Here is a 1,153,433-nt window from a genome sequence, read left to right as displayed (position 1 = left end):
AAGCCATGAAACGTGTTGTTTTGCAATACATGATAAGAAAAAGCTATGAATTACAGTGAGTATATACAGTGGTTTCCAATAATTGAGATTCATTGGGACCAATACATTTTGACCCAATTAAGTAGGTGCCCATTTAGCCAGAGTTTTATGGAAATAATTTAAAAAGAATAAAAAAGACAAGAAGAAGAAGGACAACAGCCCTTAACTCCGAGTGGAGTCATGTGATGGCGTTTTTTTAGCAGGTTTTCTTAGTTTTACGAGGCCGAGTTGCCAGCTCGATGCTCAACCAAGCACGGATGGAAAGCATGCAAGGGAGCTGCCTGGATTCGAACTCGGCAGCCTTTGCTCTGAAGTCCAGTGCTGGTACCTCTACACAACCAGCCGGCCAATTAAAAAAGACAAACTACTATTTAATTGAGTAACAAATTAGAACAGCACCAATACAATTGGTGATCGCCATATCTGACGATGACTGGAAACTTGTGTAGAAGTTTTTAAATTGGAAAACCCAATGCACTGGTACAGTTCTATGCCCTGAACCTCAGAAGTCTGGGTCCAGTGGTACGAGTAGACATCACAAACTGGGATCTTTCTTGGTTGCAGTAGATGGCCATGGTGTCTCAGTGCCTCGTCATGCCCTTTGCTCTCCAAGGAGTATTGAAGAATCATTTTCCTGGCCGATGGATCTCACTGTAGATCTCATCCACTGGAGCTGATTTTGCATGCTTGGACAGGTAAGTCCCTACCTCACCAGGGTATGAGGCCCACAGCTACCCTCAACTGGTTCAGCCAGCCTATCAAAGCAGCGTATCAAGGTATGGCCGCGGGCACATACAAACAGCAACTTGGAGGAACAGGTGAGAGCTGAATGTTGGTGGGACCCAAAGTGAGCTGTCCCAGAATGGACATGACAAGCCCCTTCCACCCCTCCTTGGACAAGACATACACCACAGGCAGTAGACTGTGCCATCATGAATTGCTTATTCTCAAATGGGGGGGGGGGAATGTAAAAGCTGTCACAGTTCTTAGTTAATTGTTCATTAGTAAAATACAGTAATTCAGACGATCAAGTAGTCTGCCTGAGCACAGTCACTTGACTTTCTGTGAATGTAGAATATTTAATCAGAGTTCAATTTTCTTCAGGGATTTACTTAGTCAGTGATGGACTGCTGAGTTCACAAGGAGCTGAGGTTCAGTCTATGCTGTGCTGCAATTAAAGCAATGGCATCCTTAATGTTCGAGCCGTTTGTAGACAGATAAAACTTCAATTCAACATCTAATCCAAACATTTCCAGTGCTGCAGGAAGAAAGAAAAGAACCCCAATTACTGGACCAATTATTAAAGTATATAATGACCACACAATCTGTTCTGATAATATTGATTAAGACCTCAAAAGCATACAGTACATATACCCCCTGTCTGAACCCACTGCTGGACCTTTACCCTCACTCCCCAACTCAAGGACACACTCTCAACTTGCACTGGTCACTTTTCATCTTTTATTGCTGCTGCTTTACATATTTATATGGCTGCTTGTTTTATTATAATAGTACCAGTAACATTATACGGTCTTACATAAACACGCATCTTGCACTTTATGTCAAACCATCAATCTCGCAAACTTCTACAGATGTACTGAGGAGGGCATTCTAACTGGTTGCATCACTGCCAGGTCCAGAGGAGCCACTGCACAGGACCGGGAAAAGCTGCAGAGGGTTGCAAACTCATTCAGCTCCAACATGGGCACCAGCCTCCCCAGCATCGAGGACATCTTCAAGAGGCAATGGCTCAAAATGGTGACATCCATCATTAAGGACCCCCATCACCCAAAACATGCCCTCTTCTCATTGCCGCCATCAGGGAGAAAGTACAGGAGTCTGAAGACACACAATCAATGATTCAAGAACAGCTTCTTTCCTTCTGCCATCAGATTTCTGAAAGGACAATGAATCCATGAACACAGTCTCACTCATTTCTTGTGGCTCTCTGTCTGCACTACTTATTTGATTTACTTTTTTATATTTACTTATTGTAATTCAAAGCTTTTTATTATGTATCACAATGTACTGCTGCCGCAAAACAACAGATTACCCAATGTATGCCGGTGATATTAAACCTGATTCTGATTCAGTCTTCAAGTCATGCACTCGAGGACTTCTGCTGTTATTATGTTGTGCCTGTATGTGCTAGTTCATAGCTATATGTTCTGTGTTTTGTACCTTGGGCCCAGAGGAACGTTGTTTTGTTTGGCTGTGTACACAAGTATGGTTGAATAATAATAAACTTGAACACCAGAAATAACTCTTCTGTACTTTTTTTACAATAATGCCAACGGACTTCCACTTTGACCTCCATGTTTTGCCTTGAACACAGCATTTCAGATATCAATAAATTTGAAAGAGGACAGAGGATGTTGCTAGGACCTGTGGAGCTGAGTTATAAGGCAATGTTGAATATGCTAGAACTTTATTCCTTGGAGTATAGGAGATTGAGGGGAGATTTGATAAAGATAAACAAAATTATGAAGGGTATAGATAGGGTAAATACAAGCGGGCTTTTTCCACTGAGGTTGGGTGAAACTAGATGTAGTGGGCATCGGTGAAAGGTGAAATATTTAAGGCTAATCTGAGGGGAATTTCTTCACTCAAAGGGTGGTATGAGACTTTTCCACGGAGGCTGGGTGAAGTCATGGATTAAGGGTGAAAGGTGACATGTCTAAAGGGAACATAGGCAATTCTTCATTCAGACGGTGCAAGAGAACTGCAGAAGTGGTGGATGCAAATTCGACTTCAACATTTAATAAAAGTTTGGACAGGTACATAGACGGGCGGGATATGGTGGGCTATGGTCCGGGAATAGGTCAATGGCACTAGGGAGATTAATATTTCGAGGGACCTGTATCAGTGCAGTATTGTTCTGTGACTCTCTGAATCTGTGTAACAGGAAACAGAGATATCATCTCAGGTCACTGAACTATGGCTAGGACACATGATTGTATTTACTTACCTAAAGCTACTGCATGGGATTGTTCCTTCCTGCCCTTTGAACCGCACTGCCCCATCACACCCCAACAACCCCAATTTAATGTTACCCTAATCAAGGGACAATTTAGAATGACCAATTGACCTACCCAGTATGTCTTTGGACTGTGCGCTGAAACCAGAGCAGCCAGAGAAAACACATGAATTCCTTGGAGAGAACGTACAGACTCCTTTCAGATGGCACCAGAATTGAAATACGAACCCCAATGCCCTACGTGTTGTAGCCATAAGTCAATGACCTAAGATAACCGGTACGAGATTTTACTCTAAAGGCTGATTTATACTTGTGCATATGGGCTACACCGCAGTCTATGCCGTAGCCATGATTTTCACTTCTGCGTCGCTCTACGCCGTAGCAAGCATGCATTGGTGTGGGCCAAAACGCTAGTTGGCGGTGGGGTTTCTATGCCACTGTGTTGAGTTTCTTAGTGAGAGGCACGGACAAGGAAATGCATTTCAAACATTTTCACATGTCGGCAGGTAGATTTGACGATTTGGTTCATCTATTTGACGTCGGTGTACAGACATGACGGAGAAGAAGCAACCGGAAATGTGTAGGAGGAAATGCGGTGCTACCAAGCGGACAAATCACAGTTGTGGTCTGCGTCGCTGCGACACGTAAGTTAACTTTTTGAGGAGGTGCACGTCACCCTACAGCGTAGGGTATGGCATAGGGTACGATGTACCTACGATGTAGATGCGACGCACAAGCCTTAATGAGATGTAATTCATTGCAGCAATTCACCACTCATGAGCCAGAGGATGCCCTGTCCCAGAATGGGACTTCTGCAGCAGTCATACTGAGGACTCTAAGTTACACAGTCTAGTTAAAGAGCCTTGGCCAGAAAGGAACAACTGTTCATTCATTTCAGCTACTGCCTGACCTGCTGAATTCCTCTAGCATTTTATGTGTGTGTTGCTCTGGATTTCCAGCATCTGAAGAAACTCTTGTGTTTAAGTAATAATCTGCCCAGGTTCGGTTCATTTGCTGGTCTTTCAGATCTTGCCAGTTCTCTGTTGTACAGAAATCTTTGGCTCAGTCTTGGGAGACGACAGAAATATCTCGCCTCCAAGTGTGAGGGCGATATTTAAAAAATAAAATGATTGTCAGAGGTTTTTTTCTAAACACCAATCACAAAGAAATGCTTGCCTTCGTACTTAAAGAAAAAAATACAAGAAGCCTAGATCTGCTGACTTTTCTGGTCTTCTGATGCCTTTGCGGATGCATTGAGACACAGTATAAATATTTCCAAAGAGATAATGTTTGTTTGCCAGAAAGCACCCTTAAAACTACTTACATGCTGAGAATCCAAGCTTCTGCTGCATGCTGAATGCCTGTGAAACTAATAAATTGTTCAAAGCATTCACAACGTGAGTATCTGCCGATCAATACAATTGCAATACTGAACAATTCTACCAAGAAAGAAGTACATGGCATGGTTAAAGGTGCATTGCCAGTTTTATTTCCTAATGTATTCCCCCTATTTATCTTTGAGCATTGTGCAAAATGCCAAACCTCATCATGTCTATCCCAGCAAATTAGGGAGATTCTAGGATTTTGTTGAAGCACTACTTTATATTTTGAAAGGATCTTTGTTATAAGCCAATGCACCCATCAGTTAATTGGTTGATTAGCTTTCCGGCCACTCTCTCAGAGAAACGTCATAAAAGAAACATTTATCAAGGGCTTCATGCAAATTTGTTAATATGTTCTGACGTGAATGTGACACAGCGAAGAGAGTTAGATAAATAGAACAAAGATGATACAAGAGAATATATATACTGGTCTGGAGGCGGTGCATATTGATTCTGGCGATGAATCAGAATCAGGTTTGATATCATTGGCATATGTTGTGAAATTTGATCCCTTTGCAGCAGCAGTACATTTCAATTCATAGTAATAGAAAAAAAACATGAATTACAGCAAGCATATATATTAAATAGTTAAATAAGTAGTGCAAAAATATAAATAAATAAGTATGAAGTAGTGTTCATGAGTTCAAATTTTATTCAGAAATCGGATGGCACAGGGGAAAAGGTTGTTCCTGAATTGTTGAATGAGAGCCTTCAGGCTTCTGTACCTCCTTCCTGATGGTAACAATGAGCAGAGGGCATGACCTGGGTGATTGGGGTCTATAATGATGGATTCCACCTTTTTAAGGCATTGCTCCTTGAAGATCTCCTGAATACTATGGAATCGAATGCCCATAATAGAGCTGACTGCAGCTTATTTTGATCCTGTGTTGTAGCCTCCTCCATACCAGATGGTGATAGAACCAGTTAAAATGGTCTTCCCAGTACATCTGTAGAAATTTGCGAGTGTCTTTGGTGACATACCAAATCTCCTCAAACTCCTAATGAAATATAGCTGCTGTCATGCCTTCTCTGTAATTGCATCAGTATGTTTGATTTAGGATAGATCCTTAGAGATGATGACACCCAGGAACTTGAAGTTAGCCTAAAGATTAATGCCTATCTTTTTTGCCACATGTATATTAAAACATACAGTGAAATGCGTCATTTGCATCAGATCAAATTAGCAAGGATTGTGCTGGGAGCAGCCCACAAGTGCTGCAGTGCCTCAGGCATCAACATAGAATGACCACAACTTACTAACGTCATTTCTTTGGATTTCTTTGGAATTCCGTATTTCTTTGGAAAATCAAAAGAAATCAGAGCACCTAGAGGAAACCCATGCAGTGCAAACTCTTTATAGACAGCAGCAGGAATTAGACCCCAAACGTGTTTGCTGACTCTGTAAAGCAATTGCCCTAACTGCTGCTCTACCATAACACACACAAAATGCTGGAAGAACTCAACAGGTCAGGCAGCATCTACAGAAAAAAAAAAGGGGGGGAAAATAAATAAATCAGGGATGGGGTAAGAAGGGAGGAGGGGCATTAACGGAACTTAGAGAAGCTAATTGTTCATGCCATCAGGCTAGAGGAAACCCAGACGGTATATATGGTGTTGTTCCTCCAACCTGAGTGTGGCTTCATCTTGACAGTAGAGGAGGCCATGGATAGACATATCAGAATGGGAATGGGATGTGGAATTAAAATGTGTGGCCACTGAGAGATCATGCTTTCTCTGGTGGACAGAGCATAGGTGTTCTGCGAAACGGTCTCGCAGTCTGCGTCGTTTATGGCTGTAATAGCGGGCCTGGATCAAAATATGATCGAAAAGTTGAAGGGCCAAAGAAATTATAGATGGGGAGCAGTGAGAGAGGGTTTCACTGAACTCCTTTTATGGCTCCCCTTCTTACCCCATCCCTGATTTATTTATTTTTCCCCCTCTCCCCCCTTTTTTCTTTTTTTCTCTCTGCCCATCACTCTGCCTGTTCTTCATCTCCCTCTGGTACTCCCCTCCCCCTGTCTTTCTCCCTAGGCCTCCCATCCCATGATCCTTTCCCTTCTCCAGCTCTGTATCCCTTTTGCCAATCACCTTTCCAGCTCTTAGCTTCACCCCACCCCCTCAGGTCTTTTCCTATCATTTCCCATTCCCCCTCCTACTTTCAAATCTCTTAAAATCTTTTCTTTCAGCTAGTCCTGACAAACGGTCCTGGCCCAAAACGTCGACAGTGCTTCTTCCTATAGATGCTGCCTGGCCTGCTGCATTCCACCAGCATTTTGTGTGTCAAGCTAGAGGGTGATAGGTGAAGCCAGGCTGGTGGGGAATGTAAAGGGCTGGAGAAGATGGGATCTGATAGGAGAGGAGAGTGGACGGTGGGAGAAAGTGTAAAGAAGGGGCATCAGAGGGAAGTGAGGACAGTCAGTGACCAGAGTGAGGAATAGAAGAAGACGGATGGGGGAGAGATATTTTTAAACTGGAAAGAGAAATCAATGTTCATGCCATCAGGTTGGAGGCTAGACAGATAGAATGTAAGATGTTGCTCCTCCACCCCGAGAGTGGTTTCTATGTGACAAAAGACCATAAGCCCATGGACCAACATTTCGGAATGGGAATTACCATGTTCACGGTTGGACATATGTTTATAAAGCAGGGGAATTGAGGGTTATAGGGAAAAGGCGAGTAGGTGGAGCTGAGTCCGTGCCTAATCTGCCAAGAACTTTTTGACTGGCACAGCAGGCTTGGTGAGCCAGATGGCTGACTTAAAAAATGCAAATATTCTGTAAGCTCCAGGAGCATGTGATGGAGTCTGTATAGAGAGAAAGAAAAATTCAGGTCAGTTCTGTTAAAACATCATTGATCTGAAAATGTTAACATACTGATGTTGTACAGACCCACGGCAGTTTTTATTTAGAAATAGCAATTTTCTATTTCTTCAGAGAAATATATTGCCTGATCCTTGGGGGAGTATACACTTCTTGGCCAGTTTAATAGTTACGGGAGTGGAACCTGGTGTGATCCGCTGCCGCTGTAGCCCATCTATTTCAAGGTTCAAAGTGTTGTGCACTTAGAGATTATCTTCTGCATGCTGCTGTTGTAATGCATGGCTAGTTGAGTTGCTGTCACCTTCTATATGGCTATAACCAGTCTGATTATTCTGCTCTGACCTCTCTCATTAACAAGGCCCACAAAACTCCCACTCAGTACATTTTGGGTTCTTTTTCCACCATTCTCTGTAAACTCTAAATACTGTTGTGTGTGTAATTCCCAGGAGATCAGCAGCTTCTGAGATACTCAAACCACCCCATCTGGCACCAACAATCATTCCATGGCCAAAGTCACCTTAATCACATTTCTTCCCCATTCTGCTGTTTGTTCTGAGTAGTAAATTAACTTCTTGACCATGTCTGAATACTTTTATGCATTGAGTTTCTGCCATATTATTAGCTGATTAGATATTCACATTAACGAGCAGGTGTACAGATGTACATAATAAAGTGGTCATTGTGTGTAATTTTTCAAGGCATGTTCACAAACTAGTGTCGAAATTAAGGGCCGCGTACATCTTCAGTTTCACTGTGCCTCAAAAATGAGGAAATTGGAGATGGAATTTGTTATTGTTTCATGTACTGAGAACAGTGATAAGCTTGTCTTGCACCCTGTTCATGCAGATCAGATCATTTCACAGTGCATTGAGCTAGAATAAGGTACAATGCCGAATAGAGTGTAAAAGCTACTGAAAGTGTGCAGTGCAGATAAATAACGAAGTGCAAGATCATAGTGAGGTAGACCACAAGGCCAAGAGTCCATCTTACTGCACAAGAATTCCATTCAAGTGTCTGATAACAGTGGGAAAGATGCCCTCCTTGAGCCTGGTCGGACTGCCTCTCCTGTGTCCACCCTGCTTGTTACTTCATCAAAGAACTCTAACAGATTTGTCAGGTAAGATTTCCCTTCACAGAAACCATGCTGACTTTGAGATATTTTATCATTAGTCTCCATGTACCGCAAAATCTCATCCTTAATAATAGACTTCAACTCTTTCCAAACCACTGAGGTTAGGCTAATTGGCCTATAATTTCCTTTCTTTTGTCTTCCTTCTTAAAGAGTAATGTCTTATTTGCAAACTTCCTGCCCACCAGGACCATGCCAGAATCAAGTGATTCTTGAAAGATCATGACCAATGCATCTGTTATCCCTTCAGCAACCTCTCCCAGGACTCTGGGATGTAGTCCAACTGGCTCAGGTGACTTACCCACTTTAAGACCTTTGAGTTTGCCTTGCACATTTTCCTTGGTAATAGCAATGGCACTCACTCCTGCTCCCTGACACTCATGGACCTCTGACACACCGCTAGTGTCTTCCACAGTGAAGACAGATGAAAAGTATCCATTACATTCATGGCTTCCATTTTTGTACCCCATTACTACCTCTCTAGCATAATTTTTCAGTGGACCACTATCAATTCTCATCTCCCATTTACCCTTTATACAACTGAAAAAGCTTTTTGTATCCTGCTTTATGTTATTGGTTAGGATGCCCTCATATTTCATCTTTTCCCTTCTTATAGCTCTTTTAGTTACCTTTTGTTGGATTTTAAAAGCTTGCCAATCATCGAACATCCCATTAATTTTTGTTACGTTATATGTCCTTTTATTAGTTTTTATGTAGTCCTTTACTTCTCTTGTCATCTACAGTTGCCTGCCCTTGCCATTAGAGAACTTCTTATGTGGGACATATCTATTCTGCACCTTATGAACTATTCCTGGAAGCCACCTCTGTTCCGCTGTCATCCCCACCAGTATCCTCGTCCAATCCACATGGGCAAGCTCTGCTCTCGTACCTCTGTAATTCCCTTTATTCCTTTGCAATACTGATACACGTGAGTTATGCCTCTCCCTCTCAAATTAGAATATGATCAATGGCTCCAATGCCTACCTTATAGGCATCCAACAAATTCCCTCTTTTACAATCTGACGCCAACCTGATTTTTCCAATCCCCTTACATACTGAAGTCTCCATTATAATTGTTACATTACCCTTTTTACATACATTTTCCAGCTCCCTTTCCAATCTCAATGCCACATCTTAGCTAATATTTGTATGCCTATATAAAATTCACAGAATGGTTTCCTTACCCTTGCAGTTTCTTAACTCCATCCAGAAAGATTCAACATTCTCTGACCCTATGTCTTCTCTCTAAAGATTCAGATTCAGATTCAGATGCAGTTTATTGTCATTTAGAAACCACAAATGCAATGCAGTTAAAAAATGAGACAACGGTCCTCCAGAATGATATCACAAAAAAGCACACGACAAAACGGACCACACAAGAAAAACCACATAACGTTTGGTATTCCCCAATCCAGAGTCTGGAGAGGCTGCTGCGTATCAATATCGCGCTACCATCTTAGCACGTTCCCCGGAAAGGAACTCCAATCCATCAGACAAAACAAGACTACCCAGACACATCAAGTCAAGAGACCAGCACTACCACACAACAAACCAAAAACTTACACAAAACCACATAGTTATAGTTAACATTTAGTTGCAACAGTGCAGACAATACCATAATTGATAAAAGACTAACTGACAAAAACCACATAATTATAACATATAGCTCCAACAGTGCAAAGCAATACCGTGATCTGATAAAGAGCAGACCATGGCATGGTAAAAAGTCTCAAAGTCTCAACAGCCCATCATCTCACGCAGATGGTAGAAGGAAGAAAAACTCTTCCTGCCATGATTGTCCAGTGCCTCAACCTTGCCGATACAGCCCCTGGAAGCATCCGACAGCCAACTCTGAGTCCGTCCAAAAACTTCAAGCCTCCGACACCGAGCACCGAGCACCATCTCTGCCGAGTGTTTCGATCCTGGCCCCGGCCGCCAAGCAAAGCCGAGGATTCGGGGCCTTCCTCCCAGAGATTTTCCGATCGCACTATAGCAGCGGCAGCAAAAACAGGCATGTCAGAAGTTTCACCAGATGTTCCTCCGTGCTTCACCCGTCCGTCTCCATCAAATCAGGATTGTACACGACATCCTACTTGACAGATTACAGATATTCATTCCAAAGTGGCCGCTGTGCGCTGCTGCGTCGTGCCGCCATCTTAAAGACATCTCTTACCAACAAAACCGACCATCGCCTATGCTTCCTCTCTGTCCTTTTGATACAAACTATATCCTTTGATGTTAAGCTCCCAGCCATAGCCTTCTTTCAGCCCCAACTCAGTGATGCCCAAAAATGTCACACTGACCAATCTCTAATTGTGTCTCCAGTTCATCCACTTTATTCCGAATGTTACAAGCATTTAAATACAGCACCTTCTGCCTGCATTCTTCACCCTTTTGAATTTTGCTTCAATTTAACTCTTTGCTCTGTCTTCATTTGTTCCTAATTATAGGTTTGTCCTTCCTTAGATTCATGTTACATCCATCATCTACTCATAAACCTGCTGGATCATCCTCAGCTCTATCATACTGGTTCCCATTCTCCTGCCATATTAGTTTAAACCACTCCAACAGCTCTAGTAAACCTGCCCACAAAAGAGTCCCCTTTTACTGCTGCCGTCCGGAACGACAACTGGAATGTCTTCCATGATGAGGATGTCTTCAAGTTCACTGATGGAGTCACGTGCTTCAGCCGGAAGTGCATCGGTGATGTTGTCCCCCAGAAGTTGGTCGGGGTCTTTCTGAACCAGAAACCCTGGATCAATAGTTCTGTGTGAGCAGCACTCACAGTGCGACATCAAGCTTACGTCGCTGAAGGTCAACCAGAGCTCAAGAAAACCAGCTATGATCTGTGCACAACTATCAAGGCTGCAAAACAACAATACAGGGAGAAGATTGAGTCAAGATTCACAACAAATAACAGGCGTGACCTGTGGCAAGGGTTGCATACCATCGCAGACCTCAAAGCCAAACGTTGTGGTGCCGCCAACATCGTGACCTCTCTCCCGGATGAGCTCAGTCACCTTCGCGCTCGGTTCGATGTCGCTAACTCTGAGCCTCCGAGGAAAGCCACCACCACAACCTGCAACCTGGTCATCTCTGAGGCTGAGGTACGTAGATGCTTCCAATGAGTGAACTGTCGCAAGGCTGCAGGATCGGACGGCATCCCAGGGCGGGTACTCAGGATGTGTGCAGCACGACTGTCAGATGTGTTTACTGATGGTTTTTATCTCTCCTTCCCCCAGTGTAGAGTGCCCTCCGGCTTCAAATTATCCACCATTGTCCCTGTACCAAAAAAGACCAAGGTAACATGCCTGAATGACTGTCGCACTCACCTCAATAATAAGCAAATGTTTTCAGAGGCTGGTCAAGGATTACATCTGTAGCTTGCTACCACCCAAACTGGACCCCCTACAATTCGCCAACCGACACAACCAATTGACAGATGATGCGATAGCCACTGCTCTACATACTGTTCTTACACATAGGGAGAAGAAGGACACTTATGCGAGAACGCTGTTCTTGGACTACAGTTCAGCATTCAACACCATAGTTCCATCCAGGCTTGACAGGAAGCTCAGAGACCTCAGCCTTGACCCTGCCTTGTGCAGCTGGATCCTGGATTTCCTGTCAGATCGCAGGCAGGTGCTAAGAGTGCCTCCCTCACCTCCACCCCTCTGACTCTCAATACAGGAGCCCCTCAGGGCTGTGTACTGAGTCCCCTCCTTTACTCCCTCTATACCCATGACTGTATCGACACCCTCGGCTCCAATCTGCTAACTAAATTTGCTGATGACACTACATTGATTGGCCTTATCTCAAACAATAACGAGGTGGCCTAGAGGGAAGAAGTCATCTCTCTGACACATTGGTGTCAAGAAAACAACTTCTCCCTGCAAAGACAAAGGAGCTGGTTGTGAATTACAGGAGGAATGGAGACAGGCTAACCCCTATTGACATCAATGGATCTGGAGTTGAGAGGGTAAACAGCTTCAAGTTCCTTGGCATCCACATCACCGAGGGCCTCACGTGGTCTGTACACACCAGCTGTGTGGTGAAAAAAACATAACTGCACCTCTTTCACCTCAGATGATTGAGGATGTTTGGTATGGGCCCCCAAATCCTAAAAACCTTCTACAGGGCACAATTGAGAGCATCCTGACTGGTTGTATCACCGCCTGGTAAAGGGAACTGTACTTCCCTTAATCGCAGGACACTGCAGAGAGTGGTGTGGACGGCCCAGCGCATCTGTAGTTGTGAACTTCCCATTATTCAGGACATTTACAAAGACAGGTGAGTAAAAAGGGCCTGTATGATCATTGGAGACCTGAACCATCCCAACTACAATCTATTCCAGCTGCTACCATCCAGGAAATGGTACCGCAGCATAAAAGTCAGGACCAACAGGCTCCGGGACAGCTTCTTCCACCAGGCCGTCAGGCTGATTAACTCAGGCTGATTTGAGTGTACTCTATATTACATTGACTGTTCTATTTATTATAAATTATTATAAACTACTACGATTGCACATTACACATTTAGATGGAGACGTAACTCCTCATGTATGCGAAGGATGTAAGAAATAAAGTCAATTAAATTCAATCCTCTTCAATTCCCTACCCTTCTAAGCCACAGGGTGAGGCTCAGTGCCAGAGGTACAGCCGCTGTTGCTTCTGCTAGGTAGGCCATCCCCGGCAACAGAACTCAAAATTGAGTACTTATTGTTGAGGGGGATGGCTACGAGGGTGCTCTCCACTATCTGACATTTTTCCTTCCCTCTCCTGACAGTGACCCATTTATTTGCCTCCTGTAGCCTTGGGGTGACTACCTCCCTGTAGCTCCTGTCCATCACTGCTTCATTTTCCCTAACAAACCGAAGGTCATCAAGCTGCAGCTCTGGTTCCCCAACATGGTCTCTAAGGGGCTAATCTCAATGCACCTAGTGCAGATTTGGCCATCAGGAAGCTAGAGGTCTCCCAGAAATCCCATATCTGACATCCAGACCAGAACACTGGCTCTGTAGGTGTACCCCCTATTTTCTCAAGATTTATTTACAGAAAAAAGGAATGAACTCACTTACTTACCTTGCCTCCACCTGTTCTCAGCGAAGCCCTGTTGAGCCTAAGCCTTACTACTCCGACAACGACCACTCCCACGATGACCTCTCCGTTTGCTGGTGCCTTTTGTTTATAGAGACTGGATTTTTAAAGCTCTTCACCGGACCTGCGCAGAAATGCTTCTGTTGCGTCTGCGCAGTACTCCAATCAGCCTTTCGTGCTCTATATGGAGTTAGGTGAGAGGGGAATTAAAAGCTTATTCAACTAATCCCTTCTGCCTGCACAAATACACATCCCTCCATTCTCTGTATGGATTTAGGGTGAGAGGGGAAAAGATTTAAAATGGGCCTGAGGTGTAACATTTTAGCACAGAGTCAGATCAGAATATGGAATGAGCTGCCGGAAGAAAAAAGGTACAGTAGCATCATACACAAAACACTTGAATAGATACATGGAGGGGTGAGGCTTACAGGAATATGGGCCAAATGCAGAAAATTGGCACTGGCTAAGTGGACACTGATGTTGGTATGTACTCGTTGACTAAAGAGCCTATTTTGCTCTGTGTGTTTATCACCTTATGACTAGGTAATGGTTGTTAACGCAGATGACGCACTTCAAATTTCAGAGCAAATTTATTATTAAACTATAGACACTCAGTGGCTACTTCATTAGGTATTCCAGTGTGCTTGCTCATTAATGTAAATATCTGATCAGCCAATCATGTGGCAGTAACTCAACAGATAAAAGCACGCAGACATGGTTAAGAGGTTCAGTTGTTGTTCAGAGCAAACATCAGAATGGGGAAGAAATGTGAACTAAGTGACCTTGACCATGGAATAATTGTTGGTGCCAGACGGGGTGGTTTGGGTTTCTCAGAAACTACTGATCTGGGATTTTCACGCACAACATTCCCCAGAGTTTACAGAGAATGGTCAGAAAAGCAAATATCCAGTGAATGGCAGTTCTGTTGGTGAAAATGCCTTGTTAATGAGAGAGATCAGAGGAGAATGACCAGACTGGTTCAACCAACAGGAAAGTAACTCAAATAACCACACATTAAAACAGTGGTGTACGGAAGAGCATCTCTGAACACACAACACATCAAAGCTTGAAGGGGATTCTCTACAGCAGCAGAAGATCATGAACATACTCCCACTGGCCTATTTATTACTTACAGGAGGTCACTGAGTGTAGAACAGTACAGCATGGGAACAGTCTTTTTAGCCCTCACTCTCAATGTTGACTATACCTACAAAGATTGCACATCAAAAATAAGTCCTGAAGGCCTGTGTTTGACCCTTCCTTCTTGAGGTCTTTCCTACCCATGGAAGAGGAAAAACAAAGGTCGTAGTTCCTTATTTCTAGAGACACAAGAGACGGCAGCTGATGGAAATTGGATGAACAGGCAATCAGCCGGAGGAACTTAGTGTGTTCATCAGCTTCCCACAGATGCTATTCGACTTATTGAATTTCTGCGGCAGATTTTTGTTGTTAGTCCTTTCATAATTCCACCTCCATTTGACTCTTTATTACTTTGAACTTTTTTGTAAGGACCATTACGAGCAAAGCCCCCCCCCCCCCACCATTGACACATTTACAAGGAGCACCACCATAAGAATCCAATCCTAGCCATGCTCTCATTTCACTACCACTGTTGAGCAGGAGGATTAGGAGCCTTAATTGCCACACCAACAGATACTGGAATCATCAGTCTGGCTTGCACAGTTTCACTCAGATCAACTCCAAACCCATTCCAAAACCTGCAGACTCATCTTCAACGGCTCTACTGCTCATGTTCTCAGTATCTATTTATTTACATTTTTATCTACCTATCTGCTTATATTTTATCTAACCATTCCTCCTGGCTCCTTCCCTCTGCGAAGCAGCAGGTCACCCTCGGGCAAGGGGTAGCGCCTACTGAGCTCCGCCAACCCCCTGATCAGGGTCACGCGAAGCCATGGGAGCAGGTGGTGGACAGTCAGATGAGTAGCTGGAGCATATCGCAAGTCCTGGTGATACGGCCATTGGTGCCAGGCAGACAGTCTCTGAAGAGTATTGATAATGGTGCGGTCACCCACCTTGTAAAAGACACTGCCCAGAAGAAGGCAATGGTAAACCGCTTCTGTAGAAAAATTTGCCACGAGCAATCATAGTTGTGGATAAGGCCATGATCGCCCGCATTATGTGGCATGGCACACAATGGCAATGATAATCTATCTATCCATCTGTTTTATATACACAATTAGCCTTAGATAATAAATTTACTTTGAACTTTGAATCTAAACTGCTCTGGTCCCACCTAACCAAGCAGTACAGAGCTGCACTTTGACCTCACTTTCAACTCAACAGGCAAAGCCACGTGTGTTTTGAGCATCTCACTGAGAGATGCTGCCTCACAGTTCCAGAGGCCTATGATGAATTCTGACCATTGGTGCTGTTCAGATGAAGCTTTTACTGTGAACACAAGGCTCTGCTCCGAGCGCTCCACTTTTCCTCCCACATCCCAAACACATGCAGGTTGTTGGGTAAATTGGCCACTGATTCCTTCCTCACTACTGACCAATAGCATGGAGCCCACTAACCTGATTCACTTCATTAGTTGAAAATAGGGATTTTCTCTTTGGACCGAAGATTGGTGAGAGGTGACTTAATAGAGGCAAACAAGAGATAAGAGACATAGATTGAGTGGATAGCCGGAAATCTTCCCAGGTGGAAATGGCTAATGCAAGGGGGTATATCTGCAAGGTGATTGCAGGAAAGTACAGCAAGGTTCTTTATACAGTGAGTGGTGGGTGCGTGGAACACGCTCCCAGGAGTGGTGGCAGAGGCAAATACATTAGGGGGAATTTAAAAAATCTTAAATGGGCTCATGGATGATTGAAAACATAGAGTGTTATGTGGGAAGGATGGATTAGATTGATCTTAGAGTAGATTAAAAGGTTGGCCTGTAAGGGCCTGTATGTGCTGTACTGTGCTATGTTCTACATTCTTAATTCATCATACATGAGTTTTCTTCTTCAGGTTAAATAACTGCCAGTGTACAGTCAGCTCTGTGCCTTTCTGCCATGCCCTCCCAAACCTTTCACTTAAATGTCATCCTTAGGAGAATTAACTTGATTCCTGCCCAATCTCACCACCCCCTCCAAAAATAATTCTTTGTTGAATATTCCTGATCTTGAACAAGCCCTTCCCAACTATGCAGATTATTTTTTAATTAAAGATCTGGTTACATCCTGTTCTCAACATTAAAAATCAGGACTACTCATTAATCTTCCAAAATGAATTCACCCATGGCCAATAGCAATGTATTGTCTCTGAGAATTGTCAAGGACCATATATGGCATGGATTTCCATTATAGAGTAATTACACAGGAGATTATCACAAGTAGCATGAAGACAAATGCAAGCCAAGAACAGAGTGCAGAGAATACCACTCCTTGATTCTATTACAACATTGTAAAGCATTAATTTCACCATTTTCATCAGTATTTAAAACCGACTCAATTTACCCAGCTTCTAAGTGAACATACGAAAACTTTAATAAGAAACTTTAAATTCGTCCATGTACATTAATTTTTGGCAGTCCACAACCGAAAAGAGAAATAAAGGCACAAGCTGCTAACCGTTGTGATCTAATCTCCCAACATTTGAGACCCATTTGAAAGTACTGTGCTAAAATATCAAAGCCAGTCTGTAAATATTTCCTCAAGCCGTCAATTCTTGTCTGGTGGCATTTCATTCATGCACTGACTGCCAAGCTTATTGCTCAGTCAATACCCAATTAGAATTAGCCTGGACTTGAGAAGGGAAAGAAGAAAACAAGATTACACTGAGTTTGGCAAACAGAGCAAATAGGAGACATAAAAGAGCAAGTACAAAGTGCTTGGTTTTCTCCATTGTTTTACAATACGAATGATTGCCTGGGAGACTAAACTGCTTAACAATGCCAGTCTTCAAGTCTGGCTCTTGCATTTGGCGTGAGTATCTGTACACCAACGCCTCTACTTCCTCAGAAGACTGAGGTAATTCGACAAGTCCCGGATGACTGTCACTAATTTTTACAGAAGTTGCAGAGAAAACGTTCGATCTGGAAGCACCACAGTGTGGTCTGCCCAAGATTACAAGAAATTGCAGCAAGTTGCAAACACAATTGAAGATTCAGGTTAATTTATCACGTGTACATTGAACCAAGCAGTGAAAAGCCATTGAGCGTATCTACAAGGAGCACTCGCACAAGAAAGCAGCATCCATCGTTAAGGATGCCCACCGCCCAGGACGCACTCTCTTCCTGCTGCTGCAAATAGGAAGGGAGTACACCAGCCTTAGATCTCACACCACCAGGTTCAGGAGCAGCTGTTACTCTTTGACCATCAGGCTCCTGAACCAACGTGGATAACTTCACTCACCTCAACAATGAACTAATTTCACAAACTATGGACTCACTTTCAAGGACACTACAGCTCCTGTTCTCAGTATTATCATTTGCTTATTTTTTATTTGAACAGTTTGTCTTCTTTTGAACGTTGATTGTCTGCCAGTCTTTATGTACAAATGTTTGTAGCTTTTCATTGATTCTATATTTCTCTGTTCTACTGAATCACAACAAGAAAATAAATCTCAAGATAGTATATGCAGACATATACACTCAATGGCCACTTTATTAGGTACGTGAGTTTACATTCACGTTCTTTCATAAAAATGTACAATAGAAGGGGATGCCAATGTAGCATCACAGTTAGCTCGATGCTGTTATAGATCAGGGCATCAGAGTTCGGAATTCAATTCCAATGCCGTCTGTAAGAACTCTCTCTGAAACACATGGGTTTCCTCTGAGTGCAAACACGAGGAAATCTGCAGATGCTGGAAATTCAAACAACAGCACACACAAAATGCTGGTGGAATATAGCAAGCCAGGCAGAATCTAAAGGGAGAAGCACTGTCGACGTTTCAAGCCGAGACCCTTCGTCAGGACTAACCGAAAGGAAAGATAGTAAGAGATTTGAAAGTAGTGGGGGGAGGGGGAAATGCGAAATGATAGGAGAAGACCAGAGGGGGTGGGATGAAGCTAAGAGCTGGAAAGGTGATTGGCGAAAGTGATACAGAGCTGGAGAAGGGGAAAGGATCATGGGACGGGAAGCCTCAGGAGAAAGAAAGGAGAGGGGGAGCACCAGAGGGAGATGGAGAACAGGCAAACAACTAAATATGTCAGGGATGGGGTAAGAAGGGGAGGAGGGGCATTAACAGAAGTTAGAGAAGTCAATGTTAATCCAAACTCAGGTTGGAGGAACAACACCTTATATACCGGCTAGGTAGCCTCCAACCTGATGGCATGAACATTGACTTCTCTAACTTCCGTTAATGCCCCTCCTCCCCTTCTTACCTCATCCCTGACATATTTAGTTGTTTGCCTGTTCTCCATCTCCCTCTGGTGCTCCCCCCCACCTCCTTTCTTTCTCCTGAGGCCTCCTGTCCCATGATCCTTTCCCTTCTCCAGCTCTGTATCACTTTCGCCAATCACCTTTCCAGCTCTTAGCTTCATCCCACCCCCTCCGGTCTTCTCCTATCATTTCGCATTTCCCCCTCCCCCCACTACTTTCAAATCTCTTACTATCTTTCCTTTCAGTTAGTCCTGACGAAGGGTCTTGGCCTGAAACGTCGACAGCGCTTCTCCCTGTAGATGTTGCCTGGCCTGCTGTGTTCCACCAGCATTTTATGTGTGTTGTTCTTCTGAGTGTTCTGGTTTTTCCACAGTCCTAAAATGTACCAGTTAATAGGTTAATTAGTTATTGTAAACTGTCCCTTAATTAGGTTAGGGTTAAATGGGCAGTGTGGCTCATTGGGCTGGAAGGGCCCGATCAGTGCTGTATCTCTAAATAAAAATAAAATGTAATAAAATAAAAAGCAATTGCAATTCCAAATGACAAGGAAGTCTAGAAGTGAATGTATAATTTAATTAAGAATAATATAATTAAGAAAACCATTGGTTACAAGAAATTAAGTTTATAAGGATTTAAAATTAAGCAGAAGAGAATAGAAAATACCAGATCAAAGGTTGGTGTACCAACCAGAAAATAAATGAATTGATGCTCTTACAAATTACGGTAAAAAAAGTGTAAACAAGATGCACCGTAGAGAGTATTCTAACTGGTTGTATCATTGTCTGGTATGGAGGAACTACTGTACAGGATTGTAATAAGCTGCAGGAAGTCACAAACCCTACCATCTCCATCATGGACTCCAGCCCTCCCACCATCCAGGACACCTTCAAAGGTCAGTGCCTCAAAAAAGGCAACATCCATCATGAAGGACCCATCACCCAGGACATGACCTCTTCACATTGCTGCCATCGAGGAGGTAGAGGGGCCTGAAGACACACACTCAATGTTTTAGGAACAGTTTCTTCCCCTCCGCCATCTGATTTATGAAAGGACAAGGAACCAATGAACACTAGCTCACAATTTTTGCACTATTTAATTTATATTACTGTAATTTATAGTATATTTTATGTATTGTGCCGTAGTGCTGTGCAGAACAACAAACTTAACAACATACGTTAGTGATAATAAACCTGATTCTGTTTCTGACAACTGGAAAGTGGAATTGTGTTTGGAAATGACAGGGACAGGAATTGGATTTGAACTAAGTGACTGAACCCTCGCAACAGCTGGCAGATTAAGTCAGAGAAAAGATGGCAGAGTTCCTGGCCACAGCTGGTTTAAGCTTCAAATATGCAAGTGTGGCTATTCAATGGAAACTAGGCTGTTGCAGCATCGTTGGGAGGGTGAACTGTGTATTTTAACAAAAAAAAAATCGCTGCCTGACTCACCTCTTCGAAGAGGTTGAGAGTGATGGGCTTGATGGGAGCTCTTATCTTTTTGCAGAGACCTGCATATGTTTTCATTAAGTGCATTGAACCATTAAAAAGCAAACTATAACAGCAAACACGTCACCTCCCCAACTAATCACTTAAGATACTCTCAACTCATGTGCATATCAAAATAGCATTTTTTTAAATCTGCAGAAGTTGCTTTGATTTTTTTCTTTTATAAAATTAATTTATTCTGTGCCTGCTTTTGGAGTTTTATGATCTACAATTGCTCACTGAAGTTTCATTTCTTCAGCTAATTGTAGACAGTCTATCTTTTTGCAATATGAATAACCATACTCTGTGTCATTACAACTTAATTATTTAATGGTGTAGTCTTTAATTCCCTTGCATAGCGATTTTTTTGTGCACAGTTTCTATGCTCATCAAGGCGAGGAGGTACTTAGTATTCACAGCAGGTTGTGTCCTCAAAACGACAGGAGTTAATAGCATGGAATGAAGCCACTTGGCCCATCATGCCGTGTCTATTCTGCTTGTTCTTAGAACATTCCTAATCAATTCCCACAGCATTGATTTCCTCTCTTAACTCTATACATCCTCCTCTTCAACCACTTAAGCTGTACACAAGGAAGAATTCACACAGAGGCCACTTTATTAGGTACCACTGAGTGGCCACTGAGCGTATTTTCATGGTCTTGCTGCTGTAGCTCATCCACTTCACGGTTCGGTGTGCTGTGCATTCAAAAATGCTCTTCTGCACACCACTGCAGTAAGACATGGTTATTCAAGTAGCCACACTTGCACAGTTGCTTTCCTGTCAGCTTGACCCAGTCTGGCCATTCTCCTCTGACCTCTTTCATTAACAAGGCATTTTCACCCACAGTAATGCTACTTACTCAATGCTTCTTATTTGTTTCTTGCACCGTTCTCTGTAAACTCCAGAGACTGTTGTGTGTGAACAGCCCAGGAGATCAGTATTTTCTGAGATACTCAAACCACCCCATCTGGCACCAACAGACGTTCCCCGGTCAAAGTCATTGCGATCATATTTCATCCCCATTCTGATATTTGGTCTGAACAACAACTAAACCTTTTGACCATGTCTGCATGCCTTTATGGATTGATTTACTGCAACATGATTGGTTGATTAGATATTTGCATTAACGAGCAGGACCACAGGTGTACCTAATAAAGTGGCCACTGAGTGTAGATTGTGCAAACATGCTGGGATGTAATATTATGGTGCATCAGTGAAAGATCATTTATGAAAGAAGGATAATACTGGGTTGAAAATAGAAAATTATATGGGTCAAAGTTGAGTTTTTTCAATTGGAATTGGTTTATTAATTGTCACATATATCAAGACACAGTGAAAAGATTGTCTAGCATACTGTTCATGCAGATCATTACACAGTTCATTGAGGTAGAACACAGTAAAACAAATGCAGAATAAAGTGTAACAGCTACAGAGAGAGTTCACTACAGGTAAACTGCAAGCTGCAGGACAATCTCGAGGAAATCTGCAGATGCTGGAAATTCAAACAACAACACACACAAAATGCTGGTAGAACACAGCAGGCCAGGCAACATCTATAGGGAGAAGTGCTGTCGACATTTCGGGCCGAGACCCTTCGTCAGGACAGCTGAAGGACAATAATGAAGTAGATTGTAAGATTCAGAGTCCATCTTCCTCCAAGAGGACCACAACCTTGTCAAAGGTTTAGCCGGCTTACGTGCCTAAATGAACCAAAGAGCTATGTTGGCTGGAGTCAGGCCTTGATGCTTTGACTCTTGGTAGGGCCATCCATGCCAAACAGGTCAAAGGGTAGAGGCCAGACTAAGAATGGTCCACTGACCTTCCAGGTTCGGGGATTCAGCTCAGGGCTAACAACACTGACTAATCAAAAAATAATTGTTGCATTGGGGAAGGGTTAAGCTAAGATGGCAGGGGGATAGGAACCTGAGTGATAGGGTTGAGAACTGGCCAGTTGGTATACAAGTCAATACAGGGTGTAGTGAGCCTGCAAGGAAGGACAGTTACATGAAAGGGCAAAATTATAGTCAGTGGGATGAGGTGAAGTGTAACAGGGGGGTAAAAAAGAAAAAGGGTGATTAATGCAGGACCGAAGGTGTTATATTTGATAGCACTCAGTTTACAAAATAAGGTAGATGTTCTTGTAGCACGGTTAGAGATTGGCAGGTATGATGTGGGCGTCACTGAGTTGTGGCTGAGACAAATTCTCTTGAAAGGATAGGCGGACAGACAAAGGTGGTGGAATGACTCTGCTGGTAAAAAGTGAAATCAGATCCTTGGAAAGAGTGGCATGTGATCAAAAGATGTAGAATTCTTGTGGATAAGGTTAAGAAACTTCAAGGGTAAAAAGAGCCTGAAGGGAATTATATACAGCCTCTGAACAGGGGCTAGGATGAGGAATATAAAGTCTAATGGGAAATAGAAAAGATATGTAATAAGAACAATGTTACGATAATCATGGAGGATTTCAATAAGCAGGAAGATTGGGAAAACTAGGTTGGTGCTGGATCCCAGGAGACAGAATTTCTAGAATATGTATGCTCACTTTTCTGAGCAGCTTGTGGTTGAGCTACTGGTTTGGGTGTTAAGTAATGAACCAAATTTAATTAGGGAGCTTAAGGCAAAGGAACCCTTGAGAGGTAGTGACATAATGTGATAGGATTCGCCTTGCAGTTAAGAGAGGGAGAAGTTGAATTCAGATGCATCCATATTACAATCGAGTAAAGGAAAATAGAGAGGCTTGAGAGAGGAGCTGGCCAAAGTTGATTGGAAAGATCATGATCAGGGATTATGGAGAATAGCAATGGCTGGAGTTTCTGGGGGCAATTCAGAGGGTGTAGGGTAGGTACATCCCAAAGATGAAGAAGTTTTCAAAAGGGAGGATGAGGCAACCATGGCTGACAAAGGAAATCAAAGACAACATAAAAGCAAAAGTGAGAGCATGTAATACAGCAAAAATTAATGGGAAGTTAGAGGATTGGGAAACTTTTAACAACCAACAGAAGGTCATTACAAAAATAAGGAGAGTAAAGAAAAACTTTGAAGGTAAGCTGTCCATAATATCAAAGAGGATACCAAAAGTTTTTTTTCCAGATACTGTATATAAAGAGTTTTATGATAGTTATCCATAGGGTTTTTGTGGCAAGATGCAGAAGCATATTGCCAGGCCTTTATTCCATGCAGGTACACTGCTGCCCTGGTGGGTGGTTTGTCTTAGTCCAACATCTTGCCTTTGAAATACGGTGCTGGAGAAAAATACTCTGCATCTTGTGGAACTTTCACAGAACAAACAAATCAATCCTCAATGAGCTCAAACCAAATCTCTCTCTGGAGGCTCAAATGACAAGACTCTACCTACCCTACTTTGGGCTCATCATGTGAACAAAGAACTCCCTGGAAAAGGATGACATGCTCTGCAAAGGTGGAAGGACAACGAAAGAGAGGAAGGCCAGAACAAAGGGAGATGGGTGGACACAATAGAGACTGCTATGAATGCATCATTTTCAGCTGTGAGCTACCTTTGTGAGGACTGAAATTCATCTAGAGCAACTATCCACATGGTCGCCATGATTCAACGATGACTCAATGGTACTTAACAAGAACAATATAAAGAGTAAAAGAGAGACAAGAGTGGGTACTGGACCACTGGAAAATGATGCTGGAGAGGTGCTGATAGGGAACGAAGAAATGGCAGACAAACTTAATATGTTTTTTGTATCAGTCTTCACTGTGGAAGACACTAGTAGTATGCCAGAAATTCGAGAGTGTCGGGGGGAGTGTTGTTGCTGTTACAAAGGAAGTGCTTGGGAAGCTGAAAGGTCTGAAGGTAGAAAGTCACCTGGACCAGATGGACTACACCACAGGGTTCTGAAAGAGGTAGCTGAAGAGATTCTGGAATGCTTCCTCATCACTAAATAAAGTAGGTTGTTATTCCCCACCATCAGCAGAACTGCTGTGTGAGACCTTAAGACACAGAAGCAGAAGGTCAAGAGAAAGCTCAACCCAGCCTGGAGACTTGGAAGCCTGTCCTGGTGTTTGAGGACTGCCCGTGTGAGTGTGACAGACGAAAGGAGATTGTTTCCCATTTGTTGTTTTGTTACTCATTCTGTTCTGCATTGTTCTGCCGAGCATTGTAGGCAAGCTATGTTGGCATCGGAATGTGTGGTGACATTTGCAAGCTGCCTACAGCACATCCTTGGTTGCACTGGCTAATGCAAGCCACTCACTTAGAGTCATAGAAAACTATAGCACAGAAATAGGCCCCTCGACCTATCTAGTCTGTGCTGATCCATTGACTTGCACCTGGACCATAGTCCTTCATTCCCCTCCCATCCATGTATCTATCTAAACATCTCTTAAATATTGGAACCAAAGTCAGATCAACCACTTCTTCTGGTAGCTCGCATTGATGTACATTTGATTTCACTATATGTTTCAAGTTCATGTGACAAATAAATTTGAATCTTAGTGCAAAGAATTGCTGAAGAATATCGTAGCTTGCTACAGAGAACAGCAGAGATAGAGACCAATGCAATAAACCTGCCTGTGCAAGACTGCACGATGCAAGACATTATGTTAATTTGGGATTACCAGCATCTGCAAAATCTCTTGCATTTGTGCAGGTGAACAGCAGAAAAGCATAAATTAACAACAATTGGTAAGCTGGTTTATTATTGCCACATGTATCAAGGAGTTAATGCCACCAATCCCTTACATCTTGAAGAATGTGTTCCTCAACTGCAAGCACAATTAATTCCAGAACACTCCGAAACCCTACCTAACAAAAATCTATCACTCTTACTCCTGACATTCTCAATCGATCTTTTGACAGAGCAGGTTTCACATATCCATCAGGCAACACAATAACATAACTGTTAGTGTATTAATTCCAGCCGCTGTCTGTAAGAGTTTGTCTATTCTCCCCATGTTCCCCAGTATCCTCTCACATCCCAAAGACATTCAGGTTAGTCGGTTAATTAGTCACATAGTCTAATTGGGTGGCGCGGGCCTGCTACAGAACGAGTGTCAAGTTTAATATGACTGGATATGGCGTGAGATTTGTTGTTATGCGGCAGCCGTACAGAACAGAATAAAAGCAAACTATAAATTACACTAAGTCTGCAAAATTGGTGTCAATTCCTTCATCCAAATCATTGACATACAAAGTGAAAAGAAGTAGTTCCAATACTAACTCTTACGGAACACCACATCATTGACACCCAACCAGAAAGCAGGATCTCCCAGTGGCCACACATTTTAATTCCACGTCCCATTCCTACTCTGATATGTCTAACCATGGCTTCCTCTACTGTCAAAATGAATCCACACTCAGGTTGGAGGAACAACACCTTATATACCGGCTGGGTAGCCTCCAAACTGATGGCATGAACATTGACTTCTCTAACTTCCATTAATGCCCCTCCTCCCCTTCTTATTTAGTTGTTTGTTTGTTTTTTCCTTTCTGTCTTTGCCCATCACTCTGCTTGTTCTCCATCTCCCTCTGGTGCTTCCCCCCTCCCCCTTTCTTTCTCCCAAGGCTTCCCGTCCCATGATCCTTTCCCTTCTCCAGCTCTGTATCACTTTCGCCAATCACCTTTCCAGCTCTTAGCTTCATCCCACTCCCTCCGGTCTTCTCCTATCATTTCGCATTTCCCCCTCCCCCCACTACTTTCAAATCTCTTACTATCTTTCCTTTAGGTTAGTCCTGACAAAGGGTCTCGGCCCGAAACATCGACAGTGCTTCGCCTTATAGATGCTGCCTGGCCTGCTGTGTTCCACCAGCATTTTGTGCATGTTGTTTGAATTTCCAGCATCTGCAGATTTCCTTGTGTTTGCTCAGAAATGGCCCCTCTTCTTTTCCCACACTTTGCCTCCTGCCTGTCAGTCAAACCTCTATTCATGCTACTATCTTTCATGTAATACCATTGGCTCATGTTTTCTAGTATCACACAGCTGTTTTGCTCCTGAGGGTGAGGAAGAACAGTGATGAGGGAGTATTTCAATGTAACGTAGAAAAGCTTAGGAAGGCAATTGAGGGTATTATGTACTGGTGTCAATGTTAGCTTTAAAGGTAAAGCCTAAATCCCATGTTTGAATACAAAAAAAATTGTATGAATCAAGGAATGCCATTTACTAAAGATGAAATTTCCCTTATGTATTCTTTGTAAAGCCAGAGCACAAATAAATATTGTTCAAACCCTGCAAGCATACAAATACCTAAATGTGAATTTCAGTAAGTATTTATAACTTGAACATAAAATGGATGTGGACAAAATCACAGAGAAGGAAGTTTCAGAAGAGCCTGGGTAATTTCTCATTAACATCTGACTCTGAACAGAATCAGATTTTTTATCACTGTTATAGGACACAAATGTAGTGTAATGGTTAGCACAATGCTTCACAGTACAGGCAACCCAAGTTTAACTCCTGCTGTTGCCAGTAAGGAGTTTATACGTTTTCCCCATGACTGTATGGCTTTCTTCCAGTTGCTCTGGTTTCCCCCCACAGTCCAAAGATGTACATGGTAGCGTAATGGTTAGCATGACGTTATTGCAGCTCGGGGCGTCGGAGTTCAGAATTCAATTCTGTCATTGTCTCTAAGAAGGTTTGTACATTCTCCCTGTGAGCATGTGAGTTTCCTCCCACAGTCCAAAGATGTACAGGTTGGTAGGTTAATTGGTCATTGTAAATTGTGTCGAGATCAGGCTTGGGTTGAACTTGGGAGATTGTTGGAAGGCCAACGCTGATGGCCAGAAGGGCCTATTCTGTGTTGTATATCAATCAGTACATATGGAATGTGTTGCTTTGTAGTGACAGTATAGTACAAAAATTTACTAAAAATTACTAAAGTAAATAAACTGAAAAAGGAATGATGCGTAGTGCTTATGGATTCACGGAACATTCAGAAATTTGATGGCAGAGGTGACGAAGCTGTTCCGGATTCATTGAGCGTGTAAATTCAGGCTCCTGTACCACCTCCCTGAAGGTAGTAATGAAAAGAGGGCACATCCTGGATGGTGAGGGTCTTCAATAATGAAGATTACCTTCATGTGGCACCGCATCTTGAAGATGCCCTCGCTGCTGGGCACAGTTTGTGCCCATGATGGAAACGCTCCCTACAGGCCTCTGCAGCCTTCTGTGATCCTGTGCTCTGGAGCAATCTAGCAGGCTGTGATGCAACCAGCCAGTGTGGTCTCCGGTGTACACCTGAAAAAATTCGTACTCCTTCCCTTCATTTTCCACCTGCCTATTCTGGTTTCAGCCCTATGAAGGATCTCAGCTCAGAACGTTGAGTGTTTATTCTCCTACAGAGAAGCTGCATGACCTGCTGAGTTTCTCCAGCACTTTGTGTGTGTGTGTGAGGCCTCCGTCGGTCGGGGTCAATCGTGGCTGCTGCATCCTAGCTGTCGAGATGCACAAGCCTTGGAGTACAATATGGAAAGCAAGCTGTTGACTCTATGTGTGTTACTCAAGATTTCCAGCATCTGCAGAATCTGTTGTGTTTCTGAACTCAAGCAAATAAGTTTGTTCATCAGCTAATGGGGACAGATTTTTCTGTGATCTAAACATTTAATAATCTTTAATGCTTCTATCAGCAGGGGAGATAAAGAAGTAAAAGTCTTCCCACCTGATACTCGTATCCAAAACAGAATAAAAGGTAATAAATCACACCTGATAAAGTTATAGAAAATCATGAGAGCCATAGACAGGGTTAAAGAATGCAGTCTTTTTTCTGAGAGGGGGGTACTAAAAAGAAGGGGGCATCAGAGATAAGAGATTTAAAAGATCATCAGGAACAGTCTCTTCATGCAAAGGGTGGTGAGTACTTGGAATGAGCTGCTAGAAATGGTGATTGAGGCGGGCACATTGACAACATTTCAAAGAGATCTAGATAAGTAGGTCATCCAAGCTTTGACATAGGGTTTGGAGGCTTGCTTGCTTCAATGATCCAGAGAGCCACATTGGCTGGAGTCAGGGCTTTATGCTTTGGCTCTTGGTAGGGTCACCCATGCCAAACAGGTCAAAGGGTAGAGGCCAGACTAAGAGTGGTCCACTGGTGCTCTAGGTTCAGGGGTTCAGCTCAGGGCTAACAACCCTGACTGGTAAAACAAAATTGCTACAGAAACAGCAATGAAGAATCCTTCTACATCTGAGTGCGATGGTACGGACAGACAGAGACAAAGGACCTTCAGTGCTGCTCTAAACACCAACAGCATAAAGGGCAGAAAGTAAATAAATGGATCAAAGTCAAAGCCAAGGTTCAAAGTAAATTTATTATCAAAGTACATATGTGTTGCCTTATGCTACCTTGAGATTCATTTACTTCCAAACATTTACAGGAAAGTTTAAAAAATACAATAGTATTTATGAAAAACTATACATAAATAAAGACCAACGCACAGAAGAGACAGGTACAGAGGTTCAAAGATTAATTTAATATCAAAGTATACAATTCTGAAATTCTTCTTCCCCAGTTAGCCACGAAACCAAGAAAGAAAATAAAGGCAGCCCGATCATCAACCCACAAATCGCTCCTCCCCGCACAAAACAAAACAGAAAGACACATAGACACCCAAATTCCCTTTATCCCACAAACAAAAAAATCGAGAAAGATCGGGTGAAAAACACAGAATATAAAAAACAACAAGAATGAAAATCAAGTCAATAGTCCAAGCCCATATCGAAAATTCAGGAAACCTGGATAACATTCCCCATGCATAGCGGCAGGCCTTTCAGTCTCAGGCAGCAGAACAATCCCACCATTCCCCCCCCTCCAGTAGCAGATCCATTTCCAACTCTGCTCAAAAATAGTGCAAATACAAAAAAGTAATACTGAGAACATGAGTGGTAGAGTTCTGGAAAGTGAAATCAGTTCAGAATGGGGGTGAGTGAAGTTATTCACACTGGTTCTGGAGTCTGATGGTTGAAGGATAATGACTATGAACCTGGTGCCATGGGATCTAAGGCTCCTATAACTCTTTCTTGATCGGATTGGGATGCACAAAATTGCTCCTCTTTATTGTAAGGGTGGAGTATAAAAGAATGGAGAGCCAAAGTCAGGTTCATTGTCAAATGAATAAGAATATACGTGCAGATTTTCTCTTGTTTGTGATTTAAGTACATATGTAGGGTAGCATTTATCATAACAGCTGGCGTAATATTAATGCATCACAAGCTGTAAGATCGGGGTTCGATTCCTGCTGCTGTCTGTAAGGAGTTTGTACATTCTCCCTGTGACTGTGTGGGTTTCCTACCACATTTTAAAGATGTACAAAGAGTGTTGTAAACTGTGGACATGCTATATTGGAGCCAGAATGGTGATTCCTCTCGAGGGCTGCCCAGCACAGTCCTTGCTGATGTGAGCTGATGCAAATAGTGCATGTCACTTTGCATTTCCGAGCATATGCAACCAAATAACATGAACCTTTAAGATCTTTTATCTTCACATGTCTGCATAGCTGCAATGAGAATGTTACTTGCATCAGCATCTAGGGTACATAGCATCATGTCATTGCATAAGTCCGGGTACATCGGTAAGTGTTGCTGGTGAGATCACACTATAGAGTACTGAGGAGGGAACAGCTCTTCTCTTTTTGGAGGAGTTTATAGATAAACAATTTTCTGAGGGCTACTCATGCAAATAGGAGACATCCCAAGGGGTTCATCATCACAGAAATTCCAAATCCACTTCAATGGTCGGGCTCCTCAAGTTAGGCTCCTGATTTCCCGTGTTTTGAAATGGGAAACCCGTGTGCTAAAGATGTGCTCTATCTGACCCACTCACAGAGTTGGCTGTTACATTGCTTTCCATACACTGTTAGGGCCTGAGAGACAGAGACAGGTTTCAGCTCATTTACAGTTCCTGAATTAATTGAGATAACCAATATGTTTGAATGCAAAACTGCTTTGAACTCTTTTCCAATGTTTGAATTATATATTTTTCTAAATATTTTATGACACTAAATAGCATGATTATTTTTTGATAGTTTTTGAAATGGTTGCGACTGGAGATAACATACAAAGATTCCAAAAACCAGTTCCTCTCGGTATAGTAGGGATATGGGTGGTAGGGTGGGGATATGGTTCTACCAAAGGAGGTGTAAGGCGTGACTTCCCTCCGCTGGCCTGCAGGTCACTCTTGGCAACGTGTAGCACCTGCTTAGCACCCACCACTCACCTTCAGTCAGGGTAACATGATCGATGGCAGCATGTGTTGGATGATTACATGAGTAGCTGGCGCATATAAGACGATAAGACCATAAGGGATAAGAGGAGAATTAGGTCATTTAGCTCATTGACTCTGCTCCGCCATTTCATCATGTCTGATCCAATTTTCCTCTCAGCTTCAATCTCCTGCCGTTTCCCTGTATCACATCATGCCCTAACCAATCATACATAAACATACATAAAGCCTCCGCAGCTGATTGTGGCAAAAAATTCCACTGATTCACTACACTGTGGCTAAAGAAATTCCTCATCATCTCTGTTATAAAAGGACGCCTCCCTATTCTGAGTCTGTGTCCTCTGTTCTTAGACAATCCCACCAGAGGAATCCGCTCCACATCTACTCTATCAAAGCCTTTCTCCATTTGATAGGTTTCAGTGAGGTTACCCCTCCTTCTTCTGAATTCTAGTGAAGACAGGCCTAGAGCCATCAAACGCTCTTCATATGACAAGCCATTCAATCCTGGAATCCTTTGTGTGACTCTCCTTTGAATCCCCTCCTGTTTTAGCAGATCCTTTCTAACATAAGGGGCCCAAACTTGTTCACAGTACTCCAACTGAGGCCTCATCAGTGATAAAATAAAATTTCAAAATTATATTCTTACTTTTATATTCTGGACCTCTCGAAATGAAAGCTAACAATGTATTTGCCTTCCTCGCCAGACTCAGTCTGCAAATTAACCATTACTGAATCATGCACAAGGACTCCCAGGACCCTTTGTAGCTCCATTTTTTGTGTTTTCTCTCCACTTAGAAAATAGTCAACACTTTCATTTCTTCTATCAACGTGCGTGACCATACACTTCTCGACACTGTATTCCATCTGCCAGTCTTTTGCTCATTCTCCATATCTGTCTATGTCCTTCAGTAGCCTCTCTGCAATGCCACAAGTCATCAGCAACCAACCAGAAAGGTCTCCGTTTATTCCCACTCTTTGCCTCCTGCCAGTCAGCCACTGCTTTATCCATGCCAGAATCTTCCTGTCATACCATAGGCTCATAGCTTGTTAAGCAGCCTCATGTGAGGCACCTTGTGTGACCTTCTGAAAATTCAAGTACACAACATCAACCAATTCTCCTTCGCCTGCTTGTTACTCCTTCAAAGAGTTCTAACAGATTTCTCAGGCAAAATTTTTGCTTGAGGAAACCATGCTGACTATAGCAGGGATTGGGTATTGATAGTGAATGATCAGCCATGATCTCAGAATGGCGGTGCAGACTCGAGGGGCCGAATGGTCTACTTCTGCACCTATTGTCTATTGTCTATTGTCTATTATCATGTGCCTCCAAGTACACTGAAATCTCATCCTTAACAATCAACTCCAAAATCATCCCAACCACTGAGGTCAGACTAACTGGCCTATAGTTTCCTTTCTTCTGCCTCTCTCCCTTCTTGATGAGTGGAGTGACAATTGGGTCTGCTCCACCATTCCAACATGCTGATCCTGGATCCCACTCAACCCCATACATAACCTGATCGATAAGGAAATGATCAATTTCCACCTCAAGTATTCCCACGGGCTTGGACTTTACTGCAGTCTGTGGCAGAGCATTCCACAGATTTAATACTTTCTGGGTAAAAAAATATCTCCCTACCTCCATTCTAAAAGGTCACTCCTCAAATCTGAGGCTCTGCCCTCTAGTTCTCCACCACGATAGGAAACATCCTCTCCACATCCACCCTATCTAGACCTTTCATCATTCGGTAGGTTTCAATGAGATTCCCCCACATTCTCCTAAATTCCAGTGAGTACAGACCCAAAGCTTCCAAACGCTCCTCATATGTTAACCCCTTCATTCCTGCAATCATTCTCGTGAACCTCCTCTGGACTTTCTGCAATGACAACACATGCTTTCTGAGATAAGGGACTAAAAATTTTGACAATACTCCAAGTGCAGTCAGACTAGTGTCTTATAAAGACTCAGCATTGTCGCCTTACTTTTATATTCTATTCCCCTTGAAATAAATGCCAACATTGCGTTTGCCTTCTCTACCACACGCTCAATCTGTAAATTCAAGTTCTGGGAGTTTTGCACATGGACTCCCAAGTCCCTCTGCACCTCTGATTTTTGAACCTTCTCCTCATTTAGATAACAGTCTGCATTATTATTCCTTTTCCCAAAATTCAGTATCATACACTTTACAGAAACATGGAACACAGAAAACTTAAAACACAATACAGGCCCTTCAGCCCACAAAGCTGTGCCAAACATGTCCTTACCTTAGAAATTATCTAGGGTTACCCATAACCCTCTATTTTTCTGAGCTCCATGTACCTGTCCAGGAGTCTCTTAAAAGACCCTATTGTATCCACCTCCACCACTGGCCCAGACTCAACAAGCCCCCAGACTCACCAACTCCAGTCTCCAGCCCAGACTCAACACAACCCCCAGACTCACCAACTCCAGTCTCCAGCCCAGACTCAACACAACCCCCAGACTCACCAACTTCAGTCCCCAGCCTAGACTCGATTTGAACCCCAGACTCGCTGATTCCAGTCCCCAGCCCAGACTCGAGTCAACACAAAGATTCACTGACTTCTGTCCCTAGCCCAGACTCACCAACTCCAGTCCGCGGCACAGACTTGACTCAACTCCTCAACTCACCAACTCCAGTCCCGAGCCCAGAATTGCAGAGAAAAACTACTTAACATGCTATCCAGATGGATCAATTCATTGCAACAGTGCACTGAGGTAAGAATGACTCAATGACCTGAAAGAACACCACACTAAAGCCCACCTTAATCCAGAGCACAGCAAAATACCATTTCCCCTCATACACCTGAGCTACATCTTGTTCCTCAAACTGTAAAGCTCACGTCAAGGTTCAAACGGGCAGGAGTGATGATGGTCTGTTAGCCCTCTCCTGCTCACCAGAGTCTGTGTTCTTTGCAAGCCCAGAATTTGAGACCTAAAGGTTAAACTCCTGATTGACAGTCCTGGAGGGTCAATCCATGAGGTACTAGTCTGTGAGTCAAGACCCGAAGGTCAGGCCCATGATCAGCAAGCCATGGGGTCGATACTCAGACTTTGGTGACTTCTGGAGGACAAAGCCTCAGGATGAGGTCCAAATCTCCACAACTCTGGAGGCTAAAGTTCAAAGACCAAAGTTTGTGAGTGTGGAGATAGAGGTTGAATTTGCCAGTCGAGGCCAGGGACTGGAGGTTAGAAGCCTGATGTCTGTGAATCTAAGCGAGTGAGCCAAGGACTAAAGGCCCAGAATTGACCTGTACTGAGGTTGAAGGTGTGTGCGTGCGTGCGTGCGTGTGTGCGTGTGCGTGTGTGTGTGTGTGTGTGAGAGAGAGAGAGAGAGAGAGTGAGAGAGAGAGAGAGAGAGAGAGAGAGAGAGAGAGAGAGAGAGAGAGAGAGAGAGAGAGAGAGAGAGAGAGAGAGAGAGAGAGAGGGGGGGTTGGGTGGGTGGGAAAGAGATTTTTTTGCGATTGACTTGTTTTGTTCTGTTGTTATTGCTGCTGTTTGGTGTTGTCATCTTGCTACCTTGGCAATGGAATGTGTGGTGACACTTGTGTGCTATCCCCAGCACACCCTTGGGTGTGTTAGTTATTAACACAAACGACGCATTTCACTGTGTGTTTCAATGTACGTGAGAAACAAACGCGAATCTGTCAGAAGAGCTGCTTTCCTTTTTCTGCACTGGGAACTGTGAATCTGAAAAGGTATTTAAATTTTCTACCTTGCTATTGAGCCTTGGAGCTAAATATTCATGGTATCTCTCTGTCTCTCTCTTTTCCTATCTCTTAGCTCTCTCTGGTGAACAAGGCAGTGTTGGGGCCAAGCTGCCCGTATGAATTTAATACTTAATCCCCATTTAAGAGGATTTTCAATGATGATGAACAGTCATGTCTGGAGAGAGAGAGTATGCATTTGAAATAAAGTGGAATATTAACCCTCTCTGCTGCCTTTCTTCAGTCATCTCCAGTAAAACTGCATTTGACAATCAAAAAATCAAGGGAAGCTTGTTTTGTTCTTCAGAGCTTTGAAGAGTGTGGTGCTGGTGAAAATTCTCAACAAATTTCCGGCATGAGATTTACTTATTTATTTAGAGATACTGCGCAGAACAGGGCCTTCGAGCCCAACGAGCGCGTTGCTCAGCAACCCACCTATTTAACCCTAGCCATATCATAGGACAATTTACAATGACCAATTAACCTACTAGCTGGTACATCTTTGGAATGTGGGAGCACCTGGAGGAAACGTCTGAACTCATGGGAAAGACATACGAACTTCTTACAGACAGCGCCAGAACTGAACTGCGAACTCCGACGCCCCAAGCTGTAATTGTGTTACTCTCACCACTACGTTACTGTGGTTCCCCAGTGATCATTCAAGTTCAAGTTGATGCTTCAAACCATGCTGCCATAATTCAAGATTCTGGATTCAAAGATGAAAGTACATTTACTATCAAAGTATGTATACAGTATACAGCCCTGAGATTCATCTTCCCACAGTCAGTCACTATGAAAGCCATTGAACCCATTCAAAGGAAAACATCAACCTTCCCCCATCCCTCCACCCCCAATGTGCAGAAAAAAAAACAAATCACACAAACGGCAAAAAAACGAGCAAAAATAAATAGAATATAAAACACAAAATTGAAAGAGTCCAGGCATATTCAGTTCTGCTCAGTTCCAGTCCAATCTTATTCGTTATCTGCAGAGGCAGAAAATCACACAAAACAACAACTACCAAAAGGAGAGACCAGAACCCAGAAGCACATCGTAATGTAAGCATTAGACAGAGTCTAATCCACAAAACGCTGCGATTAGACCTGGGACTCTGGCAGCATTAGAGGACCGTATGATCTCAGGAATCTTCTTCCAGGAGCTGAAAGTAAGACTGGCACACACAGGCACCTTCAACCAGCAGCAGCGAGTGAAGGGCGGTAGACAGCCCTGAGCGCTCGCTCGCCTTCCTTAAAGGATCAATGATCAGCTCCATACCCCATGTACAGTTACATGTATTAGGAATCTGCTGTGGTGCATTGGTAAGGCACAACATGCAACAGAAACAACCGTCTTCAACAATTACAAAGAGTAAGATTAAAATAAAGTTAAAGGTTACAGTAGGGATATGGAATAGATTAGATTAGATTGATTTTTGTGTTCTATGTTTAATGTTCACCGGGGGCAAACTCATGCAGTTACAGGAAAAGCATGCAGAGTCCGTATGCCAGATGTCAGAATTGAACCCATGTCTCGGGCACTGTGAGATGGAAACTCTGTCAGCAATGCCACTGTCCCATGCTTTGTTTTTACTGTAACTTCTCTGGGGCAAGCAGTCTAGAATGTAGTCAGCTTGTGCTGTCACTCTACTGGAGATCTTTTGGGGTTTCTGGTCACACCTCCCCCGTTTAGACAATACTTTTCAAACCTTCTCCAGTCCTTACATGAAAATAATTTTCTCATATCCTCCCCTCAATGAATCACCTTCAATCTCTACCTTTGCTTTATTGACAGAGAAATATGCTCTTCCTACTCTCCCTGCTCAAAAATTTACATGCTTTGATGAAACCTCCCCACGGCTTCCTCTGTTCAAAGCAAACAACCCCAAACTATCTGATCTTTCCTTGCAACTTAACTCCTCCAGCCCAGGAAACTTACCCATAAATCTTATCCAAATGCATGACGATCAGACCTTCTGTAATAGAGTCGGAGTTATTTCACATTTTTCATTAATGTCCTCGTGTGCCCTATGTTTCTTTTCTAAACTTTGTCTTCATTTTAATCCGAATTGGTTTCACCTTCTGTTATATTCTCACATTGTCTCTGATACAAATTCCCTCAGCTATGCCAAAGAATGTCTCTTGAAATTCCCCTGGTTCAGTCCATATTCATCTCTTTAAATAGTTCTTTCCATTTTAATTCCTTTCAGGCAGAAATTCATTTCAAAATCTAGTTGCCTGAAATATGGTCTCCTGAAAAGTTATTATCTGTCTTGTCCTCTTTTCAACCTCAAAATTAATAACTTTGTGATTAGCCAGACCCCCAAATGTTCTCCTTCTTTATTGTGGTTTAAAATATCTTGCCTCATTATAAACACAAGCGATTCTGCAGATGCTGGGAAACTGGAGCAACACACACAAAATGCTGAAGGAACTCTGCAGGTCAGGCAGCGTCTATGGAGTTGATGTTACAGCACAAGACCTTTCATCAAGACTGGAAAGGAAGGGGAAAGATGCCACAAGATGGGGGGAGGGGAAAGAGAAGAAGTTAGAAGGTGACAGATGAAATTGGGTGAGAGGGTAGATAGACGCTTGGAGTGGGGGGATGAAGTGAGAAACTGGAAGGTGATAGGTGGGAAAGGTAAAGGACTGGAGACGAAGGAATCTGACCTAATAAGTTTGGGTCTTTTCCAATACTGCTCCTCTTCCTTCTAAGGCCGCAGGTGAAGATAGTTCTTCGAAATACCCCCCTTAAAACATAGAACATTGAACACTACAACATCGTACAGGCCCCTCAGCCCATGATATTGTGCCAAATCTTTAACCTACTCTAAAATCAGAAGAGGACATGAATACACAAGTAAGGATGTAATGCTGAGGCTGTGTAAGGCACTCACATGGCCTCACTTGGAGTATCATGAGCAGTTTTGAGCCCCTTATCTAAGAAAGGATGCGCTGATATTGGAGGTGGTTCAGAGGAGGTTCACAAGAATGATTGCAGGAATGAAAGGGTTATCATATAAACAACAATTGAAGGCTCTGGGTCTGTATACACTGGAATCTATGAATGGGGGGTATCTCATTGAAACCTATCAAATGTTGAAAGGCCTAGATAGAATGGATGAGGAGAAGATGTTTCCCCTTGGTGAGAGAGTCTAGGGCCAGAAGACACAGCTTCAAAATAGAGGGATGTCTATTTAGAACAGAAATGAGGGGGAATTTCTTCAGCGAGAAGGAATGATTCTGTGAAATTCATTGCCATAGGTGGCTGCGAAGTCCAGGTTACTGGGTGTAGTTAAGGTGGAGATTATAGGTCAGGGTGTGAAAAGTTATGGGGAGAAGGCAGGAGCTTGAGGTTAAGAAGGAAATGGATCAGCCATGATGAAATGGCAGAGCAGACACAATGGACCGAAGGGCCTAATTCTGCTCCTTTGTCTTTGGGTCTTGTTATCTAAGTTCCCCCTGTATCTCTGTTATATTAAGGGCTTTTGATATCATACAGTGTATTCATATTTTACATTTTTATTTCAGAGATACCACACAGAACAGTCCGTTCTGGCGCTTCGAGCTGTGCTGCCCAGCAACTCACCAAGCCTAATCATGGACAATTTACAATGACCTACTAACCTGCTAACTGGTATTTCTTTGTACTGTGGGAGGAAACTGGATAACCCAGAGGAAACCCATATACAGATGGAAAGGAACGTTCAAACTTACAGAGGATGCCAGAATTGAACTCTGAACTCCGATGCCCTGACCTGTTATAGTGTCGGGCTAACCACTACATTACCACAGTGCTTGCACTTGCCTACCTTACTTCCAAATTTGCAATATCATAAAGTTGTCTTATCTCCCTCATTAGCATTAAAGCTCTTTGGCATGTCTGCAGGTTGCGAAAGTGCTGTGCAAATGAATGCTCTTTCTTTCCAGAAATCACTGCTTTGTGCCAGTGCTTGTGATGCCTCCCTATATTAACTTCATTAGCATCTGCGAGCAAAATATCAAAAGAAAAATTAGAACCGAGCAGCAGACACAAAATCATGGAAATTAATGCACAGGAGGAAGCAATTTGCTTCATCAAGCCCAGGTCTGTAACTAGAGCTGTCAAATTTAATCTCCTCTGCTTTGCTCTTTCTATAACTCCTCTCTGTTCTCCTTTTCCAAATAGTTATCCACTTCTTTTGAATGATGTGACTTTTTTTGCCTCCAAAGCCACTTGTGCTGAGGCTTCCTTGTCCTAATCACCCTCTTGAGGGGAAAATAATCTCAAACTTATCTCCCTTGTCCTTCCTGTCACCATAACCCTGAGACCCAGGCCCATCATAATCAACTTGCCAACCAGTGTAGAGATAGGGGCATAAATTAGTAATGCACCTTTCATGACCTTGGTTAGCCCAAAGCACTTTAGAGCCAATTAAGAACTTTTGCAATCACTTTCCTAAAGTAAGAAATGAGGTGGCCAATTTATGCACAGCAAGACTCCGACATCCACAACAACTTAATGACAAGATGATCTGTTTTAATAAAGTTGATTGAAGGAAGGGATGGCATGGTAATGTAGTGGCTAGCACAATGCTTTACAACACCAGTGACCCAGGTTCAATTCCAACCACTGTCTGTAAGGAGTTTGTATATTCTCCCTGTGAGCCCTGTGGGTTTCCTCTGTGTGCTCCATTTTCCTCCCACAATACAAAGACGTAGGTTAATTGGTCATTGTAAATTGTCCTGTTATTAGGCTAGGGTTAAATTGGGGGCTTGCTGGGTGGTGCAATGCAAAGGGACGGAAGGGCCTATTCCAACCTGTGCCTCAACAAATAAATCAAAAGTATTACCTGCGAACAGCTCAGAACTGCTTCAAAACAAGAGTTCTTTTACAAACCTTTATACTTCTTGCTTCCTCAGTAAAGCAGCCGGCATGATCAAAGACCCCACCCACCCTGGACATTCTCTCTTCTCCCCTCTCCCTTCGGGCAGAAGATACCAAAGCCTGAAAGCATGTACAACCGGGCTCAAGGACAGCTTCTACCCCACTGTTTGAAAACTGTTGAATGGTTCCCTAGTAGAATAAGTTGATCCCTTGACCCTACAATTTTCTTTGTTGTGACCTTGCACTTTGTTGTCTGCCTGCATTGCACTTTTTCTGAAACTGTAACACATTATTCTTTATTCTAGAACAAAGGACCTTGCGGAAAATCCTGGCAGTTCTGGACAAAGTTTCTCACCCTCCGCATGCCACCTTGGCTGAACAGAGGAGTACTTTCAGTAATAGGCTAAGGCAAATGCATTGCTCCAAGGTGCACTATATGAGGACATTCTTACCCTTGGCCATTAGGCTTTATAATGAGTCAACCTATAGCCAGGGATGTGCTGATCCCTCCTGTTGGACTGTTTGAGGTAACTTATTTTTTTCTTTCTTATTTCTCTTCTAATATTTGTATACCTGTGCACTTGTAATGCTACTGTGACACTGTAATTTCCTTTGGGATCAATAAAGTATCTATCTATTTACTTACCTGTAGGTATGTGGACATGCAGGAAGTGGAAAGATATGTATCAGGTTCAGGCAGAAGAGGTAAAGGTGGCACACACAAAATGCTGGAGGAACTCAGCAGGTCAGGCAATATCTATGGAAAAGAATGAACAGTCTTCATTTTGGGATGAGATCCCTCTTCAGGACTGAAAAAGAAGGGAAAACGCACCAGAATAAAACAGTGAGTTGATGGAAAGGAGGCTAGCTAGGAGGCAAAGCTAATTGTTGGGAAAAGTGAAGGGCTGGAGATGAGGGAATCTGAGATGAGAGGAGAGTGAACAATAGAAGAAAGGGAAGGAGGAGGGACCCAAGGAGAAATGAAAGGCAGCTGAGAAAAATTTAAAGGTCAAATTGGGGAATAGAAGAAGAAGGGAGGGGGAGGGGGAAAATTTCACTGGAAGAAGAAATCAATATTCATGCCAACTGGTTGGAGGCTACCCAGACGGAATATAAGGTGTTGCTTATATAAAGTCTAATTAAAGGAATATAGCATGAAGTTTAATTTGGCATCATATTCATCAGAGAAATTAAGAACCATAGGAATTGTTGCTATGTTGTACCTTTCTGTTTTCTATTGAAAAAGGGGTTAAAGATTGAGTTACTCTGGTCATCAGCTTCACGTTCAAAAGATCATATACAGTGTAACAGAGTCATCGAGCACAACAACACAGAAACTGGCCGCTCGGCCCATCTAGTCCATGCCAAAACATTTAAACTGCCTAGACCCAACAATCTGCATCAGGACCATAGCCCTCAATACCGCTACTATCCATGTACCAACCCAATCTTTTCTTAACTGTTGAAATCGAGCTCACATGGACCATTTATGCTGGCAGCTTATTCCACACTCACACAACTCTCCAAGTGAACAAATTTCCTGTTATTTTCCTCTTAAACTTTTCACCATTTACCGTAAAGCAATGACCTCTAGTCCTAAACAACCTCAGTGCATTTATCAGTACCCCTTAGAACTTTGTATTCCTCTGTCAAATCTCCTCTCAGTCTTCTATATTCGGGTGAATAAAGTCCTAACTTAATCAACCTTTCTCAATAACCCAAGTCTTCGTGTCCTGGCAGCATCCTTGTAAATTTTCTCGGACCCCTTCAACCTTATCTACATAGAAACACAGAAACATGGAAAACCTACAGCACAATACAGGTCCTTCGGCCCACAATGCTGTGCCGAACATGTACTTACTTTAGAAATTACCTAGAGTTACCCATAGCCCTCTATTTTTCTAAGTTCCATGGAGTCTCTTAAAAGACCCTATCATTTTCGCCTCCACCAGCATCACCGGCAGCCCGTTCCATGCACTCACTACTCTCTGCGTAAAAAGCTTACCCCTGACATCTCCTTTGTACCTACTTCCAAGTACCTTAAAACTGTGCCCTCTCGTGCTAGCCATTTCAGCCCTGGGAAGAAGCCTCTGACTATCCACACAATCAATGCCTCTCATTATCTTATACACCTCTATCAGGTCACCTCTCATCTCCATTTTGCTCCAAGGAGAAAAGGATGAGTTCACTCAACCTATTCTCATAAGGCACGCTCCCCAATCCAGGCAACATCCTTGTAAATCTCCTCTGCACCCTTTCTATGGTTTCCACATCCTTCCTGTAGTGAGGCAACCAGAACTGAGCACAGTACTCCAAGTGGGGTCTGACCAGGGTCCTATATAGCTGCAACATTACCTCTCGGTTCTTAAACTCAATCCCACGATTGATGAAGGCCAATGCACTGCATGATTTCTTAACCACAGAGTCAACCTGCGCAGCAGCTTTGAGTGTCCTATGGACTCAGACCCCAAGATCCTTCTAATCCTCCACAATGTCAAGATTTTTACCATTATTACTATATTCTGCCATCATATTTGACCTACCAAAATGAACCACCTCACACTTATCTGGGTTAAACTCCATCTGCCACTTCTCAGCCCAGTTTTGCATCCTGTCAATGTCCCGCTGTAACCTCTGACAGCCCCCCACTTTATCCACTACACCTCCAAACCATGTGTCATCAGCAAATTTACTAACTCATACTTCCACTTCCTCATCCAGGTCACTTATAAAAATCACGAAGAGAAGGGGTCCCAGAACAGATCCCTGAGCCAGACCACAGGTCACTGACCTCCAAGCAGAATATGACCCATCTACAACCATTCTTTGCCTTCTGTGAGCAAGTCAATTCTGACTTGCTCCCTTTATTCCATCACATTTCTCTGTGTCCTACAGCTCACAGTGTAAGACCTATCATGGTTGGTCCTCCCAAAGTACAACACCTCATATTTGCATACCTTCAAGTAATGAAGTCCCAACCTATTCAATGTTTCCTTATAATGCAGAGCTTCCAGATCTAGCAACATGTCTGTAAATCTTCTCTGTACTCGATGACTCAAAAAAGAGGTATCCTTCATTAAGGACCCAGAAAATGCCCTCTTCTTATTACTGCCATCAAGGAGGAGGTTCAGGAGCTGGTACAAAAACAGATTCGTCTCCTCCACCATTAAATATCTGAACAGCCCATGACCCAATGAACACTACCCCATTTTTTGTTTTTTTTTTAATTTAAAGCAAGCTTAATGTCTTGGATTGTATTGCTGCCACAAAACAACAAATTTCACGTCATATGTCAGTGTTAGTAAACTTGATTCTGATCCTGATGAGGATAGAGATAGGGTGAATCCACAGGGAAAGGGGACCAAAAAGTTGAATAGGTTAAAGGTGACAGGGGAAAGAGTTAAAAAGGAACCTGTGGGTGGCTTCTTCACACAAAGGGAAAAGGTATATGAGCCTGTAGATCCACATCAAATGAGTCCGAAACAGCTCTTTCTCTCTAAATTCCGATTAGAAGAATAATGAGAAATCTTATTGAAACCTATTGAATCTTAAAAGGTCCAGATAGAGTGGACATGGAGAGAATGCCTCCTACAGTGTGGGAGTCTAGACCCAGAGGGCAGAGCCTCAGAATAAAGGGACATCCTTTTAGAACAGAGATGAGGAGGGATTTCTTTAGTGAGAAGGTAGTGAATCTGTACAGCTGTTGAGGCCAAATTATTAAGTATATTTGAAGAGGAGGTTGATAGGTTCTTGATTAATCAGGGTGTCAGATGTTACCGGCGAAGGCAGGAGAATGGGGTTGAGAGGGATCATAAATCAGCCATGGTGGATTGGCAAAGCAGACTCAATGGGACAAGTGACCCACTTCTGCTCCTGCGTCACATGGTGTTCTGAATGGCCCATGAATTCATGAACACTGCCTTGCTATTCCTTTTTAGTTACACAATTCATTTATTTTTGTAATTTATAACAATTTTATGTCTTTGCACTGCACTAACTGCCACAAAAACAGCAAATTTCACACCATATAAATGAGTGATAATAATTCTGATTCTGATGTACGGAACAAGTTGTCAGAGAAATTAGGTGAGACATCCGTAATAATGACATTTAAAAGTCATTTGGATAAGTGCATGGATAGGAGAGGTTTAGAGGAATATACAGTACTATGCAAAAGTCTTGGGCACATCTGTGTGTACGGCCAAGGTGTCTTAGACTGCAGTAATTTCATGTAGTGCATTGTATAGCAACCGGAAAAAAATCAGTTCCATACTGGAGTGATGTTACCTGATTCTGATATGGGTCTCTATGATGGACTGAGAGTGAGAAGGGGGCAAGAAGAAGGGAATCATGGTTGAGAAAAGGGGAAGAGAAATGGGAGGGAATGGGAAGCACCAGAGAGATATCCTGTAATGATCAATAAACCAATCATTTGGAATCAAATGGCCTTGCCCGGTGTCTCAGGGCTGGGTGTGTCTCTGTCCATTCCCTGGTGTTTCTTCTCTGCCACTTCTCCCACACCCCTCCCAAAGTGCTCCACCCTCGCCATTCCCAACAGCCCTTGTTCCCACCGGACTTACAAACTCATTCTCCGATTCCCGATGACAAATACAGTACTGTGCAAAGGTCTTAGGCACTCTAGCTAAATATATGTGTCTAAGAGTTTCGCACAGTACTGTAGGCCAAATGCAGGCAAATGGGAACAGTTTTGTGGGCACTCTGGTCAGCCTGGAGCAGTTAGACTCATGGACATGTTTTCTTGTGGTCTGGCAATAACTTTATTAACACATTACTCATGCAAAGCAGCAACAGTTCAATGTCCTGTCAAAGTACATTATGCCACCATATACTACCCCGAGATTCATCTTCTTGCAGGCATTCACAGGAAAGCAATAGTGTTAATAAAAAACCATGCATACCAAAAATGGACAAGCATCCAATGTAAAAAAGAAGATAAATCATGCCAATAATAAATAAGACATTTCAATAAATAACATTGAGAGCATGAGTTGCAGAGTTATTGAGAGTGAGTCCATAGTTAATGTGTGGCTATTACAGCATGTAGCATCAGCGTTCAGAGTTCATTTCCAATGCTGTCTGTAAGGACTTTGTCCGTTCTGCCCATGAACTGCGTGAGTTTTCTCTGGGTGCTCCCGTTTCTTTCCACATTCCAAAGACGTACACCTTAGCAGGTTAATTGCTCACTGTAAATTGCCCTGTGATTAAGGCTAGGGTTCAATAGAAACAGAATCAAGTTTAATATGACTGGTGTATGTCGTGAAATATATTGATTTACGGCAGCAATGCATTCCAATACGCAATAATATACAAATTGCAGTAAGAAATACATATCTATAAAAGTTAAATAAGTAGTGCAAAAAAAAGAGAAAAAAGCATAGTGAGGTAGTGTATATGAGTTAATTGTCCATTCATAAATCTGATGGCAAAGGGAAAGAAGCTCTTTCTGAATCGATGAGGGTGTGTCTTCAGGCTCCTGTACCTCCTCCCTGGTAGTAATGAAAAAAGGGAATAGGTGGGTTACTGGGCCGGAAGAGACAGTTCTGTGCTGTATCTCTAAATATATAGTAAATAGATAAACAGAAAGAAATACTACAACTCATTGCTGTCTCCGCATTGTCCTCAGACTTAGCAAGCGTAATTTGAAATTGTGCATGCCAGGCTAACAATACGGGAATCTGCTGCTTTAAGCTGTGACGTTTGATTTATATTAACAGTGAGTATTTGTGACTCCCTTATTAGGCATTTTATAAAAAGTGTAGTAATCAGATTTAGTGAAATTCCACTCACATATGCTGGATTACGAACTGGGAGACCTAGCTGATTTATGTCTCTTTTACCATAGGATTGGTTTTCTTTTTCAAATAGCGATTTTGGAAGGTTCTGAAAGATTAATTATTGATTTGATTTTAAAAAAAGGGGAAAAAGGCTGATTATGCAGTGAGAAAGCTGAAACGTGGGGCTGGTTATAATGTGAACTATATTGAATCCAGATTATTGCTGGGAAGGGGCCGATTAGGAGATCTGAACAATCTAAGTGAGTTCTGGAGGAACACACAAAGGAATTGAACGAACTTAGCATGTCTGGCAGCATCTGTGGGGATTGAACACAAGGATAGAAACATAGAAAACCTACAGCACATTACAGGGCCTTCGGCTCACAAAGTTGTGCCGAACTTTGCAGGATCTGCAAAGTTTAGAAAATGTGGTTTGAACGTGGACCAAATGAGGGCAAATCAAGCTATCTTTGGTGGGCACCCTGGCTGGTATGGACAAGTTAGACTATAGGATCTGTTCCCCTCGCTGTATAGCGAGAATGCGGAGGGAAGTGGAGCTGGAGGAACTCAGTGGGTCAGGCAGCATCTATGCAAGGAAATTGACATCTGATACTTTGGGTTTAGACCCTTTGCCTGAAATGAATGGGTTATCTCCCTTCTACTTTTCAATCCAGTTCTCCATACTTCTTTTCTTTCAGTTGGGCATCTCCCATCTTTGGTTCAGTCCTAATGAAGGGTCTTGACCAGAAACATCAACCGTTCACTTCCCTCCCTGGATGCTGCCTGACTAATTGTGTACCTCCAGGCTTTGCTCCTGAATCTCTGTAATGTGAGTTCTGGTTGTCCTTGGTATCACTGGCAGTAGAGGAATGTAACAGTGGGTGCAATTACTTTTCAGCACCTCTATCTCTGATCAGGGTTTGGTTCCAGTCACTGATTGTAAGGACATTGTACATTCTCCTTGTGACTGTGTGGTTTTCTTCCAGTTCTCTAGTTCCCCCCCACATTCCAGAAAAATAGAGGTTAGCGTTAGTAGGTTGCAAGTAATAGTGTGGATCTTTTGAAAAATAACACGATGGAATTATACCAGTTGACCTGCTTCTGTACGATATGACAGTGGGAATTTTCAGAAGGCATGGCCATTCCTGGTACAACACCCAATAACTTCACTCAGTTTTATACTACAGCTGCAATCAGATGCAGCAATTCAAATGCAGAGGAGCGTAAGGAGTTGCAGAGAGTTGTGGATTCAACCCGAAGCATCATGAACATATCCTTCCCCACTCATGCTTTCTCAACAAAGAAACATCGAACATCAAAGATTCCCACCATCCAGGCCATGCCATTTCTCACAGCTGCTATCAGGCAAGTACTACAGAAGCCTGAAGTTCCTCACCATCAAGTTCAAGGACTTCCCTTCAGAGGTTCATTACAGTTGTTGTAGCTGGGGTTGGTAACGGGGATAAGCTCCCACTACCTATTAAATACTCCTAGTGGTGTGTGTCTCAAATAGCCTCTAACAACCAAGTCCAGCTCCTGGCATTCACATGTGACATAGCTACTAAGCCCAGCAGAAGAGTTTCTACTGACTGATAAAGGGTTACTGTTGCCTTAAAACCAGTACTTCAGACAGATGGGACTTGTCAGCCATGGTTGGCAGTTCATTTAGGAGAAGGAAAACTCTGATCTCAAACCTCCGCTGCCTTGTGGCCATACCTACCCATGAGGAAGGCTTTGGAAGTAAACCCCAAGGGAAAAGTGTGGAGTTGGTGTCTCTAAGGCAGTCCCACATTGAATACAACATGAAATGGCAACTCTTGTGACACTGCTCGTGTCAAACTGTATTGGTCTCTGCCATTCCTTTAGCTTTGTTAGATGCATAGAGTGGGGGAGCTTGCTACATGTGCAACAGATTGCACTCCGTATTCCACTGCCCAAGCTTGCATACTTAGACAGTTAGGATGCAGCATCCATGGTCGATCTGACCAACAGAGCCCCCAGAGACTTCTCTTCAACTACATGGTTCTCAAACTAACCAGCAAACCCTAATCACTTACAAAAGAGATTCTGCAGATGCTGGAAATCCAGATTAACACATACACACAAAATGCTGGAGGATCTCAGCAGGTTAGGCAGTATCTATGGGAAGGAATAAAGTGTTAACGTTTCAGTCCTGATGAAGAGCCTCGGCCCGAAATGTCGATACTTCATTTCTTTCTGTAGATGCTTCCTGACCTGCTCAGTTCCTCCAGCATCTTGCGTGTGCAGCCCTAATTACTACAGTTTAGCCACACTTTGACCATATTGGCCATTTTTCATCACAATGGATTTTTTTTTTGTTCTAATTTCATTCTTTCCCACTCCTATACTCTCTCTCTTGTGACTTCCCTGCTCCTTTATTCTATAATTTCCAAAAGATCTCTCCAGAGTGATCACACAACTTAGTTTTTTTATGGATTAGCTCACTGTCAGAACTGGCTCTTTTCATCTGCCAAATTAAAGACAAGAGCTTACTTAGGTCACATTACATGTGGTTTCTTGCCGGCTAAGAATAGATGCAGTCTTGCAGACATCAAATGTCGAAAATCACTCTTGGGATTGGCAATGGCTTCTTTCTCTAAGCCACTTAATGTCTGTCTCCATATTAATATTTTATTATCCCTTTGAGCATTTGACATGGCTCTTGGTTCCAGTAATATACTGCGGCAGTTGCTTCCATTTGGCTGAGAATGCATTGCAAATATCAAGCTGTGATCTCTCAGCGCGTGCATGCATGGAGGTGTGAACCCAGCTCGTTTTAATATTGCTAAAGCTAATGACCCTCAGCTTCAGCCGCTGAAAGAAATATTTCTTCATATCTTTGCCTTGTTCTTCATCAAATGCATATCTCCTTGGCAAAGCTGCACGTGAGAAAGCTCAATCAGAACTGCCGTGAAATTGGTACCACAATGGCTTTGGAGACTGCTAACGGGGCACTTACACCATACATCAAGCAATTACAACTTGTACTTAAAGCAGTGAGGGGTACACACAAAGTCAGACATCTCTTGCTGCTGGAAATCTATCAGCTCAGTTTGTTTCTTTAGTCTATGCATTGTAACATGATTGTGATCCTTGCTGAATTCAGTCTGCAGCTGGGTCTTAGGTTCCCAGGCAACAGATCAGGCAATTTGCCATCCTACTGCCAAGCTGGCCTGACACTCCTTGGGCAGGTAGTCACAAGGACTGTAGACAGAAAGTTGATCTGCTGTTTCCCATTCACTCAGTAGGTGGTAACTTACCCAAAGGACACAGAAGAGATTTACCAGGATGCTGCCTGTGTTCTGGAGTTAGTTTATAGAGCAAAATATTAACTTTGGCAGCTAATCTTCAGACCTGAAAGTGGATTGTAGATTACATTTAAAATGCAGCCCTGAACAATAGATTTCCTGGAGCTGTGGACACCAGTTGATTAAAAACCAGCAAATGCTGATTAACATTCATTTTGGGTGTCTGGGGTGCAGGCACAATGGAGGAGGTGTGAAAAGTATATGTAATTCAAAGGAAGCATTGAAGATGCTTTGTAAATATAGAATTGTCCTGCCACAACATTTAGCATATAAAAATGTCTGTAATATTGGATCAAACAGGCCTCTTCCTCCAAGAGGGTCTCATTTTGTTGAATAAATAGTTTCAGTGTCTCTCAAGTGAATTTCTTCACAACAACTTGGATTAGAGAGTATGTCTTATGAGGAAAGGTTGAGCGAGCAAGGCCTTTTCGCTTTGGAGCAAAGAAGGATGGGAGATGACTTGACAGAGGTGTAAAAGATAATAAGAGGCATAGATATAGTGGTAAATCATAAACACAAGAGACTCTGCAGATGCTGGAAGTCCAGTGTAATACACACAAAATTTGGGAGTGACTCAACAGGTCAAGCCCATCTACGGAGAGGAATAAAGGATTGATGTTTTAAGTGACGCTTTTCTTCACGACTCTGTTAATGACATTGAGACTCTCCATTAGAATAGAGTGGGCAGCTAGAGCCTTTCTCTCTAGGGAAATGGCTAATATGAGAAGGCATAATCTTAAGGTACAAAGACAAAGTTCAGGTAGCTTCTATGGAGGAAAATGAACAACTGGCGTTTTGGGCCTGCACCCTTCATCAGGATCTTCTCGAAGGTCTTCATTCTAATGAAGGGCCTTGGCCTGAAATGTTGACTGTTTATTTCCCTCTGGGGATTACTACCTGATTTGCTGAGTTCCTCCAGCACCTTGTGTGTGTGGCTCAAAATTTCCAGCCTCTGCAGATTCTTTTGTGCATAGAATTTTAAGGTAATTGGAGCAAAGTATGGGGGAGGATGCCAGAGAGAGGTTTTTTTGCAGAGAGTGGTGGGTGTGTGGGTCTCCCTACCCCGGCTGGCAAGTGCATTATGGACATTTAAAGGACTCTTAGATAGCCACATGGATGAAAGAAATATGGAGGGCTAGGTATAAACAAGAGAAAATCTGCAGATGTTAGAAATCCGAGCGACACACACAAAATGCTGGAGGAACAACAGGCCAGCCAGCATCTAGGGAAAGAGCACAGTCAATGTTTCGGGCTGAAATTTCGACTGTACTCTTTTCTAGATGCTGCCTGGCCTGCTGAGTTCCTCCAGCATTTTGTGTGGTATTGCTTGGGGTGCTAGGTAGGAGGAAAGGATTAGATTGATATTTATTTATTGAGCTACAACATGGAATAGGCTCTTCCAGACCTTTGAGCCGAGCTGCCCAGCAAATCCCCCGATTCAATTGTAACCCGATCTAGGGACAATTTACACTGAACTACTGAACTAATAACCGATACATCTTTGGACCATGGAGGAAACTAGAGGACCTGCAGGAAACCCACACAATCACAGGGAGAACATACAAATTTTTTACAGTCTGTGGGGTGGGGGTGGGGAATTGAACCTGGGTTGCTTCTACTGTGAAGCTTTGTGCTAACCACGTGCTTGGACTTGGTTAAAAGTTCAGCACAACATCGAGGGCCAAAGGGTCTGCACTGTGCTGTACTGTTCTATGTTTGATGTTCAAACTCCACTATGCTTAGAAAAGGACCGTCCACAACAGAGTGATGGTGACCAACACATTGCAAGGAGTAGGATCGCTGACCACAAGTTACACTTGAGCAAAAGTGACCTATCCCAAGAACCCAGGAGAAGAAGACTACCATGCAATGTCCTCTCCACAACTCCTCTGCGTATATTTTTTGAAAGGACACAGCCTATGCGGGGCATTGCGAACAAACACATAATTTGTCCACTTATGGAAGCACAACAAGCTCCCAGCTCCTAACATCATTCCTACTTTTTACTCACTCTCCCACCTACCTGGTTTCCCCCTTCATCTAGAGTCACCAATTACCCACTAGCTCATTTCATTCTTCACTTCCACCCCCACACCACCCTTTTGTTCTAGATTCTGACCCCTTCCTTTCCAGTCCTCAGCTTGAATTTTCATAAGTGGACTACGGATGCTGGAAATCTGGAACAAAACTTAACTTCATAATTCAAGTCAGAATAACAGATGCCAAGATTAATGAAGGCAGTTTTGTTGATCCACAAGTCAAACAGCTCATCGATGACAGGCATTTCGAAGAACTTCAAGTGGGACTGGAGAAAATCGCATGGAAGTTATTCAAGGATGGTGTTGAAAATTTTTCTTGGCAATTACAAAGCACCAAACTACATGCAGCTGGTTGACAACATGTTTCAAGCATACAAAACCATGAAGAGCAACACATCATTAAAGAACAATTTCCTGCATTCCTGTTTAAACTTCTTCCCTCCAAATCTCGGTGCTGTCAATAACAAGTACAGTGAAAGATTTCACCAGGACATTACAGTCACAGAGACACCGTATCAGGGCAACTGGAATCCATCAATGCCAGCTGATTGTTGTTGGACACTTAAGAGAGAAACCTGAGACACTGAGAACAAATGAAAATTATGAACAAAACATTTTGAACTATTGCAATTAAACACATTACATTCAGTAAAAGTTAATTTCTTGTTTCTCCAAATTCCTATGTGATACAGGTAGTCTGAAATTATATTTGTGATCAGCATCAGGTAGTCTATCATAAAGAAAAAGAATTTCTGAGGAAGCAGCACTTTCAAATAAACTTGTTGTCCAGTGATATTGATGCTTTCAATGCATCAGCTTTTATAGCTTCACTGAGCGTCACTGTTCAAAAAACAATCTACTGGAGGAACTCAAGCCATATCTGATGGGGGAATGGAATTTGAAATGCTTTGGGTCAACGGGACTGAGAGTGGAGAGGGAAGTTGGCCAGTATAAAGAGGTGAGGAAAAGGTGAGAGGGCGAGGCAGCGGTCAGTAGGGTACTTAGGAGAGTATTGAACAGATGCTGGAGGAGAAGGAGGAGAGCTGGAGTTAGGAGACACATGCAGGTGGGTGATAGGTGGAGGCAAACAAGAGAACAAAAATGCAGCTGTGGCCAGGAACTCTGCCATCTTTTCTCTAACAGCTAGTGCTAGGGTACAGTAGTTTAGTTCAAATCCATTTCGTCTCCCTGCCATTTCCAACCACGATCCCACTTTCCAATGATTAGAATCAGAATCAGCTTTAATATCACTGACATGTGTCAGGAAAGTTGTTGTATTGTGGCAACAGTACATGGTAGGCATAACAAATGACTAAAAATTACAATAAAATTGTGTAATAGGTAAACAGAGAGACAGACAGAAATATAGACAGATAGGTAGACAGATGGATAGATAGACAGATAGACAGACAGATAGATACATACAGATCATGTTGTACAAACGTGGAACATAAGACCATAAGACATAGGAGCAGAACTGGGCCATCTGACCCATCGAGTCTGCTCTGCCATTTAATCACAGCTGATCCTTTTTTCCTCTCCTCCTCAACCCCAGTTTCCAACCTTCTCCCCGTAACCTCTGATGCCACATCCAATCAAGAACCTATCAATCTCTGCCTTAAACATACCCAGTGACCTGGCCTCCACAGCTGCATGTGGCAACAAAATCCACAAATTCACCACCCTTTGGCTGAAGAAATTTCTTCGCAACTCTGTTTTGAAAAGGCAACCCGCTATCCTGAGGCTGTGCCCTCTTATCCTAGACTCTTCCACGATGGGAAATATCCTTTCCACATCTACTCTGTCTAGGCCTTTCAACATTTGAAAGGTTTCAATAAGATCCCCCCTCATCCTTCTGAATTTGAGAGAGTACAGACCCAAAGCCATCAAACGTTCCTCGTATAATAACCTGGAGTTTCTGGAGTCATCCTTGTGAACTTCCTCTGGACTCTCTCCAATTCTAGCATATCTTTTCTAAAATGAGGGGCCCAAAACTGTTCATAATACTCAAGGTGAGGCCTCACCAGTGCCTTATAAAGCCTCAGCATCACATCCTTGCTCTTGTATTCTAGGCCTCTTGAAATTAATGTTAACATAGCTATTTGCCTTCCTCACCACTGACTCAATCTGCATGTTAACCTTTAGGGTGTTCTGCACAAGGACTCCCAAGTCCCTTTGCATCTCAGATTTTTGGATTTTCTCCTTGTTTAGAAAATAACCTGCACACTTATTTCTACTACCAAGTGCATGACCATGCATTTTCCAACACTGTATTTCATTTGCCACTTTTTTGCCCATTCTCCTAATCCGCCTAAGTCCTTCTGCATCCTACCTGTTTCCTCAAAATTAACTGCCCCTTCACCAATCTTCGTATCATCTGAAAAATTGGCAACAAAACCATCTATTCCATCGTCTAAATCATTTATATACAGCATAAAAAGAAGTGGTCCCAACACTGACCCCTATGGAACACCACATGTGATATCAAAGGTAGATAGAGTTGTAAAGAAAGTTTTTGGGAGGCACATTGGCCTTTATAAATCAGAGTATTGATTGCCAGAGTTGGGTTGTTATGTTGAAGTTTTATAAGATGTTGATGAGACAGAATTTAGTTATTATCTGCTGTTCTGGTCACCTACCTGCAGGAAAAATATCAATAAGATTGCAAGAGTACAGAGAAAATTTACAAGGATGTTGCTGGGTCTTCAGGAGTTTGAGGGAAATGTCTAATAGGTTAGAATATTCCCTGGAATATAGGAAAATGAGAAGAGATTTTATAGAGCTAAACAAAATTGAGTTGCATATGCCTCAAAATAGGTGGAGGCCTTTTCCCCTGTGTTTGGCTGAGGTGAGAGCTAAAACTCTATGGTGAAAGGTGAAATATTTACAAGCAACCTAAGGGAGATTTTCTTAGCTCAGAGAATGGTGCAAGTGTGGAACGAGCTACCAGTCTAAGTGCTGGATGCGGGCTCAATTGCAATATTTAAGAAAAGTTTGAATTGGTAGATGGATGAAAGGGTTATGGAGGGCTATTGACATGATGTGGGGAGATGGGACTTGGCTGAAAGATGGGTCTGCACAGATTGGTTGAAGGGCCTGTTTCATACCTTCTCTATACCTCTATAGAACAGAGGTATGCACAAGAGTAGGAGTCTCAGAGACTAGAAAATTAAGCAACCCAGCTCTTTCTTTTTCAAATGTAAAGAGAAAAACCCTTAACAGTGTTGATGAGCAGAGGGATCTTGGGGTCTGAGTTCATAGCTCCCTGAAAGTGGGTGCACAGGTTGATAGGGAGGTTAAGAAAGAATTTGGCATGCTTGTCTTTATTAGATGAGGCATTAAGTTAAAAAATCAGTAAGTTATGTTACAACTCAGTTGGTGGTAAATTTGTGGAATTTGTTGCCACAAGCGGCTTTGGAGGCCAAGTCTTTGGGTGTATTTAAGGCAGAGATAGTTAGGTTCTTGATTAGCCAGGGCATCAAAGGGTATGGGGAGAGGCAGGGGAGTGGGGATGACTGGAAGAATTGGATCAGCCCCTGATTGAATGGTGGAGCAGACTCAATGGGCCGAATGGCCTACTTCTGCTTCTGTATCTTATGCTCTTATGGTCTAACTTCATAAAACTCTAGTTAGGCCACACCTGAAGTATTACATACAGTTCTGTTCACTCCATTATAAGAAAGAAGTCAAACCTTTATGGAGCATGCAGAAGATGTTTACCAGGATGCTGTCTGGATTAAAAGGCTTTTGCTACAACAAGAGGTTTAAGAAACTGGGGTTGTTTTCTCTGAAATGATAGAAACAGAGGGGAGATCTGTTCAAGTCAAGTCAAGTCATTTTTATTGTCATTTCAACCATAACTGCTATGTACAGTACATAGTAAAAGTGAGACAATGTTTTTCAGGACCATGGTGTTACATGACAGTACAAAAACTAGACTGAACTACGTGAAAAACAACAGAGAGAGAAAAAAAAAACAAATACACTAGACTACAGACCTACCCAGGATGGTATAAAGTGCACAAAACAGAGCAGGCATTACAATACATAATAAACAGCACAATAAGGCAGTAAGGTGTCAGTCCAGACTCTGGGTATTGAGGAGTCTGATAGCTTGGGGGAAGGAACTGTTACATAGTCTGGTCGTGAGATCCCGAATGCTTCAGAGCCTTTTCCCAGATGGCAGGAGGGAGAAGAGTTTGTATGAGGGGTGCGTGGGGTCTTTCATAATGCTGTTTGCTTTGCGGATGCAGTGTGTAGTGTAAATGTCCGTGATGGCGGGAAGAGAGACTCCGATGATCTTCTCAGATGACCACACTATCCGCTGCAGGGTCTTGTGATCCGAGACGCTGTTAGAAGTTTATGAGGTTATGAGAGGCATAGATGGAGTAGACAGTATCTTTTTCCCAAGGCTGAAACATCTAATACCAGAGGGCATGATTTTAAGGTCAAAAGGGGTAGGTTCAAAGGAGATGTGAGGGGCAAGTTTTTATATGCAGAGAGTGCTGGGTGCCTGGAATGTGCTGCCTGGGACGGTGGTGGAGGCAGACACATTAGGGACTTTTAAGAGACATTTAGATAGGTATGTGAATATGAGGAAAACGGTGGGACATGGACATTGTGTAAGCAGAAGAGATTAGATTAATTGTCTCTTTGATAACTATTTTACTTGCTCCAGCACAACACTATGGGTTGAATGGCCTGTTCCTGTGCTGTACTGTTCTATGTTCTATGTTCTATGTTCAAAGCGGCACAGAGGTCCAGTGAGGCAACATTTGTTGAGATGAACTTTTCAACATAAAGGATTAAAACCTGGGGCTGTGCATTTGTAGGAACAATCTGCCAACTGCACAGACTCAACAAATTCCACATTTTAAGTCAGAATCTTTTATAATCCATTAATCATTTCAGTGCATCTTTCATATACATCCTGCTTTCATGTCACAAATGTATAATTCAAATAGCCATCTATAATATATTAAAACCCTATGACTGCACATATTTCCTGCCAGCTTTCTCCCATTATAAAAGGGATGTGTTCAGAAACTGGTCATCTTGTAATAAGGGTGAGATAACATCTGGGAACTGCAGCTGTTAAGTGACGTTGAATCTTCTCAGGACTTTAACTCCACCAATGGACATGCAGCCCTGAAAGTTCAAAGCTCAAAGTAAATTTTATATCAAAGTACAAAAATGTCAGCATGTACTACCCTGAGATTCAACTTCTTGTGGGCATTTACAGTAGAAGAAAGAAATGCAATAGAATCAATGAAAAACTACAGACATGGACCAACAAACAACTAATGTGCAAAAGAAGACAAACTGAAAAAAAAGTGTGTAAATAAATCATAAATATGAGAAAATCTGCAGTTGCTGGAAATCCAAAACAACACACTCAAAATGTTGGACGAACTCAGTATTTCAGGTAACATTTATAGAAATGAATAGGTAGGTGATGTTTCAGGCTGAGACCCTTCCTCAGCACGAGAAGGAATGGGGAGGATGACTGAATAAAAAGGTGGGGGATGAATCAGGAGGCTAGCTAGAAGGTGATAGGTGAAGGCAGGTGGGAGGGAAAGGTCAAGGGCTGGAGAAGTCAGTTGTAGAGTCGTGGAATCAGTTTAGCATTGAAGTGAGTGTAGTTATCCATGCTGGTTCAGGAGTCTGATAGTTAAAAGATAATAACTCTTCCTGAACCTGGTGATGTGGGACGTGAGGCTTTTGTAACTCCTTCCTAATGACAGCAGCAAGCAGAGTGCATGGTGTGGATGGTAGGGGTCTAGGATGATGAACGCTGTTTTCTTGTGGCAATGCTCCTTGAAGATCTGCTCAATGGTGGGGAGATCTCTTCCTGTGATGGACCCTCTGTTTAGTAGGCTTTTCTATTCCTGGACATAGGTGATTCCATACCAGGCCATGACGCAATCAGTCAGGATACGATCCACTGTGCACCTGTCATGCATTGATGCCCTTATGCATTTATCAAAGTTTTAGCTGACGTGCCAGCTTTGTGCAAACTTCTAAGAAAGTTGATGCACTGTCATGCATTCTTTGAAATGGCACTTACATGCTGGCTTTAGGTCAGATTCTCTGAGACAGTAACACTGAGGAAGTTAACTTTCTGACCCTCTCTACTTCTGGTGCCCTGATGAGAAATGGCTCATGGAACTCCAGCATCTTGCTGCTGTAGTCAATGATCTGCTCCTTGATCTTGTTGACATTGAGTAAGAGGTTGTTGTTGAAGCCATCTGAAGCTCAGCTCTTGCTAGTGTCACCCATGGCGGTCAGGTCAAAGGAAAGTTTGAAGACCAAATAACAATCCAACCAAAACTTCAACTGGAAGGCTGGCAGAAGATGATGGCACATCACGATGGCAGTGAAGGTAGAGGAAGGCTGCAACAGTGAAGGGTCCCCAGTTGTCTTGCTTTCAATGGACCCTGACCAGGCACAGGCATTCTACATTAAGGGAATCCAACCCAAGATCTCAGATATGTGGATCCTGGATTGCCCTCTACAGCCACCAGAGGATCCACCAATAGACAACACTTTTGCAGAACATCACATTCAACTCAAGGGATCACACTACCTCTGCTAGAATCTGGTGAGAGATGATAAGGCCATGAGTAGAATGAAGTGGGATTTGGGATCAGTGTATATGAGTGGTAGTTGGTCAATACAGACTCGATGCGCTGAATGGCATGTTCCTTTACTGTCTGATTCGCTAGCTTGGTGACCTGCAGAGCTAACAACGGCAACACCGGGACTGCAGTTCTGTCTTCAAGGAAAATAGAGAACTATGTTGTCTTCTGCAGAGTTCAGATCATCGTCATCTCTTCAGGTATTGAAACGGTTTGCACTCGCATGCTACAAATCCAGGAGGTATATTGCATAGGCAGCTGCAAGCAATGTTACAGTCAGCTCACATAAGCAACACACACACAATGCTGGAGAAACTCAGCAGGTCACACATCAACTATAGAAAGGAATAAACAGTCGATATTTCAGGGGGCGAGCTGTTGAACTGTTGAATCAACTGTTGAATCTTTTCCATAGATGCTGCCTGGCCTACTGTGTTCCTCCAGCATTTTGTGTGTGTGAGTTACTTATATGAGATGACTGTAATGTTCCTTGAAGCTGTCTATGCCAGCATCTGCAAAATCTCTTGTGTTTATCATCTCACGTCAGTCTAGGCAATGGCCCCATCAGAGTCAATAAGAATATAGCTTTTTAAGCAGAGTGGTGAGTGTGTGGAATGGGCTGCCAGCGACAGTGGTTGAGGTGGATACGATAGGGCCTTTTAAGAGACTCTAAAGTATGGACATGTTTGGCACAGGTTTGTGGGCCGAAGGGCCTGTATTGGGCTGTAGGTTTTCTATGTTTCTATAAGTCATATGAGTGGAAAGAAAGGAAGGAAAGGGTTCAGGAATATAAGGGTTATCATACGAGGAAAGTTTGTTGGCTGCGCGTCTGTATTCACTGGACTGCAGCACCAGCAGTGAGGACCAAGAAAGTACAGACAAGGAAAGCACAGGAGTGCCTACAGGACTGCTTTGAATCAGTGGACTGGACTGTATTCAGGGATTCATCTTCAAACCTGGATGAGTATGCTGCAGTTGTTACCAACTTCATTAAAACTTGTGTGGATGACTGTGAGCCTACAAAGACTTACTATACATTCCCAAACCAAAAGCCATGGATGAACCAGACGGTATGGTGTTTGCTGTAGGCTAGATCTATGGCATTCAAGTCTGGCAACCCATGCCTGTACCAGAAAGCCAGGTATGATTTGTGGAGGGCTATTTCATGGGTGAACAGACAATTTTGAATGAGGTTGGAAGGGACATCGGATGCACAACAACTCTGGCATTACTTCCTACAAAGCGAAACCCAATAGCATAAGTGGCAGCGGCACTTCACTACCAGATGAACTCAACACCTTCTATGCACGCTTTGAAAAGGAGAACACGACTACAGCTGTGAAGATCCCTGCTGCACCTGATGACTCTGTGATCTTCGTCTCAGACGCCGATGTTAGGCTGTCTTTAAAGAGAATGAGTCCTCACAAGGCGGCAGGTCCTAATGGAGTACTTGGTAAGGCTCTGAAAACCTGTGCCAACCAACTAGCAGGAGTATTCAAGGTCATTTTCAACCTCTCATTACTATGGGTGGAAGTTCCCACTTGCTTCAAAAAGGCAACAATTATAGAAGTGCCTAAGAAGAATAATGTGGACTGACCATTGCCCGATAGCACTCACGTCGTCTGCGATGAAATGCTTTTAGAAGTTGGTCATGACTAGACTGAACTCCTGCCTCAGCAAGGACCTGGACCCATTACAATTTGCCTATCGCCACAATAGGTCAATGGCAGATGCAATCTCAATGGCTCTCCGCACAGCTTTAGAGCTTCTGGATAACACAAACACCTACATAAGGATGCTATTCATCGACTACAGCTCAGCACTTAAAATCATCATTCCCACAATCCTGATTGAGAAGTTGCAGAACTTGGGCCTCTGTACCTCCCTCTGCAACTGGATCCTCAACTTCCTAACCGTAAGACCACAATCTGTGCGGATTGGTGATAACATCTCCTCCTCTCTGACGATCAGCACTGGCGCACCTCAGGGGTGTGTGCTTAGCCCACTGCTGTACTCTCTGTATACCCACGACTGTGTGGCTAGGCATAGCTCAAATATCATCTATAAATTCGTTGATGATACAACCACTGTTAGTAGAATCTTAGGTGCTGACGAGAGGGCATACAGGAGTGAGATATGCCAACTAGTGGAATGGTGCTGCAGCAACAACCTGGCACTCAACGTCAGTAAGACGAAAGAGCTGATTGTGGACTTCAGGAAGGGTAAGACGAAGGAACACCTACCAATCCTCATAGAGTGATCAGAAGTGGAGAGAGTGGACAGCTTCAAGTTCCTGGTGTCAAGACCTCTGAGGATCTAAGTCCCAACATATTGATGGAGTTATAAAGAAGGCAAGACATCGACTATACTTTTTTTAGGAGTTTGAAGACACTCAAAAACATCCATAGTTGTACCACAGAGAGCATTCTGACAGGCTGCATCACTGTCCGGTATGAAGGGCTACTGCACAGGACGGAAAGAAGCTGCAGATGGTTGTAAATCTAGTCAGCTCCATCTTGGGTACTAAACCACAAAGTACCAGTATATCTTCAGGGAGTGGTGTCTCAGAAAGGAAGTGTCCATTATTAAGGACCTCCAGCACCCCGGGCATGCTCTTTTCTCACTGTTACTATCAGGTAGGAGGTGCAGAAACCTGAAGGCACACACTCAGCGATTCAGGAACAGTTCCTTCCCCTCCACCATCCAATTCCTAAATGGACATTGAATCTTTGGACATTACCTCACTTTTTTTTAATGTACAGTATTGCTATTTTGGCACATTTTTAAAATCTATTCAATGTACATAATTGATTTACTTGTCTATTTATTATTATTATTATTATTATTATTATTATTTTCTCTGCTAGATTATGTATTGCATTGAATTTATGCTGCTAAGTTAACAAATTTAATGTCACATGCCCTTGATAATATACCTGATTCTGATTCTGATTCTGAATTCAGAAGTATAAGGGAGATCTCATTGAAACCTTTCAAATGTTGAAAGACCTAGTCAGAGTAGATGTGGAAAGGATGTTTCCCATGGTGGGAGAGTCTAGGGCAAGAGGACACAACCTCTGGATGAAGGGTTGTCTATTCAAAACAAAGATGCAGAGAAATTTCTTTAGCCAGAGGGTGGTGAATTTGTGGAATTTATTGCCACATACAGCTGTGGAGGCCGGATCGTTGGGTGTATTTAAGACAGCGATTGATAGGTTATTGATTGGACGTGGTATCAAAGGTTATGCGAAGAAGGCTGGGAACTGGGGTTGAGGAGGAGGGAAAAAAAGGGATCAGCCATAATTGAACGGTGGAGCAGACTTGATGAGCCAGATGCCCTAATTCTGCTCCTATGTCCTATGGTCTTATGGTGTTCCAGCCAGAATGAGGTCTTTCAGCCCATTGAGTCTGCTCTGCCATTCCACCATGGAAGATCTTTTTTCTCAACCACATTGACCATCCTTCTTCCTATAATGCTCAGAATCCCTACCAATCCTCACAATCTCTATCTTCAATATATCCAATGATCTGGCCTCCACAGCTATCTGTGGGAATAAATTCCACAAATTTGTCTGGCTAATGAATTTCTCCTCTGTTCTAAAGAACCGTCTCTTTATTCTGAACACATGAGATTATACAGATGCTGGAAAACTGAAGCAACACATACAAAATATTGGAGGAACTCAGCAGGTCCTGAAATAGCTATAAAGGGGAATGAAAAGGAAGGAAGAAATATTGACTGTTTATCCCTCACCTTAGATGCTGTCTGATTTGCAGTGTTCCTACAGCATTTTATATGTGTTTCCTTTACTCTGAGCCCATGCCCTCAGAAGCAAGATTCTCCAGTTAATGGAAACATCCTCTTCATATCCCCACTATCCAGACCTTCCAGCATCCAATACATTTCCTTATGATTCCTCCTTGGAGTACTCATCCTTCTGGACCACAGCAAAAACAGGCCTAGAGCCATCCAAAGCTCTTCATTCGTTAGCCCTTTCTTTCCCAGGACCATTCTTGTGAACCCACTCTGGAGCCTCTCCAGAGCCAGCACATCTTTTCTTACATACGGGGCCCAAAATCACTCACAATATTCCAAATATGGTCTGTTCAATACTTTATAAAAACCTCAATCGACCATCCTTGCTTTTATATTCTAGTCCTTTCGAAATAAATGCTAACATTACATTTGCCTTCCTTATTACCAAGTCTGGGTGGTGGGGTGGAGATACAACTCTACCAAAGGAGGTGTAAGGTCCCTCTGTTAGCCTGCAGGTCACCCTTGAGTAAGGCGTAGCACCTGCTTAGCCCCCAGTCAGGGTTACATGAAGCCATGGGAGCAGGAGGTGGATGGTCATATGAGCAGTTGGTTCATATCTCAAGTCCTGGTTTGCGACCACTGATGTCAAACAGACCATCTCCCAAGAGTATTTATAATGGCTGGGGTCACCCGTCTTGTAAAGTTAAGCTAGAAGAAGTCAATGGCAAACCAATTCTGTGGATAAATTTGCCAAGAACAATCATGGTCATGGAAAGACCACGATCACCCATGTCATACGACACAGCACATAATGATTGATGTTGTTCCTTTCAGCGCCTCCGGCAGCAACCTTACCATTTCTTTAGCATTATTTTTTGTTTTTACAAGAGTGAGATGCTAGCTTGACACTCAGCCCAGCATAGGTGGAAAGCATGCAAGGAGCCCGCCGGATTTGAACCCACGACAACTCACATCAAAGGCCAGTGTGGATGCCACTACACCAAGCTAGCACATAATGATGATGATAGTTTGTAAAAGCTAACCTTAAGGCTATGCTTATCTAGTCCCTTTACATCTCAAATTTCTGAACCCCTACTTAAATTTGCCATTGTTGAAAAGTGGCCAGAAATTAAATGGATTAGGATTTAAACTCTCTGAGAAACTCGATGACCTTACAATGTAATAAGAATTGCCTCACTGTGCCTCAGCGTTAATTACCTCCCAGCTATAATCAACCCTGGATTTAATTATCCCTTGATCCTTTTATTTCTTCCTGGTCTTAATTATTCTACAACCTCCGACCCGAAGACAGTACTTAATCTTGACATCTTGCATGCAATAGTGTTGTAAGTCATAGAATCTGTTTAGGTCTCCCACCACAAATATTTTTAAATATCATTTGTTAAATGTGGTTTACATATTGCGATCGCTCATTCCTTCATTTCATTTCGTTCATTTCAGTTTCTAAGATGCCATTGTTCATGTACTGAGATGGATGGAGATGGCTGCAGAGAACAGTAGTGGTAAAATATTGTTCCCACAAGATGCTGAAGAAACTATCTGTATTCCACAGCTGTTTGGGGAGAGAGGGTACTGTGCACATTAAAGGTCATTCTAGTAAACCAGAGACAAATAATTAAACGCAGTTGCTTTGCACCTCCCTCTGCCTCAAAGCCACAGTCAGTGGACTGTACTCGAGCAAGGTATCGCCATGAAAAGGAGCCCTCCGCAAGTTGTGTGATGTCAAAGGATCAGTATCGCAGGAGGATAGTCGCATAGTGTCTCGTGCCTCACGTTATCACTGGAAATTGGGAGCAATAGATGAAAGTGGAGCACAGAATGATCTTGGGATTGAAAGGGTTAATGCATGAGGAGCATTTGATGGCTCTGGGGCTGTACTCACTGGAGTTCAGAAGTATGAGGGGGGGATCTCATTGAAACCTATCAAATATTGAAAGGCCTAGACAGAGTGGACTTGGAGAGGATGCTTCCTACAGTAGGAGAGTCTAGGTGCAGGCGACACAGTTTCAGAATAGAAGGACATCCCTTTAGAACAGTGATGAGGAGGGATTTCTTCAGTCAGAGGATAGTGTATCAGTGGAATTCATTGCCATGGACTGTTGTGGAGGCCAAGTCGTTTGGTATATTTTAAGTGGAAGCTGGCAGGTCCTTGGCCAGTCAGGGATCAAAGATTATGAGGAAAAGGCAAGAGAATGGGGTTGAGAGGCATATTAAATCAGTCATATTGGAATGGTGGAGCAGACTCGATGGGCCAATTGGCCAAATTCTGCTCCTGTGTCTGCAGATGTTGGAAATCCAGAGAAACACACCCACAAGATGCTGGAAAAACTCAGCAAGTCATGCAGCATCTAAACAGGCAACATTTTAGCGGTGACACTTGATCAGAACTGCAAAGAAAGGGGGTGGAATCTAGAATAAGGAGCTGTGAGAGGAGGGGAAGGAGTACAAGCTGGCAGGTGATAGGTGAAACCAGGTGACGGGGAATGTTAGTGGTTGGGGGAGGGATATTAATTGAGAAGCTGGAAAGTACTAGTTCAAAAAGGTAAAGGGCAGAAGAAGAGGATTCTGATAGGAGAGGAGACTGGACATTGAGAAAACAAGAAGGAGGAGGGGTACCTGAGGGATATGATCGGCAGGTGAGGAAAAGGGTAGGGGTAAGAAGGGAGTCAGAATAAGGAATGGAGGAAGGGAGAAAAATTAATGGAAGTTAGAGACTTGGAGCTTAGAAAAATAGACGGCTATGCGTTAGGGAAATTGTAGGCAGTTTCTAGAGCAGGCTACATGGTCAGAACAACATTATGGGCCAAAGGGCCTGTCATCATCATCACAGCTTGTCACACCAGCCAGCCAGCCACTCCGGTGTTGTTTGGTTGATGTTGAGCAGGTCCGTGTCAGCTAAATCGGGTGAGAGTGGGCAGTTGCACAGAACATGTTCAATGTTCTGCACCCTTTCACCACACACACAGGATTCACTGGTCTTTAAACCCCACTTCACCATATTGTCTCCCGTCCTACAAACTCCCACTCTCGCTCCGTTGAGAATGCGTCACTTCCGTCTGGCAACATTTCTGTGGGCTCTTGCACTGTATTGTTTGCTGGGGTTCTTGCTTCTGCTGTTGCCAGAGGTCAATCCTGTACGTTTGGGGGGATGTTCCCTGCGGTAATTCCTCCATTGTAGCAAAGATTTTCCTCGATTTTAGGAGGTTGGAAACTGGCACATGATGATGTAGTGGGTGCCGTGGATCAGAGTTCTGTTTACCTTTCTCAATTTTTGTTGTAGTGTGTCTTCGGATCTCTGGGGGAGCAATGCCTGCAAATCTGTAATTGATGTTAGTGGATGTGGGACGCAGTGTGTCTGTGATTATTTGGCAGGCTTCATTAAGCAATGGGTCTATTTTCTTTGCATGGGCAGATCTGTCCCAACCAAGAGCACAGTATTCTGCAGGAGCATAGCAGAGTGCTAGGGCAGTTGATCTAAGTGTGTGAGCATTACCTCCCCATTTTGTGCCTGCCAATTTTTTCAAGAGAGAATCGCGAGCGGCAACTTTCTCTTGGAGTTTTTGGGTGGAAAGTAAGAGTGTCCTATCCAGTGTCACGCCAGGTAAATTGGAGACGGATGGTTTTTGAGCTCCTTCCCACACCAGAAGATCTTGAGTTTCCGAGCTGCTTCTCAATTCCTCAGGTGGAATGCACACACTTGAGGTTTTGACGGATTTTTCATAATACTGCTTCATTGCTTCGAGGGCTGCTGTAAGTCGTACTCCAACTTGTTGGAAGGAGTGAGCTTGTGTTGCTATGCATAGGTTGTCTGCATAGATAAACCTGCGTGTGTTAGGAAAGGTTGGTTGATCGTTTGTGTTAGAAGTAGTAGAGGTGCCAGGACTGATCCCTGTGGTAGTACGTTCTTTTGTGGACGCCACCTACTCTTAATTCCATTCATTTCTACATAAAACCTGCAATTTTTTAGGAGGCTTCTTATTACTTTGACTGTGGTTTCATTCTTTAACATTTTAGATAATTTCAGTAGAAGGGCCTGTAACGTTCTGTATATTTCTATGTTCTATGTACTTGATGCTCATGCCATCAGGTTGGAGGCTACACAGACGGAATATGACTTGTTGTTCCTCCAACCTGAGAGTGGCCTCACCAAAGCAGTGGATGAGGCCATGGGCTGACATGTTGGAATAGGGAAAGTGATCAGAATTAAAATGGTTGGCTAATGGGAAATTCCGCCTGTTGTGGACGGAACGAAGGAGCTTGACAGAGCTGTGCTGCAATACCAGATTGAATTAGTTGAACAAGGACTAAGAGCCCTTGAATGGTAGGTCACCATGGAGTGTAATGGAGCAGATGGACCTTGGATATAAATGTAAGTGCCATCAGGAGCAGACAGGGTGGTGAGAAAGACACTTAACATGCTGGCGTTCATCAGTCAAGGTACTGAGAGTAGATTTTAGAGAATTATATTGCAGTTCTCTAAAGTATTATGGGTGGCAGGGTGGAGATATGTCTCTACCAAAGGAGGCATAAGGTGCTCCTTCCCTCTGGTAGCCAGCAGGTCACCCTTGGGCAAGGTGTAGCACCTGCTTAGCCCCAGCTCCCTCCTATCATTGTCACATGAAGCCGCGGGAGCAGCTGGTGGATGGTTGTATGAGCAGCTGGTGTATACGGTGCATATTACAAGTCCTGGTTATGCAACCACTGGCACCAGGCAGACAATCTCTAAAGATAATGGCTGAGGTCACCCATCTTGTGAAACACGGTCCAGAAGAAGGCAATGGCAACCTTCTTCTGCAGAAAAAATTGCCAAGAGTAATGGTAGAGATGAAAGACCATGTTCATCCATGTCGTATAATGATGTTGACAAGACATTATTGAGGCTGCACGTGTAGTATTTTTGCTGTCCTGTTCAAGAAAAGATACAGCTAAACTGGAAAGAGTGCAGAGAAGATTTACGAGGATATTGCCAGGACCAGAGGACCTGAGGTTTAGGGAGAGGTTGCCCAGTCTTTGTCTTTATTCTTTGGAATGTAAAAAATGAGGGGTCATCCCATCAAAGTATTTAAAATTATGATATAGGTAAGTATTGATAATAGCTGGGGTCACTCGTCTTGTAAGGACACTCCCCAGAAGAAGACAACCGCAAACCACTTCTGTAGAAAAATTTGCCAAGAACAATCACGGTCATGAGACCATGATCACCCACATCATATGACATGGCACATAACGACGATGATGGTGATAACCATATAACAATTACAGCAAAGAAACAGGCCATCTCGGCCCTTCTAGCCCATGCCAAATGCTTACTCTCACCTAGTCCCACCTACCTGCACTCAGCCCATAACCCTCCATTCCTTTCCTGTCCATATACCTATCCAATTTTTTTTAAATGACAAAATCGAACCTGCCTCTACCACTTCTACTGGAAACTCATTCCGCACAGCTACCACTCTCTGAGTAAAGAAGTTCCCCCTCGTGTTACCCCTTAACTCTCAACTCATGTCCTCTTGTTTGAATCTCCCCTACTCTCAATGGAAATAGCCTATCCACATCAGCTCTGTCTATCCCCTTCATAATTTTAATACCTCTATCAAGTCCCCCCTCAACCTTCTACGCTCCAAAGAATAAAGATCTAATAAAGATGATGATAGCAGTCTTTCCCAAGAGTAGGGGAAGGTCAAAACTAGGAGCAAAGGTTTAGGGTGAGGAGGAAAGATTTTAAAAGGATCTGAGAGACTGGTGAGTATACAGCAGGAACTGATGAGGAAGTCGTTGAGGCAGGTACAATTGTATGTTTGAAGAAGCATTTGGACAGGCATATGCATGTTCGAAAGGGACACCCTTCTATTCTGAGGATGTGCCCCCTGTTCTGGGGCTCCCCCCACTCTAGGAAACATCCTCTCCCCCTCCACTTTGTCTAGGATCATCTTGCACAGACTGGCTCCCACAGCCTCCTTCACATCTATAGACAAACAGTCTGCATTTGTCTTCCACTGAGCAATCTCAGCCATCCTTTATTAAACCGACGATGTCAGACAGAAAAGCAGGAACAATCTCCCAGTAACAGAAGGACCTACTTAAATCACCATTGCTTTTAAAGTATTGATCCGCTTTTAATTTCTAAAACTGTTATGCCTTTATCAGCTGTGCACAACACCCTGGTAATTGACAGCAACTTTTCATTCAATCTTGTGCCTGTCATAACTTTTTACAATTAATAATGGTATGGATGGTTGCTTTGTTGATATTCCAGCACAGTGAAACTTTTGTACAGTTTCATTTGTGTCTATTTATTCAATCTGCTGCACATCCAAATGTCTTCTTCTTCTGCAGCTCATTATCTCTTCTGGGGCACAGCTGCTCACCAGTATCCTCTGACCTGGACCAGTCTTTCAAGTTGTCCCCAGGTGTAGCCCGATGAAGGGTCTCAGCCCAAAACATTGGCTACTCTTTTCTCACAGATGCTGCCTGACCTGCTGAGTTCTTCCAGCGTTGTGTACGTATTCTTTGATCCACAGCATCTGCAGTTGTATTTTTGTGTGCAGAAAATCCTTCCTGTCCCAGGGATGAGATCTGTGAAGCTTCCTTTGGCATTTCTGTAGCACTGGGTTTTTATGGGATGGGGTTGCTAGCCCCATTCCCAATCCTCCTCCTTTCACAGATGGCCTTGGGACCACTCATGGTGGAGTGGCATCTGAATGTGCATTCAAAACAAGTCAATCTGAATTTATATAACTCAAAGTACTCCAATTACTGTACACCTTCTTTCCCTAAGCAGCACACACAAAATGCTGGAGGAACTCAGGCCAGGCAGCAACTATGGAAAGAACTATGGCAACTATGTAAACAGCCAACGTTTTGGGCCAAGACCCTTCATCAGGATCCAAAGTTTCCTCTGTTTACTCTTTTCCATAGATGCCGCCCAGCCTGTTGAGATCTCCACCAATATTGTGCGTGTTGCTTCGGATTTCCAGCTCTTGCAGATTTTCTATTGTTTGTGATCTTCTTTTCCTATCGGATTCCATTATCTGCGACCTTTTGTCACCTCGACTTTTCAGACCAGTCATCTTATTATAGGAAAGATGTGGAACCTTCAGAGAGGCTGCAGAAGAGACTTACCAGGATGCTGCCTGGATTGGAGAGCATGCCTTATGAGGACAGGTTGAGGGAGCTAGGGCTTCTGTCCTTGGAGCGAAGGCAGATAGCAGATGACTTGATAGAAGTAAATAAGATAAGAGCCGTAGATTGATTGGAGAGCCAGCACCTTTTACCCAGGGTGGAAATGGCTAATACATGAGGCATAATGTTAAGATGAAAGGAGGAAAGTATAGAAGGGTTGTCAGAGCAAGGTTTTGTTTTTGTATACGGAGAGTGTTCACTACATGCCAGGGGTGGTGGTAGAGGCAGATACATTAAGGACATACAAGATTCGTAGGTAGGCACATGGATGAAAGAGAAATAGAGGGCTATTTTGCAAGGAAGAGTTAGATCGATGCTGGAGTAGGTTAAAAGGTTGCCACACATTTATGGGCTGAAAGTCCTGTACTGCGCTGTCTGTTATATGTTCTATCACTTTCCAGTTATTTCCACTCTTCTCTCTTCCATCTGCCTGTCGCCACCCTTTCCTTCACCTTGGTATACTGCCTGCTCCCATCTCCCTTTCAGAGCAGAGGAAGAGTCTGGACTCAGACTGACGACTATCCATATCCCTCACGGTTGCTAACTGACCTGATAACTTGCTCCAGCAGTTTCATTTTTGTTCTAGATTCCTGCATCTCCACTAGAGTACAGGAAAATGAGGAGAGATTTGACAGAGGTATGCAAAATGATGAGAGGTATAGATGGGTAAGAGGGGCAGGGTGAAGATACGCCTCTTCCAAAGGAAGTGTAAGGTGCTCCCTCCCTCTGCTAGCCTACAGTTCACCCTTGGGCAAGGTGCAGCACCTGCTCAACACTCCGATCAGGGGCATATGATGAGCAGGTGGTGGATGGTCGTATGAGCAGCTGCTGCATATCACAAGTCTTGGTTATGCAACCACTGACACCAGCCAGACCTTCTCTGAAGAAGAGTATTGATAATGGCTGCGGTCACCCATCTTGTAAAGACACTGCCCAGAAAAAGGCAATGGCAAAGCCCTTCTGTAGAAAAATATTCCAAGAACAATCACAGTCATGAACCATGATCACCTATGTCATTCAACATGGCCCATAATGATGATGATGATGATGATGATGATAGATGAATAAATGTAAGCAGGCTTTTTCCACTGAGGGTGTGTAGGACTAGAACTTGAGGTAATATGTTAAGAGTAAACGGTGAAATATTTCAGGGGAACAGAAGGGAGAACTGTTCTGTTTGGAGGTTGGTGATGATGTTGAACGAGCTACCAGTGGAAGTGATGAATACACCTAGGTTTTCAACATTTAAGAGAAATTTGGATAGATACATGATCTGGATGCAGGTCGATAGAACTAGGCAGGTTAATAGTTCAGCATAGACTTGCTGTGCCTTAAGGCCTGTTTCTGTGTTGTATTGTTCTATGATTCTATCTGGTGAACTCTTTAAACAGAAGAGATTCTGAGATACAGGAAATCTTCAGCAACACATATACAATGCTGAAGGAACTGAGCAGGTCAGAACTTGATGAAAAGTCCTGACCCAAGTGGTATACTCCTTGCCCTTCAACAGATTACAACCAAGGAATTCATTCCCTGTCAGCTGAGCTAAATGCACCATTTGACAATGACAGTACATTGTATTCTGTCTTCACTGAAATCAACTGAATGAACAGTGGAAATGGAGAAAAGTATTGAAAAGCATTGAAGTGCATTTAACACTGTTAACCGCAATGAATTTTTGGGCAAGATCTTTATCACTCCTCCCGTTACCAGCAATGAAAGAAAGACTCATAATTTGTGATTTCTTTTGTGAGAACCTTGGGACTTAGAAGAATGAGGGCTGACCTTAATGAAACATGTAAGATCCTTAGTGCTGAGCCAGGTTAATCTTGACATGATTTAACTCTGGCATTCTCTACCCTAGAGGGTGAAGGATTATACACACTCTGACCACTCTGTTAGGTACGTCCTGTACCGAATAAAATGGCCACTGAATGTATGTTAATGAACTTCTGCTGCTGTAACCATCCACTTCAAGGTTGTGTGTTCAGAGATGCTCTTCTTCATACCTCTGTGGTAATGCCTGGTCATTTGAGTTACTGTCAGCTTGAACCAGTCTGGCCATTTTTTCTCTGACCCCTCTCATTAACAAGGCATTTTTGCACACAGAACTGCCATTCATTAGATTTTTTGTTTGTTTTTGCATCATTATCTGTAAATCCTAGAGACTGGTGTCTGTAAAAATTCCATGAGATCAACATTTTCTGAGATACTCAAACCATCCCACCTGGCACCAAAAATCATTCCACAGTCAGTCATTTAGATCACACTTCTTTCCCCATTCTGATGTAACTGAACCACTTGACCATGTCCACTTGCTTTTATACATTGGGTTGCTGCCACATGATTGGTAGATATTTGCATTAATGAGCTGGTGTACAGGTGTACCTGATAAAGTAACCATTGAGTGTATAAGGGATTGAGGATTTTGATTAACAGATATCAAAGAGGAGATGAAACCTAAGGCAGACTGGTCATGATCGAAGTAAATTGGGAGGTGGGGAGTCTTGAAGGGCCAAGTGGTCTGTTTCTGCCCCCGCTGCAGTCATTTAAATTCAAATAAGATTACAACTTGAAGATTACATTTTGAAATAGTTCCTTGAGAATGGTTTTTGTTTAGATTCATGACTTTAAACACTCGAGTTCCAGAAGGAGGGCCTGCACCTGACAATCCTTAACAAGCAGAGGGCATATGTAGTAAGAAGTGTTTGACCAAGCCTGGGTTGTTTTTACTGGAGTGTTGGAAGCTGAGGGGAGATAAGAGGTGAGAAGTTTCAAAAATTACATCAGTGTCATGGTCCCTTCTGGCAATCACCCACCTGGCTATTTTCCTCAGGAATTGGGCTTCAATCACCTAGATTAGTTCCAATCATTCCCAGGTTCCACTAACTACGAACACCTGCTTTCCATCAGCGAAGGCAGTATAAAAACCCTGTGATCACAACAAGGAGCTGCCAGTTCGTTGATTGACTCCAGTGTGAGTAACCTCGTTTCAAGGTTCTTAGGACTAGGTCAAGTATCGCTCCTGGATACTGAATCCATACTCGCTACGTTAATAACGCCTCCCGACTCTGCCTCCACGACCACGTTCTGCACTTGGGTTCGGCCACCGCCATGCTTGTGTAACAACGTGACCTTGATTGGGAGGATTGTCAATATATTTTTCCCATCGTAGAAATGGTGAATAATAGAGAGCAGAGCTTTAATAGACACAAGAAATTCTGCAGATACTGTAAATACAGAGAGACACATACAAAATGCTAGAGGGTCTCAGCAGGTCAGCTGATATCTATGGAAAGGAATACACAGTCGACATTTCAACCTGACACCCTTAAGCAGGACTGGAAATCCTCACTTGTCTATCACCTCCCCCTTTTGCTCCTCCACCTTATTTCCTTTTTTCCATGGTCCACTCTCTTCCCCTGTCAGATTTCTTCTTCTTCAGTCCTCTATCTTTTCCACCTATCCCCTCCCATCTTCTGATGTCATTACCCCCTCCAATTTCTAGCTTGTACTCCTTTCCTTTCTCCCACCTTTTGTGTGCTAATCGAGGGTCTCAGCCCAAAATATCAACTGCTTATTCATTTCCATAGTTGCTGCCTGCTGAGTTCCTCCAACATTTAATGTGTTGCATAGTATTAAGGTGAGAGGAGGAAAATTTAAAGGTAATGTGCAGGACAAGTCTTCTACTTCATGCTAGAAGTAATGAAGGCACGAATGCATATCCCTTTTTTACCAGCCCATCTACTTGTGTGGTCATGTTTAGGGAGGTATGGAGTTCTGTTCCATTGGTATTAGTATTAATTTATTATTTTCAGATGTACTGAGACACATTGAAAAGCTTGACTTGCATTCTGTTTATACAGATCTGGTCATTACAATGTATTGAACTAAAAAACCAAAACTATCACTGTCATTATTATGTGCTGTGTCATATGTGACCATGTTCTTATCCTTGACTATGATTGTTCTTGGCAAAATTTTCTATAGAAGTGGCTTCTGCTACCATGCCTTCACGTGACCCTGATCAGCTAAGCAGGTGCTACACCTTGCCCAAGGTGACCTGCAGGCTAGCCAAAGGAAGGAGTACCTTACACCTTTTTTTCATTCATTCATTTACAGGATGTGGGCATCACCAGCTAAGCCAGCATTTATTGCCCATCCTAGCTGCCCTTCAGAAGGTGGTGATGAGCTGCCTTCTTGATCTGCTGCAGTCTCTGAGATGTAGGTTCACCCACAGCACAGTTAGGGAGGGAATTCCATGATTTTGACTCAGCGACAATGAAAGAATAGTGATATGTTTCCAAGTCAGGTGAGTGACTTGGAGGGGAATTTCCAAGTGGCGGTATTGCCAGGTATCTTCTGATCTCGTCCTTCTGGATGGTCATGGCCGTGGGTCTGGAAGGAGCTGCTTTAGGAACTTTGGTGCATTGCAGTGCATCTTGTACATAGTACACACTGCCACAACTGTTCATCGATGGTAAAGTGATTGGATGCTTGTGGAAGGGGTACCAATCAAGTGGGCTGCCTTGTACTGGTTGGTGTCAAGCTTCTTGAGTATTGATGGAGCTGCACTCATCCAGGCGAATGGCGAGTATTCCTGACCTGAGTTTTGTAGATGGAGGATAGACTTTGGGGAGTCAGGAGGTGAGTTATATGCCACAGGATTCCTAGCCTTTGACCTGCTCTGGGAGCCATGGTGTTTATATGGCTGGACCAGTTCAGTTTCCTGTCAATGGTGACACCCCGGGATGTTGATAGCAGAGTGATGCCCCTGAATGTCAAGGGACGATGGTTAGAGCCTCTCTTGTTGGAGATGGTCCTTGCCTGGCACTTGCTTGGCTCAAATGTTACTTGCCACTTGTCAGCCTGAGCCTGGATCTTGTCCAGGTCCTGCTGCATTGGGGTAGGAACTGCTTCACTATACGAGGAGACACGAATCATGCAGAACATTGTGCAGTCATCTGCGAACACTCCCACTTCTGACGTTATGACAGAAGGAAGGTCATTGATGAAGCAGCTGAAGATGGTTGGTCCTAGGACACTTCCCTCAGGAACTCCCACAGTGATGTCCTGAGGATAAGATGATTGAACTCCAACCACCACAACCATCTTCCTTTGAATCAGGTGTGATTCCAAGCAGCCAAATAGTTTCCCCTCTAATTCTCACTGACTCCATTTTAGCTAGGACACCTTGATGCCATACTCGGTCAAATATTGCCTTGATATCGAAGGCTATCACTCTCACCTCTCCTCTGATATTTAGCTCCTTGGTCCATGTTTGGACCAAAGGGGTGATGAGGCCAGGAGCTGAGTGACCTCGACAAAACCCAAACCTGTAAGCAGGTTATTGCCAAGTAGGTGCTGCATGATAGCACTGTTGATGCCCCCTTCCATTACTTTGCTGGTGATTGAGAGTAGGCTGATAGGGTGGTAAACTGGCTGGGTTGAACTTGTCCTGTTTCTTGTGTACAGGGCTTACCTGGACAATTTTTCACATGCCAGTGTTATAGCTGTACTGGAACAGCTTGGCTAATGGTAGAGACATATTTCCACCCCGCCACCCTGCAGAATAAAACATAACAGCTTCAAAGAAAGAGTAGTACAAGTAGACAATAAGGTGCAAGATCATAATGAGGTCAATTGTGAGACCAAGAATGTAACTTATTGTCACTTAACTCTCTACCTCTTTCACTATCTGAGATGTGGCCCATGACAGTAATATCATCTGCTCACTTGGTGGTGATTATTATTATCATTTTCTATTATTACCATTGTTACGTCTACTGAGATACAGTGAAAACGTGTCTCACACACTGTTCATACAGATCAGATCATTACTCAGTGCACTGAGGTAGAACAAGGTGAAACAATAACAATACAGACTAAAGTGTAACAGCTACAGAGAAAGTGAAGTGCAGGTAAATGATAAAGTGAAAAATACATTAATCTTGTTTGGTTAACATCATCAAAAATAGTAAGGGCAGCAGTGGTAGCTTTGCGATTAGCATAATGCTATTACACTGCCAGCAGCTGGGATTCAGTTTCACTGCAGTCTGTAAAGAGTTTGTACGTTCTCCCGATGACTGCATGTGCTTTCTTTGGGTGCTTCAGTTCCATCCCACATTCCAAAGACATACAGGTCAGCAGGTTAATTGGATATATTGGTGTCATTGGGTGACAAGGTCGCATTGGGCCAGAAAGGCCTGTTAGTGTGCTGTATCTTTAAATAAAATTAAAGTGTACTTTAGTGTTGGCTGAGGAGAAGTTCAAAGAAAATTTATTATCAGAATATGCATAGGTCACCATATACTACTCAGATTCATTTTCCAGGCATTCACAGTAGAGCAGAGAAGTACAATAGAATCAAAGGAAAACTACACACAAAGACTGACAGACAACCAATGGGCAAAAGAAGATAAAGTGTGCAAGCTTAAATAAATAATACTGAGAAAATGAGTTGCAGAATCCTTTAAAGTCAATCCATAGGCTCTGGAATCTGTTTAGAGTTGAGGGTGAGTCAAGATATCCACCCTGGTTCAGAAGGTTGATGGTTGATGGGTAATAGCTGTTCCTAATCCTGGTGGTGTGGGGCCTAATCAAGAGAAATGTGAGATCTAAGGAAAAAGAGAGTCATTCTAGAGAACAAGGACCTTTCCCAGCCATATGAGCAGATTAATTGGTTATATTGGTTACTGATTACATCACCATCTGGTATGGAGGAGCACCTGTACAAGATAAGAAAAATCTGCAGAAAGTTATAACCTCAGCCAACTCCATCATGGGCATTAGGCTCCCCATCATCGAGAGCACCTTCAAAAGGTGATGCCTCAAAAAGGTGGCATCCATTAATAAGGACTCCACCACCCAAGGCATGCCCTCTTCTTATTGTTACTATCAGGGAAGAGGTACTGGAGTGTGAAAACACACGCTGAGTGTCTTGGGAACTTCTTCCCCTTTGCCACAGATTTCTCAATGGACAATGAACCCATGATCACTACCTCACTACTTTTTCCTCTATTTTTGAACTACTTGACCTCCTACTTGTCTAGATGCACAAGCCTGGGCCATACGATATGGAGAGCAAGCTGTTGCCCATGTAGCAAGCTCCCCCTCTCCACGCATCTAATGAACCTGAAGCAGTGGCAGAGAATTATACAGTTTGGCACCAACAGCATTACAGGAGTTGTCAGTCAGCATTGAACTCAATGCTGACTGCCTTAGGGACTTTAGCTCCAGGCTTTTCCCTTGGGGTTTACTCCTGAAGCCTTCCCCATGAGTGGGTAAAGCTGCAAGGCAGCAGAGGTTTGAGATCAGAGTTTTCCTTCTCCTAAATGAGCTGTCAATCACGAGCCCCATCTGCCTGAAGCAACTGGTTTTAAGGTGCTATTAACCCCTCTTCTTGTCAGTTCAGACAGGCTTAATAGCTGAGCCGCATGTGAAGACCAGGAGCTGGGCTTGGAGGTCAGCGGCTATTTGAGGCACACACCATTGGGAGCATTTAATAGGCAGTGGGAGCTTGTTCCCATTACCACCCCTGGCTAAAATAATATTAAGGAACCATGGGATATATGGGGTGTAGAGGGAGTGGTATCACCACTGATGAAGGCGCTTGTTGTGTCCATTCTGAGGTAGCTCACTCACCATTGGTCTCCATCAGACACTCATCTCTCACCTGTGGCTGTTTGCATGCAATAGCAACCACACCCCGGTACACCACTTCAATAGGTGGGCTCAACCAGGTGAGGATAACCAATGGCCCACATCCCAATGAGATAGGACATCCTGTCCTAGCATAAAAAGTCAGCTGTAATGGACTGAGTGGATGAGGTCTAGAGTGAGATCCAAAGACCAGGAAGGTGGAACTGCAATACTCCATGGAGAGTAAAAGGCTTGACCAGGCTCAGAAGATCTCATGGTCATTTACTGCAACCAAGGAAGAGCCCAGTTTGAGATGCTTGTTCATACCAATGGACCAGGACTTCTGAGATCAGGGCAGTGGAACTGCCCCAGTGCAATGGTTTTTCCACTTTAAAAATTCTCCCGTCATTGTCAAACATGAAGGACAACAGTGTGTGTGTGTGTGTGTGTGTGTGTGTGTGTGTGTGTGTGGGTGTGCGTGTGCGTGTGTGTGTGTGTGTAAAAGTGAAAATAAAGTTTTATTATTAATATTATGTATTACAGTGTACTGGTGCTGCAAAACAACAAATTTCATGACATATGCCAGTGATACTGTAGAGTAATGTAATTGCCGAAAATGTACAAAATTCACAACCACAGACATTGAGTTGGGGTTTCAATTTAAGAGGCTGGTCTGAGGTTATGACGTAATTACCACGCTTTGTGATCAGTTTTTTGGAGTTTAATAAATGAATTGAATGTTTTTCTCTTAAGCATAAAATGTCTCATGTCATTTTGTTTTCAAAAACCTACAATATTAAATCTGATTCTAATTCTGATTCGGAGAGAGACCTAGGCCGTTGTTTTACCAAATGATTTGAAAGACAACTGCTTCTGTGTATAGCATTCTTGCACCAGGGAGCAACCTGGATTTTTTTGGGGCTAAAATCTCAGGAGAGATAAAGTGATGAAAAAACCTTCTGACTCAGGAAAAAGAATGAGCTCCAGATGACACAGGAGGATTGGGAGCCTTGCCACTGAGTGAGCTGTGCATCATTCTGAAGGTAGGGGATTTCAAATTCTAATGCTCCCCGTCAGCATGTTCCAAGCCAGATGTCGTTTTGCAAAGCTTCTCATGTAAAGCAGGAAATTACATAAAATAACATGCTTCGAATTGAAAACATCAGGAAATGCTGCGAAATCGCAGGCAGTCCATCATCAGATGTGAGAAATTGAGTTCATTCTTGGATTATAAACATGAGAAAACCTGCAGATGCTGGAAATCCAGAGCAACATATACAAAATGCTGGAGGAACTCAGCAAGTCAGGCAGCATCTATGGAAATGAATAAGCAGTTGACATTTTGGGCTGTGACTATTCATCGGACTGAGAAGGAAGGGGGTCGAAGCCAGAAGAAAAAGGAGGCGGGAGGGGAAGGAGGATAGCTAGAAGGAGATAGGTGAAGCCAGATGGGTTGGAAAGACTAATGGCTTGGGACAAAAAAATCTGATAGGAGACAAGAGTGGATAATAAGAGAATGGGAATGAGGAGGGGATCCAGGGGAGGTGATAGGCAGGTGAGAAGAGAATTTGCAAGTGGGAAGAAGTGGAGTGATGTTTGGAAACTTGACTTTTTAAAGTATCATTTATCATACGAAACACATATGGACAGTGTACAAAAACTCAGCTGAGAAAACGGTTCATTACCCACCACAGGGCTGCTAGATATGTCTTGTGAGGGTGCAGGTGAATGAGAGTAAAAGTAATCAAACCCAAAGGAGGTCAAAGTTCTTATTTACGGTGTTTGCTAGCTGTTAAAATGGATACATCTATATATAAAAATCAGTGTGCCCATGTTGTTGTCACTGGACAAAAAACTGCATAGAACAGGATTTTTGTGCATACTGGTTACTACAATATAGAGGGAGCATTGGCAGTGATGGGATATGCTCCCAGGGCTCACTGACCGACTGTTTCTTGATAGCTCAAGCCTAGAAGACAAGTCCCCCTTAGGTGTTCTGATGTTTTGTGGCCCTGGGGATGAGACAATACGATTGCAGTGCCAGCAACTGAAACATTGCGGGAGAAAATGGAATATTGGGAAGAGTGGATCAGCTGTCAGGAGCTCTATAAGTGGATCACACTCTCTCTCACCTTTTCTCATTGGTGGGGGAGAGCTGGTTGCCGATTCTTGAGTCACAAAGAACTCGGAAAAAAGCGACACGGCAGACTTTTACGCTGTAAATCAGCAAGTTGTTTTGTCTTGTTTGTGTCTCTCCTCTCACTGAGTGACTCCTTCCTGTCACTTTATTAGGGAGAGAGAGCGCCTGTGGAGTGTCGAATTGTTGGCTGAACGATTAGCAGATCATGGTCCTACCTGGTGGATTTGCTATCACTTGCTTGGTGGGTGGAGGGTGCTGATTTTTTGGCTGAAATAGATGGGGGAGGGGGAGGGTCATTGTTTTGCTTCCACTTCTGCGTGGGAGGAGGGTGTTTGGGGTCTTTAGGGTGCTAACGAATTTTACTATCACTCATTCTTTGGGGCACTTTTCTGTTTTTGTAGATGTCTGTGAAGAATGATAATTTGAGGTTGTATATTGTATATATTCTCCAATATTAGATGCAACTATTGAACTTTAAGTGCCAATTATTTTTCTCTTGTTAGAAATTCCTTTTCTCTCTCCGTACAAGCAAATGGAGTTGTCCATTTGTCTCCATGTATATGCACTGCCATCCAGTCAAATCAAGTATTGACAGCTAATCAGATCATCCATGTATCTGCACTGCTGTCCAATCAAATGAAGTCTATTTATCTGCACTGCCATCCAATCAGATCAAGTCCATGTATCTGCATTGCTGTCCAATGAAATGAAGTCTATTTATCTGCAATGCTGTCCAATCAGATCAAGACACTATCTGCACTGCCATTCAATATATGAACCTGTACTAATGTCCTTTAAATTTTGTTATTATACCTGTCTCAAACACGTCCTCTGGCACCTCCTTTCATGTACAGACCACCCTCTGCATGAAGAAGTTGCTCCTCAGGTCCCTGTTAAATCTGCCCCCTCTCACCTTAAAACCGAGGAACTCTAGTTTTTGAGCCTTTCTATGTCTATCTGCCGTGCCCAGTGATTTTCTGCATTTCTATAAGGTCACCCCTCGGTTTTCTACACTCCATGGAGTAAGGTTCTCACTGCACCATGTCTGGTGGATTGCGGAACTGTGGCAAGTGTGCATGCGGCCTATCGATCGTGTGGTGAATCAATCCAACGTGCAGTAAGCACGCTCATTTCGGCACGGACTTTCAAGTGCAAATGTTTTCCTCTCAGTGGACCCAGTTTGTCACTCCCACACTGTAAGTGGGAGTCACAGGGACGGACGTTGTGGGCAGCATTGGACTAATTTGCCGAAGGACCTGTTTCCATGCTGCTTTATTCTGTGAGTCTGTGGTTATAAGACCATAATACATAGGAACATAACTAGGCCATTCGGCCCATTGAATCTGCTCCACCATTCTATCATGACTGATTTATTGTCTCTCTCAACCCCATTCTCCTGCCTTCTAATCAAAAACCTATCAAACTCTCTTTTAAATATACCCAGTTTCTTGGCCACCACAGCTGCCTGTGGCAAAAATTCCACATATTCACCATCTTCTCACTAAAGAAATTCCTCCTCAACTCTGTTCTAAAAGGAAGATTGTGTATTCCGAGGCTGTGCCTCTAGTCCCACACACCCCCACTATAGGAAACAAGTCCACTATATCTAAGCCTTTCAATATTTAATAAGTTTCAATTAATTCCTCCCTCATTCTTCTAAACACCAGCAACTACAGGCCGAGAGCCATCAAACACTCCTCATAAATTAACACTTTAATTCCTGGGACCATCTCTGAACCTCCTCTGGGCCTTCTCAAATGCTACCACATTCTTTTTTAGTTAAGAGGCCCAAAAGTGCTCCCAATACTCCAATGCAGACTGATTCAGTTTCAATATCCAAGTGCGGCCTTTCAAATTTTGATTAGTTTCCCCTTTACTATAGTGTCATCTTTCTTACAATGGGGAATTCAAAGCTGCACACTATACATAAACACAAGAGATTCTGCAGATGCTGGAAGTCCGGAGCAAAACTCACAAAGTTCTGGAGGAACTCAGCAGGTCAGGCAGATTCTAGTGAGAGAAAAGAACAGTTGACATTTTGGACCAACGCTCTTCATCAGGATACACCATACTACAGCTGCAGACTCACCAATGTCTTTAACAACTTCACCATTTTGTAAAAAGTGCTTCTTGATCTTGCCTTTGAGCCATCCCCACCAATGAGCACATCAACACGAAACATTGTCGCAGGAAAGCAGAATCCATCATCAGGGACCCTCATCTCCCTGGAGATGCTCATTGTTGTCATCAGAAAGAAGGTATAGGAGCTTCAGGACTTACACCATCAGGTTCAGGAAGAGTTATCATCCCTCAATCATCAGGATCTTGAATCAAAGGGGATAACTTCACTCAACTTCACTTCCCTGTCATTGAAACACAGCCATAACCCATAACTCACTTTCATGTTCTCAATATTTATATATTATTTATTATTATTATTTCTTTAGTTTTGTATTTGCACAGTTTGTTGTCTTTGGCACACTGGTTGAACTAGTTGGTGAGAACTTTAATTGATTCTATTATGTTTATTAGTCTATTATAGATTTATTGAGTATGCCGGCAAAAAAATGAATCACAGAGCTGTGTATGGTGGCATATAATTTGAGTTTTGTACTTTGAGTGGCATAGGTCCAGTTGTAAGACTTGTCCCTCACTTTTGACCCTTTCTATTAGATTTCCATTCGATTCATGTCCCATTGTCAAGAGCAAACATCCTCCTACTAATCTGCATGTTTTCATGGCAACAGCTCCTGTAATCTCATACTTTTTTTCTGGATCTGACCAAGGCTGGCAAAGGCCTGTACTTAGTGCCAAAATTATCCTTGAACTGGTTGGTCTAGAAGCCCATTTCAGAGTTAAACTCACAATGCTCAAGGCATGAGGATTGGTAATGATCACACCAGATTCTTCCCCAACCCTGCAGGCCTACAATCTATTTGTTTTCCTAGCTCACTCAACCTTACCTCATGAGACATGTTATCCAATCCAGGCAGCATCCTGGTAAATCTCTTCTGCACCCTCTGTAAAGCTTCAAAATGTTTCCTATGAAGAGGAAACAAGAACTGAACACAATATTCCAAGCATTGTCTTTTTTTCTGGTTGAAATCCCTCCTAAATTTCCATAAGACCAGAATTAGGCCATTCAGCCCATCCATCTTTCTCCACCATTCCAACATGGCTGTTTTTTTTTCTCAACACTATTCTCCTTTCTTCTTCCAGTAACCCCTCCAAGATCAGTCCTCTCATTCTACTTTGCTCCAAAGAAAAAAGCCCTAGCTTGCTCGACCTTTCTTCAGAAGACATGTTCTATAATCCAAGCTGCCTGGTAAAATTCCTCAGCCCTTTCTCTAAACTCCCATATTGAGCCAATTCGAACTGAACACAATGCTCTGGGTGGGCTCAAACCAGAGTTTAATTGAGCTTATGATTTTATATTGTGTTGGCGCGTGGCCTAGTGGGCAAGGCATCAGACTAGTAACCTGAAAGTCACTGGTTCGAGCCTCAGCTGAGGCAGTGTGTTTGTGTCCTTGAGCAAGGCACTTAGCAACACATTGCTCTGCAACATCACTGGTGCCAAGTTGCTTGGGTCCTAGTGCCCTTCCCTTGGACAACATCGGTGGCGTGGAGAGGGGAAGGCCTGCAGCTTGGGCAACTGCCAGTCTCCCATACAACCCTGCCCAGGCCTGCGCCCTGGAAACTCCAGGCGCAGATCCATGGTCTCTCGAGACCGACGGATGTCACCTTATGATTTTAAATTAAATATCATAGCTAACAGAAAGAAAACAATGATCATGTTGGAGATCAGTGTTCCTGGGGCATATTAGCTGAATGTCAACCATCCCCCCCCCTCCCCCACTCTATCTGCCTGTCAGTCTTCACCCACCCCCACCCCCACCCCCACCCCCATCTGGATCAACCCTTACCAGAGTGAGTCATGGGGATGTCATAAAGCACTAAAGCACAGAAACAGATCCTTCTGCCCATCTAGTCCATGTTATCCTTGTCTTCTGCCCTGTCCTATATACCGGCACCTGGATCATATCCCTCCAAAACCCTCTCATCCATGTACCCGTCCAAACTTCTTTTACCTGTTACAATTGAACCTATATCTACCACTTCCTCTGGTAGCTCAATCCCCTCCTCAGAGGAAATAAATCCTTAAAGTCCTCTTAAATATTTCGCCTTTCACTTTAAACCTACAGTATAAACTCTAATTCTCGTTTTATCCAATCTCAGTGGAAAAACCCCCACCTCTTTCTACAGGTTATTTCCCCCCTATATTTCAGCACAGGTGAAGGGTCTCAGGCCAGATCATCAACTGTTTACTTCCTTCCAAAGATGCTGCCCAACTCCATGAGTTCCTCCTGCCCTTTGTGTTTTTCTCACAGCTCAACGTAAAAGTGCTGGGTGTAAATCCCTACAATGAATGGTGAGGACTGCTGAGAAAATCAGCTCTCCCTCCCATCCAAGAAGTACATCAGAAGCACTGTGTTCACAGAGCCCTTAGCATCTTCAAAGACTCTTCCCATCCATGCCACAAACTCTTTGACCTCCTACCATCAGGCAGGATGTACGACAGTACAAGAACAAGGTCTCATTGGCTGGGTACCTTCTTCTTCCCCCAGGCTGTGAGACTTCTGAACAAGCTGCTACCACCCAGTGCACATTATTTATGACAGCACCAGTCACAGTAATATTGTTGTATATTGAACTATATGTCATACATGCACTTTATGTCAACTTGTACATCCACAGGATATTTATTTTATTGTCCATTAATATTATTTTATGTGCTGTATGTGATATATGTGCTGTGTTTTGTACTGTGGTCCCCAAGGAACACTGTTTCATTTAGCTGTATACATTGGTATGGTTGATTGGCAATCAAACTTGAACTTGAACATAAACACAAGAGATTCAGAATAACTCATACAAAATGCTGGAGGAACCCAATGGTCAAGTAGCATCGGTCCTGATGAAGGGTCTCAGCATGAAATGTCGACTGTTTATTCCTCTCCTTGGATGCTGCCTGACCTGCTGAGTTCCTCCAGCATTTTGTGTGTGCCACTTCTACAAGGAATTCACAGTGATGGCATCCAGCTCAGAATCTGTACGCTGGTTTTAGTAGCTCTGAAATAAATGCTAGAAGATGTAAGGCAGCATAGCCAGCAGTTGATCAAATGCACACTTTCAAATTTAACGATGCTCACTAGACACTAATGGTATCCATCTGGAATTTGTATCTAACAAGATCCAGTTTCAGATTGAGGCGAGATTTGAGTGGTATGGAGTTGCATATGAAATGCTGAAGGACTGTGTCGTTTCAAAGCTATGCAGTTTCTGGCAGTTCAAAGTACTGCTGGCAGCCAAGTGGATCCTATCCAAGTCGGCTCTGATATAAACGAAATCCAGGTTTCATCAAGAGCGTATGCACTCAGTTCTGGGATAACGGCTGGGGGAGCTGCTCCGATCAGGGCTCAAAGATTGCTTTTAAACCAGGGGACATTAATATTAGACCAGGACACTTAGCAGGGAAATCAGGAGGTACTTTTTTATTTGATAAAGTAGATACCAGATTCATGGAACTTATTTCCTTTGGGCTGAGATCAAAGGACTTTTATTTGGCTAATAGAAATTGAAAGGCTTGTACTTTTCACAACACTGACAGAAGTCCTTCATCATTGATGGAGAATGGGCACTGCTGTAATACAGGAAAAAACTGCACACTATAAGCTCCCAGAAGCCGCAAAGTGGCAACAATTACCACTACTAGCGACTACATAGAAAACATGACGATCACACGGGACAACAAATTTTTTTGAAAGTGTTGCTTTCTCAGTAATTTTTTTAGTTTATCATAGACCACTTGAAGTTGACCAAAATATAATTTCAGACATAGTTGTATCACATTTCAATTTGGAGAAACAAGAAATTATCTTTTATTGAATATAGTGCATTTAATTCCATAACGGTGCTGATACTTTGCTGTAGTTCAACTAAGCTAAAAATGATTTGTTAATAATTTTCATTGGTATTCAGTGTCTGAGGCTTCTCACTTAAGTGTCCAACAATAATCAGCCAGCATTGATGGATTCCAGTTGCCCTGATACTGTTTCTCCATGACCATAATATCCCGGTGAAACTTCTCACCGTGCTCGTCACTGACAGTGCCAAGATACGCAGGGAAAAAGTCTAAATGGGAATGCAGAAAATGAATCTTTAATGACATTTTGCACTTCATGGTTTTGTATTCTTGAATCATGCTGTTAATCAGCTGCACATATTTTGGTGCTCTGTAGTTGCCAAGAAAATTTTCAACAACCTTGAAAGCCTACCATGCAATTTTCTCCAGTCCAGTTCTTCGCATCGCCTGTCACTGATGACCTGTTTGATCTGTGGACCAACAAAAATGCCTTCCTTAATCTTAGCATCAGTTATTCTGACTTGAATTATGAAGTGAAATAACAAATGTAGGCAATTTCAAAAGAAATCTTGTGTGATGGAGAGATTCCATGGTGACTTCCATGATTAGCAGCCCAAAGTCCATAAGGTACAACCAACAGTATTCAGGAAGCAAGATCTTTGTTGTCCAGTGTTATCTTTATTTATCACAGGTTCTTTGAAACATTCAGTGAAATACATAGTTTGCGTCAACAACTAACACAGTCCAAGGATTGTGCTAGGGGCAGTCTGCAAGTTTTGCCATGCTTCTGGCACCAACATAACATGCCCTTATCTTCTGCAGGTTATCTGAAATGCTTGGAACCAGAACCGTTTTGGATTTCAGATTTTTTTTGGATTTCGGAATACATAATGGGATCGATTGGAATCGGCATTATTTCCAACTCTGAATTTATGTACTAACAATAAGCAGTCTTTGTCTTGCACTTCATCACACATATGTATATGTACTTAACAGTAATAATTATTCCATACCATTGATATAAATTTCTGCAACCAGCCTGCTGAATATTTGCAATTACATTCAATTCAACTTGATAGATCTTTCCTTGTTTCATGATCAGCATAACGTTAAGGGGCATATGTTCACTTTGACAGTGACAAATTTATGCTTTCAATACACGATCACGATCTTCATTTTTCACTTTATGCTTTTCTATTTTTCATTAACTTCTGTTCGTTGCGTATGTGAGGTCGCTTCTCAGAAATGTCTGTGGTGTGCAGAGACCTACACATTACCTGGGAACCTTCTCAGCACCTTGTGGAATTTTCCATCTGTGATATCTTGTCAGTGTTCAGAAAAGAATCAGGTCTTGGAGGTTTTCAGGTTTTTGAAATTTGCTGTACTGGGGCGTAGGCCGCTAACAGCAGCTCACCAGGGTCCTCCGTCTTGGGCTACACTTTTAAGTTATCTCAGGCATAGCCCATCTTCTCCCAGGGATGAGGCCTTTGGAACTTTTGGTGGCATTTCTCAATTTTTACAAGATGGGGTAGTAGCTCCATGCCCAACCCTCTTCCTTTCACAGCTGGGCTTGGGAGCATCCATGGTGGAGATACCACAGCTTGCCTACAATTTACTAATCCTATTTGTATGTCTTTGAAATGTGGGAGGAAACCCAAGAGCCCTAAAGAGATACACACAGTCATGGAGAGGATGTTCAAATTCCTTATACATAATGGTGGGAATCGAACCCTGATCGATGATTGTTGGTGCAGTGAAGTGTTGTGCTAACTGCTAAACTAAACATCTGTAGAGTTTGGAATGTCAACAAAGACTCTTGGAAATTTCTGCAGATTTACCGCAGAAAGCATTTTGACTGGTCACAAGCCTCCCCTATACTGAGGTAATCTTCAAGCAGCAGAGCCTCAAGAAGGAGGCATCCATCGTGAAGGACCTTCATCACCCAGGACATGCCCTCTTTTCATTGCTATGATCAGGGAGGAGGAACAGGAGCCTGAAGACTCACACTCAGTGTATTTAGACAGCTTCTTCCCATCTGCCACAGATTTATGAACGCTTTATGAATCTATGAACTCTGCCTCTCTATTCTGTTTTGTACTATTTATTTGATTATTCTTTTATCACAACTTATAGCTTTTTATGACTTGCTGCCACAAAATAACAAATTTCATGACATATGTCAGAGATAAATAAACTTGATTCTGAAGCTTTCAGTGTCATGCAGAATTTCCTTCAACAGCCCAGATTTGTATGCCCAGATTTACAAGAATGACTTGAAATGATGTCTTTGGATTAGGAGACACACACACTCACAACTAAATGATGGCCAGCCAGAGGGTTTCATGGCTATGGTTCTAAATCCAAGTGGATGACTATGATTTGATTGAATCGACGTACAGTCCTGGACACATGAATGCCCACCTCCTATCCCACTGCCCACCTCCTATCCCACTGCCCACCTCCTATCCCACTGCCCACCTCCTATCCCACTGCCCACCTCCTATCCCACTGCCCAACTCCTATCCCACTGCCCAACTCCTATCCCACTGCCCACCTCCTATCCCACTGCCCACCTCCTATCCCACTGCCCACCTCCTATCCCACTGCCCAACTCCTATCCCACTGCCCAACTCCTATCCCACTGCCCAACTCCTATCCCACTGCCCACCTCCTATCCCACTGCCCACCTCCTATCCCACTGCCCACAATCAACACTCACTTCCAAACAGTTGACAGATGACACCTTCCAAAGGCAATATCACAAAAAAAGGGGCATCCATCACTAAGGACACCCATCACCCAGGATATGCCCCCATCTCATTGCTCATTGCTGCCATCAAAGAGGAGGTACAGGAGCCTCAAGGCACTTGCTCAACACTTTAGGAACAGCTTCTTCCCCACTGAATGGACAATGAACCCACATATGCTATCTCACAAATTATTTTTTCTTTTTTTTTGCTCTCTTTTTGCACAATAGCTGTGTAGAATCATCATCATGGCTTGGCTTCGTGAACGAAGATTTAGGAAGAGGGCTGCCCACATCTGCTGCAGGCTCGCTGGTGGCTGACAAGGCCAATACAGGACAGGCAGGCCCAGCCACAGCGGCTGCAAGGGAAATTCTGTTCTGAGTTTAGTGCTGCTGTGTCACAATTCTTCCTCCTTCTCCTTTTGTCTTCAAGGCCAGCCCTGTGTGCGTTCTCAAAGGAGGAAACAGACTTGTGAATGGTGTGTCGCCAGGCCTCATAGTCGGAGGCTAGAGTAGACCACTGGCAATGGTCAATGTGACAGGCACCAAGGGATTTCTTCAGAAAGTCCTTCTACCTCTGCTTCAGTGCCCCCTGTCATGGTGGCCAGTGGAGAGTTCGCCATACAGCACAGTCTTGGGCAGGCGATGATCCTCCATCCTGGAGACGTGCCCTGCCCAGCACAGCTGCGTCTTCAACAGCATGGGCTCGATGCCAGTGGCCTCCGCTGTTCGAGGACTTCAATGTTGGTGACAAAGTCACTCCAGTGGATGTTAAGGATGGTGCATAGGCAGTGCTGGTGAAAACACTCGAGGAGTCACAGGTGGTGATGGTAGGTGACCCATGACTCGGAGCCGTACAGGAGGGTGGTCAGTACAATGGTTCTGTACATGCTGATCTTTGTGCCTTTCTTCAGATGCTTGTTCCAGACTCTTTTGTACAGCCTGCCAAATGCACTGTTTGCCTTTGTCAAGACTGTTGTCAATCTCTTTGTCGATCTTGGCATCTGATGAGATAGCGTACCCCAGGTGACTGTCTTCAGCTCCACCTTGCTGATGGTGATGCGGGGAGAGTGGTAATCTTCCTGAGGTTCTGGCTGATGGAGAATGTGTGTGTGTATGTGTGCGTATGATAAAAGAGAGGTAGAGGGGCAGATAGTATTGAGGAAGCAGGGAGTCTGCAGTAGGACTTAGACAGATTAGGGGACGTGGCAAAGAAGTTGTAGATGGAAATATAGTGTAGAGTAGTGGTCACCAACCTTTTTAAGCCCAAGATCCCCTACTTTGGCCTTAGTAAAAGGCAAAATCAACTCCACATCAATTAGTTACACGCATGTGCACCGGGGCAGAAAAGACCGGAAGTAAAACCCCACAACCCAAAAGTAGAAATAATGTATGAACACCAGGAGCACCCACCCTTTTTTGCACCGCAGACCGGTCTAATATTGACAATATTCTTGCGGACCGGCCAACGGTGGGGGTGGGGGTGGGGTGGTGTTAAATACGACCAGAATACAGTGAAACTCGAAGCAGGTTCCTTATGTCCAGTCTATTCCACAATTTAGTTTTCGTGGCTCTGGGCACTTAGCTTCTCTCCCACTTGCTTATGTTTTTTCCGCTGAAAAAACTCAACGGGTTTGTCTCCAAGCGCAGGGTGCTTGGACTCAAGGTGCTGAAGCAGTTTTGAGGGCTTCATTGCCTCATTGGACAGCCTCCGGGCCCGAATTCCAGCCTCCCACCCGCCCGCCGCCAGCCACCTTGGCCAGGTGTGGCTGGTTGTGGGTGGAGTGAGAGGACAAGGTCAGGGCCGGAGGTGGGTTCAAGCTCAACAGTCGGTGTGACAGAGGATGAGAAAAGGTGCAGCTGACTGACATTGTTTCCTTGCAGCCCGGTGGTTGGGTACCAGAGAAGTACACTGTGTAGTGCGGGGAGCTACACGCACGCGCACTGGTCAGAAAGAATGGAACTAAAACCCTGCTACCCGGAAACAATCTTTCAACAGTATTTGTGTATTTAATTTTCTTTTTGTTTAGATCTACTGGGGAAGTCTTAAAGATCGACCAGTCGATCGCGATTGACGGGTTGACGACCACTAGTGTAGAGAAATGTAAGGTCATGCACTTTGGTAGAAGGAGAAAGGTGCGGACTGTTTTCCAAATGGGGAGAAAATTCAGAAAATCGGAGGTGCAAAGAGACTTGAGAGTCCTCATTCAAAATTTCATAAAGGTTAAACTGCAGGTTGTGTTTGTGATAAGGAAGGCTAATGTTAGCATTTATTTTGAGAAGACTAGAGTACAAAGGTAAGGATATAATGCTGAGGCTTTATAAGCCATTGGTCAGACTGTACTTGGTACATAGCGAGTAGTTTTGAGCTACCAAAAGTTGTGCTAGCATTGGAGGCAGTTCAGAGGAGGTTCACAAGACTACTCAGCATTGAAAGGGTTAACATGTGAGGAGTATTTGATGGCTCTGGGCCTGTACTCACTAGAGTGTAGAAGAATGAGGGGAAATCTCATTGATACCAATCAAACATTGAAAGGTTAAGATGGAGTGGATGTGGAGAGGATGTTTCCTATAGGCAGGAAGTCTTGGACCAGAGGGCACAGCCTCAGAATAGAGGAATATCCATTTGGAACAGAGATGAGGAACAATTTCTTTAGTCAGAGGGTGGTGACTCTGTGGAGTTGATTGCCACAGACAGCTATGGATGCCAAGTCATTGCGTACACTTAAGGTGGAAGTTTATACTTTCTTATTTAATCACGTCATCAAACGTTACATGGAGAAGGCAGGAAAGTGGATAATAAATCAGCCATGATAGAATGGCAGAGCAGAATCAATGGGCTGATTGGCCTAATCCGCTCCAGTGTCTTATGGTCTTATAGTCTCATTTAAATGAAATTCAGAAGAAATAAGAACACTACCAATACCTTTATAAAACTGTGTATTAGTTCCTAATAGTTATCGACGGAGAAATTCATCTACCGTGTACTTTTGATTGCCTGAAAATGAACAAAGTCAGTGCACACACCTATACGTACATTGCTTTAGATGACTGCATCCTCCAAATTCTCATTTTCATTGTAACATTCAAGATTATTGTTGAGTACCTTCAAATTCTTCATAGTCTCTAATTTGTTGAAGTAGTGAAATCACTCCCGGCCATTTCTGACATCTCCAAGCTTGAATGCTTGAAACTCTGGTAAACAAAACAGCGCTGAATTGTCTTATTATTTATTCCTCACTAACTACCAGTTACAAAAGTACCTGCTTTTTCCACTCAAACACACACAACCGATGCTATTTAAAAACTATTCGCTCTAGACATAGTGTGGTGTTTAACAGTCAAACAATCACTCATTAGAAACTGTTAGGCAATGGTGTCTTCACCCAATTAAATGGCATAGTGTCCCAAATAAATGAAGGGAATCCCAGCTACTTTCTCAATTTAGTTTTTGTTCATTAAGAGTTGTCCCAAATAAATGGCTGCTCCAATTAACAAATGGCCCAATGAATCAGAATCTACTGCATGTAGATATTCTTTTTCTTATTATAATTTATAGTACTTATTATGTATTGCAATGTACTGCCCCTGCAAAACAACATATTTCATGGTATATTCCAGTGATGTTAAACTTGATTCTGGTTAAGACATTTGCCTGTTTAAACAATTTCCCACTTGCCCCATGGTCTTGCTTTGCTGTGAGAATCTGTGTTGCTACTTCTGAGCCATTCCAATTGTTATCGCAAAATTCAAAGCCTAACGCAAATAGTCTGGTCTTTGAATTGCAGCTGAAAATGTGGTGAAGAATTTCATTACAGTATAATTAACAGTAGGCATTCAAACCGCTCGAGCTGCCATAAGCTTTAATGAAGGAAATTATACAGAGCGAGGCTCATTTGAACATGCAGACTGATTATCACGCTCAATGCAAGTTTTATAACCAGCAGCTAGAATACAATAACACTTCAGCAAGCAATTGCTTCAATACATAAATCCCATAAGAAGGATAACTTTAAAACTAATGTGTAGTTTTATGTCACGCTTCAGTATTACAACGTATGTATGAGTAAGTCAGCGTGTTCTACTATTGAGAGCATAACTTCAATAGTGGAATATTATGCTCAGTGCTAGATGTCTCATTATAGGAAGGATGTGGAAACTTTAGAAAAGGGGCAGAGGAGATTTACCAAGATGACTGTGTTGAAATGCTCTCCAATCTTGCAACCGTTTTGTCAACACGTGAACAGACATCGTCAGTGCGCTGTTAATTGTGGTGTGACTTTATATACATCAATCAGCTGATTTGACATCATTTCGGAAACTCATTTGTGAAGTTGGGAGGAAACCTCATTGCTGATTAGTTGTGTGGTGAACTTCCTGTGCTGTGGTCTGGGAGTTTGTCCGCATCGGCTCGTAAATAGATTCGAGGTCTACATGCTCATTGGCAGAACTTTTCACGGAAAACCACACTTCTAAGATTTCTTCTGCATGCTGTGTGTTTGCTTGTGCCATGACTTTCACCGATGCCCCAGTCGAATTTGTGCCCCTCTTGATCTTCATGGGTAGAGACTAGGGAGAGTTGGTCATGTTGCTTTACAGCCAGTTGATGTTCAGGGATCCTTGTGGATAGTTTTCTCCCAGTTTGGCAAGTGTAATATTTTCTGCAGTCCCCGCTTTGGATTTTGTAGATCACATTGGTCTCATCTAATAGCTCAGTTTGTTCACCCCATAGCCAATCAGTGACAAGATTTCCTCCCCTCATCACAATTGAGTTTCCAAAATGACATCCAACCAGCTGATTGACAAGTATATAAAGGCCAAGCATTCAGAAGACACCCGACAATCAACAGTGCACTGATGATCTCCCATGCATGCTGACAAAATGTTTGCAAGTTAATTGCCAAGGTCAGAGAACCCAACCCATGCATCGACCTCTTGAGCTACACATTTTCCAAATTATTTCCATTTACCAGGGTGCTGCCTGGACTAGAGGGCATGATAATGTTATAGCTCTATAAAATCTTCCTTAGACCATACTTGGAATATTGTGTTCGGTTCTGGTTGTCTCTTTATAGGAAGGGTGTGCAAGCCTTAGAGACAGTATAGAGAAGATTTACCAGGATATTGCCTGGATTAGAGAACATATCTTATGAGGATAACTAGATTGAGTTGGAGTGAGGAGGAAGATGGGTGCCTTAAAAGAGGTGTACAAAATGATAGGAGGTGTAGGTTAAGTGGACAGCCAAAGACGTTTTCCCAGGGCAGAAATGGCTGATCCAAGGGGACATAATTTAAAATGAGTGGAGGAGAGTATGAGTGGATGTCAGCGGGAGGTTTTTTACACAGAGTATGGTAGATGCATGGAATGCCCTGCCAGGGGTGGTGGTAGAGGCAGATATATTAGGGACTTTTAAGAAACTCTTAAATTGGCACATGGGAGGGAAGGATCAGATTGATGTTAGAGTTGGAAAATGGTCAAAGTAACGTTGTGGGCTAAAGAACCTGTACTGCTCTATGTTCAGCAAAGAGCTGAGTGATCATGTGCTCACATTCAGATGCGAGGAGAGGTCATTGACAGCGCTCCACCTTTGGAGAGTTCCAAGAAAGAAAGTAAGTTTTCAAATATTTCAGGAGACTGGAAAAATCTCTTTGATGGTCAGAAAGAGCAAGGAAGTGTTCAGTAGCATGAGGGGGTGATTTCAAAGGCTGGGTGGTAGAACATAGAATGGTAGAGAACAAGAAAAAGCCATTCAGCCCACAGTGTCGTGCTGGACTAATCAAGCTAATGATGCCTAATCCCTTCATGGTCCATAGCTGGGTGCCAGAATGGAGGTAAGGCACTCCTCTCCACCAGCCTGCAGACCATCCTTCGACAAGGTATAGCACCTGCCTAGCCCACCCCCCTACCTCCCAATCAAGATCACATGAAGTCACGGGATCAGGTGGTGGATGGTCGTACGATCAGCTGGTGCATATCACAAGTCCTGGTTATGCCACCACCGATGCCAGGCAGACAGTCTCTGAAGAGTATTGATCATGGCTGGGGACACCCAGCTTGTAAAGACACTGTCCAGCAGCAGGCTTCTGTAGAAAAATTTGCCAAGAGCAATACAGGTCAAAGAAGATGATCACCCACATCATGTCCATACAGAAGATAAACATTAGCTTTATCTCTCATGTATATATTGAAACATACAACACAATATGTTCCAGCAACGTGCACAAAATGCTGGTGGAACGCAGCAGGCAAGGCAGCTTCTGAGAATGCAATGTGTTGTTTGTGTCAATCACCAACTCAGTCCAAGATGTGCAGGGTGCAGCCTGCAAGTATTACCATGTTTCTGGCACCAACATAACAGTTTGCCTTTTGGAATTTGGGTGGAAAGCAGAAAACCTGGATGAAACCGACATGGTCACTGTGAGTGTGATACATACTCAGTTCTTGGCCAGTAGTTCTCTTTCTCTTTCTCTTTTGTTTGCAAATCTAGCTTGGTAACACAGCATCTGCCACTTGTAAGAACACAAACAGATGGAAGAAAACTTCCAGTTAACAGTTGTTTGACTTCTGTTCATAAAGGGAAGTCAGTCATCGGTTCTTGAAATGTAAATGACCAAGAGTAATCACCTTGAGGTTAACACAAGTGTTGTCTAAAGACCCAACAAGAGAAAATCTGCAGATGCTGGAAATCTAAGGAACTCAGCAGGCCAGGCAGCAGCCATGGAAAAGTTTTGGGCCGAGACCATTCACAGGCCTGGAGAAAATTGTTGAGGAGTAGATTTAAAAGGGGAGGGGAGAGAGAAACTCAAAGTAATAGCAGTGAAGGCATAAAGACGCTTCAACCAAGTGCTCACCCAGTCCTGCTACTACAGCCACATACCCTTTCTGGGAACGTGTCTCTGCCACTATCACCTTGTGTTTGCCTCTCCCCTCACCCCCCCCCCCACCTTTTAAATCTACTCCTCAGCTTTTTTTCTCCAGTCCTGCTGAAGGGTCTCGGCCCGAAATGTCAACTGTCCCCTTTTCCATAGATGCCGCCTGGCCTACTGAGTTCCTCTAGCATCTTGTGTATGTTGTGTGCATTGCTTGTCTAAAGACCCGCTTTGCAAACAAGCTTTATGGATAGTAGACATTCCGTCTGGGAGAAGTAAGGTCTTGCTCACTACACACCTGCTTTATTACTGTTGAAGATGCAGTATAAGACAATGGGCTGTTTAATTCAGGTCTTTAACCAGACTACAGCGCACAGTGAGGACTGCCGAGCGCATCATTGGAGCCTCCCTGCCCTCTATTGTGGACCTGTACTCTTCCAGGTTGAAGAAGAGGGCGGGGAACATCATAAAGGACTCCTCCCATCCTGCGCACGGACTGTTTGAACTGCTTCTGTCTGGTAGGCACTTCAGATCCCTCCAGACTAAGACTAATAGGTACTGGAGAAGTTTTTTCCCTACTGCGGTCACTTTGCTGAACAGTTAACTGCCGGTTAACTGTCGGCTAACTGTTACTTGGATTGCACTACCTGTATGTATAATCTATATTTTCATTTATATTTATCATTATTATTGTTATGAGCAGAGAGACAACATCTGCCGGAAGTAAATTCCTTGTATGTGCACAGGTACTGGGCGATTAAAGTCTGATTCTGATTCTGATTCAAACAGAGAAGCTGCCTCCTAAACTGCTTGATTCAAGGAACCTAGCAAAACAGAGGCATTATATGATTTAACATATCAATAACAACGGTGTGTTTATAATTGGAAGGTTTTATGTGCTCGAGGAAGTTAGCTTCACAACTTTACAACATTCATGGTAGGTAGCTGAAGAACTGTGTCTTCAAAATGCTTTTAGAACGTTTGTGTTGAAAGGGCATCGAAGGAAATATCATATGCATGTGAAGTCACCCAAGTGGTAGAAAAAGGGTATAAATGTTAAGAGCAGTTCAGACTTATTTGGAGTGGTTGAAAAACATCAAGAAGAATGATAGAAGCTGTTGCGCATAGAATCTATTCCTCTAACTTCGATTTCTACAACAGATGATTTGCTTGTCTGCACCGTGGTATGTTTTTTAGTTTTATAGAAATTGTACCTGTGTTTTGGAAATGGTTTGAGTTTTGAAGAAATGCTTTGTGTTTTAGAAATGTTTTGTAATTAAGAAGGAAACACTTAAGATAGAAATGCTCTGTGAGTCTTAAATGGTTTTAAGAAGGTGTGAATTCAAATGCGTATCACTGTAAATAAATGAACTGTGTTTTAAGCTAATTTGTTAGCTGGAAGTATCTTCGCTTTGGTAGAGAGGTGGGAACCACAAATAGTGGTTATTGGCAGCTAAGACATGCCGCAGAGAATAAACAGGGAACTAGTCTTTGAAGATTGGGTAGATACAGTATAATCTCCTTTTCAGAGAGAGTACTTGTGGCTATTTATATCCCACAGGGCTTAAGATCTTTGTTTGAGTTTAGAATGTTCGCCAGTCAACAAACACAATACCATCATAGAAAAACATACAAAACAGCAGTGGGAATTGAACCCTACTCTTACAGCTGCTGTCAGAAAGTGTTAAGTTAACCACTATGCCACTGTGTCCCTCCATCCCTGCATATTCATGTTTCTATCCAAAAGCCTCAAACTTTATTCTCATATTTTCCTGCACCATCACCTCTGGCAATACCTTCCAAGTACCCTTCACTCTCTGGTTGAAAGGCTTGCCCCACACATCTTCTCTCTCACACTTTCCTCCTGCCACCTTAAATAAAGGGCTCTTAACCTTGGGTCCCTTGGGAGGCGGGGGGGTGGGCTCTGTGGATGGGTTCCAGGGGCTTCATGTGAACTTGGAGGTTTCACAAACCTCTAACTGAAATTCAGCATTTCTGTATATGATGAATGTAGGCAACAACTGACAGTAGTAAACACAAAATACTCTGCAGGTGCTGGGGTCAAAGCAACACGTACAACACGCTGGAGGAACTCAGCAGGTCGAACAGCATCCGTCTCGGCCCGAAATGTTGACTGCTCGTTTCCACGGATGCTGCCCAAACTGCTGAACTCACAGTAGCATTAGCAGTACCTGTGACTTTGTCACCAATAGAAATCACTGAGTTTTTCATATCATATTACAGTTGCTACAGATATCTCAAAATATCATTTACGGCACACTCATCACTACTTTGAAATCACGGTAGTTATCAGACCTGCCGCTAGATTGAATGTGATCGCATTCTTCCTGTGTGCAGATGCTCGTGCGATGGAGCTGGCCAACTATCAGGCAGCCCTGTGGTCGAGTGTGCAACATGGCACGCGTGTTGCTTCTTCAAAGACTAACTCACAGCTTAATGTTTTTATTCAAGCTGAGTAATAACAGCCTTTACACTGATGTCTTTACAAAATAAAATAAAGATTTTTAGCTTGCCTTTATTTTAAATGTAAAATCTTGTTATTTAATGTGTTAATAAAGAAGCACATACATTATTATATCACAAGTTTGTCTTTTTAATACTTTGATAACTGAATTTCAATATAACTGGTTTCTTTTGTTTTTATTTTATTTTCTGTATTTCAATACATTATTTTGTGAAAGGGTCCATAGGCTTCACCAGACTGACAAAGGATTCATGGCATAGAAAAGGTTAAGAACCACTGCTTTAAATGCATGCCCTCTGGTACTGAACATTTTCACCCTGGAAATCTACTCTATCTGTGTCTCTCATTATTTTATTAACTTTCCTTGGGTCTCCCCACAGCCTCTGCTGCTCCAGAGAAAACAGCCTAAGTTTGCCCAATCTCTCCTTGCAGCACATATCGTCTAATCCAAATATTATCCTGGAGAACCTCCTCTGCAGCCTCTCCACAGTCTCCAAATTTTTCGTATAATTCCAGAACTGCATACAGTATTCCAAGTACGGCTTAACCAAAACATTTAAAGATTCTGATTAGAAAATAGATCAATTCAGAATCAGGATCAGATTTAATAATAATGGCATATGTCATGAAATCTGCTGTTATACTGCAGCAGCACAATGCAATACACAATAATAAAAACTGTAAATTACAATAAGAACAATGTATATTTCTACAAAGTTAAATTAAATAAGTAGTGCAAAAAGAGAAAAAGAAAGTTGTGAGGTTTTGTTCATGGGTTCAATGCCCATTCAGAAATCTAATGGCAGAGGGGAAGAAACTATCCCTGAATCATTAAGTGTGTGCCTGATGCACCATCAATAACTCTCTGAGATGGGAGGCGAGATATCGGCTCTTATTGACTGGAAGAAAGAACAAGCAGCAATTGACCACCATACTACATGCTGGAGACTGAGGGCAGGGCTCAGGCCCCAATCGCCTTTATACCGTGGTCAGTGGGAGGAGCCACCGGAGCAGTCAGCGGGGGGGGGGGGGGGGCATGTCCATACAGGGATATGTAGTTCACCACAGTGCCTTTAGGCTCCTCTACCTCCTCCCTAATGGGAGCAATAAGAAGAGGGCATGTTCTGGGTGATGGGAGTCCTTAATCATGGATGCTGCCATTTTGAGGCATCATTCCTTCCACATACAGACCCTTGAGTCTGTGCTGACCATGATCCCTAATTAAACTCAACCTCTTCTGTCTGCACACACTTCATATCCTCCATGCCCTGTATATTCACTAAACCTTAAACACCACCATTATGTCTGCATCTATCACTTCCCTAGCAACACACACAAAATGCTGGAGGAAATCAACAGGTCAGGGAGCATCTATGAAATGAAGAAACAGTCAGCGTTTTTGGATGAGACCCTTCTTCAGGCCTCAGCTGGCTGCTTATTCTCTTCCATAGATGCTGCCTGACCGGCTGAGGTCCTCCAGTGTTTCGTGTGCATTGCTTGGGAGTAAACGATCTGTTTGAGGAGTAAGAGTTGGACATTTGGATGACATAACTTATCAATTGGGGTTTGTGTAGCTTTATGATGGTGGAGATGTTGTTCATGTTGGCCTCCTCCAGTATGGAGAGAGTGCATCTGTCCTTCCAGCTGATCCTTCAATTCCTTCATAAGGATCTTGGCTGTATTGTTCCAGGTCTTTCAGGTATCTACTGTAGTTAGTCCAGGATTCAGCTCCATGTATTTAATAATGAACAATACACACAAAATGCTACTCAGTCGATCAGGCAGCATCCATGGAGGGAAATGAACGGTCAACATTTTGGGCCAAGACCCTTCTTCAGGACTATTTACTTCCCTACATAGATGCTGCCTGACCTGCTGTGATCCTCCAGCATTTTGTGTGTGTTGCTCTGGATTTCCAGCATCTGCAGAATCCCTTGTGTTTATGACTTATTTCCCCCGGCAGCCCATTTCTGACACCTGCCACTGCCTGCGTAAAAAAAAATTTGCTCCACGTATCTCCTTTAAGCTTCTACCCTTGCACCTTAAGTGCATATCCTTTTGGTCAGTTGGAAGGATCTACCTATCAGGGAATATTGAATAAACTCCAATTCTTTCCTCGAGTATATTATGAATTGGGAATGCAATTGCTTTATTATTGTCATATGAACTGAAATAGAGTGAAAAACCTGTCTTGCTTACTGTTCATACAGATGAGGTCATTACACTGGGTATTGAAGTAGAACAACAATGCAGAATGAAGTGTTACAGTTACAGAGAAAGTGAAGTGCAGGTCAACAATAAGGTGCAAGATCCTAACGAACTAGACGGTGAGGTCAAGAATCCAATTTATTATAGTACAGAACTACTTAATAGTCTGATAACAATTGGGGAGATGCTGTCCTTAAAGATGAAAGAGATTAGCTTTATTTGCCATGAACTTCAAAATATTGAAATTTGCAGTGAAATGCATTGTTTGTGTCGTATCAAATCAGCAGAGATTGTCTGCAAGTGGCACAATTGTCACCAGGTTTGAGCGTGGCGGTAGGTGCCTTCAAGCTTTTGTATCTGCTGCCCGATGGGTGGGGGGGAGGAGGGAAAAGGGAAAACCCAGCATGAGTGGGAAAGGACAGAAATACTGAGATTGCTTCCTCTGAAGTTGGAGTTCATTTCAAGGGGTCAAACTAGGAGTCAAATGTCAAACTCTCCACTACTACAGACGGTTGTCAAATGTTTCACAGTTCCAGACAGATGGAAGACCCGGTGTTCTACAGAATGGCCTGACTAACACCAGACATGCAAACACATGGATTTCAAATCAGCAATCTCAAGGAAATCTGCAGATGCTGGAAATTCAAGCAACACACACAAAATGCTGGTGGAATCGCAGCAGGCCAGGCAGCACCCATAGGGAAAAGCACTGTCGACGTTTCAGGCTGAGACCCTTCGTCAGGACTAACTGAAAGGAAAGATAGTAAGAGATTTGAAAGTAGGAGGGGGAGGGGGAAATCTGAAATGACAGGAGAAGACGGGAGGGTGGGGTGAAGCTGAGAGCAGGAAAGGTGATTGGTGAAAGGGATACAGAGCTGGAGAAGGGAAAGGATCATGGGATGGGAGGCCTAGGGAGAAAGAAAGGGGGAGGGGAGCACCAGAGAGAGATGGAGAACAGGCAACAAGTGATTGTGAGTGAGACAGAGAGAGAAACAAAAGGGGGGAGTAAATAAATAAATAAGGGATGGGGTGAAAAGGAGAGGAGGGGCAATAATGGAAGTTAGAGAAATCAATGTTCATGCCATCAGGTTGGAGGCTACCCAGACGGAATATAAGGTGTTGTTCCTCCAACCTGAGTTTGGATTCATCTTGACAGTAGAGGAGGCCATGGATAGACATATCAGAATGGGAAAGGGACGTGGAATTAAAATGTGTGGCCACTGGAAGATCCTGCTTTCTCTGGCGGACAGAGCGTAGGTGTTCAGCGAAACGGTCTCCCAGTCTGCATCGGGTCTCACCAATATATAAAAGTTTGCACTGGGAGCACCAGACACAGTATACCACACCAGCCAACTCACAGGTGAAGTGTTGCCTCACCTGGAAGGACTGTCTGGGGCCCTGAATGGTGGTGAGGGAGGAAGTGTAAGGACAGGTGTAGCACTTGTTCCGTTTACAAGGATAAGTGCCAGGAGGGAGATCGGTGGGAAATAATGGGGGGGATGAATGGACAAGGGAGTCGCTAGGGAGCAATCCCTGCGGAAAGCAGAAAGAGTTGGGGAGGGAAAGGTGTGTTTGATAGTGGGATCCCGCTGGAAATGGCAAAAGTTATGGAGTATTATATGTTCGACCTGGAGGTTGATGGGGTGGTAGGTGAGGACAAGGGGAACCCTATCCCTAGTGGGGCGGCGGGAGGATGGGGTAAGAGCAGATGTGCATGAAATGGGAGAGATGCATTTGAGAATAGAGTTGATGGTGGATGAAGGGAAGTCCCTTTCTTTAAAAAAGGAAGACAACCCCTTCATCCTGGAATGAAAAGCCTCATCCTGAGAGCAGATGCAGCGGAGGTAGAGGAATTGTGAGAAGGGGGTGGCATTTTTGCAAGAGACAGGATGGGAAGAGGAATAGTCCAGGTAGCTGTAAGCTTATAGTAGATATTAGTAGATAAGCCGACTCCCAAGATGGAGACAGAAAGATCAAGAAAGGGGAGGAAGGTGTCAAAAATGGACCAGGTAAATTTGACGGCAGGGTGAAAGTTGGAGGCAAAATTAATGAAGTCAACAAGCTCAGCATGCATGCAGGAAGCAGCGCCAATGCGGTAATCAATGTAACAAAGGAGAAAAGGGGGACGGATACCCGTATAGGCTTGGAACATGGACTGTTCCGCAAAGCCAACAAAAAGGCAGGCATAGCTGGGACACATTCTGATTTCACCGGCATGTAGCATGAAATTTGTTAACTTAGCAGCAGCAGTTCAATGCAATACATAATCTAGCAGAGAGAGAAAAAGAATAGTAATAAATAAAATAAAACACAATAATAAAAAAACAAGTAAATCTATTACATATATTGAATAGATTATTTAAAAATGTGCAAAAACAGAAAATACTGTATATTAAAAAAAGTGAGGGAGTGTCCAAAGCTTCAAAATCCATTTAGGAATTGGATGGCAGAGGGGAAGAAGCTGTTCCTGAATCGCTGAGTGTGTGTCTTCAGGCTTCTGTACCTCCTCCCTGATGGCAACAGTGAGAAAAGTGCATGCCCTGTGTGTTGGAGGTCTTTAATAATGAACGCTGCTTTGTGAGACATTGCTCCCTGAAGATGTCCTGGGTACTTTGTAGGCTAGTACCCAAGGTGGAGTTGAGTAGATTTACAACCTTCTGCAACTTCTTTTGGTCCTGTGCAGTAGTCCCTCCATACCAGACAGTGATGCATCCTGTCAGAATGCTCACCACGGTACACCTATGGATGTTTTTGAGTGTATTTGTTGACATACCAAATCGCTTCTAACTCCTAATAAAGTATAACCATTGTCTTGCCTTCTTTATGACTACATCAATATGTTGGGACCAGGTTAGATCCTCAGAGATCTTGACACCCAGGAACTTGAAGCTGCTCACTCTCTCCACTTCTGATCCCTCTATGAGGATTGGTGCGTGTTCCTTCATCTTACCCTTCCTGAGGTCCACAGTCAGTTCGTTCATCTTACTGATGTTGAGTGCCAGGTTGTTGATGCAGCACCACTCCACTAGTTGGTATATCTCACTCTTGTATGCCCTCTCGTCACCACCTGAGACTCTACCAACAATGTTTGTACTGTCAGCAAATTTGTAGATGGTATTTCAGCTATGCCTAGCCACACAGTCATATGTGTACATAGAGAGTAGAGCAGTGGGCTAAGCACACACCCTTGAGGTGCATCAGTGTTGATCGTCAGCGAGGAGGATATGTTATCACCAATCCGCAGACTGTGGTCTTCCGGTTAGGAAGTCAAGAATCCAATTACAGAGTGAGGTACAGAGGCCCAGGTTCTGCAACTTCTCAATCAGGATTGTGGAAGTGATGGTATTAAATGCTGAGCCATAGTCGATGAACAGCATCCAGACGTAGGTGTTTGTGTTGTCTAGATGGTCTAAATCCATGTGAAGAAGCATGTAGATTGCATCTGCCATTGACCTATTGTGACGAAAAGCATATTGCAGTGGGTCCAGGTCTTGCTGAGGCAGGAGTTCAGTCTAGTCATAACCAACCTCTCAAAGTATTCCATCACTGTAGATGTGAGTGCTATTAGGCAACAGTCATTAAGGCAGTTCACCCTATTCTTCTTTGGCACTGGTGTAATTGTTGCCTTTTTAAAGCAAGTGGGAACCTCTGCCCATAGCAGTGAGAGGTTGAAAATGTCCTTGAATTCTCTTGCTAGTTGGTTGGCACAGGTTTTCAGAGCCTTACCAGGTACTCGATCAGGTCCTCCTGCCTTGTGATGGTTCACTCTCTTTAAAGACAGTCTAATATCGGCCTCTGAGATGGAGATCACAGGGTCATCAGGTACAGCAGGGATCTTCACAGCTGTAGTTGTGTTCTCCCTTTCAAAGCGTGCATAGAAGGCATTGAGTTCATCTGGTAGTGAAGTATTGCTGCTATTTGTGCTATTGGGTTTTGCTTTGTAGGAAGTAATGTCTTGCAGTCCCTGCCAGAGTTGCCATGCATCTGATATCGCCTCTAACCTTGTTCAAAATTGTCTCTTTGTCCTTGAAATAGCCCTTCACAAATCATAGCTGGTTTTCTGGTACAAGCCTGGGTTGCCGGACTTGAATGCCACAGATCTAGCCTTCAGCAGATGACGTACCACCTGGTTCACCCACAGTTTTTGGTTTGGGAATGTACAATAAGTCATTGTAGAAACACACTCATACACACAGATTTTAATGAAGTTGGTAACAACTGCAGTATATTCATCCAGGTTCGAAGATGACTCCCTGAATACAGTCCAGTCCACCAATTCAAAGCAGTCCTGTAGGCACTCCTGTGCTTCCCTTGTCCAAACCTTCTTGGTCCTCACTACTGGTGCTACAGTCTTCAGTCTCATAATCACACTCTCATAATAGAAGGACAACTTTTTGGAATGGAGATGAGGATGAATTTCTTCAGCCAGAAGTTGGTGAATCATTGCAACAGACAGCTGTAGAGGCCAAACCATTGGGTTATGAGGAGAATGGGGTTGAAAGGGATAATAAATCAGCCATGATGGAATGGCAGAGCAGACTCAATGGCTAAATGGTCTAATTCTCCTCCTATGTTTTACGGTCTTATGATCCTATAGAATTGGTGCCAGGAGTAGGCTCCTCGAGATTGCCCACCTTTATCAATATCAAGACTGATCTGACTGTAATACCATCTCCATATTCCTTTACCCGGTAACCTTTCACCCTCTTGCTTGTCAAAAGTCTATCTCTCACTGCCTTGAAAATGTTCAAAGACTCTGCCTCCACCATCTTGAGGAAGAGATTTGCAAAAGCTAAATGACCCTTTGCTAATATTGGGATGGTGTGTGTGTGTGTGTGTGTGTGTGTTTCTGCATTCATATAAACATGTATGCAAGTGCATAGCTTTGTCTGTATTTCTATATGTTGTACATGCCTGCATCTGTATGTATGTGCATGTTTAAGCATACATGCAAATGTATCCTTGACTGCATGTGTACATATTAAACCTCAAGCATACGTGTGTGTGCATATGCTTGTGTGAGGATGAGCATATGTGTGTACACATGTGCTTGTGTTTCTGTCTTTTACATATACCCACATACATAACGCATGTATTGATGTTTATATATCTGTGCCTCTCTGACTTTCTCTTCGTCATGCCCACGCCATGGTGATTGTCAGCCCAAAGCACAACCGTCTCACCTCCATAGACATGCAAATTTCCTTCATTACTGACAGCGTGTTAACAGGATCTCTTGTTCACACTGTGACTGCAGTACAACAGGAAGTCGACAGGTTGTTCAGAAGCTTTACACAGACAGACAGATGGGCAGCTCATTACACAGTCAATTCCAGGATCAGAACTATGTTAGGAAAGGCTGGGGCCAATGTGTTGTGTTAATACAATCCAGTTTTACCTGGGAAAATTTTGAGTCTAACTAGTGAAATGAAAATCTTCGCTCTACTTGACAGCCTTGTCCTAACTTCTCCTGTTTGGTGTGACCAACCTGCTATGATTTAATGCCAAAGCATCCATCTTAACTCTTTGGTTTAGTCGGTAGTGAGGAGGGCAAATGCAACGCTAGCTTTCATTTCCAGAGGACTAGAATATAAAAGCAAGGATCTAATGCTGAGGCTTTAAAAGTCATTGGTCAGATTGTATTTGAAATATTGTAAGCAGTTTTGGATCCCATATCTAAGAAGGATGTGCTGGCTTTGGAGAAGGGCCAGAGAAAGTTCACAAGATTGATCCTGGGAATGAAAATGGTTAATGTATGAACAGCATTTGATAGCTCTGGGCCTGTACTCAGTGGAAAGTAGAGAAAAGGTGGGGGGGGGGGGGGGGGGAGGAAATCTTGCTGAGATCTACATAATATTGAAAAGCCTAGATAGAGTGGATGTGGAAAGGATGTTTCCAATATGGGGGGAGTCTAGGACCAGAGGACACAGCCTCAGAATAAAAGAATGCCCACAAAGATGAGGTGGGAATTTCTTTAGCCAGAGAATGGTTAATCTATGGAATTTCTTGGCACAGACAGACAAATGGCAGATGATTGACTCTTGATTGGAGTCAAAGATTACGAGTAGAATGCAAGGGAGTGGGTTTATAGGAATAATAAATCAGCAATAATGGAATGGTAGAGCAGATTCAATGGGCCAAATGTCTGATTCTGTTCCAACTGTATATCTGATGATCTTATGACATTTGTGATTTTCTAGTCCTATGAAAAATTCCAGAACTAATAATTCTTGGGAGATCACTCCAACTGCCTCCATGATCTCCTCAGCCACCTCTTTCAGAACCATGGCGTGTAGTCCATCTGGTCCAGGTGACATTCTACCTTCAGCCTTTCAGCTTCCCAAGCACCTTCTCATTGGTAATATCAATTACATGCACTCCTGACCCCAGACACTCTCAAAATTCTGGTATGCTGCTGGTATTTTCTACAGTAATAACTGATGCAAAATATTTAATGAGTTCATCCACCATTTTGTTCTTCCCCATAACTCCATAATTAGTTTGCTAGTTAAACTTGGGTGGCGGGGTACATACACATTTCTACCAAAGGAGGTGTAAGACACTTCTTCCCTCCGCTAGCCTGCAGGTTAACCTTGGGCAAAGTGTGACACCTACTTAGCCCCCCTGTCAGGCTCATGTGAAACCATGACAGCAAGTGGTAGATGGTCGTATGGTGCATATCATAAGTCCTGATAATGCAACCACTGACGCCAGGCAGACAATCTCTGAAGAGTGTTGATAATGGCTGGGGTCACCCATCTTGTAAAGACACTGCCCAGAAGAAGGCAATGGCAAACTACTTCTGTAGAAAAGTTTGCCAAGAGCGCCCACGTCATTTGATGCTGACAACATGTGGTAGATCTCATCAACTCTACTGGATTAACTAACTAACCAATTACTACATATCCAGCATCCTTTTCCACTCTTCCAGTGACCACACTTGCCTCTCTTTAATTCCTTAAACATCTGAGAAAATATTTGGTATCCTCATTTATATTTTGGCTAACTTACTTTCATCTTATTTCTCCTGATTGTTTTATTAGTCTTTGGATTTTTTTTTAAATGTCCCAATCATTTAGCTTCCCATAAGTTTTTGATATATTGTATGCTATCTTCTTTAGTATTATTCTCTCTCTGACTGCCTTTGAAAACCACGATTGCCTCATCCTCCCTTTAGAATGCTTCTTTTACTTTGAAACGAATGGATCCTGCATTTTCCTAATTATCCTCATAAAATGTTGTCATTGCTGCTTTAGCATCATCCCCACTAGCTGCCCTTTCCAATCAACTTTGGCCAGCTCCTCTCTAATTCCCCTGTAGTTACATGTGCTCAACTGTAATAGCAATACATCCAATTTTAGCTTCTTCTGCTCAAACTGCAGGCTGAATTCTATCATATTTACATCTGCTCCTAGGGGTTCCTTTACCTTAAGCTTCCTAATCAAATCCAGTTCATTACACAACACCCAATCCAGAGCTGCCTTTTCCCTAGTGGTCTCAACCACAAGCTGATCTTAAAATCCATCTTGTAGACATTGTACACATTTCTTCTCTTGGGATCCTGCAACAACTTGATTTTCCATATCTACCTGCATGTTGAAATACCCCTTGACTATGAGAGCATTGCCATTTTTACATGCTTCTCCTACCTCTCATTTTAATCTGTACTCCACATTCTGGCTACAGTTTGGACACCTGCATGTAACTCCCATCTGGGTCCTTTTACTCTTGCAGTTTCTTAACTCGACCCATCTTCTTAAGGCTATCAGATTTAGGAACAGAATTAGACTGTTGAGCCCATCGAGTCTACTCTGCTGTGTTATTGTGGCTGATTTATTATCCCTCTCAAACCCCATTCTCTTGCCGTCTCTCTGTGACTTTTGATACCCTTACTAATTAAGAACATATCAATGTCCACAATAACTTGGCAATCTCAGTTGTCCATGACAATAAATTTTACAGATTCACCATGCTTTGGCTCAAGAAAATCCTCCTTACCTTTGTTCTAAATGAATGTCCCTCTATTCTGAGGCTGTGCCCTCTGGTGCTATCCACCCACAATAGGAAACATACTCTCTATGTCCACATTTACTAGACCATCATGTTTTTCTTAGATAAGGGGAGCAAAACTGGTCACAATATTCCAAGTGCACTCTGACCAATGCCTGACAAAGCCTCAGCATGACATCCTCACTTTTATATTCTAGTCCTCTGGAAATGAATGCTAACGTTCAATGCTTCCTTACCACTGATTCACTTGAATGTTAACCTTTCGGAATCCTGCACAAAGACTCGCAAGTCCCGTAGCACCTCTGATTTCGGAATTCTCTCCCCATTTAGAAAATAGTCTATGCCTTTACTCCTTCTTCCAAAGTGCATAACGACACAATTCTTACACTATATTCCACTTCTTTGCCCATTCGCCTAATCTAAATCCTGCAGATTTACTGCTTCCTCAACACTACCTGCCCCTCCACCTTTCTTCATGTCACCCCCAAACTTGGCCAAAAAGCCATCAACTCTGTCAACCAAATCATTGACATATAATGTGAAAACAAACAGACTCAACACCAACCCTGCAGACCACTTTTTGCCAACAGCCAACTAGAAAGGGGTTCCTTCATTCCCACACTTTGCCACTTGCCTGTCAACCAGTCTTCTATCCATGTTAGCATCTTTCCCGTTTACCATGGGCTCTTATCTTATAAGCAGCCTCATGTGTGGCAACTTGTCAGGGGCCTACTGACAATCCAAACACACAATGTCCACTGACACTCCCTTTCCTATCCTACCTGTTAACGTAGTAATACTCTTCGTATTGTCAATGGCAGGGAGAGCTCTGTCCATTTAAGTAGAAAATAAGTTATATTTCCCCAGGTTGCTGTTACTGTGTGTCCTTTTCTGGGCTCAGTGACAATAAACACAAGAGATTCTGCAAATACTGCAAGTCTTGAACAACAACCACTAAATTCTGGAGGATCTCAGCAGGACAAGAAGCATCTATGGAGTAGAATAAACAGTCAATGTTTTGCGCTGAAACCATTCAAAAAAGGCAGGAAAGGAAAGGGGGAAAATGCTGTGGTAGCTTATCAACCGCAATGCCATTGCAGTTCGTGACATTCCCGAGTTCAATTCCGGCACAACCTGCAAGGAGTTTGGATGTGCTCCGACACACTGGACAGTAGGTTAATTGGTAAATTGCCCAGTGATGAGATTAGGGATAAATCGATGGGCTGCTGGGCTGTGCAGCTCGTTGGGCCAGAAGGGCCTATTCTATGCTGTATCTCAATAAAGAAATGAAACAAGCCAGGTGAGAGGGGGAGGGGAAGGAGTGCAAGCTGGCAGGTGATAAGTGTAACCAGCTGAGGGGAAGGGTGGGTTGGGTGGAGGAGAGTGGAAAGAAATGAGAAGCTGGGAGGTCATCATGGGAAAGGCTGAAGAAGAAGGAACCTGATAGGAGAGGACAGTGGCCAATGGGAGAAAGGGGAGGAGGAGGGGCACCAGAGGGAGGTGGTAGGCAGGTGAGGGGAAGAGAATAGGTTAGAGGGGAACTAAAACTAAAAATGTGGCTGAGAAATGATGTGGGCTCATGTGCCACAGCCAGCAGGAATCATCCCCTTCAAAATGGCTGGTTTCCCTTTGTCTCACACACACATGCACGCACACACACTCACACACACACACACACACACACACACAAACAGCTAGAGGAACTCAGCAAGGCAGGTAACATCGATGGATGTGAATAAGCGGTCGGTGTTCCAGGCCAAAATCCTTCACTGGTGCTCAAGATTTCCAGCATCTGCAAAATTTCTTGTGTTAGTGTTTTTTCTTTCTAACATCAAAGCTTCCCCTCCCAAAACTTTGTATTTTTTTCTTTTATACGTATTCCTTACTTACTGCCCATTATACTGCTGGTGCTTAGGGCAGCAATAAAGGTCACCCATCTCCGTCATCTCCATTGTGCCCCAGGCATGGTTCAGGGTCAACCATGCAAGTCCCGGGTGGAGACTCAGGAATACTGTTGTGCACAGATGTAGAAGAATTCTTCATTGCTCTTTCTTTCACAGTTTTGTTCGGCTATTCAGGGTTGTTAGCCTTGAGCTGAACCCCTGAAACTGGAGGACTGGTCTAGTCCTGTTAGTCTAGCTTCTATCCTTTGATCTGTTTACCAAAAGCCAAAAAATAAAGCCCTGACTCCTGCCAGCACCGCTCTCCGGGTCATTGAGGCACGCAAGCCTCCAAACCCTATGACAAGTATTTCAAGGAACATTCTTGAAAGTGGCCAGTGAATCTTCTAGTAATGCAACTATAATCCATGTAATAATGGCTCCTCTTTCTGTGCTTAGTAATGGCTCCCCCAGGTTTGGTTTTCCTGAAGGCAATGAAGTAAATGTGGATGGCATGAAATTCCACCCATTAACAGGAATGACCACGTCTGCTTCCGAATGAGGCTTTCCAGTGTACCCATGTGTGTGATGATATGTGTGTGTGTGTGTGTGTGTGTGTGTGTGTGTGTGTGTGTGTGTGTGTGTGTGTGTGTGTGTGTGTGTGTGTGTGTGTGTTTATGTCTGCGTTTCCATGTGTTTAGAGTCTGGTGTGTCTGTGGGGAGTGTGAATTGTGGGCTGAGCAGATAATTCTCTGTGCATTTCTGCGTGCATCTTCTAACGTGAACGTACTTTATGCCTGTGTGTTTCTGTAAGCAAGATACATTCCGTTTCTGTTTCTGTACATGCTCGTACACATATGTGTACTTGTAGTGTGTACCTACTCATAAGCATATAAGATAGAAACATAGAAAACCTACAGCACAATACAGGCCCTTCGGCCCACAAAGTTGTGCGGAACATGTCCCTACCTTAGAAATTACTAGGCTTACCAACAGCCCTCTATTTTTCTAAGCTCCATGTACCTATTCCAAAAGTGTCTTAAAAGACCCTATCGTATCCACCTCCACCACCGTTGCTGGCTGCCCTTTCCACTCTCTGTGTAAAAACTTACCCTGACATCTCCTCTGTACCTACTCCTCAGTACTTTAAACCTGCGTCCTCTTGTGGCAGCCATTTCAGCCCTGGGAAACTCCTTTGTCTATCCACACAATGAATGCCCCTCATCATCTTATACACCTCTATCATGTCACCTCTCATCCTCCATCACTTCAAGGAGAAAAGGCCGAGAGGTTTCTCTGTGTGTGCATGTCTGTGTCTGTGTATCTGTGTGTTTTTCTGTGTGCATGAGAGAAAACATATAATACCAACAACATGTAAAAACTTGGATTGCTTGAAACAGACAAAGGAATTGCACAAGCACTCGACAGGTCAGGCTGCGTCAGAGGGGAGAGGGTAACATTTCAGGTCAAAGCCTCCTTGCCAGAACCATGAAGAGCTAGAAACCAAATATGATTTAACTTGCAGAGAAGAGGGGAGGGCTCCTCTCTGTCCGACTGTACTACATTTGTAAACTCTTTTTGTATTTTTTATTTAGAGATACAGCATGATGACAGGCCCTTCCATCCTAACATCCTCACAACACCCATTTACACTCATGTGACCAATTACCCTACTAACCCGTATGTCTTTGGATGACGGGAGGAACCCAGAGCCCTGGAGGAAACCCATGGGGTCACGAGGGGAAAGCGTGAACTCCTTACAGGCAACCGCGGGAATTGAACCCTGACTAGTGATCACTGGTAAAGCATTGTGCTAACCACTGCGCTACCGTGCTCACCAAACACATTCAGTATCACAGTTTGGTCATTCTTCCAATTGAACTGTTAAACCAGTACCTCCCTGCAGAGATGCTACCTGGCCTGTTTAGTAATTCCAGCATTTCCTGGTTCATTTGAGATTTCCTCCAACTGCAGTAGCTTTTACTATCCTTTCATAATTCAAAGCTCAATATATTTTATTCTCAAAGTCTGTATATCATGATTACTTAAGCTTATTATAGCCAGGGGAGGTAGTAGGGATAAGCTCCCTTGACCTATTAAATGCTCCCAATGGCGTGTGACTCAAATAACCTCCAAAATCCAAGCACAGCTCTTGGTCTTCACGTGTGACTAGGATACGAAGACCAGCAGAACTAATTCTACTGACAGGAGAAGGGGCAAAGGCTGGTTACTTAAAACCAGTCACTTTGGGCAGATGGAGCTCATTAGCCGTGGTTGGCAACGCATCTAGGAGAAGGAAAACACTGATCTCAAGCCTCTGCTGCCTTACGGCTGTACCCACTCATGAAGAAGACTTCAGGAGTAAACCCCAAGGGAAAATCCCAGAGCTGAAGTTCGTAAGGCAGTCCTATGTTGGGTTCAACCCTGACCGGCAACTCCTGCGATGCTGCTGGTGCCAAACTGTATCGGTCTCTGCCATTCCTTTGGGTTCATCAGATGCGTAGAGAGGGGGAGCTTGCTACCTGGGCAACAGCTTGCTCCCCATATTGTACTGGCCAGGCTTACTTACCTACACAGCTGGGACGCAGTATCAATGGCTGACCCTGACCAAAGGAGGCCTCCGAAATGTATACAGTATATAAACTTGAGAATCCCCTTCGTGCAGACAGCCACAAAATAAACAAATAATAGGTTCAATAGGTTCAATTTAATGTCAGAGAAACCTATACAATATACACCCTGAAATTCTTTTTCTTCACAAACATCTGCGAAAACAGAGGAGTGCCCCAAAGAATGAATGACAGTTAAATGTTAGAACCCCAAAACTCCCCCCAGATCCCCCTCCCATGCATAAGCAGCAGCAGAGTGACGACTCCCCCCACCAGCAAAAGAGCATCTGTACCCTCCCCCGAGCACTCAAGTGTGCAGCAAAGCATCAGTAAAGACACAGACTTGCAGTACCCCAAAGACTACTCATTCACCTGGTAATTCGACATCATAGGCTCTCTCTCCCCAAAGAGGGAAAAAGAGCCATCCCTGTTTCACAGCAAGAGAGAAGGCTTAACAAAACAACTTGCCAATTTATGATGTTAAAAGTCTGTTGTGGCGCTTTTTCCGAGCTCTATGCCCAAAGAACATAGACCTCTGGGCATAGAGTCAGCCCGCTTACGATCTTCCATCACCCACGACACATCAGGCAGCCGCACCGGCCTGGAATCAGTCCGCCACCAGAGCCACGAAAATCTGACCTAAAGGTGCGCTTGTCCTGTAGGTCGTGTCCTTGGCATGTCGAAAAACAGCCGATCGTGAGGGCCTGAGAGCGGGTCCCATTCCCGCAAAGAACCAAAGTCAACGTGTAACTCCAAGTCAGGGTCTTCAAAAGAACCCTGAAAGGGGAAAAAAAAGAGATATTAAAGATAGAAGTAGAAACACAATATAGTTCACTAAGAATTCCACACCACAAAGGCCATCAAATATTCAATTGTGAAAAGGACAGCAAATCATGCAAACACTAAAAAAAAGTAATTAACACACAGACCATGAACCACAATGAATCCACACCATGGAGCCGGTTCCGTGCTGAGGTGAGTGAGGTCTCATGGAGTAGTGGGCACTCAACAAAAACAGAAGTTTGAAATATCCAAAACATGCTCTAGCAATGAGGGAGAGGTGTGAGGATCGGCTCTGTCCTTCCACACTCACGCATTGGCAGTAATCTGCTGGAGGAACTCTGTGGAGGGAAAGGGTTATTGACATTCTTTGGCAAAAGCCTGGATCAGGACTGGACCAGACCAGATTGGCAACTGGGAAGAAAGCTCCGACATGCAGGATCGCAAGAGGCTGCAGAGTATTATAGACTCAGTCAACTCCATTGCGGACACATTCAAATTGCAATTTCTCATGAAGACAGCATACATCATTAAGGACCCTCACCATCCAGGACATGCCCTCTTCTCATTGTTACCATCAAGGAGGCGGTACAGCAGTCTTCCTCTCTGTCATCAGGTCTCTGAACCCTCCATGGACCCATTAACCCTCCAAACGTTATTCCTTCATTTTGCCCAGTGCCCAGCAACCCACCTATTTAACCCTAGCCTAATCACAGGACAATTTACAATTGCCAATTACCTCTTAGCCAGCATCTCTTTGGACTGTGGGAGGAAACTGGAGGACCAGGAAGAAACCCACGTGGTTCACAGCGAGGATGTACAAACTCTTTACTGAAAACACTGGAAGTAAGCTCCAAATGCCAGTGCCTGGAGCTACAATACTGTTGTACTAACCGCTATAAGGCTGTGATGCTCTTTGTACTAATCATTACACTACTGTGACACCCTTTGTACTAACCACTACACTACTGTGACATCCTTTGTACTAACTGTTACACTACAGTGACACCCTTTGTAATAATCACTACACTACTGTGATGCCCTTTGTACTAACTGTTACGCTACAGTGACAACCTTTGTACTAACTGTTACACTATTGTGACATCCTTTGTACTAACTGTTACACTACTGTGACACCCTTTGTAGTGTACTGCTGATACGAAACAACAAAAAGAAATAAATACGGTTCAAAGAGAGCAGATAAAATTTACAGAGATTTTGCCAGTACTGGAAGACTTAAGTTATAAGGAAAAATTGGAAAGGTTAGGACTTTATTCCTTGGAATGTAGAAGACTGAGGGGAGATTTTGAGGAAAAAGAATTTCAGGATGTATATTGTATACATTTCTCTGACATTGAAACCTATAGATTTGATAAAGGTATACAAAATTATGAGGGGTAGAGATTAGGTAAATGCAAGCAGGCTTTTCTCAATGAACACGAGGAAATCTGCAGATACTAGAAATTCAGTCCTGACGAAGTGTCTCAGCCCGAAACGTCGACTATGCTTCTTCCTATAGATGCTGCCTGGCCTTCTGCATTCCACCAGCATTTTGTGTGTTTTCCCACTGAAGTTGGGTTAAGGGTGAAAGGTGAAATGTTAAGGGGAACATGAGGGGAAACATCTTCACTCACAGAGCTGTGAGTGTGTGGAATGAGCTGCCAGCACACGTGATGCGTACAAGCTTGATTTCAATGTTTAAGAGAAGCTTCGACAGGTACATGGATTGGAGGGGTTTGGAGCTTTACAGCCTGGGTGTGGGTCAATGGGCCAAAGCAGAATAACTATTCAACATAAACTAAATGGGCTGAAGTTTCTGTGCTATAGTGCTCTATGAAGCTATGACTGACAGCTGATTACAGTGGCATGCAAAGGTTTGGGCACCCCTGATCAAAATATCTGTTACTGTGAATAGTTAACTGATCTCCAAAAGTCATAAAGTAGAGGAGCACCATGCAAAAGTTTGGGCACCCCAAGAGATTCGAGCTCTCAGATAACTTTGACCGAGGTCTCAGACCTTAATTAGCTTGTTCGGGCAATGGCTTGTTCACAGTTATCGTTAGGAAAGGCCAGGTGATGCAAATTTCAAAGTTTTATAAATTCCCTGACTCATCAAACCTTGCTCCAACAATCAGCAACCATGGGCTCCTCTAAGCAGCTGCCTAGCACTCTGAAAATTAAAATAAATGATACCCACAAAGCAGGATAAGGCAATAAGAAGATAGCAATGCTTTTTCAGGTAGCTGATTCCTCAGCTCATAATGTAATTAAGAAATGGCAGTTAACGGGAACAGTGGAGGTCAAGTTGAGGTCTGGAAGACCAAGAAAACTTTCCGGGAGAACTGCTCGTAGGATTGCTAGAAAGGCAAATCAAAACCCCCGTTTGACTGCAAAAGACCTTCAAGAAGATTTAGCAGACTCTGGAGTGGTGGTGCACTGTTCTACTGTGCAGCGACACCTGCCCAAATATGACCTTCATGGAAAAGTCATCAGAAGAAAACCTTTCCTACGTTCTCACCACAAAATTCAGCGTCAGAAGTTTGCAACGGAACATCTAAACAAGCCTGATGCATTTTGGAAACAAGTCCTATGAACTAATGAAGTTAAAATAGAACTTCTTGGCCCACCAATGAGCAAAGGTATGTTTGGATGAAAAAGGGTGCGGAATTTCATGAAAAGAACACCTCTCCAACTGTTAAGCACGGGGGTGGATCGATCATACTTTGGGCTTGTGTTGCAGCCAGTGGCATGAGGAACATTTCACTGGTAGAGGGAAGAATGAATTCAATTAAATACCAGCAAATTCTGGAAGCAAAAATCACACCGTCTGTAAAAAAGCCGAAGATGAAAAGAGGATGGCTTCTACAACAGGATAATGACCTCAAAATCCACAATGGACTACCTCAAGAGGTGCAAGCTGAAGGTTTTGCCATGGCCCTCACAGTCCCTTGACCTAAATATCATTGAAAATCTGTGGATAGACCTCAAAAGAGCAGTGCATGCAAGACGGCCCAAGAATCTTTTGCAAGGAAGAATGGGCAAAAATGCCCCAAACAAAAACTGAAAGACTTTTAGCTGGCTACAAGAAGTGTTTACAAGCTGTGTTACTTGCCAACGGGGGTGCCCAAACTTTTGCTTCGGGCCTTTTCCTTTTTTGTTATTTTGAAACTGTAAAAGATGGAAATAAAAAAAGTAATGTTGCTTAAAATATTAAAGCAATGTGTCATCTTTAACTTTATGCCTTTTGGAAATCAGGTCATCTTTAACTCACTTAGCTATTCACAGTAACAGAAATTTTGACCAGTGGTGCCCAAACTTTTGCATACCACTGTATATACTACATTTTGTGTAAAAAAAAAGTTGTCCCTGAAAGGCAGTTTAAATGGTTTGGCACAGACAAGGTGGATTAATGGACCTGTTTCTATGCTGTACTTTTCTACGACTCTATGAGGCTGAGGTGAGAGCCAGAGCCTCAGAAAGACGATATCCGTCATTAAGGTCTCTTCTCATTGCTACCAACAAGGAGACTGAAGCCACACACTCAACGTTATAGGAGCAGCATCTTCCTCTGCCATCATATATCTGAATTGACAAATGTACACTCCTCACTACTCACTGACTCTCTCAGCTACCACCCCACCTGCCTCCACATCCAACACATAATTCCGCAATCTCCAATGAGATCTCACCACCAAGCACCTCTTTTCCTCCACACAACTTTCCGCTTTCCACAGGGATCAACTCTCATGTTCTCATCAAGGATGCTCCCGCGGTGAAAGGTGAAGAGGAGTGGGCAGTAGGAGAGAAGAACGACGAGAAATGTGACACTGAAGCCAGTGATCAGGACACCACAGGGGAACAAGCTGCAAGTGAGCTTTGCCACTAAAGGTGACCAAAAGGAGTTGGGTGCTGCAAGGCAGAGTCAGTATTACGTGAAGTATGGAAATCCTAATTATGGTGTAATGATGGGGTTTCTGTCCCTCCCCACTGATCTCCCTCCTGACACCTACCTTTGCAATTGAAATAAGTGCTACACCTTCCCCTACACCTCCTCCCTCACTACTATTCAGGGCTCCAAACAGTCTCTTCGGGGAAACAACACTTCACCTGTGAGTCTGTTGGGGTTATCTTCTGTATCCAGTGCTCCTGGTGTGGCTTCCTGTATGTCAATGTGACCCAACGTAGACTGAGGGACCACTTCGTCGAGCACCTATGATCTGTTCACCAGAAAATGCAGGATCTCCTAGTGACCACACATTTTAATTCTACTTCCCATTTCCCTTCCGACATGTCAGTCCAGGCCTCCTCTACTGGTGCGAAGAGGCAACACCTAGGTTGGTGGAGCAACAACTTATATTCCATTTGGGTAGCCTCCAAACTGATGACATGAACATCAATTGCTCAAACTTCCTGTAATGCGCCCCCCCCTCACCATTCCCTATTCCCTTTTCCCTCTCTCACCTTAACTGCCCATCCCCTCCCTCTTAAGCTCCTTCCCCTTCCGTGTGGCCTTCTGTCCTTTCCTATCAGATTCCCTCTTCTCCAGCCCCTTATCTCTTTCACCAGTCGACTTCCCCATTCTTTACCACCCCTCCCTCCCCTCCCGGTTTCACCTATCACCTACCACCTACCACCTTGTACTTCTTCCTCCCCTGTACCAACCTTCTTATTCTGACTTCTCTCCAGTTCCCAAAGAAGAGACTTGGCCCAAGACATTGACTGTTTACTCTTTACCACAAATGTTGCCTGACCTGCTGAGCTCCTCCAGCATTTAGTGTGCGTTGCTTGGATCTCCAGCATCTACAGATTTTCTCCTGTTTGTGATTGGACTACCTCACTGATTTTTTGCTCTCTTTTGCACTACTTATTTAATTTATTCTTAATATATTTTTATTGGAATTTCTTCTTTTTATTATTATGTATTACAAAATAGTGCTGCTGCAAAACAACAAATTTCACGGCATATGCCAGTGATATTAAACTTGATTCTGGTTACGTTCTCTGTTTAGCCTCCAAATAGACATAACTGCTCAACTCAGTGAATTCAACACAGCTCCACCTCGATTCCTGATATGGCCTGGACCTTTCCTGTCAAAGCAGACCTACCTTGATCCTTATCCACCGAGATCCTGATTTCATTTCCGACAAACCACTTAAATAATAGGCACTCCAGGCTACTCTTATGAATGATAAATCTGCCAGTTCTGGAGATGGCATGTTGGAATCTCTCAGGGTTGAGCTGATGAGATTAAAAACCATTTACAATATTACCACAGCAGGACTCTAACAAGAAAAGGAGATTATCAATTCAGCACGTCTAATCCACTACAGAACGCAATCTTAGTAACAAACTGTAAAATCACTCATTTAATTGCAGAATAAGACAAGTGCGGAGGGGTCTCAGTGAGTGGAAAATAATTACACACAGTGGTCACTTTAGTAGATACTCCTGTATAGTTGCTTGTGCGTGTAAATATCTAATTCGTCAATCATGTGATGGCAACTCATTGCATAAGAGCATGCAGATGTGGTCAAGAGGTCCAGTTGTTGTTCAGACCAAACATCAGAATGAGGAAGAGATGTGATCCAAGTGATTTTGATCGTGGAATGATTTTTGGTGCCAGACGGGGTGGTTTGAGTATCTCAGAAACTGCTGATATCCTGGGATTTTCACACATAACAGCCTCTAGAGTTCACGGAGAAGGGTCAAAACAATAAAAAACATCGAGTGAGCTGCAGTTCTGTGGGCAAAAATGCCTTATTAATGTAGGAGGTCAGAGGAGAATGGTCAGACTGGTTCAAGCTGACAGGAAGGCAACAGCAACTCAAATCACCGCACGTTACAACAGTCTCTGAATGCACAGCATGTCAAACCTTGAAGTGGATGGGCTATGGCAGCAGAAGACCATGAACATACACTCCAAGGCCAATTTATTTGATACGGGAAGTATATCTCTGTGTAATACCCTAGGAAGGGTTTCACTGCTAATGTAATGGTCTTTCTGTAGAAGCAGTGTTTGGGTTGTGGTTAAAGATAACGGGAGCTTTGGAATGTGAGCCATTAAATCAGGGGAGTGGGTTTTTGTGTTGTTTACCTGATACCAGGGTGAGCTGGTGTTCTTTGTTCAGTGGGAGATGAAATAAAATGACGCTGGAGGGAAATGGTTGTAGGATTCAACCTGGTAGGGGATCGTGATTCGATAGATCAAGGTGCTGAGGTCAACTGCGGACTGGTGAATATTACTTTTGGGAAGAGTTGAGCTCCAACTTGTACACATTTAACTGCTTAATTATAATGAATCCTTTTTGTTTTTTTTCTTTCTTTTCTTTATTAACCCATTAGGTAAGTTACAAAAGTTAAGTTATATTCATAAATATAATTCCTTTAATCATATGTACTGTGCTGCCTGTTATTTCTGGGCACTGAGTTGTAACGGTAACAAATTACACAGCATCCACACAAACCGGGGATTGGGGTGGTAGGGCTATCTCAGTCTCAGGGGTTTGGAGGGAACAGAGTGTGTACTCCCTAGACTTAACACAGCCACAGAAACTAACGGGGTTTCACCTGCTTTTCATAAGTGCTGCTACCAGTATCGTAGAGTTATAGAGCACTATAACACACAAATAGGACATTCAGCCCATCTAGTCCATGGCAGCCTATTATTCTCCTTACTCCCCTCAACCTGAACCCTGACCATTGCCCTCCATAAACCTCCAAATTTCTCTAAAATGTTGAAATCAAATACACATCCACTTCTTCCGTCGGCAGTTCGTTACACACTCTCACAACCCTCTGATTGAAAAAAGTTCCCCTTCATTTTCACTTTAAACATTTCACCGTTCACACTTAATCCATGACATCTAACTTTAGTCTTACCCAAAATTAGAGGAAAAAAGCAGACGAGAAGGTAAGCAATTCCACATTCATTACAAAGAGTGATAAATCTTTGCACATACAGGTCTCAAGTGTCAAGCTAGCTTGCCTGGGTCTCCAGACCTTGGCCTCTCAAACTCCCAAACTCTCAGACACTAAGTCTTCAACTCTCGCTTTCTGGCCTGGACTCCCAGATTTGCAGACATTGGCATTCCAACCTCCAATCTTTGTCCCAGAATTGCCCTCTACTTCCAGACTTAACATAAGACCATAAGACATAGAAGCAGAATTAGTCCATTCAGCCCATTGAGTCTGCTCTGCCATTCCATCATGGCTGATCCCGAACTCCAGTCAACCCATGCACCTGCATTCTCGCCATATCCTTTGATGCTCTGACTGATCAGGAAACGATCAACTTCTGCCTTCGTGGACTTGGCCTCTACTACAGTCTATGGCAGAGGGTATCAGAGATTTACTACTCTCTGGCTAAAAGAATATCCTCCTTACCTCTATTCTAAAGGATCTCCCCTCAATTTTGAGGCTGTGCCCTCTAGTTCTGGGTACTCCCACCATTGGAAACATCCTCTCCACATCCACTCTATCTAGTCCTTTCAACATTCAGTAGGTTTCAATGAGATCTCCACATATTCTTCTAAATTCCAGTGAGTACAGGCCCAAAGCTGCCAAATGCTACTCATATGTTAACCCATTCATTCCCAGAATCATCCTCATGATCATCATCTCAACTATCCCCCATGACAACAATCCTTTCTGAGATATGGGACCCAAAACTCTTGACAATACTCCAAATGTGGCCTGACTAGTGTATTATAAAGCCTAAGCATTATCTCCTTGCTTTTATATTCTATTCCCCTTGAAATAAGTGCTAACCTGGCATTTGCCTTCTTTACCACTGATTCAACTGTAAATTAACCTTATGGGAATCTTGCACAATGACTCCTAAGTCCCTCTGCACCTCTGACATTTGAATTTTCTCTCCATTTACATAATATTCCACACTATTGTTCCTTTTACCAAAATGCATTATCATACATTTCCCAACACTGCATTCTGTCACTTTTTTGGCCATTCTTCCAATTTGTCTAAGTCCTGCTGCAATTGCATTGCTTCCTCAGCACTACCTATCCCTCCACCAATCTTCATATCATCTGTAAACTTTGCCACAAAGCCATCAATTCCATTATCCAAATCATTGACAAACAATGTGAAAAGTAGTGGTCCCAATACTGACCCCTGAGGAACACCACGGGTCACTGGCAGCCAACCAGAAAACGCCCCTTTTATTCCCACCCGCTGCCTCCTGCCTGTCAGCCATTTCACTATCCATGCCAGTGTCATAAGATTATATCTTTTTATTCCCCCTATATCAGCAAGTTTGCTGACGATACTAAACTGGGTGGCAGTGTGACATGCGAAGAGGACGTTAGGAGAATACAGGGTGACTTGGATAGGCTGGGTGAGTGGGCAGATACTTGGCAGATGTCATTCAATGTGAATAAATGTGAAGTTATCCACTTTGGAAGCAGGAACAAGAGGGCAGAGTATTGTCTGAACGGTGTAGAGTTAGGCAAGGGAGAAATGCAAAGAGACCTAGGAGTCCTAGTTCATCAGTCAATGAAGGTGAATGAGCAAGTGCAACAGGCAGTGAAGAGGGCAAATGGAATGTTGGCCTTTATTACAAGGGGAATTGAGTACAAGAGCAAGGATGTCCTTTTGCATTTGTACAGGGCCCTGGTGAGACCACACCTGGAATATTGTGTACAGTTTTGGTCTCCAGGTTTAAGGAAGGACATTCTGGCAATTGAGGAAGTGCAGCGTAGATTCACTAGGTTGATTCCTGGGATGGCAGGGCTGTCTTACGCAGAGAGATTGGAGAGATTGGGCTTGTACACGCTGGAATTGAGGAGATTGAGAGGGGATCTGATTGAAACGTTTAAGATAATTAAAGGATTTGATAGGATTGAGGCAGGAAATATGTTCCAGATGTTGGGAGAGTCCAGTACCAGAGGGCATGGATTGAGAATAAGAGGTCAGTTATTTAAAACAGAGTTGAGGAAGAACTTCTTCTCCCAGAGAGTTGTGGAGGTGTGGAATGCACTGCCTTGGAAGACGGTGGAGGCCAATTCTCTGGATGCTTTCAAGAAGGAGCTAGATAGATATCTGTTGGATAGGGGAATCAAGGGATATGGGGACAAGGCAGGGACTGGGTATTGATAGTGAATGATCAGCCATGATCTCAGAATGGCGGTGCAGACTCGAGGGGCCGAATGGTCTACTTCTGCACCTATTGTCTATTGTCTTCTTATAGCTTTTTAGTTGCCTTTTGCTGGATTTTAAAAGCTTCCCAATCATCAAACGTCCCACTCACTTTTGCGACCTTATATATGCTTTTCTTGGCTTTTACATAGTCCTTAACTTCCTTTGTCAGGCACAATTGCCTATCCCTGCCATTTGAGAAATCCTTCCTCTGTGGGATATATCTATGTTGCGCCTTGTGAAGTATTCCCAGAAACGTCAGCCAGCTCTGCTCTCCCATCATCCCCACCAATATCCTCACCAATCCACCTGGCAAACTCCTCTCTCATGCCTCAGTAATTTCTTTCATTCCATTTAATATTGATAAATGTGAATTTTGCTTCTCCCTCTTCGAATTGCATATGAATTCAATCCTATCATGATCACTGCCTCCTAAGGGTTCCTTTACATTAAACTCCCTAATAAGATCTGGGCTATTACACATTGCACAATCTAAGATAGCTTTTCCCCGAGTAGATCCACACACAAGCTGCTCTAAAAAGCCATCTCATAGGCAATCCACAAATTCCCTCTCTTCCGACACCAACCTGAGTTTCCCAATTCCCTTGGATATTGAAGTCCCATTATGGTTGCGTCATTACCCTTATCACATGCCTTTTCCATCTCCCTTTGCAATCTCAGCCCCACAGCTTGGCTAAAATTTGGAGGCCTACGTATAATTCCCATAATGGTTTTGTTACTCCTGCAGTTTCTTAACTCCACCTACAAAAATTCAACATTCTCTGACCCTATGTCACCCCTTTCTAAAGGTGTATTTAATCTCTTACCAACAGAGCCACATCACCACCGAAACCTTCCTGCCTGTCCTTTCGATACAAGGTATATCTTTTGATGTTAAGCTCCCAACTATGGCCTTCTTTCAGCCACGACTCAGTGATACCCACAATGGCATACCGACCAAACTTGGTCATACCGACCGACCAAATTTGTCGACTTTATTCCGAATGCTACGCACATTTAAATACAGCATCTTCAGTCCTGCATTCTGCACCCTTTTGAATTTTGCCTCTGTGGTTCAAATTAACTCTTTGCTCTGTTTGAATTTGTATGCAATCATTGGCTTGTCCTTCCTTACATTCATGTTACACCCATCATCTACTTGTAAACCTGCTGGCTCATCCTCAGCTCTATCATACTAGATCCTATCCTCCTGCCATATTAGTTTAAACCACTCCCAAAGTCTAATAAATCTGCCCGCAAGAATATTGGTCCCTCTCGGATTCAAGTGCAACCCGTCCATTTTGTACAGGTCCCACTTGCCCCTGAGGAGGTCCCAATTATCCAGAATTCTGAATCCCCACCTTCTGCACCAATTCTTCAGCCACACATTTATCTGCCACCTTATTCTATTCCTATCCTCATGGTCGCATGACACAGGCATCAAACCTAAGATTGCTACTCTTGAGATCCTGCTTCTCAACTTCCTTCCTAAATCCCAGTATTCATTTTTCAGGACATCCTCTCTTTTTTTTAATGTCTTTGGTACCAATATGTGTCACGACTTGGGGCTGCTCACCCTCCCTTTTCAGGATATTGTGGACACGTCCAGAAACACTTCGCACCCTGGTACCTGGGAGGAAAACTACTATCGGTGTGTCTTTTTTGTGTCTACAGAATCGCCTATCTGTCTACCTAACTATAGAGTCCCCTATTACTGTTTTCATGCTCATCAGTTCCCTACCATTCTGAGCCACAGGGCCAGAGGTACAACTGCTGTTGTTTCCCTCAGGTAGGTCATCTCCCCACCCCCATGTCCCACAACAGTACTCAAAATTGAGTACTTTTTGTCGAGGGGTTGCTCTCCACTGTCTGATGTTCTTCCTTCCTTCTCCTGACAGTCACCCATTTATCTGTTTCCTGTAGTCTTGGGGTGACTACATCTCTGTAGCTCCTGTCTATCACTGCCTCACTTTCCCTAACAAGCTGAAGATCATCAAGCTGCAGCTCCAGTTCCCTAACTCAGTCTCTGAGGAGCTGCACCTCAATGCACCTGGTGCAGATGTGGCCTTTGGGGAGGCTGAAAGTCTCCTGGAAATCCCACATTTGACACGCAGAGCAAAGCACCAGCTCTGTGGACATACCCCCTATTCTCTCAAGAGTTAAATAATAAATAAGAAATTAATTTGCATTGCATCCACCTGTTCTCACTGAAGCCTTACTACTCTGACTCAAGATTACTTGGATGACCACTCCATTAGGAGGCACCTCTCTTTTATAGAGTCTGGGTTTTTTTTTAAAGCTCTTTCTCAGATCTGAACAGGGATACTCCTGTTGCATCTGTGTAGTACTCCAGTCAACAACCCCATCAGAAAACTTCTTGCTTCTTCGAGCTCTTTGTCAGAACTGCACAGGAATGTTCCTGTTGTGTCTGTGTAGCATTTCAATCAACTGACTAGCTGACTTTGGGCTTTTAGCTCGAGTCTCGCCGACCTCTGGAGTGTGACAGGTGGTTCTTTTCTCCAGACTACATTGACGGCTAGGTATCACCCCAGAACTTGCCAATAGCAGGTTAGACCTTTATGTCTCAACCGACTTGAACTCTGGAATCTTTGGCCTCCAAACCACAGCACACCTTGGGCCTTGGCTTCTGGAGTCGGTTGTACCTCCAAATTTAATGAACTTCTGATCAAGGGCCTCAGCCCGAAATGTTGACTGTTCATTCCCTTCCTTAGGGACCTGCTGAGGTCCTCCTTTCTTTATGATGTCTTTCCAGTTACAGGATGACCAAGACTGTACCCAATATTGATATATAGACAGACACATTATTGATCCCAAAGGAAATTACAGTGTCACAGTAGCATTACAAGTGCACAGATATACAAATATTAGAAGAGAAGCAAGAAAGGAGGAAAAAATAAGTTACCCCAAACAGTCTAACAGGAGGAGTCATCACTTCCCTGGCTATAGGTTGACACATTATAGAGCCTAATGGCCAAGGGTAAGAATAACCTTGTATAGCCTCTTTAGAGCTGCGCAGTTGTCTTAGTCTACTTCTGAAAGGGCTCCTCTGTTCAGCCAAGGTGGCATGCAGAGGGTGAGCAACATTGACCAGAATTGCCAGGACTTTTCGTAGGGTCCTTTGTTCTACCACAGCAACCAGTGTGTCCAGTTTGACTCCTATAACAGAGTCAGACTTCCTAATCAGTTTATTGAGCCTGTTGGCATCACCCATGTTGATTCCATTGCCCCAGCACACCAGCACCTAGAAAGTTGTACTGGTGACAACTGACTGGTAGAGCACGTGAAGGAGAGGCTGCATATTCCAAAGGACCTCAGTCTCCTCAGGAAGTAGAGACAACTCTGAGCCTTCTCGTACACAGCCTCTGTGTTGGTGCTCCACTCAAGTCTGTCATCCAGGTGCACCCCCAGCTACTTTAGGTCCTCACCACATCCACATCCTTACCATCAATAGCAACAGGGAGCAATGCAGCCTTAGTCTTCCTAAAGTCAATCAGCATCTCCTTGGTCTTACTGATATTGAGCTGCAGATGACTCAGCTTGCACCACTTGACAAAGTCGTCCACCAGGGCCCGGTATTCATCCTCCCATCCTCCCTTTATACACTCAACTATTGCTGAGGCATCAGAGAATATCTGCAGATGGCATGACTCAGTGTTGTATGTAAGGTCTGAGTTAAACAGGGTAAACATGGCCTCTTTCTGCATTGTAAGAAAATGTGAGGTGCGAGTTCTTTTTTTTATGGCGTATCATGCAATGAACATACTGGCAAATATGGCAGAATAGTGCATTGCAATGAGCAAACTATATTCAGCAAAATGAGATTAGATTAGATTTATTTATTTATCACATGTATAGTGAAACATACAGTGAAATGCATGGACGTGATAATGAAAACACCCGAGGTGATGAGAGTTTAAAATGACATCAGATATTCCCTACCTTTCTGATGCTATGGACCAATACCATTAAGTAAGAAGTCAGTGGGTCCCAGGTTGGAAACCCCTGAACTCAAGGGTGTGAGCTTAAAGTGAGCGGTGAAAGATTCGAAGGTGACCTGAGAGGCAAACTAGTTTTCATACGAGTTTGATGGTGCTATATGGAACAAACTGCATGGAGAAGTTCACGTCCAAGTTTATTGTCACCTGACTGTCCATGTATGGTGGAGGCATCCATCAGTCTCGAGAGACCATGGATCTGTGCCTGGAGTTTCCAGGGCGCCGGCCTGGGCAGGGTTGTATGGGAGACTGACAGTTGCCCAAAATGCAGGCCTTCCCCTCTCCAGGCCACTGATGTTGTCCAAGGGAAGGGCACTAGGACCCATGCAGCTTGGCACCGGAGACGTCGCAGAGCAATGTGTTGTTAAGTGTCTTGCTCAAGGATACAAACACGCTGCCTCAGCTGAGGCTCGAACCAATGACCTTCAGGTTACTACTTGCCCACTAGGCCACGCGGCAACAATGTCCATGTATACAACCAAACAAAACAACATTCCTCGGGACCATTGTGCACCCACACAACATATCATACATAGTACATAAAACAATATATTACCACAAATAAGTCCCATGAACAAGAAAGCTTAATACTTCCAATATTACTGAAATACTACTGAAATATCAAATACACAACAGTAGAGGTACATACAAAACATTGTGTAAAAGTCGATTGAATGGTTCCTGGATAGGAATGGTTGAGAGGATGTGAGCCAACCAGGGGCAAGTGGAATTAGCTCAGATAGAAACCATAGCTGACACGGATGAGTAAGGTTCTATGAATTTACTATATGTAGAACAAGATGCCAGTGAAAGTGTTGAATGCAGGTTAAACTGCAACATTTTACAGAAGTTTGGTTAAATTGGGGTGGCAGGATGGAGATGTGTCTCTACAAAAGGGGGGAGTAAGGCTCTCCTTTCCTTTAATAGCCTGCAGGACACCCTTGAGTGAGGCGTAGCACCTACGTAGCACCCTTACCCCAATCAAGTTCACATGAAACCATGAGAGCAGGTGCTGGATGGTCGTATGAGCAGCTAGAACATATCATAGGTCCTGGTTAGGTGACCACTGATGCCAGGCAGACAATCTCTGGAGCATGTTGATAATGGCTGGGGTCACCTGTCTTGTAAAGTCACTGCCCAGAAGAAGGCAATGGCAAATCACTTCTGCAGAAAAAATTGCCAATAACATTCAAAGTTCAAAGTTCAAAGTAAGATTTTATTATCTGAATATGTACGTACATGTCATCACAATTAACCTTGAGATTCTTTTCCTAGGGATGAAAAGAAAATGTATAGAAAAAGATCTGTAGATCGGCAAATCTATAGAATGGTAACTGTTTGCAATGGACAACAAATTATGCAAATGCAGATACAAATAAATAGCAATAAATAACAAGCATGAAATAACAAGATAGTAGAGTCCTTAAATGAGTATAGTTATCTCTCATTGTTCAAGAGCTTGATGGATGAGGGGTAGTAACTTGGCCTGGTGGTGCGAGTCCTGAGGCACCTGTACCTTCTACCTGATGACAGCAGCGAGAAAAGACCATGGCAATGGGTGCTGCTTTTCGACAGCAATGTTCAATGCAGATGTGCATAATAGTTGGGATGGATTTACCTGTGACGTACTGGGCCAAATCCATTATCTTTTATAGGATTTTTCACTCAAAGGCATTGGTGTTTCCATACCAAGCCATAATGCAGCCAGTCTGCACACTTTCCATCACACATCTATAGAAGTTTAGCAAGACTTTTGATGACATTCTGAATCTCTGCAGACTCCAGAGGAAGTAGAGGCGGTATCATGCTTTCTTCACAATTATGTTGCGAATTATATTGTCTTCTGAGATAGCGACACCCAGGAATTTAAAGTCACCTCTGATTCTCCATTGCTAACTGGCTTATGGACCTCTGATTTCTCTCGTCTGAAGACTATTATCAGTTCCTTGGCCTCATCTACATTGATTGAGAGGTTGTTGTTATTACATCACTCAAGCAAATTTTCAAACTCCCTCCTGGATGCTGATTCATCACCACCTTTGATACAGCTCACAACAGTGCTGACATCAGCCCAGTAGAGACACAATTCTCAATAGACTGCTCCTGAAGCACCAATGTCTGATGTCAAGATGGAAGAAAAACAAGAAGAGGAAGAAACCGAGCCGAAAACTGTGGAACTAAAACAAGAAATTAAACAAGAGGCTTAAAGCGAATAGAGCAGTGGGTTAAGTAAACATATCTATAAGGCCATAAGATACTGGAACAGAAGTAGGCCATTCGGCCCATTGAATCTGCTCCACCATTCAATCATAGGCTGATCCAATTCTTCCAGTCATCCCCACTCCCCTGCCTTCTCCCCACACCCTTTGATGTCCTGGCTAATTAAAAACCTATCTATCTCTGCTTTAAGTGCACCCAATGACTTGGCCTCCACAATCAGTCATGGCAACAAATTCCACAGATTTACCACCCTCGGACTAAAGTAATTTCTCCATATCTCTGTTCCAAATGAACGTCCTTCAATCCTGAAGTCGTGCCCTCTTGTCCCAGAATCCCCTACTATAGAAAACAACTTTACCATATCTAATCTGTTCAGGCCTTTTAACATTTGGAATGTTTCTATGAGATCCCCCCTCATTCTCCTGAACTCCAGAGAATACAGCCCAAGAGCTGCCAGACGTTTTTCATGTGATAACCCTTTCATTCCTGGAATCATTCTCATGAATCTTCTCTGATCCCTCTCCAATGTCAGTACATCCTTTTTAAAATAAGGAGCCCAAAACTGCACACAATACTCCATGTGGTCTCACGAGTGCCTTGTAGAGCCTCTACATCACACCCTGCTCTTATATTCTATAGAAATGAAGGCCAACATTGTATTTGCCTTCTTCACCACTGACTCAACCTGGAGGTTAACCTTTAGGGTATCCTGCACAAGGTCTCCCAAGTCCCTTTGCATCTCTACATTTTGAATTCTCTCCCCATCAAAATAATAGTCTGCCTGTTTATTTCTTCCACCAAATTGCATGACCATACACTTCCTAACATTGTATTTCATTTGCCACTTCTTTGTCCGTTCTCCTAAACTATCTAAGTCTCTCTGCAGGCTCTCTGTTTCCGCAGCACTACCTGCTCCTCCACCTATCTTTGTATCATCAGCAAATTTAGCTGCAAATCCTTTATTCCTATGGTCCAAATCATTGACATACATCAGTAAAAGCAACGGTCCCAGCACCGATCCCTGTGGAACTCCACTGGTAACCGGCAACCAGCCAGAATAAGATCCCCTTATTTCCACTCTCTGTTTTCTGCCAATCAGCCAATGCTCCACCCATGCTTGGAACTCCCCTGTAATTCCATGGGTTCTTATCTTGCTAAGCAGTCTCATGTGGGCACCTTGTCAAAAACCTTCTGAAAATCCAAGTACACCATCTCCTTTGTCTACCCTGCTTGTAATTTTCTCAAAAAATTGCAGTATGTCAGTCAGGCATGATTTTCCAGGATATCCGCAGATCTCCTGTACTATTGGAGATTGTGGAGGAGATGTTTTTTCCAATCCAAACTGACAGGGGTCTATAACAGAGGAAATCCAGTATCTAATTGCACAAGGAGATATTGAGACCCAGATCTTGGAGCTTACTGATCAGCTTTGAGGGGATGATGGTGTTAGATGCTGAGCTGCAATCCATAAAGAACATCCTGATGTATGCACCTTTTCTGTCCAGATGTTCCAGGGTTTTGTGAAGAGCCAATGAGATAGCACCACTGTGGATGTAAGTGGCAACCATGTTCATGGAAAGACTATGGTCATAAGACATGGTGCATAGCAGTACAGTATTTGGATAAGTACATGAATTGGAAGGATATGGAAGGATATGGACTATGTGAGGCTCAATGGTAATTGACAGAATATCAGTTTAGCATGGATATGATGGGCCAAAAGGCTTGATTGTGTGCTGTTGTGCTCTAATACTCTACGTAATACAGATTGGAATTAAAGAAGGGACAGACTTTTGGCAAAAATCATTCACACCCTCATTACAGTGATGGTATCTCATCCAAAGTCATAGACCTTGCCAGCACAGCTTGCCCCCATTGTGGCACTGGCCTAGATGTTAATTCTCACTCCACTCTGATGGGATTTAAACACACAAACACCATAGTCAGAAACAGGACTGCTGCCCAAACAGCCACACAGTCAGCAGACTACATAAATACTGGGAAGGAACCTTGGCTGATCTCCAGTGTAGTCCAACTGTAACGATGTCCTACAACTCCAGGCTGAACTAACTCACCACAGATCCGAAAATGAGCCAGGTCCCTCCATGCCTCATGTGATCCAATTACAAGCTGACATTTAGCAGGTTATGTTCAATTCAACATGATGATAGGTTTTGATAGATTAAACAAGGAGGATGTATTTTTATTGGCAGTGGGTTGGTAACCAGAGAGCGCAATAATATACACTGAGTGGTCACTTTATTAGGTACACCTGTACACCCACTCATTAATGCAAATATCTAATCGGCCAATCATATGGCAGCAACTCGATGAATAGAAGCATGCAGACGTGGTAAAGTGGTTCAGTTGTTGTTCAGACCAAACATGTGAATGGGGAAGACTGTGGAATGATTGTTGGTGCCAAATGGGAAGACTTGAGTATCTCAATACTGCTGAACTTCTGGGATTTTCGTGCAAAATCATCTCTATAGTTTACAGAGAATGGTGCAGAAAACAAGAAGCCATCCAGTGAGTAGCAGTTCTCTGGGTGGAAATCCCTTGTGAATAAGACAGTTCAGAGGAGAATGACCAGACTGGTTCAAGCTGACAGGAACTCAAATAACCATGCGTGAAAAGAGTGTAAAAGAGCGCCTCTGAATGCACAATATGTTGAACCTTGAAGTGGATGGGCAACAGCACTGGTAAAGTGGCCGCAGTGTGTAATTGTCATAAATCCAAGGAGAGAAATGAGGAAGCACAAAGTCATAAGAACTAGAAGCATGAGTTGGCCATTGGGCCCATCGAATCTGCTCCACCATCCAATAAAATCATGGATAATCTGGTTGAGGACGCAGCTCCATGGACCTGTATTTTCTCTATAATCCTTACTTCTCCTACTCTGCAAAAATCTTTCTTACTGCATCTTAAAACTATCTAATGAAGTAAGCTCAACTGGTTACCTGGGCAGAGAATTCCACTGATTCATCCTTCTGGGAAAACCACTTCCTCTTCATTTCCATCACAAATCTACTTCCTTAAATTTTGAGGCTATGTCTTTTAGTTCTCGTCTTGCCTACCAGTGGAAACAGTTTTCCAAGACATTAATAGCATGAGACATAGGAGCAGAATTAGTCCATTCAGCCCATTGAGTCGGCTCCATCGTTTGCTCATGGTTAATTTGTTTTTCCTCTCAACACCTGTCTCCTGCCTTTCCCCATAATCATTTGCACCCTTACTAATCAAGAACTTATTAACCTCTGCTTAAAATATACCTAAAGAATTGGCCTCCACAAATTAGTTCCACAGACAGACCAACCTCTGGCTAAAGAAATTCCTCTTCAGCTGCATTCGAAAGGGACATCCTTCAACTCTGGTACTAGGCTCCCCCAGAATAATGGAGCATTTTCTCCTTGTCCACTTTATCTAAGTCTTTCAATGGATTTCCAGAAGAAGGATCTTGACCTGAAACTGTTTGATCTTTTCCATAGATGCTGACTGATCCGTTGAGTTCCTCCAGCAATTTATGGGTGTTGCTTTGGATTTCCAGCATAGAAACATAGAAACCCTACAGCACAATACAGGCCCTTCAGCCCACAATGTTGTGCCAAATAGGCTTACCCATAGCCCTCTTTTTTTCTGAGCTCCATGTACCTATCCAAAAGTCTCTTAAAAGACCCTATCGTATCCACCTCCACCACTGTTGCTGGCAGCCCATTCCACACACTCACCACGCTCTGACTTAAAAAAAACTTACCCCTGACATCTCCTCTGTACCTGCATTTGCAAACTTTCTCTTGTTTGTCTTTCAATATTCGATAGGCTTCAATGAAATCCATCTCTTTTTTTCTAAAATCCAGTGAGTACAGGCCCAGACCCATCAAACACTCCTCATATATTAACCCTTTCATTCCTGGAGCCATTCTTGTGAATCTCCTCTGGACCATCTCCAATATCAATATATCAGTTAAGGGGTCCAAAATTGCTCACAATACTGCAAATGTGGTCTGACCAATGCCTCTTAAATCCTTAGCATTACACCTTTGTTTTTATACTCTACTCCTCTCAAAATGAATGCTAACATTGCATTTGCTTTCCTAACTACAAGCTCATCCCGCAAATTCACCTTTAAGGAATCTTGCACGAGGAGTTGGGTATATTTAAAGTTGAGGTTGATTCGTCAGGGCATCAAGGAGAAGGCAGGAGAATGGGGCTGGGAGACATAATAAATCAGTCCTAATGGAATGATGGAGCAGACTCAATGGGCCAAATGACCTAATTCGGCTCCTGTGTCTCATACTGCGCCTTCCAAATTACTTCCAGAAACTCTAGACATTGCTGCTTTGTCGTCACCCCTGTTAATGTACCCTTTCAATCAATTTCCAGTGAAGTTTAGCCAGCTCCTCTCTCATACCTCTCCAGTTACTTTTACTCCACTCTAATATGGATACATTTGATTTTGGCTTCTCCCTCTCAAACAAGATGAGTTCTACCATATGATGATCACTGCTTCTTAAGGATTCCTTTACCATAAACACCCAATCAAATCTGGTTCATTACACAACACCCAGACCAGTATTGCATTTTTCCTAGTGGGCTCAACCACCAGCTGCTCTAAAAAGCTATCTCATAAACATTTATATAATCTCCTTCTCTTGGGATCCAGCACCAACCTGATGTTCCCAAACTACCTGCATATTGAAATTGCCCATGACTATCATAGCATAGCCCTTTTTAGATGTCCTTTTTTAATCTCCCATTGTAATTTGTAGCCCACATCCTGGCTACTGTTTCGAGGCTAGACATAGCTCCCATCAAGATCTTTTTACCCTGGCAATTTCTTAACTCTACCCACGAGGATTCTACATTATGTGATCCTATATAACTTCTTTCTAAGTATTTGATTTTGTTTTTTACCAGCCCATCCGCTCTGTCCAAGTGTCAGCCCTTTTAATGTGATGTATATTCTTGGATGTTAACTTCCCAATTATGATTTTCTTTCAGCCATAACTCAGTGATGCCCACAACGTCATACCTGCCAATCTTGAACTGTGCTACAAGCTCAAATTATCCCGCTCAGATTCGAATATAAATACCTTCAATCCTATATACATCATACTTTTCAATCTTGTCTCTATGTTACCTGAAGTTAAGTTCATATCCTTTTCTGAACTTCGGCTTATTCTGGAGACTTGTGTAACATCTCCTGCAATCTCCTTCCCTTTTACCTTTATCTTCACTTTTCTGAACTGTTGAAACAATCTCCTACAGATTAGTTTAAAGCTCTATCCAAAGCCCTAATCATGTGATTCACCAAGATTCACCCTGGTCCCAGCATAGTTCAGGTGGAGTCTGTCCCATCAGAACAGTTCCTTCCTTCCCCAGTACTGGTGCAGGGAAATGAAATTTTTGTTTTGCATTTAATAGGTTACTATCATCAAGGATGAGTTGCTTGAAAGGATAGTGATAATTCAGTAAAAACTCAGGGAGAAGATATTCAGAATCAGAATCAGGTTTACTATCACCAACGAGGTTGGAGGCAACATTGGATGCATGACAGCTCTGGCAGGGCTCACAAGACATTACTTCCTACAAAGCGAAAACCAATAGCATGAATGACAGTGATGCTTCACTACCAGATGAACTCAATGCCTTCTATGCACGCTTCGAAAGGGAGAACACAACTACAGCTGTGAAGATCCCTGCTGCACCTGATGATCCTGTGATCTCTGTCTCAGAGGCCGATGTTAGGCTGTCTTTACAGAGAGTGAACCCTTGCAAGGCAGAAGGTCCCAATGGAGTACCTGGTAAGGCTCTGAAAACCTGTACCAACCAACTGGCAGGAGTATTCAAGGATATTTTCAACCTCTCACTGCTATGGGTGGAAGTTCCCACTTGCTTCAAAAAGGCAACAATTATACTGGTGTCTGAGAAGAATAATGTGAGCTGCCTTAATGACTATCGCTTGGTAGCACTCACATCTACAGTGATGAAGTGCTTTGAGAGGTAGGTCATGACTAGACTGAACTCCTGCCTCAGCAAGGACCTAGAACCACTGCAAGTTGCCTATCGCCACAATAGGTCAATGGCAGATGAAATCTCAATGGCTCTTCACATGGCTTTAGACCACCTGAACAACACAAACACCAATGTCAGGATGCTGTCCATTGACTAATGCTCAGCATTTAATACCATCATTCCCACAGTCCTGATAGAGAAGTTGCAGAACTTGGGCCTCTGTACCTCCCTCTGCAATTGGATCCTCGACTTCCTAACCGTAAGACCACAATCTGTGCGTATTGGTGATAACATCTCCTCCTCGCTGACGATCAACACTGGCGCACCTCAGGGGTGTGTGCTTAGCCCACTGCCTTACTCTCTATATACCCATGACCGTGTGGCTAGGAATAGCTCAAATACCATCTATAAATTTGCTGACGGTACAACCATTGTTGGTAGAATCTCAGGTGGTGACAAGAGGGCATGCAGGAATGAGATATACCAACTAGTGAGAATGGTGCTGCAGCAATAACCTGGCATTCAACGTCAGTAAGATGAAAGAGCTGATTGTGGACTTCAGGAAGGGTAAGACGAGGGAACACATACCAATCCTCATAGAAGGATTGGAAGTGGAAACAGTGAGCAGTTTCAAGTTCCTGGGTGTCAAGATCTCTGAGGATCTAATCTGGTCCCAACACATCAGTGCAGTTATAAAGAAGGCAAGAGAGCAACTATACTTTATTAGGAGTTTGAAGAGATTTGGTACGTCAACAAATACACTCAAAAACTTCTATAGATGTACTGTGGAGAGCATTCTGACAGGCTACATCACTGTTTGCTATGGGAGGATCTATTGCACAGGACCAAAAGAAGTTGCAGAGGGTTGTAAATTTATTCTGCTCCATCTTGGGCACTAGCCTACAAAGTATCCAGGACATCTTCAAAGAGCAGTGTCTCAGAAAGGCAGCATTCATTATTAAGGACCTCCAACACCCAGGACATGCCCTTTTCTCACTGTTACCATCAGGTAGGAGGTACAGAATCCTGAAGGCACACACTCAGTGATTCAGGAACAGTTCCTTCCCCACTGTCATCTGATTCCTAAATGAACATTGAACCCTTGGACACTACCTCACTTTTTAAAAAACATATATAGTATTTCTGTTTTTGCATGATTTTTAATCTATTCAATATACATAAACTGTATAAAGCATACTATACTATATAAAGTATACTGAATTAAGATTTACTTATTTATTATTACTGTTTTATTTTTTTCTTCTGTGGTATGTATTGCATTAAACTGGTGCTGATAAGTTAACAAATTTCTCACCGCATACCAGTGATAATAAACCTGATTCTGATATCGCATGAAATTTGTTTTGCAGCATCAATACAATCTAATACATAATCATAACAACTATACATTAGAAAAAGAAATAAATATAGAAAAATTAAATTAATAAGTAGTGCAGAAAGAAAATAAAAAGAAAACAGTGAGGTAATGTTCTAGGGTTTATTGTCCATTCAGAAATCTGATAGCAGAAGGGAAGATTCATCTGCTGGTTAATGTTCAAAAATGAATATGTAAGTTCTATAAGAATTTCAAAAAAGAATTCACTGAATACTTAGCGGACTCGGAGGGCACAGCAGCGCAGATACTGCTTCCAGTCCTGGCACCAGTACTGTCTGTGTGGAATTTGCACATTTTCTCTGTAAGCCCATTTCCTCTGGGTTCTCTGGATTCCTCGCACCTTTCAAAGATAAAGTCACACAGTGATACAACATCGAAACAGGCCTTCTGGACCAACTCATCCTTGCAATCAGTTCAAATTCCAAATTTCCAAATCAATTTATTATCAAAGTACATATATGTCACCATATACAATCCAGATATTCATTTTTTGCAGGCATAATAACTCCATAATAGAATAATCACCATTATATAATCAATGATGTACCACTCCAACTTGGGCAGTCAACCAGTCTGCAAAAACAACAAACTGTGTAAATGCAAAGAAGAAGCAATAATAAATAGATAAGCAACACATATGGAGAACATGGGATGAAGAGTTCTTGAAAGTGGGTTCATAGGTTGTGAGAAGATTTCACTGATAGTTCAATTGAAGTTGAGTGAATTTATCCCCTCTGGTTCAAGCGTATGAAGGTTGAGCAGTAATAACTGTTCCTGAACCTGGTGGTGTGGGTTTGAGGTTCCTGTACCTCCTTCCTGATGGCAGCAGTAAGAAGCGGACATGACCTGGGTGGTGGGGGTCGCTGATGATGCTGCTTTCCTGTGACAACAGTTCATGTAGACGTGCTCAATGGTGAGGATTTATGGGTTGTATTGACTACTTTTTGTAGGATTTTCCGTTCAAGGGCATTGGTGTTTCCTTACCAGGCCATGATGCCTGGTATGGAAACTCTCCACCACACATCTATAGAAGTTTGTCATAGTTTTAGACGACATCCTTGAAAGCGAGTTCAGCTGAGTAGGAACAGTTTAACAATGGTGTGAGTGAAGTTGAGTGAAATTATCACCTCTAGTTCAAGAACCTGACGTCTAAGGGGTAATAACTATTTCTGAACATGCTGGTGTGGGACGTGAGACTCCTGTAACTCCTTTCTGATGACAACAGTGAGAGGAGACTGTGGGTTCGATAGCACCCAGCGAGCCAGTCCCATCCTTGTACAGTACTATCTCCATCCAATCCACGCATCAATACAGAATGATATAAACCCCATCTCCCCGTCTCACCTCCCAACCACTATTTCTGGCAGCTCGGTGGAAGCATGGTTACAAAGTAACAGGTAGCATCTGTGGAAGAACAAGTAGAGTCAATGAATCTTCATCGGAGTACTTGGTGATATTATTATTCAAATTAGACACCTTACTGTCCAGCTCAGATGGCAGGGAGGGTGTTTGATATCTCTGGGCCTGTACTCACCGGAGTTTAGAAGAATGAAGGGTATCTCATGAAAACCTATCAAATATGAAAGACGGAGATAGAGTGAACATGAAGAGGATGGTTCCAAGATTGGGAGAGTCTGTGATTGAGCTCGTGTCAAAGAGTTGGGTGCTGAGTAGTGTGCCTCACTGGACTAGAAGGACCTGGTCCCCACTGTATCTTTAAAAACAATAAAAAATAAAAATTTTGGGCTGGGATCCTCCCCAGCACAGTCTGCAGTGAAATTACTTTAGTAGTTACCAAAATAGTTTAAAAGCCCCCACTTCCCAGAATTCTCTGAGGTTACAGAAATAAAGTTAAACAATTAAAATGCAAGCTGAGTGAGGAGTTCAAAGGGAATGTTTTATGAACACCATTTACATAAAGAGAGAAGAGCCAACGATACATTCTGATTCTTTTGATGAATATTACTTGACTATATAATTAGCAATTTTTTCAGAGTTTTATTTTGTTTGAAGTTCATCAACTGAATGTTTAATCTTTTCCTTCTGTTGCAGTGATAGACCAGTTTGATATCATGGTTACATGTACAGATGGTTATGGAAATCCTCTGCTTTATGACATTAAACATTAAGCTGGCTATTTGTGAGAGAGAAAATGTCCAAGAACATTCCAGAGATTACACATGACTGTGCTTTACAGCAGGAGGGAGGTAGAGGGGGACCTGTGTTCATAAAACAATGTGCCGTAATTCTTGGAAAAGTGCCAAACAAGCAGCATCTCACAGTTTTCCATGAAGAACACTGGTCTTTCTTCAAGGAATTATAGCAACCATTCTGTGCACAAAAAGATCCCATCTTCAGTTGCTGGAAGGTGCTGAATAACGGTAGGGGAGCAATTAGCGTGAGGTTATTGCAGCTCAGGACATTGGGGTTCAACTCCGGCTGGCACTGTCTATAAGGAGTTTGTACGTTCTTCCAGTGAATGTGCGTGCTTATTCCAGGCCATCCAATTCCCTCTCACATACTAAAGACATACCAGTTTCTAGGTTAATTGGTCAATGTGAATTGCCCTGCGACTAGGCTAGGGTTAAATCAGTGGGTAGCTGGGCGGTATAGAAACATAGAAACATAGAATATAGGTGCAGGAGTAGGCCATTCGGTCCTTCGAGCCTGCACCGCCTTTCAGTATGATCATGGCTGATCATCCAACTCAGAACCCTGTACCTGCTTTTTCTCCATACCCCCTGATCCCTTTAGCCACAAGGGCTATATCTAACTTCCTCTTAAATATAGACAATGAACCGGCCTCAACTGTTTCCTGTGGCAGAGAACTCCACAGATTCACCACTCTCTGTGTGAAGAAGTTTTTCCTCATCTCGGTCCTAAAAGGCTTCCCCATTATCCTTAAACTGTGACCCCTCGTTCTGGACTCCCCCAACATTGGAAACAATCTTCCTGCATCTAGCCTGTCCAATCCCTTTAGAATTTTATATGTTTCAATAAGATCCCCCCTCAATCTTCTAAATTCCAGTGAGTATAAGCCTAGTCGATCCAATCTTTCTTCATATGAAAGTCCTGCCATCCCAGGAATCAATTTGGTGAACCTTCTCTGTACTCCCTCTATGGCAAGAATGTCTTTCCTCAGATTAGGGGATCAAAACTGCACACAATACTCTAGGTGCGGTCTCACCAAGGCCTTGTACAACTGCAATAGAACCTCCCTGCTCCTGTACTCAAATTCTTTTGCTATGACTGCCAACATACCATTTGCCTTTTTCACCGCCTGCTGTACCTACATGCCCATCTTCAATGACTGGTGTACAACGACACCCAGGTCTCGTTGCATCTCCCCTTTTCCTAATCGGTCACTGTTCAGATAATAATCTGTTTTCCTGTTCTTGCAACCAAAGTGGATAACCTCACATTTATCCACATTAAATTGCATCTGCCATGAATTTGCCCACTCACCTAACATATCCAAGTCACCCTGCACCCTCTTAGCATCCTCCTCACAGCTAACACCGCCGCCCAGCTTCATGTCATCCGCAAACTTGGAGATGCTGCATTTAATTCCCTCATCTAAATCATTAATATATATTGTAAACAACTGGGGTCCCAGCACTGAGCCTTGTGGTACCCCACTAGTGACTGCCTGCCGTTCTGAAAAGGTCCCGTTTACTCCCACTCTTTGCTTCCTGTCTGCCAACCAATTCTCTATCCACATCAATACCATACCCCCAATACCATGTGCTTTAAATTTGCACACTAATCTCCTGTGTGGGACCTTGTCAAAAGCCTTTTGAAAATCCAAATATACCACATCTACTGGCTCTCCCCTATCCACTGTACTAGTTACATCCTCAAAAAATTCTATAAGATTCGTCAGACATGAATTTCCTTTCACAAATCCACAGCTGACTTTGTCTGATGATTTCACCACTTTCCAAATGTGCTGTTATCACATCTTAGATAACTGACTCTAGCATTTTCCCCAACACTGATGTCAGGCTAACTGGTCTATAATTCCCCGGTTTTACTCTCCCACCTCTATTAAAAAGTGGGGTTACATTAGCCACCCTCCAATCCTCAAGAACTAATCCAGAATCTAAGGAGTTTTGAAAAATTATCACTAATGCATCCATTATTTCGGGCTACTTCCTTAAGCACTCTGGGATGCAGACCATCTGGCCCTGGGGATTTATCTGCCTTTAATCCCTTCAATTTACCTAACACCACCTCCCTACTAACATGTATTTCCCTCAGTTCCTCCATCTCACTAGACCTTCAGTCCCCTACTATTTCCAGAAGATTAATTTTGTCCTCCTTAGTGAAGACAGAACCAAAGTAGTTATTCAATTGGTCTGCCATGTCCTTGTTCCCCATGATCAACTCACCTGTTTCTGACTGTAAGGGACCTACATTTGTCTTAACTAATCTTTTTCTTTTCACACATCTATAAAAGCTTGTGAAAGGTCTCAGCCCAAAACGTCAACTGTTTACTCTTTTCCATAGACGCTGACTGGCCTGCTGAGTCCTCCAGCATTTTGTGCGTATTGCTCTGGATTTCAGGCATCTGCATACCTCCTTGTGTTCATGATCGGATATTTTTCCACTTCTGTAATGTACTGAGATGACAGCCTATGGACAAGATGGTTCCTAGATGGTACACTGCAGGAACATAAAGAAAAACAAATCAGAGTCCAGTAAGATAATCTTTGTTGAGAGCATCAAAATAATCTCTGTCCTTGCAATGATGGTCAAAACACATTACGTGTTGTTTTAATTCTCTTGACTTGAAACTCAGAATTTCAAATATTGATGGACTATTCTTTGATATACAACACAGTATATTTGAAGCTCTCAGCAGGTACGGCGATATCTGTGGAATACAACAAAGTAAAGTAGAAACAGAATGAGCTCGGGCTTTTCTTTTAAGAACGAAGGAAGATGAGAGGTGACCTGATCGAGGTGTACCAGATGATCAGAAGCATAGATACAGTCTCACAACACTGGCATACAGTATGTCATGAAATTTGTTGTTCTGCAGCAGTGGTACAGTGGAATGCATAGAATAGAATATAAATTAAGGGTGGCGGGGTGGAAATACATCTCAACCAAAGGAGGTGTAGATTGCCCCTTCCCTCCGCTAGCCTGCTAGTCACCCTTGGGCAAGGTATATCACCTGCTTACCACCACACTCCCACCTCCGATCAGGGTCCCGTGAAGCCATTGGAATAGGTGGTGGTTGGTTGTACGAGCAGCTGATGTGTATTACCAGTCCTGGTTATGGGACCACTGACGCTAGGCAGACTATCTCTGAAAAGTATTGATAAATATATACATAATTAAATTAAATAAGTAGAAGAGAGTCAAAAATAGTAAGGTAATATTCATGAGTTAGTTCATTGTCTATTCAGCAATCTGATGGCTGAGGAACCTTCAGGCTCCTGCACCTCCTACCTGATGGTAGTAATGAAAAGAGGGCATATTCTTGTTATGTTTTGTAACTCCAAAATGTTAAACTAATGAGAAGAAAAACAAGGGAGTCCGCATGCGAGTCTCTTTGTTTTAACTTTAAGCAAGACCACACATACAACATAGTGGTGTGATGGCATTTGCCTTTATGGGACTGCAGGAAGGGGTTCTGACAGATCTGGGCACCTTTCTTCACTCTCAATTGTCTATGTCTTCCTCAACTAATTGATGTGTCATCTCCAGATGATATCAAATACAATCTCTATGGTGTAACAGAGTGGACCAGTTCTGTCTTTGTTTGTAAATTGTATTCCTTTTTCCAAGGGTAAACAGGACAATCCATCAGTATTTCCGTGATTAGTTGCCCTCTTGTATTCTCGCTTGTGATTGTGTCCTCTAAGAAACAGAGCCCATTTCTGAATTTGAGCTGCTGCTGTTAGTGCAAAACCCTTCTGTGGATTGAAAACAGTCATGATTGATGATCAATAATGAGGGTAAACTCTCTCCCATGCAAGTACTGGCTGAAACATTTTACTTCACAAACCAGACTCGAGGCTTCTCTGTCAATCTGTGTGCATTTCTTCCCTGCAGCAGTAAGGGAACATGATGCAAAGGCGATGGGGAATTCACTTCCATCACTCAAACACTTGACATGACTGCATCTGAACCATAGTGCGAGGCATCACAGGCAAGCTTCAGTGGATTATAATGTGTGAGCACAGTGCCTGATGTCACCATTACCTTTTGGAAAGCCACCTCAGTCTGCTTTGTCCATTGCCATTACTTCCCAATCTGTAGTAATGGGTTTAAGGGGTGGAGCGCAATAGCCAGATTTGGCAGGAACCTGTTATAGTAATTGACAAATCCTGAAAAGGACCCCAATTGTGACTCACCCTTTGGCCTTGGGGCATCCACCACTGCTTGAATTTTCTCAGCACACTTGTGTGTTGATGGTGTGACCACAGTAATGGATTCTTGATTTAAAGAATTCACACTTGTTGCATCATGTCTGAACCCATAATCTCTTTAAGACTGACTTGAGATTTAGGAGTTGTTCCTTGTCATCCCTACTGGTAACAATGGTGCCATCTAGGTAACGCTGAATGCCTGGACAGGCTTGCAGCACCTGGTCCTTAGCTTTCTGCCAGAGTGCAGGTCCAGATGCTACAGCAAAACAATAAGCCCTTGGCACGATGCTACCTCTGTGAGTATTTATCGTGAGAAACACTTTGGATGCTTCTTGCATCTCCATTAGCAGGGAGGTCTCAACTAAGTCCATTTGCTGAAGTGTTTTCTTCCAGAAAGGTTTGAAAAGGTATCCTCTATCCTGGGCAGAGGGTATTGATCTACTTTCAGTACTGAGTTGATGGATCACTACAGATCCTGACAGACCCATTCCTTTTTGTTATTGGGACCACTGGCACTATCCATGGGCTCCACTCAGCCTTGGAAAGAATTCCTTCAGCCTCCAGGCAATCTCGCTCACTGACTATCCGGGGTGGTGTAAGGAATTGGAAAGGCTTTGGAAAACTTAGGTGTGGCATTTTCATTTAACACTACTTTACCCTTGATAATGTTTGAGTTTTCCAATGACGTTTTTGAACACTGCTGTAGCATCATCTAGTACCTTTCTTAATTCACTTTCAGTTGATTCTATTGCAGAGGATATGGCATGCAAATCGTGGGTAGAGCTACAATCAAGTTGTAATTGTCTCCGCCAATCATGTACCCACAATGCTGAACCTCCTGCTTTTACCACATACAAGCCAAATGTGGCTTGTTAGCTGTTGGATTTCACTGTTACAAATGTCCTTCCCACAGGAGTTATCAATTCAGTATCTTTGTCACACCATTCAAACGCATTTTGTGGAATGACTGAAACAGCCAAGCCAGTGTCCAACTCCAATTTAATTAATTTGCCGTTCACTCCTGCTGTAAACCATATTGCTTGTCTATTGTCATTTTCCATATTGTAAAATTTAAGGCTACTGAGTCCTGTGTCACTCTCATCATTATCAGATTAGCATGGAGATTCATCCAATCACAAACAAGAGAAAATCTGCAAATGCTGGAAATCTGACTGATGCACCATCAATAACTCTCCCTGAGACGTAAAGGCGGGATATCGGCTTTTATTGACTGGAAGAAAGAACAAGCAGTGGTTGACCACCATACTACATGCTGGAGACAGAGAGGCCGGGCTCAGATCTCAATCACCTTTATACCGGGGTCTGTGAAGGGAGCCACAGGAGCAGTCAGCAGGGGCGTGTCCAGACAGGTATATGTAGTTCACCACACTGACAAACACGTACAAAGTGCTGGAGAAACTCAGCAGGTCGAGCAGCATCGTTTTGACACTTTGAGCTGAGGTTCTTCATAAGGACATAAGAACATACAAAATAGGAGCAGAAGTAGACCATCTGGCCCATCGAGCCTGCTCCACCATTCAATAAGATCATGGCTGATCTGGGCATGGACTCACCTCCACCTACCTGCCTTTCCTCCATAACCCTTATTCCCCAACTATGCAAAAAAAAATCAGGCAGATTGGTGCACTTTTTGAAACTGCAACTTTATTTTTTTATCTTTATCTCTTCCCTATGCAGTCCATTTATTTTCTTCTGCCTAATATGCTTTTTGTATGTGTTCTACCTTGTTGCATTTTCTGCAAGTTTTGCCTTTAAACCTGCATTGGTCTGGTGTATGTGAGCTCCTGCCACAACGGTTATACAAGTTGTTCTGCCAGGCTAATTTCTGTTTCGACATTTCAACTTTGCTTTCGCTCAGTTTCATTCCATATAACCATATAACAATTCCAGCAAGGAAACAGATCATCTCGGCCATTCTAGTCTGTGCCAAACGCTTACTCTCACCTAATCCCATCTACCTGCACTCAGCCCATAACCCTCCATTCCTTTCCTGTCCATATACCTATCCAATTTAAAGAGATAAATCCAATTCCTAAACACAAAGTACACTGCAGATGTTGTGGTCAAACCAACATGTACAAACAAGCTGGATGAACTCAGCAGGTTGGGCAGCATCCATGGAAACGGGTAGTCAACGTTTCGGGTCGAGACCCTTTGTCAGGACTGACTGCAACTCAATTGCCTCCTTGACTGTAGTTTCCATTCATACAGCTGTTTCAATAGCTCTTTTAAATTTAAGTTCTGCTTCAGTTAGGAGCCATTTTTTAATGTTCTCTTGTAAGATTTCACAAACTGAACAATCTTTCAAAACGTGATTAAGCAAAATCACTGCAGTGACATTGTTCAGACTTCTTCAAATTTAGCCAAGTAAGCGGAAACGGACTCTCTTAGCTTTTGATTCCACTGATGAAACTTAAAGCATTCCGCAATCAACAGTAGTATTGGTTCTAAATGTTCCTGCGTTACTTTCACAATGTCATCAAAGCTCATTTTGGCTGTCTTGGTTAGAACAGTCAAACTTTGAAGCAACTGTGTGTCTTTAAACCTAATGCACTCAAAAAGTTGGCACTCACTGGATATTTCATTTGCTTTATAATACTGCTCTATTTGCTCAGTATACAAAATCCAGTTATATCTTGCGCCATTCAACACATCTGCATTTCTGATGTAGCCAGCCATTTCTCACTTATTCCTGAACCTGTGAATTTGTCCATTTTCTGCTTTTGTTTTAAACTCAACCATGTCTGTTTCTGAAGAAACTATGCACTGCCCTTATTTTTAACTCGAACACTCGTTGTGCTTCAACAGGTAGGTAGTCATCTCAGGTTCTTTTAAAACTTCCTTGTCGCTGCTGTTATGTTTTGGAACTCCAAAATATAAAACTAATTGGGAAAAAAAAAACAAGGGAATCTGGAACCCGAGTCTAACTTCATTTTTATTTTAAGTAAGGTGCCCACATATGATGTGCTGGCATAATGATGTACAGTATACCATTCATGGACCTTTACATATAGCCCATAATGAATTACTTAAACAAGAATGCTTAATCAAACAATATATTTACAATATTATTCAAATATTAATGGAGTATTAAATACACAAGAGTCCTGGGTGATGGGGCAACTTAATGATGGATGCTGCCTTTTTGAGGCATCACCATTTGGTGATATCCAAGATGCCCAGAGTGGAAATGACTAATACCAGGAGCATAATATTAAGGTGATTGGAGGAAAGTATGGGGGGGGGGGAAGGGATGTCAGAGTAACACAGAGTCACACAGAGAATGGTGGATACATGGAACACACTGCCAGGGGTGGTGGTAGAAGCAGATACATTAGGGACATTTCCAAAACTGTTTGATAGGCACATAGATGAGAGAAAAATGATTGGTTCTTTAGATTAGATTGATCTAGAATTGAATTTAAATGAATTGACTTTATTTCTTACATTCTTCACAAATGTGAGGAGTAAAAATCTTTACATTACGTCTCCATCTAAATGTGTAATGTGCAATCATAGTAATTTATAATAATTTATAGTAAATAGAATAGTCAATGTAATGTAGAGTACACTCAAATCAGCCTGAGTTAATCAGTTTGATGGCCTGGTGGAAGAAGCTGTCCCGGAGCCTGGTGGTCCTGCGGTACCATTTCCCGGATGGTAGCAGCTGGAATAGATTGTGGTTAGGACGGCTCGGGACCCAATGATCCTTCGGGCCCTTTTATTACATCTGTCTTTGTAAATGTCCTGAACCATGGGAAGTTCACAACTACATACGCTGTCTGTACCATTCTCCACAGTGTCCTGTGATTAAGGGAGGTACAGTTCCCACACCAGGCAGTGATTCAGCCTGTCAGGATGCTCTCAATTGTGCCCCTGTAGAAAGTTCTTAGGATTTGGGGGCCCACACCAAACCCTCAATCGTCTGAGGTGAAAGAGGTGCTGTTGTGCCTTTTTCACCGCACAGCTGGTATGTACAGACCACGTGAGATCTCAGTGATGTGGATGCCAAGGAACTTAAAGCTGTTTACCCTCTCAACTCCAGATCCATTGATGTGAATAGGGGTTAGCCTGTCTCCATTCCTCCTGTAATCCACAACCAGCTCCTTTGTTTTTGCGATATTAAGGGAGAGGTTGTTTTCTTGACACCACTGTGTCAGAGAGATGACTTCTTCCCTGTAGGCCATCTCGTTATTGTTTGAGATAAGGCCAATCAATGTAGTGTCATTGGCAAATTTAATTAGCAGATTAGAGCTGTGGGTGGAGACACAGTTATGGGTATACAGGGAGTAAAGGAGGGGACTTAGTTGCTCCTGTATTGAGAGTCAGAGGGTTGGAGGTGAGGGAGCCCACTCTTACCGCCTGCAGGCGATCTGACAGGAAGTCCAGAATTCAGCTGCACAAGGCAGGGTCAAGGCTGAGGTCTCTGAGCTTCCTGTCAGGCCTGGATGGAATTGTGGTGTTGAATGCTGAACTGTAGTCCAAGAACAGCATTCTCACATAAGCATCCTTCTTCTCCATTCGTGTAAGGACTGTATGTAGAGCAGTGGCTATTACATCGTTTGTGATCGGTTGTGTCGGAAGGTGAATTGTAGCGGGTCCAGTTTGGTGGTAGCAAGCTACAGATGTAATCCTTGACCAGCCTCTCAAAGCATTTGCTTATTATTGAGGTGAGTGCGACAGGATGCCAGTCATTCAGACATGTTACCTGGGGCTTTTTTGGTACAGGGACAATGGTGGATAAAGGGATCTTGGATTTGGTTAAAAGATTGGAAGAGTATTGTGGGCCAGTGAGTCGGTACTGTGTTTGATGTTCGCTACTCAGTTCAATAAGATCTAATTTCCTCCCGATACCTGTTGCTTCCGTTGCAGATTAAGGAGCTGATGCTCACTGCCTTGAAAATATATTCAATGACATGACATCTACTTTTTAACAAAAGTACATGTATTACTAATTATGTTTTACTATACTACAACAAACACAGAGACAGTAGCAGTGACTAACACAATCACTAACATGAACTGAATTAAAATGTTCCCATCCCTGTGAAGGAAGGCATTTGTCCCTTGCAGTGTTCAAAAGTCCTGGAACAGATCCATGCTATTTAGGGATACTGTATGTCCCCTCTCCATGGTTACCCAGGCATGAACATACATTTGGCACATCGCCAGTCTGTCTGCTGGGTGGAATCTACAGCTCTATGGAAGTGAAGAATTCCACAGAACTCTTAAGAGAAAAATTCCTCACATCGAATGTAATGCAGACTATTATCTGAAAATATGGCTTCTACTGTTGATCTGGATGACACTTGTAAGAGCATACGCTCAGATCCTATCATATCAATCCATCTATCTACATCTTGGAGACGCAAGAGACTACAGGTGCTGGAATATGGAACCTAGAACACAAAACATTATAGCACATCATAGGCCCTTCCGCTCAACATGTTGAGCCAACATTTTAACCACACTCCAAGGCCCTTTGTTGGTAGGAGAAGACTATGGATGTCGCGCCCTAGCTGTTATATGATACGCAAATCAGGGCAGCCGATATGGAGAACAACTTGTGATGTACCATCAGTAACTCACACTGAGACGTAAGGCGAGATATCGGCTTTTATTGACTGGAAGAAGGAACCAGGAGTGAGTGTCTATCATACAATGTCCTGGAGACTGAGGCCGAGCGTCAGGCCTCAGACCTCCTTTATACAGGGGCCTGTGGGAGGAGCCACAGGAGCAGTCAGCAGGGGCGTGTCCCGACAGGCACATAGTTCACCACAACTTGTTACCCATTCAGCAGGCGACCCCTCTCCAAGCAGATGATGTATCTAAAAGAACAGCAGAGACCGATACAGTTTGGTACCAGCGGTGTCGCAGGAGTTGCCAGTCAGCGTTGAACTCAACATAGGACTGCCTTAGGGACACCAGCTCCAGACTTCTGCTTGGGGTCTGCTCCCTGAGCCTCCCTCATGAGAGGCTATAGTTGCAAGGCAGTGGAGGATTGAGATCAGAGTTTTCCTTCACTCAGCTGAGCTGCCAACCACAGCTGACGAGCTCCATCTGGTTTTAAGGAGCCAGTAACCTGCCTTTGCCCATTCGTCTGTCAGTAGAAACAGTTCTGCTAGATTTAGTAGCTAAGCCACACGTGAAGGCCAGCAGCCGGACTTGGGTGTCAGAGGCTAATGAGGTATGTGTCATTGAGAGCATTTAATAAGTAGTGGGTCCTTATCCCCCCAACCTCCCCCCTCCCCACTCCCCTCAGCTATGACAATCTTAAGGAACTTAACCTACACTAAGGTCAACCTAACCATTCCTCCATTTTATATCACACCCACGCCTTTCTAAGAGTTTCCTAAATGCCTCTATTTCTTCCTCTACCACCACCCTAAGCACTTCATGAACTCACCATTCTCTGTCTAAGAACTTATCTCTGACATACCCCTAACTTTCCACCAATCACCTTAAAATTATGCCCTGAGAAAATGATTTTGGCTGTCCACTTAATCTATGCCTCTTGTCATCTTGCAGACATCTATTAAGGATTCTCTCATCCTCCTTCACTCCAAAGGGAAAAGCCACTAGCTCGCTCAACTTATAAAAAATTTTCTCTAATCCAGGCAGCATCTGCACCCTATCTAAGGCTTCCACATCCTTCCTAGAATGAGGTGCCAAGAACTGAGCACAATATTCGAAGTATGTTCTAATCTGGGTTTTACAGAGCTCCAACATTATCTCGCAGCCCTCAAACTCAATCCCCCGACTAATAAAGACCATAAACCTCCTGAACCACCCTATCAACTTGTGTGGTAACTTTGAGGAATCTGTGGATGTGGAACCAAATATCCCTCTGTTCGTCCACACTACTATGAATCCTGCCATTAACCCTGTATTCTGCTTCAAATTTGACCTTCCAAGATGAATTACTTCACACTTCTATTTAACTCTATTTGCCATCTCTCAGCCCAGCTCTGCATCCTGTCAATATCTTGTTGTATCCTATGAATCTGGGGCAACAGGCCAGATGCTGGAGGAACTCTTTGGGTAAGGCAGTATCTGTGGGTGGAAACAGACAGTTGACATTTTGTGCAGGGGCCCTTCATATGGATAGAAAGGTATGAAGAAGTGTAGCAAGAACTGGCAGGTGATAGCTGATCCAGTTGAAGGAGATGACAGGCTGATAGAGGAGAGGGGAACAGGAATAGCACTACATCCAATGACAAAATAGGCAAACGGTGAAGCTGTATAAATTTTCCATTCTCACTGTGAAGAGAGCAGCTCCAGCAGTGTGGTGTCTTTCTCTGCTGTACAGGATTGTCAGGAGATTTTGTGTGCAGGGCTCTGAAAGGGAACATTAACCCGTGACCTAAATTACAAGTGAGAAGACTACATCCGAGCACTGAGGAAATTTAAATTCAAAGATTAAGTAACTCTGAGATAGTTAAAAAAAGTGATATTGAATCATGCGATTGTCACTAAAACCAGTCTGGTTAACTAATACTTCTCAGAATCAGGTTTATTGTCACTGATGTTATAAGTTATTATATGATCAGGAACTCAGCCATGGTTACCTGACCTGGCCTATAGTAGTAGACCCATCACTTGAGTCAAGTATGATGTTTACCTAAAGGGCTGTCAATTGGTGGGACCTCAGTTGGCAGTAGAAGCCAACAAGAGGTTTTCCAAACCTCACAATATTGTCCCCTTCACCACTTGTTGGTCATTACAGGACCTAATCCGGGATGTTAGGGTGTATTCCCTTAATGGTTTACCAGCATGGATAAAGTATTCTCTGAATAGCAGGAGGCTTAGAGTGGGAATAAAAGTAGCCTTTTCTAATTGGCTGCCAGTAACTAGTGGTGTTCTACAAGTGTCGGTGTCGGGCCTGATTCTTTTTATATGTCAATGACCTGGATGATGGAATTGATGGATTTGTTTCAAAGTTTGCAGACAATATGATGGTAGGTGGAGGGGCAGATAGTGTTGAGGAAGCAGAGAGGCTGCAGAAGGACTTAGACAGATTGGGAGCATGGCCAAAGAAGTGACAGATGGAATACATTGTCAAGAAGTGTATGGTCATGTACATTGGTAGAAGGAATATAGGACCTATATATATAGTACATCAACTATATAGGACCCTGGTCAGGTCCCACTTGGAGTACTGTGCTCAGTTCTGGTTGCCTCACTACAGGAAGGATATGGAAACCATAGAATGGGTGCAGAGGAGATTTACAAGGATGTTGCCTGGATTGGGGAGAATGCTTTATGAAAACAGGTTGAGTGAACTCGGCCTTTTCTCCTTGGATTGACGGAGGATGAGTGGTGACCTGATAGAGGTGTATAAAATGATGAGAGGCATTGATAGTGTGGATAGTCAAAGGCGTTTCCCAGGGATGAAATGGTTGCCACAAGAGGACACAGGTCTAAGGTGCTGGGGAGTAGGTACAGAGAAGATGTCAGGGGTAAGTTTTTTTACTCAGCGAGTGGTGAGTGTGTGGAATGGGCTGCCAGCAATAGTGGTGGAGGTGGATACGATGGGGTCTTTTAACAGACTTTTGGATAGGTACATGGAGCTTAGAAAAATAGAGGGCTATGGATAACCCTAGTAATTTCAAAGGTAGGGACATGTTCGGCACAACTTTGTGGGCTGAAGGGCCTGTATTGTGCTGCAGGTTTTCTATGTTTCTATGTTTTTCTATGAATAGAAGGAACAAAAGCATAGAATATTTTATAAATGGGAGACAATATTCAAAAGATCGGAGATGCAAAGGGACTTGGGAGTCCTCATGCAGGATTCCCTAAAGGTTAACTTGTAGGTGAGTCGGTGGTGAAGGCAAACACTATGTTAGCATTCATTTTGAGAGGACTGGAATACAAAAACAATGACGTAATGTTGAGGCTTTATAAAGCACAAGGGAGTACTGTGAGCAGTTTTGAGCCCCCATATCTAAGAAAGGTGGTGCTGATATTGAGCAGGTTCAAAGGGGGTTCACAAAAATGATTCCAAGAATGAAAGACTTATCATATGACGAGCATTTGATGGCTCTGGGTCTGTACTCACTGGTATTTAGAAGAATTTAGTGGGGATCTCATTGACACCTATGAAATATTGAAAGGCTTAGACAAAATGGATGTGGAAAAAATGTTTCCTAAAGTGGGGGAGTCTAGGACCAGAGAGCACAATCTCAGAATATGGGGACATCCATTTAGAATGGAGATGAAGAAGAATTTCTTCAGCCAAAAAGTGGTGAATCTGTGGAATTTGTTGCCATAGGTGAATGTGTAGGCAACACACACAAAATGCTGGTGGAACACAGCAGGCCAGGCAGCATCTATAGGAAGGAGTAGAGTCGACGTTTCAGGCCGAGACCCTTCTTCAGGACTAACTAAAAGAAGGGATAGTAAGACTGTGTAGGCTAGGTCTTTTGATGTATTTAAGACAGAAGTAGATCGATTCTTGATAAGTCAGCGCATGAAAGGTTATGAGGAGAAGACATGAGATTAGGGTTGAGAAGGAAATGGAGGAGCAGACATGATGGGCCAATTGGCTTAATTCTGCTCCTATGTCTTATGTCCTGTACATAATTTGCTTAACATGGAGAGGCTGATGAATGGGCAGCCACCAAATGGAATTTGACAGATCAGGGCCAAGGTCCAGTGCCACGGAGTGCAGGAAGACTGGGGACCCTTCACTGCTGCAGCCTTCCTCTGCCTTCACTGCTGTTGTGTTGTGTCAGCATCTTCCACCAGCTCCACCATTGAGGTCTTAGCTGAATCACTCTTTATCTGAAACCTCCCCTTTGACCCTCACACCATGAGTGACCCTACCAGGAGCTAAGCACCAGATGGCTAAACTCCAGACTTCATCATTCTTGGGATCATAGGAACTCCCAAGCCTTTGGACCACGACAAGGCAACGATCCTTGCAGAAGAACTCAGCCTATACCAGAATCCAGGCCCACAGGTGTGCTTCTCATTCAATGGGCAATGGATTAAGTGTAGCATGGCTACTGAGAACACTTGGGTAGTGTGGAAGATCCCGCTTAGGTCACCAGAGGGTGTGTGTATACTTGTTCAGGTATTCATTTGTGTGTGTGTGTGTCTGAAACCTCCCTTTTGACCCTTACACCATGAGTGACCCTACCAGGAGCTAAGCACCAGATGGCTAAACTCCAGACTTCATCATTCTTGGGATCATAGGAACTCCCAAGCCTTTGGACCACGACAAGGTAACGATCCTTGCAGAAGTACTCAGCCTATACCTGAATCCACTCCCTATCTGACTACGTGTTGAAAAACCTGGGAATCAAAACCGAAGACACAATATGACCCATGACCTTCCAGAAGTCTTAATAGTACCCAGGGATGGGCAAGAACATAAAGAAATTTTGTTGGATATGTATTATTCATGCTCAATATAACTCCAGTGGAGGAATAAAGGTGTGGCTGGCAAACCAGCCATAGCTAAAGGGACCCTGGGAAAACATGCTGATGGACTTCATGGATCCTGCCAAAAAGCAGGGGGAAAAGCTACTGTTTGTTGATCATGGATCACTTCACCCAGTAAGTAGCTTTCCCAGTAAGAGACTGTACTGCCAGCACAGCAACATGGATGTTAGCTCAGGAAATCCTCCCCCAGTGAGGAACCCCACCTAGGTCATGGAGCATATTTCATAGGGAAAGTGATGAAGGATTGTGAAAGCTATAATATATTCGACAATGGTTTGACATACCCTACCACCCTCAGAGCTCAGGAATGGTAGAAAGGACGAGCCGAACAATCAAACCTGCTTTAGCTAAAGCTATAACAGAGATGGGAAAGACATGGGTCGATGTATTGCCAGGAATCCTGATGAGATTGCAGCCCCAAACCACATACTGGGTCTTGGTCTGTACGGATTGCTGACAGGGTGAGTAAAATGGCTGGCTTGTGGGGTGACTATAGGCTGTGGTGAACCTGGAAACGTTGCAAAGGACCCAGTATGTAAAGGACCTCTGAAACCCCTGAGGAACCGAGCAACACAGGAGAGACACATTGCTCATCAGAGAGAGGCAGAGGGTGAGAAGACAGTCCTCCCACACTCACGGGGAATCCTGAAAAGGCAGCATTCTCACCCAGGTGGATAGGAGCACAGGTGTGTTTGTGTACAGACTAGCTAAGCAGCCAGTGGAAATACTGGACTGAATTTAACTCATATGACTCACCTCTTTGTCCCTCCACAGACAGAACTAAGGGTCAAGTCTACCAGAATCATTACTGAGAGATGAAGACCAGCCTGCTGCATCACAGCTGATGACACCTGATCGACCCACAAATGAAAGAGAATGGAAATGCTAATGAGGAAGACTGAGAGAGAGAGTGTCAGTGAACTGTGAATAAACTTTAAAGTTTAATGATAACTATACTCTGTAATGAAGGCTGGTTCTTGGAGTAGATGTTTATTGTATAGATTAGAATAGAAAGATATTGGGGAAAATAGATGGGAAGGAATCCAGATTAAGTTCCATCAGGTTCCAGAACTTCGATAGCAAGACAGGCTGAGAAAGAGAGAAGAAATCACACACAGTATTGGAAGGCAGGAGCCCCAGCTGAACGGGGAGTGAACACAAATAAGCCGGGCCCTTTTGGTGGCTGGGCCAGTGATCGGAAGGACAATCTGGGAGGGGGTGCTACCAGGGCAAGGTCCTTGCAGCAACTCAGATAGAGAAGTCGCAAACGCTCCTGTAGATCCATCAAAAAGACTAGTTGCCAAATCATTCTGATAACCTTCTGTCATGACATGGAATGTGAACCATTGTCTGTGAACCTGGAAGTTCATCCAGAGTAACTACTGACAGACACTACTGATAGTTCTAGCTATAAGAGAACGGAGGGGTGAAGAGGATGCGATCACATTTCTGGAATGTTTTATTGTCATTCTGCTCCCTCGTGAAGATAGCCAATGAAGGATATTAGATCACGTACAGTAGATATGTGTTAGCAACTGCAGAATCGCAGATGGGATCTAAAGTAAATGACACTTTCACTGCCCTGCTTAATCCGATTTCTGTCCAGGAGCCAAGTGGAAGGTATGTTCAGAAGTATTTTGGAGTTATTTGAATATAGTAGATATTAATTCAAGCAAGACACCATCTTCAGATCTTATTGTAAATGTAAATAAGTCAAAGAAACTTGCAAATCGTCTTCAGTTCTTTCTGTAACTTGCAAGCAATAAATTAAAGTTAAACTAGCCCACAGCCTAAGATTAAAAATGCAAGAGCCAAACATTAAAACAATGGGATTATATTAATCGGATTGAGTCAAACCAGGCAAAATGGCTAATTTATTCGCACCAATGTGACTTGAGTTCAAACTGACAGATCAGACAAATGTCAGCATTTAGCATATCAAACATGGTCACAGGTAGAGGTAATCAATAGTTTTTGTGCATTTATCATATTTGTGTACTCAGAGAAAGCCCTGACAACATTAATTTTGGTTGTCTGACTCTTTGGGTCAACAGATTGTAGAGAATTTGTGTTAATTAGTTTCTCCCAAAGGCACTTGGACCTTCAGCAGTGTCTTATCAATTGTAATGTGCTTCTACTATCTGTCTCAAAGGAACCATTTGTTAACCCAAACTATTGAAGTAAACAATGTCATTGTAACCATTGAAATTGTATTAAATCACTGAATGTTAACTTTGGTCTTAAGGGTATAAAAACGTGATGTACCTTTGAGTTTGTGAGACTTTACCGAAATGTCTCTGGAAGCTGCCTGCTTGTAGTCATGAATAAAGAATTTCTATATCAGCAGCTTCAGTGTCTCTCCGGTCACAGCAGAGTTCTCTATAAGGCATAAGTCAGGTGGGTGATGGGATATTCACTAACTCTCTGATGAACGGTTGACAGTTGACCATGCTTTTCAGAATCAGAATCCGGTTTACTATCACTGACATATGCCAAGAAACTTTTTGTTTTGTGGCCACAGTACAGTGCAAGACATAAAAATTATAATAAATTTCAATCAATCAAAAGTGTGAAGGAGAGGTAGAATTCATTCAGAAATCTGATGGCGGAGAGGAAGAACCCATTCCTGAATCATGGAGTGTGGTTCTTCAGGCTTCTTCCTTGTATAATTTTGTCTAGTTACAGTATATTAATTGTCAGCCAGCAGAGGTAATATGGTAGAAAGAATGACAATCAGTGAATAGGAATGGAGGTAGCCGTTGCAGCTGCCATTTCATGAGCTGGTTGAACTGGTTTCTTGCTCAGGGATAATTTAATCAAAGCAATGGAATGTTGATGCATGAAGTTTTCTGCTAACCCTGAGACCACTGTCAGGAACGTGGCAGGTTTGCAGGAGGACCGATCTGTAATCTCTCTTGGCTCAGTGACTGGGTCACTTGGTTTGACTAGTTTGAACCAGTCAGATTTGAAAAGAACAAAAGGCATGAGGCTGAAGGCAAAGCCCATAGAACAATACTGTTTGTAGCCCTAGACCAGAATCAATAAGAAGGTGACCTAGGTCAGCCAGGTGACCTCAAGCCAATGAGGCTGAAGTGCAATATTTGAACTGGTGAGGAAAGACGATAGAAATGAGAGGCTTAGAATGCAAAGGCGGTGACAACTCTCCACAGCAACCATCACAGATGTGGAATATCCCACTTCAGACACATGCAGATTAGATCTGGACCATGAGTAACACCTGGGCAGTGTAGACTCCTTTCCTGGGTTTTACCTTTTCTATTCTTTGACTGTTCATGGAGGGTCAGGGAAACTTTGTAGGTGTGCACACAGGTATTCAGTTGTATAAATTCATGTGCTTCTGAGCTGACCCAATAAAGGTACTTGCCAGTAAATATAGATTATTTCTGCGCCTAACAGACCATTATTACTGAGGGGTAAGTCCCTGTAACAGCAGCAGTTAGTGAAACACTATTACAACACCAACAAGCCAGGTTCAATTCCACTGCTGTCTGCAAGGATTTTGTACATCCTCCCCATGACAGCATGGGTTTCCTCCGGACCCTCAGGTATCCACTCACATTGCAAAGATGTACAGATTAGTAGTTCACATGGGTGTAATTGGGCAGCGTGGGCTTGGTGTGCCTGAAAGACCCGTTATCAAAAGACTGCTCTAAATTAAAATAAAAAATAAATAAATACAGAAAATATTAACTGCTTTGATGGGAACCCAATCTACAACCATTCACCCACTCTGTCACCAACACATGGTAGCAGCAGTTTGTACCATCTTCAAAAGGCACTGCAGAAACTTGCCAAGGCTCCCAAGGCAGCATCATCCATACCCACAATGTCCACCAGCTGGAAGGACAAGGGCAGCAAAAGCACAGGGAACTCTACCACCGGGATTCTGCCTGGGTTAGACCTCATGTGCTATAAGGAGATGCTGGGTTATCAAGGATAGTTTTCTATGGAGTGTCAGTGGCCGAGGGGTGACATGATAGAGGTTTGTAACAATGTTACAATCGTCACAGAGGATTTTGTTATGCAGGTAGATTGGGAAAATCAGGTTGGTGCTGGATCCCAAGATGGGGAGTTGAGGAATGCCTACAAGATGGATTTTTAGAGCATCTTTTGACTAAACTCACCAGGTTATCAGTTATTCTGCACAGGGTGTTGTGCAATGAACCAGAATTGATCAGAGAGCTGAAGGTAAAAAAAAAACCCTTATGGGATCAGTGAACAGAATACTATAGGATTCAACCTGCAATTCTAGAAGCTAAAGTCAGATTTATCAGCATTACATTGGAGGAAAGGGAAGTATAGAGGCATGAGAGAGGAGAGAAAATCTGTAGATGCTGGAAATCCAAGCAACACACACAAAATGCTGGAGGAACACAGCAGGCCAGGCAGCATCTATGGAACAAAGTACAGTCAATGTTATGGGTGGAGACCCTTCAGCAGGACTGGAGAAAAAAAGATGAGGAGTAGATTTAAAAGGTGGGGGAGGAGAGAGAAACATAAGATGGGTGAAACTGGGAGGAGGGAGGGATGAAGTAAAGAGCTGGAAAGTTGATTGATGAAAGAGATACAGAACTGGAGAGTCTGATAGGAGAGAATAGAAGACCAGGGAAGGAAGAAAAGGGGGAGGAGCACCAGAGGGAGGTGATGGGCAGGCAAGAAGGTAAGGTAAGACAGGGAAAGGGTGATGGGGAATGGTAAGGAGAGGAGGGGAGGTCATTACTGGAAGTTGAGAAATCGATGTTCATGTGACCAGGTTGGCGGCTACCCAAACGGTACATGAAATGTTGTTCCTGTAACCTGAGTGTAGACTGCTCCTACACCTCCTCCCTCACTACCATTCAGGGCCCCAAATAGTCCTTCCAAGTAAGGTGATGCTTCACCTGTGAGTCTGTTGGGGTCATATACTGTGTCCAATGCTCCTGTAGATCAGTGAGACCCAACGTAGATTGGGAGACCATTTCACCAAGCACCTGCTCTCTCTCCACTAGAAGAAGCATGACCACACAGTGGCCACCCACTTTAATTCTACTTCCCATTCCCATTCCGATATATCAATCTATGGTCTCCTCTACTGTCACGATCAGGCCACACTCAGGTTGAAGGAACAACACCTTATATTCCATCTCAAACTTCTGTTAATGGCCTCCCTTCCTCTCCTTCAACAATCCCCATCCCTTTTCCCCTCTATCACCTGATCTCCTTGCCTTCCCATTGTCTCCCTCTGGTGTTCCTCCCCACTTTTCTTTCTTCCATGGTGTTCTGTTCTCTCCTATCAGATTCCCCCTTCACCGGCCCATTATGTCTTTCACACATCAACTTTCCACCTCTTTAATTCATTCCTCCCTTCTCAGTTTTACCTATCACCTTGTGCTTATCCCTCCCCTCCCCCACCTTTTAAATCTACTCCTCATCGTTTTTTTCCCCAGTCCTGGCAAAGGGTCTCGGCCCAGACATCGACTCTACTTTTTTCCATAGATGCTACCTGACCTGCTGAGTTCCTCCAGCAATTTGTGTGGGTGGCATGAGAGGGGGGGGGGGGCTGGCCAAAATTGATTGGATGATGGCAGAGCAGCAATGGCTGGAGTTTCTGTAAGCAATTCTGAAGGCAAAGGATATAAATATCCCAAAGAAGAAGATATATTCTAAAGGCAGAATGATGAAGCCACAGTTGATAAGAGAAGTTAAATCCAGTATAAAACCAAAGAGAGAGCATATAACAGAGCAAGAATTGGTGAGAAGATTGAGGATTGGGAAGCTTTTGAAAACTAGCAGAAGGCAAGTAAAAAGTCTTAAAGAAGGAAAAGATGGAATACAAAGGTAATCTATCCAATAATATCAAAGAGGACACAATTTTTTTCAGACATATAGAAAATGTAACAGAGAGGTGAGAGTAGATATCAGACTACTAGAAAATGATGCTGGAGATGCAGTAATGGGGAACAAGGGGAAATGGTGGAAGAATAGAATAAGTATTTTGCATCAGTTTTCACTGTGCAACATACTAGCATTATGCTGAGAGCTGGAGAGTGTCAGGGAGCAGAAGTGAGTAAAGTTACATTTCTGGGGAGAAGTAATGATTTTTCAAGAATCAATGGATTCTGGGTTGCAAGTTTTACTTCACCCTTCAAGAAGGGAGAGAGGCAGAAGAAAGGCAATTATAGGCCAGTTAGTCTGACTTAGTGGTTGAGAAGATGTTAGAATTGATCGTTAACAATGTGGTTTTGAGATGCTTGGAGTCACATGATAAAATATGTCAAAGTCAGCATGATTTCCTTTAAGGAAAATCTGCCTGACAGATCTGTTGGAATTCCTTGAACAAATAACAAGCAGGATAAACAAAGGTGGATTTTGTGCACTTGGATTTTCAGAAGGCCTTTGACAAGGTGCCACACATGAAGAGCTTAACAAGCTATGAGCCCATGGCATTACAGGAATGATTGTAGCATGGATAAAGCAGTGGCTGATTGGCAGGAATAAAGGGAATAAAGGGAGCCTTTTCTGGTTGGCTGTCAGTGATGAGTGATGTTTCATAGGGCTCTGTGTTGGGACTGCTTCTTTTTATGTTCATATCAATGATTTGGAGGACAGAATTGATGACTTTAAGGTCAGGATTGCCTACAATACAAAGGTAGGTGGAGGGGCAGGCAATGTTGAGGAAGCAGAAATACTACAGAAGAAATTAGACGGATTGGGAGAATGGGCAAAAAAGTTTCAGATGTAACATTTGATGCCTCTGGGCCTATATTCACTAGAATTCAGAAAAATGAAGTGTTGACTCTCATTGAAACCAATTGTCTGTTGAAATGCCTCTATAGAGTGGATGTTTCCTTTGCTGGGGAAGTCTAAGACCAAAGGACAGCCTCAGAATAGAGGGATGTCCATTCAAAATGGAGATGAGGAGGAATTTCTTCAGCCAGAAAGTGGTCAGTCTGTGGAATTTGTTGCCACAAGTGGCTGTGGAAGCCAAGTCACTGGGTATATTTAAGGCAGAGGATGACAGATTCTTGATTATTCATGGCATAAAGGGATACGAGGAGAAAGCAGGAGATTAGGGCTAAGAGGGAAAATGGATCAGCAGTGATGAAATAGTGGAGAAGAGTCAATGTGCCAAATGGCCTGATTCTGCTCCTAAATCTTATGGTCTCAATATGTCAAAAAAGGTCTGAAGGTAGATAAGTCCTCAGGATCGATAAGTCGAAAACTAGATGGCATAAATTTAAATTGAGAGGGGCTAAGTTCAAGAGAGATTTGTGCAGCAGGTTTATTACACAGAGAGTGGTGGGTGCTTAGAATACACTGCCAAGGAGTTGTGGTTAGGAGTAGGTATGATGGAAGTGATAAAGGCCTCTGAGATCGGCACATAAAGTGCAGTATGTAGAGGACTATGGACCTTGTCCAAGCAGAAGGGATCATTAACTGTACTGGTTTGGTACAATATTGTTGGATGAAGGGCCTCTTACTGCATAGTACTATTCTATTTTTCAGAACAAGGAACACTCTGTGATTTTTATAAATGACTTGGATGAGGAATTGGAAGGCTGGGTTAGTAAGTTTGCAGATGACACGAAGGGTGGTGATATTGTGAATAGGTTGTCATAGATTACAACAGAGCATTGATAGGACACTAAGCAGGGCTGAGAGATGGCAGATGGAGTTCAATCCCAAAAAATGATTCACTTTGGAAGTTTAAACCTGAAGGCAGAGTACATGATTAATGGTAGTATTCTTAGCAGTGTGGAGGAGTGGAGGATCCTGGGGCCCCATGTCCACAGATTCCTCAAAGTTTCCATGCAAGTTGATAGAATGCTTAAGAAAGTAAATCATGTATTTTCCTTCATTAGTTCAAGAGCTATGAGCAATGTTTCAGTTCTGTAAAACTCTGGTCAGATCATGGTTATAGTACTGGATTCAGTTCTGGTCACCTCATTATAGGAAGGATGTGGAAGCTCTAGAGAGGGTGCAGAGGAGATTTACCAGGATGCTACCTGGATTAGAGAGCATGTCCTATGAGGATACACTGAGTGAGCTAGGACTTTTATCTTTGGAGTGAAGGAGGATAAGAGGAACATAGAACATAGAAATTTAGAGCACATTACAGGCGCTTCAGCCCACAATGTTGTGCTGACCATGTAACCTACAAATGAACCTAGGAGACTTGATAGAGGTGTTTAAGATGAGCAGAAGCATAGGTAGAGAGGACAGCCTGAGCCTTTCTCCAAGAGCGGCAATGGCTAATACCAGAAGATATCCTTTTAAGGAGAGTAGAGTAAGGATTTGCAGGCTGTGTTTTTTTACAGAGGGAGTGGTGGGTGCATGGAGCACACTACCGGGGTGGTGGCAGATGAACATGCATTAGGGACATTTATGAAATACTTAGATAGATACATGGACGAAGGAGACATGAAGGGCTCTGTGGGAGGGAAAGGTTAGATTGATCATGGAGTGGTTTAAAACGTCGACACAATGTTGTGGGCCAAAGGGTCTGCACTGCGCTGTAGTGTTCCTCGTTCCATTGTCTATAGGGTGGAGACTGCAGAAAGTCGTTGTGATGCCAGCTGAGAGCAGGAGGCGAAGATCTCTTCATCTCAGCTGCTTCGTATGGAGGAGGTGTAAAAAGAAAGAGCTAAATGTGATGAGAGAAAAAAAGAACAATTTAAAGAGGTGTGAGATGCATAACTTCCACTGGAAATCTGAAGAGAAAAAGTTGAAGTATGTAATATTTCAAACAGAATCTGCAAGAAGGGAGAGAGAAGGAGAGGGACAGAAAAGATAAGACATTAAAACACAGGAACAGAACAAGGCCATTTGGCCCATCGACTCTGCTCCACCATTCCACCATGGCTGATTTATTTTCCTTCTCAACCCCATTCTTGTGCCTTCTTCCTGTAACTTTTGACTCTCTTACTGATCAAAAACCTGTCAACCTCCACTTTAAATATGACTTGACCTCCACAGACAGCTGTGAAGGTGATCACTTCCAGAGATCCAACACTCTCTGGATAAAGAAATTCCTTCTCATCTCTGCTCTAAACATCAGACTCTACATTATGGTTTCATTAGATTTATCCAGATATGAATGGGAAGTCTGGCTATCTGAAATTGTTGAATCTAAAATTTAAGTCTTTAATCTTGTAAATCTTGTAAAATTAAAACGCAAGAGTTTCTGCAGATGCTGGAACGCAAGAGGAACACACACAAAATGCTGAAGGAACTCAGCAGGTCAGGCAGCATCAAAGGAAAGCAATAAAGAGCTGAGATTTTAGGCCAAGACCTTTCTCCTTCTTTTCTGGTCCTGACAAAAGGCTTTGGCCCAAAATTTTAAATGTTTATTTCTTTCCATAGATGTTGCCTGACCTGCAGAGTTCTTCCAGCATTTTGTATACATCATTTTATAAAACTAGTTTTGCAACTAAATACTTTTTTATTTGCACTCTTTCTGGTAAATGATCACTACAGCAACCACCGGCTTCCCTGTTGGAGCTGAGTGAAATTACCTGTACGATCTGCCATTTTTGCAGTGTGACTGGAGTCTCACTGGGGCAGGATGATTGCAGCACAGCCAGGCTGAAATTCCTGGAGTGGAGATGGAGGCAACTTGATGTGGCGCAATACAGCGGAGCCGAGGCAAGGTGTGGAAAGTTTCAAGGTCTGATTGATTTAAGAGCCAAGCCAAATTGGAAAGCTCATGTAATTCGATCCGGCGGAGCCAAGGTGAGGCGAGGAATGATCTGACGTTTGATGGATTTAAGAGCCACACTGGATTGGACAGGTCACGTACTGGCCGCACTGAGGTAATGGAGCCTGAGCCCATCCGTAAGAGATTTAATCACCCGGACAGATTGAAATGGTCAAGGTGTCAGGCTCGGAGGATAGACATGGACTGGTTCGGCTCACTTCTCCTTGGAATTGCTCAACGCTCTGCTGGACTGGGGCCTTCTGAATTGGCTGCAGTGATGCCTGGAACTGTGAAGGTCACTTCTGAATGCCATTTGCTTGCTTTATTGTTTGCACAATATGTTTTTATTCTCTCTCTGCACATTGGGTATTTGACTGTCTTCTTCTGCCATTAATGGGCTCTGTTGGGGTTTTTTGTTTCACGATTGCCTGTAAGGAGACAAATCTCAAGCTTGTATGAAGTATATATACTTTGAAATTAAATGTACTTGAACCTGTGCCAACCAACTAGTGGGAGTATTCAAGGACATTTTCAACCTCTCACTGCTACGGGTGGAAGTTCCCATTTGCTTCAAAAAGGCAACAATTGGGGGGACATCACGTGATGACATAGGGTCGAGACGTTGGGAATCCAGCTCCCTCGTAAAAAGTAATGAAATAGGGTTTAAATGAAGAAGAATTAATAAATACCTACAAGAAACTATTTATAAGTAACAGGATTATTTTTGGATATGGCTCCTAAACCGAAACAGAAGAAAGCTACTACTTTGAAGACTGCGCAAATCAGCGGGGAAGAAGGCCTAACCATATCGGCGAAGCCTTGGACTCAAGTTGGATCTCCTCCCAGCGAAGTGCATGGCACTTCTGATGATGCGGGACAGGAAGTTGCAGCAATGTCGGTGGTCTCTAAGAAGAAACGGCAAGAACAACACATGCGCGAAGAAACAAGTATGCATGAACAGATACTAACAAAACTACAAATCCCAACTACGGCTGGAAGTGAATCAGAAGTGGAATCAGACTCTTTGGGAAATACAGAGGATGAAGAAGAGGAAAAGAAGAAAGAGATTAAAGGAGACATAAGAGATATCCTGATATATATGATGAATGAATTAAAAGCTATAAGAACAGATATAAGAAGGATGCAGAATACACTCGATAATGTGGTGGAAAAACAAAAGAAGATGGATAATAAAGTTAAAGAGATGGAAGTACAAATGGAAGAAAACACTGAAAGAATAGATAAGATAGAAGACAATAATCTTGCCTGGACAACAGAAAGAAAATGGATGTTGGAAAAAATAGATGCGCTTGAAAACTCTAGTGGACGAAATAATATTAAAATTTTTGGTCTTATGGAAGGTACAGAGGGAGAAAATCCAATAAAATTCTTTCAAGAATGGATTCCAAAAATTTTGGAAATGAAAGAAGGAAGCCAAGTAATTGAAATTGAAAGAGCACACAGAGCTTTAGGACCAAGACCTCAAGAAGATCAAAATCCAAGATCAATTTTGATAAAATGCTTAAGGTATCAAGATAAAGAAATGATCTTGAAGGCAGCTACTTAAGGTGCTAAAAAGAGAAATGGGCCATTGATAATAGAAGGGAAAAGAGTTTTTTTTTTATCCAGACATAAGTTATGATCTTCTGAAGAGGCAGAAGGAATTTAATCCAGTGAAAAAATCTTTATGGGAAAAGGTCTTTAAATTTTTATTGAGCTACCCAGCAAAATTGATCATTTTCCTGGATAACGAAGAAAGAAGATTTTTTGTTGATTACCGGAAAACGGAGAAATTTGTACAAGAATTAATTGATGTTCATGAAGAGGACTAAAGAATTATAGAAATGAAGTGGACTAATGATGAAGACTGAAATAAGGTTGGACGACGGACATTTATAAGGAAAACAAAAATAGTTGTGGAGTATTAATTGGGAGTAGAGACATTAATTATTTTCTTTTTTTTCTTCACTAATATATTTTCTTTCTTTTTTTTTTGCGCGGGAGCTGGAGGAGCTCCTGATCGATGGCTGCGAGTTTCACGTGTACAATCATGGCGATTGCCATGACCCGTAAAATGGGAGGGGGGTAATGTTGTGTTCTTTTTATTCGCAACATTATTGGGGGAGCATTTTGTTTTTTTTTCTTATATATTAGTTACCTTTTTTCTATTTTTCTTCTTTTTTGCCTGGATGGTTGGGGAGAGCCTCATAGCAACATGGAGAATTTTAAAGAGTTCCCAAGGTATTATGAATGATTAATTTACTTAATTTTTTAAGTTTTAATGTTAATGGACTTAATGGACCTGTGAAAAGAAAAAGAGTTTTAACATATATTAAGAAAATGAAAGGAGATATAGCTTTTTTACAAGAAACACATTTAACAGAAACAGAACATAAGAAATTAAAGAGAGATTGGGTTGGAAATGTCATTGTAGCTTCATTTAATTCAAAATCGAGAGGAGTTGCAATTTTGGTTAATAAAACTTTACCAATTAAAATACAAAATGTAGTAATTGATTCTGTGGGGAGATATGTGATTATACATTGTCAATTTTTTTTCAGAATTATGGACTTTTATGAACATTTATGCACCAAATGGAAATGATGCAAAATTCATACAAGAAGTTTTTCTGAATTTGGCTGATGCGCATGATAAAATATTAATAGGTGGAGATTTTAATTTTTGTTTTGGATAGGTCAACTAAAGTTGCTACAAAATCAAAAGTAATAAAACTAACTTTATCATTAATGAAAGATTTAAACCTGATTGATATATGGAGAAAAATTAATCCAAGAGAAAGAGATTATTCATTTTATTCAAATAGACATAAAACTTACTCAAGAATTGATTTTTTAATTATCAAAAAATATTCAGGATAGAGTGAAAAGTGTGGAATATAAAGCAAGAATACTGTCAGATCATTTCCCCCTTGATAATAACAATGATAATGATGGATAAGGAGGAATCGATCTATAGATGGAGATTTAATTCAATTTTATTAAAACGTCAAGATTTTTGTGATTTTATGTAAAAACAGATTCAATTTTTTTGGATACAAATTTACATTCAGTTGAAGATAAAATTGTATTATGGGAAGCAATGAAAGCATATTTAAGGAGTCAGATTATAAGTTGTACATCTAAAATTAAGAAGGAATACATGACAGAAATAGATCAATTGGAAAAAGATATCATAAAGTTAGAAAAAGAAACTCAAAGATATATGACAGAAGAAAAACAAAGACAACTTGTTAATAAAAAATTACAATATAATACACTCCAGACATATTGTACAGAAAAAGTAATTATGAGAAACAGAAATATTATGAATTAGGTGAAAGATCACATAAGATTCTTGCTTGGCAGTTGAAAACAGAACAGGCTTCTAAAACAATAAATGCAATTAGAACAAGTGTAAATAAGGTTACTTATAAACCTTTAGAAATTAATGAAACTTTAAAAAAATTTTATACTGAACTATATCAATCAGAATCACAAAATAAGATTGCTGAGATAGATAAATTTTTATCACAAATAACCCGTCCAAAATTAAATTTGGAAGAACAGAAAGGATTAGATATGCCCTTTACATTAAAAGAGGTTGAAGAAGCTTTAGGATCACTTCATACTTATTCTTGTTCAGGTATGGAGTTCCGGAGTTTTTTGACACTATCATACACTTATAAACTGTTATTATTGCCCATGTTGGTTTAGTTCAGTGGTTTTTTTTCTCAATATATTTTTTTTTATATATTTTCAAATTTTTTTTTTCTTTTGACGATTATTTTTGTTTTTTTTCATATATAATTATATAGACGATTGATTAATGTACTTTTTTTGTCGATGTTTAATAGGATATTGTTGCCTTATTACTAATGCAATTTCAAGTCTATTGTATTTGTAACCCCCTGGGTCACCTCAGGCTCGCTCAGCTCGTTCTTGTCTAGGGGGAGCAGCCTTCGGCCCCACCAAACTGGGTAATCAGCTGGTGTGGATGCTGTGTGATGTCCCCGCCTCACCCAAAAACAGACAGTACACCATAAGCGATTAAATGAGTACAATTTATAAAGGTTACTGTAACTAAGTGATTAATAACGATACAGTATATATGAAGAGAAAATTAAAGAAAAGGCGCCAAACTTATCAAAGTCCAAACCACTTCATGCACAGCCATTGGAGCTCAATTTCTGAAGTCTTCTGGCCACCATTCGATCCCCTCCGAACTCCTGGACTCGCAGCTCAGGACCCTCCGAGTGGTCAACCAAGCACATCTAGCTTCATCCCCCCCCTCCTCGGAGAATCTCCCAGCCTCGGACCCCCCTTTGGGGTCCGATCCTCGCCCAGCTTAGAGCATTGCGTCCTCTCTCTCGACCCCCCCCCGCGCCGATCTGCCCAAAAGCCCGTCAACAAACGCTTACAGACTCAGAAGAAAGAACATTAATCCCCATTTGGTTTACAAAGGAATACCATTCTCGTTATCAGTAAATTAGCATTCCTGCTAGTTAACAAAAGGAAACCCTTTCCCAACAGTAACAAAGAAAAAAAAGAAACCCCCTTTACACACTTCCTCCACCAAATAAAAGTCATGTCCTCATGACTACTAAATAACTCGCCACCTTTCCTGCCAACACACCGTAACCCAAGCACAAACAGTGACATCTCCTCCCCACACAGTAACCCTCACGCCCTGTTCCTCAGGCGCTACTTAGGCCAACTATCTGGGAGTTCCCTAACCCTTCTGAGACCTCCGTACCCCCTCACCTAAACCCTTCAGGCTCGGACACAACTGGGGATACCTTGGGCCCACTACCAACTCCTCTCTCAACCTCTCACTCATGCCCCACACTGCACACAGCTAACCCTCCCCGCTACACCTGACTCAATGGGAGAAGGGCCAAAGGTCTCTTCCTCAATCGAGGGAAAGTCAGCAAAAGGCAGCATGTACCACACATCCAGCACATCATCCATTGAATCTGTATTCTTCCTCATTCCTGTGATCGGTAGCTGCTGTTTGATCTTCTCCAAACGGAAACACGTGGCATGCACTGCTCACGCAGTCTCTTCAACCTCCTGTTCAGTATTCACTGCACTTCTCTCCAGCTTTTTCTTCCTCATGACTTCTTCCAGATCAACTTTCAGGTTTTGCACTTCATTTGAACTGTCGATGGTCATCTTCAGGTTCCCATCAAGCTTCCGCTTCTCTCTTCTGAGATTCGTCTGTAATTTCTTCACCTCTGCAAACTCCCCTCTCCAGGTTCTCAGTTTGCTATTACCCTCAGTCAGACAACTTTCTTCATTCTCTCCAACTTGTAAGTCTTCCGAATGGTTCCAGATCACTTTCTCCAGTCTCTCCGTCTTCATTTCAAACTTGATTCCGTAGAGGCAGTCACTCACGAGCTGCGACCTTCGCCAGCCCTGGCACGTGTCCCGAAAACACTTTAACTCGGTAGTTCTCAGCTGCTCCTGCAACGACCTCACTTCATATTCTCCTGAGGCAAATCCAAATACCAAGAGATCATCCACATACACCAAAACTCCAAACGCCTCCACATCCCCTATGGTCTTCCACCTGCCCCGCAGGAAGGTTGCAAGTGCTCCGGATATGCCCTGTGGCATCTTTTCGGACCCGAAGACTCCTAGGGAATGTATAACGGCCGTCTTCTCCTTGTCGGCCCCACTCATCGGGATCTGGCAACATCCACTCCTCCGATCCAGCACCTTAAACCACTTCACACCACTGAGACAGGCCATCGCCTCTCTGGCCCTCAGGGCCATATTCTGGTCACTGACAGTGCGCCTCTTCAACGCAATATAATCCATACACACGCTGCCTACATCTTCCACGGCTGTAGGGGCCAGTCGCCGCAACCTCTCTCTCTCCGAGGTGTCTTCAGCAGTCAACTCCCCTCCCTTGTGGTATTTCGCAGCGTCCACGAAGAGGGTCTCACCCTCAGATACTTCCCCCAGGCCGTACCACCACTGGCTCTTGTTTGAATTCAGTATCAGCCCAATGCTGCTACACACGTCTGCACAAGCAGCTCGAAACCCTGGGTGCATCGACAATGCCTCCAAACAACGCTCACCCGCCTCCTCCCGGCAGGCCCCCAAGCGCACCAGCAGGATTTTGGTTCTCTCTAGAACAAAAACGCTGCCGGACAGGGTCCAGACACATCAGCATTAACGATTCATGAACCTCCGTCTCCTCCACATTTGCCTCTAAGAACTCCATTTTCACTGACCAACAACCGTTGTCTGGATAATCACCGGCACTGGTACCCCGAATCTCCAGTGTCCTCAATGTTGTCAAGGGTAAATGCTTCCAATAACAGTTATGAAACAAACTGTACAGCAACTTCACCGGCGCCCCGGTGCCGAGGATGGCTTTAACTTGACTTCCATCCATCCGTAACAACACCTGTGCGCATGGCCCCTCTAAGCCTTCAGGAATAGTGTCTGTTCCTTTCGGGAGTTCCTTGGTACATTGCTGGGAACGTGCTCCCCCAGAGACCCAAGCCATTCCCCCACTGGGCCTCCTCTAAGTTTCCCGACACCTCTCGAATCAACGGAACAATTGATCCCCTTGACAGATCCCCTTGGCACCACAAGCAATTTATCTGCCCCCCTAGGCAAAAAGGGATACCCTAAAAACTTCCCACCAATCTCCTGCCACAGATATAATAAGCCCCCCAGCTGCGGCATTTGACTTCCAGTCGAACCACACGCATTTTCCCACACTTTCCCAGAACTGGCAGCGGTCACTTCGAGGTAATTGCGCCTGACAGTTCTAACAAAGTCACCAGCCCGCCTACTCAAACTTTCAACCCGTCCCTGTCGCTTTTCCTCAGCCAAGCACTGCCACTCACCCAACAACTGAGAGGTCCGCTCTGCCCACACCTCCGCCCCTTTAGGGCTGGACATTATTCCAATAACCGGGCGGAGCTCACCACTGCTGAAACATCCCAACCTGTCACTCCTCAATCTCCAAACAGTACGGACAGCCCATGGTCCCACCACCATTTCGTCAGCCAACAGCAACCACCCCACCCAACACACACGCAGCGATAACCAGCAATCGCACACCCACAAAGGCACACCAGCTCTTCGCCGCAGACACAATTTAAAGAGGGTGATCACACAGTTTCCACAGAAATCAACCCTGGACGAGCACCCCACAATGTAACCCCCTGGGTCGCCTCAGGCTCTCTCAGCTCGTTCTTGTCTAGGGGGAGCAGCCTTTGGCCCCGCCAAACTGGTAATCAGCTGGTGTGGATGCTGTGTGATGTCCCCGCCTCGCCCAAAAACAGACAGTACACCATAAGCGATTAAATGAGTACAATTTATAAAGGTTACTATAACTAAGTGATTAATAACGATACAGTATATATGAAGAGAAAATTAAAGAAAAGGCGCCAAACTTATCAAAGTCCAAACCACTTCGTGCACAGCCGTTGGAGCTCAATTTCTGAAGTCTTCTGGCCACCATTCGATCCCCTCTGAACTCCTCGACTCGCAGCTCAGGACCCTCCAAACTCCTCAACTCTCCAAACAGCTCAGGACCCTCCGAGTGGTCAACCAAGCACATCTAGCTTCATCCCACCCCCCTCCTCGGAGAATCTCCCGGCCTCGGACCCCCCTTTGGGGTCCGATCCTCGCCCAGCTTAGAGCATTGCGTCCTCTCTCTCGACCCCCCCGCGCCGATCTGCCCAAAAGCCCGTCAACAAACGCTTACAGACTCAGAAGAAAGAACATTAATCCCCATTTGGTTTACAAAGGAATACCATTCTCGTTATCAGTAAATTAGCATTCCTGCTAGTTAACAAAAGGAAACCCTTTCCCAACAGTAACAAAGAAAAAAAAGAAACCACCTTTACATATTCATAACCTATTCATTATTATGTTATGTTTTTTTATATATGAAACTCAATACTTCAGAGTAATAAATCCCCAGGAGAAGATGGTTTTCCTCCTGAATTTTATAAAAAATTTAAAGATTTATTAATTCATCCTTTTATGGAATTAATGTATCAAGTGGAAAGAATACATAAACTCCCACAATCTTTTTTAACAGCGATCATAACTGTATTGCCAAAAAAAGATGGAGATCCTTTAAAACCAACATCAAATAGACCTATTTCTTTGCTGAATACAGATTATAAAATAATAGAAAACATTTTATCTAATAGAATATCTAAATATTTACCAAAATTAATACATATGGATCAAACAGGTTTTATTAAAAACAATCAATGGATAATATAACCCGCTTATAATTCATTTGGCACAAAAAAGAGAGGAAATGAGTGTGGCAGTTGCTTTGGATGCAGAAAAAGCATTTGATAGATTGGAATGGGATTTTTTATTTAAGGTATTGGAAAAATATGAGTTAGGAAAATCTTTTATACAATGGATTAAAACTTTAAATACTAATCCTCAAGCTAAAGTAGTTACAAATGGTCAGATTTCAACACCATTTTGCTTAACGAGGTCAACTAGACAAGGCTGCCCATTATCACCTGTTTTATTTGTATTGGCAATAGAACCATTAGCTGAATTAATTAGAAGAGATTCAGACATTGGGGGCTTTAGAGTTAATCAAGAAGAATATAAGATTAATTTATTTGCTGATGATGTTTTGATTTATTTAACAAACCCATTGCAATCTTTGCAAAGATTATCTTTTAGATTGGAAGAATATGGGAAAGTATCAGGGTATAAAGTAAATTGGGATAAAAGTGAAATTTTACCCCTTACCAAAGGAAATTATAATCAATGTCGATTAGTAACTCAATTTTGATGGTCAATAAATGGGATAAAATATTTAGGTATTAGAGTTGATAATGATGTAAAAAATTTATATAAACAAAATTATTTGCCATTATTAAAAAAAATAAAAGAGGATCTTGATAAATGGATGATGTTACCAATAACATTAATAGGTAGAGTTAATGCTGTAAAAATGAATATATTTCCTAGATTGCAATATTTATTCCAAACTTTACCAATACAATTACCTCAGAAGTTTTTTCAAGAACTGAATAAATATGTAAGGAAATTTCTTTGGAAAGGAAAGATGTCAAGAATATCATTGGAAAAACTGATGTGTAAATTTGATTTAGAAGGGTTACAACTTCCAAATTTTAAGAATTATTATAAAGCAAATCAACTTAGATTTATTGCGTCTTTTTTTTTATGAAAAAAAACCGGCATGGATTAGAATAGAATTAGATAAGATAGGAGAAAACATACCAGAAGATTTTATATATAAATGGGAATCCAAATGGATACGGGAAAAAAAAAGAATCTCCTATATTAAGACACTTGATTGATTTATGGAATAAGGTAAATATGGATGATGAGATAAAGAAATCTGTATTAGCAAAAAGAACTTTAATTCAAAATAGGCTTATTCCTTTTACAATGGATAATAAACTTTTACATAATTGGTTCCAAAAGGGGATTAAATATATAAGTGATTGTCTTGAAGGAGGTGTATTGATGTCGTTTGATCAATTAAAAAATAAATATAAAATATCAAACAACACTCTTTTCTGTTATTTTCAATTAAAGGCTTATTTACGAGAAAAGCTGGGTCAAACAATGTTGATGCCAAAACCTAGTGAAATAGAAATATTAATTCAAAAAGGAAAAATTTAAAAATTTACATCTTATTTGTACAATTTGAGTCAAAAACAGACAATTGAATCTGGAATTCATAAATCAAGACAAAAATGGGAATCTGATTTGAATGTTAAAATTGATGGAAAAAGTTGGTCAAGATTATGTTCTGATAGTATGATAAATACAATAAATGTTTGACTTAAATTAATACAATATAATTTTTTACATCAATTATATATAACACTGTGGCGACCCACTTCCTAGCACACTCAAACCGGCTCACAAGTAGCCAGCGCGCAGGGACAAAGGCCAGGTACGCAACAAAGGGAAAAAGCCTGCAGGGGTTTGTGAGTACGTGTCCCTTGGAGCATCCGCACCCGGGGAGGGCGGGATGAGGGAGGCTTTAAATCAAGGCTGTGAAGTTCAAATAAAATCATCTTTAATTGCAGTTTACCGACTCCGTGTCGTTATTTTAGCGCTGCGTGTAGCACACCGCTTGAACACCACAGAAAATAAATAGATTAAATTCAAATATGTCTGACCAATGTTTTCAATGTAATCAAGAAATTGGTACTTTTTTAAATTCTGCTTGGTCTTGTTTTAAAATTCAACCATTTTGGATAAATTTAAGACTTTTATTGGAACAAATTACTGGAATACAACTCCCACATAGTCCAATGTTATTTTTATTAGGAGATATTGAAGGGACAATACCGAAACTTAAATTGAATAAGTATCAGAAAAAACTTATAAAAATTGCATCGGCAGTAGCTAAAAACTTTATCGCAGTTACTTGGAAATCTGATTTATATTTAACTATGGATCGTTGGAATAATGAAATATATAGTTGTATTCCACTTGAAAAAATTACATATAATCTACGAAATGAATATGATATATTTTTGAAAATTTGGCTCCCATACCTGCAAAAGATGGGATTAAATATATAGGTCCTTTGAAGATAAAATTATAAAGTAATTGGGGAAAGTAAAAATAAATATTAAAATTATTTTGAACTCCATGGAGCATGTGGGGATCCTCCGATATCCAGGCAATCTTTCTCTTCTTTCTTTCTTTTTTTTTCTTTCTTTAGATAAGGGTTAAGGGGGGGATGGTTAAGGGGAGGGGGGAGGATCAATATTATTTTTCTTTTTCTTATTTTTTTTCATTACATTTATTCTTTGTAATTTTCTAAAAATTAATCAATCAATTAATTAAATAAATAGATAGATAGATAAATAAATAAATAAATAAATAGATGGATAAAGGCGACAATTATACCAGTGCCTAAGAAGAATAATGTGAGCTGCCTTAATGACTATCGCCCAGCAGCACTCACATCAACAGTGATGAAATGCTTTGAGAGTTTGGTCATGACTAAATTGAACTCCTGCCTCAACAAGGACCTGGAACCACTGCAAGATGCCTATCGCCACAATAGGTCAACGGCAGATACAATCTCAATGGCTCTTCACACGGCTTTAGACCACCTGGACAACACAAGCACCTACGTCAGGATGCTCTTCATCAACTATAGCTCAGTATTTAATGCCATCAGTCCCTCAATCCTGAATGAGAAGTTGCTGAACATGGGTCACTGAACCTCCCTCTGCAATTCAATCCTCAGCTTCTTAACCAGAAGACTACAATCTGTGCGGATTGGTGATGATATCTCCTCCTCACTGATGATCAACACTGGCGCACCTCAGGGGTGTGTAGCTAGCCCACTGCTCTACTCTCTGTATACACATGACTGTCTGGCTAGGCATAGTTCAAATACTATCTATAAATTTGCTGATGATACAACCATTGTTGGTAGAGTCTCAGGTGGTGATGAGAGGGCATACAGGAGTGAGATCTGCCAACTAGTGGAGTGGTGTCGCAGCAACAACCTTGTACTCTATGTCGGTAAGATGAAAGAGTTGATTGTGGACCTCAGGAAGGGTAAGACGAGGGAGCACGTACCAATCTTCATAGAGGGATCAGAAGTGGAGAGAGTGAGCAGCTTCAAGTTCCTGGTGGCAAGATCTCTAAGGACCTAACCTGGTCCCAACGTATCGATGTAGTTATAAAGAAGGCAAGGCAGCAGCTATACTTTATTAGGAGTTTGAAGAGATTTGGCATGTCAACAAATACACTCAAAAACTTCTATAGTTGTACTGTGGAGAGCATTCTGACAGGCTGCATCACTGTCTGGTATGGAAGGGCTACTGCACAGGACCGAAAGAAACTGCAGAGGGTTGTAAATCTAGTCAGTTCCATCTTGGGCACTAGCCTACAAAGTACCCAGGACATCTTCAAGGAGCGGTGTCTCAGAAAGGGACTGTCCATTATTAAGGACCTCCAGCACCCAGGGCATGCCCTTTTCTCACTGTTACTATCAGGTAGGAGATACTGAAGTCTGAAAGCACACACTCAGTGATTCAGTAACCCTCTGCCATCCGGTTCCTAAATGGACCATTGAACCCTTGAACACTACCTCACTTTTTTAGTATACATTATTCCTATTTTTGCACGATTTTTAATCTATTCAATATATGTATACTATAATTGATTGATTGATTTTTTTATTATTATTTTAGTTTTTTTTCTTCTATATTGTGTATAGCATCAAACTGCTGCTGCTAAATTTTCAAATTTCACGACACATGCCGGTGATAATAAGCCTGATTCTGATTCTGAACTTTGATGTAGAAATAGTTATTTGCATTAATTCAGAACCTTCCATTTGAGAGTGTAATGCCAACACTTAAATTTGAATTGGCAACAACATCTCCAAAATTGCCATCAGCACAGGTGCACCACAACGCTGTGTTGGTCCCCTGCTCTGGTCACTTTATACTTAGACTGTGAGGCTAAGCACATCGCCAATGCCATTTTCAAGTTTGCTGATGACACCACTGCTGTAGGCTGAATCTCAGGGTGGTGATGAATCAGCATAAAGGAGAGAGATGGATAACCTGGCTGAGTGGTGCCACAACAACAACCTTTCATTTAATGTCAACAGAAAAAAGAGTTGATTATTGATTACAGGACTATGAAACCAGAGGTCTATGAGCCAGTCCTCATTTGGGGATTGGAGGAAAGAGCATCAGTAACTTTAAATTCTTTTGGCTTTTCATATCAGTGCAGCTATTCTTCGCACAGCACATAATTGCCATTACAAAGAAGGTATTACAGCACCTCTACTTTCTTAGAAATTTGCAGAGGTTCAACATGTCATCTGAAACCTTGACAAACTTCTATAGTTGCACAGAGGAGCATATCCTACTGGTTGCATCACAGCCTGGTATGGGAACACCAATGCCCAATAAAAGAAAAGCCCACAAAAAGTAATGGATACAGGTCAATCCATCACGGGTAACGATCTTCCCACCATTGAGCACATATAGACAGAGCACTGTTGCAGGAAAGCAGCATCCATCATCAAGAACTTCCACCATCCAGGCCGTGCTCTCTTCTCACTGCTGTCATCAGGAATTCTGGTGAAGACAGGCCCAGAGCCATCAAATGCTCTTTATATGACAAGCCTTTCAATCCTGGAATCATTTTTGGGAACTTTCTTTGAACCCTCACCAGTTTTAACACATCCTTTCTAAGATAATGCTTCAAACCATGCTCGCAGTACTTTAACCGAGGCCTTGCCAGTGCTTCATTAAGTTTCAACATTACATTCTTGCATTTGCCTTCCTCACTGCAGATTCAACCTACACATTAACATTTAGGGAATCCTGCACAAGGACATCAAATTCCCTTTCCAGCTCTTTTTTTTTTTGTATTTTCTCTCCAATTAGAAGATAGTCAACACTTTCATTTCTTCTGTTAAAGTGCATGACCATACACTTCCTAACACAATATTCCATCTGCCACTTCATTGCCTGTTCCCCTAATCTGTCTGAGTCCTTCTGTAGTCTCTCTATTTCCATAAAATTAACTATCCCTCCACCTATCTTTATAGCTTCTGCAAACTTTGCAATAAAGCCACCAATTCCATCATCCAAATCATTGACATATAATGTATTAAGAATTGATCCCAACATAAACCCCTGTGGAACACCACTGGTCACCAGCAGCCAGCCAGAAAAGGCTCCCTCTATTCCCACTTTTTGCTTCCTGCCTTCAGTCACTACTTTATCCATTCTATAGCCTTTCCTATAATACCATGGACTTATAGCTTGTTAAGCAGCCTCATGTGTGGCACCTTGTTAAGGGCCTTATAAAAATCCAAGTACGCAACATCAACCACTTCTCCTTTGTCTAACCTGCTTGTTATTTCTTCAAGGAATCCCAACAGATTTGTCAGGCAAGATTTTCCCTTGAGTAGACCATGCTGACTATGGCTTATTTTGTCAAGTGCCTCCAATTACCCTGAGACCTCATCCTTAATAATTGACTCCAACATCTTCTCAACAACTGAGGTCAGACTAACTGGCCTATAGTTTCCTTTCCTCTACCTTTCTCCCTTCTTGAAGAATGGAGTTACATTTCCAGTTCTCCAGTCTCCTGGAACCCATCCAGAATGTAGTGATTCTTGAAAGATCATTACTAATGCCTCCACAATCTCTTCAGCCACCTCTTTCAGAACACTGGGGTGTACACCATCTGGTCCAGGTGACTTTTCTACCTTCAGACATTTCAGTTTCCCAAGTACCTTCTCTCTGGTTATGGTAACTTCACACACGTCATGACTCCTGACACCTGGAACTTCCACCACATTGCTTGTGTCTTCCATAGTGAAGACTGATGCAAACTACTTATTCAATTTGTCCACCATTTTGTTCTTTCCCTTTACTACCTTTCCAGCATTGTTTTCCAATGGTGTGATATCTACTCACGCCTCCCTTTTACACTTTGTGTATCTGAAGAAACTTCTGATACTTTCCTTAATATTACTGGCTAGCTTACTTTCATATTCCAACTTTACCTTCTTGATTACTTTTTTGTTGCCTTCTGTGGATTTTTAAAAGCTTCCCATTCCTATATAACCATATAACAATTACAGCACGGAAACAGGCCATCTCGGCCCTCCTAGTCCGTGCCGACGCTTACACTCACCTAGTCCCACCGACCCGCACTCAGCCTATAACCCTTCATTCTTTTCCTGTCCATATACCTATCCAATTTTACTTTAAGTGACAATACCGAACCTGCCTCTACCACTTCTACTGGAAGCTCATTCCACACAGCTACCACTCTCTGAGTAAAGAAATTCCCCCTCGTGTTACCCTTAAACTTTTGCCCCTTAACTCTGAAATCATGTCCTCTAGTTTGAATCTCCCCTACTTTCAATGGAAAAAGCCTATTCACGTCAACTCTATCTATTCCCCCTCTTTATTTTAAATACCTCTATCAAGTCCCCCCTCAACCTTCTACGCTCCAAAGAATAAAGACCTAACTTGTTCAACCTTTCCCTGTAACTTAGGCTCTGAAACCCAGGTAACATTCTAGTAAATCTCCTCTGTACTCTCTCTATTTTGTTGATATCTTTCCTATAATTCGGTGACCAGAACTGTACACAATAAGTTCTAAGTTCCTCCAAGTTCCCATTAATTTTTCCTCTATTACATGCCTCCCCCTTTGGCTTTTATGTTGGCTTTGACTTCTCTTGCTAGCTGCAGTTGTGTCAACTTTCCTTTAGAATACTTCTTCCTCTTTAGGATGTGTGTATCCTGTGCCTTCCGAATTGCTTCCAGAAATTCCGCTATTGCTTCTCAGCCGCCATCCCTGCTAGTGTTCTTTTCCAATCAATTCTGGCCTCTTTCATGTCTCTATAATTCCCTTTACTCCACAGGCAAGTGTTCATAATATGATTGAATTCACCCTGAAATCTGATAAGGAGAAGCTACATTTTAGATTCTCCTTCTCAGATTTCAGGATGAATTCAATCATATTATGAACACTTTCCTGTAAGTGTTCTTTTTACCTTAACTTCTCTAATCAATTTGTATTCATTGCATAGCAACCAATCCAAAATATCTGATCGTCTAGTGGGCTCAACCATGAGCTGCCATAAAAAGCATCTCATCGGCACTCTAGAAATTCCCCCTCCTGTAATCCAGCACCAGCCTGATGTTCCCAATCTACCTGCATAGTGAAGACCCCGTGACTATTGTAACATTGCCCTTTTCACATGCATTTTCTACCTCCCATTGAAATTTGTAGGCCGCATCCTTACTACTGTTTAGTGGTCTGTGTACAATTCCCATCCGGGTCTTTATACCCTGCACTTCCTTAGCTCTATCCACAATGATTCAACAACTTCTGACCGTGTTACCTCTTTCTAATGATTGAATTTCAGTTTTTACTGACAGAGCAATGCCACCCCTCTGTCTTTCTGTCTATCCTTTTGATACTTTAAACTCCCTGCTCTAATCTTTCACCCATGATTCAGTGATACCTACATCATACCTGTCAATCTGCAACTGTGCTGCAAATTCATCCACCTTATTCTGTATACTGTATACATCCAAATACAACACCTTGTATTCACTCTTTTTTATTTTGTCCGCCTTTTACATTGCAACTCAACCTGTTGACTGAAATTTTGCCCTATCAACAGCCTTTCCTCGCTACACATTGCCCCTGTTCATAAACCAGCTACCTCACCTTCGGCACTATCTTCTGCCTTTCCCACAATACGTGTTGCATTAGAAATACAGGCAGCTCAGAACATTAGTCACACCATGCTCAACCTTTTGATTCCTAACTTTGACAGAGGTCTTACCAACAACAGCCTCCACAAGCACTCCATGAACTGTTCTGGCTCTCTGGCTCCCATCCCCTTGCAACTCTAGTTTAAACCCACCATGCAGCATTAACAGTCTTTCCGCTAGAATACAAGTCCCCTTTTAGTTCAGCTATATACCATACCCTATTCCTAACCTATTCAGTCTTTCCATATTCACCACACAGGTGCTCCAGCTCTGGCGAGGAATGGGGTTATTTACTTAATTTATTTACTGAGATACAGTGCAGAAGAGGCCCTTCCAGCCCTTTGATCCACACTGCCCAGTAATCCACGATTTAATCTTAGCCTAATCATGGGACAATTTACAATGATCAACTAATCTACAAAGCAGTACATCTTTGGACTGTGGGAGGAAACCCACACAGTCACAGGGAGATCATACAAACTCCTTGCAGACAGCAATGGTTAATTGAACCCAGGTCACCTGTACATTAAAGCATTGAGCTAACTACCAGGATACCGTGCCACTTGATGGTTACCTCAGTGATTCTTTCACTGAGTGGGGATAGTCTTGATGGGCATATTGACCTTAATGTCCCTTAACCAATTGGCCTTAATTACCCACTTGTTGGTTTGATGAAGAGTAAACTCAGCCTTTGAAGTACCTATGTTGTTGAACACAATCACAACTAGAGAGTTGAACAGAGAAAGGGATGCGTATCAAGCATGATTAATTCCATTCAGTGTGCTCTGTCAATCTATGGATGTAATGCCTGAAGAAACTGAAAAGGAAAATGTGAAGTTTAGTTTTCAGTATCATTACTTTCCTAACCAGGAGTCTTTATTTAAAAATTATCAGGTAATTACTAAAAAAAAAGGCTTCCTCTTCCCCATTCTTTCCCCAGGCCAAGTTTATTACAGCTGCAATATACCCAGACCCTAAGAGTTGGTGGCCTACAGACTGAATCTATGTATGGTTCAGTTTAATTGGTGAAAATGTCAAAATATCTTGCATGGCCTGTATTGTATTTGCATAATATCCTTAATCGTATGCAGGAACATAGAAGGTAGTCTGGCCCCCGAGGTAACAAAACACCTCTCTGTGCTTAATGACTCTGCTGTTCTGACCCTCTCCTTCCCAGACATTCAGCAGCTCCCTTTCTGCATACCCGGCCGCTCTCCTTCTCTCACCACACACCCCAACGTGCCCTCATCACTATGACTGAACAATCAACAGTCCTTGGGATTTTATTAACAAGTGGTAGATAATGCACTAACATGATTTCAGAAAATGAAGAGACTACTGCACAGGATTGGAAAGAGCTGCAGAAAGTTGTAAACTCAGCCAGCTCCATCATGGGCTCTAGCCTCCACAGCATGGAGGGCACCTTCAAAAGGGGATGCCTCAAGAAGGTCACTCCCATCAGTAAGGACCCCACCACCCAGGACATGCCCTCTTCTCATTGCTACCATCGGGGAGGAGGTACAGGAGCCTGAAGACAGACACTCAGCGATTCAGAAAGAGCTTCTTCCCCTTTGCCATCAGATTTCTGAATGGACAATGAACTCATGAACAACTACCTCACTATTTTTTCTCTCTTTTTGCACTACTGATTTACTTTATTATATATACATATTGTATTTTATAGTTTTCTACTTATTGTACTTTATAGTTTTTATATTGTACTTTATAGTCTTCCTATGTATTACAATGTACTGCTGCTGCCAAACAAGTTTCATGACATAAACCAGTGATGCTAAACCTGATTCTGATTTATTCTGTCCTATTTGTTCTTACCTCCACCATCAATGGTTGCTGAGTTCCAGAGCTCCTGATCCAACTCCCAAAATCTCTGTCTTGCCATCTTTCCCCCTTTGACACTTACCAAACTGTGGAGGCACAAGTGGGTGCAGATGCCCAGAATCTGGAGCAAAAACATAGACTGCTGGAAGAAACCTGGCACCGGTTACTTTTCGTTCTGTTCCTCCATCTACACCGCTTGTGTCCAATCCACTAAAGTCATCCAGTCGCACATAGACATAAAACATGGAACAGTCCGTTCAGCCGCAATTAAATTAGTAATTAAATGGCTATAACTAAACTAATCTCTTTGCCTAGACCATGTCCATATCCATCCATTTCCCTGATATTCATCTGTCTATCTAATTGCCATCATCATCAACATGTGCCATGTCATATGACATCAGCGATCAATCATCGTCTTCCATGACCATGGTTACTCTTGACAAATTTTTCTGCAGAACTGGTTTGCCATTGCCTTCTTCTGGGTTGTGTCTTTACAAGACAAGTGACCCCAGGCATTATCAATACTCTTCAGAAATTGTCTGCCTGGCGTCAGTGGTCACACAACCAGGACTTGTGATGTGCACCAGCTGCTCGTACGACCATCCACCACCTGCTCCGATGGTTTCACGTGACCTTGATCAGGGGGCTAAGCAGGTGCTACACCTTGCCCAAGGGTGACCTGTGGACTAGTGGAGGGAGGGAGCGCCTTATACCTCCTTTGGTAAAATCGTATCTCCACCCCGCCTACCTAAACATCCCTTATAAGTTTCTAATATATCTGCCTCTACCACCACCCCAGCCAACACATGCCAGTTACTTAGGTTTTGCCTTCTGAAGCCTGCTTCTTTGACCAGGACTTTGGTTGACAGAGAGCTATGGTAGCATAGTGGTTAGCATAATGCTTTATCAGAGTTCAATTCCTAACACAGTTCTTAAACCCATGTCCTCAAATTCTTGATTCCCCAAGTCTAGGAAAAAGACTGTGTTAATTCATGGAAAAGTAATGGTTAGTGCCACATGTTACAGTACCAGCATGGATTTCCTCCGGATGCTCTGGTTTCCTCCCACATACGGGTTTGGTGTAGTAAGTTGAGCTACGTTGACTCCAGTAGCTTGGTGACACTTGAGGACTGTCCCCGGCACATCCTCGGACTCTGTTGGTCGTTGATGCCAACGACACATTTCACTGTATGTTCCGATGTTTCAATATACATGCGACAAATAAAGCTAACCTTTAATCTTTCTTCATCTGACTCCACACCAGAGTAAAGCAGGGTAGATGCTGAAGCACATTCACCACTGGGAGGGTTTAGAAAGAGAGTCTGATATTATCACATGCACCAAGAAAGCTTTTTCTTGTGTGCTATCCAGACAGATTATTTCACTCATCGTTACAAAATGCAGAATAGGATGTTACAATTATAGGGAAAAAGCAGTGCAGGTGGACATATAAAGTGTTAAGGTAAGGTGTAAAGTGTCTTAAATATACAGTGGTTTCTGGTTAATTAGACCATTGGTTAATCAAGGCAGATGCTTATTTGGGATGATTCTTAAAGAACAAAAACTAATCAAGGAAGTAGCTGGGTTTCCCTTTGTTTATTTGGGACACTGCGCTGCTTAATTTGGGCAAGAGACTGGTGCCGAACAGTTTCTAACTAGCAAAAGCCATGTGCATATGTGTGGCCGTTGGACACTACACTGCGCTTAAAGCGAACAGTTTGTATAAAAATAAAAATAAGCAGTAAGACAATTCTCAACTGTTTTACCTATCGTGATTTCAAGCATTCAGGCTTGAGGACATCAGAAACGGCTGTAAGGCAATTTGGAACTGTTTTGTCTCAGTACAGTTTTAATCATTCAACCTTGAGATGCCAGAAATGCCAGTAAAACAATTTGGAACTGTTTTGCTCACCATAGTTGAAGCATTCAGGCTTTGAATTGCCAGAAACGGCTGGGAGCTTATTTCTCGCCAAATATCAGTGACAAAAATCACTGCTTTTTGACACAAACATACGTAATTGATGCATTTTAAAAATGATTCACACTAAGTATGGTGTAGTGTCTAACAGCCACACAAGTGCACGCAATTGACGCTAGTTAGAAACTGTTCAACAACCATCTCCTGTCTCAAATAAGTGGCATGGTGTCCAACATAAATGAAGGGAATCCTGGCTATGGCCTCAATTTGTTTTTGCTCTTTAAGAGTTGTCCCAAATAAGCGGAAGCCCTGAATAATGGATGGCCCAATTAACCAGAATCTACTGTATTTCCATGAAATTTGGCTGATTGGGGCAGCAGCTGAATTGGGCCAAAATGTACTGGTCCCAACATGCCCCAAATAACCAGAATCTTCTGTATTTAATGAAGTAGCTTTTACTGCTTCCTTTGGCAGCGAATTCCACAGACTCAACTCAAAGGAATTGGTGGAATTCTCTGTGGAAGAATTCTAAGAGGAAAACCATTTTCTCCTTATGTCCATTCCAAAGCTACCTGTCTGAATCTTGAAGCTATGTCCCTAGTTCCAGTCTTGCCTATCAGGGAAAACAGCTTTACTGCCCCATCTCATCAGTCACTTACATAATTTTCAAAGTTCAAAGTAAATTTATTATCAAAGTGCATTTTGACACCATATACAACCCTGAAATTCATTTTCTTATGGGCATTCACAGTAAGTACAAAGAAACTGCAAGCAACAAAGACAACAGTGTGCAAAAAACAATAAATTATGCAAAGACAAAAAGAAAATAAGAATAAAACAATAATAAAAATAAATAAGCAATAAGTATTGATAACATGAGATGAAGAGTAAAGAGGTCCTGAAAAGAGAATTTATAGAGCCACATAGAAAGCTGAGAAGTAGGACTTCCTGGGTAATTTCTAGATAGCTGCCTGTGCCACATGTCAGTGAGGGTAGAAACAAGATGATTTGGCAGATAACTGTGTGGCTGAGAAGCTGGTGCAGGGGCAGGCCTTCAGGTTCTTGGATCATTGGGATCTCTTCTGGGGGAGGCATGACCTGTTCAAAAGTGAGGGGTTGCACTTGAACCTGAGGGGACCAATATTCCCATGGGCAGGTTTGTTAGAGCTAATGAAGAGGACTTAAACTAATTTGGCAGGGATTGGCAACCAGAAAGGAGGCACTCAGGATAGAATGGATGCTGAAAAAGCAAAGATAGCATACAGTCAGACTGTCAGGAAGGGCAGGCAGATAATAGGACATAATTGCAGCCAGCGGGGTGAGTATCAGAGCATTAGGGATGCAGAAACTAAAAGAAAATCAAATACAGTACTTAAAGTGTTATATCTCAATGCACAGAGTATAAGAACTAAGGTGGATGATTATGTTGCATAATTACAGATTGTCCGGTATGATGTTGTGGCCATTACTCGATCATGGCTGAAGGTTGGTTGCAGTTGGGTGCTGAATGTTCAAGGTTACACATTGTATCAGAGGGATAGGAAGGTAGACAGAGGGGGGTGGCATAGCTCTGCTGATAAAGAATGGCATCAAATCAGTAGAAAGATGTGACTTAGGATCTGAAGATGTTGAATCCTTGTAGGTTGAATTAAGAAACTACAAGGGTAAAATGGCAGATCTCCAGATGGCAGTTATATACAGGACTCCAAACAGTAGCTGGGATGTGGACCACAGATTACAATGGGAATAGAAAACGCATGTCAAAAGGGCAATGTTATGATAGTCATGGGAGAATTTAACATGTAGCTAATTGGGAAAATTAGGTTGGTAATGGATCTCAAGACAGTGAACTTCCTGAATACCCATGAGATGATTTTTAGAGCAGTTTGTCATTGAGCCTGCAAGGGGATCAACTGTACTGGATTGGGTGTTATGTAACGAACTGGAGGCGATTAGGGAGCTTAAGGTAAAGGAACCCTTAAGAGACAGTGATGACAATATAATTGAGTTCAACTTGAAATTTGATAGGGAGAAAGTAAACTGGAGAGCATTCTGACAGGCTGCATCACTGTCTGGTATGGAGGGACTACTGCACAAGACCAAGAAAAGCTGCAAAGGGTTGTAAATCTACTCAGCTCCATCTTGGGTGCTAGCCTTACAAAGTACCCAGGACATCTTCAGGGAGCGGTATCTCAGAAAGGCAGCGTCCATTATTAAGGACTACAGCCCCCAGGGCATGCCCTTTTCTCACTGTTACCATCAGGTAGGAGGTACAGAAGTCTGAAGGCACACACTCAGCGATTCAGGAACAGCTTCTTCCCCTCTGTCATCCAATTCCTAAATGGACATTGAACCCTTGGACACTACCTCATTTTTTTAATATACAGTATTTCTGCTTTTTGCGCTTTTTTAATCTATTCAATATACGTATACTGTAATTGATTTACTTACATATTTATTATGATTATTTTTATTTATTTTCTCTTCTAGATTACGTATTGCAATAAACTGCTGCTGCTAAGTTAACAAATTTCATGTCACATGCCAGTGATAATAAACCTGATTCTGATTCTGAGGGAGAAGGTGTTCAAAAAGCTGAAAGACCTAAGGATCAGATGTACTGCACTCTAGGGTTCTGAAACAGCTAGCAGTAAAGATTGTGGAGGTATTAGTAATGACCTTTCAAAAATCATTGGTCTCTGGCATGGTGCCTGAGGACTGGACATTTGCAAATGTCATTGCACTCATTAAGAAAAGAGGAAGGCAGCAGAAAAGAAATTGTAGACCAGTTAGCCTGACCTCAGTGGTTGGGAAGATGTTGGAGTCAATTGTTAAGGATGAGGTTATGGAGCACTTGGTGACATGGGACAAGATAGGACAAAGTCAGCATGGTTTCCTTAGGAGAATATCTAGCCTGACGAAACTGTTGGAATTCTTTGAGGAGATTGCACGTAGGATAGATAAAGGGGACAGTGGATGTTGTTTATTTGGACTTTCAGAAAGCCTTTGACAAATTGCCACATATGAGGCAGCTTACCAAGTTAAAAGTCCATGGTATTACAGGAAAGTTACTGGCATGGTTAGAGCTGAATGGTAGGAGGCAGTGAGGGCAAATAAAATGATCATCTTCTGGTTGGCTGCCAGTGACTAGTGATGTTCCACAGGGGATGGTATTGGGACCACTTCTTTTTATGCTGTAAGTCAATGAATTAGATGATGAAATTTATGGCTTTGTTGCCAAGTTTGCAGATGATACAAAGATTGGTATGGGGGCAAGTGGTGTTGAGGAAACAGGTAAGCTGCAAAAGGACTTAGACAGATTAGGAGAGTGGGAAAGAGATTAGCAAATGAAATAAAAAGTTGGAAAATGCATGATCCTGCACTCTGGTAGTAGAAATAAATGTGCAGATTATTTCCTAAGTGAGGAGAAAATCCAAAAATCTGAGATGCAAAGGGACTTGAGAGTCCTTGTGCAGAACACCCTTGCAGGTAGATTAACTTGCAGGTGGAGTCGGTGGTGCGGAAGGCAAATGCAATGTTAGCATTCAGTTCAAGAGACCTAGAGTACAAGAGCAGGGATGTAATGATGAGGCTTTATAAGGCATTGGTGAGGCTTCACCTTGAATATTGAGAACAGTTTGGGGCTCGTCATCTAAGAAAGGCTGTGCTGATATTGGAGGTGGTTCAGAGGAGGTTCACAAGGATGATTGCTGGAATGAAAGGGTTATCATACAAGGAACATTTGATAGCTCTGAGTCTGTACTTGCTGGAATTTAGAAGGATGAGGGGGGAATCTCATTGAAACCTTTCAAACATTTAAAGGCCTAAACAGAGCAGATGTGGAAAAGATGTTTCCCATGCTGGGGGAGTCTTGGACAAGAGGGCACAGTCTCAGAGTAGGAAGGTGTCCATTTAAAACAGAAATGAGGAGAAATGTCTATAGTTAGAGAGTGGTGGATTTGTGGAATTTATTACTACAAGCAGTTGCGGAGGACAGGTCATTGGGTGTATTTAATGCAGAGCTTTATAGATCCTTGATTGGACACAACATCAAATATTATGGGGAGAAGGCCAGGGAGTGGGGCTGAGGACGGGGAGAAAGAATCAGCCATGATTGAATGGCGGAGCAGACTGAAAGAACCAAATGGCCTAATTCTGCTCCTCTGTATTATGGTCAAATTCAGAATCAGAATCAAGTTTATTTTCACTGGCAGGTGATGCGATATCTTTTAACTTAGCAGCAGTTCAATGTAATGCATATTCTAGCAGAGAGAAAAAAAATAAGTAAAATAAAAAAATAAACAAGTAAATCAATTACAGTATACATATATTGAATAGATATTTTAAAAACAGAAATATTGTAAAATATAGTGCAAAAATAGAAATACTATATATTTAAAAAGTGAGGTAGTGTCCAAGGGTTCAATGTACATTTAGGAATTGGATGACAGAGGGGAAGAAGCTGTTCCTGAATCGCTGAGTGTGTGGCTTCAGACTTCTGTACCTCCTACCTGATGGTAACAGTGAGAAAAGCCCTGGGTGCTGGAGGTCTTTAATAATGGATGCTGCCTTTCTGAGACACCGCTCCCTGAAGATGTCCGGGTACTTTGTAGGCTAGTACCCGAGATGCAGCTGACTAGATTTACAACCTTCTGCAGCTTCTTTTGGTCCTGTGCAATAGCCCCCCCCCCCCCCCACATATCAGACATTGATGTAGCCTATCAGAATGCTCTCCATAATACAAATGGTACATCTGTAGAAGTCTTTGAGTGTATTTGTTGACATACAAAATCTCTCCAAACTCCTAATGAAATATAGCCACTGTCTTGCCTTCTTTATAACTACATCAGTATGACGGGACCAGGTTAGGTCCTCAGAGATCTTGACACCCTGGAACTTGAAACTGCTCACTCTCTCCACTTCTGATCCCTCAATGAGGATTGGTAGGTGTTCTTTCATCTTACCCTTCCTGAAGTCCACAATCAGCTCCTTCATCTTACTGGCGTTGAGTGCCAGGAGTTGCTGTGACGCCGCTCCACTAGTTGGCATATTTCGCTCCTGTACACCCTCTCATCGCCAGCTGAGATTTTACCAACAATGGTTGTATCATCAGAAAATTTATAGATGGTATTTGAGCTATGCCAGTCAAGGGTATATACAGAGAGTGGAGCAGTGGGCTAAGCACACATCCCTGAGGTGCCCCAGTGTTGAACCTCAGCGAGGAGGATATGTTATCACCAATCCGCATAGATTGTGGTCTTCTGGTTAGGAAGTCGAGGATCCAATTGCAGAGGGAGGTACAGTGACCCAGGTTCAGCAACTTGTGGGAATTGTGGGAATGACAGTTTGAAATACTGAGCTCTAGTCAATGGACAGCATCCTGACATAGGTGTTTGTGTTGTCCAGGTGGTCTAAAGCCGTATGAAGAGCCATTGAGATTGCATCTGCCATTGACCTATTGTGGCAATAGGCAACTTGCAGTGGGTCCAGGTCCTTGCTGAGGCAAGAGTTCAGTCTAGTCATGACCTACTTCTCAAAGCATTTCACCACTGTCAATGTGAGTGCTATCGGGCGATAGTCATTAAGGCAGCTCACATTATTCTTTTTAGGCACTGGTAGAATTGCTGCCTTTTTGAAACAAGTAGGAACTTCCACCTGTAGCAGTGAGAGGCTGAAAATGTCCTTGAATACTCCCACTAGTTGGTTGGCACAGGTTTTCAGAGCCTCACCAGGTACTCCATCAGGACCTTCCACCTTGCGAGGGTTCACTCTCTTTAAAGACAGCCTAACATCAGCCTCTGAGGTAAAGATCACAGGGTCATCAGGTGCAGCAGGGATCTTCACAGCTGTTGTTGTGTTCTCCCTTTCAAAGCGTGCATAGAAGGTATTGAGTTCATCTGGTAGTGAAATATCACTGCCATTCATGCTATTGGATCTTATACCCATGTAACAATTACAGCACAGAAACAGGCCATCTCAGCCCTTCTCATCTGTACCGAATGCTTACTCTTACCTAGTCCCACTGACCTGCACTCAGCCCATAACCCTCCATTCCTTTCCTGTCCATATACCTATCCAATTTTACTTTAAATGACAATATCGAACCTGCCTCTACCACTTCTACTGGAAGCTCGTTCCACACAGCTACCACTCTCTGAGTAAAGAAATTCCCCCTCGTGTTACCTCTAAACTTTTGTCCCCTAACTCTCAACTCATGTCCTCTTGTTTGAATCTCCCCTACTCTCAATGGAAGAAGCCTATCTACATCAACTCTATCTATCCCCCTCATAATTTAAGTACCTCTATCAAGTCCCCCCTCATATGGAAGATAGCTATAATATAAATCCCCTAAAGCAAGAAGGTCCCAATTCTCCATCTTCCCTTTGCTACCATTGCCCCATCAATGCAATCTGAGCATAAAAACAAAAAACAGAAGAAGGAAAAGGCCATTCAGTTCCTCCTGTCTACTGTGCTGTCCACCAAGATCATGGCACCACTTCCCTGCACGTAATGCTGATACCTACCATCAAGATTCAGATTCTCAATCAGATTTATTTATCACATATACATCGAAACCTGGAGGGAAATGTGTCATTTGGGTTAACAACCAATGCAACTTAAAGATTGCTTGGATCAACATGTAAGTCTCACTACACATTTCATTACACACACACACACACACACACACACACACACACACACACACACACACACACACACACACACACACACACACACACACACACACACACACACACACACACACACACACACACACACACACACACCTCCAACTATAGGATAAGCCACTTCTGGGCCTCCAAGCTCTAGAGGACTTGTGGACTCATGGACAGCAGGCCTCTGCTCCTCTGCTCTGACTTCCCCAGTATCACAGTATCATATGTAGGACCCATAACTGTCACCAAAAATGGCTACAAAGCCATTTCTAGGCAGTGACTGGTGTAAGCTTTTTGACTGATAGATCTGGTTCATCAGCGATTTAAAATGGAAGCTGAGGGGTACTTTCATCAGCCAGAGGGTAGGAGATAAATGGAGCTTGCTGCCAGAGAAAGTGGTTGAAGCTGGTTCAACAAGAATGTTTAAAATAAATTTGGATAAGTGCATGGACAGGAAAGGTTAGAAAGCCAAGTGCATGCAAATGGGACGGGTTTGGTGGGCACTATAGCTGACATGGACATGTTTCTGCCCGTTTCACTGTACAGCTCTACGATTCTAATTTCAATGGCTGTGCACAGAGTGGAATGGATGATGAAACATCCGCAGGTGCTGGACACCGGAAACAAAGCAGGAAACGCCAGAAACACTCATCAGCAGGTCAGACAGCTTCTGTGGAGAGAGAATCAGTCCACTTTGCAAGTCTTCATCAGTAATGGGAAAGAAAGAGTTGGGTCTTGAACAGACAGTTACATGAATAAGAAGATAACAGAGGCATATGGATGTCACGAGGGAGGTGGATATTGAATATAACCTGGCATCAAGGTTGGCAAACATCATGGGCCAATTTACCTGTCTAGAGACCGAAGATTAGGGAAATAAGTAGTGTGATCACTTGGATTGAGCATAATGTTCTCATACTTACTGACTTCAGACTATCACCTCCACTGGGTCAAAGGCCACTGACAGCAGCTCACCAGATTGTTCTGTCCTGCGTCAGTATTTCAAATTGTTCCCAGGTGTAGCCCTTCTTCAAAGATCATTCCTCTCCCAGGGATGAGGAATCTGGGGCCTCTGCTGGCAGTTCTTACAGGATGGTGTTGCTAGCCCCATGCCCGACCCTCCTCCTTTTGGAGCCAGGCTTGTGAACATTAGATCAGAATCGGGTCCAAGATCACTGGTATACTAGTTGTCACGAAATTTGTTGACCTTGTGGCAGCAGTGTAATCCTGTACATAATAATAGAGGAAAAAAACGTCAATTACAGCAAGTATATATACGAGGGGTGATAGATATGTTCGTGGCCTAAGGTAGAAAGAGATCAGTCATATAGCTCTCGTTACATGCAAGTGCAGTTCAGTTCTTGAGTGATTATGCAGAAAGTTTGAAGTTAGTAACTCATCTCCTTCTACCTTAGGCCATGACCTTATCAATCACCCCTGATGAGTTATTAACTTCAAATTTTGTGGATAATCACTCAAAGAGTTGAACTGCATGTGCCTGTAACAAGAGCTGTATAACTCATCTCCTCTGCGAACTTACCAATTACCCCTGCTGTGGACACTTTTTGGTGGTCCAAGATCCATATGCTCCATGACTGCTGGACGAAGTGTGTAAATGTGGGAGGGGACTATATTGAAAAATAAATGTGCTAGGTTTTCTAAAATTGACTCCTTCTACCTTAGGCCACGAACATATCAATCACCCCTTGTATGTTAAATAGTTAAATTAAATAAATAGTGTAAAAATAGAAATTAAGAAGTAGTGAGGTAGCGTTCATGGGTTCAATGTCCATTCTGAAAGTGGATGGCAGAGGGGAAGAAGTTGTTCCTGCAACATTGAGTGTGTCTTCAGGCTTCTGTACCTTCTCCCTGATGGCAGAAATGAGAACAAGGCATGGCCTGGCTGATGGGGATCCTTAATGATGGACAGCGCCTTTTTGAGGTATTACTCCCTGAAAATATCCTGGATATTACAGAGACTAGTGCCCATGCTGGAGCCGACTAAGTTTACAATGTTCTGGAGTTTACTTCATTCATGTGCAGTACCCACCCCCATACCAGATGGAGATGCAGCCAGTCAGAATGCTCTCCACGGTACATCTGTAGAAATTTGCGGGTCTTCTTGGTGACATACTCCTAATGAAGTATAGCCGGTGTTGTGTTTTCTTTGTAACTGCATTGATATGTTGGTTCCTGGATAGATCCTCAGAGGAACTGACATCCAGGAACTTGAAATTCCCCACTCTTTCCACTTCGGATCCCTTTATGAGGACAGGTGTGTGTTCCCTCGTCGCACCCTTTCTGAAGTCCACAATCAGTTCTTTGGTCTTACTGATGTGTCCATGACGGTTTTATGTTGTTCTCATAACAAGTCTGTGAGTGGGTCCTCAGGTGGCTGTAACGTCTGATGCGGGATGCACATATTCCGATGCAATGTGCACAAGTGTACGTGGTAGCTGTGGTTAGCGACTGGGTCGTTGCAGCTACTGCTAAAGATATTAGCTTCATTTGTCATGTGTATATAGAACAAAAGTAAAATATGTCATTTGCATCAAAGACCACCACAGTCCGAATATATATTGCAGGCAAATCACAAGTGTCACCATATTTATGGTGACAACATTGCATGCCCACATCTTAAGAAATAGGTTTCTGATTAGTCAATGTCAAAGGTTATGGGGAGAAGGCTGGAGAATGGGGTTCAGAGGCATAATAAATTTGCCATAATGGAATGGTGGAGCAGACTAATGGGCCAAATGCCTAATTCTATTCCTATGTCTTTTAGCCTTATTATCTTAATTCACTAACACTAAGCCAAACATCTTTGGAGTATGGGAGAAAACCAAAGTATCCAGACGAAACCCACTCAGTCATGGGGAGAACTTAAAAATTCCTTACAGACAGTGGCCAGAATTGAATCCTGATCTTCCTATTACTGGTGCTGTAAAATGCTATGTACAGCACAAACTCCTTACAAACAGTGGCTGAATTGAACTGAGGTCACTGCTGCTAAACTACAATGCGCCCAGTACAGCAGCAGTGCTGGATTGTTGTGCCGCTGAATAACTCTGGGCTCTGGACTCTCTGACGGTGGTGTCTGAAAAGAGGATGCTGTCCAAGTTGCATGCCATCTTGGACAATGTCTCCCATCCACTCCACAATGTACTGGTTAGGCACAGGAGTACATTCAGCCTGAGACTCATTCCACTGAGATGTAACACTGATCATCATAGGAAGTCATTGCTGCCTGTGGCCATCAAACTTTACAACTCCTCCCTCAGAGTGTCAGACACCCTGAGCCAATAGACTGGTGCTAGACTTTTTTCCGCTTGGAATAATTTACTTATTATTTAATTATTTATGATTTTATGTTGCTATATTTCTACACCATTCTTGGTTGGTGCGGCTGTAACGAAATCCAATTTCCCTCGGGATCAATAAAGTATGTCTGTCTGTCTGTCTGTCTGTTGCCACTGGCCTTTGAGTGATATGGACCATTGAAGACACTTGTTGCATGTAACTATGAGAATTTGTTTTTAATTAAGCCATACGCCATGCATTGTAAGTATCTGTTTTTGCACAGAGTGGAGTAGCATGGGACTGCGTCTGCACAGTAGCGTAGTGGATAGCACAATGCTTTACAGTACAGGCAACCCAAGTTCAATTCCTGCCACTGCCTATAAGGAGATTGTATGTTCTCTCTGTGATTACATGTGATTTACTAGGTACTCTGGTTTCGTTCCACAGTCCAAAGACCTACCAGTTGGTAGGGTTAAATCAGGGATAGCTGGGCAGCATGGTTTGAAGGGCCGGAAGGGCTTATTCTGTGCTGTATCTCAATAAATAAATAATCTCATTGTCTTGAGCAATGGTAATGAAGTTCTATTCTATTCTATTCTATTCCAAGTTCTTAAACTGGCTCTGTTCAGCAATTAGTTCACTGCCATGTTCTGTTTACCTTCTCTGACAAGGTGTCAGCTTGTGGGTATGTGAAAGGTACTGTAAGAAGGCAAGTTATTTTCCACCTTGCTACTGGCGTCTCGCTTACACACTTTGCTTCTCGCACGTCAGCTATCATTATCTCACTGTCTCTTTTACCTATTAGCTGCCTGCAATCTTTTCTTCTCACTCTTCCTCTTGGGCTGCTGTGAAAATCTTTTGTGCAAAAATTACAGTTTTGGGATGTGGTAAATCACAACATGATTTCCAGTGAACAGAGAAAAAAATGATGTTGTAAACCATCCCTGAACATAGTGCTGGAGGGTATTTACTGATTTTCTATGTTAGTTGAAATTGTGCAGGCTGTTATTTCTTGAAGTACATTTCTAAATCATAAATCAGTCATAAAGGTTGATACTGTATATCCTAAACTTGGCAAGGATTACAAGAGATGAAATAAATGAAGTTCCGATATGTACAGCTAACTATGCATCCTTCAATATTCAGATTCAATCATTCATTACACAATCACAGAAACAGAAAGGGAAAGGCATCATTTGCACTAACAATGAACGCAACCTAAGGATGTTCTAGGGGCAGCCCGCAATTGTCACCAGGATGTGGGACAAAGCACAACACTTGAAAATTTCTACAGATGTATCGTGGAGAGCATTCTGCCTGGCTGCATCGCTGTCTGGTGTGTGTGTATGTGTGTGTGTGGCAGGGGTGGGTGGGGAACGACTCCACAGGATCACAATAAGCTGCGGCGAGTCGTTAAATTAGTCCACTTCATCATGGGTACTAGCCTCCGCAGTATCCAGAACACCTTCAAGGAGCGGTGTCTGAGAAAGGCGATGTCCATCATGAAGGACCCCACAGCCACCCTGGACATGCCCTCTTCTCATTGTTACCATCAGGGAGGAGGTACAAAAGCCCAAAGACACACACTCAGTGATTCAGAAACAGCTTCTTCCCCTCTGCCATCAGATTTCTGAATGGACACTCCCTCACTACTTTCTACTTCTGTGTATGTACTACGTATTTAATTTAACTCTAATATACATGCATCTACTTACTGCCATTTACAGCTCTTTTTCTATATTATCATGTATTGCATCATACTGCTGCTGCAAAGTTAACAGATTTCATGACATTTGCCAGTGATGTTAAACCTGATTCTGATTCTGAACAAGCAACAGAACAACAGCAACACAACCCCCTCTCCTCCCTCCCATCCATCTACACATATGGACAGTCCTCCAATCAGCCTTTGGAATTGGACCATCAATATTGACCTCTGGACTAGTCTATGTCAGCAGCCCGAAGTCCAGGCTCACTGCCTGACCAGACATCATACCACCTCATGCCTCCTTCTTGCGTTGGGACAGCTCAACATCCATAGATGTCCTTCATCACCTACATATCTACATAAGCCTGTAGAACATAGCTAAAGAGTTTATGATTGACTAAATCTTTTACAGAAAGACTTGATCATTCAAAATCCAATTACAGTCAGAGAGCACATAGAAGTAGGCCCTTGGGCCCAATTCGTCCATGCTGACCAAGGTGCCCAATTTGTCCATGCTGACCTCTATCTTCCTCCATCTCAAGTTCAAGTCCAGTTTAATTTTAGTTTATTGTCACTTACCGTACCCATGTATACCACCAAATGAGACAATATTCCTCCAGACCAAGATGCACAACTCAGTACATATAACTCACACACACAACCAGAAAAGTAATATTACCACAAATAAATTAAAATTTAATGACACAAGTTAGTAAGTAAACAGTATAAAGCTGCTAGCACATCATATGTGGAGAGACCTGGGTAAAGGCAGGGAGTTCAGTAGTCTTACAGACTGGGGAAAGAAGCCATTTTGGAAGGTTCACACCCTTTTCTTTCCAATCCTAATGAAGAGACTTTGTCCAAAACGTCATCTCTTTTCTCCTCACCAAAGAATCTGCCTGACCTGCTGAGTTCCTCCAGCAATTTGTCTGTGTTACTTTGGACTTCCAGCATCTGCAGAATCTCTTGTGTTAATGATTGTAGCTTAATGCTGTTGCTCTTTGGAAATCCCTCCCATAGATGCTGTCTGGCCCGCTGAATTCTGCCAGCATTTTGTGTTTTTACTGATGTATTCAGTGTCTGGTCCTCTCATTAGTCTGGAATGTGAGCTAGAGGTCCCAAGTGCAAGTGGGGAGTTTGAAGCACACACAAAATGTTGGGGGAACTCAGCTGCTCAGGCAGGATCTATGGAAAAGAGTAAAGAGGTGATGTTGCAAGATGAGACTCTTCATCGGGCCTAGAAAAAGAATGAAGGATCTTGGCCCAAAACATCGACTGTTTATGCTTTGGTATCCAGCACTGGCAGATTTTGAGGAATTTGGCTGTGGCTGAGATCCACGGAGCGTGGAACAACAGTAGCCAGAGCCAGATCCTGCTGTGCTTTGATACTTCTTTCTTCACTTACACCGAGGCTGATAGACCAGCTTGCATTTCTCAGAAGGAAGAGTACACAATTTTCCCACCCAACCAACCTCCTGTCCTGGGAAAATGATCCAAGGTTGCTGGTATAAAACATCAATTTCTTTAACTTCCGGTAATTTTTCCTCCCTCTTTCTTCTCTCTTTTTCCATTCCCATTCTGGCTTTCTTCTCATAGTTTCTCTTCTCCTTACCTGCCCATTGCCTCACTATGGTGCCCCTCTGCCTTCTCTTTCACCCATGATCCACTCTCCTCCATTGTCAGATTTCTTCTTCCTAAGGCCTTTACCTTTTCCACCTCTCACCTCCCAGCTTCTTATTTCATACAGCTCTGCCCCACCCAGCTAATTTCCCTCTCACCTGATCTCATATTTCACCTGCCAGCTTGTATTCCTCCCTCCACCACCCCACACCTTGTCATTTGAGCTTCTTCCCCCTTAATTTCCAGATCTGATTAGAACATAAGACATAGGAGTAGAATTACGCCATTCAGCCCATCGAGTCTGCTCTGCCATTCCATCATGGCTGATCCTTCACACAAACTCTTCTCCCTCCTGCCATCTAGCAAAAGGTACCGAAGCATTCGGGCTCTCACGACCAGACTATGCAACAGTTTCTTCCCCCAAACCATCAGACTCCTCAGTACCCAGATTCTAGACTGACATCTACATCATTTATTATTATATTGTAATTTGTCCTCTACTGTGCCTATTGTCTTCTTTCTATAATTATTGTACTGCCCTGCACTGTTTTGTGCACTTTATGTAGTCCTGTGCAGGTCTGTAGTCTAGTGCAGTTTTTATGTTGTTTTACATAGTCTAGTGTAGCCTTGGGCTGTCTCATATAGTCTAGTGTAGTTTTGTGTTGTTTCATGTAGCACCAGGGTCCTGGAGGAATGTTGTTTTGTTTTTACTGTGTACTGTACCAACAGTTTATGGTCGAAATGACAATAAACTTGACTTGACTTGACTTGACTTGGGTCTCAACCCAAAATGTCAACTATTCATTCATCTCCTTAGAGGCTGCCTGATCTGCTGAACTCCTCCAGCATTTTGTGCGTGTTCCTCCAGATTTCAAGGAAGGGGGCAGAAGCCAGAATAAGAATATGGGGGGGGGGGGGTTGGGTAGAAGGGTCAGGAGTACAAGTTGGCAGGTGATAAGTGAGACCAGCTGAAGGAGAAAGTGGGTGGATGGAGGAGGTGTGATGTCATAAGAAGCTGGAAGGGTATAGTTGGAAGACGTAAAGGGTTGATGAAGAAAGAATCTGATAGGTGAGGGAACTCGGCCAAGAAAAGAAGGAGGGACACCAGAATGAGGTGATGGACAGGTGAGGTGAAGCAGAACAGGGAATGAAAAATTTTTACGGACTCTTCTGGACTACTCCATCAATGCTCTCAGTGGCTCTGCTTCCACTGCTGACATATTCACTTGCCTAATACTACTGATGAGACCTGGGCCCAGGAGACAGAACAAAGGTGGGACACAAAATAAACCCTTATTCAGTGAAACCCCCACAACTACTGAAATCTCAAAACTCATCAGTCCATCCTAAAGCACAGCTACGTAAATGGTATATGAAGGCCATTCAGGACATTGATAGGAACAACAACCAATCAGTGAAAGTCACCCTGGTATTTGTTGTCAGCTGACCAATAACTGATTTGGTTTGAAAACTGCTCTCAGTGCTTTCCAGGTAATCACACTTCTCTGGGTAATAAATGTCCATTCAGATTCCCTCTAAATCGCTTCCCCCTTACCTGAAACCGATATCCCTTAGTTTTATTCATCTCTGATACAGGATTTCCAAAGACAGCGTTACTCTTAGATGGTTATGTGGAGTCTTTGATCATTTTGGCTGTTTTCCCAAAGCTGTAGAAAATGTAGACGGAATTACAGAGTCAGCCCCTACACCACTTGCACTGGCAGCTTGTTCCGCACTCTCACCACCCTCATGTTCCACTTAAACTTTTCACCTGTAACCCTTGACCTCTAGTTGTAGTCCCACCAAACCTCAATGGAAAAAGCCTACTTGCATCTTATGAGCTAACACACCAAAATCCTTCTAATTGCCAATTATTAGATTGTTATTTATATAGTCGATAGAGAGAAGGGAAGAAGGCTTCCAGTAGAAGTGGTAGAGGCAGGTTCGGTATTGTCATTTAAAGTAAAATTGGATAGGTATATGGACAGGAAAGGAATAGAGGGTTATGGGCTGAGTGCAAGTCAGTGGGACTAGGTGAGAATAAGCGTTCGGCACGGACTAGAAGGGCCGAGATGGCCTGTTTCCGTGCTGTAATTGTTATATGGTTATATCATTATAAGGGTGGTCTTCATGTTGGATTAGGCTGTGTTCTCAAGTCTCACTCTCCAAACGTCAAACAATAATGGAAATAAAAACTGGGCTGTACCTCTATCATTCAGCATTTTATATACCTCAGTTACGTCCCCTCTTCTTCCCGTCTGCTCCAGGAAAAAGCAGACCTGATCTCTTCATTCCCTCCTTTCTCTCTGAGAGCCTGAAAGAACGTACCACCAAACTGAAGGACATCTCCTACACCAGTGGTTCCCAATGTGGGGCATATGCCCCACAGGGGGGTAATTTGATTTTTAAGGGGGGCAATGCGAGAATGAGTTATTAACAGTGAATTTTTTCTAGTAAGTCTGTGTGAGTATGAGTGTGTGTGCGAGTTAATACATATGTGTATATACAGTATGCATACATAAAAATACTTGTGTGTAAGTACATGTGTAATTGCGTATGTACTGTATACATAGTGTATCACCATCATTACAACCATCAAATGGCTTTCATAATTAAATTAATGAATTGACTGATGTAGGAAGGAACGAATGAACAAGTCCAAACGCGTAAGAAACTCGTACGAGGTCGCGCCAATGCTGCTTTTTGCAGTAGCTTTCGGTTCTTGGTGGTGTGAAGGTGTGTACATTGTGTCATCTCTTTTAAATGGTGTATCTGTCTTTGTATGCTGTAGAAACGAATCGGCATTGTTTTATTTATTTATTATTATTATTATTTTAATAACTCTTAATGTTCTTTTTTTTTACAATTTCTTAGTAATTTCTTCCTCAGAACTTTAACAGTCCTTTGGTTCTTTTATCTTTCTCTTTCATGAATGCCATGTTCTTTGGAAGCTTGTTTAAACCAAGTTAATGGTCTTTTAGGCTTCCTCCAGGTAAATAGGAGTTCACTTTTTGAATAATAAGAATTATATATCACCACAGGGGGCATCAGGATTTTAGAGGTGATTAGGTGGGTCATGGCCAAAAAAAGGTTGGGAACTACTGTTCTACACCAAAGTTATAAGACTATTAAATGGTTCCCTATACAATAAGACGTTCTTGGCCTCTCCATCTACCTCATGATCTTGCACCTTAATGTTTACCTGCACTGCATTTTCTCTGTAGTTCTTACATTTTATTCTGCAATCTTTTCCTGTTTTACTATGTTCTACCTCAATACACTGTTTAATGATTTGACCTGTATGAACAATATACAAGACAAGCTGTACTTCACTGTACCTCAGGACATATGACAATAATAAACCAATTCCAGTTCTAGTCCTCTTCCTTGTTAGCATATTTTGGGGCAGAGCAGGCACTGTGCCTTAGTTGATTAAACTGTCCCTCCAATAAACAGGAGATCTCAAGTTCAAATCTCAGCATTGTCTACTATTCAGGCCAATTAGTTACAATACTGTTATTACAGCACCAGCAATCAGGGTTCAATTTCTACCGTTATCTGTAAGGAGCTTGTACATTCTCTCCATGACCATGTGGGTTTCCTCCGGGTGCTCCAGTTTGCTCCCACAGTTCAAAGACATATGGGTTAGTAGGTTAATTAGTCGTATGATTGTAATAGGGCAGCACAGGTTTATTGGGCCTGCTACCATGCTGTATCTCTAAATAAATAAAATAATATCAGTCCTATGAGTGATATTTGAAGTGACTGGAATAACAGGTGTCTATCTGCCAATAATTGGTATCAGTAATTGGCTTGTAGTTGTCACATGTACCAAGATGTGGTGAAAAGGATTGTTTGCATGTTAACCAGACAGATCATTTCCAACATCAAGATGCTACAAAAGGAAAATGAAAGACTGCAGAACATATTGTTACAGTTACTGGGAAAGAGCAGTGCAGGAAGAATAACATGCAACGATCATGACGAGATAGATTGAGAGATTGTGATTTGATTGATTGTATAAGAGATCTGTTCAAGTCATCTAACAACAGGATAGAAGCTGTCCTTGAGCCTGGCGGTGTGTGTTATCAAGCTGTTACAACTTGAACTCGATGGGAGGGGGTGAGGAGAGAAAGTAGCTGGGTACAGAGGAGTCTTTGATTACGTTGGCCGTATTCCCAAAGCTTTTGGAGTGTAGACAAAGTCAAAGGAGGGGAGGGTAGTCTTCATAATAGATGAGGCTGCATTCACAACTCTCTGCAATTAATACCCTCTTCCCAAATAACACACAATTACATCAATGCCTAGGAATAGAAAAGGCTATAGAATAGGTTGGATAGAGCCTAGTCCACCCAGCGTACGTTCATGGTGTTCAAATCACCCCGTTTGGCACCAACAATCATTCCACAGTCAAAGTCACTTCAATCATATTTCTTCCCCATTCTCATGTTTGATCCAAACAACAACGGAATCTCCTGACCATGTCAGCATGTTTTTTATGCCTTGTGCTGCTCCACATGATTGTCTGATCAGATATTTGCACTAACAAGCAGGTGTACAGGTGTGCCTAATAAAGTGGCCACTTGGTGCAAATAGATTAGACAGCTGGTATTTTTTTTTCCCCAGGGTTGAAATGTCTAATATCAGAAGGCACAGATAGAATAAACAGAAGGAGTCTTTTCCCCAGGGTCAAAATGTTTAATACTAGATGATATGTGCTTCTTTTGAAAAGGGATAAGTTCAAAGGAGATGTGCATCCGAGGTTTTTTTGCACAGAGAGTGGGTGCCTGGAATGCGACGCCTGGGGTGGTGATGGAGCTAAATATGACAGCAGCGTTTGAGATGTTCTTAGATAAGCACGTGGATGTGCGGGAAATGGAAGGGTATGGACTTTGTGGAGGCAGAATTTATTAGTTTAGTTGGGCATTTGATTATTAATTAGTTCAGCACAAGATTGTGGGCTGAAAGGCCTGCCCGACACTGTAGTGATCGATAGTTTGTGATTATATCACACAGTGCTCACAAAGCATTACCTTTATTATGAATCAAGGATCAACTTTATTCAGCATATATATTACATGTTAATTAGGAATTTGCTGTGTTGCGTTAGTGTGACTTGCAACAAAAACAACATGCAACAATAATAAGAATAAATAATTATATGGAAGATAGTTTAAGGTACAGACATGCACATAAATACCATCATGTATTTACTATGTAAACAGCATTATAAAAAGAGGATAAAGTGGTTACAGTACAGTGACTGAGGTAATAGATAGATGGGGTGGGTGGTAACTAGAATGGTTTATCAGATTAACTGCCTGGGGAAAGAAACTTCTAAAATGGCGTGAAGATTTGGTATTAGTAGCCCTATACTGCCTTTCAGAAGGTAGCTTTTGAAAAAGGCTGTTTGCTGGGTGGGAATTGTGATTTTTCCCGCCCACTTCTTTGTCCCAGACACTTACAAGTTCTGCAGTGATGCTAGACTGCAGCCAGTGACCTTTTCTGCTGACCTGACAGTTTGTTGTAGTTTTTCATATATTGTGAGAGAATATGGGGTGTATGGGGTGTCTAGGGAGGGGTAGCACCTCTGGTGGGTGGCCTGCCGTGCCCTTTATCAGGGTAGCTTGTCCACCTTTGGTCCACACCGGGCGCTCGGCTCTCACCTGTGGCTCCAAGTAGCTGTAACATGCGTAGCGGCCACACCCGGGTAAACAGTCTCGGCGGACGGGCCAAACCAGGTGAGGGTAGCCAACGGGCCTTTGACCCTCGGTGAGGTAGGGGATTTGTCTGTCCCAGCGTGTGAAGTCTGGCCCTGGCGGATTGAGCGGAGGGGACCAATTAATGGTCCAACGGTCGAGAAGGCAGGCCAGCAGGCGTTGGTGGAGCGCTAAGAGCACGACAAAGCACTTAGACATCTGGTCATCCACTGCAAGAGCTGGTGATCTCTTTAAACTCACATGACAGAAGACAATGGCAAACCCCTGCTGCAACCTGCCAAGTACATGATTTCCCAATATGTCAGAGCGGCATGGAGAGAAATCGTCCGCCAACTGGAAATTCCAGCTGCAACCTAACACCGACGAGAGAATACTGCATCAAACCAGAGAGTAATGGCTGATGTGAGGTTGCTCTTGATGATGGCAGTGCAGAATTGCTCCAGCATGTTCTGGGGAGGATATAATTTTACCAAATGCCACAAGAATCTTCTGACTGGCCCTTTGATATGAAGGAATTATGTTTCTCCCACATGAGGTCCTAAGGTACAAAGATGCCCAATAACCTGAATGTTGAAACGGTGCTAACTGTGGAGTTGTTGATGACGAGAGTGAGGAGATGAGAGACATTTCTCCTGAAGATGATATGCATCTCTGTGGTTTTGTCGGCAATCAGCTCCAAGTTATTGTGGTTGCACCTGGACATCAGTTTGTTTACTTCCTGGTGGTGCTTGGATTCATCATCCCTAGTGATGACAGTGATAGCTCGTGATACCAGTGATATCCCTAGTGATACCAGTTTTACAGAGGGATCACTGGAGGTGCAGTCACTGGAGTATAGAGAAAATAGGAGAAGGGAGAACACAGTATACCTAACAAGAGTGCCACTTACCACACTTGGTATAAAAAAGATGCCTCATGTGTGTCCTTTGAGCATTCCCACTCTGAGTCAGAAACATAGAACACTTTCCTGAGGAAACTCTACTGCACAACAAGGTAATTAAATGTCATAGAATAATGCAGTAAAGAAGCAGGCCCTTTGGCCCATCAGCTTTGTGCTGAACCATTTATCTGCCTAATCCCCTCAACCTACACACAAAACATAGCCCTCCATACCTGTCCCATCCATGTACCTATCCAAATTTCTCTTAAATATTGAAATTGAACCTACATCCACCACTTGAACTGGCAGCTTATTCCACACTCTCACCACCCTCTGAGTGAAGAAGGTCCCCCTCATTGTCCCCTTAAGCATTTCACCTTTCACCCTTAACCAATGACCGCTAGTTGTACTTTCACCCAGCCTCAGAGGAAAAAGCCTACTTGTATACCTCAATCAAAATTCTGCTCAATCTTCTTCATTCTAGAGAACAAAAACATATCCTTTTCAACCTTTCCTTAGAATGCAGGTCCTCAAATCCAGGCAACTTCCTTCTAGGTTTTCACTACACTCTTTCAATCTTTCAAGTCTGAACACATTTCCTGAGGTAACCTCACCGACATCTTAAATAACTTCAACATAACATCCCAACACCCGTACTCAGTACTTTGATTAATGAAGGCCAATGTGCCAAAAGCTTTCTTTATGACCTTATGTACCTGTGATGCCACTTTCAAGGAACTATGGGCCTGTATTCCCAGATCCCTTTGTTCTCCCACACTCCTCAGTGCCTTACCACTCATTGTATATGATCTACTCTGGTTCGTCCTCCCAAAGTGCAATACCTCACACTCATGTACATCAAATTCTATCTGCCATTTCTCAGCCCATTTTTCTAGCTGGTCCAGATCTTGCTGCAAGCCTTGGAGGTCTTTCTCACTTTCCACTAGACCCCCAAACTTAGTGACATCCACAAATTTGAAGGTCCGGTTTACCACATTCCCTTCCAGATTGTTGATATCAATCGAGCACAGGAGCAGGTTTAGGCCATTTGGCCTATCAAGTCTGCTCTGCCACTTCATCATAGCTGATCCATTTCCCTCTCAGCCCCAGTCTCCTGTCTTCTCTTCATAATCCTTCATGCTCTGTCTAATTAAGAACCTATCAGTCTCTGCCTTAAATATATCCAAATAACTTGGCCTCCAAAGCTGTCCGTCGCAATGAATTCCACAGATTCACCATCCTCTGCCTAAACAAATTCCCCCTTATCTCCATTCTAAATGGTTGTCCCTCAATTCTGAGGCTGTGCCCTCTGATCCTAGACTCCCCCACCATTGGAATCATCCTCTCCTCTATCAAGGTCTTTCAACATTTGATAGGTTTCAATGAGATCCCGTCTTATTCTTTTGATCTCCATTGAGCAACAGGGCCCAGAGCCACCAATTAGGCTTCATACACTAACCCTTTCATTCCTGGAATCATTCTTGTGAAGCTCCTCTGAACATCAATGTCAGCACATCCTTTCTTAGATAAGGGCCCTCAACCTGCTAATTAAACTTTAGGCAAAGGTTCCCAACCTGGGGTTCATGGACTCCTCAGTTAATAGTAAGGCTCCATGGCTTAAAAAAGGTTATGAACTCTGGCTTTAGGGGATCCTGCAAAACAACTCCCAAGTCCCTTTGGGCTTTCGATATTTTAATTTTCTCTCCATATAGAAAATAATCTGTGCTTTTATTTGTTCTACCATGCACTTCCCAACACTGTATTCCATCTGCCACTTCTTTGTCCATTCTCCTAATTTCTCTAAGTCCTTCTGCCATCTCCCTGCTTCTGCAACATTACCGCCCCTCCACCGGTATTTGTTTCATCTGCAAATTCATCAATTCCATTATTCAGTTGTATACTTTTACTCTTTATTTATCTGGAAAAAAAACTGTTTGGTATGCTCTTTGTTGTTACTAGCTGGCCTACCTTCGTATTTCATCTTTTCACTCCCTGTGGGCTTTTTCATTGCCTTCTGTTGCTTTCTAAAGGCTTTGCAATCCTCCAACTTCCACTACTGTTTGCTTTATTATATGTCCTTTCTTCTGATTTTATGTTGGCTTTGACTTCACTTGTGTGTCATCCTAACTTTAGAATACTTCTTCATCTTTGTGATGTATCTATTCTGCTCGTTCCAAATTGTTCCCAGAAACTCCAGCCATTGCTGCTCTGCCATCATCCCTGCTAGTGTCCATAGCAACTCCTTCACGTCCACAGAATCTCATGTCTACTCCTCTGCCTATGGAATGCAGACCACTTCTCCCCACTTCCCTTCTGAGCCACAGCACCATAGTCAGTGCCAGAAATCCAGTCACTGTGCTTCCCCCTGGTAGATGACCACCCCCCACCAATATTATCCAAAGTTGTATATTTACTATTGAGGGGAAATGCTACAGGGGGACTCTGCACTGGTTGCCCATTTCCTTTGCATCTCCTGGCCATCACCCATTTACCTGCTTCCTGCACCTTAGGGGTGGCTACCTTATGGTAGCTCCTGTTTATCACCTCCTCCTTATGTCATCAAGTTGCATCTCCAGTTTCTCAGAGCAACTGCAGCCTGGTGCACCTGGTGCTGATGGTGTTATCCAGGAAGATGGAGGTCTCCCAGAATTCCCACATCTCACACACAGAACACAACCCAGCCCCTGGAGCCAATCTCACTGCACTATCTATTGTTTAACAGAGGTGACAAACAAAAACAAACCCAGCACCGATCCCTGTGGAACACCATTAGTCATCGACCTTCAGACAAAGAGTCACTTACTACCACTGTCTGGCTTCTTCTGCTACCACTTCTACTACCACTTACTACTTCTTCTGTGAAGCCAATGTCTGATCTGATTTACTACCTCATCAGTACAGAATGACCACATTACTCTTTGAATCTATCAACACTCATCCTATTTAACCACATTGTTCCAAGTCTTATATGCCTTGACAAGTGAACTATCAGGGAATAGAATGGGACTGAAAGGCAGTCAATCTCCCAAGACCCAATGACTGAATCCTAGAAATCTATGAAACCACAAGAGCAGAGCCAGGCTATTTTGCCCATCAAGTTTGCTCTGCCATTCCACCATGCCTAATTTACTTTCCCTCTCAACCTATTCTCCTGCCTTCTCTTCTCCGCATAACTTTTGATGCTTTTATTAATCAAGAACCTATCAACCTCTTTTCTAAGTATACTCGATGACTTGGCCTCCACAGCCATACATGGCAAGGAATTCCACAGATTTACCTCTAAAGAAATTCCTCTTCAACTCTGTTCTAAAGGGCATCCTTATATTCTGAGGTTGTTACCTCTGGTCCTGGACTCCCCCACTATAGGAAACATCCACTCTATCTAGATCTTTCAATATTCAATAAGTTTCAATCAGATCCCCCTCTCATACTTATAAACTCCAGCAAGCACAGGCATGGAGCCATCAAAAAGCTTCTTATATGTTAATCCTTTCATTCCTAGAATTATTCTAGTGAACTTTCTCAGGAGCCTCTCTAAAGCCTTCCTTGGTCCCAAAATCTGCTCCAAGTGCTCCAGATAACCAATAACATATAAAGCCTCCAACGACAACACATCCTTTCTTAGATATAGGGCCCAAAGCTGTTTGCAATACTCCAAATTGTTTTTGAAGGAGGTAGTAGATGCACTGGCTGTCATCTTCCAAAATTCCAGTGATTATTGAACAGCTTCAAGTGTTGGAAAGGTAGATGTAAGCCCACTATATCAGACAGAAAGTGTGATGGAAGGCTGAGAACCATCCACTTGTTAGCCTGAGGTAGTAGTGGACTACCACCCAGCACATATGTACCCTGTCTGAATGACCTGCCATCTACCTCCCCACTCGCCGACTCACACTCTCGTCCTGCACTGGTCACTTTTCATCTTTGATTGCTGCTGTTTTACATATTCATACGGCTGCTTGTTCTATTATAAAAGTGTCAGTAACATTATACGGTCTTACTTAAGCATGCATTTCTCACTTTCTGCTAACCTGTTGATCTTCAGGCCAGGCCATTCAGGAACTTGTACTAATGTTATTTTGTGACCGTATGTGCTGGATCGTAACTATACTGTGACTATATGTACTCTTTTTTTTAGCAACTTAGCCAGAGGAATAATATTTTGTCCTGAAGAAAGGTCTCAGCACAAAATGTCGACTGTTCACCCTTTTCCATAGATGCTGCCTGACCTGCTGAGTTTCTCCTGCAATGTTTTGTTCAGCCATTTACATGTATTTATTTGAATGACAAGAAACTTGAACTTGAAGAGGCTGATATCTATTATTACATAAGTGTTAACGGGGCTTTGAAAAACTAAATTAAGATTAGGCAGTCAAGTTAAATTTATCAAAAGGGAAATCTTGCTTGACTAATCTTGTGGAAATAACAAGATTGATAAGGGAGAACAAGTGATAAGATTTAATTGGACTTTCAGAATCCTTTAATAATGTGCCACACAGGAAGTTAAAGAAAATTAGAGTGCAGAGTATTTAAGGTAATTTCCTGGTCTGGTCGAGGATGGATTAATGGTAAGAAAACACAGAACAGGGATAAACAGGTAATTTTCCAGTTGGGAGACTGAGATCAGTGATGTATGCAGAAGGCTTCTGTGTTGAGGTCCCAAATCCTCACCATACATATAGAGTGAAGGGCCAGGGTGAACAACTCATTCTGTCCCATTTCCCCATATTTGGCCTATAACCTTCAAACCTTTCCTATCTATGTTCTCCGCCAACAATCTTTTAAATGGCAAACACGAGGAAATCTGCAGATGCTGGAAATTCAAACAACAACACACACAAAATGCTGGTGGAACACAGCAGGCCAGGCAGCATCTATAGGGAGAAGCGCTGTTGACGTTTCGAGCCAAGACCCTTCGTCAGGACTAACTGAAAGGAAAGACAGTAAGAGATTTGAAAGTAGAGGGGGGAGGGGGAAATGCGAAATGACAGGAGAAGACCGGAGGGGGTGGGATGAAGCTAAGAGCTGGAAAGGTGTTTGGCGAAAGTGATACCGAGCTGGAGAAGGGAAAGGATCATGGGACAGGCAGCTGTGTTCTACCAGCATTTTGTGTGTGTTGTTGTTTGAATCTCTTAAATGGTGTTATTGTCTATGTAAGGCAACTGCTCTGAAAATGTTTGAACTGCTGTTTGATGTTTGAAATTCTTGCATCGCATCCACCAAAAATCTACAGACCATGACACGCAGGGACCTGGGCTATATTTTTTTGTGATTGTGCGTTTTCTGCTATCATTATTAGATGTGCTTTATGTGCCTTGTGCCCTTTGTGACTGCGCATAATGGCTTTTGCACCTTGGCCCCGGAGGAACACCTTTTCTTCTGGTTCTATTCATAGGTATGATTAAATGACAATTACACTTGAATTTGAAATTGCAGAGAGTTGTGAGCACATCACACAAACGAAGATCCACTCTATGGACTCTGGACTTCTCGCTGCCTCAGTAAATCAACTCGCATTGAACCCGGACATTCTCTCTTCTGCCCTTTCCCATTGGACAGAAGATACAAGAGGTACTGCGGCTGCTGGATATCTCGAGCAATGCACACAGTGTGCTAGAGGAGCTCGGCAGGCCAGTCAGCGTCTATGGATGGGAATAAACAGTTGATGTTTTGGGCCAAGACCCTGATGAAGTACCTTGGCCCAAAATGACCACTGTTTATTCACTATCATAGACGCTGCCTGATCTGCTGATCTCCACCAGATGCAAAAGCCTGAAAGCACATTCCTCCAGGCTCAAGGACAGTTATTATCCCGCTGTATCCAGATACTCTTGAACAGACCTCTTGCACGATAAGATAGACTCCTGGCCTCACAGTGTACCCCATTATGATCTTGCATTTTATCATTCACCTGCACTGCACTTTCTCAGTAGCTGTTACACTTTATTCTACATTCTTTTATTGTTTTTACCTTGTTCAACTTCAATACACTGTGTAATAGGTTGATCTGAATGATCAAACTTTTCACTCTATCTTGGTACGTATGACAATAGTAAACTAAGATTTTCTCTGGCAGTTCATTCATTCACACAGCATCCTCTGCATGAAAAAGTTGCCCTTAAACCTATGTCCACTAGTTTTTTGGAACATTTACCCTGGGAAAAAGGTTGCATGCATTCACCCTATGTATGCACCTCTTTGAAATGATGGAGATGAGAGGTGACTTGATAGAGGTGTACAAGATGAGAAGAGGCAAAGACTGAGTGGACGCCAGAGACCTTCTCCCAGGGCGGAAATAGCTAATACAAGGGGGAATAATTTTAAGACAACACACACAAAATGCTGGAGGAACTCCTCAGATCAGGCAGCATCTATGAAAAAGAACAAACAGTTGACATTTCAGACCAAGACACTTCTTTAGGACTGAAGTGGAAGGGAAAGGTGCCAAGATAAAAAGGTGGGGGGAGGGAAAGGAGGCTACCTCCTGTAACTAATGAAGTGGTCACTGAGTGTATGTTCATGGTCTTCTGCTGCTGTAGTTCAATGTGTTGTGCATTCAGATATTTTTGTTTGTACACCACTGTTGTAACATGTGGCTATTTGAGTTACTGTCACCTCCTTGTCAGTTTGAACCATTTACCTTTGACCTCCCTCACTAACACACCATTGTCACCCAGAGAACTGCCACTCACTGAGACTGTTGTTGTGCATGAAAACCCCAGGAGATCAGCAGTTTCTGAGATACTGAAACTACCCCGTCTGGCTCCACAATCATTCCACGATCAAATTCACTTAAATCATATCTCTTTCCCATTCTTGATGTTTGGTCTGAGCAGCAACTGAACTTCTAGACTATGTCTGCTTGCTTTAATGCACCAAGTTGCTGGCACACGATTGGCTGATTAAATATTTGCATTAAAGAGCAGATGTATAGATGTACCTAATAAAGCGGCTACCGAGTGCATGTTTTGGCTTTGTAGGAGTGCTGTCAGTTTTTCACAAGGTTTGATATAATTGGGTTTATTTTCATCAAAAAAGCACAAAATCTGTGCGCTGTGTCAGCCGTGTCTTAAGCTTAAAGCAAGGATGTCAGAAAAGAGTGATGGTAATCATACTAACAGCTGCCACATGCGAGAGGCATTTTCTGCTTTGCTTAGGTGAACATAGTCTAAAATTAATCATATAGCCAAAATGACTTGGCCCTTTCCACTCCCGTGTCCAATTAGCAATTTCCTCTAGAAAATACAAGCTCCAATAAATTATGGATTCGGGTCTCCAGAGACTTGAATTTACAATATAAGAAAGTACTCGACTGTAGAAACTAGGTAGCACCTGACTCAATTGGACAAAGCATTGATCCAAGGCACTTGCTACCTATTTAGGTGACTTAAAGTATTTGATGGCTCTGGGCCTGTATTCAATGGAGTTTAGAATAATGAGGCGGGGATCTCATTGAAACCCACCAAACAATGAAAGGCCCAAGAGGTACTGCAGATGCTGGAAATCTAGATCAATACACACAATGTGCTGGAGGAGTTCAGCAGGGAAGGCTGCAACTATGAATGGGAATAAACAGTCAACATTTCAGGCTGGGACGTATCATCAAAACAATACTGAAAGGCCAAGTGGAGAGAATGCTTCCTATAGTGGGGGAGACTAGGACCAGAATAGAAGGATGTTCCTCAGGATAGTGAGACATCAACATTTAGTACAGAGATAAGGAGTAATTTCTTTAACCAGTGTGTGGTGAATCTGTGGAATTCATTAACTCAGATGGCTGTGAAGGCCAAGTCAACGGGTATATTTAAAACTGAGATTGATAGATTCTTGATTAGTTAGAGTGTCAAAGATTACGTGGAGAAGGCAAGAGAATGGTGTTGAGGGAATTAATAAATCAGAACGCTGGAGTAGACTTGATGGGCTGAATGGCCTAACTCTTCTGTGTTTTATGGTGTTAAAAGTTTATGTTCATGCCCTAATTTATGAAGGTTCAGATTAATAATCCTGAACACCCTTCACACAACATAAACCTCAACAACTCTCGGTTGTAGCAAATAAACTGATTCCTATTTCGTTGTTTGTGGGATCTTGCAGTGTGGGGATAGGCTTGCAAAGTTTGTTGACGTGGCAATTGTGACGATTTTGAAAAGTAATGAATTATTTATGAAGCACTTTGGAACACCCTGAAAACATTCTTTTTTTTTCCATTTTTTGGTTGATTGTGCTTTGCTTTGGGGTCACAAGAATTTTTTTAATTGGATTCAGTGTTTTAAGTTATCAGGCTTGTAACTATACAGGGACAGAAGTTCAGTTCTCACCATAGACACTGAATTTAAGTTCAGTTAATAATCTGCTGAAAAAAATTTAACAATGGTGACAAGGTGTTATTGTAAAATTAACATCTTCCCAGGGAAGAAACCTGCATCCATAAAATAAAGATTAGCTTTATTTGTCACAGGTACTTTGAAACATATAGTGAAATGCATGGTTTTGCATCAACGGCCATTGCAGTCTGAGGACAACACACACACAATGCTGGAGGAACTCAGCAGATCAGGTGTGAGACCATTCCTGACTGGTCGTCTGTTTATTCATTTCCACAGATGCTGCCTGACCTACTGAGTTCCTCCAGCTCTGGAATCCTGGCATCTACAGAATCTCTTGTGTTTGCAATCTGAGGGTTGTACTGGGAGCAGCTCTCAATTGTCATGAGAGTTTCCAGGGCTAACGTAGCAAATCCACAAGTTACTAATCCAACCATACATCTTTTGGAATTTCAGAGGAAACAGGAGGATCCGAAGGAAACCCACAAAGTCATGGGCAGAACGTACAAACTCATTACAGAGAGTGACGTGACTTGGACCACATTCAGTGACTGTTACACTCCCATATTCCAAAGACATACAGGATAGGTTTAGTAACTCGTAGACATGCTACGTTGGCATTAAAAACACAGCAACACTTGTGGGCTGCCCCCAGCACATCATCAGACTAGACAGATCAGACTGATTAAACAGGTAAATAGAGTGGTAAAGATGGCTGCACAAATTGATAGGGTGGTGATCCTGAGCTTCAAAACACAGACATAGAAAATAGGTGCAGGAGTAGGCCATTCGGCCCTTCGAGCCTGCACCGCCATTCAGTACGATCATGGCTGATCATCCAACTCAGAACCCTGAACCTGCTTTCTCTCCATACCCCCGATCCCTTTAGCTACAAGGGCCATATCTAACTCCCTCTTAAGTTATAGCCAATGAACTGGCCTCAGCTGTTTCCTGTGGCAGAGAATTCCACGGATTCACCACTTTCTGTGTGAAGAAGTTTTTCCTCATCTCGGTCCTAAAAGATTTTCCCTTTATTCTTAAACTGTGACCCCTCATTCTGGACTCCCCCAACATTGGAAACAATCTTCCTGCATCTAGCTTGTCCAATCCCTTTAGAATTTTATACGTTTCAATAAAATCCCCCCTCAATCTTCTAAATGCCAGCGAGTATAAGCCTAGTCGATCCAATCTTTCTTCATGTGAAAGTCCTGCCATCCCAGTAATCAATCTGGTGAACCTTCTTTGTACTCCCTCTATGGCAAGAATGTCTTTCCTCTGATTAGGGGACCAATACTGCACACAATACTCTAGGTGCGGTCTCACCAAGGCCTTGTACAACTGCAGTAGAACCGCCCTGCTCCTGTACTCGAATCCTTTGGCTATGAATGCCAACATACCATTTGCTTTTTTCACTGCCTGCTGTACCTGCATACCCACCTTCAATGACTGGTGTACAATGACACCCAGGTCTCGTTGCATCTCCCCTTTTCCTAATCGGTCACCGTTCAGATAATAATCTGTTTTCCTGTTCTTGCAACCAAAGTGGATAACCTCACATTTATCCACATTAAGTTGCATCTGCCATGAATTTGCCCACTCACCTAATCTATCCAATTCACCCTGCACCCTCTTAGCATCCTCCTCACAGCTAACACTGCCACCCAGCTTCGTGTCATCCACAAACTTGGAGTTGTTGCATTTAATTCCCTCATCTAAATCATTAATATATATTGTAAACAACTGGGGTCCCAGCACTGAGCCTTGCGGTACCCCACTAGTCACCACCTGCCAATCTGAAAAGTTCCCGTTTATTCCCACTCTTTGCTTCCTGTTTGCCAACCAATTCTCTATCCACATCAATACCATACCCCTAATACCATGTGCTTTAAGTTTGCACACTAAGCTCCTGTGTGGGACCTTGTCAAAAGCCTTTTGAAAATCCAAATATACCACATCCATTGGTTCTCCCCTATCCACTCTACTAGTTACATCCTCAAAAAATTCTATAAGATTTGTCAGACATGATTTTCCTTTCACAAATCCATGCTGACTTTGTCTGATGATTTCACCTGTTTCCAAATGTGCTGTTATCACATCATTGATAACCGACTCTAGCATTTTCCCCACCACCGATGTCAGACTAACCGGTCTATAATTCCCCGGTTTCTCTCTCCCTCCTTTTTTAAAAAGTGGGGTTACATTAGCCACCCTCCAATCCTCAGGAACTAATCCAGAATCTAAGGAGTTTTGAAAAATTATCACTAATGCATCCACTATTTCTTGGGCTACTTCCTTAAGCACTCTGGGATGCAGACCATCTGGCCCTGGGGATTTACCTGCCTTTAATCCCTTCAACTTACCTAACACCACTTCCCTACTAACATGTATTTCCCTCAGTTCCTCCATCTCACTAGACCCTTGGTCCCTTACTATTTCCGGAAGATTATTTATGTCCTCCTTAGTGAAGACAGAACCAAAGTATTTATTCAAATGGTCTGCCATGTCTTTGTTCCCTATGATCAATTCACCTGTTTCTGACTGTAAAAGACCTACATTTGTCTTGACCAATCTTTTTCTTTTCACGTATCTATAAAAGCTTTTACAGTCAGTTTTTATGTTCCCTGCCAGCTTTCTCTCATAATCTTTTTTCCCTTTCCTAGTTAAGCCCTTTGTCCTCCTCTGCTGTTTTCTGAATTTCTCCCAGTCCTCAGGTGTGCCACTTTTTCTGGCTAATTTGTAAGTTTCTTCCTTGGAATTTATACTATCCCTAATTTCCCTTGTCAGCCATGGGTGCGCTACCGTCCCTGGTTTATTCTTTTGCCAAACTGGGATGAACACTTGTTGCAGTTCATCCACGTGATCTTTAAATGTTTGCCATTGCATATCCACCGTCAACCCTTTAAGTATCATTTGCCAGTCTATCTTAGCTAATTCATGTCTCATACCTTCAAAGTTACTCTTCTTTAAGTTCAGAACTTTTGTTTCTGAATTAACTATGTCACTCTCCATCTTAATGAAGAATTCCACCATATTATGGTCACTCTTACCCAAGGGGCCTTGCACGACAAGATTGCTAACTAACCCTTCCTCATTGCTCAATACACAATCTAGAATGGCCTGCTCTCTAGTTGGTTCCTCGACATGTTGGTTCAGAAAACCATCCCGCATATATTCTTCCTCAGCACCCTTGCCAATTTGGTTAACCCAATCTATACGTAAATTGAAGTCACCCATTATAACTACTGTTCCTTTATTGCACGCATTTCTAATTTCCTGTTTAATGCCTTCCCCAACCTCACTACTACTGTTAGGTGGCCTGTACACAACTCCCATCAGCGTTTTCTGCCCCTTAGTGTTATGCAGCTCTACCCATATCGCTTCCACATCCTCCAGGCTAATGTCCTTCCTTTCTATTGCGTTAATCTCCTCTCTGACCAGCAACGCTACCCCACCTCCTTTTCTTTCCTGTCTATCCCTCCTGAATGTTGAATATCCCTGGATGTTGAGCTCCCATCCTTGGTCACCCTGGAGCCATGTATCTGTGATCCCAGCTATATCATATTCATTAATAACCATCTGCACATTCAATTCATCCACCTTGTTATGAATGCTCCTCGCATTGACACACAAAGCCTTCCGGCTTGTTTTTACAACACTCTTAGCCCTTATACAATTATGTTTAAAAGTGGCCCTCAAGTTCATAGCTCCTTGAAAATGGCTACACAGATTGATAGGGTGGTGATCTTGGGGTTCAAGTTCACAGCTCCCTGAAAATGGCTACACAGATTGATAGGGTGCTTAAGAAGGCATATGGCATGCTTGCCTTTTTTAATCAGGCTTTGAGCAAGGGAAGTTATGTTGCAGCTTTACAAAACTCTGGTTAGGCCACATCTGGAGTATTGCAAACAGTTCTGGTTGCCCCATTATACGAAGGATATCAAGCTTTGGACAGAGTACAGAAGTGGTTTAGCAGGATACTACCTGGATTAAAGGGTATGTGCTGCAGCTAAAACAAAAGGTTGAACGAACTTGGGTTGTTTTCTCTGGAGCAGCAGAGGCTGAGGGGAGATCTGATCAAGGTTACAAGATTAGGAGAGGTATAAATAAAGTAAGCAGCTGGTATCTTTTTCCTAGGGCTGAAATGTGTGATGCTAGCCAGTATTTGTTTAAAGTGAGGAGGGGAAAGTTCAAAGGAGAAGCTTATTTATCCAAGGAGTTGTAGGTGCCTGGAATTCACTGCCAGGGGTTGTAGTCCAGGCCAATGTGACAGAGTCTTTCAATAATTTAATATTTATGGGTGCACAGAGAATGGAGAGATATGGTCATTGTGTGGGCAGGAGTGATTAGTTTAGTCTGGTGTTTAATTACTATTGTAGTTAGCTCACACACCTTTTATGGACCAAATGGCCTGTCTCTGTGTTGTACTGTTTGTGTCCTATCTTTTATGTTCTATGTTCTACACCAACCTCTAAAAGGACAGCACGATCGCATAGATATTACCGCAATTGCTTTACAGTGACAGCAACCACGAGTAATTCCCACCGCTGTCTGTACAAAGTTTGTACATTCTCCCTGTGACTACTTTGCTCTCTTTTGCATTATTTCTTTGCTTATTTTTATTTCATAGTGTAATCTATAGTAATTTCTGAAATTGCATTATGCGTTCTTCTGCTGTCACAGAACAAATTTCATGACATATATTAGTGACGTATGTTAGGGGCTACATGGTAACGTAGCAATTAGCACGCTGCTAATACAGCTCAGGGCGTCGGAGTTCGGAGTTCAATTCTGCTGGTGTCGGTAATGATTTTGCACTTTCTCCCTGTGTCCACATGGTTTTCCTCCAGTTGCTCTGGTTTCCTCCCACACTCCGAAGACATACACGTTAGTAGGTTAATTAGTCATATGCAACTAGGTGGCATAGGTTCGCTGAGCAGGAAGAGCTTGTTACTGTGCTGTATCTCTAAATGTTAAATTAAAAAAATAAAGATTTAAAGGTTAGCTTTATTTTTCACATGTACATTGAAACATCAAGACACAGTGAAATGCGTCTCTTTTGCATCAATGAAAACATAGTCCGAGGATGCGCTGGGGCAGCCCACGTGTTTCCACACTTCCGGCGCCAGCACGGTGTGCCCAGAATGAATTCTAACCCCAACCTTTGGAACATGGGAAGAAACCCACATGGTCACTGAGAGAACGTACAAGCTCCTTCCAAACACCAACGGGAATTGATCCCCGACTGGTGATCGCTGGTGATGGAAAGCATCAGGCTAACCGTTACTGTCCCATGACACCAGTTCATTTCACTCAAGGAAATGTCTCCTGTGAATAAAGATGAATCCTTAAAGGAAATGTAGACTTCAATAAGGGGGAGACTCCAAGTTAAACCGGGATTTGACAGTGTTACACAAAGCAAGAACGGAGAGAACAGAGGGGAGTGAAAGATCAAAAGCTGTCAGGCCAGTTGACAGAAAGCCAAAGCAAAAACAAACTCTGCTAGCACTTGTGTTCTCCTCAGGAGTTGAAGCAGTCCTGTGGTTAAGTAAACTAGATTTGGCAGTTGATGGAGGACAGACTAATGGAGCTGATGTTCTCTTTGTAGCTTTCCTATAGCAGTGAACTGCGGACCTCTGTGCTTGGTTCCGTTGAGCGCTAAACAATAGCATTCAGTACAAGGAATGCATGAGGTATTCTGCAAATACTTAAAGTGGTAAGACACTGTTTGACACCAACGTATCCTGAGAATTCTGTGCCCCTTGGCCAAGAAGGGTATTTTGTTTATAACTTTCCTGTAGATCTGGTCACCATTGGCATTTAGAAGCTTTTTCTAATTGCTCTTCAATGTGGAACCTCATTGGCCACTTTCAAAAGGCATTTAAGGGTGAATTTTATTTTATCCAATTTACAAACTTTATCCTTCAACTTTATTTATTTTATAATCATTTATTCAGAACACAGTTTATTATCACTGATATATGTCATGAAGTTTGTTGTTTTGCAGCAGTAGTACAATGCAATACATTAAGAAACTATAAATTACAATAAGATGCTGTGGAACATCGTAAGATGCACTGGGACACATCACCAGTCATGTAACCTGGGGTCATCTGTTTTTTTGGGTCTTTCATCAACAGACACTCTCAACCAGGTGACCCAGCCAAGGCTGATCAGGCCTTGGCTTGTGTCTCAGCAGTGTAGGCCCATTGGTCACATCTTTTGATCCATTGTGATCTGGAGGCTTGCCGGCAGCCTCTCTGATGGTCCTGGTGGCTCCTTCCTTTGAAGCCCCCGTAATGCCAAGGAGAAAATAGGTTTTGTACAGCGAACAGCCAACAAAACCTCCCCCCCCCCCCACCCCATAGGCTCACGTGATACCTTCCACCCCTGTCCCTGACACTGTTTTACCAGCTCCTGTTATTTGGCTTTCTTACGGTCAAACAGCTATTCAATTCAGTCTTATTTTGAGATACACCCATACTGAGCCAGCTTCTGGGGTTTAGACACTCAAACTCTATGGAGTATAGGTAGCTGGCACAGCTCATTTAAGGGTACAGGACCATCCTGCTGATAGGCAATCATGTTTTCAGCATCAGGAATTCAGTACTTAGAGAATACCTGAACAGATCCTCAGCGCTCAATCGTAAATTCTACTTGAATTATGGTTAAGTGTCTCGTTAAGTATTCAGTTCTTGTTTCAATCTAGTATGGTGTCTCAATTCCAGCCTCGGATACTCCAGTACATGGGTCCAAAACATCCTTGTCAAGGTCTCTCGTCACAGGTTTTCCCAAGGAACTGTCAGTTCTACTATGACCACCAGCTTCAAAGTTTCTGATAGAATGACAATGTCATGCTGAATCTCTCAGGAGCAAAGCTGATAGTTATAGTAGAAATGGTCTGAAGTTGTCTGTCGACATCTCCCTTGGATATTGCCTCAATGAAGTAGAATACATCTGCCTCAGACTGAAGCAACTCCCTCTGATGGCTTGTTGGAGGCCACTTAACCCATTCTGCTACTCTGCCTGAAGTGGGGGATTCTGGTTCTCAGAGGTATATATATCACATTTTAAAGATGTCCTCCATCTTGGGAAGGCTTGTGCCCAAGATGGAGCTGGCTGAGTTTGCAACCCTCCACAGCTTTTTCTGATCCAGTGCAGTGGCCCTTCCACACTAGATGGTGAAGCAACCAGTTAGGATGCTCCCTGCAGTACATCTGTAGAATTTTGCTAGCGTCCTTGGTGACATACCAAATCCTTTATAATTGTTGAATGTAGTTGTTTTTTTTTGTTGCCTGTCACTCCTGGCCAACACACCACAGCAAATTCCTAATCCATGTAAACATATATGAATAAAGTTGATCCTTGATCCTTGATCCTTTGCGGAGTTATCACATACAGGGAAAACTGGGAAGGGATGACAGATTTTCCTCCCAGGAGGCAATAATGAAGCATTTAGAGTTTTCCCACGTTCTCTTAGATTCATGGTCACCATTAAGAGCCCTTATATTTCATTCTAGATTTACTCAATAAATTGAATTTAAAATCCCTCAGTTGCTGTGGTGGAATTTGAACACTGTTCTCTAGATCTTTAGGCCAGGTCTTTGACTTGCTGATGCTTTTCTCTGGTGAAATGTTTCTTCAAGACAGTTCAGCAAATTTCATTTTAATTTGGTGGTTAGAGTACAGTATTGGTTCCTTCAATGGCATGAAGTACTATTGGAGATATTAGCATTTTTATAACAAAACCTAATTTTCTTTTTCTTCCTTAAAACCAAAACTAAAACCTAGTAAATGCTTGAATGGATACAAGAGATACTGCAGATGCTGGACATCAGGAGCAAATTCTGGAGGAACTCGGCAGGTCAGGCAGAACCTATGGAGGGGTATATCGCTTTATCGAACACCGTTGCTCCATCCATCTTGCCAGCCATTTTAATTCAATGTCCCATTGTCACACCAAATGTTTGTCTACAGCCTTCCCTTCTACCAGGATGAGGCCAAATACAAACTATATGAACAAGTCCTGATATTCCACCTGGGTAGTCTCCAAACTGGTGGCATAAGCACCGATTCTTGAACTTTAAAAATAATGATTGAAGATTTGCTTTAGCAACACACACAAAGTACTGGAGAAACAGCCATTGTTAATGGGCTGTGACCCTTCATGAGTTCTGAAGAAAAGACTCAGCCCAAAACATTGACAGCTTATTCCTCTCCATAGACCTTTTGCGTGTGTTGTTCTAGATTTCCAGCATTTTCAGAAAGGCCGTGTTTGTGTAAAGATCAGCTTTATTCGTGACACATACTGTACATTGAAACATAAAGTGAACGGTATCGTCTGTGTCAATGACTGACAAAATGTGAGGATGTGCTGGGAACAGCCCATAATTGTAGCCTTGCTTCTGGTACCAACATAGCACGCCCATAACTTACTGACCTTAGCCAGTGTGTCTTTGGAATGTGGGAGGATGCTGGAGCACCCGGAGGAAACCCACGCTGTCATGGGGAGAATGTATAAACTCCTTATAGACAGCTGTGAGCATTGAACCTGAGTTGATGGTGTTGTGAAGTGTTACACTATGCTACCATCCCTTCTTCCCCTCCCCCCTACCACCGTTTTTATTTTCTCTCACCTCCTGATCCAACTGGCACCTCCCCTGAAGGAATATGAGGTGTTCTCCTCCCCGCCTTCTCCAAATGCACATCACCCACACACCCTCCTCCCACTGGCTCTCCTCTCCACCTCCCTTCCTTTATCCAATTGTTCCACCATCCTCTTCTATCAGATCCCATCATCTGAAACACCAGACATTCTGCAGATGCTACAAATCTTAAGCAACACAAACAAAATGCTGGAGGAGCCCAGCAGGTCAGGCAGCATCCATGGATAGACAGTTGATATTTTGGGCTAAGACCCTTCATTAGGACTGGAAAGGAAGGGTACAGAGGCCGAATTAAGGAGGTGGGAGGAGGGGAAGGAATACAAGATGGCATCTGATAGCTGACGGGCGGAAAGTGAGTGGATGAGAGAGGGTGGTTGAAATGAGAAGCTGGAAGAGGATAGGTGGAAGAAGTAAAGGGGCAAAGAATAAGGAGTCTGATAGGAGACTGGACCATGGGAAAGAAGAGGGGAACCAGAGGGAAGTGATGGCCAGGTGAGGAGAAGAGAAGGGGTAAGAGGGGAACCAGAATAGGGAATGGAAAAAGAGGGAGAACAGGAAAGGAGAGAGAGATAGAATTTATCAGAAGTTGAAGAAAACAATGTTCATTCCATTAGGTTGGAGGCTATCAGACATAATATGAGGTGTTCTGCCATCTTCAGCCTTTTGTCACTTTCACCTATTATCTACCAGCTTCTTATTTCATTCTCGCATCCACCACCCTCTACCCCCCACCCAATTCAACTGCCTAGCATCCCTCCTCACCTGGGTCCACCTTTTACCTGACAATTTTTGCTTCATCCTTTCTCCTCACCTCTTTACACCAGCTATTTCCTCTTTGTTTCAGTCTACCAGGGTTTCCCAACCATTTTTATACCACGGACCCCTACCATTCACCGCCAAGGACAACCCCAAGCCTGGGTGCAAAAGGAGGAGGTTCAGGCATGGGGCTAGCAACCTCATCCTGTAAAAACCCAGAGTTACAGAAAAGCCAACAGAAGCTCCAAAGACATCATCCCTGGGAGAGGAAAGATGCACCAAGAAGATGGGCTGCACCTGGGGGCCACTTGAAGGACTGGCCCAGGACAGACGACTCTGTTGAGCTGCTGTCAGCAGCCTATGCCCCAGTATAGGGGATGGGCTTAAGTAAATTAGCCCCCTGACCATTAACTGAGAGGTCCATGAACCCCAGCTTCAGAACTCCTGGTCTAGATGAAGTGTCTCCACCCAAAACATCCCCTGTTCATTTCCCTGCACAAAATCTGTCTGAATCTGTGTGCTGCCCACAGAACAATTCCCACTGACTTGATTTAACACAAACAATGCATTTCACCGTATGTGTCAATATTTTGATATACATATGAAAATTTAATATAATTTTATACGTGCCCCAGAACTGTGACTACCTCACTAACCAGAAAAATTGATTGATACATTGAGCTATGAGGTGAGATTGGATAGTCTGGGACTTTTACTGCTGAAGTATGGGAGGCTGAGGGTGACTTACAGTGGATTCTAAATTCATGAGGAATGAGATATAGTAAATGGTTACATATCTTGGTTACTTTTGAAATGTTGAAAGGCCTCAACAGAGTGGATGCAGAGAGAATGTTTCCCATGGTCAAGGAGACTAAGACCAGAGGACGCAGCCTTAGAATAGAGGGACATTCACTTAGAGTGGAGATGAGGAGGAATTTCCTTAGCCAGAGAGTGGCAAATCTGTGGAATTCGTTGCCACAGGCAGCTCTGCAGGCCGTCATTCAGTGAACTTCAGGCAGAGGTTGATGGATCTTTGAATAGTCAGGGCATGGAGGGATACAGGGAGAAGGCAGAAGACTGAGAGGAAGAATAGATCAACCATGATGAAATGGCAGAGCAGACTCGATGGACCAAATGGCCTAATTCTGCTCCTATATCTTGTGATCTTATGGTCTTAATTTCCTCAATATATGGGAATCTAAACTAGATGGACAAGTTTTAAGGTGGGAGGTGAAAGGCAGGTACATACACGGTTGAGGTATAGATGGCTGTGGAACCGGTGCAGTTTGATGGGAGTAGACAGTTAAAATTGTTCAACATGGACTAGATGGGCTGATGGGCCTGTTTTCTGTGCTGTACTTTTCTATGTCTCTATGACAATCCAAAGGAACTCTAAGGGGGCAAGCTTTTCACATTGAGGGTGGAGGGAGGGAATATATGGAATATGCTTCCGAAGCAGGTAAACATATGATAAACACAAAACGTTCTGCAGATGCTGGAAATCTTCAGCGACACAAACTGCTGGAGGAACTCAGCAAGCCAGGCAGCATCGAGGGAGGGGAGCAAACAGCCAATGTTTCAGGCTCAGACCCTTCATCAGGACTGGAAAAAAAAAGTGAACAGAAGCCTGAATAAAAAGTTGAGAGGAGGGGGAAGGAGTACAGGCTTGCAGGTGACAGGTGACACCAAATGAGGGGAACGTGTGGGAGAGGGAGGGTTAATGAAGTAAGAATCCGCGAAGTGATACGTGAAAGAGCTGAAGTCTAAAGGAAAAGGAATCTGACAGAAGAGATACCGTCCTCTACTGTGACCACGGGAACAAGGACAGGAACCAGAGAGAGGGGAGGGGAAAAGAAGAGGTGAGAGGACAGCCAGAATGGGGAATGAAAAGGAGAGTAGGAGGGAAAGGGGAAAAATAAGATATTTTCCCAACATTGAAAAAACAGGTACATGCATGGGAAATGTTTTGAATGCCATAAACAGGCAAAAGGGAGCAGCTTGTGTTGTGCAGGAAGTCTTGTTTCAGTACTGTCTACTGAAACTCTATGACTCTGGAACTCTGAATGTATTTGCTTATAAATCAATTCTCTCACAAAACTGCAGGATGTAGCAGCACAGAATTTGTTTCTACACTTAATACCCTGAAGCAGACTTTACCTTCATTAACATGAATTCATATCTCTCTGTCGTGGCTGGAATTTAAATCTGAACAATTAAATCAATCTGGTCAAACTGGTACCAGTCATTGGATTCATCTGAAACGTTACATGCAGGAAATGCTGGAGGAGCCCAGCAGACCAGGCAGCATCCATGGAGAGGAATAAATAGCTGGTGCTTCAGGCTGCAATCTTTCATCAGGTCTAAAAGGAAGAAGAAAGAAGCCAGAAGCCAGAAACAGAAGAGACTCAACCTAAAACATCAACTGTTTATTCCTCTCCGATAGATGATGCCTAACCTGCTGAGTTCCTCCAGCATTTAGTGTGTGTTGCTCAAGATTTTCAGCGTCTGCAGAATCTCTTGTGTTATGTGTCCCTTCAGCCTCTGACATTGCATATTTGTTCAACCTTTACCATGTTCCTTCTTCTTCAGCCATTTACCTCTTCAACCTACCCACTTCCAGCTTCTTCCTTCGTCTCATCTTCCCCACCTACCTACCTTATCATATAAATTTAGTGCCTATCACACCGATTTCGTTTAGGGCAGCAACGTATGTTCTCCATCTCTGGCGGTGTTCAGGGCTTCCTTCGTCATCTCGGAAGCTCAGTTTTCACTACTACCCGTCATGCAAGTCCCGGGTGGAGACTCAGGAATACTGTTGTGCACAGATGTAAAATTCTTCATTGCTGTTTCCATAACAGTTTTGTTTGACCAGTCAGGGTTGTTAGCCCTAAGCTGAACCCCCAAACCTGGAGGCACGGTGAACCACTCCTAGTCTGGCCTCTAACCTTTGACCTGTTTGGGTTGGGTGACCCTACCAAAAGTCAAAGCATAAGGCCCTGACTCCAGCCAGCATAGCTTTCCAGGTCTTTGAGGTAGACAAGCCTCCAAACCCTATGAAAAGTTTGTTAACCTCCTGGAGGTTATAGTATATCATAAATACAAAAAGAATATAGGCTCGCTATATATATTTCTCATTGTAATTTATTGTTTTTAATGGATTGCGCAATTTTTAAGTTGTTGTAGCCAGAGGTAGTAATGCAGGTATGCTCCCACTACCTGTTAAATGCTGCCAATGATGTGTGTCTCAAATAGCCAAGTCCAGCTCCTAGCATTCACATCTGGCTTAGCTACTAAGCATGGCAGAACCGTGGATTCCTAGTGGATTAAAACCAGTCACTTTGGGCAGATGGGTCTCATCAGCCACGGTTGGCAGGTCATCTAGAAGGAAAATTAATCTCAAACCTCAAAGCTTATCTGAAACCTCCACTGCCTTGTGGCTATACCCACTCATGGGGAAGGCTTTGGGCGTAAACCCCAAGAGAAAAATCCAGAGCTGGAGTCCCTACATTGAGACCAACGCTGACTGGAAGCTCCTGTGACACTGCAGGTGCCAAACAGTGTCGGCCTCTGCTGATCCTTTGGGCTCATCAGATGCATGGAGAAGGAGAGCTTGCTACATGGGCAACAGCTTACTCTCCATTTTGTACTGCCCAGACTTGAATATCTAGACAGCTGGGACACGACATCCATTGTTGAACCTGACCAACTATATAAGATAGAGTAGACAGACAGTATATATTTCCCAAGGTTGAAGTATCTAATATCAGAGGGCATGCATTTAAGGTGAGGGTATAATCTCACAGGAGATGTGAGAGGCAGATTATTTTTTACACAGTGGGTGGTGGGTGCCTGGACTGTGCTATATCTATATGCATAGACAGATAGATACAGTATATAATAGTAGATATATAAATTAGTCCACCTCTTGTGCTGGGAACTAAAGATGGTTGTGAGTTGTTAATGCAATGACTATCTGTGTGTGTCCATGGGGGCAGCAATCAGAATCAGGCTTAATATCACTGGCAAACTGCATGTAGTGAAATGTGTTAATTTTGCTGCAGCATACAATGCGATACATAGCAACAGAAGAAGAAACTGTGATTTACAACATATATATATTACATAGGTAAATTAAATAAGTAGTGCTATAGAACAGAAATAAAAAAAGTAGTGAGGTAGAGCTCATGAGTTCAATGTCCATTCAGTAATTGGGTGGCAGAAATCCAAACCATCTGAGTGGAAAGTCCTGCAAAAGGTAATGGATTCAGTCCAGTACATCACAGGTAAAACCCTCCCAACCATTGAACATATCTACACGAAACGTTGCCATAGAAAAACTTCATCCATCATCAAAGATCTTCAGCACCCAGGCCATGCTCTTTTCTCAATTCTGCCATAAGGTAGAAGGTACAAGAGCCTCAGGACATGCACTACCAGGTTCAAGTACAGTTACTACCCCTCAACCATCAGGCTCTTGAACAAAGCGGGATAACTACACTCCTTTAAGGTCTCTTCATTTTGTTATTCCATGCTTTTTATTTATTGATTTTTTATATCTACATTTGCGCAGTGTTGCCCATTTATCCTGTTTACAGTTACAGTTTATAGATTCTCTAAGTATGCCCGCAGAAAAATAATCTCAGGGTTGCATGTGGTGACGTGTTTGTACTCTGTTAATAAACTTTACCTTGAACTTTGAACTTTGGAAGAAGGTGTTCCTGAATCACTGAATGTGTGCCTTCAAGCTTCTGTACTTCTTTCCTGGTGGTAGCAATGAGAAAAGGACAGATCCTGGGTGATGGGGGTCCTTACTGATGAATACCGCCTTTTTTGAGGCATCTCCTTTTGAAGAAATTGTGGATACTATAGAGGCTGGTGCCCATGATGGAGCTGACTAATTTTACAATACTCTGCAGCTTACTTCGATCCTGTGCAGTAGCACCCCCTTACCCCCACACTCGGCAGAGTATCCGTGATTAGAGATTCAACATGGGAGTCAATAAATGTGCAACTGCACAATTCATATGTACAGAGAGGAAGATCCTTCAATGAGTAATGTTGACATGGAATATGCATTGATGCCTGTTTACCCTCCTTGAGTTCCAATTACAATAGACAGGCATATGAGCCTTTACAAGCACAGCTTGTGTTCGCACTTCCTCATCTGGCATCAACTGTGGCTCAGTGGGTAGTGCGCTTGCTTTTGCGTCACACGGTTCTTACATTCAAGTCCCACTCCAAGAAGCAAAGCTCATCATCTCTTCTGACATTTCGGAGGAGAGAGCCGACATCTGCAATGTGAGATGAGAAACCAAGAGCCCCTTCTGCCTTTTTATGAGAGTTTAAAAAACCTTACAGCCTTTCTTCTGAAAAGCAGGGGAGAAAGTACCTCTGTCGTGTTCAACAACTTATGAAACAGATTATTTGGCCAAGCTTTTTATGTTAAATTGCTGTGAAGTGATTGAGATGGATTCCACACCAAGATTCCCCATTCTTTCCATGAAGATAGAACTTCAACCTAATCTCTTTCATAGACTCTCATTGATTTCCTTATGTCCTTAAATAGAAAAAGAGCAAGAAACCACTTTGAACACATCTCAGCAACCCACCATTCACTGAGAACATGGGCACTCGGAGAGTCATACAGCACATCCTTCAGCCCATCAAACTCATGCCAGTCTTTTAACCATCTACATCAATCTCTTACTCCCTTAATGTACTGTAATAATGAAATAATCTATATGGAAGTATTTAAAACACAGTTTTTCAGTGTACCTTAGTGTCGGTCCTACTCTGTGAATTGTAGGGCACTAAGGAATGCGATAGAACCAATAGGTACAGTTCCATAATTCATTGAAAGTGGTGACAGAGGTAGATAAGGTCATAAGGAAAGCTTTTGGCACATTGTCGTTCATAAATCAAAATACGGGAGATGGGATGTTATGCTGAAGTTGTGTAAGACATTGCTGAGGCCTAATTTGGAGTATTGTGTGCAGTTTTGGTCACCTACTTACAGGAAAGATGTAAACAAGTTGGAAAGAGTACAGAGAAAATTTACAAGGATGTTGCTGGGTCTGGAGGACCTGAGTTATATGGAAAGATTGAATAGGTTAGGAGTGAATCCTAGAAACCAAGAAGCTCAAAAGGAGATTTGATAGAGGTTTATAAAATTATGAAGGGTATAGATAGGGTAAATTCAAGCAGGCAATTTCTGCTGAGGTTGGGAGGAACTACAACCATAGGACATAGTTTAAGTGTGAAAGGTGAAATGTTTAGAGGGAACATGAGGGGAAACTTCTTCACTCACGAGATTGTGAGAGTGTAGAACAAGCTGTCCATGCAAGTGGTGCATGAAGCTTGATTTCAAAATTTAAGAGAAGTTTGGATAGGTATATGAATGGAATGTGTATGGAGAGTTCTGGTCCGGGTGCAGGTCAATAGGAGTAGGCAGTTTAAATGGTTTGTCACAGACTGGATGGGCCAAAGGACCTATTTCTTTGATGTACTGTTCGATGACTGTATGACATGTGCAAACAATGGAGCCAATTTACCAATTCATTGGGGCTTTTGTATCTTCTGCCTGATGGGAGGGGAGAGGAGGGAAAATGTTCAGGACGAGAGTGGTCTTTAATCATGCTAGCTGCTTTAGCAAAGCAGTAAGAAGTGTAGATACAGTCTATGAAGAAGAAGCTGGTTTCTGTGATGTCTTGAGTCACTTTCACAACCTTCTGCAGTTTCTTGCAGTCTTGGGCAGAGCAGTTGCCATACCAATCCCTTATGCATCTGCTTAAGTTGCTTTCTACAGTGCATATAGACACTGCAGCCATCTTTATGGTAATACACATATCTAATCAGTAAATCATGTGGCAGCAGCTGAATGCATAAAAGGATGCAGGCCTATTCAAGAGGTTAATTTGTTGTTCAGACCAAACATAAGAACGGGGAAGAAATGTGATCTAAGTGACTTTGATGGTGGAATATTTGTTGATTCTGGACGGGGTGGTTTGAGTACCTCAGAAATCTCCCATCTCCTGGGATTTTCACGCACGACAGTCTCTAGAATTTGCAGAGAGTGGTGCGAGAAACAAAATACACCCAGTGAGTGGCAGTTCTGCGGAGGAAAACACCTTGTTAATGAGAGAGGTCAGACTGGTTCAAGTTAACTGGAAGGTGACAGGTGACAGTAACTTTACAACAGTGGTGTGCAGAGAAGCATCTCTGAACTCAGAACATATCAAACCTTGGAGTGGATCAGCTACAGCAATAGAACTAAGACTCAGTGGCCTCTTTATTAGGTACAGGTAAAGTGTCCACCAATGCATAAAAATTGATGAGTGTCGGAGGTGGATATTCCTAATTTCTCCCAAATAACTAAAGGCACCTGTGCATTTTCTTGGTCATAGTCAAGAAGTTACTCTTCTTCCACCTAATCAGTTCCCATTAACACCTTGAAAATTTTGATCAAATCACCCCAGACCTGCAGCAAATGCAACCCAATTTTGCGTGATCTCTCTGCATAACTTAACACTTGGCCTCATTCTGGTAAATTTGGGGTGATATTCTCTGCAAAAGACATTTGCAATTGTAAAGTGTAAATTAACGTTTGTTGCTTGTGATACGTTGTGGACGTGGAATGAGTACATCATTTCAGACATCTGTGCTGTTTCGATCCTCTGAGTTTAGAAGCTCCTGGAATATTCAAAGTTCTTTCTTACAAATGAAAATCAAAATTAAAACTGTGAAGGGTGGAAATCTGAAAAAAAAGCAAAGAAAATATGTTGAACAAAAAAGAATCTGCAGATGCTGGAAACCCAGAGCAACACTTATAAAATGCTGGGGGATCTCATCAGGTCAATCACCATCTATGGAAAGGAATAGGCTGTCGACGACTTGGGCTGAGACCCTTCATCAGGGGTGTAATGGAAGCATGCAGAAATCAGTATAAGAAGGTCAGGGGAGGGTTGGTGGAGTACAAGCTGGCAGGTGATAGGTGAAACCAGGTGAGAGTGAAGGTGAGAGGGTGGGGGAGAAGGATGAAGTGAACAACTGGGAGTATAACCATAACCATATAACAATTACAGCATGGAAACAGGCCATCTCGGCCCTTCTAGTCCGTGCCGAACGCATACTCTCACCTAGTCCCGCTGGCCCGCACTCAGTCCATAACTCTTCATTCCTTTCCTGTCCATATACTTATCCAATTTTTTTTAAATGACAATATCGAACCTGCCTCTACCACTTCTACTGGAAGCTCATTCCACACAGCTACCACTCTCTGAGTAAAGAAATTCACCCTTGGGTTACCCCTAAACTTTTGCCCCCTAACTCTCAACTCATGTCCTCTTATTTGAAATTCCCCTACTCTCAATGGAAAAAGCCTATCCACGTCAACTCTATCTATCCCCCTCATAATTTTAAATACCTCTATCAAGTCCCCCCTCAACCTTCTATGCTCCAAGAATAAAGACCTAATTATGGTCCGGTCTGGAGCCCGCATTCTGGGTCTTGATCCGGTCCGCAGGCTCCGCACTCCGGGTCTTGTAGCCATCCTTTCTTTTGCCCTTGAGCCCAATTAGTCACACCTGTGGATCATCGTGGCTTGTTTGGACTCAAGGAGGTGCACCTGATGCCCATCGGCTGGCGGTGTATACAGGGGGCTCTGGGACTGAGTGGAGTTGTCCTGACTTGGAGTTCTTGTTAAAGATGACTTCTTTGAGTAAGTCTGGTAGTAACCCTGGACCTAGTTCCCTTCCTATCCCTTGCCTCTGTTGGGTGAGCCTGGCTGGACTGCTGTTGCCTGGTGGGGGACTATGCCCCTTTTCATCCCTTGCTGCTGATGGGTTGTGCCCTGCAGCCTACCTGGGTGTCCTGTGACCTGCTCAGGCCCCTGTGTTCCTGCCTGGGAGGTCTGGGCCCTGCCCAGTGAACTCCTAGACCCTGCCTGAACTCTGGGATCCTGGCCTTGCCTGAACTCTGAACTCTGGGATCCTCCTTGCCCGAACTCTAAGACTCTCCCAGAACCCCAGAATCACCTTGCTGTCACGTCCCTTATGCACACCATGGTCACCACATCTTGTCTATCGTTTAGTTGTCCCCATCCTGCCCCTAGTACTTCAGTGCCTGCGTCCTGCACTTTGGTCCAGCCTCCTGTCCACATGACCCCCCCCCCCCCCAGCATAGACCCAGCAATGCAGGCACTGTAGTCATGTCCCATCAACCTGGGGTCCCCTATTGTCTGAACATTCACCCCCACCCACCCATATACCCATAACTTCTCTAGCTCTAGAGACCCTCCTCGGTTGCCTGGAGGTTCCCTTTGACAGGGAGATACTGTTATGGTCCTGTCCGGAACCCGCATTCTGGGTCTTGATCTGGTCCGTGGACTCTGGACTCCAGGTCTTGTAGCCGTCCCTCCTTTTGCCCTTGAGCCCAATTAGTCACACCTGATGCCTATTGGCTGGCAGTGTATATAGGGGGCTCTGGGACTGAGTGGAGTTGGGGGGTTGCCCTGGCTTGGAGTTCCCCTTGTTAAAGATGAGTTCTTCGAGTAAGTCTAGCAGTCACCCTGGGCCTAGTTCCCTGCCTATCCCTTGCCTCTGTCAGGCAAGCCTGGGAGGACTGCTGTTGCCTGGTGGGAGACTCTGCCCCTTTCCATCCCTCACTGCTGACAGGTTGTGCCCTGCAACCTACCCAGGTGCCCTGTGACCTGCTCAGGTCCCTGTGTTCCTGCCTGGGAGTAATGCATCCTGCTCGGTGAACTCCGGGATCCCTGCTTTGCCTGAACTCTAAGACTCTCCCAGAACCCCAGTATCACCTTGAACATCATGTCCCTCACGCACACCATGGTCACCACATCTTGTCTATCGTTTAGTTGTTCCCGTCCTGCTCCTAGTACGTCAGTGCCTGCGTCCTGCACTTGGGTCCAGCCTCCTTTCCCCTTATGACACCTAACTTGTTCAACCTTTCTCTGTAACATATGTGCTGAAACCCAGGTAACATTCTAGTAAATCTCCTCTAATTCTAGTAAATCTAGGAGATAAAAGTAATGAGGTGAAGGAGAAGGAATCTGACAGGAAAGGAGGGTGGACTGTGAAAGGGATGGAGGAGGGAACCAGAAAGAGGTGAAGGGCAGGTGAGCAGGAGAAGTGGTATGAGGGGAGTTAGAATGAGTAATGCAAAAAGAGAGAGGGGAGAGAAATAACGGCAAGTTAGAGAAATCTGTGTTCATGTTGGCAGCTACTCAGATGGAATATGAGATGTTGTTCCTCCAACCTAAAAGTGTCCTCATTGTGACAATAGAGGAGGCCATGGGCTGACACGTTAGAATGGGAATGGGGAGTGGAATTAAAATTGTTGGCCACTGGAAAATCCTCCCTGTTTGAAACAGTCAGTGGGTTAGGTCACAGCTGTGGAAAGTGAATCAGCTCACATTTCATTTCAAGTGGTTAAGGTCAAGAATGATCTGACAAAGGGTCTTTGACCAAAAGTATGGTCTCTATTTCTCTACCCAAAGATGCTGCCTGACATATTGAGTGTTCCCAGACTTTTTCTGTCAGCATTCATTCTTACAAGCCTTTTCTGGACTGAGGCTTGGTCAAGCTTAGCTGTCCCATCACCTCCAACGATGACAGGAGACTTGTGTGGAAGAGTGTTTAAAGTGGAAAAGCCAATGCAATTCCACTCTCTTGACCTTGAAAGTCCAGATCCAGTGAGATGACTTATTGTCACAAACTGGGGTCTTCCTTGGTTGCAGGGGATGACCATGATGTCCTCAATGCTGTGCCATGCCCTTTGCTCACTATGAAGCATTGTAGAACCGCGTTCCTGGCCATTGGATAGACCCATCTGCCCAGTCTGCCAGAGCTGACTTTGCATGCTAAGACAGGCATGTTGCTATCAAACTGGTGTTTGGCCACTGTCACATGCAAACAGCTACTGGGAGCCACAGTTAAGAGCTGAGTGTCCGATGGGGACCAAAAGTGAGTGAGGTGCCCCAGAATGGATACGGCAAACGTCTTCACTAGAGGTGCTACCCCAGCCTGGAAAATTCATACACCCCAATGCCACCACAAAGCCAACAGTCTGTAATACTCAGATTTAAGTTAATAAACTAGTTTCTGTATGGTATTCAAGGAGGACTTTCAGCCCTTCAAATTAATGCTGGTTCTCAGAGCAACCCTGCGAGTCCCATACCATCTGCAGCATCATATGCAATAGACCAAGGAATCATTCTCTCTCAAGGCCCTATGGTTTGGTAGGGCATGTGACTGTAGGAAACCGCGGAGAGTTGTGGGCTCAGCTCAGCAGATCACTGAAACCAGCCTTCCCTTAGTAGATGAAGTCCACAGAGGAGAGGCTATGACGGGCGTGGCTGTGGTCTTTGATTATAATGGCTAGTTACTGAGACTATACAATATTTCTTGCTACCTCAGTAAAGCAGTCAGCATAATCAAATAACCATTCCTCTTCTCCCTTCTTCCATCGGGCAGAGGGTACAAAAGCCTGAAAGCACATACCACCAGGCTCAAGGACAGCTTCTACCCCACTGTTATCAGATTCTTGATTGGACCTTGTTTGATAAATTGGACCCTTGACCTCACAATCAATGTCATTATAAAATTGCACTTTATTGTTTACCTACACTGTATATTTTCTATAGCTTTTACACTTTATTCTGCATTGTTATCTTTTTACTGTATTCTAGCACACAATGCACTGTGTAATGATTTGATCTATATGAACTGTATGACAAGACAAGCTTTTCACTGCATCATCATTATGTGCTGTGTCGTATGATGTGGGTGATCATGGTCTATAAGCCTGATTGTTCTTGGCAAATCTTTCTACAGAAGTGGTTTGCCATTGCCTTCTTCTGGGCAGTGCCTTGACAAGATTGGTGACCCCAGTCATTATCAATACTCTTCAGAGATTGTCTGGCATCAGTGATCATATAACCAGGAATTGTGATATGCACCAGTTGCTCATACGACCATCCACCACCTGCTCCCATGGCTTCACGTGACCTTGATCAGGGGGCTAAGCAGGTGCTACCACCTTGCCCAAGGGTGACCTGCAGGCTAGTCTTACATCTCCTTTGGAAAATACATATCTCCACCACAGTACATTTCTTGGTGCACATAACAATAATAAACACACACCATGTCTTGATAAATGAATTTAGTATAGATAAGTTCTATTTGATGATTTGGTGACTGAAGTACAGGTGTCTATGACTCTGTGACTATGTAGACACGAGAGACTGAAGATGCTGGAATCTGGAACAGCACACAAAGCACCAGAGAAACTCAGCAAGTCGGGCAGCCTCTGTGGAGGAGGGGGGACGTTTCAGGTTGACGCACTTTTATCTGGAATGATGGAAGAGCTCAACATCATGGGTGGTCCAGAACTCATTGAGATGTGGGCACAGGGCATTCACTAGAGTTTAGAAGAATAGGGGGGTTGTCATTGACACCTACTTAATATTGAAAGGTCTAGATAGAGTGGATTGGAGAGGATGTTTCCTGTAGTGGGAGAATCTGGCACCAGAAGGCACAGCTTCAGAAGAAAAGGATGTCGCTTTAGAACAGAGATGAGGATGAATTTCTTTAGCCGGGGGTGGTGAATCTGTAGAATTCATTGCCACAGATGGCTATGGAGGCCAAGTATATTGAAAATGGAGGTTAATAGATGCTTGATTAGTAAGGACATCAAAGATTACAGTGAGAAAGCAGAAGAAAGGGGTTGAGAGGGATAATAAATCAGCCATAATGGAATACTGGAGCAGAATTAATGGACCAAATTGCCTAATTCTTCTCCTAAGTCTATGTCTTATGGACTGCCAAAGTGTCTGCAATATTTGGCAATTCTTTTAGAAATAAAACATGCTAAAGTTTAAAGTAAGGGTCAAAGATCAGTGGAGTGTGAGAGAAAATAAATATATGCAGAGAGTGTGGCAATGATTTGGTCCTCACTGTCTGTAGGGGTCAACAAGAGCTTTCAAAAAAGAATTGGATATGTGTTTGACTGAGAATAATTTGTAAGGCAGTGGGTAAAAGAGAAAAACAATGGAGCTGACAGACAGCCTATGGGCCAAATGGCCTGTTTGTGCGCTGTAACAATATGGTGGTTTTGTTCCTCAGTTCACAGTGCTGTGCATGCTGGAATTCTGAAAAGAAAACAAAATGAACGTGACAGAAAAATTCCACATCTCTAAAATGTGTAACAGCATTCCAAGTCAACGGCCTTTCCTAATAATTAAATCATTATCTGGACAAGAAAGAAATTCTTCTGCATGTAAACAGGTGTTCTATTTTGCATCAAATGCAAGGAATTTTACAGTTTTACAAGGAATTTACAGCACAGAAACTAGACCCTTGTCCCAGCTGGTCAAGTATGCATCGTTCTCCAACAATACCAGATTTGCTATATATATGTATATAGATTTATTTCCTCTCATAGTTCTTTCCCTTGAGTGTTTGTACCTCCTTCTTAGGCAGTCCCCCTAGATCAAGAATCATTTGCTTGTGCATCTGCTTTGTTGGCTCTGAGTTGACTGATGTAGAGAGTGCGGTCTCTTCAACTTGGGACAGCAGCCGATTTATGAAGTCAATGGGACACGGTGTTCTTCTACCACCATTGCCATGGGGCCTGTTGTCTGCTCCCTTAAGATTCATAATGCCATCCTGAACGCTCCTTCTCCACTTTGAGTGGTCGTAGGTCCAGGATTCCCAAGAGTCAAATCAATGGAACTTTTTCAAACCTGCACCCTATCCAACTTAGTGATCTGAAACACAAGAGATTTGGCGGATGCTGGAAGTGTTAAGCAACACATGCAAAACGCTGGAGGAGATCTGCAAGCTAGGCAGCAACTATGGAGGGGAATAAACGGTCAATGTTTCAGACAAATCTTTCAAGCTTATCTTCTTGTGTACAGTCAGATTTGACCACATAATTGTGACCTCAGCTTCCAAGGTTCTCTGGCCTAGAATTCTTCCCTCCTCTCCAACTATGAATCTCTTTCTTTAAGACACCACACACTTTCAGAAGATGAGAAAAATGTATGAGCTGCATAGGAGGGAAAGGTTACTTGAGAGTTGCCACCAGCACATCCTCAGGTTTGTTGGTTGTTAACACATCAACACATTTTCACTGTACCTACATGTGATAAATAAATAAATCTGAATCTGAACTTGTAGTTGATGATTGTGAAGTACTGTAGGTTTATATAGGTTGTCATAACATAGGGGGCTGAAGGGCCCATACTGTGCTGTATGTTCTATGTTCTAGAGAAGGGGCTCCCAACCTTTTTTGCGCCATGGACACTTACCAATAACTGAGTGGTCTGTGCAGTCCAGGTTCTAAAGGGAAGCAGGAAAACAGTCAATGGATATTAATGCCAAAAGACCATCTCTTCTGTACATACCATGAGCAACAGATTCCATCCAGATACACCATGGCTTATGGCAACTGCTCTGCCCATGACCCATAGAAACTGTAGAGAGTTGTGGATGCTGCTCAGCACATCATGCAAACCAGCCTCTCTCCATGAAATCTGTCTATACTTCTCACTGCCTCAGTACCCCGCTATGATCTTGCACTTTTTCATTTCCCTGTAACCTTTACAGTTTATTCTGCAATGTGAGGGGGTATCATCTTAAGGTGATTGGAGAAAAGTATAGGGGGGGGGGGGATGTCAGAGGTCGTTTTTTTACACAGAGAGTGGTGGGTGCATGGAACACCCTGATGGTACTGATGGTAGAGGCAGGTGCATTTGGGACGTTTAAGAGATTCTTAGTTAGGCGCATGGATGATAGAAAAGTGGAGGGCTATGTGGGAGGGAAGGGTTAGATTGATCTTAGAGTCAGTTAAAAGGTCAGCACAACATCGTTGACTGGACAGCCTGTACTGTGCTGTAATGTTCTTTGTTCTTTAATATTATTATTATTATTATTATTGTTGTTTTACCCTGTCCTAGCTCAAACTGTATCAGTCTCTGCCATTCCTTTGGCTTCATCGGCTGCTTGGGGGGGGGGGGGGGGGGAGGTGTGGGCTGTTGCATGGCTGACAGCTTGCTCTCCATATTGTACTACCCTGGACTGTGCATTAACATTGTCAGACAGCGAGGACACAACATCCATGGTTGACTCAAACCAACAGAGGGCCATAACTGAAGGGGTTGGTGGTGGGAGTAGACATGATGATGGTGTTGACAAGGCATTTAGACAGGTCCATGAACATGAATGGGACGATATGCACATGGGCAGGAATCGAGTGAATTGACTTTGTAGTCGGCACGGAAGGGTCTTTTCCTGTGCTGTACTGTTCTGTGTTCTTAATTCCACAGAACATTAATCAAGAGCTGAAGGATTGAGATAGGGAGCTGAGCTTAAACTTAATCTTTAGAAACATTTCCTGTGTTCTGCAGAAGAGGCAGGGAGATTCAGGAATGGGATTCTGAAGTTCACCACCAGGAGAGCTGAAGGTGTAGCTACCAGAGATTGGGAAAAGTTTCAGAATCAGAGTCTGGTTTACTATCATGGACATGTCATGAAAATTATTGCTTTGTGGCAGCAATACTGTACAATACATAAAAAGATTACAATAAGAATTATAAAAACAGATGAATAAATAGCACAAGAGAGCAATAGCCTGAAATGTTGATGGTTTGTTCATTTCCATAAATGCTGCTTGACTTGCTGAGTTCCTCCAGCATTTTGTGTGTTTTGCTCTGGATTTCCAGTATCTGTAGAATCTCTTGTGTTTAAAATAGTGAGGTAGGGTTCATGGACCATTCAGAAATCTGATGGCAGAGGGGAGGAAGCTGTCCCTGAAATGCATGTGTCTTCAGCCTCCTTGACAGTAGAAATGAGAAGAGGGCATGCTTTGGATGGTGAGGTTTCTTAATGCTGGTTGTTGCTTTCTTGAGGCATCATCTTTTGAAGATGTTCTTGATGGTGGAGAGCATTGTGTCTGTGATGCAGCTGACTAAGTTGACAAGCCTCCGCAGTTTCTCTTGATCCTTTGCTTTGGAGCCTCCATGCCACACGATAATGCAACTAGACAAAATACCTCTAAATATTGTAGAAATTTACTGGACTTCAATGACATACCAAATCTCCTTAAACTTTGGGGTAGGACTGGATGAGGAATGTCTTGGAACAGGAGGAAGGTGAGGGCTGGAAAGGGTGGTGTATGGGGAAGAAAATGAGGCTGTTGATATTGACAATAATGTGAGGATGCAGAGAACAGAAGTAATGGTCCTCTACCCCTCCTCTCCATGATTTCAAAGATAAATCTTCATATTGATAATATCCTTTCAAAAATAAAAAAGTTACGAAGACAAAGTGAAAAACTGATGGAAAATTATGCAAAGTAATTTTGTTAAATAAATTGGTTTATTATTGCCACATGTACCAAGGTACAGTTGTGGTCTGCTTGGCCTTCATACAAATGAATTCATCACTTCAGTACATTGAGGTAGTGCAGCGGACAATAATAACAGAATGTGGAATAAAGTGTAACATTTACTGAGAAAGTGCAGTGCAGGTAAGACAATAAGGTGCAAGGGCCATGAAAAGGTCAATTTTGAGGTCAAGAGTCCATTTCATTGTCCAAGGGGATTGTTCAACCATTTTCTAACTGCGGGGTAGAAGCTGTCTATAAGACCACAAGACCATAAGATATGGGAGCAGAATTGCTCATTTGGCCCATTGAGTCTGCTCCACCATTTCATCATGGCTGATTGAATTTTCCTCTCAGCCCCAATCTCCTGCCGTCTTCTCATATCCTTCCATGTCCTGACCAATCAAGAATCTATCAATCTCTGCCTAAATATACATAAAGAAGTGGCCTCCACAGCTGCTCGTGACAAAGAATTCCACAGAAACACCACTCTCTGAGTAAAGAAATTCCTCCTCATCTCCATTCTGAAAGGATGCCCCTCTATTCTGAAGCTGTGTCCTTTGATCTTAAAGTCTCACATCATGGGAAACATCCTTTCACCATTCAATAGGTTTCAATGAGGTCATCCCTCATTCTTTCGAATTCTACTGAAAACAGGTCCAGAGCCATCCAAACACTCTTCATATGACAAGCCATTCAGTCTTGGAATCATTTTTGTGAACCTCCTTTGAACCCTCTCTAGTTTCAACACATGCTTTCTAAGATAAGGGGCCCAAAACTGTTGACAATACTACTCACTCTGCTTTACAAAGTCTCAACATTTCATCCTTGCTTTTATATTCTAGCCATCTTGAAATTAATGCAAACATCCCATTTGCGTTCCTCACCACAAACTCAACCTGCAAGTTAACCTTCAGGGAATTCTTGAGCCTGGTGGTCAAGCTGTTCTATCTTCTGCCCGATGGAAGAGGGGAGAAGTGAGAATGTCCAGGGTGGGTGAGGTCTTTGATTATGCTGGCTGCTTTGCAGAGGCAGCGAGAAATGTAGACAGAGCCCGTGAAGGGGAGGCCGGTTTCTGTGATTTGCTGAGCCATGTCCACAACTCAAAGTGCTGGAAACTCAAGTTCAAGTTCAACTTTATTGTTATTTAAACATACGCATGTACACAGCTAAATGAAACAATGTTCCTCTGGGACCAAGGTGCAGAATAGAGTACACAGACTCACACACTGCACATATAGTTACAATCCAAAACATACAGTCACAAAATAATACTAGTACAAGTCTCTGAATTTTAGTTGTCTCTCTACAGGTACAGCCTGACCTTACAAGTATTTCCAATATTCGTTTTATTTCTTTAATTTTCTAGTTTTATTTTGCTTTGATTCAAGATTGTTTAATGTCATTTTCAATACACAAATGTAATGGAAAACTAAATAAGTGTTCCTCTGGATTCGATGCAGCTCAAAATAAACAGTAGGATATGATACACAGTAATGTTTTAGAAGTACAGTAAATATAAATACATAGGATAGCTTATATACATAGATTAATTGTATATTCATAAAGTGACGGTAGGCACAGAAGCGTCTGTACATAAGGTCTCTGACAGGAAATGATAAAATAGTGGCAATTTTAAATTTGTAATTTAAAGATTTTTTCCCCCATCAAAAACAACTGTTTTGGGGAAAGGTTCAAATCCAAGATCAAGTGCATGGTGGTAAGTCAAAGGCGTCTGTATCTGTCAGTACAGGTTTCCTACCCTGACTGAAGTTGTGACCGTTCTTTCTCCGCACGTAAACACGTCCTCCGGTTCTGGCAGAACCTGCAAATCCAGTCCAGGCTTTCGCAGCGACCCCGCCTCTTCGTTGCAACGGTGCCAGATTAATTTAAATGTATCTGCTCAAGTGGAGATAATCAATGCAAAATCAGTGTGACTGTGCCGCACAAATAGGGTATGTTTGATTCACAAAGCGGCCTGAGCCCTCGGAGGTCTGGCCGTTCATCGGTCTCCTTGCAAAACCTTTCTCCGCCTTGAGAAATGCAAGTCACAAATAGTCGCTGAGTGAATGTCTACCTCGCTTTGTCCGGAGCATCTCAGACCTGCTGGACCTGTCTTGTAGAAAGGTATGTTCACTGTCGTCTGTCATCCATTCAGGGGACAGATTCGACGTGGAGTCGATTCTCTGTCTCTATTTCCAGTCCATCCAATACGACATTTAAAAAAAATATCTCTGTAGTTTCTAAGTGGGTTCTCTCAAACCGTGCCATATATCATCTTGTGTTTATGAAGTTGTCTTCATTGCAGCGAGATGTTGTTTAAGCGGTAAAGATAATTGTCAGAGGCTGTTCTTTCGTGTCCATGTTCATTACGTGACTCTGCTCATCATTACGCGGAGTTTAACGTTAAGGAACGTCGATCCTCGGCCACTTGACAACTTTCTTGTTTCTTAATGCAGTAATTAAGGATCTGGCGGCAACGAGTTGCTGCTGGTGCCTAGTTGAAGGGCTCGGGAAACCAGGGAAGTGAATGCTCCTGGATTGTCTTAGCACATGAGTAAACACGGCTCGCTGCGGTTTAAGTATTGCCTAATGACTTTCTCGGCGACCAAGTTAAAACCTTTTCAAGTGTAGCGTGAAAATAATCAGTTCCGATTTTTTTAAAAAAAAATACTGATTTCACTTGAATGAATTTCTTGTCCCTCTCATGTGTCAATGAGGAAGTTCGCGGTTTTATTGAGGCAAGATGTGTGGGAGAAGAAGGTCTCTCCAACCTCCTGTGTTGTAGAGCAAGTGGAAGTTTTCTGTTTTGTGTGTGCGCGCTCTCTCGCTCTCTTTTTTTTCCCCGTCTGCAGCGGGGTTCGGTTGTCACTGTACGTTTATGGCACTTCGGGTGTTATCGCGGGGCAGAGAGATCCAGACACACCTTCCAAGCGCAAAAGATGTCTGTAAACGGCTCTCCGTCTTCTGTAGCGCGCAGCCTCTCTGTTCACGGAGGCATGAGCAGATGAACTAGCTTCGGGCTTGTATCGTCCCACAGAAACCTGCACCCCCTCGACCGCTGGAGTATCCGTACCCAACGTATTATCTTTTTTTTAAAAAAAAAATTCCATCCTTGTCTTGGGAATGAATTGGACCCCCCCCCCCCCCCAATGTCTGCGTGTCAAAGCAGAGGGGCTTTTTATTGGTATACGGTCTTGGGTATCTTCATTAGAATCCTTCAGGTCAGATCAAAGAGATGATTACTGTAATTTCAACACTTGTTTGGGAAGGATCACATACATCTTGCAATGGGACCCAGTGCTCTGATCAAACTGGACGGCATCGTTATTAAAGAAACCCAAGACATGCCCTCTTCTCTTTGCTACCATCAAGGAGCCGGAACAGCTTCTTCCTCTCCACCATCAGATTACTGAATAGACAATGAACCCATATTCACCCCCCCTAACTTTTTTTCTTTGCTGTCTTCTTGCACTAATTATCCAATTTGTCTCTTTTTAATAACTTTAGTTTTTTATATAACTTATTGCAACGCACTGTTGCTGCTAGACAACATATTTCATGACATATGCCTGTGATGTTAAACTGGACTCTGACTTGCCACACAGAAGAGGCCACTGGGCCTGTGGTGTGTACAACAGTGTAATTGCCCACTCCCAGTGGGCCTGTGGTGTGTACCCGACGGTAAGGGTAATTGCCCGCTCCCACTGGGCCTGTGGTGTGCCTGACAGTAAGGGTTGCCCGCTCCCACTGGGTCTGTGGTGTGCCCGACAGTAAGGGTTACCCGCTCCCACTGGGCCTGTGGTGTGCCCGACAGTAAGGGTTACCCGCTCCCACTGGGCCTGTGGTGTGCCCGACAGTAAGGGTTGCCTGCTCCCACTGGGCCTGTGGTGTGCCCGACAGTAAGGGTTGCCCGCTCCCACTGGGCCTGTGGTGTGCCCGACAGTAAGGGTTGCCCGCTCCCACTGGGCCTGTGGTGTGCCCGACAGTAAGGGTTGCCCGCTCCCAGTGGGCCTGTGGTGTGTACCCGACGGTAAGGGTAATTGCCCGCTCCCACTGGGCCTGTGGTGTGCCCGACAGTAAGGGTTGCCCGCTCCCACTTGGCCTGTGGTGTGCCCGACAGTAAGGGTTGCCCGCTCCCAGTGGGCCTGTGGTGTGTACCCGACGGTAAGGGTAATTGCCCGCTCCCACTGGGCCTGTGGTGTGCCCGACAGTAAGGGTTGCCCGCTCCCACTGGGCCTGTGGTGTGTACCTGATAGTAAGGGTAATTGTCCACTCCCAGGTTGGAGGGTCTTCAAATGTCCATCTTAAATGTTAACATTTCCAATTCCATCACCTGTCTTTCAAATTGTTGTTAAATTTGTCATTTTCTCTCATCTTGTAACCTTTTTTTTTAAAAAAAAAAGGTAGTGCAAAAATTGAGGTAGAGTTCATGGTCCATACAGAAATCTCTTTGCAAAGGAGAAGCTGATCCTAAAACCTTGGGTATGTGCTCCTGTATCACCTCTTTGATGGTAGCAATGAGAAGAGGGCATGGTCTAGATGGTGAGGATCCTTAATGAAGAATCTTGGCTTTTAAAAAAAAATAAATTTGAAAGACCTAGATCAGGGGCTCCCAACCCTTTTTATGCCATGATCCCCTACCATTAACTGAGGGGATTCTATGGATCCAGGGTGGATCCCTGCTCTAGATAGATTGGATATGAAGAGTCTGGGACCAGAGGGTACAGACTCAAAATAGAGGGATATCCCTTTAGGATAGAAATGAGGAGGAATTTCTTCCACCAGAGGTGGTGAGTCTGTGGAATTCATCATGACAGAGTGTTGTGAAGGACAAGTCATTAGATGTACTTGAGGCAGAGGCTGGTAGGTTGTTGATTGTTCAGGAGATTATCGGTTACCAGGAGAATGGGACTGAGGAGGAAAAAATCTTGGCCTTGATTGAAAAGATACAGGAGATTTTGCTGATGCTGGAAATCTGGAGCAATACACAGACAAAATGCTGGAGGATCCCAGCAGGTTGGGCAGCATCTATAGAGGGGAATAAACTGATGGTTTAGAGAGCCCAAAACACCAACTGCTTATTCCCTTCTATAGATGCTGCCTGACCGATTGAGTTCCTTTAACGTTTATTTATTTTAAAAAGTTGGGGATTGTGTGTTTATATGTCCACAATTGAATGGTAGAACAGACTTAATGAGCTGAATGTTCCAATTCTGCTCCTATATCTAATGGAAAGGACATGAGGCTGATAGGCCTAATACACACAAATAGGATTAGTGTATTTAAGCTTTGTAGGCAATTGGTGTCATGGGTGGACAGGGTGGTGAAGGCAATTGGCACTCTGGGCTTCATCAGTCAGGATACTGAATATAGGGGTTGGACTGTCATGTTATAGCTGTACAAGACTTCAATAAAGCCACACTTGGACAAACTTCTATTGAGGCATACTGGAGAGTATCCTGACTAGTTGTATCTTGGTCCGGTATGGAAACATCAGTGCCCAAGATTGGGAAAAGTCTAGAGAAAGTAGATACAGAACCCCCCCCCCCCCCCCACCCACTATTGAGCTCATCTATATTGAGCTCTGCTGCAAAAAAACAGCAGCATCCATTGTCAAGGACCCTCATCGTCCAAGAAGGAGGTACAGGAGCCTCAGGACTCACTCCACCAGGTTCAGGAACAATTCAACCATCAGGCTCCTGAACCAGTGTCAATAACTTCACTCACTTCAAAAATAACCCAGTTTCACAACCCATAGTTTCATTTTAAGACTCTACAAATGATGTTCTTGGTATTTTTTTTGGTTTATTTTTAAAATTGGTTGTTTGTCAGTCTGTGTGTGGCTTTTCTTTGATTCTACTGTACTTGTTCTGTGAATGTCTGCAAGAAAATGAATCTCAAGTTAGTATATGGTGACATAAACATAATTTGTTAATTTACTGGGTCACTGCATACAGTTCTGGTCACCCTGCTATAGGAAGGATGTTTTTAAACTGCAAAGACACAATAAGGATTTGTGTGGATGTTGCAGAATTTGGAGGGTTTGAGGAGCGATTGGACAGGCTGGGAATTCTTTCCCTGGAAAATAGGAGGCTGAGGGGTGACCTTGAAAATATTTTTAAAATCATGAGGGACATGCATAAGGGGAATATTCACAATCTTATTCCCAGGGTGTCGGGAAATGTGGAGGAGGCTTGACTCAAAAGCAGAGCAGAGGAGACAATTCGGTCATGTATGATAACTGTTTATAAAAGATTGCAAAATAACAAGCCAGGAGGGGCCTCTTAAAACAAGAGAGAACAGACACTGGACACAACAGGCAGTGAGCTAAACTTCAGGCAGGGAGAATAAAGGCTAGGAGCAACTGGTTGAGGCAAGTTGATTCGATGAGTGAACTGGCTGTGGATGAATCCTGGGGTTAAATAGGATGTGGGTGCTGAGTCTGGAACGAGCAGCAAGTGAATCCTGTTTACTGGGTGAAGACTGCGAGGTGCCAGTGGGAGCAGGCCTGGTACAGGGCAGGGGAGCCCAACGCTGGAGGGCAAAGACTTGGTGTGAAGGAAAATATTTTAAGGGGACCTGATGGCCAATGTTTTCACACAGTGGTGGGCACATGGAATCTGCTGTGGGTTACAACCAGGTATATAGATCAAGACATGGGTAGGAAAGGTTCAGCAAGATGTGGGTCAAAAAAATGGCAAATAGGCCAACATCAGTTAGGTATCTGGTTTGAAAGAACACCTATCACCTCCGTCTGGTGCACCAGCTCCTCTTTGTTGTATGGCCCACTCTACTCCTATCAGATTCCTCCTCCTTCAGCCTGGTACTGCTTCCACCTATTATTTTCCAGCTATTTACATTTATCCCCTTCTCCCATCTGCCCACCAACCTTCCCTACCCCTTCACCTGGCTTCACCTATCACCTGCCAGTTTGTACTCCTTCCCCTTACTCTTCTCCTCCTCCCCTCCCCCCCCCCACCCCACCTTATTCTGGCTTCTGTCCCCTTTTCAGTCCCAATGAAGGACTTCTGCCTGAAATGTTGACTTTGTTCATTTGCATAGGTGCTGTTTCGCTTGCTGAGTTCCTCCAGCATTTTGCATATGTTGCCCATGTTTGTTCTTTCCCCGACATGCTTTTGTTAGTTGTCCTGGATAAGTTGAATGGTTTTGAAGGGAGAAAAATAAACAAGTTTCCAGTGAAACTTAGCAGGTTAGACTTCTGGTTTAAAATGCTACTGGTGAAACGCAGCGAGGACTTGCTGGCATCAAACAGAACTACTAACTGCTTTATTACTCTCACTTTTTCTGGTAAAGGATCACTGCAATCAATGAATAGTAACCTCCCTTTCAGAGCTGAGCTTTTGAACCAGCTGTACAACATTACATTTTTGTGGTGTAAACTGAAGTGTCTGAGGTAGGATGGTTGCGGTTTGCCGTGTTCAGACCAAATCAAAGCGGTGGGACCCGAGCCTGGGAGCGAGGAATGAGCCAATGTATTACCATTGCTGGAGTGGACATAGAGCCGATTTGAAACGACAGATCTGAGACCGGCAGAGTCAAGGTGGTGGGGCCCATGACTGAGGGCAAGGGATGAGATGATGTTTGATCGATTTAAGCACTGGTCAAAGCTGGGTGGCAGTGTGAAATGTCAGGAGGATGTTGTGAGAGTGCAGGGTGACTTGGATAGGTTGGGTGAGTGGGCAAATGTATGGCAGATGCAGTTTAATGTGGATAAATGTGAGTTTATCCACTTTGGTGGCAAGAACAGGAAAGCAGATTATTATCCAAATGGAGTCAAGTTAGGAAAAGGGGAAGTACGAGATCTAGGTGTTCTTGTACATCAGTCAATGAAAGCAAGCATACAGGTACAGCAGGCAGTGAAGAAAGCTAATGGCATGCTGGCCTTTATAACAAGAGGAATTGAGTATAGGAGTAAAGAGGTCCTTCTGTAGCTGTACAGGACCCTGGTGAGACCACACCTGGAGTATTGTGTGCAGTTTTGGTCTCTAAATTTGAGGAAGGACATTCTTGTTATTGAGGGAGTGCAGCATAGGTTCACAAGGTTAATTCCCGGAATGGTGGGACTGTCATATGTTGAAAGATTGGAGCGACTGGGCTTGTATAAGCTGGAATTTAGAAGGATGAGAGGGGATCTGATTGAAACATATAAGATTATTAAGGGATTGGACACACTGGAGGCAGGAAGCATGTTCCCACTGATGGGTGAGTCCAGAACTAGAGGCCACAGTTTAAGAATAAGGGGTAGGCCATTTAGAACAGAGATGCGGAAAAACTTTTTCACCCAGAGAGTGGTGGATATGTGGAATGCTCAGCCCCAGAAGGCAGTGGAGGCCAAGTCTCTGGATGCATTCAAGAGAGAGTTAGATAGAGCTCTTAAAGGTAGCGGGGTCAAGGGGTATGGGGAGAGGGCAGGAATGGGGTACTGATTGTGTATGATCAGCCACGATTACAGTGAATGGTGGTGCTGGCTAGCAGGGCCAAATGGCCTACTCCACCTACTGTCTATTGGAAAAGTTGGGTATTGGTTGAATCAAGGCAGTGGAGCCCAGGCCTGATAGCATTGAATCGGTAGGACCTGGGTCCACGGGAAATGAACGGGATGATGTATGGCCGATTTAGGCCCTGGGCCAGATTGACAAGGTCGGAGTGTTGGAGCTTGAGGCAAGGGGCAGGCCAGCTCAGCTGCTCGGGGAGGTTTACTTGTTTCTGCACTGAATTGAGGCTGTGGCTCCTGGATCGGCTGTGACTGGCTTCTGTGAATTTTAATTCTAAATGTTACTTGCATACTTTCATTTTTTGTGTGATTTGTTTTTTTTTTGCTCATTTGTTTTTTTTTTAATAAGTTCTATTTGGTTTCTTTGTTTTCTGGATGTGTGTAAAGAGCTGAATCTCCAGGTTACGTACAGTAGACATCGATCATAAATGTACTTTAAGCATCTGTGGAAGGAAATCGGCAGTCAAGACCTGCTTCACGATAGGTGATTCATCATTGCTATGGAGTTGGAAAGGCTCTTGAATCTCCTGAACAAGGAAGACAGGTCCTGGTCACTTTTTCAGCTTCCTGCTTGGCATCCAGCGTGCAGCGGAAGTGGCTGAGTTGGGGGCAAAACTGTGTTGCCAATCAGTCTACTCTCCCAGCTTTGCGCTGACTACCAGCTTGCTGTTTCTATTTCTAAAAGCAAAAACAAATAATAATAAATCAACAGTAAATAAATAATACTGAGAACATGAGTTAGAGTCCTTGAAGGTGAGTCCATAGGTTGTGGGATTAGCTCAGTGAGTTATCCGTGTTGGTTCAGGAGCCAGATGAAAAGTAATAACGGTTCCTGAACCTGTTGTTTGTTTTTGGGTTTTTTTTTGGGGGGGGGGGCCTGAGGCTTCTCTACCTCCTTCCCAACGGCAGCAGTGAGCCTGGATCATGGGGATCTTTGAATGTTGCTTTCTTGAGGCGATGCCACATTTGATGGTGGGGAACGATGTGCCTGTGATGTACTGGGCTGAGTTCAACGCATTCTGCAACTCCTTGTATTCCTGAGCATTTGAATTTCCAAATTAGACTGTGATGCTTTCGTGGTCCGGGCAATTCGGATCCCAGTCAACAGCAAACGTGTGGAAATTTGTTGCTTTTCAGTGGTGTGCTGTAACTTCTTAAGCTTCTAATTAACGCCCAAAACCCCTCAAGCAGAAAATGACTAAACTCTGCTTGAGATTATTAAGAAGATTACAGAATTTGATATTTCTTGCCATCTGCTACATTTTGGACAGAACTCCTTTCAAATGAGAGATGAGTTCGGGAGGAGGTACTTTAAAATGAGGATTCTCTTCTCCATCCCAAAAGGACTTTGGGTCAAGTGAACTGAAATTCATGGTGTTGCCCTGGGCAAGAGGCACTAAACTGACCAAGATTCTGGATGAGAAAGTAGAACTGGGGCTAAATGGATTTGAACTCCAAACTAACCAGACTCTAGATGAATGGTAAATTGTGTTCAAAAGCTGAAGGACAGAGAACAGTGCAGGTCCCTTTGCCCATGATGTTGAGCTGACCTTCTGACCTACTCTAATATCAATCTAGCCCTTCCATCCCCCATTTTCCCACCCCAATCATCTTTCATCTGTGTGCCTATCTAAGTATATCTCTAAATGTATCTGCCTGTACCACCACCTGTGGCAGGGTGTTCCATGCACCCACTACTTTTTTTTAAATTACAAAGTGTAATGAACTTGCCTCTGACATGATGAAAGATCTCAGCCTGAAATATTGACTGTTTATTCCTCTCTATAGATGCTGGCGTGTGTGTGTGATCTTCCATACCTGCAAAATCTTTTGTTTACCTCTAATCAACTCCCCATACTTGCCTCCAATCAATCACCTTAAAATTATGCCCCCTCATTTTAGCCTTGCCACCCTGAGATAAAGATCTCTGGCTGTCCACTTGATCTATGCCTCTTATCATCTTGTACATTTCTGTCAAGGCACTTCTCACCCTCCTTTTCTCTAAAGCGAAAAGCCATGGCTTGCTTAACCTATACTCGGAAGACGTGCTTTCCAATCCAGACAGCATCCTGGTAAATCTCTTCAGCAGCTTCTCTAAAGTTTCAACTTCCTTCCTATACTGAGGCAACCAGAACTGAACATGATACTGAGAGTGTGCTCTAATCAGGATGTTCTGGAGCTGCACGGTTATCTTGTATCACTCTAGAGCAGAGGCTCCCAACCTTTTTTATGCTATGGACCCTTGCCATTAACCAATAGGTCCATGGACCCCAGGTTGGGGACCCCTGTTCTAGAGAAAGACTGTAAACAGCCAATTGAGCAAACTACCCGGGAGAGCTGCAAAGGTGTTTTCCAACAGTAGATGTACCATAAATATACTTTCAATTTACCCAATGACTTGTCCTCCACAGCCACCCATGGTGAACAGATTCACCACCCTCTGGCTTAAAAAAAAATTCCTCCTTGTCTCTGTTCTAAAGGGATGTTCCTCAATTCTGAGGCTGTACCCCTCTGGTCCTAGACTCCTCCCCCCCCCCCCCCCATGGGAAACTCTCCATGTCCACTCTATCTAGGTCTTTCAATATTTAATAGGTTTCAATGAGATTCGCCCCCTCATTCTTCTAAACTCCAGTGAGTACAGGCCCAGAGCCATCAAACATCCTGACATGTTTAGCCTTTCATTATGGGAATCACTCTGATGAACCTTTTCTGGACCCTCTCCAGTGCCAGCACACCCTTGGAAAAAGGGGCCAAGATTACTCAATACTCAATGCGGTCTGACAAACACCTCAAGAAAGCCTCAAATCCTGGTTTTGGAACCAGAAAGGAAATGGCCTGATTTGTAGGCCACAAGCTTGTGATCACTTTCACCTTTAGTTGCTTTGCGGAGATTTTTATTTTCATTTTTTTTTTCTCTCTGCACTGCTGCTGCGCCAGCACTTCACTCCTGCTAATGATGAGAAAACGAGTTGGTATTTCTTGAAAGCAGAAGGACTGACTGCTGTCGGCACTGTTGGGCTTTTCTGATTGTAAGAATCAGAATTGGAATCACTTTATTCCCAGTACATGAAACGTACCAGAATTGATTGTGGTTCAGTACCAAACATTTAACATGGGACAATACCACATCAGGCAACACAATAACAACCAACAATTTACAAGACAATAGTGCAAACAGCCATGAGAAATCAGCAATGAGCAGAATGGTCACATGCACAGATGTCAATAATCAAACTTGTATAAACGTGAGCATACAAACAGATTCAACAGGGCAAGTAGAGCAGAAGAGACCATTTACAGGATGCTGTGCAGGGGGCAGTTATGGTTTTACACCTGAGTGAGTTTCGTTGAGAAGCTGGATAGCTATGAGAAAGAAATTCTGAGATGACATGTGGTCCTGGTGATGATGAACATGTAGCATCTCCCTGATGACAATCTGGTGAATAGGTGACTGCTGGGGTGAGTGGAGTTGGTAGTAATTTTTCCACCTCTTTGTTCTGGCGGATGGACTGATCAGCACGTCTTGCTAGCAGGACAGATTGTCCCAGCACTGTCGGACATTTGTGATTGCAGGAATAGGGTGATCAACACCACATTCCTTTTTATTGTTTCAACTTCCCATTTCCTTGTATTTTTCCCCCTCCTTTTAAATGTCAGGATATTCAATATTAAAGATGAGCTTTATTTGCCACATGCATTGCAGACTACACTCAGTGGCCACTTTATTAGGGTCATCTGTACAGCTGCTCATTAATGCAAGTATATAATCAGTCAATCACGTGGCAGCAACTCAATGCATAAAACATGCAGATGTGGTCAAGAGGCTCAGTTGTTGTTCAGGCCAAACATCAGAATGGGGAAAGGATGTGATTTAACTCACTGACTTGCTGAGTACTCTGTGGGCAGAGATGCCCATTTCTGTGCTGCATCTCCTTTCATTTGGAGTTCTTCAAATCTGGAAACCAGAATAAACATACCAAAATAATGCAGAACCTTGCAAAGTGGCTGTGACAGCAGCAGCAGCCAGGGTTCAATTCCCGCTTCTGTTCATGAGGAGTTTGTACGTTCTCCCCGTGATCGTGTGGGTTTCCTGCAGGTGCTCTGATTTTCCCCCAAATTCCAAAGATTATCAGTTTGTTATTATGCTGTGTTGACATTGGAGGAGTGGCGACACTTGCAGGCTGCCGCCAGCACGTCCTCAGACTCTGTCGGTCATTGACACAAACGACATATTTCACTGTTTCAATGTACATATGACACAGAATGCTAATCTCTCCAAGTTGCTGCTTTGACTCCTGATTTTCTACAAACTATGATTGTAGATTCTGCACAGTATATGTTGGTCTATCCCATGTGTAGAACCACTCAAACCTGATCTTCACCCGCACAGGATTACAGCAAAGACTCGGCACTCCACGTGAACTTCCTGTTGCTTCCTCGCAGATGACAGAGTTAAAGCACTGTGAAATTCTAGCAATCTAATCTGGGGCCCTGTACGGTCTGTTGGAGGGGGCAAGAGTTGTGTCATACAAAGTGACATCTACAAAGTAATAAGTACTTTGGCTTGCGACTGCAAAAGTGTGTTCCTGCAGCACTCTATTGACTTGGAAGAGGTCTCTAATAGAAGTTATTTAAACATTAAGGTGGTGTGGTGCTTTTTTTTTCTGTTTTAGAAGTTTCTTTTCCATAGGCAGTTAATCTAACTAACCATTTTATATATCTTTGCCCTCCCCACCCCAATCTCCCTCTATCTGCTACCCCTGTCACTGCACTGTGAACACTTCTAACCACTTTGTAAAAGTGTCATTTGTGCACATTTTATTCCATATCTGTACCTTAACCAACTTTATATTTTATGGAGTTCTTTATAACTGAATGTTTTTCTATGTTGTACCAATGCACCGCAGTGAATTCCTAATACATGTGAATATGCACTCAGTTGTCACTTGAGCACACCTATACACCTGCTTATTAATGCAAATATCTAATCAGCCAATTGTGTGGTAGCAATTTGTGCATAAAAGCTTGTAGACATGGCTGAAGATTCAGTTGTTCAGATCAAACATTTAGAATGGGGAAGAACTGTGATCTAAGTGACTTTTACCATGGAATGATTACTGGTGCCAGACAGGGTGGTTTGAGTACCTCAAACTGCTGATCTCCTGGGATTTTCACACACAGTGGTCTCGAGAATTCACAGAGAATGGTTTTAGTAAACAAAAACATCAAGTGAGCACTGGTCCTGTGGTGAAAATGCATTGTTAATCAGAGAGGTCATGAGGCTGGTTCAAGCTGACAGGAAGGTGACAGTAACCCAAATAACTACGTGCTACAACAGTGTGCAGAAGTCTTAGGCATACATCTCTATAGATCTCGATACCTTGCTGTTTATCTCTCTGGTGCCTAAGATGTTGTAACACTAGGCAGAAGAGCATCTCTGAACACACATCACGTCGAACCTTGAAGGGCATGGGCCAGAGCAACAGACCCCACTCGGTGGCCACTTTATTAGATACAGGAGGTAGTGAATAAGCTCGCCTCTGAGTGTGAAGCTAATCTTTATAATTTAAAAAAAATCTGGACCAAGTGAGGATCCAAAGAATCCCAGGCGTCCATTTTCATCAGTCCTGACGAACATTCTCGGCTGGAAACGTTGACTGGTCGTTTCCACGGTTGCCGCCCGACCTGCTGAGTTCCTCCAACGTGCTGTGCACGTTGCTTTGATCCCCAGCATCTGCAGTGTGTTTTGTGTTATTGAAATGTCATCCTTAGCTACAACAAATAGTCAAAGCTAGTTATGAACTAGTCATTGGTTAAAATGCAAAATGGGCTTGGGATTTTTATATACTAGCACCTACTCATTTAATAGTTAGATCAACATAGTAATTAATGGATAATAAAATTAAACTATCTAATATTCTGACTGGAGGAAACAACTGCACAACAAGGTAATTAAATGTCATGGAGCACTACGGCACAGAAACAGTACTTTTGGCCTATCTAGTCCATGGTGAACTACTAATCTGCTTCATCCCATCGACTGGCATCCAAACCATAGCTCTCTATACCCCAACTATCCACATACGTTCAAGTTTCTTTTAAATGTTGAAACCAAACCCAGCATCCACCACCTCAGCTGACAGCTAGTTCCCCACTCACACCACCCTCTGAATGAAGAAGCTCCCCCTCGTGTTCCTCTTGAATGTTTTACCTTTCACCCTTAACCTATGACCTTTAGTTCTAGTCTCACTCAACTTCAGTAGAAAAAAGAGCTTGCTTGCACTTACCCTATCAATATCCCTCATAATCTTGTTACAGTACTGTGCAAAGTTCTTGGGCACGTGCATATAGCTAAAGTGCTGAGACTTTGGCACAACACTGTAGTAATTTTCTCTACTGCTGCCACAAAAGAAAATCAAATTTCGTGACACATGTGAGTGATGATAAACCTGATTCTGATGTGGGTCTCTTTTTTGGACTGAGAGTGGGAAGGGGGCAGGGAGAAGGGGCATCATGGTTGGGAAAAGGGGAAGAGGGATGTTCTGTAATGATCAAAGAGCCAATTCTTTGTAATCAGTGACCTTGCCTGCTGTCTTGGGGATGGGTGTGTCTGCACCTGTGCCATCCTCTATCCCTGGCATTCCTTGTCTGCCACTCCTTGTCTTCCACTCATCCCGCACCCTCCCTGTGGTGCTCCACCCTTGCTATTTCCAACATTGTTCACCCCCGCCAGATTTACAAACTCGCTCTCTGCTCCACATTTACAAATACAAGTACCGTGTGAAAATCTGTCTCTGATGTATTCATGTGACAGTGCCTTACTCCTTTTGTGTTCTTGCAAAAGTTGTCATTACAATTTTAATCCACATGGAATCATTTAAAACAAGGATAAGAGAGAAATTTAATTTTGATCAATTGTTATTAATGTAAAGATGACTCTTATCACTCCCTTGCCCAAGCAGCTGCCATTAGAACTGTGTTGATGCTGGAAATCAAATCTGGAAACACATGAATACTGGCAGTACTGGGGTCCGGTTAGATCTGTGTACAGAGAGCTGGGCTGGGCGGAGGGGGGGGGGGGGGGAAGAGGGATTTGTATATTCAGGTCAATGACTTCGTTGAAGTCAACTTTTTTTTAGTGCAGACCTTGAAAGTGAGTACTGTTCTATGTTCTGAAGGGCCACATACACCACTGACCATTCTTGTGAAGGAGCAAGATTTACTCTGCTCAATATTGGATTAAAACCTTGCCACACTGCTGCAGATTTTAGAGATAAAACTATGAGAGATCTGTTCAGTGCCAAGAAGATTTAGAAGATGGAACAGTACAGTAGAGGAAGAGGCACTTCGACCTGCAATGTTGTGCTGAGCCCATTAGATTAGTAATCAAATGGCCTTCTAAACTCAAAGTACACTGCAGATGCTGGGGTCAAAGCGACACGTACAACAAGCTGGAGGGGCTCAGCAGGTCGGGCAGCATCTGTGGAAACAAGCAGTCAACGATTCGGGCTGAGAGCCTTCATCAGGAAATGTTGACTGCTCATTTCCACAGATGCTGCCTGACCTGCTGGCCTCCTAAGCTAATCCCTTCTGCCTACTTAATATCCACATCCTTCCATTTTCCTCACACTCGTGTGCTTATCTAAATGCCTCTTAAAAGTCCCTAATATTTCTGCTTCTACCATTGAGGTGATGTAGTGTTTAGTGGGACTCTATTACCTCTCAGGATGTTGGAGTTTGGAATTCAATCATGGTATCCTCTGTGAGGAATTTTGTTTGTCCTTCCTGTTCTCTATGACTCAGTTTATAGTCAGATTAGACATAATGTTAAATGAGCAGAACATAGAACAGTACTGCACAGGAACAGTCCCTTTAGCTCTCAATGCTGTACTGAACAAATTAAATTAGTAATCAAATGGCTAACTATATTGATCTGCCTACATAATGCCCATATCCTTCCGTTTTCCTTACATTCATGTGCCTATGTAAATGACTACCATGGAAAGACTTGCAAATTTTTTTAAAGCATCTTTAGTGTTCCTTTCAGTGTATCTCGGTGTTCTCTGTGGGCAGGAGAGGTATTTCCTAATGGGCCTATGTGAGCAATTGAGCAGGGCTTCTCGTGGGAAGGGTGATTGAATTTGACCTCTCTAATCACTCAGCTATGAAGTTGCAAATAACATCTCTCATTACTCTTGAGATGAAATCTGCCAGCTTGGTACAGACCAGGGGAATAGAACATTAGGTCTTAGAGATGCTTGAATTCAGATTTATTTATCATGGGTACTATACATTATACCGCGCTGTCAAATGTGCCATTTGCGTTAACAAACCCAGAAGTGTCAGTGTACATTCCAGTGCCAGCAACACTGATGACAAGAAAAAACAGAACAAAACAGTAAAATGTGCCCCTTTCCTCCCTCCCTACCACACACATGGACAGGACTTCAGGCCTCTGGTCTCCAGCTTTTGCCATCAGGCCTCAACTTCCAGAAGTCTGATTGACCTTTGGACACCAATCCCCTAGGCTAGCCAGTGACAAGCTTCTAAACTCAAGTGACTGGCCCACATGCCTCCTGCTCACCCAGACTGGCCTTTGATTGCAGAACTGAGGCCTGGACTGCGGATTTCCTTCATCACACCTCCATTTTGCTGGACTTCGAACACACTAGATGCCTGGCCTCTAACTTCTCCACATCCCCGTACCAAATGTCTAGTCGGATATCTACCTCCCCCACATTGCTAACCTGACCTGCAACTCCCCTCTCTGTCCCTAAAACAGGGCTGAAATGGCAAGTTTGAGAGGACACAGTTTTAAGGTGCTTGGAAGTAGGTACAGAAGAGGTGTCAGGGGTAAGTTCTTTACGCAGAGAGTGGTGAGTGCGTGGAATGGGCTGCCAGCGGCAGTGGTGCAAGCAGAAAGGGTCTTTTAAGAGACTCCTGGATGGCCACATGGCACTTGGAAAAATAGAGGGTTATGGGTAAAGCCTAGGTGGTTCTAAGGTAGGGACATGTTCGGCACAGCTTTGTGGGCCGAAGGGCCTGTATTGTGCTGTATGTTTCTAAAACAAAACATACAAAGTACAGCAACACTTGAACTGAAATCTTAATGGAGGCCCCAAGTGGGTGCTAGCTTGAAAAATTGCTGTAGCAGATGATGACAATGTTGCATGTTTCCTCCACAATCAATTACAAGCTTCAGTTGAAGAGTTGGTGATTCTTCAATTCTCAGATTTTTATAAACAATTGGGTCTCCCCTCAGCTGCCATGCTCTAGAGAAAAGGACCCAAACTTCTGTCCAACTTCTCAGAGCTTGCAGTGGGTTTTGAACCAGCTGGAAAAATATGCTGAAAAATGGCAGATGGAATTTAAGGCAGACAAGTGCTTGGTTTTGCATTTTGACAGGACGAACGAGAGTTTTTTTTTGCACAGTGGACAGTAAGGCTCCGAGGAGTGTGATAGAACAAAGGGATCTTGGAATATGGGTCCAAAATTCATTAAAACTGGTGTCACCGGTCATGAAGAAAGCTTTTGGCACATGGGCCTTGATAAATTAAAGTACAGGAGATGGTATGTTATGTTGAAGTTGGTGAGGCCTAATTTGCAGCATTGTGTACAGTTTTGGTCACCTACCAAATGGTAGGAAAAATTTTAATAAAGTTGGAAAAAGCACAGAAAATTTACAGGGATGTTGCTGGATCTGGGGGAACCTGAGTTCTGTTGAGATATTGAATAGGTTGGGACTTTATTCCTTGGAATGTAGAAGATTGAGGGGAGATTTAATAGACAGCATCCTGATAATGTACACAAAATGCTGGAGGAATTCAGCAGGTCAGGCAGCATCTTCCCAATCCCCTGAGATGTGCGGAGTATTATCCTCTGCTTTTGGACATTTTATTCTCCCAAATCTGTTCTTTTCGAGCAACGATGAGTGAGAAATCTGGCACCAATAAGAGGGGCTTTTTGGCATGGTTACGCACCATGTCTGACTAAATGTTGGTGACTAAAGTGAATTTGTGTCGCCCACCTACCTTCTTCACCATTTGCCCACCCCACCAATCGGAAGCCGGGGAAGGGAATGCATTAAAATAGAACTCTGGTCAGCCACGTTCAATTCTGGTTGCCCCATTATTGAACATAGAAGAGCAGAGCACAGGACCAGGCCCTTCAGCTCTCAATGCTGGGCTGAACCAAATATATTAATAATCAATTGCCCAACTAAACTAATACCTTCTGCCAACACAATGTCCATATCACTCCATTCTCCCCACTTTCATGTACCTATCTAAACGTCTCTTAAGTCTCTATTGTATCTGCCTCTATCACTGCCCCAAGCAGCACATTCCCTCCACTCTGTGTGTTTTTAAAAAAGAGCAAGCTTGCTCTTCAAATCTCCTTTCTAATTGCCCCTTCTCAGCTTAAATGCATGCCCTCGGGTATTAGATACTTCAAACCTAAGTAAAAAGATAGTCTATCCACTCTATCTATGCCTCTCATAACCTTATAAACCTCTATCAGATCTCCCGTCAGCTCTCACTGCTCCAGAGAAAATATAAGAAGGATATGAGAATTGGTTTATTATCATGGATACATGTTATGAACTTGTAGCAGCCGCAAAGTGCAGAGACAAAACTAAGTTACAAGAAAAGTGTAAAAGAGTAATAACAAGGTAATTATGGTAGTTTATGGACCATTCAGAAATTTGATGGGGAAGGGGAAGAAATTATTCTTGAACTATTGAGTGTGGTTCCTCTAGCTTGTCCTTGATGGTGATAAGGGAGACAAGTGCAATGTTGGCATTCATTTCGAGAGGACTTAAATGCCTAAGGATGGATAATAAAATTGTGGCTTCGCAAGTCACTGGTCAGACTGCACTTGGAATATTGTGAAGCAGTATTTTGTCCTTATCTAAAAAGGATGTGCTGCCATTGAGGGGGTCCAGAGGAGTTTCACGAGTGAATCTGGAAATAAAAGGGTTAAAGTGTGAGGAGCTTTTGATGGCTCTGGGCCTGTACTCACTAGAGTTCAGAAAAAAGTGAGGGGGAAATCTGATTTGAAACCTACTGAATATTGAAAGACAGAGTGGAAATGGAAAGTGTGTTTCTTATGGTGGATGAATCTAGAACCAGAAAACACACTCTTGGAACAGAAGCAGACCCTTTAACACAGCAATGAGCAGGAATTTATTTTGCCAGAGAGTGGTGTATCTGTGGAATTCATTGCCACAGATGGCTGTGGAGGTCATGTTATTGGGTATATTTAAAGTGTAGTTTGATAGGTTATTGATTGATCAGGGTGTCAAAGATTGTATGGAGAATGCAGGAGAATGGGGCTGAGGGAATGGTGGGGCCGACTCAGTGAGCTGATAGATCTAATTCCTCTGCTATGCCTTACGGTCACCTGCAAGTGGTAGTTGGAGCCTGGCGACTTCCTCTTGCATCGGACCAGTGACCTCCTGATGATTTTAAAGGGCAGCCAGCAGTGGAGGGACTGTTTATGGATTCAGAACAGAGAAGGAAGTACCTGAAACCTCCCACAAGTATGGCCAAGCAGTCTGAGTTGTGTTGCATTAGTATTGAAGCTGAAACGCAGATCGAATCAGCCACCCTGTTGAAAATGCCGTAAACGTCATTTGCAATCTCCCCAATGGTTTGTCGCTGTTCTGTTTTGTTACATTGATTGCAATTTTAAAGCTCTTAATCCAATCTTGCAGAGCATGTACCTATTAATGTCACTTTAACGAGGTAAAGAACCAATTCTCCTCCAAAGCTTGAGTGACCCATGTTAAGCATATTGTAAATGAAAATCTACAGATGCTGGGAACTCTTCAAGATGTTCAGTGCCATGGTAGTGTAGTGGTTAGTATTTGTCTGTATGCTTCAGTATTTTGATGTACATATAAAATTAAAGGTGTCATGATTTTCATATGTGTTCTATAGTTGCCTCAGCTGGAAGCCATATTGTGTAGTGGATAGTGTGACACTATTACAGCATGGGGCATCAGGGTTCAATCTGGCATCCTTTTGTATGAAAGTTTATACATCAGGACTGGGAAAAAAAGATGAAGTTCCAAGCTTTTTTCAATCCTGCTGAAGTCTCTCGGTCCATAATGTCACGCTTACTCTTTTCCATAAACGCTGTTTGGCCTGCTGAGTTCCTTCAGCATTTTGTGTGTGTTGCCCTGTATTTACCTTAAAAACATTCAACAACCTGGCCTTCACAGCTGCCTGTGGTAACAAATTCCACAACTTCACCTTCTGGCTAAAGACATTTCCCTTCATCTGTTTTTAAATGGGCATCCCTCTATCCTGAGGCAGTGCCCTTTTTTCACTAGACTTCCCCACCAAGGGAAACATCCTTTCTACATCTACTTAGTTCAGGCCTTTCAACATTCAAAAGATTTCAATGCAATTTTCTTCCCTAAATTCCAGCGAGTACAGGCCTGGAGCTATCAAATGTTCCTCTTTCATTCCCAGAATCAGCCTTGTGAACCTCCTCTGAAACCCCTCCAACACCAACACATCTTCTAGATGAAGAGCCCAAAACTGTTCACAATACTCAAGGTGAGGCCTCACCAGTACCTTATAAAGCCTCAGCATCACATCCTTGCTCTTGTAGTCTAGTCCTCTTGAAATGAATGCTAAAGTTACATTTGAGTTCCTCTTGACTGACTCTACCTGCAAGTTAACCTTTTAGGGTGTTCATAACAAGGACTCACAAGTCCCCTTGCATGTTAGTTTTTTGGATTTTCTCCCCATTTAGAAAATGGTCTGCACTGTTATTTCTACTAACAAAGTGCATGACCATGCATTTTCCAGCATTGTATTTCATTTGCCACTTTTGCCTGCTCTTCTAATCTGTCTAAGCCCTTCAGCAGCCTTCCCATTTTCTCAATGCTACCAGCCTCTCCACCAATCTTTCTGTCAAACTTGGCAAGAAAGCAATCAATTCCATCCTCTAAATCATTGATTATAGAGCTTATAAAGAGTGGTCTCAACTCCAGTCCCTGTGGAACACCACTTGCCTCATGCAGCCAACCAGAAAAGGATCCTTTTATTCCCACTTGCTGCCTCCTATCAATCAACCAATGCTCTAACCATGCCAGCAGCTTTCTGTAATACCATGGGCTTTTAACTTGGTAAGCAGCCTCATGTGTGGCACCTTGTCAAAGGCCTCCTTAATTTCCAAATATACAACATCAACTGCATCCCCTTCATCTATCCTATTTGAAGAGTTCCAACATGTTCATCAGGCAAGGTTTTCCCTTGAGGAAACCATGCTGTATTTGTCACCTAATGCTCCATAACCTCATTCTTAATAATTGACTCCAATATCTTCCCAACTGCTAAGGTCAGGCTAAGTGGTCTATATTTTCCTTTCTGCTGCCTTTTTTTTTAAAAAAAGAGTTGAGTGACATATGCAATTTCACCCCCTCCCCCGTCCTCTGGCACCATGCCAGAGTCAAATGATTTTTGAAAGATCATTTCTAATGTTTCCACAATCTCTACCACTACCTCTTTCAGAATCCTAGGATGTTCACCTGCTCTGGGTAACATGTACCTTTAGGTCTTTCAGCTTTTTGGCCACCTTCTCCCTTGGAACAGTAACTGCATACACTTCTCTTCCCTCACACCCTTCAACATCTGGCACACTGCTAGTGTCTTCTACGGTGAAGGCTGATGCAAAGTTCTCATTTAGTTCTTCTGCCATCCCCTTGTCCCCATTATTATTTCTCTGGCTTCATTTTCTAGTGATCCTATATCCACTCTCATCTCTCTTTTATCCACCTTGATATTGTTTGCTAGCTTGTTTCATATTTCATCTTTGTATTCCTAATTCTTTTAGTTGCTTTCTGTAGGTTTTTAAAAGCTTCCCAATCTTCTGCCTTCTGGCTCAATTTTGCTTTGTTGTATGCCCTCTCTTTTGCTTTTACATTAGCTGTGACTTCCCTTGTTAGGCATGGTGTACTATTCTGCCATTTCAGTCTTTCATTTCTGGAATGCACATGTCCTGCACCTTCCTCATTTTTTCCCCCAGAAATGCATGCCATGGTTGCTCAGCTAACATCCCTGCTAGCATCTCCTTCCAATTTACTTTGGCCAACTCCTCTCTCATACCATTGTAATTTCCTTTACTCCACTGAAATACTGCTACGTTTTACTTTCTTCCTATCAAATTTTAAGTTGAACTCAATTACATTGTGATCACCTACTCCTAAGGGTTCCTTTACCTTAAGCTCCCTAATCACCTCTGATTCATTACATAATGCCAAATCCAGTGTACCTAATCCTGTAGTAGGCTCAATGACAAACTTTTTTTATATTTAAAGAAAGCCAACTCATAAGCGTTCACTCTTGAAATCCATTACCAACCTGATTTTTCCCAATCCAGCTGCATGTTGAAAGCTCCCATCACTATTGATGCACCATCAATAACTCACACTGAGACGTAAGGCGAGATATCGGCTTTTATTGACTGGAAGAAGGAACCAGGAGTGAGTGTCTATCATACTATGTCCTGGAGACTGAGGCCGAGCGTCAGGCCTCAGATCGCCTTTATACAGGGGCCTGTGGGAGGAGCCACAGGAGCAGTCAGCAGGGGGCGTGTCCAGACAGGCACATAGTTCACCACAACTATCGTAACATTGCCTTTTCTCTTGCCTCTCATATTCTCGGGTCCACATCTCAGCTACTGTTTGGAGGACTGCAGTTAACTGCCATTAGCATCCTTTTAACCCTTGCAGTTTCTAAGCCAACCCACAAAGATTCTGTATCTTCCGTTCCTATGTCACATCTTTCTAATGATTTGATGCCATTCTTTACCAGCAGAACCACACCACCCCTCTGCTAACCTTCCTATCCCTCTGCCACAGTGCGTAACCTTGGACATTCAGCTCCCACCTACAATCATCCTTCAGCCACAATTCAGTGATTGCCCACAGCATCATGTCTAACACTTTTCTCTTCTAAGTTTATACATTTTTTTTTTAGTGTGCATGTGGGTTTCCTTTAGCTGCTTTGGTTTCCTCCCACAGTCCAAAGACCTATTGGTTGTTAGGTTAATTGGTATTGTAAATTGTCCTGTGACTGGGCTAGGATTAATCAGTGGGTTGCGGTTGGCACAGCTTATTGGGCCAGCAGGGTCTGTTCCATGCTGTGTGTCTAAACAAATGAGTACAGTCCAACCTGTAAGTGTTGCTGGCATTTTCTTTATCATGCTTTGATTTGAATGAATTACTGCTATTTTATTCTCAGTAAATGCGTGGTTATTTTTCACTGGGGAGAGGAGGCGAGGAAATAATACAATACCACAGACCTGCGTGAGTAAGAACTGTGTGTGTTGTTCCTCCCCATCCTTTCCAATAACAAGGAAGCATGAATCCGCAGCAATAATAACTGTTGAATAATGATATACTGACAATTTGTACAACTTCTGGTATTCTCTTGCCCCTGCCCCCTTCTCTTTTTACCATTCCCCATTCTGGATCTCACTTTACCCCTTTTGTTTCATCTGCTCATCACTTCCCTTTGGTTTCCCACCTCCTTCTAGTTTACATACCGGGAGCTTGGGTTACCATAGACTCTCCGTCCTTTTTCAGACTTGCGGATACAGTTGACTCAAGGACATCTGTAAAAATGGGAGGGCCTCTATACTTTATTCTGGTTGAGAGTCTTCATCAGGACTGGAGAAACAAGAGGGCAGCAGGGAGTGGCAAGTGATTGGTGGATTCGGCTGATGGGGCAAGGTAAGTAGGTGGGTGAGTGGGGGGAGAAAATGGAAAGACATGAGCAACTAGGAGCTGATGGGAAGAAGCAAAGCACAGAAGGTGGATTCTGGTAGAGGATAGAAGAGCATGGAATAAAGGGGAGTTGAGGAACCCAGAGGAAGATAAAGGTGACGGGCAGATCTTATGAGGACATTAGGGGAATGTGAAAGAGTTAAGGAAATGAGGGAGAAGGGAAAACAAAGGTAGTCCCCTATTTCCTTCCCTTTTATTCCATAGTCCACTTTCCTCTCCTATCAGATTCCTCCTTCTTCAGCCTTTTCCCTTTCCACCAATCCCCTCTCAGCTTGTTACTTCAACCCTGCTCCCCCACCCACCCATCTTCCCCTTCACCTGTCACCTACCAGATTGTACTCCTTCCCTCTGCCTCCCCAACTTATTCTGGCTCCTGCTCTCTTCCTCCTCTGTCCTGACGAAAGGTCTTGGCCAGAAGAGTTGACTGTTTATTCTCCTCCATAGAAGCACCCAGACTTGCTGAGTAACTCCAGCACTTTGTGTGAATTGCTCAAGATTTCCAGCATCTGCAGAATCTCTTGTGTTTATGTATTAACAAGTATTAACAAGTGCGTGGAAAGTGAGATTTTTGTGCTGAAGAAAAATCCTAGTCAAAGTAAGTTTATTATCAAACTACATATAACACCATTAAGATGCATTTACAGGAACATAAAGAAATACAGTAGATTTATGAAAAGCTATTTAAAGACTGACAAACACAACTAATGTGCAAAAGAAGATGAATTCTGCAAATAAATTATACTGAGGAGTTGTAGAGACCCTGGAAGTAAATCAGTTCAGGTGAGTGCAGTTGTCCACCCTGGTACAGTAGCCAGCAGTGACTGAAACACACCAGAAAGAGTAGAAGGACGTCCCTTTAGAACAGAGATTTAGGAGGATTTTTGTTTAGCCAGAGGGTGGTGAATGTGTGAAATTTACTGTCATGGATGGCTGTGGAGGCCAAGTCCTTGGGAATATTTAAAGATGGGTTTTTGATGAGTAAGGGAGTGAATGGTTATGGGGAGAGGGAAAGAGAATGGGGTTGAGAGGGATAATAAATCAGCCACAATGGAATGGCAGAGCAAAATCATTGGGCTGAATGATTCAATTCTGTTCCAATGTTTTATGGCCAATAACTATAGATAAGTTTGATATTTCTATAGATGGCCAACAATTGGCTTGGCTTTAATGTGCATCAAGTACACTTTATGTGACTGCTTTATTAGTGTTACAAATACCAAGAAACAGTGAAGAACTAGATTTTGTGTGGCATCCAAACAGATAATTTCAATACCTCATTAAATTGTGGTAGTACAAGGAGGGGTGGGGGGAACAGGTTCCTTATGTTGTCATATCTGGGGAGGCAGGGTGGGATGGTGGTGGGTAATGGGGGTAAGCTCCCACTGACCAATTAAATTCTCCCAATGGCATGCATCTCAAATAGCATCTGTCACCAAGTCCAGCTCCTGGTCTTCACATGTGGCTTAGCTACTACTGAGCCCAGCAGAACAGCTTCAACTACCGGAGAAGGGGCAAAGGTGGGTTATTTGTGCCTTAAATCCAGTCGCTCTGGCCAGATGGGGGTCACCAGCAGCTCATCTCGGAGAAGGAAAATGGTTCTCAAAACTCTGCTGCCTTGCAGCTAAACCTTCTCGTGGGAATGACTTGAGGAGTAAACCCTGGCGGTGGGGGCGGGGAGAGAGGGAGGAAAAACTTGGAGCTGGAGTCTCTAAGTAGTCTGGCATTGAGTTCAACTCTGACTGGCTAGTCCTATGATGCTGCTGTTGCCAAACGGTACCCGTCTCTGCTGTTTCTTCAGACTCATCAGCTGTGTGGGGTGGGGGAACCCGCTGCATGGCTTTCCATATTGTACTGCCCTGGCTTGTGTACTGGCTTGCATACAGACTCGAGGTGGGTCGCAACACCTATGACATATTCCAGCCACCGGAAGCCTTGGAAAAACAATAGACTTCAAAATAGTGTTGTAGTTATAAAGTGCGGACAGACAATAATGTGTTAGGCCTTAATGAGTTAGACGTTTGACTTCACAAATCTATCGCACCTGGGGACTTTTCAATAGTCTAATAACAATGGGATAGAAGCTGTCCTTTAGCCTGGCAGTATTTGCTTTCAGGGTTTCTGTTTTGCCCAGTGGGAGAAGAGAATGTCTGGGGTGGGTGAGGTCTTTGGTTTTGTTGGCCGTGAGAAGTGCAGACAGAACCCATGGAGGGGAGGCTGATTTGCTGAGCTGTGTCCTCCACTCTGCAGCTTATTGCAGTCTCAGACAGCAGGAAGGACAAGTATCCAAACTGTCCTCTTAGCGGGTTTATTTGTCAGAGAACGAAAGATGATGAGATTCAAAACCTTGTGCCCTGATGTAATGGCATTTGGCAGCTCAGTGGAATATCTGTGCAGAAATTGCTCGAGTGAATTTGATGGTCAATTGGCCTCCCTCCATTTTGTGGTCAGGATCAGCTGCTTATACTTGTCACAACACAGATGGAGGCAATTCAGCCCATCAGGTCCTGCTGGTTCCCATAGGTAAAATCTTCTTTGTGCCCTCTCTCTTCTCTTTCCTCCCCTTGGGCAGGAGATGCAACAGCTTACAGGTAAGAGTGGTGAGGCAGAAGCAAGAGAAAATCTCTAGTTGCTAGAAGTCCAAGCAGTGTGCACAATACTGAACAAACTCAGCAGGCCAGGCAGCATCTATAGTGAAAGAGTATTGCTGACATTTTGGGCCAAGAGCCTTCATGAGGACTGGAGAAAAGAAGACGAGGAGTCAGAGTTAGAAGCTGGAGGGAGGGGAGGAAGGTGATAGCTGAGACTGGGAGGGAGGAGGGGTGAAGTAAATAGCTGGGAAGTTGATTGGTGAAAGAGATACAGGGCTGCATAGGAGAGGACAGATGGCCATAGAAGAGGTAAAAAGGGGGAGGGGCAGCAGATGAAGGTGATTGGGTAGGTAAGGAGATAAGTGGAGAGAAAGGAATGGAGGATAGTGAAGGGGGAGAGGTAGCATGTGCACCCCATTCATCTGAATGAACTTCAAGTGCAATAAAGACATCTGTCTTCCAAAGCATGGCCCTTGCACTTGTCTTTCTGCACTATTTCTTTACATTTTTTAGATCATTTCTTTGAACTTTGAGCACTTTGAGAGTATCCTGAGCAGCTGCATCACTGCCTGGTTCGGAAATTGCACCATCTCGGATCGCAAGACCCTGCAGCGGATAGTGAGGTCAGCTGAGAAGATCATCGGGGTCTCTCTTCCTGCCATCACGGACATTTACACTACACGCTGCATCTGCAAAGGAAACAGCATTATGAAGGACCCCACGCACCCCTCCTACAATCTCTCCTCTCTCCTGCCATCTGGGAAAAGGCTCTGAAGCATTCGGGCTCTCACGACCAGACTATGTAACAGTTTCTTCCCCCAAGCCATCAGACTCCTCAATATCCGAAGCCTGGACTGACACCTTGCCCTACTGTCCTGTTTATTTATTGTAATGCCTGCACTGTTTTTGTGCACTTTATGCAGTGCAGTGTAGGTCTGTAGTCTAGTGTAGCTTTCTCTGTTCTTTTTTTTTATTACGTAGTTCAGTCTAGTTTTTTGTACTGTCATATAACACCATGGTCCTGAAAAACATTTTCATTTTTACTATGCACTGTATCAGCGGTTATGGTCGAAATGACAATAAAAGTGACTTGACCAAGTACATAATGCCACCATGTATTACCCTGAGGTTCATTTTCTTGTAGGCGTTCACAGTGAATACAAACACAATAGAATCCGTGCAAGGCCACATCTAACAAAGATGGACAAACAACCAATGTGCAAATACAGAAAGAAAATTAATAATATTCAACAAATAAGCAATAAATATCAAGAATGAGATAAGTCCTTGAAAGTGAGCCTATACAGTAGATTGTGGGAGTAGTTTGATGTTGGAGTGGAGTTATCCCCTCTGGTTCAGGAACCTGGTGGCTGAGGGGTAATAGCTGTTCCTGAACCTGGTGGTGTGAGTCCTCTGGCTACTGTACCTCCTTCCTGATGGACATACAGCAGGGTAACAGGCCCTACTGGTCCAAAGAGCTCATACCATTCAATTATACCCCCCTGAGAGCAATTAACCTCTTGTGTACAAGATAATGAGAGTGGATAGTAAGAGGCTTTTTCCCCAGGGCTGAAATGGCTAGCACAAGAGGGCATAGTTTTAAGGTGTTTGGAATTGGGTACAGAGGAGATGTCGGGTATTTTTTTTTCCCGCAGAGTGGTGAGTGTGTCAAATGGGGTGGTGGAGGTGGAAACGATAGGGTTAAGTAGATGAAGCTTGGGAAAAATAGAGGGCTATGGGTAAGCCTAGGTAGCTCTAAAGTAAGGATATTTTTGAAACGGCTTTGTGGGCCAAAGGGCCTGTATTGTGCTGTAGGTTTTTCTGTTTCTAAAGACCAATTAATATACCAACCCGTGCGTCTTTGGACTGTTGGAGGTAACCAGAGCACCTGTAGGAATATTAGGCCATTTGGCCCATCGAGTCTGCCCTCCATTTCATCATGGCACATCCAATTTCCTTCACAGCCCAAATTTTCTACTAATCAAGGATCTATCAACCTCTGCCTTAAATATACATAAAGACTTGTCCTCCACAGGTGCCTGTGGCAAGGAATTCCACAAATTCATCACCACCAGTTTTTTTTAAAATCCTCCTAATCTCTGTTCTTTAAGTCTGCCCTCACCCACCATAAGAAACATCCTCTCCTCATCCACTCTATCTAGGGCTTTCACTATTCGATAGGTTTCAATGAAGGCACCCCTCATTCTTCTAAATTCTAGTGAGTACAGGCACAGAGGCATCAAACGGTCTTCATATAACAAGCCTTTCAATCCTGGAATCATCTTCATGAACCTGCTCCAGTTTCAGCACATCTTATCTAAGATGAGGGGTGTAAAACTGCTCACAATATTCCTAGTGAGGCCTTACCAGTGCTTTATAAAATCTCAACATTACATTCTTGTGATGTTGTCCTTGCATGTGTGCTAAGAATTTTTCACGGTATAGTACAACAGGCAAAATCATTTCACTTTAACTCTTTGTAATCTCATCTCCTGATCAATGCTCTCAGTTCATCTGCCTGACAAGTCTGACTTCTATCGTTAGAGCAGATGTAATGTAGCCTTATATTTATCCCATGTTCCTGATCACGTCCATGCATCCTCCGCCCACGGGATGAACTTAACTATTTGATTCCAGCCATTTTCTCCAAACTCCATCTGTACCATTTCCCTCTCGACTTGGTCCAAATCAGGGGTTCCCAAACTTTTTAATGCCATGGACCAATACCATTAAGCATGAGGTCCATGGACCCCAGGTTGGAAACACTTGCAGTCTAAATCATCCTCAATGGCATCAACAAACATTTCTTTTCCTCAGTAACAACATGTGAATACAATGGTTTGTTTGTTACATGCTGTGTCATATGACGTAGGTGATCATGGTCTTTCCATGACCACGATTGTTCTCAGCAAATTTTTCTGCAGAAGTGGTTTGCTATTCCCTTCTTCAGCACAATGTCTTCACAAGATGGGTGACCCTAGCCATTATCAATACTCTTAAGAGATTATCTGCCTAGTGTCAGTAGTCATGAAACCAGGACTTGTGATATGCACCAGTTGCTCATATGATCATCTGTCACCTGCTCTCATGATTTCACATGACCCTGAGTGTGGGGCTAAACAGGTGCTGTACCTTGCCCAAGGGTGACCTGCAGGCTAGCAGAGGGAAGGAGCCCTTGCCTGTCTGTTGGTAGAGATGTATCTCTACCCCACCACAATACAGTGGATTCCTGTTAACTGGGACACATCAGGACCAGTGCATTTTGGCCCAATTAGCCAAAGTTTCATGGAAGTAGTCAAAATGGTATATATTTAAAGAAAAGACAAATTGCCATTTAACTGAATAATATGTATTTAAATGAAACTCAAAGCAAATTAGAACGCTACCAATATTACAACAATACTATAAAACTGTATAATGCCTAATAGTTATTGATGGAGGAATTCATCCTGTTTATGCTATGTTCTTTGGATTGACAGTAAATGAGCAAAATTAACACAGTCACCAAGAGGAGGTAATGGACTGTCTTAAAAACAATGCTTACAACAATTGCATCCTCAATTTTCATTTTCATGGTAACATTTAGTATGGTTGCCAGTGCTTTAATTCTTTATGGTTCCTAACCTGTTGAGGTAGTGAAATCTTTTCATTTTCACTCCTGGCCATTTCTGACATCTCTATGCTTAAAACCACTCTGATCAAAACTGTCCAGAATTATCTTTCTACTTATTTCTTACTAGCTATCAATGGCAAAAATCACTGCTTTCTGACACTATTTACAAACTGTTCGCTCAATGCATGGTGTAGTGTCTAATGTCACAAAGTGCACACCACTGATGATAATTAAACACTGTTTGGCAAAAGTCTCCTGTCCCAATTAAGCAGCAATAAATGAATGGAATCCCAGCTATTTTGTTGACTTGTTTTTGTTCTTTAAGAGTTGTCTCTGTTAAGTGGCTGTCCCGATTATCTGATGGCTCAATTGACTGGAATCCATTGTATTTGCAACTTCAAGGAAGACTCAAACTTCAAAGTAAATTTTATTATCATTTTGCATATGTCACCATATATAACTCTGAGATTCATTTTCTTAAGGACATATTAAATCTATAGAATATTAAGTCAAGTCAACAGTTATTGTCATTTTGACCATAACTGCTGGTACAGTGCATAGTAAAAATGAGACAACGTTTTTCAGGACTGTGGTGTTACATGACACAGTATAAAAAAAGTAGACTGAACTATGCAATAAAAAACAAAACAGGGAAAGCTATACTAGACTACAGACCTACACTGGACTGCATAAAGTATACAAAAACAGTGCAGGCATTACAATAAATAATAAACAGGACAGTAGGGCAAGGTGTCAGTCCAGGCTCTGGGTATTGAGGAGTCTGATAGCTTGGGGGAAGAAACTGTTACATAGTCTGGTCGTGAGAGCCCGAATGCTTCAGAGCCTTTTCCCAGATGGCAGGAGGGAGAAGAGATTGTAGGAGGGGTGTGTGGGGTCCTTCATAATGCTGTTTCCTTTGCGGATTCAGCGTGTAGTGTAAATGTCTGTGATGGCAGGAAGAGAGACCCCGATGATCTTCTCAGCTGACCTCACTATCCACTGCAGGGTCTTGCCATAAAAGAACCATAAAAGAATCAAAGAAAGACCACCCAGAAGAAAACAAACTGTAAATACAAAAAGAAGAAATAACTAATAAGTATCAAGAACAGGAGATTAAATGTCCTTGAAAGTGAGTCCATTGGTGGTGGGAACATCTCAATGATCAGGCAAGTGAAGTTATCCCCTTTGGTTCAAGAGCCTGATGGTTGAGGGGTAATAACGGTTTCTGAAACTGCTGGTGTGGGTCGTGAGGTTCTTGTACTTCCTTTTAGCATGCAGCCATCAGGAAGATTTGGAGGAGAGTTGATACTATAGTTGTATTATTTTGGATTTCTTATATAGGAGCATATGCACCAGGCCTGACTGATCTGAATTGATTCAATGATTCATATTCCTGCTTAATATCCCGAGAATAGCAGGTTGTCAAAACTAACCCTCAGAGTTCAACAGAGGCACAACAGCCTCTTGCATTGCATATCCATTTGACAGAAAGAATGCAGCATGTTCCCCAGACTTGAGGACCTGAGTTATAAGGTAAGTTTGAGTCGGTTAGGACTTTATTTCCTGGTGTGTAGGAGAATGAAGGGAGATTTGACTGAGCTATACAAAATTATGTGGATAAATGCAAGCAGGGTTTTTCCACTGAAATTGAGTGAAAGGCGAAAAGTTTAAGGGAAAAATGAGGGGAACTTTCTCACTCAGGGTGGTGAAATTGTGGAATGAGCCGCCAGCAGAAGTGGTGGATATGGGTTCGATTTCGGTATTGGAGAGAAGTTTGGATTAATATATACAAGGGACAGCTACAGTCCAGGCAGAATAACTTGGCATAGATGAGATGGCCTGTTTCTGTGCTGTACTGCTCTGACTCTATCCTTGGGGATAGGAAAGTCAGCTAGTTTTGGAATTCGCCAAACAGGACACAAAATCTGCTCTGAAGTTGACCTTGCTCTGCTCGAACAGTTGGTTTTTAATGCACCCCTGATTTGTTCAACCATTTGTTCTGATGGCCATAAAGGGATTTGCCACCTACAGAGAATAATGTGTTGCGTTGAATAAACACTGGATTTGATGGCAGTCAGTTACTTGGGCACGTCAGTCCCACAATTGGTGCCAGCTGTCATTACCTGATGTCCTGTAGATAGGCCAGTTGCATTTCTAATGGTGTTTTGTGCTGTCAGTCTATGCTGGTCCTTTGTGAAGAACGTAAAGCTTTTTGCATTTGATCTGAAATGGTGGGATGGCCACAGACTTGGGTTGAGAGGGGAAAGAAAGATTTATGAGAATCACAAAGGATGATGAGTATCCGAATCGGGTATAATATCACTGGCATATGTCATGAAATTTGTTTTGTTTACAGTACAGTGTAATACATAAAAACAGTAATTTACATTAAGAAATATATTACAAAATTAAATAAGTAGCGCAAAAAGAGAGCAAAGATATAGAAGAAAAGGAAGTATTGAGGTAGTAGACGTGGATTCATTGTCTCTTCAGAAATCTGATAGTGTTTTGAGGCTTTACCTTCTGAAGGTGCCCTCGATGCTGTGGTGGGGGGGGGGGGGGTGTTGAATTAGTAGAGCTTGCTGAGTTTGCAACTTTCCTGCAGCTTTTTCCCATCTTGTGCAGTGGCTCCTCCAAAGGAGACGGTGATGCAAGCCATTAGAATACTCTCTACGGTGCATGTATGAGCACACAGCTTCTATCCCACTGTTATCAGACCTCTTGCACATCCTAGAGGATAATCTGTTGAATCCTTGATGTCCAAATCTACCTCATTTTGCCCTTGAACTTGTCTACCTGCACTGTACCTTCTCTGCATCCTGTTTTCTTTTGTGTGACCTTAAAATACCCTTACATGGGATGAAATGTCTACAAGTCACGAAAACAAAAGCATTTCACAGCAATGTACATCAAATGGTGGAGACCCTTCTTTGACCTGAAATATCGACTGTTTTCTCTTTTCCGTAGATGCTGCCTGACCTGCTGAGTTCCTCCAGCATTTTGTGTCATTGCTTTGGCGTTCCAACATCTGCAGACTTTCTTGTGTTTAAAAAGTATTTCGCTTTGTTTAGTGGGTTAACGCTCAACCGATTTCAGATTTAGATTGTATTTATCATGTGTACTTGGAAACGTATTGTGAAGTGGTTGAGATATGTACAGTAGTATCGCCTAGGAAGCACTTCGATTGGTACATGGAGGGATATGGGCTGAATGCAGGGAATTAAAGACTAGCTGGGTTGGTATGTGCTTATTGGGCTGAAGGGCCTGTACCTGTGCTGTATTGCTCTGTGTCTCCTGCAAGCTTGCTGCATCTCATTTCAGATTTGTAATTGAGGACTCTTATACCATTAATGTTCAGTTCTGGTTTCCTTATTACATGGAGGATGTGGAAGCTTTAGAGAGGATACTGAGATATTTTTAGTCAAAGAGTGGAACGCTCTGCCACAGACTGCGGTGGAGGGCAGAGCAGACTCAATGGGCTGAATGGCCTAATTCTGCTTCTATGTGTTATGGTCTTATATAAGAGGCATAGAGAGAGTAGACAGCCATAGAGTTTCTCCCTGAGCACCAGTAGCTAATAAGAGAGGTCCCCTTCTCTAAGACAGGTTGTGCTGGCATTGGAGAGGGTTCAGAGGAAAATGATTCCAAGAATGAAGGAGTTAATGCATGAAGAACATTTGATGGCCCTGGGCCTGTACTCACTGGAGTTCAGAAGAATGAGAAGGGGGAGATCTCATTGAAATCTACTGAATATTGAAAGGCTTAGACAGAGTGGATGTGGTGAGGATTTTTTTCAATAGTGGGGGAGTCTATAACCAGAGGATAAAACCTCAGAATATAGTGACATTCAGTTAGAACAGATATGAGGAGGAATTTCTTTAGCCAGTGGGTGGTGCACCTGTGTAATTCATTGCCATTGATGGCTGTGGAGGCCAAGACATTGAGCATATTTAAAGCAGAGGTTGATAAGTTCTTGATTGGTCAGACATCAAAGGTACAGGGAGAAGGCAAGAGAGGGACAATGATAGAATGGCGGAGCAGAGTTGATGGGCTGAATTGCCTAATTCTACTTTTGTGATTTCAGGTCTTATCATTTTGAAATGACTGGAGGAAAGTATAGTGGGATGTCAGAGGTAGATTTTTGTTTACACAGACTGATGGGTGTGTGGAACACCCTGCCAGGGTTGGTGGTAGAGGCAGATATATTAGGGGCATTTACTAAACTCTTTGGCACGAGGGAGGGAAGTGTTAGTTTAATTTTGGAGGAGGTTAAGAGGTTAGCACGCATTGTGTGCCAAAGGGCTTGTACAGTGTTGTAATATTCGTGGCCCTTTGTATAAGAAATAGCCCGTCAGGAAATTTGATGAGTTCAACCCCAAACCCTGTGAAAGTATAGCAGGAATCGTGTTTTGTTGAAGTAATTTATTTTTTTTTAAACATTCGTGTTTACTTTAAAAACATTTGGCAAACCTACACCTCAGTTGAATCTAACACAGTTAGCTGAAATATTAAATGTCAAATTTTTAGTATTTCTTTCCAGATTTATTCCAAATCTAATTCTGCAGTCATAATTTTAATATGTTCTTTAGATTGGTAGAATTTGTGGTGATGTGACCAGGTAATAAATATCATTTTTCAAAACAAAAATAAATTATCAACAAGCATTCAGAAATGATTACAATGAGCAGTGGTTCTGAGGGAGGGAAATTAGCTTTCAAGTCTACAGTAGTAATTTAATGTTGGGATTTCTATACCAAAACGAACCCCTCTTTGCTCATAATTAAGGCTTACAACTGCAATGATTGGTTTGGCAGATGTATGAATTGAATGAAATCTCTCTGTGGAAATAAATCTATTTCTCACCCAATCTTTTACTTATTTTTATTTATTTAGAGATGTGGCACAGAATAAGCCTTTCTGGCCCTTCGAGCCGTGCCACTCAGCAGTCCCTGACAACCCTGACTTAACCCTAACCTAATCATGAGAAATTTTTACAATGACCACTTGACTTACTAACCTGTACACCTTTGGACCATCGGAGGAAATGGAAAGACCCAGAGAAAACCTATGCATTCCATGCGGAGGAGGTACGGAGGATTCTGGAATGAACTCCGAACTCCAATGCCTGGAACTGTAATAGTGTCACACTGTCACCCTGTGGCGGCCATTTTATTTGGTACATCAGAAAGGCTGTTCACTGTTTCATGTTTCTTCATCTGACTGACTTCAGTTTACCTGTTCTTTTCTTTAAGGATCTTTTGCCCAAATCTGCTTTTAACTCTCAGAACAGAGAACATTAAAGCGCAGTACAAGTCCTTTGGCCCATGATGTTGTGCAGACCTTTTAAGCTAATCTAAGAGTAATCTAAACCTACCCTCCACAATACTCTCAAAATGCTGGAGGAACTCGGCAGGTCAGGCAGTATCTAAGGAAATGAATAGATAGTCGACGTTTCAGGCCGAGACTCTTCTTGAGGACTGAGAGGAATGGTGGGAAGATACCAGAATAAAAATGCGTGGGGAGGGGAAAGAGGATAGATGGAAGGTGATAGGTGGGTGGGAAAGGTTGAGGGCTGGAGAGAAAGTAAAAAAATGGAAGGAGGTTGGGACCTGGGGGGAAATTATAGGGCAGGTGAGAAAAGTAAAAGGTTAGAGTAGGGAACAAGAGAAGAGGGGAGGTGGAGAGATGCGTTTACCAGGAGGAGAAACCAATATTTATACCATCAGATTGAAGGGTACTAACCTAAAGTGTTGCTCCTCAATCCAAAGGGTGGTTTCATCTTGGCTCAAGACGAGGCCATGGACTGGCATGTTGGAATGGCCACTGGGAAGTCCTGCTTGTGGCGGATGATGTGGAGGTGTTTGATGAAGCAGTCCCCCAGTTTACAGTCGTCCTTCCCTCCTACATAGCCCTGCATTTTTTTCTGATGTGCCTAAGAGTTTTTTAAATGCCCCTAACGTATCTGCATCTCACTGTTTCATGCACCCACCACTCTCCATAAATAATTTTGCTCCAACATCCTCGCTTCCCCCACCCCCATGCTTTCCTCAAGTCAACTTAAAATTATGTCCCATGGTATTAGTTTATTCTGCCTGGGGGAGAAAGTCTCTAGCTTATCCATTCAATCTATACCTTTTATCAACTTGTATGCCAGAGACATGTGCGTGTCTGTGTGTGCATTTACAGCTTTGAGGAAAGTGCTGTGCAGTTGTAATTTCAACCACCATCTACTTGTCACTTATTGAGAATAAGCCACCAGAATTGTCTGACAAGATGATATGCTGAAGTTTTGTCGCACAGAAGTGTATCTATTCCTGCCTGTTTATTTTAAATGGAAGTTCTGTATGCATGGTTCCTGAATGTTATGATAGCCAGGGTGGCAATGGGGACAAGCTCCCACTACCAATAAATGCTCCCAATTGTGTGCGTTTCAAATAGCCTCTGAGAACCATGTCCTGCTCCTGGCCTTCACACATGGCTTAGATACGAAGCGTGGCAGAACGATTTCTACTGCTGGGAGAAGATGCAAAGGCAGGTTACCGGCACCTTAAGACCAGTTGATGGGTTTGACAGCTCATCTCAGAGAAGGAAAACTCTGATCTCAAACCTCTGCTGCCTTGTGGATAGACCCACGCACAGGAAAGGTTTTGGGAGTAAACACTGAGAAAAAATCCAGAGCTGGAATCCCTGATGTTGACTGGCAACTCCTGCAATGTTGCTGGAATCTAACTGTATCAGTCTCGGACGTGCCTTTAGACTCTTCAGCTGCATGGAGAGGGCAAGCCTGCTGCACGGGCAATAGCTTGGTCTCCAGATCGTACTGCCCTGGCTTGTGTGCCAGTTTGCGATTCACGTAAACAGCTAGGATGCAATATCCACAGTCAGACCTGAGCAAGAGAAGGCCAGCCAGACTATGCACAAAACCAGCTTCTCAGTTTTTTCACACACATCGTTGAGTTTCCGTTTCTGTACTTCTGATTCCTCTAGACCAGGGGTTTTAAACTTTTTTATGCCATGGATTAATACCATTAAGGAAGGGGTCCATGGACCCCAGGTTGGGAACCCCCTACCCTAGATCCCCTTGGTTTTCCTGTATTTAACTTACTGCCCAACCATGTACCAAGGGGGAGATGAGCCAAACTATTGTTTGTGTCAGTTCTTTAGAAAGAGTTCATTTATTTATTTTATTAAGAGATACAGTACGGAACAGGCCTTTCTGGCTCAATGAATTGTGCTAAACACAGGACAATTAACAAGGGCCAATTAATCTACTAACCAGTGCATCTTTGAACTGTGGGAGGAAACCAGTGCACCTGTAGGAAACTCTGCGGTCACAGGGAGAACGTACAAACTCCTTACAGATGATACTGGACTTGAACTTTGACCTCTGGAAGGCTCCGAGCTGTAACAGCATCATAATGTCTGCTATGCTTCCATGGCACTCCGTCAGTCCCATTGCCTCGTCTTCCCCTGCAGGATTACCAACTTGTTTAACAATCCCATTATTCATTTTGAAGATTGCTGTTTGATCACAATTCACTGAGTTTAAAGAGTATTACTCCATTATATCTGCATTCTCCATCACAAATCTTATGCTAATATTTTTAGAGGAAATTTTCCTTGACCCAAATCCCATTTTGTATCTTACACTCAAAGCTTTTCTCCCTGTTGATTTAGTGTCTGCGTTCAGTCTCTGTCTGACTCTTGCTTGATGGTGCTGGAATCCTGGGTCGTGGACAAGGTTTGATCAGTGTAGTTTGTGGATTGTACTCTGTGATTCACGTTGTGTGTTTCTGGTCACTTCTCTCTTTGTTGTTTGTGCGATTTTGATTGGGACCGACTGGCCCTGAGAGCTAAAGTTAAGAGGGACGCAGCACTAGATTGAACTGAATGTGCCAGGACGGGCTTGAAGACTTTGTGGTTTGGTGTTTCATGTTCTGTGTTTTTCACTTGTCTTTATTGTTTGGTGTTTGTGCAATTCTGTTCTTTTTGCGCGTTGGGTGTTTAATGTTTCTCTTTGAATGGTATTCTTTGTTTCGTGGCTGATATTGAAGTTCCTCCCATCTATGTCAAGGTCCCACTGATGTACAAGATTCTTCACCAAGACTACTCTGAAGGCATGAATATTGATTTTCCTAGCCTCCAATAACTTCACTCCCCCGTCCTTTCTCTCTTCTCCATTCTGGTTCCTCTCTTAACCCCTCTGTTCACCTCAGCTGCACATCACCTTCCTCTGTTGCCCCTCCTCCTTTCTCCCTTGGTCCACTCTCCTCTCTTATCAGATCCCTCCTTCAGTATTTTACTCCTTCCACCTATCACCTCCCAGCTTCTCACTTCATCTTTCCTCCTCCACCCGCCAACCTTTCCCCTCATCTATCACTTGCCAACCTTGCCTATTACTTGCCAACTTGTATCCCTCCCCCACCTTCTTATTCTGGTCTCAGCCTGAAACATTGATTGTTTATTCCTCATCTTAGATGCTGCCTGATCTGCTGAGTTGCCCCATCACTTTGTGTGAGTTGTCCTGTACCTTTCAAACGGGCACAGAGGAATTCTTATTGCCCTCATTAACAATTTATCTGTGAAGCAGATTAGCTAGTCATTACATGTCAAAGGACCTTGCTTGCTATGTGCAAATTGGCAGCTTCATCGCCAATGTGGCTCTTTCAAACACAATTTGGCTTTAACGATCCTGAATGTGAAGTGAGGTTCTTCAATGTATTTCCCTCTTTTGCTAGCAGCCTTTCCAGCAGAGCCTCATCATTTGGCTGCTGTTGCCTTCTCTGACTGGCACCAGATTGTTGTGGGCAGATTTCTGCATTTCAGTACCAGCAGGCCTTTGGCTTCAGTGTGAGTGTTGGCAGGAAAACAAGGGAAGAGATTGGACCAGCTTCTGTTTAGAGGATATTAGTAGCTCAGACTCCCTACGCACTCACAGTCTGGTAAAAACTGAGCCAATTCCCCAACCCAAATGAACAAATTATAATAAAGTCCAGGGTACGATCAGTAGGATGCTTCTTATTTATTGATGCTGAGGAGCATTTGACAGTCCCAATAATTACTACTTACTCACTTGGCAATGCACAGTCCCCGCATCCTGAAACTCATGCCACGTTGTTTTCTATTTAATAATGTCTCTCTGCAAAGATTTGGACCTTCTGGAATACTTTCTCAAACCTCTTGGAAGCTTATTGAATTGTACAACATCATGAGAGGCATGAATATAATGAATTTGATCAAGGTGTAAAAAACTTGAGAGGTATAGATTAGGTAAATGGGCCTATATTTACTGGAGTTTAGAAGAATGGGGAAAGAACTTACTGAAACCTATTGAATATTGTAAGATTCCGATAGAGTGGATGTGAAAAAGATGTTTCCTGCAGTGGGGAAGTCTAGGACCAAGAGGGCACAGCCTCAGAACTGAGAGGCATCCATTTAGAACAGAGATGAGGAAAAATTTCTTTAGCCAGAGAATGGTGAATCCGTGGAATTCATTGCTACAGATGGTTGTGGAGGCAAAGTTATTGGGTCTATTTAAGGCAGAGATTGATGGGTTCTTGATTAAGCTGTGTCTTGAAGTTTGTCTATTTATTTATTGAGATAAAATGTGGAATATTCTGGCCCTTTGAGCCCCGCCGTCCAGCAATCCTTAATTTAATCCTAGCCTAATCAAGAGACAATTTACAATGACCAATTAACCTACCAACTGGTATGTCTTTGGACTGTGGGAGGAAACCAGAGCACCTGGAGGAAACCCATGCGGTCATGAGTATGTACAACCTCCTTATAAGCAGCGGGGGAAAATGAACCTGGGATGCTGGTACTGTAAAGCATTGTGCTAACCTCTATGTTACTGTTATGGGGAGAAAGCAGATTAATGGGGCTGAAAGGGAAATGGATCAGCCATGATGAAATTGTGGAACAGACTCAATGGACCAAATGGCCTAATTTGGCTCCCATGTCTTGTGGTCTTGATGCAAACAAGGTTTTTCAACTGAGTTTGGTGAGATTAAGTCAAGCTACAGATATACTGTGGACTAGTTATGTGACTGTGGTATGGAGGTATAAATGAATAGGAGCTCCAAAAAACTGCAGAGGGGTGTAAACATGCTTAGTTCCATCATGGGCATTAGCATTCCCAACATTAAGTACATCTTCTAAAGGTGGTGCCTCAGGAAGGTGCGTCTATCATAAATAACCCTCATCATTCAGGACATGTCCTCTTCTCATTACTACCATCAGAAAGGAGGTCTGAAGATCTGCATTGAATGTTTTAGGAACAGCTCCTTCCTTTCTGCCATCAGAATTATGAATGGTCCAGGAATACTATCTCACTACTTTGTATTCTTTTGGCACTGTTTATTTTCCATAGATTCTTATTGTAACTTGTAATTCCATGTATTGCACTATACTGCTGCTGCCAACCAATAATTGTCAGTGATTATAAGGCCAGAGAGGCATAGAGACAGAGTAGACACACAGTACCTTTATCCCACCATTGAAATGTTTAATACCAGTGGGCAAGTATTTAAGTATGGGGGAGGGCAGTGATTTTAAAAAGAGGTGCAAGGGGCAAAGTTTTTTGCACAAAATATGGCAGGTGCCAGGAAGGTGCTGCCTGGGGTGGTGGTAGGTGTGATGCAATAAAGTGCTTTTAAGAGATGTTTATGTAGGTACATGAATGTGAGGAGAATGGAAGTATATGGACATTAACTAGATGGTTGTATGAGTGGTACACATTACAAATCCTGGTTATGCGACCACTGATGCCAGGCTGGAAATCTCTGAAGAGTATTGATAAAGGCTGAGATCCCCCATCATGTAAAGAGACTTCCTAGAAGAAGGCAGTGATAAACCACTTCTGTAGAAAATTTTGCCAGGGTCTATCTTGGTGTTCTGATGAGAGTCTCACCCCAAAACTGTTGACTGTTTATTCCTTTCCATAGATGCTGCCTGTCCTGAGTTCCTCCAGCATTTTGTGTGATTTTCAGCATCGGTACATTTTCTTGTGATTACAGATAGGGTCAGATGGAAGACCATGATTGTCCACATCATATGATACAGACATAAAGATGATGATTGGTTAATTGAAATTCACTCTTCAAAAAATTTGATTTTTTAAAAAACATATCTTTGTCTGGAGTTAATATGTTCCATTTCTTAACACCTTGCATTGGGCATGATCTGTATGGTTGTCACTCCAAATGCTCTGGTTCAAATGAGTCTGTGCTATTTACCTCCCCCATTTGGCAGACAAAACAAGTTGGACAAGTTACTCCAGCAGGTTCTGAACTTGGTCTTCGTGACTGGAAACCTTTGGGTCACTAGAAACAGAGAAAATAGGTGCAGGAGTAGGCCATTCGGTCCTTCGAGCCTGCACTGCCATTCAGTATGATCATGGCTGATCATCCAACTCAGAACCCTGTACCTGCTTTCTCTCCATACCCCCTGATCCCTTTAGCCACAAGGGCCATATCTAACTTCCTCTTAAATATAGCCAATGAACCAGCCTCAACTGTTTCCTGTGGCAGAGAATTCCACAGATTCACCACTTTCTGTGTGAAGAAGACTAAATGCAAAAGAATTTCATAGCAAGAAGCCATACAGTATGGGAACAGGCCCTTTGGCCCACTGAATCCATGCCAGCCATCAAAAACCTGTCAATGAACTCCCTTCTATTCTCCCCACATTTCCATCAGCCCCACGTCTTAAAAACAAAAGTCTCTGCAGATGCTGGAAGTTGGCAGGCGAGGAGAAGAGGGGAGCCAGGTCACCTGCCAGTTTGTACTCCTTCCCAACAAACCCCCAGCCCCTCCAGCTTATCGTGATGCCTACCCCGTTTCTTTTCAGTCTTGATGAAGGGTCTCAGCCTGAACTGTTGACTCTTTATTCCTCTCCGTAGATGCTGCCTATCCTGCTCAGTAGTCCCACACCCTGTTGCTTACCTACATTCTAGGGGCATTTTGCAGTGCCCAATTCAGCCTAATAATCTTCACAGCTCTAGGACGTGGAAGGAAATGGGAGGATCTATGATGGGGGAAAACCTACAAGCTCCTCACAGACAGCGCTGACACGCAAATAGAACCTGGGTCAATGGAATTGAGTCAGATTCTCTACTTTCCCTCTGGGATTGATCTTGTTCCATGATCCTTGCAGTGATAGAAACCACTGCTGTAACTTAATCATACAGTTCAGTTATGACAAGCAAAGGTCATGATAGGAGTAAATGATTTATCATCTGTTCTGAGTGATGTTGATTTATAGGATAAGAAATGTTTAAGATTAAACTGAGATCACACTTTGTTGTCCTTTTGGTTCACAAAAATAGTTGTAGGAACAGAGAAGGGAGTTATGAATCAGGTTAGGCTAAAGCAGGAGTTTCCAAACTTTTTTATGTCATGTACCCCCATCCTTAACCAAGAGGTCCGGAACCCCTTTTGGGAACCGCTGGAAAGGGACAGGGATGTGGGTAATTCAAAGTTCAAAGTAAATTTTGTTATTTAAGTACATATGTCACCATATACAACCCTGAGATTCAGGTTACTGAAAAGCACAAGCCAGGAGATTGATGCAAGAAAAATTTCAAGTCACCGAATATCCCTTGGAGTACATTTAAGTTCATCATCAAGAAATGAAAAGACTATGACACAGCTGTAAATCTGCCTAGAGCAGGCCGTCCTCAAAAACTGAGTGACTGTGCAAGAAGGAGATTAGTGAGGGAGGCCACCAAGAGACCTATGAGAACTCTGGAGGAGTTATAAACTTCAGTGGCTGCAGGGAGAGACTGCACATAGCACAACTGTTGCCTGGGTGCTTCACCAGTCACAGCTTTATCGGAGAGCGGCATAGAGAAAGCCACTGTTGAAAAAACTCACATGAAATCTCAGCAAGAGTTTGCCATAAGGTATGTGGGAGACTCCCAAGTCAGCTGGGAGAAGGTTCTGTAGTCTGATGAAATCAAAATTGAGCTTTTTGGCCATAAGACTAAATGCTATGTTTGGCATAAGCCAAGTATAACACATCAAAAACACACTATCCCTACTGTGAAGCGTGGTGGAGGCTGCATCATGCTGTGGGGAGCTTCACTGCAGCAGACCCTGGAAGGCTTGTGAAGGTAGAGGGTAAAATGAATGCAGCAAAATACAGGGAAATCCTGAAGGAAAACCTGATGCAGTCTGGAAGAGAACTGAGACTTGGGAGAAGATTTGATTCCAGTGAGACAGTGACCCAACATATAGCTAAGCTTACACAGGAATGGCTTCAAATCAAGAAAGTTAATGTCCTCCAGTGGCCAAGTCAGAGTCCAGAGCTCTTTCCAATTGAGAATTTGTGACTGGACTTGAAGGGCTGTGAACTCAATCCCCATGCAATCTGACAGAGCTTGAGCAGTTTTGTAAAGAAAAATGGGGAAAAGTCTACATGTGCAAAGCTGATAGAGGCCTATCCACACAGTCAAGGCTGTAATTTCTGCCAAAGGTAGATCTATAAATACTGACTTGAAGGGGGTTGAATACTTATACAATCCATTATTTTGTGTTTTATATTTGTAATTAATTTGGATCTCTTTGCAGAGCTCTATTTTCACTTTGATGCAAAAGAGACTTTTTCTGTTGATCAGTCAAAAAAATCCAAATTAAATCCACTCTGATTCAATATTGTAAAACAATAAAACATGAAAACTCCCAGGGGTGGTGGTGTGAATTCTTCTTGTAGACATCATGCCAAATCTCCACTAACTGCTGAGGAAGTAGAGGCAATGCCATACTTCATTAAGCGCTGGGTCCAGGCCAGGTTCTCTGAAATAGTAGCACCCAAGAATTTAAGTTGATAACCCTCTTCACTTCTGATTCTCTAAGGAGGACCTTTGGTTTCCCTCTTCTGAAGTCTACCATCAGTTTCTAGGTCTTGCTAACATTAAGTGAAATGTTGGTGTTTTGACACCCCTCAGCTAAATTTTTTATCACTGTATTGAATGCTGATTCATCACCGGCACCATTAACGGACAGGCTAGAGTCTAGGTCTCCATTCACCATTCAACAGCCAGCGCCATTGATGTGGTCGGATGTCAGGTGTACATGTGATAAACAAACTGAATCTATATTAGAACTGTTCAGGAAACTGCAGCCACTGGCACTGTTTTTCTGTGGTACCTGGAATCTTCTATGTTCACTTCAGAGAGCTGGCACAGGGTCTGACATAAAAGTTGGCGCTCTAACTCTACGTAGTCTTCCTTCAGCAGCACACTGGAGAGCAAAGCCGGTGGAACCAAAGCTGCAGGACAGAAGTGAGAGCTGCTTGCTGACACTAATTCTCTACTCACTCAATTTGTTCTTCGCACATACCCACCAATTTAATTACATGCACCACCCCCCACCCCAGCCATCCACTCTTAGTTATGCGCACTAAGGGCTACTTACTATAGAACCTAGAACTGCAATGGCCCCTAATGCTAAGGTGCCACTGAAGAGTAGGGGTTAGCAAAACGCTGTTATAGCTCAGTGTGTGCAGTTCAATTCCAGTGCCATCTGTAAGGAGTTTGTACTCCCTGTGATAGTGTGGATTTACTCTGGGTGCTCTGTCTTCCCTCCCACATTCCAAGGACCTACCGGTTAGTAGATGAATTGGTCATTGTCAATTGTCCTGTGATTAGACTAGGGTTGGATAGGTGGGTTGCTGGGCTGGGCAGCATGTGCTCATTTGGCCGTAGGGTCCAGGTCCATGCGGTATCTCTAAACAAATGAATAAAATGTTGGGCTGACCTTCTAACATACCCGACGATCAATCTAAACCTCTAACCCCTTTTAGCCCACCATTTTTCTTTCATCCATGCGCCAATCTACGAGTCCTGGGGAGAACCCTACAACTTAATTTTAATAGGAGGGGGCTATTCAGCCCCTCAAACCTGTCCCAGCATTCAATACAATCATGGCTGTTCTGTACCCATAAGACGCAGGAGCCGCATTAGGCTTTTCAGCCCATTGAGTATGCTCCACCATTTCACCATGGCTGATTTATCATCCTGCTCAACCCATTCCCCTGCTTTTTCCCTTGTCTTTTTACAGCCTTACTAATCAAGAGCATACTAACCTCTGTTTTAAATATACCCAATGATTTGTGTTGCAACAAATTCTGCAAATTTACTACCCTCTGGGTCTGTATAGAGGGACATCCTTCTGTTCTGTAGCTGTGCTCTCTGGTCTGAGACTCTCTCACTATCAGAAACATCTTCTCCACTGCCACCCTATCTGGGCCATTCAATATGCAATAGGTTTTAATGCAAATCCCCCGTCCCCTCATTCTTCTAAACTCCTGCAAATACAGGCCCAGAGCTCACTCTTGTGCAATGTTTCACCGTATGTGCAGTATTCTCTGTAGATGGAGGAGAATTTGTTGATCAGAGAGCGTTTTGTTCAGTCAGTTGTGTGATGCATTAGATATCCTGAGCAGAGGGAAATTCAGTGGGAACACCCACAAAATGCTGGAGGATATCAGCAGGTCAGGCATCATCTATGGAAAGGAATAAATAACTGATGTTTCGGGCTGATATGGAAGGGGGAAGATGCCAGAATAAGAAGGAGTGGGGTGGGGAGGGAGGACAAGCTAGAAGGTGATAGATGAAGTCAGGTGGTTGGGAGAAGGGGTATAGGGGGATTAAGTAAGAAGCTGGAAGTTGATAGGTGGAAAAGCCAAAGACTTGAAGAAGGAATCTGATGAGGGAGGAGTGTGGTCCATGGAGAAAGGGAAGGAGGAGGGACACTAGGGGAAGGTGATGGGCAGATGAGAAGTAGTAGTAAGAGACCAGAGTGGGGAATTGAAGAAGGATGAGGGGATAGTATAGAATTTGATGGTGAATATTGGCAAGCAGGGCATAAGTTATTCAAGTGTTTATGCTAAAGGTCCCGAGGTTCTTCCAGGGTGTAGTTTGCTTCAGGTTTTCAATCAGAAGCTACTGAAGTCATGCTGTGAACCACAAAGGTTTTTTCATTAGTACCGCACTTAGAATGAAACGAGAAAGGTAACCTTTCTCTCCTTTTGAATGCTGACAAGTGAGAGATTTATGTTGCTGTCTGTTTGGGCACTTACTTGCCACCTTGATGTTCTTTTTTTTAAAAAAACACTTACCCAAGCAGATTTTCCCCAAAGTTAATAAGTGCCGCTATAAAAAGGGTCACTCCAGGAAGTGTTTGTCAATTGTCCTTGTACTTTAGAATTGTCAAGTTTGGCAGGTGTCTTTTTTTACTGTCTTCTCATTGAATATATGTAGCAATTTCCCAAAGCCATAGATTGGGTGTGGCTTGGAGCCATTGGGCTCCTGGACCGACTATAGCTCGGAACTGGTTCCGTGGCTGTGGACTTGTTTTCAGGAACGCTGCAGTTCGTGTTCTGTGGATTGTTTGTTTGAATTTTTTTATTGTTTGCCCAATTTGTTCTTCCTTTATTGCACATTGGATGTTTCACGGCCTTTTCGTGGATTCTGTTGTGTTTCTTTATATGGTGGCTGCCTGCAAGAAGATAAACCTCAAGATTGTAAATGGTGTATATATACTTTGAGCTTCAATGCCTATTTTAATAAAACAAGGAAATCATCTCCACCTTGATCATAAACCTGCTTCTAAAGAATTTTCACTTTTTCCAATTATCACACTTCAGCTTCTTACTTCACCACCCTCCTCTCCCACCCACCCACCTCCTCTCTGACCTGGTCTCACCTATCGCCTGCCAGCTTGTACTCCTTCCCCTGATTCCAACTCTTATTCTGACTACATCTCCCTTCCTTTCCAGTTTAGACGAAGAGTCTCGGCCTTCATCACAACTTCACTCATCTTCACTTGCCCCATCATTGAAATGTTCCCACAAACTTTCAAGGACTCTTCATCTCATGGTCTCGATATTTATTACTTATTTATTTATATTACTGTTTGCATTTGAAAATGAGCCTCAGGGTTGTAGATGATGACTTTGATAATATTTTCTGTGAAGTATGAAATGTTATTTCATGATTCATCTCCATAGATGCTGCCTGACTTGCAGAGTCCCTCCAAAGCTCTGTGTGTTACTCTGGATCTTCAGCATCTGTGTAATCTCTTCTGGCTAGGTTTGATTTTTTTTTTCACTCATAACATTCTTTTGCCTCAGTTGATGTTGAACTATGGAGCTCATCCTTCTTTCAGATACAAGAGACTGCGGATGCTAGAAGCCGGAGTGGAAATCAAAGCAGGTCAAACAGCATCTGTGGAGTCAAAGGGATGGTCTATGCTTTGGATGTAGATAAGGAGGGTGGCAATAGTCTGAGGGGCTACATTCATGTAGACTACAGGGATTGCCAACCTGGGGTCCACAGATCTCTCAGCTAATGGTAGGGGTTGATGTTATAAAACAAAAAGGTTGGGAACCCCTGATGCAGAGGGTGTTGAATATAGGGAACAAGTTGCCAAGTGAAGTTGTTGAGGTAGTTACAATAATATAATTTAATAATTAAATGATCTATGGATAGATCTATGAAGGAGCAGGACATGGATGGACTTGGGCTGAGCGCAGGAAATCGAGACTAACTGTGTGGACAAGGTGGTCAGCAATGACATGTTAGGCCAGAATTAGAATCTGGTTTTGTATCACTGAGGTGGTGTTCGTGGTCCAGTCAGAAATCTGATGGTGGAAAAGGAGTGGCTGGTCTAAAACATAGTGTGCGACTTCAGGCTCCTGTACCTCCTTCCTGATGGTAGTAATGAGAAGAGAGCAAAGCCTGGGTGGTGGGGTCCTTAATGAAGAATGCACATTTTTGGACCTTGCCTTTTGAAGAAGTTCTCTGGTGGGGAGGCTAGTGACCACAATGGAGCTGGCTGCAGCTTTTGCCAATCCTGTGCTGAAGTCCGTCCATACCAGACAGTGATGCAACTAATTAGAATGCAGTCCATCATATATCTGTAGAAACCTGCTGAAGTCTTTGATGACATACCAAATCTCCCCCAACACCTGATGAAATATAGCCACTGGTGCGCTGCCTTCATAATTGCATCAATATGTTGGTCCCAGGATAGATCTTCAAAAGGGGTTGACACCCAGGAACTTGAAGTTACTCACCATTTCCACTGCTAACCTCTTGATGAGGACTGGTGTATGTCCCTTTGGCTTCTCACTGAAGTCCACAATCAATTCCTTGAGCATACTCTGCTATGCAATAATTACAACTGATGGATCTCTGACGTAGAAAATCCTAACACCTTCAGCACTTCCCTTCTCAGGCCTTTTCAGAAGATAAGAAATAGAAGCAGGAGTAGGCCACCTGGCCCATGGAGCCTGCCCTGTCATTCAAAAAGAGCATCGCTGATCTGGCCATGGACTCAGCTCCACCTACCTGCTTTTTCCCCATAACCTTTAACTCTCCTACTATGCAAAAATCTATTCTACTTTGCCTTAAGTATATTTACTGAGGTAGCCTCCACCTCTTCATTGGTCAGAGAATTCCACGGATTCATCACTCTCTAGCAAAAACAGTTCCTCCTCATCTCTGCCCTAAATCTATTCCACCCAATATTGAGGCTATGTCCCCTAGGTAATCTTGAGAAGGATGTGTCAAGGATACTCGGATGTGCTAGTATTGGTTGACAAGTTGTTACAATGGGTGGAAACTATACCAGGAAGGAAAGCCACTGCCAGACAGAGCAAAAACCCTTGAGAACTATATTCTCAGATGGAATTACCATGCCACATCAACTCTGATCAAGGTGTACATTTCTTTTTGTCAGGAATTATGTTCACTAGTTAACATTATTCTTTTTATTGTCTGCGTCACTCAGGCCATGGGTTCCTAGTCTGGGGTCCATAGACCCCTTGCTTAATGGTATTGGTCCATGGCATAAAAAAGGTTTGGAACCCCTCATCAGGACAATTTCAATGAATGGATGGAACCGTCAAACTGACTAAGTATCATGTGGGAAATGTACAAGAGCCTTTTGCTTTTCTTGTGGTCTCATGTAGCATCAGAACAACCCCAGACAAGAGAACTAAACTAAGTTGATTCTAGGTAGTAACTAGGCATCCTGTGTCACTGGTGGTGGGATCCCTCGATCTCAGAGGCTGAGTTACACATAATGACAGACATTTTAATTAACTATCATGAGAAATTAATCCAAGACATCCAGTCTGTTTCTCAATAGGTCTCTGCTGCTTGGGGTGATCCAACAGTAGTCCGTACTGAGTACCTTCAGCACTTTGCTATCTGAAGGTTAAGGACATGAAGTACAAGTTTAGGAATCGGCAAAATGTGAGCCTGCCCTGCCATGCATTCATTAAAACTGATGATCCTCTATGATAAAATATCCAAAAGCCTTGACTGGGATTGCTCTCCGTGGTAGAAATTTGCTAGAGTATTGGTGATGTACCTCGTCTCCTCAAACTCCTAATGAAATGTAGCCACTGTTATGACTTCTTTGTAATTGCCTCAATATGTTGGACCCAGGATAGGTCTTCAGAGACGTTGATACCCAGGAGCTTGAAACTGCTCACCCTTTCCATTTCTAATCCCCTGAAGAGGACTAGTGTGTGTTCCCTTGATTTTCCCTTCCTGGAGTCCACAATCAATTCCTTGGTCTTGTTGATGTTGAGTGCAAGGTTGTTGCAACACCACTGAATCAGCTGATCTATCTCACTCCTGTACGTTTCAAGCTCAAGTTCTATTTGCCTCATTATGGGGAAGGATGTGGAAGGTTTAGAGAGACTGCAGAGGAGATTTACCAGGATGCTGCCTGAATTACAGAGCATGTTTGGTATGAGTAGTTTGAGGGAGTTGGGCTTTTCTCTTTGGAGTGAAGCTGCTTGATAGGGCCTTTTCAAAAACTTGCACACTTCGCATCCTGAAAAAAAAAAAGAGTCAGGAGCTTGGACGTAAGCCTCCAAACCAAAGTTGTGGTCCTCTTGGAAGTCACTATTATCTAGCTTCTTGTTTATTCATCTGTTGAGATGCAGCATGGAATAGGCCTTGCAGCCCTTCGAGCCGCACTGCTCAGCAACCCTGCGATTTAATCCTTGCCTAATTACAGGAAAAGTTACAATGACCAATTAGCCTACCAAATGGCACGTCTTTGGAATGTGGGTTGAAATCGGACTGCCAGAGGAAACCCACGCGGTCATGGGGAGACCGTACAAATTTCTTGCAGGCAGCAGCAGTGTTGTCCGCCTGCACTGCATTTTTTCTGTAACTGTAATGTTATTCTGCATTCTGTTCTTGTGTTACCTGATGCACTATTATAATGAAATGATCTGTCTGGATGGCAAGCAAAACAAAGTCTTTCACTGCACTATGGTATTTGTGGGACTAACAAAGTCTACCAATTTAGAGGATAGAGGCCAAAATGCAACTGGCTTAGATGGGCACCTTGGTTATCATAGACCTGATGGGATGAAGGGCCTGTTTTCATGCCATAAGACCATAAGTTATAGGAGCAGAAGTAGGCCATTTGGCCCATCGAGTCTGCCCCGCCATTCAATCATGGGCTGATACAATTCGTTTGGTCATCCCCACTCTCCTGCTTTCACCCCATACTCTTTGATGCCCTGGCTAATCAAGAACCTATCTATCTCTGCTTTTAATACACCCAATGACTTGGCCTCCACAGCCACTCATGGCAACAAATTCCACAGATTTACCACCCACTGACTAAAGTAATTTCTCTGCATCTCTGTTCTAAAAGGACTTACTTCAATCCTGAAGTTGTGTCCTCTTGTCCTAGAATCCCCTACCATGGGAAATAACTTTGCTATAGCTAATCTGTTTTGGCCTTTTAACATTTGGAATGTTTCTGTGAGATCCCTCCCCCCAGCCCCCATTCTGCTGAACTCCAGGGAATACAACCCAAGAGCTGCCAGACGTTCCTCATATGGTAACCCTTTCATTCCTGAAATCATTCTTGTGAATCTTCTCTGAACCCTCTCCAATGTCAGTGTATCCTTTCTAAAATAAGGAGCCCAAAACTGCACACAATATTCCAAGTGTGGTCTCACGAGTGCCTTATACCATGTGAACAGCACAGCCCCTTCAATCCATGATGATGTGGCAACATTTGATCCTATAGTAGATTAAATCTAACCTTTCCCTTCTACATAGCTGTCCTTATTTCTATTATTCATGTGCCTATCTGAAAGTTTCTGAAATGGCCCTAATGTATTTGCCTCTACCACTGCCCCTGCATGGTGTTCTATGCACTCACCATTGGGGAAAAATAATTTTATTTTGATACTCCCCTGCAATTTCTTCCAATTACCTTTAAGTTATGCCCCATCTTGTTAGCCATTTCCATCCTGCGGGAAAAGGTCTGTGACCATCCGCTCAGTCTGTGACTTTTATACACCTCTATCAAGTCCTTCACTGAAAATGGAAGCCCTAGCCCTCTCTACTTATCCTCCTAAGACGTGCTTTCTAGTGCAGGCAGTATCCTGGTAAATTTCCTCATCACCCTCTCTGAAGCTTCCACATCCTTCCACATCCATGAGGTGACCAAAACTGAAGACAATACTCCAAGTACGTTGACTCAGTCTTTAATTACTAGCCAGACAAATCTGCATTCAAAAAGGACTGGTTTTAACAATGTTCATTATGGGCACATCACTCTTATCCTGAGGATGATAAACCCTTTCTCTAATCGCCTCCTGTATAGCTAATTTAGCACGCTATCTAAGACAGATGTTGGCTTTGATTTCCAGCTGTTTCACATGGAAGCAAATGAGCTGTATGGGAACAGAAGTGGTATCAGGAATTAATGAAACACACCCTACCCTAGTTGTGGTCTTCAACACATTCTGAATCTCCTCCCATATGCATTTGCAGAGCCCTCAGCAGTGTCAAAGAACACTTCCATCCATCCCACAATCTCTTCAAGCTCTAGAAGAAAATTCCACAGTCTAAGAACAGCTGGGTAACAGATTCTTTCCCCAAGACTGGGAGACTTCTGAACACCCTGCTAGTTCTGAATGCTCTGTTATGACAGCACCAGTCACATTAATACTGTTGTATATTTAACTATATGTTATACATGCACTTTGTACATCCACAGAAATTTATTTTATCATCTGTTAATATTACTTTATGTGCTGTATGCAATATATGTGCTGTGTTTTGCACCTTGGTCCCCAAAGAACACAGTTTCATTTAGCTGTATACACATGTACAGTTGAATGATCATAAACTTGAACTTGATATACTTGGGGTGTGTCTGAGTACTTTCCACACAACTTTGTGTTTATGGAGGCCAGTCAGTCTGGAACAAATCAGCTGATCGAGGCTCCCCAATCTAGTGAGATGCTAAGAGGCTGTACTGCCTGCTTCTGTGAGGTTGGTAAATTTTCTCTGAAAAATCTGCTGCTCTTCAGGCTATTGCGTACAGTTCTGTGAGAGGTGTCAGACATGTTGGAATATTGGGTGACACGGTAGCGCTGTGGTCAGCACGACGGTATTACAGCTCATGGCATTGCAGTTCAATTCCAGTGTCATCTGTAAGATGTTTGTACGTCATTAGGGTGGAATGCTTGGATTTACTCCGGGTGTTCTGGTTTCCTCCCACAGTCCAATAATGGACCGGTCATCGTCAATCAGGGATTGCTGGGTGGTGTGGCTTAAAGGGCCAGAAGGGCTTTAAATAAATAAATACAACTTGTTTATGATTTCTGGGATATGTATTGCAAACAATATCAAATCCAAGTTTATTGTCATGGCCATATGTGATTGGTTGATGAGCGCCATGTCCAACAATGACTATTAGATTTGTGCAATTCTTCTATAATAGTGGTCACCAACCTTTTAAAGCCAAAGATCCCGTACCTCGGCCATAGTGAAAGGCAAGATCGACCCTAAGTCAATTAGTCACACACATGCACACCGGAAGTAAAACCTCGCAACCCGGAAGTAGAAATAATGTATGAACACCAGGAGACACCACCCTTCCTTTGCACCGCGGATTGGTTTAATATTGACAATATTCTTGTGGACCCGCCGATGGTGGGGGTGTTAAACAGAACGGGAATACAGCGATACTCGAAGCAGGTTCCTTATGTCCCGTCTATTCCGCAATTTAGTTTTTGTGGCTCTCGGCACTTAGCTTCTGTCCCGCTTGCTCACATATTTCCCGCTGAAAAACCTCAGAGGGTTTGTCTTTAAGTGCAGGGTGCTTGGACTCAGGGTACCGGAGCAGTTTTGAGGGCTTCATTGCCTCATTTGACAGCTTCCCGCCCGCCTGCCGCCAGACGCCTTGGCCAGGTGCGGCTGGTCATGGGTGGGGTGAAAGGACAAGGTCAGGGCCGGAGGGCGGTGGTCGCAGTCTGGAGAGAACGCCAGAGCGAGGAGTGTGATGTTGCACACCCACCCACCTTGTATGATCTATCAGCCGACAAAAGTTTGGCTCGAGGGTAGATCGCCGTGAGGTAGCTGCTCTGTTACTTATGAAACCTGGAGCCCAAATTAGGTCGTCTGCAAATAGTCTTAGCACTGAGCTCCCCATGAATATTCAGTGTGTGCTAAACAGGTTCAGAAGCGGTGCCCATCTGTCCGCGCTCTAGGCCAGTACCAACGGCACTTCGTGTTGACCGCCTGAGGCCAACCAGTGATCCCTAGCGCGAGGGTATCACTGCATTTAGACGACTGATGACCTCGCGTGCGTTCAAGTTCAACAGTGGGCATGACAGGGAATGAGGAAAGGTGCAGCTGCCTCATATCGTTTCATATCAACAAATCATATCTGTTGAAACGTGAGTATTATTAAAAGTAAGTTGATACTAATCAGGAAGCTGTTGGTAGCAAGAGGCGGGTTCTGGGTTGGCTGGGTTTTTACTCCCGGTACGCGTCGTATATAGTTCCTCCACCCAGGCTGCACGAGGTACCTGGAAGCCTCTGTGTTGTAAATATCATTTGCCGTCCCAGATAAAGATGCTCTTTTGGCCATCAAGTTGTTGAGTGGTCTCTTGTAAAGTAGAAGTTACTACAATATCATTAACTCACAGCCCGGTGGTTGGGGACCACGGAAGTACACTGTGTAGTGCGTGGTGGGGGAGCTACACACATGCGCACTAGGCAGAAAAAACGGAAGTTAAATCCCGCAACCCGGAAACAATCTCTTAACAGTATTTGTGTATTTATTTTTCTTTTTTTTTCGGGTTCTACTGGGAAAGTCTCACAGATCAACCAGTCAATAGTGATGGATGGGTTGGCGACCACTATTCTATAATGTGAACTACACAAGGGAACCTGTGCAGGAGAGTTTTTAAAGAGGAAAAGCCACTGGGCCAGTTCCACTCACTCGATCTCAAAAGTCCAGGTCTGGTAACCATAATACTTTGGAGTCTGTCGAGTCTGGTCTGCCATTTGATCATGGCTTTGTGGCCAAGTGTACAGATGATATGAAGATAGGAGGAGGGGCAAGTAGTGTTAAGGAAGTGCAGAGTCTGTAGAAGGACTTGGACACATTAGGAGAATGGAGAAAAAGAAGAGACCGATGTACATAGTGATGGGATTTGTACAGTCATGCACTTTGGTAGAAGGAAGAAATGTATTGTTTTTTTATTTATTTAGTGATACAGTGCAGAGCAGGTCCTTGATCCATGTCACCCCAGGAAACCCATAACCCTATTAACCCTAACCTAACCACGAGACAATTTGCAATGACTAATCTACCTGGTATATCTTTGAACCGTGGGAGGAAATTGGAACATGCATGGAAAACCCAAGCATTCCACAGGGAGGATGTGGAGGGACTCCTTACAGAATGACACACAAATTGATCCCCAGAACGCTCAGAACTGTAATAGTGTCACAGCAACTGTTACGCTACTGTGGTGCCCACTAAATAAAGGCATACACTATTTTCTAAAAGGGAGGAAAATTCAGAAATCAGAGGTGCAAAGGGACTTGGGTGTTCTCGTGCAGCATTCTCTAAATGTTAATTTTCAAGTTGAGTCACTGGTGAGGAAGGCCAGTGTGATGTTAGCATTCATTTTGAGAAGACTAGAATAAAAAACCAGGAATGCAATGCTGAGGCTTTATAAGGCATTTAGTTAGACCACACTCGGAGTATAGTGAGCAGTTTTGGGCCCCTTAGCTAAAAAAGGATGTTCTGGAATTGGAGATGGTCCAGAGGAAGTTTACGAGACCGATTCTAGGGATAAAAGGGTTCATCTGTGAGGAGCATTTGATGGCTCTGGACCTGTACTCAAAGGAGTTTGGAAAAATGAGGGTAGATCTCAATGAAACATATTGAAAAGCTTAGATAAAGTGGATGTGGAGAGGATGTTTCCTATAGTTGTTGAGTCTAGGACCAGGGGGCATAGCTTCAGAATAAAGGGAGATCCTGTTAGAACAGATGAGGAATTTTGTTAGCCAGAGGATGGTGAATCTGTGGAATATGTTGCCATAGATGGCTGTAGAGGCAAAATCATTGGGTGTATTTATGTTTGTCTATCTTGTGTGTGGTCTTTTGTTGATGCTATTGTTTCTTTGTATTTACTGTGAATGCCAATAAGAAAATTAGTCTTATGGAAGGACATGGTCACATATATGTACTTAGCCGATAAAATTATTTTCAATGTTTTGAACTTCATAATTCCACCAACTGGGTTTGATCTTGTGTCAAGTTGACATCTTCTCCCATTTGGGTTTTCGCTGGCTGCTCTGGTCCCTTCCCACATAACAAATGTGGTTGGCAGATTGGGAGCCATTTAGAATATCCAATTAGTGTGGGTAGTTGGCATGGTAATAGTGTTGTGGGGGGGGGGGGGGAGTGATGGGGATGTGAAATGAAATGTGATCAAGATAAGATTAACAAAAATAGGTGCTGAATTGTTAGTATAGATATGGTGAGCTCAGACCTGTGCGAGTTCTATTTCACTGTGACCATAGAACAGTGGTAGAGTAAACCAGGCTACAGAGTTTTCGGTTTGTTTAGGTGCTGTCAAGGTAATGGGCTGCAAGCTTTTAAACAGCTGTGTTGACCAACCTTTGCTCTGAGCAGGAAACCTTTAAATGGCCTGAAACCTGCACAGCACTTTAAATTTTCAAGTGTTAAGAAAATTACAGCTGTACGTCAAAAGAGGCTGTTTGCGCAGTTACTCTGTGGTCACATACCCACGCAGCTCAGAGGCTGCGAGTTAATATTGGAGCTCTATGAAACTCTGGTTGGACCATGCTTAGAGCATTGTGTTCAGTTCTGGTTGTCGTAGGAAAGAAATTAAAGCTTTAGAGATGGTGCAGAGGAGATTTACCAGGATGCTCCCTGGGTTAGAAAGCATGTCTTATGAGGAAAGGTTGTGCGAGCTTGGGCTTTTCTATTTAGAGTGAAAGAGGATGAGAAATGCCTTGATAAGATGAGAGGCAAAGATAGAGTGGATAAGCAAAGATCTTTCGTAGGTTAGAAGTGACTAATATGAGGGGGCATAATTTTAAGGTGATGGGAGGAAAGTATAAGGGGTAGATCAGGGATATGTTTTTTACAGAGTTGTTGGTGCATGAAACACCCTGCTAGAGGTGGTGGTAAAGCCAGATACATTAGAGACATTGAGAAACTTAGATCGGCACATGGATGAAAGAAAAATGGAGAGCTCTGTTGGGGGGGGGGGGGAGGGAGAGAGTTAGATTGTTCTTGGAGTAGGATCATGTGAGTCAGTACATTTTTTGGCCTGAAGAGCCTCTACTTTATTGTTCAGTTCCCCAAGATAATGAATGGGTTCTGTTTTTATTGATGCCTTCTGTCCATTTTGTCCATCGGTCTGAAAATCCACAAAAATCACTCTATTTCACCGTACTTCCACAATATTGAAATATTTGTCATCAAAAGCACTTGAGATTCACTTGAAATAAGGAGGGTGTGTGTGTGTGTGTGTGTGTGTGGAGATAATGGTAAAGTGAGACATAGGGAGAGATGGAGAGTGAGACAGTAAGGCTACGTCCACATTACACTGGATAAATCCATAACCAAAACTTTTTCTCTTCGTTTTTACCCTCCATCCACACTAAAACAGCGTTTCTGTCCCCTGAAACCGGAGCTTTTCAGAAACGCTTTCCAGGGTGGGTATTTTTAAAAATGCTGCTCAGGCAGATCAGTGTGGATGGGGTAACCAGAGAAATCTGAAAACACTGTCAGACGGCAGTGTGCCATTTCATTGTTTTCTTGAACACAACCTAACAATTTCAGAACAGATGGCAACAAAACTGAAGCCAGAAGAGTTAGAAATGTACTCACCAAATACTTTGACCCATAACGTACTGAATAAATAAGTACACTGTACTCACTTTGCCCTGTTTTCTGTCCTTGCTCGTATGAAGGTGGTTTACCTATTTATGCAAGTACTTCTCTGACAATAGATGTGTAACAGCCTAATGTAACATTGTATGGAAATACAAGATAACACTGATGCAGACATGTTGTATACATGTAACAAGGTGCTTTATTAATGCAACAGTTAGTCAGTTTTTCAATGTTCGTCGTCAGCCGGGTCAATCTGTCCGTGAACTTTTTTTTACTTTTAAGTTCTCCCGTGTGAGAGCCAACAGCTGTAAGTTTTTCTAGTCTGTAACTGAACAAACACACACCGTCTTTCACAGCGAGATTCAACACCAAACATGTTGCTTGTTTTTGGTAGATGTGTCCTGCGCATGCGCAGTAGGAGATTTGCCAAAATCTTTGTTTCAATGTGGACAGAGATATTTTTAAAAACGCATAGTGTGGACGCCTATCGTTTTTACACGAAACCGGGGTTTTCAAAATTATCCGGTCTGGTGTGGATGTAGGCTAAGACAGAGGGAGAGGGAAGGAGATTTGGCCATTCACAGAAATGGATATGTGTTGCTCTTCTGAATTTAATATTATGAGATCATGTTGAGAATAGGGCTGTACATATGTCGGCATTCATACCCTGCGGACGGTCTTAAAAGCAATGAAAGTGGTATTATTTTTAACCAAACAATAGCTTTTTAAACCCTAAGAAATGATTTTCCCTACTGCAAAGTCCTCTGTGCTTGAGACAGATTTGTACACTAGATTGCCTTACAATGGCTGTTTACCGTTTGTATAAAAGACTTGGAGGAGAGTAATGAAAGAGTGGCTGCTAAGTTTACTGATGACACAAAGATAAGCAGGAAATTAAGTTGTAAAGAGGAAATGAGGAGATTTGACAGATATAGATGGGTTGAGTGAGCAGGCAGAGATCTGGAAAATGGAGTATGATGTAGGGGAAAATACAAAGCTGTATTTTTATTTTTTCTTTGTATTTTATTTTTACAGCATGGTAACAGGCCCTTCTGGCCAGCGAGCTTGTGCCGTACAATTACACCGATGTGACCAATTGCCCTACTAACCCGTACATCATTAGAATGTGGGAGAAAACCAGAATACTTGGAGGAAACCCACACAATCACAGGGAGAATATACAAAAAGAGAACGACGGGAATTGGACCTGCGTCGCTGGCAATGTAATAGTGATGCGCTAACCGCTACCCTATCGAGCCGCTAGGGGAGAGAAAACATTTAGCAGAAAATTTATGTTCTGGAAATGGTGAGAGATGGAGAGTGATCTGATTTTTCCCGGTGCGTAATTCAGCAAATGTCTTGCAGGCAGGTAGAGTGGGACATAGCACAGAAACAGGCCATGCTGGCCCATTGATTCAGGGCTGGCCATCACACACCCATTGGCACTTCATTTAAGAGACTACAAGACAGGTATATGGAGGAATTTAATGTAGGGGTATATGTGGGAGGCAGGGTGTAAGGGTCAGTACAACATTGTGGGCTGAAGGGCCTGTATTGTGCTGTACTATTCTATGTTCTATTCACATGGAGTGGCGGGTTCATGGAACACCCTGCCCGGGCAGTGGTAGAGAAAGATGTGTTAGGGGCATGTAAAAAACTCTTAGATTGGCACATGGACAACAGTAAAATAGAGGGTATGTATGAGGGAAGGGTGTTGCTGCAACAAATGGTAGGGAAGGGTGTTGCTGCATGTGCATTGGGGCTTTGGGGTTCTGAAGTTTTCCTGCTATTTTTTTCTCTTTCATGGATGTCTTGGAAGAGTAAGGATTTCAGATTGTAGACTGTACATTCTCTGACATTAAATCGAGCCATTTTAGAGTAGGTTAGAAGATAGGCACAGCATCACGGGCCAAAGGGCCTGTACTGTTCTAATCCCACAGTACTTCCACATACAGTGCATCCTCCCTCCATTCTGATGAGCTCCCTGAAGTGTACCACTCATCCGTTCCAGGGGCAACCTGCGGGCTCACTAACTTACCAACCTGTACTTCGGGGTGTGGGTGGGATACAGAGCTCCCATATGTGATGTTTAGTAATGACTTGGATGTGACTGCATATTAGTAGGCATAGAGAAATTAGTGATGCTGTGGATAGTGAGGAAGGGTGTTTAAGGATATAGCTCGGCATGGTGGGGTGGCGTGGCATTGTTGCGGTTGACACATCGCTTTAAAATGACAGCAGTCATGAATCAGGGTCGGATTCCCGCTTCTCTCTGTAAGGAGTTTGTATGTTCTCCATGTGCCCATGCGGGTTTCCTCTGTCTACTCTGGTTTCCTCCCACAGTCCGAAGATGTTTGTGTTAGAGTTAGTGAGTTACGGGTGTGCTACGACAGCACTGGATGTGTGGCAACATCGCAGGCTCTCCAGCACAATCTCCACTGATTTGACACAAACAACACATTTCACTGTATGTTTTTGATGTACATGTGACAAACAGAACTAATCTTTCAATCTATATCTCTTTCAAGATCAATCGGGCAGAATGTTAACAGATACAACATTCAATAATGGTGTCGGGCAATGGGATGTCAAAGAGGAGCAGGATGTAAATTGGCTTTTTATTGTCACATGTACAGAGTGAAAATCTTTGCTTTGCATAACATCCAGACAGATCATTTCATCACATCAGTACATTGAGGTTGCTCGAGGGAAAACAATAACAGAATTTAGAATAAAGCTTTGCAGTTACAAAGGGGGTGCAGCATCGCCAAGCAATAGGTGCAAGGTCATAATGCGGTAGATTGTGAGGTCAAGGGTCCATCTTACCATACTAAAAGACTGTTCAATAGTGTTTTAACAATGGGATAGATGTCCACGAGCCTGATGGCATGTGCTTTCAGGATTTTGTATATTCTGCCTAATGAATTTAAAGCTCAAAATACATTTATTATCAAAGAATGTATACTGTATACAATCTTGAGATTTATTTTCTTGCAGGCAGCCACAAAACAAAGAAACACAATAGAATCTGTTTAAAGAAAAACCCCAACCCAACAAAGACAATCAAACACTCATTGAGTGAGAAAGCGAACAAATTGTGCAAGCAACAAAGAAGTGAACAAATAACACGCAGAACATAAACCACAGAGTCCACAGCAACAGAGCCGCCAAGGCGAGTGAAACCGGTCCAGAAGCCCAACGGCTGCAGGCCACGGCCACGGGGTCGGTTCAGGGCTCTGCCGGTGACTGCAGGCCACGGCCACGGGGTCGGTTCCGGTGACTACAGGCCACAGCCACGGAGTCGGTTCTGGTGACTGCAGGCCACGGCCATGGGGTCAGTTCCGGTGACTGCAGGCCACGGCCACGGGGTCGGTTCAGGGCTCTGCCGGTGACTGTAGGCCACGGCCATGGGGTCGGTTCCGGTGACTGCAGGCCGCGGCCACGGGGTCAGTTCAGGGCTCTGCTGGTGACTGCAGACCAAATTTCGCAAATAGTAAAAAGGAAGTGAAAAGAGAGAGAAGAATATCCAGAATGGGTGAGATTTTTGACTATGTTGGCTGCTTTACTGAGGCAGTGAGTTGTATACATGCAGCAGGACACGAAGAATGATGATGTACAGTGAGACCTAGGGATTCACTTCCATAGTTCCCCAAAAGTGCTCACGTGGGAGGAAAGGGAATCCAGCTATGATCAGAGTTTCCACACAGCAGAAGATGCCTGCAGCAGTCAGGTCATCCACTCTCCCTTGTAAGTATGGCTGCCTGTAAATCAGGTGCTTGTAAGCTAAGGAGGACCTTTACAGTTCCAATATAACCTTCCTGACCTTAAAAAAGAGCATGGCCTCGTGGTGGGGCAAGTGGACATGACAATTGCAAAAACATGGTAAATATTTCCTTTAAAGTCAACTCTGCTGAGTAATTTAGTTAGATGTCAAAGCTTATATAATAGATTTTAATTCTGATGCACGACTTTAGATCTATGCACACGGATTGGTTTTGTGTCCCTTTGGAAAATCTCACTGAAGTGAAATAGAGTTGTACACTTATTCTTCGTCGTGTGACCCATGTTACTGTTGTGGCTGTCACAGAACACTGGGCATTTTCCTGTTAGAGTCTCTTTCTCTGCAGTCAGTCAGAGGAGTGTGTTAATTTGCAGGGCATGGACTGATGAATCAATTTGTGCCAAAAGGCGGCAGGCTGATGATAATATTGCATCTCTGTCTATTTGATGTATTCTACAACTCACCCCAAGTATAGCTGTTTGTCAAAGGGCATCAGCATTAAAAGAGTGCTCTTTATGAACTCAAACAGACAAGAATTGATCCCCAGGCTTTGTGTGTCAGAGTACTGGTAACAGATGTATAAATAATTGTCTGATTTGGCCTTGATATTTACTTGTATCCACTTTGAGCGTTTAATGGAATCTGAGTTCTGCTTTCAGCACTGCAGTGCTCTGCTCCATCAGTGCATTAGCTTGAAGCTGGAGGCATTTCCACGTCTTGGTGGGCACTGAAGAAGTGCAGGACTATGTCTGTGTACACTGACTGGAGTTTGTTTATATCCTCAGTGAGGCAGCCAAAGAGACCTTGGACTAACTGTGCTTGTTAAGTAATCGGCTGAGATCTGGAAGCTGTTTTGTGTGCTGGGAGCCCGTGTAACAGCCAGAACTTGGAGAATCAAGATTGTTCAATGTCATTTCCAGGACACAAATGTAAAGGAGAATGAAATAATTGTTGCTCTGGATCCAATGCGGCACAAAAAGGATAAGGAACACAATAAATATAAATACTTAAGATAACTTGCGTACATGGTTTGTGTGGCCATAAAGTGATGCTAGGCACAAGAGTGTCTGTACATAAGGTGACTGGCAGGAAATGATAAAATAGTGGCCATCGCAGGGTTTCGAGGATAAAAGAGGGGAAGGTCTGAAGGAGGGATCTGATAGAAAAAGACAGTGGACCATGGAAGAAAGGGAATGGAAATGGGAACCAGAGAGGGAAGTGATGGGAAGGTCACAAGGGGAGAAGAGCTGAGAGGGTAACAAGAATGGGTTAGTGGGTGGAGGTGTTGATCTTCCTTACTGCCTGGGGAAAGTAACTGTTTCAGAGACTGGTGATCCTGGTGTGGATGCTACATAGCCTCCTCCCTGATGGGAGTGGGACAAACAGTCTGTGAGCAGGGTGGGTGGGATCCTTCATGATGTAACTGATGGAGCTGGATGTAGCAATACTTCTTGTTTAGTCCCACACCTCCGGCTCTCCTGCAGAGAGAAGAGACCTTAATGGTCAGTTAATGATGGAAGTGGGTTCTATTCTGTCCCTGACAAACTGCTTCTCTCTCTGAATATGCCAGTTTAAAACTCCACCACTAATCTCTCAACTCCTTCTCCAGCACCAGCACAGTCCACAAAATGCTGGAGAAAGTCAGCAGATCAGGCGAACCCTTATGAAGGGACTTGGCCCAAAACATCGACTGTTCTTTTCCCCTCCATAGATAAACAAGAAAGTCTGCAGATACTGGAAATCCAAAGCAACACACACAAAATGCTGGAGGAGCTCAGCAGGTCAGGCAGCATCTATGGCAATGAATAAACAGACAGCATATCAGGCCTAGTCCCTTCTTCAGAAGGAAGGGGGGAAGATGCCAGAATAAAAGATGGGATGAGAGGAAAGAGATTAGCTAGAAGGTGTTGGGTGAGGCCATGTGAGTGAGAATAGTCCATGGCTAGAGAAGAATGAATCTGATAGAAGAGGAGAGTGGACCATAGGAGAAAGGGGAGGAGGAGGGGACTCAGAGCAGGTGAGATGAAAGCTCAGTGGGGAAGCGGGGAAGGTTTGGGAATTTATTTACTGGAAAGGGTCATTGATATTCATGCTGTCAGGTTGGAGGGTACACAGGTGGAATACAAGATGTTGCTCATCTATCCCGAGTGACCTTGGCACAGGAGGAGACTATGAACTGGGAAGTGGAATTAAATTGTTTGTCCCCTCCATAGATACTGCCTGACCTGCTGAGTTCCTCCATCAGTTTGTGTGCTACCCTAGATTTCCAGCATCTACAGAATCTCTTGTGCTTATGTTTTGCTTCTCCATCATCAGCCCTGCAACTTCACCATGTCCCCAATTCCTCAAATAAGTTGTGTTCCTCCCTACTACAGTCTACTCCTTTCTTGCCCTGAGTAACACACACAAAATGCTGAATAAACAGTCAGCATTTCGGGCTGGCACTGGAAAGGAAGAGGGGAGGGAAGAAGCCAGAATAGGAAAATAGGGGAAGGAGTACAAGCTGCCTTATGACAGGTGAGACCAGGTGAGGGAGGAGATGAGCGGATGGGAGAAGGGGAATGAAATGATTATCTGGGAAGCATAGGTCTAAGAGTTAAAGGGCTGAAGAGAAACAAATCTAATAGGAGGAGAGTGGACCATGAGTGAAAGGGAAGGAGGAGGGGCAACAAAGGCAGGTGAGGTGGAGAGAAGGGATAATAGAGGAGACAAATTGGGGAGTGGAAAGAAAAGAAAGAGTGAAAAGAAAAAAAGTTAGAGAATATAGGGGGGAGGAGTCATTACTTATAGTTAGAGAAATCCACGTTCATAACAACAGATTAGCACATGGGTTTCCAACCTGAGGTCCATGAACCTCTTGCTTAATGGGATTCGCTGTCGGCATAAAGGTTGGGAACCCCTGGATTAGAGGCTACACAAACTGTTATGATTGTGACTGTGAATAACACACATGAGGCGAGGAACAAACATGCAGCTCTTTATCTTGCTTGTAAGGCATCTACCCAGAATGCCCTGTCACATTAAATTTAGTACGTGGCACACAGGGAAACCTGACAGCAACCCATCAGGGTTAAATGTACATGAATACATTACATAATAGAAACAGAAAGAGGTTTTGATCCTGCAACCTGAGTTTGACCTCTTTGTGCAGCAGTGGAGGCTGTTAACAAACATACTAGTGTGGGAATGGGAGGTCAAGTTGAAATAGGTGGCCACCTGGAGATCCTAGGTCTTGTGGCAGAGTGAAGGTGCTCAACATAAAGCAGACCCCAATCTGCTTTGGGACTCACTGAGGTTGATGAAAAGGTGTCTGCTTCACCGAGAACCTCTGCTTTGTCTGCCACAACAGCCAGGATCACTGACTGGCTGCCAATATGGCTTCTCAATGGTCCATGAACACTACTTCACAATTTTTCTTCTGCACTGTTTTGCATTTTTTGTCTTCCACTGTGTTGTTGCCACAAAGCAACAACTTTCATGACATATATCAGTGATAATGAACCTGATTCTGATCCTCAGCTGCCTGTCCCAGCCCTTTGAGGATGGTCACTTTGTCAAGGTGGAGAGGCTTGTGAGTTCCTAAGATCGCGAGAGCAATGTATTCTACTGCTTGCTTAGTTCCTGATAGGGTCACCCATGGTGGTAAGATCAAGGGGGATATTCCAGGCAAAGACAATCCAACCAGGACCTCAATGCTGGGGCTGGCAGAAGACGATGACACATCACATCAGCAGTGAAGGCGGAGGAAGATTACAGCAGTGAGGGATCCCCAGTTATCTTGTACTCCATGGCACTAGACCCTGGCCCTGATCTGTCATGGATTGTTTGGTGGTTGCATGTGCATCCCCCACCCCTCATGTTAAACAAGTTCACGCACAGGCATTTTCCCTTAACAGAACATCATACTTGATGTTGAGTCATTGCTCTACTTTGCTTGACCCAGCAAGGCATAAATGGGTAAGGAAATGGAGTAATTCTGTGTAGCTCTCGAAACTTTCTCCCTTGCCTACAGTGTATACATCATAGTTTTACAGTGCGCAACAAGACCCATCTGCCCAATTTGTCCCTGCTAAGTTACCTGAGTGAGTAGAAGAAGAAAATAGGCCTTAACTGGGCAGTGGAGTTATCGGGGCACCCTCTTCTGATGAGATTTCTGTAGCAAGCTATTCCTGTTTTTCCAAGGCCAAGTTGCTAGCTCGACGCTCAACCCGACTTGGAGTTGAATTCGGGAAACTTCACTCGGGCGTCTGGCGCTGATATTATTGCGCCATCAAGCAGGACGTTACCTGAGTGAGCGAGCCCCTTTTGCTTGTGTTTGGCTCATATTCCTTTCTATCTTTCGAACTGTCCAGGAAGTCTTTTACTGTTGTACACATGGCTCCCTCGATCACTTCCCCTGTCAGATACTTGACACCCTCTGTGTGCAACGATTTTTCAGTCAGCAACAAGCAATCAGCTGGAGGAACTCAGCGGGTCCTGATACAGGGTCTTGACCTGATCGGTCAGCAATTCCTTTCCCTTTATAGATGTGGCTCCACCCACTGAATTCCTCTAGCTGTCTGCTGCTCCAGATTCCAGAATCTACTGTCTCATGTCTCCAGTAGGTCCCTTTAAACCTTTTCCCTCTCATCTTAAGCCTCTGCCCTCTAGCTTTAGACTCTCCTGCACTGGGGAAAAGGGCAGCTACACAGAACTAAATCATTTCCCTACCCACTCGTACCTTGCTGGGACAGGCAGCTGAGAATGAGGATCCGGTTTATTATCACTGGCATATGTCGTGAAATTTGTTGCTTTGTGGCAACAGTGCAATGCAGGAGAAAAATGATTAAGTTACATAAATTGTGCCAAAGAGGAATAATGAGGTGGTGTTCATGGACAGTTCAGACCCACATTCATATTATCTATGCTGATAATGGTTTTATAGGGGTATAATTTATTCATTCATTTTATTTAGAGCTTCAGCATGGGACAGACTCTTCCGGCAAAATGAGCCACACTGCCCAGCAACCCGCGTGTTTAACCCTAGCCTAATCACAGGACAATTTACAATCACTAATTAACCTATTAACTGGTACCTCTTTGGACTGCGGACGGATATCGCAGCACTCAGAGTAAACCCACGCAGTTCACAGGGAGGATGGCAAGCTATTTACAGAGGATGCAGGAACTGAGCTGTGAACTCCAACACTCTGGGCTGTAATACCGTTCCACGAACCACCACACTACTGTTCCCGTGGGGCCCCTGTATTTAATAAGGTCGCCTTTCCAGCCCCCTCTGCTCCTGGAAGAGTAAATTCCAACCTCCTCCAGTCCTGATAACCTCCAGAAGGCAGATGGCATAGGGGAAGAAGATGTTCCTGAAATGTTGCCTGAAGGTCTGCAGCTCCTGTTCCTCCTCCCTGATGGTAGTTCTGTGCTAAATTGCTAAGAATCAGAATTGGGTTTATTATCATTGATTCATCATGGAATATGTTTTATGTGTTTATTTATTGAGATGCAGTGTGGAATAGGCCCTACAATAATGGGGCAATTTGTAACCACCAACTGACCTACCAATTGGTACATTTTTGGCGTGTGGGAGGAAACCCACGGGGAGGAACGTACAAACTCCCTACAGCCAGTTAAGGGAATTGAACCTGGTTCACCTGTACCGTAAAGAGTTGTGCTAGTCACTATTTTATCATGCCGCGTCCTAAAAAGCCACTATAAACTTTAAAAATATAAATAAATTAACAAGTAATGCAAAAGTAGGATGGTGAGGTAGTGTTTGTGATCTACAGTCTGCGGGTTCCACATGCACGGATTCAACCAACTGCGGATCGGGAAAATCTGGAAATTGAGCATTGTTCAGCTTGCGTCTTCGTTCACTACTTGCGTTATGAGTGCGAGGAAGGAGTTTAAGGCTAGTAAGGGATGGCTGGGTAGCTATGTAAAGTGCTACAGCCTCAAGAACTTAAAGATCACGGGAGAATCAGGATCGGCTGATGCTGAGGCAGCATCAGGGTTCCCAGAAGAGCTACGATGGTTGCATCTGTACTGAACATGCCCAGACACTTTTTTCTTGTCATTATTCCCTAAACAATGCAGTATAACAACTATTTACATAGCATTTACATTGTTAAGTATTATAAGTAATCAAGAGATGATTTAAAGTATACGGGAGGATGTGCGTAGATTAAATGCAAATACCATGCTATTTTATATAAGGGACTTAAGCATCTGCGTTTTTTGGTATCCGCGGGGGGTCCTGGAGCCAATCCCCCGTGGATAAAGATGGCCAACTGTATTCAGAAATCTGATGGCCGAGGGGATGAAGGTGTTCCTAAAACTTTGAGTGCCAGGTTTCAGGATCCTGTACCCACCTCCCTGTTGGTCACAATAAGAAGAGGCTGGGTGGGACTGCAACCAGAGGTCATGGGCTAAGGATGAAAGGTGAAAAGTTTATGGGGAACGAGGGGGTTCTTTTTCGTGAGAGTGTGGAGCAAACTGCCAGCAAAAGTGATGCATGCGAGCACAATTTGAACATTTAAGCGAAGCATGGATAGGTACATGGATATTAAGGGTTTGGAGGGCTATGGGCCTGGTGCAGATCGATGGGGATGACAGTTTAACTGGTTTCGGCACGGAGTAGATGATGATATGTGCTGTATGACCTTGCATTTATATGAATTAAACTCCATTTGCAGTTGTCTGTTCGGGGAGATTATTTTTGGGAAACATGGCCTTTAATGTGTTACAGACACTGTGGAGTCTGCGGAGACTGTTTTAAAAAAAAGTCACTGTCTCAAATGGTGTCATTACCATATTGCTGTGTTCTGCAATATCGTGTGTGAAATCTGCTGAGGCTGCACTCCAGAGGCTTCTGGGCAGCGAGAGTGACAAGCTGTTTCGGGAGCGGAGTTTGTACCATTTCTTTCCTTTAAGCCTGTGGTGACGGAGGATTGGTCAGCTTTAAGGCCAGAAGAGATGACCTCCTGACCTTGGTAGATTGTTCTGAGATCTCTGTTCCCACGAACGTCATCAGCAAACTCCTGTCACCATTCCCCAGCTGGTGGGGAACTGCTGAATATAATTAGTGCAAGTATCATTTTTCACAAATTCACACGATCACCTCTCGATGATCTAGTGAGAGGGAGGAACTGAGGGAAATACATGCTAGTAGGGAAGTGGTGTTAGGTAAATTGAAGGGTATTAAAGGCAGATAAATCCCCAGGGCCAGATGATCTGCATCCCAGAGTGCTTAAGGAAGTAGCCCAAAAAATAGTGGATGCATTAGTGATAATTCTTCAAAACTCCTTAGATTCTGGATTAGTTCCTGAGGATGGAGGGTGGCTAATGTAACCCCACTTTTTAAAAAAGGAGGGAGAGAGAAACTGGGGAATTATAGACCAGTTACTGACATCGGTGGTGGGGAAAATGCTAGGTTATCAAAGATGAGATAACAGCACATTTGGAAAGAGGTGAAATCATCAGACAAAGTCAGCATGGATTTGTGAAAGGAAAATCATGTCTGATGAATCTTATAGAATTTTTTGAAGATGTAACTAGTAGAATGGATAGGGGAGAGTCAGTGGATGTGGTATATTTAGATTTTCAAAAGGCTTTTGACAAGGTCCCACACAGGAGATTAGTGTGCAAACTTAAAGCACACGGTATTGGGGGTATGGTATTGATGTGGATAGAGAATCGGTTGGAAGCAAAGAGTGGAAGTAAATGGGACCTTTTCGGAATGGCAGTGGGGTGCTGCAAGGCTCAGTGCTGGGACCCCAGTTGTTTACAGTATATATTAATGATTTAGATGAGGGAATTAAATGCAGCATCTCCAAGTTTGCGGATGACACGAAGCTGGGCGGCGGTGTTAGCTGTGAGGAGGATGCTAAGAGGATGCAGGGTGACTTGGATAGGTTAGGTGAGTGGGCAAATCCATGGCAGATGCAGTTTAATGTGGATAAATGTGAGGTTATCCACTTTGGTTGCAAGAGCAGGAAAACAGGTTATTATCTGAACGGTGGCTGATTAAGAAAAGGGGAGGTGCAATGAGACCTGGGTGTCATTGTACACCAGTCATTGAAGGTGGGCATGTAGGTACAGCAAGCGGTGAAAAAGGCAAATGGTATGTTGGCATTCATAGCAAAAGGATTTGAGTACAGGAGCAGGGAGGTTCTACTGCAGTTCTACTATTGTGTGCAGTTTTGGTCCCCTAATCTGAGGAAAGACATTCTTGCCATAGAGGGAGTACAAAGAAGGTTCACCAGATTGATTCCTGGGATAGCAGGACTTTCATATGAAGAAAGACTGGATCGACTAGGCTTATACTCACTGGAATTTAGAAGATTGAGGGGGGATCTTATTGAAATGTATAAAATTCTAAAGGGATTGGACAGGCTAGATGCAGGAAGATTGTTTCCGATGTTGGGGAAGTCCAGAACAAGGGGTCACAGTTTAAGGATAAAGGGGAAGCCTTTTAGGACTGAGATGAGGAAAAACTTCTTCACACGGAGAGTGGTGAATCTGATGAATTCTCTGCCACAGGAAACAGTTGAGGCCGGTTCATTGGCTATATTTAAGAGTAAGTTAAATATGGCCCTTGTGGCTAAAGGGATCGGGGGTATGGAGAGAAAGCAGGTACAGGGTTCTGAGTTCGATGATCAGCCATGATCATACTGAATGGTGGTGCAGGCTCGAAGGGCTGAATGGCCTACTCCTGCACCTATTTTCTATGTTTCTATGTTTCCCTGCTGGTGTATTTGCTTTCATCTCCTTGCTCATCCTCTCCTGCATGTTGCTGACAACTCCTTCTGAAAGAACGTGCATCCTGATACCTTCTGCACCCTGATGCTGGTTCAGACTGAGATTTCTTTATCACACGTACTTCGAAACGTACAGTGTAATGCGCCTTTTGCGTTAATGCGGGGGAAGCCCGCATGCGTTGTCACACAGTCCGGCGCCAACATGTTCGGCAAAACTCGGCATTCTAAGTCACAAAGCAACAACGATGAAAGATGCCCCGTTCCTCCGTTCCACCCACTGGCACACAGGCACAATCCCCTAACCCCATTTTTAGTCTCCAACCTCCGGGGTGGACTCGTAGTCCAAAGTAACTGTTATTAGCAAAGTATGTGTTACCATATACAACCCGGGGATTCATTTTTTGTGGGCATACTCAGCAAATCTATGGAATAGAAGGTATAACAGGATCAATGAAAGAGCAACCAGAGAGTAGAAAACACCAAACTGTGCAAATGCAAATATCAATAAATAGCAATAAATAATGAGTACATGAGATAAAGAGTCCTTAAAGTGAGTTCATTGGTTGTGGGATCATTTCAATGATGGAGCAAGTGAGTGTAGTTATCCCCTTTGTTCAAGGGCCTGATGGTTGAGGGGTAGTAACTGTTCCTGAACCTGGTAGTGCGAGTCCTGAGGCTCTTGTACCTTCTACCAGATGGCAGCAGCAAGAAGAGAGCATGACCTGGCTGGTGGCGATCCCTGATGATGGATGCTGCTTTCCTACAACAGCATTTCATGTAAATGTGCTCAGTGGTTGGGAGGGCTTTACCTGAGATGTACTGGGCTGTATCCATGACCTTTTCTAGATTTTCTGATCAAAGGCATTGATGTTGTATAGATTGGATTTGAAGATATTGGGCCTTGGACTTCCCCAGCAGACTCTCAGAGCTTCACATCAGACCTTGATTTCTAGATTTCTGGTGTACCTTTGGGCCTTCCAGACTTCTGAACAACCTTCAATCGACCCAGGACTCGCCAATTGATGACGAGTGAGGATGAGGTCTCCAAGCTTCGAGCACTGGACTCGACAATCATGGGACGCTGTGCGACAAGTGCCGATAGGTCAGTTAACTGTGGGAGGATCCTTCACTAGAACAGGAGTTCTAAACCTGGGGTTCATGGATCCCTTGGGTAATGGTAGGGGTCTACGGAATAAAAAATGATGGAACCTCCTGCACTGGAAGGAGATCAGTAATTGCTCTTGCTCCTTTGAAACTGTTTTGTCTTAGATTTCTCTAAAGAACAATTTGCATTTATAACCTTGAATATCCGGTCAAAGTAAATGTTTTATTAAGGTTATATTATCAGAGATACGTTTGTGCAGGCATTTACGGGGGAAGTAAAACTTACAATAGAATTTACAAAAAAAAAAATTACATAGAAACACAGAAAACCTACAGCACAGTACAGGCCCTTTGGCCCACAAAGTTGTGCCGAACATGTCCCTAACTTAGAAATTACTAGGCTTACCTATAGCCTTCTATTTTTCTAAGTTCTATGTATCTATCTAAAAGTCTCTTAAAAGACCCTATTGTACCTGCCTCCACCACCGCCGCCGGCAGCCCATTCCACGCACTCACCACTCTGAGTAAAAATCTTACCCTACTCCCATGTACCTTAAACCTGTGTCCTCTTGTGGCAACCACTTCAGCCCTGGGAAAAAGCCTCTGACTATCCACACGATCAATGCTCTCTTCATCTTTCACACCTCTATCAGGTCACCTCTCATCCTCCTTCGCTCCAAGGAGTAAAGGTCGAGTTCACTCAACCTATTCTCATAAGGCATGCTCCCCAATCCAGACAACATCCTTGTAAATCTCCTCTGCATTCTTTCTATGGCTTCCACATCCTTCCTGTAGTGAGGCGACCAGAACTGAGCACAGTACTCCAAGTAGGGTCTGACCAGGGTCCTATATAGCTGCAACATTACCTCTCAGCTCCTAAATTCAGTTCCATGATTGATGAAGTCCAATACACCGTATGCCTTCTTAACCACATAAATTACATAAACAAAAACTGACAAATAGCCAATATGCAAGACAAACGGTGCTAAGAAAAATTAAATAATGCTGAGACTATGAGTTGTAGAGTTCTTGAAAGTGAGTCTGTAGGTTATAGAATCAGTTCAATATTGAGGTAAGTTAAGTTACCAACATTGGTTCAGGAGCCTAATGGTTGAAGGATAATAATTGTTTCTGAACCTGCTGGTCTGGGATGTAAGGCTTCTGTACCAACTACCCTATGGTAGAAGTGAGAAGAGAGCTTGGGCTGGATGCTGGGTCCTTGATGATGGATGCTGCTTTCTTGTGGCAGTGCTCCATGCTTATTGGTGGGAAGGGCTTTTTCCTGTGATGGACTGTGCTGTATCCATCACATGCTTCATTGGCTCTAAAGTTGGAATGGATAGTAAAGTTAAAGAGCTGATTGTTGACTCAGGAAAGGGATGGAGGCTGAAACTGTGACAGCCTACACTGAAGGATCGGCGGTGGAACAAGTCAGTAGCTTTTTGTTCCTAGGCTTCAACATATCAGATGATCTGTCATTGAGTCATCGGAACAGGACCTTTGGCTCATCTAGTCCTGGTTCCAGCAGGAAGATGCAATCATAGGAAAAGATGTGCTAGTATTTTTCTAAAGATGTTAGAGGTCTGGCTTGTTATCAAAAATTCTAACAAAGTGAAAGTATCCTGACTGGTTGTATCAAGGTCTGGTATGCTAATTCAAGTGCACTGGAATGTAAGGAGCTGCAGGGAATAGCAGACTCAGCCCATTACATCACTGGTGCATCCATTCCCAGTATTGATAGTATCTATAGGAGCACTGCATGAGGACAACATCTGCCATCAGATCATAAGCACAAGAGATTCTGCAGGTGCTGGAAACCCAGAGCAAAAGAACATGTGTTGGAGGAACTCAGCAGGTCAGGCAGCATCTATGGAGAGGAATAAACAGTCAACATTTCAAAACTGAGTTCTTCCAGCACTTCACAAACAAGAGAAAATCTGCAGATGCTGGAAGTCTAAGCAACACACACAAAATGCTGGAGGAACTCAGCAGGCCAGGCAACAGCTATGAAAAAAAAAAAGAGTATTGTCGACATTTTGTGCAGAGACCATTTGGCAGGGCATTCTTCCAGCATTTTGTGTCTTCATTGTACCTACATCATTCTTTGGAATTGGAATTTTGTTTTTCATTGTCACAGGTACTGTACAGTGCAAAGCTTGTATTGCATGTCAAAAGGAAGAGAGGTTGATTGGCCTAATTCAAGCAAGTTGGGTTAGTGTATTTGGCAGTGTGGACGCTTAGTGACACAAGTGGGCAGGGTGGCGAACAAAGCAAATGGCACACTGGGCTTCATTAGGTGGCGTACTCAATGCAGGGCTTAGGCCATCATGCCTCCTCTTTCAGAATCCTGGGGCGTACACCATCTGGTACAGGGGACATATCTACCTTCAGACCTTTCAGTTTCCCAAGAACCTTCTCCCGAGTAATAACAACTCCAAACAGTTTTGCCCCCTGACACTCTCAAACTTCTGGAATATTTTTTTTCTCCAGTTCTGTCAAAGGGTCTCGGCCTGAAATGTCAACTGCACTTTTTTCCTATTGATGCTGCTGAATTCCTCCAGCATTTTGTGTGTGTGTTGTGTTGATTTCCAGCATCTTCAGATTCTGTCGTTTCTGGTGTCCTGCTAGTGTCTTCCATAGTGAAGACTGATGCCAAATACTACTTCAGTTCATCCACCATTTCCTTGTCCCCACGTACGACCTCTCCAGCATCATTTCCCAATGGTCTGGTATCTATTCTGACCTATGACTGTTTTGATTACCTTTTATCTTTTGTTTCCAACAACTACAAGAGATTTTTCAGATGCAGGAAATGTTGAGCATCACACACAAAATGGAGCAACAGCAGGCCAGGTAGCATCTGGACTGGAAAAGAAGGGGGAAGAAGCCAGAAAGAGCTAGTGAAAGGGGAATCTGATAGGAGCGGGTAGAAGGCCCCCTTCATTCCCATTCACATTTCCAACTCTCACCTCATCACCTCCCTCTGGTGCTCTTCCCCCTTCCCTTTCTTCCATGGTCCTCTACCCTCTCCTATCAGATTCCCCTTTCTTCAGCCCTTTACCTCTCTTTACCTCTTTCATCTATCAACTTCCCAGCCCTTTTTTTTTTACCCTTACCCCCTCCCAGTTTTAGCTATCGCCTACCACCTTCTACTTCTTCCTCCCCTCCTCCCCCATCTCTTGATCTAACCTCATCTCTTTTTCCAGTCCTTTTGAAGAGTCTTGACCCAATACGTTGACTGTTTGCTGACTGACCTGTTGAGTTCCTCCAGCATTTTGTATGTGTTGCTTTGGATTTCCAGCATCTGCAGATTTTCTTGCCTAGGCGATAGTTGGGAGCAGATGAGGAGGCAGGTGGATGGTTAGCGGGGAAGGTGATGGAGTAAGATGCTGGAAGATGATTCGTGGAATGGATAAAGGGCTGAAGAAGAAGGAATCTAATAGGAGGGGAGAGTGGATCATGGGAGAAAGGGAAGTAGGAGGGGCACCAGAGGGAGGTGATGGGCAGGTGAGGAGAAGCGAAGGGGTAAGAGAGAAACCAGATTGGGGAATGGTAAAAGAGAAGGGAGAGAAATTATAAGAAGTGAACAAACGCATTCTACCAGACTGAATACGAGGTTTTGCTCCTCCAATTCTGAATGTGGTCTCATTGTGGCAGCAGAGGTGGTCTTGGACCAACAGGTTGAATGGGAATGGGAAGTCAAGTTAAAATGGGTGGCCTTTTGTGGCAAATGGAGCAAATGTGCTCGATAAAGCAGTCATCCAATCTACATTAGGTCTCAACGGATACGTTAGATGAGCCCAACAGACTCGCATGTGAAGTGTCACCTAATTTCCACCTATCACCTCCCTGCTTCTCACTTAATCTGACTCCCCCATCAACCCACCTTCCCCCTCACCTGGTCTCGCCTATCACGCCTTCCCCTCACTCCCCACCTCACCTTCTATTCTGGGTTTTTTTCCTCCTTTCCAGTCCTGCTGAAAGGTCTTGGCCTGAGACATTGGCTGTTTGTTCCCCTCCATAGATGCTGCCTGGCTTGCTGAGTTCCTCTGGCATTTGACATGTGCTATTTATTTAGAGATACTGTGAGGAGGCGGTCTTCCGGCCCAGTGAGCCACCCAGCCTCATTGGAAACCACACAATGACCAACTAACTGGTATGTCTTTGGACTTGGCGGGGGGGAACCCACATGTGCACGGGAAGGACTCACAAACATCTTTACAGAGGATGCCAGAATTGAACTTCAAACTCCATTGCCTAAGGCGGTAATAGTCGGGCTAGCTGCTCCACTACTGTGGCTACTATATTGCTCAGGGTTTCCAGCATCTTCAGGATCTGTTGTGTTTATGACCCTCCGCTCCCCCCCCCCCTTACTCTTTTCAATTATTATTCAGAACCATGAACCTTTCCGTTCTCAGCCGAGTAACCTTAACATCACACTGGATGAGTCAGCCTCGCGTGCGTTTTCAGCCGTTGACTTTCTGACTCTGTGTCAAGAGTGGGAGAACCAACTAGTTTTTAATTCAAACAAATACAGCACGTTCTCCCCGTGGTGCTCTCAAGTTCAATGTCTCAGTAAATCTAGATTTTACAGCCACACCACTGTGATTAGATTCCAGAATTAGGAAAAATAATCCTGATGGAAATGGATGAGCAAACTGCCTGCAGACTGTGTGCATAACATGCGTTCAAATCCTCAGAGGCCACAATGCCGGCTAAACACCACTGTTAATTATCCCTGATTAATACAATTAACACCATATCATTTACTCATGTATATTGATAAAATAGTTTATTACTAAGTGATAAAATTAGGAGAGAGAGACTAGCAGCTTCTCTGCACTGGGTTGAGTTCAGTGTTCCTGCTGCTTCAGCTCCTCAAGTGTCAATGATGTGTCGGTGGGTAATCTCTCCTCCCACGCAGACGGTTCAAGCCTTACACCACTCTACAACAATATCGAGCAACAACCTTTCTGAATCAGAATCGGGTTCAATATCACTGACATATGTTGTAAAATGTCTTGTTTTGTGGCAGCAGTACAGTGCAATACATAATTTAAAAAAACTGAAGTGCAATAAAAAGATGTAAAAATTAAATCAGTACAGTAGTGCAAAAAAAAGAGAGAGAAAAACAGTGAGGTAGTGTAAAAGGTTCATTGTCGGTTCAGAAATCCGACGGTGAAGAGCAAGAAGCTGTCGTTTTGACAAGGTGATCTGTGATCCTCAATTCTCTCCTTCACTGATGAGAATGATATTAAATGGAAAGAGTTTGTGACATATTTGCCACCTCATACTTTCACTGACATGGTTTCTTCTTATGCTATCACAAACAGAGACTTTACTTTCTTAGAAGTTTGCATAAATCTGACTTGTCACCTATAACTTCGCCAAGCTTCTATTAATACACAATGCGGAATGTCCTAACTGGCTACATCACAGGATGAAATAGAAATACAAATGCCCAGGATCTGAAAAGAGAGGGATAGGTGGAAAAGGTAAAAAGCTGCAGAAGAAGGAATCTGATAGGAGAAGGGAGTGGGCCATAGGAGAAAGGGAAGGAGGAGAGGCACAAGAGGAAGGTGATAGGCAGATGGGAAGAGGGGAGCCAGAATGGGGGCTGGAAAAGAGGGAAGGGGAGAAGAGATGAAAAAACCTGAATTAGAAAAATCAGTAATTCATGCCATTAGGTTGAATGCAATATGAGGTGTTGCCTCTTTAACCTGAAGGTTAATTCATTGTGCCAGCAAGTGAGGTGAGATTAGACCATGGATGAAAGGGAAAGAGGAGGGACACTCGAGCGAAGTGATGGACACTGAGAGAGAGGTACCCCCAAATCCTAGCCGATCTTTATTCATATCTGGATGGGAATTCTGTTGTCTGAGACTGCAGTGTTTGTCCATCGTTCAGAATGGTGTGCTTTTAATCTCGGCAGGGAGGGGGTGGAAGAGAAGCTGTTTAATGGTGACCTGAGGGGTGCATTTTTTCCACAGGGAACGGTCGGTTAGAAGGTTGCTTGGTGGAGTTTGAGGCAGATTAGATAAACACATGGAAGGAAATGTTCCTCTCTCTGGAGCAAAGTTGGATGGAGTTGTATAAATTGATAAAACACATAGAGCAAATGGACATCCAGAGACATTTCCCTAGGGCCGAAAGAGCTGGTACGAGGGGACACAATTTTAAGGTTTTTGGAGGAATAATTATCTCGGTTACTACAGACTTAATAGGCTTGTTTGCCTCATCTTCCCACCACCTTAACAATGATAGCGTTCCCCTTGTCCTTACCTACCATCCCATCAACCTCTGCATCCAACACATTATCCTCCATCTGCAAAGGGATCAGATCACAAACATAGCTTTATCTCCACCCCACCCCCCCCCTCGGTTTTCCACAACTCCTTTGTCCATTTATCCTTTTCAAATAAGCTCCCTCCCAGTACTTATCCCTGCAAGGGGCCCAGGTGCTACACCTGCCCAAGCACCTCCTCCATTCAGGGGCCCCAATCTGGGTCCTTCCAGGTGAGGCAACACTTCACCTACAAATCTGCTGGGGCCATCTATTCTGTGGAATGCTCCCTATTTGGTCTCCTCTACGTTCCTGAGAACCGTCGTAAATTGGGGGAAACACTTCGTTGAGCACCTCCGCTCCATCTGCCACAAGTGGAACTTCCCAGCGGCCAAACATTTTAATTACGATTCCCATTCCCACTTTGGTATGTCAGTCCAATGCCTTCTCTTGTGCCACCATGAGGCCACCCTCAGGGTGGAGGAGCAACACCTCGCATTTGTCTTGGGAGCCTCCAACCTGATGGAATGAATGTCAATTTTTTTTTCCGCCAAACAAACCACCTGCTTCCCCCTCCCCCACCTTTCTCTGTTCCCCACTCTGAACTTTTACTTCTCACTTGCCTATTACTTGCCCCTGGGTCTCCTCTTCCTTTCCTTTCTCCCATGATCCATTCTCCTATCTTATCAGATTCCTTCTTCTCAAGCCCATGACCCTTCTCACCCATCTGGCTTCACTTAACACCTAGCTATCCTCCTCCTCTTCCACCCCCCCAACTTTTTACTCTGGCATCTTCTCCCTTTCTTCTCAGTCCTGAAGAAGGGTCTCAGCCGGAAAATCGACTGTTCACTTCCATCGATGTTGCCTGACCTGCTGAGTGCCTCTACCGTTTTGTGACTGTTGCTCTGGTGTTCCAGCATCTGCAGATATTCTTGTGTTTCAGTTTGTCATCTGTAGTGAGGTAGCACTGTGAGGGGGAGGGAGCCGTACACCATTTCACATCAGTACTTTGAGGTTGTACAAAGGGAAAAGCGATAACAATGCAGAATTTTTGTTACAGGTATAGAAATGTGCGGTGCAATGTGGACAATAAGGTGCAAGGGGCATGATGAGGCATTTTGTGCGATCAAGAATTAATTTTCATCATACAAGAGCTTTGTTCAAGAGTTTTACAACAGCAGGATAAAAGGTCTCCTTGAGCCTGCTGGTACACGTTCTCAAGCTTTTGTATCTTAGACTCATGGATTAAAACAGCACAGATACAGGCTCCGGCCCAATCAGTCCATGCCAAACACGATGCCCCACGCCCAGGCTAGTCCCAGTTTCCTGTGTTCGGCCCATATTCCTCTAAGCCATGCTATTCCATATATTGATCTAAGTGCTTCTTAAGTAATACTATTGCCATCATCATCATCGCCATGTGCTGTATCATATGACATAGGTGATCAAGTCTCATGATGCTCTTGGCAAATCTTTTTTTACAGAAGTGGTTTGCCATTGGCTTCTTCTGGGCAGTGTGTTCACAAGATGGGTGACCCAACCATTGTCAATATTCTTTAGAGATTGTCTGCCTTGCGTCAGTGGTTGAATAACCAGGACTTGTGATGTGCACCTGCTGCTCGTACAACCATCCACCACCTCCTCGCATGGCTCACGTGACACAGATCGGGGAACTAGGCAGGTGCCACGCTTTGCCCAAGGGTGACCTGCAGGCTGGTGGAGAGAAGGAGTGCCTTTGGTAGAGGTGTATCTCCACCCTGACACCTGAATACTATTGTATCTCTCCTCCGATACTTCCTTTGGAAACTCATTCCATATGCTCACCACCCTGTGTGTGGAAACATTTACCCCTCAGACCGCTCTCACATTAAGCCTGTGCCTCTAGATTTAGACACCGCTACCCTGGGGAAAAAATGTTAGCAGCCACCTTACCTAAGCTACTCATCATCTGCCTCAGTAAAGCAGCCAACATAATCCAAGATGCCATCCACTTTGAGGGTTCTCTCTTTTTCCCTCTCCCTTCAGAGAGCATGTTCCACCAGGCTCTAGGACAGCTTCATCAGACTCTTGGAAAGAAAAGCTACCTCATTATGATCTTGCACTTTGTTTTCCTAGACTGCACTTTCCTTGGTAGCTTATTCCCTCATTGTTATTGTTTTACAGTGTTGGAGCGTGGCCGAGTGGTTAAGGCGTTCGTCTAGTGATCTGAAGGTCGCTAGTTCGAACCTTGGCTGAGGCTGCGTGTGTGGCCTTGAGCAAGGCGCTTAACCACACATCACTCTGCGGCGACACCAGTGCCAGGCTGTATGGATCCTAATGCCCTTCCCTCAGACATCGGTGGCGTGGAGAGGGGAGACTTGCAGCTTGGGCAACTGTCGGTCTTCCATATAAAAAAAAACCTTGCCCAGGCTTGCGCTCTGGAACGTTTCTAAGGCACAAATCCATGGTCTTTTGAGACTAACGGAGGCCTACAATTGTTTTAAATTGTTCTTCAGGGGTTCCAAACCAACACAATGTTTAAAAAAAAAAAGAAAGTGGTCCCTGGACCCCAGCTTGGGAACCACCATCTAGCCCAATACACTGTGTATTGATTTGATCTGTATAAACAATATAAGTTGTGGCATTGTAACCTTTCCCTTACCGACTACCCCCTCCCCCAACCCCCCAACCATGTACCTAATGCTTGGCATCCATTCGAAGGAAAACCTTTTTTTTTAAATGAGCTAAGTAAATTAAGGGCAGCACAGTAGCATAGCAAGTAACAGACTTTACACTGACAGCGATCAAGGTTCAATTCCTGCCGTTGTCTGTAAAGGGGTGGTGTAGCGTGTTCTCCATCTGACTGTGAGGATGCCCAACGGCTGCTCTGGGTTCCTCCCATATTCCGAAGACATACACGTTAAGGGTAGTAAGTTGTGGGCATACTATGTTGGCACCAGAAGCGTGGCAACATTTGCAGGCTGACCCAGGAACGATCCTCGGACTGTGTTGGTCTTTGACGCAAGTGATGTGTTTTGCTTTATGTTTTGATGCATGGACAAACAAAATCAGAATCGGGTATATCACCAGTGTATATCATAAAACCTGACTTTGCAGCAGCAGCAGTACAATGCAAGAATGGTAATAGGGAAAAATATATTAATTATAGTGTGTGTGTGTGTGTTAGTTAAATATATACTGCAAAAATGGAAGTAATAAAATAATGAGCACAGTATTTATGGGTTCATTGAGTGTGTGCCTTCAGGCTTCTGTATCTCCTTCCCGATGATAGCAATGAGAACAAGGCATGACCTGGGTAACGAGGGTCCTTAATGATGGAGCTGCCTTTTTGGGGCGTCGCTCCTTGAAGGTGTCCTGGGTGCTGGGGCAGCTAGTGCCCATTATGGAGCTGACTGAGTTTACAACTCTCTGTAACTTGGTTCGATCCTGTGCAGCTGCTCCACCTCATACCAGACAGTGATGCAGCCAGTCAGAATGCTATCCACAGTACAACTGTAAAAATTTAAGAGTGTTTTAGGTGACGTTCCAATTCTCCTCAAACTCCTAATGAAATACAGCCACTGGGGTGTAATTTTTGTAGCTGCATTGATACGTTGGGTCCAGGTTAGATCCTCAGAGATATTGACAACCAGGAACTTGAAATTGCTCACTTGAAGTGTTAGGAAAATGGAACTGGGAGGGTGATTCAGAAGAGAAATGGGACAGTTTCCTGCTCCAATGTGTTATTCATCCAGAATAAACACATCCCAGTCACCCGAGCAGCAAATGATGGTGTTTAATGCTTTGTTGATTTATGAATTTATTTAATGTGATATGATTACTTTATCCAGAAACTGTCATGCATGTCAGCTGCTTTAGCTGGACCATATGTGACCTCCATTATTATTTTAAAGAAAAGCACCAAGTAAAAGAGCAAGTGCTTCTGCATGAACTCTGCAGGCTTGAAGTTGGTAATTCGTGTTTCTCCAGTCAAAGCAACGTGCTATTTGAACTGTAAATTTAAGCTTCCCTTCACGTTGCAGCTGTGAGCTTGGTATTTCATTTTTGGGTCATTTGGTTCTCCTCGGCTCTGGGAGCGGGGGTGTGACTAGGCCTCCTGAGGCATGACGGGAAGAAGGGCAGGGTTGAGGCTTTGCTGTTGTTTGTGTGAGGGAGGTGGAGGGGGTTTTGGAGTGCTAAAGTTCTTCTGTCATTCTTTGGGTTTTTATTTCTGTTTCGTACATGTCCCCGAAGATAAGAACTTCGGGTTGTATACTGTATGCTTTCTCTGATATTAAATGGAACCACTGACTTAATGAAAATCAGAAGCTTTCTTTGTCATACGTTGAAAGTCAGTTTATCATCGAAGTACTTTTATGTCACCATATACAACCCTGAGATTAATTTTCTTGTGGGCATATGCAATAAATCTATAGACTAATAACCACAACAGAATCAATGCGGAAGGCTACTGTGCAAATTCAAAAAAAAAAGAAACAATAATAATAATTTTTAAAAAATTGAGAACATGAGATGAGAAGTCTTTGAAAGTGAGTCCATTAGTTGTGGGAACAGTTCAGTGATGGGGCGAGTGAAGATATCCCCTTTGGTTCAAGAGTCTGATGTTTGAGGGGTAATAACTGTTCCTGAACCTTGCAGTGTGAGTCCTGAGGTCCCTGTACCTTCTTCCTGATAGCAGCAACAAGAAGAGAGCATAACCTTGGGGGTGGGGGACCCTGATGATGGATACTGTTTTCCTGTGACAACACTCCATGTAGATGTGCTCGATGGTGGGGGGAGCTTTACTCTTGATAGACTGACCTGTATCCACTACTTTTTGTAGGATTTTCCATTCAAGGGCATTGGTGTTTCCATATTAAATTATAAATTACTATAAATTGCACGTTGCACATTTAGGCAGAGATGTAATGTAAAGATTTATACTCTTTATTACTGACACCTTTCATATATATGAAGTCAGTTGAATTCAATTCAATGTACTTTCGACCACACATCTATAGAAACTATGCAAATAGAAAGAAATAATAAGTAAATAAATAAGCAATAAATATTGAGAGCATGATATGAAGAGTCCTTGAATGTGAGTGCGTGGGTTGTGGGAACGTTCTGAGAGAAGTTATCCCCTTTGGTTCATGAGCCTGATGGTAGAGGGGTAATAATGGTTTAGTACGTTGAAACAGTGAAATGTGTCATTTGCATCAATTCAGTTCAGTGAGGATTGTGCTAGCCAAAAGTGTCAACATGCTTCCAGTGCCAACATAACATTCCCACAACTCACTAACCCTAACCTGTATGTCTTCAGAATGTGGGAGAAAACTGGAGCACCCAGACGAAATCCTTGCAGGCACAGTCTGGTTTTAAAGACAAGCCTAATCTGTTGTGTTTGGAATATGAGTGAAACCAGCCCGTACAAACAAGCTGGATGAACTCAGCAGGTCGGGCAGCATCCATTGAAAGGAGCAGTCAATGTTTTGGGCCGAGACCCTTCGTCAGGACTGAAGAAGGGGGGCCAGGGGCCCTATAAAGAAGGTGCGGTGAGGGTGGAAGGTGATTGGTGAAAAACCAATCAGAGGATATATCAAGGGGTGGGGGAGGGGAAGCAGGGAGGGGATAAGCGGGAGAGGTGAAGAAGGAATGTAAGCGGAAAGCACTGTGGGTAGTAGAAGAATGCAGAATCATGAGAGAGGTGATAGGCAGCTAGAAGAGGAGGCAGAGTGTAAGTGGGATGGGGGAAGGGAGTGGGAGGGAATTCCCGAAGTTGGAGAATTCGATGTTCTCTTACCACCATTTAGGGCCCCAAACAGTCCTTCCAGGTGAGGCAACACTTCTGAGTCTGTTGGGGTCATCTATTACATCCGGAGTTCCCGGTGCGGCCTCCTCTACATTGGCGAGACCCGACGCAGATTGGGGGACCGCTTCATCGAGTACTTCCGCTGTGTTCGTCACAACAGACAGGATCTCCTGGTTGCCACCCACTTCAACTCTGCTTCACATTCCTATTTGGATATGTCCATGCATGGCCTCCTCTACCGCCATGATGAGGCCAAACTCAGGTTGGAGGAGAAACACCTCATATACCGTCTGGGTAGTCCCCAGCCCCTTGGTATGAACATCAAATTCTCCAACTTCCGGTAATTTCCTCCCTCTCCTTTCCACCATCCCGCTTTCACTCTGTCTCCTCTTCTAGCTGCCTATCACCTCTCTCATAATTCTGCTGCCTTCTACTATCCATAGTGCTTTCTCCTTACATTCATTCTTCACCTCTCCTGCCTATCCCCTCCCTGTTTCCCCTCCCTCACCCCTTGGGCCTTGATCTGTCCTCTGATTGGTTTTTCACCAGGCACCTTCCACCCTCCCCTCACCTTCTTTATAGGGCCCCTGCCCCCACCTTCTTCAGTCCTGACAAAGGGTCCCGGCCCGAAACGTTGACTGCTCGTTTCCACGGATGCTGCCCGACCTGCTGAGTTCATCCAGCTTGTTTGTGCGTGTTGATTTGACCACAGCATCTACAGTGTACATTGTGTTTACTGTGAGTGAAACCAGAGTACCCAGAGGAAACCCATGCGTACTCCTCAGAGACTACAATGGGAATTGAACCCCGATGTTACAGCTAGTGCTGTACTTGCATTATGCCCACCACTGTCTACCGCACGTGCAGGTAATGTGTTGAAAGGGAAGCAAAATACTGTAGACAATGGAAAGCTGAAACAAAGGATGGGGGGTACTGCTGGGAAAATCTCAGAGGTCAACACATGCCAACAGTTCCAGCTGCCTGAAGTCCCAGAATTTCAATACAGAATGTTTTGTTAGTACTTAACATCATCATTATGCACTACTTTGTATAAAATGGGTGATCGTGGTCTTCCATCTGTCTTAAGCCTGTGGATGGTCCTCTTCATGCTGTTGTTTTTATTCTCTATGCATGACCATGATGGCTCTTGGCATATTTTTCTGTGGAAGTGGTTTGCCATTGCCTTCTTCTGGGCCGTGTCTCGTTTGCAATCCACACACAAAATGCTGGAAGAACTCAGCAGGCCGAGTGGCCTAAGTATCGCTCTTACAGGATGTCTTGTATTGTAGACTTTCTCCCCCGAAGGACGCAGCCAAAAATGCTTCCTCAATCTTCCTTAATCTATTTTTATTGGTGTACCAGAAAAAGCATCACAGCTTGATACGGCAACTGCTCTGCACTTGACCACAGGAAACAGATCTTAAACACAAGAGGTTCAGCCGATGCTGGAGATCCAGATAAAATGCTGGAGGAACTCAGCAGGTCAGGCAGCTTCGATGGAAGGGAATGAACAGTTGGCGTTTCAGGCCAGGGCCCTTCACCAAGACTGGAAATGAAGGTGGAAAAGTCAGAATAAGATGGTGATGTTGCCATTGGGAAGCGACCAGATTAAGAAAAGAACAACCATGTTCGCATTGATTTTCATATAAAGTTGAGCGCTTTTATTGAGTTATGAGGAACTGATCAATGCCATGTTCTCTTGAGGTTCCCGGCTTGTCTAACAATGTAAACAGAGTGCTGGATGATCTCAGCAGGTCGGGAGTGGGATAGGCAGTCAATATTTTGGGCTGAGCTCCAGACTGGAAAGGAAGGGGGAAGAACTAGAATAAGAAAGTAGGGTTGTTCTCCACGTGCACAAGTACATAAAGTGTGACTGAGGAACAAGTTTGAATTTTCAGTCCCAATAATCAGTGATGACAGGGGCAGGCAGAGCAGTACAAGCTGACAGGTGATAGGTGAGACCAGGTGAGGGGGAAAGGTGGGTGCGTGGGGTGAAAGTGATAGGTAGGACCGATAAAGAACTAAAAAAAAGAGAGGGTCTGATTGGTTTAAAGAATGTGAGGCTGAGCTGACATTTAATTGTCCATTCCTAGTTGCCCTTGAGAAGGTGGGGCTGTGCTGCCTTTTTGAACTGCTACAGTCCTTGAGGTGTGGGTAGACCCACAGTGTTGTCAGGGAGGGAGTTCCTGGACTCCTGATCCAGGGACAGTGAAGGAACAGCGAGTTATTTCCACGTCGGGATGGTGTGTAGCCTGGAGAGCAGCTTCCAAGGGGGTGCTATCCTCTGTGCCTTTGCAGCCTTGACCTTCTAGCTGGCCGACGTAATGGATTTGGAGTCTTGGTGAATTACTGCTCTGAATCCTGTGGATGCTACAAGCCAATGGGTGACTTGGTAGCAAAGCCATTAGCTCAGTGCTAATACAGCACGGAGCATCAATGTTTGGAGTTCAATCCCGGTGTCTTCTGCATGGATTGTGTAGGTTTCCTCCCACAATCCAAAGACATACCAGTTAGTAGGTTAATTGGTGATTGTAAATTGTCCTGTGATTGTTGTTGGGTCTCTCTGCACCTTGTTGTGCACTATGTGACAACTTTGCTGTTTGTTAGCATTTGTCTGCTTTTTTATAAGGCCAAGTTGCTAGCTTGATGCTTAACCCAGCACGAATAGAAAGCATGCAAGTGGCCAGCCGGACTCGAAGGCGGAACCACACGTATCGAAGTCCGATTGATGCTTCGAGTTGTTACTGCGCTGCGCTAACTGCTACACTACCATGTCCACCCACTGGCTTGTAGCAGTCACAGATGCCAGTACACCACTGGCTGGCTAGTCCCGAGATTAGCCTTGGGTTAAGTCGGGGGTTGCTGGGCAGTGCGAGTCATTGGGTGGGAATAGCCTATTCTGCACTGTATCTCGAACATAAAATTATTGTGACTGTGACGTGGTGGAGAACTGAGTGAATGGTTGTTGATGAGGTGACCATAAGATATAGGAGCAGAATAAGACCATTCAGCCTATCGCATTTGTTCTGCCATTTCATAATGGCTGACTCATTTTCCCTCTCAACCCTATTCTGCCATCTCCCTGTAACTTTTAACACCTTTACTCATCAAGAACCCAACTTGCCTCAACTATACCCAGTGACTTGGCCTCCACAGCAGTCTGCAGCAATGAATTCCACAGGTTCACCACCCTTTCGCTGAAGCATTAAGGCATTCAGGTCAGGTAAGCCTGCTGTTAAGTATTTCACACACGTTATTGTCTTTAACGACAAACTTGCCACTATCATCGCCCCACTACACTTAGACGTTTTATTTTGAAGACTACGCATTATTGTCCACATCTTGAGGTTCACTGTAATCTTCAAAGTTCAAAGTAAGTTGACAATTCCTTGTGAATGGAATAATAGCTTAAAGGCTTAAAGATATTTACTGTAATTCGGCAGCTTTATTTATGCTTTGTCTGCAAACCTGCTTTCAGTGAGCCCGAACTTGGATCAGACTGGGTGCCTAATTGTGATGCTGTCAGGTAATAGTTTAGAAAGGAAGCTTTAGCTAAATCCCATAATCAGTCTGACCCAAAACATTCAGGGAAAGGCAATTGGTTATAATCGGAGTCAACATTAATTGTGTTTCGTGGTGAAACCCTTCTGGCTGACGTTTGAAAGGGAAAGTTAATTGGTGTGTTTTAAGTTAAAATATCAAGATTCCCCAAAACCATTTAATGTCACTTCCTGTGCACAACTGTAAAAGAGAATAAAATAATTGTTACTTCAGATCCAATGTAACACCAAAAAATACTATAAGATAAAAACACAATAATAATAAAAAAGCACTAAATGTAATTACATAAGATATATAGGGTGACGAGGTCGAGATATGTCTCTGCCAAAGGAGGTGTATGGTGCTCCTTCCCTCCACTAGTCTGCAGGCCACCCTTGAGTAAGGTGTAGCTCCTGCTTAGCCCCACTGATCAGGGTTAACTGACGCAGGTGATGGATGGCTGTATGAGCAGCTGGTACATATCACTAGTCCTGGTTATGCAAACACTGACACCAGGCAGACAAAGTTTGAAAAGTATTGATAATGGCTGGGGTCACCCATCTTATAAAGACACTACCAAGAAGAAGGCAATGCTAACCTACTTCAATAGAAAAAATTGCCAATGAAATCAGGATCATAAGACTATGATCACCCGCATGGCACAGAATAATGATGATGACATTGATTGTGTGTCCATAAAATGACGCTAGACACAGGAGTGTCTGTACAAAAGGTGACTGACAGGAAATGATAAAGTAGTGTTGGTTGGGCATGTGGAAGGGTGAGTTGTGGGTGGAGGTGTTGATCAGCCTTGCTGCTTGGGGTAAGTAACTGTTTTTGAGTCTGGTGATCCTGGTGTCTATGTAGCTTCCTCCTTGATGGGAGTGGGGCAAGTAGTCCATCACCAGGGTTGGTGGGATGCTTTATGATGTTACTGGCCCTTTACTGGCACCTTTATGTCTTCGATGGTGGGCAGTCTGGTGCCAGTGATGCATTAAGCTGTTGGGTAATGAATATCACAAGAGTTTGGAGTGCTTTCTAGCCTCATGAAAAGAAACTGCTGGAAATGTTGGGCAAGTCAGGAAGCAGCTGACTTGCAGAGTTTTATGCACTGAGTACTTCAAATGTGCAATGTTGCAATAAATTCACATTGGAGTGCTAGAACTGAAACTTGTTTGCAAAGGCCTACAAAAAGTAATGGATGCAGCCCAGTCCGTCGCACGTGAAGCCCTTCCCAACATGAGGTACATCTATAAGGAGTGCTGTCGCAGGAAAGGAGCATCCATCATTAAAGAGCCCATCACCTGGCCATGCTCTCTTCTCATTGCTGCCATCATGAAGAAGGTACAGGAGCATCAAGACCTACACCACCAGGTTCAGGAAGAGTATTACCCCTCATCCATCAGGTTCCTGGACCAGAGGGGATAATTTCACTCAACTTCACTCTTCCCAACACTGAATTGTTCCCACAACCTGTAGATTCATATTCAAGTCCTCTTTGTATCAGGTTCTTGATATTTATTTCTTATTATTTTGTTTTTTTATTTTGCACAGTTTAATGTCTTTTGCAAATTGGTTGTTTATCCATATTGATGTGTATGGTTTTTCATTGATTCTGTTGTGTGCCTTTTGTATTTACTGATAATGCCAGCAAGAAAATGAAACTCTGGTTAATGTAGAGTGACATTTATGTACCTTGATAGTAAATTTACTTTGAACTTTCAATTGGATCACAAACATCAGATTAGCTTTATTTGATTACCTTTGTCACGTGTCCATTTGAAGATCAAAATGTATTGTGAAACCAGTCATTTTTTGTGTCAACATCCAACAGAGCCCGAGGACGTGCTGGGGACAACCCACAGGTGTTGTCATGCTTCCAGATCCATAAGACCATAAGATATAGGAGCATAATTAAGCCATTTGACCCATTGATTCTGCTCCACAATTTCATTATGGCTGATCCATATCCCTCTGAGAGCCCATCTCCTGCCTTCTCGCCATATTCAGTTGCCCTGGCCAACCAAGAATCTGTCAATCTCCTTAAAGATATCCAATGACTTGGCTTACACAGCTGCCTGTGACAATAAATACCACAGATTCAGTACTCTATGGCTAAATAAATTCCTGCTCATCTCCATTTTAAATGGACATCCGTCTATTCTGAGGCTGTGTCCTCTGGTCTTAGACTCTTCCACCATAGAAAACATCCTCTCCACAAGCACCCTATCTAGGCTTTTCAACATTTGATAGGTTTCAATGAGATCCCTCTTCATTCTTCTGAATTCCAGTGAGTGGCGGCCCAGAGCCATCCAATGCTCCTCATGTGACAAGCCTTTCAATCCTGGAATCATCTTTGTGAACCTCCTTTCAACTCTTTCCAATGCCAGCATATCCTTCATTAGATGAGGGACCAAAACTGCTCGCAATGCTCCAAGTGAAGTTTCACCAGTGCCATATAAAGCCTCAACATTACATCTTTGCTTTATAATCCATCCTCTCAAAACGAATGCTAACATTGCATTTTCCATCTTCATCATCAACTCAACCTGAAAATTAACCTTTAAGGACTTCTGCACAAGGACTCCCAAGCCCCTTTGCACTTCAGATTTTTGAATTTTCTCTCCATTTAGAAAATGGTCTTTGCTTTTCTTCCTTTTACCAAAGCGCATGGTTCTAACATAGCATGCCCACAATTTACTTAACCCCACCGTGTCCACCTTAGGAATTTGTGAGGCAACTTGTGTACCTGGAGGAAGCCTGTAAGGTCATGAGGAGAATTATGGATTTGGCAGCAATTGAACCGTTCATTGTTCAGTGGCATGGTAGTATTGCTACATTGATATATACGCTACCGTGTGTGCATGGGAAAGGGTTACTGAGTTTAGAAGAATTGGAATCAGATTTATATGCAGTTTCTTTTATCATGTGAATTTGGTTGTTTTGTGGCAACCGTACCATGCAAAGACATAAAAATTCTGTAAATTACATAATAGGAAAAAAAATTATACACAATCAGAGTAAAATTATGTGGGAGGGAAGAATTAGATAGATCATAAAGTAGGTTAAATGGTGGGCACAACATTGTGGTCTAAATGGCCTGTATTGTGTTGTAGTGTTCTAATGTCTATGAACCCATGAGGTTGTGTTCATGGACCATTCAAAAATGTGATGATGGAAGAGATGAGTTTTCTGAATCATTGAGCATAGATCTTGAGGTTGCTAACCCACCACCCCAATGGTAGTAATGAGAAGATGTCATGTATGGGATTGTGAGGGTCTTTAGCGATGGTTGCCGCCTTCTTGAGTCACTGCTTCTTGAAGATGTCTTTGATGTTGGGGTTTGTACTCATGCAAGAGCAAGCTGAGTATTCAACCCCTCTGCAGTCTCCTGTGTATTGAAGCCTCCATACAAGTCTGAATTTTCTCAACTGTACATCTGTAGAGATTTTGCAAATGGCTTCAGTGATACACTATCATCATCATCATCATTATGTGCCGTGTTGTATGAAGTGGGTGATCGTGGTCTATGACCTTGATTGTTCTGGACAAATTCTACAGAAGTGGTTTGCCTTTTTCTGGTCAGTGTCTCAACAGGACAGATGACCCCAATCCATTACGAATACTCTTCAGAGGTTCTCTGTCTGCTGTCTGTGGTCACATAGCCAGGACCTGTGATATGCACCAGCTGCTCATACGACCATCCACCGCCTGCTCCCATGGCTTCACGTGACCCTGATCGGGGGCCTAAGTAGGTGCTACACCTTGTCTAAGGGTGATCTGCAGGCTAGCAGAGGGAAGGAGTGCCATACACCTCCTTGGGTAGGGACGTATCTCCCAAGTGACATGCCGTATCTCCTTAAATTTAATTTCAGAAGCCAAGTTCAAAATGTGCCAACTCCCATGTTGGCATGTTGGAGCTTGCTGTGTAGAAGTTGGATGCCACCTATTTATTGTGGCAATTCACTTCCAAATTACGTCATTAGACGCAGAACAGGACTGAGAAATGATAGTGTTCAATCCAGGAATGTGTGAAGTGACACACTTTGGAAGGTTGATCTGGAAGGTAATAGCAGGGTAATTAGCAGTATGGAGGAATAGTGAGTCCAGAGATCCCTTAAAGCTCTTGCGCATGTTGATAGTGTAAATATGAAGGTGTAATGTGTGTTGGTCTCCGTTAACCAAGTGACTGAGTCCAAGAGCTATGAGGTATGTGACCACACTAGGAGTTCTGAGGTGAATAATCATAGTGCAATCACTCGAGTTGAGTATGATGTATTCTTCAGGTGTCGTCTGTTCCCTTCATGGAGAATGCCTGTGCGTGACTTTGTTTAGCATGGGGAGGCTGATACAGAGGCAGCTAACATGCAGTCCTTGATTGATGGCTAAATTCCAGATGGCATCACTGTCAACATCTCAGGAACTCACAAGTCTCTCCACCACAAGGTGACAACCCTCCGAGATGAGGAGGGGTGAGAGGATAACTAGAATGGGGGAGGGGGGAAGTAATTAACATAAGTTAAAGTCCAAATTCATGCCATCAGGTTTAAGACTACCCAGATAGAGAATGATGTGTTTATCATGTGTATTAGGCCCTTCCAACATTTCACGCCATGCCTCCCAGTCATCCATTATTTAACCCTAGCGTAATCATGGGACAATTTACAATGATCAATTAATTTACCAACTGGTACCTCATTGGACTGTTGGAGGAAACTGGAGCATGTGGAGGAAACCCACATGGTTACCGGGAGAACATACACAACTCCTTACAGGCAATGGCACGAATTGAACTCGAGTCACTGGTTCTGTAAAGCGTTGCGCTAACCACTACCCTACCGTGTTCCTCTAAATGCTACTAAATGCCATGAGAGTGACTGCCTCCTACAGGTCACAGAGAGGCACAGCATGGAAACACAGTGACACTCAACCACCCAATTACACTAATCTTGTGTAACCCCCGGGTCGCCTCAGGCTTGCTCAGCTCATTCTCGTCTAGGGGGAGCAGCCTTCAGCCCCGCCAAACTGGGTAATCAGCTGGGGTGGATGCTGTGTGATGTCCCCGCCTCGCCAAAGAACAAACAGGACACCATATGCAACTAAATGATTACAGTTTATAAAGATTACTAAGTAATTAATAACGATACAGTATACATGAAGGAAAAGAAAATAAAGGCGCCAAACTTATCAAAGTCCAAACCACTTCGTGCACAACCGTTGGAGCTCAATTACTGAAATCTTCTGGTCACCATTTGATCCCCTCCGAACTCCTCGACTCGCAGCTCAGGACCACCTGAAGTGGTCAACCTAGCACATCTATCTTCATCTCCTCTCCTCGGGGTACCTGCTGGCCTTGGACCCCCGCTTGGAGTCTGTTCCTCGCCCAGTTTACAGCATTGCGTCCTCTCTGTCTTCCCCCCCCCCCCCCCCCCACCCGGTCACGCCGATCTCCCCAAAAGCCCGCCAACAATAGCTTACGGACTCAGAAAAAAGAACAACATTAATCCCAATTGGTTTACAAAGGAATACAATTCTCGTTATCAGTAAATTTTAACCCAAACAAGCTTCCAGCATTCTCTCACAACAAAGAAGCATTCCTACTTTTACAAAACAAAGAAGCCATTTTGATTAACATACGCACTTACAAAGAAAAAGAAGAAACCCTCTTTACACTTGTGTTAATCATATTCTCAGCAAATTCTGCCAGATTGTATCAACTAGTGACATTATACTTTAGACTCAGACTACCAAAATAAAATATTCTGAGGATCCCTTTGACCTTAAGCCCTCGTGTTCATCTTCCATTCTCCTGTCCCTGAAAGATAAAGAGATTTACTATCTACCCTCTCTATCTTTCATAATTTTCAGTATCAGAATCGGGTTTATTATCAGTAACATAAGTCATGAAATTTGACTGTTTACAGCAGCAGTACAGTGCAATGTATAAACTATACTATAAATTATAATAAGAAATATATATTTAATAATTAGTGCAAAAAGAAAGCAAAGTTAGTGAGGTAGTGTTCTTGGATGTATGGACCATTCAGAAATCTGATGATGGAGGGGAAGAGCAGTTCCTGAAACTCTGGGTGTGTGTTTTCAGGCTCCTGTATCTCTTTCTGATGGTAGTAATGAGAAGAGGGTTAGGGCCTTAATGACAGATGTTGACTTCATGAAGTAACACCTTATTAAAGTGTGCTTGATGGCAGGGAGGCTGGTGTCCATGACGGAGATGGCTGCTTACAATCTTCTGCAGCTTTTTCCCACCCAGCGCATTGACCCCACTATACCAGATGGTGATGCAACCAGTTAGAGTGCTCTCCATGGTGTGTTTGTGGAAACTTGCTAGCCTTTGGTGGCAGACCAGATCTCTTCAAACTTCTAACGAAATCGAGCCCACTGGTGTGGCTCCTTTGTAATTGCATCAATAAGTTGTGCCCAGGGTAGATGTTTAGAGATGTTGATACCCAGAAACTTGAATCTGCTCATCTTTCCCACTGGTGACCCTTCAATGGGGACTGGTTCATGTTCCGTTGACTTCCTCTCTCTGACACCCATAATCAATCCCTTGATCTTATTGACATTTGCCTTGCCTTTCCAAGTGAAGGCAAACCTTGACTATTAGAATTATTTCCAAAAGATTCCCTACCAATACCTTTTAGTTTGCCAGACTGTTCTTTGATTTAGTCAGAAGCCAACCCAAGGGTAAAAACAGGACTTGCCTGTTGCCTCTCGCCACCACCTATTGCGGCCACCCGGGGAAGCTGAAGCCGAAGACTATGTGGGAGAGAGAGGAGGTGCGGTTGGGTGCACGGTATCCGTGCTGGGTTGGAGGCTGACCCCTCTCGTCGGTGCTACTCTTTTGTGTCCACTCCCCGGCAGACGAGCTGGACTACATTCGTCTGCGACTGCACTAGCCCACGTGCTTGTTCTTGCAGACACGTGGCTCCAGGACAACATCCCGTGCATCGTCAGTCTTCAGACCGTGCCACTCAGGAACTTGGGCTATTTTACTAATTCTTGTGACTGTTTGTTCTATTATCATAACTATATGTGCTGTGTATGACTGTATGCTCAGAATTTTACACCCTGGCCCCAGGGGAATAGTGTTTTGTTCAGCTGTATACGCATGTAAGGTTGACTGACAATTAAACTTGAGCTTGAACTTGATGGCAGCCTTAATCGCATCTAAGCCAACACTGATCTACTGGAAAGCACTGTGCAGTTCACCTATGTTGCAATGAGGTGTAACTGAGTTATTTATATTACCAGGTGATAGGTACCTTGGCAGGGCATCGATGCACAGCTCGGGATATGAACAATTTAATCACTGGAGATTGACTAATGAGACATTTATCTTTATATTTAACACTTTTATGGTGGGAAATTTTCAGTTTTATGAGTCCCTCCTGATCCCGGCTGCAATCAGTTGGAAGGGAGACTCTAAAATGCTCTCCACATCACACGTAGACGTTATGTCATCTAAAACTCAACTCCCTGTGTCCCAAATCAAACTACTCCGTTTGCTCCTTGTTCCCTGTGTTCTGTTCCAGAACTGAATCGTTCAACCGTAGGAAAGTTGCAACGTACTGCGAGCCAACACAATGTCAGCAAAATCAAAGGTCTGATGATTGACTACAGGAGGAAGAAATTGGGGGCCCATGAGCGAGTGGTATTAGGGGGTAGGAGGTAGAGGGGGTCAGTAAACCTAAATTCCTGGAGTTATCATGTCGAATTATCTGTCCTGGAATTGGCACATAAGCATCGTTACAAAGAAAGCATGACAGCACCTCTACTTGAACTTTGTGCAGATTTGGCATGTCATCTAAAACTTTAACAAGACTTCTATAGGTGCACGGTGGAGAGTATCCTAACAGGTTGCATCTTGGCCTGGTGTGGAATCACCAATGCCCAGGAATGGAAAAGCCTATGAAAAAGTGGTGTACGCAGCCCGGTCCATCTCAGGCAAAACCATCGCCACCATTAAGCGTTGCCAAAAGAAAGTAATATTCGCCATCAAGGACCCTCAGTATCTCGGCCATGCTCTCTTCTGGCTGCTGCCAACAGGAAGGAGATACTGGAGTCAAGAGAAAATCTGCAGATGCTAGAAATCTGAGCAACACACACAAAATGCTGGAGGATCTCATCAGGCCAGGCTGCATCCATGGAAAAAAAAGCACAATCGATGTTTCGGGCCGAAACCCTTCGGCAGGACTACAGTAGTCTTGGGTTCCACATCACCAAGTTCAGGAGCAGTTATTACATTTAAACTATACTCATGCTGAACCAGCATGGAAAAGTTACTCCCCTCAAGACTGAACTGGATCCATAACAAATGAACACACTTTAAAGGGCCATTATTTGTCTATTTGTTTGTTAGTGATTTTGTATTTGCACAGCTTGTCACTAACTCACCTTGTTGGTGAGCTGTTGCACATAATGGTGTTGTTCTTCATGTTTTTTGTGAAAGATGACTCTGACTAATACGACATTGACCTTCTGGGGTTGAAGATCTCTGTCTCCTAGCTGGTTGTCAACTGGTATCTCTCAATTGGTACTTTGGACCTTGGTATTTCAGATTTCAACTCTCAAACCACTTCTCCTAACAAAGAAGCTATGCTGTAGATTGTTTGCTGACAGAAGTAGGTAAAGGACAGGACTGTTGAATGGTTTCCAGACTTGGTTATAAAGTATAGTAAATTCACTGAGACACAACATTGGCCATTCATAGTGTCATAGAGCACTACAGCTCAGAAATAGCCCCTTCTGTTTACCTAGTCCATGCCAAGCTGTTAATTTGCCTCACCCCACTGACCTGTACCGAACACTCCCTTCCATGTTCCTGTCCAAATTTATTTTACATTTTGCAATCAAATCCATATCCGCCACTTGCGCTGACAGCTTGTTCCACCATCTTACCACTACCTCAATGAAGAAGTTTCCTCTCAGGTTTCCATTATATATTTCACTTTTCACTCCTAACCTATGACCTCTAGTTCTAGTCTCACCCAACCTCAATGGAAAAAGACTGCTTGCATTTACCCTATTTATACCCCTCATAATTTTGTACAGCTCTATCGAATCTTCCCTCATTCTCCTACACTCCAGGGATTGAAGTTCTGACCTATTCAACCTTTGTCTATAATTCAGGTCCTCAAGCCTTGGCAACATCCTTGTAAATTCTCTCTGTACTCTTTCAATCTTATTGATTCTTTTCCAGTCGGATATTTTTACTGCCCATTACATTGTTGGCATTTAGGACAGTAATGAAAGTCCTCCATCTCTGGCAGTGTTCAGAGCTTCCTTCATTGTGTCAGTAACTGCTTTTCGGTTTTCACTTCTTCAGCCATGGAAGTCCCAGGTGGAGACTCAGGACTACCATCACACTCAGATGCAGAATGATTCTTCATTGCTGCTTCCATAATAATTTTGTTTTGCCAGTCAAAGTTATTAGCCCTGAGCTGAACCCCCAAACCTGTGGACCACTCTTAGTCTGGCCTCTAACCTTTCACCGGTTTAGCATGGATGACCCTATCAAAAGTCAAAGCACAAGGCCCTGATTCCAGCCAACATAACTGTCTGGGTTACTGAGGCATGCAAGTTTGGAAACCGTGATAAAGTTGTGGTCCTCTTGGAGGATTTCCAGTAGGTAGGTGAACAAAGCTGCGCACAATCCTCCACATTTGATCTCACCAACATTTTGTACAACCTCAACTTCAATTTAACATCTCAACTCTTGTACTCAATACTCTGATAAAAGCCAACCTGTCTAAAACAGCTGATATGACCCTCTCTACCTGTGACACCACTTTCAAGGAATTATGGATCTGTAGTCCCTTATCACTGTGTCTTCACTAAATGTGAGGTGAGAAGGTTTTTCTTAGTGTCTATGGTCCACTGCTGATTGGAACTGATTTATTAGTGTCGTATGTATGTAAATACAATGAACAGCTTGCCCTGTACACTGTTCATACAGACCAACTCATTACGTAGTGCATTGAAGGAAATGCAGAATAAAGTGTAACAATGGCAGAGAAAGTGCAGTGCAGGCAGACAATAAGGTGCAGGGTTATCAGTGAAGTAGACTGTGTGGTCAGGAATCCATCTGATTGTACAATGGATCCGTTCAAGTTTGATAACAGTGGGGCTTGGTGGAGCTTGTGTCTGGTTATACGTGCTTTCAGGCTTTTGCATCTTCTACCCAGTGGGGTCGTGAGAAGAGAAGATGTCGAGGGTGGGTGGGGTCTGTCATTATTCTGGCTGCTTTACTGAGGCACAGAGAGTCCGTGGAGGGTAGGATGGTTCCTGTGATGTGTTGAGCTGCAGTTTCTTGTGGCCACGTGCAGTGCAGTTGTCGTAACAAGTCATTATGCATTCAGGAATTAATTGAAACAATGTTAATTTTATTTATTTATTGAGATATAGCACGAAATAGGCCCTTTGAGCTGTGCCGCCAGCAACCCCATGATTTAACAGGATTATTTACAATGACCCATTAACCTACCAACTGGTACGAGTTTGGACAGAAAGAGGAAACCCATGCAGTCACAGGGAGAACGTACAAACTCCTTACAGACAATAGTGGGAATTGAACCTGGCCTGCTGGGACTATAAGGACGGAAAAGTATATGGATAGGAAAGGTTTGAAGGACACCCCCCCCACCCCCCATTCCAACCATGCTCTCTTCTCATTACTATCATCGCTACCACCTGATGAGACAGGAGAAGAGAAAATGTCCAGGGTGGGTGATTACACTCGCTGCTTTACTGAGATAGAGAGAAATCTGGACGGAGTCCATGGAGGAGAGCCTGGTTTCCATAATGAGTTGAGCCGTGAATGGAGAATTACAAACCTCTGTCTCAATATCCTGAGTATAAAAATCCATCATTAAACCCCTTAAAGAGGTGTAAAAAAACTCTTAAATGAAGCCCTGTCCCATCTAATTTGACCAGGATGCCCTAATAAGCCACATTCATTAAGGCCATCCATCAGTGGGGGGTCAATGATCACTTGGAAACCTGTGCAGGGATGTTTTTAAAGTGAAAGAGCCATTGCACTGGGGCAGTTCCACTTTCTCGACCTCAAAAGTCGGGGTCCAGTGATGGGTACTGGGACCTTCCTCGGTTGCAATGGATGACCATGACTTCTGTGCCTTGTCGTGCCCGTCGTTCCCCACGTAGTGTCACAGGACCACCTTCCTGGCTGTTGGATCTCACTGTAGACGTCATCGGCCCAGTCCGCCAGAGCTGGAACAAGCACGTCCATAACTCACCGAGATATGAAGCGAGCAGTCTACCTTCACCTGATTTAGCCTGTCTTGTCAAAGCGGCGTACCAAGGCGCGCGTGGCTACTGTCACGTGCAAGCAGCTACTTGGAGCCACAGGTGAGAGCCAAGTGTCCGATGGGGCCCAAAGGTGAAACGGGGATAGGAATTAAAATGGTTAGCTACCACGAAGTTTTGCTTTCTGCAGATGGAACAGAGTTGTTGGCCACTTGTTCCTTGACAAGTTCCATGTGTTAATTAACTCTTCCCCTAAGAGTTAATTAATTCTGAAATGTAGTTCAGAATCACACTAAGAATCCTCGGTGTTGGCACAGAATACAGTAATTAATTTTGCGTTTTAGCACAAATCTAATTTACATTTAAACATAAGTTTAAATTTGTTAAACTGGAAAATTTAATTTATGAAAATTATAATTTGGATAAATAATGCAGTTCGTTGATGGGGCCTTTTAGGAAAAATATTGAACATTAGCTTGGTGTGCATTGAATGTAATAAAATAATGTGTTCTGCTTGAGAGGAAGACAAATTAGAGTTTTGAAAAATAGACTAATGATTAGTGCTTCTGAATTATTTATTCCAAGCTGTTTGTCATGAAAGGCCGCAGAATAAATCATTCAAAATAATTGTAAATGTATGTCTAGCAGGTCTTGTGTAAGAGCCTGGATAAAATGGCTCTATTTTGGGATTTTTCGATAACTCTCCCGTGAAGGCAACGTGCCACAAAGACAGTGAATGTCATAGAGTTTACGAGCCAGATTGTGCTCAAACATTTTGATGTGGAGATTCACACTCTAAATGCTGGAGAAGCTCAGCAGGTCTTGCAGCATCTTTAGAGAGGAATAAACAGTCGATGCTTCAGGCCGAGACCTTTCATTGGGACTGGAAAGAAAGGAGAAGAAGACAAAATAAGAAGGTAGGTGAGGGTGTGGAAGAACAAGAAGGCAGGTGATAGGGGAACACAGGTGTCCACCCACTTCAGTTTGACTTTGCTCTCCCAATTCGACATGTTGATCCATGGCCTCTCTACTACCACAACGAGGCCACACTCAGAGGAGCAACACCTCATAATCCAGCTAGGTAGACTGCAACCTGATGGCATGAGCATCAATTTCTCTAACTTCTGGTGATTTCTCCCCCCCTCCCACGCCCCACCTTTCTTCCTACTTCCTTTCCAGACCTGATGATGGGTCTCAGCTCAAATCGTCAGTTATTTAATCCCCTCCATAGATGCTGCCTGACCTGCTGTGTTCCTCGAGCACTCTGTGTGTGTGTGTGTGTGTTCCTCAAGATTTCCAGCGTCTGCAGACTCTCTTTTGTTTTTGATGTGGTGATTTAGTTGGGGCAATTGGCTTTGTGTTTTTTAAATAAAAGGGCAGGATTTTATAGCTGGATTTCAATGAGTTGAGCTGAACCTGGAATTTCCAGGTGAACACGGCATGCGTGTATTAATTGAAGCTTGCATGCAAGCCTCCACAACCTGTGGTCCCCACCACTCAACACTGGGGACATGGGTATTGAATAGAGTCTGTCCAAGGTCAGCTCTGAGTGCATAGGTCAATAAAAAACAAGTTCATAGAGGGCATTCTGGAGAAAAGTTGTAGGATTAAAAACTGCAAATGAAATTGTAGGGTGTTAAAGAGTGAATGGAGGAGAACGGATCACCTTGCATAGAACAAGAGTCAGTGAAGAAAAGGCACAGCAGAAAGTTAATGAATTGGCGTACAGGAAAAAGATTGAAAATTTGGTTGAATGGTGCCACGACAACCTCTTAGTCAACATGCAAAATCATGTTCTACTGCAAAGCCAAAGAGCTACAGAAGGAAGAAGGCAGCACTTCATTACTCAGTACTCAACAGGGGAACCGAGGTGGAGAGGGTCAGTAGCTTCAAATTCCTCGATGTTAACATCAGAGGCTCTGTCCTGGGACCTGCACGTAAATGTCATTACAAATAAGGCATGTCTGTGCCTCTGTGATTTTGAAGGTACAGTAAAAAAAATGTTTGCATGCTACAGATCAGTGGAGTGGCACAATAGTGTTTTGGTTAGCACAACACATTACAGTACCAGTGACCCAGGTTTAATTCCCGCTGCTGCCTGTGAGGAGTTTGTACGTCCTCCCTGTGACCACATAGGTTTCCTCCAGGTGATCTGGTTTCCTCCCACAGTCCAAGGACCTAAATTGTCCCATGATTAGGTTAGGTGTAAATTGGGGGTTGCTGTATGACACGACTCAAAGAACCAGATGGGGCCTACTCCTTGCTGTATCTCAATCAATCAATCAATAAATTTGCCTAGATTTGATATGTCTGTAAAATCTTTAGCAAACTTCTATTGATGCACAGTAGAGAGTATCCAAACAGGTTGTATCCCAGACTGGTTTGGAAACACCAATATCCACAAATGTTTTCAGAAGGTAGTGACCACATTCCAGTCCATCACAGGGAAAGGCTTCCTGACCACTGAACACTTTTACGTGTAGTAGAGCGTGAACTCTGTTTCTGTCCATGATTTCTCTTTGGGTTCTGTTACCGTGCTCCCTCCGTAGCAAGCAAATTAGCCTAAGATTCTCATATCATCTTCTGAGTTTTGCTAATTTGTAAAACTTGTGAGCTATTGATATCCAGCAGTGTATCAAAACTTCAAAAAGAAGATATCATCAAAAAATTCTCTTTTCAAAGAAAGTTGCATGGCATGTGGATTTATTACAATTAACATACATTGTGAATGAGTACCTACTCTTAAGTAGCTAAAAATGGCAACCAGAATAAAGTCAAAGTATGTCACCATATGCAACTCTTGAGATTTGTTTTCATGTGAACATACTCAATAAATCAATAATAACCATAATAGAATCACTGAAAGACCACACCAAGTTGGGTGTTCAAACAGTATGCAAAAAAACAACAAACTGTGCAAATACAAAAAGAAAGAAATAATAAATAAACAAAATTATCAATAGCATGAGATGAAGAGTCTATAAAAGGGAGCATTTCAATGACAGGGCAAGTGAAGTTATCCCCTTTGGTCCAAGAGCCTAATGATTAAGGGGTAATAACTGTTCCTGAACTTAATGGTATGAGTTGTGAGACCCCTGTACCTTCTTCCAAATGGCAGGCTGTGAGAAGTGAGCTTGACCTGGGTGGTAGGAGTCCTTGATGATGGATGCTGTTTTCCTGCAACAATGCTCCTTGTAGATGTACTCAATGCCTTGATGGACTGAGCTATATCTGCTATTTTCCATTTAAAGACATTGGTGTTTCCATACCAGGCCATGATACAGCCAGTTAATATGCTCTCCACCACACATCTGTTGAAGTTTGTCAAAGTTTTAGATGCCATGCCGAATCTTTGCCCACTCCTAAGAAGGAGAGCAACTGGTGTGCTTTCTTTGTAATTGCACTTGCATGTTGTGTCCAGGACAGGTCCTCCAAAATGATAGTATGGAGGACCATAAGACATAGGAGCAGAATTAGGCCATTTGGCCCATCACATCTGCTTTGCTATTCAATTATGGCTGATCCTTTTCCCCCCTCCTCAGCTTTACTCAGCCTTCTCCCCGTAATCATTGATGCCGTGTCCAATCAAGTACCCATCAAGGTCCACATTAAATATATGCAATGACCTGGCCTCCACAGCTACCTGTGGTAATAAAATCCACAAATTCACTACTCTCTGGCAAACTTAAAGTTGCTGACCCTCTCCGACTCTGATCCTCCAATGAGCACTGGCTCATTTACCTTTGCTTTACTTCTCCTGAAGTCAGTAATCAGTTCCTTGGTCATGCTGACATTGAGTAAGAAGTTGTTGTTGTGGCACCAGTCAGCCAGATTTTCAATATGCTGCTTCATCACCACCTTTGATTCGGTCGACAGCAGCCTGAATATGACGTTGGAGTTGTATCTAGCCGTATAATTATACGTGTAAAGTGGGTAGAGTAGGAGGCTGAGCACACAGCCTTGTGGTACACCTGTGCTAATGGAGACTGGCAACATCTCCTCCACAATCTGAACTAGCTGGGGTCTGCAAGTGAGGAGATCAAGGACCCAATTACACAAGGAGGTATTGCGGCCAAGGCCTCGAGCTTACTGATTAGTTTTGAGTGGATGATGGAAGTGAATGCTGAGCTATTGTCGATAAAGAACATCCTGATGTATGCACCTTTGCTGTCAAGATGCTCCAGGGTTGAGTGAAGTGGCATCCGGGAGGTAAATTGGAGCGGATCCAAGTCATTTCTCAGGCAGGAGTTGATATGTTTCATCACCAACCTCTCAAAACACATAATCCCTGTGAATGTAAATTGTACTGGATGATAACCATTGAGGCAGGTTAGCATGTTCTTAGGCACCAGAATAATTGAAGCCTGCTTGAAGCAGGTGTGTACCTCAGACTGATGAAGTGAGAACTTAAAGATTCCCGTGAACACTCTAGCCAGTTGATCAGCACAGATCTTTAGAACTTGGCCAGGAATTCTATGCCATAGGCAGCTGTGGAGGCCAAGTCTTAATGTATATTTAAGGCAGAGACTGATAGATTCTTGATTGGTCAGGGCAAGAAGGGATACGGGGCGAAGGCAGGAGTTTGGGGCTGAGAGGAAAATTGGATCAGCCGTGATGAAATGGCTGAGCAGCTGCAATGGGCCAAATGGCCGAATTCTGCTCCTATGTCTTATGGACTTACCTTCAAGGGCTTTTTATCTTATGTTCTCGATTTTTATTGCTTATTTATTTATTAATATTAATCCATCTTTTTGTGTTGGCACTGTTTGTTGTCTTCAGCACTCTGGTCAGGCAGTCTTTCATTGATTCTGTTGTGGTTATTATTTTATAGATGTACTGAGTATGCCCACAAGAAAATATATCTCAGGGTTGTATATGGGGACATATATGTATTTGATAATTAAAATTTACTTTGCACTGTGAACTTTGAAGTGGACTTCCTGAATTTAATAATATAAATGCTTGCTTGTTTGTAGGGGCATCCATGCTTGTAAACTAGAGATGGTCATTTTATAACTTGGGGGACAATAACTCTTCAACTCGTGTGTAACTCGCTCCAGTTATAAATCAATTCAGAGTGTCACAATAGCGTAGCAGTTAACACAATGCTTTTACAGCACCGTCAGTTGTGATCTCAGTTCAATTCTCTCCTCTGTCCGTATGGAATTCGTACATCCTCCTCCCCATGACCACATGGGTTTCCCTGTTTCCCCCGGCTGCTCCGTTTCCCTCCCACACTACAAATGCAGTCTTTACAGGTTAGGGTCCGTGAGTTGTGAGAATGTCAAGTTGGCGGCTGAGGCGTGGTGACATTTGCGGACTGTGTTCGGCGTTCATGGAAATAACTTTCTACATTCTCCCTATGACTGTGTGGGCTTCCTCCCACATTTCAAAGATATACGGGTTAACGTTAGTAGGCTCTGGGCACGCGACTCCTGTGGGCTCACCCCAGCACAATCCTCGGTGATACAAACGCCACATTTCACTGCATGTTTTAATGTTTTGATATACATGTGTCAAACAAAGCTAATGTATAATCTTCTTTAAATGTATGCTGGACTTTGTGAATTTGATGTTATTATGTAGTGATTTGCATGTTTATATTCTGGAAGCGGTCAGTAGCATTTTTTTAAGTTGGGGTGCAATAAAACTTCAATAAATTTATAACATGCTCCAGTTGTAAGTGTAAATTTGAAACCTGCAAACTCATGGAATCTCACGAACACCCTACTGTAGTGGTTAGTGCAAAGCTTATAGCATAATGGGGCATCAGAGTTCAGAATTCAATTTCAGCACCATCTTTAATGAGTTTGTACATTCTCTCTTTGACTGCACGTGTTTCCTCTGGGTGCTCTGGTTTCCTCCCACAGTCCAATGACCCAAAGTCACAAAGTCCAGAGTTAGTAGGTTGACTGGTGATTGTAAATAGCCCTGTTATTTGGCTAGGTTTAAATCGGTAGGTTGCCAGAGGGTGCAGATCTGGAATTTGAAACCTGCTGGTCTCAATTAATGTATTGTGGGGACCGTGCCCATTTTTGGGTGGCAATTAATTTATTGTGGGGACCGTGCCTATTTTTGGTTGAATGGGATGTTGGATGGGTGCTGAAATGTCACAGACGCTCCTACTGCCATGGATGTAATTTGTACTTGGGCTGTTGCTATACTCTCTTGCCTTGCTGGTTTTATTAATTACATGAGAAGTGGTGCCAGAGAAAGCATGGTACAGCAGAAATTACAGCCAGTTAGACATTATGCTTGTGAATGATATTTCATTTAGTTAAAATTGCTCGTAATGTCTGTCGTTATAAATCATGTCAAAACAAATTTGCATCTCTTTGTCAATATGATAAAAAGGACAAACATTTGTTCTGACTCCTTTCTCCTTCCTTGATTTTTATAGAGTTCAGCCAAATTAGTTCTGGAAACAATGCCACCCAAATTGTCTACTGTGTTACCGACTTGGTTGGAGCTTGGCCTGCTAACAGGACCCTTGTTTCTGAAGCAGTTGCTCATACCTAAGTCTAGTGGGTGTCAGTTAGGCTGAGGCTTGTACTTGTTTGTTGTCATGGGTTAAAGGTGAAAGGTGAAATATTTAAGGGGAACCTAAGGTGGAGCTTCTTCACTGGTGGTGAGAATGGAATGAGCTGCCAGCGGAACTGATGGATGAAGGTTTGAGTGCAACATTTGACAGAAGTATGGATAAGTTCATGGCTGGGAGGGGTATGGAGGCTGATCTTTTACCCTAACTCTAAGATCAATATAATCCTTGCCCCCCCCTCCACATAACCCTCCATTTTTCTTTCATCTATTGGCCTATCCAACAGTTTCTTAACTGACCCCAATATATCTGCCTCTACCTCCATCACGGGCAACGCATTCCTTTCACCCACCACCTGTATGTAAAGAGATTGTAACAGCTTTTATTTCTGGTGGTCCTGGTATGGATGCTACGTAGCTTCCTCCCGCATCAGAGTGGGTCAGTCAATCCATTCTATGAGCAGGGTGGGTGGGATCCTTCAGGATGTCCTGCTAGACATTTATAAGTTTATGATGGACACAGATAGACCAGACAGCCAATAATCCCCCCCCCCCCCACAAGGGTTGAAATCTCTCTTCTACCAGAGGATATTCATTTAAGGTAAGAAGGGGTAGGTTCGAAGTAGATGTGCTAGGAAATTTATTTTTTTTTGAACGAAGTTGTGGGTGCCTGGAATCTGCTGTTTAGGCTGGTGGTAGAGGCAGATATGATAGAAGTATTCAGACAGGCACACAGATGTGTAGAGAACGGAGGGATAGGGACATTGTGTAGACCGAAGGCATTAGTTTAGCTGGGCATTTGATTACTAATTTAATTAGTTCAGCACACCCAGCATCCTGGGTCAATGGATCTGCTCCTGCACTGTTGTATGCTACAAACAACAACCTCTTACCCAACATCAGCAAAAGCAAAGAGATGATTATTGAATACAGGAGGAAGAAGCCAGAGGTCAATAAGCCCGTCCTCATTAGGTCTTCGAAGGTAGAGAGGCTTGGCAACTTTAAATTCCTTTTCGTTGTCATATCAGAGAATCTGTCCTGGGACCAGCATGCAAGTTACCATCACAAAGAAGGTATGGCAGTGTCTGCTTTCTTAGAAGATGATGTAGATTTGGTATCTCACCTAAAACTTGGACAAATTTCTATAGATGCACAGTGGAGTGCATCCTAATTGGTTGAACCACTCCCTGATATAGAAACACCAAGGTCCAAGAATGGAAAAGTCTACAGAAGGTGGTGGATACAGCCCAGCCCATCACAGGCAAAGCCCTCCCCACCATCGAGCACATCTACAAGGCATGCTGCCATGAGAAAGCAGCATCCATCGTCAAGAACTTCCACTATCCAGGCCACAATCAGAATCAGTTTTATTATCACCGGCATGTGACATGAAATTTGTTAACTTAGAATCTGTAGTTCAATGCAATACATAATATAGAAGAAAAGACATAAAATAATAATAATAATAAATTGCAATATACATATATTGAATAGATTAAAAATCGTGCAAAAAAAAACAGAAATGCTATATATTAACAAAGTGAAGTAGTGTCCAAGGGTTCAATGTCCATTTAGGAATCGGATGGCAGAGGGGAAGAAGCTGTCCCTGAATTGCTGAGTGTGTCCCTTCAGGCTTCTGAACCTCACTTCTCACGACAATCATCAGGTAGGAAGTACAACAGCCTTAGTTTCTCTGCCAGTTGGTTCAGGAGCAGTTATTACCCTACAGCCATCATTCTCCCGAGAACTGGTGTGGATAACTTCACAGACCTCAGCTCAACCTATGGGCTCACTTTCCAGGACTCTCAACTCACGTGCTCCATATTATTTTTGAACGTATTCTTTATATATGCACAATTTGCCTTCTTTTGAACATTGTTTGTCAGTCTTTACTTATGTCTCGTTTTTCACAAACTCTGTTGTATTTCTTTATTTTTCTGTAAATGCCTGCAAGAAAATTATTCTTAAGGTAGTATATGGTGACATATACCCTATGTCAAGGACTCTGCGCTCGTATTCCTGCTATTTATTGTTCATCTATTTTTTTTCTCCTTGGTATTAGCACATTTTGTTGTCTTTTGAAAATAAGTTGGTGTGTGTGTGGTGTCTCATTGATTTTATTGTTCCTCTGTGTTTACTATGAATGCGCACAAGAAAATGAATAACAGGATAGTATATGGTGAAGTATACGTACATTGATAATAAATTTTCTGTGACTTGTCTCTGACTTTGTGTCTACGTGTCAGATTTAGCAATTCCCTGGTTGTGTAGAATTTGTTCCTTACCCCACAGGATGCTTTGACACACCCCCCACTACCCATCCCCTCCCCCATCAGCCAGGGTCACAGCTCACGGCCCAGGGTGCAACAGTTTCTGCAAAGTTTAACTCTTCCTCGTGGGTGATCCAGTTGCCTTTAAAGAACAGGCATTGACCTGAAGGATGGTGACCTTCACTGCCAACCGTGCAAAATAAGAAAAGAACTATGTGACTCCTTCAACAGAAATTATAATTAAATTGTTGTTCCAGTTCCAGTCTGTTAAACGTGATCATGGAAGAATTATTCTCTGGAATCTACTGCAGTCCAAGACATTGCTATTAACAATGCGAGACTTCATTATGATATAACAACTTGTGTTTACACAGCATCTTTAACTTGGATGGGTGGGGTGCCTGCGTAAAGTACTCTGTGACACCATTAGATATACAAAACGGGTGCCGAGCTAAAAGAAAATTCCTTGGTGTTTCATTTCAGAGGATTTGTCCTGAGTGCGGCACATAAGTGCCATTATACAGAAGGTGCGCAGTTTGTGCAATTTGGGCATGTCATCCAAAGCTTTGGTAAACTTCTATGGTTGCACACTGGAGAGTATCCTGACTGATTGCATCACAGCCTGCTATGGAAACATCTAATTTCAAGAGAAGAATAGTACAAAAATAGTGAATACAGCCCAGACCAGCACAGATAAAGTCCTCCCCACCATTGAGCACATTTATATGGAGTGCTATTGCAGGAAAGCACCATCATGGGTTCAGAAGGTGAGGTCCATGGACCCCTCAGTTAATGGTAAGGGTCCATGGCATAAAGAAGATTGGGTACCCCTGCCCACAATCCAGGCCATGCTCCCTTCTTGCTGCTGCCATCTGGAAGGAGGTACAGCAGCCTTAAAACCTACACCAGCAGGTTCAGGAACAGTTATCGCCCCTCAACCATCCAGCCCCTGAACCGGAGTGGAAACCTCACTCACTTCAACACTGAACTGATTCCAAAACCCTGGGACTCATTTTCCAGGACCCTACAACTCACGTTCTCAGTATTATTTAGTTAGACACAACATATGCCCGCGATATGAAGACCTGAGTCTAATTCTGATTTATTTATTATTATTTTTGTATTTGCAGAGTCTGTTGTCTTTTGCACATTGGTCGTTTGTCAGCCTTTGTGTGTAGTTTTTCATTGATTCTACTCTTTCTTTGTTGTTTGCACGAAAATCAATCTCAGGATTGTAGATAATGTAATATATGTACTTTGATAATAAATTTACTTTGAACTTTGTGAAATTTGAAGGAAATATTTAACAAGGAGAGTCAATATGGAACACACAGAAGCAGAGAGATGAAAGCTTTGCCGACAGTTCGGGTATGGTGACTGAGATATGGTTATAACAGTTCAAGTTTATTGTCTCTGGCTATACTGTATATATAACCAACGTACTACATGCACTCACAAAACATACATCACGCACACTACATAAAACAAAGTGTGACCACAAATAAATTAATAAAAGATAGTTGAAAATGCATGTGGCACACAGCACAGGTAAACAGTAAGCAGCTCGCTGCCCTAGCGATGAGACCTCGGTGGTGGCAGGGTATCATTAGTCTCACAGCCTGAGGAAAGAATTTGTTACATCCGTAATCCTGATTCTCCTGTACCTCCTTCCTGTTGTTGATAGTGGGTCGAAGAGATTGGCGAATGGGTCGTGGGGATCCTCAACGATGCTTCAGTCCCTTCATCCACAACAGTCCTGCTAAGGGTCACAAATAGAGGGCAGAGGGAGGCCCCAGGGATCCTGATGGCACTTTCTATCAACTTCTGTAATGCAGTCAAAATAGTGAAAAAACCTTTCTAATGTAATAAAGCTATGAAAATTGAGCAAAAACAATTTAAAAAATGTAGAATATTAACAGGAAACACACACACACACACACACACACCCTCCCCCCCCCCCCCGCTGAGTTAGCTTTATTATGCTTGACTTAAGACATGAAATTGTTGTTTTGTCTCAGCAGTACAGTGTTAAAGACATAAAATTACTACAAATTACAGAAACTGTACAAAGGAAAAGGGAAAATAAGGTAGTGTATGGGACCATTCAGAAATCTAATGAAAGTAGGGAAGAAGCTGTCTGTGAACTATCTGCCTTCAGGGTTTTGTAACTTGCTCCCTGACAATAAAAATGAGAAGGTGACTTCACAAGGGACACAAACAATTGGGGCTGAAGTTGGATGAGCGAGAGGCCGGTTTTGGATGAACTCCAACACCTGAGGACCATGCGGTTGGTTTTGAAGCTGATTGGAGTTTGTTACAGAGATGGTAATCCTCCATTATGCAAACAGGCATTTTCCTCTCCAATTGATGAACAGTACCTAATCCTACGTTAATCATTTTTTTAATTCAAAAGTCAAAGATTAGCTTTATTTGTCACATGTACATCGAGACATCAAAACTTACAGTGAAGTGTATTGTTTGTGCTAACAACCCACGCAGTCCGAGTTTGTGCTGGGGCAGCCTGCAAGTTAATAATCATAGGTTGTACATTTTTTTTTTGGAATGTGGTAGGAAACCAGAGCAGCTGAAAGAAACTCACATGGAGACAGAGCAAATGTTCAGTCTCCTTACAGACATCAGCAGGAATCGAACCACTATCTCATAGCTGAGATTTTAAAGTGTTACACTGACTGGTACACCACCATGCCACCCCATGGATTCTCCACACATTCCGCTCTCCACTCTCTCCAGTTTCTACCATTGATCCACACATTAGGGGCAAATAACAAGGGATAATTAGCCTTCTGTGTGTGGATTTTTAAATTCTGGGAATCTAAGATCAATGAAAATTCCCATTTCAAAGTAATTTATTATCAAAGTACAGATATGCCACCATATACTACCCTAAGATTTACATTCCTGTAGACATTCACAGTACATACAAAGAAACACAACAGAATCAATGAAAAACTGCACACAAAGATGGACAAACAACCAATGTGCAAACGATGACTAATTGTGCAAATACAAAAATGGGAAAAAAGCAGTTAATAGTAAATAAATAACAAATACTGAGAACTTGAGTTCTAGAGTCGTTGAAAGCCTGATGGTTGAGGGAGTTCCTGAACCTGCTGGTGTGGGAGCGAAGGCTCATGTAGCTCCTTCCTAATGGCAGCAGCAAGAAGAGACCATGTCCTGGATGATGTGATACAGCATTATTATTTTCGTTTTCAGAAAAAAAATCAGATCTTGGCACTTTCGTCAGATTTTGAGCTATCAACTCAACAGAATGATTGGCTGGAACCTGTGGGTGATTTCAACAATGTACTTCCCTGCACGGTGACTGTGCCTTGGTAACTTTGTTCCCTAGGTACAAGATTTGTCATATCTCTTATAGTTTCATGTGCACATCATTTAATACTACAATGCCTCAAGACACAGAAACATTTTTGAAACAACTTTATTAGCAAGATAAGATCTTGCTTTTTACCTTCCGCGGTTTGGATTTTGAACAAAAAGGTCTATTTTGCACTATACATTGTTGTGAATTTTAAGCAGCTTTTGCATTGTTCAGCCTTTCACGGTTTGGAAGAAAGAAAGACATGCATTTCATTAATGGCTTTTCACTTCATAAAGCATAGCAACCTCTTGGGATGTAGACACTGCCATGGTACAGGCAATTAGCACACAGCAAGTGCCCATAATAGAGCAGTACTTTATCCCAATGTTGGCTGACCTTTTAAACTATTCTATGACCAATATAACCCTTGCCTCCTCCATGGTCGGGCTCCTCGGTAACCTAGTGGTTAGCGTAACACTATTACAGCTCGGGGTGGTGGCGTTCGATTCTGGCATCTTCTGTAAGAAAGTTTGTACATTTCTTCCTGTGTGCACATAGATTTTTTTTCCCAGGTGCTTTGATTTCCTCCCACAGTCCAAACATGTACCGAATCATAGGTTAATTGGTCATTGTAAATTAGGCCAGGGTTAAATTTGTGGGTTGCCACTTGGTGGACCAGAAGGTCCAGTTCTGCGCTGTATCTCTAAGTTAATAAAGAAGCCTCCATTTTCCTCCCACCCATGTGCCAATTGAAGTGTCTCTTAAACGTGTGCACTCGGAAGCCTGCACAAAAGGAGAGAGCCTTCCATGTGTAGGAGGCCTGATCAATTCACCGCGTGATCGATCTGGCACGGTTCCATGCAAGTGGTGATAGGGGGAAGTAGTCCCAAACAAATACGCCTACTGCCTCTGTCTTCCACTGTTGTCCCCCTCCATTCCACTCCCAAACCCCACCACGCTCCAACTATCTGTCACCCTTCACCCCTCCTTGATCCACCTATCATCTACTGCCACTGTTTCCCCACACATTTTTACTGCGATCTTTTGAGATTTCTTTGCTTTGTGGCTGCCTGTAAGGTAATGAAGCTCAAGGTTGTATAATGTATACTTACATTGATAATAAATGTACTTTGAACTTTGAACACTTCCTCCACAACCCTCCGCCATTCTCTGTTTATCAGCTGTCTCCCATCTCCACTCTAGTCTAGATGTAGAGTCCTGACTGTGAAAGTTGGTCATTCCTTTCCCATCCCACCTCCTGACCTTCTGAGCCCCTCTGGTAGTAGTCATTTAAGTCCATCGCCCCTAGTGGGACACAGGTCCCTGACAGCAGCTCACCACAGTCCTCTGTCCTGGGATAGTCCACAAGTGTGTGGCATCTTCTGGGTGTCAGAATCTAGGTCACACCACCAGGTGTTCATTGGCTGGCCTCTCTTTGGATTTCCATGTTAACGGTTGTGCAACGGTGGTGGTGGTCTTGGATGACAGAAGGATGATTGTTAACCTCACAGTCTACTGTTATGATCTTACATTTTATCATTTATTTGCACTCTACTTTCTCAGTTTCACTTTATTCTGCATTGTTATTATTTTACCTCGTTCCACTGCAATTTACTGCCACATCACTCACCTCAATGCCGAACTGACTCCATCGCCTATAGACTCGCTTTCAAGGATTCTTCGCGTATTGCTTATTTACTTTTTCTTTACTTGTATAATTTTTCTTCTTGCACATTGGTTGGTTGCTTGCCAGTCTTTCCTAATTAGAACTCTCCATAAAATCTATTTCTCTTCTCTAGTTTCCTGTAAATGCCTGCAAGAAAATGAACCTCAAGGTTGTACAGTACTGAGCAAAAGTCTTAGGCACGTGTATATAGCTCAGATGCCTAAGACTTTTGAACAGTGCTGTTGCAGTTTTAAGTACTGCACTATACAGCTGCTGCAAATTCATGACATATGTGAGTGGTGATAAACCTGATTCTGATATGGGTCTCTAATGTGGACTGAAAGCAGGAAGGGGGCAAGGAGAGGGAATCTTGGTTGGGGAAAGGGGAAGGGAGTGGAAAGTACCAGATCACTCTGTAATGATCAATAAACCTGTGGTTTGGAATCAAATGACCTTGCCTTATGTCTCAGGGCTGGGTATGTCTACACCTGTGCCACCCCCTGCCCTGGAACTCCTTCTCTGCCACCTGTCCCACACCCCTCCCATGGTGCTCCACCAACATCCTTTGTTCTGGCCAGATTTACAAGCTCACTCTCCACTGCACATTGGCAAATACAATACTGTGCAGATGTTTCAGGCACCTTAGCTATGTATATCTCTCTGAGACTTTTGCATAGCACTGTATATGTACTTGAATAATAAATTCACTTGGAACTTGCTCTTGGTAATGATCTGATCCATATGAACAGTGTGCAAGACAAGCTTTTCACTGAATCTCAGTGATAATAATAAACCAACACCCATACTAAGGAGTAAAGCGAGCATTGATGGAAGGAAGGAAACGTCCAATCATTTGAATTAAAAAATTTAAAGAGGCTTCTTTAGTAATTTGTAAGTTTAGGAAGTAGTGTGATATTTGCAAAAAAAGTAACCCTTAGGAAGAGCAAGGAAACAGCAAAGCTGTGTTTAATAGCTTGGCTTCCTGCCAATGTACATAGTTCTGTTTAGAAAAAAGTGAACTGTTTTAAATACTAACAGCATCAACTGTGATCTGAAGGAAGCCACCAGGAAGTACGTGTCTCAGTCTAAATTTTTGGCTTTTGTCTCTTGATGTGTGTAAACAGACCTTTAGTTTTCTTCTATCCCTGGGGCGATTTGTAAATTATCAGATGTAGGGAAATCCCTTGTCCCATCGCCAGAAATAAATCACAGACAACCACTCTCAACTTATTGCTTATTTATTTATTTTGGAGTCTCTAAGCCACACGTCATATGTTTGCACCTCACTTAAAAGTATGTATGAACATGCAGTTTCTCCCAACTCCGTGTTTTTACTTACAATTTTTTTTATATATTTTGGAGCCACAAACATAACAGTGGCAATGAGGAAGTTTTAAAGGAACCCAAGACCTGTTGAAGTGCAGCAAGACATTCCAGTTTTTTTTTAAAGTGCAGCGAGAAATGGTCGAATAAAAACAAAACAGTGCAGCATGTGCTTCCTCAGGAACGGACAGAGACAGTGACATTAAAAAAAAAGGCTGAAAACAGATAAATTCACGGGTTCGTAAACAGTGACTAAATTTATAAAAAGCAGCAATGGCTAGCTACATTGGAAGGATTCACACATTTGATTACACAACAGATAACTGGCTGCTGTAGATGGAATTAACTGAGCAATATTTTAAAGCAAATGGAATAGCCAATGAGAAAGAAATACCATTGGGTGAAAAAGCATACAGTTTTCTGACGAACTTGACTGCTCTGACCAAACCAGCTGAAATGAGCTTTGCTCATATTGTGAATGCAATGAGGAAACATTTAGAACCAAAACTATTGTTGAATACAGAATGCTTTAGATTTAATAAGCGCAATCAAAAGGCAGGGGAGTCCATTTCAGCTTACATGGCTGAATTGAAGAGGTTGTCTGAACATTGTCAGTTCAGTGATTGAATTGAATTTATTTCTTACATCCTTCACATACATGAGGAGTAAAAATCTTTATATTACTTCTGTTGTGCTTAATGATGCACTGAGAAATCATTTAGTTCATGGAATCATACAAGAAAGCATTCAAAAATGGCTCTTAACTGAAGCCCAGCTTGCATTTAAAAGAACAGTTAAAATAGCTGTATCAATGGAAACAGCAGACAGAGAAGGTGTTGATTTGCAGTTAGGAAGAAAGTGACTGAACAAAATTGCAATGTCTAAACAGAAACTAGCTTTCTTGAACAAATTATGTTACTCTTGTGGCAGAGGCTCATGTCTCACGTACACCAGACCAATGCAGGGTTCAAAGGTGAAATTTGCAGAAAATGCAACAAAGTAGGACACATACAAATAACATATCAGGCAGGCAAATGTAAGTGGGCTGTACAGGAAGAGGAAAAGATAAAAAGCCAAGTTGCAGTTTCATAATGATGAGAGTAACGCAGGACTGGCAGCCTTGAGATTTACAATGTAAAAACTAACAATTGACATGCAATATGGCTTAAGCCAGAAATGAATGGTAAATTAATTTAAATTGGATTGGACATTGCCTCAGCTGTTTCAGTCATTTTCCAAAATGGGTTTGCATGACATTTCAAAGATACTAAACTGAAACCCGCAGATATCCAATAAAGAACTTATACAGGAGAAAATATCATTTCTGTGGGAATGACTTCGTTAACAGTGAAACACAACACCTAACAAGCCACATTGGGCTTTTATATGGTGAAAACCAGGAGGGCCGCATTGTTGGGATGTGATTGGCAGAGGCAACTGCAACGTAATTGGAAATCCATCCATCAGTCGCATGCCACATCCTCTGCATTAGAGTCAAATGAATGTGAATCAAGAAAGGTGCTAGATGATGTCACTACTGTCTCCATGCTGAGCACCGTGAACTATTGTCCAACAAGGGTAAACAGGTGTTGTTGACAAGCTCTGTGCCTTCAGTTGGAAAACACATAGGACCACAGAAGGAGCATGCTACACAGAAGAGTCATGAAAGTGACGAAAGCAGTGGTCCAACTGCAAGGGTTTGTAGGCAATATATCCAAGCAAGCGTCTGATCTGTTAATCAGGCAGTTACTTGTGTAAGCTGGAAGAGAGTTCAAGGAGCTTCAGGAAAGTTTCATGCATTCGGCTTTTGTGAGTATAAAGAGCCAAAATCTACTCTGTGAGCATTAAGGTTATTGCATGAACTTTAAGTGGGAGTTTTGACAGTAGCTGCTTGTAAAAGTAGATGCAAAGACCAAAGCGCAGCTGGATGAATAGAAGGCCAAAAAGAAAGGAGTTAATGGAGATACGAAAACAGAGGATTGGTCAAATGATGTTGTGGATGAGGAAACCAAGAGGAGAGATCAGATCATAAAGGGAGCAACAGAAGGACTAATGAGAACGCTCCAGTGAACTAAATGCACCTTCCCAAGATCAAGATGCACAAGCTCAAAAGAAGCAAGAGGAAAAGAAAGAGGATGACATGCGTGCTATGGAAATGGAAGAGGATAAACGAGATCTCAAGAAATTAGCAAATTCAGAGAAACTGATAAGAAGAAAAATGAAGGCAAGAAGAAGAAAGATGGACAAAAAGTTGAAAAAGGAAAAAGGAACTTGACAAGAGTAAAGCAGGAATTAGATCATGAGCAGGATTGAGACTGTGAGCAAGACCATGATGAGGATTGTGAAAGAACCAAGGATAAGGAAAGGGAGCATGACTTAGAAAGGGATCAGGAGCGGGATAAAGAGAGAGAAAGAAGCTGGGACCAGGAGAGAAGCAAGGATCAAAGTAGATCCAGAGAGAGAAAAGGAGAAGAAAGATGTCCAGAACTGTCAGAACCACTTCCTACAATCTCAGAATCAACTCCCACAACCACCATGGAGGAAGTTCTGGAATCTGAGATTGTTTTCACAGCCACAAGTCTCACCTGCCAGGTAGAGTGATCGGCCTTGTCAGGAGAGATGTTATTCAATAGACAATAGACAATAGGTGCAGAAGTAGACCATTCGGCCCCTCGAGTCTGCACCGCCATTCTGAGATCATGGCTGATCATTCACTATCAATACCCAGTCCCTGCCTTGTCCCCATATCCCTTGATTCCCCTATCCATCAGATATCTATCCAGCTCCTTCTTGAAAGCATCCAGAGAATTGGCCTTCACTGTCTTCCGAGGCAATGCATTCCACACCTCCACAAACTCTCTGGGAGAAGAAGCTCTTCCTCAACTCTGTTTTAAATAACTGACCTCTTATTCTCAATCCATGCCCTCTGGTACTGGACTCTCCCAACATCTGGAACATATTTCCTGCCTCAATCCTATCAAATCCTTTAATTATCTTAAATGTTTCAATCAGATCCCCTCTCAATCTCCTCAATTCCAGCGTGTACAAGCCCAATCTCTCCAATCTCTCTGCGTAAGACAGCCCTGCCATCCCAGGAATCAACCTAGTGAATCTACGTTGCACTTCCTCAATTGCCAGAATGTCCTTCCTTAAACCTGGAGACCAAAACTGTACACAATATTCCAGGTGTGGTCTCACCAGGGCCCTGTACAAATGCAAAAGAACATCCTTGCTCTTGTATTCAATTCCCCTTGTAACAAAGGCCAACATTCCATTTGCCCTCTTCACTGCCTGTTGCACTTGCTCATTCACCTTCATTGACTGGTGAACTAGGACTCCTAGGTCTCTTTGCATTTCTCCCTTACCTAACTCGACACCGTTCAGACAATACTCTGCCCTCTTGTTCCAGCTTCCAAAGTGGATAACTTCACATTTATTCACATTGAATGACATCTGCCAAGTATCTGCCCACTCACTCAGCCTATCCAAGTCTCCCTGTATTCTCCTAACGTCCTCTTCGCATGTCACACTGCCACCCAGTTTAGTATCGTCAGCAAACTTGCTGATATAGTTTTCAATGCCCTCATCTAAATCATTGACATAAATCGAAAAGAGCTGTGGTCCCAATACAGAGCCCTGTGGTACCCCACTAGTCACCTCCAGCCAGTCTGAGAAACACCCATTCACTGCTACCCTTTGCTTTCTATCTGCCAACCAGTTTTCTATCCATGTTGAAACCCTGCCCCCAATGCCATGAGCTCTGATTTTACTCACCAATCTCCTATGTGGCACCTTATCGAATGCCTTCTGAAAATCTAGGTACACAACATCTACTGGCTTACCCTCATCTAATATCCTTGTTACACCCTCAAAAAACTCCAACAGATTAGTCAAGCAAGATTATTCCACAGCAGTAAGAAATCCTCCACAGTGATTAAATCTTCAGGCCTGAATGGGACACTTTAAAATTTACTATGCTGTGGTTGTCTATGTATGTAGTAATTGTCTTGCATAGTATACTGTATGTGTGTGTGTGTGTGTATGTATGTATACACATATACATTCAGTATATGTACAGTGTATAAGTTGAGCTATGAGTTGTTTATAGGTAAGCAGAGAGAAGTGTAATGTGTTTAATATATCAGTAATGTTTGATTAATATTGCAAATATATTGTTTGATTAAGCATACTTTGTTGTTTAAATAATTTATTATGCTTATATGTACACAGTACATGTCATCACGGACACCACGTCAAACGTGCACACTTTGGTTAAAAGAAAATACCAATGTACAGAATTTCTCCTGACTCCATGTTCAATTACCTGTAGCTTTTACGCTTCGAAGTTACAAAACATAACAGCTAGGACTATATGAGAGGGCATAGCGTTTAGGTGATTAACGTCAAAGATACACACACAAAATGCACGAGGAACTGGTGAAGGATCTCAGCTCAAAACATTGACTGTTCATCTCCATAGATGCTGCCTGAACTGTTGAGTTCCTCCAACATTTTGTGAGTGTTGTTCTGGATTTCTGCAGATCCCCTTGTGTTTATAAAATCAGAGGTAAGTTTTTTACACAGAGAGTAAAATGGAATGTGCTGCCAGAGAGGCAGATACATTAGGCTCTGAGATAGGCACATGGATGATAAATGGAGGCTATGTGGTAATGAAGAGTTAGATTGATCTTGGAGTAGGTTAGAAGTTTTGCACAACATCATGGGCTGAATGGCCTTTAATGTACTGTATTCTGCTATAACAACATACTGTTGATGGCAGGCATGGCAGCCAGTTTGTGTCAGTGCAGGAGACAACAAGCTGGAGGAACTCATCAGGTCAGTCAGCATCTACGGAGGGAAGTGGGCAGTCATCATTTTGGGTTTATAGCTTTCATCAGTACTAGGGTCTCAATCTAAAACGTCACTAACCATTTCCCACCATAGAATGTTGCCTGACGCCCCCCCCCCCCAAGTGTTTGTGTGTTACACATTTCCTGTGTATACAGTCTCTAGTCTGGGAGAATGAATGACTGCAGTAACAGAGGCTTTATAACCCAATGGTCAGACTGCACTTGGAGATTGTGAGCTGTTTAGGGCCCCTTATCTAAGAATGGCTGTACTGACATTGGAGAGGGTCCAGCGAAGGTTCACAAAAAAACATGTCAGGAATTAAAAATGAGTGTTTGATGGCTCTGGCCTGTGCTCGCTGGAGTTTAGAAGAAAGAGGGGGAAACCTCAAATGTTGAAAGGCCTAGAAAGGTTGGACTGGAATGGATATTTCCAATAATAGGAGAGTCTAGGACCAGAGAGCCCAGGCTCAGAATAGAAGGCCATCCCTATTGAATAGAGATGAGGAAGAATTTCTTCAGCCAGAGGATGGTGAATTTGTGGAGTTCATTGCCACAGATGGCTAGGGAGGCCAAGATATTATGTATATTTAAAGCAGAGGCTGATATATTGTGACATATTGCAATAGCAAGGAAGGCAGAAGAAGGGTCCCCATACGACTGGACCCTGACCCCGATCTTTCAGGGATGATGTTGTGGCTGCTTGTGTATCAGCCTACCCATGCTACACAATCCATTCTAAGGTCCCAGATTAAATCCCATGGCAAAGAGGTCAGGGTTATAAGGTCTGGAAGCCCCTATTCAGTTTTGGCTCCTGGATCAGCCTCTACAGCCACCTGAAGTCCCAGCAACAGACAACCACTGTGGAAAACATCATATTCGACTCAAGTGACTGGCTTACTATGACAACCTCCTAACAGTGACTGTCTGTTGTTAGATATTGATATCTGACTGTGGCTAGCAAGGACCTTTCTTCCAGAAGTATAAATTTAAGACACTCGCTCTGAGTCAAGGAAAATCCAATCCACTTATGGCAGGCTGTCTTTAATTGCACAGTAATGATTTTCTAAGTATTTGTGGCTTGGCTGATGTAATGTAATTGATTCCATCGGTTCAATTTGGGAAAACCTCCTTAATGTTTAGTGTGGAAATTGCTTTTTGTACATTTTAGATTGTAACTTATTGCATGTTTTTGTTCAATGGAAAAAGCACTTAAGCCTCGGTGAATCCATTTGAATCACAATTAGACTGGCTACTAGGTTGCACTGGAGGAAGTGACATCACCAGGATGTGTGATTTGCACCATGTGGTCATATGACCATCCACCCCCACCCCCCCCCCCCGCCCCGCTCCCATGGATTTGCATGACTCTGATTGGGTGTGCTGGGACACAGGGAGGCTAAGCAGCTGTTACACCTTGACCAAGGGTGACCTGTCGGCTAATGGAGGGAAGGAGCACCTTGCACCTCCTTTGGTCATGATGTATCTCCACTCCGCCACTCAACATGCATGAATATTAGTCCATAAATCCCAAAGCCTGTACTCTTGTAACTTCTAATACAGAAAAGCATGTAATATTGTAATGTGCGTGTGACAAGGAATGTTTGCTACACTGTAATGTTCTTGAGCGAATCTGATTTATTGGCCTCAAATTTACATCACTAATTTGGGCACAAGAGATTGAATTCACCATAATTATGTTCTTGAAAGAATCCTTGGATTAGTCTAGAGATTCTGCAGGTAAAGCAACATACATAAAATGCTAGAGGAACTCAACAGGTCAGGCAGCACCTGTCTTGAATTGATGATCAGGCCAATGTTCTTCTTTGGACAGCATTTTTAAGCATTAAAATAATCACTAAATTATTCTTTTTGGTCTAGAATCTAGACAGATATGAGAATGGTAAGCGGTTGGTGTTGGATTCAAGTTTATTGTCATTCGAACGCACACATATATATAACCACAAACGTTTGTAAAAGAAATGTACTCAAATGTAAATCGCAACACAGAAATCACATGTAGTTCATAAAATATTATTAACCCAATACTATTAACATTCTGTAAATGTACAAGTTGGCATAAGTTTTACTGTATGACATATAGTTAAATATGCAACAGTATAATGCTACTGGCACTGTCATAAATAATGTGTACTGAGTGGTAGCCGGGTGTTCAGGAGTCTCACAGCCTGGGGGAAGAGATAATACCCAGCCTAACAATCGGCATTTTTCTACTGTGGTATCTTTGGCCTGACGGTAGGAGGACAAAGAGATTGTGGGACGGTTGGAAAGCGTTCTGTCATTGGATGAGCAAGATCACATCCTGTATTAGAGATGCAAAGTAGTCTTAGCCTGACCTTGACTGTGTGTAATAAATCAATCCAAGGTGTCGGGTGTTACGTCTCTGCAGGGATGTCAACAGTTGATCCAAGGCAACCAAGTGAAGTTGTCAAATTTCTAGTTTCCCAGAAATTCCAAGAATTTGTGCATAATCTCTCAAACGCTGTTTCAAAAAGGGGAAATTTAACTACTTGGAAAAAGTATACTTTGAACATCGTTATGTATATGTCGAATATTGACTCCCATTGAAGTTCTCGTTACTAGCTACGCATGTACACCTGTTCATTAATGCAAATATCTAATAAGACAAACATGTGGCAGCAATTCAATGCATAAAAGCATGCAGACATGGTCAAGAGGTTTAGTTGTGGTTGAGACCAAACATCAGAATGGGGAAGAAATGTGATCTAAGTGACTTTGACCATGGACAGGGTGATTTTAGTAGCTCAGAAACTCTTGGGGTTTTCAAGTACACCAAACTCTAGAGTTTACAGAGAGTGGTGTTAAAAAAACTAAAAGCATCGTGTGAGTGGTATTTCTGTGGACAAAAATGCCTTGTTAATGAAAGAAGTCAGAGGAGAGTGCATAGACTGGTACAAGCTGATAGGAAGGCAAATGTAAATCAAATAACCACACATTACAACAGAGGTGTGCAGATGAACACTCAGCATGTTGAATATCGAAGTCGATGGGCTACAGCAGCAGCAGACCATGAACATATACTCTGTGGCTATTTAGGACACTACAGGAGGTGCCTATTAAAGTGGCCACTGAGTGTAGCATTTCAAATTTTTCTTGCTTTCTGATCTCACAATCCACTACTCACTTTCTGCTCGAACCCTACAAGTTTTCTTGAAGATTTTAATTTGGAGCTCTTCGGAGAAGAAAATCTGCTTTTGCGTTGGTGGCTTCATTTGCAGTCCCATGTCTTACCTGCCCTTGAATTGGGCTGGAAAACAAGGACATAGCTTTTCCCGTTAGAGCATCAGTGCTCACTGACTGGGGTTCAGTTTCCACTACTATCTGTTAGGAGCCTGTATGCTCTTACGATGACCACATGCATTTCCTCCAGACGCTCTGGTTCCCTCCCACATTCCAAAGATGTACGGGTTAACGTTAGTATCTTGTGGGCATGTTTTGTTGGCGCTGGAAGCGTGGCAACAATTGTGAGCTGCTCCCAGCACATCATTGGAATGTGTTGGTCTTTGGCGAAACAAACCATTTCTCTGTGTATATTTCAATGTACATGGAGAAAAAAGCTGAAATATCAAAAGAGGGGGGGTTGCAGAAGTCTTGTGACACAGAGTGGCTGATGACTGGAATCGGTTGCTGGGGTGGTACTGAGAGCAGGTACGATAGTGGTGTTTAAGAGGCTTTGGGGCTGACAGATGAACAGAGAGGGGCTGGAGGAATATAGACAGTGCAGATAGATAGGATCAACTTGGATTAGTATTGAGGACCACAGGCCTATTCCTGTGCTGTTCTGCTCTTCATTTTCTGCAACCCCTCTCAGGCTAGTGGCAATTAGGGAAGGGCAATAAATAGCAACACTGTGAGGTCTGTGTTACATTCATTTCTCCTCAAATTCAAGCGCTTAATCTTTGAGACCATTTTTCCAAAACACTAACTAAGCCTCCTGCCTCTTCAATTCTCTTGTCTTTTACAATGGCCACTTTGGACATTAACCCCTCAAGTGTTAATACTGGTTGGTTTGAGAACGTTTCTGTGAGGTACCTGGGACATTTAGTTCTTTTAAAGGTGTTAGATAGAGACATGTTGATGCATTTAGCAACAGATTGTAAATATGACTCTGGCTTTACAGTGAAGAAACATCTGGAATCAGAATCAAGTTTATTATCACTGATATAAGCTGTGGTTGAGATCCTACATCTGGACTGAAGAAAAGAGTGGAAATAACCTTGTACACCTCTGGTGCAGACAGGTGTGAGATGTTGTACTTTGGGAGGACAAACCAGACGAGGAATTTCACAGTGAGCAGTAGGGTCATAAAAAGAGCTTTTGTCACAGTGGCCTTCATTAATCAAAACATTGAAGACACTTCATCGCCATCCACCTCAAAGGTGATGATGATTCAGCATATAGGGAAGAAATTGAAACTATCCCCTTCTAGCTTTTTCGAACTTCCCCTCTCCCCCACTTTTTTTTTACTCTGGCACCTTCCTCCTCCCCTTCCAGTCCTGGAGATGGGTGTGGCTGAGTGGTGCCACAGCAACAAACCTCTCACACAATGTCAGCAAGACCAAGGAGCTGATTATTGACTTCAGGAGGAGGAAACCAGAGGTCCATGAGTCAGCCCTTATCAGGGGATCAGAGGTGAGGAGGGTCAGCAACTTTAAATTCCTCTGTTACCATTTCCGAGGATCTTCCCTGGGCCCAGCATGTAAATGCCATTATAAAGAAAGCAGGGCAGCGCCTCACCTTTCTTAGAAGTTTGTGAAGATTTGGCATGACAGCTAAAACATTGACAAATATCTACAGATGTGTGGTGGAGAGCTATAAAACGTAGCAGCTACAATCCAGTCCATCACGGGTAAAGCCTTTCTCACCACTGAGCACATTTACATGGAGTGTTGTCACAGGAAAGCATCAAGGACCCCCACCACCCAGGTCATGCTCTCTTTTTACTGTTCCCATCAGGAAGGAGGTGCAGGAGCATCAGGACTTGCACCACCAGGTTCAGAAACAGTTATTTCAATTCAACCATCAGGCTCTTGAATCAGAGGGGATAATTTCACTCAACTTCACTCACCCCAATACTGAGCTGTTCCCACAGTCTGTGCACTCACTGTCAAGGACTCTTCATCTCTTGCTCTCTATTTATTGCTTAATTATTTATTATTTTTATTTTGTTCATTTTTTTGCATTTGCAGTTTGTTATTGATTCTATTGTGTTTCTTTGTATTTACTGTGTATGCATGTAAGAATATGAATCAGGGTTGTATATGGTGAAATATACATATATTGATAATAAATTTTGAACCTTAAACCTACCTTCCCCCTCACCTGGCTTCACTTATCACCTGTCAACCTGTACTCCCGCCCCCACCTTCTTATTCTGGCTTCTCTGCCCTTCCTTTTCAATTCTATTGATTGGTCATGGCCTGAAACATCACCTGTTTATTCCTCTCCATAGATGCTGTCAGACCTGCTGAGCTCCTCCACCATTTTGTGTGTGTTGCTCAAGTGTCTGCAGAATGTCCTGTGTGTTCAGGTTTTTAACTTGAAACGTTAAGAATTCTCCCCTCTCCACGGATGCTGCTCGGCCCACTGAGTTCTTCCAGCAGATTGCTTGTCGCTCCAGATATGTTCTGCTTGTGTTGTTTTGTGTGAAGCTCTTCAAGAAAGGCATAGGATGCCTGAGAGTACGTTCCAGTGAAGTACTGGAACTGGAGTTGGTTGTTTGATGCTACATGTATGGTGATACAGTAAAATGGTTGTCCTGTATACTATTTACATAGATCCACCTCTCCCATCCCCCACCTACCTGGTGAGAACTATCCAGCTTTTTCAAGCTTCTCCTCCCCCCACTTTCTTACTCTGGCATCCTCCTCTTTCCCTTACAGTCCTGGAGACGGGTCTTAGCCCAGAACATCGACTGTTTATTCCTCTCTTTAGATGCTGCCTGACCTGCTGAGTTCCTCCAGCATTTTGTGTGTGTTGAACTGGATTTCCAGCGTCTGCACAATCTCTTTGTGTTTTTGAGCTTGTGTAGCGCCTTTCACAATCTCAAGATGTCCCAAAGTGCTTGATCACCAGTGCAATGTGGTTGTTGTTACTGTGTGAGATGTCCCAAATCTATCATCTCTGCAGCCTCCAGTGTTAAGGCAGTCTCACCCCTACTGCATTAACAAGATGTTCAGGGAAAATATATGCGAAAATTGAGAGCTATAGCAAATCATTTGTGGAGTTCACAACTCCCAAATGTACTTATTCATCGAGAAATATGAAATGAAAGGTCTCCAAGCACGCGCACACAGATCAGAGGTGATACAGTAATTCAGTTAATGGAGCCACTATCTCACAGAGCCAGGTTCTATCTTCACCCCGGCTGCCTTCTGTGTGGAGTTTGCCTGTTCTCCCACAGCCAGCACAGGTTTCCTTTGTTGCTCTACACATAAAACATTACTCCTGGAATGAAAGGGTTAAGGTATGAAGAGCACTTGAAGGCTCTGTGTCGGTATTCATCCACAATGGAATTGTGGAGTGGAGCAGACTCTGGGTCTGTACTCACTGTACTCAGGAAAATGATGTGTGATCTCATTGCAACCTATTGCAATGAAAGAATTAAGAGTGGATGTCTCATAGTGGATGAGGCTAGGATCAGAGGGTACAGCCTCAGAATAGAGGAAAGTTCCTTTAGAACAGAGATGGGGTGGAACTTTAGCCAGAGACTGGTGACTCTGTGGATATAAGTGAATATTGGTGGGTTGAATCTTGGCAATTAACTTGAAAACATTTTGTCACTATGTGAGGAGACATCATCAGTATACTGTTAATTGTAGTGTGTCCTCCAAATGCTTGGCCTTTGCATACTTATTCTATCTGTTGGTTGTCCTTTTGGAAACTCAATTGATACCAGGAGTCATAGCCAACTGATGGAGAATTGGTTTTCCACAAACAATTCTGTAAACACAGGCAAACTTTATTTATGAGCCAATGAGGGCAAAATTTCAGACCATGATGCACGAAGCTTGCCAGCAACGAGATTTCCTTCCAACATCACATTTGTGTTTCCATAATAACATTCAATCAACTGATTGTATATAAAGACGAAATACTCGAAGGACAACCCAACCATCAACCACTCGAGCTATACATCTTCCAAATTATTCCTAAGTGAATATTGTTATTCTTCTAACAATATTCTATTTTTATTCTTCTACTCTTCCCTAATCATTCTATTTTAGAAGAATACTATTATTCTTCTTTTAAGACCATCCCCCCTCCCGTTGATCAAGATCAGCAGCATTCTAGCTGTCTATGTATTAATACGCAAGCCAGGCTATTACGATATGGAGAGCAAGCTATTTTCATACATTAGACTCCCTCACTCCACACAGCTGATGGATTCAAAGGAATGCCAGAGACTGATACAGTTTGACACCAGTGGAGTCACAGGAGTTGTCTCAATGTAGGATTGCCTTAGGGACTTCAGTTCTGAATTATTCCTCGGGTGTTACTCCCGAAGCGCTCACCAAGAATGGGTATAGCCGCAGGGCAGTGGAGGTTTGAGATCTGAGTCGTCTTCTCCTAGAGCCAACCATGGCCGATGAGCCCCATCTGCCCAAAGCAACTGGTTTTAAGGCATCAGTAACCTGCCTTTGCCCCTTCTCCTGTCAGTAGAAATGGTTCTGTTGGGTTTAGTAGCTAAGGCCCGAAGCTGGACTGGCTGTTTGAGATGCATACCTTTGAGAGCATTTAATAGGTAGAGGGAGCTTGCCCCACCACCACACCACCCCCTCTATGGCTATGACAATGTTAAGGAACCTATTAATCTCCTACCAAAGCAAATATTGTTTTGTCAACTATTCTTCTTTTGTTATTCTCTAGCATCAAAATCCTGAAAGCCATCAACTATTACAAGACTATATGATATAGGAGTAGAATGAAGCCATTCAACCCATTGACTCTGCTCCACCATTCAATCATGCCTTAGGTATTTGTTTTATTTCCCTTCTCCCTGTAGCCCTTAACCCTCACCAATCAAGAACCTCTCAATCTCAGTCTTAAATACACCCAATGACTTGCTGTACACTGACTTCTGTGACAATGAATAACACTCTCTGGCTGAAGAAATTCCTCCACATTTCAGTTTTGAAGGGCTGTCCTTTTATTCTCAAGCAGTTTTTTTAAAATCTGAAATCTGGGTGTAACAACAAAGATGTCATGTTGCCATCTTTACTACTTTAAGATTGTTTAATGTCGTTACCAGTACACAAGTGTAATGGAGATGGAATAATTTGATACTCTGGATCCGAAACAACCCAAAAATATATAATAATGTGGCGACCCATTTCCTGGCACATCCGAACCGATTCACAATTAGATAGCCTACGGGGGTTTGCGAGCACAGAGCTTCGGAGCCTCTGCGCCACGGGAGGCAGGTTGAGGGAGGCTTAAAAGTGAGGCTGACGATTTCGAATAAAGTTTTTTCCTTCGACTGCAGTTACCGACTCCGTGTCGTAATTTTAGCGCTGCGTGTAGCACACCGCTACAATAAGATAAAAAAGCACAATATTAAAAAACAACAAATATAAATACTTAAGTTAGCTTTTATACGGTACATTGATTGTATGTCATTAAAGTGGTAGTATGCGCAAGAGTGGGGGCAGTTGGGACACTGTATGTCTCAGAAATAATGAAATAGGTTAGAATAGGAAAGCAAGGATGTAATGGTGAAGCTTTATAAGATATTTGTCAGACTACACTTGAAATACTCTGAGCAGTTTTGGGCACCTTACCTAAGAAAGGATATTCTGGCATTTGAGAGGATCCAGAGGAGGTTCATGAGAATGATCTTGGGTATGAAAGGGTTAACATATGATGTGCTTTTAATAGCTCTGGGCCTGCACTCACTGGAGTTTAGAATGTGAGCAAAACAAAGAGATGGTTGTTGACTTCAGGAGGACACGGACCGACCGCTCTCCACTGAACATCGACGGCTCCTCGGTAGAGATCGTTAAGAGCACCAAATTTCTTGGTGTTCACCTGGCGGAGAATCTCACCTGGTCCCTCAACACTAGCTCCATAGCCAAGAAAGCCCAGCAGTGTCTCTACTTTCTGTGAAGGCTGAGAAAAGTCCATCTCCCACCCCCGTTCCTCACCACATTCTACAGAGGATGTATCGAGAACATCCTGAGCAGCTGCATCACTGCCTGGTTTGGGAATTGCACCATCTCGGATCGCAAGACCCTGCAGCGGATAGTGAGGTCAGCTGTGAAGATCATTAGGATCTCTCTTCCCGCTATTACAGACATTTACACCACACACTGCACCCGCAAAGCTAACAGCATTGTGAAGGACCCCACCACCCCTCACACAAACTCTTCTCCCTCCTGCCATCTGGCAAAAGGAACCAAAGCATTCGGGCTCTCATGACTAGACTGTGCAACAGTTTCTTACCCCAAGTCATCAGACTCCACAATACAGAGTCTAGACTGACATCTACATCATTTTTTTATTATATTGAAATTTGTCCTGTACTGTGCCTATTGTCTTGTTTATTAATTATTGTACTGCCCTGCACTGTTTTGTGCACTTTATGTAGTCCTGTGCAGGTCTGTAGTCTAGTGCAGTTTTTATGTTGTTTTACGTAGTCTAGTGTAGCCTTGCACTGTCTCACATAGTCTAGTGTAGTCTTGTGTTGTTTCATGTAGCACCAGGGTCCTGGAGGAACGTTGTTTCATTTTTACTGTGTACTGTACCAGCAGTTTGTGTTCAAAATGACAATAAACTTGACTTGAATGAGGATGGATTTCATTGAAAACTATTGAATATTGAAAGGCCAATAAAGTGTATATGGAGAGGATATTTCCTACAGATTCTAGATTCAGGATTGCATACTGGAAAAGATATTAAACAATGTAAAGGAGAACAAAATAATTGTTACTCTGGATTTGGTGGAGCACAAAGCAATAAGAATAAAAGGAATAAAAACAATAAATATAAATATGTAAGATAACTTATATACAGACATTGACTGTATGTCCATGAAGTCACACTAGGCACAGGAGTGTCTGTACATAATTTGACTCTGACAGAAAATGATAAAGTAGTGGTGGCTGGGGCTCTGGAGGGGTGAGTTACAGGGTGGAGGTGTTGATCAGCCTTACTGCTTGGGGAAAGTAAGTCTGGTGGTCCTGGTGTGGGTGCTGCGTAGCCTCCTCCCTGATGCGAGTGGGACAAACAGTCCATGAGCAGGGTAGTGGTATCCTTCATGATGTTACTGGGTCATTTCTGTGTATGTATGTTCTTGATGGCAGGTAGGCTGGTGCTTCAGATGGAGTTCAGGATGCTGGTGACCATATCAAGTTTTTTTTAAAGATTGATCACGGATCAACTTTATTTGCCATATACATTTTATATGTATCAGAAATTTGCTGTGGTGTGTTAGTCGGAGTGTGACATGCAACAAATCCGCCATTTACAAAGAATTATATAAAGTACGGATATGGAACAAAATGTGCATAAACAGAGAGGTATATTTACAATGTAAAGAGCACTATAAAACGTGGTTTACAGTGAGGTGCTCAGAGACTGAGGTAAGAGATATTTTGCTGATCTTTTCTCATCCATAACCATCATTTAGTCTAATTTTCATTTTGGGATTAGAGTGGTCAAATGTTTTGGATTTGGGCTATGGTTACCATAATATTGTCCACTGCTAACCCCTCCACCCCAAAAGGAATTGGAAGATCAATTCTTGATCTTCAATATACTCTTGATTTTTTAAAAAATATTTCCTATCTCTGAATAAATCTGCCTGAGAGCTGTGAACTTGCACAACTGTGTTGCTAAAGATCTCAATTTCACATATATTTCCAGAACATCTTGTATTTTCTGTACTTTAGATTGCTGGGCATCTTGGAAGGAATTGTGTTGCCTGTTTCACTTGAGGTTTAGTGTGTATCAAAGGCATGTTTGCATTCACACATGGTGTCAAAAATGGGAGATTTATGAGCCCATGTTTCCTGCAAATTTTTGCCATAGTCACTGAGTCATAAAGCATAGAAATAGGTCTTTCAGACTAACTACTTTGTGCCAACCAAATTTCCCACCTAAGCTAATCTCATTTCCCTACATTTGGACCATATCCCACTGCATGATCCCTATCTGAGTGCCTGTTTTTTTTAAGGTGTTAATAAACCTGCCTCAACAGGTTGGTAGGATCTGCGGTGGAGGAGAGGGATGTTGGGGTTCACATCCATGGATTCCTCGAAGTTGTAGCACAGTTTTATAGGGTGCTTAAGAAGGTGTTGGCATTCATGGGGCAGGGGGTGCAGTTCTGGCACTGCACGGTCATGATGCAGCTCTGTAGAAATCTGGTTGGACTGCACTAGCTCAGTTCTGTTCACCTCTGCGGAGGAGTTGCAAAAGCTTTGCAGAGGGTATACAGAAGATTTACCACGTGGATGAAAAACAATGGAGTGGCTACATAGGACGAAAGGGTTAGATTGACCTTGGAGAAAGTTGAAGGGTTAGCACAATATTATGGGCTGAAGGACCTGTACTGTGCTGTACTAGTCCAATTCTTGAAATTTTTCATAGCTCACTTTCTGGCAATTTGTTCCATGAATTGACACTCTTTAGGTTAAAATGTTGACCCTCAGGTTCCTGTTAATTTTCACCCTTCTCATATTAAACTCAGTCTCTCTAGTTCCTGACTGCCCAGCCCTGGGGGAAAAAAAAGCTTATGAGCATTCACTCTGTCAATGCCCCGCATGATTTTACATTTGGACGCATCACGGCTTGGTTTGGCAACAGCTCTGCGCGTGATCGCAAGAAACTGCAGAGAGTTGTGGACACAGCTCAGCACATCCCAGAAACCAGCCTCCCCTCTGTGTCTCTGTCTACCCTGCTCACTGATCCATCAGCATAAGCAGGGACACTTCCCACGCTGAACATTTTCTCTTCTTTCTCTCAAAAGGCCTGAAAGCACATAACACCAGGCTCAAGGACAACTTCCAAGCCACAGCAAGAAGTCTATTAATTTGGTTGCCCAGTACGAAAAGGACTCCTGACCTCACTCCTGTGCTATTATCATGAACTTTATTGTTTACCTGCACTGCACTTCTTCAGTAGCTGCTACGCTTTATTCTGCATTCTGTTGTTGTTTTATCTTGTTCTACCTCAATGCACTGCGTAATGATGTGATCTGTATGAACAGTATGTAAGACAGACTTTTCACCGTATCGGAGTAAACTATACCCAGTGACCACTTTATTAGCTATCTCCAGTACATAATAAAATTGGTGCTGAGAGTGTGTTTGTGTCATGCATTCAGAGATGTGGTTATTTGAGTTGCTGTCATCTTCCTCTCAGCTTGAACCAGACTGGCCATTCTCCTCTGACCTCTCATTGACAAAGCAATTTCATCCACAGATCTACTGCTTACTGGATAGTTTGTTCTCTCGCACCATTCTCTGTAAACTCTAGAGACTGTTGTGCATGAACATCTAAGAGATCAGTAGTTTCTGAGATAGTCAAATCACCCCCTCTGGTGCCAACACTCATTCCACAGTCAAAGTCACTCAGATCACATTTCTTCCCCATTCTGATGTTTGGTCTGAACAACAACTGAACCTCTTGACCATGTCTACATACCTTTATGCAATGAGTTTCTGGCACATGATTGGCTGATTAGATATTTGCATTAACGAGCAGCTGTACCTGATAATGTGGTTACAGAGTGTAGATTCCAAATCCATTTCATAAGTTCAGCAACGGAAGAGGTCCCAAGCTGCTCGAGCTCTCTCTGCAACTCAGTCCCTCAAGTCCCGGCATCATCAATCGTGAATCTTTTCTGTGCTCTTTCCGGTTGAATGATGTCCTTCTTTCAGCAGGCTTGGTGCTGCACACAGTCTTGAATTGAGAGCTTTATGGATCCAGGGGAATTGTTGAGCTCCTGGGTGGTCTGAGGTGGAGAACAGTTCGGGCATTGGCAATCCTATGCAGAGATTTGAAAGACTAGCTTTCAAAGGTTAGCTTTATTTGTCACATATATATCAAAACATACATCAACAGGCAATATAGTCCGAGGATCTGCTGGTACAGGCAGCCCACAAGTGTCACCATGCTTCTAGCGCCAACATAGGATGCCCTTAACCTGTGGGGATTCCAAAGACTTTCAGGTTTACCCTGAAAGTGGGAGGAAACACAGAGTACCCAGAGAAATGCATGCAGTCCCAGTGAGTACAGACAGAGGTGGGATTGAAACCTGATTGCTGGCACGGTAATGAGCATTATTCGAACTGCTCCGCTACTGTGCCAGCTAGTTGTCTGCCTGTAGTAGACACTGCTGAGATTTGAACTCAGGATCTCCTGTTTACAAGGCAGGCGCTTGAACCAATTAAGCCACAGCACTAGCTGTGCCCCAGGATATGCTAACATGGAAGAGAGCTGGAACTGGTTTATTATTGTCACATGTATTGAGATACAGTGAAAAGCTTGTCTTGCACATACTGTTCATACTGGGTATCAGATCATTACACAGTGCATTGAGGTAGAACAAGGTAAAATAATAATAATGCTATCATAGAACATAAAATATAGAACGGTACAGGGACAGGCCCTTTGACCCACAATGTTGTGCCAAACCAATTAAATTAGTAATCAAATGGCCAACTAAGCTTATCCTTTCTGCCTGCACCGTATCCCTTCATTTTCCTCACATTCCAAACATCTCTTAAAAATCCTCAATGTATCTACCTCTACCACCACCTCATATCTGTATGCTTTGATGCATTGGGTCGTTGCCATGTGATTGGCCAATTAAATATTTGCATTAATGAGCAGGTGGACCTAATAAAGTGGCCACTGAGTGTAAATTGCCTCTGTGTTTGAATCTCAAGTTAAGTGGAGCTGTATTACATAACTCAACCCCCTCTCCCTTTCAACCTCCTCCCTCCTCCTCCTTCCTCCCTCCCTCCCCCCTCTCCGTCACCTCACCTCCATATCCAGGAATCTAATGAACCTCTGCAGCTCTCCTCTTTCATGAGAATATCCTTTGAGAGAGAAACTAGAGTGATGTTATTCCAGATGTGGTCAGAGAGAACACAGGCCCTTCAGCCCAACCAGTCCCTGCTGACCAAGGTGCCCACCCAGCTTGTCTAAATTACTAGCATCCGGTCTGCATCCCTCTAAACTGCACCCCTTCATACACTTCTTAAATAATACTATTGTACCAGCTCACTTAACCACATACACTTAATGTATATGTTGACATCTACAACCTTGAGATTAAATTTCTTTCAGGCATTCACAGGAAAATAGAGAAATAGAATGGAATTTATGAAAAAGACTATATTCAAGCGAAGACTGACAAACAACCAATGTGCAGAAGGAGGAAAGATGTGCAAATATAAATACTGAGAACGTGAGTCGCCAGGTCCTTGAAAGTGTGTCTGTAGGTTGTGCAATCAGTTCTGTGATGTGGTGAGTGAAGTTATCCACACTGGCACAGCAGCCTGATGGTTGAAGGGTAATACCTGTTCCTGCACCTGGTGGTGTGCGGCGGAAGGCTTTTGACCCTCCTGACCGATGGTTGTAGCAAGAAAAAGGCATGGATGCAGCTTTCTTGTAGCAGTATTCCTTCTACTCTCCACTCTGTGTTTGAAAAAAAATTGCCTTTCAGTTCCCTTTAAAGTCTCTCCCCTCTTACCTTAACTCTACGCCCCCGAGTTTTGGAGTCCACTGCCCTGGGGAAAAGACACCTTGTTCGTGCCTCTCATGATTTTAAAATTTCTACAAGGTCGCCCTCGTGTGTTCCGCGGAATACACTGGGGTGTAATTAGGCGGCATGGGCTCATTGGACTGGAAGAGCCTTTTACTGTGCTGTATCTCTAAATAACCTAAAATTTAAAAAAAAAATAGAATAAAGCCTCAGCCCGGGCAATCACCACCCCCCCCAAACCTCAGGCCCTCTAGTCCTGGCAATGTCCTCATAAATCTTCCCTGCATTTTTCCAGTTAAACTACATCTGTTCTATAATAGGGTGACCAGAAATGGCCACCAGGGACCCACTTAGTTCCAGTGCAAATTCAATCTTTTACTCAGATTGTTCTGGCATAAAAGCCAACAGGCCTTACTAATTGCATGCAGTACCTTCATGTTAACTTTGAATCATTTGTATACAAGGACACCCAGGTCAATCTGAAAACCAATACCTTTCAATCTCAGACAGTTGGTGGAAAAAAATAGAAACATGGTAATTTTTTTTCTCTCCAATGTAGATGATTTCATATTTTTCCATCAACTGGGCGGCTGGGTGGCGCGGTTGGAACTGCCTGTTTTGTGCTGTATCGCAAAATAAACAAACTTCTTACACGGGTCCTTGAGGAGCATATGTACTGATTCCCTTCTCCGTTCTGCTAGTTATAATCTCAGAAATATAGTAACAAATTTTTCAGACTTAATTTACCATTCCTTAATCCTTCCTATCTCTATTTTAATGCAAACATAAGCCTTTGTTTCAATTTAATCAGGAAACTGGTGAAATACTTACAGGACGACAGCATCTGTGGAGAGAGAAATGGTTATAATTTCATATCCAGGAACTTTAACCCGATGAACTGTTTTCAGCCCAAAATGTTGAGACTGTTTCTCCCTCCTCTGATGCTGCCTGGCCTGCTGAGTATTTCCAGCAATTTCTAATTTTGTTTCAGAATAACAGCATCTACATTCTTTTGCTTTTGAAAAACAATTTAGTATCAGAATGTGTAAATTGTGGTAATGACCCTATTACTACAATTGACCCTTGTTACACATGCTTGGGGCAAGAACAACAAAGGAGGAGTATGATTAAGTATTTTGACTATGTCAGTAGTGGTACACGCCGGATAACTTACTGTGTGGGAACTACAACCAGGCCTGCCAGGATGAAAAGCATGCAACTGAAAGCCCGCGTGAAAAGAGAGAACTCTCTGTGCATTGGAGGACCAATCAGTTCTCCATACAGTCAAGCAACAGCATTCTTACAATTGCAATGGTATGGTACAACCCTGAAGAACAACTCCTTCTTGGGCCCTTAGATCCCGGTGGGGCATAGGCCATTGAAGACCTCCCCTCCCTACCCTGTCATCCAAAGTCAATGGTATAACTGTTTCTGCAATCCATTGCATCCACTGTACAGAGGATTGTCCTGTACAAGCTCTGTTATTCACCTCTATCAACACCCTGACGTTATCTGTTCCTTTCTCCAAATGGCAACAGTGTCCCCTTGAGACTGGATACTCCAGTGGTCTGCAGTGTGTGCCAATGGAGCTTGCAGTCCCTGAGAAGGCCATTGGACTGTACAGAGTATGCTGGCTCTTAGTGAAAGTGACACAGTCGGTCCTTGCTCCACCCACCTTTGTGCAAGATCTTCCCTTTTGATATGTGCTGAGTATCCTCTGTAGAGTCATAGAACTGTATAGCATGGAAACAAACCATTTGGCCCATCTGGTCCATGCCAACCAAGACTTCCATCTACAGCAGTCCCATTTCCCCAACTTGGCCCATGTCTCTAATCTATATCCCTGTCCAAGTGCCTTTTAACTGTTGTTAATCTACTTGCTGGGTGGCAGGCTGGAGATATGGTTCTACCAAAGGAGATGTAAGTCCTGCACTAGCTTACACTATTTCCCTGCACTACTTACACTACGTACACTACTTCCCTGCACTAGCTTACAGCTCACCCTTGGACAAGGTGTAGCACCTGCTTAGCCCTCCCACCCCCAACTGGCATCAGGTGAATCCAAGGGAGCAGCTGGTGGATGGTTGTATGAGCAGCTGGTGCCTATCACAAGTCCCGGTTATGCAACCACTGATGCCAGGCAGACAATCTCTGAAAAGTATTGATAGTGGCTGGGGTCACCCATCTGGTAAAGACACTGCCCAGAAGAAGGCAATGGCAAACTACTTCTGCAAAAAAAATTTGCCAAGAACAGTCACGGTCGTGGAAAGACCATGATCGCCTACATCGTAGGACATGAAGAACATAATGAATGTACCAGCCTTGTCTATTTTCCTGGCAGCTCATTCCTTAGACGAACACCCATCTGGGTGAAAAAAGAAAACTGCTCTCACGTTCCAATGATATTTATCCTTTCTCATCTTAACCCTATGTCCTCTCGATTTTCTATCACTGAGGAAAGAGACTTAATCATTCACCTCATCTCTGCCCATCATAATTTTATGCACATTCACCCTATTTACACTTTCCTTTTGTCCTTGTCCTGCTTCCATTGTCTTCAAATTGGACTGTTATGCAGTGATGAATGATTCAGATTAAAGTGCAGGTTGATGGGTTCTTGATTAGTCAGGGCATCAAAGGTAATGGGGAGAAGGCAGAAGAATGGGGTTGAGAGGGATAAAAAATCGCCCATGATGGAATAGTGGTGTAGACTCTGAGTCTGTACTCACTAGAGCTTAGAAGAATGAAGAGGATCTCATTGAAACCTATTCAATATTGAAAGGTATGGATAAAGTGGACGTGGAGTGGATGATTCCTACATTGGGGGAGTGTAGGGTCAGAGGGCACAGCTTCAGAATCAAAGGATGTCCATTTAGATCAGGGATGAGGAGGAATTTCTTCAGCCAGAGGGTGGTGAATCTGTAGAATTCATTGCCACAGATGGCTGTGGAGGCCAGGTCATTGGGGATATTTTAAGTGGAAGTTGATAAACTGTTGATTAGTTATGCAGTCAAAAGTTACAGGAAGAAGGCAGAGAATGGGGTTGAGAGGGTTAATAAGTTAGCCGTAATGGAATGGTGGAGCAGACTTGATGGGCTGAATAGCCTCATTCTGCTCCAATATCCTATGGCTTATGGACTGCAGATTTTCTTCCCTGAAGAACATGACCTCAGGACGCTAAAGAAATTCAGCAGGTCCAATTCCTTTTTGTTGATGCACCATAGAAAACATTCCCTTTGGATGCATCACAACTTGGTATGGCAACTGCACGACATGTGACAGCAAAAATCAGATCTTAAATAAAAGAGATTCTGCAGATGCTGGAAATCCAGAGCAACACACACACACACACACACACACACACACACACAATGATGTAGGAACTCAGCAGGTCGGGCAGCCTCTATGGAGAGGAATAAACATTCGACATTTCAGGACAAGCCCCTTCATCAGGACAGGAAAGGAAGGAGTATGAAGCCAGAAGAAGAAAGGGAGAGGGGAATGGATGAGTACAAGCTGGCAGGTGGTACATGAAGCCAAGTAAGTGGGTGGAGGAGGAGTCATGATGTGAGAAGCTCGGGGTGGTGGGGGGGAGTGATCGGTGGAAAAGGTTCACAAGAAGAAATCTGAAGAGGATGGTGGACCATGGGAGAAAGGGAAGGAGGACAAACACACTTACCAGGTTTCAACTCAAAAAAAAAGCATCAACGATTTCTTTCCTACCACAGATGCTGCTGAGTTCTTCCAGCTGCCAGTTCCAGCATCTGTCTCCTTGACAAATTAGAAAAGTAGTCACACATCTTTCTACTTTTAGGAACTCCAGACATCCATAAACACTGGAAAAAAAATCTGCTAAGTCCAGAGAAACAAGGTGATGAATAATTAAAAGCCTGTTATTAATGAACTTCCAGCCGTTATGTAAATGAAACTGGCTTCAGGACTAATTTGTCAGCTTCAGTTCCTTCTCTGTTCTACTGTCGTCTGAGACAAGTGCTTGTCATAATGGACTTGATCATGAAATACTGCCAGTCTTTCTGTGTAATAGGCCCAGGCTCCCAGCTCGAGTTACCCAATACTATTGGACTGGGAAATGTGTCTCTCAAGACATTTCACCATCAGCTATATTTAGCACACAGTCTTGTGATTCTGCATGTTTTTTTTTATATACATCAGCAAGGAACATTGCCAGTAATTGACAATTAGGCTGGCCACTGTCCTGGTTTCTGAGTGTTGAATGCAGGGGTCGTCAGTAACACAAGTTCTGCCTGTTTCGGCTCTTTGGAAGAGTTTACCCTAATCTGCGCCACCCCGAAGGATTCTTGAGTGCAGCGAGGAGGTGGGGTGGGCTTGCAAGAATAGGAAAAGTGTTGGTGGTCTTGGGGACAGTGGTTGCTAACAGAGTTTGAATCCAAAGCTTTTTAGTTTGAATCTTTCAGTTTATTCTAGGAGTCATAAAGATTTTTTATTTACTTAGAGATACAGTACTGTACAGGCCCTTCTGACCCGATGAACTACACCGCCCAGCAGCCATCTGTTTAATACTAGCCTAATCACAAGAAAATGTACAATAACCAGTACATATTTGGACTGAGAGAGGAAACTGAAGCACCTGGAGGAAACCGACACATGTCACGGAACATAGATGACATCAGAATTGAACTCTGAACTCTGATGTCACAAGCTCTAACCATTATGCGACCATGAGACCAGATATATCGTTCTGTGTATGTTGATTATTCTGCGGACATTTCTTGTGCTTTACATCCACTATTGAATTCCTGGAACTCTGCGGCCCCAGTAGATGAAGATGATTGACTAGAACTGGAGGTCACAGGTTTAGGGTGAAAGGTAAATGCTATGTTGGCGCCTGAATGTGTGGTATCAGTTGCAGGCGACTCCCAGCACATCCTTTGGTTTAGGCTGGTTGTTGTTGGTGCATTGCACTGCATGTTGCAATGTGACAAATGAATCTGGGAGGTGAGATATTGAAGGGAATTTAAGAGGGAATCTTTTCACTCAGAGAGTGGTGTGAGTGTGGAACGAGCTGCCAGCGGAAGTGGTGGATATGGTGTCAGTTGGATCTGTGATTCATTGTAGCAGATGGCTGTGGAAGCCAAGTCATTGGGTACATTTAAAATGTTGGTTAAAAGGTTCTTGATGAGTAAAGGTGCCAAAGGTTACAGGAAGAAGGCAGGAGAACAGGGATAATAAATCAGCTATGATGGAATGGTAGGCAGAATGGCCTAATTCTGCTCTACGTCTCATGTTCCATAAGACTATACATACAGCGTATATAGCTAGAGTGGCTTAAGACTTTTGCACAGTACTGCATTTGTCAATGTAGAGCGGGGAGTAAGTTTGTAAATCCGCTGGGAACGCAAGAGCAAAGGATGTTGGGAATGGTGATGATGGAGTGCCACGGGAAGGATGTGGGACAGGTGACAAAGGAGGAGTACTGGGGCAATAGATGGCGCAGGTGCAGGCACACCCAGCCCTGAGACACCAGTCAAGGTCATTTGATTCCAAACAATTAGTGTATTGATCATTGCAGAATGCCTCTCTGGTGCTTTCTGCTCCCTCCTTTCCCCTTTTCCCAAGTATGATTCCCCTTTCCCTGACCCCATCCCACTCTCAGCCCACAATAGGGACCCACATCAGGTTTATCATCACTCACGTGTGTCATGAAATTTGTTTTTTTTTTGCAACAGTACAGTGCAATACATAAAATCGCTACAGGACTGTTCAAAAGTCTAGCTAAATATATATGTGCCTAAGTACTGTATATGGATGAGAGGGGTATGGAAGGCCATGGTCTGGGTCCAGGAAGATGGGACTAGGTAGAAGACCAAGCTGGCATAGGTTAGATAGGCCGATGGGCTTATATCAATGACTTTAAGGCAATAATCTTGCATATGTAATGCCAGATTGATTGAATGATTGATTTTATTTTGTTTTTGCAGTTTGTCTTCTTTTGCACACTAGCTTTTGTCAGTATTTGTGTGTAGTTTTTCATTGATCCCATTGTTTTTGTTCTATTGTGAATGCCTGCAAGAAATTGAATCTCAGGGTAGTATGTGGGGACTTTGATAATAAATTTACTTTGAACTATCTACAAATAATCTACAGAATTTCCAATATACCTAGAGTTACTTCTCTTCAAATATATTGACTGTAACAAGCTTTGCTGCTTACTGAAGTGGTGAATGAGGCCGAAGTAAATGCAAGTCTTTTCTTTTTATTGATTTTTGAGTGAGGAATATGTAAAGTGCAGGGAGCGGCTGTAGAATTCCCAGTCCTGGAACATCTTACTTCTAGGATTTGAAGATTATTTCCCTTGACAATACTCTGAATCAGAATCTGGTTTATTCAGGGGTGCCAGGGTGGCAAAGCAGTTAGCGTAACGTTATTACAGCTCAGAACACTGGAGTTCAGTGTTCAATTCCAGTGCTGCTCGTAAGGACTTTGTGTGAAAAATAAGAAGCTTTTAGAAAAATACAGAAGCAATTATGCCGAATTTACTGGAAAATTCATTGAATAACTACATGTATATGGGTGGTAATATAAAAGTTACAAGCAAGCACAAGAAGGTTATAATAACAATTTGATAGCCCAGTCCAACAGCAGAACCAACCATGGTTCCAGCTTGAAGTCTACCCATTCCTGGGAGAGGTTCTACCTATTGGGGAGAAGGCAGGGAGAAGGATAATAAATCAGCCATGATGGATTAGCAGAGTGGACTTGATGGACCGAATGGCCTAATTCTGCTCATAGGTTTTATGTTCTTATGGTCTTAAGTTCTATGAGGCTTGGCAGAGCATGCAGTACATGTGGTATATACTGATTCTGGGAATTTTGCATTTTACAAGTCAAGAAGTTATTTAATATTTTATTAATGTAACAGAAAGCCATAGCAAACAGTTTAAGATCAGTATAGGGGGACACGACCAACAGCAGAATGTGGAATGTATAAATTCATCACATTTATAAAATCAGACAAGCTACGCTACCTTACTCCTACAGTAATTGTGATGAGTATAAAGTAGAAACTATTAAACGTATTTTGCCACAGAGAATGGCTGAATTATGACTGCCAGCTCTCGAAGAATACATTCCTAGAGTTTTTTTTAAATAAATCACATTTCCTTCCAGTTCCAGCTTCCCCACTTGTAAAATGGCTTGCATCCAATGTATTTACAACTAATATTTATTATTATTTAGAGCAGAACAGACCCTGCCTGCCCAACAAACCACCTATTTAACATTAGCCGAATCATAGGACAATTTACAATGGCCAATTAATCTACTAAACTGGTACATCTTTGGACAGTGGAAGAAACCAGAGCACCTGGAGGAAATCCATGCATTCCACGGGGAGGATGTAATAACTCCTTAGAGGGGATACAGGGATTCTAAACTTTGATGCCCTGAGCTGTAATAGCATTGTGTTAACAGCTACATTACTGTGGCACCCAAAGGTTAATTATTAATATTTATGTTCATTCCTACACCATTTCAATGACTCTGTGGTTTGATGTTTTGTACTCTGTGTCTTTATGCTGTTTGGATGATCTGTTCTTTTTTTTGCGTGTTGGGTGTTTGATGTTTCTCTTTGAATGATTTCCATGGTTGTTCTTTGTTTTGTGGCTGTCAGTGTAAAGTCGAATCTCAGGGTTGTATACTGCGTTCATACTTTGGTCAGAGATGTACTTTGAATCTTAATTGTTAGAATTTCAGAACATAGAATATAGAACAAGATATAGTCCTGATGAAGGGTCTTGGCCCAAAATGTCAACTGTGTATTTCCCTCCATAGATGTTGCCTGACCTTCTGAGTTCCTCCAGCATTTTGTGTGTGTTACTCTGGCTTTCCCGCATCTGCAGAATCTCTTGTGTTTATAATCTATCTCTCCATCTACATTTCCCTTTTCAGATTAAACATACAGTAGACTCTCCTACCCTGGGAAAAGAATGTTCATCCACCTTATCTATTCCCCTCATAGTTTTATAAATCTCTAAAAAGGTTACCCCTTAGGCTCCTTTACTGTTGTGTGGACAATCCCAGTCTGTCCAATCTCTCTTTATAATTCAAGACCTCCTGTTCTAGCAAAGTTCCTATGAATATTTTTGGCACCTTCTGAAAGTCAAAGTAAAACTAAACGTCAAATGTTCCATATTGTAATTTATTTCTTTATTTTATTCAGAGATGTAACATAGATCAGGCCCTTCAGACCTACCAAGCCATGTCAACCAGCAACTCACCGATTTAACCCTCGCTTAATCAAACGACAATTTACAATGACCAATTAACCTACTACTGAGAACATGAATTATGGAGTCCTTGAAAGTGAGCCCATAGGTTGTGGGAATGGTTCAGGGTTGGGGACTGGATGGTGGGGTTCCCTGATGAAGGATGCTGATCTCCTGTGTCAGCGCTGCGTGTGGGAAATTCTCAGTGATGAGGAAGGATTTACAAATAGCAATGACTGGCAATCAACCCATGTGCAAAAGAAACTATGTTTGTGCAAATAATTAAACAAATAAATAACTAATACTGAGAACATGAATTTTTTAGAGTCCTTAAAAGTGAGTCAGTAGGTTGTGGAATCAGTGCAGTGTTGAGGTGAATGAAGTTAACCAGACTGGTTCAGGAGCCTGATGGTTTATGGGTAATAACTGTATCAGTGGTAATAATTTATTTTAGTTTTGTTCAGCTCTAACCGAAGTGGTGACAACTGAATTAGCAGGAGGAGAATCTGATGAACTCCAGTGAGAATAACTTACAGGGTATTGAGCAGAGAACAGGGTTGAGGAATTGATGGTGTGGCATAGATTCAATGGGCAGAGGACATACAACAATAGAGCACGGGATTCCAGTTCATTCATTTATCACATGTACATTGACACAAACAGTGAAATGTGTCGTTTGCACTAATAATGAACACAATCTAAGGGTGTGCTGGGAGCAGCCCGCAAGCGCCAAACATTCCGACATGAAAGTAGCTTGCTCACCATGTTCAGCAGAACAACACAAGCAACAACAACAAGAAGCCCCCTTTCCCCCACCCTCTCACACACACAGTCAGGCCTTCTTCACTTGGGACATCAGATTCAGAATCAGGCCTCCAATCTCCAATCCCTGGCCCGGACTCACAGACCTCCAACCACCACACATGCCGACTCAGGGGCATTGACCTTCCGGCCTCAACCTCTGGACTCATCACCTCCTACGGTCAACTTTCAGGCTTCAACCTCTGGACTTGCCACTGGACCACAACATCTGAACTGAACATTACTGGTTACTGTTTACCCGTGTTGTGTTTTACCAATGTGCATATTGAATTTATATTTTATTAACTCATTTATAGTATCATATTTTGGTTTATGTGCTGTGTGCGATGTATGCTTTGTGGGTTCACTGTGGTCCAGAGGAACATTGTTTCATTTGGTTGTTCAATGTACAGTCAGGTGACAATAACCGTGAACTCTAACTTGAAATTAAGCGGAATATCTTCTACTTTATGTGTTTCCCTCTGCCGCATATTCACACATCTATCTAAAAGCCTATTGGGTGTGACATGGTAACATTGCAGTTAGTGTAACGCTATTACAGTGCCAGTGACCCGGTTTCAATTCCCACTGCTGTCTGTGAGAAGTTTGTACTTTCTCACCATGACCGTGTGGATTACCTGCAGGTGCTCTGGTTTACTTACTTTAGAAAGGATATACTGACATTGGACAGGGTTCAGAGAAGGTTCTTGAGAATGATTCCAGGAATGAGAGGGTTACCGTATGAGGAATGTCTGGCAGCTCTTGGGCTGTATTCCCTGGAGTTCAGGAGAATGAGGGGGGATCTCATAGAAGCATTCCAAATGTTAAAAGGCCTGAAGAGATTAGATATATCAAAGTTATTTCCCATGGTAGGGGAGTCTAGGACAAGAGGGCACAACTTCCTAGAACAGAGATGCAGAGAAATTACTTTAGTCAGAGGGTGGTAAATCTGTGGAATTTGTTGCCACGAGTGGCTGTGGAGGCCAAGTCATTGGATGCATTTAAAGCAGAGATAGATAGTCTCTTGATTAGCCCGGGCATCAAAGGGTATGGGGAGAAGGCAGGGGAGTGGGGATGACTAGAAGAATTGAATTAGCCCATGATTAAATGGTGGAACAGACTCGATGGGTCTAATGGCCTGCTTCTGCTCCTATATCTTATGCTATTATGGTGTTATTTAAACCAGGGGTTCCCAGCCTTGTTTATGCCACAGACCTATACCATTAAGCAGGGGCTGTATGGACCCCAGGTTGGAAACCCCTGCTTTAAACATTTCTCCTTTTATCTTACTTATTTATTTAGAAGTTCAAGTGCAGAACAAGCTCTTCTGGCCCTTTGAACTGCACCGCCCAGCAACCCACCTCTTTAACCCTAGCTTATACACGGGACAGTTTACAATGACCATTTAACCCACTAACTAGTAATGTCTTTGGACTCTGGGAGGAAACCCATATGCACATGGGAAAGAATGTACAAACTTGCTTACAGGCAACACTGGAATTGAACTCTGAATTCTTAAGCCCAGAGCTGTAATATCATTGCGCTAACTGCTGCGCTACCATGGTGCCTTAACCTTAAAGCATTACCCTCTAGTACTTGACCTTTCTACCTTGAGGAATAGATTCTGACTATCTGTCTCCTGCAAAACCATTGCAATTCTACACTGTCAGACTCGGGTGTGGGGCATTTGAGCTAATAACTGACAGCAAGGTGAAGGCATTAATATTTAATCAGAAATGCAATACAACCACTTTCTACCTCATAGAAGCTTTGTGCAAGAATGGCCAAGCCACAAACAGTGAGAACCATGCAGCGAGGCAGATTGTGTTGGTCACTAAGTTGCGGGAAGTGTACCTTAAATCAAACCAATTTAGACTTCCTGAAACCACTAGACATCAGAATCGGGAAAGCAATTTGGTCTCTGAAAGAGGCTCAGGATCAGTTTCTGCTGTTATTTCGTTGTGAAGAAAGAGACCTAGTAAAATATCGGGTCAGGTGAGGAGATGAGGAAAATCAGCGCTATGATTCTAGTTCCTGAACATTGTACCCACCCCCAGGCTGAACAGAACGGTGACAAATATCTAATTTGTATAAAATTCTGAAGGGATTGGACAGGCTAGATGCAGGAAGATTGTTTTCGATGTTGGGGAAGTCCAGAACGAGGGGTCACAGTTTAAGGATAAAGGGGAAGCCTTTTAGGACTGAGATGAGGACAAACTTCTTCACACAGAGAGTGGTGAATCTGTGGAATTCTCTGCCACAGGAAACAGTTGAAGCCGAATCTCTTGTGTTTATATAAGACCATAAGACATAGGAGCAGAATTAGGCCATGTGGCCCCTCGACTATGCTCTGCCATTTCATCATGGCTGATCCAATTTTCCTCTCAGCCCCAAACTCCTGCCTTCTCCCCATCTCCCTTCATGCTCTGATCAGTCAAGAATCTATCAATGTTTGCCTTCAATATACATACATTCTTGGCTTCCACAGCTACCTGTAGCAATGAATTCCACAGACTCACCACTCACTGTCTAAAGAAATTCCTCCTCATCGCCATTCTAAGTGGATGCCCCTCTGTTCTGAGGCTGTGTCCTCTGGTCTTAGACCCTCCAACCAGAGGAAATATCCTCCCACATCCACTCTATTGAGGCCTTTCACTATTCAATCGGTTTCAATGAGGTCACCCCTCTTTCTTCTGAATTCCAGTGAACACAGGCCCAGAGCCATAATACTGTTCATATGACAAGCTGTTCAAACCTGGAATCATTTTCATGAACGCCCTTTGAACTGTCTCCAGTTTTGGCACATCCTTTCTAAGATAAGGGGCTCAAAACTGTTCCCAGTGAGGTCTCGCCAGTGCTTTATAAAGTCTAAACATCCTTACCTTTATATTCTTGTCCTCTTAAAATGAATGCTAACATTGCATTTGCCCTCCACACCACAGACTTAACCTGCAAAGTAATCTTTATGGAATCCTGCACAGGGACTCCCAAGTCCCTTTGACCTCAGTTTTTTATATTTTCTCTCCATTTACTATGATAAAGACATAACAATTAACCTTATTTGCCACAGGGAATGGCCAGACTGGTTCAAGCTGACAGGGAGGTGACAGTAACTCAGTAACTCAATAACGTTAGAAGATTGGTGTGCAGAAAAGTATCTCTGAATGGACCTTATTAGGTGTAGGAGATACATAATAAAGTCAACTCTGAGTGTATGCACGGGTATAAAGGAAAACTTTATTGCAGGTGTACAATGTACTGTGTATGTTAATCAAAATGGCCTCTTTGGTTTGCTAGAGTAGGAATGCTTTTATGTTTGATAAGTGTTTTCTCTCGCAGTTGTTTAGCTTTGGACTTGCTGATATGGGATTGTATTCATTTTTTAGCCAATGGGGAATGTTATTTTGTCTTGTGGGGCTGGAAGCTTGGGGGGTTTTGCGATCTTTTGAGGGGAGGAGGGAAGGAGACGCTGAGGAAGGTGGACGTGCTCTGCACTGCTCGGTCGACCACTGGTGGTGGTCCCAGGTGCGAGGACGTGGAGGTCGGAGGAAAGTGACGAGGGGTCGAATGGTTCGATGGTTGAGCTCCAACGATGTGCACTAAACTGACTGAACTTTGATAAGTTGGTGCCTTTTACTTTATTTTCTTTTCCTTCATATATACTGTATTGCATAGTACTCTTTTAGTTTTAGTAAAATCTTTACAGTGTATTCCTTAACAGTATCTGGTGTGAGTTTGATATTGTGTGTGTACGTGCGGCACAAACTTGATTCTTACAGCACCTGCTTGTACGGGAGGTGGGGTTGGTGAGTGGCTGGATCTCCTTTTCCCCCTAGACATATACCAGCCTGTTGGGTAAGTGTTACACAGGATAATCACAGGCACATCACATTACATAAGCAGAATTCAAAAGAAAAACACAGATTAAACATTTTTTGCAACAGGACTCAGTAGTTTATAAACCTGAGATTCTGCAGATGTAGGAAATCTTGAGCAATGCACATAATGCTGGAGGAACTGAGCAGGTTCTGATTGCACCCATGCAGGGGAAAATACCGTCAACATTTCAGGTTGAGACACCCCATCAGGACCAGCATCCACAGAATATTTTGTGCACTGTGTCCTTCCCAATGGCAGCAGCGAGCAGAAAGCATGTCCTGCATGATGGCTGCTGCTTTCTCGTGGCAATATTCCTTGTAGATCTGTTCCCTGCGATATGAAATCCTACACAGAAGGATGTGTGCGTGGAATTGGTGGCTGCGGTGGCAGCGGAAACGACTGGGTCTTTTAAGAGACTCCTGGACAGGTACATGGAGCTTAGAAAAATAGAGGGTTATGGGTAAGCCTGGGAAGTTCTAAGGTAGGGACGTGTTCAGCACAGCCTTGTGGGCCGAAGGGCCTGTATTGTGCTGTAGGTTTTCTGTGTTTCTGACACAGAAGATAGAACACTACAGCAGAAGTACAGGCACTTCAGTTTATAACGCTGTGCCAAACCAGTTACATTAGTAATCAAATAGCCAGCTAAACTAATCCCTTCTGCATGCACAATGTCCATATCCTTCCATTTTACTCACAATCATGTGCCTACCTAAAATGTCTCTTAAAAGTCTCCAATGTATCTGCCTCTATCACCCACAGCAGGCAGCCACCACTCATAAGGTAAAAACAAAATTGCCTCTCACATCTCCTTTGAAATTACCCGCTCTCACCTTAAATGTATGCCGTCTGGTATTAGACATTTCAACCCTAGGTAAAAGATGCCATCTGTCTATTATATCTATGCCTCTCATAGTCTTATAAACTTCTGTCAGATCTTCCTTCAGCTTCCGCTTCTCCCAAGAAAACAACCCAAGTTTGTCCAGTCTCTTGTTATAGCACATAGGCTGTTGTAAACTTTTTACACGGGGCACTTTTGGAGCTTTAAATGGTTTGCCACCGGGTTTGAAAGCAGCCGTCAATCCCCAGGGGATCATGGGTTTGTGACTCTGGTGGGCTGTGCCCTCTCCGGGGCACAAGCCTGGGCAGGAAGATTTGAAGAACCGGCTGTTGCCCAAGCAGCGGGCTCCCCCTCTCCACGTCACTGATGTAGTCCAAGGGAAGGGCAAGCGTCGATACAGCCTGGCACCAGTGTCGTCTCAGAGGTTGCCAGAGGAAGCAAGGAAACAGAGGTTTAAAATCAGAGTTTTCCTTCTCCTAGACAGCTGCCGTCCAAGGCTGACAAGCCCCACCTGCCCAAAGCAACGGGTTTTGAGGCACCAGTGGTCCACCTTGTCCCCTTCTCTTGTTAGTTCTGCCTGGCCTAGTAGCTAAGCCACACATGAAGGCCAAGAGTTGAACCTGGTTGTCAGAGGCTGTTAGTCACACACCATTTGTGTGGGAATGGGAGCTTATCCCTATTACCACCCTGGTTATGACAACCTTAGGAACCTGCCACCAGGTTACCGCTGTCTGAACTACGGGCAGAAGAGGGCGGTAATCATCGGAGTGGTTGAAAATGTAATGTTCAGCCTTCACAGGTAGATGGTGATTTTCCCACAGCCTGATTTCAACCTCAGCAGGACAAATCGTCCTGCTGGATATTTATCACAAAACCAACAACACGGATAATCCAGTCATGATCACAGGCATTTTTTTTTTTGGAGAATCTTGCTGTGGCTCAGTTGATTCGTGCCATTTGAGGACTAATTTAATTGGTCTATCACAGCACTGTGGGCCAAAGGACCGGCCGGTCCCTGTGCTGTACTGTTCTATGTTCGCTGTTTTCTATGGACTCAATTGCAAGGACTCTTCATCTCATGTTTTCGATATCAGCTCCTTATCTATTATTATTAATTTTTTCATTACTTTTTTTGCATTTACACTGTTATCTTTTGCACATCGATTATTTGTCCATCCTGTTGGATGTAGTCTTTCACTGATTCTATTGTGTTTCTTGTATTCACTGTGAATGCCCACAAAAATTAATTTCAGTCTTGTATATTCTGACATGTACTTCGATAATAAATTTACTTGAATTGGAGCATCTGTGTTCCCTGAAGCACTTCATTGATAAGTCTGCAATCAGGAAGAGTGTCCACATACAGAATAAATTCGTATTTTTCCCCTTCAGATGAAGCACAAAAAATCGAGTGAATGCCTTGCACTAGAAATTACACTGCATGCTATTGACATGAGAGGCATCACACTTGTTAAAGCCCTTGTTAGAGGTGTAGATGATGTAAATATGTGCAGGTTTAAGCGTTTCTACATTGATGTGGTGCCGTGCAATCTGAAAATCATAACGCTGAATTATGGTTTCGGTTTAATGGATTTCTTTTTATTCAAACTGATTGGCAAATGAATTTGCAGAACATAATAGCCTGAACGCTGGTTGAATGAGCCGTCGAGGCTCTTGAATTGAGAAGAATAGGAGGTAATTTCATTGGGAGAGAGAAAATTCTTAAGTGGCTGAAAAAGGGAGATGTCAAGCTGATGTTATTCGTGGCTGTGTTAGCTAAAACCAGCGTTTATAGTTTCAGCACGAGTCGCCTGTTCATAGAGCTCAGAGTGGGAGCTCCTGCCTTAACTTTTCACGTCCTTACTAATCAGGAACTTTAAATATACTCAGTGACTTAGCCTCCACAGCTGTCTGTGGCACAGACTCACCAATCTCTGACTGAAGAAATTCTTCCTCATCTCTGTTCTAAAGGTACGTCCTCCCATTCTGAGACTGTGTCCTCTGGGCCTAGACTCCCCCACTATAGGAAACATCCACTCCACATCCACTCTATGCCAAACAAAACCAATCTATCTGACTTCACATGATCCCTAATGTTCATCTGTTTGCCTAAATGCCTCTTAAAACATAGCATCAGAATCAGTTTTAATATCACCAGCATATGTCATGGTTTGCTGTCTTTGCAGCAGCAGTATAGTGCAATACATAATAATACAGAAAAAAACCATGAATTATAACAAGTATCATACGATGTGTTATGTATTGCACTATACTATATAATAGTTAAATAAATTGTGCATAAATCAAAATAAAAAATAGAAAGGTAGTGTTTATGGGTTCAATGTCCATTCAGAAATTAGATGGCAGAGGGGAAGAAACTATTCCTGAATTGTAGAGTGTGTGCCTTCAGCCTTCTGTACCTCCTTCCTGATGGTAACAATGGAAAAGGGTATTTCCTGGTGGTGGAGGTCCTTATTGATGGATGACACCTTTTTGAGGCATCACCCCTTGAAGATGTCCTGGATACTACGGAGGCCAGTGCCCATGATGGAGCTGACTAACCACGTTTACAACTCTCTGGAGCTTATTTCGATCCTGTGCAGTAGCCCCCCCTCCCCCTGCTTTCCCCGTACCAGATTCAGCTAGTTAGAATTCTACAAATTGTAGAAATTTGTGAGTGTCTTTGCTGAATTTCCTCACACTCGCAATGAAGTATAGTCACTGTCTTTGTAGCTGCATCAATATGTTGGGTCTGAGATATTGACAATCAGGAACTAAGAGGACTGGTGTTTGTGTGTTCCCTGATCTTAACCTTTCTGAATTATCACTATGATGTTTGCTTCAACCCCTCCCCCTCAGCATGTTCCACATACCCGCCGCACTCTGTGGGGAGAAATCTGCACCAGCAAGCCTTACCCTGCAGAGTCTTGTGTCTTCAGGAATAAAATGGGATTAGTGCTTTGTTTGTCGTATCTGATGACGACAGGAAACCCGTGCAGGAAGGCTTTCAAAGCGGAAAAGCCATTGCCCTGGGGCAGTTCCACTTCCTCCACCTTGGAAATCCGGGTCCAGTGGTATGAGTAGTTGTCACATCTGGGATGTTCCTTGGTTGCTGTGGGTGACCTTGACTACTTCTGTGCCTCATCATCACGTCCATTCTCCAGGGAGCATTGCAGAACCATCTTCCTAGTCTTTGCATCTCCCTGTTGGTTGCATCCACCCGATCCACCAGGGCTGACATTGCATCCTAGGACAGGCGAGTCCCTGTCTCACCTGTGTCCCCTGTGTCCTGGCTATTCTCCCTGGTTTAGCACCACTAGTCAAAGCTGTGTGCTAGGGTATGGCTGCTGTCGCATGCAAGTCGCTACTTGGAGTCACAGGTGAGAGCTGAGTGTCCAGTATGGACCAAAGATGAATACTGCCCAAGATGGACACGACAAGCTCCTTCACCAGAGGTGCTGCCCCTCTCTGGACACCTCATACACCCCAGGAATTAGTGTAAGTAGGTGTTTTTTGGTTGATTTTTTTTGATGGACCAAAGGGCCTGTGTTCATTTTGTACAACCATGACAGGGTGGTGACAAAGGCATTTAGCACGCTGGAATTCATCAGTCAGAGCAAGTGGTAAAGGTTTCAGAGGATGTTGCTAGGACTGAAGGGTCTGAGTTATTGGGAGAGGTCTTTATTCATTAGAAGATGGGAGAATGAGGGGAAACCTTATGGAAGTGTTTTATATTGTAAGAGGCAGAGATACGGTAGATGGTAACGGTCTTTACCCAAGGGTAGGGGAGTCCAAAACTAGAAGCATATGCTTTCAGTGAGAAGGGAAAGATCTATTGAGATACAGCGAGCAATAGACTCTTCTGACCCTTCGAATCATGCTGTTCAGCAACCTTCGATTTAACCCTAGCCTAGTCACAGGACAACTTACATTGACCAATTAACCTACCAACCCATACGTCTTTGGACTGTGGGAGGAAACCAGAGCACCTGGAGGAAACCCTTGTGGTCACAGGGAGAACATACAAACTCCTTACAGGCAGCGGTGGGAATTGAACCCGGGTCGCTGATTCTGTAAAGCTTTGTGCTAGCCACTAGGGCACTCTGAGGGGAACCTTTTCACAGAAGGTGGTGAATATATGGAATGAGCTGCCAGAAGAAATGGTTGCGGTTGGTACAATGGTGTCATTTAAGAAGCACTTGGATAGGTATACGAAGCGTTGGGTGTTCAAAGGTCAAAGTAAATCTATGTCACCATATACAACCCTGATTTTTGTTTTCTTGTGGGCATACACAATAAATACAAAGAAAAGTGATAGAATCAATGAACAACTGTCCCCAGCAGGATGGACAAGCAGCCCACGAAATGCAATAAGAATGAAACAAAGAAATAATAGTAACAATAAATAAACAAACGATAAAAAAGTGGAGAACATGACATGAAAACTCCTTGAAAGTGAGTCAATAGGTTGTGGGAACAGTTCATTGTTAGGGCAAGTGACGTTGAGTGAGTTATCCCCTCTAGTTCAAGACCCTGGAGGTTGAGGGGTAATAACTGGTCCTGAGCCTGGTGGTGTGAGCCGTAAGGCCCTTGTAGTTTCTTCCTGCTTTCTTGTGACAGTAGTCCATGTAGATGTGTTTAATGGTGGGGAGAGCTTTACCCCTGATGGGTTTGGAGGGATATAGGTCAGATGGGGGAAGCCGTATCTCCTTTCTGCTCTACTGTGACAGTGCTCTATGTAGATGTGCCCAGTGGTGGGGAGGACCTTACTTGTGATGGTCTTGGAGGGGCATGGGCCAAGTGCAGAAAACTGGGACTTGTTGGGTAGGCACTGTGGTTGGCCTAGACTGGTTGGGGTGAAAGGCCTGGATCCACACTGCATTCCTCTGTAACCCTGTGACTCTAAATTAAGGCACAAGTAGCAAAGGGAAAGCATTAATTCCAAATAATTAATATTATATTACAGCTTTATGGTCATGATTTAATCAAATCTAATGAATCTGCACAGCTTGATCATTTTTGGAGGGAATCACATTTTAAGGCCAGAGATTTGACAGTTTATTCCATTCACACTGCATGAAGAAGCTAATGATTTGATAGAGTTGTCATGGATATTAGTTTATCAGCACACTATGGATGGAAACGGGTCAGAATGATCATGGGCTTTAGAGATCTCCATGCTTGCTCTGGGTTGTAGTGGTGTACGGAACAACTGTCATTTCTGTCTCCAGTTCCCACTGAATGAAGTGGGAACCCAAACCCAAAAGATGCTGCATTTTTCCTGAGAGTCGGGAAAAAAAAAGAATCCCAAAAGAAGCAAGTCTGGAGTGAGCTGTTAGAGGAAGTGGTGGGCAGAGATTCAATTGTAACATTTAAGAGAGGTCAATGGGGCTAGGTAGAACACTACAAACTAGATGGGCTGAAGGGCCTGTTTCTGTACTGTTTGGTTCTATGAGACATTCTGATTTTCCTTTGATGACCTTGACTTGAGATACTTGGTTGAACAATCGAATCAGAATTGGGTTTAATATCACTGGCATATGTTGTGAAATTTGTTGTTTTGTGGTAGTAGTACATTGAAATACATAATAATAAAAACACAAGATGTAAGTGTATAAATATATATAAAATAAAAATTAATTAAATATGTGGTTCAAAAAGAGAGATTAAAAAAAAGATAATGAGGTAGTGTACATGGATTCATGGACTTTTCAAAAATCTGATAGTGAAGGGGAAGATGTTCTAAAGTGCTGAGTGTGTGTCTTCGGGCTCCTGTACTACCTCCTTGATGGTAACAATGAGGAAAGGGAATGTCCTTGGTGATGGGGGTTCCTCGTGATGGACGCCACCTTTTGAGACTTCATCTTTTGAAGATGTCCTGGATGCAACGGCTAGTGCCCATGTTAGAGATGGCAAAGTTTATAACATTCGCCTGCATTTTCTGATCCTGTGCAGTGGCCCCTCCATACCAGACGGTGATGCAACCAGTTAGAATGCTCTCCATGATACCTCTGTAGAAATTTGCTAGTCTCAGGTGCCATACTTTCAAACTTCGAATCAAATAAAGTCACTGCCGTGCCTTCTTTGTAAATGCATCAATATGTTGGGCCCAGGATAGATCTTAAGAGATGCTGACACTCCGGAACTTGAAACTGCTGATCCCTCAAGGAGGACTGGTGTGTTTTCCCTCAACTTCCCCTTCCTGGAGTCCACAATCAATTCCTTGGTCTTACTGACATTGAGTGCAAGGTTGTTGCTGCAACATCACTTACCCAGTGGATCTGTCTCACTCTTATATGCCTGTTCATCACCATCTAAAATTCTGCCAACAATAGTTGTGTCGTCGACAAGTTTATAGATGGTGTTTGAGCTGTGCCGAGCCACACAGTCATCCCTGAGGCGCACCGGTGTTGATCGTCAAGGAGAAGATGTTATTTCTGATCTGCACTGACTGGTCTCCTGGTGAAGAAGTCAAGGATCCAGTTTCAGAGGGAGGTACACGGACCCATGTTTTGGAGCTTGCTGATAAGTACTGGGAGTATGATGGAGTTGAATGTTGAGTACTATGAGAATAAGAAAGAGAAGCAGATGTAGAATAGTCATCTGCTCTTTTAATACTGTGTGACGGCGACAGGGAGAGGGTCGGCAGGCTGTGTTATACATCAGAGAGTAGGAGAATGAGAGATGACCTTATAGAAGTGTATAAAATCATGATGGGTGTAGATAGAGTGAAAGCACCCAGCCGTTCTTCTAGAAGGCATCAAAATGAGAGGGCATAGATTTAAAGTGAGGGGAGAAACCTGAGGACTGGTACGAGCTGAAAAGGAAGACTGGATGCAGTTTCAATTGTAATGTTTAAGAGAAGTTTGGATAGATGCATGGATGGGAAGGGTTTCAAGAGATATGGTCAAAGAATAGGTAGATGGGACTTTGCAGAAAAGCATGAGCTAGATAGACCGAAGGGCTTGTTTCTGTGCTCCATGACTTCAGCTTGGGGTTCTTGGGGAATGATCTGAATCACATTTAATATCATTGGAATATGTCGTGAGATTTGTGGCACCAGTACATTGCAATAGCTAATAATAAAAACTTAAAAATTGCTATAAGAAATATATACAAAATTAAATTAAGTAGCACAAAAAGAGAGAAAAAGTACTGAAGTAGTGTACACGGGCTCAATGTCTATTCAGAAATCAGATGGCAGAGAGGAAAAGCTGTTCTTGAATCGTTGAGTTTATGCCTTCAGGCTTCTGTACTCTACTTCCTTCCTGGTGAGAAGAGAGAATGTGGGTGATGGGGTCCTTAATGACGGATGCTGTCTTTCTGAGGCATCACCTTTTGAAGGTGTGCTCGATGCTGGAGACGCCAGTGCCCATGTTGGAGCTGGCTGAGCATGCAACCTTCTGCTTTGTTTTTAGAATGTGTCTGAGTATGTCCAATGATTGAACAGTCGGGACGTCTGTGTTTGATGTCTCATTCAGATTGTGCAGCTTTTGACAAAACAGCACTTTGAGATACAATGTTAAGCCCCAGTGTGTGCTCACGTCCCAGAGGGGGCAGTTAACACCAAATCCTGCCAGTTTGGGAGGGGTTTAGACTATTACCAGCTGGTCTCTCGGGAGTTCAACTCCCTGTCTCAACTGTTCACTCAGAGTATTATGTATGAAGTCTCAGTGTTTGAAATTACACAACTGACAAGTCACATAAATCCCTGCCTAGTTCTTTTCCATAATCCAATGAATATTTCTTCTGAAGTATGTAGCCAATGCCATTTGTCAGGCATCTAATTGAATCTGCTTCCACAAGTGCGTCGTTTATAACTCCACAATGTGGAAGTTTTATTTCCCTTTATATTACCCCCTTGTTTCTGTCAGCAATTATCTTAGATCTCTATCTGGTTACCATCCCTCTTGGCAACACTTCACTTCACCATTAGAAAAAAGGAAAGCCCTTAATTTAAGTGTAAACCTTCTCTGATTGGAGATCTATCCCAGCCAACAGCTTACCCACAAAATACCAGCCTCCCCACCCCACACTTGCCTCCATCAAAGTAAAACAGGAGACAATTTTGTGCATAGAATCTAGGCTCAAAAGTTTTTTAATCTTTTTCTTTTTCTCTCTCTCTCCCCCCACCTCTCTCTTCCCCCCCCACCCTCGTCTCTCTCTCCCTCTTTCTTTCTGCCATCTTTCTCATTTACCCCTCACACTCCTTTCTTCCTGTACTCCTCTCTGTCTCTCTATCTCTTCCTATCCCTTCTCCCATCTCTCACTCTACCACTCTCTCTCCTCAACTTCCACCTTTCCTCTACCTCTTTCTCTTCACCCCCCACTTCTTCTTTCTGTCTCTCCCTATCCCCTACCATCTTCTCTGCCCTCTTTCACTCTCTCCCTCTCTTTTCTCTCTCTTGCTCTTCTGTACTTCCTTATCCTCTCTTCTGTCTTTATCTGTATCTCTCTTTCCTCTTCCTCCTACCTCTCACTTTGCCCCTCCTCTCTCTCTCCTTCTCCCCTTCCTCTACTACTCTCCCTCTCCCTCTCTTTCACTGTCTTTCTCTTTCCTTCTCCTGCTCATTCTCCCACTACCTCTCTCTTTATCCATGTTACCTTTCTCTGCCTCACATCCCTCCTCCCTGTCTCTCTCTCCCTTTTTCTCTCCCCTTCTCTCTTCCATTAGCTCTCTTTCTATCTTTCCCTATCCCTTCTCTTGCTTTCCCTCCCTCTTTCCTTCCCTCTCCCTTTCTCTCTCTACTCAGTCTGAGAATTAGTATTTTTATTTCAGATTAGCAAGCACTCTTGTCTTTTGTTTTCTGATATTCTCAACTTCACTTCAACAATTACACACAGAAAGAGATCCTGTGTTGAGCTCATTTTGGCACAAGTGCCCGTCCTCCAGTAAGGAGCTGATAAGTGAATGTGTAATGTGTGATTTCTCATAAGAAACTGTAAATGACACAGTAATCCATTTTGGTCCTCAAGTCTCCTGTTTTTTTTTGGTGCACAGATAATCGTTAAGGCTTTGAAACAAATCAAAGCGGGGAGGGGGTGAGAGTGAGACAGACAGAGTGAAAGAAAATAGAGAGACAGCAGAGAGAGAGAGATGCATAGAACACATTGAACATAGAATATTACAGTATAGTACAGGCCCTTCAGCCCCTGACGTTCTGCTGATCTTTTAATCTACTCTAAGATTAATCTAAACCTTTCCTCTTGCATAACCTTCCATTTTTCTTTCATCCATGTGTCAGTTTAAGAGTTTGTTAAATGTTTCGAGTCTATCTGCCTCTACCGCCACCCACCGCTCTCTGTGTAAAAAAACCTCTAACATCACCCCCCCCCCCCCGAACTTCCCTCCAATCACCTTAAAATTGTGCCCCCTCGTATTAGCCATTTTTGTCCTTAGAAAAAGTCTGTCTGTCCACTCGATCTATGAATCTTATCATCTTGTAGAGAGACATAGAGAGAGCGAGAGAGAGAGAAAGACAGAGACGGACAGAGAGTGAGCAAGAGAGACAGAGAACGAGATAGACAGACAGGGACAGAGAGAGAGAAAGAGAAAAAAAGGCAGACAAAGTGAGCTAGAGAGACAGACATATAGGGACAGAGACAGAGAGAGAGAAAGATTGCTCAGTTCAAACATGCAGAGAGAGAGATTTCTCAGCCCAAGATGTTGACTGTTTATTCCTTTCTGTAGAAGCTGCCTGACCTGTTGAGTTCCTCCATCATTTTGTGCATGTTACTCTGTAAGAGAGAAAGAGAGAGTGGGGGGGAGAGAGAAGGAAAGAGGGAGAAAAATGTACATATGAATGGAGTCATTGGGACACCATCGTGACGGTGTTCTTTTAGCAGGCTTTCTCGTTTTTACAAGGCCGAGTTGCTACCTAGCATGGATGGAAAGCGTGCAAGGGAGCCGGCTGGATTTGAACTCAGGAGCCTTCGCTCCAAAGTCCGGTGCTGATGTCACTATGCCATATGGTCAGAGATAAAAATGTTGATGCTTTAGTTTACAATTGTCACCTTAAGTTATTCAGAAGGACCAAATGTGCAGAGAGAGATAAGCGCTCAGAGGCTTGAGGAAAGGAATCTGGGTTAACAGGGCATTTACTCTGGTGTGTATCCATTAGATTCCACTAATCACGTGTCTGCCCTGGGTTTTCGTGTAGTCAATTCACCTCATGCTGGAGACCATTTCAATGTGACCTTCCTTTGAATTTTAGAATGGGAGTGGGAGGGGATTTCTAACTACAGAAATTCCTCCTCATTTCCATTCTAAAAGGACGCCCCTCTATTCTGAGGTTGTGTCCGCTGGTCTTAGACTCTCCCATCATAGGAAACATTCTCTCCACATCCACTCTATCAAGTCCTTTCATCATTTGATAGGTTTCAATGAGGTCACCCTTCATTCTTCTGAATTCGAGTGAATACAAGCCCAGAGCCTTCGAACACTCTTCATATGACAAACCATTCAATCCTAGAATCATTTTTGTGAACGTGCTTTGAACCCTCTCCAGTTTCAGCATGTCCTTTCTAAAGTAAAGGGCCAGAAACGACTAACAATACTCCAAGTGAGGCATCACTAGTGCTTTATAAACTCTGACCATTGCTTTTACATTGTAGTCTTCTTGAAATGAATGTTAAAATCGCATTTACCTTCCTCACCACAGACTCGACCTGCAAATTAACCTTCTGGGAATTCTGCACAAGGACTCCTAAGTTTTTGTATTTTCTCTCCATTTAGAAAATAGTCAACCCTTTTATTTCTTCTTCCTAAGTATGTAACCATTCATTGCTGAACACTGTATTCCATCTGCCATTTCTTTGCCCATTCCCTTAATCTGTCCTTCTGTAGCCTCTCTATTTCCTCAAAACTACCTGCCCCTCCACCTGTCTTCTTAGCGTCTGCAAACTTTGCAACAAAGCCACCAATTCCAGCATCCAACTCAGTGACAAATAATGTAAAAAGAATCAGTCCCAACAAAGACCCCTCTGAAACACCACTAGTCACTGGCAGCCAACCAGAAAAGTCTTCATTAATTCCCACTCTTTGCCTCCTGCTAAGCAGCCACTGCTTTATCCATTCTAGAATCTTTCCTGTCATACTTTGGGCTTGTAGCTTGTTAAGAAGCCCCATGTGTGGCACCTTGTCAAAGGCCTTCTGGAAATCCAAGAATACGACATCAATCGATTCTCCTTTGTCTATGATGCTTGTTATTTCTTCAAAGAATTCCAACAGATTTGTCAGGCAAGATTTTCCCTTGAGGAAACCACGCTGACTACGGCCTGTTTTATCATGTGCCTCCAAGTACCCTGAGATCTCATCCTTAATCAAATCCCAATATCTTCGCAACCACTGAGGTCAGACTAACTGGCCTATGGATTCTTTCCTTCTGCTTCTCTGAAGAGTGGAGTGACACTTATAATTTTACAGTCTTCCAAAACCATTCCAGAATCTAGTGATCCCTCAAAGGTCATTACTAATGCTTCCACAATCTCTTCAGTCACCTCTTTCGGAACACTAGTATGCACGCCATCTGGTCCAGGTGACTTATCTACCTTCAGATCTTTCAGTTTCCCAAGAACCTTCTCTCTATAAATGGTAACTTCAAACACTTCATGATACCTGACATCTGAAGCTTCCACCATACTGATAGTGTCTTCCACATGCAGAATTATTACAAACAGAATTGTAATTGGTTCTTCAGTTTCAGATGACACACTTAAACTTACTATAAACACGATCGTATATTCTGTTTTGAATTCCATGTGCTTGCAATGCTATAATTTTAATGAAAAGAGCATTCCAAAGCTGCTTAGTACATTTGTAGTGCTTCTTTACACAAGGATTTAAAAACCTCCTGCCAAATAACTTTTTGTCATATTACTTCAACTAAATATTTTATGATCTTATGGACCAAAAGCCGCAAAGGTCAGTGTGTCATGCATTATGAAATGCAGTCTATATTTAACCCTTCAAATGCAGTAAATCTGTCACATTGAAGTAGAGGAACAGCTTCTCTTGCCCTCCCCCACCCCTCCTCCCCCCCCTCTCCATTCTCTCTCTCTCCCCCTTTCTCTTTCTCTCCTTTTCTCTCTCTTCTCTTTTTGCCACCTCTCTATTGCTTTTCTGTTCTCTCCCTTTGTGCCTCTTTTTCTCTCTCTCTTCTCTCTACTTCTTTCTCCCAATCTTTTTTTTTATCAGAATCAGGTTTAACATCATCAGCATATGTCATGAAATCTGTTGTTTGGCAGCAGCAAATTGCAATACATTATAATAAAAACTAGAATTTACAATGAGAAATATATATGAAAAAAGAAAATTATATTAAATTATATAGTGCAAAAAGAGAGGACAAAATGCTGACTAAGTGTTCATGGGTTTACTGTCCATTCACAAATCTGATGACAGAGGTGTAAAAGCTGTCCCCGAAACATTGAATGTGTGCCCTCTGGCTCCTGTACCTCCTCTTTGATGGTAACAATAAGAAGAGGGCATATCCTGGAAAATGGGTGCCCTTAATGACAGATGCTGCCTTTTTGAGGTATCACCTTTTGAAGATGTCCTGGATGCTGAGGAGGTTAGTGCCCATGATGGAACTAGCTTCACACATGAGGTTACTTAACAAGATAAAATCCTATGGTGTTACAGGAAAGATACTGGCATGGACAGAGGAATAACTGATAGGCAGGAGGCAGTGAGTGGGAATAGATGGGGCCTTTTCTGGTTGGCTGCCAGTGACTAGTGGTGTTTCTCAGGGGTCAGTATTGGGACTGCTACTTTTCACATTGTTTATTAATGATTTAGATAACGGAATTGATGGTTTTGGCAAAGTTTGCGGATGATATGAAGATAGGTGGAGGGGTAGGTAGTGCTGAGGAAGCGATGTGATTGTAGCAGGACTTAGACAGATTGGAAGAATAGGCAAAAAAGTGGCAGATGGAATACAGTGTTGGGAAATGTATGATAATGGCCCAATGAGTCTGCTCTACTATTTCATTATGGCTGATCCATTTCTCTCTCAGCCCTAATCTCCTGCCTTCTCCCCATATCCCTTCATGCCTTGATCAATCTAGAATCTATCAACCTCTGCCTTCTCAGCTACTTGTAGCAAAGAATTCCACAGATTCACCACTCTCTGTCTGATGAAATTCTTCCATCTACATTCTAAAAGGATGCCCCTCAGTTCAGAGGCTCCTGATAAGTGTTCTCGATTGATGTCCCTTATGATCCACTTGGCAGTTCTTATAGTCCTTTGCAGGGACTTCTGGTCTGGTGTTCTGCTGTTCCCATACCAGACAGGGATGCAACTTGTCAAGATGCTCTCAATGGTGCTCGTATAACATTCAGTTAGGATGGAGAGAGGGGTGGAGCCACACTTGCCTTAATCTCCTTAGGAAGTGGAGGCACTTCTGTGCCTTCTTATTCAGGGAGGTAATATTGAGGGACTGGATGAGGTCATCTATGATGAAAACTCTCAGAAACTTGGAACAGTTAACTCTCTCTAAGAAGGAGCCATGTATTTGCAGAGCGGGATGATTGATTTGCACCTTCCTAAAGTCCACAATGGTTTCCTTTATCTTCTCCACGTTCTGACTTAGGTTGTTGTTCTTACACCAATCCACCATCTTCCTCTCTGCACGCCATCTCATCATCGTTGTTGATGAGGCCAACCACTGTTGTGTCATCCACAAACTTGATGACACGGTTTGAGCCGAATCCTGTGACAGGCATGTGTCAGCAGTGTGAACAGCAGCGGGCGAGCACACAGCCCTGGCGAGCGCCAATGTTCAGCGTAATGTTGCTGCACACGCAGACTGACTGTTGCCCTTCTGCTAAGAAGCCCAGGATCCAGTTATGGAGGGAGGTGTTGAGACCCAGCAAGGACAGTTTCCCCAATAGTTGTATTGTTGGCAAATTTATAGATTTAGAGAGTTCTCCATCTCTATCTCTCCCTTTCCTTCTCCCTCTCCCCCTCCTCCTCTCCCTCCCCCTCCTTCTTCCCTTTCCCCTCTTCCTCCCCCTCTCTCCCTCCCCTCTTCCTCTCTCTCTGCCCCTCTCTCTTTCCCTCTCTATCCCTCCCTCTTCCCCCCTTCTCTCCCCCCCTCCCTCTTTTGTTCACAGTATGAGTGGAGTCAACTTGTGATGTAAATGTAACACTTACCCAACAGACTGCTATATGTCTAGGGGAAAAGGAGATCCAGCCACTCACCAACCCCACCTCCCGTACACACAGGGGCTGTGGGAATCAAGGTTATGCCGCGCGTACACACACAATATCAAACTCACAACAGATACCATTACGGAACACACTTTAAAGAGTTTACTAAAACTAAAAGAGTACTAGACAATACAATATATATGAAAGAAAAAGCAAAAGGCGCCAAACTTATCAAAGTCCAAACCACTTTGTGCACAACCGTTGGAGCTCAATTATTGAAGTCTTCTGGCCACCAGTCGACCCCCTCCGAACTCCTCGACTCGCAGCTCAGGACCCTCCGAAGTGGTCAACCAAACACATCTATCTTCGTCTCCTCTCCTCGGGGTACCTCCTAGCCTCGGACCCCCGCTTGACCCACGTTCCTCGCCCAGTTTACAGTATCACGTCCTCTCTCTCTCACCCCCTCGCGCCAATCTCCCTAAAAGTCCGCCCAGCACTGACCCACAAGAAAGAATAACCTCTTACCCAATTGGTTAACAAACAAATACAATTCTCGTTATCAGTAACTATAACCCAAACAAGCTTCGAGAGAAAGCACTCAGTTAGCATAACAAAGAAGCATTTTTACTTTTAACAAAGAAGCCATTTTGATTAACACACGCAGTAACATAAAAAAAGAAACCCCCTTGCACAAAGAAGAGAGCCCCTTGCATAAATCTGATGGTTTATTATGCTTTCAAGAAATCAAAACAAATTCCACAAAGGAAGATCTGTAACAATGCCACTTAAAACGTCATTTTTAAAAAGGAGTTTGTGGTGGTGAAGGTACCTGGAAAGTTATCCATAGGCATGGAATAACAATACATTCAGCACAATTACATGGAACACAACCATGAGAAAGTTGCATCCATCACTGAAGAACCTGCCATTCTTGCTATACCCTCTTCACAGTACTACCATTGGTCAGATGTACAGGATCCTGAACCGGCATGGATAACTTCAATCACTACTACTATGCCTTACAAACTCATGGACTCATTACAAATCATGTTTTCTGTATTCTTTTTACACACATTGACCACGTTATTAGGTATTGGAGTTGAACCAGTGTGCTCTTCTGCCGCTATAACCCATCCACTTCATGTTGTAGGTTCAGGGCTGCTCTTCTGCACCTCACTGTTGTAACAGGTGTTTATTTGAATTATTGTTGCCTTTCTATCAGCTTGAGCCAGTCTGACTATTCTTCTCTGACCTCTGTCATTAACAAGGCATTTTCACCCTCAGATCTGCCGTCACTGGATTTTTTTGTTTTTTTTTACACACACTGTTCTCTGTAGACACGAGATACCATTATCTTGAAAATCCCAGGAGATCAGCAGATTCTCAGATACTCAAACCACCCCATCTGGCACAATCAATCATTCCACTGTTAAGGTCACTAAGATTACATTTCTTCCCCATTCTTATGTTTGGTCTGAAGGACAACTGAACCTCTTGACCACATCGCATGTTTTTATGAATCGAGTTGCTACCAAATGATTGACTGATTAGATATTTACATTTATGTATAGGTGTAGAGTTGTACCTAATGAAGTGGCCAATGAGAGTATTTGCACAGTTTGTCTTTTACACATTGGTTGGTTGTCAGTCTTTGTCTGTTAAAGTATGATTGTTTTTGTAATTTTTATTTTAAATGTGAGAGATGAGAGGGGGTAATTTTAAAGGAGATGTGAGGAGTAAGTTTTTCACATGGAGCATGGAGGGTGCCTGAAATGTGCTGCCTGGGGTGGTGGTGGAGGCAGATACATTAGAGGCACTTAAGAGATGTTTAGATAGGCACGAGTGTGAGAAAAATTGAGGGATATGGACATTGCGTATGCAGAAGAGATTAGCTTACTTGGTTATTTGATTACAAATTTATTTGGTTCGATACAATGTTGTGGCTGAAGGGCCAGGTTCTGTTCTATGTACTATGTTTGAATGAATTTCTTTTTTCCCTGTAATTGCCTGCAAGAAAATGAACCTCAAGGTAGTATATTGTAACATGTACGTACTTCGATAAATTTACTTTGAACTTTGAACATTCCAAGGATTGGAGTTCAAATGCCACCTGTTGATCTTAAATTTAGTTAATAATCTGGAACAATCAAAAAATGTTATTAGTGGTGATGACCATAATTCATTAGGGCTGTGTTTTGGCTCCTTAATCACTTTCAGAAGAGGAAGTCTGCTCGACTTCCCCCAGGTCTGGCCTACCTGTGACTGCAGACCTGTGAATGTGTTGAATTTTGAATGGGTCTCTCTGAACCATCATTTATTCATTTCACAGCTGCAGTGTTTTAAACATAACGAAGGATGGGCAATCCCACAAGAGTGTGTTCCACAGGTTGGCCCCATCTGCCTCAAAATTAATAATTTTTTAGAATGTGCCTCAGACTTCGACCTTGGACTTCAGCATCTGTACTATTGACAGGCAGTGTGCATCTGGAATCTATCATGGCACCAGACTCCCCAACATTGAGGACACCTTCAAAAGGCAAAGCCTCACAAAGGCGGCATTCATCATGAAAGACCCTCACTGTGCCTTCTTAGACCTTATGACCATAAGGTATACTGCAGAAGCAGAACTCGGCCATTTGGCCCATTGAGTCTACTCCACCATTTCACTATAGCTCCACCATTTTCCCTCTCAGTCCCAATCTCCTGCCTTCTCCCCATATCCCTTCATGTCCCAACCAATCACAAATCTATCAACCTCTGCCTTAAATATACCCAGTGACTCGGGCTCCACGGCCTTCTTCTTATTGCTACCATCCAGGAGGAGGTACAGGAACCTAAAAAAAAACTGCTTTAGGAACAGCTTCTTCCCCTCCACCATCATATTTCAGAGCAGCTGATGAACCCATGAACACAACTTCACTACTTTGCTCTCTTTTTGCATTTTAATATATTTCTTATTGTAACGAGGTGATGTTTCTTGGGTATTGCACTGTACTGTTGCCGCAAAACAACAAAGTTCATGATGTATGTCAGAGATTAGACTTGATTCTGATTCTGAACAAGCCTCAGTGTTTTATCCTCTTCACCAATGAGCACTGATATTCGGCTCTTGCTCCGTAACTTCTCAATCCTTTTGGTAAGCTGGTAAATAGATTTATGTTTACGTACCAAGGTACAGTGTAAATTGTGTCTGGCATGCCGTCCATACAGATCATTTCATTACAATGGTACTTTGAGGTGGTACAAGGTAAACCAATAACAGATTACAGAGTAAAGTCAAAAGCACAAGAGATTCCAAGATTCTGCAGATGCTGGAAATCCAGAGCAACACAAAGAAAAAAGCTGGAGGATTGAGTAGGTTAGGATTTTATTCCTTGGAATGTAGAAGATTGAGAGCATAGTACTTACTGCCCTTAATACTGCTGGTGTTTAGGGTGGCAATGAAGGTCCACCATCTACTTGTATAGAAGGATTCTTCATTGCTGTTTCCATGCCAGTCAGAGTAGTTAGCCCTGAGCTGAGCTCCCAAACCCTTGAGGACTGGTGCATCATTCTTAGTCTGGTCTCTCCTCTATGACCTGTCTGGCATGGGTGACCGTTCCTAGAGTCAAAACACAAGGCCCTGACTCCAGCCAACATAGCTCTCCTGTAAATTGAGGCATGCAGGCCTCCTAAACTTACAACAAGGTTGTGGTTCTCTTGGAGGCTGTTTGATAGAGGTGTATAAAGTTATGAGGCATAGAGGTAGGCTTCTTCCACTGAGGTCGGTGAGGCTACAACTAGAGGTCATGGGTGAAGTGTGCAGTTTAAGGGGAACATGAGGGGAAACTTCTTCACTCAGAGGGTTGTGAGAGTGTGAAACAAGCTGTCAGCACAAGTGGTGCATGCAAACTCGATTTCAACATTTAAGAGAAGTTTGGATAGGGGCATGATAGTCCCGGTGCAGGGTGATGGGGTAAGGAGGTTAAATGGTTATGGCATTTGATGGACCAGATAGCCTGTTTCTGTGCTGTACGTTTCTATGACTCTATGACTGTAACTCTCCAAAAAATGCCTTTCAGACAGCATCTGTGGAAATGAATAAACACTGACAGGGATGATAGCAGAGCAGCAATGACTGAATTTCTGGAAGCAATTTGGAAGGCACAGGATATATACATCCCAAAGAGAAAGAAGTATTCTAAAGGAAAGATGACACAACTGTTCTTAACAAGAGAAATCAAAGCCAACGTAAAAGCCAAAGAGACGGCATATAATAGAGCAAAGGTTAATGGGAATTTGAGGATTGGGACACTTTTAAAAACCAACAGAAAGTAACTAAAAATGGCATTAAGAAGGTAAAGATGGAATACAAACGTAAGCTAGCCAATAATATTAATGAGGATACCACACGTTTCTTCAGATTCATAAGGTTTAAAAGTGAAGTGAGAGGACATTGGACCACTTGAAAATGATGCTGGAGAGGTAGTAATGAGGGACAAGGAAATGACAGATGAACTGAATAAGTATTTTGCCTTACCCTGTGGATAAGTCACCGCAGGGTTCTGGAAGTGGTGGCTGAAGAAATTGTGAAGGCATTAGTAATGATCTTTCAAGAATCACTAGATTCTGGAATGGTTCTAGAAGACTGGAAATTGCAAATGTCACTCCACTCTTCAAGAAGGGAGAGAAGCAGAAGAAAGTAAACTATAGGCCAGTTAGTTTGACCTCAGTGGTGGGGAAAGTGTTGAAGTCAATTATTAAGAATGAAGTCTCAGGGATTTGGAAGCACATGATAAAATAGGCCGTAGTCGGCATGGTTTCCTAAAGGGAAAATCTTGCCTGACAAATCTGATCAAATTCTTCGAAGAAATAGCAAGTAGGATAGACAAGGGAGAATCGATTGATGTTGTGTACTTGGATTTCCAGTAGGCCTTTGACAAGGTGCCACACATGAGGCTGCTTAACAAGCTACGAACCCAGGGTGTTACAGGGAAGTTTCTAGAATGGATAAGGCAGTGCTGATTGACAGGAGGCAAAGTGTGTGGAAAAAGGGAGCTTTTTCTGGTAGAGTACCAGTGACTAGTGATGTTCCACAAGAGTCTGTGTTGGGACCAATTCTTTTTACACTATACGTTAATGAATTGGATGCTGCAATTGATGGCTTTGTTGCAAAGTTTGCAGACAATATAAAGATGGGTGGATGGGCAGGTAGTTTTCAGGAAGTAGAGAGGCTATAGAAGGATTTAGACATATCTGGAGAATAGGCAAAGAAATGGCAGATGGAATACGGTGTTGGGAAGTGTATGGTCATGCACTTTCGGTAGAAGAAATGAAAGGTTTAACTATTTTCTAAATGGAGAGAGAACACAAAAAATTGAGGTGCAAGGGGACCTGGGAGTCCTTGTGCAGGATTCCTGACAGGTTAATTTACAGGTTGAATCAGTGGTGAGGAAGGCAAATGTGATGTTAGCATTCATTTCACGAGGACTGGAATATAAGTGCAAGGATGTAATGTTGAGACTTTATAAAGCACTGGTGAGGCCTCACTTGGAGTTTTGTGAGCAGTTTTAGGCTCCTTATCTGAGAAAGGATGTGCTGAAATTCAGGAGGGTTCAAAGGAGGTTTAAGAAAATTATTCTGGGTTTGAACGGCTTGTCATGTGAAGAGAGTTTGATGGCTCTGGACCCAGACACAGTCTCAGAATAGAGGGTTGTCCTTTTAGAATGGAGATGAGGAAGAATTTCTTTAGCCAGAGAGTGGTGAATCTGTGAAATTTGTTGCCACAGGTGGCTGTGGAGACCAAGTCTGAATGTATATTTAAAGCAGTGGTTGATAAATTCTTGACTGGTCAGGGCATGAAGCGATAAGGGGAGGAGGCATTAGATTGAGGTTGTGCGCAGAATTGGATCAGTGTTGATGAAATGTTGGAGCAGATTCGATTGGGCCTAATTCTGCTCCTATGCCTTGTGGTCTCATGATCTTATCATCTTGCCAAAACCCTGAATGAACAGTAAAGTGTTAGAATTATGGAGAATATGCAGTACAGGCAGACATTCAGATACAAAGCCCCAAAGTGGCAAATCGTGAAATTAAGAATGTATCTCAGCATACCAGGGAAGCATTTCATAGAGTCGTTGTTGTGGAGAACTACAGCACAGAAAAGGGCACTGTCCCATCTGGTCCATGTTGGTTGTTTTTATTTATTTAGAGCAGGGCTTCCCAACCTTCATTATGCCATGGACCCCTATCATTAAATGAGTGCTCTGTGGACCCCAGGTCGTGACACCCTGATTTACAGCTACAGCACAATAACACTTCTTCCACCCCAATGTCTCTGCAGCAACCAGCTACACCCATGTCACCAATTAACCTACTAATCTGTACATTCTTTGGACTGTAGGAGGAAACTGGAGCACCAGGACGAAGTCCATGTAGTCATGTGGTAAACATACTTACTCCTTACAGACAGAGGTGGAACTGATCACGGATCACAGGTTACGTTAACTGCTCTACTGCTGTGATAGTCCCATCTAACTACACCCAGACTATATCCCTCTATACCTCTCTCCAAACTTTTCTTAAATGATACAATTGAACTCGTATCCACCATTTCTGCTGGCAGCTTGTTCCACACTCTTACCAACCTCTGAAGAGTGAAGAGGTTGCCCCTCAAATTTTCCTCTAATATTTTGTCATTCATCCTTAACCTTTGACCTCTAGTTCTAGTCACAGGTGAAAATGCCTGCATGCATTTACCCTATCTATACCATTTAGAATTCTGGAACTCTCTATAAAGCTCTATTGCCCCATATATATCTGTATATCTCAATAAGATCTGTTGCACAACAGTGTGATAGAATTAGAATCAGATTTATTACCACTTACATAATAACGAGGCCACTGAGTGTATGTTTGGGGTCTTCTGCTGCTGTAGCCCATCCACTTAGAGTCAATCTGTTGTGCATTCAGAGATGCTCTTCTGCACAACTCTATTGTAACATGTGGTTATTTGAGTTACTGTCACCTTCCTCTCAGTCTGGTCAATCTCCTTTCCCCTCTCCCATTAACAAGGCATTTGTAAGAACTGCAACTTACTGGATATTTTTTAGTTTTTTGCACCCTTTTCTGTAAACTCCAGAGACAGTTCTCTGTGAAAATCCCAGGACATCAGCCATTTCTGGGATACTCAAAACATCCCATCTGGCACTTACAATCATTCTGCAGTCAGAGTCACTTAGGTCACATTTCTTCCCCATTCTGATTTTGGACTGAACATCTTGACCTCTTGACCATGCCTGTATGCTTTTATGCATTGAGTTACTGTGAAATGATTGCCTAATTAGATATTTGCATCAACAAGCCAGTGTGCAGGTATACCTAATAAAGTGGCCACAGAGTTTGTCCATTCAGAAGTCTGATGAAGGAGAGAAGAAGCTGTTACTAAAAGATAGAGTGTGTGTCTTCAGCCTTTTGTACCTCCTCTCTGATGGTAGAAATTAGAAAAGGGCATGTCCTGGGTGATGGGTCCTTAATGATGGACGCCTTTTAAACATGGTGTTGTGGTGTGCACTGGATCCAAATGCAGAGGAACAGGAGACTTTCTCAGGGTGGCTGCTGGCACCAGGAGCAGTGGGTTGCAGGCCTACACCTCGAGCCAGGAATGGCTGAATGACAAAATCCCCAAGAAGAGACAGAAACAATGTTAGACATAGGACTATGAACATAAACTTAGAGGGACGACTGAGTGACACCATGAGACAAATCATTCTCTATAACGCAATGGGGTTTCATTATAGATCTCACTAGAGAATCCTTTAGATAATCATGGAATGTGATAAACAGGTGCCAGTCACAATTAACTTGACAAGGGAAGTTGAGTAGAGGAGCAGAGAGGTTCTTCTGCAGTTGTACAGGGCCCTGGTGAGACCCCACCTGGAGTATTGTGTGCAGTTTTGGTCTCCAAAATTGAGGAAGGACATTCTTGCTATTGAGGGAGTGCAGCGAAGGTTCACAAGCCCTTCTGATTGTGGATGATCAGTCATGATCACAGTGAATGGCGGTGCTGGCTCGAAGGGCCAAATGGCCTACTCCTGCATCTATTGTCTATTGATAAGATTAAACCAAAAACACAAGGGCTTAAAGACTCTATTTAGGATAACAGTAAGTAAATACAGGTGCTCGAGAAACCAGGAAGATCAATGTTCTACCTTCAGGGCTCAGGACAGATAGCCTCAGTGGTCAGAGACTTCCTCAAGCTGAAACCCAAGTGGTACCGTGGCTACTGTCTCTTTTCTTGAATCAGGAAGTGTGGGTAAAGCCAAGCAATCTGAACTGGTGACACCTGTATGGTTCTGTTGGTCAGGTGAAGAGAGCAGTCATGATCTTGTCTCCTCTGTGGCCCTATCTTGTGGACAGATAGTGGAGCATACTTGTTGAGACATGAGAAACCAGAAATGCTGTAAACTGGAGCAAAGGCACACAAACTTCTGGAAGAAATGGAGAAGATAAGCACATTGTGGACTTGGTGGTGTTGCGGTTAGTGTAACACTGTTACAATGCTGTGTAGGTTTCCTCCTGGCGCTCCAGTTTCCTCCCATATTCCAAAGACATACAGATTAATTAGTTACTTGCTCACATCGGTATAAATGGGCGGTGCGGACTTGCTGGCCATAATGAGACCATGAAATGATTACATGTAGGAGCAGACTTAGACCATTTGGCCCATCGAGTCTGCCCCATTTAATCATGGCTGATCCAATTTTCCCTCTCATCCCAATCTCCTGCATTCACAACATGTCCCTTCATAGATCTAACAATCTCTGCCTTAAATATCCCCAATGACTTGGACTCCAAAGCCGCTTGTGGCAATGATTTCCACAGATTCACCACTTCCTGACTAAAGAAATTCCTCCTCACACCCATTCTAAAAGGATGTCCCTATATCCTGAGGCTGTATCCTCTGGTCTTAGACTTCCCCACCCTAGGAAACATCCTCTCCACATCCGCTCTATTGAGGCCTTTCACTATTCAATAGGTTTCAATGAGGTCACCCCTCATTCTTCTGAATTCCAGTGAATACAAGCCCAGAGCTATCAAACACTCCTCATATAATAAGCATTTCAATCCAGGCCTGTTAACATCCTGTATCTTTAAATAAACTATATTAAATATAAATATTAAACATAAGCACTTAATGGATAACACACAAAAATTTTGGGGAATCTCAGCAAGTCAAGTAGTATCTGTGGAGGGGAATAACCAGTTGGCACTGATTTCCTCCGGGTGCTCTGGTTTTCTCCCACATTATAGATACCTGTGTCAGGGTGCTGTTTATTAGTTAAAAAGGTTAAAGTCTGTCCCGAGCCTTATAGGCTCAACAGGCCAGTGCTTATGCCAGTTTCCGTGGCGTGAAGTGACTGAGACTTCCCCCTGGATAGGATGCCAGTCTATCGCGAGGTTAACCCCCAGCATTTTGCCGGTACCCGTTTTCAGCTGGGTGGACTGGAGCAATGTGTGGTTAAGTGCCTTGCTCAAGGACACAACATGTTGCCTCGGCAGGGGCTCAAACTTACGACCTTCAGATCGCTAGTCCAATGCCTTAACCGCTTGGCCACGCGCCACACTCTGTTTATTGACTACACCCAAAGTTTAACACCATCATTCCTAAATTCCCGATGAAAACTTCCAGAACCTGGGCTTCTGTACCTCCCTCTGCAACTAGATCCTTGACTTCCTAACGGGAGACCGCAGTCTGTGTGGATTGGTAATTACCTCTCCACCTCTTTGACAGTCAGTAATGGAGCTCAGCGATGTGTGCTTAGCCCACTGCTCTAATCTCTCTCCACCTATAACTGTGTGTCTAGGCATAGGTCAAATGCCATCTATAGATTTGCTGATGATATTGTTGGCAGAATCTCAGATGGTGACAAGCGAGGATACAGGAGCAAGGTTGCTAGTTGAGTGGTGTCACAGCAACAACGTTGCACTTACTAAAGAGCTGCTTGTGGACTTCAGAAAGCATAGGACCAGGGAACACACAGCAGTCCTCACTGAGGGACCAGAAGTGGACGAGCAATTTCAAGTTCCTGGGTGTTCCTCACCTGGTCCCAACATATCGATGCAGCTGTAAAGAAGGCAAGTCAGCAGCTACCTATGTTTCATTAGAAGTTTGAGAAGATTTGTTTTGTCACCAAAAACACTCACAAATATCTACATGAAACATGGGGAGCATTCTAATTGGCTGCAACACTGTCTGGTATGGGGTTGGAGGCGGTGTGACTGCACAGGATTGAAAAAAAGCTACAGAGATTTGTAAAATTTGTCAGCTGTATCATGGGTACTAGCCTTTGTAGTATCCAAGATGTCTTCAAGCAATGGTGCCCCAAAAGCCAGTGTCCATCATGGAGGACCTCCACCACATAGGACATGCCCCCTTCTCATTGTTACCATCAGGAATGAGGTCCAGGATCCTGTAGGGACATGCTCAATGATTCAGGAACAGCTTCCTCCCCTCTGCCATCAGATTTCTGAATGGACATTGAACCCATGAACACTACCTCACTATGTTTTTTCTTGTACTGTATTTAATTTAATTATTTAATATATGTTTACTGTAATTCACAGTTTTTTTTCCCTATAATTACCATGTATTGCATTGTACTGCTGCCACAAATATAACAAATTTCACGGCATACACCAGAAATATTAAACCTGATTCTGACATTCCAAAGGCGTACAACTTAATGGGTTAATTTGGAATTTGGTTACATGGGTGTAATTGCACAGCATGAGCTCACTGGGCCAGGAGAGCCTGTTTTCGTGCTGTGTCTCGAAATCAAAAAAAGTAGAAAATTGTTCTGGCCTACATATATCCCACAATCAGCATCACTTTTAAAATTAGCATATTGTCTGATCATTGTCACATTCTTACATGCTGAAAACTCCCGCTGGTAAAAGAAATTGGCTGTTGCATTTCTTACAAAGTGAATAAAACTGCAAAAAAACATTCTTTTTGTTGGAAGGGCTCAGAATTTCCTGAGGTTGTGGAAGACTCATTGAAGGGAGAGGCCAGCACAGTCCTGGGATGTGGGCAGCCTGTAAATGACACCACGCTTCTGGCCCAACAAAGCATGCCAACAATGCACTAACACTAACCCGTATGACGTTCGGAATATGGGAGGAAACCACAGCACCTACAGGAAATCCACGTGATCATGCAGGGAGCTTGCAAACTCCTGATAGTGATCCGTGGTCACCTATGCTGTATTAGTGTTACCATGGTCAAAGTCAAAGTAAATTTATTATGGATGTGTGTTTCTGTCATCGACAAAAACAATGTGGTGTGCAGGATCACCAGTGGAGGCTGCAACAAAAACTACATCGGTCAGACAGGACGTAAACTCTCTACGCGTTTTATGAGAACACAAACCGGTGGTGTGGAAACATGATCCACTATCATTGATCTCAATTCATGAAGACCGAGGACATCACTTTAACTGGGACATCCTGGAGTTTCTCGTGCAGGCGAACATCAAGCAGGCAGGAGAATTTTTAGAAGTGTGTTTCTCTTCTGATAACTCCGTAAACAGACATATTGAAATAGATGCCATCAACAGACCCCTAAGAGCCAAAGAAACGCGAGCCAATAGAATTCAAAGGTCAGCTGAAGGGGTAGCCAATCAGGACTGAGGCAAGAGAACGGGACCTATATAAACGTGAGCATTCCCAGAGAGAAACACTAACAACTGCCCGCTAAGGATGTCACCTCGACTGGTGATGAAACATCTGCAAGCTAATTGGCAAGCTTGGTGAAACGCCTCAACCCCAGCTACCAGTATAAGTCACCTTTTCGTGTACAACCTTGAGATTTGATTTCTCACAGACATTTACAGGAAAATAAAGAAATACAAAAGAATTTATGAAAGACTGGACATTAACAAAGACTGACAAACAACCAATGTGCAAAAGAAGTCCAATTGAGTAAATATATAATACAGAGAATATGAGTCGCAGAGTCCTTGAAAGTGAGTCTGCAGGTTGTGGAATTGGTTCAGAGTTGTGGTAAGTGAAGTTATCCAGGCCAGTTAGAGAGCCTTATGGATTGCGGGGTAATTTGATGGGCCAAATGGCCTAATACTACTCCGTTATAACTGTTCTTGAACATGGTGTGTGGTATACTGGGAACAGAGTGTTAGGCAGCATCTGTGGAGAGAACAGTTGACTCTTTGAGTCGAAGACTGAAAAGGAAGGGAGAAGAGGCCATGCCACTTACAGGCAAATGCAGGAATTGAAACTCGAACACTGGTGTTATAAAGTATTACACAAACCACTGCGCTATCGTACCCCCAACTGTGACCATCCCGTAGGGGGCACGGTATTATAACGGTTAGCGTCAGGCTTTACAGTGGGAGGTTCCCAACCATTTTTATGCCATAGTCACCTTCCATATCAGGAACCCCTGCTTTACAGGGTCTTTGCAAACAGCCACTCCTAGTGGCTACCTGTATAGGACTGTAGGAACAATTGGCCAGTGGAAATGGTAGGGGCGGGTTTGATTTCAACACTTAAGAGAAATTCGGATAAGTACATGGATTGGAGGGGTGTGGTGGGCCATCTTGCGTGTGTGGGTCGATGGAAGTAAGCAGAATAATAGTTTGCCATGGTCTAGATGGGCCAAAGGGCCTGTTTCTGTACTGCAGTGCTCTATAATTCTATGACACTATTTAATATTGGAATTTTGAGCTTGGGGAACAATTGGCTGTTTTGAGTGAGTATCTCTTCTGTCAGTAATTGTTTCGTCAGTGTGATCTGTAGGTTAGCCCTCAGTGACATAGAAGTCCAGGCCTCCAAAGGAAATTGCATTGGCCCCACGTGATACCTCGTCTTACTTCAGCCCTGCACACAGATATTTTCTATGTTGTCTGGGAAGGAGAGATATAGAAGTCCCTTGACTTCCATAAAACTAATGCTAGTGTTTGCCTTCTATCAGTCTGGTGACCACTGGCAGACAATGAGCCCATTGAGGCTGATCAGTAAGTTCACAGAATGATCGCAGCTCCTCTGTCACTGGACACAGTGTGATCTTGTCAGTTTGGATGATGGCCTGAGGTGTTAATTCAGAGGGGAGGAGGAGCTGGGTGTTAGACCGTGGAATCCAATGTTCTGCTGGGTAAAGAGTCCCTGTATGTCCCCCCTGTGGGATGTGTGGGTTTTCTTCGGGTTTCCTCCCACCGTCCAAAGACGTACGGGGAAGGTTAGTCATTGTTCGGGTTAGAGGTTGCTGGGCAGCGTGGCTCAAAGGGATGGAGGAGCCTATTCCACACTGTATCTCTAAATTAAATAAAGACGGCAGTCAGCATGATCCAGACGCCTAGCAGTTAGTGTGACACATCCCTCTTTACGTCAGCGGCACAGCAGTAGAAACTGCATGCAGTTTCAAAGTCGTGGGAGTGCAGACCTTGCACAAAGGGGCAAGTAACCTCATGAAGATCCCACCAACCCTGCTCATGGACTGTTTGCCCCACTTCCATCGGGGGAGGGGGCAGACGATGTAGTATCCACACCAGGACCAGCAGATTCAAAAAGAGTTACTTTCCCCATGCCGTAAGGCTGACCAACACCTCCACCCGCTAACCCAACCACCACTACTTTACCATTTTTTATCAGTCATCTTATGTACAGTCACTCCTGTGCCTAGACTCACTTTATGGACTTGCAAATAAGTTCCTCCTTTTCTCAGTACTGAAAGCAGTGTCCTTGGATGCTAGACTCTTGTCCCGATGGAAACAAGGAGGGTAGTGTTTAATTACCTGTAGTAGATGGGAATACAGAGTCAGAATCAGATTCACATTCATCACTGACTTAGATGTCTGAAACTTTGTATTGTTGCAGTCATACAGTGCAAAGTCATAAAATTACAATAGATCACAAATATAAGTAATTAGAGTAATTAAAAAGCAAAAACGAGAGGCTGTCCATGGATTCTTGGACCAATCAGAAATCTGATAGTGGAGGAGGGGAAGCTGTTCCTGAATTTTTGGGTTTTCAGATTCCTGTCCCTCCTCCCGAATGGTAGTTACAAGAAGAGGACATAGCCTGGATGATGGGTGTCCTTAGTGATCGATACCTCCTTCTTGAGTTGTTAACTTTTCAAGATACCCTTGAAGGTTGGGGAGGGTTGTGCCCATAATGGAGCTGGCTGAACCTACAACCGTCGGCAGCCTCTTGCGATCCTGTGCATTAGAGCTTCTGTACAAGGTAGTGATGTGACCAGTCGGAATGTGCTCCACCACTGACCTGTAAAAGTACATTAAGTGTGTTATAAATCTTTATGTACAAATCTTATTTGAAGTCACAGTCAGAGCATCTCTTGAAGAGCAGATTGGCCTTCAGGGGCTGTGTGGCTGGCACCTGCTTCTAAGTCATATGTTTGTGTACAATAATTAATTTTCCGCCATTGAACTAAGCATAAGGTTCAGTAGGAACTGAACACTGCAAATCAGCACAGTAGCACAGCAGTTTGGGCAATGTTTGTTTCTTTTACAGTGCCAGCAATCAGCAATCAGGGTTCAATTCCCACTGCTCTTTGTAAGAATTTTGTATGTTCTCCCTGTGACCAGAGGGGTTGCCTCCTACGTTCGAAGCATGTATGGGCTAGTAAGTTATGGGAATGCTATGTTGGCACCAGAAGCTTGGTGACATTTGTGGGCTGCCCCAGCACAATACACGGACTGCGTAGGTCGTTGTCGAAAATGGTGCATTTCAGTGGTATGGTTTGATGTTTCAGTTCACATGTGACAAATAATCTTTAATTTTTAATTTGAATATCTTCTAGTAATAGTATTTGTGAAACAGAATCTTCTTTTCCTTTTTGGGTCAGCCATGATGAAATGGCAGAATAAACTTGATGGGCCAAATGGCCTAATTCTGCTCCTATAGCTTATGGTCTTCTTAAGCCCATCACCCCGACTGGGGCATAGGGTGCCAACAGCAGCTTGCCAGATCCTCTGTCCTGGGCCAATAGAAAGTTGATCGGCCCTGTGGCTTCTACTTTCACCATATGACTTTATACGCCTTCTAGGCGAAGATTTTCCTCACTCAGGGATGAGGTCTTTGGAGCTTCCGTAGCTCTGGTTTTTTTTACTGGATGTCGTGCTAGCCTCATGTCCAAACTTCCTCCTTTCGCAGCCGGGCGGGACGGTCCATGGCAGAGTTGTGGAACAAAATGCAAAGTCTTTATTCTGTCACCAATGCATGTTCATCTCGTACAACAGTAGACAAAGTTCTTCCCAGTTGTTATTTTGGTGGAGTGATGTGATGCTACCAGGAAAATGCTTGTAAGTGTCAGTTCGAGCTTCAAAGTGCCCAGCATTAAACAACCGGCTGTAGGAGACTGAATGATTGGAACATGTTGGACATGATGAGATGCTGCTAAGTATATAGATTTCTTCTCCGTCTGCCTCGGCGGAGTTAGGACTTCTGAGAACACACGCCCGCAGGCGTGAAGAGCCCTCCCACATCTTATCAAAAGGGCCACATTTCTAGTTGTGTCCGAGTTACTTTGTGCATAAGCTATTCGATCTTGTTCAGCTTCAAACCTACATATGATCCAGCAGTGGGAATTACTGAATGAACAGTTTGACAACCTCTGATAGAACAGAAACTCAAGACTGCAGATTGTTTAATATTATTTCCAGTACATTAATGTAAAGGAGAATGAAATAATTATTGTTACTCCAGATCTGATGCAGCACAAAAAAACACACACAATGAGATTTTTAAAAAACAAACTAATAAAAAGAAATACGATAAATATAAATACTTAAGATAACATATGCATAGAATGATAAAGTGAAGTTATGTACAGGAATCATAGAGTCACAGGGCATGGGAACAGGTCATAGTCCTGAATTAACATCCATTTAATACATGCCAGGCTATTATTCTGCCTAGTCGTTTTGACCTGCACCTGGACCATAGCCGTCCATACCCCTCCCATCCATGTACCCATCCGAATTACTCCTAAATGTTGCAATTGAGACTGCATGCGTCACCTCCAGTGGAAACTCATTCCACACTCTCATCACCCTCTGAGTAAAGACGTTCCCCTCAGGTTCTCCTGAAATACTTCACCTTTCACACTTGCCTATGAACTGTGGTCCTAATCTCAGCTGACCTCAGCCGAAGAGGCTTGGATTCCGTGATGTGTGGAAATGTGTCTACACCTCTCTGCAGATTTCTGTGGGTCTAGTAGAACATTTGTTGTACCAAGCCATCATGCATCCAGATAATAAAATTAAGATTTTCTGCAGACGGTGGAAATACAGAGCAACACACACAAAATGCTGGAGGAATTCTGCAGGTTAGGAAGCATCTATGGGGGGGGGGGGGGAATAAACAATGTGTCCTGATGAAGAATCTCAGTCCGAAATGTTGACTCTTTTGACTCTTTATTCATTTCCATAGATGTTGCCTGAGCTGCTGTTCCTCCAGCATTTTCTGAGTGTTGTTATGAATTTAATAATATTATGGGAGTTCATTTATTTGCCTGGGTGTCCATAATCTATAACCTGGGCATTCTGCAGATCTAATTTCTATACTGAATGGTTGCATCACAGTGGAGAGTGTCAGCAACTTTAACTTCCTCTTTGTTATCATTTCAGAGGACCTGTCTTGGGCGCAGTATTAAGTACCATTAAGAGGAAAGCACAGCTTTCAGAATGTCATCTAAAACTTTGACAAACTTCTGTAGATGTGTGGTGAAGTATATATTCACTGGTTCTGCCACAGCCTGGTATAGGAATACCAATGCCCTTGAATGGAAAAGATATGACCCAGTCCATCACTGGAAAAACCCTCCACACCATTGAGCCCATCTACCCGAAGCGCTGTTGCACGAAAGCCACATCCATTATCAAAGACCTCCCACCATCCAGGCCATGCTCTCTTCTCACTGCTACCATCCAGAAGGAAATACAGGAGCCTCAGGACCCATACCACCAGGTTCAGAAACAGTTATTACCCTTCAGCCATCAAGCTCCTGAACCAGAAGGGATATTAAATTTCACTCAACTTCACTCACAGCAATGCTGAACGGTTCTCACAAACTTTGGATTTAACTTTTAAGAACTCTTTAACTAATAGGAGAAAACGTACCAGAAGATTTTATATACAAATGGGAATCTAAATGGATACGGGAAAAGAAAGAATCTCCTATATTAAAACATTTGATTGATTTATGGAATAAGATAAATGTTGATGATGAGACAAAAAAATCTTTATTAGCAAAGAGATCTTTAATTCAAAATAGACTTATTCCTTTCACAATGGACAATCAACTTTTATATAATTGGATTCAAAAAGGGATTAGATATATAGGGAATTGTTTTGAAGGAGGTATATCAATGTCATTTGATCAATTAAAGAATAAATATAAAGTATCAAATAACACTTTATTTTGATACTTTCAATTAAGGGCTTATTTAAGAGAAAAATTAGGTCAAACAATGTTATTGCCGAAACCTAATGAAATAGAAATTTTAATTCAAAAAGGAAATATCAAAAAAATTATATCTTGTATGTATAATTTGATTCAAAAACAGGCAATTAAACAAGGAGTCCATAAGTCAAGACAAAAATGGGAAAGTGATTTGAATATTAAAATTGAAGAAACAAATTGGTCAAGACTATGTCTTGATAGTATGACAAATACAATAAATGTTCGGTAGTATAGTGCAGATATAGTATATATAGTATAGATTAGTGCAGTATAATTTTCTACATCAATTATATATGACACCACAAAAAATAAATAAATTAAATCCAAACTTATCGGATCACTGTTTCCGATGTTACCAGGAAACTGGTACTTTTTTACATTCTACATGGTCTTGTTCTAAAATTCAAACTTTTTGGATAAATTTAAGACTTTTACTGGAACAAATTACAGGAACACAATTTCCTCATAATCCAATATTACTCTTATTAGGTGATATTGAAGGGATAAAACCGAAACTCAAACTAAATAAATACCAGAAAGAATTTATAAAAATTGCACTGGCAGTAGCCAAAAAAGCTATTGCAGTTACTTGGAAATTGGATACATATTTAAGTATAGACTCTTGGAAGAAAGAAATCTATGGTTGTATTCCATTAGAAAAAATTACTTATAATTTAAGAGATAAATATGAAACATTTCTGAAAATCTGGAGCCCTTATTTACAAAAGACAGGATTAAATCTATAGATGTTCTGAAGATGAAACAATTGGTTATTTGGGGAAATAAATAAATATACATATTAAAGTTATTACGAATTCCATGGAGCATGTGGAGATCTTCCAACAACCAGGCATTCTTTCTTTCTTTTTTTTTCTCTTTTTCTTTTTTTTCTATAGGGCAGTTAGGGGGGAGGGGTTAAGGGGAGGGGGGAAGGGTTATATACTTTTTTTTTCCATACTTTATTTTGTAACTACTTAAAAATGCAATAAAAAAGTTTTCAAAAAGAACTCTTTAACTCATGCTGTCAATATTTATTGATTATTATTTTGTTTATTTTTCTTCCTGTATTTGCACAGTTGACCTTTGCACATTCACTGTTTGTCCACCTTGAGTGTGGTTTTTCATCGATTCTATTGTGTTTCTTCATATTTCCTGTAGACGCCCACAACAAAATGAACCTCAGGGTTGTACGGTATTGTGTAAAAGTCTTAGGGACATATATAGAGCACCTAAAGCTTTTGAATAGGACTGTATTTGTCAACATGGAGCAGAGAGTGAGTTTGTAAATCTGTTGGGGGCAAAGAATGTTGGGAATGATGAGGATGGAACATCATGGGACAGGTATGGGGCAGATGGCACAGAAGGAGTTCCAGGGGCAGGGGGTTATGCATTCACAGAGACACCCAAACACCCAGGCCTGGGGCACCAGGCGAGGTCATTTGATTCCACTGTTTATTCTGCTCCATAGATGCTGCCTGACTGACTGAGTTCCTCCAGCACTTTGTCTGTGTTACGAGGGTATTGCTTAAGTTAGAGAGCATCAGACATAAGGGAGAGGATGGAAAATCTTAGGATGTTTTCTCCAGAACAGGAATTCTCAACCCTTTTTATGCCATGGACCCCTACCATTAACCAAGGGGACCATGAACCTCAGGCTGGGAACCCCTGCTTTGGAGTTTCAAAGGCTGAGAGGAGACCTGATGGAGTTCCTCCAGCATTTTGTGTGTGTAATTCTGGAGAGCACACAGTTTAGGTGAGGGGAGAAGTTTTAAAGGGGATGTACAGGGCACATATTTTTTGACACAGACAGTGGACCGTTCCTCAAATGGGCTGTTGGGGAGAGTGGTGGAAGCAAATATGGTAGTGGCTTTGAGGAGACTTTGAGTTTGACACATGGATACTCAGGGAATATGAGGATATGGGTCCTGTTCAGGCATAAAGAATATAGTTTAATTTAGCATCAACAACCAGTAGTGACATGATGGGCCGAAAGGCCTGTTCCTGTGCTGTATTATTATTTGTTTATTTAGAGACATTTTGTAGAACCGTTCCTTCTGGCTCAATTAACTGCTCCACCCAGTAATCCACCTATTTAACTCCCGCCTAATCTCAGGACAATTTACAATGACCTATTAACCGGTAGATCTTTGGACTGTGGGAGGAAACCGGAGCACCCAGAAGAAACTCACGTATTCTGTGGGGAGAACATGTGATGAATTTGCTTACAGAGGATGGCAGAACTGAGCACCAAACAGGGGAATGCCCCGGGCGGTAATCACGTTGTTCTAACTGCTACACTACCATAGTGACCACAATGTTCTCATTCACTTCGTGAGCAATGCTCTGATTAAAATGAAGCATCTCAAATTCTTAAAGGAGACACGTCCCTCCCAATTAGAAATGAAAAGCTGAGGAAGGAGAGATGTTTACAGTTATGTATTTGTCATTTGTCATGATGAGCTCATTCTGTCAGGGTCAAGGCAATCCCCTCTCGTTTATTGTTCTGTCACAGTCCATTTCGTACGAGGGAATTGAAGAAAAGGCCTGTGGATTGTGATGTGAGGACTCTAAATGCTAAGGCCCTCTGGTTATTTTCAAACCGATGAAGTAAAAGTTTAACGAAAATCATTCATCACAAACGCTGTTAGTATTTTCCCACTGAGGAACTTACCATCACCCCCACCGGAGCAGAAGCCACTGACAGCAGCTCACCAGAGTCCTTTGACCTGGGCCAGTCTCTCAAGTTGTCCCTGAGCATGGCCCACCTTCCTCTCCCAGGCTGAGGCCTTTGGAACTTCCGATGGTATTGCTTAGCTCTGGGTCACTCTCCCCGTGACTCCCCTTCTTTCACAGCTATGCTTAGGACCATCCATTGCAGAGTTCCACCAAGGAAGATTATGTGTAAATTTCCCAGGGATAATACGATGAATAGGAGACTCTAGGATCGACGTAAAGGGTAAACCTGGTCCGACCGGGTCTGCGAACGTTAACCTATGCCCCTTACGAACCACCCCCACAAAGAAAAAGTAAGACATCTCACTGAGACTGTGGGAAATAACTCCTGGAATTAAACAGTCTACACTTCTTTTAATTGTTTTTAAATCTAGGAACTGACATCTTAAGCTCTGAATTGTCAGCTCCTGAGAGGAGTTAGACAATGCTTAAAGCAACAGTCCCTGCAGAATTCACCGTGTTATCATTGATTTGGGACCGACGTGCTGTAGAGAGCCAAGACAGGGAAAGAAACTGCAGCAATTTTCACTGCCATTGTAATCATTTGCAAAGAAATGGTTCAGCACTGCTGGGAATATGTTAAAAATGGGTTTTTTTCCTGCATGTCCCTGCCTCCCTCCTCTCTGTCTCTAAGAGAACGAAATGATCTGTTTGAAGGGAACAATTCCCATGACTTCATTTGCAAAGCACTGAGCTTCCTTCTGCTTCCTTTTATGCTGAGGAAAAATGGCAGTAATCATTAATAACATTTCCTGTCAGCGACAAAGAAACCCTCATTGTCCTGATGTCTTGCCAGTTTAATCGTGTGCATTCACCTAGATGTTAACTATTTTGAGACAGTTTCAATGCCGGGCTCGGATTTCCCACACCAGGTGCTATATAATTCTGAAAAGGCAGTAAATGGATCTTTTTTTTGTTGTTGCTGTTATTGAGGAGGGGGCATATGAATATGTAGTGGTACTGATTGGCAGTCTCTCGTCTTATTCCTTAAAGGGGGTCTGTCGACGCTGAGTCCATGAATTCACTGCCCTCCCTTGTCTGGACTGTCACCTTAGCTCCACACGTCAGCAGAGGAAGGTGTTGACCTGCGGAGGTGGGAGCAGCAGTTGAGCCTGGAGTCAAGAGTCTGGAAGATGGACATGGCGAGACTTTGTGTGGCTCCTTGTGGTACGTTTCAATGTTACAATCAGTTCTACCGCTTATGATGCATATCGATCTTATATCAATCAGATATTGGTCTTGATATGTGTATGCTTGGTGTGGGCTGGATGTCGTTACCGTTGCATAAACATGTGCACAAGAGGTCATATCAGGCCAAATCAGCCATTTTGGATTGGCAGAGTAGGATTTGCTCACAAAATATTTCGTTTGTTATCTGCAAGTAGTTTTTCATTGATTCTCCGCTATACCTACTCATGGGGAAGGCTTCAGGAATAAATCCCGAGGACAAATCCAGAGCTGAGGTCCTGAAGGTGGTCTTATGTTGAGTTCAGTACTGACTGACAACTCCCGCTACGCCACTGGTGCCAAATCGTATCGGTCTCTGCCGTTCCTGTGAATTCATTACCCGTGCGAAGAGGTGGAGCCTGCTGCATGGGCAACAAGTTGCTCTCCATATTGTACTGCCCTGGCTTGCTTACTGGATTGTGTATCCTATAGACAGCTAGGACACAACACCCATGGTCAACCCCAACCAAAGGAGGGCTTTCATCGATTTTATTGTATTTCTGTGTTCAACTGTGAATGCCTGCAAGACAACAAATCTCAGGGTGTATATGATGACATATATGTAGTTTGATAATAAATTTATTTTGAACTTTGAAATGCTAGAGGAACTCAGCAAGTCAGGCAGCATCTGTGGAGGGGAATAAGCAGTCAATGTTTCAGGCCGAGACCATTCGTCAGAGTTAGGATCTGGCTGTGTGGTCATTATAGCCTGCTCTACCACATAGAAAGATCCTGGCTGGTCCAGCCTTGCCCTCCTCTCCTTTTCCCTGCTTGCTCTCTATAGTCCTTGGGTCCAGAATTCTTTCTCTGCTTTGAGTGTGTTCGGTGATTGAGCTCTCAAAGTTGTTTGAGGCAGAGAATTCCACAGGAGAGCCAAGGGACTGGACCCTGGAGCAGTGTGTAGTCACTCGGAGGAGCTCAGCAGGCCAAGCAGCAACAGTAGGCAGAAAGGAACTGTCGGTGCTTGTGCTCGAAACCATATGTCCATTTCAAGGTGGTCAGGTAATGAAAATTAGTCATCACAGGATGCTGCCTAGATTAGAGAGATGAGGAGAAGCTAAGCGAGCCTGGGCTTTTTCTCTTTGGAGCGAAGGAGGATGAGAGGTGACTTGATGGAGGTGTACAAGATGATAACTGGCATAGTTCGCATGCACAGACACAGACTTTTTTGCTCGGCAGAATTGGCTAATATGAAGGGGCATCATTTTAAGGTGATTGAAGAAAAGTATAGGGTTGGTATAGGTCAGGGGTCGGCAACCCGCGGCTCCGGAGCTGCATGCGCCTCTTTCAACTCTGTGCTGCGGCTCCCTGTGGCTTTGGAAAATAAATGAGTATTTAATTAAAATGTATTTTATGTTAGTTTGTTAGTTTTTGAAATGTAATTCTAAATTTGAAGATTATGGTGATCTTGTACAATCTAAATAAAACGTTGTGGCGACCCATTTCCTGGCACATCCGAACCGGCTCACAATTTGCCAGCGTTCTGGCTAAGGGTGATAGCCTACGGGGGTTTGTGAGTACGTGTCTTTTGGAGCATTCGCGCCCACGGGGGGCAGGTTGAGAGAGGCTTAAAAGCAAGGCTGTGGAGTTCGAATAAAGTTATCTTTGACTGCAGTTTAACCACTCCGTGTCGTTATTTTAGCGCTGCGTGTAGCACACTGCTACAACGTGTTTTTATCGCTATTAATATACGTCACCACTGCCAATGGCTGACACCCGCCAGTGCGTGATTTCTTTTAATTTTTCGATCCAAGGTAGGCTAACGATGTAGTAACCTTCAACCCAACGTCTTTTTTTCGGAGTTCAAAATGTTTTTGTTGCATGCAGAAATGTAATTTCGTTTGCTCTGCAGGAGTTCATCGATTTCATAAATGTAGTTTGTTTATACATAGCATAAAGGCAAAAAAAAACGTATGCAGTGTTATTTCATTTTAAATGTCAAACGGGTTTTGTGGCTCCCAGTGTTTTCTTTTCTGTGGGAAGCGGGTCCATATGGCTCTTTCAGTGGTAAGGGTTGCTGACCCCTGGTATAGGTAGTCAGAAGTAGGTTCTTCACATAGAGAGTGGTAAGTGCATGGAACTCACTGCAAGGAGTAATGGTGGATGTGGTTACTGTAGGGACATTTAAGAGACTTAGGCAGATGCAATGGACAATGAGGAAATGAAGGGAGGAGGTTAGATTGACTTTAGGTTAAAAGTTTGGCACAGCATTGTGGGCTGACGGGCCTGTACTCTGCTGGGGTGTTTTATGCCCTATGTTCCACAAATACCCTTGTTTTTTGTACTTGATATGTGGTAGTGAGCAGCCATCTTGACCCACTCCAGTCCTTCTGGTAAAGGCATTCCACAATCACATTGGGGAGGGAGTTCCTGGATCTAGGTAGGACCATAAGAAGCCTCCAAAGGAAATTGCTTTGGCCACACGTGGTACCTCGGTCTTACTTCAGCCCTGCACACAGATATTCTCTATGTTGTCGGGAAGGAGAGATATAGAAGTCCTTGACTTCCCTAAAACTAATGCTAGTGTTTGCCTTCTATCAGTCTGGTGACCACTGGCAGACAATGAGCCCATTGAGGCTGATCAGTAAGTTCACAGAATGATCGCAGCTCCTCTGTCACTGGACACAGTGTGATCTTGTCAGTTTGGATGATGGCCTGAGGTGTAAGACCATCGAATCCAGTGTCCTGCAAGTAACACGGGAAGTTAGTGGGTTACGTAAGGCTCTCTGTAAACCGATTGTTCCATTATTCAGGAGTGTCTATTTTCCATGGCTGCTCTTGTTATGCCACTCTGCCTTTCTTTCTTCATTTTATTTTAAATTAGAGTGTGGAACCGGTACTGAGCTGGCCCACCCAGCAACCCACCTATTTAACCCAAGATTAATCACAGGACAATTTACAAAGATCAGTTAACTTACTAACTGGTACATCTTTGGACTGTGGGAGGAAACCAGAGTTCCCGGAGGAAACCCACGCACACACACGAAGGAGTGTATAAAGCTTGCTTACAGACGGCATTGGAATTGAATTCTGAAATCTGTGCCTAGAGCTGCAATTGCATTGCGCTGACCAGCACACTGATGTAGCACCCCATTTCCTATCATACTTCCATTTCATAATCCCATAAGAATAGGAGCGGAGTTAGGCCATTCAGCCCATCGATCTGCTCTGCTGTTCAATCATGGCTGGTTTTTTTCAAGCCCATTCTCCTGCCTTGTCCCTGTAAATTTTAAACGTCTTTACCGTTGAAGATCCTACCAATCTCTGTATCAAATTCAGCATCCATAGTTGTTTGTGGAGATGACCTCCACAGATTCACCACACTCTGTCTGAAGAAATTCCTCCTCTCCTCTGTTCTTAAGGAACATTCCTTCATTCTGAAAGGGAGGGGGTGTTCTCTAGTCTGAAACTCTTGTACTAATGGAAGAATCCTTTTCATGTAAACTCTATCCAGACATTTCAGTACCAGTAGGTTTCAATGCAAGACCGCCCTCACCCATTCCTTCTGAACTCCGTCAAGTACTGGCTATTTGACCCATGATATTATGTTCACCTTTTAATTTAATTCAAGATTAATCCTCTCGTTCTCCTTTGATCCAATGAGAAAGCCGCTAGCTTGCTCAACCTACCCTTGTACACCATGTTTTGTAATCCAGGCAACATCCTGGTAAATCTCCTCTACATCCCCTCTAAAGCTTTCACATCCTTCCTATAAGAGGGAAACATTTTGTAAGTTCCACATGGTCACAGGGAGAATGTACAAATCCTTTACAGACAATGGTGGAATTGAGCGCGGACCACCAGCACTGGAATAGCATTGCACTAAATGCTACACTATCATGCTGTAAATTAATAGAAAGTAAACTTGGTAATGAATGTGCGTGGAAATTGGAGAGGAAATGATCATGGTGAGACTGTACAAATTCCTACCAGATAGCAGTGGAATTGAACCCGAGTCACCAGTACTGTAACAGCATTACGTTAACTGCTAATCTACCGCACGGTCCATAACTCCTTGCAGGCAGCAGCGGGATTCAATCTAGGTCACTGGCGCTGTAACGGTGTACGCTAAACACTACGCCACCATGCTTTAAGATAATAGGGAATTCATTTGGTAATGTCTTTGTAATGCATGTGGAAAGAAACTGAATACCCATGTGGTCATAGGGAGAATGTACAGACACTTTATAGAGGGTGACCTGGGTCGCTGGCACCGTAATAACGTTACACCATGGACTCACTTTCAAGAGCTCAACAACTCCGGTTATGGACACTTATTTATTATTTCTGTTGTGTTTTTTCTCTCAGCTCCGCCTGATAAAATCAGAGGTGTGGGCACAGCTGAGCACACTCGTTTCTCAATTGCTAGGAATTTTTAGACTATTCTAGTGGAGTTCAGTATTGTGGCTTGCTGGAGATTTACGTAGATATTGATGTGTAGTCCTAATTGTTTAATGCAATTGTGTGGTGACTTTGGGATGATACCAGTCGTAGGTATGACTGACAGAACAATGAATACCCTGTTCATGTTCCAAAGTCTTTCAATTTCCTCTTTTAATACAGCATATTTCTGGTGTTTTTTGCTTACTGATTTCTGTTTATTGTGTGTGTTTGGAATGGGTCTATCTATAAGTAAGTTGTTCTTGCCTGTTTATCCTGTGATATTCTACCCGGACGGTTATTATGGATTGTCCTATCTGTAATATAATTTGTGGGACTCTGACTCTAAAACTGTTTATAGCAAGGTATGATACCTTTTATGAGTTTATAATTTTAAAGCAAGATTTTGGTGAATGATGTTTGCCTCTTGATTGTGCTTGTGCAAGTAATCAGATTGTGTTAAACTGCTAATTATTATTATTATTTCTTTCTGCATTTTCACAATTTGTTGCCTTTTGCACATTGGTTGTTCGTCTGTCTTGTTGGATGTGGTCTTTAATTGATTCTTTTGTGTTTCTTTGTACTTACTGTGAATACCCACAAGAAAATGAATTTCAGGGTAGTATATGGTGACATATATGTACTTTGATAATGAATTTACTCAGAACATTTTGAGCTATGCCACCATGTTACCCATAACTCTTACAGACAAGGGTGGGAATTGAACCCAGGTCACTGGCACAGTAATAGCATTACATTAAACTCCACCATACTGCCCCCAGTATCTCTGCAAAGATTCAGGAAGAATAATAGTTAATGTAAAATAATATTAAGCACATTTGATAATAAACAGAGCACATGCACGTAACCCCACAAACAGCAAAAGCTCCTGTATTCTTGTCAAGTGAGTTGAGTCAAGTGATTTGAAATTAACTGCTAGAAGTTGATGAAGACATGGTGACAAATGATAAAATCCCCAAGTATTGTGTAACGTCAGCGAGGTTTGTAGTTTTGATTTTAATTAAATTTTAATATAATTTAAATCCTTTGATTTCCATTTTTTAATATTCTGATAATACATTATTTGTATTTAATTGACTGAATCTTTGAAATTGCCTTCACTGAGCCAGATTTCAATGGGGCCAATTATATGAAGATATCATGGCATCTAATTAGATTTGAAGTGGGTTTCATGTTGGTCCTCTAACCTTGTTTACTCATTAAATTAACCTGTTTGCACTTGTTGCATTCTTCACTGGATTTTTTTTTACTCTTTCATTCTCTCCCCTTCTCCCAAGTTATTGTTTACTTTTCTTTCCGATTGTTTTGAAGATGTTATTTCTTACGAGGAGGTTCACAGATGTCTTCCTTTACTCTGCCAAGGTTACCATTTCCTGCATTAAAAAACACGGGCAATTTTCATCCTCGGTTACAGCACACACAAAACCTAGAATCAGAGAGAAATGCAATGTAGAAACAGGTTCTTCGGCCCACCGAGTTCATGCTGACCACCATGCACCCATTAATTCCGCATTCCAATGAACCCCTTCCCAATGCACCTCAGATTCTATCACATTTCTGCACACCAGGGGTAACACACAGTATTTAGCTATCATACCAGTTTTCTTCCTCTTCTCTGTTCCCAAGGAACATCCTTGTAGTCTGAGGCTATGCCCTCTGATCCTAGACTCTCCAAGTGTAGGAAACATCCTCTCCACATCCACTCCATCTTGGCCTTTCAATTTTCGAGGTTTCAATGAGATTCTTCCCCTCCCACCCCCACTTATAAACTTCAGGGACACACAGGCCCTGACCATGAAATATGCCTCATGTTAACCCTTTCACTCCCAGAATCATTCTCATGAACCTCCTCTGGACCAGCACATCCTTTCTTAGATAAGGGGCCCAAAATTTCTCACACTACAAGCTTGATCTGACCAATGCCTTATAAAGCCTCAACATTACACCTTTGCTTTTATATTCTTGTGCTTTAGAAATTAATACTAACATTACATTTGCCTTCCTTAGCACTGACTCAGCTGTCAAATTAACCTTCAGGCAATCCTGCACAAGGACTCACAAAACCCTTTAAACCTCTGATTTCTGAAATTTCTTCTCGTCTGGAAAATAGTCTACGCCTTTATTCCTTATAGCAAAGTGCATGACCATACACTTCCCTACACTATATTCCATCTGAAACTTCTTTGCCCATTTTCTTAAGAAGTCCAAGTCCTTTGCAGACTCAACACTACCTCTGTATCATCCACCAATTTGGCCACAAAGTTATCAATTCCACCCTACAGATTACAGATTATTGACGTACCACCTACAGATTGCTTCCAGACGGTGAAGACATTGGTTAGAATTGAAACCCGATCGGTGCAAAGCATTGCACTAATTGCTACACTAACATGCTGCCCCATATTTCCAATATATAGAAATCCCTCTTGGTTCACTACTCAGCATACCCCCTTGTCCCCAATGGACATAAAGTATCGATCAGCACAGCACATGGGCAGTTCAATGATCAAAGTAAATTTATTATTAAAGTACATATATGTCACCATAACCTTCAAGAGGACCACAACCTTGTCGGAGGGTTTGGAGGCTTGCGTGCCTCAGTGACCTGATAAGCTATGTTGGCTGGAGTCAGGGTCTTGTGCTTTGATTCTTGGTAGGGTCACCCATGCCAAACAGGTCAAAATGTAAAGGCCAGACTAAAAGTGATCCACCAGTCCTCCAGGTTCAGCGGTTCAGTTCAGGGATAACAGTCCAAAGATGTTAAAGGACTATAAGTTCAAAAGAAATCACCACACAGTTTCCACAAGTCCCCAGGGTCCCGACAGGCGCCGCCCAACTCAGCCTCGCAGACGCAGCACACAATGGAAGCTCCGTCGAAACCAGCCCTGCAGACGCAGCACACACCAAAAGTGACCTGAGTCCGTCGAAAGGACTCCGAGTCCATCGAACCTCCGAGCCGATCGAACCTCCGAGTCGACGACCATCCCCTCCGGCACAGCTTCTCTGAGCACCATTCTCTGCCGAGCATATTAAGACGGCCCCGCCAACGGCCATCGGCAACGACCCCGAGGACCGGGGGCCTGTTCTTCCCAGCAGAGTCCCGGACCTCGCAGCAGCAGCAGCAGCAACGAAGAAGGTCTTCCTGGAGATTTCCCGATGTTCCTCTGTGCTCCCACGTCCGTTTTCAATTGAGCCTGCACTGCTCAACTACACCCATGTCTTTGGACTGTGGGAAGAAATCAGAGCACCTGGAGGAAACCCACGCAGTCACTGGGAGAACGTACAAACTCCTTACAGGCAGTGGCGGGAATTAAATCACGGTCACTGGCATGGTAATAGTGCCATGTTAATTACTACAATACTGTGCTGTCCCTGGTTATAGCAGCAGAATTAAAATTGTCCTTTAGTCTGGTTTCCTTCAGTGATTGAGGTAGGAGGGGGTCTTGGATTATGTTGGCTGAGACCATGGTGGGGAGGCTGGTTTCTGTGGAGTGCTGAGTTGAGTCCACAATTCTCTGCGGTTGTGGGCAGAGCAGTCACCAAACTGAGATGCATCCAGAATGTCAAAGTTGTTCAGAGTCACCAAGGATGTGTCACATTTCTTTAAAAGGGAAGAGTAATGATCACGGAAACTGATCTCTGTGGAATGCTCAAATGGTCAGGAGGTACCTGACAATGTGCTCACTGAGTGTATATTCGTGGTCTTCATCCACTTCACGGTTCGATGCATTGTGTGTTCAGAGATACCCTTCTGCTCACTACTGTTCTACCACGTAGTTAATTGAGTTATTAGTGATCCATGACTTTAAAAAGCTCTGGAAACTCCTCTGTTCTTTTCTGCATGAAGGTCCCAGGAGATCAATGGGTTCTGAAATACTCAAACCGTCCCATCAGGCACCTTTCTTGGATCACATTTCTTCCCAATCCTGATGTTTGGTCTGAACAACAACTGAACCTCTAGACCATGTCGACATGTTTTTTATGCTTTGAGTTGCTGCCACATGATTTGTATTTATGAGCAGATGTGTAGGTGCACCCGATGAAGTGAGCACTGAGTGTAGGCCATAGAACAATGCTGCACAGCATGGGCCAAAGAGAAAAGCCCCAGCTTGCTTAGTCTGTGCTCTCTGTTCCTGGCAGCATCCTGCTAAATCTCATCTACATGCTCTCCAAAGCTTCCACATCCTTACTATAATAACTAAACACAAGGCGGGTTAACTCCTGCTCTGCTTTTTCAGGAACCTCCCTCCCGCCTACATGCAGAATCATCTGCCCGCTCGGGCATGTTATCTTAAGCAATTATCAAAAGAAGAAATGTGTTTAGTCATCTGTGCCTGAGGTGGACAAGGACGGTGAATGGGAGCTGCTTCCTGAAGGTTATATGTTTGTTTTGCAGCGTATCATGCGTGTGATTAATACAGTGAGAATGCCCAGGGGCTTTTGATCACGGGGAAACTGAATCCAGTTGGGATTCAGTTGACCCAAATTAGCATTGTCCCTGTTGTGGTCTGTCCTACCTAAAACAGCAAAAAGCAGGTGTTAGACGGGGATTTTAATTTAGATCAACGAGTGGCAGATAGTCAAACATCGGCAGCAAACATGTACACATAGAGAGCTTCTGCGCCTGAAGCAACTGCTGAGTTCATACCAAACAGAAAGGTTGTTTTTTTCTTTGAGGTTTAACAGGTTTTACACTCTTCATTGTAAAGTTCGGCATACTTTTGAGGGGAGGTTTAAATTAGATAATGGCACATCAACTGTTATCGAAGGCCTAACAGAGTGCATAAGTACAGCACGATGCTCTTTCAATTTGAAGAGCTAGAGTTCAAAGTTGAATTCTGGCGTCCTTTGTAAGGAATTTGTACCTTCTTCCCCATAAACATGTGGGTTTCTTCCAAGTTCTCCGGTTTCCTCATGCATTCCAAAGACGTCCCGGATAGTAGGTTAATCGGTCATTGGTAAATGTCCTGTGATTAGGCTAGAGTTAGATAGGTGGGTTGCTTACCTAGTTGGACTGGTGGTCTATAAATGAAAAAATAAGTTTAAAAAAATCAGGAGGTGCATAGATAGTATGAATAACCACAGAATTATTCCTAGAGGGCAGAGATGTAAGTTGAGAGGGGAATGATTTAAAACGGAGTGGAGAGGCAACTTCCTTGGTGTGTACATGGAAAGAGCTGCCTGAGGAAATAGTTGAGGCAGGTAGAATAACAACAGTTAAACATAGCTGGAGGATCATAGGGATCTTCCTTCTATCTATCGGGGACGTTCATCAGGAGCGCTTTGTACTTGGGTACTATCAAGGATCCCACCCATCCATAACAGGACGTTGTACCATTGGGCTGGAGACTCCGATGCATAAAGACAAGAACAGTCAGGATGGGAAACAGCTTCTTCCCTCAGACCATTAGGCTTCTGAACTCCCTGCTACATGGCATTCAAAGTGTCTCCGGATAATTTGTGCTGGACCCTACAATACTTAATTTGTGTACATTACTCTGTTTATCTATGTGTAATTCATTTGTAGATCTAATTCTTACTTTACTAAGTTATTGTGTGTTATATATACTACTGTGCTTTACAACCTGGTCCGGAGAAATATTGTCTCATTTGATTGTATACATGTATATAGTTAAATGACATTAAACTTGACCATCAGGTTCCTATTAAGTCTCTACCCTCCTGCTTTAAATCTTTGCCCTCTAATTTGTGACTACCCAACCCCAGGAAAAAGGACTGTGCATTTACCCTTTTGCTGACCTTCCTGATTTTATACCTCCATATGAATACCTCGCAGGCTCTTGAGAAAATGTCTGAGCCTATCCTATCTCTGTCTAAAATTCGGACCCTCAGGACCTGGCAATACCCTCACATGCAGTGTATGCCTCTAAGCTGCATGGGCACTTAGGCGTGCAGTAACTGGAATGCTCCTGTGCACGCCTAAGCTTGCCCGGATTCAGCACGTCATCTAAAACTTCGACAAAACTTTGGTGCTGCACTGCTGGAACTGAACATAATACACAAGGTGCGCTCTCACCAACGTTCTGTACAACTGCTCTTTAATCTTACCAATCCTAAACACACCTGTTTCACCCTATATTTGCTTCCCATAAGTAGTCCTAAAGTCTTACAATACAGAAACATGCCCTTCAACCCATCAAACCGTATACTGCCCATTGTACCAATCCATACTAACCTGTTTGCGTGTATTAGGCCTCGTTTGTCCATCAAGCCAGTTCTTCTCTCATTTTCCATTCCCCGTTCTGGTAAGCTTCTCACCTCTTCTCTCTTCCCTCACCCTCATGACCTGCCCGTCACTTCCCTCTGGTTCCCATCTTTCTTCTCTCCACTGTTCTTTCCTATCAGAGTCTTCCTTCTGCCATCCTATCACCCCTCCACACCTCCAACCACCATTACTTTATCATTTCCTGTCTGTCACCTTACGTACAGATACTCCTGTGTCTAGCGTCACTTTATCAACATATAATCAATCTATGTTTGTATAGGTGCTGTCTGGCCTGCTGTGTTCCACCAGCATTTTGTGTGTGTTGTTTGAATTTCCAGCATCTGCAGATTTCCTCGTGTTTGATCAATCTATGTCTATAAGCTATCTTATGTATTTATATTTATTGTGCTTTTTTATTATTACGTTCTTTATCTTATTGTGTTTTTTTGTGCTGTATCAGATCTGGTAATAATTACTTCATTCTCATTTACACTTGTGTACTGGAAATGACACTAAACAATCTTGAATCCCAAATTCTTACATCATCATCCCTTCCACACTCACCACCCTTCCCCCTCACCTATCAACTGCCAGCGTGTACTCCTTTCCTTCTCTGTCCTTCTGGCTTATGCCCCTTCCTTTCCAGTCCAGAAGAGTGGTCTTGGGCTGAAATTGTTTATTCCCCTCCATAGATGCTGCCTGGCCTGCTGAGTTCCTTCAACAATATTTGTGTGCTGAGAAAGTAGTTTCTGCAAAGGTCACCTTCCATGTATGTTGGGTTTCTGTCTGTACATGGCCTTCATCCCATGTCCATATCGCTAGCCTTTCAAGCACAGAGCAGAGATTATACTCCTCCATAGATGCTGCCTAACCTCCAGTATTTTGTGTGTGATGCTCAAGATTTCCAGCAGCTGCAGAATCTCTTGTGTCTGTGAGCTTTAATGCCTTGGCAACTGGAATACATAGTCTGTGGGAGGAATCCTTGCAAATATTCAGGCCATTTTCCACCTAGCATCCACATTTAGTCAGACCAAAGGAGGAACGAGTTTACATTTTGTCACCCTCTTGTGATAATGCCTCTGTTCTGTGCGGTCTGACCCAATCAGAATCACGTTTAACATCACTGGCTTATGTCATGAAATTTGTTGTTGCACGGCAGCAGTACAAGGCAATAAAAAATTATTTTAAAAATACTAGAACTTTCAATGAGAAATATATTAAAAATTAAATTAAATGAGTAGAGCAAAAAGAAAGCAAAAAAAAATAGTGAGGTAGTGTGCATTGATTGGTTCATTGTCCATATAGAAATCTCATGGCAGAGGGGGAAGAAGCTCAATGTGAAACGTTGCATCGGCTGAGAGTAATTGCCTTGCCAACAGGGTTGAACTGTATTTATGAGAGTCACATTAGTGTTTGTGACATTACTAAATTCTGCAGATTATATGTGATTTGTTTTACAAACAACTAACTATTTCTGCCAAGTAGTTCTAGCCGATTAGTACACGCATACTGTATTTAGCCCAGGGGCTGTTTCCAAATACTAATAATAAGCTCATTAACCTGTTAATCGAAGCGAAGCCGGTCATAGCAAATTGATTATTTTCTGACTTGCCAACTGTATGGATTTATCTCTAAGTCTGTGGGTTTTCTAGAAAGCTCTGTATGCTTAGAGGCCACTGGAAAGCTCAAGGTAAAAAGGCTTCTTAAGAACTTGCTTGGCTTTAGTTTTATTTATTTTAATTAGAGATACAGTGTGGAAAGGGCTCTTCTGACACAATGAGCCGCATCGCCCAGCAGTTCACCTATTTAACCCTAGCCTAATCACAGGGCTATTTACAATGACCAACTAACGTACCAACCAGTATGTCTTTGGACTGTGGGGGGAACCGGATCACCAGGAGGAAACATGCGCTCATGGGAAGAACGTATAATCTTTTTTACGGTAACCGCTGGAATTATATTAACATTGCACTCACCGCGATGCCACCATGGCGGCCTAATTGTAGCGGCGTAAAACTGATTGGTTGGATATGGCTTTCAACATTCTTTCCTCGTGTGACCTCATGTATTCTTTGTAGAGGTTTTGTTAGCTCCCCATCATAAACAATGTGCAAGACAAGATTTTCACTAGATATTGGTGCATGTGACAATAATAATCCAATTCCTATACATACAAGAAACCTGTGCAGATATGCTTTATTATATGAAAGGTTCTTGATTAGTCAGGGCATGAAGGGATGAGGGGAGAAGGCAGGAGATTGGGGCTGAGAGGTGAAGTAGATTGGCCATGATGAAATGGCGGAGCAGGCTCAGTGGTCCTGTACCTTATGGTCTTATTATCTTATGTAATGTTATCACAGAGTTATAGAGTCACAGAACACTCATCATCATCATTATTCTGTGTTGTGTCATACGACGTGGGAGATCATGGTTTTTCCATGACCGTGATGATTCTTGGCAAATTTTTCTACAGAAGTGGTTTGCTATTTCCTTCTTCTGGACAGAAGATGGGCACCCCAGCCATTATCAACGTCCTTTAGAGATTGTCTGCCTGGTATCAGTGGTCACATAACCAGGACTTGGGATACGCAGCACCTGGTCCCATTGCTTCACGTGACCCTGATCAGGGTGGGGGCTAAGCAGGTGCAACACCTTGCCCAAGGGAGACCTTCAGGCTATCAGAGAAAGGAGTGACTTACACCTCCTTTGGTAAAGACGTATTACAACAATGCCACCCACGTAGAGCACTACAGCACAGAAACAGACCTACATGTAGACTGTGCAAGCCTGGGTTCTACCTAGTTCCGTCAAAGTACACCCAGACCCTTGCCCTCCATATGCCTCCTATCCAGGTACCTATCCAAACTTCAATCATACATTGCAGTCAACCCCACATGCACCACTTTCTTTAGCAGCTTATTTCACACTTCTGAAAGAAGTTCCCCCTCATATTACACCTTTCACCTTTAACTCACGATGTCTACATCTAGTTCTAATCAGAGTCATTGAATTTACGAGCTTAATTTTGAAATGAAAGGGTTAATACATGAGGAGCATTTAATGGCTCTGGGTCTGTACTCACCGGACTTTAGAAGAATGAGGGGGGATCTCATTGAAACCTATCAAATATTGGAAGTCCTAGATAGAGTGGATGTGGAGAGGTTGTTTCCTCTAGTTGGGGGGTCTAGAACCAGATGGAACAGCCTCAGAATAGAGGATCATCCATTTAGAACAGAGATGAGGTCAAATTTTTCTAGCTAGAGAGTATTGAATCTGTGAAATTCATTGCCATAGATGGCTGTGAAGGCCAAGTCACCTCATCTCAGTTCTAAATGGATGTTCCTCTATATTTAAAGCAAAGGTTGATAGGTTCTTGATTAGTAAGGGTGTCAAAGGTTACAGGGAGAAGGCAGGAGAGTGGAGGTTGAGAAAGATTATAAAGCAGCCATGATGGAATAGCAGAGCAGGCTTGATGGGCCAAATTGCCTAATTCTGCTCCTATGCCTTATACTATTATGGTCTGATCTACTTCTGCTCAATGAGTGTTCAATAAATAATATGACCTCAAGCAGTCAATGAGATTCAACTTTCCAGATATTGAAGGATGATGCTTAAGAATATTTGAGGCTGCTCCTTTTCCATCTTTCAGAACCAGAATCAGAATCAGGTTTATAATCACTGACATATGTCATGAAACCTCTTTCTCTGTGGCAGCAGTTCAGTACAATATATAAATAGTATGTAAGTTATAACAAGAAATAAAAAGTAAATAAGTAGTGCAAAAAGAGAGCAGAATAGTGAGGTAGTGTTCATGGGTTCATTGTCCATTCAGAAATCTGATGGCAGAGCAGATGAAGGTGTTCCTGAAATGCTGAGTGTGTGTCTTCATGCTCCTGTACCCTTCCTCCTTGACAGTAACAATGAGAAGAGAGCATGTCCTGGATGACAGGATGATGCTGCCCTTTTGAGGCATCGCCTTTTGAAGATGTCAACTTTGAAGATCCTTGATACTGAAGATCATCATCATCAAGTACACGCCCCCCCACCCCCGCAGGTCATGCTCTGTTTCTGCTGCTGCCATCAGGAAGGAGGTATATGTCCCATACTACCAGGTCCAGGAACAGATATTACCCCTCAACCATCAGGCTCCTGAACCTGCATGGATAACTTCCCTCAAGGATTCTACAACTCAAGTTCTCGGTATTATTTATTTGTTTGTTTGGTTGGTTGGTTTTACTTATGTCAATCTGTTTGTGTGTAGCTTTACATTGATTCTGTAGTGATTCTTTGTTCGACTATGAATGCTTAAGAGGAAACAAATCTCACTGTAGTATATAAGACATATTATCTGGCCAGCGGTGTAGTGATATCCACACCGTACTCTGAGGCAAGTGGTCCTGGGTTCAAATCTTACATGCTTTCCGTCCGTACTAGGTTGAGCATCGAGCTGGCAATTCGACCTCATAAAAACAGAAAAATGTTAAAGAAATAAGTTTACCGCCCGATGCGCCACTAGGTGCGGAAAGGTACAACAACAGCACTATGTAGTTTGATAATAAATTTACATTGAACTGGGAACTTTACAATTCCTACAAAGATTTACCACTGAAAAAATACTTATGAAGTATTAATCCCTTTTAAAGTCTCTCTCTTCCTCTGTCTCCATCTCTTCAACCTCCACTGTCTCCCAACTCCAGTCCTCTTCCCTCTCCTTCCTGGCATAACCTGCCGGTGATCTTCCCCCTTTTCAGTCCACTAATCACCTCATACTCCTGACTCACCACTCCCCCCTCACACTTCATTACACTAGGCATCTCTCCTTTCTCAGTCCTGATGCAGCATTTCAACCCAAAAAATCAACTATTCCTTTCCTCCCCATGGATGCTGCTAGGCTTGCTGAGTTCCTTCAGCAGATTCTGTGTCGCATCAAATTCCAGCATCTACTTTGTCTCTTCTTATTTATCCATTCATTTATTTAAAGATACAGCAAGGAAAAGGCCTTTCCAGCCCAACAAACTGAGCCACCCAGCAAACCATCTATTTACAGCACCTATAAAAACTCTTCACCCCCTTTGGAAGTTATTGTTTTACAACATTGAATCATGATGAGTCAGCATACAGAGAGGAGGTGCAGTGGCTACCAGACTGGTGCAGAGGCAACAACCTGTCTTTGAATGTGAACAAAACAAAAGAGATGGTTGTTGACTTCAGCAGGGCACGGAGCGACCACTCTCTGCTGAACATTGACGGCTCCTCAGTTGAGATCATTAAGAGCACCAAATTTCTTTGTGTTCACCTGGTGGAGAATCTCACCTGGTCCCTCAACACCAGCTCCATAGCAAAGAAAGCCCAGCATCATCTCTGCTTTCTGCGAAGTCTGAGGAAAGTCCATCTCCCACCACCCCCCCCCCCCCCCCCGCCCCATCCTCATCACAATCTACAGAGGTTGTATCGAAAGTATCCTGAGCAGCTGCATCACTGCCTGGTTTGGGAATTGCACCATCTCGGATCACAAGACCCTGCACCGGATAGTGAGGTCAGCTGAGAAGATCATCGGGGTCTCACTTCCCACCATTACAGACGTTTACACCACACACTGCACCCGCAAAGCTAACAGTATTGTGAAGGACCCCACCACCCCTCAGACAAACTCTTCTCCCTCCTGCTATCTGGCAAAAGGTACCGAAGCACTGTGGCTCTCACGACCAGACTGTGCAACAGTTTCTTCCCCCAAATCATCAGACTCCTCAATACTCAGAGTCTAGACTGACATTTACATCATTTATTATTTTATTGTAATTTGTCCTCCACTGTGCCTATTGTCTTGTTTATTAATTATTGTACTGCCCTGCACTATTTTGTGCACTTTATGTAGTCCTGTGTAGGTCTGTAGTCTAGTGCAGTTTTTATGTTGTTTTATGTAGTCCAGTGTAGCCTTGAGCTGTCTCACATAGTCTAGAGTAGTTTTGCTGTTGTTTCATGTAGCACCAGGGTCCTGGAGGAACGTTGTTTCATTTTTACTGTGTACTGTACCAGCAGTTTATGGTTGAAATGACAATAAAAAATGACTGTGGACATAATTTGGCTTTTTGTGACACTGATCAACAGCAAAAGACTCTTTTGTGTCAAAGTGAAAACAAATCTCTGTAAAATGATCTAAATTAATTACAAATATACAACACAAAAAAAAATGAATGTGTGACTATTCACCCCCTTTAATATGACACACCAAATCATCACTGGTGCAGCCAATTGATTTCAGAAGTCACATAATTAGTTAAATGGAGATCACATGTGTGCAGTCAAGGTTTTTCAATTGATTGTAGTAAAAATACACCTATATCTGGAAGGTCCAACTGCTGGTGTATCCTGGGAGAAACTACACCATGAAGACAAAAGAATGCTCCAAGCAACTCTGCAAAAAGGTTATTGAAAAGCACAAGTTAGGAGATGGATACAAGAAAATTTCCAAGTCACTGAATATCCCTTGGAGTAGAGTTAAGTCATTCATCAAGAAATGCAAAGAATATGGCACAGCTATAAATCCGCCTAGAGCAGGCCGTCCTTGAAAACCGAGAACCATGCAAGAAAGTAACTGGTGAGAGAAGCCACCAAGAGACCTATGACAATTCTGGAGGAGTTATAGGCTTCAGTGACTGAGATGGGAGAGACTGCACATACAGCAACTGTTGCCCGGGTGCTTCACCAGTCACAGATTTATGGAAGAATGGCAAAGAGAAAGTCGTTGTTCAAAAAAACTCAGATGAAATCTCGGCTAAAGGTTGCCAGAAGGTGTGTGGGAGACTCTGAAGTCAGCTGGAAGAAGGTTCTAAAGTCTGACGAAACCAAAATTGAGCTTTGTGGCCATCAGACTAAGCATGGTTGTGGCTGCAGCATGCTTTGGGGGCGCTTCAGTGCAGCCGGCCCTGGAAGGTAGAGGGTAAAATGAATGCAGCAAAATACAGGGAAATCCTGGAGGAAAACCTGATGCAATCTGCAAGAGAACCATGACTTGAGAGAAGATTTGTTTTCCAGCAAGACAATGACCCCAAGCATAAAGCCAAAGCTACACAGGAATGGCTTAAAAACAAGAAATTTAATGTCCCGGAGTGGCCAAGTCAGAGTCCAGACCTCAATCCAATTGAGATTTTGTGGCTGAACTTGAAAAGGGTTGTTTACTCACAATCCCCATGCAATCTAACAGAGCTTGAGCAGTTTGTAAAGAAGTATGGGGAAACCTTTCAGTGTCCAGATGTGCAAAACTGATAGAGACTTATCTACACAGACTCAAGGTTGTAATTTCTGCCACAGGTGCATTTACTAAATACTGAGTAGAAGGGGTGAATAATTATGCAATCTATTATTTTGTGTTGAATATTTGTAATAAATTTACACCATTTTGTAGAAATTTGTTTCTGCTTTGACATGAAAGAGTCTTTTTTGTTAATCAGTGTCAAAAAATCTAAATTAAATCTACCTTGAATCAATGTTGTAAAACAATAAAATTTCCAAGGGGTGGGGGGGGATATTTTTTATAGGCACTGTTACCCTAGCCTTACCAGAGGACACTTTACCATGATGTCTTAACCTACTAGCTGGTACATCTTTGGACTGTGGAAGGAAACTTATGCAGTACACAGGTAGAACGAACAAACTCCTTACAGACGGCACTGGAATTTAACTCTGAACTTCAAAACCCCAATCTGAAGAACATAGGACATACATATCTACAGTACATTACAGGCCCTTTGGCCCACAATGGTGTGGTGACCACATATCCTACTATAGAAACTCTCTAGAATTACCCTACAGCATAGCCCTCTATTTTTCTAAGCTCCATGTACCTATCTAAGAGACTCTTATAAAACCCTATTATATCCACCTCTACCACCGTCGCTGGTAGTGCATTCCACGCACTCACCACACTCTGTGTGAAAATCTTACCCCTGACATTCCCCTTTTACTTACTTCCAAGTGCCTTATAACTGTGCTCCCTCATGTGAGCCATTTCAGTCCAGGGGAAAAGCCTCTGACTATCCACATGATCAATGCCTCTTATCACCTTATGCACCTCTGCCAGGTCACCTCTCATCTCCCATTGCTTCCAAGGAGAAAAGGCCAAGTTCACTCAACCTTTTCTCATAAGCCATGCTCTCTAATCCAGGCGGCATCTTCGTAAATCTCCTCTGCACTCTCTTTATAGTATCCACATCCTTCCTGCAGTGAGGTGACCAGAGCTGAACACAGTACTCCACATGGGGTCTGACTAAAGTCTTGTATAGCTGTAACATTACATCACTTTTTCTTGAATTTGATCCCATGGTTGATGAAGACCAACATACTATACACCTTCTTACCTGCACAGCAGCTTTGAGTGTCCTATGGACACAGACTCCAAGATCTCTTAGGTCCTCCACACTGCTAAGAGTCTTAGCATTAATACTATATTCTGTCTTCAAATTTGACCGACAAAAATGAACCACTTCACACTTATCTGTGTTGAACTCCATCTGTCACTTCACAGCCCAGTTCTGCATCCTATCGACGCCCTGCTATAACCTCTGACAACCCTCTGGACTATTCACAACACCCCTAACTTTTGTGTCATCTGCAAACTTACTAACACACCCTTCTACTTCTTCGTCCAGGTCATTTATAAAAATCACAAAGAGGATGGGTTCCAGAACAGATCCCTGTGGAACACCACTGGTCACCGACCTCCATGCAAAATACAAACCATCTACAACCACTCTTTGCCTTCTGTGGACAAGCCAATCCTAGGTCCACAGAGCAAGTCTCCTTGGATCCCGTGCCTTCTTACTTTCTGAAGGAGCCTTGTATTGGGAACCTTATCAAACACCTTACTGAAATCCGTATACACTACATCCACTGCTCTGCATTCATCAATATGTAATCTGTAATAGTATCGTGCTAACCGCTACGTTGTCGTGGTTTTGAATTGTTGTTGAATTGATGACAGATAATTTACCACAATAAGTTTCCTAAACAATGTGATGGTAACCAGATAATCATTTGTTTACATCATGGTGATGTTGCTTGAGGGCAAATATTGGCTTTCATGTGTCTTGCCGTTCTAGTAAATCATGTCCTAGGTTTTTAACGTTTAGCTGAATGACAGAGTAAAGTACATAGTAGTTATCCAACATATAACAGTTTAGCACAGTATCTGGGCCAACTACAAAACAAAATTCATTAAATCTCTCCTGGCTGTACATGATCCATATCACTCCATTGTTGGCTTGTAGCTACTACAAGCTATTAGACAGCTACTCGGATCCACAGGTGAGAGCTGAGTGTCTGGTGGGGCTCAAAGGTGAGTTAGTTGCCCTTGCTTGGCCATGACAAGCCCCTTTATCCCTCCCTGGACATCTCCTGCACCCCAAATGTCTGTCTAAGAACCTCTTAAATGCCATGATCATACCTGTTCCTTTGATCCGCTCCAGGCACCTGCCACAATTGTGTAGCGTTTAGCACAACACAATTACAGCGCAATGCGTTCTGGAGTTCAGGGTTCAATCTGGGCACCCTCTGTAGGAAGTTTGTACATCCTAATTGTGGAATACATGGGTTTGCCTCAAATGCTCTGGTTTTCTCCCACAATCCATATTGGGTAGGTTAATTGGTCATTGTAAAATTGTCCTGCGGTTAGTTTAGGGTTAATCGGGGTTGTGGGCAGTGAAGCTCGAAGGGCTGAGAGTGCTGTATCACTAAATGAAATAAAATAAACTAATCCTGGCAGCATGTTCCAGGCTGTTCCGCTTCTGTATAAAACAATCTTGACCCCCCACATCTCCATTAAGCCCCTTCTTAAATGCATGTCCTATGGTATTGTTCCTTAAGATGTGTCACAGCTGGAGGGGGTGGGTGTAGTGGGGGTAAGCTCCCAATGATGATTAAATGCTCCCAATGGCAAGTGTGTCAAATAGCCTCTGACAACCATGTCCAGCTCCTGGTCTTCGTGTGTGTTAGCTACTAATCCCAGCAGAGCTGTTTCTACTGACAGGAGAAGGGGTAAGCGCAGGTTACTGACAACTTAAAATCATTTGCTTCGTCTCTGTCATTCATCAGCTGCATGGAGAAGGGGATCCTGCCACATGGGCATCTGTGTCGTACTGCCCTGGCTTGCGTATCACGTAGACAGCTGGGATGCACCATCTATGGTCAACCCTGACTGAAAGAGGGCCTCAAAGTATTTGACATTAATATCCTGCGTGGCTGGTGGCGCAATGGCATCAGCGCCGGACTCCGAAGCGAAGGCTCCAGAGTTCGAATCCAAGTCAGGCCACCCCCGGAGCATGCTTTCCATCCGTGCCGGGTTGGGTGAAGAGCTAGCCACTCAGCCCCGTGAAAAAAACAAGGGTCAACTCGGGAACGTTCATATCGTGACCAGTTAATCCGAAAGGAGACCGATCCTGACACCACGCGCCAGACAAGAATGGCTGTCTGTCTGGTGCGACACGCTAAAAAAAAAATAATCCTGGGTAAACGAATCAAGATTCAAGACTCAAGGTTGTTGTTAATTTGGATCCGATGCAGCACAAAACAAAACACAAAAGACTAAGAACACAAGGGTAATAAAAAAATCATAACAAGTATAAATGCATTAGATAGCTTATATGCATATACATAGATTAAGTGTAAATCCATAAACTGTTGCATAAAGTGACTGACGGAAGTAAGAAAGTAGTGGTGGGGTTTGTGGGTGGAGTATGGGTTAGAAAGTTAAATGGTCACTGTAAATTGTCCTGTGATTAGGCTAGTGTTAAAATGTGGAATGGCTCAATGGGCCAGTAAGGTCTGTTCTGCGCTGAATTGATTTATTGAGATACAGCATGGAATAGGCCCTTCTAGCCCTTTGAACTGTGGCACCCAGTAATCCCCCCAATTTAATCCTAGCCTAATCTCAGGACAGTTTTCAATGACCAATTAACCTACCATCTGGTACATCTTTGGACTGTGGGAGGAAACCCTCGTGGTCATGGGGAGAACGTACAAACTCCTTACAGGCAGTAACGGGAATTGAACCAGGGTCACTGGTACTGCAAAGCGTTGTGCTAACCGCTACACTACTGTGCTACCCCTCTAAGTAATATAAATAAAATCTCATTAAAGATTCTGGCAAGTATCTATAGATGAATGGTGGAGTGCATTCTGACTGGTATGGAGGGTCCAATGCGCAGGATCAGAAAAAAAGCTGTAGGGGGTTGTATATTTAGACAGCTCCATAGCCATCGAGGACATCTTCAAGAGGTAGTGCCTCAAGAAAACAGCATCTGTCCTGGAGTACCCTCAACATCCAGAATATACTTTCTTCTCACTCCTACCATCGATGAGGCAGGAGCCTGACAACCCACACTCAAACATTTTAGAAACAAGTTTATCCCCTCAGCCTTCAGATTTCTAAACAGTCCATGAACCCATCAGCACTGGCCTCAGTCCTGATCAAGGATCTTGGCCCAAAACGTAAACTGTTCATTCCTCTCCATCGATACTGCCTGGCCTGCTGACTTCCTCCAGCATTTTGTGTGTGTTACTACCTCTTTTTTTTTTCTTTTTTGTTTTGCACAATTTATTTCTGTAATTTACAGATCTTTAAGTTTTTGTACTGTACCGCTGCTGAGAAACTACAAATTTCACATCATGTTTCAGTGACAGTAAATCTGATTCTGATGCTAATACTAGATGGCATACATTTAATGTAACGGGGAGAGCTCAAAGGAGACATGTCAAGAGAGTGGTAGGTGTGTGCGGAATGTGCTGCCAGTGGAGATGATGGAGGCAGATATAGTCATAAATGCATTTAAGAGGTCCTTAGAAAATCTACACAGAATGGAGGGATGTGGACCATGTTCAGGCAGAAGAACTGAATCTAATGAAGAGTCATTGGTTTATTTCAGGGGTTCTCAACCTTTTTTATGCCATGGACCAATACCATTAAGCAAGGAATTTGTGGACTCCAGGTTGGGATTCCTTGGTTTAATTAGTTCAGCTCAATATTAAAGCTCTATTTGTGTAAATGTACAATCGAAATGTACAGTGAATTATGCCGTTTGCATCAATGACCAATGCAGTCCAAGGATGTGCTAGGAACAGTTCACAAACACCTTCATACTTGCCAACAGGGCATGCCTACAACTTACTATCACAGACCCGTGTGTCTTTGGAATGTGGGAGGAGACCGGAGCACCTGGAGGAAATCCTTGTGTCAGACAATCAATATCAGGGATGCGTAAAAAGAGCTACTTTTTAATCAGACTTTTTAAAGGCAGAGCTGGTGGTAGTTTCTCTGAGTTGAAGAGTGACCAATCAGCAAGAGGGATTCATTAGAAAGGGCCAGTAAAGATAATTCAAGTGCAAGCGGAGTGGCCGTTGTTTTGGAGTGTGCCAGTCTTTAGAATGGCTTTGGCTCATCAGGCTTGGGTGAGGTAAGTTGTTCTCTCCCTCTCTCTCCCTCCCTCCCCTTACTTGTTCATTTCTCATCTATTAGGGTATGGTAGATTAGTGAGAGGAGCTCCAGGAGCAGTGTTCTGTACTGTATGTGGGATGTGGGAAGTCTTGGAGACATCCGGTCTTCAATGTGGCAGATGAAAGCATGGCTGAGAAACTGGCGCAGGTAGCAGTGATTCAAATTTATGGATCATTGGGATCTCTTCTGGGGAAGATATAACCTGCAAAAGAAGAATGGATTACAGCCGAACAATGAGGGGAGCTAATATCCTTGCAGGCAGGTTGGCTAGAGTTGTTCGGGTGGGTTTGAACTAATTTAACAGGGGGATGGGAACTGGAGTGATAGTGCTGAAGATGAGATAGTTGGTCTACAAAACAGAAGTCTCCTGACTTCAGGAGATCAGGGTACACATCCCCCTCTATATACATGGAGAGGTAGTGGAAAGTGCAGAAAACCTAAAGTTTCTTGGAGTTACATTGTCAAAACAACTGACGTGGACCACCAACACCTCGCTGACATGGACCACCAACACCTCGCTGCTTATAAAAAAGGCAGAACAGAGACTCTTCTTCCTCAGAAGCTGAAACAGGTCAAACTCCCACAAAAGCTGTTGCTTAACTTGTACAGAAGCACAATTCAAACCATCCTGACCAACAGTGCCACAGTGTGGTATGCCAGCTGCACAGCCGCTGAGCGACAAGACCTGCATCGCGTGGTGAAGGCGGCCCAGCGAATTGTCAGGATGGAGCTCCCAGGACTGGACATCATCTATTCCAGCAGACTCAGGAGGAAAGCAATCAGCATAACCAGAGACACCACACACCCCGGCCACTCCCTGTTTGACCCGCTGCCGTCCAGCAAAAGATTCAGGACACTAAAAGCCAGAACAAATAGACTGAGGAACAGCTTCTACCCCGGAGCTGTGGCCTCCATCACACCACTCCCACAGAACAGTGACTGAAACTGTGAGCACACACAAGGACTCAAATACTTGCACTAATGGCACTTTGTGCATTACTGTGATATTCTGGTGCTGCTGCAACTTATTTTCTGCTACTTATCTATTTAATACTGTTTTTCTATTACTGTCTTGTTTTTATCTACCGCTTTATTTAATTGCCTGAGAGGAAGCCAAACAGAGTTTCATCATATTTATGTATAATGACAATGAAGATCATTCATTCATTCAGAAGCAGTGTGTAGTGAGACTACAAGAAAGGAGAGGTGGTTGATTGGGCAAAATTGCAGTCAACAGGATGAGATGCAATGTAAAAGGCGGACAGAATTGAAAAGGATGAATACCAGACTGAAGGTGTTATAATTGAATGTGCGGTACGGAATAAGGTCAATGAACTTGTAGCACTGTTACAGATTGGCATGTAGCAGTGAATCATACTGAAAGAAGATTATAGCAGGGAACTTAATGTCCAAGGATACACATGGCGTGGCTTTGTTAGTAAAAAATGAAACCAAATCATTAGAAAGAGATAACATTGGATCGATAGTGTTGAATTGTTGTGGAAAGAGCCAAGGATCTGCAAGGGTAAAAAGACCCTGATGGGAATAATATACAGACCCCTTAGCAGTAGGAAGGATATAGTCGTCTACAAGTTACAACGGGAGATGGGCAATGTTACAATAGTCATGACGGATATCAATATGCAGGTAGACTGGAAAAATCAGGTTGGTGCTGGATTACAAGAGGGGGATCTTCTAAAATGCCGATGAGATGGTTTTTTTAGAGCAGCTCATGGTCCATCCCACTAGGGGATCAGCTATTTTGGATTGCAAAGAACCAGAATTGATTAGAGAGCTTAAGGTTAAGGAGCCTTTCAGGCAAAGTGATCATTATATGATTGAATTCACCTTGAAACTTGAGAAGGCGAAGCTAAAGTCAGATGTATCAGTATTGGATAGATAGATACTTTATTGACCCTAAAGGAAATTACAGTGTCACAGAAGCATTACAAGTTTACAGATTTACAATATCAGAAGAGAAGTAAGAATTTTTTTTTAATAAAAGCGTTACCTTAAACAGTCTAACAGGATAAGTCATGTTGACCAGATTATGGACACCCCAGTGTTCTGAAAGAGGTGGCTGAAGAGATCGTGGCAGCATTAGTAATGATCTTTCAAGAATCACTAGATCTTGGAATGTTTTTGGAAGACTAAAAATGTTACTGCACTGTTCAAGGAGGGAGAGAGGCAGAAGAAAGGAAACTATAGGCCAATTATTCTGACCTCAGTGGTTGGGAAGATGTTGGAGTTGATTATTAAGGATGCGGTCTCAGGATACTTGGAGACATGTGATAAAATAGGCAGTAGTCAGCATGTTTTCCACAAGGGAAATTCTTGCCTGACAAACTTGTTGGAATTCTTTGAAGAAGTACTAAGCATGATAGACAAAGGAGAATCGGTTGATGTTGTGTACTTGGATTTTCAGAAGGCCTTTGAGAAGGTGTCACACATGAGGCTGCTTCACAAACTACAAGTTACAATGTATTACAGGAAAGACTTTAGCATGGAAGAAGCAGTGGCTGATTGGCAGCAGGTAAAGAGTGGGAATAAAGGGACCCTTTTCTGGATGGTTTCCAGTGACTTCTGGTGTTCCACAGGGGTCTGTGTTGGGACTGATTCTTTTTACGTTACCTGTCAATATTTTTGATGATGACATTGATGGCAATGATGGTGCAAGGTTTGCAGATAGGTGGATGGGCAGGTAGTTTTCAGGAAGTAGAGAGGCTACAAAAGAACTTAGACAGATTAGGAGAAAGGGCAAAGAAGTGGCAGATGGAATACAATGTCAAGAAATGTACGGTCATGCACTTTGACATTTTTCCCCCATTTCTAAATGGAGAGAAAATACAAAAAAAAGTGAGGCACGAAGGGACTTGGGAGTCCTTGTGCAGGAATCCCTGAAGGTTAATTTGCTGGTTGAGTTTGTGGTGAGGAAGACAAATGCAATGTTATCACTCATTTTAAGAGGTCTAGAATATAAGTGCAGGGATATAATGTTTATAAAGCACTGGTGAGGTCTCACTTGGAGTTCTGTGGGCAGTTTTGTGCCCCTATCTTTGAAAGGATTTGCTAAAGCCAGATAGGGTTCAAGGGAGGTTCACGAAAATTATTCCAAGATTAAACGGCTTGCCTTATAAAGAGCTAATTGAAACCTAGTGGATGTGGAGAGGATGGTTCCAATGTTGACCGTGTCTTTGATCAGAGGACGCAATCTCCGAATAGATGGGCATCCTTTTAGAATGGAGGTGAGGAGGAATTTCTTTAGCCAGAGGATGGGGAATCTCTGGAATTCATTGCCACAGGTAGCTGTGGAAGCCAAGTCTACATCTATAGTTAAGGCAGAAGTTGATAGATTCTTGATTGGTCAGGGTATAAAGGGATATGAGGGGAAGGTAGGAAGCTGGGGCTGAGAGGAAAAATGGATCAGCCATGAGGAAGTGGCAGAACAGACATGATGGGCCAAATGGCCTAATTCTGCACCTATATCTTATGGTCTTATGGTTTTATGGTGTTCAAGGAATTGACTTTAGAGGTAGTGTTGGGAATTGACCCCATATCAATTTTACAGCTGACGTTGTAAAGCATTGTGATCACTGCTCCACTACCATGCCGCCAAAAGGCTGACGTGTGTGTTAACACACTGTGCTGTGTTCAGTGTTAATTCCTCATCCAGGCTGAAGTTGCAAATCACAAGTAATTTTTTCAAGTGGAAAATTACTTATAATTTAAGAGATAAATATGAAATATTTCTGAAAATTTGGCACCCTTATTTACAAAAAATAGGATTAAATATATAGGTGCTCTGAAGATAAAATTATTGGTTATCTGGGGAAAGAAATAAATATACATATTAAAGGTATTATGAACTCCATGGAGCATGTGGGGATCTTCCAAAATCCAGGCATTCTTTCTTTCTTTTTTCTTTTTTTTCTATAGGGATATGTTGGGGGGGGAGGGGTTAAGGGGGGGAAGGGTCAATAATTTTCTGTTTTCTTTCTGTAACCTATTTGAAAATTCAATAAAAAAAATTTAAGTTGCAAATCACAATTAATTCATCAGTATTATTACAGTAACCTGCTCTCTCTTGGCAGTAATGTCCAGGTTAACTGGGTTCAGTGTGACCAGTCATAAACAAGATTGTGCAGATGCTGGGAAATCCAGAGCAACACACACACAGTGCTGGAGAAACTCAGCAGGTCAGGCAGCAATAAAGAGTAAATTGAAAGTAATAACCAGTCAATGAATTGGGCCAAAATTCTTTATCAGGACTGTAAAGAAAGGGAGAGGAAGGCAGAATCGTCTTCCTTCCCCCTCCCCTCCCCTCCCCACCTTCTCCCTTCCCCCTTCCCCCTTCCCCCTTCCCCCTTCCCCCTTCCACAAACCTGTCACTTCTCAGTTTGTACTCCTTCCCATCTCCTCACCTTCTCTTTCTGGATACTGCTCCCTTCCTTTCCAGTTCTGATGAAGGGTCTTGATTCAAAGTGTCGACTATCTATTCCTCTCCTAAGATGCTGCCTGACGTGCTGTGCTCCTCCAGCATTTTGTTCCTCTGGATTCCCAACACCTGTAGAATTCCTTGTGTTTACATATTTATTTAGAGACACAGCATGGAGCAGGCCCTCTGGTCCAATGAGCTCTGTTGATGGGCAATCTTCCTGCTTAACCCTAGACTAATCACAGGACAGTTTACAATGACCAATTAACCTACTAACTGTTACATCTCTGAACTGTCAAAGGTAACTGGAACACCTGGAATAAACCCACATGGTTCAAAGTGGCAGGATTGAACTCTGAACTGGATATTCTTGTGCTCTGAACTATTATTATTGCCCATCAGGTCTATGGCAGAAATCCACTCTTGCTTGGCTCTTTTCTATGCTGTGTGCACTACTGTCGAGCTTCTCTGCTCCATCTGCCAGAAGTGGAATTCACGGTGGCCAACCAAATTAATGTCTTTCCATCAACATGGATGACACGTCAGTCCATGACCTCCTTTTCGGCCACAATGAGGCCATTTTCAGAGTGGAGCAGCAACATGTCATATTGCATGTGGCTAGCCTCCAACCTGACGGCGTGAAAATTAATTTTTCCTTCCTGAGATACCTATTTCTGTTTTCACCCCTCCCCTTTCCCTCCTCTTTCATTCCCCACTCTGGTCTCTCTCCTCTTTTCCTCACCTGCCTCTCACCTCCCCTGGTGCCCTTCCTTCTTCTCTTTCGCCTATGGTCCACTCTCCTATAAGATTCCCTCTTTTTCACTCCTTTACCTTTCTTACACATCTGTCTTCACCTAATGTATTATAGCTTGTCCTCCTGCCCCTCCCTCCACCTTTTTTTATTCTGGCATGTTCCCCCTTTCTTTCCAGTCCTGATGAAGTGTCTTGGCCTGTAGCATTGACGGTTTATTTCCCTCCGTAAGCGCTGCTTGATCTGCTGAGCTCCTCCAGTATTTCGTGTGTACTGCTCATTTTGAACTAGTTTGACTGGTTTCTAAGAATTTCATTGACGTTAAGAATGTGCTGAGGAATGTGGAAACTCGAGACCAACACCACCTCCACAGATTCATTAGATCATATTAAGGTCAGTCATTTTTCTCTGGCAAGAGGTTTTCAAGTGAATGTCCCAGTAGGTGTTAAGTGTGTTCTTGAAACTTTTTTTTCTCAGGCATTGTTTCTTTTCAAGAGCACAAGATGCCGGAAACCCTGAGCAGTACACACAAAATTCTGAATGAACTCAACAGGTCAGGAATCATCTATGGAATGGAATAAACAGTCAGTGTTTCAGATGCTACATGTATGCATGTGGTGCTCCCGATGTGGCCTCCTCTACATTGGTGAGACCTGACATAGACTGGGGGATCACTTTGAGCACTTCCGTTCCATCAGCACAAAGCAGAGTTTTCTGATGGCCAGCCAGTTTAAATCTAACTCCATTCCCGTTCTGACACGTCAGTCCATGGTCTCCTCTTATGCCATGATCAAGCTACACTCAGCTTGGAGAAGGAACATCCACTGTTCCTTCTAAGTAGCCACCAACCTAATGGCATGAACATCAATTTCTCCAGCCTCTGGTATTTTTGCCTCTCTCTCCATTCCCTCTACTTCATTTCCTCACTCTGGACTCTTACCTCTTCTCATCTGTCTTTCAGCTGCCCCTGGTGCCCCTCACCCTTCCCTTTCTCCCATGGTCCACTCTCCTCTCCTATCAGATTCCTTCCTCTGCTGACCTGTTGAGCTCTTCCAGCTTTCTGTGTGATCTCAAGGCCTCAGCAGTAAGCTCTGTTCGACTTCTGGAGTTTTTGACAGGTAGTTTCACATTGAAGTGCTGCATCAGTTTTGTTTACTTCATGTAAAGGAATGGTGAGGGTGCAAGGGATTTTATCACACATAACGGACGAACAGCATGGGGTCACGTGTTTTGGGAGAAGGAGGCTTTGGAAGTCATTGTGTTCATTCCTATGATGTGTGTGTTGTTCATGAGAAGTTGGTGGTAAATTTCATGAGCAATCAGCCATCTCATGGCCCTTGGACTTCTTTCATTTATCATATTTAATTTGTCATGTAAGCTATGCATAACCTATGTTAATTTAAGTCTATGTTAACATATCTTTGAACCCGTCTTAAAGTACAATGCTCCTGCAAAACAGCTAGCTTTGTACCACATTTTATAATGCTGTTTACACTGTAAATAAGTGTTGGTATAATTATAATTATAATTATTATCCTAGCACATATTTACAGTGTTAACAGCATTATAAAATATGGTGTATATTATTCCTTGTGGTAATACAGGGCCAAATGGTTAACACAAAATTTATCAAAAATAGATAATAAAAGACCAACAAATTTGTGATGATAACTGCAGAAAATGCCAAGAAAAACCAGAAACAACCCAACACTTTACAGGATCCTGCAGCAGTTTAACCTAATCTAATTACTTACACAGGCACGATCAAGAGGCAATCTTCATAAATTCATGCTTTAAAATACAAACTCATAAAAGTCACCAAACCTTATTATAACTACAATCCTGATGCAGTTTTTAGAGTCCTATTGCATGCACTTCCTCTTCAGCTGCTACGCAGAGGTGACATGGTCATGTAGCAGTTAGCATAATGCTTTTACAGCGCCATTGTCTGTAAGGGATTTGAGAGTTCGCCCTGTGACTACGTGGTCTTACTCCAAGTGCTCTGGTTTCCTCCCTCATTCCAAAGTCATATAACTTAGTAAGTTAATTGGCCACATGTGTGTAACTGGGTGGTGTGGGATCACTGGCTCAGAATGGCCTGTTACTGTACTGTATCTCTAAATAATTATATTGTGCACTGTTTTCTTTTTGCTGCTTTGGCATAATTGATGTCAGCATGCACAGAAGCAAAAGCTTCTCCAGTGTGTTTTGGAACTCGTGACAATGACAAACCAATACTGAGGGTGCAATGCCAATGTCCCCTCAACCATCAGGCTCCTGAACCAGAGTTGGCAATTTCACTCACCTCAACTCTGAATTGATTCCACATCTACAGACTTACTTTCAAGGACTCGACCACACATTCTCAATGTTATTTACTACTTATTTAATAAGGTGAGTACGAGAAATACTTTTCCCATGACAGAAACGAGCACTGTTCTCGATGCTACCACCCAGAAGGAGGTAGAGGACCCTTAGGTCCCACACCTCCAGGTTCAGGAACAGTTATCGGGCTCCAAAGCCGGCATGTTTAACTTCACATCCCAACACTGAACTGATTCCACCACCTGTCAACTCACTTTCAGGGACTCTATAACTCATGTCGTTGGTATTATTTATTTATAATTTTTTTGGGGGGTATTCGCAGTTTATCTTCTTTTGCCAGTCTTTGTGAGTAGTCTTCTCATCGATTCTGGAGGAACTCGGGCCAGGCCGCATCTGCGGAAAAGAGTGCAGTCAATGTTTTGGGCCGAGACCCTTCAGCAGGACGTATATATGGCGAGGGTACCTCAGACTTTCGTACAGTGCTGTATTAATTTTATGTATTACATTGTACTGCTGCCACAAAAAAAAACAAATTTCATGATATATTCGAGTGATAATAAACCTGATTCTGATATGGGTCTCTATTGTGGACTGAGAGTGTGAAGGGGGCAGGGAGAGGGGAATCATGTTTGGGAAAAGGGGAAGGGAGAGGGGAGGGAGCAGGAAGCACCAGAGAGACATTCCATACTGATCAATAAAGCAATTTTTTGGAATCAAATGACCTCGATTGGTGTCTCAGTGCTGGGTGTGTCTGCACTCACCTCTGACATTCCTTCTCTGCTACCTGTCCCATACCCCTCCTGTGGTGCTCCACCCTGTCCATTCCTAACATCCTTTACTCCCACCAGATTTACAGACTTGCTCTCTACTCCACGTTGACAAATACACTTCTGTGCAAAAGTCTTTGCAACCTAGCTATATGTATATCTGTGCTTAAGAATTTTGCACAGTACTGTAGGTGTATTCATGGGGTGAATAGGTGAATGGGTCATAGGGTGAATGCCCGCAGTCTTTTCCCAAGGCTAAGGAATCCAAGACTATAGGGTAGGACGTATGCAAAATGCTGGATGAACTCAGCAGGTCAGGCAGCATCTATGGAGAGGAATAACAAGTTGACCCTTCAACATTTCTGCCAAGCGAAGCGGTTGAGGCAGGTGCAGTAACAGCTTTTAAAGGTACATGGATTAGAACTGTTGAGAAGCATATGGGTAACAATACTGACAAATAGAATTAGCTTGGATAGGGCCCTTATCTAAAACAGGATGTGCTGGCATTGGAGAGGGTCCAGAGGTGGTTCACGAGAATAATCCCAGAATGAAAGGGTTAATGCATGAGAAATGTATGATGGCTCTGGCCCTGTACTTGCTGGAGTTTTGAAAATGGGGGCCGGGGGGGGGGGAGAGATCTCACTGAAACTTATTGAATATTGAAAGGCTAGGTAGAGTGGATGTGAAGAGGATATTTCTTGTAGCGAGGGTATCTAGGACCAGAAGGCACAGCCTCAGAATAGAGTGATGTATGCTTTAAACAGAGATGAGGAGGTGTTTCTTTAGCTAGAGAGTGGTGAATCTGTGGAACTCATTGCCACATGCAGCTATGGGGGCCAAGTCATCGTGCATATTTAAAGCAGAAGTTGTTAGGTTCTTGATTAGTCAGGGTGTGGAAGGTTACTGGGAGAAGGCAGACATACATCTTTGTAATGTAGGAGGAAACCCACGCGGTCACCGGGAGAACCAAGCATGGCTGTGGAGACCAAGTCATTGGGTATCTTTAAAGTGGAGGTTGATAGGTTCTTGATTAATCAGGGTGTCAAAGGTTACAGGAAGGCAAATGGAGAATAGGGTTGAGAGAGAAAATAAACCAGCTACGATGGAGTGGCAATGCAGTCCTGAAAGGCCAAATAGCCTGATTCTGCTCCTATATCGTATAGTCTCCGGAATTGTTCTATCATTTGCTATTTTTTTTAAAGTAATTTAATATCCAACAGCTCAAGTATGATAAGATACTACATCTTTCATTCCAAAGAGGTGGAAAGATCCTAAGGGGAGTAAGGGGCGGCCGTGGCTGACGAGGGAAGTAAAGGCAGTATAAAAATAAAAGGGAAGAAGTATAACATAGCAAAGATGAGCGGGAAACCGGAGGACTGGGAAGCTTTTAAAGAGCGACAGAAGATAACAAAAAAGGCAATACGCCAAGAAGAAATGAGTTACGAGGATAAACTAGCCAAGAATATAAAGGAGGATAGTAAAACCTTCTTTAGGTATGCGAATAGCAAAAAAATAGTTAAGACCAAAATTGGGCCATTGAAGACAGAAACGGGTGAATTTATTATGGGGAACAAGGAAATGGCAGATGAGTTGAACAGGTACTTTGGATCTGTCTTCACTAGGGAAGACAAAAACAATCTCCCAGATGTAATAGTGGCCAAAGGAACTAGGGGAAAGGATGAACTGAAGGAAATTTATATTAGGCAAGAAACGGTGTTAGATAGACTGTTGAGTCTGAAGGCTGATAAGTCCCTGGGACCTGATGGTCTGCATCCCAGGGTACTTAAGGAGGTGGCTCTTGAAATCATGGACACATTGGTAATCATTTTCCAATGTTCTATAGATTCAGGAACAGTTCCTGCTGATTGGAGGGTGGCTAATGTTGTCCCACTTTTCAAGAAAGGAGGGAGAGAGAAAACAGGGAATTATAGACCGGTTAGCCTAACGTCAGTGGTGGGAAAGATGCTGGAGTCAATTATAAAAGAGGAAATTATGACACATTTGGATAGCAGTAGAAGGATCAGTCCGAGTCAGCATGGATTTATGAAGGGAAAATCATGTTAGACTAATCTTCTGGAGTTTTTGGAGGATGTAACTATGAAAATGGACAAGGGAGAGCCAGTGGATGTAGTGTATCTGGACTTGCAGAAAGCTTTTGATTAAGTCCCACATAGGAGATTAGTGGGCAAAATTAGGGCACATGGTATTGGGGGCAGAGTACTGACATGGATTGAAAATTGGCTGGCTGACAGGAAACAAAGAGTAGTGATTAACGGGTCCCTTTCAGAATGGCAGGTTGTGACCAGTGGGGTACCGCAGCTGTTTACAATATACATTAATGATTTAGATGAAGGGATTAAAAGTAACATTAGCAAATTTGCTGATGACACAAAGCTGGGTGGCAGTGTGAAATGTCAGGAGGATGTTATGAGAATGCAGGGTGACTTTGAGAAGTTGGGTGAGTGGGCAAATGTATGGCAGATGCAGTTTAATGTGGATAAATGTGAGGTTATCCACTTTGGTGGCAAGAACAGGAAGGCAGATTACTATCTAAATGGAGTCAAGTTAGGAAAAGCGGAAGTACGATGAGATCTGGGTGTTACACATCTGTCAATGAAAGCAAGCATGTACAAGCATGTACAGCAGGCAGTGAAGAAAGCTAATGGCATGCTGGCTTTTATAACAAGGGGAGTTGAGTGTAGGAGCAAAGAGGTCCTTCTGCAGTTGTACAGGGCCCTGGTGAGACCCCACCTGGAGTATTGTGTGCAGTTTTGGTCTCCAAATTTGAGGAAGGACATTCTTGCTATTGAGGGAGTGCAGCGTAGGTTCACCAGGTTAATTCCCGGAATGGCGGGACTGTCATATGTTGAAAGATTGGAGCGTGTGGGCTTGTATACACTGGAATTTAGAAGGATCAGAGGGGATCTGATTGAAACATATAAGATTATTAAGGGATTGGACACACTGGAGGCAGGAAGCATGTTCCCGTTGATGGGTGTGTCCAAAACTAGAGGCCACAGTTTAAGAATAAGGGGTAAGCCATTTAGAACAGAGATGCGGAAAAACTTTTTCACCCAGAGAGTGGTGGATATGTGGAATGCTCTGCCCCAGAAGGCAGTGGAGGCCAAGTCTCTGGATGAATTCAAGAGAGAGTTAGATAGAGCTCTTATAGATAGCAAGGTCAAGGGGTATGGGGAGAGGGCAGGAACGGGGTATTGATTGTGTGTGATCAGCCATGATCACAGTGAATGGCGGTGCTGGCTAGAAGGGCCGAATGGCCTACTCCTGCACCTACTGTCTATTGTCTATTGAAAGTCAGTTCTTTCCTGTGGGGGATTTTTCTTGGATGTTGGCAAATTGGCCTCTCCCCGAGGAGATTTACAAACAGCTGCCATCTCGGTTAATATGTATACAATTCAAGGTCCTGTCCCACAGGAATGCACTGAACAAATGGCCTTCGGGGGACAAAGCTGTTTAAGCAGAAACTTTGCTCCTGCCCAATGGTTAAATATCATAGTCTTGCATTGCACCCTGGTCTTCGTTCAAGAATAACAACAAAATGCTTATGCTGTATAGTTAACAAAGTAAAACATCCCATGACAGGGTTGGCATCCGGCCACAGAAGACGAGGTTATTAGGACAGACTAGCTTGGTTTTATGGACTATCTTATTGGAAAAAGAGACTCAGAGGGTTTAAGGGAGCTTGTTCCTGAGATCACATTCAAAAGATCAAGAGAGAAAGTGGGAGTGAGAGATAGAGACATGCAGAAAGAGAGTGTGAGAGAGAGAGGAGAAACAGATAGGGAGAGCATGAGGGGGGAGAGAGAGAGATGGAGTGAGAGATAGAGAGAGAGAGACAGGGAGTGTAAGACAGAATAGTAAGAGACAGAGTGCCAGCGAGACAGAATGAGATGGACAGGCAGACAAAGAGAAATAGGGTGGAGATGGAGGGGTTCCTGGAGATGGGGAGGGTAGAGATGGAGTGGTTTCTAGAAACAGGGAGGATGGTGATGGAAAGGTTTCAGGAGATAGGGAGGGTAAAGATGGAGGGGTTTCTGGAGATAGGGAGGGTAGAGATGGAGGGGTTTCTGGAGATAGGGAGGGTAAAGATGGAGGGTTTCTGGAGATAGGGAGGGTAGAGATGGAGGGGTTTCTGGAGTTAGGGAGGGTGGAGATATGTTGAGCAAAGAAAAAGGTGTGTGAAGAAGCACTTTGAAAACCAAGACATTAATGAACTATGTAGGGTAATGTGCATGAGGGGCTTGAGGTAGCTGGACTCAGGACATACATAGCTGAGTTTTGGACAAACCAAAGATTACTGAATGTACACTGTGGGACACTGGCCTGATGAGTGTCAGAACGGTGTGCAACAGGTCCGCAAGTTAGTCATAAAAAAATGAATTCCTCCTTGCAAAATGCAGTGCGGTTTCTGACATCAGTGGCTGGCTGCCTTGTCATGTGAAGCCAAACTTGTGCTGGTCCCAGGTGGAGTGTTGTCATGATTAGACGGTATTTCTTTTAACATTCTGCCTGGGGTTTTAACAGAATGTACACAGCAGCTGTAACAATCCTTCCCTGAACTCATTTGAAAATTCATGACACAAAAAGAAGGTCAAGACTCATAACGTAGGGGAGTGCAAAAAAGCCCTGCATCTCATAAAACAATCTGCTTACATGCATTCAGGATCAAGCACGTTATCCAAGGCATCTGACCTTTGTAGAACCGCTCGGTGAGAACCGCGCTGTCTATGCTCTGGGACCAGGGGAGAGAAAGCAAACAGAGGATGACACATGTCTGCAGGGCGATGAAGCAAGCTGGTCAGATTGGATTGATTTTATATTTATCATCAAAAAATCTCAAGCGAAACAAGTCAGAATTTGGAGCATTGTGAGCTGTTCTGGTCACCAACTACAGGAAAGATGTCAATAAGATTGAAAGAGTGCAGAGAAAAATTACAAGAATGTTACCGGGTCTTGAAGTCCTGAGTTACAGGGGAAGGTTGAATAGGTTAGGACTTCATTCCCTGGAGCATAGGAGAATGGAGAAAGATTTTCTAGAGGTATAGAAAACTATGAGGGGTACGGATAGGGTTAATACAAGCCGGCTTTTTGCACTGAGACTAGCATGAGAGCTGATGGGTCAAGGGTGAAAGGTGAAATATTTAAGGGGAATCTGAGGGGAAACTTCTCCGCTCAGAACGTGGTGCGAGTGTAAAGCGAGTTGACAGATGCAGTCTTGATTGCAACATTTAAGAGAAATTTGGATGGGGACATGGATGGGAAGGGGTATGGAGGACTGTGGTCGATGGCATGAAGCAGAGTAACAGTTTGGCACTGGCAAGGAGGACCGAAGAGTCTGTTTCTGCACTGTAATCCTCTGGGACTCTACGCAGGGAAAGGAAATTAAACTTGATACCATGCATCTGAAGATCACAATCAGAATCAGGTTTATTATCACCGGCATGTGAGGTGAAATTTGTTAACCTAGCAGCAGCAGTTCAATGCAATACATAATTTAGCAGAGAAAAAAATAAAAAAAATAAAAAAATAGTAATAAATAAAAAAGAAAATCAATTACATATATTGGATAGATTTTTTTAAAACATGGATAAACAGAAATACTGTATATTTTTTTTTAAAGTGAGGTAGTGTCCAAAGATTCAATGTCCATTTAGGAATTGGGTGGCGGAGGGGAAGAAGCTGTTCCTGAATCGCTGAGTGTGTGCCTTCAGGCTTCTGTACCTCCTACCTGATGGTAACAGTGAGAAAAGGACATGCCCTGGGTGCTGGAGGTCCTTAATAATGGACACTGTCTTTCTGAGACACTGCTCCCTAAAGATGTCCTGGGTACTTTGTGGGCTAGTACCCAAGATGGAGCTGACTAGATTTACAACCTTCTGCAGCTTCTTTTGGTCCTGTACAGTAGCCCCTCCATACCGGACAATGATACAGCCTGTCAGAATGCTCTTCACGGTACCGCTATAGAAGTTTTTGAGTGTATTTGTTGACATGCCAAATATCTTCAAACTCCTAATAAAATATAGCCTCTGTCTTGCCTTCTTTATAACTACATCTGTATGTTGGGATCAGGTTAGATCCTCAGAGATCTTGATGCCCAGGAACTTGAAACTGCTCACTCTCTCCACTTCTGATCCCTTTATGAGGATTGGTATGTGTTCCTTCGTCTTACCCTTCCTGAAGTCCACAATCAGCTCTTTTGTCTTACTGACGTTGAGTGCCAGGTTGTTGCTGCGGCACCACTCCACTAGTTGGCATATCTCACTCCCGTACGCCCTCTCGTCTCCACCTGAGATTCTACCAACAATGGTTGTATCATCATCAAATTTATAGATGGTATTTGAACAGTGCCTAGCCACATAGTCATGTGTATGTAGAGTAGAGCAGTGGGCTAAGCACACACCTCTGAGGTGCACCAGTGTTGAACCTCAGCGAGGAGGATATGTTATCACCAATCCACACAGATTGTGGTCTTCCAGTTAGGAGGTCAATGATCCAATTGCAGAGGGAGGTACAGAGGCCCAGGTTCAGCAACTTCTCAATCAAGATTGTGGGAATGATGATATTAAATGCTGAGCTATAGTCGATGAACAACATCCTGATGTAGGTGTGCAGGTTGTGTTGTGTTTGTGTTGTGCAGGTGGTGGAAGGCTGTGTGGAGAGCCATTGAGATTGCATCTGCCATTGACCTACTGTGGCGACAGGCAAATTGCGATGGGTCCAGGTCTTTGATCACATTGTCTCTCCTGTTGTGTTTAGGAACCTTTCCTGGCCCAGAACACATCCTCCACAATCAGGAAAGCTTACCGATGCTTCTGCTTTCTGAGGAGGCTGAAGAGAGCTGGACTTTGCACATCTACACTCATATGTGCGGTAGAGAGCATGGCCCAGATGGGGAGGGTCCGTAATGATGCCTTCTATAGGCACCACCTCCTGAAGATGTCCTCGATGGTGGGGAGCCTGGTACCCGTGGTGGAGCTGGCTGGGTCTGCAATCAGCAATAGATGAATTTGGGCCATGACACCTTTATGTCATGTGTACAGGATTCTTCTGCTCCATCTAGAAAGGACAGAATAAGAGGGGAGAACCTTACCTTAATACCCCAGCTGAGAGCTTCCCCTCCAGCCAATCACAGGAAAAGAAATAAAATATTGCAGAATAAAGTGTTACATTTACAGAAATAGTCTATAAAGTCAGAACAAGGTAGATTGTATTATTAATATTTATTTATTTAGAGATACAACACAGAACAAGCCCTTCTGGCTAAATGAGCCACACTGCCCAGGAGCCCATCTATTTAACCCTGGCCTAATCACGGAACAATTTGCAATGACCAATTGACCTACAAGTTGGTGTGTCTTTGGAATGTGGGAAGAAACCAGAGCACCTGGACGAAGCTTACACAATCACATAAGAACGTACAAATTCCTTGTATGCAGCACTGGACTTGGACTCGAACTCCAAAATCCGATGCCCGAGCTGTAATAGCATCATGCTGACTGCTACACTACTCTGGTGCCCTTTGCCCATGGCAAGGCCTTAACGCTGCAGTAGAGTAGCAGTTAATAGTCTTGACAATTGCAAGAACAGGAGTCCAAATGATTGTTTTAGGGGACCACTGCAAAGTCTTACAGCAGCAGTGTCAAGGCCTGGCCATTGGTGCTTTCAGGTTTCTGAATCTACTGCCTAATGGACGCGGTGGAAGGAGGGAATGTCCAGGGTGAGAGAGGTCTTTAATTCTCCTGGCTGTTTTTCCAAATGATGTGAAGACCTCTGAGAGAACAAAATTCTACATGGCTCACATTTGATATTTTAAAGATTAGCTTTATTTCTCACACGCACAATGAAACATACAGTGAAATGCACCAGTTGTGTTAACGGGCATCAGAGTCCGAGGCTACACAGGGAGCAGTCCTTGTGAGTTGCCATGTTTCCAACGCCAACATACCTTGCCCACAACTTACTAACCCTAGCCCCGCATGTCTTTGGAATGTGAGAGAAAAGCAGAGCACCCGGAGGAAACCCACACAGTCATGGAGAGAACAGACAAACTCCTTACAGACCCCTGCGATAATTGAACCCCAATCATGGCACTGCAAAGTAATACACTAGGCACTACCCCACCGTGCCATCTGTTTTGTGGTGGCACAGTAACATGGCAGTTAGCATAATACTACTACGGCATCAGCAACCCAGGCTGTAAGGAGTTTGTATGTTCTCCCCATGACTGCGTGGGTTTTGGGTCCTGTACCTCCCATGTTTCAAAGATGTATGGGTTAGTAGATTTATTGGTGTAATTCCTACTGTGCTGTATCTCTAAAATTAAATTGCTAATGTTTTGTAATTCCAAAACACAAACTAATTGAAAAGAAAACAAGGAGCTAGGTTGTGAGTTTAACTTCATTTTTACTTTAAGCAAGGCGTGAATTTATCATCTGGTGGTGTGATGATGTATGCCATTTACGTATTTTACATGTAACCTGAAATGCATTATGTAAAGAACAAAAAATGCTTAATCAAACAGTATATTTTCAATTTTACTCAGATATTAAATACACAACAAATAAATATAAATATTTATTTGTCTGGCCCTTTATCATGAAACAGTGAACCATGTTCAAGGCTTTCCCGCTAACAACTCAGTGCTATTTTGTTAAGCTAATTTTGGATCATACATTTCAATAAGATTGCCCCTCATTCTTCTGAACTCCAAGGAACACAGATGCAAACTCTTTTGCCTTTCTCCATAGAAGAAGTAATTTTTGAGCGGGGGGTGGGGGGGGGGGGAAGGTTTCCTCTTGCTTGCCGAGAGCCCAGCTGGTTTCTATCCAATCGTGAAAGGTGCTATATCGTTGTTAGAAAATCCAAATGTTCATATTTGTTTATCCGAGAAGAAACCCTGCGATTCCTACTTCATTGCCGCTTGGGACCCGTGAAAGGATCTCACCAACTGCCTAGTTGATTAAAAAAAATAACAATAGTTTTCTCCGACAACTTCTGGGGACTTCCGAGTGTCCCACGTGTGGCCGTGAAAGTGCCATCCATTTACTGAGAAGCAGAATAAAAGCACAATGAATGATAGACACAGTCCTATTGAGTACGGCGCTGGCTAATTTGTGTCTGAATTAACCTGGAGACATGGCTAAATGCATATTAACAGAGCAGGGAAATTAAAAGAAGAATGCAAAGAAGGTTTCAGTAACCGGACTCTGAAAGAACATGGATAAATGTTATTCTGAATCTGTCTGACTAAAGTGTATTGATGACTTGAAGCTGGGGTCCCCTTACTTTCAATGCATGTGGGTGATAGTGAAATTTCTCTGCTTTTTTTGTCTCTTTCTCAGGGCTTTTGAAGTGATTTCTATGACAGCGCGAACAATTCTCATGAGGAGATTTTGTTTGTTTGCTCTGCTGCAAGGGGTCAGGAGAGTTCAGGCAGCTATTGATCACTGTTGGGTTTCAGGTCTGCCATCTTTTGAGGACACATTTGCCTGTCTTTTAGTATCTTGCAGGTTCATCCTGGGCATTGATCATGTTAATATATCCATGTGAGATTCCATTTATACCCTGTTTCAATGAAGATGCCCAATTAATTGAAATGAAAATAAGATTATTTGATTTAATTATTTAGAGATACAGCACAGAACAGGCCCTTTCGGCCCTTTGAGCTGTGCTGCCCAGCAACCCACCTATTTAAACCTGGCGTAATCATGAGACAATTTACAATGATCAATTAACCTACTAGCCAGTACGTCTTTAGACTATGGGTGGAAGTCCACGCTCACATGGGAAGGAGTGTAAAAACTTGCTAACAGAGGACACCAGAATTGAACTCTGAACTCCGATGCCTTGAGCAGTGATAGTATTGCTCTAACTGCTACACCACCATGGAGATAAGGTAAAAGATATAGTGCAGGGCTTGTGGTTCAAGTTCCCATAAAGAAGAGAGCATCAGCACTAACTTTTTAAAGCAGTACTTTTAAAGACTAAGGATTAGCTTTACATTACAACGTTGAGTCAAAGTATACAGTGAAATGTGTCATTACCATCAGCGACCAACACAGTCCGAGATGTGTTGGGCAGCTGTCAAGTGTCACCTTGCTCCTGGCGTCAAACTGGCATGCCCACAATTCACCAACCTAGCCTGTGTATCCTTGGGTTGTTGGAGGTGACTGAAACATCTAGAGGAAACCCAAACGGTCACAGCAGGAAAGTGCAGGCTCTTTGCAGACAGCAGCAGGAATTGAACCCCGACTAACTTCTATGTTACCGTGCTGCCCATACTGGGCAGATAGCAGAGGAGTATTTAGGAGACTGGCGCAGGGAGATGGAGAGATGATGGTGATGTTGTTAATCTATAGGGAAAAGGAGTTAGATTAATTAGTGCATTGGTTTAATTAGTTCAGCACAACATTGTAGGCTGAAGGGCCTTTCCTCTGCTATATTGTTCTGTGATTGACTCTGTCACCTTTACCCTTTAGGGCAATGATTCTAGATTCTTGAGTCATATATCATCAGAATACATGGACGTCCATTCAGAGCAGAGATGAGGAGGAATTTTGTTTTAGCCAGGGGTGGTGAATCTTTGAAATTCATTGCCACAGACAGCTGTGGAGGCCAAGTCATTGGGCATATTTAGAGTGGAGGTTGATAGGTTCTTGATTAGTAATGGCATCAAAGGTTATGGGGAGAAGGCAGGAGAATGGGGTTGAAAGGGATAATAAATCAGCCCTGGAGCAGTCTCGACGAGCTTCTATTTCTTATAGTCTTACAGTCTAAGTCTTTCTCATCTAAACTTAGTCACCCTCTTTGAATTCAGATTCCGTGGCCTTGGGAAATTGATACCCCTCATCTCAATCCCTCGTGACCCTGTGATTCCATTTTGGTGCTGTTTCACCCTATGACTCTGTGGCCTTTTTAAATTGAGGGTGATGAGTATTTGGGATGATCTAGTGGGGAAGTTAGCACAGTAACGATTTACAAAGTTCACTCAGACCGAAGTGTGAAATGGGACTAGCTTAGATCGGTGTGGATCGGTTGTGCTGAAGAGCCTGTTTCTAGGGTAAGATCTTTGACGCTCTGACTTATCAAGAACCTATCAGAGTCCCTCCGTTGGTTGGGGTTGACCATGTATGTTGAGTCCTAGCTGTCATATGCAAGCCAGGGCAAGAAAAGCAAGCTCCAGCCAGGCAGCAGTCTCCCCCTCTCCTAGCAGCTGATGAATGGCAGAGACCAAAAGAGTTTGGTATCGCAGGGGTTGTCATTCAGCATTGAACTCAATGTGGGACAGCCTTACGGTCTCCACTCTGGATTTATCTTTGGGGATTACATCAGAAGTCTTCCCTTGAGTGGGTACGGTTGCAAGGAAACAGAGATTTGAGATCAGAGTTTTCCTTCTCCTAGATGAGCTGCCAACCATGAATGAAGAGTACAGTCTGTCCGAAGTGACCTGTTTTAAGACGTCAGTAACCCGCTTTTTCCGCTTCCCCTGTCAGTAGAAACAGTTCCGCTGTGTTTAGTAACTAAGCCACGAGTGAAGTGCAAAAACTGGACTTGGTTGTCAGAGGCTCTTTTAGATGTACGCATATGGTAGTATTTAATAGATAGTGGGAGCTTATCCTCGTTACCAGCAGTAAGGAGCCTAGAACCTATCAACCTCTACTTTAAATACAACGTATGGCAATGAATTCCACATTCTGGCTAAAGAAATTCCTCTTCATCTCCACTCGGAGGATGTGCCCTCGGGTCCTGAACCCTTCCTACCACCTCCCCCATTAGAGAAAACATCCTTTCCAAGTCCACTTGGTCCAAGCCTTTCAGTATTCAATAAGTTTCAGTGAGATCCCTCTTCATTCTTCTAAGCTCCAGCAAGTATAGGCCCAGAGCTATCAAACGCTCCTCATACATTAACTCCTTCCTTCCTGGGATCATTCTCGTAAACGTCCTCTGGACTCTCTCCAACATCAGCACAAGGGGCCAGAGCTGCTCACGATACTCCGGGTGCAGTCTGACCAATGGTTATAAAGAGTCAGCATTGCATCTTTGCTTTTATAGCACAGTACAGTGGCATAGTGGTTATCACAGCACTTCACGGTGCAGGCGACCCACCACTACTCTCTTTAAGGAGACTGTGACCACATGGGTTTCTTCCAGGTTCTCTAGTTTACTCCCAAAGTCCAAAGATGTACTGGTTGCTAGGTTAAATGGTCACCGTAAATAGGTTAGGATTAAATTGGGGATTGCTGAGCAGCATGGCTCGATGGGCCAGAAGCTCCTATTCTGCACTGTATCTCAATAAAATATAAAAAAAAATTCTAGTCCTCTCAAAATGAAAGCTAAGAGGCATCTTTTTTTCTGTGGTTATCCAGAAGAAGCAGCCGGTAGAAATGGCTGAGGCAAGTAATTGCAGTGTTCGAAAGACATTTAGACAGGTACATGATTGAAAAGGTTCAGAGTGATATGAGCCTAACAAAAGAAAATAAAAACGTGAAATCATAAAAATATCTAGCACATAAAAGCATTTTCATTGGCATGGGCCAGCTGGCTGTAGGTCATAAACACAAAGGGGTCTACAGATGCCAGAAATCCAGACTAAGACACGCAAAATGGATGCCACAGTAGTTCGTTGCTATTACAGCTTAGGTTGTCGGAGTTTGAGGTTCAATTTCCACTGCTGTCTGTAAAGAGTATATATGTTGTCTTCATGACCGTGTGGGCTGCCTCCAGCTACTCTGGTTTCCTCAGATTGTCTCCTTGGCTCAGAAGGGTGTGTTCTGCACTGTGTCTTTAAATAAAATAATACGTCAACTTTGGAGTAAGTCAGCAGGTCAGGCAGCATCTATGGAGATGATTAAATAGTCAGAGCTGATGAAGGGTCTTGGCCTTGGAATGTCGACAGTTTATTCTCCTCCATGGATGCTGCCTGACCTGCTGAGTTCCTCTAGCACTTTGCGTGTGTCACAGCTCGCTAAGGAGCCTGTTTCCATGCTGAATGATTCTGTAACGCTATAACTTTAATTAATTTTTGCTAATTTACTTCTGCCGTCTAGATTTAAATAAATTTATTATGTTTTAATTATTTATTAATTTTTAATTTACTCACTTAACTGTTTTTCAACTGTTTCTAACCATTAGGGACATAACCAGAATCTGCTTTATCATCACCAACATGTTTTTTGTGAAATTTGTTCTTTTGCAGGAGAAATAAAGTGAAAAGACACAAAATGATTATGTGTTTTGTATCTGTCTCTATTACTGTCCCCAGAAGTGCATTCCACGCACCTGCCACTCTCTAAAACGTGCCCCTCATTTCTCTTTTAAGCTTTCCCCTGTTCTTTATCCGTATACTATTGTGTATTTAATATTCCAATAAAATTTGAGTAATCTTGTATATATATATATCAGTTGATTAAGCATTTATGTTAATTTAAATAAATTTTTATAGGTTATATTTATAAATATGTTAATTGCATACGTCATCACACTGCCACGATACATGCGTTCATCGTTTAAAGTAAACTCTTAAGTTAGACACGCATATGGAAGTTAGTCGGGCGTTTCAGATTTCTGTGACTTCCTTTAAATTAGCATAATGTGTTGAAGGTACAAAATCTAACATATACCTTCTCATATTAGAATCCGAATCCGATTTATTATAATTTACATATGATGTGAAATACGATGTTTCACAGAATGAGCAAAGACAAAAAATTATCATAAGTTGCAAAATTAAGTAAGTAGCACTGAAGAGCAGCAAGGTAGTGTTCATGGGTTTATGGGCCATTCAGAAATCTGATGGAGCTGTTCCTGAATTGTTAAGGTCTTCACCCCCTGTCATTTTGTTTTTAGCCATGCTAGATTGGTGGACCAAAGGAAGGGGAAGAGTGACAGGCAGATGGAGGTCAGGAAGAAGTGGGTGGCATGAGTAGTGTGATGCATTCCTGCACCAATCATCAGAAGACTGGGTTTCAATTCCTCCCACTGTACTTAAGGAGTTTCGACATTCTCCTTTCGAAGGTTTAGGTCTCTTTCAGATGCTCTGGTTTCCTTCCGCATTCCTAAGATGTACAGGTTAGTGTCAGTAAGATGTGGCATGGGGTGGTGACACTTACTGACTGTCTCCGGCACGTCCTTGGACTATGCTGGTCGTTGACATTAACAATGCATTTTACTGTGTGCTTTTTTGTTTTGATGTAGATGTGACAAATAAAGCTAATTTTTAATCTTTTAAAGAAAGTGGAAACAGCAAAAGGGTGCTAAGGCAGGAACACAAACACCACCTGTGCTGGAAGCTTGGCGGGAAGCTGCAGGGAAACGTTGGAAGGATTGGATACTTATTGCTGATGGCGTGTCTGGTATTGGCAGAATCACAGATGGCAATGAAGAAGCATTCAGGAGTAGGATAGATCAGCTGGTTAAGCAGAGTCAGAACAACAAGCTTGCACACAATATCAGCAAGAGCAAGGAACTGATTGTGGACTTCAGGAAGGAAATTCAGAAAACACACACCTGTCCCCCTTGAAGGGTCAGCATTGGAAACGGTGAGCAGCTTCAGGGTGTCAACATCTCTGAAGATCAATCCCAGGGCAAACATAATGATACATTCACAAAGCAGGCATACCATTCAAAGGCTATATTTCATTCAAAGTCTGAAGATATTTGGGACGTCACCGAAGAGTCTACAAATTTCATCGCATATACTGTTGAGAACATCATGTCTGGAGGCACCACTGCCTGATACAGAAACTATACAGCACAGGATCAGAAAAAGCCTTAGAGGATTGTAGACTCAGTCAGCTCCATCATGAGTACCAGACTCTCCACCATCGAGGACATCTGTATGAAATTGGCATCCATCGTTATGAACCTTCATCATGCAGGACATGCCCTCTCCTCATTGCTCCCATCGTGGAGGAGGTACAGAAGCCTGAAGGCACACACCGAATGTTTTAGGAACAGCTTCTTCTCCTCTCCTATCAGATTTCTGAACAGACAATGAACGCTACCTCACTTTTTTACTCTCTTTTTGCACTGTTTATTTATTTGTTATTTAGAGATATGACACAAAAAAGGCCCATCCAGCTCTTCAAGCTACACTGCCCAGCGACCCCTGACAACCTGATTTAACCCTAACCTAATCACAGGCAATTTACAATAACCTGTTAACCTACCCAGTATTTTTTTGGACTGTGAGAGCAAACTGGAGAACCTGGAGAAAACCCACACATTCCAGGGAAGGATGTACAGAGACACCTTACAACGGGCACTGGAATTGAACTCTGACTCTCTGAGCTGTAATAGCGTTGTGCTAACCACTACTTTTTAGTTGTAACTTATAACAAATTTTTATGTATTGCACTGTACTGCTGCCACCAGGTCAAGTCAAGTCACTTTTTATTGTCATTTCGACCATAACTGCTGGTACAGTATACAGTAAAAACGAGACGTTTTACAGGACCATGGCGCTACATGAAACAATACAAAAACCACACTGAACTACGTAAAACAACACAAAAACTACACTAGACTACAGACCTACCCAGGACTGCATAAAGTGCACAAAACAGTGCAGGCATTACAATAAATACCAAATACCAAATTTCATGGCACGCTATACGTCAGTGATAATAGTCATGATTATAATTCTGATTCTGCTCTATAAAAGTAGGTAGGCCTCTTTGCGTAAAAATGGCAAGAGGCAATTATTACAACTTTCAGTTTTCAATAAATTGCAACTGAATTGGTGATAATAAATGTATCTTCACATTCATGACCATCTGTTGCTCTCCCCAGTTTTACTAACGAGATACTTTTCCCCATGAGTTATCCAGTTAAAATATTCAGCAGCATGTTTGGCTTTTTGTATTAATTTTTAGTTTACTTTTGTCTCATTTACTGAGATTTAGTCAAAAGCTTTTGTTTTTCTTTCCATCATGGCGGTTCACACCATATATAATTACATCAAAGTTGTAAAAGCCCATAAGACCTTAAGACATTGTCGGGCTGCACAGTACTGTAGTGGTTAGCACAATGCTTTACAGTACCAGAAACCTGGGTTCACTTCCAGCTGCTGTCTGTAACGAGTTTGCACGTTCTCCTCGTGAGCACGTTGGTTCCTTCCAGCTGCTCTGTTTTCCTCCCACATTTGGTTGGTAGGATAATTGGTAATTGTAATCCATTCCATGTTTGCGCTAGGATTAAGTTTGGGGATTGTTGGCCAGCCCAGAAAGGCTGGAAGGGCGTAATGTAAGGATGTAATATTGAGAATTTATAAAGCACTGGTGAGTCCTTGTGTGGAGTATTGTGAACAGGAGTAGGCCCCTTATCTTAGAAAGGATATGCTTTTTAAGGAAAAAAAGGTTCACAAAAATTATTCCAGGATTGCATGGCTTGTCATATGAAGAGCAGTTGATGGCTCTGGGCCTGTATTCTCTAGAATACAGAAGAATAAGGGATGACCTCATTGAAACCTATCGAATAGTGAAAGGCTTTGGATGTGGAGTGGATGTTTCCTATGATGGGAGAGTCTAAGACCGGAGGACACAGCCTCAGTATAGAGGAGTGTCCTTTCAGAACAGAGATCAGGGGAATTTCTGTAGCCAGCGAATGGTGAATCTGCGGAATTCCTTGCCACAAGTAGCCGTGGAGGACAAGTTATATATATTTAAGGCAGATGTTAATAGATTCTTGATAGGTGAGGACATGTAGGGATACGGGGAGAGGGCAGGTGATCTGGACTGAGAGGAAAATTGGATCAGCCATGATAAAATAGGACAGCAGACTCAATGGGCCTAATGGCCTAATTCTGCTCCTGTGTTTTATGGTCTTATAGTCTAAGGGCATACTCCATGTTCTATGTCAATAAAATTAAATTTAAAAACATAGGAGCTGAATTAGGCCATTTGGCCCATCAACTGTGTTCCACCATTCCATCATAGCTGATTTGTTATCCCACTCCACCCCATTCGCCTGCCTTCTCCCTGTAATTGTTGACACCCTGATTAATCAAGGACCTACTAACCTCTGCATTTAATATACCCAATGACATAGCCTCAAGATTTGAGGAAATAAATTTCAGGCAGAGATGAGGAGAAACTGCTTTTCCCAGAGAGGAGTGAAACTGTGGAACTCTCTGCCCAGGGAAGCAGTAGCGGCCTCCTCATTAAATAGATTTAAGACGCAGTTAGATTTTTTGCATAGTAGGGTAATTAAGGGGTATGGGGAAAAGATAAGTAGGTGTGACCTTTAGTAATCAAGAACACAGAATGCAGAATTTCAAGTACAAGTTTGATTGTCATACAAGGACACACGTGAATATAACCAAATGAAACAGCGTTCCTCAGGGGTCATGGTGAATAACACAGCACAGGACACATAGAGCACATGTATTTACAAGAGCAGAAAAGCATACTGTTATGTTTTGTATCTTCAAAACGTTAAACCAATTCAAAAGAAGAAACAGGAGTCTGGAAAGTGTGCCTAACTTCGAGTTCACTAAGGGAGGTGTGCGTGTATTACATAGCTGTGTGATGATATATGTCATTCATGTATTTTTACATATATTCTGCAATTAATTATTTAAACAAACATGAATGCTTAAGTAAACAATATATATACAAAATTACTCGAATATTATTGAAATAGCAAAAGGATTTGGATACAGGAGCAGGGAGGATCTGCTGCAGTTGTACAAGGCCTTGAAATGAGACCACGCCGAGAATATTGTGTGCAGTTTTGGTCCCCTAATCTGAGGAAAGACATTCTTGCCATAGAGGGAGTACAGAGATTGATTCCTGGGATGGCAGGACTTTCATATGAAGGAAGACTGGATCAACGAGGCTTATACTCACTGGAATTTAGAAGATTGAGGGGGGATCTTATTGTAATGTATAAAATTCTAAAGGGATTGGATAGGCTAGATGCAGGAAGATTGTTTCCGATGTTGGGGAAGTCCAGAATGAGGGGTCACAGTTTAAGGATAAAGGGGAAGCCTTTTAGCACCGAGATGAGGAACAACTTCTTCACACAGAGAGTGGTGAATCTGTGGAATTCTGTGCCACAGGAAACAGTTGAGGTCGGTTCATTGGCTATATTTAAGAGGAAGTTAGATATGACCCTTGTGGCTAAAGGGATCGGGGGTATGGAGAGAAAGCAGGTACAGGGTTCTGAGTTGGATGATCAGCCATGATCATACTGAATGGTGGTGCAGGCTCGAAGGGCTGAATGGCCTACTCCTGCACCTATTTTCTATGTTTTTATGTTTCTATGAAATATCAAGTATCAAATACACAACACATACAAGTCACAAAAAATATAAACAGTATTTTCTGTAGATTGATGATGCATGGGGTGTTATCCTGCAGCCAGGTTTCTGCAAGAACAAGCACACAGCAGTGTTCCTTATTTTGTGCAAGTGCAGTATGGTGTTACAGAGAAGGTGCAGTGCAGGTGGACAAATGAAATGCAAGGGCCACATTGAGGTAGACTTGGAGATCTAGTTTTCACCTTTTAATGTACGAGTGGTCCTTTCAAGAGTCCGATAACAATGAGACTGATGGTACACATGCAAATTTTTGGTGGTTTGTGAAAGACATTGAAAGCTGCATTCTTAAAGCAAAAGGCATAGCTGCCTCTGTAAAATATATTGCTGTAACTGGAGATGCATTTACTAGAAAGGTAAAAGCAAAATTTCTCAGAGGATAACACAAACAGTTGAAGAAATTCAGCAGGTCAGGCAGCATCTGTAGAGAGGAATAAACAATCAATTTTTCAGGCCAAGACTCTTTCATCAACATGTCTTGATGAAGGCCCGAAATGTCAACTGTTTATTTCCTTATGAAGGGTCTCTGCCGGAAATCCTATCAGATTTTTTCTTCTTCAGCCCTTTATGTCTTCCACCTATCACCTCCCAGCATCTTACTTCATTCCTCCTCCCTTACCTGGTCTTGTCAATCTCCTGCCAACTTGTATTCCTTTCTCTCTCAGCCTGAAACGTCGACTGTTTATTCCTCTCCAAAGATGCTACCTAACCGGATGAGTTCCTCCAGCAGTTTATCTGTGTTACTCTGGATTACCAGCATCGCTGAAACGCTTATGGTTTCTAAGTAGGTCGTCTGTTATAGAACTGAAAAAAGAAATCTAGCTTAGCAGGAAATTAATCACAGCAAATCCTCAGAAGTCAATCTCATTCTTTCCTCTTTCATATGCTCCCTATCCTTGGCACAATTTATTATACAAGTTTTACCAGGAAGGAACAGATCTACTTTGAAATTCACTGAACGACTTTAGAGGGAATATTTACTTATTGACAGTTTACCGCAGTATCTTATGTTGATCGGAGGAACGAGATCTTGGGACTTCAGACACAGTGGTTGCATTCAGATTTGTTAAGGCTTGGAGGCATTATATCAGAATCAGGATCAAAATCAGGTTTAGTATCGCTGCCTTATATTGTGAATTGTTTTGTTTTTGCAGCAGCAGTAGATTGTAATATCTAATAATAAAAACTATGAATTACAGTAAACATATATAGTTATAATAGTTAAATTTAATAAGTAGTGCAAAAAAGTAGTGGTGTAGTGGGCAAGAGTTCAATGTTCACTCAGAAATCTGATGGCAGAGGGGAAGAAGCTGTTCCTGAATTATTGAGTGTGTCTCTTCAGGCTTCTGTACCTGCTACTTATTGGTAGCAATGAGAAGAGGGTATGTCCTGGGTGAAGGGGGTCCTTAATGATGCATCTTGCCTTCTTGATGTCCTGGATATTATGGAAGCTCGTGCCCAGGATGGAGTTGACTAAGTTCACAGATTTCTGCAGCTTTTTTTGATCCTGTGCAGTGCCCCCCCCCCCCACCACCACCCATACCAGATGGTAATGTGGCCATTTAGAATGTGTTTTTTACAGTAGATGTGTAGAATTTTGCAAGTGTCATTGGTGACTTACCAAATCTCCTCAAACTTCTAATGAAATATAACTGCTGCCTTGCCTTCCTTGTAACTGTGTCAGTACACTTGGCCCAGGATCGATCCATAGAGAAGCTGACACCCTGGGACTCTTTGCTCACTCTTTCCTCTTTTGATAACTCGATGAGGACTGGTGTCTGTTCCCTCATTTTACCCTTTCTGAAGTCCACAGTCAGTTCTTTGGTCTTACTGATGCTGAGTGCAAAGTTGTTGCTTGTGACACCACTCAACTAGCTAATACACCTCACTTTTGTACGTCTTCTCGTCACCATCTGAGATTCTGCCAGCAGAGGTTGTGTCATCGGCGAACTTATAGATGACATTTGAGCTGTGCCTAGCCGCACAGTCGTGTGTATGGAGAGGAGAGCAGTGGGGTAAGCACACATCCTTGAGGTGCTCCAGTGTTGATTGTCAGCGGGGTGGAGATGTTATTTCCGATCTGGATAGACTGTGGTCTTTCAATAAAGGTACCTGAGGATATATTGTTAATAAAGGCAATCTGGCAGTTGTAATGCTGAAGGAGATACCAGGGAGAAAGAGAGACAACAATTTTACTCCCTTTCTATTGCCGCCCTGCTTGTTTGCTTTTTATTCTTCATTTAACTCACTTATACGCATTTGGTTAATAATTTCTCACCAGGTTCTCAGACTGGACACACTCTCTCTTGGCTTGTGTGCCTGCATTTCAGCTTCTCATCTGCTGAGTCAAATCCCTCACTGGCAACCCCCTATCTCTTCCCCCACCTGATCTGCCATTGTTCCTTCTCCACCTCTGACAGAATCAAAAATCAAAATCATCTTATACACCTAATCACAGGGGTATAAGATGATGAGGGGTATTGATCATGTGGATAGCCAGAGGCTTTTCCCCAGGGCTGAAATGGCTAATGTGAGGGGTCATAGTTTTAAGGAGCTTGGAAGTAGGTATGAGGGGGATGCCAGAGGCAAGTTTTTCCACACTGAGAGTGGTGGGTGCATGGAATGCACTGCCAGTGAAAGTGGTGGAAGTGGATACGATAGGGTCTTTTAAGAGACTCTTAGAGAGGTACATGGAGCTTAGAAAAATACTGGGCTATGTGGTACAGAAATCCTAGGCAGTTTCTAGAATGGCTTATATGGTCAGCACAACATTGTGGGCCGAAGGGCCTGTAATGTGCTGTAGAATTCTATGCTCTGTGTTCTATGCAATATCAGTTTTATTATCACTGACATGTGGTTGTGAAATTTGTTGTTTTGTGGCAGCAGTGCAGTGCAATATATAAAATCTACTATAAATTACAGTAAGAATTATATATATATAATTAAGTAAGTAGAGCAAAAAGAGATCTAAAATAGTGAGATAGTGTTCATGGGATCATCGTCCATTGAGAAATGTGATGCTGGAGGGGAAGAAGCTGTTCATAAAACATTGAGTTTTGCCTTCAGTGAGAATTCAATGAGAAGAGGACAAATCCTGGCTGGTGAGGTCCCTTAACGATGGATGCATCGCTCCTTGAAAATGTCCTTGATGGTGGGGTAGGTTGTGCCCATGATGACACTGCTCTCTGTCTCTCGCTTACTCGCACACATGCTCTCACTTTCTATTGATTGCACTACGCGGTCTGAGACAAGTTTATTGTCATCGGCACAAGTCCACATATGCACAGGTGCAATGAAAAATTTACTTGCAGCGGCATCTCGCACTCAGACCATTACTCATTAGAACATAAGACATAGGATTGGATCATTCGGACCATCGGGTCTGCTGTTCCATTCCATCATGGTTGATGTATTATCCCTCTCAACCTCATTGTCCTGCCTGCTTCCCATATTCTTTGACACCCTTACTAATCAAGAACCTATCAATCTCCACTTTAAATATATCCAATGATTTGGCCACCACAGCTGTCCATGGTAATGAATTTCACAGATTCGATACCCTCTGGCTAAAGAAATTCCCCCTCATCTCTGTTCTAATGGAACATTTTTGCCTTCTGAGGCTGTGTCCTCTGGTCCTAGACTCCCCCACAACAGGAAGCTTCCTCTCCAAGTTGTCTCTATCTAGACCTTCCAATATTTGATAGGTTTGAATGCAATTTATCATTTATCATTTAATACTTTATCACTTTATCATTTCCTATCAGTCACACTATGTACAAACACTCCTGAGCCCAGAGTCATTATGGACATAAAATCAATCTATGTATGTACAAAAATGATCTTAAGTATTTAGATGTGTTGTGTTTTTCATTATTATTGTGTTCTTTACCTTACTGTGTTTTTTGTGCTGCATCAGATCCAGCGTAACAACTATTTAGTCTGCTTTAGGCTTGTGTACTGGAAATTACCCTAAAACAATCTTGAATCTTGAATCCTTCAGTGTGTATACATTTCAGTGTATGTATAACAAATAAATCTAATTAATGTAATTAATCTAATTATTATAATGACGCCACATCCCAATCCTGGTAACTCAGTGCCCTGGCCCATGAAGTCAAACAGACCAAGTACCTTCTTTGCAATTTTTGTCATCTGTATTAATTACAGTAAACACAAGAAATTCTGCAGATGCTGGAAATCTTGACCAGTGCACTCAAAATGTTGGAGGAACTCTGTAGGCAGACATCTTTACTTTATGAAGCATCTTTATGGACCATACAATCCACCTATGTAGATAAGATATTTATTATATTTTTCTGTTTTTAATTATTATTGTGTTCTTTATTATACTGTGTTTGTCTGTTTGTGTCCTATTGGATACAGAGTAACAATTATTTCATTCTCCTTTACACATGTGTGCTGGAAATGACATTAAACTATCTTGAATCTTGATCATGGCTGAACTGTCCTAGGCCTCATCTCCTCTTCTGGGCCTGTTCCCAATTGCCCATATTTCATTGATCTTATGAAAACTTACTCCACTTCCACTTCGGATCCTTCCAATAAGAATCAGATTTATTCTCACTGATACATGTCATGAGATTTGTTATTTAGTGGCAACAGTACAGTGCAAGATATAAAAAATACTGTAAATGACAAAACAAATAAATAAATAGTGCAAAAGAGGACTAACAAGGTAGTACTTGAGGGAACAAGCACTCATGGATTCATAAATCAGGTGGCAGTGTGGAAGAAGCTGCTCATCATGTATCTTCAGATTCCTTCCTGAGGAAGAGGAAATGTCCTTGATGGTAGTAATGAGAAGAACACGTCATCAATGGTAGTAATGAAAGGACGGCTTGTCCAGTGGTGAGGATTCTCAATGATGGCTTTCACCTCAACAATTTTGTTGAGCAGAGAAGTTCAGATGATCCCCACCCTATCCAAGAAGAAATGTCTACACACCATTTTAAATGTCTGCCCCTTACGTTGAATCATCAAGAATGCAGAGCATGGAACCAAGATGGACATCTTGGTTAGCATGGAACCCAGTTCATCCAAGCTAGGCAAAGTACTAATTTGAACTACTGCCCTTTGCCTGCATTTGGCCCATATCTGTTGTGGAGAAGAACTGGTGAACTCAAACGCAGGACACTGACACGGAGGTAGTGTATCAGTGTATCAGTGTATCAGTGGTTGCAGGGAAGGCTGGGGAGCGAGGATTAGGCAGAGGACAGCTGAGGAGTGAGCGAGGCTGGACGTGGGATCGAACCCAGATCCCTATGGTGAGAACGCAGCATTTAACCACTGAGCCAGCCGAGAATGGAGACCAGTGGTTCCCAAACTTTTTTTGGCCATGCCCCACCTAATCACCTCTAAAATCCTGATGCCCCCTGTGGTGATATATAATTCTTATTATTCAAAAAGTGAACTCCTATTTACCTGGAGGAAGCCTAAAAGACCATTAACTTGGTTTAAACAAGCTTCCAAAGAACATAGCATTCATGAAAGAGAAAAATAAAAGAACCAAAGGACTGTTAAAGTTCTGAGGAGCAAATTACTAAGAAATTGTAAAAAAAAGAACATTAAGTGATATTAAAATAATAATAATAAATAAATAAAACAATGCTGATTCGTTTCTACAGCATACAAAGACAGATACACCGTTTAAAAGAGATGACGCAATGTACACACCTTCACACCACCAAGAACCGAAAGCTACTGCAAAAAGCAGCATTGGCGCGACCTCGTACGAGTTTCTTACGCGTTTGGACTTGTTCATTCGTTCCTTCCTACATCAGTCAATTCATTAGTTTAATTATGAAAGCCATTTGATGGTTGTAATGATAGTGATACACTATATATACAGTACATACACAATTACACATGTACATACACACAAGTATTTTTATGTATGCATACTGTATATACACATATGTATTAACTCACACACCCACTCATACTCACACAGACTTACTAGAAAAAATTCACTGTTCATTCTCAAATTGCCCCCCTTAAAAATCAAATTACCCCCCTGTGGGGCGTACGCCCCACGTTGGGAACCACTGGTGTAGACGAAAGGCAGGACGAGGCAGAGCAGAGATGCGGCCAAGGGGAAGAACGGCAGGCAGCATGCCATGCTCCTGTTAACACGGAGAGACAGAGATAACACAGGGAAACAACAGCACAGAAACAAACTTAGAATACACAATTTGAAGCGGCTGAGAGACAGGGTTAACACAGGCAAACAGCGCGGGAACAGAACTTAGTATACACAATTCTTAGCGGTCAAGAGACTGGATTAACACAGGCAAGGGAACAGAATACACAATTCTAAGTGGTTAAGAGACAGAGTTAACACAGGCAAACAGCGCGGGAACAGAACTTAGTATACACAATTCTTAGCGGTCAAGAGACTGGATTAACACAGGCAAGGGAACAGAATACACAATTCTAAGTGGTTAAGAGACAGAGTTAACACAGACAAACAGCACGGATGAACGGAAGAGCAGGAGACAAACAAAACTTTTCTTGACATAGGGCGTTGCTGTAGCTGAACAGCAAACTGGAGACAGGTGGCAGGCAACACTTACCTTGACACGGAGCCTTAAATGGAAAGGCAAACGGCAGACAATACCTTTCTTGACACGGCATTGCTGGAGCTGAACAGCAAACAGGAGTCAGGCGGCAGGCAACACTTATCTTGCCACGGGGCAGCAAATGGAAACACCAATGGCAGGCAATACTTATCTTGACACGAAGAGACAGAGTTACACAGGTAAACCTCAGTACTGGAGTAAAACTTAGAATACACCATTCTCTCTCCCTCTCTCTCTGGCTATCCATCCCATAGGATGATGATGGTAATACACCATTCTACACGGCTGGGAACATGAATTACCACGCAGGCTGAAGCAATGATCTGGCAATGAGCGGATGCAAAGCTGGATTTTTTATGCTGCAGGTGTAGATGAGAATCAGGTGCCAGAATCAAGGAGCCCAGAAGAACACGGGGAAAAGGGAATTGGAGAATGAGAGGAATTAACGGTCGGGACCATGACAATATCTCTCTGAAGCTTACCGCTATAATTGCTGCCTGACTCACTGAATTCAAAATTAAAAGTCCAAAATCAATTTATTATCAAAGTACATATATGTCATTATATACTATCCTGAGATACATTTTCTCACAGGCATTCACAGTAGAAGAAATACAATATCAATCAATGAAAAACTACACACAAACAGAACTTAACAAACCGCCAGTGTGCGAATACACAAAAACAAATAAATAATAATAATACCTTGAATTATAGAATTATACCTTGACACACCTTCTTTACGTGGATGATTTGAAATTATACACGCCTTCATTGGTAAAGCTAAAGCAATTAACTCAAAAGGTAAAAACATTTTTTTAAAGACATAAACATGAACTTTGGAACAGATAAGTGCGGAACATTAAACGTAAAGAAAAGTGCAATAGAGCTAATAGAATACAAAACAGATCAGCAGGATACAATACAACCGATGGATGAACATGAAACATATGAGAATCTGGGATATCAACAAGCAAAGAAAATAGATCATGGTGTGATAAAGGGAAACCTTTCGATAGAATTCACTCCAAGGCTTAAGAAAATCTGCCAAACAGAGCTCAACAGTAAAAAAATAACCAAGACAATAAACAATTTCGTGATACCCATATTAATGTATTCTTTTGGCATAATACCTTGGTCTGAAACCAATCTGGAAAACTTACAAAGAAAAAAAAGAACTGAAATGACCAATTTCAGAAAACACCATGTACGCTCGAATGCACTTCGACTAACACTACTTAGGACAGAGGAGGAAGAAGAATAACAGAGATAAAAAACTTACACAACAGTCAGATAAAACTAAAAATTTACTTTCATCAATGAAAACAGGATTCAGCACTCCACATGAGCATATGGAATTCTGATAAGATGTACACATCACTAAACTTAAATTAAAGCACAACCCAGAGAAATGAAGATATGATCATTACAGAAGGAAAGGTTCACCAATGGAAGAGCATGACCCTCCACGGAAGACAACTGGGCGGACTAGATGTTGGCAAGGAAGCTTTGAATGGCTGGCTCAGAGCTGGAGACCTCGTCTCAGAAACAGAGGGGTTAACATAAAAAAAGACCAATAAATTCAGGATGAAAAATGCAGAAAATGCCAAGAGAAACCAGAAACAGTCCAACACATTACAGGATCCTGCAGCCTTTTAATTACATACACGGGCACAATCAAGAGGCAAGCATCATTCACCAAACTCTTGCTTAAATTATAAACCCATTAAAGGCACCATACCTTACTATAAATACAAGACTGATCCAGTTTTAGAGTCAGAATCCCACAAACTATGTTACAACTGATCCATTATTACAGATAGGACAATCTAAAATAACTGATGTAAGATTACAGGATAAACAAGAACAGCTTACTTAATAGACATAGCCATTCCAAACGTACATATCACACAGAAGCCATTAAGTGAAAAACACCAGAAATATGCTGAATTAAAAGTGGAAATTGAAAGATTCTGGAATATGAACAAGGCATACATTGTCCCAATAGTAATATCTACAACTGGTATCATCCCAAAGTCACTACACAATAACATTAAACAAATAGGCCTCCACAGCAATATTTATGTAAATTTCCAGGAAGCCACAATACTGAACACCACTAGAATAGTCCTAAAGTTACTAGCAATTGAGAAATGAGTGTGCTTGGCTGTGCCTGCACCTCAGGTTTTACCAGTTTGAGCTGAGAGAGAGAGAGAGAGAGAGAGAGAGAAATATATATATATATAAATAAATAAGTAGATAGATGAATGCACTGCCAGTGAAGGTGATTGAGGCGGATACAATAGGGTATTTTAAGAGACTCTTAGATAGGTAGAAAAATAGAGGGCTATGCGGTAGGGAAATTCTAGGCAGCCTGTAGAGTAGGTTACATGGTCAGCACAACATTGTGGGCCGAAGGGCCTGCGATGTGCTGTAGAATTCTGTGTTCGATGTTCTATGAACAGATGGATAAATAGGTAGGTAGATAGATAGGCAGATAAATAGATGGATAGAGGAATAGAAAGACAGACAGATAAATAGACAGATAGAGGGATAGAAAGACAGACAGATAGAGGGATAGACAGACAGACAGATAATTAGACAGGCCAATAGATAGATATTGCTGAGAACAGGAATTGTAGAGTCATTGAAAATGAGTCGTCGGATGTTGACCAATCACAGACAGGAGAAAATCTGCTGGTGCTGGAAATCCAAGCAACACACACAAAATGGTCGAGGAACTCTGCAGGCCGGACGGCGTCTATGGAAGAGAGTACAGTCGACGTTTTGAGCTGAGACCTTCATCAGGACTGAAAAAACACTTGAGGATTCGGAGTAAGAGAGTGGGGGGAAGGGGAGGAAGAACCATTTCTCCAGTAGGTCATTTTTCTTCCCCCCCCCCACCCCCCCTCACAATGGGATCTTGTGTGCTCCACTGGATTGTTTCTCGCGTTTTTGCAATTGAGGGCTGGAAGCGGAGGTGGGGAGAGCTGAAAGCTGTTTTGCCTGAGTTTGCCACTTACTGTGCATCAGCATCTCATGAGCTATTCCTTGTAATCCCTCATGCTTCCGTGTTGCTGGCTCATCAATTACTGGCTGGATGAGTTGTTGCTCTGGGTATCAGGGGAACATAACTCATGGGCTAACCTCAGATGGTAGTAATTATCATTCCTCACCCCACTGGAGTGAATGGATGATGGAGGAACAGTCTTATTCAGGCAACCAGAATCAGAATTGGGTTTATTATCACTGACATATGTTGTGAAATTGGTTGTTTTACAGCAGTACAGTGGAATACATAAAAATCACTGCAAGTTCCAATAAGAATGGTCCTTCAGTGCCTCCTGTGTCTAATAACGTCCCCACTGACTGCATGTTGTTATGCTTGTGGTTCATGGTATTTTTGTGGCGCTGTAGCCCATCCACTTCAAGGTTCAACATGTGCGTTCAAAGATGCTCTTTTGCACACCACCGTTGTAACGTGTTTGAGTTACTCTCGCCTTCCTGTCAGCTTGAGTCAGTCTGGTCATTCTCATCTGACCTCTCTCAGTCACAAGGCAGTTTCGCCCACAGAACTGCCACCCACTGGACTTTTTTTTAACTTTTCGTACCATTCTTTGTAAACTCTAGAGGCTTGTTTATGCACATCCCAGGAGATCAGCGGTATCTGAGAAACTTACACCACGCCGTCTGGTACCAACAATCATTCCACGATCACATTCCTTCCCCACTTTGATGTTTGGTCTGAACAACAACTGAATTTCTTGACCACGTATGCATTTATGCTTTCATGCATTGAGTTGCTGTCACATGATTGACTGATTAGATATTTGCGTCAACAAGCAGGTGTACCTAATAAAGTGGCCACTTAGCGATATATTGTGAAATTTGTTCTTTTGTGGCAGCAGTACAGTGCAAATATGACAATTACCATAAGTACAAAAAGAATATATAAACTAAATAAATAGTGAAGTCATGTTCATGGGTTCATGGACCATCTAGAAAGCTGATGGCAGAGGGGAAGAAAGATCAAAGTAACTTTATTATCAAGTTACATATATCACCATGTACAACACTGAGATTCATTTTCTTGAGGGCATACTCAATAAATCGAATAACCATACTATAATTAATGAAAGACTCCACTGAACAGGGCAGAGAACCAATGTGCAAAAGACAAAAAAACGTGTAAATACAAGAAAAAGGAATTAATAAATGAGCAATAGATATCAAGAACATGAAATGAAGAGTCCTTGAAAGTTGAGTCCATAGGTTGTGAGAACAGTTGGGGAGAGTGAAGTTGAGTGAAATTATTTCCACTGGTTCAGTGGCCTGATGGTTGAGGGGTTGTAACTGTTCCTGATCCTGGTGTTGTGAGTTATGAAGCTGATGGCAGCAACGAGAAGAGAGCGTGGCCTGGGTGGTAGGGGTCCATGACGACGGATGCTGCTCGGTGGGGAGGGCATTACCCACGATGCACTGGGCCGTATCCACTACTTTTTGTAAGATTTTTTGTTCAAGGGCTTTGACGTTTCCATACCAGGACATGATGCAACCGCTTGTCTACAGCTCCTAAAGAGTTGAGTGTGTGTCTGCAGGCTCCTGTACCTCTTCCCTGACGGTAGTAATAAGAGGAAGGCCTCTTCTGAATGGTGAGGTCCTTCCTTGCTTTTTGAAGGTGTCCTCAATGCTGAAGTAGCTAGTGGCTATGATGGAGATGGATAGATCTCCAACTCTCTGTGGCTTTTTCTGATCCTGCACATTGGCACCTCCATACCAGGCAGTGATGAAACCACTTAGAATGTTCTCCATAGTAAGTAGAGATGTTGTAGCGGTATGCTACACGCAGCGCTAAAATTACGACACGGAGTCGGTAACTGCAGTCGAAGGAAAAAACTTTATTCGAAAACTTCAGCCTCACTTTTAAGCCTCTGTCAACCGGCCCCCCACGGCGCAGAGGCTCCAAAGCTCTGTGCTCGCAAACCCCCGTAGGCTATCTAATTGTGAGTCGGTTCGGATACGCTAGGAAATGGGTCGCCACAATGTGCTAAAGACTTTGATAGGTATATAGGATTACCCTATTATAATGTTGCATCACAATGAATCTCCTGACATCAAGCATAGTGACTGACTCCTAGTTGGCTGCCATCTGAGTTATGACCTCTTGGTCTGTACTTTCATAATAATAATCATGTCCTATTAATAGAGTATTTTTTCTATAGATGATATAGTTCAAAGTGCTTTACAATGGAATAAAGTTCAAACATGAAAATAAACTAGAAATAAACACAAAACTAAAGACAAAAAGATGTTAGTTAAAAGCAAGGTTAAATCAGTAAGTTTTGAGCTGGTGTTTAAAACTGTCATCTGAGTTTGCATCCCTTATAGTTTTACAGTTTTGAATTTCAAAGCTTAGGAACATAAGTCAAAAAGTTGACCTGCCAATTATCTTTTGAGAGCGATTGTTTAAATTTAAGAGACCGACAGAAGAAGAGCCAAGAGTTCGAGCAGGATTATAAAACGAAAATGATTCTGTGATGTACTCTGGTCCCAGACCATTAAGAGCTTTAAAAACAAGCAAGAGAACTTTAAAATCAATTCTAAAAGATACAGGAAGCCAATGCATCAATAAACCGTTCTTGGCAGTTTAGCAATGCAGGAATTAAATTGGGAATGCTGAGAGGAAACATGAGGCTTAGGTGAGTGTTAGATCGAAACCTGGAATACAAATGTGGTGTTAAAGTGTGAGGAATGGTGTGGCACTTTTCCATTATGTTTGCGTGTGGCTTCTGGAGGTGACAGAAGGGCAAGAGAGGGGGGAGCATTGCCGAAAGCTGTATTTCCTTATTTTGTCATCACATACTTTACACCGCTTTCCTCAAGCTGAACCCACAGACCTCGGGGTCGGTCTCCACTTCCGTCTGCTCCTTAGTCAGCACTGTGTCAATGCACTGAACACATCACACGGATAGAGTCGTAGAACACTACAGCACAAAAACAAGCCCTTCGGGCTATCTGGTCTGTTCTGAACTATTAATCTGCCTACTCTTGTCAACCTGCACCCAGATCATACCTCTCCCATCCCCCTCCCATCTATGTACCTATCCAAATTTCTCTTTAGTGTCTCAATTGAATCCACATCCACCATTTCCACTGGCAGCTCATTCCACACTGTCACCACCCTCTGAGTGAAGAAGTTCCCCTAAAACATTTCACCTTTCACCCTTAACCCATGACCTCTAGTTCTGGTGTCACACAACATCAGTGGAGAAATCTTTAACTTACTCTGTAAATACCCCTCATAATTTTGTATACCTCTATCAATTCTCCCATCAATCTTCTACATTTCAGGGAATAAACTCCTAACCTATTCAATCTTTCCCTATAACACAGGTCCTCAAGTCCTGGCACCATCATAGAAACATGGAAAACCTACAGCATAATACAGACCCTTCAGCCCACACTGCTGTGCTGACAAATGTACTTACTTTAGAAATTACCTAGGATTACATATAGCCCTCTATTTTTCTAATCTCCATGTACATATCCAGGAGTCTCTTAAAAGACCCTATCGTATCGACCTCCACCACCGTCACAGGCAGCCCATTCCATGCACTCACCACTCTCAGTGTAAAAAATTTACCTGGACATCTCCTCTGTACCTACTTCCAAGCACCTTAAAACTGTGCCCTCTCACGTTAGACATTTCAGCCCTGAGGAAAAGCCTCTGACTATCCACGTGATCAATGCCTCTCATCATCTTGTACATCTCTATCAGGTCACCTCTTATCCTCCGTCGCTCCAAGGAGAAAAGGCCAAGTTCACTCAACCTATTCTCATAAGTCATGCTCCCCAATCCAGGTAACATCCTTGGCCAAGAGTCTTAACATTAATAGTATATTCTGCAATCATATTTGACCTACCAAAATGGTCAAGTGGTCACCTATCTGGGTTGAACTCCCTCTGCCACTTCTCAGCCCAGTTTTGCATCCTATCAATGTCCCGCTGTAACCTCTGTCAGCCCTCCAAACTATCCACAACACCTCCAACCTTTGTGTCATCAGCAAATTTAATAACCCATCCCTCCACTTCTTCATCCAGGTCATTTATTTAAAAAAATCACAAAGAGAAGGGTTCCCAGGACAGATGCCTGAGGCACACCACTGGTCACCGACGTCCATTCAGAATAAGACCCATCTACAACTACACTTTGCCTTCTGTGGGCAAGCCAGTTCTAGATCCACAGAGCAATGTCCCCTTGGATCCCATGCCTCCTTACTTTCTCAATAAGCCTTGCATGGGGTACCTTATCAAATACCCTGCTGAAATCCATATACACTACATCTACTGTTCTACCTTCATCAATGTGTTTAGTCACATCCTCAAAAAATTCAAACAGGCTCGTAAGGCACAACCTGCCCTTGACAAAACCATGCTGACTGTTCCTAATCATATTATGCCTCTCCAAATGTTCATAAATCCTGCCTCTCAGGATCTTCTCCATCAACTTACCAACCACTGAAGTAAGACTCACTGGTCTATAATTTCCTGAGCTATCTCTACTCCCTTTCTTGAATAGGGAACAACATCTGCAACCCTCCAATCCTCTGGAACTCCTCCCGTCCCCATTGATGATACAGAGATCATCGCCAGAGGCTCAGCAATCTCCTCCCTCACCTCCCACAGTAGCCTGGGGTACATCTCATCTCATTCTTAAATTCCTGCTAAATGTATAATTTTCTAGATCTCTATCATTACCTAGTTTTTTGAACCTTTCATAAGCTTTTCTTTTCTTCTTGTCTAGATTTTCAACAGCCTTTGTACACCACAGTTCCTGTACCCTACCATCCTTTCCCTGTCTCATTGGAACATACCTATGCAGAATGCCACGCAAATATTCCCTGAACGTTTGCCACTATTTTCCTGTACATTTCCCTGAGAACATCTGTTCGCAATTTATGCTTCCAAGTTTCTGCCTGATAGCTTCATATTTCCCCTTACTCCAGTTAAACGCTTTCCCTAACTTGTCTGTTGCTAACCCTCTCCAATGCTATGGTAAAGGAGATAGAATTGTGATCACTATCTCCAAAATGCTCTCCCACTGAGAGACCTGACACCTGACCAGGTTCATTTCCCAATACCAGATCAAGTGCAGCCTGTCCTCTTGTACGCTTATCTACATATTGTGTCAAGAAACCTTCCTGAGCACACCTAACAAACTCCACCCCATCTAAACCCCTCACTCTAGGGAGATACCAAACACTGTTTGGGAAATTAAAATCTCCCACCACAACAACCCTGTTATTATTACACCTTTCCAGAATCTATCTCCCTATCTGTTCCTCAGTGTCCTTGTTACTATTGAGTGGTCTATAAAAAACACTCAGTAGAGTTATTGAGTGTTTTTTTATTTTTATAACATAGAACATAGACCAGTACAGCACAGGAACTACCCCATCAGCCCACAATGTCTGTGCTCAAAGTTCATTCTGATTTTAACTAAATATTTCCACAGAATTCTGGGGAAATGGTGTGAAATGGCTTGACACCATATCATTTAGCATAATACTAACTGACCAGCAGCTTGAGTTTAATTCCCGCTGCTGCCTATAAGGAATTTGTACGTTCTCCCTGTGGACATGTGGGTTTCCTCCAGGTGCTCAGGTTTCCTCCCAAAGGTTGCTAACCCTCTCCACCTCTGATGAGGACCGGCTCATGGGGAAGGAACTTTGCCTGGAAGAAGATGGGCTACACTGGAGACGGCTTGAGAGACTGGCCTGGGACAGAGGGCTGTGATGAGCTGATGTCGGCCGTCTATGCCCCAGTAGGGGTGATGGGCTTAACTAACTATCTAGCTTTATGAAAACATCCCTGCTCATCTCTGAAAGAAATGCAGCTGAATTCTGAAATTCCACTTGAAATGGTGGATCACTTTTGCTGAAGCTGCCTCCTCTGACGGCTCAAGGTTCCATTTATTGTGACAATTACGGGGTCATGGAGACATAGTTATAAAGCATGGGAAAGACCCTTCTGCCCAACTGGGCCATGCTGGCAACAAGCCTCATCCAAATTTGCCTGTATTTCACCCATAATCATCTAAACCTTTCCAATCCATGTAGCTGTCCAACTGCATTTTAGATGTTATTATTGTCTCTATTTGCTTAGAAGTTTGCATATGGTTAGCATCTAAAACTTTGACAGACTTCCCAAGATGCCACAGTGGAATGTGTCCACCTGGTAGCATTGTGGCTGGGTATGATCTGAACGCAATACTCCACTTGGATTCTCAGCAGCGTCCTATGCAACCACACGATGACATCCCAATTTTATACTCAATGCCCTGATGCCAAAAGCTTTCTTCACTATCCTGTCTACATGTCTTACGACTCTCAGTGAGCAATGCACTTGCCCTCTGTCCTACAGCACTCCCCAGGGCCCTGCCACTTGCTTTGAAAGTCCTCCTCCGGGGAAGTCTCCTGACTTGCGGTTGAAATCCTCTGACTTAGAGCTCTTGTGACTGACTAAAGCTGAGCCATGCTGGCCCTGTAAAAAGGAAATATAAAAGTCTTTATTCACACAACAGACTTCCAAGAGAGAGAGTCCAAGTGATTCCAAAAGACTCACTCTCCTGACACAACGTTTTCTACATCTTTAACACAAAGATTACAATTGTCAATTAACTACTGTTTTAATTGCCAGTCACTTACTTAACTTTAATATTTTGAATATAGTCAAATGGTGTGTGGATTATAGGTAAATTGAGTTGCTTGTCTAACCGTAGTTTGTCCTCATTGTGGTAGTAGAGGAGGTCATGGCATGGACAGACCTGTCAATGATTCAGTTAGTCAATTTAATGCTAGAGAATGTATGTAGTATACATACATTCTTACTCTTACTCTTTGCAGACATCCACAAAACAAAGGGGAAAAAATAAACAAAGAATGAAAGACAGAACTATGTTAGAATGGGAGTGGGACTGTTGAACAGAAGTGGATAACTGTAGAGGAGAAGCATTCCATATTCCAACTGGGAGGCCTCCAACTTGATGGCAGCAACACCAATTTCTCTAGCTTTCGGTAATTTCTCTCCACTCCTTCTTTACTCCTACCCCCCTCCTCCATTCCAGCCCACCTTGTTATTCTGGCTTCTGTCCTCTTCCCTTCCAGACCTGAAGGAGGGTCTCGGCCCAAAGCGTCAACTATTTATTCCTCTCCATAGATACTGCTTGATTGGAGTTCCTCCAGCATTTTGTGTGGTTCAAGTTTAATTTGACCTATGCTAGACAGACATTTTGGACCAAAGGGAGTGTTCTTGTGCTGTTTTGTTCTATGTTCTGTGTATGATGATCTCCCTCGTACTGACACATTTTTATAAAGATAAAGATTAATTTTATTATTTACATGGACTTCAAAACATAAAGCAAAATTCATAGCTTACGTAAAATTAATCTACAAGGATTTTGCAGGGGCAACCCACAAGTGTTGTCACACTTCCAGCACCAGTAGATCATGCCCACAATCCACTAACCCTAATCCATATGTGTTTGGAATGTGGGAGGAAACCAGGGCACCCAGAGAAAAACCACGTGGTCACAGGGAGAATGTACAAACTTCTTACAGACAGGAATCAAACCCCGATCTTACGGCTGGCTGCTTTTGAGCACTGCACTAAGTGCTACACTACTTTGCTGCCCCCCCCCCATGATGGTGTAATGTTGTGTAGCTTTGATAGTCATGAAGGGAGTTGGCCCCTTCGCTTCTGCTAGCATCGGGGGACAAACTAATGCAAACCACAGCGATTTTCAGTCAGGTTATTTCAGACACCAGACATCCCAAGACAGCCGTCTTCACTCACTGTTGAACCAGCAAGAAGCAGAAGTGGAGAGAGGGTTAATTAGGCAGCATTTATTGCTGAGAATGACCTTCGCTCATTCTATCCCTCCTCAAGATATGGTGACATGCTTCACTGAAATAATCTCTGATGGGAGCAATTCTTTTTTTGGAGACAAGTTTCTACCTTGCTCGAGATGTTATTATTGGCACACTGCTCAAGCATCAGAACTTTCGAACTGTATTTATTATGGTCATATCCATCCCTTGTGAAGCCTCTGTGAGATCGCCCCAGGAGGATTCTGCACAATTTGGTTTCCTTTCTTATGGAAAGGATATATATTCAGTCAGTGTACGTTCACGGTCTTCTGTAGCCTATCCACTTCAACGTTCAACGTATAGTATGTTCAGAATCAGAATCAGGTTTATTATCACAAGCACGTGTCATGAAACTTGTTAACTTAGCAGAAGCAGTTCCATGCAATACATAATAGATAAAAATAAATAAATAAATTCCAGTATATGTAAATTGAATGGATTAAAAACCGTGCAGAAATAAATAATAAATATTTAAAAAGTGAGATAGAGTTCATAGGTTCAGTGACCATTTAGAAATCTGATGGCAGAGGGGTAGAAGCTGTTCCTGAATTGCTGAGTTCTGGACCTCCTCTCTGATGGGAACAGTGAGAAAAGGGCATGCCCTGGTTGCTGGAGGTCCTTAATAATGGATGCTGCCTTTCTGGGACACCGCTCCCTGAAAATGTTCTGGGCACTTTGTAGGCTAGTACACAAGATGGAGCTGACTAGATTTACAACCTTCTGCAGCTTCTTTTGGTCCTGTGCAGTAGCCCCCCCCCCCCCACATATCAGACATTGATGTAGCCTATCAGAATGCTCTCCATAATACAAACGGTACATCTATAGAAGTTTTTGAGTGTATTTGTTGACATACAAAATCTTTCCAAACTCCTAATAAAGTATAGCCGCTGTCTTGCCTTCTTTATAGCTGCATCGGTATGACGGGACCAGGTTAGGTCCTCAGAGATCTTGACACCCTGGAACTTGAAGCTGCTTACACTCTCCACTTCGTATCCCTCTACGAGGATTGGAGTGTGTTCCTTCATCTTACCCTTCCTGAAGTCCACAATCAGCTCTTTCGTCTTCGGGTGCAGCGGGGATCTCCACAACTGCAGTTATGTTCTCCCTTTCAAAGTGGGCATTGAAGGCGTTGAGTTCATCTGCTAGTGAACCCTCTTCTGAGACGCCTCAAGTGGCCACTCGTGTGGCAGCAGAACTCTCAATGGATATGATTACATATTCTCATTTCAGCTTGATACAGCTAAGAATCCCAACTGCTTCCAAGGTCAGTAGAGTTAACAAAGTTGTCTTAATGCGATTAAGTGAACTATCTCTTGTTAAAACTGATGGAAACAAAGCCGATTGTGGACCGTACTTCTCACCGGATTCCACATGGGAAATGTGGGATACTCGCGCTCTTGTTTATGCTCTTCTACATACCACCGTTAGAAGATATGGATTTGAATTTCATCACTTTCCTAACAGCCAGAACTAGTCTGGCATCTCAGTGGAATTCATTGCCGCAGGTGGCTGTGGAGGCCAACTCATTAGGTATATTTAAGACGGAGGTTGATAAGTTCCTGTTGGCACGTGGGTGGCCCAGTGGTTAAAGCATTCGTCTGGTAATCTGAAGGTTGCTAGTTCGAGCCTTGGCTGAGGCTGTGTGTGTGTCCTTGAGCTGCGACGACACCGGTGCCAAGCTGTATGGGTCCTAATGGCATGGAGAGGGGAGACCTGCAGTTTGGGCAACTGCTGGTCTTCCATAAAAAAAAAACCCTGCCCAGGCTTGCGCCCTGGAAACTTCCCAAGGCGCAAATCCATGGTGTACCGAGACTAACAGAAGCTCACCTAGCTGATAAGTTCTTGATTAATCAGGGTATCAAAGGTTAAAGGGGGGTTGAGACGGATGATAAATTCCAACCATGCTGGAATTGTGGTGCAAACTCAATGGGTTGAATGGACTAATTCTATCCCTATGTCTAATGGTCTTATAGATGAAGAATGACAGCAGATTTAATAGAGGTATATTGAAAGAATTAATACAAGCACTGAGGTTGGGTGAGCTACAGGTCATGTGTTAAGGGTGAAAGGTGAAATGTTTAATGGGAACATGAAAGGGAACTTCTTCACTCAGAGGGTGTTGGGGCTGTGGGGTGATCTGCCAGTGGAATTGGTGCATGTGGATTTGATTTCAACATTTAAAAGAAATTTGGATAGATGCATGGATGGGAAGGGTATGGAAGGTTACAGTCCAGGTTCAGGTGAATGGGACTAGGCAGATTAATAGTTTGGCATGGAGAAGATCGGTCAAAGTATCTTTTTCTGCGCTGTAGTGTTCTACAGGGGAGTTCACTGAAATATTTAGATTTCCTTGATGGTCAATGTGAACAGCAAAGAGGAGTCTGGAATGAGGACCTCAGTCTTCATATGCGTGACTCCGATGAAAGTAATTTCCTCACACTGAGGGCAATCAATCTGTGCAGCCTCAGTCACTGAATTAATTGCAGGCAGAGATCGATAAATTTCTGGATTTTAAAGGAATGGGGATGTGACAGGAAAACAATGTTTGATGTAGATCAGTTACGGTCTTGCTGAGTGATGAAGGCTCAAGAGGCCAAATGGCCTACTTTTCTTAGAAAGCTTTAATAAACACACTAGTCAGGCCCAGAATGGAGAATTCGATTTAATTCTGGCCTCCAGAGACATACAGTAAAGGCGACAAGATATAAAAACATTAAATGTGTCTTTAATTTCAGTGCGAATTTCCTGCCTTCTCTTGATATCCTCTTCCCAATCAAGAACCTTTCAATCTCTGCCTTAATAGACCCAATAGGTTGGCCTCCACTGCCTTCGGTATCAATGAATTCCATAGATTCTCCACCCTCTGACTGAAATTCCCTCTCATTTCACATTTAAAGGCATGTCTTTATTCCGAGCTTGTGGACTCTCTTACCAATGGGAATATCCTCTCTATGTGCACTCCAGGCATGCCTTTCAGTACCTGGTAGGTTTCAATCGCATCCTCCATCATCCTTCTCAACTTCATCAAGCACAGGCCCAGTACATCAAAGACTCATCATACATTAAGCCTTTCGTTCCTGGGAATTTTCTTGTGAACTCCTCCAATGTCTCCAAGTCCTTGGAGACAGTTAGAGACAGTTCCAAAATATTTCAAATGTAAGTGGACCGATGTCCTAAAAATGCAGAAGACTGTAAGATACAGGTTGAATTAGGCCATTCCAACCACTGAAATTGCTCCACTATTCCATCATGGCTAATTTATTTTCCCTCTCAAACCCATTCTCCTGTCTTCTTCCCATAGTCAATGATGCCCTTACTACCACCAACCTATCAATCTCCACTTTAAAGATATGCAATGACTTGGCCTCCACAGCTGTCTGTGGCAATGAATTCCACAGATTCACCACCCTCCATTGAAAAAAATCCTTGTTACCTCTGTTCTTGTATTTTGAGGCGTGCCCTCTGGTCCTAGACACCCCAATTGGATGGCCTAATTCTGCTCTTATGTCTTATGGTCTTATGAAATCAAACACTATGCCCTCTATACTCTCAAACTCTAGACCACAATATTAAAAACATCCTCTCCACAGCCATGGTCATTCTACCTGGGCGTTTCTAGGCCTGTCCTCAGTGGTCCATTCCTGCTTTTATGATCTGGTGCTTTGAAACTAAAGCTAACATTGCAGTTTCCTACTTTAAAGAAACAGACTGGTTATCCAGCACAAATACACATCATCCTATACTAACCCTATTTAACACCCCTTTGACTCCACCACTCACCCACATACAGAGCAGGGCAAAGTTATTTGCATTCGTTTCCAGGGGACTAGAATATTAAAGCAAGGATGTAATGCTGAGGCTTTATAAATCACTGGTCAGACTGCAGTTGGAGAATAGTACGCAGTTTTGAGCCCCTGTCTAAGAAAAGTTATGCTGACGTTGGAGTCGATCCAGAGGAGGTGCAGCAATGATCCCGATATTGAATGGGTTAACGTGTGAGGCGTTTGATGGCTCTGGGTCTGTACTCGTGGAGTTTAGAAGAATGAGGTGGCCCTCATTGAAACCTATTGAATATTGAAATACCTCGACAGAGTGAATGAGGAGATGATATTTCCTATAGTGGGGGAATCTTGGAGAAAATGGCACAGAATAGAAGGAATCCATTTAGAATGGCGATGAGGAGGAATCTCTTTAGCCAGAGGGTGGTGAATCTGTGGAATTCATTGCCACAGGTGGCTGTGGAGGCCAATTCATTGGATATATGTAAAGCGGAGTTTGATAGGCTCTTGATGAGTAAAGGTGTCAAAGGTTTTAAGAGGAACAGGCAGGAGAATGCTATAGAGAGGGATAAGAAATCAGCCATGATGAAATGATGCAGCAAACTTGATGGACTGAATGGCCTAATTGGGCTTCAATGTCTTATGGTTTTATGGTCAATTGGCAGTGGGCAGTTAACCTACCAAGAAAGAAAGGGATGCAGAAAATAATTTAAAGACATAGTAATGGAGGTGAGAGGTTTCCAGTGACACTGATTTTTTTTTACTTTTTTTCGTGAGATATGGCACAGAATAGGCCTTTCTGGCCCCTCAAGAATCAAGATTCAAAAACTTTATTGTCATTCTAACCGTACATCAGCTCTGCAGGGCAGAATGAGACAACGTTTCCCAGGAGCAGTGCAATCATAACAACAAACGCAACACTAAATAATAAACATAACAATAAATAGTAAAACACAACAGCCACATGTCAGTTAAAAACAAGTTATAAGTGTCCAGTGCAAGTTAAAAGTGTCCAAAGCAGAGTCAGGTAGAGCAGCTATTTAGCAGTCTGACTGCCTGTGGGAGGAAGCTGTTTAGTAGCCTTGTGGTTTTAGTTTCTGATGCTCCTGTAATGTTTGCCTGATGGCAGAAGAACAAACGGTTCATGGAGAGGGTGTGAGGGGTCTTTAATGATGTACCGGATCTTCTGGAGGCATCGACTCTGAAAGAGGTCTTGGACAGAAGGTAGGGAGACCCCAATAACCTTCTCTGCTCCCCTAACCACCCTCTGCAAGGCTTTTCTGTCGGCAGCACTGCAGCTGGAGTACCAGGTTGTGATGCAAAAGGTCAGCACACTCTCAACCACTCCTCTGTAGAATGTAGTTAAGATGTTAGTGGGGAGTGATGCTTGTTTAAGCTTCCTCAGAAAGTGCAATCTCTGCTACGCTCGTTTCACAATCCCAGTGGTGTTCCTGGACCAGGTGAGATTGTCCGAGATCTGCACCCCAAGGAACTTGATGTTTTCCACCCTCTCCACTGTGGAGCCGCTGATGCTGAGGGATGTGTGCTCAGGCTGAAACCGCCTGAAATCGACGATCATCTCTTTGGTCACGTCACCTAGCAACCCCGATTTAATCCTTGCCTAATCACAGGACAGTTTACAACAACCTATCAACCTACTTACCAGAAATAAAAACACAAAATGCTGGCAGAACTCAGCAGGCCAGACAACGTCTATGCGAGGAGGTAGTGGCTCCTCCCATAGATGCTGTCTGGCGCCTGCTGAGTTCTGCCAGTATTTTGTGTTTTTATTTATTTCCAGCATCTGTAGATTCATTTGTGTAACCTACCTACCAGTATGCCTTTGGATTCTGGGAGGAAACCGGAGCACCCAAGGGAAACCCACGCAGTCACGGGGAGAGCGTACAAACTCCTTCCAGTCAGTGGTGGGAATCGAACCCGGGTCGCCAGTGCGGGAAAGCTAACCACTATGCTACCCTGTCACCCCATTGAAATACTGGATGTGTTTTCAGAGCAGAATTGGTTAATCCGTGAATGGAACTATTCAAATCTAGGATTATATGATTTAAAAAAAAGCTGACAAATTCACAAAAGGGCAAGTGGCTCAAGTGAGTCAAGTTTTTGTATGGCTGCACATGAGAAAATTTGCAGAAACTGGAAATTGAAAAGCAACACACTCGAAATGCTGCAGGAATGCAGCAGACCAGGCTGCATCTATGGAAAGGAGTGAACAGTCGATGTTTTGAAACGAGAAGGGTCTTGGCCCAAAACCTCGAATGTTTACTCTTTTCCTTAGATGTTCCTTGGCCTGTGGAGTTCCTCCAGCATCTTGTGTGTGTTGCTTTGTATTGCTGCAGTCCTTCTGGTGAGCAATGTGCTGGAAGAACTGAGCAGGTTGAGCAATATCTGCGGGAGGAGAGGAATTGTTGATGTTTCAGGTTGAAACTCTGCGTCATAATTGGAATCTTGTGTTCAGTTTTGCTTGCCTCTTTTCAGGAAACATGTGGAAGCGATTGAATGGGCACAGAGATTTACCGGGATGTTGCTTTAGGTAGAGGGCATGTCTTATGAAGATAAGCTGAGCAAGCTAAGGCTTTCCTCTTTGGAGCAAATGCGGATGAGAGATGACTTGATATAGGCGTACAAGATGATAAGAAGCATAGACAGAGTGGACAGCCAGGGACTTTTTTCTCAGGACAGAATTGGCTAAGGTGAGGGGGGCATAATTTTAAGGTGATTGGAGGAAATGATGGGTGGGGGATGTCCGAGGTAGGTTCTTTGCACAGAGAATCAGAATCAGGTTTTTTTTATCACTGGCGTGAAATTTGTTAACTTAGCAGCAGCAGTTCAATGCAATACATAATATAGAAGAAGAGAAGAAAATTATTAAGTAAATCAATTACAATATACATATGATGAATAGATTTTAAATCGTGCAATTAAAAAAGTGACGTAGAGTGGTAGGTGCATGGAATGTGCTGCCAGGGTGGTGATATTAGAGGCATTTCAGTTGCTCTTAGATAAGCACGTGGATGATGGAAAAAGGAGTGCCCGGCCAGGGGTGGTGGTAGAGACAAATGCATTAAGAATATCTATGAATCTTTTAGATAGGTACACAAATGAAAGGAAAATAAAAGTTCAAAACTTCAAAGTAAAATTTACTATCGGGGACATACATGTCACCACACACAACCCTGAGATTCTTTTGCTGCGGGCATACTTAGCAAATTAATAGAATTATAACTATAAACAGGATCAATGGACAACAAACTGCAAATGCAGATCTAAATAAATAGCAATGAATAACTGGCATGAAATAACAATATAAAAGAATCCTTAGATGAGTATAGTTTCCCCCTTTTGTACCCCTTTTCGTTTGACAGTAACTGCTCCTGAACCTGGTGGTTCGTGGAGGGTTTTGCAGGACGGAAGGGTTGATCTTATGTTGATAAGACTGGCACAAAATTGTGGGCTGAATGGCCTGTAGTGTTCCATAATGCTCTGTGATGCTAACTCTGAAGGGAAGGAGCGAGCCATTTGAGTCACAGTTGATAATTGGGTTACTGGGCTGTTAATCTTCTCTGTCTGTGTAATGGAGATACAAGAAAAACAGCAGATGCTGGAAGTCTGGAGGAACAAACAAATGCTGGAGGAGCTCAGCAGGTTGGACAGCAACTATCAGTCTGTGTAACGTGTTGTTAATGTTGGTAATTGATAATTGCCGTGTTATTATTGCGTGTTACTGAGATACAGTGTAGAGCTTTTGTTTGCTTGCCACCCATACGGAGCATTCCAAAACAGAAGCACATCAAGGTAGTGCAAAGGCAAGAGCAATAACAGAGTGCTGTAGTTGCAGAGAAAGTGCAATGCAGATGGACAATAAGGTGCAAGGGCCACATGCAACGTGGAAGCAGGTTCACAGGTTTGGCGAGTGAGACAGAAAACATTGACTATGAATTAGCACGTTAATCGCTTATTTACAAACAGCAAAAAATTCAACCAAACATTTCAGTTCCCCCATGTTACACCAACTACAAAATGAAATATTCAGCAAACAGATACTTAGCTAAAAATGTGCGTGGATATACCTTCCAGATGGTTCTGTGAGGCATACCCTGGGAACAAAAAGAATGAAAATGAACCTCACGCATGTGTTACTCAAATACCCCCCCCCCCCCCAGGGCACCCAGAACTGGAAATAAGTGCCATGGCATGCAAACAAACCAATGGGAAGGGCAGCCACAGTTTTTAAACTGACCAATCAGTAGGGTGGAAGTGGCTTTCAACAGGCAAATAAGCCACACCCCCCACACAACACCATAACAAGGTTCGACCGAAAGAACAAAAGCGTACTTCCCTGACTGGAAATTGAACTCAAATTTCAAATTCACATTTATTTATTACATGTACATCAAAATGTACCGTGCAGTGCGTCGTTTGCATTAACAACCATCATACTGAAGGATGTGTTGGAGGCAGCGTGCAAGTGTCATCACACATTCCAGCGCCAACATAGCGTGCCCACGAAGCTCGGCAGAACAACACAGAACACAACGAGCGGCGAAACAAGACCCATTCCTCCCTGCCACCAACACACACAGGGACTGTCCTCCAACTTCAGGACAGGTCTCTGGGCATCCAGCCTCCAGGATTCATAGCCCGAGTTGAAGGTGGTGATGAATCAGCATACAGGAGGGAGATTGAAAATCTGGCTGAGTGGTGCCATAACAACAACCTCTTACTCAAATGTCAGTAAGATCAAGAAACTGATTATTGACTTCAGGAGAAGAAAAGCAAAGGTCCATGAGTTATTGGAGGGTCAGAGGTGGAGGGGTTCAGCAACTTTAAATTCCTCAGAGTTATTATTTCAGAGGGCCAGTTCTGGGCCCAGCACATAAGTGCAACTATGAAGGAAACACAACACTGCTTCTACTCCTTTGGAGTTTGCAGAAATTCAGAGGGACATCTGACCTAAAACTTTGACAAACTACTATAAATGTGTAGTATCCAGTATCTTGACTGGCTGCATCACAGTCTGGTATGGCAACATTAATGCTCCTGAAGATAAAATCCTACAAAAGGTACTGGATGCAGCCCAGTCCATCACAGGTAAAGCCTTCCCAACCATTGAGCATATCTAAATGAAACAATGTTGCTGGAAAGCAGTATTCATTATCAGGGACCCCCACCACCCAGGACATGTTTACTTCTCATTGCTGCCATCAGAAAGGAGATCAAGGAGTACCCCACCAAGTTCAGGAGCAGTTACTACCCCTCAACCATCTGGCTCTTGAACTTCACTCAACTTCACTTGTTCCATCATTGAAATGTTTCCACAACAAGTAGATTCACGTTGAAGGACTCTTCATCTCAAGTTCTCAATATATATTGCTTGTTTAATATTAATATTATTTCTTTTTATTTTGTATTTGTACAATTTGTTGTCTTCTGCACTTTGGATGATATGCCCAAGTTGGGTAGTCTTTCATTCATTCTATTACAGTAAAGGATCCTTTGAGTTGGCTGCCAGTGAGTAGTGGTATTCTGCAGGGGTCAGTGTTGGGACTGCTTTTTATGCTGTATATCAATGATTTAGATGATGGAATAGATGACTTTGTTACCAGGTTTGCAGATGATACGAAGATTGGTGTAGTATTGAGGAAACAGGTAGCCTGCTGAAGGATTTAGACAGATTTGGAGAATAGGCAGGAGTTTGGCAAATGAAATACAATGTTGGAAAATGCATGGTCATGCACTTTGGTAGTAGAAATAAATGTGCAGACTATTTTATAAAGGGGGAGAAAATCCAAAATTCTGAGGTGCAAAGGAACTTGGGAGTCCTTGTGTAGAACAACCTAAAAGTTAACTTACAGGTAACATCAGTGGTGAGGAAGGCAAATGGCATGTTCAGATTCAGTTTATTGTCATTTAGAAACCACAAATGCAATGCAGTTAATAAATGAGACAACGTTCCTCCAGAATGATATCACAAAAGCATATGACAAAACAGACTACACTAGAAAATCCACGTAACATTTGGCAATCCCCAATCCAGAGTCTGGAGAGGCTGCTGCATATTAATATCGCGCTACCGTCTTAGCGCGTTCCCCAGAAAGGAGCTCCAAATCTACCAGACAAACAAGACCAAAAGCTAAAGCTACAAGATCTGCACAAAACCACATAGTTACAACAGAGCAAACAATAGCATAATTGATAAAAAAAAAGACCATGGGCACAGTAAAAATAGTCCAAGATGTTAAAGGACTAAGTTCAAAAGAAATCACCACACAGTTTCCACAAGTCCCCAGGGTCCCAACAGACTCGCCATCCCACGCCGGCAGCAGAAGGGAATACCCCCGCTATGGACTTCCATGGCGCCGCCCAACTCAGCCTCGCAGACGTAGCACACAGTGAAAGCTCCGTCGAACCTCTGAGCCAACAACCATCCCCTCCGGCACAGCTTCTCCAAGCACCATCCTCTGCCGAGTGTATTAAGATGGCCCCGCCAATGGCCATTGGCAACGCGCCCCTGAGGACTGGGGGCCTGTTCTTCCCAGCAGAGTCCCGGACCTCACAGCAGCAGCAGCAATGAAGAAGGTCTTCCTGGAGATTTCCTGATGTTCTTCCGTGCTCCCACGTCCGTTTTCAATTGATTATGATTGCGCACGGCACCCCACTTCACAAATAACAGATAATCAGCTCTGGAGTGGCTGCTGCAAGCTGTGTCATGCCGCCATCTTGGAAATCAAATGTTAGCATTCATTTCAAGAGGTCTCGAATGCAAAGGCAGGGATGTGATTCTGAAGCTTTATAAGGCACTGGTGAGGCCTCACCTTGGGTATTGTGAACAGTTTTATGCTCCTCATCTAAGAAAGTAAGTGCTGGCATTGGAGAGGGTCCAGAGGAGGTTCACAAGGATGATTCCAGGAATGAAAGGGTTATTATACGAGCAATGTTTGATGGCTCTGGGTCTGTACTCACTAGAATTTAGAAGTATGGGGTGGGGGGGGGTGGATCTCATTGAAACCTATCGAATATTGAAAGGCCGAGACAGAGTAGATGTGGAAATGATGTTTCCCATGGTGGGGAGTCTAGGACAAGAGGGCACAGCCTCAGGGTAGAGGGGCATCCATTTAAAACAGAGATACAGAGAAATTTATTTAACTAGAGAGTGGTGAATTTGTGGAATTTATTACCACAGACGGCAGTGGAGGCCAGGAGGTTGTGTGTATTTAAAGCAGAGCTTGATAGATTTTTGATTATATACGGCATCAGAGGTTACAGGGAGAAGGCTGGGGAGTGGGGCTGAGGAGGGGAAAAATGGAACAGCCAGGGGTGAATGGCGGAGCAGACTCAATGGGCCAAATAGCCTAATTCTGCTCCTACGTCTTAAGGCCTTTTTGGTCAAGTTAAATACTCAACAGTATTACTCCGACTGGCACTGTCATAAATAATGTGTACTGGGTGTTCAGAAATCTCACAGCCTGGGGGGAAGAAGCTGTTAGCCAGCCTAGCAGTCCTTGTTCTTGTACTGTGGTACCTCTGAATGACGGTAGAAGATTGTGGAATGGATGGGAGTGGTCCTTGACAATGCAGGGGCTATAAGAATGCAGCACTTCCAGTGTATATCCTGGAGGGGGTTGGAGAGAGAGACCCCAGTGATCCTCTCAGCAGTCTTCACAATCCAGTGCAGGGTCTTGTGAAGTGATGCCCAACAATATCGGACTGCTGGGAAATGATGCAGGAGATGTAGTAATGGAGGACAAAGAAATGGTGGACAGACTTGGTAAGTATTTTGCATCGGTCTTCACTTCGGAAGACATGAGCAGTATGCCAGAGATTTGAGTGCGTCAAGGCAGAAGTGAGTGTAGTTACTATTACTAAGGAGAAGATGCTTGGGAAGATGAAAGGTCTGAAGATAGATAAAGACATCAGGACCAGATGGACTACACCCCAGGGTTCTGAAAGAAGCTTAAGAGATTGTTGGGGTATTAGTAATGATTGATTAATTGATTGACATACAGCATGGAATAGGCCTTTCAAGCCCTTCAAGCCATGCCACCCAGAATTCCCCTGATTAACCGCAGCCTAATTACAGGTCACTTTGAAATGACCAATTAACCTACAAACTGGTATGTCTTTGGAATGTGGGAGAAAACCAGAGCATCCAGAGGAAATCCACATGGTCATGGGGAGAACACGCAAGCTCTTTACAGGCAGCAGTGGGAATTGAACCCAGGTCACCGGCACTGTAAAGTGTTGGACTAGCCACTGCGCTACCATGCCACCCATATGTGACCTTCCAAGAAAAACTTGATTCTAGAATTAATCTGGAGGATTGCAAAATTGCCAATGTCACTCAACTCTTTAAGAAGAGAGGGAGGCAGAAGAAGGGAAACTATAGGCCAGTTAGCCTGACTTTTGTGCTTGGGAAGTTGTTGGAATCCATTATAAAGGATGAGGCTTTGAGATACTCGAAGGTACATGAGAATATAGGCCAAAGTCAGCGTAGTATCCACAAGGTGAAATCCTGCCTGACAAATCAGTTGGCATTCTTTCAGGAAATAAAAGACAAGATAGACAAAGGAGAATCAATGGATGTTGCTTACTTGGATTTTCAGAAGGCCGCACACGAGGCTTCTTAACAAGATAAGAGTCCATAGTATTACAGGAAAGATGCTGGCATGGATAGAAAAGTGGCTGACTGGCAGGAGGCAAAGAGTGGAAGTGAAGGGGGATTTTCTAGTTTGCTAGTGGTGTTCTGCAGGGGTCAGTGTTGGGACTGCTTCTTTTCATGGTGTATGTCAACGATTTGGATGATAGGATTAAGGCTCCGTGGCCAAATTTGCAGATGATTTGAAGTTAGGTGGGGGGGGGGGGGGTAAGTAGTGCTGAGGAAGCAGGAAGTCTGCAGGACTTAGACAGACTGAGAGAATGAGCAAAAATGTGACATATGAAATGTAACGTAGACAAGTCTGTGGTCATGCACGTTGGTGAAAGGAATAAAAATGGAGACTGTTTTCTAAACGTGGAGAAAATTCAGAAATCAGTGGTGTAAAGAGACTTGCAGGTCCCTGTGCAGGGTTCCCTAAAGGTTAACTTACACGTTGAGTTGTGGTAAGAAAAGCAACTGCAATGTTAGCGATCACTCCAAGAGGACTAGAATACAAAAGCAAGGACGCTCTTTAAGACATTCGTCAGACCGTACTTGGGGTATTGTGAGCAGCTTTAAACTCCATTTCTAAGAAATGATGTGCTGGCTTTGGAGAGGGTCCAGAAGAAATTCATGACAATAATCCCAGGATTGAAAGCATTTACGTATGAAGTGCATTTGATGGATCTGGGGCTACAGATGCTGGAGTTTAGAAGAATGAGGGGAGAATTTCATTGAAACCTATGGAATATTGAAAGGCATTGGTAGAATGAATATGGAGGAGTTATTTCTTTTCATGAGGGAGTCTAGGACTAGAGGGCAGAGCCTTAAAATAGAGGGACATCTATTTAGAGCAAAAATGAGGGTGTATCAAAAGTGAATCTGTGGAGGCCAAGACATAGGGATATTTAAAGCGAAGGGTGATAGGTTTCTGATTAGACAGAATGTCAAGAACGGGATTGAGAGGGATAATAAATCAGTTATGTTGAAATTGTGGAGCAACTTGATGGGCAAATGGCCCAATCTGCTCCCGCGGTGCTGTCAAAACGTCTTAGCCGCATGCAAAAATTCTGTGAAGCAAAGATGCTTTCCAAAATAATGAAATGAAAAATTTCTAAATATAGCAAAATTTATTGTAAAGAGCAGTAAACAGTTTAAAAAAAACTAATTGAATCAATATTTGGAGTGGCTACCCTTTGCCTTTAAATCTGCATTAGTAAAAATGGGGTGGAGATACCTCTCTACCAAAGGAGGTGTAAGGTGCTCATATAAAAAATCTGTGGTGCCTCAGACTTGGTTTTGAGGGACCAGGTGAGATCATCTGTGATGTGCACTCCTAGAAACCTGATGCCCCTGAATCTGTCAATGGAGGAGCCATTGAGCCACAGTTGAGCAATTGACAGAAAATGACATAAAACCCAGAAGCATTCTACTTGTCCTGTCCTCCTGTGGCCCTTTCTGAAGCCCACCCTTTCTCACTCATGTCAATCTCACCTCCCTTGGCCCGGCAGCTAAATGCTTAGGACAGTTTTTATACTCCAAAGTCAAATAGGAAATGAAAACATTAGCATTAAGGTTAGCATTAAGTTACTGGGATGGCAGCCAAAGTTCAGGATCCTTGATCCAGAAAGCAATGGCAGCACTGGGATTTAAACTCAACAGATTAAATAAATCTGGATTTGTTTTTGGTGGGGGGGGGGGGGAAAGGAAAGCTTAGAGTAGTTATAGTAACCTTAAATAACACACATAGAATGCTGGAGGAACTCAGCAGGTCAGGCAGCATCTGTGGAAATGAATAAACAGTCCATGTTTCAGAATTAGAACCGAATTTAATATCACTGGCATAAGTACTGAAATTTGTTGACTTTGTGACAGCAATACAATGCAATACATAGTAAAAGCAAAAAGACATGAATTATTGTAAATATATATATAATTAGTTAAATTTTAAAACTGGAAATACAAAAGCAGTGAGGTAGCGTTCATGGGTTGAGTGCCCATTCAGAAATCGAATGGCAGAGGGGAAGAAGCTGCCCCTGAATTGGACCAAGACCTTTCAACAGGACTGGAAAGGAAGAGCAGAGATGCCTGAATAAAAAGACAGGGGGAGGACCAGCTAGAAGGTGATGGGTGGGAAAGGTAAAGGGCTGGAGAACAAGGAATCTGATACGAGGGGAGAGTGGACCATGGGAAAAAAAGGGAAGGAGGAGGGGTACCAGAGGAGGTAATAGGCAGGTGAGAAGAGGTAAGAGGCCAGAGTGGGGAACAGAAGCGGAGGGGAGAGAGCATTAAGTAATAGCCGTAAAATCATAAACAACGCATTTCAATGTATGTTTCAATGAATATGTAGGAACCACTGTTTTAAGGTAATTGAAGGAAAATACTGGGTGGTGGTGTTCAGATACATCTCTACCAAAGGAGATGTAAGGTGCTCCTTCCCTCTGCTAGCCTAAAGATCAAAGTTGGGCAAGGTGTAGCCCTCCCCCCCCCCCCCAACATCTGACCTGGGTCAAGTGAAGCCATGGGAGCAGTTAGTGGATGATCGTATGAGCAGCTGGTGCACATCACAAGTCCTGTATATGCGACCACTGACGACAGGCAGACAATCTCTGGATAGTACTGATAACGGCTGGGGTCACCAGTCTTTGTAAGGACAGATGGCAATGGAAAACTACTACTGTAGAAAAATTTTCCAAGAACAATCATGGTCATTGACATAAGTGGCATATAATGATGATGGTGGAGGAAAATATATGGAAGACGTCAGAGTTAAGTTCTTTAACAGAGAGCAGTGGATGCGTGGGACACCTTGCCAGGGCAGCTGATAGAGGTAGATACATTACTGACATTTACAGCACTCTTACGTAGGCACATGGGTGAAAGAAAAATGGAGAGCTATGTGGAGTGGAAGTGTTAGATTGATCTTAGAGAAGGTTAAAAGGTCGGCGCAATATTGTGGGCCGAAGGGTCTGATGAAACTACCTTCTGGTTCACGGACATCCTTCAGGAATAGAAATCCACTGCCTTTCTCCTGCTTGACAAGAGATTCTGCAGATGCTGGAAATCTTAAGAAACACACACACACACAATGCTGGAGGAACTCAGCAAGCTAAGTGGCATCTATGGAGGGGAATAGACAATCGACGTTTGGAGCCAAGCCCCTTCATCAGCACCTGAATTTCTCCAGCATTTTGTGTGTAAACTGCAGACCTTGATTCCAAACTCTTCACTGCCTCTTCAGTTTAGAGGCAATAATTATTGGTAGGTCTATTGAGGGACACCTTCCAAAGCTGAAAAGATATTTAGTCAGGTACTTGGGTATGAAATGCTTTGAAGGTTATGGGCTAAATGTAGACAAATCGAAGCAGCGTATGTAGATACGTTGGATGGCATCTACGTTTTGGCCCAAATGGTCTGTTTCCACTTCGTATAACTCTGTGACTGTAATAAAAGCTGACAACTTTGGTATTGGTTTATTTTTGTCAAACGTCACTTGATGTTTGTATGAGTATGAGAGGCATGAACAACCTCTATCTTTTCCCAGGTTGAAATTTCAGATGCTAACCGACTTGAATTTAAGGTGTGAGAGTAAGTTCAAAGGAGATTACAACGCAACTTCTTTTTACACAGTGTGAAGTGAAGAGGGCCTCAACCTTGCCGTAGGATTTGGAGGATTGCATGCCTCAATGACCTCGAGAGCTATGTTGACTGGAGTCAAGGGCCTTGTGCTTTGGCTTTTGGTAGGGTGACCCATGCCAAACAGGTCAAAGGGTAGAAGCCAGAGTAAGAGTGGTCCACCGGTCCTCCAGGTTTATTGGGTTCAGCTCAGGACTAAAAACCCTGACTGGTAAAAAAAAACTCATTACAGAAACAGCAACAAAGAATCCTTCTACATCTGTGTGTGTCTGTATGGACAGACAGAGATGAAAGACCTTCATTGCTGCCCTAACTTCCAGAGGCGTAACAGGCAGTAAGTATGTAAGTGGTGGTAGGGAAACAGTTCAGGTCGAGACCCTTGATGTGGGCTCGTTGATCAAGTGAGGAGTTTCAACCCGAAACGTCGATGGTCTATTTCACTCCATAGATGATTTGCCGAGTTCCTCCGGTGAATGATTATATTGGATGTAGGCCATGAAACACATCATTCAGCCCAGCCAGTTCACATCTGGGATCCACTCAAGCATCTTCCTGGATTTCATCGTTTCCCTCTGTAACACTTTACTGCCTTTTCCCACACTCAGTTGCCCAACCTCCCCTTTAATGCATCTATACGATTTATTGCAACTCCTCCCCATGGGGGAAAGACAAAGATTAGCTGTATTTATTCAACGCAGCACTGAAACAGTGAGCGAAATGCTTCGTTTGTGTCACCGACCATCAGGGTACGAGGCTGTGCTGGGGGGCAGCACGTAAGTGTCACCATGCTTCCTGTGACAACATAACTTACTGACACAAACCTGCAGGTCTTTGGAATGTGGGAGGGAACCGAGACACCGCTCAGTCACAGGAAGAACATATAAGCACCATCCAGACACCAGCGGGAATTGAACCCTAACCACTGGCACCGTAAAGTCTTGCACTAACCTCCGCGCTACTGCGTTGCCTCGTTTCCCACCACTCTCTGCATAAAGGATTTCTTTTCTGGATTCAAAATTCAAAGTAAATTTATTATCAAAGAAACGTATATGTGTAACACCTGTGTAGTGCTTGCCTTATCGTATGTGACTGGTCATTGCAGTCTTTATGAGAACAATCTAACTACATTGTACTTTACTGGGTGCCTGTGGGCCATCAGATGCTCTAGGTATTGAAAGGGGGCAGTGAATAGAAAACATACACTTCTGGAGGTAAATTTTGTTTATAAAAATAGCAATACATACAAAATATTTACATGCGTAAGCACAATTCAAAATTCCAACATTTTTCTTCAGGTTCCAAATCTCAGACATCAACGAAATCCAAATTCCTTTGTAGTTAGAATCAGTGAGATTCATCAGAATAACCTTTATTACTCCATTTTCTCTGATTAATTAGATCTAATATTATTCCCTATTTAAAAGTTTTCAGACTAATACTTGCCTTTTTATTTATCCCTAGTTAGTTAGGAAACTAATTGAATTCCTATTTTCTAGTATTATGGTTAATGTCAGTTTCAGTTTCAGGTCAGTATGTCTAAAAATTCAACTTCAATACAAATCTTATTCACTCGCTTATCAATGTCCTTGCAAAAATAAACACTTCTTCCAGAAAATCAAATTCAGAGACTCCTCAAATGAGAAATAACCTTATAAACCCAATCATATTAAAGCATCCGCATGTTGAAAATTTTGTTCCCGCGCTGGTTCTTCAATCTTACGTGGCCCACCATCTTCGTTCATGGTCATTAGATGAAATGTTTGGTCATCCATGGAAAGTTTGTTTACAAAACTTCACAAACAAAACCTGACCTGTATACAACAGGATTACAATCCAGAAGTTCTTATATACATTCTATTTTCTATTTCAGACTCAAGATCACATTGTCATTTCCAAACATTTTTCAGTTACAACATTACTGAGCATATTTCACACACAAATTATACACTCGGAACAGTAAGTGTTTTAATTCACCAAATCCCTTGGTATGATTTAACTGAACTAATTCCCAGTTTTGCAGTAGAGATCTTGGACACTCGTCTCTCCGATACCGTCTCACTATAGCTGGTGCTCATTATAGCCGTAACTTCAATAAATCTTTTATCGATAGTGTCTCTCCTCCAGGGGTTTTGCCCTGAGGATCTCCAGTAAGTAGGGTAGAGATACTAACTACTAACAGTTTATATCCTTAGTTAGTTTCTACAGTTTTCAACATTTCTGTCACTGTCCATTCCTGCACCAGACATGCCTTGTTCTTGCATAGCTATTTTTTTTAAAGTTGTCTTTTTTAATTCAGTAATTCTATTTCATTCCTCCATAGGTGGAGCTTTCTAACATTACATCTTTTGGGTTTAATTAACCTGGGTTACATATGTCACTTTTCTCTACCCTGTGATTCATTTTCTTTCAGGTATTTACAGGAAAATATAGAAGAATTTTATGAAAAACTGAACATAAAAAAGATTACCAAACAACCAATGTGCAAAAGAAGACAAATATTACAAATAAGTAAAAATAAACAAAACTGAATTGTAGACTGCTGGAATGAGAGAATGGTACCACAACAACAGCCTCTCACTCAATGTCAGCAAAACCAAAGAGATGATTATTGACTACGGGGAAAGACGCCAGACATCCATGAGCCAGTTCTCATGGGGAATGAGAGGTGAAGTCGTTCAGTAACTTTAAATTCCTTGGCATTGTCATATCAGAGGATCTGTGCTGAGACCAGCACGTAAGTGCCATCACAAATAGGCACAACAGCACCTCCACTTTCTTAGAAGTTTGTAAAGAATCAGCATGTCAGCGAAAACTTTGACAATATTCTGTAGATGTACAGTGGAGAGTCTGTTGGTTGGTTGCATCATGGCCCGGTATGGGAACACCAATGCCTAGGAATGGGAAGTGTATAAAAGGTGCTGGATATAGCCGAGCCCGTTATGGCAAAGCCCTCTCCACCATTGACCACATTCACAAGCAGTGTGGCTCCAAAGAAGCAGCATCCATTATTAAGGGCCCCCACAGTCCAGTCCATACTCTCTTCTTACTACTCCCATCGGGCAGGAGGTACAGAAACCTAAGCTCCTACACTACCAGGTTCACGAAAAATTACCATCCATCAAGTGTCAGGCACCTGAACCAGCATGAATACTTACCTCTGGACTCAGCTCCAAGGTCTCTCCAACTCATGTTCTCAGTATTATTTATTTGTTATTACATCTTTGTATTTCCACAGTTTGTCTTCTTTTGCCCATTGGTTGTGTCTAGTTGATAATATTGCATTTCTTTATACCACTGTGAATGACTGCAAGAAAATAGATCTCAAATTAGCATATGGTGACGTATACTGATTTTGATAATAAATTTATTTTGAACCTTGAAAGTGAGTCTGTAGGTCAGAATCAGCTCAGTGTTTAGGGAAGTGAAGTTATCCATGCCTGTTCAGGACCTGGTGGTATGGGACCAAAGGCTCCTGAATCTGAATCACATGGGGAGCACTGAGAAGAGAACATGGCCTGGATAGTGGAGGGTCTTTGATGATGGATGCTGCTTTCTTGTGGCAGTCCTTCAAGTAAATGCGTTCAAAGGTGGGGAGTGCTTTGCCAGGATCCCCTCTTCGATCTCTCAGTGACAATCTTGCTCTGACAGCCTACATAATGAAACCTTCTGAATCTATTCTAACCTTTCATCTCTTTCAAAACCTTTGTTAGGTCATCCCTCAGTGTTTTTTTTTTCTCTCAAGAGAAAAGCATGGTGTGCTTTGAAATTGCTGACAGAAAGTGGGATAGAACTTACAAGTGATAAATGGGCCACATCTGATATGAATAGACAAAATTGGCCAGCAATTTAAAAGGGGTTTCTTAAAGATGCATTTCTGACATTGTTACCTGAAGGCATCATGTTCCAAATTAATGGGTAGTCTGGTGAAATGAGAGAAGGTAATTTCATGAAGAAGAATGGTGTTTCTGTTGTACATGCAAACCAAGTATTGACAATACGAACAGAATTTTTCTTCAACTAGTTGGATCAAGTTCTGACAAGCATAGCCATGGTGTTGGATAGACGTGAATTTGCTGAGAATGGAGGGATATAAAATCACAGAGCACTCTAACAAACAGGCCCTTCAGCCCATCTTGTCTGTGTTGGCCTGTTTTCTGCCTAGTTCAACTGACCCATACCTAGACCATTGGCCTCCACACCGCTCTCATCCATGTACTGATCCAAACTTCTCTTCGATGTTGCAAAAGAACCCACATCCAGTTCATTCCAGACTCTCACCACCCTCTGTGAAGAAATTTCCCCTCATGTTCCCCTTAAATATTTCAACTTTCACCCTTAACCTATGGCCTCTGTTCTCACCCAACCTGAGAGGAAAAAGTCTGCATTTAATTAACCTATCAACACTGCTCATAATTTTATATACCTCTATAAGAATTCCCTTCACTCTTCTGCACTCCAAGAGAAAAGATCCTAACCTATTCAACCTTTCCCTGTTACTCAGGTCATTAATTCCTGACAATAATGCTGATATGGATCACATACAGGTAGAAGAGTTTACAGAACCTATGGACTCATTTTCAAGGACTTGATAATTCATGTTCTTAGTGTTGTTTATTTATTTATTTATTTTTAATTGGCTACATCCAATGCATTATCCTCCTCTCCTTCCACCATCTCCAAAGGGATCTTACCAGTATACTTGCCCCACCTCCACTTTCCTCAGGGATTGCTCCCTCTGTGATTCCCATCTGTCAATCCCCACTAATCTCTCTCCCAACACATCCCTGCAAGTGGTCAAAGTGCTACACCTGCCCATTCACCCCCTCCCTCACCTCCATTCAGAGCCCCAAACAGCCCTTCCAGGTGAGTCAACACTCCACCTGCATGTATTGTGTCCTGTGTTCCCAATGCGTCCTCCTCTACATTGGTAAGACGTGATAAATTGGGAGATTGCTTCTTCGAGCATCTCCTCACTGTCCACCAGAAACAGGACTTACGGGTGGCCAAACATTTTAATTCTCATTCTGATGTGTTGGTCCGTGGTCTTCTTTTGTGCCACGATGAGGCCACCTTAAATTCTGTCTGGGTAGCCTCCAAACTAATGGCATGAATATCAGTTTCTCCATCCGGTAAACAAATTTTACCACCCTCCCCCCCCCCCCCATGTACTCTATTCCCCACTGTGAATTTATACATCACCTTAGGTCCCTTCCTCCTTCCCTTTCTCCCATGCTTCAGTCCCTTTCTCCTGTCAGATTCCTTCTTCTCCAGCCTTTGACCTTTTCCACCCACCTGGCTTCACCTATCACCAGCCAGATAGTCTCCTTCTCCACCCACACCTTTTTATTCTGGCATCTTCCCTCCTCCTTCTCATTCTTGAAGAAGGGATTTGGCCCAAAACATCAATTATCTGTTCCTTTCCTTAGATGCTGCCTGACCTGCTGAGCTACTCTAGCACTCTGTGAATGATGCTGTGGATTTTCAGCATCTGCAGACTTTCTCATGTTTATAATTTTTTTTATTTGCACAGTTTGCCTTCTTTTGCATATTGATTACTTGTCAGTCTTTGCTTTATTTTCATTGATTCTATTGTAGACTCAGTAGCCACTTTATTAGGTATCTCTTGTACCTAATTGGTTGGCGGGGTGGACCTATGTCTCTACCAAAGGAGGTGTAAGGCACTCCTTCCCTCTGTTAGCCTGCAGGTCACCCTTGGGCAAGGTGTGGCACCTGCTTAGCCCCCTGATCAGGGTCACGTGAAGCCATGGGATCAGGTGGTGGATGGTTGTATGAGCAGCTGGTGCATATCACAAGCCTTGATTATGCAACCACTGACACCAGGAAGACAACCTCTGAGGGGTATTGATCATGGCTGACTCACTCATCTTGAAAGGACACTGCCCAGAAGAAGTCAATGGCAAACCTATTCTGTAGAAAAATTTGCCAAGAACAATCATGGTCATGGAAAGACCATGATCACCTACATCATACAACACGGCATATAAAAAACAAACCTGTACCTAATAAAGCGGCCAGTAAGTGTATGTTTGTGGTCTTCTGTTGCTGTAGCCATCCATTTCCAGGGTCAGTGTGTTGTTTGTTTCTTGCACCATTCTCTGTAAACTCCAGAAACTATTGTGTGTGAAAATCCTGAAATTATTGAATAGCATACCAAAGGTTTATTCAGATATACAGTATAGAGAGTAAAGGAGAGGTGAGAGAGGATATTGGACCATTGGAAAATGATGCTGCAGATGTTATAATGGGGGACATAGAAACTGCAGATGAACTTAATAACTATTTTGTATCAGTCTTCACAATGGAAAACATTAGCAGTATGCCAGAAATTCAAGAGGACTGGGGGCAGAATGTAGTTGCTATCTTTAAGGAGAAGGTCCTTGGGAAGCTGAAAGGTCCAAAAATAGATAAGTACCCTGGACCAGATGGACAACACCCCCGGGTTCTGAAGGAAGTCGCTGAAAAGATTGTGGAGGCATTGGTAATGATCTTTCAAGAATCACTAGATTCTGGAATGGTTTTGGAGGACTGGAAAATTGCAAACGTCACTCCACTATTTAAGAATGGAGGGAGGCAGAAGAAAGGAAATTGTAGGCCAATTAGCTTGACTTCAGTGGTTGAGAAGGTGTTGGAGTCCATTATTAAGGATGAGGTTTCAGGGTACTTGGATGTGCATGATAAAGTAGGCTGGAATCAGAATGGTTTCCTTAAGGGGAAAAATTGCCTGACAAATCTTTTGGAATTTGTTGAGGAAATAACAAGCAGGGCAGACAAGAGGAGTCAGTGAACGTTGTTTTCTTGGATTTTCAGAAGGTCTTGAACAATAAGGCCTTGGACATGAGGCTCCTTAGCAAGATACTATCATGGATAGAAAATTGGCTGATTGGAAACAGGCACATTTTTGGAATAAAGGGGGGCTATTTTGGTTGCCAGTGACAATTGGCATTCCAGAGGACTCCTTCTTGAGACCAGTTCTTTTCATGTTATATGTCAATGATTTGGTTGACAGAATTTATGGCTTTATGGCCAAGTTTACAGTCTCTACAAGGACAGGAGGAGGAAGAGCAGGTAGTCTGCAGAAGGATTTGGTCAGATTGGGAAAATGGGCATAGAAATGGCAGATGGAATGTAGTGCCAGAAAGTATGTGGTTGTGCACTTGGTAGAGGAATAAAAGCATAGAATATTGTCTGAACGGGGCGAAAATTCAAAATCAGAGATGCAAAGGGACTTGGGAGTCCTCACACAGGATTCTCTAAAGGTTAACATAGGTTGAGTCGGTGGTAAGGAAGGCAAATGCAATATTAGTATTCATTTTGAAAGGACTGGAATATAAGAGAAAGGCTGTGATGCTGAGGTTTATAAGGCATTGGTCAGACTGCACTTGGAGAATTGAGAGCAGTTTTGGGACCTTTATCTAAGAAAATATGTACTGGCATTGGAGAGGATCCAGAGGAGGCTGACGATAACGATTCTGGGAAGGAAAAGGTTAATATATGAGAGTGTTTGATGCCTCTGGGCCTGTACCTGCTGGAGTTTAGAAGAATGGGAGGGTTGGAGGTGAGGATTCACATTAAATCTATAAAATATTGAAAGGCCCAGATAGAGTAGATGTGGACAGTATGCGTCCTATAATGGGTGAGTCTAGGACCAGAGGGCACAGCCTTAGAGTAGATGGACGTCCTTTTAGAACAGAGATGAGCAGGAATTTCTTTAGCCAGGGGATGGTGAGCCTGTGGAATTCATTGCCACAGATGGCTGTGGAGGCTAAATCATTGGGTATGGAGGTTGGAGGTTCTGGAATTTGATAGGTTCTTGGCTAGTCAGGGTGCCACATGTTACAGGGAGAAGGCAGGAGAATGGAAATGAGAGGGATAATAAATCAGCATGATGGAATGGTGGAGCAGACTCGATGGCCAGAGTGGCCTAATTCCTCTCCTATATCTTGTGGAGTTTTTTCCCCCTTGTATTACCTCAGTGTATTTATGTATGAAATGATCTGTCTGGAGTGCATGCAAAACAAGGCATCTGGGTACACGTGAGAAGAATAAACATATTTTCAACTTCCAGCAACAACAATACATTAGATTGACAAATGAGCTAAATGGCCCATTCAATGTCTACATCATTTCCCCCTATTACACTTACTGCCTTTGATCCACATTTTAGACATAGACATAGAGCATTACAACACACTGCAGCCCCTTGGGCCAACGATGTGGTGCCAGTCTTTTAACCTGCTCCAAGATCATTCTAGCCTTTCCCTCCCACATCGCTCCCTATTTTCCTTTCATCCATGTGTTTATTGTCTCTTAAATGCCCTTAATGTATTTGCCTCTACCACTACCCCTGGCAGCGTGTTCCACACACACGTCACTCTGTGTAAAAAGTTCACCTCTGACATTCCCACTATACTTTCCTCCAGTCACCTTAAATTGTGCCCTCTTGTGTTGGCAATTTCTGCCCTGGAAAAGAGTCTGGCTACACACTCAATCTTTGCCTCTTAACATCTTGTACACTTCTATTAAATCTCCTCTCATCCCCCTTCACGCCAAAGATAAAGGCCCTAGCTCCCTCAACCTATCCTCTTAAGGCATCCTCTCTAGTCACACTATTATCAAGAAGTTACCAACCTCCACTTTAAAGATACTCAATATCTTCAGCTCCACAGTGACCCTTTCCCATCATTTCTGGCATGACATTCCACGCCACCACCACCATCTATGTAAAAACCTTGCCTGGACATCCATTTCGGACTGAGATTTTCTAATATATCAGTAAGGTACTATTGGGCTGCTCACTACTTTGCTTGTCAAGCCATCTCCCTTTCTCAGTAGTACTTCTCCTTTTCAAACTGGTAGCTCCCACAAAAAGATAGGACCTGCAATAACCTTGTGGTGACCGGGATTCTTAGTTACTACTGTAGCATTGGAGAGGGATAGGAACAGACAAGTAAGGAAAGTGGTTAATTGTAGTAAGGGGAACTATGAAGCTATCAGGCAGGAACTTGGAAGCGTAATATGGGAACACATCTTCTCGAGGAAGTGTACTGCAGAAATGTAGCAAATATTCAGGGGATATTTGCGTGGCATTCTGCATAGGTATGTTCCATTGAGACAGGTAAAGGAGGGAAGGGAGAGGTTCCAGAGGATTGGAGGATTGCAGATGCTGTTCCCTTATTCAAAAAAGGTAGTAGAGATAGACCAGGAAATTATAGCCCAGTGAGTCTAACTTCAGGGGTTGGTAAGTTGATGGAAAAGAACCTGAGAGGCAGGATTTATGAACATTTGGAAAGGGCATAATATGATTAGGAATAGTCAGCATGCCTTTGTCAAAGGCAGGTTGTGTCTTACGAGTCTGATTGAATTTTTTGAGGATGTGACTAAACACATTGATGAAGGTGGAACAGTAGATGTAGTGTATATGGATGTGGTGTATATGGATTTCAGCAAAGCATTTGGTAAGGTACTCATCTAAGGCTTATTGAGAAAGTAAGGAGGCATGGGATCCAAGGAGAACTTGCTTTGTGGATTCAGAAATGGATTGCCCACAGAATGCAAAGAGTGGTTGTAGACAGGTCATATTCTGCATAGAGGTTGGTGACCAGTGGTGTGCCTCAGGGATCTGTTCTGGGACCCCTTCTCTTCATGATGAGGAAGTGGAGGGCCCTTCTCTTCATGATTTTTAGAAATGACCTGGATGAGGAAGTGGAGGGATGGGTTAGTAAATTTGCTGATGATAGAAAGGTTGAGGGTGTTGTGAATAATATGGAGGGCTGGCAGAGGTTACTGTGGGACATCGATAGGATGCAAAACTGGGCTGAGAAGTGGCAGATGAAGTTCAACCCAGGTAAGTGTGAGGTGGTTTATTTTGGCAGGTAAAATATGATGGCAGAATGTAGTGTTAATGGTAAAATTCTTGGCAGTGTGGAGGATCAGAGGGATCTTGGGGTCCAAGTCCATAGGACGCTCAAAGCTGCTGCGCATGTTGACTCTGTGGTTAAGAAGGCGTACAGTGTATTGGCCTTCATCAATCGTGGGACTGAGTTTAAGAGCCGAGAGGTAATGTTGCAACTATATAGGACCCTGGTCAGACCCCACTTGGAGTACTGTGCTCAGTTCTGGTCACCTCACTACAGGAAGGATGTGGAAACTGTAGAAAGTGTGCAGAGAAGATTTACAAGGATGTTGCCTGGATTGGGGAGCATGCCTCATGAGAATAAGTTGAGTGAACTCGGCCTTTTCTCCTTGGAGCAGTGGAGGATGAAAGGTGACCTGATAGAGGTGTATAAGAGAGGCATTGATCTTGTGGATAGTCTGAGGCTTTTTCCCAGGGCTGAAATGGCTAACAGGAGAAGGCACAGTGTTAAGGTGCTTGGAAGTAAGTACGGAGGAGATGTCAGGGTTAAGTTTTTTACGCAGTGAGTGGTGAGTGCGTGGAATCAGCTGCCGGCGACAGTGGTGGAGGCAGATACGATAAGGTCTTTTAAGAGACTCCTGGATAGGTACATGGAGCTTAGAAGAATAGAGGGATATGGGTAACTCTAGGTAATTTCTAATTAAGTACATGTTTGGCACAGCATTGTGGGCGGAAGGGCCCATATTGTGCTGTAGGTTTTCCAAGTTTCTATTATTGGCAGATCGATTATTTTATTTTCCTGAGAATATATCAATGTTTCCTGGACACACACCATTGAACTTTACAACTATCACAGTGACATCTTGTTTTCGAGCTCCAAGCATGGGTCAATCTCGTGACTAGTTTGGAGTGGTTTGTCAATCACTATGGTGTTTTATTTTGAAGAGCTTTTGCTGTTACTTTTAGGCTACAGGGAGAATCTATAAAGAGGCTTCATTCAATATGAACGATGGTCGATAGGCTGTCTGTGACTTGCCTGCCAAAGGTGGAACCGTTTGGAAAAGGGAATGAACTCTTCTCATAGAAGGGAAAAGTTCTTCCAAGCCAGGGACTCCTGCCCTCAATTGCTAGTGACTTCTAGGTTAGCTAATAAGCACATTAAAATTACACACACACAATGCCAGAGGAATTCAACTGACCAGGCAGCGTCTATGAAAATGAATAAGCAGTCAACGTTTCAGTCCAATGCCCCTTATCAGGACTGGAAAGGGAATGGGAGAAGCCAGAATTTATTGTCATCTGCTTAAGTCCATGTACGCAGAGGTGCAATATAAAACTTGCAGCAGCATCACAGACAGATGGAGCCATATAAGCAGCATTAATAAGACATGGAAGCAGAATTTTGCTATTCAGTCCATTGAGTCTGCTCTGCTATTCCGTCATGGCTGATTTATTAATCCTCTCAACCCCATTCACCTGCCTTCTCCCTGTAACCTTCGACAACCTTATAATCAAAAACCCAACAGCCCAAAGCATTGACTGTTTCTTTCTTTCCATAGATGTTGCCTGTTTCTCCAGTATTTTGAGTGTTGCTCCAGATTTACATGATCCATTCCTTGTGTATTCATGTGTCCTTCTAAAAGCCACCTTCATTTCTGCCTCCACCACTACCCCTATAAGCTTGTTATAGGCACCCGCCATTCAATGTGTGGAAAACATGACTCATACATCTCTTTTATACTTTCCCTCCCTCACCTTAACTACACTTCCCTTAGTACTTGTCACTTAGAGTAAAAAGATTATATTTTCTCTACCTGTGCTTCTCATAACCTCTCACAATCGGTTCTCCCTGTAGCCTCTGACACTCCAGAGAAGGCAGCCCATGTTTGTCCAACCTCTGCCTGTAGCTAATCCAGGAAGCATCCCAGTGAACCTCTTCTAAAGCCTCTCCACAGAAATGTCAGGCCTTGTCATTCATTCGTTACATACTGTGTCGAGCATAAAAGGTCATGGTCTTTCCATGACCATGATTATTCTTCGCAAATTTTTCTACAGAAGTGTTTTGCCATTCTCTTCTAGACAGTGTCTTTAGAAGAGAATCAAAGCAAGAAGACAGAGGTTTAAGCTGAAAGGAGAAAGATTTAATAAAGGACCTGATAGGCAGCTCCCCCGCATAGAGGGTGGTGTGACAATGGAACGAGCTGCCGGAGGAAATAGTTGAGGCAAGTGCAATAACAGCATTTGAAAGACCCTGAACATGTACAGAATCAGGTTTAAAATCATTGACGTATGTCATAAAATTTGTTGTTTTGCAGCAACAGAACTGTGCCATAGATGAAAAAAAATCACTATAGGTTACAATAGGAAATAAGTAAAAAATAAGTATATGGTGCAAAATGAGAGGAAAATAGTGAAATGTGATCACGGGTTCGCGAACGGTTCAGAAATCCGATGGCTAGTATAGGAGAGATTATATGAGCCAAGCGCAGAAAGATGAGACTAGCTTGGGTAGGCATCTTAGTCAGCATGGACCAGTTGGGTTGAAGGACTTCTTTCCAATACTGTTTGACTGTCTCTCTGACCCTATGACTTTCTTCCTGTAACGTAAAGACCATTGAGGATGCAATATTCTGCATGTCTCAGGGTATATGGGTGAAAGAAGCAGAATATATTAAGTCCAAAGAACCGTCAGGCACAGGAAAAGAATTCGGCCATTCAGCCCATTGAGTTTGCTCTGCCATTTCATCATGGCTTATTTATTATCACCCCCAACCCTATTTTCCCGCCTTCACCCTGTAACCTTTGACAACCTTTCTAATCAAGAACTTATCAATCTCCACCTTAAATATACTCAATGACTTAGCCTCCACAGCCATCTGTGGCAATAAAGTTCATAGATTCACCATCCTCTGGCTAAAAAAATTCCTCCGCATCTCTGTTCTGAAGGGACGTCCTTCTTTTCTGAGGCTGTGCCCTCTGGTCCCAGACTCCCCCTCTAGAGGAAACATCCTCTCCACATTCACTCCATCGCTGCCTTTCAATATTCAATAGGTTTCAATGAGATCCCCCCTCATTCTGCTAAACTCCAGTGAGTACAGGCCCAGAGCCATCAAATGTGCCTGATACGTTAATCTTTTCATTCCTGGGATCATTCTGGTGAACCCCCTCAGGACCCTCTCCAATGCCAGCACATTGTTTCTTAGATAAGTTATCAATACCTACAACCATCGGCTTCTTGTAACAGCATGGGTAATTACACTTACCACAACTCTGAGCTGATTCTACAACCTACAGACTCACTTTTGAGGACTCCTCACAACTCATGTTTCAGTATTATTATTTTTTAATTTATGCAATTGGTCTCCTTAAATTTGTCCCCCTCAAACTCCTCTGAACTTAAACCTTTGCATCGTCTTGCTGGGAAAATATTACGTGCTGACACCTAGTCTCATCATCATCATTATGTGCCGTGTCGTATGATGTGGTGACCATGGTCTCGTGACCATGATTGTTCTTGGTCAAATTTTTTTATAGAAGTGGTTTGCCTTTGCCTTCTTCTGGGCAGTGTCTTTACAAGATGGGTGACCCCAGCCATTATCAATACTTTTCAGAGATTGTCTGCCTGGTGTCAGTGATCACATCACCAGGACTTGTGATATACACCAGCTGTTCATACGACCATCCACCACCAGCTCCCATGGCTTCACGTGATCCTGAATAGTGGGGGAGGGGGGGTTGTTAAGCAGATGCTACACCTTGGCAGTGTGATCTGCAGGCTAGCAGAGGGAAAGAGTGTCCACCCTGCCATGCAATCTATGCCTCTCATGATTTTCTATCCCTCTATCAGGTCATCCTTCCATCTCCTATCTTCCAGACAATAAAGTTCAAGTCTACGCATCTGCCCTTGCAACTCAGCCTTGCATGTTATGAGTGAATTTAAACTTGACAGCGTGAGTTCTTGGCTCATTGGCAAGGAGGTTTATTATTGTCACATGCAGTGAGATGCAGTGAAAAGCTTTTGCATGCCTTCCATGTAGATCAACACTCAAAGTTCAAAATGGCCATTCACCACTGAACAAAGAAATACACGGGAAATTAATGAAAAAAGACTGACAAACAATCAAAGTGCAAAAGAAGACAAGCTGTACAAATACAATAATAATAATAATAATAGTAAATAAGAGATAAATAGATCAATAATACTGAAAACATGAGTTGTAGAGTCCTTGAAAGTGAGTGGATAGGTTGTGGAATCAGTTCAGGGTTGAGGTGAGTGAAGTTATCCTCCAACCTCATTGCATGAACATCGATTTCTCCAACTTCCAGTAATTGCCCCTTCTCCCCTCCTTCACCGTTCCCCATTTCTGTTTCCTTCTCTCTCCTTATCTCCTTACCTGCCCATCACCACGCTCTGGTGCTCTTTCCCCTTCCCTTTCATCCATGGACTTCTGTCCTCTACTATCAGATTCCCCTTTCTCCAGCCCTTTATCTCTTTCACCCGTCAACTTCCCAGCTCTTTACTTCACTTGTTCCCCTGTCCCAGTTCCACCTATCACCTACCATTTTGTTCTTCTTCCTCACCTCAACCCACCTTGTTGGTAGACTTCTCCTCTTCCTTTCCAGTCCTGAACAAGGGTCTCACCGCAAAACATCGACTGTTTACTCCTTTCCATTGATGCTGCCTGACCTGTATTTTGTGTGTGTGTGTTGCTTTAGATTTCCTCATGGAAGCTATCCACACTGGTTCAGGAGCCTGATTGTTGAGGGGTGATAAAGCCATACATAATTACATGGAGGTTGTAGAACAAATGCTGAATGTAGTGTTAACAGTTACAGAGGAGGCGTAGTATTGGTGTACAAATAAAATGTATGCTCCATAAAAGTGGTTGCATCCACACACTCACCACTTTCTGTGTAAAAAAATCCCCCCATACTTTCTTCCAATAACCTCAAAAATATGCCCGCTGTTTTAGCCATTTCTGCCCTGGGAAAGGGTCACTGGCTGACCACTTGATCTGTGCTTAAACAGTAAGTGCTTACCCAGAGACATCAAGTGCCCCTGATACAGCAATCCTTTCATTCCCAGGATCATCCTTGTCAGCTTCATCTGAACCTTGTCCCTGGACAGCACATCTTCTCTTCAATATGGGGATCAAAATATTTCCAAGTGTGGTCTGCCTTATAAAGCCTCGGCCTCTGTATCCAGAATGAGAACTGGGGAAAAAAATTCCAGTTTCAACTCCCCATTCAGGCCACCCTCTCACCTCTTCTCTTTTCCTTGCCTGCCCGTCACCTCCTCTGGTTCCCCTTTTCCGTCCCTTGCTTCCATGGTTTACATTCCTCCCCAAACAGATTCTTTCTTCTTCACCCCTTTACCTCTTCCACCTTTCACCTCCCAGCTTCTCACTTCATCCTCCCTCTTCCACCCTCTCACGTTCTGCCTCGCCTTGTCTCACCTATCGCCTGCCAATTTATACTCCTTCCCCCACCCCCCCCGCTCAACTTCTTAATCTTGTTTCCTCCTTCCTTTCCAGTCCTGATGAAGGGTCTTGATCTGAAAAATCAACTGTTTATTCCTCTCTATAGAGGCTGCCTGTCCTGCTGAGTTCCTCTCAGCATTTTGTGTGTGTGTGTGGAGCTCTGGATTTCCAGTATCTGCAGAATCTCTTGTGTTTGTGTAATGCAAAACAGATTGGCCTGGAGAAGTTGAATGAGGAATTATTTCTGGAGCGATTTGCTTGCTTTTATAGTTAACTATTCTCATGTGTGACTGGTGCGCTGTCTGTGAGCTCAGACTATCTTGAGGTCACTAACCCAGAGGAGGTAACCTTGCCTTATGTAGTGAGCTTAGCGCCAGAATACGTACAGTCAGCACCACAATTCCAAGCCATTAATCAGCTTCCTGTTCAAAAGCACAGCAATTTTTTAAATCCCCCACTTTGTCTATCTCTCACTCCCTGCCAAGTTTCTCTCCTCCCTGATCTGTGGCCAACCTCAATGTGTTGTGTATCTCTGGGTGGCTCTCACTATCTCGAGCGGCTGTTCTTAAACTAATGAGAGGGAGGCAAGGACACGTGGGGGTCAGGCCTACGTCCGTTCCCAGCCACACACGATCGCTCTGCAGCAAGGGGCTCTGGGATGTCAACCCTCCAGCTTTGTAATGCTCTAAACCTGTCACACACCCACCTTGTTGCAACTGTGCTTCTGTGTGTTGGCCTTGAAAAAGAGTGCAGAGCAGGAAAAATTCCCAAACGGCCATTGCAGAGCTGTGTTGAGAGGGTGGGTCACTCTCAAAACTGAATTTCACACTGCCTGCTCTCTCCTGACAGTGCAAAGTAAGACCATTAGACAGAGGAGCAGAATCAGGCCATTCAGCCCATCGAATCTGCTCTGTCATTCCATCATGACTGATTTATTTTCCCTCTCAACCCCATTCTCCTGCCTTCTCCCTGTAACATTTAATGTCCTGACTAATCAAGAACCTATCAACCTCCACTGTAAATATATCCAATGACTTGACCACCACAGCCATCTTTGGCAATGAATTCTACAGATTCACTACCCACTGCTAAAGAAATTCCTCCTCATCACCGTTCTCAATGGACATTCTTCTATTCTGAGGCTACCCCACTATAGGAAACATCCTCTCCACATCTACTCTATCTGTGTCCTCTGATCCTAGACTCCCCCACTATAGGAAACATCCTCTCCACATCTACTCTATCTGTGTCCTCTGATCCTAGACTCCCCCACTATAGGAAACATCCTCTCCACATCCACTCTGTCTGTGTCCTCTGATCCTAGACTCCCCCACTATAGGAAACATCCTCTCCACATTTACTCTATCTGTGTCCTCTGATCCTAGATTCCCCCACTATAGGAAACATCCTCTCCACATCTACTCTATCTGTGTCCTCTGATCCTAGACTCCCCCACTATAGGAAACATCCTCTCCGCATCTACTCTATCTAGGCCTTTCAATGTTCAATGTTTCAGTGAGATTCCCCCTCATTCTTCTAAACTCCAGTTGAGTACAGGCTCCAAGCCATCAAACACTCCTCCTATGTTAACTCTTTTGTTCCTGGAATCATGCTCTTGATCCTCCTCTGAACCCTCTCCAAAGCCAGTACATCTTTTCTTAGATAAGGGAACCAATCCTGCTCACAATACTCCAAACACAGTCTGTGCAATGCCTTATGTGACATAAATATCCCGTTTGCACGAGCTCAAGGCTATTGTAGAGGCATAAATGGCCGTGGCTGTTGGAATCTGGAGCGACTCACAAAATACTGGTGGAACATGATGGGTCGAGCACTATCTGTGGAGGCGAGGGCAGGGGGTGGGGTGGGTGGAGGTGGTTGGGGGCTATCAGTCCAAGTGAAGAAGAAAAGAAAGAAGATTAGTTTTATTTGCCACATTAAGATGGAAGCATGCAGTGAAATATCTCTTCCCCATTCCTCTCTGCTTTCTCTCCCTACCTCTCCTCTTCTCCTCCTCTCTCTTTCCCCTTCCATCATTCTCTCTTTCTCTCCTCTCCCCTGCCTCTCTTTCTCTCCCCTCTCCCTCCCCCTTACTGCCTCTCTCCTTCACCTCTCTTCATCACTGTCTCTTCCTCTCTCTCCCTCGCTCCCACTCTCTCTCTCTTTCTCTATTTCTATTTCTAGCTCTCTCCATCTCTCTCTCCTTTTTTCTTTTAAATCATCCTTTGGAATCCTGCCGGTTGTGCATTGACTGAGACCCATGTTACGCAGATTAGGCACAGAAGAGTTAATATTTAAATAAACTGGTTACTATTTGCTTACTCAGTGGATTGTATAAAGAACAAAAGAAGAGAATAGATTAACCTGCAGGCAAACAGTTTTTCATATCTTCTGATTAAAGTCACCAACCACACTGCTTGAGTCACCCTTGCTGGTTTCGAGCAAACAGCGTTCAGGTGCTGAACTCAGACTGCGAGATATGAGCTTTATTTGTCACACGTACATTGAAATATTGAAGCATGCGATTGGTGTCATCGATTGCAGTGTGCTGGGGGAAGCCCGCCAGTGTCGTCTCACATCTGGCCCCTACGACTCTCTCACTTTATTCAGACAGTGGATGGAAACCAGATGTCCTGGAGGAAACCTGCGCAGTCACGGGCAGAATGTACCAACTCCTTACGGACAGCTGCAGGAATCAAACAGTGGTCAGTCAGTGATCTTGGTGCTGCAAAGCAATTGCAATAACCGCTATTGCCTGTATGCTACTGTGCATTGGTAAAGTTGTAAACACAGTCAGCTCCACTGTTTATTTACGTATTTAATGAGATACAGCATGAAATAGGCTCTTCTGGCCACTCGAGCAATGCCGCCCAACAGCCCCTAGCCTAATCACAGGACAATTTACAATGAACAATTAATAACTGGTACGGCTTTGGACTGTGAGAGGAAACCGAGGCACAATCCTGGGGAGAATGTGGAAATTCCTTACAGGCAGAGGTGGGAATTGAACCCAGGTCACCTGTACTATAAAGCATAGTGCTGACCACTGCACTACTGTGCAACATCGATCATTAAGGACCCCCATCACCCAGGACATACCCTCTTCTCACTATTCCCAACAGGAAGGAGGTACAGGAGCATGAAAACTCACACCCAATGATTCAGGAACGGCTTCTTCCCCCCCTGCCATCAGATTTCTGAATGGACATTGAACCCATGAACACTATCTCACTAATTTATGCACTACTTATTTAAAAAAAATATAGTTCACAGCTGTTATGATTTTATATTGCATTGTGCTGCTGCCACATAACAACAAATTTCATGACACATGTCGGTGATATTAAACCTGATTCTGATTCTGAGTATTTACCAAAGCTGATAAACATTAGAGTTGTGTGTGCTCTGCAGAAGGTAGACTATTGTCTACCTCAGTAATGGGATATAACTGGTTTCACTTATGCTTGTTCAGAAAATGTTGGGTATTCGCGTTCATTCCTGGCTCATAACTCTCTTCTCTATGCATCATGGGGCTAGTTAATGCCAGTGGAGTTCTTGTCAAAATGAACGATAATAACGACATGAAACTGCTGTCTGGCTGTAAAAATCACATCCTGTTACTACAGGCATTTTCTACGAAACTGCTTTTAAAGAACATCCAGAGGGAATATTAAAGGTGACTATCATGTTGCCTAAATGTTTTCCAAATCTGGGCCATAGTTCAAGGCTTCTCATTCCCGCCGATGCTTTTATACAGATTTGGAAGATGTCAATTGTAGAATCACTAAATCCACCAGCACAGAAAGAATCCATTCTGCCCATCTTGACTGTGTTTTGTTTTATTTGTACTGTAGGTCTTTCACAAGTTAGTTGTTTAGAACATAGAATGTTTCAGCATAGTCTAGCAGTATGGGCCACTTGGCCCATTATGTTGTGCTGACCTTTTAGAACATCTGGTCTATGTTGCCTGTCAGTCTTTGCTTATGTATAGTTTTTTGTAAATTCTTTTGTATTTCTTTATTTTTCTGTAAATGCCTGCAAGAAGATGAACCTCAAGGTAGTACTGTATACAGTAACATATAAATATCTATTTCCTCTATTTATTTAGAGAGATGGTGCAGAAGAGGCGCTTCTAGCCCAGCAAGCTGCACCGCCCAGCAACCCTCTGTTGTTCCTTTCCGTGCCTTGTGTCACATCGGGCAGCATTTTTGCCATTTCCATAGCATTTCAATGTTTTTTACGAGTTGCTATAAAGATGCTCAACCCAGTACGGATGGAAAGCGTGCAAGGGGCCGGCTGGATCCGAACCCTGGACCATTCGCCTCAAAGTCCGGTGCAGATGCCACTAGACCAACAGCTGGTGAACCCACTGATTTAACCCAAGCCTGATCACAGGACAATATACACTGACCAATTGACCGATTAACCGATACATGGATAGAATTCAGAACACCCAGAGGATACCCATATGGTTACGGGAAGGGCGTACAACTGTTCTTACAGAGGACACTGGAATTCCAATCTCCTACTGTTAAGAGATGCTCCCAACAGCACCATCTTCAGGGATTTTGATGCTCCAACTCCCCAGAGTACGGATAGCTGGTACGGCCACTTCCAGGGTTCAGGATGGTCCCACTAATTGGTGATCATGCTTTGGGTGCCAAGAATCGAGTCTTTAAGCAATACCTGAACTGCAGTTCAGTGCTCAATTGTAAGCCTATTAGTGATATCATCTAGCATTTGTTTCATCTCAGAGCCAGTTTGATCCATGTCTCGAACTTTCCTTCAGATACCCCAGCATTTGGGTCCAAACCATCCATGTCAAGGACTCATGTCACAGCTATGCCCCAAACTGCAAAACTGTAACGCTAAAATGGCAGACAATTAAGGTCTAGATGGAGTGGATGTGGAGAAGTTGTTTCCTATAGTGGGTTAGGGGGGGTCTAGGTCCAGAGGGCACAGCTTCAGAAAAGAGGCACGTCCCTTTAGAACATGGAAGAGAAGGAACTTCTTTAGCCTGAAGGTGGTGAATTTGTGGAATTCATTGCCACAGATGGAGGTAATGAATTTTGGAAGCCATTGGGTATATTTAAGGCGGTATTAATAGGCTTTCAATTGGGAAGGAGTTGTGTTATAGGGTGAGGGTAGGAAAATGAGGTTGAAAAACAAATCATCCATAATTGAATAATGGAGTGGTTGATGGGCAGAATGGCTGAATTCTGCTCCTGCTATGGTCATATGGATTGCAAATACATGAGGGATAAGAACTTAGCAACAAGAGCAGGCCAAGCTACCCTTAGTTTACAGAGGCCCTCTGTTGTTCAGTTTAGACCATGAATGTTGCATCTAAGCTATCTATGTTGTTAGTTCCGGGCTGCAGTGTACAAGCCAGGGCAGTGTGATAAGGAGAGCAAGCACCCCCCTCTCTACGCAGCTGCTGAAACCAAAAGAACGGCAGCGACCGATACAGTTTGACATCAGCAGCATTGCTGGAGTTGCCAGTCAGCACTGAACTCAACATAGGTCTGCCTTAGGGACTCAGGCTTCTGATTTTTCTTCAGTGTTTACAATCAAAGCCTTCTCCATGAGTGGGTATAGCTGCAAGGTAGCAGAGGATAGAGATCAGAGTTTTCCTTCTCCTAGATGAGCTGCCAACCATGGCTGATGTGCCCCATCTGCTCAGAGTTTTAAGGCACCAGTAATTTGCCTTTACCCCTTCTCCTGTCAGTACAAACAGTTCCGCTGGGCTTTGTAGATTAGCCACACATGAGGCCAGGTACAGGATTCAATTTTCAGAGGCTATTTGAGCGCACGCCATTGGGAGCATTTAATATCGAGCTGATCCCTACTACACACCCCAAATCCTGCTATGATAGCCTTAAGGAACGTGGGTTCCATAAACTATTTAACAATTAAGTCGAATTATACACTCAACGGCCACTTTATTAAGTAGACCTTTAGACCTGCTCTTTAATGTAAGTATCTCATCAGCCAATATTGAGGCAGCATCGCAATGCATAAAAGCATGCAGACATGGTCAAGAGGTTCCGTTGTTGTCCAGACCATATATGAAATGTGATCAAAGTGACTTTGACCCATGGAGTAATTATAGGTGCCAGATGGAGAGATTTGAGAAACTGTTAATCTCCTGGGATTTTGAAACACAAGAGTTTACAGAGAATGGTACGAGAAACAAAAAACAAATATCCAGTGAACAGCAGTTCTGTGGGTGAACATGCCTTGTTAATGAAGTAGGTCAGAGGAGAATGGCCAGACTGACAGAAAGGTGACAGTAACTCAAGTAACCACACGTTACAACAGTGGTGGAGAGAAGAGCATGTCTGTATGCATAACATTGTATGAATGAAGTGTATGAAGTGGATAGGCTTTATCAGCAGAAGACCACAGCATACACTAAGTGACCTCATTATTAAGTGCAGGAGGTTTCTAATAAAGTGGCCACTCAGAGTACTTTCACTGCACATGTTGAGGAAGGAAGTGGCTGTAAATGATTACATGGAAGGAAGTAATTGGGGGAGGATGCCAATGACGTTTTGTGTTATCTTTTTGGTTCTTTAAAGACTTTCCTCCATCTGGAGGCTTTTTTCTACCTCTGTCTAACTTCTGATTTACAGTTTCCGTTCTCACCTGACATCTGCACTTCTGGTCTGTTCATGGTAAGGAACTTCTCGTGTAGTTTGCAGTCTGTGAACCCTGTCAATGCAGGAGAAAGAAAAAGTATTGATTTTTTGAGAGAGAGAGTTTTCAACAGAAATATAGTGTTTGAAACCACATACAATAAACTGGCAATGGTTGATTAACTGAGTAATTCAGATAGTCGTGGTCGTCATGAAGAAACGATTGAGGATCAAGCACCAAGGATTCAACTCCATTTGCCGTATATATTTATCTGGTTTTGGAATTTGCTGTGGTGTGTTGGTCAGGAAATGACATGCAACAAAAAAAACCCAGCAAGATTCAACAATCATAAAGAATAAAGAATTATATACAGAAGTATAGGTTGAAGTACAGATATGTAATAAATATAGTTAAATAAGGTACGAGCATGTACTTATGGTGCGAACAATTATATAGGTTTATGTTTAAAGTGCTCACAGTGTACTTCAGTGATGGGGGTAATTGATTGAGGAGGGTAGGGGGGTTAACTAAAATGGGTGATCAGATTAACTGCCTGGGAGAAGAAACTTTTATGAAAGCATGACTTTTTTGTTTTAATAGTTCTATAACACTTTCCAGAAGGGAGTTTTGGAGAAAGGCAGCTTGCTGGCAGGAGTTGTCTTCATATTAGAAAGTGGAGCAGATGATATTAAAATCTGCCGAGAGGATCATCGGCCATCTTCCTCTCCTTTATTTGTGACATTAACCTGGATATTTGCAGACGGAGGGACGAAGCATTCTTGAGGATCCCTACCACCCATACCATAATCTCTTTGACCCATAGCTGAGGTAGTAGGCAATATACCTTCCTTTTATAAATATAGCTCTGTGGTGATAAAAGTTCTGATTAACTTTTATATATTGTAAGGTTGGCTTGGAGTTGTGTAGTGGGAGGGTGGGGTGGTAACTAACTTTATACGATCTTACTATGGGTGCTTTCTCTTAATTGTTACGAACTGTACATTTGATATGTTTGTTTTACACCGTATAAAACTTTTTTTTACTGTTTTTTTGTTTTGTCGCATTATAGAAACTTATAAAAAATTAACTTAAAAAAAAATCTCTTTGACCCATGACTGTCAGGAAGGATGTACAGAAGCATCAGGACTAGGACTGCCAGACTGGATATGTTCTGTGGTCTGGGGAACATTGTTTCCTTTGGTCGTATGTATGTACAATTGAAATTGTAAACCATTTAGTCCCTCAGTCCTGCTCTTCCATTCAACAATTATGGTTACTCTCTCAGTTTCCACATGGTCCACTGCCTCATCAACATCATTATGTGCCGTGTCATTTAACATGGATGATCATGATCTCATGACCATGAATATTCTTGGCAAATTTTCCGACAGAAGTGGTTTGCTATTGCCTTCTTCTGGACAGTGCCATTATCAATACTCTTCAGAGATTGTCTGCCAGGACTTGTGATACGACCATCCACCACCCGCTCCCATGGCTTCACATGACCCTGATCGGGAGGAGGGGTTGCGGTGCGAAGCAGGTGCTACAACTTGTCCAAGGGTGACCACTGCCTAAAGACTCAACTTGGTCTCAGTTTCAAATGGAGCATAGAACATTACAGCACAGAATCAAGTTTGCTATTATGAAATTTGTTGTTTTGTGCAGCAGTATAGTGCAATACATAAAATATACTACAAGATACAATAAGAAATATTTTTGTGATCAGTGAACCTAAACATATTCATGACAAGAACCAGTGTGGATAACTTCACTCACCTGAAACATAACCTATGGACTCACTTTTATCTATATCACTTTTGTCTATATCTCGTGGTCTCAATATTATTTATGTACAGATTCTGTTATTATTTTATTAGTTTTATTTAATTTTTCTCAGTTCAACCTGGCATAGCCAAGCACACTCATTTCTCAATTGCTCAGTACTTTCAGACTACTCTAGTGATGTTTAGTATATTTTCTTTCAAAAGATTTACATAAATATTGTATAGTGCTAATTGTTTAATGCTATTGTAATGATACCAGTTGTAGAAATTACTATTAGGACGATGTATACCTGGTTCATGTTACAAAGTCTTTAATTAATATTATTATTATTATTTTTTGTATTTGCACAGTTTGTCTTATTTTACACATTGGTTGTTTGTCAAGTCTCTAAATAGTTTTTCATTGATTCTATTGTATTTCTTTATTCTACTATAAATGTATTCAAGAAAATGAACCTCAGGATATTATATGGTGACAAATACATACTTTGATAATAAATTTAAGTTGATTTTTGAACGTTTGGTCCAAGAGACTGACCAAATAAGGACAATATCAGCCCTTTTCAAGTCGTTCTGAGGAGGTACCCTGTTGAGATTGGGAACTCTTCACTGCTGCAGCCTTTCTCCACCTTCACTGCCATTGTGATGTGTCATCATCTTCCACCAGCTCCATCTCTGAAGACTTGGTTGAATTGCTCTTTGTCTGGAACCTCACTCTTGACCTTATTGTGGACCCTGACCCCGTTCTGTCAAGGACCGTGTGGTGGCTGCCCCCCACCCCCCCCCCCCACGTTAAACAAAGTCACGCACAGGCATTCTGCATTAAGAAAATCCACCCCAACATCCCAGGTATGTGAATCCCTGATAGGTTTGTACATCCACCTGAGGATTCACCAATAGACGATGCCTTAGGAGAACATTGTACATGACTCAAGTGATCACACTACAGCCCAGTCCATCACAGGCAAAACTCTCCTCATCATCACCTTGCCAAGCTGCAGAGGCTTGACAGTTCTTGAGATCCCAAGAATACTGCTGCCTGGAGTTTAACCATCTGGTAGGGTCATCCATGGCAGAAAGGTGAAAGGGGGAAGGTTCCAGACAAAGAGCAATCCGTCCAACAGAAATGAAGGCGGAGGAAGCCTGCAGCAGTGAAGCGCCCCCAGTCATCCAGCATTCCATTGCTCTGGACTCTGACCCTGATCTGTCAAAGATTCAAAGTACATATATTATCAAAGTATGTATGCAGTATACAACCCTGAGATTCGTCTTCATACAGACCGTCACAAAACAAGGAAACACCATGGGACCCGTTCAAAGATAAAACATCTAACCCCAACATGCAAAAAAAAAGATAAACACCAAATATAAGAACATTAACCCACAAAGTCATAGAAGATGTCCCGGCATATTCAGTACAGTTCATTTCAGTTCAATCAGTGATAGGTGCCTGGGCATCAGCCTCCTCACGTTAAACAAAGTCGTGGACAGGCGTTCTCCATTTACGTGAATCCCGGATTAGCCTCTTGCGCCACCTAAGGACCAACCAATAGGCAAGCCCTCTGGAGAACATGTTTCTTGACTCGAGTGAATGCACTACTTCTACACTAGGTGCACTCCATCAGCCCACCTGCAACTCATTAGCTGATACAGAGTTGTCAAAATTAACTGGTATTGTGTGATGATGTTCGTTGGTCGAAGCTGACCATTGAAATTGCATCCTATCAATGTCATACACAAGCCAGTACGATAGGGAGAGCAAGCTGTTGTCCATGTAGTGGGATACTCCTCTGCAGCTGATGAATCCAAGGGAGCAGCGGAGACCGATACAGTTTGGCACCAGCGGCGTTGCAGGAATTGCCAGTCAGCATTGAACTCTACATAGGACTGTATTTTTCCTCAAAATTAAGTCCTGAAGCTTTCCTCATAAGTGGGTATAGTTGCAAGGCAGTGGAGGTTGGAGATCAAAGTCTTCCTTCTTCTAGATGAGCTGCCAACCATGGCTGACGAGCCCCATCTGCCTGAAGCAACTGGTTTTAAGGCACCAGTAACCTGCCTTTACCCCTTCTCCTGTCAACAGAAACGGTTTCAATGAGCTTAGTAGCTAAGGCTATATGAAGGCCGGAAGCTGGATTTGGTTGTCAGAAGCTCTTCAGGATGCACACTATTGAGATCATTCCATAGGTTGTGCGAGCTTATCCTCACTACCTCATCTGGCTTTGACCATGCTGAGGAACTATTTGGCACTCATCTCCATCATCATTATGTGCTGTATTATGTGACGTGAGCGACCTTGGTCTTTCCATGACTATGATTATTATTGGCAATTTTTTTTTCTGTAGGAGTGGTTTGCCATTGGCTTCTTCTGGGCAGTGTCTCTATAAGAATGGGCGACACCAGCCATTATCAATACTCTTCAGAGATTGTCTGCCTGGTGTCAGTGGTCACATAACCAGGACTTGTGATATGCATCAGCTGCTCATATGACCATCCACTGGCTCCCATGGCTTCATGTGACCCTGATTGGGGGGGAATAAGAAATTGTTCCACCTTGTCCAATGGTGACCTGCAGGCTAGTAGAGGGACAGAGCACTTTACAACTCCTTTGGTAGAGACGTACCTCCACCCTGCCGCCCAAAAAATACCCAGTTGGTATTAAATGATTTTACTGGTGACTTGCTTCAGCAAGGCAAACATGGCGGAAGTGACTCAAAAAGATTGATCAATGAAAGCAGAAATGAAAGTAATGAAAGAAAAGGGCAAGTGGTTATAATTGAAAAAGAATCTAATTAGACTTGGACAGGATGAAACCTCTGGTCTGAATTGGATCCATCTGTACATATTAAAATAAGTCATGGAGGCAGCACTATTTCACATTTATAAAAATTCATTACGAATGGGAATAGTGGAAGAGAATTGGCTGAATGATAATGGATTTTCTGTGAGGGGAACTGTGAAGATAGAACCTCTCCAGGAATATTGGATTAATTATCTTAATGTCAGCAGTACGAAAAACAGTGGTATCCTGAGTCAAAGAGGAACACCAGAAACTGGAAGTATATTAAAGACTAGAACTGCAACATCCTGCAGACTCTGCAGTCAGAAATAAAACAGAAGGTCCACACAAGGGATTCTCTGGAGGTTGGAAATCCAAAACAACACACAAAAATGTTGGAGGAACACAGCAGGTCTGGCAGCATCAATGGCGAGGAATAAACAGTCAATGTTTCTGGCTGAGACCATTGATTAGGACTGGAAAGGAAGGGGGCAGAAGCCAGAATAAGATGGGAAGGAGTACAAGCTGGCAGGTGATAGGTGAGACAAGGTGAGGGGGAAGGTGGGTGGGTGGAGGAGGAGTGAATGAATTATGAAGCTGAGAGGTGATAGTTTTTCTTCTTCTCCTGAAACCCATTGTCCCTACTGGGATGTAGGCCACTGACAGCAGCTCGCCAGCTCATCCTCTATTCTAGGCTGAAGGTTGCTTGGCCCTGTGGCTTCCACTTCAACCATACATTTTCTGGGTGAAGATCCTTCCTCTCCCTGGGATGAGCTTCTGTTGCCATTTCTGAGGCTCTGGGTTTTTGCAGGATGGGGTTATTAGCTGCACGCCCAACCCTCCTCCTTTCACAAACAGGCTTGGGACCATCCACAACAGAGTTGGAGGGGTTAGGTAGGAAGCAGTAAAGGGATAAAGAAGGAGGAATCTGATAGGAGAGAAAGGAAAGGAGAAGGCGCACCAGGTGGTGATGGTGGACAGCTGAGCAGAAGAGAGGGGGTAAGGGGGAACTAGAATGGAAAATGGAAAAAGGGAGAAGGGGAAGGATGAGAAATTACTGTAAATTGAAGAAATCAATATTCATGTTATCAGATTGGAGTCTACCTAGATGGAATATGAGGTGTCTATTTCATTTTATTGAAAATAGGTCATTCCAGCCCTTTGTGCCGCATTGCCCAGAAATCCCACAATTTAACCCTAACCTGATCATGGGATAATTTACAATGACCATTTAATCTGCCTTTTGGTATTTCTTTGGACTGAGGGAGGAAACCGGAGCACCCAGAGGAAACACACGTGGTCGTCGGGAGAATGTACAAGTTCCTTACGGGCAACAGTGGGAATTGAACCAGTGTCACTGGTACTGTAAAGCGTTGTGCTAACCACTACGCTACCATGCTGCCTATAGTTCCTCCAACCTGAGTGTGGCCTCAACATGGCAGTAGAGGAGACCATGGACCAACATTTCAAAATTTACATTGGTGGTCACCAGGAAATACCACCTTTTGTGACAGATGGAGCAGAGCCAGTCGATGATCTGGAATGTGCTGGAATTACTCAGCAAGTAAAGCAGCTCCCGTGCAGAGAGACACAGAGGCAAGGTTTGAGTTCTACTGAAAGGTTATCAACCTGAAACATTGACTAGTTTTGGATGTGGGGAGGATGTTTCGTATTCCTTTTAGAATGAAGATGAGGAGATGAATTCAATAGAAGTAAATCTATTGAATTCTTTGCCACAGACAGCTGTGGAGACCAAGTCTTTATGCTAGGCAGAGGTTGATAAATTCTAGATTGGTCAGAGCAGGAAGGGACATGGGGAGAAAGCAGGAGACTGGGGTTGAGAGGAAAATTGGATCAGCTATGATGAAATGGTGGAGCAGATTCATTGGGCCAAATGCCTAATTCTGCTCCTATCTCCATGGTCTTAACCTGTTTCTCTGTCCACAGATGCTGACTGACCTGCAGAGTATTTCCAGCATAACCTATTAAAGAATAGAAGTTGGCCCAATTTCAAAATGTAAAATTGGGGTGGCACAATAGCGTAACAGTTAGCGCATTGCCTTACAGCGCAGGCAGCCTGGGTTCAATTTCCGCTGCAGCCTGTAAAGAGTTTGTACATTCTCCCTGTGACTGTGTGGGTTTCCTCTGAGTGCTCTGGTTTCCTCCCACAGTCACAGGGATATAAAGAGAATGGTCACAGTCTTTTTCTCCTGCTGGAGGTATGAAAAACTAGAGGGCTGACGCATCAAGTGAGAGGGAATAGATTTAAAGTGGAGCTGAGAGGAAATTTTTTGTATACGTTGTCATGGGTATGTGAATAAATGACCAGGAAGGGAAAAAATATCTTATTTTTGTTCTAGCTTCAAATGTCACGTTTGGCTCTTTCTTTTAATTCTGTAACCTGCTGATATGTTGGTGATGAAATCATCTTAGTGTACAAAGTTCAAAGTAAAGTTAATATCAAAGTACGTATATGTCACCATGTACTTACTTAAGGCTATCTTTCCTACTGGAGCATAAGGTGCTGACAGCAGTTCACCAGAGTTCTCTGTCTGGACCAGTCTTTCAGGCTGTCCCCAGGTGTAGATCCTTCCTCTCCCAGGGTGAGGTCTCTGGAACTTCTCTTACTGTTTCTGTAGATCAGGGTTTTTACAGGAACCCCATGCCATCCCTCCTCCTTTCACAGCTGGGCTTGGGACCATCCATGGCAGAGTTATATACTCCCTTGAGATTAATTTTCTTGCAGCCCTTCAGAGTAGAATAAAGAAATACAATAGAATTAATGAAAAACTGCACACAAAGATTGACAATCAATATGCAAAAAGAAGATAAACTATACAAATAAAAATAATAAATTAATAATTCCAAGAAGATGAGCTGTGGATTCTTGAAAGTGAACCTATAGGTTGCGGAATCAGTTCAGAGTGGAGGTGACTGAAATTATCCATGCTGAACTCAGATGAAGGGGGCCCATGCTGCCCTTTGTTAAGTTTTCCCAGCATTGTTACAGCAACTGGCTTGGATGGTCGATAAGGTACTTGCTCAATGCCACCTCACCCACACTGTTACATCAAAATCTCCGCTTTTGTTTAATTAAAGCTTTGTCAACCAGGAGTTTACAACCTTACAAGTGAACACATCACCACTTACAGGAGGTTTAGGAGCCTCAGGTCCACACCACCAGGTTCAGGAACAGTTGACAACTGTCAAGCTCCTGAACCCGTGTGGATAACTTCACACACCTCAACACTGAACTGGTTCCACAACCTACAGACTTACTCTCAAGGACTGTACAACTCTTCCTCTCAGTATTATTTTTTACCATTTGTATGATGTGTCTTCTTTTGCAGATTAGTTGTTTGTCAGTTTTTCATAAATATAATTTTTCATAAATTCTATTGTGTTTCTTTAAGACCATAGATCATAACACCTAAGAGCAGAATTAGGCCATTTGACCCATCGAGTCTGCTCCGCCATTGCATCATGCCTGATTTCTTATCCTCCTCACCCCATTTTCCTGCTTTCTCCCATAACCTTTAACACCCTGACTTAACAAAATCTATCATCCGCTGCTTTAAATATACCCAATTACTTGACCTCTGTAGCCATTTATGTGAATGAATTCTATAGATTGAGCACACTCTGGCTAAAGAAATTCTCCTCATCTCTCTTCTAAATGGACATCCCTCAATCTTGAGGTTTTGCCCTCTGGTCCTATACTCCGCTACTACAGAAAACATGCTCCCATGTCCATTCTAACCAGACCTTTCAATAATCAATAGATTTCAATGAGATCCCCCCTACCACACTTCTTCTAAGCAACAGTGAGTACAGGCCCAGAGCTTTCAAATATTTCTGGTATGTTAACCCTTTCATTCCCGGGATCATTCTTGTGAACCTCCTCTGGACCCTCTCCAATACCACCACATCCTTTCTTAAACTAGGGGCCCAAAACTGCTCAAAATCTTCCAAGTGTGGTCTGACCAATGGCTTATAAAACCTCTGTATTGCATCCTTGCTGTAATATCTGTAAGGAAATAAATCTCAGCATAGTGTATGGTGACATATACATACATACTTCGATCATTCACTTTGAATGTTAAGTACAACACCATATTGCACACAGAAACAACATAGACATTTGCCTGTCTAAGGAACTGGTAAAGGAGGCAGAAATTCTGCTTAGTTGATCACTGGTATCTTTTTTAAGGCAGTGCTGCCCCTGAACTTCAGGAGCACTAATATATTGCGGGGAGGTCTGCTCATGCTAATCAGGATGTTGAGGTTTAAAACTCAAGGTCGAAGTTGACTTTATTTTCATGTGGACAAGTCCGTGTGTGCGCAGTTGCAGTGAAAAACTTACTTGCAGCCTCATCACCGGCACAGAGCATTCAAGCAGTGTTCACAAGAAAAACGTAAATTAAACATAAATTAGAATTAAGGAGCCCATAGTCACTACAGCAGAGTAACATAGAAATGTAGCAAACCTACAGCACAATACAGGCCCTTCGGCCCACAAAGCTGTGCCAAACATGTCCTTACCCAAGAAATTACCCAGGGTTTCCTATAGCCCTCTATTTTTCTAAGCTCCATGTACCTGTCCAGGAGTCTCTTAAAAGATTCTATCGTATCTGCCTCCATCAACATCGCCGGCAGCCCATTCCACGCACTCACCACTCTCTGCATAAAGAACTTACCCCGACATCTTCTCTGTACCTACTTCCAAGCACCTTAAAACTGTGCCTTCTCGTGCTAGCCATTTCAGCCCTGGGAAAAAGCCTCTGACTATCCACACGATCAATATCTCTCATCATCTTATACACCTCTATCAGGTCACCTCTCATCCTCCACCACTCCAAGGATGAAAGGCCAAGTTCACTCAACCTATACTCATAAGGCATGCTCCCCAATCCAGGCAACATCCTTGTAAATCTCCTCTGCACCCTTCCTATCATTTCCACACCCCTCCTGTAGTGAGGCGACCAGAACTGAGCACAGTACTCCAAGTGGGGAGTGACCAGGGTTCTATATAGCTGCAACATTACCTCTCTGCTCCGAAACTCAATCCACAATTGATGAAGGCCAATACACTGTATGCCTCTCAACCATTGTTTCAATTTGCGCAGCCCAAGATCGACCCCAAGATCCCTCTGATCTTCCACTCTGTCAAGAGTCTTACCATTGATACTATATTCTGTCATCATATTTGACCTACCAAAGTGGTCACCTCACACTTTTCTGGGTTGAACTCCATCTGCCACTTCTCAGCCCAATTTTACTTCCATTCAATGTTCCGCTGTAACCTCTGACAGCCCTCCACACTTTCCACAACACCTCCAACCTTTGTGTCATCAGCAAAGTTATTATCCCATCCCTCCACTTCCTCATCCAGGTCATTTTAAACATCACGAAGAGTAAGGATCCCAGAACAGATCCCTGAGGCACACCACTGGTCACTGACCTCCATGCAGAATATGACCTTTGCCTTCTGTGGGCAAGCCAATTCTGGATCCACAAAGCAATGTCCCGTGAATCCCATGCCTCCTTACTTTCTCAATAAGCCTTGCATGGGGTACCTTATCAAATGCCTTGCTGAAATCCATATACACTATTTCTACTACTCCACCTTCATCAATGTGTTTAGTCACATCCTCAAAAAATTCAATCAGGCTCGTAAGGCATGACCTGCCATTGACAAAGCCATGCTGACTATTACTAGTCATATTATGCCTCTCCAAATGTTCATAAATCATGCCTCTCAGGATCTTTTCCATCAACTTACCAACCAGGCCCTTTGGGCCATCTAGACTGTGTTGAACCATTAATCTACCTAGTCCCATTGACGTCCGCTTGGACCATAGCCCCCACCCCCCATACCCCTGCCATCCATGTAACTGTCCAAATTATTCTCAAATGTGGAAACCGAACCTGCATCCATCAATTCTGCTGGCAGTTTGATCCACACTCTCACCATCCTCTTAGTGAAGAAGTTCCCCCTCATGTTCCCCTTAAATATTTCACCATTCACTCTTAACCTATGACCTCTAGTTGTAGTCTCACTGTAGTCTCAGTGGAAAAAGCCTATGAAACACCCTGGTTCCATTGGCTGTGTAAGTCTAGTGAAGACAATCTTCAGCCCCGCCAAACGTGTGAGATTGAGGTGCAGGCCCACCCCGAAACCCCCCGTTTGTGTGGATGCTGTGTGATTAATTACCCTGTTACAAATAAGTGCCACGAAATAACAGACAGTACGCTGTAAACAATCTAGCTTTATAATTCTTAATTTGACTACAGGGTTAATGAAGAAAAAGCAAAAAAAGAGAAGGGCCCATTTTAGTGAAGCAGTCTAATGTGCACAAGTTGGAGCTCACAGTTTCCCCTTCGCTGATCCTCCTTCGATCTCCCCGGGCTTTGTCGGATCACGGCACCGCCCTGGGTTGAGTCCTACAACCTCTTCTCTCCGGCGTCTTCTCCCTTCATCTCCCACCAAACAAAAGACCCAGCTCACCCCTCTGTCAGGCACACAGCACGAAAACACACCCCCTTCATTGGACAGCTCACATTCCAAAGCACCCGCTATCTCTAACCACAACCCAAACACTGCTTCCTCAGAAAGACCATTACATCAGCAGTGAAACCCTCCACAGGGTGTTACGCCTACTTCTGTTTACTCTATCTATAGCCTTCATAATTTGGTGTACCTCTCTCAAATCTCCCCTCATTCTTCTAAGCTTCACACAATTTTTATGAGGAAACACAGTTGAAACAAACAAAATGTCAAGGTGGATATAGTATTACTAATTTGCTCTGGTGGTTGTCCATCATGCCCGATGATGACAGGAAGTCTGTGTGGGAGAGTTTAAAAGTGGAAAAGCAGTTACACTGGGTCAGTTTCATCCTCTGACCTCAGAAGTCCAGGCCCAGTGATGCGAACTGGAATCACAAACTGGGGTTTTCATTGATTGCAATGTTACTAAACTGCAGTGATTAGGGTTGTTGCAAGAACTGAACGGTTGAAGGGAAGTAGCTGTTTGCAAACCTGGCGGCGTGGGAATTCTTGTCACAATTTTGTCTGTGTGAGTTTCCTGTGCAGGGGTGGGCTACTGCCTTTCTAGACTGTGGAAAAGACTTGTACTTCAAAAGTACTTCAGTGGTTATAAAGCCATGGGACAACTCGGAGACATGAAAAACTTTATATAAATGTTACAGTGGCAGCGATCACTGATCAGGGTCATGTTCCCGCTGCTCTCCGTATGGAGCTTGTACATTCTCAGCATCAGAATTAAAGTCAGGTTTAATATTTGTTGTTATGTGGCAGCAGCACATTGCAATATATAATACTAAAAACTGTGAATTACATACAATAGACAATAGGTGCAGAAGTAGACCATTCGGCCCCTCGAGTCTGCACCGCCATTCTGAGATCATGGCTGATCATTCACTATCAATACCCAGTCCCTGCCTTGTCCCCATATCCCTTGATTCCCCTATCCATCAGATATCTATCTAGCTCCTTCTTGAAAGTGTGTAAATATATTGTATATGTACTTTTATATATACTACTTACTGTAGTAGATACTTTTTACAGCACACAGGCCGTATACAAGATGGGCCAGAGTCGCCTCTACTCCCTGAGGACACTGTGGTCCTTGGAGTGTGCAGGCCTCTCCCTCACATGTTCTACCAGTCTGTTGTAGCCAGTATAACCTTCTACGTGGTGGTGTGCTGGGGCATTGGCATAAATGCGGGTGATGCCAACAGGCTCAATAAAGTGATTAGGAAGGCTGGCTCTGTTAGTGGTGTCAAAATGGCTGTGGTAGAACAAAGGACTCTCTGGAAAATCCTGGCAGTTCTGGACAATGTTTTTCACCGTCTGTAGATCACCTTGGCTGAACAGAGGAGCACCCTTAGCGATAGATTAAGGCATCTGTGCTGCTCCAAAGAGTGCTATATGAGGTCATTCTTACCCTCAGCCATTAGGCTCTATAATGAGTCAACCTATAGCCAGGGAAGTGATGACCCCCTCCTATTAGACTGTTATTAACCTCTGTGTACCAGAGCTCTTTTTAAGCTCTTTTTAACACTGTTTACCACACCCTGCTATCGCGGACACTATGTAATACTATCATCACTTCTTATCTGGATGGTGTGAATGTTCACCCATTTCCATAATACTTGCACGACCATCCTATCAGTGTGAACTTTTAAATCTTGTAAATCTTGTAATCTTTGGCTTGTAAATCTTGTACATCATATTGTTAAGGTAGTTTTTAAATATATTTTCTACCTTCTCTTCCAATATTTGTATATCTGTGCACTTGTAATGCTACTGTGACACTGTAATTTCCTTTGGGATCAGTAACACACACACACAAACTATAAGTAGTTGAATTAAATAAGTAGGGAGAAGAGTAGTGAGGTAGTATTCATGAGTTCATTATCCATTCAGAAATCTGATGGCAGAGGGGAAGAAGCTGTTCCTTAATCATTGAGTGTAGGTCCACAGGCTCCTGCACTTCTTTCTTCATTGTAACAATGAGAAGAGGGTATGTACTCAGTGACGGGAGTCCATAATGATGGATACTGCCTTTTTAAGGCATCACCTTTTAAAGATGTCCTTGATGCTGGGGAGGCTTGAGCCCAGGATTGAAATGACTGAATTTACAACTGTGCAGTGCCCCCTGCCCCATACCAGACAGTGATGCAGCCAGTTCTTCCTGTAATGACATGGGTTTCCTCCGGGTGCTTTGGTTTCCTCCCAAATTCCAAAGACGTATGGATTAGTAGGTTAATTGGTCACATGGGCTCATTGGGCTGGAAAGGGCTGAAACTGTGCTGTACTTCTAAATAAAAAAGATAAATAAGGAGATAGGTAACATGCTGTTCAGGAAAGCCATCACGGATACATTCTATGAAGTCCTCCTCAAGACTGCCTCGACCAACTTGGTTCATCCAATCTATGTGCAAGTTAAAGTCCCTATGATAACTGCTGTTCCATTCTCACATGCCTCAGATATTTCTCTGTTTATTGCCTGTGCCACTGTAATGTTATTATTCGGTGGCCAATAGGTAACTCCCACCAGTGACTTTTTCCCTTTACTATTCCTAATCTCTACCCAGATGTTCTGCTCCTTAGATTTTATGTTGTCTCTCACTATCGCCCTGATCTCATCTTTAAGTAAGAATGCCACCCCACCTCCCTTACCTTCCTGCCTATCCTTCCATATTACCTGATATCCTGATATCCCATCCTCTTCACCCTGCAACCACCTCTCTGTAATGGCCACTAAATCATATCCCTTTGCACTGATTTGAGCCACAGGTTCACTGGCCTTGTTTGGAATACTACGGGCATTCAAATAAAGAACCCTTACACTCATTGTGCTTTTAAAATATTGTAATCTTTTACTCTTTTGCACTTAACTTTTCTTCACTCCACTTTTACTTTTCTCTTACTCCAAGGAATAAAGTCCAGACCTATTCAATCTTTCCCTATAACTTAGATTCTCAAGTCCTTGTAAATTCTCTCTGCACCTTTTCAATTTTATTTACATCTTTCCTGCAGGTAGGTGATCAACATTGTACACAATGCTCCAAATTAGGCCTCACCAACATCTTAAACAATTTCAACATAATATTCCGTCTTCATACATGAAGGCCAATGTGCCAAAAGCTATCTACTTTTAATGCCACTTTCAAGGAATTATGGACTTCAGGTCAGTTCAAGACCTTTCAGTTCTACTCACCCTTCAGTGCTCTACTGCTCGTCATGTTAGACCTACCCTGGTTGTCCCTCCCAAAGTACAACACCTCACACTTGTCCGCGTTAAATTCTATCTGTCATTATTCAGCCAATTCTTCCAGATGGTCCAGATACTGCAGCAAGTTTTGATAGTCTTCCTTGCTGTCCGCTACATCTCTCCAGTCTTGATGTCATCCACAAATTCACTGATCTACTTTACCAGAATCAGAATCAGATTTAATATCATCAGCATATGTTGTGCAATTTGTTAACTGTACCACAGCAGTACAATGAAATATATGATAGATAAATATAGAGAAAAAACTGTTACACTAAGTATATAAATGTCTATTAAATAGTTAAGTTAAAGTAAGTAGTGCAAAAATTACAGAAATAAGAAAGTAGTGACGTGGTGTTCATGGGTTCAATGTCCATTTAGAGATTGAATGGCAGAGGGGAAGAAACTTTTCCTGAATTGCTGAGTGTGTGTCACATTATTATCCAGGTTGTTGATATAGATGACAGACAGCAACAGATCCAGCATCGATCCCTGCAGCACATCACTAGTCACAGGCCTCCATTCAGAAAGGAAATCACCTACAACCACTCTCTGAGTTTTTCCATGAAGCCAATGTCTAATTCAACTCAATACCTCATCTTGAATGCCAAGCTACTGGACCTTTTTGACCAACCTCCTATGAGGGACCTTGTCAAAGGCCATTGCTAAAGTCCATGTAGGCAACATCCATTGTCTTGCCTTCATCGACCTTCCTGATAGCTTTCTCAAAAAACTCCATGATATTGGTTGGACACAACTTACCACAGACAAAGCCATATTGACTAACCCTAACCGGTACCTGTCTATCCAAATACTTATATTCCTGATCCTTCAAAATACCTTTCAATAACTTTCCCACTACTGATGTCAGGCTCACTGGCCTATAATTTCCTGGCTTATTCCTAAGTCTTTCTTAAACAGCAGAACAACATTAGTTATTCTCCAATCCACCGGCACCTCACCCGTGGCTAAGGATATTTTAAATATCTCTGCTGTGGCCTCTGCAATTTTGGATGTAGCCTCAAACAGAGTCCAAGGGAAGAACTTGTCATGCCCTGGGGATATATTCACCCTAATTTGCCTCAAGACAGCAAACTGCTCCTCCTTTGTAATATGAATAGCCTCCCTCCTGCTTTGCCTCATTTCTGTAGATTTTGTGTCCATTTCCTGAGTAAATACTGATGAAACAACATCTATATATATATATATATATCTATATATATATATATATGTTTCTTTTAATTTATAGTTCTTTGTTACTTTGTACTGCAATGTACCCCTGCTGCAAAGCACCATATTTCACAACATATGCCGGTGATATTAAACCTGATTCTGATTCTGAAGTAATTGGGTAACCACCAAGAAAGGGAGAGGTTGCCAGATTTTCTCTGAAGCCACTTCCCTCACTAACAAGAGTGGACAGAAAAGATTCAAATGGGAAATTGGCCAAATGCAGGCCAGTGGAAGGACATGACTAGCTTGGATAGATGACTTTGGTTGGCATGGATGATTTGTGCCAAAATCCCTGTTTCTGTGCCGTCTGACTCTTTGAATCCAAATCCATCATATATGATGTCCATCAGGTGATGCCTTTGGACACACAGGTGATGCTACAGACGCTGCAAATCTTGGGGAAGGCGCAGAAAGTGCTGGAGGAACTGAGCTGGTTAGGCAGCATCTGTGGAGAGGAATGAACAGTGACGTTTCATGCTGACTCCCTTCATCAGAGCTGAAGGGGGAGGCAGCAGAAGCCAGAATGTGAAGATTCTGGGCCTTCAGAATAAAAAGGTGATGAGAGAGGGGGAGGTATAGATAGGGTTAATGCATACAGGCTTGCATTAGAAACAAGAACTAGAAGTCATAGGTTAAAGTTGTAAGGTGAAATATTTAAGGGGAACCTGAGAGAGAAGTTATTCACTCAGTTGGAGGGTGCAAGTATGGAGCAAGCTTCTGGAGGAAGTAGTGGATACAAATTTGATTTCAACACTTAAGGTAAGATTGGATAGATATATGGATGAGAGGGGTAAGGAAGATTATGATCCAGTTGTGGGTCAATAGGACTAGGGAGAATTACAGCTCAGCAGAGCCTAGGTGGATCAACGGGACTGTTTCTGTGCTGTAGGGTTCTATAACTCTACCAGCTCTGTGTTTCTGCATGTTCCAGCTGACAGGTGATAGTGAGACTGGTTGGGGGGAGGGTGGGAAGAGCCGATAAAGTAAGAAGCTGTGAGGGGATAGGTGGAAAAGATAAAGGGCTGATGACGAAGTAATCTGATAGGAATTTTCTTATGTCTTAAGCAGTGAGTAAAGCAATTTGTTAATCAAGTTTCAGTCAGTGAAAGAATCATCAATCTTCTTCAGCAAAGGATGTGTTGAGTTATCTCCTGTCAATATTGTCCATTCATTTACAGTTGTGTCTACACCTGCCCACAGATCTCAGTCAAGTTCACTCACGCTAATGAATAATGTAAAGACAAGTCCAGTCTGAAGAGACCACTTGATTTTCAGACTCTCTATAAATGCATCATTTCGTTATAAACCTGCTTTGAGGAGATGACCTGTCTCTGCCGATGAGGTGAATTCCCTCAGTCCCTAAAGTGGACAGAGTAGGCAGCCGTTGTGTTAACCTGTTGGCCCTGTGCAGACTAGCCGTCTCCCAACAGGATCCACTCAATCCGGTAATAAAGCACAAATGATAGAAGTGGCTGGATACAGAGACTACAGGGCGATTCTTCGACCCCTGAAAGCTGATTAGAAATATTGTTGACCTTTCATCTTCACTCAGATTTTTTGCTCTTTGTTTTGCTGATGTAGGCTTGCTCTGTGCCCAGCTTAGGCCAGGCCCTGTCAGTGACGTGTGTTTTGGAGCAAGCCAGCTTTGTTCACAATAACACTTGAAACGCTGCTGAACATTGTGAGCACTGGAGTAACAAGCAGAGAATCAGAATCAGATTCAATTTCACCGGCAGACGTCATGAAATTTGTTGTCTTTGCGACAGCAGCACAATGCAAAACATAATAACAGAGCAAAAATCCTGAATTACACTAAGTATATATATAGTTAAATTACATAAGTCATGAAAAAATACAAATAAGAATAGTAGTGAGGTAGCGTTCAATGTCATTCAGTAATCTGATGACAGAGGGAAAGAAGCTGTCCAGAATCAATGAGTATGTGCCTTCAGGCTTCTGTATCTCCTTCCTGATCATAACAATGAGAGCAAGGCAGGTCCTGGGCGATGCGGGTCCTGAATGATGGACAATGCCTTTTTCAGGCATCGCTCCTTGAAGGTGTCCAGCATACAATGGAGGCTCGTTTCCATGATGGAACTGACTAAGTTTACAACTCTCTGCAGCTTATTTCAATCCTGTGCAGTAGCCCCCCACCTATATACAAGATTTGAGTAATCTTGTATATACTTATATGGTCTGATTAAGCACTCGCTCGTTTAAATAAGTTTTTACAGGTCATATATACAAATAGGTGAATTGCATATGTCAGCACACTACCACGTGATGCATGTGTGCCTCGCTTAAAGTAAACTCAAAGATAGACTCACATTTCAGACTCCTATGACTTCCTTTGAATTAGTTTAATGTTTTGAAGTTACAAAAACATAACACCTCTTATTCTTTCTCTTCTCCTCACCAGCCTATTTCCTCCCTCTGGTGCCCCTCCTTTCCTTCCTCCATAGTCCGCTCTCCTCTCCTATCCATTCCCGGGGAAAAGGTCTTCCACAGTGCACTTAATCTATGTCTCTTATTGTTGTATACACCTCTGTCAATTCACCTCAGAATAAAATGACTTTATCTAACGTGCATCAGGGAAAAGCTTTCACCCAGACACGTTGGTGTCTTCACCCTTGATGCTCAACCACTTCCAAACCATAAGAGTTTCTGTAGATGCTGAAAAACCAGAGCAACCCACTGCTGGAGGAACTCAGCAAGTCAGGCAGCATCTACAGAGAGGAATAAACAGTCGGTGTTTTGCACCGAGACCTTTCTTCGGGACGACTGCCATTTTGTGTGAGTTGCTGTGGATTTCCAGCACTTGCAGAGTCCCTCTTGTGCTTACACTGGCACCGGAGTGTGTGGTGACACTTACGGGCTGCCCCCAGCACGTCGTTACGTTGCGTTGCTTGTTAACACAAATGACGCATAGTTTGCATCATCCACCGGGGTGCTGTCTTCAGTGATCTAATGAGGTAACCACAGCCTTTGTCCGGGGGCAGATGTCGTCAAGTGGTGTCCAACCTTCAGAAAGTGTTTCAACCCTTAACCACTACACTCTCCAGTTGGCGGGTCAACGGTGGTGGCCAGGTCACTGGCCATCTGCTCCTGACTTCCAGCTTAACTTCTCTCGCCCGCTCTACATCCAACAAGAGGCTCTTCCTGCTTCCTCCCCCATCCTGCGAGCTGCTTGGTTCTTGCTCTTTTCATCAAGGCCCAGCACAGGCAGCAACCCCTTTGCTAACCTTGCCAGGAACTCTCTACAGCCGATCTCCACGTCTGCTATCCTTTGTCCCTTCACTCCTGGACTAAGGACTGGTACTTAAGGACCTTCCTCTCGTGAGCCTCCTCACATCCTCCCTCCTGTGGTACTGTGAGCTCCACCAGGATGATTTTCTTGTCTTTGGTGGACCACAGTATGATGTCTGGTCGAAGTGTGACTTGCACCACCTCCGGGAACTGCAGCTTCCTCCCCACATTGACCCTTATCTCCCATGAATTGGCAGTTTGCATCAGATTGGGTTTAGGCCTCTTTGATATGACTGGCATGGCGCTCTCCTTGATGAAAATGACTGCCCTGTTTGCCTGTCTGCCAGCTGGTCTCCCTTTACACCTCTCCCACTCCAGTGTGTCAGCAAGGGACAGCAGGACCTTTTGGTGGTGCCACCTATACCCATCATTGTGTTAAAGCTGTTTTGCATCTTGACAGTATGTGTGCCAGTGAACCCTGCTGACCACAAAGCTTGCAGTCAGGGTCCTCTCTAGCCCCCATGTTACGCAAATGACACATAGCACTGTATGTTTCAATGTACATGTGATTAATAAACCTGCATTTAAACGTAAATATATTTTTTATATATACAGTAGGCTCACTTAGAAACATAGTAAGCCTACAGCACAATACAGGTCCTTCAACCCACAATGCTGTGCCGAACATGTCCCTACCTTAGAACTACCTAGGCTTATCCATAGCCCTCTATTTTTCTAAGCTCCATGTAGCCATCCAGGAGTCTCTTAAAAGACCCTATTGTTTCTGCCTCCACCACCACCGCTGGCACCCCATTCCATGCACTCACCACTCTCTGTGTAAAAAAACTTACCCCTGACATCTCCTTCGAACCTGCTTCCAAGCACCTTAGAACTGTGCCCTCTCATGCTAGCCATTTCAGCCCTGGGGAAAAGCCTCTGACTATCCACACGATCAATGCCTCTCATTATCTTATACACCTCTATCAGGTCACTTCTCATCCTCCGTTGCTCCAAGGAGAAAAGTCTGAGTTCACTCAACCTATTCTTATAAGGCATGTTCCCCAGTCCAGGCACCATCCTTGTAAATCTCCTCTGCACCCTTTCTATGGTTTCCACATCCTTCCTGTAGTGAGGTAACCAGAACTGAGCACAGTACTCCAAGTGGGGTCTGACCAGGGTCCTATATAGCTGCAACATTACCTCTCGGCTCTTAAACTCAATCCCACAATTGATGAAGGCCAGTACACCTTCTTAACCACAGAGTCAACCTGTGTAGAAGCTTTGTGTGTCCTATGGACTCGGATCCCAAGATCCCTCTGATCCTCCACACTGCCGAGAGTCTTACCACTAATGCTATGTTCTGCCATCATATTTGACCTACCACTTATACATAGTCAAACACACATGCATACATGTCCTTACATACACACTTGCGCAGACACATATACACACGAACGCATACATATATACGTATACACTTCACACATGCACTTCAGTCTTTCATTTTGGAATCAGTCAGAGTTATTTTCACTGTTATATGTTGCGAAATTACTTGTTTTGCAACGGCAATACAGTGGAAATAGTGCAACAAGGCAACCATCACAACCCTAATGACTACCTCAGTTTATCAACACCATGATGACTTCGATCACTTTGCATTAAGAGGGGTGTTTATTTACTCCTATAAAGTCACCCCTCCATCTACTCAAACAAATAGTTCCCCTCGTTCACCTGTAGATCTTGACCTCTAGTTGTCGTCCCACACAACCTCAGTGGAAAAAGCCTGCTTGCATTTACCCTCCCTACTAACCTGACCAACCTCTGCTTACAATTCAGGCCCTCGAGCCCTGGCAACGTTCTCCTGAATCTTCTTTGCACTCTTCTAGCTTTATCTTTCCTACGACAGTGTGAGGGCGTCATAGAGTTATAGAAAAGTACAACACAGAAACAGGCCCTTCATCCCATCTAGTCTGTGCTGAGTCTACTCCCATCGACCTGCACTGGGACCACAGCCAGTCCAAACTTCACGTAAACGGTGAGCTCGAGCTTCCATGCACCACTTGCGCTGGCAGCTCATTCCACACTCTCACGGCACTCTTGAGTGAAGAAGTTTCCCCTCATGTTCCCTTTAAACTTTTCACCTTTCACCTGTAGCTTTTGACCTCTAGTTGTCGTCCCACACAACCTCAGTGGAAAAAGCCTGCTTGCGTTTACCCTCCCTATGACCCTCATAATTTTGTATACCTCTATCAAATCTCCTTTCAATATTCAACTTTCCAAGGAATGAAATCCTAACCTATTCAATCTTTCTATATAACTGAGGTTCTTGGAGGGGGGCAAAACTGGACACAGTACTCCAACTGTGGCCTCACCAATGTCTTGTACAGCTGCAACATGATGTCCCAACCTGTATAAACCAAAATGAACTAAAGACTCCAGCAATATCTGTGCTCCACCACTCAATGGAGGTATCTGCATTCCATCACTCAATGGAGGTATCTGCATTCTATCACTCGATGGAGGTATCTCTGCCTCTGCTAACAGGTTATATCACAAAGCCTAAGCTCTATTTATAATTTATAATTATGTTTATAATTAACATATGGCCAATGCATCTCTGGCACCAGCCAACCCACCATCAAGGACATATATTACAGAAAAGTGGCAGAAAAGGGCTGATATCATCATCAAGGATCCCTCCCTCCCTGCTCATAGACTGTTTCTCCCACTTCCATCGGGGAGTAAGCTATGTAGCATCTTGAAGTTAGGACCACCAGACTCAAAAACAGTTACTTTCCACATGTATTAAGGCTGATCAACACCTCCACCCACTAATCCACCCTCCCACACCCCAACCACCACTACTTTATCATGTCCTATCAGTCACCTTATGTACAGACACTCCTGTGTCTAGCATCACTTTATAGACATCCGACATTATGTATTTATATTAATAGAGTCTCTTTCTTAATGTGCTCTTTATCTTATTGTGTTTTTTTTGTGCTGCATCAGATCTGGAGTTACAATTATTTCATTCTCCTTTACACTTGTGTACTGGAAATGACATTTAACAATCTTGAATCTTGACTCGTGAATTCGTTACTGTCATCCCTGGAGATTGATGTAAGTTGCCACACATTATTTCAGTGGGGGTTGCATTAGATATGTTGCGTTGAAATGTAACACATACTCAATGCAATGAAAGCAGGCTTGTTGCGTGTGGACTGTGAGTACAAGGACAAAGTCTATATGACTGATTTGTTATCTGTCTAGTAACCCAGAAATTATCTTGGATCCAGGAAGCAACCTGCAGAAATGATACTATGTGCATTTTGAGTAGAATGTCTTACTTGGCTGTCAACTTGATCAGACACCTGCCAGACTTCAGAGACCTTCTGTCGAGTAATTCAAAACCTCATGAAAAGCTTGTGTTTATAATGTGCTTCTCAGATCCAAGGATTCTTCAGAATGCTTTAAAGCCAAGTACGGTGTAGTCGCTGTGGAAACAAGGCACTGTATTAAAGGCACCGGCTTCCACCCGCAGCAAGACCAGCCGTTTTATTTATTTATTTAAAATGTCCTTTATTTTATTTATTTAGAAATGCAGCGCAGAACGGACCCTGCTAGCTCGATGAGCCACACCGCTGGTTTTACCCTAGCCTAATCATGGGATAATTTACAATGACCAATTAAACTACCAACCGATACGTTTTTGGATTGTGGGAGAAAACCGAAACACAGGGGGAAACGCACACATTCCGTGAGGAGGACGTACAGACTCCTTACAGGTGTTGTCGGAATTGAATTCTGAGCTCCGATGCCCCAAGCTGTAATAGTGTCACGCTAACTGCTGTGTTATGGCAACAAACATGCATCATGGGAGCAGAGCAATTAGCACAATGCTGTTCCAGCTTAGTGCATTCCAGAGTGTGGGGTTCAATTCCAGCGCCATATGTAAGAAGTTTTCACATTCTGCCAGTGAGCATGTGGATTTCCTCCAGGTGCTCTGGTTTCCTCCACCATCCTAAGATGTACCAGTTAGTAGGTTAATTGTTCATTGGAAATTATTCTGTAATTAAGCTAGGGTTAAGTAAGTGGGATGCTGAAAGGTGTGGCTCGATAGGCCAGAAAGACCTGTTCCAGACTGTTTCTCCAAATAAATTAATTCATTGAAATTAATTTAATGTAATATACAATCTGCAGGAGGTATTCAGTGCTTTGAGCAGCATCTGTGGGAGGGAGAGATGTCAACATTTGAGATGCAAACCCTGTAACAGGACAGAGAGTGGAGAAGGGAGATTGGTAGGGAAGGAGTACCAAGGCTGGCTTGGGTTCAGGATGTCTGCACTTTAAAAAAGTATTTAAAAGGGCAACATACACAAAATGCTGGAGGAGCTTAGCAAGTCCAACAGCATTGACAGAGGGAAATAAAAAGTCAACATTTTGTACCAAAACCCTTCATCAGGATTAGAAAGGAAGGGGGTAACAGCCAGAATAAGAAGGTGGGGGAGGGGAAGGAGTACAAGCTGGGAGGTGACAGGTGAGACCAGCTGAGGGGGAAGGTAGGTGGGTGGGGGAAGCGGTATGAAGTGAGAAGCTGGGAGGTGATAAGTGAAAAAGGTAAAGGGCTGAAGAAGAAGGAATGTGATAGGACAATGGGAGAAAGGGAAGGCGGAGGGGGCCCAGGGGGAGGTGATGGGCAGGTGAGGAGAAGAGGAGAAATGGGGAGTGAAAAAAGACAAAAGGGGGATGGGGTAGAAATTAATGGAAGTTAAAGAAATTGATGTTCATGCCATCGGTCTAGAGGCTACCCAGATTGAATTTGCGGTATTGTTCCTTCAGATTATACCAGAATTTGGATAAATTGAAGTTCTTGTCATCAGATTGATCAAGTCAACAGGCAGAGACTTTTCCAGGGCAGAGATGACTAATACAAAGGTCCATAATTACAATGTGATTGGAGGAAAGTATAGGAAGGATGCCAGTCCTTTTTTCACACAGAGGTGCATGGAATGTCCTGCCAGAGGTGGGGTAAAAGCAGATACATTAGATACATTAAGAAACCAGGTAGGCTCATCAATGGTAGAAAAATGGAAGGCTATGTGAGAGGGAAAAGATTAGCTTGACCTTAGAGGAGGTTAAAGGGCCTGCAAACATAGTGGCTGAAGCTCCTGTACTGTGCTGTTCTGTGTTGTATGTTTTTTGATCTGTCTGGTTGGTAATCGCACCACCTCCTCTTCATTTATACTGTTAACTCTTTCTGTTGCTTTGGGAAATCAGCCAACATTATCAAGGATCCCTTGCACCCTGGACATTCTCTCTTCTCCCTCCTTCCACTAGGCAGAAGATAAAAAAGCCTGAAAGTGTGTACCACCAGGCTTAAGGACAACTTCTATCCCATTACACTGACCTCTCATACCCTAGAAGGTGCAATTTTGTTCTCCCAATCTATGTCATTTTGGCCCTTGCATCTTATTTGTATCGGTAGTACAATATTATTTATTCTTGTCAGATTTACCAAGATACAGCGACAAGCTTATCCTGCATATTGTTCATACACATCAAATCATTACTCCGTGCACTAAACTAGAATAAGGTAAACAAAAACAACGCCTAAATAAAGCTACAGAGAAAGTGCAAGGTTATAACGAGGTAGATTGTGGGGCCAAGAGCTCATCTTACTGTACAACAAACATCTGATAACAGTGGGGTAGAAGCTGGTGGGACATGCTTTCAGGCTTTTAAATCTCTTGCTCAATGGCAGAGAGGAGATGAGAGAATGTCTGCGGCGGGTGGGGTTTTTGATTATGCTGGTTGCTTTACTAAGGCAGTGACTGTAAAGACGAAGGTCAGGCTGTTTTCTGAGATGTGCTGAGCAGTTTCTTGTGGTGACATGCAGATAGGTTGCTATCCCAAGCCGTTACGCTTCTCCATAGAATGCTTTCTATGGTGCATCGATAAAAATCAGTATCAGTTTTAATATCACCAAAATATGTCGGGAAATTCATTAAGTTTGTGGCAGCAATACAATGCAATACATAATACATAAATAAAACTGATTTGCAGTAAGTATATCTATGCATATTAAATAGTTACATTTAGATAAATAGTGCAAAAACAGAAATAAGAAAAAAGTAGTAAGGTAGTGTTCATGGATTCAGTGGCAGCATGGTAGCCTAGTGGTCAGCACAACACTTTACAGCACCAGTGATGTGTTCAATTCCCACCGCTGCCTGTACGGACATGGCCCGTAACCATGTGGATTTCCTCCAGGTGCTCTGGTTTCCTCCCACGGTCCAATTGATCACTGTAGGTTGCCTCATAATTAGGCTAGTGTTAAAATTGGGAGATTGCTGGGCCGGGCAGTTTGAAGGGCTGGAAGGTCCTCTGTATCTCAATAAACAAATGGCAATGGTTGATGGGGGTATTTCAAATTTCTTTAGCCATTTGAGGAAGTAGTGATGTTTGTGAGCTTTCTTGGCCATGTGACTGACATGGTTAGACAGGCTGTTTATTGGTCTTATCCCTCTCAACCTCAAGGGCAATGATGTAAACAGGAGCCAGAGCGCCACCTCTCTTCCTGAAGCCAATGACCGGTGTTTTTTGTTCAGTTGATACTGAGAGAAATGTTTCTGTTATTACAACATGTCAGAAAGCTCCTTATCTCCTTCCTGTGCTCCTGAAGGATTTATCTACCTGCACTTCACCTTCTATGTCACTTCAACACCAGTTCTGCATTCTATTTTCAGAGGCATGGTAGCATAGTGTTTAGTGTAACTCTGTTACGGTGCCAGCGAGTGCTGATCAGGGTTCAATCCCTGCCACTGTCTGTAGGGAGTTTGCATGTTCTTCCCATCTCCGTGTAGGTGTCCCCTGGTACTCCGGTTTTTCCCCACCTTCCAAAGATTAGGCCTAGTGAGTTGTGGGCATGCTATGTAGCCGTTAGAAGTATACTTTTGGACTGCTCCCAGCAGAATCCTTGCTGAATTGATTTGATGCAAATGACACATTTTACTGTGTGTTTTGATGTACCTGTGGCAAATAAAGCCACATCTAAACTTTAACTATTTCCTTGTCTAGCATAGTCTATCTGGGAGGCATGCAAAACAAAACATTTTCTCTGCACCTTGGCACGTGTGATGATAGACTAATTTTCAGTCCCTCTGCTGTCCCCACCTGCATTCACATCCAGGACTTCATCTCTGCTGCATGCACTCACAATCTCCCCTGTGTCCTGCTGGCCTACATTAGCCTTTGGCTTAAGTATCTCCCTTTTCAAATCCCCCAGTTTGTGCGACTGAAGATCAAGCTTTGCCGGGTTGCCACCCTCATTGTCAAGAGGCCATCTAATAACTTAGCAGCTCATTCAGAGAAGCACTGGGTGCCAGCCAGTCGAGTCTCTGTTTATTCAATCTGAGTGTTGAATTTATTTATGGTAGGAAGTCTATCGTGACCTGAAGGTTGTTAATCTTTCCCTTGGATTTATTACAAAGGAAATCAATATTCATGATGGGAGCAACTGCATTTTTTTATGAGCTAGGCAGAGGCCTGGATGTTTTGCCAGGCACAGTGAACTTCTGTTGGTTGACTGGGTGAATGGATGGTGGGGGTCGATCAGTGGGATGGAAGGTGCTGAGGATCAGGAGTGCCCTTGCATTTTCCTTATTTTCTGATCAGGATCAGAAGCAAAATCAGGTTTATTACCAATCCATAGGATCAGACAAAACGACAGAGGGTTATAAACTCAACCATCTCCATCACGGGCTCAGCCTTCCCACCAGTGAGGATATCATCAAAAGGCAATGGCTTAAGAAGGTTGCATCCATTATTAAGAACCCCCACTACCCTGGACAAGCCCCCATCTCATTGCTGCCCTGAATAAGGGACTCAGCTCGAATTGTCGATTGTTCATTTCCCTCCACGGCTGCTGCTTGACCTGGTGAGTTCCAGCAGCATTTTGTGCATGTTGCTCAAAATTTCCATCATTGCAGAATCTGCTGGTCTCTTCCTCCTTAACTCCAATGAGAAAAGCCCAAACTTGCTCAACTTTTCTTAGAAAGTAGAACATAGTAAATTACAACACAGGAACAGGCCACGCAGCCCACAGTGCTGTGCTGAATCAGTTAAAAAGCAAATCATAACCAACCAACATTAATCCCTCCGACCTAAACCATGTCCATACCCCTCCATTATCCTTTTATCCATGTGCCTATACAAAAGCCTCTACCACCCCACTAGGCAGCGCATTCTGGACATCCACCTTGAACATACAGCCTCTCACTTTCAATACATGCCCGGTGGAATTAGAAATTTAACATCTTTCCTCATAAGATATGCTGTCTAATCCAGCCAGCATCCTTTGCACCTTTTAGGACTCCAAGGTGATTCAGAATCATGTTTGTTGTCATTGAGAAATGTCATAAAAATTTCTGCAGTTCTTTGTAAAACATAAACTTCTGAATATTATTTTTCTTAATTTGAAGTGTGCAGTTCCCAGACATGAATTAAGAAGATTGCCATCATTACATCCTGTCTGGATTGATACGGTAAATACAGATCCATAATTCCTTGAAAAATCCGACCAGTAACATAGTGCTGGCACTGGACTTTGAGGCGAGTGGTCCCAGGTTCAAATCCGGCCGGCTCCTTGCACCCTTTCCATCCATGTTGGGTTGAGCATCGAGCTAGCAACTCAGCTTCATAAAAAACAGACAAACAATGCTAAAGGTTGCTGCCTAATGTGCCACAAGGTGTGGAAAGGAACAACAAATTCTTTCGAAGTGGCAGGTAGATAAGGTCATAAAGAGAGTTTTTGGCACATTGCCCTTCAAAATCAGAGAACTGAGTATAGGAGTTGGGATGTTATGTTGAAGTTGTATAAGATGTAGGAGAGATCTAATTTGGAGTATTGTGTCCAGTACAGGAAAGATGGCGCTACCATAAGATGGCGCTACTGAAGATGTTCGACAGCTTACTGATAAATCATAAGACAAGAGCTACGACTAAAATCATTACTTATAACATCTTTCATGAAGCAAATTATGGTGAAGTATCACCACAGATTGTGAGGAGGCAGGCAGAGGCAAGGCTGGCATGCTGAGGTTTTCCGAGGCACGTGTGTTCGTGTATCACTGCCGGAGGTGGAGTGAGCGATTTGGAGAGGAGTCCCGATGTCCGTTCACTCAAACCCGGTGCGAGGTTGGATCGCTCTAAGCACCGAGCCGATTTGGTGAGATAGAAAACGGTTTTGGGTGGGGCGGCTCAGGCGTATCAGGATGCCCGGATCCGAGTCCAGGAATCTGGAACTACTCAGTGCTTGGACAATTTATACATCGGCCTAGAAAAACTGGAAGCCTAAGTGTCTGGTATGGAGGGTTGGGCTGATTTTTGCTTGCTCTCCTGCAAATGTTCATTCTTTCTCATAGCGCCAAGGCTGTGAACTGATTCAGCTGCTGTGCATTTCTGCCCTGCTGGTGTGAAAACTAGGGACCGAGGCTCGGCTTGGAATGACCTCGGCTGCTCTGGGGGTGGACCGGCACTAGGTCTGGTTCGGGATGTTGTTGGCTTGCTTCTGTTGTTTGCATGATGTGCTTTTCTTTCTCTTTCTCTCTCCCTTTCTCTGTGCGTTGGTCTTTGGTCCTTTTTAATCCCGTTATTCGAGTTTCTTGTTTTGTGGCTGTCTGTAAGCAGACAAATTTCAAGATGTATAATTTATACATTCTTTGATCATAAATGTGCTTTGAATCTTTTGAATCTTTGAAGATTGAAAGTGTGCTAAAAAAATTTACAAGGATGTTGCTAGGACTTGAGGACCTGACTTCCGGGGAAAGATTGAATAGGAATTTATTTCCTAGAGCATAGAAGAATGAGGGAAGATTTGATAGACATATATAAAATTATGAGGGCTACAGATAGGGTAAATGCAAGCAGACTTTTTCCACTGAAGTTAGATGAAACTCGAACCAGAGGTCAAGGGTTAAGGGTGAAAGATGAAATGTTTAAGGAGGAAAATGGGGGTCTTTGTCACTCAGAGGTTGGTGAGAGTGTGGAATGAACTGCCAGCAGAATCTGTGGATGTGGATTTGATTTCAATGTTAAAGAGAAATTTGGATAGCTACATGGATCAAAAGGTATGGAGGGCTATGGTCCAGGTGCAGGCTAATGGGCCCAGACACAATAACAGTTTGGTATGCACTAGATAGGCTGAAGGTCCTTTCTCTGTGCTGTGGTATTCTACAACTCCAGACCGGTGGATCATTCCCAAGCAAAGATTCCATCCAGATACTCAAATCGTTATTCATTAAGATGCCCTTCACACACCTTTGACCTTTGCTAATAGCCCTGACAGCAATTATTTGCAATAAGTTAATTAAGTTTGTATTTTTAGCAACTGAGGGCCAGAATAATACAAGGTCTGTTTCCAGAGGTTAATTCCTGCTCTCATAGACTAATGTCTATTTTGTTTCAGGACAGGCAGATTTGACCGAGTTTCCGAAACAATTTGGGGTGGGGGCAGGGGAGCCAGCTCATAGTGAGAAATTTTAATTCTGTTAAAGGCAGTAGTATCAAGATTCAGCCTTGATTCTCTCACCCACCACCTCAAAACAGCCTGAATCTTCAAAGGGCTATGAGGTAATGTTTCAGCTCTGTAAATCCCTGGTTAGAGCGTACTTGGAATATTGTGTTCAGTTCGGTGTAGGAAAGATGTGTAAACTTTAGAGAGGGCGCAGAGGAGATTTACCAGGATGCTGCCTAGATTAGAGGGCATAATTTCTGACGCTCTTATACATATTTCCTGATGGCAGCAATGATAGAGGAGCATAAGACCGGCAGACAGCTGATTCCTAAATGACCTTTGTCATTTGAACCGTTTTGAAGAATTCTCTCTCAAACAAGTGCCTCATGCAAACATCATAATCTGTTTGGCAATCCAGTTGCCAGGTGATAAATAAACCATTTGACAGTGCGGTCAGCGCTGTGGGGCTTGGAAACCGGTAACTACAGAGATGTAGCTCTAAGCTCCATCTTGGTCACCACTTGCTTTGTTTTATTAACACGCTTTGCCTCAGAGAGAAACGTTTGACCTCTGGACCTGCTGATAATCCGCGATAATTGCCAAAAGGTTACAATGAATGTGCATGGTCAGGAACTGTTTGGTTTAAAACTGTGGGTTTATTTTAGCCCGGCAATCAGTTATTTCTCTTTTCTCTCCTTCAGTGATGCTGTGAAACCCAGCCTCAGTCCCATCTCTTCTACATGGCATCCAAACTTACGACTACAATTATCTCTAACGCTTCACAAACCATCTGCAATTGGCTCAAATCATAAACGTGAGAGAGTCTACAGATTCGGGGAATGTGCAGTCTTGAATAAGTGTCTCAGCCTGAAACATTGATTGTTTACTCTTTTTCATCAACGTTGCCTGGCCTGCTGAGTTACTCGAGCATTTTGTTTGTGTTGCAATTGGCTCAAATCTTTCCCATTATAAGTGACATTGTCAAACCCAGCTTTATTCCCTTCTCTTCTGAATGGCATGCACACTTACGACTACACTTCACTCCAACACTTCATGAACCGACTACAATTGGTTCAAAGCCTTGCACTCATAAGACCTTTAGACATAGGAGCAGAATGAGACCATTTGGCCCATCAAGTCTACTCTGCTGTTCAATCAATGTTGATTTGTTTTCCCTCACAGCCCAGTTCTCCTGCCTTCTCCTTGTAACCAATGAGGACCCCTGCAAACCTAACAGTCTTAAATACACCCAATACACCCTTCTGTGGCAAAGAATTCCACAGATTCACCAGCCTCTGGCTAAAGAAATTTCTCCTCATCTCTGTTCTAAAGGGACATCCATTCTTGTATTCTGAATCTGTGCCTTCGAGTCAGACATTCTCCCACTATTGAAAACAGCCTCTCCATGTCCACTCTATTTAGGTCTTTCAATGTTCAGTAGATTTCAATAAGAGCCTTCTCATTCTTCTAAACTCCAGTGAAGGCAGGCCCAGAGCCATCAAGCAGTCCTCATACATTAACCCTTCCCTTCCTGGGATAATGCCAGAGCATCCTTTCTTAGATACAGGACCAGAAACTGCTCACAATACTCCAAATGGAGTGTGACCAATGTGGTCTAAGTTCTCAGCACTAGATCTTGCTGTTATATTGAAGTCCTCTTGAAATGAATGCTAACATTGTAATTGTCTGCAGAGCTGTTCAGCTACTTATGGTGCTGCTCCAGGGAAAATAGTCCAGGCTTCTCCAGTCCCTGTTTCTGAGACCCCTCATTCCTAGAACCCTTGCAGTAAACTTCAAATGAACCCATCCAAGGATCTTATCTTCTTTCGTAATTGTGGTGACACAGTGAATAATCTTGACATGAATCCAAACTGGTCACTTTGTTATTGGAAGGATGCAGAAAGTTTAGAGGTGTTGTAGAGGAGATTTACCAGGACGCTGCCTGGATTAGACAGCATGGCTTGTAAGGATAGGTTAAGTGAACTAGGGCTTTTCTCAATTGAGTGTAGAAGGATCAGAGGTGATAGATGGAGGTGTATAAGATGATAAAAGGCATAGATCAAGTGAACAGCCAGAGACTTTTTTCCAGGGCAGAAATGGTTGACATGAGGGATATAATTTTAAGGTGGCTGGAGGGAAATATAGGAGGAATACCAGAGGTACGATTTTACAGAGAAAGTGATCAATTCATGGAGTACCCTGCTAGGACTTGTGGTAGTGACAGGTAACATTAGGGGCATTTAAAAAACTCTTAAATAGCCATATGGATCACATGGAGATGAATCTCAAGGTTGAATAATTTATACATAATTTGATAATAAATGTACTTTGAATTTCAGATGTTAGAAAAAATGGAGGGCTATGTAGGAGGGAAAGGTTAGATTGATCAAAGTAGGTTAAAAGATTGATACAATATCATGGGATGAAGGGCCTGTACTGTCCTATAATGTTCTGTGTTTGATGTAATCCCACCGGTTTTAGCTAATGAAGTCTTTGAGTCCTGATGAAGGGTTTCGACCCAAAACCTTGGCTGTCCATTTCCCTTCATCGAACCTGCTGAGTTCCTCAAGGGATTTGTGTGTGACTTTGGGAGAGTGTTTGATTCTGACAAATTAATTTCATTTTTTTATAATGTCTTCACAGCTTCACATTAATGATAGTGGCAAAGTGTAGAATTTGCAACTCATTCCCTCAGCAGAATTAATGCACTATCTTCTCTCTAGAGATCTTTAGCTTCAAGAGCGGCTTTGATAGTGTATCCTGGTTTTGTGGGCTTAGAAGTTAACTTGTGCAGTGCACGAGATTTCAGGCAGCATCTTTGCAGATTTTTGAAGTGTCTCATAGCTAATGAAGTGTCTCATAGCTAACTTTTTTTAACATATGCAGATGCAAATGTATGCAACATTTGAGAGATTTTTGGATAAGAACATGGATGGGAGGGCTGTGGACAGCTATTATCCAGGTGAAAGTTGATGGGACTGAGCAGAATACCAGTTCAACATGGACTAGATGGGCCAAAGGTCCTGTTTTGGTGCTGTAGTGCTCTTTGACTCTAGGATTCTAAACCAGGGGTTCCCATCCTGGAATCCGCAGAACCCCTCGGTTAATGGTAGGGTACCATGACATGAAAAAGTTTGGGAACCCCTGCTCTAAAGATGGCATGCAACAACTACAGCTGTGGAGACCAAGTCATTGGGTATATTTGAAGCAGAGGTTGACAGGTGCTTGATTAGCCAGGACATCAGAGGTTATGAGGAGAAGGCCAGTAACTGGGGTTGAGAAGGAGAAGAAAAAAGGATCAGCCATGATGGAATGGCAGAGCAGACTCGATGGGCCAGAAGGCCTAATTCTGCTCCTATTTCTTATGGTCTTATGGTCCAACCAATATGTAGGCAATAAGCTTCCATTGTACTGTAACAGGACATTCCACTGATGGATGGATAAGTAAATAGGGGAAGTCCAGGACCAGAGGTCACAGTGTCCATTTAGAACTGAGGTGAGGAGAAATACCTTCAGCCAGAGTGTAGAAAATCTGTGGAATTAATTGCCGCAGATGTCTGTGGAAGTCAAGTCATTGGGTATATTTGAAGCAGAGGTTGACAGGTGCTTGATTAGCCAGGACATCAAAGGTTATGAGTAGAAGGCAGGAGAATGGAGTTGAGAGAGTTAATAAATCAGCCATGATGAAATGGCGGAGCAGACTCAATGTTTGAATATTCTACTCCTGTCTTCTGGTCTTATAAAGACCAGAACTCGTGGGATAATCTGCATTGCTCTTTTTCAAAACAGCAAGCGGAAATTCTTTGTTTACCTTCAAGAGTAGCTGACAGCTTTATCATTACATCTCAAACACAGTGTTTCATTCTGGAATTCCACTCCGAAGCTGAAATGTGGATTAACCTCTTGCTCTAGAGTAGAACCTGAGTAGAACCTCCTAACTCAAGAGGAAGGAAAGGAAATAGAGCAATCAGCAGTGTACGTCAGCCCCAATCATCCTTTCCCTTTTGTGCTCCTCATTTAATTAAAGCAGCGCATTAAGTGATGAGTCCAGATGAAGGACCTCAACCTAAAATATCAGCTATCTTTCTCACCTCCCAGATCTCAGTTTCTTACTTCATTACCCCTTCCCCACCCACCCATCCAGCTTCTCCCACATCAGACTTCACCTATCACCTGCCAGCTTGTACCCCTCCCATTCCCTCCATCTTCTTAAACTGGATTCTTCCCCTTCAGTTTCAATACCTGGTGAGGGGTTTCAGCCCGAAACGTTGACTGTTCATTCCTCTCTGTAAGTGCTGCCTGACGCGCTGAGTTCCTCTAGAGTTTTGTGTGGGTTCAAAGTAAATTGACTGTCTAAGTACTTATATATTATCATGTACAACCCTGGGATTCATTTTTGAGAATGTATATACTACCTTAGTATTCATTTTCTCACAGGATTGACAGGGAAAAGGAAATGCAGTAGAATTTTATGAAAACCTATAAATAAGCAAAGACTGACAGATAACTAAGGTGCAAATGGAGACAAGATGTATAAATAAAGATAATACTGAAAGAAAGAATTATAAAGAATCCTTGAAAGTGAGTTTGTAGGTCATAGAATCAGGCCAGTCCTGTTGAAGGGTCTTGATCTAAAACATCAACTGTTTATTCTTCTCCACCAATCAGAGTTTTTCCAACCCTTTTTATGCTACCATTCACTGAGGGGTCTGTGGGAACTCCTGCCATAGATGCTGCCTGAACTACTGAGTTCCTCCAGCATTTTTTGCATGTTTTTCAAGACTTCCAGCATCTGCAGAAGCACTTGTGTTCAGAGTTGTGGTGATTGAAGTTACCGTAGTTACACCGGATCACGAAGCTGATGGCTGTAGGGTAACAACTGTTGCTGAACCTGTTGGAGTGGGACCTCAGCCTTCTACAGCTCCTGCATGATGATGGTATTGAGAAGAGGACATTGCCTGGACGATGGGGGTGGTCTTTGATGATGGATGCTGCTTTCTTGTGCCAGCACACCATGTAAAGGTGCTCAATGGTGGGGTGGGCTTTGCCTATGATACACTGGGATATACCCACCACTTTCTTGAGCGTTTTCTATTTCTGGGCAATGGTACTTCCTTACCAGGCTGTGATGCAACCAGTTAGGATAATCTCCACTGTGCACCTATAGAAGCTGGTAAAATCTACACAAGGTTCAAAGAAGGTATAAGTACTGTCATACCTTCTTTGTGATGACACTTATGCGCTAGTCCCAGGACAGATCCTCTGATATTTGGCCCAGTCCATCACAGGTAAAGCCCTCCCAACCATTGAGCACATCTACATGAAAGATTGTTGTTGGAAAGCAGCACCCACCACCCAGGGCATGCTCTTTTCTCACTGCTACTAACAAGTAGAATGTACAAGGGCCTCAGGACTCGCACAACCAGGTTCAAGAATCTTAAGGTTGTATATGGTGGCACATATGTACTTTGATAATGAAATTTACTTTTGACTTGTGTTTGGAATGTTAACACTGAGAAACTGAAAGCTACTGAGCCTGCAAACCCCCAATGAGGATCGGCTCATGGATCTCCAGCCTTTCTCCCGTCATCCAGTTGATGTAATGCAAGAGTTGAAGTCCAGTCTGATTGCCCTTCTATTTCCAGCCAGCAAAGTTAGCCCTCAAAATCTGCACAATGTTGCGACAATGCTGTCAGTCCAGCTTCTGGAGGAGCTGCTGTCTCACCGTGCCGGACCCCAGCGTTCAAACCTGACCTCCGGTGCTGTCTGTTGTAAAGTTTGCTTACTCTCCCTGTCACTGTGTGAGTTTACCCCGGTTTCTCTGGTCTCTGTCCACATCCCAACGAAATGTAGATTGATAGGTTAAGTTGCAAGTTGTCTGCAGTGCAGAGGTGAGTGGGGGAATCCAGGATAGTTGATAGGACTGTGTGGCGGACCAAGCAAAATTAGTGCAAAATAAAAAATGGATTCCTGACAGCTGCCATGGACACAGTGAATGGTAAGATCTATTTCCTTACTGTGTCTCTCTATAAACTTATGACCTGTTACATTAAAGCTGCTAGCCACCATTCCTAATGTTTATCTAAGCATGATGGAACCACAGCCCCCAAACATCTACAACACCTTCCCCCTCACCTGGCTTCACCTAGCACCTGCCAGCTCATAACCCCTCTTCTCCCACCACCTTCTTATTCTGGCTTCGTGCCCATTCCTTTCCAATCTTCTCAGCCCAAAACACTGACTATTCCTCTCTGTTAACACTGTCTAACCTGCAGAGTTCCTCCAGCATTTTGTCTGTGTTGCTCTGGAGTTCCAGCATCTGCAGAATCTCTTCTGTTTATGACTGACTTCAGTTCCACAATCCATAGAAACCTGTGTGTGAAATGAGCCCACCTCTACCATAGTCTTTCCAGAGAATGCAACCAAATTTTATCCAACCTCTCCTTATAGCTCCTGCTGTCTAATCCAGGCAGCATCCTGGTCAATCTCATCAACACCCTCTCCAGAGTCTCCACATCCTTCCTATAATGGGGTAACCAGAACTGAATGCAGTCATAATTTCGTATCTTCATCTTGAGGGAGGACCACCTGCAGAACCAACAAGCTGCTCCATTTGTCATTCTGTGCTGATGGAGTAATGAGGCATTGATCATTGGCCCACATCCAATGATCAATATGTCAGCACCAGTGGTTGTGAGTCACAGCTTCAGGCACCAAAGTTACATTGGTGAAGGAGGCAACCAGTTCAGTTAAAAATAAAATTCAGTAAGTCCAATATTTAAGGTATGGGTTCAGTCATTCACCCTTGCATGTCCTCATACTCATCCTCGCTCCCTCTCTCTCTCTCTTTCTATCTCTATCTTTCTCCCTCCCTCGATCCCTCCTCCTTTCTCTTTCCCTATATATAATTGTTGTGCCTCCTTTCTCTTCCCCTCTCCCTCTCTTTCTGCCTCACACTCTTCCTCCCTCTCACCCTCTCCGTCTTGTTCTCATTCTTCCCCTCCTATCCGCTCCCTCTCTATGCTGTCTCTCACTCTTCCTCTCTCCTTCTCTCCTCTCTGTCTCTGCCTGTCTCTCGTCCTCTCTCTCCCTCCCCTGAATCTCTTTTTGTCCTCTCTCTCTCCCTCTCCACCCCCTCTTTCGGCTTCTCTCTTGGTCTCTCTCCCCTCTCCCTCCCCCTCATTCTTTCTCTATTTGCTACTGTAGTATTGCACTTCATTCATTCATTCATTCAGGGTTCTGGATGTGAAAAACATGATAAATGCACAGAAAGCTCTTCAGATGCAGGAATCAGTGGCATTAAAACAATCCACTGACAAACAAACCGACATACTTTATTGATCCCGAGGGAAATTGGGTTTCATTACAGCCGCACCAACCAAGAACAGTGAAAAAGTATAACAATATAAAACCATAAATAAATAATAAGTTGATCATGCCAAGTGGAAATAAGTCCAGGACCAGCCTATTGGCTCAGGGTGTCTGACACTCCGAGGGAGGAGTTGTAAAGTTTGATGGCCACAGGTAGAAGTAACTCAATGCATCGGTATGCATCTGCGTAAGAGGTGCAGGAATTGCCAATGTTCTGGGTTAAGCCCTACATGAGGACTGAGAGTGGAGTGGGTGATGGTCAGCATAAGGAGAAGAGCTGTGACATGAGCCGAAGATAATTGGTAGTATGAGGAGGATTGGGGTGGAAATGGCAGATGAAGGTGCAGGGGAGGGGTGCAGCTGGAAGAGAAAGGCAGATAAGTGATAGAGAAAGGCAAAGAAAAGATCAGAAGTGATGAATGAGAATTATCTTTCAGAACCACAAGCAGCTGGTACAATTCCATTAGAACATTCAGTAGAGCATTATAGCACAGCTTAGACCCATGTTATGCTGACCTTTTAACCTGCTCCAAGATCAGCTCTTCTCTCCTGCATAGTCTCCATTTTTCTTTAATTCATGTGCATATTTAGGAGTCTCTTAGATGTCTCTAATGTACTGTTACCTATCTCTACCACCATCCCTGGCAATGCATTCTATGCAACTTACGCTCTCTGTAAAAAAAAATGTATTATTTCCTCTTCCCCAATCAATTTAAAATTATGCCCACTCATATTAGCCGTTTCTGTCTTGGGAAACAGTCTGTGGCTGTCCACTATGTGCCTGTTATTGTCTTGTACAGCTCTGTCAAATAGCCTGTTATCCTCTTTCACTCCAAAGAGAAAAGCTATAACTTGTTGAAACTATCCTCATATGACATGCTCTCCAAATCCAGACAGCATCCTGAAACTGTGCCCTCTTGTCCTAGTCACCCCCATCATGGGAAACATCATCTCCACATCTACTCTATCCAGGCCTTTCTACATTCAAAATGTTTCAATGAGATTTCCTCCCCACCACCACCCACCTCCCCAATTCCAGTGAGTACAGACCCAGAGCCATCAACATTCTTCATATGATAACCCTTCCAGTCCCAGAATCATCCTTGTGAACCTCCTCTGAACCCTCTCCAATGTCAGCACATCTTTTCGTAGATGACGAGCCCAAAATTGTTCACAATACTCAAGATATGGCCTCACCAGTGCCTTATAAATCTTCAGCATCACATCCCTGCTCTTATATTCTAGACATCTTGAAAGGAATGCTAACATTGCATTTGCCTTCCTCACCATTGATTCTACCTGTAAGTTAACCTTTTAGGGTGTTCTGCAAAAGGACTCCCAAATCCCTTTGCATCTCAGATTTTTGGATTTTCTTCCCATTTAGAAAATAGCCTGCACATTTATTTCTACTACCAAAGTGCATGACCATGCATTTTCCAACATTGTATTTCATTTGCCACTTTCTTGCCCATTCTCCTAATCTGTCTAAGTCCTTCTGCAGCCTTTCTGTTTCCTGAACACTGTCTGTCTCTTTGTATCATCTGCAAACTTGGCAACAAAGCCATCTACTCCATCATCTAAATCATTGAAATACAGCAGAAAAGGAAGTGGTCCCTACACGGACTCCTGCGGAACACCACTAGTCACTGGCAGCTAACCAGACAAGGATCCTTTTATTCCCACTGGTGGCCTCCTACCAATCAGTCAATGCTCTAACCATGCCAGTAACTTTCCAGTAATGCCATGGACTCTTAACTTGGTAAGCAGCCTTATGCATGGCTCCTTGTCAAAGGCCTTCTGAAAGTCCAAACGTAAAATATCCTCTGTTTCCCCTTTATCTATCCAACATGTAATCTCCTCAAAGAATTCCAACAGGTTCGTCAGGCAAGGTTTTCCCTTAAGGAAACCATGCTAATTTTGTCCTATCTTGTCCTTTGTCACCAAATACTCCATCACCTCATCCTTAACAATTGATTCCAACATCTTCCCAACCACTGAGGTCAGGCTATTTTGTCTATAATTTCCTTTCTGCTGCCTTCCTGCTTTCTTAAAGAGTGGAGTGCCATTTGCAGTTTTCCAGTCCTCTGGCATCATGCCAGAGTGCAATGATTTTTTGAAAGGTCATTACTAATGCCACCACAATCTCTACTGTTACGTCTTTCACAACCTCATGTAGATCACCTGGCCTGGGTGACTTATGTAACCTCAGGTTTTTCAGCTTTTTGAGCACCTTCTCCCCTGTAATAGTAACTGCACTCACTTCTCTTCCCTCACACCCTTCAACTGCACACTGTTTGTGTCTAACACAGTGAAGACAGATGCAAAATACTCATTTAGTTCATCTGCCATCTCCTTGTCCCCTGCTATTATTTCTCCAGCCTCATTTTCTAATGGTCCTATATTCACTCTCATCTCCCCTTTATTTTTTACATTCTTGAAAAGCTTTTACTATCCACTTTGATATAGTTCGCTAGCTTGCTTTCATATTTCATCTGCTCCCCCGCCAATGATTCTTTCAGTTGCTTTCTGTAGGGTTTTAAAAGCCTACAAATCCTCTATATTCCCACTGTTGTATGCCCTCTCTTTTGCTTTTACATTAACTTTGACTTCCCTTGTCAGACATAGTTGTACTATTTTGCCATTCGAGTATTTCTTTGTTTTTGGAATACATCTATTCTGCATCTTCCCCATTTTTCCTGGAAACTCACACCATTGTTGCTCTGTTGTCATCCCTGCCAGTATCTCCTTCCAATTTACTTGGCCAACTCCTCTCTCATACCACTGTATTTTCCTTTAATCCTCTGAAATACTGCTATGTCAGACTTTTCATTCTCCCTTACAAATTTCAAGTTGAACTCAATCATGTTGTGATCACTACTTCCTTATGGTTCTTTTACCTTAAGCTCCCTAACCACCTCCAGTTCATTACATAACACCCAATCCAGAATAGCTCATCCCCTAGTAGGTTCAACGAGAAATTGCTCAAAAAAGCCATCTTGTAGGCGTTCAACAAACTCACCTCTTGGGATTCATTTCCAACCTGCACTTCCCAATTGACCTGCATGTTGAAATCTCCCATGACTATTATAACATTGCTCTTTTGACACACCTTTTCTGTCTCCTGTTGTAATCTGTGGTCCACATTCCAGCTGCTGTTGAGAGGCCAGTATATAACTACCATCAGGATTCTTTTACCCTTGCAGTTTCTTAACTCAACCCAGAAAGATTTAACATCTTCCGATCCTATGTCACAACTTTCTAATGATTTGATGCCATATTTTACCAGCAGAACCACTCCACCCCCTCTGCCGACCTTCCTATCGCTCCAATACAACGTGTAACCTTGGACATTTAGCTCCCAGCTACACCACCCTTCAGCCACGATTCAGAAATGGCCACAACATCATACCTGACAATCTGTAATAGTGCAGCAAGATCATTCACCTTATTTCTTATACTCCGTGCATTGTGATATAAAGCTTTGAGTACTGTATTTTCTACCCTTTTTGATTCTGCATCCCTAATACACTGATACTCACCCTGCTGGCTGTAATTATGGCCTTTTGTCTGCCTGCCCTTCCTAACAGTGTGATTATATGCTACCTTTGCTTTCTTCATCTTCCATCCTATCCTGAGTCCCTTCACTTCAGTTCCCACCCTCCCCCCCCCCGTCAAGTTAGTTTAAACTATTCCCAACAGCTCTAACAAACCTGATTATTAGTCCCCCTCGGGTTCAGGTGCAACCCATCACTTTTGTATAGGTCATACCTCCCCCAGAAGAGATCCCAATGATCCAAGAACCTGAAGCCCTTCTCCCTGCACCAGGCTCATTGAACAAGGAAAGGTTGAATAGGTTACAACTTTATTCGCTTGGAGCATAGAAGATTGAAAGGAGACTTGATAGAGGTATATAAAATTATGAGGGGTGTAGATAGAGTAAATGCAAGCAGGCTTTTTCCACTGAGGTTGGATTGGACTTCCAGCAGATGTCATAAGTTAAGGATAAGATGTGAAAAGTTTAAGTAGAACATGAGGGAAAACTTCACTCAGAGAGTGGTGAGAGTGTGGAATGAGCTGCCAGTGCAAGTAGTGCATGTAATTTTGATTTCAACATTTAAGAGAAGTTTGGATAGGTGCATGGATGGTAGGGCTGTGGCGGGCTGTGGTCCCAGTGCAGGTTGATGAGAGTAGGCAGGATTAAGTGGGCCCAAGGGCCTGTTACTGTACTGTACTTCTCTATGGGAGGATGTAGTCTGCATTAATTGGTGACCAGATGACTATGAACAGATAAATCAATAGTGATTATCGCCTGATTTGGATGGATCTGAAGGAAATCTGGAGGTTGGACCTGACCAGAGGGCTCAAAAAGAGGATCAGTCATAGAGTCCATTCTCACATACGGATGCGAGATGTGGACACTCACCAAGACCATGAGAAAGTCACTAGATGGTTGCTATACACGAATGCTCTGGATGGCTCTTGAGGTGAGTTGACAACAGCACATGACGAACATCGAGCTCTTTGACGACCTACCGATGCTCAGTCCTAGAATCGAGGCGAGAAGACTGCAACTAGTGGGACACTGTCTACGCCACCCTGAACGACCTGCCAACCTAGTTATCACATGGGAGCCCAAGCGTGGGAGGATGAACCCTGGGTGCCCTCCCAAGACTATGGTCAACACACTCCTAGAGGATAGAGGCACGGCTAATGTAGATGAACTGAACACACTGTTGAGGGAGAGGGAGGAGTGGGGAGTCCGTCATTGTGCCCGACACCGGCCCCCTAGGCCTGAGTCGATGTAGTAGTAGTTGGATAAATCTCTTCTTCATTTGTCCATCCATGGGAAATGGTATCACCAATTTATTTAATGGTTTAGCACTAATGGACTCGAAATGAGTGGCTTCTTGGACCATTTCAGAGGGCAAAGAAGAGCCCTCTTATTGGTGGGTCTGCAGTTACAGATGAACCAGGCCACGTAAGAGTGGTGGACTTCAGTCCCTGAAGGAATGATCTTTGGAATTTGGAACACACTGCCTGAGGAGGAGGTGGGGCAACATTTTAGAAGTATCCACATAAACACTTCAAAATTCAAAATAAATTTATTATCAAAGTACATATGTGCCACCATATACTACCCTGAGATTCATTTTCTTGCAAGCATTCAGAGTAGATGCAAAGAAACACAATGGAATCAATGAAAAACCTCACAAGCAAAGCAACACATAAAATGCTGGAGGAACTCAGCATGTCAGGCAGTATCTATGGAACTGAATAAACAGTTGACATTTCAAGCCAACACCCTGCATCAGGACTGGAAAGGAAGGGGGAAGACACCAGAATAAAAAAGGTGAGGGGGGTATAGAAGGATAGCTGGAAGGTTATTGGTGAAGCCAGGTGGATAGGAAATGTAAAAAGCTGGAGAAGAAGAAGCTGGAGAGAAGATTAGACCATCGGAGAAAGGGAAGGAGGAGAGGACCCAGAGGGAGGTAATAGGCAGGTGAGAAGGAGAGGCAAGAGGCCAGAGTGACGAATACAAGAAGCGGGGATAGGGTGGGAAGCTTATTTTACTGCTTATAAATGCCATTGGGTTGGAGACTACCAAATAATCAATGTACCGGAAAAAAAATGACAGACTGTGTAATGCAAAAAAAGCAAATAATGATAGCAATTAAATAAGTAATAAATATTACTGAACATATGAGTTGGAGAGTCCTTAAAAGTGAGTCCATTGGTTGTAGAATCAGTTCCACGTTGAGGTGAGTGAAGTTATCACGGCATTTCAGGAGCCTGATGATTGAAGGGTAATAACCATTCCTCAACCTGGTGGGGTGGGACCTAAAGTTCCTGTACCGCCTTCCTGATGGTAGCATGGAGAAGAGACCAAGGAATGGATGGTAGGTGACCTTGATGATGACCCTTACCATATTCCACCACTGAGTCTGTGTCTTGTTTCTCAGACTTTATGTCCCTGGTTTACTGACAAAGCAATACCTTCATTGCCAACACCAGCAATTCTATTTTCAAGCAATTCTACATTCTAGGAGTTAGTTAAGTTCAAAAATTCAGGGTAAATTTATTATCAATATACCTATATGTCCCCTTATAGAAACTTGAGATTCATTTTCTTGCAGGCTTTCACAGTAAATACAAAGAAACACAATAGAATGAATGAAAGACTGCACCCAACAAGGCAGACTTACTGATATGTAAAAGACACCAATCTGTGCAAATATAAAAACAAAAAAAAAAAGAATTAAATATCATGATCATGAGATGAACGGTTCATGAAAGTTGAGTCCATAAGCTTTGGGGACATTTCAGGTTGGGCGAGTGAAGTTATCCCCTCTGATTCAAGAGCCAGATGGTTGAGGGGTAATAACTGTTCCTGAACCTGGTGGTGTGAGTCCCCTAAGGCTTCTGTGCTTCCTTCCTGAAGGTAGCAGTGAGAAAAGAGCATGGTCTGGATAATGGAGGTTTTTGATGATGATGTATGCTATATTCCTGTGACAGCATTTCACGTAAATGTACTCGGTGGTTGGGAGGGCTTTACCCGTGATGGACTGCGGAATTAAAGTTCCCCAACTGCCCCAGTGAGAATAACATTTGATCCTCTCTTAGTTCGGTGGTTTGGGTACAGGTCCAGTAATGCAAGTACAATGGAATTATACTGTATCAAGCTTGAAATACTACCTTGCATTGACCTCAAGGTACATCTGGGCAAACATTTGCTTTGCCAAGGTATAGTATACTAGCATTGGTGAACTGGATTGGTTTAGATAGGTGCCTGATGGTTTGGTATAGTATGCTAGCATTGGTGAATTAGGTTAGTTTAGATAGGTGCCTGATGGTTTGGTAGACTGCAGGGCTTGGTCCTTGATAGTCTGACTCTTTACATGACCGGACATATTACTGGAGATGGATTAGATTAGGATGAAGCCCTTGAATCATCCACAGTCAATGACTTGATGAGATACTGAAACAAACATAGCATATGGAGGAAAGACCGAAATGTGTCCTCCATGTTGCCAATCCTGGCACAGACTCCAGAAACCAGAGCCAAACAGAAGTGGCAGTGGGATTGGGAATTTGCCTTTTAGTTGTTTGCTGAGCTGCTGATGAAAATTCATTTGGAAGCTTTAGTAGCTAATGCCTCACAGGACAAGTCTCCGGAGCCAATGAGGCAGGAAGGAAAATGGGCTTCTATTTTCTTTCTGAGATGAAGACTTGTAAGAGGAGATTTGATCTCTGCATCTCCTGGCAGACTTGTTGACTGTCTTGGTTGCCAATGAGATTTGCCCTGCTGAAAGCAGTTTGGGAAGGAAATGTTCTTGATTACCTTAGATTTATTTGTTACCTATACATTGAAACTTACAGTGAAATACATCGTTTTGCATCAACAATCAACACGGTCTGAATATGTGCTGGGGCGGCCCACAAGTGTCGTAATCAAGAACATTTCCTTCCCAAACTGCTTCCAGCATCAATGTAGCCAGAACTAATGCCTACAACTTAGAAACTGTGCACTTCACTGTACAGGTGCACATGAAATATATTGGACTTGACATAATTTAAATATTAGCTTGATTTGTCACTCACACATTAAAAGGCACAGTGAAATGCATCATCTGCATCAAAACAATCAACGAGGATTGTGTTTAGGACAGCCCATAAGTTTTGCCAGCTTCTGGCACCAACACAGCATGCCCACAGCTTAGTAACCACAACCCATACATCTTTGGGATGTAGGAGGAAACTGGAGCACCCAGGGGAATCCCATGCAGTACAGGCTCCTCACAGACAGTGGCGGGAATTGAACCCTAAACTGCGAGCACTGGTGCTGTAAAGCATTACACTTATTGCTACACCACAGTGCTGCCCTATCACCAGCAATCAGCCTGTTTTCCATGAATCAGGTTTAATATCACTGGTATATGTCATGAAATCTGCTGTTTTGCAGCAGCTGTACATAGTGTAGTAACAAAGACTATAAATTACAATAATAGTACGTACTGTACATATTTTTTAAAAAACAAATTAAATAAGTAGTGCAACAAGCGAGGAAAGTATCGTGAGTTAGTGTTCATTGTCCATTCAGAAATATGATGGCAGAAAGGAAGAAGCTATTGCTAAAATGTTGAATATGTGTCTTTAGGCTCCTGTATTTCATCCCTGATCGCGGCAATGAGAAGAGGGCATGTCCTGGGTGATAAGGATACTTAATGATGGATGTCGTCTTCTTTAGCCATCGCTGGAGAGACTAGTACCCATGATGGAGCTGGCTGAGTTTACAACTTTCGGCAGCTCTTACCAATCCTGTGCAGTGGTCCATCCAGACGTGGCGGTGATGCAATCAGTCAGAATTCTCTCTGTGGTAAATCTGTAGAAATTTGCGAATATCTTTGGTGACATACCATGATGGTGGCATACAAATCCTTCTCAAACTCCCAATGAAATATAGCTGCTGTTGTGCCTCCTTTGTAATTGTATCAATATGTTGAGCCCAGGATAGATTTTAAGAGATGTTGACACCCAGGAACTTGAAACCTCTCACCCTTTCCACTGCAGACTGCTTGATGAGGACTGGTATATGGTCCCTTGACTTCCCCTCTGTAAAGTCTACAATCAAATTCTCTGTTGTGCTGATGCTGAATGCAAGGTTGTTACTATGACCCACCCAACCAGTGATCTATCTTACCCCTTTATTCCTCCATGTCTGAAACTCTGTCAGCTAATGCGAAATATAAGAATCAGAATGAAGTTTAATATCACTGGGATATCTCGTGAATGTTGTTATTTTGTGGCAGCAGTACCTTGCAATGCGTTATAATAAAAATGTGAATTAAGGTAAAGATTTGTGTTGGTGTGTGTATATATATATAATGTCTTCAGGATCCTGTACCTCTTTCCTGATAGTAGCAATGATTAGAGGGCATATCCTGGGTGCCACCTTTTTGTGGCATCAGTCCTCGAAGATGTCCTGGATGCTAGGGAGGCTGGTGCCCATGATGGAGCATCCAGGATATGAGGTCCTGTTTGTAGCAAACCTAATCTCTTGAGGACCAGGAAGAAGGGCTCAGAATATTGGAAGGGAATGGAATAAAGCGTAGTTCATACTGACTTCCTGACATCACGTGGGGCTTCTGTAACAAAATAGACTATATTTCTGTAAGTGTCATAACTGCTGAAGGGCATTGAACGAGTGTTTTCTGCATCTCATTTTCAATAGGCTGAAACTGGAGTTCCTTGTCCTTCTCACTGAGCTCACCGGGAAATAAAATGTCTATAAATAGATGGAAGTGAGGGTGACTCTTCATCACACCAATTCCTTAGACTCTTTTCTACTCCTCACCATTGATTCCCAAGGAAAAGCTTTTTCTTTTCTCACTGGGTGAGGTTGCCAGGAATATAGAGAGCTATTTAACTCATGAATAATATTAAACTGATCTATCTCTATTTGTAACACTTTCTAAGATTGAAGCTTTTAATTTTTATTAGTTCTCCAAATAACTATATTGGTGAGACCTGACGTAGATTGCTTTGTCAAGTACCTTCGCTCTGTTTGCCACAACAGGTGGGATTTCCCAGTGGCCACCCATTTTAATTCTATTTCCCATTCCCATTCTGACATGTCAGTCGATGGCCCTCCTTTACTACCATGATGGGGCCATCCTTAGTTTGGAGGAACAACAGCTCATATTCCGTCTAGGTAGCCTCCAAATTGGTGCCATGAACATTGCTTTCTCTAACTTCTGGTAATTGCTGCCCCTTCCCCTTTCTCTTATTTTCCATTCCTCATTCTGACTCTCCTCATACCCCTCCTCTTGCCCCTACTTACCCATCATCATCCGCTGTTCCACCTCCTCCTTCCCTCCTTCAAAGACATTCTCTCTTTTAGCCCTTCCTATTGGGCAGGAGATACAAAAGCCTGAAAGTACGTTCCACCAGGTTCAAGGATGGCTTCTATCCTACTGTTATCAGACTCTTGAACAGTCCCCTAGTACAACAGGATGGTCTGTTGCCCTCATAATCGACATCGTTATTGCCTTCAATCTTACTGCCTGCCTGCACTGTACCTCCCCTGAATCTTGAAAAGATTGTTAAGTTTGAGGTGTCTGGGCCTGTTCAGCTCACTGTTCTGCAAGGTTTACTCATCTCCGTGCTGAACTGAGGCTCCTGGATCAGCCGCAGTGATGACTGGTTTGGCCCGGTGGTGGACTCACTTTCATGAACTTCAGCAGATGCTTACTTTTGTTGTTTGCACTATTTGTTTTTATTTCTGCACGTTGGTTGTTTGACGGTCTTTTTTTAATGTGTTACCTTATTTTGTAGCTGCCCATAAGGAAACAAATCTTAAGGCTGTATTTAGTATACGTACTTTGATAATAAAAGTATTTAGAACTTTGTAACACTTTATTCTGAACTCTGCAACCTCACTGCAATGAAATGATCAGTGTGATGGTAAGCAAGACAAATTTTTCACTGTATCCTGCTGCATGTGACTAATAAGCCGGTTTACCAATTTAGTAAGGACATAGAGGTCCCTCTGTTAGAGGGTTATAAGATTATGAGAGGCATAGATAGAATAGGCTTTTTTTCTCCAGGATTGAAATGTCTGGTATTAGACAGCATGCTTTTAAGGTGTAGAGGTGGCAATTTCAAAGGAGATCTGAGGGGCAAGTTCTTTGCACAGACTGGTGAGTGTCTGGAATGTGCTTCCTGGGGTGGTGGTGGAGACAGATACATTAATGACTTTTAGGAGGCGTTTAGATAGACACATGAATGTGAAGGAAATGGTGGAATATGGGCATGGTGTAGGCAGAGGGGATTAGATTAGTTAGCCATCTGATGACTAATGTAATGGGTTCAGCCCAGCACTGAGGGTCAATGGGCACGTTGTCCTGTGCTGTACCAATTATACGTTCTAGATCAGCCGGAGAGTTGGGATTTAATGCAGGTGATGCACCATCAATAACTCTGAGACGTGAGTTAAGGTAGGCTGTTATTGGCTGGAAGAAAACACAAGCAGCAAGTGACCGTCACACAACATCCTGGAGACTGAGGAAGGGTCTGTGCCTCCAATTGCCTTCATACCGGGGTCTGTGGGAGGAGCCACAGGAGCAGTCAGCGGGGGGGGCATGTCCAGACAGGTATATGTAGTTCATCACAGCAGGCAAGAATGATTTGTTGCAGTCTGCGTTATCTAATACTGGACAAATTCAATAAATGATAAGGAGCTTGGGGTACAAGTTCCTAGCTCCCTGCACATTGTGGCATAGGTAGACAAGGTAGTGGGTCCTTTAGGTTGACATAGCCAGGAGAGGTAGTAGGGATTAGCACTCACTACCTATTAAATGCTGCCAATGGCATGCATCTCAAACAGCCTCGGACAACCTAGTCCAGCTACTGGCCTTCATGTGTGGCTTAGCTGCAGCAGAACCATTTCCACTGACATGAAAAGAGGCAAAGGCAGGTTACTGGCACCTTGAAAACGAGTTGCTCTGGACAGGTGGGGCTCATCAGCCGTGGCTGGCAGGACAAGGAAACTCTGATCACAAGCCTCCTCTGCCTTGTGGATATACCCACTCATGGGGAAGGCTTCAGCAGTAAACCCAGAGGGAAAAATCCAGAAGTGGCATCACTAAGGCAGCCCTACGTTAAGTTCAATGCTGACTGGTAATTCCTGTGACACTGCTGGTGTCAAAATGTATCGGTCTCTGCGTTCCTTTTGGTTCATCAGATGTGTGGAGAGGGGCAACAGCTTGCTCTCCATATTGTACTGCCCTCGCTTGCATACCATGTAGACAGCTACAATGCAAGAATCATGGTTGACCCTGAAAATGAGTTGCTTCAGACAAATGGGGCTCATCTGGCTGTCTACCACCCACAACCAGCCAGGGTGCTTGGGGAGGGAGGGAGGTGGGTGGGGGGGGAGAGGAGAGGAGAGGAGAAGAGAGGAGAGGGGAGAGGGAGAGGGAGGGAGAGAGAGAGAGAGAGAGAGAGAGAGTGTGTGTGTGTGTGTGTGTGTGTGCATACGTACATAGATAACTCTCCCTAAAGCTCAGGTCCTTAAGTCCTGGTAGCATCGTTGTTAATCTTCTATTTACCTGCACTATTTACAGCTTAATGACAGCCGTCCTAAGACAAGGCAGCCAAAACCGAGGTGCAGTCTTACTGGAACGCAGCAGGCCAGGCAGCATCTACAGGAAGAGAAGCACAGTCAGGCCAAGGCCCTTGGTCAGGACTCTGTGCTTCTCCCTATAGATGCTGCCTGGCCTGCTGTGTTCCACCAGCATTTTGTGTGTGATGCTTGAATTTCCAGCATCTGCAGTTTTCCTCATCTTTGTGCAGTCTTACTGCCCTCTTGTACAACTGCTAACGTAACATCCCAACTCCTACATTTAGTAACATGAGAGATTCTGCGGATGCTGGAAATCCAGAGCAACACACACAGAATGCTGGAGGAACTCAGCAGATTGGACAGCATCTATGGAAATGAATAAACGGACATTTTGGCCCAGAACCTTCATCAAGTCTGGAACAGAAGGGCAAAGATGACAGAATCAGAAGGTGGGGGGTGGGGTAGGAAGACCAGCTGGAAGGTGACAGGTGAAGCCAGGTGGGTGGGAAAGGTCAAGGGCTGGAGAAGAAGGAATCTGGTAGGAAAGGAGAGTGGACCACAGGGTAAAGGGAAGGAGGAGGGGATCCAGCAGTAAGTGACTGAAACAAGATTAAAGATTTAAAGACAACACAAGTGAATCTGCAGATGCTGGAAATAAATAAAAACACAAAATGCTGGCAGAACTCAGCGGGCCAGACAGCATCTATGGGAGGAGGTAGTGACGACGTTTCGTGCCGAAACCCTTCATCAGGAGTGAAGTAACATGGGATGGTCAAGGGGGGATAAGAAGTGGGGGGAGGGATAAAGTAGAGAGCTAGGAAGTGAGAAGTTGGAGGGAAATGGGCTAGGGTTTAAAGACTAGCTTTATTTGTCACATGCATATCTAAGCATACAGTACATTGGATGTACAGTATGTCCATCTTTGTGATATATACTTTTCATATATTCTGCTTTATTTCTTTATTTTCCTGTGAATGGCCACAAGAAAATGAATCTCAAGGTAGTATATGGTAACATAGGTGTAAATAAATTAACTGTGAACATTGTACTTTTTGAAACATTGCATCAACGACCAACTTATTATGAGCATGTGCTGGGGGCAGCCCGCAAGTGTCACCATGCTTCTGGCACCAGTATAACATGCCTGCAACTCACCTATCCTAACCCACATGTCTCCGGAATGTGGGAATTTTTCCTCTGAGGTTGGGTGGGTTTACAACCCTAGGTCGTGGGTTAGAGTGAATGGTGAAAAAAATTAGTGGGAACACAAGGGGAAACTTCATCGTTCAGAGGGTCGTGAGAGTGTCGAACGAGCTGCCAGTGCAAGTGCTGTGTGCCAGCTCGATTTCAACGTTGAAGAGAAGTTTGGAAAGGTACATGGATAGTATAGCGGTATGGAGGGCTATGGTCTTGGTGCAATTCGATGGAAGAAGACACTTTCAATGTTTTGGCAAGGAATAGATGGGCTGAAGGGCCTCTTCTTGTGCTGTATGTTTTCTATGACTCCATGACTATGATTATTAGAAGCCAATGCACCCGGTGGAAACTCACACAGTCACGGTGAGAACATGCAAAGTACTTACAGGCAACACGGGAATGGAACACCGTTTGCTGATCACCAGCCTTGGAAAGCTTTGTGTTAAATGCAGGCACAGTGTATGTACACCATACGCCACTATACAGTACCCATCACCAGATTGTGTGTGGCGCCAGCAAGTCATTGTCTGTTCCTTTAAATACCACTGTTCAGCGCCAATCTGTCAATCAGACGCAACTGCGATTGTGATTGTGCTGTTTTTTTAAAATCAGGAGAAAGGGATTGGCAGACAGACAGCCATTCCAGCAGCTTGAAGCCTGGGCAGATCAACATAATCAGCTCAATTGTTGTATTTAACCTTTCATCAGCCAGAGCTTTGAAGCAGGCCGTTGATTCAGTGATTTGTGTTTATTTAAATTGTTACTGGAGATAATTGCAGGTTAAGAACTCTGCAAATTACCCATGTTTTAGACTGGGTTCAGAATTATTGTTTTGAAGCAAATTATTGTGTGTGTGTGTGTGTGTGTGTGTGTGTGTGTGTGTGTGTGTGTGTGTGTGTGTGTGTGTGTGTGTGTGTGTGTGTGTGTGTGTGTGTGTGTGTGTGTGTGTGTGTGTTTGTGTTTGTGTTTGTGTTTGTGTTTCCTGGAGAGCATTGCTGGCTTTTCTCAGTGGAGCAATATGGATAAGACAGAGGAGGTCATGGGTTAAGAGTGAAAGGTGAAATGTTTAAGGCGGAAATTCTTCACTCTGAGGCTGGTGCGAGTAGGGAGCAAGCTGCCAGCAGAAGTGGTGGATGTGGGTTGGCTTTTAACATTTAAGAGAAATTTTTGTAGGTACTTGGATAAGTGAGGAATGAGGGGCTATGATTCAGGCGCAGGTTGATGGAGCTGGGCAGATTTATAGTTCAGCACGGACTAAATCAGTTGAAGGGCCTGTTTCTGTGCTGTACTTCTCTATGTCTCTATGACTCTATATTCTGTGCAGCCATGAAGGTCAGCAAAGCAACTTCGTCATTTTGAATACAAATTGATGACTTTGTCCTACAACATAGCACAGCGATGAACTGGTGTGTAGAAACTGCTAAGAAATCAGCCTTCATTAATTTGACTGCCGGCATGTGTATTCTGAAGGGTTGATTGTTTCCATAGCTGCATGTATTCCATTACTACAATGGAATTAAGTGGCTCTGGCACACGTCGGTAGAGGGGAAAGTAACAAATTTTTTCCCCTACATGTGTTTTGCTTTAAGTTGAGTCTCAAAAGGTCTCTTGTTTTTATTTTAGTTAAGTTTTGCTAAAAAATAGAGACTTCTTCTCAGTGCAGAAGGGGCAAAGGCTCTCCACTGGGAATAGGGCTGGTAAAACAGAAACATCACACCACCCTAAATTTGCTTCCCCCAGAATAATCTGATCCATCATTCTAGATGCCCTCCCCACCCTCCTCTATACATTACCCCCATCACTGCGCTCTATAGTAAACACATTGAACCACCTTTTATAATGCTGCTTACATTGTAAGTACATGCTGGTATTTATGTACATTTTATTCTATGTCTGTACCTCTGCCTTTATTTTCATATAATTCTTTATTCTGTATAATTGTTGAATGTTGTTTTTGTTGCAAAGCACACCAATGCCCCACAGCAAATTCCTAATACATGTAAATTAATAAGGTGAATAAAGTTGATCCTCGATCCTTAGTAACTTTAAGGTGATTGAAGAAAAGCAGAGGGGGAATATTGAAGGTATTTTTTACACAGAGAGTGACTGGTGTGTGGAACACCGTAATCTGCATTCCCTTTACTTTTTACTACCTCAGTGTACTCAATGTACAATGTCTACTGTATAATATGATCAGAGGCACAGATAGAGTTGGCAGCCAGAGACATTTTCCCAGCACGGAAATGGCTAACGTGAGGGGGCACCATTTATAGGGGGAAAGTTATAGGGGGGTATATGTAAAATATATATCAGAGGTAAGTTTTTTTACACGGAGAGTGGCAAGTGTGTGGAACACGCTGCCAGGCAGATACATTTGTTCATTCATTCTTTATGTGCCATATTATATGACGTGGCCGATCATGGTCTTTCCATGACCGTGATTGTTCTTGGCAATTTTTTCTACAGAAGTGGTTTGCCATTGCCTTCTTTTGAGCAGTGCCTTTACAACACAGGTGACCCCAGCCATTGTCAATACTCTTCCGAGATTGTCTACCTGGCGTCAGTGGTCGCATAACCAGGACCTGAAAAACACCAACCTGAGTGTGGCTTCATCTTGACAGTAGATGAGGCCATGGATAGACATAACAGAATGGGAATGGGACGTGGAATTAAAATGTGTGGCCACTGGGAGATCCTGCTTTCTCTGGCAGACAGAGCATAGGTGTTCAGCGAAACGGTCTCCCAGTCTGTGTCGGGTCTCACCAATATATAAAAGGCTGCACCGGGAGCACCGGACGCAGTATACCACACCAGCCGACTCACAGGTGAAGTAACACGTACAACAAGCTGGAGGAACTCAGCAGGTTGGGCAGCATCCGTGGAAACGAGCAGTCAATGCTTCGAGCCGAGAATTTCCACGTCCCATTCCCATTCTGATATGTCTATCCATGGCCTCCTCTACTGTCAAGATGAAGCCACACTCAGGTTGGAGGAACAACACCTTATATACTGGCTGGGTAGCCTCCAACCTGATGACATGAACACTGATTTCTCTAACTTCCGTTAATGCCCCTCCTCCCCTTCTTACCCCATCCCTGATTTATTTATTTTCCCTCCCCTCCTTTTTTTCTCTCTCTGCCCATCACTCTTTGCCTGTTCTCCGTCTCCCTCTGGTGCTCCCCTCCCCCTTTCTTTCTCCCTAGGCCTCCCATCCCATGATCCTTTCCCTTCTGTATCACTTTTGCCAATCACCTTTCCAGCTCTTAGCTTCACCCCACCCCCTCCGGTCTTCTATCATTTCGCATTTCCCCCTCCTACTTTCAAATCTCTTACTATCTTCTCTTTTAGTTAGTCCCAAGTGGATGCTACTCTTCGCCAAAGGCTAGTGGAGGGAAGGAGTCCCTTGGACCTCTTTTAGTAGAGACGTATGTCCACCCTGCCACCCGTTAGGGACATTTAAAAGATCGGACAGAAATGTATCACGCCAAGTCAAGTCACTTTTTATTGTCATTTTGACCATAACTGCTGGTGCAGTATACACAGTAGGAACGAGACAACGTTTTTCAGGACCATGGTGCTACGTGAAACAGTACAAAAACTACACTGAACTACAGACCTACCCAGGACTGTATAAAGTGCACAAAACAGTGCATTACAATAAATAATAAACAAGACAATAGGCACAGTAGAGGGCAGTAAGTTGGTGTCAGTCCAGGCTCTGGGTATTGAGCAGTCTGATGGCTTGGGGGAAGAAACTGTTACATAGTCTGGTCGTGAGAGCCTGAATGCTTCAGAGCCTTTTCCCAGATGGCAGGAGGGAGAAGAGATTGTAGGAGGGGTGCGTGGGGTCCTTCATAATGCTGTTTGCTTTGCGGATGCAGCGTGTAGTGTAAATGTCCATGATGGCCGGAAGAGAGACCCCGATGATCTTCTCAGCTGACCTCACTATCCGCTGCAGGGTCTTGCGATCCGAGATGGTGTAATTTCTGAATATATATATATAATATATTGCTTAATATAATATAACAATATATTAATATATAATAATGTATTATAAGATAATAATAGCATTGATAGAGTGGACAGAGCAAAACTTTAATGTGTTTGGAAGAAAACAGAGCAGGAATGTCAGAGGAAAGTTTGTTGTACGGGAAATGGTGGGTGGTTAGAACATCCTGTCTGGGGTGTTGATAAAAGCAGATACGTTAGGGGCATTTAAGAGACTTTGAGATAGACACATGAGGGACAGCCATATAGGAGGGAAGGGGTAGGTTGACCTTCAAGTGGGTTAAAGGGCTAACACAACATCATGGGCTGAAGAGCCTGTACTGTTGCAAAAGACCATAAGACATAGGAGCAGAATTACGCCATTTGGCCCACTGAGTCTGCTCCAGCACTCCACCATGCATTTTCTAAGTTTGATGCTGTGGTAGAACAAAGGACCCTGCAAAAAACCCTGGCAATTCTGGACAATGTTTCTCACCCTCTGCGTGCCACTTTGGTTGAGCAGAGGAGTACTTTTAGTATTAGACTAAGACAACTGCACTGCTGCAAAGAGTGCTATATTAGGTCATTCTTACCCTTGGCCATTATAATGAGTTGGCCGGCCGGTGGCGCAATGGCATCAGCGCCAGACTCTGGAGCGAAGGCTCCCGAGTTCGAATCCAAGTCGGGCCACCCCCGGAGCACGCTTTCCACCTGTGCTGGGTTGAGTGTCAAGCTCACCACTCAGCCTCGAGTCAGGAACACTTATATCGTGACCTGGTTATCCACGCGCCAGACAAGAATGGATGACTGTCTGGTGCGACACTCTAAAAAAAAATAATAATGAGTCAACTTACAGCAAGTGAAGTGATGAGCCCCTTCTGTTAGACTGTTTGGGTTAACTTTTTTTTATTCTTTCTTACTTCTCTTCTAATATTTGTGTATTTGTGCATTTGTCATGCTACTGTGATGCCGTAATTACTTTTGTGTGTGTGTGTGTGTGTGTGTGTGTGTCTATCTGACTGTCTGTCTGTGCCTGTGTCCATGTGTATGTCTGAGTGTGTATTTGTGTATCTAATTAAAGTATCTATCTATCCATGTTCTTAAGTTTTGCATTTCTTTTGCATCTTCCCAGAATCTCAAACCTCTTTACTGTGTGTTTATGGCATTCACCAGGAAATGAGTATGTTCGGTAATGAAGAGCAATGAGATGAATATTACCCAATCATTATCCTGAGGGCAATAACTGGGCAGAAGCTTAAATGGACCAGCCACAAAACCACTGGGCAAGAAGAGCAGGTCAGAGAACAAAATTAAAAACAGAATATGCAGGTGAAAGGGTTCACGTATGAGGAGTGTTTGATGGCTCTGGACCCGTACTCGCTAGAGTTTAGAAGAATGAGGGGAGGAATCTCATTGAAATCTGCAGAATGTTGAAAGACCAAGACACAGTGGAAGTGGCGAGGACATGGAAGTTAGGGGGAGGAGAAGTACAAATTGTGATACGTGAAACCAGAAGAGTGGGAAGGTGGGTGGGTGAAGAAAGGGAGAATGAAGTGAGAAGCTACACGTTGATAGGTGGAAAAGGTAAATGGCTGAAGAAGAAGGAATCGGATAGGAGAGGTAGAGTGGACCATGGGAAAAAGGAATGGAGGAGAGCTGCATGCATTCAGGGAGGGCTATGTTCAACGTGCAATGAAGAGAAACCTTTGGTTTATTTAGTTTGGTACAATATTATGGGGCAAAGGGTCTACCCTGTGCTGTACAGTTCTGTGCTCTGTGTACTGTGGAAACATCCTCGGTGTATCCTGAAAACCCTCCTCCGAACCTTTCAAGTTTCAACAAAAAAATAAGCATTATGATTTTGCAGACTGGGGGATTGGAATTCAAAGTTCAATTCTGGAGTCCACCATAAGAAATTTTGGATGTTCCTCCCATGTACCCTTGGGTTTCCTCCAAGTGCTCCAGTTTCCTCCCACAGTCCAAATACGTACCAGTTAGTAGGTTGTAAATTGTCCTGTGATTAGGCTGGGGTTGAATCAGTGGGTTGCTGGGCAGCTTGGCTCGGTGGACTAGTTAGGTCTGTTTCACAATGTAGCAATCAATTAATCAATAAGTAAATAAACAGATTTAAAAAGATGAGTCCTCTGAACGAGCACCATGGGAATTGTGTGGAGAGGTGACTTTTTTTAATTCACTGAGATACAGCACACAATAGGCCCTTCTGGCACTTCGAGCCATGCCACTCAGCAGTCCCCAAACTTAATGTGAGCCTAATCATGGGACAGTTTACAATGACCAATTAACCTACCATCTGGTATGTCTTTGGACTGTGGGAGGAAACCGGAGCACCTGGAGGAAACCCACCCAGTCACGGGGAGAACGTACAAACTCCTTACAGGCCGCAGTGGGGATCAAACCCAGGTCGCCTGTGCTGTAAAGCATTGTGCTAACCACAATGCTACTGTGCCGCTCATTCTGGTTTAATGTTGTATCTGCAGTAGGGGAGGATGTGGCGAATCTCGGCACCATGTTATTGGCATGCATTGAGTGAAAACACGTCGCAGAGTATTGAAATTGCGCATGAATGTTAATGTAGTCAGGCTGCTTGGAAAGCCAGTGAATAATCTGTTTCCGGAAGCATTTGCCGTATTTGGACTTAAACAACCTGCAAGACGGTGAGGATAAGCAGGCTGATTTTAATTAGAAATGTGGGCTCTTCCTGCTTTCTGCCCATGTCTGGTGACAAAATGATGAGTTGTTCATCGCTCGTATGAGGAATTAATATCATGTTATTCAATTCCTCTGGGCATGCTAGCAATGGCAATGAGTTACTTCGGCAGAGTAGCAATGTTGCTCTGTAGGCAAATGCAGTGGACAATTTGCAAATAGCATTGAGATACACTCAGTAGCCAGTTTATTAGGTACACCTTCAATGCAAATACCCAGACAGCCACTCAACGCACAAAAGCATGCAGACGTGGTCAAGAGGTTCAGTTGTTGTCCAGACCTAACATTAGAATGGGAAAGAAAAGTGCTCTGAGTGACTTTGATTGTGGAATGATTGTTGGTGCCAGACAGGGTGGTTTAAGGATCTCAGAAGCTGCTGATCTCCTGGGATTTTCACGCACAACAGTCTCTAGAGTTTACAGAGAAAGGAGCAAAAAAATTTTAAACAAAGGACATCCATTGTGTGGCAGTTCTGTAGGCAATCATGCCTAGTTAATGAGAAAGGTCAGAGGAGAATGGCTTGATTGGTTCAAGCTGACGGATGGTGCAGTAACTCAAAAAAGTGTTACAACAGCAGTGTGCAGAAGACTATCTCTGAACGCAGAACACCTCAAACCTTAAAGTGGATGGCTGCAGCAGCAGAAGACCATGAAAATATACTCAGTAACCACTTTATTAGTTACAGGACTTACCTAATAAAGTGGCTACTGAGTGTAGGTTTAAGGTGGAAAGAGAGATCTGAGGGGAAACTTTTTTACACAAAGGGTAGGATCTGTGTGGACTGAGCTACCAGAAGTGGTTGTGGCAGGTACATTAACAACTTCTGAAAGGCGGTTGAACCGGATGATGGATGATGACCGACGTCACCTTCTTGAAGATCTTCTGAAGATGTCCTTGTTCAAAATTGTTTTGCTCACTGTGGTCTCAAACATTCCAGGCTTGGAGAAGTTAGAAACGGTCGGGAGAGAAAATGAAACAAATTCACAACTTCAACAAGTTAGGAACGATGACGAATTTGAAGGTATTAGCAGTCATCGTGAATGTTACAATGAAAAGGAAGATTTGAGGGATGCAATTGTTGAAAGCATTGTATGAATGCAGTCCATTATCTGCACTAGGTGTCTGTGCTGATTTTGTTCAGCCACTCAAAAGATCATAGCAGTGTACACTGGATGACTTACTCCATTGCTAACTATTAGGAACTAATACACAGTTTTATAGTACTGTAGTAGTATTGGCGATGTTCTAATTAGTTCTGCATTTCATTTAAATACATAATTTGTTATTCAGTTAAACACTAGATTGTCTTTTTTATACCTTTTTATCTATTTCTGTGAAACTTTGGCTAATTGGTAGTGGTGGAGGCAGGTTTGGTATGGTCATTTAAAGTAAAATTGGATAGGTATATGGACAGGAAAGGAATGGAGGGTTATGGGCTGAGTGCAGGCCAGTGGGACTAGGTGATATTAAGCGTTCGGCTCGGACTAGAAGGGCCGAGATGGCCTCTTTCCATACTGTAATTGTTATATGGATATATAATTGGGGCAGCCATTTAATGGGGTGAAATGTATCGGTCCCAATGTGTCCCAATTAAAGGGAATCAACTGTATTGCTGCTGAAGTGCCTTCTTCACCAAGAGCCACCTTCAAGCACCATTATCAAAGTACCAGATGCAAAACAGAGCAACATAGTAAAGGAACACACGGCCACACAGTGTGCTGGACTATTGCCAGGCAGCAATAGTTATCAGTCCTGATGAAGGGTCTTGGCCTGAAACGTCAACTGTTTACCCTTCCATAGATGCTGCCTGGCCTGCTGAGTTCCTCTTGCATTGTGTGTGTGGATTTCCGGCATTGGCAGATTTTCTTGTGTTTGTCACATAGGAAAGGTCTCAGAGAAATGAACACGCAGAGTGGAATGTTTATTTGGTTTCATGGACCTGGGTCCTTTATTACCAAAGGAAAGCCTAGTTTCACTCTGTATTCTTCAGCCACTGTGTCTCCCTGTCAATGCACTGTTAATTATAATTAAGATACTTTATTTCAAAAGAACTGGCACAAAATTGAGTGGACAGCTACAGACCTTTTGCCAGGGTGGAAATGGCTAATACAAGGCTGCATAATTTTAAGGTGACTGGAGGAAAGCTTGGGGGGGGGGGGGGTGGTGCGGGGGTCTGTCCAAGGCAGATTTTTTACAGAGAGTGGTGGGTGCATGGAACACACTGCCAGTGGGCAGTGGCAGAGGCAGCTATGTTAGGGTCATTTAAGGCACATGGATGACAGAGAAATCGGTGGTGGGGGCAGCGAACAAGAGATTCTGCAGATGACGGAAATTCAGAGCAACACACGCACACAATGTTGGAGGAACTCAGCAGATCAGACAGTGTCTGTGCAGTGGAATCAACAGTCGACATTTCAAGCTGAGACAGGCCTGATAAAGGGTTCCGGAACGAAATGTCACCGGTCCATTCCTCTCCGTAGATGCCGCGACTGAACTGAACGACTACGTAGCGGGGATGAGTTAGAAAGCTCGGCACAACATTGTGGGCTGAAGGGCCTGTACTGTGCTGTAGTGTTCCATGTTCTATATTTTAAATTACGGGGAATTATCGGCGGGATCAAATCTTAGCTGTAAGTTCAACCATATTCCGGCAGCAACGGTAAGAAGCCTCTCTCCGATTAAACCTGCCTCGTTGCCGCGTAACTGAATGTTACCATAGCAATAGGTGATGAAATGTGGAGGTCTTCAGTTAATTAAATCTGGCCCGTTTGCTCATTTTAGTGGCACTCGCTTGACGGGTGCAGAGACGGGGTGTGGGGCGCCATCCGCAACAATGCCGAGTTCTTGGAGAGGCTGATAACGAGACGGGTGCGCCGCCTCGCACCGAGTTGCCGGCTGCTCTCATTATCCTTCACACAACCTTCTTCTCCGCTGCCGGAGCTGCCTCCTGGCTGAGGTTCGGCCGGCTGTAACCGCAACTGATAGAAGGCACTGCCCCCACCAGCTCGCAGACAGAATAACACGCCTGCCGGTGCGCCGGAGAAATCAAAACCAGATCTCCCTCGCTGCATTCTTTCCCCCTCTGAGATTGGGGGGAGACCAGAACGGGAGCATATGGGTTAAGGGTGAAAGGTGAAAATTTTAAGGGGAACATGAGGGAGAGCTTCTCCATTCAGAGGGTTATGTGAGTGGAACGAACTGCCAGTGCGAGTGTGGTGGATGTGCGGTCGATTTCAACATTTAAGAGAATTTTTTGATAGGTAGATGGATGGGAGGGGTATGGAGGGCTATGGTCCATTTACAGATTGAAGTGACTAGACAGATTAATAGTTCATCATGGAAAAAAAATGGGTTGATGGGCCTGTTTCTGTGCTGTACCCGCTCTGAAACCTCCATGTTCTTCCTGTAATGGGTAACCTGCACTAAGTTAAAACTGACATTATGTTCGACACAGACATTGTGGGCCAAGAGCCGTGTTCCTGTGCTGGAAGGAGGTTATCACTCAAAGTTCTGTGGAGAACTACTGACTAGAGGGAATTTTTTCAGTTGATGATCCATCCCTACTTATCCTGAAACAGGGGTCCCCAACCTGGGGTCCATGGATCCATTGCTTAATGGTAGAGGTCTAAGGCACATCTGGCCTCTGACCTCTTCTCACTTGCCTATCATCTCCCCCTGGGTCCCCTCTGTCTTTCTTTTCTCCTGTGGTCCACTCTCCTCTCCCATCAGATTCGTTCTTCTCCAGCAATTTATTTTTCCAACCCACCTGGCTTCACCTATCACCTTCTAGCTATCCTCTCCCCCCTCCCCCCACCTTTTTATTCTAGCGTCTCCCCCTTTCCTTTTCAGTCCTGAAGAAGGCTCTCAGCCTAAAACATTGACTGCTTATTCCTCACCGTAGATGCTGCCTGACCTGCAGAGTTCCTCCAAATTTTTGTGTGTGTTCCTCTGGATTCTCAGCATCTGTTGGACATTGTATTTAAGAAGTGGAAGAAAGAGTCTGGTGGGAATGAATTGTGTGTGGGGAGAAAACTGGGTAGATCATGAGGAGAGCGAAAAGAACAGAAAAGGCTGGAGGAAGTCAGCAGGTCGGGCAGTATCTATAGAAAGAAATAAAGAGTTGATGTTTCAGGCTGAGGCCCTGTTGGACCATAAAGTCGTCTCTTTAATCCCCTGCATAGGTGCTGCCTGACCTGCTGAGTTTCTCCAGCATTTTGTGTTTGTTGCTCTGGATTTCCAGCATCTGCAGAATCTCTTGTGTTTGGGAAAGAGAAAAGAGACATTTTACTGGAAATTGGAGAATCCAGTGTTCATGCATTCGGAGTGTAGACTACCCAGGTGGAACATGAGGTTCTGTTCCTGTAGTTTGCATTTAGTCTCACCCTTGCAGTAAAAGAAGCAGTTTCTAGAGTAGGTTACACGGTTGGCACAACATTGTGGGCCGAAGGGCCTGTAGTGTGCTGTAGATTTCTACGTTCTATGTCGGTGTGAGGATAGGGAGGGGAACTGAAATCGCTGGTAATTGGGAGCTCCAGATGGCAATTTTGCAGGTGCTCAACAAAGCTGCTTCCATCTGGTAACACCACAATGCATAGAAACAGAATTAGCCCTTTTCGCTCATCCGATCTGCTCTCATGTGGTGGAGGACACATCAAATTTCAAAGTTCAAAGTAAATTTATTGTCAAAGTACTTGTATGTCACCATATACTACTTCGAGATTAATTTTCTTGCAAGCATTTACAATGAGAAACTCATCAGTGACACCAGTCGCACCAACCATAAACTGTTTCATCTGCTTCCGTCTGACAAACAGTACCACAGCATTAAAGCCAGGACCAACAGGCTACGGGACAGCTTCTTTCTACAAGCCATTAGACCTATAAATTCACATGTCTGTACATTACAACGGAGTCATAATTCAAAGGTTTTTACTCTCTTGCGTTGTGGGATGGATGTAAGATTTAAATAAGTTCAACATTTAAGTTATGGATTAACTGAATTTAAGTTATGGAGAAAGACTGGAGGTAGAAGATTGAAGGGAGGTTTGATAAAGGTGTGCAAACTTTGAGGGGTGTAAATGGGGCAAGTGCAAGTGGGCTCTTTTCACTGAGGTTGATTGAGACAAGAACTAGAGGTCATGGGGTTAAAAATGAAAGGTGAAATGTTTAAGGGGCACTGAAGGTTGTGAGAAAATGGAACAAACTGCCAGCCCAAGAGGTGCATGCAAGCTCATTTTTGGTGTTTAAGAGAAGTTTGGATAGGTAGTACATGAATGGTAGGGTTACTGAGGGCTAGGTCGATGGGAGTTGGTACTTTAAATGGTTCAGCATGGATTAGATGGGCCAAAAGGTCTGTATCAGTGCTGTACTTTTCTATGACTCTATTTAAGAGAAAGTTGGATAGATACATGGATGGGAGGAGTATGGAGTGTATGGTCAGGGTATAGGTCGATTGGACTAGGCAGATTATTTGGCATGAACTAGATGGGCTGAGGGGCCTGTTTCTGTACTGTAGTGTTCTACAACTATGACTGACAAATAACCAATGTGCATTGATGGTGAATACCTGTATTTATTTTCCTAAAAATGCTGGCGGAGATTTGGAGTTTAGTGCTCCCTGCCTGTGTTGTCCTTCCCCTGTCACAGGCTAATCTGCACTCTTCCTTTTTGGCCTGTCAAGCATTGTCCACACTCCGCTCATAACTGAAGTGCTGTGCTTAATAGAGATGCGCACTCAAAGGTTCGGTAAATTGAATCTGACTGTCTCTCGGATGAATCCTTCATACGTGTTTTTCTTCTTTGCAGGATTCCGCGACACTCCAACAAGATGCTGAAGTCTACAACATCTAAATGTGGTAAGCTGCAGCTCTGCATTTTTATCAAACAGAAAGTGAGTGTGTGATGTTTTGCCTAAGGAGAGGGGATCGTATGCAGCATGTGACTGTAGTGTGCAGGGTAGGAACCCTCTCTGACCTAAGACACCTTCTTTGATGTGGTCAAGAGCAGAGGATGCTTATTCTCATTGTTACCTTCATTGCCTTCAATCTCCTGTCACCACAGGACTTGTACATATCCAGGACAAAGAAGCAGGCAGGAAAAACTATTCCACACACTTTCTACCCTGCAAACTGCCTTTTCCAAAAGCTCTCTTCTGGAAGGCACTGCAGAGCTATTAAAACAAACACTTCATTTCATTTGAAAAGTTTCTTCAGCCAGCCAGTTAATCTGATCAACCATTCTAGTTAGCTATCCCATCTCCCTCAATTGCCCCCATTACTGCACTGTAAGCACTTTAAACTGCTGTTTAGAATGCTGTGCACATTGCAAATACATGCTGGTATTTATACATTTATGCACATTTTATTCCATCTCTATATTTTAATCTCAAATGATATTTTTATATAATTGTATATAATATGGCATATTACAGTCTACAGGAGTTTGTGCTGAGGGACGCACTGATGCTTGATGGGGAAGTTCTTCAGCCGTATGGACAGGGAGAGGCCAGACTGGGTGAGGAAGGCCCTCAGTTATTGCAGTAATGTACCACCCCAGAGGTTACACGTGCTATTTGTAAATGTTATTGATTTAGAATTACAGTGCAGAACAGGTCCTGTTGGCCCAATGAGCTGGACTACCCGCAGCCTACCTGTTTAACCCTAGCCTCACAGAACAACTTACAATGACCAATGAACCCACTAACTGGTATGTCGCTGAACTGTGGGAGGAAACCGGAGTAGCTGGAGGAAACCCACGCAGTTCATGGGGAGAATGAACAATCTCCTTACAGTACCAGAAATGAACTCTGAACTCAGGAAAGCCCTGAGCTGTAATAGTACCATGCTAACTGCTACGCTGCCATAGTGCCCTATTGACGTCTAGGAATGTAATAGAACTGTACAGAAAGCATTGATCATGAATGTAAAGAATGATAAGGCATGGCACACTTAATTCTTGTAAATACTTTTTATTATGAATAAAGTTTATTTTGATAAAGAAATTAAACCCAGATTGTGGTTACTGCATTGTGAAATGTTTTACATACCACCATACCACCATGCTACCATGCCACCCGAAGTGATGTGGTTCAGGAACAGCCTGTGGTTCTACCACAGCCTCTGGAATTTATACAGGTATCCTCTGTTTTTTGAACGTTCGCTTTACGTCAACTCACTGTTACGAAAGACCTACATTAGTTACCTGTTTTCGCTAACAGAAGGTGTTTTCACTGTTACGAGAAAAGGCAGCGCTCGCGCCGAGCAGCCAAGCCCCTCCCCCGGAACTGCATTCTAGCTGGCATTGCTTAAACACGTGCCTGTGAGCATCTGCGCTTACGTTGATTTATTTTGAGCATCCGTTAGCAAGATGAGTTCTAAGGTATCGGAAAAACCTAAAAGAGCGAGTAAGGGGGTTAAACTTAGCGTAAAACTAGACATATTTAAGCATTTCCATCCTGGTGAACGAAGTAAGGACATAGTGAGTTTGGCTAAGCGTTTGTGGAAGTTGACGGAGATGATGTTGAAGAGGTTTTGGCATCCTATGACCAAGAACTGACAGATGAAAAGCTGATGAAGAGGAAAGGACAACAATTGAAGCCAAACGCAGTAGTGAACAGCCGGAAAGTGAAGACGTCCAGGAACTGAACGGGAAGCAATTGCGTGAGATTTTCGCTACGATTGACAACGCTGCAATGATTGCAGAAAAATGTGACTTTAATTTTGAAAGGGTACGTAGGTTTAGAGCATATTTGTAGGATGATTTGAGTGCTTACAAAGAATTGTATGATAGAAAAATGCGCAAGGCTAAGCAGTCAAGCATACTGTCGTTTTTCAAGCCTTCCACATCAGCCACAGCAGACGATGAAACTCGACCTCCGACATTGAGGCAGGCAGACATGGAAGAAGGGGACCTGCCTGCCCTGATGGAAACAGACGATGATGAGATGACACCCCAGTCCCCCACCACCCCAGCCTCCGACGACTCAGCCTAGCACACCATCATCAGTGTGCTCACTGTCTTCCGGTAAGTGAAACTACACTGTACATACATTATTTCTACTTTATATAGGCTGTATATTTTTATGTTATTTGGTAACTTCATAGCTTAAAGGTTACTGGAAAAAGTGTTTCTGCTGAGAGCGCTTGCGCAGTGTGTTTCTGACGGGAGTGCTTGCGCCGTGTGTTTCTGACGGGAGCGCTTGTGTCGTGTGTTTCTAACGGGAGCGCTTGCGTCGTGTGTTTCTAACGGGAGCGCTTGCGTCGTGTGTTTCTGCTGAGAGCGCTTGCGCCGTGTGTTTCTGATGGGAGCGCTTGTGTCGTGTGTTTCTGACGGGAGCGCTTGTGTCGTGTGTTTCTAACGGGAGCGCTTGCGTCGTGTGTTTCTGCTGAGAGCGCTTGCGCCGTGTGTTTCTGACGGGAGCGCTTGCGTCGTGTGTTTCTAACGGGAGCGCTTGCGCTTTGTGTTTCTAACGGGAGCGCTTGCGCCGTGTGTTTTTGCCGCGAGTGCTGCCAAGAGTACTTGCGTGAGATTTTCGCTGTGGTGGACAGTGCTGCAATAATTGCGGAAAAGTATTTCTACATTATATAGGCTGTGTATTTATCAGATCATTCCTGCTTTTACTATATGTTACTGTTATTTTAGGTTTTATGTGTTATTTGGCATGATTTGGTATTTTCTTGGGTCTGCAAACGCTCACAAATTTTTCCCATATAAATAAATGGTAATTGCTTCATCACTTTACGACACTCCGGCTTACAAACCGCTTCATAGGAACACTCTAGCTTCGAGTAACGGGGGAAACCTCTATATATTTTATTTATTTAGCGATACCGTGTGGAATAGGCCCTTGCAGCCCTTCGATCCACACCTCCCTTGCAACCCCACCACCCCGATTAACCCTGACCTAGTCATGAGATAATTTACAATAACCAATTAACCTACTAACTGGTATGTCTTTGGACTGTTGGTGGGGGGGGGGGGGGGGTAACTGGAGCACACGTTAGGAGACTGCTTATCAAACGGCACTGGAACTAAACTCGAATTCTGGAACTCCCCGTGCCGTAAAAGTGCCGCGCTAACTGCAACACTACTGTGGCCCCCGAAACTGCTCCAATACTGTGGTGCCCATAGATATAGCTAGGCAGCGGATGGTCACGTAGCCATGATGGGTCGAACAGAGTGTTTCTGTGCTGTGTAACTCTATGAAATTCAGATTAACAATGTGAAGTATTTTAAAAAAGCAATAGTCATCAGTAATGTGAGCATAAAACTACTATAAAACTTAGCTATTCACCAGTGTCCTTCAGAGGAGGAAGTATTGTCCTTATCTAGTCTGACCTGTACTGACTCCTTGCTTACTAATGTGCCTGTCAAAGAAATGACTTGCAAAGCCATTCAGTTCACAGCCAGACATGAGTAGACATTAAACGCTGTCCTTGCCGCAATACAGAGATCTTGATACATTAGAAAAAGTTTTTTTTTATTAAAAAGCAAGACAGGATTGTTATCAGAAAGAATTTCTTTGAAAAGTTAAGAGAAAATAAGGAAAAAAGCTGCAGATGCTAGAAATCTGAAATGTAAGAATCTCTGACCTGAACGTTGAGTTGTTTCTCCATGGATGCTGGCTGACTTGCTGAATGTTTCCAGCAATTCTTGTTCCTTTTATTTCAAACTCCAAGTACCTAAAATTTATTTTTTAACTTCAGTGCAATAGCACAGCAGAGCTCTCCTGCGCGATGTACAACGTATCTGTGCATGTAACAGTGCATCAGTACCCTTAGAGAGAAGACTGACAGCCCAAGACAACGTGTTTTCAAATCACGGCTCAGATTTAGTTATTCTAAGTCTGATTCCTCTGGTCTTAGGCTCCCTCATCACTGGAAACATCCTGTGTGCATCCACTTTATCTGTGCCTTTCAATATTTGGTAGGTTTCAATGAAATCCCCCCCCCTCCCTTTCATTCTCCTCTCTTTCGATGGAGAGTGTGAGCCTATCGTTCCTCGAGACAGGTGGCTTGGAAAAGCATCACAGAAGATTGTAACATCGGATCAGAGAGTTTCTGGTCTCTTATTTCGTTGCTGCAGGAGTTTGAGCTGTCTCTCCCTTACCAGGAGAGACAGCCTGTCTGAGATACCAAAGTGCTGGTTTGTGGACTGTAGACTTGACGGACTCTAGATCAAGGACTCTTTGAGGCTTTGGAGCTTCTGCTGTTGCTTGCATGTGGGGGGAGTGGGGAGGTCAGTGCTTTTGCTGGTAGGGTGGGGACCAATGCTTTTGCTGCTGCTGGTGCGAAGGGGGGGGAAGGGGGCTACGATGTGTCTGTAATTCATTCTTTGGTGTTTCTTGTTTGGTGGATGTCTGTGAGGAGTACGAATTTCAGATATCAATGTACATTGTATACATACTCTGATAACTGGCTGGTGATGAAGTGGCATCATTACTGGACTTCGAGTCAAGTTGTCCTGAGTTCGAATCCGGCTGGCTTCTTGCACTCTTTCCATCCATGCTAGGTTGAGCATCAAGCTTGTAAAAGATTTGTAAAATGCTAAAGACGGCAAGGTTGCCGCTCGATGTGCCACATGGTGCTGAAGGGAACAACAACGTACTCTGAATTTTGAATGTTGAAAGGACTAGATAAGGTGGATGTGGAGAGGATGTTTTCTATGATGGGGGTATCCAGAACTAGAGGGCACAGCCTCAAAATTGAAGGGCGACCCTTGAGAACAGAGGTAAGGAGGAATATTTTTCAGCCAGAGAGTAGTGAATCTGTGGAATGTTCTGCCACAGACTGTGATGGAGTCCAAATCCGTGGGTATATTTAAAGCAGAAATTGATAGTTTCCTGACCGATCAAATTGCATCAAAGGATATGGAGAGGAGGCAGGGGTAAGGGGGTTGAGTGGGATTCGGGATCAGTCATGATGGAATGGTGGAGCAGATTTGATGGGCTGAATGGGCTAGTTCTGCTCCTATGTCCTATGGTCTTATATTAAAGGAACCTTTGAACTCCAGTAACTATAGGCCCAGATGAGACCAGCTCACTGGGCAATACGGTCAGCATGGATGAGTAGGGCCGAAGGGCCTGTTTCTGCGGCGTTTGACTCTATAACAGTGATGTTGCTTGTGAATGACAGCTCTTTGGAAAAATGGAAAAAGCTGCAATGGGCTTGGAATAGTGAGTCACCCACAGCTCAGAGGACGCTGTTGTGTTTACAAAGGTGCCCTGTTTTGAATTTGACAGGGCAGGAACAATGCGGACTAAATAGACTTGCTACTCTGCTTATTAGCCCTGAGAGTGAATTATGAAACAAAGAGCCAGCGGGCTTTTATTGTGTTTTCAGGACAACCAATCATTGTTGTGTTAATAACAGCCGGAGCTGGGGTTCGCCGGAGAAAGAACAAGGGCCCTCTGCTTAAGAGTGCAGAGAATGACGTGCACTCAGCAGTGTCAATCCTGTTCTCTGGGCCACGGGGGTTTGCTGATCACAAGCAAGCAAGGCAGTATACACTTGATGGGCACCTTATGCAACCTCTGAACATCCCGTGGTGCTCCACAGACAACTTTTCAAGCTGTAACACAGGAGACAGAGCAGCTGTCTGTCTATAAAGCAAGATCCCATTCAGCAGCAACCGCATCCTCTGTAGGGAGTCTCTGTATGTCCTCCCCGTGGAATGTGTGGGTCTTCTCGCTGGGTGCTTCCGGTTTCTTCCCGCTGGGTGCTTCCGGTTTCTTCCCACAGTCCAAATACATACCGGGTAGTTTAATTGGTCATTGTAAATTGTCCCACGATTAGGTCAGTGTTAATCGGAGTTGTGGGGTTGCTGGGGCGCGTGGTCCTGGCGAGTGTGTGTCTTCAGGCTCCTGTGCCTCCTCCCTGATGGTAGTAATGAGAAGAGGATATGTCCTGGATGGTGCGGGTCCTTAATGATGGCTGCCACCTTTAGGAAGCATTGCCTTTTGAAGATCTCCTCGCTGCTGGGGGGGTGGGGGGTTATGCCTGTGATGGAGCCGGCTGAGTTTACAACTCCGCAGCTTTTTCCGATCCTGTGCAGTAGCCCCCTCCATACTGGACTGTGATCCATCTTCTACACCTCTATCAAGTCAGCTCTTTATTTTATTTGGACATTTAATACAGAACAGGCCCTACCAGCCCAACGAGATGCATTGCCCAGCAACCCACTTGTTTAACCCTAGCCTAAACACTGGACAATTTACAATGACCAACTAACCTACCAACTGGTCCGTCTTTGGACTGTTGGAAGAAACTGCAGCACCTAGAGGAAACCCAGGCACATGCAGGAAGAACGTACAAACTTTCCTACAGAGGACGCTGGAATTGAACTCTGAACTCCAGCAGCATGAGCTAACCAGGTCAATGTAAAGCCCATGTAAAACTTGGTGATGACCAGATGCCGATTCAACCAATGCGTCAAGCCAATGGGAAGGCATGAATTGACGACTGTAAGGACCACTAGCTGTCTTTCCAACCCTCCCTCCCACGTCCCTGTTGCAGCAGCCGACAGCCTTTTCAGCACAGCCCACAGAACATTTGCACGGTTAGCCTTTTTGTTGCTTACCGTTGTCTGTGTCTGTGGACTTTGACTGGGCTATTGATTTCATATTGTGCATGTTTATTCTGAATCCTGAATGAAGATTGATTCACTTTCTATGACTGCACATGTCAATAAGTTCAGATTCTTTAGGAACCAATTTGAGATGGCTTCTTTTCTTCCTCCCTGCTCAGAAGAGCTTGAATACATATTCTTAACCTTTCACTATTGAATCCAAAATGTACGACTTCTGTAATGCAATCTCCGATTCGGATTCTGATAACGTGAAAGCAAAAGTTTAAAAGGGACCTGAGGGGAAGCAGTTTTTGTGGAATGAGCTGCCAAAGGAAGTTGGCAGGCCTGCTTCCGCTGACACACCTCCCAGTCTCCACCCAACTAATAAGAGTTGTCTGCCTGTCATTCCTGACTCCTCACCTGCAGCCTACTTAACCCCAGTTCTCATCCACAGTCCTGGTTCACTCATCGAATGAGCCAGCCTCAACCCGTTACTCTGAGTTTTCACTCTCCCTGCCTAAAGTTTACCAGGTAGCCTGTTGTGTTTCATATCGGTTCTTTCCTGTTTTGGGCCCCTTGTGGCTTGTTGTTTTGCTGCCTATATTAAAGTGATCTTTCACTTCCGATTCAGACCCGCTGCTCTGCTTTTGGGTCAAGCCTCCTCTACGTTTCCTGACAGAAGTGGTAGAGGTGGGTACAATTATATTTAAAAGATGTATAATCTGGTACATGGATAGGAAAGGTGGATATGGGCCAAGTGCAGGAAAATGGAACCAGCAACTTGCCAGGATGGACTAGCTGGGCCAAAGGGCCCCCACTATCCAGAACATACTCTCTTTTCACTGCTGCTGCATTTGATTCTGAACAATTGGTTTATTGATCTTTACAGAATGTTTCCTTCCCCTCTCCCTTCCATTTTTCCACAACGATGATTCCCCTCTTCTTGTCCCCTTGCCACTCTCAGTCCACAATGGAGACCCGTATTAGAATCAGGTTTATCATCACTCACATGTCACGAAATCATTTTTTTAAGGCAGCAGTACAGTGCAATACATGAAATTGCTGTAGTACTGTGCAAAGGAATAAGCTGCAGTTGGAGGAAGTGCTGAGGACATCCAGCAGGTGCTGCCATTCTTCCAGTGCCAACATAGCATGCCGGTAACTTACTAACCCTAACCCGTATCCAGCATCCAGCAGGAATGTGGAAAGAAACCAGATCACACAGAGGAAACCCGCAAGGTCACTGGGATATGAACCCGGTTAACTGGTGCTGTAAAGAGTTCCGCTAATTGCTATACTACTGTGCCCATCGTGTATGGGCTGCTTTCCTGAGACAGTGGGAAGTGTGGAATGCTGTTGTACAAAATGAATGCATCCTGTAATCATTTTGAGATTCCCTCAGAAGCCAGCCTTGCCTTAGAGGACCCTGGTGGTTGGGGTTGATCGTGGATGTTGCGGAGTAGCTGTCTATGTGTTATGCAAGCCAGTACACAGACCAAGTCAGTACAATAGGGAGAGCAAGCTGTTGTCCATGTGACAGGGTCCACCTCTCCACACAGCTGATGAACCCAAAGGAATGGCAGAGACCGATACAGTTTGGCACCATCAGTATTGCACAAGTTGCTGGTCAGCATTGAACTGAACATAAGACCGACTCCAGCTCCAGATTTTTCCTCAGGGTTTACTCCTAAAGCCTTCTTCACGAGTGGATGTAGCCACGAGGCAGCGGAGGTTGGAGATCAGAGTTTTCTGCCTCCTAGATGAATTGCAACCATGCCTGATGAGCCCGATCTGTCTGACAGCCTTGCCTACATCAACACATTCGTAACTTGTGAGTTCCATGTGACGATTCTGCCAACCTGACAGATATGGGTAGTTCACTGTTATGCTCTTAAAGATCTCAAGAAGTTTAAGAGCCATGGGGAGACTTTGTTCTGTTGTCCATCATATAACACATTTAGTTCATAGCAGAATTCACACATTCCCTTCCAAAGTTCCCTCAGCTTTACTCTAGATGTGGCCATAGCTGGCATTGCTCTGAACATGTGTCAGTGGCCTTCCTTTTTAAACTGGATGGATTGCAAGCCTCTTCAGAGCACGATTAAATTGACCACAAGACTTGGAGAAATAGCTGGCTTAGCTTCACAGCCCTTGAGGTATTTCTGTGTCAGATTCTCTGCTGGAATGTGGGATATTCCATCATATACATATTCATATTCCATCTGGGTAGCCTCCTAGCTGACAGCATAAACATCAGTTTTTCTACTTTCTGGTAATGTCTCCCTCCTTCCCTTTCTCTCTTCTTCTATTCTCCACTCTGGCTCCCCTCTTACCTCATCACTTCTCACCTCCCTCTGGCATCCCTTCTCCTTCCCTTTCTCCCATGGTTCTCTCCCCTCTCCTATCAGATTCATTCTTCTCCAGTCCCTTACATGTTCCACCTATCACCTCCCAGCTTCTAACTTAATCCCCTTCCAACTCCCCCACCCACCTGGCTTCACCCATCACCTTCCAGCTGGTACTCCTTCCCCCCCCCCCCCACCCCATCTTCTTATTCCGGTGTTTTTCCTCTTCTGTTACAGTTCTGATGAAAGGTCTTGGCTTGAAATGTCGATTGATGATCATTTCCATTCATGCTGAGTTCTCCAGCATCTTGTGGGTGAGTTAACTCTGGAATTCCAGCATCTCTTGTATTTGTGGAATGAGGGGTAACTCTCTGATGGACTGGGAAAGTGGGTTGGTTAGGATACAAGCACACGCACTGGAAAACAGGAGCAAGGTGTCTTCACCAAGTTACTGGACTCTGAAAATTCACACTCGTTCCTCAGTCACACGTTATTTACACTCCATGGCCACTTTATTAGGTACACCTTTCGTAAAGGCAAATATCTAATCAACCAATCAACGTGGCAGCAATGCATAAGAGCATGCAGACGTGGTCAAGAGGTTTAGTCGTTCAGACCAAACATCGGAAAGGGGAAGAAATGTGATTGAAGTGACTTTAATCATGGAGTGATTGCTGGGTGGTTTGAGTATCTCAGAAACTGCTGACCTCCTGAGAATTTTATTCACAACAGTCTCTAGAGTTTATAGAGAATGGTGTTGAAAACAAAACATCTGGCGACTGGCAGTTCTGTGTTCAAAAAAACACTTTGTTAATGAAAGAGGTCAGAAATGCCATCCATATACAGAATTGACAAGCGGCTGCAGATACTGACCAATTGGTAATCTTACGTGTGTTTAAATTCCCTATTTGCATGATCAATCATCCAGCACCCTACGATAATAGCTAATAGAATCTCTATGTTACAGGCCAATTAAATTCAGAGTTTGTGAAGTAACTGACCGATAGTAAGTGTCATCCAGGTGTGTCATCTTCATTTGCATCTTTACCTTGTCTTTGGATGCCAAATGGCTGCTGCTGTGCAAAGGGGAGGGCATGACCCAGAAAGTGGAGAACCCTTCCTGAGGCAGTGCCTCCTGTAATCCAAAGCCTCCACCGTAATGTATTGAAGTGCAAACCTGGCTATTTGAGTCTGTCTTTTGTGTGGAAAGAGCTAACAAATTTTTTGATCTTTTAAGAGACTCTTGGATAGGTACATGGAGCTCAGAAAAATAGAGGGCTACGGGTAACCCTAGGTAATTTCTAAAGTAGGTACATGTTCGGCACAGCCTGTATTGTGCTGTAAGTTTTCTGTGTTCCATGTTCTACGTCAACCAAGCACTGATGCATGAGAACTTTGTGAGACTCACTTAATCAGCCAGTCAACATTGCAACAGATTTATAGATTTAAAGATTAGCTTCCTTTGTCATACATTCATTGAAAGGGGAGAGGAACATAGAAGCAGATTTAGGCCATTTGGCCCATCCAGGCCTGTCATTATTTAATGTTTCAATGAGATCGTTCCCCCAACCCATTCTTCTAAACCCCAGCAAGTACAAGTTTAGAGCCATCAAATGCTATTCACATGTTAACCCTTCCTTCCCCCGGAAGAACCAAAAGAAGTGAATATCTGTGTTATAACAAGAGGTTAGATAAACTTTGGTTGTTTTCTCTGGAGCAATGGAGGCTGAGGGGGGATCTGATAAAGGTTTATAAGATTATGAGAGGCATAGTGGGCAGACATTATCTCTTTTTTTTCCTGGATTGAAATATCTAAGTACCAGAGGGCATGCATTTAAGGTGAGAGGAGGTAATTTCAGAGGAGATGTGAGGGACGAGTTATTACTCACAGTGGTGGTTGCCTGAAATGCGCTGACTGGGAACGTATTAGAAATAGTATGGACTTTAAGATTTGTTTAGATAGGCACAAAGAAGGATATGGACATTGAATAGGCAGAAGAGATTAGCCATTTGATTACTAATTTAATAGGTTCCGCACAATATTGTGGGCCAAAGGGCCTGTTCATGTGCTGTACTGCTCTATCTTTTAGGAAATATCAAAGCACACAGTGAAATGTATTGTTTGCATCAACAGCCAACACAGCCCAGGGGTGCATTGTGGGCAGCCCGCAGGTCTCACCATGCTTCTGGTGCCAACGCAGCTTGGCCACAACTCACTAACCCTGACCCATATGTCTTTGGAATGTGGGAATAAAGCAGAGTACCAGGAGGAGACCCACACGCTCATGGGGAGAACGTACAAATCCCTTACAGATAGTAGTGGGAATTGAACATGGGCTAGTGCTGTTGTAAAGTGTTGCCTTACCTGCTATGCTACCACCCCATTCCTCTGTTTCATCATTTTATTCTGCACAAATCCTGTACAGTTTATTCAAAATATGGGTTACACAAGGAATATTCTGCACTTTGAAATGGGTTAAAAGAATCTGCTTTTTTTAAAGGGCCAATTAGAAAAGATCATTGCATTCTTATCTTCGTTTGTTTGCAAACTGCTGAGTGAATAGTTATTGATTTTCGGAGTTAATTTTTTTCCTTCCGTCTGTGATTATTACCTCTGTTGCACCACACGTCAGGGTGGGATTGTTTGCAGGAATGGAATTCCACACTGATGTCTCATGCTCTCTGTATAAGAGTCACTGGAATAAGTGCACGTAAAGAGAGAGAGAGAGAGATTAAAGAGGATCTGCGGGGTATGTTTTTTTTACACAAAGTGGTGGGTGGCTGGAATGCAATGGCAGGGTTAGACAATAGTGGTGAAAGATAGAGATATGAATGTGCAGGGGATGGATGGATGTATACCATGTGAACGGATTTAATTTAATTGTAAGACTTAACGATAAAGATTAGCTTTATTTGTCACATGTACATCAAAACATTGAAACACACAGTGAAATGCATCATTCCTGAAGAAGGGTCTCGGCCCAAACCCTTTTCCATAGATGCTGCCTGGCCTGCTGAGCTCCTTCAGCATTTTGTGTGTGTTGCTCGGATTTCCAACATCTGCAGATTTCCTCCTTTGTGGAGGGGTGGGTTAGTGAGTGGAGGTGTCCATCAGCCTTACTGCGGGGGAAAGTAACTGTTTTTGAGTCAGGTGCTCCTGGTGTTGATGCTATGTAGCCTCCTCCCAGTCCATGAGCAGGGTAGTGGGATCCTTTATGATGTTACCGGCCCTTTTCCAACACTTTCTAGATTCCAGTTTATTTATCACAAGTACATCCAAACATACAGCGAAATGTGTCATTTGTGTCCACAAGCAACAAAACCTGAGGATGCGCTGGGGGCAGCCCACAAGCGTTGCCACACATTCTGGCGCCAATGTAACATGTCCACAGTGCTCAGGCCACAACAAACTCCGTACATCCCACCCTCCACGCACATACAGTCTTCCATAACCAGGACAGGCCCCCAACTGACGCAGACAACGGGCTTTGACCTCCTCAATAGACTAGCACAGACCCACAGACTTGACTTTAGCCAACCCATTTTGACTTCTGGACTTCCAATTCGTCCCCTTGCCTTGATCCTCAGTATCGATCCCAGAACTTGCTAAACACTAGGCCTCGGACTCCAGACTCACTGAAGGTGGGAACCTGATTACCAGGCCTTGAAATCCAGTCTCACTGTTTTGTGAACCCATGGGTTTAATGGAACTTGTTCCTCTTGTCTAAATGCTAAATGTCGGGGCTAACGAGAAGGGCCAAGTCTGCTGCTCCTGCTCCCGTTTCCTTGCATTCTTCTATTTCCCCCACAAGTCAATCAGGACCTGCCACGCTAGGTGCTGCACAAAATGTTCTATTCAGCTGAATTCCAGGAGAGAGGAGCAACACCTCATATTCTGTCTGGGCAGTCTCTATTCCTGATGGCATGAACATAGATTTCTCCAACTTCTGGGAAATGTTTTCTTTCCTCTTAAATTCCCCACTCTGGCTCCCTACCTCTTCTCCTCACCTGCCTATCACTTCCCCCAGAGACCTTCCTTCTTCCCTTTCTCCCATGGACCAATCGTCCTCTCCTATTGGACTTCTTCCTCTCCAGCCCTTTACCTTTTCCACCTATCATCTTTCAGCCTCTTACTTCATCCCCCCTCCCCTACCCACCTGGCTTCACCTATCACCTTCTAGCTTGTCCTCCATTCCCTCCCCCTCCTAGTTATAATACTCATAATGGCAAAGATGGAGGCCAACCATTTTAATTCCTGTCCCAAATCCCATTCTGACATGTTGGTCCATAACTTCCTCTTTTGCCACAATGAGGCCACTCTCAGGGTGGAGGAGCAACACCTCATGTTCCCTCCAGGTAGGCTCCAGCCTAATAGCATCAACATTGATTTTTCTGACTTCCAGTAATCTTCTCCGCCCCCTTCATTCTTCTTCATTCCCCTTCCCCCCCCCCCGACTTCATCGCCTCACCTGCCTTTCGCGCTCTTCTTGTGCCCCTCCTCCTTTCTTTTCTCACATAGTCCATTCTCTACTTATTCCTCCTTCTCCAGCTCTTTACCTTTTCCACTTAATCAGCTCCCAGCTTGTAATCACATCCCCCCTCCCCCTCCCATCTGGCTTCACCTATCACCTTCCAGTTTGTCCTCCTTTCCCTCCCCACAACTTCTTTTCCCAGCATCTTCCAGGGATCTTATTGAAACGTATAAAATTCTAAAGGGATTGGACAGGCTAGATGCAGGAAGATTGTTTCCGATGTTGGGGAAGTCCAGAATGAGGGGTCACAGTTTAAGGATAAAGGGGAAGCCTTTTAGGACCGAGATGAGGAAAAACTTCTTCTCACAGAGAGTGATGAATCTGTGGAATTCTCTGCCACAGGAAACAGTTGAGGCCAGTTCATTGGCTATAATTAAGAGGGAATTAGATATGGCCCTTGTGGCTAAAGGGATTGGGGGTATGGAAAGAAAGCAGGTACAGGGTTCTGAGTTGGATGATCAGCCATGATCATACTGAATGGCGGTGCAGGCTCGAAGGGCCGAATGGCCTACTCCTGCACCTATTTTCTATGTTTCTATGTCTCTGTGTTTCTTCCCCCCTTCCATTCCAGTCCTGATGAATGCCCACAGCTCAAAGCATTGAATGTTTATTCATTTTCATAAATGTTGCATGACCTGCTGAATTCCTCCGGTATTTTATACATGTGTTACTCTGGATTTGCAGCATCTGTAGAACTTTTTGTGTTTAACACTTGAATGGGTTTCATGAGGAGGCTCCTTCCGCCTTTATAGCTGCTGCATTGTAGCTTTTTGCAAGTGCCGTGTAATTTATTGCAGAACAGACGGCAGGGCTTGCTTACCTGTCTCAGCTCAATCTGACAGTATTTCACTGTGATCAGTGAAGCAATCCAGCAGCTATTATCAAGATTAATATGAATTCAATGCTGAACAATGGTTACAACAGGTAGCAGTGAGAGGGAGAGAGAAATGGGTAATACACTTTTCAGGGTAATTGCAAGGATAATGTGTTGTAATTCTTTCAAAGTTTCTGACTATACCTATCCCCTGATAACACTAGTCTTCCCGTTTGAGAACACTTAGTTTATTAATGAACAAATTGGCTTTTATTAGACACTTACTGTCGGCCATCAATAAAACTGAGAGGTTCAAAATGCCTTTCTACCGATAAGGTTTAGTGTGATACTTTGATATTCCAGGTGTGTCTCTTAAAAAGGTCAATATTTGAGATTGAGTCTTTAAAGGCAGGTTCCTGAAGAATGCACCGTATCGCAGGTTATTAGTGAAATGTCCTGGAGATCAGAGAGGGTGTTCAACTCAGAAGCCATGCCGCAAAGAAGATGAAATCTTTACAGCCCTTTTAGCTGATGCAAGTTGCGGGTAAATTCCTCCCTTGGTTGTTGCCTGCTGTTAAGTGCATGTGCAATTCCCTGCCTCCTTCAACCAACGCACTCAAATTCCTCATAACTCACCTGAGGACGTTGCGTAGAATCAACAGTGTGTTGAATTCTGGTAACCTCAGCATAAGAAGGATATGGAAGCTTTAGAAAGGGTGCAGAGGAGATTGACCGGGATACTGCCTGGATTGGAGAGTTTCTTACAGGGAAACGTTAAGTGAGCTAGGGCTTTTCTCTCTTGAGTGAAGGAGGATGAGAGGTGACTTGATAGAGGTTCTATTTAATATCAGAAAATGTATATTGTATACAACCTGAAATTCTTACTCTCTACAGACATCCACGAAACAGAAGAACAACCCCAAAGAATAAATGACAGAAAAACATTAGAACTCCGAAGCCCTCTCTCCCCCTCCCACATACAAGCTGCAGCAAAGCACCAACCTTCCCTTCACTTGCCTCAGAAAATGCATCAACCCCCATCACCCATCATGCAAGCTAAAGCAAAGCCCCCAAAGACCATGATCTAGAGTCCATAAAAAAACAGTCCATCCTGACACTTCCACATGCCCCAAGTGCTCTCTCTCTCTAACAAGGGAGAGAGAGAGAGACCAACAGCTCGCTGTCGCGATGTTACAGTCTGCATCGCCACTCATTTCGGCGGCAGCGAACAACGCTATCTTGACGTTCTGATCTCCCGCGATGCTTCAGTCAGCAACACCGGCGAGGAATCGGGTCGTCCACAGGGCCGTAGGGTTGCACCCCGAAGGCGCACGACTACTAGGCCGCTCCTGGAGATATCGAAAATGCTAAGCCACTCAGTGGGCTCTGAAAGCGGGAATCCATCACTATACAAAATAATAAGAGGCACTGGATCAAGTGGACAGCCAGAGACTTTTCCCCAGGGTGGAAACAGCTCATAGAAGCGGGCATGATTTTGAGACAATTGGAGGAAAGTATTGGGGAGATAATAGAAGAGGTATTTTACACAGGATGTGTGGAACACCCAGCCAGGGATGGTGGTAGAGCCAGAGACATTAGGAGCATTTAAGAGACCCTTAAATAGGCACCATGAATGATAGAAAATCAAGGAAATGTAGCAGGGAAGATTGATTGATTTTAAACTAGGTGAAAAGGTCATCACAATATCATGGGCCAAAGGAACCATACTGTGCTGTCGTATGTATAAGAAATAGCCAGTCACAGTGATTTGTCTTTAATTCAACCCTATGCCCAGCTAAGCTATGTATTCTGAGGCTGCATCCCCTGGTCCAAGACTCTCCCACTATTGGAAACATCCTTTGCACATCCACTTTATCCGGACCTTTCAATATTCAATAGCTTTAACATAGGATATAGTATAGTACGGGACTTTGACCCACAATGATGTGCTGAACTAATATGAAATTGAGATCAAATGTGAAACCCCTCCTTTTTATTTTAACCTCCTGTGAGTACTGACCGAGAGCCATCAGATCTAGGTACACACTCATATTCACTCTGGTACACATGCATATGTATTAACACACACACAGTCACAAAGCAGACACACACACAAAACCACACACACACACACACACACACACACACACACGAAAACATGGAAACATGAGGAAATCTGCAGATGCTGGAAATTCAAGCAACACAGACAAAATGCTGGTGGAACGCAGCAGGCCAGGCAGCATCTGTAGGAAGAAGCACTGTCGACATTTCGGGCCGAGACCCTTCGTCAGCACAGTGAAGGGTCTCGGCCCGAAACGTTGACAATGCTTCTTCCTGTAGACGCTGCCTGGCCTGCTGCGTTCCATCAGCATTTTGCATAAAACCATAGATATGTGTTTTAACTATAAATGATATTGGGATTCAATATATGTTAATGCAGAAGGTTAATCTCTTCCAGGGACATATGTAGATGTTTAAATTTGAACCTTTTGGGAAGATCGTGCATACATGTCCTGAATATCATGGAAGGGGTGCACAGGGAAGGAATGGAAGTGCCATCATTCATATCTCACTTTACTCTTTAAGTTGAGAGATGGAAGTACCTTGTTTGCTCCATTGTGCAGGTCCCTGCTCTCCTCAAGTGGGGAATGTAGAACAATAATATTTACTCTTGAAAGTAGTTCTCACTAATTTGCATTTGGGGACAATAAGGAGGGTTGGAGCACAGAGATCTCAGAATAAATTCCAGGAAAAGGTTAGGATGAGAATGACAGATAATCTGAGAACAAGGATGGTTTTAAATATTGAGTGGATTAACTGGGATCTAGTTCAGCTCATTAGGATTTATACATGTCATTAGGTAAGTACACTCACTCACACACAGACCCATAAAAATACACCTGTGCACACATAAACACTCACACTCACTCACATGGACTCTGTCACACACATATGCTCAAACGTAGACACACATAAACAGACACATTCACATACTCACAGACACACATACAATCACACTCACACTCACAGACATTCACACTCACAGACATTCACATTCACAGACACACACATGCACAAATTCACACTCATACAAACACACACATACAATCAATCACATTGACACACACACAAACTTACACTCACACACATTCACACTCATACAGGCACACTCACACACACACACACACACACACACACACACACACACACACACACATAATCACACTCACACAGACACAGACACACTCAGACACACACATTTGCACTCATACAGACACACACACAAACCTCTTCTCTCTTTGCTGAGGTTAGCAGGGAAGCACCTAGGTCACTGAACATATGTTGGCCAGCAAGCAGGCAGCCTTCAACCAAGAACTTTTTGCCTGTATCACACATGTTAATAGTTAATCATTTTATACTGTTCAGTCTGGCAAGCTGTTCTGTTAGTAAACGGTGATTAACTAATAATTAACGTAGCCCACTTAGTGTGACAACATAGGTGTGTCTGGTCCCTCTCCACTCATCCACGATCCCTGCTCTCTCTGCTACCAGAGGACTGTGGTTGGAAACATCCTACACCTATGTTGTCCACTTCAAAAGCTTTCCCCACCCCTGGCTTGAAGGGGCTGAGGTGAATGTGGCCATCCCAACTACAGAAAGTGGTGAATCCAGCCCAGTCCATCACAGGCAAAGCCCTCCCCACCAGGGAGCACATTCACATGAAGAGCTGCCACAAGAAAGCAGCATCCATCAACGAAGACCCCATCATCTAAGCCATGCTCACTTCTTGCTACTGCCATCAGGAGGGAAGTATAGAAGCCTCAAGTCCCACACCACCAGGTTCAAGGATAGTTAGTGTCTTTCAACCATCAGGCTCCTGAACTGGTATGGATAACTTCAATCACCTCAACACATCACAGATTCTGCAAACTACATACTCACTTTCAAGGACTCTTCACAACTCATGTTCTCAGTACTGTTTTTTATTTGCACAGTTTATCTTCTTTTGCACATTGGTTGCTGGCTGGTCTTTGTTGATCTGTAGTTACGCCATAAGGCATAGGAGCAGAATTAGGGTATTTGGTCCATCAAATCTGCTTCGCCATTCCATTATGACTGATTTATTTCCCTCTCAACCCCATTCTCCTGCCTTTTCCCTGTAACCTTTGAAGCCCTTACTAATCAAGAACCTATCAACCTCCACTTTAAGTCTACTTGCCCTGCACAGCTGCCTGTGACAATGAATTCCACAGATTCACTGTACTCTGGCTAAAGAAATCTTTGCTCATCTCTGATCTAAATGGACATCCCTCCATTCTGCAGCTGTGCCCTCTGGTCCTAAACTCCGCCACTATAGAAAACATCCACTCTATCTAAGCATTTCAACATTCAATAGGTTTCAATGAGACCCCCTTTCATTCCACAGATTCAGCATCCTCTGGTTACAGAAATTCCTCCTCATCTTTGAGTTTTCCTAAATCCTTGTTTTCCTGTAAAAGCCTCTAAGAAAATGAGTCTCAAGGTAGAAGATGGTAACATATGTGTACTTAAACAATAAATTTGCTTTTAACTGTAAGTTCCGGCTAGAGGCAGCCTCACCTTGTACTGAGCCTGTAAAAGCCTTGATTGACACAACATGGCACAACATCGGTATAGAGCTTCGCAATTAAGCCACAGTGGGAGGGTGGCTTTAGCTGTTGTGAGAGTGGCATTTCAACTGTGCTCGGGTTAAACTTTCAGGCTGAACCCTTCTAATCCTGGGATCCTGGCTTGAAGCCAATATAAATCCATATCATGCCTCAAAACAGCTGTCCCATTGGTTCTACTGGTGTAAACCACCCCCCTCTGGGCCCTGGAATGGTCAATGATCTAATTGTGAATTTGCAGCATAATGCACCGTGCTTTAGCTTGTTCAGTTAAGTGTGGCCCTGTTGTGGTGTAACACGTAATGAATTATCCCTGAAATACGCTGACTTCTCTTTTAATGCAGGCCACGGAGTTGCACATTCTAACCAGGAAGAGGCCCAATTATAAAGGCAGTGGTCATTAAAATGCAGTTGTTTGGCTCAGTTAGTTAAAATCATGCCTCCGGGACACCTGGTCATGGACGCAAGTTCAAGTTCTGTAGCTGAGTGTGTAATCACCCTCACACTTTGTACTTCCTCTCTTGGGAATGAAGTTTGTTCTTTGCCATTAGTTAGGAACTTGCATGCCTGATGCATTCTGGGTCACCTCAGTTGGGTTCCACTTAGCGTACTCACCGAAATTCAACAGTTTAATTGCAGACAGAAGGATTCAGTTCCCCAGCACAACTGGGTAACAGGATGGTGTGCCTGATCCTGCAATGTGTTGAGTTTTTTATTAGTGCAATCTCTCGAGCCGAATATGATATTCTCCTAACAGATTGTCCGTTGGTCGGTTCTCAGGTGGTTGCAGAGGCTGATCCAGGATCCACGTACACTCAGTGGTCACTTTATCACGTATCTCCTGTACCTAAGAAAGTATGTTTGTGGATTTCTGCGGCTGTAGCCCATCCACTTCAAGTTTCCATGTGTTGTGCATTCAGAGATGCTCTTTCACACACCTCTGTTGTAACACATAGTTATTTAAGTTACTGTCGCCTTCCTGTCAGCTTGAACCAGTCCACTGACCTCTCTCAATAACAAGGCAACTTCATCCACAGAACTGCCGCTCACTGCTGTTTTTCTTTGTTTCTTTGTTCTTTTTGCATGATTCTCTGTAAACTAGAGGCTGTTGTGTGTGAAAATCCCAGGAGATACTCACGCTGCCCTGTGTGGCACCAGCAATTATTCCACAGTCAAAGTTACTTAGGTCACATATCATCCCATGCTGATGTTTGGTGGGAAAAACAATTGGGCCTCTTTGTATGCTTTTATGAATTGAGTTCCTGCCACATGATTGGCTGATTAAATATTTGCTTTAATGAGTAGGTGTGCAGGTGTACCTACCAAAATGGCTACTGACTGTATTCTGGTGCATTGTGAATATGACTAAGTGGTGACTGTGGTCTGTAGTTGGGTCGTTTGGTTGTTCAGTCTCTCCTTACACAGTTGCCACTTGTTCTCTGTGGCACAGCAGAGGTCATTCTCATGTAGCAGGCTTCCTCTTGAACAGATCTCCTCCAGGTGTATCTATTGAGTGCAGTGTCTTCCCAGATTTTAGATGTAATGTTGAAATTCATCAGGCTGATTTTGATGTTATATTTGATGTGTCTCCTTTGCCCACCAGAGCTGGCATGGTTTCAACTGGGAGTAAAGTATACTTTTGTGGAGGCATCCAGATGACATGACTTATCCATTGGAGTTTGTCTTGCTTCATCAGGGTGGAAATGCTGCTCATGCTGGCCTCCTCCCGTGCGCTGGTGTTAATGTGTCTGAGCTTCAAGCTGATTATGCTGAGCACTGGCAGGACCCAGGGCTGTGTGCTCAGCCCACTGCTGTTCACACTGCTGATACATGTCTGTGTCACAGGATTCAGCTCAAACCCTGTCATCAAGTTTGTGGATGGCACAACAATGGTTTGCCTCATCAACAACGATGGTGAAACGGAGCGCAGAGAGGAAGTGGAGCGGCTGATGGACTAATGTGAGAAGAAAAAAATGTCTGAACATGGAGAAGACCAAGAAAATGATTGTGTACTTTAGGAAGGTGCAGATGAGCTATCCTCCTCTGCACACACATGGCTGATCCACAGATAGAGTTAAGTGCACCAACTTCCTGGGAGTTCATATCACCTGGTCCCTCAATATTACCTCCCTGAATATGAAATACTAGCAGTGCCTTCACTTCCTATGTAGATTTAGACAAGAGAGGCTCCTTCTTCACCCCCACCCCCACCTTAACTGTGTTTTACAGGAGCAGCGTTGAGAACGTCTTGACAAGTTGCATCTCCATCTGGTACGGGAGCAGCCAAGCATCAGGCTGGAAGTCTCAACAAAGGACTGTGAGAACGGCTGAGAGGAGCATAGGGGTCTCCCTACCATACAATGGGATCACTTATCAGGAGTGCTGCGTACACAGGGCCCTTCGTATTATTCAGGATCCCACCTATCCATCTAGCATCCTCTTTGACTTTCTACCATCAGGCAGGAGACTCATGCACAAAAACAAGAACGGTCAGGGTAGGAAACAGTTTCTTCCCTCAGGTCACTAGGCTTCTGAACTCCCTGCTGCATCATAGTCGACGTGTCACCAGTTAATCTGTTCTGTCCTCTACAATATTTAATTTATTCACTTTTTATGTGTACTTCATTTGTAGATGTTATTCTTACTTTCCCAAGTTATTGTGTGATTTGTGTACTACTGCGCTTTACACCTTGGTCCAGAGAAACTTTGTCTCGTTTGACGGTATATATATGTATTGTGAGACAACAATAAGTCTGGATTGATTTCCTCTCAATCACTGTATGTACAGCCTCTCCTGCGCCTAGTGTTAATTAATGGACATACAGCCAGTCATGGTATATAAGCTATTTTATGTATTTATATTTATATCCTTTTTTTCTTTATTGTGTTTTTTTGGTGATACATTGGATCTAGAGTAACAATTATTTTGTTCTCCTGTGCACTTGTGTGCTGGAAGTAACATTCAGCAATCTTGAAATATGAATTTTGAATTGTGTGTGCGCTTCTCAAGATTTCCAGAATCTGCCAAGTCTCTTGTGTTTATGAAATTTATCATAACTCCTTCACTGCTGTTGTGTCCACATCTGGTAGCAATACCAAAGCACCATGACAGAACTTTCACCCAAATATCTGCACCATTCCAGATGTTCATTCACCACCACTTTGTAAAGGGCAATTGTTTACATATTTTATTTAGAGGTAGAATCTCTGAGGAATATTGGTAATGGCTGGGGTCACCCTTCTTGTAAAAACAGTGCCCAGAAGAAGACAGTGGAAAACCACTTATATAGAAAAATTTGCCAAGAACAATCATGGTCAAGACCATAATCATGCACGTTATACGACATACTGCAAAATGCTTGAATGAATGAAAGAATTACCCTACTGACCAGTACTTGGTACACCTTTGGACTGTGGGAGGAAACTGGAGCACCTGGAGGAAACCCAGGCACACACAGGAAGGAACATGCAGACATGCTTACAGAACACACTAGAATTGAACTCCAAACTTCAATGCCTCAAGCTGTAATAGCATTACGCTAACTGCTACATTACCATAGTGGCCATGTCATAGAGCTAAACAGCTTGAGCAGCCTCTTATCTCAAACTCATCTATGCCAGCCACGATGTCTGTCTGAGCTATTCCTATTTGACAGCATTTGGTCCATATCTCTCTTGGCCTTTTCTATCCATGTACCTGTCCAACTGCTGTTTAAACTTTGTAATTGTACCTGCCTCTACGGCTTTTCTCTGGCAGCGTGTTTCATGTACACACAACTCTGCATGGTTAAAGTTGCCCCTCACGTCCCTTCCACATTTTTGCCCTATCACCTTTACCCAACACCTTTTAACTTTAGACTCCCCTCCCCTCAGGAAAAGTCAAATCTTCTCTCCAGACTTCTGAGTGACCAGGGTTCAATTCCCAGCACTACATGTAAGGTGTTTTGTATGTTCTCCCATGATCGCTTGTGTTTCCTCCAGGTTTCTTCCCCAGTCCAAAGACGTAGCGGTTGGTAGGTTAATTGGTCATTGTAAATTGTCTTGTGATTAAGCTAGGGTTAAATCGAAGAATTGCTGAACAGTGTGGCTGAGAAGAAACCAAGGGCCTGACTCTGTGATGTATCTGAATAAGTCTAAATAAATACATAAGGTCACTGTTCAATCTCTTGCTTGAAGGACAAAAGTTTCAGCCTGTCCAGCCTTATGCCCTTCAGTCCCGGTAACATCCTTGTGAACCTTTCCTGTACCCTGTCCTTTCTGAAGCTGGGTGACCAGAACCGTACACAATACTGTAAGAAAGTGTGGCCTACAAATTTCAAAATAAATTTATTATCAATGTGTGTCTAGGTCACCATAACCTACCCTGAGATTCAGTTTCGTGCAGACTGAATCTCTGTTAGAACAAAGAATTACAACAGAATCAATGAGAAACTGCACACAAAGACTGACGACCAACCAATGTGCAAAAGAAGACAAACTGTGTTCAAGGTAAATTTATTATCAAAGTAGATATATGTGACCATGCAGCACACACAAAATGTTGGAGGAACTCAGCAGGCCAGGCAGCATCTATGGATAAGAGTAGATGGTGAAGGTTTCAGGCCTAAACCCTTCACCAGGACTGGAGAAAACGACGAGAGGTCAGAGGGGAGGAATACAAGGTAATGGGTCTTGGTGAGCACATGGTCAAAAAGTCAGAGGGCAGTAAATATATGTGCCCATCTGCAACCTGAAATTCATTTTCTTGCGGGCATACTCAATAAATTCATAATAGAGTAATAACCATAATAGAAACAACTTGGGCATTCAACCAGTGTGCAAAAGACAACAATCTTTGCAATAAAAATAAATAAGCAATAAATATCAAGAATATAAGACAAAGAGTCCTTGAAAGTGAGTCCATAGGTTGTGGGAACATTTCAATGATGAGGCAAGTAAAATTGAGTGAAATTATCCCCTTTGGTTGAAGAGCCTGATAGTTGAGTGACTAATAAATAATAAATAAAAGTTCAAATAAAAAGATAGATAAATAAAATTTAGAACCTGAGTTGAAAGTTGTTGGATCAGTTCATTACTGTGGTGAGTGAAGTTATCCATGCTGACCTTAAAATTTACATCAGTGTACAGTTGTATCTGTGAACAGTTGTACCATGATGTCCCAACTCTCGTATTCTAAACCCTGAAGGCAAACATGCCAAGTACCCTCTACTTCACCCTTGTCTTGTCCTCAAAATCCTGACCAATGAAGGGAAGTGTGCCAACTAGCCTCTATGTCCCCCTATGTACCCATATAACCATATAACAATCACAGCATGGAAACAGGCCATCTCGGCCCTCCTAGTCCGTGCCGAACTCTTAATCTCACCTAGTCCCGCCTACCTGCACTCAGCCCATAACCCTCCACTCCTTTCCTGTCCCTATACCTATCCAATTTTACCTTAAATGACACAACTGAACTGGCCTCTACTACTTCTACAGGAAGCTCATTCCATACAGCTATCACTCTCTGAGTAAAGAAATAGCCCCTCGTGTTTCCCTTAAACTTTTGCCCCCTAACTCTCAAATCATGTCCTCTCGTTTGAATAAACCTGTGACCCGTAGCCCGTGTCACTACTTTCAGAAAACTATATACCTGTAGCCCTCAGTCTCTCTGTTCTGCAGTTCTGCAGTTAGACTGGTCTTGCCGGGTAATGCCAAGATCCCAAAAGATGAATAAATGTTCTAAAAATTAACATTTTAAAATAAAATGTACATCCTTTGTCCTGTGTGATATAGTCACTAGAATTCAAAATAAATAAATAAATTGTGTGTGCATGCGTGTACACACACACACACACACACAAACCCCTCCCCCTTTACAAAGGTAGAGTGTTCCTATGAAACCTTTCTTAATCCGAAATGGTGTAACGCAAAGAACCATTAGTTTATATGGGAAAATTTTTCATAAAACGCAAAGTGGCGTAAAGCGAACATTCGTAAAGTGGGGGACACCTGTATATATATCGTCTAATGCTAGTCTGAGATTAATTGTATTGCTGGCATTTGCAAGTAAGTACAATGATACACAATAAAATCAATAAAAAAACTACACACAAAGTATGACAACCACTGTGCAAAGACAAAGAACTTAAAAAGTATAAAACAAAAACAATAATATTAAATAAATAAACAATAAATATTGCGAACATGAAATTGTAGAGGCCCTGAAAGTAGGTCTATAGGTTGTGGGAACAGTTCAGTGTTGGGGTGAGTGAAATTGAGTGACAACTCTGGAATGAAAATGCCGAGGAATTTAAAGTTGCTGACTGATGGTTGAGGGAGGTTTTTGTGTTGGATAAATGGGTTCTATAAAGTCCATTCAAACAAACAGAACAGCCTTGAGTTTAACAGCTACTGAGTGGGCGGGTTTCATGACCGGTGAGTTACTGCAATACAGTCAGTCATGAAATATATAGCCAGCCTTGGAGATTATGATATGATTCAAACTTCTTGTCCTTATCTGTGTCCTCTATTTGCCAGTGTGGGTTTGTATAGAATGCTTCCCAGAGCCACTGAGGTGCTTCTAATGCTGTTGGTTTTAGTTGGTTTCAAACTGTCATTTAGGGGCACCACAGTAGCGTAGTGGTTAGCGCAACACTATTACCGCCCGGGGCATCAAAGTTCAGAGTTCAATTCCGGTGTCCTCTGTAAGAGAGTTTTCTGCAAGTGCTCTGGCTTTCTCCCACAATCTAAAAATGTACCAGTCAGTAGGTTAATTGGTCATTATAAATTATCCTGTAATTAGACTACAGTTAAAGTGGTGGTTTGTTGGGCGAAGAGGTTCGGTAAGCTGGACAGGCCTGTTCCAACTGTATCTCTAATTAAATAAATAAATGGCACAAAGAAAATTACAGAGGTGAGCTTGGACAATAATGGTTCTCCTTCATCTTCTTTGGGCCATCGATAGCAGCTCACCAGAGCCCACTGTCCTGGGCCTGTCCTTCAAACTGTCCCAGGCATTGCACAACTTCAAAGATCCTTCCTCTTCTGGGGACAAGGACTCCGGGACTTCTGTTGGTGTTTCTGTAGCTCTGGGCTTTTACGAGATGGAGTTGCTAACCCCATACCCAACCCACGTCCTTTCACAGCAGGGCTTAGGCCTGTCCATGGCAGAGTATTTTCCCCAGGATAGGGGACATTAACTAGGGGGCATCAACTTAGAGTGAGAGGGAAATGGTTTAAAAGGGACCTGAGGGGGAGCTTTTCCATAAGACTATAATACATAAAAGTAAAATCACCTTATCCGTCCCATTGAGTTTACTCCACCATTCAATCAAGGCACGCTGGGATTGGTGAGGTATTTAGCTGCCAGAGGAAGTGGTTGAGGCAGGTACAACAGTAGCATTTAACTTTGAACTTTACAGACATCAGGACGTGGATAGTAAAGGTTTAGAAGGCCAAAAACAGACAAAGGGGATGAGGTTGGATTGGCATCTTGGTCTTGTGGTCAAAGACTAGTTGGATCGATGGGCCTGTTTCCTTGCTGTATTGCTCTGTTTTCTTTTAACAAAATATCTTTGTGACAAACACAGTGATGCAATACCACAAATATAAACATAAAACAGTGACTAGCGCAATTATCAGACAAACCAAATTAAACTAAAATGTTCCCACCTCTATTGATGATGCGCTTATCCACCATGGAGCCCTTCAGTCCCGGGACGCCTCTTTGGTAGCCATGGGCAACATGTGATTACCTGGGCATGGACGTACCCCCTAATTACTGCCAGGCAGTGCCTCGACCACCTGCTTCCAGGACCCAAGGGTAGCTATTTGAGCTAGCCCCAAGAGCAAGTTCCCAAGAACAGTGTCATCCCTCCTTACATAAATAGGGTGGAGCTAAAATGTAACCAGAAAACAAGGAGCAGCCTTTGCAGATATGCAGCCTCGTACACTCCATGTCCATGTGGTACGCAGGCTCCTCCAGCCCACAAAAGCGATAAACAGCTGGAAGGTCCATGTACAAACTAAGAAACGTATCACAGGCCACTACTCGATGCAGCAGCTCCACCTCAGGTTCCTAAAGTGCATGGGAACAACTTCCGTGTAAAGGGACTTCCAGTTTCTGTAAAGGGAAATTTGCCTGCCAAATCTGTTAGAATTCTTTGAGGAAGAAATAGCAGGGTGGACAAAGGAGAGTCAGTGGATGTCATATATCTGGATTTTCAGAAGGTATTTGATAAGGTGCCTCACATGAGGCTGCTTAACAAGATAAAATCCTATGGTGTTACAGGAAAGATACTAGCATGAACAGGAAAACAACTGACAGACAGGAGCCAGTGAGTGGGAATAAAGGGGGCCTTTTCTGGTTGGCTACCAGTGACTAGTGGTGTTCCTCAGGGGTCAGCATTTACTTTTCACATTGTCAATGATTTGGATAACATAACGGGTAGCTTTGTGGCAAAGTTTGCAGATGATATGAAGATAGGTGGAGGGGTAGGTAGTGCTGAGGAAGCAATGCAATTGCAGCAGGACTTAAATTGGAAGAATGGGCAAAAAAGTGGCAGATGGAATACAGTGTTGAGAAATGAATGATAATGCATTTTGGTAAAAAGGAAAAATATCCATTATCTAAATGGGGAGAAGGTTCAAACATCAGAGGTGCAGAGGGACTTAGGAGTCCTTGTGCAAGACTGCCGGAAGGTTAATTTACAGATTGAGTCTGTGGTAAAGAAGGCAAATGAGAGTTGGTCCCATTCCCGCAAAGAACCAAAGTCAGGGAGTAACTCCAGGTCAGGGTCTTCAAAAGAACCCAGAAAAGGTAAAAAAGAGACATCAAAGATAGAGCCATATAAGACACTATTCAGGCCATATTTGGAGTATTGTCAACAGTTTTGGGCCTCATAGCTCAGAAATTATGAGATCAGAGGAGGTTCACAAGGATGATTCTGGTGATGAAGGTTAACATATGAGGAGCATTTGGCAGCTTTGGGCCTGTACTCGCTGGAATTTAGAAGAATATGTGGGGATCTCATTGAAACGTACCGAATGTTGAAAGGACGAGATAGAATGGATGTAGAGAAGATGCTTCCTATGGTGGGGGTATCCTGAACTAGAGGGCACAACCTCAAAACTGAGGGGTGACCCTTTAGAACGGAGGTAAAGAAGAAATTTTGTTTGAGCCATGGAGTAGTAAATCTGTGGACAGCTCTGCCCCAGGCTGCAGTGGAGGCTAAGTCTGTGCATATATTTAAGGCGGAAGTTGATCATTTCCTGATCAGATAGGGTATCAAAGGATAAGGCAGGTGTATGGGGTTGGTGGAATCGTGATCAGCCATGATGGAATGCTGGAACAGACTCAATCAGCTGAATGGCCTAAGACTGCTCCTATGTCTTATGGTCTTATAGAACATAGAACAGTACAGTACAGGAACAGGCCATTCGACCCACCATGTCTGTGCTGAATACAATGCTAACTTAAACTAAATCCCTTCTGCCTGCTCATGTTCCGTGAATTGATCTGTATGGACGATATGAGAGACATTTCTTTTACTGCACCTCTGCACCGTGGTACATTGAACAATATTAAACCAATTTACCGATTTCCGTGCATATTCAGATTCACATTTATTACATGCACATCAAAGCATCCAGCGAAATGCATTTTTTGCGCTAACAACCAACACACCCAAGTTGTGCTGGGGGCAGCCCACAAGTGTTGCTTGCCACACATTCCAGTGCCAACATAGCATGCCCACAATGCTCAGCAGAACAACACAAACAACAACAACAGTAGGACAGAAATAAGACAACAAGAGCAAAACTAGCCCCTTTCCCACCATACCACTCCCTCACACACACAGGTCTCCAACCCCAAGACAGGCCAGCTCTGGATCTCCAATCCTTTGCTCCAGACTCTCAAATTTGCAGATAGTTGCACCTCCAGCCTCTTGTCTGTGGCTCACACTCCCAGACATGGAGGTATCAGGCCTCCTCCAGCCTCCTGTCTCTGGCCCCGATCCCCAGGAATTGAAAACAATCAGGCTTCCACTCTCCAACTTCATGTGACTGCAGTGCCATGCAAAAATCTTAGGCACACCTAAAAACATTCCATAAAAGGAAGCTGCTTTCAAAAATAATGAAATTAAAAGTTCCTGAATATCAAAAGAATTACTCTAAAGAACAGAAAGCAGTAAAAAAGCAAATCAAATTTGCCTTTAAAACTGCATCAATTCTCTTAGGTACACTGTTGTGCCCTTTTATAAGAAAATTGGCTGTAGGTTGTTCTAAGCATCTTGGAGAACTTGCCACAGTCCTTCTGCAGACTTTGGCCGTCACCCTTGCTTCTGTCTCTCAAGGTAATCCCAAGCAGCCTCCATGATGTTGCGATCAGGGCTCCGTGGAGGCCACACCACCTGAAACCAGATAAAAAATCTTGGGTGCCTTACCCTTTTGCATAGCACTATATACTGTTATTGTATCTACTGTAACCACCTCCATGGGATAAGCCTGATGACTGGGGAACAAGACAATAATATAAAAAGATAAAAATAAGAAATAGAAGCAGGGCATATGGCCCTTTACCCTGCTTTCTCGTTCAGTAAGATATTGGCTTATCCTTTATCACAACGACACTTTACTGTTCTGACCCCACATGATATGATTTCATTAATATCCAAACGCCTATCAATTGCAGATAAGATCGGCTTGCTGACTTCAGCCATCTGGGCCAGAACTTTGGACTCTTTATTGGGGAAAAGAGAGATAGGGTTGGTATCATGACGAGCTCAGTTCTTGTCAGTCCTTGTTAATCTGACCTTCCCCCTCCAGCAAGGACACATGCCACAGACATCCTAGAAAGATTTTAATGACTGACAGAATTACTAGTTGCTAAAAGCAACAGAGAACATCGAACACTACAGCACAGTACCGACCCTTTGGCCGACAATGTTGTACAGACTTTTATAACCCACTCCCTTCCCTCCCATACAACCCTCCATTTTTCTATCATCCATGTACCTATCTCAGAGTCTTTTATAATTCACTAATGTATTTGCCTCTACCATCACATGTTGCAGGGTATTCCACACACCTACCTCTCTCTGCGTAAAAAAAACATTCAGAGTAAAAAAACTCACATTCCCCACCCCACTATACTTTCCTCCAATTACCTTAAAATTATGCCCCGTCATATTAGAAATTGAGGAAAGTAGAACATTAAAAGAAAATTACAGATGCATCGACAAGTAAAATATTGGGAAGAGAATTTCCTCCTACATAATTGTGCATTTTTCTATCATCCACGTGCTTCTCTAAGATTCTCTGAAACGTTCCTAATGTATCTGTCTCTATCACCACCACTGCCAGCACGTTCCACACACCCACCACTCTCTAAAAAAAAATCTACCTCTGACATCCCCACAGAATTTTTTTTGGGAAAAGAAATCAGTCAGATTTCAATATAAAAAAGGAAAGTTTCCCCTCTTGTGTCTCAGTATATCTTGACATGAAAGCACATTTAATAGGATTCAAGAGCCACTGGGAGGATATAGGTATTCACCTTGCTGTGTTATTTCTGTTGTTATAGAAGTTTAAGTGATAAAGGACTGTGTGTGTGTATTGTTGATTAGGCCCATCACCAGAACACTCTGTCCTGGGCCAGTCTCTCTACTTCTCCCAGGTTTAGCCCATCAAAGTTCCTTCCTCTCCCCGGAATGAGACCTTTGGAGCCTCTGTTGGTGTTTCTGTAGCTCTGGGTTGTTAGTGGGATAGGGTTGCTAGCCCTACGTCCAACACTTCTCCTTTCACAGCCGGGCTTGGGACTGTCCCATGGTGGAATTTCTTCCCCAGGGTAGGAGACAAAAAAGCAAGGGGGCATAGATTTAGGGTGAGAGGGAAACAATTTAAAAGGAACCTGAAGTGCAACATTTGCATGACCTCTTAATTAGTTAGGAATAAATAAGGCAAAGTTTGCGGTTTACCTTAATGGGCCACTTGGTCTTGTCTGAATTAACTCCTGCAATAAGCTAGAAAAGATGATGTATTTTCAAATGGCAGTGGTGTTCCGTGCTAGATCCATCTGCACATTGGAGCATGTTCAATGTTCGCAGAGTTGGAACAGAGATGAGGACGACTTTCTTTGGCCAGAGGGTGGTGAGTCTGTGGAATTGACTGTGGAGGCCAAGTCTTTGTGTGTACAGCATTTAAAGTGGACGTTGATAGGTTCTTGATTAGCAAGGGTGTCAAAGGTTACAGGGAGAAGGTAGGAGAATGGGGTTGAGAGGGTTAATAAGTCAGCCATGATTTGAGTGGAAGAGTAGATTTGATGAGCCAAATGGCCTAATTCTGCTCCTGTGTCCTATACCCTTATAAACCAGAAAGCATCCGGGTAAATCTCCTCTGTGCCCTCCTCAAAGCTTCCTTAGTGAGGTGACCAGAACTGAACACAATATACCAACTGTGATCTATGTGCATGTGAATGACTTTGTATCTGTGTGAATGTCTGTTGTGTGTCTGTATGTGTCTTTGAGTGCGTGTAAGAGAGAGAAAGACTGTATGTATGTACCTGTCTGTCTATGTGTGTATGTGCTTGTGGTGTGTGTCTGTATGTGTGTGTATCTGTGCGTGTGTGTGTATGTCTGTGGTGTCTGTGTGTTATGTCTGTAACTCTGTATGTGTGTGTGTGTGTGTGTGTATGTGTGTGTATGGTGCCTGTGTGTCATGTCTGTATATGTGTGTTAGTATGTATGACTGTGTTTGTGTGTGAGTGTGTATGTGTCTTTGTATTTGAGTGTGTCTGTGTGTCTGTAGCTGCGTGTGTGGGTGTGCGTGTGTCTATGTCTGTGTATCTGTGTCTTTGTATGTTTGTGTGTGTATGTGTGACAGTATGTATGTCTGTGTCTGTGTGTGAGTGCGTCTGTGCCTGTGTCTGTATCTGTGTGTGTGTGTGTGTGTGTGTGTGTGTGTGTGTGTGTACTGTATCCTGCAGTCTGTGTTCGGTGGGGATGTTGAACATACCTGACAACGGAAGAGCCCAATGAATCCCGAATGGAAGTGGTGATACTCTCAGACACTCTCATTAGTTGAATCCGGTCATTGACTGGCACCTTATGTGACAAGATTATAAACAGGAACAGTCCACCTCACTGGTTAGATCAGGCTGCCTCCAACAGGTCAGATACCGGTAATTGGTGCATTATCTGATGTGTATTGTTAGGAACTTGTCTCTAAATAATAGGATCAAGGATCTATGAAGGGATGTGCACGTACTCCTGATGTAACCTACACTCAGTGACCACTTTGCTAGATCCCTCCTATACGTAATAAAGTTGCCTCTGAGTGTATGGTCGTGGTCTTCTGCTGTTGTAGTCCATCCATTTCAAAGCTTGACATGTGCATTCAGAGATACTCTTCTGCACACCACTATTGTAACTTATGGTTATCTAAGTTTCTGTCACCTTCCTGTCAGCTTGAACCAGTCTGGCCATTCTCCTCTGACCTCTCACATTAACAAGACATTTTTGCCGGCAGAACTGCTGCTCACTGGATTTTTGTTTGTTTTGTTTTTTGTACCACGCTCTGTAAACTAGTCTAGGGAATGTTGTGTGTAACAATCCCAAGAAAGTCAGCAGTTTCTGTGACATCAAACCAGTCCGTCTGGCACCAACGAGCAGGTATACAGGTGTGCCTATTATACCTGTACAGCTTACGTCTTCATTACTCAATAGTCTGAATCGAACAGTAAACTGGCTGACGTTGCAGTGTCATAGTATTGTAGAGAAGGTGAGTTAAAGATTCAAGCAGCACCGAAACAGGCCCTTCGGCCTGTTATGCCTATGCCAGCCCTTTCCCCCATCTACCCTGATCTCTTTTGCCTACATTAGGACTGTTTCTTACATTGCCTCGCCAGTTTATCTGCCTAGTGTGAACAATTTAAAGAAACTAAAGACAGTACATATCAAGCTATCTGGCAATCATCAGTTACAATGACCTGCCTGTGATCTGCGCTAGACCACACTCGAGAGTGCCACAACATGAAAGCAAGGTAAAGCTGAGGTAAACACAAGGAAATCTGCAGATGCTGGAAATTCAAACAACACACACACAAAATGCTGGTGGAACGAAGCAGGCCGGGCAGCATCTATAGGAAGAAGCACCATCGACGTTTCGGGCCGAGACCCTTCGTCAGGACTAACTGAAAGAAAAGATAGTAAGAGATTTGAAAGTAGGAGGGGGAGGGGGAGCAAAATATGATCAAAAAGTTGAAGGGTCGAAGAAATTCTAGGTGGGGAGCAGTGAGAGAGGGTTTCACTGAACTCCCATCGAAGAGAAGATTTAAACTTGTTCAGTGTAGGTATCACTGGCATCAATAGGAAGAAGCACAGTCGACATTTCAGGCCGTCTCTGCTGCCTGGCCTGCTGCGTTCCACCAGCATTTTGTGTGTGTTGCTTGAGTTTCCAGCATCTGCAGATTTCCTCATGTTTGCATTTTCAAATTCACTACTGCAAAGCCTCTGCCAGTGATGCCTACACTGAAGAAGTTTAAATCTTCTTTTCGACGGGAGTTCAGTGAAACCCTCTCTCACTGCTCCCCATCTATAACTTCTTCGGCCCTTCAACTTTTCGATCGTTTTTTGCTACCCCTTCTGCTCATACTTTCAAATCTCTTACTATCTTTTCTTTCAGTTAGTCTTGACGAAGAGTCTCGGCCCGAACGTCTACAATGCTTCTTCCTAGAGATGCTGCCTGGCCTGCACTGTTCCACCAGCATTTTATGAATGTAATGCTGAGGCTTTATAAGGCATTGTTCAGACTGCACTCGGAGCATTGTGAGCATTTTTGGGCCCCTTTATCTAAGAAATGCTGTGGGGACTGGAGAGGGTCCAGAGACTGTTCCTGAGAATGAAAGAGTTGACGTTTGAGGAGCTGTGGGCATGTACTCGCTGGAGTCTGAAAGAATGAGGATTCCATTGAAATCTATGGAAGATTGGAAGGCTGAGATAGAGTGGATGTGGAGAGGATGTTTCCCCCGGTGGGAGAATCTACACCAAAGGGCACCAGCCTCAGAATAGAAGGTCATCACATTAGAACAGAGATGAGGAAGAATTTCTTTAGCCAGGGGGTGGTGAGTCTGTGACTATTGAGGCCAAATCATTGGGTATACTGTATTTAAAGCGGATGTTGGTAGGTTCCTGATAAGTCAGGGTGTCAAAGGTTCTGGGGAGAATGTGGTTGAGAGGGATAATAAATCTGTCATGATAGAATAACGGAGCAGACTTGATGGGCTCATTGGCCGAACTGTGCTCCTGTTGCTATTGGCTTTATGGTCTTATGGCAGTGTGACTCAGCGGAACAGTGACTGGAATCATATTTAGGTAGTTGAGCGATTAATCTGAAGACAGTTCAAACCCCACTAATGTATTTAGGAAGCTTAAAATTGATAAACTGTTCTATCATTGTTACATGTGCCAAGGTATGTTGAAAACCTTGTGATTTGCATATTATCTATACAGATAATTTCATTACACTGAACATTGAGGCAGTGCAAGGGAAAACAATAACAGAATGCAGAATAATGTGTTACAGTTACAGATAAAGTGCAGTGCAGGCAGGCAGCAAGGTGTGTTTATCAATACATAGACTGGAGGCCCAAAGAGTCTAAATTAATTTGAATGAACTGAATGAATCTGGATTTAAAATCTGGTTTTATGATCATTTTGGATTGTTATAAAAGCCTATCCAAAGTTTAAAGTTCAAAGTAAATTTATTATCAAAGTATACACAGTATATGTCGCTGTATGCTACCTTGAGATTCATTTTCTTGTGGGGATTAACAGTAGATACAAAGAAAATAACACGCGTGTGGTGAACTATGTGCCTGTCGGGACACGCCCCTGCTGACTGCTCCTGTGGCTCCTCCCACAGGCCCCTGTATAAAGGAGACCTGCGGCCTGAAGATCGGCCTCAGTCTCCAGGACCTTGTATGATAGACACTCACTCCTGGTTCCTTCTTCCAGTCAATAAAAGCCGATATCTCGCCTACGTCTCAGTGTGAGTTATTGATGGTGCATCAACGCGGACAAAGCCAGGCAAATAACCAATGTGTTAAAGAAGGCAAACTCCAAATACAGAAAAACAGCAAATAAATAAATAGGTAGATAGATAGAACATGAATTGTAGAGACCGGTTAACCAATGTGTTTTGAGTAAAGAATTTCCCAGTTGTCAGGCATTTCACCTGCCATTCCCACACTGACATTCCTGGCCATGGCCTCCTCCACTGGCAGGATGAGCCCAGACTCAAATTGGAGGAGCAGCTCCTCAAATTCCCTCTTGGTAATAGGAGCATAAGATTCAGGATCAGAATTAGGCTACTTGGCTTATCAAGTCTGTTCTGCTATTCCATGGCTGATCCATTTCCGGCCTGACAACATGACCGTCAATTTCTGTAACCTTTCTCCAGGTACTTCAAGTTTCCTGCTCGAGTGAGGATAACTTGAAGGAGAAGTGAGAGAGACAATAACGTAATTGTTCTATGTTGGATCCTGATGTTTTGCTCAAGGTTCTTTCAGAAGTCAAGAAAGAGGCACAAAACCTGTGATTGCATGATCATTTTACTGAGTGCTAATAGAATAAAGAGAATTGGAAACATGGATTTGCAAAAGTCCAGTGGCTAAGGACAAAGAAGAAGTAAACACTAAAGATGGTGGGCAATGTGTTCTGCCCTTCTTATACCCCATAGATTAAAACATTCCATTCAAATGTGTAAATAAGAGTTAGCCGATCAGAGAGACCCTATTTATATAATGCAATACCAAGAAGCTTTCAGAATCATGCAAATAACTGTGACCACTATGGGCTGCACTGAACAGTTGTACTCTCCGCTGCCTGTAAGGAGTTTGTACGTTCTCCCTGTGCCTGTGTGGTTCCCTCTGGGTGCTCTGGGTTCACCCATAGTCCAAAGATATACTGGTTAGTAGGTTAATTGATCATTGTATTAGGCTAGGATTAAATCGGGGGATTGCTGGGCAGCATGGATCAAAGGGCTGGAAGAGCCTATTCCATGTGGTATCGCAATTAAAAATAAGTAAATAAATTCGAGTGCTTTAACCACAAGCAAACATACTAAATGGTTACATGTATACAGGTAGTTATATAAAATAGCAGAAGGCATAAACTATTAAATTGTCAAAGAAAATAACAATTATATAGTCCAATCCAACATGTATTCAGAGCCAGCACAGATTCAACTGATAGAATCACCTCCTACTCTACCAAACAAACCTTTGACTCAATAGCTACCTAATCTTTGCTTCCAAGTCTGTGGCAGGAACCAGGCCCCCTTGCATTGAAGATGACTGTTTGATGCTTGGGGAGTAAAGTTTTGGATTCAAAGTTCAAAGTAAATTGATTATCAAGGTGCATATATGGCATCATATACAACCTTGAGAGTCATTTTCTTGTGGGAATTCACAGTAAGAACAAAGAAACAGAATAGAATTAATGCAAAGCCATGCACAACAATGAAGGATAAAAACAAATTACCAAAAGACAACAAACTGTGCAAATACAAAAAGAGAGAAAAAGAAACAAATAAAATAAGCAAGCAATAAATATTGAGAACATGAGGTGAGGAGTCCTTAAAAATGAATCCATAGGAGTGGGAGAGTTGGGGTGAGTGAAGTTAACCCCTCTGCTTCAGGAACCTCATGGTTGATAGATAATTAACTGTTCTTGAACCTGGTGGTGTGAGCCCTGAGACTCCTGTACCTTCTTCCTGATGGCAGCAGCAAGAAGAGAGCATGGCCTGGCTGGTGGGGGGTCCTTGATGATGGATGGCGTTTTCCTGTGACAGCGCTGCTTGTAGATGTGCTGCAGAGCTGGAGAAGGCTTTACCCATGATGGACTAGGCTGTACTTTTGAAAAGCTTTACCACTCAAGGGCATTGGTGTTTCCATACCAGACTGCCAGGACGTTCTTCGCTGCGCAGCTATGGAAGTTTGTCAAAGATTCAGATGACATCCTGAATCTGCACAAACTTTTACGGAAGCAGTGGTGCTGCCGTACTTTCTTTGTAATGGCACTTATGTGCTGGACCCCGGACTCTGGTGTAATAAGATATACTTTACAGCACATATTAATTTATTGAGCATCTTACAAAGTACAGAGAGAATAATGCATGCATTTGGGGAGACGAAGGACTATGGTTATTTTACCCTTCTCACTTTCTCAGCCTATATGGTCGCTATGAGTAACGATGACTGAGGCATTCCAAATCTATCCTTGATGTCATCCAGATTTAGTCACTTTGAAGTGGCACCATCTCCTCAGGCAAAGCCAGGCCTGCTCTTTTTTTTTAAACGTTTTTATTTATTTGGAGATACAGTATGAAACAGGCTCTTCCAGCCCAACAAGCTGCTCCACCCAGCAGCCCCATTTACAATAACCAATTAACCTACTAACTGGTACATCTTTCGATTGTGGAAGAAAGCCAACGTATTCAGGGGGAGAACATACCAACTCCTTACAAATGGCACTGTAATTGGACCGCTGACTCTGGAATACCCCTGAATGTAATAGCGTCACACTAACCACTAGGTAACTGTGGCACCATTTCCATTGGGAAGAAAGTAACTAAATATACACTGAGTGGCCACTTTATTAGGCACACGTGTACACCTGCTCACTAATGCAAATCTCTAATTAGCCCATCAACTCAATGCATAAAAACATGCAGATATGGTCAAGAGATTTGGTTGTTGTTCACACCAAATATCAGAATGGGGAAGAAATGTGATCTAAGCGACTTTGACCATGTAATGATTATTGGTGCCAGATAGGGTGGTTTGAGCATCTCAGAAACTGCTGACCTCCTGCAAATTTCATGCACAACAGTCTCTAGAGTTTACAGAGAATGGTGCGAAAATCAAAAAAAATCCAGTGAGTGGCAGTTTTGTGGGTGTAAACATCTTGTTAATTAGAGAGGTCAGAGGAGACCCTTGTGGCTAAAGGGATCGGGGGTATGGAGAGAAAGCAGGTACAGGGTTCTGAGTTGGATGATCAGCCATGATCATACTGAAAGGTGGTGCAGGCTCGAAGGGCCAAATGGCCTACTCCTGCATCTATTTTCTATGTTTCTATGAGAATGGCCAGACCCATTCAAGCTGACAGGTAGGCGACAGTAACTCAAATAACCATGCATTACAACAGTGGTGTGCAGAAAAGCATCTTTGAACATACAACATATTGAAACTTGAAGTTGGTGGGCTAAGGCAGCAGAAGACTATGAACATACACTCAAGATTGACCAAATAAAGTGGCCACTGAGTGTAGAATGCTGTAGAAAAGAGGACCACAAACCAAAAACATCACAGAGTGAGATAATACAGAGTTAAAACAATATTTTACCAAGGCCTTGGAAATATAAGGAGCTACCAGTCCTAGCCCAATCAATTTTCAACATACTACAGAAAGGGGCAGGAAATCTGAGTGTCCACATCTCTTAAGATCCATCCTGACCTTAACATATTGTTACAATTATGAAGAAGGCACATCAGTGGCTATACTTCAACAGGAGTTTGAAGAGATTTGGTAAGTCACCAGAGACTTCCTACTGGTGGAGCACATTGTGACTGGTTGCATCACGGTCTGACATGGAGGTGACTCTACACAGGATCGGAAAAAGCTGCAGAAATTGTAAAACTCAGCCAGCTCCATCACGGGCACTAGCCTCCAGACCATTGACACCTTCAAAAGGCAATAATACCTACAGTCAGGGAGGAGGTAAAGGTAAAGACACATGCACAACATTTTAGGAACAGCTTCTTCTCTTCTCCCATCTGATTTCTGAATGGACAACGAACTCTTGAACATTACCTTACTATTTTTTTCTTTTCCTTTGTAATTTACAGTATATTTCATGTACATACCGCCGCAAAACAATAAATTTCATGATATATGTCTGTAATGTTAAACCTGATTCTGATTATAAAAATTTGCCAAGAGACTGTTAACTGCTTGACCTTTTGAGTGCATAGTGCTACTGACATTGATTGACCTAGACATGGAGAGGATGTTTCCTTTAGTAGGAAAGGTTAGGATCTGAGAGCACAGACTCAGAATAAAGGGATGGTCCTTTCGAACAGACAGCTGTGGAGGCCGAGTTATTGTGTGCATTTAAAAAGGAGGTTGATAGGTTCTTGATTAGTCAGGGGACCAAAGGTAACGGGGAGAAGATAGGAGAATAGGATTGAAATGGAAAGTAAATCTGTCATAAATGAATGTCAGGGAAGATATGATGGGCTGAATGGCCTAACTCTGCTCCTATGTCTTAACTTAGTGGTTCACAACCTGGGGTCCATGGACCCATTGCTTAATGGTAATTGTCTAAGGCATTAAAAAGTTTGGGAACTCCTGTTTTAAATGGAGATCCTGGTTGGTACGGATGAGTTGGGCCAAAAGGCCTATTTCCATTCTGTATCACCCTATGACTCATACCAATTTATTAAAATGTTTTTATAGAATGCCACATTATTTAGCTTAAATCTGGCACATTTTCCCCTGAAAGTGCCCTTCATTGAATATTTTAATTCCAATTAAATCATTTACTTACTTGCTGCCCATTACACCACTGGTGTTTAGGGCAGCAATGACGGTCCTTCATCTCTCTCTGTCCTTGGCCACTCAGATGCAGAAGGATTCTTCATTGCTGTTGCTGTGACAGTTTTGTTTTACCAGTCAGGGTTGTTAGCTCTGAGCTGAATCCACAAACCTAGAGGACCAGTGGACCACTCTTAGTCTGGCCTCTACCCTTTTAACTGTTTGGTATGAGTGATTCTACCAAGAACATAAAGCCCTGACTCCAGCCAACATAGCTGTCCAGGTCATTGAACCATCCAAGCCTCAGAACCATGACAAGGTTGTGGTCCTCTTGGAGAAATAAATTAGTTTGTTAACACATAAAGGACCTTCCTCTTGGTTAGATTACTGTTTTATAAGGTATTAAGTTAAGGAAACCAAAACGATTGGAAGGTAAAATGAACAGTAACTCTGTGGAAGGCCAATTCAAGGAGTATATATGAGATTGTTTTGCAGATTAATGTGTTACTAAAGCAACGAAGGAACAGATTATTTTAGATCTGGTATTGTATTGTGGAATGAAAAAGAGATGGGTTATTGGTGAAGGGTAATTTTAAAATGATAGACATTTTGTATAGAGATGAGTATCAGTTTAGTTCAATGTGAAATGAGGAACTTAAAGCAACATCCATCATCAATATCTTTTTCACTCCCACTCCCCTCCACTTCTATTCCCCACAATGTTCTCACCTGCCTATCATTTTCCCCTGGGTCCCCTCCTCCTTCCCTTTCTCCTATGGTCCACTCTCATCTCCTATCAGATTCCTTTCTCTCCAGCCCTTTACCTTTTCTTCCCAACTAGCATCATCTATCACCTTCTAGCTAGCCTCCTTCACTTCCTACCACCTTTTTATTCTGCAATCTTCCCTCTTTGTTCTTAGTCCTGAGGAACGGACTTGGTATGGGGAGGGGGGGGTGTTTGGTTAGTGCACAGGATCTAAGTAAGTGCAGAGAGTTGTAAATTTCAGTCAGCTCCATCAAGGGTACTAGCCTCTGTAGTATCCACAACATCTTCAAGGAGCGATGCCTCAAAAAGGCAGCATCCATTATTAAGGACCCCCACCACCCAGGCCATGCCTTGTTCTTATCAGTAAAGAGGTACAGAAGCCCGAAGGCACCTGCTGAACAATTCAGGAACAGCTTCTCTGCCTCTGCCATCCGATTTCTGAATGAACCCATGAACACTACTTCACTACTTATTATTTCTATTTTTGCATTACTTATTTCATTTAACTATGTAATATATGTGTGTATATATATATATATATATATATATAGTTACTTAAATCACAGATTTCTATTGTTACATATTGCATTGTATACGGTGACATCAAATCATCAAATGTCACGACAAATGCTGATGATATTAAACCTGATTCTGATTTTGTCTGCGTGCTGTTTTTCATTGATTCTATTGCATTTCTTTGTTTAACTGTGAATGCCTGCAAGAAAGTGAATCTCTCGTGATGTAAACGCACTTTGATGGTAAATTTATTTTGACCTTTGAACTGTAAAACTGAAACAATGCCTAGTTTGAAGTTGTAAAGTGGTGGTAGACTGGGAAACTACTTACAGTATAATGAACAACAGTAAATCAGCAGTGGCTAATTTTTAAAGAATTTTGAATATTCCCTTAAGCATAAACACCCAATCTGGATTCCTGCATACTGTAGCTGACAAAAATAATTGAAAGGTGTTATTGGATGAAATGAAGAGATTTAAGATATTAACAAAAACACAGTAAACCCAAAGGTAATAATGAGAAGAGGTATTTGAATGAAGAGTACTTGAAGAAGTATGGAATTAATATGGTGACACAGTAGCATAGCAGACAGCAAAACACTTTACATCGACAGAGCGATGGGGCCTGGGTCCCAATGCAGGGATTGACCCGTGTTTGGACGACGTACGAGCTGGGCTGGATAGATTGGAAAAGCGGGATGTCAGGACTGGAGGTGAGGGTCGGTCTGGTTTTGCTCCCTGCTCCGTGTCATTTACTTCCTTCTTCGCGGCACTGAGTCTGTGGGCCTGCTCTGGCTGCTCCGGGTTTCATGTCTGTGGATTCACTTTCGTTCTGGATGCTGTTGCTTGCTTTTATTGTTCGTACAATTTGTGTTTTTTTTCTCTCTCTGTACATTGGGTGTTTGTTGGTCTTTTCTTCAATGGATTCTTAGGGATTTCATGTTTTGTGACTGCCTGTGAGGAGATGAACCTCAAGGTTGTATAATGTATACACACTTTGATAATAAAAGTACTTTGAACTTTGATGATATAGTACTGGTAACAAAATATTACCCAGAGAGTAAAATGGAACTGAACATTGATATGTTCCCAGGACGTGATGACCCTTATCCCTAGAAAGAATTGTCATGGAATTTGACTAAGAGATGACATGTCATCTTCCAGAATTCCAGTAATTATACAACGGTTCCAACAGATTAGAAAGAACAATTATACAATTAACAATTGTAATCATATTCCATTTGGCTTGCTAATCACTTGCTGTACATGTGCATTCAGTGATTCATGTACAAAGATACCAAGATCCCTCGACGCAAAACACATTTCAATATCTCACCATTGAAAACAATTCCATATTGTAAAGATAAAGATTAGCTTGAGTCATTACTTGTAGATAGAGTGAAATGCATCGTTTGCATCAGGAATGTGCTGGGAGCAGCCTGCTAGTGTCGCCATGCTTCCACGCCAGCATAACGTGCCCACAACTCTCTAGTCTTAACTCGTGCGTCTTTCAAATGAGGGTGGAAACCGGAGCCTGTGCTGCCCAGTTAGATGGTTAAAGACTCTTCCAAGCCAATGAGTCTGTACTGCCTAGTTACCTAGTAACTGGCCGTTCCGGGCTGTCCAATTACACCTGTGTGACCAATTAACCTACTCACCCAAAATACATTTGGCATAGAAAATAGAACATAGAATAGTACAGCACATTACAGGCCCTTCGGCCCACAATGTTGTGCTGACCCTCAAACCCTGCCTCCCATATAACCCCCCACCTTAAATTCCTCAATATACCTGTCTAGTAGTCTCTTAAACTTCACTAGTGTATCTGCCCCCACCACTGACTCAGGCAGTGCATTTCACGCACCAACGACTCTCTGAGTGAAAAACCTTCCTCTAATATCCCCCTTGAACTTCCCACCCCTTACCTTAAAGCCATGTCCTCTTGTACTGAGTAGTGGCGCCCTGGGGAAGAGCCGCCAGCTGTTCACTCTGTCTATTCCTCTTAATATCTTGTACACCTCTATCATGTCTCCTCTCATCCTCCTTCTCTCCAGAGTAAAGCCCTAGTTCCCTTAATCTCTGATCATAATACATACTCTCTAAACCAGGCAGCATCCTGCTAAATCTCCTCTGTACCTTTTCCAATGCTTCTACATCCATGTGGGAGGAACGTGGGAGGAAGCCAGTACACCCAGAGAAAACCCACGCAGTCATGTTTGACAAACCTTATTGAATTTTTGGAAGAAGTTACGAGGAATGTTGACGAGGGTAAGGCAGTGGATGTAGTCTATATGGACTTCAGCAAGGCCTTTGACAAAGTTCCACATAGAAGGTTAGTTAAGAAGGTTCAGTCGTTAGGTATTAATGCTGGAGTAATAAAATGGATTCAACAGTGGCTAGATGGGAGATGCCAGAGAGTAGTGGTGGATAATTGTTTATCGGGATGGAGGCTGGTGACTAGCAGGGTGCCTCAGGGATCTGTTTTGGGCCCAATGTTGTTTGTAATATACATAAATGATCTGGATGATGGGGTGGTAAATTGGATTAGTAAGTATGCCGATGATACTAAGGTAGGAGGTGTTGTGGATAATGAGGTGGGTTTTCAAAGCTTGCAGGGAGATTTATGCCAGTTAGAAGAATGGGCTGAACGTTGGCAGATGGAGTTTAATGCTGAGAAGTGTGAGGTTGTACATTTTGGCAGGAATAATCCAAATAGAACATACAGGGTAAATGGTAGGGCATTGAGGAATGCAGTGGAACAGAGAGATCTAGGAATAACAGTGCATAGTTCCCTGAAGGTGGAGTCCCATGTAGATAGGGTGGTGAAGAAGGCTTTTGGAACGCTGGCCTTTATAAATCAGAGCATTGAGTACAGAAGTTGGGATGTAATGTTAAAATTGTACAAGGCATTGGTAAGGCCAAATTTGGAATATTGTGTACAGTTCTGGTCACCAAATTATAGGAAAGATATCAATAAATTAGAGAGAGTGCAGAGACAATTTACTAGGATGTACCTGGGTTTCAGCACTTAAGTTACAGGGAAAGGTTGAACAAGTTAGGTCTCTATTCATTGGAGCGTAGAAGTTGAGGGGGGATTTGATCGAGGTATTTAAAATTTTGAGAGGGATAGATAGAGTTGACGTGAATAGGCTGTTTTCATTGAGAGTAGGGGAGATTCAAATGAGAGGACATGATTTGAGAGTTAGGGGGCAGAAGTTTAAGGGAAACACAAAGGGGTATTTCTTTACTCAGAGAGTGATATTTGTGTGGAATGAGCTTCCTGTAGAAGTAGTAGAGGCCAGTTCAGTTGTGTCATTTAAGATATATGGACAGGAAAGGAGTGGAGGGTTATGGGCTGAGTGCGGGTAGGTGGGACTAGGTGAGATTAAGAGTTCGGCATGGACTAGGAGGGCCGAGATGGCCTGTTTCCGTGCTGTGATTGTTATATGGTTATATGTGGGAGAACGTACAAACCCTTTATAGACAGTGCTGGGTATTGAACTTAGGTTGCTGGTGCTATAATCGTGTTATGCTAACCACTATGCTACCCTGGCATATTAAACCTGGTTCCATCATCCAGAGCACTGATACTGATTATAAGTGCAAGTGATTCTGCAGGTGCTGGAAATGAAGAGAAATGCATACAAAGTGCTGGAGGAAGTTAGCAGGTAAGGCAGCATTGATGGAAGGGATTAAACATTTTACATTTCAGGCCAAGACTCACCTTCAGGACTGGGAAGGCAGGAGGAAGGTACCGGAATAAAAAGGTGGGTGGGAGGGGAAGGAGGATAGCTAGAGAATGGTAAGTGATGCTAAGCATGTGGGAAAGGTAAAGGGCTGGAGAAGAAAGAATCTTACAGGAGAGGAAAGTGGACTATAGGAGGAACAGAAGGAGGAGGGGCGCTAGGGGTGGTGATAGGCCAATGAGGAAAAGAGGTAAGAGGCCAGGGGGAAGGGGGAGGGAGAATTCATTGTTCATGCCATCAGGTTGGAGCCCCCTCGATGGAATATGAGGTGTTGCTCCTCCAACCTGAGAATGGCTTCATCTTGTCAAAAGAGAAGGCCCTGCACCCACAGATTGAAATGGGAATGGAGGTAGGAATTAAAATAGTTGGCCACTGGGAGGTTCTGCTTTCGCCGATGGAATAGAGGTGCTCGACAAAGCAGTCCACAATTTACATCGGGTCTCACAAATGTAGGCGACGCCTAATCAAGAGCACCAGTACAATAACTGACCCCAGCAGATTCATGGGTGAAGTGTTGCCTCAGCTGAAAGGACTGTTTGGGGCCTGGATGGAGGAGAGGGAGGAGGTTAATGGGCAGGTGTACCATTTCCCTTGCTTGCAGGAATGTGTGCCGGGGGTAGATTAGTGGGGAGGGATGAGTGGACAAGAGAATCATGGATGGAGGAAGCAATCCCTGCAGAAAGTGAAGAGTAGAGTCGAGGGGGTAAAGAAGTGTTTGGTGGTAGGATCCCGTTGAAGATGGCAAGAGTTGCGGAGACTGATGTGTTGGATGTGAGGGCTCATGGGTGGTAGGTGAAGACAAGAGGAACTCTATTCCTGTTCAGGCACCAGGAAGATGGGATGAGTGCAGATGTCCAGGAAATGGAAGAGATGCAGGTGAGGACAGCGTTAATGGTGGAGGACGGGAAACCCCAGTTTTTGAAGAAGGAGGTGTCCTGGAATGGAAGGCCGCATCTTGGAGCAGATATGATGGAGAAAAAGAACTCAGGAAAGGGAATAGCGGTTTTACAGGAGACAGGGTGGGAAGAGATACTGTATTGTTGATAACCGTGGGAATTGGTAGGGTTAAAAAAGATGGCGACAGAGAGTTCAAGAAAAGGGAGAGAAATGTCAGAAATGGAACAAGAGAATTTGAGGGCAGGCTGGAAGTTGGAGGCAAACTTGGTGGAATTGATGAGCTCAGCATGGGTGCATGAAGCAACACCAATGTAGTCATTGACGTAGCGTAGGAAGGCTTGGAATGTCGATATCAATTGTCAGCTGCTGGTAACCCAGCACCAATCCCCTGGACACGTGTTATCCATCCGGAAATGAACAACCGCTTCCTTCTCGACGAAGGGTCTCGGCCCGAAACGTCAACAGCGCTTCTCCTATAGATGCTGCCTGGCCTGCTGTGTTCCACCAGCATTTTGTGTGAGTTGCCTCCTCCTTCCTGTTTTCTGTCTGTTAACCAGTCCTCTGTCCATAACGCTCACTCTCATGCTTTATTTATTTATTTCGAGATACAGTACACACTATGCCCTTCTGGTCCTTCGAGCCATGCTACGTGTAACCCCTAATTTAACTCAAGCCTAATCACAGGGCAATTTACAATGACCAATTAACCTTCAGAATGGGGGGAAAGCAGAGCACCTGAAGGAAAGCCCCACATTCCACAGGAAGGATGTACTAACTCCTTACAGAGGATGCCCGGATTGAACTCCAAACTCCGACCTTGGCTGTAATGGCTTCCCACAAACCAATAAGCTACTTCAGCACCCTAATTACAGTTGTCTCATTTAGTTTCATAACCTCTTACATTGCATTTTATCGCAGACTTTTCAAAGATGGAGGAGCAGAAGACAAAAGGGAGATGACGAGTAAAGATGGGTTGAGAGCCTAACAGTGACAGAGAGAAAGAGACAGACCAAGACTGGCAGAGGTGAAAGAGAGGGACGGGGAGAGACAGTGGAAGGTAGAGAGAGACCCAGACAGGCAGTCAGACAGAGGTGAAAGAAAAGGTGAGGTTGGGGAAGAGAGATAAAAGGAGGGAGGGAGGGAGGGAGGGAGGGGGAGAGAGAGAGAGAGAGAGAGAGAGCAGACAGACAAGTAGACAGATGGAGGTGAAATAAAGGGGGAGGGAGAGATAAAAAAAGAGAAAGACAAACAGACAGAAAGACAAACAAATACAAGAGATTCCGCAGATACTTGAAATCTTGAGCAACGCACACAAAACGCTGGAGGAATTTAGCAGGCCAGGCAACCGCCATGAAGGGGAATAAACAGTCGGTGTTTTGGACTGATATTTGGACTGATGAAGTCTACCGGACAGACAGAGGTGAGTGAAAAGTTGGGGGTAGGGGGGAAGAGAGATACAAAGTGGGATTGAAAGAAAGAGAGAGGGAAGAGAGGTGCAAAGAGTGATTGAGAGAGAGAGAGAGAAAAGGGAGAGAGATATCTCAAACCGACATGTTTTCCTTTACTGCGTTTTGCAGTTCCGACGTTTGTTTGTCTTTGTTCTTCCTCTCTAACTGCCTCCATTCGGTCCTTGCCCAGATAATTTTGTTCAAAGTCAAAGAGCAGTTTATTGTCACACGCACAAGTACAGCACACAGATACGATGATACACTTACTTGCAGCAATATCACAGGAAAAATTCACAAGAAAAAAACTTAAATTAATCATAAATTATGCATGGTTTTTACAAGAAAGCACAACTAGAATAAAACATACAGTCCATTTTAGTGCCAGGCATTCGCAGTTTATCAGCATGATCACCTTGGTTTTACCCCAGACATCTCCTCCCTCAGCTTCACTATATTTACGAAGGTTCTGTTCTCTCCTTCCCAGTTCTTACCATTTTCAGCTTGTAATGTTGACCCTGTTTCTATTCCCACAGAAGCAGCCTGATCAATCGAATGTTTCTAGCTTTTCCTGTTTGTCGTGTGTTCTCATTAAACTGCTCTCTCTTCCTTTTGCTCTCAACCGTCTGCTTTTTGATGCTTTTGTTCATTCAATCTATTCAAAAGCAGTTACTTTCCCAAGCAGTAAGGCTGACCAAAACCTCCACCCACTAACCCACCACTAATTTATTATTTCCCATCAGTCACCTTACGAAGAGCCTACTGTCAACTCATGGACATACAATCAGTCATTGTATACAAGCTATCTTGTGTATTTATTATTATTGTGTTCTTATATTATGTGTTTATTTTTGTGCTGCATTGGATCTGGAGTAACAATTATTTTATTCTCAATTATTTTATTACACTTGGGTGCAGGAAGTGACATGAAACTATTTTGAATCTTTCTGTTCTGTAGAGTAACACATACAAACTGCTCGAGGAACTCAGTAGGTCAGGCAGCATCCATGGAGTGGAATAAATAGTCGACATTGCAGGCCAAGACTATTCATCGGGACCTGAAAGGAAGGGGGAAGATGTCAGAATAAAAAACATGGGGGGAGGGGATAGGTGAGTAGCTGATAGGTGAAGCCAGCTGAGGGGGAAGACGGTGGGTGGAGGAAGGGGTGAAGTAGTAAGAAGCTGCGAGATGAAAGGTGGAAGAGGTAAAGAATTGAAGGAAGAATCTGATAGGAGAGGAGAGTGGACCATAGGAGAAATTGAAGAAGGCATTAGAAGGAGGTGATAGGCAGGTGAGAAGGAATGAAAGGATAACTAGAATGGGAAATGAAAAAAGAGAGGAGGGAGGGAGGAATAATTACCACGTTAAAGAAATCGATGTTTTTGCCATCAGGTTGGAGGCTACCCGGATGAAATATGAGGTGTTGCTCATCCAACCTGATTTTGGCCTCATCGCAGTAGAGGAGGCCATTGTCGGACATGTCAGAACAGGAATGGGAAGTGGAATTGAAATAGGTAGTCACTGGGAGGTCCTGCCTTTTGCGGCGGACAAAGAGAAGGTGTTCGACAAAGCAGTCCCCCAGTCTGCATCAGGTCTCACACCAGAATCACTGGATACAGCAGACAACCAAAATAGACCTACAGGTGAAGTGTGACCTCACCGAGTATTATGGCTTGGGGCCCTGAATGGTGGTGAGCGGGGCAGGGATAGCACTTGTCACGCTGGGATGAACCCCAAGAGGGAGATCAGTGGGGAAGAATGAGTGGACAAGGGAACCACATGTTTCCAGTTCAAGGGACAGCTCCTTTCTTCACGGAACTGTTCCACTTCACTCGCGCCAAAGAGCGGGAAACAAGACATGTGTGAAACACATTGAAGTGTTTGCAAGGTGAAAGAATGCTCACATTAATACAAAACACAAGAGGTTCTGCAGATGCTGGAAATCCAGAATAACACACACACAATACTGGAGGAACTCAGAAGGTCAGGCAGCATCTATGGAGAGGAATAAAAACCCAGTGTTTTCTGTCAAGACCCTTCATCGTGAGAAGAAAGTAAAGGTGAAGAAGCCAGAAAAAGTTGGTGTGGGGAGCAGGGGGACCACAAACTTGAAGTTGCTGGGTGAAAGGTGGGAGCTGAGCAAGGTGGTGGGGGATGGAGATCCTTTATCAGGACCTTTCGGTTGTGCTCTTTGTTTCAACTCATTTATTATGGGGCGGTTAGCACCACACTATTAGAGCGACAGAGTTCAGTTAGAGCGCCATCTGTAAAGAGTTTGTGCGTTTTCCCCGTGAGCGTGTGGGTTTCCTCCCACAGGCGTACTGGTTAGTGGGTTAATTGTTTATGGTAAGGGGATTAAGGGTTATGGAGAAAGCGTGGCAGAATGAAGTTAAATCAAATCCACCATGATCAAATAGTAAAGCAGACTGGATGGGCTGAATGGCCTAATTCTCCTCTATTCTGTGGTCTATCACATGATATCATAGAGTATGTAGTAAGTTCCTGTCCAAGGTTAGAGTGAGGTGTGCCATCTACTGGTCTTCAGACCTCTTGTCAATTTTAACACATATGATAGGACATCCAGTTAAATTTCTATGCAAGGCAGTTTGGTAATGGAGCAATGCTTGCTGCTCCGGGAAGGATGTGGAAATGCAGGAGAATGCAGATGCTGGAACCTGGGGCAAAAAGATGCCGGAGGAACTCAGGTGGCATCCACGGAGCAAAGTGAAGAGCTAGCGACTCAGGGTCGAGTTCAGATGAAGGTTCTCCACCTGAGACCTTGACTGACCATTTTCAGGCATCAGCATAGGGGTTAGCGTGATGCTATTGCAGCTTGGGGTGTTGGAATTCAGAGTTCAATCCCACTGATTTCTGTAGAGAAATCCTACATACTCCCCTTGGAATGAGTGGGGTTCCTCTGGGCGCTCGGGTTTCCTCCCACGGTCCAAAGACATACCGGTTAGTAAGTTAATCGGTCATTATAAATTGTCTCGTTGATTAAATTGGGGGCTGTGGGGCAGTGCTGCCCGAAGGGCTGGAAGGGCCCGTCCACTCTGTATTTCCCTCACGGATGCTGCCTGACTCATCGAGTTCCTCCAGCAGTTTGTTTATTCTCTGTTCATGAGCAGCACGTTGTGTTGATACGTTGAACGCACACAGGCTATTTCTCTTCTAGGTGGGTGAATCAGAATCAGGTTTAATAGCACTGATATAAAGTGTGCCATGAACTTTTCGTTTTGCAGCAGCAGTACATTGCAATACATAATAAAAACTATGAATTACAGCAAGGAATACCTTGTATACTGTATAAAAATCAAATTCACTAAGAAGTGCGAAAGGAGAGCAAAAAAATAGTGAGGTAGTGTTCATGGGTTCACTGTCCATTCAAAAATCAGGTGGCAGAGGGGAAGATGCAGTTCCTGTAGCACTGAGTATTTGTCTTCAGGCTCCTGTGCCTCCTTCTTGATGGTAGCAATGAGAACAGGACAGGTCCAGGATGATGGGGCTCCTTAATGATGGATTCCATTGTTTTGAGGCATTGCCTTTTGAAAATACCTAGTACAGACTGAGTTTACAACTTTCTGCAGCTTTTTCTGATCCTGTGCAGTTGCCCCTCCACACTAGAGGTCAGAAGAACTACAGTGAACGCATTGGCGTGGACTAGATGGGCCGAAGGGTCTGTTTCTTTGCTCTATGACTCATACATGATTAGTTTTATAAACCCACAGTGAGAATCCACAGACTCCTTAGAGGCAGTGGCAGTAAATTGAATCCCATTTGCTGGTACTGTAAAGCATTACACTAAACACGATGCTACCATGCAGTCAATATCAATACCAAATCAGTTACCAATACCCATTTGACTCCTGTCCCTTGTGTGGGGGAGCACAGGAGTCCCACAGTGACCCCATCAGTCACCTCAGATCTCACAACACCAGAGTGGAGGTAAGTTACCCTTGATTCTGAGGGATATCTGAAGAAGATGGGGAGCATTGGTTGGGGTAAAAGGAGGCCTTAGTCAACAAGATTATTACCCCAAAAGTGAAGTCATAATTAGATAGAGTCATAAAAAGATATTTTGGTTCATTACCCTTCATAAGTCAAAGTATGGAGAATAAGAGTTGGGCTGTAATACTGAAGTTATATAAGATGTTGGTGAGGTCTAATTTGGAGTATTGTGGGCAGTTCCGGTCACCTACTAACAGGAAAGATATCAATAAGATTGAAAGCTGCTGAGAAAATTTACAAGGATGTTTCTGGGACTTGAGGAATTGAGCTATAGGGAAAGGTTGAATATGTTAGGACTTCTTTCCCTTGAGTTTAGGAGAATAAGGGGAGATTTGATAGAGGCATACAAAATTAGGAGGGGTTTATATAGGGTAAATACAATGCAGGGTGGAGATCTGTCTCTACCAAATGAAGTGTAAGGTGCTCCTTCCCTCTGCTCACCTGCAGGTCACCCTTGGGCAAGGTGTAGCTCCTGCTTAGACCCTTGATCAGGGTCATGTGAAGCCATGGGAGCAGGTTGAGAATGGTCGTATGAGCAGCTGGTGTGTATCAGAGACCTGGTTATGTGACCCCTGATGCTAGAACAATTTGCCAAGAACAATCATGGTCATGGAAAGACCAGGATCGCCCACGATATATGACGGAAATGATGAACGAAATGCAGTGCAAGTAGAGTTTCCTGTAGAGTTGAGTGCGACTAGAACTAGAGGTCATTGGTCAAAGGTGAAAGGTAAAACATTTAAGGGGAATCCGAAAGAAGCTTCTTCACTCAGGAGGTGGTGAGAGTGTGGAATGTGCTGCCAGTGAAGTGGTAGATGCGGTATGGAGGGCTATGGTCGAGGCTCAAGTTGATAGATTAGACAGAATAACATGGAGTAGATGGGCCTAAGGGTCTGTCTCTATGCTGTAGTACTCCATCCAATCTCTGCCCAATGCCTGAGATTATGAGGTGTTCAATTCCCCATTCTGGTTTCCCTCTTACCCCTTCTCCTCTTCACCTGCTTGTCACCGCTCTCTGATTCCCCCCCCCCCTTCCCCCTTCCCTTTCTCCCATGGTCTACTCTCCTCTCCTATCAGATTGCTCCCTCTTTAACCATTTATCTTTTCCACCTATCACCTGCAAGCTTGTACTCCTTCCCCTCCCCCCCCATTCTCTCTCTTCCTTTCTGGTCCTGATGAAGGGTCTTAGTCCAAAATGTTGACTCTTTATTCCACTCCAGAGATGTTGCCTGACCTGCTGAGTTCCTCCAGCATTTTGTGTTGATACTTAACAATTTTGTCCAATATTCTGGGATTCCAAGGAGAGGCAACCTTTCATATCCATGGCCATGTCTGAGGCCTCAGAAGTCTCCTATCTAATCAAATTTGGATAACGTCCTGATAGCAATGATGAAGAATGAGTGGTTTTTAGCCATTATCTGTAGACCCTATGATTAGATTACACCCTTATGCTGGTTTTCCACAGCAAAGGTCCAGAACACGAGAGACCGTAAAATACTGAAACGAAGTTAAAGACAAGGTAAATCAAGAGTTAAATGATTTGGCCATGAACAATCTTGAATGTTTTTAAAAAGTTGTAAGGTTCCAGGCTTTGGGGATTGATAGGGGAGATGGAGTGAGAGGTGTGAAGTGTGGTTTTGGGAAAAAGTAAATAGAAGCTAATTTGACAAGAATTGGTTTCAACGGGCAGAAAAATAATAGTTGGTGTGTGTGGCTTTCATTGAAATCTGGCGGGAAATGAGTGGGGGGGGTGTAAAGCACAAAAATAAAGAGCAGGAATAACAGAAATAAGACTGTTGACATCAGGTTGGGAACATGGTGAACACTGTTTTAGCTGCAGCTTCAAAAGGGAATTCATACCACATAGAGCAAGTAGATAACTGGATGAGAAATTTATACAGAGTGGGGAGAGAAAGAGCAGGGGGAGTAGAAATTATTGTCCTGAAGGGTTAGGAGATGCTCTTTCTGCCTTCCAACGCAATCTGTGATCTGAAGATTATTGGGGTTTTTAAAGATACATTGGATAGAAGGTGGGTACAGCTCAGCTGTCATGTCTGTAACATCCCAGGCTGAGCCTTTGGTCATCTGCTGCAGTGAAAGAGGTGAAAAATCAAAGTAAATTTATTATCAAAGTACATATATGTCACATAATACAACTCTCAGATTCATTTTCCTGCAGGCATAATCAGCAAATCTACAGAATAGTAATTATAACAGGATCAATGAAGGATTAACTGGAGTACAGAACACAGCAAACTGTACAAATGCAAAAAAAATAAATAGCAATAAATAATGAGATCATAAGATAACAGATAAAAAAAAGACCTTAAAAGTGAGATAATTGGTTATGGGAACATCTCAATGGTTGGTCAAATGAGTGTAATTATCCCTTTTGTTCAGGAGCCTGATGGCTAAGGGTTAGTAACTGTCCCTGAACCTGGTGCTGTGAGTCCTGAGGTCTTGTACCTTCTACCAGATGGCAGCAGTGAGAAGAGAGCATGGCCTGGCTGGTGGTGATCTCTGATGATGGATGCTGCTTTCCTACAACAGCATTTCATGTAAATGTGCTCAATGGTTGGGAGGATTTTACCTGTGATGTCCATTTGTAGGATTTTCCATTCATAGGCACCAGAAGACTATTTGTACAAAGTATGTTCTAAGTATTACTTACTTATGTAAATAATATAATTTATTTATATAAAAAGATTGAATAGGTTTGGACTTTATTCCCTGGAGTGTAGGAGAATGAGGGGAGATTTGATAGAGGTATACAAAATTATGAGGGGTATCAATAGGGTAAATACAAGACGGCTTTTTACATCGAGGTTGGGTGAGACTACAACTCTAGCTCATGGATTAAGGATGAAAGTGAAAAGTTTAGAGGGAACATGAAGGAAACTTCTTCACTCAGACAGTCATGAGAGTGTGGAATAAGCTGCCAGCGCAAGTGGGGCATGCAAGCTAAATTTCAACATTTAAGAGAAGTCTGGATAGGTACATGAATAGTAGGGGTATGGAGGGCTGTGATCTAGTGCAGGTCGATGGGAGGAGTTGTTTAAATGGTTTGGGACAGAGGAAGTGGGTCAAAAGGCCTGTTTCTGTGCTGTACTTTTCTAAGACTCTATGACTCCATATTGTAATATAAATATAATCTAAAACTTACATTTTCAGTACATGATTATATTTATATTACAGAATTTATATTAATACAATTGGATATATTAATGCATATATAAGAATATAGTTACATTTATAATTTATATTACATTATATAAATTATAAGACAAATTGTGCAAATCATTTTCTCGGTACAGTGTAATACTAAGAACATGAGTTGTAGGGTCCTTGGAAGTGAGTCCACAGGTTATGGATTCAGTTCAGAGTGAGGTGAGTAAAGGTATCCACACTGGCTCAGGAGACTGATGGCTGAGGGTAATATCTGTTCCTGAACCTGGTGGTGTGGGACCTGAGGCTCATTGTGGTGAGTGAAGTTATTCACACTGGCTCAGGAGACTGATGGCTGAGGGTAATATCTGTTCCTGAACCTGGTGGTGTGGGACCTGAGGCTCATTGTGGTGAGTAAAGGTATTCACACTGGTTCAGGAGCCTGATGGCTGAGGGTAATATCTGTTCCTGAACCTGGTGGTGTGGGACCTGAGGCTCATTGTGGTGAGTGAAGTTATTCACACTGGCTCAGGAGACTGATGGCTGAGGGTAATATCTGTTCCTGAACCTGGTGGTGTGGGACCTGAGGCTCATTGTGGTGAGTAAAGGTATTCACACTGGTTCAGGAGCCTGATGGCTGAGGGTAATATCTGTTCCTGAACCTGGTGGTGTGGGACCTGAGGCTCATTGTGGTGAGTGAAGTTATTCACACTGGCTCAGGAGACTGATGGCTGAGGGTAATATCTGTTCCTGAACCTGGTGGTGTGGGACCTGAGGCTCATTGTGGTGAGTGAAGTTATCCACACTGGCTCAGGAGCCTGATGGTTGAGGGTAATAACTGTTCCTGAACCTGGTGGTGTGGGACCTGAGGCTCATTGTGGTGAGTGAAGTTATCCCCTCTGGTTCAGGAGCCTGATGGCTGAGGGGTAATAACTGTTCCTGAACCTGGTGGTGTGGGACCTGAGGCTCATTGTGGTGAGTGAAGTTATCCACACTGGCTCAGGAGCCTGATGGTTGAAGGGTAATAACTGTTCCTGAACCTGGTGGTGTGGCACCTAAGTATCCTGCATGTCCTTTCCAATGGTAGAAGCAAGAAGAGCAAAGAGTCTGGATGGTGGTTCCTTGATGGATGCTGCTTTTTTGTGGCAGTGCGCCATGTAGGTGTGCTCAATGGTGACTCAAGAGTACACGTAGCCAATGAAAAAGAGTTTGTATCCTTTGGAGAGAGGTCTGGAAGTGGAAACTTGGTTGGACAGTGAGGGAACAGCAGGAAAGCTGGTTATGTGGGTATTTAAAATGAAATATCTGGGCTGGACTATTTACGTTTGTCAATTTTCCTTTGGCTCCCGCATTCACCCATTCACGCAAATGCTATTTTCACGACCATGATCAAGAGTAAAAGTTTGGCAAGGGGTCTCCTTCTCTGCATTCCAATCGTTAACCATATCAAAGATGTTGCAGAATCAGAATCAGGTTTAATATCACTGATATATGCAGTGAAATTTGTTTTTTTTGTAGTAAAATATACTACAAATATATATATTATAAAAATAAATAAGTCAGGCAAAAATAGCAAGATAATTTTCAGGGGTTCATTGTCCATTCAGAAATCTGATGACGGGGGTAAGAAGCCATTCCTAAGACATTGAGTATGTGTGCATGTGTGTCCCTATGTAAACATCCTCCAAAAAACAAAATGATCACATTTACGCTGCTGCACACATTTTTGCTTTTTTTGTTAAGAAGTCTGAGCTTGCTATTATTCAGAATGCTGGACCTTATCTTAAGTAATCAGCTCAGAACACAATCAATGTTTATGCCTTCATCTGCCAAGCTCAAGATTATCCAACCCTAGAAAACTAGACAATTTCTCCAGGTGTAAACTGGGGAGCTTCCTGACTGGTCGCAGCACAGCCTCGTACGGAGGTTTCAATAGACAGGATCGAAAGAGGCTGCAGAGGGCAGTGGACCCAGCCTGCTCCATCACAGGCACAGCCCTCCCTGCAATTGAGGAGATCTTCAAAACACAGCCCTTCAAGAAGACAACATCCATCATTAAGGAGCCTCACCATCTGGGACATGCCTGCTTCTCTTTACTACCACCAGGGAGGAGGTACAGGAGCCTAAAGAGACACACTCCTCAGCGTCTCTGCCATCGAATTTCTGTATGAACCCTGAACACTACCTCATTATTCCTCTTTTGTACAGATTTTTTTTGTAACTTGTATTTTTTCTGTCTCACGCTGCACTGCTGCCACAAAACAACAAACTTCATGAAATACATCAGTGTTAATAAACCTGATTCTGCAAACTTCTTTTCCTTCCAACGGTCCTGTCGGGGTGGATGTGGAAAGAATGTGACTGACACGCTGGTTAAAGTAAAAAAGCCGTTTAAGGCAGGGACCATGAATGATCCTCCCCTGAGTCTTTTTTCTCAGAGGACAGCAGAAGTTGCGCTGTTAAATATTTTTAAGGCAGGTTCTTGATAAGCAAGTGGGTGCCAAATCATCTGTGATAGGTGGGTATGTGAAGGTTAAAATATGACCAGGACTAGCATGGATAACTTAAATCGCCCTAACTCTGAACTGATTCCACAACCTATGGACTAATTTTTAATTACTCTACAAATCATGTTCTCTGTTTTATTTATTTGTTACTTTTTTGTATTTGAACAATCTGTCTTCTTTTGCACATTTTTTGTCAGTCCTTTTGTGTAGTTTTTCATTGACTATTGTATTTCTTTGTTCTATTGTAAATACCTTCAAGAGAATGAACCTCAGGGTAGCATATAGTGACATACTGTATACTGTTGTCAGGTGTGTTCCCACCGACACCACTCGGTCACCACCCAGCCAATAGGATTCACCTGCCGCTCACTCCAGACTCCTCACCTGCAGCCTATTTAACCCCAGTTCTCATTCACAGTCCTTAGTCACTCATCGAACCAGCCGGACTGAACCAGTTGCTCCTAGCTTCCACTCTCCCAGCCTAGAGTTTACCTTGTTACCTCTTGTGTTTAATATTTGTTCTCTCTTGTTTTGTGACCCCTGGTGGCTTGTAATTTTGAGTCTATATTCAAGTTATTGTTCGTTGCTAAATCATCTCTGCTGCTCAGCATTTGGGTCAAGCCTCCTCTGTATTCCCTGACAACTTTGATAATAATTGTACTTTGAGCTTTGAGGACACTTCTTATTTTGTTGAATAACAGACGTTTGAATGGGCCGATTGGCTCACTGCTGCTCCCTAACTTTGTATGCTCCTAAGCTGCTGGGTGTCCTTGTTTGATGAACTCCAAAGAAAGGCCTTTTTGACATTTATGTTGTGTTAATGGTGTTACAGAAGGTGAAGCTACTGTTGGTGAGTGTCATACTGTATGTGAAGTGTAAATTGTTTTATTATTGTCACGTGTACTGGTGGCAGAGCAGTGTAGTGGTTAGCACTAGCTTCACGGTACAAGCAGGTGGGGTTCAATTCCCGCCGCTACCTGTAAGGAGGTTTTGTGTGTTTTCCTCATGACCGGTTGTTCCCGTTTCCTCCCACGGTCCAAAGACTGGGAGGTCAGTTGTATGTGCAAAGTGATTAGGCCGGGATTAAATCGGGAGATTGCTGGGCGGCGCAACTCGGACTGAGACACAGCGAGAAACTTGTCTTGCCTACGGTTCATAGAGACCAATTCAACGCTGCATTGAGGCGGTTCAAGGGAGCAACTATAGCAGAGTGCAGAACAAAGTGCTCCAGTTACAGAGAAAGTGCAGTGCAGGTAGACAATGTGGTGCAAGGGCCATCACGAGGTAGACGGTGAGGTCAAGTGTCCAGCGTATAAGGGATCAAAACTAGACTTATATTAGGGGGAGAAGCTGTTCTTGAGCTTGGTGGTACTTCCTTTCAGACCGTTGTATATTTTGCCCTATGGGTTGGGGGGGGGGGGTATTTGATTACACGGATTGACTTACTACTAAGGGAGTGAGAAGTGTTGAAAAAATAAGTTTATTGTTTATGCAGATCATAACCTCAACATGTGTAAGAGGTGGCAGATTTTGGGGGAATTAATTAGGATTACATTAATTAGGATTTACCGTACGGAAACCAGCCGTTGTTCACATTGCAGTTGCCCCGCCCCTTCTCACTGACTCTCTGCCCCCCACCCCGTCGTTCACCTCCACCACTCTCTGTGGCAGCTGACTCCATACTGATCAAAGTTCAAAGTAAATGTATTGTCAAAGTACGTATTTACTACCCTGAAGTTCATTTTCTTGCAGATATTCACAGTAGAAGAGAGAAATACAATAGTCTCCTGTTGGTATGCTTTACTTACTTAAGCCCGGCACCCCATACATACCCCATACACCGGCAGCAAATCGCCAGCGTCCTCTGTCCTGGCTCAATCTTTCAAGTTGTCCCCGGGAAGATCCTTTCTCTCCCAGGAGGGAACTTCTGTTGGCGTTTCTGTAGCTCTGGGTTTTTACGGGATGGTGTCCATCCTCTTTTCGCAGTCGGGCTTGGCACCGTCCATGGTGGAGTTCTTGCTAGAATGCAGCCAATAGGTGATGTGCAAACATCCCTTTAAATCGGCGAGAATAAAAAAAATGTTTTGGGACTCTGGAGGTGAAGTCTCTCTGTTCTTGTTTAAAGAGAGATTTCCATATCTTTTTTTTCTCAGAGACATCCCATTGCTAAAGTATTGTCTCTCTAGTTGTCGGGATTGCTCTAGCAGCCCTGACCCCCTCTCGCTCAGTGCTGGGCTGCTGGGTCCCGGCTGGGCAATGGACGCCCCCCTAACTCAACCATTCTCGCAGCCCGTGCCGTATTTGACAGTGATGTTTGTGTGTGAGAGAAAGAGAGAGACAGACAGACACTGTGGGTGTGTCGGTGTGTGTCTGCCTGTATAAGTGAGTGTGACTATATGTGTCTGTGTGTCTGCCTGTCGTGTGCTGTCCATGTGTTTTATGTATGTGTGTGTCTCATCCCATCCCCCAGTGAGGGTGTGTGTGTGTGTGTGTGTGTGTGTGTGTGTGTGTGTGTGTGTGTGTGTGTGTGTGTCTGTGTCTGTGTCTGTCTGCCCGTGTAGGGACTCAAGTTAGTCCTGGGTGCAATGATTATGTGTGGAGAGCGGGCGTTACTCCAATCCTAATAAATGAGAATTTGACCTCGGGGTCTTTATTTTTAAAGATACTGCAAAGGCTGGACTCACACACTTCTCTCTCTTTCTCTCTCACTGCCAACATCTGGTAACTCCAGTTCAGGACTGGAACCGACTCTGTGTCAGAATTTGCCTCCTCCCTACCCCCACTCCCCCTCCCCCCTCTCACCAGCCCCCTCCGCCTCCCCCTTACAACAGGCGGGCAAGCCCATCAAAAAGGGGCCTGCGTTCATCTCGTCGTCTCTCGGTGCCTGCAGCGTGGAGCGCCCGTTCCCCGGTTCCCGTAAAAACGTCGCTGGAGGAGCGTGGGGAACGGTTGGGGGGGAAATAAAAACAGGGGGAAGGGGAGGTGAACCGGATCGATCTGATATCCTGGGAGATGTAAAATAATTTTACAGCGGCTGAGAGAGGGAGAGAGACTGCATTTTGTGCCTTGAGCTGTTTGGTGATTCTCTCTCTGTGCGTGTACGTGCAGAGCGCAATATTACTTTGCACAGTTCTTCCAGCAATGAACATTAAGGTATTGCAAACCATTTGGACTTAAAAAGAGAGGCCGACCCCCCGCCACTCTAAGCACAGTTCCTGGAGGATGGTGATGGAAAACTTCTTCCTTTACGCCCGGTGACTGGAGCATGCAGCCGAAACCGCCGGATTCACGCCGGTCGCCGACCCGCCGTGGTGTCTCTCCTAGCTGGCTCGCCTCCTCTCCAGCCCCCGACCCACGGCGCGCCCCCTCGTTCGAAAGGTAAGGTGTGAGATGGGCAAGAGGAGTTTGAGGCTGCAGTCTAAGAGATGTAGAAATGGATGGGGCCGAACTGGGGTTATTTCCGTGAGCGTCGGCAATCTTAGCACCTCTGCTAACTTCTGCATTTGCGCGTGGTGTGTGTGTGAATGTTAAACACTCTCCCTCGCCTATGTCTGTTAGTGTTAAACTTAATATCATTGCGCCGTGTTAGTATTAAACTTGAAATTTTGTGTGTTACTTTCTCTCAATATACCGTCTTGGTACATTGCGCAAATTTAACATAATCTCCGTCTAGCCTGTATCTGTGTAGGTCTCAAACTTAACCGCCTCTGTACATTTTGTGTTAGTGTTAAGGCAGAGGCATTCCCCCCCCCCCCCGTAGATTACGCGTGTGTGTTAGTGTTAACATTTGACATTTGTCCGTGGATTACGCGCGCGTGTGTGCGCGTGTTAAATTTAAAGTCCCCTCTCCCTGCAATATGTGTGTGATTTTTTCCCCCAACTTATGTGTGCGCGTATTCGTATTTGCATCTGTCCGCCGTTTCTGTGTGTGTATATGTGTATATGCGTGCGCGTTGGGGGTGAAAAGATCCCTTCTATCCCTTCTGAGCTTTGTTAAATATATCTCCCTGCCTCCTCTCTGTCTCAACTCCTCTCTCCCCCTCTCTCTCTCTCTCTCTCTTTCCATTTTTCCACTGTATGAGACTGGCAATAATTATATGGAAGCCAAAGCTTTCGTCTGCTCGCCCCATGCTCCCAGAAATCAGTCCAGGAACATTTAATTAAAAATCACCACTTCCTTTCTCTCTCTCTCTCTCTCTCTCTCTCTCTCTGTCTGTCTCTCTCTCTCTCTCTCTCTCTCTCTCTCTCTCTCTCTCTCTATCTATAGCTATCTACTTACACACACACACACACACACACACACATATGTAACATTTTTAAATAGCCGTCAGGGTTACCCATTACACTCACACCAGCGATTGGATTATTTTGGAAGAATATGCCTCAAGCAGGTTTGGAGTTAACCCCCCCCCCCACCCCCCGCCCGGCACTTGAGGTTTAATCAGAAGGGGCCGGTTCTTGTTGTTCCAAATCTTTTTTTCTCTCTTCACCCTCCCCATCTCCTCCTTAACAGACAAAAAACTACTTCAGAATTCCTCTGATGGAAGGGTAGGAGATCTCGAGAACACAGCGTTGTCGGTATCTCTCCTTTTGTGAATAGAATTTCGTTAACCTTGTGTCAGTTCAGTCGTTGGACCTTTAGGGTATACAAAGTACCCGCTCTGATATCCCCCCCAGGAACCGTAAAAACCCTCGCAGTCTTGATTGAAGAATTGTATGTTGCGTTTTATATGTTATATATTTAATAGATCCAATTTGTATTCAGAGAGAGAGGGAAAGGCAGTCATTGGAACCATTCGCCTGTTGTCCGCCAGCGTCTGATACTTGTGTGACTCTCTCCTTTTGTTCAAACTCACCCCTTCCCCTCTCTACGCCATTCTCAATGACAAAATAAAGAGTTGCTTATTTTACACCATCCCCCAGCTAGCTGTCAGAATTAATACGGGTGCGGGGAATCTGCACGGTCTGAAGAGGAATTAACATATCAAAGAGTTTCACGGCATCGGTTCAATTGAGTGAGAGCGGGCGAGAAACTTCGGTTCGGTGTCTGTAGTTTTGGCTGTGAATTCGGAAGACCCAAAGGGCATTGCTTGCAGGGCAAGGGTGGGGAGAGAGAGGAGGGGATTTGTTGGAAGAGGGATTGTCAATAGACAGGCATGTGGGGACTGCACTTTCTTAAAAATAATTAAGTGAGCATTGTTTTCTTTTAAAAAATGTGTGCTAAACAAGCTTTTTTTTTGAAAGCCCCTAGACTTTTGTGATTATAGTCTGTTACATTAAAGAGCGAGGGAGAGAAAGAGGGAACTGCACCCAGTGGCCTTTCCTCGAGCCCTCGGTCTCTTAGTCGTTGGGATCCCAGGATCTGAAGAGACCTGCTGCATTTGCATAGCAACTCCGGCCGCTCACTGACAGAATGCCCGCTTGCTCGGCTCTTGACGTGAGAGAGAGAGAGTAAGGAGGTTTCGTCTTGCAACGCGAAGAGTTTGTGCCGGTATTGAAAACGCGGCCGTATGCACGAAGCTCGATCATCTGTTGCTGATTAATTCGCTAAATGCTTTATTTTTTAAAAATAAATCACTTAACAGTGCTCAGCAAATTTAAAAAAAAAATATATTTATAATCATGTCCCGTTGTTTCATTCAGAACTAGAATAACGCGACCACTCCTTTCTTATTTTTAATAGCACTTTTGCATTTGGCGGGCAAAGAGTCTCAAAGAGCTCACCCGTGCAAATCTCACAGACTGGCCTTGAAAGAGTCGCGGTGTGCAGAGCTGACGGGCGGCCGATGTCCACGGCGGCCAACACACATTCAAAGACGAGAGCCCTCCGCACTAATTCAGTCTCAGAATTGTGTGTGTGTGTTTGGGGGGGGGGCGCGGGGAGGGCGGTGGACCTAGGGCAAGATTGTGGCTACCCCGAGTTCTCCGCCCCGTGTACCGTCTGCGGGCTGCCGAGCCACTGGGATGCCCTTCAGTCAACGGGCAGCGTGCCCCAAACATTACAGCGAACTTTTCTTCGTTGCTCTGTTAAACTCATTCCTGCCACCGAAGTTTACGTTCCCCCCCCCCCCCTTTGTTAATGCTTAATGTAAAGGATTATGGTGGAAGAAATCATGTTTTAAATATCATCCGTCCGTTTGCGTATGTCACTTTATGGACATACAATTAAGTTATGTACATAAGCTATCTTATGTAATTATATTTATTGCGTATTTTATTATGTTCTTTTTTGTGCTTTTTGCGCTGCATCGAATCTGGAGTAACAATAATTTCGTTCTCCTTTACACTTGCGTGCTGGAAATGGCATTAAACAATCTTGAATTTGCTAGCCTATCTTCTCTTTGGCAAATCACAGCGTGTTGCCTTCTTCTTGAGGTAAAAAAATGTTCCATCCTGATTGGAATTTTAATGCAAACTTTTGTGTTTTTTTTCCCCCTGGAGAGGGGAGTCTGTTTGCAATTTTTACAGCTTTTCGTATTAGTAGCCGCAATGTTAAACCTTCCTTAACAATTTTAACTTTGGCCAGTCGGACAGAGCATTTGGAGATGAATTTGAGTGGGTGTACCCGGAGGATGGAAGGGCGCCGAGGTCCACAGCCATTTACTGGATTTCTTTAGCACGAGCCAATTGCCCCACCCATCCTCTTAACAGTCGTTTGGATTTTCTTTTTTTATTAAATTCTGCCTGAATTACTTATACTATTGCAGAAATGTCTGTGGGATAATAGTCGAGGCAGATGTGTCAAAATATTAGTCCGCAATAAGAAACTTATCTTTTTAATCTCCATACTCTGCCAGCCTCTGGAAGGCCCCTTTTCCCTGTCTCTTTCATTTATAATTTTCCCTTCTCCTCATTTCCTCCTTGGCTGAAATACTACTGAACTGTTGGTTATTTGTGCTGAGAATGTCCCTCTATATATGGCCAGCTTGTTTTCTGATTGTCCTCCTGTGTTGGTGCCTTGGGACGCTATAGACCCTATATAAATGCAAGTGTAGCTTTACAGGGTGTTATCACTTTGCTTACAGTGCTAGCTCATGTATTCAGTACACCTTATGTCCCACCCCCTTTCTCGAGAAGAGCTGAGGCTAGCAGCAAAGGTTCCTCAGTCAGTGTGCGTAGACGAGAACGAGGGAGGGAGTTTAGGGTGGGGTGAGTGGGTTGGCTGTGGGGTTTGCGGGGAGAGAAGGGGTGTGGTTCTTACTGCGGAACCAACTCACCTGTACTGCTAATGTGGGTACAGGGTCCGCGCACAACGGACTGTGAGACGATCAGCGACGGAGCAGTTGGCTCGCGGTGGGCGCGGGGCTTTCGTCAGTGATCCGTCCGGAGTCGGTGCGGAGGGTGGGAAGCGGAACGCTGAGCGCCGGAAAGGCTAGTGAGCTGACATCGAGAGTAGGGAGAACGGAAGCCAGGAAGCCGGAAAGCTTGGGGGCAACCGTCAGTCGGCGGAGGAGAAGACGACTCATTCTGGAGGTAGGGGAGGGGGTTTCAGAGCCCATGGGTATTGCAACAATGGGCGCCCCAGAAAAGGGTAAAACACCAGCGGGTGGAAAAAGAATTCAAGATGAATGAGGGCTTAAATATGCTAGGAAATTTGTTTTAACAATTTACTGTAACTGTTTGGAAAATCTTTTTGATTTGAGAACCTAATTTCAATCTGCAAATTTTTATATTTTATTATCCTACACACCAAATTATAAATAATTTAGATCTGTTTTTTGAATGGAATGAAATTATTTAGAACTCATAAAAGCTCCCTTAATTCTATTTTTTTTTGTTGTCATGTACACAGACACTGATAACTGGATGCTTGCAGTTACTTTATTTTGTCCTTTCTCTGCTGAAGAATATAATCTTGCCTTTGGTCTAAGGATCTATTAAGCCATCACTTATACATTTGTTGATTATAGCCAAGGCTGTGTGGGTTGTTGGCGAAGCATTGAACGGAGACTGGTTGAGCTCCTTTGCCCCTGTACTAGTCCAGCGAGAAGCTCAGTTGTAACTGCCGATTAGTAGACGCAGTCCGTCGGTAAATCTGTAAGAAATTTATAATTTACTTGCAGGAGCATATTGTTTAGAAATAATAATCTTCAATCATGTCTTGAAGCTTGGCACGTTGTAGAATATGATTAATAATTCACCAGGCAATTTGGAGGGTCTTACGAAATAACAGAATTATTCTTGTGTACACTTTTCCCCTGCCCGTAACCCACAGCAAGGTTTTTGCAGTGTGTCTATCAGTTGTTTGCCTGCACAACCCTGTTATTTACCAAGAGCAAACTGTATTTTTAGTAAAGAAGGAAGATACTCGTTAATAGTACTCCGAGTGGTTGGGAGTGAGAGGGAGATGTTATACAAAGACTTGCCACCTGCAGTCAAACCAAAGCCTCCAGCCAAAATGTCATCTGGGTCGTACAGAAATCTCTTTATCCATTCATGGCTATGTGCATGAAATTCTGGCTGCTGGGTTAACTTAGGACACTTTGCGTGTATAATTGGAAGCCTTGCTTTGGCAGTGCTGCTGCATTTTCACCCTGTCCTGAGGAGGACGTGGATCTGACAGCAGGGACTGACTTCCCCGGTGCGGATGTGTAGAGAAACCGTACACGGGCAAAGTCTTGCCCTTTCGATGTGGAAGCGTTTGGTCTGTTCCAACAAATGCATTTATGCATTCAATTTCATTGTAGAAATGGTGTCCTTAAATGCATTAATGCACAGTATTGAAAAACTGATACAGATAAAATGCAAGAGGTACAAATTACAGTAACTGAAATCACCCAGCAGTGAGAAAATATTATTTTTATTTTATTTTAGAGATACAGCATGGGACAGGCCCTTCTGGCATACTGAGCCACACTGCCCAGCAACCCACCAATTTAACCCTAGCCTAATTACAGGACAATTTACAATGACTAATTAATCTAATAACCGGTATGTCTTTGGAATGTGGGGAGGAACTAGAGCACCCGGAGGAAACCCATGCGGTCACGGGACGGAATGTACAAATTTGCTTGCAGAGGTCACTGGAATTGAACTCTGAACTCTGACACCATGAGCTGTACTGGCATGGTGCCCCAAAATAATATGTGTCTCTGGTGAATGATTTTATTTCTAACCTTTCAATCAGAATATTGTGATTTTATTAGCACAGTGACTAAATGTCCTTTAATACATCTCTGACATGATGCAGCGTTTCAACCCAAAACGCCGACAGCTTCTTTCCATCCACAGACGTTGTTCGATCTGCTGAGTTCCTCCAGCATATTGTTCATTGTTTGTCAATGCTTGGTTTAAGGAATTGAGGAAAGTGGAAATGAGTTGTTTTTCTGCTGGAATGAATTTAAGTAATGTTCAATAGACTAGTGTATATAAGTCATTTGCTCTTTCGCGCTGAAGCTATAATTGAGGTTATATGGCTACACTTCCATTTAACATGCGCTAGAACAAGGATTGGACAAATTTGGGTTGTTTTCTCTGAAGCGGAAGAGAGCTGAGGGGAGATGGATCTAATAGAGGTTTATAAGATTATAAGATAGATAGTACCCTTCTTCCCAGGGTTGAAATCTCTAATACTGGAGATCATGCACTTAAGGTGAGAGGGAGTAATTTCAATGGAGATGTGAGGGTCAAGTTTTTACACAGAGAGTGGTGAATACATGGAATGTGCTGCCGGGGGTGGTGGTAGAGGCAGGCTTCTAAGAGACATTTAGATGGGTACAAGAATGTGAGTGAAACTTAAGGATATGGACATTGTGTAGGCAGAAGGGATTAGTTTAGTTGGCCATTTGATTATTAATTAAATTGGATCAGTACAGCATTGTGGGCCGAAGGGCCGGTTCCCATACTGTATTGTTCTGTGTTCTACTATGTTTCTTTGCATCTCTTTATTCTACTTTTTTTTTCTAATGTTAATTAACCCAGTTTCCTTTTCAATCTGTCAGAAAGGATTTACCAGTGTCTGGGAATGGAATATGCAGTATAATCTAAAGTATGTTCTCTGCATCTGCAGCAGCTGTGGTGGCAGAACATAGAACAGCAGTGCATTTTACCCATTCACATCTGGCTTTTGAGTGGAAAGCTTTTGACCTGAATAGCTCAACTGTCAGTTGTAGTGGCAAATGGAGGTGATGCATTGAGTTGGATGTATAATGCCCCATGTGTAGCACTTTCCGAGTTTGTGTCAATACTGCGATGGAGTTAACCTGCATTGTTTGTGTCTCAGACAAAAGAGATTCTGCAGATGCTGGCAATCCAGAGCAACACACACACACACACACACACACACACACACACACACACACACACACACACACACACACACACAATGTTGAGACATGCAAAGATGCACATATACACAAGTGAGTACTATACAACTGCCTTGATGGACTTACACATACACAATGAGATTTGCACACACAGCATGAACAATGGACACACACTACCGAAACACTCAGTTCACAGGTCAGGCAGCATCTATGGAAATGAATAAATAGTGGACGTTCTGGGCCAGCTACTTCATCTGGACTGTCATCCATAGATGCTGCTTGACCTGCGGAGTTCCTCCAGCACTTTGTACGTGTTGTTCTGTTTATGTTTCAGCTGGAGAAAGAGACACTAAAACAATTAAAGATACTTTGAGTTGATGGTGCGGTTTATGGACAGTTATGTAAAATGAGTTGAATTAATGGCTGTGTCTGAGTAACGGTCACTGCAGACACTGAGTGTTTCGGTAGTGTGTGTCCATTGTTCATCCTGTGTGTGCAAATCTCATTGTGTATGTGGAAGCCCATCAAGGCAGTTGTATAGCACTCACTTACGTATATGTGCATCTATGCGTGTCTCAACATGAATGTTTCAGTGTGTGCTAATGATGATGTAGCTTGCTCATTCTGTGTGTGTGTGTGCGTGTGCGTGTACACACAAATCTTATGTATCTGAGAGTGCTGGTATGGATGTAAAACACCGTGTATGCACGTTGGTGCACAAAGCTAATCTGTGTTAGTCCTTGTGCTAGTGCAGGTGTTAATCCTTACTCTGAATGTGTGTCAGTGTTAGTGTGTGTATATACAAGAATTTCATTTTGTGTTTCAGTGTGCATATTGCATGCAGATTACTCAAATTTTACTGTATATTCCTTTTCTCATTGCCCCCCTGATGTGTGTGTGTGAATGTATGTTGATATGTGTTTAGCATATCTTCCCCCCTTTTTCTTATTGCTGCTTCTCTCCCTCGCTCTTGCGAGTGTGTTTCTCTTTTTCCCCCTCTTTCCAGCATTTTGTCCGCCTGTGTACGTGTATGTGTCAGTGACAGTGTGAGATCTGCGCCTGTGTCTACATTTAATCAGCTGTCTGGCCAGCTTCAGTGACCAGACAAAAGAAAGCCCAGTTGCTAGAGCTTGCCTACGTCATGAGGTCTGCTTAAAGGAAGGTTCTGGTGAGCCCGTGTGAAAGAAGAGGACAAATTGAAGGAGCAAGTTAGACTCTGAGGTGAGCTTTCATTCTAGTTTGAGTCATGTTTCAGTGGTTGTCCTTGCATGGCACTAAAAGTGACTTTACCAGAGGATGTCCTTGTTCTCATACCTATTTTTCTAACAGAGGAGAAATAAAGGAGAGATTTTGGACCTTCAACAAATCTCCTTTTGACTGGTTAGCTTCCTGGCCATCTCCTGGCGGTAGCACCCTGTTCTACAGTTGATGCTGGAAGTTTGTTTGTAGGTTTTTCTGGTCAAAGTGTGTGACAGGTCCCACCTTAGTGAATAGGATCTGTCTTCTTCACCTCATGGAGTTTCATCTTGAGACAATACTCCAGCAAGCGGCTTTCTTGAGTTTGAGAAGATGCTCCAAAGAATAACACTCCCTCTAATATTTTGCTTACAAGTGCATGGGCTAACCATTGCTCAGAGCAGTACATTTTTACACAGCCTAAAAACTTGCACGGCACTTTAATGAACCATTATATAAAAGAAAATTCCAGCTGCATGGCAACAAAGGCTATGTGCATAGGAACGTTTCAGTTACTGCGCGACTGCGCACCCGCGTGTCTTAGAGAAAACAGCGCCAAAGAGGTTCGGTCATGTAAATCTCCGCAATGCGTTAGGCTCACGGCGTTTCATTTTTCAAGGTGACTTGAAAGATATCAGTCGCCCAGTTAACATGCCAGCTACTAACCTGGTCTTCCGCGGGTTGTGTTGGTAGCTAGTGTGCTAACAGGGTTCCTGTTGCAATACCTGTTTGTAACAAGGATGTCATGACCCATTTAAACAGAATATGTCAGTGGTTGAAAATAGCATGACAGGGAACAGAGAGCATCAAACAAGATGTCAGAAGGTTTCCACAGGTCAGGCAGCTTCTGTGGAGGGAATTGGACAGTCAGTGTTTCTGGTTAAGATCCTTCATCATCTGGACAGTTCCTCCAGCTTATTGTGTGTTGCTCCAGATTCCAGTATCTGCTGTCACACACAGCGAATTGTGTGTGTATTTGTGCGTGTGTGTGTGTATGCTTCAGTTAGTGTGGGCTAGAATGTACTGTACAGTGTGTATGTGTGTCTCTGTTAGAATGTGTGTTAGTGTGTTTGTGTGTCAGTGTGCATTGGTATGTTAGCAAACTGCTCTGTTCCAGTCCACCTCAGCCGGATTTTCATTGAACACTGGCACGCTGTTTGCCTGCTCTGTGTGGTGCTCCAGCACGGGAGGGAATGTGTTGGTACCATGCCCTCCCAACCGAACAGCTGCCTGCACTGCGCAGTGAACAGTGGCACCCTGAGTGTCTTTTTGTTGAGATTGTTGTTGGCAGAGATGGGGTGGGGGGGGGGGGCAGTTCCTGGACTGGAATTGGATACTTCTCACCTGCGTAACAGCTCTGTGCACCATCTAGGTGGAATAAGATTGCTTCTAGTTTCCCCTTTATAACCTCTACCAAATATGGGTGGGGTGGAGGTTATATTACTTTAGAACATACTGTACACAGTTCAGGCTCTTCGGCCCACAATGTTATGCCTACACTTTAACCTGCTCCAAGATCACTAATGCTTCCCTTCCATATATCCCTCCATTTTTCTCTTATCCATGTGCCTATGAGAGTCTCTTAGGCTTCTCTACCACCCCCTTAGCCGTTGTTCAATGCACCCACCACTCTGTGCAAAAAAACCCCTCTGAAATACCCCTATACTTTCCTTCAATTACATTAAAATAATTTATTTGATTTAATCCTAGGCCAATCACGGGACAATTTACTGCCACCAATTAACCTACCAACCGTTCTGTCTTCGGACGGTGGGAGGGAACTGGAGCACCAGGAGGAAACTCACGCAGTCCAGTGGGGGATGGGGGGGACATAAAACAGGGGCGGGAATTGAACCTGTACCATGGAGGTTGTGCTAACCACGACACCTTTATGCTGCCCTGTGAAAAGATGGTAGCTGTCCTCTCTGTCCGTGCTTCTTATTATATGCACGCCTCTATAATTTAATTAGATGAATATATTGTCTTGTATTCCAGGAAGAAAGCCCTTATTCACATTGAGATTTGGAGTAAATAGTGCACATGCTTATGAATAAGGTGATCAGCACAAAATGATGTAATGTGAGCGGGCTTCAAAACTTTGCTACAAACCACAGTGATTGGGGTGATTCCAACATATGTCTTTATAGAATTATAGGATTGCTGCCACAATCAATATCTTTCGGTCAATTATACCCACCCAGGGTCACCTTCCCATACATTTGTCCAAAGATTCTTTAAAGATCAGAAAGATTCGTCAAAAGATAAAAGATGTAAAATACTTTCGATAGATTTAAAGATTGGCTTTATTTGTCACAGGTACATCGAAACATACAGTGAAACGGGCTGTTCGCGTCAAATGAAATGGACCAAGACTGTGCTGGGGGCGGTCTGGAAGTGGACGGTCCTTCCAGCGCCAACGTAGCATGTCGGCAATTCACCAACCCCAACCAGTACATCTTTGCAATGTGAGGGGAAACCGGAGCACCCGGAGGAAACGCAATGGTCCTGGACAGAACGCACAAAGCCCTTACAGTGGCGCAGGAATTGAACCTAGATCCCAAAGCTGTGTGGAATGAGCTTCCAGTAGAAGTGGTAGAGGCAGGTTCGGTGTTGTCATTTAAAGTAAAATTGGATAGGTATATGGACAGGAAAGGAATGGAGGGTTGTGGGCTGAGTGCAGGTCAGTGGGACTAGGTGAGAGTAAGCGTTCGGCTCGGACTAGAAGAGCTGAGATGGCCTGTTTCCGTGCTGTAATTGTTATATGGTTATAAAGGATAAAGGTCTGGTTAGAGTGGACGTGGAGAGGATGTCTCCTATAGTTGGGGTTCTTTAGGACAAGAGGGCACAGCCTCAGAATAGAAGGACGTCCCTTTAGAACAGAGCCAGAGGAAGGTGACTCCGGAATTCTTTGCCACAGACGGCTGTGGAGGTCAAGTCATTCGGTATATTTAATGTGGAGATGGATGGGTTCATTATAGGTTAGGGCATCAAAAGTTACGGGCGGAAGGCTGGAGAAGGCGGTTGAGAGGGATAATAAATCGGCCACGAGTGGGCCGAATGTCCTAATTCAGCTCTATGTCTTGTGATCTTCATCTGATTCTGGGATGCTTCGATCAGAACAAATACGGTCGCGCCCGCCTGCTAACCTCAAATCTGCGATACCCGAACTGTAAACACAGGAAATTCTGCACAAATTCAGAGCAACACGCACTCACAAAGCTGGGCCGCGAGTCTCGGCCCGAAACATCGACTCTTCATTCATTCATTTCTACAGAGCGGACGCTGTCAGACTTGCTGAGTTCCTCCGGCATTCTGTACGTGTTGCAGCTAAACCGCTTCTGGTCGACGGTTTGCTCCGGGAAACAACGGCCAGCGCGGAGAATGGGGGTGCCAGTCGGGCGGGGCTAGAGTCTGGCATTAAAACGCAAAGAGTCCCAATAAAGTGTGTGGAGGTACAGTGAATCCGTTGGCATCTTTTAGCGCTTCGGTCCTGGGATGTTTGCATTCGGCGGCGGCGGCGAGCAAATGCAGAAGTTGGGTTGCAAGGGGACTTCGTATTTTGAGTAACACACGCACATAAATGCTGGTGGAACTGAGAGTAAAGCACAAATGTTTTTCTCGACTAACACCGATTAGGGCTCAGTCGGCTGGTTCGAACATGCTGCCTGACCTGCTGAGTTCCTCCAGCATTTTGTCTTATGAATTTCCAGCATCCGCAGAATCTCGTGTTCCTCTCTGATTGAGTTTGATATCTCTTTGGAGATCTTAGGGTGTCGAGCGCCGGACAAGGAGGCGAAGCTGGAGGAAGGGCCCATTGATGATTACCTGCTCCCCCACCACCCTAACCTGTTCAAACTTCGTGTTCCTTCAAGCTCTGGACTCGCTACATTCCGCATCTATTGTCCGTCCTGCCGAAAGAGTAACCCATCTAACCCCGCCGGTCGGGTTTAACCCTAGCTCAGTGCAGACGGAGCGACCCCTTCCCAAACAGGACGAGAGAAGAAAATCTCATCCTCTCTCTCTCTCCCCCCCCCCCCCCCCCATCACCATTAGCCACTGTCCCGGCAACGGTCTCTGTCGATAGCTCATATCCCGGTCCGCTTTCCCCATCTCCGGATACAGCCTCCGCAGACAAGACGCTCCCCCAAGACAAGAGAGAGATCTTTTATTTGCCATTTTGCCTGTCACTTAATTTAGAGATGTTTATGGATCCGATGGGAGGCCTCTGGAGGAACGGAGCAGTGAATGTGTCGGGATGGCGTGGAGCTCAGACGCTGTAATATCCTCTAAGTAGGTCAGGTCGGCGACATGAAGGCAGCTTTATCGAAAATACTGAGCGAAGAGCACACTGCAGTCTGCGAACGTCTGCTTCACTGGCCCTGTGAAAGGGGGAGGGGGTTCGTCTGCGGTCTCTGCAGGTCATCTTTTAGACGCTCTCTTTTTATTTTCAAGGAATTTCGAACGGTGGGGAGAGCCCAGACGCTGGGCAAATCCATCACACGCAAATTTGATTAAAGGGGAACTTGGGATAGATTTGTAAAGCGGCGATGGTGCCATTAATGTTTATTGGATCCAATATCTTCTGGATTATCCCCTCTAATGCTGTGGTGCCCCCCTAGAGGTACACCCCAGAGATACATAGAGTCTGGCAGGCAATGTACAGTGAAACTCCAGCGCACACTGAACTCTCAGCGCATGTCGACGTTAAGCCCTGCTGCCAAATCCATCACAGGCAAAGCTCCCCACCACGGAGCACATTTACATGGGACACTGCCCCAAGAAAGCAAAGACCCCCGCCGTCCAGGCCATGCTCGCTTCTCACTGCTACCATCGGGAAAGAGGTGCGGAAGCATTATGTCCCCCGCCACCAAATTCAGGAACAGTTATTACCCTAATATCATCAGACTCCTGAACCAGAGTGGGTAACTTCACTCGCCACTCTTCTGATTGTATGATCTACAGGCTTACTTTCAAGGACTCTTTACCACTCATGTTCTCAGTATCACTTCTGTCTGCATAGTTTGTCTTTTGCACAGGTATAGTTTTTCATAAAATTACATTGTATTTATTTTATTTGTAAATGCGAGAAATTTATGTACCTGTGCATATTTTATTCCATATATATAGTTTAACCTCTAACTTTATGTTTTATATAATTCTTTATAATTGTTGAACCCTGTTTTTTTTTGTTGCATGAGGTGCAATGATGGGCAAGCCACAGCAAGTAACCTTGATCCTTGACAATAAATCTCAGGGTAGGATATGGTAACGTCTATGTACTTTGATAATACATTTACTTTGGGGGAATTAGATGGGTTTTATTCTTTGCATGCATTTTGGTTCCCCTTCTCTGTTCTGGCAACTTTCCTAGTTGCCAGAGACAGAGTACAGAAGCAGGCCATTCGGTCCGACACATCCTTGCTGAATGATGATAACATCACTCAACTTCACTTGCCCCAACGTAGAACTAATTCTACAACCAATAGTTTCACTTTCAAGGACTCTACATCTCACGTTCTCGATATCTATTGCTTATTTATTATTATTTCTTTTGGAATTTGCAGTCTGTTACCTTTTGCACATTGATTGTCAAGTTTTCATTGATTCTGTTGTGTGTTTCTATTTACTGTGAACGCCGTAAGAAAATGTATCACAGGGTGGTATATAGTGACATATATTTACTTTGATAATAGATAGACTTTGATTATCCGAGTTAGCTACTTTTGTTTGCCTGCATTTGGCCCACTTCCCTCTAAATCTTTTTTGTCCAAGTGCTTTTTCAATGTTGTAACCATAGCTGACTTTGCCTCTTCCTCCGGTAGCTCATTTGTGATCATTTCACCCACCGTTCTGCTGTTTGTGCATGTTGCTGTGTTTATTGTTGTCATGCTTCCAGTGTACCCTGTGAGCTTCTCCGAACAAAGAGTTTCATTGCACCCTGGTGTATATAACAATGAAGTAATCTAATCTAATAATAATCTAACCTAATCATTCCATATTCCCAGTCCTGATGAAGGGTCTTAGCCTGAAATTTTGACTTTTCATTTCCCTCATTGATGCTGCCTAACTTGCTCAGTTCCTCCAGTATTATTGTGTGCATTGCTCAAGATTTCCACCTTTAGCGGAAAGTCTCAGAATTGTGCTTAATATCACTAACATATGTTGTGAAATGCGTTGTTTTGTGGCAGCAGTACATTGCAATCATAGTAATAAAAACTATAAGTTGCAATGGGAAGAATATATATAAAACTGAATTAAATAATTACCTCAAAAAGAGAAGAGAAAAAAATACTTAGTGTTTATGGGTTCATTGTCCATTCAGAAATATGACGGTGGAGGAGAAGAAGCTGTGCCTGAGATCTTGAGTGTGTCTTCAAACTCCTGTACCACCTCCTTGTGTTGGTAGCAATGAGACGAGTGATGGGTGATGGGGGTCCTTAATGATGGGTGGCACCTTTTTCAGGCATCGACGTTCAAAGATGTCGTCAGTGCTCCTTTGTCTCCATTATCTTGCATCGTCACTCCATATACCTAACTCAGAGTGGAAAAGTTTCCCCTTTTAACCTTTCCCCTCTTCTTTATCCTTTAATTGCAGACTTTGCACTCTTTTAATCCTTTTCAACTGTACCCTTCAACCTCATACCTTTCCTTCATGATCTGAAAGGTCACCCTTCAGCCTTCTGCACTCCAGGGAGAAAATACTCAATCTCTGCTAACAAGTCAAGCCCACTGACTTGGTAATGTCCTCATAAATCATTTTTGCATGTCTTCAGTATAGTAACATCCCATACATTTAGGACCAGCTTTTACCCCTTTGTCATCAGCTTTCTGAAAATTTCATGAACCATATCACTATTCCTCTTTTGTACTCTCTTCCCCCTCCCTCCCTCTCTCGCTCTCTCTCTTCCCCCCTTCCATCTCACGATCATAATTTTTTTGTCTTGCACTGTACAGCTGTGTGTAAACAAAGCAACAAATTTCACGGCATATGTCAGTGACAATAAACCTGATTCTGGTTCTATTACTAGAGCATTACGAGAGGAATTGATGGGGTAGACAGTCAGGTTCTTTTTCACAAACACAGAGGACATGCATTTAACGTGAGAGGTAGGAATTTTAAAAGGACGTGTGTGGCAAAATGCTTACTCAGAGAATGGTAAATGCCTGGAACGTATCAGGTCATGGGAAGAACATAGAAACTCATCCTAGACAGTGGTGGGAATTGAGCCTGTTTGTTGGTGCTGTACAGTGTTATGCTAACAATTACACCATTGTGCCATTTCTAAACACATCACAAATTGGTTTCGAGAGGAGGTGAGGTTTTTTCCTCAACTCCCCTCCCCTCACTCACTAAAGATGACAAGGTAGGGGTGTCAGTGGAGTGAGTTCTCTTCGACAGGTCTGGTTGCCAATTGTAGCCTCACTATCATTCAAGGAATTTGGCATCGGAATTGATTTACTATTGTCATATCTACTGAGAGACAGTGAAAAACTTGTCTTGCATACAGTTCGTATAGATCAAATCATTACACAGTGCATTGAGAGAGAATAAGGTAAGACAATAACTGCATGCAGAATAAAGTGTGACAGCTACAGAGAACGTGCAAGTAGACTGTAAGGTGCAAGATCATAATGAGATAGATTGTGAAGTCAGGAAACCATTTAATAGCCTTATAACAGTAGGGTGCAAACTGTCCTTCAGCTTCGTGGTATGTGCATTCGGATTTTGTATCTCCTGCCCATTGGGAAGGGGAAGGAGAGAACCTTACTATGTACAATCCTGAAATTCATTTTCTTGCAGGCATTTGCATGAAAATAAAGAAATGTGATAGAATCTACCAAACAAACCCCAAATAAACAGACTGACAAATAACTAAGAGCTTTAGAGAGGGTGCAGAGGAAATTTCCCGGGATGCTGCCTGGATTAGAGAGCATGTCTTACGAGGATGGGTTGATCGAGCAAGAGCTTTTCTCTCTCGAGTGAAGGAGGATGAGAGGTGACTTGATAGAGATTTACAATGTGATAAAAGGCATGATAAGATCGAGTGTACAGCCAAAATTTTTCCCCCCAGGATGAAAGTGGTTAATATGAGGGGGCAAAATTGTAATGTGTTTGGAGGAAAGAATGGGGTGGGAAGGTAGTGATAGGTTTTTTGCACAGAGAATGTTGGGTGCATGGAACACACTGTCAGGGATGGTGATGGAGGCAGACATTAGGGGCATTTAAGAAACTTTTACATATGCACAAGTTTGAAAAGAAAAATGGAGGGCTTTGTAGTTGGGAAGGGTTAGATTGATCATAGTGGGTTAGAAAGTTGGTACAATATAATGGGCCAAAGGACCTGTACTGTTCTATTTTTAGCCAAAAGTATAAAATAAGATAAAGTGTGCTAATAAAAAGGTAATTCTGAAAACATGAGTTCAAATTGAGTCTCTAGGTCGTAGAATCAGTTCAGAGTTGTTGTGAGTGACATCAATCATGCTAGTTCAGGAGCCTGATGGTTGTAGGGTAATAACTATTCCTGAACCAGTTAATGTGTCACCTAAAGCTTCTCTACCTCCTACCCAATGGTAGGAGTGAGAAGAGAGCATGGCCTGGATAGTGGGTGTCAGTGTTTTCCAACTTTTTTATGCCATGGACACTAACCATTAACTGAGGGTCTGTGGACACCCCACGCTGGGAACCCCTGGTGATGGATGTTGATTTCTTATGGCAATGCTCCATGTAAGTGCATTCAATATTAGACAGTGCTTTGTCTTTGATGGACTGGCTGTATCGACCATGTTCTACTCCTGGCATTGGTGTTTCCACACCAGGCCATGATGTAACAAGTTAGGATTGTTTCTCAAAAGAAATCAATAATCTTTGTATTTTAAACACAAGAGACTCTGCAGATGCTGGAAATCCAGAGGAACACGCACAAAGTGCTGGGAGAGCCCAGCAGGTGTTGCTGCTCCATCCTGCATCTTGGCAGAAGAAGAGGCCGTGGCCTAACGTGTCAGAGTGGAAATTGGGATTGGAATTGAACTGGTTGGCCAGCTGGGTAATCCTGATTGTCACGGACGAGATGAAAATGCTCAACATAGCGTTCCCCTTGGTCTCATTGATGTAGAGAAGGCCATGCCGGGATCACTGGATGACTCCCAACAAACTCTCAGCTGAAGCAGTTGCCTCACCTGGGAGGAATTCTAAGGGCCATGAATGGGGGTGAATGGAATACCTTTGTTTTTTTTTTAATTTATGTTTAGTTACTTGGAGGTATAGTGTGTAACATGCCTATCTGATCCAACGAGCCACACCAACCAGCATCCCACATATTTACCGCCGCCTAATCACTAGACAATCTACAATGTCCAATTGAACTATTAGCTGGGACATCTTTGTAACATGGAAGGAAACTGGAGTGCCTGAAAGAAACTCACGTGGTTCGGCAGGGGAGGGGAGAGTTTCCAAATATTTTACAGATGGCATCAGAATAGAACTCCATACTCTGACGCCTTGAGCTATAATAGCATTGCGCTAGCTGCTACGTCACTTTAGACAGGTTAACACCTCTGTCAAATGTCAAACAGTAACAAAGAATGAGATGCAAATGCTTGAAATATTGATTGTGTGTTATCCCCACTGTGTAATTTCAAGCTCTTTCACACAGTAGCTCAACTAAACAGCAAGCAAGGTCTGGAATCAGATACAAGCGACGTGGTATTAAATTGGAATAACCACATTTTTATCCTGATCGCATGCTGCAGGCCGGTTGGGTGCCAGAGCTGTGGTGATGCTTTCTTCCATTTGCATTAATGCCACATGAGTAAGCAATGCTGTTAAGGGAAGGAATATGAACAACAAGACCAAAAAGCTGTGCATTATCTAATTCATGCCCGCCAGCTAAATACAAGAGAAGAACTCTCAATTCTCGAGCTGAGGGATCATTTCTGAACGGACCATGAACACTACCTCACTATCTTGCTCTCTTTTTGCACAGCTTATTTAATTTAATTTTGTTTTATATAAACTCAGTGGCCACTTTATTAGGTGCACCTGTGCAGCTGCTCACTAATACAAATATCTAATCGATCAATCATGTGGCAGCAACTCAATGCATACAAACATGGTTAAGAAATTCAGTTGTTGTTCAGACCAAACATCAGAATGGGGAGGAAATGTGATCTAAGTGACTTTGACCTTGGAATGATTGTTGGTGCCAGAAGGGGTGGTTTGAGTATCTCAAAAACTGGTGATAACCTGGGATTTTCACGCACAACAGTCTCTAGAGTTTACAGAAAATGGTGTGAAAAACAAAAGAACATCTAGTGAGGAGCAGTTCTGGGATGAAAACAACTTGTTAATGAGCGAGGTCAGAGGAGAATGGCCAGATTCGTTCAAGCTGACAGGAAGGCAACAGTAGTTCAACTGATCACACGTTACAACAGCGGTGGGCAGGAGCGCATCTCTGAACATACAAAATGACAAACCTTGAAGTGGATGGGCTACAGCAAGAGGCCACGAATGTGCACTCAGTGGCCACTTCATTAGCTACAGGAGATACATAATAAAGTGGCCACAGTGTATATATTTCTTACTGTAACTTTATGTACATATTGCAATGTATTGCTACCACAAAACAACAAAACTCATGACAAATTCCAGTGATATTAAACCTGATTTTGATCATGTTCTCTGCCTACATGATTAATTTGTTAGGGTTTGGCTGAGATCAGATGAAGGTACTATTTGAGACATTGTAGGCCAGTAACTGAGTTTTCTATGAGCTTTTGGATACAACAAAGATGGAGATAGTGAGGGAGATGTTTGTCAGTGTTAGCAGGCAGGATGTAAGTTTGAGGTACAGATGTGCACTGTAACATAAACACAAGAGATTCTGCAGATGCTGGAAATTCAGAGCAACAAACCCAACCTGCTGCGCAGGTTGACTCTGTGGTTAAGAAGGCATATGGTGCATTGACCTTCATCAATCATGGAATTGAATTTAGGAGCCGAGAGGTAATGCTACAGCTATATAGGACTCTGGTCAGACCCCACTTGGAATACTGTGCTCAGTTTTGGTCACCTCACTACAGGAAGGATGTGGAAACTATAGAAAGGATGCAGAGGAGATTTATAAGGATGTTGCCTGGATTGGGGAGCATGCTTTATGAGAATAGGTTGAGTGAATTCAGCCTTTTCTCCTTGGAATGACGGAGGATGAGAGGTGACCTGATAGAGGTGTATAAGATAATGAGAGGCATTGATCGTGTGGATAGTCAGAGGCTTTTGCTCAGGGCTAAAATGGCTAACATGAGAGGGCACAGTTTTAAGGTGCTTGGAAGCTGGTACAGAGGAGATGTCAGGGGTAAGTTTTTTATGCAGAGAGTGGTGAGTGTGTGGAATGAGCTGCCAGCAACGGTGGTGGAGGCAGATACGATAGAGTCTTTTAAGAGACTCCTGGAGAGGGTGCTTAGAAAAATAGAGGGCTATGGGTAAGCCTAGGCAATTTCTAAAGTAAGGACATGTTCGGCATAGCATTGTGGACTGACGGGACCTGTATTGTGCTGTCGGTCTTGTTTCTAAAATACTGGCAGTCAGGCAATGTCTACGGAGGGAAGTAAACAGTCAACTTTTTGGGTCAAATCCCTTCATCAGGACTCCTGCAGGGATCCTCCAGCAGCTTGTGTGTGTGTGCAGATTACTTCGAGCATCTCTTTACAGATGTGTTGATGCATCGGAACCAGGTGTATTATGACAGACTTAGCTGATGTGAAATTTGTTGTTTGTTGGCAGCAAAGACAGAAAATTACTGTAAATTACAAAATGCACAAAGAGACATTCTGGAGAGGTACATGGACGGGAGGGCTATGGAGCACTATGGTCCGGGTGTGGTCCAGGCAGAGTATTGATTTTGCACAAACTCAGTGGGCCAAAGGTGTGTTTTTCTGTGCTCTAGTACTCAATGACATAAATAGGGAAAACGAAGGCATATTGGGGTGGTGCTCATGGTTCATGAGCCCCTCAGCAATCTGATGGCAGAGGGGAAGAAGCTGTTTCTTAATCATTGAGTGTGACTTTTCAGGCTCCTGTCCCAATTTCACCATAACCTATTCCATTAACACCCCTGAGAGATTATACTGCCCTCCTGTACTCTAGTGGCAAGCTGCAATGTCACTTTAACCTACTGACCCATGTGTTTGAGATATGGGAGGAAACCTGGTGCTCCCAGGTCATCCCATGGATGTCCTGTGTATTTGGGATCGAACCCAGCCAATCGAGCCACTGCCTCGCTGCACTGGCCATCCAAGTTCAAGATCGATCTTCAGTGCTTTCCTTGTGGAGCTTGCATGTTCTCTCCCGTGACTGTGTGGGTTTCAACCCTAGTGCTCAGGTTTCCTCCCATGAGGGTGGGGATCAAAGGCATGCGGGTTGGTGGCTTAATTTACCTGTAGTATTTCAGTAAGAGTTAATAATTGGGGGCATGTGGGAGGGTCAGATTTGTGTAAAAAGGGAGTTTAATTGTCGGCAAGTGTCAATTGTGGGGGGAATTTTTTTAGCCAGAAGGTAGTGAATTAGTGGAATTCATTGCCACAGACGGCTGTAAAGGCCAAGTCATTGAATATATTTAATGTTGAGGTTGATAGGTTCATGATTAGCCAGGGTCTCAAAGGTTACAAGGAGAAGGCAAGAGAATGAGGTTGAGATGGATAATACATCAGCCATGATCAAATGGCAGAGCAGACTCGAAAGGTCAAATGGCCTAATTCTACTCCTATATCCTATGGTATTTTTGAGTGATGGGGTGGAGATACATCTCTGCCAAAGGAGGTGTAAGGCACTCATTCCCTCCCCTGGTCTGCAAGTCACCTTTAGGCAAGGCATAGCACCTGCATTCCTCCTAATCAGGGTCATGTGAAGCCATGGGAGCCGGTGCTGGATGGTCATGTGAGCAGCTGGTGCATATCACAAGTCCTGGTTATGTGACCACTGATGCCAGACAGACAATCTCTGAAGAGTATTGATACCGGCCTGGGTCACCCGGCTTGTAAAGACACTGCCCAGAAGAAGGCAATGGCAAACCACTTCTGTAGAAAAAATTTGCCAAAAACAATCACGGTCGTGGACAGACCGTGATTGCCCACGTTATACGACACGGCACATAATGAACAAATGATCAATTGATTCTATTGCTATATGGCATGGATCCGATGGGCCAAAGGGCCTGTTGCTGTGCTCTGTGATTCTGCTGCTGCTAAAGCCAGTGATCTGAGCCTCTGTAATCAGAGCACTGAAGGAAATGGCCTATAAAACCCATAATGACTGTCAAACCCATAAAGAATGCTTGGAATGGAAATAACAAGGTGGAACAAATTGATGACCACAATGGTCTCTGTGCTAACGGATTTGGGACTTCAGGGAGGTCCCCACACATCATCCTGCAGATGATACCTGCTTGGTACATCTTTGTTCCCTCTCTCTCACCCCACCTCCCACCTCCTCGATCTCTCCCTCTGGGCACAGATGTTTGCAGGCTGCCAGTCATTCTGGCTTCCCAGGAATCTCCAGGAGACAAAGATCAGCCTCGCAAGGCCTTGCCAAAACCCAAGGGGGCAAACTTAAAGAGGGTTTCTGTGTGCCTTTGCATGGAGCAGGTTTGCAGTGTGATAGTAGGGGAGGAGGAATGTGGTGGGGGAGGGGGGGAATCATACAGAGAGGTTGCTGGGTACGTAAAAGATGTTGCCAGAGGAAGCTGTAGAAACGGTTACAATTTCAGTGTTTAAGAGACTCTTAGGTACGTGGATAAGAAAGTTCAGAGGAAAATGGGCCAAATGATGGCAAGTGGGTCTAACTCAACTAGACATCATAGTAAATATGGATGAGCTGGGGAGAAGGGCCTGTTTTCTGCTACATAACTGTATTGATCTATCTGTTTCTCTCGCCATGTATCTATTTATCTATCCAGCTACATATATCTATCTATGCAATCATGTATATCCATCTATCTATCCAGCCAGCTGTCTATCTACCTGCCTATATCTATCTATTCAGCCAGTTATCTATCTTGCCAGTTTGCTCTAGCTATCTGGGTATTAGAGTTTGAAAGATGGGATTTCTTTTCTCCTTAGCCTCTCTATAGAAGTACATAATTGCCGATAACCTAAACATAACTTGAGTAGCTCTACGTTGTGACTTCAGAAGCTCTGAGCTGAGAGATATCTTCAGAACCGCTGCCCACAGCAGCTTCTGTCATTGGCGGGGACAGCAGTAGGATTTTGTGAATAAAACATGCGAGAGTCGCTTTACGTACTTCGCAAAATCACAGACCTTTACTTGCATCACGAACAAACCAAAAACAGTGAGCTTACGCTGACATCATTACATCAGAGTCCGTCTCTTAAAGTGAACACAGCAACCCTGTGAGGGAGGTTGTGAATTATGTAGAACGGTTTCTATTTTGAGCAAAGTGTGTCATCTGTCACTGTGAGTAAGAACAATGTAAATCTCAACAGCTCCACCCCACTCTGTAATCATCCTTCTGTCCACGAGAGGCAAGTACTTCCAGCTCGCTGGAATTTGTTTCCCGTTAAGGTTAATGACACCGATTTGCTCTTCTTTTTAAAGAACATAAGGCATTGGAGAAGAAATAGGCCATTCGGCCCATCGAGTCTGCTCCGTCATTGCACCATGCCTGATTTATTATCCCTCTCAACCTCATTCTCCTTCCTGCTCCCGTAACCTCTGATGCTCTGACTATCAACCTCCACTTCAAATATACTCAGTGACTTGGCCTATACAGCAATGAGTTCTGCAGATTCACCACCCCCGGCTGAATGAATTCCTCCTCATTCCACCTGTTTTAAAGGGCTGTCCTTGTAGAACCTGACTTTGTCCTTAACTTGATCTTGAGTCACTTTTGGGTCTACTTATTTTGCAAGCACTTAATAAACCATTTCAATGCAAAAGGCTTACATATAAAAGAGACTGCAGATATTGGGAGATGAAGCATCACACAAGATGCTGGAGGAATTCAGCAGGTCAGACAACATCTGTGGAGGGTAATGGACAGTCGAGATCTTTCATTTGCAATGGAAGATCAAGGGGAGATAGCTAATTTGCAGAGGTGAAAATAGATGGAGTGCCATGTTAGCATAACAGTTAGGGCAAAGCCATTACAGTTCCTAGCATTCCAGAGTTCCAAGGTGAATTCTGGCGACGTCTGTAAGGCATTTGTCCATTCTCCTCTTGAACCACATGGTGCCCCAGTTCCCTCCCACAATCCAAAGACGTACCAGGTTGTCGGTTAATTGGTCATTGTAAATTGTTCTGTGATTACGCTGGGCACATTGCTCCTATCTGATCCCAGACCTTGCATGCTGTCTAGTTGAGCAACTCTGTGAAAGAGCTTGAAACGACACAGAGGGGATAACACGCATTTGCATCTCATTCTTCCTTGCTGTTTGACAGGGATGTTAACTTGCCTAAAATGGGACATCATGGTAGCTTAGCGGTTAACGCAATGCCGCAGCAGCCTGAGGCGATTTGGAGTTGGAAGTTCAATTGCGACGCCACCTGTAAGAATTTTGTACATTCTCCTTGTAATTGCAAAGGTCTCCTCCGGATGCTATGGTTTCATGCCACAGTCCAAAGACATACCGGTTAGTAGGTTAATTGGTAATTGTAAATTATCTGTGGTCAGCCTGCGGTTAAATAGGTGGGTTGCTGGGTAGCATGCCTCATTAGGCCGGAAGGGCCAAATCTCTAAATAAATAAATAAAATTGAGCTGCAGGTGAATAAAAAAGCATATGAAACTAAATATATATCTACAAGGAACTTATTACGTCACAGCCAATTAACTGCTTTTGAGATTTGATCGCAGTTGAAATGCTAGAAGTGTTTAGCTTGGGCACAGCAAGATCCCATTCATCTGGAGTTCAGAGGAATGAAGGGGAAATCAAATTGAAACTTATCAAATACTGAAAGGCCTAGTTAGTGTGGATGAGGAGAGGGTGTTTCCTATGGTGGGTGTGCCTAGGACCAGAGGATACAGCTTCAGAATAGAGGGGTATCCTTTTAGAACGGAGATGAAGAGGAATTTCTTTAGCCAGAGAGTGGTGAATCTGTGGAATTCATTGACACAGACGGCTGTGGAGGTCATGTCAATGGATATATTTCAAAGTTCAAAGTAAATGTATTATCAAAGTGTATATACAGTATATATCACCATATAATACCCTGAGATTCATTTTCTTGCGGGCATGCTCAATAAGTCTATAGAACAATAACCAATGAAAGACCACACCAACTGGGGCAATCAACCAGTCTTCAAAAGACAAACAAACTGTGCAAATACAAAAAGAAAGAAATAATATATAATAAATAAATAAATAAGCAATAAGTATTGAGACCATGAGATGAAAAGGTCTTGAAAGTGAGTCTGTAGGTTGTGGGAACATTTCACTGATGAGGCAAATTAAGTTTAAGGTAGAGTTGATAGGTGTCTTATAAATCAGACATGATGAAACAGTGGTGGAGATTTGATGGGCCGAATGGCCCAATTCTGCTCCTATTTTATAGTCTTATTAATAATATTTTGCAAGTAAGCAGTTAATCTGTTTAAGTTGAGACTTGGAGATTGGCTAGGAAGGATAACATTATAGTTCTCAGTGATAATGTGATAACGATCTTTCAGGCTGAGACTAGACTGAGAGTGATGGGTGCTTTGACATTGTATTTATATTTGAGCAGCATCTCAAGCCTTTCCTTCACTCTTTCTCTCGTGAATCTCCCTCCAGAATCTGAATCAGTGTTATTGTCGCGGACTTAAGTCATGACATTTGTTTGTTTCCAAGTGACACAGTAGTGTGGCGGTTAGCACAAAGCTTTACAGAATCAGCGACCCGGGTTCAATTCCCACCGCTGCCTGTAAGGAGTTTGTATGTTCTCCCTGTGACCACAAGGGTTTCCTCCAGAGGTTCCGGTTTCCTCCCACAGTCCAAAGATGTACCGGTTGGTAGGTTAATTCCCGTGATTAGTTAAGGATCAAATTGGGGCATTGCTGGGCTGTGTTTGTCAATAAATAATAAAAAAAAATAAGTCAATGGTGCAGAAGTAGAAAGGCGAGGTAGTGTTAACTAGTTCATGGACTGTTGAGAAATGTGATGGCGGAGGGGGTGAAGCTGTCCTTGAAATGCTACGGCTCCTGTGTCTCCTCCAGGTTGATTATTTATCTATCTATTATTGGAATACAGTGCAGAATAAGCATAGGGAAGAGGTACAAACTGCTTACAGGCAGCGATGGGAAATGAACCGGGTCTCTGGTACTGTAAAGCTTTGTGCTAACCACTACATTGCAGTGCTGATAGTAACTTCAATCTTCCTTCAATCCTCCATCCCCATCCACCCACCCCCCACCTCACACGGTCTCACCTGCCGGCTTGTATTCCGTCTCCTCTCATCTTATTCTGGTGTCTGTCCCCTTCCTTTCCAGTCCTGAAGAAGGGTCACGGCCCGAAATGTCAACCGTTTATTCCCCTCCGTAAATGCTGCCTGACTGACTGAACTCTTCCAGCGTTTTTTGTGTGGTGCAGTTTAACTTTTACCTTGAAGTCCTAATGATGGCATTGCTGTCGCTGAGAAGATCTCGGCAGCATTGTGTGGAGGCTTAGTGACGATGGCTGACTGAGGGGAAAGTCTTGGCGATTTGATGCTTTGTGCTGAACTGTCTGCTTACCCTTCGAGCAGTTGTTCACAGAGGACACAGTCACCCCGCCGTAAACTGAACCAGTGCAGTTGTTCTCATTCGCTGACAGCTACTTACTGCCTTGCTTCATCGCAACAGAGCTTGTGTCTTGTGTTTAATGTGATGCATGGAACTCGCTGTGTGTGTGTGTGTGTGTGTGTGTGTGTGTGTGTGTGTGTGTGTGTGTGTGTGTGTATGTGAGAGAGAGTGTGTGTGTGTGTGTGTGTGTGTGTGTGTGTGTGTGAGAGAGAGAGAGAGTGTGTGTGTGTGTGTGTGTGTGTGTGAGAGAGAGAGTGTGTGTGTGTGTGTGTGTGTGTGTGTGTGTGTGTGAGAGAGAGAGAGTGTGTGTGTGTGTGTGTGTGAGAGAGAGAGTGTGTGTGTGTGTGTGTGTGTGTGTAAAGCCTAAATGTGGAGCAGTGTTTTTTTTAACACATGCTGAGAACATCTAAAAGAGAATTGTCATCTCACTTTCGTTTTAGTGTTTCTTGGCACGGTAAATGAAACGGCCTGTGTCCCTTTAATGAGTTTGTAGAGAGCGATAAGCCGGACTGGGAATGGGGAAAGCCTGCCTGGTGTGGCGTGGCACTTTACTGCAATGTTTACTGTTCTCTGTTCTGGTTGCTGTGCCTTTGAAAGCATTTAGTAGGCTCTGTAGGAAATGGACATCAAATTAGACCTTTTATCTTGTCGTTTTATTTCAGCTAGAAATTGCTCACTATTTGCCAGCGGAATGTGTCAACATGACACTCACCTACAAGCCTAACACCTCATCTTTCTGTGTGTGTTGTAGCTGTGCGGGGAGGAGGTGTATCTGTAGAATGCGTTGCCACAGCCTGTGCAAGCCAAATCATTGGGTATATTCAAAGCAAGGTTGATATATTTTTGATTATTCAAGGGCTTGAAGGGATACAGGGAGAAGGCAGGAGATTGGGGTTGAGAGGGAAATGGATCAGCCATGATGAAATGGTGGAGCAGACTAATTGACCAAGTTCTGCTCCTGTGGGTGGAGGTGAGGGGAAATTTACTTGACAATGTGTGGTATCATTCTTGATCTGGTCTATTTGTGTCCTGAAGAAGGACCTTGGCCCGAAACATCAACTGTTTATTCCTTTCCATAGATGCTGTCTGACCTGCAGAGTCCCTCCAGCATTTTGTGTGTGTTGCTCTGGATTTCCAGTATCTGCAGGCTCTTTTGCATTAATCATCTGATTTATGGCCAGGTCCTAATCTCCAGCTGAAAATTCCGAGATTATACTGTAACAACTGATGTAATCCCCTGCTGTAAGTTCCCCTTGGGTCAGATCCAAGTCATAACGTAGTTACAGTGAAGGAGGCCATTCAGCCCATTGTGTAAATGATGTCCCTTTTCAGAGCAGCTCTCTGGTTTCACTGGCCCTTTTCCTGTAGCTTTCTTTGGTCATTGTGATTGTTATAAATGATTAAGAAGACATTTAGTAGGTAGGTTAGTAAGGAAGATGAGAGGTGACTTAATCGAGGTGCTTAGAATGATGAGAGATTAGATAGAGTGGATAGCCAGAGACCTTTTCCCAGGGTGGAAATCCATAATACCAGGGGTATAATTTCAAGGTTATTGGAGGGAACTATAAAGGAGATGTCAGAGGTAAGTTTTTACCCAGCAAATAACACACACAAAATGCTGGAGGAACTCAGCAGGTGAGGCAGCATCCACATTACTATGCAAAAGTCTTAGGCACATATCTATTGCTAGGTGCCTAACACTTTTGCACAGTACTGTAGTAAAGTTATGTATTGCACTGTACTACTACTGCTGCAAAAAAAAAACACATTTCTTGACATATGTGAGTGATGCTAAACCTGATTCTGGTATGGGTTTCTGTTGTGGAGTGAACTGGGAATGGGGCAGGGAGAGGGGAATCATGGTTGGGAAAGGGGGGAAGAGAGAGGGGAGGGAACAGGAAGCACCAGAGGAACATTCTCTAATGACCAATTAACCAATTGATTGGAAATAATTGATCTTCCCCGGTCCCCTAGGACTGGGTATGTTTGCATCCGTGCTGGCCCCCTGCCCTGGCACTCCTTCTCTGCCATCTATCCCACACCCCTTACACAGAGCTCCACCTTGCCATTTCCTGCATCCTTTGCTCACTCTAGAATTATAAACTTGCTGTCCCCTCCAAGCTGACAAATACAGTACTGTGCAAAAGTCCCAGGCACCCTCGGTATATAAATGTGCCCCAGACTTTTGCACAGTACTGTGTAGGTTGAAAAAGCAGTTGGGACATTTAAGAGACTCTTAGATAGGCACATGGATAATAGAAATTTGGAGGGCTATGTGGGGGAGGGTTAGATTGATCGGAGTAGATTAAAAGATCGGCACAATATTGTGGGCTGATGAGCCTGTACTTTTCTATGAACTATTATATATTCCAATCCCCCTTGAAGATTGTACTTGAATCTGTCTCCACCACATCTGCAGGCAATGCACTCCACATTCCAAATGCGCATTGCATGAAAAATGCTCCCGCTTGTCATCCTTAATTCTCTTCCCCTTTGTTGTATCCCTGTGATCTCCAGAAACCAGCCCTCCCCCCCGCACCCCACCAAAGGGAACTGCCTCCCACTCACCATTCTTTCCAGACGCCTCACTATTTTATACACTTACAGCGAGTCTTTGTTGAGACGTCTCCAAAGAAAACAGTCCCAGACTCTCTAATCTATTCTCATAAGTGTAGCCTCTCATCCCAGGAACCATTTCTCATAAATTCACTTGCAACCACTCCGAAAATGTGGGGATGGGCCTAGGCAGAATGATAGTTTGCCATGGACTAAAGAGGCCGAAGGGCTTTTCCTAAGCTGTAGGTTTCTTGACTCTATGACAAGAATTGAACACAATATTCCAGTTGAGACTTGAGCGCTATGATTTGTAAAGGTTCAGTATAAATTCTTGTCTTTATATGTTATACCTCTGATGATGCAGCCCAGAATTGTGAATGTCTTCTTAATTGTGTTCTCAACACCCACCAGCACTCTCAATGATTTTTGCTATCTATCTTGTTTACTTTGGTCCTCCTTCCCTTTTAACACAGTATCTATGTTGTTCCTTCACATACCTTTTTTCCAAAATGTGTTATGTCCCCTTTCTCCATACTAGACCTCATCTGCCACCTATCTGGCCGTTCCAGCAATATGCTCTTTATCCTGTTGCAATAGACCACAATCCTCCCTCACTTTAAAACACAAGTCCTCATCAACCAGAAATCTAGAAATTGTGGCTTGTGCTCCCAAATCTTGGTCATCAAAAAGCAATATCTCCTGACCAATCCTTGGTGGTTGCTGTGACAAACCTTCCTCTAACTTGAGAAACAACCTTTCATATATATCATTACACACAATATCAACAGTCAACATTTCGAGCCAATACCCTTCCTTAGGACTGGAATGAAGTCTCAGCCCAAAACTGGTGAATTTCCAATTACATGGATGGCATTTAGAGTGGCAAAGAAAGTCCTCCATCTCTGTCTGTCCTTGGTCATCTTCACTATTGTGTCTCAGAGCTCCTCATTTCCACCTCTACAGTATGGCTCAAAGTTGTCTTTGGTCTCCCACGTTTCCTCCACCTTTGGGGGGTCCAGTGAAGTGCTGTCTTGATGATAGTTGGCCTCCCTTCTCATCATGTGTCCAATTCATCACCGGCATTTCTTCAGTGTGATTGTGGCCATGTCTTGGTGACACTGAAGGAGTAGGGCCTACAGAAGTTGGAGATGTTTCTTGACCTGAATGTCAGCCCAAAATGTCAACTCTCTATTCTTTTCCATAGGTGCTGCCTGAAATGCTGAGTTCCTTCAGCATTTTGTGTGCGTTGCTTTGGGTTTCCAGCATCGGCTGAATCTCTTGTGTTTTCACACCTGCCGTCTATTAATTGGGCAGTTTCACGTCCTCACTTTCAATGCCATGTGCTGTCTCATTCAGATTCATTTATTTATTAATGCACGTCAAAACACACAGCGAAATGCAACCTTTGTGTTAGTGACCAACTCGGATGTACTCGGGGCAGACTTCAAGTGTTACCTCACATTCCGGCGCCAACGTAGCCTGCCCACAACACAAATAACAACAACAGATCAACAGAGGATAAAACAACCACAGCAAAACAGCCCCATTTCCTCCTACACATGCACACACACACACACACACACACACACACACACACACACACACACACACACACACACACACACACACACACACACACAGTACTTCAACCATAGGATAGGAAGCCGCTGGGCATCCAGCCTCCCGTGGACTGGCAGACTTACAGACTCAGACATTTGGCCATGTGGCCTTGATTTTGAACTCGCTGGCTTCAGCCTTTGACCTTTGGGCGCCATGGTTGTGTAGCAGTTAGCACGTTGCTATTACAGTCGGGGCATCAGAGTACAGTTCAATTCTGGCATCATCTGTAAGGAATTAGCACATTTGGGTTCCCGTGACTTTGGGCTTCTTCTGGATGCTCCAGTTTCTTCCCACACTCCAAAGACATACTGGTTAATTGGTCATTGTAAATAGTCCTGTGATTAGGCTAGTATTAAATAGGTGGGGTGCTGGGCATTCTGGTTCATTGGGCCGGAAGGGCCTGTTCCATGCTCTGTCTCGAAATAAATAAAATTCGGTATTGACCCTAGCTCACACAGAAATTGGGACCCTGACCTCAAAGCCTCGAATTCTAAACTCACCAATGACAGTAACCAAATCTCCAGTCCTGAACTCTGACCTTGCTGATCATGGGAGTCCGAACCACCTTACGAGCTTGCTGGATGTACTGTACATTAAATGAATTACTCTCTTCATCATCCAAAAATTCTATCAGGTCCATAATCCTTCACAAAAGCCAAACCCGTCCATTAATTCTGGCTACACTTCCCACTGCCTCACGACCACAGTGAACGTCATCACGGACCCACTTCCACTCTAGTCTTTCTCACCCTTCCCTTCTCCTGTCTGTACCAGGATGTTTATACATCATCCTATCAGTTGCTGGGCTTTGTATAAATTTGGGAGCAACACATAAAATGCTGGAGGAACTCAGCAGTCAGGCAGCGTCTGTGGAAGTGAATGAGCAGACAACGTTTTGGGACAAGACCATCTCAGCCCGAAATGTTGACTCTTTATTCCTCTCCATAGATGCTGCCTGACCTGTTGAGTTCCTCCAGCATCTTGCGTTGCTCTGGATTTGCAGCAGCTGCAGGATCTCTTGTGCATAGATTTTGGAGTTGTAATGCACCCTCAGTAAATGATAATTCACCCTTCTCGATGGTGAATCAGAATCAGGTTTAATATCACTGGCATATGTCATGAGAAACACACACAGAATACTGGAGGAACTGAGTAAGCCAGGCAACATCTATGGAAAAGAGTGCATTTAACGTTTTGGGCTGAATTGTCGACTGTACTCTTTTTCCTAGATGCTGCCTGGCCTGCTGAGTTCCTCCAGCATTTTGTGTGTGTTGCTCGGATTTCCAGCATCTGCAGATTTTCTCTTGTTTGTGATGGCATATGTCATGAAATTTGTTGTCATTAAGTGTGTGTGTATATATATATATATATAGTGGACTTCAGGAAGTGTAAGAGGAAGGAACACATGCTAGTCCTCACAGAGTGATCAGAAGTGGAGAGAGTGAGCAGTTTCAAGATCCTGGGTGTCAATAGTACCTAACCATATTGATGCAGCTACAAAGAAGGCAAGACTGCATTTCATTAGGAGTTTGAGGAGATATGGTTTGTCACATAACACACTCAAACTTCTACAAATATACTGTGCGAAGCGTTCTGACTGGCTGCATCACCGTCTGGTATGGGGTGGCCACTGCACAAGGTCAAAGTAAGTTGCAGACTCTTGTAAAATTAGTCAGGACCATCATGGATACCAGCCTCCATAGTATCCAAGACAGCTTCCAGGAGTGGTGCCTTAGGAAGATGGCATCCATCATTAAGGATCCCCACCACCCAGGACATGCCCTCTTCACAATGCTACCATCGGGAAGGATGTACAGAAGCCTGAAGGCATACACTCAGCGATTCAGGAACAGCTTCTTCCCCTCTGCCTTTTGATTTCTAAATGGACATTGAATCCATAAACACTACCTCACTACTTTTTTTATTTTTTTATTCATTTTTTTCTTTTTATTCATTTTTATTTAACCCCCTCCCGATGTAGGGTTTCGGCCCAAAGCGTCGTCACTACCTCCTCCCATAGATGCTGTCTGGCCTGCTGGGTTCTGCCAGCATTTTGTGTTTTTTTTCATTTGTTTGCTTTCTTTGCACTGCTTATTTTAACTTAACTATTTAATACTCACTTATATATTTAATATATTCAGGGTTTTTTTGGCTACATTTATCATGTGTTTCATTGTACTGCTGCCGTAAAGTTAACTAGATAAAAAAAGTTATGAGGTAGTGTTGGTGGGATCAATGTCCATCCAGAAATGTGATGGGAGAGGGGAGGAAACTTTCTGAATGATTGTGTGTGTCTTCAGGCTCCTGCTGGTCTTTCCTGGTGGTGGCAATGAGAAGAGGGCATGTCCAGGGTGATTGGGCCAATAATGATGGATGCTGCCTTTTTGAGGCTTCATATTCTGAAGATTCCTTGGATGCCGAGGAGACCAGAGCCCATGGTGGAGCTGATACCTCAGAACCAAGTAAAGATGAATGTGCAGTTATGATTTTTATTCCCTAATCTTTTGCTTGTATTATGGGAATATGATACTGTAATTGTAAAAATGTTTTCATTAATTCAAACTCATTAACTAATTTGCGTCACTACTTCACAGAATTCATTTCAAATAGATGCAATAGGAAATTGTGAAATTTAACATCACCCCCAAACTTGGTTCTCAGAGGGGGACTCGTTTGTAAATGAACCTGAAGCAATATATTGAACTCCATCTGTGTTCTCATTATTAGTAATTATTCATTGCTGCCTTATTAATGAGTCGTTTCAGCTTACGTCGAGGTTTGCCGTCATCTTCTTCATCTGAAAAGACTTGTTCTCAAGTTGAATCATTTAACTCAGTTAACGGAGAAGGGCAGGAAGAATGCTGGAATCCTATCAAATATTGAATGTCCTACAGAGAGTGGATGTGGAGAGGATGTTTCCTATAGAGGGGGAGTCTAGGACCAGAGGGTGCAACTTCAGAATAGAAAGCAACACACACAAAATGCTGGTGGAATGCAGCAGGCCAGGCAGCATCTATAGGAAGAAGCACTGTCGACATTTCGTGCCGAGACCCTTCGTCAGGACTGACAACATTCCTACAGATGCTGCCTGGCCTGCTGCGTTCCACCAGCATTTTGTGTGTGTTGCTTGAATTTCCAGCATCTGCAGATTTCCTCGTGTTTGCGCTCAGAAGAGAAAGATGTCCCTTTAGAACAGTAATAAGGAGGAAGTTTTTTAGCTAGAGATTGGTGAATCTGGAATTCATTGCCACAGATGGTGGAGGAGGCCAAGTCATTGGGTATATTTAAAGTGGAAGTTGATACATTCTTGATTAATAAGGAGTGGGGTCAAAGGTTACATGGAGAAGGCAGGGGTTGAGAGGGAAAATAAATCAGTCACGATGAAGTGGGAGAGAGGACTTGATAGGCCCAGTGGACAAAACCTGATCCTGTGTTTTATGGTGTTACTGAAAAAACAGTTGAACCTTTGAGTATTTTGCATTAGGCTAGAATCAAGGCAAAGTAATTGAGAAGAGAGGTGCTATATTCAGTGTACCTTATAAATCAACTTGAGTTTAATTGTCATTCAACCATACATAAGAGTACAGTCCAACGAAATACTGTTCCCCTAGGACCAATGTGCAAAACACTGTCACACACAGGACAAGGCAAATGCAGCATATATACAGTAATTGCAACAGCAGTAAAACAGTCTAAAATTCATAATCAGAATGAGGTATATGTTGTGAAATTTGTTATTGTGCTGCTATATATATATATATATATATACCATAAGTTAAATTAAATAAGTAGTGGAAAGAGTAGTGAGGTAGTGTTCACAGGTTCAATGTCGATGGCAGAGGGGAAGAAGCTGTTCTTGAATTGTTGAGAGTGTGTCTTCAAGCTCTGTACTTCCTCCCTGATGGAAGCAATGAGAAGAGGGCATGTCCTGAGTGATGAGGGTCCTTAGTGGTGGATGCTGCCTTTCTGAGGCATCATGTTTTGAAGATGTCCTGGGTGCTGGGGAGGCTATTGCCCATGATGGGGCTACTGAGTTAACAACTTTCTCCAGCTGATTTAGATTCTGTACTGTGCCCCTTCCTCATTTAACGCTAGCCTAATCACAAGACAATTTACAATGACCAGTGAAGTTACCAATTGGTAAGTCTTTGGACTGTGGGAGGAAATTGGAGCACTTGGATGAAACCCACACGGTCACGGGGAGAATGTACAGACTCCTTCCTGCAGCAGGAATTGAACCTGGGTCACTGGTACTGTAAAGCGTTGCGCTAACCACTACACTACTGTGCCATCCCAATTTATTAATTAAATCATTTCTCTTTTTTATTGTAATTTATAATATATTTTATGTATTGCACAGTACTGCTGCTGCAAAATAACAGATTTCATGACATACAGTATGTCAGTGATAATAATTCTATTGGCGAATGATTAATCTACCAATGGAACCCAATTGTGGAGCCTTCTATTTAGTCTCAACATAAAGTTGATGTGTCAATCTTTTTATGAGACCACCTCGAATGTGGGTGTATAGAGGAATACAGACAAACTGAACTGTTGACTCAGTGGTGGTAATGCAGAGCCAGTTATCTACCCTGCATTATGGCTTCCATTGCACACAATGAAGGGCAAAGGGTGGAAAAGTAAGAGCAGAAGGAGTAGGTGACATTACCTTGTTATACATGACTGTAAGTTTTTTTTAGGCTGGTTGGAAATTGCAAAGATAAATGTGTGTTGGTCCTAATGAAGGGTCTCCAAGTTCAAAGTGCATATATATCACCATATACAATCCTGAGGTTCATTTTCTTGTGGGAATTCACAGTAAATACAAAGAAAGAAACAATATTAATAAAAATAAATACCGAGAACTTGAGATGAAGAGTCCTTGAAAGTGAGTTCATAGGTTGTGGGAACAGTTCAGAGTTGGGGTGAAACATCAAATATTTATTCATTTCTGTAGATGCTACCCAGCTTGCAGTTCCTCCAGCAGTTTATGTGTTGCTCTGGATTTCCAGCACCTACAGAATCTCTTGTGTTTATAAATGTGTGTGTGCTGACAGCTTGCCAGTTGCAAGTTCATTGTCTTGTGTTTTGTTTTGCCCCATTTTCAAACCACTGCTACTGAAGTAAAGTGTGATGTGCCATGTTGGAATTTCTAAAGCAGTGACCATTGAGAGGTGAACATTGATCAAGATACGGAGAGTATTATCTCTCTTGGAGGGAGGTTTCAGGGGAAACTTGCAAACTCCCCACAGACCTCACCCTGACTTATGAGGATAGGTTGGGTGAGCCAAGGCTCTTTTCTTTGAAGCAAGTAAGGTGATTTGATAGAGAGGTACAAAATGATAAGACTCAGATCAATTGGAGAGCCAGAGACTTCTTCCCAGGGTGGAAACTGCTAATATGAGGGGGGCATGATCTTGAGGTGATTAGAGGAATGTGTATGGGAGATATCAGAGACTAGTTTTACTTTCCCCAGAGAGTAACATACATAAAATACTGGAGGAACACATCAGGTCAGGTAGCATCTATAGAGAGGAAGAAACAGCCAGTGTTTTAGCCTGGAACCCTTCATTTCTTGTGTTTACACAGTGGTGAATGAGTGCAAGAACCTGCCAGTCGTGATAGATACACTGGGGCATTTAAGAAATTCTTAGATGGCACATGGATGACAGAAAAATGGAGGCTACGTAGGAAGAAAAGGTTAGACTGATGTTAGAGAGAGTTGAATGATCAGCAAAACGTTGTCGGTCCAACAGCCCGTACTGTGCTGTAGTGTTCTATGTATATGTAGGCATGCGAGTGCCTCTACTTCAGCAGGAGTTTGAGGAGATTTGGTATGACACCAAAGATTAGCAAATTTCTACAGAGATACTGTGGAGATTTCTGAACAGTCCATGAACACATGAACACTACCTCATTGTTCCTTTTTTGTACTGTTTATTTTCTTTATTTCTTGTAATGTATAGTAATTTTTTTTACATCTTGCATTTACTACTGGCACAAAACAACAAATTTCACAACATAAGTTCATGATAATAAACCTGAATCTGATTCTATTTGAATCGAGCACCTCATCTACGAAACTGCCATACCTAGCAGAGCTACTATCCATCAGGTCCTTGAAGCAAGTTTATTGACAAGCAAAGCTGGGTGAGACCTGTTGGCATCTGTTGCCAAGGACAACAATGGAAATTGGATATAACTCGGGGAAAACTTGTTCAACAGGTTTGCGATAATTTAGGAAGTCTTTGTTTTGGAGGGTTTTTTTCTGCTCAGCCACTGACCAATTATCCTGTGGCTTTTCAGCAGCTTGTACAAAGGATGTTTTTGTAACCCATGCTGAGAATATCCTCTGCGTCAGTTCTACTTTGGGGATTATGTAGTGTGGATATATGTAGAATTCTGTAACATTGATTGGAATGAGTGCAATCTGTCCATCTCAATTACAACAGTAACAAGGCTTCTGCCTTTGCTAAATCTCGTCTTTGGCATCAGCCTGATGCAATTTGTTAATACATTTGCAGCTCAGTTTTGGTTCTGCTTTCTTTAGACGATAAGGAATTGTCATGGCAATGGAGGAGACATTTGTCCATCAGATCGGTCCTGGTTTCTTGACCAACGCACACAAACAAACTATAGGAACTCAACAGGTCAGACAGCACACGTGGAAGGGAAATGGACAGTCAGTATGGGCCAATAGTTTTAAATTCCTTGGTGTTATCATATCAGAGGGGCAAGCATGTAATTACCGTCACAAAACAGGCATGACAGCGCTTAAACTTTCTTTGAACTTTTGCATAGATTCAGCGTGTCACCAGAGTCTTTAACAGATTTCCACAGATGCACTGTGGAGAGCATCCTGGCTGGTTGCATCATGGTCTGCTATGGAAACACCTTTGCCTAGAAGCAGAGAAGTCTACAGAAAGTAGTGGATGCAGCCCAGCCAATCGCAGGCAAAGCCCTCCCCACCGTTGAGCAAATCTACATGGAGTGCTGCCATGAGAAAGCAGCCCCCCCCCCCCCACCATCCAGACCATGCCCTCTTCCCACTACTGCCATCAGGGAGGAAGTACCAAAGAATTTGGTCACACGCCACCTGGTTCAGGAACAGTTATTACCCATCAACCATCAAGCTCCTGAACTGGCCTGGGTAACTTAACTCACCTCAACACTGCACTGCTCCCATAACTACACAGTCACTTTCAAGGACTTGACAACTCATGTCCTCAGTATTATTTATTTTTCATTTGCAGTATTTGTCTACTTTTGTATATTGGTTATTTGCCAGACTTTTTTGTGTGCAGCATAAGTTCTCTATCTTTTTTATACCATGGACCAATACCATTAGGCAGGGGGTCCGTGGACCTCCAGGTTGAGAGCCCCATGGTATAGTTTCTCATAAATTCTATTCTAAATCTTATTTTTCTTTAAATGCTTTGAGGAGCAATATTTTTACCCAAGGAGAGGTGGGGATGTATGTGGAATGAGCTACCAGATGAGGTAGCTGAGGCAGGTGTAGTAATTTTAAAAGACAATTGGACAGGAATGGAAAGGTATCAGACATGTGTTGGAAAAGTTTAGAAGGCTAGAGACCAAATAATGGCAAATGGGACTAGATCGGATGGGGTACTTTGGTCAGCAGGGACAGTTGGGCCAAAGGGCCTGTTTCCATGCTGTTCAACTTCATAATCTGTGAGGAAATGTTTTTATATGGAGAGTGGTGGCAATGAAGAAGGAGCTGCCAGAGGAAGTGATTGAGGCTGGTACAAGATAGTTGGAGCCGGACATAGGTAGAAGTTTAAAGGTTAAATGCCAGACAGTTCTACTTGTTTGGAGAGTCATCTGGGTTAGCAGGAACCAGTTGGGCCACAGGGCCTATTTTCATGCTGTAGGACCCTTTGGCTCTGTAGATATGACCCAGGTTCACTATTATGCAGAACACACACTCAGTGGCCACTTTATTAGGTACACCTGCTTGTTAGTGCAAATATCTAATCAGCCAATCACGCGACAGCAACTCCATGCATAAGAGCATGCAGACTTGGTCAAGAGGCTCAGTTGTTGTTCAGACCAAATATCAGAATGGGGAAGGAACATGATCTCAGTGACTTAGACCGTGGAATGATTATTGGTGCCAGATGGGATGGTTTGAGTATCTCAGAAACTGCTGATCTCCTTACAGAACAGTCTCAAGTACAGCGCTTCCCTTTCTCAGGTTCACAGTTAGTGGTAGGGATCCATGATGTAAAAATGGTTGAAAACCCCTGCTTTAGAGTTTACAGAGAACGGTGCCAAAAAAAAACAAAGACACATCCAGTGAGTGGCATTTCTCATCGCCTTGTTAATGAGAGAGGTCAGTGGAGAATGGCCGGCCAGCTTCAGGCTGATGGGAAGGCGGCAGTAACTCAGGTAAACACTCATTATAACAGTGGTGTGCCGAAAAGCGTCTCTGAATGTACAACATGTCGAACCTTGAAGTGGATGGGTTACAGCGGCAGAAGATTACAATCATACAGTCAGTGTTGACTTTATTAGGTACAGGAGATGCCTAATAAAGTGGCTATGGAGTGTAGAAAAGTTAGTGACAATAACTGCAGTCCTTGCCAATCATATCCACATCCTGTGATAGAAAAAAGAATCAATACATCCTTTTATTTCCCATTTTTTGCTGCATTGCGTTCCGACTTCCTTTGTTAGTTGGCTCAACTGTTCATTGTGCTGGTGAGCAAACTATTAGAATGTCCCCTGAATTAAAAGAAAGCATTATGCTTGCAAACTCTGGCTAGGTTCATGAACTTGTAGAGTCTCAACACAATTTCTCATCGTTGCTGCCCTGGGTGGCGGGCTGGAGATGGGTTGCTACTAAAGGAGGTGTAAAGTACTCTGCTCTGCTGGCCTGCAGGTCGCCATTGAGCAAGGTGTAGTACCTGCTTAGCGCACCCCCCCCCCTGCCCCCGATCAGGGTCACATGAAGCCATGGGAACAGGTGGTGGATGGTTGTATGAGCAGTTGATGCACATCACAAGTCCTGGTTATGTGAACACTGACAACAGCAAGACAATCTTTCTGAAGTGATAATGGCTGAGGTCACCCACCTTGTAAAGTCACGGCCCAGAAGAAACCTATGGCAAACCACTTCCGTAGAAAAATTTACTGAGAGCAATCATGATCATAGAAAGACCATGATTGCCTAAATCATATGACATGGCACATAGTTATGATGTTGATTTTTGGTTGAATCACAAAGTCTTAGAGCACTATAGCATAGAAGCAGGCCATTTGGCCCATCTAGTCCACGTCAAACTATTTCTGCCTGGTTCCACTGACCTGCTATGGCTTTTGCTCTACCCCTTCCCCTTCACCTCTTTATACAGACGATCTAAAGATTAATGATCTTTAAACTTTGGAGATCAGCTCTATCTGTCACACATCAATACAGTGATATGTGTTATTTACATCAATGCCCATCACAGTCTGAGAAATATGCTGGAGGCTGCCTGGAAGTGTCACCACGTTCACGGCACCGTCATAGCATGCCCACAACTCTCTAACTCTATCCATACGTCTGTAGAATGTGGGAGGAAATCCATACTGTCTGGGGGAGAAAGTACAAACTCCTTACAGACAGTGACTATATTTCAGTCCAGATGAAAGTTCTCGGCCTGAAATGTTGATTGTCTGATCTGTTGAATGATTCCTGCAGATTCTGCCATCTGCTGTCTCTTGTGTCCATATGTATTTCTGGACCCTTTGCAAGATTTAAGGTTATTTACTGTCATTCTTCAGAACTCTGATGTAAGGGAGAATGAAATGATTGTTACTCCAGATCTGATGGAGCATAAAAACACAATGAACATAAAGAACATAATAAAAAAAAAACAATGAACAGAAATATAAAAACAATCCTATAAAACGCAATTTACAAATAACCGTTTTCAGCCATATGGCCATATACACATAAGATTAGCCTATATACCTTTTAGGATTGATTCTATGTACCCGAAGTCAGAACGAGAATCAGAATCAGGTTTAATATCACAGGCGTATCTTGTGAAATTTGTTGTCTTTGCAGCAGCAGTACAATGAAATATATAAGAACAAAAACTCAATTACAGTAAGTGTGTGTGTGTGTGTACTTATATTGCAAAAATAGAAGTATGAAAGTAGTGAGCTAGGGTTCATTGTCCATTCAGAAATCGGATGGAAGAGGGGAAGAAGCTGTTCCTGAATCATTGAGTGTGTGCCTTCAGGCTTCAGTACCTCCTCCCTGATGGGATCATTGAGGCACCCCCAGGACAGGGCATTCCTGGCTGATGGGGGTCCTTAACAACAGACATCGCCTTTTTGAGTCATCACTCCTCTAGGTGTATGAGTCTGTGTACATAAGGTGACAGAATGGAAATGCTAATGTGGCAAAGTGACTTGTGGCAAGAGTAACTCTTGTTGTAGCAGCAGGGCATATGAAAGCACAACAGGACAGTGACTGTGTGTCCGCGTAGGTGTCACCCATACATTGTCTCCACATCAGACCCTTGTTTAGTTTTGTTCTTCCCCCACGCCTGCCATCACCACCTCCCTACCTAGTTCTAACTTCCATGTCCCAAAGGAATGAAGGAAACTTTTTCCTCAAATCCTTGCACTTATGTCCACACGTTCGTTTGGGATGTGGGACCAGACCAGGGGAAGCCCATGTAGTCACAGGGCGGAGGTGAAAATTCCACACAGGCGGAAGCAGAGATGAAGATCAGACCAGGGTTGCTGGCACGGTGAGGCAGTGGCTCCACTGCTCCACACCTGGGCTTTCCTCATTGGAATTAGGAGCAACAAGCAGTCCGCTGGAGGAAAAATAGATCATAAACATGAGAAGATGTGCAGATGCTGGAAATCCAAAGCAACACACACAGAAAATGCTGGAGGAATTCAGCAGGACAGGCAGCAAATGAATGGACAGTCAATGTTTCAGGCTGAAACTTTCCTGAAGTAAGTGTGTGTGTGTTTTTTTTTGCTGGAGCAAGACACCTAGTTAAGCCCCATCAAAGTAAATTTATTATCCAAGTACATATTTGTTGTGTCTGCACATGTTGTTTAAATAAAAGCACAGATGCGGGAAATGGCTATAACTGTTGTATTCACATTACAGCAAGAGAGAAAGGGAAAAATACACATGCGTAGACAACAGCGCATGGACGGATGACAGATCAATACGTATTGCTCAGGGGGTGTCATTGCTCTAAGAGAAATAGATCTGTAGTATATTTCCCCATTTACTACCCTGAGATTCATTTTCTTGCAGGGATTCACAGTGGAATAAAGAAATACAATGGAATGAAAGAAAAACTGGACACAAACAGAGACTGACAAATTGTGCAAATACAGAAAGAAATGGGCAATAAGACATAAATAAGTAAATAAACTAAATTTTAAAAAACATAGCGTAGCAGTTAGCTTGACGCTGTTTTGGTTCTGGGCATTGCAGTGAATTCCAGCACTGTCTGAAAGACGGTTGTACATCCTTACGGTCAGCGTGTGGACTTCTCTGGGTGCTCCAGATTCCTACCTCAGGCCAAAGACGTACGGGTTGGTAGGCTAATTTGTCCTTGCTGATTGTCCCGTGATTAGGCTGGGGTTAAGTAGGTGGGTTGCTGAGCACCACAGCTCATTGAACCAGAAATGCCTATTCTGCACTGTATCTCTAAATAAATAAACAAACAAACAAAATACCTAAGTGAATAAAAGGTAGGTCAATAGATCCAGGTGCAAGGCTTTGACTTGAAATTTTGACCTTTCTTCCCCCGTCCCATAGATGATGTTACTGCAGCAGATTGTTCCTCCAGTTCTAGCATCCCACTTATCTAAGGAAGGATGTGCCGGCACTAGAAGAGATCCAAAGGAGGTTCGCAAGAATGATCCCAGGAGTGAAAGGGTTAAAGTATGAGGAGCATTTGATGGCTTTGGGCCTGTACTCACTGGAATTTAGAAGAATGGGGTGGAGGGGGGGAGGAAATCTCATCAAAACCGATTCAACAATGAAAGACCTAGATAGAGTGAATGTGGAGAGGATGTTTTCTATGGTGTGCAGTCGAGGACCAGAGGGCGCAGTGTCAGAATACAAGGGCATCCCTTTAGAACTGAGAAGAGGAGGAATTTCTTTAGCCAGAGGGTGGTGAATCTGTGGAATTCATCGGGTGTATTTAAGGTGGAGGTTGATAAAGTCTTGATTAGTAGAGGTGTCAAAGGGTACAGGGAAAAGGTAGGAGAATGGAGTTAAGAGGGATAATAAATCAGCCATGATGGAATGGCAGTGCAGACTGAATGGTCTGATAGGCTTAATTCTACTCCTATGTCTTTAAGCTTGTCCGTTGTCTCTCAGTTGGCGTTAACCTTGTGATGAGCTTTCAGGTGAAATTATCTTCACGTTGCAGCGGAGAAGTACGTTTCACAATCCATGCAACTGAAAACAAATTTTCACCATGGCTGTCTTCTCTCCCAGTGCCAGACAAACTCTTTGGGCATGTGGCAAGCAAGTATGTAGGTGGCCTGGTAGTGTAGCAGTAAGCACAACACTTTCCATCACCAGCAATCTGCCATCTTCTTGAATGCCCATCACTGTTGGTCTCCCCAGGACTGTGTCGATTTCCTCCAGGTGCTTCTGTTTCCTCTTAACTTCCAAAGGTGTCAGCGAGTTGTGAGCATGCTACATTAAAGAAAGGTAACACTTGCAGCCTGCCCCCCGAGCATCCAAAGGTAATGTCAGAGAAATGCATACAATATACAGCCTGAAATTCTTCTTCTTCGCAAACATCAAGAAAACAGAAGAGTGCCCCCAAAGAATGAATGACAGTTAAATTTTAGAACCCCAAAGTCCCCCCCAGCTCCTCCTCCCTCACGTAAGCAGCAGCAAAGCAACACCACCCCCCCACAAACAAAAAAAGCATCCCCCCCCCCCCCCCACCACCGAGCACTCAAGTGTGCAGCAAAGCCTCAATAAAGACACAGACTTGCAGTACTCCAAAGACTACTCGTTCACCCGGTAATTCAACATACCACAGACTCTGTCTCCCTCCCTCATAAGGGAAAAAGAGGTATCCCTGTTGCACAGTGAGAGTGGAGACATAACAAACAACTCGCTGATTTATGGAGTTAAAATTCTGTTGCGTTGCTTCTTCCAAGTTCTGTGCCCAAAGAATTTGGGAAAAGGAAAAATAGAGATATTGTAGTTAGAAATAGAGCTGTTTCTGAAGACGCAAGCAAATGAGTTGCCATTAGGCGCCATTGTTCTCCTAAGCTCCTCCTCCACATTCTTGGACTGTGTTGATCGTTGACACAAACGATGCATTTCATTTTATGTTTTGGTGTGACAAATACAACTAATCTTTGCAATGATTATGAAGGGTCGTGATGTAATGCCTCAGCCCGAAATATCAGCTTTTTATTCCTCTCCATAGATGCTACCAGACCTGCTGAGTTTCTCCAGCATCTAGTGTGTGTTGCTCTGGATTTCAAGTATCTGCAGAATTGCTTGTGTTTAAAATCATTACAATGATCCTTTAAAAAATATCTGTGCATTTGTTGCACTTGCCCAGATTTGTACAGTTCATGAACATTAGAAACATTTTAAATTTATTTATTTATTATCAGCGCAGAACAGGCCATTCCAGCCTTTCGAGCTGCACTGTGCAGCTACCCCAGATTTAATCCTAGCCCAGGGGTCAGCAACCTTTACCACTGAAAGAGCCACTTGGACCCGTTTCCCAAAGAAAAGAAAACACTGGGAGCCGCAAAACCCGTTTGACATTTAAAATGAAATAACACTGCATACAACGTTTTGTTTTTTCTTTATGCTATGTATAAACAAACTATAATGTGTTGCATTTATGAAATTGATGAACTCCTGCAGAGAAAACGAAATTACATTTCTGCATGCAACAAAAACATTTTGAACTCCGAAAAAAAGACGTTGGGTTGAAGGTTATTTTTAAGTAAAATACTCAACGTCTATTTGAGTCCTTCTTGTATTTATGAAAAACGCCAAACTTAAATTTGCCGCCAGCAGCAAACCAAAAATAACGTCAGCCAGCTGTCAACCTGAAAAATAAAAGGACTATTTCACTGAACAATGAAAACATATGAATATACGTAAAATAATAGGCAATTAAAATATTTATCATACTTGTTCAGGTTGACTCACACCTGACAATGCAGTCGTATTCAGTAGGGATGGATCGATGCTTAGGGGAGTGACCGGGATGGATAATGTGTTTTTTTCCTCTCTGAACTCACAGAAGCGTTTCCCAAACGATGTTTGCATTGCGATGATTGCAGAATGTAAATACTCCGAATTTATCATGTCGTGACCTTGTTTGAACTCTCTCAAATTGGGGAAGTGAGACAATGTGCCTTTCTGTAAATCTCTGGCAAGCAACGTCAACTTGCGCTCGAATGCCAAAACATCCTCCAACATGTGCAGGGCTGTACGTCCTTACCCCTGAAGAGCTGTGTTCAGCGTGTTCAGGTGCGCTGTCATGTCTACCATGAAGTGTAGCTTTTCCAGCCACTCTGGCTGTTCCAGCTCAGGAAAGTTGAGCCCTTTGCTGCCCAGGAAAGTTTTCACTTCTTCCAGACACGCGACAAAGCGTTTCAGCACCTCCCCTCTGGACAGCCAGCGATAAAAACACGCTGTAGAGGTGTGCTACACGCAGTCAGTAAACTGCAGTCAAAGATAGCTTTATTCGAACTAAACAGCCTTGCTTTTAAGCCTCCCTCAACCCGCCCCCCCATGGGCGCGGATGCTGCAAAAGACACGTACTCACAAACCCCCGTAGGCTATCTCCCTTAGCCTGAACGCTGGCTAATTGTGAGCCGGTTCGGATGTGTCAGGAAATGGGTCGCCACAACGTCTTATTTAGATTGTACAAGATCACCATAATCTTCAAATTTAGATTTACATTTCAAAAACTAACAAACTAACATAAAATACATTTTAATTAAATACTGACCATGTAGCGGTGTGCTACACACAGCGCTAAAATTACGACACGGAGTCGGTAACTGCAGTCGAAGGAAAAAACTTTATTCGAAATCTTCAGCCTCACTTTTAAGCCTCCCTCAACCTGCCCCCCCCCCCCCCCCCCGGTGCAGAGGCTCCAAAGCTCTGTGCTCGCAAACCCCCGTAGGCTATCTAATTGTGAGCAGGTTCGGATGTGCCAGGAAAAGGGTCGCCACAACCAATTATTTCCCAAAGCAACAGGGAGCCGCAGCACAGACGTAAAAGAGTCGCATGTGGCTCCGGAGCCGCGGGTTGCCGACCCCCGTCCTAGCCTAATCACAGGGCAATTTACAATGATCAATTAACCTACTAGTCGGTTTGTCTTTGGACTGTGGGAAGAAACCCTTGCGCTCACGAGAAGGAATGTACAAACCTGCTTACAGAGGACACCAGAATCGAACACCGAACTTCAACACCTCGAGCGGATAATAGCATCACACTAACTGCTCTGCTTGTTGAATCAGGCTATGGCTATTTGAAGTGTCCTCAAGAACTACACTATGTACAAGATCTCACAAAGCAGCCCCCCCTAACATAATGTTTGCTGAATAGATGGAGTGAGATGTATCAATGAAATATTCTTCTATCCCTGCTTCTGCCTCGCTGTTGGCTTGCTTTTCCTGCTACTTGTCACTGCATCTGCTTTGATGTATGGGCTACTGAAAGCTCTTCCAGAACAGGCTTTCTGCTATCAGGCTGGGCACAGAGGAATGGATTTGGCTCGGGATTCTTCAGATGCCGGGGAGCTAGCTTCACAGAGCCAGCTTCATTCTTCTGCACTGGGTAACATCTCTGTTGTGAGATGACATCACCCAGGAACTTTGCCAACTTTTTCTTTTAACTTATTTATTTGTGAGATGTAGCTAGCAGTGGCAATTTGTTCCTCATTCCTCGTAGCTCCTGGAGTAGAGTGTGGATTATTGTGAATGGCATAGCTAAAGCAGGTGTCGTACACGCATCGTAGCAGTGGTGGTGTAGCATCTCTGAATGCTCAACACGTCGGACCTTGAAGTGGATGGGCTACAGTGCCAGAAGACCACAAACATTCACTCAGCGACCACTTTATTAGGTACAGGAGGTTCTGAATAAAGTTGCCTCAGAGTGGAGACCAGGCAGGCCAATTTTTTTTATATATAAACTATTGTTAGGAGCATTTAACAAACTCTTAGATTGGCATATGGATGATAGGAAAATGAAAGGCTATGTAGGAAGGGAGGGCTAGATTGAACTTAAAGTAGGTTAAAAGGTTGGTGCAACATTGTGGGCTGAATGGCCTGTATTGTGCTGTAATCTTCTATGTTTTATATATTAATACAGGATGGAAACAGGTCCCTTCGGGGCAGCTAAGAAGCCATCTAATCCAGTTACATTTGCCTATGTTTGGCCCACATCCCTCTAAATATTGGGTGTATTTAAGGCAGAGGTTGATACATTCTTGATTAGTCAGGGTGTGAAGGCAGGAGAAGGGCTGAGAGAGAAAATGGGTCAGCCATGGTGAACTGGCAGAGCAGACTCGTTGGGCCTAATGGCCTAATTCTGCTCCTATGTCTTGTGGTCTTATGGTCTTAAGCCATTCTTATATATGTATCTGTCCGATTACTTTTAAATGCTGTTATTTGCACCCACCACTTCTACTGGCAGCTCGTGAAAAGTTTGCTCCTTTGTTCCTCTTCAAATTTCTCCCTTTTTACTGAGTTCTTGATTCTACCTTGCTGGGAGAATAACTTGAGTGTATTCATTCCATCTAAACCCATGATTTTAGGCATCTCGGTAAGATCATCTCTGTCCCGTATGCTCCAAGGAATAAAATGCCAGCCTGCCGAACCTCCTAGAGCTCAGGCTAGTCAAGTCCTGGGAACATTCCCATTAATCATCTTTCCAGCTTAGTAACATCTTTCCTAGAACAGGGCAATGAAAACTGTGTGCAAATCTGCATGTACAGCCTCATTACATCTTGTACAATCAGGTTTAACATCATTGGCATGTAACATGAAACTTGTTGTTTTTGCGGAGTAGTACGTTGCGATACATAATTCAGAAATCTAAAAATTACAAGAAGAAATGCATATAAAAATTAATTAGTTCAAAATCAGAGCAAACAGAATAGTGAGGCAGTGTTCAATGTCCATTCAGAAATCTGATGGCGGAGGGGAAGAATCTGTCCCTAAATCATTGACTGTGTGCCTTCGGGTTCCTGTACCTCCTCCTTGATGATAGCAATGAGAAGAGGCCATGTCTTGCTGATGGGGGTCCCTAAGGAAGGATGCTGCCTGCCTTCTGAAGATGTCCCCAATACTGGGGGCATGATGAAGCTGGCTAAGTTTACAATTTTCTGCAGCTTTTTCCGATCGGTGCAGTGGCCTCTCCACACCAAATGATGCAACTGGGTAGAATGCTCTGCATTGTACAACTATAGAAATTTGCTAGAGCCTTTGGTGACGTAGAAAGTCTCCTCAAACTCCGAACGAAATTGAACCACTGTTGCGCCTTCTTTGTAATTGCATCAATATGTTGGACCCAGGATAGATCCTCGGAGGCATTGACGAACTGCAACATAATATCTGAACATCTATTCCCAGTGCCTGAATGGTGAAGGCCAACATACCAAATGACGTTTCCACCACCCTTTTAACCTGTGATGCCACTTTCAAGGAATTCAGGAGTTCATGTTTTCTTCTCTTTTTCTTTTTTTTAAAGAGAAATGAATTTAAAAAGAATGGGTTTTTCCTTTACATTTGACTTCTTATTGAATTACTTGAAATCCTGCAGCTAATGTGGTAGGACTTAAACTTTAACCTATTAGAGATTGAGTCACCTGGGCTGGAAATTAGAAGAATGAGAGGGTATTTTATAAAAACATAAAATTATGAAAGGAATGCATAAATAAGACAGAGGCAGAAATGTTGTTTCTTCTGGTAGAGGAGAGTAGAACTCGGCAATATGGTCTAAAGATCCGCAGATGAGGTTTGGGACTGAGATGAAGAGGACGGCTTTTCCCAGAGAGGTGTGAATCTGTGAAATTCACTGCCCAATGAAGCCGTAGAGACTGTGTCATTAACACGTGTTTAGTTAGATTCTTGCATAGTTGGGGAATTAAGGGTTCTGGGGAAAAGGCTGGTAGGTGGAGGTGAGTCCATGGCCAGACCAGCCATGATCTTATTCAACGGTGAAGCTGGCACTGACTCCTGCTCCTATATTGTGTGTTCTTACGTTGTGGCTGCATCAGAGTTCAAAGTTCAAAGTAAATTTAGTATCAAAGTACATATATATCATCATATACAACCCTGAGGTTCATTTTCTTGCAGACATTCACAAATACAAAGAAAGACAACAGAATCAATGAAAAACCACACACAACAGGACAGACAGCCAACAAAAGACAAAATACAAAAAGAAAAAAAAATCAGAATAATAATGATAAATAAAAAGCAAGAGCATGAGGTGAAGAGTCCTCAGCCTGACATCCTTGTTTTTATATTCTGGTCCTCTCGAAATGAATGCTCACACTGAATTTGCCTTCCTCGCCACTGACTGAACCTGTAAGCTAACCTTCAGGGCTAACACTGATCCCTGCGGAAAACCACTAGTCACCATCAGCCAGCCGTTGGGTATATTCTTTCTTTTTCCAATTTATTGAGCACTGTCATCAAATCTTTGGCGGGGAGTTCCTGATTGTAACATCATGTCAGAGATGCCAATGGCTTTTTCTCAGCAGCTAGCTTTAATCTCTGTACCCTGGCTCTTTATTTAGACAAAACTCGTTTCGGGGCAGCCTCTGCCTCTTTTCAAACACAACTTGATTCAAAGATTCTCTTCCCGCTGGTTATGGGCTTGGCTGGTGACTGACCACGTTTGCATGCCTGTTAGTCGCTGTTAACATGGGAGCCCTGCTGTTGGGAACAATTGCTTAATCCTCTTTCTCCTAAGTAAGAGGGTTTAATGACTCCCTGAGCAGGGAGTGCCAGCTACACTGCGGAGAACTTGTGTCTGTTACCTCTTGCAGCTGCCTGTGTTTTGCTCCTCTTCCATGTGAATGCGAGTAGCATTTGACAGACCAGGTATACAGATCAGGAGCCACCTTTGGGACGTGGAGTGGATGGCTGGAGGATGAATTTTTCTCTTGTTTGATAATGAAAGGCACAGAAGAAGCGGGCCAATTACAGTTGAGTCATCACCGGCACCAGCCTACCCGCCATCAAGGGCATGTATAAAGGAAGGTGCTGGGAAAGGGGCCTGTAACATCACAAAGGATCCCACACACCCTGCTCATGGACCGTTTGTTCCACTCCCTTCAAGGAGGAGGCTATGAGGCATCCAGGCCAGCTCCACCAGACTCAAAAACAGTAACTTCCCCCAAACAGTAAAGCTGATCAACACCTCCACCCAGTAACCCACCCCTCCACACCTTGTCACCACCACTACTTTATCATCCCCTGTCAGTCACCTTGCATAGAGACACTCCTGTGCCTAGAGTTTATGGAGATTTTTTATATATATCTGTAAAATTATATTTATGGAAACAACCTTCCTGCCTTCCTGCATCTATCTTATCTCTTCCTTTCATTATCTTGTATGTTTCTATAAGATCTCAGAATCAGAATTGGAATCAGTATCAGGTTTATCATCAACCGGCATGTGACGTGAAATTTGTTAACTTAGTAGCAGCAGCAATTCAATGCAATACATAATCTAGAAGAGAAAAAAAAATCAAGTAATAATAATAAATAAATAAATAACAGTATGCGTATATAGAATAGATTAAAAAACGTGCAAAAATCTGACATACTGTATATTTTTTTTAAAAAGTGAGGTAATGTCCAAGGGTTCCACGTCCATTTAGGAATCGGATGGCAGAGGAGAAGAAGCTGTTCCTGAATCGCTGGGTGTGTGCCTTCAGGCTCCTGTACCTCCTACCTGACCGTAACAGTGAGAAAAGGGCATGCCCTGGGTGCTGGAGGTCATTAATAATGGACGCTACCTTTCTGAGACACCGCTCCTTGAAGATGCCCTGGGTACTTTGTAGTCTAGTACCCAAGATGGAGCTGACTAGATTTACAAACCTCTGCAGCTTCTTTTGGTCCTGTGCAGTAGCCCCTCCATACTGGACAGTGATGCAGCCTGTCAGAATGCTCTCCACAGTACATCTATAGAAGTTTTCCTCTCATTCTTCAGAATCCCAGCAAGCACAGTCCTAGGCGACTCAATCTCTCCTCAACTCTGGGATCAACTTGGTGAACCTCCTCTGCACTGCCTCCAAAGCCGGTATATCCTTCTTCAAGTAAGGAGACCAGAACTGCACACAATACTCCAGGTGCGGCCTCACCAGCACCCTGTACAGTTGCAGTATAACCTCCCTGCTCTTGAATTCAATCCCTCTAGCAATAACGGCCAACGTTCCATTTGCCTTCTTGATAGCCTGCTGCACCTGCAATCCAGTCTTTTGTGATTCATGCACAAGCATTCCCAAGTCCCTCTGCACAGCAGCATGCTGCAATTTTTTATCATTTAAATAATAATCTGCTCCTTCATTTTTCCCTCCAAAATGGATAACCTTGCATTTACCAACATTGTACTCCATTTGCCAGACCCTTACCCACTCACTTAACCTATCTATATCTCCCTGCAGGCCCTCCGTATCTTCTGCACAATTTGCTTTTCCACTCAATTTAGTACAGTTCTGAATTGTCTCACTGCTTACTTTGCACCAACTATCAGTGACAATAATCGCTGCTTTTTGAACACAAGCACACACAGCTGATGCTATTTAAAAACTTGTCACTCTAAGCACAATGTAGAGTCTAACGGCCACACAACATGCACGTGATTGACGCTAGTTAGAAACTGTTTGGCGACCGTCTCCTGTCCCAATTAAAGGGTATAGTATCCCAAGTAAATGAAGGAAATCCTGGCTATTTTCTTGATGTATTTTTGTTATCACAAGTAAGTGACTGCCGTGATTAACTGATGGCCCAATTAACTGAAATCCATTGCATTTATTGTGTTTATTTTTTATTATTATTGTGTTCTTTACCTAATGGTATTTTGTGTGCTGCATTGGATTATTTCATTCTCCTTTACACTGGAAATCTTAATCTCGAATCTCAAATCTTAAAACTTAAAGTGCACAAGCAAGGAAAGTCAGAGAAGATGCAGGTTAATTAAATGGAATTATGTAGAGCTTCGATCGTCAGATGCCTCGCCAGGGCCATTGTTTCCAGTGCCTCTGTGGGCAGCCTTTACAATGTCACCTTGCCCTCTGCTGCTGCCTTTGTTGCAAAAGCAGGCACACCGTTAGAACTGGAGCTCAGAGCGGCGTGACTCGAGGCAGACACCTGGGATCTGCAATCGAAACTCTATTGTTCACGATAGTTTAATGTCATTTCCTGTACACAAGTGTAAAGGAGAATAAAATATTTGTTACTCTGGATCTGATGCAGCACAAAGAAACACAATAAAATAAGGAATACAATAATAATGAAAAAATACAAATAAATATAAATACTTAAGATAGCTTATATACATGATTGTATGTTCATAAGTGACACTGGGCCACAGGAGTGTCTGTACATAAGGTGACTGACAGGAAATGATAAAGTAGTGGTGGTTGGGGGTGTGGAGGGGTGGGTCAACCTTACGGCTTGGGGAAAGTAACAGTTTTTGAGTCTGGTGGTCCTGGCGTGGATGCTACGTGACCTCCTGCCTGATGGGAGTGGGACAAACAATTCATAAGCAGGATGGGTGGGATCCTCCATGATGTTACTGGCCCTTTCTGAATATACCCTGTACGTCCCTGATGGCGGGTAGTAGGCTGGTGGTAGTGTTGCATTGGGCAGTTTTGACTACCTGTCGAAGAGCTTTCCTGTCCAACACAGTACAGGCTGTACTGCATAAAGCAGTTCTCCTTCCCACTGAAGTTCCTTTGTTTCTATGTCAGTGGCCGATCTGACATTGAAACAAAGAGTCAAAGAAATTTGGGGAGGCTTTTAGTGCAGAAGCAGGCACTATGTATGGCTCATTATTTCCTTGCTGACAGTCGCACCCATCTAATTTACCTTCATTAAATCCAGAATCTCTGCAGCCCTGGTGCGATCACACAAAAGGAAGCTTCTCTTACTGATATGGCACAACCTCAGAATAGAAGGACGTCCCTTTAGAACAGTGATGAGGGGCAGTTTCTTAAGCCAGATGGTGGTAAATCTGTGGAATTCATCACCACAAACAGCTATGGAGGACAAGTCATTGGATATATTTAAAGCTGATCGTGATAGGTTTTTGAATAGTGAGGGTATCAAAGGTTACGGGGAAGAGGCAGAAAATGGGGTTGAGAGGGATGATAAATCAGCTATGATTGAATAGCGGAACAGACTTGATGGGCCAAATGGCCTGATTCTGATCTAATGCCTTATGGTCTTATGATCTAAAAATTCAAAATACTTGGAACATAGAGCAGAGACCTAACATTCTATGTAAAAAGATTTGTCCTCTACAGCTCCTTTGTAATTTCCCTCCTTTCACCTGAAAACTTGCCCTCTAGTTTTAGACATTATAACCCTATGTCGATGTTAGATTGGTCACTGGGGTAAAAGCTACTGGCTGCCTACTGTATTTGTGCCTCTCGTAATCCTATGAACTTTGATCAGGTCTTCTCTCAGCTCCAGAGAAAACAACCTAATTTTTCTGCAGCCTCCCCTAGTGATGTCTTTCTACTTTTTAGACGCTCCTTTTTTCTGTATTTTGGGATCGGGATGGCCTGCAGATAAGGAACGACACAGAGCTCAATTGAATTGAACTAAGCTGAGCTGAATATGCCTGGGCTGTTTTGATTTTTGTTTTTTGCCCCCCTTTTTTTTAACCATTGGCGTGATTTGGTTTTCTTTGAGCATGGGGTGGGGGGAGGATGGTGCGGTGTATTTCTTTGTACGGGTTCCAGGGTTTCCTTTTTCTTGCGTAGCTGTCTGTGGGACAATGAATCTCAGAGTGATAGAATGCAGACATAACTTTGACAATAAATGTACTTTGTATCTTTGAACCGTATAGCATTTGCCCTGTAATGCAGGTAGCAGAACCCTTGGCATCCAGCAATCTATAGCCAGTGAAATTAAAGAGAAGCAGGCTCTTCAGCCCATCGAGTTCATGCCAATCATCAATTACCCGCTTACACTGATCTGACATTAATTCCATCTTCCCACACACTTATCAAATCCTCCTTTAGATTGTGCCACTCACCTGAACTGCCAAGACGCATTTCTTTGGGATGTGGGAGTAGACAGGAGACCCCCACCCAGAGCACACATGGTCACAGAGAGAGCATACAAACTCCACACGTACAATGCCCTGGATAGGCTGAGTGAGTTACCTTCATTGCCAAGGAGGATGAGCTGTGACTAGATACAGGTGTACAAGGTGATAAGAGCCGTGGATCAAGTGGACCACCAGACACTACTTCCCAGGGTGGAAGTGACCAGTACGAGGAGTGATAATTTAAAGGCGTCAGAGGGAAGTTTAGTGGTAGGTTTTTACTCAGAGAGTAGGTGTGTGGGACGCACTGCCAGGGGTTCTGTTGAGGCAGACACATTAGATACATAAAGTCACAGAAAAGTACAGCACGGAGAAGGCCCTTTGTTCCATCTACTCCATGCTGAACCATTTAAACTGCCTACTCCCATCAACCTGCACAGGGACCATAGCCCTCCATGCCCGTACCATCCATGTACCTATCCAAACTTCCCTCAAATATCGAAATCAAGCTGGCACGCACCACTTGTGCGGGCAGCTCGTTCCGCACACTCATGACCCTCTGAGTGATCCTCTTAAGGACATTTCCATCACTGAGATGTTCCCACAACCCGTGGACTCACTTTCAAGGACGCTTCATCTCTTTTCTCGATGGTTATTGCTTAACTATTTATAATCATTTCTTTATTTTTGTATTTGCACCTTGTTGTAGTTTTCACATTGGTTGAATGTCCATTTTGGTGTGCTCTTTTACTGATCCTGTTATTCCATTATGGATTTATTGAGTATGCCCGCAAGAAAGTGAGCCTCAGCATTGTGTATGTACTTTGATAATAAATATGCTCTGAACTTTGAACTTTAAGAAACTCTTAATGTTGGGGTGCCTCGGCAGTGCTGTGGTTATTACAGCTCAGGGTGGCAGTGTTCGGTGTTCAATTCCAGCGTCCTCTGAAGAAAGTTCTGCACGTTCCTTCCCGTGTGCGTGAGTTTTCTCTGAGCTCTCCGGTTTCTTTCCACAGGCCTTGACATACCAGTTAGTTGGTTAAATGGACACTGTAAATTAGGTTTTGCCGGGCAGCATGGCTGGTTGGGCTGGAAGGGCCTTTTCCGTTCTGTATCTCTAAATAAAATCAAATAATTCAATGAGTGACCTTGAAAAGGTCACCGTTCCTTTCAGCCCTGTGTTAGTCCCAACCTGTGATGCAGCATCCCTGACTGACTGCGGGCGGGAGGAGTAAGCTGATACGCTCTGGCATCTTTTGTTTAGGTCAGGCAGCCTGCCTCGGCAGGAGGAACAATGGCACATTGTATGCTGCGACGGCTTTCACATCGGAAGAATAGAGATTTCTGTGTCAAGGGACCAGGCTTGTGAGTGCCCTCTCCTTTACCAGGGTCGGTTCCCCGATCTCAGACAATGGCCCGCTTCAGTCCATGACTTCCTGTCGTTAAGTTTATTGAAGTGTCTCTTGGATAATTTCATCCAGCCCTCCACGTCTGGTCGATGTTTGTGAGGCAAGTAGTTTGAGGCAGATTTAACCTGTCAACTTTGATGTGGGGTTGTTGTTTGGCAACTCCCCCCCACCCCCCAAATCCTGTTCCTCCCCCCTCAGCCATCTCGAACCTTACCTGATCAGTCTTCAATAAAACTGGTTGCGTTCCATTTTGTGGAAGAAGTCATACAGTACTTTAATGCCCTTTTAGGCTTTATTGTCCTTGAGGATAGCACAGTAACACAGTGGTCAGCAATATCACTTTAGAGCGCCAGCGATCACTGATCCTAGACACAATGTACTAATGTAGCATTTGTCACTAAAGACCCCCATCATCAAGGACCAGCCCTCTTCTCATTGCTACCATCAGGAAGGAGGTACAGGAGTCTAGGACACACACTCCATGATTCAACAACAACTTCTGCCCTTTCACCATCAGATTTCTGAATGGAAAATGAACCCAAGTTTCTCACTATTCTTTTTTTTTATTGCTTTTTTTGCACAACTTTATAGTCTTTAAAATATTATGTATTACATTGTACTGCTGCCACAAAACAAATTTCAGGGCGTATACCAATGATATTAAAGCTGATTCCAATTCTGAATTACAGCTGCCCTCTTTAAGGAGTTTGTATGTTCTCCCTGTAATCGCATGAGTTTTAACTGGGCGCTCCAGTTTCCTCCCACTTTCCAAAGACGTAGGGTCGAGGTTAGCGAGTTGTGAGCATGCTACGTTGCCTCAGAAAGCGTGACAGAATTTGCGGGCTGTCCCCAACACATTCCCCAGATGATCATTGATGCGGAATTACACTGTACACTGTATGTTTTGATGCATGTGTGATAAATAAATGAATCACAATCATTATTAATATTGGTTTATTATTGTCACATGTACCAAGATCCAGTGAAAATCTTATCTTGCACACTGTTCATACTGATCAGATCATTACACAGTGCCTTGTGGCAGGACAATGTAAAACAGTAACAGTCTAAAATGAAGTGGAAAAGCCACAGAGGAAAATACAGTGCAAAATCCAAACGAGGCAGATTTCAAGGCCAAGAGTTAATCTCGTCGTACAAGAGGTCCATTTAAGACTTTGCTAGAAGCTGTGTGAGCCTGGTGGTACGTGCTTTCAGGCTTTTGTGTCTTCTACCCAGTGGGAGGGGGAGAAGAGAGAATGCCTGGAGTGGGTGGGGTCTATCAAATGACTGATCTCCCTGATTGAAAAGTTCATGTTGGGGTATCTAGTGTGGATTATATTCAAGGTAACTGCAAAGTCAAAAGGGTCAATTCATTCTCAAAGGCACAAATAGATGTATGTACAGGTGTAATGAATGAACTGACATCAGCGTCACAGGAATATAGCATGAGATAACAGCATTCGCAAAACTGGAGACAATTTGTCCACTTTAGTACAAAGCAGTCATCACATTGCTGAACTGTAGTGATTAGGATTGTGTTGGCTGGTTCAAGAACTGAATGGTTGAAGGGTAGAAGCTGCTCCTGAACTTCAGACTTCTGTATCTCCTGATCAATGGTAGATGTGGAAAGATGGCACGGCCTGGATGGTGGGAATCTTTGATGATGGACGCTGCCTTCTTGAGGCAGCACCTCTTGTAGGTGCAACCGATGGTGTGGAAGGATGTTGCATGGAGCTGAGTCTACTACTCTCTGCAATTGATGTTCCTGTGCATGTTGCAACCAGTTACGTAGCTGTGAGTGTTCGTCCTGGGGATAGGCCTGCACTCTGGTGAGGAGGTAGCGTGAACAGCCTGTGCCTGTGATGCTGTATCCCACTGAGCTTCAGTTAATTGCAAGAGAGTTGGGAGAAGAAAACACTGCAGTGAGATAAAAACATTTGAACAGAAATGAGTCCATTCCCTGCAAAATAGTTTTCTGACTAACAATGAAAAACCGATGCTTTGAATGTGATTCCCTAGTGCAGGCCAATTTCACCCACATGGATTTATTTCAGACATGAGCTTGGTTGCTTGCCATATATATACCTTAGATGAGAACGTCTCACGTTCGTGTTTATTGCCATTCAACTCTGTACGTGTATACCACCATACGAAACAACATTCTTGTACGTCAAGCTCCACAACATAGCACATATAACTCACACACAACACATGAGGTAATATTACCACAAATAAATTAACAAATAATGAGGTGCATTTACGACACAAAGTAAAAAAAAATAACCAGTATAATGCAAAAACGCTGTCGGCGCTTCTTACGTGATGAGATATGGCGGTGGCAAGGAGTTCAGTAGCCTCACGGCCTGGGGAAAGAAGCTGCTTCCCATGCTAACGGTCCTTGCCCTAATGCGATGGCACCTCCCATGTAATGGTAGGGGGCCAAAGAGATTGTTGGACAAATGGGAGGGATCATTCACGACGCTAATGGTCCCGTGTCCGCTGTGCTCCCGATGTGTGGATTGATAAGTAAATTTATTGAGATTGGTGGAGTTGTAGGTACTGAGGATGGTTTGTAAGGATACAGAGGGATGTGGATTGGCTGGAAAGTTGGGCGAAGCTGCGGAAAACGGAATTTAATCTATTTTAATCCAAGGTAACACAGCGGTTAACATGTACCTATTGCAGCTCGAGATGCCAGAGTTCAAGGTTTAATTTCATTGTCATCTGTAAAGAGTTTGTATGTTTCTCCTGTGAGCACGTTGGTTTCCTCTGGGTGCTCCAGTTTCTTCCCACATTCCAAAGAGGTACCAGTCAGTGGGTGAACTAACTGGGCATTGTAACTTGCACTCTGGCTGCATCTCTGTCAGGCAGCCAGTTCGAATATTGTCTGGGCAGGCAGAAATTGTACTGTGTAAGAGTCCTTAAGCCCCCAACCAACTGGAGCCCCTGACGTTCGTTCATAGCGATTGTATCCCAATGAAGGCAGTGTGAAATATGGTGGCCCTGAAGCCCTGGTTCTGTGCAAAATGACCCCATGTCACTGTTGAAGAACAAAATAAATAGAAGCAGGAGGCTCTCTTTTAAAAGCCTCTTCGATAGGTACATGGAGCTTAGAAAAATAGAGGGCTGTGTGGTAGGGAAATTCTAGGCAGCTTCTAGAGCAGGTTACTTGGTCGGCACAGCATTGTGGGCCGAAGGGCCTGTGATGTGATGTAGATTTCTATGTTTCTAGGGGACACAAAGAACGGCTTGGTACGGGAACTGTTCTGCCCGAGACTGCAAGAAACTTCAGAGAATTGTGGACACAGCCCAGCGCGTTATAGAAACCAGCCTGACTTTCATGGACTCTGTCTATATTTCTCACCACTTCAGTGAAACAGCCATCATAATCAACTCATCTAACTCACCCCAGTCATTCTCCCTTCCCCCCTCTTCCATCGGGCAAAGGATACAAAAGCCTGAAAGCACGTAATTCTGGGCCCAAGGACAGCTTCTACCCCACTGTTATAAAGCTATTGAATATTTCTCTAGTACAGGGGTTCCCAGCCTTATTTATACCATGAACCAATGACATAAGCAAGGGTCCCTGAACCCCAAGTTGGGAACCCCTGCCCTCGTATGATTAAATGGACTCTTAACCTCACAATCTACCTTGTCTTGGCCTTGCATCCTATCCGGCTGTTGTAAAACCATTAAAATGTCTCCTAGTAATGTAACAGTAGTGTAGTGGTTAGCACAATACTAACCTGGGTTCAATTCCCGCCACTGTCTGTAAAGAGGTTGTACATTCTCCCCATTAACTGCGTGGAGGGAGGAGGGGCAGCACAGTAGGGTAGTTGTCGGCACAGTGCTTTACAGCCCCAGCGAGCCAGGTTCAATTCCCACCGCTGTCTGTAAGTAATTAATTAATGTGTTCCCCCTTTACCGTATGGGTTTCCTCCAGATTCACAGCCCAAAGATATTCCAAAGGTTAGGAGGTTAGTAGGTCATTGTCAATTGTTCTGCGATTAGGCTGTTATGTCGAGGGTTGCTGGCTGGCGTGGTTCGAAGGACCAGAAGGGCCTATTCCTCGCTGTATCTTAAAAAGTAAATAAATAAATGCGATGGGCTCTTAACCTCAAAATCTACTTCATTATGGTATTGTTCCTTATTGTCTACCTGCACTGCACTCTTTTTGTGACTGTAACAATTTATTCTGCACTCTGGTACCGATTACTCTTGTTCTGCCTCAGAGTATGCATGCTTTGAAATGATCTGTGTGGATGGCATGTAAAACAAAGATTTTCACTGTACTTCAGAACTAGTAGACAATAGTAACAAACTAGTTTGCCAACCCGTAAACCCCAGCGGTAGAGGCGGGTCTGGGGTTGTCCTGGTGTGTGTGGTACGGGACACTGTTGTCGGAGACTGGCCCAGGTGAGGTCTGGTGTGGAGTAACAGAGAGTGCATCTGGTGTACCCGTGTTGTCAAGGTCTGCTTCCGCTGTGTGAAAGGCAATGAGTGGAGGATAGATGTGTGATAAAAACTGGCTGAAAAAAAACTCGTCACTGAGAGCTGTGTTTGACTACCGGTTGCTGCTTACTTGGTCTTTCCCAGGATTAATGGTGTTCATTAAAACATTGAGGAATACAGAACAGGAACAGGCCCTTCGGCCCCAATGTTGTACTGAACCTATTAAATTAGTAATCAATTGACCAACTAAACTAATCCCTTCTGACCACACAATGCCCACACCCTTCCTTTCCCCTCACGTTTACATGCCTATCTAAACATCTCTTAAATGCCCCTAATGTATCTGCCTCTAGCACCACCCCAGGCAGTGCGTTCCAGGCACACACCACTCTCTGTGTAAAAACCTTGCCCCTCACATCTCCTTTGAAATTGCTCACTCTCACTTTAAGCACATGCCCTCTGCTAGTAATAAGGTTGCAACCCTGAGGAAAAGATACCATCTGTGTACTCTAAATATGCCTCTTATAATCTTCTAAACCTTGATCAGATCTCCCATCAGCGTCTGACACTCCAGCGAAAACAGCCTGAGTTTGATCAACTTCTCATTACAACACAAGCCCTGATGGGAGAGGACAGAAGGCCATTCAAGAAAGGGAAGAGGGAGGAGCACCAGAGGGACGTGATGAACTGGTAAGAAGAGAAGGTGTGAGAAGAAGCAAGAATGGGGAATGGTGAAGGGGAACACACACAAAATGCTGGAGGAACTCAGCAGACCAGGCACCGTCTAGGAAAAGAGTACAGTCGACATTTCAGTCCGAAACACTTCAGCAGGATGGTGAGGGTGCGGATGGGGTTCATAAATTTGCAACATGACTTTCTGACTTTTGAACTCAACTTGACTTTTGACCTCATGTTGCTATTGGCTATTTGCCCTCTCTTTGACTTTTGATCATTGGTGGTGGAAACCATGGAATCAGAATCTGGTTCATTGTCACTGTTCATTGACGGAGCAGACTTGATGGGCTGAATGGCCTAATTCTGCTCCTAGGTCTTATACTTTATGATCTGTGAAATAACGCTGGTCTTGTGTTAGGTCTTACCGTGCACATCATGTGAAGTGAACACTAAGACTTCAAACCATTTGGATCCTTCGGGTACAAAGTAAACTGGCTAAGAAATCAATCCGTGTAGGCTGATTAAACTTTTTCATTCGCTGGGGGTTAGGAGACACAAGCAATAATGTCCTTCCCCCAATGCCCCCGAGCTAACAAACTCGCTGGGCCATTGGAGAGGCACGTTAATAGCCAAGCACATATTTGTGGGCCTAAAGCTGTGACAGGCAGAAAGTGGCTTGTGCATTTCTCTGCTAGTTTATGAAGTGATATTCAGTGATTTTAAATTGAGTTAGGCACAGCTGGAGGAGTGATCACTTGCGAAATGGAACTACTCATTTTCAGTGAGAAATACACTTTCAGCAGCGTTAATAAAACCAGCAGCAATTCCCATTCAGGTACATCAGGAACTCTTCCTTCACGGTGAAAGAACAATCAGTCTCTGAATCTTAATCAGAATCGGTTTTATTATAAATGACATATGTTGTCACATCCGTTGTTTTGTGGTACAGTGCAATATATAAGATAAGATAAGATATAAGATAAACCATAATTATCCTGAAGAAATTGATTATTTCCTGAATAAGGGTCTCAGTTTGAAATATTGACTGTTTATTCACTTCCATAGGTGCTGGTTGACCTTCTGAGTTCCTCCAGCATTTTGTGTGAGTTGCTTCTTATTTCAGATATATATATATATGAAATAAGATGTATATAGTCATAGAAAAGTACAGCACAGAAACGAGACCTCCAAACCATCTAGTCCGTGCCAAACAGTTTAAGCTTCCTTGTCCCATTGACCTGCACCGAGACCGTAGCCCTCCATACCTCTACCATTCATGTTACTATTCAAACTTCTCTTAAATAGTGAAGTCAAGCTTGCGTGTACCACTTACAATGACAGTGCATCCCACACTCTCATGAACCTCTGAGTGAATAAGTTTCCCCTCATGTTCCTCTTAAACTTTTCACCTTTCACTGTTATCCCAAGACCTCTGGTTGTTATCTCACTGAACTTCAGTGGAAAAAGTCTATAGATATATATATATATATATATACACACACACACATGTAATATTTATTACAAAAAAAGCAAAAATAATAAGGTTGTTTGTGTAAAGAAGAACAAAGTGATTGTTACTCTGAATCCGATGCAAAAGTACCCACATTATAAAGAAGAATTTCTGCAGAACAACACACACAGAATGCTGGGACAGCTCGGCAAGTCAGGCAGCATCAATGGAAATGAATAAGCAGTTGATGTTTCAGACTCAGACCCTTCCTCAGGACTGGAAAGGAAGGGAGAGGAAGCCAGAATAAAAAGGTGCAGGGAAGGGGAAGGAGGACAGCTAGAAGGTGATAGACGAAGCGAAGTGGCTGGGAGAGGAAAAGGGTTGGAGAGGAAGGAGAGTATAATGGACCATAGAAGAAAGGGGGGGAGGAGGGGCACCAAATGGAGGTATTAGACAGGTGAGGAGAAGAGGTACAAAGCCAGAGTAGGAAATAGAAGGAGAAGAAAAGATGAGGGGGAAAAGTTCATGCCATCAAGTTGGAGGTTACCTAAATGGAATATAATGTGTTGATCTTCTACCCTGAGAGGGGCCTCAGCATGGCAAAAGAGAGGCCATGGACCAATGTGTCAGAATGGAAATGAGGATAAAAGTTAGAATGGTTTGGCAGTGGGAAATGACAGTCACAGGAAGCATTAATGCAGGGAAATTAAAAACCTATGGTTTGGGACGAGACTGTCCAACAGAAGCCACATTAGCTGCAGCGCTACAATAGATGTTTCAGGATTGAAGACAATGAGTGTCCTCTAAGCCTTGGCCATAGAATGTCCCCTCTCTAAACTCCAACAAAGTATATATTCTGGATCAGAATGTGCAGTCTCTCTCAATGCATTGAGATCCATTTGAATTGCAAATACTTGGCTATTTGGTGAACCAATTGGAAGACTTTTTTCAGGCCTTGCAAATCCCCAACAGCTGTGGTTTTCTTTTTATTGCAGTTTAATGCAAGGCAGCTTTTGCCTTTTGACAAGTACCTACTCTTCCTCCCCCACCCCGCCCCTCCTGTCCTGCCATTTGGATTAAGTTTCATCTGAGAGGCCAGTCTTTACATGGGGTGTTTTCAGCAGGTACTGCAAGGAAACTGTTTTCATGGCTCAAAACAAGCCTGCTTCTTGGCTGACAATCTCTCATTCTCTCTGTCTCTGTCCTTCCATTTGTCTCATCTCTGTAACTTTCTCACCCTCACTCTCTTGCTCTCTCAGTCTCTCTCTCATTGTCTTTTCTCACTCTTTCTCTCCCTCTCTCCCTCTCACTTCCTCTCACACACATTCTTGCTCTTTCTCTTATCATCAACATTTTTAGGAACAGCTTCTTCCCCTCTGCCATCAGATATCTGAATAGTCCACGAATTCATGAACTCTACCTCACTATTCCTGTTTGCACTCTGTTTATTTATATTATCATAATATTTATGTATTGCACTGAATTGCTACCATAAAACAATGAATTTCACCACATATGTCAGTGATAATAAATAAGACTCTGATTCCCTCTCTCAACCACATGGCACATGTGAAAACACACACACACACTCGCACACGCACATGCACACATGAGCACACACACATGGGCACACAGGCACATGCACTCACGCCCATATCTGTCACTTCAGCTGCATCGCAGTTGAGAGTGGGAGCTAAGCCAGTTGCTCTAGCCTGCTCCCTCACGGCCACATCCCCTCCCAGTGCCTCTGACCAACTGTTGCACTCTGAGTCCTGCCATTAGGTCAAGAACATGCATGCTCAGCAAGTGCCAGAGTTGAGACCTTGTGGTCCGTATTGATTGAGAAGGAGGGAACAAGCTGCTTATTGTAGAGGGCTGCTCACAGGACGGGGGTGGGTGGGTCCATCACTAACCACACTTGAAGTGTGACAATGAGAAACCCAGCAGCTGGTTTCTGCCCTGCAAGTTCTCTGAAACACAACTGTAACAAGAGGCTAACATTATACAGCCTGGAAGTAAGCCCCTTGGCTTTACGCGTCCAGGCCAATAAAGTCACACTTGCCGGTATCTAACCGACATCCGCTCTACTTTCCGTGTACCTGATCAAATGCCTTTTAATTCTGGTCAAATCATTTTCAGAAGGATGTGGAAGCTTTAGAGAAGGAGCAGAGGAGATTGGCCAGCATGCTGCCTGGATTGGATAGCATGTCTCATGAGGATAGGTTGAGGCAACGAGGGCTTTGCTTTTTGGAGCAAAGGAGGATACAAGGTGCCTTGATAGCAGTGCATTAGATGATCAAAAGCATGGATAGAAGGGTCAGCCAGAGATATTTACTCAGGACGGAAATAGCTTATATAAGAGGGCTTAATTTAAAGTTGATTGGAGGAATGTGGGATGTTGAAGGTAGGTTGTTTTCTTACACAGAGAGTGGTGAGGGCAGAGATGTTCACTGTCATATGCATAAGTGCAGTGAGGTATAATGGAAACCCTACCAGAGCTGCAGCATTGCAGGCATAAAGATACAGACAGTACACAGAATATAAATTATACAAGACAGTAAAAAGAAAAAAAAGGACTGGGAAATTAGTATCATCTTCACCTTGTCTGCCATGGCAACAAGGATTTCCTGATGGCTGCCCATTTTGATTTTACATCCCATTCCTATTCCGACACACCGAAAAGATAGGCTGTCGTTGGAGAAGGTCCAGAGGAGGCTCACGAGAATGATCTCAGAAATGAAAGGGTTAATGCATGAGGAGTGTCTGAAGGCTCCAGGCCTGTACTCACTGGAGTTTAGAAAAATGAGGGTGAGGAGGGGGGGGAGGGGGGCAAAGCTATCAAATCTTGAAAGCCTTTGATAGAATGGATGTGAAGAGGTTGATTCTTATGGTGGGTAAGTCTGGAACCAGTGGGGTATCCATTTGGAACAGAGATGAGGAAAAACATCTTTAGCTAGAGGTGGTGAATCTGCAGAATTTATTGCCACAAACAACTCTGCAGGCCAAGTCATTGGGTATATTTAAGGCAGAGGTTGAAAGATTCTTGATTAATCAGAAAGTCAAAGGTTACGGGGATAAGACAGGAGAATGGGATTGAGTGGGATAATAAAGCAGCCAAGATGGAATTGTAGAGCAGATATGATGGGTCAAAAGGCCCTATCCTGCTCTTTAGTCTTATGGTCTCGTGTCACTCCATGGCTTCGACCACTGCCACAATGAGGCCACTCTCAGATCGAAGGAGCAACACTTCATATTCTGTTTGGTTAACCTCCATCCCAAAACATGGACGTTGATGGCACAAACTTCCAGAAAATTCCCTCCCTCCCCCATCTCCCTTCTCTCTTTTCCATTCCCCATTCTGACTCCCCTCTCACCACTTCTTATCTCCTCACCTTCCATCACATCACTCTGATGCCCCTTCCCCTTCTCTTTCTCCCGTCCATTCTCCCGTCCTATCAAATTCTTTCTTCAGGCCTTTACATCTTCCAGCTTGTCACTTCACCCCACTCCTACTCACCCACCTACCCTCTCACTCGATCTCACCTATCACTTGCCAGCTTGTACTCCTCCTCCTCTCCCCACCTTCTTATTCTGGCTTCCATAAAGGGTCTCGGTCTGACAGTTTAATCTTCTCCATAGAGGCTGCCTGACCTGCAGAATTCCTCCAGCATTTTGTGCCTGTTGTTTTAGAAAAACAAAATCGTTATCATCATCATCATTATGTGCTATGTCATATTGACAAGGGTGATCATGGTCTTCATGACCATGACTGTCCTTGGCAATTTTTCTTCCGAAGTGGTTTGCCATTGCCTTGCTCTCTGGGCAGTGTCTTTAAAATTCAGGTGATCCTAGCCATTATCAATTCTCTTCAGAGATTATCTGCCTGATATCAGTGGTCACTAAATCAGGACTTGTGATACCCATCAACTGCTCATACAACCATCCACCACCTGCATCTGTGGCTCACGTGATGCTGATTGGGGAGCTAAGCAGGTGCTACACCTTGTCCGATGGTAACTTGCAGGCTAGCGGAGGGAAGAAGCACCTTAAACCTCCCTTGGTAAAGACATATCTCCACCCCACCACTCAGAAAAACAAAATATTAGTGGACAAAGCACAATCAGAGACAAGTCCATGGTGATGCAGGAAGAGGCCCAGGGTCATGCTATCCAGAAGACATCTCTCAGTTGATGTCTGGTCAAGACCTTTCCCTGCCCTTTCTTCCCAATGCGATGTGAAATCTCGCAGTGTTGCGAGATTTTTCTTTGCTCTGTGTGATATCATTGCTTCAAAGTTCAAAGCTCAAAGTAAATTTATTACAAAAATACATGCCTATATATATCACCGTATACAATCCTGAGATTCATTTACTTTTGGGCATTCCAGTAAATGCAAATAAGTGATATTAATAATAAATAAGCAGTAAATATTGCGAACATGAGATGAAGAGTCCTTGAAAGTGAATCCACAGGTTGTGGGAATTGTTCAGTGATGGGATGGAGCGAAGTTATCCCCTCTGTTTCAAGAGCCTGATAATTGAGGGGTGTAACTGTTCCTGACCCTGGTGGTGGAGTGGGTCCTGAGGTTCCTGTATCTCCTTCCAGATGACAGCAATGAAAAGAGAGCATGGCTTGAGTGGTGGGTCTTGATGATGGATGCTGTTTAATTGCAACAGTGTTCAATGTAAATGTGCTTAGTGGTAGGGAGGGCTTTACCCATATTGGACTGAGTCATATCCACTACATTTTTAAAAATTTCCTATTTAAGGGGATTGATGTTTCTTTACCTGTGGTTTGTGGCCAAGTGGTTAAGGCATTGGACTAGCGATCTGAAGGTCGTGAGTTCGAGCCCCAGCTGAGGTAGCGTGTTGTGTCCTTGAGCAAGGCACTTAACCACACATTGCTCCAGTCCACCCAGCTGAAAAATGGGTACCAGCAAATGCTGGAGGTTAACTTTGCGATAGACTGGCATCCTATCCGGCGGGTGTGGTGGGGGGGGGGGGGGGAGAGGATCTCGTACCCGCAGTCGTTTCACGCCACAGAAACTGGCATAAGCATCAGCCTGATGAGCCTATAAGGCTCGGGACGGACTTTAACTTTATGTTTCTTTACCAGGCCACGATGCAACCACTCAACATACTCTCTACTACAGATCTATAGAAGTTCCTCAGAGTTTTAGGTTTTTAGATGACATGCCGAATCTTTGTAAACTTCTGAGAAAGTAGAGAAGCTGCCGTGCTTTCTTTGCAATGGCTGTTATGTGTTGGTCCTAGCAGAGGTCCTCTGAAATGACAACATGAAGGAATATAAAGTTTGACTTCATAAGAACACTGTAAGGCAGAACTAGTGAGGGCCACCTTATAATGATGTGGTCAGCATTAGGGTTTCAGATATTGGAGGAAATTGGCTTGGTCCGTTTTCTTTGGAACGGAGAGCTGAGGGGAGATGTAGTCGAGGTGTGTGAAAGCTTATGAGAGACTTTGACAGGGTGATCAGAAAGGATTTGCCTCTTGTCTCCACAATACAGAAAGGTTGCAGAGACTGTTGTGAGGGTGTGGAAGAGTTTTACCAGCACGCTGCCTGGACTTGAGGGACTTGTTATGAGAGAAAGTTTTGACAAACTTAGGCAACACACGCAAAGTCCAATAATAGATTCCAACATCTTCCCAACCACTGAAGTTGGGCTAACTGGCCAAAAAATTCCCGTCTTTTATTTCCCTCCCTGCTGAATTCTGTGAGTGTTGCTCTGGATTTCCAGCAGCTACAGAGGCTCTCAAGCTTATGCCATCTTTCTGTGCTGTAAGCACTCTAACCTACTGCAGAAGACCCAGATGGGTGCTCGAAATCCCTCAGAGTTCAAGGGTTGTGAGGTTAAGCTTTGGGGAGAGAGGATGGCCTGAAAGGCCTTGTTGTTCTCTGTGAATATGACTGGATTGTGTGGTGATTTGTGCTGTGTATAACAGTGATTCTAATAACTCCATGCAGCAGCATTCAATCAGAGTACTCTGCCGTTATTGCCACCAAACTATTTGTCAAAATAATACTCTGAATAATATTATTCTAAACTTCTCCCATGGTCCACTCTCCTCTTCTGTCAGATTCATTCTTCTCCAGCCTATCACCTTTTCCACTTATCACCTCCCCCCTTCACCTGCCTGGCCTCACTCATCACCTTCTACTTTGTCTTCCTACCCTTCTCCCACTTTCTTATTCCAACATCTTCTCCCTTCCTTCCCAGTCCTGATGAAGGGTCTGCCCAAAAAATCAATTGTTTATTCATTTCCATAGATGTTGCTTAGCCTCCTAAGTTAAAAGCTGAAATTAAATTTATTATCAAATACATAAATGTCACCACATACCACCCTGAAATTAATTTTTGTGTGGCATACTCAGCAAATCTACAGAATAGTAACAATAACAGGATCAATGAAAGATAAGCCAGAGTGTGGAAGACAACAAACTGTACAAGTGCAAATATAAATAAAAAGCAATAAATATTGAGAACATCAAATAACAGGATAGAGTCTTAAAGTGTTCAAGAGCCTGATGGTTGCAGGATAGCAACTGTTCTTGAATGTGGTGCTGAGTGCTGAGGTTCTTGTACCTTCTATCTAACGGTAGCAGTGAGAAAAGAGCACGGCCTGGGTGGTGGATATCTCTGATGATGGATGCTGCTTTCCTATGACAGTGTTTCATATAGATGTGCTCAATAGTTGGCCTCTATCTATTTTGTCCTAAGTGCCTCCAGCATTTCTCTGGATTTCCAGCATCTGCAGACTCTCTTGTGTTTATTATTCTAATTTTTTTCCCCAGTTTTAGTGTACTATCATCCGCAGGAGAATGTTGAGAAAAACAAGCCAGCCTGTAAAAGATCACCTGTGGTCCAAAAATGCACCGAGCTTTATTTTTTCCTTTAAAGAGAAGCTGTCGTGATTTGTTTCAATGTGTGAATTGGTTCGGCTTTGACCTTTTGATTGCTGCATGCAGTGCATGTTTTCAGCAAATGAACAAAGACAGATGAATTAGACAGTGTACACGGTCTCATTAAAATGGAGGAATAGTTAATGCCATTGAGAGTCCATGCCTAGAATTCAGAAAACCAGCACTGAGCATTTATCTTGCTGTACGGGAGTGAACTGCAGGATTTCATTCATTAGTTGGTGACGCGGCTCGAGGTCTGAGGCCTGCTTGCTGAAATGCCAGTTGCCTTGTTTTGAGGGTAGTGAGGCAAGTGCAGAGGGACACAAGAGACTGCAGGTCCCGAAACCAAGAGTAAGATGTGAGGTGCTGGAGGAACTCAGCAAGTCAGGCAGCATCTATGGAAGGAATTTGCTCATCAACATTTCAGATTGAGAGCCTTTATCTGGACTCCAAATGACCCAATTATTTTCCCCTTTTGTATACTTCTCACCTTCAACCTTTTACAGTTGGAAAAATATTTTAACTATGTACTCTCTATCTATGCCTCTCATAATCTTACATAGAATGTAGTATAATTCAGCAGAGTACATGTCGTTCGGCTGATCTATATAACGATCAATCTAACCCTTCCCTCCTACACAGCCCATAACCATCCATTTTCAAAGTTCAAAATACATGCATTATGAAAGTACAGTACATAAATAACACCATATATAATTTCATGTATCATTTTCTTGCGGGTGTTCACAGTAAACAGAAATAAACAATAGAATCAATGGAAAACTGCTCATGACAAAGAAGGACAATTGACCAATGTGCAAAAGCTAATAAACAGAGCAAATACAAAAGATAATAATACTAAGTTTCAAACTCATAAAAGAAACCATACCTTACTATAAATACAAACCTGGTTCAGTTTTAGGGCCAGAGTTGTACAAATTATATTGCAACTGATCCATTATTACAGATAGGACAATCCATAATATCCATCTGAATATAATAATGCAGGATGGACAAGCAAAAACAACTTATGTAGTAGATATAACTATTCCAAATACACATAGCATAAAAAATCAATAAGTGAAAAATACCAGAAATATGCTGAATTAAATATTGTCTCCTTTTTACTATGTACTGTACCAGCAGTTATAGTCAAAATGACAATTAAAAGTGACTTGACTTGAAATTGAAAGACTATAGAACAGGAACAGGGTATACATTAGTAATGTCTACATCTGGTATCATCCCAATGTCACTACACAAAAGCACAAAAACAATTAGGCCTACATGGCAATATTTACGTAAATCTGCAGAGAGCAACAATACTAAACAGCACTAGAATAGTCTGAAAGTTCGTAGCATTTGAGAAATGAGTGTGCTTGGGCTATGCCCATACGTCAGGTTTTACGAATTTGAGCTGAGAAAAAATAAAAACAATAGTAACAAGTAAATAAGCAATAAATATCAAGAACCTGAGTTGGAGGATTTTTAAAAGAGAGTCCAAAGGTGTCTGTTTTGTGAGACTGGCAGTGCACTCCACACACCCACCACTCTTGGTGTTTAAAACCTACCTCTGATATCTCTCCTACACTTTCCTCCACTCTATTTAATAGGATATCTTCCAGCACTGTCCCTTGACGCCCTGTGAAAAGGGTACTGCCTGTCCATTGCTTATCTTCTAGGCTTTTATCTTGTCATCCCTCAACCTCTTTCACTCCAGGGAAAACAAGCCTATCAAATCTCTCCCCATTGCTAGGGTCCTCCAATGTAGGTGAACCTTCTCTGTGGTCTCTCTCCATTTCTGTCACATATTTTCCTGTAGTGTGGTGACCAGAATGTTGAATCATTTGGAAAGGTAAAGGATTAGATTTCTTTGTCATAAGTATATCAAAACATACCAGTAGGTTCAGCTTATTACTCTCAACCATCAGGCTCCTGAAGCTGAGGGGATAACTTCTCCAAACTTCACTCACCCCAACACTGAACTGTTTTCATAACCTATGGACTCACTTTCAAGGACTCTTCACCGCATGTTTTCAATATTTATTGCTTATTTATTGTTGTTACTATTTTATATTTGCAATTTTGTCGTCTTTTGAACGTTGGTTGTTTGTTCATCCTGTTGGGTATGGTCTTTAATTGATTCTTTTGTGTTTCTTCCTCCTTGCTGTGAACACTGGCAGTAATCTCAGGATTATATACGGTAACCTATATGTACTTTGATGATAAATTCCCTTTGAACTTTGAACAGGGAAGTCCGTGGTTTGTGTCAAATCAAATCAGTGAGGCTTGTGCAAGTGTCACAGCACTTCCATGCCAACGTCGCATTCCGCAACTGACTAACCCTAACCCTAACTGTATGCCTTTAGAATTCAGAAGGAAAACTGGAGCACCTGGAGGAACTTGTACAGTCACTGGGGCAACATACAAATTCCCCACGGACAGCGGTGGGAATTGAACCCTAACCAGTGATCGCTGTTGCTGTAAAGCGATTGTACTAACTACTAAGCTACCATGTGGGTAGAGGAGGATTACAATGGAGCATAGTTGTAACTTGCTGCTTCTAATTACCCAGAGTGTCCACAATGGATCTATAAAACCATGGATCAGCAGACTTTATGGGGGGGAAGAGATAAAGGACTATATATTCCGCCACTTCTCTCCCTTCCTCTCACCTCACCGTGTGCCTTCTGGCCGTGTTGCTACTTAGACCAGCAAGACATAAAGTCATGAACACAAGAGATTCTGCAGATGCTGGAAATCCAGTGTAACACACACAAAATGGTGAAGGAACTCAGCAGGTCTGGCAGCGTCTATGAAGTCAAGGTTAGGGACCAATATTTCTCATCGGGACTAGGTTGTAAAGTGCCTTAGAGCATCTGGGCGATCGCTCCAAATGAAACCCTTTATGTTAAGCATGAAAGGATGTGTTTAACGGGCCGGTACATTTTCAAAGCTGCAGAGACAGGATAGCCATGGGGATCAGTCTGGAACTTACACGTACCCAGATGAACACTTGATTTGCCAAAATATAGACCGCTATATGGCAAGTGTTGGTCAATGAGAACAGTATGGATGGGTGCTTACTGGTTTGTGTAGAATGGAGTCACAGAAAAGTACAGCACAGAGAAAGGTCCTTAGGACCATTTTGTCTATGCCTGCTGCCATTGACCTGCACCCAGACCATAGCCCTCCATACCCCTACCATCCATGTACCTATCCAAACTTCTCTTAAACGTTGAATTTGGTCTCACATGCACCTCTTGTGCTGGCAGCTCATCCACACTCTCACAACTCTGAGTGAAGAAGTTTCTCCCCTTAAACTTTTCACCTCTCATCCTTATCCCATGACATTTAGTTGTCATCCCACCCAACCTCAGTGGAAAAGGCCTGCCAGCATTTACCCTATCTCTACCCTTCATAACTTTGTATACCTCAATCAAATCTCTTATTCTTCTATGATCCAGGGAATAAAGTCCTAACCTATTCAATCGTTCATTATAACTCAGGTGCTCCAGTCCCTGCAACATTCTTGTAAATATACAGTAAGTCTGTTTCTGTCCTCTGTGATAATGGACCTTGGATCATTTGTAACATTCTATGTTCTGTCTCTCCTTTTCCCTTGTAAACCTTGGAGTAACACGCTCAATATTTTGGAAAAACTCAGCAGGTCAGGAGGCATCTATGGAGAGGACTGAAGAGGTGATGTTTTTGATCCAATGTCAACACATTATTCCTCTGCACAGATGAATCAGAATTTAATATAGGTTGCCATGGTAACATCGTGGTTAGAGAGGTGCTTGGGGCATTTTGGAGTCTGGGGTCCAATTCCGGTGCTGTTCCTTAAGGAGCCTCTACGTCCTCCCCGTGGAATGTATAGGTTTTCGTCAGCTACTCTGGTTTCCTCTCGCAGTCCAAAGAAATACTGGGTAAGTTAACTGGTTATTATAAATTGTCTTGTGATTAGGTTAGGGTTAAGTGGGGTCATGTTGTTGCTTGGGAGGTGCGGCTCAAAGGGCATGCTCCGCACTGTATCGCTAAATGAATAGATGATCACTGACATATGTTATGAAATTTGTTGTTTTGGAGCAACGGTACAGTGCAATCCATAAAAACAAACTATAAATTACAATTAGAAATATTTTTTAAAAAGTAGTGCAAACAGGAGAGTAAAAATAGTAAGGTAGTATTCATGGTGCAGGGTAAGAAACTGTTCCTGAAACGTATTGCCTGACCTACTGAGTTCCTCCAACGTTTTATGTTTGTTGCTCTGGATTTCTAGTATCTGTAGAATCTCTTTGTAGTGATTTCTGGGCACTTTATCAAAGGAAGGATGTGGAAGATTTAGAGAGGGTGCAGAGATTTACCAGGATGCTGCCTGGATTAGAGAGCATGTCTTATGAGGATAGGCTGAGTGAGTCAGGGTTTTTCTCTTTGGTGCGAAGGAGGATGAGAGGAGACTTGACAGCGGTGTACAAGATGATAAGTGGTGTCAATAGAGTGGACAGCTTCTAACACACTGTCATAGGATAACTGAACGAGACAGCAAGGTGGACACTTGACCTCACGATCCACCGTGCCGTTGCTCTTGCACCTTATCGAAAGTGCTCTGCACCTCCTCTGCATCTGTAACACTTTATTCTGCATTCTGTTACTGCTTGTCCTACCTCAAATACAGTGATGTGATGACATGATCTGTAGGAATGGAATGCAAACCAAAATATATCACTTTATCTCAGTACGTATGACAATAATAAACCAATTTACCAATTATGGTCTGAGACAAGGATAAAGCTCTTCATTCACATGGTGCTGAATATTTGCAGTTCCCTGAGACATGATAAGATGCTCTTTTCCCAGTGCAGCATTTACTAATATGAGAAAGCATAATGGGAGGAAGTTTGTAAATCTGGAGGGAGCAAAGAATGGTGGGGATGGACCCTTGTGGGATGGATGTGGGACAGGTGACAGAAAAGGAGTGCCAGGAGTCGGGGGGGGGGGGGCAGGGTTAGTGGAGACACACCCAGTCGTGAGATACCAGGCAAGGTCATTTGATTCCAAACAATTGGTTTATTGATCTTTACAAAATGTCTCTCAGGTGCTTCCCGCACCCTTCCCTCTCCCTTCCCCTTTTCCCAGCCATGACTCCCCTTTCACTGCCCCCTTCCCACTCTCAGTTCACAAAAGAGACCCAAATCAGAATCAAGTTTATCATCACTCATATGTCATGAAATCTGTTTTTATTTTTTGCAGCAGCAGTACAGTGCAATAATAAAATCGTTACAGTACTATGCAAAAGTCTTAGCCACGCTAGCTAGATAAATATGCTGAAGATTTTTGTATATGTGCTGTATATGGGCGCTTTCAGAGAGAGTGGTGTGTGTGAGGAGCGCCCTGCCGAGGGTGATGGTAGGGACAGATACATTAGGAACACTTAGGAGACTCTTAGATAGGCAAATGGGTGATGGCGAAATGGCGGGCTACGTGGGAGGAAAGATTTGGTTTGTAGTATAGGATATAAGGTTAGCACAACATTGTGGACTGAATGGCCTGTATGCTGTTCTGCTTTCTCAGTAAGTATGGAATCTGCAAGCTCAAGTTAATGTTGACTTTATTCAAATGTACGTGGCACAGGCATTACTGGCAAAGCCAACATATAATGTCCATTCGTAATTACTCTTGAGAATTTACCATTGTAATGGCTTTGCATCAAGAGAATCTGAATCAGGTTTATTATCACTGACACATGTTGTGAAATTTGTTGTAGTACAATGCATGACACAAGAAGAACTACTGTAAGTTACGATCAATCAATCTAACAAATAAATGGTGAAAAAACAAATATTGAGGGAGTGTTCATAGGTTCATAGACTGTTTAGAAATTTGATGGAGGAAGGGAAGCTGCTTTTCCCACAACTTTGTGTGTGTGTGGGTCTTCAAGCTGACGACAATAATGAGAAGAGGGTGTGTCCTGGGTGGGGAGGATCCTTAGTGATACATACTGCCTTCTTGAGGCACCATCTTTTGAAGATGTCCATGATGATGGGGAGGCTTGTTCCTGTGATGGAGCTGAGTGAATCTACAACCTTCTGCAGGCTCTTTTGACCCTTAGCTTTGGAACCTCCGTACCAGACGGTTATGCAACCAGTCAGAATGCACACCCCTGTAAATCTGGAGAAACCTGCTAGACCTTTTGATGACATACCAGATCTCCTCAGACTCCCAATGAAATATAGCAGTGAGCATGCCTTCGTTGTAATTGCATCCACATTATGGAGACAGGGCAGCTGAATCAAATAAGGTGCACGTTAACCTCAATCTCAGTAACATGGCAGAAGACACTTGACTGTCTGAATAATTGTCTTAATTCCCAAGTTGTGTCGTTCCTCTTGGAAAGACATGCAAAAGATTTGAGCATTGGGGTGAACCAGAGAAGGTTAGGACAGCACGGTAGTGGTTAGTACAAAGCTTTACAGCACCAGCAATTACCTGTTGGGGTTCAATTCCCACCACTGTCAGTAGGTGATTTTGTGGCTTTCCTCTGGTTATTCGGCTTTCCTTCCACATTTAAAAGATGAATAGGTTAAGATTAGTGAATTGTGGACATTCTGAGCTGGCGCCAGAAGCTTGCGACACCCATGGGCTGCCCATAGCACAATTCTTGCTGATAATTAATTTGATGCAAATGACGCATTCCACTCTGTGTTTCGATGTACTTGTGACAAGTAAGGCTAATTAATCTCACAATATTTCACCTTCTTATCTGGAAGAGGACAAGAGAATGGGGTTGAAAGGGGTAATAAATAAGTCATGATGGAGTAGACTCAATGGGCCAAATGGCCTAATTATACTCCTATGACTTGAGATCTTGTGGTTTTGCATTCCTTATCGTTATCAAATATTCGCTCTGGTCCATACCACTCATAAGTTGTGTGTGTGTGCATACACCCTTCTACAGACAGAATGTCAGAATGTGCACTTACATAGTGTGAGTAACTCTACACTCTGGGTATGGGGGGGGGGGAGGTGTGTGTGTGTGTGTGTGTGTGTCTGTGTGTGTGTGTGTGTCTGTGTGTGTGTGTCCACGCGCGCGCGCCTCAAGAGTCAACTTGCAGTCACAAGTGTTTCTAGTACATTGCTCTTCTGAAATTGCTGTCATTATCTTCCTCTGTTGTGTCAGTTAGGAAGGTTGGCTGGAAGACTGGGGATGTGGTGGGAAGGAAATGACATGTTGTGTGATGGAGAAGGTCTGATAAATGGAGCATGCGTGACCTCTCGCCTTGGCACTTGGCTGCAAGTTCAGCCAAGGGGAACGAGCAGTACGATGATCCCTGGGCTGACACAGAGGTGAGGTTGGACAATTTCCGTGCAGCTGTTGGTTGAGAGAATGATAGGTTAAATACAGTGTCAATCTTGAGCTTGGGAATACAAAGGGAAGGACATTGTGCTTTGTTTGGACAGGTGTTTGACCAGTCTCACTCTGGAGTCTGACCTGATGCACCGGGAACCTTTAGAAGGTTATACTGATGATGAAGAGGATAAAATTCAGCTCTGACCTCAGCTGCTGTTCATGTTTGGTTTACACATTCTCCCTGTATCCATGTAGGTTTCTCTCGGGTGCTTTGTGTTCCTCCCAAATCCCTGAAATGTGCAGTTCGGTAGCTTTGTTGGACCACACACACAAAATGCTGAGGAACTCAGCAGTCCAGGAGGCATCTGTGGAGCAGAATAAGCATTCAACATTTCAGTCGACGTTTCTGGTTCAAAACCTGGTTGCTGAGAGGTAATAACTGTTCTTGAGCCTGGTGGTGTTGGTCCTGAGGCTCCTCTACCTCCTTCCGGATGTCAGCGGCGCGAAGAGAGCATGGCCTGGGTGGTGAGGGTCCTTGATGGATGCTGCTCTCTTGTGAAAGTGTTCCATGGGCTTAGCTGTGATGGACTGGGCTGTGCCCACTACTTTTTGTAGGGTTTCCATTCAAGGGCATTGGTGTTTCCATACCAGGCTGTGATGCAGCCATTCAATATACTCTGCACCAAGCATCTATAGAAATTTGTTAACATTTTATATGACGTACTGAATTTTTAGAATCTTTTAGGAAAGTAGAGGCACTGCTGTGCTTTCTTCATGATGGCACTTATGTGCTGGGCCCAGGACAGGTCCTCCCCATCAACCCCTAGTTCAAGGTTTGATTCTGAAGATGGTGAGCCCGAAGGTTGACCTGAAGCCTGAGACAGGAGGCTGGTGATTGTCGGCCTGTCCTGGAATTGGAAGACTGTCAGTGTGTGTGGGTGGTGGCTGGGTGGGAGGGAGTAAAGGGGTTTGCTTTGCTGTTTGTTTGCTCTGGATTCTTCTGCTGAACATTGTGACATGCTGTGCTGGTACTGGAATGTGTGACTCCATTTGTGGTCTACCCCCAGTACATCCCGAGGTTGTGTTGGTTGTCAACACAAACAGCACATTTCACTTTATGTTTCGTTGTTCATATGATAAATAACTCTGAGTCTGAATCGGAATCGGACTGTAACATCATCATTAAGGACCCTTACCATCCAGGATATGCCCTCTTCTCATTGTTATCTGGAGGCGTACACTCAACGTTTTGGGAACTGATTCTTCCTCTCTGTCGGTAGATTACTGATTGGTCCATGAACCCATGGACATTACCTCATTTCTTGCACTAATTATTTCTGTTTTTATAATCTTATTGTAATTTATAATAATTTATTATCTGTTGCCCTGTATTGCTGCTGTAGACAACAAATTTCACGGCATGCTGATGTGTCAAAGCACCGTATTTCTGTAAAATAGATATTGGAAAAGAAGGCACTGTTCCTCAAAGCTCTAGATAGTGGAAAGCTTATTTTGTTCACAAACAAGAGGACATTGCTGAGGTGTATAGTACATTAGTTTGGAAGAGTTCAGGGCGAGCATGTTTCTTACAGAGTGTAGTGCAAGGCTGGCAGGCTTAGAGAATTGCTTGATGAGAAATATTGAGGCTCTGGTCAGGAAAAAGAAGGAAGTATATTCAGATACGGGCAACTGGAATCAAGCAAGTCCCTTGAGCGCAAATAAGATGATGGTGGTGTGCATGGCCACTGTGTCTTCTCCGGTTCCAGCCAAAGGTGTAACTGTTTGTCCTTTATGCCCTTTCTACCATCGCACAACACTACTGTATATTGAGAACATCAAGTACTGCAGGTCTTCCACACTAGCCTGTTGCTCGATGCTGTGTCGCCGCCTGGACTTGTTGAGTATGGTTCTTGTGATGAGGCAGTGCGCGGTCCAACAAGTGGTGTAAATGATCTCCTTGGACTTTTTATTGTGGTTGACATTGTTAGACATCGGTAATGTAGAATACTGTGAGACCAAATCACGAGCTCATTGGTGAGAATGACGGTGGGAGAGCTACATGGCCTTGGTTCTGTGCACCAGGTGTTGTCTATCACAGCACCCAGGAGAGGAGATACCGAGGCAGAGTGGGTCAGAGCAAAAGGTTACCCAGGGAGACAACACAACCATTTAGCATCAATCAGTACTCTGAATGTCCCCTTTATTAGGTGCACCTCAACACATGCTTTTAAAAGCAAATATCTAAGCAGCCAATCATGTGGCAGCAACTCAATGCATAAAGGCATGCAGGCACAGCCTCAAAATTGAGGGGCAACCCTTTAGAACAGAGGTAAGGAGGAATTTTTCTTTGGCCAGAGAGTAATGAATCTGTGGAATGCTCTGCCACAGACAGCTGTGGAGGCCAAGACTGTAGGTTTAATAAAAATGAAAATTGATAGTTTCCTGATTGGTCAGGGTATCAAAGGTTATGGCAAGAAGACTGGTGCATAGGTTTGAGTGCGATCTGGGATCAGCCATGATCAAATGGCGGAGCAGACTCAATGGGTTGAATGGCTTAATTCTGCTCCTATGTCTTATGGTCAAGAGATTTAGTTGTTGTTCAGATCAAACATTAGAATGGGGAAGAAATATGATCTAAAACAAGAGAAAATCTGCAGATGCTGGCAATCCAAGCAACATGCTCAAAATGCTGGAGGAACTAGGCAGCATTTATGGAAAAGAGTAAACGGTCCATATTTCAAGCCAAGACATCGACTGTATTCTTTTCCATAGATGCTGCCTGGCCTACTGAGAAATGTGATCTTAGTGACTTTGACCACGGAATGATTGTTGGAGCCAGACGGACTGATTTGAGTATCTCAGAAACTGCTTATCTCCTGGGATTTGCACGCACAGCTGTCTCGAGTATTTACAGGGAATGGTGCAAAAACAAAAAAAAAATCCAGTGAGTGGCAGTTCTGTAGGCAAAAAAAGCCTTATTAGTGAGAGAGGTCAGGGGAGATTGGCCAGACTGGTTCAAGCTGAAGAAAGGTGACAGTAACTCAAATAGCCCACATTATAACAGTGACATGCAGAAGAGAATCTCTGAACTCACATGTTGAACCTTGGAGTGATTGGGCTACAACAGCAGGAGACCATGAGCATACACTAAGTGGCCACATTATTATTTATGGGAATTTTCCAATAAAGTGGCCAGCGAGTGTACGTCAGTGATAATAAACCTGATTATGATTCAAAATCAGGTTTATTATCACCGGCATGTGATGTGAAATTTGTTAACTTAGCAGCAGTAGTTCAATGCAATACATAATCTAGCAGAGAGAGAAAAAACAAATAATAATAAATAAAATAAAACATAATAATAAATAAACAAGTAAATGAATTACGTGTATTGTAGATTTTAATAAAATGTGCAAAAACAGAAATACTGTATATTAAAAATAAAGTGAGGTAGTGTCCAAAGATTCAATGTCCATTTGGGAATCAGATGGTAGAGGGGAAGAAGCTGTTCCTGAATCGCTGAGTGTGTGCCTTCAGGCTTCTGTACCTCCTACCTGATGATAACAGTGAGAAAAGGGCATGCCCTGGGTGCTGGAGATCCTTAATAATGGACGCTACCTTTCTGAGACACTGCTCCCTAAAGATATCCTGGGTATTTTATAGGCTAGTGCACAAGCTGAAGCTGACTAGATTTACAACCTTCTGCAGCTTCTTTCGGTCCTGTGCAGTAGCCCCTCCATACCAGGCAGTGATGCAGCCTGTCAGAGTGCTCTCCACGGTACAGCTATAGAAGTTTTTGAGTATATTTGTTGACATTCCAAATCTCTTTAAACTCCTAATGAAGTATAGTTGCTGTCTTGCCTTCTTTATAACTACATCGATATGTTGGGACCAGGTTAGATCCTCTGAGATCTTGACACCCAGGAACTTGAAGCTGCTCACTCTCTCCACTTCTGATCCCTCTGAGGATTGGTATGTGTTCCTTTGTCTTACCCTTCCTGAAGTCCACAATCAGCTCTTTCGTCTTACTGATGCTGGTGGTGATTCCCTATCCTCTAATCTTGTTGCCAACCCCTGGTTGAGATTTCCCTCTCTACACCCCTCACTCACTCCCATCCTCCCAGTGCTACTGATGACTTAATACAGGACAGATTTCAGCTCATTACTGCTTCATTTGGAAGCCAGATGTGTGTGTACACTGTGAGGTAATCTGAATATTGATTTATTGGGATCCTTGTGAGCTGTGATTAATGGACTGCAGAATTTGAGGCAGTCATCTGGAGCTGCAGAGATTACATTTTCACTTGCAATTGATTTCCCGTCATATTTCAGTATCAGGGTGCGGTGCAAGTGCTGAGCTGAGGGAGAACGGGGGTGAGGAGTATCCCACAAACTGAATTTTGGCGTTGACACCTCTACCTTGGGGCACCATGGTAGTGCAGCGGTCAGCGTGATGCTATTGGAGTACGAAGTTCAATTCTGATGCCATCTGTAAGGAGTTTGTATGTCTTCCCCATGAATGCTTGTGTTTCCTCTGGGTGCTCTGGTTTCCTCCCACAGTCCAAAGATGTACCAGTTAGTGGGTTAGTTAATCATTGTAAATTGTCTTATGATTAGGCTAGAGTTAAGTCAGTGGGTTGCTGAGCAGCACAGATCAAAGAGCCTGTTCCACACACTATCTGTAATGAAATGATGTTTTGGTTGCACGTTGCATCCTGACAAACACACCACAACAAATTGCTCAAATGTAAATGATAAATAAAAGTTGATCGCTCATCCTTGATTGGGGGAAGCACTTTGTTGATTGAGCACCTTCGCCCTGTCTGCAACTGACAAGATTTTCCGCTGGCCAACCATTTTGGTTGTACTCCCCATTCCCATTCCAAAATCTCGGCCTATGGCCTCCATGACTGTCACGCTGATGCCTCTCTCAGGTTTTAGGAGCAATACCTAATATGCTGTCTGGGTAGCCTCCAACCTGATTGCATGAACATCAATCTCTCTGATTTCCTGTAATTTCTCTACTCTCTCCCTTCTTTCTTTCCCCATTCTGTGTCCTCTCTTACCTCTTCTCTTCTCCTCACCTGCCCATCACCTCCTTCTGGTGCCCCTCCTCCTTCCCTTGCTTGCACGGTCCACTCACCTCTCCGATCAGAATCCTTCTTCTTCAGCCCTTTACCACCTCCCAGCTTCTTATTTTATCCTCATCCTCCCTCACCCAACCACTTTCCTGCACCACCTATCACCTGCCAGCTTATACTCCTTTATCTTCCCCTACCTGCTTATTCTGGATCCTTCCCCCTTACTTCCCACTCCTGATGAAGCGTCTCAGCCTGAAACATTGTCTGATTATTCCTCACCGTAGGTGTTGCCTGACCTGCAGAGTTCCTCTGGATTTCCAGCATCTGCAGAATCTCTTGTGTTTGTGTTCCTTGGTGTGCGCTGTGTTCAGGTGGATGGGATTAGTTGTTATTAGTGTGGATATGCAGACATTGTGGGCTAACTGGCTTGTTCCTGCTATGTTCTGTTACCTGTGCCATTCCTCCTGAGTGAAAACATGTTGGTTGAAGCTTCCCATCTGCAAAGTGGATGAGGCACGCTGGGAAATACCTCGTAATCTGAGAGATCTTTCACTGCAATCCTTCAATCTGCCACAGATCGAGTGCAACATGATAAGTCCCACATCCAGGCATGGCTAACTCAGGCACAACTGCTGTGCATTCTTGGTCCAAAGTCATTTTCCCCCTGAGTAAGCAGGACAAGCTCAAACGTCGCCTCACCCAGTGGTGTCAAGATACCCTTCCAAAACTTGTGCACTGGAACTTCTTCTATGACCAACCATCAACTTTATTCACCATATGCCTTTACATGTATTAGAAATTTGCTGTGGGGTGTTGTTAGGAAGGGACATGCAACAAAAAATCATATCAACAAGTTACTAAGGATAAAGAACCTTAACAATACAAAGTTTGATTTATGGATTTGGAATATCATTAAAGCAATATCCCGGGAATGAAAGGGTTAACACATGAGTAGCACTTGAAGGCTCTGGAACTGTACTCGAGAGGAATCATATTGGAACCTGTCAAATATTGAAAGGCCCAGATAGAGTGGATGTGAGGAGGATGCTACCTGTAGTGGGGGCCTCATGACAGAGAGACATCCATTTAGAACAGATTTATCCAGAGAGTGGTGAATCTGTTGAATTCATTGCCACTGACTTGGAGGACAAGGAATATTTAAAGCAGAAGTTCTTGATTAGTAAGGGCATTGAAGGTTACTGGAGAAGACAGGAGAATGGCATTGAGAGGGGTAATAAATCATTCATGACGGAATGGCGGAGCAGACTCAATGGGCCGAGTGGCCTGCTCTTTTGTCTCTTGATCTGATGGGAGTGGGGAAAGAGGATGTCAGAGCTGGGCAGGCAGATAAGGACGGTGTGTTGAATGCTCCCACGGTGTAGGAGGCCCCAGCTACTATCCTGGCTGAAACTGCTGGCCTTGTTTCTCTGTGCTGGAGAGAAACTCTATCTTAGCCACTTTGCCGCTTCTCCACTGCTGGAAGAACAAGTGACCACAGCTATTTGTTAGTTGCGATGCCGTGGAATTCTCTGCTCCTCAGGAAGATAGGGTTTGTAAAGAGAGCTTTTGGCACATTAGTCTTCATAAATCAATGTATTGAGTACGGGAGATGGGATGTTAAAGTTATGAAGGCCTAATTTGGAGTATTGTGCGCAGTTTTGGTCATCTATCTACAGCAAAGATGTAAATAAGGTTGAAAGAGTACAGAGAAAATTTACGAGGATGTTGCTGGGTCTGGAGGAGCTGAATTATAAGGAAAGATTGAATAGGTTAGGACTTTATTACTTGGGGCATAGAAGATTGAGATCAGATTTAATAAAGGCATACAAAATTATGAGGGATATAGACAGGGTAAATGCAAGCAGGCTTTTACCACTAAGGTTGGATGCAATGAAAACTAGAGGTCATAACTAAAGGTGAAAGGTGAATTGTTTAAGGAGAACATGCGGGGAAACTTCTTCATTCAGAGGATCATGAGAGTGTGGACAAGTTGGCAGTACAAGTGATGCATGCAAGCTCCAGTTCAACATTTAAGTGAAGTTAGGTACATGGAAGGAGGGGTATGGAGGTCTATGGTCTGGGTGCAGGCTGAGGGGACTAAGCAACTTAAATGGTTCAGCATGGACTAGATAGGCTGAAGAGCCTGTTTCTGTCCTGACTCTGTGATTCAGTGGGCTGTAGGTGGGGGGAATGGGGGAAAGAAGAAGCTGGAGTTGGGATGACGAAGATGGACGGTGTGTTGAAGGGTGCCACAGTGTAGGAGACCCCACTACGAGCCTGTGGTGCCATCTCTATCATGAGGCCCCTGTCGCTCTTGGTATGAATGTACAGAGAAGGGTATAACAGCCGGCGTTGTTATACCGTGTGGGAGAAAACCTCTGAGTACTTTACAGCTGCTTTGTCACTTCTCCGCTGCTGAATTGACAAGTGACCTTTGCACAGACTGTCTGGAAGTCATCTCATCCCGGAAGGAAAAGGCCCTCCCGCTGTGAGACCATCAGTCAGGAGAGAAAAATAAGGGGAGAGCTAATCCGGGGGGGAAATGTTTGCAGGACTTAAATTAATGTGTGCCTGCAAGTCAGTGGACACAGTGCAGGTCATTATCTGAGAGAAAATCAAGGATGTAATGCTGAGGAACAAGCACAAAATGCTGGAGGAACTCAGCAGGCCGGGCAGCGTCCATGGAAAAGAGTAAACAGTTTATGTTTGGGGCCGATACCCTCTCACCAGTCCTGCTGAAAGGTCACGGCCCAAAACGTTGACTCTACTCTTTTCCGCAGGTGTTGCCTGGCCTGCTGAGTTCCTCCAGCATTTTGTGTGTGTTGCTTTGACTCTCAGCATCTGCAGATTTTCTCTTGTTTGTGATGTAATGCTGAAGCTTTACTCAGCATTGGTCAGGCTACGTGGTGAGCAGCTTTAGGCCCCATGCCTAAGAAAGGATGTACTGGCATTTGAGGCCAAGAGGAGGTTTAGGAGAATGAGCCTGGGAATGAAAGGGTTAACATAGGAGGTTTGATGGCTCTGGGCTTGTACACGCTGGAGTTTACAATAATGGATGGAGAAATTTCATTGAAACCTAACGGATATTGAAAGGCCTAAATAGAGTGAACTTCGAGAGGATATTTTCTATGTTTGAGGAGTCTAGGACTAAAGTGCACAGCCTCAGAATAAAAAGGTGTGCTGAAGCATGCGGGCGACCTCTGGCACAATTGTCGATGATCTGATTTGGTGCAAATGATGCATTTTGCTGTATGTACTGAAGTTTCGATGTACAAACAAAACTTATCTTTAAATCTTTACCAGGAGCAAGGAGAGATACACGAGGCAGCTGCCCTCTCAGGCGGTCCACTTTGCCTCCAAGCGTGTAGCTCCTGTTACTTCGAGAAGACAGATTACTCTCAAGGAACAGAGGGTGCTGAGGACAAGACCCCTTGTACTGACGCAGCCAACGAATGGGAGGATGGCTGTTCATTCCAGTTCACCCCCACCTCCTCAGGGACGCTGTGTCCTCTGCTGTTAATCCAAACCTGCCGCCCTTATTGAAATCTCTGCAATGAAAAATGAGAAGTTCCATGCTTGAAGGAACAGATGCCTGTCTTTGATAGACAACTGGTGTGATCGAGCAGATTAGAGATGGTGTGCAGGGCTGCATTTTGATATTGGGAGCTGGTAGTGAAATCGGTGGCTTTTGTGCCTCGAGGTTCTCATTGTACAGTACAGGGTGTTGTTGAGTCTTTTGAGAAGAGGCTTTAGTGATGTTTTTTGTCTGTCTCTATGCACAGTAAATAGATACACTTTGCCTGATTTCACTGTATTACACACTGTGCAGAGAGCACACATTCAACTAACTTTCTCTTGAGTCCTAGAACGTAGAACATTACAGCAGAGTGCAGGCCCTTCAGCCCACAATGTTATGCTGACCTTATAACTTACTTACTGACCATTTATGCAGCTGGCGTTTAGGGCAGCAATGAAGGTCCTCCATCTCTGGCGGTGTGCAGGGCTTCCTTCACTGTGTCAGTAACTTCCTCTCGGTTTTCACTACTGTCAGTCATACAGACAAGGAGACTCAGGAATACTGTCGTACTTAGATGTAGGATTCTCCACTGCAATTTCGTAACAACTTTGCTCTACCAGCCAGGGTTGTTAGCCCTGAGCTGAACCTCTGAACCTGGAGGACCAGTGGACCACTCCTAGTCTGGCCTCTAGGTGACTCTACCAAGAGCCAAAGCATAAAGCCCTGAATTCACCCAACGTATTTCTCTAGTCATTGAAGCACACAAACCTCCAAACCCGACGGCTATGTTGTGGTCCTTTTGGGGGGGGGCCCTGTGATTAGGTTAGGGTTACGTAGTTGAATTACATTATTGCTGTCCAAGTCATTGATGGCACAAAAACCTTCAAACTACAACGTGGTTGTTGTATTCTTGAAGAACGTTACAACTCACTGTAAGATTGAACTAACCCTTCCCTCTCATACAGCCCTCCGTGTTTATATCAACCATGTGGGTATCTAAGTGTTTCTTTTATATCCCTAATGTGCCTGCCTCTTCCACCACCTCTGGATGGGCATTCCACATATGCATCACTTTCTGTGATGCAGAAAATCCTTCCTCTGACATCCCCCTATACTTTCCTCCTATTGCCTTAAAGTTATGCCCCCTCATATTCACCATTTCCACCCTGGGGAAAAGGTCCACTCTATCTATGTCTCATTGTGTACACCTCTATCAATTCTCCTCGTAACCACCTTCACTCCATAGAGAAAAGCCCTAGCTTGCTCAACCTATCCTCATAAGACATGCCCTTTAATCCAGGTAGCATCATGATAAGTCTCCTCTTGCGCCCTCTCTAAAGCTTCTACATCCTTCCTATAATGAGGCTACCAGAACTAAATACAATACTCCAAATGTGGTCTAACCAGGATTTTATAGAGCTGTAACATTACCTCATGGGTCTTGAGTCCAGTCCCCTGACTAATGAAAACCAACACACCATATGCCTTCTTAACCACCTATCAACTGGTGTGGTAACTTTTAGGGACGTATAGACTTGGTCCCCAAAATCCCTCGGTTCCTTCACACTGTTAAGTATCCTACGGTTAACTCTGTACTTCGTCTTCAAATTTGACCTTCCGAAGTGATGGTTTCCAAAGAGACCACATGAGCTTCTGCTGGATGCCCCATATTCCTCCTATACTCTAACAATGTACGGGTTAGGGTTAGTGAAGTGTGGGCATGTTTTGTTGGCACTGGAAACGTGCCGAGACTTGTGGGCTTTCCTCAGCACATCCTTGGACTGAGATGGTCATTGACGTAAATGTTGTATTTCAGCATGTGACCAATAAAACTATTTGGTCATTTGACCCACAATAGGACATCGAACAGAGTACAGTACAGACCAGGAACAGGCCCTTCTGCCTACACAATGTCCATATCTTTCCATTTCTTATCCAAGTGCTTCATGAATGTGGCCTCCATTACTTCTCCTGGCAGCATATCCCAGGCACAAAATGTTAAAAGAATAAACAATGAGATTTAATATCACTGACAGATCTTGTACAACTTGCTGTGTTTGTGACAACAGTACATTGCAATACATAATAATATGAAAACCATAAATTAGAATAAGAAATATATTTTTATCACCATCGTTATGTGCCCTGTCATATGACGTAGGCGATCATGACCATGACTTTTCTTGGCAAGGTTTTTTTTTAGAGAAGAGGATTTCCATTGCTTTTTTTTTCCTGGTAAGCATCTTGTATAAAAGAAGAATTAAGTTAAATGACAAATGCAAAAAAGAACAAAATATAGTGAGTTGGCGTTCATGGGTTCTTTGTCCATTCGGAAATCTGATGGCAGAGTGGAAGAAACTGTTCCTGAAATGTTGGGTGTGTGTCTTTAGACTCCTGTACCTCCTCCTCGAAGGTAGCAATGAGTGTAAGGTATGTTCTGACTGACGGAGGCCCTTAATGGTGGACGCCAGCTTTTTTAGGCATCTCCTTTTGAAGGTGTTCTTGATGCTCGAGAGGCTGGTGCCCGAGATGGAGCTGGCTGAGTTTACAACTTTCTGCACCAGGTGTAGTTCAGTTGATGGGGGCTTGCAAGTCAGAGCAAGAAGTGTGACGTATATCAAAGCCGCTGCCGGCTGAGTGAGCTGCCTTGTTTTGAAGCCCCTACTCATTGCTTTTGCATTTAGGTGAGCGGTAGATTTTAACAGTCTTGAGAGACTAGGTGTAAAAATTTGCACTGAGAGAAAAGGCTTCCACATTTGGGTGGTGGGAGACACAGGTTACATTTGCCATTTGGCAAAGATGTGACACAAAATGCCTCAACAAACACGACACAGTGCAGTTCTGGTTGCCTCATTATGAGGAGGATGTGGAAGCTTCAGAAAGGGGGTAAGAATGAAAGGGTTAATGTATGAACTTTTGATCGCTCGCTGCTGTTTAGAGGAATGAGGGGCAATCTCATCGAAACCTATCAAATGGTGAAAGGCCTAGAAAGAGTGGATGTGGACAGGTTATAATGTGAGTATTATTAAAAGTAAGTTAATACTAATCGGGAAGCTGTTGGTAGCAAGAGGCGGGATCCAGGGTTGGCGGGGTCTTTACTTCCGCTCTTTTTACTCCCAGTATGCATTGTATATAGTTCCTCCACCCAGGCCACACGAGGTACCTGGAAGCCTCTGTATTGTGAATATCGTTTGCCGTCCCAGATAAAGATGCTCTTTTGGCCATCGAGTTGTTGAGTGGTCTTTTCGTAAAGTAGAAGTTACCACATGACAGGATGTTTCCTGTGGTGGGAGAGTCTAGGACCAGCCGGAACAACCTCAGGATAGAGGCATGTTTCTTTGTACAGAGAGGAGGAATTTCTTTAGCCAGAGGATAGCAAATCTGTGGAATTTGTTGCCATGGGCAGCTGTAGAGGCCAAGTCTTTGGGTATATTTAAAGCAGAGGTTGTAAAGCTCTTGATTAGTAGGGATATTAAAGGTTATGGGAGAAGGCAAGATAATATGTTTGAGACGGGTCAGAACCAGGTTTACTATCACTGCCATATGCCGTGAAACTTGTTATGCGCAGCAGTACATTGCAATACATTATAATAAAAGCTGTAAGCTACAGTAAGAAGTCCATTTATATGTTTTAAAAAAATTAAATTAAACAAGTAGTGCAAAAGAGGGAAAAATTAAGTAGAGGGGTAATGTCGATGGATTCAGTGTCCATTCAGAAATCTGATGGGTAATGAATCAGCCATGATGGAAGAGTGTGGTAGACTCGATGGATCACTGGAATTCAGAAGAATGAGGGGGGTTCTCATTGAAACCTATCGAATGGTAAAAGGCCTTGATAGAGTGGATGTGGTCAGGATGCTCCCTTTGGTGGGGGAGTCTAAGACCACAGGACACAGCCTCAAAGTAGAGGGGTGCTCTTTTAGAATGGAGATGAGGAGGAATTTTATTAGCCAGAGAGTGGTGAATTTGGGGAATTCATTGCTACAGGTGCCTGTATAGGCCAAGTCATTGAGTGTATTTAAGGCAAAGATTGATAGGTTCTTGATTAGTCAGGGCATGAAAAAATACGGGGAGAAGGGAGGAAATTAGGGCTGAGAGGAAAATGGATCAGCCATGATGAAGTAGTGGAGAAGACTCATTGGACAAATGACCAAATTCTGCTCCTGTATCTTATGGTCTAAAGCATGTATGCAGTACAGAACTCTGAAATTCATCTTCCTCACAGACAGCCATAAAACAAAGAAAACCATGGAAAAGAATAAAGGGTTTCAGCCTGAATCATCGACTGCTTATTCCTCTCTACAGATGCTTCCTGATCTGCTGAGTTCCTCCACTATTTTGTGTGTGTAGATATAAAATGCAGAATGAAGTTTTACAGTTCCAGAGAAAATGCAGTGCAGATAGACAATAAGATGCAAGGTTATAACGAGGAAGATTGTAAGGTCAGGAGTTCATCTTATAGTTCAAAGATGAAAGTAAACTTATTATCAAAGCACTGTGCATATATGTCACCATACATGGCTCTGAGATTCATTTTCTTGTGGGTAAACTCAGCTAGTCTATAGAATAGTAACTGTAACAGGATCAGTGAAAGATCAACCAGAGTGCAGAAGACAGCAAATTGTGCAAATACAAATATAAATAAATAATGAAAACATGAGGTAATGAGATACAGAGACCTTGAAGGTGAGATCATTGGTTGTGGTTCAAGAGTCTGGTGGCCAAGTCCAAGTCTGGTGTTTTCATACCAAGCCATGATGCACCCAGTCAATATACTTGCCACTACACATCTAAAGAAGCTTGTTAAAGTTTTAAATGTCATGCCAAATCTTTGAAAACTCCTATGGAATTCAGGCACTGCCGTGCTTTCTTCACAATTGTACTTACCTGTTGGGGGCAGGACAGGTCCTCGGAAGCGAAAGCGCCAAGGAATTTAAAGCTGCTGTCCATCTCTACCTCTGATCCTCTGATGAAGACTGGCTCATGGACTTTTGGTCTCCCCCTCCTCAAATCTATATTCAGTTTCTCGGTTTTGCTGACAATGAGTAAAGAATTGTCTTAAAACAGTGAGACAGAAACTGTCCTTAATACTGGTTGTAGATGCTTTCAGATTTGTATCCTCCGTCCGATGAGTGGGTGGGAGGAAAGAGGATGTCTGGAGGGGTCTTTGATGTTTTTTTTTGCTTTACTGAGACAGTGAGAAGCTTTTGACCGGAACCTGAAGGGTTGAGACAACTATGTTGACAATGCTTAAAAGACCTTTTGGGAAGAAACATTTAGAGCAGGATTCCCATTCTTTATTATGCCATGGACCCCTACCATTAAGCGAGGACTCCAGGGTGGGAACTCCGGATTTAAAGGGATATAGTCTCAACGCTGGCAAATGGGGATGGGAGTTTGGATGCCATGCACTGAATGGGCTGAAGGACCTGTATGACTATGGTGCAGAAACAGGTCGCTATTGTTTCTGTGGGAATGGATTCAGTTTCAGGTTTGTACTTTGATAATTTCATTTTGTTCTCCACTGGAGTCTGTGGGCCTGGGTGTACATGAGGGCTGGAGAGCCTCCCATCCCCCTCTCTCCTGCTCCTTACACTGGCATTGCTCAGTGTTGTGTGAAAGCAGCTCAGCTCTGTGTAGTTGAGGCAGTTCTCAGAGTCCACTGGTTCAAATGTTGTTATTGTACCTGCCTCTACTTCCTCTGGAGCTCATTCCATGTGTGTGTGTGTTTCGCTCAAGTCTGTTGCAGAGATGCTGGGTAAGTGAAGAGCATTGGTACCAGCTCACTGAAGAGAATTGTCTATCACTCTCTTACTCCCTCTTTCTCACTGTCTCTCTCGCTGTATCTCTCTCCCCCCTCTCTCTCTTGTTCTCTTTTTCACTCTTTCCATTTCTCATTCTATCATGTCCTCTCTGCCTGTCTCTTTCTCTTGTCTCTATCTTTCCCCTTTTCTGTGTGACTATCTCTCTGTCTCTCCCCTTTATCTTTCTTTTTTCTTTCTCTCTCTCTTCTCACCTCTCTTCCCCTTCCCTCTCTTCCATCCTCTCTTTCCCCCTCCCTCTCCTCTCTTTCTCTTCCCTCTCTCCCCTTCTCTTCCCCCTCTCCCCCTCTGCCCCTCTATCCCTCTTATCGTCTATGCCAGTGTGGATGTCTGTCTCTCTCTCTCTCTCCCCCCCCCCCGCCTTTTCTCTCTCCCTTTTGAAATAACTGCCCCGATATCTGTCACACGCATTCCACCGCACTGATGGGGTAGACCAGGCCATTTGAAAGAGGGCAAATTGCCAGTGCTATGAGCAGGTATGTAAACCTAGATGCTTTACACTCAGGTGTCGGGGCTGAGCTCACGAGGAGCCAGGCTTGCCCAGGTGGGCTCCATTTCATGTCTGACGGACCATAATCCCTCACAGGGCCCCGGCTCCGTGAATACTCGGGATTGTTCTCCCATACACCACAGGGAGAAGCCAGGAATGCCACAGTTACTTCTCGTATTTACCTTGCTCAAAAATTTCCTTTTAACTGGAGCACGTTCTGCCTGCATGACTCCCCTCATTGTCCGGCCTTCTCACTCATGCTTTCATGTTGTCCCTGCTGTTTGTTTTAACTTACTCCAAACACCGGGGTCAGTAAAGGTTGATGGCACAACAATGGAAGGAGCTTGGTGAAAAGTAGGGGTTGGGGGGGGGGGGTGGAAACGAGCAAGCCGGTCGAAGCACACAGGAAAAAGGATCCGGTTGCAACTAAAAACCTCCTAAGTAATTGCAGTCTGTGATATCTGATCGTCCTCTTGCTTGTAAGATGCTGCAATCAGCGAAAAAAAAGGCATTGTTGTCAGTGAGATTGAGGTGGTCTCTTCAACCAGGTCAACAGGGGCCGAAATACCAGCAGTCATCCACCCTTTGACAGACTCCGAGAAACCTGATCCACATTACCTGTTTGTCTGTTTGTTTGTTTGCCAGACTCGTTGTCTTTGTAGGAAGCTCAGACCCCAATTACATGGTCTGAAAGCTGCCTCTTTGTCAACGGCCTTAATTGACTCGGGACGCCGGGGAACTCGCGTCCGGGATCAGCATGTCTACAGAGCCACTTTGGCGGGCACCTGTACTACTGGTTGGTTACAAGGCTTTTACTTTATAGACGTAGGAACGGACCCGTCTCCAATCAGTGCTCCATGGAATAGGGTCATTCATTCATTCATTCCATTTTCTTTTCTTCTATCTCTCGTCAAGTTACAGCGTCGTGGAAAGGTACAGCTCACAAACAGGCCCTTCGGCCCATCCAGTCCATGCTGAACTGCCTATTCCATTGACCTGCACTCAGCCCATTGCCCTCCCTATCCCTCCCATCCAAATTTCTCCCATATATTTCCCATTCATTCCACTGCCATCCAAACATTTAAATTGCTTTTTACCATTGACCTGTACTCAGACCATTGCCTTCCATAACCCTCCCATCTAAACCTCTCTTAAACTTTGAAATCAAACTTGCATCCACCACTGTGCTGGCAGCTTGTTCCACACTCACATGACCCTCGTGTTCCCCTTAAATATTTCACCTTTCACCCTTAACCCATGACCTCCAGTTGTAGCCCCACCCAAGCTCAATGGAAAGAGCCTGCTTGCATTTACCCTATCTATACCATTCATAATTTTGTATACCTCTATCAAATCTCCCCTTAATCTTCACTGTTCCAAATAATAAAGTCCTAATGTATTCAATATTTCCCTATAACTCAGGCCTTCATCTATCTATTTATCTTATCTCTCTCTCTCTCACTCAAATTTTCTATCTTTATCTCAACTTCTCTCTATCTCTCTACCTTTCTATCTCTTTCTCTCCCTCTCTCTCTCACTATCTTTAGCTTTATCTATCATTGTAACATTTTGATCTGCACTCTATCTATCTGTATGTTTACATTGAAACATACAGCAAAATGTGTCATTTGCATTAACAACCAACACAGCTGACGATGTGCTGGAGATGGTCCATAAGTGTCACCTCACATTTCGGCACCAACATAGCATGCCCATAGTGTTCAACAGCACAACACAAGCAACAACAACAACAACAACAACACAGCAACAGCAGTACAGCAATCCCCTTTCCTCCCTCCTACCCACCCACTCCCACCTCTGGGCCTCTGTCCTCCAGCAGACTCATGGACTCACAGACCCAAGCCCTTGACTTCCAGACTCATCAGTCTTTGACTTGACCTTTACAACCTAATTGCCCGTCATAAGCGGAGGATGTGGAGGGAGCTGGGGAATTTATCAGCATGCTGCTCTGCTTGAAGAACATGTAAGAGGTTTATCAGACTGGGGCTATTTGCTCTGGAGTAGTGAAAGATGAAAGAAGATTTAATAAAGCTTATAAAATTATGTGAGGCATAGGTAGATGTTTCAATCCCTTTTTATTTTTAACAGGATTGTAATGTCTGGTAATAGAAAACATGTATTTAATGTGAGGGGGAAAGTACAAATATATGTAGGGCAATTTTCTTTACACAGAGTGGAGTGGGGCTTGGTATGAGCTGATTGGGGGATGGTGGGGACAGATAGCAAAGCAGTATTTAAGTGAGTTATATAGGCACGTGAATCTGCAGAGAAGGGAGGAGGATAGTGTCAAAGTACTGGAAAGAGCACATAGGTGCCACGGTAGCGCAATGTTATTATAACTCGGGGCTCAGAGTTCCGAGTTCAATTACAGCGCTGCCTGAGTGGAGTTTGCACGTTCTCCCCCATGGAATCATATCTCTGTCCTCCAGGTTCCTCCCACAGTCCAAAGATGTACCAGTTAGTAGGTTCGCTGGTCATCATAAATTGTCCCATGATTAGGCAAATGTTACATTGGTGGGTTGCTAGGCGGTGTGGCTCGAAGGACGGGAAGAGCCTTTCCGTGCTGAATCTCAATGAATAAGTAGATTAATTAGGAGATATCAGTTTAATCAGTTCAGCACAGCAATGTGGTTATGTTGTCTGTGTTATACACAACCAATGATCTCACTTTAAGGACTGATTATCTTATTCTTATTTTCTCGTTATTTATTGCTACTTATTTATATTTACATTTGCAGAGTTCATTGTCTTCTGCACTTGAGCTTTAATTGTGCTACCTCTGGCAGTTGGTTCCACTGCATAACATCCTCCGTATAAAATAGTTGCCCCTCAAGTTCCTGATCTTTATTCTCCCATCCTAAACCCATGCCCCAGTTGTTGCTTCTCCAACCCTGAATAAAGGCCCTTATAGTTTTATACAAGGTCACCCTTCAGTCTTCTAACCTCCAAAGAATAAAGTCCTTAGGTAGTGTGAGTTGATAATGCAAGTTACCCATTTCACTGTATGTTTTGATATACATGTGATAAGTAAATTTGAATTTGACGTTAGACTGTTCAACCACACGAAACATCTTTGTCGTCACCTATGGTCACACATTTTCTCCAGAAGAAGGCATGCCCTCTGATTTACTCCAGAGTCCACTTGATTACGTATAGTACACCTCTACATTTGCTCGTTAATGCAAATATCTAATCAGCCAATCATGTGGCAGCACCTCAGTGCATAAAAGCACGCAGGCATGGTCAAGAGATTCAGTTGTTGTTCAGACAAAACATCAGAATGAGGGAGAAATGTAATTTAAATGACTTTGCCTGTGGAACGATTGTTGGTGCCTTATGGGTTGGTTTGAGTATTTCGGAAACTGCTGACCTTCTGGGATTTTCATGCTCAAGCCTCTAGGGGTTGCAGATAATGGTGCAAAAAAAAATCCAATAAGTGGCAGTTCTGTGTGTGAAAATGCCTTGTTGATGAGAGAGGTCAGAGGAGAAGAGCCAGATTGCAAGGTGACAGAAACTCAAATAACCATGTGTTACAACAGTGATGTACATGTCAAAGTTTGAAATAGTTGGGCTACAGCACAAGATCACACTGGTTTCCACTCTTGTACCCAATGGAGTAGTGCGATCACTCGAGTTGAGTATGATGTTCTCTGAGAGCTTGTCTGTTGGTGGGTCCTCAGGTGACTATAGAAGAACGATCTGGGATCCACATATTCTGGTGCAGTGTGGGCAAGAGTAAGCGGTGACTGTCGTTAGTGGTTGGATCTTTAGTTTGTTCTGTCTCTCCTTTCACAGCTGCCTCTTGTCCTCTGTGGCACAGTGGAGGTTGCTGTCATGTAGTGCAGCTCCCTCTTGGACAGATTTCCTCCAGGTCTATCCAGTGAGTGTGAAATCTTTTCAGTTTTCAGATGTAATGCAGAATTCCTTCAGGCTGATTTTGATCTTATATTCGAAGTGTTTCCTTTGCCCATCAGGGGCTCACTGACCTTCCTTCAGCTGGGAGTAAAGGATCTGTTTGGGGAGATGCGACTTAGGCATCCGGATGACATTAGATGTCCATCAGAGTTGGTGTTGCTTTATCGTGGTGGAGATGCTGTTAGTGTTGGCCTTCTCCAGTATGTTGGTGTTGGTGCATCTGTCCTTCCATCTGATCCTCAAAATTCTTCATCAGAAACCTCTGGTGGTATTGTTCCAGGGCTTTTAGGTACCTCCTGTAGGTAATCCGTGATTCAGCTGCCCTTCAAGGCTACCATTTGTAGGAATTGGGCATCCCCACAACCCTGGGTACCGGGATGGGGATTAAACCCACCACAGACTCCATCACAGACTCAATAGACAGAGTAGTTTCCCACCACACCATAAGCCTGTCCTTAACAATCTGTAATTTAGTTAAAGCCAACCATGATTTAAGAGGTTAGAAGTCTTGCTCTCAAATTGCAGGCTCATGAGGTAAGTTGGCACAGCCGGACAGTATTGCAGTCACCTGTGTCTTTGTAGGACCCAGTAGTGCAATCACTTTACTGCACCAGCAATCACCGAAAAGGGTTCGATTCCCGCCACTGCCTGTAAGTAGTTTGTAGTTCTCAGTGTGACCCTATGGGTTTCCTCTCAGACTTCAATGACATTTGATTTAGGGTTAGCAAGTTATGGACATGTTGTGTTGGCACCAGAAGTGTTTGAACACTTGCAGGCTGCCCCCTGCATAATCTTTACTGATTTAATTTGACCGAAACAGCGCACTTCACTCTATACTTCATAGAGTCTTAGTATCACAGAAAAGTACAGTACAGAAGGTTCAAGGTTCAATTGGGTAGGCAATGCCTCATCTTATTGGCTGTTGCTTCTTTGTTGACCTGTGGTAACAGATTGTCTTCTTTATTTCAGACTTGAAGTGTTATGAAGGAAGTCATTAACATTTGTTCCATGAGAGGCCAATAAACTGACGTGCGAAACAGTGTCTGCCAAGAGAAAAAATAAGATTAAAGGATCAGAAGATGTCATCATCTGTCTGGAAGCTTTGGGTCTTGTGGTGGTTTATTGTCCTTGGTGGGTGGATACCGTTCACAAAAGGTAAGATCTTAATTTTTTTGCTGTTGAGTGCCAACCTTTTGTGCACACAATGAGTTTGAAGTTTGGAATAGACTGCCATTGCTGTCTGCTTATACAAATGGTGTTGCGTGTCTAAAATGGATTTGATGTGCACACGTACCCTTTTGTTCTGTATGGTGGTCGCCCACCTTTCCACTGTTGCTTCACGAAGTGACCATCACCCATGTCTGAAGTAGGTGGGAGAATAATTTCAGTGCAAGTAAGAGGCCTCTTGCTTGATTCCGATTGGTGGTGAAATTCTCATTTGACCTCCGGTAGCCAGTGCCACTGTGGATTAGCTCCAGAGCACAGCACCATGAAACGCTATGGGCGAAAAGTTGACAAACTCCCATCGCGCTTCCTGCCACACCTGAGGTGAATTATAACCCCTGCTCTGGCGATCTCCAACCTTCACTGAGACTGCTGTGCTCAAGCTGTCTGTACCACCCTTCAGTATCGCAACTTTTGATCTTCCTGCCTGATTGTCTGCTTGATCCAAGCAAAGGCTCTATGACTCATCCATTCCTCCTGTTTGTGAACGGTTCAGGAACAGTTATTAACCCTCAACCATCAGGCTCTTGAACCAGAGGGGATAACTTCACTCGGCCCATCACTGAACAGATCCCACCCACAACCTATGGCTTCACTTTCAAAGACCCCTGATATTTATTGCTCATTTATTTATTTATTATTATTTTTCCTTTTTTTTACTTTTCTAGTTGCAGTTTTTTTGTCTTTTGCACACTGGTTGTCCACCCTGGTAGGAGCAGACTTTCATTGATTCTATTAAAGCTTTATAGAGTATGTCCGCAAGAAAGCGAATCTCAGGGTTGTATGTACGTCGAAAATAAATTGAATTTGAAATTTTGAACTTTAACCATCTGACCAGTGGATCATTCAAGACAAACAACTCAGAGCACAAGCCATTTGTGTTCCAATTTCAGGATAACGTTCCTATTCTGATCTATTCCTCCAGCTTCAATATACCTCTTTGGGCTCAAGATTCCCAATTCTATAATGTCATTTCCAGTAAAGGAGAACAAAATAATTGTTACTCCAGATCCAATGCAACCCTAATAAAAACATAATAAGTGAAAGAACACAATAATTTAAAAAAATATAAATGCATAAAGTTGCTTATATACATAAATTGATGCTAGGCGCAGAAGTTTCTGTGCATAAGAGAGATCTCAAAAGTAGCGAGCGGGGGCAGTCAGGATATTTTATGCCCCACAGTTCCCGAGGAGATGTTGGATTGCGTATCAGGAGAGATATTTCAAAAGAATCGAGTGGGGGCTGTTCTCACAAGCATATCTGAGAGATTAGAGAGATTCAGATTCAGGAGGCCCAGGTGATCATAAATATTAACAGTAAAAACCAAGGGGGGAATTGTGAGTGGGTTTGTGTGGGGAAGAGGAGCAATGCAGCAGATAGTTACTCCCTGAGCTCCAGGGATCTGCTATAGATACCTTCGATGGTAGGGAGGTATTTGCCCATTGATGTATTGGACTTTGTCCAGAACTCTCTGCAGCTTCTTGCATTCCTGCATGTTTAAATGACCGCTCTCTAGTATTTGCCATTTCTACCTTGGGATTCCAAGGCTCTATTATACATTTATAAACTTCTGCCAAGTGAGAAGTAGAAAGAATCCAAATTCCATGTGCCAGTTGAATTTCTGCCTCCTCCACCCTTTAATATCAGGGTACAACAGTGTACAGAAGGAATCCTTGGGACATAATAGATAGGAACAAGACTAAATACTAGTAAGGAAGTCGAATGAATGCTGGCGTTCATTTTGAGCATAAAGCAAGGATGTAAACCTGAGGCTTTGTAAGGCATGAGTCAGATGACAATTGGAATATTATGAGCAACTTTGGACCCCATATCTAAGAAGGGATGTGCTTGCATTGGAGAGGGTCCAGAGGAGCTTTGCGAGAATGATCCTGGAAATGAAAGGGTTAATATAAATGAGAAACATATTCAAATTCTGGGACTGTACTCACTGGAGTTCAGAAGAATGAAAGGGGGGTGGGGAGTCTCATTAAAACTGACCCAATATTGAAAGGCCTCAAATGCGTGGATGTGGAGATGAGGTTTCCTATGGAGGGAGAGTCTAAGACCAGAGGACACAGTTTCAGAATACAAAGGCATCCCCTTAGAATAGAGATGAATTTGTTCAGCCAGAGGATTTATATAATCTGTGGGGTTCATTGCCAGAGGCTGCTGTGGAGATCAAGTCATTGGGTACATTTAAAGTGGAGGTTAAGAGGTTTTTGATTAATAAGCCAATCAAAGGTTACAGGGAGAAAGCAGGGAAATGGGGTTGAGAGGGAAAATAAATCAACCATGATGAAATGGCAGCACAGACTTGATGGGCTGAATGGTCTAATTCTACTCTGCTATCTTATGGTCTTATGATGCTAGCTCCATCATTGAGTTCAATATTTTTTAGCCTCAGTGACATTTTCCTCCATCCCTGCCAACTCTCATCTTGAATACACTCGGCAACTGAGCCTTCCCAGCCTCCTTGTTGAGAATTCCTAAGTTACTGTGACCTCTGGATGACAAAATGTTTTCTTTCTCTACCTGAAAAGTCCAGCCCCACATTTCGAGAGTTAGCTCCCGGATCCTGGACAAGCCAGCCAAGGGTATCTACCTCAGGCTCCTTCCGAGCTGTTCCATCAGTGACAGAGACATGGCCGCAATCCTGACCTTGTACGTTACCTGTGTGGAGTTCGCATGTTTTCCCTGTGTGGTTTTCCTTTGGCTGCCGTGGTTTCCTTCCAAATCCCAGTCCCATTGCATGCAGTTCTGGTGACCCCATTATGGGAAGGATGTCGAGGATTTCAAGACAAATGCAGAAGAGGTTTACCAGGATGCTGCCTTGATTAGGTGACGTGCTTTAACAGGAGGTTGGACAAACTTGGTTTGTTTTCTCTGGATCTGATACAGGTCTATAAGATTATGAGAGGCATAGATTGAGTAGGCAGACAGTATCTTTTTTCCAGGGTACAAATATCTAATACCAGAGAACATGCATTTAAGGGGAGAGGGGGTAATTTTAAAGGATATATGAGAGTGGTGAGTGTGTGGAATGTACTGCCTGGGGTGGTGGTAGAGGCAGATACATTTGGGACATTTAGATAGGAACCTGAATGTGAGGAAAATGGACGGATATAGACACTGTGTAGGCAGAAGAAATTTATTTAGTTGGCCATTTGATTACAGATTTATTTGGTTTGACCCAGCATTGTGGGGTGAAGGGCCTATTCTTGTGCTGTACTGTTCTATGTTCTCTGTTCGATCCCAATGATATATTGATAGGTTAAAGGTCTATTATAGCGTGCCACTGGTGTGTTAGTGAGCAGTAGAATTTGAGGGTGAGATCACTGGAATATGGGAAGACAAGGGCCTTTTTATGATTTAGCTTCTTCTAAAGAGCTATCCAATTTAACAGGTGCAGTATCACACCAAGGTAGCTTCCAACTTGATGGCATAAACATTGATTTTGCCAACTTACAGTAACTTTTGTCCCTTCCCCCTTCCCTTTTCTTCATTTCTCCGCTCTGGCCTCTTACCTCTTCTCCTCACTGGCCCGGCTCATCACCTCCTCCTGGTGTCACTCCTTCCCTTTTTCCCCTGGCCCACTCTCCTCATCTGTCAGACTTCTTTTCTTTACCTTTCCCACCCATTAGCCCCCAGTCATATGGATTCAACAATCACCCACTAGCTTGTCCTCCTTCCCCTCTACTTATTTTGGCATCTTTCCAGTCCTGAGGAAGGGTCTCAGCCCAAAATGATTCCATAGGTGGACCTGCTGAGTTCCTCCTGCATTTTGTGTTTTTGCTGTTTGCCAACCAGTGAAGTCACCGGATGCAAAATAAGGAACTTTTGTATTTTCTGAAGTTCTATATGGAAGTGCAAGCACCTGACAGGAATTTGCCTTTAAGAAAAAGTTGTGCCCAGTTTCTTTTTGGCGATGCTTTTAATTATTGTTTGTACTAACAGGATGTTGTCCCTCTGTTTGATTCATGGTTGTATACTGCCAGGTGCACGCAAACGGCTTCTCAACAAAATGTCATTGTTTCTAACTCAATTGCAGATTTTGATTTCAAGGATTCAGATGCTTTTATTCCAGCATTCAAGTAATCATCATACTGGTGTGTGTTTGTTGGAAGATTCAACTTACTCCTTACCTAGTCAGTAGTTGCCAAAGTGACTTAACGTTAACATGCTTGCAAAAGTACATGTGCTGGTAACTGGACGATGTTATTTAGAACAGAGATGAGGAGGAGCTTTTTTTAGCCAGAGGGTGGTGAATTTGTGAAATTCATTGCCACTGATGGCTGTGGAGGCAAAGTCATTAGGTGTATTTAAAGCAGAGGATGATAGATCCTTGACCGGTAACAGCATCAAAGATGCAACCCTGAAATTTACAAGATAAGGTCATACAACATAGGAGGAGAATTAGGCTATTTGGCCCATCATATCTGCTTCACCATTTGATCATGGCTGATTTCTTTTTATCCCTGTCAACCCCATTCTTCCGCTTTCTCCCCATAACCTTTGATACCCTGACTATTCTTGAACCTTTCAACCATCTCTTTAAATATACCCAATGATTGGCCTCCACAGCTATTTGTGGCAATGAAATCCATAGATTTACCCCACTCTGGGGAAGGAAATTCCTCATCATCTCCATTCTAAATGAAAGCCCCTCTATTCTGAGGATGTGCCCTCTGATTCTGGACTTATCCGCGATAGGAAATATCCTCTCCCTATCCACTCTATCTTTTCAATATTTGATAGGTTTCAATGAGCCCAGAGCCATCAATTAGTGCTCATATGTTAACCCTTTCAGTCCCATGTTCATTCTTGTGACCCTCCTCTGGGCCCTCTCCCATGCCAGCACATCTTTTTTTAGATAAGGAGACCAAAACTGCTCACAATACCCCAAGTGCGGCCTCACCTGTATCTTAAACAAGCCTCAACATTACATCCTTGTTCTTGTATCATTGACTTCAAAAATGATTGCTAACATTGCATCTGCCTTCTTTGCCACTGACTCAACCCGCAAGGTAAATTGTGGGGAATCTTGCACAAGGACTCCCAAGTGCATTTGTACCTCTGACTTTAGGGAATGATCCTAGCTTCTGCAGACTGTGTAACCCCCCCCCTCACCCTGAGTTATTGCAGGCTCCTCACCCCAGAATCCCCATCCATCCTGAAGTGCTGTGCCCTGAACTGACTCCATTCAGCGGCTGGAGCCAAGGAAACCAGGATCAGATTACTGCTCCATTTTCTAAATTCCAGCAACGCTAGCTCAGGTTTAATCTCTCCTTGCAATCACAGTCTTGGAATTCAGGTGTTATTCTGGAAAATCAACAGTGATCACTATCCAAAATAAACAAATTCATACAAGGGTGTGGTGCCCTTAACTGCTTCAGGCGTGGCATAACCTCCATCCCTTTCTGCTCCAAGAATACATTGTGACCAGTTCTGGGCCCCTTAGCTGAGAAAGGATGTGCTGGCAATTTCCAGAGGAGGTTCGCTAGAACAATCCAAAGAATGAAAGGGTAAATGTATGAGGAGCATTTGATGGCTCTAGATTGGCACTCGATGGTGTTTAGATGAATTGGGGGGGATGGGGGGGGGGGTGGAATATTATTGAAACTGATCAAATATTGAAAGGCCTAGACAGAATGAACATGAGGAGGATGTTTCCAGTAGTGATGGGGTCTGGAACCTGAGGGCACAGCCTCAGAATGCAAGCACTTCCCCTGAGAACAGAGATGAGGAGGAATTTCTTTAGGGTTAGGGTTAGGGTTGGTCTGTGGAAACCAAGTCATTGAGTATGTTGGCTCTCGGCCCTGAATGCCAATTCTTTATTCCTCTTCATAGATGCTGCCATTTTGTGTATGTTACTCTGGATTTCCAGTATCTGCAGAATCTCTTGGCTTTGCAAATATATTTAAAGCAGAGGTTGATAGGTTTTTGATTAGTCAGGGTGTCAATGGTTATGAGGAGAAGGCAAGAGAACGGGGCTGAGAGGGATGATAAATCAGCCATGATCGAATGGCAAAATGGATTTGATGGGCCAAGTGCTCTTATGCCTAATGGATTTATATTGTACAGGTTAGGGTTGCCTTTATTCCTTTTGTTTATTCTCAGGTGCAATAAAAAAAACTTTCATGCAACAGCATCACAGGCACAAATCCAGAATCAGAAGAAAAGCATAAATTAAACAAAAGTTATGCACAGTTTTTGCAAGAAAGAGCACAACTAGAACCTAAAAAAGCAGTGTTGCTACCCTGAGGTACTGATTACACCTGTGGATACATGTTCGGCACATTAGAGCAGAGGTTAGCAAACTGCTTTGCGGTACAGGTGACCCGTGTTCAATTCCTGACACTGCCTGTAAGGAGTTTTTACATTTTCCCTGTGACCGCACGAATTTCCTCCAGTTGCTTCGGTTTCCTCCCACAGTAAATTGGTCATTGTCTATTGTCCTGTAATTAGACTAGGGTTAAATTGGTGGTTGCTGGGCAGCACCTCTTGAAGGGCCTGCTCCACGCTGTATCGCAATGAAATAAAAATAAAAATAAAAATATGCTTGTAAACTTGAATTTGAATATAGCTGAGAGTGGAAATGTAAGATGCCCAGTATAAAGAGGGCCATGGGTAGGGACATTACACGTTGTCTTGTTCCAAGGGTTGTGCCTATTGCCTCAGGAATGGAATGGTTGAAGGGAATCAGAATCAGGTTTAATACCACTGGCATGTGATGTGGAATTTGTTGTCTTTGTAGCAGCAGTACATTGCAATATATATGAATATAATATATATATATATATATATTACAATATGAAATGTATATAACAATTAAATTAAATAAGCTGTGTACAAAGAGAGCAAAAAAAATGAGGTAATGTACAAACCCCATTTCCAGAAAAGTTGGGATATTTTCCAAAATGCAATAAAAACAAAAATCTGTGATATGTTAATTCACGTGAACCCTTATTTAACTGACAAAAGTACAAAGAAAAGATTTTCAATAGTTTTACTGACCAACTTAATTGTATTTTGTAAATATACACAAATTTAGAATTTGATGGCTGCAACACACTCAACAAAAGTTGGGACAGAGTTAAAATAAGATTGAAAAGTGCACAGAATATTCAAGTAACACCGGTTTGGAAGACTCCACATTAAGCAGGCTAATTGGTAGCAGGTGAGGTATCATGACTGGGTATAAAAGTAGCGTCCATCAAAGGCTCGGTTTTTGCAAGCAAGGATGGGTCGTGGCTCACCCCTTTGTGCCAAAATTCATGAGAAAATTGTTAGTCAGTTCAAAAGGAACATTTTGCATGCAAGATTGCAGAGAATTTAGGTCTTTCAACATCTACAGTACATAATGTTGTGAAAAGATTCAGAGACATCTAAGTGCGTAAAGGGCAAGGTCGGAAACCACTGTTGAATCCGCGTGATCTTCGAGCCCTCAGGTGGCACTGCCTAAGAAACCGTCATGCTACTGTGACAATTATAGCCACCTGGACTTGGGAGTACTTCGGAAAACCATTGTCACTTAACACAGTCCGTCGCTGCATCTAGAAATGCAACTTGAAACTGCATTACGCAAGGAGGAAGCCATACATCAACTCTATGCAGAAACGCCGGCGAGTTCTCTGGGCCCAAGCTCATCTCAGATGGACCGAAAGACTGTGGAACCGTGTGCTGTGGTCAGATGAGTCCACATTTCAGCTAGCTTTCAGAAAAAAACGGGCGTCGAGTTCTCCGTGCCAAAGATGAAAATGACCATCCTGATTGTTATCAGCAAAAGGTGCAAAAGCCAGCATCTGTGATGGTATGGGGGTGCATCAGTGCCCACGGCATGGGTGAGTTGCATGTATGTGAAGGTACCATTGACTCTGAGGCGTATATTAGGATTTTAGAGAGACATATGTTGCCATCAAGGCGACGTCTCTTCCCGGGATGTCCATGCTTATTTCAGCAGGACAATGCCAGACCACATTCTGCACGGGCTACAACAGCGTGGCTTTGTAGACACAGAGTGCGTGTGCTTGACTGGCCTGCTGCCAGTCCAGATCTATCTCCTATTGAAAATGTATGACGCATCATGAAGAGGAGAATCAGACAACGGAGACCACGGACTGTTGAGCAGCTGAAGTCTTATATCAAGCAAGAGTGGACAAAATTTCCAATTGCAAATCTACTACAATTAGTATCCTCAGTTCCAAAATGATTAAAAAGTGTTATTAAAAGGAAAGGTGATGTAACACAATGGTAAACATGCCTTGGTCCCAACTTTTGTTGAGTGTGTTGCAGCCATCAAATTCTAAATTTGTGTTTATTTACAAAATACAATTAAGTCAGTCAGTAAAACGATTGAAAATCTTTTTCTTTGTACTTTTGTCAGTTAAATAAAGTTTCACGTGAATTAACATATCACAGATTTTTGTTTTTATTGCGTTTTGGAAAATATCCTAACTTTTCTGGAAATGGGGTTTGTACATGGGTTCATTGTTCATTCAGAAATCTGATGATGGAGACAAAGAAGCTGTTTCTGAAACATTGAGTTGTGTGTGTACAGGCCCTTGTACCTCCTCCTTGATGTTAGCAATGAGAAGAGGGTATGTCCTAGGTGTTGGGGTCCCTAATGACGACTGCTGCCTTTTTTGAGGCACCATGATTTGAAGGTGCCCTCGATGCCAGGGAGGCTAGTGTCCATGATGGAGCTAGCTGAGAACATAGCTTTCAGCAGCTGTTCTTGAGCCTGCTCGAACTGTTCTGGTGGATGCAGTGTTTCGACCTGCCAATCTCTTTCCTCCCACAGATGCTGAGTTTCTGCAGCAGATAGATGGTATGCTGACAGATGCTGCACTGGTAAGCAATAACAGATCGAGTGGCGGTTTACATCCCAGCCCCACCCCCACCAGCCCCAGTCTCAGAGTACTTCATCTTGTTTAAGTTGATTATTATTGAAAAACATAAGGTCTAGACCCTTAATAGCCTGCAGTCCTCGGGGATACCTTGTTTGATTTGGACTGAACACAGGCAGAGAGTCTTGCATATTTCTCTTGAGTGTAAAATATCAGGAAACCCACGAAACCACATCATAGAGGGAACACAGCTGTGGCCATGTCTGTGCAGGGAAACTTCCAAACCCTGCCTCGTCCTCTTCTGGCCTTTAATCAGTGCAAGGTGTGCCAAGGGGCGTTGTCCTTTTCTGCTGCGGTAGCCCATTAGCTTCAAGATTCGACGTGTTGTGTGTTCACAGATGCCCTTCTTCACCCCACTGTTGTAACCTGTGGCATTTGAGTTGTGGTCACCTTCTTGTCAGCTTGAACCAGTCTGGCCATTCTCATCTGAGCTCTGTCATTAACAAGACATTTTATGCCCGCAGAACTGCCACTCACTGGAAGTTTATTTTGTTTATCGCACCATTCTCTCTAAACTCTTGTGCATGAAAATCCCAAGAGATTGGCTGGTTCTGAGATACTCAAATCACCCTGTCTGGTACCAACACTCATTCCATGGTCAATGTCCTGTTAGGAAAGAGGATTCCAACTTTTTTTATGCCATGGAGCAATGCCATTGAGCAAAGGGTCTGTCCCAAGAGAACACATTTAGGATATAGTAAAGTCTGTTTTACTGCAAGGTGGTCAAACTGGTCACAGTGTTGCTAAACTGTAGTGTCTGGGCTTTAAAAACAGAAGATTCTGCAGATGCTGGAAATCCAGAGCAACGCAACGCAACGCAACACACACACACACACACACACACACACACACACACACACACACACACACACACACACACACACACACACACACACACACACACACACACACACACACACACACACACACACACACACACACACACACACACACTCTCTCTCTCTCTCTCTCTCTCTGCTGGAGGAACTCAGCAGGTCAGGCAGCATCTATGGAGGGGAGTAAAGAACTGATGTCTCAGGCGAAGATCCATCAATAGACAATAAACAGTAGGTGCAGGAGTAGGCCATTCAGTCCTTCTAACCAGTACTGCCATTCACTGTGATCATACACAATCAGTACCCCGTTCCTGCCCTCTCCCCGTATCCCTTGACCCCGCTATCTATAAGAGCTCTATCTAACTCTCTCTTGAATGCATCCAGAGACTTGGCCTCCACTGCCTTCTGGGGCAGAGCATTCCACATATCCACCACTCTCTGGGTGAAAAAGTTTTTCCGCATCTCTGTTCTAAATGGCCTACCCCTTATTCTCAAACTGTGGCCTCTAGTTCTGGACTCACCCATCAGTGGGAACATGCTTCCTGCCTCCAGTGTGTCCAATCCCTTAATAATCTTATATGTTTCAATCAGATCCCCTCTCATCCTTCTAAATTCCAGTGTATACAAGCCCAGTCGCTCTAATCTTTCAACAAATGACAGTCCCGCCATTCCGGGAATTAACCTTGTGAACCTACGCTGCACTCCCTCAATAGCAAGAATGTCCTTCCTCAAAAATTTGGAAACCAAAACTGAACACAATACTCCAGGTGGGGTCACACCAGGGCCCTGTACAGCTACAGAAGGACCTCTTTATTCCTATACTCAATTCCTCTTGTTATAAAGGCCAGCACGCCATTAGCTTTCTTCACTGCCTGCTGTACCTGCATGCTTGCTTTCATTGACTGATGTACAAGAACACCTAGATCTCGTACTTCCCCTTTTCCTGACTTGACTCCATTTAGATAGTAATCTGCCTTCCTGTTCTTGCCACCAAAGTGGATAACCTCACATTTATCCGCATTAAACTGCATCTGCCATACATTTGCTCACTCACCCAACATATCCACGTCACCCTGCATTCTCATAACATTCTCCTGACATTTCACACTGCCACCCAGCTTTGTGTCATCAGCAAATTTGCTAATGTTACTTTTAATCCCTTCATCTAAATCATTAATGTATATTGTAAACATCTGCGGTACCCCACTGGTCACAGCCTGCCATTCTGAAAGGGACCTGTTAATCGCTACTCTTTGTTTCCTGTCAGCCAGCCAATTTTCAATCCATGTCAGTACTCTGCCCCCAATACCATGTGCCCTAATTTTGCCCACTAATCTCCTATGTGGGACTTAATCAAAAGCTTTCTGCAAGTCCAGGTACACTACATCCACTGGCTCTCCCTTGTCCATTTTCATAGTTACATCCTCAAAAAACTCCAGAAGATTAGTCAAGCATGATTTTCCCTTCATAAATCCATGCTGACTCAGACTGATCCTTCTACTGCTATCCAAATGTGTCATAATTTCCTCTTTTATAATTGACTTTCCCACCACCGATGTCAGGCGAACCGGTCTATAATTCCCTGTTTTCTCTCTCCCTCCTTTCTTGAAAAGTGGGACAACATTAGCCACCCTCCAATCAGCAGGAACTGTTCCTGAATCTATAGAACATTGGAAAATGATTACCAATGATTTCTAGAGCCACCTCTTTAAGTACCCTGGGATGCAGACCATCAGGTCTCAGGGACTTATCAGCCTTCAGATTCAACAGTCTATCCAACACCGTTTCTTGCCTAATATAAATTTCCTTCAGTTCATCCTTTACCCTAGTTCCTTTGGCCACTATTACATCTGGGAGATTGTTTTTGTCTTCCCTAGTGAAGACAGATCCAAAGTACCTGTTCAGCTCATCTACCATTTCCTTGTTCCCCATAATAAATTCACCCGTTTCTGTCTTCAATGGCCCAATTTTGGTCTTAACTATTTTTTTGCTATTCACATACCTAAAGAAGCTTTTACTATCCTCCTTTATATTCTTAGCTAGTTTACCTTCATACCTCATTTTTTCTTGGCGTATTGCCTTTTTTGTTATCTTCTGTTGCTCTTTAAAAGCTTCCCAGTCCTCCGGTTTCCCGCTCATCTTTGCTATGTTATACTTCTTCCCTTTTATTTTTATACTGCCCTTTACTTCCCTCGTCAGCCACGGCCGCCCCTTACTCCCCTTAGGATCTTTCTTCCTCTTTGGAATGAACCGATCCTGAACCTTCTGCATTATTCCCAGAAATACCTGCCATTGTTGTTCCACTGTCTTCCCTGCTCGGGTATTGTTCCATTGAACTTTGGCCAGCTCCTGCCTCATAGCTCCATAGTTCCCTTTGTTCAACTGTAATACTGACACATCCGATTTTCCCTTCTCCTTCTCAAATTGTAGGTTAAAACATATCATATTATGGTCACTACCTCCTAATGGTTCCTTTATCTCGAGGTCCCTGATCAAATCCGGCTCATTGCACAACACTAAATCTAGAATTGCCTTCTCCCTGGTAGGCTCCAGTACAAGCTGTTCTAAGAATCCATCTCGGAGGCACTCCACAAACTCCCTTTCGTGGGGTCCAGTACCATTCTGATTCTCCCAGTCTACCTGCATGTTGAAATCCCCCATGACAACTGTATCATTACCTTTGTGATATGCAGATTTTAACTCTTCATTCAACTTACACCCTACATCCAGACTGCTGTTTGGGGGCCTGTAGATAACTCCCATTAGGGTCTTTCTATCTTTGGAATTTCTCAGTTCTATCCATACTGACTCTACATCCCCTGTTTCTATGTCCCCCCTCACAAGGGACTGAATATCATTCCTCACCAACAGAGCCACCCCACCCCCTCTGCCAGTCAGTCTGTCCTTTCTATAAGATGTATATCCTTGAATATTCATTTCCCTGGCTCTGTCCACTTGAAGCCATATCTCAGTTATTCCCACAACATCGTACTTGCCAATTTCCAACTGAGCCTCAAGCTCATCTACTTTATTCCTTATACTCCGTGTATTCATATATAATACTTTTAATTCGGTACTCCCCTCTCCTTTCATATCAATTCCTATTTCACTTGCCCATACTGTATGTTCTCTTCTTGAGCTTTCTACTCCATTGATTCTGTTGTTCTTTTTAACTTTTCTTATTTTCACTTTCCCTTTAACTCCATCCTTATATTTCCAGTTCATCCCCTCCTCCCCACTACTTAGTTTAAACACATCCATGTTGCAGTGGCAAACCTGTCTGCCAGAATGCTGGTCCCCCGCCTATTAAGGTGCAACCCGTCCCTTTTGTACAGTTCATCCCTACCCCAAAATAGATCCCAGTGGTCCAAGAATGCAAATCCTTGCTTCCTGCACCAGTTCCTCAGCCACACATTCAGGTCCATTATCTCCATGTTCCTGCCCTCTCCAGCACGAGGAACTGGAAGCAAACCGGAGATAACCACCCTGGAAGTCCTGCTTTTCAGCCTTCTTCCGAGTTCTCTGAAGTCCCGCTGCAGAATGTCCTTCCTCTTCTTCCCAATGTCATTTGTGCCGACATGCACTACCACTTCCGGCTGTTCACCTTCACCCTTGAGGATTCCCTGCAATCGGTCCGTGATGTCCTAGATCCTAGCACTAGGGAGGCAACACACCATCCTTAAATCTCGCCTGTTGCCACAGAAACCCCTTTCCGTACCTCTTACTATGGAGTCCCCTGCTGCCACGGCTCTTCCTGATGTCTGACTCCTCGGCTCTGCTTCTGCACCAATTTTTGGCTCGCAGACCTGTCCGCCTCTCTTTCATCAGTCCTTCTCACCTCTCCTCCTCCTAGCTTTTCCCATTTCCCCGTTCTGGTTCTCCGCTCACCCCTTCTCTTCTCCTCCTCACATCCCTCTGGAGCTCCTCCTCCTTTCCTTTCTCCCATGGTCCACTCTCCTCACCTGTCAGATTCCTTCTTCTTCAGCCCTTAACCTATTCCACCTATCAGCTCCCAGCTTCTTAATTCATCCCACCTCTTTCCCCGGCTGGTGGCGTAGTGGCATCAACGCTGGACTCCGGAGTGAGTAGTTCCGAGTTCGAATCCAGCCGGCTCCCTTGCATGCTTTCCATCCGTGTTAGGTTGAGCATCGAGCTGGCAACTCAACCTCGTAAAAAAAAACTGGAGAATGCTACAGAAATGCCACATGATGAGCAATCACCAAAAGATCGGTGCAAAAAGCTTGTCATGACAGCGCCCTGATGACTGCACCTGGTGTTAAGGACATTCTTCTTCTTCCCCCACCACCTTCCCTATCACACAGTCTCACCTGTAACCTGCCAGCGTGTACTTTTTGTCCTCTCCCCACCTTCTTATTCTGGCCTCTTCCCCCCTTCCTTTCCAGTCCTGATGACGAATCTAGGCCTAAAATATCAACCATTTATTCCTCTCCAAAGATGCTGCCTAGCCTGCTGAGTTAATCTGACATGTTGTGTGATTAGGGTTTTTCTAGTTGGTAAAAGTACCGAATAGTTGAATCACCAAAGCCCTGTGCAGTTGTAGTAAGACATCTTTACATCTCCGGGCAAATCATCTCACAGTAGCAGTGTGATCAACAGGTCAACGGTGATCTGCTGTGCTGGGTGTTCTTTACAACTGAGCAGAAGTGTCACCCATTCATTGTACAATGTTGCTGAATTCTGGGAGTCAGCACTTGAATGGGTTTCATGAGGAGGCTCCTTCAGCCTTTATAGCTACTGCATTGTAGCTTTTTGCAAGTGCCGTGTAATTTATTGCAGAACAGATGGCAGGGCTTGCTTACCTGTCTCAGCTCAATCTGACGGTGTTTCACTGTGATCAGTGAAGCAATCCAGCAGCTATTATCAAGATTAATATGAATTCAATGCTGAACAATGATTACAACTGGTAGCAGAGAGAGAATTAGTTGTCCACTGGATAATTGGGATAATCCTGACTTTTTTAAAATAGAAGATGCGGGAAGCAGTTAGCAGGTCAGGCAGCATCAGTGGAAGGAAAACAGATTTAATATTTCAGTTATGAGACGCTTCATGCCTCAATTCCAGCATCTGTAGTAATTTACAAACACGAGATTCTGCAGATGCTGGGAATCAGTAGTGTAATCACTCAAATTGCGTACATTGTCTATTGGTGGGTGCGCAGATAGCGAGAGAAGCCGATCCGAGATTGACGTACTCTGCTGCAGAGTAGCAAGAGTTAGTGGTGACTGTGGTCTGCGGTTTGGTCGTTTGGTTGTTCAGTCTCTCCTTACACAGCTGCCACTTGTTCTCTGTGGCACAGCAGAGGTCGTTCTCATGTAGCAGGCTTCCTCTTGAACAGATCTCCTCCAGGTGTATCTATGGAGTGCCATGTCATCCCAGTTTTTAGCTATAATGTTGAACCTCTTCAGGCTGATTTAGATGTTTGGGAATTAAGAGCCATACACACAAAATGCTGGAGGAACTCAGCAGGTCAGGAAGAAGGTTTCTTCTTCTTCAGCCCTTCCGTCTATCCCCTCCTAGCTTCATATTCCCTCCCCTTCCTCCTCACCTGGTCTCACCTATCAGCTGCCAGCTTCTCACTTCATCCACCTCCTCCCCTACCCATTCACCCTCCCCCTTACCTGGTCTCACCTATCACCTGCCAACTTGTACTCTTCCCCCCTCCCACACCCCCACCTTCTTATTTTGGCTTTCCCCCCTTCCTTTCCAGTCCTGATGAGTGGTCTCGGCAGTAAATGATCTATTTTCTTTGGGATTCAGGAATTTGTGGCTAATTTATGTGGATTGCCTCTGTCCCTCTCCTCAACTCACTAGGAAAACCATCGACAAGAATCCATCATAGTTCTAAGCAAATTTATTATCGAAGTACATATATGTCACTATATACAACCCTGAGATTTATTTTCTTGTGGGCACTCATGGTAAATACAAGGTGTACAACAGAATCAATTAAAGACCATCCTATAATTTATATTTAATGTGTTTTTTTATTATTGCTGTGCTCTTTATTGTGTTGTGTTTTTTGGGCTGTATCAGATCTTGAGTAACAATTATTTTGTTCTCCTTTACACTTGTGTGCTGGAAATCCCGGGATGAGCAAACAACCAATAAGCAAAAGATGTACAAATAGAAAATAAAAAATAACAATATTGGGAAAATTAGTTGGAGTTGGAGGGTCCTTAAACCTGCAGCAAAATCTCTTTTGGCAGCGAGCGAGTATTTGCTAAGTCAGGAATGAACTTGTCCAAAAATAAAACATAGAGCATTACAGCACAATACAGACCCTTCAGCCCACGATGCTGTGCTGACCTATAACCTGCTCTAAGCTCAATCTAACCCCTCCCTCTGGAAACTGAACCAAGATTGCTGGTGCTGTGAAGCGTAATGCTAACTGCTACGCTACCGTGCTGCCCTGTTTTAAGAGAACATTTCCATTTTAGTAGTCCTTACAGTCTTAGAATGGAGATGGAAACGAGTGAAATGATGATAATAATTTGAAGATTCCAAGTTGTTTGGTGTCATTTCCAGTACACAAGTGTAAAAGAGAACAAAATCATTGTTACGCTAGATCCGATGCAGCACAAATAAACACGACAACGAAACAATAATTTTTAAAAAATAATAAATATAAAATGCATAAGTATTGGGACAGTAGTGTAGCGGTTAGCACTACACTTTATGGTACAGGTGACTCAGGTTCAATTCAGGAGTTTGTACGTTCTCCCTGTGACTGCATGGCTTTCCTCAGGGTGCTCCATTTGGTAGGTTCATTGGTCATTGTAAATTGTTCCATGATTAGGCTAAGGCTAAATTGGGGAATTGCTGGGTAGTCTGGCTCCAAGGGCTGAAAGAGCCTATTCTGTGCTGGATCTCAGTATATGAATAAATAAGGTAGCTTATATACATATTCTGATTAATATAATACAATGAATATTAATACATAAGATTGCTTCTATACATAGATTGATTGTATCTCCATAGAGTGACACTAGGCACAGGAGTGTCTATACTTAAGGCGACTGACAGGAAATGATAAAGTAGTGGTGGTTGGGGGGGGGTGTGGGGGATGGGTTAGTGGGTGGAGGTGTTGATCAGCCTTGCTGCTCGGGGAAAGTAAAGGTTTTTGAGTCTGGTGGTTTTGGTATGGATGCGATATAGCCTCCTCCCTGATGGGAGTGGGACAAAGAATCCATGAGCAGGGTGGGTGGGATCCTTCATGATGTTACTGGTCATTTTGTGTGTGATGTGTACTCCCAGGAATTTGAAACTGCTCCCAGTTTCCATGCTGTGCTACCGTATGTGAAGAGGGGTGTGAATGGTGTGAGTTCTGAAGTTGATAACCATCTTCTCTTTCTTGTTATTGAGGAAGAGGTTACTTACCTCACTTTCAAGGACTCTACAGCTCAAGTTCTCAGTATTTATTTATATATATATATTTTGTATTTGCAACTTATGTCTTTGTGTGTAGTTTTTCATTGATGCTATTGTATTTCTTTGTTCTAGTGTGAATGTCTGCAAGAAAATGAATCTCAGGGTAGTGTTTGGTGACTTTGATAATAGATTTACTTTGAACTTTGAAGGAGCTGGCTGAGTCTCCAAGCCTCAGTTCAGTGGGACAGACTCAGTGGACTGAAGGACCTGCTTTCTGCCCTGTGTGGCTCTGTGATGCAGGTTTGTGTGGAGATGTTGGAGCCGTCTTGGTGAGTGGCTGAAGTGCATGTTAAAGAGGCCAGGCACTATGCACACGGACTGAATGATGTTTTGTTGGGCCCATACGTACATATAGTTGTGGAGTGCGTCTGTGGAAAAGTGATGAATAATCAGCTGTTGGTTGAGGTCGGCTAACTGCAGAATGGGATGCTGGATTGAACTGTGAATACAGATTTACTATTGAATCACTTTGGCGCAAAATATTCATCATTTATGCATGTCTCTGAATAATTCAAAGTCGCTGTTCTTCACAGTTTAAAACAAAACAACAAATAAATCAATAATTGTGTTCCTTCTTTACAGCTTTCTTGGTCCTCTGACACCATGAGTACACGCTGCTGTACAGGTGTCTGTTAACCCTTCCATGCCCAGATAGGACATTATTCCAGTCTCCCACTTCATCCTCAGGTCCTCCTGTGTCGGTTTGCACCAGAGGGAGCAGCTTGTATGAAAGCTGTGTGGGAGTTGGTGGAGTGATAAACACTGTGTGTGTGTGTGTGTGTGTGTGTGTAGGATAGAGTGAGAGAGGAAGCACAGGAGTGACAGAGAGAGGGATGGAGGGATTGAGGAGTAGTATATGGATTGTGGGATCCAATGTAGTGATGAATATTCTGTCTGAGTGAGTGAGAGAAGCAGACACGTGAGTGGTGTGGGCATTGTGTGAGTGAGGGAGAGAGAGAGAAGGAGGGAGAGGGAAAGAGAGTGTGGAGGAGAGAGAGATGAGTGCAGTCAAGATTGAGGGGGCTAATGGAGCAATAAATATTGTATGAGTGAGTGGGGAAGAGAGAGACAGAGAGAAGAGAAGGACGGAGAGACAGAGGGAGGGAGAGAGAGAGAGAAAAAAAGACAAAGCGAGGTGGGGAGAGAGAGGGAGGGGCAGAGAAGGGGAGGGACAGAAGGGAAAGAGAGAGAGATGAGTGCAGTCAGGATTGAGGGGGCTAATGGGGGGATAAATATTGTGTGAGAGAGTGATGAAGAGTGGGAGAGAGACAGAGAGAAACGTAGAGAGAGAGAGTGAGTGAGAGAGAGATATGCTATTTTGGTGCCAAAAGTGTAATCACACATGTGGGCTTCCCCAGCACATATTTTGACTGTGTTGGCCATTGACACAAATGAAGCATCTCGATAGAGAGGTGACAAATAAAGCTTATCATTATGAAAACAAAATATAATGCTGTACTTACAAAGAAAGTGCAGGTGTGTGACTGTGGCAAAAAAAAGACTGGATACATTCAAGTTGGATCTGGAGATCCTGTGATTCATATGTAATGTATTGAAATTGTTTGGACTAGACACCCACATACTGTGAATGTGAGTGTCTTATCTATTGAAACTGGTGCACTACAGACTTATGTTGCAAGTCTGGCCATCATGAGTTAATGGAACTTTAACCTCATCTCATTAGTTTGGCAATTTATCAACGTTGGTTCAGTCTCACTCTCTTGTTCCTCAACGTACTGAAGCTTTCTGAAGACACTATCAGTCTGGCAGATGTGAAAATCAAAACACACTTTTTAAAATATTTTCCCTGTTTTATATATTTTACTTGTTTTTCAGCTCTTCTCAAAGCTGTTGCTCTCACAAGATGCTTTGTGCTGAGGCTGCTGGTGCAGCTCCTCATAATGATATGTTGGAGGGAAGGAAGGCAAATTTAATGGTAGCATTCATATTGAGAGGACTAGAATACAAAAGCAAGGATGTAATGCTGAGGCATTCTAAGGCATCGGTCAGACTGCATTTGGAGTATTGTAATCAGCTTTGGGCCCCTTAGCCAAGATGTGCTGGCATTAGTGAAGGTCCAGAGGAGTGCACAAGAATTATTCTGGGAATGAAAGGGTTAATATATGTGGAGTGTTGGATGGCTCTGGGTCTGTACTCACTGGAGTTCAGAAGAATGAAGGAGGAATCTCAGTGAAATTTATGGAATATTGAAAAGCCTAGATAGAGTAGATGTGGAGAGGATGTGTATAGTGGGGGAGTCTAGGACCAGAGGACGCAGCCTCAGAATAGCAAGATATCCCTTGAGAACAGAGATGAGGAGGAATTTCTTTCGCCAGATGGTGGTGAATCTGTGGAATTCATTGCCACAGAAGTCATTGGATATATTTAAAGCAGAAGTTGATAGTTTCTTGATTAGTCAGGGCGTCAATGGTTGCTGGGGTAAGGCAGGAGAATGGGGTTGAGAGGGATAATAAATCAGCCATATTGGAATGGCAGAGCAGACTTGATAGCTCAATGGCCTAATTCTGCCCTTATGTCTTATAGTCTTACATCAGAATGACTGATGGATTGTCTCTCAGGTTTGATTTTAAGCTGATCTTAGCAAGTTTATACTCACTTCTGTCTGTCCCCTTAGCTGGGGAAGGGATGTGATCCCTTCTCAGTGACTTTCATGTCTCTCCAGGCAATTTTTCTGGCCTCCCTGTTTTTTCACTGGCTCAGCTCTTCACACACCACCATGGCAGCGTAGTTGTTAGCACAATCACTTTACAGCCTGTAACATTGGGGTTTGATTACCGCTGCTGTCTATAAGGAGTTTCTATGTTCTTCCCATGATTGCATGTGTTTCCTCTGGGTGCATTCCAAAGACGTATGAATTAGTTAGTGAGCTGTGGGCATGCTGTGATGGCGCCAAAGTGTGGTGACTCTTTCCCCCTATGCAATCCTCACAAACAACACACTACACTGTATATTTCAATATACAGATGACAAATACAGATAATCTTTTTCTTGACCAGCCTCACTCGGGTCAAGCCACCGCCTGACCAGAATTTGCAAAAATTTCAATGCTGTAGAAAGTAGTTGAGGCAGGTACGATAAAAAGATTGAAAATATACATTGTATAGGAAAGGTTCAGAGGGGCATGGGCCAAATGCAGGCAAGTGGGAGGCCGGCAGGGTGAGTTGGGCTGAGAGGCCTTTACTTGTCCTGAATTACTTGATGCCTCTGTCACCCTGTATTACGTGGACAATGTCAAGGACACTGCTGTGGTTAAAGATACCAATAGCATGAGGCATGGCCTGTCACTGTCTGCTGATTCCCTCACTTTGTGATACCCTTATCCTGTTATATTGTGAGAGATTTACAAAATTGGCGATAAGCAGGACGCACATCGCAATGATCATGTTATGTTGGCTGCATCAGGCCATTTTGTTTTATCTTCAACACAGGCAAAAGTCTCTGTGGTGGGAGCCAGGCTCACAGTAGCCATTCGCTGCCTTACACTCGCTAAAATGGAATGAGCAATTTGGTATGAGTGCAGAGGAGATTTACAAGAATGTTGCCAGGACTTGAGGAATTGGACTACAGGGAGAGGTTGGACAGGCAATGACTTTATTGCTTGGAGCGTGGGAGACCAGAGGATCATTTTGGAGAGGTATTGATGAGGGGCATCAATTGGATAAATTTCCTAGGGAAAGGGAATCAAATACTAGAGGTTTAAGATGAGAGGGAAAGATTTAAAAGGGGCTCCTCCCACAGAGGGTGGCGGGGATAGAACAAGCTGTCAGAGGAAGTGGTCGAAGGAGGTTCACAGTTCGAAGTTCAGGGTAAATTTGCTATCAAAGTACCCTATATACCCTGAGATTTGTTTTTTTGGAGGCATTTACAGAAAAAAATAAAGAAATACACTAGCGTTTGAAAAAACGAGGACTGACAAACATCCAATGTGCAAAATAGTGCCAAGAATGAAACCAGTGAAACATGATAAGCAGCTGTGACTAGGGCAAAGTATTGCTGGCGAGAGAGGAGGCAGATTTATTTCACAGCCATTGAGATATGGCACTTGGAAGCAGGCCCACTGGCCCCAGTCATCCAGGCTCGTTCCGGTGCCCCTGTAAGCAAGGCCCACTGGCCCCAGTCATCCAGGCTCGTTCCGGTGCCCCTGTAAGCAAGGCCCACTTGTCTACATTTGACTCATAACCCTCATATGCATGTGCACCTTACCAAGCGTCTTTTATTTTATTTGAGATACAACTTGGAGCAGGCGCTTCCGGTCCGCTGACCAGTAACCTACCCATTTAGCTCTCGCCTAATCTGGTTGGAGGTCGATAGGTTCTCGATTAGTCGGGGGTGAAAGGTTACGGGGGGAAGGCAGGAGAATGGGGCTGAGAGGGAAATGGATCAGCCGTGATGAAATGGTGGAGCGGACTCAATGGGCCACATGGCCTAAATCTGATCCTATGTCTTATGGTCCAATCACAGGGCAATTTACAATGACCAACTAACCTACTAACAAGTACATCTTTGGACTGTGGGAGGAAACTGGAGCACCCAGAGGAAACCCACGTACACACAGGAAGAACATACAAACTTTCGTGTGGGGATGTCAGATTTGGACTCCGAACTCTGACTTCACAGAACTGTCGCAATAGTGTCGCATTAACCAGTACACCAATGTTGCCAGTCCATCACAGACAAAGCCCTCCCCACCACTGAGCACTGCCACAGGAAAGCAGCATCCATCGTCAAGTACACCCACCATCCAGGACATGCTCACTTCTTACTACTCTCATTGGGAAGGAGGTACAGGAGCCATATGTCCCACATCACCAGGCTTAGGACCAGTTATTGAGATTGAGATAGTAAGAGTGTGTAGTAGGCCCTTTTGGCCCTTTGAGCCATGCCAACCAGCAACAAAAAAAAAATCAAGGGACAATTTACAATGACCAATTAACCTACCAAATGGTGTGCTTTTGGGTTGTGGAAGGAAACCAGAGGATCCGGAGGAAACACATGCAGCAATGGGGTACAACGATGTACGTACAAACAAACTCCTTATAGAGAGCGGTGGGAATTGAACCTTAGTTGCTGGTACTGTAACTCATTACGCTAACCACTACACTACTGTGCCACCCCATCAAACAACCATCAGGCTCCTGAACCAGCGTGGATAACTTCAATCACCTCAATACTGAACTGGTTCCACAACCTATAGACTGACATTCAGAGACTCTACAATTCATGTGCTCAATTTTATTTATTTACTTTTCTTATTTATTCTTGTCACAATTTGTCCTCTTTTGCACTTTGGATGTTTGTCGGTCTTAATTTATGTATATTCTTTCATAAATTCTATTATATTTCTTTACTTTCCTGTAAAAGTCTGGTAGAAAATAAATCTCAAAATATATTGTGATATATGTGTACATTGATAATAAATTTACTTTGAACATTTCCTAACCCCCTCCTTTGGCAGCTCATTCCATATATCCACCAACCTCAATGTGAAGAAGTTCCCCCTCAGGTCTCTATTAAATCTTTCCCCTCTCATATTAAACCTCTGTTTTTTTATTTCCTTTTGCTGGGAAATTCATTCTTTCAATACCTCTCATAATTTTATATTCCTCTGTAAGTTGACTCCTCAGTTTCCTCTGCTCTAAAGCTCAACCCTTCTCTGTAACCCAGTCCTTCAGGTTCTGGCATCATCCTTGCTGATCTCCTCTGCACTAATTCCGGCATCTTTGGCAGAGTAATCTCACCAGAACAGAACACAATACCGCAATTTGAATGAGGCGCTTCTTTCTGCCAGCGTAGCTTATAGTTCCATTGTGTGGCCTGTTGGACATACCACTTGATCAGCTGAAAGGGTCTTTGAGTGGTGCCTGTGGCTATGTCTGTTCTCAACGTGCCTTTAATGTTCCTCCTTACTGCACAGGATTTGATCAGGCAGTATAAAGGACCACACACAAAATGCTGGAGGAACTCAGCAGGTCAGGCAGCATCCATGAAACTAAATGAACAGTCGATGTTTTGGGCCGGGACCCTTCCTCAGGACTAAATGAATGGGAGAAGGGAGAAGATGCCAGAATGAAAAGGTGGTGGTGGGGGGAGGAGGCTGGCTAGAAGGTGATAGGTGAAGCCAAGTAAGTGGGAAAGGTAAAGGGCTGGAGAATTTGGCATAATATCATGGGCAGATGGGCCTGTATTGTGCTGTTGTGTTCTATGTTTGAAACATAGAGTGAAATATCTCTCTATGATCCTGTCAGAACAACCGACTCATCACTTTACACCTATCCCTTTGGTGTTAGACACAAGGTGTCTGACCTATTTTTCATCTTCAAGGGATGTTCTCTCAAGAAGGCGGCATCCATCATTAAAGACCCTCACCATCCACGGCATGCCACTTCTTGTTATGACCATCAGATAGAAGGTACAGGAGCTAGTAGATCCATACTCAATGATTTAGGAACAGCTTTATCCCCTCCACCATCAGGTATCTGAATCATCCATAAACACTACCTCGCTATTCCCCTTTTGGGTTATTTACTTCTTTTTGTAACTGATGGTGTATCTTATGCCTTTTCATTGTACTGTTCTTACATAACTACACATTTAAGATTTATGAAGTTGTAAATTCAGCCAGCTTCCTCATGTCACATTCAAAAGGCAAGGCCTCAAAGAGGCGGCATCCATCATTAAGGACCCTCATCACCCAAGGACATGCCCTTTCATCATCAGTGAGGAGATGAAGATTTTCTCTCAATTTCAGGAACAGCTTTTTCCCCTCTGCATCAGATTTCTGAATGTACAATGATCTCACTTTATATCCTCATTTTTCTTTTCTTGCTTTCCTTTTACAATGTTTATATATATATATATATCTTATTGTAATTATATATTACTATTGTATTTTGTAATATATATTACTGTAATATTATGTATTGCCACTAAACACCAAATTTCTTGACTTACTTCTGTGGTGTTAAACCCGATTCTGATTCTGACCCCTGCCGTCGGGGAAGGTTTCTTACTATCTCCCCTATATATGTCTTATCTTAGCCTTCTCCACTCCAGGGAAAGCAAACCCCATCCCCCCCAACCCCCAGCCCCTGCAGTCTCTTCTCATGGCAGAGACATTCCATCCCAGGCGACAGGCTGATGGATCTCCTCTACACCTTCTCCAGAGCAATTTTGTCTGCTGTTACCGTGGAGACCAGAGCATTCAAAATATCCCACCCTATTCATTGCGAAAGAATGGTCTTTTCATTCAAGATTCAGGATTGTCTAATCTAATTTCCTGTACACAAGTTGTAAAGGTGAATGAAATAATTGTCACTCCAGATCCGTTGCAGCACAAAATATAAGATAAAAAACATAATAAAAATAAAACACAATGAATATAAATGCCCAAGATAGTTTTCATACATTAATTGTATGATCATAAAGTGACACTAGGTACAGGAGTGTCAATACTTAAGGAGACTGACAGGAAATGGTAAAGTAGTGGTGGGTGGGGGTGTGGGGAGATGGGTTAGTGGGTGGAGGTGTTGATCAGCCTTTCTGCTTGGGGAATGTAAAGGTTTTTGAGTCTGGTGGTTCTGGTGTGGATGCTATGCAGCCTCCTCCCCGATAGGAGTGGGACAAACAGTCCATGAGCAGGGTGGGTGGGATGCTTCATGATGTTACTGGCCCTTTTCCAGCACCTCGCTGTATACTTGACCTTGATGGTAGGTAGGCTGGTGCCAGTGATGCCAAGTCTTTCCTCAGACAGGAGATGATAGTTCTCATCACCAACCTCTCAAATTATTTCATCATCCTTTCTCGTCTGTATTAATTTCCCATCTCCAATTGCCTTTGAGTAGGTGGTGGTGAATGCATCATCCTATTTGTAAAGGTACTCCCACCATGCCATTAATAGGAACATTGTAGGAACTAGACCCAGTGGTACAGGAATGGCGATATATTCCCAAGGCCCTAGTGAGTCTTGAACTGGTCAAAAGCAGAGCTATTAAGCTGCCGGTAACGTTGAATGGGTTAGTTTTCCTTTGGCTTTCTGCAACATCATCACTGTTGGTGGAGATTCAACATTTGGGAGGTTCTGTTGAAGAACCTTTGATAGGTTGCTATAGAACTTTTTAAAGGGTTAAATGGCAGCACAATATGTCAGTGGTGAAGGCGGTGTGTGCTAAAGATGTTCTAACTATATACTTGTGCGTGCACACATGCATATATGCACACACACTCACACACAAACACACACTCATAAAATCACACCTATTTCCCTTCAACCATTGAAGTCTTCTACAACTCACATCACCACAGCTTTACAACACAAGGACCACTCTGATTACTTTGCACTAAAATAGACTAGATTTTGTTCTAATTGTGTTCTTTCTTGTAAAAAAGATGTTTAATTTATGTTTTTCTGCTTCTCTGATGCTCGGTGCCTGTGATGCTGCTCCAAGTAAATTTTTTTGCACCTGTGTGTACAGGTACTGGAGCGTATAACGGTGAACTCAACTTGACACTCACAAAGACATAACCATACATACACATACACACACACCCATTACAAATTTTCACACACACATTGTGTACACACACACACACAGAGGCATGCAAACACTGACACACGTGCACACAGAAACACACATAGACATGCACACACACACTCACTCAGTGCTGCTCTGTCACAGAGCAGATAGATTGTGCATCACAAGATATGTCAGTGTCACCTGATTAACAGGAGCAATACCACAGAATGCCCATCAGTACACCTAATAAGCTGTAATGCCTTTTAACCTCGGGGCAGCTGCTGTTAAATTAACAAGACCAATGAAAGAAGTTGCTAGTAGCTACAAGGAGCCGCAGATCCTTTTACTTACCGTTGGTGAACCGTTTCTAAAATTGGTTGCCTTTGGTAATTGCATGACATTGTCAGGAAAGGTGACACATTGTTCTTAAAAGCTTTCGTCCAGCTATTGTGTGGGAGTCTTGCCTGTGATCAAATGGAAAACAACACAAGAAACTCCAAGATGTTTTTAAATTGTTTTATTCCTTCTTTTTCACGAAAGAAATTTCTTACCTCTGAGACAGGCTTTGGGTGTCTTATCAGTGTGCTAACTGACCTGTTAAGTTAGAATTGATCCGTTCCTGCATTTACTGTGTCTGGGCCTATTGTCCCACTCCATGTCTGTGTGGCAATAGCCATCAGGAGAGAAAGAAAATATCTAATGTTCAGCCAGGGTGTTATCATTTGATCCAACCATGTGATGTACTTTCAAATGTTCTTTTTCAAAGCCTCTTTCTCCAAGTGAATGAAGTATGCACTGAGAAGGGAGAGATCATAAGACAGAATTAGTCCATTCGGTCCATTGATTCTTCTCCTCCACTCGTTCGTAACTGATTGATTTTCCCTCCCAACCGCAATCTCCTGCCTTTCCCCCGTAAACCTTTGACACCCTTAATAACCAAGAACCTATCAATCTCAACTTAAAATGTACTCAATGATATGGCCTCCACAACCGTCTGTGGCAATGTCTTCCATAGATTCACCACCCTCTGGATAAAGAAATTCCTCCTCATCTCTTTGCTAAAGGGACCTCATCCTTCAGTTTTGAGGCTGTATCCTCTGGTCCAAGACCTTCCCGCTATTGGAAATGTCCACTCCATCTAGAACTTTCAATATTCGATAGGTTTCATTGAGATTCCTCTTCATTCTTGTAAACTCCAGCATGCGCAGCCCCAGAGACATCAACCCTTTTATTCCCACGTGAGAGAGCCGCTGGCTCTCCCTCCTGGGAGTGAAATAAGTTAGGATTTTATTCCCTGGAACACAGGAGAATGGGGGGAGATTTGATAGAGCTGGACAAAATTCTGAGGAGTAGGGATAGAATAAATACCAGCAGGCTGTTTCCACTGAGGTTGAGTGAGACTACAGCTAGAAGTCATGGGTTAAGGATGAAAGGTGAAGTGTTTACGGGGGACATGAGGGAAAACTTCTTCACACAGTGGGTGGTGAAGATGTGGAATGAGCTGCCACCACAGGTGGTGGATGTGGGTTTGAATTCAACACTTAAGGGAAAATTGGGTAAGTACATGGAAGGGAGGGGTCTGGAGGGCTATGATCTGAGTGCATGTCGATGAGAATAGGCAGATTAAGTACTCAGTTTGGACTAGATGGGCTGAAGGGCCTGTTTCTATACTGTGGTGTCTTATGACCCTATGACTCTATGAGCCTGGTCCACCATCCCATCGTGGCTGATTTATTATCCTTCTCAAACCTACTCTTTTGATGTCCTTATTGATCAGAAACATATCAGCTTCCACTTTAAGCATACCCAATAACTTGGCCTCCACAGCAGTCTGTGGCAGTGAATTCCACCAATTCATCACTCTCTAGCTAAAGAAATTTCTCCTCCTCTCTGATCTAATTGGACATCCTTCAGATCTGAGGCTGTGTCCTCTGGCCCCCGACCTCCTCACAATCGGAAATGCCCACTGTATCTAGGTCTTTCAATATTTTATAGGTTTAAATGAAATCCCCCCCTAATTCTTCTAAAAGCAAATGCTCCTCGTACATTAACTGTTTGATTCTACTGCCAGTAGAAGTGGTGGATGTGGGCTCGATTTCAATATTTAAGAGAAATTTGGATGGTTACATGGATGGGCTGAATATCGAGGGCTATGGTTCAGCTGTTGGTCCAACAAGCGGTGTAGCAGTTCAGAATGGACTAGATGGGCCAAAGGGCATGTTTGTGTGCTGCACTGTTCTATGACTGCCTGACTAAGTATTTCACATTAGACAAGCATGAATTCTATTGCCATGTAAACATGTTACAAATAATCTTTAAAAATCAGATTGGGGTGGGAGGGGGGTCCGAGAATTCAAGCTTGCCATCAGTGAGCATGGGGCCCCCTGTTTAGGAATTATTTCTTTGCTCGAATTGTGTTGCAACTCTTCTCTGGAGGGTGCTGAGAATAGCTTGGGCTTACTTGACTCAGAGATTGATAGATTTTTGGATACGTTAGGAATTAAGAGATGTGGAGATCGCGTGAGAAAGTGGAGTGGAGTGGATTAACTGTGAGCTGATCGAATGGGCAAGTAAACTCGAGGGGCTGAACTGTCTCATGTTCTGATGTTGCTGTTTGTAACTGTAATCCTCTCTGAGTAATCTTCACACCGCTGGTATAGTGTTGTGTCATGATGATAGATTTTAAAAAAACTTCCCTTTATTGACATTCCTAACATTGTAATGCTGGATTGGTAAAATATCCAGAATCAGGCTTATTATCAGTGAAATTTTGTTCTGTGGCAGCAGTACAGTCTAATACATATAAAAAATTACTATAAGGTATGATGAGAAATATATAAAAATATAAATAAGTAGCACAAAAGAGAGCAAAGTAGTGAGGTGGTGTTCATGGATCTTTGCAAAATCTGAATGTAGCTAGGATGCCTCAGACTTCTGCACAGTACTGTGTTTGTCCATGTGGAGCGGAGAGCAAGTCTGTAAATCTGGTGGGAGCAAAGGATGTTGGGAATGGTGAGGGTGGGGTGCGTCTGACAGGGTATGGGAGAGATGGCAGAGAAGGAATGCCAGGGTCAAGGTGTGGCACAGACCATGATGGAATGGTGGAGTAGACTCGTTGGTTGAATGACCTAATTCTTCTCTTGTGTCTTCTGATCTTTCAAGTACATTGAGGTCGTACAGAAGAGAAACAGAACACAGAGCTTCAGTCCTAATGAAAGGTCTCAGCACAAAATGTCAACTGTTTATACCCCACCCTAGATGCTGCCTGACCTGCTGAGTTACTCTGCCCTTCTTTGTGTGTTGCTAATGGGATTCAGCACGTATTTCACCAACTTTTAAAAGGTTTGGGAACATCCAAACTGGAGAATAAATCCCAACCATGACTCCCCTCTCCCTGCCCCCTTCCCACTCTCAGTCCACAATAGAGACCCATATCAGAATCAGGTTTATTGTCACTCATATGCGTAAGTCATGAAATTTGTTTTTGTGGCAGCACTGCAGTACTGTATAAAAGAACAGTCAGAATAAATACCCTGAAGCAAGTCTGGACAAGTGTACCTGACATATTACTAGCTTGACTGGAATCTTAATTCTAGTCAAGTGATCAGGGCTAGGATCAGTAGAGGACTGCCAGACTAGCTAACAGCTTCTTCCCCTCAGGCTGCGAGACTAATGATTACGCTGCCACCACTGACATCTCATCACTTGGACAGCGAGCTGTTTACTGTTTACTTGTGGTGTGCACCACATTCACTTTGAATTTTATTTTATCAACATATTTATGTTAATATTTTGTTTTATGTACAGTATGCTTTGGTGCACTGTGGTCCAGAGGAACGTTGTTTTGTTTGACTGTATGGTACTGTGCAAAAATCTTAGGCACATATATATAGCTGGGGTGCCTAAGACTTTTGCGCAGTACTGTATTTGTGAACGTGGAGTGGAGAGCGAGTTTGCAAATCCGGAGGGAGGGAGGAAATGGCGTATGTGGAGCACCGCAGGAGAGCCGTGGGACAGGTGGCAGAGAAGGAGTGCCAGGGGTGGGGGGTGCGTGGGGACTGGTGGTGGGGGTGCAGTAGCACCCAGTCCCGAGTCACCATGGAAAGTCATTTGATTCAAAAGAAGTAGTTTATAGAAACTTAGAAAACCTACAGCACAATACAGGCCCTTCGGCCCACAAAGTTGTGCCGAACATGTCCCTACCTTAGAAATTACTAGGCTTACCCATAGCCCTCTCTTTTTCCAAGCTCCATGCACCTATCCAAAAGTGTCTTAAAAGACCCTATCATATCCGTCTCCACCACCGTTGCTGCTGGCTCATTCCATGTGCTCACGACTCTCTGCATAAAAACTTACCCCTGACATCTCCTCTGTACCTACTCCCCAGCACCTTAAACCTGCGTCCTCTTGTGCCAACCATTTCAGCCTTGGGAAAAAGCCTCTGACTATCCACACGATCAATGCCTCTCATCATCTTATACACCTCTATCAGGTCACCTCTCATCCTCCGTCGCTCCAAGGAGAAAAGGCCGAGTTCACTCAATTGATCATTACAGAAAACCCCTCTGGTGCTTCCCACTCCCTCCCCTCTCCCTTCTCTTTTCCCAACCATGACTCCCCTCTCCCTGCCCCCTTCCCACTCTCAGTCCACAATAGAGACCCATATCAGAATCAGGTTTATTGTCACTCATATGCGTACCTCATGAAATTTGTTTTTGTGGCAGCACAGTACTGTATAAAAGAACAGTCAGATGACAATAAACTTAAAATTGAGCTTAATTCTTCTTTGTATATTGATAGAAAGAAGGAGTTAGGAGCTTCTAACGCCTTGTATTCTGTGGCTAAAGTGGCCTCCTCGACGTGTTTCCTGACATCATAAAGACTGCAATCCCATTGTGCTAAAGCAGAGTGCTGTGGAAAATACCACATGGCAGCCACGGGTACCGTAGAGGTATTCTGTGCCCGTTGGGCACCGCAGGGGATAAATGCCATCTTTGATGAGAATTGGAAGCTGTTCGTTTAGTCTGCATTTGTATGGTGTGTCTGTTTTTGTGATTGTACAATAGTACTGTGTAGTAGTTTGAATTTATAATGAACGCATTTTGCTGAAAAAAATTAGAGTGGATCAATTGTCCAGTTCTCTGCTGTGCGTTGTTTCAAATATTAATCTGAGCGTGTTGTTTACTGCCGACATCCCTGTCTCTTTTTTGTCTGGTAGAATATGGCACGGTACAGCCGTGGAACATCGGCCCACCATATCTGCACTGAACATGATACTGAATTAAACAAATCCCTTCTGCCTGTAAAAGGTGCACAGCCCACCACTCTGCATATTCATGATATCTCTTAAACACCTCTATTGTGTCTGTGTCAACCACATACATGGCAGCCATACCAGCTAACCACACACATCTCTTTTAAACTTTATCCCCCTCTCAACTTAGATGCGTGTCCTCCAGTACCTGACTTTTATCAACTTCTATCAGCCTCTGTCACTCCAGAGAAAACAAACCAAACCTTTACAGCCTTCCTGCAGTATTTCCCCCCACCAACCCATATGACCACAAGACACAGGAGCACAATTAAACCATTCAGCCCATTGCGTCTGTGCCGTCATTCTATTTTGGCTGATTTATTATCCCGTTCAACCCCATTCTCCTGCCTTCTGCCCACCCTGACTAATCAAGAACCTATCAAGCTCCCCTCTACATATACCTAATGACTTGACCTCCACAGCCATCTGACAATGAATTCCACAGATTCCCTACTTTTTGGCTAAATAAATTTCCGCTCTGAGTGGATGTCCTTCTATTCTGAGGCTGTGCCCTCTGGTCTTACACTCTTCCACTGTTGGAAACATCCTCTCCACATCCACTCGATCTAAGTCTTTCAATATTTAATAAGCTCAGTGAGAATCCCCCTCCCCCATTCTTCTAAACGCCAGTGAGTACAGACCCAGAGCCATTAAATGCATCTCATACATTAACCAATTCATTCCCAAGGTGGTTCTCATGAACCTCCTCTCAACTCTCTCCAAATCCTTTCTTAGATATGGTATCCAAAGCTGCTCACAATACTCCAAGTGAAGTCTGACCAGTACCTCATCTCAGCATAGTGCAGAAGAAGGGTCTAGGCCTGAAACATTGACTGGGTATTCATTCCCATAGATGTTGCCTGACCTGCTGAAAGCACCCAGCATTTTAGTGTGTGTTCCTCAGCATTACATCTTTGCTTTTACATTCTAGTCCTCTCAAATTGAATACTAACATTGCATTTGCCTTCCTCATCTCTGACTCAACCTGCAATTTAACCTTTAATGAATATTGCCTGAAGACTCCCAAGTCCTTTTGCACCTCCGATTTCTGAATTTGTTCCCTCCCCGTTTAGACCATGTCAATTCCCTCCTTTCACACACCCTCCCCCCACCCCAACTTCATTAACCAGGAGTCGCGCAGTGGATCAAGTGACAGAGCAAAATTCCGTCAGGATTATAGAGCAAATGACTGTGTGAGGGGAGGGGCCGTGGTACATTTAGAGGCGCTGACATCAGTCCTGACATTCCTGAGTAAAGCCCTCGATCCAAGGGCACAAGGGAGCAGAACTGAGTGTGGACATGTGCATATATACTACACATGCAGTCGCAGCAATACCGGTGCACTTGTGCATACACTACACCACACACACACACACACACACACACACACACACACACGCACACACACACACAAAAATGCCACACACACGTGCACACACAACACACATACACTACACCCCCCCACACACAAAAACACACACCACACACACACGCACACTACACCACACACACGCACGCACGCACACACACACACACACACACACACACAACAGATACACACATGCACACACACACACACACACGCACACACACACACACACACAACAGATACACACATGCGCACACACACACACACTCACATACACGTGCACACACACAGACACACACACGCACACATGCACAGGCGCGCACGTGCGCACACACACACACACACACACACACACATGGCAGCATGGTAGCATAGTGGTGAGCATGATGCTTTCAATGCCAGCAATCCAAGTTAATTTTCTGCCGCTGCCTGTAGGGAGTTTGTACGTTCTCGCTATGACTGCAAGGGTTTAGCCCAGCTGCTCCGAATTCCTCCCACAGTCCAAAGATGTACCAGTGAGTAGGTCATTTGGTCATTGGAAATTGTCCCGTGGTTAGGCCAGGGTTAAAGTCGGGGGAGCGTGGGGAGGGATGAGTTGCTGGGCAGCGCGGTTTCGGAGGACTGGAAGGATCTATTCCACACTGTATCTCAGTAAATCAATAAATTGTATACACACAGACACACAAGCACTCCATGAACACACAAACATGCCACATTCACGAGCACTACATTTTTACATGCACGTGAACACACGCAGAAAATAAATACACACAGGTAGACCCTCATACACACGTCTGAATCTTCGTTCTACAAACAGGATTTGATATCAGGTCTCTGGATTGTTAGTTGAATAATTTAACCACAACCCAATGATTTAACTATTGGTGCCAATGTTGAATGACCTCTTATTGGTTATCGGCCCAGCTCACTTGTCCGGAGAGACAACAGTTTATATACTGAATCTCTTGCTCCCAGGTGATGGCTTGCTGACAACAGCTTTTCATGTTTCCTTTACCTTCCCTTTAGTGATGTTCACAGAACGTGCACACCATTGTCCATTTCAATTTCACTGAGAGATACAGCATTGTGACTAGGCCCTTCCACACCAACAACCTCCACCCCCAGTTACACCCATGTGAGCAATTAGCCTACACTTTATCAAGGTTGCTCAACCTTTGCATGTTATGCAAATAAAAAATAAATGCTACTGTGAACATGAGTTTTGGAGTCTTTGAAGGTGAGTCTGTAGGTTGCGGAATCAGATCAGAGTTGAGGTGAATCCGCGTTGATTCAGGAGCCTGATGGTTGAGGGGTAATAACGATTCTTGAAAGTGGTGGTGTGGTTCCCGGGGCTCCTGTGCGTCCTTCCTGATTGCTGCAGCAAGAAGGGAGCCTGGCCTGCATGGTGGGGGTCCTTGACGATGGATGCTGCTTTCTTGTGGCAGCGTTCCTTGTAAATGTGCTCAATGACGGGGGGGGGGGGGGGCGGTGGGGGAGGGCATTCGTGTGAATTTTGCCCCAGGTTTTAAGCTTGTGCAGAATCTCGTGTGTCTGAAGTGAAATATCCGTGTGCAAATGCTGGTGCAGCTCAGAAGATGCACAGTTTGTGCAATGCCACTGTAGCTTGGAGTTCAAAGTTCAATTCCGGTGTCCTCTGTAAGGAATTTGTATGTGCTCCCATGGAGTGACCATAAGATATGGGAGCAGAAGTATGCCATTCAGCCCATCAAGCCTGCGTGGGTTTCCTCCCACAATTCAAAAACATACCAGCTAGTAGGTTAATTGGTCATTGTAAATCGTCCTGTGATTACTTACTGCCTATTATGCCGCTGGCGTTTAGGGCTGTGATGAAGGTCCTCTATCTCTGGCATTGTTCAGGGCTTCCTTCATCATGTCAGTAGCTTCCTCTCGGTTTTCACTACTGTCAGTCATGCAAATTCCAAGGGCAGACTCAGGAATACCATCACACTCAAGCTGTAGGATTCTTCATTGCTGTTTCTGTAACAGTTTCGTATTACCAGTCGGAGTTGTCAGCCTTGTGGTAAACCCCTGAAGCTGGAGGGCCAGAGGACCTCTCTTTGTTTGCCCTCTACCCTTTAATCTGCTAGGCAAGGGTGACCCTCCCAAGAGCCAAAGCACAAAGCCCTGACTTCAGCCAACGTACCTCTCCAGGTCATTGAAGCGCGCAAACCTCCAAACCCTACAGCTATGTCGTGGTCCTTTTGGGGGTGGGGGTCCTGTGATTAGGTTAGGGTTAAATAATTGAGTTGCAGGGCGGCGCATCCGGAAAGGCCGGAAGGGCCTTTTGCGCGCTGTATGTCTAAATAAATAACTAATCTGACTGAGGTAGTCCAGCTTCTACTTATGATAATTTTATGATGGTTTTGTGTTTTCACAAACTCCCAAGCTGCCGCTGGTATAATATACCAATTGATAAAGCATTAAGGAACATGCTGTTTATCACTGCTACGCATTCATTATCCAGTAATGTCCTTTTCCTTTCGATTATTAAAGCCAATTGCGTAAATCCTGCTTTCCAGTGTGCTGAGCTTTATAGTCGGCCTGGTAATGTGACCGTACAGATGGATTAACTCAGTCTGTGCACAGTTTGCGCAAGATTAATTCAGAATGAAATGATAATCTAATTACAGTAAGAAGCGACGTATCAGAGTGTTGGGTCAGTACACAAGGCAAAAGCACAGGGATTTGTGAAATTTGAGGGTTGCTCGGTACCGTAACCCGGCAACCCGGTCTCAATTCCTGCCACTGCCTGTAAGGAGCTTGCACGTTCACGCCATAACCCCATTGCTTTCCTCCCACAGTCTAAAGACGTATCAGTTAGTAAGTTAATTGGTCATTGTAAATTGTGCTGTGATTAGACAATGGTTCAATATGTGAGTTGCTGGGAAGTGCAGTTTGTTGTGTTGCTGGATGGGTCTGGTCTGTTCTGTATCTCAGATCTGATATTCATTTTCTTACAGGCATTCACAGTAGTGTAGCTGTTAGTATGACACTCTTACAGCTTGGGGCATCAGAGTTCAATCCTGACATCCTCTGTACGGAGTTGGTCCTGTGATTAGCCGGATGTTAAATAGATGGGTTGCTGAGTGGTGCTGCTCATTGGCCAGAAGAGTCTGTGTCATGCTGTATCTCAAAACGTTTGCTGTTCCAGAAGACAGAAAGCATCATGCCATTTAAGAGCCAGTGACCTGGGTTCATTTGCTGCTGCTGTCTGTAAGGAGTTTGTACGTTCTTCCCCTGCCTGTGTGGTTTTCCTCTGGGTGCTCCAGTTTCCTCCCACGTTTCTAAAGCGATGCCAGTGAGGGTTAGTAAGTTGTGGGCATGCTATGTTGGTGACTGAAGCAGGGCAACTGCTGTGGGTCGCCACCAGCACATCCTCAGATTATGTTGGTTACTGATGCGGCTGACGCCTTTCCCTGTGTTTTCCAGTGTTTCAGTGTACATGACAAATAATGTTAACATTTAACTTTAAAGGGAGGTAGTGCAATCGCTTTACACTGACAGTGATCTCCATCTGGGGTTCAATTCCACCATTGTCTGTAAGATATTGGAGCAGGATTAGGCTATTCAGCCCATTGAGTCTACTCCACCATTCCATCATGGTGGATTTATTATCCCTCTCAAATGTTTGAATGCTGTGGCAGTCTCGATAGGCTGAATTCTGCTCCTGTGTCTTTAGTCTTATGATCTTATGATCCTCACCCTGGATCTCTCTCTCTATCTCTATCTCTCTTTCTCTACGTCTCTAGCTCTCTCCCCCTCTCTCTCTCTCTCTCTCTCTCTCACTCTCTCTATTTCTCTATCTCTCCTGAAGATTGTCTGTGGGAACGTTTGATGGCCCAACTACACGGAATCAAGAGGAGCATTTAGATTTCTTAAATATTTGATAGCCACCAGCTAAAAATAAAATTGTATGGAGCCGCCCAGCTTTAGGGCAAGAAGCTGATGGATACGTCAAAATGCTTTGCTGCGAAGTTTAATCTAAAGAAACAGTGGTGTCTGCTGAGAGCCTGAAAGAAGAGTTAAAGCACAATCTGCCAAGGGTCACTGGTTGGCAGATCTCATGTCTTTGTTTTAAAATTGTCAACTGTTAGCTAGCTGGGCCAGATTTTATTTTTGAGTTGGAAAGGTCAAGGTTTACGGGTCACATGTCATATAGAACATAGATCATAGAAAAGTACAGTCCCGACAGCCCATGATTTTTGTGCCAGCCTTTTAACCCACTCTAAACCTTTCCAGAGGTGCTGCCTGACCTGCCGAATTCCTCCAGCATTTTGTGTGTGTTGCTCTGGACTTCCAGCGTCTGCAGAATCCCTTCTGTTTTTGAATGTCTCTAATGTATCTGCCTCCACTGCTACTCATGGCAGGGCAAGGCATTCCTCGCACCCACCACTCTCCATGTAAAAACCCTACCTCTAACATCCCTCCTATACTTTCCTGCAATCACTCTAAAACTATGCCTCCTCAAATTAGCCATTTCCACCCTGGGAGAAAGGTGCTGCCTGTCCAATCGATCTATGCCTCTTATCATCTTGACAGACACTCCATGGGATAGTTTTGACATATGTGGTCAGCTGGGGAGCCCCTGTGAGGTCACATCCGCCTGAAGGTTACCGGGATTGTTCTAGAGTTAGGAGGGGTCATGGGAGATAGGCTTAGACCATTCAGACCCTCAAACATGAGGCCACTCAATCAATCAATCATTGCTGAATTGTATTTTCTAACCTCATTCCCTCAACTTCTCCTCATAACCCTGTAACCAATCAAGAACATATCAATCTCTGCATTAAAGGTCGAATCATTGGCTGTATTTATACTCAATCATGGTTGATCCTTTTTCCCCTCAGCTAAGACCATAAGTCACAAGAGCAGAGCTGGACCATACAATCGTGGCTGATCTTCTAAGATGGCGTATGGTGTGTCGACCTCCTCTAGTTCAAGAGCACCGGGTAATGATGTAGCTTGATAACTATCTAGTTAGACCGCACTTGGACTGTTGTGTTCAGTTTTGGCCATCTCATTATAAAAGGATATGGAAGCTTTAAGAGGATGCAGAGAGTTACCAGGGTGGTGCCTGGAGTAGAGAGCATGTCTTGTGAAGATAAGTTGAGTGAGATAGGGCTTTCCTCTTTGGAGCAAAGGAGGATGAGGGGTGACTTGATAGAGGTTTACAAGACGGTAAGAGGCATAGATTGATTGGATAACCAGAGACGTTTCTCCATGGCAAAAATGGGTATTACGAGAGGACAATTTTAAGATGAATGGAGGAATGCATTGGGTGGATGCCAGAGGTAAGTTTTTTTAGTTAGAGACTGGTGGGTGCATAGGACGTGCATAGGTAGAGGTAGAAATGTTAGGGACTTTTAAGAAACTCTTAGATAGGCACATGGAGGATTGAAAAATGGAGGAGAGAGTAGAAGGGAAGGGTTAGATTGTTTTCAGAGCAGGGTGAAAGGTCAGCACAACATTGTGGGGCAAAGGGCCTGTCCTGTGCTGTAATGTTGTAAGTTCTGTGCAAGTGTGAGATCCTCTGTCTGATCCAATTTGGGACGATGGGCTCCCAGGGTTCCTCCCCGGTCTGAAAGCTCTGATACCAAAGGCGAGCTGTAATCTCAGCTGTTTGACTTGCATCTGGAGAGGTTACATGTTTTTGTATAGGTCAGGTCCTTTGAGGATGATTTCTGTAAACCAATCCCACTAATAACATCGTCAAAACCAGATTACTCCATTTCAGCTTTGCTGGAGAACCGGTGATTATATCATACCCACAGTGAGTAAACGTTGGGTTCGTAATGCCTTCAGCATGGTGAATGGGGTCCCACAGCCTCTCTTAGCACAGAGGTCAGAGAAAGTGAGTGAGTGGTTTTGACAGCGGGGGTGGGAGAGGTTCTCAGCCTGGAATACTAGCAGGGGGAGAGACTGTTCTCCCGCAAAACCCCTCATGCAATCAGTTTCTGGTTGCAGACTTTGGCTACTTTCATGCTGGGCATTCTCAGCCAGGTTTCTTAAGGTTGTTATAGTGGGGACAGGGTGGGGGAGTGTGGTTTGGGTGATACTAGGGACAAGCTCCCACTACCTATTAAATACTCCCAATGGCATGCATCTCAAATAGCCTCTGACAACAATCCAGCTCCTGGCCTTCAAGTGTGGCTTAGCTACTAAGTTCAGTGAAGCCATCTCTACTGACAGGAGAAGGGGCAAAGGTGGGTTACTGGTGCCTTAATACCAGTTGCTGTGTGCAGAAGGGGCTTGTCAGCCGTGGTTGGCAGCTCAACTAAGAGAGGGAAAACTCTGATCTCAAACCTCCGCTGCCTTGCAGCTATATCTATACACGGGAAAGGTCTGGGCTAAACCCCGAGGGGAAAATTCCGGAGCTGGAGCCCTTAAGGCAGTTCTACGTTAACTTTGATATTGACTGGCAACTCTTGCAATGCCACTGGTGTCAAACTGTGTCATTCTCTACTGTTCCTTTAGATTCATCGGCTGCGTGGGCAAGACCTCCTCTCCATATCATACTGCATATCGACTGATGAAGACAGCTAGGATGCAACATATATGAGAGGCACAGACAGCGTAGAGGGTCAGAATGCTTCTCAAAGGGTGGAAATAATAGGTTTTAGAAGGCATGCATTTAAGCTGAGGGGAGAAAATTCAAGGGAAATGTGTACGGCAAGTTTTTGTTCTGAGAGTTGTAGGAGTGAGGAACGGAGTACCAGAGGTGGTGGTGGAAGCAGATGCGATTCTGACATTTCAGAAGTTGTCTGACTCATGAATATACAGGGGTGGTTCATGTACAGGCAGAAGGTAAATATTAAAGAAGGATAAGTTATTTCTCACATGTACAATGAAACATGAGGTGAAATGCTCCATTTGAGTCCAATTCAATTGGCGAAGATTGTGCTGGGACCATGTTTCCAGTGTCAACATAGCATGGCCACGACTCACTGACCTTGACTGTATGCCTTTGGAAAGTGGGAAGAAACCAAAACACAGAGAGAAAACCGATGTGGTCACACAGAGAACATGCAGAAGCTTTACAGGCAGCGGCGGGAACTGAACGCGTCTTCCAGCTGGAGCTAACTAACAAACTACCATAACGCCCAACACTGTGCCCTGGTCTACTGCATATGCTGCCTGGATTAGAGGTAATGAGCAATAAGGAAAGGTTGGACAAATTGGGTTGTTTAGTCTCTCCTTTCATTTTAAACTCAGCCTTCTAGTTCTCAATTTCACCAAACCTGGGTAAAAGACTCACGATATCTTATGTAAGAAAAGATGTGCTGGCATTGCAGAGATTCCAGAGGAGGTTGACGGGAATGATTCCAGGAATGAAAGGGTTAACATGTGATGTGTGTTTGATGACTCCTGGCCTGTACTCACTAGAGCTTAGAAGAATAAAGGGTAATCTCATTGAAACCCATCAAATAATGAAAGGCCTGGATGGAGTGGATCTGGAGAAGATGTTTTGTATAGTGGGGTCACAGCTGCAGAACAGAGGGACATACATTTAGAATGGAGATGAGGAGGAATTTATTTATCCAGAGGTTCGTGAGTCTGTGGAATTCATTGCTATAGGCTAAGTCATTGGGTATATTTAAAGCAGAGGTTGATAGGTTCTTGATTCTTGATCAAAGGTTACGAGAAGGCAAGAGAATGGAGCTGAGACTAGCCATGAAGGAATGGCACAGCAAACTTCATGGGCCAAGTGGTCTAATTCTGCTCCTTTGTCTTCTGGTTATGTAGAGGTTGATAAGTTCTTGATTAGTCAGGGTGTCAAAGGTTACAAGGAGAAGGCAGCAATATGGTGTTGACAAGGATAATAAATCAGCCATAATAGAATGGCAGAGCAAACTGAATGGGCCAAATGGCCTAATTCTGCTCCTTTGACATATGGTCTTATGGTTTTATCTCCGCTTCGGGCAGTACAGGTTCTATCTTCTCATGGCACAGTACCTTCGCATTGAATTGCCGTTCCGGAACTGTGTGCATGACAAGTGTACCCTTCCTACGACACAGAATTGGAGGAGATAAATCCCCTCTCTCACACACACACACACACACACACACACACACACACACACACACACACACACACACACACACACACACACACACACACACACACACACACACACACACACACACACACGCACACACACACAAGGAGCTCAGAGTGGGAGGTCTCTCTTCTGCCTGCTTCCATTATCATTGAGCAGAGGCTTGTGTGGAGAGGTTCCATTTCCCGTCAGATGACAGATTGGTGATGACAATTAGCTCGATAGCCTGGCAAGAGGAGAATGCATTTGCATCACATCCTTTATTCCTGACTGCCTTAGGACACACAGAGTACTTCAGTGCCAAAACAAAAGGGCTTTTGGACACTGTTTCAATCTGGGATTTAGCATTGCCAGTTGCTGGAGAGCAAGGTGCATTAAAAACAGCAATGAGAAGAAGGCTAAATAGATTCAAGATTGCCTAATGTCTTTTCCCGTACACATTGTAAAGGAGAATAAAATAATTGTTACTCCAGATATGATGCAACATGAAAAATCCACAATAAAGAACACAATAATAAAGAAACAATAAATGTAAATACATATGATAGCTTATACACAGTACATAGATTGATTGTATGCCCATAGGACCATAAGACATGGGAGCTGAACTAGGCCATCTGGTCCATCGAGTCTGCTCTGCCATTCAATCACGGCTGATCCTTTTTTTTTCCTCCTCAACCCCAATTCCCGGCCTTCTTCCCGTAACCTTTGATGCCATGTCGAATCAAGAACCTATCAATCTCTGCCCTAGCTACACCCAGCGACCTGGGCTCCACAGCTGCAGGTGGCAACAAATTCCCCAAATTCACCTCCTTTCACTAAGGGAATTTCTCTGAGCGTACAAGCTCATTACAGACAGATGCAGGAGTTACATAAAATTACGAGGGGATAGGATGGTCTTTTTCCCAGGGAAGGGGAATAAAAAACTAGAGGACAAAGATTTACGGTAAAAGGGGAAATATTACCTGATATAAGGCCTGTAGAGACAGGCACCTTCCCGTCTCCACCCAACTAACAGGAGTCACCTGCCACTCATTTCCAGTTCATCACCTGCAACCTATTTAAACCCGACTGCCATCCATAGTCCTTGTTCACCCCCACGCACCAGTTAGGCTCAACCAGTTGCTGCTAACTTTCATTATTTTTATTATCTCATTTTGTGGTCCCTTGTGGCTTGTTATTTTGCAGTTCGTTATTAAAGTTCTCACTCACTGCTGAATTGTCCCTGCTGCTCTGCGTCAGGATAGACTCTTCTGTATTTCCAGACACATGAGAGGAAATTTCATCATGTGGAGTGTGGTACTTGGAGGAAATGAGCTTCTGAAGGAAGTGGTTCAGGAAGATACAATAAGAGCACTTAAAAGATATGTAGATAGCATTTGGAGAGATATGGGTCAAGTGTAGATAGCTTGGGTGGGCATTGTTTAAGCGGGCGAAAGTGCCTGTTTCCATGCTGTAGTGCTCTATGACTCTATGATGACTGTTTTTTTAACAGAGTCATAAAGTACTACTGTACGCAAATAGGCCCTTCAGGCCATCTAGTCCATGCCAACCTGATCTTCTGCCTCATCCCATCTGCATGCACCCAGTCTATATCCCTCTAACCACCCCCATCTACCTATCCAAAATTTCCTTTAAATATTGCAATTGAACTCGCATCTGCCACTTCTGTTGGTTGCTTGTTCCACTCTCACACCACCCTCTGAGTGAAGATTCCGCTCCGATTCCCCTTAAATATTTCAAATCTATCTGTCTATCTATCCATCCATCTGTCTGTCTATCTGTCTAATTTAGAAATACAGTGAGGGATATGCAATTTGATTCACACTCCCCAGCAACCCCTTTAATCCGAGCTTATTCAAAGGACATAGAAACACAAACATAGAAAACCTACAGCACAATACAGGCCCTTCGGCCCACAATGCTGCGCTGTAAATGTATTTATCTAGGGTTACCCATAGCTCTCTATTTTTCTAAGCACCATGCACTTGTACAGGAGTCTTTCAGGTCACCTCTCATCCTCTGTCGCTGTCAGGACAATTTACAGTGGTCTGCTAACTGGTCTTTGGACTGTTGGAGGAAAGCAGAGCACCTGGAAAAACCCACCCATTCCATGGGGAGGACATACAAAGGCCAGCAGGGTTGAACTCTGAACTCCAAGACCCTGGGCTATAATAGTGTCCTGCTAACCGCTACACCACTATACCATCTATGACTGCTAGTCTCACCCAACCAGAGGGGAAAACGCCTCCATGCATACTTGATTATAGTTGTCTATACCTCCCTGAGATTTTAACTGCACAAACACACTGGCTCCCTTCATATCTGAAGATTTATTGATCTTTCTGTTGAATGTACTCACAGCTGCCTTGAATAAAGAATCCCAGCGATTCACCCTCCTCTCAGTGGAGCAATGTTTGCTCACCTTATGCCTGACTGGCTGACCTCTTATTTCAAAACTGTGACCACCCCACCTCTGGACACACCAGCCAGGGGGAAAATCAACTCTGAGTCTCAGCTGTCAAATAAACCCTTTAAGGATTCAGAGCAACGCACACAAAATGCTGAAGGAGCTCAGTAGGTCAGACAATATTATGGAAATTAATAAACAGTTAATGTTTTGAGCCTAGACCCTTCATCAGGTTTGGGAAGGAAAGGGAAAGATGCCAAAATCTCATTTCCCTCTTCCTTTCCAGACCTGATGAAGGGTCTCGGCGCCGCTTGTTTATTCTCCTCCATCGAAGCTGCCTGACCTGCTGAGTTACTCCAGCGTTTTGTGAGTGTTGCTCTGGATTTCCATCGTCTGCAGTCTCTTGTGCTTACAGTGATGGATTCAGTTTTCTAGAACAGTACAGTTCAGTCAACCGAATCGACAGAACATCAAATCTTGTGGCATATGCCTGTCTGAATGATTGATAATCATCTAAGCTGCAGATAAATAACAAAGAAGGCATAGGCTCTTTGACAGCCTCTAGTCATTTGCTTTAGCAGATTAAACTGGGTGTGGATTGAGTGCCAGTTATTAGACAGTTCAATTAGTCTTTTGCCCCTATACCAAGGTCAGATGACTATTTTACCTATCAGGATGATTACAGGCTTTGCCCTACCGGGTCATAGTTCACCATCTTTTGTGTCCTAATGTGCGCTCCTGTGTCATTTCTTTGCCAAAACAATTGAGTCTCAAGGTTGTATATGGTATACAGACTTGATAACAAATGTTCTTTGAACTATGAAAGGGTGAGATGGGCCGGAGGAGCACCCAGCCCATGGCGGTGATGGGATCCCACCTCAGTCAGCCCACCCCAAACCTTCACTTCCATTACACCTTATTGTTCTCTTGAGAGAGTAATTTGTCCATTTACTGCCTGAGAAGATGATTGACAAAGGTCCTCTTGTAATAGTTAGAAGTATCTGAAGGCTAACTTGAATTAAGAAGGCATGGTAAACTGGACTGGTAAATGGTAATTGATGGTTTGCATTGAGCTAGAATAAGGAAAAACAGTAACACTGCAGAATAAAGTATAACAGCTGTTGAAAAAGTGAAAAACAACTAAGGGCAAGATAAAAGAGACCAATGCAGTGAGATAGTGTTCATGGGTTCATTGTCCATTTATAACTCTGATGGTGGAGGGGAAGAAACTGTTTCTGAAACTTTGCGTGTGTGTCTTCTGGCTTCCGTACTTCCTCTCTGATCGTGCCAATGGGAAGAGAGCAGGTCCTGCAAGAGGAGTGTCCTTCATAATTTCTGTCTTTGTGAGGCATCACATTTTGAAGATGTCCTCGGCGGTGGGGAAATTTGTGCCCATGATGGAGGTGGCTGAGTTCACAACCCTCATCACCCTTGTCTGATCCTCTGCCTTGGAGCCTCCGTGTTATTTGGTGATGCTGAAAATGCTTTCCACCGTACATCTATAGAAATGTTAATGCAGGTAACCCTTAGCATTTCTGTGGATCAGCATTAACTATGCCGTAGCCTAGCTCTCATCCCAGAGCTGATTTTTTGCTCTTTCTCAAGTCCTGGGACAGCCAGATGAATGTATAATTACATCGCTTGCGATTTATTTGACTCTCATTCAGGAAATGCTTAAACTGCTCTGTTACAGCACTGATATAGGAATAGGCCTAGTTCCAATTCAAATATCCAGCTAGCCTTGTGTCAGGGTTGATATCAGATCACGTGGCTGATGAGGGAAGCTAAGGAGAGAATTCCACCTTCTGCAAACCGATGACACTGATGTTTGTTGAGACCATTTAGTACTCTCGCTGTCTTCCAACTCCCACCCCATCCCCCAACCATCAAAGCTCACGCTGACCCAACAGCTTTATGATATTTTTAATGCATTATTGAATCTCCCAGGCTAGATTTTTGAAGGGACATTGAGAGAGGATGAAAGATTTAAAGAAAACTGGTCTTAGATTCTCAGTGCTTACTGGAGTTTAGAAGAATAAGGGAAAGTCTCATGGAAACCTATTAAATCGTGAAAGCTAAGATATAGGGTGGTTGTGAAAAGTATGTTTTCTATTGTGGGGAAGTCCAGGACCAGAAATTGCAGATTCAGAATAGAAGGATGTTGCTTTAGAACGGAGATAAGGAGGAATTTCTTTAGCTAGAGGGTGGTGAATCTGTGGAATTCATTTCAAAGATGGTTGTGGAGGTCAGACCATTAGGTATATTTAAAGTAGAGGTTGATAGGTTCTTGACCAATAAGGGTGGAGAAGGAAAGAGAACGGTGTTGAAAGGGAAAATAAATCAGCCATGGTGGAATTGTGGAGCAGGCTCAATGGGCTGAATGGCCTAATTCTGCTGCTATGTCTTTTTTTTAAATTAAAAATTTTATTCTCATCTGACTGTACACATACACAACTCAATGAAACAGCAGTGCACCCACACAGCATATATCACACATATATCACACATAAATCAAAATATTATACTATAAATAAGTTAAAAAATTGTAATTCAAAGTGCATGTAGTAAAAGCGTAGCACAGGTAAACAATAAACAGTACAGTGAACAGCTCGCTGTCCTAGTGACAAGACCTCAGTGGTGTCAGTGTGTTCATTACCCACAGCCTGAGGGAAGAAGCTGTGACCCAGTCTGACAGTCTTAGTCCTGATGCTTCTGTACCTCCTTCTGGATGGTTGTAGGTCAAAGAGATTGTGGGATCCTCAACAATGCTTTGAGCCCTTTGTCTTCAATGCTCCCAGTAAATGTCACAAATAGAAAGGTGGGAGACCCCAAAGGTCCCTTTGCCATTTTCATACTGTTCTCTGTCGGGTCTTGTGATTTGATGCTCTGCAGCTTTCGTATCATACAACAATGCATGCAGACAAGACATTCTTAATGGTGCTCCTGGAAAAGTTGTTAGAGTGGGGGCAGAGAGCCATGCATGGCCTTAATCTCCTCAGAAAATGTAGAAACTGCTGTGACTTCCTGACTAATGAGGAGGTGTTGTGAGACTGGGTTAGATTGTCCATTATGTACACATCAAGGAATTTTTATGCTCTTCTTTCTCTCCATGACAGAGAAATTGATGTGCAATTGAGAGTGGTTGATCTGTACCTTCCTAAAGTCCACAATGATCTCTTTTGTCTTGTCCATGTTGAGACGCAGGTTGTTCTTAAATCATTTAATTTTTTTTAATAAAATTTCTTTTATTGAATTTTCAAATGGTTACAGAAGGAAAAAAAATTATCAACCCTTCCCCCCTCCCCTTAACCCCTCCCCCCCTAACATATCCCTGTAGAAAGAGAGAAAAAAAGAAAGAAAGAAAGAGTGCCTGGATATCGGAAGATCCCCACATGCTCCATGGAATTCATAATAGCTTTAATATATATATTTATTTATTTCCCCAAATAACCAATAATTTTATCTTCGGAGCACCTATATATTTAATTCTATCTTTTGTAAATAAGGGTGCCAAATTTTCAGAAATATTTTGTATTTATCTCTTAAATTATAAGTAATTTTTTCAAATGGAATGCAGCTAAAAGCTATACCTATTTTCATTTTCTTAATGTATGTTAAAATTCTTTTTCTTTTCACCGGTCCAATAAGCCCATTAACATTAAAACTTTAAAAATTCAGTAAATTAGTCATTATTTTTAACAGGGTTACTCCAGTCTATAGTAATACCTAACTTTTCAACTTTTGTAGTACCTTGGGGAATGTTTTTAAAATTCTCCATGTTGCTATGTGTCTCCCCCCCCCCCCCCCCCGATTGTCCAGGCAAAGAAAGAAAGATTAACGAAAAATAGATTATAAAGAAAAAATAACAAAATACCCCCCTACTAATTTTGAGAATAAAAAAAAACACCACATTACCCCCCTCCGTTGTACGGGTCATGGCAATTGCCAAGATTACACACGTGAATCCCATAGCAATCGATCTGAAGTTCCCCCAGCTCCTCCGTAACATAAAAACATAATAAGAGAAGAAAAATAATATCACTACTCTCGATTAATATTTCTCAAATTTTTACTTTTCTCCCCCTGTATCATATAATTAAGAATATATTTAAATATTCTTCTGTCCTTAAACATCTATCAACTCCATTCACTGTCCCTGTCTTCGTCTTTAATCCGTTTCACTTTTAAATCTTTGGCTGTGATTAGCGAATATTTGGGAGTTCTTGTGCAAATTCTTCTGCATCCCGATAATCAGTAAAAGATCTTCTTTTTCCGTCATCCAAAAAAATTATCAGGGTTGCCGGGTGGCGCAATATAAATTTATAACCCTTTTCCCGTAAAACATTTTTCGCTAGGTTAAATTCCTTCTTTCTCTTCAAAAGGTCATAACTTATATCAAGATAGAAAAGAACTATTTTCCCTTCTCTCATCAATGGCCCATTTCTCTTTCTGGCATGTTGGGCAGCCGCCTTCAGGATCTATTCTTTATCTTGATATCTTAAGCATTTTATCAAGATTGATCATGGATTTTGATCAACTTGAGGTCTTGATCTTAAGGCTCTGTGAGCCCTTTCAATTTCAATTAACTGGGTTCCTTCGTCCATTTCCAAAATTTCCGGAATCTATTTTTGAAAAAAAATTATTGGATCCTCTCCCTCTATACCTTCTTTAAGTCCAACAATCTTAATATTATTTTGTGTGTTAAAATTTTCAAGTACATCCACTTTTTCCAACAACTGTTTTCTTTCTGATGTCCAGGCAGAAATATTATCTTCCATTTTATTCACTCTGTCAATGGTGTCTCCCGTTATTTCTTCCAAGTTTTTAATTTTCTTGTCCATTTTGTCCTGTCTTTTCATCATTTTATCAAACATAATCTTCATATTTTAATATCTTTTTTATTACTTTTAATGCTTTTAATTCATGCATTATTTGCACCAAAGATTTTTTAATGTCTCCAATATCACCTCCAACCTCTTCCTGTTGCTCTTCTTTGTTTGTCTCTTCATCTTCATCTGATTTATCCAGAGAATCTGATTCCACCTCATAAGCACTTTCACTTTCAGTTCCGATCATAGCTGGGATTTGTAGTTTGGGTTGCTCGTGTTTGCGCATGCCCCTTCCTTCACGCATGCGCAATTCCTGTTGCTCTTTTTTTTGGAAACGGTTGATGTTGCCGCAGTTTCCTGTTCTGTATCGCCGGAGGTAAAATGCACTTGAGCCCAAAGCTCTTTCATGGCAGCCAGCCTTGATTCTTTTCCAACTTGTGTTGTCTTCAAAGTAGAGTTTTCTTCTGCTTCTGTTTAGGAGACATATCTTAAGACAATCCTGAGTAGTTTATAAGTAATTTTTAAAAAGTATTTGCTAACTTTTCTTCACTTAAACATTATTTTACTGTTTTTTTACGAGAGAGCTGGATTTCCACGTCTCGATCCTACGTCATCACTTGACGTCCCCCCGCTGCTATGTCTTATGGTCTTACAGTCTTACTTTTAATCTGAACTCTTCTCCGCCCCCCCCCCCTTTCTCCATTGTATGTTATTTGGACTGTGAGAGTAAACTAGTATTTAGAGTTCAATTCCACACCATCTGGAAGGAGTTTGTACTTTCTCCCCGTCAACCACGTAGGTTTCCTCCGGGTGCTCTAGTTTCCTCCTACCACCCAAAGATTGTGGGAGGAAACTGGGAGGTTAATTGGTCATTTTAAATTTTAGTTTTTAGGTTTAAATAGGTGGGTTGCTGGGGAGTGCGACTGGGCCTGAGGGCCTGTTCCGTGGTGTATATATAACTATGCCCTCAGTTATGTCTTTGCACTGTCCTGTAAATGCACAGTTTTGTCATGATCAGTAAGTTTCAGAAGCCAATTCTTTTCTCCATGGACATTCATTCTATCAGCGACAGTAGACACAGGCATTCCCACCTTTCCCCATTGGAGCATAGTCCATTGATGACCTCCCGTCTCCATCGCCGTCTGGTTGCTGGTGTGGCTGGAGTTCAGCAAGGTTTCAGCAAACCATTGCATGCTCTGTACAGGGGATTGGCCTATGCAGCTTCATCAGAGTCCTGTGGGCCAGCCTCACCAGGGTTGAACTTTGAGAGGTTCTATGCCATGGACAACTACCATTAACCCAGGGGTCCATGGATCCCAGCTTGGGAACCCCTGGTAGACCACAGCGACATTTTCATGTCCGTAGATGGAGCTGGTCCCAGAACTTGTGACAACCTTAAGACGAGTCATTGCACTAATGCTTTTTCCGCATTCCAGTGAGGGCTTCAGTCTACTTGCTCAATCTTCTGCCCACTAACCAGTAGTTTATTTTAACAACCACCCAACAACAGTTGGTAGTCAGGACAGCACAGTAGTGCAGGGGTTAGTGCAACGCTTCACAGTGTAGGCGTTGCAGGTTCAATTCCCGCCACTGCCTATAAGGAGTTTGCATGTTCTCCTCGTGAACGCCTGGCTTTCCTCTGGGTTCTCTGGTTTCCTCCCAAAGATGAAAGGGTTGATTGGTTAATTGGTCATTGTAAGTTGTCCTGTGATTAGGCTAGGGTTAAATCGTGGGGGTTGCTCGAAGGGCCAGAAAGGCCTACTCCACACCATAGAGCTGACCCCAAACCATGATCACCATGACAACCAGACCAGCTTACCATCAAAATTGTGATCGTAAAACTTCCTTATGACCAGAGAAGGGGTGGAGGGTGGCGATTTAGTTTAGATGTAGGTTCCTTCAATATCAAAGAATGTATATACATCCTGAAATTTGTATTTTTCACAGATCGGAGCAGCAGTTAATTAAAGTCCCCGTTTTTTTTGGGGGGGGGGTCACACAGTAGGGCTGCCCTACAGCTCCACTGATCCTAGTATAATCCTGACATCCACCGCTGTCAGTTTGGAGTTTGCATGTTCTCGTTGTGACCGTGTGGATTTCGTCTAGGATAGAAGGCCGGGTGAGAGAGTGAGCATGTAGTTATAGAATTGGGGGGCTGGAGAGAAGGTATAGAAGTTTTAAAATAAGGTTGAAAGAGTACAGAGAAAATTTTCGAGGATGTTGCCAGGCCCAGAGGTCTTGAGTTTTAAGGAAAGATTGAATAGATTAGGACTTTATTGCTTAGAACATAAAATATTAAGGGGAGTTTTGATAGAGGTATATAAAATTATGAGAAGTATAGATAGGCTAAATGCAAGCAGGTTTTCTCCACTGAGTTTGGACTGTAACTAGAAGTCATGGGTTAAGGGTGAAAGGTGAAAAGTTTAAGGGGAAGACGAGGGGAACTTCTTCATTTAGAGGGTCATCAGAGTGTGGAAGAACCTACCAGTGCAAGAGCTGCACGTGAGCTTGACTTCAATGTTTAAGAGAGGTTTGGATAGGTACGTTGGTGGGAGGGGCATAGGGCTATGGTCTTGGTGTAGTTCAATGGGAGAAGGCAATTTAAGTGGTTCAGCATGGACTAGATGGGCTAAAGGGCCAGGTTCTGTGTTGTAATTTTCTATGGCTCTAAAAGGGAAAGGAGAAAAAGAGTGAGAGAGAGGAAGAGCATTGGGACATAGAAGAGTGAAAACATGGGGGATATAGAAGATAGAGGGAAGAGCACAGGAGTAAAGAGAGATAGAAGACAAGGGGAGGGGTGGGTGTATAAAAGAGGGGGAAACAGAAACAGCAAAAGAGAGACTATTGGGATATAGAAAAGAAGATAGAAGAGGGCAAGAATATGGAGATATAGAAGGAGAGACAAAGAGTGCTTGGAAAGAGAATTTGCATCGAAGTGACCAAGAGAGAGAGAGAAAGGACGAGGTGCAAGGGATGCACAGAAAGTGCACAAAAGCGCACAGGGAAACACAAAACAAGAGACCATAAGAATGAGATCAAAGAGGGATTTTCAACTATAATTATTTCATTTTGGATTATGAATGCATCAAATCAATTTGCAACCTGAATTTTGAAAAGGACCTGGAGATAATGATGTTGGCTACTTAAGTATTGATGAGAGCTTCAAAGATTTAAACTGTGAATGAAATAGCTAACGAATAACTCAGGGGCTTTCTGTGAACTGTTGGAAATTGAAATGCAGAATCTTTCCTTGGTGGAAAGCACAGGTTTGATGGATATTTGAGGGGTCTAAACCAACTTAGATGGTAATTGGAATTGGTTTATTGTCACATGCACCGAGATACGTAAGACAATAAAACATAGGAGAATACTGGGCCATTTTGTCTATCAAGTCTGCTCCACCTTTCCATCATGGCTGATTTATTATCCCTCTCAATCCCATTCCTTTGCCTTCTCCCTGTAACCTTTGACACCCTGACTAATCAAGAACCGATCAACCTCCACTTTAAATATACCCAATTATTCAGCCTCCACAACCTCCTGAGGCAATGAATTCAACAGATTCACCACCCTCTGGAGAAAGAAATTCCTCCTCATCATTGTTCTAAAGGGACATCCTTGTATTCTGAGGCTGTGCCCTCTGGTCCTAGTCTCCCCGAGTATCGAAAACATTGTGGTAGAGACAAATATATTAGAAACATTTAAGGAACTCTTAGATAGGCACTTGGATGATACAAAATTAGACTGTTTGCTAGGAGGAAAGGGTTAGATTGACCTTACAGTAGGTTAAAAAGTCGGTACAGCATCATGGTGGCCTATGCAGCACCGGAGAGTTCTACGTTCATTGTTCTATCTCTGCTCCATCACAATTTGCAGTTCCTGGCCAGGTTGTTCCATTATATTTATAACACTGGATTCCGGGTCTCACTGTAGCATAGTGGTTAGCACATTGCTATTACAGCATCAGAGTTTGCAGTTCAATTTGTAAGAAGTTTGTACGTTCTTCCTGTGACCACATGCATTTTTCCCCGCGCTGCTCTGGTTTCCTCGCACATTCGAAAGGTTTGCCGATTGATAGGTTAATTGGTCATTGTAAATTGTCCTGTGAATAAACTAGTGGGAAATAGGCAAGCAGCTGACTGGCACAGCTTGTTGGGCCTGAAGGGCCTGTTCCCAACTGTACAACCAAATAAATAAAAATACTTCTATTCAAAAGTTGCCCAGCAAAAGACAGGGTTAAACCAATTTGGTTAATTACCACCCAACCATTTAGCTTCCACTGTTCAGCAAGGACACAGAAATTGTGTCAATAATGATATTGAGCAATACTTCAATAGCAATAACTTGATCACCGATGGAGACTGCAAATGCTGGATTCTGAAGCAGCACACACAAGAGCTGGATGAACTCAGCAGGTCAGGCAGCAGCTGTGGAGGGACACACACAATGCTGGAGGAAGACAACATATCAGGCAACAGCTCTGGATGGGAATAAACAGACAATGTTTCAAGTTGAGACCATTCATCCAGAGTGGAAAGAAAGGGGAGATGCCAAAATGAAAAGGTGATGGAAAGGGTTGCAGTTGAAGCTAGAATGTGATCGCTGAAGCCAAATAGTTGAGGGAGCAGGCAGTCACACAAAGTGCTGGAGGAACTCATTGGGTATATTTAAAGCAGAGGCTGACAGGTTCTTGACCAGTAAGGGTACTAAAGATTATAGGAGAATAGGTTTAAGAGGGATAATAAATCAGCCATGGAGTGCTGATCATGGAATGACAGAGTAGACTCGATGGGCCAAAGAGCTTAATTCTGCTTCTGTGTCTCATGGTCTTAGCAACTAGAGGAGACTCTTGCCGTCACAGGGAGAATAGACAATCTCCTTACGGACAGCAGCAGAAATTGAACCCCCAAACTTTCAGCTGGCACTGTAAAGCATTACACTAGCCGCTTTGGAAGACTAAAACTTGTCATTATTGATGGTGAGGATGTGGATGTGGTGAAGACCTACAAGTACCTGGGGATGCACCTGGATGACAGACTTGAGTGAAGCACTAACACAGAAGGGCCAGAGTTGCCTCTACTTCCTGAGAAGACTGAGGTCCTTTGGAGTATGCAGGCCTCTCCTTCACAGGTTCTACCAGTCTGTTGTTGCCAGTACAATCTTTTATGAGGTTGTGTGCTGGGGCAGTGGCATCAACACAGGTGATGCCAGTCGGCTCAATAAACTGATTAGAATCTCTGGCTCCATTGCAGGAGTCAAGCTAGATGCACTAGAGGCTGTGGTAAAACAAAGGACCCTATGGAAGATCCTAGCAGTTCTTGATAACATTTCTCACCCTCTGCATACCATCTTGGCTGAACAGAGGAGCTCTTTTGGTATTCGACTAAGACAACCATGCTGCTCCAAAGGGTGCTATATGAGGTCATTCTTACCCTCAGCCATTAGGCTCTATAATGATGACCCTCATCCTGTTAGACTGTTAGACTGTTTTGGCTAGCTTATTTTATAAAAAAATTCTTACTTCTCTCCTAATATTTGTATATTTGTATATCTGTGCATTTGTAATGCTACTGTGACACTGCAATTTCCTTTGGGATTAATAAAGTATCTATCTATTCATCTTTCTAGCTACTGCATTACCACATTCCCAATCTTAGGAAAGTATGCGTCATGAAAACCCAAAATAAGTAACAGGAAGCCAACAGCTTTGAAAGAATTCGGGCCCACAGTTCTTCTATTGCCTCCTTCATTGCCTGGTTACATGAAGAAAGCATTTTGAACATGAGATCGATTTAGGAGCCTCTTGAACAATCAGGTCTCACTCATACACCACCACATCCACTTCGAGCGATCACTTGTTCTCCTAAAAATAGCTGTTATATCCAGGCATACACCAGAGTTCCCAGCTTCTCAAAGATTCTTTTACACACCCGCCCAAGTCCAATTTCACTAGTTTCTTTCTGCTTTTGCAACCTCATGTCAATCAAAGGAACTTCAAGGTCAAGAGCTTGCTGTGATTGAGGCCCCCTGTTGATCAGGGTCAACCATGGATGTTGCATCCTAGCTGTCTCCACGATAGTATGCAAACCAGGATGGTATGATATGGAGAACGAGCTGTTGCCCATGCAGAAGCTCCCCTCTGCACACAGGTGATGACTCCAAAGGAACGGTAGAGAATGATACAGTTTGCCACCAGCGGTGTCACAGGAGTTGCCAGTTGGCATTGAACTCAGTGTAGGACTGTCTTAGGGATTGCAGCTCCGGAATTTTCCTTGGGGTTTACTCCTGAAGTCTTCTCCATGACTGGGTATAGCTGCAAGACAGTGGAGGTTTGAGATCAGAGTTGTCCATCTCCAAGGTGAGCTGCCCACCACGGCTGACGAGCCCCATCTGCCAGAAGCGACAGGTTTTAAGGCGCCTGTAACACATCTTTGCCCCTTCTCCTCTCAGTAGAAATAGTTCCACTGGGTTTAGTAGCTAAACTACACGTGAAGACCAGGAGCCGGACTTGGTTGTGAGAGGCTACATGGGGCACACACCATTGGGAGCATTTAGTAGCTAGTGAGAGCTTGATCCCACTACCACCCCGGTTTTGACAACCTTAAGGAACCACATTGGGACAATAAGGTGCAAGGTCTTAATGATGTAGATTGTGAGCACAAGTCCTTCTGTCAATCAGATGTGGAACAGGTAGTGTAATGCTTTACAGCACCAACTGTCATGATTGGGGTTTCGTTCCCACCACTCACTGTAAGGAGATTGTACATTTGCCCCTGACCACTGGGTTTCCTCTGGATGCTCCAGTTTCTGGACGTATTCCAAGACATGTGGGTGGTTAGGATTAGTAAGTTGTGGGCATGTTGGCAGCAGAAGCATGATGTCACTTACAGACTTACAGGCTGCCCCCCCCCCCCCCCCCCCGTGTCCTCGCTGTCTTGATCATTGATGCAGATGACGCATTTCACTGTATGTTTCGATGTACATGTGGCAAATATCTTACTTATTTCCCGTTACTCCACTGGCATTAGGGCAGTGATGAATGTCCTCCATCTCTCTCTGTCCTGAGCCATCTTTTCCATTGTGCCTCATTTCTGCCTCTACAGTTGCCTTTAGCCTACTGCATTTCCTCCACCCTTCATGGGCCCAGTGAAGTGCTGTCTTGAGAATCACTTTGGCCTCTCTTCATACATACCAGAAACCAATTTTGATCTTGGTCTTGGCGGTGTTCAGGTTTTCCTTTGGAGTGCCAAATTCTTCCTCTCAGTTTTTACTGCTCTCAGCCAGGCAAATCCCAGATGGAGACTCAGGAATACCATTACACACAGAGAAAGGATTCTTCATTGCTGTTGCCATAACAATTTATTTTGACAAATCAGGGTTGTTATGAGCTGAACTCCAGATCCTAGAGGACTGATGGACCATTCTCAGTCTGTCTTTTTACCCTTTGATCTGCTTGGCATGGGTGACCCTACCAAGAAGCAATGCTCCAGCCATCACAGCTCTCTGGGTCATTGAGGCATGCAGGCCACCAAGTCACAACAAGGTTGTGGTCCTCTTGGAAGATGTGGCAAATAAAGCTAATCTTTATCTTTTATCGTTAGCTCCCAATGGTAGTGCAGAGAGGAGGGACAGTTAGGCCTGTACCTGCTCCTTCATCCTTCTGTTCTTCATACTAATGTAAACTGAAAGGAGATTTCTGGAAGCTTGCTGAGTGGTGCTGCCATGCAGTCCTGTTGCTATGTTACCGAAAGGTGTCTGTGTGTCCTTTAAACGTGTTCCCTGCTTATTGCAGTGTGGGGGCTTGTGAACTTCCACTCTGCGGCAGAGGCAACGATGTTATGAATGGTTCACTTCACTTCTAGTGGGGGCATGTGCTAAAATCTCCAGCTTGGTTTTGTGTCTTTAATTTGCAAAATGCATTCAGTGGCCACTTTATTAAGTCCCTCCGAAACCTAATTAAGTGTCTGTTGAATGTATATTCATAATCTTCTGCTGCTGTAGCCCACCCACTTCGAGGTATGATGTGCTGTGTGTTCAGAGATGCTCTTCTGCACATCTCTGTTGTAACATGTGGTTATCTGAGTTACTGTCATCCTCCTGTTAGTTCAAACCAGTCTGGCCAACCTCCTCTGACTTCCCTTATTAACAAGGCATTTTCACCCACAAAACGAGATTACTTTTTTGTTCTTGCACCATTCCCTGTGAACCTTAGAGCTCCCAACCTGGTGTCCAAAGACCCCTTGGTTAATGGTAAGGGTCCACGACATTAAAAAAATCATGAGGACCCTTGCTCTAGGGACTGTTGTACGTAAGAATCCCAGGAGATCAGCAGTTACTGAGTTACTCAAACGAGCCCATCTGGCACCAGCAATCATTCCACGGCCAAAGTCACTTCTTCCTAATTTGGTCCGAACAATAACTGAACCTCTTGATCATGTCTGCATGCTTTTATGCACTGAATTGCTGCCACATGATTGGCTGATTAGATATTTGCATCAACGAACAGGTGCCCAAGTGTATCTAATAAAGTGGTGACTAAATGTAAATCGGTAAGATTAAAAGTGATTAATAAGTACCCAGGAAGACATTATCTATAAGGGACCATTTTCTTTAAAGATAAGAATTGGTACTTTAGAGATTGACATTCCCTGAGATGTTCAACGATCTGACTCTGAAGGTGACAAGGTTTAGGAGGAGGCCCAGTCTACTTTTCCTTAAAGCAATGGTAAACTTAAGCACAGTGCAGTTTAACTCTTCATTCTTTGTTTAATTATGGGAACAAATTCTTCAATGTGTACGTCAGTGCTCTCAAGCGTGGCTACTGTGGTGGACAACGTTCCCTCTGATTTTTTTTACAGCTGTGTGGACTAACCATTGCTGTGAGCAGGAAACTTTCACATGGCCTGAAAACTGCAGCACCTTTAATTTTTTTCCGTAATATGCATACTATGAATATAGAATAAAAATCGAAAGATCACATACTTTTGATGTTATTTATTAATTGAAGTGTGTAATGAAATGCAGTATAGCAAAGAACATCTTTGGCATTTTGTAAAATCTTTCTAGCTGTGTCCAATTTCAGCTGCATGGCGTCAAAGACGATGTGTGTGGAAGAATTTCAGTTGTGGCATGGCCACGCACCTGCATGGCTTAGAGGGAACTGGCCTACACTACCTTTTCTATTTTCTAATTATGATTTATAATTTAATTTTTTATTATATTTAATTCGATTTGTACTTCAGGGAGCGCGAAGCGCAGAATCAAATATTGCTGTGATGATTGTATCAATTGGTGACAAAGTAAGTAAGTAAAGTAAAAAAAAAACTAAGTGGAAACTGAGGGTCAGAAGACCATCTTTTTACCTTCCCTCTAGTCTCACCTACCAACAGCTGTTTAGTCCTCCCCCTCTACCCTCCTCCTCAGTTTGGCTTCTTCCCTTTCCAATCCTGATGAAGGGTCTCGGCCAGAAACGCTGATGGTGTATTCCTCTCCGTAGATGCTGCCTGACCTGCTGAGTTCCCTCAGTATTGTGTGTGTGTGTGTGTGTGTGTGTATACAAAAGCTCAATAAAACTGAGCAGCATTGGTATTCCATACTTTTATAGATTAAGTTTAACCACTGGTTTCTGATGTACCACTATAAAATGGTCTATGGTCCTTTATTGGAGACCTATCATCAGGAGACTGCTTTGTCAAGCACCTTCGTCCCATTCCTGTCAGATGCCATCTTCTCCAGCCCTTTGTCTTTTCCACCTATCACCTCCCAGCTTATTACTTCATCCCTCTCCCCTACCCACCTGGCTTCACCTATCACCTACTAGCTTGTACTTCTTCCCCTCCCTCACCTTTTTATTCCAGCATCTCCCCCCACCCTTCCATTCCAGTCCCTCTGAAGGGTCTGGACCCACATAAGTGTATTTTGAACATGAAATATTTTTGTGGGAGTGGGGAACTCTGGAAATTCAAGCTGCCCTCACTTGCTTGTTGAGATTTATGCTCCTTATTTGGCTCGGAATTAACTACAAAGATGGAAGAGTGCAGTTCCTTGATCTGATTTCTGCTGTTAAGTAATTAAAAGTGGTCCTGAGGCTCAAAGAAGTTATTGCGCATGGAGCAAGGTAATGTACATCTAGAGAGATGGTGTCTAATGTAACGGCGTGATTCTTGAGAAAGCAGACAGTTTACTGGGAATGGGCTCTGGAAAGCCAGAAAAGTTTGCATTTAATAGGTGATTTAGAATTTAGAAATTAGATTTATACAGCTTGGAGCCAAGCCCTTCAGCCCAACTTGCCCATTCTGACCAATTTGGTCAGCTAGTCCCATTTGGACCTGTATTCCCCTAAACCTTGGAACTGCATGGTAGCCTAACTCCATTAGAGCAGCAGAGACCGGGGTTCAATTCCTAGCCCTGTCTGTAAGGAATCTGTACATTCTCACCATGACCGTGTGCATTTCCTTCAGGTACCCCAGTTTCCTTCTAAACTCCAAAGACGTATGGGTTAGTATGTTAATTCGTCACATGGGTTTAATTGAGTGGCCGAGCTCATTGGGCTTGTTCCCATGCTATGTCTCAAAATTTTAAAAAACTATCCTATCTTTTTACCTAGCCAAGTATCTTTTAAATAAAAGAGAAAGAGGTTTAGTCAGAGTGGACAGCCAGCAACTCTTTACCAGGATGGAAATGAGGGGGGCATAATTAAAAGGTGATTGGAGGAAAGAATAGGGGGATACATCAGAGGCAGTTGTCTGTTTTACACGGAGAGTGGTGGGTGCATGGGACACCCTACCAAAGGTGGTGGTTGAGACGGATATATTAGGTACATATATGAGATTCTTAGGCAAATGGATTACGGAGAAGTGGAGGTCTATGTGGAAGGAAAGGGTTAGAATGATCTTGAATAGGTTAAAGAGTTGGGGTGACATTCTGGGCAGAACGGCCTATACTATGCTGTAATGTTCTATGTTTTATGTTCTTAAATCTTGTTATTGTACCTTCCTCAACTTCCTAAGGCTAGTTCCATATACTCACCACCATTTGTGTGAAAACCTTTCCCCTCGTGCCGTAAATCTGCGTCCAATGTTTTTCAGTTTTGTTTCCGGGGGGGGGGGGGGGGAGAATTCTGGTAATTTAAAATCAAAAATAATTACATAGGAGTTTGGAACATTTAAAGTGACTACATTGAATACGTAGCGGTTATCGCGACACTAATACAGCTCGGGGCATCAGAGTTCTGAGTTCAATTCCAATGTCCTCTGTAAGGTTTCGCTGTATGTCCTGCCTGTGGAATGAGTGGATTGTCTCTGGGTCCTCCGGTTTTCTCCCACAGTCCAAAGACAGACAGGGTAGGTTAACTGGTCGTTGTAGATTGTCCTGTGATTCTGTTAGGGTTAAATTGGGCTTGTTGGAGGTTGCTATGTGGCGTAGCTCAAAGGGCCGGAAGGACCAGCTCCATCTTGTAACACTAAATAAAGAAAAATAAGAGGAACTGAGTGAAATTAATTCAAATCATCTGTTGTGCATTATTCTCTTTACTGCTTCACATTTAGACACATCATTAAATAGGCAACATTCCTGTTTTGTGTTACTCAGTGCTTGCTGTGTTTCAGGGTGTCCTTGACAGCACAAGACATGGTATTGTTCATAGTTTATCAGATGCACAAGCCTGATTAACATCATCCATTGGTCCTTATTTTCTGCCCTCCTCTCAATCTATCCTGAAACTTCAAGGCAGATTTCTTTTTCTTGGGGTGCAGAGAAAATTTACAAGTATTTTGACGAGACTTGAGGACTTGAGTTGTAAGGGGAGGTTGAATAGGTTAGTGTTATCGAAAAGTTAAATAAGAAGTGTCACCGGTTAATTTGTTCTACACCTTGCAATATTTAATTTATGCACTTTACTTTTTTTATTTATGAATATTTCATTTGTAGATTTTATTCTTACTTTCCTAAGTTATTGTCTGTTTTGGATACTACTGTGCTTTACACCATAGTCTGGAGAAACATTGTCTCGTTTGTTGGTATACATGCATATTGTTAAATGACAATAAACATGATTCAACCCAACTTACGTTTTGTAACTCCAAATTATGAAATTAATTCAAAGGAAACCAAGGGGCTGAGAGATAGATGGCTTAGCTCATTTTTACTGTAAGTGATGTACGCACCTATGACGCAGTGGTGTGATGACGTATGCCATAACCACAATTAATTATTTAAACAAACAAAGAATGCTTAATCAAATAATATATTTAGAATATTGCTCAAATATTACTGAAATATTAAATACACTACATTTAGGACCTTATTCCCTAGAACGTAGAGGATTGAGGGGAGATTTGATAGAGGTATATAAAATTATGAGGTTGTATGAGACTACAGCCAGAGGTCCTGGGTTAAGAGTGAAAGGTGAAATGTTTAAGGGGAACATGAGGGGAAACTTCTTCACTCAGAGGATGGTGAGGGTGTAGAATGAGCTGCCAGCAGAAGGGTGGATACAAGCTTGGCTTCAACATTTAAGAGAAATTTGGATAGGTACGGGGATGTGAGGGCTGTGGAGGGCTATGGGCCGGGCCCAGCCTGTCATGATGTGTTTTTAATCGAATGCTAAAGTGCCCCCCCCCCTACACTGCCCCCACAAACTCTGGACGATGAGCTGCAACACAGCTGTAGTATTTACTTTTTCATCAATCAGTGTCCTTCTAACCTTCTGCCTATAGTGAGAATTGAATCGATGGGCGATGGGAGCTGGTGTTCCCACTGTGGACACACACACACACACACACACACACACACACACACACACACACACACACACACACACACACACACACACACACACACACACACACACATACACACACACACACACACACACACACACACACACACACACACACACACACACACACACACACACACACACACACACACACACCACTCATGTACATTCAGTTCTTCTTTGCTCTTTTAAATTTCAACAATTTCCCTCAAAAGGTAATTGGCAGGTCTGCTTTTCTGAACTTTGCTCCAAAACTGTGGAACTCAAAAACTAAAGGTATGCAGACTTAGTTGACATTTTTTAAAGACTACCTCAAAACCTACGCATTTAACCTTGCTTTTAACCAACATCTTTTTGTATTTTATTTTCATGTTTGCACTTTATCCCATTGCAAAGTACTCTGAACTGCTTTGTATGAAAAATGGTACATAAATAAGGTTTTTATTGTTATATACATTCGCACATACACACACACACACACACACATACATGACTCATATACAAACACACACACACACCCCAGCACATGAAAAGGAGGTGAATGTAAAGGAGTTTCAAGTTGCAAATGTAAATGAGTTCAGATATTCCTCATCTTGACACTAATGCAGTGAAAACGGCAGTGAGAGATAGGATAGCATTCTCTGTGACTAATCACCCACATGAACACTAAGCACCCCCAGAAGTAAGCTCTCAGTCCGGATGAAATGACTCGGCCCAAAACCGTCAACATTTCCTTCCCCCGCTACAGATGCTGCTCAGCCCACTGAGTTCCTCCAGCAGACTGCGATTTGTTGCTCCAGATTTTGGCATCCACAATTGCATGCATCACTAAAAGTAGACGAATAGTTTCTGATTGCAAGTGGTTGGAATAAAGAATGTTCCATTTAATTGGCAATGTTCTTGGGCAACAAAAGTGGGGCAGACTTTTACTGTTCAAAGAAAGGGAGACACTGAGGGAGCATTCCTTAAGCAATGTGCCTGACCCCCAAGCATCTAAAATTGCTTTTTAAAGTTCAAAGTAAATTTATTCTCAAAGTACATATATGTCACCAGATAGAACCCTGAGATTCATTTTCTTGTGAGCATTTACAATACTTACAGACATAAGATGAAGAGTCCTTGAAAGTGAGTCCATAGATTGTGGGAACAGTTCAGTGTTGGGGTAAGTAAGGTTATCCTCTCTGGTTTAAGAGCTGGTGTGCTAGTAACAAATAACTCTAAGAAGGAATTCATTTAGGCGGAGAGCGGTGAATCTGTGGAATTCATTGCCATTAAAGGCTGTAGAGGCCAAGTCATTGGGTATATTTAAAGTGGAGGTTGATGGGTTATTGACTAATCAGGGCATCAAAGGTTATGCTGAGAATGGGACTGAGAGGAAAAACAAGCCAGTTATGATCAATTGGCAGAGCAGACTTGTTGGACCGAATGTCCCTGTGTTTTTTGGTCCCAGTCTATCAGTAAAGACCCTCGCCAGCTAGGACAAGGCGCCTTTTCATTTACTGCCATCAGTGAGAAGGCACAGAAATGGCTGACAAGTGGCTTGCGGTCTGTTTAAGCAGGAATTTAGTGCCTATCAGGTAGCAGCTGAACCGTTCACAATTCCACACAAGAGCCAGCATCTCCTTTGTGATTTGGGCATAATTCTGTTCAGTAGGAGTCACTGCCTCCGATGTGTATGTCACTGGTTGCCCTACGCCACTGCAATTCTGCATGAGCTTTCCCCCTAGGGCAAAGGAAGAGGCGTCTGCCGATACCTTGGTTGTTTTGTTCGGATCAAAGGCACCAATGTTGGTGGAGAGATAAGCTCTGCTTTAAGTGATGAAAATGACTTCTTTTGTGTGTGTCCCAGGTCCAAATGTTTCTCTGCAAGAGGAGGTCTCATTGTGGCTTTGTTTTCTCTGCCAAATCTGGATGGATTTTCCCAGCTGGTTTACCATGCCACGGAGCTGTGGATCTCTGATACATTCATAAACAAGAGAAAAGCTGCAGATGCTGGAAATCCAATCAACACACACAAAATCCTGGAGGAACTCAGCAGGCCAGGCAGCATCTGTGGAAAAGAGTACTGTTGACATTTCAGGCCAAGGCCCTTCAGCAGAGTTTGTCCTGTCAAAGAGTCTTGGCCCAAAACATCGACTGTGCTCTTTTCCATAGATGCTGCTTGGTATGCTGAGTTCCTCCAGCATTTAGTGTATGTTATCTCTGATACATTTGTAAGTTGTTCCATGATGTGAACTCCAGCCAGTTTGTCTCAATGTGGTTGCACTCCTCCTGAGGCCAGTTAACGGCCTAAGAACTTTACTTCCAACATTTTGCAAATTCACGTCTTTCTGTTCAGGGTGATTCCAGCCTGTTTCAGTTTCTCCAAGGCAGCTGCCACTCTTTTGTCATGTTCCTTACTTGGGCCTCCAAGGATGAGCATATCATCCATGTGGCAGAGCACTCCTTCCAGTCCCTCCAAAATTTAGTTCGTCCTCTTCCGAAAGAGTTCACAGGCTGATGAGATGCCAAAAAGAAGTCACTTGAAGGCATAGCGTCCATATGGTGTGATAAAGGTTGTGAGATTCTGTGATTCAGGGGCTAAATGGATCTGCCAGAACCATGAATTCGCATCTAGTTTGGTGAAGAACTTTGTTCCAGCCAGCATACCTCATGTATGTTCTACAGAGGGCAGAATAAACATCTCCCAGCTCACTCACTGCATTACTCAATTTTGCTAGATCAACACAGACCATCGCTGTGCCATCTGGTTGCAAACAGGAACAATGCCCAGTCAGTAGGTCCATTCACTCTAGTTATGATGCCATGGGTCTCCATTTTCTCAAGCTCATCAATGGGACTGCTGTATGCCTTACTGTGGTCAGAGAGTAATTGGATGAGGTCCTCTTCTTTCAGTACCCTCAGGCCTGGGAACGACTCTGGATACTTTTCCTGCCACTGAACATCATTTAGTGAATCAAACCTTGCAATGAAGTTCAGCTTCCCAATGGCATGTCATTCCCAGGAGTGGTGAGAAGTGATTCTCAACAACATAGGCACCCTCTTTAAACAGTTTCTCATTTTTATGGATGGGAGTAGTAGACGTTCCTTTCACACTGAGCTTGTGTTTCTCTGGCCCCATGAGCACTATCGTATTTTTATGTTTCTTATTGTAACCTGTGTTTTTTTGCATATTGCACTGAACTGCTATTACAAGACAATACACTTCATGACGTATAAACCTGATTCAAATTCTGATCCATATATTAAATAGCATAACAAAGGTATTTCTGGGCATGCCATCCCTGCAAAGCCCTTCCATGAACATCAGGACAATTGTGATTGACGTGGTTCGTTCAAGTAACAGCCTGGCATGGTTGTCCTTATTGTTCAAAAGGCCACAGAAACATTTATCACAGTCCTTGGCCTATGTTCAGAATCAAAATCAGGTGAAAATTTGTTGTCTTTGTGGCTGCTGTACAACGTAATACATAACAATAGAGAAATTACAGTAATAATAGAAAATTACAGTAAGTGCGTATATGTATTAAATAGTTAAATTAAAAAGATAGTGCAAAATGGGAGGATAAAAAGGAGTGAGGTAGTGTTCATAGGTTCAATGTCCATTCAGGAATCAGATGAGCGAGGGGACGGAACTGTTCCTGAATCGTTGAATGTGTGTCTTCAGACTTCTTGAGCATGGTTGGGAATTGGTGATATATATGGGGTAGAGATGACTGCAGATAGATAAGTATCATCACGATTCTAACATCAAGAAGCATCTGCACGAGTTTTGAGAGTATTGAGGGGTGAACATCGTTCAAGTCGGGTGCTGCAGTGGTGCAGCGATTAGCATGGGGCATCTGAGTTTGGAGTTCAAATCCCGAGTTCTCTGTAAGAAAGTTACTACATCCTTCCTGTGTGCATGTGGCATTCTTCTCGCATCCCATGGATGTATTGGTTATTGTTAACTGGTCATTATAAATTGTCCCATGATTAGGCTAGGTTTAAATACGTGGGCTACTGGGCAGCACACTGTATCTCTGAATAAATAAAGTAAATAAATCACCAAGAAAGAAAAGCATTTGTTTTTTAAATGAGTACGGTTGTGGTTAAACTTAGAGCATTGAACAGTACAGGCATTTCAGCCCAAAGACCATCTCCTCCTTTCCATTCCATACGGAGCACAGGGTAGGGGAGTCTAAAATGAGACAGCCTAGATTTAAGGTGAGAGGGGAAAGATTTAAAAGGGACCTTGGAAACAACTTTTTTCATGCAAAGAGTGGTGTGTATGGAACAAGCTACTGGAGGAAGTGTTAGACGGGGACACAACTGCGATATTTAAAAGACATTTGGACAGGTAAATAGATAGGACATCTTTAAAAGGATAGAGGGTAGAACATAGAACATTTCTCTGCGAAAGAAAGGGTTAATCTTATGAGGAGTATTTTGGGCTCTGGGTCTTTACTCACTAGAGTTTAGAAGAAGATTGTGGGGGGGGCGGAATCTCATTGAAACATCTCAGGTATTGAAAGACCTAGATAGAGTGGATGAGGAGAGTATGTTTCCAAGAGTAGGGGAGTCTAGGACCAGAGAGCACAACCTCAGAATATAGGGATGATCCTTTAGAATAGATATAAGAAGGAATTTCTTTAGTCAGAGAGTGGTGAATCTGTGGAATTCCTTGCCACAGACAGCTCTGGAGGCCAAATCATTGGTATATTGAAAGCAGAGGTTGATAGGTTTCTGATTAATCAGGGTGTCAATGTTTATGGGGAGAAAGTGGGAGAATGAGGTTGAGAGGGATAATAAATCAGCCATGATGAAATGGTGGAGCAGACTCGATGAGCTGAATGGCCTATTTGTGCCTTAAGATGCTAATGAGTTACGATGATAATGTCAAAAATCTTCTGCAGTTGGTTTGGGCACAACACTGCACAGTTGTGCAAGTGAAACTGGGTGTGGGGTGGTCAGGTCATCAAGAAAGAAGAGCTCCTTTGGAATGAGCAGATTTGTGGCTAAATTACTGTGCCTTCCATTTAAAGTTCTAGTCCAGTGATATAGAGACTGAAGTGAAGAATGAAGTTCACTGAATTCAAAACAGTCTGGAAATTAAAAGCTGTTGACTCTTAAATGGTCCTGCACAGAGTTCAGGAGTAAATAAGATGGACAGTGATCTGTTCCCACAACCTATGGACTCACTTTCAATGACTTTTCATCTCATGTTCATGGTGTTTATTGTTTATTTATTCTTATTCTTCTTGTATTTGCACAGTTTGTTGTATTTTGCACACTGGTTGTTCATCTATCTTGTTGCATACGACTTTCCATTGATTCTATTGTGTTTCTTTGAGTTTGTTTATTTGCTTACTGAGATAAAGCGTGGTACTGACCCTTCTGGCCCTTCAAATCGCACCACCAACAACCCCTGATTTAACTCTAGCCTAATCAGGGGACAACTTACAATGACCAATTATCCTACCAGCTGGTACAATTTTGAACTGTGCAAAGAAACCCACAAAATCATGGGAAGGATGTACAAACTTCTCACAGGTCGCGTTGGAATTAAACTCGGAACTCCAATGCTCCAAGCTGTTACAGCATCATGCTAATCACTGCGCTTCTGTGAGATCCTATAACATGCTCAGACATGTTGGTTGTTGATGCAAATAATGCATTTCCTTGTATGTTCTGACGTACATGTAACAAATCAAGCCAATATTTAAGACAGACGTCTATCTTTAACAATATTTTGTGGGCTAAAATCCAAGCCTGCTAAAACAGTGTGTGTTCTAGTGGGCTGTGATCTTTGCTTAATCATTTCCTTAGACTGTGGTTACAGGTACCAATTATGCCATACACCTAACTCAAAGTGAATCCTTAATTAGCTGCATATTATAGGGATTATATGCAAAAGAATTGAAAACAAGTTATTAAGGCCAAAATTTCTGTTCTTCTTCCCTGAAATCTCCATCTCCATCACAGTCAGAAGAATCAGAATCAGGTTTAATATTGCTGGCGTGTGCTGCGAAATTTGTTATTTTTACAACAGTGCACTCCAATACAGAATATTAAAAAAGTAGTGAGGTAGTGTTCATGAGTTCAATGTCCTTTCAGAAATTGAATGACGGACAGGACGAAGCTGTTCCTGAATCATTGAGTTGTGTTCCTTCAGTCTCCTGTACTTCCTTTCTGATGATAGCGATGGGAACAAGGCATGACCTGGTGATGTCTTTTTGGGGCATCGCTCCTTAAAGATGTCCTGGATGCCGGGGAGGCTGGTGCTCATGATGGAGCTGACTGAGTTTACAACTCTCTGCAGCTTATTTCGATTGTGTACCGTGCACCCGCCCCATACCAAATGGTGATACAGCCAATTACAATGCTCTCCATTGTACACCTCTGGAAATTTGTGAGTGCCTTTGGTGACCTACCGAATCTCCTCAAACTCCTAATGAAATATAGCTACTGTCATTCTTTTTTTGTAACTGCTTTGTTTGGCGTGGAGACGCAACTGCACAGGATTGGAAAAAAGCTGCAGAGGGTTGGTAGCTCAGCCATCACCATCATGGGCACCAACCTCCCTATCATCGAGGACACTTTCACAAGCAATGCCTCAAAGAAGGCAGCATCCATTATGAAGGGCTCTCACTACACAGGACGAACCCTTTTCTCATTGCCACCATCAGAGAGGAGGTACAGAAGCCTGAGAGCACAAACTCAACATTTTAATAACAGTTTCTTCTCCTCATTCACCTGATTTCTGAATGACCCATGAACCCTTTTTGCAATACTTATTCATTTTTTGCATTTCCTATTTGGTGCAGCACTGTAGTGTAATTATTATAGCACTAGTGACCCATGTTCACTGCCTGCCATTGTTCTCCCCCCTCATGACCATGTGGGATCCCCCTGGGCATCCCGTTATGTATTTATTGAGATGCAGAATGGAGTAGGGCTTTTGTGCCATGACGCCCAGCAACCCCCCCCCAATTTAACCCCAGCCTAATCACGGGATAATTTACAGTGACCAATCAGCCTGCCAACCAGTACATCTTTGGACTGTAGGAGGAAACCAGAGCACCAGGAAGAAACCCACACAGTCACGGGGTGAACGTCGAATTCCTTCCCGACAGTGACGGGAACTGAACCCGGGTCGCTGGTACTGTAAAGCGTTGTGCTAACCACTATGCTACCGTGCCTCATTCCAATGACGTATGGGTTAGTCCTTTAATTGGTCACATGGGTGTAATTAGGTGGCGCAGTCTCATTGGGTCAAAAGAGCCAGTCATCTAAATAAAAGTATAAATATTGTTACTTTTAATAACTTTATCTACTGCCACGAAGCAACAAACTTCACGACATATCTCAGTGATAATAACCTCGATTCTGAGTCTGAAGCTGATTTTCGCCTCTTTCCCCTCGCTGAAACATCTCCTTTCTGTGAGGATCTCTGCTGCCAATTAGCAGAAGACGACATTGTTCCTCCATTTGTTTGGGTCTTTAATTAGTCCCGTGGCTCCAGGAATGAGCTGTCCTTTCTCACTTCCAGTCTACCTGAATCGCATCGGCACAGCAGCAGATGGTCACTTCATAAATGCTTTGTCACAGAGGGGGACCTGAACAGTAATGAGAGAAGACTTTCCATTTGTCGGTCTAAGTGAGCAGGTCATTTTTCCTGTACCTTGTGTTCCTAGACCTCATGCAGTGTCATTCTGGGAGGGGAAGGACGGGTTTCAATGTCGTCATGGAGCACTACAGCACAGAAACTGGCCCCTTGGCCCATTTTAAACCTACTTTCCATTCCCTGTCCATGGCCTCTTCTCCTGCCACAGTGAGGCCACTCTCAGCTTGGTGAAGTAAGTTTTTTTTTCAGATTCAGATTAGTTTATTTATCACGTGTATATCGAAACCTACAGCGAAACATGTTGTTGGGGTTAACAACCAACACACCCAAGGTTTTTGCAAGTGTCACCACACATTCTGGTACCAATATAGTGTGACCATAATGCTTGGCAGGACAACACAGAACATGACAATCAACAAAACAACAGCAGCAAAATAAGCCTTCCCAGACACCGACGTAGTCCTCTAACCCCAAGAAGTTCTGTATTCTTCGGCCTCTAGCAGACCCGGATTCAGATGCGGACACACAGATGTTGGGCCTTCGACTAACCCAGCAGACTCACAGAGATTCACAGACCTGGAGCTCTGGCTAATTGGCCTTGACTTGCGGTGGACCCTCAGGACTCAATCCTGGGCATCAGCCACAGGAGGTGCCTCGAATTCCGGACTCATTGATGATGGAGCCCCAAACGCTAGGTCCAAAACAACCTGCGTAAACAATAAAGCAATCACTTTTAAAAAAAACAACTAAAAGTGAGCCACAACCTCAATGGGGAGGTCACAGCTGGCCGCCATCTTAAACTGTTGAGATTGATTGAGTTTTCTGCTGGAGAGGATGAAACGAGAGAAATAAACCCATCAGAAACTCACAGCACCAAAGATGTACTCTCAGACGCAACTTTATTAGCTACCTCCTATACTGAATCAAGTGGCCACTGAGTGTATGTTTGTGGACTTCTGCTGCTGTTGCCCATCCACTTCTAAGGGTTGATGTGTTGTGCATTCAGGGATGCTCTTCTGCACACCACTGTTGTAACACGTGGTTATTCGAGTTACTGTCACCTTCCTGTCTGGTCACACTCTCACCTCTCTCATTAACAAGGCATTTTCGCACACAGAACTGCCTCTCACTGGATGTTTTTTTTTGTTTCTCACACCACGCTCTGTAAACTCCAGAGTCCGTTGTGCATGAGAATCCCAGGAGATCAACGGTTTTGGAGATACTCAAATGGCCGTATCTGGAACCAGCAGTCATTTTAACCTACACAACACCCACAAAGTGCTGGAGGATCTCAGCAGGTCAGGCAGCATCTGTCCAGGGGAATAAGCAGTCAACGTTTAGGATTGAGCCCCTTCATCAGGACTGGAGATTAAGAAGGTGGGAGAAGCGAAGGAGTACAAGATGGCAGGTGTTAGGTGAGGCCAGGTAAGGGTGAGGGAGTGGAGATGAAGTGAGAAGTAGGAGGTCTCTTGTATCTGTTGTGGGAAATAGAAGGTTGGCATATTTGGTCAAGACCCTTCATCTAGACCAGGGATCCCCAACCTTTTCTATGCCACTGACCCCAGATTGGGAACCCCTGATTTAGATGGAGTTCAACAGCCCTTGCAGTCCAGAGCTGGACAAGAACTTGAAAGAGAATAATAGACAGGAGTACGAGATTAAAGTGTGGGATGATGGAATTGGTAGTAGTGGCGGGAGGGAGGGGGGGCGTAGGCAGCTTGCATAGGTAGGACAGACTGAATGCCACAACATCTTTTGTGTGAATCTTGCCGCAACTCCCACATGCAGCAACTGATTTGAATCAGAATGTGCGAAGCCACTTCTGAATCCCAGTGACAATGGGAGCTATTTCTTAACGACAGCTTCAGATGCAGGATTGAGTGAAGTTGGAGGTGGGTGGAGGAAGCTACGAGGAAGTTACTCAGCCTTGGGGATCCCTTAACAAATAAGAGTCAGCAAATAATGTTACTCTGGCAAGATAAACAGAGGTTGCTTAATGTAGGTTTTAAAAACAATCAAATAGTCCTGCTGATAAGGTTCAGAAAATGAGCACTTTAACTCAACCATGAGTAAAGGATTCAAACCACAGAATCATATATTTCAATGGATAGAAGTGCAATTGTGATGAGAGGAAGGGATTAAATTCCATTGGGATCAGCCTGTGAGTTGGAGAAAAGTACGGTACTTTGTGACTCTGTGTATTGTGGACAAACAAAAAAGCAGAAAGGAAAGCTGGAGATTAGGAGGATGTTTTCCTGAGAGGCTGCTGCCAGCAGAGTGATACAGACGGAGGAAGGCTCTATTGAAAGTACAACTGGGAGTGTGATGGAAAGTGGTGACAAAGGCAGTACGGAAAGCTGGGAATGGCCGGGTCAAAGGTCAAGAGAGTGCAGGAGCGTGAGTGAGTGTGAGCAGGTTTCGGGGAGTGTGTGAGCAAGTGCATAGAGGGAGTTTAGATAGGTTTCAGGGAGTGGGAGTGTGAACAAGAGGGAGTAAGGCAGGTTTCAGAGTGTGTGTGGGCCAGAGGGTTTCAGCCCATCACAGGTAGAGCCCTCCCAACCCACAGGTTGTAGGAAAGCAGCCTCCATCGTCAGGGACCCCCACCACCATTCTCTTTTTTCACCGCTACCATCAGGCAGAAGGTACAAGAGCCTCAGGACTCACAGCACCAGGTTCAAGAACAGTTACTACCCCTTTAACCATCAGGATCTTGAACAAAGAGGGTAACTACGCTCACTTGCCCATCCATTGAGAGGTTTCCACAACCAGTCATCTCACTTTAAGGACTCTTTAGCTTGTTATTTCATGTCCTCATAATTTATTGCTGGCATTTGCTTAGTTTGCTGTCTTCTGCACTCTGGTTGATCTTTCATTGATCCTGTTATAGTTACTATTCTCTAGATTCGCTGATATTGCCTGCAGGAAAATGAATCTTAGGGTTGTATATGTGTACTTGCAGAATAATATTTTCGCTGAACTTTGAACTTGGAGCAGTGAGGGTGTGTTCAGATGTGTATCTAAGAGTGTAAAATGCAGTGGCCTTAAATGAGTGTCAGAAATACTGTGGGGTGAGGAGTAGTGTGAATGAAGGAGGCAAGTGTGCGTGGAAATGAGTGAGTGTGGAAGTGTCAAAGAGCAACACACGAAATACTGGAGGAATTCTCTGGAATTAAGGAGAACTGGGCGATCTCATTGAAACTTGTTGAATATTGAAAGGCCTCAAAAGACTGGATATGAAGAGGATGTTTCCTGTACTGGTGGAGTGGAGGACCAGAGGGCACAACCTCAGATTAGAGGGACATCCATTTATAACAGAGATGAGGAGGAATTTCTTAAACCCAAGGGTGGTGAATCAGTGAAGGCCAGGTCATTGAGTATATTTTATGCAGAGTGGATTAAGGACACCAAAGGCTATGGGAAGAAGGCAAGAGAATGGGGTTGAGAAAGTTAATAAATCAACCATGGTGGAATGACAGAGCAGACTTAATGGGCCAAATGGCCTAATTCTGCCTCTATGTCTTTTGGTCTTACGGAACTCCCCAATTCAGGCAACATCAATGGAGGGAAATGAAGAGTCAAAGTTTTGGACTGAGACCGTTCTCTTTGACTTACTTCAGCCCTTCACCTTTTCCACCTATCCCCACCCAACTTCTCACTTCATCACCTCCCCCCCATCCACATACTTTCCCTCTCAACTGGTCTCACCTGTTACCCGTCAGCTTGTACTCCTTTCCCTACCCTCACCTTCTTTTTCTGGCTTCCTCTCCAGTACCTTCCTCTAGCAATTTATTATCGAAGTACATAATGGAGCCTTGAGATTCCAGTTTTTTTGTGGGCATACTCAGTAAATCCAAGTGCCACAATAGGGTCAATGAAAGAACCCACCCAACAGAACAGACAAACAACCAACATGCAAAAGACAACAAACAGTGGAAATACAAAAAGAAAATAATAATAAATAAATGATAACTATTGAGAACATGAGATGAAAAGTCCTTGGAAGTGAGTTAAAGGTCATGGGAACAATTCATTGTTGGGATGAGTGAGGTTGAGTAAAGTTATCCCCACTGCTTCAAGAATCTGATGGTTGAAGGGTGATATCTGTTTCTGAACCGGTTGGTGTGGATCGTGTGGCTCCTGATGGCATTGGCGAGAAGAGATGGTGTGTTGCTCTGGTTTGCCAGCATCTGCAGAATCTTTTGTGCTATAGGAGAACTTAAGAAACTATTTGAAAGGCACATGGATAATGAAAAATGGTGGGCTATGTGTGAGGAAAGAGTTAGATTGATTTTATAGTTGGTTAAAGATTCAGCACAACATCATGGGCTTTAGGGCCTTTTACTGTGTGTTATGTTTTATGTTCTAGGAATTCACCAACAGAATCCAAGGCCAATCTTTCCCGATGCGGGTGGATTTCTTTATCTCCATACTGTGTTCTGTACCAGTTAGCTGATGCAGAGCGCACTGGGAACACTGCTCCCCCCCCCCCCCCCATTTCCTGCCAATCACATACCCTCTTCTTTAGTCTCAATCTGTCGTTCCTCTGATAATGAACTGTGCTGGACCTTATCAAGTGCCTCCCGAGAAGCGATGTGGACAATAATCTCAGACACCCACCCTATTTTTTCAGTGACTTCAACAAGATTAGTCAGAGTTGAGCTATGCTTCAGAAAATGTAGCTGACTCACTTTGATCACTTGTCACTTTTGCCATTGTTGAGTTCCTTTCACTGACAATTGCTCCCAGTTACAGCTTCACAATCACTACAAAACCCTTTTAAAATAACGGAATGCCATGTTCCTATGCAGAGACAGAGTCTCTTATTCTGAAAGCCACTGGAAAATGTTGACTGATTCACAAGTCCAGACTGGTTGCTTTACGGCCTGGTAAAATGGTTTGAATGCACAGGAACGTAAGAAGCCACAGTAGTGGCTTCAGCCCAGTACACGGACGCAGGGTAGTGTAGTGGTTAGCACTACTCTCTAGAGTACTGGGTTCAGTTCCCGCCACTGTCTGTAATGAGTTTGCAGTACGTTCTCGCCGTGACCGTATGGATTTCCTTCGGGATCTCCAGTTTCCTCCCACAGTCCAAAGACGTACTGGTTGGTAGGTTAATTTGTTGCTGTAAGTTGTCCTGTGAATAAGCTAGGGTTAAATCGGGGGATTGCTGGGCAGCGATAGAAGGGCTTGTTCCATGCTGTATCTCAATAAATACATAAATCAAGGACACATCCCTCCCTACCATCTGTAGTATCTACAGGAGGTGCTGCCTCAAGAAGCACTATCAAAGATCCCCACTACGTCATCTTGCATCTCCCATTAGGCAGAAGCCTAAAGTCCCATATCATGAGGTTCAGGAACAGTTATTATGCTTCAACCATCAGACTCCTGAACCAGTGAGAATGACTTCACTCACCCTTCAATCATTCAGTTCTTGAACCATCTGGCACAGCCCTACTTTGCACTAAAATAGATTTTTGTTTTCCAGTTGTGTTCTTCCCTGGAAAAATTGTGCATAATTTAAGATTAATTTATGTTTTTCTTGTGAATGCTGCTTATCTGATACTCTGCTGCAAGTCAGTTTTTCATTGCGCCTGTGCCTATGCAGATGACAATAAGTTTGTCATTGACCTTGACCTTTCCTCTGGGTGACGAGTTAGTTCCAATTACGGATTGGTTTGTCTGGACTTCTGACAATTATGGCTGACATGGCAGTGTAATCGCATTGCAGCACCAGCGATCACCAGTCGGAGTGTAATTCCCGCCACTGCCTGTGACCGCGTGGGTTTCCTTCCACATTCCAAAGGCGTAACGTTAGTGTTAGCAAGTGGTGGGGACACTATGATGGTGCTGGAAGTGTGACAACACTTGCAGGTTGCACAACACAAACTCGGGTTGTGTTTGTTGTTGGTGCAAACTAGTGCATGTTTCAATGTACACATGAGAAATAAAGCTAATCCTTAATTCTTAAGAATTGTTTTAGCAGTTGGTAGTATGCACTGGATAGGCCAGATGCCCTCACCCTGTCCCAATAACAATTCTATTTGAAGTCAGCCTCCGTAGAAAGGCAATGATGAAGGGTTTTGGCCCGATGTATTGACTGTTTATTCTAGGAAACACAATGACCGTTTCAATACAAAGAGTTGAGAGGCTTTTCAAAGGATGTAATCCTTTCCATTGTGTCTTTCCATTACTGATACAATGAATCAATTTACATTACATTGAGGTGCTAATATATTGTTCTTTTTCAAATCCATCGCAGTGGTAATTCTGCAAGTACATTTTGACTGACTCAGGTAAAAAATCTTCTGAGGAATTTGAAAGGGAATTGCTGTTTTATGAAATTACATCAAAATACTTGTAAATAATAATTTTCTTTATTGTAACATCTGCATTTGTGACATCTATTTCTCATTGGAAATGAATCGAGCAGTTAGCACAAAGACAAGAAAATCCACAGATGCTGGAAATTCAAGCAACACACACAAAATGCTGGAGGAACTCAGCAGGTCAGGAAGCACCTGTGGAAAAGAGTACACAGTCGATTCTTTTTAGGCCGAGACGCTTCATCAGGACTGGAGAAAAAAGATGAGAAATTAGTACAAGGAGATGGGAGGAGGGGAGGAACAAGGTGGCAGGTGATAGGTGAAACCGGGAGAGGAGTGGGGATGAATTAAAGAGCAGAGAAGGGCTGGAGAAGGGGGAGTCTGATAGGAGAGGGTAGGAACATGGAAGAAAGGTAAGGGGGAGAGGCATCTGTGGGAGGTAAGGAGATAAGGTGAGAGAGGGAAACAGAAATAAGGAATGGTGGAGTGGGGAGGGTAATTACCAGAAGTTTGAGAAATTGATGATCATGCCTTCAGTTTGGAGACAACCCAGACATAATATAAGGTGTTGTTCCTCCAACCTGAGTGTGGCCTCATCGCGGCAGTAGAGGAGGCCATGGACTGACACGTCAGAATGGTGATGGGGAGTAGAACTGAAATGGATGGCCACCAGGAGATCCCGCTTTTTCCGACAGACTGAGATTGGTGAAGCAGCCTCCCAGTCTAAGTAGGGTCTTACCAGTATACGGGAGGCAACACTGTAAGTGTACCAGTCAATGACCCCAACAGACTCACGGGTGAAGTGTCACCTCTCCAGGAAGGACTGTGTGGGGCCCTGAATGGTGGCGATGGATGAGGTGTCGGGGCTGATTGCAAGGATAAGTGCCTGGAGGGAGATCAGTGGGGAGGGAACGAATGGAGAAGAAAGTGGGTGGGGGGGGGGTGAGAGGGAAAGATATGCTTGGTGGTGAGATCCAGTTGGAGATGGTGAAAGTTATGTGGAATTACAGGCAGTTTGCAGCTCTGATTTTTGAGTTTCTTTTGTCAGCTGATTTGGATTATAGGGGTTTGATCGATGGTGATGCCATTAGTTATGAATGTGCGCTGTTTCTGACTGGGCAACGAGCCCATATTCCGGACCTTTCTGAAACAAGAATTATCATGACAGCTGGGGAATTTCAAATTCAAACATACAAGTAAATATGGAAGTGCAGGTACTTGCTGGCGTTTTAAAAAACGGGGGGGTGGGGGTGGGGGAATGGTGTCTCATTGAAAACTATCGAATATTGAAAGGCCTAGAGAGAGTGGATGTGTATATGGTGTTTTCAGTCCTGAGCAGTCCAAGGCCAAAAGGCAGAGATTCATAATAGAGCAACATCCCTTCAGAACAGAGATGAAGAGGACTTTTGCCAAGCCATTGGGTATGTTTAAAGTGGAGGTTGGTAAGTACTTAATTTGTCAAGGTATCAAAAGTTACAGGGAGAAGGCAGTGGATTGGGATTAGAGAGGGATAATAAGATGGCATCTGTTACTCTCGCGAGTCCATGGATCTGTGCCTGGAAAGTCTCTGTTGGTAGAGCAGCGTTTCTTCACACTGTGAGGTGATGCTGGAGGCCTGGGCAAGGTTGTACGGAAGACCGGCAGTTGCCCAAGCAGCAAGTCTCCCCTCTCCACACCACCGATGTTGTCCAAGGGAAGGGCAAGGGCCAATACAGCCTGGCACTAGTGACGTCGCAGGAGTTGCCAGAGTGAGGTTGAAGGCAACCTCGGACTGCCTTCGGGATTCCAGGGATAATAAATCCGACATGATTTCATAGTGAAGCAGATAATGGGCCTAACTTTGCTCCAACGTCTTAAGGTCCTATGGACTCCATAGAGGGGAGGTTGGTTTCTGCGATGTGCTGAGCTGAGTCCAGCTTCTCAGAGGTTTCCTACAGAGTAGTTGCTGTATTAAGCAGTGTTGCATCCAGATAGGCTCCTTTCTGTATTGCATCGGAAAAAAATTGTGAGGGGTTGGTAATGAATGACTCCTGTTCTGACTGCCTTTATTTATTTATCTTATCTATCAATTAATTGAGATACAGCACGGAATAGGCTCTTCCAGCAACCCCCGACAACCCCAGTTTTAACCCTCCCCTAATCATGGGACAATTTACAATGACTAATTAAACTGGTGTGAGGAAACCGGGTCATTCGAGGAAGCTCAGGCGGTCACGGGGAGAACAGATAAGCTCCTTACAGGCAGTGGCGGGAATCCAACCCAGGTTACCTGACTGTAAAGTGTTTGTGCTATCAGCTCCATTTAGGATTTTGTTTTGTGACAAGAAGCAGGCCGTTGCAATCCTCTTGTTCATCACTTATTTTAGTGGCTCCACATTAAAACACGCTCGTTTGTCATGGCACAGACATCGTTTTTGGGCCTCAGATCCTACTTCTGGTCTCCCTTTGAAGGGCAAGAATGCACTTCCAATACATCCATGACATCCTGGTGATCCTCTTCTGATCCATCCCCAAAGTCTCCATATCCTTCCTGTAAAGGGGGATCTGGAACTGCAACATGGCTTCCAGACTCTGGTACTGTGTGCCCTTGCAAAGAAGCCCAGCCTGCACTGAGTGTTCTGTTACACCCTTATGGGAACTTTCAGACAGGCATGGACATGCAGCCCAAGATCCCTCTTTACCACGAAAAGCATGAGAGGGTCTGCAGATGGTGGAAATCCTGAGGGAAGCAGACAAAACGCTGGAGGAAACCGGGCCACTCGGAGGAAACCACATGCAGTCATGGGGTGAATGTACAAATTCCTTACAGACAGTGGTGGGAATTGAATCTGGCTCAACGGTGCCATAATAGTATTACAATAACTGCACTAGAGAATCCAGGTGATTTTTTTCCCAGAGTAGAGGTGTAAGGGGAGAGGGGAAGGATTTACAGATGCTCTGTGGGGCAAGTCCTGATGAAGGATCTTGGCCGAAACATCGACTGTTTACTCTTTTCCATAGCTGCTGCCTGGCCTGCTGAGTTCCTCTAGCATTTTGTGTGTGTGTTGCTCGGATTTCAGCAGATTTTCTCCTGAGGAGCAAGGTCGTAGGCATGCGGAATAAGCTGCCAGGGGAAGTGGTTGAGGTGAGTTACAACTATAACATTTGAAAAAAGACATTGAGGGAGATACATGAAAGGATTAAAGGGTATGGGTCAAATTCAGAGCAATGGACTGGATAACTTTGCCCAGCACTGAAGTGACTCCACAACCTACAGACTCACTTTTAAAGTACATATATGTCACCATACACAACCCTGAGATTAATTTTCTTGTGGGCACTCAAAGTAAATACAAAGAAACCAATAGAATCAGTGAAGACCAGTGTGCAAAAATAACAAACTGTGCAAATACAAAATGAGAAAAAAACAAAATAGCAACAATAATAAGTAAATAAGCAGTAAAGATCAAGAACGTGAGTTGCAGAGTTGTTGAAAGTGAATCCATAGGTTGTGGGAACAGTTCAATGATGTGGCGAGTGAAGTTATTCCCACTGGATCAAGAGCCTGATGGATGACGGTTGATATCTGTTCCTGAACCTGGTAGCGTGGGTCCTGAGGCTCCTGTCCCTCCTTCCTGAAGACAGAGGTGAAAATAGACCATGGACTGGGTGTTGGGGCGCCTTGATGATGGATGCTGCTTTCCTGCGACAGGATTTTCCGTTTAAGGTGTTGCCATACCAGGTGTGATGCAACCAGTCTATATATTCTGTGCCGCACATCTATAGAAGTTTGCCAAAGTTTTAGGTGCCAAATCTTCACAAACTTTGGCTTTCACATGCTAGACCAGGACAAATCCTCTGAAATGATAACACACAAGGAATTTAAAGTTGCTGACTCTCTCCACCAATGGGGACTGGCTCATGGACCTCTGGTTTCTTCTCCCTGAAGTCAATAGTCAGCTCCTTGGTCTTGCTGACATTGAGTGAGAGGTTGTTCTGGCACCACTCAGCCAGATTTCCAGTCTCCCGCCTATATGCTGATTTGTCATCACATTCGATTTGGTCAACTACAATGGTGTCGTCGGCAAACTTAAGGACTCTGTGATTCATGTTTTTGATGTTTATTTCCTATCAATACATTTTTGTTTTTCCATTTGCACAATTTGTTGCCTTATACATTTTTTTTGTATGGTTTTGTTATGTCATTGAATCTACTGAATTTCTTTGGATTTACTGTGAATGCCCACAAGTAAATGAACCTCAAATGGTGGCATATACAATCTGAACTTTGATAATAAATTTGCTGTGAAATAGGGACTAGCTTAGATTAACAGCTTGGGTGGCATGGACAAGATGGTCTATTCCATGCTGCTCAACTCTGTCAGTGCACCCACAAAACATAACTCAGCACATAAAAACAAAATATTACCACTAATAAGAAGATAAAATATAATTCTAAATGCTTGTGATATGAGCGGCACTGGTAAACAGTAAACAACTTGCTATCCTAGTGACGAGACCTCGGTGGTGGCAGGGTATTCATTAATCTCACAGCCTGAGGGAAGAAGCTTACCCAGCCTGGCAGTCCTAATCCTGATGCTTCTGTATCTCCTTCCTGACGGTAGTGAGTCAAAGGGATTGTGGGATGTGTGGTGGGGATCCTTCCAATGCTTTTGGCCCTTCATCTGCAATGCTTCTGGTAAGTGTCACAAATAGGGGGAGGGAGACCCCACTCATCCTCTCGGTAGTTATTACCATCGTAGTAATGTACAGATCCAAGTTTCATACACATGCAACATCTTAATCTGATTCATGTTTCTACATTCTTTAATCTAAAAGCTCTGCCAACGCGAAGGTTTACTGAGTAGATTTGCGTCTCAGGAGAGTTCAGTCTGCTGTAGATTATCTCTACAATAGACAGGGGTGCACAATTCAATTCTACTGGCAATAGTCCAGCTATTATCATTGGAAAAATTACCTCCAAGGTCTCCGGTTAGGAGCAAGGACTATGCATCTAAATTTTGCTGTCAGTGTCAGCAGGTTAAATCCTTTCCAATTACGTGTGCTGAGTTTAAGATAATGCTGTTAAAGAAGGCTACAATTTGAATAATCAATGTAGAGCCATTACGATAAGACGTGAACATTAGGCCCTGAGTGGCCTGCCTCTTGTCACAAAACAAGAGCCTAAGTGAAGCTGATGTGGCAGGTTGTAAGGAAAAGGCAGGCAGAGCAGAAATCATTCACTTTAGCCCTCACCAACCTGTGATTCACCAGCGAATGAAGCTCCTCTCCAGATGCATCGCAGTTCACCATGGCATTTTCTGCTAACCTTTGATGCCCTCCTAATCAAGAACCTACCAACCTCAGCTTTAAATATACTGAACAATTTGGCATCCACAATCATCTGTGGTGACGAATTCCAGAAATTTGCCACCTTTGGATAAAGAAAAATCCATGGGGGTGAGGAATATCATTGAAATCTATTGAATATTGAAAGACCTAGATACAGTGGACTTGGAGAAGATGTTTCCTATAGAACAAGGGTTCCCAACATGGCATCCGTGGACTCCTTGCTTAATGGTTTTGGTCTAAGGCATTAAAAAGTTGGGAACCATTGTTATAGTGGGAGATACTAGGACCAGAGGAATCTTGAAAAGCTTCTATTGACTTGTGGTGGAGAGTATATTGACTGGTTGCATGATGGCCTGGTATGGACCCACCAATGCCCTTGAACAGAAAATCCTACAAAAGTAGTGGATACAGCCCATTCCATCACAGGTAAAGTTTTCCCCACCATTGAGCTCATCTACCCAGAGTTCCGACAAAGGAAAACAACATCCATCATTAGGGACCCTCATACCCAGGCCATGCTCCCTTTCTTGCTGATGTTCTCAGGAAGAAGGTACAGGAGCCTCAGGACTCACAAGTGCAGGTTCAAGAATAGTTACTAATTCTCAACCATCATGCTCTTGAACTAGAGGGGATAACTTCACTCTCCCCAACGTTGAACTGTTAGCTCAACCTATGGACTCACTATCAATGATTCTTCTCATCTTCTCAATATTTATTTATTTTTTTCCTTTTGCATTTGCACACTTTATTTACTTTTATACATTGGTTGTTTGGCCATTTTGTTGGGTGCAGTCTTTCTTTGATTTAATAATTCTTGGATTTACTGAGTATGCCTGTGAGAAAATGAATTTCGGGGTTGTATATAGTGACTGATATGTACTTTGATCATAAATTTATGATACGTTGAACTTTAAAACAGCCTCAGGATTGAAGTATGTTCCCTTAGACCAGAGAAGAGGAGGAATTTCTTAGCTAGAGCGTAGTGAGTTTGTGGAATTCATTGCCGCAAACAGCTGTAGAGGCCAAGTCTTTGGGTGTACTTAAAGCAGAGGTTGATACGTTCTTGATTAGTCAGGGTGTTGAAGGTCATGGAGAGAAAGCAGGAGAATGGGGTTGAGAGGGATAATAAATTGGCCATGAGGGAATGGCAGAGCAGACTCAATGGGCTGAATGGCCCAATTCTGCTCCTATGCCTTGTACTTTTATTGTTATTGCTCGATATAGAAAAGCTGTGTAAATTTGTACCTTGAAGGCAACTGCAGTCTATTGTGCTATACTGTGACCTCCTAGCATGGTTTCTCAGGAACGTAATGACCACATTGTAGCAGAACAAGAGAGAAAGAAAAAAAATACTGGAAATATGAGCTGCTCAGATTTCTGTGCCTTCAATCTGTGACCGCTTGGAAGTAGGAAAAAAAGATTTTCTCTATCAGAACCTATCAGGAATTTGAAAAGCTCTTAATCTTTCCTGCTTTGAGAAGAATGCCCCCTTCCAACCACTCGTCCGCTGCCGCAACCCCTTCCGTCTGACTGTGAAAGTAGCTGAAGTCTCTCAAACTGGGACCAGTGAGTCAAACTTATCTTTATGGCCTGTTTCCTGTCATCAAGTTCATATCTGTCATCGCCTAGACTTGGCATGTGAGCCCTGGGTGAGTGTTGACAAACAGTTCAGATCACAGCTTGAGCTTGATCCTGTGCAGACCCAGCCACCCCTCATTCATGGTCCCAACAGAAATGACCAGGATTTGGAACCCCAGCTAACTGGTTCCCCCTTTCTTCTCAAATCCCAGGAGAACACACTCAATTACAGCACCCCCAGCCCCACTGAGAATGCACAGTAGAAACACTGTGGCAGCACTTTGGTCAATCTGCTCCCCCATGGCTCTGGGGGACCGAGCTGAGGGAACACACACCAGTCCTCATCGAGGGATCAGCAGTGGAAAGGGTGAGCTGTGTCAAGTTCCTGTGTGTCAACATTTCTGAGAGTCTATCCTGGGCCCAACACACAGATGCGCTTGGAAAGAAGATATGACAGTGGGTATATTTGATTAGGAGGTTTGGTATGTCACCAACGACTAGAGCAAGTTTCTGTAGATGTATTGTGGAGAGCACTCTCATGGGTTGTATCGCTATCTGGTATGGAGGCACCAATTGACAAGAGCGGAGAAAGCTGAAGAGGGCTGCAAACCCAGCCAGCTCCATCATGGGCACTGGCCTCCCCAGCATCATGGAGTACACCATGGGGTATTGTGAGCAGTTCTGGAATCTGGAGAGGATGTTTCCTGTGTGTGGGTGTCTAAGACCAGAGGGTACACACTCAGAATGAAACAACACCCATTTAGAACAGAGATAAGACAGCATTTCCTTAGCCAGAGGGTGGAATTCATTGCTGCAGACAGCTGTGGAGGCCAAGTCTTTGGGTATATTTAAAGCGGAGGTTGGTAGATTTTTGATTAGCTAGGGTGTCAAAGGTTACGAGGAGAAGGCAGGAGACTGGAGTTGAGAGGGATAATAAATCAGCCATGATTGACTGGCTGAGCAGGCTTGATGGGCTGAGTGGTGTAATTTTGCTCCTGTGTCATATTGACATGGCCTTATCAAGTAAATCTATGAAAGGCAATGCCTCAAAAAGATGGCATATATTGTTAAGGACCCCCAATACCCAGAACATGCCCTCTTTAGGAGCCTAAAGACGCACACCCAGCATTTTAGGAACAGCCTTTTCTCCTCTGCCATCAGATTTCTGAATGGGCAATGAACCCAGGAACAATACTTCACAATTTTTCCTCTCTTTTTGAACTACTCATTTAATTTTTTATATATATTTCTTATTGTAATTTATAGTATATTTTACTATATTTAAACCTGCTTAGGATTCTGTTGCTGAAATTCAATCCTGACCTCGAGTGCTGTCTGTGTGGAGTTTGCATGTTCTCACTGTGACTACGTGGGCTTCCTCTGGGTGCTCCAGTTTCCTCCTGTAACCCAGGATGTGAGTTGCCTGGAGGTGTATGGAGTCAGGGATGAAGGGGAAGTTAAAAATAGGACAAACAATAAAGGGTGGTTGATAGTCAGCACAATCTCACAATCTTCACAAGCTCTGAAGAGCCCATTTCCATTCCCTGTGACTCAATCATCTTGTCTTATTGGGGTGCAACGTTAGAATAGCAGTTAGACTACAGGCGTCGTGAGTTCAAAGTTCAATTCCGTCATCCTCTGTAAGTTTGTATGTTCCTTCCTCTGGTGTGTGTGTGTGTGTGTTTTCTCCCACTCTCCAAAGACATACCAGTTAATAGGTTAATTGGTCATTGTAGATTGTCCAATGATTAGGCTAGGATTAAATTGGTGGGTTGCTGGGCGCATGGCTGGAAGGGACTGTTCTATGTTATATTGCTAAATAAATAAATTGGAATACCCCGAATATTGAAAAACCTAGATTGAATGGACAAGGAGAGGATGTTTCCTGTAGTGGGAGAGTCTACAACCAGAGGGTACAGCCTCAGAATAGAAGGACCTCCCTTTAGAACGGAGATGAAGAGGAATTTCTTTAGCCAGAGTGTGGAATTCATTGCCACAGATGGCTTTGGAGGCCAAGTCTTAAAGCAGAGGTTGATAGGTTCTTAATTAGTAAGGCTGTCAAAGGATGCTGGGGAAAAGCAAGAGAATGGGGTTGAGAGGGATAATAAATCATCCATGGTGGAATGACGAGTAACCTAATTCTGCTCTTATGTCTTATGGTTTTATGGTGATAGATAGCGAATAGATTGTCTAGTAATCAATTAACAGCTCGGATTTATAAAGGATCTGTAAAGAGACGAATAATTCCAAGACTCTTCACAGGTCAATGTTTGTCTTTTTGATGAGGAGAGATACACAGATTGTGTTTGAAGTAAAACAATAAAAGTCTTATTGAATGGGAGCACAGGCTGCTGGAACTGACGTCTTACCCCAACCAGCTCCAGTCCTGAGTCAGACATGAACTATGGCAGCCACACAGGGCGTACTGCAGAAGAACCCCTTCCTGAACTTAAAGGTTAGCTTTGTTTGTCAGATGTAAATGGTGAAAAACATTGTGTCACCAACCAGCACAGTCCGAGCCTGTGCTGGAGACAGCTGTTAAGTGTTGCCGTACTATTAGTGTCAACATAACATGCCCAGAACTTATTATCCCTAAGCAATACATCTTTATAATGTGGGAAGAAATGGGAACACCCAGAGGAAACCCACATGGTCACAGGGAGAATGTACAAACTCCTGACAGACAGCGGAGGGAATTGAACCCGGGGTCTCTGGTGCTGTAAAGTCTTATGCAAACTGCTGTACGGCTGTGCTGCCCTCTGTTGACACTGGAGATATCAGCTGAGGGCTGGACAGATTCCATGGGAACCCCTACAACGTTCCTGGCTTGGCTTTGTTCCACAGTGAGCTGTAACATCTCCTTCAACACATTCCACCACACCAGCTTATCTGCTTCTCGGCCCTTCCGAAGGTGCTGCCTGTTATCAGCACATCATTGCACAGGACGTTGCTGCAGTGATAAGGGGAGTCTTAATGGATCTAGTGTGAAATAGATACCCACACATCACCCTCCATTAGTGACAAGCAGCACGCCACAGCACAGTTTGGACCATTTGTAACACAGTGAGCAACTTTGAGCTCCATATATAAGGAAAGTCGTGCTGGCCCAGGAGGTAATCCAGACGAGATTCACAAGAAAGATTCTGAAAAAGAAAAGCTTAACCTGTAAGGAGCATTTGATGACTCTGCGCCTGTATTCATTAGGGTTCGGTAGGGTTCGGAACGATGAGGATGAGGTGGGATATAATTGAAACATACTGAGTGTGAAAGATTTGCATTGAGTCGACGGAGAAAGGAAGTTTTCAATAGAGGGATGACTCTTTAGAACAGAGATGAGGAGGAACTTCTTCAGCCAAAGGGTGGGATTCATTGTCACTGACAGCTGTGGAGGCCAAATCATTAGGTATATTTAAAGCAGAAGCTGGTTGATAGCTTCCTGATTAGTCCTGGTGTCAAAGGTTATGTGGAGAAGGCAGGATGCTGCCTGGCTGATGTTTATCTGTGTCATTTTCTGATTCATTTTGATTTGCAGCATTTATTATTTTGCCTTTGGATTAGAGTCTTGTTTCAAAAATTGTCATCCCTCTGCCACTTCCATTTCAACCTCTTCCTCTGATTTTTCCATCTTTCTTTCTTTCCCTTTTCCTTTCTCTTTCTCCCAATCTCTCCAGCTCCCTCTCATCTCTCTCTATCTCCCTTTCTCTCCCTGCCCTCTCTCTCTCCCCCTCTCCCTCCCTCCCTCTCTCTCTCTCTCTCTCTCTCTCTCTATCTATCTATCTTTCTCTCTAACAATTTCCCCCCCTCTGCCATCAGATTTCTGAAGCACGTTGAACCAGTGAACACTACCTCACTAGTTTTTTGCTCATTTTTCCTTTGCTCTCTTTTTTGTACTACTTATTTTTGATTGTAATACATTTTTCTTATTTTTGATTTATAGATTTTTTATTATTATGTATCGCAATGTACTGCTGCCACAAAACAGCAGATTTCACAACATAGGCTGGTGATATTAAACCTGATTCTAAATATAGCCAAGGACTGTGATAGGTATTTTTTGTGGTCTTTTGAATTCTGTATTTTATGTTCATTTCAGTTACATCTTCAGTATTTTGATTTTTGATTACAGTCTAATTTTAATAAATCCTTTTAGAATCAGGTTTAGTATCACCAGCATGTATCATGAAACTTGTCTTAGCAGTGTGATAAATCATAGAAAAAAACTACGAATTACAGTAAATATATCTATATTAACTAGTAACATAAGTAGTGCAAAAATAAAAAAGTAGTGAGGTGGTGTTCATGGGTTCAATGTCCATTCAGAAATCGGATGGCAGAGGGGAAGAAGCTGTTCCTGAATCATTGAGTATGTGCCTTCAGGCCCCTGTACCTCCTTCCAGATGGTAGCAATGAGAAGAGGACAAGTCCTGAGTGACAGGGATCCTGAATGATGGATGCTGCCTTTTTGAGGCATCACTCCTTGATGATGTCCTGGTGCTGAGAAGGCTAGTGCCAATGATACTAGCCTTTCCCTCCACCCGCCTTCTTTTACTCGCTTCTGCCCCATTCCTTTCCAGTCCTGATGAAGGGTCTTGGCTCGATACATAAACAGTGTATTCCTATCTGACCTTCTCTGGCGGGGGTGGGGTGTGTGTGTATGTGTGTGTTGCTCTAGATTTTCAGCATCTGCAGAATCTCATCCGTTTTAATTCTTTTTTCACTAAACTGCATTGCAACTGTCTCGGAGTTTGGTTGTGTCCTTTGCAATTCAATCTTCGATCTATGACTGAAAATTCAAAACTGCTTTGTGAGTTTGATAACTGCTGTGAATAATTATTTCAGCTAAGTGGACTATTTCCCCAACTGCGGCTCAGCAGGAAAGAAAAGAGTGCAAGGAGATTTGCCTTTAATTATCTATTCCCTTATAAAATGTTATACTCTTATTAAAAACCTTGTTTCTTATTCTGCACAGCTGAGATGCAGAAGGTTCTGAGGACTCGGATTGTGCTCATTTAATAGGATTGACATTCCATGCTGTTTGTAGCTGGGGTTCTGTGAATAAATTGTGAAGTGCTTGAAACCTCTTCATTATGCGAGTATGATATGGTCTTTTCGATGCTCTGGTGCATTCTGGGTTTGGAAGCTGCCATGCTTTCAGGCTGCCAGCGAAGCGTCTCACCCAATCAGGATACTTAATTGGAAGGTATGGAACAGGAGTCCTGTCACAGTTCATGACCTACAGCTTCAGTCGAACTGCGATTCTTCATGCAGTGGTTTCCTGCTTGGGAGCTTGCCAACCGGCCTAGCATTTTCGATATCACCAGAAGTGGCCTCCAAGACGTTGCCTTTGGGGTACACCCATCCCTGCATCCCTGTGGACGATCCGATTCCTCACCAGTGCTGCCGACTGAAGTGCTGCAGGAGATCAGAACATCAAGTCAGCAGTGTTCACTACTGTCAAAATAAGTGACAATGAAGACTGTAACATTGAAACAGCGAGCTGTACGTCTCCCTCTCTCTGTGGCGGGAGTGATACCTCTCTCCCTCGTTAGTGAGAGAGAGTCTGTGGTATGTGGAAGTGTTGGGATGGACAGTTTTTTTTACGGGGCTCCTGATCATTGTCTCAGGTTGTATACTGTATACATTCTCTGATGTTAAATTGAACCATTGAGGCACTGTTGGGAAGGTTCTCAATCTGTGTTGAATGATCATTAGGTGAAGTAATAAGAATATCATCTGTGTTTTATTTACACTCCTGTTCTTTGGGTCTTGATGAAATTGCCCACTGCATTTTCCATACAGAAATAGAGACTGCACATCAAGACCGTCAAAGATTCTCCCCATGCTGGAAATCTTGAGCAACACACACCCACACAGTGCTGGATGAACTCAGCAAGTCGGGCAGCATCTCTGGAGGAGAATAAACAGTCGGCATTTCGGGCTGAGACCCTTCATCGGGGCTGGAAATGAAGGAGGAAGAAGCCAGAGTAAGAATGTGGGGGGGAGGGGAAAGAGGACAAGCTGGCAGGTGACAGGTGAGGCTAGGTGAAAGGCTGAAGGAGAAATAATCAGATAGGAGAGGAGAGTGGACCATGGGAGAAAGTCAAGGAGAAGGAGAACTAAAGGGAGATACTGGACAGGTTAGGAGAAGAGATGAGAGGGGAACCAGAATGAGGAATGGACAGTGAAATGGGAGGAGGGAGGAATTACCTCAAGTTAGAGAAGTTGATGTTTGTGCCATCAGGTTGGAGGGTACCCAGGTGGAAAGAGAGATTATGGTCCTCCAATCTGAGTATATCAAGATCCTTAGAAATTATTTCTAAATTTGGGAGCCTTGATGTGTTTAAGTCTCATAGAAACTAGTAAACCCTTCCTTCTGCAGATGCTAAAATGCTGAAGATCAGTCAGTCTATGAAGGGGAATAAGCATCTCCATGACTGTATATTCGCCTCCGGAGATGTTTCCTGAGCTATCGGACTCCCCCAGCATTTTGTGTGTGTTCCCTCCATTCATTGCCAATTTATGCTTACACTCCACACCTCATAACTACACTAACAGAGTTACTGACCTACTGTGTTTTCATTTGACCTACTGCTACCTGGAAGAGTTCCTCGTGACAAGAATCATTTTGTCACTTCATCCTTTCCCGTCAGTCACCTCATGTGCAGATACTTCTGCACCCAGTGTCACTTTGTGCACACACAATCAGCCTACGTACATAGGCTAATGCAGCCACATTCAATAGTTACGAGTGCATTATGTTTTTTATATTTATATTTATATTTATTGTGTTTTTTTATTATGTTATTTATGCTTATTGTATATTTCTATGCTGCATCGGATCCTTTACCCTTGCACACTGAGGAATCACAATAAACAATCTTTAATCTTGAATCTTGCCAGCATGACAATTACTGTCCCCTAGTTCAGTGAATCATTTTTGCCAACCTGTTCAAATTGGTTCACATTTTGGGTCCCAACTGTCTTGTGTGTGTTTCCTGTGGCACTCAGATGCAACTGAGAAGGCCATTAGACCGTAAGAGCTGAATTAGGCCATTCGGCCCATTGAGTCTGGTTCACCATTCCAGAATGGATGATTTATTATCCCTCTCAACCCCATTCTCCTGCCTTTGACACCCTGACTAATCAAGAACCAATCAACCTCTACTTTAAATATACCCAATGAGTTGTCCTCCACAGCCATCTGTTTCAATGAATTCCTCAGATTAACGAGCCTTTGGCTAAATAAATTCCTTCTCATCTATGTTCTAAAGGAAGATCCCTCTATTCTGAGACTGTGCCCTCTGGTCCTTTACTCTCCCACTATAGATAACATCTCTACATCTTCCCTATCGAGGCCTTTTAGTATTTGGTAGATTTAGGTGAGGTCCCCCTCATTCTTCTAAACCCCAGCAGGTTCAGAACCAGAGCCATTGAGACCTCATTTCCTTCATCCTTTGGAATTATGCTAAATTTCAATTGACCTCCTGGAGATATAGAAAGATGCAACACAGAAAGAGGCTTATCGCCCCACTGAACTCATGCTAACCATCAGACGGTACATCGATGCCATCATTCCTCCCTACCCAAATTCTATAACTCACCTCCATACTTGGGGTCATTAGCAGTGGCTGACCTGTATGTCTTAGGGACTTGGGAGGAAACCGAGAAGAATCACGGGCAGAATGTGCATACTCCACACAGACAGCAACCGGGGCTCTGGCACTCTGAGGTAGTGGGCTCTACCAGCTGGGTCACTGAATAACCCACAATGCTTTGAGAGGTGACAATGGAAAATTCAGGTTCAAATTCTGCTCAATACTGGACACACTGCATCATGAGAGCTTGGATTAAGAATAAAAGCCATAATGCATCACTGGCACCAGCCTACCCACCATCAAGAACTTTTATACAGAGAGGTGCCAGAAAAGGGGCAGTTACATTATGAAGGATCTCACCCACCCTGCTCATGGACTGTTTGTCCCACTCCTACAAGGGAGTAGGATCCATGCCAGGACCACCAGACTCAGAACCAGTTACTTTCCTCAAGCAGTAAAGCTGATCAACACCTCCACCCACTAACCCACCCCCCAAATCCCACCACCACTACTTACCCATCACCTAACATCACATTATGTACATGTAGTCTGTGTATCTAACAATCACTTCTACATTTTTCATGGGATTGTTTTTACATTCATATTTATTTTGGGTTTATTTTTCATTTTTATATTGTGTGCTTTGTGTTTATTATGTTTTTTTGCGCTTCATCAGATCAGGAATAACAATCATTTCATTCTCTTTTACACTTGTGCACTGACGAATGACAATAAAACAATCTTGACTCTTCAATCTTTAATCTTGACAATCTCTCGTGTATGTAATGGTCACCATAAACCTTGGGTTTGCTAATGTGACAATTTGTGTCCCCTGGTTCAGTAAATACATTTTCCTATCCTGTTGAAAAGGGATGCAAATCATCTTTTTCAAATTTTATTCAGATGGAATTTTATTTTCCATAAAATCTGTGGCTTTTATACTTTATTCTGCGTTCTGTTATTGTTTTACCTTGTTCTACCTCAATGCACTCAGTAATGATCTGATCAGTATGAACAGCGTGCAAGACAAGTTTTTCTCTGGATCTTAGTACATGTGACAATGATGAACCAATTCCAATTCCAGTCATGGAATTACTATTTGGTTAATGAATGGCCATTCTCCTCATAAAACTTGGAGAGGCTGTAAAGGAAGTTTATGAAAATTATTCCGGGATTGAAAGGCTTGTTACACGTGGAGCGTTTGATGGCTTTGGGCCTTTACTCAGGAATTCAGAAGAATGAGGGGTGACCTCATTGAAACCTAGTGAATGGTGAAAGGCCTCGAAAGAGTGAATGTGGAGAGGATGTTTTCTATGGTGGGGGAGTCTAAGACCAGAGAACATAGCCTAAGAATAGAAAGACATCCATTTAGAAGGGAAATGAGGTAGAATTTCTTCAGCCAGAGAGTGATGGATCTGTGGTATTTGTTGCCATAGGCAGCTTTGGAGGCCAAGTCATTGAGTATATTTAAGGCAGAGGCTGATAAATTCTTGATTAGTAAGGGCCTGCAGATATGTATTATATGTAAGGCAGGGGATGATGGATTTTTGATCTGACAGGGCATGAAGGGATATGAGGAGAAGGCAGGAGGAATGGTGAAGCAGACTTGATGGGCCAAACGGCCCAATTCTGCTCCTATATTGATCCAATAATACTAATATCAAATTTCCTTGAATATACTTGGCAACCTAGCCTTCCTAAACCTCTTCAGTAGACAGTACCAAAGGCTCAACACCATCCAGGTGTTTATTACTTACTCATTCCTGGAGGTATAAGAGACTGCAGATGCTGAAATCAGGGGCAGAGGGTAAACTGTTGGAAAGGCCCAACAGGCTGAGCAGCATCTATGGAGGCAAAGGAATGGTCGATGTTTCAGTTCTGGTGGACCTGGGCTCACCACCAGTGTTATCATCTTTCTCCTGCTTGACCAACCCATTGTTTATGAGACAGTGATCTGCAGCCTAATGGAGGAAAGGAATGCCTTACACCTCCTGTGGTAGAGACCTATCTCCACCCCACCTCCCTTTGTCAACTGTACCTGGCCATAACCCGGAATACTTAGTCCTGTGGTCCTCTAACATTCCATTCACCTCTCACCACAATTGGTTTCTCTACTTTGCCTCAACTGAGGAATAAAATTCTATGGAAAGAACTTGATGCAGAGGTATTTTTCAAGGGAATGTTTGATTTCATTCTGTTATTCCTGAGGGCAAGACTGAGCTGCACTGCCGAGTTTAATGACCAAATCAATGCACAGGATTTGTTTTTTTGTTTTCTCATTCCAACGGACCATGACAGGACACAGTCAGTGCACAGAGGGGCTGTAAATATAGAAGACTGGTGCTCTGTGTCTGAGTATTAAAGTCAGCACTGACGGCACTTTCTGTTTGCTGAATACTTCTTGCAGGAAGATGGCAAGGCAGATAGCAACCGATATTTACCGAGTACTGAGTTGGCCGGTGGTGTAGTGGCATCTGCACCGGACTTTGAGGTGTGTGGTCCTGGGTTCGAATCTGCTCGGCTCCCTACGTGTTTCCTTGCATGTTGGGTTGAGCATCGAGCTAGCAACTCGGCCTTGTTAAAAAACAGACAAATGCTAAAGAAACTGTAAGTTTACCGCCCAATGCGCTGCAAGGCGTGAAGCGGAACAACATTGGTGAGGCCTAATTTGGAGTATTGTGTGCAGTTTTGGTCACCCACCTACAGGAAAGATGTAAACAAGGTTGAAAGAAAAAGTTTAGAAGGATGTTGCCAGCACTGGAGGACCTGAGTTATAAAGAAAAGATTGAATAGTTAGGACTTTATTCCTTAGAACATAGAAGATTGAGAGGAGATTTGATAGAGGTATTCAAAATTATGAGGGGGCATTGGATAGGATAGATTCAAGCAGGCTTTTTCCACTGAGGTTGGTGGGACTACAACTAGAAGTCATGGGCTAAGGGTGAAAAGTGAAAAGTTTAAGAGGAACATGAGGAGAAACTTTACTCAGAGGGAGTCAGAGTGCGGAGTGAGCTGAAAGCTCAAGTGATGCATGCAATCAATGCATGATTTCAATGTTTAAGAGGGGTTTGGGTAGGTTGAAGGATAGGAGGGGTATGGCGGCCTATGGTCCCAGTGCAGGCCGATAGGAGTATGCAGTTTAAAAGGAATCAGCATGGACTAGATGGGCCAAATGCCCTGTTCCTGTGCTGTAGTTTTCTACGACTCTGTGTTAGCAGTTTCCAGTGGAAAGTGCCCCTCTCCATTGCCCCTTTCCCATGTGAGCAGTGCGTGGGCTTGTCTGGCATTCGCATTGAGTAAAACATGCGCAATGTCTTGCACCTTTTTTTATCAGCTCTTTCATGGCCTTTAAGGCTAAGATGCACAGACTCATTACAGTTAAGACTGTCAAACAACATTTGGCAGCCTGTCCTTTAAGTCCAGAGGGAGTTGTTCAAATCATACCACGAATCTAAATTTGAATAACCAGGGAATCAAATGCTGGTGTTAATAACAGCGACAATTAAACTATTGGGAAAATATTAGAAGCTGTTACTAAGGAAGTAGCAACAGGTTACAGAAAATAATGAATACAATGCAAAAGCCTCCATGAAAGGTTGTTATGCTTGACAAATTTGTTAGAGTCTTTCGTGACGTGTTGTAAAGCAGAGACGAGGATTAATCAATGAATATAGCCATACTAGAATTGCGAGAGGAACTCAGTAGGTGAGGCTGTATCCAGTGAGTGAAATGGACCATCGACATTTTGGATCGAGATGCTTCCTTCCACCAAACTTAATTCTTCAGGGAGCACCGGAGATGTGCCATGAATGACATCAAGGACGCCTACGGAAGCTGATGACTCCAGAAGGCAAAGGACCATCATCGCCCAGGATGTGCCCTCTTCTTATTGCTACCATCAGGGAGGAGGGATTTCTGAATAAACAATAAACCCATTAACATTACCTCACTGTATTTTTTTTGCTCTGTTTTTAGACTACTTATTTTAATTTTTTTATATATATTTCTTATTGTAATTCACACTTTTTTATTATTATGTATTGCAATGTACTGCTGCCACAAAATAACAGAATTCACAACATATATGAGTGATATTAAACCAGATTCTGATATGAGTCATGCGGAGAGGGTACAAACTTCTCAGTGATAGGAGTTGAAACCTGATCAGTGATTGCTGGTGATGTGTAGCAATGGCACTAACAGCTTCAGTGCTATGGCTCCCCCCTTTCTGAAAATGTGACCAAGTTCCCTGACATTGCTCTCTGTATTCTTCACTGCACAATTAAACTTGGTGCTGCAGTTTGTTCTGACATCACTAGTTATTCTCTTCCCACTCCACGCTTCCCAGACTCCAGTATTCACCCCCTAAAATCTTCCTGCTTTGTACTTCAAAGGTCAAACCCACTCTTTGATCAAACCTTCATTCAGCCTTCCTCCTTCCATCACAGACCTGTTCACTTTTCCGATGTCTCTGTGGAGTTCTGTGAAGTAGCGGGTTTGTGTGATGCTATAACAGTGCCAGCTGTAAGATCGAGATTCAATTCCTGACCTACGTTTATGGAGTTTTATTTGTTTTTACCATCGCAGAGTGGGATTCCTCCTGATACTCTGCTTTCTTCGCACATTCAACAGGCACAGGATATACACATCCCAAAGAGGAAGACGTTTTCTAAAGGAAAGATGTTATCCTTCACATGGCTAACAAGTGAAGTCAAAGCCAACATATAAGCCAAAGAGAGGACATAAAATACAGCAAAAGTTAGTGGGAAGTTAAAGGATTGGGTAGCTTTTAAAAACCAAGAGATGGCAAAAGAAGTTATTAAGAAGGTAAAGATGGAATACGAAAGTAAGAGACCCAATAATATTGAAGAGAACACCAGAAGTTACTTCAGGTACATACAGTGTAAAAGAGAAGCAGGAGTGGATATTGGATCACTGGTAAATGATGCTGGGGAGGTAGTAATGGGGGACAATGAAACAGCAGAAGAACTGAATAAGTACTTTGCATCAGTCTTCACTGTGGAAGATACTAGCCTTATGGTGGAAATTCCAGGTCTCTGGGGACATAATTATGTGCAGTTACCGTAACAAGAGAGAAGGTTCTTGGGAAGCTGAAAGGTCTGAAGGTAGATAAGTCTCCTGGACCAGATGGTGTGCACTCCAAAACTCTGAAGGAGGTGGTTGAAGAGATTGTGTCAGTTCTATAATGATCTTTCAAGAATCATTAGATTCTGGAATGGTTCCAGAAGAACAGAAAATTGCAAATGTTTCTCCACTCTTCAGGAAGGGAGAGAGGCAGATTAAAGGAAAGTATAGGCCAGTTAATCTGACCACAGTGGTTGGAAAGATGTTGGAGTCAATTATTAAGAATGAAGTCTCAGGGTACTTGGAGGCACATGATAAAATAGGCCATAATCTGCATGGTTTCCTCAAAGAAAAACCTTGTCTGACAAATCTTTTGGAATTCTTTGAGGAAATAACAAGCAGGATAGACAAAGGAGAATCAGTTGATGTTGTGTTGATCGGTTGATGTTGTCAGAAAGACTTTGACAAGGTGTCACCCATGAGGCTGGTAACAAGCTACAAGCCCATGGTACAGGCAAGATTCCAGCATGGATAAAGTAGTGGTGTTCCACAAGAGTCTGTGTTGGGACCGAATCATCTTACATTACAGTATGTGTCAATGATTTGGATGATGGAATTGATAGCTTTGTCGCAGAATTTGCAGATGATACGAAGATAGGTGGAAGGGCAGTTGTTTTGAGGAAGTAGAGAGGCTACAGAAGGACAAACAGATTAGAAGAATGGGCAAAGAAATAGCAGAATGAATACAGTGTTGGGAAGTGTATGGTCATGCACCTCAGTGGAAGAAATGAAAGGGTTGGCTATTTACTAAATGGAGAGAAAATACAAAGAAATCTGAAGTGCAAAGAGACTTGGGAGGTCTTCTGTAGGATTCCCTAAAGGTTAATTTGTAGGTTGAGTCTCTGGTAAGGAAGCAAATGGAATGTTAACATTCTTTTGAAGTGGACTAGAATTTGAAAGCAAGGATGTAATGTTGAGACTTTATAAAGCACTGGTGAGCCTCAGTTGGAGTTTAGGCAGTCCCCAGGTTATGAACGAGATCCGTTCCTAAGTCTTTCTTTAAGTCTAATTTGTAGATAAGTCGGAACAGGTATATACGGTACTTATTTAGCATCAGTTAGTCAAATGTTGGTCTTAGCATATAGTATATATTTTACCTTTCTATGCAGAGCTTTTCTTTTTCTCATCATAAGTGGCCTTGTAGCAGCTGAGGCCCCTCGGTAACTGTACGGTAAACTTTGGCGAAGCTCTCTGAATTAGGATCTTGCTCCTCTAACTTTGCCTAACTTCAGCTAACTCTTTTGTCAAAATCTTTTTCAATTCTGGAGTTTTTAGGTCCCAGTCTTATTCCTCAAATACTATCATCACTTTATCCTTTAAAATTTTTCCAACTGTTGACTGACTGTAGCCTAACTCTTTTCCAATGACCGGTGGCGTTTCATCTCTTTCCGATCGCTTTATTATTTCCACTTTATTTTCAATCGTGATTGTTTTCCTTTTCTTTGATGCATCACCAACACTTGCATTGGATTTACACTGGAGGCATGGTTACAAGGGTAAGTAAGAGAAAAGTTTAAGCCAAATACAAAGTTACACACTCAACACAGTGTTAACAGCAACGTGGTCCGACTTAAAATGGTGGACAGTGTTCTCTTTCCTCCAGCCGACGAATCACTGAAGCCTCACAATGTTTTCATGAGCATCACAAAGTAGTGCGTGCATTCATTATTACGAACCATTGTACTTAACTCAAATTTTCAATATAATAGGCTTTATGGCAGTCCATTGGTTAGTATGAGTTTCCGTAAGTTGGACGTTCATAACCCAGGGACTGCCTATGTTTTGAGCAGTTTTGGGCCCCTTATCATAGAAAGGATGAGCTGAAACTGGGGAGAGTTTAAAGGAGGTTCACGAAAATGATCACAGGATTAAATATGGTTTGTCATACAAAGAGCATTTGAAAGAATGAGGGGTGACCTCATTGAAAGCTATTGAATGGTGAAAGGCCTTGATAGAGTGGATATGGAGAGGATGTTTCCTATGGTGGGTGAGTCTAAGACCAGAGGACGCAGCCCGAGCTTTGTAGGCCAGATAGCCTAATTCTGCTCCGATATCTTATGGTCTTATTCTGAGGATGTAAGAGTTAGAGTTGGTTAGTTGTGGCTATGCTTTATTGGCGTCGGATGCATGGTGACACATGTGAGCCCCCCAGTGCAATCCTCACTCATTTGATTTGACACAAATGGCGCATTTCACTGTGTGCTTCGATGTGCATGTGACAAATAAAACTAATCTCATCTTAATATCAGACTCTGAGACATAGGAGTAATGTCAGGCCGGTTGGCCCATCGAGTCTGTTCCACCATTCCAACATGGCTGATTTATTAACTTTCTCAACCTCATTCTCCTGCCTTCTCACCTTAACCTTTGACACCCCAACTAATCAAGAAATGCTCAAGGATCGCTTTAAATATACCCAATGACTTGGCTTGCACAGCCGTCTGTGGCCATGAATTCCACAGATTCACCACTCTCTGTCTTGCTCCGCGTGGCGCAGCAGAGTTTCACAGCTCTAGAGCCATGGCCTTACCTGAAGTGAAGATGCACAGAGTCATTCTGCTCATTGTTTTAAAGTAGGGATTCCCACCCGGGGGACCCACGGACCCCTTGCCTAAAGGTATTTGCCCGTGGCATAAAAACATTTGGGAGCTCCCTGCTTTTGAGGGATACATTCCAACCACAGGTAGATGGGATACTGTAGATTGAAATTTTGGTTGTCATGTTCAAGCTGTCTTGTTCTTTCCTGCTGTATAACTCTATGAATCAACCTTCAGCAATGCCGCTGCTGATGCTGGGGACTGCGGTGAGAGGGAGGATGGGACAATGTGGAAGCTCTAGTTTCCACAACAGGTGAGGTTGCCCTCACACATTTGAAGTGTCTACCCAAAGGACTTAGCTTTCTTAGGATGAAGTTCAAGTTTATTGCCACTCAAACCAGTGCATATATTCAGCTAAACAAAACAACATTCCTCAGGGACCAAAGTGCAAAACACAGTACGCACATCACATACAGCACTTAACCCAATAATATTAACAGCCAAAAAAATGTATTCTGCAGATGCACAAGTTGACAGAATATGCATATATGACATCTGGTTAAATATAAAACTATGCATCCAATATGCACTTTATGTCAACTTGTTCCAAAATGTTAATTACGCTGAAACTAGGGGCTTGTTACTAACTGACATGTTTTAACACACCTGGATCCTCTTGAAAAGGAGTCCTGCCTTAATAAATAATGATTTAATTAAAAGTAAAGAACCTCAGAACAAAAGTTCTCTAATCTTGCCATCATTTTGAATTTGTTTATTATTGTTACATGTACCAGGATTCAGTGAAAAATTTGTCTTGCATAATGTTCATACAGATCAGATCATTTCACCGTGCAGTGAGGTAGAATGAGGTAAAACAATAAAAGACTGCAGAATAAGGTGTAACACACAAAATGCTGGAAGAACTCAGCAGGTCAGGCAGCTTATATTGAGGGGAATAAACAGTCAAAGAAACTGCTCCTGGTTTACTGAGTGTGTGTCTTCAGGCTCCTCTTCCTGCTCCTTGATGGTGGTAGCAATCAGGAGAAGGCGTGTCCTAGGTGATGGGGGACTTTAGTTATGATGACTCCTTGAAGATGTCCTGGCAGAGTCTACTGCCCATGATGGAGTTGACTGAGTTCACAATTTTCTGCATCTTTTTCCAATCCTCCATACCAGACGGTGATGCAATCAGTTAGCATGCTCTCCACGGTACACCTTTAGAAATCTGTGAGCTTTGATGACATACTCCGCATACTCCTAAATGAAATATAGCAGCCGGTGTGCCTTCTTTGTAATTGCATCGATATGTTGGACCCAGGATGGATCCTCAGAGATATTGATATGCAGGAACATGAAACCGCTCACCTTTTCCACTGCAGATCGCTTGATGAGAACTGGTGTGTGTTCCCTCGAGCTCCCCTTCCTGTAGTCCACAGTCAATTACTTTGTCATTCTGATGTTGCTGTTATAGCACTCACCAGCTGATCTACCTCACTCCTGTATGACTGCTCCTCGGAACCTGACATTCTGCCATAAATAGTTTTGGCATCAGCAAATTTATAGATGGCATTTGAGCTGTGCCTAGCCGCACAATTGTGGGTAGAGTAGAGCAGTGGGCTAAGCACACATCCTTGAAATGCACCAGTGTTGAGTGACAGCCAGGAGGAGATGTTATTCCCAACCCACACAGAGTGAGGAAGTCAGTTGTAGAGGGAGGTGCAGAGGCCCATATTTTGGAGCTTATTGATTAGAACTGAAGGTATGATTATGTTGAAAGTTCTGTAATCAATAAACAACATAGATATTACTATCCTCCAGGTGATCCAAGGCCAATTGGCGAGCCAGTGAGATTATATCCACTGTAGACGTATTATGGTGATAGGCAAATTGCAGAGGACACAGGTCTATGCTTAGGCAGGAGTTGATTCTGGCTATGTGCAACCTCTCAAAGCACTTCATCACAGTAGATGTGAGAGTCACTGGACAATAGTTGTTCAGGCAACTCACCGTGGTCTTCACAGATACTGGTATGATTGTCACCTTTTTGAACCAGGTGGGGACCTCTGACCGCAGACAGATTGACGACGTCCTTGATCACACCTGCCTGTATTTGACACAGCTTTTCAGGTACTCCATCGAAGCCTGACACCTTGCGAGGGTTCACCCTCTTGAAAGATGTTCTGACTTTGGCCTCTGAGCCAGAAATCACAACCACCAGACGCTGCAGGGATTTGCACAGGTGTAATTTTGTTGTGCCTTTGAAAGCATGCATAGAATGCCCTGAGCTCACCTGGGAGTGAAGCTTCACACCCATTTATGATGTCAGGTTTCACTTGGTAGGGTGTAATGGCCTGTGAACCCTGCGAGGGCTGACATGTATCCAATTCTGCCACTAACCTCATTTGGATTTGAGGACTCATTTACCTCCTCACTGCAGATGGATTTCAAAGTCTTTCATAATGGTTAATAGAGGTGCTGTCACTGTAATCACTGCCATGCACATGAAATTTTATTGCATTAATGTTTAAAAATTACGAGCATTACAGACCCCATCATGATTGATGGAGTAGCTGGGGCAGCTGACAACACAGCCCGGCTTCCTCTGATGCACTTGCATTCATTGATAATCCAGACAAAATTTAGCTCTGTGCAGCCCCAAATCTTACTCCACCCTGAGGGTGGGAGAGGAAAAATCGCAGGGGTAAAATGGGAACAGGAGATGGACAACTTCCACCAATATTTGGTGTGTCCCCGTTGACACCCCCCCCCCCACCACTTTATCACAGATGCACCATGAAGAAGTGTTGTGAAAAGCCAGAATAAGTAGAGAAATAAGTAATCAGGAAATGGGAGCTGGAATTTCTGGGGAACGTACTGAGGAAAGAAAAACTCAAATGTCTTACAGTAACAGGAAAAACTGACGAAAGAACAAGTTGCAGTCGACAGCACATGACGTTCATATCTTACATCAAGGGATGGACAGGCAAACGTTTTGAAGAGCTTATTGGAGCTTCTTAGAATAAAGATAGATGGAAGACCACGATCGCCCAGCCCACATCGTACAAAATGGCACGTGATGATGTTGACCATTATAAGGCAACCAGAACTGAACAGAGAGTGGGCTTGTACCAGAATTGTATGGATCTGCAGCATTACTTCCTGGCTTTTGAACTCATGTCCCAACTAATGAAGGCAAGCAGGAAAGATATGGAAGCTTTCGAGAGAGTGCATAGGAAGCTGCCTGGATTAGAGAGCATTTCGTATGAGGATAAGATGAAAGATTTTCTCAACAAGTGAAGGAGGATAAGAGGTGACTTGACAGAGCTGTACAAGATGATAAGATTGAGTAGACGGCCGGGGACTTTTCCCCGGGACAGAAATGACTAATATAAGGGGCATCATTTTGAAGTGATTGAAGGATAGTATAGGGGTGGGTGGGGGAAGGGCTTTTATAGTGAAAAACAGATAGAAGATGTAAAGACTGAAAAAGAAGGACTCTCAAAGGGGAGGGTTTGATCTTGCAGTTGTTAAGTTCAGCAAAACATTGTGGGCTAAGGGACCTGTATTGTGCCAGTGTGTAAGGGAATCCATGGTAAAAGGACCAGACAGAGAAAGGAAACTGAGACCAAGATCAGATCTGCCAACGTCTTACTGATTGCAAAGGAGACTTGAGGGGCCATTTGGTCAAAGCCTTCCCCTGCTTCAAATGTTCTTATGCTTTTAAACGTGAGCCCTCACCCAGTATTAAAAACAATCTATCACTGTTTGCCTAAATAAAAGCCTTTATGATCTTGTAAATCTTTACTAGACCAACCTGCAGCCTTCTCTACACCACAGGAGTATGGAGAGGAAGGGTCTTGCAAAACTCTTAACATCAATTCTTTCCTTAAATCGATGACTCGTTATCTCCTTAATATCTGAATTTTTGTGAAGTAGGCCGAGGAGTGATCAATTGATTTCAATGCAGATAAGTGTGAAGTGATGCTTTTGGAAAGTCAAACGAGTGTAAATTTATCAAGTTCATTGTCATTCAACTGTACACATGTATACCGCCAAATGAAACAACAGCCCTCCTGATCAAGGTGCACAACACAGTACACATAACTTCACACACGGTGCATAAAGAAATATGACCTTCAACACATAAAGTTAGTACACTATGAACGGTTGGGCACAAGGGAGTATAATGGGTCAGGAGTGGGTAGGAGTACAAGTGCATGGTTCGTTGAAAGTGGCGTCAGAGATAGGCAGGTCAGTAAAATTGGCAATTAGAATGCTGGACAATGAGTACAGTCAGCCCTCCTTATCCGCGAGTTCCACATGCGTGAATTCAACCAATCGCGAAAACCCAGAAGTGCTCTTCCAGCACTTGTTGTTCGAGAATGTACAGACTTTTTTTCTTGTCATTATTCCCTAAACAATGCAGTATAACAGCTATTTTACATAGCATTTACATTGTATTAGGTATTATAAGTAATCTGGAGATGATTTAAAGTATACGGGAGGATGTGCGTGGGTTATCATGGATCAGGATCGAAAAAAATCAGAAGTTCTTTTACTAAGTAAGTCAGAACAGGTACATCCGGTATTATTTAGCGTCAGTTAGTCGAACATTTGTCTTCGTATATAGTATATATTTTACTTTTCTATGCATATAAAACACTTAAGAACATATGCTTCAGTGCCGGGCTCAGGAAATTCCCAAGTTCGATCAGTAACAGATCGCTATCAAGTGCGCTCTCCACCATGACGGGTTGACGTGGAGGATCAAAAACCCAAAACCCCAAAACCCAATAATTAAACCACTGCGTTGCTTAGTAATAATTGTAGCTTTCATTGGGGCAGAACCTTTCTCATTTTATACTTTAAAATTGTTCTGATTGTTGACTGACGTAGCCTAGCGCTTTTCCAATGAACAATGGCGTTTCACCTCTTTCCAATCGCTTTATTATTTCCACTTTATTTTCAATTGTGATCGTGATTATTTTCGTGAACAGAAACACTGCAGATTCAGATCTCTGCCGCCGGGTCCTAATGTCCACTGCACTGAGACAGGTTAAATAAGGTCTGGGGTTCCACTGGTCCTAAGGTCCACTGCATTGAACAGGTTGAATAAGGGACTTGAGCCTGCATGAATTTTGGTATCCGCGATGGGTCTCGGAACCAATCCCTCATGAATAAGGAAGGCCCACTGTATAGGAATTGGGACATTATGTTACAGTTGTATAAGTCACTTATGAGGCTGCACTTAGAGTACTATCTGCAGTTTTGGTCATCCAGAAGCTCTCATTAAACTGGAAAGCATGCATTAATGATTTACATGGATGTCACCAGGATTTGAGGGCCTGAGCAATAGGAGAGATTGGCCAGGTTAGGTTTTTATTCCTTGGAATGTAGGAGAATGAAGGTCGACCTTATAAAATTTGCCATGTACGCCTTTTTCAAACCCTACCTCCCCCAACTTAACTACATGTCCTCCAGTACTTGACATTTCCACCCTGGGGAACAAAACTTTGTATTTATATGCCTTATATATGTATCTCATAATTTTTTACAAACTTCTATCTGATCTTTCCTCAACCTTTGACGCTCCTGAGAAAAAAATTTTGTTTTGTCCAAACTTTCCTTAAGGTCAATTCCCTCAAATGCAGGAAGCATCCTGGTGAATGTTTCCTGTACCTTCTCCAAAGCCTCCACACTGTACCTATTACTCTAAATACAGCCTAACCAACGTTTTATAAAGCTGCTGTATGATTTCCTGACTCTTATACTCAGCACCCCAACCATTGAAGGCAAGCAGGTCACATGCCTTCATCACCCTCTTTGTATACAGTAGGATAAACAAATTTTTGCTCCACATTCAAATCAAAGGTTTAAGTGAATAGATCCGAAAGCAAAACTGAAGCCAAGTTCAGATCTGTCCTGATCTCAATGTTGATGGAATAACTTCTCCTAATCCTTTCTGTTATGTGCTAATGTTTATGCTCCCTCCTGATGTGGAGATTTATTGTAGATTTTCCTCCTCCTTGGCTAGAACCAGTTTTCAGATTAGCTTTAGTTGTCACACGTACATCAAAATATGCGGTGAAATACGCTGTTCATCATCAGTGACCAAAACAGTCCAAGGATGTGCTGGGGGCAGCCTGCAAATGCCACCATGCTTCTGGCACCAACATAGCATGTCCACAACCTACTAACAAAGCAACACACACAAAATGCTGGAGGAACTCAGCAGGTCAGGCAGCATCTATGGAAATGAATAAACAGTCAACATTTCAGGCCGAGACCTGTCTTCAGGACTAACTCAAAGCGACATGTCTTTGGAATGTGAGAGGAAACGTAACTACCTAGAGGAAACCCCTGCACTCATGGGAAGAATGAACAAACTCCTTATGGACAGTGGCAGAAATTGAACCCCGATCTCACAGCTGGTGCTGTAGGGTGTTACACTAACCATGTGACCCTGCTGAATGGCTACCCATTCTCTTCCCAGACCAGATGGACGTTCTTGGCCAAAAACATTGACTGATTATTCATCTCCCTAGATGTTGCCTGACCTGCTGAGGTCCTCCAGCATTTTGTGTGTGTTGCTCTGGATTTCCAGCATCTGCAGAATCTCTTATGTTTATCATGGTGAAGATGCAGGCATGTGGAAATGAAGCCAAGTTCAGACTATAAAACCTGGCTGCATGGTGTACTACCAGTAAGCACTGTCTCATAAGCAATGGGTTGGTCAGCCAGGAGAAAGATGTTAACACTGGTGCTGAACCCAGGGTCTAGACCTGAAACGTCAACCATCCCTCTGCCTCCACAGATGCTGCTCAACCTGTTGTGTCTTAACAACAATTTGGTTTTCGCTCCAGATTTGCAGCAGTCTCTTGTGTTTCCAAAGATGAGTCTTCGGAACTACCTACCCTAGAGGTTTATGCAGGCTGGGTTGCCAAGTATATTCAAGGAAAATTGGTATTAATATTACTTTATTATTAGACCAAAAGATATAGGAGCAGAATTAGGCCACTTGGCCCATTGAGTCTGCTCTGCCATTTGATCAGAGCTGATCCAATTCCCTCTCTACCCCAATCTCGTGCCTTCTCCCTGTATCCCTTCATGCCTTGACCAATCAAAAATCTATCAATCTCTGTCTTAAAGATATCCAACGACTGGCCCTCCACAGCCCACTACGGCATTGAATTCCACAGATTCATCACTCTTTGGCTACAGAATGTCCTCCTCACCTCCATTCTTAAAGGATGTCCACATTATCAAGGCCTTTCAATGTTTGATAGCTTCCAATGAGGTCACCCTTCATTCTTCTGTATTACAGTGACTGGAGGCCCAGAGCCATCGAATGCCCCTCATATGAGAAGCTTTTCAATCCCGGAATCACTTGTGTGAACCCCCTTCGAACCCTCTCCAATGCCAGCACATCCTTTTGTCCAGTTTTCTAACAAAGATTTATTGTAGAATCCTCCTGCTTTTTGTCCCCAACATGTTTTGGCCTCTGATGAGATTTGGTCGGAGCTGTTTTCTTGTCTGCTTATAAAAAAAGGAACCCATATCAGAATCACCGGTCCTGATGAAGGGTCTCACCTCTTTTATCCTCTCTGTAGATGCTGCCTGACCTGCTGAATTCTTCTAGCATTTTCTGTGTGTCATAGCAGAAATTTTCCACTTTGTGTTTTCCAGGCTTCAGCCGAGCTGCCTTGCCTTTTGGCTTGGTCAGACGAGAACTGTCCTGTGAAGGTTACCCCATCGACCTTCGTTGTCCCGGGAGCGATGTCATCGTGATCGAGAGCGCCAACTACGGACGGACGGACAACAAGATCTGCGATGCTGACCTCTTCCAAATGGAGAATGTGGAGTGTTACCTCCCGGATGCTTTCAAGATCATGACGCAGAGGTAAGGTTTAGTCATTCAGCACGTCGCTCAGACTGCTGTTTGGTATCAGTGATGCATATAGAGAAAGTGTACAGTAAAAGGCAGGACTGTTAACAGCATTAATGTGCAGAAAGATCTTGAGATTGTTGGTTTCTGGTGTTTTTGATCTAAGGTTCTTTTGGAAGTCAAGAAAGGAGCCAAAAACTTGCTGCTTCGTGATCATTTTATTAGGTATTAATAGAACAAAGAAAATTCTATATGAACAGTGATAGCGATCTAGGAAGGGAAGGAACAGAAGAAAAAACTATGGTGGCTCAGCACGGTCTGCTCTTTTGAGACTCCATTGATAAGAAGTTTTCCATACAAATTTGTCAATAAAAATTAACTAATAAGATAGCCCCTGCTCAAATAATACAACACTAAAGAAGTTTCCAGAATCATACAAACATAACCACTAGTGGACACAGCAAACAAATGCATAAATGTATTGTAACCACTAGGGGACACACTGAACAACTGCATATACATATGTGACCACTAGGGGGACACACTCAACAACTGCATATACATATTGTGACCACTGGGAAACATACTAAATAGTTAGATGTATTTTGGTAGTTGTCAAAAATACAGGCAGCCATTTAATTATTAAGCTGTAAAGAAAATGACAATTGAACAGTCTACTCCAAAGTGGGGTAAGTGCACAACTCTTTGAAAGTGACCATGCAAGGAGATAAGGTGGCAAAGAAGACATTTGGCCTCAATGCTCAATCATAGGAATTTCTAGTGTTTGTGATTTTGCCTTTGTATTTTGCTTCTGTTGTACTGTTTATTTTGAACACTGAGTCGATTTTAGACCTCACTTTGCACTTGGATATCCCGCCATTCATAGCTCTCTCATTACTACTGGCATTGGAGTGGAGGCTTATGAAAATGATCCTGGAATGAAAGGGTTAACGTATGAGGAGTGCTTGATGGCTCTGGGTTTGTACTCACTGAAGTTTAGAAGAATGAGAGGGCATCTCATTGAAGCCCATCAAATATTGAAAGGCTTAGCTAGAGTGAAGGTGCAGAGAATGTTTCCAGTAATAGGAGATTCTAGGCCTTGAGGGAAAATCCTCAAAATGCAAGGACATCCCATTAGAATGTGATGAGGATTTCTTTAGCCTGAGGGTGGTGAATCTGTGGAATTCATTACCACAGGCAGCTGCGGGGGCCAAGTCAAGCAGAGGTTGATAGATTCTTGATTACTAAGGCTACATCCACTCTAGATCGGACAAATTCATAACCAAAGATTTTCCTTTTTGTTTTGACCCTCTGTCCATACTGAAATGGCATTTTCCTCCCCCAAAAATGGACTTTCCTAAAAGACCCTCCTGAGTGTATAAATTTGAAAATGCCACTTGGGCAAGAGTAGTGTGGACGGGGTAATCAGAGATTTCTAGAAATGCTGTATTGATGTGCCGGAACAGATAGCCTGACGAAGGGTCTCTGCCCGAAACATCGACAGTGCTTCTCCCTATAGTTGCTGCCTGGCCTGCTGTGTTCCACCAGCATCTTGTGTGTGTTGTTTGAATTTCTAGCATCTGCAGATTTCCTCGTGTTAGCGGCATTTCATTGTTTTCTTGAACACAACCCCCACGCAATCTAACAATTTCAGAACAGACGGCAACGAGACTGAAACCAGAAGAGTTAGAAATGTACTCACCAAATACTTTGACCCATAACTTACTGAATAAATAAGCACTCACTTTGCCCTGTTTTCTGTCCTTGCTCGTATGAAGGTGGTTTACCTATTTATGCAAGTACTTTTCTGACAATAGATGTGTAATAGCCTAATGTAACATTGCAGACATGTTTTATCCATTTAACAAAGTGCTTTATTAATACAACAGAGTTAGTCAGTTTTTCAATGTTCGTCGTCAGCCGGGTCATACTGTCCGTGAACTCCCTGTCGGTTGCCTCCATAGGCTCCAGTATCTGTTTTTTTTTAAGTTTTAAGTCCTCCTGTGCGAGAGCCACCAGCTGTCTGTCGTTTCGCAATTTCGTTTTAAGTTTTTCTAGTCTGTAACTGCACAAATGCGCACTTTCACAGCGAGATTCGACCCCAAACATGTCGCATGTTTTCTGTAGATGTGTCCTGCTCATGCCCAGTTGGAGGAAATTTGCCCAAATACCCATTTGAATGTGGACGGAGGTATTTTCAAAAACACTTGATGTGGACGCCTATTATTTTTACGCGAAACCAGCGTTTTCAAAATTATCCGGTCTAGTGTGGACATAGCCAAAGGTTACAGGAAGAAGGCAAGAGAATAAGGTTGAGAGGAATCATAAATCAACCATGTGGAATGGCAGAGCAGAATCGATGGACCAAATGGCCTAATGCTGCCCATATGTCTTATGGGCCTAAGGTCTTCTATACTCTAAGGCAACTCTGGCATTTTGAGCGATTCTCGTGCACAAAATGTCTTCTGTCCTAATGGAAAACAGAACAGATTGTCAATTATACTTTGTGGATTCTCTTGGTTTCTGAGGTCATAAAAGGTGCTATATTTATTAAGATTTAGATCCAGTTCTAATAGAATTGAGCAGTTGATGAATTAAATGAGCTATTGATTTTTTGTTAAATGAACTCAAACAGTCATTTCAAAGTGTGGCAAGGAAATACTTGGTGAATTGGATTTTTAATTATTTACAACTCTTTTTTTCGTTTTGTTGCTTTTCCAAAGATAATTCTCCATCTTATTTATAAATGTTTTGAATGTCTAAGCAAATGGGGAAAGAGGCTCTCTCTTTTCTCAATACAGTCTTCTGTTCTAAAGCCTGCAGATTTTAGAACTCAGACGGCATCCCTCTTTCCAGCACCCCTGAGAGCACCACTTCAGTGTCGGGACAGTCCGACCAGTGAGTGCACAGCAGCCTCTTGTGCACTGTATCCTGATAGTCTAAAGGTTCTCTTCTTACTACATCTGCACGGTGTGTTTCTAGGATCCTTTAAAATCTAAACCCTGTATTTGCATACTGCCTTTTGCTAAATACACACAACCATCTTTGGATGGATGTAAATTCAGACCAGACCATGTGAGGAGTTGTGAGAAAGAGGTCCCTTCCCCTTTACGTTGGGGACCTGGGGCAGAAGGTGATGCTGTAAGGTATTTTTGTGTCAGTTCACTGACTGCCCTGCTACGTGTTCTCTATTGTGGCCTGGAGGCATCGGCGTGCAGCATCCACATGGAGTGGGAGAGAGCGCAGCCCCTATTTGACTATCTGCAGAGGCTGCTCCTCAAGTTCTGGGCACAGTTCAGTGTTGCGCTCCTGATCAGCTGATAAAGAGGGGAGAGGGGGCGCTCGCGACATCTCCCGGTCGGCATGCTTTTGGGTTGTCCTCTTTCAGGGAACGATGCAGGTCTTTGTGTTCAACCACACTCCCAAGACCCCTGTCATTTTCTGTATGAGTTCCGCCCCGGTTAAATTATCCAAAAAGCATCACTTTGCATTTGTACTGTGCTCAGTTCTGGTCGCCTCACTACAGGAAGGATGTGGAAGCCATAGAAAGGGTGCAGAGGAGATTTACAAGGATGTTGCCTGGATTGGGGAGCATGCCTTATGAGAATAGGTTGAGTGAACTCGGCCTTTTCTCCTTGGAGTGACAGAGGATAAGAGATAACTTGATAAAGCTGTACAAGATGATGAGAGGCATTGATCATGTGGATAGTCAGGGGCTTTTTCCCAGGGCTGAAATGGTTGCCACAAGAGGACATAGGTTTAAGGTGCTGGTGAGTAGGTACAGAGGAGATGTCAGGGGTAAGTTTTTTACTCAGAGAGTGGTGAGTGTGTGGAATGGGCTGTCGGCAATGGTGGTGGAGGCGGATACGATAGGGTCTTTTATGAGACTTTTGGATAGGTACATGAAGCTTAGAAAAATAGAGGGCTATGGGTAAGCCTAGTAATTTCTAACATGTTTGGCACAACTTTGTAGGCCGAAGGACCTGTATTGTGCTGTAGGTTTTCTGTGTTTCTATGTAAAATTCCATCTGCTATCCCATTTTCCCAGTTGATCCAGATCCTGTTGTAACCTTAGGCAACCTTCTGATGAATGGGATGAATGACCGTTGGAAGGATTCTGTAATACTGCTTAATGGCACAAAACATTTGTGTCAGTAAACTCCCCCTCCAATAAACAGTAGGCAGGCGAATTCAGTAGAAGAGGCCACCATGTTGACTTGCAAGGTGGCTCTCCCCCAGGATAGTTACCTGAGTTTGAAAGATACAACAGCTTGGAGTGGTCTCCCAAAATTATGAGGAAGCAATATTTAAGGAGAATAATGTCTGCAGTTCTGGCCACCTACCAATATGAAAGATATCAATAAGATTGAAACAGTATGGAGAAAGTTTCACAGGATATTGTTGGTACTTGGGAACCTGAATTGTAGAAAAATGTTAAATAGTTTAGGACTTTACTCCCCGGAGCGTAGAAGAACAAGAGGAGATTTGATAAAGATATACAAAATGATGAGGTGTATAGATAGAGTAAATGAAAACAGGCTTTTACCACTGAGTTTGGGTCACATTACAACCAGAGGTCATGGGTTAAGGGTGAAAGGTGAAATGCTTAAGTTCAACCTGAGGTGGAATTTCTTTACTCAGAGCTTGGTGAGAGTATGGAATGAGCTGCCAACCGAAGTGGTGGATATGAGTTTGATTTCAATATTATAGGAAAGTTTGGATAGGTACAGTACACCAGTGGGAGTGGGGCTATGGTCCAGAAACAGGTGAATAGGACTAGGCAGAGTAATAGTTTGGCATGGACTAAATGTGCCGAAGGTACTGTTTCTGTGCTGTTGTGTTCGATGCTATGACTGTGAGAAGCACCATAAGATTCGCTAATTAAAATTTATACACTGTTAAGCTGTGGCAGCAGAGGACAGTTTTTTATGGAGTCTGATGGAATTCTGCCATCTCTCTCCTGAGAATATCAATGCCTGTCAAGCAACAAAAACTTTCATCTTTTCTTTTCCGATTTTGGTGCACGGATCCTTTTACTGTGGCTGAACATGAAGGAATGAATTTAGAATGTGTGTCTGGATGTAATTTGGCACCGGCCACAGAGAATCTGTGTCTGCCATGTTCACTGACAGCTTCAGAACAGGCAGCCACACAATGGCGGCATTCGTTGGCAGTTTGACACTTTTCCCTCTGCCTGGGTAGCTGTACTTTACCAGATGTCAGTGGGGCCACAGGGGTGAAGCAATGGTGGACGGTCCACCTCCTGTATCTTGCACTGTACTGCTGCCACAAAACAGCAGATACCTTGATAATAAGATTGCAGGAACATCAATTTCTCTAGCTTCTGGAAACAACCCCCCTCTGTTTTCCAACCCTTCTTGTGTTGTTTCCACGAATTCTGGAGGCCCTTTCAGCCATTCTCTTACACAGCCTTCACTTACCCCTTCCTCTGCATCCCCACCTCCTTCCCTTTCTCCCATGGTTCTTCTTCCACCCATCCCCTCCCAGCTTTTTACATCTCAGCCCTTGGTGCCTGAACTTCATTTGCAAGAATGAGGAATGCAAGGGGAGGCACGGTAGAATAATGCTACAGTGTCAGCGACCGGTGCTGCTATCTGTAAGGAGTTTGTACCTTTACCTCGAGGTTTCCCTCCGGGTGCTGTGGTTTCAACCCCACCTTCCAAGGGTTAGTGAGTTGTGAACATGCCTTGTTGACTCCGGAGATATATTGACCCCAGCACATCATCAGACTTTGCTGGTCGTTGATGCAAAATGACACACCTCACCTTGCGTTTCGATGCATTTACTTGTGACAAATGAAACTAATTACACTTGAGATTTTCACTTCCTTCTCAGCTGTGCAACAACAGAGGATGAAATTTTAGAAAAGCTGAAGATCCTGGAAAATCTGAGTTTAAATCAGAAAATACTAAAAAAAAAATCACAGACAATATCTGTCGAAAGAGAAACGGTTCCTAGACCCTAGGAAAGAGAGATAGCTCTTGGAGTTTATAGGGATAAAACAAATTAGGGACTGAGAACCCACTCCACTGCGTTTAGGAGCCCGATTCATTCACTGCATGATCAATTGGCTGCATGTGTACTTGCCACAGTCTCACAATCGATTCAATGCAGTTCATGTTTATAATTGTCACATGTATTGAGATTTACCAGAATATTACCTGCACTTAGGGGCCTAAGTTACAAGAAGAGGTTGCTTCAAGTTGGACTTTAATTCCCTGGAATTTAGGAGATTAAGGGATGATGATCTGATAGAGTCTTCGGGCTCTCTATATGTGGCCTCTCACCCTTTTGGCGTAGGCATTCAAATGCACGTGTTTTCATTTCTGAGGGGCCTGGTTTGTCGGTCCCACACAGTAGGTTGTCCACTGTGTACTGCTACTTACATGATTCAGTAGAAATATTTAATCATACCCACTCCATTGTCATTCTGGCTCCACACATATGTAACAAAACCAATTCCAATTACCTCCACCACACATAAAAGGATTCAAAGTACATTTATTATCAAAGTATGTCTGCAGTATTACAACCCCGTTTGTCTCCCCACCAACAGCCATGAAGCAAAGGAAGCCATGGAACCCAATCAAAGAAAATCATCATCCCCCTCACCCCCAGCCCCACACAAATGGTATCAAAAAGAACGAGTGAAAATACAGAATATAAAACACAAGAATGAACGAGTCCATATTCAGTTCAGCTCAGTGTTCATGATCTGCAGGTCACCCCGGAAGCGACATCATAATGTTCACACACGCTGTTAATCTGTCATAATTTTCTCCCTCATTTATTTTATCCCTATGAACTCCAGGAACTCTTGGTGTTTCCAAGATCTGATAAGATCATGAGGGTGAAAGCACGTAGTCTTTTCCTCAGCGAGGGGGTGTTAACAACAAGAGGGCAGAGTTTAAGGAAAGAGGTTTAAAAGGGACATCACGCAAAGAATGGTGCATATTTGGACTGAATTGTCAGAAAAGAGGGAGATGGCAGGAGGCTGGGGCCTAGAGTGAAATGGATCAGCCATAATGAAATGGCGGAGCTGACTCAATGGGCCAAATGGCTTAATTCTGTTCCTATATCTTAGGGCCTATGGTTTTATCGAAATAGTGGTTGGCATGGGCAACATTAGAAACACTTAAAAATCCATCTAGATAAATACATTTCTAAGACGGGTTTACAGGAATATGAGCTTTTGTGGGCAGATGGGACTACAGCTCATTGGCATCACAGTTGGCTTGGATGGGCTGGGCCTAAGGTGCTGTACGACTCCATGAGGTATTGTCATATAAAGTTTCCTTTTGCATGCCATCCATGTACTTACTTACCTACGTCCATTATGCCACTGGCATTTAGGGCAGTAATGCAGGTCCTCCATCTCCATCTATGTAAAAGAATTCTTCATTGTTGCTCCCGTAAACAACTTTTTGACCAGTTAGGGTTGTTGGCCCTGAGCTGAACCCCTGAACCTGCAGGACCAGTGGACCACTCTTAGTCTGGCCTCTACCCTTTGACATCTGTGGCATGGGTGACCCTACCATAAAGCCCTGACTCCAGCCAACATAGCTCTCCAGGTCATTGAGGTAAACAGTCCTCAAAACCCAATGACAAGTTTGTGGTCCTCTTGGAGGGCCACCCATGTAGATCACATCAAAACAAAGTAGTACAAGGGAAAGGTTCCATCATGGCCTTTAGGATTAGGAAGTTGGTGAAAAAAGCTATAGGTGGATGTGGAGACAAAAGACTGTTGGTTTGTAATTGGAGGGTAACATTAATTGTGATCCATGCTAGACATTGTGGGCCAAATGGTTTCTTCCTGTGTTGTTCAGTGTACCTTTGATGGTATGATCCATCTGGGAATGGTTGGCTGGTACTTTCCACCTGTTAGGAGTAGCTCTACATAAACATACACGAGGAACATCAGGGGCCAGTTTCTGTGCTGTACAACTCAACTACATTTAGACTCAGCTAGTCATTATTACAAGCAGGATGCTGGAGGATCTCAGCAGATTGGGCAGCATCTGTGGAGGGGAAATAAACTGTCGATGTTTCAGGCCGAGACCTTCTTCAGAACTGGAAAGGAAGGGTGAAGAAGCCAGAATGAAAGGGTGGCGGGAGAGGAAATAGGACAAGCTGCAAGGCGATAGGTGAGAGCAAGTGAAGGAGAAGGTAGGCTGATGAAATAGGAAGCTGGTAGGTGATGACTGGAAAAGGTAAAGAGCTGAAGAAGAAGGAATCTGATAAATGAGGAGAGTGAACAGTGGGAGGAGGGGCAACTGAGGGAGGTGATGGGCAGGCGAAGAGAAGAGAAGGGGCAAAAGGGGAACCAGAATGAATGGAAAAAGAGAGAAGGGGGAGGGGGAGAAATCGAAGTTCATGCCATCTGTCGGAAACTACCCAGACAAGATTTGAGGGGTAGCACATCCTACCTGATGGAGTAGCCCTTGCTTTTAAATTTCACCCAGCCCTTTCTCCTCACTGTTGCTGCAACTCAGAGGTCCTGATGGTGGGATGCAATCACTGCTGGTCAGACATTGGCTGGCGTCTGGTGTCTGCAGTAACTGGGTTAGTGGCAGACCCTAACAAGACCTTCCTCTTGCAGGTGTTTGTCATTAGCTGCGGGATTTTTAAGACCAGCACTAAGCTGAAACATATTTGAAGATTAAGATGAGAGTAATGGCTTTTATAAATATCTGTTTGTGCAGGGTTTTTATTTAGAAAGGCTGATGCAACAGATTTGAAACATTGTTGGAACACGATATGCCTGCAAGTAAGACAAGACATAAGAACAGAATTCGGCCATTTGGTCCATCAAATCTGCTCCCTGTAGCCTTTGTCTCCCTGACCAGTCAAGAACCTATCAACCTCCATTTTAAATATATTCAATGATTTGGCCTCCACAACTGCCTGTGGCAATGAATTCCACAGATTCACCACTCTCTGGTGAAAGAAATTCCTCCTCACCTGTGTTCTAAATGAATGTCCCTCTATTCTGAGGCTGTGCCCTGTTGTCCTAGAGGAAAAGGGTGCAACAAGGACCCTGGAGGATTCTATGGACAATGCTGAGATGTTCTTTTCCTTGCAGAGCCCAGGATCCTATGACATGAATGGAAGAGATGGGTGGTCTCTGGAAATATGACAGGCCTGGGGCAGGGATGCTATTTTAGATTCATAGGGTCATACAGCATGAAAACAGGCACCAGCCCAACTTATCCATTCTGACCAAGGTATGAGCCTATGAGCTCTACCTCACTATTCCTTTTTTGCACTATTTATCTGTTTATTTTTTTATTGTAACTTATAGTATTTTTATGTCTTTCTGCCACAAACCACAAAACAACAAGTTTTGAGTGTGCGCCCTTAACTCCTGGTGGAGCCATGAGAGCGCCATCTTTTTGCCCCGATCTTTTTGATGATTGCTCATCATCTTGGGCATCTGAAACCTAGCGAAGCCCATCCCTCTCCAGGTTTTATTTTTACAAGGTCGAGTTGCTAGCTCAACCCAGGCATGGACGGAGAGCATGCAAGGGAACTGGCCGGATTTGAACTTGGGACCTTTCACCCCAAAGTCCAGTGCTGATGCCACTACACCACCAGCTGGCCTTTGTGACATATATCAGTGATAATAAACCTGATTCTGATTCTGAATGCAACAGTGGACCCACCAGTCAGGAGAGTACAGGGAGATTGTGAGATTGTTCCAAACTCAGGGCCAAAATCAAGGAAGGTGGTAAATCTTCACAGACTGCCAGCGTGCCCCCATCTCTGCAAGAATGTCCCACTGTGAGGATACACACGGAAGAGCAACACACAGGTCAGCTGGTCAGGCAGCATCTAAGGAAATGAATGAACAGTCGACCTTTTGGGCCCCTTCCTCAGGATTGAGAAGGAAAGGGGAAGACGCCAGGCTCAAGATGTGGGGGGTGGGGAAGGAGGATAGCTGGAAGGTGATAGGTGAAGCCAGGTGGGTGGGAAAGATAAAGTACTGGAGAGGAACGAATCTGATAGGAGTGGAGAGTGGACCGTAGGAGAAAGGAAAGAAGGAGGGGACCCAGGGGGAGGTGATAGGCAGGTGAGAAGAGATGAGAAGCCAGAGTGGAAATAGAAGAAAAGGGGAGGGGGGAATGGAAGAGATAGTCTGGTTAAATCACTAATCATGCTGAATATAAAGTGGTGACATCAGAATAGTTGCTGGTTATGACTGGAAGAGAAGCCATCTAATCTTATATCAAATAGTTTTCCTTTGAGGTCTGCATCATGGAGTTGTAGAACACTACAGCATAGAAACAGTCCTTTTGGCCCATCTAGTTTTTGCCACACTTGTTATTCTCCCTTATTCCATTGACCTGCACCTGGACAATAGCCCTCCTTATTCCTCCCATCCATGTATCTATCCAAACTTCTCTTAAATGTTACAATTGATCTCACATCCACCACTTCCACTGGCAGCTCGTTCCACACTCTCACCACCCTCTGAGTGAAGAACTTCCCCCATCAGTATCCCCTTAAACTTTTCACTTTCACCCTTAACCCATGACCTCTAGTTCTAGTCTCACCCAACCTCAGCTGAAAAAGCCTGCTTACATTTACCCTATCTATACCCCTCATGATTTTGTATACCTCTATCAGATCTCCGTTGATTCAGCTGTGCTCCAGGGAATAAAGTTCTAAGTATTCTCCCTTTCCCTGAAACATAGGTCTTCAAGTCTCAGCAACGTCCATCCAAATGGATGCAAAGGTAGCGTCATGGTGGGCACGATGCTGCTACAGCTTGGGGCATCGGAGTTGGGAGTTCGATTCAGGCGTCCTCTGTAAGCAAGTTTGTATGCCCTTTCTTGTGTGTGCTTGAATTTCCTCCAGGTGCTCCAACTTCCTCCCACGGTCGAAAGGCATACCGGTTAGTAGGTTAATTGACAATTGTAAATTGTCCTGTAATTAGGGCAGGGTTGCTGCCTATGTGGGTTGCCGGGCAGCACAGCTTGAAGGGCCAGATGACCCCTTTCCTTATTGTATCTCTAATTAAGTAAATGAATTGTCTAGGTACTCTTTCAATCTTATTGATACCTTTCCTGAAGGTAGGTGACCTACCTACCTTTTAGCGGAAACTGGGTTGCCAAGGATTTTCCATTGGCACGTCCATGTGAGATCACTTACTGGTATGGAGGCCTTTCATTGTGGTCCATCCTTCGGCATTCAATGCTTAGCAGATGATCAGTGAATGGTCCACTTGTCAAGGGACCAAAATCAAACTGCAAAGAGAAAAATGAACTTATGGAGCAATTGAGCAGTCAGTGAGAAAGCACATCTCCTTTGAGTGTGTAACGAGAGGTGCTGAAACTGTGAGGTGATGGATTGCACAGATCGCAAGTGGAGACCTGAGTTCCTTCTCGCAGTTTCCCACTGGACCTGGCACAGTTGCTGTTAATATTCAGGGGCTATGAACATTGTCTACTGACAGGTAGTTGCTGAAAACATCCACGCGAGATCCCTGTGAGTTCCTTGAAACTGGTTCCAATCCTGTTAAACACGTTGGGTGATGAAGATTTGAATGTGCATTCACCACCATTTTAAATGCTCTGTGCTGATCCATACCTTTTCCCAAGCCTCAGCCTGTAGAGTTTCCTGAGCCTTTCCCTGCTTTCTCAGGCCCAAAGCCACTTAACTTTTACACTTGTAATACCCAGCACTTAATTTTTATAATGTTCCAATTAACTATAATGAATGTTGGAATCTCCTGAGGCATTGTACTCTCCCTCTGTCCCTCTCTATCTCTCTCTCGTTCTCTTCCTCTCTCTTTCTCTGTCTCTCTCCCTCTTTCTCTTCCTCTCTTTCTCCCCCTTTCTATCTCCATCTGTGTATCTATCTCCCCCTTGTCTCCCTCTATCTCCCTTTCCCCCTCTCTCTCTCTCTCTCTTTCTCTCTCTCTCTCTCTCTTTCTCTTCCTCTCCCTTTTCTTCTTCTCTCACTTCCTTTTCTTACATTTTCCCTTTCTCCTTTTTCTTTGTCTTGAACTTTTTTTTTCATTCTTCATTCCTTTCCTTTTCTCTCTCACTTGTCCACCCTCCCTCCTTGCCTCATTTGGTTCTTTCTCTACCACTCTATCCTCTTTCTTACCCTTTTTCCCTTTCAGTCCTATTCTCAATCTGTGGCTCCTGTCTTGAGATCTTAATGATGTGAGGAAATGATCAGGACCTCCTTTATATGTATTAGGGATTTGTTGCGGTGTGTTGTTCAGGGCACAGCATGCAACAAGAACAACGTTCAACAACTATAAGAATAAAGAATTAAAAATATATAAAGTGAATGTATGGAAAATGGATAAAATATGCATAACCAGATAAATATCATGTATTAACAATGTAAACTGTATTATAAAAAGTAGCTTAAGGTGTTTACAGTACAGTGATGAGGTCACAGATAGAGAGGGTGGGAGGGGAGCGTAGGGAGCTAACTGGAATGTTTGATCAGTTTCACTGCCTGGGGTAAAGAAACTTTTAAAATGGCAGGAAGTTTTTGTTTTAAAAGTCCTATGGCGATTTCCAGAAGGGAGTTTTAGGAAAAAGTATTTTGCAAGATGGGTAAAATCTGCAATGGCTTATCCTGCCCACTTCTTTGTCCTGGACAAAGACAATGATGCACAGACATAAAAAGTTTGTGTGTCTGATCACACGTTCAGGTGCCGAGTGCAATGGGATTATGACAAGCAGCGTTGCTACTGGAAAACTCTAGGCTGGATATGTGCCCAGTAGCTATGCTTTCATTCATTTGCTAATTATGGAATTCTTTGCTAAAAATACTTTCTCAGGTTGCGTGTATGTTCTTAAGCCTGTTTTGCTTCTCTCTCTCTGCAAAAAGTCGCATAGAGGAGAGGACGAGACTATTAAAAATGGAATGCTGAGGCTTTATGAGGCATGAGCAGACTGTACTTGAGGTTTTTTGATCACTTTATCTAAGATAGAATGTGCCGGCATTGGAGAGGGCCCAGAGGATATTCAACAGAATGATTGCAGGGATGAACAGTTGCCACAGGTAACAGTTGAGGTCGGTTCATTGGCTATATTTAAGAGGAAGTTAGAGATGGCACTTGTGGCTAAAGGGATCAGGGGGTATGGAGAGAAAGCAGGTAGAGGGCTCTGAGTTAGATGATCAGCCATGATCATACTGAATGGCAGTGCAGGCTTGAAGGGCCGAATGGCCTACTCCTGCACCTATTTTCTATGTTTCTATGAAAGGGTTAACATGTGAGGAGGGTTTGATGGCTAGTACTCACTGGAATTTAGGAGTATGAATCCTGATGAAGGGCCTTGACCTGAGACATTGTTTATTCCCTTCCATCGATGCTGCCTGACCTACTGAGTTCCTCCAGCATTGAGTGTGTTCCAAAATTCCAAGGACCTTAGAAGAGGAATCATAGAAATGCATGAAGCTCGAAAAGGCTATAAAAACATTCCTAAAGATCTGAGTGTTCATCGGTCCATAGTAAGAGAAATTATTTACAAACGTAGGAAACTCAGAACTGTTTTACTCCCCCTAAGAGTGAGTATCCTGCAAAGATCATGCAAAAAGCACAATGTGCAATGCTCAATGGAGGTGACAAGGAACCCAAGGGTAACAGCAAAAGACCTGCAGAACTCTCTAGAACTTTCTAAAGTCTCTGTTCATGTGTCCACTATAGGAAAAAGCACTGAACAAGAATGGTGCTCATGGAATGGCACTACGTAGGGAACCACTGCTCTCCAAAAAAAACCATTGTTGCTTGTCTCAAGTTTGCAAAAGCCTATCTGGATGTCTTACAATGTTCTGTGGATAGATGAGACAAAAGTTGAACATTTTAAAAGAAATGCGCATTGCTATGTTTGGAGGAAAAAGGCCAATGCACACCAACACCAAAATCTCATCCCAATCGTGAAGCATGATGGAACGAGCATCATGGTTTGGGGCTGCTTTGCTATTTCAGGGCCTGGACAGCTTGCGATTGTTGAGAGAACTATTAATTCAAAATTGCATCAAGACATTTTACAGGAAAATATTAGGGTAGTAGTCATTCACCTGAAGCTTAATAGAAGTTGAATAATGCAACAAGACAATGATCCAAAAGAAAAGAGTAAATTAACAACAGAATGGTTTAAGAAGAAGAAAATTTGTGTCTTAGAATAGCCGAGTCCTGACCTTAATCCTATAAAAAATTTGCTGAAGAACCTGAAGCAAGCAGTTCATGCAAGGAAGCCCACCAACCTCCCAGAGATGAGGCAGTTTTGTAAGGAGGAATGCCTTAAAATTCCTCACAGCCGATGTGCAGGCCTGATCAACAGTTACCAGAAACGGTTGGTTGAAGTTACTGCGGCACAAGAGGGTCACACCAGTTAATGAAAGCAAAGATTCACATACTTTTTCCAACAAATACATGTAATATTGGATCATTTTTCTCAATAAATAAGTGAACAACAATAATGTTTTTTGTGTTATTTATTTATGTACCTGACTCAACTGCTTCCTCTGGCAGCTCATTCCATATAGAACATAGAGGTACAGGCCATTCAGCCCACAAATCTGTGCCAAACCAATTAAAGTTGTAATCAAACGACCAACTAAACTAATCCCTTTTGCTGACAAAATGTCCATTTCCTTCCATTTTCCCCACATTCATGTCCCTACCCAAACATCTCTTAAAAGTTCCTGATGACGATGGAATTGATGGCTTTTTTTGTAAAGTTTGCAGATGATACAAAGATAGCTGGGGAGACATGCAGTTATGAGGAAGAAGAGTGGCTGCAGAAGGGGTTCAGACAGATTATGAGAATGGGAAAGGAAGTGGCAGATTAAATTCCGAGTCCGGAAGTGCGTGGTCATGCACTTTGCTAGAAGAGATGAAAGAATTGACTATTTTCTTGACGGAGGATCCTTGTGCAGGATTCCCTAATGGTTAATTTGAAGGTTGAGTCGGTGGTGCAGAAGGCAAATGCAATGTTAGCATTCATTCATTTCAAGAGGACTAGAATATAAAAGCAAGGATGTAATGTTGAGACTTTATAAGGCACTGGTGAGGCCTCACTTGGAGTATTGTGAGCAGTTTTGGGCCCCTCATCTTAGAAAGGATGTGCTGAAACTCAAGAGGGTCGAAAGGAGATTCACAAAAATGATTCCAGGATTGAATGACTTGTCACACGAAGAGTGTTTGATGTCTCGGGACCTGTATTCACTAGAATTGAAAAGAATGGGGAGGTGGCCTATTAGAAAATGGATAGGCCTTGACAGAATGGATGTGGAGGGGATGTTTCCTATGATGGAAGTCTAAGACTAGAAGACACAGCTTCAGAATAGAGGGATGTCTTTTTAGAACGGAGGTCGTCTTTATGTGTATTTAAGGCAAAGGTTGATGGGATCTTGATTAATTAAGGTGTGAAAGATTATGTGGAGAAGGCAGGAGAATGGGGTTGAAAGGAAAAGTGGATCAGCCACGATGAAATGGCAGAGCAAACTCAATGGGCCAAATGGCCTAATTTTGCTTCTGTATCTTAGGGTCTTATTGTTTTATGGTGTCAGCCTCTACCACCACCCTAGGCAGTGCATTCCAGGCACCCCGCTCTGTGTAAAAAGCTTGTTCTTCACTATCTCCTTTAAAATTATCCCAAATCTCCTTAGATGCATGCCATCTGGTATTAGACAGTTATTAAAAAGTATATTATCTGTCTACTTTATCAATGTCTTTCATAGTGTTATAACCCTCTATCAGTTCTCACCTCATCCGCGCCAGAGAAAATAACCCAAGTTTGTCCACTCTCTTGGTCTTGGTGACAATGTCGTCCCTCAGTGACCGTCTTCGGTCTCGGTCAGAACAATCCCACCCTTCATGTACAGGACTGACTGATGTCCACTAGAATTCACTCTGGGAGTGAGCTTTCATCTCCTGGAATTTAGTGAGCTGAAGGCTGGAAGTTTTAAAGGGAAGGACACATGGGTCTCTGGCTGCCTTTCCTCTAAGCAGGGTCCTGACCCAAAACTTTGCCTGTCCGTTTCCCTGCAACGGTGCTGCCTGAGTCATCGATTTCCTGCAGCAATTTGTGACTGTCGCCTCATACAGCCACCTGTCACCCACACGACTTAATTCCTTCACTATGATGTTCGATCTCATATTTCAAATTGTCAGGCTGCATCAGCTGCAGTCTGTGGCAGGGAGTTTCAGATTTCTGCCAGGCTCTGTTTGTCAAACTACTCCACAAAGGCCCAGTCCAGCTTTCAGATGAAGCATAGCCTAAATCCAGTCTCGCAACCAGTGGTAATCGTTCCTCACTCTCTCCCCTGTCTGTTCCTCAGAAGATCTTTGAAGTTTTGGCAGTTTACTTCATTCAGTGAATATAATATACTATAGTTGGCATATTTCTTCCCCATCTCCAAGGGTCATATATCTGAGAGTGATGGTCACAACCCATTGGTATTTTATCAGTGCCCATGATGGAGCTCACTAAGTTTACAAGTCTCTGCAGCTTATTTTGATCCTATGCAGTATCACCCCCTCTCCCCCCCACCGCCCATATTAACACTCAGGGACTTGAAATTGTTCACTCTTTTCACTTCTGATCCTTCAATGAGGACGGGTGTGTAAATTTTATTGTCAAAGTACATATACAACCCTGAGATTCATTTTCTTGTGGGTGTACTCAGCAAACCTAGAATTGTAACTATAACAGAAGCAATTTATGACTGCCACACTGGGGATCTCTGAGGATCTAACCTGGTCCCAACATGTCGATGTAGTTATAAAGAAGGCAAGAGAGCAGCTATACTTCATGAGGAGTTTGAAGAGATTTGGCATGTCAACAAATACACTCAAAAGCTTCTATAGTTGTACCATTCTGACAGGTTACATCACCATCTGGTATGGAGGGGCTACTGCACAGGACCAAAAGAAGCTGCAGGTTTTAAATCTAGTCAGCTCCATCTTGGGTACTAGCCCACAAAGTGCCCAGGACATCTTTAGGGAGCGGTGTCTCAGAAAGGCAGCATCCATTATTAAGGATCTCCAGCACCCAGGGCATGTCCTTTTCTCACTGTTACTATCAGGTAGGAGGTACAGAAGCCTGAAGGCACACACTCAGCGATTCAGGAACAGCTTCTTCCCCTCTGCCATCTGATTCCTAAATGGACACTGAAGCTTTAGACACTATCTCACTTTTTTTTAATGTACAGTATTTCTGTTATTGCATGTTTTTTAATCTATTTAACAGATATAATTGATTTACTGTTTATTTTTTTAATTTTATGTATTATTTTTTTCTCTCTGCTAGATTATGTATTGCATTGAACTGCTGCTGCTAAGTTAACAAATTTCACATCACATGCCGGTGATAATAAACCTGATCTTGATTTCAACCAGAGTGCAGAAGACAAATGCAAAAAGAAGCATTACTATATATTAGTAAGCAATAAATATCAAGAACATGGGGTAAAGGGGCAGAGATGGGTCAAATTCATCTTTTCCCAGGGCAGAGTATTCAAGAACGAGATGGCACAGGTTTAAGGTGAGGGGGGAGAAAGCTAATGGAAATTGAGGGGTAAGTTTCTCACTCTGAGGTTTGTGACTACCTGGAACGAGCAGAGGAGGCAGTGGAGAATGATACAATGACAGCAGTAGCAGTGGGCTTCCGTTGGTCAATGTCGACCAGGGAGTTCGCATTCTGGCTGTCTAGGTACACTAGCCAGGGCAGTACAACATGGACAGCAAGCTGTTTGATCATCTAGCAGGCTCCCCCTCTCCACGCATCTGATGAACCCAAAGGAACGGCAGAGACCAATACAGTTTGGCACCAGCAATGTCATGGGAGTTGCCATTCAGCATTGAAGACTGCCTTAGTGACTCCCCCTCTGGTCTTTTCCCTCGGGGTTTACTCCCAAAGCCTTCCCCATGAAACCTTGAGGCAGCAGACATTTGAGGTCAGTTTTTCCTTCTCCTAGATGAGCTGCCAATCATGGCTGTGAGTCCCACCAGCCCGAAGCGACTAGTTTTAAGGCCCCCGTAAGCCCGCTTTAGCCCCTTCTCCTGTCAGTAGAAACGGCTCTGCCAGGCCTAGTAGCTAAACCACATGTGAAAGCCAGGAGTTGCACTTGGTTCTCAGAGGCTGTTTGAAGCACAAGCCATTTGGAGCATTTAATAGATAGTAGGAGCTTAGCCCGATTACCACCCTCAACTGTAACAACCTTAAGCAACGTTTAAAAGGTGTTTGGGCAGACACTTAAGATAAGGAAGGCAAAGAGCAATACAGGCTTAATCCAGCAAATGGGATTAGCATAGTGTGGTATCCTGGTTGGCTTGGACAAGGTGGCCTGTTTCTATGGTGTACGGTTCTGTAATTCTATAAGAAAGGTGTGTCTTAATGGCTTGAGGGTTTATGGGTTAACAGTTATTGGGATTGTTGTAGGAAAAGCTTCTTCTCTGTCATCAGATTTCTGAACAGACAATGAACCAAATCACTGTTTTTTTGCAATCTTCTTGCACTACTGATTCATGTATTTCTTACTGTAATGATTAGTTTTCGGATGTATTGCACTGCTTCACAAAACAACAAATTCATTTATTTCCATACGCAGTGCAGAACTGGCCCTTCCAGCCACGGTGCCAGCAACTCCCGGTTTAACCAAGTCTTATCAGGGGATAACTTACAGTGACCAATTAACCTACTAACTGGTACGTCTTTGGGCTGTGGGAGGAGCCTGGAGCCCAGAGGAAACCCACGCGGTCACAGGGAGGACGTACGGAAGAAGCTGAGGTTGACCTCCGAATACCGAAGCTCCGAGCTGCAATAGCGTTGCAGTTAGTCCGCCCCAATTTACAAGAGGTGCCAGTGATATCATACCTGATTCCAATTCACGGGAAATCTCATCTCCTCACACGTCCTAAAACCTCTTTCTAGCTCAGTGCCAAAATGCGCCAACCCACTAGAGCCATGATCTTTGGCATCGTTGAATAGTCAGGTGCTTTATTTTATTTTGCAGCGTTGATGAAGCCTCCTGCCTGTTTGCGTACCAATGCACCAGGTAATGGAAGCTTACTTGCCACCATTCCTTGCTGTATTTTTGTTGTTAAATGAGCTGAAGACTTTGCATGTTGCAGCTCAAGGGAAAAGATGTTTGGATTAACGGGTGGAATTATTAGCATGTGTTTAGCATTTGTTTTTTCTGCTCTGATGAGGTTGCTGCTAATTCTCAGGCAGGGGTTTGGTTGACTGGAAATTTTAAATTGACTTTACAAGCCCCCTTTTCTCTTCGGTTCCCAGTGGCTGCCAGCCTTTGGGGAGCAGGCGAGGAGTGATAACTGAGCATTAATGAGATTTAACCCTTGGAGGGCCTGGTCTGTAGTGTGTGTTTGTAGAGTTGTTGTGAGAGTCACATAAGAAATAAAAGCAAGAATATGTCTCCTCTGTCAATAAGGAGGGTGGCATGGTCGCTTGACAGTAATTTATCTACCTATTTATCTATCTGGTGTTGAAGAAGGGTCTTGGCCCAAAATGTCAACTGTTTACTCTTTGCCTGACCTGCTGATGTTGCCTGACCTGCTGAGTTCCTTCTGGAATTTGTGTGAGTTACTTTGGATTTCCAGCATCTGCAGATCCTCTCACGTTTGTGATGATCTAATTCTATGTCCATCTTCCCACCTATCTGAATGTCTGTCTGTCTATCTATCGAAGAAAGTGCAAGGGTTCAGTTTGTTATCGAAGTATATATGCAGAATACACCTCAGAGATTCGTCTGCTCAAGATAGCCATAAAATACAGAAAACCTTAGAGGTAGTGGAAAAAAGACATCAATCCTCCCCGCACGAAAAGAAAAAGTAACAAAAACTTACAAACCCCAAACCCTCCCCAACCCCTCCCTCACACAAAAACTAACAGATCACCCAAATCCCCAGCCTACCAATCGGCAACAAGAAAGAATGGGCAAGAAGGCAAATAAAACATTGAACTGATAGAGGCCGATATGAACCACAGTCAAATCCATTAACCTCAGAATTTCAATAACATTTCTGAGAGCATCAGGATCCGGCAGCTCCTTCGACAGCAGTGACTCAATCCAGCAGCCACCATCTATCTATTCATCTGTATGTCTAGCTATCTATGTATGTATGTATTTATTTATTTATCTGTTTATTTATTTAGACAGTGTAGAACCGGCTCTCTTGGCTTATGAGCCACACTGCTCAACAACCCACCAATTTAACCCTATCTTAATCACACAGCAATTTACTATCACTGATTGACCTACTAACTGTTATGTCTTTGAACTATAGGAGGAACCCAGAATGCCCAGTGAAAATCCGCGTGCTCATTGGAAGAACGTACTAGCTTTCTTACAGAGAATGGTGGTAATAAACTCTGAGCTCTAAAAACCCAGCTCCAGCCTGGTGAAGCGTTATACTAACCACTGTGCTGGGTTGGCACTCCATGTTAGCACAACTCTATTATAGACCCAACTGTAAGGCCAGGGTTCAATGAACGCGCTGCCTATAAGGTGTTTGTATGCTCTTCTCATGATCGTGTGGATTTTGTATGAGCACCCTAGTTTCCTCTCACGTGACAAAGGTCCTATGTGTTACGATTTGTAAGTTGTGGGCATGTCATGATTGCATGGATGCATGGCGACATTTGTGGCCCCCAGCACCTACCACCAACCCCATTGCACACAAACCTCAGACACACAGTCATTAATGTAAAGACAAACACATTTCACTGTTGCATTTTGATGTACGTGTGACAAATACAGCTAATCTTTATAGGCGAGGGCTTTTGAACCACTTGTATGAGTTGGCATTTTTGCAGTGTGAGCCGAAGTCAGGAAGTTGCAGGACGGTTGTGGTGCGGCAAGTGCTGGAATGAACTGAGGCTGTGAATTGCAACTGACTGGCTACATTGATGACTGTCTTCGAGGTTGTGAACTTACTTTTGGGAAGATTAGTCCTGAATGTTATTTGCTTACTCTTTATTGTTTGCACAATTTGTTCATTTTTTAGCATTTTGTATGTTTGACAGTCTTCTTTTAATGGGCTCTATTTGATTTATTTGTTTTGTGACTGCCTGTAAGATGAATCTCAAGGTTGTATATAGAATACATACTTTGATAATAAATGTACTTTGAAATTTGAACTTTATCTTCAGGATCTCTTGTTTTCAGTTGATAGGGCTATTGGATAAATGCCCATCCGTGTTATCAACGCCCACCCGTGTTATCAACGCCCATCCGTGTTATCAATATCCGCCTGTGTTATCAACACCCATCCATGTTATCAATGTCTGTCTGTGTTATCAACGCCTGTCTGTGCTACCAGTGCCCGTCCATGTTAACAATGCTCAGAGTCCAAAACTAAATTACAGAAAAATGCTTTATTTCACATAAGGTGATTTGGGACAATGTGAAGTCTTTTTATCTTCAGCATGTAGCAGAAAACTTAAAACATTGTTTGGTATACAAACTAAAGGAGTGGCTTATATACAATATAAAAGCAAGGTTGTAATATTGAGGCTTTATCAAGCACTGCTCAGGGCTGCTTTGAGTATTGTGAGCAGTTTTGGACTCCTTATCTAAGAAAGGACGCACTGACATAGGAGAGCGTTCAAATGAGGTTCACAGAAATGATTCCAGGATTGAAAGAATTGTCATGTTGGTAATGGCTCAGGAAAGATTTTTAAAAATATATATAATTTTCCTTAATGTACTGCCGTGAGTATAAAAATAGGATTTCAGCAAGTGGGTACTTGATCATTGGCATGGACTCAATGGGCCGAAGGACTTGCATCCTTGCTCTGTGACTGCATAAGGCATAAGTACATTTATTATCTGAGCAGGTGGGTGGTGGGGTGGAGATGTGTCACCAACAAAGGAGGTGTAAGGTACTCCACTAGCCTGCAGGTCACCCTTGGGTAAGGTGTAGCACCTGCTTAGCCCCTCAATCAGGGTCACATGAAGCCATAGGAAGTTTGTATGAGGAGCTGGTGCACATCACAATACTTGGTTATGCAGTGTCTTTAAAGACGGGTGACTCCAGCCATTATCAGTACTCTTCAGAGATTGTTCTGCCTGGCCTCACCCATCTTGTAAAGACACTGTCCATAAGAAGGCAATGGCAAACCACTATGGTAGAAAAATTTGCCAAGAACAATCATGGTCATGGTCATGGAAAGATTATGATTGCTCGCAACATTCGACACAGCACATAATGAAGGGACATTAAAATGGATCAAAGAAGGTCTTTCAGAATTGAGGAAAATACCAATAGTATTCTGCAGTTTAATTCAGAGAATGTCATGTAAATAAAAAGATAATTCGTTAATGCTTTGTACTGCTTCCAAAAAGCATTGTGCTTCTCTCCCCAAAATTGAAGAGTCAGCCTCTGAATTTTTAAAATATTTATTCTGTATATCTACATAAATACAGGCTTAAGAGAGCTTTTATTGTTTGTTTATTTATTTATTTATTGAGCTATAAATCAAAACCAGAAACTCTGTTAGCACTAGCTGAGAATATCCAGCTTAATATGGATGGATTCCATCCGGAGCAAGCAATTTCCATACTGAATAGTAAAGAGGTTTACTTTCCAATCCACTGACTTCTCCTGACTGGGGTGTTTCATTTTTCAGGAATGCCTCTTAACTCCTTTCTTCTCCTCAAGCACTCAGCTCATCGCTTGGGGTTTTGAGTTTAATCTACCTCATTTGATTTTTGAGATGTTGTCCTCGGAAACTAGCATGGAATTGCATGGAATGCATGCTTACAAAAATCCCCTCTGGTGCAAATGACAGTCTCACTCTCTCTCACACCTCTTTGCCACACCCGCCTATCGCCTCCCTCTGGTGTTCCGCACCCCCCCCCCCCCCGACCCTTCTCCTTCCCTTTCTCCCATAGTCCACTCTCCTCTCCCTCAGATTCCCTCTTCTTCAGTCCTGTTCCACCAATCACCACCCAGCTTCTCCCTCCGTCCTCCTCCCTCACCCTTCCACCTTCCCCCTCAGGTGGTCTGACGTATCACCTGTCATCTTGTAATTCATCTTCATCCCCCACCTTCTTATTCTAGTTTGTCTCCTTTCCCTTCCAATCTTGGTGCAGGGTTTCAGCCCAGAATGTTGGCTGTTTATTCCCATCCTGCCTGACCTGCTGAGATCCGCCAGCATTTTGCACATTACCTGCAAAGATCTTTTGTCTCTTTCTAACGAATCACCTTGGTTTGGTTTGCTATTTTACATGGGGAGGAGTGAAGTGATGCAGCTTAGCAGAATAACAGAAAATTAAAGGTGAAAAATGAAATATCTTAGGGGGAAATTCTTCACACAGGGGATGGTGTAAGAATAAACTGCCAGAAAAAGTGATGAATGCAGGTTTGATTTCAACATTAAAGAAAAATTTGAATGGGAGGGGTATGGAGGGCTATGGTCCAATTGCAGGTTGATAGGACTAGGCAGATTAATAGTTTCTGTGCTGTAGAGCTCTATAATTCTTGTTCATTCGTTATGTGCTGTTTTGTATGACATAGACTATCATGGTCTTTCTATGACCATGATTGTTCTTGGCAAATGTTTCTACAGAAGTGATTTGCGATTGTCTTCTTCTGGGAAGTGTCTTTACAAGACGGGTGACCTTCCCCCCCCCCCCCCCCCCCCACCCCTCAGCATTATCAATACTCTACAGAGATTGTCTGCCTGGTGTCAGTGGTCGCATAACCAGGACTTGTGATATGCACCAGCTGCTCATACGACCATCCACCACCTGCTCCCATGGCTTCACGTGACCCTGATAGTGGGGCTAAGCAGATACTGCACCTTGCCTAAGGGTGCACTGTAGGGTAGTGGAAGAAAGGAGCGCTTTGCACCTACTTTGGTAGAGACGTATCTCCACCCCACCATCCATCTATGACTCCATGACTCTAAAAAACCTATGACTATAGGTTTCTTAGGAAGAGAGTATTGGAATAGGGTCAACACACACAAAATATGGAGGAACCCTTCATCCTGAAACATCAACTGTACTCTTTTCCATAGTTGCTGCCTGTTCCTCCAGCACTTTGTGTATGTTGCTCGGATTTCCAGCCTCAGCAGATTTTCTCATGTTTATGACTGGAATGGGGGAAACATCTACAAATTTTTTAAAGTGGTAGGCATGTTGAAAGAGCAGTCAATAGAATGTAAAGGATTTGTACTTCATAAATAGCGGTATCCAGTAAAAAGTTGGTTGAACTACTTAGAACCTAATCAAATATTGAAAGGCATAGAGAGAGTGGAAGAGGGGTGAATGGGGTGAGCCTAGGACCAAGAGGGCACAGCCTCAGAGTAGAAGGATCCATTTAGACCAGAGATGTGGATGAATTTCTTTAGCCAGAGGGTGGTGTATATGTAGAATTCATTGCCAAAGGCAGCTGTAGAGGCCAAATCGTTGAATCATTTAAAGCAGAAGGTGATAGGTTGTGATTGGTAAGGACATTAAAGGTTATGGTGAGAAGGCAGGAGAATAGGGATGAGAGGGATAATAAATCAGACACAATGCAATAATAGAGCAGAGTTGATGGGGGCGAGAGGCCTAAATCTATTCCTATGTCTTAGGACAGGGAATTGGATTGGCACATGATGGGTAGAAACTTGCAGGGTTACAGGGAATGGCTTGGGTGGGATTGCTCTTACAATGTTTGGCCAAGAGTCGATATGCCAAATATCCTCCTTCTGTGCCAAAAACCCGATGATGATACTTCTTCGGAAACCAATAAAAGTGGATGGAAATGTTCTCAGCTTGTTTCTGTAGACAGGAGTGAGCCAGTGGAATTTGAATAATGGAGTGATTAGCGTCAATACACTTGGGGACGAAAAGAAAGAGCCGATTGCGATTCTGTCATCCGGTGGTGTTTCAAAACCTGCAAGGAGAGGAAAAGACATTTTAATTAGTGAAATCACTTCCTTGTGCCTCACCAGAGTTTTGTCGTTTCATCATCTCTGCCCATCAGTTGTGCTCTGAAAATATTTGGAGCCAATTAAGGTTGCAAATGTGGAACCCTTCAAGCTCTCGGATGTGTGAAAGTTTGACATATCGTACTCTTCGCTCTGATTTGAAACATTTTGCTTTTATTAAATTACTTTGAGGCCCGTGAGTCCGAGGTATGTGTTTGGCAGCTCTTCAGTGGGGAAGGGAGGTGTGCCGCAGTACTGGACTGATTAGCACAATGCTTTGTAGTACAGCCAACCCGGGTTTGATTCACATCACTGTCTATGAGGAGTTTGTATGTTCTCCCCATGACTGGGTGGGCTTCTTTGGGTGCTCCGTCTTCCTCCCAGAGTACGAAGATGTACTTTGGTCAGTTAATTGGTCATTGTAAATCATTCCGCAATTAGATTTCGGGGCATTGCTGGGTGGCATGGCCTATTCCGCGCTGTTTCTCTACAAAATAAATAAGACAAAAATGTAAGAAGTACAGATAGATCTACCTGATCTATGAAATTATTTTTTTTAAGTGTGCAGGGAGTTCAGGTTCAACAAGGAAAGTATCCCCTTGTGGTACATTTGTCAAGGCTCCATTGAGTACAAGCAATGGTCCAATAGTTGGGCACCATCCAATGACTGAAAATTTCAAAGGAGAAATGAGAACTGTGGCAGTGTTAGGAAGAGTTGGGGTAAATAAGAAGTGAGACAGTTGGCTTAACAGACTCTCTCTGTATAAGCACCACACACGAAATCTTGGAGGAACTCAACAGGCCAGGCAGTGTCTACGGAAATGAGTGAACAGTTGACATTTCAGCCCAAGACCCTTCGTCAAAACTAAAACATCAGACTGGTTACTGTTTTCCATAAATGCTGCCTGGCCTGCTGAGTTTGTCCTGTATTTTGTGTGTGAAGCATGGCTTTCTAGCATCTGCAGATTTTCTCTTCTCTCTGTGGTGTTCAGTGATGTGGGGGGGGGGGGGGGGTCGGCTGGGATCTGAAACAAGGGGAACAAATTTGAACATAATGGTCTCACTGATGCACTATACAACCGAAGCATTAGAGTTAGAATCAGGACGGCGTGGTAGCATAGCACATAGCACATAGCACAATGCTTTACAGCAGCTGGCTTTGAGATTGGGGTTCGATTCCCACCATTGCCTGTAAGGAATTTGTATGTTCTCCCCGTGACTGCCTGTACTGTTTATAACTCCATGACAGTGACTAACAGGGCATTAAATATTCTCCCTTCTGTAGCTTCTGTGTCGTGGTTCCTTGAAATGATGTCACTCACTGATAGATAAGCTGTAATGGATGTGACCGTCGAGATGGTCTCTTTATGATCTCTGTAACTCAGGTCCTCAAAATCAGCCAACATCCTTGTAATTTTTCTCTGTGCTATTTCAATCTTTTGGATATCTTTCCTGTAGGTAGATGACAAGATCTGCACACAATGCTCCAAATTTGGCCTCACCAATATCTTATGCAACTTCAACATAATATCCCAACTCCTGTACTCAATATTCTGATTTATGGTTGCCTATGTGCCAAGAACCCTATTTATGTCTCTATTGAACCGTTTCACCAATTTCAAAGAATTAGGTATTCCCAGATCCCATTGTTCTACAACACTTTTCAATACCTTACATTCAATGTGTATTTCCTACCCTGGTTTGTCCTCTCAAAGTGCACCACCTCACACTGCCCTGGCTGTGCACTCTATCTGTGCCACTTATAATCTTGGCCACCTCTATCAAGTCATCACTCATCCTCCTTCACTCCAAAGAGAACAGCCCTATCTCATTCAACCTGTCCTCATAAGATATGCTCTCTGGTCCAGGCAGCATCCTGGTAAATCTCGTCTGTACCTTCTCTAAAGCTTCCACATCCTTCCTTTAATGAGGCATCCTGAACAGAACACAATACTACAAGTGTGGTTTAACCAGCATTTTATAGAGCCGCAACATTACCTCATGGCTCCTGAATTCAGTCCCCTGACTAACAAAGTTTGGTGTGTGTTGGGCTTGTTAGTCAGGGGATTGAGTTCAAGAACCATGAGATAATGAAGCAGATGAAGTTCAATCCAGAATCCTGTATTCTGCCATCAAGTTCAACCTTTCCAACTGCTATAACGAAAGGTTAGAAAAACGTGGGCTGTTTCCTTTGGAGCAGCAGAGACTGAGGGGCAATCTACTAGAGGTTTATAAGATTATGAGAGACACAGATAGAGTAGACAGACAGTATCTTTTTTCCCATGTTTGAAATGTCTAATACCAGAGGAAATGCATTTAAGGCGAGAGGGGGTAATTTCAAAGGAGTTGCAAGGGGCAAGTTTATTATGCAGAGAGTGGTGGATGTCTGGAAAGGGCTTCCTGGTATGATAGTAGAGGCAGATACATTAAGGACTTTTAAGAAACATTTAGATAGGCACATGAATGTGAGAAAAAGGAAGGATATGCACTTTGTGTAGCCAAAAGAGATTAGTCATTTAGTTATCTATTTACTTACTAATTTATTTGGTTCAGCATGGTATTGTGGGCTGAAGGGTCTGTTCCTGTGCTGTACTGTTCTATGTTCTATTTTCTAAAGTATCTGACATTACACTTCTCTAGATTAAATGGGATTAGTGTGAATTAGGATGGTGGACGGTCAGTTTGGACTAGATGAGCTGAGGGTCTTCTTCCTGTGCCGTGTCTCTCACGGAACATACTGGTCAGTGCAATGCTGAACTGTGCCAGTGATCAGCGATCAGTTTCAATATCTGCTGCTGTCCGTAGGGAATCTGAACATTCTCCTCATGACTTTCTGGGATTCCTCCTTGTTCTCTGGTTTCCTCCAGGTTCCAAACGTGTATGGGTTAAGGCTAGCAAGTTGCGGACATGTAGTGTTGGCGCCAGAGACAGGAGAACATTTGTGGGCTGCCGCCAGCACATCCATAGACTATGACACATTTCTCTGTACATTTCAATGCACTGGTGACAAATGAAGCTAATCTTCACCTCCCTCTTTTCAGACTCCCACACATGCTCGTGGATGCACTTACAACACACATTTTATTTCCAAGCTTGGTATTTGGAATCATTAGGTTGAAAGTTGATATGGGTACCAATGATTGTTCTAATTTTCCCTGTCTGTCTCCGCTTTCCCTTCACTCGAGGCACAGGTGCAGGTCAAAATTGCTGTTCATTCCCTGTGATTGTGTCCTTAATCAGAATCAGGTTTAATCTCACCAGCATATGTCATGAAGCTTCTTGTTTTACAACAGCGATACATAATATTAAAAAAAAACTATAACTTACCTTAAGATAAAAATTTAAATAAGTCGTGCAAAGAAACGAATAGGGCGATGTTGTACATGGTTTCATTGTCCATTCAGAGATCTAATGGGAGTGGGGAAGAAGCTGTTCCTGAAACATTGAGTGTGTACCTTCAGGCTCCCGGAATGCCTCCCTAATGGCAGCAATGAGAAGAGGGCGATGGGGGTCCTTAAAGATGGATGCCGTGTTTTGCAGGCACCCTTGAGGCTGGGGAGGCTAGTGCCCAGGACGGAGATGGCCAAATTTGCAGCTTTCTGCAGCTTTCTCCGATCCTGTGCAGTGACCCCTACGTACCAGGCGATGATGCAACCAGGTAGAAAGCTCTCCTTGTCCTTGTGGCTCCACTGTCACTGAACAGGCTGGGGGTGGGGGGAAGGCATGGCGGTTCAAAAAAAGTATGTTAGAGGGGGACATAAGGAACCAAACCCCCTTTTTGCCAGCCTGTTAGTGAGCTAGATCCCTCACTCTTCTGTGTGGCAATCCAGTCGGTTACTTACCGAACTGCTGGCAGAGCTTAGGAGTGCAAATCCAAATGAATCCCTTTGGATGAGAACTGCAAAGCGTGACAAGACAGAAATATTTGCATTGCAAAAAATGAGTGCTTAGAAGCTAAATCCAGTGAAGGCACTCTGCTTTCAAAAGCTGAAATGCTTTGACTAACAATTGGTAGATCTGACATGTGGACTGTAGTCTAGAAAACTGAGCTCCCATATCCCGCCTTTGGAATGTTACAGGCTTTTTATAAGTTTAGCAGACAGTTGGAATGTCCGAAGAAAGTTAGCTCCGATGCAGTTTATCGTTCCAGCACAGCTGTGTTTGTGAGGGGCTGTGTGCTCTGTGGTGCGGAGAGCTGAGCCAATTCGTGACTGTGTGGGGGTTTTGACAGGGCGGACAGGCAGAGGATCTTTCCAAAGTTCAACGTTCAAAGTTAAAGTAAATTTATTATCAAAATACTTATGTCACCATTCACTACCTTCTCCAATGAAAGCACATCCTTTCTTAGTTTAGAGCCCCAAGTTACTCACAGTACTCCAAGTGTGGTCTGACCAATGTCTTATAAAGCATCAGCATTAAATTCTCGCTTTTACATTCCAGTCTTCTTTGCCTTCCCTACCACTGACTTAACCTGCATGACAACATAGAACAATACAGCAGGAACCAGCCCTGTGCTCACAACGTTGTGTTGAACCAAATAAATTAGTAATCAAATAACCAACTAAATTAATCTCCTCTGCCTACACAATGTCCATATCCTTCCATTTCCCTCACATCCATGTGCCTATCTAAACATCTTTTAAATGTCTCTAATGTTTCCACTCCTCCCACCACCCCAGGCACCCACCACTCTCTGTGTAAAAACGTTGCCCCTCACACCGTCTTTGAAATTACCCCCTCTCACTTTACCCCTCCACTGGTACCGGGCATTTTGACCCTGGGAAAAAGATACTATTTGCCTACTCAATCTATACATCTCATAATCTTATGAATCTGTATCAGGTCTCCCATCAGCTACCGCCGCTCCAGAGAAATCAACCCATGTTTGGCCAATTTCTCATTATACTACACGCTCTCTAATCCAGGCAGCATCCTGGTAAGCCTCTTATCAACCTGAGTAGCCTCTTTCAGGGAGCCATGAACTTGGACCCCAAGATCCTTATGCTCATCAACACAGTTAAGGGACTTGCGTTTATCAATGTACTGCCTCTGCCTCTTACCGTTTAGGGAATCCCCTTCCAAAACTTCACCTTCTGTTCTCTTTCAAAATTCAGCTCATTGGTTGGACTTCAGACAAACATCAATTTTTCCCCCTTGCGCTTTTTTCTTCTTGAATTCCCCACTCTGACTCACACCTTACCTCCTCTTTTCTCCTCACCTATCTATCACCTCCCCATGGGGCCTCTGCTCTATCCAATTCTCCCATAGCCTACTTTCCTCTCCAATCAGATTCTTTCTCCAGCCCTTTACCATTTCAACCTATCACCTCCCAACTTCTTATTTCATCCTCCCCTCCCCCACTCTCCTGCTTCACATATCACCTCAAGGCTATTACTCCTTCCCCTTTCCCCACTTTCTTATTCTGATTTTTCCTCATTTCCTTTCTAGTCTCAGCCCAAAGTATTTGTCAGTTAGTCCTGACGAAAGGTCTCGGCCCGAAACGTCGACAGTGCTTCTTCCTATAGATGCCTGCTGTGTTCCACCAGCATTTTGTGTGTGTTGCCAAAACATTGACTTTATTCCCCTCCGTAGATGCTGTCTGAAATGGAGTTCCTCCGGCATTTGTGTGTGTTGCTCATTGATAGGTCTACCTGTTTGAGTTTTCCTTCATCCAACTCGGAATGTGTCCGTACCTGTCAAACACCTTGGGACATTCCCTCTGAGATGAGGAAAGGATATTGCCACCTCTCGAGTCGCTCCTCATTATAAAGGGATCGTGAACAACTGTGGATCAAATGCATAATGGATGTGAAGAATTTGGGCATTTTGTAACATGATTAATTATATTGTTTCCCTTCTTCCACTGCCGTTGCATACCATCCAGGTTTTTAAGGAGCAGTTTGGTCAATCTCCACGTGAATTTTAACGATTTCAATTAATCATTATTGATTCTGAGCCCTGCCTAATGCAATCAGACACAATTTAAAGGGCACGAGTACTGCAGGAAAGACATTGTCAAGGAGCTTTTTATCAACTGGAGCACTCTGTGGAGTTCCATTTAAACTCCAACCCTTTCACTGAGGGGATTTACTAGGATGCTGCCTGGACTAGATAGCATGTCTTATGGGGATAGTATTCGACTCCCATTGCAATTACATAAGGAGTTTTACGCTCTCTCCAACAACGCGTGGGTTTCCTCTGGGTGCTCTGGTTTCCTCCCACATTCCAAAGGTGTTCAGGTTAGGGTTCATGAGCTGTGGGCATTCTACGTTGGCACTGGAAGCATGGCAACTCTTGTGGGCTGCCCTCGCTCAACTTTGGACTGTGTTTGTTGCTGGCATGCATGATACATGTCACTGTCTATTTCAACACTCGTGACAAACAAAGCTAATCTTTATGCTTTACGTAAACACAGATCTGCAGATGCTGGAAATCCAAAGCAACACACACAAAATGCTGGAGGAGCTCAGCAAGTCAGGCAGCGTCCATGGAGAGGAATAAACAGTCAGTGTTTCTGACCAAGACTCTTCATCAGGACTGGAAAGAAAAGGGCCTGAAGCCAGGATCTTGTCCCACTCCTTTCAAGGCCTGAGATGTCAACTATTTATTCCCCTCCAGAGATGCTGCCTGACCCGCTACGTTCCTCCAGCACTTTGAGTGTACTGAACAGGATGCAGAATGTAGTGTTAAGTTTACAAAGAAAGTGCAGTGCAGCTAGCCAGTAGAGTGCAAGGGCCAAGACGAATTAGACGGAGATCAAGAGTTCACCTTTATTGTACAAGAGTGGGATAGAATCTGTTCATGGGCCTGGTGATATGTGTTCCCAAGCTTTTATATCTTCAGCCTGATGGGAGAAGAGAGAATGCTATTGTTGGTTGTCCTGGTTGCTTTTCTGAGGCAGTAGAATGTGTAGACAGAGTCTGTGGAAGAGAGGCTACTGAAGGAGGGCCACAGGAACTAGGCCCAAACCCTAAACAGAGAGAAGAGAGCAGCGTCAGAGATTAAAATAATGTGAGAAGTGCATGGGGCCAGAGTTGCGGCCACATTTGTGGTCTCTGCGAACGGTGTTTGCTGTCAGTTTAATGTGGTGAGTACAGCTGGTCCGAAGCAAATGGGGAACAAACAGGATTTCAGATGATAATTGCATTGGGCTCCAATTTCTTTTATGGTGAAGAATCATAAGTTTTCAGAATCAAGTTTAATATCACTGGCATATGTCATGAGATTTGTTGTTTTGCTGCAGCAGGATTTTGCAATACGTAATAAAAAACTATAAATGACTGTAAGAACTAAAATTAAATGTAAAAAGTAGTGTAGAAAGAGAGGGTTAGTGTTCATGGGTTCATTGTCCATTCAGAAATCTGATGGTAGAGGGGCAGATGCTGCTCCTGAATCATTGGGTGTGTGCCTTCAGGTTCTTGTACCTCCTCCTTGATGGTAGCAATTAGAAGAGGGCATGTCCTCTGTGATGGGGGTCCTTAATGGTGGGTGCTATCATTTTGAGGCATCGCCTTTTGAAGGTGTCCTGGATGCTGGGAAGGCTAGTGCCCATGATGGAGCTGGCTGAGTTTACAACTTTCTGCAACAGTTTCCGATCCTCTACAGTGTTCCCTCCATACCAGATGATGAGACAACCAAAGAATGCTTTTATTCCAAAAAAAAGATTCCAAGTCCTTTTGTTCAGGCTGCAATTCCCGTCTCTTTGATTTATCGCCGGTTTGCTTAGATTGGAATCATAAAATTGTAATGGCTTTGGAACCGGCCGTTCACTCCACATCAGTGCCAGCTCTTAGTCCAGCAAACACCCACAAAGAAGAGTGTGCAAGGTTGCTCTGGGTCTAAACACAGAGGTGCGCAAACCAAAAATGATCTAATTGCTCTCAGTCAGATCTGTCACTCCCCCATCACTGAAACATTCCTGCAATATATGGACTCACTTTCAAGGGTACTCCATCTCATTTTCGCAATATTTTTTGCTTATTTATTTATTCTTTTTTTTCTCATCTCAAGGTGGTAAAACCTCAGGTACGGGCATAGCCAAGCACACTCATTTCTCAATTGCTAGGAACCTTCAAACTATTCTAGTGGTGTTTAATATTGTGGCTTTCTGCAGATTTACATAGATATTGCTGTGTAGGCCTAATTGTTTAATGCTATTGTGTGGTGACTTTGGGATGACACCAGTTGTAGATGTTACTATTAAGACAATGTATGCCCTGTTCATATTCCATAGTCTTTCAATTTCCTCTTAATTCAGCATATTTCTGGTGTTTCTCACTTATTGATTTTATATATTTATTTTTGTTATTATTATTTCATTTTTTGCTTTCTTTTTGTGTTTGCAGTTGTCTTTTCTACATTGGTTATTTGTCCATCCTGTTGGGCAAAATCTTTCATTGATTCTATTGTGTTTCTTGTATTTACCATGAACCCACACGCTGTATTTACACCACACGCTGCATCCGCAAAGCAAACAGCATTATGAAGGACCCCACGCACCCCTCATACAAACTCTTCTCTCTCCTGCCATCTGGGAAAAGACACCAAAGCATTCAGGCTCTCACGACCAGTCTGTGTAACAGTTTCTTCCCCCAAGCCATCATACTTCTCAATACCCAGAGCCTGGACTGACACCAACTTACTGCCCTCTACTGTGCCTATTGTCAGGCTTTATTGTAATGCCTGCACTGTTTTGTGTACTTTATGCAGTCCTGGGAGGTCTGTAGTCTAGTGTAGTTGTTTTCTGTGTTGTTTTCACGTAGTTCAGTGTAGTTTTTGTATTGTTTCATGTAGCACCAGGGTCCTGAAAAATGTCTCGTTTTTACCAGCAGTTATGGTCGAAATGACAATAAAAAGTGACGACTTGAATGCCTGCAAGAAGATTGAATCTCAGTTTTGTAGATGGTGACACATACGTACTTTGATAATCAGTTTACTTTGGACTGCCGGGTATTGGTGGGGTTTGCAGGAAAGTAAACTTAGATTTGGTTCATGAAAAATTAAAGCAGGTTTATGAATATGTCAGGTATCCTGTGCTTTCGAGTCAGAATATCTCAGCCATGACAGAGCATACTCAATGGGCCAAATGGCCTAATTCTGATCCGATGTCTTAGGGTCTAATTGAGAAGAGCATAGTGAGTTTGGTTCTGTAAAAAAAAACAGTGCATAATAAAGGGCAGCACAATAACACAGTAGTTAGCACAAGTGATAGCACAAGTGATCAGTGTACAGGGCTCAGTTTGGGAATCTCTGGGTGCTCTACTTTCCTCCCAAATTCCAAAACTATATGGGTAAGGATTAGTCAATTTTGAGCACACTATTTTGGCAGCAGAAGCATGGTGACACTTGCAGGCTGCCCCCAGCGCAAAATCATTGACGCATACGATGCATTTCACTGTATGTTTCAATGTTCAAGTGACAAATTCAAAGATTTAAAGTACATTTATTATCAAAGTAGGTGTGCAGTGTACAGCCCCGAGATTTGTTTTCCCCACAGACGCCCACGAAACAAAGAAAACCACGGTACCCGTTCAAAGAGAAACATCAACCCCCTACCCGCCCATGCACAAAAAAAGCAAATCGTGCAAAAGGCAAAAAAAAAAGATAATCTTAATTTTAATCTGATTTTAAATGCTTTGCTTGGTGGACTTAATCATCTTTTTGATTTGGGACAGTTCACATGGAAAAACACCAGAGAGTCAGACGTGATTTGTTCATGCCTAACTGTCCCAGTCCAAGCAGAGAACTGATAATCATTCACACAGGTGGCTCTGAAGTGACACACAAGCTGATATGAGTGAAAATATGTACTTGAAGAGAGGAAATCCCAGTCAGAATCAGATTTATTATCATTGATTCGGATGACATGAAATATATTGTTTTTGCACCAGTAGTACAGTACAAGGACGTAAAATTACTATAAATTACAAAATAAATAATGTTCTAACATTTTAGGAACAGCTTCTTCGCCTCCGCCATCAGATTCCTAAACGGTTCCTGAATGCATGCCTCAGTATTCATCTTTTGCACAATTTATTTAATTTTGTAGCTTATAATAATTTTTTGTCTTGGACTGTACTGCTGGTGCAAAGGAACATTTTTCATGACAAACATCAGTGATAAATAACCCAGGTTCTGGCTCTGACAGTGCAAAAGAAGAAAAGTTCATGGAACGTTCAGAGACGTGATGGTGGAGGGCCAGAAGATGTTCCTAACACGTTGGGTGTGAGTCTTCATGCTCCTCTATCTTCTGGAAGGATCCAGTTTACAAAGGGCTTATTGCGAATCTTTTGAGTGTGAATCTTTAGGCTCCTGTAACTCCCTCTGATGCTAGTAATGAGAACAGGGCTCCCAGAAGTACAGCATGGTAGCGTAATGTTTTACAGTGCCAGCGATCAGCACGCGGGGTTCAAATCCCACCGCTGTCTGTAAGGAGTTTGTATGTTCTCCCCATGTCCGCGTGGGTTTCCTCCAAGTGCTTTGGTTTCCTCCCACATTCCAAAGACGTACAGGTTAGCTGGTTAGTTGATGGCATGGATATTTTTAGGTGATGCAGGCTCATTGGGCCGGAAGAGACTGTTACTGTGCTGTACTGTTTTAACGTTCTATGTTCGTAGTGACTCTACGGCAATCCGCTTCAGAAACTCAAGAGATTCTGCAGATGCTGGAAATCCAGAGTAACAACACACAAACTCAGCATGTCAGGCAACAGCTAAGCAATGTAATTAACAAAGGGCGTTTGGGCTGAGAACCTTCTTGTGTCCTGCTGAAGGGTCTTGGCCTGAAACGTTGACTATTAATTCCCCTCCTTAGATGCTGCCTGATCTACTTAGTTCCCCCAGTGTCCTGTGTGTGGTATTTATGTCAATCCACTTCTGTTGGTCACATCTACTGAAGCAAGACTATGAGGCAGAATGTTGAAAATCCTATGGCACTCCATTTCTGTAAAATGCTGGGTCTGATGTGAAACAGGATTGGGTTGCAATACTGAACCATAGTCAGTGAGAACAATGACATAGCCTGGAGAAAATTCATTTTCTGTTGACCCAGTGCAGGGATGATTTCTTTTTTGGTCTCTATGCAATTTTCATGTTTTTAATTCAGAAAAAAAGCATGAATTTTACAGTGGATTATTTTTTATTATAACGTGACTGATCGAACAGTTTCCTCAGTGCACACAACAAGTGAGGCAGGGAACGGTTTGATGGCTTCATAAGCTCAAAACTAAATTCAGCAGCACCACCACAGGGATGGTTGGTGGCATTGAGTTTGCTAAGGTCAATGTGGGCAGGTCGCATGCCAACAATAACTGGAGTTTGCAAAGCAAATTCAAAGCCGCAACAAATTTTATTCAGCATTATGGCGGCACAGCAGTGACAGCGGTTAGCATAATGCTTTACAATGCCAGCGGTCAATATATCTGAGTTCAATTCCCACCGCTGTGTGTAAGAAAATCATAGTCTTCACATGACCACGTGGGTTTTCTCCAGGTGCTCCAGTTTCCTCCCACATTCCAAAGGCGTATGAGTTAGGGATAGTAAGTTCTGGCATGTTCTGTTGGAACTGGAAGCATAGCAACATTTATGGCTCGCCCCCAGCATATCCTTGGACTGTGTTAGTGATTGACACAGAAGACACATTTCACTGTATGTTTTAATGTACATGTGACAAATAAATCTAATTTTTACCCTTTAAATCTTTAATTCCAAGTTTCCTCAAATGATTAATTAACATGCAGATCCTGATACTAAGTTGTGCAAGAGGAAATTAGGTTGGCTGACTAAACACGAGACTCTGCAAATGCTGGAAATCCAGACCAATGCACACAAAATGCTGGAGGAACTCTGTAAGTCATACAGCATCTATGGAGAGGAATAAACAATCAAAGTTTCAAGCCGAGTCACCTTATCAGGACCTCAAACATTTATTCTGCTCCATAGTTGCTGCCTGAGTTCCGCGAGCATTTTGTGTTTATTGCCCTAGATGAATAAATTTAAAACATAGAAAACATACAGCACAGTACATGCCCTTCAGCCCACAATGCTGTGCCAAACATGTACTTGCTTTAGAAATCACCTAGGGTTACACATAGCCCTCTACTTTTCTAAGCTCCATGTACCTATCCAGGAGTCTCTTAAAGGACCCTATCATATCCGCCTCCACCAGTGTCACCAGCAGCCCATTCCACACACTCACCACTCTCAGTGTAAAAAACTCACCCCTGACAACTCCTCTGTACCTACTTCCAAGCATCTTAAAACTGTGCCCTCTCATGTTAGCCATTTCAGCCCTGGGAAAAAGCCTCTGACTATCCACACGATCAAAGCCTCTCAGCACCTCATACACATCTATCAGGTCACCTCTCATCCTCCGTCACTCCAAGGAGAAAAGGCCGAGTTCACTCAACCTATTCTCATAAGGCATGCTCCCCAATTCAGGGAACATCCTTGTAAATCTCCTCTGCACCCTTTCTATGGTTTCCACATACTTCGTGCAGTGAGGCGACCAGAACTGAGCACAGTACTCCAAGTGGGGTCTGACCAGGGTCCTATATAGCTGCAACATTACCTCTTGGCTCCTAAACTCAATCCCACAATTGATGAAGGCCATTGCTCCGTATGCCTTCTTAACCATAGAGTCAACCTGCCCAGCAGCTTTGGTGTTCTATGGACTTGGAGCCCAAGATCCCTCTGATCCTCCACACTGCCAAGATCTTACCATTATTACTATATTCTGTCATCATATTTGACCTACTAAAATGAACCACCTCACACTTATCTGGGTTGAATTCCATCTGCCACTTCTCAGTCCAGCTTTGCACCCTATCAATATCCCACTGTAAGCCTTGCATGGGGTACCTTGTCAAATGCCTTGCTGAAATCTATATACACTAGATCTACTCTTCCTTCATCAATGTGTTTAGTGACATTGTCAAAAAATTCAATCAGGCTGATAAGGCACAACTTGCCTTTGACAAAACCATGCTGACTATTCCTAATCATATTATGCCTCTCCAATTGTTCATAACTCCTGCCTCTCGGGATCTTTTCCATCAACTTACCAACCACTGAATTAAGACTCACTGGTCTATAATTTCCTGGGCTATCTCTACTCCCTTTCTTGAATAAGGGAACAACATCTGCAGCCCTCCAATCCTCCGGAACCTCTTCCGCCCCCATTGATGATGCAAAGATCATCTCCAGAGGTTCAGCAATCTCCTCCCTCACCTCCCACAGTATCATGGGGTACATCTCATCCAATTTGATGCTTTCCAAAAGCTCCAGCACATCATCTTTCTTAATGTCTATATGCTCAAGCTTTTCAGTCTGCTGCAAGTCAGCACTACAATCACCAAGATCCTTTTCCCTAGTGAGTACTGAAGCAAAGTATTCACTAAGTACCTCTGCTATCTCCTCCTGTTCCATACCCACTTTTCCACTGTCACGCTTGATTGGTCCTATTCTCTCTCATCTTATCCTCTTGCTCTTCACATACTTGTAGAATGCCTTGGGGTTTTCTTTAATCCTACTCACCTAAGCCTTCTCATGGCCCCTTCTGGCTTTCCTAATTTTAATTTTAAACGCCTTCCTGCTCGCCTTATAATCTTTTATATCTCTATCATTACCTATTTTTTTGAACCTTTCGTAAGCTTTTTTTCTTCTTGATTAGATTTACAACAGCCTTTGTACACCACAGTTCCTGTACTCTACATCCTTTCCCTATCTCATTGGAATGTACCTATACAGAACGTCATGCAAATATCCCCTGCACACTTGCCACATTTCTGCCGTACATTTCCCTGAGAACATCTGTTCCCAATTTATGCTTCCAAGTTCTTGCCTGATAGCTTCATATTTCCCTTATTCCTATTAAACACTTTCCTAACTTGAATGTTCCTATCCCTCTCCAATGCTATGGTAAAGGAGATAGAATTGTGATCACTATCTCCAAAAATGCTCTCCCACGGAGAGATCTGACAGCTGACCAGGTTCATTTCCCGATACCAGATCAAGCACAGCCTCCCCTCTTGTAGGCTTATCTACATATTGTATCAGGAAACCTTCCTGAACAGACATAACAAACTCCACCCCATTTAAACCCCTCACTCTAGGGAGTTGCCAATCAATATTTGGGAAATAAAAATCTCCCACCACAACAACCCTATTATTATTATACCTTTCCAGACAGTGTCTCCCTATCTGCTCCTCGATGTCCCTGTTACGATTGGGTGGTCCATAAAAAACACCCAGTAGATTTATTGACCCCTTCCTGGTTCTAACATCCACACACAGAGACTGCGTAGACAATCCCTCCATGACTCCCTCCTTTTCTGCAGCCGTGATGCTATCTCAGATCAGCAGTGCCACGCCCCTATTTCTTTTGCCTCCCTCCCTGTCTTTTCTGAAACATCTAAAGCCTGGCACTCTAATCGGCCATTCCTGCCTCTGAGCCATCCAAGTCTCTGGAATGGCCACAACATCGCAGCTCTAAGTACTGATCCAGGCTCTAAGCTCATCTCCTTTGTTTGTTCAAGAGGTGAGAGAGACTGCACTTGGAGGATTGTCTCTTATTTTGGTGATGTCATCGTAGGAATGAAGTCATTAAGCTGGATAGAGTACATGGAAGGTTTACATGAATGTTGCCAGGATTCGAGGGGTTGAGCTGTACAGAGAGGTTGGTCAGAGTAGTACTTTATTTCTTGCAACATGCCTAACATAAGGATGATGTTATAGAGGTGTATAAAATCATGAGGGGCATAGATGGTGTGAATGTAACTTGTTTTTCCTGAACCTAGGAGCCTTTCCCAGGAAAAGAGTCTGCAAGTTGGAGGGGTAGCCTCAGATTGTGGTGGCTCCAGAGCTTCTGCAGATGATGGATATCCAGAGCAATACAAACACAAAATGCTGGTGGAACTCAGCAGGTCAGGTGGCATCTATGGAGAGGAAATGAACAGACGATTGAAGGAAAGCTCCTGATGAAGGATCTTGGCAGAAATGTCTACAGTTTATTCCCCGTCAAAGATGTTGCCTGACTTGCTGAGTTCCTCCAGCATTTTGTGTTGTGTTCCTCAGATGATACTGTTCCTCTGTATGTACTGCATTTTTCTCCCTTGGAGGTAGAGGTCATGGGAAGTGGTATTGGAGCAACACACACAGACTGCTGGAGGCACTCATGTGAAGGAAATAAGCAGTCAACGATTCTGAGTCCTGAAGAAAGCTCTTGGCAAGAAACCTGTTTATTCTATCTTCTCCAGCCCTTTGCCTTTTCCACTTATCTCCTCCTAGCTTCTTATTTCAATCCCCTCTCCCCCACCCACTTGGGTTCACTACCACCTTCCAGCTTGTCCTCCTTCCCCTCCCCTCCCACTTCCTTACTTTGGCATTTTTCCCCTTTTCCTTTCTGTCCTAATGATGGGTCTCAGCCAAAACTTTGACCGTTTATTCCTCTTCATTGAGACTGCTTGACCTACTGAGTTCCTCCAGCAATTTTTATGTGCTACTGAAGATGAGTGAGTAAATGCAGTTCCTATTGCAGATGGCACGCACTATTGCTGTGGTTTTGGCCGGTGGTGAAGATAGTGATTGTTCAGGGTAGTGGCTCGCCTGATATGGATTCACAACCCTATAAGGACTGTCTGACCCGCCACTACTGAGACAGACGGCCGGCTTTCCAACAACCACAGACAGAGTTCACATGGGGCATTGATTCTTGCTGGGGGAGACACTACATTTCTATTCGATAAATATCTCACCAGATAACAGCAGAGAAAGAGAGCAAGCTTGTAGCTTAAAATCAGAATCCAGGTCAGGTTTATTATCAGTGAACTATGTCGAGAAATGTATTGTTTTGTGGCAGCAGTACAGTGCAATACATAAGTATACCATAATTTATATTAAGAAATATTTCATATATATATATACACACACACACACACATACGCATACAGTACTGTGTTAAAGTCTCTGTCACCAAGGTACTCCATTCTCAAGTTCTTTGTTCCTGCCAGATTTACAACCTTGCTCTCCGCTTCCAATGGACAAATACGATACTGTGCAAAAGTCTTAAGCACCCTATCTAGCTAGCTAGGTATCTATCTATCTATATATATATATCTTCGACTTTTAGCACACGATGCACATGAAGTGAAATTGTCGGCTTGTACTGGTCTATCAGTCTTGCTCTTTCCAGCAGTATCACTATGATGGAGATCTTACACAGGCAAATGTTTAGCAATGAAATCAACATTTTTGCCAAGCGTAATCTTGTAATAGTGTGACAGAGCTGTCTGTGAGCCTGGTGTCTTTAGGCTTGCATTTTATTTATTTGTTGAGGTACAGTGTGGAAAAGTCCGCTTCGCCCATCAACCCCGATTTAATCCTAGCCTAATCACAGAACAATTCACAGTGACCAGTAACCAACCAACCAATGCATCTTTGGACTGTGGGAGGAAACCAGAGAACCTGGAGGAAACTCACTTAGACACAGGGAGAACTTACAAACTCTTTACAAGCAGTGGCAAGAATTGAAGCTGGGCCGCTGGTACAGTAAAGCATTGTGCTAACCACTATGCTGCCATGCCACCCTTTGTTAGTGTTCCAATCTTCTTTAAATTTCAAACTCTAGGGAAGTCTAAAATCACTTCAATTACACATTGGGATGTTATAGTCCTGATCTACATGGCACAAAAAAGTTTTAATGCTGAAAGAAAACCTGTCCTCTTGCTGAATCTTCAGGCTGTATCAATCTTCCTTTTCGTGAATTGCGATATGCTAAGTTTTTCATTTTAATTACAAGATATTTGTTCGAGTCGTTAAATTTTGTCTCCCCTTGCATTTTCAATCTCCCAGAGAACACATCAGAATAACAGCCCGAGGCAAAGAATGATGGTGCTTTCTTAATTTATATATTTTGACACGGTGACTTCTGTGGAATGTGGCATCTTACAGCTGATGACCTTAATGTGGCTCGGGAGGCAGCGTTGGGGAAGTTTAGGCAGTGGCGGTGTAATCCCCCCTCAAAAGCCTGACACAGAGCATTGGGCCGACACGCAAGTCATTTGGTAGAGAGATGAGATCTGCAAAGTGTTCTTAAAATCCATCTAATGATCTCATCCAGTTTCCCGGGAGTTCTGGCTGGGAAACGAATGTTACCTTGCCAAAACAGAAAACCTGCTGCTACATCAGCAGAACAAGGCTATTGATTTGCTCTCTCTCTCTCTCTCTCTCTCTCTCTCTCTCTCTCTCTCTCTCTCTCTCTCTCTCTCTCTCTCTCTCTCTCCTCTCCCTCTCCCACTCTCTCTCTCCTCTCTCTCTCTCTCGCTCTCGCTCTCTCTCTCTACCCCTTCCCTCTCTCTCCCACTCTCCCTTTCTCTCTCTCTCTCCCTCTCCCTCTCCCTCTCTCTCCCACTCTCTCCCACTCTCTCTCTCCTCTCTCTCTCTCTCTCTCTCTCTCTCTCTCTCGCTCTCTCTCTCTCTACCCCTTCCCTCTCTCTCCCACTCTCCCTCTCCCTTTCTCTCTCTCTCTCTCCCTCTCCCTCTCCCTCTCTCTCCCACTCTCTCTCCTCTCTCTCTCTCTCTCGCTCTCGCTCTCTCTTCTCTCTCTCGCTCTCTCTCTCTACCCCTTCCCTCTCTCTCCCCACTCTCCCTCTCCCTTTCTCTCTCTCTCCCTCTCCCTCTCCCACTCTCTCTCCTCTCTCTCTCTCTCTCTCTCCCTCTCCCTCTCCCTCTCTCTCCCACTCTCTCTCTCCTCTCTCTCTCTCTCTCTCTCTCTCTCTCTCTCTCTCTCTCTCTCTCCTCTCTCTCTCTCTCTCTCTCTCTCTCTCTCTCTCTCTCTCTCTCTCTCCCTCTCCCTCTCCCTCTCTCCCTCTTCCTCTCTCCTCTGTGCGCTATAGATTACACCAGGAAGCTTTGCTCCTCGCTTTGAAAATTGCGCGGAAGAGTACAATTTTACAGAGGGATTCCCCCTACCCCTCCACCCCCCAGGGGCTGTGGTTGCTGGGGGCAATTGGAGCTTTCAAGACCAAGATTGATAAGGCCTTTTTCTGTTAGGCGGAGGGAGTACTCTGGTATTATGGGGCTGAAACAGGTGAATGGAATTCAGGTACTGCTCAGACATGGTTTAATTAAAAAGTGGAGCAGCTTGAGAGGTGGAGTGTCCTCTGTATTGCTAAATCACACAAGAAGAGAAGTTGAGTTATAGGTAAGGGGTCAATAGGTTAGGATTTTACTTCCTGGATTGCAGGAATATGAGGGGAGATCTTATGTACCTTCTGCTACCAAGAAGACTCAACTTGTCAATAGTCACTTTGTCACCATATCATTTCAGAATCAGAAACAGGAACAGGTTTAATATAACCAGCGTATGTGGTGAAACTTGTTGTCTTTATGGCAGCAGTACCATGCAATAGATGATAATAGAGAAAGAAAACTGTGAATTACAGTAAATATGTATCATATAGTTAAATTAAATAAGTAGTACAAAAATAAAAAAAATTGTGAGGTAGTGCTCATGAGTTCAATGTCCATTCAGAAATTGGATGGCAGAGGGGAAGAAGCTATTCCTGAATCATTGAATGTGTGCCTTCAGGCTTCTGTACCTCCTCCGTGATGGTAGCAATGAGAAGAGGGCAAGTCTTGGGTGATGGATGTCCTTAATGATGGATGCTGCCTTTTTGAGTCAACGCTGCTTGAAGATGTTCTGGATACTTAGAACGGAGCTTACATTCTGGAGCTGACTAAGTTTACAACTCTCCGCAGTTTATTGTGATCCTATGCAGTAGATGCTCCCCCCACCCCCCAACCCCACAACATACCGGGCAATGTTACAGCCAGTTAGAATGCTGTCCATAGTATATCAGAATCAAGTTTGGTATCACCGGTGTATGTTGTGCAATTTGTTAACTTTATGGCTGCAGCACAATACAATACATAATAATAGAAAAACTGAATTAAAATAAGTATATATATCTATTAAATAGTCTGTAGAAATTTGTGAGTGTCTTTGGTGACAGACATACCAAATCTCCCAAACTCCTCATGAAATATAGCCACTGTCCTGTCTTCTTTATAGCTGCATCGATATGTTGGACACAGGATCGCTCCTCAGAGATGCTGACACCCAGGAACTTGAAATTGCTAACTCTTTCCACTTCTGATCCCTCTGTGAGATCGGTTCAAGTGCCCTTGTCTTACCCTTTCTGAAATTCACAATCAGCTTGTTGGTCTTACTGATGCTGAGTGCAAGATTGTTGCTACGATACCACTCAAAACTGTATGTACTGTATATAAACTATATACTGTATATATCGCTCCTATAGGTCCTCTCGTCACCATCTGAAATTCCTTTCAGAGTCACCTTATGTCCAGATACCCCTGCATTTAGCATCACTTTATGTACATATAATTAGTCTATACAAACTTACCTTATGTATATGTAGCCACACTTAGTGTATGGTGTTTTAAAATCATAAAATCATTATACATTGGGGCAGATATAGGCCTTTTGGTCCATTGAGTTTGCTTCACCATTCCATCATGGCTGATTTATTATCTCTCTCCTGCTTTCTCCTCATAACATCCTTATGAGTCAAGAACCTTTTCCATACAAAGGCATTAATGTTTCCATACCAGGCCATGATGCAACCAGTCAAAATACTCTCCACCGCATATCTACACAGGTTTGTCGGAGTTCTAGATGATATGCCGAATCTTTGCAAACTTCTAAAAAGTAGAGGCGCTGCCGTGCTTTCTTTGTAATGGCATTTACGTGCTGGACTCAGGGCAGATCCTCTGAAATTATAACACTGAGGAATTTAAAGTTGCTGACCCTCGCCGTCTGCTGATCCGCTTTCGAGTCCTGAGTCATGGACCTCTGATTTCCTCCGCCTGAAGTCGACAATCATCTCCTTGTTCTTGGTGACATTGAGTGAGAGGTGGTTGTTGTGGCACCACTCAGCCAGATTTTCAGTTTTTCTCCTCTATCCTAATTGATGACCACCCTTAATTTGGCAAATGATAGTGATGTCATTGGCAAACTTAAATATAGCATTGGAGCTGTGCTTAGCCTCATTGCCCTGATTATATATATATTTAGACCATAAGACATAGGAGCTGAACTAGGCCATCTGGTCCATCGAGTCTGCTCTGCCATTCAGTCATGGTTGATCCTTTTTTTCTCCTCCTCAACCTCAGTTCCCAACCTTCTCTCCATAACCTTTGATGCCACGTCCAATCAAGAACCTAAACGTAATTGTATTTATTGTGTTCCTTATGCTTACTGCGTTTTTTATGCTGCATCAGATCCAGAGTAACAATCATTTCATTCTCTTTTACACCCGTGACAATAGACAATGCTGAATCTCAAGTCTGGAAAACTATGAGAGGTGCATGAGAAGGTGAACGATTGCAGACTTTTTGCACTCGGTGAGACCAGAACTAGAGGTTGTAGGTGAAGAGTTAAGGAAATGTGAGGGGGAGCTTCTTCAGTCAGAGAGTGATGCATTTGTGGAATGAGTTGCTGGTCGAAGTGGTGCATGTGGGTTTGCTTATAATATTTAACTAAAGTATGGAGAAGTATATTGATGGGCAGGGGTATCGGGCTATGGTCCAAATGTGGCTCAAAAGGATGAGGCAGAGTTAACAGTTCAGCGTGGATGGTTGAAAGGGCCTGTTTCTGTACTCCCCCCGCCCCCCCAGTTTGGGTAAGGCTATAACCAGAGGTCATAGCTTTAGGGTGAAAGGTGAAATTTTTAAGGGGAACTTTTCATTTAGAGGGTCAAGGTCAAAGTAAGTTTATTATCACAATATGTATATGTTACCATATGCTACGTTGAGATTTATTTTCTTGCTGTTTTTACTGGAAAATGAAGGAATATAATAGAATTTATGAAAAACAATACGTAAAGAAAGACTGACAAACACCCAATGTGCAAAAGAAAACAAACTGTATAAATAAATAAGTAATGCTGAGAACATCAGTTGTTGGGTCCTTGCAAGTGCGTCTCCAGGTTGTGGAATTAGTTCAGTGTTGAGGTCAGTGAAGTTATCCACACTGGTTCAGAGTGATAACTGTAGGGTTGTGAGAGTGTGGATCGAGTTGCCGTTGGAAATGGTGGATGTGGGTTCAATTTAAGAAAAGTTTGGATCGATACATTGATGGGAGCAGTTTCCAGTGATATGGCCCAGATGTTGGTAGATGGGTTGAGGCAGAAGAATAGGCTGGCATGGACTAGATGGACCAAAGGGCCTGCTTCTCTGCTGTAGTGTTCTAATACAGGAACAGGAGCAGGCCACTCGGCCCATTATGCTAAACCTGCTATTCAGTGTGATCTACCCAGGAACTTAACGTCTCTAATTTGCTGGTTCCCCAACGTCCTTAGTCCCTGGTCTCTCAATAATGGATCTAATTCCTCTTTCAACAACATTTCAAAGTGGAGAATTCTTGTGTGGCTCCACTCTTTGAGAGTAGTTCCTAGATGGCCAAGTTTAGAATAACTGCCTCTTTACTTTGTAACTATAAACACAAGAGACTTCGCAGAGGCTGGAAATCCAGAGCAACACACAAAATTCTGGAGTAACTCTGCAAATCAGGAGGCATCTATGACAAGGAATAAACAGCTGACATTTCATGCCTAAACCTTTCATCTGGACTGGAAAAGAAGGGGGAAGAAGCCAGAATATTAAGTTTGGGAAGGTGGAAGAGAACAAGTAGGTAATATGTGAGGCAATCTCTTCCCCCACTCTTCTCTATAAAACCATAAGATATCGGAGTAGAAATAGGCTATTTGGCCCATCGAGTCTGCTCCGCCATTTGATCAAGGCATTTTTTTCCCTTTCAAACTCAAGGATTCTTGACCCTGAAAGGTTTTGAAACTTACCTGTAGATATAAAGAGAAAGTAGACCCATTCTTCAGTCTGCTCCCCATAACCTTTGTTCTCCCCCACCTTATCAATTAAGATCCTATCAACTCCACTTTCAGAATACCCAAAGACTTGGCCTCCCCAATCATGTCTCTCTGTTGCCATTCCTCATTCTGGAGTCCCTCTCACCACTTCTCTTCGCCTCACTTACTCTTCACTTCCATCCAGATCTACTCCTTCCCTTTTTCCTATGATCCACACTCTATCCTTATCTGATCCCTTCTTCTTCAGCCCTTTACCACTTTTTCCTATCACCTCCCAGCTTCTGACTTCATCCCCTCTCCTTCATCTTCCCACCTCACCTGGTTTCACCTATTACCTGCCAGCTTGTACTCATCCTCCTCCTCTCCCCCCCCCCCCATCCCCCCGACCACCTTCCTCCTTCCTTCTGGTCCCCCGATGAAGGATTTCGGCCTGAAGTGTTGACTGTTACTTCTTCTCCATGAATGTTGTCTGACTTGCTGAGTTCCTCCAGCATCTTGAGTGTGTCGCCCTGTCACTTCCCTCACTTCCCTTCACCCCCTCCCCTGCACTCTGACATGGCAGGATTTGATTGCCTGCTTTTCCACGCTTTCTGTCAAGACTCGCAGAGCCCACATCATTATTCATGACAACACAATATGCCGTGACCTTTTAAAGATGATCTCTGTGACGACACAGACCTCTCATGTGTCTGCTTTCGAAAACGTCTATTTTATTATCTGGCTCATCCATCACACCAAAGATTCCTCGCAAAGTAATTCTGCATTCTTCCCGCTGCCAGCTCTCATTTTCTTAGTTCTTTTCCTCATAGAACATGCAAAGCACAACTCGGCGACAGGCAAAGTGCTGAACACAACAGCAGATTGTGGGGCAGCACAGTAGTGTGGCGGTTAGCGCAACACTTCACAGCACCAGCCGTAAGATTGGGGTTCAGTTCCCACCGCCGTCTTTAAGGAGTTTGTACATTCTCCCCGTAACCATGTGTGTTTAGTCCGGGTGCTCTGATTTCCTCCCACGTTCCACGTATGTGTCAGAGCTACAGGTTGTGGAGCATCCTACATTGGTACCATAAGTGTGGTGACACTCGCGGGATTTTCCCAGCACGTCCTCGGACTGTGTTGGTTTTTGACGCAAAGCAACGCATTTCACTGTGTGTTTCGATGTTTTGATGCACATGTGACAAGTAAAACTCATCATTATTAATTAAACTAGAGCAGCATTCACAAGATGTTTCAGGGCTATTTACTCATTTCCATAGACGCCGCCTGACCTGCTGAGTTCCTCCAGCATTTTGTGTGTGTTGCTTTGGATTTCCAATATCTGCAGACTCTGTTGAGCCCCTAATGCTCCAGAGAAAACAGCCCAAGTTTGTCTGATCCCCCGTCTAATCCAGGCATCCTGATACGAGGTGAGGCCTCACTAAACGCAGCAGGGCTTTCTGCAGTCTTGTCGCTTCAGGCCGCACAAGGGGCCTCTCTCGTGTACCTCTGCGGTAGCTGTGAAAACTTCACTGCCTCTCAGAGGTCATCGAGCATCAGAGCACGCCCCTGTGATATGCGCTGCTGTCAAAGGCACACAGGCAAGAGACACACATCACACCAGACCATTCCTAATACACCACGGCAACCGAGTATAAACGAGAACGACACGAGCGAGGGCCGGCCTACTTTAAATATGCTTCGCAATTAAGCGCATTCTTGTAGGGTAATAATCGCAAAGCACTGAATGAGGCTAGGCAGTAAATCTACACATCTCCCTGAGTGGACGTTTCCAGTGATGTAGGCTTTCGGTGAATGACATGGTTGGCTTGACACTGTGTTTTGGCACTTAATTATTGAAGACAGTGATTTTTAGTTAATGGAATGCTAATTTATGGATAATTTTGCCTTTACAATGGATTTCTGTCTTTCTTCAGCACAGGGCAGTAAATGCATTTTCTCCTATACACAACAATGTGCCCAGTTTTAGATTTTTTTTTCTTTGCTTGTTGTTGTCAGGAAGGCTTGGAATGGGAAAGTGCCTCCTCTCAAGCTTCTCAGCTGTGACAGAGTGTGTTGAGCCCACCGTCTCCAGAGACAGGTGGCTTAAATCCAACTCCACGGCCTTTTTTAAAAATTTATTCATTCATAGAGTGTCAGCATCATCCTCACCAAGAATTCAGTTAAAAATCAATGCTGTATTTAGGTGTAGGCTCTATGTCATCCTGGATAAGCATGGCGTATTTCCGCAGGTTGAGTCACTGGTGTGGAAGGCAAATACAATGTCAGCATTCATTTCAAGAGGATGAGAATATAAAAGCAAAGATGTAATGTTGGAGCTTTACAAGACATTGGTCAGACTGCATTTGGAGTATTGTGAACAGTTTTGGGTTAAGAAATCCTATCTGAGAAAGAATGTGCTTGTGTTCGAACGGGTCCAAAGGAGGTTCACGAGTACGATCCTGGAAATGGAAGGGTTAATGTTTGAGGACTGTTTGATGCCTATGCTCCTGTACTCAATGGAGTTCAGATGAATGAGGGCCAATCTCATTGAAACTTATCACATATTGAAAGGTCTGGATAGCGTGAATGCAGAAAGAATGTGCCCTATAGTGTGGGAAACGTAGGACCAGAGGGCACCGCCTCAGAATAGCAGGACAGAGATGCAGAGGAATTTCTTTCACTAGGGGGTGGTGAATCTGTGGAATTCATTGCCACTGATGGCTGTGGAGGCCAATTCATTGGGTACCTTTAAAGCGGTGGGTGAGAGGTTTGTGATTAGTCAGGGCATCAACGGTTATGGAAAGAAAGCAGGAGAATGGTGTTGAGGGGGATAATAAATCAGTTATGATGGAATGGGAGAGCAGCATTTGGTTCCTATGTCCTCTGCTCTTATTTCTTCCACTGAAGGAGACATTCTTGAGCTGCATGAGGAAATATGGCGGATGCGGCTTCACTTGTAACATTTAAGATTGGGTAGGTACTTTGAGAGGAGGGGTTTATGTGGAAGTAGATGGGACTAAGCAGAAGATCAAGCCAGCTTAGCTGTTCAAAACACATAACACAGAGTAACGTGATTATCACATTAATCTATTGGGTTTCATTCTAACAAAACATTTCCTCTATTCCCCACATTCAATCCCTTCTCTGAAACCAACTTGATTTCTTTATTTCTCAGTGTTAACCCCTTTCCCCTTTGATGGAAAGTAGCTTCCATCTTCAAGACCCAGCCTCAGCCCCCCACTGTCCAGGCCATGCTCTCTTCTTGCTGCTACCATTGGGCAGGAGGTTCAGGAGTGTCAGGACCCACATCACCAACTTCAGGAAAACTTATTACCCCTCAGCCATCAGGCTCAAACCAGAAGGGATAACTTCACTCAACTTCTTTCACCCCCTCACTGAACTTTTCCCACAACCTAAGGATGTGGTCACTTTCAATGACTCTCCTCTCAGGTTCTCGATACTCATTGTGTATTTATTTACTATTATTTCCCTCCTTTGTTTTTGCTGTGAACGTCCACAAGAAAATGAATCTTAGGGATGCACGTGGTGACATATTTATTTAGAAGTCAGTGTGGAATAGGCCCTTCCAGCTCTTTGAACTACGTTGTTCCAGCAGCCCTACAACCCCGATTTAACACTAACCCAATCATGGGACAATTTTACATGACCAATTAACCTACCTATAAAACTTTGGACTGTGGGAGAAAATTTAAGCACTCAGGGGAAACCACACATTCCATGGTGAAGATGTACAGAGACCTTACCGTATGATATAGGAGCCAAACTAAGCCATTTGGCCCATTGAGTCTGCTCTGCCATTTCATCATGGCTGATCCATTTTTCCTCTCAGATCCAATCTCCCGCCTTCCCCACATATCCCTTCATGTTCTTGACCAATCAAGAATCTATCAGATAAGACTCGGCCTCCACAGCTGCTAGTGGCAAAGAATTCCACAGACTGATCGCTCTCTGGCTAAAGAAATTCCCTCTCACCTCCGTTTTAAAAGGACATCCCTCTATTTTGAGGCTGTGTCCTCTGGTCTTAGACTCTCCCAACATAGGAAACACTTTCTCCACGTCCACTCCATCAAGGCCTTTCACCATTTGATGGGTTTCCATGAGGTCACCCCTCATTCTTGAGAATTCGAGTGAATACATGCCCAGATGCATCAAAATCTCTTCATATTATAGACAATAGACAACAGGTGCAGAAGTAGACCATTCGGCCCTTCGAGCCTGCACCACCATTTTGAGATCATGGCTGATCATCTACTATCAATACCCGATTCCTGCCTTATCCCCATATCCCTTGATTCCCCTATCCATAAGATATTGACAAGCTATTCAATTGAAAGCCATTTTTGTGACCCTCCTTTGAACCCTCTCCAGTTTCAGCACATCCTTTCTAAGATAAGGGGCCCAAAACTGCTCTCAGTACTCCCAAGTGAGGCCTCTCTATTGCTTACAGAGGATGTTGGATTGAGCTTTGAACTCAGACGCCCTGATATGCAATAGCATCACTCTTAACTGCTGCTCTACCTTGGCAGCGCTTAGTTAAGCTTTCCAGCATCTGCGTTTGTGTTTATTTCAATTTCCCGGGATGTTGGCTGAGTGCATCCACTTTCCTTGCTCTCCCTCTCATTATCCCTATGAATCTGGAGTTGTCTCCAACTAGGCAGCAGGATGGCAGTTAACATACATTCCCCTCGGTGAACGGGATGTGGAAGGAAAGCATCTTTAAATTTTAAAAAGCCTGCTGTTAAGGCACTTAGAGCCAGTGCTGCTATTTGAAGAATAGCATTACAAACAATCTTCGCTCCTGCAGCAAAAAATGGTGGAGACATTTCTTATCCACCACCTTCTGGAACGGGAAGTCTACAGAATGTGGTGGGTACAGCCCAGTCCATCACGGGGAAGGCCCTCCCCATGACTGAGTACATTTACATGGAGCGCTTCAAGAAGTCAGCGTCCATCATCAAGGAAGTCAGCTAGTCAGGCATCATCTATGGAGACAAATTAACAGCCAACATCTCATGCCAAGGACCCTCAAATTATTTCCTCTCCATAGATACTGCCTGACCTACAGAGTTCCTCCGGCATTTTGTGTATGTTATTCTGGATTTCCAGCATCTGCAGAATCACTTGTGTTTATCCATTATCAAGAGCCCCTTATTGTCCACGCAATATTCTTCTCTCACTACTAAGATCAGGCAGCAGGTACAGGAGCCTTAGGGCCAGGTTCAGACACAGATATTACTCTTCAACCGGCATGGTTCCTGAACCAGCGTGGATAACTTCATTCACTTCAACTCTGAATCCCACATCCTGTAGACTCACTTACAAGGATTCTGCAACTCATGTTCTCAGTATTATTTATTTATTTCTAATCCTGTTGATGAAATCCCTTATCGCTGAAACCGTCTTTTCTAGGCCCTCCACTGGACCATAAGATAATAATACAAAGGAGCAGTATTAGGCCATTCGGTCCATTGGGACTGCTCCACCATTCCATCATGCTGATTTATTATCCCTCTCAACTCTAAAAGTAGTGGATACAGCCCAGTCCATTGCAGGCAAAGCCCTCCCCTCCTCTACAAAGAGTGGTACCACTAGTAAGCAGCACTGCTCATCAAGGACCCCACCATCCGGGCCACGGTCTCTTCTTGCTGCCACCACCAAGCAGAAGGTACAGACAGCCCAGCACATTGGTTGTTAGTCTTTGTTTATGTATAGTTTTTCATAAATTCTATTGTACTTTTTTATTTTCCTCTAAGTGCCTGCAAGAAAGTGTATCTCAGGGTAGTACAGGTGGCCCCCGTTTTTTCAACACTCGCTTTACGACAGCTCACTGTTACAAAAGACCTACATCAGTACCTGTTTTCGCTAACCAAAGAGGATTTTCGCTTTTACAAAAAAAAGACACCCGCTTTATATGTGTGTTTACCCCAAGAACGACTACCATGACTGAAGCCTTGCGCGGGCAGTTGTGTACGCATGCATGTACGTGCGTAGGCGTGTACGTGCTGATTTTTTTCCTCCAAATTGATTTTGGCTTGCTGTCTTCCCAATTCTGATAAGTGAAACTACACCGTACCTACAATATTACTTTATATAGGCTGTATATTTATCATATCATTCCTGCTTTTACTATATGTTTGTGTTGTTTTTGGCTTTATGTGTTATTTGGTATGATTTGGTAAGTTACTTTTTGGGTCTGGGACCACTCAACAAACTTTCCTGTATAAATTAATGGTAATTGCTTCTTCACTTTACAACATTTTGGCTTGCAAATGGTTTCATAGGAATGCTGTACCTTTGGCTAGCAGGGGAAACCTGTATATGGTTGTACTTTACATATACCTATACATAACAAATTACTTTAGCTTTCACTGAATTCAAGAAATGAACCTTGATCTGACATCACTGTATATTATATTTGATAAGGCTCTTGGATCGGTACTTTGCCAGCCTTATCACTGCTTAAAGGATTGGTACTGTGGCACACTGGTTTGTATAATGCTTTACCGCACCAGTGAACAGTGATCATGGCTGGTGTCTGGAAGGATTTTCTTGTTCTTCCCAGGACTGCATGGATTTCCTCCCACATTCCACAGATGTACGGGTTAGGGTTAGTAAATTGTGGGCTTGTTATGTTGGCTCCAGAAGCGTGATGACGCTTGCAGGCTGCCCCCAGCGCACCTTGGACTCTGATGGTTGTTGACACAAGTGTTGCATTTCATGGTATTTTTCAGTGTACACGTGACAGATAAGGTTAATTACTAATGGAGCTTGCCTTGTTCCCAATAGTTGCCTCACAATCAATACGTCCACCCTGCCCATGGACTGTTTGTTCCACTCCCATCAGGGAGGAGGCTATATAGCATCCACGCCAGGACTACCAGACTCAAAAACTTAGCTCAAGCAATAAGGCTGATTAACACCTCCACCTAGTAACCCATCCTCCACACCCCCACCCACCACTGCTTTCTCATTTCCTGTCCATCATCTTATGTACAGACACTCCTGTGCCTAGTGTCACTTTATGGACATACAATCAACCTATGTATATAAGCTAGTTTATGTTTTTATAGTTATTGTGTTCTTTATCTTATTGTGTTTTTTGTGTGCTGCATCGGATCTGGAGTAACAATTATTTTGTTCTCCTTTACAACCGTGTGCTGGAAATGATGTTAAACTATATTGAATCTTGAATGTTGAAGTAGCAGAGGGTTGGAGACGGTTCTCACCGAACTATTCATTTTGGATAAAACCCACACTCCCAACACCTTGTGTTCTGGCAGCAGGACTTAGCTTTCAATGAGCAGGCAGTTTTTATCACCACCGACTGGTGCTGTCGTTAACCTTTGTCCTTCACCTCTGGTTTCTACCTCCAGATTGGCAGGAAGCTGAGGGCAAAGCACACTCAGCTCTCCTCTTTGCCTCCGGGGCCTTAGTCTGTAATTGGTCAAAGCTCAGGAACAAGCAGCAGAGGTCCGTGGCTGGAGAATATAAAATTCACCTTCATAAAATTGTCTGCTACACATCCTAAATGCCTGGTTAATAGACACCAGCATGCTGACAGCGAGGATGTGTCGTCAACAGAAGAAAATGTTTCTTCCACCTATTGTGTTGTCCTGGAGGCTTTGAGTCTGTATACAATCAGGCAGGTTTTTCAACACAATTACCTGGCCCTGAGGAAACCTAAGGCCATAAGATATAGGAGCAGAATTGGGCCATTCAGCCCATTCAAAGCTCTTAGATAGGCACAGGGATGATAGAAAATTATGAGTGGTTAGTCAATGACTTTTCCAGGATGGAAATGGCTAACACCGGGGACATGATTTTATGGAGACTGGGGTATAGGGGGTTGTCAGATGTAGTTTTATTTTACACAGATAGTGGTAGCTGCTTACAGTGTCCTTTTAGGAGTCAGAGAACATGTCAAGGAATTCCCCCACACCTTGTTCTAGCTTCTTCCCATCCCTCCCTTTCTTTCCAGTTTTGATGAAGGTGCCTCGGTCTGAAATGTGGCCTGTTTATTCTTCTGTGTGGAGGCTGTTTATTTCTCTCCATAGATGCTGCCTGGCCTGCTGAGTTTGTGTGTATTACTCTGGACTTCCAGCATCTGCAGAATCTCTTGTGTTAATGACTTGCAAGCCGAGGACTTGTTCAGTCCACTATCAGGAATACTCGGCCCCTGTTCTGTTCTCTGACAGGATTTCTGCCCATCTCTCTTGCCTTGTTTACCCTCTATGACATCATGTTCCTTTCTCATCTTTGATCGAAGTCCCACTGTTTCACGATTCATGATCAGACCAATTCTACAATAAGATGGACCCTTGGCCTCACAATCTACCTCGTTTCTCGGCGGATTTAAACTTTATTCTGAATTGTTATTACTTTGCCTTATTCCAGCTCACTAATTTGATTTGTATAAACAATATTTAAGACAAGCTTTTATCGTAACTCGGGACATGCGACAATGTTAAACCAATCCAATCAGAGGTTGTCGAAGACCCATGCCCATAGCCAAGGTCTTCAGCCTTATATCTGTCCCCACAGATGAAGCATGACCTGTGGAAGATACCGGTTTTATTCCCCTGTATTTTTTTTGTAGTTTTCTATCATTTACAGTCTTTAAAGTTTCTCTTTCTTCTGGTGAGACTGGGATTGAGATATGACAGAGAGACATTCAAGTGAGCCCTCTGTCAACAACAGGGTTGCTGTCCTCACCACATCATCAGTCCTCCCTCTCAAACCTCTCACCAGGTCACTGAGCAGTAGCTCACCCCTAGGAAACCTTCACTGCTCTATTTGTGTGTCGTCTGCGCAAGGCTGGGTAATGGCTTTAAAAGAAATGTGGCTGGAGGATGCTTCCTCCTTACTGCTGAACAAGTGGGAGTTTTATTTTATTTTGTTATTTAAAGGTACAGCAGAGTAATAGGCCCTTCCAGCCCAACAGACCTGCATCACCCAGTCATAAACATGTGCCCTGCGGATTGTGGGAGGAAACCGGAGCAGACACGGGGGAGAATGTATGTACTCCTTACAGCCGGTAGTGGGAACGGAATCCAGTCTGCTGGTACTGTAATATTCTTATACTAACAGACAGAGTCATAGAACACTACAGCACTTTCAGGCCTTTCAGCCCATCTAATCCATGCTGAACCATTACTCTGCCTAGTCCCATCAACCTGCACCCAGACCATATCCCTCCATTCCTCTTCCATCCACGTACCTATTCTGATTTCTGTTAAATCTTGGAACTGAACCCACATACACCACGTGCTGGTAGCTCATTCCCCCTCATGTTCTACTTAAACATTTTACATCTCACCCTTAACTCACGTCCCTAGTTCTAGTGTCAACCAACCTCAATGGAAAAAGCCAGTAGAAAGGGAAGAACATCAAATTTTCCTTTTACCTTTTCCCTCTCCCTTCCCTCTTCTTCTTTTCCCTACTCTGGCCCTTCTTGCCTCTTCTTCTCACCTGCCTATCACCTCCTCCTGGTGCCCCTCCTTCTTCCATTTCTCTCATGGTCCACTCTCCTCTCCAATCAGTTTTTTTCCTTTCCAGTACATTACCTCTCCCACCTACCTGACATCTCCTCTCACCTTCTGCTTAGTCCTCCTTTTCCCACCGCACCTTCCTATTCTGACTCCTTTCCTGAAAAAGGAGTCTCAGTCCAAAATTTTGACTGTTTATTCATTTCCATAGATGCTGCCTGATCTGCTAAGTTCCTCCAGCATCTTGTGTACATGTTACACCAAATTTCAAGCATGTTTATCATTATGGCCTGCATTTACTCTATCTATACGATTAATATTATGTACACCTTTATCAAGTCTCTCCTCATTCTGCTACAAAGGATTGTCAGGCCATTTTCCAACATGCTCGTCAGCTGGTTTCTCAGACTGTGATTTTGGAAAAGAAACATCCCATCAGTTAGTGACAAATTATTTGTAGTGTTTTACCTTCAAACACAACACACAAGGCAGTGGTTTATCATGCTTGGGAACACGCCAAGGGTTATGTCACCAGCTGCAGCTCATGTTCTGGGAGCTGGTTGCTATTGATTTTCATTATCTCACTCTCCTCACCAGATTTACAGAATAACATTGAAGCAACCATTTGCCCTCAGGTGCTGTGACTTTCATGGTTATGGACATGCATTTGGGCTCCCATGGCAACTGAATGTAAAACTGTGTTTGCTTGCCTCATGTGGTGGCACAGTGTGTGGCTGAGAGGGGAGATCGTGGACCTAGACGGCTTGGGTGTGCTCAAGGCCACAATGTAGGAGCAATGCATTGTGGGAGATGCTGAAGCATCATGCTAAAGTTGAAAGACTATCTTTATTTATCATATGTCAGAGGCCTCCGATGGTCAGGTCGTCCATGAATGTTGCGTCCTAGTTGTCTAGGTATACTAGACTGGGCAGTACAATATGGAGAGCAAGCTGTTTCCCATGCATTAGGTTTCTCTTCTCCACGCATCAGATGAACCCAAAGGAATGGCAGAGACCGATACAGTTTGACACCAACAGCATCGCAGGAGGTGCCAATCAGTGTTGAACTCAACATAGGACTGCCTTAGGACCCCAGCTCAGGGATTATCCCTCAGGGTTTACTCCTGAAGCCTTCCCCATGAGTGGGTGTAGCCGCAAGGCGGAGGAAGTTTGAAATCGTGAGAAGTGAAAAGGGTCATTTATACCCAATTACTGTTAAGCTGGACCCTTCTCTCCAAAAAGCCTCTATTTTTCTATCATAAATATGCCTATCCAAGTTTTTTTTAATGCCCCTGAAGTATTTTTCATAATGTATAAGACATTATTAATCCTATCCTGTATTACATTTTGGAATTGGGGAAAAAACTGGAACAGCTACAGGAAACCCATGCATTCATGGGGAGAACGTACAAACTCTGTGGCGGGAATGGAACCCAGATTGTGATCCTTGGTGCTCTAAGGTATCATGCTAACCTCTGTGATACTGTGCGGCCCATAATGTCCTTATGTCCAGCAAGATCCCGTCGCTAATGACACTCCCACAGATCAGTCTATTTCTGTCCTTTAGTACTCCATGACTACACTACAATCGCGATGGACATTGGATGATCAGACTGGGCATGTGTGACTGTAAGAAAGAGGCATGTAAACATTTGAAGAGGTATAACCTATAGAACATTAGTCCATAGACATAGGAGCAGAATTAGGCCATTTGGACCATCGAATCCGCTCCGCCATTCCATTATTTCTGATTTATCATCCCTCTCAACACCACTCTCTTGCCTCTCCCCCCCCCCCCACCCCAGTAAACTTCCTTGCTGTTATATTGCTAGTACGGCATAGGTCCTTAAGACTTTATGGACCATAAGACATAGGAGCAGATTTAAGTCATTCAGCCCAGCCCATCCAGCCTGCTCCAATATTCCATCTTGGTTTTTTATTATCCCACTCAACACCACAATCTTGCCTTCTCCCTGTAACCTTTGATGCCCCTAATAATCAAGAACCTATCAACCTCCACTTCAAACGACTTGGCCTCCACAGCTGCCTGCGGCAATGAATTCCAGTTTAACTGTCCTCTGACTAAAAAATTTCCTCCTCATTGCTGTTCAAAAGGGACATCCTTCTATTCTAAGGCTGTGCTCTCTGGTCCTAGACTTCCCCACTATAGGAAACATTCTCTCCATATCCACTCTGTGTAGGTTTTTACAATATTCAACACGTTTTAATGAGATCCCTCTCATTCTTCTAAACTCCAGTAAGTACAGACCCAGAGTTATCAAACATGTTAACCCTGTCATTCCCAAAATCATTCTTGTGATTGTCCTCTGTATCCTCACCAATACCAGCGCATATTTTCATAGATAAGGAGCCCCAAACCGCTCACAATACATCATGTGCAGTCTGACCAATGCCCTGTAAAGCCTCAACATTACATCCTTGCTTTTATATTCTAGTATAGGGAAAATCTATAAGACCATAAGACATAGGAACAGAATTAGGTCATTTAGCACACCGAGTCTTCTCCGCTATTCCATCATGGCTAATTTATTATCTCTTTCAGCCCCATTTGCTTGCCTTCTCTAAATAACCTTTGGCACCCTGACTAATAAAGAACCTGTCAATCTCTGTAGATGTACAGAGCATGAAGTAGGACATGGTAGTATCCCAATTAGCTTGAATTTTCCCAACATGGACACCATGGTTAAATGTTTTTGCTGTCTAAATCTATGTGCAGTCCACACCAGGAACAACCAGGTATACAAAATTATGAGGGGTATAGATAGGGTAATCACAAACAGGCATTCTCCACTGAGACTGAGGTCATGGGTTAAGAGTGAAAGGTGAAATGTTCAAGGGAAACTTGAGGGGGGATCTACTTCTCTTAGGGGGTGGTGAGAGTGTGGAATGAGCTGTCAGTGGAAGTGGTGGATGCAGATTTTATTTCAACACTTAAGTGAAACATTTAAGATACATGGATATCGAGGGCTATGGTCCAGGTACAAACCTATGGGACTAGAAATCATAATAGTTCAGCACAAACTAGATAGTCCAAAGGGCCTGTTTTTGTGCTGTAGTGTAGGAGCCTAAGACTTCTGCTCAGTGCTGTATTTGTACATGGAGCGGAGAGCAAGTTTGTAAACCTGGCGGGAGCAATAGATGTTGGGAATGGCGAGAGTGGAATGCCGTGGGAGGGGTGTGGGACAGGTGGCAGAGGAGGAGTGCCAGGGCGGAGCTGAGGTCAGGATGGCATAGGTACAGAAGCACCCAGCCCTGAGACAACAGGCAAGGTCATTTAATTCCAAATAATTGGTTTATTGATCATTACAGGATGTCTCTCTGGTGCTTCCCACTCCTCCCCTCTCCCTTCCCCTTTCCCCTTCCCCTTTTCCCAACCATGACTCCCCACTCCCTGCCCCTTTTCCATTCTCAGTCCACAATAGAGACCCATATCAGAATCAGATCTATTATTACCTGCATGTGATGAAATTTGTATGTTTTTGCAACAGCAATAGAGAGCAATACATAAAATTACTACAGTACTGTGCAAAAGTCTTGGGCACCCTATCTATATATACAGTATGTGCCTAGAACATTTGCACAGTCCTGTATAATTATAAGGGGATAGACAGGATAGATAGTAAAAGTATTTTTCCCACACTGGGGTTTGTCAAGGAGCCAGGATAAAATTGAGTTTATTGTACAGGTACAATGAAAAAATTTGCTTGCAGCAGCATCTTAGGCACATAGTTTCAGACAACACACAGAATATAACTTATACATAAATTAGAGGCACAAGAGATTCTGCAGATGTTGGAAATCTTGAGCAGCATGCACAAAATGCTGAAGGAACTCAACAGTTCTGGCTGCATCTAAGGAGGGGAGCAGTCAACATTATGGGCTGAGAACCTTTATCAGGAAAGGAAGGGGGAAGAAACCCCATTAAGAAGGTGGGTGGAGGAAAAGGAGTACAAGCTGGGAGGTGATAGCTGACGCCATGCGAGGGGGAAAAGTGGATGGTTGGGGAAGGGAAGATGAAGTAAGAAGCTGGGAGGTGATAGGTGGAAAAGGTAAATGGCTGAAGAAGAAGGAATGTGATAGGAGAGGAGAGTGGACCATGAAAGAAAGGGAAGGAGGTGAGAAACCAGAGGGAGATGGTGTGCAGGTCACGAGGGTGGACGTAGAAAAGAAATGTAGTGAGAGATCCTCGAGAATGGGAGATGGGAAAAGGAGAAGAAAGGGGTGGGGGTCAGAGGGATGGGATTACCGGAAGTTAGAGAAATTGATGTTTATTCTATCGGGTTGGAGGCTACCCAGACGGAATATGAGGTGTTACTCCTCGGACCTGAGTTTATTCTGCACTCCTTCAAGCTTATTGATTGTAGGGTCTCTTGAGTTCCACCGTTATCCTAACAAGCTGTGCAGTACACAGCTGGGCAGTCTATGCTACTGGGCCAGTTGAGGCCTGTTTCCAAACGCTTTGATTGACTGAGTTCATGGCAAATGCAACAGCCAAGAAATGAGAGAAGGGGAACAACTTCAGATTCACAAAGCACCAGATGCAGATGGAATGCATCCAAGAATATTAAAAGAAAAGCTCCGTTTTAAAAAAATGGCAGTGTTGTTAAAGGGGAAAATCTGCTGAGCTTGTTAAAAGCTGGGCAGAACCAGAAGACCAAGAAACGACTAATGTAATTCCCATCCATAAAAAAAAGGTCAGAAACATGATCTTGGGAATTATAACCCAGTTAACTCGACATCTGCAGTGGGGAAATTGCTGGAATCTATTATAAAGGAAGCGATTCAGAAGCATTTAGTAAGAATAAAGGCCAATAAATCAAAGTCAGCATAGGTTTGTGAGAGACAGGTCAACCCTCACAAATTTATGAGAATGTTTAAGGTACGTAACAGAGTTAGCGGCTAAGAGTAATCTTGTAGATATTTATCCGGACTTTTAAAAGGCATCTGATAACATTCATTGTAAAAGGCCGCTGACTGAATTGGAACTCATGGGATCACAATGGATGTTGCAAATTGGATAATTAATAGGAAGCAGAGGGGTTGTTATTGGTTTATATTGGGCATTGGTGACCAGATGAGGCGAGCAGGGATTAATTCCAGGGATGTTGCTCTTTCTAATATTTTATTAATTAGGAGAATGAGAACATTGCAAGCAGAACATCAAATTTTGATGCTGCATCCAACTCTGAAGCCAAGCATGATGGTGCATCAGGGGAGAGAGAGAGCTGAGTGGTTTTGGGATTGTGGAGGGTACTGGAGCGATGAATATTGTGAGTGAGGGGGAGGAAGAGAGTGAGAGAAAGAGAGATGAATGGCATCAGGATTGTGGAGAGTGACTGGAACAATAAATATTGTGTGAGTGAGAGATAGAGAGAGAAAGAGAAAAGAGAGTGCTGTCAGGAGAGAAATAGAGGGAGAGAGGGGGAAGGAGAGAGAAAAAAGAAAGAAAGAGAAAAAAGAGAGGGGGAAGGAGAGAGAGATGAGTGATGTCAGGATTGTAGGGGGTACTGGAGTGATAAATGTGTGTATGAGAGAGAGGGGAGAGAGAGGAGTAATTTAGAGATTTGGGATCTACTGTGATAAATACTGTCTGTGAGTGAGAAAACTTACTCAGGAGTGATGTTGGCATTGTGTGTGTGTGTGTGTGTGTGTCTCTAACACTTTTGCACAGTACCATAGACAAAGGAGGATGTGGGGAGTCTTGGACCAGAGGGCAGTGTCTTAGAATACAAGGACACCCATTTAAACTGAGATGATGAAGAATTTTTTTGCCAGAGGATAGTGAATCTGTGGGATTCATTACTGCAGAAGGCTGTGGAGGCTGATAGATTCTTGGTTAGTAAGGACGTCAAGGTTACAGGAAGAAGGCAGGAGAATGGGGTTGAGAGAGAAAATAAATCAGCCGTGATGGAATGGCAGAGCAGACTTGATGGGCCTAGTCACCTATTTCTGCTCCTATGCTTTATAGTCTTCAACAATGGCAGCCACAATGATCTTTAAAAATATCCCAGAACAGGGGTTCCCAACCTATTTTTATGCCGTACACTAATACCATTTACCCCGGGTTCAGGTCCTACAGGGAAGGAAATCTGCTCTTACATTTTACTATCTTGCGGCCACATTCCTGACTCTCCAGCTAAGTTCCATTTGCACAAGATAGTTTTCTTTAGTTGCATCCAGCATTGTTTTGCTTGAGTTTTGTCGCACTGTCTGGGGAAAGATCAATATTTTTGGGCCTTGCTTAAGATGTATTAGAGACCCATAAGATTAAGCAGCCCTGAAATGAACCCTTTGGTCCAGCTTGTCTAATATGACTAAGAATGGTAAATCGGTAAATTTAAAATGGGGTACAGAGGAAAGCATTGTTTTGCATGCCTTGCATACAGATCAATTCATCAAATCAGTGCAATGAGGTAGTACCAAGAAAAACGTCAACAAGGTGCAGTATTCGCAAAGACCCTAATTCAGTTTTCCTGCATTTGGCCTCTGGTCCTTTCCCATACTATCCAATTGTTTTTGTTATGTGCTGTAATTGTACCCAGCTCGACCACTTTCCATAAGACATGGAGACAGAATTAGGTCATTGATCTCTCCATCCTGGCTGATTTATCATCCCGCTCAACCCCATTCTCCTGCCTTCTCCCCGTAACCTTTGACACCCTGACTAATCAGCACCGCTTTAAATATACCCAATGACTCAGCTCCCTGGCAGCTTGTTCCATATACCCACCATCCACGTAGGAGAATTTTACCTTCAAACCTTTCTCCTCTCACCTCAAACCTGCACCCTCTGGTTTTAGACTCTCTTAACTTGGGAAAAGGATGAATACCCACCTCATACGACATGGCGTATAATGAGGATAACCCTGATGATGTTGTATATCTCTACTGCTTTCATATTCAGGTGACTATCTAAAAGGCTCTTAAACTCCTCCAGACTGCCTGCTTCCATTATTAACGCAAACGCGAGGAAATCTACAGATGCTGGAAATTCAAGCAACACACACAAAATCCTGGCGGAACGCAGCAGAGTTAGTCCTAACGAAGGGTCTCGGCCCGAAACGTCGACTGTACTTCTTCCTATAGATGCTGCCTGGCCTGCTGCGTTCCACCAGCATTTTGTGTGTGTTGCTTCCATTATTACTCCTAATACTCTTCCAGGTAGCTACCACACTGTGCAAAAAACTTGTTCATATTGTCCAATCCAAGCAGCATCCTGCTAAACCTCCTTTGCATCCTCTCCACAATCTCCATCTCTACTAGACTCCTGGATTTTGATTAATGGGTTTCCACTTGTGTAAGGCCTAAATGCCGTGCTCCGGTTCCTATTTTATTCTGCTGACGAATTCATTGCGGCTTCCCTCGCCCTGCAGTTAGCTCACACTGCATTAAGGTGACACCATTTAAACAAAAGCGTTAGGCTGAAGTGTGAGGGGGGAGTCCCACTGCTGTAAGCCAGATGTCTGCGGAAAATTAACCAGGCATGAAGAATGACTGATGAAGGGGGTCCCTGAGCTAACACAAGAATCGTGAAAAGTATTAAGACCGGTTTGGAAAAGGATAAATGTTACAATACGTAGGAATCTTGGAAAGGGGATAATAAAGGAAAGTAAGAAAAAAAAACAAAGTAGTGATCAAAAAGTAATCAAGATCTGATACAATCCCTCTGAAAAGCTGGAAAGACTTAGCTTGTAATCTTTCCCATCCCCGAACCTTCTTATTCTGGCTTCTTCCACGTTTCTTTTCAGTCCGATGATTGGTCTCAGAGTCGCCCATTGGGTGAGTGGTGCAGGAACCTTGGGTCCACACCACCAGTTTCGGGAGTAGTTGCCCAGCGGGCTCCTGGACCGACTTTACTTGCTTCAGTGCTGAACTGGCTCTGTGGCAGTGGGCATACTTTTACACACTCTGTGGTTCCTGGTGTCTGCATTATTATTTGTTCCCTTTTTTTCTGTTTGCAAACTTTGATTATGGGGCAAAGGCAGAAGAATGGAATTAAGAAGGAAAATAAATCAGCCAAAATGGAATGGTGGAGCAGACTCGATGGGCTGAATGGCCCCATTTTACTCCTGTGTTTTATAGTCTCCATAATCCAGCTTCTCTAACACAAAATACCTTTCCACCTGTCTTGGTATCATCTGCAAATCTAGCCACAAAGCCATCAATTCGGTCATCCAAATAATTGACATGTAGCATAAAAAGAATCGGTCCCCACACCAATCCCTGCGGAACACCACTAGGCACCAGCAGTCAACCAGAAAAGGCCCCCTTTATTGCCAGTCTTTGCCTTCTATCAATACTCATATCATTACATGACATCAATCTTCCTCATAACACCTCAACTTCCATTTTCAATGCCCTGACTGATGAAGGCCAGCATGGCGAAAGCCTCCTTCACCACCCTGTCTGCCTCTTTCAGGGAGCTACATACTTGTCCTCCGAGGGCCTCCTGCCCAACATCACTCCCCAGGGTCCAGCCGTTCACTGTGAGTCCTGCCTCATGGACACACATCTGAATGCTGGCCAGATCTAGTCATTTGGGCTGAGGAATCCAGGCCACATGCAGGGATCAGTGAGTCAGTGAATATCATCAGGACACCAGGTCCAGATGGGGTGCCTGAATATCCAAAGAACTGAGAGGGAAAATATGAGGCCACGACTGACATTTTTAGCAGCTCTAATAACAAGTGGAGCTGCAACTGGAGATTGTGGTATGTGATCCCGGATTTCAGATGTACACAGAGTGAGTGATTCAGCAGCCTGTCCACTGCAAGATACTGCCCTGTATGTTTTTAGGGTTATAACTAAGAAGGCAAAGTAGAACTCAGCACAGTAATCAGTGCTGCTGTAACACACACAAAATGCTAGAGGAACTCAGCATGTCAGTCGGCATCTAGGCAAAGGAATAAATAGTCGATGTTTTGGGCTGAAACTCTTCATTCCTTTCCATAGATGTAGACTGACCTGTTGGGTTCCTCCAGCGTTTTGTGTGTGTTACTCTGGGTTTCCAGCATCTGCAGAATCTCGTGTTTATAATCCGTGCTACTGTGCAATTCTTAAACTCAGCCAGCTCCATCATGGGCACTAGCCTCCCTAGCATCCAAACATCTTCAAGGAACAATACCTCAGAAAGGCGGCATCCATCATTAAGGACCCCCATCATCCAGAACATGCCTGCTTATTGCTACTTTGTTTGTGTGTGTGTGTGTACACACATGCACTTCTTACTGTATTGCACAGTTTTTATTATTATGCATTACATTGTACTCTTGTCACATAACAACAAATTTCATGATATATAAACATGATTCTGATTCAACTACATTTAACCCATATTAGGGATCTAGGATTGTAGTCCGCAGGGCAGTTGCCGCATTTACAAGATTAGCTTTACTTGTCACGTGTACTTCAAAACATACAGTGAAATACATCGTTCTGAAAAACATTTTTCTGGGGCAAACTGCAGTTGTCACCCTGCTACTGCCGCCAACAGAGCATGCCCAATCCATACCAACCCTACGTTTTTGGACTGTGGGAGGAAACAGGAGCACCCAGAGGACACCCACATCATCACGGGGAAAACAGACAAACTCCTCAGACAGAGTTGCGGGAATCGAACCCTGGTCAGCAATTGCTGTAAAGTGATTGCGCTAGCTGCTAGGCTACCATGTCGCTCATCTACACTTCTGTTCTGCTTTCCAGAGCTGCTCTGTTCTGCTGGTAGTTCACTAGGGTCAGAGTTAGAACGTTACAGGTCCTTCACTCCATAATATTCTGTCAACCTTTTGGTCTTCTAAGATCAATCTAACCCTTTGCACCGCCTAGCCCTCTATCATCCATGTCTATCATCCATCTGTCTAAGAGTCTCTTAAATATTCCTCATTTATCTCCCTATGTCACCACATCTGGCAGCATCTTCCATGGATTACCACCCTGAGTTAAAAAAAATCTACCTCTGATATCCCTCTTATACTTTGCTACAATCACCTTAAAATTGTGCGCCCTTGTAAACCGTACAGCACAGTACGGGCCTTCGCTCCACAATATTGTGCCAAGCTCTTAACATAGTCCAAGCTCAATCTAACCTTTTCCTTCTAAGCAGTCCAAAGCCCATCATTTTTCTTTCATCCATGTGCCTGTATAAGAGTTTCCTAAATGCCCCCAGTGTATCTGCCTCTACCACCAACCCTGGCAGGGCTTTACACACACCCACCGCTCTCTGTGTAAAAAAAAATTACTGCTGACAACCCCCTATACTCTCCTCCACTCACTTTAAACAGACGTCCTCTGATATTTGCCATTGTTGTCTGGTATTCTCTCTATCTATAGCTCTTGTCAGCTTACACCTCCATCAAGTTGTTTCTAATCATTATCGTACCTCCCCTTCACAGCTGAAAGCTAGTAGATGGTTTTTCTTTATTTATTGAATTAGATCCTCCCTCAATCTTTTAAATTCCAGTGAGTACAGGCCCAGAACCCTCTCATACTTCTTATTCTGAGGCTGTGCCCCCAGCTCGACACTCAGCTTAACCGTTAGAGACGGGAGACCAGAATTAGCCCATCAAGTCTGATCCACTATTTCATCAGGACTGATTCACTTCCCTCTCAGCCCAATCTCTTGCCTTCTGCCTGCATCCCTTTATGCCCTGACCAATAAAGAGCCTATCAATCTTGGCTTTAAATATACCAAATTACTCAGGCTCCACAGCCACCTGTGGTAATGACTTACACAGATTCACCACTCTCTGGCTAAAGAAATGCCTCCTCATCCTTTCTAAATGGATGTCCCTCTATTCTGAGGCTTTGTCCCCTTGTCTTTGACCTCCCCTGCCCCCACACCCCACCTTAGGAAACATAGGAGAGTAAGGTAGAGAAATGTTTCCTCTTTTCAACATCTGAATGTTAGCTTTATTCAGAGGGTAGCAGGTGCTGAATTTCTTCAGTGGATAGTTTTCTTAATGGTTAGAAAAAAAAACCATAGCTTGGCACACTTGGTTAGGAGTCTGTTGATGCCCAGGATTGGCTCTGGGCCTGTTCCCGGTGGATTTTAGAAGAATGAGGTGGATCTCATTGAAACATAATGAACATTGAATGGCCCAGATCAGGGGTTCCCAATCTGGGGTCCACAGACCCTTCGATTAATGGTTAAGGTCTATGGCATAAAAAAGGTTGGGAACTTTGGCCAAGATAGAGTGGATATGGAGGGTATGTTTCCTATAGAGACCAGAGGGCACAGCCTCAGAATACAAGGACATCCCTTTAGAACAGAAATGAGAAGGAATTTCTTTAGCCAGAGGATGAGGAATTGGTGAAATTCATTGCCACAGATGGCTGCAGTGATTAAGTCATTGGATATATTTAAAATGGAGGTGATAGGTTCTTAATTAGTAAAGGTCCAGGGAGAATGATTTGTGAGGGATAGTAAATCAGCCATGATAGTGTAATGGAGCAGAGTGAGCCAAAAGGCCTAATTCTGCTCCTATATGTATGGTCTTATTAGCCAAGGAACGGTGCTTGTTCCTATTGCGATCTTATCCTTTTTCTCCATTGATAGCCGGATGAGGAGTGAGACAGGTGGGAAATATAAATAGGCAGGTGTGGTTTAAAAATAGTCTGGCACTATCCACAAGATGGTCCAGCTGGTCGAGAAGGAAGGTGACCTTTGCACCAGAGAACTGTAAGAGGTTTATGATATCCGTGAGCTGCAGATTCCCTGCATGCCAAAGTCCGGGTTGTGTTGCTGTTGCAGAGATTTGTTGTGCTGTTCTGAACGCTTGTCAGCCCTTTTGGCCCAGTTCGTAATTGATGCAAACTATTGTCGGGGTCATGCCAGTCACAAACCCAAACTCAATAGAGACGGAAAATGTGCAAGGTAGACATTTCAAAGGCTCTGAGCTTGAAGGGACGTCATTACAATTTGACATAAAGTCTTTAGAAGGGCATCTGAATTGCCTCTAAAAAAGGCACAACTTTCTTGAGGATGTCTTCAACAGACCTTGAGGTTATCAATGTAAAGCTTTATTGGAGGTTGAACTAAGACAAAATATCTGAAGTTTGACCTGTGAAGTGCGCATTTGAGTCAAATATTTTGCATTTTGAATCAGTAGCAGTGGAAAATAGTCTTTCAATTGAAATTAATCTGAAAAAACATATCAGTTCTAATGCAACGTCATAACGTCCCTTTGTCTCCTTGGCCCTCTGAGTTTCTCCAGTGGTCTGATCATTGTTGGAAAATACCACCCGATTGATGATCATCACTTTGCGGCTACATTGGAGCAGGAGTCCTGGTGTTGAGGGAGATACTGTCACAACCACGGACATGCTGCAGAGTCTGAGTGCACTTGCAGGTGGGCAGCTGATAGAGTACGCCAGTCATGAACAGCAGAATGCCCTCATTCCAGACAGTTAGGATTTCTTTCTAACTATATTTACCCTGCTTCAACACTCACAAAACGCTGGAGGAAGTCAGCAGGACCGGCAGTGTCCATGGCAAAGAGTACAGTCGTTGTTTCGGGCCGAGACTCTTCAAAAGGACAGGCCTGCTTGCTTCATTTTATTTCAATCTTGTCAAACCTTGATTGAAGAACGGCGACGACAATGCTCCCTGCTTTCCATAGTCCATGTTCCGGGAACGAAGAGAAGTGATTTAGATAGACCCTTTTGAAGGAGAGGTATTAATATCTTTTTGGTTACTACCTTCGAGCTGCAGTGACTTTAGTTAGTTTGAGAGTTTTAATTAGTGGCCCTGTTTGCATAGCTTATTGTTTACCTTTTGTTCTGTACAGTTCTTATTAAAGCTCACTAAGCTGTTCATCCATGTCGCATCTCTCCCTCTGTACTTGGGCCGTCACTGAACTCCTGTCAGCAGGCTGCTGTCGAAAGAAGGGACCGGTACACACACGCACGCACGCGCACACACACACACACACACACACACGCACGCACGCACGCACGCACGCACACACACACACACACACACACACACACACACACACGCACACACACACACACACTCACACACACACACACACACACACTCACACACACACACACACACGCACGCACGCACACACACACACACACACACACACACACACGCACACACACACGCACACACTCTGTCTCTCCTTCCCCCTCTATCATCCTCTCCTCCTCTCCCCTTTCCCCCTTTCCCTCTTCTCCCTCTCCCCCTCTCTACCTCACCCCCTCTCCTCCTCTCCCCCTTTCCCTCTCCCCCTCTCCCTCTCCCCCCCCCCCCACTCCTGTCATGGGACTTGGAGAAGTGACACGGAAGATTGTACACTGAAGCAGTGAGTTTTTGGCCTCCCGCGCCCGTTTGTAGCAGCAGTGACCTCTCTCTCCCTCACTAGTGAGAGAGAGCCTGTCTGAGATACCAAAGTGTTGGGATGAACTGTAGTTTTTTGATGGACTCTGTCAAGGTCTTTTTGGGGGTTTTGCTATTGCATCTGCTGGAGCAGGTGGTGGGGAGGGGAAGGGAGAGGTTTAATACATTTGCTGCCAGGGAAGGGGGGGGATTTGGGGTTCTGATATTTCTGTCGTTCATTCTTTCTTTTCTGTTTTGTGGATATCTGTGAAGAATAAGAATTTCAGGTTGTATGCTGTATGCCTTCTCGGGTATTAAATTGAACCATTGAAATTGTTATTGGATAAAACACATCACTCACCAAGACTACAACCAAATTGCTGGGTGCCATCATCAAGAAGGAAAGTTGCTCCCTTTGGTCCATGAAGGAAAGGCTTAAATTAAGAAGAGTGCTTGATGTTCCTGGTCCTGTATCTATGGAGTTCAAAAGAATGTGGTGGGATCTCATTGAAACCCACCATACTGAAAGATCCAGCCAGAGTCAACGTATTAAGCACTTTTCCTAAAGTGGGAGAGTTTAGGACCAGAGGGCATACCTAGAATAAATCAGGGGTTCCCAACCATTTTTATACCATGGACCAATACCATTAAGCTAGGCGACTGTGGCCCCCATGTTGGGAACCCCTGGAATAGAGGGACATCCCTTTAGAATGGAGATGAAATGTAATTTTGGGTGGTGAATCTGTGGAATTCATTGCCGCAGATGGATGTGGAAGCCAAGTTATTAGGTGCGTTTAAAGCAGAGATTCATAAGTTCTGGGGGAGAAGGTGGGAGAATGGGGTTGAAGAAAAATCAGCTATGACTGAATGTTGGAGCAGGCTTCTTTATAGGATGAAGAACAGTGGATGTTTCGGGCCGAGACCCTTCGTCAGGACTGACAAAGGGTCTCGGCCCAAATCGTCGACTGTACTTCTTCTTCTTGATGCTGCTTGGCCTGCTGTGTTCCACCAGCATTTTGTGTGTGTTGCTTGAATTTCCAGCATCTGCAGATTTCCTTGTGTTTTCATTTTCCTGATGCTCTCTTAACCAATCATCTTTTCCCTCTCACTGTAACCCTCTACTCCCTAGTTTTAGACTTCCCTACCCTAGGGAAAGGAATGTGACTAACCGTGTTATCTATAACTCTCATGATAACTTTCTACAAGATCTCCCTTTATTCTCCTACATTCCAAGAAATAAAGACTTGGTCTGGCCAAGGTCTCCCAAAACGTCGAGCCTTATAGTCCTGGAAAAATTCCCCATGAACTTTTTCTGCACTCTTTCCAATTTAACCTCCTCTTTCCTATGATTGGGTGACCAAACCTTACAAGGAAAGGTTAGTAAGCTGGGACTTTTCTCTTTCGAGAGAAGGAAGATGAGATGTTTCTAGATAGAGGTTTTCAAGATGTTAAGAAGCATATAGACAGCCAGAAACCTTTTCCCAGGCAGGAAATGGCTAGTACAAGGAGGCATCGTTTTAAGGCCTTTGGAGGAATGTATAGGAAGGATGTCAGAGATAGGTTCTTTACAGAGAGTGGTGGCTGTGTGGAATGCCCTGTCAGGGGATGATGGTAGATACGTTATTGGCATTTAGGAAACTCTTAGATGGGCATGTGGATGAAAGAAAAATGGAAGGCTATGTGAGAGGGATAGGTTGATGTTGGAGTCGGTTAAAGGCTTAGCACAATTTTGTGGGCCGAAGGGCCTCAACTGTGCTGTACTTTTCCATGTTTTAAAACTATTTTCTGTACTTCCCAATGTAGCCTCATTAACAATTTGTTCAATTACAACATAATTTCCCAACTCCTACGCTCAGCACCCTGACTCATGAATACCAGCCTGCTAAATGCCTTTGTCACCAGCATTTCAACCTATGACACTGTTTTCAATACGCAAAGTTCAAAATTTATGTACTGTCAAGCATGTGTAATGGCTGATTGGTAATGTTTCACTGCTAAGGCTAATGTAATGGCTTCTCTGTAATGTTAACTGCTGAGGTAATGGTTTCTCTGCAGCAGAAATGTTTGGGTTATGACTGGAGATAATTATGCATGTTAGCCAATCAGGATTCTGTTGCCCTGTCTGTTGATTCTGGAAGTTGTTGGTTTTGCGGGCTTTTGCCAGAGGGTGAGAACGGGGACGAAGAGAGAAGACGTGAATGGAGAGATTCAGTTGGCCACCAGACGGAGTCGACCCCGAGCGGGGGTCCGAAGGTCAGCAATGCTCGGAGGAAATCGAGTGGTGGAAGACAGACTACTGAGTGAGCTCCAGCGATTGTGCACAGACTGCTTAATAAAATTGGCGCCCTTTTTCTTTTACATTTTGTTTCTCTGCTAACCACATAGTCAAAGTAAGAGTTATAAAGCTTAATCATTTAATCGCATATTGTGTACTGTTTGTTATTTCGGGGTACTGATTTGTAACAGGGAACACATCGCGCAGCATCCACCCAATCGAGAAATTTGGCCGGGCAGGGGGGTTTTATCGCGCCTGAGATCAAGCCACTAGGCGAAGCGAGTGTTACACATGTATATGTCATCACGTACTACCTTGGGATTCATTTTCTTGCAGGACTGACAGGAAAAATAAGTAAATACAACAATATGCATAAACAATGACTGACAAATAACCAATGTTCAAAAGAAGACAAATCATCCAAATAATTTAAAAACATATATAATACTGAGTTCTAGAGTCCCTGAAAGTGAATCTATAGATTGTAGAATCAGTTCAGTGTTGAGGTGAAGGAAGTTATCCACGCTGGTTCAGGAGCCTGATGGTTGTAGGGTTTTAACGGTCCCTGAACTCTTCTATTTCAAGATGAATTTGGATAGGCACATGGATGGAGGGATATACTTCAGGTGCAGGTCAATAGGACCAGGAAGAAAAATAGCTTGGCACACACCAGATGGGCTAAAGGGCCCTTTTCTGTGTTGTGGTATTTTATGACTCTGTGATTATCTGCCTCCTCTGGTTCCTGACTTCCTGCCTGAGAAACACACTGTTTCCATAATGATTCCATTAAAACCTCTCAGAATGTTGCAGGCCTCTGCTAAATCCCCTTTTGACATTCTCAGAACACTGCCAGCCACCAGAAAATATAACTGGCCCAAGGTGCTGTAAATGTGTCACAGCGGTAAGTCCTGGCAATGCAACGCGGTTGGTGGATTACTGTATTTTTATTACTGACTGCTTCTGAGGGTCTTTGCAGGATCTGCAATTCCTTCAGCTGCCCCCACCCCATTCACTGTTTACCGTTGCTTAGCATTATGTTTGAAAAAGAACTGTAACTTCACTCTGCAATTATCATGGAGCAGCACCTACAAAATATTGGGGGAACAGAGTAGGTCGGTCAGCATCTATAGAGAGAGAGAGAGAGAGATGAACAGTTGGCACCTTGGACCTAGACTCTTCATCAGGACTGGAAGGGAAGGGTCAGAGGTCAGAATGAAATGTTGTGGGAGGGGAAGGATACAAGCTGAAGGTGCTGGGTGAGTCCGGATGAGGAGGAAGGTGGGTGGAAGGAGATAGGCGAAAGAGGGAAAGGGCTGAAGAAAAATAATTGGATAGGAGAGGGCAATGGATCTCGGAATAAAGGGAAAGGGGGTGGAGAACCAAAGGGAGAGGGTAGGTCATGAGGAGAAGCTGGGAGGTGAAAGAGGGAAAGGGCTGAAGAAAAGGATTGGATAGGAGAGGTCAATGGTAGGAGGTGAGGAATCAGAGGGAGATGATGGACAGGTCATGAGATCAGGGGAGAGGAAGAGAAGGGGTGAGAAAGCTAGCAGAATGTGGGAAAACAGAGAGTGGGGGTAACAGAGGGGAATGGTTAGAGAAATCAATTTTCATGCCAACACATTGAAGACTCCCCAGGCGAAATATGAAAAATTACTCTTTTATTCCCCTCTATCGATGCCTCCCAACCTGCTGAGTTCCTCAGGCATTTTGTGTGTGCTGCTCTGGAAAACAAAATATTAAGTGCAAAATAGAATCCTACAATCAGAAACAAGTCTATGGTAGTGCAGGAAGCGGACCTGCCTGCACGGACTTCTGATCCCAGACCTCACCAATTTAGGGGCCTCACTGGCCTAGAGGGTCACCAGCTCTCATCCACATGGCCTGCAGACCTCAGTCATTAACCTCGAAGTTCACTGATCCTCGACAACAGCGCCGACACACCTGACATCCATTCATGGGGATTGCTGGCCTTCAATGCTGCCTGACCGGCTGAGTTTCTCTAACATTATGTATGTGTGTGTTGCTCAAGATTTTCAGCATCTGCAGAATCTTCTGTGTCTCTAATTTTTAACCGAGTGCTCTGGAAGACTGCAGATGTGGCCTCATACTGTGCGGTTCCTGACTTGAAACGTCCTTGCGACCACGTTCTATTACTTCTAGTAACCAGCTCTGATAACTCCGTGGGCCCTCTCTGCTTACGGACCCACTGTGACTGTGTATGTGCTTGCAATGCACGGAAGAGAGTTATTTCACCAGAACGAGCAAATTGCAGGCCAAGTGTTATCAGTTTTTTTTTTGCAAAGACACTCACGGGGAAATTGAAGTTTGATTGAGTCTGTGTGGTGGGAGTTCTGACAAGGGTGACACTTCCCTGTTGATCGTAATCACAGCTCGGCTGGTGTTAGTGCATCAACACTCGTCTTCGCAGTTTCTCCCCTCAGTAAATTACAGTCTGATTTCAGTACATAATGTCCTGGCCAGAACAGTATAATATGTTAGTGATCCCGACAAGTCAATAAACGTGAAGCATTTTTGTTCAATTAATGGATTTTTGTCCCCAGCAAAAGCAAACACCAAACAGATTGCAGCATTAAGATATACCAAGTGGCCACTTTATTAGGTACAGCAGTGCATCTGCTCATTAAAGCAAATATCTAATAGCCAATCATGGCAGCGACTTAAAATCATGCAGAAGTGGTCGAGAGGTTCAGTTGTTGTACTGATGAAATATCAGAATGGGGAAGCAGTGAGATCAATATGTATTGCTTTATTTGCTGGTAATGACAAATTAATTACACACAGTGGCCACTTTTACCTCGTGTACCAAATGAGTGTATGTTTGCATTCTGCTGCTGCAGTAGCCCATCCACTTCCAGGTTCAATGTATCGTGCGTTCAAAGATGCTCTTCTGCACATTACCATTGTGATGTTTTGATATTTGAGTCACTGTTCAGCTTCTTGTCAGCGTGAACCAGTCTGGCCATTCTCCTCTGACCTCTCTCACGAACCAGATGTTCTCACCCACAGTACTGTCATTCATTGGATTTTTTTTTTGTTTCTCGCACCATTCTCTGTAAACTCTAGAGACTTGTGTGTGAAAATCCCAGCAGTTTCTGAGATACTCAAACCACCCCGTCTTGGCAGCCAACAATCATTTCATGGACAGAATCACTTAGGTTCACATTTCTTCCCCCATTCCGATGTTTGGTCTGAACAACGACTGAAGCTCTTGACCATGTCTGCGTGCTTTTATTCACTGAGTTGCTGCCACATGAGTGGCTGATTAGATATTTGCATTCAGGAGCAGGTGTACGGGTGTATCTGATAAAGTGGCCACTGAGTGTGTGTAATTTGCTTTTTGAATTGTTTGCTAACTACTCCTAGCAGTTGTTTTAGTTCATTGACATTCTACCCAGTCATTGAGGCATGACTGTCTGTTCTCCAGGAGTCTTTTCTTCTTGTCTGTATTGTTTTATTTGCTCATACTGACTAATGTAATATTAATTAAGTATTTTGAGCTATTGATCGGGCTACCTTGTAGTGTAGCAAAGCCTGCTGTCTCTTAACTGTAATTTCTGAATTTGGACTTCAGGCTCTGAATGAATAATCTCTGTTACAGGTGCAACAACCGAACGCAGTGCATCGTGATCACAGGATCTGATGTATTTCCGGACCCCTGCCCTGGAACGTACAAGTACCTTGAGGTTCAATATGAATGTGTGCCCTACAGTAAGTATTCACCCTTCAGACTCACCCACACTCCCTATACCTGCAGTGGGCTTGCAAGAACATGCGTCCTTAGTTAGGCACATAAGAGATAAAAGGCGGCGGGGTGGCATAGCGGTTAGCGCAATGTTTTAATCACCAGCGAGCACTGATCGGGGTTCAATTCCCGCCGCTGTTGATAAGAAGTTTGCACATTCTCCCTGTGACCACATTCTTATGGGTGTTCTGGTTTCCTCCCACATTCCAAGGCACTACCAGTTAGGGTTAGTGAGTTGTGGGCATATTCCGTTGGCATGACAACACTTACAGGCTGCCACCAGCACATTCTTGGATTGTGTTGGTTGTTGACACGAACAATGCTTGTTTTGGTGTTTCAATGTACATGTGGCAAATAAAGTTGATCTTTAATCTCGTGGTCATGCTATGTTGGCACTGGGAGCATGCTGATACTTGTCGGCTTCAGCCATCACATCCCAGATTGTGTTGGTTGTTGATGAAATGGCAAATTTCACTCTCTGTTTCGGTGTACATGTGAAATGGGAGTGAACCTCTGGAATTCTCTACCCTCGAGGGTGGCGGAGGCCAGATCGTTGGGTATATTTGAGGTGGAGATTGATAAATATGTGAAGGTTTGAGGAACTGTGGGGTACAGGGAACTGGGCACTGAAGAGGTGTTGAGACTGCAGAGGAGATTTACCAGGATGCTGCCTGGATTAGAGAGCAGGCCTTTGGCTATGTCTTCTGTTTTTAGAAGTGAAAGAGGATGAGAGGAGACTTGATGGATGTGTAGAAGATGATAAGTCACATGGATGAAGTGGACAGATGGCCAGGGACTTTTTCCTGGGGCAGAAACGCCTAATATGAGGGCATATAATTTTAAGATGATTGTAGGACAGCACACGAGGGATGTCAGAAGTAAGTTCTTTACACAGAGAGTGGCGGGTGTGTAGAACACACTGCCAAGGATAATGGAAGAGGCAGGTACATTAGAGACATTTAAGAGACTCCTTGGTAGGCATGTGGATGAAAGAAAAATGGAGATATATGAGGAGGGAAAGGGTTAGATTGATCTTGGAGTAGGTTAAAAGGCCAACACAGCATTATGGACCACAGGGCCTGTACTGTGCTCTACTGGTCTATGTTCTAATTCTGTTAGCTGAAACATTTAGCAGCATATTGCAGGGAAAATCCATTAACAGATCATACAGCTAGTCTTTATCCCTGCTGTGTATTATTCTGTAAGCAGCTTAAAATGGATGTCTTTTCGCATGTATTCATATGTACCATCTGCGGATGGGAACCTACTGTGTATATGCCCAATCTCTCCATATTCTAGTTGCTATGAGCGACTGATAAAATCCTTCACATTAACCGTTGACCCACCCGGAGTCTGGTGCAGTGTTCACAGCGTCCTTCCTTCTCCTTAACAGTGTATTTCAGTTCCTTTCCCACCCCCTCAAGTCTGTTAAATAATTTCTGAGCTTTGTAGAAGAAAATATTCTCCTTTTGTTAAAGAATGTAATGAAAATTGGTCAGGGCTAAAGATGATTCAACACTGATCTTTACTGTTAGAACTCCTGCATTTCAATAATTAATAATGATATGTATAACTGTAAAATGTAAAACCAAATGATATCTTCCTTTCCAGGAACACAGTGAATACTAGATTGTCAATTCTGCTCCTTTAAGCCCCGATTGACTGGGCAGGGCAGGTTAATGTAACTGCAAGCTAGTTTAATCTATCTCAAGTGCATCTAACTTCTCCCTCAGTTTAAACAGTTGCTTTAAGTAGTCTGTGTTGTTTCTCAAAAATATGAGAAAGTCTGATAGAAATCCAAAGCAACACACATAAAATGCTGGAGGAACTCAGCAGGTCAGGCAGCATCTATGGAAATGAACATTTTGGGCTGGGATCCTTATGCAGGACTGGAAAGGAAGGGGGAAGATAGCAGAATAAAAAGGTTGGGAGGGGAAGGAGGCTAGCTGGAAGGTGATGGGTGAAGCCAGGTGGATGGGAAAAGTAAAGGGCTGGAGAGAAAGGAATCTGATAGGAGAGAGAGAGTGGACCATGGGAGAAAGGGAAGGAGGGAACCCAAAGGGAGGTTTAGGCAGGTGAGAAGAGGTAAGAGGCCAGAGTGAGGAATAGAAGAAGAGGGAAGAAGAAATAGAAGCTTCTGGTGCTTAAGCTACAATCAAGAATGACAAAAGCAGTTGCAGCTTCCAACGTAAATTTATGCCAGCTTATGTGGGTGATCTTTCTCAAATGGAAGCTATTAAAATAGTGGACAACTTCATCATGAGGTAGACCCCTCCTCAGGAAATTGATTAATGGCCCTCTTATAGAAGGTCAGACTTGTCTTTGAATTCTGCTGATGCCACTGTTCATGAGGAATATTAGTAAGCGGGGAGATCGAACTGACCAGTGTGTTATGGAGAACTGCAGCACAGACACATGCCCTCCAGCCCATCTTGTCTATGCTGGACTATGGCCCTTCATACCCCTCCCATCCTTGTACCTATCCAGACTTCTCTTAAATTTTGAAATCAAACCACATCCATTACTTCCCCTGGCAGCTCATTCCACACACTTTCCACGCTCTTAGTGAAGAAGTTCCTCCTCATATTTCCTTTATGCATGTAGCCTTTCACCCTCAACCCATGACCTCTAGTTCCAGTCCCCCCCCCAAACTCAGTGGGAAAAAACCTGTTTGCATTTAGCCTATCCATACCCATCATAATTTTGTATACCTCTATAAAATCTCCCCTTGTTCTCCTTAGCTTCAGGAAATAAAGTCCTAACCTATTCAACCTTTCTCTGTAACTTCAAGTCCTGGTAATATCCTTGTAAATTTTCTCTGCACTCTTTTACGCTTACTGATATCTTTCCTGTAGGTAAGTAACTAAAACGGCATTCAGTGCTTCAAATTAGGGCTCACCAACATCTCACACATCTTTCAATTAACATCCCAACTCCTGTACTCAATACATTGATTTACGAAGGTCTACATTTGGCAGACTCTTATGCAGAAAACACACGATTTCTCATTACTCTTTGGTTGACTGGTGACTTGATAGAGGTGTTTAAGATGATAAGGAGACAGATGGACAGCCAGCACCACCAGAACTAAATGTGCCTGTTTCAATAATAATTTGTATTCTGATTCTACATTCAAAATGGACAATTTCATATTATGATATCCCATTTGACAACCTGTTGCCTCTTCACTTCACCTATCCATATCCCTTTGCTAGTCCTTTTGCATTCTCCTCACAATCTGCCAACCCACCCATCTTGTATCATCAGCTGGTTTGATCGCGATGCTCAGACCCTTCACGTGTTGGATTAGTGCCAAGATTTCATTCTGTTTTCCTGGTAGTTTTAGCTTTTTTTTAAATGCTTGTTTCTTTGTTTATATAATCACCTTTTAGTCTCTGACAAGAGTTCAATGATTGCCTAAGTATTCAGGGAACTGGAATTCCCTGGAGTTCTGGTATTCACAGAACTGGAATAAACAGTTTTAGTCAGAACTAGACTGTAGGAGGAAATTGGAGTATTCTGAGGGACTTTCCAAAGTGGTCATGGGGAGAACAGACCAATTCCTTACAGACAGCAGCAGGAGTTGAGCCCCGATGACAATTGGTGCTCTAATAATGCATTACCCAAACTACTATACTACCGTGCTGCTCCTGTAACCATGAGATTTGCCCTTCGTTCTTAAACTCAAGCAACACTGCAGATGCTGGAAATCTTGAGCAACATGCAACTTGCTGAGTTCCTCCAGCACTTTGCATGTGCACATCGTTTCTTACTTCCGAAGAACCTTCATGTCCATCACAAGAACATCATGTCCAGATCTAACACCTGTTAATAGTGCAGATTATAAATAGTTAATCCCCCAGTGCCGACCCCAAGAAGCACTCTGCAAGTTCCTGATTGCCAATCCGAAATTGATTTGGAATAATTAAGTGAATAATTTGGAATCCCAGCTTTCTGTTTTCTGAACTGGTTACTGAAACACAGCGGATTTCACTGTATTCGTAATGCCTGGACGTTCAGTGGCCATTTTGTTAGATACCTCCGGTACCTAATAAAGTGGCCACTGAGTATACGTTTGTGGTCTTCTGCTGCTGCAGCCCATCCACTTCAAGGTTCAACGTGTTGTGTGTACAGAGAAGCTTTTCTGCACACCACTGTTGTAACACGTGGTTATTTGAGTTACTTTCGCCTTCCTGTCAGCTTGACCCAGTCCGCCCATTCTCTTCTGACTTCTCGTTAGCTAGGTGTTTTCATCCACAGAAATGCCACCCACTGGACATTTTTCATTTTTCACAACATTTTCTTTAAACTCTAGAAACTGTTGTGTGTGAAAATCCCCGGAGATTGCCAGTCTCTGAAATACTCAAACCAGCCCATCTGGCACCAACAAACATTCCATGGTCACTTAGATCATATTTCTTCCCCATTCTGATGTTTGTTTTGAAGAACAACTGAACCGCTTGACCATGTCTGCATGCTTTTATGGATCGAGTTGCTGCCACCTGATTGGCTGATTAGATATTTGCATTAATAAACAGGTGCAAAGGTGTACCTAATAAAGTGGTGACTGGGTGTAGACCTCTTTGCAGACCTACAGAACCAGATAAGTCTCTTTGCTCCACTGTAACTAGGTTGACTTTCCCGAAACGTTCTAACTGTTCATCCAGCCATTCCTAATCCGATAGTTGTTTCATTCTTTTGAATTATTTGATAGGTTCTGGGGACTTCTGAGAGATTGTCTTCCAGATGAGAAGAACTCAGTCAATCAAAAGAATTATTCACCTTATCTCCATCAGTCAGCTTCATTTGCCAATTGAATTATATCTGTGTCCTTTGCGTATTGATTGCTCTGCCAGCTTTCGCTAAGTTATTCCATTAAAGGTCCTCCCATAATTCTACCAGCTCTGTGCAATACAAGGAGTGATTGATAAGTTTGTGGCCTAGGGTAGAAGGAGATGAGTTATTAACTTCAAACTTTCTGCATTTTCACTCAAAGAGTTGAACTGCACGTGCATGTAGTGAGAGCGTATTGGACCTGCAGGTGGTCCACAGCAGGGGTGATTGATGTTCGTGGCCTAAGGTAGAAGGAGATGAGTTATACAGCTCCCGTTACATGCACGTGCAGTTCAACTCTTTGAGTGAAAATGCAGAAAGTTTGAAGTTAATAACTCATCTCCTACTTAGGCCACAAACTTATCAATCACCCTATGCTGTGGACCAGTTCTGGAGATCCAACACGCTGACTTCTACAAAGAAGGAATCCGTATGCTCCACGACCGCTGGTCTAAGCGTGTAAATATGTGTGTGGCATCTGTTAGTCTCATGAGACCATGGATCTGTGCCTGGAAAGTCTTGCTTCAGTCCTCTTCAGGGCACAGGCCTGGGCAAGTCTCCCCTCTCCACGCCACCGAAGTTGTCAAAGGGGAGGGCAAGGGCCGATACAGCTTGGCACCGGTGACGTCGCAGGAGTTGCTAGAGTGAGATTGAAGGCAACGTTGGACTGCCTTAGGGACTCCAGCTCCGGATTTGCCCTCAGGGTTTACTCCCGAAGCCTTTCCCGTGAGTGGGTATGGCCGCAAGGCAGCAGAGGTTTGAAATTTGAGTTTCCCCTCTCTTAGGTGGCCTGCCTTCCCAGGCTGACGAGCTCCGTCTATCCGAAAAATAAATGTGCTAGGTTTTCTAAAATAGACTCCTTCTACCGCAGGCCACAAACTTATCAATCACCCCTCGTACTTTGTGGTGGTAGACAACTTTTTCATGTAATTTGTATAAGTCAGTCATCTTCACTTACTCTTGTTTATTTATTCATTAAGACACGGTGCAGGATAGACCCTTCTGACCCTTTAAGCTAAACCACCCAGCAATCCCTCATAATCCAAGCCTAATCATGGGACAATTTACAATGAACAATTAACCTGCCAAGTGGTACATCTTTAGACTGTGGGAGGAAACCAACACGCTCACAGGGAGAATGTACAAACTCCTTACTGGCTGTGGTGGGAATTAAACCCGGGTCACTGCCACCATAAAGCGTTGTGCTAACCACAACACTACTGTGTTATATAGTTATTTATTTATCGGTTTGTTTATTTACTTACAGTGCAGAATCGGCCCTTAGAGCTGCGCTTCCCCCCCAAACCCTCGATTTAACCCTATCCTCACCACAGGGCAATTTACAATGGCCCACTTACCTCCTCACCAGTACGTCGTTGGTCTATGGGAGGAAACCGAAGCACCTGATGGAAACCCACATATTCCTCAGGGAGAATGTACAAACTCCTTACAGAGGACACTGGGAATGAACTCCAAATTCCGATGCCCGAGTTGCGGTAGTATCGCGCCAACCGGTACGCTGCCGTGGCGCGTACTTGTGAACGAAATGATCTGACTGGGAGGTTCACAAATAAAAGCTTCTCACCCTCTCTCGGCACATGACGATAATGAGCCACTTACCAAAAGAAATCAAGCAAGAGATACAAGAGCCTGTAGACCTACACTCAGGAACAGCTTCTTCCCGTCTCCAGTGGTCCACAAATCCATGAGTGCTACCCCCTGATTTGTTTGGCATTATTTGGTAGTTGTCCGTCATGTCAGAAAACCTGTGCGGGGGAGTGTTTAAAGTGGAAAAGCCGTCACACTGGGGCACGTCCACTCTTTCAACCTCGGAAGAACAGATCCAGTGGTACAGATGAGTGTCAGAAACTGGGGTCTTGCTTAGTTGCAGTGGATGGCCTTGACGTGTGATGCCCTTTGCTCCTCACCTTCCTGGCCATTGGATCTCACTATAGATCTCATCCACTCAGTCCGCTGGAGCTGATGGCACATGCCAGGACAGGTATATTCCCTAACTCACCACAGTATGAGGCCCGACAGCTACCCTCACCTGGCTTAGCCCGTTCGTTAAAGTGGTTCACCGGGTGCAGCCGCTGTTTCACGCAAACAGCTACTTGGAGCTATAGGTGAGGGCAGAGGTAAGCGAGCGTCCCCAGAATGGACACAACAAGCCCCTTCACCTGAGGCGCTACCCCTCCCTAGACATCCCATACATCACTTTGTATCATTTATATATTTAGTAATTTGGAGCAATATCATGTCTTTGCACTGTTTTGTTGTCAGGAAACAAATTTCACATCGTGTAACACTGATAATAAATCTGATTCTGAAATCCATTTTGCTACCACGCTTTGGGGCAGATGTGGAATGATTTAGACCACAGAATATAGAATAGTAGAGCCCCTTCGGCCTACTTTAAGATAAATCAAATGTTGCCCTTCCAGATACAACACGATTTTTCTTTCATCTATGAGTTACTAATGTATCTGCCTCAACCACCATCCTTGTCAATGCACTTCACATACTGACCTCTCCCTCGGTGGTAAAACCTACCTCTGACATCCCTCCTGTACTTTCTTCCAATCACCTTAAGATTATAACACCAGATCAGGAACCCATCAAATTTCGCTTTAAATATACCTAGTAATGGCTGATGTTGCCTGTGGAATTCGTGAGTTTGTTCAAGGTGCGTCTGTGCTTTTAATCGCCTCGAACACTTCTAGCAAGTCACCACTCATCCTCCATTGCTGCAAAGGCTTACCCATAACCCTCTATTTTTCTTAGCTCCATGTACCTATCCAAAAGTCTCTTAAAAGTCCCTATCGTATCTGCCTCCACAACTGTTGCCGACAGCCCATTCCACATACTCACCACTCTCTGCATAAGAACCTTACCCCTGACGTCTCCTCTGTACCTACTCCCCGGCACCTTAAACCTGTGTCCTCTTGTGGCAACCATTTCAGCCCTGGGAAAAAGCCTCTGACTATCCACATGATCAGTGCCTCTCATCATCTTGTACACCTCTATCAGGTCACCTCTCATCCTCCATCACTCAAGGAGAAAAGGCCAAGTTCACTCAACCTATTCTCATAAGGCATGTTCCCCAATCCAGACAACATCCTTGTAGATCTCCTCTGCACCCTTTCTATGGCTTCCACATCCTTCCTATAGTGAGGCAACCGGAACTGAGCACAGTACTGATAGGTTTTATAGGTTTCAATGAGGTCACCCTCTCCCCTTTGAGGGATCTTTGGATGTTGATTCCAAGATCCCCCTGTTCCTCCACACATTTGCCCATGTCTCACCCTTAGGTTCTCTTTAAAGTCAAAGCTGACTTTATTGTCATAGGTGTGCCCATCGATGTTCAAGTGGGATGAAAAATTTACATGGAACAGCATCACATAGCATCAAAATTCAAAATAAATGTATCATCAAAGTACATTTATGCCACCATATACAGCCCTGAGATTCATTTTGTTGCCAATGTACACAATGTCTATAATAGAATAATAACCATAACAGAATCAATGAAAGGCTGCACCAGCTTGGACATTCAACCAGAGTTCAGAAGGCAATAAGCTGTGCAGATACAAAAATAAGTAATCATAATAAATAAATAAGCAATAAATATCAAGAACATGAGATGAAGGCTCCTTGAAAGTGAGTCCATAGGTTGTGAGAACATTGTAATGATGAGATGGGTGATGTTGAGTGAAGTTATCTCCTTTGGTTCAAGAGCCTGATGGCTGAGGATACTAACTGTTCCTGAACCTGGTGGTGTGGGTCCTGAGGCTCCTGTACCTAATTCCCCTTGGCAGCAGTAAGAAGAGAGCATAACCTGTGTGGTGGGAGTCTCTGATGATGATCATATAAGACAAGAAAAATATAAATAATTATCAATAATATCCAGTTTTCACAAGAAAACACAATTAAGACAAAAGAAAAGTCTATTGTAGTGCAGACTTGTCAAAGTAAGCTGCTGGTCTGTAGTGATTAGGGTAGTGCTGCTTGGTACAAAGACTGAATAGCTTAAGAGAAGTAGCCTGCTGGTGTGGTGCTTCAAGCTTATGTATCTCCCTAAACCCCTGCCCTCTAAACCTTGATTCACCAACACTAGGGAAAATACTGTGTTCATTCACCCTATCTATGCCCCTCATCATTTATACCCCTCCATAAAAACATCCCTCAGCCTCCTATGTTCCAAGGAATAATGTCCTGGCCTACGCAAACTCTCCCTATAGCTCAGTCCCTCGAGTTATTGCAACATCCTTGTAAATCCTCTCTTTAATGTTTCCAACTATCATCAGGAGACAATAAGACATAGCACTAAAGTTGGGCCAGTTTGACCCTCTAAGTCTTTCTTCCATTCCATTGCAGTTGGTTTATTATCCCTCTCAACCCCATGATGCCCTTACTATTCAAAATCAATCTCCACTTTAAATATACACAATGACTTGGCCTCTACAGCCGTCTGTGGCGTGTCGATTCTATCTAGGTATTTTGATATTGAAATGAGAGATCCTTCCTTATTCTTCATAGCTCCATCAAACACATCTCATATGTTAATCCTTTAATTTGTGTTCCTCACCAGTCTCTGTCTCTCTTTTTTAAATTGTATTCTCATCTGTTCCTCTTCACTCTCTCTGACACGCAACCTCACTCTCTTTCCCTTTCTCTGTTGCATTCTTTCTTCCTCTCTATTTTGCATCCTGTCTCCCTCTCTGTCACATTCTCTCCCCCTCTGTCTCTCTCTCCCTCTCACTTTCTCTCCCTCTGTGTTAGTGTCATTCTCTCTGTCTCTCCCTCCCTCCCTCTGACTACATATTAAAACTGATGAACAAGGTGAATGTAATCCACCTGGACATTTGTTTCTTCCCCCCCACCCCCATCTCTTGCCTTGACGTGTCACAGATGGGACCCAAGTAAAGTAATCTCAGAGTCTCGTGTTGAGGATAGGGAATTTGTTTGCATACATAGTCCCAAAGCTCAGGAGAATTTCAACACATCTCTTGGTTCAGTGAGGCAGTTAATCATTTGAGTGCCATTGGATACAGGAATTCACTCCAAAGAATTTGTGTAAACATTCAGAAAAGATGACAATGCTAAGAAGGTTGGTAAATTGTACCTTTTTACTTTAGTTCTTGATTCTGGTTTATATCATTTGAACCCCGCTATGAATATTCAACAACGTACTTACATGTCGTCAATGCAAAGAGCTGAAATGCTTCAAAGGGATGTTATCTAACAGAGCTTGGCATCGTTCTGTGCTGCGAGATGAATTTTGGGCATGACTGGCAAAGATAGGGTAATGTGAGGGAGAGGGAATGGTTGAGGGATTATGCTTAAAACTGTTTTAAAATTGTGACCAGGGAAGTACGGGAGAGATGGAAGGAAAACTGTTCTATGCACAGAGCGGTGATGAGCCCAGAACTCACTGCCTGCAGAGCAGAGGGAAGCAGAGCCTACAAAGGAGACTTCAAAATGCATTTAACAGAGAACAGTCTGCAGGGCTACAGCAAAATAAAAGGGAGTTAAGAAGAGACCGTAAGACCAGAAGACATGGGAACAGAATGCCTGTCAACTCTGGTCTACCATTCTATCATGGCTAATTTATTATCCCTCTCAACCCCATTCTCCTGCCTTCTCTCCATAAACTTTGATGCCAATAGACAATAGACAATAGGTGCAGAAGTAGACCATTCGGCCCCTCGAGTCTGCACCGCCATTCTGAGATCATGGCTGATCAGTCACTATCAATACCCAGTCCCTGCCTTGTCCCTATATCCCTTGATTCCCCTATCCATCAGATATCTATCTAGCTCCTTCTTGAAAGCATCCAGAGAATTGGCCTCCACTGTCTTCCGAGGCAGTGCATTCCACACCTCCACAACTCTCTGGGAGAAGAAGCTCTTCCTCAACTCTCTTTTAAATAACTGACCTCTTATTCTCAATCCATGCCCTCTGGTACTGGACTCTCCCAACATCTGGAACATATTTCCTGCCTCAATCCTATCAAATCCTTTAATTATCTTAAACGTTTCAATCAGATCCCCTCTCAATCTCCTCAATTCCAGCGTGTACAAGCCCAATCTCTCCAATCTCTCTGCGTAAGACAGCCCTGCCATCCCAGGAATCAACCTAGTGAATCTACGCTGCACTTCCTCAATTGCCAGAATGTCCTTCCTTAAACCTGGAGACCAAAACTGTACACAATATTCCAGGTGTGGTCTCACCAGGGCCCTGTACAAATGCAAAAGGACATCCTTGCTCTTGTACTCAATTCCCCTTGTAACAAAAGCCAACATTCCATTTGCCCTCTTCACTGCCTGTTGCACTTGCTCATTCACCCTCATTGACTGGTGAACTAGGACTCCTAGGTCTCTTTGCATTTCTCCCTTACCTAACTCTACACCGTTCAGACAATACTCTGCCCTCTTGTTCCTGCTTCCAAAGTGGATAACTTCACATTTATTCACATTGAATGACATCTGCCAAGTATCTGCCCACTCACCCAGCCTATCCAAGTCTCCCTGTATTCTCCTAACGTCCTCTTCGCATCTCACACTGCCACCCAGTTTAGTATCGTCAGCAAACTTGCTGATATAGTTTTCAATGCCCTCATCTAAATCGTTGACATAAATCGTAAAGAGCTGTGGTCCCAATACAGAGCACTGTGGTACCCCACTAGTCACCTCCAGCCAGTCCGAGAAACACCCATTCACTGCTACCCTTTGCTTTCTATCTGCCAACCAGTTTTCTATCCATGTTGAAACCCTGCCCCCAATGCCATGAGCTCTGATTTTACTCACCAATCTCCTATGTGGCACCTTATCAAATGCCTTCTGATAATCTAGGTATACAACATCCACTGGCTTACCCTCGTCTAACATCCTTGTTACACCCTCAAAAAACTCCAACAGATTAGTCAAGCATGATTTGCCCTTGGTAAATCCATGCTGGCTCGGCCTTATCCTATTTCTGCCATCAAGATGTGCCACTATTTCGTCCTTAATAATGGACTCAAGCATCTTCCCCACGACTGACGTTAGGCTAACAGGGCGATATTTCTCCGTTTTCTCCTTCCCTCCCTTCTTGAAAAGTGGGATAACATTAGCCACTCTCCAATCTTCAGGAACTGATCCTGAATCTAAGGAACAATGCAATTACCAATTACCAATGCCCTACTAATCCATAACCTATCAATCTCTGTTTTAAATATACCCATGACTTGTCTGCCACAGCAGTCTGTGACAATCGATCCCACGGACTCAGCACCCTCTGGTTCTCAGTTCTGAGGACTCACTGGTCCTAGACTCTCCCACTATTGGGAACATCCTCTCCATGTCCAGTATTATCTAGTCATTTCAATGACGCCGCTCCCTATTCTTCTAAACACCATCATGTACAGGCACACACTCCTCATACATTAGCACTTTCTTTCTTAAATCATTCTGGACCTCTTCTGGACCCTCTCCTCTAAAAGGTTCAATCGGCTTCAAACGCCCCATAACTGAACTGTTCCCACAACCTATGGACTCACTGTTCATCTAAACTTCTCAATATTTATTTTTATTATTTCTTTTTTTCTTTCCTATATATTTGCTCAGATTTGTTATCTTTTACCCACTAGCTGTCAATCCTGTTTCATTTATTGTATTTATTGTCACTTGCTGAAATTCAGTGCAAAGCACTGTTTGTGTGCCCTTCAGACAGATGTTTCCTTGTTTAAATACATCAAGATAGTCACTGTTGATATGTGTTGTGTCATATGATGTGGGTGATCATAGTTCTTGGCAAATGTTGCTACAGAGGTGGTTTGCCATTGCCTACTTCTGTGTTGGCGCGTGGCCTAGTGGGCAAGGCATCAGACTAGTGACCTGAAGGTCACTGGTTCGAGCCTCAGCTGAGGCAGCGTGTTTGTGTCCTTGAGCAGGGCACTTAACAACACATTGCTCTGCGACGTCACCAGTGCCAAGCTGCATGGGGTCCTGGTGCCCTTCCCTTGGACAACTTGGGCAACTGCTGGTCTCCAATACAACCCTGCCCAGGCCTGCACCCTGGAAACTCCAGGCGCAGATGCCACCTAACTTCTGGGAAGTATCTTTACAAGACAGGTAACTTCAGCCATTATCAATACTCTTCAGAGATTGTCTGCCTGGTGTCAGTGGTCACATAACCAAGGCTTGTGATGTGTGCCAGCGGCTCACACGACCATCCGCCACCTGCTCCCATGGTTTCACGTGACCCTGATCGGAGGCTAAGCAGGTGCTACACCTTGCCCAAGGGTGACATGCAGGCCAGCGAGGGAAGTAGCACCTTACACCCCCTTTGGTAGAGACGTATCTCCTGCACACTAACCAATCAAGGTAGCAGAGAAGGCAAAACAGAATACAGGTCATAGTGTTACATCCACCGAGAAAATGCAGAGTTGAGGATATGGTGTTATAGTTAGAGAGAAATCTGCAGTGCAGCTGGACAAATAAATCTTACAGACCAGTGAGGTAGGTTGGGAGATCAAGAGCTCATCTTCCAGCGTGTGAGATTTCTGTTCCATAGTCAGATAACAGCGGGATAGAAGATGTCCTCAGTCCTGATGAAAACTGGCAAATCGGTTTACGATTGTCATGTGTACTGAAGGACTGTGAAAAGCTTTGTTTTAGTTTATTTATTTATTGAGATACTGCGTGGAATAGCCCTTCGAACTGCACCGCCCAGCAACCCACCGATTTAACCCTAGCGTAATCACAGGACAATTTACAATGACCAATTAACCTACCAACACTAACGTTTATGGACTGGGCGGAAATCGGAGTGTCTGGAGGAAACCCACATGGTCACGGAGAACATACAAACTGCTTACCAACAGTGTTGAGAATCGAACCCAGGACCCTGGTACTGTAAAGCACTGTGCTAAACACTACATTAGTGTGCCGCCTCATGCCATTCATACAGATCAGTTCATTACAACAGTGCACCAAGGAAGAACAGGTTGACAGCCACAAATTCGGAATGATTGATGTACAGTGCTAGCTTAGTGATTTTGCCAAATCACAGGTGGTTGGGTTAGGTTAAATAAATTAACACCTGACCCACTTGATGATCACCTCACATTGGATAATGATGAGAAAAGAAATGACAAATGAAGACCAAGTGGAAGTTATTGAAATAATTTTGCTTGTTCTTTCACCATCTCTCCTGATAGTTCTCCACCTTTGCTGATGCAGAATTTAAACCGCTTTATGAGAACTTTATCTAGTTGTGAAAATCTTCCATATTTCATTGTTTTCCTTATGCACATCTGTTTTTTTTTAATTTGCCCTCAGCAAAAAAAAACTGGAACAATTTTTGTTTCTTTATATCACAAACTGTGAAAGTGCCAATGTTATACAAGTCATACGCTTTTCACAGACACTCCACTGTTGAGTTTTTCAGAACTTCCACCTTATCTTGTATAGGTAGCGTGTGGTGTTTACGTTCCTCGCCGTGAGAAGCTCTTCCTCTGTTCACTGAAGACATGACTGGGGCCAGATAAGCACAGGTTATAAATTTATAGATTGTTGTGTTGCACAGCTACATATATATTAAATAAAAGCACCCACGCAGAAGATGGCTTTAACATTGCAACAAGAGAGAAAGAGGCAACAATATACATGTGTAGATAACAGTGTATATGCGCAGACAACAGATCTATATTTTACACTTCCTCCCCCTTTAGATTAATGCAACACAAAACAGTATGTGTACAGAACATTCCATTTCCCTTTCATAAACCCATATTCCAAATAAACATGCCTTCACAATAACAGTCTATAACTAACTTCACAGTTCGAAACGGTCAGTCTTTGGGTGGTGCTCTGTGTCTTTCAGGACAGCACCTCTGGACCTGTGGAGTGACCTTAGGTTTGGCATGTGTTTAGTCTAGGACAACGTTCTCAGTTTCCACTGTTACATTGCTGTCTGTGACATGATCATCATTGAGAGGCAAGTCTGATGACTGTAATGTGCCCGTCTTGTTGGATGCAATCAACTCAGATGTGTTCTTTGGCTGAGCATCCAGTCTCTGCTCCACATGATGTCTCCGTGTCTGATCTCCAGCATCCACTGTGTACATCAGTGGTCCAGTTCTTGTAGCTATCCTATTGGATGTCCACTTGTCTTCTTGGTAATCATGCACTAGGACTTCCTGCCCAATCTCGAAGCTCGTAGCTGCTTCACTTGGCAACTGGCTGAATTGTTTGTTATCTACTTCCCTCTGTAGATCTGGTTTCAGGAGGTCAATGCAAGATCTCAGATTCCTGCTCATGAACAGCATTGCAGGTGCTTGATTTGTCATCACATGAACAGAGTTCCGATACACTAAAAAGAAGTTGTCCACCTTGTGCTGTAGAGAAATGTCCTCCTTGCCGATTGCTTTAATGGACTTAATGAACGCTTGGATAAACCTTTTAGCTAACCCGTTCATTGCTGGGTGGTGAGGATTTAACTTGAAATGTCTGATGCTATTTTTCTTCGTGAACAATCAGAATTCTTCTGATGTGTTTTGTGGTTTGTTGTCGCTCACAATTTCTTCTGGTAAGTTGTTTCTGGTGAAGATGGTCCCCAGAGCAGAGACAGTCTTTGCTGAGGTGGTTGCCTTCATTGGTGTAACCTCTGACACCTTAAATGTGCATTCACAGCAATCAGAATCACGGAGTCCATGAATGGCCTAGCAAAGTCAATATGTACTCTTTGCCATTGTGACAATGGCCACTCCTAAGGGGGTAATGATGCCTGTGAGGGTGCATTTTGAGCTTTTTGACATCGCAAACAGCTTTTGGCCAAGTCTTCGATCTGTTTATCTATTCCCTTCTCTAACACCTTCTGATTAGCATTAAGCAGCTGTGACAGCCTCTGGTTAGTGCCACCATTTGGGCTGCTTGTTGCTTGTTGATGCCACACTGACAACTTTGATTGAACGTCAGTCTCTTTGTACTGATTAGTAAGGGTGTGGGGAGAAGGCAGGAAAATGGGGTTGAAGGGATAATAAATCAGCCATGATGGAATGGCAAAGCAGACTTGAGACAGTGGGAAGTCTCAAGACTAACAGCATCCAAGGCTGGGATTTATTTCAGGTCTTTGCTAGCTGAGTAAGTGTGCTGCTCTCTTTAGTCATAGAACACAGAACTATACAGCACAGTACAGGCCATTTGACCCACAAGATTATGCTGAATTTTTAATCTGATCCACAATTAATGTAACCTTTCCGTCCCCCATAGCCTTCCATTTTACTTACATCCATGTGCCGATTTAAGATTTTTTTTAATGCGTCTAATGTAACTGTCTCTATCACCTCTCTTGGCGTTCCATGCGCTCACCACTCTCCGTGAAAAAAACCTACCTCTGACACCCCCCATACTTCCCTTCAATCACCCTGAAGTTATGCCCCCTTATGTAGGGTTTCAGATCTTTTTTACCATTGACCGCAAGGCCCAAGGACCCCAAGTTGGGAACCTCTGTGTTAGCCATTTCGACCTGGAGAAAAAGGCACTGGCTGTCAGCTCTATCTATGCCTCATTCCCACTTACCACCACTGTGCGGAATTTGTGGCGACATTGCGGGTTGACCCCAAGCACATCTTCAGGTGTGTTGATAGTTAACGCAAATGGAGATTCCACTATGGTTTGATGTTCAAGTGAGAGATAAACTTGGAACTTCAATTTTGAAACAAGATTCCTGGCTGCATACCACCAAGGGCCTTTCTTTGTTTATTGTACTGTAAGCTTGCTGGCTGAGACTTTCTCTCAAAATGCCTGTCAGTCTGGTTAATCGAAGGCAATGGATTTGTTTGGTGGGTGCTCTTGACCCCATTGAGCTCATCTCTGTGTTCGTACACAGAGAGGGACGTAGAGGGAAGTGCTTTGATCGCAATTCTATCATTTGGATTGCAAACGCAGCCAGACTGATTGGCAGAATCATTAAACCCGTTGTGGTGAGGCACAGAAAGGAAGGCCTGTGATATTAATACCGTGACCTTGCATTAACTTTACTCTTTTCTTGGTCTCTGTTTTGACTCTGATGCCTTGAGTAATGGGACACTATGCTAATGCTCTTAGCTGCAAATGTTTCCAAACGAAGGGAAGAAACCTGAGAATTGCATCCACAATGCAAGTCGATTGATGCAACAGGAAGTGTGAAACCGGCCCTGATTAATTTGTGTTCAAGGTGCTGCTCGTAAAGTGCTAGACTTTGAACAAATGACAATAATATGTGGTGCCACGGGGTGGGGGGGGGCATGGGAGTGTAGCGATTAGAGTAGCATTATTACAGCTTGGGACGTTAGAGTTGAGAGTTTATTTCCAGCATCCTCTATAAGAAAGTCTATGTGAGAGCATGGGTTATCTCCAGGAGCACCAGTTTCCTCCCACAGTCCAAAGATGAACCAGTTAGTAGGTAAACAAGACCATAAAAGATTAGGCAATTGGCCAATCAAGTCTGCTCCTCCATTTCATCATGGGTGATCCAATATCCCCTCTCAAACCCCATTCTCCTGCCTTCTCAAACCTGACTAATTGGTCATTGTAAATTCCTTACTGCCTGTTAGACCTCTGGTGTTTAGAGTGGCAATGAAGGTCCTCTATCTCTGGTGATGTTCAGGGCTTCCTTCATCATGGCAGTAGCTTCCTCTTGATTTTCACCACTGCCAGTCCTGGGTGGAGACTCGGGAATGCCGTCACACTCAGATGTAGAAGGATTCTTCATTGCTGTTTCCATAACAATTCTGTTTCACCGGTCAGAGTTGTCAGCCCTGAGCTGAATCCCCGAACCTGGAAGGCTGGTGGACCACTCTTGGTCTGGCCTCTACCCTTTGACCTGTTTGGCATGGCTGGCCCTACCAAGGGCTAACACACAAGGCTCTGACTTCAGCCAATGTAGCTCTCCAGGTTATTGAGGCACGCAGCCCTCCAAACCATAACAAGGATGTGGTGCTCTTGTAGGTCCTGTGATTAGGCTGGAGTTAAATCGGTGGGTCGCTCAGTGGTGCAGCTCGTTGGGCTGGTATGGCCACTGTATCTCCAAATAAATAAATGAATAGAGAGGTAGAGAGATACAGTGCCTCCGTCCTTTACCTATGTGAGGCCATCAAGGAACAGCCATGACAGAACCCCTCTCTTAATTTGGACTTCGAGACCTGGAGGTGTATAAAACCAGGAGGGTCTCACATAGGGTGAATGTACTCAAGTCTGTTTCCTGTGGTTGGGGAATGAAAAACTCGAGGGCATAGGAGTTAGATGAGAGAGGAGAGATTTAATAGGAATTTGTGGGGCAATTTTTTTTTACAGTATGTATGTAAGTGGTACAAACTGCCAGTCTTGGAGCTCTACATCACAGGAACAGGCCCTTCAGCCCATCTAGTCTATGCCAAACAGTTACTCTGCCTAGGCCCATTGATCCACACCAGGATCATATCTCTCCATACCCCTCCCAACTTCTCTCAAACCTATATCCACCACTTCCGCTCGCTGCTCATACCCCTTAAATATTTCCCCTTTCACCCCAACCCATGACCTCTCATTCTAGTCTCACCGAACGTCAGCGGGAAAAAAGCCTGCTTGCATTTATCCCTCATCATTTTGAATACATCTATCAAATCTCCACTCATTCTCCTATGGTCCAGGGACTAAAGTCCAACCAATTCAGGCGGAGGCAGGCTAATAACGTCATTTAAGAGACTGTTGGACATTGGAAATGTTAATGAGGTTCTGGGCCAAATGCTGGCAAATAGATTAGCTTGGTTGGGTCATCGAGGTTAGCATTGAACAGATGGGCTGAAGGGCCAGTTTCCATGCACTATAACTCCATTACACCACTATTGGATGGTTGTGGTGGTGTTATGAACCATAGAGCGATTATAGATTCTTACACTGAGAATTCAGGCAGACAATACCGCATTGGAAATCCAGAGCAACGCACGGAGAATGCTGGAGGAACTCTGGAGGTCAGGCTGCAGATATGGAGAGGAATAAAGAGTCGATATTTCGGGCCAAGAGCCTTCATCAGAACTGGGAAGGAAGGTGGAAGATGCGGGAATAAGAAGGTGCAGTAGGAGGAGGAGGACAGGCTAGAAGGTGATAGGTGAGACCAGGTGGGTGGCGGAGAGGGATGAAGTAAGAATCTGGCTGGTGATGGATGGGAAAGGTAAAATACAAGTAAGGAAGGAATCTGATACGAAAGGAGAGTGGACCATAGGAGAAAGGCAAGAAGAAGGGGCACTGGGGGGAGGTGATAGGCAGGTGAAAAGAGGCCAGAGTGGGGAAATAGAAGAGGGAAGGGGGAGGGAAAAGGGGAAAAAAGAAAAACAAAACTGAAGGAGAATTTGGTGTTCATACTACACAGGCAACTGTCTGTTCCAAAAGTTCCCTTCTGTATAGGAATTATTAAAACAAAAACTTCACATCATCTGTAAAGTTTCTTTCCCCACGCAGTTAATCTGATCAACCATTCTAGTTAGCCAACCCCACCCCCTCTATCTATTACACCAGTCACTGCACTATAAACACTAACTTTTTATAATGCTGCTTACATTGTTAGTATGTGCTGATCTTTATCTATTTATACACATTTTATTCCTTATCCCTACTTTAAGCTGTAACTTCTAATATGCTTCATACTTTATAATTGTTGAATTGTTGTATGTCATGCCAACACGCCACAGCAAATTCCATGTGAATGTTCTTCGGTGAATAAAGTTGATCCTTGATCCTGGAGAGGTTCTGTGTGAGCTACCCACCAATATAATAAGTAAACCCAGGTTATTAATTCCATCCATGCCTGTGGTAATGCAGGTACTGTGTGGCGAGCACCGCAGGAAATCAGCAGGTTAAGCAGCGTCAGTCAGGGGAAAGCTTTGCTGCAGGGGTCATGACCCAAAACATCAGCCATTCATTCCCTCTCCACAGATGCTGCTTGACCTGCTGAGTTCCTCCAGCAGATCGGGTGTGCCAATTCCAGTGTCTCTTCTGCCTCCATTGTAAACTGCGTATTGTAAATCACAGTAAAACAGGTGAGAATAAAGTAAATTTAGTATCAAAGTACCTACGAGTACGCCACCATATACTATCCTGAGATTCAATTTCTAATAGACATTGACAGTAGAACAGAGAATAGAATCAATTCAAAAAAAACACACAAAGATTGGCAAACAACCAGTGTGCAAAAGACAAACTGTGCAAATGCAAAAAAATAATTATTATTATTATTGTTAAGATGGAGTTGTCATGGTAGCATACAAGTTGGCGCGATCCTATTACATCTCAGGGCATCAGAGTTTGGACTTCAATTCCGGCATCTGCTGTAAGCAAGTTTGTACATTCCTTCCTGTGTGTTTGTGGATTTCCTCCAGGTGCTCCAGTTTCCTCACGTGGTCCAAAGATGTACTGGTTAGTAGGCTAATTGGCCATTGTGAATTGTTCTGTGATTACGTTGGGGTAGAGTAGGCGTGTTGTTGGGCCGTGCACCTTAGAGAGCCAGTAGGGTCTGTTCCACGTTGAATCTCTAAATAAACAAATAAAAATTATACACAAATGAAGATGGACAAACAACCAAAGTGCTTAAGAAGACAAACTATAAAAATGTAAGGACAAAAACAAATAATAGTAACTCTAAATAAAAAAGTCAATAATATTGTGCAACTGATGTACAATTTGACAAGCCAGGAGCACAGTTTTAACTTCACTCTCCCTCCTGCCTCGGTGCGTGTTAACGAGCCGGCTTGTTGAGGTGTGGCAGAAGCTGACGATAATCATGTTAATCTCTGTTCTTTTTCTCTTGCACTCTTTCTCACTCTCTCTCCCAATGCTTAAAATAGAAGTGGAGCAAAAAGGTAATGAATCCAGCACAGTCCCGCTCTGGTTCCTTGTGATTGTTTTGGCTGTTTGACCCCCTTTAAGAACCCATGCCCTCTCCACCACCCCTCACCCACCCTATTAACACCGGTATCTCTCCAGGGAACCTCTGCTCAGTCCAGCTCTGAACTGTGTATAGTGCCTCATCCACTCATGTCTCAAGGTGATGGGTGCTGTTGCTGGTGTCCCAATGGAGATCTACTCCGAGACGCAACAAGTGCTTCTTTTGTGTCATTGGGTGTCATCTGCCTTGCTTCTGGATCCCTTCCCCTCCGCATGTCTTGGCTTATCGTCGCTTCTTGGACTTGCGTCCTGATGCCTTCTGCCTCTTGCATTTTCCCATTGCAGAAATGCAGCCCTAGCCCTTCCCTGCACCCTCACCCTCTTTCCCCCACCACCTGCCTCCCCACCCCTCCCAGCACCTTGCTTCAACCTGCATCCCATCTCCTCTTGCCAGAGCTCTCAGTCAAAATCGCCACTCTCCCACCTGTTGAGTTGAACTGCTGTTGCAATATTAAGTTGTTCAAGAGATGTTAACTTTGTTCCTTCCTCTGCTGCCCGTCTTATCTTTGCAGTTTTTGTGTGCCCCGGGACGCTGAAAGGGATTGTGGAGTCAGCCTACGTAACGGAGGCTGAGCAGCAGTCTGGTGCCTGGTGTAAAGACCCACTACAGGCTGGGGACAAGATCTACTACATGCCATGGACGCCGTACCGCACGGACACGCTGATGGAGTATGCCTCACTGGAGGACTTCACCTCAGGCCGCCACACCACCACCTACAAGCTGCCCCACCGCGTCGACGGAACCGGCTTTGTGGTGTATGATGGGGCGGTCTTCTTCAACAAGGAGCGGACGAGGAACATTGTCAAGTTCGACCTGCGGACCCGGATCAAGAGTGGCGAGGCCATTATTGCCAACGCCAACTACCACGACACCTCGCCCTACAGGTGGGGGGGCAAGTCTGACATCGACCTGGCGGTGGACGAGAACGGCCTGTGGGTCATCTACGCCACCGAGCAGAACAATGGGATGATGGTGGTCAGCCAGCTCAACCCGTACACGCTGCGGTTCGAGGGCACCTGGGACACATCGTACGACAAGCGCTCAGCCTCCAACGCTTTCATGATCTGTGGCGTGCTCTACGTGGTCCGGTCGGTGTATGAGGACAACGAGAGTGAGACAGGCAAGAACTCCATTGACTATGCCTACAACACTAACCTCAACAGAGAGGAGTACGTGGACATCCCCTTTCCCAACCCCTACCAGCACGTGGCTGCTGTGGATTACAATCCACGGGACAATCTGCTGTATGTCTGGAATAACTACTTCATACTGCGGTACACACTGGAATTTGGACCTCCCGACCCAGCACAAGGTCAGTGTTCCAGAAAGATCTCTCTTTCAAAGTTGTGTATTCACCTAAGGTAGATTATCACAGATCAACACGCACACAAAATGCTGTAAGAACTCAGCAGGTCAGGCAGCATTTATTGATATGAATAAACAGTCGAAGTTTCAGGCCAAGACCCTTCTTCAGATCTGGAAAGCACGGGGGATGAAGCCAGAGAAAGGAAGCTAGAAGATGATAGGTGAAGCTATGTAGGTGGGAAAGGTCAAAGGCTGGAGAAGAAAGAATCTGATAGGAAGGAAGAGTGAACCATGGGAGAAAGAGAAGAAAGGGGGGCACTAGAGGGAGGTGATAGGCAGGTGAGAAGAGGTAAGAGGGCAGAGTGGGGAATAGAAAAAGAGGGAAGGAGGGGAAAAATTAGCAGAAGGAGAAATAGATGTTCATGCCATCAGCTTGGAAGCTACCCAGACAGAATATAAGGTGTTGCTCCACACCACAAGGGTGGCCTCATCTTCAACGAGGACTGACGTGTCAGAAAGGGAATAGGGATAGGAATTAAAATGGTTGGCGACCAAGAATTTCTACTTTTGGCAAATGGAGCGGAGATGATCAACAATGCGGTCCCCCAATTTACGTCAGGTCTCACCAGTGTAGAGGAGGCTGCATTGGGAGCATTGGACACAATAGACGACCCCAGCAGATTCACAGGTAAAGTGTTGCCTCACCGGGGTAAACTGTTTTTGGGGCCTTGAATGGAGTTGAGGGAGGAGGTGAATGGGCAGGTGTAACTCCTAGGCTGCTTGCAGGTTTATATACCATGAGGGAGATAAGTGGGGAGGGACGAACGTACATGGGAATCACAGAAAGCAAGATAGTGACATAGAGAGCAAGAGAGAGAGAGAATGACAGAGAGAGAAACAGACAGACAGAAATTGAGAGAGAGTGACACACAGAGAGAACATGCCTCACTTTATAGCTCAAACCTGTAAACGTGTGTTATTTTCTGTGGAGTGGTCAAGTCTGAGGGGAAACCTGAACGAAGTTTATAAGAGGTACTGAAAAGGGAGATAGAAATGTTCTTCTCCGGTAGAAATGTCATGCATTGAAGGTGCAAAGGAGCATGTTTAAAGGAGATGTGCAAGGTAGGAATTCACAGTGAGCGATTGGTATCTGGGAAGGGCTGCTAGGCGTTCTATGACAATGGTGTTTAGAGTCTGTTGGAGAGGCACATGAACATGAAGGGATTGGAGGGATATGGATCAGAAGAGTTGTAGTTTAATTCAGCATCATGTTCAGCACAGACTTTGTGGACCAAATGGCCCATCCCTGTGTTCTAGATGATGGGGAGCAACAACCCTCCCCATCATTGAGGTCATCCTCAAAAGGTCGTGCCTTCAGAATGCAGCATCATTACTAAGGACATTCTCCATCTGGAATATTTCCGATTCTTTTTTTTACTTAGTACTGCTCCAGGATCCTGAAGACGGACACTCAGTGATTTAGAAGCAGCCTCTTCCCCTGTAATCAGATTTCTGAATGGCCCATGAAGCGTTATTCCTCTTTTGCACTATATGGCTCTGGGTTTTTTTCCACTTAGAGGAATTTTCATGACTTGCACGGTACTGCGGCCACAGAGCAACACATCTCACACCATACAGTGTGTTTGTGATGGACTTCAATGTGCAAAGTAAATTTATTATCAAAATACATATAGGTTCCTATATACAACCCTGAGATTATGTTTCTTGTGGGTGTACTAAATAATAACCTTAACAGAATCAGTGAAAGACTGACCAACTTGGTTGTTCAACCAGAGTGCAGAAGACAACAAACGGTGAAAATACAAAAAGAAAAAGTTAATGGTAAGGAATAAGCAATAAATATCAAGAATATGAGATGAAGAGTCTTTGAAAGTGAGTCCATTGTTTGTGGGAACAGTTCAATAATGGGGCAAGTAAAGTTGAGTGAAGTTATTCCCTTTGATTCAAGAGCCTGATGGTTGAGGGGTAATAATTGTTCCCGGACTTGTTGGTTCACACAGTTGCCTGGTGGCAACACACAATCTGTTGGAGGACCTCAGCAGGTCTGGCAGCATCTGTGGAGGGAAATAGACGGTCAACGTTTCAGGCCGAGACCCCTCGTCTGTTCGATGATGCTGCTTGACCCGCTGAGTTCCTCCAGCATCACATCTGCTAAAATCTGGTGGGTCTGTACTGCAAAATCTGTCCCAGTTTGGGACTGACTTTATAATTCTGCCACTCAGTGATACTTAGTGGCATGTGTTCCTCCTGCCTTCTTAAACACCGGTGTCAAATCCCCATCTCTGTGAAAAAATTTCCATTTCACATGGAGTTAATAGTAATAATAATAATAATAATAATAATAATAACTTATTGATTGAGCATTTTTATACAGAACAATGTATTTCAAAGTGCTTTACAATGGGCAAACATGAAAATAAAATACAAAATAATGTCAGTTAAAACTAAAAGACTAAATGATGTTAGTTAATAGTTCATGGCAGGAGTGGCTAATGATGCCAAGTGGGTGAAGACTTTCCATAAGACATAGGAGCAGAATTAGGCCATTCAGCCCATTGAGATTGCTCCGCTATTGCATCGTGGCTGATTTAATATTCCTCTCAACCCCATTCTCCTGCCTTCTCCCTGTTGTCCTTGACTTCCTACTAATCAAGAGCCTAACAACCTACACATTGAATATACCCAATGACATGGCCTTCACAATGCATTCCACTGATTCACCACCCTGTGGCTGAAGGAATTCCTCCTCACCTCTGTTCTAAATGGAAGTCCCTCTATTCCAGGGGTTCCCAACCTTTTTTATACCATGGACCTCCACTCTTTACTGAGCAGTCCGAGGACCCTCAGGTTGAGGAACCCTGCTCTATTCTGAGGCTGTGCCCTCTCTGTAGGAAATACACTCTCCACATCCACTCTATCTGCTTCAAAGGGAAAAGAGATGACGACTATCAGGGAAAGCAGTACAGGGGTCCTGGTTCCACATGCGTGGGCGGTGTGTAAGAAGTTACACGGTAGCAGGTTGACGAGTGGGGGTGGTGTCTGAGATGAAGTTACTAAAGCAGGAAATGTTTACAGAGAAGGAGGGGAAGTTCTGGTAGACATTCTGTGCGCCTCAGTGAAATTTGGAGGAGATGTGTCCAATAATTCGTTTGAAATAAACACAGACTCTACCAACACCTACACAATACTTTTTTTTAGGGACGGCTGCATCACTGAATCATGAGAGATTTATAGTTCAGAGGAAGGCCCTTCCTGTCCTTGCCAGCTGGGCTACTCTGCCAACTAGGAATTTAAGGCCTACTCCTGCCAGGTCGAAAGTCATGCATCTTTGATATATCAGCCATCCCCTAGTTAGCAACATCAGGCTTACAGACAACCTTACATACAAAGGAACTCCCAGAATATTATTAAATTCTGTTGTCCGACATAGAGCGCCATGGTAGGGTAGTGATTAGCACAACACTACTAGAGCTTGGGACGTTGGAGGTCAGAGGTCAATTCCGATGTCATTTTTAAGGAGCCTGTATGGGGTGTGTGGGTTTTTTCAGGGTGCCCCGGTGTCCATTGTTGGGAATGGTGAGGGTGGAGCACCGTGGGGGGGGAGTGCATGGGATAGGTGGCAGAGGAGTGCCAGGGACAGGGAGGGTGACACAGTTGGAGACACACCGAACCCCTGAGACTCCGGGCAAGGTTTGATTCCATCCAATTGGTTGATTGATCATTACAGAATGCCACTCTGGTGCTCCCCACTCCCTCCCCACTCCCTCCGCCTTTTCTCCAACCATGATTCCCATCTCCCTGCCCCCTTCCCACTCTCAGTCCACAATGGAGACCCGTATCAGAATCAGGTTTATCATCACTCACATGTCATGAAATCTGTTTTTTTTTTGCTGCAGCATTACAGTGTAATACATAACATTACTACAGTAATGAAAGAAACATTTTAGGTAAACTAGGTATTAAATATGTGCCTAAGAGTTTTGCACAGTGCTCTATTAGACCATGTGATAACAGGAGCATAATTAGACCATTCAGCGCATCGCTTGCTCCATCATTTAATCATGGGTGATTCTTTTTCAACATCATTCTCAGAGCAGGCAGATTTAAAATGTCCTATTCACCGTTGAGCGCATCTGAAACAAGCTGACAGAGGAAGTGTTTGTGAGAGGTACAATACAACATTTTTGTTTCTCAGTCACATTCTCCCGCCTTCTCCTCATTCCCTCCCCCTTACTACCAATCCAGAATCTATCAATCTCTGCCTTAAATATACCCAAACACTTGGCCTCTACAACCCGTGCGACAATGATTTCCACAGATTCATCACTCTCTGGCTGAAGAAATTCTTCATCACTGTTCTAAAAGGGACTGCCTTTTTATTCTGAAGCTTGCATCCTACTGATGGAAACATCTTTCTGTATCTGGTAGGCTTCGGTGAGATTCCCCCCACCTCCACCCAACCTTCTGTCCTAGAACCATCCTAGCACAGGCCCAGAACCATCAAGTGTCTTTCATATGTTAAGCCAAAACAGTTTCCTTCCTCTTTTCACTTATGTTGTCCATCGTATCCAAAAGTGACAGGAGAGCTTTTAAATTGGAGAAGCCATTGCAGCAGGGCAGTTCCACTTTCTTGAACTTGGATGTCCAGTGCTATGTGTAGTTGTCACAAACTGGGGTCCTCCTGGTTGCACTGGGTGACCACGACTTCTCCTGAGCCGTGTCATGCGCTTTGCTCTCCAAAGAGAGTTGAGAAAAGCCTTCCTGGCCATTAATTCCCATTGTTGATCATACCAGCCCAGTCCACCAGAGCTGACTTGGCATGCTTGGACAGGCAAGGACCTCTCTCACCAGGCCTGCCATCTACCCTCAGATACAGTAGAATTGTTCTTTACTATCAGTCTTATGTGTCTTTGAAGCTGTTCACTACAATATTGTGGAGGAATTGTTACCAAATCAAATGATTTTTTTTAAGTATTCTACAATTAAAGGGCAAAATTGACTGTATACAAGTATAAGAGGCATAGGTGAGGTGGACAGTCAGTAGCTTTTTCCCAGGGCAGCAATGGCTAATACCAGATGTCATGTGATTGGAGGGAAGTTCAAAGGAGATGTCCTAGATTGTTTTTTCCTCAGAGAGTGGTGTGTGCCTGAAATGCACGGCCGGGGTTGATGGTGAAGCCAATATGCAATAGGGGCATTTACATTAATGACTCAGCCAGCTGGGGGTGTAGTGGCATCCACACTGGACTTCCAGGCAAGTAATCCTGGGCTCTTTGCATGCTTTCCATCCTTGCTGGGTTGACCGCAAGCAAGCAACTTGGTTTCGTAGAAGCAGACAAAAAGTGCTAAAGGAACGGCAAAAATGCTGCCCGATGTGCCACAAGGTGTAGAGCTGAACGACGATGACGGGAGACCCCAGCCATTATCAATACTCCTCAAAGAAATTTAAGAGCCTACTAGACAGGTATATGGAGGAATTTAAGGAGAGGGGTTATATAGGAGGCAGGGTTTAAGGGTCGGCACAACATTGTGGGCCGAAGGGCCTGTACTGTGCTGTACTATTCCATGTTCTATGGTCTACCTGGTGTCAGTGGTCACATAACCAGGACTACCCGTACGACCACCCACCACCAGCTCCCATGGCTTCATGAGGCCCCGATCTGGGGGCTAAGCAGGTGCTACACCTTGACAAAAGGGTGACCTGTAGATTAGTGGAGGAAAGGAGTGCCTTACACCTCCTTAAGCACATAGAAAGATAGAAGCTGTGTAGGAGGGAAGGGTTAGAATGATCGTGGAGTTGGTTGAAATGTCGGCACAACATTGTGGGCCAAAAGGCTCATACTCTGTTGTTCTATGTAAAAACCAAACCTGTCTGTCGTCCAGGGACAGCTTGTAATGGAAGCACATTGTCGCATCCAGTGCACGTACAGACTGGCTTTGACATAAAGCTGTCAGCAGCCACCAGAGTTGACTGCCTGGAGGGTTAATAGCACTATCAAGAAGACAGCAGCAACCGAACCAAGACCAGCAGGAGTCAGGATATCCTGTCACATTGGAGACAGACTGACGTGAAACGAATGCACCCTCTAAATATAACAAATGAATAATAAAATCACACAATAGTCAAAATAATTAACCTTAAAACAACTTTTCACAAGCATTTTCTCTTCTTCACTGAAATGTATATTTCCTGTGCAGCCAAATCTGACAACTGTAGAGTTCTAGATGTTAGAAGGCTGCTAGGCGTGACTCACATCAAAAATTAAAGATTAGCTTTACTTGTCACATGTACGTGGAAACATTCAGTGAGATGCGCCGTTTGCGTCAAATCAAATCAGTGAGGACTGTGCTGGGGAAAGAACACATCTCCGGGGCTGCCGCTCACCAACTTAACCTGCACAACGCGGGATTGTGGGAGTAAATCAGAGCACCCGGATGTTGTGCATTTAATATTACAATGATATTTGAGTGATTCTGTATATATATATTGGTGGATTAAGCATTCCTATTCATTAAAATACTTAATTACGGTTTATATGTAAAAATACATTAATGGCATATGTCAATATGTTGCCACGTGATACATGTGTGCCTCACGTAAAGTAAACTGAAAGTTAGACCCGCTTCCCCGGACTTCCATGTTTCCTTTGAATTAATTTAATGCTTTGAAGTTACAAAACATAACACTGGAAGAAACCCATGTGGTTCCAGGGAAAATCTTCAGGCATTAGCCTGGCGCGAGTCAGACCGCTAACAGTGATTGCTGGCGATGTAAAGCGTTTGTGCTAACCGCTACGCTACAGTGCTGCCGCACATCACCCTTGAGTTAGGTGATAGCAGGCAGGAAGGAGGCTCATCCCCAAATCATCTTACTGGAGCTCCCAAAATTGGAGCTGTTGATTAAAGTTACTCTCTAATGTTAGCTGCGATGTAGTGTAGTGGTTAGCACAACCAATGACCCGCCGCTGCCTGTGAGCATTTTGTATGTTCTCCCCACTTTCCTTCAGGTGCTCCAGTTTCCTCCCAAGTCCAAAGATGTACCTGTTTGTGATTGCAAATTGTCGTATGATTAACCTAAGATAAAAATCGACAGATTGCTGGGTGGCATGGCTTGAAGGGAAGGAAAGGCCTCGTCTCAGTAAAACATATTAAAAATAAAACGTTACCCTGTTGATTCAGACATAATTTTTTACAGGTGATAAGTTAGTGATTATAATCCATACAGAAAAGAATGATGTCAGCTAAATGAATTTTTTTTTGCACTATTCAAATTAATTGTCGAAATCAAGCTTTTTCACTGGGTTCTGACTGCACTGGAACGAGCCCTAGATGATTAGAAATATTCGCAAGACATTGCAAGATAGGTTTTTATTGCATTTTTGATTAATTACTGTGTATAAAATGTGTCATTGGAATGCACTGCTGCTTGTGGATTTGCCCTGTGCTGTTGTCTCAGGGGGAAAATAGATTCCTTGTTTACTAAGTGTACTAGATTATTAATCAGACAGCTGAAAATCAGACATCTAAGATGATTATCCCTTAGGAGAGGCCATAATAAGAATTGACATGACACACACATCTGCATCTAAATGAGTTCATCATCAAAATGGCTACCTTCTTAAGGCAAGATATTACGGTGTTTGTTTTTTTGAATCTTTGTATTTTCTAAATTGGGGATCGATTATAATTTTTAATCCCCACCCACTACATTGATTCACTCAGCTGTGTCCCAATCTGACATTTGATCTTTGGACTGAGAATCTTTACTGCTAAGCCATTCCTGTCGCCTTCAATAGTTTTCCAGCCAATCAACTCGCAAATGAGTGTTGGCCACTTAAAGCTGACTTGTGCTGTAGTCTATCAGTTTTGTTGGCAGTATCCTTAATATGAGTTTATTACATTAAAAGGTCTACAAATTATCTGGATGCAGTTTGAATCTCACTGTACCTAATATCTCATGATAGGTTTAATGTGCTTGTTCTTCCCTAGCCTAAATTATTTTCATATGTTACTCAGACAGCCATTTATAGTTTTTTTTACAGAAAATCAGGCACCAAAAGGCCCTAGATTCCTTCCTGGAAAGGTATGGTTTTATTTAATCAAAATCATAAATAGGTTTAATAGAACACACACAAAATGCTGGAGGAACTCAGCAAGCCGGGCAGCATCTACGGAAAAGAGTAAAGAGTGCATGTTCTGGGCTGAGACCCTTCCTCAGGACCCCCACCATCTGCTGAGTTCTTCCAGCATTTTGTGTACGTTGCTTTGCATTTCCAGTATCTACAGTAGATTTTCTCATGTTCAGGTTTAATATCACTGGCATATGTTGTGAAATTTGTTGTTGTGTGGCATAGTACTTTGCAATAAAACCTGTGAATTACATTAACTATATCTATAAATTAAAAGGTTAAATAAGTACTGCAAAAAAGTAAATCAGGTATTGTTCATGGATTCGTTGTCCATTCAGAAATCTGATGTGGAGGGGAAGAAGCTGTTCCTGAGTGTGTGTCTTCAGGCTCCTGTCCCTCCTCCCTGATGGTAGCAGTGAGAGGAGAGCACGTCCTGGGGGATGGAGGTCCCTAATGATGGATGCTGCCTTCTTGAGGCATCGCCATGGTAGTACAGCACTTAGTGGGATGCTATTACAGCTCGTGGCGTCGGAGTCTGGAATTCAACTCCGGCGTCCTCTGTAAGCAGGTCCTTCCCACGTGCGAGTGTGTTTCATTCGGGTCCACAGATGTACCTGTTAGTAGGTCAATTGGTCATTGTAAATTGTCCCATGATTAGGCCTGGGTTAAGTAAATGGGTTGCTGGGCGGATTGGCTCGAAGGGCCTGTTCCACACTGTATCTCCATATAAATAAAGTTAATTCGATAAAAATAAATACGCAAGCAATGTTACGGAAGGAGATGGCAAAGAGGAAGGGATACACTAAAGGGAATGAGGTGGGCACTGGAGGGAGACTGATTCTTGGAGCTATCTATCCTGTGACCAGAACGACACACAATTTGGTGTCACCAACATCTTATAAAACCTCAACATAACATCTCAATGTATTTAACACATTGATTTATGAAGGACAAGGTGCCAGCAGCTCTCTTTCTGAGTACATCTACCTGTGATGTCACTTTCAAAGAATTATGGATCTGTATTTCCAGATCTTTTTTGTTTGGCTGCACTCCTCAGTACCCGACAGTTCACGTAAGCACATCGAGCTAGTTCAATAGAGAAACGGAATAGAGAATATACTCCCTAATATACTACCGTAATCCTGCCCGACACCTTTCCTGAAGTATTGAACACAGTCTCACACACAAAATACAGGAAGAACTCAGCAAGTCAGGCAGCACCTACAGAGGGGAGGAAACAGTCAAAGTTTCGGGCTGAGACCCTTCATCAGGGCTGGAAAGGAAGGGGGAATTTGCCAGAATAAGAAGGAGGGGAAGCAGTACAATCTAGAAGGTGACAGGGGAAGGGAGGGATATTAAATGAAAGGTGACAGTTGGAAATGGTAAAGGGCTGAAGAAGAAGGACTGTGATAGGAGATGAGAGTGGACCAGTTTTGTTAGGTATGACAAACACAAAATGCTGGAGGAATGCAGCTTGTCAGGCAGCATCTATGGAAAGGAATAAACAGCGGACATTTTGGGCAGGGTCTCTTCATCAGGACTGGAGAGGGAGGGATAACTTGTCTGAAAAAGTGGGTGGGGTGGAGGGGAAGGAGAACATTCCTACTGGATAAAATAGTCGGTAAAATGAATAAAAAGAAGAATATTTCTGACTTCTTGTGAACCAACTAAAGAAGCTCACCCAGTGAAGACAATTGCGTTTGATCAGCTTAAGGAGATTGGAGGAGTGTGGGGGGTATGTCAGAGATAGGCTGCTTACACAGTGAGTGGTGGGTGTGTGGAATGCCCTGCCAAATGTGAGGCATTTAAGAGACTCTTAGATAGGCATGTGAATGAACTAAAAGTGGAGGGCTAGGTGGGAAGGAAGCATTAGATCAATCTCGCAGTGAGGTGAAGAGGTTGGTGTGAAGGACCTGTACTGTGGTACGGTCTTCGATGGTCTATTTATGTTGAGGGCTGAGGTAAAGCACCATCTCACAATTATTTCAGTTCAAGCATATCACTGCTGTCTTGAGTCTCACTGTCAACCTGAAGCATCAAATATAGAACGGTACGGCACAGGAACAGGCCCTTCAGCCCACTGCATCTGTACTGACCTCACTGAGTGCTGTAACATCAACCAGACAGTAAGCCAAACTCCATTCAGAAATGGCATGAGAGTCATAGTTTTATTACAGACTCAATGTCATGACATAGTGAACAAGGAGTGAAACTAAAAACAACAAAATACAGTGCAATTATCTCATTGTTTTATTCACAAAAGTAAATATACACAGATAAATAAGATCTTAATTACATTATGTGTAAACCATTAATGTATAGGTTAGTGTAAAATAAACTCAAAAATCACATTCTACTTCAGCAAAATCGTATTGTTAACTTTAGACCAACTTCTAAACAATATAACGAGAGCTTATAAGCAATGCTTCTGCTGGTGAAACAATAGATAGCAACTTTTTTCTCCCGACGTAATCCTCTGTGGTCTTCTGCCAGCCAAAGTGTTTTCCAACTTACTACTTCCTGACTGCATTGGAAGTGACCTAATGCAGATCTGAAACTGCTCATTAGAATAAAAGCTGAATGTAATCAATCACATTAGTAGAAACAAACCAATTGCCCAAAGGGCAGAACAGACCCATCTGCCTGCAAATGCTCCTTCTCCCTCCATTCCCAGCCTGTCCATGTGTCTGTCTAACAGCCTTTTAAACAGTGCTGTCAAATCTGCTTCCACCACCTCCAGACTCCAGGCAGCCACCACCCTGTGTAAGAAATACATTGTCAAAAAATGTCGGCATTTCCAAGTCTGAATCGGAGGCTGTAGAAGGCAGCACGTCTAGGGGTTAGAGTAGTGTGTATTTACGTGGATGGGTGGGAGGGGAGAACTGGCCTTCTTACTTTTTGTTTGTTCTGTGTTCTGCCGGGCATTGTGGTCATGCTGTGTTGGTGGCGAATGTGTGCCACACTTGTGGGCTGCCCCAAAGTACATCCTTGGTTGTGTTGGTTGTTAACACAAATGGTGCATTTCACTGTATGTTTCAATGTACTTGTGATAAATAAACTTGAACTCTGAAGTCTCCTATGAACTTTTTCCTCTCACCTTAGAGGTTGAGTTGGTGGTGAGGAATGAATAAGCAGTTGACACTTCCATCTGAGAATTTTCATCAGGACTGGAAAGGAAGGGGAGAAGATGCCAAAATTAAAAGGTGGGGTGAGGGGGAATGAAGTAAGAAGCTGGCAGTTAATAGGTGGAAAGGGCTGGAGAAGGTATCTGATATGAGAGGAGAGTGGACCATAGGAGAAAGGGAAGGAGGGGCACCAGGGAGAGATGTTAGGCAGGTGGGTAGAAGATATAACAGACCAGAGTGGGGAAATGAAGAAGAAGGGAAGAAGTAAGCGAAAAATTTACCAGAGGTTGGAGAAATCAATGTTTATGCCAACAGGTTGGAGGCTACCCAGATGGAATACAAGATGTTGCTGCTCTGTCCTGAGGGTAGCCTTATTTTAGTAGAAAACTAGGCCATGGACTGACATTCTGAATGGGAGGAGTTGGCCACCAGGAAATTCCGCTTTCGGCAGGTGAAGCGAAAGTTCGTTGATTTATGTCACATTGTGTTCCTCTTGACAAATCGTCCCTCTTTCACCAAGGTTACATAGCTGTGAATGGGTGTCAAAGTTACTTTGGACTCTGCTGTGGCGCTTCACTGTACTAACCTTGGTAAAAGAGGTTGCCGAGATCGGGGAAAGGGAGTAGAGAGCTTTCAAAGTCTGCGTTACCGCAATGAAGGCCTGGGTTCAGTGCGTAAATTAGTTACTTAATCCCATCAATTTAAGGTTGTCAAAGCCAGGGGCGGTAAAGGGGACAAGCTCCCACTACCTATTAAATGCTCTCAATGGTGTATGCCTCAGATAGCCTCTGACCACCATGTCCAGTTCCTACATAGGAACATATGAGAAATAGGAGAAGCAGCAGGCCCTCTGGCCCATTGAACCTGCTTCGCCATTCAATAAGATCATGGCTGATCTGGCCATGGACTCACGCCACCTACCCGCCTTTCCCCCATAACCCGTAATTCCCCTCCTGGCCTTCACATGTGGCTTATCTACTAAGCCTGGCAGAACAGTTTCTACCGACAGGAGAAGGGGCAAAGGTAGGTTACTGACACCTTAAAACCAGTCGCGCCTGGTGGAGGGAGGCTCATCAGCCATGGTGGCAGCTCATCCAGGAGAATAAGTCTCTAATCTCAAGACTCCATTGCCTTAAGGCCATACCCATTCAAGGGAAAAGCTTCAGGAGTAAACTCTCAGGAAAAATCTGGAGTCCCTAAGACAGTCCTCCGTTGAATTCAATGCTGGCTGGCAACTTCTGCAATGCTGCTGGTGCTGAACTGTATCGTTCTCTTCTGTTACTCTGTGTTCTCAGATGCATGGAGGGGGTAAGTCAGCTACACGGGCAACAGCTCGATCTCCATGTGGTACTGCCCTGGCTTCCACATCTATACCACTAGCTTGCAACATCCAGGGGAGCCTCAAAAACAATCCCATCACCCCTACAGAGGCACAGGCCGCCAACGGTAGCTCACCAGAGTGCTCTGTCTTTTAAGCTGTCCAGGTATAACCTATCTTCTTGGCAAGACACCTTCATGGAGAGGTGCCCCAGAAAGGTGACATCTATTAATAAGGACCTCCATCACCTAAGGCATGCCCTCTTCTCATTGTTACTGTCAGGAAGGAGGTACACAAGCCAGAAGGTACACACTCAGCGATTCAGGAACAGCTTCTTCCCCTCTGCCATCTGATTCCTAAATGGACATTGAACCCTTGAACACTACCTAACTTTTTAAAAAATATATATTGTTTGTTTTTGCACTATTTCAATCTAATATATATATATATATATATATATATATATTTACTGTAATTGATCAACTTACCTATTTTTTTCTTTCTATATTATCATGTACTGCATTAAACTGCTGCTGCTAAGTTACCAGATTGCACAACACGTGCTGTTGACAATAAACCTGATTCTGATTCTGATCCTGAAGTCAGTTTCAAGGTTGCGTCACCAGGCATTTTTTGGCCAACCTCTCCTGTAGAAGGCTGATCGGTCCTGTGGCTTCCATGGATTTGCGGTTATCATCACACAATTCCATATATCTTCTAGGTGCAGATCCTTCCCCTCCCAGTGATGAGGTCTTTGAAGGTGTTTCTGTAGCATGTAGTGGGTTTTTATTGGATGGGGCTGTTAACCCCTCCTCCTTCTGCAGCCAGGCTTGGGACCATCCAGGGTGGAGCTCTCCAGCATGCAAGTGCCATAAAAAATGCACAACAGTGTCTCTATTTTCTCAGAGGTTTGCTTAGATTCGACATGTCACCTAAAACTGTGACAGTCTTCTACAGATGCACAGTGGAGAGCATCCTGACTAGTTGCATCACAGCCTAGTAGGAACCTACAAAAGTGGTGGATACAGCCCAGTCCATCACAGGCAAAGCCCTCCCTACCATTGATCACATTTACCTGGAGCACTGCCAGATGAAAGCAGCATCCATCATCAAGAAACCCCACCATCTAGGCCAGGGGCTCCACAGACTGCTTGGGGTCCATGGCATTAAAAAAAGGCTGGGAGCCGCTGATCTAGGCCATCCTCTCGTCTCACTATTAACATCGGAAAGGAGGTACCAAAGCTTTAGGTCCCACATCACAATCTCAGGAACAATTATTATCCTACAACCCTCAGGCTCATCTGAACACTGAATTGACTCCTCACTCAGTGTATTAAAAATAATACCAAGAAGTTGAGTTGACACTCCCTTTCAATGACTCTTCAACTCAACTTCTTGGTATTATTTTTAAAATTGCTCATTTGGTCTTCATTTGCATATTGGTCTTTAGATGGTCTTTGATTATGTATAGTTTCTCATAAATCCTATTGTACTTGTTTATTTTCCTGTGAGTGCCTGCAGGAGAATTGATCTTGAGGCAGTAAATGGTAAAACACACAGACTTTGGTAATAAGTTTACTTTGGCATTTGACTTTGAAGGATTGGACAATAATCTTGTGTGAATTCCAAGTTTTGGATGTGTTCAGACTGAAAGAATTCAAAGAGACTTAAAGGGAAGTATGAGGTGATTTTTTTAAATGAGGATATTTTTGTAATTTAAGAAGTAACATCATGAAGGATCTCACCCACTCTGCTCATAAGCTGTGTGTTCCACTCCCATCTGGGAGGAGGCTATGCAGCATCCACACCAGGACCACCAGTTACTTTCCCCAAGCAGAAAGGCTGATCAACACGTCCACCCACTAACGCACCCCTGCAAATCCCAACCACCACCACTACTTTATCATTTCCTGTCAGTAAATTTCTACATCTATGGATATTTGCTAGAGGCTTTGGTGACACATCAAATGTCTTCAGACTGTGAATAAAATATAGCTTCTGGCCACCTCTCCAGATCTAATTGGAGTTCTGGACTGATTGACCAGTCCCAACAAGTGAACAGGCTTTTTTTGAACTCATTTTTGAACTTATTTAAAACTGCAGTGGGCATGAAGGCTTGACAAGGGTAGTCAAATCTGCCCAACACATCACTGGCACCAGCCTGCCCATCATTAAAGACATATATAAAGAAAGGTGCTGGAAAATGGCCAGTAACATCATGAAGGATCTCCTACCCACCCTGCTTATGGACTCTGTCTCACTCCCATCAGGGAGCAGGCTACATAGCATCCACGCCTGGACCACCAGGCTCAAAAATAGTCACTTTTCCCAAGCAGTAGGGCTAATCAACATCTCACTAACTCACCCTCTACACCCCCAACCACCACTACTTTATAATTTCCTGTACAGACACTTCTGTGCCGAGAGTCACTTTATGGACATACAATCAATCTGCACGTATAGGCTATGTATTCATATTTATTGTTTTTATTATTGTGTTATTTATTGTTTTGTGTTTTTTTTCTGTGCTGCATTGCATCCAGAATAATGAATATTTCATTCTCCTTTACAATTATTTGCTGGAAATAATATTAAATGATATTAAATCTTTATTTATTTATTGGGATACAACTTGGAATAGGCTCTTCTGGCCCTTTGAGTTGTTCCAAACAGCAGTCCCCTGATTAAATCCTAACCTAATCATAGGCCAATTTACAATGACCAATTAAACTACCAACTGGTACATCTTTGGAGTGGGGGCGGAAACCCACGCAGTCACGGGGACAGTGTACATACTCCTTACAGAAAGAGGCAGGAATTGAACCTGGGTCACTGGTAATGTAAAGCTTTGTACTGTGTCGCACTTGAATCTTGAATATCAAGGTACCTTTGTGAAAGATAAGAAATGCTCCAACTGCGAGAGAATATGGTTCTTTGTAAATTTAACAGACTTATTTTCATGCCTAAGTGGCCGTGGGAGGGGGTTACAAGATGTTAACGTTCATTATTTTTTTGTAAGTCATTGCATTAAGTTGGTGAAACATGATTCAAATTGATAGCTTCTTGAGTGTTAAATGTTTCCCAGACACATATTCCTCAATTTTCTCATTTGCTTATTGCTAGTTTAAAGAAAAATCTAATGACTGTTTGCATCCAGATAGAATGTTGTTTAGTGCCTGAGAGCTGGAAATACTGATATTTCTCAGAAGCTCTCTATTGCAGAAAGCAAGCTAAACCCCTGCACACAGCTGTAACCTCAGTCCTGTATGTGTTTGCAAATCAAATTGTATAGATTGTAATTAAATGAATCAGTGATTGGGTGTGAGAGTCTAAAGAAAGACCATAAGCTACAGGAGCAAAAATTGGGCTGAGAATTAGGAACAAGGTCATTTTCCATTGAGCATCCTCCATCATTCCATCATGGCTGATGGTTGCCTCGCAACCCCATTCTCCTGCCTTCTCCCTGTAACTTGATGTCCTCACTAATCAAGAACCTACCAACCTCTGCTTTAAATATATCCAATGACTTGGCTTTTAACAGCCGGCTGTGGCAATGAATTCCACAGATACACCACCCTCTGGCTAATAAAATCCTGCCTCATCCCCATTCTAGGATTTTGAGTCTGTGTCCCTGGTCCTAGACTCCCACACTATAGGGGACATCCTCTTCATTCTTCCAAACTCCAGCGAGTAAAGGTCCAGAGTCATCAAATGTTCCTCATACCTTTCATTACCAGGATCATTTTCATGAACCCCCTGTGGACGCTCTCCGATGCCAGCACGTCCTTTCTTAGATAATCTGCTCACATTACTCCCAGCAACGTTTAACCAATTTCTTATGAAGCCTCAGCCTCTGTTAGAAAAACATTGTTTCTTCTGGCAGGGGAGAGGAAAAAATAGGGAAGAGTGTTGAAAGCAGTAAACGGGTGATGGATGATCCAAGGTAGTTACCAGGAGTGCTGCGCATCCAAGTTCAACATTCAAAGTAAATTTATTGTCAAAGACATATATTTCATTGAGTACAGCCCTGAGATTCACTTTTTTGCGGTAAGTCACAGAAAATACAAAGAAGCACAATGAAAAACTACATACAGGACTGACAATCAGCCCATGTGCAAAAGACAACAAACTGAGCAAATATAAAAAGAAAATAATAATTGCAATAAATATTGAGAATATGAGATGAAGAGTCCTTGAAAGTGAGCCCATAGGTTGTGGGAATGATTCAGTGTTGGGCTGAGTGAAGTTGAGTGAATTTAAGAGCCTGGGTGGTTGAGGGGTAAACTGCAGGTTGAGTGATAATTTACCAGGAGCACTGACTACACAGGGCGCTTAGCTTTGTCAGTGATTCCTCCCAACCGTCTAACAATCTCTTTGACCCCCCCCACCATCAGATAGGAGGTACCTTAGCGCTAGGACGACAACCATTAGGATGAGAAACAGCTTCTTCCCCCGGCTGTGTCCCTGAGACCACCATATCTCATCATGTATGAAGCACCAGTAGCATCATACAGTTTACTTTTTATCTTGTGTCATAAACACAAGATTTAATATTTCAGTAATATTTGTGTAATTTTGTATTTTATATATATTGTTTGATTAAGCATTCTTGTTCATTTAAATAACTACTGGTCATATGTAGAATTACATAAATTGCATACATCATCATGATACCACATGATATGCGCGGACCCCCCTTAAAGTAAACACGGAAATTAGACGCACATTTCAGACTCCCATGTCTTCCTTTGAATTAGTTTAATGTTTTGAAATCACAAAACATAATTTGTGGTAATCTTATTTTATTTTTAATGTGTGTTATATGCACAGTGTTATACATCTTGGTCTGGAGGAATGTTGTTACGTTTGTTGATATATATGTTTACTGTTGAAATGATAATAAATTTGAAGTTGATGTAAGGATGGCCTCTCATACAGAGGATGGCTGAGCTCAAATTTTGACCGTCAGAGTGAACTGTATATGGATGAGAGTGCAGTTGCCTTGGTTATTAAGTTAGCGAATGATAATTTTCTTTAAACTTTGACATGAAAATTTCTGCTGTAGTGGTCAGTGTAGGAAGTCAATTCAGAATGCAATGAGGTCTTGAACAGTTGGACCAGTGGGCTGAAGAAAGGCAGATGGAGTAAGTGTCATCACAAAGAAGGCGCAAGATTGCCTTTACTTTCTGAAAAGTTTGTGTAATAGTTTGTGTAAATTTAGCGTGTCACCAAAAACTTTGACAAACTTCTGTAGATGCACAGTGGAACGTAAGCTAACTGGTTGCATCACGGCCTGGTATGGAAACACCAATGCTCGGGAATGGAAATATCTACAGAAAGTGGTTCATCACAGAAATTCAGTTCACCACAGGAAAAACTTTCCCCATCATTGAATCTGCTTTCAGAGTGCTGCAACAAGAAAACCACACCGTTCACGTTCTCTTCTCACTAACATTGGGCAGAGGGTACAGAAGCCATAGGCCCTATGCCACCTGGCTTTGAACTTGTATGAGATATGAAAATTATTCCAAGTTACAAAAATAGGGCAGAGATGACTAAGTCTAGGGGCCAGATTTTTTCCCAGGGTGGAAGTGGCTATGAGGGGGCATCATTTTAAGGTGATTGGGATATCAGAGGCAAGTTTTTAGACAGAGCGGTGGGAGTGCTGAACGCCCTTCCAGGGGTGATGATAAGGCAGATACATTAGGTGCATTTAAGAAACTCTTAGATAGGTACATGGATGATAGAAAAATGGAGGGCTAGGTAGAAAAGAAGGGTTAAATCGATCTTAGATTGGGCTAAGAGTTTAACGCAGCATCATGGACTAACAGGCTACTTGGCTGTAGTGTTCTATGTTCTATGGTCAAACACAAGCAAATTCGACAACCGTAACTAAGCAACTTAGTCAACATGGACAAGCAGAGCCAAATGGCTTGTTACTGTTCTGTATATCTCTGGATATCTAATTGCCAGCATGGATTGGTCAGGCTGAATGGCTTGTACCATTGCTGTATCACTCTGGCTGATATGTGGATTTATTTTGCAGTGCCAACAACAGTGGAGACGACTGCTCCGGGGGTGACGCGTGCCAAGACCACTGCTGTGACCACAACTACCAGCACTGCTGAGAGAGCTCTGGCCACCACTACCCTGGCAGCAGGCACCAAGGAGGGCGGCCAAGGGGCCAGGCCGGGGCTTCACGGTGTGGGCACAAGGCCGCCCCCGGTGTCCAGTACCTTCCCACTCCCCGAGAGGTTCTGTGAAGTTACGGAAGCCAGGGGCATAGGTTGGCCTCGGAGCCAGAGAGGTACCATGGTGGAACGCCCCTGTCCCAAAGGCACTCGAGGTAAGATGGTCGGTGGGTTATGTGTGTGGGTTAAGGGCTGGGTGGGCAACTCCTCCCCCAACCAGAGATAGCTCTCAACTTGTTACAAGAAAGGTTAAATATTAAAGATTAGTTTTATTTGTCACATATATATCAAAGCATCCAAACATACAGTGAATTGCGTCATTGGCAACAATGACCGTGAGGATAGCGTACACGGCGCAGCTCACAAGTGTTGCTATGCTTCTGGCACCAACATAGCACGCCGTAACTTACTAATCCATACCCGTACATCTTTTGGAATGTGGAAGGGAATTGGAGCACCCGGAGGAAACCCACATGGAAGAGAACAGACAAACTCCTCGCAGGCAGCAGCAAGAATTGAACTCCATTCTTCCAACTGCAAATGCTGTAAACGTCTCACTAACCGCTACGCTACTGCACAAATGATAATGTGGCGGAGACGTCTAAGGGTTGGTCAGCCTGTTCCTTATCCTACATTAGATAGTGCTCAAGTCTTTCCAAGAAAGGGCATCTGTTGACATGGCATCTTCTGGGAGCCCTTCACTCTTGCCAGCTTACACTTCCTGAAGTCCCCTGTCAGTGGGAAGAGGATTCATAATTCAGCAAATGCTGTGTGATACATGGGTGTCTACTGTACGGGATTTAATAAGACATGTCATGGGAATGGTAGTCTTCACTGAAAGCTTCTAATGTGGGGTTTTGCATTTCTGTGGTAAGCATAAAGATAGAGATGTTTTTCTAAAGAGGGTGGGAATTCAGAAATCTGCGGTGCAAAGGTACTTTGGGGACCTAGTGCAGGATTTCCTAAAGGTATTTTTTAGGCTGAGTTGGTGGTGAGCAAGGCAAATGCAATGTTAGCATTCATTTTGGGGTGACTAGAATACTAAAGCAAGGATGACATGCTGAGGCATTGGTCGGGCGACATTTGAAATTTTATGAGTAGCTTTGGGCCCAGTATCTTGGAAAGATGTCCTGGCATTGGAAAGGGACCAGAGGAGGTTCAGAAGAATGGCCCTGGGAGTGAGAGGGTTAATGTATAAGGAGTGTTGGATGTCTTTGGGCTTGTACTTGCTGCATTTCAGAAGGATAAGGGGAGAATCTCATTGAATCAAATTTCAACAGTTAACAAATTTGACATCACATGCCGATGATAATAAACCGGATTCTGATTCTGATTCAGATTCGGCATACATTTCAATGCAAAACATATCATAGGAAAGGCAGATAATAGTGCTGAAGGTGAGGTAGCTGGCTTACAAACAGAGGCAATGAGTAGCGAGGAGAGGTTGTTGATAGGGCAATATTGCAGTCAGCATGATCAGTTATAATCTAAAAAGTGGATAAAATCAAAAAGGGTGAATACAGGAATGAAGGTGTTTTATTTAAATGCCCTGAGAAATGTTGTCTCATTTTTACTGTGTACGATACCAGCAGTTATGGTCGAAATGACAATAAAAAGTGACTTGACTTGACTCGGTATTTGTAATAAGGTAGATGAACTTGAGGCACATTTGTAGATGGGCAAATGTTGTAGGCATCATTGAATCATGGCTGAAAAAAGATTACAGCTGGGAGCTTAATGTCCAAGGATACATATTGTATCAAAAGGACAGGCAGGAAGGCAGAGAGGGCAGTGTAGCTCTTTTGGTAAAAACTGAAATCAGATCATTAAAAAGACATGACATAGGGAGGGTCAGAAGGTGTTGAATCATTGTTGATAGAGCTAAGGAACTGCAAGGTTAAAAAGATGCAGATAGGGACTCCCAAACAGTAGTAAGGATGTGGCCAACAAATTACAACAGGAAATAGAAGATGTATGCCAGAAGGGCAGTGTTACAATCTTTAATTTGCAAATAGATTGGGAAAAAAATAATCAGGTTGATGCTGGATTACAGAATGAAAAATTTCTAGAGTGCCTTCAAGATGGCTTTTTAGAACTGCTCATGGTTGAGCCCGGTACAGGATCAGCAATTCTGGATTGGGTGTTGTGCAAAAAACTAGAATGGATTTGAGATCCTAAGATAAAAGGAAACCAAGGGGAAGTGATCATAATATGATCAAATTCACCCTGGAATTTGAAAAGGAGAAGCTAAAGTCAGATGTATCAGTTTTATAGTGCAGTAAAGGGAATTACAGAAACCTGAGAGAGGAGCTGGCCAGAATTGATTGGAAAAAACACGGATAGGGATGATGGTAGAGCAGAAATGGCTGGAATTTCTGGAAGCAATACAGAAGGCACAGGATATGTATGTCCCAAAGAGGAAAGAGTATTCTAAAGGAAAGATACACAACCATGTCTAACAAGAGAAGACAAAGCCAACATTAAAGCCAAAGAGAGGGCATATAGAGCAACATTTAGTGGGAAGTTAGAGGATTGGAAATCTTTCAAAAATCAACAGAAGGCAACTGGGTAAAAATGGAATACGAAAGTAAGCTGGCCAATAAGAAAGAAATTAGAAAAGCTAAAAGAAGATACATGGTTGCTTTGGCAAGTAAGGTAAAAATAAATCCAAAGGGTTTCTACAGTTATATTAATAGCAGAAGGATAGTGAGAGATAAAATTGGTCCCTTAGAGAATCAGAGCGGGCAGCTATGTGTGGAGCCAAAAGAGATGGGGGAGATTTTGAACAATTTATTTTCTTCGGTATTCTCTAAGGAGAAGGATATTGAATTGTGTAAGGTAAGGGAAACAAGTAAGGAAGTTATGGAAACTACAACGATTAAAGAGGAGGAAATGCTGGCGCTTTTAAGGAATATAAAAGTGGATAAATCTCCGGGTCCTGACAGGATATTCTCTAGGACCTTGAGGGAAGTTACTATAGAAATAGCAGGGGCTCTGACAAAAATATTTCAAATGTCATTAGAAATAGGGATGGTGCCGGAGGATTGGCGTATTGCTCATGTGGTTCCATTGTTTAAAATGGGTTCTAAGAGTAAACCTAGCAATTATAGGTCTGTCAGTTTGATGTCAGTGGCAGGTAAATTAATGGAAAGTACTCTTAGAGATGGTATATATAATCATCTGGATAGACAGGGTCTGATTAGGAACAGTCAACATGGATTTGTGTGTGGAAGGTTGTGTTTGACAAATCTTATTGAATTTTTTGAAGAGGTTACGAGGAAAGTTGACGAGGGTAAAGCAGTGGATGTTGTCTATATGGACTTCAGTAAGGCCTTTGACAAGGTTCCGCACAGAAGGTTAATTAGGAAGGTTCAATCGTTAGGTATTAATATTGAAGTAGTAAAATGGATTCAACAGTGGCTGGATGAGAGATGCCAGAGAGTAGTGGTGGATAACTGTTTGTCAGGTTGGAGGCTGGTGACTAGTGGTGTGCCTCAGGGATCTGTACTGGGTCCAATGTTGTTTCTCATATACATTAATGATCTGGATGATGGGCTGGTAAATTGGATTAATAAGTATGCAGATCATACTAAGGTAGGTGGTGTTGTGGAAGTAGGTTTTCAAAAGTTGCAGAGATTTAGGCCAGTTAGAAGAGTGGGCTGAATGATGGCAGATGGAGTTTAATGCTGATAAGTGTGAGGTGCTACATTTTGGTAGGAATAATCAAAATAGGACTTACTTGGTAAATAGTAGGGCATTGAAGAATGCATTATTCCTAGGAATAATGGTGCATAGTTCCCTGAAGGTGGAATCTCATGTGGATAGGGTGGTGAAGAAAGCTTTTGGTATGCTGGCCTTTATAAATCAGAGCATTGAGTATAGGAGTTGGGATGTAAAGTTAAATTTGTACAAGGCATTGGTAAGGCCAAATTTGGAGTATTGTGTACAGTTCTGGTCACCGAATTATAGGAAAGATGTCAACAAAATAGAGAGAGTACAGAGGAGATTTACTAGAATGTTACCAGGGTTTCAGCACCTAAGTTACAGAGAAAGGTTGAACAAGTTAGATCTTTATTCTTTGGAGCGTAGAAGGTTGAGGGGGGACTTGATAAAGGTATTTAAACAGAAAGACAGACATACTTTATTGATCCCGAGGGAAATTGGGTTTCATTACAGTCGCACCAACCAAGAATACTGTAGAAATATAGCAATATAAAACCATAAATAATTAAATAATGATAAGTAAATTATGTCAAGTGGAAATAAGTCCAGGACCAGCCTATTGGCTCAGGGTGTCTGACACTCCAAGGGAGGAGTTGTAAAGTTTGATGGCCACAGGCAGAAATGACTTTATGAAAATTATGAGGGGGATTGAGAGAGTTGACGTCGATAGGCTTTTTCCATTGAGAGTAGGGGGGATTCAAACAAGAGGACATGATTTGAGAGTTAGGGGGCAAAAGTATAAGGATAACACAAGGGAGAATTTCTTTACTCAGAGAGTGGTAGCTGTGTAGAACGAGCTTCCAGTAGAAGTGGTAGAGACAGGTTCGGTATTGTCATTTAAAGTAAAATTGGATAGGTATATGGACAGGAAAGGAATGGAGGGTTATGGGCTGAGTGCAGGTCGGTGGGATTAGGTGAGAGTAAGTGTTCAGCACGGACTAGAAGGGCCAAGATGGCCTGTTTCCGTGCTGTAATTGTTATATGGTTAATAATATTAAAGAGGATACCAAAGGTTTCTTCAGATACATAAAGTGTAAAAGAGAGGTGACAGCAGATATCAGACTGCTGGAAAACAATGCTGGAGAGTTAGTAATATGGGGGGGGGGGGTACAATGGATTGGCAGACTAGCTGAATATGTAGTTTGCGTCAGTCTTCACTGTGGAAGACACTGGCAGCAGAGTGGAAGTTCCAGGTCATGAAGTGTGTGAAGTTACCATAACAAGACAGAATGTTCTTGGGAAACTGAAAGATCAGAAGTTAAATAAGTCAACTGGACTCGATAGTGTACAAATCTGGTTTCAGAAAGAAGTGGCTGAAGAGATTGTGGAGGCATTAGTAATGATCTTTCGAGAATCACTAGGTTCTGGAATGATTCTGGAGGACTGGAAAATTGCAAATGTAACTCCACTCTTCAAGAGGGAAAAGAGAAAGAAGAAAGGAACCTTTTTATAGACACTGTGAAAGCAAGGATGTGATTATTAAGGATGAAGTCTCAACTTACTTGGAGGCACATGATAAAATCAGCCATAGTCAGCATGGTTTCTTCAAGGGAAAATCTTGCTGACAAATCTGTTGGAATTCTTCAAAAACATAATTTCCACAGGATAGACAAAGGAGAATCAGTTGAGATTATGTGCGTGGATTTTCAGAAGGACTTTGACAAGATGCTACACCAGGCTGCTTAACAAGCTACAAGCCCATGGTGTTACAGGAAAGATTCTAGTATGGATAAAGCGGTGACTGATTGGCAGGAGGCAAAGAGTGGGCATAAAGAGAGCCTTTTCTGACTGACTGCCAGTGATAAGTGGTGTTCCACAGGGGTCTCTGTTGGGACTGATCCATTTTACGTTATACGTCAATGATTTGGATAATGGAATTGATGGCTTTGTTGCAAAGTTTGCAGAGGATATGAAGACAGGTGGAGGGGCAAGTAGTTTTGAGGAATTAGAGAGGCTACAGAAGGACTTAGATTAGGAGAATGGGCAAAGAAGTGGTAGATGGTCATGCAATTTGGTACAAGAAATTAAAGGGTTGACTATTTTCTAAATGGAGAGAAAATGCAAAAACTGACGTGCAAAGGGACTTGGGAGTCTTCATGCAGGATTCCGTGGAGGTTAATTTGCAGGTTGAGTCTATGGTGAGGAAAGCAAATACAATGTTAGCATTCATTTCAAGAGGACAAGAATATACAGTGCCTATCAAAAGTATTCACCCCACCCCCGGGAAGTTTTCATGTTTTTTGTTATTTTACGACATTGAATCACAGTGGATTTAATATGGCTTTTTTGACACAGATCAACAGAAAAGACTCTTCTGTGTCAAAGTGAAAACAGATCCCTACAAGGTGATCCAAATTAATTACAGATATAAAACACAAAATAAATGATTGCATAAGTATTCAGCCCCTTTAATATGACACACCAGATCATCACTGGTGCAGCCAGTTGGTTTTAGAAGTGACATGATTAGTTAAATGGAGATCTGTTTTTGTAGACCTGTGTGCAGTCAAGGTGTTTCAATTGATTGTAGTAAAAATTGAAAGTCCAACTGCTGGTGGGTCAGTATCCTGGCAAAAAATACACCATGAAGTTAAAAGAATGCTCCAAGCAACTTCATGAAAGGGTTATTGAAAAGGACGAGTCAGGAGATGGATGCAAAGAAATTTCCAAGTCACTGAATATCCCTTGGAGTACAGTTAAGTCAATCTAGAGACCTATGACAACTCCAGAGGAGTTACAAGCTTCAGTGGCTAAGATGAGAGAGACTGTGCATACAACAGCTGTTGTCCGGGTGCTTCACCAGTTGCAGATTTATGGGAGAGTGGCAAAGAGAAAGACACTTTTGAAAAAGAAACTCACATGAAATCTGGGCTAGAGTTTCCCAGAAGACATTTGGGAGACTGAAGTCAGCTGAAAGAAGGTTCTATGGTCTGATGAAACCAAAATTGAGCTTTTTGGCTATCAGACTAAGTACTGTGTTTGGCATACCATAGAAAGGGTGCAGAAGAGATTTACAAGGATGTTGCCTGGATTGGGGAGCATGCCTTATGAGAATAGGTTGAGTGAACTCAGCCTTTTCTCCTTGGAGCGACGGAGGATGAGAGGTGACTTGATAGAGGTGTACAAGATAATGAGAGGCATTGATCGTGTGGATTAGTCAGAGGCTTTTCCCCAGGGCTGAAATGGTTAGCATGAGAGGGCATAGTTTTAAAGTGTTCGGAGGTAGGTACAGAGGAGATGTCAGGGGTAAGTTTTTTTTTATTAACGCAAACAGTGGTGAGTGCGTGGAATCGGCTGCCGGCGACAGTGGTGGGGTCTTTTAAGAGACTCTTGGATGGCTATGTGGAGCATAGAATAGAATAGAGGTAAAGCCCAGGTAGTTCTAAGGTAGGTACATGTTCGACACAACTTTGTGGGCCGAGGGGCCTGTATTGTGCTGCATGTTTTCCATGTCCTTTGTTCTGTGTTCTATCATCATAAACACATCATCCCTGCCATGAAACATGGTGGTGGTTGCATCATGCTGTGGGGATGCTTCACTGCAGCAGGCCCTGGAAGGCTTGTGAAGGCAGAGGGTAAAATCAGTGCAGCAAGATACAGGGAAATCCTGAAGGAAAACCTGATGCAGTCTGCAAGAGAATTGCAACTTGGGAGAAAATTTGTTTTTCAGCAAGAAAATGACCCCAGTCATAAAGTCAAAGCTTAATAAAAACAACAACGTCCTGGAGTGGTCAACAACGTCAGAGACCAAACCTGAATCCAACTGAGAATTTGTGGCTGGATTTAAGAAAGGTTCACGATCCCCATGCAATCTGACAGACCTTGAGCAGTTTTGTAAAGAAGAACGGGGAAAAATTGCAGTATCCAGATGTGCAAAGCTGATAGAGACTTATCTACACAGACTCAAAGCTGTAATTGCAGCTGAAGGTTCATTTAATAAATGTTGACTTGAAGGAGGTTAATACTTGTGCAATGAATTTTGTGTTTTATATTTGTAATTAATTTAGATCACTTTGTACAGATCTGTTTTCACTTTGACATGAAAGAGTCATTTTCTGTGGATCAGTATCAAAAAGCTAAATTAAATCCACTGTGATTAATTGTTGTAAAACAATAAAACACAAAAACTTACAAGGAGAGTGAATACTCTTTATTGGCACTGTGAAAGCAAGGATGTGACGTTGAGACTTTATAAAGCACTGGTGAGTCCTCACTTGAAGTATTTTGAACAGTTTTAGGCAACTTATCTTTGAAAGGTTGTGCTGAAACTGGAGAGGGTTTAAAGGAGGTTCACCAAATGATTCCAAGATAGAATAGCTTGTCATATGACAATCACAGCACGGAAACAGGCCATCTCGGCCCTCCTAGTCCGTGCCGAACTCTTAATCTCACCTAGTCCCACCTACCCGCACTCAGCCCATAACCCTCCACTCCTTTCCTGTCCATATACCTATCCAATTTTACCTTAAATGACACAACTGAACTGGCCTCTACTACTTCTACAGGAAGCTCATTCCACACAGCTATCACTCTCTGAGTAAAGAAATACCCCCTCGTGTTTCACTTAAACTTCTGCCCCCTAACTCTCAAATCATGTCCTCTCGTTTGAATCTCCCCTACTCTCAATGGAAACAGCCTATTCACGTCAACTCTATCTATCCCTCTCAAAATTTTAAATACCTCGATCAAATCCTCCCTCAACCTTCTACGCTCCAATGAATAGAGACCTAACTTGTTCAACCTTTCTCTGTAACTTAAGTGCTGAAACCCAGGTAACATCCTAGTAAATCGTCTCTGCACTCTCTCTAATTTATTGATATCTTTCCTATAATTCGGTGACCAGAACTGCACACAATATTCCAAATTTGGCCTTACCAATGCCTTGTACAATTTTAACATTACATCCCAACTTCTGTACTCAATGCTTTGATTTATAAAGGCCAGCGTTCCAAAAGCCTTCTTCACCACCCTATCTACATGAGAATCCACCTTCAGGGAACTATGCACTCTTATTCCTAGATCTCTCTGTTCCTCTGCATTCCTCAATGCCCTACCATTTACCCTGTATGTTCTATTTGCATTATTCCTGCTAAAATGTAGAACCTCACACTTCTCAGCATTAAACTCCATCTGCCAACGTTCAGCCCATTCTTCTAACCGGCATAAATCTCCCTGCAAGCTTTGAAAACCCACGTCATTATCCACAACACCTCCTACCTTAGTATCATCGGCATACTTACTAATTCAATTTACCACCCCATCATCCAGATCATTTATGTATATTACAAACAACGTTGGGCCCAAAACAGATCCCTGAGGCACCCCGCTAGTCACCGGCCTCCATCTCGATAAACAATTATCCACCACTACTCTCTGGTATCTCCCATCTAGCCACTGTTGAATCCATTTTATTACTCCAGCATTAATACCTAACGACTGAACCTTCTTAACTAACCTTCCATGTGGAACTTTGTCAAAGGCTTTGCTGAAGTCCATATAGACTACATCCACTGCCTTACCCTCGTCAACATTCCTCGTAACTTCTTCAAAAAAGAGCACATGCTGACTGTGGGCTTGTATTAACTGGAATTCAGAAGAAACCATTGAAACCAATCAAATTATAAAAGGCCTTGATAGAGTGGATGTGGAGAGGATGCTTCCTATTGTGGAATAGTCCAAGACCAGAGGATACAGCTTCAGAATAGAGGAACGTCCTTTTAGAACGGAGACAAGGAGGAATTTCTTTAGCCTGAGAGTGGTTAATCTGTGGAATTCTTTGCCACAGGCAGCTGTGCAGGCCACACCTTTATGTCTATTTAAGGCAGAGGGTGATAGATTCCTGACTGGTCAGGAACATGAAGGGATATTGGGGAGAAGGCAGGGAATTGTGACTGAGAGGAAAAATGGATCAGCCATGAAAGAAATGGCCGAGCAGATTCGCTGGGCCCAATGGCCTAATTCTGCTCATATCTTATAGTCTTCTTTGCCTCTCAGCATAATCTCCTCACTTGTCCCTGTTGTGATATCCTCTCCTTCCCCGGCCTCATCTCTCTCTGAACTAATGACTGCCATTACTTTTGAAATCAGCAAAGGATCTGTCTGAATCTGTCTCATCCCACCCTGAGCAGAGTCCTTACAAACCACTTTGAACACATTTACAAGGAGCGCTGCCACAAGAAAGCAGCATCCATCAATGAGAACCCCCCCACCATCCAGGCCTTGCTCTCTTCTCAGTACTACCATCAGGAAGGAGGTACAGAAGCCTTGGGTCCCACATCACCAGGTTCAGGAACAGTTATTACCTGCAACCATCAGGCTCCTGAACCAGTGTAATAACATCACTCACCTCAACTCTGAACTGGTTCCACCACCTATAGGCCCACTCTCAAGGACTCTACAGCTCATATTTTCAGTATTATTTATTTGTTTTTTTTAAATTATTTGCACAACTTGGCCTCTTTTGTTGTCAGTCTTTGCTATTTATAATTTCTATAAATTCTATTGTATTTCTTTATTTTCTTGTAATTGCAAGAAAATGAATCTCAGAGCAGTATATGATGATGTATACATACTTTGATATTAAATTTACTGTGAACTTTGAAACACCTCGTTCCTTCAGCACGTATATTGGACAGGCTCTCTGTGCCTTTTAATCCTCCTTTGCGCCCTGCAGGAACCAGAAATTCTTGGCACTTGATGCATCTTGTGCCATCAGCCCCACTGTGAAGGGTTTCGTGGTGGAGCTGAAACCATATGCAGCACTGACACCACTTATTGAAAAGCTCAGAGTATGTCTGACTCCCGCACTGGAGTTAATTGGATCTATCTCCTAATAATCAGCTAAATTGGCATTTTAGTTCCCCAAAGGGTAATCGTTATAAACTGTGTTTAGGTACAACTGGGAGAGCCTGTGATATTAAGCATGCTATGAAATGCACTGTTGGTCACTGGTGCTGTCTATTAGCATCTAATACTGGATTAACACAGCTGCTAATTTATGACACATATTGGATTGGTTCTCAATTCATTGTTCTTGCTTGTTCCCTGTACTTCTTGGAACAAAGGATGGTGAATCACTGGAATATTCTTTCCTAGAGGCTTGTAGAGGCCAAAATCAAAGAACTACAGCATAGAAACAGGCCCTTTGGCCCATCTAGTCCATGCTAATCTATTATTCTGCCGGATCTCATCAACCCGCACCAACATCACAACCCTCCATACACTTCCCGTCCTTCTACTTTCATAATTTGACTTTCCAGATTAAATTCTATCTGCCATCCCCAACCCCCATATCTACAACTGATATCCACTCTTAACAAGTTCCCCACTGTCCACAACTCCACCAATTGTTGTGAGACCTGCAGAATTTCTATCCCACCCATTCACATCTCTCTACCACCCCTTTCTCTTTCACCCTCTTCCTTTTGTCTTTCTCACTCACTCACATTCTCTCCCTCACCTCTTACCCTCCCTGTTTGTCTTTGCTTAGCCCCTTCTTTCTCAATCGGTCTCCCTCCCATTTGTCTCTCCCTATTCCCCCCCGTCTCTCCCCATCCACTCCATCCCTCAACCTCAGACTTTGCATTTGAGACTCATATTCCAGGACTAGAAGAAAGCCAGAAACTGGAATCTTGGGATTTCCAAGCAATCAAGTGCCAGATAATTGGAGTTTCACCGTGCCTCCCGAACTTGCCAACACAACAACAACCACTCCAAAGCCAAAATAACTAATTGCTTTCTCACAGCGCAGGGCGGCTGCGGGAGGTGTGATAAATGAGAGGCTGGAGTTTCAGTGATGCTCAGGAGCAAGCATCTCCAACACCTCCCTCCACCACTCCATTCGCCCTCCATGACACATCAGTCCCCGCACTTCCAAGCTCATTAGCAGGAGGCTTAAAAAAAATTCATACAGTTCACTTCTCACTGCTACCTTCAGAGAGGAAGCGCAGGAGCCTCAAGACTCACAGCCAGTGTTTTAGAAACAGCTCCCTTCCCTCCACCATCAGATTTCAGAACAGACCATGAACACCATCTCACTATTCCCTTTTGCGGTATCTGTCCGTCTGTCAATCCATCTATGTATCTATCTATTTATTGAAACTTGTAGTGATATTTATATCTCACTCTGTACTGCTGCCACAAAACAGCAAATTTCTTCACATATGTCAGTGATAATAAATGGATTCTGATTCACATCACGAAAAATCACAACTTTTGCTGCAAAGAGAAATCTGGAAGGAGCACCTCTTGGAAGACTAAATTAACTCCTCCCTTGTTGATTCTGTTTTTGCTGTCTTTGTCACAATACTGATTTTGGGCAGCAAGGTAGTGCAGCAGTTAGTGTAACGTTATTACAGCACCAGCGACCCAGGGCTCAGAACACACTGCCTCCAGTAGTGAGTTTATACCCTTCTCCCCATAACTGTATGGGTTTCCAAAGATGTAGGGGCTTGGTTAGTAAGCGGTGGGCATGCTGTGTTGGCACTGGAAGCATGGTGGCAACGACCCGGGTTCAATTCCTGCAACCGTCTGTAAAGTGTTTGTATGCTCTTCCCAAGAGCACCTGGGTTTCCGACATTCCAGAGACTTACGGGTTAGTAATTTAATTGGTCATATAGGTGTAATTAGCAAGGGTTCTTTTGGCCGGATCTCTGAATGGGGCGCTGCTGTAACGTAGCTGTTAGCGTGACACCATTGTAGCTCAGGGCATCAGAGTCCTAAGTTCAGTTCCGGCGCCCCAAGTGAGGAATTTGTAAGTTCTCGTTGTGAACCCCGTGGGTTTCCTCCAGATACTCCAGTTCACTCCCCCGGTTCAGAGACGGACTCGTTAGTAGGTTAATTGGTCATTGTAAATTGACCTGTGAGTAGACAACAGTTAAATCGGGCGGTTGCTGGACCAGCAGAGCCTGTTCCATGCTGTTATTGCTGGAGTGAGTGAGGCTTCTGTGGGTCAGGGTCAACTGTGGATGTTGCATCCTGGCTGTCTAGATACACAAGCCTCGGCAGTACAATATGGAGACCAAGCTGTTGCCCATCTAGCAAGCTCCCCCTCTCCGTACATCTGATGAAGCTAAAGGAACGGCAGCGTGACATTTTGTCACCAGCAGTATCGCAGGAGTTGCCAGTCAGAGTTGGATTGCCTCAGGGACTTCAGCTCCTGATTTTTCCCCCTCAGGGTTAACTCCCGAAGCCTTCCCCATGAGTGTAGCAGTGGATTAGAGATCCGAGTTTTCCTTCTCCCAGGTAAGTTGCCAACCATCACTAATGAGCCCCATCTGCCTGACGTGACTGGTTTTAAGGTGCCAGTAACCCACCTTTGCCTCTCTTCTTGTCAGTTCTGGCAGACTTAGTAGCTCAGCCACATGTGAAGGTCAGGAGCTGGGCTTGGATGTCCGAGGCTATTTGAGACGCATACCATTTAATAGGTAGTCAGAGCCTGCCACCATTACCACCCACAGCTATGACAACCTTAAACAGCCACCGTATCTCTAACTAAATCAATCAATGTATGATGCCAGTTAACAGATGTATTATGGAATCTCAGAGAAATGCAGTTCAGAAACAGGTCCATAACCCTATTCATCCCTGCCACCCAGTTTGCCAATGTACACCAATCCCATTTACCAGCATTCGGCCGACAGCCTTCCACGCCTTGTTGTCTCAAGTGTCGACCATTTGTTTTTGGGTAATTGGTTCATTATTGTCACACGTACAGTGAAAAGTTTTGTGTTTTGCATGCCGTCCGTAGAGATGACCATCAAACGTAGGAGCAAAATTAGGCCATTCAGCCCATCAAGCCCGCTCCGCCATTCCATCATGGCTGATATATTATCCATCTCAACCCCATTTTCCTGCCTTCTCCCTGTAACCTTTTATGCCCTGACTAATCAAGAAATTTTCAACCTCCGCTTTAAATATAGCCAATGACTTGGCCTCCACAGCTATTTGTGGCAATGAATTTTACAAGTTGTACAAAGAAATTTCTCCTGGTCTCTGTTCAAAAGTGAAGTCCTTGTATTCTGAGGCTGTGCCTTCCGGTCAGAGGTTGTCGTCACTATAGGAAACATCTTTAATGTGTCCTCTCCGTCTAGAACTTTCAATATTCAATAGGATTCAGCGAGATCCCCCCCCCCCCATGCTTCTAACCTCCAGCGAGTACAGAGCCATCAAACACTCCTCAAATGTTAACCCTTTCATACCATGAAGTTTAATTATCATTCAACTATTAATGAATACCCATGAAAATAGCCAAATATGACAGAGTTCCTCCAGGGCCAAGGTGCTAAACATATTACCAACAGTCAATACACAGCACAAGGCAGATTTAGCACATATAGGATAACCAATAAACATACAGTCATGTAAATTAAAAAAATATAGCCCAAATCCCTGACTGACACGTCCTGTAAATCGATGGTGCTAAGGTTTTATCAGCAAGAACAAGCACAATCCATCTTGTCATTCTATCAATCAAGCACTGGAGGGCAGCACTGGCGGGAGGGCTCAGCCCCTAACCCAGCATGGATGCTGTGCTACACCACCTCTGGCCTCTCCTCTCCCGGACTGCTGCAACAGGCAAGCCCACGGCTTGAGGTCTAGTCATCGCTACAACTGAGGTCATGCAGCTTCCCAACCGTCTGTCTTTCCAGTAGACGAGGGAAATGGACTTGCAGTATATTACTTTACCAAAGTTCAGCAGGGTCTTTGCGATGGCTAGAGAAACATCCAAGACAATCACTTGCTGTCAAGCTGCACACTGCCCCTGCGCGCAGACCCCGATGACTCCCTGTAGCAGCTTGTGACACGATCTGTACCAGGCCCTGCTTCAATGCCAACCTGCAGCTTACTGATGGGGTAGGTCTGCAGTTCTTGAGGTTTTTCATGTCCAGCACTGACTTGTGATCATTAAAAGGAAGTTTCAAAAAAGATAAAAACACCCTTGATTAGCACCTGAGAGATTGCTGTGGAACTGAACCCCGATCATGATCTCTGGGACTGTAAAGCATGATGCTGACCATTATAGTACTGTACTAATCAAGATCACCAATGGCCAGGATTGAACCTGGGTCACTGGAGTTGGGCCCCCAGTACGTTAAGGAGGAAGATTAATTTGGAAAGAAGTCATGGGCAATCAAAATGGCTGAGCCACAGTACATGCACTGCTTTTTATTGTTCTTGTAAGCACATGGGTGCTAGGGTGGCATAGTGGTTGGCATGGCATAATTACAGCTCATGACCTCGGATTTGGAGTTCAATTCCAGTGCCCTCTGTTAAGTACCTTCCTTCCCAAGTGCTCCAGTATCCTCTCACAGTCCAAAGATGCACTGGTAAGTAGGTCAGTTGATCATTGTAAATTGGCCTGTGATTAGGTAGGGTTAAACTGATGGGTTGCTGGATGTTGTGGCTCATTGAGCTAGAAGGACTTGTCCCACACTGTATATTTCTAAATAAAATAAATGGCAAGTTGTAAACGCAAGAGGCACTGCAGATGCTGGAGATCTAGAGCAACGCACACAATATACTGGAGGAGTTCAGCAGGTCAGGCGTCATCTATGAACAGGAAAGAACAGGACTTTTTGGGCTGCGACCCTGTATCAGGAAGAACAAAGAAGTCAGAATAAGGAAGTGTGGAGGGTGCTGTTGAAGGGGAGGAAGAAGTACATGGTGGTAGGTGATGGGTGAAACCGGCAGGGGGGAGGAGTGAAGTAAGAGTGGGAAGTTGACTGGTGGAAGAGATGAAGGGCTGGAGAAGGGGGAATCTGATGGGACAGAAGACCATGAAAGAAGGGGAAGAGGGGGAAGTTGTCTAAGAGTTTTCTTAATTCATCTTTTACAGGCACAGCCACTTACCTCTGTGTAATCACCACTGGCACGTGGAACCCAAAGGGTCCGGACTTGAGCAACTGTACCTCGCACTGGGTGAACCAAGTGGCTCAGAAGGTTTGTTGTGAGTTCCTGCCATGTCTAAATGCCAGCCAGCACTAATGTGCTGAGGATTGAGGCTTAAAGTGATCTTTAAGTGTTTTACAGTTGGGTGAGTGAATCATAATCAGAGTCAGGTTTAATATCACTGACATACAGCACCACAAGATGCGAGAGCTGATTTAGACAATTTGGCCCAGCAAGTCTGCTCCACTATTTCATCACGGCTGATCCATTTTCCCTCTCAGCCCCAATCTCCTGCCTTCTCCCCATATCCGTCCATGCCCTGAATAATCAAAAATCTATCAACTTCTGCCTTAAATATACCCAATGATTTGACAATGAATTCCACAGATTCACCACTGTCTGACTAAAGAAGTTCGTCCATTCTAAAAGGACACCCCTCTATTCTCAGGCTGTCCTCTCTGGTCCTAGACTCCCCCATCATAGGAAACATCCTCTCCACATCCACTCTATCTGTGTCCTCTGGTCCTAGACTTCCCCCACTATAGGAAACATCCTCTCCACATGTTGTGAAATCTGTTGTTTAGTGGCAGCAGTACAGAGCAATATATAAACATACACATAATTAAGAGATACATTCATTACTTTTCTACAAAGAAAGATTAGCTTTATTTGCCACATGGGCATCGAAACATTCAGAAACATGCAGAGAAATGCATCGCTCGCCAGCAGCGAACCATCTGACTGGCCTATCAGAGCTCTCTTTGGGAGCTAGTTGACTTGATCAGCATTTCTGTTCTGGCTATTGTTCACGATTGCACTTAATTAAAAAAAATCAAATCAGCAAAGATTGTGCTGAGCAGCCTGCAAGTATAGCCACACTTTGGGAACAACGTAGCACGCCTACAACTCGCTAATTCAAAGTCACACATCTTTGGAATGTGGGAGCACCCTGGGGATACCCACGGGTCATGTGGAGAAGGTACAAACTCTTACAGGCAGAGGCGGGAATTGAACCCCGATGGGTGATCACTGGGGCTGAAAAGCGATGCATCGACCACTACACTACTGTGCCAAACATACTGTCCACTTGCCCAGCTATACCTTTATTTACTTTTTAAAATTTATTTAAAGATACAGCGGAGAACAGGATCACCCCGTCCCTCAAGCTGCACCACCCAGCAAACCCCTGATTTAACCCGAGCCTAATCACAGGACAATTTACCATGCCCAATTAACCTACCAACCGGTACGTCTTTGGACTGTGGGAGGAAACCAGAGCACCTGGAGGAAACTCAGGTAGCCTCCGGGAAGATGTACAAACTCCTTACAGGCAGCAATGGGTATTGAGCGCAGGTTGCTGGTACTGTAAAATGTTGTTGTTAACCACTATGCCACCCTTCCTCAAAACAGGCAAAAGTAATTTTGTTGCCATATGGGCAATTGCATTATGTTGTGGTCACTCCATAACTGGGATTGGTTTATTATGGTCACATGTACCGAGATACAGTGAAAAGCTTGTCCTGCATACTGTTCATACAGATCAGATCATTGCAGGCAGTGATGGGAATCGAACACTGACTGGTGATTATCTGTGCTCAAAGGGAGTTGCCAGCCATTATACTATCCTGCTGCTCCGACTTGTCACCACTGATGTTATGGATTTCTCTGTGTATCTATATGTGCCCTGTGTGATTCAAGAGGAGAGTAACATTGCATATTTTAAAGATCTATCTTCCACAATGGTTTATTATCCACAGGAATCTGTCTATATTCAGTCTTAATAGACTTTGAATATTGAAAGGCCTAGATAGAGTGGACATGGAGAGGATAGTTCTTATAGTGGGGGAGTCTAGGACCAGAGGGCACAGCCTCAGAATAGAGAGATGTCCCTTTGGAGCAGAGTTGAGGAGGAATTTGGTTGGGTTGAGTTGTTCTCTGATCTAGGCAATTTGTTTGCAAACGCTTCATCACTGATCTGTAATTACGACAATCAGGTGATTGATAAGTATGTAAAGGCCAAGCTTTTGGAGGACACACAACAATTAACAGTGCACTGATGATGTCTCCTCATATGGTGACGAAAAGTTTGCAAGTTAATTTCAAGACTGGAGAATAATTCAACCCAACCATCGAATACCCAAGTTACAGATTTTTTGAATTATTTCCGAGGAGGGATCTCTTTAGAAGAGGTGGTGAAACTGTGGATTTCATTGCCACAGATGTCTATGGAGGTCAAGCCACTGGGTATATTTAAAGTAGAAGTTGCTAGGATTAAATATTTTATCTATTTGTTGAGATACAGCACGGAATAGGCCTTTCCCGTTGTGCTGCTCTGTAATCCCCCAATTTAACCCTAACCTAATCATGGGACAAATGACAATTACCAACTAACCTACCAACCATTACATATTTGGATTGTATGAGAAAACCTGAGCACCCAGAGGAAACCCACGTGGTCACAGGGGGAACTTACATTATACTTACATGCAGTGGTGGGAATTGAACCTGGGTCACCTGTATTATAAACTGTTGTGCTAACCACCACACTACTAGTGACAGTGTCAAAGTCTACGGGGAGAAACGGGAGAATAGGGAGAAGGATAATAAATCAGCCATAATAGAATGGGGAGCAGGCTTGATGGGCTGAATGGCCTAATCCTTTCCTATGACTTATTGTTCATGTTTAGAAACTGGAGCTTTAAGAACCAAACCAAGGCCTTTGAAGAAATGGACGTAATTAGTTTTCTTTTGCACGGCATGGTTAGCCATTGGGAATTGAAAGAATGTTTGCCAAGTATACTCGAATATGAAATTAACATGTGGGCAAGACAGCTGCTTTCAAAGAGGACTGCAAATAGAGTTTGAATCCCTTTATCAGTTTCTGAGTCATTTAATCTCGAAGTAATATTTTCAAACTGTGCAAATATGATTGAGAGATTGGCCAAATATTTCACAGTCCAATGGGGCTCACGAAATCAACAGCGATGATGTTATCGCTCTGGAGTCTCAAAGCACACGTGGCCCAGAAGAAGGAAGTGCATTTATAGAACACAAGCGATAAAGCATTTTTGAAATATCTGTGCAGCAAGCTGCCACAGACAGAAATATCATGGCTACCTGACATTTTGTTCAAAAACTCTCAGTTGTTTTAATGAGTTAACGACCATTGCTTAATTGATCAGGGCCTTTGGCCATTCGAGGTTGGCTAAAGCTCCATATGGATCCATGAATACTCAGGCTTGTCGACAGTGATTCCAACTATTTGGTCATCTTAATAAAACATTGAAAATAGAACAGTCCAGGCCCTTCTGCCTAAAACGTTGTGCCGATCTTTAAACCTATTCCAAGATTAATCTAACAACTCTAATCTAGATTAATCTCCAACAAAAGGAGAGCAAAAAAAAAACAAAGTGAAGAGTAAAACTTCAGGTTGCATATTGTAACCTTCAGTATTAAATCGAACCAAAAGTTTTGACACTCTCTCATCCTCATCGGCACAAAGGAGCACAACAGCTCATGGAAGGCCACAATGAGGTTTGTTGTCAGTGGAAAAATGTGAAATACTCAAATTGTTACCTCCCACATCTTCCCAGACTCTAGCCAAATTATTTTAATGAGTTAAATTCAGACCGCTCTAGGAGGGCGGTGATTGGTTTTGGGATTTTTAACTAACAAAAAAGGCTGTGCTGCCTAGGGTCTAGAAGAGGCTTATGAGAATGATCCCAGGAATTAAAGGGGTAACGTACGAGGAGTGTTTGGTGGCTCTGGGCTTGTTCTCACTGCAGTTTAGAAGAATGAAGGGGCGGGAGGTGGGGAATCTCATTGAAATTTACAGGACCACAAGATATAGGAGAAGAATTAAACCATTTGACCTATCGCGTCTGCTCCAAGATTTCATCATGGCTGATCCAATTTTTGACTCAGCCCCATTCTCCTGCTTCCCCTCCTACCCATATCCCTTCATACCCTCCCTGACCAATCAGGAATCTATCAAATTCTGTCTTAAATATGCATAAAGACTTTGCCTCCACAGCTGCCTGTGGTAAAGAATTCCATAGGCTCACCGCTCTACTATCTAATATTGTTTCCTTGAATGCGGGAGTCTAGAACCAGAGGGCACAGTGTAAGAATTGAGGGGCGTCCATTTTGAACAGAGCTGAGGAAAAATTTCCTCATCCAGAGGGTGGTGAATCTGTGGAATTCATTGCCACAGGCAGCTGTGGAGGCCAAGTCATTGGAAATATTTAAAGCAGAGGTTGATTGGTTTATGATTAATCAGCACATCTCAGGGTAGTATATGGTGACAAACAGTGCCTATAAAAAAATATTTACTCCCCTTCCTCCCTGGAAGTTTTCTTGTTTTATTGTTTTACAACATTGAATCACAGAGGATTTAATTTGGCTTTCTTGACACTGATCTACAGAAAAAGACTCTTTCTTGTCTACAGGAAAACAAATTTCTACAAACAACAACACGCACAAAATGCTGGTAGAACACAGCAGGCTAGGCAGCATCTATAGGGAGAAGCGCTGTCGATGTTTCGGGCTGAGACCCTTCGTCAGGACAAATTTCTACAAATTGGTCTAAATTTATTAGAGTTATTAAACACAAAATAATTGATTGCATAATTACATACCCTTTCAAGTCAGTATTTAGTAGATGTGCCTTTGGCAGCAATTGCAGCCTTGAGTCTATGTGAATAGGTCTCTATCAGCTTTGCACATCTGGATACTGCAATTTTTCCCCATTCTTCTTTATGACACTGCTCAAGCTCGGTCAGATTGCTTGGGGATCGTGAGGGAACAGCCCTTTTCAAGTCCAGCCGCAAGTTCTCAGTTGAATTGAGATCTGGACTCTGAATTGGCCACTCTAGGACAGTTGTTTTTAAGCCAATCCTATGTAGCTTTTGCTTTAATCTTGGGGTCATTGTCATGCTGGAAAACAAACCTTCTTCCAAGTCACAGTTCACTTGCAAACTGCATCAGGATTTCCCTGTATCTTGCTGCATTCATTTTACCCTGTACCTTCACCAGCCTTCCAGGGCCTGCTGTAGTGAAGCATCCACACAGCACGATGCAGCCACCGCCACGATTCACGGTAGGGATAATGTGTTTATGGTTATGTGCAGTGCTTAGCTTATGCCAAACATGGTATTTGGTCTGAGAGCCAAAAAGCTTAATTTTAGTTTCAATAGACCGTAGAACCATCTTCCAGCTGACTTCAGAGTCTACCACATGCTTTCTGGCAAATGTTAGTTAATATTTCATTAGAGTTTTTTTCTACAGTGGCTTGATCTTTGCGACTCTCCCATAAAACTGTGACTGGTGAAACACCCAGGCAATAATTGTTGTACGCACAGTATCTCCCATCTCAGCCACTGAAGCTTGTAACTCCTCCAGAGATGTCAGAAGTCTCTTGGTGGTCCTCCCTTCTTGCACAGTCACTCAGTTTTTGAGGTTTTAGGTCTGTTCCAGACAGATTTACAGTTGTGCCATATTCTTTCCATTTCTTGATGATTGACTTAACTGTACTCCAAGGGATATTTAGTAATGTGGAAACTTTCTTGTATCCATCTCCTGACCTGTGTTTTTCAATAACCTTTTCATGAAGTTGCTTGGAGACTTCATGGTGTAGTCTTTGCTCGGATACCAGCTACAGGTGTATTCTTACTACAATCAATAAAATACCTTGACTGCACATGGTGATCTCTATTTAGCTAATTATGTGACTTCTGAAACCAATTGGTTGCACCAGAGATGATTGGGTGTGTCACATTAAAGGGAGTGAATAGTTATGCAATCAATTATTCTGTGTTTTATATTTGTAACTAATGTAGAGATCTTTTTTCGCTTTGACATGAAGGAGTCTTTTTCTGCTGATCAGTGTCAAAAAAAAATTGTGATTCAATGTTGTAAAACAATAAAACATGAAAATCTCCGGGGTGGGGGGTTAATACTTTTTATAGGCACTGTACATGTCCTCTGATAATAAATTTACTTTGAACTTTTGAACTTGTGTTCACAGATCAGGAGCGGGGAGAATGCTGCTAACCTAGCAAATGAGCTGGCTAAGCACACCAAAGGGCCCATTTACGCGGGAGATGTCAGCTCGTCGGTCAGGCTTATGGAGCAACTGGTCGACATCCTGGATGCCCAGCTCCAGGAACTGCGGCCAAGCGAGAAGGACACTCTGGGGCGCAGCTTTACCAAGGTAAGGACAGTGGGTCATGAAGGCCAAAAGCCTCGGGTCAGAGCTTCCCATTCTATGGATGATGATTGCAAAGTGAGTGACTCTCTCTACTCTGATGATGTTACAGTGCTGACTCTCTCCTTAGTAACCACATGTTCTCTTTCTCTCTCTCTCCCTCTCTCTCCCTCCCTCCCCCCACTCTTTCTGTCCCTCTCTCTGTCTCTCTCTTCCCCCTCTCTCTCCCCTCTCTGTGTCTCCCTGCTCTCTCTCTGTCTCTCTCCACCATCTCTATCTGTTTCTCCCTCTCCCTCTCTCTGTCTCTCCTCTCTCGCTCTTTCTCTCTCTCTCTCTCTCTCGCTCTCTCTGTTTCTCTCTCTCTCTCTCTCTCTGCCTCCCACAACTGGAAAAGCTCCAAAAAAGAGACAAGACTTGCAGAGGATATATTAAGGTAGCATACTGTGATGTCGATTTTTCTTTGGTTTGTCTGCCTTGCCCCATCGAAACTGTTGCCTCTTGCTTGGCTGGGTATGTCGCATGACGCTTTTTCTTCCTCCCTCTATTCCCTTCCGCACCCTCACCAATGCTGTCCTTCTTGCCTCTCTTTGCCATCTGGTATCATCCTTGTATTTTCCCAGAATCAGGTTTAATATCACTACCATATGTAGTGAAATGTTTTGTTTTGTGGCAGCAGAGCATTGCGATACATAATAATTTTTTAAAACCATAAATTACAATCCTAAATATTTATTAGAAAATTTTTAAAAGAGAGCAAATGAGGCAGTGTTCATGGGTTCAATGTTCATTCAGAAATCTGATGGTAGAGAGGAAGAAGCTGTTCTTGAAAATTTGAGTGTATGTCTTCAGGTTCCTGTATCCCTTTTCTGATGGTACAGGAGGCTGATTATCATCCCTGTTTTTTCTACAAAGGCAAATCCCCTGTGTTGTCTGTTGGACTATTAACTCTGTTTTTACTGGCTGTGCGTTGGTGTGATCAGGGACTGTCCTGGGTAACGTCTCACAGTGCTGTCATTCAGAAAGCGAGAATTGACTGTAGAACTCCATTAACCCATGTTCAATGCTGACCGCATGTGCTGTCTGTGTGGAGTCTGCACAATCTCCATGTAACTGTATGTGCTTCTTCAGGTGCCCCAAGTTCCAATCTCATCCCAAGGATATGCTAGGTATTTACTGCCCATTGCGATGGTAGAGGCGAGTACAATAGGATCTTTAAAGAGACTCTTTGATAGGTACATGGAGCTTAGAAAAATAAAGGGCTATGTGGTAGGGAAATTTTTGGCAGTTTCTAGAGCAGGTTACCTGGTCAGCACAACACTGTGGGCCGAAGGGCCTGTAATGTGCTGTAGATTTCTATATTCTATGTTCTGTCTCTGCTTGTATAGAAGGACTCTTCATTGCTGTTTCCATAACAGTTTTGTTTCACCAGTCAGGATTGTTAGCCCTGAGCTGAGCCCCCGAGTCTGGAAAGCCAGTGGACCACTCTTAGTCCGGTCTCTGCCCTTTGACCTGTTTGGCATAGCTGACTCTACTAAGAACTAAAGCACAAGGCCCTGACTCCAGCCAACATAGCTCTCTGGGTCACCGAGGCACACAAGCCTCCAAACCACAACAACAACATTGGTCCTCTTGGAGGTGATGCCAGGCTTATTCTTGTCACAAGCACAGAGATACGATGAAAAGCTTTCTTTGCCTGCCTTCCAGACCAATCATTTCGTATGTAAGTACAATGACAAGATACAAAAGGAAAACATAACAGAGTGCAGAATAAAGTGTTACAGTTATAGAGGGAGGGCGGTGCAGGCAGACAATAAAGTCCACAGTGAGATAGACTGAGAGTTATCTAGCATGGAGGTCTGCAAGTTCATTGGCCACTGTAAATTAAGTTGGTTTATTATTCTCACATTTATTATTGAATTATGTATACAGCACCTTATACAATAAAGTGCACAGTGAGATAGACCGAGAGATTCATCTTCAGAATAAAGAGGTCTGTAGGTTAATTAGTCGTTGTAAATTGGTATTGGTTTAATATCGTCACGTGCAGTGTAACGCTTCTTTTGAATACTGTTCCTATAGATCAAATCTTTACACAGTAATGATTTAAACAATAACAGTGTAGAATAAAGCGATAACAAGTTCGATTGTGAGATCAAGAGTCCATGTTTTGCATAAAGAGGTCTGTAAGTTAATTGGCCATTGTAAATTGGCAAATCAAATCAGTTTATTCATATCGCATGTACCAAGGTACAATGAAAAAGTTTATTTTGCCATTCATACAGATCAACTCATTGCAGAAGTATGTTGAGGTAAAGCAATAATGGAGTGTAATTCAGTCAGCACCGAATTACAGACTCCGCAGCTGTGGCCTGCAGCCAGCGGGCTTCTGGACTGGTTTCTCTAAGGACTCGTGCTCGGAGACTCTGTGGTTCTTGTTCTGTCTATTATTCATTTTATTTTACTGTTTGCATGATTTGTTCTTTTTTGCACATTGGATTCTTGCTGGTCTTTGTTTGGGGGTGGGGGGTTTCATGGATTCTATTGTGTTTCTTTGTTTTGAGGCTGCCTGCAAGAAGATGAATCTCAAGGTGGTATATATTATACATACTTTGATAATAAATGCATCTTGAACTTTTTGAACTTTGAATAAACTGTAACAGAAAGTGCAGTGCTGATAGACAATAAGGTGCAAGACAGACAGAGAGATCATCCTTACCACACAGGGGTCTGTAGGTTAATTGGCTGTTATAAATTAGTAAATTAAGGTTGTTTATTATTGTCACATTAACTAATGTGCAGTAAAATAAAATCTTATTTTGAATGCCATCCATACAGATCATTTCATCACCTTGTTGCCTCGAGGTAATAGTAGGGAAAGCAATAACAGAATACAGGAATAAAGTATTACAGTGATGGTGAAAGTGCAATGAGTTGCAAAGTCATGGCAAATTGTCACTAGTGTTTTGGAATGGTAGAATGTGGGGTAAGTAAACTTGGATTTGTGTGGGATTAGCGTAAATAAGTGTTTGATGTTCGATTCGGACTCAGGGCTGAGGAACCTGTTTCCACGCTCTGAATCTATGGCTCCAAAGGAATCAGAATCAGGTTTAATATCACCAGCACATGTCGTGAAATTTGTTGGCTTTGGGGCAGCAGCACAATGCAACCCATGAAAATAAAGGGGGAAAAAACAAAATTACATTAAGTATATATATATCAAATAGTTAAATAAGTAGTGCAAAAAAAATTTAAAGAAATTAGTGAGGTAGTGTTCATGGATTCAATTTCCATTTAGAATCTGATGGCAGAGGGGAAGAAGTTGTTCCTAAATTGTTGAGTGTGTGCTTCTGTAGTTCCTTCCTGATGATAGCAATGAGAAGGGGGCATGTCTTGGCTGATGGGGATCCTTAATGATGGACCCCGCCTTTTTGAGGCATCGCTCCTTGGAGATGTCCAGATGCTACAGAGGTTGGTGCCCATGGTGGAGCTGACTAATTTTACAACTGTCTTCTGCTTACTTTGATCCTGTGCATTTATGGCACCTGCCACCCCCCACCCCCACACATCCCAGACAATGATGCAGCCAGTTAGAAAGCTCTCCATGGTACACCTTCTTCAAGAATAGCGTAACGTTTACATTTACATCACAAAATACCATATCAATGATTTGTTCACAGGCAGTGACATTTAAGACAACAATCGATCTTTGGAATGAGCTTCCAAGGGCATTTTGAATTTATTTAGCGCCTTGTGTAGAGCAGTCATATGACACCGTTATCAGTGCTTGATCTATGGATTTGGTGACTGCAGTCCGGAAGGATCGTTTCTGTCTCGTCACTGACCCACTGGTAGCAAATGGATGAACATCACGATCGTTAATCCACGTTGGTCTGCAAAAGCAAGGGCAAAGGAAGTTCTCATTCCTCTTCTGCCAGCTGAGAATCACAATCTCCAATATTAAATGCCTGCCTGCGATCCAGGACATATATACGGAAAGGTGCCGGGAAAGGGCCAGTGGCATCATGAAGGATCCCACCCACTCTTTGTCCCACTCCCATCAGGGAGGAGGCTACGCCAGGAACACCAAACTGAGTTACTTTCCCCAAGCAGTAAGGCTGATGAGCATCTCCTCCCATTCACCCACCCCGACACACACCCTCCCACCACTACTTTATTATTTCCTGTCAGTCACCTTGACGAGATGGGAAACGGTTTCTTCTCCCAGGCCATTTGGCCTCTGAACTCTCTGCTACACCGTATTCAAAGTGTCACTGGTTTATTTGTTCAGTACTTTACAATATTTCATTTATGCATTATAGTTTGTTATTTATCTGTGACTCATCTGTCGATTTTATCTTTACCTTTAGAGATGATTGCGTATGTTATGTGTATTACTGTGCTTTATATTTGTACTTGGTGTCTTTTATTATTATTATTATTATTATTATTGTGTTCTATATCTCATTTTTTTCGTGCTGCATCAGATCCAGAGTAAAGATTATTTGTTCTCCTTTACAGTTGTGTACATGAAATGACATGAAACAATAAACAAACATTAAACAATTGTCTTTACTTACCTACTTACTTTCTCACAATGCCCAGTTACACCCTTTGGCCAACAATACTGTGGCAACCTAATTAAACAAATAATTAGGTATATCTGCACCTCGGGGACTGCAACGGTTCAAGAAGGCAGCTCATCACCACCTTCTGAAGGGCAGCTAGGATGGGCAATAAATGCTGGCTTAGCTGGTGATGCCCACATCCCATCAATTAATATTTTAAAAAATTAAATACCTAACTCGTGGCCAAGCTTTTACATTCCATGCGTCAATTTTTTCACACGAGTTCAGATGTGCCATACAACTCTTGTACCCCCATTCAATTCTTGCAAAAATATGTTAATATAGACATATTTAGCATTTTTACATGATACATTGATTTAATATAAAAACAAGATAAACACTAATGAGACTTTTAACAAAAATATTTTGTCTTCTTTTGATTTCTTCCTTTCTCTTAACCACAAATTCTTTCCATAACTCAGACCCAAGCACTAGCTTCAGTTTTCCATCTACTTCAGTCTGATGTTGTGTTTTATAGTGTCTATTAAGATCATGTCTTCTATTATGTGAGAAAGTGTTTTCACAAACAATGCACAACGGTTTTCCTGACGGACCCGCTATAAATAAGAACTCGTTTTCCCACTGTTCATTGAATTCACGCTTACTATCACTTGCTTTTCTTTTGCTCATTTTTTTTTTGCATTGTGATGGGTAACTGAATGTAAAAACAAGGCTTAATTTTTGAAAAAGTACAAAATTGCAAACGTACACAAAGGACGAACAAAGCACAACTCCATAGCGCACGAGTGTCAATTGTAAACTGACTGGCAAAAACCTGCGACGCACTGCCGGTGCAGACGCCTGGTGCCTCAGGATCAAACGCGTATTGAACAGTTATGGAACGACTGCAGAACAAAAGCCCTTCTTTCCTAGTTTGACTCATTGAACATTTTTAAAAATTGATAACAGATTAATGTGAAAGAAGATAGCATTCACCAAAAGATGTGCACAAAATAATAAAATCGCTAAAACTAATTGCTAAGTTTTAGATTTTTTTCTATAAATTGATTTTTGGTTAATACTTTTTGCATGAGTAGGCTTTCTTTTTTATTATTATCACGGGGGTGCAATGCGCCACTTACTTATGGCGCGTAAGCCATTGGCTGGCCGTCCCTGACCTAACTAAACTACTTGAAACTTCTGGCAACACAATGTTCCTAACCCTCCATTCCCAACACATCCATGTGACTACCTAAAAGCCTTTTAAATGCCTCTACCATATCTGCTTTTTGGTTTGGCAAGGTGGAGATTCATCTCTACTAAAGGAGGTGTAAGGCGCTCCTTCCCTCTGCTAGTCTGCCGATCACCCTTCAGCAAGGTGTGGCACCTTTTTAGCGCCCCCCACCCCGATTGGGGTCACGTGAAGACATGGGAACAGGTGGTGGATGGTCGTATGAGCAGCTGGTGTGTATCACAAGTCCTAGTTATGTTCCTACTGACGCCAGGCAGACAACCACTGAAGAATATTGATAATGACTGGGGTCACCCATCTTGCAAAGACACTGCTCAGAAAAAGGCAATGGCAAACCACTTCTGTAGAAAAAATGGCAGAGAAAGACCATAATCAGCTACATCATTCGACACGGCACATGATGATGATATCAGATTTTACCACTGTCCGTGGCAGCGCTATTCAGAATTAAAATCAAAGCATGTTTATCATCTAAGTATGTTGATGTCTCCATATACTTCCTTGAGATAGATTTTCATTCATTTACAGGAAAATAAAAAAATGCAATAGCTTTTATAAAATAACTCTTAACCAAAGAGTGACAAATAATGTGCAAAAGAAGACAAATTGTGCAAATGAAAGAAAGTTAAAGTAAATAAATAATAGAAACATAGAAAATAGGTGCAGGAGTAGGTCCTTCAGCCCTTCGAGCCTGCACCGCCATTCAGTATGATCATGGCTGATCATCCAACCCAGAACCCTGTACCTGCTTTCTCTCCATACCCCCTGATCCCTTTAGTCACAGGGGCCATATCTAACTTACTGAGGACTTACTCAGTATCTATAATACTGAGGACTAGATTTCTGGAATCCTTAAAAGTGAGTTGTAGAATCAGTTCAAATTGAGGTGAGTGAAGTTATCCATGATGTTTCAGAAGCCGGTGGTTGTAGGGTAATAACTGCTCCTGAAACTGATGGTGTGGGTACCTTCTTCTAGATTCAAGATTGTTTAATGTCATTTCCAGTACACTAGTGTAAAGGAGAATAAAATAATTGTTACTCCAGAAACTGATGCAGCACAAAAAATACAAAAGATAAAGAGCACAACAATAAAAAAAAATAAATATATAAGATGGCTTATAGATATATGTATTAGAAAGCCAGTGGTGTAGTGGCTTCAGCACTGGACTTCAAGGCGAAAGGTCCTGAGTTCGAATCCGGCTGGGTCCCAGTCTGGGCTGCAGTAGTATCTGTGCAGAAGAAAGGCCTGGAAATCTACTTCCGTATCTCACCACAAAAACCCTATGGACAACTACATTATGACACTCAGCAACGACTATATATAGATTGATTGTATGTCCATAAAGTGACACTAGGCACAGGTGTGTCTGTACATAAGGTGACTGACAGGAAAGGATGAAGTAGTGGTGGTTTGGTGTGTGGAGGGGTGGGTTAGTGGGTGGAGGTGTTGATCAGACTTGTTGCTAGGGGAAAGTAACTGTTTTTGAGTCTAGTGCCCCAGGTCTGGATGCTACGTAGCTTCCTCCCTGATGGAGGTGGAACAAACAGTCCATGAGCAGGGTGGGTGGTAATGAGAAGAGAGCATGGCCTGTATGGTGGGGGTCCCTGATGATGGATGCTGCTTTCCTGTGACAGTGCTTCATGTAGATGTGCTTTGTGGTGGGGAGGACTTTGCCTGCGATGGTCTGGACTGTATCCACCATTTTCTGATCCTGGGAATTAGTGTTTCCAGGCACCCTCCACATTCTATGTGGGGAAAAAAAAACTTGCCCCACAAGTTCTATGTTCATTGTACATGCTTCAGATATTGGAGAGGTTTTTGCACAGGATCCAGCTCTTCAATTATACAGTGGTAGCAAGACCGTAGTGACTGAAAAGCTGGGGCTAACATTCTGCTGACCCTGGCTCCATCAGAGAGGGGAGGAAGAGAACGTGTCACATCTAAGTATTCCCACCTGCCAGGAAGGTCAATGTGACTGAAAACCTGGACAATGAGGAGATTAAGATGGATTAAGCTAATTAATCTTACGCTGACAAGTCGCCTGGGTAAACTTCTTTCCTAATCATTCTTGCAAGGACTGTATAAAACTCAACTTGCAATATGCAGTGAGTTACCGAAACCAGCGCCATGAGCATTAATCAAAGAAGGACCAGTGCAGAGAGAAGGGATGGGGGGGCTTCAGTAATTGGTAACTGCGTGCCCTGGGCCACAGCACAGTTTCCTCTGCATGATTCACTCTTGCTTACACAGCAGAGAACAGATTTAATTAACGGAGTCAACATATTTTGTTTTATGTGCTGTGTGTGATACACTGTACTACATGCACTTTGGGTGCACTGTGGTCCACAGAACCATTATTTTGTTTGGTTGTATATGTGCACAGTCAGATGACAATAAATTTGAAGTTGGAACTTGGTTGTTATTTCCTGGTAGGGCTTAAATGTTACTTACTTCTCCCATTGTGTACTTTTACCCCTTGCTTAAGATCTTCATCCCACTCCAGTGATGTCCCTCAAATCAGCTATTAAGTTTCACAAAAATTTTCAGTTTTCAAAGTAAACTTGTTACCAAAATACACTCAGTAGCCACTTCATTAGATGCCTCCTGCACCTAATGAAGTGGGCACAGAGTGAATGTGCCTGGTATTCAGCTGCTGCAGCCCATCCAGTTTCAACGGTTGACATGTTGTGCCTTCAGAGATGCTCTTCTGCGCACCACTGTTGCAACACATTGCTACATGTGTCACTGTCACCTTCCTGTCAGTTTGAATCAATCTGGCCATTCTCCTTTGTCCTCTCATTAACAAGACATTTTCACCCACAGAACTGTTGCTCACTATATGTCTTTTTGTTCTTCACACCATTCCTTGTAAACTCTAGAAACTGTTGGGCATGAAAATCTCAGGAGGTCAGCAGGTTCTAAGATAGTCAAAACACCCTGTCTCGCGCCAACAGTTATTCCATGGTCAAAGTCATTTACATCTCATTTCTTCTCCATTCTCATGCTTGGTCTGAACAAAAACTGGGTCTCTTTACCATGTCTGCACTAAGTTGCTGCTACATAATTGGCTGATTAGATATTTGCATTATGGAGCAGACGTACAATACACCTATTAAAGTAGCCACGAAGTGCATGTCACCATATACTACGTGGAGATCCCTCTTCTTGCTGCCATTTGCAGTATAAAAGGGAAGGGAACCAGGAAAATGGGGTTGAGAGGGATGATAAATCAGCTCAGCAGCCTACCGATTTAACCCTAGCCTAAATGCAGGTTAATTTACAATGATCAATTAACCTAATAACTGGTTTGACTTTGGACCGTGGGAGGAAGTTGGAGCACCCAGAGGAAACTCACAGGCATCACAAGCCCCTTACAGACAGCACCAAAATTGAACTCCGAACTCTGACGCCTCGAGCTGTAATAGCGATGCGCTAACTATGTTACCATGGCATCTACTTACAGCAAGATTATGCCCATATTTGAAGAAAGGTCGACCCATTACTCAAGAGACGTTAGAAGGGATTCGCTGCATCACAGATGATTGTATATCTACTTCTCACTTCTGTCTGAGGAAGCGTGGGCCTGTACAGGATTACCGAGATTCTGTTTGTCTCACTGGCTGACATTTCCATCAGCTGGCCCATTTATCTCCCTCATCAGTCTCATTCCATTTTGATCTTTACTTGTGTCTGTGTCAGCCCCTCCATTTAGATATTTATCACTCTATTTCCCCATCTCATTCCCTCGAGAGGGCCTGTACTGCAGAGTAGTGTTCGATGGTCTTGATCCTACAGAAACCACTCTCAATGAGCTGGTCACACTCCCCACTCACCCTGCTCACATTTGGCCCATATTCCTCTAAACCAGGGTTTCCCCTGTTCCAAGTGAACTCGTGATTTTATGGTGCCCTGAAGGATTCGGCCAACATGACTCTCAGGAATGCTGGCATGGCACCTTGAAGCAGACGAAGGCCGGCCGTCACTGGAAGAGAGCACGCCAGGATGGGGCTCAAACCAGGTTAAAGCTTCGAGGCCAGAGAGCGGAAAACGAATCGGTGTTCAGTCCCTAGTCTGTGCTCGCCGGATCCCCCATCTGAGCCAGACCAGTCTGCCCGTATGTGACCCAACTCCCTCTCTTCTCACTTCTACCATGGAGTGGGAGGTGCAGGAGTCTTGTGTCCCACGGCAACAGGGTCGGGAACTACAACCATCAGACTCCTGGGCCGGCGTGGATGGGATTCACTGAGTTCAGCACTGAACTGATTCCGCAGTGTATGGGCTCACTTTCAGCAACTGCAGCTCTTGTTCTCAGTATTATTTGTTTACTCTTTTTATATTGGCACCTTTGTCCTCTTTTGCGCATGGCTTGTTTGTCAGTCTATCTTAGATGTATGTGTGTTTATTTTGGGGATTCTGTTGTATTTGATTGTTTTCCATGGGGGCCTGGCAAAAAAAAATGAATCTTAAGGTTGAATATGGTATACATACTTTGATCGTGAAAGTATTTAAAACTTTGAACTTTGACCTCTCCTCCTCCCCTCCTGCCATCTGCCCCCCCCCCCCCACCACTCCCAGGCCATCGTGGACACTGTAGACAACCTGCTGAGACCGGAGGCACTGCAGTCCTGGAGGGACATGAACACCACTGAGCAGGCCCATGCTGCCACCCTGCTCCTCGACACCCTGGAGGAGGGAGCCTTTGTCCTCGCAGACAACCTCATCGAGCCAACGACTGTCACGGTGCCCACTGAGAACATAGGTGAGTAAGTCCGCCTTCGGGCACAGGCCCACCGGGTGAAGCACTGTAACTGGAATTGGTTCATTTGTGAAAGGCTTGTCTTGCATTTCGATCAAACCATTACAAAGAGCATTGAGCTAGAACAAGGCAAAACAATAACAGTGTAGAATAAAGTGTAAAAGCTACCAAAAAAGTACAGTGCAGGTAAACGATAAAGGGCAAGATCATAACGAGGTAGATTATCAAAGAAGAGGTGAGCACAAGAGTCTGAGAACAGTGGGACAGAAGCTGTTCTTGGGCCTGCTGCTTTTGTATCTTCTGCCCGATGGGAGAGGGAAGAGACGAAGTCCAGGATGGGAGGGGTCTTTGATTACATTGGTGAGGAGGCTGGCTCCTGTGATGTGCTGAGCTGTGCCCACAACTCTCTGCAGTTTCTTACAGCAATACCAAGTCATGATCATCTGATAGATAGTTTTCTATGGCGCATCAGTAACAATTGTTGAGGGTCAAAGGGGACATGCTGAATTTCTTTAGCATCCTGAGGAAGCAGAGGTATTGTTGAGCTTCTTGGTTGTGCCATTGATGTGGTTGGTCCAGGCCAGACTGCTGGTGACCTTTACATCTCTGAACTTGATGTTCTCAACCCTCTCAACCAAAGCACGTTTGACATAGTCGGTAGTGTGTTCACTGCCGCCTTCCTGAAGCCAACGACCAGATCTTTTTTTGATATCAAGTGAAAGTTTGTTGTCATAACAACAAGTCACTGAACTCTCTATCTCCTTCCTGTACTCCCAATTCATTATTATTTGAGATAGGAGTTTCCTTTGCCACTTATGAGGATGAGTCACAGCATTAGATTAGTGGCGCCTCTGTAGTGTAGCAGCTAGCCTGACGTTATTTCAGCTTGCGATGTCAAAGTTCAGAGTTCAATCCCAGCACCCTCTCTAAGGATGTCCTTCTTATGGAATGCATGAATATTCCCCGAGTCCTGTGGTTTCCTCCTACAATATAAGTCATACCGGGAAGGCTAATTGGGCATTGTAAATTGTTTTGTGATTAGATCCAGGTTAAATTGGGGTTTTCCGGGGGTTACCGGGCAGTGCTGTTCAAAGGACTGGAAGGACCTATTCTGCTCCTGATCTCTTAGTAAATTAAAATCAAAATTAGAGAGGGTGCCAACGGAGAGAACAAGTTATTGGGTTAGCTTCTTGTCGTGTACACCAGAGTGCATGAGATTTTGTGCTTGTGTGAAGGTGGAAATGCAGAGTAAAACACGCACAAAATGTTGGAGGAACTCAGTAGGGTAGCATCAAAGAAGGGCCCTGACAAAGTGTCTTGGCCTGAAATATCGACTGTTTATTCCTCTCCATTGATGCTGCCTGATTTGCTGAGTTCCCCCGGCATTTTGTGTGTGACACTGTCACCCTTCCTGAAGCAACAGTGAAAACTAAACCTGCTCGTAGTCAGTGAAAACACAGTCACTGTGTTGATGGTTGTGTCAAATGGACGAGAATTACAACAGAATCAAGGTGGGGGGATTAGTCACAAGCCATTCTACTTCTCTTTCCCAATCCCACACTGGCCTGTCCATCTTCGGCCTTCTCCACTGCCCACATGAGACTGAACACAAATGGGGAACCTCACTAGAGGATGCTTGATCAGGGATTCCCAACCTGGGATCTATGGACCACCTGCTTAATGGTGTGGCATAAAAAAGATTGGGAACCCCTAGACTTGACAGAGGTGTTTAAGATAATAAAAGGTAGATTGGACACTCAAGCAGTTTCTCAGTGTAGCTGTGGCTAGACCAGAGGATTCATAGGGGGAAGGTACCCCCTTCTCTCTCTCCCCCACTCTCCCCCTCTCTCTCCCCCTCTCTCTCCCCCTCTCTCTCCCCCTCTCTCCCCCCCTCTCTCCCCCCCTCTCTCCCCCCCTCTCTCCCCCCCTCTCTCCCCCCCCTCTCTCCCCCCCCTCTCTCCTCCTCTCCCCCCTCTCTCCAACCCTTTCTCTCACCCCCCATCTTGCTCCCTCATTTCCCCTCTCTTTCGTCCCCTTCCTCTCTCTCCCTCCCTCCCTCCTCTCCATTCTCTCCACCCTTCTCTCTCTCCCCCCACTCTCTCCTCCCTTTCTCTACCCCTCTCTCTTCCTCTCCCACTCCCCTTCTCCCTCTCAACCTCACCCTCAACCTTCTCACCCTCTCCCCTCCTCCTCTCTCCTCTCACCTTCTCTCCCCTCACCCTCTCTTCCCCCTCATCCTCTCTATCTCTTGCTCCCTCTCCCCCTGTCTCTCACCATACACACACACACACACACACACACACACACACACTCTCTCACACACACACACACACACACACACACACACACACACACACACACACACACACACACACACACACACACACACACACACACACCCACCCACCCACCCACCCACCCCTACCTCCAGGCCTTGGCTCTTGATTGTGAAAACAAAGTCTCTGCTGCATGTACGTGGTCCATAACCCTCAGTTCCCTGTATATTTATTTGTTTAACAGCCCCTTAAACAATACAATCTATCTGTCAGCCCATTCCAGGCACCCACCATTCTCTGGGAAAAATCTCTGTCCACTCTTATCATCCTGTACACATCTATCAAGTCACCTCTCATCTTCCTTCACTCCAAAGGGAAAAGCTCTCTCTTGTTCAACTGTCCTCACCAGATACAATCTCTAATCCAGGCAGCTTCCTGGCAAATCTCCTCTGCACCCTCTCTAAAGCTTCCACACCCTTCCTATAATGAATAGCTCAGGTCTGAACCCAATGCTCCAACTGCCCTTCAGGATTCAGGTTTATTTCTCATGTGTACATCAAAACGTACAGTGAAATGCGTCTTTTATTTTAGCAGCTAATGCACCTGATGGTGTGCTATGGGCAGCCCAAATGTCGCTGCACATTCTGATAGCTATCCAGCATGCCCTCAATGTTCGGCAGAACAACACAGAACACAACAAGCAAACAACTGTTAAACAATCCCATGATTCTCCCTGCCACCAACAACATACTCAGTTCTCTAACCCCAGATCTTCTTCAGCCTTCAGCCTCCATCAGACTTGGATTTAGGTTCTCACCTAAAGATATTACCCTGGCTCGTCAACCCTTCAAAAAATAGATCTGTTTCTATCTTAAGCATTTCACCCTTGGGGTAGGCCATCTTGGGAGCTCTCTCTCAATTTTGAGCGGTCAGGATTGCAGATTTCCACAAAGTCAGGGGGGCCTCTTCAGGTTGACATCTGGCATGCCTCTCCATGCAACCTGTTCTCCTGACAAGAACCCTGAACAGGGTAATGTTACGAGAGAGTCTTCACCATCGTCCTACTCTGGGAAAGATTCAGTGCCAGAGATGGGGGTTTGTATGGCGAGGCAGTGATTGTCATAGTTACTCTCAGGTGATGGATTCCGTTCAAATGGGATAATCGTACCGGAATCCAATCTCAGAGTTGTCAGGAAGATCTGGCCCTCAGCTATTTCTGGAGAAATAGTAAATGAATTTTAAAAGAACTGAGTTATAACCCTCGGAGGGGAGAGAAACAATAAGAGACTTTTCCCAGTCAGGGTGTCAGTGACGAATGGCGGTTGGAGGAAATCTGTCTCTATTGTCTTTCACAAATTGCTTTCAAACTACAAAAATATATTTAATGAACGGCATTGTTCTGTTTTTTTGGGGTGGGAAGTGGGAATCTGCAGGATGTGCAGATGTATTTATTTTTTAATTAATTACTGGGCTGGAAGGCAGATGCTGTACGGTTTCGCTGTTTACATTGCATCAGCAAGCGAGTAAGGTAGAGTTTTAATCCAGAACACATAAATTACACCTCTCCTTTTTCATCTCGTTCCTCACATCCCACCTCCACCTGTTTTAGTGGTGTTTTAGTCCATAAAACATAAGGAGCACAATTGGGCTTTATGGCACATCAAATCTGCTCCAGCATTCAATTATGGCTAATATACTTACCCTCTCAACTCCATTTTCCTACCTTCTCCCTGTAATCTTTGGCACCCTGACTAATCAAGAACCTATCAACCTCTGTTTTAAATACACCCAATGACTTGGCCTCCAAGGTCATATGAATGTCACAGATTCACTACTCCCTGGCTGAAGAATTTCCTCTTCAGCTCTGTTCACTGTGATTCCATCTCGTCACCGTCATATGTGCCATGCCATAAATCGTAGTCGATCATGGTCTTTCATTGACCATGATTGTTCTTGGCAAAAATTTCTACTGAAATGGTTTACCATTGCCTTCTTGTGGGCCGTGTCTTTACAAGACAGGTGACCCCAGCCATTATCAATACTCTTCAGAGATTGTCTGCTTGGCTTCATAGCCAGGACTTGTGATATGCATTAGCTACTCATACGACTATCCACCACCCGCTCCCATGGCTTGGCATGACCCTGACTGGGTCTAGGCAGATGCTACACCTTGCTCAAGGTGAGAGCAGGCTAGCGGAGGGAAGGAGCGTCTCACACCTCCTTTGGTAGAGGCGTATCTTCATCCTGCCACCCAACATTCCATCATGTTTTCTCTCTCAACCGCATCCTCCTGCTGTCTTCTCATAACCTTTGATACCCTATCAGCCTCTGCTTTAACTGTATCTAATGACTTGGCCTCTGTAACCATCAGTGGCAATGAATTCCACAGATTCACCACCCCCTCACTGAATCCAGAACATGTCATTTATAACTCCCCCTTCCACCTCTCTTCCAGCACTTTATCCAGCAGTTCATTTCATCAACATACTGCTTTTTGTGTAAAACAAAGTAGCCCCCCCACCACTCTCCTATTAAATCTCAAAGGCACGGCTTTAAGGGGAGAGGGGAAAGATTTAATAGTGTGTGAGGGATTATGTTTTTCACACAGAGGGTGGTCAGTATAGGGGATGAGCTGCCAAAAAGAGCGATTAAGGCAGGTAGGAATGCCCACCATGTACAGATTATACAGCCATGAGATTCGTGTGTTACTGCCTGTAAGCAGACAGATCTCAAGGTTGTGTAATTTATGCATACTTTGATCATAAATGAACTTTGAACTTTAGGCCTTTCTTTCCCCTCACTACACAATCGAGAAGGAAGTACAGGAGCCTTAGGTCCTACGCCACCAGGTTCAGGAACAGTTATTACCCTAGGCTCCTGAATCACTCACCTCAATGCCTAACTGATTACATACAGGCTCACTGTGGTAGAGCACTGAACACAGTACAGTATGCGAAAGGAACAGGTCCTTTGGTCCCTATTGTGCTGAACCAACTAACTGGCCAACTAAACTGATCCCCTCTGCCTACTCATGTCCTGAGTCTTATTTATTTATTTACTTGTCTATTTTACACAATGGTTGTTTGTCAGTCTTTCTTTGTGTATTATTGACGCTATGCTGGTGCTGAAACCATGGTGACTTTTGCAGTCTACCTTCAGAGCAGTCCTCACCTCTTTGGTGTGACACGAACAACACATTTCACTGTGAGATTTGATGCTTCGATGTACATGTGACAAATAAAGCTAATCTCAAATTCATAGAGTCATAGTCATAGAATCATAGAATGCCACTGCAGAGAAACAGGCTCCTCAGACCATGCTGAACTACCAATCTCCCTAGACCCATTGATCTGCATCTGGACCATAGCCCTCCACACCCCTCCCATCTATATACCTATCCAAATTTCTCTTAAATGTTGAAATCAACCCCACATCTACCACTTGTGGTGGCAGCTTGTTCCACACTCTCACGACCCTTTGAGTGAAGAAGCTGCCATTTATGTTTCCCTTGAAGTTTTCATTTTTCACCCTGGACCCTTGACCTCTATTTGTAGTCAACCCAACCTCAGTGGAAAAAGCCTGCTTGCACTATTCTACATATGCCCCTCATAATTTTGTATACCTTCATCAAATCTCCCCTCAATATTGTACACTGTAGGGAATAAAGCCCTAATTGATCCAACCTTTCCCTATTTGCTAAGCCTTTCAATCCTGGAACCATTTTCATGAAGGAGGTTCACTAAAATGATTGTGGGATTGAAAGGCTTGTTGTATGAAGAGCATTTAATGGCTCTGGGCCTGTACTCACTGCAATTCAGAAGAATGAAGGATGACCTCATGGAAACTTAACAAATGTTGAAAAGCCTCAATAGAGTGGATGTGGAAAGGATGTTACCTATAGCGAGGAGAGTCTAGAGCCAAAGGACACATCCTCAGAATAGAGGCATCCTTTTAAAATGGAGATGAAGAGGAATTTCTTCAGCCAGAGCATGGTGAATCTGTGGAATTTGTTGCCACGGACAGCAATGGAGGCCAAGTCACTGGGTATATTGAAAGCAGAGGTTGATAGACTCTTAATTTGTCAGGGCATGAAGGGATACAAGGAGAAGTCAGGAGATTGGGGCTGAGAGGGAAAATGAGCCAGCCATGATGAATTGGCAGAGCAGACTTGATGGCTTATTTCTGCTCATATATCTTATTGGTCTTGTATACCAAGTGTATTATCATGTGTAAAAGCATGGTGAGGTACAGGTATAATAAAATACTTGCTTGCAGCAACATTGTAAGTACAGACAATGCAGAGATTACAAATTATACATAAATATATTAGTACAATAAAACACAGTCACAGACAAGTCCACGGTAGTGCAAGAGGTGGTCTGTAGAGTTCTGTCTCTGAGATAATGCCCGCAGGGAAAAAGTATATGGTGACATATACATACTTTCATAATAAATTTACTTTGACTTTGAATTTGAAGTGAGGTTTCTTTTATGAAAGGAAATCTGGAAGTTTATTTTAAAAAAGACAATTTGCAGCAAAGTGAGTGGGAAGTTGTGGAACTGCTGTTAAAGTTTCTCACAGGTTCACTAAAGTCATTAAGGGAAGGAAAACCTGTCTTCCTTATTCACTCTGGGTTTCTCTATGGTTCCAGTCCCTGCTGAATCATAATGGCCTTCTGCGGTGACTTGAGACCTTGCCAAACAATGCTGCCAATCTCTCAACGCAGGAAGGGTTGGATCCTGGCCAGCATCTGCATCATGGAGTTATGGAGTCATACCACGTAGAAATGGATCTGTTGTTGCCAAACTTACTCACCATCTACAATTTGCTTTATTAAAGAATAAAAATGAGCTTTATTTATCACATGTACATTAAAACATGCAGGAAATGCATTGTTTGCATTAACTACCACCACAGACCAAGGATGCCTTGCTTCTGATGCCAACATAGCATGTCCACGGCTTATTAACCGTAACCCACAAGTTGGAATGTGGGTGGAAAGCAGAGCAGCCAAAGGAAACTCTTGCGGTCACGGGGAGAAAGTACAAACTCTTTTTAGGAGTGGTTGAGGCAGGTACAATAATGTCATTAGAGAAGCACTTCAGTAGGTATGTAGAGGTGGAGGGTTTGGAGAAGTATGGGAACTCGGGACTAGCTGGGTGGCACCGTGGTTGTCCTAGACTGGTTGGGCTGAATAGCCTGTATGCATGCTCCATTATTCTAATTCCTTTCTGGTTCGGCACTTTATCATGGCGGAGAGGCTTGTGAGTTCCTGCTATCTCGAGAGCAATGCTGTCTGGAGGTTAGCTCCTGATAGCATCACCCACAACGGCAAGGCCTAGGGAGAAGTTCCAGACACAAGAGTGATCCAGCAAAGACCTTAGCGGAGGGGCTTGGGGAAGATGATGACACATCACTGGCAGTGAAGGGTCCCCAGTCGTCTTGCACTCCATGCCACTGGACCCTGACCCATTCTGTCGAGGACTGTGTGGTGGCTGCCCATATATTGGCCTCCCCCTGTTAAACAAAGTCATGCACAGGTGTTCTCCATTAAGGGAATACACCCTAACGTCCTGGATTAGGTGGATCTTAGATCGGAATCCGCACCCACCTAAGAACCCACAATAGGCAACTCTTAGAACATCATACTTGCATGGTCTACTATGCGACCACCACTATGATTCTAATACGGGCAAATAGGATGAGCTCAGGAAAGCACCTTGTTTAGCAGGGACAGGCTTGTCCATATGGCTTGTACAAGTCAGAATGTCAGGGTAATGTAGTGGTTAGACTACACAGTTGAGAGTTCAATTCCAGCATCATCTGGAAGGAGTGTGTATGTCCTCCTCATGGAATGCGTGGGTTTCCTCGGGTTCTCCAGTTTCTTCACACAGTCCAAAGCTATACCGGGTAGGTTAATTACAATTTGTCCCATGATTAGGTTAGGGTTAATCGGGATTATCAAGGGGTTGCAGGTTGGTGTGGCTTGAAGGGCCGCGAGGACCTATTCCGCACTGTATCGTGAAATAAGTAAAATAAATAAATATGAATGCTTTATCTGGAAGATTGAAATTCAAGTAATTAAATTAATATTGAGTACTGGCCTGCTGAGTTCTGCCAGAATTTTGTGTTTTTATTAAATTAATATTGAAATTGATTTGTCATTGTTACATGTACCAAGATATAGTGAAAAATGTTTCTTTGGTGTGCTGGTTTTAGTCACGGTAACCAGTTCCTCTCGATGTTCCGGTTTCCTCCCATAGCCCAAAGATGTACTGGTTGGTAAGCTATTTCGTCATTGTAAATTGTCCCATGATTAGGCTAGGATTAAGTCGGGCGATTTGCTGGGCAGCTCTGCTCAAAGGGCCGGAAGGGCTTACTCCATACGGTATCTCAATAAAAAAATGGTCCTTCTGGAAGGCTGGAGAAGCTCATCTCCTTCAACTGTGTCCTGATAGCAAGGAAATCAGGATCACACTTATAATCAGTGACGTGCTCAATATGAATGAAATGTGCTGTTTTTTGGCAGCAATGAACTACAAAGAACTAAAAATTACTCTAAGTTGCAAAATAAACAAATAGTGAACGCTTTATATATTTTTGTAATTTATAGATTTTTTTTGTCTTTGCACTATATGGTTAAAGATCAGCTTTATTTGTCACCTGTATGTTGAAACATGAAAAGATACAGTGAAATGCATTGTTTCTGTCAAATCAGATCAGTGAGGAATGCGCTGCAGACAGCTTGCAAGTGTCACCGTGCTTCTGGCGCCAACATAGCATGCCCACTACGCACTAACCCTAACCCGTACATCTTTAGAATGTGGGAGGAAACTGGAGCACCTGGAGGAAACCCATGCAATCATGGAGAGACAGAGGCAGGAATTGAACCAGGCTCTTACTGCTGGCACTGTTAAATGATGCACTGACTGCTACCCCTGCTGCACTGCTGCAGCAAATCAAAACATTTCATGCCACAGAAGTCAGCAATAATAATTTGATTAGATTGATTAAGGCCAGAAGACATGGGAGTAGAATTGGGCCATTCAGCCCATCAAGTCTGCTCTGCCATTCCAACATGACTGATTTATTATCCCTCTCTACCCCATTCTCTTGCCTTCTCCACATAACCATTGATACCCTGACAAATCAAGAACTCATCAACCTCTGCTTTAAATATACTCAGCGTCTTGGCCTTCACAGCTGTCTGTGGTAATGAATTCCACTGATTCACTACCCGCTGGCTAAAGAAATTCCTTCTCATCGCTGTTTCAAACAGACATTAGGCCCAGAGCCATCAAACTCTCCTCATAGATTATAAGAGCACAAGTAAAAGAATAACGAGGTAGTGTTCGTGGATTCATGGACCATTACGAAACCTGATGACATCTTTCATCGCCATAAAGTCTAACCTACCTACAGTTCCAGACCTGTCAACGTCTCTTCTTTTCAGGATATTTAGCTGGTTTAGTCATAAAGATCAGTAATTTGAGTTCAAGGGCCGTGAGGTAATGTTGCAGTTCTATAAAACCCTAGGTACATCACACTTGGAATATTGTGTTTAGTTCTGGGTACCCCATTATAGGAAGGATGTGGAAGCTTTAGAGAGGATGTACAAGAAATTTACCGAGATGATGCCGGGACTAGAGAGCGTGTCTTATATGACGTCTTAAAGCATGCCTTATATGTCCAATAGGGTAGGTTGAGTGAGCTAGGGCTTTCTTTTTGGAGCGAAAGATGATGAGAGGTAAGTTGATAGAGGAGTTTAGGATGATAAAAGGCATAAATTGAGATGACTACCCAAGACATTTCCCAGTGCAGAAAGGCTAATACAAGAGGGCATAATTGTAATGTGATTGGAGGAAAGGATAGTGTTGACATTTTACAGAGAGTGCTGGATGCATGGTACACCCTCTGGTAGAGGCAGATATTTTTTGGAAGGGAAGGGTTAGATTACACAATATCGTGGGCCAAAGGGCCTATAATGTGCCGTAATGTTCCTTGTTCTAAGTGACCACTTTATTAGGTTCATGGTCTTCTGCTGCTGTAGATCATCTACTTCCATGTTCAATATGTTGTGCATTCGGAGATGCTCTTCTACAAAACACTGTTGTAACGTGTGGTTAATTGTAGGTGTGGTTATTTATCCTCCAGTTCCTGTGGTCAGCTTAGCCATTCTCCTCTGACCTCTCATTTTCACCCACAGAACTGCAGGTCACCAGATGTTTTTCTTTGTTTTTCGCACCATTTTCTGTAAACTCTGAGAGACTGTTGTGCGTGAAAATCCCAGGAGATCAGCAGATTCTGAGATCCCCGTCTGGCACAAAAATCATTCCACGGTCAAAGTCATTTAAATTACCTTTCTTCCCCATTCTGATGTTTGGTCTGAACAACAACTGAACCTCTTGACCATGTCTGCATGCTTTTATGCATTGAGTTGCTGCCACGTGATTGGCTGATTAGATATTTGAATTAATGAGCAGGTGTACAGCTGTACCTAATAAAGTGGTGAATGAATGTAGTTTGAGCACAGATTCTACTAATGAGGTTCGCTGTCCTTGTTCCCTCTTCCCTTGCTTGCACAGTGCTGGAGGTCGGTGTGTTGAGCACAGAAGGCCAAGTTAAGGACCTGAAATTTCCCCAGGGTTACATGGGAGGAAACTCCATTCAGCTTTCTGGAAACACCATTAAACAGAACAGTCGAACTGGTAAGTGTTGGTAAATGATCGATGACCATCATGTAGACAGCAATAATACTGTGGCCTTGACCTACTCAGCAGGTCAGGCAGCTTCTTCATGACGAGTCTCGGCCTGAAACATCGATTCTCCATTCCCCACTACAAATACTTGAGTTTGCCCAACTTCTCCTCTGAACACATCTCTAATTCACCTTGAATATATTCATTGATTTAGCCTCCACTATGCTGTGGGGTAGTGAGTTCCAAAGGCTCATAGCACTCTGAACAAAAGCCCTCCCCTACAGTGGTGAGACCCGACACAGGCTGGGGGTGGGGGGCACTTTGTTGAGCAACTTTGTTCCTTCCACCGAAAGCAGGAATGCCCAGTGGCCAAACGTTTTCATTCCAATCTGCAATCCTTTTACGATATGTCAGTCCACGGCCTTCTCTACTGCCTTGATAAGACCACTCCAAGGTTGGTGGAGCAACACATCACATTCTGTCTGGATTTCCTCCAAGCTGAATGCATGAACATGGATTTCTCCAACTTCCAGTCATTTTTTCTCCCTCCCCTCTTCTTGAATTCCTCATTCTGCCCCCCCCACCTCTTCTTTCCCCCTCACCACCCTCATGCCCCTCCCCTTTCCATTTCTCAGTGGTCCAGTCGCCTCTCCTATCAGTTTGCTTCTTCTTCAACCATTTACTTTTTCCACCTATCACCTGTCAGTTTCTTACTTTATCCCTCCACCACTACCACTCAGCTGGCTTCACCTATCATCTTCTAGCTTCCATTTCTTCCCCCCGCCCCCCGACTTATTATGGCTTCTACACCCTTCCTTTTCAGTTTTGATGAAGGGACTTGGCCCGAAACATCAACTGCTTATTAATTGCCATTGATGCTGCCTGACCTGCTCAGTTCCTGCAGTACTTGTGTGTGTTGATCTGCATTTCCAGCATCTGCAGAATCTCTTGTGTTTAGAAATCCTGCTTTTGTGTTCCTGGCTTCTGCCCCCCACTTTTTCCCAGTCCCGATAAAAGTTTCAGCACAAAATGTTGGCTGTTTCTTCACCTCCACAGATGCTTATTAACTCGCAGAGTTCTTCCAGCATTTTATGTGTGAAAGACCTTTAACGGTGTCACAGTTCAAATATTCCTCATCTGATTAGCCAAAGAAGCTTGGATTTTTTTTTTTGAAGTGCATTAATTTTTGCCAATGTTCTTGCAAAATTGTTTAATTTTTTATGACTTTATGACACAGGCAGCATCTATGGAGTTTCAGAAAGTTAATATTATTACAGAGTTTTCTGTATGCAGTTTGAGTCACAGGATCTTAGAAAATACAGCACAGGAACAGGCCCTTTGTGCCATCTAGCCCATGCCGAATGTTTTAAACTGCTTAGTCCCATTGATCTGCACCTGAACAAAAGCCCCCCCATACCTCTCCCATCCATGTACTTATCCAAATGCCTCCTAAACATTGAGATTGAGATTGCATGCACTAATTGCACTGGCAGCTCAATCCACACTCTTATGGTCCTCTGAGTGAAGACGTTTTCCCTCCTGCCCCCCTAAACTTTTCACCTTTCACCCTTAACCCATGATTTCTAGTTGTTGTCTCAGCCAACTTGAGTGGAAAAAGCCTGCTTGCATTTGCCTTAACTATACCCCTCATAATTCTGTATACATCTATCAAATCTCCTCTCAATCTTCTTCATTCCAAGAAATATAGACCTAACCCGTTCAATCTTACTTTATAACTCAGGTCCTCCAGTTCCAGCAATATCCTTGTAAATTTTCTCTGCACTCTTTCAACCTTGTTTATATTTTTCCTGTAGGTAGGTGACCAAATCTGCACACGATACTCCAAGTTAGGCCTCTCCAACATCGTATAAAACTTCAACATGACATCCCGTCTCCTGTACTCAGTACATTGATTTATGAAGGGCAATGTGCCAAAAGCATTCTTTATGACCCTATCTATCTACCTGTGCTGCCACTTCCAATGATTTAATGGACCTGTATTCACAGATCCACCTGATTCACTGCAAATTTCCAATGTCTTCTGTTCTTAGATTCGGTGTTCTCCCTTCTCTGTGTTGACATGAAAGTTAGTGTCACATTGAGTCAACTGTTTCTTGATGAAATGGTCACTTTGGTAAATTCCCACTAATGTGAACAATAATCAAATTCAAAGTCAAGTTCATTGCTACCTTCACAAGTCCATGTCTGCAGAGTGCAATGAAAAACTTGCTCGCAGCAGCATCACAGGCACAAAGCATCAGATAAGCAGCATTCACAAGAAAAGTATAAATTAAACATTAAATTATACACAATTTTAGCAAGAAAGAAAACAATTAGAACAAAAACTGTCATAGTGTTGCTCGAGGCCCTCAGAGATGCCGCACCGCATGTGAAGTGTCACTGGTTAATTTGTTCTGTACCCCACAATATTTAACTTGTGCTCTTCAGTTAGTTTAGTTATGCCTAAATTTTTTTGTAGATCTTATTCTTACATTCATATGTTATTGTGTATTATAACTGTACTACACCCTGGCTCAGAGAAACATCTTATTTTTCAATATACATGTATATAGTTAAATGACAATAAACTCGAGTTGATTTAGGAAACAATATCAAATTTAATATCACTGGTATATGTTGTGAAATCTTTCTGAATATTTTGAAATGTGCTGCAAGTCCTGAGAAGGGACCTCAGCCCGAAACATCGACTGTCTATTCCTCTCTATAGATGCTGCCCGACCTGCAGAGCTCCCCCAGCATTTTGTATGTGTGGTTATGAATTTTTTTTTATGGCAGCAGTTTATTGTAATGCATAACAATAAAAAATGATAAATTGCAATAAAAATATGTTTTTAAATTAAATTAATTGGTTCTAGAACTGAATAGCTGTTGCTGACCCAGGTGGTGTGGGACTTTGGGCTCCTGTACCTCCTGCCTGATGGGAACTGTGAGAAGATGTCATGTCCCAGATGGTGGGAATCTTTGATGATGAATGTTGCCTTCTTGTGGCAATGCCTCCTGTAGATCCTATTGATGGTGGGGAGGGATGCACACATAATGCATTGGGGTGAGTCAAATAAACATTTGCTTTCTGTGTGGGTGTTTAAAGGAGTGTTGTGATAGGTTTTAATGCTTTCTTTTCTCCCTTCCTTCCTCTCCTCCCATCCTTTTCCCCCCTTCTATCTTGGGTTGGTGTAGCAAAGTTGGTGTTTACACTGTACAAAAGTTTGGGGCAGTTCCTGACCACGGAGAATGCAACAATCAAGGTGGCAGGGGACGGTACTGGGCGGAACTACACCGTTGCGGTGAACTCACATATCATCGCCGCGTCGATCAACAAGGAGTCGAGCCGCATCTATGTGACAGAGCCGGTGGTCTTCACATTGGAACACATTGATGTGAGTCACCTACAACGTAGAACATAGAACTTTATAGGACAATACAGGCCATTCGGCTGACGATGTTGTGCTGACCCTTTAATCTACTCTAAGATCAATCTAACACTTGCCTCTAACACAGCCCTCCATTAATCTATTATTCATATGCCTACCTAAGTGTTTCTTAAATGCCCTTAATGTATCTGCCTCTACTAACACCACTGGCAAAACGTTCAATGTCCCCACCACTCTCTATGTAAATAACTGACAAAGCCCCTTACAGTTTCCTCCAGTTGCCTTAAAATTATGCTCCTCGTATTAGTCATTTTCACCCTGGGAGAAGCTCTGTGGCTATCTGCTCTCCTCCTCTCATCCTCCTTTGCTCCAAAGAAGAAAGACACAACTCGCTCAACCTACAGTCCCGTGCAAGAGTCTTAGGCACATATGTATAGCTAGGACACCTAGGACTTTTGCACAGTATTGTATATTGATTAAAATAGGAAGGTGGTTGAGAAACAGAAGTAAGAGAGCTTTGTAGTAGCTCAGTAGTACTAAGTGTTATTTGGTAACTGTGAAGACATAATATACTGTACTGTGCAAAAGTCTTGGGCACTCTTGCTATGCAGTATATATATGCCTAAGACTTTTGACCACACCTGTATCTTCATAAGACATGCCCTCTAATCCAGGCAGCATCCTGGTAAATCTCCTGTGCATCAATGGTTCAATACCAGTGAATGTATACAATATACTGTACAACCTGAAATTCTTACTCTTCACAGACATCCACAAAGAGAAGAAACACCCTAAAGAATGAGTGACAGAAATATGTTAGAACCCCAAAGCTCCCTTTCGCACCTCCCACGTACAAGCAGCAGCAAAAGCCTCAAACTTCTCCCTCCTCCTCCCCCACCTTCCTCAGCAATCGTCTCAGACCCACCCCACCCCCCACCACCACCCACCATGCAAGCAAGCAATCCTCTCCAAAGCTCCCACAACCTTCCTATAACAACAGAGTGCCACGGTAGCGTTGTGGTTGTTGCGATGTTATTACAGCTCAGTGTATCAGAGTTTGACAAACTAAACTTTTCTGTATACAGCAGATCTTAGTTTTGTGTGCCTTCCATACAGATCATTCCAAAGTTAGGAACTTTGAGGTAGCACTGAGTCGAGAATATACTGCAGCAGCTATTGAGAAAGTGAAGTGCGGATAGAGATATAACTTTGAAATGCCGTGACATGGTAAATTGTGAGATCAAAAGTATATCTTTATTGTTCAAGGCATCTGTCTAAGATTCTTATTAAAGCAGGATGAAACTGCCTTCGAGCCTGGTGATAGGTGTTTTCAAGCAGTCAATTAACCCGGCGACCTGAACGTCTCTCAGATGTGGAGGGAAGCTGAAGCACTTACGGCAAGCACTCACAGTCAGGGAGAGAACATGCAGACTCCGCACAGATAGGACTTGAAGTCAAGACCAAACAGGGGGTTTCTGGAGTGGCTTTGTCATTGTTCATGTATTGATGTGCAGGACGCATTCTGTCTGGAGAATGTGCAGAGAGCCGTGAACACAGCTCAGCACATCACGATAACCAGCCTCCTCTCCAGAGACTCTCACCGCCTCAGTACAGCAGCCTACACAATGAAAAACTTGACCTACCCCGGACATGCTCTCTTCTCCCCGTCCCATCGGGCAGAAGATACAAATGCCTGAAAGCATGTACCACTGGGCTCCAACACAGCTTCTGTCACTCTGTTAACGGACTCTTGAAGAGACCTCTTGTACAACAAGATTGCATCTTGACCTCACAGTTTACCTAGTTATGACCTTGAACTTTATCATTTACCTACACTGCACTTTCTCTGTAGCTGTTACACTTTCATTGTTATTGTTTTACCTAGCTCAATGCATTGAGTGATGATTTGATCTGTATGAACAGATAAAAGACAAGCTTTTCACTGTAATTTGGAACACATGCCTGTATGTGTTTGTACAGGGAGTTTGTACATTCTCCCTGTGACCCCAAGGATATCCTCCGGGTGCTCCGGTTTCCTTCCAAGATTCTAAACCCGGGGTTCCCAACCTGGAGTCCATGGAGCCTTCATTAATTGTAAAGCTCCATGGTATAAAAAAAAGTTGGGAACCCCCGGTCTAAGCACGTAAGTGTTTGGGTTAGTAGGTTGTGGACATGCTATGTTGGCATTGGAAGTGTGGACATACGTACAGGCTGCCCCCAGGTGCATCTTCAGACCGTGTTTGTTGTTGATGCAAATGACACATTCCATTATATATTTTGATGCCTCATTGCATAGGTGACAAATAAAACGAATCTTTAAACTAAAGTAAATCAGTCAACCCATAAACCAGTTCTATCCCACTGGCAGAAACGAGAAATAATATTCCACCTACACCCTTTCGTTATGAACTCCAGAAAGGAGGAAACAGCCCTTGACAGGAGCATGTGAGTGAATCAGACCATAAGACATAGGTCAAGTCTGCTCTGCCATTCCATCATGGTTGATTATTTATCCCTTTCAACCCCATTCTCCTTCCTTTTCCCTGTAACCTTTGACACCTTTACTAATCAGGAATCTATCAACCTCTATAAATATTCCCAATGACTTGGCCTTCACAATGCCTTCTGCAGATTCACCACCCTGTGGCTGAAGAGGTTCCTCCTCATCTCTGTTCTAAAGATCGCGCTGTGATATGGTTGTAATGCAATAGTTATCTGCCTGTCTGAGTTCTCATTACTCTGGCCCTATTAGTCATCAGAGCAGGATCTCATGGCCATTAGAAAGAGCTAACTCTATAGACTAGAGAGCCAATGTCACAGTTCAAGGTGGGGCAGGAACAAGGTGGAGAGGTCGCATGATCAGAGACTCCTCACCCCTCCTCCATTGGTGGTTGCTTCACCCTCATGGCTGTGTAACACCCATGGGGAGAGTTCCTAAAAGCTGTCGGCTTCTTCATGGAGTCCACTGTTGTGTTCTTTATATTCATATGTACCATGGGTTACTAATAAAGAACCATGTTCTGGAAGAAATAGAACTTTTATTTAACGACAACCACAACGTGTTTACAATAGCATGTTTCTCAATCTTTCTATAATTCCTACACATGCTCAGAACTTGCTCCAATTACGTTCTTACACTTCATATCACCACATCTTACTTTCCTTAAAAAGAAAAACAATTAGCAACATTAACCAGAGCAAATGCATAATCTAACATGTCTCTATCAGTCTCTCTGGGGGGTTAGGAACACAAGTAGACCTTCTAAGTGGTTCACATAGTTCTTGTGTTTCGTTGTTATTTCCATGTTTTGTCTGGTCTGCATCAGTTAACTGAAACTCTGGAGTTGGCTCATTCTTGAGCTCTTCGCGATTTCTTCTTAATACTGCTCCTTCTTCAGTTTGGACCATGTATGATCTGGGTTGTACTTCTTCAAGTACTGTAGCTTCTTGTGTCCATGTCTTGTGTCCTTACTTCATCCCCTTGGTGCAGTTCAGGTAATGGACGAGAACATCTGTCAAAGTATGTTTTCTGCTTTGCTTTGTGTTCATCTTCCCATTTTTTCACTTGTTCACCTTCCTCTGTTCTCAGAAGGCTCTCATCCATTGGCAGATTAGATCTCAAATGGCGTCCCATCAAGAGCTGAGCAGGTGAAAACCCACATTCAAGTGGAGTACTGCGATAGGCTAACAGAGCTTTATAGAAATCACCCCCACTATCTTATGCTTTGTGCATCAGTTTCTTGATAATTCCTATCGACTTCTCAACTAATCCATTGAACTGAGGGAAAAATGGACTAGATGTTGTATGAACAAAGCCCCATTCATGAGCAAAATTCTCTCCAATCACATTCTTACCTGTCATATCACGACATCCACGTCAGACTGGAGGCTTGGAGGCAGCGCGGCCTGTGTGTGTGTGTGTGACCGGGTGGGTGGTAAAGAGGAAGGGGTCTCTTTGTTTGCCATTGTTAGTTGTGCTCTGTTGACGTTGCTTGTGTTGTTCTCCTGAACATTATCGGCATGTTATTGTGGTGCTGGAAAGTGTGGGCTGCCCCCAGCAGAGTGTGTAGCTTGTAATTACGCATGCAGTGGGAAAATTATTCCTCTTGTGTTACTAGAGATAGTGTCCGTTTCACTCAACTCTATCACCTTGATCTGGCTCACGCCTTCATTAACAAGGTCCAACACAACTTGCCTTTATTAACCTGATGTGTGTTGGAACACATTGACAGTGATGTAACCTGTGGTCATCGGATCTTTTGGGTCTTTCAACATCAGGCAGCCTTGCCCAGGCGACTCAGCCACGTTGAACGGGCCCCAGCTTGAATTTTTTCTGCGGGGACCAAGATAATAAAAAGCGTGTTATTGATGTAAATCAAAGGTTGATAGTCAGTGTGGCTCGAAGGGCAGGAAGATGACTGTATTTCAATAAATAAATCGATAGATAGACATATTTCACTGTGTGTTAGATGTACACGTGATACATAAATCTGAATCTGACACCATTCATCCAGCTGTGATCCTTTCAGACAGCTGCCTTTGCAATACTGCAGCATGGCAATCAGAATGTTATTTTTTCACAGTTGAGGAGACCCAAATGTCACCAAAGACTCTCGCAAATTTCTACAAATGTACTATGCTGAGCATTCTGACTGATTGCTTTGCCATCTGGTATGGAGGCATCAATGCGTAAGATTGGAAAAAGGGGCACAACGGTTAGTTGTGACGCTACTACTGCTCACAGCGTAGTGGAGCTCAAGTTCAATTCCAGTGCCTTTCTGTAAGGAGTCTATGAACAGTCCAAAGACATAACGGATAGTTTAACTGGTCATGGTAAATTGCCCCTTGATTAAGTTAGGGTTAATTGAGTTTGTGGGGCGGTGCAGTTTGGAGGGCCTACTCTGCACTGTACGCCTAAATAAAATACAGGGGATTGTAGACCCAGCCAGCTCCATCATGGGTAGTGGTGTTGAAAAGGCTGAACCTCAAGAAGGTAGCATCCCTCGTTAAGGACTCTCACCATACTGGACATGCCCTCTATTCATTACTACCATCGGGGAGGATGTACAGGAGGCACAGGAGCCAGAATATGAGGCAACACTTGTGGGCTGTCCCAGCACACCTTCTGAGTATTGGTTGGTAATGCGAGCGACGCATTTCACTGTTTGTTTTGAAGTACTCGTGATGAATAAACTTGAACCATGAATCTTGAGGCACATCTTCTTCCCCTCTGCCATCTGATCTCTGAATGGATATTGAACCCATGAACATTACTTCACTTTTTGATCCTTTTTCGCACTATTTATTAATATTTATTATTGTAACTTATAGTATTTTTTACGCTGCACCGCTGCTATAAAACGACAAATTTCACTAAGTATGTCAGTGAAAATAAACCTGATTCTGATTCCGAGTAAGTCTTGACCTTCTCTCTCGCCTCTTCCTCCTTCCAGCCTGATAACTACTTCAATGCAAATTGTTCATTCTGGAGCTACTCGGAACGCACGATGATGGGGTTTTGGTCCACTCAGGGCTGTAAGCTGATCGATACCAACAGGACCCACACAAAGTGCGAATGCAGGCACTTGACCAATTTTGCCATCATCATGGCCCACAAGGAGATTGAGGTGAGCCACTGGTAGGCACTCAGGCTCGTTCTGTGCACTGAAACATGTTTGGGGGTGAGACAGAACGTAGTGCATACAACATTACAGTACAGGCCTTTCGACCCACAATGTTGTGCCAACTTTTTAGTCTACAAGAGGCATGCCACAGTGGCTTATCAGTTACAGACACGCTATTACACCTCAGGGAATTTGGAGTTTCATGTTCTCCCTGTGACCATGTGGGTTTGCTCCAGGTGCTCCAGTTTCTCCTCGCAGTCTAAAGACGTGTCAGTTAGTAGGTTAATTGGTCATTGTGAATTGTCCTGTGATTCGGCTCAGGTTAAATAGGTGGGTTGCTGGGTGACGTGTCTTGCTGGGCCGGAAGACCCTGTTCCGTGGTGTATCTCTAACTATGGTTTTAAAAAATCAATGGGTATAAATAAGCTTTTCCACTGAGGTTAGGTGAGACTACAACATAAAGCTCAAGGGTTAAAGGTGAAACGTTTAAGGGGAAACTTCTTCATTCAGTGAGTCATGAGAGTCTGGAACAAGTGGCCAGCACAGGTGGTGGGTGCGATTTCAATTTCAATGTTAAATAGAAGTTTAGATAGATACATGGATGGGAGAGATATGGAAGGCTATAGTCCCAGTGAAAGTCGATGGGACTAGGCAGTTTAAATGATTTAGCATGGAATAGATGGACCAATTGGCCTGTTTTTGTGCTGTAATGTTCTATGACTCTATCTATGATATTCTAAATTGATAGATTGCTTTATTATTGTTACGTAAAATGGGCAAAGGCATGTCACCCTAAACAAAATATCCCAAGCATAGTCTCATCGAGAATCCTGAACTTCAGCTGACTTCTCTCTGTACTTCTGGGGTGGCACAGTAACGTAGCAGTTAGCATAACGGTATTACAGCACCAGCAACCTGGGTTCAATTCCCACTGCTCTCTGAAAGGAGATTGTACTTTCAGCCCTTTACCATTGGAGTTTTTTCCAGATGCTCTCATTTCCTCCCACTTTCCGAAGGCGTAGGAGTTAGTAGATTCACGGGTCACATGGGTGAAATTGGACAGCATGGGCTTATTGGACTGGAAGGGCCTGTTATTATGTTGTATCTCTGAGCATAAGAGTAATAAAAATACAGGACAGTGGATTACCGCTGTGTGGGAGGGGGAATGTGGGTGAGCTGTTACCTGTAAGGACACACTATTTGTACATGTTCATTCTTTGCCTGCAGTTCACCAACGAAATGCATGAACTAATCCTCTCCATGATCACCTGGGTGGGAATCATCATCTCCCTCGTCTGCCTGGGCATTTGCATCTTCACCTTCTGCTTCTTCCGAGGCCTCCAAAGCGACCGGAACACCATCCACAAGAACCTGTGCATCAATCTGTTTGTCGCGGAATTCATCTTCCTGGTGGGCGTCAACAAGGTGAACTACCAGGTACGGGTCCAGCCTGGCGATTCGCCAACACTCTGAAAATTATGCAGGAGCTCGGCAGGTCGGGCAACGGCAGCAATGGGGTGCCACTGTGGCATAGTGGTGGTTAGGGCAACGCTATTACAGCTTGGGGCATCGGAGTTCAGAGTTCAATTCTGGAAGGAGTTTGTACGTCCTCCATGTGATCACAGGGGTTTCCTCTAGGTGTTTTGATTTAGAATATAGAACACTACAGCACAGGAACAGCCTGTAATGTTGTGCCAAACCAATTAAATTAATAATCAAATGGCCAACTACACAAATCCCTTCCGCCTACACGATCACCGTATCCTTCCATTTTCCTCACATTCGTGTGCCTATCTAAACATCTCTTAAAAGTCTCTAAAGTATCTGCCCTCCCACAGCCCCAGGCAACACATTCCTGGTACTTGCCACTCCTGTGTATGTGAAAAAAAAAATTTGTCTCTCACAACTCCTTTGAAATTACCCCTTCTCACCTTAAATGCATGACCTCTGGTATTAGAGATTTTGACCCTGGGAAAAAGATACCGTCTGGCTACGCTATCTATGCCTCTCATAATTTTATAAACTTTGATCAGATCTCTCCTCAGCTTCCACCGTCCCAGAGAAAACAACCCAAGTTTGTCCAACCTCTCGTTATAGCACAAGACCTGTAATCCAAGCAGCATCCTGGTAAATTTCTGCACCTTCTCCAAAGCCTCAATTTCCTTCCTATAATGGGGTATCTAAACTAATCTCTTCTGCCTACACAATGTTCATATCATTCCATTTTCCTTAAATTCATGTGCCTATCTACAGTAAATGCTTCTTAAACATCCCTAATGTACCTGCCTCTGGTTTTCTCCCACAAAGACGTACCAGTTAGTGCAGGCATGGGCAAGCTACGGCCCGGGGGCCATATGCGGCCCGTTAAGCTTTTTAATCCGGCCCGCAGAACTTGATGAAATTATATTAATAAACCCTGTTAACGTTTTTTCCCCGCAATTCTGGCGTTTTCCCAATAGATGACGCACTCTATATACATTGACCTTTGTTGAGGTGCAGCGTATTACTCCACATTTGCGCTTTACTCTTTGTTTGGTTCGACCTATTTGTGTGAACAGGCGTTCAGCGTCATGAACATCAACAAAGCCAGCCACAGATCCAAGTTAACTGACCAACACCTCAGATCCATCCTGAGAATCGCCACAACAAAACTAAATCCAGACTTTGATGCGCTGGCTAAAAAGAGAGACCAACAACACTGTTCCCACTGAAATTAAAAATAAGTTTCTTCATTGTGTTATGTAAAAAATGCATTTGAAAATATTTTTTTCAATAAGCCTTACATGTTACATGTCATTTCTGTTAAGTGATGGACATGAGTAGTGCGCAGGTGCACGTACGTTCTCAAAATAAAAAATGCGCTCCAGATCAAATAACGCGCTCCGCATACTGGCGCGCTGTCCCTGTTCTGTCTTTGTGCTGGTCGTTGTTGAGTTTTGGCACAGGGGACAATTGAATAAGAAGGAGCAGGACAAGTAGACCTGCATCTCCTACCGTTTTTGAAATAAAGACAGTCAGGAGGAGAGTGATGATGATAATATCTTGAAGGATAACAGAATTTTCAGTGCTTTAAAATAATAACTGTTACTATTAAAAAAAGCTGTATTTTATTCATTTAATTTTCAGTGTTTTAAAAGTCATTTCAATAAATAGCTAAATACCATGGGACTTCAAAGACAGATATTTTGTTGTAATGCATTTGTTCATTTTCAATTGAAATTAAAGCACATGTTTTCTACATATCCCATGATATTTTATTTTCTCTTATGAGATGTATTACCGAATACTGGTAATATAAAGGTCCATCTGCTCCTGGTCCGGCCCCCCTGTCAAATTTTAGAACCTTTGTGGCCCACAAGTCAAAAAGTTTGCCCACCCCTGAGTTAGTGGGTTAATTGGTCATTGTAAATTGTCCTCTGATTAGGCCAGGTTAAATAGGTGGGTTGCTGGGCGATGTGGCTTGTTTGGCTGGAAAGGCCTGTTCTGCATTTTGTTCCTAAATGGAAAAAAAAGAAACTATGGAGAAGAAATAGGCATTTCAGTCCTAAAGAAGGGTCTCGAGCCAAGAAGTTTGACTGTTTATTCCCCTCTGTAGATGCTGCCTGACCTGCTGGGTTTCTCCAGCATTTTATTTGTGTAACTTAATATAAAAATAATAACTGGTACCATTTTATGCAGACTGATTTAATTGTTCAGATTAAATTTTACCAGCCGAACAACAATGCTTCAAGGACAATTGTGGCTAAAATACTTGTTTATTCCCCACTCTGACCTTTTACTCCTTCTCACCTATTTCCTTCCCTTTCTCCTATGAACCACTCTCCTCTACTCTCACATTCTTTCTTCTCCAGCCTTGACCTTCCCATCCACCTGGCTTCACCTATCACCTTCTAGCTTGTCCTCCTTTCTCTCTCCCCACCTTTTTTTTCCTGGTGTCTTCCCCTTTCCTTTCCAGTTCTGAAGAATGGTCTTGGCCCAAAATGTCAACTGTTTATTCATTTCCATAGATGCTGCCTCACCTGCTGAGTTCCCCCAGCATTTTGCTTTGAATCTCCAGCATCGGCGCATTTTCTTGTGTTTGTTGTTTATTCAATTATCTTGGAACCAATGTAAAACATTTAATCACCAGCATTTATCAAAGCTAACACATACACACAATGCTTAAGGAACTCAGCAGGACAGGCAGCATCAATGGAGATGAATAAACAGTTGATGTTTTGGGCCAAGGCCCTTCATTAAGACTGGAAAGGAAGGGAGAAGATGCCAGAATAAAAAGTTTGGAGCTGGCAAGTGATAAGTGAGACCAAGTGAGGGGGAAGGTGGGTGGATGGGAAGACGCGGTGGGGGTGGTGAGGTAAGAAACTGAGAGGGGATGGGTGGAAGAAGTAAAGGGCTGAAAGAGGTGGTATCTAATAGGAGAAGGCAGTGGACTATGGGAGGAAGGGAAGGAGGTGGGGAACTAGAGGGAGGTGGAGGGCTGGTCGTGAAGGTGGGGAAGCAATAGGAAAGGCGTGAGAGGAAAATAAGGTGGGGGAGTGGCGGCACAGAGTGTAGTGGTTACCGGTGAATGATTACCTCATTGTGAAATGAATGTGAATTTCTACGCAAAAACTTGGGTGTGGCCTATTTAACTTCTTAGTGCTTGTGATCTTAAGTTCAGGCCTTGCTTAGCAACAGCCAACTTGTCATGTTGAGCAAGCAAAGCTGGCGAGGTCAGTGATCAAGATTGTTCGGAGGAGATGGGTACGTGGAGCATTTGAAGCAAATTGCAGACTTGATTGTTCTGTAAGGTTTAGAAACTACAGCAAAGGAATATGCCATTCAGGCCAATGGCTCCGGGCCCATGGTTTACATGCCACACAGGCCTCACACCTGACCCTGTCTTCCCAGTATGATCCTACTGTTCACTATCTTGGCTGCGTGTAAAGGCTCCCAGAATATGATTTTCAGAGTAGGTGAGCCATCCACTGTGCTGCAAATGACAAGTGTCTCTCAACAGAGATGTTCAGCCATTACTTATTTGGAGTGTGTGAACCTCCTGTCCATGTTTCTCAAATCGCAAGGAGGCACTGCCCCATGAAAAATCCTTCCCTAGCTCAAAAGTGCTTTGGGATATCTAGGGGTTCCCAATTTGGGGTCCATGGCCTCTCGGATAATGGTAGGGGTCCATGTCATTAAAAACGTCAGGAACCCTTGTCTTAGACAGAATTAGGCCTTTCAGCCCATTGAGTTTGTTCTGCCATTACATCATGGCTTGTTTATTATCCCTTCAACCCCGTTCTCCTGCCTTCTCCCTGTAATCTTTGACACCATGCCTTTGACATTCTTCTCTCCTTAACCATTGATACCCTGACTAATCAAGAACCTATCAACTTCTGCTTTAAATTTACCCAATGACTGGGCTTCCACAGTGAATCCTACAAACTCACTACCCTCTGACTAAAGAAATTCCTCATCACGCCTTAAATAACTGAAAGTTGCCAAATAAATGCAAGTTCTCGAGTTAACACTTTAAATGCTGGAGGAGCTCAGCTTTGTGTGTGTTGCTGTGGATTTCCAACTTCTGCAGAATCTCTAGCCTTTATGAAATGCAAGTTCTTGCACTTCTTCCCCTTTACTTGTTTTCTCGTTTCACACCTACTTTCTCTGTTGTCAATCCTACTTATCATCTGACATTTTTTCTCATTCTTCATCCCTCATTCGCTCATTTGCTCTCTCTCTCACTCTCCTTTGTTCCTTCCTTCTCACTTCTCCCCTCTCTTCTGCATTCCAAGTTCTGAAAGGTGTGGTCCTTGTCTTTGGTAGCAATGTACGTCCCAGCTCTGGAGCTGAGAGCATTAGGATCTTCAAACACCCAACTCCCGAACCAGTGGAACTGAAAGTATGAAGACCTGCGACCATCCGGCTCTCCAGGTCACTGAGGCACACAAGCCTCCAAACCACAATGATGTTGTGGTCCTCCTAGAGGTTAGGGTAGTATATGGTGACATATATGTACTGTGATAATAAATTTACTTTGAACTTTGATTTACATTTAAATCAATTTGAATTGAAAAGGCTGCCAGGAATCTGCTTTAAAGCAGACACTGAAAATAATGGGAGTTTTTTTTCTGTCTGATAACCCATCAAATCCTTTATAATTAGCATCCATTTGTTTATCCAATCGCCTACCTCATCTCATCAAATATTGTTGCTGCTAAGGAAGGTCAGGTAGATTAGATGCATTTGTGATTGGCATTGTGAATTTGTTAATGTAATTACATGGAAAGATGATGAATTATTTAACAATTGCAAAATTTGAATTTGGGCCTGCAGTGATTAGTCATTTATATAAATGTCACTGGTTATTTGAACAATGGACATGATGGTTTTCATTCTTTAAGAGAAGAGTGGTCAACTGATAATAATCATTTACTGCTTTGCTTTATGAGTTAGAGAGAGAGAATGTTTTTATGGTTGACGAAATTATTTGTCATTCTCACACTGCTGTGAATGGGTATTTGCCACTTACATTGTGTAGATCTGATCTAAGTGGCCAATTAGCCAATAGAAGTTCATTTTGTCTCCAGCCAAAGAGTTCCAAGATGTGGGTTGCGATGAGGTGCAGGATGTAGAACAGAACAGTTTAGCTTGGTGTAGGTCCTTTGGATCACAAAGTTGTGCCGACCTTTTAACCTACTCCAAGATTACTCCAACCCTTCCTTTGCACATTGCCCTCCATTTCTCAGTCAAACCGTCTTAAGTCCCTAATGTATCTGCCTCTACCACCACCCCTGACAGTTTTTTCCAGGCATCTGTGTAAAAAAACTTACTCTGACATCCCTACCTGAATGTTCTTCCAATCACCTTAACATGACTTACACAGATTCTACAGATGCTTGAAATCTGAGCAATACCTCAAAGGCAGGGTTCAAAGGACCCCATCAGCATCGTTACCATCAGGAAGGAGGTACAGGAGCATGAAGGCACACACTCAGTGGTTCAGAAAGAACTTCTTCCCCTCTGACCTCCGATTCCTAAATGGACATTGAACCCATGAACACTACCTCAACAACACACACAAAATGCTGGTGGAACACAGCAGGCCAGGCAGCATTTATAGGGAGAAGCGCTGTCGACGTTTCGACCCGAGACCCTTGGAAATCTCCAGCATCTGCAGATTTCCTCGTGTTTGAACATTACCTCAATTTATTTTTATATTATTTCAGTTTGTGCAATCTATTTAATATATACATACAACATATATATATATATATATATATATATATATTGATCTACTTTTTTTCTTTCTCTATTATCATATATTGCATTGAATGGCTGCTGCAAAGTTAACAAATGTCATGGTACATGCCAGTGATAATAAACCTGATTCTGATTCTGATGGTGAAATCCAGTGCGATGCATACTGTTGTTCCTGATAGAGTCATAGAAAAATATAGCACAGAAACAGGCACTCTAGTGCAGGGGTTCAAAACCTGGGGTCCACAGACCCCTCGGTTAATGGTAGGGTTCATGGCATAAAACAGGTTAGTGTATTGGGCCAGGAATAGGAAAGAAGGGTGATGATGAGGGAGGTAGACTCTGTAATGGGTAACCTGAATATCCTTAGAATCAGAAAAAAACAGAAACAGGCCCTTCTGCCCAACTTATCCATTCCAACCCTGGTGTTTCCTGAGCAAGTCTGTTTGCCAGCCTTTGGCTCGTGTTCATGGTCCACTCTCACATCGCGATTAAAGATAAAATCACATCAATAATGTAACAAGGTTCAAGACTGTTAAATGTCATTGAACAGGTGTAAAGGAGAACAAAATAATTGTTACTCCAGATCTGATGCAGCACAAAAAAAACACAAAGGATAAAGAACACAGTTATAATAGTAAAATTTACACAATAATATAAATGCATAAAGTGACTGATGGGAAATAATAAAGTAGTGGTGGAGTTGGTGGCTGAACATCAGCCTTCCTTCTTGGGGAAAGGAACTGTTTTTGAGTGGTGGTCCTGGTGTGGATGCTTTTTGGCCTCCTCCCTGATGGGGGCGGGACAAACAGTCCATGAGCAGGGTGTGTGGGATCCTTCATAATTGTCACTGGCCCCTTTCCTCCACCTTTCTGTATATATGTTCCCGATGCTGGGTACGCTGCTGCCAGTGATGCACTGGGCAGTTTTGACCACCAGCAAGCAATAAACAGACATTCAAAATCTAATAGTTCATATTAAGAACTGGGGAAAGAATTAAACGTTATTACAGAGAATGTGGAAAGCCCTCTATCTATTTAACAGCAGAATGTGTAAAAGTAGAAATCGCTCTCACTTTTTTTGTGCTATTTGCAATAAGCAGAAGAGGCCCTTTAAGAAATACCATGAGTTTCTCACATGCAAATCAGGTGTTGTTCCTCTAACCTGCATAGCATTAACTTAACAATCCAGGAGGCCAAGGATAGATATTTTTACATTTGAATGGAAAGTGGATTTAAAATGCTTGGCCACCAGGATATCTTAGCCAGTGCAGTGGACGGAGTAAAGTTTTCCCAAAGCTCGTGTCATCCTTTAGTTTTCTTGTTTCAGATCGCCTGCTCCATTTTTGCTGGGGTTCTACATTTCTTCTTCCTGGCTGCCTTCATCTGGATGTGCTTAGAAGGTGTGCAGCTCTATCTGATGCTGGTGGAGGTCTTTGAGAGCGAATACTCTCGGAAAAAATACTTCTACCTCTGCGGCTACCTCATTCCCGCTATTATCGTCGGAGTCTCAGCGGCCATCGACTACAAGAGCTACGGGACGGAGAAAGCGTAAGTTGATCGCTGACGGTTCCATTATTTGCCACTCGGTAGCTTCTGCTGAGTGCGTTGTTTAAGCTAAAGTTTACCGTAAGCAGAGAAAATAGCAGCTTAAGCTTTAGCTTTGGAAGTCTGGGCCCAGTGGTACAAACCAGCATCACAACTTCCTTGGTGGGTGACTATGATGCCCTCTGCTCATGCCCTGTGCTCTCCATAGAGCATCGCAGAACCACCTTTCTGGCAGTTGGATCTCACTGCTGATCCCCTCCTCCAGAGCTGACTTCACAAACTAGAACAGGCAGGCCACTATCTCACCCAGGGTACAAGGCCTCCAGCTACCCTCACCTGGTTTAGCCCACCTGTTGAAGCAGTGTGCCGGAGTGTGGCTGCTGTCACATGCAAACTGCATAGAGCCATAGGTGAGACCAAAGTGTCCCAGAAAGGACAATGACTGTTCAGAGTGCTATGAGCCTTTGGAACTCACTACCCCACAATGACAAATACCCTTTCACCAGAGGAGCTACCCCTCCCTGGATACCCTGTACAACCCATGTGACCATAATAAATCAATTATCAATTACTAACGAAAAAATCTGCAGATGCTGGAAATCTGAGCAACACACACAATGCTGGAGGAGCTCAGCAAGCCAGGCAGCATCTACGGAAAAGAGTAAACAGTCAATGTTTTGGGCTGAGGAATCATCAGGAATCAGAATCAGGTTTAATAACACTGGTGTATGTTGTGAAATTTGTTGCTTTGCAGCAGTGGTACATTACAATACATAATACTAAAAAAAAATTTTAAACTATAAATCACAATAAGAAATACGTATATAATTTAAATTAAATAATTAGTGCAAAACTGAATTACTTGCTGTCCTTAACGCCAGTGGGATTGTGCGGTATTGCACTCAGATGCAGAAGGATTCTTCACTGCTGTTTCCATAGAAATTTTTTTTTCACTCGTCAGGGTTGTTAACCCTGAGCTGAATCCCCGAATCTGGAGGATTGGACCACTTTTAGTTTTGCCTCTACCCTTTGACCTGTTTGACATGGGTGACCCCATCAAGAGTCAAGCACAAAACCCTGGCTCCAGCAAACATAGCTCTCCAAGTTATTAAAGCATCCAAGCCGCAAAAGCCTACGGCAAGGAGGGCCCTTTGGCCCATCTAGTACATGCTGAAACTATTTAAACTGTCTACTCCCATCGACCTGCACTGGGACCATAGTCCTCCTTACCCCTACCAACCATGTATCTATCCAAACTTCCCTTCAATGTTGAAATCGAGCTTGCATGCATGACGTGTGCTGGCAGCTCATTCCACACTCTCAGGACCCTCTGAGTGAAGAAGTTTACCCCATGTTCCACTTAAACATTTCACCTTTCACTCTTAACCCATGACCTCTTGTTGTAGTCCCACCCAACCTCAGTGGAAAAAGTCTGCTTGCACTTACCCTATTTAAACCCCTCATAAATTTGTAAACCTCTATCAAATCTCCTCTCAATCTCATACGTTCTCAGGAATTAAAGTCCCAATCTATTCAATCTTTCCCTATAACTCAGGCCCTCGAGACCTGGCAATGTCTTGTAAATTTTCTCTGTACTCTTTCGACCTGATTTTCATCGTTCATTTGGGGAGCTGACCAAAATGTTGTGGCTCTCCTGGAGATATTAGTGCAAAAAGAGAGGGTGAAAAATAGTGAGGTAATGTTCATGGATTCACTGTCCATTCAGAAATCTGATGACAGAGGGAACAGAGGGGAAGGAGCTGTTCCAAGGATCCAGTTGGAGGGGGAGGTACAGAGGATCAGGGTTTCGAGCTTATTGGTTAGAACTGAGGGTATGATTATATTGAATGTTGAACTGTAATCAATAAACAGTAACCTGACATAGGTATGACTATTGTCCAGGTGATCCAAGGCTGAGTGGAGAGCCAGTGAGATTGCATCCGCTGTAGACCTATTGCGGCAACAGGCAAATTGCAGTAGGTCCTGGTCCTCACTTAGACTGGAGCTGATTCTGGCCATGACCAACCTTTCAAAGCACTTCATCTCAGCAGATGTGAAAGCCCCTGGGTGAAAGTCATTGAGGCAATTCACTCAGCTTTTCTTGGGCACTGGTGTGATTGTCACCCTATCTCTGATTAATGGTACCAGATTACCCAACCCTCCTGCATCTTTTAGGAACGTGGGAGGTAATAAGACCATAAGACATAGGAGCAGAGTTAGGCCACTCAGCCCATCGAGTCTGCCCCACCATTCCATCATGGTTGATCCCAGATGCCACGCAACGGCAAACATATGCCTTCTCACCAAATCCTTTGATGCCCTGACCAATCAGGAAACTATCAATTTTTGCTTTAAATATACCCATGGACTTGGCCTCCACCACAGTCTGTAGCAGAGCATTCCACAGATGCACTACTCTCTGGCTAAATAAATTTCTCCTTACCTCTGCTCTAAAGGGTTGCCCCTCAATTTTGATGCTGTGCCCTCTAGTTCTGGACAGCCCACCATAGGAAACATCCTTTCCACATCCACCCTATCTAGTCCTTTCAATACTCTGTAGGTTTCAATGAGACCCTGATTTTTCTAAATTCCAGTGAGTACAGGCCCAAAGCTGCCAAAAACCACTCAAATGTTAACCCCTTCATTCCCAGAATCATCCTCGTGAACTCCTCTAGACTTTGTCCAATGACAACACAACCTTTCTGAGATATGGGTCCCAAAGTGTTGACAATATTCCAAGTGCAGCCTGACTGGTGTCTTATAAAGCTTCAGCATTATCTCCTTGTTTTTATTTTCTATTCCCCTTGAAATAAATGTCAAACATTGCATTTGCTTTCTTTACCACAGACTCAACCTGTAAATTAATCTTCTGGGTCTCTTGCACAAGGATTCCCAAGTCCCACTGCATCTCTGATGTTTGAACCTTCTCCCCACTTAGGTAATAGTCCGCACTATTGTTCCTTTTACCCAAATGCATTATCATACATTTCCCAGCACTGTATTCCATCTGTCACTTTTTGCCCATTCTTCCAATTTGACGAAATCCTGCTTTAATCACATTGCTTCCTCAGTACTACCTACCCCTCCAGCTATCTGCACATCATCCACAAACTTTGTCACAAAGCCATCAATTTTATTATCTAAATCACTGAAAAACAATGTGAAATGTAACAGTACCAATACTGACCCCTGAAGAACTCCACTAGTTAATGGCATCCAACCAGAAAAGGACCTTTCTATTCCCACTGGCCGTCTCCTGCCTGTCAGGCATTCCGCTATCCATGCCAGTATCTTTTCTGTAATGCCATAGGACTTTTTCTTGTTAAGCATCCCCATGTGCAGCAACTTCTGAGAATCCAAATAAATGACATCCGCTGCCTCTCCTTTGTCTCACTCTGCTTGTTGCTTCCTCAAAGAACTCTTACAGATTTGTCAGGTAAAATTTTCCTTTACAGAATTAGTGCTGACTTTGACTTATTTTATCATCCATCTCCAAGTACCCCGGAACCTCATCCTTAATAGTAGACTCCAACACTTTCTCAACCACTGACCACTGAGGTTAGGCTAAATGGCTAATAATTTCCTTTGTTTTGCTGCCTCCCCCCCCCCCACCCCCCACCCATCCTTCTTAGGGAGTGGAGTGATATTTGCAATTTTCCATTCCTCCAGAACTATGCCAGACTCAAGTGATTCTTGAAAGATCATGACCAATGCATTTGCTCTCTCTTCAGCAACCTCTTTCAGAACTCTGGGATGTAGTCCATCTGGTCCAAGTGACTTATCCACCCTAAGACCTTTTAATTTACCTAACACCTTTACCTTTGTAATAGCAATGTCACTCACTCCTGCTCCCTGACACACACAGACCTCTGGCACACTGCTAGTGTCTTCCACAGTGAAGACAGATGCAAAGTGCTTATTAAGTTCATCTGCCATTTCTTTGTTCTCCAAGTACTACCTCATCAGCATCATTTTCCAGTGGTCCAATATCAACTCTCATCTCTCTTTTACTCTTTATATAACTGAAAAATCATTCAGTATCCTGTTTCATATTATTGGCTAGCTTGCCCTCATATTTCATCTTTTCCCTTCATACGGTTTTTTTTAGTTGTCTTTTGTTGGATTGTAAAAACTTCGTAATCATTCGATTTCCCATTTGATTCTTTTGCTACACTATGTGACCCTTCTTTGGTTTTTATGCAGTCCTTAACTTCCCTTGTCAGCCACGGTTGCCTACTCTTGCCATTTGTGAACAACTTCTTCCGCGAGACGTATCTATCCTGCACCTTGTGAATTATTCCCCAAAACTTCAGCCACCTCTGCTCTGCCGTCATCTGAGTCCAAACGTGGTCACAGAGGGAACATGCAAATTCCACACACTGTGCAGTGTCAGAGTTGATATCTTTAGAGAAATGGATTTCAGGGAATATTTTGAAACTTTAGAAACCCACGGATCCAGTGGATTTCATTCCCTGATCAGAATTCTTTGGTTACCTGATTTAGTGGAGACGTTTAAGAGACAATTAGATTGGCACGTGGATGGAAAATAATGAAGGCTTATGGGCTTTATAGAGGGAAGGGTTAGATTGATCTTGGAGTATGTTTATATGTGCTGGCACTACATGATGGGCTGAAGGGCCTGTACTGTGTTGTACAGCAGTGTACAATACTTTCAGGCACATATATGTAGCTAGGAATTTTGCTCAGTACTGTAGTAATTTTATGTATTGTACTGTAGTAATTTTATATATTGCACTGTACTGCTGCAGCAAAAGAAAACATATTTCATGACATATGTGAGTGATGATAAACCTAATTCTGATGAAGGTCTTTGTTGTGGACTGAGAGTGGGAATGGGACCAGGTGAGGGGAATCACGGTTGGGCAAATGGAAAGGGGGAGGGGAGGGATGCACCAGAGATTCATTCTGTAATGATCAATCAACCAAATGTTTGGAATCAAATGACCCTGCCTGGTGTCTCAGGGCTGGATGAGTCTGCACCCAAGCCATCACACACCTCTGGCACTCCATCTCTGCCACCTGTTCCACACCCCTCCCTCGGCATTCCACCCTCACCATTCCCAACATCCTTTGCTCTCTGCTTCACATTCACAAATACAGTACTGTGCAATAGTCAGGCACACACAAAAAATGTTAGAGGAACTCAGCAGGTCAGGCAGCGTCTATGGAAAGAAATGAACAGTCAACATTTCGGGCCGATACCCTTCATCAGTTCCTCTAACATTTGTGTTTGTGTTGCCTTGGATTTCCAGTATTTACAGATTTTCTCATCTTTGGAATAGTCTTGGGTATCCTCGCTATATATATGTGCCAAAGATCTTTGCACTAAAACTGTTCTGTTGTTCTAAAACTGACTGCATTGACTTGATGCATAAATGAAACCTACAGATCGGATCCCAACATTGCCACAAGCCTGTGTTATTGCAGAGGGTCCTACCTCTAAGTAGGCTGATATTTTGAGGACCACTACGACCTTCTGTAATCACAGAGTCACTAATTACATAAAAGGACATCATTCAAGCTAGTTCTTGCCTCTATTCCCCTGTTCTTTCTCTGCCATGTTTGGTAATTTATTTCCTTCAAGTGGCTATCTAATTCGCTCATGAAATCATTGATCATCTCTGTTTCTGCAATTTCCACCCCACCACCCTGTGAGGCGATTTCCAGGTCATCACCACTCAAGGCATCCAATATTTCTGATTCATGGCCCTCACTGGAGACACAAAAACCTGCAGATGCTGGAATCTGGAGAATCACACAAAGCACTGGAAGAACTCAGTGGGTCAGGCAGTATCTGTGAAAGGTAAATGGACAGTCCTGAAACAATAACTGTCCATTTCCCTCCATAGATGCTGCCTGACCCACTGAGTTCCTGCAGCATTTTGTGTATTACTTCATATCCTCACTGTTTCTTTTATCCCCAACCCTTAAATCATTTCCCCTTAATCCTACGGACATGAACTAATGAGAACACCTGCTTTACTTCAGCCCATCACGCTATACACCAGCTAGATAGTAAATGGAAATTTCCTCAAGTATGGATTCTATACTCAATGCACATCTGTCCTCTCCCTCCAGTTGCTGGCTCAGGAACGATAATCATTTCATCTGGAGTTTCATTGGACCAGTTACGTTCATCATTGTGGTAAGACATTTTTTTTTTTGCTGATGCCATTTCTTTTTTCTAGCTTGTGATCTGTTTTGCTGGTCACGTTTGGAACAGTTGAGTTGGTGTCCTGGGACTCTGTTAAGCCTGAAACAATAGGCTATGTCAGCACAGAGCTCATAGGAAAGGAAGAAGACTTTCAACACGCATTAATAGAGGGTGTGGTGCGCTTGACATTACACCAACGTGCTGATTGACACTTCCATCTGCCATCAAACTGATGTCTGTATGTTCTTGTATTAACGGGTCATTATGTACAGTGAAATGTAAGCCAGGAAACTGAGCTAATAACACCAAGGTCCTATTTTTTTTCAATAAAATCCCAAAGCTCAAATATATTTTGGCAACAACAAGTGTGAAGTTCATGCTATGCTATGCAATGGCTACACAGGTTGATGGGGTGGTTAAGAAGGCATATGACATGTTTGCCTTTATTTGTTGAGGCATTGAATTCAAAAGTCAGGAAGTTATGTTGCAGCTTTACAAAACTCTAGTTAGGCCACATCTGGAGTATTGTATACAGTTCTGGTCGCCCCGTTACAGGAAGGATGACGAGGCTTTGGAGAAGGTGCTGAAAAGGTTCACCAGGATGTCGCTTGGATTAGAGGGTGTGTACTTTAACGAGAGGTCGAACAAACTTGAGTTGTTTAACCCACCTATTTAACCCAAATGTAATTATGAGGACAATTTATAATGACCTATTAAGGTACTAACCAGTACGTCTTTGAACTGTGGGAGGAAACCGGAGCACCCAGAGGAATCCCATGTGCTCATGGGGAGTAGTGTACAAACTCCTTACTGATGACCTCTGAATTGAACTCCGAACTCCAGCGCCCCCAGCTTTAATAACATCGCACTGCTAAGCTACGGTGGCACCCGTTGTCTGTGCGCAGTGTTATGTTTTGCAACTTCAAAACATGAAACTAATTTAACAAGAGACACAAGAGTCAAACATGCAGGTCTAACTTCATGGTTACTTTAAGCAAGGTGCACATATCACGGGGTAGCATGATGCCGTATGCAGTTCACATATTTATATGTATAACTCATAATGAATTAAGTGAACAAGAATGCTTAATCAACCAATATATACACATAATTGCTCAAATATTACTGAAATATTAAATACACAACATGGTGTGTGTGTGTGAGAGACCTTGCTGTCCACAAACCGCCGTCTGTAATCCTCACGTTACAACAGAGACGACATTTTCAGAAAGTAGTGGTGGTACGATAGCATAGTAGTTAATACAACACCTTAAAGTACCAGAAGCCCCAGTTCAATTCCCATTGCTGCCTGTAAGGAGATAGTACGTTCTCCCTGTGTCCGTGTGGGTTTCCTCTGTGTACTCTGGTGTCCGGTTTCCTTCCACAGTCCAAAGACGAACCAACTGGTAGGTTAACTGAACATTGCAAATTGTCCTGTGATTAGTCTAGGGTTAAACTGAGAGCTTGCTGGGCGACACACCTTGAAGGGCCAAAAGGGCCTATTCTGCATTATATCTCAATAAATAAGTGAAAAACAAAAGACTCAAAGAGCTGAGAGCTTCCTGGAAGGTTCTCAATGCCTCCTTTCATTTAGTGAATCCCAAATTATAAAATATCATAAAATATCTCTGGCAATGCGCTTAAAAACCATTCCCTTCTCCCCCACCGCACACATCCCAAATATTCATGACTCTGAGTTCATCTCCGACTACCAACAAAGGCACAATTATATCAGCTTCCTTTGAACCTCTTGGAAGGTTATCATACACATGAAGAGAGCCAAGTGCATGTAATGAGTATTGGGGAACCATTAGTATGCCTGAAATGCTTTAATGAAAGCTCGGATCATGACATGTCAACAACCATACTTATCGCTCGGACAGCTCCATCCGCACCTTATTTAATTTGGTTCATTCAGAGTTCAACCTCTCACACATGCCTTTCTTCTGAGATCGTTTGGGTGGTCCATTGGTCCCAGAGTGAACTGAACAAGCTCTCTTTGCCTGGTTGGCAGTGAACACCTCTCAGGCATGAGCTTGGTTCACTACAGCTACTTCACAATACTATCTTGCTGTTCTCATAGTCATAGAGCATAGAAGCAGGCCATTTGGCCCATCTAATCTGAGTTGGCCTGGTTTTCCACCTAGACTCATTTCTCTGCACTCGGACCATAGCCTTCCATACCACTCTCATCCATGTACTTATCCAAACTTCTCTTAAATGTTATATTTGAACCCTCAGCTACCAGTTCCCCTGGCAGTTCATTCCACACTCTAAACACCCTCCAAGTGAAGAAGTTTTACCTCAACCTTTCACCTTAAACCTATAGTTCTTGTTTTACCCAACCTCAGTGGATAAAGGCTGTTTGTCCTACCTATAACCCTCATAATTTTGTGTACCTCTATCAAATCACCCCTCATTTTCCTGCACTCCAAGGAATAAAAGCCTAGCTGATTCCATTATTCCCTGGCCTGAAGTCTCGGCAACATCCTTGTAAACTCTCTCTGTACTCTTTCAATATTATTGATATACCTCCTTCAGGCAGGACACCAGAATCGCATATAGAACTCGAAATTCAGCTCTACAAGCGACTTATACATCTTCAAAGTAGCATCCCCACTGCTGAATGCCCTGCTTTATGAAGGCCAGTATATCCCATTGTATCCACAGGTCCTATGACATGGAGTTTGAACTCTGAGGTAGATCTGACTTGACTGGTCAGCTTGATGGTTTTAAGATCCATGCCAGTAATCTAAGGCTGCTGCTGAACTCTTCAATCTGTAGCACTAAAGGAAAGGAAAATAATGACTCAGTTGTTCTTGGCTATGAGTTCAGACGGTTTCTTGTTTATCAGAGTGTCATACAGGATGGATTGATCTCAATGCATTCAGCCTGATGACTGTTATAAGTTCCTGCCCTCAATGCTGGCTGACTCCAATTCTGGCTTCACCTCCTCCCCACCTTTGTAATTTTGCAGTAACATACACAAAATATTGGAGGAACTCAAGCGGTTAGGCATTTCCTTGGAGGGGAATAAACAGTCAACGCTTTGGGCTGAGACCTGTCATCAGGACCAGAAAGGAAAGGGGAAGAAGCCAGAAAGTTCCTCCAGTATTTTGTATACATCTGTCTCTGGTTTTCTGGCATTTCGTGTTTACAAATATTCTGAAATCGGATTTATTATCACTGACGTATGACGTGAAGTTTGTTGTTTAATGGCCACAATACAGTGCAATGGCGTAAAAATCTACAAAAATTGCCACGGTAAGTCTGTGGAACTCATTGCCATAGACAGCTGTGGAGGCCGAGTCATTGTGTGTATTTAAAGCAGAGGGTGATCATCATCATCATTTATTTATGTGCCCTGTCGTATGACATCAGCGATCATGGCTTTTCCATGACTGTGATTGCTCTTGACAAAGTTTTCTACAAAAGTGTTTTGCCATTGCCTTCTTCTGGGCAGTGTCTCTACAAGACAGGTGACTCCAGCCATTATCGATACTCCTCGGAGATTGTCCGCCCGGTGTCAGTGGTCACGTAACCAGGACTTGTGATATGCACCAGCTGTCCGTACGACCATCCACCACCTGTTCCCATGATTTCACGTGACCCTGATTTCGGGGGGAGGCTGAGAAGGTGCTACCCCTTCCCCAACAGTAACATGCAAGCTAGTGGGGGGAAAGGGTACCTGGTACCTCCTTTGGTAAAGACGTATATTCACCCCAACACTCCGGAGGTTGATAGGTTCTTGATAAGTCAGAGCATCAATGGTGATGGGGAGAAAGCAGGAGAATGGGGTTGAGAGGACTAATAACTCAGCCATGACAGATTGGTAGAGCAGACTTGATGGGTCATTGGCCCAATTCTTGCTTATGGTCCAAAATAAGTTAAATAGTCAAAAAAAAGTAATCATCAAGCGCTCATGTGTTGATGTATCATTCAGAAATCTGATGGTGCAGGGGAAGAAACTTTCTAAATCATAGCGTGTCTGCCTGTCCCTCCACCCTGGTGGTGCTAGGAGAAGGGGGCATGTACTGGATGGTGCGAGTCCTGAATGAGGAGGCCTCATCCTGACCAGTCATTATCTTTCAGGATGAAGGAGTAAATTGAATTCAACATTGCCAATGTCTCAGTTGGACTTCCTGTGATTCAGTCATTCTCCACCGACAGTTTCATTTCAACTGTCAGATTGATCTTAGAGTAGGTAAAAAGTCACAGGACCAAGGGCCAAAGGACCTGAACTATGCTGTACTGTTCTATGTTGCATGTGACATAATAAACCAGCTACCATTTTACCAACCACTGTTGTCCATCTCAGGAAATTGTTTTCCACCACCCTTTTGCCCTCAGTGACCACTTTATGCAGGAGTGGAACTGAAAAAAAAAGGTGTAAAGGCCACAATGAGGTAGATTGGGAGATCAAAAGTTCGTCTTTTAGCGATTGTGAGGTCCACTCACGAATCTGATAACAGTGGGATAGAAACTGCCCTTGAGCCTGGTTGTTGGTGTTGTGCTGTGGAGGTTTTGTACCTTGGGAGGTGGTTGAAGAAAGAATGTCCAGGGTCAAAGTCCATAATTTCGTTTACTGTTTTTCTGAATCAGCAAGGAAGTGTAGACTGAATCGATGGATGGGGGAATCTGTTTTCATGATGGACTGGGCTGTGCCCAAAATTCTCTGTAATTTCTTACAGTTGTACAATCTGAAAGGAGTTGTTTAAACATGGGTGAGAGTAGAGATAACAGAGAAATACACTCAGTGGCCGCTTTAGTAGAAAGCTCCTGTATCTAATGAGGAGGCCACTGAGTGTATGTTCATGGTCTTTTGTTACTGTAGCCCATATTCTTCTATGTTCAATGTGTTGTGCATTCAGAGATGCTCCTTTGTGCTTTCCTGTCAACTTGAACCAGTGTGGCTAACCTCCTCTGGCCTCCCTCGTTAACAAGGAGTTTTCACCTACAGGATTGCTGTTCACCGGATGCTTGTTTTTGTTTCTCGCACCATTCTCTGCAAACTCTAGAGGTTGTTGTGTGTGAAAATCCCAGGAGATGAGCAGTTACTGAGATACTCAAACCTCCCCATCTGGCACCAACAATCATTCCACAGTCAGAGTCACTTAGATCACATTTCTTCTCTCATTCTGATGTTCGGTCTAAACAACTGAACCTCTTGAACATGTCTGCATGCTTTTATGCATTGAATTGCTGCCACATGATTGGCTGATTCGATACTTCCATTGATGAGAAGGTATAAAGTTGTACCGAATAATTTGGCCACTAAATGTAGACTGAGAGCTTCATTTTGTTCTTTGTTCTGAAGTTCATGTTTGTCTATTCCCCCCTTCACCGTGTACTCAGTGAATGAATGAACTCCTGCCATCTCTCCCCCGGCCCATGAATGTTCTACCATTGCAAATCCCCTTCCTAAGGTGTTTACTGTAGATGCATCCAAGTCAGTGACCTCCCTTCTGTGCAAAAGCAGTAATCTATCACGAACTAACTGGTTCTCAGAACATTCTTTCTGGTAATATTGATTTGAAAGTGAAAATAAATGTGTCAAATCACTGCCCCTTCAGCTGTTGTGTACTTAATATTTAATAACTCCATTTCTCATTTGAAGTTCGAGTACCGTATTAAAACCATGTGATCAGAATAAGCTGAGTTCCCTCAGGCAGTTTATAGACAAAGAAAGTTGAATTTTTTTTTCCTTTTCTTCTTTCCAACCTTACCCTGTTCAATAAAAAGCTAAACCATTGAAAAGTTTGAGCTGGAAACATAAGGTAAGGGAGAGCATTCAGTGTCTAGGGCCTGTTCTGTTGTTCACTTAGACCTAAACTAATCTGAAATTCAATGCTTTGACCTGCTTTGGTTTGATTTCCCAAGTGACTCCCTTACACAAAAACTTATCGTCCTCAGTTTTAAACATTTTGATTTTATATCCAGACTCAACGCCTGAAACTTCCACGTGGTTATTTATTTATTTAGAGATACAACACAGAACAGGCCCAACGAGCCGCACCACACACCTATCACCGATTTAACCCCAGCCTAATCAAAAGCCAACAGGCCCAAAGCCACACCACCCAGCAACCCACACATTGAACCCTAGCCAATTAACCTACTAACTGGTACATCTTTGGACTGTGGGAAGAAACCAGAGCACCTGGAGGAAATCCATACTGGGAGAATGTACTAACTCCTTACAGACGGTGCCGGAATTGAACTCCAAACTCCGGAACAGCTCAAGCTGTAATAGCTCTAACTTCTGTATCATACTATATCTAAACTCAAGTCAATCCTTGTTCCGGCACCTACTCCCTTCCTCTCCAGTTCTGATGAAGGGTTTCGGCCCGAAACTGTATCCTTTTATTCCCCTCCGTAGAAGCTGCCTGACTTGCTGAGATCCCCCAGCATTTTGGTGTGTCAAGTTGAGTTTCGTGTTATAGGAGGGAAGGGTTAGATTAATATTAAACTAGTTTAAAAGGACATCACACATAGTGGGCCAAAGGGCCTGCTCTGTGCTGTACTGGTCTATGTTTTACATGTATGTACAGATGAAATGAAAAACTTACTTGCAACAGCATCACAGACACAAGCACCGGAGGCACAATATTCACAAGAGAAACACGAATTTAACTTAAACTATACCCAATTTTTACAAGAAATTTCTAAGTTCAGTTTAAATTTATTATCAAAATACATCTATGTCACTACATACTACCCTGATATTCATTGTTGTGGGCATATTCAAGAAGCGCATTAGAATCAACGAAAAATCTCACCCAACTAGACAAACAGCCAATATACAGAAGACAACAGACTGCACAAATACAAAAAGAAAAAAAACAGTAATAATAATAAGTAAGCAATAAACATTCAGAACATCAGATATAGAGTCCTTGCAAGTGAGTCCACTGGTTGTGGGAACAGTTGAGTGAGTGAAGTTATCACATCAGGTTTTAGAGCCTAATGGTTGAGGCCTGAACCTGGTGATGTGGGGCCACAATTAAAACAAAAATAGCAGGCAACATCCTTTGTAGTGTAAAGTGGTCATAGTGTTGCTAACAGTAATTATAAGGGTTGTGCAGGTTATTTCAAGAGACAAATGGTTGAAGGGAAGGAGCTGTGTGTTGTGGGACTTCAGGCTTCAGTAGCTCCTGCCCATTGTAGCAGTGCCCGGATGGTGGGGGTTTAGAGGTCGATATGGAAAGAGTACTGCAGGGGTTCCCAACCTGGGGTCCATGAAACCCTTCCTTAATTGTATTGGTCCATGGCGTAAAAGAGGTTGAGTATCGAGTTTAAAATTCCAGTTCCCATAATGTGAAGCAGTGTTCACTGATATTAGCACTTGGCAGTCACACACCAATCGGATGCCATTCAGAGAAGGCTGTGTTGGTTGATTAATTAGATGAAGTAACTTTGTTATGAGGAAAGGCTGATCTTGTCGTCATTGGAGATTATTGATGATCTTGGTACTGATGATTGAGACAGGGCTTGGATGCTTGAAGATAAAGATTTAATTTATTGAAACATAACACGAAATGCATTGTTTGTATCAAGAGTGTGCTGCCTCTCCTTTTGTTTTGCTGCCTTCTCCCTGTAACTGATGCCCTTTGTGATCAAGAACTAATCAATTTCCATTTTAAATGAACCCAACAATTTGGCATTGGCCTTGTTTCTGAAGCTGTGGTACCTGGTCCTATCTAGACTCTTCACATCCATTCTTTCCAGGCCTTTCAGTATTTGATAGGTTTCAGTGAGATCCCCCACTTTTTTCTAAACTCCAATAAGTCCAGAGCCATCTTAACCTTTTCATTCCCAGGATAATTTCCATGAATCTCCATTGGACGCTGTCCAAAGCTAGATCTTCATTGTACTTGGAGTACTGTGTGCAGTTCTGATCACCTACCTGCAGAGAAGATATGATCAAGATTGAAAGAGTGCAAAGAAAATTTACAAGGATATGCCAGGACTTGAGTTACAGGGAAAGGCTGAATAGATTAGGACTTTATTCCCTGGAGCATAGAAGAATGAAGGGAGATTTGATAGAGGTTTACAAACTATGAGGGGTATAAATAGGGTAAATACAAGCAGGTTTTTCCCACTGAGGTCGGATGAGACTACAACTAGAGGTCATGGGTTAAGGGTGAAAGATGAAATATTTAAGGGGAACGTGAGGAGGAACAATGAGTATAGGAATAGAATGAGGTGGCAGATAAATGAATGCATGCCTGAAGGATGGGAAGAGGGGACAGGGATTCAGATTTCTGGGTAATTGGGATGTCTTCTGGGGCAGGTGTGACCTGTACAAAAGGGATGGGTTAGACTTAAATCTGAGGGGGACCAATATTCTTGCAGGCAGGTTTACTAGAGCTATTGGGAGTGGGTTAAACTAACATGGCAGGAGAATGGGATCTAGTATGATAGAGCGGAGGATGAGCCAGCAGGTTTACAAGTAGATGATGTAATATGTAAGATGAATGTAAGGAAGAACAAGCCAATGACTGGTTACAAACACAGACAGAGCAAAGAGTTAAATTGTACCGTAGAGTCAAAATTCAAAAGGGCAAAGAATGCAGGACTGAAGGTGCTGTATTTAAATGCGCGTAGCAATTGGAATAAGGTGGACGAAGTCATAGCACCATTAGATTGGTCAGTATGACACTGTGGGCATCACCAAGTCGTGACTGAAAGAAAGCCATAGTTGGGAGCTTAACATCAAAGTATATACTTTGATTCGAAAGGACAGACAGTGGGTGGCTCTGTTGGCACGAAATAAAATTACATCTTCATAAAGAGGTGACATAGGGGACAGAGAATGTTGAATCCTTATGAAACTGTAAGGGTGGAAAGAAAACATTACGGGAATCATGTATAGACCTCCAAATAGTAGCTAAGTTGTGGTGTTTTGATTCCAAAGGAAGCTAGAAAATGCATATAATAAGGGTACTTACTATCACAATTGTAATGGGGGACTTCAATATGCAAGGGGATTGGAAAAATCAGGTGATGTTGGATTGCAAAAGATGGAATTTGTTGAATGCCGACGAGATGGCTCTTCAGAGCAGTTTGTGCTTGAGCCGACTAGGGGGAAGGCTATCTTAGATTGAGTGTTGTGTAATAATCCAGATCTTATTAGGAAACTTAACATCAATTTAACATTAACTTAGGAGGCAGTGATCATAATATGATGAATTCATTCTGCAGTTTGATATGGAGAAGCATAAGTCACATGTATCAGTATCGCAATGGAATAAAGGGATACAGAGGCATGAGAGAGGAGCTTACCCAGAAGGGTACTGGCAGGGATGATGGCAGAACAGAAATGGTTGAAGTTTCTAGGAATAGTTCACAAGATACAGGATAGATAAGTCCCACAGAAGAATTAGTTTTCAAATGGCAGGGGTAAGTAACCATGGCTGAGAAGGGAAGTTAAGGACTGCATAAAAGCCAAGGAAAGGGCATCCAAGTTAGCAAAAGTGAGTGGGAAGTTGGATGATTGGGAACCTTTTAAGATCTAACAAAAGACAACTAAAAACAGTAAAAGAAGGGAAAATATGAAATATGAGGGCAAACTAGCCAGTAAGACAAAGCAGGATACCAAAAGTTTTTTTTCTGTTATATCAAGAGTGAAAGGGAGGTGAAAGTTGATATTGGACCACTATAAAAATGATGCTGGTAAGGTAGTAATTGGGGACAATGAAAAGGCAGATTAACTTAATGAGTACATTGCATCAGACTTCACTGTGTACGACACTAGCAGTGTACCAGAGGTCCGTGAGTGTCAGGGAGCTGGAGTGAGTGCCATTGCTATTACAAAGGAAAAAGTGCAAGGCAAACTCAAAGGTCTTAAGGTGGACAACTTACCTGAACCAGATGGACTACATCCCAGAGTCCTGAGAGAGCTGCTGAAGAGATAATGGATGCATTGGTCATGATTGTTCAAGAATCACTTGATTCTGGTATGGTCCTGGAGGACTGGAAAATTGCAATTGTCTCTCTCCTCTTTAAGAAGGGAGGAAGGCAAAAGAAAGGAAATTATAGGCCAGTTAGCCTAACCTCAGTGGCTCGGAAAGAGTTGGATTCTGTTTTAAGGATAAGGCTTTGGGGTATTTGGAGATGGATGATAAAATAAGTCAAAGTCAGCCTAGTTTCTGTAAAGGGAAATCTTGCCTGACAAATCTGTTAGAGTTCTTTGAGGAAGTAAAAAGCAGGGTGGACAAAGGAGAGGTAGTGGATGTCATTTACTTGGATTTTCAGAAGGCATTTGATAAAGTGCCACACATGAGGCTGCTTAACAAGATAAAATCCTATGGTGTTACAAGAAAGATACTGGCATGGATAGAGGAATGGCTAACAGGTAGGAGACATTGAGTGGGAATAAAGAGGGCCTTTTCTGGTTGGTTGACTAGTGGTGTTACTCGGGGTGAGTACTGGGACCACTACATATCACATTATTTATCAGTGATTTAGATAATGGAATTGATAGCTTTGTGGCAAACTTTGCAGAAGATACGAAGATAAATGGAGGGGTAGGTAGTGCTGAGGAAGCAATGCGATTGCATCAGGACTTGGACAAATTGGAAGAATGGGCAAAAAAGTGGCAGATGGAATACAGTGTTGTGAAATGTACGATAATGCATTTTGGTAAAAGGAACAATAGTGTGGACTATTATCTAAATGGGGAGAAAATGAAAACATCAGAAGTGCAGATGGATTTAGGAATCCTCGTGCAAGATTCCCAGAAGGTTAATGTTGGCATTTATTTCAAGGGGAATAGAATATAAAAGCAAGGAGACAATTCTGGGGCTTTATATGACATAGTCAGACTGCACTTGGAGTATTGTCAACAGTTTTGGGCCCCATATCTCAGAAAGCATGTCTTGTCATTGGAGAGAGTTCAGAGGAGGTTCATGAGGATGATTCAGGGAATGAAAGTGTTAACATATAAGGAGCATTTGGCAGCTTTGGCCCTGTACCCGTCGGAATTTATAAGAATGCCAGGGGATCTCATTGAAACCTACCAAATGTTGAAAGGATTAGATAAGGTGGAAGTGGAGAGGATGTTTCTTCTGGTGGGGGTATCCAGAACTAGAGGGCACAGACTCAAAACTGAGGGGTGACTTTTTAGAACAGAGGTAAGGACCAATTTTTTTTTAGCCAGAGAGTAGTGAATCTGTGGAATGCTCTGCCACAGACAGCTGTGGAGGCCAAGTCCATGGGTATATTTAAAGCGAAAATTGATAGTTTCCTGATTGGTCAGGCCATCAAAGGATATGGTGAGAAGGCCATATGGGGTTGAGTGGGATCCGGGATCAGACATGATGAAATGGCAAAGCAGATCTGATGGGCTGAATGGCCTAATTCTGCTCCTGTGTTTGATGGTCTTATTGGCTATGGTCCAAATGCATGGTGATGGGACTAGGCAGAAAAAACAGTTCCATGTAGACGGGATAGGTTAAAGGGCCTGTTTCTGTGCTGTAGAGTTCTATGACTGCATGATTGTAAGAGTCTCTGAAATGCCTCTAATGTATCTTTCACGATCCCTGGAAGGGCGCTTCACGCTCCCACCACTCTCTTTGTAAGAAAAACCTTTCTGATATTCCTCCTGTATTTTCATCTAATCTCCTCTGCACTCTCATGCAAAGTTAAAAGTTCAAAGTAAACTGATGATCAAAATACATATATGCCACCATGTATCACTCTGAGATTCATTTTCTTAGAACATAGAACATAGAAATTTATAATACATTACAGGACCTTCAGTCCACAATATTGTGCCAACCATGTAGCCTGCTCTAGACACACCCTAGAATATCCCTAGCGCATGTACCTATTTAACAGTCTCTTAAAAGACCCTATTGTATCCGCTTCCACCATCGTCACTGGCAATGCATTTCACACTCCACCACTCTCTGAGTGAAAAAATTACCCCTGACATTCCCTCAGTACCTATTACCAAACACCTTAAAACTATGCCCCCTTATGTTAACCATTTCAGCCCTGAGAAAAATGCCTCTCATCAACTTAGACACCTCTATCAGGTCACTTTCATCCTCCGTCGCTCCAAGCAGAAAAGGCCAAGTACACTCAACCAATTCTCTTAAGGTACGCCCTCCAATCCAGGCAACATCCTTTATGGGCATTCTCAGTCATACAAATAAATACAATAGGAATCAATGAAAACTGACAAAGGACCAAAGTGCAAATTAAGACAAACTGTGCAAATACAAAATAAAGTAATAAATCAGTTAATAAATAATACTGAGAACATGAGTTGTGGAGTTTGTGAAAGTTCACCTATAGGTTGTGGGTTCAGTTCGGTGTTGAAATGAGGGAAGTTATCTACACTGGTTCAGGAGCCTGATTAATATGTGAGTATTAGCCATAACTGACCTTTCCTTTTGTTGGCAGGTCAACATCTTCTTCCTGATCGTCACCGTCTACAAAATGGTGAAGCACACACCAACACTGAAACCTGACTCGAGCAGGTTGGAGAACATCAAGTAAGCTTTGGGGAATTTTGTGCGGAGGGTGTGGCGGTGGGGTGCATGGAAGACTTTGTGAGGCATGACCTCATTGCTCATCTGTTGCCTTTTCCAATGGTGGACTGAACCCTGTTCACTGAGTTCAATCTTTTCATGACCATCCAGAACCAACAAGACTATGCTGGTTCTGAACAGAGCACTCTCTACTGCTAATTATTATTAGTACACCTGTTACATCATTGGCATTTAGGGCTGCAATGAAGGTCCTCCATCTCTGTCTTTACGGAAGGATTCTTCATTGCTGTTTGCATAACAATTATTTTTTGACCAGTCAGGGTTGTTAGCCCTGAGCTGAACCCCTAAACCGGGAGGATTGTTGAACCACTCTAAGTCTGACCTCTACCCTTTGACCTTTTTGGCATGGGTGACTCGAGAGCCAAAGCACAAGGCCCTTACTCCAGCCAACGTAGCTCTCTGCGTTACGTTGACACACAAGCCTCCAAATCACGACAAGGTTTGGGTCCTTTTGGAGGTCTGCTTGGCTATTTATTGTTTCTTTTGACTCCCTGTCTAATTCCATAGAAACATACAGCTCTGATGCAGGCTCTTTGGCCCAACTACTCCATGCCGACCAAGATGCCCATCCAAGCAAGTCCTTTTGCCTTTGTTTGGCCAATAGCCTTCTAAACCATTCCAATCTATATATATATATATATATATATATATATATATATATATATATATGTCCAGTTGTTATTTAAAAGTTGTTACTGTAACTTCTTTAACTACTTTCTCTGGCTGCAGATTCCATCCTTTGTTTAAAAGTACCTGTCAAACAGTATTTAAAATGTTGTACCTGCCTCAACCACTTCCTCTGTGAGCTCATTTCATATACAAACCACCCCTGTTATAAAAGAATAGCTGACCTCCTCTTTCCCCCACCCCCACCAAAAAGTTCCTGTTATATCTTTCATGTCTCACCTTAATCTTGTGTCCTCTGTTTCCTTATTCGTGAACCCTGGAAAAAAAAGACTGTGGATTCACCTTATCCGAGGCCCTCATTATTTTATATACCTCTTTAAGGCCAGCTCTCAGTCTGCAATGGTGTAAGGAATAAAGACCTCGCCCATCCAACCTCTTTCTATAACTCAGTTGCTTAATCTCTGTAATATTTTCTCTGCACTCCTTCTAGTTCAATAACATCTTTACTATGGCCGTTCGACCTGAACATTGTACTCACACGTATGTTTTCACCAGATTGCTGTGCACAATGACCTCTTAATTTTTATAGTCAATATCCTGACTTCTTGAGACCTGCATGCCAGAAGCTTTCTTCACCACCCTGTCTACCTGTGACTCCACTTTCAGTGAACTACATACTTGTCTTCCACTGTTTTACACCACCACCCAGGACCCTGCCGTTCACTGTGAAAGTCCTATGTGGATTTGACTTCCCAAACTCTTCCAGGCACTGAGTTCCAATTTGTGTTTCCTGCTTTGAAAGATTCCTTCACGTTCAGATTTATGTATCACATGTATATTGAAACATACAATGAAATGTGTCATCAGGGGTTAACAACCAGCACAGCCCACAAGCGCCGCCACACATTCCAGCGACGGCATAGCCTGTCTACAATATACAGCAGAACAACACAAAACGAAGCTCTTTCCAACCCACTCACACATAGAAACAGGCCTCCAACCCCTGGACAAAACACCTTGGAGCCTCTAGTCCTTAGTCCCGTATTCTCAGACTCACAGGCAAAAGAGAAAACTAAATCTTTTCTGCTTGCACGTGATCTATATCACCACCATGCCCCCCCCCCCCCCCCCCACCCCATCCATTCTCTCCATATCCCTGCATTTTCACCGGTCCTTGATCACAGACATTGGCCCTTCGTCCTCCAGTCCTTGGCCTGGATCATCAAGACCCCAGGTAATATTGGTTCAAAACTGTAAATCTGCAACCCTGGCCCTTGACCTTACTTTGGTTGGTAGCAGCTCCTCTCTTTCTACCCATTTCGGCCCTCTGGGATCGTGTGCACTGTTTCTCAACTCTTTTAACCTCCCTTACTCTAAGGTGAAAAATTTCCAACTCTTCCAGTTTAACATCGGAGCTGAATTCCATTGTCCTTGCACAAGGTTATTGAACCTTACCAGGAATAAAGCAGTGATCTGTGACCCTAAACCTCTCCCAACCGGGTTCAGTTCCCTTTCTCCATAGTATGGCCAAAAAGGTCAGTTTTGCTTGGCAATTTCAGGTTCTGAATAGAAGCCAAGTAAGTATTAATCTCAGTCTCGAGGGCTCACATTTGTCAGAAGTGAAGTAATTTCACTGGTATTTTAGAAACCCGGGCTACTGTTTGTATGGATATTTACCATGTCTTAATGCAGTTTGTTTTGCTAAATGGCTTTTTCGTCCTTGGTCGTGGAAAGTATTTCTTCATAATCTTGCACTCTGCAGAGACTGAAACGGCTTGTTTGTCAACAATCCAGAGGCTGTCGAGGGGCTCTGTGATAACTACAGTCTCGGCTTGTTCAATAACCGCCAGCCACATAGCAACTTACAGTATTTGCATAGAATAATGACAGAAGATATTGTTCTATAACAGTGCAGTGCAACTTGGGAAATTGGTTATCAGGAACTAGATGCTCTGCTTCCAAGGGCAGTGAAGGCCATTTTTGGGAAAAGAATTAGACTAAGACTCTCAAGGAGGGATACGCACACCAGTCCTGATAGAGAAATCGGAATTGGAAGGAGTGAGCAAATCGACACAGCTACAAAGAAGGCATGAGAGCTGCCATATTTCATGAGAAGTTTGAGGAGATTTAGTCTGTCACCAGAAACACTCACAAGTTTCTACAGAGCATCCTGACTGGTTGCACCACCATCTGGGGTGGGATTGGGGGCACTACAGAGATTCAAAAAAACCTGCAGGGAGTTGTGAAATTAGTCAGCTCCATCATGGGTACTAGTCTCCATAGTATCCAGGATTTCTTCAAAGAGCGATGCCTCAAAGAGGTGGTATCCATCATGGAGGACCCCAATTACCCAGGACATGCCCTCTTCTCATTGCTACCATCAGGAAGGAGCTACAGAAGTCTGAAGGCACACATTCAGCAATATAGGTGAAAGGACTTTGAGCCCATAAACACTACCTCACTACTTTTCTTTTTCTGTTTTTGCACAACTTATTTAACTATTTAATATATATACTAGCTGTAATTCACTTTTTTTTCTATTATTGCATTGTACTACTGCCGCAGTCAACAAATTTCACAGCCTACGCTGGTAATATTAAACCTGATTCTGATGCTCATCATAGAACATGGAACATTACTACACAGTACAGGCCCTTCAGCTGACCCTTTAACCTACTCCAAAATCAATCTAATCCTGCCCTCCCACATACGCTCCATTTTGTATTCATCCATGGGCCTATCTAAGAGTCTCTTAAATGCCCCTAATGTATCTGCCTCTACCACCACCCCTGGCAGAACGTTGCAGATACCCACCACTCTGTATAAAAAAAAACCTACCTCTGACATTTCCAATATACTTCAATCACCTTAAAATTACACCCCCTCCCTATTATGTTTTGTAACTTCAAAACAATAAATCAATTCAAAGGAAAACAAGAGAGTCACAAAATGCAAGTCTTAGTTTACATTCTACTTTAAGCGGGGTGCGGACACGTCTCGTGATACTGTGATGACATATGCAATTCACGTATTTATACATGTAACCCATAATGAAATATTTAAATGAACAAGAATGCTTAATATACCAACATATTAACAAGATTACTGAAATATTAAATACACAGTGTTTGTATTAGCCATTTCTGCCCTGGGAAAAAGACTCTGACTTGATCAATGCCAGTTATCATCTTGTACACCCCTGTCAAGTCACCTCTCATCGTCCTTCACCTCAGACAGAAAAGCTCCAGCTTACTCAAACTATTGTCATAGGACACACTCTCTAATCCAGGCAGCATCCTGGTAAATCTCCCGTGTACCCTCTCTAAAGCTTCCACATCCTCCCTATAATGAGATGAACAGAACCAAAAGTCATACTTCCAAGCTGCAACATTACCTCACGGCCCTTCAACTCAGTCACCCAACTAATGAAGGCCAACACATTATACGCTTCCTTAACCAATCTATTAACTTGTGCAGCAACTGAGAGGTCTATGAACGTGGAGAACAAAATGCATGTTTCTCCACACTACTGAGAATCTTGCTATTAACCCTGCATTCCGCCTTCAAGTTTGACGTTTCAAAGTGAATCACTTCAGAATCAGAATCAGGTTTAATATCACCAGCAGATGTCATAAAATTTGTCGTCTTTATGGCAGCAGTACAATGCAATACATAATAATGTAGAAAAAAACTGAATTATTATAAATATATATAAAAACACACACAAAATGCTGGAGGAATTCAACAGGCCAGGCAGCATCTATGGAAAAGAATAAACAATCAACATTTCCATTCACCATAACATCATTAGATATAGAAGCACAATTAGGCCATTTGGCCCATCCAGTCTGCACCACCATTTCATTATGATTGATCCATTTTCCTCTTAGCCCTAATCTTCTATCTTCTCCCCGTATCCCTTCATGCCCTGACCAATCAAGAATCTATCAAACCCACCTTAACAATATATAAAGACTTGGCCTCCACTGCCACCTGTGGCAAAGAATTCCACAAATTCACCACTCTCTGGCTAAAGAAATTCCTCCTCATCTCCATTCTAAAGGATGCCCCTCTATTTTGAGGCTGTGTCACCACTGTGTGGTAATGTAGACATTCCCACCATAGGAAACATCCTCTCCACATCCACTCTACTAAGGTCACAGCACTCATTCTTCTGAATTCAAGTGAATACAGACCCAGAGCCATCAGTCGCTCTTCATATGACAAGCTATTCATTCCTGGAATCATTTTTGTGAACCTCCTTTGACCCCTCTCCAGTTTCAGCACATCCTTTCTGAGATAAGGGGCCCAAAACTGCTCACAATATATCAAGTAAAGCTTCAATAATGTTTTATAAAGTCTCAACATTATATCCTTGATTTTATATTCTAGTCCTCTTGAAATTAATAAAAACATTGCATTTGCCTTCCTCACCACAGAATTGACCTGCAAATGAACCTTTAGGGAATCCTACTCAAGGACTCCCAAGTCCCTTTGCACCTCAGTTTTTTTGTTTTTCCTTCCATTTAGAAAATAGTCAACCCTTTATTTCCTTCTGTCAAAGCGTATCACCATATACTTCCCAACACTGTATTCCATCTGCCATTTCTTTCCCCGTTCTCCTAATTTGTCTAAGTCTTTCTGTAGCCTCTCTACTTCCTCAAAACCACCTGCCCCTCCACCAATCTTCATATCATTTGCAAAGTTTACAACAAAGTCCTCAATTCCATCATCAAAATCATTGACATATGACGTAAAAAGAATCCATCCCAACAGAGACCCTTGTGGAACACAAGTCACTGGCAGCCAGCCGGAAAAGGCTCCATTTATTTCCACTTTTTGTCTCCTGCCGTTGGCCACTCCTTTATCCACGCTGGAATCTTTTCAGTAATACTATGAGTTTATAGCTCGCTAAACAGCCTCATGTGTGGCACCTTGTCAAAGACATTCTGAAAATCCAAATACACAAAATCAACCGATTCTCCTTTGTCTATCCTGCTTGTTGTTTCTTCAAAGAATTCCCAAAGATTTGTCAGGCAAGATTTTCCCTTGAGGAAACCATCTTGAATAAGGCCTGTTTTATCATGTACGCCCAAGTACTCTGAGACCTCATCCTTACTAATCGACTCCAACATCTTCCCAAGCACTAAGATCAGATTAACTGTCCCATAATCTATTTTCTTCTGCCTCTCTCCCTTCTTGACGAGTGGAGTTGCAATTTGCAATTCTCCAGTCTTCCAGAACCATTCCAGATTCTTTTTTTTTAATTTTTTTATTAGTTTTTCAAAACATTTTACAAATTAAAAACCCCAAATCCGAATGAGGAACATTAAAACAGTGCAAAATTAAGCATACAATAACAATATGCTACAAAGGAAGAGAATTTAACAAAAAAAAGCACCTAAATTAAAGACAAGTAAACTTAGTGTCCTCCCCAAGCCCCACAACACAAGAAAAAACAGCAACTCCAGACCAACCACAACACAATATAGAGAGTATAAGTCAGGACAGCCAAACTCCCAGACTGTGAATACACTCAGCAACAGAGGGTAATAATGCCTTCTACCAGAAAAAAAAGGAGCTGAAAGCAAGGGACCGAAAAGAAAAAAAAAACCCTAGTCAAGAGGAAGGTTATGAAAGTACTCGATAAAAGTTCCCCAGACCTTATGGAACTTTAGATCCGAATTGAGAACTGAATAATGAATTTTTTCGAGGTCCAAACAGGCCATGATGTCGTTAAGCCATTGAGCATGAGTGGGCAGGGCAACATCTCTCCATCTGAGGAGGACTATTCCAGATTCTAATGATTCTTGAAAGAAATGGCTCCACAATCTCTTCAGCTACCTCTTCAGAACCCTGGTGTGTACATCATCTGGCCCAGGTGACTTATCTACCTTCTGACCTTTCAGTTTTCCAAGAACATTCTATCTTGTTATGGTAACTTCACACAGTTACCTGACACCTGGAACTTCCACTCTACTGCTAGTGTCTTCCACAGTGAATACTGATGCAAAATACTTATTCAGTTAGTCCGCCATTCCATTGTTCCCCCACATTTCCAACTCTCCAGCATCATTTTCCAGTGGTCCGATATCTGCTCTCACCTCTCTTTTACACTTTATGTATCTCAGGAAATTTTTGGTATCCTCTGTAATATTATTGGGCCAAGACCCTTCATTGGGACTGGGAAAAAAAAGACAAGAATTCAGAGTAAGAAGGTGGGGGGGGGGGGGGGAGGTGTGGTTGGAGGATGTACAAGGTGATAGGTGAAACCAGCAAAGGAAGAGGGTGAAACAAAGAGCTGGAAAGTTGATTGGTGAAAGAGATAAAGGGCTGGAGGAGGGGGAATCTGATAGGAGAGTGTACAAGACCATGGAATAAAGGGAAGGGGGAGGAGCACCAGATGGAGGTGATGGACAGGTAAGGAAAAAAGAAATATGAGTAGTGAGATAGTGTTCATGGGTTTAATGACCATTCAGAAATCAGATGGCAGAGGGGAGGAAGCTGTTCCTAAACTACTGAGTTTGTGCCCTCAGGCTTCTGTACCTCCTTTCCACACTAACAGTATGAAAAGGGCATGTCCTGGGTGGTGGGCACTGCCATTTTTAGACACTGAAGATACTATGGAGGCTAATGCTCATGTTGGAGTTGACTAATTTTGCAACTCTTTAACAACTAATTTTACACTTTACTTTTTTCTTGGTTTAATTAACGAGGTAAGACCAGAAGACATAGAAGAAAAATTCGGCTATTTGACTCAAGTCTATTCCACCATTAAATCATGGCTGATTTTCTTTGACATGATTCTGTCTGTTTCTCCTTAAGCCCCTTATCAATTACGAACTAGCATCCTCTGCTTTAAATGCACCAAGTGACTTGGTCTCCATAGCCATCTGTGGCAATGAATTCTACAGATTCACAGCCCTTTGGATGAAGGAATTCTTCCTTATCCCAGTTTTAAAGGGGTGTTCCTTTATCCTGAGGCTGTGCCCTGGATCCGTGGCTCTCCCACTACAGGAAACATCCTCTGCATGTCCACTCTATCCATCCCTTTCAGAATTCAGTAGATTTCAGTAATATCTTCCTTAATCCTTCTGAACTCCAGCGAGTACAGGCCAAGGGATATCAGATGATCCTCATATGTTAAGCCTGTCATTCATGGGATCATTCTCGTGAACCATTCTTGGCGGAAGTAACAGAGTAGTGGTTGATTTTTATAGCTTTTAACAATCCAGCACACACGCATGCACACACACACACACACACACACACAGTCGGCCACATGCACTCTCCTGAGTCAGAATATTTACTGTCACACATTATATGGATATTGATGGGTCTCTGTCCTGGGGCTTCCAACCCACTACCACACAGACTGCAACAGTTAATGAAAGGGTCTCAACACTACTATCTCAGCAGTACTTAGAGATGGGCAAAGTGAAAGGAAATTTATTACTTCCTATAATAAATAGATACTGAGAGACCGATATCCTATATACTAAAATAAAAGCAATTTAAAATTGAAACTGCTCCTATTGGCATTCCTGACTTTACTCCAGTGAACTTTGGGAAATGGCGACTTCTTTTGGTACATTCTACAAATGTTGCAAATCGAAGACTTTGTCGGAGTTTTGGGCAGTTTATTTTTTTATTTCTGACTGTGGAGATTTAACAGGCTGAACATTTTTGCTGTGCGGAAATATGAAAGGAACCACGAGGCAGTGGATTGTAGTGAGACCACACACGCCCCTGCCAAAGGTTTACTCATTGTGGCTGAGCACCAGTGCAGTGCCTTTTCCAGCAGCTGTCCTCGTCTGGGATGGCACTGAGCACAATTTGTAAGAAAGAGAGAAAAAAAATCAGAATTGCTTCTCAGTTAACGTTTGTTGCTGGAATGGTGGAAAAACCAACCGGCTGGGTTCTGGAACCCTGGGAGGCAGTTGCGGATTTAGGCTGAGAGTGGGGTTAGATGGGGAGAGTTAAGCCAGAAGGGAACATGATGCCCATTGATGTTAGCTGGCAAGATGTTTGAAAACCTCTTTCCCTGCAGACAGCATGGACAGAGACAGAGGAGGGAGGGGGGAGAGGAGAGAGGGGGAGGGAAGGAAGGGGAGAGAGGGGAAGCAGGAGAGAGAGAGAGAGAGAGAGAGAGAGAGAGAAGCTGCAATATTTTCCTCTCCCTCTTTTTCTCTTCTTTTTCTTCTAACCTCTTTGCTTCTGCTCACATACTGCAGTAATTACAGTGTTTGAGAAGACTATTATAACAACTCTTACTAGGGTAAGAGATGTGAAAGTGTCACGGGCAGAAATAAGTGTTGTTGCTATTACTAAGGAGGAGTTGGCTAGGAAGCTGAAAAGTCATTTGAATGCACTTCCTGTACCGGATAAAGTGGCCACTAAGTGTATATTCGTGGTCTTCCGTTGCTGTAGCCCATCAACGTTTTCGGAGATGCTCTTTGCATACCACTTGTTGTAACACGTGATTATTTGAGTTACTGTTGCCTTGTCAGCTTGAACCAGTCTGGCCATTCTCCTCTAACCTCTCATTAACAAGGCGTTTTTACCCACAGAACTGTTGCTCACTGGGTGTTTGTTGAACTACTCTCTGTAAACTCTAGAGACTGTTGTGCATGCAAATCCCAGGAGATCAGCAATATCTGAGATACTCAAACCACCCCATCTGGCACCAACAATCATTCTAAATGATCTAAGTCAAAGTCACTTAGATCACACTCCTTCCCCATTCTGGTATGTGATCTGAACAAAAAAATGAACCTTTTGATCATGTCTGTGTGCTTTTATGCATTGAGATGCTGCCACAGGATTGGCTGATTAGATACTGTACTGACATACAGGTGTACCTAATAAAGTGGCTGCTGAGTGCGTATGCTAACATTTTTGCCAATTGGTGTAAAGTGATACAAGTGATAAAAGATCAATAAAAAAGGCTGATATTCCTTGTCCTGTGTTGGTAAGAAAGATTTTTTGGCTGGTTCTCCGTTCGAACAATGGGTGTAAACAGTTCTCGTCAATGTGGAAAGGTTAAAGTTATTAATATCACACGACTACATTTTAATTCAAGAGAAATCTGTTGCCTAAAGTGAAGGTCACTGATCTGAGTGGGAGAAAGAAGCATTCTTCATATCAGCAACCCACATAGCTGGCTGGAATGGAGCTAGAATGTAAAAGGAGAGATGATACTTAATCTGCTTACTGGAGGAGACAGCTGTAGTATTAATGGTTAAAAGCTGCTATTAGGCTGTGTCTTTTAAAGTGGCATTTATGTAGGTTTTAACCTAATCAGCTTTATGCTTTTTTCCTCTCTCTCTCTCCCCCAGGTCCTGGGTTATGGGTGCCTTTGCTCTTCTCTGTTTGCTCGGCTTGGCTTGGGGATTTGGTTTGCTCTTCATCAACGAAGAGTCCATCGTCATGGCCTATCTCTTCACAATCTTCAACACTTTCCAGGGGATGTTTATTTTTATATTTCACTGTGCTCTGCAGAAAAAGGTAAGAGACTGTCCAGTCCTGGGACAGGGTTTTTCTAGTAAAAACGCAAAAACTCAGCAGGTTGGGCGGCATCTGGAGAGAGAAACAGTTAATGTCACGAGTCTATAAATATTTCTGCTTTGTCAGGGTTCACACAGTGACCTAAATAGAGAGAGGAGAGTATGTGCTGTTAAAAGTACATACATGGATACACACACACACACACACATGCACGCACGCAGATGCAGAGACGCATACACACTCATGAACATGTGCACAAACACAAGTGCAGATACATGCACACATACACAAGCGCACACACTCACCGTGCATGTGTGCATGCACACACACAGCAGACACGTACATGGACGCACACATACACAAATACATACAATCTCTTACCACATTATTTAAAGTTCAAAGTAAATTTATTATCAAAGTATATATATGCCACCATAAACAGCTCTGAGATTCATTTTCTTGTGGACATTCACAGTAGAACAAAGAAATACAATAAAATCAATGAAAAACTACGCAGAAAGACTGACAACAAAAAGATAAATTGTACAAATGAACAAAACAATACTGAGGACAAGTTTGTTACACTTGTATACCGAAAAAGAATCACAAGCATTTCCGTGAAAATATCAACAGACTCCTATGTCCCATGTCCTCTGAGAACCAGGGAGATGAATCCCATTTCTCATCTTACCAGATATACCGTTTGTCGGACTCTCACAGTCCAACGAAATATTGATTACTAGGTTAGTTAGTCATTGTAAATTGTCCTGTGATTAGGTTAGGGTTAAATCGGTGGTTTGCCAGGCGGCGCTGCTCGAAGGGCTGAAAGGCTTGTTTCGCACTGTATCACTAAAAAAACATATAAATTGTTATTTCCTTTGTAGTTTAACTTTCTTATTCCTGTTTGCATTTTAATAAAAATTAGCAGTGCTTTATATCTGTATAGAAACTTGGTTTTACTGATGGGTATCCCATTACTTGAATAGGGGCTATTTTATTGGTTAATTTAAGCAATGGAATTTGTATGGAATTTAATGTTATCAGCAAACTGGTACAAGAAAACCAAACCATGTTGAATTGGTCTCTTTGTCCCTGTCTTCCCCACCTCCCCCCGGGCAAGGTTTTTGTCTTTTGCTTTTTTTCTCCTGCCTTTTATTTTTGTAACGCTTAATAAGCAACCAAAAGCAAAATGTACCTGGGATGAAATATATCAGGATCCATTGATCCCTCTCCATCCTCTCTGCAAACTAGTATTAACTTATTTCAACAGTCCTGATGAAGCATCTTGTCCAAAATGTCAACTTTTTTTCATAGATGCTGCCTGACCTGCTGAGTTCCTCCATCATTTTCTGTGTGCTGCTCAAGATTTCCAGTATTTGTAGAATTTCTTGTGTTTGTTAATTCGTTTTGGGTTATTCCCAGTTCTGATGAAGTATTGTTCATCTGAGACTTTAACTCTATTTCTCCCTTCACAGACACTGTCTGACCTCAAAATTTGTTATCAAAGTACATACATGTCACCATATACTACCCTGAGATTCATTTTCTTGTGGGCATTCACAGTAAATGCAAAGGAACAAAAAAACTAGCAGAATATTAATAGTAAATAAGTAAGCAATAAATATCAAGAACATGAGATGAAGAGTCCTTGAAAGTGAGCCCATAGGTTATGGAAATAGTTCAATGATGAGGCAAGTGAAGTTGAGTGAAATTATCTTCTCTGCTTCATGAGTCAGATGGTTGAGGAGCAATAATAGTTCCTGAACCTAGTGAGTGTTTACAGCATTTTAATTTTTTTTTTTATTTCTAGCGGCTAGGCTATTTTTTTGGATCCATTAATAGATGTTATTAGAACATTACTGAGGCGGCACAGTAGCGTAGTGGTTAGCACTGTGATTTACAGTACAGCTGACACAGGTTCAATTCCCACCACTGTCTGTGACAAAACTGTAAGTACTCCCTGGGTTTCATCCGGGTGCTCTGGTTTCCTCCCACAGTCCAAAGATGTACCGGTTGGTAGGTTAATTGGTCACTGTAATTGTCCCGTGGTTAGGCTAGGGTTAAATTGGAGGATTTCTGGGCGGTGTGGTTCAAAGGGCAGAAAGGGCCTATTCCTCACTGTATCACAATAAATAAAATTAATTGTGTGAAATATTGACAGTCCTGCAGTAGTACTTCCCCTCTGCCATCTGATTCCTAAATGGACATTAAACTCGTGAATACTACCTCACTTTTATATATATATATATATTGATTTACCTATTATTGTTAGTTTATTATTTTTTCTTTCTCTTCTATATAATGTATTGCATTGTACTGTTGCTGCTAAGTTAACAAATTTCACGACACAGGTCAGTAATAGTAGACCTGATTCTGGCCGAATGTCTGGGGAACCCTTTAGCCCATTAAAAAATAAACAGTTGTGGACACTCAGTGGGTCAGAGTGGTGCCTATCTGTTCAAGGGTGGTCATGGTGGCAAGTTCGATAGATGCATTCAAGAGGCTGTTTGATAGGCAATTAACAGAGGGAGTACAGCCATTGTAATGCCAGAAGGAAAATCACACGGTGGCCACTTTATTAGGTACACCTACTTGTTAATGCAAACATTTAATCAGCCAATCACATGGCAGGAACTTAATGCATAAAAGCATGCAGACATGGTCAAGAGGTTCAGTTGTTGTTCAGACCAAATATCAGAATGGGGAAGAAATGTAATTTAAATTGTCTTAGGCATGATCGTTGGTGCAAGAGAGGGTGGATTGATTATCCCAAAAACTGCAGAGCTCCTAGAATTTTCACTCTAGAGTTTACAGAGAATGATATGAGAAAACAAAAATAAATATCCAGTGAGTGCCAGTTCTGGGGGCAAAAATGCCTTGTTAATGAGAGGGGTCAGAGGAGAATGGTCAGACTGGTTCAAGCTGACAGGAAGGTGACAGTAACTCAAATAATTGCACATTACAACAGTCGTGTGCAGAAGAGCATCTTTGAACACACAAGGCTGTCGAACCTTGAAGTCGGTGGGCTACAACAGCAGAAGTCTACACTGGGTTCTACTCCTGTACCTAATAGAGTGGTCACTGAGTGTAGCTGCAGTAACAAAGTCCAGTACAGATAGACAACTAATGTGCAAGGGCCTTAATGAGGGAGATTGGGAGATCAAGAGTTCATCTTTCAACACATGAGAGTTCCTTATAATTAGAGGAAACAGGCCAAACTCAGGCAAATGGGGACAACTTGATTTGATACCCTGGTCAGAATGGCCCAGTTGAACCGACAGGCCTGTTAACTGTTTAGGAAGAAACCTTCAATGATTTTGTGATCCACCAGGGAATAAGGCCAAACACAGTGATTTCTCATTGGGAAAGAATGTTGCCAAATCCTCAATGTATTTATGTCAAACTTTTATCATCTTAAAACTATAATTCTGTTTGATCTAATTAATGAGGCCTGTTTAAAACTGCATTTACAACCAGTCTGTTGACTTTTATTAACAATAATGAAATGTCTGCCAAGTTCTCCAGCAACGCTCTGGGTAAATGGTCCCTCTTAAAATCAGAGATGTGATCACAGACGATTTGAAGCCAGCATCAGCCTGGAGACTTAAGATCTTTAGATGCATACAAGCCTAGTGCAGGCAAATTGAACCAGCTTGGATAGCATGCGCTAGTTGGGCTGAATGTCCTGCTTCGAAAGTTCAAAGTTTAAATTAACTTTATTATCAAAGCACATATATATCACCATATACGACCCTAAGATTAATTTTCATATGGGCATATCAATAACTCTATAGAATAATAACCATAAGAGAGTCAATGAAAGACCACCCAACTAGGGTGTTCAACTAGTGTGAAAGACAACAAACTATGTAAATACAAAAAGAAATAATAAATAAATAAGCAATAAATATTGAGAATATGAGATGAGGAGTCCTTGAAAGTGAGTCCATTGGTTTGTCTCAATGATGAGGCAAGTGAAGTTATCCCCTTTGGTTCAAGAGCCTGATGGTTGATGGGTAGTAAATGTTGTATGCTTTGAGAAACAATAAAATTGTGAAGATTACTAACAGATGTCTGTTTATGACTTAAAAGTTTAATTATATCTTGGAAAGAAAGTAGGAATTTATTTATTTATTTAGAGATACAGCACGGAATAGGCCTTTCCAACCCTTCCAAGTCATGCTGCCAGCAACCCATGGATTTAAAATCCACAAGATTATTTTAAAATGTTTATTTTTCTGTCTGCTAAGCTGTAAGGAGCGGTTGGGCGAACTAGGACGGTTATCTCTAGAGCATCAAAGGCATAAGGGGAGATTTGAAAGATGTTTATTAGATTTATGAGAAGCATTAATAGAGAGTCGGAATGCTTTTCTCAGCGTAGGAGTGCCAGATAGAGGAGGTTTTGCATTTTTGGTGAGAGGGGATTAAGTTAAAAGAAGCTGTACAAGGAAGTTTGCCAGTTTTGTTTTGATGGGTTCCATTGGGTTTCATTGTTTTGTGGCTGCCTGTGGGGAGACGAATCTCAAGGTCGTATATAGTATACATACTTTGATTATAAATGTATTTTGAGCTTTGAAGTTTTTTTTTCACACAGTGGTAGGTACCTGAAACGAGTTGCCAGGGGTGCTGGAGGGAGCAGATATGATAGAGCTGTTTAAGAAGCTGCCAGATAGCTTATAGTCTGATAGAATACATGGAGAATGGAAGGATATGGATGATGAAAAAAAGTTTAATAAATTAGTAAAGTTAGTTAATTAGAAAGTTAATTTAACTGTTCAATATATCAACTTCCACTTTAAATACACCTAATGAATTACATAGACTCACCACCCTCCAGTTAAGAAGGTCTATGGTGTGCTAGCCTTTGTTAACCAGGGATTGAGTTCAAGAGCTGCGCAAGGTAATGTTGCAAATAATAAATGCAGGTGATTCTGCAGATATTGGAAATCCAGAGCAACCTGCACAAAATGCTGGAGGAGCTCAGCAGGTCAGGCAGTGTCCATGGAGAGGAATAAACAGTTGATGTTTCAGGTTATGCAGCTCAGAAAAATAAAGGGCTATGGGTAATCCTAGGTAATTTCTCAGTTAAAGACATGTTTGGCACAGCTTAGTGGGCCAAAGAGCCTGTATTGTGCTGTAAATTTTCTGTGTTTCTATGTTTCTAAGACCCTTCATCAGGACTGCAATACAAACTGTGATGTTTTAGCTTCATCTGTGGATACTACAGTTCATTACACAGTTGACGTTTCAGGACATGACCCTTCCTGAGTCCAGCTGAAGGGTCTCAGCCCAAAACATCGACTGTTTATTCCTCTAAACAGGAGATCCTGCTGATGCTGGAAGTCCAAAGTAACACACACAAAAGGATGGACGAACTCAGCAGGACAGACGAGTGTATGGAGGAAAATAAACAGTCGGCATTTCGCAGAGACCCTTCATCAGAACCTCTCCATAGATGTTACCTTATCTGCTGAGTTGCTCCAGCATTGTGCTAATCGTTACTGATCAGCTGAAGGGTTTGTTCCTTTGCAGTACTGTTCTACGTTCTGAGTTCTATGTTACATATCAGCCATGCTTTTCAGTATCCCATAAACACTCGCCGCTTTTCTTGTCTGCAGGTCCGCAAGGAATACCTGAAGTGTTTCCGTTATGCTAACTGCTGCGGCAGGCTCACCACCGAGAGCTCGCACAGCTCAGCAAAGCCCTCCACCAACAGGACCAGTGCCCGCTACTCCTCCGGCAGCCAGGTACCCGAAGGGGCGACTTACGAGTCTCAGTCTTAGCGGATCAGGGGTCAGAAAGAGTGGGGTTTAACCAGGACGCCCAAAGTGATTAGAAGGGAAGGAGGAAATGGTTTTGACTCAGTTTGTTACAATAGGATGAAGCATACTGAAGCGGCGGTGGAGTGTTTTCATGAGGGAACTGGAGGTGTTCTTTGGACATTAAAATGGAACTGATCGAGTAGCTTGCTCTCATAACAGGGTGCAAATTCTCTTCTGCCTAACTTGAAGGTGCCTTTTCCAAGATGCTTCTGATTTTACTGCTCCTATTATGTGAAAATAGTTGGACAATGGGATCGACAAGGGGAGAACTGCCCCAGTACCGTGTTCCTAGAAACAAGCATGTACTTCTTCTCCCAGCTTTCCTGCAGTAACTTGATGTTTTTGCCAGTCTCTGTCACTGAACTGCATGTGCATTATGGAAACTGACCGGCTCTCCCTAACAATGCTGATACTGCTCAGTCTGCCTCATTACCTGGCCAGAATGGTCCTCAGTGTGATAGGTCAAGCCATTTCCAATCTCTGTATCCGTCTGATTGTCTTTTAAACGTTGTTGTTCAACCTACCTCAACCATAACACATAGGAACAGAATTAGGCCACTCAGCTGATTGTGTCTGCTCTGCCATTTCGTCATGGCTGATCAATTATCCCTCTCAACCTATTCTCCTGATTTAACCACTAATCTTTGATCTCCTGACTAATTAAGAACCTATCAACCTCCACTTTAAATATACACAATGAGTTAGCCTTCATAGCTGTCTGCGACAGATTCACCACTCTCTAGGGGAAAAAGTTCTCCCTCATCTCTGTTCTGAAGGCATGTCATTGTATTTGGAGGCTGTGCCCTCTGGTCCTGGACTCCCTCACTACAGGAAACATTCTCTCCACATCCACTTCTATCTAGACCTTTCAATATTCAATAGGTTTGAATGAGATCCTTCCTCATTCTTCTACATTCCAGTGAATTAAGACCCAAAGCTATGAAATGTTCTTTATGTTAACCCCTTCATTCTCATGAACCTCCTCTGAACCCTCTCCAACACCAAGACATCCTTTCTTAAATAACGGACCCAAAACTGCCCGCGATACTCCAAGTATGTATACTTATTCACCCGCCCCCCTCACTTCTTTTTGGAAAAGTGTCATATCAAGCTACCAGAAATGTGTTGGACAATATCATCCAGTAATGCAGCAACACCTCAGTAAATATTATTAAATTCAAGATTATTTAATGTCTTTTCTAGTAATCAAGTGTCAAGGAAAACAACTTAATTGTCACTCCACATCCAATACAGCCTATTAAAAACATATTAAGATAAAGAACACAATAAAAAACAAGTAATATTATTACGTAAACACGAGGAAATCTGCAGATGCTGTAAATTCAAGCAACACACACAAAATGCTGGTGGAACGCAGCAGGTCAGGCAGTATCTATAGGGAGAAGCGCTGTTGACGTTTCGGGCCGAGACCCTTCATCAGGACTAACTGAAAGAAAAGTTAGTAAGACATTTGAAAGTAGGAGGGGAAGGGGAAAATGCAAAATGATAGGAGAAGACCGGAGAGGGTGGGCTGAAGCTGAGAGCTGGAAAGGTGATTGGCAAAAGGGATACAGAGCTAGAGAAGGGAAAGGATCATGGGATGGGAGGCCTAGGGAGAAAGAAAGGGGGAGGGGGGAGCACCAGAGGGAGATGGAGAACAGGCAGGGTGATGGGCAGAAAGAGAGAAAAATAAAGGAGGAGGGGGAAAAAGCTAAATATATCAGGGCTGGGGTAAGAAGGGAAGGAGGGGCATTAATGGAAGTTAGAGAAATCAATGTTCATGCCATCAGGTTGGAGGCTAACCAGACAGAATATAAGGTGTTGTTCCTCCAACCTGAGTGTGGCTTCATCTTGACAGGCCGTGGATAGATATATCAGAATGGGAATGGGACGTGGAATTAAAATGTGTGGCCACTGGAAGATCCTGCTTTCTCTGGTGGACAGAGCGTAGGTGTTCAGCAAAACGGTCTCCCAGTCTGCGTCAGGTCTCACAGGTGAAGTGTCGCCACACCTGGAAGGACTGTCTGGGGCCCTGAATGGTGGTGAGGGAGGAAGTGTAAGGGCAGGTGTAGCACTTGTTCCGTTTACAAGGATAAGTGCCAGGAGGGAGATCGGTGGGAAGGGATGGAGAGGACAAATGGACAAGGGAGTCGCTAGGGAGCGATCCCGGTGGAAAGCAGAAAGGGGGTGGGGGGGAGGGAAAGATGTGCTTGGTAGTGGAATCCCTTTGGAGGTGGCGGAAGTTATGAAGAATTATACGTTGGACAAATTACATAAGATATATATGTAAGATAATTACGTAAGAGAGCTTTTATACTGCTCACAGATTGATTGTATATACATAAAGTGACGCTTAAAATACAAGCTGAGATTGCAAAGTTCTGAGCCACTATCTTACAACTCCAAGATGTACATGAGCCAAGTTGGTGATGTTCCACACCATTCATTATAAATTATAGAGCAGTGATGTCAAAAATGCATGTTTACACCTCGTTCATTTACCCTTGTATTTAGTGGTGGCACTAACACCGGATATTTTAATTTTACATTGTTACTTTCGAAGAAATCTTACACTTCATTACCAAAGTCAGTGGCTCCATAGATTCTGAGCCAAATTGTTATGTCTCGAACTTGCTGTCTGTTGCTCAGAGCCATTCTTGGATTCTTTTGGTTGGAGCTTGTCCATTTCTCAGCCTTCTTTTGGTTGCTGCTAAACTGTGGAACACAATAGCTAAAACTATAAGGGATGCAGACTCAGTTGATTCTTTTAAACACCAGCACAAAGTCTATTTATTTAACCTGGCTTTTAAATAATATATTTTTTTATATTCCTACTTTATACCACTGTAAAACACATTAAATTACATCATTTGTATGAAAAGTGCTCTATAAAAAAAGTTACTATTGTATTTTTCTTCTTTTATGTTCCCAACTGACAAAATTTTGTAAAATCAGCCCTTCCCTCCTCCCCCCCTCACCCTTTGCTCAGTTCCCTCTAGCCATTCTTGACCTTTTGGCCTTTTTAGAACAGAGATGAGGAGGAGTTTCTTTAGCCCGAGCGCAGTGAATCTGTAGAATTTATTGCCACAGACAGCAGTGGAGGCGAAGTAATTGGTTATATTTAAAGTGGAGGTTGATAGGTTCTTGATTGGTATGGGTGTCAAAGGTTATGGGGAAAATGGGATTGAGCAGGAAACTAAATCAGCCATGATGGAACAGGTTCGATGGCCCAATTCTGCTCCTACGTCTTATTATCTTATCATTTAACGATACAGCACTGAATAGGCCCACCCGACCCTTTTGAGCAGCACCACCCCAGCAGCCCCCGAAAGCCCTAATGATGGGACAATTTGCAATGACCAAGTAAGCAACCCCATACATCTCCGTGCTGCGGGAGAAAACCAGATACCCACAGAAATCCCACGCATTCCACGGGGAGGACGCACGGACTCCTTACAGACGGTGTCGGAATTCAACTCTGAAATGTGACGCTCTGAGCTATGGGCACACCTGCATAGTTTGTTCAGAGGGGCTGGTCAGTCTGCGTTGAGGCTGCGTTGTGTACTTTATGGGACGCATGTACAGTATTTTGGTCTTTGTGGTCTGGATAAAGACACCCTGAGCATTTTATCCTCATGAATATTTGGGATACATTGATTAGGAAGGTTAAAGTTATCTTGACACATAGATTTACAAACTGATATTCTTTATAAAGTGTGTCAGATCCTGCTAGCCTTTGTTGACTGTATAGCTTTTTTAGAGGAGAAATATCCTTAGCCAAAGGTTAGTGAATCTTCTTGATTAGTCAGGGCATCAATGGTTATGTAGAGAAGGCTGGAGAATGGGGTTGAGAGGGATAATAAATCACCCATGAGGGAATGGAGGAGCAGACTCAATGGGCCAAATGGCCTAATTCTGCTCCCATAGTATTATAGACCCTCACCCGTAGTTTCTTCAGAGTAGCTGGTCGGTCCATGGTGAGGCTTGATGTGAACTTGTAGGATCCCTGTTAGGATGTATGTACGTTGTTCATACATTGGAAGGAGGTCTGGATAAGGCTGGGCACCAGACCATTTCATCCTAATGAGGATTTAGAACATATTGATCAGGAAGTTTTAATTTAACGTGACAAGATTTATTTACAGATGAGTACCCTTCGAAATGTCTCTGCCAAGTTAACTCCTCACCCTCTTACATGTGCCCAGTTATTATATTGCCTCTCCTGCTTACAGCCATTTTTCTCAGCCAGAGAATAGGTGTTAAACATCTATCTTTGATAATTACATTTTCATGTCTTTCTTTCTACACCAAATAAGTCTATTCATAATAAGTCACAGGAACAGAATTAGGCTACTTGGCCCTCTATTCTGCTCCACCATAACAACACGGCTGATTTATTAACCCCCCCCGCCCCACCCGAGTGCCAAACATTCCCTGCATTCTCCCCATAAACTATTCAAGAATCTATCAACATTTTTTTCTGCTTTAAATATACCCAATGACTTGGCCTCTACAGCCATCGGTGGCAATGTTTAACTGATTCACTACTCCCTGGCTAAAAAAACATTCCTCCTCATCTCTGAATTAAAGTGATGTCCTTCTACTCTGAGTCAGTTCCCTCTGGTCCTAGATTCCCTCCACTATAGGAAAGTTGTACGTCCACTCTATCTAAACCTTTCAATATTCAATGAAATCCTTCCTCATTCTTCTAAACTCCAGCGAGTACAGGCCCAGATCAAACATTCCTCATACATTAACTCTTTCATTCCCAGGATCATCCTCGTGAACCTTCTCTGGACCTGCTCCAATGGTAGCACATCCTTAGCTAATGGGTACAAAACTGCTCACAATACTCCAAGTGCAGTTTGACTAATGCCTTATAAAGCTTCAGCATTACAGTCTTGCTATTAATTTCTAGTCTAATTGAAACTAATGCTAACATTACATTTGCCTTCCTTACCACTGACTCAACCTGCAAGTCAACCTTTAGGGATCTTCCAAGTCCTGTTGCACCGCCGAGTGCTGAATTTGCTCCCCATTTTGAAGACAGTTTACACCTTTTATTCCTTCTACCAAAATGGATGATCATATACATTCCTGTACTATATTCCATCTGCCACTTCTTTGCCCATTCTCCTAATCTGTCTCAAGTCCTTATGCAGATTCCCAGTTTCCCCAACAGTACTGGCCCCTCCACTAATCTTCATATCATCAAAATCAATGACATATGCCAACTTTCAGAACATTCTCATCAGTTCTATTCCCCCATTTATTTATTTCTTGCCTCTTTTCCCTCTCAGTTGATGGACCCTGAAGTGACTGTAATGTCACTGATTAAATCCTTCGCTACTGATGGCTGCTACCCTGAATCAAATTCTACAACTTCTCTACCTCTTATTCATCCCTGTTCAGAGGCCCTGGTCTATTGAATGTCACACCAATCCCAGCTGGCTGAATGGCCCTCCTTCTTCATTGTGTCAATGTCACTACGTGCTAAGGTTATATCTTTCCCTGATGTGGCGAAATACAGGTCTAGCCCCGTTGCCATGCAACATCCCAGTCAGTTGGACTTTGTTGCACTAGCTGCCCTTTGTGGAAAAGTTCTTCCTGACCAACACTTTGACCACAAGCCCATCAGGCAGTGGTCAGCACAGAATGTCCTGTGGACACTGCAGGAGAAGACCTGATGAACCCATGGGGGTAGGTCCACTGTCCAGGCCATCTGGTAGAATGCCTCAATGCCAGGCTTCACCAGCAGGCACCCAGACTTTGCCTGGGTGGCTGTGAGTGTTACCCTCCGTGTCAGACCCTTGCTGCATTCCTGGAACATCACTCCAAGTGATTATGTTTACCCTCAGGTTCCCCATAGATATTTCACCTTTCACCCTTAATTTATCCTAGTCTTGCCCAAACTCAGTGGAAAAACCCTGCTTGCATTTCTATCTCGGTACCTAATACTGTGGCTACTATGCGTATGTTTGTGATCTTCTGCTTTCACTCATTCACTTCAAGGTTCAGTGGGAGTACGTTCAGAGATGGTCTGCTACACACCACTGATATAACACACATGGTTATTTGAATTACTGTTGCCTTCCTGTCAGTTTGAACCAATCTGGTCATTCACCTCTGGCCTCAGGCATTTTCACCCACAGAACTGCTGCTGCTCACTGGATTTTTTTGTTTTGTTTTTCGTGCCATTCTCTGTAAACCATTGCACATGAAAATCTCAGAAGATCAGCAGTTTCTGAGATACTCAAACCACCCCATCTGGCACCAACAATTATTTCATGGTCAAGGCCACTTAGATCACATTTCTTCTCCATTCTGATGTTTGATCTGAACAACAACTGAACCTCTTGGCCACGTCTGCATGCTTTTTAATGCACTGAGTTGCTGCCATGTGATTGGCTGACTAGATATTTGCATTAATGTACAGGTGTACCTAAGTAAGTGACCAGTGAGTGTAGAACACTGCTACGGAGCATTGCTAGAGGGAAAATGGGTAGCACTTAACCCGTCTGATCTGAACAGCAAAAGAGATGCCAACAAAACTGGTCAGTCATCTCTCTGTCTGTCTCCTGTATCAATGCCCCAAGTATATGTTCTGTGCCATATTGCACTTAATAGTAGTCTGTATTCTTTCCTTCTTGCAAAACTTCTTTTAAGATCTTTTTATCCTCTCCGTTTTGTTACCGACTTCCTGCCTCACAGATCTCAACACTTCAAAACACTCTCTTCTCGCTCAGCCTTGATGTTAACTGTTGTAACATTGCCAATGTTCTCAGCTTCGCAATTTGCAAGTAGGCTTTTTTCCACTTTGGTTGAGTGAGACTAGAGCTAGAGGTCATAGATTAAGAGTGAAATTTGAAATGTTTAAGGGGAACACGAGGGGGGAGTGGGTTTGATCTTATCACTTAATAGAAGTTTGAATAGGCACATGGATGGGAGGAGGTATGGGGGGCTATGGTCCAGGTGCAGGTCAAGGGGATTAGAACACAGAACGGTACATTACAGGAACAAGTCTTCTGGCCCACAATGTTGTGCCAAACCAGCTAAAAAGTAAACTTCAAAAACCCTATGTCCACATCTCTCCATCTTCCTCATATCTATGTGCCTATCTAAGTGTCTCTTAAAAGTGTCTAAGGTATTTGCTTCTGCCACCTCACCAGGCAGCGCATTCCAGGCATTGTCTCTGAGTAAAAGACTTACCCCTCACATCCCCTTTGAACCTCCTCCCTCTGATCTTCAATGCATGCCCTCTGGAATTAGACATTTCTATCAATCTACTCCATCTATCCCTCTCATAATCTTATAAACCTCAATCAGATCTCCCCTCAGCCTCTGTTGCTGCAGAGAAAACAACCCAAGTTTATCCAACCTCTCGCCATAGCACATGCCCTCTAAACCAGACAGCATCCTGGTAAACCTCTTCTGCACTCTCTCCAAAGCCTCAATATCCTTCCTATAGTGGGGCAATCAGAACTGTATCCAGTGCTCCAGATGTTGTGCCTAACCAGAGTTCTATGAAGTTGCAGTATAACAGTTTGCCACAGATTAGATGGGCTGAAGAATCTTGTTTCTGGACTGTAGTCTTCTATGGCAATCCTTAAACCCTTTTCTTCATCTCGCGCTTAAGTCAGCAGCCTGTCGCCTTGGGAGTTCTCAAGGTGCGGTTTGCAAGCACTGTAACGAGAACCTTATCTGTTATCACTTACAGATCAAATATCAGTATAAGGAAGCCAGCTCAGAACGTAAGCCAAATGTTTACATAATATGGCGGAAACATTGACTGTGAAGCAATTTTTTAAAAAGACAGTACTTAAGATAACTGCATATTTCATTACTAGAAGTTTTAAAATGTGTTCAGCAGATGGTGAGATGTGCCTCAACTCTCCCAAGCCCCATTGTCTCGGTGTAATCATTGTGCTTTTGAGGGTGAGATTTCGAACATATCCTGAATCTGAGAAGTGTCTGGATCGGGATTTGTTGCCAACTAGAAACCATGCCAGCGAAAGGAGACAGAACAGCAGCAGGCGGATGGGGGTTGACAGAATGCCAGGCAGGGAATGCTGCCCTTCCAAGCGGGAATTCGGTTAGAAGGCAGAATGCTTGTAGCATAGCACCACACACAAGGCCTACTCACCCAGGGCCCGAATGGGCATCCTACCATCGAGCGAGGAGACGGCGTGCCCTAGAAAATTGCGCTTTCAGGGCCAGTGTGGTCAGAGGTTCCCTCGAAGTGTATAAGCGTGCAAGTGAGGGAGGGCCAAGCCACTCCCTGTTCCAGAGGCCCATTCTGAGGGTAATGTCAGGCCGGCATCGAGAAGCACCAAGGCTCGGCCCACCGTACAGCCTCTCATGTATGGTGGCCTGATTTTTTTTTGTTCCGGAGTCGTCTTCTTTTTTTTTGCTCACCCAGCCTATCTGGCCTGTTTGCAGAGTCGCATCAGAAGGATGTGGAACGACACTGTGCGAAAACAATCAGAATCTTCCTTTATCTCAGGTGAAATCAACAGTACCTCGACGTTAAACCAAGGTCAGTTCCTGGGAATAAAACTAAATATTCACAAACAGTAATGTCTTTCAGAATGTCGTTTGTCACGTTTCCTAATCTCTGTGATGGAGCTCTGTAAAAAAAAAAAATACCTCACAGGCCTAGAATTCTCATAATCATCAATTCTGAATGGCAAACTTTTTTTTAAAACAAAAAGCTAGGCTGCTTCTTTTCCTGATAGATTCAACCTATCCTGAATCAGAACAATGAATTTGGTCACTGGATCAATGCAGGAACATGTAAATGTAATTGCAGAGAATTTTTTTTTTATTTATGATTTTCAGTTAACCCAGAGAGTTTATCTAGTGGCTGCCACAGCTCAGGAAAATCCCAGGCCCCATTTTAGGCCTGTTGCAAAAAGGCTGACCTCAGCAAAGTAGTCAGGGGGAGTTCCTGAGGTAGTGGGGAGGATATGTGCAGCTGAAATTTCCTCTGCCACTCACCATATGTGTAGGCAGATGCTTGAATTGGCCTTGTTTTTGAATTATCTCTTGTCATCAACCTGTCCGTGGTTCTGAATTCTGGCCAACCTTGACCTGTATAGGTTTGGAATGTGAGGAGAAACCAGAGCACCCAGAGGAAACCCACAGGGAAAACAGTAGCGGAAATGAACCCAGGTCCCTGGCATTGTAGAGTGTGACACTAACCTCTAGGCTGCCAGGCTGACTTCTTTCACTCCCACTGGTGCTGGAAAATCTGAAATGAAATCCAAAATACTCAGGTCAGGCAGCATCTGTGCTGGGAGAAACAGTTAACATGCCAGTCTAGGTCTCTTTCATCAGCAGTGGGACAAGTTAGAGAAGGGACATACAGTGCAGGGAAACGGGGGGGGGGGGGGGGGGGGGAGAGAGGGAGTTGATGCTGAGGTCTCGGCTGGTCAGAGTCGACCATGGATAATGCATCCCCAGTTCTCTAGATATACAAGCCAGGGCAAATCAATTTGGAGAGCAGCAGTTGCCTATGTGGCACACTCCCCCTCTAGTCAGAGCTGATGATCCCAAAGGAACGGCCAGAGACTGATTAGGCACCAGCAGCGATGCAGGAGTTGCCAGTCAGCATTGAACTTGGTAGGGCTGCCTTATAGACTCCAGCTCCAGATTTTTCCCTCGTGGTTTACTCCCGAAGCCTTCCCCATGAGCGGGCGTATCTGCAAGGCAGCAAAGGTCTGTGATCAGAGTTTTCCTTGTCCTAGATGAGCTGCCAACCATGGCTGATGTGCCCCATCTGCCTGAAGCGAATAGTTTTAAGGCACCAGTTAAACCCACCTTTGCCCCTTCTCCTGTCAATAGAAACTGTTCTGCCAGGCTTAGCACCTAAGCCAGACGTAAAGTCCAGGAGGTGAACTTAGTTATCAGAGGCTAGTTGAGATGTCTGCTATTGGGAGCATTTAAAAGGTAGTGGGAGCTTAGCCCCACTACCCAACCCCAGCTAGGACAATCTTAAGTAACCAGGAGGTGACATGGTTGGTAGGGCAAAGAGAAGAAAGGAGAAGGTAATAGAGTGGAGATCAGGTGCAGCTGACTGAGAGACAAGGGCAAAGGGCAAACAGTACTGAATGTGTCTGGAGGGAATCTGTAAACAGGAAGAGATCAATGAAAACTGAAGTATCAGAAGGAGAAAGGAGGTAAGTAAATCGAATGAGACTGGAAGAGTTGATAAATTGGAACCACTGGATTCAGCATTGAATCCTGAAGGCTGTAACACAATGAGTCAGAAGTTGAGGTGCTGTACCACAATCTCACAATAACTTTTGCTGTTAGGGAGCCGAGGAGATGTCAGCGTGGGAATGGGACAGAGGAGTAAACGATCAGGCCATTGGAAGTGCGATTTCCCCTCGCAGACTGAACAGGACAATCGGCAAAAGCTGCCACCCAATTTGCTTTTTCGTTTCCCTGAATCAGAAGATACCACATCATGAGCAGTTCAGCTCTGGAAGCATCACCAAGAGCAACAAGTTAATTCAGAATATAATTTTCTTACTGAGGGGTTATAAAACTGGAAAGTGATCATTAAGGCAGAAACTGGGTCTTCCTTGATACAAGGCCATTCCTTGCAGCCAATCTTCTTCACTTTCCTGTTGGAAGTCACATAGCTGCTGCAAAGCTGTGCAAACTAAAGTCCATTTTTCCATGATTCAGTAATACCCACAACGTCGAACATGCCAATTTGTAACTGTGCTACAAGTTCAACTAATTTATTCCGTATTTTTATTGCCTGTAACTGGGCAGGCGTTTAGGGCAGCGATGACGGCCCTCCATCTCTGGCATTGTTCAGGGCTTCCTTCATCATGTCAGTAGCTTCCTCTCGGTTTTCACCACTGTCAGTCATACAAGTCCCACATGGAGACTCAGGACTACCATCACACTCAGATGTTAAGGATTCTTCATTGCTGTTAGCCCTGAGCTAAACCCCCAAACCTGGAGGACCGCTGGACCACTCTTTGTCTGGCCTCTAACCTTTGACCTGTTTAGCATGGGTGACACTGCCAAGAGCCAAAGCATAAAGCCCGACTGCAGCCAGCATAGCTCTCCGGGTCATTGAGGCATGCAAGCCTTCAAACCCAATGACAAGGCTGCAGTTCTCTTGGAGATTTGTATACTACATGCACTCAAATATAACACCTTCAGTCCTATATTCGTCACCCTTTTTGATTTCAGCCCCCTGTAAGACTTCAATTCATCCTATTTTCCTTATCATCTGCCAGTTCTTCTTGATAATCTCACTGCCTCTGTTTGTAACCCCATCCTCAGCCCTATCACTCCAGTTCCTAACAACTCTAGCAAACCTGCCCACAAGAATATTGCCCCCACCCCTCCCTCAGGTTCCCTTTGCTACAGGTCATACCTTCCCCAGAAGACATTCCAATGGTCCAAAAATCTGAAACCCCTGTGTCCTGCATCAGTTCCTCAGGCACATATTCATCTGCCAAATCACCCTCGCTGTCACAGTTTTTGTGAGTCTTCCTTCCCTACCTCTTTGTGAGGAAGCAAACGTGTTCCAGTTTTCACTTCAGTGTCCTTTCCATCTGAATTCAGAATCAGGTTTATTATCACTGACATAACGTTGTGAATTTTGTTGTTTTGTGGCAACAGTGCAGACCAATACAGAAAATATTACTAAACATAAAAGTACTATAGATAAGTATATAAATTGCTGTGTTACAAAATGTAAAATAATTTGTGCATAAAGAGAGCAAAGTGGTCTTCAGGCATTCAGAAATCTGATGGCTGAGGGGGAAGAGTCTGCTCTTAAAACACTGAGTGTTTGTCTTCAGGCTCCTGTACCGTAGCAATGAGAAGAGGGCATACATACAACCCTGAGATACATTTTCTTGTGGGCATATCCAACAAATCTATAAAATGGTAACTATAACAGAGTCAGTGAACGACCACCCAACTAGGGCTTTCAACCAGACTGCAGATGACAACAAACTGTGAAAATACAAAAAGAAGAAACAATAATATAAGTAAGTCAGTAATAAATATCAGGAACATGAGATGAGGAGTCATTGAAAGTGAGTCCATTGGTTGTGGGACCATTTCAATGATGGGGCAAATGAAATTATCCCCTTTGTTCAAGAGCCTGATGAGGAGTAACAACTGTTCCTGAACCTGGTTGGCATGTCCTGGATAGTGAAGGTCCTTAATGATGGAGGCATCATTCCTTGAAGATGTCCTGGATACTGGGCAGTCTTGTGCCCATGATGGAGCTGACTGAGTTTACAACCCTCGGCAGCTTTTTTTTTGACTGTGCAGTGGCCCTTCCATGCAAGGTGGTGATGCATGATCTGGCCTGGTGTTTATTAAGAGAGGAAGGATAACGGTTCAAGATTTGCTTGATTGGTCACATGTACATTGAAACATACCGTGAAATGTGTCATTTGTGTCAGTGACTGACACAGTCTAAGGTTTGAGCGGGAGGCAGCCCACAAGTGTGGCCACATCCTCAACTCACTAACCCTAACCCTAACCGTATGTCTTTGGAATGTGGGAGAAAATTAGAGCACTGGGCGGAACCCCACGCAGTCACAGGGAAAACATACATGCAGCAGTGGGAATTGAAACTGTAAGCGTTACACTAACCGCCATGCTACCACACTGTGTTCTCTCATTCCCTTGTTTGTGTGAGATTTGATGAGATTAATGAAGGAAAATCTGAACTGACACCTCTTTTTTCTGTCTTGTTGCTCTAGGGATGACAGGCAATTATCTACTAACAAATCCTCTTCTGCGGCCTCATGGCACTAACAACCCTTATAACACCTTGCTTGCCGAAACTGTTGTCTTTAATGCCCCATCAGCTGATGTATTTAGTTCACCAGGTGCGCCTCCTTCATTTCTGTAAAGAGACTTAACACTATTACTGGATCATGTCTGCTGCCGTTGGAAGGAGAATTATGTAGACAAGGTTGTGCTGGAAAATGTGAGGGACCTGTGGATCGTAAACTAACGGGATTCTGTAGATGCTGTTAATCTAGAGCAACACACACACACGAGATGCTGAAGGAACTCAGCAGTTCAGGCAGCACCTATGGAGTAGAATAAGAGGCCAACAATTCAGGCCAAGACCTTTCCTCAAGGCTCGACGTTACAAGCCGAGATTCTTCATCAGGTCCCGAAGAAGGGTCTCGATCCGAAACGTTGACTATTTATTCACCTCCTTTGAGGCATCCTCACCTGCTGAGCTCCTCGTCTTCTGTGTGTGTTATTCTGGATGTGAGGAATTGCTTTATTTTGTTCCTGGGGATCAATCAAAGGAGATTTGTAATTATAACCAAACCCTTGACTTCCTTGTTCTCATTGCACTCACCACCATTACTTCCCTACATAATCCTGAACTTGCCCTTCCTGACAAACTCCTCCTCCCTCCTTCACACTCCTCCTCCTGACCCCACCCTCCCTGCCTGACACCCGCAGAGCACCCCCATACTTCACACCATTCCCCCCTCGTCTACACTTCCCTCTCCACCCCCATTCCATCCCTCAGGTTGCTGGTATCCATAAGGAAGCCCACCCCAAGACTAGGCCTCAAACCCTTCCCCTTCTACCTGACCTAGAGGTGACTTATCAGATGGGGACAGTGGGTGCAAGGGGTTGAAGGATCAGCATCCCCATGTTCCTGGTGACCGGGAAGGGGCAAACCCCTTCCTCCCACCTGTTGGTGGGCTTTGGAGATGAGGAGAAATTTACTTCAACCCTTGCAACCCCACACTCATCAGCAGGAGCTTCGGAGGAGGCTGGCTCATCGAGTCTGTGGGCAAAGGGTATGCCTCAGCATCATCCTCAGTGGGTAGGGCATCGGGGGAAAGAGGGGAGGCTCCCACTGAGACTGGAGATAGCTATTAAAGTTCCTCGCACAAAAAAGGGCATAATGCCTAGTACCTGTTACTGGTCGCCAATTTCAGATCTGACAAAGATCTACACTGGGACCAGATTACGAAACTTCAAGAGAAAGGGAGAGAGAAAGACAGAAAAAAAGGAAGAGGGAAAGAGAAAGGGGAGAGAAAGAGAGACGCACGTACAGAGAAAGGAAGAGAAAGACAAATAGGAAGAGAAAGACAGAAACAGAGAAATAGAGGGAAAGAGGTAAAGAGAGAAAGTGTATGTGAGAGACAGACACAAAGTCAGAAAGAAGCAGAAATGGAAAGAGATGGAAAAGAAAAAGGGGAAGAGAAGGAGAGAGGGAAAGAAAAAAGAGGGAAAGAAGGTGAGAAAAGGGAAGAGAGAATGTGTGAGAGAGACAGAGAAAGGAGAGAGAAAAGAGCATGTATTTCAAATGTGGTATGTTGAATCATAATCAGGTATATTTCACGTTCCTATGTTGTGAAATTTGTTGTTTTGCGGCAGCAGTACAGTGCAATACATAAAATATGCTATAACTTACAATAATATATATATATATATATAAAATGCCCAAGTTTTCATTTGTTTTCATTGCCTTTCTATTATTCTCTCCTTATGCTTCACTCTAGTGACCTACAGAGAGACAAGTATGGGAGACACACTTAACTTTTCCTATCAAATGTAAAAATAAATTCTGGCATGTCTGTTTCCTTTTTATTTTAGATTTATTGTTGGAATGGGCACTGGGTTCATTATGGCTGGAGATTCAGGGAGCTGGCATTGAGTATTGGTCCCACCCTTTTCAGCAGACGGTTAGGTGGAGGAATGTATTTGGAGTTCGTAGGCCATAGGGCAAATACTCTTCCTTACCTTCAGCTTGAGGGAGGAAGAGAATGGGGGGGGGGAGGTGGGGGGGATGTGAGCTGGTCCACAGGGACTGGACAGTCAGCAGATTTCCCCTTCTTTCAAAAGATTATAGAGTGTCCCAACCCGCCCCAGTGAGACTGATTTGATACTGACACCTTGCACCCACCTGCACTCGGAATGGGTTTCTGCCCACAGGAGTCAGAACGTCCTATGGGTAAAGTTAGGACAGTGAGGTGAGCGGAGAGGATAGTGAAGGGGCACAGGTCAACAGGTGAAGCCCACACCACCCCTCTCACATCAGCACAGAATAGAAAGCAGCAGTGGGTGGTTGCACTCCGACAGGGCAAGGACTGTCAGGCTCGAATCCACACCAGCAGAGACCAAACCAGGGAAGGACCCTGTACCTCTCCAGCCAGGTCAGCCTTACTGAAGCCAAGCCAGACCTTGGTCTAGGCCAGTAACCCAATGTCCTACTGACTGTAATGCTACCTTCTCATGGTCATGTGCATGAGCAGTCATGGTCACTGGGGCTTGATCCAGCCTGGCTTGTTTTCCCTTTCCAATGCTCCTCGACCTCTCACTTCTCGGCCCCTAACCCTTCACCCCCCTGCCCTTCAACCATTGGCCTCTCACTCCATAACTTCTCACCTCATGGCCCTTCACTCCATGTCCTTTGATCCTCCACTCTTTGATTCCACCTCCCACAGCCTGGCTCCTGAACCCATGAACCCATGATCCCATGAACCCATGATCTCTCACTGCAGGATTCCTCAGATCCTGGCTCCTGATCTCTTTGATGCCTCAACCCCACCACTTCAGAGCCGCTCCACCCCCTCCGTGAGCACCATTGAACCTGCAGTGCCAAGATGATTACCAGAGGGGGTATCTGTGGGCAGGGTTTGCCCTGGGACGGATGTGCATTCTACCCTTATGTATCTGTCTGAGCATTCCTACCCTGCCCAACAAAACTGAGTTGCTGGGGACACACTGAACCCAGCTGCTTTCGGAATGGGTTCCCATCCACAAGAGTCCAACACCCCCTGCAGATACGGTTAGGGCAGTGAAGTAGACTGAGCGTAGTGCAGAAGGTGGCTGCCAGACTGTAGCCAACAACGGGGGAGTGGTAGGCTGCTCTGGAGCTCCACACCCTGACGCGCCCCGTGCTCATCAGCTGTTCGAGCCCCGCCACAGAGGAATCGGGTGAGAGAGAGAACAGGCGGGTGGTGAACGCCGCCACCCCCCCCCCCCCCCCCCCCCAACCACTTCCACGAAGGAAAGGGTCCTCCTTTTCATCCCGAGACCCCACCCACACACGTGGCCAGCACTGGCCACCTCCCTTCCCTCAAACCCGACTCCACCGAGAGTCCACCCAACACCCTGCAATAGGTGGGTTAGGTGAGCGCACTCGCAGACACTTTTGACCTTTGCTGATGAGGAGGGGTGAGGATGGGCTGGAGCTGGGGTTGGGAGGGGTGAGGGACAGAAAGAGAAAGACAAACATCCTTCCCCCCCCCCCCCACCCCTCTCAGTTTTGCTTGCGATCCAGTCTGTTGCAGCTCTCCCCCCTCCCTGCTTCGCCTGCAGCCCAGAGCAAAAGCCCCAGAAATGAGGAAGGAAGAGCAGGAGGAGGTGCTGGAACACCCAGCAGGCCGGGTAACGTCCGTGGGGGGAGGCGGAAAAGGCAGGGGTTCCAGGCCGAGCCCCCTCCCTTCCAATCACATCCTGCCTGTTTAAAAAAAACAATAATGGGTCATCGGCCTGCGTGTCACCCGCATCTCGCCCTGGCCTTGGCTACCGCTATATGTCTCTTCCCTCCGCGCTCTGATTGGTTCACCTGGCCCTCGCCTCGTGTTACAGTTGATCGTTCTGCTTTCTTTTGTGCATCAGCTACTCTCACCACTGCTAGCCTGAGCAGACAGACTTGATGTGAATTGCCCATGTGAGTCAACCCAGCCGCTTGTCCTCTCGTGTGTCCAGGTGGTGACGACAATCTCCCTTCACCCCTCACCCCTGTGTTGCTTGAAGAGGACAACCCTTTCTGTGTTTGCCATGCCTGCCCGCCCTTTCACCCCCTCACCACCTGTCATCCCCTGCTTTCCATCACCACGTCTCGTCGCTAGAGGCCGTGTTCTTCATCCTTGCCTGCTGCTTTTGGATTGGTCTGTCCATTTGGCGCTCGTCCTTTGTGGGTGCTACGTTTTCTCCCTTCTGTAACCTCCCCATCCCTGAGCCCCCACCAAACCTCCCCGAGTTGGCTTTTAAGGTACTTCAGGACAAGGTGGGTTCTTGTAGCGGATTGGCTCGAACACCCGGTGGGATGGGGGTTGAGCGGACAGTATGGGGAAGCGGGAACACCCTTCAACATGACCAAAGCCGCCTTGGCCGTTTTGTCCTGGATTACGTTAAAAGGGTTGATTTTTTTTCCTCTCCCTTCCCCAGAAGGTTGCTCTGTAGGTGTAAGTTCAGGTGGAGATGGACTGCTAATTGCCATGTGTTTTTCACCTCTTCCCCTTTGTTCTTCCCCTCCCCACACCTTCTCTCCTCCCTCCCCAGGGCCTTCACTGAACAACGGACGGGACGCAAGCACAATGGACACCCTACCACTTAACGGCAACTTCAACAATAGCTACTCCATCCAAAACGGGGACTTCGGCAACGAGAGCGTCCAGGCGCTGGACTGCGGACTGAGCCTGGGGGACACGGCCTTCGAGAAGATGATTATCTCTGAGCTGGTGCACAACAATCTGAGGGCCGGGGGGCTCAAGGCCCACCATCCCGAGCGCGGCCTACCCTCCAAGCCGGCGGCGGCCCCTCCAGTGGGGGGGAGCAGCAGCGAGGACGACGCAATCGTGGCCGACGCCTCGTCCCTGGCGGCCGGTGACCCCAGGCAACCAGAGCTAGAGGCGCCGCTCATCCCCCAGCGCACTCACTCCCTCCTGTACCATCAGCAGAAAGGAGAGCAGCCGCGGACTGAGCCGGCCTTCGTCGCCGGCCCCGACGAGCCCTTGCCGTCACCCAACAGAGACTCCCTCTACACAAGCATGCCCAACCTGAGGGACTCGCCGGACCCAGAAAACAGCCCAGGGCCTGAGGAGGACTTGTCACCTTCCAAGAGGAGCGAGAATGAGGACCTTTATTACAAGAGTATGCCCAACTTGGGTGGCGTGAACCAGCTCCAAACGTACTATCAGATCAGCCGGGGCAACAGTGACGGATATATTATCCCCATTAACAAGGAGGAATCCATCCCGGAGGGGGATGTGCGGGAACGACAAATGCAGTTGATCACCAGTCTGTGAAATGAAGCGCTCAAAGACTCAGTGAGACAAAAATACACACACAGACACATACAGACACATACATACACACACACACACACACACACACACACACACACACACACACACACACACACACACAGGAAAACTAATGGACCTCTTCAGATGCCGGCCTTGTGCTTGTTATATGGATGTACGTGGGAAGGAATGCTTGGTCCGGTGGGAGGACGTCTGTGAGGCAAAGGCAGAAATTGGTATTCCGTCACAAGTGAGACCAGGCACGCGGGTTGATGCCCCAGCTCGTCTGGTGCGAGAGCCAGTCTAGGCAACCATTTTGAAAATGGTTTCCTAGTTGTGTATATAGTTGCACCTTGCTTTCCTTTGGTTCCCTCCCAACCCCTCTCCACACCTCACTCCTGACCCATCCTACAACCAAAGCCGGACTCCGGGCTCAACCACGAGGGACAGGTCTCCAACTTTGCGAAGGTTGTCTACAGTACTGTTAATGCTCACAGGGAGGCTCCGCCAAGGGCAGGGGGAGGGCCTCAGCCGGCCTTAGGAGGCGTGGCTTCTCCATTCTTTGGACGAGTCTCTGCACCTCACATCTGCTCAGCTGTATAGCTATCTGTTCTCACTGAGAAACGGCTAAAGAAGATATATTTTGTTGTAATGCTAGTGTAAAATAAAGCGAATACGTTGTCAGACCTAAATATAAGAGAATTTTAAACGGAATACATTTGATGAAAATATTGTGTGAATCTCCCAGTTGCACATATGATGAAATGTGGGGGGTTTGTTTTGGAAGTTGTCCATTGTGCAGATTAAGCCAAAAGTCTTTCAATTTTTTACTGCATTACTAGCCTTTGTAAGAAAGGTTTCTCTCTCTTTCACTTTCTCTCTCTACCCTCTCCCTCCCCCTCCCACCCTCTCTCCCCCTCCCTCTTTCTTTCTCTACCTCTCTCTCTCTCCCACTCTCTCTTGCCCCCTCTAATGAATTGCCTTTAATGATATATTCATTGGCCAAATGAGTTTTGTCCTTTTAATCTTTGCCGACATAGCTGAGTTGCCCCATCGGTTTCAATGCGCTGAGATATGGTTCCCTTTGTTTTAATGTATTATACTTGATAGGGAGGGCAGGGAGGGGGGGTTTGTGGGGAGTGGGTTGAAAGGCACTTGAATTAATGTCATGCCAACCTGATCCAGCCAATGAGAGGAGGAGGTTGACCCTCTCGGACCGTCAGCGTTAACTCTGCAAAGATTCATTCCTCCTAAAGCCCTCAAGAGTTTATTTATTTACCGAGGTCTGCGAATCAGGATTTGACCCCTCCCAGGAAATATATAGTTCAAGAATATCAATTTTGTGTACTCCCTGTTAATAATGGGACCCTTGCCACTAATCTCTGATGTAAAGTTTAACACTTCTTTGACAGTAAATAAATGTGACAATTTTGCAGATAACACAAGAGAGACAAGTGTTTTTCTTTCATGTATTGCTTTCCCCCTAGCTCAAAGTACTACTCACATTAAGTCACAGGTCCTTCCAAGGTTTGAGACCAAGTGTGAGGCCTTCACAAACAGGCACACTTCCCGGCTAACAGCTGAATTCTGCCACTCATTCCAACTCATCTCCTGCAACCTATTTAAACCCAGCTGTCATCCAGTTGTTCCTTGCCTTCAATTATCTTGTTGCTTTGTCGCATTAAGCATCCATTCTCTCTTCTTTAGTGGCCCCTCCTGGTTTGTTATTTTGCGGTTTATTATTGAAGTGACTGCCCCATCTCTTCTGCTCTGCGTTTGGGCCAAGCCTCCCCTACATTTCTTGACACCAAGACTACTAGGCGGGCTGAGGGTCTGTCACTATCATCAATGGTGTTTTCTGGCCAAGAATTTAAACCCAGACTCTGTCAGCTGAACATTCAGAAAAAGTATGCAGATGATACTAAGGTAGGTGGGGTTGTGGATAATGAAGTAGGTTTTCAAAGCTTGCAGAGAGATTTAGGCCAGTTAAAAGAATGGGCTGAATGATGGCAGATGAAGTTTAATGCTGATAAGTGTGCAGTGCTACATTTTGGTAAGAATAATCCAAATAGGACATACATGGTAAATGGTAGGACATTGAAGAATGCAGTAGAACAGAGTGATCTAGGAATAATGGTGCATAGTTCACTGAAGGTGGAATCTCATGTGGATAGGGTAGTGAAGAAAGCTTTTGGTATGCTGGCCTTTATAAATCAGAGCATGGAGTATAGGAGTTGGGATGTAAAGTTAAAATTGTACAAGGCATTGGTAAGGCCAAATTTGGAGTATTGTGTACAGTTCTGGTCACCAAATTATAGGAAAGATGTCAATAAAATAGAGAGAGTACAGAGGAGATTTACTAGAATGTTACCTGGGTTTCAGCACCTAAGTTACAGAGAAAGGTTGAACAAGTTAGATCTTTATTCTTTGGAGTGTAGAAGTTTGAGGGGGGACTTGATAGAGGTATTTAAACAGACAGACATACTTTATTGATCCTGAGGGAAATTGGGTTTTGTTACAGTCGCACCAACTAAGAATAGTGTAGAAATATAGCAATATAAAACCATAAATAATTAAATAATAATAATAAGTAAATTATGCCAAATGGAAATAAGTCCAGGACCAGCCTATTGGCTCAGGGTGTCTGACACTCTGAGGGAGGAGTTGTAAAGTTTGATGGCCACAGACAGAAATGACTATGAAAATTATGAGGGGGATAGACAGAGTTGACGTCGATAGGCTTTTTCCATTGAGAGTTAGGGGGCAAAAGTTTAAGGATAACACAAGGGGGAATTTCTTTACTCAGAGAGTGGTAGCTGTGTGGAACGAGCTTCCAGTAGAAGTGGTAGAGACAGGTTCGGTATTGTCATTTAAAGTAAAATTGGATAGGTATATGGACAGGAAAGGAATGGAGGGTTATGGGCTGAGTGCAGGTCAGTGGGACTAGGATAGAGCAAGCGTTTGGCATGGACTAGAAGGGCCAAGATGGCCTGTTTCCGTGCTGCAATTGTCATATGGTTAATAATATTAAAGAGGATACCAAAGGTTTCTTCAGATACATAAAGTGTAAAAGAGAGGTGACAGCAGATATCAGACCGCTGGAAAACAATGCTGGAGAGTTAGTAATATGGCGGGGGGGGGGGGGTACAATGGATTGGCAGACTAGCTGAATATGTAGTTTGCGTCAGTCTTCACTGTGGAAGACACTGGCAGCAGAGTGGAAGTTCCAGGTGTCAGGGGTCATGAAGTGTGTGAAGTTACCATAACAAGACAGAATGTTCTTGGGAAACTGAAAGATCAGAAGTTAAATAAGTCAACTGGACTCGATGGTGTACAAATCTGGTTTCAGAAAGAAGTGGCTGAAGAGATTGTGGAGGCATTAGTAATGATCTTTCGAGAATCACTAGGTTCTGGAATGATTCTGGAGGACTGGAAAATTGCAAATGTAACTCCACTCTTCAAGAGGGAAAAGAGAAAGAAGAAAGGAACCTTTTTATAGACACTGTGAAAGCAAGGATGTGATTATTAAGGATGAAGTCTCAACTTACTTGGAGGCACATGATAAAATCAGCCATAGTCAGCATGGTTTCTTCAAGGGAAAATCTTGCTGACAAATCTGTTGGAATTCTTCAAAAACGTAATTTCCACAGGATAGACAAAGGAGAATCAGTTGAGATTATGTGCGTGGATTTTCAGAAGGACTTTGACAAGATGCTACACCAGGCTGCTTAACAAGCTACAAGCCCATGGTGTTACAGGAAAGATTCTAGTATGGATAAAGCGGTGACTGATTGGCAGGAGGCAAAGAGTGGGCATAAAGAGAGCCTTTTCTGACTGACTGCCAGTGACAAGTGGTGTTCCACAGGGGTCTCTGTTGGGACTGATCCATTTTACATTATACGTCAATGATTTGGATAATGGAATTGATGGCTTTGTTGCAAAGTTTGCAGACGATATGAAGATAGGTGGAGGGGCAAGTAGTATTGAGGAATTAGAGAGGCTACAGAAGGACAGATTAGGAGAATGGGCAAAGTGGTAGATGGTCATGCAATTTGGTACAAGAAATTAAAGGGTTGACTATTTTCTAAATGGAGAGAAAATGCAAAAACTGACGTGCAAAGGGACTTGGGAGTCTTCATGCAGGATTCCGTGGAGATTAATTTGCAGGTTGAGTCTATGGTGAGGAAAGCAAATACAATGTTAGCATTCATTTCAAGAGGACAAGAATATACAGTGCCTATCAAAAGTATTCACCCCACCCCCGGGAAGTTTTCATGTTTTTTGTTATTTTACGACATTGAATCACAGTGGATTTAATATGGCTTTTTTGACACAGATCAACAGAAAAGACTCTTCTGTATCAAAGTGAAAACAGATCCCTACAACGTGATCCAAATTAATTACAGGTATAAAACACAAAATAAATGATTGCATAAGTATTCAGCCCCTTTAATATGACACACCAGATCATCACTGGTGCAGCCAGTTGGTTTTAGAAGTGACATGATTAGTTAAATGGAGATCTGTTTTTGTAGACCTGTGTGCAGTCAAGGTGTTTCAATTGATTGTAGTAAAAATTGAAAGTCCAACTGCTGGTGGGTCAGTATCCTGGCAAAAAATACACCATGAAGTTAAAAGAATGCTCCAAGCAACTTCATGAAAGGGTTATTGAAAAGTACAAGTCAGGAGATGGATGCAAAGAAATTTCCAAGTCACTGAATATCCCTTGGAGTACAGTTAAGTCAATCTAGAGACCTATGACAACTCCAGAGGAGTTATAAGCTTCAGTGGCTAAGATGAGAGAGACTGTGCATACAACAGCTGTTGTCCGGGTGCTTCACCAGTTGCAGATTTATGGGAGAGTGGCAAAGAGAAAGACACTTTTGAAAAAGAAACTCACATGAAATCTGGGCTAGAGTTTCCCAGAAGACATTTGGGAGACTGAAGTCAGCTGAAAGAAGGTTCTATGGTCTGATGAAACCAAAATTGAGCTTTTTGGCTATCAGACTAAGTACTGTGTTTGGCATACCATAGAAAGGGTGCGGAGGAGATTTACAAGGATGTTGCCTGGATTGGGGAGCATGCCTTATGAGAATAGGTTGAGTGAACTCAGCCTTTTCTCCTTGGAGCAACGGAGGATGAGAGGTGACTTGATAGAGGTGTACAAGATAATGAGAGGCATTGATCATGTGAATTAGTCAGAGGCTTTTCCCCAGGGCTGAAATGGTTAGCATGAGAGGGCATAGTTTTAAAGTGCTCGGAGGTAGGTACAGAGGAGATGTCAGGGGTAAGTTTTTTTTATTAACGCAGAGAGTGGTGAGTGCGTGGAATCGGCTGCCGGCGACAGTGGTGGAGGCGGAAACGATAGGGTCTTTTAAGAGACTCTTGGATGGCTACATGGAGCATAGAACAGAATAGAGGTAAAGCCCAGGTAGTTCTAAAGTAGGTACATGTTCGACACAGCTTTGTGGGCCGAGGGGCCTGTATTGTGCTGCATGTTTTCCATGTCCTGTGTTCTGTGTTCTATCATTATAAACACATCATCCCTGCCATGAATCATGGTGGTGGTTGCATCATGCTGTGGGGATGCTTCACTGCAGCAGGCCCTGGAAGGCCTGTGAAGGCAGAGGGTAAAATCAGTGCAGCAAGATACAGGGAAATCCTTAAGGAAAACCTGATGCAGTCTGCAAGAGAATTGCAACTTGGGAGAAAATTTGTTTTTCAGCAAGAAAATGACCCCAGTCATAAAGTCAAAGCTACACAGGATTGGCTTAATAAAAACAACAATGTCCTGGAGTGGCCAAAGTCAGAGACCAAACCTGAATCCAACTGAGAATTTGCAGCTGGTCTTAAGAAAGGTTTACGATCCCCATGCAATCTGACAGACCTTGAGCAGTTTTGTAAAGAAGAATGGGGAAAAATTGCAGTATCCAGATATGCAAAGCTGATAAGAGACTTATCTACACAGACTCAAAGCTGTAATTGCAGCTGAAGGTTCATTTAATAAATGTTGACTTGAAGGAGGTTAATACTTGTGCAATGAATTTTGTGCTTTATATTTGTAATTAATTTAGATCACTTTGTACAGATCTGTTTTCACTTTGACATGAAAGAGTTATTTTCTGTGGATCAGTATCAAAAAGCTAAATTAAATCCACTGTGATTAATTGTTGTAAAACAATAAAACAAAAACTTACAAGGAGAGTGAATACTCTTCATAGGCACTGTGAAAGCAAGGATGTGACGTTGAGACTTTATAAAGCACTGGTGAGTCCTCACTTGAAGTATTTTGAACAGTTTTAGGCAACTTATCTTTGAAAGGTTGTGCTGAAACTGGAGAGGGTTTAAAGGAGGTTCACCAAATGATTCCAAAATTGGATAGGTATATGGACAGGAAAAGGAATGGAGGGTTATGGGCTGAGTGCAGGCCAGTGGGACTAGGTGAGTGTAAGCATTCAGCACGGACTAGAAGGGGCGAGATGACCTGTTTCCATGCTGTAATTGTTATATTGAGTTGTGAAGAGTGTCGAGGAGATTCATGAGGATGCTGCTAAGTCTCAAGGGACTGAGTTGTGAAGGGTCTGAACAGAACATACAGTATTACAGCACGGTACAGGGCCTTCGGCTAACTACGTGTTCCTTAAATATCTCTAATGTATCTACCTCTCCCACCAGCCCTGGCAATGTGTTCCACATACACACCACTGTGTGTGAAAATCATACCTCTCACATCCCCCCCTATACGTTTCCTGCAGTCACCTTAAAATTATGAACTGATTAGGACTGTTTTTCTATTGGAGTATAGGAGACTGAAGGGTGGGCTTATGGAGGTGTATAAAATTAGGAGCTTGGATTAGGTCACTGCACAGGGTCTTTCCCCTAGAGTTGGGAAATCAAGAACCAGACAGTGTTGGTTTAAGATGAGAGAGGAGGAATTTAAATGGAACCCAAGGGACAATTTTGTTACCCAGAGGGTGATCCCAAATATTAAATGGTCTAAACAGATTAGATATGGCAAAGTTATTTTCCATAGTAGGGGATTCTAGGACAAGAGGGCATGACTTCAGGATTGAAGAATGTCCATTTAAAACAGAGATGCAGAGAAATTACTCTAGTCAGAGGATGGTGAATCTGTGGAATTTGTTGCCACAAGTGGCTGTGGAGGCCAAGTCATTGGATGCATTTAAAGCAGCGATACATAGGTTCTTGATTAACCAGGGCATCAAACGGTATGGGGTGAAAGCAGGGGAGTGGAGATGACTGAAAGAATTGGATCAGCCATAAACGAATGGCGGAGCAGGCTCAATGGGCCGAATAGCCTACTTCTCCTATATTTTATGGTATATATGGAATAAGGGATCAGAGGAAGTGGTCATAACAGGTACATTTAAAAGTATGTTCAAAGGAAAGGTTCAGAGCGATATGGATGAAATACAGACAAATAGAGCTAGCTAGCATGTGAGTTTTGGAAGCCATGGACCAAAGAGCAAGTTTCTATGCCGTGGGGCTCTTGAGTTTCACTGACTGTGCTGGTCACTGTTCATCCATCCTACTCAAACAGATTGTCTGATTCCCGCTGACCCCCCCCCCCCCACCAGTCTCCACCCAACCAACAGGATTCACCTGCTGCCCATTCCAGACTCATCACCTGCAGTCTATTTAACCCCAGTTCTCATTCGCAGTCCTTGTTCACTCATCAAAGTAGCCGTCACAACCAGTTGCTCTTAGCCTTCATTCTCCCTGCCTTGTTTACCTCGTGCTCTCGTTTTATGGGTCCTAGTGGCTCATTATTTTGTGGTCTACTATTAAAGTGATCATTCACTGCTGAATCACCTCTGCTGCTCTGCTTTTGGGTCAAACCAGCTCTACGCTTCCTGACACAGATTTTCTTAGGTGGCTGTTCTGGTCACTATTGCAGTTAATGGGAAGTTGCACACAATAATTTCCGAGAGTAGAGTTTTTAGTGGGTGTGCTGAGTTCATAGAATGTGGGACCAAATCCGAGTTCTTAGCATAATATAATGCAAGTCTTAAGGTCTTCAAAAGGCCTTGGAAATTTCTAGATTCTTGAGTAGCAAAGGGGTAAAAGGATACTGAGGGAATACTGAATCGATTGCAATCCAATCAGCCATAATTTTCTTAACTGAGCGTACAAGTTCGGGGGCCTGGTCCTGCTTCTAATTCTATGTACTGTCTTTCTCCCAATGGGCATCACTGGCACCAGCCTACCCACCATCAAGAACATGGAAAAAAGGCCAGTAACATAGTAAAGGATCCCACCCGCCCTGCTCATGGACTCTCTGTCCCACTCCCATCAGCGAGGAGGCAACGTAGCATCACATCAGGACCACCAGACTCAAAAACAGTTACTTTCCCCAAGCAGTGAGGCTGATCAACACCTCCACACCCCCAACCACCACTACTTCATCATTTCCTGTCAGTCACCTTATGTACTGATATGGCCATCCGATTAATCTGTGTATATTAGTTATCTACATATTTATATTTATGACAGTTATTTAATTATTATTGTGTTCTTTACCATATGGTGATTTTTTTTTGTACTCCATCGGATCCACAGTACAATTATTTATTTACGTATGGAGATACAGTGCAGAATAGGCATTCTGGCCCTTCGAACCACAGTGCCCAACAACCCAATTTAACTCTAGCCTAGAACATTTTACAATGAATTTCGACTTGGGAGGAAACTCACAGTCATGGGGAAAACATACAAAGTCCTTGCAGGCAGCAGCGGGAAGCCCAGGTTGCTAGTACTGTAAAACGTTGTGCTAACCACTACACTACCGTACTGCCCTACTATGCGACCGTTATTTCATTCTCCTTTACACCTGTGTACTGGGAATGACATTAAACAATATTCAATCTTGAAATGGTCTTGCTGACCAAGACACCTGATTGGCATAGAATCAAACAGCATGGAAGCAAGCCCTTTGGCACAACTGGTCCATACCAATCAAACGGCCCATGTGAGCAAGTCCCATTTGACCCATGTCCCTCGAAAATTTTCCTATCCATATACTCAGTGGTGGGGAGGCATAACCCTCACATCGTCAAGGACATCCTCAAGAGGCAGTGCCTTAATAAAGGAGCATTCATCATCTGAAATATGCCTTATTTTCATTAGTACCACAGGGAGGAAGTATAGGAGCCTGAAGATTCACACTCAGTGATTCACTGACAGCTTCAGCCCTTCTGACATCGGATTTCCAAACACTCCATGAACTCATGAGCACTACCTCACTATTCATTTATTTTTGCACCACTTATTTTTGTTATTTATATTAATTTATACCTTTTCGCTCTACTACCTGCCAAAAGTCAATAAATTGCAAGTCAGAAATGACAGTATTTGGAAACCCGATTAAGGTTCTTATCCAAAAAGCATTTTTTAATGTTTGAATTGAGGTTGCTATTGGTATATGTATTGAGAGACAGTGGAAAGCTTCTCTCGCATCCTGTTCATACAGATCAGATCATTACACCGTGCATTGGGGTAGAGCAAGGTAAAGAAATAGCACTATGCAGAATAATGTGTAACAGCTACAGAGAAAGTGCAGTGTAGAATAACAAGTAAGTGCAAAATCGTAATGAGGTAGATTGTGAGGTCAAGAATCCAGTTCATTTTATGAGAGGTTCATTCAAGAGTCTGATAAAAATGGTGTAGAAGCTGTCTTTGAACCTGGTGTTAAGTGCTTTTAGGCTTTTGTATCTACTGTCCATTGGGAGGGGTAAGAACAGAGAGGTCAATAAAGAATCATTATCTGTACATTAGTGTTAGGAATGCCCAACTGAACTAATCCTTTCTGCCTACATAAAGTACTGGAATTGGTTAATTACTGTCACATAGTGAGACAGTGAAAAGTTCATCTTGTAGTTTGATCATACAGATCAAATCACTGAGGTAGAGCATGGTAAAACCATAACAATGCAGAATAAAGTGCAACAGCTACAGAGAAAGTGCAGTGTAGGTAAAGGAGGAAGTACAAGATCATAATCAGGTAGATTGTGAGGTCAAGTCCATTTATCTTACGAGAGATCCATAGGCTGACAACAAGTTGTGCTAAACATGTCCCTACCTTAGAAATTACTAGGTTATCCATAGCCCTCTGTTTTTCTAAGCTCCATGTACCTATCCAAAAGCTTCTTAAAAGACCCTATCGTATCCGCCCCCCCCCCCCCCCACTGTTGCTGGCAGCCCATTCCACGCACTCAACACTCTCTACGTAAAAAACTTACCCCTGACATCTCCTCTGTACCTACTTCCAAGCACCTTAAACCTGTGCCCTCTTGTGGCAGCCAGTTCAGCCCTGGGAAAAAACCTCTGACTATCCACACAATCAATGCCTCTCATCATCTTATACACCTCTATCAGGTCACCATTCATCCTCCGTCGATCCAAGGAGAAAAAGCCAAGTTCACTCAACTTGTTTTCATAAGGCATGTTCCCCAATCCAGGCAACATCCTTGTAAATCTCCTCTGCACCCTTTCTATGGTTTCCACATTCTTCCTGTAGTGAGGCAACCAGAACTGAGCACAGTTCTCCAAGTGGGGTCTGACCAGGGTCCTATATAGCTGCAACATCACCTCTCGGCTCCTAAATTCAATTCCACGATTGATGAAGGCCAATACACCGTATGCCTTCTTAACCACAGAGTCAACCTGCGCAGCTGCTTTGAGCATCCTATGGACTCAGACCCCCAAATCCCTCTGATCCTCCACACTGCCAAGAGTCTTACCATTAATACTATATTCTGCCAACATATTTGACCTACCAAAATAAACCACTTCACACTTATCTGGGTCGAACTCCAGCAGCCACTTCTCAGCCCAGTTTTGCATTCTATCAATGTCCCATTGTAACCTCTGACAGCTCTCCACACTATCCACAACACCTCCAACCTTTGTGTCATCAGCAAACTTACTAAACCTTCCCTCCACTTCTTCATCCAGGCAATTTATAAAAATCACAAAAAGTAAGGGTCCCAGAACAGATTCCTGAGGCACTCCACTGGTCATCATCCTCCATACAGAATATGACCCACCTACAACCACTCACTGCTTTCTGTGGGCAAGCCAGTTCTGAATCGACAAAGCAATGTCCCCTTGGATCCCATGCCTCCTTACTTTCTCAATAAGCCTTGCATGGGGTACCTTATCAAATGCCTTGCTGAAATCCATATACACTACATCTACTGCTCTTCCTTCATCAATGTGTTTAGCCACATACTCAAAAAATTCAATCTGTCCTTGAACATTAAGGTTCTAGATGGTCAAAAGTCCAATTTATCATATTAAGAAACTGTCCAATAATCTTTTAATAACAGGGTAGAAACTGGTCTTCTGCCTAATGGTACATGTTTTCAGGCCTTTGCGTCTTCTGCCTGAGGGGAAAGAGGAGAAGAGAGACTGTCTGGTGTGGGTGGGGTCTTTGATATTCTGGCTGCTTTACTGAGACATTGAGAAGTGTAGATGATCCAGAAAGGAGAGGCTGGTTTACATGATGCGCTACAATGCATTCGCAATTCTCTGCAGTTTCTTGAGGTGACACGCAGAGCAGTTGCTCTATCAAGTTGTTATGCATCCAGATAGGATGCGTTCTATGGTGCGTTTGCAAAAATTGTTACATGTCGAGAGGAACTTGGAATTGATTTATTATTGTCACAAGTACTGAGATACTCTACAGTGAAAAGCTTGTCGTACATACAGTTCCACACAGATCAGATCATTATAGTGCACTGAGGTAGAACAAGCTAAAACAATAACAATATGCAGAATAAAATAATTAGCTACAGAGAAATTGCACAATAAGGTGCAAGATCAAAATGAGGTAGATTATGGAGTCAAGGGTCCATCTTATTATAATAGGGAACTATTCAATACTCTTGTTATTGCACCGGCTTCAATGATGTCCACAGCTCATTCTATATACTTAACATCCTCTGGGTGAAAAAGTTCCTCTCAGCTCCCGTTTAATTCCTTGTCCTCTCACCTTGAACCCATGAAGCTAAACCCTCTAGCCTTTTGTTCTCTTTCCCTGGAGAGAAGGTTGTCTTCTGGTCCCCAAACCAAATGGGCCACAGTCAGGAGGGAGAAAGCCAGAAACTGGTTCCAGCATATGTCCCAGCAGCGTCAACAACACATTCATCCAACAGCTGTAATGATGAAACATAGAGCAGAGAACACCAGAGCACAGAGTAGGCCCTTCAGCCAACGATGTTGTGCTAACCTTTTAACCTACGCCAAGATCAATCTAACTCATCCCTCCCACATAGCCTCCATTTCTTTCATTCATGTGTCTATTTAAAAGCCTCCTAAATGCTTCTAATGTACCTACCTCTACCACCATCCACGGCAAACATTCCCTGCCACGCACCCACCATTCTCTGAAGTCCCGACTATACTTCCCTCCAATCACCTTAAGAATAAGGCACAAATCTACCTCTTCGTCGATTTTAACAGTAGATATTGCCCCATTTAAGCCCAATGAAAGATGGGTGCATTGAATTCAAACCAGAATCAGGTTTATTATCAAAGACATAACATGTGTCATTAAATTTCTCTTTCTTTGCAGCAGCAGTACAATGTAATGCCTATAATAAATCATTTATCATCATTACTACATGCTGTGTTGTATAATGTGGGTAATCATGGTCTTTGACCATAATTGTTCTTGGCAAATATTTCTCCAGAAATTGCTTGCCAATGCTTTCTTCTGGGTGGTGTATTTACAAGCCAGGTGACCCCAGCCATTATCAACACTCTTCAGAGATTGTCTGCCTGGCACCAGTGGTCGCATAACCAGGACTTGTGATCTGCACCAGCTGCTCATTCAACCATCCACCACTGGCTCCCATGGCTTCAGATGACCCTGACTGGTTGACCTGCAGGCCAGTGGAGGAAAGGAGTCTCCTTTGGTAGAGACATATCGCCACCCGCCACCTTAAAGATCACTAAAAGTTACAGTAAAAATAGTGCAAAGTAGTGAGGTAGTGTTCATGGGTTCACAGGTCATTTAGAAAACTGATGGAAAAGGGGGAGAAGCTGTTTCTAAAGTGTGCGTCTTCACTCTCCTGTATCTCCTCCCTGATGGCAGAAATGAGAAGAGAATGGTGAAGATCCCTCACTTGAATCTGCTCACCCTTTCCACTGCTGACCCCTCACTGAGAACGTAAGAAATAGGAGCAGCAGTCAGCCATCTGGCCCATCAAGCCTGCTCTGTCATTCAATAAGATCATGGCTGATATGGCCATGGACTCATCTCCACCTACCTGCCTTTTCCCCATAACCCTTAATTCCCCTACTATGCAAAAATCTATCCAGCCTTGTCTTAAATATATTTACCAAGGTAGCTGCCACTGTTTCTTTGGGTGGAGAATTCCACAGGTTCACCACTCTTTGCGGAAAGCAGTTCCTCCTCATCTCCATCCTAAATCTACTCCCCCAAATCTTGAGGCTATGTCCCCTAGTTCTAATCTCACCTATCAGTGGAAACAACTTTGCTGCCTCTATCTTATCTATCCCTTCCATAATTTTACATGTTTCTATAAGATCTCCTCTCATTCTTCTGAATTTCAACGAATACAATGCCAGGCAACTCAATCTCTCCTCACAGTTTAACTCCCTCATCTCTGGAATCAACCTGCTGAACCTCCTCTGCACCGCCAGTATGTCCCTCCTCAAGAAAGGAGAGGAGAACTGCACGCAGTACTCCAGCTGTGGCCTCACCAGCACCCTGTACAGTTGTAGCATAACCTCCCTGCCCTTAAATTCAATCCCTCTAGCAACGAAGGCCAACATTCCATTTGCCTTCTTGATCGCCTGTTGCACCAGCAAACCAACCTTTTGTGATTCAGGAACAACTGTATTTTCTCATTATTATCCCTTCCTGAAGCTCACAGTCAACCTTGTTCTTACTGACACTGAGTGCAAGGTCACTGTCGTGACACCACACAACAGCTGATCTATCTCCCTCCTGTAAGCCTCCTCATCACCTTCTGAGATTTTGCCAACAAGAACCACAAAGAACCATACTTCAAAAACCACAGAGAATAAACGTGGAAATCAGGCCAGAAGATCGTAGGACAAAGGAGCAGAATTAATGCATTTGGCCCACTGTGTCTGCTCCAATATTCTATCATTGCTGAATTATAATCTTTCTCAACCTCACTCTCCTATTTTCTCCCCATAAACTTTGACACTCAAGAACGATCTACCTCCACTTTAAATATAGCCAATAACTTGGCCTCCACAGTCTCCTGTGGCAATCATTTCCACAGATTCACCACCCTCTGGCTAAAGAAATTCCTCATCATCTCTGTTCTAAAGATACCTTTCTATTCTGAGGCTGTGCTCTCTGGTCAAAGATTACCCAACTCTATATTGAAACTACCAAATATTGAAAGACCTATAAGAACCCTTCTCATTCCTCTTAACTCCAGTGAGGACAGGCCCAGAGCCATCAAACTCTTTTCATGCATTATGATAAAGAACTTTGGAGAAAATCCCCTCTGTATCTGAAATTCTCCCTTGTCTGAAGATGTACTATAAGACGACATATACCAGTGAATTAATTTTAGTATTATGGCCCATTGAGCTCAAAATTTTAATTATTGCTGACATCTTGCATTAGCACTTAATGCAATTACCATTACATTAAACGGTATGCTATTAGAGAGATCATTTATTTACAGAGGGAAGTCAGTTTTGGAGTGCTAACGAAAATAATATTCATAATGTATGCTTCTAGTCAAAGAGCTCTCTGTAATTTGGATTTATATTTCAAAGGGAGATGGACACCTCGATATGAGGTGGGTGGACCACGGATTACATTAGCTCAAGTTATGGTAGTGTATAGTTCCAGCCACCATCAGTTATCAGATTTATTCCACATATATTTTACATGTATTAGGAATCTGCTCAGGTGTGGTACATAAAAGATGGTTAAGTATTGAAGAAGTTCAGAATCAGAATCAGGTTTAATATCACTGGCATATGCCTTGAAATTTGTTGACTTTGCAGCAGCAGTACAATAAAATACAAAATAACAGGGAAAAACTGTGCATTACAGTAAGTATATACATTAAATAGCTTAATAATTTAACTTCTTCTGGATTACTTAACTTTTTTTCAAAAAAGTAGTGAGATTGTGTTCAAGGGTGTATTAAGTGAGAGAGAGAGAGAGAGAGAGAGAGAGAGAGAGTGCGTGAGAGAGGGGAAGGGAGACATACTGGACAAGGAAGCTGTTGTCAGAGTGGAGAAATTTTGGGGGTTCTTTTTTGCAAAACACTTCAGATCCAGATTTCATATCACTGACATATGTTGAGATACTTAAGGCCCTGTTGAGATAGGGACAGGCCTGTCCTAGCATGTGAAGTCAGCTCTGACAGACTGGGCAGATGAGGCCTCCAGTGAGATCCGACGGCCAGGGAGGCGGTACTGCGACACTCTATGGATAGCGAAGGGTACAGCAAGGCACAGAAAACGCCATGGTTACCCAAACAAGGAAGACCCCAGTTTGTGACGCTTGTTTGTACCACTGGACTTGGACTACTGAGGTGGAGAGAGCGGAACTGCCCTAGTGCAACAGCTTTTCCACCTTAAAAACTGTCCCACACTGGTTTTCTGAATGATGAAGTAGAGTTCATGGGCTGGTTTATTGTCCGTTCTGAAATCAGATGGTGGAGGGGAAGAAGCTGTTCCTAAAACATAGTTTCTTCATGATCCTCTACCTCCTCTCTGTGAAGTGGACATGTCCTGTGTGATAGGGTTCTTAATGTTGAATGCCGCCAAGATGGAAAACCTCATGGTCAAAGGATTGAATAGTTGGTTCTTGCTCGAGTATTATAGGGAAAGGTTGAATAGATTAGAACTTTATCTGCTGGAGCATAGGATAATGAGGAGGGATTTGAGAGAGATATACTGAACTATGAAGAGTATAGATAGGGTAGGTGTAAGCAGGCTTTTTCACTGAAGTGTATGAGATTAGAACTCGTGGTCATCAGTGAATAGTGAAAGGTGAAATGTTTAAGGGGAACCTGGGGCAAGCTGAAAGATCTTGAGGTGGATAAGTCACCTGGACCAGATGGACTACATCCCAGAGCCCTGAAAGAGGTTGCTGAAAAGGTAACGGATGAATTGGTCACGATCTTTCAAGAATATCTTGACTCTGGCATGGTCATGGAGGGCTGGAAAATTGCAAATGTCACTCCACTCTTAAGGGAGGAAGACAAAAGAGGAAATTACAGACCAGTTAGCATAACCTCAGTGATTGGTAAAATGTTGGAGTCCATTATCAAGGATTTGGTTTCAGGGTACTTGAAGACTAACAATAAAATAAGTAATAGTCAGCACGGTTTCTGTAAAGGAAAATCTTGCCTGAAAAATGTTAGAATACTTCAAGGAAGTAACAAGCAGTGTGGACGAAGGAGAAGCAGTGGTTGTCATATACCTACATTTTCAGAAGGTATTTGATAAGGTGCCTCGCATGAGGCTGTTTAACAAGTTAAAATCCAATGGTGACACAGGAAAAATACTAGTATGGATAGAGGAATGGCTGACAGTCAGCAGGCAGTAAGCCGGAATGAAGGGGGCCTTTTCTGGTTGGCCGCCAGTGACTAGTGGTGTTTCTCGGGGTTTATTGGGACCACTGCTTTTCACATTGTTTTTCAATGATTTAGATAATGGACTTATGACTTGGTGGCTTTGCTGATGATACAAAGATAGGTAGGGGGTAGGTAGTGCTGAGGAAGCAATGCAATTTCAGCAGGAGTTAGACAAATTGCAAGAATGGGCAAAAAAAGTGGCAGAGGGAATACAGTGTTAGGAAATGTACGATAGTGCATTTTGGTAAAAGGAACAATTGTGCAGACTATTATCTAAATGGGGAGAAGTTTCTAACATTAGAAGTACAAGTGAGCTTCAGAGTCCTCGTGCAAGACTCCCAGAAGGTTAATTTACAGGCCGAGTCTGCGGTAAGGCAAAAGTAGTGTTGGCATTTATTTCAACGGGAACAGAATATAAAAACAAGTAGATAATGCTGAAGCTTTATAATAGTCAGACCGCACTTGGAATACTGTTAATAGTTTTGGGCCTCTTATCTCACAAAGGGTCATTGGAAAGAGTCCACAGGAGGTCCACGAGAATTATTCCAGGAATGAAGAGGTTAACACAATGAGGAGGGTTTGGCAGCTTTAGGCCTGTGCTGACTGGAATTTAGAAGAATGCGGGGGGGGGGGGGGGGGGTGGAATCTCATCTAAATCTACCGAATGTTGAAAGGACTAGATAGGATGGATGTGGAGAAGACGTTTCCTCTGGTGGGGGTGTCCAGAACTAGAGGGCACAGCTTCAAATTGAGGGGTGACCTGAAAGAGCAGAGGTAAGGAAGAAGTTTTTTAGCCAAAGAGTGGTGAATCTGTGGAATGTTCTGCCACGTACTGTGATGGAGTCCAAGTCTGTGGGTATATTTAAAGTGGAAGATGATAGATTCCTGATTGGTCGGGGCATCAAGGGATATGGTGAGAGGACAGGTGTATTAAGTCAAATCGACCATAAACTGCTGGTACAGTACACAGTAAAAAAAAAACATCGTTCCTCCAGGACCCTGGTGCTACATGAAACAACACAAAACTACACTAGACTATGTGAGACAACTCAAGGTGACACTAGACTACATAAAACAACACAAAAACTAGACTACAGATCTACACAGGACTACATAAAGTACACAAACAGTGCAGTGCAGGGCAGTACAATAATTAATAAACAATAGGCACAGTAGAGGACAAATTACAATAAAATAATAAATGATGAAGATGTCAGTCTAGACTCTGGGTATTGAGGAGTCTGATGGCTTGGGGGAAGAAACTGAAGGGCCTGTTTGTGCTTTTTGACCCAAGGGTGCAGATGATGATGTTGCAAGCGTCCTGGAACTGTTGTTAAGATAATAGACCGCCCAGAATGGCGTTATTTCCATTGGAACAAAGAGTCCTAAGCACAGAAAAAGGCCTTTTGGTCCATAACTGTACTCCAGGTTATCTGCTCTGATATAAAGACATAAATAAGACAAGAAGATATAAATGACAATTGTTCAGTGATGGCCTGAGTTTGCAGGGAGAGCCACAGACCCGGAATGAACAGATCACTGAGTTTTAATCAGAACTGTGCACAACAAAGTAGAAAAAGAATATCCAACTAACTAAAAACTAACATTGTCACTATGGCTAGAAAGCAGTAACCCAGAACTAAATTAAAACCGCTCTTTTAACAGCGTCTAAGTCGCGAATCTTCTTGCTCGGAACGTGGACTTAGGGAAGCCGTCACTGCGCTTCGATAAAGACTTGACAAAACTGAAGCAAAGAGGGTTAAATTCAATCACAAAAAAACCAAATTGGCAGGAATGTGGGCACTTTCAAACGTATGACTGCCATCTTTTCTCAGCTGCCCGCCTGCGAAAGCACTCAGCCTCCGGGGCAGACTGTCTGCGATCGTGATAATAAATGTACGTATTGCGTATGTTTTGTAGCCTGGGAAAAATACACACTCAGCACAACAAATACTTTTCCCGGTCTTTCATCCCTTTATCTGTATTAGATTTTTTTATGCCGAAAGAGGGTATCAAAATTTTAAAAAAAAGAAAATGAATTTAAAAAACACAGTTCCTGCTGTTACAATTTCAGCATCATTTCGGTTCACACTTTGTGTATAAACTATTTACGCGAGCAGTATGAAATTAATAAATATATACAAAACCATCACGGTAGTGGCAATTCTAAAAAAAAAACAGTACAAACACTGGAATCTCACCATGTACCTTACACACGACATCAAAATATGAATAAATACATTCATCTTAACTTTGGCACACGTGCTTAACTTCCAAACGCGTAGTTAGGCGCTCGACCCTGAAATGAATTCTCCTCGCTCACGCTACGTGAACAGAGATGAACACATTCACATTCGGTCATGAAACAATAGACCAGAACAAAAATAAACCTTTACGAAAACTTCCACAATATATAGCCTTGTAGTTAGGTTACTGGAAAGACTACTAGGCCGAGAAGGAACTTCGCACAACCACGCTATTCAGCGCGGATACTGGCGAAAATCGAAAGCACCCACATGTACAACACGTCAATTACAAACCTGCCGATGCTACAAAATCCGAGCAACACCCGCAAAATGCTGGAGGAACTCAGCAGGCCAGGCAGCACCTATGGACAAAAGTACAGTGGACTTTCGGCAGGGCTGGAGAAGGGAAAAAAGAGTGCCCCTCATCTTTTTTCCCCCCAGTCCTGATGAAGGGTCTCGGCCTGAAACGTCCACTGTACCCTTCTCCATGGCTGCTGTCTGGCCTGCTGAGTTCCTCCAGCATTTTGTGTGTGTTGCTTAACACGTGTCAAATTACTGATATTCTAGATTTACAAACATGCATAGACGAATTTACATAATATTAAATGTTACTCACCTTTCTTCACCACTTGTCCAGCACTCAAAGTGCATTGTAACACCTTTCCACTCGACACGTGCATAATGACGTCGCCATTTTCTCTTAAAGGCACATGCAGCTGTTTTAGCATTACCAGGGTGAATACATAAGTGCACTTTAACAATAAAAAAAAACATTCAACGGTCACCTGGTGTGGTGAACTACATACACCTGTCTGGACACGCACCCCCCCCCCCCCCTCTGCTGACTGCTCCTGTGGCTCCTCCCACAGACCCCTGTATAAAGACCATTGGAGGCACTGCTCCTCCCTCAGTCTCCAAGATGCTGTGCTCCATTTTGCTGCTAATAAAAGCCCATCATTTGCCTCCCGTCTCCGAGAGTTATTGATGGTGCATCAGCTGGTTACATATAAAATAAATAGTGCAAAGAAAAAGTTGAGTTCTGAAGGCTCATGGCAAAGGGGAAGGAGTTGATCTTAAATCGTTGAGGGTGAGCAGTAACAAGAAGAGGGCATGTCCCAGATGGTGAGAGTCCTTCATGGTGGATGCTGTCTTCTTGAGGCAGCGCCTTTGACATACCTTCGATGGTGGGGAGGGTTGTGCCCATGATGGAGCTAGCTGAGTCTACAAACCTGTGCCTTGGAGCACATACCAGGCTGTGATATAACCAGACAGAAGGCTCTCCATCGTACGCATAGTGACAAACACCTCAGAAATGACATCTGGATATGTTCTCTTTGCTGTGTGTTTGCTTATCAGAGAAGCTGGAGGAAAAGCCACTGACTACACCTATGCCCAGAGTTTTCCTTACCAAAATATAAATTGTTTGTTTAAATTCGAGGGGTGATTGATAAGTTCATGGCCCAAGGTAGAAGAAATCAATTTTAGAAAGCCTTGCACATTTATTTTTCAACATAGTCCCCTCCTACATTTACACACTTAGTCCAGCGGTCGTGGAGCATACGGATCTTGGACCTCCAGAGAGAGTCCACAGATGGGTGATTGATAAGTTCATGGCCTAAGGTGGAAGATGAGTTACACAACTCTCGTCACATGCACATGCAGTTCAACTCTTTGAGTGATTGTGCAGAAAGTTTGAAGTTAATAACTCAACAGGGGTGATTGATAAGTTCGTGGCCTGAGGTAGAAGGAGATTAACTTCAAACTTTCTGCATAATCACTCGAAGAGTTGAACTGCACGTGCATGTAACAAGAGCTGAATAACTCCTCTCCTTCTACCTTAGGCCACAAACTTATCAATCACCTCTCGTAGAACATAGCTCACAGAAAAGTACAACACAGGAGTTGGCCCTTCAGCCTACAATGGTGCTCTGGACTAATGGACCTAATAATCAAATGCCTAACTCCTTGCCTACACAATGTCTATATCCCTCCACTTTCTGTATTTTCTTCTATGTATCTAAGCGCCTCTCTGAGGAGGCTCCCAGGAATGAGAGGGTTAATGTATGAGGAATATTTAGCAGATTGAGGGGGAATCTCATTGGAACCTAATGGATGTTGAAAGGCCTCCATAGAGTGGATGTAAAGAGGATGTTTCCTATGGTGGGGCAGTTCAGCGCCAGAGGGCCCAGACTCAAAGTAGAAGGATGTCCATTGAGAACAGACATGAGGAGGAATTTCTTGAGCCAGGGGGTGGTGACTCTGCGGAATTCATTACCACAGAAGGCTGTGGAGGCCAAGTCATTGGTTAAAAGTAAAGCAGAGGTTGACAGGTTCTTCATTAGTTGGGGGGTCAAAGGTTACAGGGAGAAGGCAGGAGAATGGGGTTTCAGAGGGATAATAAATCAGTCATGTAGAGTAGACTCAATGGCCTAATCCTGCTGCTATGTCTTATGGTCTGAATGTCTCTGTCGTGCACCACCTATATTTCAGGCACCCACCACTATCTGTGTGTAAACAAAAATAGCCTCAGGTATCTCAGTTGAGTTTGCCCCCCTCAGCTTAAATTCAAGTCACCTCATATTGGACAATTTGACTGTGGGAGAAAGAAATTGGCTGTACCGTATGTGGCTGAGGGAAGTGTACAATCCAGGCAGGTGCTCTGTACAAGGGTAAGGATAATGGTTAGCTTTACTTGTCACGTGCACCCCAAGACAGACAGGGAAATGCATCATTTGCATTGACGATCAACACAGTCCGAGGATGTGCTGGGGGCAGCCCGCAAGTGTTGCCTCTCTTCTGCAGCCGACACAGAATACCCACAACTTTGCTCGTTCCTTACATGCCGTGTGGTATGACGTGGGCGATCGTGGTCTTTCCATGACCATGGCTCTTCTTGGCAAATTTTTCTACAGAAGTGGTTTGCTACTGTCTTCATCTGCCCACAACTCACGAACCTTTATTATTCCAAATGTCTGTGTAACATGGGAGGAGACTGGAGTACCCGGAGGAAATCCACATCATTTGGGGAGAATGGAAAAACTCTTTAGAGCCAGCAGTGGGAATCGATCCCAGATCACTGGTGCCATGCAGTGTTTATTTATTTATTTGTTTCTTTGTTTACTTACTTAGACATACAGCACATAATAAGCACTTCTGGCCCAATGAGTCATGCTATCCAGCAACCCACCTATTTAACCGTAGCTTAATTAGAGACCAACTCACTCACCAAATAACTTACTAACCGAAGCATCTTTGGGATGCGGGAGGAATCCCTCATGATCATGGAGAGAACATAGGGTCTCCTTACAAATGGCGCCAGAATTGAATTCCAAATCCTGACGCCCCAACCACTAAGCTACAATACTGCCCTTTAGAATGAAAGGTTAGAATGCTTAATCGAGGATTAACCGGAGGAATCAGAAGAAAGGTTTACAAAGAGACTGGTAAGCTTGTGGACAGTAGCAGTAGTTAAATCTATGAAGCTTTGATATGATTCAGTGATGAACTTCAGACTTCTAGTAAGATGACGGCACACTTAATTACAGCAGCCTCACGCCACAGTGTTATCTGTTACAGACACCCAATGGAGGAAGTGTCTGAAATGGTGTGGGGAGAATAGAGGCCGAGTGGGCAAAGCAGAATAAGTGCTGGGTTAGGGGCAGGCCCCTGTAGACTGGCTCTCCCATTGGTGCTCATGTGTTTGTTCTTGAAGAAAAGTGGCTCCAAGACAACATCCTATTCACCATCAGTCATCAGGCCATGCCACTCAGGAACTTGTGCTAATGTTATTTTGTGACCGTATATGCTATCATAACTACAAACGTTGTGTGCGACTGTTTGTACTGCGTTTTGCACCTTGGCCCCAGAAGAATTGTTTTGTTTAGCCGTATATATGTGTTTAGTTGAATGACAATTAAGTGTAAGGATGGCAGGAATGGGAGAGGCTGATTGGATTGAATTAAATGTGTTGGGAGTTGGCTCATGAGGAAATAAGTCAATTGAATGGATCAATGATTTCAAATAATTTGTCTGTGCTGCAGGCTATACATCATCTTAAATATTCAGGGAATGATATATTGGCCTGACATGGGATAGTATGCAAATCAGTAGTCAGTATGGCTGCACTGCTCCAGGTTAACTTATTTCAGTGAGAATTTATGCCAGGAACATCTCATGTAAGAAAAAACAAACTGCTTGGAGGATCTCAATGGATCAGGCAGCATTAGAGACAAACCCCTGCAGGTCAGCAAATCCCAGGGGTCAGAAGTCCATGTGAATCTGCAGTTTCAGACCTGGAAGTTCAAAGTCCCATGATTGACAAGTCCTGAGCTTGATAACTAAGCTCGAGGCCTGAAGGTCAAAGACCGCAGCTGGTGAATCTGGAAGTTGAGGCCCAATGTCTGCAATTTTGATATTCTGGGTCAAGGACTGGAGGTTGGGGACCAAAAAGTGGCCTGTCCTGGGGTTTGGAAGACTGTGTGGATGGATGGGAGGGAGGAAAGGGAATTGTTTTGTAATTGTTGTTTTGTTTCATTGCTGTTGTTGTGTTGCTGTTTGTGTTGTTCTGCAGAACATTGTGGACATGCTATGGTGGTCCCAGAATGTTTGGCAATACTTGTGGGCTGCCCCCAGAACATCATTAGGCTGCACTGGTTGTTAACACAGACGAGGCTTTTCACTGCATGTTTTGATGTACAGTACATGTGATAAATAAATGAATCTGAATCCGTAAGCAATATGTATAAGAGATTCTACAGATGCCGGAAATCCAGAGCAAGAAACACAAAGTGCTGGAGGAACTCAGCAGGTCAGGCAGTGTCTACAGAAATGAAAAAACAGTTGACATTACAGGCCAAGACTCTTCTTCAGAACTGGAAAGGAAAGGGGAAGACACCAGAAAAAAAAGCTGGGGAGAGGGAAAGGAGGACAAGCTAGAAGGCGATTGGCGAAGACAGGTGAATAGGGAAAAAAAGGGTTGAAGAAGAAGGAATCCGATAAGACCATGGGAGAAAGGGAAGGAGGAGAGCACCAGGGAAGGTGATGGACAGATGAGGAGAAGGGGTAAGAGAGCAAAGTGGAGAACAGAAGAGGCAAGGGGGAGTTAATAAATGTGGGTTTCTTTGTCCAAATTACTCCAAGTTCATACTTTATAAAGGCTTTCTGAGATGTAATCAGTGTAAAATAATCAACAGACGAGTTTTATGCACAGTGCCATCCACAGGGCAATGCAATCAAATCATCGGCAATTTGAATCTGAAAGTTCATTGAGTTGGTATATGAAGGGCTTCTCTCTCTCTCTAGGTACCATCCAACCTAATAACTTTACACCGCATTCTCTACTTCTACACTGGTTTTTGAAATGATGGTTTAGAAACCAATCCCAGCACATGGACCACAACTAATGACCGCCATAACTGGGATCTCGGACACTCACCAGTGCAAAGGTAATCAGAAGCACAGTTTCATTTGGGGACAGACGAGAGTGCAGTTGCTCGAAACTAAAGCAACAGTCAATCTGCTGGAGGAACTCATTAGGTCAACGGTGTCTTTGGAGGGGGAGATCAATAGTTGACATGTTGGCCCTCCGTGTTTCTATCATCCATGTGCCTAAATATGAGTCTCTTTAATGTCTCTAACGTATCTGCCTCTCACACAGGGTGTTCCACGCACCCACCACTCTTTGTGTAGAAACCTACCTTTGTTGTCGTACACAGCCTCAGAAGAGAGGCTTCCTTTGAGAACAGAGATGAGGAGGCATTTCTTTAGCCAGAGAGTGGTGAATCTCTGGAATTCATTGCCACAGACTGCTGTGGAGGCCAAGTTTTTATGTATATTTAAGGCAGAGGTTGATAGATTCTTGATCAGCCAGGACATGAAAGGATAGGGAAGAAGGCAGGAGATTGGGGCTGAGAGGGAAAATGGATCAGCTATGAAGAATTGGTGGAGCAGACTCGATAGGCCAAATCGCCTAACTCTGCTCCTATTTCTCTTGGTCTTATGGACATCCAATCGGTACTTTCCTACAATCACCTTAAAGTTATGCCGTCCTCATATTAGCTAATTCTGCTCTGAGGAAAAAGTCTTTGGTTGCCCACTTGATCCATGCTTCTTATCATTTTGTACACTGCTATCAAGTCACTCCTCATCTTCCTTTATTCCAAAGAAAAAATTCGTATCTTGTCAGCCTATCCTTAAATAACATGTTCTCAACTAGGCAGGTGATAGAGAAGGGACACGCTCAGACAAATGGTTTGAGATGTGTCTGTTTTAATACGAGGAGAGTTATGAATGAAGCGGATGAGCTTAGAGCATCGATCAGCACTTGGAGCTATGATGTTTTGGCCTTTACAGAGACTTGGATGGTGAAGGGGCAGGAATGGCTACTTCAAGTGGCAGGCTTTAGATGTTTCAGAAAGGACAGGGAGGGAGGCAAAAGAGGTGGGGGTGCAGCACTGTTGATCAGAGATAGTGTCATGGCTGCAGAAAAGCAAGAAGTCATGGAGGGGTTGTCTACAGAGTCTCTGTGGGTAGAAGTTAGGAATAGGAAGGGGTCAGTAACTCAACTGGGTGTTTTTTATAGACCACCCAATAGTAACAGGGACATACGGGAGCTGATAGGGAGAAAGATTCTGGAAAGGTGTAATAATAACAGGGTTGATGAGGATGTTAGGAGAATTCAGGGTGACTTGGATAGGCTGGGTGAGTGGGCAGATACTTGGCAGATGACGTTTAATGTGAATAAGTGTGAGGTTATCCACTTTGGGAGTAAGAACAGGAAGGCAGCTTATTATCTGAATGGTGTAGAATTGGGTAAGGGAGAAATACAAAGAGATCTTGGAGTCCTTGTTCATCAGTCACTGAAGGTGAATGAGCAAGTGCAGCAGGCAGTGAAGAAGGCTAATGGAATGTTGGCCTTTATTACAAGGGGAATTGAGTACAAGAGCAAGGAAATCCTCTTGCATTTGTACAGGGCCCTGGTGAGACCACACCTGGAGTATTGTGTACAGTTTTGGTCTCCAGGGTTAAGGAAGGACATCCTGGCTCTAGAAGAAGTGCAGCGTAGATTCACGAGGTTAATTCCTGGGATGTCTGGACTGTCTTACGCAGAGAGGTTAGAGAGACTGGGCTTGTACACGCTGGAATTAAGGAGATTGAGAGGGGATCTGATTGCAACATAAGATTATTAAGGGATTGGACAAGATAGAGGCAGGAAATATGTTCCAGATGCTGGGAGAGTCCAGTACTAGAGGGCATGGTTTGAGAATAAGGGATAGGTCATTTAGGACAGAGTTAAGGAAAAACTTCTTCTCCCAGAGAGTTGTGAGGGTCTGGAATGCACTGTCTCAGAAGGAAGTGGAGGCCAATTCTCTGGATGCTTTCAAGAAGGAGCTAGATAGGTATGTTATGGATAGGGGAATCAAAGGATATGGGGACAAGGCAGGAACCGGGTATTGAAAGTAATTGATCAGCCCTGATCTCAAAATGGCGGTGCAGGCTCGAAGGGCCGCATGGTCTACTTCTGCACCTATTGTTTATTGTTATTGTGGGAGATTTTAATTTCTCAAATATTGATTGGCATCTCCCTAGAGTGAAGAGTTTAGATGGAGTAGAGTTTGTTAAGTGTGTTCAGGAAGGTTTCTTGACATAATATGTAGATAAGCCTACAAGAGGAGAGGCTGTACTTGATCTGGTATTGGGCAATGAACCTGGTCAGGTGTCAGATCTCTCAGTGGGAGACCATTTTGGAGATAGAGATCACAATTCTATCTCCTTTACCATAGCAATGGAGAGGGATAGGAACAGACAAGTTAGGGAAATATTCAATTGGAATAAGGGGAAATATGAGGGTATCAAGCAAGAACTTGGAAGCATAAATTGGAAACTGAATTTCTCAGGGAAACGTACGGAAGAAATGTGGCAAATATTCAGGGGATATTTCTGTGGGGTTCTGAGTAGGTACGTTCCAATGAGACATGGAAAGGATGGTAGGGTACAGGAACCATGGTGTACAAAGGGTGTTGTAAATCTAGTCAAGAAGAAAAGAAGAGCTTACGAAAGGTTGAAAAAACTAAGTAATGATAGGAGTCTAGAAGATTATAATGCTAGCAGGAAGGAGCTTAAGAATGAAATTAGGAGAGCCGGAAGGGGCCAGGAGAAGGCCTTGGTGGACAGGATGAAGGAAATCCCCAAGGCATTCTACAAATATGTGAAGAGCAAGAGGATAAGATGTGAGAGAATAAGACCAATCAAGTGTTGGTAATCAAGTAGCAGGGGTACTTAATTAATACATTACATCAGCATTCACTACAGAAAAGGATCTTAGCGACTGTAGTGCAAACTTGCAGCAGACTGAAAAGCTCGAGCATGTAGATATTAATAAAAGAGGATGTGCTGGAGCTTCTGGAAAGTATCAAGTTGGATAAGTCAGACAGGATGTACCCCAGGCTACTGTGGAAGTGAGGGAGGAGATTTCTGAGCCTCTGGCAATAACCTTTGCATTATCAATGAGGATGGGAGAGGTTCCGGAGGATTGGAGGGTTGCAGATATTGTTCCCTTATTCAAGAAAGGGAATAAGGATAGCCCAGGAAATTATAGACCAGTGAGTCTTACTTCAGTGGTTGGTAAGTTGATGGTGAAGATCCTGAAAGGCAGGATTTATGAACATTTGGAGTGGTTTAATATGATCAGGAATAGTCAGCATGGCTTTGTCAAAGGCAGGTTGTGCCTTACGAGCCTGATTGAATTTTTTGAAGATGTGACTAAACACATTGATGAAGATAGAGCAGTAGATGTAGTGTATATGGATTTCAGCAAGGCATTTGATAAGGTACCCCATTAAAGGCTTATTCAGAAAGTAAGAAGGCATGGAATCCAAGGGGACCTTGCTTTGTGGATCCAGAACTGGCTTGCCCACAGAAAGCAACGAGTGGTTGTAGACGGGTCATATTCTGCATGGTTGATGACCAGTGGTGTGCCTCAGGGATCTGTTCTGGGACCCTTACTCTTTGCGATTTTTATAAATGACCTTGATGAGGAAGTGGAGGGATGAGTTAATAAATTTGCTGATGACACAGAGGTTGGGTGTTTTGTGGATAGTGTGGAGGACTGTCAGAGGTTACAACCGGACATTGATAGGATGCAAAACCGGGCTGAGAAGTGGCAGATGGAGTTCAACCCAGATAAGTGTGAGGTGGTTCAATTTGGTAGGTCAAATATGATGGCAGAATATTACATTAATGGTATGACTCTTGGCAGTGTAAAGGATCAGAGGGATCTTGGGTTCCAAGTCCAAAGGACTCACAATGCTGCTACGCAGGTTGTTTCTGTGGTTAAGAAGGCATATGGTGCATTGGCCTTCATCAATCGTGGGATTGAGTTTAAGAGCAGAGAAGTAATGGTGCAGCTATATAGGTCCCTGGTCAGACCCCACTTGGAGTACTGTGCTCAGTTCTGGTCGCCTCACTACAGGAAGGATGTGGAAACCATAGAAAGGGTGCAGAGGAGATTTACAAGGATGTTGTCTGGATTGAGGAGCATGCCTTATGAGAATAGGTTGAGTCGACTTGGCCTTTACTCCTTGGAGCGATGTAGGATGAGAGGTGACCTGATGGATATGTACTAGATAATGAGAAACATTGATTGTGTGGATAGTCAGAGGCTTTTCCCTGAGGCTGAAATGGCTAGCATGAGAACACAAAGTGTTAAGGTGCTTGGAAGTAGGTACAGAGGAAATGTCAGGGGTAAGTTTTTTACACAGAGAGTGTTGAGTGCGTGGAATGGGCTGCCGGCGACGGTGGTGGAGGCGGATACAACAGGGTCTTTTAAGAGACTCATAGATAGCTACATGGAGCTTAGAAAAATAGAGGGCTATAGGTTAAAGCCTAGGTAGTTCTAAGGTATGGACATGTTCGGCACAGCTTTGTTGGCTGAAGGGCCAAAATTGTGCCGGAAGTGTTCTATGTTTCTGTTTCTAATCTAGGCAACATCCTGGTAAATCTTTTCCACATCCTCCTTAAAGCTTGTGCATCCTTGCTAAAGTGAGGGGACCAAACCTGAAGTGTGGTTCAGCCAGGGTTTTGTTCAGCTGTAACATTACCTCACGGGCCTTGTTCACACTGGCCTCAGAAGCAATGCACCATTTTCAAAGCTGTGGACAGGATCCACTCCATTACCCCCTGGGTCTCATGAGCAGAATGACATTCTGGCATCTGCATAGCAACCAAAATGTATGGTTACTGTTCATGCACTGGTATTTTTGAAATTGTTCTTTTTGTTCATTATTGTCACATGTGCCTAGGTACAGTGAAAAATTTGTCTTGCACACTATCTAAGTGTATCAATTCATCGGAACATTTGGACCAAGGCCAAAAGAAGTCAAGCATCCTTGATGATATTATTCACCTTCCTGAAGTGACGCACTGTGAAGATGGACCGGGTAGAAGGAAGAAATGAGCCTATGATGGACGGGGAAGTGTTTACCTCTCACTGCAGAAGAGGTCAATTGCCGAACCAGGCTGATACACAGCCAGTCTAATTACCTTATGCGCTACATTTATAACGGCTTTTCAGAATCAAATCTAATTGGACAGCAATGGAAGTATCGCCTCATTTCTGTCCAGAGTTTAGTGAGAGCTTACACTATTCTTCCTTTAACAACACGCCAGAGGTATCTCATTGGCTGGGAAGGCTGTCGAGAAATTTTCTACAGACACGCATTGGTCACTTTATGAGGTACCTCCTGCACCTAATGAAGTCAGTATTTTTGTGCTCTTCTTCTGCTGTAGCCCATTCACCAAGCTTTGGTGTGTTGTACATTCAGAGGTGCTCTCCTCCACAGCATTGTTGTAACGTGTGGTTATTTGATTTGCTGTCATCTTCCTGTCAGCTTGAACCAGTCTGGCCATTCTCCTCTGACCTCTCTCATTAACAAGTCATTTTCAACCACAGAACTGCTGCTCACTGGGTGCTGTTTGTTTGTTTTTCACATCATTCCCTGTAAACTCAAGAGACTGTTGTGTGTGAACATCCCAGGAAATCAGCGGTTTCTGAGATACTCAAACCACCCCATCTGGCACCAACAAACATTCCACGGTCAAAGTCAATTACGATCACATTTCTTCCCCATTCTGATGTTTGGTCTGAACAGCGACTGAACCTCTTGACCACGTCTGCATGCTTTTATACATTGAGTTGCTGCCACGTGATTGGCTGTAAGATATTTGCATTAACAAGTAGATGTACAAGTGTACTGTTCCTAATAAAGTGGCCACTGATTGCAAACACAAATTATTTCCTCTACTTTCATTGAAGCCATTTCTCCTAGCCCTCATCATTAAGCTTCCTTGGTTTCTCAAATCAAAAAATATGTCCTGTCCTGAATTTTCATTTCCTAGTATCAGATTTCAGTCTTCCCTCTCGTTCCTTATTAGCCAATATTTCAATTGGAATCGTTGCTTAATGATTTTCCAAGTCATGTACAGAAATTCGACATTTGAAATTAAAACACAATCTTCTTCTACCTCTCCATAATGAGTCCCATTTGAATCCTTTTAATTGGGAACCCTGGTGGAAAATGAAATTGTCCAATATATCAAACTATCTCCATTCAGCAAAATCCATTAGTATTGATTTAAATACATTAAAAATCAGTTGGAGCTTTCGATAATATTTCCTACATAATGAAAGGACTGTTCCATCAGCCATATTCACAGGCAGTGGCATCATCTAAATCTGACCACGGCTTTCAAAGTATGAAAGCCTTAATAAATCACAGCTACTTTCCTGTTGTCTTTGAAAGCTTTAATCACAGAGTACTTCCATGTTGGTCTATAAGACCATAAGACCATAAGTTATCAGAGCAGAATTAGGCCATTTAGCTGATTTATCATCCTTCTCAAACCTACTCTCCTACCTACTCCCCATAACCCTTGACACCATGACCAATCAAGAACCTATCAAACTCTGCTTTAAATACAATGGATTCCAGTTCATTGGGACACATTGGGACCAGTACATTTTGGCCCCATTAAGCGGCTGCCCCAGTTAGCCAAATTTTCATGGAAGTCATTAAACAGGTATAAATAAGACAAACTACTATTTAAGAGTAACACATTATGTATCTAGATGAAATACAGAACAAATTAGAACACTATACTACTACAGTACTATAGAACTGCCCATTAGTTCCTAATCGTTGGGAGATTCATATAGTGTACAGTGCCATATTCTTTCGATTCACTGTAAATTAGTGCCAACGCCTGGCACAGATAATGCATAATACAATACATAATACAGATAATACAATGTTTTTGATTATGGCATCCTCCAGGTTTTTGTTTCCATTGTAACATTCAAGATAATTGTTGATACCTTCAAATTCTTCATTGTTCCTAATTTGTTGAAGTAGTGAAATCATTTCATTTTCACTCTTGGCTATTTCTGGCATCTCCAAGCCTGAAAGATTGAAACCATGATGAGCAAAACAGTTCTAATATGTCTTATGCTTACTTCTTGCCATCGATCAGTGACAAAAATCATTGATTTTTAAACACAAGCACATGCAAATGATGCTATTTAAAAACTGTTCTCTCTAAGCACAGTGTAGCATCTAAAGGCCACACAAGTGCACAAGATTACACTAGTTCGAAACAGATAGGCAACAGACTCCTGTTCCAATTAAGCAGCATCATGTCCCACATAAACAAAGTCCCAGCTATTTTCTCAATTACTTTTTGTTCTTTAAGAGGTGGCCCAAATAAGTGGCTGCCCTGATTAACTGATGGCCCAATTAACTGGAATGCACTATATACCCAATGATTGGCCTCCTCAGCCATCTGTGGCAATCAATTCCACAGATTCACCACCCTCTAGCTAAAGAAATTCCTTCTAGTCTAAAGCTAAGCTTGAATGGAAATGGATTGCCTACCACCAAAATCCAATTAAATCACAAACCACCATTTCAAAATATCTTCAAAGAAATTTCTGGCACTGACGCTGGTGTGCCAGAATTACCGTCACATTTGATCTAATCCACACCCCACACTGAATTCCCAGTTACCTGTCTTTCTCCTCTCTGATCCCCCTCAATAACTATCGCCTTTCAAGGGCTTATTTCAATTAAGTATAACAGTTGGCTTCAATAGTTTTGGAACATTTTTTTTCTTGTGTTCTGTCAGCTGTGGTTCACTGGATAGCAACTTGCTTTTGAACCGTGAAGTTGTGAGTTCAAATCTCACCCCAGAGGTTTGAGCAGAAGTAATTCATCGGCGGAGAAGTACTTTGAGATGTAAGGGAAGACATTTTTAACTCTTTCTTTAATCTGCGGACAATAGTACCTTCAAGTTTCTTATCCCAGAGAAGCTGCAGAAGCATCCTCTGCAGATGAAGCTGGTGTACAAGCAGATGAACCAATGGACACTTCGTTCCGCGAAGGGCAGATTCACAGCCCACTGCCCGCGCCATCAGCTAATCAGGAAGGAAGAGGAAGAGAAGCTGCCCCCCCTTCCCCCTGTGGCAGTCCACAAGTGTGCACCAGCCAGATGACTGCTACGCATTTCATTGTTTTTCTTAGAATACCTCACTTATTCACTTCCTCTGGGGTTCCCACCTATAGTGGGAAGTGGGGAGTGATGAACCATGTGACTGATTAATTATGTGATGATTCGATTGAGCCTCCTGCATGTGGGAGGCACTCTCTTTATGGCCCAGGCTTTCAAGTATACGTGATTATCTTCTAGGTAGGCCTAGTTCATCACTCCCACACTGTAAGTTGCCCAGCACGTGGCATTGCTAACATCACTCTAAAAACGTTTAATCATACTGTTTTGATGTCGTTCTTCTCCATGTATATGTAACAGAGATTATGCTGAGTGGCGCTTTATAACGTACACCTGCTCGTTAATGCAAATATCTAATCCGCCAATCATGTAGCAGAAACTCAATGCATAAAACCATGCAGACATGGTCAAGAGTTTCAGTGCCATGGGAGGGGTGTGGGACAGATGGCAACAAAGGAATACCAGAGGCAGGAGGTGGCGCCAGTACAGACACACCCAGCCCTGAGACACCAGGCAAGGTCATTTCACTCCAAACAATTGGTTTATTGATCATTACCGAATGTCTCTTTGGTATTTGTTACTCACTCCCCTCTCTGTTCCCTTTCTCCCAACCCTCTCCCAGCCCCCTTCCCACTCTCAATGGAGACCCTCATCAGAATCATCACTCACATATGTCATGAGTTTTTGCAGCAGCAGTACAGTACAATAAACAAAATTACTACAGTATTGTGCAAACATCTTAGGCTCCCTCGCTATATGTTTACGCCTAAAACTTCTGCACAGTACTTTATGTGCTCGTTGTGCTGTTGCAAGTAAGTCTTTCATTCAGAATCAGAATCAGGTTTAATATCACTGACATATGTTGTTTTATGGCAGTACATTACAAACATAGTAATAAGAAAATCTATAAATTAAAATAATAAATGTATTTTAAAAATTAAATATATAGTGCTAAAAGAGAACAAAAAACATCAAATAAAAAGCTAGGTAGTAGACATGAGTTCATTGTCCATTCAGAAAGCTGATGGTGGTGGGGAAGAAGCAGGGGAGGCTTTTGCCTGGCTGTCTGAGTTTACAACTTTCTGATCCTGTGCAGTGGCCTGTCTGTAGCAGATGGTGCTGGAACCAGTTAGAATGCTCTCCACAGTATATCTGTGGATCCGGGTAAGTTCATCGCACCTGTGCATTCTTGTACATGTGCCTATGACAACAAACTCAGCGTGACTCTGACCCTTGGAAATCAATGGATAGAAGCACTGGGACCCTCCAATAGAAGTCCAGAAGGATTCAAGTCCTTTGTTGGAATCCAGAGTGAGATGGCTGGCAGAATACAGTCCATAAGTGCAAAGTAAATTTTATTATCGAAGTACATATATGAAACCCTATACAACCCAGAGATTCATTTAGTTGTGGGCATACTTAACAAATCTATAGAATAATAACCACAACAAAAATCAATGAAAGACCGTCTAATTAGGGTGTTCACCCAAAGTGCAGAAGACAACAAACTGTGCAAATGCAAAAGGAATAATAATAATAATAATAATAAAGCAATAAATATAGAGAACATGAAATGAAGAGTACTTGAAAGTGAGTCTATTGGTTGTGGGATAATTTCAATGTTGGAGCAAATAGAGTTGAGTGAAGTTATCAGCTTTGGTTCAAGAGCCTGATGGCAGAGGGGCAGCAATTATTCCTGAACCTGGTGGTGTGAGTCCTAATGATCTTGTACCTTCTTCCTAACAGTAGCCGGGAGAAGAAAGCAAGTCCTGTGTGGTGGGGAGCTCTGATGATGGATTCTGCTTTCCTCTGACAGAATTTCATGTGGATGTACCCGTGATGGACTGTTCACAAGAAGCACTTTTGTGAACACAATATTCCAATTAATATGTAACAACAATAATCCAATTCCAATACCAATCCCAAGTCCAGCATGACAAACAAAATATAATCTGCAGATGCTGGAAATCTGAGCAACACACGCAAAATGCTGGAGGAACTCAGCAGCCCAGTCAGCATCTATAGAAAAAAACCGCAGTCAAGCCGAAACTCTTCGCAGGACTGGAAAAAAAAACTGAGGAGTAGATTTGAAAGTTTGAGGGAGGGGAGAGAGAAAGGTAGGTGATAGGTGAAACTTGGAGGGGGAGGGATGAGGCAAAGAGTTAGGAAGCTAATTGGTCAAAGAGACAGAAGGCCATGGAAGATAGAAAAAGGGGAGAGGAGTACTAGAGGGAGGTGATGGGCGAGCAAGGAGATAACATGAGAGGGGGAAAAAGGGATAGGAAATGGTGAAGCCGGGGGAGGCATTATTGGAAGTTTGTGAAATCGATATTTGTGCCATCAGGTTGGAGGCTACCAAAACGGAATATAAGGTGTTGTTCCTCCAACCTAAGTGTGGCCTCATCAGGACAGTGGAGGAGACCATGGATGGACATATTGGAATGGGAATGGGAAGTGGAATTAAAATGGGAGATCCCGCTTATTCTTCTAGATGGAGTGTAGGAGCTCAGCAAAGCAGTCTCCCAATCTACGTCAGGTCTCACTTATATACAGGAGGCCACACCGGGAGCACAGAACACAGTATGTGACCTCAACAGACTCACAGGGAGTTTGTCAGCTACGTGGAACAATCTATGTTCCAAGCCTACACTGGTGACTGTCCCGCTCTTTTCCAATGCTACATCGACGACTGCATTGGTGTTGTTTCCTTCACCAGTGCTGAACTCATCACCTTCCTCTACTTTGCCTCCAACTTCCACACTGCTCTCAAATTCACCTGTCCATTTCTGACACTTCCCTTCCCTTTCTCGATCTGACTGTCTCTATCTCTGGAGATAGCTTATCCACCAATACCTATTATAAACTCTCACAGCTACCTGGACTATACCCCATCCCACCTTGCTACTTGCAAAAACGCCATCCCCTTCTCACAATTCCTCCGTCTCTGCTGCATCTGCTCTCGGGATAAGGCTTTTTATTTTAAAACGAAAATGTCCTCCTTTTTCAAAGAAAAGGGCTTCCCTTCCTGCACCAACAACTCTGCCCTCAACTGCATCTCTTTCATTTCACGCACGTCTGCTTTTACCCCATCTTCCTGCCACCCTAATAGGGATGGGATTCCTCTTGTCTTCAACTACCACATCCAGCACATAATTGTCTGAAACTTCTGCCACCTCCAACTGGATCCCACCACCAAAGACCTCCCCCCACCCCTCCACTTTCTGCTTTCTGCAGGGATCACTCCCTTAGCGACTCCCTTGTCCATTCGGCATTACCCACCAATCTCCCTCCTGGCAGTTATCCTTGCAAGTGGAACAAGTGCTACACCAGCCCCTACACCTCCTGCCTCATTACCATTCAGGTGCCAAACAGTCCTTCCAGGTGAGGCAACATTTCACCTATGAGCCTGTTGGGGTCATATATTGTTTTTGGTGCTCTTGGTGTTCCCTCAGGTATATCAGTGAGACCCGACACAGACTGGGAGACTGCTTCACCAAGCACCTACACTCCGTCTGGCAGAACAAGCGGGATCTCCCAGTGGCCACCTATTTTAATTCCACTTCACATTCCCGTTCCAATATGTCCATCCAAGGCCTCCTCCACTTGTGATAAGGCCAAACTTGGGTTGGAGGAACAGCACCTTATATTCATTTTTGATAGCCTCCAACCTGATTGCATGAATATCGATTTCTCAAACTTCCAATAATGCCTCCCCCACCACATTTCACCATTTCCCGTCCCCTTTCCCCTCTCTCATGTTATCTCCTTGCCCACCCATCCCCCCCCCCTCTGGTGCTCACCCTCCCCTTTTTCTGTCTTCCATGGACTTTTGTGTTTTTCACCAATCAACCTCCTAGCACTTTGCCCCATTTCCCTCCCCACCCCCAAGTTTCAACTTTCACCTGGTGTTTCTCTCTCCCCTTCCCCACCTTTCAAATCTACTCCTCATTTTTCTTTCTGCAGTCCTGCTGAAGGGTTTTGGCTAGAAACATCGACCGTACTTTTTTCCCCATAGGTGCTGCCTGGCCTGCTGAGTTCCTCCAGCATTTTGTGTGTGTTGTCCAGTGTAAGGACTGTTGTTTGGGATGTGGGAGGATACCGGATCATCTGTTGGAAACCCTCATAGACACAAGGAGAATACGCAAACTCTACATAGATTGATTCTGGGTGTCAGGCATCTTGAGGCAATGGCACTTGGCCAATGTGCCACCTTACTACTGCTGAGAGGAAAGCGAGTTGCTTAGAACCGGGAGCAAGTTACAACTTGTGATTCAGCTGGGAGCTCAGAGAATTCGACCGTGTAGGTAGGATTTAAGCCTACCTGGTCAATACCTGTGGAGGAGGGGGAACTGCGCAGGCGCGAGTGAAGTCAGCGTCGAGCGCGCACTTTAAAAGGCAGGACTTCTTGTCAGAGCGGGCAGTGGAGTCCGTGGAAGCAGAGTCCTGGGCTTTGGCGTAAGGGGACTTCGGTAAGCCTGTGTGATTGCTCGCTGAGGGGAAGAAGGTAAGGTCGCTAGGTGCTTTTTAGACTTATTCTATTAATCCAGTTCAGGTATGGGGGAGACAGTCGGAGCAGTGGTGTGCTCCGTATGCAGTATGTGGGAGGTCAGGTTCAACACAGTTGTCCCTGATGACCACACCTGCAAGAGGTGCGTCCAGCTGCAGCTCCTATCAGACCGAGTTAGGGAATTGGAGCAGGAGCTGGATGAACTACGGATCATTCGGGAGGTGGAGGCAGAGATAGATAGGAGTTATCAGGAGGTAGTCACACCAAAAAACCAAGAAGTAGGCAGATGGGTGACGGTCCAGAGGGGCAGGGAGAGCAGGCAGAGAGAGCAGAGCACCCCTGTGGCCATTCCCATTAACAATAAGTATACCGTACTGGATACTGTTGATGGGGATGACCTACCAGTAATGAGTTGTAGTGGTCCTGCCTCTGGCACAGAGGTTGAACCCTCAACTAGAAAGGGGAGGAGGGAAGAGAAGAGAGCAATAGTTTTAGGGGATTCTATAGTTCGGGGGGCAGATAGGAGATTTTGTGGGGCAGATCGGGAGTCTCGGATGGTATGTTGCCTCCCAGGTGCCAGGGTCCGGGACATCTCAGATCGGGTGCAGGCTATTCTTGAGAATGAGGGCATGAACCCAGATGTAGTGGTCCATGTAGGGACCAACGATGTAGGTAAGGTGAGTGAGGGGGTCCTGCTTAGAGAGTTCAGGGAGTTAGGAGTGAAGCTGAAAGGCAGGACCTCCAGGGTGACGATTTCGGGATTGCTACCTGTGCCACGTGCGAGTGAGGTGAAGAATAGAATGATTATGCACATTAATACGAGGCTGAGAGCATGGTGCAGGAAGGAAGGGTTCAGGTTTTTGGATAATTGGTCTTTGTTCCAGGGACATTGGGATCTGTTTCAAAGGGACGGTCTACATCTGAACCGGAGGGGTACTAACATTCTTGCAGGAGTGTTTGCCAGTGCTGCTTGGGGGGGTTTAAACTGGATGTGCAGGGGGCAGGGATCCAGATCCAGAGGGTTGGTCAGAAGGAGCATGGGGTTAAATGTGTAGAAGGTTTGGGTGATCTTGAGAAGGTCATCAAAATGCAGGGTGCAATTAGCCCGATGGAAGTTCAAGGAGCTGGGTTAGGTACAGTAGACAGTGTTTTAAGCAAAGAGAGGAGGAATGGGCTAAGAGTTCTATACTTGAATGCGCGTAGTGTCAGAAATAAGACAGATGAGCTTGAAGCTCAGATGAAAATGGGGAACTACGATATTGTTGGGATAACGGAGACATGGCTGCAAGGGGATCAGGCCCGGGAATTGAGTGTACCAGGGTATACGTGCTATCGTAGAGACAGAAATATGGAAAGAGGGGGTGGGGTGGCCCTATTGGTGAGGAATGAAATTCAGTCCTTAGCAAGAGGTGACTTGGGAACAGGGGAAGTAGAGTCTGTGTGGATTGAGCTGAGGAACAGTAAGGGTAAAAAGACCCTAATGGGTGTTGTGTACAGGCCCCCAAACAGTAGCGTGGATATTGGGTACAAGTTGATTAGGGAGTTAACATTGGCATGTGCTAAAGGTAATGTAGTCGTTATGGGAGATTTCAACATGCAGGTGAACTGGGAGAATCAGGTAGGTGCTGGACCCCAGGATAGGGAGTTTGTGGAGTGTCTAAGGAATGTATTTTTGAAACAGCTTGTGCTTGAGCCAACCAGGAACGAGGCTATTTTGGACTTGGTGATGTGTAATGAACAGGAATTGATAAGTGATCTTGAAGTAAAGGAGCCATTAGGAAGTAGTGATCATAACATGATAAGTTTTTATCTACAATTTGAGAGGGATAAGGGCAGATCAGAGGTGTCAGTGTTGCAATTAAATAAAGGAGACTACGGAGCCATGAGGGAAGAGCTGACCAAAGTTAAATGGGCGGATACCCTGGCAGGAAAGACAGTGGATCAGCAGTGGCAGATATTCTTGGGCATAATACAAAAGATACAAAAGCAGTTCATTCCAATGAGAAGGAAGGATTCAAAGAGGGGGAAGGGGGCCACAGTGGTTGACAAAGGAAGTCAGAGATTGTATAGCATTAAAGAAAAAGAAGTATGACAGGGCTAAGATGAGTGGGAATACAGATGATTGGGAAAGTTTTAAGGAACAGCAGACCTTAACTAAAAAAGCAATACGGAGAGAAAAAATCAGGTATGAGCTCAGTCTAGCCAGGAATATAAAAGGGGATAGCAAAAGCTTTTTTAGCTATGTGAAGAGAAAGAAGATAGTTAAGAACAATGGTGGCCCCTTGAAGAATGAATTGGGAGAAATTGTTATGGGAAACAGGGAAATGGCAACAGAATTTAATGCGTACTTTAGATCTGTTTTCACCAGGGAGGACACAAGCAATCTCCCAGATGTATGGATGGGCCAGGGTCATAAGATATCAGAGGAATTGAGACAGATTGACATTAGGAAAGAAACTGTGATGAGTAGACTGGTAGGACTGAAGGCTAATAAATCCCCGGGTCCAGATGGTCTGCATCCGAGGGTTCTAAAAGAGGTGGCTCAGGAAATTGCGGATGCATTGGTAATCATTTTCCAATGTTCCTTAGATTTAGGATCAGTTCCTGAAGATTGGAGAGTGGCTAATGTTATTCCACTTTTTAAGAAGGGAGGGAAGGAGAAAACGGAGAACTATCGCCCTGTTAGCCTAACGTCAGTCGTGGGGAAGATGCTTGAGTCCATTATTAAGGACGAAATAGTGGCACATCTTGATGGCAGAAATAGGATTAGGCCGAGCCAGCATGGATTTACCAAGGGCAAATCATGCTTGACTAATCTGTTGGAGTTTTTTGAGGGTGTAACAAGGATGTTAGATGAGGGTAAGCCAGTGGATGTTGTGTATCTAGATTTTCAGAAGCCATTCGATAAGGTGCCACATAGGAGATTGGTGAGTAAAATCAGAGCTCATGGCATTGGGGGCAGGGTTTCAACATGGATAGAAAACTGGTTGGCAGATAGAAAGCAAAGGGTAGCGGTGAATGGGTGTTTCTCGGACTGGCTGGAGGTGACTAGTGGGGTACCACAGGGCTCTGTATTGGGACCACAGCTCTTTACAATTTATGTCAACGATTTAGATGAGGGCATTGAAAACTATATCAGCAAGTTTGCTGATGATACTAAACTGGGTGGCAGTGTGACATGCGAAGAGGACGTTAGGAGAATACAGGGAGACTTGGATAGGCTGGGTGAGTGGGCAGATACTTGGCAGATGTCATTCAATGTGAATAAATGTGAAGTTATCCACTTTGGAAGCAGGAACAAGAGGGCAGAGTATTTTCTGAATGGTGTAGAGTTAGGTAAGGGAGAAATGCAAAGAGACCTAGGAGTCCTAGTTCACCAGTCAATGAAGGTGAATGAGCAAGTGCAACAGGCAGTGAAGAGGGCAAATGGAATGTTGGCCTTTGTTACAAGGGGAATTGAGTACAAGAGCAAGGATGTCCTTTTGCATTTGTACAGGGCCCTGGTGAGACCACACCTGGAATATTGTGTACAGTTTTGGTCTCCAGGTTTAAGGAAGGACATTCTGGCAATTGAGGAAGTGCAGCGTAGATTCACTAGGTTGATTCCTGGGATGGCAGGGCTGTCTTACGCAGAGAGATTGGAGAGATTGGGCTTGTACTCGCTGGAATTGAGGAGATTGAGAGGGGATCTGATTGAAACGTTTAAGATAATTAAAGGATTTGATAGGATTGAGGCAGGAAATATGTTCCAGATGTTGGGAGAGTCCAGTACCAGAGGGCATGGATTGAGAATAAGAGGTCAGTTATTTAAAACAGAGTTGAGGAAGAGCTTCTTCTCCCAGAGAGTTGTGGAGGTGTGGAATGCACTGCCTCGGAAGACGGTGGAGGCCAATTCTCTGGATGCTTTCAAGAAGGAGCTAGATAGATATCTGATGGATAGGGGAATCAAGGGATATGGGGACAAGGCAGGGACTGGGTATTGACAGTGAATGATCAGCCATGATCTTAGAATGGCGGTGCAGACTCGAGGGGCCGAATGGTCTACTTCTGCACCTATTGTCTATTGTGTATTGTCTAACCATAGAACATTACAGCACAGAAACAGGCCTTTTGGCCCTTCTTGGCTGTGCCGAACCATTTTTCTGCCTAGTCCCACTGACCTGCACCTGGACCATATCCCTCCTGCACCTGGACCTCTCATCCATGTACCTGTCCAAGCTTTTCTTAAATGTTAAAAGTAAACCCGCATTCACCACTTCATCTGGCAGCTCGTTCCACACTTCCACCACTCTCACCACTTAACTTCATTTTAATTTTTTTGCAAAGGCTTTTAAGTTTCACAAGCATTGACTAATTTTTTTAAAACTTCTTTAGACCAGAAGACCATAAGATATAGGAGCAGAATTTGGCCATTTGGCCCATTGAGTCTGTCTGCCATTCCATCGTGGCTGATTTATTAGCCCTCTAAGTCCCATTCTCCCTCCTTTTCCGTGTAAGCTTATCATCATCATTGTCATCATTGCGTGCCGTATCCTATGACATGGGCAATCATGGTCTTCCAGCTGTCTTTAATCTGCCTGTGGGAATGACCTCCTTAATGCAGTTATCTTCCTCTTTTCTCTGTCATGGCCATGATTGTTCTTGGCAAAATTTTCCCTCAGAAGTGGTTTGCCATTGCCTGCTTCTGGGCAGTGTCTTTACAAGTCCGGTGACCCCATGACCCCAGCCATTATCAATACTCTTCAGAGATTGTCTGCCTGGTGTCAGTGGTCACATAACCAGGACTTGTGAAATGCACCAGCTGCTCGCCTGACCATCCACCACCAGATCGCATTGAGACATGTGACCCAGATCGGGGGGCTAAGCAGGTGCTGCACCTTGTCCAAGGGTGATTGGTAGGCTAGTAGAGGGAAGGAGCAACTCACGGCTTTGGTAGAGGTGTATCTCCACCCCGTCACCGCATCCATACCCCTCCAATATCAAATCTTCCCTCATTCTCAGCTAGCAAGTACTGACTAGATACAGTTCTCGACAAAGATTTTTTTTGTGATTGGAAATTACAGCAAAAGAAGCTATAATTGTGATAAAATCTAAATATAATAATAGCAAACAGATTGGGTAGAGATGAGGAGATGTGTCTAGTAAGCTGACATTTCAAGTACTTACATCCACAGTTATTATGAGGTCCAAGTACGCATTTATTTTTGATAATAATTTTCAATTTTGATCACTTATATTGGTCATTTAGCCCTACATGTCATCTTCTCTGAATTCATCTTCATCTTCTTATCCTTATTGCAATCACACAAACCTGACCATGCCAGTGGGATCAATAAATTACACGACTGCTCGAGGCTATTGCTATTTTAAGGATTGAGCTTAGCAAAGCAGTGTTTGAATAAATAGTGAACTCCCCTTTGGGCTAATTATAAAAATATCTACTGCTCAAAGACTCCTCCGAATCAGTTTGTGGCTCTGAGGTCATTTCTTCTGCCCACTACCCTCTGGATAACTTAAAACACACACGTTTCCTCATATTCCAGTTCTAATGAAGAGTCCTTGACATAAAGGTAGATTCATTGAACTATACTGCATGATACTTCTCCCAGAGTTGTCACCTTGTCATGGTGGAGATGCTTGTGAGTCCCTGAGATTGATTAATTTACTCATTTATTGAGATACAGCGCAGAATAGGCCCTGCTAGCTGTGCCATTTAGCAATCCTTGGATTTAATCCTAGCCTAATCGCGGGACAATTTACGATAACCAATTAATCTACTGACCAGTATGCTTTTGGACTGTGGAAGGAAACCGGAGGAAACCAACGTGCACATGGGAAGAACACACAAACGGCTCTGTACTTGAACACCGAAATCCGATGCCACGGTCTGAAATACTGTTGCACTAACTGCTACATCACCGTGGCTCTCTGTGTCACCATGTACTACCCTGAGATTCACTTTCTTGTGGGCACTTAGATTAGAACAAGGAAATACAACAGGACGGTTGAGAAATTACACACAAAGACTGACAAATAAGCAATGTACAAAAGAAGACAAGCTGCACAAATACAAAAACATCCCCGACTAAATAAATAAATAACTATATAAATCATGTTCTTTCTTCTAAAGTTAATGTTCACTTTATGTTTCTCCCTGTGAATGCTATTTTTCTGGTGCTACCTGTATGTGTGATGCAGCTGCAAGCAAGTTTTTCATTGCATCTGTGCATATGACAATAAACTTGACTTTCCCTTTGGACTTTAAATCTTTCATCTCCATGAACCTGTCCAAATGTCTTTTATTGTATGCATCTCTACCCGTTCCTCAAGCAGCTGGTTCCACATACCCACAACTATCTGCCTGACAAATCTATCCCTCATATTCCCTTTAGATATTTTTCTCTCCCCTTGAAGCTATGCCCGCTGGTTTTTGACTCCTCATCCCTGGAATAATGATTGACACCACTCTTAAAGATGAAAGAATGTTAGGTTTATTTGTCACATGTACATCAAAATATTGAAACCGAGTAGAATGTGCATTTTTGTCGATGACCAACATAGTCCAAGTATGTGCTGGTGGCATGCCCACAATTTATTAACTCATCCTCACCCGTATGCCTTTGGAATGTTGGTGGAAACCCACATGGTCGCAAGGAGAATGTACAGATACCTTACAGACAGCGGTGGAATTGAAATAGGGTTACTGGCACTGTAAAGTGTTTCTTGAACTGCTACAGCACCTTGTGATCCAAACCTTGGGTTCCTTATCTGAGAAAGAAGGTGCTGGAATTGGAGTGGGTCCAGAAGCAGTTTGTGAGAATGATTCTGGGAATGAAAGGGTTAATGCATTTGATGGCATGGGGCCTATACTCACTGGAGTTTAGAAGAATGAGTGGGGATCACATTGAAACCTATTGAATATTGAAAGGCCTGGATAGAGTGGCTGTGGAGAGGATGTTTCCTATAGTGGGAGAGTCTAGGATCAGAGGACACAGATAGAGTGGGTGTGGAGAGGATGTTTCCTATAGTGGGGGAGGCTAGGATCAGAGGACACAGATAGAGTGGCTGTGGAAAGGATGTTTCCTACAGTGGGAGAGTCTAGGATCAGAGGACACAGATAGAGGGCTGTGGAGAGGATGTTTCCTACAGTGGGAGAGTCTAGGATCAGAGGACACAGATAGAGTGGCTGTGGAGAGGATGTTTCCTACAGTGGGAGAGTCTAGGATCAGAGGACACAGATAGAGTGGCTGTGGAGAGGATGTTTCCTACAGTGGGAGAGTCTAGGATCAGAGGACACAGATAGAGTAGCTGTGGAAAGGATGTTTCCTACAGTGGGAGAGTCTAGGATCAGAGGACACAGATAGAGTAGCTGTGGAAAGGATGTTTCCTACAGTGGGAGAGTCTAGGATCAGAGGACACAGATAGAGGGCTGTGGAGAGGATGTTTCCTACAGTGGGAGAGTCTAGGATCAGAGGACACAGATAGAGTGGCTGTGGAGAGGATGTTTCCTACAGTGGGAGAGTCTAGGATCAGAGGACACAGATAGAGTGGCTGTGGAGAGGATGTTTCCTACAGTGGGAGAGTCTAGGATCAGAGGACACAGATAGAGTAGCTGTGGAAAGGATGTTTCCTACAGTGGGAGAGTCTAGGATCAGAGGACACAGATAGAGTGGCTGTGGAGAGGATGTTTCCTATAGTGGGGGAGTCTAGGACCAGAGGACACAGATAGAGTGGGTGTGGAGAGGATGTTTCCTACAGTGGGAGAGTCTAGGATCAGAGGACACAGATAGAGTGGCTGTGGAGAGGATGTTTCCTACAGTGGGAGAGTCTAGGATCAGAGGACACAGATAGAGTAGCTGTGGAAAGGATGTTTCCTACAGTGGGAGAGTCTAGGATCAGAGGACACAGATAGAGTGGCTGTGGAGAGGATGTTTCCTACAGTGGGTGAGTCTAGGATCAGAGGACACAGACAGAGTGGATGTGGAGAGGATGTTTCCTATAGTGGGGGAGTCTAGGACCAGAGGACACAGATAGAGTGGGTGTGGAGAGGATGTTTCCTATAGTGGGGGAGTCTAGGACCAGAGGTCACAGATAGAGTGGATGTGGAGAGGATGTTTCCTGTAGTGGGGGAGTCTAGGACCAGAGGACACAGATAGAGTGGGTGTGGAGAGGATGTTTCCTATAGTGGGAGAGACTAAGGCCTAGAGGCACAACCTCAGAATAGAAGGTTATCTCTTTAGAACAGGCATGAGGAGGAATTTCTTTAGCCAGTGGGTGGTGAAACTGTAGCATTTATTGCCTCAGATGGCTATGGAGGCCTAGTCACTGAGTAAACTTAAACTGGAGTTTGATAGGTTCTTGATTTGTCAGGTTCTGGGGAGAAGGCAGGAGAATAACCATGATGGAAAGACAGAGCATACTCAATGGGCCGAATGGCCTAATTCTGCTCCTCCCCCTTATGGTCTCAAGTAGGTTAATTAGCCACTAAAATTTGCCTCGAGTGTGTGAGGCCAGACGGAGGTGAATGGACGAGTTGGCGGAAAACTGAAGAAAATGTGGGGCTATAAAATAGGATTAGTGAAGGGTTTGTAGAAAAGGGTGATTCATGCTGTTTGCTGACCTGCACCAAATGACTTATTTTCTGTTATATCTCTTTTTGGATTGGACTGTATAATTGTTACTTTCTGTGCTGTTTAACATTTAATACAACTATCTACATAATTCCTCAGTGTTGTCATTTCAGAGGGCCTGTCCTGGGCCAAGCATGGAGGTGGAATTACAAAGCAAGCATGGCAATGCCTCTTTTTCCTTAGGAGTTTGCAAAGCTTCAACGTGACATCTAAAAAAAATAATCTAGTGCTTTCCAGGCATATATGACACATAAACTCTTCTTGGGTTTCCAGCAAGGTTTCTGCATTGATTTTAACCAATGTTTTGACAACAAACTCCTCCATCTTCATCAGGGATGAAGAAATCTAACAAAGATGAAGGTCTCGTTCTAAGTAAGTAAGAACAGGAATATGATTGTAAACAAGATGGCAAAGTGGAAACCCCTGATTGGCTGAGAACTAGCCAATCAGGAGGGATGGGCGACGGGGTGTATATATACCACCGGACTAGATGAGTCTGTCATCAACTCTAATGAAGATGACAGAGTTTGTCCACAAAACATCAGTTAAAGTCAACACCTGTACCCAGCAGGAAAGCAGCATCCATCATCAGGGACCCCCACCATCCAGGTCATGCTCTCTTCTTGCTGCTGTCGTCAGGAAGAAGCGACAGGAGCCCCAGGACTGGCACCACCTAGTTCAGGAACAGTTATTACTCCCCAGCTATCAGGTTCTTGAACCAAAGAGGTTACCTTCACTCAATTTCACTTGCCCCATCACTGAATTGTTCCCACAAACAATGGACTCTCTTTCAAGGACTCTTCATCTCATGTTGTTGATATGTATTGCTTATTTACTGTATTTATGATTATTTCTTTCTTTTTGTATTTGCACAGTTTGTTGTCTTTTGCACATTGGTTGAATGCCCAGGTTGGTGCAGTCTTTCATTGTTTCCATTATGATTACTACTTTATTATGGATTTATTGAGAATGCCCACAAGAAAATGAATTTCAGTATTGTAAATAGTGACATATATGTACTTCGATAATAAATTCACTTTGAACTTTGAAATGTATATGTATAACTGTTTAGTATCACACACAACAGGCCAGGCAGCATCTATGGAAAAGAGTAAACTGTCAACGTTTCGGACAGAGACCCATTTTGTGTGTATTTTGCTCGAATTTCCGGCATCTGCAGATTTTCTCCTGTTTGTAACTGTTTAGTATTTTTCCTAGTGGTCACAGTATGTAAATGCAGTTGTTCAGTGTTTCCCCTAGTGGTTACAGTATGTATATACAGTTGTTCAGTGTCTCCCCTAGTGGTCACAGTATGTATATGCAGTTGTTCAGTTTGTCCCCTAGTGGTCACAGTGTGTAAATGCAGCTGTTCAGTGTTTCCCCTAGTGGTTACAGTATGTAAATGCAGTTGTTCAGTGTCTCCCCTAGTGGTCACAGTGTGTATATACAGTTGTTCAGTGTCTCCCCTAGTGGTTACATTAGTACAATTCTGAAAGCTTCTCTGGTGTTGCATTAATTAAAAAGTCACTTAGACCACATTTCTTCCCCAATCTGATGTTTGGTCTGAATGACAACTGAACCTCCTGACCATGTCTATATCCTTTTATGCACTGGTTTGCTGAGAGATTAGATATTCGCTCTAACAAGCAGATGTACAGGTGTACCTAATAAAGTGGCCACTGAGTATAGATTGATTGTAGAAAGTTGAGGAACCAGCACCGGTCCCTGTGACATGCCCTCATTAAATCTTGTGAACCAAAAGAAATGATTAATACCATCTCTCTGTTCCCTATCGCAGCCCATCTTCTGTTCAGGGCTGCTTGTTACCCTGCACTCTATAAGCTTTCACTTGCCACAATAACCCTTGATGTTATCATTGCAACATGATGGATTTCTCCTCAAGACACAAAAGACTGCAGATGCTGCAAGAAACAAGCTGGTGGGGATCTTGGCAGGTCAGCAGCATCCATATAGTCCAAGGGAGGGATAATTGAGGTTTCTCTTTGGGACCCTACGTCAGGAGTTAACAGGGGAGACAGACAGTGCAAAGAGGTGAGGAGCCTGGGATGAGACAGGCACTGGAAAATAATCGGTAAATAAAGGTGAGGAGGGCAGATGAAAACAGGACAGAGTGGAAGGAGTGGAGGCATACTTATGGAGGAGCTCGTTCGTACTTGTTATTGCTTACCAATGTTGTTCTGTGTGAAACCATGTCTTACACGGTAGCATAGCAGTTAGTGGAAGGCTTTACTGAGCCAGCGACCTGGGTTCAAATCTGCTGCTGTCTGTAAGGAGTTTGTACATTCTCCCTGTGACACTTGGGTTTCCTCCAGGTGCTCCGGTTTCCTCCCACCTTCCAAAGACATTTGAGATAGGGTTAGTGAGTTGTGGACATGTTGTGTTGGAGTCGGAAGAGTGGCAGGCTGCCCCCAGCACATATAACCATATAACAATCACAGCACAGAAACAGGCCATCTTGGCCCTCCTAGTCCGTGCCGAACCCTTAATCTCACCTAGTCCCACCTACCCGCACTCAGCCCATAACCCTCCACTCCTTTCCTGTCCATATACCTATCCAATTTTACCTTAAATGACACAACTGAACTGGCCTCTATTACTTCTACATATTTAGGTTATGTTGACCATTGACGCAAAACAAGACATTTCAACGTTTTGATCTACTAGTTTAAAACAAATCTTTCTTTTGTGACATAGAATCTCCGCATTGACAAAGGGTGACAACGTTGGAAGACCTTATTAAGACTCCACAGACAAGCTTTTATTTAGGAACAAACAGTTGGCGTAGGACAGGATTGAAAGAGGCTGCAGAGGGTTGCCATCTCAGCCAGCTCCATTATGGACACAAACTTCCCACCACTGAGAATGTCTTCAAAACACATTACTTCAAGAAATTGGTGTCCATCACTAAGAACCCTCACCATCTGGACATGCACTCTTCTCATTACTACCACCAGGGAGGAGATACAGGAGCCTGAAAACATATCAGGACCTGGTGAAGGGTCTCGGCCTGAAACACTGACTGTTTATTCCTTTCCATGGTTGCTACCTGACTTGCTGAGTTTCTCCAGCATTGAGTGCATATTACTCTGGATTTCTGGAATCACTTGTGCTATAATTTACTTCTCTTTGGCAAGTTTAGATAAGTCCATGGATAAGCAGGGAAATAATAAAAGGGGTATGGGCCAAACATGGGAAATGGGACAAGCTTAGATGGCAACAGGGACCAGATGGGCAGAAGGGCCTGTTTTCATGCTACATTAATCAATCAATAAATAAATGGATCACATGCCTGTTGCTGGATAAAGCAGAGGCATAAAGCACTTTGGCATTATCTTAGGAGGTGTTATGCTTTTTCCAGGGCCTCCTCTTGAATTATTCCTCCACTCACCCAGACTCTAAATTGCCCTCCGACTAACCTCACTTAACACAGTGGATTGTAACTGATCCTTGGCCACATCTCCTCCTCCCTAACTGTTATTTTATTTTTCCACATGCGTTTCCCATCTGTTACTGAGATCCACTCAGAATGAGCACTGGGAAGAAATCAGATCTTAAATGTAAAGAGACAGTGCAAGTGCAAGATCCCTAACAGTGTTGATGAGCAGAGGGATCTTGGGGTCCAAGTTTGTAGTTCCCTAAAAGTAGCTACACAGGTTGATAAGGTGGTCAAGAAGGTACTTGGCAGGCTTGTCTTTATTAGTCAAGGCACGGAGTTCAAAAGCCAGGAAGTTATGTTACAGCAGTATAAAACTCCAGATAGGCCACATCTGGAGAAATGCATACAGTTCTGGTTGTCCCGTTATAGGCAGGATGTTGAGGGTGCAGAAGAGCTTACCAGGATGTTGCCTGGACTAGAGGACATGTGCTATAGTGAGAGGTTGAACAAACCTGGGTTGTTTTCTCCGGAGATGCCGAAGCTGAGGGGGGATCTGATAGAGGTTTATAAGATTATGAGAGTCATTAATAGAGTAAGCAGGCTGTATCAAGAGCTGAAATGTCTAATATCAGAGGGCATGCATTTAAAGTGAGATGTTCAAACGAGATGTGAGGGACTAGTTTTTTTTACTCAGAGAGTGGTGTGTGCCTGGAATATGCTGCCTGGGACAGTGGGAGATGCAGATACACTTGGGACTTTTAAGAGACATTTAGTTAGGCACAGGGATGTGAGGAAAAGTGGAAGAATGTGGACATTGTGTAGGCAGAAGGGATTAGTTCAGTTGGCCATTTGATTATTAATTTAATTGGATTGGCACAATGTTGTGGCCCAAAGGGCCTGTCCCTGTGCTTTTCCATGTTTTAAATCTTCTTGGCGTTGAACAGATTCCTCATGGCTTTATCTGAAAACTGTTGTGTTCCTGCAAATTTTTAATCCAATTTTGAGCAGAGTAAATTTTGCTCCTTCACAAGATGGTCAGTAGTGTATGCAGCCCTTTAGAACATAGAACAGAGAAATGTACGGCATAGGGTAGGCCCACAATGTTGTGTCAAACCAATTAAATTCACAATCAAATGGCCAAATAAGCTAATCTCTTGGTCCTACAGAATGTCTACATTCTTTCATTTTTCCCCACATCCATGTGCTTATCTAAATGTCTCTTAAAAGTCCAAAATGTGTCTGCCTCTCCCACCGTCCCAGGCAGTGCATTCCAGGCACACACCACTCTCTGTGTAAAAAACTTGCCCATTACGTCTTAGATATGAGATATCTGTGTGAAAAACTTGCCTCTCACCTTAAATGCATGCAAACAGATATTAGGCATTTCAACCCTAGGAGAAAAGATATTGCCTGTCTCCCTAATCGCCCTAGGCCTCCCGTCCCATGATCCTTTCCCCTCTCTAGCTCAGTATCCCTTTTGCCAATCGCCTGTCTGGCTCTCAGCTTCACCCCACCCCCTCCGGTCTTCTCCTATCATTTTGCATTTTCCCCTCCCCCTCCTACTTTCAAATCTCTTACTATCTTTCCTTTCAGTTAGTCCTGACGAACGAAACGTTGACAGCGCTTCTCCTTATAGATGCTGCCTGGCCTGCTGCATTCCACCAGCCTTTTGTGTGTATTGCCTGTCTATTCTGTTTATACCTCTCATAATCTTTTAAACCTCAATCACAGGGTTCCCAATATTTTTTATGTCATGGAGCAATACCATTCAACAAGAGTTCCATGAACCCTGGCTCTATCAGATCTCCTTTAGCCTCCACAACTCTAGAGAAAACAGTGCAAGTCTGGCCAACCTCTCACCTATAGGACATGCCTCAAATCCTGGCAACATCATGGTAAGTCTCTTCTGCACCCTCTCCAAAGCCTCAACGTCCTTCCTATAAGGGGGTGACCTGAACTGTTCACAATACTGCAGTCCTGGCTTTTAATATTATGTTCTTTCCAACCTCAATTCCATTCAGTTTGAATCTGGAAACCCCAATTTAAAGGTCATCTCCCTGGTTTTAGGTTTAATTCTGCCTTGACTCAACTGAAATACCAGATTGTATTAACCTGTCAGCATGATGCATGCACAGAGATCAGATTAACTTGTCAGCCTGATGCATACACGATCTTTGTGTTAACGTGTCATCCTAAAGCAGTGGATGTATGTCTTTGTTGCACAAGTTAAGGTGAAAGGTATTTATCTGTAGTTTACAACAAACTTGTTGTAAATCCCCTAATTTGCAAGCTCCAAGGTTCCGAGTGTTTGGTTCCCACTACTAGTAACAACAACTCACATAGATGTCAAGTAAAGAAAGGCTGGAAAAATTCAGCCAAGGCAAACAGCATTCCACATTCTGGTTCCCCTCTCACCTCTTCTCTTCTCCTCACCCGCCCGTTATCTCCTTCTGGTGCCCCTCTTCCTTCCCTTTCTCCCATGGTCCACTCTCCTATCAGAATTCTTCTTCCTCAGTCCTTTTATCTTTTCCTCCTATCTCCTCCCAGCTTCTTACTTCATCCCCCTCCCCCCCTCCACTCACCTTCCTCCTAAACAGGTGTCACCTATCACCTGCTGGCTTGAAATCCTTCTGCTCTACCATCTTCTTATTTTGGCTTCTCCCCCCTTCCTTTCCAGTCTTGATGAAGGGTCTTGGTCTGAAACTTTGTTTATTCCCCTCCATTGATTCAAAGATTCAAAGTACATTTATTACTGAAGTATGAATACAGAATACAGCTCTGAGATTCGTCCTCCTGCAGGCAGCCCCAAAGCGGCATGTGAAAGAAAAGAACAAGTTCTGCAAACGGCAAAAAGTGAGTGAACAACACATAGAACATCAAACATCAAACCAGGAGTATCCAGTTTAGTTCAGTTTAACGCCACATCGCTAGCCAATTCTTCACTGAAGCGCCCCAGTCTGCATTGATCGTCCTGATCAAACCACTCAAAAAAAAGCAAAAAAAAAGAGTAACCAGAATTCAGGAATACATGCAACATGAATACAGAAACACAAGAAATGTGCCAGATGTTGCCTACTTGTGCTATGAGAAAATGAATCTCAGAGTAGTATATGGCGACATATACATATTTTGGTAAAGAATTTACTTTGAACTTTAAAGCTTTTCAATTTTGCATTCCACCAACATTTTGTGTGTGTTCCTAAAGATTTCCAGCAGCTACAGAATCACTTGTGTTTACCACTTGTGGATATCTCTTTCCACAGATACGGCCTGACTAGCTGCGTTCTTCCAGCAGTTTTATTTTAGTGTCAGATTTCAACATGTTTAGAATCATAAAGTTATACAGTGTGCAAACTTATAAAACTCTGGTTAGATCACATCTGGAGTATTATATTCAATTCTAGTTGCTCTCATTACAGGAAGGATGTGAAGGTTTTGGAGAGGGTACAGAAAAAGTTCACAAGGATGTTGCCTGGATTAGAGGGTATGTGCTTTGAGGAGGGTTAGGACAAACTTGGGGCACTTTCTCTGGAGTGATGAAGGTTCAAAGGAGACCTGAGGGAAGTATGTAAGGTTATGAGAGGCACAGATAGAGAAGACAGCTGGTGATTTTCTCCGAGGCAAAGAGCAAACATTTTGTGGCGGAGATGATCTTGTCACTTACAAGTACTGTGCAAAAGTTTTAGGCACATAAATACACACATACATGTGGCCTAAGGTAGAAAGAGTCAATTTTAGAAAACATAGCACATTTATTTTTCAACATAGTCTCCTCCTAGAGTGGCATGCTCTGTGACCACTTAGACCAGCGGTCATGGAACATACGGATCTTGGGCCTCCAGAAAGTGTCCACAGCAGGGGTGATTGATAAGTTCGTGGCCTAAGGTAGAAGGAGATGAGTTATTAGCTTCAAACTTTCTGCATAATCACTCAAAGAGTTGAACCTCATGTGCATGTAACGAGAGCTGGATAACTCATCTCCTTCTACCTTAGGAAATGTCTAAAATGAGGAGGTATAATTTTAACAGGATTGGAGGAAAGCATGGGGGAATGTCAGAAGTGCAGTCTTATGCACATATATATAGCTTGGGTATATAAAACTTTTGCACAGGACTGTATTTGTCCATGTGGACTGGAGAGCGAGTTTGTAAAACTGGTGAGATGGTGAGGGAGGAGTGCCGCGGGAGAGTTGTGGAACATGTGGCAGAGAAGGAGTGCCAGGGGCAGGGGGTGGAACAGGAACAGACATACCCAGCCTAGGGACACCAGGCAAGGTCATTTGATTCCAAACAATTGACTCATTGATCATTCCAGAATGTCTCTCTTACTGCTCTCTCCCCTCTCCCCCTTTTCCTAACCAAGATTCCCCTTTCCCTGCCCCCTTCCCACTCTCAGACCTCAACAGAGACCCATATCAGAATCAGGTTTATCATCACTCACCCATGTCATCAAATTAGTCTTTTTTTGTGGCAGCAGTACCACAGAACCACAGAACATTACAGCACAGAAACAGGCCTTTTGGCCCTTCTTGGCTGTGCCGAACCATTTTTCTGCCTAGTCCCACTGACCTGCACCTGGGCCATATCCCTCCAAACCCCTCTCATCCATGTACCTAAAATATCCATGTTACATTAAAGAATATTGTAGTGCAAGGGTCTTAGGCATACTAGCTATATATACAGTATAGTATGTGAACTCTTAGATAAAGAATTGGGGGGCTGCGTAGGAGGAAGGGCTAGATTGATCTCAGTGTAGGTTGAAATTTCAGCACAACATTGTAGACCAAAGGCCCTGTACTGTGCTGTAATGTTCTATGTAAAGGATAACACAATACAGTCTTAGTTTAAGATCTTAACAAATTTTCACCCCGCCCGATGTAGTGCTTCTCAAGTCGTATACGGGGGTCTGGGTGTAATTTTATTTGTAGTGAAGTCCCCTAAGCTAAATTCTTCACCGTAGATGTGAGTGCTATTGGGCAATAGTCATTGATGCAGCTCACCCTCGCACCCCCCCCCCCCCCCCGCTCTTCTTGCCACGGCAGTATCGAGCAATCCAGCCTGAGAAAGCGGCATTCTGCTTTAATTTCAAAATTTGCCAGTTGTACGAAGTCATTTATGCATTAAACGTTCAATATGTGAGCAATCATCTCTGCCAGTTTGAAGTTTCAAAGCCTACTCATTGTTTTTTTTGCCTCATTTCCATTCCTGAACCTTAAAGAAAGACCCTTAACATTTTTTTTTGCCAAATTACTTCACATCAAAACAAGCATGAAAGGAACAGAAGATCAAACCTTACATGTCCTTCATTAAATGTGGAAGAACTGTGTTCATTCACCAAAGTTTCATTTTCTAATCTGTCCGTCATGTCTGAAAGCAAATTTTCCACTAACTGTTGGACTGAAAGGCAAGCTAAGAAAGTAGAAGTTGAAAAGATCAAAATAGTACAGTTGTGAGATAGTTTACCTCTGACAGCCATTAAAATCCAATAGAGGAGAGGATATTTCCTGCAGAAGATGAGGGTAGGGACAGAGAACAGTCTCAGAATAGAGGGACATCCATTTAGGACGGAGTGAGTAGGGATTTCTTTAATCAGAGGGTAGTGGATCTGCAGAATTCATTGCCACAGATGGCCATGGATGCCAAGTTATTCAGAATATTTAAAGCAGAGGTTGGTAGGTTCTTGAATAGTCAGGACGTCAAAGGTTAAAGGGAGAAGGCAGTAGAAGAGGACAGACAGGATTGATGGAATGGTGGAGCAGACTCCATAGGACAAGCAACCTAATTCTATTCCTATGTCTTATGTACTTAGAAAACACTGGAGGAACTCAACAGGCCAGGCAGCCCATGTGGAAAGGAGTAGACAGTCGATGTTTCGGGCCCAGACCCTGTATATCTGTGCAGACCAACTGGCTGGAGTGTTCAGGGTATTGTCAGCCTCTCACTGCTGCAGTCAGGGGTTCTCAGCTGCTTTAAAAGGGCACCAAACTTACCAATGCCCTAGAAGAGCAGGGTGAGTCGGCTCATTGACTATCACCCAGTTGAACTCACATCTAATTTAATGTAGTGCTTTGAGAGGTTGGTCATAGTCAGAATTAACTCCATTTGACCTGGACCCGCTGCAATTTGCCTATCAACACAACAGTTGATGCAACCCTTTCCTGGATCTCCACTTAGCTTGAGAGAACCTAGACAACAACAGAAGCTACTCCAGGCTGCTCCTTATTATTGTGCAATATTGTGGACATTGGAAAAGTGTGTATAGAACCGGAGGAGATAGCAAAGGTATTTAATGAATACTTTGCTTTGGTATTCATTATGGGAAAGGACCTTGGCGATTGTAGGGATGACTTACAGGGGACTGAAAAGCTTAAGCATATAGACATTAAGAAAGAGGATGTGCTGGAGCTTTTGGAAAGCATCAAGTTGGATAAGTCACTGGGACTAGACGAGATGTAATCGAGGCTACTGTGGGAGGTGAGGGAGGAGATTGCTGAGGCTCTGGCAATGATTTTTGCATCATCAATGGGGATGGGAGAAGCTCCACAGGATTAGAGGGTTGCAGATGTTGTTCCCTTATTCAAGAAAGGGAGTAGAGATAGCACAGGAAATTTTAGACCAGTGAGTCTTACTTCAGTGGTTGGTAAGTTGATGGAGAAGATCCTGAAAGGCAGGATTTATGAACATTTGGAGAGGCATAATATGATTAGGAATAGTCAGCATGGCTTTGTTAAAGGCAGATCGTACCTTGTGAGCCTGATTGAATTTTTTGAAGATGTGACTAAACATATTGATGAAGGTAGAGCAGTAGATGTAGTGTGTATGGATTTCAGCAAGGCATTTGATAAGATACCCCATGCAAGGCTTATTGAGGAAGTAAGGAGGCATAGGATCCAAGGGGGCATTGCTTTGTGGATCCAGAGTTAGCTTGCCCACAGAAGGCAAAGAGTGATTGTAGATGGGTCATATTCTGCATGGAGGTTGGTGACCAGTGGTGTGCCTCAGGGATCTGTTCTGGGACCCCTTCTCTTTGCAATTTTTTATAAATGACCTGAATGAGGAAGTGGAGGGTGTGTTAGTAAATTTGCTAATGACACAAAGGTTGGAGATGTTGTGGATAGTGTGGAGGGCTATCAGAGTTTACAGTGGGACATCGATAGGATACTAAATTAGGCTGAGAAGCATCAGATGGAGTTCAACCCAGGTAAGTGTGAAGTGGTTCATTTTGGTAGGTCAAATATGATGGTAGAATATAGTATTAATGGTAAGACATTTGGCAGTGTGGAGGATCAGAAGGATCTTGGGGTCCAAGTCCATAGGATGTTCAAAGCTGCTGCGCAGGTTGACTCTGTGGTTAAGAAGGCATACGGTGCATTGGCCTTTATCAGCCGTGGGATTGAGTTTAAGAGCCGAGAGGTAATGTTACAGCTTTATAGCACCCTGGTCAGACCCCACTTGGAGTACTGTGCTCAGTTCTGGGCACCTCACTGCAGGAAGAATGTGGAAACTATAGAAAGGGTGCAGGGGAGATTTACAAGGATGTTGCCTGGATTGGGGAGCATGCCTTAGGAGAATAGGTTGAGTGAACTCGGTCTTTTATCCTTGGAGCAATGGAGGTAGAGAATGACCTGATAGAGGTGTATAAGATGATGAGAGGCATTGATCGTGTGGATAGTCAGAGGCTTTTCCCAGGGCCGAAATGACTAAAGCGACAAGTCACAGTTTTATGGTGCTTGGCAGTAGGTACAGAGGAGATGTCAGGGTAAGTTTTTTAAGCAGAGAATGGTGAGTGCGTGGAATGGGCTGCCAGTGACAGTGGTGGACATGGATATGATAGGGTCTTTTAAGGGACTCCTGGATAGGTACATGAAGCTTAGAAAAATAGAGGGCCATGGGTAACCCTAGGTAATTTCTGAAGTAAGTACATGTTCGGAACAGCATTGTGGGCCGAAGGGCCTGTATTGTGCTGTAGATTTTCTATGTTTTATTGGTTACAGCTTGGTGTTCAACACCAACCACCCCTCAGTATTAAATTCACAAGCTCCAAAACCTGGGCCTCTGTACTTCCCTCTGCAATTGGACCACAGTCTATGAGGACCAGAAATAACATCTCATTAGAGGACATAACAATTCAAGGATGAATGCTTAGCATGCTGCTCTACTCTCTTCACACTCATGACTGTGTGGCTAGGCACTGATATAAATTTGCTGATGATGCCAGTGATGTTGGGAGAATCTCAGACAGAGTTGATGAGGTGTACAGGAGTGAGATAGGTCAGCTGGATGAGTGGTGTCATAACAACAACCTTGTACCCAAAACCATAGAATTGACTGTGGACTTCGAGAAGAGGAAGTTGAGGGAACACAAAACAGTCCTCATAGAGGAATCAGTGGTGGAAAGAGTGAGCAGTTTCAAGTTCCTGAGCATCATCATCTCTAAAGATGTATCCAGGGCCCGACATATTGATGGAATTGCAAAGAAAGCAATTGGACGCAATTGCGATTAGATGCAAATTGGTGAGACCAGGTGAGGTGGAAGGTGGGATGAAATAAGAAGCTGGAAGGTAATAGGTGGAAGAGGTAAAGGGCAGAAGAATAAGGTCTTTGATAGGAGAGGACGATGGTGGGTCTGGATAGTGCATGGTCAAAAGTCAGAGAGCAGCAGTGATCACAAAGAAGGAGCAATGAGAGAAGCTCCCTCTCTCCCACCCACCCACCTCCCCCTCACTTGGTCTCATCTATCAATTGTCAACTTGAATTTCCCCTCTCCCCCATTTTCTATTCTGGCATCTGCTCTCCCTTCCATTTCAGTCCTTATGAAGGGTCATGGCCTAAAATGTCAACTGTGTTTTCCGCGCCATAGGTGCTGCCTAACCTGCTGAGTTCCTCCAGCATTTTGTGTGTGTTAGACCCCAGGGTCTCTCTGGTGCAGATCAGAAAAGGGGAAAAATGACATAATCATATTCTGGGTGGAGCCTTCACATCAACTGTTACTGGAACTTATGACATCGAGCCTGAATCCCCTGTGCTCACTGCTCTTGGGACCTCAGTGAAGCTGGCCAAACCAGGGAAAGCAAGGTAGAAGGGGAAAAGAGGCAGATTCAGATTTATTAGTCATATGTACATCAAAACGCCGTTTGTGTTAACACCCCAGCGATGTGTTTGGGGTAGCCCACAAGTGTCACCACACATTCTGGCGCTGACATAGCATGCTCACAGTGTTCAGCAGAATGACACGAACAACAACAACAAAGCAGCAAGACAAGTACCTTTACCACCTTGCTCGCCCTCCCACTATCCCATTCACACACACAGAAATGTCTCCAGCCCCAGGACAGGCTGCATCCAGGCCTCCTGAATTATCCCCAAATTCTCCAGCTCACAGGCATCAGGGCTCTAAATATCAGACTTCACTCTAGAACTGGCAGTATACAAGCTCATCGCTGGATTCTCTGACTCAGGCCTCCCAATTTGGATTTCACTCCAGGATACTAATAACAGGTTGGACCTTCAGGACTTGACTTCTGGCCTTGCCTAGGCCTCTGACCCTGGTGATTCAGGACCTTGAGACTTCTTTGGGCTCTCATGACTCTTTCAGGCCCTTGTATCTCCTTCAGGCCTTTTCTTTCAGTTCTTCAGGTTTCTACCTCTGCTTTGCCCTCTGGACTTTTGGGCCTCTACTTCCAGACATGCTCGAACTTCGACTTTATAACTGTTTCTTCCAAGTAATTTCATTTATTCAGAGACGTAGCACGGTAGCAGGCCCTTCCGGCTAAATGAGCCCGTGCTGCCCAATTACACCCATGTGACCAACTAACATAATAACCTGGAAATCTTTGGAATGTGGGAGGAAACCAGAGCACCTGGAAGAAACCAACGCAGTCACAGGGAGAACACACAGCCAGCAGCAGAATTTAACCAGTGTCACTGGCGTTCTAATGGTGTTATGCTAACTGCTGCATTACCGTGCCACCTAACATCAATGATTCAATCAGTTAAAAATGGATTATATTTTTTAAAAAATCACCGACAGAAAAAGCATTAAAATGAAAATTTCATCTTGGAGCAATTGGACAAAATGACGAGAATTGGCATGCCAGAAATCGAAGTTTAAGGAAGGATTTATAAACTCAAAAATGAAAATGAATTAGGTTCAATTATGAAAAAAAGAAATTTTTAATTCTGGCCATGGTTATTAATTAAATGAATATGTCAGATAGGAGATAATCAGATGGAAATAATAGCAAAGTATGCAGATTGTGTAATTATCTAATCGGGCCCATCCTACTCTAATTAACAGAATCACTAGCATGCCAATGAGTTACAAGCAAGATAAAACAGAAGTGTTGTCACCTTAAGGGATGTCTTAAAAACCAATACATCTCGATGTAAAATAATGACGGATTTCATACCCACATTATCTTAATCTTCCCAACTTGAGGTTTAATTAGAAGCTACACTTTCAGCTCTATCTTTTCTCTGAAGCACTTCAGGGAATTTTTTTTTAATGAAAACTGGCTGGCTGTGATTTTTTTTGCTTGCAAATGATCTCAATTTTGTCAAAACACCAAGGTTCTTCTGCAGAGCAAAATTCCTTTCATCCCCCTTGCCTCAGAACGTTGCCAGGTGTGGGAGCTTGCTGTGCTAAATTGACTACTGTGGTCTCTAGGGTTACAGCATTTTCAAGTTATCTCGTCTAGGGCTTTAAAATTCCTTTCAGTTCTTTTCTAAGTTCACAAGATGGTAGAAAAGGTTATGAGTAAAGGATGAAAGGTGAAAAGTTTAAGGGGAACATGAGAGGAAACTGCTTCACTCCAGAGGGCTGTGAGTTTGGGAAATGAGCTGCCAGCACAAGTGGTACATGCCAGTTCGATTTCAATGCTTAAGAGAATTTGGGTAGGTACATGGATGGGAGGGGTACTGTGGTCCCGGTGCAGGTCAATGGGAGTAGGCAGTTTAAATGGTTCAGTATGGATTGGATGGGCCAAAGGGCATGTTTCTGAGCTGTACTTCTCTATGGCTTTATAAGGGCAATGTGGGAGGGAAGGGACAGATTCACCTTGGAGTAGGTTTAAGGTTGGCACAATGGGCCTGTACTGCGCTGTGCCGTTCTCTGTTCTCGAGGCTGTGCTGAGGGGAAGCCAGTCAGCCCGCTAAACCCCTGCTAGCCATGGTGATGCTTATTTCTTCCCAAACTAGTTTCCAAGGCTTCCACCTTGGTTTTCAAAACTTGGCATTGCAACCGCTCTGCAGATGACTACAAGAAAATGCAGTTCAGCATGTCACAATTATCTCTCTCGACCCCATTCTCTTGTGTTCTCCCTTTGAAACCCTGACTATCAAGGACATATCAACCTTCATATTAAATATACCCAATGACTTGGCCTCTACAGTCAATTCCACAGATTTACTGTCTGCTGGTTAAAGAAATTCCTCTCCTCATCTCTGTTTGAAAAGAACATCCCCTTATTCTGAGGCTGTGCATTTTAGTCCTAGACTCACCTCCTACAGGAAACATTCTCACCACATCCACTCTATCTGAGCCTTTCAATATTTGATAGGTTTCAATGATGCCCCTTCTCATTCTTATCAGCTAAAGATTCATGAGATCTTGCTATGTACAAACTGACCATTTCTGACGTTTCAACCATAATCAGATTTCAAAAGCAGTTGGGTGCGAAGTAGTGAGCGGGGACAAAAGCCTGCTCCAACATTCAATTATGACTGATTTTCTCCAACCCCCGTTCTCCACCTTTCCCCCCAGAACCCATTAATCTCGGTTTTAAATATACCCAATGGCTCAGTTTCCACAGCCACCTGTGGCAAAGAATTCCACAGCTTCATCATCCTCAGGATGAATATATTCCTCCTCATCTCTATTCTAAAAGAATGCCCCTTTGTTCTGAGTCCGTGCCATCTGGTCCTAGACTTACTCACAGCGTGTTGTACAGTGAGATGTACAAAGTTAGACTTTCATCAGACCTGTGATAAGATTGAAAATGGGCTTGCTTTAAACAGAGATTCCCTCTTACCTACAACTTACAAGATATTCAGTTTCTAACTTTTTTTAAGGTTGTCCTGAACTTGCTTTGGCCACAGCAGTAGGACTGCGTGATTCCAAGACAGCACATTTTAGAAAGGATGTAGCTGTTCCAGAGAAGGTGTAGAAAGAATTTAGTTGTCTTAAAGCAGGATGAGAGATTTTGTCGATAAGATCAAAAGGTTAATCCTGATGAATGGTCTCAGCCCAAAACGTCGACTGTTTATTCCTGTCCATAGATGTTGGTTGATCTGCTGAGTTCTTCCAGCATTTGGTGCAAGAAGACTGGTGTCGTTCTTGAGGTAGAGAAGAAAGAGGTTTGATGGAGATGGACAAGGTCGTGACTAGGTTCATGGAACATAGGACAGTACATCACAGGACAGACCCTTCGGCCCACAATCTTGTACTGAACCAATTAAATCAGTAATCAAACTAATGTGCTCTATCTTTAAAATATGCAGTGACCTTACAAGGTTTTAATCCAATATCAAGCGGGGTAAATCTTGCTCCTACTGAAGCCCTGACCTGCTCTAAAAGACCATCTAGAAAAAGCAGTGCAGGCATAGATTTTGATTTGTTAAGTGTTCATTTGTAGCGTGCTTACTTCTTCAATCTTATAACCTGGGCAGATTTAAGGGAGTACCCATTAAGTTAACTGAATGTTCAATATTATAGCTTAGTGTAGCTTGGGGTAGCTTAGACGAGCGCTTATTTAGCTGGTTTTGTGTTTCACCATTCATTTATACACACCATCCTCATAGAGGGGTCAGAAGTGGAGAGAATGAGCAGTTTCAAGCTCCTGGATGTCAAGATCTCTGAGTTCTAAACTGGTCTCAACATATCGATGCAGTTATAAAGAAGGCAAGACAGTGACTGTACTTTCCTTTGTTAGGAATTTGAAGAGATTTGGTATGTCAACAAAAACACTCAAAAAATTCTATAGATATACTGTGGAGAGCATTCTGCCAGGCTGCATCACTGTCTGGTATGGAGGGGCTACTGCATAGGACTGAAAGAAGTTGCAAAAGGTCTTAAATTTAGTCAGCTCCATCTTGGGTACTAGCCTACAAAATACCCAGGAAATCTTCAAGGAGCGGTGTCTCAGAAAGGCAGCGTCCACTATTAAGGATCTCCAGCACCCAGGGAATGCCCTTTTCTCACTGTTACCATCAGGTAGGAGGTACAGAAGCCTGAAGGCACACACTCAGCGATTCAGGAACAGCTTCTTCCCCTCTGCCATCCGATTCTTAAATGGACAGTAAACCCATGAACACTAACTCACTTTTTAAATATATATTATTTCCACTTCACGCAATTTTTAGTCTATTCAGTATACATATACTGTAATTTATTTATTTTATTTTTTTTTCTTCTTCTAGATTATGTATTGCATTGAACTGTTACTACTAAGTTAACAAATTTCGCAACACATGCCAGTGCTAATAAAGCTGATTCTGATTCTATATAAAGAGTTAACGCGCCTATTTGCAAATTGTGCCTTCTGTTTCATTCATTGGATCCTTGAACCACATGACAGGGTTGCACTAATTGATGTGGTGTGTGAGTGTGTGTGCGTGTTTCGTTTCGTTTCTGCAAGAGAGACTTCTTCCAGAAGTTTTGTACTGATATTTGCTCCCTTTCACGGTAGAAGTGGGCTAATTTGTAAAACTCATCATGCCTCTTCGTTTCCCAGGGGAACTTCCTCCCATGTTCGATCATACACAAAGGATCAGCCTTGCGTTCAGTAAACCCTGCCATCATACATGCGTTTCTTTTGTTAGTGGATGTTTTTGTTTCTGTTGTTGAAAGAATACACCGTATCACCTATCCCCTGAAGGATTTGCTGCACCATTCCCGGTTCTCCTGGAGGGTAGCGGCTGTGTTGACCTTGTTTACAGGGGTTAATCACTGTGAGGGTCCAGAGACGTTATAGCGATTCGCTCTACTGAAGGTAAGGATGGTCTGCAGAGAATTACACACTGCAGGGCAGTCAAAACAATGCAGTCATATTGGATTCCAGTAAAAACTGTGATCTATTCAATCCTTCACACTTCTCAGGGAGTCCAGAAACACAGGAGATTCTGCAGATGCAGGAAATCCAGAGCAACTCACACAAAATGCTGGAGCAACTCAGCAAGTCAGGCAGCGTCTACGGAGAGAAAGAAACAGGTTTGGGCCAAGACCCTTCATCAGGACTCATCTGAAGGGTCTCAGCCCAAAACATCTTTATTCCCTCTAACAAATGCTGAGTTCCTCCAGCATTTTGAAAGCCTGACAAAGTCTACAGATGCTGGAAATCCAAAGCACGCACACAAAATGCAGGTCGGGAAGCATCTATGGAGAGGAATAGATAGTTTCCGGCCGAGGTCCTCCTTCAGGGCTGAGAAGGAAGTGGAAAGATGCAGAATAAAAAGGTGAGGGGAGGGGAAGGAAGGTAGCCTGGAAAGTCATAGGTGAAGCTATGTGGGTGGGAAAGTCAAGGGCTGGAGAAGAAGAAATTTGATAGGAGATGAGAATGGACCATAGGAGAAAGGGAAATTAAAAAGTTTAAGGGAAACATGAGGGGAAACTTCTTCACTCAGCGGGTCATCAGAGTGTGAAACAAGTGCAGGCACAAGTAGTGCATGCAGCTACATTTAAGATCATAAGATTAAAATGATACAGGAGCAGAATTATGCCATTTGGCCCATCAAGTCCGTGCCACTATTTTATCATAGCTGATCCATTTTTCCCCTTAGCCCCAATCTCCTGCCTTTCCTCCGTATCTCTTCATGTCCTGACCAACCAAGAATCTATCAACCTCTGACAGAAATATACATAAAGACTTGTCCCCCACAGCCGCCTGGATGTACTGTCATTGGAGAGGGTCCAGAGGAAGTTTCTGAGAATGATCCGGGAATGAAAGGGTTAAAGTATGAGGAGCGTTTGATGGCTTTGGGCCTGTACTCACTGGAGTTTAGAAAAATGAGGGGGAGGGATCTCATTGAAAACTATCGAATATTGAAAAGCCTAGATAGAGTGGACATGTAAAAGATGTTTCCTATAGTGGAGGAGTCCAGAACCAGAGGGCACAGCCTCGGAATAGAAGGATGACCCTTTAGAACAGAGATGAGGAGGAACTTCTTTCACCAGAGGGTGGTGAATTTGTGGGGTTTATTACCACGGACAGCTGTGGAGGCCAAGTCATTGGGTATATTTAAAGTGGAGGTTAGGTTCTTGATTAGTAAGGGCACTACGGTTTATAGGGAGAAGGCAGGAAAATAAGGCTGAGAGGAAAATTAATCAGCCATGATGGATTGGTGGAGCACACTTGATGGCCAAATGGCCCAGTTCTAATCCTGTATCTGCTGGTAAGATACAAGATTGCCGCAGAAGAGAGAGGGCTGCATTACCTCTACCTGCTTCTTTTTCTTGCTGTTTGCTATGCAAACCGAGTTCAGATGCCATGGTAACGTTCATGACCTCACAGTGCTTATCATTGAGTTCCCTTCTTTGATATTGCAGAAAAATGATAGCTGGATTGCATTTAGCAAGCCCCTACAGGCTGTAGTGTATGATGACCAGATAAAGCCATGTTCATTATAGAACAGTGGCTCACATTCCATGCACATCTCTCTGGAGTGCATCGTCAGTTGTGTTGTGATACGTAAAGAATTCTATCAGGATATGAGAAATGGAGAAGGAGGTATATATGAAAAATCAGGAAAACTTGTAGCCACATCTGGACAAAACTTTGCTGTCATGGGACTACAGCTGGATGGAGTATCCCAAGTGGAGTCCTAGCCTGGGAGCAGCTCCACAGTAGGATCAAGGCTGGGAGGAGCTCTGCCATGGGGCCAAAGCTGGGAGGAGTTCCATCATGGGGCTGTGATTAGAAAGAGCTTTGCTGTTGGACTAAGGCTGGAGAGAGTTCCACTCTGGGGCCATGATGACGAGCAACACTATGGGAGTAGAGCTTGGAACAGTTCTTTTCTTCCTCTGTGCCCAAGGCAGGAAAAAGCTATGACGTGGGAAGATAGCTGGATAGATCTCAATGGAGACTGTCTAGGAGCAGCTCCGATGTAGGGCCAAAACTAGTAGGAGCTCAATAGAGGGTCTGCAAGTAGGAAAAGCTCTGCCATTGAACTAAGGCTGGGAGGATCTCTGCTGTGCAGCTGTGATGATGAGGAGCTCCATTATGGGGGTAAGTCTGGATGGAGCTCCACTGTGAGCTCAAGGATGGGTGGAGCTCCATCATGGGACCAAAGCTGAGAGGATCTCTGACCTCCGACCAGAACTGCAAGAAATGAAGAAAGGTGATTTTTTTTACCTCACAGCCAAATTAAAGCTTGTGTTCTGTTTTTAGTTTTTCTTTTAACATTTGTAGATAATTAAAGCGAGTTCCAATAGATGCAAATAGCAAATTGAAGTGGCTTTCTCAGACTTAAATGTGGAAAATCAATTTTCTGCTGATTAGTGAACTGAGAACACCAAGGGGAAAATTTAATACCATCACCAGAAGAATGAAAGAAATCATTCAGGGAACTTTTCTTTAACATCGAGCGATGTTGGGTGTGATATCCAGTGCAGGAAATTACACATTAACAATTTGCATTTATATAACACCTATAAGATTGTTAAAGATCTCAAAGCAGGAGTGTCAATAGATCAGGTTTATTGTCACTGTGTATAATTTATGTTTGATTTTATGTTTTTCTTGTGAATGCTGCTTATCTGATGCTTTATGCCTGTGATGCTGCTGCAAGCAAGATATTCATTATGCCTGTGGACACATGTAAAATACTTGTGCATAGGACAATAAACTTGACTTTCACTTGAAATCTCTCCACGTATCTGCCCAAATTTCTTTTTAAGTTTTGTTATCTTACCCACCTCCAGCACTTCCTTTGGCTGCTAATTCCACATACCCACCACCTTCTTAGGTTCCCTTAACCTTTTTCTCTCACCCCTTAAACCCGTGCTCCCTGGCTTTCGCCTCCTCACCCTTGGGACAGTAGCATAGCTGTTAGCATGACCCTGCTACAGCTTGGGGTGTCGGAGTTCGGAGTTCAATTCCAACGTTCTCTGTAGGACAAATTGTTCCTGTGAGCACATAGATTTTCTGTGGGTGCTCCAGTTTCCTTCCATCTGTTAGCAGATCAGGCAGTAGTCAGTCAAGGCAACTAGATTTGCTATGTTGTCTCGAGGACGTTTCGCCACTCATCCGAGAAACTTCTTCATTTCTGGTCCATGGTGGGCAGTTTTCCGGATTATAGACTCTGAGTTGTTTAAAGTATAGCCATCACATGTAGCACATTTTGGACAGGGAGGACAGGTGGTTTGAAAGAAGGGTTAAAGAAGCCACCTTTGTCAAACTAGAAAACCCATCCCTGAACAGAGGTGGTGGGGTACGACACCAGATATAAGCTACTTACAATGCAGTCCTACCATCTCTACTCCAGCATCTCCACAACAGTTCACACCTCCACTCAAGCAAAGATAAGGCTAATGATCCTCTCATTACCTCTACTACTCTTAACATAGCGATCATATGAGGGTTGTTACCACAGGCAGTTGTGGAGGTTGATGGGTGTATTTAAGGCAGAGATTGATAGGTCCTTGACGGGACATGACATCAAAGGTTACAGAAGAAGGCTGGGAAGTGGGTCTGTGCTGGTGAAAAAAAGGATCAACTATGGTTGAAAGGCGGAGCAGACTCGATAGGCCAAATTGCCTAATTCTGCTCCTATGTCATGGTCTTTTGGTCTAAACCAGGTGAGAATAGCTGGTGGCCACAGACCCCAGTGAAATAGGGTCATGCCTGTCCTAGCATGCAATGTCAGCTCCGGTGGACTGGGCAGATGAGATCAACAGTGAGATCCAATGGCCAGAAAGACAGTTTTGCAATGTTCCATGGAGAGGACAGAAGAAGTTATGGTTAACCACTGCGAATTCAGTTTGTAATGCTTGTCTGCACCACTGGACCCAAACATCTGAGGTTGAGAGAGTGGAACTGCCCAGTGCTTTCCAGCACAGATTTTCTGACATCATTGGACATATCGGTCAGCCACCAGAGTGGTAGGTTGCAGGGCCATATGGCTTGGTGGGTTTGCAGGGTCTGTTCCACGTTGATCAACTTAAATTAAATAAAGACTGTGACCATTCACATTATCTATGCCTTTCATGAAGTTATAAACCTCCTATGTCTCCCCTGACACAAAGGTTGGGGGTGTTGTGGACAGTGTGGAGGGCTATCAGAGTTTAGAGTGGGACATTGATATGATGCAAAACTGGACTGAGAGTTGGCAGATGGAGTTCAACTCAGATAAGTGTGAAGTGGTTCATTTTGGTAGGTCAAATATGATAGCAGAACATAGCATTAATGGCAAGACTCTTGGCAGTGTGGAGGATCAGAGGAATCTTAAGGTCCAAGTCCATGAGACACTCAAAGCTGCTACTCAGGTTGACTCTGTGGTTAAGAAGGTGTATTGGTCTTCATCAATCGTGGGATTGAGTTTAAGAGCCGAGAGGTAATGTTGCAGCTATATAGGACCCTGGTCAGACCCCACTTAGAGAACTGTGCTCGATTCTGGTTGCCTCACTACAGGAAGGATGTGGAAGCCATAGGGAACGCGCAGAGATTTACAAGGATGTTGCCTGGATTGGGGAGCATACCTTATGAGAATAGGTTGAGTGAACTCGGCCTTTTCTCCTTTGAGCGACGGAGGATGAGAGGTGACCTGAAAGAGTTGTGTAAGTTGATGAGAGGCATTGATCATGTGGATAGTCAGAGGCTTTTTCTCAGGGCTGAAATGGCTATCACGAGAATGCGTAGTTTTAAGGTGCTTGGAGGTAGGTACAGAGGAGATATCAGGGGTAAGTTTTTTACACAGTGAATACATGGAATGGGCTGCCAGCAACAGTGGTAGAGGTGGAAACATAGGGTCCTTTAAGAGACTCCTGGATGGGTACATGGAGCTTAGTAAAACAGAGGGCTATGGGTAAGCCCTGGTAGTTCTAAGGTAGGTACATGTTTGGCACAGCTTTGTGGGCTGATGGACCTGTATTGTGCTGTAGGCTTTCTATGTTTCTCTGCTTCCTTCACTCCAGGAAAAGCAGTCTTTAAGTCAAGCCACCTGATCAAAAAACTGAAGATCTATGTAGGAGGGAAGGGTCAGATTGATCTTTGAGTGGGTTAGAAGGTCAACACAACATTGTGGCCAAGGGGGCCTGAACTGTGCTGTAATTCTTTATGTCCCTAACTTGAAACGTTGACCCTGTCTCTCTCCCCGTGGATACTGCTTAGGGAGAGTATTCCCAGCATTTTCTGTTTGTGTGTCTGAAGTGATCTCATTGAGCAGGGAGGCGTTGGAACCAGCCATTGTCTGAACCTGTTGGTCAATGCTTTTAAATTGCCCTTGAGTCTTATTAAATCATGAGGCACACAGTAAAGGTGGGTGGTCACAGACTTTTTCTCAGGCTGTGAGACTAAAACAAGAGTGCATGCTTAAGGTGAGAGTGGGTAAATGTCTCGACTTGTCTCTACATATCAAGTTCAAGTTTAATTATCATTCAACCATACACATGAACACAGCCAAACAAAACAGTGTTCCTCTAGGTCAAGGTGAAAAACACAATATCGAATGTCACACACTATTTATTTATTTATTTGTTTAGACATACACCATGGGACAGACCCTTCTGGTCCTTTGAGCTGTGCTGCCCAGCAACCCCTGACTTAACCCTAGTCTAATCATGGGACAATTTATAATGACCAATTAACCCCCCAACAGGTGGGTCTTTGGAACTGGGAGGAAACTGCAGCATCCAGAGGAAACCCATGTAGTCATGGGGAGAATGTCAGATCTTTCAGATAATGTTGGAATTGAACTCTGACTCCCCAAGCAGTAATAGTGTCGCACTAACCATTATGCTACTGTGTTGCACATACTGTATAATTATGATAGAAGAAGAAGATAGTTACAGAAAGATATATAGTCCAAGTCCCTGAGTGTCATGGCCTGTAGTTTGGTGGCGTATGGGATGTTGTCCCAGAGCCACGTTTCTGACAAAAAAAAATCAAAATTGGCTTTCAATTTGAATTGCCAATTACTTAAACTGTGACTCTGAGTTTTGGATTCTCTGATGGGGGGAAATAATCTCCCCACATCTGCCCTGCTGAGAGCACGCAGGATTGAGTGCCCACTGGTCAGCATGGTTACGGTGAACCGAATTCCTTGTTCCTATGTTGTAAGCCTCTAAGACGGGATGGGACACTTGCATACCGGTTAGCGTGATGTTTTACAGCCCCAGCAACCTGGGTTCAATTCCCATCATTGTCCATAAGGAGTTTGTGCATTCTCCCCGTGACAGTGAGCGTTTCCTCTGGATGGTCCACCTTCCTCCCATATTCTAAAGACTTACTGAGTAAGTTGTGGGCATGATACGTTGTTGCTGGAAGCATGGCTAAACTCGCAGGCTGGTCCCGGTACATCTTTGGACTGTTCAAAAATGCAAAGTTCAAAAATTTAAGTAAATTTATTATCAAAGTATCTCACCATATACTACCTTGAGATTCATTTTCTTGCAGATATTTACAGGATTGAGCGGATGTTTGAAAGAGGTTCAATCTTAACCCATGACCTCTGGTTGTAGTCCCACCCAACCTCAGTGGAAAAAGCCTGCTTACATTTACCCCTAACTATACCCCTCATAATTTTGTATACTGCTATCATATCTCCCCTCATTCTCCTACCTTCCAGGGAATAAAGCCCTAACCTATTCAGCCTTTTCCAATAACTCAGGTTCCCAAATCCTGGCAACATCCTTGTAAACTTTTTCTGCTCTTTTTAAATGTTATTGATATCTGCTTCAAGATGGCACCAATGGACAACGCCAATGGTCCCTTCCTGCTGGCAGTTCACTGGACTGTCTTTTACTTCTTCTATCAAATATGATTCTATGGCTAAGCTGTGTGTGATTGGAGCCTGTGAGTTATGTTTTGATGGCGTGTTTTTGGGCAGATTGAGCAATCAGGCACTTTGCTGTCTCTGAGGGAGTTTGGTAAGGTAGGGAGCAGAGTGTGTGGTCTGGAGACCTGGAGATGGAGCGGAGAGATGAGGGAACACAAACCAATCCTCACAGAGGGATCAGAAGTGGAGAGACTGAACAACTTCAAGTCTTCAAGTTGCTGGGTGTTAGTATCTCTGAGGATCTAGCCTGGATGCAACGTATCGATGCAGCTGTGAAAAAGGCAAGAAAGCAGCAATATTTCATTCAGAGTTTGAGAAGATTTGATTTGTCAACTAAGACACTGGGAAACTTCTCTAAATATACCATGGAAAACATTCTGACTGGCTGCATCACCATCTGGTATGGGCTGGCTATTGCATGAGGTTAAAGTAAGTTACAGAAATTGTAAGATTAGTCAGCTCCATCATGGGCACCAGCCTTCATGCTAACAAGGGTATCTTCAAGGAGCTGTATCTTAGGAAGGCAGTGTCCACCATTAAGGACCCCCAACACCCAGGACATGCCCGCTTCTCACTGCTACCACGTGGAAAGAGGTACAGAAACTGAAGGCACACACTCAATGATTCAAGAACAACTTCTTCCCCTCTGACATCTGATTTTGAACCCATTAACACTACCTCACTACTTTTAAAAATTTTTTTCTGCACTACTTATTTTTAATTGAACTATTGTGTGTGTGTGTGTGTGTGTGTGTGTGTATATATATATACATACTTAGTGTAATTCTGTATTTTTCGCTATATTTATTTTTCATGTACTTCATTGTACTGCTGTCATAAAGTTAATAAATTTCACAACATGTGCCACTGATATTAAACCTGATTATGGTTCTGGATGGCAAGGGTATGGAGGACTATATTCTGGGTGTAGGTAAATGGTTAGTTTAAATGGTTTGGCCTGAACTAGATGGGCTGAAGGGCCTGCTTCTGTGCTGTACTTTTCTATGACTCTATGACTATGAAAAAAAGAAATACAGAAGACTCTATGAAAAACTACATTATGCAAACAACACATTTAAAAGTATGCTTCGGTGACATGCGACAAATAAATCTTATCTTACCATGATTCTATGACTCTGTGACACTTGGTTTAATTGAATTGGGAAGTTACAAAGGCACAATAATTCGAGGTAAGGCTGTGTTAAAGACAGTGTGGTAGGTGAAAAACTTCCAACCAGGCAGGATGTTCCAAAGTTCCTCAATGTCTAGTTCATGCTGGGAAATGTAGTGGGCAAATCTAAAGTAGATAAATATTTGGAAAATAAATAAATTAGAAGGAAATGATGAGAGAATTGGGCTAACTGGATGATCGCCAGCACATATGCAAGGAGCTGACGTACCAATTCTCTGTCTCCAGATAACTCTGCATACAGAGTATCCTGTTGTAATTTAAGTTTCTCCACTGATGTTTTTCCTTAACCCATCCTACCCTGTTTTTCATCTTAATCCAGACGCTTATTACTGATTAAGTGAAATAAAGATCTCCTGCTGACTGCTTTAAATTTGTGTTTCCCTAATTGGATGTGGACTTTGCGGAATGTAGAGTGAGAGCGGTATAAAAATCTTGATTAACACCAGATGAGAAGTCACACAGCAGCAACAAACCTAATTGCTGAGGCTTCAATCCTCCTCCCAGTGGCTGCTGAGTATATTTGGTCGCTAACTGCTTGGTAATTATATATGCACTCAGCGGACACTTTATTCTGTATGTCCTGTACCAAATAAACTGGTCTCTGGGAGTATGTTCACGGTCTTCTGCTGCTGGAGCCCATCCACTTCAAGGTTCAATGCGTCGTGCATTCAGAGATGCTTTTCTGCACACCACTGTTGTAACACGTGTTTGAGTTACTGTCACTTCGAACCAGTCTGGCCATTATCCTCTGACCTCTCTCCGTAACAAGGCTTTTTCACCCACACAACAGCTACTCTGCATTTTTTTTTGTTTTCCACAACATTCTCTGTAAACTCTAGAGACTGTTGAGTGTGAAAATCCCAGGAGATCAGCAGTTTCTGAGATATTCAAACCACCCCACGTGGCACCAAAAATCATTTCAAGGGAAAAGTCACTTAGATCACATTTCTTCCCTGTTCTAATGTTTAGACTGAACAACAACTGAACTTCTGAATCCTTCAAACTGATGCTAGGAACATGATTTCTCCTTCTGGGCCCCCTCCTCCGACCTTCCTCCTATTGTCCATTCTCCTCTCCTATCAGAATTCTTCTTCCCCAGTCTTTCACCTTTCCCTCCTACCTGGCTTCACCTTTCACCTTCCAGTCAGCTTCTTTCCCCTTCCCCTAGCTTTCTATTTTGGCATCTGGCCCCTTCCTTCTTAGTCCTGGTGAAGGGTCTCAGCCTGAAATATTGACTGTTCTTTCCTCTCCATGGACGCTGCCTGACCTGCTGAGTTGCTCCAGCATTTTGTGTGTGTTGCTCTGGATTTCCAGCATCTGCAGACTTCCTCATTTTCATAACTGAAGCACTTAACTGTGTCAGTATGCTTTTATGAACTGAGTTGCTGCCATATGTTTGGCTGATTAGATGTTTGCATTAACAAACAGGAGTGCAGACATACCTAATAAAGTGGCCACTGAGTGCACAGTTACCACTGAGTCGATGGAACACCGTTTCTTCTCTCTTTGCGTTCTACGTGGTCATTTACAGTTGATAAGTTGGACCATAAAATGAAAACACATTTTCCAATAATTAGTTTAAGCAGCTTAAACGGCTGGAAATGGAAGCCTGCAAATTAATCTCGTTTCAACGCCAGCAGCAGCACATTACATAAAATAGCCTCTTTACCAATTCCAGAGAAGCAATCTTTCATCCAGAGTGGAATATCGAACCAGCACTGAGTGAGGAGTGGAAGTGATAAATATTCAACTGTTCAGCAGCAGCAAATATTACAAACTTCAGATTTTCTGGGTTTTAACAAGGTAATGTTAGAATAAAGCTTAGACTATTTTCTAAACCGGGAACGAATTCAGAAAAAAAGAGGTACAAAGGGACATGGGTGTTTTTGTGCAGGATTCCCTAAAAATTAACTTGCAGGTAGAGTTGGTAGTGAAGAAGGTGAATACAATGGCATTCATTTCAAAAGGATAGAATATAAGAACAAGAATGTAATGCTGAGGCCTTATATGGCAATGGTCAGACAGTATTGTAAGCAGTTTTGGGTCCTTAACGAAGAAAGGGTGTGCTGGCATTGGAGACGGTCTAGAGGAGGTTCACAAGGATGAATTCAGGAATGAAAGGGTTAATACATGAGGAGCATTTGATGCCTCTGGGCCTGTACTCTGTGGAGTTTAGAAGTTTGAAGATACGATCACATTGAATATTGAAAGATCTATAAAGGGTGGATGTGCAGATGATGTTTCCTATAGTGGGGGAGCCAGGAGATCATGAAAGGTTTAAAAAAAAGACCGCCATATCGAGCAGGCAGCGTTCAGAGTGACAGGCAGCAGGGTGATTGGGCTTTGGCTCAATGGACTTAGGCCGTAACGGGATGAGGCGAGGTAGGCTTAGCTGCGTTATTTGCGGAAAGGAAATATATGTGTGAGGCCAGTTTTCTGTGCTCAGTGTCAGATGTGGGGTGTTCTGGAGTCTCCCAGCCTCCCGGATGGCCATATCTGCACCAGGTGTGTGGAGCTGCAGCTCCTGAGGGACTGAGTTAGGGAACTGGAAATGCAGCTCAATGACCTTTGCCTGGTCAGGGAGAGTGAGGAGGTGATAGAGGGGAGTTACAGGCAGGTGGTCACACCAGGGCCACAGGAGACGGACAAGTGGATCACAGTCAGGAGGGGGAAGGGGAAGAGTCAGGTACTAGAGAGTACTCCTGTGGCTGTACCCCTTGATAATAAGTACTCTTGTTTGAGTACTGTTGAGGGAGTTGGCCTACCTGGGGGAAGCGACAATGGCCGTGCCTCTGGCACAGAGTCTGGCCCTGTGGCTCAGAAGGGTAGAGAAAGGAAGCAGAAGGCAGTAGTGATAGGGGACTCTAAAGTTAGGGGGTCAGATGGGCGATTCTGTGGACGCAGTCAGGAGACCCGGATGGTAGTTTGCCTCCCAGGTGCCAGGGCCCAGGATGTTTCAGATCGCATCCAAGATATCCTGAAGTGGGAGGGCGAACAGCCAGAGCTTCTGGTACATATTGGTACCAATGACATAGGTAGGAAAAGGGAAGAGGTCCTGAAAAAGACTTACAGGGAGTTAGGAAGGAAGTTGAGAAGCAGGACTGTGAAGGTAGTAATCTCGGGATTACTGCCTGTGCCTCGTGACAGTGAGAATAGGAATAGAATGAGGTGGAGGATAAATGTGTGGCTGAGGGATTGGAGCAGGGGGCAGGGATTCAGATTTCTGGATCATTGGGACCTCTTTTGGGGCAGGTGTGACCTGCACAAAAAGGATGGGTTGCACTTGAATCCCAGGGGAACCAATATCCTAGTGGGGAGATTTGCTAAGGCTACTGGGGAGAGCTAAAGCTAGAACTGTTGGGGGGTTGGAACTGAACTGAAGAGACTGGGGAAGAAGAGGTTAGCTCACAAATAGAGGAAGCTTGTAGACAGTGCGGGAGGGAGGATAGGCAGGTGATAGAGAAGGGATACATTCAGACTGATGGTTTGAGATGTGTCTATTTTAACGCAAGGAGTTTTGTGAACGAAGCAGATGAGCTTAGAGTGTGTATCAGAACTTGGAGCTATAACGTGGTGGCCAGAGACTTGGATGGCTCAGGGACAGGAATGGTTTCTTCAAGTGCTGGGTTTTAGATGTTTCAGAAAGAACAGGGAAGGAGGCAAAAGAAATGAGGCATGGCACTGTTGATCAGAGATAGTGTCACGGCTGCAGAAAAGGTGGACGCCATGGTGGGATTGTCTGCGGAGTCTCTGTGGTTGGAGGTTAGGAACAGGAAGGGGTCAATATCTTTACTGCGACACACATAAAATGCTGGTGGAACGCAGCAGGCCAGGCAGCATCTATAGGGAGAAGCGCTGTCAGCATTTTGGGCTGAGACCCTTCATCAGGACTAACTGAAAGGAAAGATAGTAAGAGATTTGAAAGTAGGAGGGGGAGGGGAAAATGTGAAATGATAGGAAAAGACTGGAGGGGGTGGGGTGAAGCTGAGAGCCAGAAAGGTGATTGGCAAAAGGGATACAGAGCTAGAAAGGGAAAGGATCATGGGACGGGAGGCCTAGGGAGAAAGAAAAGGGGAAGGGAGCACCAGAGGAAGATGGAGAACAGGCAGAGTGATGGGCAGAGAGAGAAAGGAAAAAAAAGGGGGGAGGAAAAAAAAACAACTAAGTATATCAGGGATGGGGTAAGAAGGGGAGGAGGGGCATTAACGGAAGTTAGAGAAGTCAATGTTCATGCCATCAGGTTGGAGGCTACCCAGCTGGTATATAAGGTGTTGTTCCTCCAACCTGAGTGTGGCTTCATCTTGACAGTAGAGGAGGCCATGGATAGACATATCAGAATGGGAATAGGACGTGGAATTAAAATGGAATTAAAATATCTTTACTGGGTGTTTTTTATAGGCCACCCAATAGTAACAGGGATATCGAGGAACAGATGGGGAAATGGATCCTGGAAAGGTGTAATAATAATAGAGTTGTCGAGATGAGAAATTTTAATTTCCCAATTGTTGATTGGCATCTCCCTAGAGCAAGGGGTTTAGATGGGATGGAGTTTGTTAGGTGTGTTCAGGAAGGTTTCTTGACACAATATGTAGATAAGTCTACAAGAGGAGAGGCTGTACTTGATCTGGTATTGGGAACTAAACCTGGTCAGGTGTCAGATCTCTCAGTGGGAGAGCATTTTGGAGATAGTGATCATAATTCTATCTCCTTTACAATAGCATTGGAGAGAGATAGAAGCAGCAAGTTAAAAGCATTTAATTGGAGTAAGAGGATTATGGGGCTATCAGGCAGGAAATTGAAGGCATAAATTTGAAACAGATGTTCTCAGGGAAAAGTACAGAAGAAATGTGGCAAATGTTCAGGGGATATTTGTGTGAAGTTCTGCATAGGTACATTCCAATGAGACGGGGAAGTTATGGTAGGGTAGAGGAACCGTGGTGTACTAAGGCTGTAATAAATCTAGTCAAGAAGAAAAGAAAAGCTTACAAAAGGTTTAGAGAGCTAGGTAATGTTAGAGGTCTAGAAGATTATAAGGCTAATAGGAAGGAGCTAAAGAGGAAATTAGGAGAGCCAGAAAGGGCCATGAGAAGGCCTTGGCGAGCAGGATTAAGGAAAAATCCAAGGCATTCTACAAGAATGTGAAGAACAAGAGGATAAGACGTGAACAAATAGGACCTATCAAGTGTGACAGTGGGAAAGTGTGTATGGAACCAGAGGAAACAGCAGAGGTACTTAATGACTTACTTCAGTATTCACGATGGAAGAGGATCTTCGTGATTGTAGTGCTGATTTGCAGTGGACTGAAAAGCTTGAGCATATAGATATTAAGAAAGAGAATGTGCTGGAGCTTTTGGAAAACATCAAGTTGGATAAGTCATCGAGACCGGATGAGATATACCCAGGCTACTGTGGGAGGCGAGGGAGGAGATTGCTGAGCCTCTGGCGATGATCTCTGTATCATCAATGGGGACGGGAGAGGTTCTGGAGGATTGGAGGGTTGCGGATGTTGTTCCTTTATTCAAGAAAGGGAGTAGAGATAGCCCAGGAAATTATAGACCAATAAGTCTTACTTCAGTGGTTGGTAAGTTGATGGAGATGATCCTGAGAGGCAGGATTTATGAACATTTGGAGAGGTATAATATGATTAGGAATAGTCAGCATGGCAGGTTGTGCCTTATAAACCTGAATGAATTTTTGAGGATGTGACTAAACATATTGATGAAGGTAGAGTAGTAGATGTAGTGTATATGGATTTCAGCAAGGCATTTGATAAGGTATCCCATGCAAAGCTTATTGAGAAAGTAAGGCAGCATGGGATCCAAGGGGGCATTGCTTTGTGGATCCAACTGGCTTGCCCACAGAAAGCAAAGAGTGGTTATAGATGGGTCATATTCTGCATGGAGGTCGGTAATCAGTGGAGTGGCTCAGGGATCTGTTCTGGGACCCTTACTCTTAGTGATTTTTATAAATGACCTGGATGAGGAAGTGGAGGGATGGGTTAGTAAGTTTGCCGATGACACAAAGGTTGGAGGTGTTGTGGGTAGTGTGGAGGACTGTCAGAAGTTATGGCGGGACATTGATAGGATGCAAAACTGGGCTGAGAAGTGGCAGATGGAGTTCAAGCCAGATAAGTGTGAAGTGGTTCATTTTGGTAGGTCAAATATGATGGCAGAATATAGCATTAATGGCAAGACTCTTGGCAGTGTGGAGGACCAGAGAGATCTTGGGGTCGATAGGATGCTCAAAACAGCTGCATAGGTTGACTCTCTGGTTAAGAAGGCATACAGTGTATTGGAGGTGTGTGGATAGTGTGGAGGGCTGTCAGAGGTTACAGTGGGACATTGATAGGATCCAAAACTGGGCAGAGATGTAGCAGCTGGAGTTCAACTCAAATAGTTGTGAAGTGGTTCATTTTGGTGGATCAAATATGATGCTAGAATATAGTATTAGTGGTAAGACTCTTGGCAGTGTGGAGGATCAGAGGGATCTTGGGGTCCGAGTCATTAGGACGCTCAAAGCTGCTGTGCAGGTTGACTCTGTGGGTAAGAAAGCATATGGTGCATTGGCCTTCATCAACCATGGGATTGAGTTTCAGAGCCAAGAGGTAATGTTGCAACCCCACTTGGAGTACTGTGCTCAGTTCTGGTCACCTCACTAGAGGAAGGAAGGGTGCAGAGGATATTTACAAAGATGTTAGTTGGATTGGGGAGCATGCCTTATGAGAATAAGTTGGGTGAACTCAGCCTTTTTTCCTTGGAGTGATG

The 1,153,433-nt window shown here is 43.4% G+C and overlaps 1 protein-coding gene and 1 long non-coding RNA gene across 15 annotated transcripts; both read left to right on the top strand.

The window, feature by feature from the left end:
- The first annotated feature begins 34,038 nt into the window (after positions 1–34,038).
- LOC132401528 (uncharacterized) lies at positions 34,039–153,035 on the top strand. Its single transcript, XR_009514597.1, has 3 exons — positions 34,039–34,157; positions 39,335–39,556; positions 151,505–153,035. It is a non-coding gene; the product is annotated as an uncharacterized LOC132401528 (long non-coding RNA).
- Positions 153,036–235,418: 82,383 nt separating this feature from the next.
- Positions 235,419–1,075,663, top strand: adgrl2a (adhesion G protein-coupled receptor L2a). 14 transcript variants are annotated; one of them, XM_059983762.1, is made up of 24 exons: positions 235,423–236,633; positions 416,638–416,811; positions 584,752–584,801; positions 740,276–740,461; positions 777,810–777,911; positions 844,841–845,054; positions 920,599–920,708; positions 942,032–942,832; positions 961,465–961,764; positions 977,169–977,272; positions 983,247–983,432; positions 993,820–994,003; positions 1,004,863–1,004,985; positions 1,008,175–1,008,374; positions 1,013,822–1,013,995; positions 1,015,220–1,015,429; positions 1,022,561–1,022,781; positions 1,028,878–1,028,944; positions 1,041,365–1,041,456; positions 1,051,479–1,051,647; positions 1,057,266–1,057,394; positions 1,065,909–1,066,005; positions 1,070,216–1,070,344; positions 1,074,786–1,075,663. In XM_059983762.1, exons 5-24 carry the CDS (start codon positions 777,869–777,871, stop codon positions 1,075,529–1,075,531), a joined length of 4,299 nt encoding a protein of 1,432 aa, XP_059839745.1. In that variant the 5' UTR covers positions 235,423–236,633; positions 416,638–416,811; positions 584,752–584,801; positions 740,276–740,461; positions 777,810–777,868; the 3' UTR covers positions 1,075,532–1,075,663. The 14 variants fall into 14 exon arrangements, with proteins under 14 accessions (XP_059839750.1, XP_059839751.1, XP_059839749.1 ...); XM_059983767.1 differs by lacking the exons at positions 777,810–777,911; positions 1,070,216–1,070,344 and adding an exon at positions 1,067,784–1,067,977 and having other exon boundaries at positions 235,419–236,633; positions 1,074,786–1,074,919; XM_059983768.1 differs by lacking the exons at positions 777,810–777,911; positions 1,070,216–1,070,344 and adding an exon at positions 1,074,120–1,074,171 and having other exon boundaries at positions 235,419–236,633; positions 1,074,786–1,074,838.
- The last annotated feature ends 77,770 nt before the right edge of the window (positions 1,075,664–1,153,433 follow it).

The sequence above is a fragment of the Hypanus sabinus genome, chromosome 11 (assembly GCF_030144855.1).
Source record: "Hypanus sabinus isolate sHypSab1 chromosome 11, sHypSab1.hap1, whole genome shotgun sequence".
NCBI classification, from domain to species: domain Eukaryota; kingdom Metazoa; phylum Chordata; class Chondrichthyes; order Myliobatiformes; family Dasyatidae; genus Hypanus; species Hypanus sabinus.
The sequence above is the reverse complement of the archived record's forward strand: the minus strand, read 5'-3'. Positions and strand labels throughout refer to the sequence as shown.

Bases quoted from the DNA above. Each gene is read 5' to 3' on its own strand.
- adgrl2a (XM_059983755.1), top strand. From the start codon at position 740,386: ATGTCATCATCTGTCTGGAAGCTTTGGGTCTTGTGGTGGTTTATTGTC. The intron at 845,055-920,598 runs GTAAGGTTTAGT...TCTCTGTTACAG, and splicing joins TTCAAGATCATGACGCAGAG to GTGCAACAACCGAACGCAGT. The intron at 1,028,945-1,041,364 runs GTAAGACATTTT...TTTTGTTGGCAG, and splicing joins CAGTTACGTTCATCATTGTG to GTCAACATCTTCTTCCTGAT.